We start from the raw sequence: 945,653 nt of genomic DNA, 5'->3' as shown, positions 1-945,653 counted from the left end.
ATGTCAATAGAGTCTTCTTCTGCAGGGTACAACTTAGCTGCTCTCCATCTGTAACCTCTCGACTCTGATTTCAATTTCGCGATCAATAGGCGACACTTAACATTAACATTTATTTACTTAACAGTTGAAATCTGCGTATTCTGTGCACCAGTAAGCCAACACGCGCAGCCAGGTATTAAAAGTGTCTTCGGCTACAACTGCTAATGCGAGGTACAGGCTGTCGGGTTTGTTGACAATGGTAAATAACTTGTCGATGTTTTCCGCAATATAAATAAAGTTTCTTCACAACACTGGCAGCTGTCAAATAGTTGGCAGCAGCAACAGGAAAAAAACACACACAAGACGAAGAAGTAAAGGAAGAAAATGTAAGGCAGCTTCAATTAACGCAGTGCACATACAGTTTTTTATTAAACGTATATGACACGACTGCCAGGGCATGTCAGGGAGTAGAACACCTACCCAGAGCAGAGCTCTCTGTCTCTCTCTCTCTCTCTCTCTCTCTCTCTCCTTCTGCTGGCTTTCTTTCCCTCTCACTCTCTAGGTAAATGACAGTGGCTTCCATTAGCGTCATTTCTGATGCTAGTTGTTTGCCTTCAGCTTCTGCTGCTGCTTTGCCTTTGCCTCCGCCTTTACCTCCGCCGTTGCCTCAGCATTTTGGCAAACAATTTGCTAAGAAACATTTTTTAAAAGCACTCGAGGTGGGTAAGCAGTGTGCGGGGGAGGGAGAATGCCGTACACGTAGCAAGTGCAGAAGCATTTGACAATTGAGTGGCGGGAAGAGAGTCTTCCAATGTTGTTTCTTCTGCATTTAGCTGTCAAAAGCGAAAGCAAAACAACTACGAGATAAAAAACGCGGCCAGCCTGAAAAACCTCACGTATGCTGCACCCACACACACCCTGACGCACTCTTGACTGACAGCTCAAGTGAAAAAGCAGAAGACGACCAAGAAGAAGAAGACGAGTGCCAAAATACACCAGGGATGTGGCCTTAAAATGCATGAAAATTCATACGCCACGAAGAGAAGAAAAAAACAAAAATAAATACATTCGTATATGTATTATGGGAAACAATCGTCTGTTCCAAGCTGAGCATAAAGATAGAGAGACAGAGACAGAGACAGACTGAGATCTGCGTTGTTCCGAGTGGGCACACGTCTAAGCGACAGAGGAGTGGGGACACTAAATATAAAAGGGAAGCGAGTGGGGTGAGTCTGAGGGGGCAGGGCAGCAGATGAAGAGTACGCTGTCTACATTGGTTAGCGTAAAGTTTTTGCTGCAATTCGCTTGTCACTTTGACAGCTCACGCAAAGGTTGACGCGGGAGCCGTACAACTAATCAGCCCTGGGACCAGATGCAGGGCATACGCACGAGATGAGCGACAGGATAACGGCAGGCTATCAAGGAGTTGGGCGCCTGGATGGCAAGCGGGGAGAAAATAACTCGATAACTTGATTATTGGCAGGCACGAAATGAAACCAATTGCATTGATGGCCATGCGAAACAACAGGAATTGCAGACGACCCCATCATCAATACGAACATATTCATTTATGGCATTATTTTATTAAGTGCCCGACCGAAACTAGTTTGGGAAGGGAAACAAAAGAGAAATGATGGGAGTAGCAAATAAATTACTCAATTTGAATGTTTTTGTTAGATTAGTGATTAGTTTTCTTCTCAGAGTAATATAAAAATGTATTTACTTATTTAATCATTTAAATAAATTGTAAAAAATTGAATTAAAAAAAAAAAATTAAAATAAAAATAAAGTTACAGGAAAAAAAAAATTGAATTAAAAAAAAATTGAGTTGCAAGAATTCAAATAACAAATTTGACATTTTAGAGATTTTATAAATTTTTATATATATATATTTATTTATTTTTGTTTAATTAAGTATTAAATTTATTAATTTGTCTTTTCAAATAATTCAATGGATTAAATTTGGCTAATTTCGAAATCAGTTAAGGGCTATACAAAATATATATAGATATTCAATTTATTCTTTATTGGGGTTAATAAAAAGCCCTCACATAGTTAGCAAAAACCCGCTGCCACGCTCATTGGCTTTGGTTTATATTTTCCAATTTGATATTCTCCCTGCTACTTTTGTTTATGATATACTGCTGTTCACTTGAAATTCACTGTTACATGGCACAAAAGAAAAGCGGATATGGAAACTGCATTAAAGCGCAGCAGAAAAACCAAAAAAATAGAAAATACTTAAAATATTTTCAATAAATGTGAAAATAAAATTTGTATTGGCTTTCTGTAAACAAAGACATCAAACAGCGTTTGAAAGCGAATCGTGTATTCTATTTACTTGGAGATATACATATATACACACATACATACATACACTGCGACATTGCCTCTATTTCTATGCAAATACGAGTGCGCATACAATGCAGGGGGGCGTAGCAGCCTTTCAATATGCCATGCCATCAAAAATAGTAATTCAATAATTCAATTTATGCGATATTTGCAACCAACAAAAAAAAAAAAAAAAAAAAAAAACAACAAAATAAGTTGGAAAATATTTTATTTGTATTTTCTATTTCCACAGGGATAACATTTTTGGCTGGAATTTTTAGCAAAAGTGAACTGAATGCCAAACAGGCGGGCGATATCGCTTTGCAGCTGCAAAACATTTGCATTCATGTCAAAAAATTGATACAAATGCGACTTAGTCGACTTTTCATTAGCTTTTACATGGCTGAAATAGTTTAGTTTCAAAAAACACTGAAAAGCTCATGAATGCTACGCAAGTTTGTCAGATAAAATATTTGGACATATGCAGAGCGAATGTTGAATAAAAGATGACATATTATTTTTATCACAGAACAAAAGAATTCATTTGTATTTGTAAGTGAATGTTCTACGGGTTTGATTTAATTTTAGAGGAGTTTACTGGGATTGTTAAGGGATAGTTAAAGTAAGTGTCGTGCACAGGGTGTAGTTCAGTCGAGCTTTCCTTTCCAACTTCGCCCACTTTTTTTCGGGGTGGGCCATAAATAAAATCTGTGCATGTGAAGTGGGGCGCAGCTTTTCTGCTGTAGTCGTGAATTAAGATTAATTAAACTAACGGTAAACTGAAAACTAAGCCAAGAGAGCTTCACGTGGGTGAGGGGCTGTCGAGGGGCTGAAGCGCAATACGAGATATTTTTGCGGCAGTTGACACGTGTGGGAAGTAGTACAGAAAATAAATGTTTATTTATATGGCGCAGCAAACGGAAATTGCAATGCACTGTTGCTGCTGCTGCTGCTGCTGCGTAACTGTAACACGAACACAAAATGGCGGCCATAACAGTGCAATAACAACAGGACTGCAAAAAAAAAAAAAAAATACAGTGTGGAGCAGGACGCTAACAAACTATGCGCCCCAGCAATGCAAAATGGTTGAGTTGAGTCGAGTTCATTCGCAGTTTGTTTCGCTGTTCGTTGCAAATTGTTAAGTGAATGGGATTTTAGATATGTGGAGGGCCGAGCCGTGGCCATTTGATACATTAGGAAAGAGTGTTTGCTGACCAAAAGGTTTTTATTTGTTGTGTTTTTCTATTTACATGTATCTATGCGCGCGCTGCTTCTTTATTTTTATAAACATATTTCACTCTGGCCATTGCTATATGCACATATATCAAGCGTGCCTTTTGTTATATTCGTTTGTGTGCAAACCGGATATAGAAACCTGCAAAAGGAAATGCATGCAAACCAAAGAAGAGTTAGTAAAACAGATAAATGCCAAGAGGGATAGAGAGCGAGACTATATATGTTGCATATGTATATGTTGCATATTGAATTATATATCTATGTTGCATATCATTTTGATTACATTAAAGTAAGTATTCAAGGCATATTTACTTAATTTTTATTATATATTTTATATTATATTTTTAAGACCAAGTATTTAGCCATACAATGCAAGAGTTTCAACTTTTTTTTTACATTTACAATAATGTTATACTTGGGTAACAATGCAACAGCTAATGAACTAATTGAACAACAAGCTAAAGTACCTGCCGAAATTATATTCAAGCATTATTATACAGCATTCCAGAGCTTGAGCTGTGGAGTCATCCACTTGCAGGCAGCTGAAAATCTTTAAGTACTCATATTATTTGCACGCTGCAGGGAATGAAAGCAAAAAAAAAAAATATATATACATATACTATTCGTAAAAAATATGAAAAATATGGAATATATAAAAAGAGAGAGGAACAAACGAACCCAGTCAAGTGCTATTATTCATACTGCCACGCACACACACACACACAAACACTGAAGCAAATTGCTAAAAGGTAACGGTAACGGCAGCCAAACAAGCCAACAAACCTCCTCCACATGTGGCCCACATACATAGCTCCATAGCTCAGAGTCAGGACCACGTTCACGTCCTTGACAATCAATTCCCCGCGCACTCAATTAAAAAATATGCACGGTGCTTGCATACCACACACACACACACACACACACACGCACACACATAAGTCAACTGCTGCTGGCACTGCAGGTTAACTAGTAAGGGGAAAATGGGAGTTACGGAGCGTATCGCTAGAGGGCGCTACTGCTGCTGCTGCTGCTGCTGTTGTCTGCATATGAATGAATATTCGAACATTCGCCATTTTTTTTTGGTGCCTTTTGCGTCGTTGTATTTGTTACCAACATAAAAGTTCATCAGCGAAAATATTGGCGAGAAAAAATGAAAGTCCCCCAACGTATAGCTATGTATGTCTATAAATTGTTGGGTATATCGAATAGTTCATTTGGCTTGTTAGCCAATCAACGCCATCAGATAGGAATAGTAAGTAACTTGCTTTATTCTTGTTTCTGTTAAAGTTAATACGCGAACTCACATAGCTTAGTATTTCTTTATTGCTCTCAGCCTTTCTTTTCATTCATTAACATTGCATATTGCATAGACTTTTTCATATAGCAAAATAGTCGTGAATCTTAAGATTCTCTCTCTCCCTCGCTCACTCTCCTTACCATATACATATTTGTCATTATTTCTCTCTAACTTTTTCTCTCTCTGTCTCTCTCTCGCTCTCTTTCTCTTTGTCTCTCTCTCTCTTTGTCTCTCTCTCTCTTTCTCTCTCTCTCTCTCTCTCTCTCTCTCTCTCTCTCTTTCTCTCTCTCTCTCTCTCTCTCTCTCTTTATAAGTATATGTAAATGTTTTCCTCTTTGGCTATGCTTCTTCCTTTATGTACTTAAAATTGTCATTCAACTTTTTCTGATCACTACAGTTGTTGCACTACTTCTCTCTTTAAATCACATTACATAGATCTTAGCTGGGTTTTTCTAGTTTAGCTTCCATCTCTGATAGTTCTGCGATCTCTTCTTTAAGTCTCACTTCGATTTCAAATTGCAAATTTGCTTTAATCTCTCTCTCTGCTTCATCTATGCTTCTCATTGCTTCATATATTACTCATACAGCCTTCATATAATATTCATTTACCAATTTATTCCAATCGAATTCTTTCTCAGATTACATATGCTCTTACCATACGAAGCTTTGGCATTGCCTATAGGATATCTGGTCTTCGCCTGGACTTCTGGATCCTTTATCATTTGCTTCTGTTTGCATTTGTGTTGTTGCAATATTTTTGCAATATTCCGCCAAGCACGTAACCGTATTTGTATCTGTGTGTATCTGTCTGCGTGTGCGTGTGTGTGTTTTTGGATTTGAGCATCCTTGGGGTAATAGTTTTCCACGGTTTATAATTCCGCGCTTTTCGCTGCTCCCAGCTCCAGTGGTTGTTGTTGCTGCTGCTGTAGCGTGCAGGAATTTATTATTTACAGGGAATTTTTTATTATTATTTTTTTGTTTGTTTGTTTTATTTTCTTTCTGTTGGGGTCCTTTTCTTGGTCGTGTTGCTCTGCTAACGTCGCCTGCTGATGATTTGTGTGCTTGCCATATAAATATTAAAAATATTGCACAAATTCTCCATTCCCGAGTGTCCATGTGTTGTGAGTCTTTCTTTCATTGCCTTCATTCTCTCCCCTCGCCTCTCTCTCTCTCTCTCTCTCTCGCTGTCCTTCCCTCTATCTGGTTGCGTAAACGAAGAAATAGTAAAAGAAAATCGTGTTTAATAAATTTTTAAAAACTGTGGCAACACTGCCAAATGTAAGGGCCAAATAAAAGAAAAGAATTTAATGCCACACATAAGCAACCAGAAGCACATGAAATGATAATAACAGAACTGTGCCAGCATCCATCCCTCCACGATTACCCAGTCCACCTCCATGCTATACCAACTGCCAGCCCCCACCAGAGCAGACCACAGGAAACATAAACATTTACATCTGTATGGCTCTGCCTGCACAATCGCATTTTTATATGTATGAGATCTGCCTGGTTTGGCTTTTAGTTGCGAGCTTCGGTCTTTCTGCATCAGCTTTGGAGCTTCGGTCTGGCTGGCATAATCTGTGCGGGTCTGTGCAGATATCCGAGTGCATATAAAATACTTGTGCTTAGATTTGCTTCACTCATACGTTTATCAAGGTAAGCACTGCCAAGCTATGCTCAGCTCTCCACTATTGATTGGTGCAATCGTTAAAGTGTATATATAATGAGATTGTCGCTGACTCTTCGGGATGGGTTGAACTGATGAGCCAGAAGAGAATGAGTGAGTGAAAAAAATAAAATATATAAATAATAAAATAAATATAAAATATTTAGAAACAAATATGTATATATATATATATATATATATATAAAGTAAGTATATATAATGTATTAATAATTAAACATATAATAAAATATTCATCAGTTTTCTTTTTTACAGAAAAACTTCCATAGTAAACCAAGAGTTGCTTGGATAAACTTCTCCTGGCAGCTCATTGATATTTTCCTATTCGTTGCTTTCTTAATTAGTTTATGGAATATCTTTCTCTCTTTTTCTATCTCTTTCTCTCATAGTTTTTCCCAGTTGATTCTTTTTTCTGTACTGCTTTCAGCTTGAATATTTCACGAGTGTCTGTTTTTTTTTTTTGCGCCAGGCATACGATTTCTCTCATTTACATCTTTAATAATCCACTTGAAAGTAAAACGTCTCTCTCTCACCTCTCCCTCTCTCTCTCTCCCATGGCTGGCTAATTTAGCTGCTGTGTTTGTCCTAACGACCTCCCCACGATATCGCAATTGAATTTCTTGGCTCAAAGTTAAGCAAACTGATAAGGAAAAGACGAAAAAATATAGAATATAAACTTCACCTAACGGCACTCGCTGCCTTTTTTATTGCGCTCGCTAATTAAAATAAACAAAATGTGCATTTCGCTGTGCTCGAGTAAGAGAGACGCGCATTAAGAATGCGTCTGCATGTCTGATGAGCTGAGATGCGTTGAGTTGAGTGTTTGTCAATAGGGATAACTTCAAGTGCCGAGAGCTAGCAGGAGTGGGAGTGGAAGTGGGAGTGGCAGCGGCTGTGGGTGTGGGTGGCTGTGGCTGCGCTTGGAAAAGTGCTTTTCGCTTTGATTGACGACGCTTCGAATGATTTTACACGCACGAGCGGCGCACACACAGAGCTGAAAAAAGAAATGAAAAGGAAAATCCCGCAGACCTGCCTGGATAATGCGTACACTTTTATTGACACAGGACGCGCCAATCCTTCCACTCACTCAATGCATATGTGTGAGCGTGTGTGTGCGTGTGTGTGTGTGCGTGCGTGTGCTGGTAGTTGTTTGCGCAGTGAGTCGTGCGTGCCGCGAGTCGCGTGTCGCAGCGATTGGTTGTCGCCATTGTCGCCGTCGCCGTCGTCGTCGTCGTCCCGGCGGCGTCTGGTAACCACAGCTGGTGAGAAGTTAATCCTTGCCCCATGGAAATCACTGCATTTAGAAGCAGTTCAAATGTTTGCACTACAAAAAAAACATCAACAACGGGAGGGACAACTAAACAACAAGGATGTGCCGCTTATCCATGGCACTTGATCAACAGCTGCCGTCGTTCAGGTCCCAGCAGACAATCCCAGCAATAGTCAAGATTATGCGAGTCCATTAACTGCCGCCCACACTCAACCGCCCGCAACCGCAGCCCACACCCCAAGACAAGCCAATTTCATGCGCATTCGCAACTAATGCCCATAATTCACAACACTTTCACTTCATCATCAGCATAAAAGGATATGCGAATATGCGAGCCGGAGCCCGCTGGCCGAAAGGATGTGCCGCAGCTGGACTTCACGGCCAACGCCAACGCCACCAACGCCCCAGCACGCCCACTAGCCGGCATAAGGCCACATTTCAAAATATTATTATGCAAATTTTATGATTTTTATAAGATAAGCTCGCAAAATTTCAACGCTTCGCAAAAAAAAAAAAAAAAAACTGTTATATATATATAAACAAGCGAGTGTGTTGCTCTAGGATACGCCAAGCTGAAGGACCTTATTTCATTGTATGTGTGCGTGTGGAGGTTCATGTATGTATGTGTGTGTGTGTGTGCCTCTACTCAGCTGGGCGCACATTTTTGGCATTTTTATGAGTCATTGACTCGATTTCTGAAGTGCTCCAGTTCGGTTATATTTACGACCAGAGTAGTGGACTCTAGTGAACTCCCTTACGCAAATGAACCCTATAGCTCATAGCCCTGGATGTGTGTGTACATGTGTGTGTGCCTTAAGCAGTTAAATAAATGGCAATTGAGTGGGGATTCTCATGGCTTAAGTAGGTGGATCAACAAATGGTAATGAGCCGCAGGCAGACAGCCCACATGGCAATACTTCAAACGCGCTTTAAATACCTCGATTAGAGATGTTTACAGACAAATAACAAATAAATATGATAATAGTTGTGCAAGTGTATTAAAATATGGGTTAACAGAATCAAAAGGAGTCAGACTTCAGCATTTTCATAAATATAGTTATTGAATTTCCATAATGGGAATTTGTTGAAAATTTCAATTAGTTAATTAATTAATTTAGCATTGTCTTGCCATTTGGCTGCCAGCTAAGATTTCATGTGCTATTTAAGTCAAGGTATTCAAAGTATTTAGAGGAAGCGCATTCTAAGTCTCAATATATAGATATGATTATAAATGAAAAGGATTAACGCTTTGACAAGGACAAAACCAATTAAACTTTTTACATTATTATTATGATATTAGACAATAAATATTCTCCATTAAATTTGCTAAAGGAAAGCAAATATATTCGCTGTGTTCAGACCCCAATTCGCATTGCGATTATTGTGCTTATCCCCAAACTTATCTGGGGATACTTTGTGGCCATTTCTCTTCTTCTTCACATGCCACAAATCATGCGCGCACAAAAATTTTATAATGCAATTATATTTCGTATTAGATGAAAATTATGGCCAAGGGAAAACTGGAGCAACTCAGAAGAGCAGAAGAAGACGGAGGGGGCTGCAGAGGCAGTGGAATAAGAAAATCATAAACACGCAAAGCCAAAGCAATCTGCCCGTGATATATGATATATACATATATATATGTATGTGTATATGAGGTCATGTATTTTTATTCAGCTACTTTTCCTTTTACAGCTTTCGGCTGAGACAACGGATTATGTTTTTTGCTTCATTTTTGTTGTATTTCTTTTTTGCATTTCTCCCTTGGCCAGCACCGGTCCAAGTTTTATTATGGGGCGTGGCCTGAGCGGGCGGTACGCGTCGAGAGGGCACAGGGGCGTTCACAAATGCAAAATGCCAAATAATCGTGGGCCAGAAATAAATTCAGAGTGAGCAAATAAAAAAGAAGAAAAAAAAATCCGACTGAGGAAAAGGGAAGCAAAAAGTAAAATAAATACGAAATATGTGTAGGCAAAAGTAATATAAAAGAGAAATAAAAACTTGGGGCAACAGCCAAGTGCTGTCCATGTCCACGCCCCCACATGGCGCGCCCACTGTTTTATTTTAGAAAATTTATTTAAATTTTGATTTAAGGACATCATCAAAAATCTTTTACGTTACATAAATTTCGTGTGCTTCACTTTTCATTTGTGTAAAATGGACCACAAAATTTGTACTACAACTTGTTGGCCACGTTTCTAAATATTTCCTTGTTTCTTTTCTTTTGCTTGTTTTTATTGTGTTGCTGTGATAATAAAAATTGCTGCGGCTTAGGCGCTGCTCGAGCAGAATATTTGCCTCCAGGCAAGACAAATTAAAGACATCAGAAATTATAAGGCGTAAAAATGGTCAAGTTCTATGCGAGGGTCGCCCGGCTCTGTGGCTCGATGAGATGCCAACAAGTATGCAACGCTTCTCTCCACGGCCCCCTATCCCTCTACCAAGAAAATAAAACTACTTGCGCAAGGAATTGCCAAATTGAAAATGGGATTTTTTTTGCTCTCCAGAATGCGACAAAGTTTTCGACGCGCTGCCAAGAGGGGAGGGGAGGGGCTGATAGGATTTGAAAAGCGGATTTGCGGGCTGGGCCAGCACTACGGGAACCGGGGCATATGTGCCACAGTGCGATATATATGTATGTACATTCGTATATATATAGACGTCACGCAAGGTGTGCGCGACTGGGCAACTTTGATTGGGTCCTTTACATAAGCGTTTAATCCTATTTCGCGGTGAAATGCATAAATAGACAAAAGAAGCCAGGCAAAAAGAGGGCGGTAAATGCCACAGAAAAAAAAAACCGGAGCTGAAAGAATACCCAAGCATATGGTCACCCTAAAAACGCCAGCCAGAGAGCACTACAGGAAGGAGTGAACCAGAGCGGAGGGCACGATGAGGATGTGTAGATACAGCCAAATGCAATTTTCATGTCACGTCGCATTTCGCTGAATACCCTGCAATTACCGGGGAAGGGGCTGGGCTGGCTACTAAGCGGTCATAGCCATATAAAAATGTATTTAAATTAAAGTCGAGAGACAATCATTGGATGCAACAACATGACATTAAGTGAGCTGTTGCGCGACGAGTTCTGTTAATGACAACCCTTAGTAGAGGCAGCACGAATGACTCCTCACCCCTCACCCCTTACCGCGAATCCTTAACCTCAACGCGTCCATTTACATATGCAGCAGCGTTTCAGGGGCGTTTAAGGATTAACTACGCTTAATGCGCAAAATTAAAAGCATGTCTGAGCACGAGGATGTGAGCACAAGGACGCAACCCCAGCTCCTCTCAACCCCTCACACTCACACACACACACACTCACACTCACATCGACTCAAGCGTGCGCATCAAAGGCATATAGCGCACACGCTTTAGGCCATTTTAGTGGAACTCCTTGCCAGGCTCGGTGTCTCGGGGCTCTTGTCTGATCTCTGGTCTTTGGTCTTTGGGCAATTTGTTGTTCATAAAGCCCCAAAAAAGTGGGCACGACCGTTCAGAATGGGGCAGACTTAAGCAAATATTAAATACATTAAAACTGACAGCATAAACGAACATTCGAATAAACAACGAAATGAAAGAATATTGGCTGGCATTAGTTGACTTGGGCGATACCCTGTACTAATGTTTGTGTTAGATAATTATAAACAAAATATTACTTTGAGGTTTGCCAACAAAGTTTCTTTAAATTTTAATGATATCCAGTCTAAAGTAAAGTCTCCCTTACTTAACTTTATCTGCCTTTTCGTCATAGTCATATTCTCTGCTTACAGGGTATTGAGCGGTCCTCATATGCATAGAGCATATGAGTATTTAAATTGGCTTGCGGTTCCAAATGCGATACACTTTGATGTGGCCAGTTCATAAGAGTAAACCAGAAATATCCTTGGGATATTTAAGCTTGGCATCAACATATAAAGCTTTCAGGCCATTCCACTCACCTGTTCAAATATTATAATCTGTGTTATTCCGTTGGTAGTGGGTGCCAGGGTTGCTCTCACATTAGTCATATGCTCGTCTGTATATATGTGTGTGGCCAAACTTCTGAAGTGAATCACGCATTGCAGTCTGCATTTAGTTTAAATAGGATTTACATATTAATATACATTCGTGAAGCACGCAATGGAGTTTTGGAGTGAGCTTGCCTTACATATTCTTTATTGTCCATCACGCACATGCATCAGGGTTGTTTCGTGACTCACGAGTAAGTGCAGGTGCTCTAAGATCTGACTCCTGAGAGGATTTCTTTTTGATAAACATTTTTCTGTGGCGATAGATGGAAGAATATTGAACAACAAAAGCTTCAGCTATCTATTATATTCCAAACTGTAATTTAATTATTCCCCAATTATGATATCATAATATAAAAATGTAATGTATTCATCAGGTGTAGAAAGTATGTATATAGATAAAGTCGTACCTCGGCCACTTCATAAACGCTTAAACTCGAAAACGGTGCTGTCAAACTAATTCTACACTTAATCTGCAAATTTTCATACTTGGGCCAATACAATACACTGATTATCTTTGATTTTCATGGCAAGCTCCTACACAGAGAGCACACAAAGCACTTTCCATTTTTATTGTGATTTTCCAATCGATTTGTTTCCATTCAGCAGCAGAAGTAACCAACCCACCCTCGCGGCGGACCATAACCCACAATAGCACAATTTTATTATGATTGTTCCAGGGGATTATGCAGTTGGTGATTTGACATTTGCTGGGGACAGACGCCTTTGATAAGCAAACACAATTGATTCGCGCACTTAAAATGCTAAAAATGTGTCGAATAAAAACTGGGCAAATGTCCCGATAACCACTGAGGCAGTAAGCCACCATATGTCGCGGATTCTTGTCCAGCGCGCCTCCCTCTCGCTGCGCCTGCTTGGAGTAAGGGGTGCACGAAGCGTTTATCGTCTAGCGTCTAGCGTAATTGTAATTAATTTCCTGTGATTTTCGCTGCTACTCGTAGATGAGGCACCCTAGGAGCCCATTCGGTATGCGACGGTCGCCTGGCAACGTCCTTTTAATCGTCAATCGATAAATTTGCGTTAACTGTCAGCGGATTGTTGTTCCTGTTGTTGTTGTCATTGTTTCTGCTGGAGTTGTCTCCTTTTTTTTTGGTGTTCGCTGTTTGTGGTGTGCGGTGGTTGCTGTGGGCTTTGATAGAGCTGTGCATTTAATGCGATTAGATTTAATGGCCAGTCTCTATCGGCTGCTGTTTCCTTTCGACTGTCAGGAACAGCAGCAGAAACAGCAGCAGGACATCATCAGCTGGACTTAAAACTATCAGACGATCCACCCCGCCCCGACCCGGTCTCTGGTTCCTATCGTAAAAAGCGCCTTAGCCTAATTGGCTGTGATTGATTTTGGCTCAGTCATGCCCAAATCGCTTCCCTACTTCGCCCAGCGGCCACTAATTTGCTTAGCGTTCAGCTTTGCCAAAATATGTTTTTAATATGCAAAAAACTTTTAGCCAGATGGCTTTTAACTGTCATTAACCAACTGTTACCAGCCACGGCACACGGCCAGCAGCTTCACTAAAAATGTCCAATGAAATTTTTATGACCATCCCGGCAATCCTTTTCCCCTCTGCCCTTGCATAGGTGCTGTCTGCTGCCAGCTGTCAGCTGCCTTCACCCACCCACACACACACACACACATATGCATAACAAATACTAGATCCAGCCCCCGAAAAAAGTTGTACACACTAGTTAGCATATCTAGTTGGCTTCCATGTGCGCAGTTTCTGTCCTGTAGTTTGTCGTGTGCCTTCTTCTTGCTCTTCTTCTTCGGCTTTTTGTTGTGGCTCCAAAATGGTTTTTAATTTTATCAGCGGCACGGCGTACAGTTTACATGCTAAATGAGTCAGGCACTGAGCGAAAAGATGCAGGAATAAACTGCGAAAGGGGGTGCCAAAATTTGGGTATGTGGACAAGACTGATTGACATCGCGAAGCCCAGACGGAGCATACAAGATCTAGAGCGATAGCGAGAGCAGAGCGAAGCATATCAGCGAAGCGAAGCGAGAGCGATACGAGAGCTATAGCAGATCGAGAGCAGACGAAGCGTAGGATCGATATCTAGATCATATCTATATCTATATCTATATCTATATCTATATCTATATCTATATCTATATCTATATCTATATCTATATCTATATCTATATCTATATCTATATCTATATCTATATCTATATCTATATCTATACCTATATCTATATCTATATCTATATCTATATCTATATCTATATCTATATCTATACCTATATCTATATCTATATCTATATCTATATCTATATCTATATCTATATCTATATCTATATCTATATCTATATCTATATCTATATCTATATCTATATCTATACTATATCTATATCTATATCTATATCTATATCTATATCTATATCTATATCTATATCTATATCTATATCTATATCTATATCTATATCTATATCTATATCTATATCTATATCTATATCTATATCTATATCTATATCTATATCTATATCTATATCTATATCTATATCTATATCTATATCTATATCTATATCTATATCTATATCTATATCTATATCTATATCTATATCTATATCTATATCTATATCTATATCTATATCTATATCTATATCTATATCTATATCTATATCTATATCTATATCTATATCTATATCTATATCTTATCTATATCTATATCTAGATCTATATCTATATCTATATCTATATCTATATCTATATCTATATCTATATCTATATCTATATCTATATCTATATCTATATCTATATCTATATCTATATCTATATCTTTCTATATCTATATCTATATCTATATCTATATCTATATCTATATCTATATCTATATCTATATCTATATCTATATCTATATCTATATCTATATCTATATCTATATCTATATCTATATCTATATCTATATCTATATCTATATCTATATCTATATCTATATCTATATCTATATCTATATCTATATCTATATCTATATCTATATCTATATCTATATCTATATCTATATCTATATCTATATCTATATCTATATCTATATCTATATCTATATCTATATCTATATCTATATCTATATCTATATCTATATCTATATCTATATCTATATCTATATCTATATCTATATCTATATCTATATCTATATCTATATCTATATCTATATCTATATCTATATCTATATCTATATCTATATCTATATCTATATCTATATCTATATCTATATCTATATCTATATCTATATCTATATCTATATCTATATCTATATCTATATCTATATCTATATCTATATCTATATCTATATCTATATCTATATCTTATCTATATCTAATATCTATATCTAATCTAATCTATATCAATCTATATCTATCTCTATATCTATTATATCTATCTCTTTTTGCTCTGTGTATCGAAACGTGCTTCTAAAACTAAACTCGTACTTTGTCATCAGGGCATCAGCTGCCTTCATCTATTGGAAAACTGGCAAACTAATGAACGTAATGAACGAGCATTACGCAAATTCCATTTACCAGCGCTACTCGACGTAAAATCTGAATTCAAAATCCACTTTTGCAGTTCTTAACTAATGCATGTCCTTGCTGCTCCAACCGCTGGGTCATTGTGTGCGCAGGTGGCGATGGAGGAGGAGGAGGAGGAGAGGAAGTGAAGGTTGGGAGGAGGTGGAACCATTTGCTGTTGCATTTGGAATTTTAATTTGGTGGCATTTCATGCTTGCAGCTGTTGCACTGCAATTGCACCACAGCAGAGGCAAACCACACGACGCTTTGGGCCAACAAGTTGACCAAGATTTAATTGCATTTTGAGTGCTTGGTTATTAAAAATGTATAAAAAAATGTCGTCGCTTTGCGCAAAGTTGGCAAAGTTTTTAATTATTCGCGTTGAGCTAGTGGAAGCGCGGTGGTGGCTGATACAGCGAAGGTAGGGGAGAGGGGAGGAGGGCGATGGGTTGGCAACCGCAGCGAATCGCTAAAAATGCGCAACTCACACGTGGCAGGAACAAAGCGCGCCCCTAAATACGCCAATGAAAAATTGTAAATTGAACCTGAAGGACAGACATTGTGCCGTTTAGTGCTAAGCTAAGGGTTGGGTGGGGCTGGTAACAAGAGCATTGGCAAGCGGTGGGGGGTGGCTGGGTGCCGGGCCAAGCAGCACGTGCAAAAATGTGCGTTCAATATGCGGACGCAAACACAAACGCAATTAAGCACGGCGTCAATGAGAGCTTCCAACAGCAGCAGCAGCAGCAGCAGCCGTCATCTAGGGGATGGGGTGGGGGGTTGTGGGTTGTGGGTGGGGTTGCCTCGACGAGGCGCGTCTCTTGAGCGGAAATAACGCAACAGCCCACGACGCTGGTCAGTTGTGAAGGCCGTGTGAATTGCATTGGAGTTTAGGGCTGATCCAGGAGTTGAAGCTAGCCTAGGGATTGGCATTGGGATTGGGATTGGGCTTTGGCTCGGACTTGCGGCCACGAGCTCGGGGTTGGAGTCTTTGTTTAGCTAACATTGGGCTCGGCACAGGGATGTGGCTGGCTGAAGCTTCTCAGACGAACGGTCAGCGCGGTTTTGTAAAACGTTTAATTGCAATTTGAAAGGCAACTGCCAACGGGGCAGCAATTGCAAGGGTTGCTTCTCCTGCTGCTGCTCCTGCTGCTGCTGTAGTTGTAGCTCTAGCTGCTGTGCCAGGATTTATTGCTTTTGGGTCTATCGCCAGAGCCCACTCTTCCCAGGCTTCCCAGTCTGACAGTTGTAACGGTGTCGGCCGGCGTCTGAGCGTGGCGACTGCAATTGAGGAATTTCATTTAGAAACATTTAATTTCCAACGTGCAATGCTAAACTGCCGCCCGGGCCGAGCTGGTGGGGCGGCTGGCTAATGCCGATAGCCGGAAACGGATATGAAAGCTTGCATATGTGTGGGCAAGTGTGTGGGTGTGCCTGCGTCTGTGTGTGTGTGTGTGTATGCTCGGTTGGCCGGAGTCTCGCCTCTGGACCGCTTGTTAAACATATGTTTTCATTTGCAATGCAAAGTTTAATAATTGACAACTCTCTGGTTCAGGTCGGGTCTGCACTGCTTTTGGGGTTGGCTCGGATCGTGGGGGTGGCTCTTGCGCCCCGGCTGATGCGTGAGGTGTGTAATTGCCAGATTGTTGAAACAATTTTTTTTTTTTGTATGCGAAATGAGCCGGGTCCATGACAAATGAGTGGCTGTCGTCGTTATGCGAAAGTCGTACGTGTTAGCAGTACACCGTGCACCTTCCAGGTGGAGTGGGACTGTAGTAGTAGAGCGGAGGGTAAGCGGAATTAATTTAAAATCTGAAAAATCCCTTATCTTGTAATGGAACTCAATTACAAATAACTTTTGAGCTGTGACTAATGTAAAAAAGTATTTCAAATTACATGAAATTAAATGGACTTCTACAGAGCATTGCTTTTAGTCATATAAAGGCTCAATTGTCATTGTCGCTTTCAGTCAACCCTTTATCTATTTTTAAGTATAAAGGGATGTGGCTTATTTGATAAAAACACATCAAATATACATCACAAACTTTGTCAATAAATCTATAAAATATATATATAAATAAATGTACGATTTTAAGGATAAATATATAATACTACATATAATATACCATTTATTTTCTCAAAATAGAGTTCTGATACAGTGCACGTAGAAGAATTAACATTTGGCCAATAAATGTCTCATCTGCTTTGTCAAGTCTTAAAACATTCTAGTTGGGATATCTCTTATTCAATAAAAATGAGATACAACTGTAATGGATGAAAGACAATAGAAAATGTTCTCGATTAAATTTGATTACTGAATGTTGGAAGCGTTAATTTTGTATACATTTTGCCGTCTGATTGCCTTTGTTCCGTTGGCACTTTCGGGACCGTTATTATTTTCGCTGTTGTCATTTTTAAACCTGATTATGCATTAGGGTAACGTCTGCCAAAAATGAAAAAAAAAAAAAACCAAATGTCCTCCGGCTGTTGTCCTCGTCGTCGGTCGCTTTTATGCCATCTCTCGTTGTCCCTTTTTCAATTTGTATAAAAAAAGTATATTATATAACGAGGCGAAAACCAAAACTCATTCAGCTGTGCGCATTTTTTCTTGTCATGCCTTAATTTGCGATGTAGCTGTTCCTTTTTCTATATTTAATATATAATATATATATACAAATATATATATGAGAGGGTAATGCAAATAATTGTCGGGGCATAATGAAACAAAACTGTGGAGCTTTTACAAAACGAACCTGGCTTGATAGGTAATCGAAATACGCTATGTAGAAATATTTAATAGCTCTTTGGACGAAAGCTCTGTATACATATATGTATAAAGTGTATAATATAATAATAATTAATATAATATAAAATTACTAAAATATAATAATAATAAATAATATAATATAATATTACTAAAATATAATATAAGTATGCTGAAATACATTTTAATTCCTTAAATATTTATTATACTCATCATTATATATTGATTTTTAAATATTTTATTTCATTAAATTCAGTGTGTTTTTCTCTTCAAGTCAGCATTTGAATATCTTTTGAAATATGCATGGGTTCTACATACATTTTAATTAAACTGCATTCCGTTGTATTATCATACAAAAATTCTAAAAAATTTCAGTCACTTTATTGCTTCTTAGGGTATTTGATAATCATGTCAACCCCTTGCGAACGGCCTGGCTCGTTACTGTGCATCTCTTGGCTGCTTTGTCATCTGCTGCATAAACCGAACTAATGACACTGTCATATAAATTGCTATAAGTTCTGGAGGAGGAGCGCACGATCCTTGTTGTCGCTGTCGTTGTTGTCCTTGTTGTCATTATAAATGTGCACTCATTTGCTTTAAATATCCTTAACATTGTGCGCCACTAAATTAGGCGACCCCTCTGGCCCCGTTCCCCGACGCGCTGACCTTTTGGGCAGCAAGTGGAACCGCGGGGCATGAAAAGGGTTGGCAGTCGTTACGGCACTCGAGCAGGAAGTGTAATGCAAACTGATGGACAATGTTGACAGCTGCCTTCTTTTTTTTTGCTGTCCATGCGGCCAAAGGGTGAGAGTGGGGCTCAGAGTAGGGGCTAGGGAATTAGTCAGCGATGTCAAAAATGACAACACATTGAAATATCAACGGCACTTTTTGACCAAGCCAACAAAGCGAGCGGAAAGAGTGCCGCAGTTGTCAATGAATGACTGACTAACTAGATACTCCTTAGTATAAATTTATTTTAGTAGGAGTATTTGAAGACTTGAACTCTTTTGGACTTTGCGAAGTTATCTTAGACTGGCATGGATAGTTCTCACATTGATGTTGATAATTGGAGGTATGGAAAATCGAAAGGAATATATATATTACATACAAATTCATACAGTTAATATACCCCTTTCAATAACTTTGACTGAGCGTAACTAGAACAGCTTGAACCCCTTTTTAATGGGCTTGACCCCTATGTGCTAGGCTTCTTGCCACTGAGCACTTCATTAAATAGGCCTACTGCCGGGGTCTCTCGATTCGGCAGCGCTGCCTAGTCTGCACAAATTCATTAACGCTTTTATTGCATTTTAATTTGGCATGTCCTTGCCAGTGATGCGTGCACAAGCATTCAAAGGATGTGCGGCCTGGCTGAGACAATAGGCGCCCTTGCATGTTGTCAGCTTGTCAAACGCCGGCCTGGGTGTAGGAGAAGCGTGCTACCAAACATGACAGCGCTGTCAGGATGTTGATGGCCACAAGGATGCGTCGGCGCACGCCTCCTGTCGGACCAGCAACGGGATGCAATGCCATATTGCAATTAGTTTTGGAGCGGGGCTGAGATTTGCGTGTGGGGGTTAGCTAATAGACGAGCCTCGACTGCCCACAACAAAGGCTGTGTCAACATGCAGAGGTGGCAGTGTGTGCGTGTGCGTGTGTGTGTGTGTGTTTGCTATCCTTGGCTTGGGCTGGGCAAACAGGCAATAATCGCTGCAGGACTCATATGTTTGGGGGGCAGCCTTGTCGGCGTCTGGGTCGGATCGGGTCAGCCGTCTGGCAGCTTAAAGTAATTAGAACGCCATTTTCATATGTGTCCTGCATCGACGGCTGTGACCTGCCCCACAGAGCTACGACCTGGCCCCCAATAAATTATGCGGCGCAACTTAAGCCGTCGCCCGTGTTGTCCTTATGGAAATGCTCGTATCGCATATACGTACGTACTGTTTGCCGTTGGTACATGGGAGATGCGCTGCTTTAAATAAACAGAATATGAAGCCTGTGTATCCTTGGCCAGGACTCAGCTGCATTATTATGGCCAAAGTAAATTTATGTGCGCTGTTAATTGAATGCGCTGCGGGGACAGAGCCTAGGGTCAGTAGACAGAACCTTTCTGCTTCCTTGCTGTTGTTGTTGTTGTTGTTGTTGTTTTCTGTTGCGCTGCATAAATCCGAAATTTATTAAAAAGAGCAGCGAAATGACGCGTATATCGATAAATGCATGCAAATATAATCTGGTCAAAAGCTCGAACTGCCCTCGGCCCTTGCCCTTCTTTTGCCTCTGCATTGGCGTCCTTAAAGCGGAATTCACTCTTACTCGAAGCCTTCTGCCGGCTGGCCATTTTTCATGCACAATAATCAGCAGGATAATGTTAACAGTGGCTGACAGCAGCACGACAAACACACGATGCGCCTTGCTGTGTGCAGATCCTTCGGGCGTGTTGATAAATAAAAGCAAAAAGATCTGCTGCTGTTCGAAATATGCCATCAGATTGAGGAAGGAGCTTTAATACATATGTATATATATATAACATATCCTTGACTGTCGCCTGGGCGGAAGTAAACGCAATATACAGATCAAACGCAGCGTTTAAGTCAATATATGTTTGATGTCCAATATTTGATGTGGGCCAATATGAGAATGTTGATTGAAAAGCTTTAAGAAAGGTTTACTTAAAGACGGAGCTGAATCAGTGTAAATGCAGTAGGAACAATAACAACAGATAATTGGGAATAAGTGATAATATCTGTCGGTGCTTTATCTATCTCTTTTTATCACTTAATCACACTATTCTTCTCTGTGCTTTCTAGTATTCCCTCAGTATCTCCCATTTTATTTTTTCGTCTCTTATCTTTCCTTCTCCATTTCTTATTCTTTGCATCCGTCTACATATCTCTCCTTCTCTCTCCATCTCTTCCCCCATTTTCTTTTGCTCACTCTCCTTCTCTCTCTCACACTCTACACCTCCTCTCTCTCCCTCCTCTCTCTCCCTCCTCTCTCTCCCTTCTCCCAACAAGTTCAGTCAACTCTCATATTAAATCTCTGAATTAAATTAAATACACATACTTATGCGCTTCGCCGCATTTAGAGCTGAATCTGTGATTTAGTTAGTGTCCAACCCATTTTACCGTATAGTCGCATATGTTATGCCTCTATTTGACAGCTACTTTTGCCATAAGCCACTGGAATTATATCGAGCATGAGCTATAAACCAATTTTATATGGCCTCTCCCCATGCGCGACAAGAGAGTGAGAGCGAAAGTAAATCTGGGCCTGAAAATAATTCCCAAAACATTCCCCAAATGCCATACTATTTGATAATTAAGTAGACGCGCGACCTCAAGGCGCATAAATCACTTAATTAACTTGACGACATTTTGCCCAGACAGCGAAGAAGACAGCCACGGGTGCTGCACGGCTCTGGCAGCGACGCAGCCATGCCATGCATCCTTGAAAATATTTCGAAAATCTCGGGAGTAAAAAAAGTAAAGAGCAAAGAAAATGCCGAATGAGAAAAATCAATGCGAAAGCAGCGAGCAAAACATTTTGAAAAACTATCAAAACTAAAACGAGCACAACGAGGCCCCAGACGATAGGCGGACACAGCCCACAGCCCACAGTCCACAGTCTAGAGAACTGCCATATATATATATATATATATATATATATATATATATATACATATATATGGACCCCATATCTACGATCGATCCACTGGGGAGCCATCAATTCATCAAAATGATGCGCCTATTAATAGCATGAACTTCAATAAAATGCCTTTAGTTCTTTATTTCCTTCGATTTCATTCTCGATTCGAACGTCTACTTCAAACGAGTCGCAACCGAAACGTTTCTGACAATTGAGATCGGTCACGGATCGTGGTCTATATGCATATGTATGTATCCATGTATGGATGCTTCGCTGTTCGCCACTTGCATATGTCAACGACTTTGTAGTGCTTGTATTGTGGCACGCCCATTTTGTGTAGCAGCCAATGCGGTAGCCAAAAAGAAGTCGCTCATCCATCCCATCGCATCGCATCGCATCGACGCGCCATGTTCAACTCTTCCTGGGCAACAGGCACGCCCACTTTACATGTCGATCGAGACAGTGTCTTCCCAGTGGCCATATGTCGCTCTAGATGCGTATGGTGTCAAGTGGGCGTGGCAGCTGCACATAAATTACGAAAGCTGCCGACAGTCATCGCTGGCTGAGAGAAAATATCATTAAAAATCTGAAATATAATAAATGACAGCATTGATTTAGTGTGCAATCATTTGATTTTATTATGAAATAATTGGATTTCTTATACGCAAATCGCGAGAGGTGTTCCACAAATCATAAACAATTGCAAACAATCAATATATAATATATAAATATTTAATAATATAGATTTATAAATAAAAAAATAAAAATGAAAATAAATAAATGATATTATAAAGGCTTTTCAAATATTTAATTAATATTTTAATATATATATTATATATATAAATATTCTGTATAAACATTTAAAATTTATAATAATATATAAATATTCTGTATAAACATTTACAATTTATAAATAAGAAAATTAAAGTAAATGAATGACTATATAAAGGCTTTAAGAATATTTAAATTAATATTGAATATATATTATTACATATCAGATTGCTTCACGTTAGTTAATTCATTAGTGAATTTAAAAGAAAAAGAAAAATTTTTTAAAGTATATCTTAAAATTATATGTGGTTATATATTATATAAATTAAATATTTTATTATATATCATCATTTAAAATTTGTGTAAATTAAAATTATTATCTACCAAGATAAAAATACATTTTCGCTTTTAATTTTTTTTGGCGAAATTTAATTGCAATTGATTTCGAGAATTTACGCAGAACTCTTAAGCTCGATACACCCTGCGCCACACACATATCCACACACACACCCACACACACACAGGCAGCTGACTATGGCAGCTGCTCCCTGGGCGCGTGATATGCTAATCTCACCTGGCAATTGACAATTTTGCCCGCCTTCAGACAATGAAATTTTCCGAAAATTGAAATTGAAATGAAAATGAAAATTCAACAACTTATAAATAACTCATGTGCGTGTGTGTGTGTGAGTGTGTCGGCGAGGCTGACAGTTCTCGCCTTGGATGAATCTGTGGCTGGGGTAGGGCATCTGTGGCTGACACCTTCTTAAAGATAATAATGTAAACACCATCAACCCCCGTCTAACTGCCCTCCCACTGCTGAGCAGAAGCTCTAGTAGTCGTAAATTCATCCACATATAAACAAATATTTTTCTTAAATATGAGAGCATATTTCGGCTGCTGCTGCTCGACGAAAAGTGGGCGGTTCTCTGGGTTGTCAAAAATGAAAATTGAGTTTGTAAAGTTTTTTCGTTGAGTTTTTGTTGTTGATTTGCCTATCTCTGCTTCTTTATTCTTCATGATTCAAGTGTGTCTGAGCTCTGCACTCTGTGCGTGTGTGGGCGTTATTATTATTTATTTTGCTTACGGAGGGCTGTGAGGGCGTGGTCATGTTGCCCTGTTGTCACTGCTTGTTTTGCAGCTGACATTGAGTGCTCGTCAATGATATGCCGGCTAAGTTGTTGTTGCTGCTGTTGTTGTTGCTCCTGCTCATAATTGTTGTGCACAGCAGCATTATGAGTGCCTGTTTACATGCTGCTTAAACATGGATGTGTAAGTACGTGTGTGTGCGTATGTGTGTGTACTTGAGTGAGTTAGTACCAGCGAAAATTGAATGAAATACCGGTAGAATTTAATTAGATTTTAATTGAGTTTTACCAAGCACTCGGTGGGCGTGTCTGTAGGGGTATAAAACAGGACAGCGCATTGTTTAATTTTTATTTAGCTAAATTGTGTTTTCAAAGCTTAAAGCTGCCTTAAAAAATGCAGTCGATAAAGGGCTTAGAATCCTCTAAAATAAACTAAATGTTGTTACTTTAGTTTATTACAAGTATAAATATATAATTTTAAAATATTTTGAATGAATTTTATCGAAGTGCTTTATGCTTGCAGCTTTAATTATTATAGTAGATTTAGATTATTAAAAAAAAGATATTTTGTAAAATTTATTTATTAAGATTGCATTAAAGAAATTGATTTCAATGATCAAAAGTAATAATTTTCAATCTTAAAATTTCTCTTGCCTTGGACAAGGTATGAGAGTGAGCCAAGCATTTGTCGATGCTCTTATTTCGCTGAAAAATTTGCGATTTAATTCGCTGGTCGATAAGGCGCTTGAGGGTAAATTATCATTCTATAATGCGTAAATTCAATTACCGATTATCAGCACAACAAATTTGTGACAAAAAATTTGGTGAATTTCAATCGAAAGCACTTGGAGATTATTATACTTAAAAAACATAGAAATTGTGAATTTAAGGTATATTGATTTTGCAAAAATGTATGTAATAGAAAGCAGAAGTCAGGGCAGAGCCCATAAATTATATGTGTATAATCTTTATTGAGATATCAAATTAAGATATTTAAAGAGCTGACGATTTTTGATAAGCATTTTCCACTTATTTATTATGTGGAATGTCATTACTGCCCAGAGTATCTCCTAGTCGAGCAGTCCCAACTAGAGCTCCATTTTATATGCCGAAGAGCCTTCTGCAAACATTTTTGAGCCTTAAATAAAGTATTTTCAAATAATGATTGTGTCTCATATTTTATGGTTTATTTCGTTTGCTCAATAGCTTAAGTATTTCATCGCAAGACCCATGGCAACTGCTTCTCTAAACAACGCCGGCGCAAGCCCAATTAGAGTTACTCTTTGCTCGAGCTACCTGCTCACTATCAAATCGGAAGTGATTCGGATGCAGCCAAAAGGTTGCAACGCTCAAGGTGCTACGTGCAGCGTGCCTCATTAGGCTGACGGCGGTGATTCGAGAAGTTGTGAGGGGCAATCACCTTCAATCATGGCCAGTCATCAGAGAGGTGCCCCGAATGACACCTGAATTCAACTTTTTCAGGTGGCACAAAGCGCTGCCGCTAATTGGCAACGAAACGAGGTAAAATACAAATGTAACGAAAATTGGTTAATTTAACACAATGATATAACACGCTCCAGAAAAACTGAGCCCATAACTGGAAGGCTATTAGCTCACCTAGAGGGGCGCCTCGCAAATGCGAACAGGATGTATTTGGGTTTGGCTGTCGTTCAGGCTTACAAATTTCTTTTTAATTACCAAACTGGCCACAGCTTCGGATTGAGAGAGCTAGATAGCTGCAATTGCTCATCGGCCATCAGAGCCGCCAAGGCTCGATTCCAGTTTGCATTTGCTGTTTGGCATCGGCTTTGGTCTCTCGCACGTCAGTCCGTTGTCAACTTTCCGTCTCTGTGAATACGCTGAAATTAGTTGTGTACAAATCTTGTGCAAGTTTTTGGCATTAACACCTTTCAATCCCCCAGCGAGTAGCAACAACATTATGAATATTTCTGACTGCCACGAATTGGGGGGCCCTCTTAAGAGACTGCAGTGGAGCTGGGCTAAAAGAGATGGCGAACTATGCTGACTGCCTATAATATTCAATTGAAATGTATGAAAATATATTCAGATATTTTCTGTATTATCAATATGATGATATGATATTTGTCTTTGGCTTCTCTGCTGATATACCGGATTTTATTGTGACTAAATAATCAAAATTAAATATGTTATATTATTTAATAATGATTTATTGTCAATTTAATACTAAAACTAGTTTTAATAAATTTTCGATTGCACATTAAATTCGTTCAGTTTACCCATATTTCTATATGTTTACATCCAATTGCGTGCCATCCGTTTGGCTGAGGTTTCACTGTAGTTTGCCTCACGCACGCACAGGAAATGTCACGGCTGCAGTGACTACAACTTTTTCACTTTACTCGGCGCGTTTTGTGTTTTTGCGTTTTATTCGCTTTGGAATATGCATAAAAAATTGGTATTAAAACGTCGCATGTAAGACATTAATCAGCTGGCAAAGTGGCAGCCGGCAGTAGCGAATAGGGGGGGCGTTAGGGGCGTGGCGAGCTGCAAATCAGAAACAGCGACTAGGTAAACTCAGTGAGCAGTTGATTAATCTGCATGTGCCCCAGCTCCCGACCCTGCCTACCTCCCTCCTTCCCTCGCACTCTGCCACTCCCTCTCGCGTTTGGCCATAAGCAGCTTGGCCTGAAAGATTGCAAGTTGCGAATTGTAGCTACCAGTCGAACTGGCTGCCCAACCCGCCGTACGGCACTCCGCTGCATAGCACTTGACTCCACCTCACTGCGCCTCTTGCCGGGGGTTTATTTTTGAGTGGCCACACAACAAGCGACAGAGCCGTCGAGCTATCACAATTTCAGACCCCAAAATAAAACAATAATAAATTCCCGTTGCTGGGAATTAAAAATTTCATTAAAGTCATTAGAATAAAGCGACGGGCCGCACCGAACCGACAGCAGACAGCCGACAAAGCGACACACTGACAGACAACACTAGAAAGAGAGGGAGAGCGAGAGAGAGAAAGAGAGAGACCTTAAGACGGGCAGAGTATCGTCCCTGCTCTAAGTTCTATAATAATTTCGCATAGTTCTCGCTGGCCTGTTGATTGTTTTTAGCGGCTGTAACATTGAGTGATGACTTAGAGAATTTCCCTAGACCCCAAAAAGAATTCTCGAGTGGCACACATGGCCCTGCCTGCTTGGGTAATGGCCATCTCTTTCCATGGCATATCTTCCACACATAGCATATTTCATTTGCCTCTCGTTGAAGAGGATTTTCCAAAACATTTACGAACTCAAAACTTTCGCAATGCTTATCAAGTATAAAATGAAACAAACATTTATGGAAACAGCCAAAGGTAAACGAATGTTGAAATACTCTTTGCCTTCAGGGAATGAGAAGATTTAGCAATATTATTATAGAATTACTGAAATGAAATTCGACATTTCACAATGAGTCTGGTTTAAATATAGATTAACTATTTATATAATCTTCATCGTAACTCTAGTCAATTCAATGAGAACCCATAATAAATTTGTCAAGCCAACTGAGAAGAGAGTAAACACCCCACTGTAAGGGCATCAGAAAACTTACGACGCAGCAGACATTCCTTTGCCCATTTGCCCAGATCTGGGAGCAACGACTACTACTCTACTCGGCAGCTAAATGCGCCGCATAATTCACAATGAGTGATTCTTAAATTGTCCATTAAGATAATTTTTACGCCAGAGCGCACAGCACAGGGGAGCTGCCCTGCGAGAGAGGGCCAGGCGGCAGGAAGCGGGGCGCTAGACAAACGCAGACCTGGCAGAAACTGTGACGGGAACTGCGAGAGAGCTGCGAATGGTACTGCAAACTGGGAACTGGGAGCTGAGAGTCAAGAATCAAGAACTGGGTATCGGCTGCTCTAGATGCTGGCTGGCTGGCACGTTTATCAATTAGGGCGCAAAGTCCTCACATTTGCAGAGGCCGCTAATTATCAGCAAAATGCCTACACATGGCAACGAAGCATCAGCAGCGGTGCTCGGTGGTGCTCGGTGGTGCTTGGTGGTGCTGCGTGGTGTTTGGCTCTGGCTGCCTTCGTACGTGGTTTCTGGGCCAAATTTAGCAATGCTCAAATGCATTTTGTCTGCTTCTTCTGCCGCTGCTCCCTGACTGGGGATGCGTTGCACGAACTGCGTCATGCCCAACAATTTTTCATGCTTTTCTTGTGGTTTCGATTCTTGTTTTTTTTTTTTGTTTCTGCGGCCGCAGACAAAGCAGCCATCAGCCGAGACTCCCAACTTCTTGCGGCCTATGATTGATGTACACTTGATGACTATATAACTTTGTATGATTTTTCGAATTGCTCTGCCAAAGATCTTGCGAGAAGTGCCTGCCTGCCGTCTCCTGCTCGCGCTGCTCTTTCTGTCTATCTCGGTTTTTGTAGGTGGACGTGTCTTTAATTAGTTTGCCGTCGGTTTTTTGCTTTGGTTTCTTCGGCTCTCACCCATTTGCCTGGCGTTAAAAATGTTGAATAATTAAAATTTCTTGGAAATTTCATTGGTTGCTTTGTCGTCACTGTCTCCTTATTTATTTATGTTTGTCTTCTCCTTCCTCAACTTGGACAAACAGCATATTTATTGTTGTAGTCGCTTGTCCCGCCTTTGATTTTCCAACAGCTTTGGAGTAGCATTTTGATGATGAATTTGAAGTATATAATAAAAATTATAGTTTATTTTAAATTTAAATTATAATTTTAATATTAAATATACTTTAATATTAATTAATGAAGAAATTACAATTTATTTTAAGTTTAAATCATAATTTTAATTTTAAATATATTTTAATATTAATTAATTAATAAAAATTATAATTTATTTTAAATATACACCACAATTTTAATTATTTATATATTTTAAAATTCATTTGAAACTATAATTAAATTATAATATATTTATATTCGTTTAATACTATTCTTGTTACAATGGACAGGAATTTATTTTTATATTTGTGACAAGTTGCGCGAGACTGATAAATGATGTGCCACCTGGCAGCTAAAAGCCTGATCAAAGCTTGACAAGCGCCTGCTGCACTTGCCTCCTTATCCCTAACTATGTCTCGCTCTCTCTTTGTCTGCACTTGATTGCTCGCCCTGTCTCTTTCGCAGTGGGCATTTGGCCAACAGGTCACGTACAACGTGTCATTGCTGAGCGGCTGCCAGAGCCAAATTGGCTAAAGTAAAGCATCCACCGCATTATCAACAACTTCATCAGGCACTCGCTCGGTGTCCCGCACTTCCGATGCGGCCCTTTGGCTCTCACTCTCTCGCACACACACACACACAATTACAATAAACGATGAGCGCTGCAAACTGCTGTTTGGCAAGTGCAACTGCAACTGCAACAGTAGAAGAAATGTTGCAACCGGACTCTTTGCAACGTTTTTGCAATTTTTCTATTGAATTGTTGCCTTTGAGCAGTAACAGCAGCAGCAGGAGTAGCAGGAGCAGCAGCTCTTTGCCGGCAGCGTGGCACGTGCCCCGACTGCCAAAAAAGGCAAGAATGTAGCCACAGCTAAGGCAAGGCAAGGCGAGGCGAGGACGCTGACTATGGAGAGTGTCTGGTATTATGATTGATAAGTTCGTTTTGTGAATTTTTCATAAATTAGGCGCACAGCTGCGCCAGCGCCAGCGGTGGCTGTTGCAGGGGTCGGGGCTAAACGAACCACCGAGTGCTCAATCGTGCGCAATTTGTCTATTTTAATTAAAAGCAGCTCCAGAAAGCTCCCATCCCCGGCTATCTACCTCTCGCTCCTCCAGGTCACTCTCAGTCCCCACCTCGCTCTTCCAGCCACCCGCTCTGGCCGGTCTTTGTCGTCACGCACGCTTTGCTATAGCTGCGGCTGTTAATCAGCTTTCGGATTCTGTCTGCGGCTCAAGCTGGTTCACAAATTTTAATATAAGCTTTACCATAAATCACATCCGTTAACTAACTGACCGTCAGCTGTCCCTGACTTGGTTCATTTGATTGGCAAGCGATTTGCAATTGCGTCCACTCAATGATGTCACTTAATTATCCGTCGGGGACTCTTCTTGTCCGGCTCCACCGGCAACTCGTCATGCAAAACCCTTGTCTGTGGCTGCAGCTGTACAAGTGGGACTTGCCAAGTGGGAGTTGAAGTTTTCGAGTTTCAGATTTTCTCATTTATCACAAATAATTTGACATTCACATTAATTAAATACAAGAATATCTAATTAGACGACGATGATTACATTTCCTAATATTGAAGCGCAACTTTAGTGATTCTTTTTGAAAATATTAGAATTAACAAGAGAAGATTTCGTATTTTCAATAATTAAGATTTTCATTAATTCATAACAATTTTCTGATTCGCCTGAAATTTGTGGAGAAAATCTATGCAAAATTTAAAGAAACTTTAATTATGCTCAAATCAAATCTGAAATAGTTTAGTTATCTGATTAGATAACATTTTTTTTTATTATACTTATTTATTTTCTTTATTCCATTTATTTTATATAAATTATTTTTTCATTTATATGATTTATTTTACTTATTTATTTAAATGATTGATTTTATATAATATATAATTTTATATTTAAAAAAGATTTATATATTTTTTTATTCGTTTTATTTAATTTACTTATTTGTTTATTATTATTTATTTAAAAAATTTGTATTTTATAAATCATATTTATTTTATATTGAAATAATGTGTATATTATTAATTTGATTTATTTTATCTCTTTATTTATTTAATTTATTTCATTAAAATCATTTGTTTAATTTATTTCATCTATTTTATTTAAATTATTTATTTAATTTATTTTATTTATTTGACTTATTTATTAATTTCGTTTTCTGTTTTGTGGCTTTTATTTACGTCTTTAAAAATTTGAACTAAGATCTTTAAATAATAAACAGATCTGACTGGAGCGCAGCATTCGTGCTGTTTTATTTAGACATACTCCTATATACATATGTATGTACGTACATACATACATAGCCAAACATATGCATTTCAAGTTGAATTTCCGGGAGAGTCCAGTCGCATTTCCTTTGAACTGTCTGTCGCTCCGCAATTGTCCTCTTTTTGAGTTTTGACCTCGGACTTAATGCCCCGCCCCACCCACTCGCCCGCTAGCCAGTTTGTGCTCTTCGCATTTGCAAATAATTAAGTGCCAAATGTCCAAATGCATTAAGAAACATCAGAGTGCAGTTGCGTGACATTCCCCATTCCTGCATACCCTACGCATCACAACTGTCGTTTATCTGGATTCGGAATCAAGTCGGTTATGTTGTTGATAGAGTTGTACAGTTGTATACGTATATGTACATATTATGTACATCCACTATATATGGGGCACAATGAGAGTTGACAACTGTCGACGGACGCATGGACGCACACTTGAAACGCTTGTCAAAATTGCATAAACTGCTGTCAGACAGCAGGAGGCTGAACTGTAGTAGGGTGTAGCCGCGAGTAGGGTGCTCACGCTTTTCGCTGGCAATTAATGCGTATTTCGACATCATAATTAAAACGCAGTGTGGTTGACAACTCCGTCTGTTGTCTTCCGTCTCGCCATTATATTTAATGAGTCAAGTAACCCTTTCACCCGACCCATCTCTCTCTCTCTCTCTCTCTCTCTCTTTGTCTCTCCTGTGGAAGTCCCGTAGACCCGTAGCAACAATTCAGACCAGACTCAATTTTCATTCACTTTTGATATTTTGCATTTGCATATTTTCACATGTCATTCGGCCCGTCGCTTTTTGGCTTTTTGGCGTTCTCCGCTCTTTTCCGCCTTTGTGTAACGCAATTGCTGTAGACAGACCATGCGGGAAGACTGTGCGACGGCTCCTTCTATATAGAAGGGCGCGGTGGGACATTAGGGGTCTGCCATTCGCATAATTAGCGACAGACTTTGCCGCTTGACAAACTCTTTGAAGCTGCCTGCTGCTGTCTTCTGCATTTATTATTAACAAAAAGAAGCCAAACCACAAACACGTGCACTTTTCTATGCCCTACAAAGCTAGATAGGGGATATATTGAAAATGTGGAAGAGTTTGTAAAGCTTATGTATGCTTAGCGGGAGTAATTTACATATTGATGGCCAATAATAAACAAAGAATATTCAAAAGGTATTTTATAAACTCATATGGAAATATTTTTGCTGCTTACATTTTATTTTTTTTTATACATATATTACATTTAATTGTGCATAGATGTAACTGTACTTGGAACTGAAGGGACATCAAGTCGTGTAATTAACATAAATCTAGCTAATATCTAGTTAATTTGGGTTATGTTAATAATATAAGTTGAGCACAGTTACTAGAGATTGTTATTTTAGAGTATATTTTAGTCTGATTATATTTTAGTTAAAGCTATAATTTGTATTTCAGTAAAATTTCTACTTGCTAAACACAATATGCAAATTTACAGGGCATCTGCTAGTCGCGCAATATGCCTAACATGCACTGAAACTTGTTGTTGCATTGTGTTCGGTGTTGTTTATTTGTTTATTGTTGAATGTCTTAATTTATGAATCTGTCAAAGGGAAACCTGGCGGACGGCAAATGCGAATGCGACTGGGCTCAGCGGCCCGTTTGAGTTTTGTTTAGCTTTCAAGTGAATGTTTGTATTGCGTCTCTGTGTGTGTGTGTGTGCGGGACATGTGTGTACATTTCTTTTTAGCAACAGCAGACCGCAAGACAAGCAATTCATTCATTCATTCATTCATATTGCTAATGATTCACTCTGGACTCTGGCATGATTCATGGCAGCGCCCTCTGGCGTTAAGAAAAAGTGCGTAAAATCTTGCATATCTTGATAATGCTCTCGGAATAATCGGAGCGAATTTATGGCTCTGTGCACAGAAAACTTTTTGCTCACTCACAAGAGCAGTAAATTTCGATTACCAGATAAAGAGAGAGAGAGAGTGCGAGAGCGAGAGAGAACAATCAAATAATTGTAATCTGTTTTAAATTGCAGTTCGAGCCACTCTCAACCTTTTGTGCTCCTCATCTCCTCGAGTGCCAGCCTTGATTATATGCTGATGAGCACGTAGCCGATTTTAATAAAATTTCTTGCGCAATTGCTTAATGCATTTTGGGCCACCCCAAAAGTGCTTGGCAAACTGCAGCAGCCGGGAATTACATTTTTGGCACTCTTAATTATAGTTGGGATTATTATCTTGGTATCTCGACTCAAGAGCCAATTAAAAACGAGTAAGAAACTTTGAATCCGCCATGACCGACTGCCAAATACGCGCTTGGCAAAAGTCGATGGCGATTTATAATGATATAATGATAATGACAGGGAAAAGGAAAATTTCGGGTATTATGTAGTATATCTGATTGCTGTGTGGATGATAGGGGCTCGCTAAGAATATTTGTGTAGGAAATATATACGTACCTCAAACTGTATGAATATATATGTTTAGCTGCGTTAATTTATTTATGGAAAATTAATTATATTATTTATTTAAAAAATTAATTCATTAAATTAAGATCCAGCTGAATTAAATAAATTTAATTGATATAATAAATAAATTTAATTTTATACATTTACTTAATATAATAGATTTATTTAATTTAATAAAAATAAAATAGTTGAATAATAATAACCTAATTTCATAAATTAAAAATAATTGAAGCTATTAAAATGCGCATAAAAATTGTGAAAAATAAATACAAATTATATGAGTTGATATTATAATTGCAAATAATTTATTTTCTTAAAATTAAATATTGCAAATATTATTAATAGAGTAAGTTGATTTAACTATCTATTTTTCAATGTAAAAAATTTATTTGAAAAATAAAATAAAACTTAACAAACAATTGAGAAGCGATAACAAAGTAGTGAAAATATTGTCTACCCATACAAAGAACGTTCCCTATCATATACGAACATTATCTAATTCTAAAATCATTGGCCTTCAGACAAAATCATAATTCATTACGATTCAGATAATATAAGAATTACAAATAAATAAATAGATACAAAATAAATAATAAATAAAATAAAAATAAATCTATATAAATACACACATTTAACACGATTATATTTAGTTCAAATCAATATCTATGTATGTACATACATATGTATGTACATGTATTTACAACACGCTGAAGTTGCACTTGCTGCACTTGAAGCAAACTCACGGCCTCCCGGGGGCACACTTTGTGGCGCTGGCCAACACTGGCAATTGGCGCTGCCCACTTGAGGCGCTTTCCGCTCGCTGTCAGTTGTCCGTCGGATCTTCAACTCAACGCTGGTTGGCTATTCCGCTGGCTGGGTGGATGGCTGCGCAGCCCGCAGGCACTTGATAAATTGTTTACTTTGAAATTAATTACTCCGTCATTGTTGTCTTGGTGTAGGCAGGGAAGAGGGGGGGATAACATGTTCGAGCGCCGACCGACAGGGGGCGGCACTGTTGCATAAATCAAGTTAGCAGCGCCCGCAATTCAACACTTGGTTCCGCTATCGCTCAGAGCCGGTTTTATAGCCCACCTAGCTGGGCCATTTTGCGCTTTCTGCCCTTTTGCACTTGATCGTGGCAATAAAATTGCATTTAATTACACTGACTGCCAGCTGAATCGAGAACAGAGAGAAGAGAGAGAGAGAGGGAGAGAGCGAGAGAGATGCATGAGGCAGGGTTAGCAACTCGGCTGCGTTCTGGAACTTCATTGTTCTGCGCATTTTTAAGCTCATTAAACCAACTGCAATTGTTGCATGTTGCAGGCTTTTGTTGCCGCTGCCGCTGCCACTGCCGCTGCTGCTGTTGCAATCAATTTCCAGTTTTCTGTTTTCAGCTGAAAGATGCAAAAATTGAAATTATATTGCGGCCAGTCAGTCCGGCACATCATTAAAATGCATCGAGCTGCACGTAATGGCTGCGCACACCTCTTAGGTGGAAAGCCCTTTTTGCGTGCCAATCATTTTCGTCTGGAATTTCAAACACACATTTTTACTGCAGTTGCCAACACTGGTGGGCCACAAAAGCTTCTGGCTGAATTGTGTGTTCAACTGGGCTGGGGCTGGGCCAAGGCGGGCCAAGATTTATGGTACGGTTTGTGCCTATGCAGCAATTGTCTCCCATCGTAGTTGCTGATAAAAAGCGTTGCCAGACCGTGCAAGAAATTAACATAAACAGGAAGTGGGTGTTGCTCAGCTCCAGCTCCAACAGCAACTGGAACAACAACAAAGCCAACAATTTCAGTGCAAAAACAAACAATTAACAACAATGCAGACACAAACTGCAAAATATTCCACATACAGAGAGTGAGAGAGATGTGCGAATAAAGACTCGAAACATGGGAAACAGATGTGAAGGGAGGCAGTTGCAGGAGGACGAGGCACAGAAATGGACACAGATTGTGCGATTGTGTGTGTGTGTGTAAACAAAAGACAAGAGATCATGCCAAGACCCGTTAAATTAAATATCAATGCGAAAGTTTTCATTGCCAAATATTCTATTTAATCTAATGTGTGGATTCTATGAGATTTTTGTTATGATTCAGATATGGAAAGAGCTGCTTATATGAATATTAACTTACAATAGTTAAAAAAAAAATATAAATATAAAAAAAAAAAAAATTAAAAAATTGAATTGTGTTTAACATAACTTACTAGTAAAATTCTGGCAGATTTATTAAAATATTTATTTATTATAAAAGAGAGCATACAAAAGCAAATTAGACTTTTATTTAATTATTAATTTTTTATTTGATATAAACTAATAATAAAACTACGATATAAAATCAGATGTTCCATAATAAATATTTTAAAGCTAGGTTACTCTAGAAGGGGCTTTAAGCATGATATAAAAATATAAATGATTTTAAAATATAATATAAAATATATATATCCAACTAAAGTTTCTTTGACGAAAATGTAAAGTATTTTATTTATAATCGAATTTAGAGCATATACATATACATATATTTCATATTTAAAAGCAAACACTTCAAGCTAATTGACTTTTCTTAGAGCCATTTGAGTTTCTATTCCAAAAATATTCACTCCATGTTGAGCTTAAAGTGCTGATAGGCTATTGCCCCTGCATGGCTGTTAGACCCTCAAGTGTTTTGGTGGCTTCGGGTTGGCTGATTCGCTTCCTAAGATGGCGTGTGTTGGCGCCATTAAACTTGCTGTCTGCTTAAGCACGGCAATAACCATAGCTGAAGGGGTTCCTCATACTTTTTTAGAATGCGCTAAATGAATGCAATAAACAAACAGCCAACAACAATAAAGCCCGGAGGCAACAGCCACTGTTCCCCTATGCGAATTGTTTTATAGCCGAGGGGCAAAAAAAATGTAGAGGAGGAAGCAGAGAGAAAAAACTAAATAAAATGGCCAAGAACTTGGCAAACAAATAAGCGCCTAGCCCCGCTGTGGTAATGCTTGGCTGGCCAACGATTGACACACACACAAACACACACACACAACACACCCCTTTGCGAACTTGCAACATGGCGTACGCGACTTGCGAGGATCATCAAACAAATGGCAACAATCAGCGAGGGGCGGGGCGGGGCGGGGCTAAGGTGAAGCTGAGCGGGTGCAATCAACGCGCTGACTCGACGACAGGTGAAAACTTTGTGCCGCCAATGAATGTGGCTGTCCGTTCGTTCATGTTGTTGTTGCTTGCCTTAAGCTGTTGTTGTTGTTGTTGCTGTTGCTGTTGCCACAGACTGACAACAAAAGTTTTTGCTTTTGACGTGGCGCATCGCAGCTAGTTGTTGTTGCTGTTGTTGCTGTTTCTGTTGTTGATGTTTGTTGGTTGGCTGTTTGGTTGACTGTCGGGCAACACACACACACACACACATATACACTTTTGGCAGTCAGCAATTTGTGCATTAAAATTTCACACAACGCAATGTTGTTGTTGGTTGAACGCTTTTGGCTTTTGGGTTTTCTCTTCCGCTTGCAACATTTTTGTTGTTGTTGCTGTGGTTCACCTTGACTGCCGTTGCCGTTGCCGCCGCTGTTGCTGTTGCCGTTGTCGCCTGCCACATGCAGCTGGCTACAAAATGGCGCTGAGGCCAGTTCCAGACATTCGCCCCGAGTCCAACGTCAGCTCCAGCGGCTCACCTGGTCGCCTGTCAGCGGCAAGTTTCCCCTTTTTTCGGCTAGCTGAAGCTGCTTCTGTTGGGGGTATTCCCTGCGCACAAGAGCTTTTAATTTTGGCGTAAATTTAATTAATGCACTGCGAATGAGCAAATGTCCAATGGCGAAAAGTGAGCGCTGACTATGTTCAAACGGGCTGATTGGACTGGATTGGGCTAGACGGCTTGTTGGCATGCCTGAAGTGAATACTAAAGCTGTTAAATTGTTCTTAATTTGTTTGACTAATAGAGTGAGAGTGGCACCAAATACATATTCTAAGAGATTCGACTAGAGTTCACATACGAGCCTGGCGTAGGGAAGAGTCGATCGAGCTGAAGCATCTCTTAGTCTGGCAAACTCGTAATTAATAGAACTATTTCGCAACTTGATAGCTAACTTTAGTAGGTTCCTCCATGCGTCAGGCTCTTCCTTCGTCGAGCTCAGCTTACTAATGCTGCACGTAATTTAACTAAATGCCTTAAGCCCTGCACCACAAAAGCCTTTTAAGTTCATTAGCAAATCAAATCGCTTTAGCTGCGCTCTTTCGCATAGTTTTTAGCATTTTATACACTTCAGCGTTGTTGGCCATGCAACAGCCCTTAACGCTGGTAATCCCATCCAATTTAGTGCGCAAAACTGTTGCAGCATTCGCCTAGCAGCTACCGCGTCATCATGTAAATGCCACGCATATTTAATGGTCATAAAAACGCCGTCTCCTGCCCCAGCCGCGCGCTAGGTGCCCAAAAAAGAAATGTGTACAAAAAATACAAGTAGAAGCTCGACAGACACTTTTCACGATCAGTTGGCCAGGAGCGCGGGCAGAGGGCTTCAGGCAGGAGCAGTTAACCGACTGTGTGGCATGCAACAAGATGGCTAAAAAATTGGCTACTCCTGCTATTGCCGTCTCGCTCTTGACTGCATTACGCTAATTAATTCTTGATATATGGAAACTGTGGCCAGAATGGGCCACCATAAAAACGCTGCAACAAAAAATAACCAAAAAGGGAAGGAAACAAAAAACATTTGCCGCACACTGTGGCAGCTACATTTGCTCCACATTCACTTTAATTTTGTGCGCTTTCTCGCTTTTTGTTGTCGTCGTCTCTCTGCTGCGAGCTGTGCAAATGCATGCAGCAATTAAAATTTAGCAGGCTTTAAGGCAGTTCCTGTCGACTGTCTCCGCCGTGCGGAGGACTGCGGCAGTGACAGATGCCGCGGTTAAAGTTTAATGACAATGCAACAGCAACAACAGCAACAGCAACAACAACTTGCCGGTTGGCAAAGGGAATAGACAACAAAATGTGGCAGCGAAAGTGAAACAGTTGCCAGCGTGTATCCTGCAGGATGTACAAGCAGCTCCTGTTGCTTTTTTACAGACGCAGCTACAGATGTGGCATACGTGTGTGTGGGTGCGCGTGTGTGTGTGTGTGTGTCCTGGCTTATGGCAGCGCATGTGACAGGAAACCATTCGCAGCAACCGCCAAAATGTGGCAACAGCAACAGCAACAGCAACAACAAGAGGACGGGCATGGCTGCCGCTTAAGCGGATGCTGCGCCTCCAAGTCCCGCCCACACCCGCGCACTGTTGCGTCAAGTGCTAAACGCACTTGCAACTTTCTCGCATATGTAACTGCAGCGAGCTTCTGGTCTTAGTCTCTGGGCGACTGGCGACGACTGGGCTTGGGTGGGCATGGCTGGCAAGCGAAAGTGCGCGGAAGCAATAAAACATAGGCGAACATATGAGCAAGCAGGAGTGAGGGCCGGAGGAGTAGCTGCAACTTGTGCGACGCTTGTTGCAATTGCCTGGAAAGTGTTTCTGGAGCCACAAGACATCGAGTGCGTACCAGCGAGTTGGGTGGGGCGCGTGGGGGGGGCCGTGACTGCAGGAGTTGCAGCAGCAGATGCACATTAGATGCAGCATTTGTGTTTAAGTGCCGCAATATTTGTAAAGCGCCGGATGGGAAATATATTTAATTCTTTTTTCTTTTCTTTCATAAATAAAAAGATTTATGCGTGCATATGTGGAGCAGCGCCTTATTAATGGCCAGCGAGAGCTAGAAAAATGCGAGCTGAAATATGAGAGCTAAGCTTTAAGAGAGCCCGTTTAACGACTAAAGCTAGCATAAAGTTTATATAAAGGCATAACAATATAAATAAATAACTAAACAAATTCAATTTGTTCAATTTCGCACGAAAATTTCTCGTATTATGCTCAATTTTCAGGCTCAGGCTGTCTGCTGCGATACGAATGGGAAAATTGCAATGTTCATGCCTGAAAATTGCAGATCTCTGAAATTCTTGTCTGAATAATTGCTTAATGACCAACTGGATCAGGTGCTATCATGATTTTGAAATTCTGCACAAAAGACCCGAACACACACACACACACACACACACACACACACACACGAACAGACGGACAGAAATGTTGATGAAGATATTGAAAGAGCCAAACGTCTGTCGAGAGTGAAATTAATGGGCAATGATGAGCTGGGAGAGGAGCGGGGCGATTGTGCAGACTGCATTCGGTTTACCGAATCCGCTTGGTGCTCAGTTCGACGGAAGAACAGCTGCCACAACTATTATGGCCCCGAGCTGATCTTGATCTAATTTGGGTGTATTAGTTGCCCAAAAACTGTGGCAAACAATGAACAAAGCGAAGGCGAGCATTTGAGAGACCTTTTTCGAGGCACAAAATGTTGCGCTGTCAAGGATGCCTTTGCCGGTTATCCTGGCCGCTGCGATAAGGCGCTGCTAATGGCTTCATTAGCCTGTCTGCTCAGCTCGTTCGGCTTGCAATCACATGTTTGCCACATGCCGCGAGCGACTTCGATGCGATCTCTGAGTCTTCAAACTCTTGAGCTCAAGTGGCGTTGCCTTTGAAGTGGCCAGAGATGTGCGCCACATTTATCGATAACTGTCGATTGGCATGCGTTTCGCTGCATTTAATACCGAATAGAGATACGTCAGATGTCTGACTAATGTTGAGGCATAAAAACGAATTGAAGATTTTTCTCATTTCCATTTTCATTCGCTCGTCTAATGCATCCGCAAAGGACACGCGCATAAAACAAGCTAAAAGAAACTTTGAATATTGTCGTAAAAAGATGGTCCGGATGAGGCGAAGTTAGACGACTTAAATACACTCACATTTGTGAGATTTATAGAAAAAATTTAACTCTAATTTGAAGAATAGATTAATTATAATAGAGCAGTGTCTTAAGTAAAATCAGGAACCCACAAATTTTCATCCTATCTTAGCCGACTTGCTGTGAGTGACTTATCTTAAATATTTAAAGTAATATTCGACATGTGTTCCTTCATGGCAATGTCGCAAGACCCTTCCCATTTAAGGGCAAACAAAACATGTCCCAGGGCTGTTAAAACGCCAAAAGTAGAAAGCAGCCCGATACAAATCAGCCCCTGGACAAAAAGAACAATAATAAGACGGATACCATATTCCGCATATAATAAAGTTGGAACAAACATTTCATTTTATAATTTTATTATCCATTTTCTTTAGCTTTACGTTTTCGTTTTCATTTTCATTTTCATTTTGATTGCCCTGTCGTCTGTTGCTTCTGAGTCATATTAATCAGAGGATGCAGAGAAATGTACGAGAAGTTCACACCTTTTGGCCACAACAAAGCCCAACATATACAAGGCAGAGGGAAGGAAAGAGTAGGAGTGGGAGAGAGAGCATTAGATGAGTGAGGGCCATACAGGCAACGAGGGATTGGTCGACTTTATGACCGCTCCTTGACTTTTATGGGCACTTTTCTTATGAAAAGAAATTAAAAATTAAAATATATATATAAATATATATGTATATATGCTTAGATATTCCACAATATCCATATACGTACACTTATTAGATTTAGATATGAGCCAACGAAATCATTTAACAAAAATGCACAAATTGTGGCCGTTGTTGTGGCAAGTGTCATTAAAAGATATGAGAGCTCCCTTCGCCTGCCTGCCCAGGGTCGTGTTTGTATGCTAAGAAGTGCCCGGAGGCTCGTAAAGACCGAGGAGTGCACATAAAATATGTAATCGTTAGAAGCACTTGCTTGCATAGAGAATGCATTTCGAGCGCCTTCCAGCCCAAACCATCTCAATCTGGAGCTCGCCCTCTCGCTCCGCCTCGTACAACATCTTATGATATATTCCTTGATTGTTTGATTACAGCCTTTGCAATGGTCATTAAAGTCGCTCATGAACTTGAAGCGTTGCACGAATCATAAAGATATCGGAGATGTGCAGCAATTCCAACAGAAACTCAAGTACGCACTTCAATGTTATTATTGGCCATGAATTCAGGCATTAAACAATTGTAATAAAAGTTAAAGAAATTGTTTAAAAAGTTGATGTATTACTCGGATATGATTAATGAATAGTATTAAATCGGAACTACGATTTTTTATTTCACTGTCTTCATTAGTAATTTTCAATCACACACAACACTAAAGTTTTTTATTAATAATTCACAAATTCAGTTTACAATAATCTTATCTATGTAGTTTCAACCGTCCAAGAGTTGAAGCATTTATTTCCCAATTTCCTGTATTTTAAATTAGAAAACGAATACTTTGATATGTCTAGAATATTTATTATTAATACAATTGCATTATATCAACACACACGCTAATCTCATTATAGATAATAGACAAAAACAAAGCTGCAGCTAATAATCTCTATTAATTTATTTTCTCTTCTTGATGTCGACTATTTGGAATACTTTGTTGTTGCTAATAGCAACTTGCTATGTGTGGAACTCTGACGAATTTTACTTCAAGTTGACAATTTAGGCCGCAATGTTTCAACCGACTCCGTGGCGCAACGGTAGCGCGTCTGACTCCAGATCAGAAGGTTGCGTGTTCAAATCACGTCGGGGTCAACTGGAGTAAATATTTTTTTAAATTTTATAATTATTATTTTTTTTTTTAGCACAGCAAATGCAAACATAATTGCTAAAATACTTAAGTATATTGATTAAAAATATATATATACTAAAATATTTTTTTAAAATTTTGTTTTATAAACAATTTGGCTTCTATTGATTATTTACAAGTCTCCAATAAAAGTGTGAATGTGTTTAAATTCAGTTTTTACTGTCAAAAGTCCTCTGGTCACCCGCCTCTGCCGCTGTATTTGAAGGCTTTACAAGTTCACACCAAGTGTTCACACATCTTTTGAGTCCCATGCCATCTTCTAGAAGGGGTTTAGAAAGGGTGCTAGAAATCAAAAACCTTTAGCGCCGTCTTCGTTTGCCTAGGCATATTGTCTTTTGTTTTATTTTTCACATATTTTATGGCTTTTAATTGCATTTCGATGGCCAATAAAATGTTTTCAACAGAATTAACGACAGGAAGCGCGAACCAGGCGCATGTTTAACATAAGGTAATTAGCGTCCACGAAGACGTCAAAGGCGGGCACTTTGATGCTGCTCGCCACCGACAGGGGGCGCCACATGGTGTCAACAGCCTGTGGGCGGGTGTCTAGAGAGGAACGAACTCAACTATTTTATTTTCCTTTTTTATTTGGGTATTTATTTTATTTTGTAGAGAGAAGCTCATATTTGAATTTACATTGCAAATTGCATTTCGATTAATTTGTAATTTTATGGGCCATGCTTTAAATTATACGCTTGTTGAGTTTCCTAATTATACTCTGTAATCCCAAATCGACAATCCTATCGGCAAGGTAGTATTGAATTGTCAAGAATGAGCCTGAGGCAAGAAATTTTATGTATATAAAAACTGAAAATAAAACCAAATATATCTATGAAAACTTTAACTTTAAGAGTTTTCTCTTATTAAGTTATTTAATATATATATATATATATTATGTTATATATAATGTACATATATTATTTTTAGATATACTCAAACCTCAGCATATATCATTTCAAATTTTTAATATATTCCCTCATATTTAATACAGATTTGTGTATTAAAAAGTTTCGTATTTATGAGGAGTATCTATTAGTCGTTTATTTACATCTATCGCATGCTAACTTATGCATTACACGTTTTGTAATTTTCCCAGATTTTGCATAATTATCTACGCCAGAATAACATATACGCAGAATATGTATAAATTTTTGGGTTGCGGTGAACTGCACTTAATTGAATATTTATCAAATGGATTTCGAGCTTATGCAAATAATATGCATAAAAGGACGTGAAATGTTTGGGCATAAATAAATGTGCGTGGATGTTCGGCAGGGGCTTTATGCTCCCATAGCTAATTCTAGCTATAATTCTACAACAAATACTATTCGATACTCGATGACTATTTGATATCCGCCTTGGGGCAGCATCGCTGATGCGGGTGCCGCTTGACATTAATTGATTGCAGCGATATAAATGATATTCACATGTGTCGCGGGCACATTCACATTTGACATAATCCACTTATCGAAGCCATCCACTTACTGCCTTCATTATCGCTAAACTGTTAGATAATCGCCGCAATTAGTCCCGCAAAGATAATTGTCAGAGTGAAGGAGAGAGAGAGAGAGAGAGAGAGATGGCTACAGCCATAAGTATTTCACTCGTAAGTGGACGATTTGTCTGCAGAACTTGAAGAATGCGCCGCCAGGTGCAACGGAATGTGGCTACGAATGCTGCCCAGTTCATTAAGTTATTTGCCTTGAACATAATGCTTGACAGTTCTCACTCTCCCTCTCTCGCTCTCTCTCTCTTTCTTCAGATGGCATTGTCAACAACAGACTGACAACATTATGCAAGTATTTTGAAAGTGTGTTTCGTTAAGTGACTGAATCGTTCGGCCACTTGAAAGCAATTAAAAATCCTTTAAAATATTTTCTTATCGTGTTAAATGCCTACCCGTCGATAGAGGCTGGCAGTGGTGTGGGCAAAAGGAGCTCCTATCATAAGTACTTTGCTGATTAGATTGTGGGCTATCTTTATACGTTTTGTAAAAAAGGATTCTAGGAATGACAGAAATATAGCTGTAATGCTAGACGTATACTTTTAAAAGGATTTACCGAAAAATGTGATTAGAAAATCCCAATCTGAAATAGCTAATCTTGCTGTTTGTTGTCTTGAAACCAAGAGAAGTATCATCATAATAAGCCTAACTAAAAATTCCAGTTCGCTAATTGATAGAATATTTGTATATAATATTGACAGGCACATATATATTTTTTAATACATTTTATAGATTATATGAGAAAATTGTAGAGGACTATTTTATTTTACACAATTTCCTGTTCATTTAAAAAAATGTTCTTGAAGTCTAAGAACTGAAAATAAGATGCTCTCTATATATAATTGAAGCTTTTAAAAACTTCATTTCAACACATTCAAGCAACATCAGGTTGACTAGGCAGGGCTTCTCTTTATAGGCCCCCTGGTTAAACTACGCCTCTCATGCTTTGCCGTAGGCGCCTTCAGCAAGTTGTTGGCCAAGTGCGTTACACGCAGCCATTTAAGTGTGCAATTGTTCAAGCTTCTTGCATGGCTCGAGTTGTGGACGGCTGTGCCTCTGGCCGTCCCCTGCCTCTGCCGCGCTGTGCTCTGGCAGACGAGTGCCTCCACGGCTCCTGTGCTCGGGCAGTTTGCGCAGGCGCAGCGACGCAGGCCAATGAAACGTGTGTCGTCTGTCGCGCTTATCGCCACGCACTTATCTCAAAGACCTGGCAGCAGCCGGAGCAACTGTAGGAAGTGCTCTGCGCCGTCAGCAGGCGGCGAGAGGCGGGCGAGGGCTGGCTGAACGCTTGAGCGATTGCGCGCTTGCACACAAGTGTCGCCAGAGCTCCGCTCTCTGCCTCTGCCTCTCTCACTCTCCCTCTCCCTATCGCGTTCGATGTCTTATTGTGCCTGCATCGCCTGCCTTGGGACAATCATCTATGTGTGTGCATGGGCTGTGCGATGCGATCTTCCTTGTGCCTGCTGCTGCTCCTTGAGCATGTTTGTATCTTAATTTTTCAAGCGCGCATACGTGGAATTCACATTGGGTATGCTCAGCTCGACGGGCCGGCGCGTCTGAGTTACGAGTTGATGGTGCTGAAAGTGACACAAGTCATAAATTCCTTTTTGTACGCCAACTGGCTGCAGAGAAAGAGATGGCGAGAGAGATCCCCTCGTCCTCTCTTCCTCTCTCTCTATCTCTCTCTCTCTCACTGTCTCTCTCTAAACGTTGACAATTTAAACTGAATGAAATTGACTCAGTCTTGGGTCAGGGTTTGGCCCTGGGCTCAGTTTCAGTTTGTGCTCTTATCTAACCGATCAGCATTATGTTTGCTACGTTTTCGATTGGTCACATCGATCGGTAGCCCTGTCACTTGGGCACATCCTTTGTTTATTTAACTTCGACAGTTGTCTAGCTGAAATATGGATGAGCTGGCGCCACACCAACAGGAAGTGCGCGGTTATAAAGCTGTCAATGCTAGAAGATTTTCATAATTCCAACAAAACTGTTATGTGCCTTAACTAGAACTTGGTTTATGGAGCAAAGGTCGGCGGATGCTTGCTGCATAACTAAATAACCCAGTCCGAAACCCAACTCTGATTACTTTTTCGTCATTCCACAAATTTTCTATTGCATTTGATAATTTGATAAAATTCTTTTTATTTGGCTTTGCGCTTAGCTTGTCTGTCAACTCCCTGAACCTATTAATATATACATATTTATTATTTTCGTTTTTCTGGTTTTTTTTCGCCGTCATCTTTGCAGTTTCCCCTGGGTGCGGGCTCCATAAACAGAACTGACATTTCTCTAGATATGGGCAGCAACAAAAAAACAGGGAAGAATATATATAATAAAAATACAAATATAAATATATATGTATGCGTGTATTTATGTATGCATGCAAAAGGAAATTGTTTTTGCGGCATAAATTTATGCATATTTATAAGCGAATTCATTTCGTGTCCATTTCAAATGCAAACAAATAACAAGCAACTGAAGTTGAGCGAGCAGACCTGGCTCAAAGCTATCAGCTAATTCCCCAAATCCCCGAATTAATAAAGCAGAGTACTACAGAGAATCATTTCCAGCAAAACAACAAACAAACAACACGCGATTGGGCAATGAGTAAAAACCTGACAGTTGGCGGCGGTGGGCGCCTGACGCATGAGGTGGAGCCTAAGGGGAGCTGTGCCAGCGATTATTAGCCGGGGATATAATCATCTACATGCATACATATATCAGCAGCAGTTGGGCCTCTATATGGGGTACACGAAATTAGCGCGTGTAAACAAACATGTCAACACGACTGAGAAAATGAGATCGTTCGAGGGATTGTAATTGGCCATTGGCATGGGTAGCTGGATGGAGTACATAAATTATGGCTGACACGCTGACCACCCTTCAAGGAGTGGGAGCACCTGCCGTATAGTTGGCCCGGGCCGAGCGGCAGACATTCCCAGAAACCTTAAAGTCGTAGTCGCTGTTGCAGTCGCCGCTGCCTTGGCCAAGTTTTATAGCAAGTGTCAACAGTGAATTTTTCAGATCGGCTTTCGATCTGCCTCTGCTGTCATGACAACTGGCTAAACAAAGACATTATTGATGCCCAGATGTGCGCTGATAAAGCCGAGAGAAGTCTTTAAAGACGGCCCAGTTCAGTTGTTCAGCTTCAGTTCCAGTTCATCTGATCAGATAAGTACGATTGCCGGCACAAAAAACCTAAAAACAAAAACAAAAACAGAAACACAAAAAAAAAAAAAAAAACAAACAGAGCCACAAGGAAAACATAGAGGAAGAGGGAGCCGGAGCGGGAGCGCGAACAGGAGAGTGAGAGAAAGACACGCGATGCCAGAGTTGCCACCGATGGCTCCACATGAAACGTAACTCACTTTCAATAATTTATAGAAGGTAGTCAGGTGAAGTCTTGTCTCAACTCCTGGCAATTACCTTGAAATGCAGTCAAGAGAGTTGTTGACATGTCGTTACAGTTGTCTTGCCTGCATGTATCTACACATACATACACACACACACTTATACGAGGATAGACCTAGGCACATTTGGATATGTGGACTGTCGCTTCGGGGGGCCCTCAGCTCTGTAGCTCTTTCGGGGGTAATTGGATACTGTAAACAAGTTGTAGTCAGCAGTGAAAACCCGGATCGTAGATCCAGCGAGACAGCAAGATAAATGCGATGCTCAGGCGTAGATATGAGTAATGTTCGGGATCGATGGCAATAGATCAATATTCAGCGCACAGCGAGCTACGACAGAGCAGGTAAGAGCAGCTGGGGTAGAGAGTCGCTAGTCGGGTCTTGGGATTTGGTTGATATGAAACGGATTTAAGTGGGAAAACTTGAGAAGTTTGGGGAGTAAAAGGGCAGTGTTTGACGTAGCTAATCAGCATAAGCTGAAAATAAATACAAAGTAGAGTGAGCAGAACGTGAAGCTTAGTTACTCAAAGTACATATAAAGAAGACTTTCATAATAGTTTAAAAGGAATTTTTAGGGTAGATTACTGTGACTGCTGGGGGCTTAAGATAGTGCTTGATACAGCTGGGAATGTAAGCCATATGTTAAATGTGGACAATAAGACAGTGAGTTGATAAACTTGTGCAAGTGCCATGGGAACTGTATTTGGAAGGTGTTTATAAGTAATAGAAAAAGAATCTTTCATTAATTTGAAGACTGTAGTTCTACTACATACAGGTTATACAACTTAAACATTGATAAATAGATTTACAGGCCTACAACTACATTTATATTAATGAATACAAAGTTGAGAATATTAACTGTAGAGGATAGAATGAAAGGGGTGACTTTCTCACAAGTCTTAAATATATCTACTGTAGTAAGCAAATTCAATATATTGGAATTATTTTTGTGGAATAAAATTTAGTCGATTTTTGAAGAGGTTAACGGCCTAATATGAATTTTTGTATGTTGTCTGATTAATAAAAAATAAGAATAAATATATAATAACAATAAGAAATGTATAAATGAATGCATTCCATTTAAATTAGTTAATACCATCATTAACAGGAAATTCATTTAGTGTTAATTCAAACTTATACTCTGCTCCATGTTTGCACTGACTCGAAGTAGATCAAAATCAAGAAATGGAACTAATAATATTTAATGAAATACAGCCAGAAGCATAGCAGTAAAACGCCTTTAATCAATGCCAATTTTCATATTCATCACTATGATATTATTGCACTTTTGATAAGTTTTATTGAATTGAATGCTATTGCATCTTTGCAATCGGATTGATCCTCTCATTCAAGCAAAATGCAATTAAAATCAATCTCAGCTGTGACTGGCTCAATTATGCACTCAGGCAAACAATATGAAGCCAGCTCAAATGATTCGATGGAATTAACTGTATTTTTGCATAATTGAATAATTTAATTCGATTCGGGCTTCTAATTGGATTGCAGCTGAAAAGTTTTCACTGATATGTGGCAATTGGCTTAATACCTTGCGGTTGGCCGCTTTAATTATGGTAGATGCGATTGCAGCCGGTCTAATGGGCATGTAATTGGCTAAGCGGGCACTAAAGATGCCGCATGCCACACGCCACATGCCACAAACGGCCGAACATTACGAGAGGCAACTTGTCAATGCGTGCGATGCATATATCACATCAGCATCAGCCTCAGCCCCATCCTCAGACTCAGCCTCAAATCGCAGCAACGCATCGCATAATGTTTGTCATAACTGAATAATTGCGTACGCGTTTCGCAAAAGGAGCGAGAGAAGAAAATTGTGGAAAAAGCCCGACAACTGCCGCCTCTGCTGCAGTGCTGCAGTGCTGCAGTGCTGCCACTCTGCCAGTTGCGCCTAATTTAGCAATGGCAACGCCAAGTGCCGCATAAATGTCTTGTCAAATGATGCGACTTCTTCAAGTGGAGCTGCGGCGCAGCCTCAGTTGCTGCCACGGCCACAGCAAATTGCATTATTAGCCGCAGTCATAAAAAGTCAGCAGCAGCCTCTACGCTTGCCTGCTCGCCGTTCCCTGCTCTCTGCTCCCTGCTCCAATTGCCAGCAACAACTGCTCCCTGAGCTACTCCCTGGGGCCATTCAATTTGATGTCTTTGCCTTTTAACGCCGCTGTCATGCAAAATAGTTGCAAGTACTTTGGATATTTCTTCGCTTTGAAGCTACTTGACAATTTCCCTTCAATGGAGCCACAATTGCTGCATTCACCTAACAGCTCTTGCCTGGAACGACTGCGAGTCGAGTCGACTTCTGCTGGAAAACATATTTATGGCCTCGGAATAGTAGTCAGAAATATATTTTTATTTAGTTAAGAAATATTTTTATTTACAGAGATTTATTTTTGTATTATTGTCAATAATTAAAACATAATAAATAATAAAATTTTATTTTAAATAGTTTCTCATTTAAAAATATATTTATTTTAATATTTATGCTATTAATATATATATAATAAAATTATATATTAAATAGTTTCTTATTTAAAAATATATTTATATTAATATTTACACTATAAATTCAAAAATATATATTTTTGTTAATGAATGGAATATTAATATAAAATAATAACATATTATTTTAAATAGTTTCTCACTTGAAAATATTTGTATATTAAATATCATACCTATAATAAATTTTTAAAAAAATACATAAATTTTTGTATTATTGTCAATGTATAAAAATTTTAATTATAATATGAAAACATTATTTTGTATCATATCTCATTTAAAAATATATTTTTATTAAATATATCTATTTATATATTTAATCATTTAATTTTCACAATTAATCAACCAGAAATATAACTCAAAATTATATTTTATATAGTTTATATAATTTTTGCAGAAATTTCTCAAATTTCTGTTATATTTCCAACAAACAATTATATAAAATGCCATTTAATGTTTCTCATTATTTCATGTTGTACTCTATAAAATACGATTTCAGCCAAGACGAATAGCAAGGGCATACGCGGCAAGTAGTCAATGCCAGCAACTGCGGCAGCAATGCAGCCGGAATTATTGCGGCATTCAACACTCGACACATTCTGGTTGCAAGCCTGAATGCCCGCTGGTGCCATGCAAAGCATGTGAGTGTATGTGTGTGTGTGTTGGTGCTTTGTAGTGTGGGTATAAGTGTGTGTTGCAAATGTCTCAATTTCAAAGCAAGCAACAAGCAACGCCTGCAGCGGCAGCAGCAGCAACAGCAACAGAGGCAGCAGCAATCTGAAGGCAGCCGTTGCATCTCGCTGCTGTCCAGGCTAATGACAGGTTATCCACAAAAGATGCAAAAACTGGTAACAGTGCATGATCCCAGGCTACCTGCTAACAGCAGCAGCCACAGCTATGCCAAGGTACAGACTGGAGCAGCAGCAGCAGCAGCAGCAGGAGCAGGAGTCTTGTCTCAATTGCCAATAAGTGGCGATGCGGTCGAGGCTGAGGCGTCTAATGTCTAAATTCAGTTGCTGCTCGCAAACGGAACCTTTTGAGTTGCCATTTTCGGGGCAAGACCTGGGCATAACCCATAATTATGGACTCTGCATGTGTGTGTGTGTGTGTATGTGTGTGCCTTTTGGGCGCTGACTGATGTGCTGCGACGCCTTGTCGTTGACCAGGTTTCACTGTACTTGGACTCCCGGGCCCGACTGTCTCGTTTTTCGGGTTTAACAACTAAATTTGAAAATTTGACACAAACAATGTTGAAAAGTTGCTGCCAGTCGCTGTCTCTCCGTCTGTCTGCCTGACTGCTTGCCTGGCTGCCTGACTGCCTGGCTGTTTGCCTGTTTGCCTCCAGGGAGCCTGGACCTCTGCTTGTTGTGCCACAGTCTCAGCTCGGGCATATTTAATTAATTTATTTCAAGTGATCCCCGTTGCGGAGCGTGTGGACTGTGTGGCGTCGTCTGCTTTTGAAGTGTTTCAAAATTAATTCCGATCGTCAGCCGTACGAGCGAGCGGCTATCCCGCTGCGCCCTCTGCCAGCGCCAGAGGGCGGGGGCAGATGCCTCGGCTAACCAACATCCAATTTTCGGGCTGATCCTTTTGTTTGCGGCGCGTGATTCGACTTCGTACTTGCGTAGCCCCTCACTGTCCCTCTCTCTCACTCTCTCTCTCTCTCTCTCTCTCTCTTTCGTTTTTGCCTGTGGTTTTTTCATATTCTTCGAATTTCTTGTGATTAGCACACGAATGGTCTACATTGGTATCTTCGGCTGTGGGGCGTTATGAGTGGGCGTGTCCGCTGCTTGGCAGCTGCTGCCAGCCAAACACAATATATACCCAAATGTATTATGTATAAATACCTCCACTTTTCTGTTGATCTCTATCAAAATGCGGCATGAGATCAGCGGGATTGTGAATGGTATCGATAAATGATATGATATAAAATGATATGATATGATATCATGATACATATCAGATGTAAGAGAAGAAGTAGTATTGAACAGCTAAAAATATAAAAATAGCTCAAGTTTTATATGAAATATATATGATAATTTTTAATTATAACTTCTAGAGTATGTATTTGAGTTTATAATTTCATTGAGCATCTTTAAAGTAAGCAATGTCTTTTCATTTCCAGAATCCCTTTAAATTCCAGCTTTATTTATATCTTGCTCTTGAAATATTGTTCATCTCAAAGTAAGACTCCGAGTCTTACAGCCTCGACATGTTGATCCTTCATACCTCCCAGGCTGTCACATTCCTTGGCAGCAGCAATTTGCTGTCTTAAGACACTTTTTCTTAATGCACTTCCCTTTTACACACATCATGCGCCTCTTTTACCCCCATTCTTTATCTGCTTTGTTTGTTCTTTCTTGCCCCTCTTGCCGGGCGGAGCGCATCTGCTGCAGATTATATAATTATACAATTATATACACATTAAAAATCTGTTACATTTTGTGTAATTCGTTAAAGAGAACAACTGGAAGGCCGCGTCGTTTCTCAAGAACTTTGTCGACGCGAGCGACACATGTGTTTCAACGACCCCAACAAACGCTGAAAAAAAAACTAAAATATTACAATCTATGGGTCTTATGGGGTCCCGTTTGTGTAGCCCTCGATTTAGGCAAACAAGTTGACAAAAATCTATGAAAACAAACATTAGTTGCATTTCATTGAGTAAACTAAACAATATCTCTGTATAGCATTCCCAATCTTTCTCTCTCTGTCTACCTCTCTCTCTTTCGCTCTCCCTTTCTCTGTCGCTATTGCATTGTCTCTTTATCTGCACAGGAAACTCAGCTCTTGTCTCGAATTGACATTTGTTATGTCAAAATTTCTGTGACAGCCATCAATCTGAGCGTCCGTCCGTACGACTCCCCGCTCTTGTGTTGACAGGCGTTTGCGTTTTGGGTCTTGGGTTTCGGCTGCTGTCAACGCGGTCGACAAGCTACGGAGACCTCCCAGAACTGCCCACAGTATTACCTCGTATGTCCAGAGTTCTTAAGTGTTGCAAATGCAATTTGTGTGCCTGGCATAAATACCTTTCGTTCCATTTCAGACTCTGCACTTGGAGAAATAAATGCTAAGTTAGTTTATACTTAAAATATTTTCTTAATATATATTTTCTAAATTTGTATACTGAAATTGGGTTAAAAATAATGCGTGCCATATAAATAAATAAAAAATATATATTTTCTAAATAATAGAACAAAGAACTGATAAGAGGTTAAACATTTTTTTTTTGAGATGAGAAAAAACATATTAACTATTTTTATTAATTTACAATTCTTAAAACACCATTTCTTACCGACATTTTCATATTTCTATAAGATGGGAACCAATAAATTATATAAAAAAAATATAAATAAAACAAGTAAGAACGTTGCAGTCGGGCGCTACCGACTGCGGAATACTCATTCACATCCCGCGGAAAACTCTTTTTTGTAAATTGCAAATTTTGTTATTTTAGCTTATTTTATATTTTTTAAATATTTAAATTTTATTTTCATATTTTATAAAAATCTTTACTTCCGTGTTATCAATGCCTATTAAGCCTATTTGTATATACATATACATACATACATATGTATGTAGGTAGCTCAAGCATATAAATGTCGCAATTTGATAATACATATGCCGATTACCACGCCCCTAGTGGCCGTAGACACCTCATTTTTGGCCAGTTCTTAGAAAGAGCTAACGGTAACGTAAATGCGAAATTTGAATGCTTACGCTCAAAAAATGTGAAAATTACAGGGTATTTTTCGATATGCCACGCCCCCAAAGAGGCGTGACAATTATTTTTAGGGCATCGATAGAGGACGTTATCAGTAACTCAACTATCCAAATTTGAAGCTTCTAGCTCTTAAACTGTAGGAGATATAAAGTTTTGCGGCTTGCCACGCCCCCTTTGGGCGGACATATATCCACCATAGCTTGTTGGACTTGGGTGGTCAACTCGCATATATATACCAAATTACAAGTCTCTAGCATGAATAGTGCCTAAAATATAGCCAAATTTGAATAATTACTATATCTTCAGGTCCAATTTGCCACGCCCTCAGTAGGCGTAAACATAAAATTTTTTCATCGGTCTTTATAGAATTATAGCATTAACTCACGTGCGAAATTTCAACGTTCTAGCTTTAGAACTTTATGAGATACAGTTTTATCTGATTTGCCACGCCCCCAATGGGCGTAGATATATCCACCATAGCTTTTTGGACTTGGGGGGTCAACGCGGATCTACATACCAAACTTCAACTTTCTAGCTCTTCAACTAACATGATTTCTGGTATATCGGAAAATGCATTTTCCGATTTGCCACGCCCCTAGTGGGCGGATCGGGAAAATTTTAACACTTTATAAATCGGAGTTATACACGAGTATGTGTTCCAAATTTCAAGTCTCTAGCTTCAATAGCGGCGAAATGAACTGCGTTCATACGGACAGACGGACAGACGGACAGACGGACAGACGGACGGACGGACGGACGGACAGACGGACGGACAGCAAGACGGACATTGCACAAAACCAATATACTAATTCACTTCGTGAATGAGTATAAAAATATAAATATACTATAAATTTAGTAAACATGAAAATTTGAGAGCAATAAAATTAAAAATAATTTTTTTAAAATACTCGAGTTGAAAAAATAATATATACCAATTAAGCCTCATTTGTATACTTTAATAAGATAGTTTTATTATTTGATAAAAGTAAATTATTAAATAAACTAACATTTCATTTTTAACTTAAAAATTAAAAAATTATCTTATAATATATATATATATATATATTTTTTTTTTTCAATTGTTTCCCTGACCCTAACTACGCCATTTTCTCTCAGTGTAGTTTTACACAACGACGCGCGACTAATTGCAGCGTAATATTAACCGTAGCCTAACTGGACTAACTGTTAAATTATTCTAAGCATTGGGCCCGCAGGGCGACTTCGTCAACCACTCAATCATACAGTTGGCAGAACGAGGCATAGTTCACGCAAATCACTGCAGGCTGCCGAGCCACTGCCACCTATTGCTGCCACCTGCTACCTGCTGGCTGCTGGCTGCTGGCTGCTGGCTGCCACTTGCCACTTGCCACTCAATCGGCAAATTTTCGGTTCGTTACGGGCCAAGCATTTAATGGCTTTTGTTGCGGTTTTTACAGGTCAGTCGAGAACAAAAATATATAAATAAAAATATTATCATATTAAAAAAATATTTGCTTTATTTTTTAGTTTCAGCATATATTTTTTCATTTATTTCAAAAAGTAATTTCCGTTCAGTTTTTCAGCTTTGAAAACCAGTTTTTTTTCTCTCGCTGCTGGGCTTACTAAAAATTCCTCCAAACATAAACACATCAGCACAACTGTTGTCCTGGCTGGCCCTCATGTCCTTCTCGCGCTGCCATCCCATGCACACATGTTGTCCTTTTAATTTGTGTGTTGCCTGTGTTTTGTTTTTCCTCTCGCACATATTTTTAATGACAATTTCTATTACAGTTTTCATCTAGTTTTTCAGTTTTTCAGCAACAGATTGTTATCTTAATGACTCTATACCTTTTCTGTTTTGTTTTCAGCTCCCGGAGGCGGAGGCGGGAGCCGAGGAGAAAGGATATTTTATTGTATTTTAAATATTTTCAATTTCGTTTCAACAACTGTTGTCCACAGAAAATTGTTTTTCGTCTTTGGTTTCTGCTCTATTGTTGGTCCAATTTCCACTTGGCTGATGCTCTTGATGAAACGAAGCCTCAAGTGCTCAGCATTCTCACTGGCAGTTCATCAGGATGTTCGCTTCGGCTAACTGTTGAGTGTTTCTCTTCTTATTCTTTCACTTACAATCCCGGAATATAATGTGTTTCGTATTTTTGTGGTTTTTAACAGCCGTCAGGTACGTGAGTCGAGTGCCCCTTGAGATTGCGCTCTCAATAGCAGTTGATCCTCGGTGATCTGTATCTGGTAAAAGCTAAAGCAGTTTGCCCAGATTTGTTAGAGATTAAACTGATCTACAAGGTGTGCTGATTAAGATAATTTGGAAACTCCAAATTAATTGTAATATCGTTGCCTCTATAAGGCATGGAATACAGTAATAGAAAAGCTCTATTTCGGCAGCTCTATTTCGTCATCTTTAGCGCCCACCCTGAAGTAGTTGCTGCTACTGGGCATTCAGCCATATTTCATTGTGACTAAGTCACAAATTATATTGAATGCCACACACAGGACACACACGCACACACACACACATGTGTGTGTGTGGCAGTCGCTCACTTCAAAGCGCCCACAACACCTCAGCAGTTGCACAATTACGAGCACTGACAAGCCCCAAAGGTGTCCGGCGATGCTTGCGGCGCCGCTGGCGTCACTTATTGACACGAGACCCAGACCCAGAGACAGCCTCGAGGGAGCAAGGGAGAGAGGCTAGGTGGGGGGAGGGAAGGAGGCAGCTGTTGAGTGCTGCTGGAAACTGGATGCACTATTCTATTCATTTAGGGTTTTCCTATGCACAGTTTCCATTTCGTTTGCTGTCTGCTGTGTGAGCGAGAGGGAGTGCACTCCCAGTCCCCCTTCCAGTCTGCTGCAGTTGAGTCAGTTTTCCATTGAGTTTTGACAAACGACTGACATTCATCAGTGTCAGCCACCCGCTTCCAGTGCGCCCGCTCGCCCCTCCCACCCACATGCCCCTATATAGGCACAGAGCAACAAAAAGTGGAACTTGCGGCATGTTGCGACGCCAACAAATCAAAGGCACATTCCAGTTCGACTCCAACGTCGTCAGCTCGGCCCCACTCCCACGTCCCAGCCGCCCTCTGCTCTGTCGCTGTCTCTGCTTCTGTCTCTGATGAGCACAGCATCTGGAGCGCATTAATCGACACATTTTCTCTCAGTGTGTGTGCGTGTGTGTGTGTGTGATATTTTTTTTGTGCGTGCTGATCGGGCGGCTCTTGCCCCAAGAGATTGAGAGACGTAGGCAGTGGCAGAGGCAGTCTGTGTGCTTATGTTTGGCGGGGGTGGTTTGTGCTCCAACAACAAAGACGGCGAAGCAGAAGAAGCCGCAGCACATCCTGTGCGAGCGCTTTGAAGCGGCCCAATAAAATCTGCCGCACAGCAGCCACACGAACAACAATTTCTTGTTGTTTTATTTTATTATAAACAAACGCTGGCCCGCGCGTCGCCTCCAGCCCTCGCTGTGGCCGTGACTCGGCGGCCGTAAATTTTTGCATGACAAATTGCCGATAAGATCAGCGGCAGGAGGAAGGAGAAGGGGTTAACTGCTGCTGCTGCTGCTGCAAAACAGTCAACAAAAAACTTACTGATGCTATGTGATGAGAGTTGCAGTTGTTGTTGTTGTTGTTGAAGTTGTTGTTGTTGCTGCTGCTGTTTTTGCCGGCTTCTGCTTCGTGACGTCTTCGTTGGCGTCGTGTGCTGTGTGGGGGCCCAGTTGACGTTGACTCCATTCGCCTGCCGCACACCGTTGCACATTTTGGCGTCTCTTTGGGGCTGAATTTACTCTTCCTTTGCTGCCTGCATCAAAGCTGATGATGAACGTTGGCACAGTGCTTCAGAATTGATTTGATGTTGGCCAAAAGCAGTTGGAGAATAAGTTTCTATGAGGAGCTTACCAGCCACACATTCTATTGTCTCTTGGATTGTTAAACAACTTTCTGATTCTGATCAGATTTCCTATCGAACTCAAAGACCTTGCACCACTGTGCAATATTTTTTTAATGCCAATTGACTCTACGGATCAATACGCGTCTAACAAAGCATTCCAATTAAAAATCGGATCAAAAGTCCACAAGATATGAACTACCAAAATCAGAGGCTTGACTTTTAGTATTTTTTCGGTATTTTTTGGGTATACTTCGGTGTCTTGTGCATTCGTCCGAAACCTTATAACTCCATGACTATTTTTGAATGCAAATTGATTCTACGCATAAATACGCGTCTAACAAGGCATTCCACTCTAAAATCGGATGAAAAGTCCAAAAGATATGAACTACCAAAGTCAGAGGCTTGACTTTTAGTATTTTTTCGGTATTTTTTGGGTATACTTCGGTGTCTTGTGCATTCGTCCGAAACCTTATAACTCCATGACTATTTTTGAATGCAAATTGATTCTACGCATAAATACGCGTCTAACAAGGCACTACACTCGAAAATCAGATGAAAGGTCCAAAAGATATGAACTACCAAAGTCAGAGGCTTGACTTTTAGTATTTTTTCGGTATTTTTTTGGTATACTACGGTGTCTTGTGCATTCGTCCGAAACCTTATAACTCCATGACTATATTTTGAATGCAAACTGATTCTACGTAAATATACGCGTCTAACAAGGCATTCCACTCGAAAATCGGACGAAAAGTCCAAAAGATATGAACTACCAAAGTCTCAGGCTTGACTTTTAGTATTTTTTCGGTATTTTTTGGGTATACTTCGGTGTCTTCTGCATTCGTCCGAAACCTTATAGCTCCATGAATATTTTTTTAATGCAAATTGATTCTACGCATAAATACGCGTCTAACAAGGCATTACACTCGAAAATCGGATGAAAAGTCCAAATGATATGAACTACCAAAGTCAGAGGCTTGACTTTTAGTATTTTTTCGGTATTTTTTGGGTATACTTCGGTGTCTTGTGCATTCGTTCGAAACCTTATAACTCCATGAATATTTTTGAATGCAAATTGATTCTACGCATAAATACGCGTCTAACAAGGCATTACACTCGAAAATTGGATGAAAAGTCCACAAGATATGAGCTACCAAAGTCAGAGGCTTGACTTTTAGTATTTTTTCGGTATTTTTTGGGTATACTTCGGTGTCTTGTGCATTCGTCCGAAACCTTATAACTCCATGACTATTTTTGAATGCAAATTGATTCTACGCATAAATACGCGTCTAACAAGGCACTACACTCGAAAATCGGATGAAAGGTCCAAAAGATATGAACTACCAAAGTCAGAGGCTTGACTTTTAGTATTTTTTCGGTATTTTTTGGGTATACTTCGGTGTCTTGTGCATTCGTTCGAAACCTTATAACTCCATGAATATTTTTTTAATGAAAATTGATTCTACGTATAAATACGCGTCTAACAAGGCATTCCAATTGAAAATCGGATGAAAAGTCCAAAAGATATGAACTACCAAAGTCAGAGGCTTGACTTTTAGTATTTTTTCGGTATTTTTTGGGTATACTTCGGTGTCTTGTGCATTCGTCCGAAACCTTATAACTCCATGACTATTTTTGAATGCAAATTGATTCTACGCATAAATACGCGTCTAACAAGGCATTCCACTCGAAAATCGGATGAAAAGTCCAAAAGATATGAACTACCAAAGTCAGAGGCTTGACTTTTAGTATTTTTTCGGTATTTTTTGGGTATACTTCGGTGTCTTGTGCATTCGTCCGAAACCTTATAACTCCATGACTATTTTTGAATGCAAATTGATTCTACGGATAAATACGCGTCTAACAAGGCATTCCAATTGAAAATCTGATGAAAAGTCCGCAAAATATGAACTACCAAAGTCAGAGGCTTGACTTTTAGTATTTTTTCGGTATTTTTTGGGTATACTTCGGTGTCTTGTGCATTCGTCCGAAACCTTTTAACTCCATGATTATTTTTGAATGCAAATTGAATTTACGCATAAATACGCGTCTAACAAGGCATTCCAATTGAAAATCTGATGAAAAGTCCGCAAAATATGAACTACCAAAGTCAGAGGCTTGACTTTTAGTATTTTTTCGGTATTTTTGGGTATATTTCGGTGTCTTGTGCATTCGTCCGAAACCTTGTAACTCCATGACTATTTTTGAATGCAAATTGATTCTACGGATAAATACGCGTCTAACAAGGCATTCCAATTGAAAATCTGATGAAAAGTCCGCAAAATATGAACTACCAAAGTCAGAGGCTTGACTTTTAGTATTTTTTCGGTATTTTTGGGTATATTTCGGTGTCTTGTGCATTCGTCCGAAACCTTGTAACTCCATGACTATTTGTAAATGTAAACGGATTCTGCGGATAAATACGCGTCTAACAAGGCATTCCACTCGAAAATCTGATGAAAAGTCCAAAAGATATGAACTACCAAAGTCAGAGGCTTGACTTTTAGTATTTTTTCGGTATTTTTTGGGTATACTTCGGTGTCTTGTGCATTCGTCCGAAACCTTATAACTCCATGACTATTTTTGAATGCAAATTGATTCTACGGATGAATACGCGTCTAACAAGGCATTCCAATTGAAAATCTGATGAAAAGTCCACAAGATATGAACTACCAAAGTCAGAGGCTTGACTTTTAGTATTTTTTCGGTATTTTTTGGGTATACTTCGGTGTCTTGTGCATTCGTCCGAAACCTTATAACTCCATGACTATTTTTGAATGCAAATTGATTCTACGGATAAATACGCGTCTAACAAGGCATTCCAATTGAAAATCGGATGAAAAGTCCACAAGATATGATTTACCAAAGTCAGAGGCTTGACTTTTAGTATTTTTTCGGTATTTTTTGGGTATACTTCGGTGTCTTGTGCATTCGTTCGAAACCTTATAACTCCATAAATATTTTTTTAATGCAAATTGATTCTACGTATAAATACGCGTCTAACAAGGCATTCCAATTGAAAATCGGATGAAAAGTCCAAAAGATATGAACTACCAAAGTCAGAGGCTTGACTTTTAGTATTTTTTCGGTATTTTTGGGTATACTTCGGTGTCTTGTGCATTGGTCCGGAACCTTATAACTCCATGACTATTTTTGAATGCAAATTGATTCTACGCATAAATACGCGTCTAACAAGGCATTCCAATTGAAAATCTGATGAAAAGTCCACAAGATATGAACTACCAAAGTCAGAGGCTTGACTTTTAGTATTTTTTCGGTATTTTTTGGGTATACTTCGGTGTCTTGTGCATTCGTTCGAAACCTTATAACTCCATAAATATTTTTTTAATGCAAATTGATTCTACGTATAAATAGGCGTCTAACAAGGCATTCCACTCGAAAATCGGATGAAAAGTCCAAAAGATATGAACTACCAAAGTCAGAGGCTTGACTTTTAGTATTTTTTCGGTATTTTTTGGGTATACTTCGGTGTCTTGTGCATTCGTCCGAAACCTTATAACTCCATGAATATTTTTGAATGCAAATTGATTCTACGGATAAATACGCGTCTAACAAGGCATTCCAATTGAAAATCTGATGAAAAGTCCGCAAAATATGAACTGCCAAAGTCAGAGGCTTGACTTTTAGTATTTTTTCGGTATTTTTGGGTATACTTCGGTGTCTTGTGCATTCGTCCGAAACCTTATAACTCCATGACTATTTTTGAATGCAAATTGATTCTACGCATAAATACGCGTCTAACAAGGCATTCCACTCTAAAATCGGATGAAAAGTCCAAAAGATATGAACTACCAAAGTCAGAGGCTTGACTTTTAGTATTTTTTCGGTATTTTTTGGGTATACTTCGGTGTCTTGTGCATTCGTCCGAAACCTTATAACTCCATGACTATTTTTGAATGCAAATTGATTCTACGCATAAATACGCGTCTAACAAGGCACTACACTCGAAAATCAGATGAAAGGTCCAAAAGATATGAACTACCAAAGTCAGAGGCTTGACTTTTAGTATTTTTTCGGTATTTTTTTGGTATACTACGGTGTCTTGTGCATTCGTCCGAAACCTTATAACTCCATGACTATATTTTGAATGCAAACTGATTCTACGTAAATATACGCGTCTAACAAGGCATTCCACTCGAAAATCGGACGAAAAGTCCAAAAGATATGAACTACCAAAGTCAGAGGCTTGACTTTTAGCACAGCTCTGCCGTCTCATTGATGCTCGTGGCCAGAGCCGCGATAAAGGCAGCCGTTGTCGTTCAGCAAACTCGAACTGCAACTGGAACTCGAGCTTGGGCAACAGCAACAGCGAGAGGCATGCCACACAAGCCCTCGTTGACTTCCTTTCTCGATTCGCTCATGCCCCTTAACGATCCGCTCATTTAACGCGTTTCGCTGGCTGTTGCAGCGTTGTTTTTATGAAGACATTTTGCCCACTTGCAGGCCGCCGAAAATTGAGACATTAAAAACGCCAAGCTCGTCCCGTGCCCCACGCTGATCTTACGTGCAGCAGGAAGCGCAAGAGCCCAAGGGGCAGACAGCAGACAGCAGGGGCAGGGGCAGCACGAGCGCAAAAAGTAAAGAGGAAAAAAATACAAATTTAATTAAGGGCGTTGCATTTCATTTGTTTTCATCATCACTTTTCTCGCATGGGGATGCTTATCAGCGGTCAGCGGCAGTTGCATCATCATCATCATCATTGTCATTATCATCAGCTGGAAGCATCGTTATGATCGGCTACATTAACATAATTATCATCGTCAGCCGCAGGCTCATCAGCATCAATATGCTATCAATGTTTACGCATGCATTTAAAATGCATATTAAGTTACACAAAATGAGTGAGAGAGAGAGAGAGAGAGAGAAGGCAGAGGGAGAATGAAAGAGACATAGCTTGTTTATCTATGTATATATGTAAGTTTTGGAAACATCACCCTGCTGCAGTCTAGCTGTCTCTCGCCCGCAGCTCTGACATTTACAAATGATATTTGATTATGAGACAAATTGTGTGATGCGCCGACAGACGCGTCTGATCAACAGCGGAGGAGGAGGATTACAAGGAGGAGGGCCAGCTGAAGTTGGGATTTAAAGAGCGAGAGGGAGAGGGAGGCCAGTAGCTGCTTATCAGTAATGTCGCCAGCTATATGAGCTGATCATCAGCTGCCTCCCGCCATGGACGACACGCTGTTTGCCTTTAATTAGGCTGCGTGAACAACAACAAAGAGAACAAAATTGCATGGCCGTGTGCCTAGGTGGAGGGGCGTTGGGCGAGGGGGGGGGAGAGGGACGACGCGACGTTAACGAGAATTTATGGGAAATTATATTTTGTTGTTAATTTTTAATATTTCTCTGATACGCACTCATCAGTTCTATCACATCTATTGCTATCTCCTTCACTTTTGGTCTATTCTTTGTTGAACTTTTGCCTTGTTTTGTTAACTTATTTGTGAAGGGGGGGCAGGCGTTTGAGGGGGTGCGTGCCATGGTGCTTGGATTGCAATTAAGACAATTAATGGCTGGTTGGGTCAAATGCTTGTGGGTTTTCATAGAGCTTATTGTGTGGGTTCTGTGATAGAATTGAGATAAATGCCGGATTCATATTGCAATAAGTCAAAATTAAAAGTGAATGCAACGGAAAGAGAAAGATAGAGAGGGGAAGAAATAGAGAGACGTAAAGAGAGAAAGGTGTAGATACAAAAAGTAAGAAATATAAAGCGTTCAAAATGGAGAGCGGTGGAGCGGCAGAAATGAAGAAACATTCTTTGATTATATTTAGTAAATAAAAGGTAGAAAAAATATAATATATATACATAATATACATGGATATGTATATGACAATATAAGGAGAGATGTGTCTTATATTTAAATATTTAGCTAACAAATTCATTGCGTACAATAAACAAAAATTTTGTATATATTAGAACTTTATGATGATGAAGCTCGATAAGGCATACGAAAATTCATTTAGTTTACTCTGAGTACGACTATTGAAGTGCGTCAAAAGGTATCAAATATGGCAGATCTCTAACAAAAAAAAACATATTTAGCCAAAGCCAAGACAATTATTATCCACTATAAAAACCTGCTCAGTAAATTGAAGGCAATTATGAACCAAGTTTAATTAAGTAAAAAATAAAAACTATTAATCTTGTTTATTGGTTTATTTTGTTGTTGTTTATTGTTATTTATTCCCAAGCTAGTAGAGTCTTCCATAAATAAATCTAAAAACTCTAGCAGTATACCCTAGGCAGCAACAAATATAACAAAATAGAATTGAAACTCAAGCGAATTTCAGCGCTGACAGCGTAACTAACTCCCAGTTGCAAATACCACATAAATTTGGCTAACCGTGTAACCGTGCGGACGCTTAACCTTGACACCTTAGGTGTTCTATTGAGTGTGCAATGGACGGCAACGCCATATGATATCATACTCGGGCTGAGCGTAAAAAGTTTTGGGCTGACAAACCGTCGATAATTTGTTTATGCTCGCTCGTCCGGCCAGCGCCCCACTGTGACTTTCAAGGCTCTCTGGCTCAAGGTCATAAACGTGCAGATCGGGGCATACAAATTGGCAGCTAACTGGCCTCGGTGTAACGCACAGTGAGAGACGAGAGTTGAGAGATGAGAGACGAGAGACGAGAGAGACCCAGCGACGTCTTGTGGATTTACGATCTATGAAGAATTCTTTTCCAACAACTCGAAACAATGACAAAGACCATAAAAATCAATTACGACACGTCTGTCCCTCAACTGTGACACGGCCACAGACAAGCCAACGGACAGGCCCTAAAAACAGCGAATGCATCTTCAACAAATTCGTCGATGTCTCTCGGGTTCTCTCTGACGATTTTATGACAACTCATCATAGCGTGACAAGCAGCATAAAGTCGCCGTCTATAATTAGCCATTAAAGCGTGCATTGTTGATCGCAACGAGATCTATTCGGGCTCAATACTACGCGATACGATCGTTCTTCTTCATATTCTTCTTCTTCTCATTCTTGTTCATGTCAGAGGAAAATCGAATGCCGTTGATCGGTTTGTGCGTGGAACTGTTTTTCTTTTTCTCTTTTTCATAAAGGTCAATTTTCCCGGAATCTCTTACTTGAAACACAACTCGACTCAACTCAATTTCTCAGTTGTCAGCTGGGCCGTAATGGGGGCTGCATTCAATAGTCGATTGCCGATGTCTGCGTGTCGTAAGCTCAACTAACCTTACCTAACACAGCTTTGCGTGCTCAGTTAGCTATGCTACCAACATGGCCATGGCCAAGCCGAACAGCTCAATTAGCTAGAGTTTTGTGGGTAAATATAGAGCTCAATAGAGATACGGCGTGTATGTGGGAACATTAAGTAGGAGCAGGAGAGCGAATTGAGTCTGTGTTCATAAATTAGATTTGCCATGGTCTATGATAGAAACTAGAATCTTTAAAGTATAATATAATAATCGAAGAACGGAATTCAAAGTCGTTGAATCCATGAATATTTGAACAGACCTCGTATGTCTTAATGGCTCGAAAAAAATCAGTTAGGATCAACTTAAGTTTAACTATCATTTTATTTTATTTTTTTAGTTTTAAAAAATAGACAAAAATACACTTTAGCTCACATTTGGAATCCTATATTTGAAACTACGATTACAATCAGGTTAGAGTATGACGATATGTCTTTAGATTCGATAGAAAACACACTTAGATAAATAAAAACTCTCGTTCTGATCATTGATTTCTAATGTGAATCCATTATAAAATAATATTTTACCTAACCAGATGACATATTATATGCTTAATAACGAACATTAAAAAGAATTAATTGGAACAGGGATTCATAACTCATTTGTACCAATTTAGAGTCCATTAGAAAATAATACATCCCAGATTATCCAGATGACATATTGAGCACTCAAAATTTCCTTAAGCTCCCGCAATACCTTCCTCTATTTAAGAACAACAGCCACAGCATCGCATAGATCAGAGCAGCTTTGACCCGTTTATGGCTAATGAAACCGATTAGCATTTTCGGGTTAAGAATTCCAGTTAAGTCCTAAGTATTTGTGGGCCTGAACCAAGGCTAGCTTTTGTTGATTAGGGCATATTCTTAGCCAGTTACAATGCTAAATGCAGTCTGAGCTATGCACACAGCTCTCGAGAAATCGCTAGGTGGGCTGCCAGCTCAGGGCCCTGATAAGCCCAGATTCTGAGGTTGCATTTTCGTTGGTTGTGATCCTGCGGTGCAGCAGGAGTTGGTGGACTCGCTGCGCGTCTAATGCGCTGCTAATGGCATCGGTTGACCTGCGATAATGAAGTGTAAACTGTGCGTTTCACAGGTAAGCCAAGGACGTTTAGCATATCCCTAAAAACTCGAGTATCCTGCCGAGCAGCTTGGTGAAATTTGCGTCCAATTTGAGCGGTGCATAAAATTCGATGCTGGCAATTAATTTGTTGCGGTGCCGTTGCGGTTCCACTCAGGTGACACGGTTCTGGCACCGTGGAGGTGGGTGTGGCAGCGCCTCTACACCTACGGCGAGAGCCGCATGACAGCGCAGCGACAGCTGCACGCACACTAGGCTAGACCTAAGCAATCTCAGATGCTGTATAAAAATCTATTTAAGCACGAACCTATTAAAATCAAACTAAATCCAACGCATTTTTACGACACACAAACTCGGGCAGTCCATGCCCTGCCCTGGGGAGCTGCGTTTATAGCCCGTCCGACTCTTAACTGATTCAGCAAAAAGGGTATAATTATGCGCCATAAAAATACACGGGGCATATGCGAGCAGCGGCTGCGCTTAAAGCAGACTAAGGAATACGCTCTACTAGTATTGGAGCTGTTATTAATTACTCTGAGTGTATTAACTTGTGCATATATTAAAAATAGTATTTATTAAATTGTGTAACTCTATAATTAGTGCAAAAGCAAAAGAATATTCATTCACGACTATTCTGATTGACTCTAGTATTCATTGTTAAATAATCAAATATAAAGATGAACTTTGCTTTCCTTCGTTTCAAGTTTTGTATTTTACATATATTAAACTAATTTTGTTTACCTTAATTTCAAGTTCTACATTTTGTAGATACAAAAATTTAATTTTGTTTCAGTTTTATATTTTATTTCTTAATATTTATTTACCGCATAATCGAAAGCTCTTATCGTTTATATTTATCTAAAGTTTTATTTTGTATTTCTGATTATTTATTCAACGTATAACCGAATGCTCTATTTAATAAGCAGTTATATACTTTTCAAAGGGCCTTAAATCACTTTAGTTTGGATTTAAATCCAATTAGGTTTTTAAGCCATAGACTAATTTTTAATAATTAACTTGTCAGCTGTTTCTAAACAGTTAAATTTATTTCTATATTAAATATTCAAGTAGTAAAAATGTTATCAAAATATAAATATGTTATATATGAAGTTCTTTTCGAAAGCAAATTTCCTACGTTGAATCTAAAGAAATTCTGTTTGATTTAGAGTTGTATATATTGCTCTTCAATTAATTCTTTCTTTTGTTAATTTTATATATGCCAAATGAATAATTGTGATTATAAGTGAAGAAAATTGCATAGCAAATAATAATACAAATAATAATAATGCTTACCATAGCATATAATGCTCATTTTTACAGACTTTTTGTATTAAATAATTAATAAATAATCAAAGAAATCATCAAAGAAAAACCAAAAAGAAAAATCAAAAACAAAAAATAAGGGCTTGCTTTATTTGCATTGCTAAGATAAATATAAATTTTTAATAAAAATTTCATAGAAGCAACAGAATTATTATTATTATTATTATTATTTTTTTTTTTTTTTTTTTTTTTTTTTTTGTAAAACATGTCTAGCCTAAACATTTGTATACAGAGTAAACGTATTTAAGCTGCCTGTATGAATTTATTAATAAAAATCTGCATCATTTATAATGCAGAATAAGAAAAATATACATTTAATTATAATTTTTAATATGCCACTCTTTGTATATAATTTGCATAAAATGATTGCATTTAAATAAATCATTTTTTATATAATTTTCATTAAATGATTTCATTTAAAATACATTCATTCATTAAAGTATCAAAAACTAATCAACTATTTCCTGAGCGCTTTCATCGAGCTCTGCTAGCCAAAGAATCATTTATTTCTGCATACATATAGTTAGTTACATATGTATGAGTATGTCTATCGTATATGTATTTTCTGCACATGCTTTTCATATTTGAGCACAGCTAAAATCCCAATTTCGTTGCCTGACGCTGAGGTTAGCGCAAAGTGTAAAATTCTCAAAGGCGGCAAAGGAATATGCCGAGGCCACGCTCGAGCTGAGCCACTGCCCAGGCCCGATGCATGATGAAATTTATTTTATATATATGTATATACAGCTATATTCACATATGTATATGTGCATGTTGTTGTTGATATCCTACCCACCTCTTGTTGCCCATATTGTTGCTGTTGCTGTTGCTGTTTCCGTGGCAAATTTTAATCAAATTATGCTTCAAGTGAGCAACTCTTCATGGAGCCCAGCTCCACTTGGGTTGGTTCGGGTTCTGCGCTTGGCGTGCGGCATTTTAGTTGCTGTTGAGGAAATATCATGCCAAAATATTTACCATGGCTACTGTGCTGCCTCAGTCCAAGGACTACAGCTGCCAGCTCGAGCTCGAGCTCAGCGAGCAGCATATCAATTTTAATTATTTCTTAGCGCATTTTTGACGCGAGTTTTGCATTTCACACGGCACAGCGCGAACTGCCATCACATGAGCGAAGAGTGGACCCGGATCGGGCTTCGTTCTCATGTTTTTCAGCGCGGTTTTTCCGCCTGGCTGAGAAATTGTGGTGCCTGACGCACATTGTTTGCCTTGCTGGGTTTTCTCAGGACATGGCCTAACGCGCAGCCTGAACCGCAGCATCAGCCTGAGACCGAGTATGGCACTAGTTTCTCCGTCGACCGCTTTGTCTCGCAGTCAAGCATAAACATTTTGGCCAAACAATCAAACAATTGGCAACAAATGTCGCTTTGAAGTTGTGCGCCGCAGCCCCGAGAACTTGCCCCAGATTCGAGGCGAAACCTCAGAAAGTTGCTGTATTTAATTGTGCCAATTGCACAGTACATATACATACATATATATTTCTTTTTTAGGCTCTACTCGAGGTGCCTTTGTGCACTGGGTCGTGAAAGTGTCCTTTGAGGTCGCCTTTTGTGGCGGCCCGTTTGACTACCTGCCCCGTCACCTATGATGAACGCCGACTGCAGTCCGAGCTCATGACAATGAGGACAATGATGTCTCAATCGGGTTCCATTATTCGGGGCCAACGTGGCGACTCATGTGTCGGCGCGCTTTGACCCGACACATTGAGTTGTCTCCGGCGGCAGGTTAAAGGATTACGCAGCCATGGACAGACATTGGCCCGAACAGCTACCAAGTCAGCAGTTTTTGTTTTTTGTTTTGTTTTCTTCTATTTCATTTCGTATTCTTTCTATCGGGCCTATCATTTGTCACCACGCTAAGCAGCCAAGTGCTGGGAGCGGGGGCTGCAGGGGCACCCCTGCCGTTGTCACCTTTTTGGCCGTGCTGACACCATAATTTCTTGGCCAGCAGTGAATTGTTGGCTTAATTGTGTGTGCGTTTGGCTGACTTGAAACGAAGGAAATAAAAACTGAAATCAATGCAAGTTGATTGTTTATTGACCTTTTGAGGCCAGGCCGACAACGTCGACGTCGACTGCCGTTGAATGAGCTACTTTGCGACTTATCAAAAGGATTAGTCGCCTGGGGCAGCCAACGGATGCTGGCAAGTGCCTGCTCCCCGATAAGGCCCCCTAATGAGACGCATTTGTTAATGTGCTCGAAGACCCAAAACACCTGATTATCAGCAGCTAAGCCTGACGAAAATAATTAGTATATACATACATACAGACATATATTTTTCCTCTGTTCACACCAAAGGGCCGTAGCCGACTTTCCATTTGTCGGACAGTTTTACCTCATTATTATTATTACATTTGTAATTCAGTTTATCGGGTAAATCGGATTAATGCCTGTGAACAGCTTCTTATAATCTAATCATGTTTATCTTTGTCGAGAATGCGAAACCTTTGTATACTTAATTATATATGAACTATATTATTTGGAACACAATGTAAAATATGTAAATATATTAAATAATAATTAAATAAGCAAATTTATTGAAGCTATTAAAATGCTAGAGAATTGTTTATGCCTATTATAATTTTTAAGAGTTTAAAATGTATATAAAATATATATATTTGATATATTACGATTACCAGAATCTGGCACGATTTAATTTAGAAATTAAAAAAAAAAAGAAATTAATATTAAATAAATAAATGGAAATAATAATAATAATAATATTTCTAAGATAAATAAACAAAAAATAAATAGTAATAATAATACACATTAATAAAAATATGAATAATATAACAATAAAAATAATAAGAAATTTATAGACCCTGAAAAATAAAACTTATTTAAAATTCCATTTTTAAATCTATAAATTTACATTGAGTTATATAAATATATGTATTCCATTTAATGAAGCAATTTTATTTTAATATTTATTTATTTAATATTTAACTATTTATTTATTTAATATTTAACTAATATTAAAGACACTCTTCTTGAATAAATTCAAGCTATTTTCTCAATTTTTCTCTTTGAATTTCTCTCATACTCATTCTCTTCTCATCTACTTGTAAATTTCCTTTCCCCGAGCTGGAAGCAATTACACATAATTTACAAAGTGTATTGAGTGCGCACTCTCGGTATCAAATGATGAGGAAACGCACTGAATTCCTCTATTATAATTTTATTGCAATTAATTTATAATTTTCCCTCAATTTTCCAACTAATTTTTGTGCAATTGAATCAGTTGCTTTGCAATGTTGTAAAAAGCTTTTGCTGAAATTGTGCGAAACTTAATTAAATTACACAACACGCGAAAAGTGTTTGCATTTGCAGCTTCCTCTGTGCCCTGTGCCCCGTGCCCCGTGCCCCGTGCCCACTGCCTTTTGACCCCTGACTCCCAACTCTGTTGTACTCCTTTGCCTTTGAAGGCCGTCAGAGCAGCTGTCACTTTTTTTCGCATGCGTCAGTCACAGCAGCAGCAGCAGCAGCAGCAGCAACATGCAGCATGGGGCAACTCTTTTTGGACGCAGTGCCTCCACTTGAACCATTCACAGCTGTCTCCCTCTCTCTCCCCCTCTCTCCCCCTTTCTCCGTCTCGCTGTCAGTGTCGTCAGTGGTTGGCAGCCAATTTGGTTCGCTTTCGTTGTCCAATGCGACAGCAGTGGCAATTTCTAATTAAATTATTCAATTTTTTTTTCTTTCCAGCTTCTTCAGCTCTCGCTGTGATAATGACAGTACCAGGGGGAGAGGGGGAGGGGACTGTGCACAGCGTGTGGCCGCCTTGGAGTTGTTGGCCAAGTTTTTGCATTTTATTGATGGCAGCCAGCTATTTCCTTTCACTTAGCAAAAGGTTCCCAGAAAATATGTAATTGCTGGCCGAATAATCAAAAGTTTTTCCGAGCACCAAATTTGCATCACAATGCGAAAGGCCCAAAATAGAATCTCGCATTTCCACAGAGTATGCCAAAAGAAAAGTATATTCTATGTAGATGCTTTTCCTCACTTAAAGAACTGTTCCGAGCACGAATTTTGCGTATAAAAACTTGCATTTGCTCTGAAATTGAGATAAATGGTATATGGCGAGAGGCGGGGATAGAGAGAGAGAGAGAAAACGAGAGAGAGAGAGAGGTAGTGATATAAAGAGTGATAGAGAGCAAAAAAAGAAAAGTGTCATTATATCCTAATTAGATTCAAATATCTAACAATTCCAGCCACAAGCCCTGCCTGAAAACTTTCCTTATCGCATTGCCAATGCGGTTAAAGAAACTAGCAGAAAAAAAAAAATGAACTGAGCATGTTTAAGTTGCGCGACTAACAAATACCCAGTTTTGGAGTCTGTGAGTGCAAGAAAATTCATTATGCAGTAACAGAGATTGAATTTGGATGAATATATACTCAATTAGGGTTATAGACTTGAAGCACAACATTTATGTTATCTATCAAAGAGATTTCTTAAAAACCTTTAGATATTTTTTCCCAGTTGGAGTTTAATGTATTGTAACTGCTTAATGATATATCTCCAGAGTTGATCACAATAAAATAAACAAACATGATCTACAGTCTTAATAGATTTAGGCGATGATTTGAAGACTTGGAATATAAATAAACCAAATATAGATAAACTTAAATTCGAGCTACATCTCGATTGGTTCAGCCTCAGTTCCAAATACTCCCCTCAGCAGCCGCATCCTGATTCCAGGGTAAGCACACGCCAGCAAAAAGCAGAAACGTAAAGAACTCCAAGAACTGGGCACTGGGTGGCACCAAAGGGAAACTGCAAATAAAATTGCAGACGCAGTTTGAAATTGAACAACAAAAATGCATTTAGAAATATGTATTAAGAAGAGGAAGAAAAAAAAGAGAGGCGAAATGATACGAGCTTCGAGATGAGATGAGATGAGATGAGATGAGATGAGATGAGATGAGCTGAGTTGAGAGTTGGGTACAGATAGAAAGCGAAGCAGAGTAAGTCAGAGGCAGACAAAGAGAGAGAGAGAGAGAGAGAGAGAGAGAGAGAGAGAGAGAGAGAGAGAGAGAGAGAGCGCGAGAGCGAGAAAGAGAGAGAAATAGCACAGACAGAGGAAACTGACAAACCTGCAAAAGTACTGACAAACTGTGAGTGGTCCGAGTATGGTGATTGAGGCGTCGAGGGGTTGGAGTGCTTCGAGGGGGCTGGCACTCTTGTCAGCCGTTGAAATGGCCCAAAGTTCTTATTGTTGTCTCGCTTGTTTGTGTTGTTGTCACGGCATGGTGCGAATATTTCCGTTTCGGCATTGCCAAATATGTTTGCCAGCTGCAGCTGCAACAGTACTAAGCCACGACCCTTCGCAGACCCCGCGCGAACCACCGAACACCCGAACACCACTTCAGCCATAGAGCAACAAACACTCGCACTTTCAGAACTTCCGACTTTTTTGGTCCGGTCCACAGTGCCCCGTGCCTTCGCTTTGGAAAAGTTTTATGGCCGTGCGTTGCACATAAATGAAAGTTTTTGCTTGATCCTTCACGAAACGCTGGACTTTCCGCATGTTTCACTGTTCATCTGTCTGTCGCCTGCCTCCTGCCTCCTGTCTCCTGCCTCCGGCCGTCCCTCCGACTGTCTTGCAAATGGCCCTGTTTCGTCTTGGTCAACGGAGGCGGGGCATGCCCCAGCAATCGCCTGACCTGATGAAACGAACGGTGGTTACCCGAGTGGGGCGAGTGTGTAACTATTTACCACACACATAACAATGCAATTACTATAGGCCAAAGGATTCTCGACTTGACCGCAAACTTAAACTTTACACAAATGTGGTCAAGTCCCAAAACAAAGGGCACTTCAAGCGACCACTGGCTGGATTTGCAATGAATTTCAGAGATTCCGTACTCAAGTCCCTGTTTGATTGTTATAATATCCCCGACTCAGCTATTTGATAGCTGAAGAGCAGAACGCTTCGCATAACTCCTATAATGTTCATTTCTGTTCCACTTTTCATTTGGTATACAAAATCGACTATCACAGCTTTAATATTTTTTCTCTCCCCTACGAAGTTCTTCAAGTTTTCCGTTTTCCTTCGAGTCGTGCTCTCCTTCCCTCACTCCAGCTTATGTCAAGTTCTTGGAAACTATCGGAGTTTCTCTTGTTTCTGCTCTTCCGCCACAATTCATTCGGGGTCCGCTTCGCTCTGCTCATATTCCTCGGCTTTGCTCACATTTTTTCTACAGCAAATTCTCGTTCAATTAGTTACAGGTTCCACCTTATAAATCCTGGATAGTCGCCCGGTCCACCGCCCAGTTGCCTCGAGGAGTTGAGCTCCATTTGGCGCTTGGCTTAATCGTTTAATTGCCTGGCATAATTACGAATGCAGCTCATCATCAGATTTCAGCTCGATTTCTTTGGATTTCCTACCCACCCCCGCTCGCTCCCTGCCTCCCCAATGGTTCTCCATTGTGTGCTCGGCTTTGGCTTGCGGGCGGATGTTCGGATTTCTCATTGCACTGGCAAATTGACCCAAAAAGTTGTTGTCCTTTGCCCAGCTAAATTGTCCTGCCGCCTCGGGCCGTCGCTTTATCGGCAAAGGAAAGCCAACTAAAAAAAGGAAAGGAGTACACTTGTCCAGCGTCCATTTCACACTCGGCCCATAACTCAGCCGGCTGGCATTGATGGGCGGGCAGGACTCGGGATCGAGCAGTGGGCGATGGGCGTGGGGTTGTTCGATTGCCCCATTGCTTATCTAACTGCAGCAACTATAATTTGCTTTCAATTGATTTCGCCGTGACTTTGTTGCCCTGTGCCACGCCCACAGCCAAGTAAGTGACTCCCTTTCTACATACATATGCGCTAACGCGGGGCATTTCAGTTACGAGCAGACACTGAGTATTAAATAATTAACTAAATAAAATTAAATAAAATAATAAATAAATCAATTTATTTATAAATAAATAAAGCATTAGATAAATTTAAAAAAAATTAAATATAAAATAAATTTTTAAAAAAATTAAATAAATAAATTCATATACAAATACAATAAATAAATGAATAAATAATTTATGAATAGATAAATTAATAGGTAAATAAAATAATAAATTAATAAAATAAATAAATAATAAATAAATAAATAATAAATAAATATACAAATTTAATAAATAATATACTAATACAAAAATATATATTTCTTTTATATATTTATAATTATTTTTTATTAATAATATAATTATATTATCAATAATTAAAATAAATATAATTAATGTATGTTAATATACTTTATTTATTATAAAATATGTATTTTTTTATTTTTATTTTTTTTTTATTTATATCCTTCATTAAACATTCTAAATAAGAATTAATTATCATTCATTTATTTTGATTTTTTTTTAATATATACATATTTATAAATACATATATACATAAATTCGTATGCCTCAATTTTATCGCTTTTATCTAAATTCTCTTAAATTTTATATAATTTTGGTATACCCTGACAGAGTATTATTTCTTCGTCTTAGCTCAAGAAACTTTTTCAGCTCTCTTTTCGTGTCACATTTTTCTTCATTGATTTCGTAGTCTCCCTCAGCTGTTGTTGTTGTTGTTGTTGCTTGGGTCGAAGCGTTTCATAAATTGTCTTTCTCACACTTTTTTTTTGGCAAACTCTGACACTTGTTACAGAACGATACCAATTCCATACCAGAAGCAGCAACCGCTTCCTGCTCCCACAGTTGCTGCTGCCTGCTGCCTCCTGCCCCCTGCCTCCTGCTAGCTTTTGTTATTGTTGTCCCATGCTCCGCGTCCGAGTTCGACAAATGTGCATTAACGCCTTTGACCTGCAGTGGGCGCAACCAGAGCGTGGGGGCGGTCATGCGGTGGTGGGATTTGATTTGAGCCCAAGTCTGCGCCACAGAGAGGCGGGAGAGAGAGAGAGTGGCTAGAGGGGGGGAAATGATTGAATTTCGTAGTTTTTGCAATTTCTTCGACCGAGCCTTGTAATGCACAGCTGACAGCTGCTTTTTCTTCATTAGCAAAGTCAACCCTGACAGTTGTTGCTTTTTTCCTTGGCCTTCGACTGCAATTGGGGGTAATGCGCGAGGGGGTGCTGGCAACCCTAGCTGAGCTGAGTGAACGTCCTTTGTTGTTTTTGGCGGTGGTGATTTTGTGGGCCTTTTAAATTAGTTTACATGACTGCGTGTAATGGGTTTTCGCTGCCTCTCGCCCACACTCCCCACTCACACCCGCTCCTTAAGTTCTGCCTATTGTTGCCCTGTTTAGCGGGGGCCAAGGGCAACTTTGTTTTCGCATGTAATTTCATATGCTGCCGCCACAGGCAGTCCACAGCCACGATTTCCATCGAAGGCCAATGAACTGTAAATAGTTTTGTGGGCAAGTGCGGCAGCTGAAAGGGCGCAGTGCCTCAAGCCAGTTGCGTTTTAGCCCGGCTTAATGCCACAGCAAATAAACAACTCGCCTAGACGAGACCTGTTTATTGATATTCCACTTTAGCTCAAAACAATCAAACAGCCACAGAGATGAATACAATTTATAGATTAGCGCAAAAGAAAATAGACTAATTTCATATGTGAGTGCAAATATCGAATTATTCGTAAGTCAACATAAAACTAGATTTTGTAGAGAGGGAGAGAGAGAGAGAGAGAGAGAGAGAGAGAGAGAGAGAGAGAGAGAGAGAGAGAGAGAGAGAGAGAGAGAGAGACAGAGAGAGAGAGAGAGAGAGAGAGAGGGAGAGTGAATATTATAGTAAAATCTAAATTATATCTCGATAAATAAAATTGTATATTTAATTTAATGTAAATATATAAGAATTAAAGAAATAAATGTGTATATGAAGAAATTAAAAATTATATATATATTTATATACATTATACATTATGAGTATTATATTAACTTCAATTTAATAATTTAAACCTAAAACCCGTTTATTTAAACTTATTTAATGTAAACAAAAGTTATATATATAAATATTTCTAAAAATTCTAATCATTCACCATTTATGTATTCATTTAATTTAAACATAATTAATATATTTAAATATTTTTATAAATATTAACCATTTATCATTTATTTATTTAAATTCATTAACCTTAAACATAATTTATTTATTTAAATATTTTTAAAAATATTAATCATTCATCATTTAGTTATTTTAATTATTTTAATTTAAACAAAATATTAGATATATATATATATATATATATACTAAAATAGTTTAAACAATTTAATTGTTTATCATTTATTTATTAAATTAATTAAGTGCAAATAAAATTTAATCAAATATTACAAATTAATAATTTGAAACAAAATCAGGTTTATTTAATTTAATGCAAAAATATTAAAATTAAAAAAAAAATAATAAATGCAGGAATTAAAATAATATATATAAATAAATTTATACAATACATATATATATTAACAATATTTATTATATATGTTAAATCTCATTTAAATATGTATAAATTATAAATTTATTATATCAATTATGCCTCACCCTACTCCCTCTCTGCTATTTAAGGTATATTCCAACTGGAGGCCTAACCCTGAGCCATTCCATAGTTACAGCTTTAAGTACCCTAAACACTTTATTTAAGGAGCTCTTAGGCACGGCCAGGCGAATGCATTTGCATTGATCCACGTGCACTTTGGGCCACACAGTTCAAGCGGCTCGTGTTACACCTGTTCGCAGGTGTGCATTCCAGCTGCTCAGCCCGGTTGACCCACTGAAATGCTGGCCCCTTATTGCGCCTGGCTGGGGCCCATAAATAGCGCCTACTTCGGGGCATTAAATATGGCTGCAAACGCTTTGGCTGGCCCACAAATTTATGGTCAACGCGATAGCGAGTCCTTGGGCAATGCTGAAGTGGAGCCAAAGTTTGCCATTTGCCATTGTGTAGGTGTGTGTGTGTGTGTGTGTATGTGTGGGAGTGGTACATGAGATGGTGTGGCGGGGTGGCAAGGAAAGGGGCGAAAGGCGTGTGTAATTATCAATGGCATTAACACCTTTAATTACAGCCAGAAAGCGAATGCAATGGCGCGAATGTGTGTCAAGTGTGTGAGTGCATGTGTGTGTGTGTATGTGTGTGTGAGTATGTGTGTGTGTCAGTATGTGTGTGTTTGTCTGTGAGAGGGCTAAGGTGGGGCAGCTTAAACACAATATGCAAATGAGCAGAGAGCCACACACACACACACGCATATATTTATGCATATCTCGAGGTCGCCAGATCAAACAAAAAACTGAACACAAGAGTCAAAGCTGAGCACATTAGAATAATGGCAGAACGACAAGAGACTATATCAAGGATATGCATATAGAATGTATATATGTATGTATGTATATGTATGTATATGTGTAATACAGGTATATATAAATGCAAATGCAATATATGTGTGAACCCATTGGCAAATATGTTGAAACGACGATCTCTCTTGCTCTCTTGCTCTCTCACTCTCACTCTCTCTCTCTCACTCTCACTCTCTCTCTCTCGCGCCTGTACTCACACAGTTTTTTTTGCTGATTTATGAGTATAACATACAGACATACATATATATGGTATATACATATATACGTGAGCTTGGCACACATATCCTCCTCCTCCTCCTACTCCTCCTCCTGCTGCTGCTGCTGCTCCTGCTCCTGCTCCTCCTTCTCCTGCTCCTGCTGCCGTGTGACTATGCATATTTCTCTTGCTGGCGATTTGCTGGCCGTTTCTTGCCCTCAACGTAAATTTATTAGAATAGCTGGGCAGCAGGAAAAAAACAAGTAAAAAAGGAAGTCATTCCTTTGTCGCTTAACAGGACACCAGCAGCATCAACACACACACACGCACACCTAGGCACACACACCTATACATACACACTCATGCATATGCAAATTGTAACAGTCTGTCTGTGACCCACTTTGATTGTGGGCGTGACGCATTGCCACACACACACACACCACACAGATATGCCACGCCTCCCACCACTGCCTCCCCGTTTGCAATATTTCCTGTGTATTTTCAGTTTTGTGTGTCTATTGTTGTTGTTGTTGTTTTTGCATGACAAACAAAAATTATAATTGCACTTGAAATTGGCACATGGTCTGAACCAACACCACCCACTCCCCCACCACACCACACCACACCACAGCCCCACACTTGGGCATAGCTGTACATGTGTGTGTGTGTGTGTGTGCTCAGCATGACAATTGCTATCTGACATTAAAGAGATTACGGTTCTGTTATTCAGTTACATGCGATTTGAACTTGAACTCAATTTCTTATAGATGATATTGCCAGAGCAGGGGCAGTGGGGCCAGCAGGGGCAGGTCGAGGTGTTCAGCTGAATTATCAAGATAAACGAGGTAATTTTATCATGCATGACTCTGCCAATATTAATTGACTCTCTGTGTGAGTGTTTGTGTGTGTGTGACTATGTGTGTGTGTGTGACTGTGTGTGTGTGTTTTCAGTAAATGATGACGAATGCAGAGGAATGTTGAGAGCTTATTTAAAGACGAAAATCTGAAACTTGGCTGGGCAAATTTAGGATTAGGTAAATCTAATAAAAAGGCTTAAAGGATCATTGAATATACCTTGGGCTTCTCTTATTATATCATATTTATATCATATCATATTTATCATATATTATATATCATAAATCGGCAAATCAAAAATCTACTAAAAATGAATTTAAATTAATAATAAATAAAATTTGTATTATCTTCAACAAAAAACAGAATTTTTGTTTTCCTTGATTTCACATAAATTAACTTGGATCTTTCGTATATGGACAGCGTTGTAGAACAGCCTAGTGGGTCCCTCGGATATAGACAACTACTAAGGTCTTATAAATACGTCTAAGACAATAAAAAGCTGCAACAAATTGATTTAATTAATGAAAATGAAATACATAACATAATTGTAAATGAAATGCATATAAATACCCTAAAATTCCAGGTGAAATTCGCAAGCTCTAATGCGTTTTTATTAGTCTAATAAATTCATAATCCAAAATAGATGAAATCTGTTTAATTATTGGCGTGGGATATATGGATATACATATGTATATAACTATGCTTATATGGATACAATTCAACTATTTAATTATTGATGTGTGTGTGTGTGTGTGTGTGTGTGTGTGTGTGTGTGTGTGTGTGTGTTTGTATTGTGTTTGTATTGAGCATTCCATGTGCATGTGGAATACAATTATGGTCTGTTATATATAGAGAAGCTCTAACTGCCGGTAGCAACAACAACAGCAACAACAACAGCAACAACAACAACAATAACAACAATCTGGCCTCCAACAGTATTTATGCAGATGTGCGAGCATTTGCAAAGGTCTCCTTGTTGTTGTTGTTGTTGCTGGGCAATAATCATTTTTGGCTTATTTTTGGGCCAGGCGACATTCACGCACACACTGAAATATTGGAATGCCCATGCGTGTGTGTGTGTGTCTTTTGCTAGGTGTCTTTGTATGTGTGTGTGTGCGTGTGTGTGTTTGAGTTTGGCAAAACATTTTTTGGGTCATATCAGTTTGACAAACATGCGGATTATCCCTGGAATTATTAATTATTATAACTGAAAAGTACGAGGCTCGCTTCAGCTGTCTATCTGTGTGTGTACGTGTGCGTGTGTGCGTGTGTCTTGTTGGCATATGAAAAGGACAACTGGCTTGACTAATTAGCCAGCCGAGCGAGATTTACAAACTTTTGGATACATGCAAAACTTTGTTGGCCAAAAAATTTAGATGCGAGATACAAAATAAAAGATACAAGATACAATTGTATCTTTTTGCTGGCATTTCTCAGATGCACAATTCTTGTGACACTTTTACATCGATAAAGAGAAACAAAATAAAAACTATGCAGACATAAAATATATTTCAAACGAAATAAATATTTAAACATGAATTTTACTAAAATAAAAATATGCTAAACATATTTCCCTTTAATTCTCTTAATCCCTATGTTGTGAAAAAAATATAAGAATAATTTAATTCGATTTTAAATTTGAAAGAATTTTGGCATATTTTAATTCGTTTTCATATATCATTTAAATATTTTTTCATTATATTTTACTATTTGAGATACTTTTGCTATATTGAGATACTTTTGCTATATTGAGATACTTTTGCTATACTACGATACATTTTCTATATTCCGTTGCATTTTCTATATTTCGATTTCTCTTGCTGCAATCGCAGTATGTGCCACTTGCACTTGCCACATTCAGATAGTTTTCGTATCTCTCAGATACATGCCGCTTAGCTTGCGCATCTTTTGTTCAATTGTGCGGCGTCTGGAGCGAGAATTTCTTGAGAAATTCCGTTAGTTTTCCATTGCGGCTGGCTGTTTTTCGCGCTGCCACGCCCCGTGCCGGCGCTGTGGCACTAATGCGCCTTTAATTTGCGGCCATGTTGCATGAAATGAGTTGCTAATGTGTTTCGGGCGCTGCGACGGCCCCAAAAAAGGCTCTACATGTGGCAGCAACAACAAACATTTCACTTGACGCGCCTAATGAGTTCAGGCAAGCCGCAAACCTCCGGCCAGCTCCCAACTGGGGCTGGGGCAGGGATTTTGGGGGCAGATTTATTCGGTTCGGGTCGCGACTTTGACTAAGTTGCGGCAGGCGATTTGTTGCCGCTGCTGTCAACATGCAGCAATTTTTTCAGCATTTTATTTAAAAACAATTCTGGGCAGCAGCCCGTGCAGCGCAGCCCCCTCTGGATGGCTCTGTCAACGCCTGCTCCAAGTGCTGGTGGCAAGAGAATTGCATTGAAAATAAACAGGCCTACAAATTGTTGATAAACAAAATAAACTGTGAAAAGGTGAAAGTAAAATGTAAACAGTAAGTGGAAAATGCGTAAACAAATTGAGGCAGAGTTCGGGAAAAATGCAATTGCAACATTCGGCGATAGTTGGCAACATGTTGCTAGAGAGCGACGAGAGCGCAGCTGTGTTGCGAAGCGAGAGACTGAAGCAGTGCTGCCAACTTTTTACCAGAATAAAAAGCTGTTTTTAGATGGAAGAAACGGAAAAAAAAGCTGAAAATTTTTACAAAAAAGCCTAAAAAAAAGCGGTTATTATAGTTTGATTGTTTTTTTTTTTTTTTTTTTAATTTACAAGATTTTTAGCATGCTATCTAATTCTTCGCGACTAGCATCGGTTTCAGAATCGTACGACCTGTTAGTACCTATCATGCGAAGATAATTTGAAGGAACTTTGTATTCATAGCAGCATTTGCCCAGTCTTCGCAAACCATATCTGTGTGTTATATTAAATAAAAAAGTAATATATATATCGGTATCATCTTTTCACACTCAATAAAATATTACCTTATGCTAAGAATACTGTTTATTGTGCTTAGGCTCATTGAGTTCCTTAACTTGGACTTTACCAAGTTAAGCTGGCTTAATACGCGTTCCACCTCCGCGTTGGACCATGGTAATGAAAACATTTGCAGGGCAACAGCTGCCAAGTCAAGGAATCGGCGGTTGCCGCCAGAATCCTTGTAATTGGAGACTTCATTCCAAAATTCGGAGCTGTCATTAACGTTTTCCCACGTAACTAGATTAATATCATAGTACTGCCGCTCAATGTCGGCTATTCTGTCTACTTGGAGGTGTTCCAACAATTCTGTAATTACTTTTTTTTAAGTTGACACAATTTTATCAACGGAAAAAACGTCAATGTTTTTTAAGATTTTAAAATTGTCGGGGAGACTGCAGATAAAATCAAAATTATTTAACGGTCGGTAGAAGAATCAGAAAAATTGGTTACCTCTGCTTTAGCTGCTTGATAAGTTCAATAACAAAAGAAGAGCAGCGAGCACGAATTTCTTGTTCGAGGCCTGCATCGATATTTAAAGACTTGATTTTCTTTTCAAAATCATACCCTTTGTACATATCGGATTCTACATGCTCTTTTCTTACAAGTGGCAACCGCCATGTTAACCATGGTGCGCGCAGAGGTTTGTGCAAGACTTAGCTTAAGTGTGTGTTAGTGCTACATATCCGAACGATATACATATTAGGCTAAGGCAATTAGCATTCGATATATACAAAAAATATATACAATATTTAATACAAAGTACATGTTTTCAGTATTAAAAAAAATCGAAGTATTAAAAAAAATCGAAAAAAGCCTAATTCATTTTCAAAAAAAGCCAGAATTCCCGCTTCCCGCAATTCTTAAATATTTCCCGCAATTTGTCTTCGGAAAAAGCCAGATTTGACGGGAAAAAAGCTGAATTGGCAGCAGTGGACTGAAGGTGCGTGAGAGTAAGCGAGAGCACACGGCCAACGTTCATTTTCGAAGTTCGAATTTCGAACTCAGGCTGCCGCTGTTGCCGGTCTCCCAGCAGCGTTGTTATTGTTGGTGTAATTTTACATGCTGCAAAACGGAAGAAGAAAAACAGCACTGCTGGAGCAACAACAACAACAGCAGCAGCAACAAAAATCAAGCGCTGGAAAAGCGCACTGCGAGACATTGACCTTGATCATCATCATAGCTGTTGTTCTTGTTGCAGCTCTCTTTGCTCTTGTTGCCGCTGCATATTCGTTGCAGTCTGTTTTGCATTGGCGAAATACCGTCTGGGGATTTATTAGGGAATGAATCAAGTGCAGCAGCTGCGTATTGTAACTGTAATATTATCACTCGCATAGTGTGAGCGACAGTTTATTTGTTTTGCTGTCTATGAATTTAGCAATTATCAGGCAATTGGTAATTGGAAGCCCCATTTGAATATGGTCTGTTTAATAATACTTAACGGTTTTTATTTATTATTATGATTGCTTTTAATTACTATACTGTCAATGCCAAACAGCTTTTTTAATTAAAAAATATCATGCGTAATTCGATATCTAAAAAAAATAATAATAAGCCTGAATACATGTGTATGCATGAATGTACATGCACGTATTTGACAGAAGATATTAAGGGATTGAAATGACAAATAAGCTAAAAAATGAACTGTGAATTATTAGAAAAAAACGCGCAATATCAGCAGCAGCAGCATCAGCAGCAACAAAAACAAAACACATGCGACAAGCAGCGCTCAAATTCAACTGTTCAATTACAAATATTGCCAAGCCAATGACTGAGAGACTGAAAGGGCCAGAGAGAGCGAGCGAGCGAGCGAGCGTAGGTGGCGTTCATTTCTCAGTGAAATGAACACAGGCAGACAGGCAAGCGAATGTTGCGAGCGTGTTGAAACATGCAAGCGGGACTACCCTCGTGTACGTGCGTGTGTGTGTGCGTGTGTCTGTGCAACATTCGATGCTGCTGCTGCGGCCGAACGTTGCCGACTCCATTGCTGCGACAGCGACTGCCGCTGTTCCTGCCGTTGCTGCTGCTCGGCTCTCGTTTTGAATTTCAGTTTCAGTTTTTGACTCGCAGTCGCCGCCAACGGACGTGTGCGCCTCGCGTGTTTAATGTGAGAAATCAAAGCGAATTGAACGAATACGAAACTTGAACTCGAACGCAAAAGACTGAATCGTGCGGAAAATGTGAATGGGAAATCTGTGAAAAGTGCGAAGTGAAATAATTGCAAAATCAACACAAACAAGTGCAAGAAATCAAAGAGCAACGCCAAAGGCTGTGTCTGCTTATCAACAAATTGAAATTCAAATAAAAACCAAGCATTCAGTGCGAATAAATATTTTAAGCAATTGGATCTAACTAACTGATATAAACAGCAACCAAAAGCCGCTTCTGTACAACTTTGAAGAGTTTCCTATCGGCGGGCAGTAAAAAACAGCGGGTAAGTTGGCCAAACAGCGCGTGGAATAAAATGCTGCACGGCTCCTGAAAAAGCAAACGAAAATGGTGGAAAACAAGTGCGAGCTGCTAGAAATACAGTTAGAGTTTCGAGCTGTGGATTAGAGCGCCAAAGAAAGCCAAGCGCAGTGGTGGGCGAGTGGGGCAAATGCGAACGGATGCAGCTCATGAGTGGGTCGAGCCAAAAAGCTTATCAGCTGCAGCAGAAGCAGAAGCAGCAGCAGCAGCAGCAGCAGCAGCAGAAGTCGCAGCGACAGATTAACGCTTAAGCTTTAGCCGTTCCTCTCTCCCTCTCCCGCTCCCGCTCTCTCTTACACTCTCTGATTCCCTATTTATATGTTTAACTGTAAAGCAATTACTAACTGCCCATCGATACCAGATTATCGAACGATCCTATTATCAATGCAACAGCAGCTAAGCTTAAGGCAACTATAGAAATCGTTACTCAATAACATTGATAGAGTTATATTTTAGTATTATTTGTTGGCTTGCAGCAGAGAAAATCTAGTGCATAAACGTTGGAAAACACTCTGTGAGATAAATAAAGAAAAATACGAACAAGATTTAAATGTGAATTCTCAAAACTCTTACGCATAGTCCACAATCACTTATAGAGTTTATGGCCATAATGCCATAGGTTTCTTGTAAATTTTCACATTTTCTTTCTGTGTCGAAACAGGAAAGTGAAATAGATAAGGAAAATATTGAAGTAGTTTATTCAAGCTATTTATAAATATAGAAAAACCTTAAAAAATAATGCTAGAAATTTTAGTTTACAAAATAAAAGTGAAAAAAGAAGAGTTTGAATAAAAATATTGTATCTTGATATATACAAAAAATATAACAAAATAAATCATAAAAAAAAGTTAAAATCTATTTCACAAAGATTGCTTAACAACTGCTTTAGGCCATGACATTTAATATTTGTTGTTGAGTTATCAATAAGAAAACAGTGTCTGAAAACAATTGTAAAAGCATTCGATCAAGTGTTCAAAGTTAAACAAAGTGTGTTTTACAGTTATACTAAGAGATTAACACAGAGAGACTGCATTTGCCTAAGGCCAACGTCTTGTTTTAATTTTGTGTAAAGGAGAAGGAAAAGAAAAGAAGAGAATAAGAACCACAAGCTAAAAAGCAAACAAATCATTTCTAGAATAAAGAAGAAGATAGAATAACAACAACAACAACAACAACAAACGAGCCGACAAAAGCTTTAATTATAACCAAATAGGAAAAAAAAGTGTAGACAAATGAAGAAGAGCAAAGAAGTTAAGCATACAGCATAGCACTTATGTCATCTATAAGGTTGAGCAACACACACACACACACACACAGAGAGAGACAACAAACACACACCTTTGTTTAACTTTGGCTCCGGACTCTGACTCTGACTCTAGGCTAAAGTGTCAACAGTTTTTGTTTTACGTAAATTTGTGGAAATTATTAGCTGAAAGCGCGAAAGGGCGCAACAAGTGCTCTTGCCACATTTGGCGGCAAGTTCATTATTTTTCAGTTATTGCTTGACTTCTTCTTCTGCCAACCCCCCTCCCCTTCCCCCCTTGCGCTGTCGTCTTCGTCGTTGTCTGTTAATCCTTTGGGTAAATAAGCCAAGGCGCATAACTCATAAATTGCCCGTGCCAAAATCCGCAAATTTATGACGATGCGCGGCAGGCAAGTGGGCAATGTATCTCTGGCAGATACACACGCTCGCACACACACACACACACACACACACACACAGTGCGCGTATCTGGCAGATACAAGCGCTAAATGAGCTGTTAAACGCGCCTCGCTGCAAATAAATAATAACTCAATCGCGAGCCTACGCAATAAATATAGGGGAGAGCGGAGCAACGGGGCCAACGAGTGTTGGCAAGTGCAAAATCTCAGTGTTGGAAAGCACATTTGCAGCGAACTGTGAGAGTTGGCGTATGTTCACCAAATTGAAATTTAAGTGCTACACATGTTTACCTCTGCCTCTACCTCTGCCTCTACCTTTACATCTACCTTTGCCTCTACCTCTGCCTCTACTTCTGCCTCTACCTTGCCCTGCTGCTGCTTCTTCTCCTCTTTCGTTGGCTGTTGCTGAGGCAAAAGGCTCACAGGATTTCCGTTTGCTGTTGGTTTTCAAATTTATTTGTTTGAGCCGCTCTCCCGCTCCCTGCCTAATTAGTATGCCCAGCGCGTTGTTTCAACTGAAATATATTTTAAACGAAAAAAAAAGCAAATACCAAAAAAAAAGCAGAGGCAACTTGTGCATGGAAAGAGTTGACATAACTTCTGACTCGTAATGGCTTTATTAAAGTCAGTTTGCGTGGGAATTGATCGCTCAGTGCAGACATCGTATGAATGGGCAGCCGATAGTTGACAACGTCAGAACCAATTGTGAATTATAGCCGCGAAGTAGAGGGGAGTGGAGGGGAGTGGAGTGGAGTGAGTCGTCGCTGCAGCTGCGCCTCAAAGCTCATGTTGCCATATGCTAAGCGGCTTAGAAACAAAACAAGCTCTAAGCACCTTATGCAAATAGGCCAAACGAAAAGAAAACGCCAAGGAAAACAAGAACTCGAAAAGATGAAGTCAGAGCGAAACAAAAATGTACAAACAAAACGTACGCGAAAATTGTTACAGTAAATTTTGAGGCATGCGGAAAATGAAAAGCAGAACACAAAAAAAAAAAAAGAAAACAAAATTGAAGGAAAAAATCTCAAAACAAAATATTTGTTATGCGCTTGTAATTTTCTCGCTACGCAAAAAGCGAAAGCCGTGAAAAAGGGCAGGACTTACACGAGAAGTGTCAGGGAGAGCGGGGGTACGGGGGCCACTCCAGTGGTAGGTAAATGCCGACGTTTTTTTCGTGCTCAGCTGCCCATAGAGCCAGTGTGAGAGGGGAGAGGGGATGACAAAGTGAGAAGCGAGCGCAAAGAAAACAAACTTTATCGCAGCCGTCTCAGGACATGCTTACTGTAATTCCCCTGCCCGCTTGCCATCTCTTCCTGTCCCTCTCTCTCTCCCTCTCCCCCTCTCTCTTTCTCTCTTTTACGCACTTTTGCTCTTAATGCTGAGTGACATTGATGTGACATGCCCGTCAACTGCTCTGCCTCTACCGCTGCTACCGTCTCCTTCAGCTTGTCTGGCTGCGTCAACGAGGCGCGCTGCTTTATTTAAAAGTTTAGCGTAATGTGGCCGCAGGGGCAGCAGCAGAGGCAGCCGGAGGCGCGCAGCAATGTTAGTTCTGTGCTCCCCCCCCTCCCACTCCCTCCATGCCCGCGCACAAACACCTCGACCGAGACTGGACAAGCACAACAAATAATAAATGATATGTAAACTAAGGCACAAGTTGCTCTAGGTCCTTGTTTTATTTTATTTTTATTTTTTTCTGCTTATGGTTTGGGGCTAACGCATATTTTAGTCTAGATTTGTATTTTCTTTTTTTTTTTTTGGTAATTTGTTGTCTGCTTTGGGCGCAAGTGCTTAATAAATCCAAAGCTGGCGTGGGCTTAAGCTAAAAAAGAGATAAGTTAGGAGCTCTAAACTTATTTTAAAGTTTCACTTTTTATTTAATACGGCGAGGCTGCGAAGCAAGGAAGAAGAAGATTAGATAAGTTTTTGACTAAAACTTACTTAGTTTATAATAAATACAATCTATACAGATTATATTATATAATATTGTATTCCACTTATTACAAACTACTTTAGTAGTTTACAACAGTTCCGTTATTAATCATATATAATTATCGGCATGCTATAAACTATGCCCATTATGTTCTAATCATGCTATAGTATTCTATCTCGCCCTCTGCTTGTCTATTTGGTGTCTTACGCCCTGGCCTCTAGCAATTTGCACTATATTCTTGTATTTCCTAGACGAGGCCTGTTACATTTGTTCCACATATTGGAAAATTGTTATCCCGCAGAGCCCATAACACTTATCGAGCCCAGAGACCAGAGACCAAGGGACAAACGAACTACTAACTACATTAAATGTCTCAATTTTCAATGCCGAATGCAGTTTGGGTTTTTCATTTTCTCTATCTCTTTATATATCGTTTTTTTTTTTACCTGAGTGGCACCCATATCGCTTACCTATGCCCAAAACGAATTAAAATTACACGTTCAGACTGTCGCGACGGTGCGAGAGACAGAGAGAGAGAGAGGTAGAGGCAGTCAGAACTGTCGATCCTTGGAAAGAACATTTATCATTGTAGCTAATAAATGTGTTTCGCTTTCGGTTACCTGCGAGTCGAGTCGAGTCTCTGACCCAAAACGTGGTTTGGCTTTTCAATGGCAACGATTGAGTCATTTAAATGCGTGGCAAAAAATAGACAGCAGAGGAAAGAAAAACTAAGGCTGGAAAACCGACTACAACTACCCCGGACAATTGTCCAGCTAATTTCGATATTGCCTCAGACAATCTCCAATCCAAAATTCATGTTGGGCACAATTCAGTTATGCTCTCAGTCCCAGGCAGCTGTTGTTTTTCTCCGATTGTCTCCTTGTCTCTTTGTCTCTCAAGTAGTTATATAAGCGACATAAATCAGCCTCGGGTGAAAGTGCTGAGAAAGTAAGTGGGGAGTAAGTGGGTTTCCGAGCTAGTTCCATTGAGATATACTTTAATTGGGCAAGAAAGGGGTTGGCCAAGTTTAATTGCGATGTGCTCTAAGCAAGGAAAATGTTCTTTTGATTTTCCCAATCATTTTCCTCGAGTGCCTCGCTCGGCGCTATCATAACAAGCTGTGCGTGCAGCTGTCTTCAAGTAGTTTCCCAAAATGTATGCCCAGGACCGACTTTAAGCCAATTATCTAATTGCTAGAGCATTTCACTTTGATTTGCTCTTATCAGAATGTCTGCTTCTTCGACTTATCCTTCGCCTGGCTTCGGCTCCTCCTGCTAATTGCCCGACTGACTCGACTACTCACCTCGACAGGATTTTCTGATTTCCATTTCAGCTTCCTTGGCGCGTCGTCCAAAACGTTTCCGTTTCACGCTTCGACGGACGGCCAGTGCGTCCCAGGAGAACCTTTGAATGCGTCCCAGACTTAATCTGAAAACAAATCGATTTCGTTGTCTCGCCTGCAACGGCTTCAGCATCAGCATCAGCTCCTTTTCCTTTTCCTTTGCTCTCGTTTATATTTTTTTTTTGTGTTTTTTGTTGCCAACTTCAACACGATTTATTTCATTATTTTGCAGCTCTTGGGGTTTGCAGCAGCGCTTTTAATGGGCCGCTTTCAAAAGCTAATCAGCAGACAGAGTCTCTCGCTGTCTCAGTCTCTGTCTCTGTCTGTCTCTCAGCATCGAGTTGCGAGACGCGAGACAATTCAATCGATTTCCAAAATAAAGGGGGGAAGCAAAAGAAAACAATAAACCAAAGCTTAAAGTCGAGTTAAGTTTTGCTGTAGAAACTCAAGATTGCATTAGAGCTGCATCGGGGCAGGGTAGGGCTGCCTGAATCAGGTATAATTGATAAGAAATGTCAAGCTTCAAGCAGCCCAGCGATCTCTGCTTTATAGCTTAAAGTCACGAATTTTACCAACTCTTTAAGTTCATCTCTTAATTAAAATTGTGTTTATTCTGTTCATATTTTACAGGGCATCTGTCTGTTGCTCACATATCTGTTTTTTATATTTATTTATTTTTATTTTTTTGTTATTCGTTTTTATTTTTGTTATTTATTAGTTTGACTTCGTTTCAATTTCAATTCCATTCAATTCAATTCAATTTTCTTTACAACATTTCATCTTTGACATGTTGTGTGTCCCGCTCTCTCTTGTCAGTTTCTCGGGTTTGGGTCTAACCGTCTGTCATTGTATTATTTCGAGTTCAAGTTGGAATCTGCTTCTTCTTCTTCTTCTTTTGTCCAGTGCAACATTGTGTGTCAGATTCGCTTCGTCGTCTTCGTTTTTAATATCTTTTAATCTCCAATGTCAACAGCGGCTTACATTTGATTGCAAGACAACAGCAACAACAACAGCAACAATTGTAGATTTTTTCTCTCTCTCTGAGATCTTATCAGTTGGCTTGGCCTGCCTTCCTGCTGGCCTACCTTCTCGCTCGCTCTCTCTCTCTCTCTCGCTCTGTTGCTAGCTCTTCAGGCAGCGCCGCACTCTCTGACAACTGTCAGCTCACTGTGCAGCTAATTAAATGGCCCAACTGGCAACATATGTTGCCTTCGCCTGCATCCTCCGCCCCGCTGCCTCGCTGGCTGTATCTATGTGCCTTGGCCTTGCCCCACGCAGCAGCCGCAGCAGCCACATGGACTCTTGAGCTCTTGAGTTTTCCCGGCTGTCAAGTAGCTGGCAGACAGTCGAGAGCTTAAGCCGCAACGTAATCCACATGGACTGTGGCAAGGCGAGATTTGGCTTTTGGCATTTTTGCATTGATGGAGCCAATTTTGAATGCGACTGTCAAGTTTAACGGCATTCAGCCGCTGGCAGCTATCGATAAAAGCCAGACAATCGATAAGACTACTAGCAAGTGGCCCATAGTACAGCAAAGAATACAGATATTCTATATTTTGTTATATGACAGCGATATTTATCGATTGCAGCTAAATGTAGTCACTACATGTATCGATAAATCGAAAAATAGCTTAATAAATGTAAACATAATATGATATATACCATAAATGAACAGAATATATATACCCAATCCTAGCTTGTCTGTAAATTATCGATAGCCAGCAATGAAAAAATCGATTATAATAATGCCAACGATCAATTGATCCCAACAGCTGTAAGCATAATATGATATATATCATAATTTAACAGAAAAACTTTTATCCAATCTCTACTTTAAGTTATCTTTCAATTATCGATTACTGGGAGGGCAAACAATCGATGAAACTCGATCTCTGCTTGAGCTGTGAATGCACTCATCAAACTGTACGCAATTTCTCAATTATTTTGTCAGCATATGTGTGAAGAATAACAACAGAACCGCAGCGAAAAAAGGATAATAATAATCATAGAGAAACAGAGGGACGAGCGGAGGGGTTAAAACAATTGCCAATGAGTCGACAGATTTAGCTAGAGGATTAAAAAAAGAAAAACAGAAAGGGAAAATGTGTATATATATAGCCAATTGTAGAGCAATAAAAATGGAACGGGCTAAAAACAGGACACACGCACAACAACAACAACAACAACGGCCACATTGACAGCATAAAGCCAAAGCAAATAAAAATAAATAAGTAAAAAATAGAAACGCATTAAACAAAATCAATAAAAATTAACAGCCCCGTGGCTAGAGAGACTCGGGGTGGGTTGCATTCGCTTAGGGGTGTGAATGGAGTGAGTCGGAAATATCCTCACAGTCTGCAGTCCCTATGTATATTTGGACTTTTTGCATGTGCCAATGGAAGTGTGTCCAGGATCAGGCCAGGCCATAAGCGATGCGTCGCGACGTGCCAAGCCCTGCATTGGCCAGATAATTGTGATAGACAATGCAGCGACAGCTGTGGCCAGCTGATGTCCTGGCCAGCTATTCACCACTCTTGACTACATCTCCCTCTCTCTCTCTTTGCAGCGCCGCCGCCGTTGAGGGCTGTCCAGCGATGACAGCGATCAGGAAGCGCATTTGACACGCAGCCCAAGATCTCAACTACACACACACACACACACAAAACACTATCACTCACACACTCACACACACACACACACTCACACACAACACACCAAAATCAAAAAACCAAAAAGCAAACATATTTCAAAAGTGCGGAGTAGCGACAAATGTGGAAAATGTTGGACACCATGATGGATGCCGAGCTCTTCATGTTCGATTGCGATGAATGCGCCGGCATGCCGCTAGCCCCCCCGCCACAGTTCCTGATACCGCCGCCGCCGCGGCCGCCAGCGCTGGCCGAGTACACGGTGGTGCCGCAGGACTGCAACGAGGAGCAACTGGCGCAACAGCAGTGGGAGAGCGACGTCTGCCAGGCCATACCGGTGAGTAAACGACTCAGATCTTCATACAGTTATAGCTAGCAGGGTAGCTACCCTAATGAACGGCATAGGGCGGCTCGCAGCTGTTGAGATTTTCCCCTTTGAAGGTGTCTCGAATTTATGTTGCCTTATTGAATTATTGCATTATGCATGCGTGCGAGCAACAACTACAACTCCCATAATAGTAATAATAATAACAATGCGCCTTTCTGCCCGTAATTGGGGTGGCGGCGGTGGGCGGGGCGGGGTGTCATGGCACAAGTGCTAAGAGTTGAGTGTTTGACACTTGAACTGATTGTTGTGCATTGTGCGAGCCTGCCGCGATTTATGACATCTGATCAAAAATCTGTTGCCAAACGAGTCCCGAAATGTTAAGCGCAAATTAATATTCTGAGGGCATGCATATATATGCTAACGAGAGCGGAATACCACAATTGTCAAATGTAATTAAATGTGGTTCAATATGCTGGTGCATTCTTTTTATAGGATTTACTAAGCATAAATAGCTGATTTTTAGCCTTGAATGTTAACTAGCTGTAAAGCTACTAACAGCTGTTAATAAGAGTTGACTAATCTAATACTAACAGCTGTTAGCTAACAGTTCAACAGCCTTAAGCTTCTGTTAAGAGTTGCTAAATAGCCATCACATCTAACTTAAAGGCTTCCATAGCTCAGACCATATCATCATATCATATAAAGCTCTTGCTTTGGCCTATTTTTCGTTTCAAGCCAGCAGAGCATATCCACCCACGTTTTAAAGCCTTTTCAATGTGCAACTCATTTAAAAGTAAAGAAGACAAACAAGTTGACGCTTCCTGCTTCAGGTTCGCTTTTCTTGGTTTTCCTTTTCCATATACTTGTTTTTTTTTTTTTTTGTTGGGCTCACAGACAACCACAAGGCAACACTTTAAGGCTGTTTGCTCCTTGAAGTCCTGCCAGTTGCCACAGCAACAGCTGTTGCCAAAATACATATATATATATATACATATTTATAAATACATATATACAGGCAGAAAAAACGTCATCATTATGAGGCTGGCCAACCCAATCCTCCTGCCAACAAATTACAATAACAATGAAAAGTTAAGCGTCAGAGCACAAAAAGGACAACCCAAGTAGTTGGCCAAGGGGCGGTGCCGGAGGGCCGTTCCAGGGGGTTGTAACGTGGCAACATATGGCCATGCAAGGCGCAACGAATTCTCCGACCATCCCGAAAAAAAAACTCACAGCAAACTTCAAGGAACCAAACACAGGGAGAACAAAAAAAAATATTGTTACAAATTATTTTTATTAAAAAATAAATGAAATGAGTGGGAAAAGTGGATGAAGGAGAAACTTAAGCAAATGTAACCTGGCACTTGATCTAATCGCTGGCCTGTTTGTTTAGGCAACAGAGGAACACTGAGAAGAGCAGAGCAAAACAAAACACGAGATCAAATTCCACATCAACACTTCAGACGAGCAGGGCGAAGACCCTGATAAGCGCATGAGGCTCACGTGCCCAGAGATATGTGTGCTCCTATCTTCATATTTCCCAAATATATATATACATATGTATAAATAAATAAATGTTCCTTTGTGGGGCAGCCCCAAACAGGTCGGAAAACTCAAGTGTTTTCCACTTAATATTGGACATTTATGTAACAGACGAAAAAATTTCAATAAATAAAAAAGCAAATTCCCTGTGTGTGGTCCACAGAGCGCCAGATAGATTAGTAGAGGCTATGCGTGTGCGTGTGTGTATGTGTGTGTATGTGTGTGGGCACTTGAGATTATCTCTCCTACTCTTCCTCTCTGTGTCTCTCTCTCTATCTCTATCTCCCTTGGTACGTTCCGTGGGTAGCTTCTGATTTATGCTGACAAATCAAATGCGAACATGCGCTTAATGTCAGCTTTAACGTGCACGTCTATCGATAGCCGCGTCTATCGTTTATCGAAGTGCAATTTCATGCTTCCACTGACTGACATTCTTCAGGTGAAATACGCTCGAAATCTGTGCGGCAGCAGCTTAAATTCAATTGCCATCAGCATCAATTTAATGGATTAGCGCTCAAAACTGACAGAGCTCAGGGCGGGGCGGGGCAGGGTGAGGCAGGGCGAGGGGAAGAGTGGGTGGTTAAATCGTGGCTCGGAAGTCTCAGCATCTCAGTTGTGGGCGTGTGTGTGTGCGTGTGCGAAATTCTCTCTCATCAAATTGATAAGTTTAACGGGAATTGTGCCAATTTGGCTGTATGTGTGTGGGTGTGCATCGGCGTGTGTGTGCGTGAATGTATGTGGAGCGTAATTGTCAACTGGAAAACGCAAAGAAGCAGAAACACATTGAGCTAGACTCAAGGATCTCCTGTAGAGCTAGAGACAAATCCATGTGAAAATATATTTAATTAAAACAATGTTTAAATAATATTATATTTAAAAATTTTTTAATCAAGCAAGTATAGATTGAATTGATTATGTCAAATAAGCAGATAGCAGATACTCTATAAAGAAAGCCTATAAATCTATGCAACAAGATAAACTCCTAAAAGTCAAACTTGAGCTGAGAAAGTTTTTGTTTTACACATCATCACTGTGATACCCCACTCGTGCCTTCGTACAGGGTATTTGCAGTCTTTAAAGTGGCAACAGCACGCAAAGGATTCGATATGGCATTAGCGGGGTAGCAAAAGGCATTCGGCTGGGGCAGGAAGGCGAGGACGACGCGTCAAACATACGAAATTAAATTTGCTGCGCGATGCGAGAGTCGAAAAAAAAAAACGAGAAGAAGAAGTAGGGGAACAACTTGACAAGCAACAGAAAAAATAAGCAGAGCAAAAGCAGCTCACAGTGATTGCAGCTGGGCGTGGCAGCCGAATAATCCTTTTTTATTTCATCTCACTGCTGCCTTGCGCTTTGGCCTGGGTCGCTGGCAAAAATATTTCAACTCGAGCTGAGAAATCGCTTTAAATAAGCAAAAGCTAAAGCGTGTTAAAGAGGGTTCAAAGAGGCTGGCTTGGAGCTTGGAGCTTGGAGCTTGGGTAGTGCAAATGTCTTGACATTGATATCAAATGTCGTGCGAATGCCATACAAAATAGTCGCACATTCCATTGTCTACAGAACGTTGCATAGTTTCGTAGTCTGCTTTTTGGAGCTCGCACGCCCCAGCTGCTGCTGCTGATGATAATGATGATGATGATGATGATGATGGAGTTTGATGTCGGCGAGGGGGAGGGGGAGGGGGATGCAAGCATGGGCCCGGTTCAGAGGTTAGGGTGTGGCCTAAGGTTGTTGATGTTGTTTACAGTTGACACATAGCAGACACAGCTGCAGACAGGCACAACACAACACACACACACACACACACAGGGAAACAGAGCAGACAACACAAAATGTAGAATTGTCTGGCGGGCTTTACACAATAAGAAAATTTCATTTATAAATCCATTTCACATAAATACACACATACATACATTTATATATGTATATAAAAGTTTTCGTTTAGGCATCCGAGTCTTGCATAACAATTTAAGTAGATTTAATAATACCTTAAAGCTGTAAGCAAATATGTGAGCTGTACTTATGTCGGAGTAGTTGAGCCCTAACATTTTGATAACATTTCTGTTTATGCATTGCTGTTAGTGTTTATTCTCTTTGTATTTAATTAGTTATCCTCTTTTCCATATTATAAAAAATATAAAAATATAATAAATTAATTTTATAAATAAATACAGTAACAGAATAGTATATATAAAATGTACATAAATTAATTATACACAAATATTCTATTCCATTATTTTGCCTTCTTTGCTTTAGTCGCTGACCTTAAACATTTTTAAAGCCAGCTCTGTTAACATAGGCTCTGACGGCGCATTTCCCCTTTTAAAAGCAAACGCCTTTTTAGCGTGGAACAACTTTTAAACAGTCTCAGATCTAACTCAAAGAAAAGAAAGAGAGCGACGCCTAGTTGGTGCGAAAGAGAGGGCAGCTGCCGCTAGAACAACTGGAAATGCATCTCAATCACAAGTTGTTTCCAAACAATTGCACTGTCAAGTGGTTACAAAACTGCGCCAAGTTGCCAACATCAACACACACACACACACATACATCTAAGGGGGGGTGCTGTCGATATGCACGTGCAATGAAATCGAAGTTGGCTGCCCCTTTCCCGTGCCACTGCAGCTAGTGTTGAAAAAGGCGTTACACATGCAACGCATGTAGAAAACTTTTGCCATGTTATCAGTGTGCCAACTTGTTGTAGCTTTAGCTGTTGCTGTTGCTTTTGTTGTAGCTGAGCCTGCAAGTGGCACGTGCGTTCACGTGCGCTGCAAGCCTCCATTACTAGGCGCCCAGCCTTGGCTGGCTTCCACAACACTGGGCATTGTTGCAAACTTTTGTGTTTTTCATCAGGAAAATGAAAACGCGTGCGTTGGAAAGTTGTAGTTGTGCAGGCAAAGCTAACGATGACTGGCCCAAAGTGGCAGCATTTTAAAGCCAGGTCAAAAGACCCACTCGAAACATTCAGCTGAAAATGAAAATAAATAAAATAAGAGACGTTGAGTGGCTAATCAGCGGCTGCTTTAAATGCCGTTAACTTTGTGCCTTAAAATCTAATGAATATTTGTTTACATATGTATATATATGTACATATATTCATTTATATTTATATTATTATTATTATTATTATTTTAGCTTGTGCCTTCATTTCCTTTATCGCACAAGTTGGCAGCCCGACGCTTGGTAGCTTCTATTTACTTTTTGGCTATTTGCCGGAGCATAAATCGTTAAAACTGCTATCGTGTTATCTGGGGGCACTGTTTGCCCACGGCTCTGCTTATTAATTTATGACTGCGGCTACCTATTCGAGTCGAGTCGACGCGCCTCTGGACTGGATGGAAAGCCTTCAATCAAGCAACTCCTACTGGAAAATGCGCTTATCTGAGCAAACAGACGAGGCAGGGCGGCTGCTTGTTATCGATAAGACGCAAACAACTCTTTTTTTTTTTTGTATCTGGGCAGGAGTTGAATTCTATTTGAGTAATTTTTTTTTTATCAGAGTTTTCTAGTAGTCGGGGCTAATCCCCCTTTTCAGCTGACGCGCGGCCGTTGTGAGCCGGCGGCAGTCAAACTGTCGCAATGTTTGCCTTTTACCTTTCACCATGCCCCTTTCCCCTCTCTCTCTCTCTCTCTCTCTCCCTCCCTATTTGGGCTGTCATCTACTCATGTAGCTCATTTGTGTTTGGGCATTACAAATAGCCAAAACTCACTCACATAGATTTATCGATTATGAACGCCTGCGGCTGGAAAAGTGAGTGAAGGGTCCCAAAGAAAATAAAGCAACTGAAAATTTCATTATTTTCATCTCTTACTTTTTGTATCGTATGAGAGATCTTATGATTCCAGTTGAGCCCAACCCTGGCTGTGCAGTGTAGCGGAGTTACCAAAGCAGGCATGTGAGTTAATAGCAGAGCTATGATGAGGTATAAATATTGTCTATGGCATACCAGATTTTCAGAAATATTTTAATTCAGTTAGGAACTTTGAGCTGATTCGAGAACTATTGTGGTTATCAAGCTGAAATTGTGTAAACTTAACTATTCGATATTATCAACTCGGGAATTCGATACTCTTAACAGCCCTATCTAACATAACCTCAATCTTCTGATATTCCCTATACAATCTTGAACAGTGTTGCGTTGTTAAGCAACTTAATTGTCAGCGTAGCGCACTCAACAGGTCAGCAGTGGCACACAGCAATTGTCGCCATCGACCATTCCACACTCCTCACTTCCCTTACTTCGATACTTCCCAACACTGGGCCACGCCGCAGCTCATTAATCAATTTGATTACGCGCAATGAGCTTTGGGAGTTTTCTTTCTTTTCGTTTCTTTCTTTTTTTTTTAACTTTTGACTCTCACTCCCCTCGCTTGTGGGGCACACACACACTTGCTGTGGCGCAGCTCGCATAATTGTTTAATTTATTGTTATTTATTTGTTTGACTCAGTTTCGGATTTGTCTGTGAATGGCTTTCAAAACAATTTTCGTCGAGGAATGAAAACAAATTTCTTCAAAAATGATATGATAAGACGTAGAGTCTGGTATGGGCTTGGGCGGTAGCCGCCCCTGTCGCTGCCCCACTCTCTTAGCCTTTCCCTTTCCTCCTCTTGAATAGTTTAAACAATTTCGCCATGCGGCAATGCCTGTCAATATTTTTATAGCTTATCTCGCAATGAGAATGAAATTGGGAGCGGATTGTGTGCGTCTGTTATTGTTTGCCTTACTTTTGTATGCGCTCAGCTGTGGCATATTAAATGATTAATTGGCACCCAGAGAGAGAGGGAGAGAGCTGTGGGTCAGATAGGGGGGCTAGCCGCTTCCGGGTGCAAAGGAAATTGTGTCAGCGCAAATAAATCAATGTGAAACTATTTATTAATAAATTAGTGTATGCGCAAAAATGCAATTACATATTGAAAAGCGACCTACATACGCACATCCAAACACACACACACGCACGCACAGTCAGTTGCAGTTGTGTACACACTGGCAGAGGCGAAATTATTTGCACAGCTGTCAAAGCTTGACCTCAATTTGAGCGCAGCTTTTGTCTCGCTCTCACTCTCTCTGTCGCTTTGTGCTCAACAAAAAATATTTTTCCAATGCATTTGACTGATTTATGTGCGTGTGCTTGCGCCTGTGTTTGTTTATCTTTATCTTTGCCTTTGTGTTCGAGCCAATGACAGGTGGATGCGATTTTCGTTGTTTTTCGAAAAGTTTTGTTCGACCACAAAAAGAAATCACACAAAACAATTAAGAGTAAAGTTTGTTTGACATTTAATCTTTGACAGCAAAAGCTGCATAATTTGAAAGTTTTTGAAAACAAAACTCAATTGATTTGACTTCCGTTTTCTCTTTATCTTCATTTTGCATGGGCAATTTTCACAGGTTTTGACCTTAATTTTGTTGATTGCCCCAAAGTTGTTGCTCCCTCTCTCACGCTTCGCCAGCTGTAGCCATCTTTAAAAATTCTTTGCGAATCAAAAAAAGGTTAACAGCATCGTGGGCTTCTGTTTGCTATTCGTTAGGCATATTTACCGAAATTTTGTTGCTGCCTTCTGCTTCGCTCGCTCTTCTTGTTCGCATGCAAAATCGGTTTGTGTTTGAGTTGCGTCGTGATTTGCATTGTCTTAAACTTTTTTTTTTTTTTTTTTGGTATTTTTGCTTCTACTTTTACTTTTCACTCACAGCAAAGTAATTTCAACTCACGCTCTTCTCTTTTTGCCTCTCTTGCAGATTCTGGATGCCAGCTTATACAGCAGCCAATCACTGGCCACCTCAGCGATGATAGCGGTTTTTTCACTGCTGCTGGTGCTCATTGTGCTCATCTCCTCGCTCTTTGTCTGGAAGTAAGTACACAGAAACCAAGAAAAACAACAACAAAACGATTGTATGCTAGTCTATAAAGTGCGAGCGAGGCAGCATGCATTGCTTGCGCTTTAGCTAATTAGGTGCAGCTCGCTTGCTCTTTCTCAGTTGCGCGGGTTCTTGTCTTGGCTAGGTGCTGAGGTCTGGTACGTGTCAATGCTAATGCTCGGCTGCAATGATCTTGAGCATGCTGCGAGCTTGCTTTTGGGTCAATGTAAGCCAATTACAGTTACACTTACACACACACACACACAGACACATGCAGTAATTCTTGCCTGTGGCCGCTTTTCTGGTCTTTAATCGCGCTTTCGAGCACCTTCTGGCCAACTGGCGGCATGGGGCCCCACTAAATATTCACAGCCTTAATTAACTATAAATAAGTGTTGCACAACGACAAACAGAAAAATGCATAAGCCATAAAAGTGTTGGGTAGCCAACAATTTAGCGCTTTATGAAAAATGCATGAAATGCGCAAAATGTACAATCCGTTTCAACAATATAAACTATGCAGTTGTGTATGTGCATTTATAACAGTAAAAACCCATTTGCTAGAGTCACAAAAACAAGCAGAGCGAACGCAATGGTGGCCAAACGAAAATTAATGTAGTCTACTTTCCAGTGCTGACCTACATGGGTGTGTTTGTTTGTGCTTGCATAGATGTGTGTGTGTGTGTGTGTGTGTGTGAGTGGGCGCACTCTTAAAACCAAAACTAAATTAAATTGAAATTTTAAACACAAAAAGCAAAAAAGCACGTGAGAAAAGTGCCAACACACACACACACGCTCACACAGCTACATCAACTTTTAAGCCGAGCGCAAAAAAATGAAATAAAATAGAAAATAAAACAATTTCACCAACAAATAGCTGAAAAAAAGGCCAAATGAAATCCGCAGCCGAAAAAAAAAGCCACAGCAAAGGCAAACTAAGAGAGCCAGCTCTAAATAGAAGAAAAAACTCAGCTCACATAACGGTGCTTGGCCCTAGTTTACATATGTATGTAGTGCATGTGAGCGGGAGAGAGCAGAGTCCAAGGAATTTTTGCACGCACAGCAAAGAGAGTCAAGCCGAAAGCTGCGAGTTGGAATAGAACAGCATTAGTTGATTGTGTGAGCGGGAGTGCGAGTGTGAGAGTCAGAGTGCAAGCGTATAAGGGGACAGAGTGTGCTTGTACGTTTTAATGGGTTAACTAAATTTAGCTGCTTTTTTCTAGCGTTTTTTTTCTGCTCTGTGTATATGAATTATAGCTAAACATTTATTTGATTTCACGACTGTGCGAGCTTAAGAGGGCGGGAGGAAATGAATACGAGGAGACACCAGCTTTACGATCTACCAAGCGAAAGTTATCAATGTGTGTGTGTGTGTATTTGCTCTTAAAAATTTAATTTCCTCTCAGCGCACTTCAAGTGATATGCAGCAGCTCTTTAAGCTGTGCCTCTCAGCTTCTGATGCTGCTGCTGCTGCTTCGCATTAACATCAACAAGTGTTGAGGTAAAATGTTAGAAAGGGACCGCAAGCACATTCGATTTGGCAATATTCATGGTAGTAGTAGGCGGTGGGCAGCTGCGGCAGCTGAGCAGAGCGGATGAGTTGCTCCAAGCGCTTTTCATACATATTCATTAAAGTTTGCTGACCGCACGGACGCACAGGCCGGATAAGTGGGCGGCCCCGACAGGGGCGTGGCAAAGTAAACAGAGCTAAGCAAACGCAAGCAAAATGTTGTTGTTGCTGTTGTGCTTCATCATTTCTGAGGTTATGGCCATGACCAGGACACACACACACACAAACACACACACACACACAGAGAGAAGTATCTTTATTATACACACACGCACACACACACACACTCGTCTATGTATACAGTTGGCAAAAGCTGCTGCTTTAAGTGTTGCCCCAAAAACTTGCTCCATTTGCTATCTGCATGTGCGTGTGGCGCCCTCTGTGTGCGTGTGTGCGTGTGTTTGTGAATGAATGTCCAAAGCAAAAAAAAGAAGCAGGCAAAAAATGTGGAGCAACAACAACAACAACAACAACAACTTGAGTCTAGCGCCATTTTTGTGGCATTTATGATGTGGCACATTATTTTTGCCTTTATGGGTGCCAACAACAAATAAATATGAATATGAATGTGAATACATATACATAAATGTATATTTATATGTATGTGCGTGTGTGTGTTTGTGTGTGTGGACTATCGTGTTGCGTGTGGCAACAACAAAGCAACATAGAAAACCTATAAATAAAATAGCAACTAATTTTATTTATTTTACTTTTTTTGTTTTGCCTCTGCCATATAATGGAAATAAAATAATCGTAATGTCAACACATAAAAGCCGAAAAAAAAACATGTTGCTGTTGTTGTTGGGTGTGAAAACCAAAATCAAATCGTAATTTCAGGGCGCATTAGTGGGCGTGGCACCAGAGATAAATTATTTAATATGCTCTTTAGTGAGCAAATTAAAAGGCAAATTGGAATTAGAGCGCAGGCAATATGAACTGCATTTAAGTGTTGGAAAATCATTAAAGTTGATTCATTTGCAGCACTGAAATATTGTTTCTATTTATTAGAATATTGCATAAGGTTTTGGTCTTTTCGTTTTGTGCTAGAAATATCCTTAAATGGAGTTCAAGCCAAGTATTACCAGAGTTTCTTGAGCTTTTTTAAATCCCATTTCCCTTTCAGTCTCAGTTTAACTAACCAACTTTTCGAATTTGCTGCAACCGAGATTTAATGCACATTTGCGCTTTGGGAATTTGGGAATTTTTAAAATATTTTTTCATGAAGCTCGCATAATTCCATTAAATTTGTTCTTCCATTTTTGTTTTTGCCTGTAAACTGAAATACCAAAGCATTTATTATGTGGATTTTTTTTTCGCGCGCACCATTAATGGCATTTATTATGAGTCCATCGAGTCGCCTGTTCATAATTACCTTAATTATTTTAATAAACCGCCAGGGAGCGCTGCCCACTCCGCGGCTCTTGGCCAACTTTTTTGTGTTGTGGCAAATGTTTGCACATTGAACTTTATTAATTGCATAAAATGCAACACGCATGCAACACGTGCGCCAATGGGCGGGCACAGCGAAAGGGGCGCGGCTGGAGCTGGCAAAAATCTGAAGCGCTTGTCGAGCGAATTGTTAACATTGTCGCCAGTTAATAATATTTCAATAAATAAGCTCGATTTTATGCAAATAATTGCATATGAAATGCCAAATTGAAATTAAAACGTTTTCGCTTCTTTTTTTTTTTTTGCAGTGTATTTTTCACTTTTGTTTTTTTTCTTCTGTTTTGTGCTTTTTTATGCTAAAGTCAAGGGCGCTGCCGTCAGCCCTCGCGGTCATGCATATTAAATAGATGGCAACCCTGGCAACAGTCTTTCCCAAAAGTTATGGCCCACAAATGTGCGTGTGTGTGTGAGAGAGTGCCTGTGTGTGTGTGCGTTAGCATTAATGTTGACTGCCTCTGCTAAATAAATAAAATCAATTTTGGCTGCTTGCAATTTCATTTGCCTGTCACGTGCCCTCGCCGCGGCCTGGCAACCCTGGGCTTGCTGGCGCAGGGTTGCCCCGGCAATTTTTAATCAAGTGCAGACCCCTAAGCACACGATTAACTAGCTGAGATATAGATTTTTACAGGATGCAAGCTTTGTCTTCAATTTCTTAGATAATTTCTTTGTTTGCCCAAAGGCCTTTTCCTGCTGCAGACTCTGTTCGCCGTCTAGGCAACCCTGGCGTCAGCTGTTGCATGCGGCACCGCAAAGCTGCGGTCTGTGGCTCAGCTGCTGGCTATTGCGGTGCACTAGGCAAACCCCAGCCAGATATCTATTCCTTCTACATATATGTATGTATGTATATACGTATCTATTTGTGCTGTAATGGATGCAGACAATTAAAGTTAATGCAAACCACAGCAGCTTCCAGTCAGAGGCCATTTGCATATCAAAGTGAATGACTTTTGTTCTAGCTGTTGCTCTCGGCTCGCACCACTCTCGCACCACACTCGCAACCCTTGAGCAGCAGAAGTGTAGTTCATAAATAAAAGATACGCTTGCATGCTATATAAGAAGCGGCAGTCGTAAGCGTCAGCCCCCCCGCCTCTCTTCCATTGCCAATCTGCAAAATCCCTCTAAACTAGAGTCTGATATTCGGCTCGAATTGGTTTGGGTTTGGGTTTGGCTTCGTTCCACCCTCACGTACAATCGCATTGTTGTTGGCTTGGCAACATTTTATTGTAAATTGCTTATGCCAAAAGGCAACCCTTGACGCTTGCCCCAAAGGTATGCCGCATGGGGCAGCTGCTTAAGCAGCCCCATCTATGCCATAGATACATATGTGTGTGTGTATGTGTGTATGGCTTTTCTTTTGAGCTTTCTTTTACGCGCTGGCCAAAGTGTACGACACTCCAGGGACGCTGCGTCCATTGCCATGGCCGGGCCATAATGTTCACAGAAATCAAACACGCTGCTTAAGGGTTAAAGCACACACACATGCTTACACACACTCGTAGCTGCGTTTCAAGTCTCACGCGTTGATTTCATTTTTACGCCTCGTAAGTGAAATGAAATGCAATAAGTCGGAGCAAAGGCAAGCCGAGGCGCTCCTCTCCTCCTCCTAGCCATTGCTCTTTTGTTTCGCTTGCTCTGGCTTGTGGCTGTGCATCATCTTGCGGCATGCCACATTATTTAATTTACTTTAAAGTATATTTTACAAGGCACGCCAACAGCCGACAGCCGAGAGCCGACAGCCTGACAGTCCTCCACTCGCATGTGCTAAGCAAAAGGCAAACAGGCTGCCACAGCCTCCGACAGCGACTCTTAACCTCAACGCCCGCCAGATACCCTCTCTGTGCGTCTGCTTGGGGGCTAATGCGCCTTAACCTGGCTTTTGGCTTTCCGTTACAGCTGACGTTTTTATTAAACAGCAGCAGCAGAAGTTTGAGAACATTTGAATAGATTCATAAATGCTTTTCTCTGTTCCTCAAGTTCTTTAATATTTAGTTTGAATCTATATATATCTGTCTCTCTCTCTATCTCTCTTGTCATCACTTTGAATCCCTTGGCAAAGCGTATTCACTCGTCGTTTATGCCGTATCTCCGGCTCATTGCTCTAAAGTAGGCTAGAATTTTTAATATACATATACACATATATACATATATGTATGTGCGTGTGTGTGTGTGTGTGTGTGTTCTTGTGTATTCCCACAATCAAATGCTCTGATACGACAGTTGGCTTTCGCTTTTTATTTTGTGTGCAGGCGAGTTTTTACGAGCGACTTCCGTTTGACAACGCAACATGTTTACCTACAAGACATTACAGGGCTGACAGACAGAGCCCCCCCACCCCCGCCGCCCACTGAGCACGCCCCTCTGCCCATTCACTACTCATACATTTTGTATACTTGGCCCTGGGGCATGCTACGTGGCGTCAATTTAATTTTACATTTTTCATTATGCTTATGCTGCGAGAGCTTCCCAGCTGAGAGTTTGCCATATGCCAGGAGGCTGCTGAGAGTGTGCGTCTCTCTCTCACTCTCTCACTCTCTGTGTGTGTGTGTGTGTGTTAGCTGTTGTCTTTGCCATGGGCAACACTTAATTATGTTCATTATTTTCATGGCACGCGGTCTCAAAACGCCTTCGACTTTGTTTTGACATCCTTCCTTGTCCTTGTCAACTGCTGCCCTCTCTCTCTCTCTCTCGTTGTCTGCCTGCTGCTGTTGTGGCTTATTTAAATTGAATTTTATGTGGCCCACTTTTTGCAGTGGCTTTTGCTTCTCCTTTGCCTTTGTCGCATTCTTTATTAATCAAGCTGCTTGGGCTATTTGCCAGGGACTAAATGAAATATTTGCCGCTGTTTTGCTTGCGCTCGTGTTTACCTGGCCGGCACCGCTCCACCCACGCATTGGCATTTATCATGGCTAGCCACGCCCCCTCAGGCCCCAACCGCTCGCCCGTGTTCAGTCCGTTGGGCGAGCTGAGCTCATGTCAGAGCCTTCCATTTTGCAGCCATTACAAATCGATTTATCTTGGCTCGTCTCCTGGCCTTCAGCTCCAGCTCCTGCTGCTGCTGCTGCTGCGACTCCTCCTCCTGCTGGAGGTGCTGCTGCTGCTGCTGACCGAAAACTTATTGCTCTATTAAGCGCAGCGCGAACAACGTCATCAACGTCATCGTCATCATTATCATTGCCCTCGCCTCATATCTTGCTGTTCCTCTCTATATCTGCTTCAAATATAGCCTTGCTCACTCGCTCTCTCTCTCTCTCACTCTCTCTCTCTCTTGTTTCATTTATTTATGGCACAGCTTCAAGTTAAGCTTTAAGACTTGACCAGACGCATCTTATCCGTCTTCTCTTTCTCCTCTCTCTTCGCAGTCTCATTTAGTTATGCTTAGGGATCTCTTGCTCTTATGCTTGCTCTCTACTTGAACTTAGCCTTAGCTTAGTTAAAATATGACTTGAACTTTTGGTTATTTCACATGATTATTAATCAATTGAATTTCAACTTTATTCCAGAAACAAGCGAAAGGTACAGAATCTTCTACCCTGTAAGACGGCCACGCGTGGGACGCTGAACGGCACGCTGCCGCTGGGCGGCGGCGGGGGTGGGCACAGCGGTCAGCACCACCACCTGGCACTGTATGAGGACCCGGATGCGCACCTTGGCCACCATCGGCCGCTCGTGGTGCGGCATCATCAGTATCAGCACGCTCACCATCATCTCCAGCACCAGCATCAGCATCCACATCATCATCATCATCATCTGCAGCACTATCAGCAGCGTGCGCACACAGAGGTTAGTATTGCGTTTATTGAAATGATCTGACAACTTACGCGGATTCATGTTGTGCATTTGGCCAAACAGTTTAATTGTTGTGCCGGAAGTTTACGTTGATTCTCTCTCACTCTCTCTATTGTATTCCTTTGCTTTCTATTGTTTTTTGTTTTTTTGTGTCGGGTTTCGATGTCAGCTCCAATATCACGACAATTCCTGTCAAAATATTGCAGTGTCACTGTCAGCGCACACGATTATTCAATTCAATTGTTCAGGCTGCGTAAAGTGAGACCAGAGTTCCTCAATGCCATTTGCTTGCCTTTATTCGCAGCTATCGATTGTTCTATTGCTCAGTTCACACTTGAAATCTGAAAGAACTCTCACGCAATCACGCACTCACGCACACAAGTCACATATGTATTAGTGTGTGTGTGTATATCATATGCATTATCTGTTTTGCCTTTGGGCATAATTCTCGTGCGTCTTTTGTGCCATTTTTACGACTCTCCCCGCCCCCCTCTCCCCCACCGATGAAACACTTCTTTCCGGTCGCTTCTGCCTCTTCTTCCTCTACTTTTGTGCGCCTTATCATATTTCTTGATACCTCTTTATGGTCCACTTTTCTTAGTGTGTGTGTGTGTGTGTGTGTGTGTGTGTGCTAAGCATGAAGTGCGTGTTTATTTTATTGTCTGATAAACAGCTCCTTTAGGCCACGCTAGCAGGATGCACATCCTTGGCTCGGCTCGTCTCAATCAATGTCTTACATTTTTGGCTGCATTCGCTTTAACTGAATCCTTTTCTGCTGTAGCTTTACGCTTTTCATTTTCCTGGCATTTTATTTGCTTTAAGCTTCGCCCGTGTCCCACTTCGTCCTGTTTGGTCCTGTTTGGTCCTGTTTACACGTTCCGTTTGACTCTGCATATTTATTATTCATTCCTTGCGGCATTCGCTGCTGCCTTTCGTCTTTGGTCGGCTTTGCGCTGTTTCAACAACTTGGGCTTACGCTTTGCGCTCACCATGCTGACAAATGCCCTGTAAAAGTGCTATTTGGGGTAGAGGGCATATGCACTCCTGGAGTTATCCATGTCGATTCTTATGAGAAACTCTGAACTATACCCTGTAATGACCGCAACAGTCGTAGTGCCTTACATATACCCTGTAAATTGTAAGCATAGTCTTATCTTCTAGCACTTCACTTCACTCAAGTGAGTTTTAGGCTGCAGCCATTTGCTATAGGGTATGCGCCAGTCGAGCCTGTCAGCAGATTCCACTGTGTCCTGGCACATTTCACGTTGTCTTAAAGTTTGGCCCGAGGCTTTGCCAGCTGTGTTTTGTTCCGTAAATCGCTTACCACCACAAGCCAAGAGAAAGTTCTTACTAACTCCGTCTCCCTCTCTCTCTCTCTCTCTCTTTCTTATAGCTGCTGCAGGGCAAGAGCATACATTATCCCAGCGGTTATCCGATGACGCGCTCGCCGCCCTTCCTCGTCAGCTCCTCGCCCGGCCCGGATCCCTATCGCTCGAATGACAACGTCTACGAGGAGCTCGGCCCCGGCCGCGTGGACTCCGATGGGGAGTCGGAGCCGCCGCTGCACTCGGACGACGACTTCGCCGAGGACGAGCTGTCGCTGCCAGGCGAATGCAGCTTCCACAAGGAGGCAACCAGCACGCCTCTGACGGGCGCCGCTGCCCCGGCCACGCCTTATCACGAACGCGCTGCGGGCAGCAGCACCAGCGGCGCAGGTGTTGCGAGTGCCGCGGCAGCAGTTGCGGCCACCGGCAGCCAGGTGGCGCCACAGCCGCAGGAGCGGCACAGCGTGCTCAGCTCGAGCTCGTCGACGGTGCACGATGCCTCCACGGCCAGCGCGTCCACCAGCAGCAACCCCCACAACAGCCACAACAGCCACAGCAGCAACAACAACAACAACAGCGACAACAACGAGCTGGCGAGCGGCGGCGCGCTGCGTCGCACGCAGCGCAGTCGGCAGCAGCGCGCGCAGGACGAGCTGAACAACAGCAGCTCCACCGCGGACATTGCGGATCTGGCGCCGCTGTACGACAATCGCAGCAACATGATGTCCCTCGGCTACTTGGCCCGCTCGACGGCGCCCCAGTTCTACAACACGCTCGAGCACGAGGTGGAGCGCCGCAATCGGATTAACGCGCAGCTCAGCCAGGCGGCAGCGCCGCCGCTGGCGACCATCTACCGGGAGCGCATCCGCTACCCGAGCGTGCAGCAGTACGCGCCCAACAGCGCCAATGGCCTCATGGCGGCCACGATGCGAGCGCGCACCCAGCCCCGGCTTCTGGATCGCCGGATGGCGGCGCATCAGCACCAGCATCATCGCATTCACGCCGCGCCGCTGGCCACCGAGCCGGCCTACGGGTATGCGGAGCCGATGTACAATGCCAACTACTACTACGACAGCGCCGGCGTGGGGCCAGTGGGCGTGGCGGCCGGTTCGGCGAGGCCCTATGCCTCCACACTGCTGCCCACAACGGCATCCGACTACAGGCAGCCCTACGGCGACTCGAGCTTTGGCTCCGACTCCGGCTACAGCCATCACACGCCCGCCAGCTCGATTGGACGGCAGGACTATGATCTGGCTGAGCCGCAACTGAAGCCGAGTAAGCTGAGCGCTGCGTTGAGCTTTGGCTGGCATCGGTCGAGAAAGTCGTCCGGCACGCCCACTGCCGCAGCAACGCCCATCGCGTCGATCAGCAGCAACGAGGCGACCAGCCCCAACAACAACAGCGCCTGCTCCACGGTCACCTCGCAGCTGGACAATAATAATGCGAGCAGCCTGTCCCCGGCGTAGATCGGGCAGGTGTTGCATATGCCCAACCAGACTTGAGCCAAAAGTGTATATAAAATAAGAGAAAGGGAGAGGGAAAGATAGAAATAGAGATAGAGAGAGAGGGCCCTCTTCCTCTCTTCGTGTACAGCCAGCTAGCAATAGTTCCTAGAATCTAAGCCCATTTCTGTATTTAGCCAATAGTTCAGTGTACTACAGACAAGTTCCCAACAATCTGTCTCTCTCTCTCTCTCTGCTGCGTGTACATCGTAAAAGCAATAGCCGTAGATAGATATGCTCTAGTTAGGTACTCCGAGCGCCCCCTGTTCATATGCATATATCCTATTTGGGGGCCTGCCATACATAAGTTAAAAGTCAGTTTAAACTCTAGTAAACAAAGAACTTATAGCGCCTAAGTGTTTTTCCAATGTGATTGCCAAATTCTACAATTTAAATTAATGAACAACTGAAACAAAACGACAAAACAAACTAATTTATAACGTAACTTATGCATAAACTAACTTTTTAGTGTCCCAACTTAAGTATATGTAATTTTAAATGAATTTTTAAGCTTTTGTTTGTTATTTTAGTTCTTAAGCAACTGACAAAGGGATGAACAAAAATGAAAGAGACGAAAAAAAATACAAAAAACAAACGAAAATGAAAAATTGAAAATCTTAAAAAAGAAAACAAAAAAACAAATATAAAAAAATATCACAAAAATTTAAACAAAATTGGCTTTTTATTTTTAGTTTTGCTGCATTATATTTTTTATTAACATGCAAATTTGCAGAGTGTTTTCGAAGACCTTTTAAATATCTATATGAATTTTGTTATGAACAAAAACTTTCCATGTTATTTTTAATATAAATCTGTTGCATACTTTCGAGCGCAACGTGAGCTAACATCAACGCCGCTAATAAAAGTGTAGCATACTTTTAGAGCGGCGCATAAATGTACAAATGAAAAAGAATGTTAGTTAACAGTGCTATATGTATGGAAGCTGTTGGAATGTATTACATACTTTTAGGTGTTTGTTTAACATTTTGTTTTCGTCGATCTTTTTTATGAAAGCTAACAAATTGCATTTACCGTAGCCTTTGCTTTGCTAAAGGGTTCTCACAAGACTGTTTAAATAATACAAACAAAGTAATTAACTATAAATAAACTCTTATTAAATCATATATGGATTTATTCACATGCAACACAATAAATTGTACCATATTAGCATAGTGGATAAGCCGCTTGTAAACTATGTCAAACTAAGCACCCGTTAGGTATATCGAGTGAAGACACAATACAACGTGAGGGGCTAACCCAATGTTAATGGCCCCCGCCAATCGAGACACTTGCTAGGTTGTATCAGAACTGTAAATAGTATGCGAACTACCCGTAGGGGAGCTAGAATCATCTCTCGACTCCCGCATTAGCTAAGGACATACAAAGGAACTGTACGATGCGAATGTTAAATTTTCCATATACTATGAGCACAATGCAATGTATCCTATAATTAGTAGTCTATACATATATGAATATATACATATATAACTAGAACTTGAACCCAACTATGCTGTACATAGATACATACATATATATAAATACACAATATAATATATAGCTAAGCGTTAAGATGATAGCATTCAGCGTAGCCAACATCTCGAGCCCTTCCCTTCTTGCCATAGGATATGCTTTAATAACAGTTCAAGTCGTTGTGATTTTTGTATGTATGTCTATAGATGGAATATCCCTAACTAAACGAAAAACCCTAAAGAGCTAAAGCCAACAAGTTGAAGTAATACAAGAAATTATGCAGAAGCACAATCATTGAACGAGTGAAACGAAAAAGCTATCGCAGCCAGACAACCCTATAAGTATATACATACATACATATTCATATACTCAAACTAAATCTATAAATAATACTTAGAGCTATTATATACATACATACATATGATTTCAGCTTGATTGATTCTAGTTTTTTGATTTCACGCTCTGATTTTGAATATTACATATCAATTGGAGATTTGGGCTTATAGGCCCGCCTTTATGTAATATAGCACACCTGGTTTCCGATACTATCAATATCAGTACAAAAGAAGGCAGAAAACGAATTAAACTATCATTGTAATCTGAAATACTTTTATCAACCTCTCCTGTACATATGACGAGTCAATAATAAATGTCAAAGCGAATTTGCTGTAGTTCTTCCAAAATAACAAGAGAAACCAAGAAAACTTAAATCTACAGTTAATCGATAACATATTAATCGATAACGTATTAAAAACATGAGTTCATCTAAATGAAAAACAATTTGTAAATAACTCTGTTCATTTGTTGATTTCCTTAGTTCGTATAAAAACTTTGACAGCATATCAGCGAGATCCTAAGTATACCGAAACTAACTTTTGTATAACTCGAAGAACTATTGTATGGAGGCTCTGTATTCTCTTTATCTTTTGACGAACACGCAAAAACGATTTAATCGAATTTATAATGTTAAACGCCAGTTAATCGTACATTAATATCAATTAAATTAAATTTAAACAAAAATGATGAATGATCTGAAGCTAATACTAAAAAATAGTTAGTTTATAAATTTTTTGTAAAACCCATTAACAATTAGTTCTTCTCTCTATAAGCAGATATGGATAATAATTAAAATCAAATTATGAATACAAAACAAAGTGCATTTAATAAGTAAAGGGAGGGTGTTAACAGCAGTCGACTAACCTGTTATACAAAATGCTGTCAATAACATGATGTAAAAGGCAGCTGCTCAAGGAAGGCAGCGCTGCTCGAGGCATAGCAGGCATAAGTGCGGAGCATATTTAATATGCGCGCGTGTGAGTGAGAAAAAGAAAGACTGTGAGTGAGTGAGTGAGGGAGGGAGTCAGCGAGCAGAAGTGCAGAAGTGTGAGTGAGAGCTGCAGTTAATGTGCTTATTTTAAAATTTAAATTGGCTTGCGCAATGCGCACTTGAGCTGGCAGAGCCCACAGAATTATAAGAGAGTTTGGGCAGCGGCAGGAAGAACTGTATATAAGAAGCCCCGCTCACATGTCAGCCTGCGTGCCTTAACTTGTGTGTGTGTGTGTGTGTGTGTATGTGCGCGCTCAAGTGCTGCTAGTTCTCGTTTTAATAGAAAGTTTGCATTGCGCTTCACCCACTCGGAGTTCTTGCTCTTCTTCTTCTTTCATTTTTGTTGCTGTTCCTTTTGCATAAAGCGCTCAGAGTGTAATTAACAGTTACTTGCAGAAAGAGAAATGTTTGCATTAAGATAAACAACTTAATTATTTTCCTTGGCTGTGCGTGCGAGTGTGTGATTGCATGTGAGTATGTGAGTATGTGTAGGTGTGTGTGTGTGTGGCTTCGCACTTTGCTGCGGTTGCCACAACGGGCCGAGGCTGCATTGGAGTAAGCGAGCGAGCTATATTTATGCACTTGAGCTAGTTACAGTCGCAGGCGAACTTAACTCCAGCAAGGCGAGGAGCTGTGTTAATGAAAGCATCAAAGCTAGTTGAGTAATTAAATACATGCATGCTTACTTTCGGCAAGTACCCACGTGTGTGTGTGTGTGTGTGTGCGTAGGTGTGCGTGTGTCATCAAGTGTGCCAATTAGTGAGCAGCTTTCAATTTCCTTACGACTGAGCGTAAATGAATATGAAAACAAAATAGCGAAATTATTTTACAGCAATTCGAACAGGTGCTGCCTATATACATATTCTTTTATTATATTTCACATATACATACACATAAAATCATATGGACTTAGTTTCAGCTGTGTGAATTAATTCATTTATAAATGAAATCGAAATTAATTTTATGAATTTTGTTGAAGCTAATTAAAGTTGTCAACACTTGGCAGAAAACTTAAATTTTAAATCGAAGCAAATTATGTGCTGCTTATATGCCAATCTAATTTAATTTAATTTAATATTAAACTAAATGCAAGTGAGGAATCATATACTAATTATTCTTCACTCGAATTCATGTTTAAAATTAAATACTACAAAAGTTTTTCCGAACTAAATTCAATGTTTGTCAATATCTTCCATACATTAGTAGCTTTACTAGCTGTACATATTTGTTTATGTTTTTCGCTTATCACAAAAATGAATAAAAATAAATAGAACTGACCTTGACAAGAATAGGGGCGGACATGAATTGGAATGTCAGATATGAAAAGCTGGTCAAACAGTTAAATTTAATTAGTTAAGCAAGCATTTTAGTGCGCTAAAGTCCTGCAGTGCTTAGCTTCAGCAGAAGTCGTCGCAATCTATTTGAAGTAATTAAATTTACGGACTTCTGTTTTATAGTTGCTTATCGCATGGCTTTGAAAGCGATAGTGAAGTGTCTGATAAATACATATCTACATCTGATTATTCGATTGTGATGGCAGCCGTAACAAAATCCCACCCTCCACATAACTGTGTGTTATCAGACCTAGTTCTGGGAACAGCTGAAAAGTTGAAACTTGATTAATTAAACATTTTCATACCAATTGTCATTTGTTACTTATTATTTATTGAATTTCCACGAAAATGCGATAACTATACGGAGAGCTAGCTGTTTGCCCGTTGATAATTTATCTGATTACCATTTGTGAATTTCATGCACATATTAAATCTGAATTTAAAACTAATTTCGTTTATCGCTGCACAAAAGTTTTCCCTTGCCTTAGCCCAGATTTACACATACATACATATGCATTTACCTATGTATATCTATGCAATTGTGCTCTACTCCACTTAAGGTTAATCAAAACTTTACGCTCCCAGCCCGCCCGTGTATGTGCTAGATGTGTAGTCGTATTTAGCTAGATTTTCGGGTAGAGCGCTTCTATTTATTAAAATTTTACACATGGCCCAATTAAATAATTAAGACATGCGAGACATGAAACACTTTTTGCCAACTTTTTTGGCACAACTGGCAATAGTTTTTAATTAAATAAGGGGCACTGGTGCTCGCACCTGAAACAAAGTTCAGGTGCTCTTCATGTGCTGCTGGGGGCGTGGCACTGGCTTCTGTAATGAGCAAAAATGTGTTCTCGAGTGCCAGAAAGTTTTCGTCTCGGGTGCCATTTAGCTGCCTATGTCCAAATAGCTGTAAATGTGTGTCAACTGTACCAGAAAGTTGTAAAGCACCCGTCTCTCTCTCTCTCTCTCACTCTCTTTCGCTCTTCTCATTCTCACATACAAACCCTAAATTCGGATCTTGTAACTCGTTTAAAATTAATGTGCCAGGCAGCTGTTCGACCTGCTTTTACAGCGTTCAACAAGACAAGATGGCGACAAGTTGCCGTTAAATGTTTACCGTTAGGCGAGCAGAAGCTTTACCTCCTGTTCAACACTGAACTAGAACTAATTTGATAAAGAGAGAGTTTCTCAGAAGTCGCCCAATCATCGGCTGTCTGCATGTGCAAGCATTTCAGCTGGAAGAACACTGTTATAAATTATGGAAAAGCTCCCTGGATTTTTGTTTATCGAGCAGACCACTTCAATTGGCAACAATCAATTCTCTGCGAGGCCGCAGCAAATGTAACTCGATTGCAGCTTTGGGTATTAAGCGATCAAGCGTGCCTCCATCACATGACACAATGTGCGCCGGACATTTCTCAACACTGCCGGTCAACTGTGTAGTGCTGTTGATCAACACTGTTTGAAGGTTTATCTTTATCAGAGCTATGATATCATATGATTAATTGGCTGGTAATTAGCGCGAATGATCAGCAGTTTGCAGTTGAGTTTGACTGCCGTATGTCAGAGGGTTCGGTAACAGAAGCCAGGCCACACGCAAAGCATTTGCAGAATGACTTCAATGGGCGACGAATGGCGCTTCGGGCTGCTCTCGGTCTTCCTCTTGCTGGGCCTGCTCTGTGGTCACACGGTTGAGGCAGCTGACGATGGCCCGACTGCCCAGGCCTGCAATGTGAGCACCAGCATGGCCCTCGATCTGCAGAAGGTAGGCGAACGTCAAATGATCTTTGATTAATCCGAGTGAATGCTGAATCTATTCAACTATTCGCGTGTAGTTCTCGGGAATCTGGTGGGAGATTGCGCGCCAGCCAAGTGGCTCAATGTTCTGCACGCAGATCAATATCACAGTACAGAACACGACGGAGGATAATGTGCTGATCGACACGACCTATTCGAATACGATTACTTATCCGTGGGTGAATCAGACCATGAATGCAACGTTGACCATAGCGAATGATACCCCGGCAGCTGACGGCTATAACTTTACCTACTGGAATCCGCCCCAGTATACGCCGTATACGGTCTGGAAGGTCTTGGATACGGACTATGACAGCTACGCTTTCATCTGTGGCTACACCAACTCCACGGACAACTCGACGGCCTTCGGCATGATCATCGCCCGGAATCGAACGCTGTCGACCACCTTCTTGGATAGACTCGAAAGCGAGAGTTCCAGTCGGTATGATAATTTCCTCAACGGCAGCATGATTCTAATCACACAAGACGGCACGTGAGTATCGTAATCGCTCATATCATATGCTCTATATACATATATGTACATTCTTTCCACAGTTGCGAGGGAAATGGTGCTGATCCCTCGACCGCCTTTACAGCATTCTATGCTATTTTTGCCTTGGTTATATATGCATTAACCAAATAGTGAAGAACAACTATTTATAAGTAGGAAATTTAAATGCTTTTGCAGTGTTGGTAAACACATAATAAATAAATTTCAATAGCATTTGTAAAATAAATATTGTATATTAATAAATAAATACAACAATTTTGCAAACGCTTTATATAATATTTTATTACCTACAATATATTACATCTAAAGTCAGTGTTGGTAAACATTTTCTGTTTTGATTACCTTGATGAATTTTTAAGTGAGCAATATAAGAATTCTCCTCCATTCTGGCAATTTTGTCAAATTTGAGATGATAAAAACCTTTAATAACATTTCTGGCGAAATACAATAAAGCCTTAGATTGTTTAGATATAAGCGGAAATATCGTAGCATATCAGTTTATATGTGTTTGCTCGTGGACTTTCAATTTTTTCTATATCTAATGTCTTTTACTCAGTTCTGTGACGATGTGCGCAATTTATCGTTGCTGTGCACTATCTATGGTCTCTAATTGTCAAGTACTATAAAAGCATTTATGACTCACGTAATGATATTTTTGATATGCCTCAAAACACTTTTCCATTGTCTTTAACGTGGGTAAAACAAAATACGATAAAATGATAATGATGATGTCTAAGAATTGTGCTCTCTTTATTTGAAATGCCTTAATATTAACAAGAGTAATGACCGTAGAGCATTGATAGCATGCATAATATTATGACATTGTTGATAACTCAAAGACCCATACAAATAAGCACAAGTTACGCCACTGCTAAGAGATGAAAGAGGTGAGTAATTTAGTCTTGAATTGAAATTGAATTGACGGATCTAGAACTTCATTTCATATACCTGCTCAATTGTTTAGTAAATAAACGAGATATCAGTTGATAACTTATTTTTTATTCTCTTCAATAAATACTAGAGCAAACTTATTTGTGATGAGCGCATGACAACGTTCGAACTTGTTTAGCTAAAAGAATTTTATTTCGTAGTCATGATATATATAATATACATACGATATATCTACTTTCTTTAAATATATTTTTAGCAGGTTTGCAGCATGTAAACAATGAATGTACCGCAGTAAAAAATTGCCCACAATTATCTGGCGAAAATTCTGTTGCTTCAAGTTTATCACGTACTCTGTTTATAGGGCAATGAGTAAGAGGAGCGAAATTAAATATATTGATATACATATACATATGTATATGTATATGTACAAATCATTTGCTGATATTCCCAAAGTGACAGTATTTAATTCAATACAATAAATAAATACATTAAAAGTTATCAACTCTGTACTTGATTTATATGCATTTATGATAATAAAATTATTCCATAAAGTTCAAAACATAAATAGACTAAAAATTTTCCCAGCAACTTCATTTTATATTAAATAACACATAAAAAATTACAAATATTTTTGTACTGTAATAACATCATAATAAATTAAATGTATACAACAATAATAATTTATAATGGAAAAAATATATTAATCTATAAAATGTAAGCTTAAATTGAGCAGAAATCTCTTTCAATTAGTTGATGATAAATAAACATGATATCATAATTGAAATATATAAACAACTTACAGATAGATAAACGAATGTTTTGGCAATAGATAATACTTGATGTATACCTATTCGATTTAATTGTATTTCCCGGGCATTACTCAATGCTGCTAATTTTAGAGGGCACATGTGGGAAATTAAAGGCTCAATTGTTTGATGATTGGGCAAATAATAGGGCGGGGAATTTTTAATAAAATGAAGGTAGACTCGGGTGCAGCGATTTTATATGTAAGATCTTAAGCCAATGCGCTTAGTCATTCAGCTTCAGCCCCGAATGGAGAACGATAAGAGACGTCAGTCAGAGTCGAAAGTAAGCTGCGCCGAAGACTCACTATCTGTGTGTGTATATGTTTCGGTGTGTGTGTGTATTGATAAGGCACAGCACATATATATTGTGCATATCTCTCTGAGTGGCATAACTATAAAAGCCACAATAGCAAAGGGCGCACCGACAGTAAAACGAGTCAACTCAATCGAACCAAACCGAACCTAACCGAAACGAGGTTATCGAACGCGTCGGTCAGGATATATAAATAAGTGCAGCGATAAGCCGGAATATAGCAAAGCGAATACCAAACAGAAATGATGTGGAAAGTTGTGATTGTGCTCGTTGCGGCCTTGGCCCTGGCCTCAGCCCAAAATCAGGTAACCGGACCGCAGACCTGCAGCGCAGCCGGAGTGCAGAGCTTGGACTGGAATAATACCGCAGTAAGTGTGGCGGATCTCTGTGCGAGTGGAATGAGTATTGCAGCGGCAGCTGCTCTTTGTTCTTCTTCTTGCCTCTTTAGCTGTTCGGCCGTTGGCTGGAAGTGGCACGCAATCCGCTGGGCGATGCGCCCGCCTGCTTGGAGTTCAACGTGGGTCTGCTGTGGGACAACACGACGCTGAGCATTAATGCCTCCCACTCGAGCTCCAGTGAGTCGCTCTACTCGAACATCGATGAGTCGGCCAAGGTGACGCTGACGCCCCAAGCCACGACAGGCTACAATGTTACCTTCTACCAGAACAACGCAGCCCAGCCGCCCGTGTTCATCAAGCTGCTGCAGCTCATCAACAACACCTACGTCACTGGCTGCGGCTATACCGATCCCAATAATGCCAATACCAGCTATGGCTTCATTCTGGCTATGGCGGGCATGTACAATGCCGAGGGCATCAAATTGGTCAACGACCAGGCCTTCCCATTGTACAGCAATTTCCAGAACAACTCATACGCAAACATCACACAAGCTGGGTAAGTTAGTTCACAATAGCAATAATATTTTAATGATGGTTTTCCATTTTAAATACATTTGTTATTAATTATTAGTGATCCATATTGAGTATCCCTTTAAGGGAAACAGACAGCGTAGTTCCCTGAGCTTCATTAAATTTATTTTGATTGATAGAGTTGCGTACTTCCAGAATATTCAGCATGATTTAAAGATAATTTCAAAATCGATATCACTAAAATACAAATCATATAGGCTCAAAGATGATTTCATTTATTCTCAATCAATGTCATTTAATGTTGGACTGTCCTTGAGCGTTTTGCAACACTATAGCTTGTCCTCTGCAATACTAGGCAGTTGACTCATTCCATTTATTTTAAAGTCTCAATGAAATATTAATTATTTTGTTAGTAGTGTTGCGAAACGCCATCCCCGTTCAGTGCTGTGTAACTCATCGATAAATTAAATTAAATAATACCTTTTCTATAAATCAACTCAATTTGTAATCTTTCTTCTTGCAGCTGCTTCAAAAGCTCGGCCACCCAGTCGCTGCCAATGATCTCTGGCATCCTGGCCGTGGCTCTGCTGCTGATTAGGGCGTACTAAAGAAAGGGAAAACCCCAATTGCTGAGCTCGTTAACTTGCTGGCTGGCTACGCTTGTGTATTGGTTTGACTTTTATTTAGTTTTTAGTGTTTATTTAAATTTGGAAATCGTGTCGTGACGCATCTAGGTAAAAAAATAAAAAATAAGACATGTAAAAAAAAGGAAAAAAAAAACCCCTAAAACGATCATGTGCTTCGGGCTTGTCTCTTTCATTGAACGAGTGTTGTTGCTGCTGCTGTTGTTGTTGTTTTTTAGCAATCGACGGTTTAATTTGTACGCGACAAGTACAAAGCACGCGAGATAAGATAACAAAAAGCGGGCGACAGCACAATGCAAAGATAAAATAAGATAGTCAAACAGGTCAACCACAACTAAAAGAGCCTCGAACAACAACAGCGACAACAACAACAACAACAACACGAGAATTCGCTAGTACACAAGTGCGTTGAAAATCAATCATACGCCCCGTACACGCACCTTTCAATTTAGCGAGCAAACCTTATCGGCAGACAATAAAACATTTCATAGCATTTCCCCTGAGTGATGCAACAAATCACTCAAATCATTGGATTTTTATTTGTATTGAATATAAAAGGTACAAATATTTATTTTTCTTTTTTATACGATGCCATTAATTAAAGCGCTTAGCCACGTCCCACACTCATTATCAATTGCTGGCATTATGTGGGCGCTGTGACTGAGAGCTGCTCGGTGGCCATATACTAACAAATATTGCCCTAATTCAAATGGGCATTTTAAATATATTACGCATTATCGAATTAAAGCGAATTACAATTAATTAATTAACAGAAATTATAAGGAGCTATAGAAAAATTTCAGAGTTGCTAACTAAATTTAGGTATGATCTTATTCGGCATATTAAATATAATTAAAGCGAAAAACGCATTAGATACGCTTGCAATGATGTAATATATACATATTATACTAGCTGAATTCTCTGAAGTAAACCGATTCATAGCCACGCGTTGCACTCCTCTGTAATAGCCCGTTTAATCGCTACACAAAAGGATTTGCTATCTATTGACATACAGTTTCCACAGTTTCTAAACAATGCAAAATGTATTAATTACTGGAAAATTGGCGCTGACCTTAATCTTAGCTTAATAATGGAGCAATTTGTTGGTGCAATGCTCTTATTGTTATTAGAAGTCAATTAAATTTATCGATTGGCGCCACAAGCTTACGCGTATCATTTCTGAATATGTCCATAATAAGCTTTAATGGTTGATTGCGCTTTAAGAATGAAATGTTTCCATATCTCAGATTGAAAGCAATGCAGTTCCTAATACCGCTAATGCACGTGGCATTGCAATTTGACACGAGCTGCATGCATAAATTGCACGAACGGATTAGGAAATATGGAAAACAAAATTACAGAAGATATATATAAGCTAATAGACACATATATTTATATATATATTGATAGCTCGATTTGCAGGATATAATAATTCAATATTCTTTATGACATCCTCCTGTTACATACAAGTTTATAAAACCAATATACCCTGGCTGCCCATTTGCAATGGGATATAAAAAGACCAAGCGAACTCGATTGATAAGCAAACAACTAGCACTTGGGGCACATCATTCACAGAGTTGTCTGGCAAATGGAATTGCGTGGTATCTGCGTGAACTTGAATGCCAAAGTGTGCGCATTTTATCGGGCCTCACCTGTCTGATAACGATAACAAAATAAACTGTCATGTCAGACGCAAAACTAGTCGGAAATCAGCGCGACAGCCGAGCAAACGGCAGACAAAGGCAATGGAGCTGGGGCAGGGAGGGACTTTGGACGAGTTAAGACCTACTTGAGTTGGCACTTTGTCAAATGTCGTAGGGTTGACAGCTCGCCTTAATGACAGATTCTCTTAGCTCCTAAAGGCATTTAATTGTGTTGCGAGTCGGACAATCCAAGGCAGCTGCTATGTTTACATTAGGCAAATACTTGAAATTGCTGGCCAGGATGTGAGCATATCCTTTGGATGCGCTCCATTTGCTAGCATCGTTCTCTCTCTCTTTCTCTCTCTCACACTTTTTATGCGCTTATCAATTTTCGCTTAGCTGAGGGTTAGCCAACTCTTGTTGCGGCTCTTCCTGATGCCTTGTTTGCTTATTTGCCTCGACTCAATCAACACTCAGTGGAGCGCCCATTCCCACACACTGAGCCATAAAAGCAAACGTGGCTCAGCTAAATCACGCAACACTTTCTTGCTGAGCATTTACACGCATTCAGCTGCTCGAGCAGGTCCTTGAGCTAGTCCTTGTGGCTGTTTCTGCTGCTGCTGCTGCTGGCATTGCCCACTTATTTTGTGTACGATTTCTTTTGTTGGCACTTGACCCGCGGCAAGCCACATCTACAGCAAATCAAACCCAAGCCCCAGACGTCGTCCCTTTGGCTTCGATCTGCTTCGTTGCGGTCCTTCGTTTGTTTACGTTTATTTGTTGATACAATTTGGTTACATTGTTTGCTTACAATCTCTCAATGTTGTTCTTGTTTTCTCAGTTCCGTTGTTGTTGTTGTTGTTGTTGTTGCTACTGCTGCTGCTGCTGCTCTCTGCACATTGAAATCAACTTTACAACGATTAAGTAGCTGCTAAAATCTTTGCCAGCCAAAGCCAATAATAACAGAAGAACTTCTTCAATCACAGCGAGGCTTCGAGCCTGAATGAAAACCGGGCCGCTCTTGAATTGAGCCACAATGTAAACATATTACCAGCCATACAAAAACAAACTCAAATCAAACAAAAAGCGAGTCCTTCACTTCTTGGGTCAGGCTAACACTTTAAAGTAGATAAAACAGATGTATAAAGATAAATACATATATCTAATCTGTTGCTCTTGAGTGGACTAAATTGAATATTTTTCTAAACAGACTCAGAGCCCGAAGATTTAAGATAACATGAAATTATTTTATACAAATTTCTTATATTCTGAAAATATTTTAAATATTATTTTTAAAAGAGCCAATTAGATAACTCTAATGATATCATCTAGTTATCTATTTAAATAAGTTGAACACTGATTAGTGGAATACCCGTTGGCATTGCAAACTACATAAATGACTTATCATAAATCATATAAACAAATTATTACGAATCTTCTCCCAAAGGGAGCTCTTCAATCATTCCATTGCATTGACATTTTCTTTAGCTGTTTCTGTGCCATAATTTGCTCATCTATATGAATATATGCAGATGTGAGTTCAGTAATCAGCAGCTACTTAGAGCCGAGTGCCTGCTCATCAGGCATAAATTATCCGACTGCAATGAATATTTATGGAGCTGGCAAAGTCATAGCAGTCAAGAGCGGCTATCTGCATCAGCATCTCAATATATATGTATGTATGTGTGTATACATATATCTCATGCATACTTAGATGAATACCGAGGTGAGTACCGCAAAACTGTTAATTGAATGTAAATGAGTCGAGCCTGAACGCATTCAATTACCGCACCTGTGGACATCAACAACTCGTCCACACATTCAATTTAACAAAATGCGTTTCGCCTCAGCCAGAGATCAAACTTTGGTTTTTGTGTACAGTTGGCAATGCTCCAATCTATGCAAATGCGCAGTCAAGTACTGCAATTTTCTTAGCACGATAGCTGTGCGTAGTTCAACATAAATTACCCACTTAAGCTAATACACACACAGAGAGAGAGAGAGAGAGAGAGAGAGAGAGAGAGAGAGAGAGAGAGAGAAATACAAACCGCCCATCCCCGCCCACACACATACACACACGTCTCTTATTAACAGTGGCTCAGTGTCGAGCCTAGAGCATAAAGTTCTCAACTTAAGACAAACATCGAGTGCTCAAGTGCAAGAATTTTGCAAGATTTCAATTTGTTTGATAACATCGCATAACACTCTGCCACTTTCCCTCTCTCTCACTCTCTTTCCCTCTCTCTCACTCTACGTAATCTTTACCTTATCTGAGCAACGAATTTCCATTGCAACAATGGAAACTTTTCCCATTTACACAACTAAAATAACTAAAATCGAATTGCTCAACTATTGAATTGATCTGGATAAGCACAAATTGTGGTGAATTAATGAATGAGCTAAATAGAACTAGGCAACTATAATAAAATTATAAAATTTTACATCTGAGCAAAAAGCTGTAAAAGTTCAGGAATAAAGTAAAATTCGATATCCCAGCATATTAAAAAAAAATTATATAAATTATATAAATAATGATATAAAAATATATAAATCAAATATTTTTCATAACTACATCAACTAACTATGTGAGTATAGTCTAGGTTTATTGACATGTATAAACAAATTAAAAATATATAAAAATAGATTTTACTAGGAAAAGCTACGAACTATATTCAAGGGTAATTGTCTACATTTTTATATTTTCAGCAAATACTTTTTTATGAACATGATTTTCTTCATACTTTCTGTTGGTGTCACTGTCAAGGCCCCTCGCCTGCCATGTTGACACTGAGATCTGCTGCTCTCCTGATTGGTCGAGTATTGGTTTTGCCTTTGACTGAAATGTCAACGACATGCGGTGTACACGGTCTGTCCATGCCCATGTCAATGTCTATGGCCTGCAGTGCCTCTGCCTGGGAAATTAATTAATAGCTTTGTCTGTCTGCGTGTGTGTGTGTGTGTGTGTGTGCGTGTGTGGGTCTGGGTGTTTATACGCATACATACAAGCATAATACCCAGCCCAGAGCATTACTGTGTATGTGTGTGTGTGTGTGTGGGTCTGCCTGCGTGCGTGTTTGCACCTTAAGCATTTTGGCTTTTGGTTTTCTAAGCACTTTGAGGATATTGTAGACATGGGCACGATTGCTATTAGCGCTGATTGGAGGGGCATCCTTGTTTGTCTGGCATTTGAGCAGCTTAGCCGGCTGCAAACCTTGTTGCGGTGACTGCCGATGAGCGACAGATAGATGATATAGTATAGTATCCCAGGGAAACAGTAATTATTGGCCAATGCTGAATTTCGGCAATCAATTATGAGATTCGGTATTAGATATAGTGAGGCATATTTATAATAAAATATTTAAAGAAGCTATTTATCAAGCTATTCGAATCGGAAACATCCCTTGGAAATAATAGCAAAAAATAAAGTAAGGTTGATATTTCACAACTCCCGCATGTAATATTGAGTCAAATTGATTTCATATAACTATTAAAAAAAAGTATATATATAAAAATTATGATGCATCTCAAACATTGGCATTTCAAATTAATATGAAAAACCTATTGGTCATGCAAAAATAATATTCATATTAAGTGAATAAATAATAGTTGTAGGTGCAGAGATTTTTAAGGGAAAAGGACACACTTTATACGAAAGAGTAAATAGCCCATGCATATATTAATAATATATTATACAATTTACATATCAAGCACAACTTTGACTTGTCAATGCAAACACGCGATTTACGCATTTCATTATGATTGCAATTAGCCGTCAAAGTTTACACGAGACGTGTCAAACTGTTTGGCAAGCGAACACATAAACACACACACACAAGCTCACACAGCTTTGTGGCCCAGAACAATTAAAACAATTAATTAAGTTCAAACCCAACTCGCAGCCCAAAAACGAAGCCCATTTCAAATGCCAATTACAATTGAAGCTAGACGATGGCAATGCAAATGCGTTAGCGGGAGCCGAAGGAGAATACAAGGAAAAGTATCTGGCGCAAAGTGCTCTAAATCCAATAGAAAGCTTTGCGCTCCATCTCTCTCACTCCCTCCCTCTCTCTCTCTCTCACTCTCTGTCTCTGTTGCTTACGTGTGCTGGCAGTGGCATTGGCATTATTCGTAACGAGCGACATGATCATAAAAATAAACGCAAATGCAAACACAATGATGGGTGCGAGTGGCTTAGTTTTTATTTTTACACCTGTTTACAAGCACACAGAGCGAAATTCGACTGTGCCAGCACGCACACAATTAAATTTCCGGTAGAACATTCGACTCCAGGTGTGTGCAAAGGTGTGTGGGTGGGTGTGCCCAGGGATCTCTCTGTGTGTATGTGTGTGTGTATGTGTGATGCGACCCAAAACACTTTGGTATCCGTGCCAACTTTTTTTTGCTGTGGATGGTTGAGTGAGAGGCCCTCGCATGTTTGAGCCATTAAAATTACGCCTAACAACACTCGTAAAAATTTTCGGCTCACGTGGCGTATGAGTATTTTCGGCTCTTTGCCGTGCGTTTCATTACAAATCCATGGCACGTTTGCCAGCAGCAACAGCAGCAACAGCAGCAGCAGCACGAGCAGTGGCTGGAATCGAACACACAGGCAAGGTACAATTTTCAATATTTGCCATATACACACACGACGTGGGCGTGGCAGGTGGCGGAAATAATGCGGTGTCTGTCAAAATTGGCAAAATCGTCGCTGCTTCGTTGCCCTTAACTAAAAATCAAAGGCGTCGCATTTGACTAGATCCCTTGCCCTGCCTCTCTCTCTCCCCCTCTCTCTCTCTCAGGCTTTGCCTGTGCGTTTGGGTGTGCTTATGGATAGGCGCTATGGGCGTGGCGTTTGTGTACGTGCACCATAATATTTTGTTTGTCTACACGGGGCGTATACGTAATATTTACTTGGCTTTTTATTACATGGGCAATTGCCAAACGCATCAATAATAAGCAGCAGAAACGAAAATCAAAGCAAAAACAAAATTAAAATAAAATTTCGTTTAATTTCGAATTCCATTTATTTTGCAATTTATTTTTATGATCGTGCCAGGTGTGGCTGCCGTGTAATGCGAGATAATAATTTAATTATAATGCGAATCTTAAGCCAACTCCCACGCTTCGTAACCCCAACGAACTACATACTTATTATGCTAATGGTAGTAAAAGTCCATTTAATTGGTCGCATTTGCTTAATCGATTCATGTATTTATTTATCACTCGCAAATTTGCTTCGGCTAATATCTATTGGTAGTAAAGGAAGCAGTTCTTGTGTAAAATAAACCATAGGGTGGGTATAAAAGTCTAAAGAGAGAAGCGGGTCCACTTGTTGAGCAATGCAGTTGGCACATCGATTACATTCTCACTATCGTAGGCGGGAGCAAACTTCTGGGGAAAACTGGTCTTCAGGCAGCGAAGGACGGTGCCGGTCAGATAATAGCGGGACAGCCAGTGGCATTCGCATGGCGTCATACATTTGGTACAATTGCCCTCCTTCATCCTATATCGGCATTTACCAGTGACCGACAGGCAGTGGAGATTCCACGGCAGGCACGTGTCCCTGGGTGTCCAAAGGCAATCGCATGGCGGTATACAATTCGGACAAATGCACTCCGTTCGGTGGTGCGGAGGGGCGTGGCTTTGATCCACGACTGCTTCTTTGGGACATAAGTACATGTTGAAGCGCGGCATGCCACCAATCAGCTCCTTGAACTTGCGTTCACGCTCCCTACGCAGCCACAGCTCGAGCAGATCCCAGTGATCCAAGTTCTTGGACCGTTCGCGAATGAGCTGCATGCGTAAATACAAGTCTGAGCGCCGGAATGCATCATAGTTGACGCCCGTCTGCGTGTGCCACAGCAAGTAGAGCTCGTTGGGCTTCTCGTCCGGCATAGAAATACTGTGTGAGAATTTGGTCAACTCAAAGTGAAACAGCATCCGGATGCCATAGGTAATGTGTTTGATGTGGTCGAAGTCCTTGATATTCATTGCCGATAGAGCGTCAGCATCCAGCAAGAGCAGTTTTCGACCCCAGATCAAGTTCACACGAAAGGTGCGCTAGAAGCAAAAGAAAATAAAAACAGAGGAATATTATATATCAATGTATTGACTAGTGTGGAAAACTCACCATATATTGGGGATAGCCATAGCGGCAAATCCAGAGTCGTATGGCCTTGTCGTCCCACTCATAGACGGACGTCAACGGCAGCTTATCGACAGCGCAAATAGATAGCTCCACGAGAGAAGCGGGCGTGGCACGAAAGTCAATGGGCCATTCGTCGTGATTGTACTTTGGGCGACGTGCGAGCAGATCATGGGTTCGGTATTTGACTGGTGGAACATCTGACGTTACTTCATGCCTCTTCTTTTTCTTTTTTGGCTTATATTTGATGTCGGTTATGCCATAGATATAGGACATGTTAAAGAAAGAATCACTCTTTCTATTGCTAAGTATAGGTATTGGTATATTTTTTGTCTTTATATGATGTGTGTATTTCCGATCAATTTGAACTTCGAGATCTCTAAATCATCGGCTACTAAACTAGGTCTGAGATGTGAGTCGAAGCTTCCCTAAACTTGTTCAAATTCTCTGTATTTCATATTCTCTGTATTTCAAGTATTTCATATGGACAGAGTAGAATTCTCAAAATATGCCATATAGATAATTCTTTCCTGAATTCAGCGTTCTTCGAAGTCAACTTTTATTGCATGCTTATCAGTGTCATAAGAATTTAGATAGACGCACAATGCATGACGCACTTATTGAGCGACTGAATCAGCTGACTAATCTCAGGCAATCGGCCAAAGAGAAGAACTGAAATGACAACAGTTCAATTATTAATTAAAGTCAATGGAAGCAGATTTTTAATTAATATTATCTGTGAGGGGAAAGGCAAAAGCTGAAATTCGAAAGAGCGAGAGCTTATGAAATATTTGCAATACACTGCAACAAAATATATTGGCTTAGATATGTTTTATTTTATATATATATATTAAAAATGTTTATGATAAACTAAATTGAATCAGGAATATTATAAAAGTCATGCTTAAAGATGTTTCATGGATTCTTCTTTTTATGGATTCTTAAAACTTGTTTTCCATTCTGATGTGAATTAAAGCTACTGAGATATGGAGATAACGGGCTTAGAAGTAAAAACTTTGAATTTTATTAATTCAAGCTAAAATAGCTGGCCATGTATATAAACACATGTATGTATATACATATATACTTATATATAGTTATATGTTTCGTCTGGTCATTGTCTGAGGTCAGGCTGAGAGCGGTTTGGCATCTACTCCGTGCCAACTCCTGTCTCCTGTCTGTCTATCCGTTTGTTTGTTTGTGGACTAATGGAGGACTGGCAGCAGCAGCTGGCAGGACATTAGCTCAAAGCGTGCAGCTTCCTCTTAAAAGTGTTATGCGAGTCAGGTGCGTTGTGAATTTTGCTGCAACAGTCATTATAATAATGCCACAACGAAGTGTGCCTGGAAATAATAATCAGGCAGACCATCAAGAGCAGTCCTCCTGCTCTCTCTCTCTCCCTGTCTCCCTCTCCCTCACGTTCGCTCTCTCTCTCTTTCTGTCTGCTCTTTTCCTGCTGATTGCTGATGGCTTGCACTGTTTCAGGTGGCGAGCACTTAAAATTTCATTTAAATATGGCTGTGGCACACACACACACACACATAAAGGCATCGTTAAATGTGCAATCGTGCGTCGTGGCAGTTGCAATAATCGGCTCAAATAATAACTTTAAGTGCATCATTTCGCAAACTTTTCCTCAAGCCCAGTTGTTCTGTGTGAAAAGTACGTGCGAAATTGTTGCAGCTTCTTGATTTGAAAAGTCATTTTCCGAATTGCATCGAAGAGGCTGATATAAAAATGGATTTGAACTTAACAAGCATGCCAATAATATTCATTATAATAAGTTTGATTGTAGCATTCCTACGCGGTCTTAACAGTTTTAACCTCTTTTGATTACAAGTATTTTATCTCATAACGAAGTCCAATAATATAAATATTATTATTAAATTATTATTATTAAAATTAGAATTAATTAAGATTAATCTACAAATATATCTTTGGTTGCATAATATTTTATGTTATCGATTTAAAGCCTTGCCACCAAATTTGCTCTCACACTAAAAACAGAAATAAATGGTAAAATTCTGTGAACAAAATAAACATGCATTACGCATACGCCTAGTAGTAAACAAAATAGAAACATTCTGATTACATTGGCGTCATAGTGAATCAATGCATAGCTGGGGGCTAATTCACATTCGATTTTAATTGATTTTGTGAAAATGTGCAACAATTTACGCAGAATGAAATTCACATATCATTTACATTTACATTTATATTTCGATGCGTATGTGCCCAGCAGCGGATTTCTAGCTTCATAAAATTATTGTTGTCGCTATGGCAATGCATTTAGAGGCTATTGTTGAACAGTTTTACATTTTTTATTGCAGCAACTAAAATATTGGGCGTGATTTTGATTTGATTGCATACTAATTTATAAATATCATGACACGCAATGCAAATGCAAATGAATATGAAAAAATGAAATGCAACTAATCCTTGTTGAGATTTTCAGATATTTTTATATATAAATATAGATATAGATAGCTCGAAATAGAGTGGGTTAACAAAATTATTCTTGTTTTTTTTTTATTTTTATTTTTTATTTTTTTAACTTAGCGAATTCTTTTTTAGTTTATTTATTTATGACTTGAAACATTTCAAGTATTCTCTCTTTACTTTACCATACTGAATAGGCAACTTCAGCCTGTCAAAAAATTGGCAAGCTTTTAATCCTAACTCACTTTTGTTTATATTCAAATTCTACACAATTCAATTTAAACTTCCCTTCGTATTCAATTGACATTTTCTAATGTAAGCTGAAAAAAAGAGAAATACAAATTGTTGCAAAAGATTAAACTTTTCATGTGAACATTGCAATTTGAAAGAAGCAAAGATGAAAACCCACAGAAAAATTAACAAAAATATATTCATGTCAATCAAAACTTTATAATTTTAATTTGCATTAAAATGAAGACAACAAAAATCTTTTGGCTTCCACAGCTGTTTATATAACATTTTCTTGGGATTAAAATTTTGAAGGTTTTTTGTTTCTTTTCTTTTACTTTTGACACTCAAACTTTTTTATGAAAGTCATTTGCATAACTGAATTTATAGACATGTAACAAAACGACTTGACATTAAATGGAAAAGCACGAAATATACGTATTAATCATACGCCATGTGTAGAAGCAATTAGATTTAAGTCATGCTTCCGTTGCGCCACACATGTGCAGAAAAGTTTGCACAAAATAATTGCAGCCTGCCGAGAAAAGTAATTTTTAATATGCCCAATAAATTATTTATAATTAATTCCAAATTAAGGAAAAATACCCTATGTAGCGAAATTTCAGTTAAGCTAAAATGTAAACAATAAACAAACTAAAAATATTAGTTATTTATCAGTAAGGTGAGAACTCAACAGTGGCGTCATGTAAAAGCCTTTGCCTATATCACATACTGTCTTATACATACCGTTCGCTATACGTCACATGGAAATGTTGACAGTTATTTGACAATTCACACATTGATTTGTATCTATTTGAATTATATACGCTCCAATTAGCGAGGTGAATGCCAAACACCGGCTATGGACTCTGATCTGGTACCAAAGTGTCAGGTTGAATCCAAAATTGAATCAAACAATTAAACGGAAAGCCTTTAGGCACGACTGGCTACGGGATCCGAGAGAAGTTTGCCTCTGTATTATCAGATAATAATATCCAAATCCGAAGAGCGAACAAATAACAAGCATCAGATCAGCTGACACGGAAGAGAGACTTTAAGAGATGATGCGAAACGAACAGCTGATTTCTGTTATGAGCGCATAAGCAACTAATATGTATATATGTAGCTTTGTCAGTATTAGTAAGTAAACAAGTCTCTGTGTATCTGCACCTATCATTTATATTCATTTGCATCTGTATATGTAGTTGTATCTGTAATAGCTATTGTAATTGTCAAGTGTAGATTCTTCTGTATCTGTATCTGTATCTGTATCTGTATCTGTATCTGTATCTGTATCTGTATCTGTATCTGTATCTGTATCTGTATCTGTATCTGTATCTGTATCTGTATCTGTATCTGTATCTGTATCTGTATCTGTATCTGTATCTGTATCTGTATCTGTATCTGTATCTGTATCTGTATCTGTATCTGTATCTGTATCTGTATCTGTATCTGTATCTGTATCTGTATCTGTATCTGATCTGTATCTGTATCTGTATCTGTATCTGTATCTCTGTATCGTATCTGATCTGTATCTGTATCTGTATCTGTATCTGGTATCTGTATCTGTATCTGTATCTGTATCTGTATCTGTATCTGTATCTGTATCTGTATCTGTATCTGTATCTGTATCTGTATCTGTATCTGTATCTGTATCTGTATCGTATCTGTATCTGTATCTGTATCTGTATCTGTATCTGTATCTGTATCTGTATCTGTATCTGTCATCTGTATCTGTATCTGTATCTGTATCTGTATCTGTATCTGTATCTGTATCTGTATCTGTCTCTGTATCTGTATCTGTATCTGTATCTGTATCTGTATCTGTATCTGTATCTGTATCTGTATCTGTATCTGTATCTGTATCTGTATCTGTATCTGTATCTGTATCTGTATCTGTATCTGTATCTGTATCTGTATCTGTATCTGTATCTGTATCTGTATCTGTATCTGTATCTGTATCTGTATCTGTATCTGTATCTGTATCTGTATCTGTATCTGTATCTGTATCTGTATAGAGACGCTCTTACAGATACGACAACGACGACTGCGAATTGTCGGTCCGTTGTTGATTCGAGCTTCGTCATTTGCGATCAGCGAGGTGCTATCTACGATTAAAAAGCGTTCATCAGAGGCTTGAGCGTTGCTTTCAGCATCATTATCAAATCGCTACTCACTGGAAGCAGACCTTATCGCAGCTTCTTCGTCACATCATGTATCCGGAACTAGAAGTGGACCCTGAACTCACAGAGCGGGCAACTAAAGTGCGTTTGCTGTCCACCCAGAACGATGCCAAAGTCCCGTCGGGCGCCAACAGTGCCGAGAAGGTGGCCAAGCGGGCGCCACAGCCCAAATGGAAGCGCGCATTATTGCGACATGTGCCCGTGTTTCAATGGTTGCCCGGCTACAATATGGAATGGGGCATTGATGATTTGATAACTGGCATCACGCTGGGTCTAACTATCATACCAGAGAGCATTGCCTGCGCCCTGCTCGCGGGTCTGCCTGCCCGCTACGGCCTGTGCTCGGCCTTCATAGGTCCGCTTATCTATTTGATCTTCGGCTCCATCGACAAGGTCATCATTGGACCCACCAGCCTGGTCGCCCTGGTCAGTGTCCAGTTCACCGTGAACAGGCCCATTGAATTCGCGTTTCTGCTCACCTTCTTGAGTGGCGTCGTGCAGATCATTATGGGCGCATTACGTGTAGGTAAGTGACCTGTGTGTATGATTGACTAAGTGTCTACTACTGATAAGAGAGAGATTAAGGGATTGACAGACTCATCCAATGAATCCTTGAGGCATTTTCATCAGTAAACAGAGCAACAGATTGGCTGACTCATTACTGATTTACTATTATCTGCTGTTTAACTGACAGAATATGAGAAAAATGACTAGATGATTGCATAATATAATGATTTGTTTACTCGAATATTAAGTATTGAACCCTTGCCATTCAAATTTGGTATCTCAATAACCTTTGCTATATGCCATAGGACTTACGATTGATTGATGTATCGCCTTAGTAAATGCTTGCCTAAGTCACCAACTGAATTATTTTCAATACACAATTCAAGCCTTATCTTCTATTTAGACAAGTGTTTTGCAGCTAGCACATATAAATGATATATGTACATACATCTAATATATCGTCGACACTCTATCGGTATCCGGCAAATTTGCATTGTTCTCTTGCACGCTTAGCCGTCACTGCCAATTGAGTCTAGTGCCATGTCTATTTTATTGTTGTCAGTCAAACGCTCGTACGCCGCATAATTGAAAGAGAGTAGAGCAGAGCTTCTTCTTCGGTGGCGAGCATAATATCTATGCCCACCTAACTAGAGACATACATATGTATATGAGAGAGCCTACGTCAATTGCACACAATATCTTCATTGGCTTCATTCGCCCTGAACTTGGGTGTACAATGCTGATTAGCGGAACGGGCACTTGAGTACTCGGGCTATATCCGATTTGAGGCAGTTCCCCGACAGTCGATAGAGGGTGGCACTGTCAACTGTCACTGTAGAGTGGATCAATTAGCGGACAGCTTCAAACAGATAAGCAAAGCCGTGCCTCAATTATAGACGTGTCGTTAATTTAGTAATTATAGTGCTAATCGATTCACTGACAAAACAATATGCGCCGGAACGAGGGTAAATCACGCTTCGTGACTGGAAATCACATCGGCAGCACAGTTAGATGACGATTCTTTATATTCACAAATAAACCTGATCTAGTTCAATAAATTTATTCAATTGACACTTGCAGTCGCTGAAATAATTGCGGATTTACTCATTTCATTCAATCAATTCAATTCAATTACGAATTTCAGGTTTCATCTTTGAGTTCATATCGATGCCGGTGATCAAAGCCTTCTCCTCGGCCACAGCAATCCTGGTCATTGAGTCGCAGATCAAGGTCCTCCTGGGCATCAAATACTTAGTGCCCGGCCTCATCAGCTCCGTGAGCACCCTCAGCTCACGCATCGGCGAGGCGAATATGGCTGATCTGATCATGGGCACGTGTGCCATTGTATTTCTGCTGTTGCTCGAGGTGCATACAAAACACATTGATTCACATTGAACAGAAATATTTCATTTTGTATATCCTCTTCTTCTTCTTTTCCAATCTGTCCTCTCAGCTGTTGGAACGCGTCGCCCGCTGTGAGAAACGCAGCAAAGCCTTGCGCGTCTGCTGTCGCTATTTGGCGACGTCGAGGAATACGCTCATCGTATTCATTGCCGGCATTGTCTCCTACATTTGGCTGGGCTACCGGGAGACGGTGCCCTATTCCCTCAGCTCGAATGCAATCTCCAGCTTGCCCAACTTCACGGTGCCCAGCTTGAGCATCGAAACGCCTGAGCGTAGCTTTAGCTTCTGGCAGATCCTGCAGGAGCTCAATGTGGGCATCATTGTCATACCCATTGTTGGCATCCTGACAAACATATCCATTGGCAAGCTGAGTAAGTATGCTGATACAGCTCGGGTCACGACTGTAATTGCTATTTCTACCCTGTATGGTTTCAGCACCCAAGGGTCTGGTCGATACCAATCACGAGCTGCTCACCGTTGGACTGTGCAACATGTTTGGCTCCTGTGTGCAGGCGATGCCCTCGTCGGGCGCCTTCACCCGCTATGCCATCAGCACAGCCTGTGGCCTCAAGACTCCCATGGCCAACTTGTATCTGGGTGAGTGCAGGCAGCTCCTGTTCGATGATGTCACAGACTTACCTCGCATTTACCTCTAGGCATCATTGTGCTGCTGGCGCTGAGCTACCTCAGTCCCTACTTCAACTATATACCGGAGGCGACGCTGGCGGCCATTTTGATTTGCTCGATCTTTACGCTGCTGGACTTTAAGCTTCCGCTGCGGCTGTGGCGCGAGTCGAAACGGGACTTCGGCATCTGGCTGCTGTGCTTCTGTGTGTGCGTGCTCTTTGGCGTGGAGGTGGGCCTGTTTGTCAGCATCGTGGTGACGGCGCTGCACCTGCTCTTCCTGTGGGCACGGCCGGAAATATTGGTGAGAATACAGGAAATGGACGATATGCAGTACATATCGGTGGTGCCTGGCAATGGCATCTACTTCCCGGCCATCAATCATCTGAGAGCTCTTGTGCTCAAGGCGTGCACACGGGCGGACTTCAAGATCTCCGTGGTCATCGATGGGCACAAGATAACGGGCCTGGACTACACGGCTGCCCAGGGCATATCGAAGCTGTCGAGTGACTTGTGCAGGCAGTCGGACGCCTCCAGCTCCATACTCCTGATACTCTACAGATTTCCCGAGCATCTGCAGCACCTCATCGACGTGACGGATAACTTGGTGTTCTGCGCAAGCGAGGCCAAGGTCAAGGAGTTTCTCACACAGGAATCACTGCGCAACGGCCACATCAGTCTGAATGCACACATACGCGCCTCCATAGATCTGGGGTATAAGATTGATGTGGAATAGTCTTGGCATTTAGTTTTAAGTTATTATTTATTTAAATAAACTTTCATTGTTTCTCCCATAAACAACCAAAATATTGCCGTGCTCAATCCATAGCAGACGCCTGGAAGCCGAAAGCCCAAATAAAAGTGAAAAAGTGGAACAAATGCGCTGATGGCAGCAATTTATAAAAGCCACACTGACCTCTGCCACTCTTTTGCACCCAGCCAAAGCCACCCACCCACCCACACACACACACACACACACATATTATATATAAAGTGGTCAGTGGGACAGCTGGCAGGAGAGGGGAGTGACGAGGTGGAGTTCGGGATGTGCCACTGGAAGCGCCGTCAATGATTGCCAAGCTAATGGATTTCTGTTTACTTTTTCACTTAGAAAGCCGAACGGCGGTCAGAAAAACGAGAAAAAAATAAAAACGGAAACTGCAAAAAAATTGTGAAAAATAGCGCAAAGAAATTAGAGAAAAGCGAAAGCGAAGCAACACACAAATTCAACGCCTCCGCCAAGCCAGCCATGGGACGTTTTTCTTTTCGTTCTCTTTTTTTCAAGTAGCAACACAAAACTTTGCAGAAACTGCAAGAAATTATACTAAAATCCATGCACAAAGTGGATCAAACTAAGAAAAACGCAATAAAAGAACGAGAAACACAAATTCTATAGCAGCTAAAGAGGAGAGAAAACAGACAAGTTAAGTTGAGGCAACAGAGACAGAGATTGTTAGAGAAGGAAAGGCAGATGGACAAAGGAAGCGAGAGAGAGAGAGAGAGAGAGGAGACACCTAACGATGTTTAAATGCTCTATGAATATTTACATAAAATAAGAACTGATCAACATATCCAGTTATAAACTACAGTACATATTTATATATTTTTTTAAATTAACTCATAATAAAACAGATAGATAATTCGCATAGCTACTAGGTATAGAAAAGTCCATCCGAATTAAGTAGACATAGAGAGAGATGCTCAAGCTGACTGTGTAGCTCACTATACCCTTCGCCTAAAGAATACGAATACAAAAAGAAATTGTGGAAAAGCGAGCGTCAAGCAAGTTAATTACGTAAGGTTAAGCGCTGCCCCGCACGCCCTCAGCGGTCAACGGGCGGGCTGGGCATCTAAGTAGATTTTCAAGCACTTGAGGCGTTGCAAATAAAAAGCGGCGCCTGCGACGGGCCTTGTTGCCGGTTCGCTTTAGTTTGCCTTCGCTTTGCGATGTTGATTGCATTGGCAAACGAAGTGAGCTGATTTAATGAAATTTAAAATGCTGTCCAAAGTTAGCAAACCCAGTCGCCAAGCCGCCAAGCCGCCTAGCCGCCTAGCCACCGAAACCACCCAACCACCCAACCACCCCATCACTCCACCATCCAACCACTGGCCACAGTCAGGTGGCGCTGGCCATGCAAATTGTGCAGCTCTGCCTTGCCATCGCCTTGTCCTGCTAATTATTTCATTGGACTCTATTTGCTAAGCTGTTCAGCTGACTTGTCTTCAGCTGCATTCAGTCATGCTCCCTTCCGTCCGGCCCACTCCTCGTCCGCCCGGCATTTTCTGCATAGCTGAGCTAATGAGCTTAATGCGTCGCTTACATTTTCAATTTACATTAAAATGGACCAAGATCGATGCTGTGAATAGTGTGAAATGCATTCTACCTAATTTACTGGCTCGAGGTATAAATATCTTTAGATAAATGCGCTTACTATCATAATATTATGAACAAACTTAAGCTGAATCGCAGCGCTAATTAAAATAGGAATTTCAAATTCAATTAGAGAAAATGTGCTTCAGTTTGTTAAACTTATTCCAAATCAAATGATTTTATTGTATCATAAATATATCTGAAATTATAAGTACAAAACAAAAAGAAATATAAATTATTTTATCCACTAATTGGACAAGTAGTAGAACCATATAAGATGAATAGTCTTCAATCTCAATCAAGGTAATCTGTATGCCGTGTTTAATGGAAGTTTGCGCACAATATTTTAGCTATTTTTGACCATTTTCCAGCTATAATGAAGCGCTTTAATGCAGCAAAAAATTGTTCAAGAATTTAAAATAAGAGAGCAATGATTTTGTCATATTAAATTTGCTGTTAACATTATTAAAAACACATGAAAAACTAATTTACATATTCTCTAGACTCTTTTATCAACTTTAAAATTAAAGTTTTCATGGCCTGCAAATCCCAAACTAAACTAAACCAAATATTAAACACTTATATTGCCCAAGCTGATGCTAACAATTATTGACCAAAAATGTTCAAAAACACTTCAGATTAATTTTATATAAACATTCATAGAGGCACAGGCATAAATATTCGCATAGAATTTATTCTCAATGGCACTTAATAAACTAATATATCATACAGACAGCGATATATGTGTTTGGAAATAAATGAATTTAAACCAATACATTTCTGATGGCATGTGGCGACCGCGAGAAAACCAAATATCATTCAAATTGCGGTGCCGGCAATCAAAATCACAAAAATTATCCTAAAAGCGGAAACTGCGTTGCATACTTTGCGGCTTTCGGCCACGTGTTGACAATGCGAAAACAAGCCAAACCGCATTCCGTCTGTTTGTGCCAAAAATGCAATCATTTTTCATATTTCATGATGCCAAACACACGTATTAAAGGTATTTATACCCTGCCAAACTGGTGGAATTACAATTGAAGCGAGGGCGTGCTTGACTGTAGTTTAAATGAAATTTACATTTGTATATTTTAAGCTAGAAACTCATTCGGATATTGAATCAACTGTGATATCAGACGTATATTTAAATTGAAATAATTATTATTTAATTTTTTTACATTTTATTCTTAAGTGAATATATAATAATAATATATTTCCAATAATACTACGAGCTAAGCTAAGGCTATGGCTAGATTTTTACATGGATCTATAGTAGCCTGGAATGAATGTAAGCAAACCTTGAGTGTCTTTGGTCCAGGGTATTTGCTAGCTGAGCAGTCTCGTTTACACTTAGCTAACTTTGGCTATTTTTTTTTTTGTTTTCAATGCTTACCTAATAATATTTATTTTCACATGCGGTTAGAAACGTAAAAACCATTTGGTTTCATTGCCCCGCTGCAGCTATACCTCCTCCGTCTGCCGCCTGCCCCCTGACTGCTCCTCCAGCGACTGGCCCTCCCTTTTAGGCCCGTTTGTTCACTTTGTACGGCCTAACAAATTAAATTTTCATATGAATTACTGTGCTGGTCACGTAGCAAAGTGGGCAATGGAGACGGACAGCAGCATATCCACAGCCATGTCCATGTCCATGTCCATGTCCATGTCCATGTTGTGTCCATTGATACGTATTATGTGACTCTGGGTATACATTATGCCTGGCTCGCCCATTCTCTTGCTCTCTCCATAATATTCCCCTGGCAACTTAATTGCTTCGCCTTTAAATGTGACAAAACGGCAAAAGACATAATTAATAGACGCATGTGCCGTGGCGGTGGGGGTGGGGGCGCTCGGACGCTTAAGGTTGACGTTGGGGCCTGGTATTGGACCGCTCATTTATCGATTTTTTCGGCTGCGTTAAAGCTTCCAGGACTTCACGACAGGCAGCAAGCCAATTGGCCTCTGGCCATAAAGCGTTTCAATATGCGCCAAAGTACGTAAAGGGAAGCCGCCTTGAAGCTGTGGGGCGTGGCTGGGAGTGGGGGTAGCCAATTGCGACGTCTATTTGCTTGTTTAAATTGTTTAAAATGTCAATTTAATTGCGCTTAATTAAATGCCAAAAATCCTTAAGGACAACAAGCGACAAACAGCGGAGTAGAGTTTCGACAGAGAGAGGGAGGGGCGGCTGGGGCAGAAAGTTTCATAATAAGCGCAATGAAAATAATTAACAATTTGTAGAAAATAACAAGCTCGCAAGTACAAAGCAAATGATGTCAATGAGCCGCACAGCAGCGCGTCGTGGAAAAACTATGCGCGTGGACCAGAGGACGAAGGATGATGTCAGGCAATGCGGGACAAGGATGCCGGGCGAGCAGCTCTGTCTCAATGTCCTCGGACTGTTTGGTTTGTTTGATTTTCGTGCGGCAGGGCTTAGATGGCAGCGTCGACGTGAAGCGGAGCTTAACGCCGCGGACAATCTTCAAAACAGCTTAAAGGGTTGCCTCCTGTCCCGTCCTGTCTAGCTGAGTTTGCCTGCGCTGGAGGGCGTGCTGTGTATGTGCGTTGTTTGGCCTCTTCATTGTCGTGTGCCGAGATACATTTAATTTAAATTATAAATCAATTCGTTTGGGGCTGCACGCAAATGAGTTCAGATACAGATTAAAGCTGCTGAGAGGAAATATTTAAATTTGAGCTTAAATTCAAGGAACACAGACAGAATGTGATTCAGTACATCAGATTGGCTTTTAAGTAAAGCATCTTACAAGTGCATCCCATATGTATTATAATATGCAGGGCTTGAAATAAATCCTCTTTGAAGCCAGCTTGCTTACTTTGCACCTCGAAACGTACTCGAGTCTCTTTGGTCAGACAAGTTTTTCGTTGCAATAGCCAGAGTTTTGCTGTTACTTGGAAAGCTTTGCACATCATCAACTGAATTGAAATTGCTAATCAAATCAGTTTTGACCAGACACTCCAACATTTTTCAGCAAGTGCATTTGGGAATATTGTGCTGCGAGCAGCACTTCAGCTGGACAAACAGAATCTACAACGGCAACTGTGAAATACCCTGTAAACAATGTACAGCAAAAAGTAATTAAACAAATATTTAGCTCTCGCACAGCTCATTTCCCAATCAAACTCTGCATACGTCCGCAGGTCTGACAAGTGGCATCAGACTGAAGTGCGCACACTTCAGTGCTGGCCACCGAATGGATGGCAACAGCTGCCGCATTACGAGCTAGGCATATGAATTGTGAGCACTTGCGAGTACTTCATGCAATTACGAATGCAGCAGCTTGAAATGATTGCACTTGACTTAACTTCTGCCGTCCGATGTCTGTCCCGTGAGTGTGGCAATAAGCTGCCTGCCCTGTCGCAACTTAATGTGCCTGCCAATGTATCTTAAAGATACATACAGCACACACACACACACACACGCACACATGTGCGAATCCAGTTTATGAGTTTTTATGGCTGCACGCAGCGGGCCCAACTGGCGCTGCGGCGTCTCTTTATGACTGCATACACCACCTTTTCCAACTTTGGCTACCGCATCCACATCCACATCCGCATCCGTCTCTCCTGCTCTCCTTTGTGCCGTCTATGCTTCACTTCGTCTGCCAATCCTCCACCGCAAAAAAAAAAGAAAAAAAACTTACGCACAAAATGTGCGTGCCCAATAAACTGTATTGCCGCCGCACAGCTCGCATATTCTAGCTGCAGATACTTTGATTTCCTCACGCACTGTGCAACGCATGAGATATGATATGTAGAAGCTATAGTTCTTGATAGCCTTGATGGTAGTAGATTCGAATAAAGTTGATTATGTTTTTATATTAGAATTTAATTTAATCAAATGCGATACATAAGCTGCCAAAAAGAGAGCTTCGAGTGTGACCAGATCACTGAAAATTAATTATATTATATTGAATAGGGATATTCCAGCAATAACAGCAGCCCAATGGTCAGTTTGAAAAGGCTATAAGGCTATATATACATATATAATATTTATTAGGTATGAAATGAGTATAGAAAATTTTAGCTGATGCAAACTTATGTAAATTAAAGCACGAATGCATTACTAACATTATTTTCGAGTGAGGTTAAAATATGCTCTGTCAGCAAAATAAGGAAATTGTCATGGAACTTTAGAGCCAGTAAAGAATTTTTTAGATAAAATCAATAAAGTCGCTACTCAGAAAATTGTGAAAAATTAAATGAAATTATGAAAACAAAATGTGATACTGAAGATTTATATAAATAAAATATATACTGCAAATATTGAAAAAATTATTGACAATTTATCAACTATAAAACAACAAAAGTTATGAAAATTGAAGTTCCTCAAAAAGAGTATCCAACCTGAACAGAGTATTCAAGGCTTCGGCCATTCATGAACACAGACAGGCAGTGAGAAAGAGAGAGAAGAAACAGATAGAATGATACCTATTCAATCTTATTTCTCGAGCAGTTTGCCTGGTCTGGCTTAAAGTTAAAGCAGCATCAACGAAAGTTAAACGCACATCAAAAGCCAACTAATTTGGCTGTAAAAATAACATTAAGTCACATTCATTTCTCCTGCTGGGCAATAATAAAAAAGCGACGAGGTTGCAGAGGAACACAAATGCTTCACCAAAATCGAACTCATGCACAGCACAGCGAGGGGAAACTGCTCTACCTTAGAAGGGCCACCTTCGATTCCTGGCAGCCAACCACCCATACATGCGACGGGGTCTTTAAGCTTATGTTGCACTTGACTGATTTTTATGCTTTGATGCTCAATGATTTTATTATTAAAAGCAACTGTCGTCGTCGTTGGTTTCTGTGGGGTTGTCCGCTGCTGCTGCTTGGGGTTTTTTTTTATGTTTCGTGAGGGGTTTCGTGAGCTACAAAAAATAAAGGAAAGAGCCCTCGCTGCATGGCACACAAAAAAAGGGATACAACAACAATAGCTGGAATTGCTGCAAAATTGCTGCTGCTCCTGTTCCTGCTCCTGCTCCTGCTAATGCTGCTGTGGCTGCGTCTGTGGCACTGCCACTTCACCTTTGCTTTGTGCTGTGGATGCCACACTTGGGAGTCGCTTAGCTGTCTAAATATGTCACTTGAATTTGACGACGGCCACTTGCGCAAAGGCTAAGCCGGCGAGCCACCGAACCACCCACCCACACCAACACTCAGGCATTCCAAAACTGTTGCCTTCATTTCATGCAGCCACATGTGTAAGAGAAACCATCCCCCCACTAACACCATCGCCCATCCAACCACCCTGGCGGTGGCCGTGTCTTGTTTTCTTAAAATATTAGTTTCCTTTTGGGTTCGCTGTTTTTCTGACTTTGTCTACGCCTCGCGGTGGGAGGGAAAATTGTTTTACTGCTTTTTATTGTCATTTTTGTTATTTTTCCGCTCACAATCTGTATATGCCTTAGTGTGTGTCTGTGTGTGTGTGTGTGTGCCATCTTCATTTTACTTCCTTCAATTTTTTTTTTGTGTTTGCTGATGCTGTCTCTACCTTTGTCTGTATTTGTGTCTGGTGTTTGCTTTGACTCAGTTACAGCTAGCAACGAGCACGGCCAAGAGCAAGTTGTCATGAATAATGAAAAAGCAACGTGAATACATTTCATCTGTCTGTGTGTGAAAATGGGAAATACGTATGTGTATGTATCGTAGCAGCCAACACTAGAAAAACTTTCGAGTGAACTACACGCAATGCTGCATCCATTGTTTTCTTGTTTACTCAGCACAAACAAATCCAATAAGATACCTTAACTAACATTCCAATATTGTTGATTTATGAAGATTAACAGAGCTAATGCATACTTCAATCAAGTCTTACAGTGGCAATCAAAGGGAAAATTATTTTTATTTATTTTTTATTCTAATATTATTTATTGAGTAACTACTTTATTAATTTTCTAAAATTTAATATAATTTTATTTAAATTTATTATCATTTTGATTGACTTTTTTTATTTATGGAATATTTTATTTTTTTATTTTTAAAAATTGATGTATATTTCATGCCTTAAGAATCACTCCACAATTATCTTCAGTGCATTGCCAAAAGAAGAGACCACCTTTGGGTATTGTTCAGCCAATAGTCAGCGTACAACACCCAGCCAATATAGTCAATTGCTAATTCAGTAACTGTAACAGTAGCGGTAAGTGTAACAACAGTAACAGTAACGGTAACAGAAGCGGGCGCAGACGCGAGAGGGCGCTGCTTTGGCTGTGTCTTCTATTTGTTCTGGCCAGTCATTGTCGCAGCCACTGGCCAAGTGTGTGTGTGTGTGTGTGTCTGTGTGTGTGACTTGGTTTCCTCTCGCATATAGATTTGCCTTATTTACTGTTCATTGCCAGCGGGCGTGCTCATACAGAGGAAGCGGGGTGTGTGTGTGGGTGTGTGCCATCCTTAACCTTAAGCTAGTCACAGTGAAACACTCGGAATCCAGCCGTATTCCGCCTTGCGTGCTCGCCCTTCGGCTGCGCACATATTGATGATGCGACCCTCGACAGAGTTTTCTCATACTGTTGTTGTTTGCATTTCAAATTCGCTGCGCACTCGATGAGAAAATCAAAATCAACAAAGCAAATAAACATTTAATAAAGCGCAAAAGTGTCAATAGATTTCTGGTCATTCGACTTGGGAAGTGCAGGGCCGGGGGGACAGACCAGCCAACTGAATTGGCATGCTAATTAAAATGGTCTGCCCAGAACTTTAAATGAACTGCCAGCCTCGCAACGACAGCCGCTCTGGCTGTGACGAGTCGAGGCTGTCTGCTTAATGAAAAACTTTGGCGCTCAGCTAGTTCAATTTCTGGTTAATGTCGAGCGAGCCAACTGCAAAATAAACAAAATACGCATCACGCCCAACCGACTTGGCCAAGAACGCAAAAGTTCCCCAAGCTCTGGCAGCCAAAATGCAATTTTGGCTAAGCCATAATGAGTCCCGGAAGTGGCTGAGCATAGAAAAGCAAAACCCAAAATAAGAGGAAATATGCATTTAAACCAGAGTGAACGACTAGCAGATGCCTGGTGGCACAATGAAAATAATATTAGACCTGTCTGCATAAAGAAAATTATATAGATATATGAATGTATATGAATATACTCAAGCATTATTAAACAATAATCAATCTAACAATATTAATCAATCTAACAATATTATATATTTAATTTGTAAATTATTTTAAGTTCATATAATATAAATAAAATATATACTTAATATATATATATATTATTTTTAAGTTTTAGCACAACAATCTTCAATAATATTCGTATATCTATGTTTCCTTGGCAACTCTTTTAGAGATGACCCATTTCAAAACTCTTATACTATCCATTTGCATATTATTCGTATTCCATATGATGCTTTGCTATTTAAATATGAAACAGTATTCTCCGACACTTTTGTCATTTCTGTTCCCAAACAGATTATTCCCTGATTACACAATACATATACCTACCCATACACACATACACTGATAGATACCCATACTCCTGTAAACCTCTACATCTTTATATTGACACTAATACTCTCACACCTTTATGCTCCTACACCTTTACACTCCTATACCTTTATACACCTATATATATAATGAATTATCTATATGGCGCAACAGATACGAAATTCAAGCGTAGGATTAGTCCTAAAAAAGTAATTCCGATTCCACCACACAAATTTCGTCGTACTCCTCTCTTGGAAAGGAGAGTCCACTTTGATCACTCCCTGTGGCCCTTGCCGTTCCATCACTCGCCCACACCTCTGCTCGAACTGTGTATTGCCGCAGTCGATGAGGTGCCCTTGACGTCGGTCTTTGAATGGGACTGCAAGGCTGCACGACGCTGGATTCTTCGCTATGGATATCCCCAATACGTGGTGAGTCAATAAGAGAATGAATGTCAACAGCAAAAGCGATCACTGGGCTCTCTATCAAATCCACAGAACACATTTCGTGTGAATAAGATCAAGGGCCGCAAGCTCCTGCTACTGGATGCTGCCGCGCTGTCGGCAATGAATATCAAGGACTTCGACCATATCAAACACATTACCTATGGCATCCGGATGCTGATTCACTTTGAGCTGACCAAATTCTCACACAGTATTTCTCTGCCGGACGAGAAGCCCAACGAGCTCTACTTGCTGTGGCACACGCAGACGGGCGTCAACTATGATGCACTCAGGCGCTCGGACTTTTATACTCGCATGCGCCTCATCCGCGAACGCTCTAAGAACTTGGAGCACTGGGATCTTCTCGAACTGTGGCTGCGTAGGGAGCGTGAACACAACTTCAAGGAGCTAATTGGGGGCATGCCGCGCTTCAACATGTACATCGATATATTTCCAAGCAATAGTACCCTTGAAGAAGAATCCTCGGATGTGGTAGATGAAACAGTGGATTTCCTCTGTAGCACCCCGTCTGAGTTCGATGCCCAGGGGCCTTGGCAACTAAATTGTCTGAAAAATGTTAAGTCAGGGCCAAAAATAGGCTCTGAGCATTGTTCGAAAAATTGCAGCACCTGTTGTCCGCCGTGCGAGTGCGATTGGTCACCGCGCCACTATCTGACCGGCACGGTGATCTCATGTCTGAAGCGCCAGTTCCCCAAGAAGTTTGCACCGCTCTATGAGGATGCATTACAATGGCAGGAAAGTGTGCAAATGCGCTGGATGCGCTTTTCAATTTAGCTTAAGATTGAAATTGCACCTGTGTGAATGTACGAACTTTAAGGCTTCATTGATTAAAATATCTAAAAACAAAAAACTAGCATGACATAATATTTATTGAACAACACTATAAATGATCAACTGCTAAATTTTCTGTGAAATCGATATTTATCGATAATATGCAGGCGTGAGATAAGCGAGCGTATATATTTTAAATTATATTTTCTAGCTTCAACAGAAAAATAAGCAGAGGAAATAGTGTATATATTATATAAAATATCTCAATATATTATGTAAAATATTATGTGAAGGCTGATTAGATTTCCCAAACTGTGTCGTCCTATATACCCACTTGCATGGCATTAGTGCGTACAGGGTGTGGAATAGAAATGATGGCAAACAAACAAAAATACACATATTAAAACAACGACAATGTACCCAATACGTACTCATGCTCAACCCGAGAGCTTTCTCCCGCATGGCCAACGAGCATTTGGTTCGGGTCTTGTTTGGCTGTTTAAACCGCAATACAGATAAAGGCCAAATTACTTTTTGGCCAAGACGCTGCCGAGATGCAGAGCCACAAGCCGCAAGCTGAAAACTAAACACAGCTCTGGACAATTTGCCAGCTAGATAGAAGCAGGACGGGGATAGAGCGTGGGTGTGGCCGAGTGGAAGTGGCCGTGGAAGTGAGAATGTCCCAAGCAACTGCGATGCTAAAATATAGTTTGAATGCGTGTTGAAAATGGGTTTATAGTGATCCTCCTGAGAATAGATGTTGGCAGCAGGATGAAATTTTTGTTCACAGAGATCAAGCGTAGCCTGATTTATGAAGCTGTTTGTTGACATTGGCTTATAGCCATGAAGTTGAACGCTCAGCCGTCGCATTTCTCTAAGGACATTGCCAGGAGAGCGAACCCAATGGGTCGCAGAGCTGCAAAGTAGTTCAGCTGACTTCCGTTTGCGAAGGAAACGAAAGAGCTATCTCTGAATCAAGTTGACCAAATGAGAATACAAAAACTTATCTCGAGGCCTATTAAAAGAAGAGATGGTAATTTACAATAGACACAATATATTACACAAGTTGTATCCATATTCGCCTTTAAGGCTAACATGTTTTAGCTTAACCGTTGCATTGCGGATTTTCCAACTATTCAGTGACTATTCTAAAGGGTTTTTCGTAGTGCAACACCTAGGAAATGCCGCAACGTTGCAGAAGCGACACTGATGTCAGGGCTTAGTCCTAGTCGATAGCAAAAAAGAGCAGAGCTCAACATTCTCGACCAGGAAGCGGGCAACGCTGAGGCATGCGGCAAACTTTGGCTGTGCCACAGAATTGGTTGCCAGCAGGCAAAGGCAATGACTGCTGTGGTAGCTGTTGCAGCGATGCAACCACAAAAATAAGTGTTTACAGCATTGATTACAAGCGTTGGGCGTGGGCGTGGCAACAGCCACATTGATTAGAATTTAAGCCACAAGGATTTTTGCATTTCTTAGATGCACAGTCAACAACAGACTGCGGCTGCCAGTGTGGCCAGAGTCAGGGCAGCGTGTCAGTAGTGTCATGGGAAATGCCAGCGACCACAGAGCTGTCGGCTGCTGTGGTGCTGTGGTGGTGCGGTGGTGCGGTGGCTTAGGTGTCGGCTCGGCGGTCGCATACAATTGACAAACTGTGAAACCCTTTTTGTGGCACTTCCGTTGCGTTTGTTTGCCACAGTTTACAATGCAACAACGACACATCCCACACAGGCAGCATTAGAGGGGGAAGATGGGGGAATGCTGCCTTGCCACGCCTCGCTCTGGCAGTTGTGACAAAAGTTTATACCCAAAGCATTTGAACTGCATTTCATTATGGCACACAACTGCCTGGCTTAGCCAAGGCAAATGCAAATGCAAATGCTGTTGGCGCCATATTGAAAACTCTGTGGCTGCCACGCCTCCCCTCTGTGGGTAAGCGTGCTCCAAACGAAGCGTATAAGTGGCCCTTATCGTGCCTGCAACTGGAGTTGAAGGCGGGCAGCATACAAAATGGGGCGGGGCAGGCCCTATCGGAGTTACCAAAGCGAGCAACCAGCAACGGGCAACGGGCGACGGCGACGATGGGCAAGGAAAAAGGGAGGGGGGGGGGGGGGGGGGGGGATGCTGGCTGCTTGTATTGTCGAGTGCGTGTGCGAGTGTGTGTATATTGTATTGGCAAATATTCTCATGACAATAGGAATTTTTATTGAATTTATGCAAAAATTGCAAATTTCATTTGGCCCACAGTTGTTCGTTCCACTTGTTGTTGTTGTTGTTGTTCTTGTTGTTGTTATCGCCCTCAATATTTTTTTACACTTGCGCAGTTTGCGTTGTTTATTAAAGTTCGAAAAGCAATGTTATATTAAATGGGCTTTGACAATAAATTATTGAGAGCTAAATTTAATTTGTCAATAAATTCATAAACTTGGTTATCAACGAAAAACATTTTTTGCAGCACAAAAAATAAATTAGTTCAATATCAGCAGATTTGATATATAAATATATGAACTTTAAATAAGCTTCGATTCGGCTCTGGAAGAGTTTTCTGAGTAGCTTTTGGGCTTATAAGACTCTTCTATTAAAACTATTTCTATATTTATTTATTTTAGTATATTTTTATTGATTTATTTTATTTATTCATATTTTATCATTATTTTTATTTATCAATTATTTATTTATATATTTATATATCTCTATTATTATGAATTTTATGTTTTTTGTTATTTTCATTCTCTAATTGCTTTAGTGTATCAATTTATCAATGTATCAATGTATTAATATGTACATATGTTTATAATGCAAGTGCAGCTTAGAAATCGGAGCGAACCTTTTCCAGGAAATAATCGATATACTTCCCCTGCGATTGGTTCAGTCTGCGCGCATTATCCACTGCGGTCTCATAGCCACGTTCATCGTTCATCCGCTTGCAGGTGCCGGCCCTGATCAGCCAGGCGCGCAGGCAGCGCTCGTCCAAGTTCAGTATGACATAGTCCAGATCCATCAGAGCGCGCTTGAAGGCGCGCTTCCTGTCCAGGGAGGAGCTGATTAGATAAATAGCATTGGTTTAGTTGGAAGGGGGCCTACTTGGCGAAGCAGAGACTGCGATTCACATAGAGAACTATCGAATCGCTGATGTACTCAATGGCCTTCGTATAATACTCTATTGCCTTGTCAAAGTTCATCTTGCGATACTCCGCGTTGCCCAGTCTGAGTGAAAATCAATTAGCGCCATCAGAAAGATGAGAATTTCCATGAATTACCTGCGAAAATTGTTGGCAACGCGAATGCGTTCATCGCGCGCCTTCGCACGTGCTTCGTAGCTAAGGCCGATCTGGCGCATGAACGTCATTTGGTCCAAATTCCCAGGTATTACCGACCTTCTGATCATTTTCTTATTGATGGACTCCTTCTTGGTATACTCTCTTTTCCCGGTTGAAATGCGCGTCATGACCGAAAAGTTGTCCTCCGTGACACCCGCACTATAGTCAATGTCCACCTTGGCCTCCTTCTCCTTCTTGCCGGCGCTAAGGGGACGATTATCTGATATCGATCACTTATCGGAAATCGAATGTACACTCTTGCACCTACTCCATTTGATTGGACTTTGCCACCTCTGTGAGGAACTTGAGCAGATCGTCCACCAAGGAACCCCTACTCAAGAAGTTCTCCTCCAGCTCTGCGTGCACCAGGGTAGACATTGTGTCGAAGTGTTTGTGTCCTTGTTGTCTTCCTGTGATTCGTTTGTTATGTATTGTCTCTGTTATTGTTTGTTTGTGTTTTGTTTGTCTTTGTTGTTGTTTGTTTGACTCAGTTTTCAATACTGAGTTAATGTTTGTGTGCTCGCTCCCATGATCGGGAATCCAGATCACAGCCTACTTACGCTGCATAAATGCAGCGAATAAAATAGGATTATCATCCTGTTGCTACACTCATAGATGCTGCAATTGCAGCAATGATTTAAAATAAGAGTATGAACCATTAAAAATTCAGTTTCATATAAATATCTATAGCAAATTTATTTAGTTATTCTATGCAATGGAGAGTGAATGTAAAACGAATCGTATTTCAACGAAATGCCTAAATAAACAAAATTTTTAGCATTTGCATTTAGTCAAATGATAAAATTTGAAAAATCAAAAATCTGTTCTCATTTTTTCTAGGAATTTATCAACAAAACCGACGAATTCCCTATTGAATCGGCGCGCATTATCAGCGCACTCTTTATAGCCAGCCTCGTTGTTCATGCGCTTCAGGGTGCCGGCCTTATAGAGCCAGCCTCGCAAGCTATGGAAATCCAGGTGGTACAACACAAAATCTATGTCGATTATGGCCCGTTTGTATTCACGTTTTCTACAAGTATTAGTTGAATATTAAACACGGAGTTATGTAGGTATTTAGAGAACTCACTTAACATAGCACAGAGCGCGATTGAGGTAGAGCACTTCGGTATCGGATATGTATTGCAGACCTTTGCTGTACATCTCAATAGCCTTTTCGTAGTTGGGCTTTCGGAACTCCGCGTTGCCGAGTCTGAGAAAGAGTGAGAGAGAGAGAGAGAGAGGGAGTGAGCAAGCTTTTCTTGAAGAATCATAACTAATCTCACCTGCGATAATTGTTTGCAACGCGTACTCGCTCTATCCGAGCGGTATTGCGCTGATCCGAAGTCATATCGATCTGGCGCATGAAGGTCATCTGGTTGAGATTGGACACAACGCTAGTTTTCTTGAAGCTCGGCTTCTTTAAGCCCAGAGGGCAGCGTTCCATGACCAAAAAATTGGTTTCCGTAACACCCGCACTCAAGTCCACCTCGACCTTCTCGTCCTTCTTCTTTCTTGAATCAACAGTTCAGGTTAAAGACTTATGAAGCGACTAGCGGCTGCAGGCACTTACTCCATTTTGTTAGCCTTAGCTATTTCGTCCAAGAACTTGAACAGATCGTCCACCTTCGAGGGCTTCAGCAGAAAGTTCTCCTCGAAATCGGGGTGTTGTGTAGAGCCCATTTTGATGAGATGTGAGTTGTGGTTGTGACTTGTGGTTTTGGTTGTAGTTGTGGCTGTCGAACTTGTTCGTTTGACTCAATTTGTAGCACTGACCTAGCTGGCAGCTCCGGCGTCAGCTCCGACTTCATCAATTGCCAACGCACAGCCAACTTAGCTAATATACCGAACAGCAATAATCATTTGCTGCAGCTGTGCAAATGTGGCTGCATTTCCGGCTGCAGCACCGCCAACCACCCGCCGTCTGGACGGCAAATTAGCCCTGGCTAGCACAGAACAGCGAGCAGCTAGCAGCTGGCTCGTTAGCCAGCATGTGGTTTTAAGGATTAGCTCAATTAAAATTTTGTGGTATTAAAATTGTCTAGCAAAACGAGCGAAAAAGTGACAAAGCATAGGAAAGCGAGGGGGAGAGAGGGAGAGAGAGAGGGAGCGAGAAACTGACTGTAGAAATGCTGTAAAAACCACGTGTATTTCTCTCCCCAGGTCTAACACATCTTTATTTGCGCCTGAAATTATTTAATTGAGTTTGTTTGAAAATTTCTTTTAAATTAAGAAAGTTTCTGCACGTGACTCTTTTGTGGGTTGTCGCAACTTTTTTCCTCGTTTTTTTGGGGAACATTGAAGCTGCTCCGGCTGCTGCTGCTGCTGTTACACAGCGTACCGCACGTGCTGCAAAATGTTAAAGTTTGAGGCAATCAAAGGGAACATAATCAGCCAAATCACGCATACGCCATGGGGCACAACTGTCAGGTAATAGCTGATACAAATGAAAGATTAAGTAACACTGAACATAATTGCGAGCTAAGTTTTAATTATGACTTATTAGATGGGAGATATTTGACAGGGAAGGGCAGTGTAAGTTTAAAAGTTATAAATATGTTGGCTGAAGATTTATAGTTGATAGTTTTCGCTATGAATTTAATGATTTGATATTTCGAATCTTATATATACCAATAGTGGAACGGAAGCCTTCCTTCTTGCTTTCTATATAAGCAGAAGAGATATTGCTTATAGTAATAGAATACATTATAGTACATTGTAAAAATATCTGAATTTATTTATCATAGATTTCAAGCGGAATAATTATAGATTTTTGAGTTTATTACATATGTATGTCTATTGCTATTTTAATACTTAAAGTAAATTTAGTACTTGAGCTAAATTTAGTACTTAATTTAGTACTTAACCTAAATTTAGTACTTTATTACTTTAATATACCCTCTAAAATTTGGATAAATTTTGCTCACGTCTTGTGACACTTGCTCATTAATATTTGCCACAGCCCGCTGGACGTAGATCTTGGAACGAGCAGCACTTGGCACTCTGGCTGACTGCCGACGCGTCGGTCGACTGCTTCCTGCTGACTGCTGGCTGGCTGGTCATTGGCACAGTAACCCACTGTGCCACAGTGCGGAATGCAACACGTTGGCTACGCTACGGGTGGGCGAAATGTGGGGCAGCTGGCTGTGCGTGCGCTGTAAGAGCGTAAAATTCTTCCAGGCACTGGGGGCTGTCACGCCGGACATTGATGACTGCATTGACAAGTTGCCCTGCCTGACGACGTGCGCCTGTCTCCAGAGAAATGTGTCAAGCGCGGCATGTTGCGCTGCATAAGCAAGCAGTTCACGCCACATAGTGGGGCCTGTGGCAGCCAATGGGCAGCTGCTGCTCACTTGACTTTAAGAATACGAGCGGGCATTTGTTGCTCACTTTTTCACGTATATATAGCCTATACCCTGTACAAATTTGCTCAGGGTATTGCAGGATTATATATTTTGGTATTATATTTCTAGTATTTTTGCATGGGATAAGCATACTACTTATATTAGCCGTAAGCCTACCTCAAGATCGCCAAATTATAGAGCATCGGGTAGTCGCTCTCAGCCGCCTTGGCAGTGAACTATGTCAAAGTTGAAGTTAAAGTTAAAGCGCTGACCGCCGCGAGCTGTACGAATACTTTTTTAACTCGGCTTTTCACCTTTTTGCACAAAAATAAATAAAGAGACGTAAAGAAAAACCTATACGAACTTCGCATGCCCTTCATGAAAATATACTGACGAAAATTTAGACAGAAATAGCAGTAACAATATATATATATATAAATCTTTAAATTTATTTTATGGCTCTGTCTTGAGTTATCCAAGCTTAGCTACTCGTTTGGGTTAGGGAATACGCTGGATGACATCAACTGTGGCAAGGGGCGCGCGGCTGTTGTGCTCATCCTGCTAAAGTGAAAGACAAGCAAAAGATTATACCTGGCCCAGCCGCTGGGCATGCTTTGTAATGGAACAAGACTCGAGCTGAGACTGATGAAGATGAAGCTGAAGCTGGAGTTGGAGTTGGAGCTGGTTGGAGCGACGGGCAAAAGAGCTGCATGGTGAAATAAATTGCACAAGTCTTGGCGCAGGCAGCAAAATAAAAAGTTAACATGTTTAAAATGTTGTTATTCACACAAACGAACAGGCGCACACACACGCACACACACACACACACGCAGATACATCGCCTTTGGCTCTGGCTGAGATTTGGCCTGTGCGCCAGTGTTGCCAGCTTTCGCGCCGTTGCCTATGTCACATTCCAGCCCCTTTTGCAACATTGTTTGTGTTCGGCTTTTGTGCCTTTGGCCGCCATTCTTTTTGCGCATTCTCCTTTCATGCTGTCACCTTTTGCTTTAGCGTTTTTTATTTACCTTGTTAACCTTTTCATGTTGACAAACTGCTTCAATGTAAATGTGTGTGTATGAGTGTGTGTGTGTGTGTTTGCGTCGAGAACACAAAATGGCGATATGAAAAGTGGAAATCTGTTGAAATTTGTTCAAGCCAAAGGCATTTGTTCTGCTGACTTACTGTCGCTCGGTTGCAAATGCGCTTTTCCTTCAACATCCAAGGCTGCTCCAAAAATACGAACAGAAATGAGCTAGTGCACCAGCTTATATAGCGACTAGAGAGCTGTATGCATGCCCGAAAAACGGCGCTCGAATTAACAGTGAGAGGCATAAGTATGGGTGGCATAGAAACTGAACGATTCGGGTGGGAGAGTGCACTCGTACATGACTCGTAGGTAGACTATTTAGCCGAGCAAATTAGAATTAAAGAACTGGGAGTGTGATTTAATGAGTTGAGTAAATAAATGACTTGATAATTCCGCATACAGACAAAAAAATGCTCATATATTTAGCATGGAACTCATCTTAATGCATGAGCATGGCAAACCCTTGCAAGAGTTAGGTATCTCTTCACTTAGAAGGGCAGAGAAGTGATCGTTGGGAACTATTTTCAATTTTTCTGGTTACTACATGGAGGGAGAGAGCACAAAAAGATAGAAAGAGTGAAATAGTCAGAGAGAGTAACGCATACACAGATCTCTCACAGCGCTCTGCTCGAGCCTCAGGCGACAGAGCCGAGCAAATACGGAGCAGTAATACGAAGTAGAGTAATCCGTAGAGGCTGAAGGCTGCCAATTGAGAGATGACTTGTTCAGTAAACTGAGTGCAAGGACTCCACTAACTCTCAATTGGCAGCCTTCAGCCTCTACGGATCACTCTACTTATTTACTTATTACTATTCCAATTCATATCAAAAGTCTATGTGACGTACATGAGTAAAGTCATGCCACGTTATATTACTAAAACTATATTTTATATTCAAAATAAATAAATATTTATATGAGACACCAGTAAACACATAAAATATACTAACCAAAATGCAAACCACTCAATTCATAAAATAAACATATATGTTTTACCCCTACCTCTAAGTGCTTTCGACAAAAAATAATTTAATATAAATTTATTTAAAATTCCCCTCATATATATTTATTATTTATGAGATCAAAACTGATTTTAATCAAAAAATAAAAATTACAAAAAAATGAATTACCCAAACGTGCGCTGTTGACGCAGCTGAAACTTTGATGAGATAAAAAAAAAAATCAGAGATTAAAGCAAAATCGGGACAAACGAAAAAACAACAACAAAATAAGCATATTAATAACAAATTTTAATAAGCTACTTATGAAAGCTGTTGGCGAACAATATAAAACCAAATCCGTAAGGCCATGGCGTATGCAAATTTATATCAAGTTCGAAAGAATTAAATTAGGAAAATAAAAACCACGCGCAAGAAAATTGCGTTGGCGGCTTGGCGCATTTATTGCGCATACGCCATGTGTTGCCCACAAGGAAGAAATTGCAAAATACAATCAACTGCACACACATGTATGTGTGTGTATACTTCTGTAAGCATATGAACTAACAAAATGAAATGTTAAATTAAAAAGCTCAGATCAAAAGGACTTCGTGCGCTACGCAATTTTTATTAAATTTGTAGGCGAAATACACGCACACTCACACACACACGCACACACACTCGTGCATATTTGAGTGCTGGGCTACAGCCATATTGTGTTTTTGGGGTAGAGCTTTTTATTTGGTGCCAGAGCATTTGCATTTCATATTTGCATGTTGAGCGGCGAGTGGACAGTTCCTGATCAAACAGGACAAAACAGGATGCAACAGGATAAGCGTATCAGCATGCAAGCCATATTAAGGATAACTGCAGCTCGTACCGTAGCACCAAAAACCAATAATGCGCATATTAGGCTTGATGAGGATAGTGACGACAATGACATTCCCACCCCACCACTCCAGCTGGGTGGTGCCACTGTAGGCTCTTTGACTGTTCCTAGGTTAGTTTACAAACACACACCCACACACAGGCACATATACGAATGCAGTTTCCAAAAATTCGTGCTCTCCTGTCCATTGTTTCTTTCGAATTGACCGCACTGGAAATGCATTCGCCCCCTCTCGGGCAGGACACTCCGTGCACAGTTATAGCTGTGCAGCATGTTGATGCCACAGCTGACGCCGCAGCCCGTTGCCTCGGTGTGTCGGCCATTCGGGCACTTCGTCTAAGCCAAAACGTGCACAGTCTCTGGCAATCAACTTTAATAACATCACAGAATGTCAATAAATCCACAAAATGCTCGATCCCCCTTCCCCCATGCTGTTGTTGTTGTTGCTGTTGTTCCTGTTGTTGTGGTGTCCGGCATCCTTTTCGAAAAATGAAGATGATGATGATGATGATCATTATGATGCAATATCCCCTCTGGTCGCTGCTGATGTTCAGCAAGAGTATCATTAACAAAAGAAACTGCGTGCTATAGCTGACCAACTGGCGAGGGGGGCAGTGGGCGGTACAGTGGGTGCGGCCGTGCCACAAATGGTTGCAAGCAACATGAGCTGCTTAGCTGCAGTCCGAGGCCATGATCCTATATATTCGGCTACTATGCCAGCTCCTGCTACTGCTACTGCAGCTACTCCTGCTGCTGCAGCTACTCCTGCTGCTGCTGCTGCAATTTGCTTTTGTCTGTGCCGACAGCAATTGATGAGCATAAAATTTCCTTTTCTTAAAGTTTGCAAAGACATTTGATTTACCTAGGAATCGCTGGCATTCCTCACTCAATGCAAAGCATATTTCCGATAATGTCAACGAATTTCATATCATATTAGATATTTAAATTGATTTCAATAAAATCTTGCAATTGTCAAAGTTAATTGTATTGCATAAATTTAAGGTAAAACTATTTTTGAAATGTTTAATGCTAAATATAATAACAATTTCAAACAAAGGCACAGACACGCCCCACACACTGAGGGGGATAAATAGCATAAATCTGTTCAATATTTATTCAAACAATTGAGCCTGATGTCCACTTCCCAGTCCAATGGATCCCATCAACTGATTGTACCCATTAATCCTCACTGAAATAGCGAAAATATATACATTTCGTGTTTATCATTTAGCGCCAATTTATGCAATTGAAATTGTAATTGTATAGAGTTGACTGCACCAAGAGATGCTCATTATATTTGGAGAGAAGTATTTGCATTAATTATTGTTTAATTATCTTATTAATGACAAAGCTATATAGAAATTTGTCAAGGGAAAGCCTCACAAAGAGCAATTCCCTTACTATATACATATACATATATGTATTATTTATTAATATCAGTGAGGAACAAATTATCTTGAATAAATAATACTAAAAAAATGCTAATAAAAATCTAAACTAATTATAATATAAAATCTACGTCAGTCTACAGATAAGTTTAACTAAATCTTAGCAATTTCTATAGAATTATATAGTTTTTCTCAAACTTAATACCACTAACTAAACATAAATTGGACTTGGTCTACTACAGTCTAAATGCTAATAGGGTATACAAAGCTAAATAAATAAAAATAAATGAATAAATATTCACGGCACACAGTCAATTATTGATGCATGGCAGATTTATTTGTATATGTTTGTCTATAAATATATGTATGAATAATTACATTAATGGCGCAGCACCTTTGCTCAATCGTTAAGCGCTGGCCACGCCCCCCACATCAGCCTCGTCCCGGCTGACCACGGCTTAGGCTAGAAATGCTTGAGATGCCTGCCAGATATTTGCGCCATGCACGAATGCAACAAAAGGCTGCATGGAATGTGCACAGATTTTCGTGTTGCCACGCCCCTGTCTCTGCCTCTGTCTCTGTCTCTGTCTCGGTAAAGGTGTCTGCAATTTATCATGTGTGTGTTTGAGTGTGTGAGTGTGTGTGTGCTCATTTCCCATGCAGAATGTCCTTTTGGTCGCCAGCAGCTGCGGGCGGCAGAGTATGCAATGAATTTTTGCTGTTTGTTGATATATGTCACATATATAGATATATATTTACATATATATTTATGTATGTGTGTGTGTGCACTCTACGAACGGAACTTGGGGTTGACTGCCGCATGATGTAAATTGCATAGAAATTGATAATACGCCCCGTCTGCCCAGACAAATCTCAACGAATGCGGCTGCAATTTTTAAGCGCTCATTAATAATATGTAGCCCCTGTGTGTGTGTGTGTGGATAAATGTTTATGAATTTCTGTATCGCAGCGATAATAAATTTATTGCACTGGCACTAAATATTTTATTATTGCTAAATATGCAACAATGCTCCATTGGGGATGGCATAAAACAATCGCATGTAACGACTGAATGCGCACGCCAATCCATTCAGCGGGGCTGTGTGCACAGAGAAAGGGGTGGGCGGCGGGCGTGGCTGGAGGAGGCAATACCCACCTGCGCTTGCTGACAATGCGTATAAATTATGAATGTGCGATATGCACTCAGCCCCGCAGCAAGCCCCTTCCCACGCTGAAGTCAACCAACTGCATAACGACGACCATGGAGCTCAATTGAGGCAGCGGAAGGGCACGGGACGACGTTAAATTACATTTCGATAATTTAATAATATATAAGAAATATATATATGCATGTAAAGTAAAGTAAACTAAAACAAACATCGATAAAGTTACAGATATATCGAATGATATAACACGAATATATTTAGACTAATCAACTTGTTTTGAGTTGCAGAATAATTCATCATATTAGAAACCAGAGCTCTATATATTATATACCTAAAACACTTGAATTGTTTGACTAATATAATAAAATATACAAAAATAAATAAATGTTATTTATAAATTTTACTAAAATTCAATTGAAATACGATCAAAGAAAAAGCCAACTGAAGTTAATAAAAATCTTAAATATTTATATAAAAACAAGCAATATTTACTATGTAAATATCTTAATCATATTTCACAGTAAAAAGCAAAAGAGAAGCTTAAAGTTGCTAAATTTTGTAAAAGTTAAGCAATTCTATCATTGTGGCATTAAATGGTTTAATGCTATCAACTGGAATTTCAGCAACCTTCTGTAAAGCTCCGAGCCCCCCTCGAGTAAAAAATCTACCCAAAATGCATTTCACAAAAATTGCATACAAAAGGGATTGTTGTTGTTGTTGTTGTTGTCGTTGTGCGTGCACAAAAACGATTAAAATTTTAAATTTACACGCAATTGTGCAGTCAAATGAGAGACAGATAGAAAGGGAAGCACAGAGGCAGAGAGAGAGAGAGAGAGAGAGAGAGAGTGGGAGACTGGGAGAGAATCTGCAGCTGCAGCTGTTGGACCCGTTTGACCGAGCGGAAGCCTCGTTTATGATTTGGAACTAATTGCAGCGCGCTCCACGACCAGTAAATAAACAGAATGAGAAAAAAAGAGAGAGACAGAGAGAGAGAGAGAGAGCAGCAGCAGCCGCGGCGTGGCTGGGGCACATTCAGCAGGGCGTAGCGGGAGCTGAGCACTGATGAGGGCTTACGGAAGCAGTTCGGGTAATTACAATTGCATTGCGGTTAACAGGCGAGGCGCACCCTAAATCACTCAACGGGTGCGGTGCGACCGACGGGGCACAACAGCAGGCTCTGCTGGTGCTGGTTGTGCTGCTGGTGGTGGTGAAGGTGGGTGGCTCTGCTCGGCTTTTGAATAATGCAAGTGCAACTGGAGCTGCAACTACGACTGGGCTGCAACTGGGATGCAGTAGATGCTCCTCCAAGATGCCAGGGCAAGGCGCAATACGTTGGCCGTGGCTCGAAGGCTGTTGGCCAATGCATAAATCACAACGCGCAAATAACCTGGCGGCAATAACCTGGCTGAAACAAGAAGCAACACACACACACACACACACACGCACACTTGCACAATGGGCGCATCCACACACACAAATCCAAATGCTACAGCTGCGCCAGCTGAGCGTGTGTGGGTGCTGGCCAGCTTATGGCATTGGCATTATGGAAATCATGTTGACTTACACAAATGAGCAAATGCCGAAAATGCTGCCCAGCGCCTCGACATTTGCAATTGCGTATAAATATTTACGCGGCGTGGCCGAAAATTATTGGGCGAAACCAGAGGCGTAGCTAGAGGTGTGTCTTATCAGAGAGGGATTAGATTGACTTTAAGACTATCTATTGAACATAATAAATATTATAATAAATTAAATAATAAAATACATATATGTATATATTTAATTTATATTACTCCCTTTTGAATACATACTAAATAACAGTTATTAATAATTACTAATTATTAAATAGCTAGCTCTCCCCTTTCAAACTGATGTCTATGCCCCTGAGCAGACAAGAAGCCGCAGCCAGATTAGCATTAAACTTAGGCGAGCAGATTTGCTAGTGGCTTTCGCTAAGTTTGATCAACGATTGTCAAATATTGTGCCTGGCTCGAATTACCGGGAATATTTATCTCTTATTTAATGCTCAAATCAAGCTCAAATAGATTAGCTGTTTGACTGCCTCCAATGAGCAATATTAAATGACCAAATCAATAGAATGCTGTAAATATTTGCAAAGTCAAGTAAATTAGATTCAACTTTATTAAAATTCTATTTGCTCGCTTTATTTTATTAATTTTTAATTGAAATGCAAAATTAAATAAGAATAAAATGCTATTTAAGCAAATGGCCTAAAGCATAATATAACCCATGCAGAATTGAGCAAACCAAAATAAACAAATAATAATAGTTATTTAAAAAAAAAAAGGTTGTGCAGTAAATAATTAAATATAAACCATGTAATTTGCATTAATTTATGCATATAGGCTTAAAATAAAAAATAGTCGAGGGCTGCAACAGAAGCTGACTCGACTGAGTAATACCTCTCAAATAAAAGAGTTATTGTAGAAGCCAATTTGAATGGAATTGAGTTCACTTTTTATGAGAATCAACTCTTTAGCCAACATTTAAAATCATTCATAAAATCAAAAAAGAAATGTTCTTAGTGCATACATAATCCACCCACCCGCACATTAACTCTACCCGCTAGCTTTTACAGGGTATGCACGTACGTAATTAATAAACCGCTCTGCAGATTTTCGGCTCATTTCATGCTCAAAATCGCATAAAACAAGCATCGCATTAAATAATTAAATCTGTTTCAATTTGCTTACCTCGTCGCCAGCAACGAGCGAGTCGGCAATCGAGGCAAATCGAATTAACCAATTGTGCACTCAATCAAGGCGAACCAGTTGAGGATGCAGCGTGAAATTCAATCAAAAACTGCAGCAGCAAAACAAACTCCAGTTGCACTCCATGAAAATGCGCCAATGGCTTATGGAGGGATGCCTAACCATATATCATATATATGTATATGTGAATACTTTTACCTCCAATGTATTCCCACAATCAAAAACACAAGCAATAATAATAAAATATAATAATATAATCTATAACAGGTTTCATATTTTATTTAAAATTTGTAAAATTCAAGAATAACTTGAATTCCCTAAAGTTGTCAAATCAAAAAGGCCATCACCTAAAGCTCTTCATATTGCTCAATACATTTTCTATGGAATTTCACAAACTTTTCGTTTTCGTCCGAGCTTGGAATTGAATTTGACAAAACGAGAAATCGGAGAGCTGCATTAGCTGCGGGTTTGTCAAAGGAAATTTCATGCATCAGCAGACAACACAAAAGAATTCACAGATTTTCTTCGACTGTTATTTTTAGAGATTTTCTCTTTATATGCATTTAGCTTTCATTTTCATTTTTCTGTTGCTTTTTTTTGAGGGGTTTTGCTTTTTGGCCAGACGGCAAATCCAAACACAGACAGTCAGCCACAGCCACAGACGGTCGGCTCGCATGGGCAAATAAACAAATCTCGTCAAGTGCTCAGATACACAAACAGAGGAGCAGGAGCAGGAGCCGGAGCAGTAGCGGGCACCGCTACAGTTGCAAATACATTTACATACACACACACACATGTATAGAATATTTGGCGGACAGTCCGGCAAATGTGTTTGCATTTGTCACTCGTGATGCTTTGCGGTTGTATGTGTGTGTGTGCCTGAGTGTGTGTGTGATTCTGGCTTAGCATGCGTCAACATTTTGGCAACACTCTCGCTCTCCCACTCACACTCACACTCACAATTGGTGCCACTCGATCCACGCAATTAATTTGTGTAGCAGAGCATCGAGTAAAGTGCTAAGCAGCGCTGCAAGGGGACATCAGGTGGGGCAAGTGGGGCAGCTGGGGTGGCTCTAGACGCGGGCATTAAAAATGAAACCCAAACAAACAGCAAACATCAAAAGCTGTCGAGAAACACAACAAATAAAAATAAAACGCTGGGAACAGAAAAAACGAATGGACAGCCAGGCAATATCCGGCAGTTCGGACTGACCAAGCTGGCTGGCTGGCTGGCTGGCTAGCTGGCTGGCATATGGGCGCTATGGGGTCTATGTGGCCTATGAGGGCTACGGCGGTGTCTGATTTTAAGGCCGTCTGTGGTGCGACCACCACAAGTGGCCAACATGTATGTGACAGCTGCTGGGATCGTTTGTAACCATCCACCAGCTAAGCACCTGAAATAATCGGGCTTACAGCAGCCACGCCCCAGCATCCAGCATTGGCAGGAGGCGCTCAAAGTGTAAACCACTTAAAACTTCGTTAAAAGTTTAAGCTGTCTCGACACTCCGTAATAGTAGACTAACTTGATATGCAGAAATCTGGCTGAACTTGAGTATTTACATATACATATGTATACTTAAAGGCTCTTCTTTATATAAATAATAACTGATGTTGAAGTTTAAATGCAATTATATAAAGTTTTGCTTGTTTTAGTTTATTGTCTGCATAAAATATTATTATTATTATATCAAATTTGAGAAACAAACATTTCCAGAGTTTTCTAATCAGCTGAAAATGTTCCCTCTCTAAATAAAATCGAAGTATTTGACAAGCTAAAATATCATTCAGATTTAAAATGAATAGAATATATGTTAATGAATGAGACCCATTTATGAATACCTAATATCAAATGCCCTTGCCTAGCTAAGACTTCCAACTAACAATACTCTATACAAATACTGCAAATTTCATTAAGATTTGAGACGAACCCAAAAATTACAGCCCAAAGGATCATCAAAACCAAAGGGGGACAAAAAAAAACACGCCCACATATTGTACCTCACTTACATATTGTGTGTTTTTTATGCAGAGATTATTTTTTTGGGTTTGTGAGGATTTAAAGCTGAAACATGGAGAGAACTTGCTACAACACGCAACCAGAAGCAGAGCCAGTAGCAACAACAGCAGCAACAACAACAGCAACAACAGCAGCAGCAACAGCAGCAACTGAAACAACTGAAACAACCAAACTGATGTTTTCACGCGCGAGATTTACGAGCGCCGTGCATTTTGGGCACAACGTAAACGCTCTAGCTGTATGAGTGTGTGTGTGTGTGTGTATGTGTGTGCGTGTGTCTGTGTGTGTTTATCTTGCCTGGCCGCGAAACTGGCTGGCTGGTAGGCTTATGGCCATAAGAGCAGCAAACAAAAATGCGGGCCGCCGCTTCAAAACCCGGCAAAATAAAACAGCAAAATGCGCTTTGTGCCCGCTGCACACACAAGTGGCAAGCGAAAGGAGGGAGAGGGGGGAAGACAAAGTGCCAGGAGCAGCAGGATGCGTGGAGGGCGCTGGGCGGGTGCAAGCAGTGGCAGTTGATATCAAGTTTAAAGCATTTAAGCAACTATTTGGTATACCATTAAGAACATTTCATTTTACGTTTGAGCAAAACAATGCTGGTCGACCCGAAAAAGGAGTCTCGAACCGAAGTCCAAAGAACGAGTGCCAGTCAGCTTACGGCCAATGGGCAACATTAAAAACTTCCGTTTCCGACACACACACACACACATAGAAAAGAAATGCAACGGAAATGCCAGAAAGTTCAAACAGGCAACAGAGGAAAACCGCGCGCCAGGCAAACACTAACAACATTAAGGCACTAAGCGAGAGTGAGAGAGAGAGAGGGAGAGCTACAACCGGTTACACTGTGCGGCCACCGTTTTTGAACTCTGCACTCTCATTACCGAAAATTGCAATAAATTTTTAGTGCAGAAAATTATTTGAAGTGCCCGCCAAACACACATAAAAACGTCCATGGCGAAATTTACGAGAAAGCATCGAAGGAGCAGCAACATGAAAGAAAGAAAAGCCAGCGCTTAACTTCGCCAAAAACTCTGCTAAACGAGCAGAGAGCAAGCGTGGGCGTGGGAGAGAGAGGGAGAGAGGGAGAGAGAGAGAGAGAGAGAGAGAGAGAGAGAGACGGAGAGAACGAGAGTGCAGAGAGATACAGAGCGAGAGAGTAGATAAGGCAGTCAAGTGATTGGAAAAAACCAGCCAAGAAACATGGCAACAAAATGTTTTAATTGCTTTTGTTCAAACCAAGTTTCGACTTCCTTTGATGAATGAGTTATGGCTAACAAAACTGAAAAGCTTAAATTGAATTGGCGAACTGCAATCTAATTTTACCTCTCTCTCTCTCTCTCTCTCTCTACCTATCTATCTTTTGTATAGGTAATAACCAATTAGAAGTTTGCAGCAGTTGCAGATATATTTATAGATTATTTATTTACACTTTACTAAAACTTATATTTCTTTTGCAATACGGTTCTTGAGATGGAAGTATAGATGAGTAAAGTGTAAGAAATAACTAAGATTAGGAAAACTGAGCTAATATAGATTATGTTAAGTTTTATTAGAGCAGAATGAAACCCTCAAAAGTAAACCCAAAATAAATATTATTTAAATTCACTTCAATTAATATAATATAGCATAAAATGTATCGAAAAGGCTATAAGCAGCTTTACAATGGACTCAATGCATAATAAATTACCGATTGGCCAATGATACAGATGAATGTGTTGAGTTATATACAATATATATGATGAATGAATTACAATTCAGGTAAATCCAAAAGGGCTTTTCAATAGCTGCAAAATGTTAAATAAAATTGCATACATTGACTTTTAAAAATTAATTTGACTGCTCAACGCTCGAATATAATGATTAACCACACAAATACACACACACACACACACACACACACACACACGCAGAGTGAAAGCATTCAACAGCTTCTTTCATGATATAAATAAAATGAGCCATATTGATACTCTTTGTATTTGATTCGAATCGTTATGGCTGCAACATTCTTGTAATGATTTATTAATGATGCTTATTATTATTGCTTAATTGCTGATATTTACATGCGCCCACACACACACACACACACAGACAACATTCGATATTCGCTTTATATGAATTACAGACTCTTTCCATAATTCAATTGAAATCAAAATATTACTTAAATCACGCACAATCAAAGCCCGAATATGCGGCTGCCGTTTTGTTAGTTGCCATTTAATTGTTGTAAAAATTTAATTAATTCGATTAAGTCGCATGCACAAATTTTATGATACGGCTCGAGTGGGCCGATCGGCCAGTGGGAGGGACGACTCCGCACTCTTTAAAGCCCAAAACGTATAAATGAAATTCAATTTGCATTATCCCTGAACGCACTTGTGGGCTTTAAAGCTAACTGCAGCGTCTGCAGTCTGCAGTGTGTTTAATTAGTATATTGAAATGAATTCACAATCATTTACGAAGTGAGTGAATTTCAATTTAATTGGGTCTTGCCTTCGATTTCTGTTTTGAGTTAAATAAATGCTTCTGCTAGAAATTGTTTTGCTTACATGAAATAGCTGCAAATTATATTTAAAAATTTTGGTTGATATTTATTGATAGATAAATTTATAATTTTCCTAAATTTACATCTTTCATCTTTAATATTTTATTCTCCTCACCTCGCTTTTTATCAGCCATGCTCTTTAAACAATCCATATAGCCCATCTATTTGTAGTTATAGCTTTTGGTAGAACTCTCATAAAGTGTATGAATGATTTATTGTAACGAGCTCGCCGTTGCTTTTGTATTGTCCCACGTTGTTCGTTGTTGTCGAATCGTTAAATAATATTTGTAAAAATTTTTGCAATTAATTTTTAAGCGTTTTTAAAGCTCATTTTAATGCAATCATAAAGCGCAAAGCTGGCCTTAAAATCAACGCACGCCTCATACAAATCCACACAAATGACAATCGCTCCCCAGTCGAGCCGTTTGCTGCCCGAGTGGACAAAGAAGTTCGCTTCTGCTGCCGCGTTAATCAGCGTCGCATCGGCCCAGACCGCTTTGACTTCCTTCACACTTTATGGGCATTGTTGGCGCATTGTCTCGCTTGATTATGCCCGACAGATTTTGATGCTGGTGCTGCTCCTGCTGCGTCTCCTGCCGGTTTTTTATGCGCGCGGACTCATGACACGCAGACACATAAATTTCACATACCCAGACCCACGGGCCCAGCCAAAGGACCTGCAACTTGAATACGCAACGATTTGCATATAAAACACTCGGAAAACAATGCAAGCGCCACCCTCGATTGAGATTTCTCTCAGCCCTCAGCGACACTCATACGCGGTGTTTATTTAGCCGGCCAGACGAAACTTAACTACGAATGGAGGAGCGCTTGATGTCATATAAATATTCTCGACTTGAATGCTTTGACTTGATATAGGCCTTATTCATAATTAGCTATTAATTATAATGACATATTTTGGCTTATAGTGAGTTGATTTTGTGCCAGGAAGACTTAAAATGGCAAATAAGCTGTCGATGGCACTGAAAAGCTCATGATATAGCTATGTATATAGACACACGTTCACCCTTTGTGTGTTTTTTATATCGTATATCCCTTAATATTTTCTTTTCATTTAAGAATTTATATACAAAGTCTTATACCTTTTCCTTTATCTTCCATAATGCATTGCATATGTATTCGAAGTTGCTCAACTCAATGCAAATTTCGCACAGTGTATGCACGTGCATATTGTATCATCTTTAATTTCTCTGCTCTAATTCGAATGCTGTCTCTGCAGACATGCTCAAGTGGATATTAAGGTAAAACAAATGAGCGTCAAAGGTTCAACAACACCCACAAAGTAAATATACCGAAATGAAAGAGAAAATGGGTACGTGTGTGTGTGTGTGCAAGCGTTAGCCGACCCCAATAATTTAAGCACAATTTATGGCATAAAGCTAAAGATACGCAGCAGAGACCAGAGACTGGCTAACAGCCCCGCCCACTAAAAGTGGTCAATGGCCCAGACAAAATAAAAATAGCCAGGCAAATGTTTGCAGTTGTATTCTTTTTACTGTTTTGTCTGCTTCTAATCCTTGCACACACACACACACACACACAGAGAGAGAGTGAGTGAGTGAGTGAGCAGCATTCATTTGGCATAAATCAAATGTGTGCGCTATATCTCTGTGTGTGTGTGCGTGTGTTTGTGTAAGCTGCCTTGACTTTGGCTGCTGTTGCGTAGTGTTAATTAGTATTTAATCTATGAACCATAAATAAATCCCTTTTTTGGCAAGGACACTCAGCTTTTGTAGCGCCTTAATAAATTGCCAATTATGTGTCATAGAAGTTAAGTCAACTAATTGCTGCTTTTATTTTCTCTCTCTCTCTCTCTCTCTCTCTCTCTGAGTGTGAGTCGGACTGTGACTCTGTGTGTGTGGGTGTGTTTGTGTATGTCTGTGAATATACAAGTGTGCTTTGAGAGCCCAGCAGCATTTGGAGGAGATCAACGTGCATGATTCATACAGATCTTAATGCTGAGCTTCTCTTGTAAATAAATATGTAAATATAAATATATGTTATTTAAAAAAAAGAACTTCTCTTAAAGGATAATAGCTTAACAACTGCCCATAACTGCAATTAAATGCTTATGACTGCAATTAAATTAAATATTTCCTACAGACTTGATTGACTTTTATAAATACTTTAAAGAGACAATGAGATGCCAAAGAACGTTGATTAAAATAGGGAAAGCCAAGTTTTTCTGTTATATGATTCTGCTTTAGCTGCAATTGTGCAACAGATTTGCTTTGATTCTAAAATTTATTATTTATTATTGTTTATTATTTTATTTATAATTTTATTATTATCTTTCTCTCACCTTTGACAAACTCAGCTTTGTAATTTGCAACCAGGTTACCAGCTGATAAAGCTAGTCAGTTTAGCATTCATGTGGAATCAAGGATCTCTGCATATTCGAATTTCCATTGAGTGTAACACTTGCTACTCGAACAGCAGGCAATCAAGTTTTCCACTGAGCGTGCAAATATTTATTCAATGTGTGTTTGTGTGTGCGTTGTCAATCGATGGCGCTTGAAGCGCCTATAAAACATTTTAATTGATTGAGCGCTAAGCTGTTGCCAAACACCCAAACTAAAACCCACCAAGTCCCAATGTCAAACATGCCTGCGCCCCTCTGGCACATTTCAGCTACCCTACCAATACGCTGGCGCCATCTGTCGGCTGCTAGCTGCAGGCTGTGGGCTAAAAACTAATGCGTACATTTGCATTGCAAATTGCGCATTTTAAAGCGCGACAATTACAATGTAGAGTAGCTCCCCATTTCTAACAGAACGCATTCCCCTCTACTCTACATTCCCCTTCCCCGCAGTCCACAAAGCATTTGCGCACCCAAACACTGTCTTCAAAAGCAATTAGCGATTAGCGTGTAAAACTTTTAAGCATCACTCGTTACACACACACACACACACGCACATCCGAAATGAAGGGGCGAGTGTGTATCTGTCTCTCTCTCTCTCTCTCTCTCTTTCTCTCTCTAAGTGCGTGTGTATTCGCACATTAGCTTGTTCTGTCACAATTTCTTTTATTTGCATTTTCTACAATTTGCATCAATGTTGTTGCTGTTGCTGTTGTTGTTGTTGGCACCGCAATTCGCAATTTGCAATCGCTCATTGATTTCGCTCATCAGATTTTCTCGTTGATTTTAAATGCATTCGCAATTTCCTGACTTGCTGTTTTAATTGTGCGCATTAAAATCAGCGCATCGATGCATTTTTAATTCAAATTAAAAATCGCTCGCTCCAATAACAAGTTTGCGGCAAGCGCGGCTGAAGAGACAGCAGGTGCATGCATGATTGCCAGCTGAGCAGGCAGAGATAGATATACGCGTTAAATTTAAGTATTAACAGCCAATCAAATACTCGGAAAACTAGAGATGAAACTGAGAATTTTTGAATTAAAAATAGTTAAGAGCTGAACAAAAATAATTATTATTAATGATGCACAGAAAATAAAGGAAAAACCAATATATATCGCTATGTAGCTAGCATTGTTGAATGAGAGACACAAGAAGGGCTTGAGAGTTCGATAAATAACGAGAGAGTGAGAGAAGGAAAATCTATGTATTTATAATCATAGCTTAGTGGTTCTGTACATTAAAGAGTTTCCCATGACAAAACAAACATGAATAATCAAACAGCAAACAGAAAACAAGTAGCCTTTACCTAAAAAAAATACATCATAATACATAAAAAAATGTTAATTCCCAACACAAACAAACACTTAACAACAGAACATAATAAAACTCACAAAAAATAAACTAATAAATAGAAAAAAAAAGATTCACGAATAAACAATAAAATGGCCAATAAAAAGAACTTTACAAACACTATTAAAGACTTTACAGATCACACATATGTCCATCCGCAGTACGATGAACAATTTCTTCAAGAGCCGTCAAAAGTGCAGGAAACAATAGACCTCCTCGAGCAGATGATAAACGCCAACAAAATGGAGGAGTAAGCTAGAGATGAATCTCTTCATATATCTATATATAATCATATATTGTCACTTATGGAGCAGCAAGCGGGCAGATAAGAAGCAAGCTCAGATAGAGCAGCTCGACTCCAGCGAGAGTGTTACGGACACAGACTTTATAATATTTAGGCGCTCGCAGACTGGTCGCATGTCGACAAAGAGATCCAAGTCAAAGGTCAAGTTACCTGTTAACACCAACCAGTTCACATTCATGCGGCAAATCGACAACAGCCAACAGGAACGCAGCGCGACGCGCGAGGAGCGCGAACGAGTTGCCAACAATTTTCGCAGGTGAGTCGGGATTACTAACATATCGTATCCATGTACATTTAGCATATTATTTGAGCAGGTTGGGCAACTTCGCCTATCGCAAAGGACAGTTTAACAATGCCATTGATCTGTACAATCATGGATTGGAGTACATAACTGATACGCCAGTTCTATACCTGAATCGCGCCTGTTGCTATATTAGGTATATAGCTCAGATATTTGACTGTCTGTTGGCTCTTAATTATATCTCCTTTTTGCAGGCTGCGCAGCTTTCAGCGCGCCATCATGGACTGTGATTACATATTGAATAAATTGAATCCGAAGCATGTGCGCGCTTGGCTCTATCGAGCTCTTGCCTTCAAGCGCCTTCACGAGGAGAACAAGTTCAACGACTGCATACGCCAGGTGAGGCGAGTGAATAGCAAGGAAAAGGCGTTTATTGATGGATTTCTAGAAAGAATGCAGTCAGCATACTAAACTGCGCTTTGCAAATTCTATGTGTGTAAATTCCAGAACAGAAGTGAACTTTTGGCATGAATTCAGTATAAGCAAATAAACCAGAACTACAGTGATTAATCCTATATCAAAACTAAATTATTTGAATTGGTCAATTCGAACCAGTAAAAGAGGTTAACAAACTCAGGTTCAGTCTGTCACTTCTCTCAAATGCTCTTCATGTACACTCGTATACAAAGACACACACTTCTTATGTAATACCATAAGTTAATTTTCACACTTAAGCACTTAGTGTTAATCGATTGGCTTTTGAGCGGATGTGGAGTCTGGTCAACCCTTCTGGCGAGCATAAAAGCCATCATCGAGGGCAATCATTTAGGATTATCGTGTGCCTCCCTTTCTCTTCTCTCACTCTTTATTGTCTGCCTTTTTTTCTCATTTCCGCTTCAATATGGCCGGCAAGCCCTATCGACTTCATCGCCAGCCACTCAATGGCCAGCCAACACCTTCGACTTCAGGCTGAGCTCTTTGAACAACTTTCAGTTGATTAGCCGTGCACTCTTTGGTCCCTAATTAACTGCAAGTAACTCGCTCATAAAAGTCGACGAAGACAGTTCGCTGGAAAAAACGGGGCTGAGCAAATGCCCAGCAATTGATTTTTATGACTTGGCTGAAAGAAACGCAATTGAAAAATTAATTGAAAGTCTCCACGAGGGCGTGTGTCGGGCTGGTCTGCACTCTGCAACTGCAAAGCCAGATGGCCGGCTAGTTATTAGAGCTGGGCCTCGCTTAAGTCGCTGGCCAAGTTTTTCGGAGCACTTTCAGTCAATTTGATCTTTTAATTAAATTTATTATGGCAAATGGCATAAAATCTGATATGGCTTACTTCATTTCTGCATCTCAGCAAAATGCACTCGAGTTGAGCCCATTTCCCCCAAAGCCTAACACTAAGACTCGTCTAATGCCGTATACTTTACTATCTCTTTATACATGTACGTATATTTATTTATATATAAAAATCATATATTTTCTGTGTGCAGCATTTTATTCAATTTTCCTTTAAGGATATTTTATTTTCCTATTTCTGCTTTTTTTTTTTTTTTTATGCAAACTTTGAGTACTTCAGTATTAAACAATATTTGATTTTCAGCATTTATTTTGAAGCCAATTTTTGATAAAATATTTACTATTGTCTTTGGCCTGATAATAATAAATAATATTTTAACTCTGCGGATTCTAACTTGAAATAAAGCCAACTCAATAATTCTATAATCCCAGTTTTCTTTTTTATTCAAGTTAAAATTTTTGTCATTATGCGATGGTCATCCCTGCCACCCTCCACCTGTTTAAAAATAATAAAAAAATAGACATTTCACGTTCATGAATGGGTATAAAAAGTCTACCATGAGTTCGCATTTTCAGTCAATGCACCTCTTATATACATATAATACGAGTAGAATATAAATTTAGTTAAATTTGTATCGCAAGAGAAGACGACTTAAAGTGCTGGAATTTAAGTCTTAGCATGTGGTTTTGGCATTTAATCATTGTATTAGAGTATAATTACTGCATTTAATTTCATGAATCGACATTTCGTTTTAGCTACGAAAACACGCGCAAGCCACAAAATTAATTTCAACTTAAACACAAAGCAGCGCGCATAAAAGCGCGAGAAATTCGCAAAGTTATTTTACGATTTTAATAAATTTCCAATATGTGCGGCACACCTGATCCACCAGCAGTCCGCAAGCCAATGGCTGGGGGCGAGGACGGGGCGGGGCTAAGCCCAAAACGGACATAAAATAAAATGAAAATGTTATTTATTGGGCGGGGGCTGGCAGAGCGAAGCTCTACTACAATGCAGGGTCACGAAGTTAATACCTCGGGTTATATCTCTAAAAACAGCGCAAGCAATCCACGACCATGCGCCATTTACGAGTTGTCGTGTGTTTAGCACATTGCGTATACGCAACATGTGCGTGCCGTAAACATTTTGTGTGCCATCCATGCCCGTTTACGTATTTAACATCGAAATGTGTTTAATTGCAAAAAGTGTAATTTATATGCGTATGGGTGCTCGGCGAAGAAGCCGTCCCAAAGAGGACATGGGCCAGCTGAAAAAGTCTGCCATAGGAGAGGAGGGGAGAGGAGGTAATTAAAGTCCAGTTGGCGGAGACAACGCTCCTAACGAAAGTTTTCCATTGTTGGTTCAATCGCATGGAATAATTTATTAATTAACTACAATTCGAATGAATGAATGAACGATTACAGAGGCTGCCAGAACCACAGTTGGTTTTAGATGAGACTGAGCACTGAAATAGGGACTGCAGGAGACGCAGCCAGACGGAGTGTATAAGACGGCAACAGCTGTTGCTAGAGATGGCCGAGTGCGGATGTAAATCGAAAGTGAAATGTTAATGTGAGATAAAATGAGATTAAATATGGAATATTGAAGTAAACTTGCATAATGTTAGGCAATGAATATAATCGGTATAGTCGAAGTAGACTATAAAAATAATAATTTAAATAAATAATAAAAACACTAAATAGAATATTTTTTAAAACTAATAATTAATTCTATAGCTGAAAATTATAATAAAATAATAATATTTAAAAAAAAAAACTATTTTGAGATAAATAAGTTGACATGAACATATAGTAAATATTATAAATGGCTACCAAATATGTAATATTATATATAATATTTAATATTAATATTGAAAATTTATTTTAAATAAAATCATATATATAATATTAATATTTATATTAAACATTTATTTTAAATAAAATGTTTGTATAATATTTAGTATTCATATTCAATATTTTATATAATATTTAATATTAATATTAGATAAAATTAAATATTTATTATATATTAAATAAAATCATATATATAATATTTAATATTAATATTGAAAATTGATTTTAAATCAAATTTATATATAATATTTAATATTCACATTAAATAATTTTATATAATATTTAATATTAATATTAGATAAAATCAATATTAATATAATAATGAAATGCCTAACTTTTTCTTAGCTCTTTCATTGTTCATCAATATCGAAGCATTGCATTACATTCAAAGCCAATATATCGTATAGTACACTTGCGATATTTCTAACTATCGCATGTCTGCAGTTAGATAACACGCGCTCAGCTCCAGCATTCCGCAGGAGTTAGCTGCCGCAAGACGACAATTTGCCATTGCACGTAACGGGAAAATCAATTAAAAGCGCTTTATGTGCGCGACAGTCTTCGGTTCAAGCTGCTGGGACAAGTTTAGCGCCTTGGCAAGTGGAACTTTGTTAGTTTCTAATTAATTGTAACAGTTACAGAGCATTTGCAGCCAGCAACAGGAGCAGGAGCAGGAGCAAGAGCAGCAGGAGTAGCAGCAGCAGCTGTGCCACAGCCAAGTTGGGCTGAGTCGGTAGCTTTTGGCCATCCTTAGTTATTTATGTCAAATGCTCAACATTATTTATGTTGCATATTGGGCGCTTTGTATTCGCAGTAAATTAACCAGAAATAGTCGAACTTCAATACAGATTCCCCCTAGCTGGGCAGCAGCAGCAGCTGCCAGTATCGCTTTTGCTGTTTATTGGAAATGTCACAATGAGTTTCACGTTATGACAATTTTATATGGCTGATTGGAAATAGCATTTACTTCTGCTTTACCAATTAATGAAATAAGCACTTACAGCTGCTTAATTTACTTTCCTTTTATGTCAATCCTAGAGGAGAAATGTACATAGCATATATTGGAAAACAGATGAAACGCATTGAGTAAGGGAGAGAGGGATAGAGAGAGGGAGAGAGAGAGAGAGAGAGAGAGAGAAAGAGACAGAGAGAGAGAGCTAAAATGCAAATATATATCAAAAATATGGAAGGGATAATCTAAACAGAATTTCTTTCTCATTAAAAATTCTAGTTAAATTATTCATTTTAAATACACTATTTAGGATTTAATTTAAAAAAGACTATAAAAAATATGGAAGGGGAAATCGAAACAGAATTTCCTTCTCATTAAAAGCAATACACAAATTTCAGTAAAATTATTTATTCTAATTACAATATTAAACATGTAATTTCAATATACAAAAAATTAAATGTAACCAAGTCCTGTGCCTGTCTCCTTTCACTTGGCCTATTTACTTATATTTATTTTAAAGAAAAAATAAAAATTAATAATTTGAAAAAGCAACCTTTTCATTAGCCCGTTTAGCGAATTCGTACAAATGAAATTACTGCTTCAATATTTGAATGCTTTAACAGAGCTTAGGCTCGCTTTGGCAACCTTTAGTTAAGCGTCAGCTATCTCAGGTATTGTCATTTCGTTTTATGGCTCCATTTAATATCAACTTATTTTATCTCACTCGCAGACAGCCAGCATTCAGACACCTATCTATAATTACCAGAAAATTGCTGAGCTGCCGAGCAATAGCCAGCGCTGTGGCCCACTTGCACACAAAGAGAAACAACTGGTCCCCAGGCCGAAGAGCCACACAAAATACGCTTTGTGCCCACACTCTCAAATATGTTGGAATAAAAAATTGAATGAAATCCCATGTTCATTTCCGTTTTGGTAGCCCCCAGCAGCAGCGTGTGTGTTTACGTATATATCTGTATATATACATGTGTGTGTCTGCACTTTCAATGGCTATCAATAGATGTCGACCCTCCAGGCGCCAAGTCCAAGTAAGCCGCACACGTAAAAAAGGCCAACGGAAACGGAAAAGGCTTAACAGCTGCGTTTAGACGGCTGAAAGAGCTGCCAACTAGGCAGTGCGACAGGGACGGGGGGAGTGGGCACGTGGGCAAGTGGGCGACAGTTGTTGCTGGACACTCACGGCATAAGCGGCATAATCATGAAAATTGTCAGTACATAATGCCTCAAAGGCCGTCATCGAGGCTGAAAAGCCGGAAAAGGTTTTTATTCGCAACTTTACTTACTTTACACGCTTGACTCCGAGAAAGAAGCCTCTGCAAAATTTGTAGAGCGGAAAGTAATTTTCTTGCGTTTTTTATTTCCAACGTTCCCTTTTTTTTACGAGTCGATTTTCGCTTAGTGTCCACCCCCTCTCCGCCCACTGTCGAGCAAGAAAATCTTGGCATCAGAAGAAAAAAAAAATGAAATTGGTAAAGAACAGCAAAAAGAAAAGTTCACAGGCCGCACTTTGATTTTGTTGTCTGCCATTTTAGGCATGCCCTAACCAAATATCGCTGAAACTTTTGGTGAAACATGTGACACATGAATAGTCCCTATATTGCAAACTATTCAAGGTGATTTAAGCGCTTTGCAGAATGTATATATATTGAATAAGCTACTACAACTATAAGGTTATGAATACATATTTATATTTTATTTTACCAGACTTTTACGAATTAATATAGTTTCCGATACTGTTTCCGATTTTACACCAGATTTTTATCCATATAGAAATATTCATCTATTTCATACTGCCTAAGTTTAGGTTTTAGTATGAAGCATAAATAAAATATATTTATATGTGTTCAATAAATACTCAATACTAATTAATAAATATACTTGTAATTTAATTATATATATATATATTTACAATCTAACTCTTTTAGAGTATCTACTAGTCGTTATGCCCTCGTCATGCTCTCGTGTATGTGTGGGCGTGTTTTTTTGTGCTGCTTGCGTTAGCAAAAAGCAACTTTTGCACGTTTCGATTGTGTAAAGTTTTTATGGCTTTTTGATTTTTTCACTTATTGGCCCTGATGCCGGACCCGCCCGCGCCCGGCACTGACCCTGGCCCATTTCTTGGTCAATGATAGGCGTGGCCACTCCCACCACCTGCTGCCCAAATGGCACTTAAATAATTACAAAATAATGGATGGGCGATGCCCAAGCTAAGGGCACTCTGCCCACAGCGAACAAAAGGCAGCGAGAGCTGTGGAGCTGCTAACGCATCCTTATCGATAACCTGTGCCTAATGCAAATCGTGCCCAAGTGCCAGTCAACACTCTGAGAGAACTCTTTCACTTTGCTCAACAACGTGTTGACAGTCAGTCAGCCAGTCATTGAGGCATCGAGGCAACGGTATGCAAATATTTGTGAAAAGCAAAATCAGTAAAAGTGCCTCGGGGCCAGGGTTCGTCAATGTGAAGTCACTTTGAGTTGTCGTCCTCTTTTTATAAATATTTAATGGACCAGAATGTAACAGACTCAAATCGAGATGTGTTTGCACAACTGTTTAAGATTCAAGCATAAGTTTTAGTTATTTGCGCAAAGTGCAAAAAAAAAAAAAAGAAAAGATATTTGACCTAAATGTAGGCTGAGTTTTTGTACACAAATGAAACTGAAAATATATAGTTTATAAATAAAATATTAAATAGAGAACAAAAGAATGCAGAGGCAGCCAAATACCTGTAAATTCTCATGCGCTTTACTTATTTAAACACATATTTTATTTTCCAATCAAATACTTTCGCCTGTGGCTCCACACAATAAGATTACAGAACGTGCAAATAACTTTTATTGATAACGAATTTGTAAGTGTGGACACTGCCACGCCCACTGGTCTAGCTAAAAAATCGCGCTGATCAATGCAAATGCACGTATATAGTAAATATAAAGAAAAAACCTCTATAAAATATTGAAAATACATTCCGCGTTTGTTTCGAAAACTAACAGAAAGAAAACAACAAAAAAAACGAGTTTTTTGCCGCGTAATAAATAAAATTAAATTATATTGCGAATACGTAAATAACAATGAGTCATTTAAAAAATAAACACGTCTGTAGCAAGCATTTTACACAAGCGAACAAGTTGCAAATAAATAAAATACAAATGCAAATAAATAAATACATTTTTGTGGATGGCGATGCGATTGAATTTGTTTTCAGTTCGCATTTCCTCTGCGTTTATTTATGTATTTTTTGTCTTCTGATATTTCGTGCATATGAGAAATGTTTTACAATTTCCACTATCCCCAGAACAGTAAATATTTTAAGTGTTGCCTATATGCACATGCAGTTTATTTTTATTTTTATTTTTTATCATGCCAGCCCTATCATTTATATTTCAGTTTTAATTTATATGCATTTGAATACTCGTTTTTATATGTGTGTGCGTGTGTTGGCCACATTGCCACGCCCCCTTTTATCGGACTGATTGAAAAAGCTCATAAGTTAAATGTTTGTATCTTTCTTGGGGGCGTGTCCGCAGGCGTAGCACGACAAAAGCGAAATTCTGAATATTGCTAAATTTAATTGTTTATTATATTTATTGACTAGCAAATAAACCCGTAAATAAATGCCATACACAGATAAAAAGAATTTGTTCATTAAAGCCTGTTAGTCAATCAAAACAAAAATATGCAAACCCGATTTTAATGAGAAATTTAAATTAGCAAAGTGAATTGAATTTTGAGCATGTTGGCTATAGAGGTTGTTAGATCATAATATATGCGGTGTTTAGGATGAAAAAGGGAAAATGCAATAATTAATCTATTCGATAATTATGCTAGGCACACACGTGGTATACTTAATTTATTTGAGCAGCTCAAATTTATTTTTTTTTTAAATTGTTTAAATTATTAATCTTTATTTTCCAGCATGATTTTTATTTTAATATTTATTTTTAATTAATTTTCTATTATTAACACGCTATAATTTCTTACTGAGCACAGGGTATAAGCTAGTCTGTAACATTCATACCTTCACATAATTAAATTACATTTGGAAAACAAAGAGAGTTGTCTTTGAAATTCTGCGGCCTCCCTGTTTACTCATGATTATCGTGCGGTCTTGCTGCCTGCCTGCCTATTCCTATATATACCATCTGCATATCGCCAACTCCATTTTCATTCTCAACTTACTCCTTCTCTCTATCCTGTTGTCTGTCTCTCTCTCTATGCCCGCCTTCTCGGAGCGCTATTTGAGCTTTGTGGTTGGCAAAAGTTTTGCGGTCGCTGCGCTTTGATTTAGCGATTGCGAATGCGGCTTGCAATATTTTAGCATATTAAATTAGAGCAAATGGCGGCAAATGGAAACTGAGTCCTGCGAGTAGTCCAAAGACATTCTGTATCGGGGGCTGGGCAGGCAGCTAGCTTGTTTGAGTGACAAATTTAAGTGCGGCGTCTAAATAAGTAATGTACGACCCTTACCTCTCTTTCCGTTGTTCTCACTTTCTTACTCTGTGCTTTTCTCTCCCTCTCTCTCTCTCTCTCCCATGCTCTCTTTCTCTCTGTCTTAGAATCAAAGCATAATGTTCAGGTCCAAGCCGCGACTTAGCTGTTGAGCAAACAAGTTTTGCATTTGCTTTCAAGAATTTAACTAGAAATCGGCTTAGCCAGCCAACAGTCAGCGTCATTCTCGTTGTTGTTGCTCTTATACCCTTACCAAAGTCATGCACCCTAAGTTTTTAAATTTCTTTAGAAAGCACAATATATATTCATTTTCAAGGTATATATGATATATACATATTATTTGCTGAGCTACTCGACATATTTAAGTAAGTACAAGTAGCCTTAATTTCCAGCTGAGCTTTCGGAATAGAGACAAATAAAGAACTCTAAAATACATCACTTTGAATAGAGTACCTCCAGTACCATTTGATCCAGATCCTGCAAATAGCTTGCCTCGCAAACATTATACTCTACCCTCCGCCAAAATTTCATCGCATTCGCAGAGTATAAACAATGCGCTGTGGTCTGAAGAGCCCTCGGCAATCAATGCTAAAATTTCTTATGACAAATATGCACCTGTTCCTCTCAATTTCATGACACAAAAAGACCAATTCGTATTGTCCAGCTATACACATTTCCTATAAATACCAGATCTACCACGGACTACAAGCAGAGCTATTGAGTCTTGCAATGCGATTCAACCAGTTGCTGCCGATGTCAGCGCCGAGAGGCGAGAAGTACAGCTTCGATATGAGCAGCAGAACATTTGATTCGTTACAATTGTCGATATTATAGTTCAATATCAATGCCATCAACTTAATCTCAACTACAGCTTGCACCTATTTACATTTATGTATAGCTATATAAAGCAAATATTGAGCTAGATTTACATGCATCTTTACTTTGCCGGCAGCACTTTATGGATTTTATTTCAAAGCCTTTGGCATAAATGATTCACGAGCACAACATCAAACAACATAATCGGCAAAGGAAGAAAACTATCGTTCATTTGTTCTGCAACCTTGTGCTTGAACGCGGGGTGACCAGACCCCCATCTACGACTCAATTGCAAACGAAATCCGCCGGACTCGTGGCAAGCCTTAAATATTACATGAAATGCCGAATCGCCAATGAGATGAGTCGCTGGCAATCGCAATGGCGAAAATCGAGGTGGAAGGCTTCAACTGTCTGAACGAGGTCCAAATACACTCGCTTAGCTGATTGAATATCGAAATGATAATAATAGCTTAGCAAGAAAATTGTTTCATATAGTTGGACTTACTAATATAGTAAAAGTGTATTGCTAAATATATATATTATATTTAATATGTTTATTCATATAATTTAATATGAATATAAGTATGAATATATATTGAATTTAAAAGCGATTTTTAGTAGAGTGTCAAAATTTATAAATTTACTAGTTATACGACATTATGTAGTATATGTATACTAACTACAGTATGGACTGCATATTATTTTGTTTGTTTGTTTTGTTTGCGTTACATACTTACTTAGGGCAATGCACAGTTATAGGGTATTCAAAGAAACGAATTGCCCAGGCAAATTGTATGTCCCATAAATAATGTAAAAAGTGTGAAACGCGCCTAATGGTGTGCCAAAGGACGAAAAGGATGACAGAGCTCTGTGCGCACACAGCCGAGAAAAAAGAAGGGAAAAGAAAGACAAGCAGACACAGACAACGGAGCGAGAGCGAGAGGGAAGACTCTTAGTGACAGGCGTTGCATGAAATGGCGCATAAAATGACAATTGGCAGCTGATGTTCGGGGGGCTTTCATAAATTTTTGACTACACCTACAACTACATAGTTGGATATTTGAGGCAGTGGGGAATGGAGATCGGTATAACATTTCGTTTGTTGTTAATTGAGTGTGGAATACAATACTCAATACAAAATACATTAACAATTTTTCATAAAAAAAATCAACAAAAAACAAAACAAAAGCCCAAAATTTACTCAAGCCTCTCAAGCTAGTTTAATTTGGATAAATTTTCACTCTGTTTCTGCACATCTATAGTTGAGTAATTTGATTTAGATTTAGGTGGCATGTCCTGCAATTCGTGTCCACCCTTTGCTGCCTATAAGTTTCCATCCTGTTTTCAGCGATACGGCGGCGTCTCCAACAACAAGAATCCCGGCAATGTCCAAACGCTGCACAGCCTCGCCCACAATGTGATGCCGAAATTCTATGATGGCATCGAGCTCGACTACTATCATCGACTGGCGCCAAACAAATTCATATCGGCCGCCTGGGTCCTGAGTCATGTGAGACCCGCAGGCTTTCGCTTTGGGGGCCTCTACACGTTTCGTATGGTCGATGATTTCATGGTGAATGCAAGATGAGAACTGAAAACTCTTAAACATGTTCAATCTAATTCGATTTCTCCCCACAGCTAACGCCAACAATTGTCGGCGACATACATCCCACCACATTGGCCGCCAATTTGAACCTCCTTTACTATCCATTCAAGCCACTGCGCCTGGAGGCTGTCTTCCAAAAGGCCGGCGAGGCCTCGCCCGTGGAGACGCAATATACAATCGAGTGGACACGTCCCTGCGACACCTGGACAACAAATTTGTACAATGTGCGAAACGAGACTGGACGTTGCACTTCGTCGGTAATGCGTTCCATTTCCCAGCACTGGGCAATCGGCTGCGAACTACTGGTAGAGTGGAATGAGCCAAAGAAAGTAATGTCAGACTTGGCATTTGCTGCACGGTGAGTAGAAAGTGTAGGGTATATAGAGGACTAATAGCTAGTGGTAACTGTAACCAAAGGCCTAATCCATCATCCTAATCTTTCGCAGCTACTCCCACCATCATTATTCCTTTGCGGCAACAGTTTCGCGTCAGGGCCTGGACGTTAGCTATTGGCAGCGAATCCATCCGCAAATCCAGATGGCGAATTTGTTGGCCTGGAATCGCAATACACGCAAAACAATCGCAACCATATGCTATCAATGGAACTTTTGGAACTGCGCCGTGCATGGCATGATCGACTCTGATGCGCTAGTTGGCTTCATGTGGACCAAGTACGTCAGGCATATATTACAAATAAAAATGCCAACGATAAGCTCTCTAATGACTGTCAATTCTATCCCTCAGATATCTTTCGCACATACCACTGCAGATGGGCTTCAGTGTGGTAATGAGTCTGCCCACAGATCGCTTTGCGTTCGGAATGCGATTTGTGCTTGATCCGAGCGGTTTAAGACGCGGAGACTGACATGTTTTTATTTGAAATGTTGAAATTATATTTTTTACCAAATTCTCTGAGAAATGTCGTGTATACAATTTAAGAAATGTTTGGTGTTCAATCAGCAAATTTGTGAGTTAATGGGCGGTGTAAAACGCGAAAGCAAAGAGGCTCATAGATATAAATAGATAAATGGGTTCCATTGTCGCAGTATTGAAATTGCTTCCATTTAAAGCTATATATTGTAAAGGTCTTCTAAGTATACATACATAAATAATAATTATAAATTTCAAGCCAAGCAACTCTTTTTTGCTTAGTCAACAGCTTTTTTGCTCAACTCCTGTGTTTTGCACAGAAAAAAACAGCATCATAAAATATTCTTAGAACCAATAGAAAGCAAAGCTTAAACTATATTCAATGCTTAGCACTTGGCCAAACTAATTGCCATTTCCTGTTTTTCTCTACGCTCGACTTTTAAATACATTTGCGGTGCCTGGCAGAGAAGCCCCAAAGCAAACTTGACTCGCAATCGTATAAATAAAATTTATAAAATGCCAGCACACACACACACACAGACGTATTTGTGCACACACATGCGCATTTTGGCAGTTTGGTAATACGGGCACACGCTGCACATTAAGTATACGCAACGCAGACACACTTGCACTCACACACACACATTCACATTCACACAGACAGACGCACATTGAGAACTACATTATGGCAACAATTTTATTTATTTTTATTATATTCTCATACCCTGTAACAGAACGCAAGGAGGCATGACTTTAAAAATATTATTAATACTTTTCATAATAAGATCATGTCAAAGAATATAATGCTGGATATACAGTAGAGTCCCGATAACTCGAAATGGCAAGGCGAAAAATAAAAGATTTTATTGAAAAATAATTTATTTCAAGGGGATAGATGACTGCGGGGTAAAAATGACTGTACTACGATCAAATATGCTATATGCTATATTAATTTTGATCTCTACGAAAATCTTACATACATTATTTTCAATCCTTTTAGACCTTTACATGTTTTACTTGCTTTTTCTCAGCAATAAATCAAATTGAACTAAATCATCAGCGTTCAGGGTATTTCGTGTTCAAATGCTTTCAAGCAGCACACTTTTGCTTTCTACTTTTTATTATATATATACATATGTGTTTTTTTTTTCTTGTTTTTGTGGCCGAAAAACTGCAGTAAGACTCTTTGGCCGATGCATTTGATTTATGCGCAGCAAAGTCTAGACACAGTAAATATTTTTTAATGCCACTCGCTTGAAACTGAGCAGAGATTTTGCTTAAGAGCAAAAATATAAATCTAAAATAAATACAATTTATACAATACATTTGCGAAATGCTAGAGCTCAGCTGAGTTTCAGCATAATTTACTACATAATGGCTGTTAATCCGCTCGTATCGAGAGCGGTCCCAGATGGTTTATCAGAACATTTCTGGGCAGACGAGAGCCAAAGGCCGAGCGCCATTGACCCACAAAAGAACGAGTAAAATGAATAGGTGGGGAAATGCAAAACTTTGAATTGATTTTGTTTTTGAATGCCAAAACTTTTGGGCCATTGACTGTTCTTTTGTACAAACATTTGTGCTCTACGCATATGCGAAAACTTAAAGGATAGTCCCTAGAATGTGGCCAGGGCAAACTTTGCATGCGAAAAGTTTTCAATAATTTTACACCCACACAATCGGATGCGTGACGCTGGTGGAAAAAGTAAATATTAATATTTCAATAAATGCGGAAAATCCTTTTACACTCTGCCTACCGATTCGCAACGGTTTTTCCTCGTCGATGATGGCTGCCGCCCGCCAGAGGGCGCCTCGCGCTTATCGGCAACTTTACAAATCATTAGATTTTCATATCCGATGAATTTTACAACAATTTTTAAAACATTTACCCAACAGCAAAAAGATTTTTGCCCAACTTTCATATCTCGGCTTCAGCCCGTTTATGCCAACATTTTGTTTGCTTTTTCGGCATCGGCATGTCAATTTGTTTGTTTTTCATATGCTGTATGCGGGTGCTGTCTGTGTGTGTGTGAGAGAGAGAGAGAGAGAGTTGTGTGTGTGTGGGTGTGAAAGGGTGTCACAGTGTACATGATATAAATTTTATATATACTGCATATGCAGACGTCGTCGTCGTCGTCTCTGCTGCCTTATTCATGCTCGTGTCGCCATTTTATGTTTATTTAAACTTCCTCGTAGGCCCACACCAGCAGCAAATGAAAGAAACAGCAGCACAGCACAAGAACGAGCTGGAAACAAAACAGAGCAGAGAACAACAAAAAAATATATACATATATAAATGAAGAAATCCATAATAAATTATTATCAATGGCAGCAGCGCGAATGAGAAACGAATGTTGAAAGCCTTTCAGCAGCATTTTTCTCGGAACACAAAGGCAAAGAGTATAAGAAAATATGTATTTAATAAAGAAATTAATAATAAAGATGCCAGTCAGCTGATAAGCGCAGCGCAGCCCTTTAAATTAAATACATACATACATACATACATATTTAATGATATTTCATTTCGGTCAAGTAGCAAAAGATCGAACTGAGCTGAACTGAACTGAGAATAAGAAATAATTGAAAACTTTTTTCATTGATGCCAATATGCCGTTGACAAAACTTTAATAATAAATATATTAATAATTTAAAAGACATTCATAAAGATATTTCATAACTTTCTTCTCTTGATTTTTCTCTTATGACTCTAATTTCGAATTTATTAATTAGCATTTCTATTCCCTTCAGGTTACTCTCCCTATGTATACCATATTTGACATACTTATTGCATTTCCTCTTTTACCAAAATTGTTCTCCCTTACCATGTAATAGCTCTATGAGTAAGAGAATTTCAAGCCGTAAGACTCTTCTCTTGATTAGTGTTTTACTTAAGCCTGCAAGTTGAGTATTTGCCATCACCATTAGACCGGTTGAAGCACCGCTAACGCAGGTCAAGCTCTCTATCCACGCATAGCCCAAATACAAAGAAAACAGTGAAGAAAAGCCGGAAAAACTTGTTTGTTTGCGCAGCAATCGACATTTCTGTTCATGTTAAACAAAAACAAAACCAGAATGCAAACACAAACCACCACAGTTAGCTTTGTACTTCTTGGGATTGTTTTTGTTTTTGTTTTTTAATATAATTTTTTATTATTATTTCCTTTTTTTTTTCGTTTGGGCTTGCCAAGTGGAAAACATATTTAATTAAAGCTATCCGAATATTAAAAACTTTTTTGCCGCTTTTTTGTTTGGCTTTGCTTAAATTTTACACGCGGCTAGAGGTTTCTGCAACATACTTTTCGGGGTAAAGGCCTTAAGCTGCCGCATTACGAGGCATAAACAAGAGAATTTGGCACTGCGGGAGCCACTTTAAAGGCCGACAAATGCCCCAGAGGCACAGCGCGGGTCACTCAAGTTTTTAAAAATATGCAAAATTTTAATGAATTTTTGTTTGCTGCCTACCCACAGACACACGCACGCACACACATACATATACCAACTGCCGAACCTCCCCGTTCAGCCAAATTCCATTGGCCTGCCCCGAGGGTTGACGACCACTTAAGCAACCTTAAATGCAGGCCAGCACGCAAAGCTGTTGTTAACAATAGATGCGAGCCAAGAGATGCTCCCAAAGATGTCCATACTTATACCTGGACTAGAGAGAATACTAGGTATACTGATATATCTCTTCTCTTTTTACTCAGCATTCCTAAAAAGTTTTTTTAATTCAGCATATGCCGAGTTTATGTATTATTAATATATACATATTTATTTTAAAATATTTTCTAAAAATTAAAAAAAAAAAAATTAATTAAATAAATAATTAATTGTACAAAAAAAAAAATAATGAAAACAATTTTTTTTTTTCTTTTTATACACATCAACTCAATAAAGTTAGCTTCTGATTTCTTCACCTATTTTTAACACCTAATTTGTCAGGTTTTTTTTTTAACAGAGCCTGAAGTAAATTAACTTTAATTACTGCTCGACTTGTTTTACTTTTAATTTCGACTGCACGAATCATAAAATCGCAATAAAATTGAAAAAGTTTTAATTCAATTGCGAGGCAGTCCTTCAGTGAACTTTTTAATTCAATTCGCACGCACCGCAAATGGCGTTTGACTTGGCGAGCGCATTAACATAATCAGCTCACATATGGAGGCGGTGGCAGCGGGGGGGACAGCGGGGCTGGCCTCACAAGTGGAAGCAACAGGTGACAGCAGCAGCAACAGCAATCCGAAGCGAAGCGAACCGAACTGAACTGAACTGAATTCCAAGTAAGTGGCCAAGGCGAAATCAAAAGTAAATGCGCTTGAGCGCATTAAGAAGCTAGAAAAGCTTTTGACCAGCTGTACGGAAATTGCAAAAAGGGTGGAGAGAGAGAGAGAGGGCAGAGAGTCGGTTACCTAATACCTTGGGCTAAGTGCTGGTCTCATGCCTGGAGGAATGGCTTTGACCGGTGATATGTGCTTAGCCAAAGGAGCTTTATGATTAAGACCAAATGCCAATCAGAGCCTAAAGCTTGCTTAGCTTTCATTTCATCTCTCAATAGCACTTAATGGCCAACAGGAAGTACATGTTAGCTTAAAGGAAATACAAGTTTACACTGGAGCGAATAACTATTTATAAAAGAGACGAAGTAATGAGCCTTAACTTTACTTTATGATATGCCAACTGTATATTAGTTTAAATTTAATTAATAGGGAAAGCCTGCTCTTAGCAATTCGAGCTCGCTGAGTAAATGAGAAAGCGAGTTTTAGATTCAAGCAAAACCCCGATATTACGCCAAGGCAACTTATTAGAGTTAGAGTATTTGTTGAGTGGCATATTTGAGGGGAAGCGCGTCAACACGCCGACCGCAATTGGTGGCCATTTTTATTGGCTCTATCACGTTTGCGCCTACATAAGCAACAGACCGCAGCAGCTGTTCATCTAACAACAACAGGAAACGGAAATTGTCCATTGAAGCCAAAGTGCGTTTTATGTTGGCGCTACAAAAAATAAAATAAATACAAAAAAAAGAAGAGCAGCAAAAGAAGACAAATAGAAAAAGTTTATCTTTTGTTGGTCTGCGCTGCCCCAGGAGGCGCAGACAGTTGGACAGTTTAAGTGATGTCTGCAAAGGTTATTTGTCTTATTGTTATTGGGACTGGCAGATGCCAATTTGAGGATATTTTATGTTTTCGTTGGCTGCGGGCAAATATTATGAGTTCACTAAACAAATCGTACTTACAGAGATTAAAAGAATACATTGATTTGTTGAACTTTATAAAAAACAAACGTTTTTCTTTATATGTGTATGTATGTAGTAAGAGCTTTCGCACAATAAAATTGAGTCTATATTGTTTTCTTTTCTTGTTTTTATTAAGTAATTAAAGGAAAGTAATCGAAGCTAGCTTGTTATTTATGTTATTGTTTATTTTATTTTATTTTTAAATAAAATTTAAGTTTGGCTAAAGCAGTAAATAGAAATCCCATTTATCCATATATAACTATAAAAGTCAGTTACAATGTCTGTATAAAAATATATTGTCGATATAACTACATATATTTAATACTTGCAATCGCTGAATAGTAAAAAATATTTTTTTTTCTTAATAAATAATCTCTAAAAACTTAACTTAAATAAAAAAAAATATATATATACTAAATACATTAAATTTAATTTTTTATATTTACAATTGACATTAGCTTCAGAGATTTCTGCATAAATGAATTATTCCAGCATGTAGTCAAAAGAAAATTCAAACGCATTATTGCAAAAAAAAAATATAAATAAATAAATACATAAATAAAAAATATTTTTTCCATAAATGCAGCAGAGAAGCAAAACTTAAATCACATAAAAAAAAATTTCCTTTGCTATTTCAAAAAGGCACAGAGGCGCAATAAACGCACACACACACACACACACACACACATACATATAGACTCATGTTCCACATTGGTAAACTGCATCGGGAAAAAGTGGATATACAATATATTTTTTTACCATATTTAAATTGGAAATCAAATAGTGCTTCAGCTGTCGGAAGCGAACAGCTCTTCAAATATGCGTTGATTTCTATATATATGTACATACACACATATATGTATATATATAAATATATGGAAAACTCTAGCATTACATGTGCCGAAGAAAAAATTCAATTAAATTGAATGCAGTTTTCTGGAAAATAACGTCACACGTTTTTCTTCGCTTTTTCCCTGGCATCTGTGTTGATCAAATGCAATTCACCTGTGCGTAGCGTAGACCCAATCTGGCTAACCAAAAAAATACTTAGTGGATAAAGAGGAGAACTTTAAGCGTTTTGGGAACTTTTCAATTGCCCAAATGAAACTGAAGCTGAAATTGAGCTGAGTTGAGATGAGCTCCGCCCCGTCAACTTTTTGAGCACTTTGCCAGTTGTTTATTTAACGCTCCGCTTCGTTGCGCTCAGCTCTCACAGCTCGCTATTTTGCCAGTTTCCCAGTTACGCAGAGTTGCCCAGTTTCCCAGTTGCCCAGCTTCCCCTGTTTTGCAGTTCGCAGTTTCCCGGCATCTCAAATTCTCGCAGAGCACCCGGCGGCTCTCATCATCAGTTGCGGTTGCAGCTCATAAACGTTTCGCACTACATTAAATTTTATTTAGCGCACTCTGCTCGCCCCCGCCTCTCGCTCTTGTCCCTAACCTGCTCCAGCTCCTCTGACGTCGGAGATCTCTGGACGCCCGCTGTGTTCGCCTGTGCCCACATTCATATTCATTTGTGTTAAACGCAGCGTGTCACACAAACTCACACACACACACATACAAACACGCACACTCGTACACTAACAGAAACTATCTTTTTCCTTTGCCTTTTTTCAGTACACTGCAAAAGTTTTTCTTTCGGCTTAGAAGTCGAACCCCTTCAAGAATTTTAAAGTCAACTGCTCAAGTGGCGGCAGCTACCCATCAAATCTGACTTTAATCACAGTTTCCACAGAGTGCAGTACTTGTCTGTTATGAAAACTCGACTTCTATGACAACTTTTAAGTAAGTTGTTCATATTTTTAAAAAGAAAATCCCAAATGGGAACTGTAATCAAATATTTTGCTAGAATATATATAATAATAATAAATAATAAATAAAAATTAAATCAAATTTAATTGATGTATAAATCAATTTATTATTATCATATTTATTATATTCCCAATAGAAATTCTAGTCAATAAGTAGCAATGCACTCAGCTTGGCAAATAGTTGGCCTCAATCACTCGGCCATTCACATTGGGTTGGAATAAACAACGATGGGTTTGCTTAAATAAACGCCTCATCAGTTCGGCTTCTTGAAGCACGCACATCAAATGAACATTACGCATACGCCATGTGGCACAGCCATAAACGAGCACTGACTGCGCCTGGCCGGCCAACTGGCAAATGAAATAGGAAACGCACATGCAACAACAAAGGTTGCCATTTAAGTCAATTGCCAAACGCTAACGATCAACACACACACACACACACACATGTGAATGCCTATTTATCCATATGCTGCATGCATGCGTGTGCAATTGTGTGTCTGTGTGTGTGTGTGTGTGTCTGTATCCCCCATGTGCCCACTCATTCTATAGATATAGTCAACAACTCATGCAATTGCGTGCAAATTACCGAATTAGCTGAAACGCTTACCACCTCAACGCTTTCGCTCTGCTGTTTAGCTTTCAATTAAACCTCACTCTATCTCTCTCTCTCTCTCCCCCTCTCTCTTGCTGTCTCTTTCCATAGTGCGCTGTGACCCGTCAATAAACGCAGCGAATGTCAGCAACGTGCGACAGGCGAGGCTATAGAAAATTAACTTGACCAGAACTCAAATAGCCAACATCATTTTTCCGCACGTATTTGATACGAGCTCTTTTATTGCCAGCTCAACACCTTTAATTCTGTCTAACCGTTTCACTGCAATTTCGCCATTTCTAGTCGTTGATAAATATACATATGTGAGCTTAAATTCACTTCAACTAATATATAAAGTAGAATCTGGTTATATCTATAAAGAGACTATATCCATATACATTTACTCATATTAGTTTGGCTGGGAATCAATAATTCCGTACGAATGCTATAAGCGAAGTTCTTATAATTGGTTTCGACTGTATATATACATATGTAAAACTGCCTAAATGCACTTTATTTAAAGAATTGATCATGGACGCTTTGAAAGCTGATTCGATTTTCGGAATGTTCACATAGATTCCCATGCAATTTTCGAGCTGCCAACGAATGCTGGTTTAATGCCCTAGTCAAGCCCATTATAATTGTGCCGCGCTAGATAATTTGAGTTCAGTTCAACTATTACTAAAGCCCTTATTAAAGATAATACTCTTGGTATAAGCTTACTCCCATCATAGAGATACTACCCTCTAATAGGGCATACAATCAGCGACTCTTGCTAAAATTTCGCTTCAAATGTCATTAACAGCCTTCGCTCCGGCCACAGATTCGTTTCGTTTGCTAGAAAGTTGTCTTTGCTTGGCTTCCATTTGGCCAAATCAATTTTCATAAATTTTGCAATGCGACAGTTGCATATGACTGCCACGCCCTTGCACGCCCGGCTAGCGGGTAGCCAGGTTGTTCTTTTCACCTTTGTCACGAAGTTGCGCGAATTATTTTTCCCTCATTTTTTGGTTTGTTGCTTTTTTTTTGGGGGGGTGAAGCCAGAGTTCGAGGCATTGGCAAAGTTTTTGGCAAACGTGGCGCATTTTTAAATGGTCACGTTCTGCAGTTTAAGCGCCTGGCAGCCAGCAAATACATCAAAGCGGCGAAAGTGTAAACAGCCTGATGGCTGCAAACGGGCAACGGGGGGCGTGGCAGCGCGCAAAGTTACACGGTGCAAAAAATTGGAAATTCGCAGCCGGGAAATAAAAACCAAAAATAAACCGAAGCAAAAAGGAAAATCGAAAAAAAAAAATAAATGAAAATAAAATGAAAACACATCCGAAACTTGGCAAAGTTTGTAAACTTTTTAAACGCGCATTACACGCGCTGAGCGTGTCCAAATCTTAGGCTGCCGTCTTAGCTGAGACGCGAACCTTTTGGTTGTGGGGGCAGCGCGGGGTGCAGTTGTAAGGTTAGTTAACCAATTTGTTGCGGAAATTGCCAAACGAAATGCGATGCAAGTACTTTGATGAATGCCAGCTGCAATAAGCCTCACAAAGGCTGCTCTTAGCAGAACTAAAATTTTATTTATATTTATTTATTTCCTAGAACAATTGATAAGGCGCTAAAAAATATAAATAAATAAAAAATATATATAATTATAAAAAAAAAACTGTTAATATAAGTTATCATAGATAATCACCTGGAGGTTTCCTCTTTCTCTAATAGAGGATTGCTTCCCTTTAAACTTTTCAGCTGTTCAATTAATGGATTCGATTTATCAACAATATTTAAGTAGGAGCTTAAACTTCTTTGCTCATTTCACAATGAATTGGGTTATTACAACTCTTCACTTTTAAAATCTACGAACATTTAGCTATCGAATATAAGATCTATAATAATAGTTTGGTAGGGTAGAGAGTTTATTGCATTTACACGAAACAGTTAGGCAATTTCACACTCTTAGCAATCGAAGCACTCGCCAATCTCAACTAATCCGATATATTACAAAAATTTTCAAATGTAAACAAAACTATGCTTAGCCATTAACAGAATAAACCAAATCCAGAATCATAACAAATAACCTCTAGCCAACTTTGGCCACGCAATGCGACACGTTTTTAACAGATCTGCCACAACGTGGCCAGCGAGTCACCTGTGCAGCGCTTAGCCAAGCTCAAGCGATAGAACGAAAAGAGAAAAAGAGGTTTTGTAAAAAATAAAAATCGAGGCGGAAGCCCGATGGCAGTGTCACTTGGTGCAACCACTTAAATGGCAACAGTAATTAGCATCATGGCCGCATGGCAGCTGCTATTAAATAGTCCACACTCACGCACACACACACACACATACACGTACAGCTGTGGCCAACACGGCGCATACGCAACGACGTCGCCAACGTCTGTTGTCGTAAACTCTGCTAAACTGTTTGCCACTTTGTCGCGCAAAATGGTAAACTTTGTCGACGGCGATGAACTCAAACTCGAAACTCGAAACTCAAATTCAGCGAAACTCGGTAAAAGCGGGGCCAGCGACCACGAGGCACGCAGCCTGGCACGAGATGGGGAGGGGGAGGGGACGACGAGGGCAGCCATCATCAAAAGGCTTAAGCAGCCACCAAAAAAGTGGGCGCTAGCGCTAGCGCAACGCAAACTTTACAAAATAATTTTGCATAAATTTTTTGAGCGAAATTTGCTTTTGGCTTTGCTGGTTTGCTGCCAAGCTCCTGACCTGATGTTGCCGCTGCCTCTGCTGCTGCCGCTGCTGCTGCCGTTGCCTCTGCTGCTGCTGCCGAGGTTGTTGCAGCATTGAGGACAGCGGCAGCTGCGGCTTATTTACAAGTTGCCATAATATTTTGCGTGCCGAGACGCGCACGGCAAAGTCGTGCCATGTCCAATGCCCCCCACACTCCGCCACGGCTCCTGCTGCCCCTACGGCTGTTGTCGACAGCATTTTCACGCTTGAACAAATCACAAGCTGCTTAGTTTCATAATTAGAAGCGTCACATTCTCGGTACGCTCCAGACATAAAACTCGTTGTGCATTACACCAAACAACAACAACAACAACAACACAGCAGCAGCAGCAGCCACAGCGATTCCTAGTTAAGTGTTTCCTGTGGAATGCATAAAGTTAGCTACGGTAATACACAAAGCTGTAGCTCTCAATTTATGAAGGGGTTTCAGACACTGGACAGGGCCGAGCAAATGCTGGGCTTATGGATGATTTACTTACTTCCTGCTACAGTGGACAAAACTCTGCTATGACAGAGCTATGAGAGAATTTCAAAGAATTTCCAGCCAACAAAATCTTGATTAAGTGATGTTATTATTGCAATCGCATCTGGCAACTCTACGGCTCATATATGATGGAACCAGGGTTTTTTTATACCCTGAACCCATTAAAAATGGGAAAACATTTTTTCTTAACTTTCATGTTGATGATAATAATTATTTTATTTGGTTCAAGTTGATTTGTTGAATCGCCTTGAACCTGTACGGCATATTGTGCCTGCCTCTGTCAATTGATATAGGGTTGCCAGATGGGTTTGTCGCATTTTTAGCTGTCCCTGAATTATTGGTTTAAGTATTAATATCTGAAAGAGAATGGTTTTTTTATATTATTATAATTTTTATTATTATAAAAAGTATTTACTCAAGAAAAGCCCTTGTAGCTAACACATAGAAGAGCGCTCTAATTAGTTCATTATTTTGACTATAGACTATAAATTCTTTAATTTTCTTACAGTTTTGGGTGTTAATTTACATATTCTCTTCATCTTTTAGACCAGCTTAAAATTGTAATTTATTATATACATTTTTTGGTATCTTAAGAACCCCGTTGGGCAGCACCCATTGGCTCTGCTTGAGCTACGCCACTGGGTCACAACTCAATGTCAAGTACAGGAACAACAACTGCAGCGACAGACTGCCAGCTTGTCAGCCAGTGCCCGCAGACCTCACCGCCCTTCAAGCTGGCTTCGTGCGGCTTGTCATTATTTTAATAAAGTTATTTACCTGAAAGTATGCAACAACATTTGTTTGCCAGCCGGGGCAGAGCATGAAATTAGGCACAATTGTAACAGAGTTGCCAACTTGCAATAAACACAACAACAACAACAAACACACACTAACACACACACACATACACCCACAATCACATTGACACAAAAGACAAACTTGGTCCTTGGCAGCGTCCAGAATGAATTCCAAATACAACGAGAAAAAAAATACACAGTGAGAGCGAGAGAGAGAGAGAGAGAGAGAGAAGGAGAAACTTAATAAAGAGAAGAGTTTGCCTACCTTCAACCTAGAAACGTAGCTGGAACTGGGCAAGTCAGAGTCTTCGAGTAACTTTTGCTTATTTATGTTGATTTTCTAGGCACAGGCGAGCTTGGACTGGGTCGGAAATGGCAGACATAAATTAAAAGACTTTTTTGACAACCCTTGAAATTATGATACTTATTATTTAAGAAGAACGAATCCAAACAAGAAATTTGTTGGCTGTGTGCAAAAAGTTCTTCGTTTGCCGCTTGAATGGCATTCGGCTTCTGGTGCACAAAATGTTCGTGCATAAATTGAAAGCAAAGCCCAGACAGAGACAGAGACAGAGACAGAAACAGCCACAGCTAGAGCCACGCCCACATTTGCATGTCAGCCACCTAATCACAAACGGATAATATCGAAGTAAATTCTGGATTTTTCTTTCACCGACAGAAAAATGCATTTCGCTCAGCTTTGTGCCAAATATGTTGGGCGCTTGGCGCTTGGCACTCGGTAAATCTTAAAGTAAAATTAGCTCTTGGCTTTAAGGCTTAACTTTGGCAAGGAGAACAAAATCCTTTTCAGCTGTCAGCGCGCCACTTGCCAAACAAGAGACCCACCAAGCCATAGATGCTGCTAAAGCTCTCCATCTCTCTCGCTCTACTTCTCTGTCTCTCTCTCTCTCTCTCTCTCGCAGCTGCAGTAAGTAAAAGTGGTTGCCTGTCCAAACTTCCCTTTCCGCCCAGCCCACATCTAAGTCAGCATAATGCGCTAACAAACACTTGCCGCATTGCACTTCTCCGTCTGTGTCTATCTCTGTGTATGTGTGTATGTGTGTGTGTGCCTGCACTGTAAGAAATTTACGTCTGCGAAATCTTATAATAACAGCTAGCAGAAACTTGGATTAGCAACTTTATGCTGTAGCTGGATCCTTGGATTAGTCCTTACGATAACTTTGCAGCAGAACTAATCAGTCCTTGGTCTGGCTTCGAAAACTCAAATATTGAAAAGTTTACACAAGGCTGTATTAAGTCATCGTTATGTGTAGCTAGTTAAGGAATGCGATTAGTGTAAACATTGTTTCGATAGTCAAGATAGGGCTTGGCAAACACACAATCAAGTTAAGCAATGAGATTGAATTTAATACACAATTAGCTTTAAGATAGTCTTAAGAGATAGACAATGATGGTGATTATAAAAAGATTATTATAAAAGATGTACAACTTGTGAAAAGTTGAGGCTTATTTAAAAAAAACTTTATTTTTATCTTTGCTTAAATTTAAATTAAATTAATTTATATTTTTTATTATTATTCGATATATTCGTTGTTATTATTCAATATATTATATACTGCCCATTATATAGGGACTCTCTCTCTTTCCTTATAAAATATATATACAATATAAAAAGAGCTTAGGCTTAGATAAACAAAAATCGGAATTTATATAATTCTTTAAGTTTAAAATTATTTAATTTGTATGAATTTTATATATTATTATATATATAATTTTTAACTGTCCTATAACAAAAGAAGAGGTTAGGTTTAGTTTATTGGTACATTCTGTCTTTGTCTCTCTCTCTCTCTCTCTCTCTCTCTCTCTCTCTCTCTCTCTCTGTCTCCTTCTCTCACCCACATTCCCTCTCTCTCTCACTCTCTCCCTACCTCCCTCCGTGCGCATTTCTTGATACTTAAACAAAAGATGCCCCAAATTTGACTGCGAAAAATATCAAATTTCTTACTATCCATTCCATTTGGCATTGAGCCAAAGGTGTCGAGAGCGTGTGTGTTAGCTGAATTGTGAAATTGCCATCAGCTAAGCGACATAATGTAATTGGGTCAATTTCTTTGTGAATGTTGTTGTTTTTATAGCTGTCAGCCCCTTCATTTGAATATTTGGCAAAATGTTAAATGTACACACACATATATGTATATATATATATATATATATGTATATATGTATATGTGTATGTATGTGTGTGTGCCTGACGACCGCAAGGCGTACACAATTATTTTACCAACAATTTTCGAGCAACAGCAGCGCCAGCGCCAGCGCCAAAGTTGCCAAACAGCCGGCCACAAAGCCAAAGTCTTTGGTATTTCGGTTCCATTTTGCTTTTTTCTTCGTGGGACAGTTTGGATTGAAGTTAGTGTTGGGTTTCCTGGAGCAGACCCCTGATCCTTGCACTTCTAGCTAAATCCAAGCAGCTCTGCGAGCTGCTGAGACTTGGAAACACATAAAGTTGACTTTGAGCAAAGCAAAGCAAAGCGAGGAAAGACCAAAAACTGGCTGCATTTCTGCAGTCAGCCACGCCCAACAAGTAGACGTACAACGGAGCTCGAGTTGAGCCACAGTTTGGACGCAGTTGTTGTCGCTGGGAGCAGGCCAACAACTGCAAAGTTGGCTGCCGGGCTGGGCGTGGCTGTTTGAGGTTATCTACCAATAGACGAGTTTACTTGTTGCCCATTGCTTGGCGATTAGTTTTTCTATTATTGGCCATTTGTGTTTGGCATTTATCTGAGCTAATTACACATAGCCAATAAAATAATGAGTGGGTACTAATAAATTAGCTGTCCAGTGCTGTAAAATTGTATCAGATGTATATATTGATAATACATAAGCATACATATATATTCATTTAAAACAAGTGCACAATTTCATTCTTCTGTTCGCTTGATTTTAATAAAAGTTTTCTGCCAAATTGTTGGCTTAATTTTTGTTGTTGCTTCATTTCTTTTTTTTTTTCTTCTGGCCACACACAAATCTAACGCATGAATGCGCACCATCGCACAGCATTCCAGTTTAATTTTGGTCTGGCTTTCATTTTTTTCTGCTGCCCCAATGAAAAATGCATAAGCGGCAGGCCCGAAAAGTTGCCATAGATAAATGCATAAATGAATGCTTCAAAATTTATAACTCAATGCACATAGAAAATAGAAAAGGAAATGCAACCAAAGAATATTCAACAGAGAACAAAGCTTTGCAGCTGAAATTTTTTCATTTGTATACCCTGTAAAAAAAAAACAAATACGAATGTAAATACGGCATAACAGCACAAATACCATGCGGAATACCACTAATGTAACTAGTGAATATTGTGTGTAAATATTTTCATATGTTTTCTTTTTTGTAATTTTCGCAAATCATAAAATATTTTATCTATCAATACTTATTTACTTATATTTATAAAAAACATTAAATAAATATTTTCATACTTAAAATAAATATTAATATAATAATTTAAAATGTGTTATTCAATGTTTACCACAATTTATACATTAATTATGAATAAATATAATATTAAACATTAAATTTATGTTATTTTTTGAGAACTTAATAATAATTTATTTATTAACAATAATAAATATTGAACTTACACAAACAATTTAAAGAGGTATAAATTTACTTAAGCATTTTAAAAATTAACTCACAATAATTAATTAATTAGTTTTCGGCAGCATTTACAACACATATATCTAAACGTTCTATTTACAGGATATTAAGCAGTCTCGCTCAGCTGGCCAATTATTACATGTCTTTTTATTATATCGTGCATTTTTCTGTTAAGTCGCTGCAACAACAGCAACAACAACAGAATAGCAACAACATCAGCAACAATAGCAACAGCAATAGCAAAGTCAACAGGCAAATGTGTTCAAGTGAAATAAATTACTTTGCACAACGGCAACAACAACAACAAAATGCAACAAAAACAAATACGCCACAAAGCAAAAAATAATAAAAATACATATAAAAAAAAAGAGGAAAAACAAACAAACGACGGCTGGCAAATGAAAAGCGCGTAAAATAAATAAATAAAAATGCAAACTGATTATGCATGGCGGAAAAATCCGATTTTATTTATTTTCATTTCATTTTTTTCCCACTTTTTTTTCTGTGCTACAGTCAACGCCACACCCACCATGTATGCCGACATACACAGCCACGCCCACAAACTAAACTGAATCACAGAAAAATATATCAAAAGGCGGCAGCAACAGCAGCAAGAACAACAACAAGCACAGAAATTTGCATTTCAATGCGTTTCACTCGTTTTGCTTAAAACCAAAACGCGAGAAGATTTTTCTTTAATCAGATAGACTGAGCATGGCAGAAAATGAGAAAATGAGAAGGGGCTCAATGCTGAGACACAGCCTGCTTGCAAGAGAACGACTTCTGCCAGATTTTTAGGGCGACGTGAATGGCAAGACGATGGGATGTCAACAAGACTGTATTCATTTACAATATTCAAACTTTGTTATAGGATTTGGCTCTACATAAATTAAATAATTATATACTTAAGAAATAAATATAATAATAGTAGTTGTAGAATCGCATATACATACATATATACAATAAAATACACAGATACATACATACATATGTATATATGACTGTTAAGAGCCCCGTAGCTGATGCCCATAAAAGTATGCTACAAAATTATACCTTAATGCGTCAGCACTGTTAATGAACAGCACCTTAACAGAATCATGTAAACTACAGAACTTGGCTTTACTACTCATTGCTGTTTGCCTGCTGCTAAAGTAAAATATCGCTCAAGCTTGGTTTGACAGGCTCCGCAACGAAATTTTGTCAATGCATTTTTTAGCCATTCGTTTATATTATTTTTTTCAAAGTACAACAACAGAAAATTGATTATATTAATAATTATATAAATAAAAAATTTTAAATATACACTATTTGTTATATACAAATCTTGAATAAAAACAAATATACGCTATCATATTTAATATATGCTATTTCCCAAGAACTCAGCTTACAATGTTGAAAACTTGTTTAACTTAATCAAGCGTTTTTGCTCAATCAAAGCGCAAACTATTTAGCCAATAATTAATTGACACAAGAAAACTTTTCAAATCTGCAAAAACAAAAGTTTTCATATTGAGTTTAACTTTGAAAATCATGTAATTTTTTTTTTTTACTTCAACACATGCCGCATACATTTCACAAATGAAAATGACCAACAATTTGGGTTATATTATATTGAAGTGCAAAACTTTTCTTATGCTCGTTATATGCATAAAAAAAAAGAAAAAACTTTTCACATACCAAAAGAAAAAAATCATATAAAATAAAATGGAAATATAATAGAAATTGGAGTAAAAAAAAGTTGCCTTACTTGGCATTCAGGTGGTTTTTACTAAGGGAGCCCAACTCGTTCGTCTTTTCAAGCCAATTGCCGTCCATTGTGTTCAGGCACTCGACAAAGGTAAGCGAACTAGACGACTATACAATAATCAAAAATCATGCCAACAGACAGTGAAATGACACCTGTCTGTCCGCCCTCAACTCTAACAGCATCCACTCTCTGTCTGCCAGTCTGTCTGTCGACCTGTCTGTGCCTGCGCCTCGCTTGATTTGCCATCAAAAGTTTTTTGGTCATGGCTATTGAATTTACATATTTTGGTACAGAGAAGTTTACTGCTGCAAATTTCTACCTACAAAGTGAAAAAAAAAACGAACCCATCATAATAATAAAAGTTGACTTCATCCGATAGTATTTACTGCTACAGCAGCAGAAGTTTGAGTCGAAAATGTTGCATTCAGCCAGGGCAATGTATTTCTGTCTTTTGTGTAAATTATTTTACGTCTATGAATTTATTGATTGGCTTGCGCTCAGAAATATTTAACATGCAGTTGAAAGACATTGAAATTCAAATAAAATATGTGCTGATTGCACACTGCAATCAGAGCTCTAGACTATTCCAACAAACTAATATTAATTACATAGATCAAAGTCTAGGAGCTTGATTAAATGAAGTGCATTATTTTTATAAAAAAAAAAAAATAAATAAATAAACAAATTTATAGAAAACAAGTTCTCATACTTTACTTAAAACTATTTAATATATATACAAAAAAATATTTTGAAGTTATCCCAAAGCATAAAATTGAATTTTTATGAAATTTGGTTTAATATTATCTTTGCTACAATAAAAAAAAAATATATATATATATATATATAACAAATATATACATACCATATCGTTTTTTTCCGGTGTGGATAATCCACAAGAGCGAGATTTTGCTGCTCTACACGTGGCAATTGTTTGCCCAGAATCGCATGCCAATGATAAAGTTTTTTAACAGCCAAATGAAAAGCTCATTGAATAATCTCACAGCAAAAGTCAGCAACAGCACTAGCAACAACAACAACATCAACTATAACATTGACATCAGCAACAACACACAACATATGCAACAGTGGCTGCCAGGGTTGCCAGAGGGTCACACGAAAGGGTAGAAGAAGCTATTGACGTTTAACAAATGAAAAGTGCCAAAGTGGCAAGAGAGTCAGGGGTGGCAGGGATGGCAAGGGGGGTGTCTTTGGGAATGGAAAACGCTTGAAGAGTGAAACAATGCGAATGCATTGCTGAAAAGTTTTACATTTCTTTTTGTACTGCCTTTATCGGCAAGCAACGCTGTCATAAAAGTGGGGAAAATGTTCAGGCAACGTCGTCATCATCAGCAGCAGCCCTGCCCTCATATCTTGTCAGAGTTTTTTTTTTGTTTTTTTCGCTTTGCGAATGTTTAGAGTCTATAATCTTCAAATAATGGAAAAACTTTTGCTGTTAAGCAAGAGGAATGCCAAAGCTTAGATTTTTTTACAGCAACCACACGGACTTTGACTGTATTTTCTCTTATTTTTTTTTTTTTTTTTAGTTGACAACTCGGGCTACTGTTTCTTGCTGTTGCTCACTCGATTTTCAATTTATTTCGTTTTGTGTGGGTATTTTTTGTTACCGTTGTTGTTTTTCTCTGCTGCTGCTGCCATGAAAAACTTCATCAACTGTTTGCCGCTTTACCTGTGGCTTAAAGTCTGCAGCTACCGCGCTCCACCTGCGCAATCAGCTAACAAATATTTTTTCTTTCTTTTCTCTCTTACCCTGCACAAAGCATTTTTTTCCAGCTGCTGTTTTGCTTCAAATTAAGTTTGCGCCAGAGGTGGCCCGAGGAGGAGAAAAAGCCACGTTTATGCTTTTTATGACGCCTTTGTGCAAAGTTAATTTCGATTTTATTGCCAGGTGATTGAGATTTGAATGGAGCTCGCTGCGTTTCCAGTCACACCTCAAATTAATTCGCACAAACAATATCGAAAAAAAGCAAACATTTATTAAAAAAAAATGGAAAATTGTTTGGCAAGTGTCGGTAATAAGCCCTGGGCATCGACATAAGCTGTGGCTTATTAATTTCACTTTCTCTCTCTTTCTCTCTCTCTCTCTCTCTTTGAATCTGCCACAGAAAAATACAAATTAAGGTATTTTTTTAAATTCTATACTTTGTTTTTTTCGATAGTAAAAAAGTATATTTAGGGAGCTGACGATTGGGCATGAGGGAAAATTGAATCACGACTAGCTTTTATTTAATTCCAATATTTATTATTTTTTTATACATTTTTGGGTGAATAATGAAAGTATTAAAATTGTTGTTAAAAATAGTAGAAGAAAATATGAAATGGTGTTTTTATAATATAAAACAAAATAAATACATACAAATATGTTTTCCAATTGATCAACAAAGCAGCATTAAAAATAATAAACATATGATTATAATAATAAAATAAAAAAAAAAATAAAAAAAAAACACACACCATTCATAAATATTCTACAATTCAGCTATATAATAGCATATAAAGTACATATAAATATCGATATGCACTTGTCACGCTCTCATCTCTAGAAGGAAATCAACTCTGAAAAATGAAAATTAAATGCACCTCGGAGTCAATTGAAAATTGTCGACACAGCCACAACCACAAGCAGCAGCAACAAAAACAGCGCCAAACAATCAAATGTCAGCGAGGCGCAACGCCCCCCCAGGCCAATAGCCCCTCAGCAATGCCACGTAACCCCATGCCCACTCCAGTTGCCTCGCACTCGCCCTTGGCAACAGCAGTGTGGCTTGCAAATAAAAATAGAATTACTAAAAAACCATTCAGCGAGGCAAAATATCTTTTATGCCACTCTCGTTTTGGAGGTCACCTGAACAATTGCAAATCTGAACGCCAGAGGGCGCGCGAGCTGTAAGGCCATGGACGTGGGCGGCTGTCGGCGCGCTGTGTCACCTGAAAAGCGAGAAAATATGTTGCGATTGCCTAGTCAAAGGTCAACAGGCGGCCAATTGAGTAGCGCTTTTTATCACGCTCCAATTTTCAGGCAACATAAAAGTGTTTTCTGACATAAATTTGTCATAGACGTGTTATTAGGCGCCGCTTGCAGTGGCGCGTGGAGGCGCACAAAAAGCTTTTGATTTGCTATAAGCAGAGTTTATTTAAAACTGTCTAGACTGCAGGCTTAAACTAAGAAAGCCCAATTAAATCACTGCAGTGATTTATTAACTAAGTAAGAATTTTTGGCTAAGCACAAAAGCAATAAACCAATGGATTCTTTATAACAGAGTGCTCTATCAATATCTTAGGCAGTCCTAATAGTCCATTTAAAGCTGACTTTTAAAGTTTCAGTTAAGATAAAATTAAACATTAAAATTAATTTGATTATAATAGTTTTGGCATTGCAATTTAAAAAAAAAAAAAAAGATTAATAGAAACTTTAAATGCATTTAATTTATAATGAATTTTTCAAAAAAGTCTTAAATTTATCAAATAAATGAACGAGTTTCAATGTCTCTTACGTAAGCAACTCCAAAGTGCACCACTTAAAATGTTTCTTTATATTTTAACGTTAATATCTAATTCAAGTCTGATTTATCTATTTACTGTGGCCACAAAATGCAATCAAAATTTCAATTTATGCCACAGAAATACACATTAAAGCTCTTAGATGAATAAATTTAATTTGAATTACCGCAACATTTCGCTTTGGCTTTTGCGATAGCCCCACAAACCAAAACCGCAACAATTACAAAGGGCCAACAAACAATTTTGGCAACTTTTCACATTTGTTCGCGCATTAATTTCACATTGCGAGTGTCAATAAGCCAACATTGATAATGCACTCAATGCCAAACAATTTTCTTTTTTTTCTTTTCTATATACTAGGTATAGTTGGGCTGGTGGATTGCGATATGGAATATGTGACAGCATCCAAGGAAATTACGTATATGATATTAAAATGACATTGAGATTTCATATTATAGAGAAGACTTTTATATGTTAATGTCTGTTATTTAATTAATAAAAGACCAAATTATCTTAGACTATTATATTCAGAACTTGATCAACAATTAATAATTTTGAAGATTATACTTATATTATTCATTTTATAAATATTCATATTATAAAGATTCATTAGTTTTTTTTACATAATCATCTACTTTTTTTATATCGGAAAAAATTGTTTTACAATTTTTTTTAAGATTTTTTAATATATATAATATATTTAAAGTTAACCAAAAGCAAATCAACAGTTAATAATTTTCAAAATTATACTTATATTATTCATATTATTAATTACAAATAAATGCATTTTTTCACATAATCATCTACTTTTTTATATCAGAAAAAAATATTTTAGACTTTTGTTGTCAAAAACGAATAAAACTTATTTTATTTATATTCTTCATAAATAATTTTTTACAGATATAGTCCTGCCAAGAGTTATAGATTTATCAGATAACTGCAAATTTATACATACGTACATCTTCGTGCATCAAATCTGTTCGCTTTTATACATACGCATACTTATATAGCTTACGTCATTTCAACCGTAAGGGTATTAAATCTTTGTCTCATAACTCTTGTGCTTTTTGTGTGTTTCGTGTTCGTGTTTTTATTTTTTTTCGTACTCAGCTTTTGGCTCTTTGTGTCGCAACTGAAAAACGCAAATTAAATACACCGCCACAGCAGAGAGCGGAGCGATAAAAACTGCAAATGCAATATTTGTGTGTGCTGCGATGTCGCCCAAATCGTTCGCAGCTGCACTTGGCTGCCATTTTATTGGCCTGACCCCGACGTTCTGGGCCTGGCTAACGTTGACAGGCAGCCGTTTCTGTGGCCGAGTCGGGTACAGATTGCACCTGCATGCGTATCCATTGCAGCAGCGCCTTCTCGTCGTGGCCATCAACGGTGGCGTCGTTGCATATTCATATGCCACGCTGCCACGCTGCATGCTGCATGCAACGCGTCCCATTGTTGCTGCCAATGCGGGCGAGCTGATTTTATGTGGCTGGCCATGTCAGAGCGGGTCGTTTGGCCATTCACTGTGTTTGGTTTTTATGGCATAAAAAAACTCTCGATTGAGAATGAGGGAAGAGAATATTTAAAGGAGTGAAGAGATTATATAGATAATAAGTAGGAAATAGTATAATGAGAGGTGATAGGAAGAGAGGATATAAGGAGGAGGAGGATAGGAGGAGGAGAAGGATATTTTTGTATTATATTAGAGAGGAGGATGAGAGGAGGGGAAGAGATTATTATGAGAAAGGACTTATATATTATTATTATTATTATTATATTATAGTATTATATTATTATTATTTTATTATTATTATTTTATTATTATTTCTTCTTATTTTCTTCTTCTTCTTATTCTTATTCTTATTCTTCTTCTTCTTCTTATTCTTCTTCTTTTCTTCTTCTTCTTCTTCTTCTTATTCTTCTTTATTATTATTCTTCTTCTTCTTAATTATTCTTTAAGTTTATTTTAATTTATTCTGTATGAAATTAATTTTAATATTAATATCAAAAATGCTTCTAACGCATATTTCTATTCTGCTACCAGTGCTCTCACATAGTTAATATGCCTTTTGTGACCTTGCCCATTCGGCTTTGGGTCTACAGGCCATGAAAAGTGTGCTCCGTAGTCGAGATATCATGGTCTGCTGGCTGGGTTTGGGCCGTCGGCCTTAATGGGCGGCTGGGCGGGATCTGGCTGGGGCTTGGCTGGGACTGTCGTATGTCACGTTTAAAATATGCGCATTTTTGCAAATGACATTTGAGCCGCACCGCACTATCACTAATTGATATCATATGATGGAATTTATGCACAGACACCCGTTAGCTGTATTGGTAAACGGTACTTTTCAGTTTTTTCGGGCACTTTCCCCTGTCCCCCCGGTTCTCTCTAGCCACATTTGTCGCTCGAACCCATTTTGCGGTTTGTCGACGCGTCATGGCCATCATGTCTGTTGTCTGTTGTCTGATTTCTGCTTTCTGTTTTCTGCCTTCTGTTGTCTGTTGTCCGTTTCCTGCTGTTCGGCCGTCGCCGTTCTGTTTGGCCTGATCATTCATTTGTCAAGCTGTCAGAGCGATTGGCTCGCCCGAATTACAAGCTAGCCTTGTCAAGCATTTCAGCCAAATTTATAAATCTTTTAACACTTTTATTTTATTTACTTCAAAATTATGTTCGTCTCTAACGTCAAGATGGATCCAGGACTAACCAGACCCAAGGATGAGGATCCCTTAATATTTCCGGATCGATGCTTCGAATGGATAGGCACGGTTGTCGAAAACTCCCCAGATCTGACCATTATATTGTACATGGCAATGGGGATCACAGTGCTCAGCTATATTATAGTTTTCATCAATCGACTTGTAATGTCCATCGCATCGACCTTGTCAGTCGTCTTAGTGCTGGTATTAGTCATACACATGCACGATCCTACCGAACAGGTAGCCTCAGCTGTCTTTAAGACTATATTGACCAATGCAACCCATTACCTAGCATCCATAACCACCGGAACTTGATTTGAGGAACAAGCCTTGATAACTGATGGAAAAATGGTTCCAATCGTATATTATATACAAACTATTTTGCTGTTGTCTTTAATTTTGTTTTAAAAATATTCTGTTTTTAATATGTAATGGAATTTGTTAAAAAAAAAAAATAATACAATATAAGAAATTCGATATACAAAATCTTACAACTTTTTATTGGCGTCAGTTTTTGTGGGAAGAGAAATTCTACCTGGGCCGAATGTGAAAGCTAATGAACTCTTAGAAGCTATCAACGTACATCGGCAGCTTCTATATATGTGCAAAAGTAGCTTGGATAAATATGCAATCAATTAAATATTCCGAGCTCATTTGTCCGCAGCGAGCAGAGCAAAATCAAATTGAATCTCCTCTGGTTATTTTTCTCGTTGCTTCTCAAATAAACAATTCCAATAAAGCAAATATGTGAGATTAATAAAAACAAGTGTAAATGTAGATATAAATATTTAATACAGTAATAAACAAATCAAACAAATTGGAAACTCTTTCACTTAGCTAGGCAAAGACACAGCCTAAATATCAGCTTTGCTCGCTTGAATCTCTTTGAAGTTATTCAAGTGCCTGAAAGGTCTGTCTATTACTTTAAATAGCTGTGCATAGAGAGTTCTTGTACCATAATCCGATTTGGATGGCATCTTTCACCCTTCGCTTGGCTCTGCCCAAATGTCACGCAGCTCACAATCACTTAGCTCGCCCAAGCTGTACATGGATGTGTTATAAGCCACGTTCAATTGCATGATTCAGAATGATTATCAAATCATACGTTGCCACATTCACTGCTGGAACAATTCTAAATGCAGCAAACGCCCACACACACACACGATGCTCAAACGCCCGCATCAACATTTCAGGCAGCTATTTAAAGCCTAAACGACTGCCATACACAAACACACACACGCACACAGACAGACATACATGCATACATGCATACAGCAGACAGGCATGTTTATGTTTCGACAGCAACAAAAATGGCAGCTGTAACAGGCACGCCCCTCTCCACGAGCCGCTCTACCTTAGCCTGGGGGCCGCTGCTGTTGCTTGAGCGCTGACCGTGACGCTGGCTTCGCTGTCGCGAACCTTGTTGCAGCTTGTATGTTGCACGTTGCCCACTGCCGACTGCTATTTGTGTTGGCCCAATGGCATTTTTGGGCTACGTGCCGCTGCCAACGACTGCTGCTGTCTGCTGTTGCGACTCCTGCTACTCCTGCTGCTGCTGCTGCTGGTACCTGATGCTTGACTTTCCTTTCTCTAATGAAATGCGGTTACAAATGCAATTTTACATTTTTCAAAAAAGCATTTTATCTGTCGTCGACAGGCCCGAGCACACAGACACAGACCAGCAGCACGTGACATTCAATGTGTGTGTGTGTGTGTGTGCTGTTTTCCTGTTCCCCAGACTGGGGAGCAACGTTAGCTTGTTTGCACCTTGTCGAAATTAGTGTTTCTACCAAAATGAACACGATTTGTTTGACCAGCAGGTGTTGAAAATACACTGCGCTCTATATACTGTGGCTTCACTGTACCGCCAGCGCCTCTATTTCCATGCAGCGCCCACAGCATTCGCATTCCTGCTCTCTCTCTCTCTCTTTCGCTCTGCTGCTATCTTGCAGCAATGTTTTGTGTGTCACACATGGCGTATGGGTAATGTTTTTCAAATTGTTGCGGTCGCCTGTGCGCTCGGACATTCACATTGTCCGTGTATTTTAGAATACTGTGGCTCTGAATTGATTGTCAGTTGTTCTTCTTGTCGCCGCATTTTGCGTGCTTTCCGGCAGCAAATTTTTGACCGACTGCGATTGGTGCGAGTAGCGAAGTTGCAGAATTTTATGAACTTCCCTCTCAAGCTTTAATTGGCTTCATTTAAAATGATATAACTTTTAGGGAGAATTGAAGTTGTCAAGATATAGAAATATTAGCATATAATATTGAATTGAAGTGAGAGAAAATTGAGGATAATACTGAGAAAGTTATGATTCATTGATTACAGGGCTCCAATTACATGCCATGTGAAGCCTGCAGCTAATTAGATTTCCCTTTAGAGACTTATCTCTAACAAAGAATTTAAAATGTTTGGCTAAGCTTTTCAAAAGCCCAAAGGAACAAACATAACATATATAGAATATGACGTTAAGCCTTTTTGTTTAAAGCAGCTGACGTCTGGCTATAGGCCCCAAGGCGGGGCAACTCTAATTCTATTAGACTCCAGCGAATGCAACAATAACAAACCCCCACACATACATCAACAGCCAACAACAACAAACTTCAAACGTTGACAAGTGTCCGTTGCGGTTGGACGTGCTCTTGTTGCCTCTGCTGCGGCAGAGACAGAGAAAGAGAGAGAGAGAAAGAGAGAGAGAGATGTCAGACAGATCTACCACGTTGACCACTCACAACTAGTGCAGCGAAAATTGCAAAAAAAGAAATAGAAACAAAAGTAAAAACAACACAAAATCTAGATATATAACGAAAATCTGTGGCATTGACGGAGCCGCGACATGGTCAAACATTTAGCCAAGCTTGGCAGCTTAATAGAATAACGGCCGCAGGCGGTCATCATGTTTGGCAAGTGGGCGTGGTGCTACGCCCGCCAGCACCAGACATAAATAACAATTTATAGCCAAATGCCAGACGGCCAGGCAAACAAACAAACAGCTGTGTTAAGCCTTTTCACAGTCCGCTCATAAAATATTTAATTGCCAGAGTTTTGACAAACAGAAGCTCGGCAAATTCGTCTAGCCATCGAGTCTTCCATAACCGAAAGTAATCCAGCAAGCATAAGATAAATTGAATATATATTTATATTTATTATTAATAAATATGTATGGCCAACAGAGCGAGACACGTTTAAGATTTTTCTATGAAAAACTAAGTATAAATTGATTGTTTTAAATATAATTAAATATAAAGCAAGATCCAGATTAATTATTTTAAAGATTTTATATCAAATATAAACCATGATCCAGACAAAAGATCTTAATTTTTTGTAAACTAAAATACTTTAGAATAAATAAAAACAAAAATTGTAGTGACTAAAAAAATGAGTTAAAACATTTTTTTGTGTCTTTATGTATATAAATATATAAATTTTAATTTATTTAATTTTTTATTATTTTTTTTTTTTTATTTAATTTATCAAACATACATAAATTTTGATTTACCTATCTAATTTTGGGCATATACATATTTTATATAAACATATTTAACAATGTACCCCAAGTTATTTTAATTTATAATCAAAAGACTTTCAGCTTTGGTATATAATATAACAATATATACAATTTAGTTCTGAATCAAAATGCATCTTCAGTTGTTGAAAACGTTTTTCGAAACAGCACACAATAGACTTTTTCTTGTGTTTTTCATTTATAGCCGGAAAAACTATAAAATGGCAGCCAGACATCCAAAATCTGTCAAACTCAAATCACAAATGCAGACAAAACTGACAAACACGAGCGAACAGACAGTCATACGACAACCAAACAGACAGAGAGACAGACAGAGAGACAGACAGACAGACAGACAGTTGTCAGGGAGTGCAACAACATTTGCTTTTCAATGCCAAAAGCTGTTGATGGCTGGAAGATTGCAGTTGCATCGAGGCCTGGCCGCCTGAAAGGGGCGTAGGATCTGCTGGTTGCGGCTTTCTTCCGCTCTTCAAGGCAAACTCATTAACAAGTTGGCACATAAAATGCCAAAAACTGTCGATGACTGGCGACTAGCTGCCGCATCAGCAGCAACTGCTGCAGTCGCAGCAGACGCCACTAATGGCTGGCTGCCAGTTTAATAGTTGCCTTTTGGTGGATGCCACTCCTCGACTCCTGTTGCGAACGGCTCGTACTTTGCGGTGCGAAGTTTTATTAAAAGCCAAACAGTCGCCGACATATGTATGCGCACCAAGCAGCTGAGACTGCCAGAGCGGAAAGCACAGACACGGACGGATAAATACAGACAAATTATTATAGCAGAGGCCAAGTACAGTGAGCTGTAACAGTGAATGGCGAGCAATAGATATTTAAGTATATATATAAAGTAAACTTTATTGTTGGAATATATTTAAAAATATATGTAATACTATATAGTTGATAATATTTAGTATTAAGCATATTTAATCTCTTCTTTTATTTATTTATTCTATTTTTTTTTTCATACCTAATAATTTATTTTAATTAAAAATGCACATTATTATATAATCTTTGTTTAATTTATTTTAATACTTAAACTAGCTATACATGTACATTTCAAATAGGTTTTCGATCATCAAACTTCTGCTCCTGATCTTCATTCATTCAGGTGAAATCTCACATAAATTTAAGCACACATCTGGATTTAACATATTTAATGTCCACTGTACAACTAAATTGGAATCCAACAACCGCGAAAATTATGTGACACATGTGTTGTCAGTCCAATTGCCAGCCAGAAATTGCGAAATTCTCCAAGTTCTTGAGACACTCAACTGTGGCAGATGCTGCAGCCCGCCAGGAAGTTAAGCGTCTGTAACGCCGGGTTTTCTTTTTAGTTTGTATTCCTGACTGTTTGCTGAGCTGAAGGTTAAGTGCGACTGTACGAAATGATGAGCTTTATTCACAGCAATGGTGGTTATTTGGTGTGCAATAGCATTCGTCCATCGGACAGCAGCAGTGATTCATATAGGACGTGTGGTAGGGAAAGACGATGATGCGCCAATGGCCGCCCATTTCGAGGGTCTCAAAGTGATAGCCGTCGTAGAGCTTGCAGCAGGCCTGCTTCGAGCTGTAGAACGGCAGTATTGGCAATAGACACACCTCCATGCAGTTCACATAGAACTGAGTGCCAGTGATTCGCGGGGCCAATGCATAGACGGTCGCGACGCTCTCGTCAAAGACGTGTATCACATCAAAGGGCGGCTGCTCCCTGGTAATGATATCGGCTGCCTGGCTGATGGTCTCGAAACTCTTCAGAGTGACCACGCCCGTCGGAGCGGTGCTGAAGAACAAGTGGGTTATGTTGCCAGTGACAATGATCGGACTGGCAACGGGCGGTGCATCCTCAATGTCAGCGACCTCATATTTAATGCCGCCCATTTGCAGCTCCTTCAGCGAGCGCTCGAAATTCGGATGGGTGGCCACATGTGGCTGCAGCTGGTGGAAGCGATACTTCACGCGCTCAATGAATTCATCGCGCACGGACTGCTGCACGGCCACACTGGCAATGGGGTAGGGCTCGAAGGGCTCGTGCATATTCTCGGCCAGACAGTGGGCAGCCGTATTCAGATCCCCGTTCTCAAAGACGAACATGAACCGAGGCCGCATCCAGGATTTCTTGATCTGGACGTGGATTTTCTGTGGACCAAACGAGATCATGATAGGCCTGAGACACCCAGGCGAAATTTCGAGTTATCTAGCAGTAGCTTACACTCGTAAAAACGTCCTTGTCACATCGCAGGTTTATCACTTGATCGGGTGTTATAAAGTCATCACGTGGCGTGCACATTTTGATATCGATTAATATCGATAATTGCTATAATTTAGAACAATATTAAACTTAATAAGTGATAACTTTTCAATTTAAAAATTCAAATAAAAAAATTAAATATTATAAGACTAGGCTTGCTTCGAGTTGAATAAAAAATATTTAATTGAAAAGTTGAGAGAACTATAAATAATATCCATAAAATTCTAGCGAAATAATAGTTAGCAATATCGCATTCTCATTACATGTGAAATGGAAAACAGGAATATTCTTTACTATTATTAATTAACGAGTGAGAAACTTGAAACAAGACAACGATTTACATAAGTTAAGCCTCTCTAAAGCCAACAAAGCTTAGATCCAGAACAATTGCATCAGACTAAAGCTAATATTACTTTACTCTCGACTCTTTGCGAACTGCCAGAGATTCCTCGCGCCGAGGGCAGCACAGCTTCAGCTGTGTTTTCTTAGACAACAATATGAGCAATAACAACAATAGCAACAACAACAACAGTTAGGCTAATGCAGCTAACTACATGCGAGAGATGTGTAATTTTCACAGCATACGCCAAGGCGCATAAACAAAGCACACGACAAACTCCCCGCGCGCTCACACACGAGGCGCACAAATCAAGCGCAGCAGCCCGACAAGTGGTGAGCCAAGGAAAACATCTACCATCATCTACCACTTCGGGGCCTGTGGCAGTGATAAGGAAGTGTCTCAGGCCTGCAAGGCAACGCCAACAATAACATGCTCCGGCAAAGCCGGGAATGGAGCTAAGACAATGCTAATGCTATTTGCTCAAGTGCCATCAGCGCAAGTATTATATAGAGTCTAAACAAAGGTAATAAATAAGTTTTTTAGGGCGCCCTAGTGATGTAGAAGCTAGGCGTGGCAGTGCTAAGCTCATAAGCTGATAAGAGAGAGGGGGGAGAGCAAAAGAGAGTGATGTAGTCTGATGGCAGCCAGCAATGTGTGAAACAGAAATTCACTCTGTTAAACAGAAATTATATACAAAACTTTAATTTTTAAAAATATAGTATGTATGTATATGTGACAAACGTAATTAAATTAAGCACTGATTAAGAATATATTAAAATACTTTTAGCTGTTTAACATTGTTATCCAATTGAAATCCAATTTGTACATTCTTTGCGGTTGGCTTGCGTCTGGCTGTGTCGCACTTCATGTTACCGTTGAAAAGTTTAATGAAAAACATAGTAGATAACAGTAAAAATCAATATTAAATTGCGAATTGTATAATTGCAAAAAAATAAAAATAAAAATAAAATAAAATATGTATAATTATAACAGATTACCATATTATAAACTAATACCCTACTGCAATTTAACATTATATGTAAATAACATAGGTATTGAGCCAAACTTAACATAAAATGTTAAGCATGAGCAACTTTAATGCAAACTGTGATTTATCCTGTTGCTAACATCTGCTTGTTAAGCCACAGAATTGCTTAATAACAGCACTCTACACAGCTCTTTAACTATGCCATTCATTTATTTATGTATGTATGTGTACATATTTATTGCATTTAAATAATGAATATGGCAAATATTTGAATATACATATATAGATTTCGTAGTGTTTGGAATTTATTCGAACTGTCAGAGCAAATTGACTGACAACACAGTGAAAAACAAACAACATTTCAATTTTGTTAACAGAAGCTGACAAAAAATTAGGCAAAACAGCAGTCAAACTGTTTTCAACCAGTCGCAATTCATTCAATTATTCATTTTGCATGCAATTTGAAATGTGAATTTGAGTTTGAATTTGAATTTGAAATTTGTGCTCGTGAAACATTTTAATTAAATTTTTGACCACACCACCAACACACACATACACACATACAGTTGTCGTTTAAAGCCACAAAAATTACGTATACGCTGCGTATTTGATATTAAATTAAAAAAGTTGACGGCGCGAAAAGTTTGCCTTAGTTTTTTTCGGTCAGTTAGCCTGGCGCATTTATGGACATAGTTTCTGTGTGCTTTATATTGTAGAGGTAATCTTTTTTAGAAAATTATATTTTTGAGTACACTCGTGTGTTTGTATATAATTTAATTAGCTGCCGGCCAAACGACAATATGACAAAAACTTTATGATTTTCATAAAATTGTCAGGCAATGCAGCAAATGTACTTCATATTAAATTCGCTGACCGTTGCGGTTAGCTATTCTAAAGGCGGAATTGAGAATTAACTGAACTATCCGCCCGCCCATGGGCCATAAAGCTTTTGAGAGATATGCTATAGCACTTATCGGAAGCGAATTGTGTGCGTGTATTTGACTAGCGAAAGGCGAATAAAATATGAAAATGCTTGGTAGCAAGCGTTAAATGCATGCAAACGCATGTGTGTGTGTGTGTGAATATTTGGATGTGGCAAGCGCCGGAAGTGCAAATAACTGTTGCCAAACATTTTCGACGAAAAATGTGCGCATTGCATACATTTCGGTAGGTAGACACAGGGGCGTTGCGGCGGGGGCAGCTCGGTTAGTTATGGCAGTGACTGAAATGTGGGGGCGAGATGGGGCGGGGGCTCGCTCGATAACTGCCGATGGCGTAGAGCGAGAGAAGGGCTGCAAGGCTGGAAAGGGTGATGGTGGGGGAGTTGCACACGGTCCATCGGCACTCGAGATGCACTGTAGCTGGGGTTCAACATGCCGCTTGTTGCAATGCATGCAAACAAGATTTAACGATAAAATTTTAATTAGTGCATAAATGGGCGCTTGATTGTGTGGGCGTGGCATTGCATAGCACAAGACATGCTACCCAAACACACACACTGGCACACACAGGCAAACACTTATTGCGGCTTTGGCGCATTTTGCTTTTATTTGTTCTTGCTCGCAGCGCACATGCAGCGAGCCATAAGAGTCGAAAGGCAGTGACTGGGATGCAGAGGGGGCATGGCACTGGGCTTCAATAACAGCAATGTGTATGAAATTAAGCAATTTTGTGAGTGTGTGTGCGCGAGAGAAAGAGAAAGACAGAGAAAGAGAGTGAGAGAGTGAGAGACAGGGGCAGATATGCAATATTTGGCACCAAAATCATTTGGATGCGTTGCGTACTTTATAAACGAATAACTAAGAGCAACTGCTAAGAGCGCGAACTTTAATTAAACTTGCCATTAAAACTTATCAATTACCGCACTAATTCACATTTTTCCACACGAAATTCTGTCAATTTTAGTTCCTTAGTGCCAAGCCGTGAAAAGACGTCGAGGAATGTGCCCAGCACAATGTTAGCATATTTGCGTTTATATTATAAATCACACACACAAACACACACATTGTGGACTGCTGCACCTGCACACTTTTTCATGCAAGCTTCTCTGGGTGCTTTGGGTGTGAATCCCGTTGACTGCTTTGCACCGCCGGCTCTAGCAAAATACTCGTAATAGTAAAAATGTGAGTAAAAACTACAAGTAGACGTATGTATCTATATGTATGTGCAACAAGCAGCATACGATGGAACACAACAGCTCGACAGGTACTAACTTTATTCAATATTACTGCACTATTTTTTTTTCCTACCCTGTGAACATAAATTTTCGCAATGGGGTATGTTGAAAGGCAGCAAAGGCTATTACATATGAAACAGAGCATAAATGAATCCTCACTTGGCTTGTATATAATTAAGTCAAAGCTACCATAAATGTATAATATTTATATACACCCTCTACACTGTATAATATTAATTTCATTTATGTTTCATAGTAAATAAATTATTAATGATAAAAAATGATTTATTAATAAAATATTATTAATAATATAATATGATTTATTTTATTCATAGAACTGCCACACATCTTCTCTAGAATAATGGCACATCTGTGCCATTATTTTTTATAGAAATAAAATAAATAAATTTATAAGTATAATGGCTGCAGTTTTGTTCATTTTTTCGCCACTCCATAACAGAAATGGAATCACAAATACTCACGCTTTACAGCATATCTTCTAGTCTATCACTCGCACACATTCTCACAGGTGCCTGAGTTTCTTCGAGCTGTCTGCTTTTATTTATTTTAATTTTTCAGCTCGTCTTCCACGTTGTCTTGTTTTTTTTTTTTTTTACAGCCTCGCCTCGATTGCTGCTCGACATGCACTTTGCATACATTTTGCTTTTACGATCTGATGCTGCGTTTAAATATTTAGTAGATAGTAAACTATGTCTGTCTGTCTAACGGTACGTTCGTGTATACGAATGTTAGTGTCGTGTGTGTGAGTGTGCTTGTGCGTGTGCATGTGTGTATGACTGTTGAAATATTTATTAAAATAACCAAAAGCACACAAGCATGTCAGAAATATCGAACAGTAAATTGTTGTGTGAAGTTCTCAAACGGATTGTAAATAAAATTTATTGTAAATATTATTTTAGAGATAATTATTTTTAAATATGAAATTTTATCATATGCCATGATTATATTTGACATATCTTAAATATATTTCAGGCATTTAAACTGTTGACAATGAAATTTTCAGCATATGTATATATTATAGTCGAAATCTTGTATGAAAATTTGTCTATCTCTGGAGTAATATACCCATCTACGTTTATACCCTTCTTGGATAAAGCTAGGTTATATCACGAATGATTCGAATATAATAACATTACACAGTTCGAACAAATGTCAGCTGTAGATAAAAGTGCCCTCAGTTTTGATTTGGTCATGAAACTCTGGCCCTGGCCCTGGCGCTGGCTTCAACTGCAAAGTTTGTGTTTTAATTAAAATATGTAAATGCGCCAAATCGCACAAAATACACAAATTAGAGGGCAGCCGGCGAAAACCAACCAAAATATTTCACACATTTACCAAAAACATTTTACCAATAATGCAATTGCCCCACAGAGTGTGTGCGTGCATGTGTGTGTGTGTGCGTGTGTGTGTGTGTGTATTTCTGATTGGTAGTCACAGCTGTGTGTATATTTGTTAAACAAATTTGAAAATGGCTCGAATTAGGCGAAAACACCCAAGCCACAAAACAATTTAGTTTATTTGCGCCTAATTGCAAACAGTTGCCAGCTCGAAATTTAGTCCTCTGCACTTGCCCCTGCAGCCCCTCTCATTACATCCACATCCACAGGCCGTAGCCCTAGCGTCTATATGAAGTGTAACTAGTTTGAACAGCATAAGTCTCGAATCATTTGACATTTGAAGACTTCAGCCTTGAACCTGGGACATTGAACCTGGTGTACTGAAACTTGAACCTTTAACCTTTAACCTTGAACTGTATTCGAGGCTTTAGATGCAAGCATTTACAATATAATTTAAAAATTAATGTAGGCTACTTTTATAAGCTATCCAGGAGGTTTTTATCACAGTTGAGGTTTTAGAATTGCTATATTATTTAATAAATAAATATATAAATAATATAATATAGTAAAAAATAAATAAAACAAAAATAAAATTTAAAATATTACAAGTATGTTTCTGCTTAGAATTTATAAAAAATAGGATATTTTTTATAGCAAATAATGCAATTTTATTGGTAAATTGACGCTGTTTTTTTTTTTTATTAAATGTTTAAACAAAAAAAGTATTAAAATATCTTAAACGTAAAACACAAACTTTTAAAACTTACATTTACAAAAATATAAATAAAAATGCTCTTATTTTATATGATATAATAAAAATAATAAAAATTAAAAATAATCCAATAAATATGAATCTATTTAAAATTAAAAAATTGGTCCTTGTTTCTTATAGCTTTAGCTCAGTCGGACTACAAAATAAAAACTTTTGGCTTTTCCTAAAAAACAAAAGAATATTTTTTACAGCAAATAATGCAATTTTTATGGTAACTTGACGCTATTTCATTTTTTTTATTTACTTTTATTTTTTCTGTTTCTTTGTTCTGTTATTATGCATGCTTCAGAGGCATGCGACATTTGAGCTTGAGTTAAGAGCAGGCAGAACAGCAACAACAACAGCAACAATGTGGACAATAAATCGCCAAGATGTCCATTCTTATTTATTTTCGCATTTCGAGTGTTTAGTTTTCGCTTGAGAAAATCGCCATTTTCTTCAACTTTATTTCAGAGAGAAATTCTCTCATGCAGCTGGCGACGCGGGGGCATGGGAGAGCAGGAAAGGCACCAAGTAAAAGGAATGTGCAAAGTGAGAAAGAGCACAAGAGAGAGAGAGAATGAGAGAGAGAGAGATAAGAGAAGACTGCTCAGCTCTGTCATTGCCATTTCAATTTCCGTTTAAATTTTGCACTTCATTTCGCAAGTTCGCAATTTTCATGTGATTTTTTCTTAGCCAAAAATAGGAAAGAAAAACAAGTTTGCCCAACTGCTAGATGAAAACGGGGAAAAAAAGAGGCAATGCAAATACTCAAATATATGTATATAGAAAAACAAAGCAAAGCAAAGCAGAGCAAAACAAAAGAAAACAAAACAGAAATAAAACAAGCGTGAATCAAGCGAAGGCAAAGAAGAGATGACAATAAATTGTCACTTGCTGCTTGCTGGAAGAAAAACCTACCCCTACATCCGGGGCTTTCCTTTCGCATTTTCTTGTATTGTATTGGGGATTCTCCGTATAGGGAAGCTGTTCTAAAAATGTAAACACGAGCGCAATGATAATGATGGAAAATCATGGCCGAGCGAAACAATTGCACGTAGTGTGGCACGTCGCTCTGTCACGCCTTCCGAGTGCGAATCTCTCTGGTTCTCGACCTGCTCGTCCTGCTCGTCCTGCTGCGCCCTCGTCCCCTTGCTGATGTTTATTTGTTTGACAAATAACGAGCGCCATAATGAAGGAGGTGCAAATGATGTTGGCATTGTTTATTCGACTGCGAAATGTAATAGGCGCGCGGTGTCACAGGGCGCCGACTTGCTTTTTATGGCTGATTTGACAGGAAACGGAAACGCGAAATTGCAAAAGCGCAATAAAGTGTAGCATAAACAAAGGCGCGCCCTGAATACACAACCAAACACACACACACACACACATATATATATATCAGCAGGGGCAAAAGGCAGCTCGCTGGGGCAGGCAACTAAAATGATTCAAGTACTCGTTACCGTTGCGCAGCACTTGAAAATAAATTTGTTTCCACAATATCCCGCATTTGTATATCAAACATTGTCGTTCATGTTGTTGTCGTTGTTGCTGCTGCTGCTGTGCATCGTATTATTGTTTTATAGGCAGCAAACAGATTGTTTTCATTTTTATCTTGCTTTTTTTATTTTATATTCTATTCCCGTTGACATGTTGCGGTTGACAGTCAACATGGCTAAATATTTTAGATTAAATGTATTTACAAAAAAAAAAAAAAAAAACCAAAATTGGTAAAATAAAAGTACATTTTTATATCATTGTAAATGGGAATATAGTGCATATAGTTTTTGTTAAAATATTTGAAGCAGGCAGAAAAAAGCTTTTGACGATTCAAAACCCTAATAAACCCCTTGTTTTGTGGATCTGCTTTGCTAGCTTTTATTCAAATTTTAAACTCATAAATCTGAGATTCTCATACTACTTATATGCTGATTTACTACAAATTAAATCTTTCCACTTTATTAAAAAAAAAAACGTTATATCCTGATTTCCCATTTTCAATGGGTACAGCTTATAAAAAAAAAAATAAAAAATAAAAAAATAAAAACATTTGCGCTTTATATAAATTTTTATATTAAGAAAACGTTTTTGATATTTTATCTATATATATTTATATACTTATATATTCTTTAAATTTAAAGTTAAAATCAATTACTTATTTATTTTATTTTTATTATTATTATTTTTTTTTTCTTTTTTATAAGATTTACTGTGTACAATTTTTTTAATTTCGATTTATATTTTAATTTATTATAATATATATATATTTTTTAACACATTTACTGAATATTTTTGGGCCCCATTTCAATATGAATTATTACAATGTATTAAATATAAAAATAAATACACATTAAAGCCATTTTAAACTAAAAAAAAAAAAAAATGACAAATTGATGTTCATAAGAATTTCTGCACCTAATGCGAATTCTTGCGCAGGTTTGCAATAATGCGTAGAGCAGCTGCAGGTGTCTATTATCGGATGTGAAAGACACTTAGCATTCTGCAATGTCAGCAGATAACAGTAAAAAATATTAAAAAAAAAAAAAAAAAAAACAAATACGCAACATGAAGCAAGAAAATCTAAGGGAATGAGAAACATACAACTACTATGCATCTACTATATATAAATATCCTTGAGTGTATGTGTGTGTGTGTGTATTTAAGCATGTGCAACACACCCACACACACACATACGCATTTTCCTTCAGGCTGAGTGCATATTTATGAGTTTGTGCGCCTTATAAATAAAGCAAGTGTGTCAACAATGCACTCCACAGGCATAACTACAGATCTACTCTGGATGGCTGAACTCACCTTAAGTGGAATGCAAGTGAATTCTCGCAATGCTAAATGAAAACATGAGATGGAAATTCCATTTTGCAAGTACCCATATAATTGCATACACTAACAACAAATCAAAGTAGTTTTGATTGATAGAACAGTTGGGATTGTTTAAAGGCAATCCTTGTTAATTTATTGATGTTTATTAACAGAATAGCAAAAGTGAAATGAATCTAATTAATCTTACCTCTGCAACAATTTGTATTAGAAGTAAAACTAACAGAATATTGTTTATTAGACAAATGGCTTTACTGTAGTTAATCATACTAATCAATATATATATATGATAAATAAACATATAAATATAGAAATTTCTATAAAACCAAAATTCATTTTATATTATTAAATACAAAAATAAGTTTAATCCAAGCTAAAAATTTACAACTCTGACATTTTGAAAATATGTAATTAATGTTTGTGGGTTACTTATATTAACATTAAAAGAGGCAGTATCTAGTTTCTTTGCTAGACAAGATTACAATATAATAAGCCAAAAATTTTCTATTTGAGCTGCGCTCAAACAATCCAACAAAGTTAAGGAAAACAGAGCTTTATAGTGTAAACATAACGCATTTGACGCATCAGCAGAAAAATAACGCAGAAACAAGTAAAGCAGAGAGAGAAGGAAAAAAGAACACCAGTAAGATGTGAAAATACGACCAAGAATTGAGAATAGCATTTGCATGTCGTACTGCGGCAAGAACAACAACAGCAGCAACAGTTGGCTGCGGGTGCAGTGAGGCGTGGGAACTGCTTTATCGACGCTATGTTGGTTGCCAAGCAACCATAACCGTAATCGCAACGGTAACCAAGCGCCGCGAGGACAACACAACAGAGAAAACTACAAACTGGGCAGAAGGAAAACGAAAAAAGTCCAACAGAGAGCGGAAAAAATAAAGAAAAGATGGTAAGAAATGCAGCTGAATATAGCAAAAGATACTTGAAATGCTTGGGATACTTTGCGTTGCTTAAGTTCCACACTACGCACACAGATACTTTCACGTGGCAAAACGGATTCAGCCAGCTCACGGCATGCGGCAAGCGGCGGTGGCATGCAACAGCAGCAGCGCAAGGCCCCGGCACCGGCGACACTGGAGGATTTCATCATCAGGCGTGACTATACAGGTGCGCGAGCCTTTTTAGAGGTAAGCCAAACATATTATTTACATGTGAGCTGCTAGTTGAGCCTTTGCCCCGCAGTACGCCAACGACGAGCAGGACGAGGGCGAGGAGACGGCTCAGCAAAGTGAGCAGCAACAGAAGCTGATCGATCAGTGGATTGCCTTCTGCAATTTCCACCTGGGTGACTACCAACAGGCCCTGACACAATATCAGGCCCTAAGGGATCCCCAGCTGGATCTCAACATAGCCGTCTGCATGTTCTACTTGGGCCTGTACGAGGAGGCACAGCAGCTGATGGAGGGCACTGCGGATACGCCGCTGAAGCAGCGCCTCCTCTTTCATCTCGCCCACAAGCTGGGCGATGATCAGCAGTGGGCAGACCTGCTGGACACACTGCTAAGCACGCCCAGCGTCGAGCAGCAGCTGAGCCTCGCCTCGATGCACTACATGCGCGCCCATTACCAGGAGGCCATCGATGTGTATAAGCGCGTGCTGGTCGACAACAAGGATTACTTGGCCATCAATGTGTATCTGGCTCTGTGCTTCTACAAGCTCGACTACTATGACATGTCGCAGGAGGTGCTCGATGTGTACTTGAGCCAGCACGCTGATAGCACCATTGCCATCAATCTGAAAGCGTGCAATCGCTTTCGCCTCTTCAGCGGTCGCGTTGCCGAGCAGGAGATCAAAAATATCGCCGACAATGGCACATTCGGTGCGGACTTAATACGTCACAATTTGGTGGTATTTCGAAATGGTGAGGGCGCTCTCAGAGTTCTGCCGGCACTGCTAAACATAGTGCCCGAGGCCCGACTCAATCTGGCCATCTACTATTTGAAGCAGGGCGATGTGCAGGAGGCGCATGCCCTCATGAAGGAGCTGCAGCCCACTTCGCCGCATGAGTATATACTGAAAGGAGTGGTGCATGCGGCACTGGGACAGCAATTGGGTTCGGTAAGGCTTTGATATCGTTAATTAATATAGTTAGTTACTAAGTACAGAGGTAGGGCTCGGCTTTGTGGAAACTCAATTATTCCCACACACAGCCATTATTGAAGAGTGAGGATAGACTCTAGAGATCTGCCTCAAACGAAGCAGAAACAAATAGTTTATACTGTCTCAATGATGGATGAAAAATGTTTTGAGGTTTGCTTTCTTATAGTTTATCTGACTCAGCTAAAGAAAAAAGTCATTCAGAGCATTAATGCTAACTTCTAACATTTTAATTTTAACATCTTAGCTTTTGATATATCAAGTTTGAATACATACGTATTTAATACTTAAAATAATATAAACATATTCAATACTTCGTCTTACTTATTCCTATATATATATCTCCTATAGCACATCATATTCGGTTTCTTCTTTTCTTCTACGTATATATACCTTTATCTTTTACACCTCAAACTTGAAACAAAACAGTTCTTACTTATCTTTAAAAAAAATCCTTACAGAAGGAGCACATCAAAACGGCTCAGCAAAATCTACATCTTGTGGGCAGCTCAGCCACAGAATGTGATACGATACCGGGACGTCAGAGCATGGCCTCGGCGTTCTTTCTGTACGAACAGTTTGAGGAGGTGCTCGTCTATATGAACTCTATACGCAGCTATTTTGTAAACGATGATGTATTCAACTACAACTTTGCGCAGGCTAAGTGCGCCACGGGCTACTACAAGGAGGCGGAGGAGCTGCTGGTGCAGATCAGCGATATGGACATCAAGAATCAGCATACCTACTGCATGATCCTCTCGAAATGTCATATACACTGCGGCCATCCAGAGCTGGCCTGGAATATATTTATTACCAGAGACACAAATGCAGAGGCATTTGTCTTGCTTCAGCTAATTGCGAATGAGTGCTACAAGTGCGAGGAGTTCTGGGTGGCTGCCAAAGCATTCGATATGCTTGAGAAGTGAGTGTTGATTGGAGTAACTTTCTTTATAAATTAATATAAACATATATGTATATATACTTTCACTCAACAGACTCGATCCCAGTCCGGAGAACTGGGAAGGCAAACGAGGCGCTTGTGCCGGTGTGCTCTATGCGATGGCAACCAAGGCACAGCGTGGCCGACCCTCTGGAGGCATCTCTGAGGTCATTGGGCTACTGCGTGAATCCTCCAACTCACAGGCAGATTCAATGATCAAGACAATTAGAAAACACATAAGTAGTTTCAAGTAATTGTAATACTAACTAACAAATAAATATACATATTATATACATATATTCGTATATAGTACATTTGTTTTCAAACATCAAGAAACGATGAGCAATGCTTCGCTTGGTATTTTAATACAAATTATTCAAGACTCTTTCTACATAACATAATATGTTGCTGTTGCTGTTAAGTAACAGCAATTATATTATTCTCTTCGTCAAGTAAAGTCAACTGTTAATAAGAACATTCTATATATACCAAAGTCTGGTAAACAGCAGAGCTACTTTGCAGCACTGCTCATGATAACATAACAGTGCACCATACTCTTTTACTCCATAACATTCTCAACTAATGTTATTAAGCGCACTTCCTGTGTCTAACATTAAAAGCTGCTTAACAATTTATAATCAACCAATTAAAATGAATTTATTTATTGAGTAAATATTGCTCAATTTCCCTTGCATAAATATTTTCTTAATTTCCCTTGAATATTAATATCGCACTTAATTTCACACAAAGCTCTATCGAGCGCCATGCCCAATATGATTAAGTGCAGCTGTTAATTAATTCAATAGAAATTTGTCAAAAGTTCGTTGAAGATGGCCAAAGTTGGCAGTCACAGCCACAGCCAGACTCACTTAATAAATCTTGCATAATTATTATCAAAAAACTAACTAATTGATAATTAATGAAATAAAATGGCATCTCCTGTTAATATTCGTTATTCCAGCTGCTGTTATATTCAATTCAATTCCCCAGTGAGGCAATTATTCGTAAAGTGTAAGCAGCCTTCAAGTCTATCTCTCTCTTACTCTCTCTCTCTCTCTCTCTCTCTCTTTCTCTATGGAGTGCTCTCTTCCTGTCCTTAGCTTTGCCTGCAGTTTGGCTTTGCTCAATTTGTTGGCCATTTGCCTGCAGCACAAAAGGCCCAGCAGCAACTGAAAGCAGCGCATAATTAATGCGATTAGCAAATGCGAAAGTGTGTCGGTAATAACAACAAGGACAATGCTCGATAGGCGACAACAAAAAGGGACAACTAATGTTGACACAACGCCTCTTAAATACACTCTCCTTCACAGACGATGAAGCTATGCTATTGAAAGGGAAAAAGAAAAGAAAAACTAATTTGAGATATTGCGAAAATTACATTACATGATTACATTAAATGATATATGAAAAATATAATAAATTTAAAAATTAAAAACTATTTACTAATAATAAAGACTAATACTAAAATCTCTTAGCCCATTTGGGATGTTTGTCATGAATTTTGAAGAATTTGATGTTAGCCAGAATCAAGCAGAAATATTCATAAGCAAATAATAATTAATATTCCAGGATTTAATAAGAAACTGTGAAGTCTTCAGGCTATATTTACGAAAGAATGATTCAGAGCGATAAATAGGAGCATGAAATAATTAACTAAAATAATATCAATATAATATAATTTTAGCTATTATTGTTATTCCGAAACAAAGCAGAGTTACTAAGGACCTACATACACTATAGCTTAAAGAGTATCGCCTATGATTCCTACTGCGTTACGACCTTTGCAACATTGTTATAGTGCGCCCTACAAGGAGGCACTTAAGGCAAACGCATGAGGCGGACCAACCAGCGGAAATGTGTCGCAGCCATTTTGTCTAATTGGCTTTGCTACAAAGTAGAGATAAACCGGAAATGGCGCAGCATTTTTTTTTGGGTATTGCTGTACTTTATTTTTGCTATCCTGTTTTTTTTTTTTTTTGGCAACACTTTTGCTAATTAGTCGAACAAATATTTAAAGAGCAGTTGCATTAAACTTAAAGACAGATGCGACTGGCACTTTTTCATCGCCTCATTTCCTTAAAGTTTTCTTCTTTTTTTTTTTTTTTTTGTAATCTTTGCTTAAAAACTTTGGCCTGGCCATAAATCAAACAGCCCCTCTGGCCCTTAACAATTCCATTACAGAATTAAAAGCAAAGAGAACTTTCAAGACAAAAAGGAAAATAGTTATTAAATATTTCTTTGGCTCGATGGCTGAGAAAACTCTTTTGAGCCGCACCTACAAAACCGAATGCCAACACAGACACAAAGTTTTCCCAATGCTTTTCACTGTTTTGCTTAATTTTTCTTCGCTCCTCCCCAGTTTGTGTGCAAAAGTTTTTCCTATTTTTCTTTTGTATACTTTTCTGTGCGATGCGTGTGGAAAAGTCAAATGGTGCCTTCTTTTTATTTCAAGTCCTTGTGAAACTATTAATTTGCATGATTATCGTTTAAGCATAAATTCATTTAAACGACATTGTCGTTAGCAGACACAAATATATATATACACATACACACACACAGACACACACACATATATATATACGTATACATGGCAAAATGGCAGCAGTCACCTTGGCTTTCCACTGGCTGCAAGTAAACAAACTTTTAAATTCCATTAAGTGCAATAAATTTTGCAACTGATACAAGGCAAAAGGTAACGGTAAAGACGGCATCGTTGGCAGCACTGTCGTAAGGCTGTTGGCAGCGCCCTCTGTCGGGCATTATCGGCAACGTTTTTGCTGCACGTCTACGTCTTGGAGCACCTTTAAACATTGTGTGCACAAAGTTTAATTAGGCGCAGCATCTCATTAAGTTTCGTCTAAACGCGCATTTTACAACACTGCCAAGCGCATATCTTCAAGGGAATCAGCTAGGAGAGCTCTGTGGAGTATATACATACATACATATTTGAATTTTGCGTAGAAAAAAGGGCTCCTTAAGACTAAAGACTATATATAGATCGAAAAATATATATAAATACATTTAGAAACATATAGATAAAAATAATTATATGCAAAGTGAAAGAAACTAATCGAGTTAGCCTTCTATTAAATATCACAATAAGAAATTCTGGTTATTTTTCGTAACTTTTAGCTTGAACACTTTCTAAAACTGATTCAGATCGTATCTACTTAAAGGAAATAAAATTTACAGTTATTCAAAAAAAATTCTATTTTAAATGAAATGGAAGATAACTCATATTCGGGTCTCATTGCGGAAAGTCTCCGATTACATGTTGGCCGGAACGAAAAGCTGCATAAAATGCGTAGCGGATTACATGTTGAGGCGATGAAGATGATCCAAGAGTTGACTATGCTCGAGAAGCAGGAGCCTTCATGTGGCAAAACGAATTTGGAGCAGCGTGGCATGCTGCAGCTGCTCAATTATTTGATTGTCGACTATTTTAATTGGCATGGCTTTACGAACACAATGAAAACCTTTGCTCTAGAGACGGGCGAAAAATCGCGGCCGAAACCGCGTGATAAACTGCAACAGGAGCTGAAGGGGCAATTCAGACACTCCCATCTGCCCATCCTGTTGCAAATGGTATTGAAGGAATCTAATAAAGCTGACGACGCGTTGCTAGAGAAGAGTAAGTGGGAGCATATTCCAATCAGGGGAGACCAAATCCCAAAGAAGTTAAAAAAATTACAAGGACGTTTTCGTACGATAAAAGATATTTCATCGAAGGAAAAGCCTGACAAGAAGGTGAAAAAAGATGCTCAGGCCGGCGTGGGGGTTACAGATATGCCAGGTGAGGGCAAATCAGCCAGTCCTAAGGAGAAGAAATTGAAGAAAAACAATACTATAGCCAAAGAAAATCGAAACGAAGCCAATAATGAGCCCACAGCGGTCAAAGAAGATCAGTCTAAGAAATTGTCAAACAGTGCGAAAAACCTACGAAAATATAGTAAGGACCTCAAAAGTTTTCCCAAGCTCAGAAGTCTTAACCAGTTGAGGAGCATGGATGAGAGCAGGATAAGAGTAACATCAGCTCACGATACCATAAAAAAGGTGGATAGCTCGAATGGGCCGAAACCTAGTCCCAGAAAGGAGGCACTACAGAAAGTGGACAGCCTAAACGAATCTAGTCCTGGCAGTACACAAACCAATTCCCAGGTACTGCCAACGAGAATGGACCTATGGATGAGAGATAGCTTAAGTAAGGAGGGCCAGAGCAGATGGGAAAACTTACAAAAGTCATATCGGGCCATGCAAGACTACCCGGCCAAGGGGCTGCCCAAGACCCCGCTCACCTTGCATGAAACTTGCGCAATTGTTGACACTACTAGGACCCCCCTTAGCAAAGTAAATATACGGCAAAGAATGGTCGAGTCCAATAAACAGCGATCCAGAGCCCATTAGAACGTGACCAGGTTATATATAAATATTTGTTATTTTTTTCGGCTTAAACCCATTCCTGGAGCATCGTTTGCCACGAACTGACGCCGCATCTTGTGACTGTTTCCCAGACCGAAGCACAAGCACTTCACTACCTAGTGAATGTTATGATGATAACTATTCGAAACAATCAATTTGGCAAATTTGAAATGCTCGCTTTATATGGTACAAGAAAACAAATTAATTGACTTGATTTTATGAAATTTAAAAAAAGACAAATTTCGAAATAAATTGAAAATTACCTGCTTGAATCAAAAGCCATTGTGTTTTTATTAAATGCAAAATTTAGATTATATATAATTTCGGTTTAAAGCCCTCTTATATGCATTTGTCTGAGCAGCTGCGGCTCAGCAGTCGTCGAGGTCACCGAAGCACTTCAAGACGTCGTTCACTGCACTCTGACTTCAGCTCTTGAGACAGATCCAAAAACTTGGCAACGTCGTAGAAAAGTTCACCTAATGGCTAATGTATGCAGCCTCCACCTCAAGGTTATCTGCATGATTAACGAGCTGATGCCGTTAGCCCTGGGCTTGACAAAAAAAAAAAAAACTTTTTAGACAAAAAAAAAAAATAGTAAATAAAAAAGAGTAAAAGCTGAAGAACGAAGTAAGCACTCTATCAAATTTCATCACATTTCATCAGACAGACTTCGACAGGCTTTAAAATCACATTCGATTACCGATTCGACTTGAAACAGTTCGTAAAATAGAAATAAATTTAATTCGTTATCGATATATAAATTTCCATTGAAGTGTTGTTGTAATTTGTAATTTGGAAGTTCGTTATGGAAAATAGCTCGTACTCGAAGCTAATTGAGGATAGTATTAAGCTGCACTTCGAACGAAATGGCATTCTGGACGAGATGCGCAGTGGCCTGCATGTAAAGGTGCTGAACATGATGCGCGGCGAGACGGACTTGAAGAAGGAGGAGCCACTCTGTGGCGGGGATATGAGGCAGCGGGGCTTGGTGCAGCTGCTCAACTATCTGGTGGTGGACTACTTCGCCTGGTACGGCTACAAGCATACCCTGGAGACATTCGCCCTCGAAACGGGCGACAGGTGCCAGTTAAAGCCGCGCGAGCGGCTGCAGCGGGAGTTCGGCGATAACTTCGCCCAAAAAGATTTGCCCATTCTCCTGCAGATGGTGATGAAGCAGGCCAAACATATCAATGCGAAAAACTTGCCGCAATCCCCGCAGCAGGTCAACTTGAGCAGGAGGTTCATTGAAACCGTACCTCAGGAAAAGGATATTCCACCCGAGGGCAATCCAAGCAAAATGCCGAATTCGCCCTCCCCTCGTGTCGAGCCTAGCAAGGGCCCCACCGAGGGTGTTCCTAGCAAAGGGCCAAAGACCGCTACGCGCAAAGATGTCAAGCAGCCACAAGCCAAGGTGAATGTGCGAAAAGCTATGGCCGACTCCTCGAAGCTGCCGTCGACTCCGCCCCGTATGAAGCGTGTGAAGAAACCGGCGACGACAGCGAAGAAAACGCGATATAGTTCCGAATATGAATCTAGTTCGAGATGCACAACTGAGTCGGGTTCGGGCGATGATTCGTCCGATGATAGCGATGCCTTCGCAGCAATACCCAACCGGTATTATTATCGCGAGCAGGAGCCACCCGAGCAGGCCTATCAGAACGGCTTTGGCGAGGAGGGTCCCTACGAGATGCCCAGTCAATCGACTGTGCGCCGTCCACTGCGTCCACGCGGCCTTGGCAAGCGAAAGCCTCTGAAAATCGTCGAAATGCGCGATGACACCGACAAGGAGAAGCCACAGAGCAGCAGCAGGGATACCACTAATAAAAATGCCCCAGCTGCGAAGGATGCCAGTGCCAAGACTACGGAACAAAATACATCCAAACGTACAATATTTCAATCACTAATGGCAGTTAGCAAGCCCAAGTGCCCCGAAACTATGGTCGGCAGCATGCAGGAGACCTCCGACGATAGTCCCGAAGATAGCGATGAGTACATATAATTTGGAGTACATAATTTGCCAATTTATTGTTCGTTTCAAATGTGCTTACAAAATTCTTATGCTGTGCCATCAAGTCTTTGATACTTGAATATCTATTTTAGACAAGCAATAAAAATTCACAAAGGTTTTAGCTAAAATATGTAAAGAAATCCTGGGGCAAAAATGTGTTTTAGTGTTAGATTGGTGGATGTAAATTCTGTATGCATTAAGGTTATTATAGAAAATATATCAATATATCAATATATATTCCAATAAAGAATATATTTATATCGGAATATTATTGTTTGTAAGGTTTTAGCTAAAATATGTAATGCAATCTAGAGACAGAAATGTGTTTAAGTGTTAGATTGATAGATGAAGTATACATTAGAACTGTTGAAAATATTACAAAATATCAAATTATCGATATACTTTTCAACAAAAAATTTATTTATATCGGAATATCACTGTTTGTAAGGTTTTAGCTAAAATGCAATATATGGTGTTAGATTGATAGATGAAGTTTACAGTAAGAATGTTGAAAATATTATAAAATATTAATGCGATATATTTTTCAACAAGAAATATATTTATATCGGAATATTTTTCTTGTTATATTTTGATATTTTTGAACGGATTATTAATTTTTTATCAAACACCATTTTGATATTTTTTCAAATATTCAAATATCGATACGATATTTTATATTGGACTACCCCAGTATGCATTCATTTATAAGAAATATGCAAGTACTTCCTAAGCACACAACTAACTCGTTCAGCTCGACTTATTTGCCAGGCCCCATATCAACAGCATCATTAGCAAATGTCTTATGATATTTCTCTCTCTCCCTGAGCTATGCCTATTTAATATGCCATGGCATAGCACTGGCCATGGCAATATGACGGCAATTAGGGACTACCTTTTGGGGTTGACATGTTGAGCTGCATTGCGTTTCATTATAATTGAAGTCAATGTGGGAGTGCACGCAGAACTGCCTGGGCCGCAGAGTGCAGCAAATGCAAAACAGATGCGGTCTGTCAATTGAATTGCATTAATATGTCGTGCGAGTCTTAACACCATTAATTACATGACCAATGAGTCAATATTATGACAGTTTGCAACTGAGACTCTTGACGATGCCCCAAACGAGACAGCGACGTTACCAAAAGCCATAACAACAACAGCAACAACAGCAACGACAATGACAACATGGAGAGCTACATCCTCAATCAATTAATTAGGCATCTTCTGGCCTGGAGAGCCTTTCAGGCCTACTTGATTGATTTTATTCAGTTAAGAGCTGCAGAAAATTTGGCATATGATATTCAATATAGCAACGAATAATAGCAGAGTATTAAGGTCATCGACATACATATAGACCTATTTATTATCAGGCCGATAGTACTATGAGCTAGTCTCTCGTTCTGTTGAATAAAAATTATTGTTGATTAAATTATGATACCAAAACAAAGTCATCAGCTGCTATAAGACATAAGATCAGGAATATATAAGCAGACTATGGTATATATGAAACTATTTCAAAACAAGTAAACAATAAATGTAATAATATCTTGGAAAACATTTAATAATGTTGTTGAAATTTAAAAAGAGAAAATATTGAAAATAAATGTTCTTCATATCTTTTTTTCCTCTTAGTCCGATCTATTAAAAACCCATAAGAAATCCCATTCCCTTGCTGTGAAAATAGTTGATGGCTGCGTGAATCGCAATGTGTGTAATCATCATTTGGCGGATTCGAGTAAGAATCACGTGCATGTTGCTCACATGTCACCGGACCAACGATGACAGTCCCAGTGTCATTTCATTACTTCGCCATTTGCCATTTGCCATCGTCCAGTGTTCAGCGTCCAGCGTCACATTGTCCCACGCATGCCACTAATGAGGCTCGTTAGCGTGGTTGGTTTGTCCACTGCGTATTGCTGCTGCTACTTGCTGCTCCTGCTCCTGCTCCTGCTCCTGCTGCTGCTCCTGCTGCCCCGTAATGTATGCAATACGCCGAATTGTGCAAACGTACTGGGCAAATCGATAAAGTAATTTGGGCATTGCAAAACAAACGACTGGCAGCGGATAAGCCGCAAGCAAAGGGCAGCGTGAAGCAGTTGTTGCCCTCCGCGAAATGTGCCACCGGCAAATGTTGGCCACATAATTTTGTTTGGTTGCACCAGCACGTAACGGCATTGACTGCCTGACTGACTGACTGACAAACTGACAGACTCACTGACTGACTGTGTGCTTGAGAGAACTGTGAATCGCTGGACACTGTCCAGTTGGCAGTAGCCCATTGCCCGTTGCCTCTTGCCCCTTGCCCGTTGCCCGTTGCCCCTTGCCCGTTGCCCAGTCGCCTAATTGCAGCACCATCTTGCGGTTATGCGTTCTACGTGCGTTTGTCGCACGTTCGGCTAATTAAAATTGCATTTTTGCTACCCTTCGTTATTGATATAGCCGATGTACCATATGATATCATACGTGCTGAAGGGGTTGCCCGATGCGAGCAGTTGGAGTGGCTGCTGGTCACATTTTGTGGCCAATTATGAGCAGTATGCGAATGAAATATGAGAATATAGTAAAGGGAATTGCTTAAATTGAATAAGTTATTATTGCAGAGGATATATTAAATGCGACAATCTCAAAGAGAGTTAATGACTTTAATATAGTATATCCTTTTATTAAATATATATAATATAATATTATGTAATTTCCTTTAAATAATGAAGTTTTCCTGATGATCGTAGAGTCAAGTTTTATACAAATTATGATAACTTATAAGAATTTTGAATAAGAGATAGTTATATTGAGAGATAATTACACTTCTACAGTTTTCTTTTTTTTTTTTTCATTAAAGTTAAATTTAAAAATATATTAAAATGTCTTCTTATTCTGTTAAATTCATAATACACTTTAAATTTATTCAAATACAGATGGAAATAAATTATGCAAGTGTCAAAAATCAACTTTTAATAAAAAACCCAACAAGTTGAACAGTTTCCCCTGTCCCATTCGAGTTCCACATGGCGTATACGCAACAATAAAGCACATGTCACTCGCTTTAACTAGAGCCCAGAGTGATTTGAAGCAAATAATTTGTGGTTTCGACTTTCTCGACTTGTAAAATTTTTTTGCTCAGTTTTCATATTGTTTACAGCAAATTTGGTGTGGTCAACTTGGCTTGGCATGTTCAATGCTCATTTGTGGCTTTGCTTGGACTTGGCAGGACACAAGAACAAAATGGGCCTTAATCCAATCAAATATTTAGCCAAAAGTTGATGACCCTGTGAAATCAGTTCAAGCAGTGGGTATGCACAGCTAAATCTTCTTTTAAAGCTGTTCAAGCGTAAATATCTTCAATTAGTCAGCTAACCAAGGTAGAAGATATTTTTTATTATATTAGCTATTAAATTATTTAGAATTTTATTCAAAGTTCAATTGTTACACAAGAGAAAATTGATATTTTAACGAAAACATTACAATTTTAATCAATGCTGTTTACAGGGTATTAAAAGTCTATCAGAAGCCACTAACTAGTGGCATCTTAGTGGTTTAATTTATGTTTTTGATATGCTTAAGTTTTTGCAACAACAAATGACAACGCGAGCGACGCTGATGAGTTGACAAAAGCTTAATGACACTTAACGTAAGCAAACAGGCACACACACACACACACACACTCAGGCACACACCCACGTACTAACGCACACGAACGCCATTTTGTAAGCAGCGATGCGAAAAACGTATTTTAGTGATTTTTAATGCGAAAGCAATTTGAAAAGTTTGTTTGCCAAAAGTTGAAATGATAGAGACATGTAGTCGATGGTGGTGCCCTGGTGTGGGGCGCATTGGGTGGTTGCGAATGCTCTCGGCTGGCTGACAACTCGAACTTGTGGGTGGCTGATTAGGCAGCCACAAACACACACACACACACACACAGACACACATTTTTGAGGCTGTGTGCGACAGCCGCGCCACAGCTGATTGAAATAATTGCGGGCTTAGCTGTGTCTGTGTGTTCTGGTGTGTGTGTGTGTGTCTGTAGGTGTATGCATGACTTGGCTGTCTTTTAGTAGACCTGTAAATTATCAAATGTGTAAATTAGTTCGTAAGCAGAAGTTGCTGACAGGTAAACGAAATAATGGCAGCATAAACAGTTAATTGGAGCTGCTGTGGCAAGGAAAACGAAACAGAAAAGTAAATAAATGGGAATCGAAAAGAAATGGGCAGAAAACAGAAAGTATCACTGATAGAGTAGATATGGCAAGTTAATTCTGTTTATGTTAATATTAGCAGAAGCTGTCGATGTTAATAATTATTTATTATGCTATTAACAGAAAGACGTTTGCTAACAGTTATGCTTTCATACTCTTTTCATAAATACATAATGTTAGAATTAGCAGAGGCTGTAAACAATATAAGTTCGATTTTATGTTATTAACAGAGAGAAACAAATTCATTGAGAGTTTTAGTTATTGCTTCCAGCATAGTAACATTTCACGTATACATAATATTAGACCTAACATAATATTGATAATTATTATAATAATTTGTCAGTGAACATACACAATATATTAATAGATATATCAATATATATATATATCAAAATGCAAAAGCTCTAACGAATTCCCATCCAAATAATTCTTATAAATGCTTAACGTTTTAGATCCCAATTGAAGTTCAGAAAAACCTACACAAGCACAATTTATTTGCGTTGGGATTTTGGCCAAGTTTATGCGGCAATAATTGCTTAAAGAGACTAAAAATAAAGGAAGTTAACTACTTTGCTCGATTATCACGAGGCATTTGTAGGAAATTTCATGTTAGATGCTTGTTACAACAAAGTGTTGTCTACTCTATTAAGTTTTCCATTACGGATGATAGCGATCAATGGCTTGGCGCTAAGTTCAAGAAAACTCATACACACACACACATATGCACACTCACACACTAAACAAATTTGCGCAAGTTGAAACGTAAATCGAATAAAAGGCCCAAAGTAAAAGCAGTTACCAATATGGATACAGGCTGCAGATGCTGCTACTTTGGCGCCGACAAGGACACAGGCATACCAGAAGTGGCAGGAGAAGAAGAGGGAGTACAGGAGAAACAAGTGCAATGTGTGATTGTGTGTGTGTGTGTGTGTGTGTGTGAGGGGGCGTCATGACAACAATGGCATTTTGATACTTTTGTATGAGATTTAATGAAATTTGAATCCTTTTGTTGAGTGGAATGACGGCGTGCGAGAAACTGTGAAAAAGGAAGAGTGGCAGGGGCAGAGAGTGAGAGAGAGAGAGCAAAAGAGACATAGGCAAATACGGTGACTAAGAGCGAGAAAGGTAATGTGAGAGAAGGAAACAAGCTGCAGGCGAAACTGTCTTGTCTGCCAATGTCATGTCATGTAGTTGAGGTATTTTCGGCTCTCTCTCTCTCTGTCTCTTTGGGTGTATGTGTGAATAAGTGTCTGTGTGAGTGGGTGTCTGTGCGAGTGCCTATGTGTGATATGATATGTGTGTGTGTGTATCACAACAATAGTAAAACAATCTTCTTAATGCACACTTTGGCCTAAAGGAATTTTTCACTTGTAAGACGAAACTTGTAAACACAGACACACGCACACACACACACACACACACACGCACTCACATACAGATAAAGAGCAAGAGAAATGCCGTCAGTTGGCTATCAGCGTCTGTTAAGCTAGTGTTTGTCTGTGGGTGTGTATTTATATAAGATATATGTACATATATTGACAAAGAAACATGTTAATAAACAGCTGGAAGTTTGCTTTATTATCATCAGCTCAAAAGCAAGCAGGACGCCACGCAGAAAGGAAGTAAAAGCCAGGCTGAAGACTTTTGGGAATTGCCCTAAAAAGGGTTCCCTTGTCTGGCAGTGTCTCTGTGTGTGTGTGTATGAGAGGGTCTTTGTGTATGTGTATGTGTATGTGTGCGAGCTTGAATGGAAGCTGAGGTATCAATAACAATGTACAGCAGTCAGGCAACAACAACAACAACAACAACAATGATGAGCTTCTTTATTAGTTGCTTGTGGGTAAAAATGACAAAGATGTCCTTTGCCTTGAGAGGCACAAACACACACGCTCGCACACTCAGACCCTCGCCAGGACCTTTGTCTATGTGCTACTTATAGCCGAACTTGAACCCTAAGACGAGCCGCTGCGGTCTGTGGGTCTATTTGTGTGCACAGTTAAAACAATTTTGATTGTGAATAACTGAGTTAGACGTGAGTATAACACATGCTGTGTGTGAATCAATTCTAGATATATTCACATTTGAATTACTTAACTGCTTGCCTAACTAAATAAGAGACGAGATTACTCTTTCACAATCTTGTTATATAAAACGATTTTAGTTAATGCAAATAAGTCATGAATATGCAATGAGTGCTAACTGTAAATGGAAATCTTTAAATCTTTAAGAATTGGGAATATATTAAGTATTATTATTATTATTATTATTATTATTATTATTATTATTATTATTATTATTATTATTATTATTATTATTATTATTATTATTATTATTATTATTATTATTATTATTATTATTATTATTATTATTATTATTATTATTATTATTATTCTTATTATTATTATTATTATTATTATTATTATTATTCTTATTATATTATTATTATTATTATTATTATTATTATTATTATTATTATTATTATTATTATTATTATTATTATTATATATTATTAATTATAATTCCAAGTATATTAAATATTCCTTAGATCTCAATAATAAAGTATTAATAAATTCAAATTGAAACTAAAATACCAATACAATTGCTCATTTCGTATTTGAAAATCGCTATAAACTAATTAATATCTAATTAATTTATAGTCCTGAATCGAAATCAGATTGAAAACCACATTTACATTATACTATTTGGTTTTGTAGAACATAATCAAAGTTTGTCTTAGAAACTGATAAATGAAAATCTCTTTGTGTAAACCCTTTTATAATTAAAAGTTGGCCCCAGATGCCAAACCCCGTCAAATTTCCATTAGAGATTTATGCTAAATGAATTGCAGACTTACTTAAAACATTTAATAGGCTGTTGTAATAATAGATTGTAATATGTGTGTGTGTGTGTGTATCTGTGTTAACTATTTTTGGCAACTAAATTTAGTTGGAAATTCATTTTGGCCTGGCAAGTGTTAATATTGTCTGACTGCTGGCAATCCAACATTTAATTTTTGCCACTCCAACTTGTATAACAACCTGAACATGCAATTATTTTGCCAAATCACTCACTCTCTCTCTCTCTCTCTCTCTCTCTCTCTCTGTGTTGCTCTCTTTAGCAATTTCGACTTGAAGGTAAAATTGCATTCAAGGAAATTGCGTCAAGTGTGCTGAAATTGGCATTGTTCGCCCAGCAAGCGTTGAATGCCAATGTGACCACATGGAAATTGCTCAACAGGGCGTATACTTAATAAAAGCAGCAAGTACATTTTCGACTGCCTCCCATATTAGCGGTTGAGGTAAACACCGTACTGCACATATTTCTTAAACATTTCTTCCTCTTCTTATTTTTGTTAGCTATCAGTCGATGCTATGCGTACAATTTTTAATTAAAAAATTAATCATACGGGCCGCAGGAAACGGAAAAGTGTTGCTCGCTGCGGATGTGTGGGGTAGGCAAAGAGGAATGTGCGACTAGTTGCGCTTTGTTGCTTTTCTCTTTTTTTGGACTTGAAGATAAATTTTAGCCGTGCGCATTTTATGGCAGGTTCCTTGACGAAATATGCGTGTGGTTGTCATGCTCTCACCCTCTCATACTCATTTCCTCTCTCTATCTCCCATCCTTCTCTCTCGGTTCTATTTGTGTTTGGGTGTTTCGAAAAAGTATGCAGTAAGTTTATGAAAATTCTTTGTTTACGCCAAGGTGTGCATGTAAGCATGTGTGTGTGTACTCATTTATGTGTACGTACATATGTATGTGTGTGTGCTAGGTAAATTGTCTCGGTTTGTTAATTTTGCGTTCCTGTCAAATTTATATGCTGGTTAGCTCCAAGCAAACTTTCAGCTGACAACCGTATTTTGTTTGTGTTCGTTTCTAATTTATGAGCACAATTAGATAGGTGGCACACTGTGCAGGATCAGTTTTAAGCTCGAACAAGCATTGTTTGCCCGTAGATTTAAGAGTAATTAAAATTCGTTTGCTCTCCAACATTTTAAGCTAGACCATTTCCTGTAGCCACTCGAATTGATTTTGAAACATATTACATTTTGTGCTCAAACTGTTGAAGCTGGGCTTAATAAAATCGAATAGCTGTTAAACGTTGAACTGATTAACAGTCTATGTTAAGGCATTAACAGGCAGAAATGAAAGAGCAGCTCTGCTAACAACACACTTCAGTGCTTAACAGTTTCTGTTATTGCATAAATATAATTAAAATAATAACTATACAGAACATTCCACCATAAACACCTAAAATCGAATATATCAGCAATTATCAGGTAGCTCACATAAAATTGTAAAATCTGTTAATCTCTGTTAATCTTACATAAAACCACAAGAAGAAAACAAAACTACAAATATACATTTACTGCTGCCTTTTCACTTTTTACAATGCAAATAAATTAGAGTCCAACTGATATCCCTTTTACACACGCATGTTGGCCCACACAAAGAAAGATTTGCATGAAAAACATTTTGCAGGAAAACACAAAACGTAACTGGAGCAACACATTGGTAATGCAAACAACACACGACACGCACACCAGCACACACACACACAGGTGCACGCATACATAAGCTATTTGAATGCCTAAATATTTTACAAACTAATATCAATTCAATTTGTATGCATTGAGAAATTGTATGTGTGCGTGTATGCGTGTGTGTTCATGGACACCAAGGCATCAATGGGGCATTCCGACACACACAGGTGACACAAGCTGCTCCAATAATTTATGTATTTCTAATAAGAGTAACATTCACATGTTATTGTTGTTGGGTGACAACACAATTTGAGGTTATGTGTAAGTGAGCACTGCCCATGCGAGCAGCAGAGTTGCCAGTTTAGCCTATTTCAGGCTAGATCTAGGCTTGATAATAAATGATATGGAATAACCATGAATTGCGGCAGCCTATGCAGAACTCTTAGTCCTTAAGAGAACTATAGAACCGGCGAAACTGTTGTCTATGCCATCTACATTTATATTGTCTGTCTGTATATCTGTCTCTCTCTCTCTTTCTCTCTCTCTCCCCTCTTTCTCTCACTCTCTCTCTTTCTCTTTCTCTCTCTCTATATATCTCCCTCTCTTCATCTCTCTCACTCCCTTGTCGGACTCAACATTTGAGCGACACAGTCATTGAGTGAAAGTTGCCCTATATAAGGAGCAGCAGCTACAGCATTTCTTCAGTCGTCCCAGGCCTGGTGAAGTGAAGAAAGTGAAGTAAAGTGAAGTGCCGTGACGTGAAGTGAAGTGAAGGGAAGTAAATAATCAGTGATCGTTGAGCAAATCACTAAAGACTTAGAGGAAATAATTCAAGCAATACTTGGAAGAAATACTTAGAGGTAATACTTAAGGGAAGTATTTAGATTGCCGGCTATATAATATGCTGATTTAAGTTTACTGTCCGATTTAATTATCTATATATCAATACAATATTATAAGTACACTATCTAGAAATAAACACAATTTTAATTCAAACTTTAACTGTAATGTCTTAATTTTCAAATAAAATTTTCGCGCTTCTGTTAACCGTATGGTATATTACTGGTAACAAACAGAAGTATTTTTTAGGCACAAACGTGCATTCATTATATCGACAGTTTGGAAGCTATCGATAAGTGTCCAACCAATGAAACTACGTGGTAAGCAAGCAGAATAATGGCAAATAAACCAAAAGACGAGGAAAGCACAAATGATTGGGATCAGAGCGATGAAGATGACAACTGGGATGATTGGGGCGATGGCGAGGAAGATGAGGATAAGTTTGTACACATTGAAAAAGAACAGGAACCTGAAAACAAAAAAACAACGAAAGAGAAACCAGAAACAAATGCTAAAGCTCAGCCCGAGACAACAGCTGCTCCTCCTGCACCCACCTCTTCTTCTTCCTCCTCCACTGGCTGGGGCTTATGGAGCGGCAAGTTGAGCTCTGTGCTGAGCACTGCTACCGAGGGCCTGGGCAACATTACAACCCAAGTGAATCAGGGACTTAATCAGATAATTGGCGTACCCGATCCCGAGGAACTGGCACGCATAAATGCAGCCGAGGAGGCATCTAAGCCGAAGCCGGAACCGCCAATCAGAGACGAAGATTCGCCACAAACAGGTGCGGAAAAATCCGACGCTGGAGGTGTACCTGCATTTAATCTTGGATTGGTCACAACTATCGGCTCGAAAGTCCTCAACACAGGCCTGGACACTCTCGAGGGCATTGGCAAAAAGACAATGACCATATTGCAAGAGAACGATCCTAAGCTGATGAACAAACGCAAATTGCTAGGACTCGAGGCGAACAAACCCAATTTGAGTGCCGTGCTGCTGGAAGCGAAAAAGGATGCAGATCAAATGGAGCAGTCGCTGCAACAACTGCAAGCGGAGAAGCGTAAGGCACAGCTACGATTCGAAGTGCTCTTTGAGAACTATTGCGGCCTGATGCACTACGAGGCTCTGGAAATACTATCAAAAGAGTCGCGACTCAAACTGGACACGCTGCGCGATGCAGTTAGCGGGCAGGCGCTAAGCGAGCTGCAGGCAAGAATAACTTAATATTATTATACATTATATGTTGATCAAATTTTGTGCTGCAGGAAACTATTGGCGAGGTCAAGGAGCTACTGGAACTAGAGGATCTGGAATGCGACAGCGAAGGCGACTATACAGCTGAAGAACTTGGCGAGCGCTTGGCGGCCACGATAGCTGACGCAGAGCTGGGTATTAAGTTCGAAGATGTCGCTAGGTGACTGAGCATAAATAATCACAATTAAATGCACAGACTAATGATGGCACTACCTTTGCAGTCATTGGTCAGAAGCGCTGAAGTGGCTCAGCTCGGAAGAGGCAGCCGTTGCGGACCTGGAACAAGCCTATGAGAAGAGCATCAATGCATTGAGTGAAGCCAGTGCCCTGCAAATGTGCAAACTGCACAAAATCGCTGAACTGATGCTGGTGAAGCCCCATCACAGCACTGCCAACGAAGTGGATGGCATTGTGCAACTCTGCAAGCAATTCAACGGACATCTCCAGGGACTAACACAACGATTCGCCGCGCATCTAAGCAGCAAGAGCGATGCCGCCGGCTCAGAAGAATGCAAAGCGAGGGTCAACACCTACTTTAGCGAAATGTTGTCCGCCGTAAAGTACATAGAGCAGGCCTATAAACTCTTTACGCCCATATTGCAATTGGGCGCCGTCTAATAAAATGTTGTTATAATACCATATTATAAAGAATTAGCTATCTATTTGTCCTCATCTTGTGTAATGGCTTTTTGTTTTTATATAAATATGTAATGAATTATTTTCGCTATGTGATACATTATTCAAGTTGATATTTTTTTGCGAAATCCTATTGGATTTATTGAAATCCAATCAAAAATGAAGCAGAGGCTGCTTATTGACCTTTGCAGGTGCTGTTATTAAGAGTTATACATGAACATATGCCTAATAATATTCTCGGGGTAAGCTGTATGAGGATTTGATATTCATAGTATGGACAAATGTATATAAAGCGTTTACAAACATCCAAATATTTTTAACAAATTATCAAATACCTGTTAAGTTTTACATATTCAGTTAACATTTCAAACGATAACACACAGAACGGATTCTTTAAGAGTTTGTCTTGTTTTTTTTTTATTTATTACTAATTATACAAATCATATATTTCATATTTTTTACCTCGGTCTCGTAGTTTACAGCATACAATTTGAACAATCTTTAAGCTTAATAATTATCAACCGCAAAATGAAAATGAACTGCCGAACAAAGAGATTTAGCAGCTGCTTAACAACAAATAACATATTGGTTTATATAAAGATCAATTTGTTGTTTTTTGTCTTGAATTACTCTGCTTTGCGTGGCTGTTCATTGTTTTGGTAACAGATGCGCGTTCAACAATATTTAAAATCTCAAATCGGGCTTATACTTAAGCATATATCTGCAAGAGAGAATTGATATTAAATGGATAATTCAAATAAATGGAATATTTCGGGCTATTTACTTGTCCAATGTCTCCCAAAATTTACTCAGCACAGCGCGATCCAAATGCCTTTTGTTTTGTGATAGACGCAGTAGCGTCACCGACCAGCGCTCCACATTCGCATCCAGTTTCAGCTCACTGAAGCACAAGTGAAAAGCGCAAACTGCAATACAACAGGAAATTTAATATGCTTGATTATAATTTCAGCTGTGGGTGTTTACTCTTTGAGAATATTTCCACGGGGTTGCCATCCCAGGGCCAGCCCTTGAATTGCCACTGTGGACCCATGACAAAAACAGCGACAACGCGCTGCCAATCCTGTTGGCTGAGCTTGATGGGGTTGTCCACAACCCGATACGAGACCGTCTGATTGTTACGTTTACGCTGAAATAATTTTATAATTATTAAGTAGAACTAGAAACGATATGAATTTTGCTTTACATGCAGCAGCACTTCGCTCTCACGCTGACAGCCCTGCAGCTTCTTTTCTGACGTAGACATGAAGCGCAAATCCTGCAGTATATCCTTAACATTTAACATTGTTATAAGGCTCGTGTTGGCAGAAGGTATAATTATAATGGGTGTACGCGAGGGTCGCTTCTGTGGACCGTTCGCTGGCAGTTGTCGAGCCTGCGCCGTGGGCAGCAGATCCTTGGGCCCGCGTGCAACAGCTGTGGGTGTGGCTGCCGCGGCACCAGCACCATGGGGCATATTCGCCTGAGCCTTTCGTTGCGCCAGCGAACCCTCTGTCACGGATTTGAGCGACATGCCGTGATATGTGCCCAACGTATCGATTTTAAAGCCTTCAGTCTCCTCCTTCTGACGATTGAAACGCTCCTGATCGTAACGATTGTATTGTGATAGCTGCGGTTGAGGCTTAGTGATGCGCGCCGGTTCAGGCATCTTAATTGGATTAGCTGCCTGCGGACGATTGCGTCCCTCCTCACGTGCCTTAATGCCCTGTAGCATAGCGAAAATATTCTTGGCAAATACTTTGCCTGTGCTTTGCAGCACCGATGTGCGTGTACGCCATTGCCTTTCGCGGCTTATAATATCCTTGGTGGAGTCCACATCGTAGTCGAGAATAGCGCGCAGATCTGTGCCCATGGCCTCCTCATTGTCTGTACGCTTGATTGTGGTACGCTTGTTGGCCAGACGTTTCGCTTTTATGGCCGCAATCTTTTCAACTGACATTGTCTCTGACAGCGACTTGATGTTGTCCATGTTGACGGCCGTCTCCTTTTGGTTGACATCCCAGCGTGCAGCCAACTGCTCGCGCACCTTCTGCACCTGGGTCTCCTCGAAGCGAGCCTTTTTGGCCGCCGTCTCACCGCTAGTTGCCGCATCTCCATCCGCTGTTCGCTTCACTTGTGTGGGTATCTCCAATGGTGCACTCTTGTCTATGCTGGCACATGTCTGTGTCTCGCCATTCAGATAGGCGAGCAGCTCCTTACGATCGGGCCGATTCACGGCGGGTATATCCTCGGCTGCACACTGACGCACATACACCGAATGCTGTAGCATAACATTCTTGAGCAGATACAGTAAGCATTCGAGTGTATAATATTCGCGTGGAGCCCCCTTTTTGCCAGAGCTGCAAAAATATTGCGTTGACAAAGAAGAGAAAGGGTAGAATATAACAATATTATAAGCGAATAGCTGATTAGCAATTTACCCATATTTGAGATAGTTGGTTTTAACATTTTTGGGCCAGGAGAATTCACCAAATATAATTTGATTATCACGCTCGATTATTTCCTTTTTGTTTATGTTGTATTGCCGCAAGAGACTTAGCGGATCCGCCATTTTTGTCTAGCCTTCGTTTTGCGCTGCACGAGGGGCCGTCCTTGTCTCTGTTATTGTAACAATTTATTAGGTAAACAGGCAAAACAAATATATACGATAATGTAACACAAAATGAAAATTTTACAAAGTTATTTAAGCATATATTTTATTTCTCACATCGCGTATTTTGGTTTGCTGCTGCTTCTTCTTCAACCAACCGAAACTGTCAGACGCAGCTATTCGATAGCACGGCACTTAAGCGTTGCCACACAACATAAGTAATCGATATATTTGTCAGTCTATTGTGAATCAGCCATATGGTTATATCGAATTGATCTGCCGGCAGCCAAACAAAATACAAGAAAAATGTGGCCCCAAAGATAAAAAAATCCAAAATATCCAATTGTATAATAATGTAAACATAAAATGTACAACAGAACGCCTCATTATACGGTCAATTTGTATATGTGCATACGCCAATTTGTGTTTGTTGAATCGCAAATGTTTATGAATGCTGTGTGGAAATTTATACCAAAATAATCTAATCATTAGTTACTAATGTGTAAAGTGCATTAAATACATTAAGAATGGGACAGTCGGCGGGTAAAATAGGTAAGTCAAGTGAATCTGTAATTTATTTACATAGTGCATTATTAATACTGGGTAACCGTGTGGGGCATGTTGTTTGCCTATTTATATAGCAGGTTAGGTGCATGTGGGCAGCCTAAGAGAAGTCTATAAATATATTGACGATACATTGTATATGTAGTCATTTGATTATTTAATGTGCAATCATTTGGCAATTGGAGTTGCCTGCCGCATTCCAATGGGGTTTGTGACCTTCTTTCAGCCCCATACACGCGCACTGTAACAGCTGTTTGCCTTAGCGATGACACTCTATTGTGCTGCCGATAGTTTTCAAAAGCTATTATTTGAAACCAAATAAAAAGGTGGCAGCGCTAATTTCAGATACCCGCGCTATTTGCTTTTTTTTCAAAATTACTTGATGAAAATCTTGTTGATTCCTTTTTGAATGAGTTTATAAAGAAATCAACAATATATGTACACAAGAATTTTAATACTTATACACAACTTTGACTCGGTTAATATAAAAAATTATGGGAATATAAATGTCCATTAAATTTATGAGTTTCTCTGTCTATATAAAATCTTCTGTACTTAGCTTCCAATATCTGGCTTAACTAAAGATTTATGAATGTATAGCAACTATTCAGTATGAGATTAATATTTCAACTATAATTTATAGAATGGAGCCCCTTGAAAAGGGACTAATAATTGCAGCGATTATTTTTGAACTGAATTAAATGAGATACTTATGTATGGCTTATAGCGACAAAGACACCTTTTTACCTAACAAAACACCTGCACAATGCGTGGAAGTATCCTTTATTGCATTTACCAAAAGGTATAACCAGTCTCAATGCAATAAGGACATCAAATCCTTAAGCAGCTTAGAGGTACGGAAAGTCAAAAATCTGAAGTAGTGTGGAAAAACTCTCACACGGCTATGCAAACAGATTTTTTTTAATAATAGATGGGCGCGAACATTGACGTAATGCAAGGATTTAAAGTTACAGGTGCCAAGTCCAGTTACCTGCGATGTTACTCTACTTGGGTTACTCTATAGCAGTAGCAGTAAATAGTTTTGATTTCTTTGCAGCCGGTAGACAATAAATTATTGAGTTTATGGCAATGATTTCTTACAAAGCAGCTTGTAGGAAAACGTAGAAAAGCAAAGGACTGCGAAGGACAATGGAAAACCCAATAAGTGAAAAAGTAAAAGAAACTCAGAGCGCAGACAGGTAGAAAAAACGGCACTGCATATTGACCCTGGCCGAAACAAAGAGCCAGCATAATGGACTAGGATCGCAGCCAGATCTCACGTGGTATCAACTTTATATATGACTTGGCAAATACGCGAGTTTTTCCATACAAAATTTTGAAAGATTCCATAAACAAGGCTGGCAAGGAATCGCTGGGCATCGATCTACAAATATGACTTGCCGAATACGCGAGTTTTCCACATTTCCTAACGGGCCACAAGGCTTACATTTCCCATTTATTCCCGCTCCCTTCACATATGTTGATTTTTCGCGCTGTGTATTTTGGCGGGTATTTTCGGGATGTTTCGTTTCTGATATTTGATTAGCGTATGCGGATGCGCCTGCGTCTCGCCTGCTAAAGGAAGTGACGGCGTGCAAACAAGAACAAAAAACGCTAGATTTTGATCGGTTTCACCCTCACCTAGTATATATACGCATATAACTCCTGTCCTGTCCCGCCAAGCTGCACAACTGCTGCAGTCGCAGTCGCAGCGCAGGTATGCAGCGCCCAAAAAGGATCAATTTTATATGTAGACTGTTTCCTATGCATAGTATATAAACATGTGTGTACACAGCCAGGAAAATTTTTACTTACATGGAATTTTATTTGTAGTTGCTTAAAGTCAATTTAATTGGTATTTTCTTGGTTTAATTATTTAATTCAATGTTTTATAATTTCTACAGTTATTTGATTGTAATTTACCTTTATATTTTTTATAATTTTAATTTAATATTTTTTTATTTTTAACAAAGTAAATTAAATAAAACGTATTATATTTTTTTAATTGAAAGGTTAAGAAACCTTGTTTTTAACATAAGATTTTGTATACATACACACAAGTTTCTCGCAGTGTAATGCCTGCTGCTGCCGTCGCTCTCAAGTGTTTGCGTAAAATTCTTTCTTTCGTTTCCTTGCGCAAGACTGGATTAGTTTTCTATATTTATATACAATACACAACAGTTGCTATGTTCTCTCTCTTTCTCTCCGTCATATGTGATCCTCGAGATCCTTTGCATATGTCGTTTTCTAATTAAACACGCATCGGGCAACAATTTTCTTTGGGATATTTGTTACACATTTCGTCTCCAGAGTTCCGTTCGATTCGATTGATCTGAGTTCGACGATAAACGAATGAGGTTTTCCTTACCATTTACAGCTGCGCTTATCCAGGTGTTTCGTTGATAGGCAGAAATAATATCAAATATTTATGTTGCTTAAATGAAATTTTGACTTCCCCGCGCGTTTCTACCTTGTCTTTGAACAGGGTTTATTAAATTATATAATAAAGCGATTAGCTTGCGATAACATTCATTAAAACGCTTTTCATGCCCAGTTTACCATTGAAGTTTAAAGACTCTACTCTATCATATCTATGGCTAACTTATCTAACCACTTGAACCCATCATTTAATATAATATTCTAATGAAACGGAACTACTTTTCTGGCAATCTATTGCTGGGGTCAATTTCGATTTAATTTAGTTGGGAAACAATTTAATAAAGAACTTGTATATCTATTTTACGTTCCAATTAGTTGTCTGTGAAGGCTATTGTTAATATTTCCATTTTCCTGCTCATGCTGAGTTTTTTTTTAACATCATTTAGATAAACATTATATTGTTTTATTGCTGTAAAATGTGATATGAGAACTTTACTTTACTGTAGACAGAAGGCGAAATAAATTATTTGTATTAAAAAAAAAAAACATAATAAAAATGTATCGTTAGTATTTAAAAGACTAATATAACTATTTTTCAGCTAATTGTTAGCAAAGTAATAATAAATCTAATCTGGCTGCGTTGAAGCAAATATTTCATGGCTAAGATCTTCAGGATGGTACTTCTAAGATCTTGTTACTCTAGGTGATCCCAAATTTTGTAGAAATCATATCAATTACAATAGCAATATAAGTAAATGATAATATGTAATGATTGTTAATCTATGAAGAAACTGTATGCTATATAGTTTTGATATAAGAATTAGAAAATCGCGAACATTTTTTCCAATAGCTTATAAACTGAACTCAGGATACCTAAAATTTATATATTCATATTTGCATTTACAAATTGTGTTAGTGCTGTATTGTTTTAAGTCATTTTGAAGCAATGAGACCTCCACAGAGATTGGATGCGGTAAAGTGAAGTCTAAGCAAAGTCTAAACAGCTGCTGCTGCCTCGGAAGTGCAACTTTAAGCTCATGTGGTAGACTCCACTTTAAGGACATTCGCATTAGCAGACGCCTGATCCTGTGGTTGCTTTTTTGCTTAGTTTCTTTTTGTTGTTTTTTCTACTCATATGAAATATGTGGACAACTGTTGTCTGCGATGCCGATGCTATGCTCTTGATGAGGGATAATAATTGCTTTGCCGGCCACAGCGATGTCTGGTGAATGCTTTTACATACGTTGACAGCAGATGCAATTCGCCCGATCGGAAAGGATCAGCAGACAGACAGAAGGACGAAACGGGCCGTCAGACAATCGGACCGGCAGACAGCGAAAGCATTTAAATTTTGATATTAAAGTGGGAAATGCATATTCAGCATCCTGGCTGGCAGCAGGCGCGCGTTCCATCTTAAATGCAAGGAAATACAGCTGCTGTCGCTGGGCCTGGCCAAAACTAAAACAACAACAACAACAACAATAATAATAATAACAACAGCAGCAGGAGCAGCAGAAAAAGGACACGCTGTCGAAACAGGAACCACAAACAAGAAGTTGTGCAGAAATCGAAAAACCTACCCCCAGCAAAAACTATATACCTATATACATACATACATATATCGTGCAGATCGTTCGCATCTGTGGCTGCATTTTGCATTGGAAGGGGTTTTCAGTCTGTTTGTTTGTTTGCTCGCTGACCAAAAATAAAAAACCAGGTGTAAATTTTACCTCTTTCAACTCCCTTATCCCGCATACGCTTCGGCACTCACATGACGATCATATGCATGGCGCTGCATTGGGTTTCCGCATGGGTCTTTGTTGAGGCTTGACAAACACGTGGCGGACGTGCGCCAGTTGTCTGTCCCTGATAAGGCTCCACCATGCCTCACATATGTATAATATTAACCATATATGCAAAGTATATTTTTATTTTCGCCCATACACTTAGCGAAATAGAGTAGAGGCTAATTTCGAAATGAAATTTCCATCAAATGAATGTGAAATTTGTGTCTGGCTTTACTATCTCAAATTTGATTTTGATTTGCTCCGCTTTCATAGATAAGTTCTCCACAATATCTTAAGGATAAGTCCGCTTGATTTTCAAAGTATTTGATATATTTTTGGCTTTATTTAAGAGCTGATATGTTTAGTAAAAGACGAAAGTAATACAAAGTAAAGTTTTCTGTTCGAATATACAAAAGACTAATTTGATATAAACCCTATAGACCCAATACGTAACTCACTTTTTGAGAAACTTCACAGCGAATTTTAACTAAAAATGCTATAGATTTATTTTTGCCAAGTGTACGGAGTAGCCCCCAAACGGCAGCTGCCCCCATATGTTTCTCTGTGCCTGCCTGGGGGAGATAATTCTGTGTATTTTTTGCTCTGTGCAATATTCAAAGTAGTTTATTCTTAAATTTAGAATATTTTTTTTATATGTGTGGCCCCATTGGCAAAAATATACTCCCTATCTATATAGTTCTTCTCCTTCTCTCTCTGTCTTTCTCTCCATAGAGCTCGTTCAGTCGATCTCTCCCACGAACATTTGGAAACATCTGCTGACTGGTTTAAGGTTCCTTACCCTCTTTTTCTTCTCCGTCTTGCGCGTTGTGCCTGCTTCTTCTATTTGGCATTTGTCTTTTGCCTTGACAATTGTCATCATTCCCTTTTTGTGGCCATTGGGTTCAAGGTTCTATTGTTTATCCGATGTCATACGGTTTTCCGTGGCTCTATAGTTATTCTAAACCCCGTACTGTGCGTTGCCAATTTCAATCAATATCTGTAGAGAATTATTCTAAGCCAGCATTTAATGTAAATGCCAAACGAAAATGTTGCATTTCGTTTTACTACTTTGATGATCTCATGTCAATTTTTTACTTTATATTACAGAATATATGTACATTTATTGATATGGAACTTAAAAATTTCAAAGGCATTCCCCTGATTCATCAGAGTCATTTGAGAGTCTGATTATCTAATCGATTAGATTGGGCGAGCGATAAGAAACATTTACAATTATAGATTTTACAATTCTCTATTCTCAGTGGGACTTCACAAAGCTCTGACGCGAATGCAATATAAAGCACTCAACCATTAGTAAATATTGCGATATGTTTTTATCAAAATTTAAAAGAGAAAATATAAAATCAGAATTTCAGTTTTCATTATTATTGAGATAAGAAAGCTATACAATAAAACATATCATAAATTATTATATTTATATTATTTTATTTAAACCAATTTGAATACTTAATATATAAGAATGTTGTAGTCTTAAAATAGTTCTGGATTATCCAAATACTTTACTTGATTTTGGAAAATCTCATTACTAAATTGTTGGTTTGGAAAACTGTAAACTATTTTAAGCAAAAGCAACTTTCCCAAATGAACTTTACTAGGTTTAACCCCATAGCCAGAAACGCATAATAATTAAAAACAAAAAATTAAATAACAAAGAGAAGCAAAAAAAAGTTTACACACTATTCCAGTAAAATTTGGCGTACTAACACTCAACTGGGGGAAGCCAACAGACCTTTTATTGCCCCAGAGTACTAAGCAAAAAAAATTGTCTTGAACTTTACTGAACTTTGGCCAAAAAAGTGCCGCAAAACAGTTAGAGGCGTCTTCTCAGCGCAAAAGAGCAGCAGCTTGGTCAAAATGCAGGCGGCTTACAAACCTGGCCTAGAACAGCCGCCAGCAGCAGCAGCAGCAGCAACAACAACTGCATTCGGCTATCAAGGTGCACCAACGATCAAACAGGAACAACAACAACAGTATTGAGCAAATTATAAGGGAGGTTCAATACACGCGAAAGCAGGCACAAAAGCGAAACCATAGTAAATAAGAAACAGCTGCAAGTAGAGCTGCGTCGGTGTTGTTGCCTGTGCCGCGCTCTCTCACGCTGCTCTTCCTCTCAGTTAGAGATGTGCGCAATAGCAGTTGAGCTAAGTAACAGAAGCACGAGCAACCGCTACACACAGTAAATGATATTAATATGAGTTTGCTTAAGCACAACTTTTACTCTCCTTCTCTTAACTATTTATACAGAAGACTCAAATTTTCAATATTTATAAGAAGTTTATGAGAAACAGATCTTCAAGGATTAAATGCGAGTTGTTATGAGAAGCAAGGATTCAGTACGAGCGAGACAATTGGTTTGTTGCTCTTGCGCTCACGCGTACATCGCTAGTCAGCTGACGCTGGCGCTGACGCCGCCGTAGACGCCGCCGTCGTCGCTGACTGCGCAGCCTTTTTACTTTGCCCGTTGGCTGGCGCTGCAAAGAAGTTTCAGTTTGAAAATAAACGTTGAAGCTGGCGCACACGTTCGTTCGCTTCGCTTCGTTCCGTCTCGTCTTCGTTCCGTTCGCGTTTGTTGTTTGTTCGCGTTTGTTTGTACCGTTGCAAACAATACACAAATCAACAATAAATTACCAAAATGTTTTAAATGTTTAATAAACTCTGTACCAAATAAAACAAAAAGAAAAGTTTGAAAGCACGCAAGGTTTTTGGTTCTTGCTTTTTAGCTTTTAGCGCATTTTGTCCGTTAGTTTTTCGTTCGAATTTTCACAAAAAAAAAGCCGTTCAAAATGGGTCTGTCGGATATACCAGTCAACTATATGCAGCAGCAGCAACAACAACTCCATCATCATCAGCACAATCATCATCATCAACTAAATGCCGCGGCGGCCGCTGCACACGTTTTGGCAATGGAGAACAGCGAACTTTTGATGAGTCCCAAGGACAAAATGTCCAGCAAAAAGAAAATGCATTTACTGAAGAAAATCAAGAAACGCTTTGGACTCGGTTAGTACAGAAAAAAAAAAAAAACATTACTTCATTTAAATTGCAGCGTGCGAGAAATCTGTTTTGAACTATGTATATAAATAATTCATGGCAAAAGCTACTTGAATTCATTTTTGCATATCTTGAAAAATTTCCCACATAATATTAAAATGTGCGGGGCTGTGTGTGCGTGTGTGCTGTTAATGAATGCGGCAAAGATAAATAAATACATTTTAAGTCAGAAAAACAACAATAAACAGCAGCGTGTTTCTGAATACATTAGCGTTTTTTGCTCTCTAAATAAAAAGATCAGTCATAAAACTCACAGCAAAAACCTCTTGAGATTGTTTAAACAATAGCCAAGTCGCGTGTGTTTAAAATTAGACTCGGAAACTCTATTTTTTACATAGGGCATAAATCTAATAATGTTTTGCTTTTCTTTCTAAACGGATGAGCCTCAGCTATGCCTGCGATAAGCTTCTACAGAACGTTGCTTCTCTTAGTTCCTAGAATATTAATTCACACGAAATAATATATGCCATTTCCAGTTAAACATTTAACATTTTTAATCTATCTATAACTAATCTATTTAATCTAGTTGTGCTAAATTCAAAAGCAGAAATTAGATTAAAATACATTTAGTTACTCAACTATCTCCTAAATTTCTCTTTAATGCATCAAATCAGCTTTCAGTTCTTTTAGAGCCTGCCAACTTCCTTTCAATATTCTTAGCCGGAAGTGCCTGTAGATCTCTCATCAACACAAAATAATAAAACTAACAAGAAATTGCAAAGTCCATAAACAAACTCAAATCAAGCAAAATGTATGTTTATATAGTATGTATATACATTTTTATACATATATATGTAATCGCACACGGCGCGGTTATGTTTACATATAACACCGCGATTGCGGCGCTCAATTTTTGACATTTTGTTTTGATTGCTGTTGCTGCAGCTGGAAAAGCCTCTCTTGGCTCGCGCACTCTCTCAGCTTTTGTTCTATGGCGGCAGGCGAAGCAGCAGAAGAAGTATGAGACGGGAAAAAAAATACCAAACCAAGCCCCAAGCCAATGACGCATACATTACGACTGGCCACCACACCCCCCCTGGGTCCCTCGACTAACCCAACAAGTCTGGCCAAATGCCCCATTCAGCAGTTGCAGAGTGTTGTCGTTGTTGTTGTGGTTGGATTTGTACGCGAAGCGCCGTTTTAGCCGTCGGCAACTTGGGCAAAGTAAAAGAGGTAAAGCAAAGCAACAGCAACAACAAAAAACGAGCAGGCAGAAGACAAGCTTTAAAGCTAGGTTATGGAGAGGGGCCGGCGGCTTGAGGCGAGTTGTAGCTGCGTTTTTTGACTTGCCTCTTACTCTTCCCATCCACATCCAATTTTATTCCATTTCGTTTTGAACGTGCGGCATTTGCGCTGCGTATCGGTAATCAATGAAATTACTTTGTTTTTGTTTTTTTCTGCTGCCTGGAATCAGCTGCTTGTTGTTGTTATTATTATTGTAGTTGCTGTCTTTGTTTTTTTTCTCTATTACACTTTGTTAGCGCTTATTGTTGTTGTTGTTGTTGTTATGTCTTCTGCTGTTTGCCTGTTGGCATGCCATAGACAAAGTCTTTGCTTTTGGCTTTGGCTTTGGTTTATCTGCTTTTACTCGAGCTTCTCACGGTTTACTTTTGTTGTTGCTATTGCTGTTGCTGGCGCTGCCAACTTCACTCAAATTTCAAATGCATTCTGTGGGCTTCATTTGTTACGCGCCGACAAATATTTGCTCATCAGTGCTTCTCAAACTCCCCCAAGCACGCACGTACCTCTGCATATGTATGTAAGTGTGTGTGTTAAATAAAAATCGCGCAACTTTCAATTGCTTCGCTCATTTTTGTTGGTTTGCTTTGCCTATGAGCTCATGTGAGAGTGAGCCCCACATGCGTCATCCTTCAAAGCTTGCGGACAGTGCAGCACACGCACACACACATACATGGACAAAAAGATATTTTTGCTATTTGCGGTCAAGCCGATAGCCATTTGAGCAGATAAGAGAGTTAAACGTAGAACTTTCAACTACTACAACTGTTACTTTACACACACACACACATACTCACACACTTTTGTATGTTTAAATGCTTTCTCGTCGTGAGAGCGTAAGCGTCGTTCAAAGAGAGCCTGCGTAACCTTCAGCTATTTATGTTCCCAACGAAAGCTTTCATAACAAATGAAACCCTTCAATTAGCTAAAAGGAAAGATATTAATGCATATTCTAAAAAAGCATGTCTTATTATTTATCATAGTGACCTATATTGTATGTAGTTTTAATGTTTTCTCTCCATTGTTTATCAGTTAATGAACCAGCCTGACGGCTGGGGACTTGCAACAGCCGAATATATCTACAAAGAAATATTGTTAACAGTTTACCAGACACATAGATAATAGTTGTACACCCCATAGATACATAGATAAAACTGTCTTGGGTGTCGCAACACAGCTGGCCAGGTAGCAACAGGTAAGGCGGCCAAGATGCGGGACAGCTGCCTTCCATTCCTTCTTCTCTCGGGCATGAACACACGCAAAAGGCAACGCAGAGCAATTATCTACGCCCCGGTCGGCCAACAGGGCTGATAAATCAAGAGATAGATAGATAGTTACCTACCTACGGGTTGTCCAAAAAAATATCCACATTCAGCCGTTCATCGATTGGGTTTTTATTTTGGGCTCGTATTCTTGTTTCGCTGTCATGTTTTCATTTTTATACATTTCTTGTGGCGTTGGCATATTAATAAAGCTCGGTCTCTTGGCTATTCATTCAATTTCGCTCAACTAGATTTGTCGGCTATTTTTGCAGCTGTTCGCAGTTTAGCTTTATGCATAATTATGAATAAACTGACAGAATTAACATATTGCGCCTATTAGCTGAACTAATTTTGGAATGATGGAACACCTGGAAAGAATATGCCAATTAGGAGAACAATGTCAATGCGAATTCCCAAGGGCTTATGCCAAGCGGCGTAATCGGTGCTTAAAAGAGAACGATCGCAGACGCTCGTAAAGTTGTTAAGCTTTTCCAAGTAATAAATACGTGATAAACAATAAAAATCCACTTGCATTGTTATCTACTCAAATGCATTGTTATAATTTCATAATGATGTGTAAGCTCTTCAGTTGTCTCGGTCTATTATACGCGTGCTTATGCCCATCTATCTCTTTCGCTCTTGTTGCGCTTGAGTGATTTAATTACTAAGAGGCAGCAGCAGCAGCAGCTGAAGTGGTCTAAGAGAATTGTAGACAAGCAGAGGTTGCGACGCTGCTGTGCAGTCAAGTGCGCCGGCTTCTCGCATATGTGTGAGGAAATGCAATATGTATGTGTGAGTGTGCATGTAACTGTTCGCTAGCCCTTTCTCATCAAACGTAGCAACAATTGCAACGCTTCGATAAACAACAACAAAACGAAACGGAAGAGAGCCAAGTCCGCCATCTTATCTTTTTCGAGTATACATAGTTTATGTTATTTTCATACTTTATATACATATGCATGTATGTATGTATGTACATTTCTTCAACTGAAACGGGGCTCCACTTGCTATTTTGAGCGTTGCGCTGCTTCTTGCCAGGGGTCGCATGCTTCGCTGCGCATATAGAAAACAGCCAAAAAGCCCCTTCTATCCCCTAACGCCGCCACCTACAACATGCACACAAATTTCCATAAACACAACAGCAGACAAGATTCATAAACAGCGCGACTTGTAAAAATAAACCATGTAAAATTTGACTTGGACACCCTCGTGGCAGCAGCTAATTATATAAAAATGCGACAGTGTGTGTGATAGATTGAGGCAATGTTATGACAGTCATTGAACCCTTGAGGTGTGATCAATATTTTTAGCTGAAGCCAAGCAAGCAGGAACTTTTTACCAATGCACTGTTTGTTCCCTCTGTCGCGTTGGCAAGGGAAATTTCGCTTAAGGGAAATTTAACTGTTGCGCACATTCAAACAATGCCACCGTTTAAGCTATCGCGCTTTGACTCTTTCACACACATACTCACGCACATGACTTTGTCATGCATCCCATGGCAGCGTCATCAGATTTCGCTTAATCGCATAAAAAAAAGTGCATTGTACGACTGCAGCAGCAACAGAAACAGCAATAGCGCAACAACAATAACAACACTCAATAGTTTTGACCTCTCGCCGGCCCTCGGCTATCGTCGGCCGTTTATTGCGCAATTATTTCTTGTTCTTTATTATATTTTATTTGCCCGTTCTCTATGGTCAATTTGCTCATTTGTGCTTTTACGGCTTCTGAAGTTGCATTGTGTTAGAGCGGGCAGCCTGCTCGCCCAGACAGACTGAAAGAGAATGAGAGATGGAAGGAAGAGGACGGCAGAGAGTGCGAGTATGTGTAATTGGTCTGACGCTTTAGTGGCTTCCGCTGCGGCAGAGCGGAAGCGGTTTTGCATGTACCAAAAGTAAAACAGTAGAACAGTGGTTATGCATGCATCAAAAATGAAAAACAGCAACAAGTTGTTCGCTCTCTCTCTTTCACTCACTGTTAGAAAGCAGCAATTTGTATTTGGCGCTGCCGGCCTACGCACCGGTTTTGCTGTTGTTGTTTTGTCATAGGTTATAGGTCACGTGTCGGCTTACATTGTCATTGTTGCCCACGTGCGTTGGCAATGTGGAACGTGTGGCAACAATTAACGCGAAGGCCTCTTTAATTATTGCCGGAAATGCTTGACAATTAAAGTAAAGGCGTGCGGGCGGCAGCGGCGGCGGCAGCGGCGGCGGCGTTTGTGTAGATCGATTTCAAAGTATATCAATTGGTGCGGCCCACGTTGGCGCTGCGTTAGTATTAGTGGTCAATTGACAGAGCTGCTAGATGAACTCAGCTTTTGAGTGGGTGAACTCTTCAATGGCGTGTGGCTTTCGCTTAAGCTTCGACTTGTAGGCTTGTCCAACTAAAAGCCCACATATTAACTCTCATTTTAGACGCCCCGAACCCACACACACACACACACATACATACATACAACTAACCTAACGCACACCTATTACCGGGAAAATTAGTTAGAAGAAAATGCACATTGCGTGGGCAGCGCATAACTCAATTTGTGGGCAGACTTGTGCGGCCAGTGTTGCCACTTGTCAAGCAATTCTCACACCCATAAAAAAAAAACAACAACTTCCATATTGGACTCTATGCGAAATTCTTGTGTGTGCAACAAATCAGCGTTGATTTATGTTAATTAATTGCGCCATTTATGAGGGACAGCAAATTAGCATATAATAAAATATATGTAACTGTACAACTGCACGCATTCATGATAAAGAATGCAAGCTTACAAAAGTTATTTGCTCTAAGGCGTAAATTGATTTATCAGTAGAAAATGTTTTACTTGACTCGCTCTCAAAGCGGTTTAGAGCTTTTATTTAAAGATATATACATAAATGTTTTTCATGCTACGGCTATATTAATTCATATTCTCAAGTCTTCTCGTAGCTAACGAAAGCTCACTTAAATATATGTATCATTATGTATTAGCTTATTATAAATCATATTGTTATTATGACCGCGTTATGGCTTGTAGAGCACTTAAAAAGTCTTCAAGGCACTTCAAATTCCAATCTAATGATCACTCAGCCCCACACACACAAATGATTCCAAACGATCAATTTACTCCGTCAGTCTTGTGATCTTCATCGTTGATCTGTTACATGAAGTTGGCCCACAATGGGCCATCTAAGCAATTTGAGTGCTACCTCAGCTATTTTTATGACACCTGCATGATTTTCTCATATATATGTATATGTTTTTTGTCTTTGTCTATTTTCCACCCGCAGCTGTGGCTGCCCCTTTGAGAGTTTACTCATCGATGCTGCAGTTGCAATTATTGTAGCTTGTTACAGGTTTTTTTTAGCCGAAAATAGTCAAGCATCTACTTTATATATATATATAGATATCTCCTATATATACAAATTTGGAGTCGTGGGAATTTTTTTACTTTTTGCTCACGGCCAGCGTGGGAAATGTTTGAGACGCGTCTGCACTCAACGGTAAATCAGGTTTTTCCTTTAGCCAAAAAAAAAAGTGTACGAAAATTTGCCTGCGATCGTTTGGCAGGTCGTTCGCTTCGTTTTCGGCTTGGCACGGTTCGGTTTTTCGCCAACGGAAAGACGTCGGCAAAACGCCAAAAAGCTCTCTGAACTTGTACAGCGGTCCCTGAATGATTGTAATGTGCGCATCAGATTGCCCAATTTGTGCCGAGCTGATGATGAGAGCAAAAAACTAATTGAAACCAAAAGAAATATTCAAATTGCAGCGATCAGATATACAAAACACATACATATATTATGATACTTTTGGATTTGTGTGGATCATTAACGCTGACTGCCGACTGATACATACATATATGATCATCTGTAATCACGTCAATAAAACCGAAATTTCGATAGGTCTATGTGATTTCCATATGATAAGTCCAACTGATTTCACAGAAGTAAAGATTTTACATGCACGATCAATTATTTTGATTCATTCTTATCTTATTTGCGTTCTTATTACATACCCTATGTTTTAATGGATTATCTGTTAGTCAGCTGTATCAACATTGGAACTAAACTAATATACTTATCTGTATTTGCGATAATCAGCTGATATGAATATTTGTAGGTGTCGGTAATTGTATTATCTATAAATGTGTATAATTACGCTCTATCTAGAGTCGACCCACTCCATGATCAATTGACTGTCCATAAGATCCCACAGACGATCTACATTGCGTTTGCTTCAGTTGATTCGATTCAGTAGTCCTTCAGCCCCATGATAATTAGTGATCAGCAGTTGATCATTTTCCATCCGGCATTGCTAATAGAATTAGCCCAGCCGTCATGAACCCAACTCCGTTTACCAATTGAGCGGCCAGCTAATTAATTGACCAAAGTTGCCAGCTAATTGAAATGATCGTCGCGTAGCCCGTTAACCGTTTGATTTAAGCGTTGGCTCCAACAGAATACAGGGGAAAAACGATAACAAGAAGACATGATATTACGAGTATTTCATTCATGTCGACGATGTCTCGACTACTGAGGTCTGGGCTTTGTCTGCATGTCTCACTCTCTCCCTCTCTCTCGCTCTCTTTCTATGTATGTCTGTCTGTCTGTGTCTGGGCAAAAAGTAGGCGTCGCAGTTGTTGCCGCCGCCGCCGCCAGGCGACATCCTGCAGCTAATAAGCCCCAATACACGTAGCCACGATGAAGAAGAAGCAGCAACAGCAGCAAATGCAGCGCAAAACGTGATTTCCGACTTCCTCGTTCATAAATATTGATGCAATGCATTCTATGCTCATGTAGCTGTTGGCCTAGCTGCCAGATCTTTGGCATTATTTTGAACTGGTCTGCTGCCGCCACTTCAGCTTGTTCTTCTTTTTCTTCGTCTTCCCTTGAGCTGCTCTCAGCTAAGCGGAAGTTGAGCTGCTGCTGCTGCTGCTGCGGCTGCGGCTGTTGCTTCCTTTGAGCTCGACTTCCTGGCTGCGCCGGAAGCGCACAAGTTTCTGCTCTTTGGGTCTCGACAGTCACAGATTTGTCTGCCTTTATGCAGCTACCACTTTCTCCCCCTATCTCTCTATCTCGCTCGCTCTTCAAGTCTCACCCCTATTTCATTCGGGGCAACGAACGCATCGTATTTCAACCCTCGACAGAGATACTTTGCCTCTGTCTCTAGCTTAGTGTCCAAATTTTTTGTTCGCTTTTCGTAATTTGAACATCTGCCGTTTCTTTTTTCTTTCTGTGTATTTTGGTGTTCTCTAGCAACCCTTGTTGATCGCTTTGCTACCCTTAGCTGCACTCAGCGAGGGTTGTTTTACCTGTCTCGGTGCAGCTGCCTCGCCGAGGCACGAGCAGCTGCCACATGCCGCCTGATCAAATAATGCCCAAATGGATCCTTCAAGACGCTGTGCGACCGCCTGTTGTGCGTGCCTCTCTGTCACTCCACCAACTGCAATCTCCATCCCTCTCTCGCTCACGCCGTCTTTGAGCCATTGTTGAGACGGTGCCACGCGCCGCGTATCAACATGGTAATCAGTCTGCCGTCTGTCCGCTTCATTGTCCTGCTGTCGCATTTGCTGCGGCTGCTGCTGCTGCTGCTGCTGCTGCGGCGTTCGTCTCTCCTCTCATCTTGCGATCTCAGAGGCAACTGTTGTCTGGCATTCCGCCGCATTCCATATGCCCCAAAGCCTCGAACCTGTCGCCCAGAAATACCTGAATCCTCATTATTATCGCAACCAACTTGAGGCACAGTTTTTACTGTTCGTCTGGTAATTTGTCTTGCAGCTGCTATCGCTCTCAAGGGCTCTCCATGTGCATTAATTGTGACAATCAGTCGGAAGGCTATGCGATGTAGAAAAGGTGTTTAATCAATTTCGTTGATGAACAGTCGATTGAAGTTAACATGTCATTTAACACGCAGCTACAAAGGCTAAAGGTGTTGGCTATTTAACTTGCGGATTTTTCAGAAGATAAAAGTTGCTCAGATGTAGCTTCATGTTGCCATTCCAGTGTAATCAATCTAATTACCAGTTGCATTTAATCCTCATGTCAAAGTTTTATGATTTAGTCTCAAGTGTCTCCCATCAAAATTGTTATTATACCATCTAAAAGTTATTTGAGCTGACGATCTGGCAACCTTCTCTTACCTAACTTCAACAACAGTTACAATTCCCAGATAGATTTTTATAGCAAATAGCAGCTGAGCTCTCGAGTTACATGGAGTCATAGAAAAATATACTTAGTAGCTCGCGCAGGTAGACTTCAAGCATTTTCATTTGACTGCACACACACTTCCTCCCCCTCTCTCTCTTTACACCTCCCTCTTTCTTTCTTTATCTCTCCCTCTCTCTTCTCCCTCGGCTGAGACATTCAACGAAGCGTATGGATTCCTAAGCCCATGTGCTAGTTCTCATATTACAAAACTCTTTAACAGTAGCCCCTCAAACAAGAGGCATTAACCCCTTCGACATGCAGACGTACCCCTAAGAGTCAGATCGCGCAGCACGTGACTTTGATGTGGGCGCAGATTATTGAACTCTTTATTCCACTTTTTTTTTTTCTCCTGTTTTTGGATTGACAATTTTATGAAATAGCTTTTCGATCAACGTTCGATACGAGCTGAGAGAATTTATAGCAGCTGTCGCTGCACGAATTTCTCGGAAGAGTTCAAGTGCAGCGAGTTCCAGAGAAAGGTACGAAAATCATATGTGACGAAATGCTCAAGTGTTTGGCAGAGTTATCAAATACATTTCCTGGCTTGTTGATGGAATCTCAGATGGAGTCTTAATATAAGAAACAAAACCTTTATTTATATAAGTTTTAAGCTTTAGAAATAACAGATTATACTTATTGATGGGCATTTTTGTTCAAACTTAGGGGCTTCATTATTCATTTAATCAGTTGAATTAAGCTTTTTTACCAGTAAACTGAAATCTCTTACTTCATCCTGATTTTCTACCGTTCTTCGATTCTTTACTCATCCCAACATTTCTCCACTTTATTTGCAGTTCGCCGCTCGCCCTCCTCCTGCCCGGGTCCAAATAATCTGCCGCCTTTGCAATTCCATACGGTGCACGGCGACAATATACGCATCTCGAGAGATGGCACGCTGGCGCGTCGCTTTGAGAGCTTCTGCCGTGCCATCACCTTCTCGGCACGTCCGGTGCGCATCAATGAGCGCATTTGTGTGAAGTTTGCAGAGATTTCGAACAATTGGAACGGAGGCATTCGATTCGGTTTCACCAGCAACGATCCGGCCTCGCTGGAGGGCGCATTGCCCAAGTACGCGTGTCCCGATCTCACAAATCGTCCTGGCTTCTGGGCCAAGGCGCTGCACGAGCAATACTGCGAGAAGGACAACATTCTGTACTACTATGTGAACAATGCCGGCGATGTCATCTATGGCATCAACAATGAGGAGAAGGGCGTCATTCTATCGGGCATCGATACGCGCGGCATGCTCTGGACTGTGATCGACATCTATGGCAATTGCACGGGCATTGAGTTTCTGGATGCACGCATTTATATGTACCAAACCCAGCAGCAGCAGCAGCAGTTGCCACAGCAGCTGGCACATCAGCAACTGCAACAACAACAGCAGCAGCAACAGCAACAGCAACAACAACAGCTGCCACAGCAACAGCTCTCCGCACACCATCCACTGCAGCAATCGCGTCGTTCGCTGCCAGGCGGCGGTTCCGGCATCGTGGCGGACCACGAACTGGAACGACATGTGATGCCATCGCTGCAGTCGCTGCATCTGGCCGGCACAGCCGCCGGCATTGTGGAGCACGATCTGGCGAATGGCTTGCCACCGTTGCGCTATAACGCCAATGGACGCCTGATACCCGTGCCCTTCCACATTACCAAGGGTCGGAATGTGCGGCTGTCGCACGATCGCTTCATTGCCTCGCGCACCGAGTCGGACTTCTGCCAGGGCTATGTGTTCACGGCGCGACCCATTCGCATTGGCGAGAAGCTGATTGTCCAGGTGCTCAAGACCGAACAGATGTATGTGGGCGCTCTGGCGCTGGGCCTTACCTCCTGCAATCCGGCGCTGCTGCAGCCAAACGATTTGCCCAACGATTCTGATTTTCTGCTCGATCGCCCCGAATATTGGGTGGTCAGCAAGGACATTGCTGCGGCGCCGCAGCGTGGCGATGAGATTGCCTTCTTTGTGGCGCCCAATGGCGAGGTCAGCATCAGCAAGAACAATGGGCCAGCTGTGGTTGTCATGCACGTGGATCAATCCCTCCAGCTGTGGGCCTTCCTCGATGTGTATGGCTCGACGCAATCGCTGCGCATGTTCCGTCAGCAGCTGCCCAATATGGTGGCCTATCCCTCGCAGCCGCAGTTGGGCGCAGCTGGTGCTTGTGCTGCTGCCGCTGTCGTCGCTTCCTCCACAAATGCCTCCAGCTCACGCATGCTGCCCATGACGGAGTCGCTGAACAGCCTGAATGCCACACAGCTGATGGGCGCATCCAAAATGCAATTGAATGTTACCCAGTCGACGAGCACCTTGGCCACCAATGGCAACGGCAATGGCAGCCGCATGATCAGCATGCCCTCCAACGGCGACATCCTGCAAATCCAGCCAAACGGCGGCGGCACCGTGCTCGTCGTCAATCTGCCCCCAGCCAACAGCTCGCACGATCTCAATGGCCAGCTAACAGCTCGACAGGTCGGCCCGACAGCGACCACTGTTAGCAGCAGCGGCATTCTAGCCGGCGCCTGCTCTAGCGGTACCTTGATCAGCACTACCAGCAGCCAGCAATACATTGAGGTGAGTTGAATACATCGCAACTAGCTAAAATAAATATGTAGAAGAAAAGGGTATCAATTTTATCAATATGAGACTGTCAATTCTCAGTTTAATATTTCTGCATTTACTTTTTATAAAAAGTTTACTTTTTCAAATGTTGCTGTTCCGTTTATCCATCAAACAGAAAAGTCTCATATATAATTATGCATATTTATCCTATTAATATTTGGTCACACTTATAATTGTTGCTTTCTGGCAGCACACACAAAAAGCTAAGTTGGCTGCATCATATTCCCACTGAAGTGATTTGAATAGCTGATGAACTGCGCTTATTCAAAGACATTTTAATAACAATTTTTAATTATATAAAATACTAAATAAATTTTCTTTCTCGCCTTGCAGCCCGTTGCCCAAAGCACAAACACATTGAATGGCAGCAAATGGAAGGACAGCCTCAGCGATCAGCAGAGCACCGACTCTAGTGCCGAGTGCACGATTTGCTACGAGAATCCCATCGATTCGGTGCTCTACATGTGCGGGCACATGTGCATGTGCTACGATTGCGCCATCGAGCAGTGGCGTGGCGTTGGAGGTGGACAATGTCCGCTCTGTCGAGCGGTGATTCGCGATGTCATTCGCACTTACACCACTTAGAAAAAAAGCAAAAATAAAGAAAAATTAAACAAATACACTTTGAACATCCATCAAGAAAGCACACTCACTAAACAGACGAAAAATAACAAAGCGATGCATTTTCTCTTCAAAAGACGCAGCAATTTCCTAACTTAGAACTCGCATTCAAAATAAGCATAAAAAAAAACCATACAGAAATCAATTTAATATTTTATATACTACAAAAATCTTAAAAAATTCAACACAAAAGTTTTTAAAATTAAAAAACAAAAAAAAAACTGCTTAGTATTAGCAACTAGTTTTGATATTACAAAACTACAACCTGAAACAATTAACTGATAGCTGATATCAATATTTTTGCAAATATTTATAAGAAAAACTTTAAGAAACTGCAAAAAGAAAAAAATACTATGACTTTATTTATGCTTAATATTAGCTCTACAAATATGATTAGTGAATATATACGTATATATCTATATATATTTAATTTTTTGTGATTTTAATGCTAAGTGCTAAAGATTTGTTTCAACCTAATTTAAATATATATATATAATTATTAAATTTTTTTAAAGAATTCAATTGCGATGTATTAGAATGTTACATAAATTTAAAAAACCAAAGTATTTTTATATAGCTCTTAGTTTCATTGGCATTGACGAATTGAAAGAGTTGTTGCAAATTTTCGTATGATTTTCGAACGAAATTTCCAAATTTTTGTGCAAAAAAGTGAAAACCGAAATCAACTTAATATATATTATATTTTTTATTTGAATCAGTTTGGTGCTAAATGTTTTGGATTATTATATGAAATTGTTAAGATTTAAATATAGATGAAAAAATTGAATTAAGTTTGCAGCAACTGGAAAAAATGCACAATGAGAACCTTAATGAGCACATAGTATACATAGAAGAACCAAAACTCTGCCGTCAACTAAAACTAAAATAAAATATTTTATATAAATAATACTTGAAAAAATCACACCTAAAAAACACCAAATGAAAAACAAAAATTATATTAACCACAAAATATTAAGGAAAAATGTTGATTTTGCACCAAAATAGACAAAACAAAATATTTCAATTAAGTTTAATCTATAAGTACTTAAGTTAATTTCTAGTCAACGAATTATGCTGAAGTTTAGTAGAAAAGACGATTTCACTTGGAAAAAAGTTTATAAGATTAAAAAACAACGCACGCTTTGCAATTTTAAGGAGATGCATTTTATGAGAACTATCATTAAGTAGTGCACAGTTTTAAACAAAAAATAAAACAGAAACCAACATAGAACAAAAGACTTTGCTTGAAAAAATAAATATTTATGAGAAATGGATATAAATTATCATATATAATCTAAAAGGATAATGAAAACATGCAGTTAGAGAATTGCCAATAATTAATTAACACACTCACAAAACACTGACTACCAACCAGAACAAATATAAACTAAACTTTACCTAAGATTGTATTAAAAACATGAATTGAAACAAAAGCAAAAAATAAATAAATAGGAAATGAAACAAAGAATTTTGCTAAATGTAGCAGAAGCTACTGAACTATTTTTGTTATAAGAAAGATGAATTTCAGATGGAAAAATGAGACATATGTTATTGCCACTATTGATAATTAAATTTAATTTTTTTAAAAAACTTGTACTATTTCGAAATTGAATGAAATGGAACAATGCCTAGTTATGAATAAACAATGTATTTATGAAACTATATATGAAATATGTAAGACAATGCAATGCTGTAATACCATTAAATACTTAACAAGAACATTTAAATTCATGAGAAGTTTTATTTAATAACAATGACTGGGTTTCTTTGATAATAGTTGTGTTGGTGGAGTTTATTTATATTTGAATTTACGTTGCGTATTAGGGGCATCGATTTCTTGCGATACTTTATGTACATTAAGAAGTATCGATATATTTTAAATCGTGTGGCAGCACCACAAAGTTGGGAAACCGCGATAGGTTAATCGACATTTCGGTATTTATGTCTGCTGCGGTCACACAGCACACAGTAAACAGTTTTAGATTTTATCGTGTGTGTGCAATTCGTGGAAGAAAATTTGGTAATACGCAATGAAATTTGGTGAAAACTTTCATCAGTAGCGCCAGAAAGTGATAAACATAAACTAATTTACATAGTGTTTGGTGAACAATGTAGAAATTGCTTATATATATACTTGATTCGTTGTGTGTTTCCAAAAACTGTCCATATACACTTGTATACACACACACATGCACTCACATATACAGTGGCAAACGTAGACAAAATACTAAACCCTCCCTCAACTCACGAATCATTTTTCAGAACCGTGCGCTGGGCCGTCGCGGCAAAGCGACCCACATAAAGAAAGCGAACAGCAGGGCAAAGCAAAACCAAGAGAAGTGCTCATAAATACACCGACCAACACACACAAACAAAAACACATACAAGCAGACACACATAAGACGTATACATCGAGTGAAAGAGTGTGCTAATTAAGTATTCGGATCATGGACGATGCCAACATACAGGACAAGGAGCGCTTTGCTAGCCGCGAGAATCACTGTGAAATCGAACGACGCCGTCGCAACAAAATGACCGCGTACATAACGGAACTCTCAGACATGGTGCCTACCTGCAGCGCGTTAGCACGCAAGCCCGACAAGCTGACCATCCTGCGCATGGCAGTGGCTCACATGAAGGCGCTGCGCGGGACTGGAAACACCAGCAGCGATGGCACCTACAAGCCCTCCTTCCTCACAGACCAGGAACTGAAGCATTTAATCCTGGAGGCAGCCGATGGTTTCCTATTTGTCGTCTCCTGCGATTCGGGTCGGGTGATTTATGTCTCTGACTCAGTGACTCCGGTACTCAACTACACACAAAGCGATTGGTACGGCACCAGCCTGTACGAGCACATTCATCCAGACGATAGGGACAAGATACGCGAACAGCTGTCCACGCAGGAATCCCAGAATGCGGGTCGCATTCTCGATCTGAAGTCGGGCACTGTCAAGAAGGAGGGCCATCAGTCCAGTATGCGTTTAAGCATGGGAGCCCGTCGTGGCTTCATCTGTCGCATGCGCGTTGGCAACGTCAATCCCGATGCTATGGTCTCTGGACATTTGAACCGCCTGAAGCAACGCAATTCGCTGGGCCCTTCCCGTGATGGATCCAATTATGCTGTGGTCCACTGCACAGGCTATATCAAGAACTGGCCACCCACGGATATGTTTCCCAATGTTCACATGGAACGTGACGTGGACGACATGGCGTCCCACTGCTGCCTGGTGGCCATTGGCCGACTGCAAGTAACCTCAACGGCGGCCAATGATATGACCGGCAGCAACAACCAGAGCGAGTTCATCACACGCCACGCCCTAGATGGTAAATTTACGTTTGTTGACCAGCGTGTGCTGCACATCCTCGGCTATACGCCCACCGAGCTGTTGGGCAAAATCTGCTACGACTTCTTTCACCCGGAGGACCAGAGCCACATGAAGGAGAGCTTCGACCAGGTGCTCAAGCAGAAGGGACAAATGTTCTCGCTGCTGTATCGTGCGCGGGCCAAGAGCTCCGAGTTCGTTTGGCTGCGCACCCAGGCCTATGCGTTCCTCAATCCCTACACAGATGAGGTGGAGTACATTGTGTGCACGAATAGCTCCGGGAAGACCCTCCATGGCGCCACTCCCGAGCAGCAGCAGCAGCAACAGCAGCAGGTGGAGCAGCAGCAACATGTCTATGTACAGGCGCCGGGTGTGGATTATACACTGCAGCCGCCTCGACGTGAGATTACGCCAACTGGCGGCGATGCAGGCATCTATCAGATGCATATGCAGGCGCCCCCGCCGCGACCCGCTTCGGCGCAGAATACACCGGTGGCTTATAGCTACGATGCTACGCACTCACCGTATGGAGCGGCAACAGGTGGAGGTGGCGGCGGTCCCTCACCTCTGGCCAAGCTGCCCAAGTCGGGCACTTCGCCCACGCCTAATGCCTGGGGCGCACGTCCTATGGCCGCGCAGCAGCAGCCGCAACCCACTGCCACCGAGGGGTATCCAGCCTATCAGCAGAGCAGTCCGGCCCGCTCCCCGAGTGGCCCCACCTACACGCAGCTCAGTGCCGGCAATGGACAGCAGCAGCAACAACAACAACAGCAGCAGCAGCAACAACGTCAACAACAGCAGCAACAGGCTTCGGCTTATCAAACGGCACCAACGGCAACACCTTGGGATTGGCAGAATGCAGCGGCATCACATCCGGCGCATCCGCATCCCCATCCGCATCCGCATCCGCATGCTCATCATCCACATGCACATACGCATGCGCATCCAGGCGCCGCCGTTGCAGGGGGCGCACAGCAGCCTCAGGGTCAGGAGTTCTCAGACATGCTGCAGATGCTCGATCACAGCGCTACAACAACATTTGAGGATCTAAATATTAACATGTTTAGCACGCAATTCGAGTGAATGTAATGCGAATCCCTCCATATCTCTATTTCTCTCTCTTAAACCTACATTATTCGGAACTCCTTCTGGTAGGGATGAGCGCGTGTCTTACTCCGTAATTTTTAGTATTAATATTTTGCAAATTCCAATTTTCAAAGCCAATCGTATTTGCTCGTGACACGCGCTAATCTCCAGTTGTCGACACAAAGCTCAGTTTTTAATTATTTTTCAAGTGCAATCTATAAGAGAAACATTTTCTACAAAATTGTTGAAATATTTTAGCCAGCATACAAATACATATTGCCTATGTACAAACGCTTCAAGTCAGAAGATATAAAGCGAAACAAATGAAATTGTAATCTCGTAAATAGGCACTTAGGTACATAACGGTAGTCACGTACCGTACACGCTCTCGATATCGATATCATTGCTTGCTTCCACATGAAAAGCCGCCAATCCGCACATAACAGACACACATACAAACATATTCAGAGACAAGACCCCTGCCTCTGCCTCTGCCAAGCAGTGTAAAAGTATTTGAAATAGCTGTAAATCAACGACACTCATTATGCAAATTGCAAAGTTCATTAACGAACAAATGAACACAATTTTTATAAATATATACATACATATATACATAATTAAATACTTACAAGTGTAATTTCTAGACTAATAAACAACACAATTCTAATTGTAAGCACTGGCATACAAACACACACACATACACAAACAATTGGCCGCGCTCTTCGTCTCTTATCCACACACACTAACACATTCGCATATTGCGCTGCAACATTGACACCAATTTTTTGTTGTCGCTCAGTTTTTGCTATGTATTTTTCATGCGGAAAAGCAGTTCAAGTGCACATACTGAAAAGAATAATTGCTTAATTTCCATTTTTTCCGACAAATTTGCTAAAAAGTGCAAGCTTAACTTTGAACAGTCGCGGATAAAATAACATGGCAGCTACAAATTGACGCATTACATACATACTATTTCCATTTTATAGTTTTAGACACACAAATTAGCGAATAAAGCGTATGGCAAACAAATTAAGAGAACAACAAATTTAAATCAATTTTTATATGCTAAGCCTTTGTAATTAAGCAAAAAAGAAAATGCTATATACATACTTATGTAATAGAATTGGGTAATGAGAACAAATCTTTTGGTTTTTAATGCAAATAAATTTTAAATACTATGAAAAACAATTCTTAAATTTATGCTTTACATTTTCATTATTAGATCAGCTTAATTTCATAGTTCAATTTTAACAGTCAGCTGGCTCTGCTTTGACCGTAATATCAGCGCTCTCTCCTGTCTTAATTATGTCGCAACGTGGCCGCTTGGCGGCGTTTTGAGCATGCGGTGAAGTTGGACTGCGTTTGATGGCATCGATGTTGGTATTCTGCTGGGGCTGCTCCTTTACTGTGGAGGTGGATTTGTGTTTCTGTTTTTGTTGCTGTGGCTTGCTGCCAGTTAGCCAGGCCAACATGCCTTTTGGCTTTTCCGGCTTGGCGCCCAACTCAAATGGCTTGTTGCATTCATCGCTTTTGTTCCGCGAATTGTTAACCAATTTACCAACGCGATGCCACTCCAATGCCGTAGCAGGACGCAGAGCAGCCAAGGCTTGAGAATCACTCACATGCTTAAAATTCAACCAGTCCTAAAAAGGAAATTCTGATTAGAAATAAATGAAATTATTACAAAGTTACTCACATTCATTTGCTGCTCTGTTTCGAGAATCGCTGGCATGCGGTAGTGCATCCAGGACATAATCTTGCTAGATTGGAATGTAATGATACTGTAGCTATACATTTTGTCGCCGCTCTCGTCCTGCCATACATCGAATAGACCAGCCATACGCAATAGTTTCACATTTGCCGGCGACCATGTGCTTTTGTCATAAATCTTCACGTCCGACTCCTGTGGCGCGTAGACCAAATATGCCTCTCGATCCGATGGCTTCGCTGGTTTTGTTGTTTGCCATTCGTAGAAACCTTCACATACAACAACACAGCGCTGACCGCGCTTAAACGGGCCGCGATACAGTTTTGAGTCCATCAAGTGCTCCAGCCGACAGTTGTTTGTGGTTAGCCCATGCTTACGATAGTCGCCCTTGTGCCAGGCGGGGATCATGCCCCACATCATGGGCATAACAACACGGGCAGATTGTTGATCCTTAGCCTCACTGAAATGAGCCGCAGAGACACTGGAAAGATGATCAACAAATTTATGTCTGCTCACCATAAGTCATTAGTTAAGGCCAACCTACATAACGGGTGTTATATCTGTAGGCGCTATGTTATACGAGGCATGATAATGCCTTCCCAAATTGAACTCTGCGCGCCATTCGGGTGTTACGAATTCCTGCTTGATTTCCTTTTTGTCTTTCACTTCATTGTGTGGAGGGTATTTGCATGCGCATATTACCTGATCCGGATCAAGTGTTCTGCACAGAAAATCTTTAATAACAATTTAGTTTAAAGTCAATACGAATTACTTACAAACAAGTTCGACCACACATTTTGTTTATTTACAGCGCAATAACAGTTTGTTAGCAGTCGTTCCATTCGTTCGCTCTGTTCAAACGAGCTAGTTCAGTACATCATTAAACACCACCACTGAACGAACACGGCTTTTGGCGTATAGCATCAAATTTTAGTTTGCTGCAAAAAATGGGCGAACGTTATAATATACACAGTCAATTGGAGCATCTTCAGAGTAAATATATTGGTACTGGACACGCGGATACCACAAAGTTTGAGTGGCTTACCAATCAACATCGCGACTCACTGGCTAGCTATATGGGACATTATGATATGCTAAATTACTTTGCCATCGCTGAGAACGAATCAAAAGCGCGAGTACGATTTAATTTAATGGAGCGAATGCTGCAGCCTTGTGGACCGCCTCCAGAAAAACTTGAGGATTAAGCAATAATTATTAAAACAAAAATATTAAATGTATTAAAACCACGCAGCGTCTAGTTAAATAAAATAGGGCTGGAATAACAAGTATGTTTTTGAGTATTGATAATTTAGTATTTTTTGATTTGTCGATGTCTGGTCGCACCTCAGTTGCAGTCGGGGAAAGCTTTCAACTCGATATAACTTATTTTCGTTTCAATTATATATATTTATTTCAGTGCTAGTGTTTTATTTAAATAGTAAATAATAATTAATTAGTCAGTGTTACAGCACAATAATATACATGTATGTGTACTAAAAATGATAAACGCAGTAACCAATAAAAAATTAGAACGTGTATAAAAGAAATACATACATACATATATACATATGTAATACATGCATAAGTACTTAAATGCATCAGTATGTAATGAAAAAATGCCACACAAATGCAATAGAATCAACATAAAAACGTCTGCGGCTATAAAGCAACTTATTTCAATTTGGGCACAATCAGAATTTGCGGCGAACAAAGATTTCAGCTGAAATTATTTTCGATTGCGTAGATTGTATATGCATATACATATACATACACATACAGTGAAAGGGTGTATACATGTGTCTAAAGATGAATGTACCATAATTACGCGCCGTTCAATTCTGAAAACGCAAAAGTTTAAAAATAGTGTCACATATAATTAAATATAATTTCCCACAACAAACGACACTAAGAAAACCAACAAAGCAGCTTTCTTAATGAGTGTTTCTGCGACAGCGTGCAAATGTCGTTGTTATTTAACAAGTTACAGTGCACCGAAAGAAGAAGAAGACGTTGTGCTACTATCTGACATCTGGATAGCTTCAGTTTCACCTACATTTACGCATACACAAGCGTTCAGTTTAATATTGCGCTTCCCCCGAGACAACCTACAAAATATTGTTTGAATAAACACTGCAAGTCATTTAAATAGTTAGTGTGTTTATCAGCTGCCAATCAGCTTGTTGGGTCATGCGCTTTAAATGAGCCGTATCTATTCGTATGGCCATTATTGTATGGTGTGACAGGCAATTGCGAAAAGCTCATGCAATTCCATTTGGCGTTGCCACATGCTCAACATATGATATGGTAACGCCAATGAAAAAAGCAAAGCATTCCGTATTTATTGTAGGAATTTGTGTTTTCTACAAGATGTTGAAATTGTTCATTCACAATTTCTTTATATTTGATGCATGCATTTGGCGCCTTTGTCTCTGCTTTATTTATATTTGGCCATTGCACTACGTTTTTGGCAAAAGTGGCAGCACTCTCTGCTCAGCAGGAGGTGGATAGGGGGGCGAGCAAACAGCGCAGCGACACACAAAAGCACACGACGACGACGACGGACGGGTCGAATGAGTTGAAAATTTTCGCGAAACGAAAAGTTAAAAATAAATGTTTACTGTGCATGGTTCAAACACATAGTATATATAATTTTCATAGTACTTAAATATTATTGTGCATTGTGTTTATGGTTTTCTCTTTGCACACTGCCAGTTAGTCTTTAATTTTGCTATTATATTAAAAAAAAAAAATTGATAGCCTACAAGCTTGTGTTAGTGTGTGCTGCCAATGCAAGACGTAAGAGGGGGAAAGAAGTGTGTGCGATTTATACCTTTTGCCTGTTTCTATTCATTTCATTTTCGGACGACAAACGCGAAAGGTAACACCAAAAGAGAAAGAACCGTAATCGTCTTCTGTTAGCTCTGCAAAGAAAGGCGCAAAGAAAATCAGAAAGCAGAAATAAAGGAAAAAATCGTTGCATCTGCGAGGGCGTGCAGCGCTTGTGAGAATAGTGTATACATGTGTATGTGTGTGTGCGTGTTAGCCTTGTTACTTAATTTGGCCGTTTTTCCTTTGTTGTCATCTGTTTACATTCAATGACTGACAAGCTCTTATTTTCCACTTGCATTGCATTGCAGCTCCTTTGCATTCTACACATGTGTACATAGGAATCTCCAATTTAAAATATAGTGTGAAAAAGAAAAAACCAAACGAAACGAAGTGCTGAAAGCTCAGCCGAAAGTTCATTGAAATAAAATAAATCGAATTCATCGGAAGAACGGTAGAACGTGTGCCTAAAAAAAGGAACGGCACCTACCGAGTGGACGTGAAGACGTCGTCGCTGCCGCTGCTGCTGCTGGTGGTGACCCTTCCGTTGTCGCTGCCACTCTGCTGTTGCTGCTAAATAATGAGTCGTCATGAAGGTAACAAACAACATACAAAGCTCCCTTCTCTCTTAATCATCTAAAAACCCTAATTGATTTGTGCATTTTGTTTAGGTGTCAGCTGCGATTCATGTCTAAAAAGTAACTTCACTGGACGTCGCTATAAGTGTTTAATTTGTTATGATTATGATCTGTGCGCCGATTGCTATGAGGATGGCGTCACCTCGACTCGCCATCTGGTTGAGCATCCAATGCAGTGCATACTTACCCGTTCCGATATTGAGTTATATTTTGGCGGTGAGATGCTAACAACGGATCAGCCGCAATCCTTTACGTGTCCTTATTGCAAAAAAATGGGCTTCAGTGATGCAACACTGTTAGAACATGTATCTGCCGAGCATACGGAGACCAGTTTGGAGGTCGTTTGTCCCGTTTGTGCCGGGTTGCCTGGCGGTGAGCCGAATCTAGTCACAGATGATTTTGCTGGTCATCTAACATTGGAGCATCGGCAAGGACCACGAGAGTTAATATCCTTTTTGATATCCTTTTGCAAAAACAACATCAATGAACTCATTTTCATTCATATTCCTAAAGTTAAAGTCAGCTGGGATAAAATCACTTTCAATTAATGCACAAGCAACTTATGCCGTAGTACATCCATAAACATAAATATTTTGTAGCCCACAATTGATTCATAATTAATACTCACTTATGCATAGATTTGTTTGATTATAACATCTAGGCTAAATTGCATATTAGGAATAGTTAGTGATTAAAATTAAGCATGGAGAATTTTTTCTGGCATAGATAAGTTATTATAAATTAAGACGAATCGAATTTTGTTTTGGTTGCCTTAACCTTTAGACTATACGACGAGCCCTCGGCCATACGCCATGGCGGTGGAGTGCGTCGCATACCAGGACGCACCTTGGGCGGGCCTCGAACCCGTCGCTCCAATATGCACTTTAGCTCATCGAGCGGACTGTCGGCATTATCGCCATCGGGTCGCGAATCTGTCGATCCCATTGCGGAGCTCCTCTCTCAACTATCCGGTGTTAGACGTGGCGTTCCACCAACATCGCAATTGCAACAATTGCAGATGCAAATGCAAATGGATCGGCAACAGTTGACGGTAAGCAGCGCATTTGTTGTTATTATGATCTTGTGTATATAAGGCAGAAGGAAAGCAAAAAGTCAGAAAAGAGCAAAACAAAAATAAAATAAAACTTGTGAATGTTTGCATTTAACGCTTTCGTTATTTTAGGCATCGCGCCAAATTGATCGACTGCCAAGACGCACGCATCCCATAGTCTCAACATCGAATTCGAATGCCACCATGGCCGAGGTGATCAGCGGCGGCGGTGGCAACAGCGGTGCAGTTGGCAGTGGTGGCATGAGTGCCAGTGGTGTGAGCGCACCGTCTAATCTGCGCACCACAGATTGGCCGGTGGGCGCGACCTTCTCATCGACCAGCAGCCATCAGCAGACGCAGTCGAGCAGCCTGGCCGCCAATACACTCAACGCCAGAGAAGTAGCCACAAATAATTTGATTAAAGAGTCCCCTATTGTTAAAGCTAATATAAATTAAATTGTGTCCTTGCAGGCGGTCGGCAACAATTGCATTGGCAGCGGCAGCGGCACTAGCAATGCGCTGGGCATAAGCGTCGGCACTGGTGGCTCATCGATAGCCAATGGCGGGGGCAACTCCAACGTTATGTCTGGCCAGGCTGGCGGCCAAGCTGCAGCTGGCGAGTCATCGCAATCGCAGTACTTGCTGGCCAAATTTATGCAGCCCACGCTAACGGATGCCGAGTGGGCGGAAATTGAGCGCAAGCGCGCCGATCGGTAAGATGATATATATATTTACATATTGATTAAAAAAATGAGTCGCTTATGTCTCTTCTGTTGGCAGCTCCATGTTTGTGCAGTCTATGCTGCTATCGTTGTTATGCACAGAGGAGCTAGAATTGAATGTGCCCAATGAGGATGGTGATTGTTTGGCTAAGAGTGATAATGTAAATAAGGAACAGAATGGCAGCGACAACAAGCAGCAGCAGCAACAGCAGCAAGAGGAACAGGAAACGCTGCTCAATAACAATGCCGATGAGCAGCAACAGCAGCAGCAGCAACAACAACAACAACAACAACAACAGCAACGCGCTGTGGTACGACAGGTGAATCAAATGCAACAGACCTCGCCAGAGGACTTCTTATGCGATGAATATCGCTACAAAAGCAAGAAAGCCAATAACCCAACAGCAACAACACAAACGAGCGGCACTGCTGCAACAGGAGGATGCGGAGGAGCAGGCGTCGTTGGTGCTGGCGGTGCTGGCAGTGCAGCAGCCGCTGCCGTTGGCAGCAGGCCAACAGCAGCTGATCGAGGTGGCCTCGAAAGACGCAGCCGGGCACAGCAAGCAGAGACTGCCACGGGCTCACAGCAGCAGTTGCAGCAACAGCAACAAAAATACAAACAGAACGCGAATGCGGCGGCAAACACAAATCAAATACCCGATACTAGGTAGTGTCTCACAACCATAACAACAAAAACATGTTGTAGCTGCTGCAGACTAAGTAACAACAGCAATACGCCAACAACAAATGGAACGCATTACCAACCACAGCAGCATCATCAACAAGAACACAATATCAATCAATACAGCAGCAACAACTACAACATACACAGCCGTAAGATTAACAACAACAACAACAAAAGGAACCGCAGCCGCCGTCGCAGCAGCAGCCGCAATTTTGTCAAAAACTATATTATATGTATCGTTTATTAAATATATTAAAATTTATATAATTATAAAAAAAACAATTGAACAGAGATGTGCAGAAAGAATAATTATTGTAATCATTGAATTAATTATAATTTAAACAAACAAAATTATAAATATTTATTAGTGTTATTTTGATTTATTTCAATCAATCATGGGACATGGAAAATCTCAAACTACCGATAATCCAACCATAGGTCTAATCGTCCCACAAGCCTAGTTTAAGAATATCTGAAAGTGGTTCTTAAATATGTTTACATGTATTTTAATTCAACTGCGTGGTATTGAGATTAATGGTTTAAAACTTAAAGCTTTTATTGCCTATTAAAAACTCAAAACAGAAGAATTTAATACACTTAATTAGGAACACTAATACCTGTATATGTGTTTCGCATATGAGATTTTTGAAAAACCGAACGTTTTAATTGAAATGAACATATATGCCTTACGTCGATAATTCTAATAGAATATTTAACAAATACTTAAAGCTGGAAACATATTTAAGCTCGAATTCATCCAATGGCCTAGCTTTCAACTCTCTCGATAAGCATAGCCGGCATCAATTCCAGATCTAGCGCGCTTTGAACACCTCGGGGTTGAATGCAGAACACATATTCGACGGCTTGCTTGACTTGCCGTTCGCTGGCATATGGATTCGCCAACACAATATTGTTAGCCAGCATTTTGGCCAGCTTTTTGAATAGAAAGCGATTGGCAATTAGACCTTCCTGCAGTGGACGCATCAAGTACCGCACGATCCAGGGTCGTATACGTAATATGCAGCTGGCCAGCAGCACCTCATCCACCAGATCGATGCTGGGACTAGTTATCTGCGTGGTGAACTCATCGTCACTGTCCTCCCCAAAGAGCATATGAAATTTATATCGTAAAGAGTCTTCACAGCGCCAATCCGCATCTAGCAGCTTCACCAAGCATGCATTGAGACGTCGACGCTGTGCATACAATTCGCAGGGCCACAGACTATTTCGAAGATCCGGAGTGCTTTTACTAGGCGGCTTAGTTGATGGCGTAACAGGCGATAATAGGGGCTTCAACTGCTCTGCCGCAGCGGAGTGTTCGTTCATATCATCTCCATCTGCCATGGCTTCTACATTAATACCAAATACGGCGCTTAAGTCAGTTGGCTCGTCGTTAAACAGTTTGGCCAGTTCCTGGCCTACGATATCTTCTGTACTGGATGTAGGTGTTACAGGCCTTTCGTTACCATTGACTTCTACCAACTGCTGCTCTTTCTCTTTGCCTTCAAGCTCTGCCAGCTGAGACTGAAACATATCGATTTTCTGGCACAGCGTATAGCTTGTATAGCTGTCGTTCCGCTCGTCATTTGGCATGCTTGTCGTTTGTGTTGCCTTGTCGACCAGCTGGTGCTTGGCTTTGGCATTGGTGTTCGCATATGATGCTCTTGTCGACGGTGAGTTTTCGTCGATCTGTTGTATTCGCTGTTGCATTTGGTCGAATAGTGCATCAGCCAGACGGCACTCCCGTGTGTTGCGTCGCACAGCGGCGATCTAAACAAAACAATCTTAACTAAAGCAGATCGATAAATGGCATTTTGGGATCACTTTACCATTTTTACCATAGCGCGCTGATAGAGCGGTGCCGCTTGACAGGCCTTAATTGCATGTGTCTCCATTGCCTTGACGCTATAGTCAATACATGCCCAGGCGGTTGGTTTGTGGTGGTTCCTGGAAGTGTCTGCCCAGACGCAGACGTTTTCTTGCAGCTGACGTTCTAAATAGCGCACATATTGCTGGCGCACCTGTTTACAAGAATTTATTTTATTTATTAATTATTGATCTAATAATATTCTTAGCTGAGAGTATTATGTAGTAGTTTTTTACCACTTCTGTTAGTATAACTGTTTCACTGTTGATACTTGTAGGAGCCATAATCTAAAATCTGATATATATGTTAATTACAATTATCTACCGCATTTCAGCTACTCTTATAAACAATTTACTTGGCTCAAAAGTTGCGCCCTCGTCCAAAAACAACAAAACCATACATTAGCTAGGCGAATTTGGTGATAGCGTTGCCACCTAATTGCGTTCGATTACAGCTGACGCATGCCTGTTTTTATTAATATATACAATATATTCGTTTTTAGGGCGCAGCTCCAATTTAAAAAATTGATATTCTTTTAATATTTTTATTAAATAAATTGTTGTGATCGTTAATTTCACAGGTAGTTGAAAGGGCTTTACATATTAGTTTTTTAACTAGTAGCTAGTTACAGGTTATTTTTAAATAAACAACTTTCGTTATAGTTATATTTAGAACAAAGCGCAAATACAATGCCTCGTTATCTTCTCTATTGTGTTGCTATAAATATATGTAATTGATTTTAATTTATACATAACTTGGGTAAAAATTGGTATTCGCCTCACTATGCTTACAGCATTTTATTGCCGTGAATATATAAAATTAAGAACAAATTTGCGAATATTGTTTACGAGCCCTTTTCGAAACAAAAAAATAAAGCGTATCTATGATTATTTTCGTTGAGTTTTTTTCTTTCTTTCTTTTTATAAATATAAGCAACTGTTTGGATTTTATGTGCTAACGCTTGAGCTGCGTGGGCTTTAATTTTGAATATCAGGTTTACCATCCACATTTCGAACCGATCCGTTGCAGTCGACCCGATCCCTATTCATAATAATATGGGAATTAGTCCAAAAACATATTGTCATCATCAAAAGTGAACACGTTGTTGCGCTGCTGCGTGGCTGGCGTAGCTGTTGTCTGATCCGTCTGTGCGGCTGTTGTTTGACTAGATGCATTGGAGGACGTTGGAGCTCTTGCAGTTGAGTTGCTGCTGCCACTTGCGCGTCCGCTGCCGTTCCCATCGGGAAAGCTATTTAGCAACGCATAGTCCTCATCGATGGAAGCGGCATCGTCGTTATCATCATTAGCCAGCGATTTGCGGCAAATGGGACAAGTGCTGTGCAGATTCAGCCATGGCACAATACAATTTTCATGATACAGATGCGAGCAGGGCAGCTTGCGCACTGACTCATCCAGCTTGAAATCATCCCAACAAACGGAGCATTGCATTTTGCGTTCCACTTCCTCGGCACTGATTTTCACATTTGGTATTTCGTTGATGCGTTGCGTGGACAATGGCGGTGGACCCGCTGTCTCCATTTGGTTGAGCATCTGTGTAACGATCGTATCGAGGCCTTCTCGACCCCACGCATAATCGCCCGGATTGCCCATGAAAAACATATGGGAATGACCAGTGCCGCCACCGCCGCCACTGCCACCTGGACCGGTTACAATTTCGGCTGTTGCGCCAGCCAAAGGCAAACTTTGCAGAAAATCGTATAGTACATTGTCCAAACGATCCAAGTTTGCTGGTCGCACTCGACCACCACCAATACTGGACGCCCCACCTGACGAACCGCTTGACACACTGCCACTGGAGGGGCCACCCAAGTGCACAACATTGGTGTGACGTCGATTTGGTTCGATTGTTATTTCCAAGTTAGGCACATTACGCATGCTGAGCAATGACACAATATCGTTCCTCAGGGAATCAACGTTGATTAGCCCGCTACCGCCAGCGCCGCTACCACTGCCGCTGCTAACGGCATTGGTGGCATCTGAGTTAGCCGCGTCATGATTCAAAGCACTGTTACTGGTGGAAGCTGACAATTCCGGTGCGTTTGCTGGTAGCTCCTCAACGAATCCATACGAGCAGAGTGGGCAAGTGTAATCGGTGTTCGGAATGTTGATCTCCACATTGCACATGTGACAGAAAAAACGCTTTGGCACCGTGGGGTGCTCTTCAACGACCATTGCCTCAGCCATTTTGATTGATGGATTTATCTGTGTGTAGTATGTCAAATATTTGTTGCCGTTGCACTAGCAATTTTGCACCAATTGTTATATTGTTGTTGTGCAAGCAAGCTGCAGTCGGCTTACCTATCGGCTTTCCAGGTTGTTGCTGCTGTTGGATGCTATTGCTTGTTTTGATTCGTTTGGGTTAAAACTGTGCGCGAGCAATGGAACAACGTAAGCTCAACCGTCGCCACTTCAAGCATCTAGTGTTGTTTTTAATGTACAATTTTATACAATTTTAAAAGGACATCGTGCTACTGCAAGATACTGCTACTCGATTACTTTGATGGCCGTCGATAGGTGTCTATCGATGATGCTAAACAGCTTTTAGAAATGTCAGCAACATACAGATATGGATATAAATAATAATGTCAATATTTTTGTTTTGAAAATGGTTTCAACCATATTTAGATTGATCAAATTCGTTAGGAGCCTATCTACCTCTCGAGAGGTACCGATAGATATGTGCGATGTGCGACACAAAGTTGAACCAGGAGTGCTTGGTACCTTTTTTAGCTTCGATATATAAGAAATATATCAACAAAAACAATTAACAGCAATGGTATATTCTTGTAATCGAATCTATCACATTAGACTTTCTAGTTGAAAGTAAATTCAGTGAATGTAGGAATACCCATATTTTCTTTATTTTTATTTACGTTATCTATGTCATTTCGATATCACTTCCGTACAAAAAAGTGCTGTTGTTGTGTCAAAAAATTTGCCGTCTCATTTAGTACATTAATATTAAGATCATTCTGGCAACGCCAAACCATAGTGGCAGAAACAAAAAGTCATCTTCGAAGCGGCGTTTAGCATTTAATTTTGCAAGTTTTATTTACGCCAGTCTTATTTGCGGAATTTAATCAAATTAACTATGTCTATTCTGGCCTATAACGGTGGTTGCGTGGTCGCCATGCGGGGCAAGGACTGTGTGGCAATTGCAACGGATCATCGCTTCGGAGTGCAGGCCCAAACCATTTCCACAGACTTCAAGAAAGTGTTTCACATTGCTCCGCGTATGTTTCTGGGATTGACTGGGCTCCAAACGGATATATTGACGGTGCGTGATCGTCTTATGTTCCGCAAGAATATCTATGAAACAAAAGAGAATCGTGAAATGGCACCCAAACCATTCTCAGCCATGTTATCCAGTTTTCTATACGAGCATCGTTTCGGACCCTACTTTATTGAGCCGGTGGTAGCTGGTCTGGATCCGAAAACTATGAAACCCTTCATTTGCAACATGGACCTAATCGGTTGCCCCAATGAGCCAGATGATTTTGTTGTGGCTGGAACCTGTGCCGAACAGTTGTACGGCATGTGCGAGACATTATGGCGCCCGGACCTGGAGCCGGACCAATTGTTCGAGGTGATTTCACAATCGATGGTAAACGCTTTCGACCGTGATGCGATGAGTGGTTGGGGTGCCACTGTCTACATTATTGAGAAGGACAAGATTACGGAGCGTTCCTTGAAAACTCGCATGGATTAGGCATTTCATTCTTTATTTTTCAAAATAAGAAACAAATAAAATTTGTAAGGAAAGGATATAATTGACTATAAATTTATTTCAAAGCCGTTCACTCGTCGACAAAATCCAAGGTCTGCAGTGCCATGGCCAACGCCGCTTCCTTGGTCTTGGCGCCGCCGATGAAGCCTGTGTGGTGCACAAATATGAGATCCTCAATCCCAGTCACTTGGCAGAGCTCCTTATCGCGCAGACCTCGCCAAGGTGTGGGCAGAAATTTACGCCCAATGTAACTACTAGGCGTGACGGGAACTCCAGCAACACGCCAGCTGTTTCCATCATTAAAGATGACCAATTTCGGCACGCCCTCGACATCATATTCCTTTTCTAGGCTGTCCAAATGTGCTTTCCACGGACAGAAGGTTTCTAGCAGAAGGATTTGCCTGCTCTCGTGGACCGATGCGGCTTTCTCCAAAGCCAGGCGAACATGATCGCGGGCTGCGATCCACGAGCAGGCAACCTCCAGTACGTTCTCGACAAACTCCTTGCCCGCAACTGACATGGCCATGTGGAAGCGTTGGTCAGTATCTGAATTCGTGTCCTGCCATGAGGGATTCAGTTTGCCTATGCGCGCCGATAGATGCGTGGATATCTTGTAGCGTGGCTCTGCACCATCGAACATGGGCACGCCATTGTCAATGGCATCGAGTTCGCAAATAAAATTTCGATAGATTTGTAGGAAAGCCAATTTCAGATTGGCTTCTGATAGTTGCACCTTTCGTTCTCGTTGCAAAATACTTTGTATGACACGCTCACCATAGAAACTGTAGACCAAGCCCGCGCTGCTTAGCCTGCAAAAGAGAGAGCATGGAAAACGTTTTTAAATCTGTTTATCTAATCATAGATTTTGTTTACCTTATGTCAAATTCGTCGCCGAGTTCGGGGTGCACCGTGCTGAAGGTCTCCTTAAATGTCAACTGATGATGATCGTACCACTTCTTTTCGTGATCGAAGACCCCACCAACATCCACAATTATATCACACTTGGCACGCAGTGCCTCATCGTCCCGACTGCGGAATATTTCAGCATTCTCGTATTCTGGCAATTGTTTGAGCATAAAACAGGCAACCACCTCGTCACAGTGGAACGTGCCGTTGTGCGTGCCAATTGTTAGGGGCGTGGGGCGTTTTGGTGGCGACGGTACTCCATTAGCAGCGGAGCTCATTGTCAATTTCCGAGTAAATTGGTTAAATACAACAATTGGTAGAAAACGCGGCAAGAATCGTGTTACCATTGGCACAATGTGTACACACCCCGGGAGTTTCAAACATTATTTCAGCTCAATAAGTGTGTACATACGATCAAAATAAACAATCCCATTGTGAATGAGTGTTTCACAGGGTGTACCTATAATGGCGCCAATTACGAAAAAGATTTGTTTCTTTAAGTTTCTAAACCGCGAAGTGCATTTATTATTTATCTTATTAACATATCTACAGGTTTCCGCGTATTTCTTAGAAATTCGCCTAGCCCTAAAGTCAAAGCAAAGAGACACGTCACAAAAAATACATATGTACATATGTGCGTTCGTATTGGCTTGTGCAATTAACAGTTCACAGCTAATTTATTAGACAAAACTTTTTATTGGTTCGACTAATGCGATTTTTGGCCTGTATTCGATGTTCACAAGAAAAACTTGAAGAATGCTCATCAGTGCGCGATCTGAGCTCAAAAGTAGCGAATGGATATTGTATTTATTCTAGATCCATCGGAAAATCAGGATATGAAAGAAAATGGCGGAAGCTCGCTTGCGCAGAAACATAAGTCGACAAACGCCCATGCTGTACGTAAATGTTTATATGTCTATAATAATAATAATAGTAAACATACATACCTAGTTATGTACGCGATATTCAACTATAAAATGAAAGTCATGCCTAGTATTTTTGCGCACTCAATTAAGTATTTACTTTGTGAGCTTACATAATCGACTGATGCCTTAAATTATTTAAATTTAGGATTTCCGTTAATTGTGCGGTGAGAGAATTTTTCGTTTGAAATGTGTTGCTCCCAGTGCGGGGCAATTAAAAAGAAAAAAAAAAAAAGGAATAAAAAAGCTATTAGACACTTGTGTAGAAGGCGCACTTAAATCACTGTCAATGTTCACGTGTGCGTGGCATCAAAATCGTTTATTTCAAATTGTTTGTAAATATGAACATACAAATGAGACATGTAGTTGCTGTCTCCCATGACCTTCGGTTGCATGCGACTTCGGAAATCGACAACGATTCGATTCGATGCGAAGTGAAACGACGCGTTGTAACGGAAATGCTAGTGTATTGCATTGAATTTTAGGTAAGAGAAATGAAGCACAATAAATCACGAAGCGCCTGCCCCTTACAAACAGTTTTCATTTCGAAGCGAAAACACACGACACCCATTATAATTAAATTGTGGCCAATTTTCGATTTGAACAACTATGGAATGTTTTTTGTTTGTTTGTTTGTTTTTTCTCCAGCGAAGCACAAAAAAACTATTTTATGGACTACTTATTTTTAACACCTAACACAGCAATTTAACAGTGCAATTTGAATTTCCGTCATCAGTCTCGAAAAGTAGACGCGCTTTCGATTTTATTGGTAATTCATTTTGAAACCTGTTTTAATTCGTCTTCACACTTTCTCTCCGTCCCACTCTGACACACACAGCTTAATTCTAAAGATTCCGTTTCATTTGCAGTTAGTTAATTGCAATGTGTGTAAATTCCCTCTATGCCTGTGCCAGTCTGGCAGCATTAGATGTTGTGTCGTCGTCGTCGTCGTCGTCGTTGTCGCACTTTTGTCGCTAACTAAAAGCTGCACTGCTTTGTTGAAGTACAATAACAATTTATGCTGTGTAAATGTGTGTGTGTATTATAAAGTGTGTCTGTTAGATATATTTCGATACCGGTTTGCGGCTGCTTGCACCAGTAAGCAAACTAAGTCGAGCTGATATATTATACTTATGATTTGAAATGTTGCTCTTCATAGAGATTGCCCAAATTAGAAGCCTATTAACTAAAAGTAATAGCAAAAGCTTTGCAAATAGTTATGCTTAAAGTGCTTTACTAGCATAAGTACATACGGCATGCACACATATGCACAAATACTTGTGTGCATGTGTAATTGAGCTTAAAATAAATTACAGTAATGGCCAGCCCTTGGGATAAATTAGAGTGACCCTCCTTTTTAAAGGAAATTTGAAGGATCTTATATAGAATTTAACGTACATTGTTCAATAAGAATTGTCTATCTATAGCTTATATCAAATATGAATATGAATACGTATGAGTGTAATGCAGGAACTGGTTGCAAGTAAAAAAAAAAATATAAAGTCTAAACTGTAAAAAAGTACTTAATGGTTTTGCTATCAATGCGATACGAGCAGTGCTGCCGGCAGCGCCGATGACCGAGCCGAGACTCTATTTTGTAAGCTGCGTTTTCAGTGTGTGTTTGATTGTCTAATGTTGTTGCTGTTGCTGTGGCTGTTGTTGTTTTGCTTTTGTTGTAAGTGACGAGCTAAGCTTCGGGCCTGTGTTGGGCTTTTAGGTTTCCGTTTTCAGTTTTCAGTTTGTTTTGACCGCGCGACACGTTCTGATGTTGGCCTAAAGCGAATCGCGTGAATTAAAAATAAAGTGTAAAGATTTTCAATTTAACGACAACAACATAGCTAAAAGCGCATCGAATTAATTATTTATAAATATACATATATGCATAGCTTGTTTTAGATAATATTAACCCAAAAGGTGTCTGCGTCAACTCGCGTTCCTTTCACTCGGCCTGAAGGTTTCTTTTGCCTCAAGAAGTTTGCGGTTCCGGCTGTGGCCTATGGCATTTGCATTAAGAATTGTTATTCAACTTGTGCAACGATTTTAATGTGGAGATTGCTCATTGAGTCGACCGATCGTAAAATTGTTGATGCCAAAGAAAAATTCGCTTCGATATATATATTTTTTTTCAACTGAAACGATCTGATGTGAAGAAGAAATTTAAAGATAACAAAAATATAATATTAATGCCTCTTGGCAATTTCTATATTGTTGAGCTCATTCAAATGTAAATTCCTGAAGCATAATTAGAAACCAGTTTCGAAAGTAAAAAAAAAAAAACGCAACCGTGAATTGCTATATCTTTATTTATTGTTAAAAGCTTTGTTGACGCCTTCATCCGAGATGGTACCTCACAGCACCTGAGGGTGCCTACCAGCTGGCACTCAGAAATATCAGAAATAGCTTGTAAAACAAACAGAAATCGTAACAGCTAAATAGCCTACAAAACCATAGCAATAAATTCAACTTAAATTGATGTTAAACTCTTTTGCATTATACACTTGGCTTAAGTTACTGACAACGTCTTCAGCTCGAATTACTAACTGGTTTATGTGCTCATTGTGTGTCTTCAAGACTCTCCTGCAGACCCTGACCTACATAATGCTCATATCAGAGGAAAGATCAATATACATATGTCGAAATTTTAAGATGAGAGAAGTGTGATTTCAGGCTTTGGAGTGCGCTGAACCTGCTTAAGTCGTCGATCTCTCTCTTCTTCTTCTCTCTATCTCTTTCTCTCCATATTCACTGCATATTCAGTTGTTAAATTGTAAAGACTTTTAATGTACATATTATGTGTGCAAATTTTGATACCCGTACACTGAATATTTATAAGTGAATAATTTATAATCATTGAAAAGTTGTTCCCTTTTTTATATTTGCTTAACAACACCAAAGTTGATAATAAGTTCATTGCAACATTCCCCAAAAATGGCAAAATTCAATTAAAAGTAATCAACAATTACACATATTAACACGTAATAGGCCTTTGTGTCAGAAAAGTAATAATAATAGTAATAATAACAAACACGGCGCGACGTTCGTAGGCGCATAATAATTAAATATTAAATATGTCAAAGAAAGTCAACAACAAATCGCTGTGACGCATCGCATTGGCTTGAATTTTTGGCAATTAGCCGTTTGCAATTATAAAATAATCCAAGATTCTCAACAGACGACGTGTTGGCTAGTGTTGCGATAACTTCAATTGCGTTACGTTACGTTAAGTTTGATGCGTTAATTGAACGATTCGTTAAGTTGGCTCTGCCGAATTTTTGGCGCCATTTCGTATGTAATTCAATTGAATATGAATAGCAGTTGGTGTGTGATGCCAAACAAAATAACGGATGAGCACAAACACAACTAAAATCAAAACAAAAACGCAAAGAAAAAACAACGCATACCACATCAAGTATACGTCACGATGTCCAATGGCAAAGCAGCTGCAACAGCTGATAAAAATGGGTAAACAGAATGACTGTGTAAATAACTGAATGCTGCAATTAAACTGTACTAACTAAAACAAACTGGTTTTCTTTTCGTTTTGCATTTTTCGTATTTATAGCGCACTGAACGATCGTCCTTTATTCATGCACAATGGCAACAACAACAATCGTCGCATTTCCGGCATTAACGATGTGGAAGTCAGCAACTTTCGCCGGGCTCTGCCACAGTTTCTAGCTGTTAGTATTAAGAACCTATTGCTATTCGGTAAATAACTTGTAATACTAGCATTTCTTAATTATATGTACATATTAAATGCTGTGTGCCAAGCGGGGGAATGAATTTAATCAAATTCCCATTGAATAATGCAAAATTCACGATAATCAAAATCATATTCATTTTCGCTTTCAAGTGTCTAGCTTATCTATTGTTAAATCCGCCAATTGTTCTCTTTAAAAACAATTAAGATGTGGAATTTGAAGACTTTATTCCCTGACTGTGGCTCAATCCAAATGAAAATATTTGCAATTTGTATATTATTTAACCAAAGTCGATTTCAATCAACGCGTTATTCCATTCGTAATGCAGGGTATGGCATGACTCTTGGCTTTCCCACAATTGTTATACCAGCCATTCAGGGGGGCGAGGGACGCAGAGAGGGTTCCGACAGCGGGATAGTGCTCAACAAAGAGGAAATATCATGGTTCAGTAAGTACGACGTCATCCCATGGCTGCATTGAACGCGCAACAACTAATTGACTTTACGCAGGTTCGATTAATTTGATTTGTGTGCCGTTGGGTTGCCTCTTCTCTGGCCTATTGACCCAGCCCCTGGGCAAGCGGCGCGCCATGCAGGTGCGTATCCCCAACACCTTTATACCATTGAACTGCTGATGCTGCTGCCCAAAGCTTTGCGCTCTATTGCCTTGTCGTATCTGTGTTTGCCAATGCATCTGTATCTGTGTCTCTGATTACGTTTTGCAGTTTGTCAACCTGCCCATACTGGCTGCCTGGCTTATGTTTCACTTCGCCACGCGCACGGAGCATCTGTATGCGGCTTTATGCTTGGCTGGTCTCGGCGGCGGCCTGATGGAAGCGCCCGTAAGTGATCACGATCCATTCAAAAGTCAGCCCACTAACCAACTAACCAACTAATTGAGTTTATCTAGCCACAAGTATTATGTTCAACCTTGCTAAAGTAAACAAATAACAAAATATACATACACACATACATACACACATATATAATTGAGCGTTGCAGTTGGACGCAATCGACTGCATAATACTCGTTCACGCTCCGAAAACAATCAAATTGAATCAGATATATTTTGGATTTCTGAAATCTTACGACAATCTTGAAATTTTAAATTTGTTAACATTTTAAGCCAGAAGCAAGTGCCTTTCGAGCCATATGGAATTAAATTATTAATAATTATTTTATTAAATTAAAGTATAGGTATTATATACTCTGAGGTGTTGGCTGAAGCTGTTCTTCAATTATTTAGTAAAACAAATTTTGATGCTAATGCTAATGTGGCTCGGAAAATTTGCTTATCAGTTTTCTTTACATTGTTTTTGTTAGGAGAGCTATAAGTATGATGATTAATAAATCTTTAGATAGTTTTAAGATCGAGCAAATACTAAAGCATAAAGCATTACAAACGTCGAATTTGTGAAGGCCAAATTAAAGTTGGCAACACGAAATCGATGCTAAGGCACAAGGCCAAATCGCAGCTAGCAAAACGTAATTGCTGCAGATTCCCATTTAGAGAGACATTAAGAGCTACCATGAGGCGCTTTTATTGGGGCCCAGTGCACGGTGCATGTTCGAATTGTCATTGTTCGATGGCCTCGAAGGTCTCCTTGAGACGTCGATGCTGGCTTGGCTGGTGGCAGTTGAAGTCAATGCACTAAGTGATCTTCACCTTTTGCAGGTGCTGACATATGTGGCCGAGATAACGGAGCCGAGGTATCGGGGCATTCTGTCGGCGCTGGGCACCACCTGTGTCATCACTGGCGTCTTTGTCCAGTTCATACTGGGCTCGCTCATGGACTGGCGCAGCGTGGCGGCGGTGAGTGCCGCGTTCCCGGTCATTACGATAGTCATGCTGTGCTTTGTGCCCGAGAGTCCCATTTGGCTGATACGGGAGCAGCGATACCGGGAGGCCGTCAAGTCGCTGCAGTGGCTGCGCGGCTGGGTGCCGGAGCATCAAGTGGAGACGGAGTTCAATCATCTCTACGATGAGCTGGTTACCCAGAAGGCCATCGAGGAGGCCACCGAGGGCAGTGGGGCGTTGCCCGGCCAGCGACGCACGCTGAAGCATCGGCTGCGGATGTGGCGTAAGCGCACCTTCCTGGTGCCCTTCCTGCTCGTCTCGTTCACCTTCTTTACGGGCCACTTTTCCGGCAAGACGCCGCTGCAGACGTATGCCGTGCAGATCTTCCACACCCTGAAGGCGCCCATGAACAAATACCATGCTACGATCCTGCTGGGCGTGGCCGAGATGCTGTCCACCATACTGGGCGTCGCTCTGATCCACTTCACGGGCAAGCGGCCGCTGGTGCTGATCTCGACAGTGGGCACGGGCTTGTGCTTCCTCGGCACCGCGACCTATGCGCACTTCCTGAACGATGTGCCCGGCTTTGCGGTCAACAATGTGGTGGTGAACGCCTCGGCGATTGTGCCTAAGGGCAGCATCATATCGCAGGCGAACATATCGAAGATATTTGAGAATCAATACCAGGATGAGCTGGAGCATCAGCACCAGCTGCAGCAGGAGCGAGAGCACAAACAGGAGCAGCAACTGACCACGATGCTGCCGGAACTGGATACGACCACGATAGAACAATCTGACACGACTATGGAGCCATGGAATCGTAGCAAACGCGAATTGGACACGACACTAAGCCCACATAACGTGGACGAACTGGAAGTGACTACGCTGCTGCCCGAGCCAACGGCTGCTGCTCCTGCAGTCGTCACCAGCGAAGTTCCGCCATCGAAGCCCCCGATTTCGGAAGATCTGCTGCTGACTGTGCCCAAGCAGGAGCGCAACTATTTGGTGTGGGTGCCGCTCATACTGCTGCTATTGTCCGCCTTCTTCTCCCATCTGGGCATTCGCATGATACCCTGGATACTCATTGGCGAAGTCTTCCCCGCCGACATACGCAACATGGCGTCCGGCTTTGCCGGCGGCGTTGGCTATGTCTTTGGCTTTCTGGCCAACAAGCTGTTCCTGCTGATGCTCAGCGCGCTGACGTTGCCGGGCACGTTTGGGTTCTATGCCTGCGTCGGCTTCATTGGCGCAGTCGTGCTCTACTACACGCTGCCTGAGACGGAGGGCCGCACACTGGCGGTAAGCAGAGCTTAATGAAATAATCGGCGAAGGAATCGGGCCTCACATCTCTATATATTTTCTTGCAGGAAATCGAGGCGCATTTCTCCAAGAAATCGGATACGAATCTGCTGCGCAAACAGCCGCCACAGCACGCAGCCGAAAAGCAGCAGAGTCCGCCTGTGAACGGAGCGAATGCCATCCAGCTGGACAACCTGCAGGATCTGCACATGCCGATCAGCCCGCTGCAGCAGGCCAAGATTATACAGTTGCAGCAGAGCGACTTCGTGCCCCAAGCGCAGCCGGAGCGGACGACAGACCGAGGCGTTGCCCTGAACGGCGTCAGCAACCCCGCCTTCGAGGAGACCAGCAATACGACACATCTCTGAGGTCATTCTTACCTTCCTTTCCAGTGATATCCCTAAGCATTAAAGTAATACCATAATAAGTACTAAATCCCGGCTAACCAAATGTCGCATTTGTTTATTCCATTGTTATTGAATTTATTTCTCGGCCGCAACCTAACCCCTCCTGCTGTTGGCAAGCTCATAGATTTTCTGGCTCGGCCTTACCTGGTAGTTATATAAGCAGGTGACATAAACAATGGACTGGCTGTTCTCCTGGCGCACCAGCATGCCGCAGCCCATTTTGGTGGCCTTGTAGTAGGCCAGCTGTGCGAATGCCCTGTGTGACGCGTTGGCCGTGTCCGCATATTTCGTTACGGATTCAATGGGAAAGTCCTCAAGGCTGGTCTTGAAGAATTTATCAACGCTAAATATGAATGACGATATGGCCGACTCCGAGGTCTCGAAGCTGTACGAGGTACGACCCACGTTCAAGAATCGTGGAACATTCACGCATTTGGCGAACGTGTCATCGTTGCAAAAGTTTGTGACGCGCATGGCCACCTTGGCTAGCTCAACGTCCCAGCGAAGCATCGGCAGGGGCTTGGCCATGGGCAGCCGTTGCGCCGCGCTCGACAGAGAGGCGCGCAGCACGTTGTGCGCCGCCATGATTTTGGCTCCGTGAATTTTCATGTTGATACCCTTTCGTGGCTTGGGACAGTTGTCGCCCCACTTTTGCAAAGTGGAAATCATATTTAAATCTCATCATCGATCATTCAAGTGCGGCTATGCGAAACTTACGAACTTTGCACTGCAGCAAATGTGGCGTACGCCTCTCGGACAGAGTGCTTTGTCGCAGTAGTCGGGCGGCTTTTTGGGGACTGTCGGCTGTTCACGCTTGTATAAGGGTATTTTGGTCTTATAGAGTGGGATGCGCCAAACGGCGCCATCTGAGACCAGGAAATCACCCAAAATATGAGCGAATACCACAATTAGCGCTATGGGAATGGCCATCTTTCATTTTCTCTCACTGTCTTTCATCTACTATTTTCTGGAATGCTAAATCTCCAAAGTTTACAGCCAAACGCGATTCGATCCATGTTCCGCTTGTTTAAGAAATAAAGTATTACTAATTACTACTGTTGATGCTATCGAACCGAACGCGAACTAACTACGCCTTTGTGCCAGGGTGATCTCAAGGATTATTCCATTGCTAGAATCTCCCGCATTGGCGTCTGCTCAATTTGATCAGGTTCTTATCTCCATATTTGTAAAACGCCCATCAATATTTTTATCAATTCGGCTATATATAGAATCGCATATACAGCAGCGAAAGTATGGACGAACAACAGGCAGTCTAATGTAAAAGCGGAGAAGTCCATCTCAGTTTGGTATTTGAATACGATTGAGTGAATCCTTGCAGATGATGTCAAGTGTGATCAATTCGATTCGAGTAAATAACAGAACTAAAGATATCATCGTCTAGAGGAATTCAATAAATAATGTAGCACTAATTAAAAACCCGGTTCCAGCTAAAGGATTAGTCGAATTGAGTTCAACAATCAATACTCACAATTGTTAACTACAGTTTTATGTGAACTTCGACTTGTAACGTAAGTTTAAAGCATGCTTAAATATAATATTGTATAACACGATTCTCATAGATATATATATGAAGATATTAATATGCTTGTACAGCCGCCAAATGGTTATTGCTCAACTTTAAGTTTCATCATCCTGCAACTCCAGGAACTGCGTACAAACATCGCGACTGCATTCACCTTTGTTATTGAATAGGAATTTATAGTAGTGACCATCCGCGCAAATAGCTAAACGAAGCAAAAAACAACATTATTTTGATTTCTTAAAATGTATTTGAAATGAGACTTACCCACAACCGAATTGGAATCGGCACCAAAGGCACATATACAGCGAGGTCCCTGCGGTATGGAGAACTTCACGAAACTCCATTGACTGGAAAAATACTTGGGTATCATCGGAAGCGATGATTCACGTTGCTTGTTGTCCTCCAAATTGAAGACATGAATGGTGCCATGATCCGAGGCCACAACAATCATTGTCGACTGATGATTAAAGTTGATGCAAAATATGTTTGCATGGTTGCTGCCGCGTCGCAGCTCGGACACCTTTTTCCCGTTTTCTGTATCAAAAATGCGTATCAATGTGCCTTTCTCGCCGGCGGTGGCCAGTCGAGTGCCTTGCAAGTTAAGGGCAATGCAACTGATGGCCGCCTCATGGGCAATCACCTCCAATGGGGCTCGTTCGGTGTTGGCAAGATCAACGATTTGTACATGACCGGTACGCCGGCCAGGGAATGCGAGTAGACTTTTATTGCTGTGTGGACAGAGGACACACAGGCCGTTCGGATTGGCGCTGGTCTCGAACACATGCAGCTGCTGTGGCTGCTGTGTAAATGTGTACACCTTAATGACGCCCTCCAGCACGACGACAATCCGATCCCGTCTCAGGCGCACTGCTCGCACTGGCTGATTGAAGTCCAAAGATATTGCCGGTGATTTCTTGAGATCATCCCAGACAATTACTTTGTTGGGCGGATACAGCGGTCGAATCCCGCCACCGACAAGCGCCAGATAATTGCAGCGAAAGAGCATCTCAACATGGCTGAGGCCACCTGAAACACGCAAAACACAAAGCAATCTGAGTCATTGTTGGGGAATTGTGGAAAGTTTTCACACACAGTAAGTTAATATATCTTCGTCAAAGACGCGAGATAGACTTGAAGATAATGAATTCTCTGCTATAGTACTTTTGCCGATGATGTTGAAGATGAATTCACAACTTGATCAATTTTGGTGCCTTAAATATGAAAATTAACTGATAAAAAAACAAAAACCCCCAGCTAAGCGCAACACAAGATAGATTTGGGAGATAATATTATCAATGTATGCACTTTACAGAAAATTTATTTCACATACACACACACACACACTTACCTTCGGGAAAGTATTGGCGTTCCTTTTCCTTTAGCGGATCACAATTGTAGACTCGAAACCCGGTGTCTGTGGCACAAGCAAAACATCCTGCGGCGCAATTAGATCGGTGAATGAACATATATACATTTTACATATAGTATGCTTATTGCACGTTGAAAGTTCGTGTTCGTGAATATGTAAACAAAGTAAGATGTACATACCTTGGTCCTGATTAAATCCAGCATAAAGAAGGCCATTGCCATACGGATTCTGCTCCGTTAAGTTCATAATAAAGTCGTTGCACTTTTAATCCCAACAATGTTTGAATTGTTTCCTCCACTCCAGCGCACAAAGATTTTTAGCTGCGTGATGATTTCTATTTATTTTTTTTATGCATTTGTACGAGGGCTGGGAGCGCATATGTCGCTGTTAAGCTACCAACTTCATGCTGCTGACAATCACGTAAGCAGATTTCATATGTGATTTACGATAGTCGTCTGTTTGGTATTTTAATCTAATACATCAACTTCTGTAAATTGAAGAAAAATATATTATAATATTCAAATAAAAAGTTCTTCGATTAATGGCAATAATTTATTGAGCTATTATATTTGTTATTTGGTATTAAAATTATCTCTAGGTAAAAATAGTTTGTTGTGATACTTTGTTGGTATTATTGTACGTATCAAATTTTGTGATATTTTTCAGCATTCAGAAAGCTGTCATATTGTATCGAATCGTTTTGCATTTACATTGCTATTATTTTCTGGAATCGTATTCATGACTTAGTTGTTGCCTGGATACTAATTGAAACGGCATGGATTGTACCGATTTAAATACATTCGGCGACGACGACGTTATTGAACCATGCCGAACCTGCGGTATTTATTTTATTTCCAACCATGCCGTTATACAGCCAATATTTACAATACCTGGTACCGGCGACTTTTCTAATGGCTTCATGAAAGAAATAGTGGAGCAATTGAATGCCTGGAATCTTGAGGTAGTAGTGAAGATAGGTTTGTCAGTCAATCAAATGGTATAAACTCTCATTACAGGTAGTCAGGAACGACGGTCGGCCACAGTACATATGCATTGCGTGCATTAATGAATTCCAGAAGGTGCTAAACTTTAAGCGCAGCTGCCGGGACACACAGCAGCAATTTGATGAATTGGACTGCAAGCATGCACACAATGGGCTTGTGATAAAAAAGGAAATTGATCCGCCCAGTGAAGAGACTAAATACTGTGAGTTCATTTATATAGACTCAGACGAAGAGGGTGGCAGCGAAGAGGATGGCAGCAGGCGCGTCTGTGCTCCTCTCGACATACCCCACGTGCCCATTAAGGAAGAGCATACGGCCCGTGTCCCACAAGAGACGAAATTTAAGCCAGCAGTGCAGTTAGTTAGTAATTTGTCCGACGAGGCGACTTTCACACAAGTCGAGCCTAATGTGCTGGCCGCTGCAAATGGCTTCAACTCCCAATTATTCGAGGGCGCGACTCCACCAAGTGAGCAGCAAGATAGCGATGACGATATCATTAAGTTTACCTATGAAGATGATGAAGAAGGCGCAGCGTTGGTGACGCTGCCAGCGCCAATTGAGGATCAGGGTGTCTATTGCAAGCTTTGCGGGCATACTTCAGCTACACAGGAACGACACAATGAGCACATGAGTCGCATTCATATGCTTAAGGATTGCGAGTGCTACATATGCGGCAAGAAATTCGCCAATGCACATGAATCGCGGCTCAGATTCCACATGAAATGGCACAAATTACAGAAGCATCTGAAGTGCCCGATCTGCGGCTTCTTTTGCAATTCCAAAGACACACTCAAAGAGCACAAACTGGCAGTGCATACCCGTTCCAAATGTGATTTCTGCGGCAAGAGTATGTCTAAGTATTTAATCAATTTTATTGCTAAATCTTATTGATGTTTATTTTTCAACCAACAGCCATGAAGCACAAACAGTTAGAGGCTCATCTCAATCGGCATATACAAGGTAAGCCAGCACCTTCACCTATTTGAATTATATTACACATGAATTAATGATTTTTTTTTTAGAGCACGAGGAAGAACTGGCGCGCAAAATGAGTTTAATGCAGGCAACAACAGCCCCGCCACCACCGCAGGATCTGATACAATGCGCCTTTTGTGTGAGCACTTTTAGCGATGCTGATAAGCTTCAGGAACACGTGCTGACCACCCATCGAATGGCCGCTGAAGATCTGGCAAAATCGGCAGTCGAGTCGGAGCAGCTGCCAGCAATTGATACTTCTTCCACATTTACCGCCCAAACAGAGTTACCACAGTCGCCAACTATTGGTAAGACCCCGATAGCCGATGCAGCCAATAGTAGCCAAAGTTCAAGCAATTTTAATAGTCCACGTCAGGAGAAGTCGATGTGCCAGTGCAGCATTTGCGGAAAACAGTTCGATTTAAAAATTAAACTAAATCGACATCTAAAGATACACAATAAGTCACCATTCTGATGGATAAACAAAGCTAGCAACCTTTTCCAATTTCTGTAATAGCAGCCGCGACTGGATATTAATATAAACTTTACGCACCCATAGATTATGCCATCAAGTCACTGTGAATATTCAACATTTCATTTAGTTGTAATCATGTCCTAGAATAAAAACCAAACTGGTAGATTAATTTGATAACAGCAATCGTTATGCTAATATCATATATTAGAGGGCAGCTTTCGCTTCTTCGAAATACAAATCATATGCCCAAATTCCTGAATTCTCATATAATTATACGAAGCAAAATTTGTAATGTTAAACTTTTTGCTTAAAATCGTAAATTACATAATGTTAGCTACTATGTATAATTATATATATGTATATAAATGATAAATGTAAAGTCCAAACAATTGGTTATGTAAACAACGTAGTTTTAACAAGCCTCTGCCACATGCCTCCTTTCACTTAATTGCCATGTCCTCCGCTGGCCGTCTTCAGCACAGTGGCGGGCAACAGTTTTGTGTTTAACGCTTTGCCAGCTACCGCATCAACAGTTGCCGTCGTTACATTGCTTAGTTTAACGCCACTGCCGGCGCCGACGGTTGCTGACGCCGTGGACATGGGTATCACCTTCATACTGGACAATGGCTTCAGATTGACGCCCTGCAGTCCGGGAGTAAAGAACAATTGGCCGCCATTGTTTTGTACGGCGAATACCAGATTATTGGCAGGAGTTGTGGTGGTTGTGGCTACCGTTGATGTGGTGCTAACATTGCTGCCACTGCTGCTAGTAGCGAGTAGCACATTCTTGCCCAGACGTAGAGTCTGTGTCGTACCAGCGCCAATCAGCAGAGTTTTGGGAGCAGTGGCAATGGCGGTGGACGTGCTGGGCTGGCTGCTGTTGCTGATGCTGGTCGTGTTGCTGCTGGTGGCCAGGCGGATCAACTGATTGCCCATGATGACCGTTTGCATGGGTCCACCTGAAGCATTTCGCGCAGGAATAGTCTGCAATTGAGAATGTATATGTTATGGATGCGTCCCAAAGCCCACTAATGCATTCCGTATGCTTACCGTTCCTTGTAGTTTCACCGTCTGCCCGCCAATCACAATATTTTGCGCCGTCTTCAGCCCAGCGACACCGCCGCCAGTGGCCAGCGTGGTGGCCGTACTCGTTTGTGTGCCACCCACTGCAGCGCCGCCCAGCTTCAGCGCCTTGGCGGTCAGGAGCAGCGGCTTTCCGGACATAACTGTCGTCTTGCCTATGATTTTAGGCACCATAGCCGCATGGCCGCCAGTGACAATGCGCGCCGTTGCCGGCAGCTGCTTAGTCGTGGTCAACTGCTGCTGCTGTTGTTGTTGCTGCTGGGTCTGGGTCTGGGTCTGGGCGTTGGGCGTCAGCGTTATGACATTGCCACCGGTGGCCGTTGTCGCTAGCTGTATGAGCTTGCCAGCATTTTGCTTCTGCAATAGACTCTCCAGCGTCACTATGTGACCGGATTGCGTTGCTGTGGATGTGCCAGGCGATGTTGTTGCTGTCACTGGACTTGTGCGTATGATACGCGTTGTTGTCTGCGACGTGGCAACAGCAACGGCAGCTCCAGATGCAGCACCAGCCCCTCCTGCTGCAGCTGTAGATATCGGCTGCTTGAAGCTCTGCAATACAATGCGCTGCTGCTGCGGCGAGAGATTCGCGGTGGCCAACGGCTTGGCCTGCCCAGTCACTGTGCTGAGTATTTTAGGTGCCGCTTTTGGAAGCGTCTGGAACACTATGTTTTTGTTCGATGATATTGCCGTGTTGCCTGTAAAGAAGACAGTTAATTAGCACCATATTTATGAATTGGAATATTGGCCAAGTCTCAAGCACTAACCCACGAGGATTCGCTGCTGCGGCTGTTGTTGTTGCTGCTGTTGCTGCGGTTGCTGCGACTGCTGTTGCTTCTGCTTCAATTGCTGCTGCTGCAGAGTGGCAAACGCCTGCGGCGACATCTTTACAATGGTGCCCGTGCCCGTGCCCGTTTGCGTGCCACCAGATGTGGCATTGGTGATCGTACTGCCACTGGCGGACGTTGCCGTCTTGCTGTTGACAATGGAAACACCGCCGATCTTCTGTTGCAGTGGGCGAACTGTTGTTTGTGCGAGCATGCGTGGTCCAAGTATTTGGACCGGTGGCGTGGGCCTAACCACAGTCGGATTTCCGGGCAGCTGTACAACCGAGGGTTTGCCAGCAGCTGGACCAGCCCCACCGCTAGCGGGCAACAGGCGTATAATATTTTTGGGCATTTGTTGGCGTGCAGGCGAAGCTTTGTTAGGCTGATTGTTTTGTTGCTGCTGTTGATCCATTGGCAAAATGAAGCTGCCCGTTGAAGAAGCTGCAGTTGCTGTGGCTGGTGACTGGGTTTGCGTGGGCGTATTGATGACAATGGGCTTCTTGATGGTCACCTTCTTGTTAGGCGTGGCGGCCACATGAACAGTTTGTAAGCCGCTGGGCGTGGACACCAGTATGGGCGTGGTATTACGCGTGGGACTACTGTTCTGTACCACTTGCTGCTGCTGCTGCTGCTGCTGCTGGAGAGCTTTGGGTGAGGTTTTCAGTAGTTGAACAGTTCCAGATCCTGACGACCTTTCCAGTAGCGTCACTACGCCGCTGCGCTGTGTAGGCTTGAGCAGAGATTTCTGTGTTGTCGCCAGCTGTTGGGGGGAAATGACAGCGTTTCCACCTGATGACGCAGATCCGCCGGGCGGTACATGATATTTGAGAGGCGGAACTGGCGGAAATTTCACCTGCAATGGTGACTGCGCATGCTTCTTGATCATAACAGCTGTGGGACTCGGCGCTGTTGATGTTGCCACTGTTGATGTTGCATTTGTTGTGGCTGTGGAAGCTGCCACCAGGGCGGGCAGCTCCTGTGGACACTGGTCAACCGCTTCATCCTTCTTTGGCTTATTGTGCTTGCGCTGCTGCTGTTTCTGCTTAACAATCGTCTGATTCTGGCGGTGCATGCGCTCAAAGTCCGCCTCGCTGCGATTGCGATGCAAATAGATCCAGATCTTGCGCCGTGCATCATAGCGCACACACGGATCCAGGCCACCATGCATTCGATCCAGCGCCCCACTTACAATCGTCTGTAATACATTCTCTGCCGCCTGACGATTGATGAACTGCGAGCACTTCAGCAGCTCCGATATCTCTGACCGAGTGCCCTCACCGTTGGGCAAGCGCGCGGTGGCATCGCGCACCAGCGTTAAGATGGTCACATATGGCGGCCTGTCGTCCACCATGACGGCATGACCTCGTGCCTTGTTTAGGGCCAGGCTCTGCGTATAAATGCCCTTCACGGGACCCACGACGCTCTCGTAGCCGTGCATGCGGTATGTGAAGGGGCGATGCGGTTGGTCGAAGCGCAAACGTTCCTGTCGCTGGAACTCTAGCATCTCCGATTGGGTGGCCACACGTACCGCCCAACTGGTGGGGCAACGTGGCGGTGGCGTGGGCGTCACTTCGACGGCAGTAACGGCACTTAATTGTTGTTGTAGTTGCAGCTGTTGCTGCTGCTGCAGCGGCAACTGTTCCATTGCCGTTGTATCCTCCTTACATTGCTGCAACCAATACTGGCAGAGCGTTTGCAGGCGCGCATCCGAGTCGCGGCCAGCGCCAATCCACTGATATATGTTCAGCTGGGTTTTGTGCTCAATGTAGGGCACATATTCCGCAGGCAGCCCAGCAAAGTCGCCCGACAAGAAGTTAACAGCCGATTGCAGTAACTGCGTCCAATCGTTGGGCAGCAGACGAACCCAGTCGGGCAGCCCACCTGCAGAGTGATCTGCGCGCCACTTTTGCAGCTGCGACTGCAGCTCCTGGTAGGTCAAACGATGCTGCGGAGTGGACACAAACAGATCCCGCAAAAGCGAAAAGTAACAGCCATGCGAACGCTGTGAGATCGCTGCTGTTGTATGATCTCGTGTGGGACTGCCAGTGATATGGGCACCCGCCTTGATTAGCGCTCGCGGAGAGTTGTTGCTGAATACGGAACGCGCCACAATGGGCTCCAGTTTTGGCAATTGCTGGGCAAGTGCAGCCACAGTAGACGGCGCCATCGTCTTGGACATTGGCTTTATTATCTCCGGCTGTTCTTGCAATTCCTGCTCCAACTCGTCCTCATCCGGCTCGATGGCAGCGCGCCCATAAAGCTGCTGTGGCTCATCGGTGAGCAGCTCGGCTACCGGCTCAACTTGCTTGACCTTGCCGCCAATAGGCACCAGTGCGGGAGGCTCAGTCGCCTGTTGTTGGTTGAGGCGCGCCGTCAATGCCTTGGGCTTCCGTCCTGGCTTAAAGTTGCCCACAAACTGGGCGCGTGTGCAAATGTCACGCAATCGTATGTCAGCGGTATCAAAGTCAGGTAATTGCTGAAAAACAAATAAACATGTTTTACTTTCGCTCTATTAAATATGAATTATGAATGAAAATTTGTAATTTTTCCTATAAGTCTATTGACAAAATCACCATCAGACATCTATTCAAACTTCTTTATCGATTTCTCGTGGGCTTTACTCACCGGGTGCTGGAGTTTCCGTCGTTTATAGTCGCGTAAATACTTTCTAAAGTTCTTCTCGTTAAGCGGCTGGATCTTGTCCGACTGCATGTTGCGCAGCACTTGCTCATCCTCTACGCCGGGGCGGCGTTTGAAGAAGGTACTGTAAATGCATTTCTTGTCCGCCGCATTTGAAGGTCGCGTACTCGTTTCTACCTTCGGCTGGCGCTCCTCGGCAATGATTGCCAGTTGGGCCGCTTCTTCGTCCTGCTCGTCAGCGCTGATGTCGCCTGGCTGCAAGTTCAATTCACGTGTTAGCTGGACGAGCTCCTGGCAGTACCGCTTACGTGCTCGCTCCACGCAGAACTTGTTCTCTCTATACAGCGTGGGCGTTTTACGTTTGCGAGGTCGTGGCTGGGCCTTAAATGTGTTGTCACCATCAGTCGGAGGTGGGGCCATGGTATAAACCTGTTGCAGCAATTGCTCGCGTGAAAGAAATAACTCCTTGGCCAGTCGACTGAGACGCTCGGCTTTCTGGAAGCGGCACTCGCGTTTTTGTGAACGCTGAATACTTTGGCGCAGTTGCAACACATCAGGACGTAGGTTTCCTTCTTCTAACTGCCGTTGCAGCCGCAACAATGGAGACTGCCCGAAGCGTTGGATGCCCCCATTGAATAGTTGCAACAGAGTCCTCTGCTGTTCTGCTGCCGCCTGCGCCGGCGCCAGAAACCCTGCATAGCTAGGCAGCAGGGGCTGCAGGCGCGCCTGCATATTGTTGGGAAGCATTTGCCAGGTCTCCACTGAAAAGAATTCATGGAAAATTCGCGCATTTTCACAGAGTCCGCGGGGCAAGCGAAATACATGGCGATCGTCAAATTGCGCCAGCTCCAGCTCATCGCATTGGGTGGTGGTGGCATCATCCGAATCGGTATCGGTGCGCGTATCCTGATCCGTGGCGTCATCATCATCATCTTCATCATCATCATCGCTAGAGTTGTTATTAGAACTGCTTGCCGTTTTTCCGCTGCTGCTGGCGGCGCTGCTGTTACTGCTGCTGCAGTCGCTCAACTGACCACCATTGTCATTGATGTTGTAAGACCCGCTGAGCTCCTCCTCCTCTTCTTCGGATTCCGGGTATGGCATGCTGCTGTTGCTTATATTGTTGCTATTGTTGTTGTTCATAGCTACTTAGGATTTTTTTAGTCGTATTAACGAAATTAATGAATGCAGCTTTGCTTCTATACGCACACTGGGCAAATTTTTTCTCTACACTGATTTATAATTTTTGTCTCTTCCGCTGCCTCGTTATATCAAACATATTTGCTGCTTGTTTTCCTCTTTTTTATTACTTTTGCTTCTTCGGCTGTTAGCATGTTTTCTGTGTGTGTTTTTTGGTGTTTTTCTGCGCTTCGTATTTTCGGCACGTGTTGGCAGGGCCCAACAATTGATCTATGATCTGGCAGCACTGCCGAAATAAAAACAAACAGCTGCTGCTACATGGACATAAATTGCAATAAATTCAACTGACATTCGACCAAATTTAGGCGTAATCCTAAATCTAAAAAGTTCCTTAGGCACTACATTTTTGAATTGAAGTGAATTAGATATGTGCAACACACTGTTCTATATGTATCATATTGAAGCTGTGATTTGTAGACTTTGTGATTTATGAGAAGTGTTTTACATAAGACTTAATTTTTTAAATACAATATTAATTGTTAATTATGAATGTTTATAGCTAAAATAAAAGTATTATATTGCTGGCGATTAAAAGTCACGAAGTGAATAGGTAACAGGTAAGATAATATGGTCCATCTCTACTGTCGACTCTAGAGTTGCCTTTGCCATTATTAACATCTGTGTGCTTGTGTGCTGTGTATACCAGCAAATAAAATTTTTAGCGGCGGCGTTGGCAGTGTATTGCTACTACATCATATTAAGCATTTTTAATTGTTCTTAGAGACATTTATAAAAAACTTATAAATGTGGGGTGTGAAAATTGAAAATGCAATGCGGATTTCAAACGCAAATGAAAATTCGCAATAGGTGAGTGGCGTATTGCATGTGTTTGTATCTAAGCGCATGTGTGTGTGAATTGTCAAGTGTGTGTGAGTGCGGTACGCGTCTGCCAAAAAGCGCGGCGGAGGAATGCTGAAAAATTAACAATTTTTGAATGTTAGACAATGTCGCATTCGCAGTAAAAGTGAACTTTAGTGCAACCTTTAGTGCATAAGCTTTTTAAAAGTTTTTTAAATACCAAAGCAAACGAAACGGGCATGTCGAAATTGAAAAGAAGGGAAAATTGTTAATGAAGAAAGAAGAAGCATAGTGCAACAAAAACGCCGCTGCGAATGCAGCTCTGAATTTTTAGTATGCCTAGAAAAAGTTGCAACAAAGAGACAATTAATTTCTGCTCAATTTTCTTCTCTTTTTGTTTTTTGGTTTTTTTGTTTTGTTTTGTACTTATTTATTTTGTTATACGGTATAGCTTTTTTGACATTTGAGACGTAGCGCACCGAAGTTCGTAAACGCTGTTACCTATGGGAGAGGAAAAGTCAGACTCTCGCGAGACATTTGTTGCAACTTTGATCAATCCACTTGATGCTGACAACAGCAGCAGCAACGGCAACAGGAACAACACCGGCGCTAGCAGCAACGACAAGGGCAACAACAGTGATCAAGCACACATTAAGAGCAAAAAAAGTTTAAAAACAGAGCAACCTGAGATAAGTGACACAAGCAAAAATGTCAACGAGAACTCAACAAAAACAGCAAATACTGAAGCAAGCAACAAAACCGGCAGCAGAAGTAATGGCATTAACGAAAGCGAACCTACTGCAACAACAGAAACAGCAGCAGTCGATTCACTAGACGCCCATCAAAGCGCAGCAGACGAGAAGCCAGCATTCAAAATAAGTATTGTGCCACTGGAAAAACTGCTAGCACAACCAAACAAGAAGAGCAATAGCACCATCAGCACCAGCCCAAGCAGTAGTCCAAGCACCAGACCAACTAGAAACGCCGCCGTCGCAGCCGCCGGCAAACTAACCGTTCAAGCAAGTAGAACGAATTCTAATTTGAGGCCAGCCTCTGTGTTGCCGCCACGACAAACTCGCAATAAAAACGTATCGATTATCGAACTGAGCGACAACGAGGAATCAACTGACGAAGACGAAATTATTGCATCTCCGAGAAAATCTACACGCAGTAGGCGCATTACATCCTCGTCTTCAGATCGAAGCATAGACCGGGCTTCGAAGCTCCCGCCAGCTACCAAACAGAGCTTGCTCTCTAAGCTGCTGATTGATAGCGATAGCGGGACAAACGACGAGCCGACGTTCAAGGTGCGTCGCTGTGTGGTGCGTTTGAAGCGCATCAAGCTTCCCACTGCAGCGCCTCGATCAACGGGGGCTGCATTATCGGCAGTTGCAGAAAGTGCGGGCTCTGAGAGTGCTGCATCGGAACGTGCAGTGTCAGAGGGTGCAGCATCTGAGATTGTAGCAACAACTGCTGAAAAGGAAGCGAACGCAAAGCGCAAGATGAGCAGCGATTCCGAGCAGGAACAGGCGAGCACCTCGAAGCGCAATCGCCGGAATAGAAAGGCCAGCGATAATAATTCCGATTACAAAACGGCCGATGAGGAGCAAGCCGAATCAGACCTGGAAAATAAAGGTAACTCCGATGAGGATGGGGAGGCTAGCGCACAAGCCGAAGATGGCCAGAGCAGTTCCAGTGAGGTGATGCCACAACGCAAGCGTCGTAATTTTGGCAAAAAAGATGACGGCTCCGCGCAAGACTCGTCCGACTTTGAGCCCGAGGAGAAGAAGAAAAAGAAACGCAAACGAATCAAAAAGAACTCTAGTGGCGACAGCGACGATGGTGACGACGAGAAGAACAAGAACAAGCGTAAGCATATACGCAAAATAATTAAGACTAAAGATTTGGATTTGACCACCAAGGAGGCGGCTAAAGAGGAAGAGGATCGTCGGAAGCGCATCGAAGAGCGCCAAAAGCTCTATAACCGCATCTTTGAGAAATCGGAAAGCGTTGAAATTAGCGAATTGGTCCTGGACTTTGATGAGGAGTCCAAGAAGGCGCTGCTCCAGGTGGACAAGGGACTGCTCAAAAAGCTAAAGCCTCACCAGGTAGCGGGCGTGAAATTCATGTGGGATGCCTGCTTTGAGACGCTCAAAGAAAGCGAGCAAAAGCCCGGTTCTGGGTGCATCTTGGCCCATTGCATGGGTCTGGGCAAAACCCTGCAGGTGGTCACACTGTCCCACACGCTGCTCGTCAACACGCGACGCACTGGCGTTGAGCGTGTGCTGATCATCTCCCCGTTGAGCACCGTTAATAACTGGGCCCGTGAGTTTGTCCATTGGATGTCTTTCGCCCATCGTCGCGATATCGAGGTCTATGACATTTCACGCTACAAGGACAAGCCGACTCGCATCTTCAAGCTGAACGAATGGTTCGAAGAGGGCGGAGTCTGTATACTGGGCTACGATATGTATCGCATATTGGCCAACGAGAAGGCCAAGGGCTTGCGCAAAAAACAGCGTGAGCAACTGCAGCGAGCACTCGTCGACCCAGGGCCCGACCTAGTGGTCTGCGACGAGGGACATTTGCTAAAAAATGAGAAGACATCCATTAGCAAGGCGGTCACCCGCATGCGGACCAAGCGCCGTATTGTGCTCACCGGCACGCCTCTCCAAAACAATCTCAAAGAATGTAAGTAACTGCACATGTTACTTCAATTACTTCAACTATTACTATAACTACTATTTGTACTACAGTTTCGTCAGGACTTCTACTAGTAAATTATACAATATTTGCGCTGATAATCTTCAACTCCTATTGATATTCTTAACTTGTTTATTAATTTCATTTTATTTAGATTATTGTATGATTCAGTTTGTGAAGCCAAATTTGTTGGGAACATATAAGGAATACATGAATCGTTTTGTTAACCCGATTAGCAATGGCCAGTACACAGACTCTACGGAGCGCGATTTGCGATTGATGAAACATCGTTCGCATATCCTGCACAAGCTGCTTGAGGGCTGTATTCAACGTCGAGATTACTCTGTGTTGGCGCCTTATTTACCGCCGAAACATGAGTACGTCGTATATACGACACTTTCTGAACTGCAACAGCAGTTGTATGGCTACTATATGACAACGCATCGGGATCAGGGTAGCTCCGATATTTGCGGCAAGGGAGCACGTCTGTTTCAAGACTTCCAGGACTTGCGTCGCATCTGGACACATCCTATGAATCTGCGCGTAAATAGCGATAATGTTATCGCAAAACGTTTGCTTAGCAACGACGATTCGGATGAGATGGAAGGCTTCATCTGTGATGATTCCGAGGAGGAAGATGTAGCGTCCAATTCATCAGAAAGTGCTGAATCGTTCAAGTCAGATGCTAGCTTAACCATGGTCAGCTCAGATGCCGCGGGCGGCAGTAAAGTAAAGGGTCGTAAGACACGCAACGGTGTGCGCTCTGGCTTGGTTGATAGCGATTCGGATGTGGAGGCTATCGGTGGCGGTGCAGCTGCTCAGAAGGATGATCCCTCCGAATGGTGGAAGCCCTTCGTTGAAGAGAGGGAGCTAAACAATGTCAATCATTCCCCCAAGCTGCTAATTCTGTTGCGTTTATTGCAGCAGTGTGAAGCGATTGGTGACAAGCTCCTCGTCTTCTCCCAGTCTCTACAATCTCTGGATGTCATTGAACATTTCCTCTCATTGGTGGACAGCAATACTAAGGGCTATGAATTTGAAGGTTAGTCTTTCGTTTTTTTCTCCTCATTCCCAAGCTAACAATTCTATTTTAGGTGATGTTGGAAACTTTAAGGGCTGCTGGACACCTGGCGAGGATTATTTCCGTTTGGATGGGTCTTGCAGTGTGGAGCAGCGTGAATCTATGTGCAAGAAATTTAATAATGCCAGCAATTTACGTGCCCGTCTCTTTCTCATCTCAACACGTGCCGGTGGATTGGGCATCAATTTGGTGGCCGCTAATCGGGTGGTCATATTCGATGTCTCATGGAATCCATCGCACGACACGCAGAGCATCTTTCGTGTATATCGCTTTGGGCAGGTGAAACCGTGCTATATATACCGCTTGATAGCCATGGGTACCATGGAGCAGAAGGTTTATGAACGTCAGGTGGCCAAGCAGGCAACGGCCAAGCGTGTTATTGACGAACAACAGATCTCAAGGCATTACAATCAAACGGATCTAATGGAATTGTACACTTATGAGCTCAAGCCGAGCACTGAGCGTGAGATGCCGCTGCTGCCCAAGGATCGTCTGTTTGCTGAGCTGTTGACCGAGCATGAGAAATTGATATTTAAGTACCATGAGCACGACTCACTGCTGGAGCAGGAGGAGCACGAGAACCTAACTGAAGAGGAGCGTAAGTCCGCATGGGCCGAATATGAGGCGGAGAAGACGCGCGCCGTGCAGGCATCTCAATATATGAGCTATGATCGCAATGCTTTTGGCGTCCAGATGGCCAATCAATTTGGCAATGCGTCGGGCAGCGTTACATCCAATAAAATATTTGGATTCCGTTCGGATATTTTATTGCAGTTACTCAACATGAAGATATCTAAAGATCATCCGGAGCTAACACAGAATCAAGTCATACAACTGGTGCCAAGCTATTTGCAGCAGTTATACAATGAGATGAACAACGGGGATCCAACCATGTACAAGGATCTCTTACAGCTGCATACGCACATTGTGCACCCCAGCGGCATGTATATGAATCCCTTGCTCTACGCTAACCAAAACCCATCGGCAGCGGGCTATACTCAAGCAACTGGACAGCCAGCTGGTGGCGCTATACCTGCGCCACCCAATGCCAATCCCCCAGGATTTGAAGCGGACAAGGTATACGAGATTGACTAGATTGCATCCTCACGAAGTCCAATCATATTAACACATACAATTCGACTCGCGTTGTGGAGGAAGGTAGAATGGGGATGCCGATTGCTACATCAATTGGTTGGCGTTCTGTCCCCAATCCAACATTTTATACATATGTTGATTATTTTTTTCGATACGATTTAATGTTAGTTAATTGACGTCTTTATTTTCATATTGAGAACAAAAACAAAACAAAAATAAGAATTTGTTTTCATGCATTCATGAATATAGCCCAAGCCTACGTTTATATAGTTTTTATGCCTCAGTTAAGCTCGAAACTGTCCTAATACATTTAGATATACATTAGATATCGATACCAATTCACATACACATATATACACACAAACACACTCACACACATACACATAAGCGAGCAAACATTTAATGAGTTACACACATAGATATATTAGCTATTATACGCGATCTTTGCTAAGGTCTACAAAATTTAACTACACACGCAGTAAAATAAAAAAACAATAAATGGCACAGAATACGATAAATAAATAATTGCGTTTTTTAATTAATTCTAAAGAAGACATTGTTTAGACCGAAATGCTGGATTCATCAGTTTCGGGTGTTATTTATTAAAGATTTGTATGACTTAATCCGTAAATTATATTCTACATATGTATGTATATTAATAATAATCACTTAGGTGGTAGCTTGCCCATCATACGCATTTGCATTTGTTGTGCCTGCAATAAATGCTGCTGGCTTCCAGGCATTTGACCGGATGGCATACCGCCCGGTTGCATACCGCTCATTAGGCCGGGACGTGGGCCCGGTCCACCTAGAGGTGGCATACCGCCGGGACAAGGGCCTGGCATCATAGCAGGGCCAGGACGTGTGTGCACACTTTGTTGTATGTCGGATAAACAAGCCTTCCACTCCTCCAACCGATTATAATGCTTCTGCAGCAGCGTCTCCTTACGTTGTATCTCAATACTCAGATCTTGATTCTCATCCTTGATAAGCATATACGGCTTTAGCGTGGAGACAAGAAATCGCTTTTGCAGAAAAAATGCTTCCATTTGACGAGCCACATCAATAAAGCGATTTGTTGTCTTTTGCACTTCCAACTCAATTTCCTCTTTGTTAGTACCGGAGTTGGGCTCTTGTTTGGTTAGCGAAAGCAGACAGGACTGAAACGCTTCTTCAAATTCGTCCATTAAATTGCCGCTACCATTTTCGTTATTGGGCGTAGACATATTTCTTCTTTATTTCGTAGATTTACTTTTTATTTAAAAGTATAATGTGTTTTTACTTCGATGTAAACAATTATTCAGCGGTTGCAAAATAAAGCGGTCCAGTGAGTACTAAAAAATACCGGAAAATAATTCATTGATACGGCATCACTGCTTATAGAAGAAAAACATGCCGAATTAATACTTTTCTGTCTAAAAAGCAATATTTCGGGAATTGGAATTGTTTGACAAAGTTGTGCAGACCGTTTAGTTCGTAAATATTTTGCTATGCTATAAGTGAAATTAGACAGTAGAAAAACAGCTGTGTGCTAATCGATAAATATAGATAAATCGATATTATATCGCAATCAGCCTGTTACCATAATATCTTAGCTGCTATATTAATATCCGGATTTCTACTAAGAGAAAAATGAGAGCACATCTTATAATAAGGAGCTTGTACACAGCCCAATGGGGACTTTTAGCTCGCGTACCACGCCGTGCCAATCCTGGCATGGCATATCAGTTGCAAGATTTGCAACAAAATGCGGCCGAAGTGAGTGAGGATTATGCCGACAATGAAGCGGATTTTATGTCGTCACACCAGACACATCGTCAATACGAGGCACAGCAGCAGCAGCATCGAGATCGTGTGCGCCAGTTTATGATTAAACACAAATATTTCCGCGATGCCAAGCTCCCAAATTTCTTGTTGTATGCAGAAAAGGAGCAAATGCGTCTATTGCACGACCGCGATCCAGAGGAATGGAGCGTTGAGCGGCTGGCTGAGAGTTTTCCGGCTACTCCTGACATTGTACAGAAAGTGTTGCGCTCCAAATGGCGGCCACAGAGTGTGGAACGCATACGCTCCCATGATGCCAGCGTCATGAACAATTGGTCAAGACTTCGTTCTGGTAAATGCACCGATTTGCCGGCTGAGCTGCTGCAGCATCTGCAAAAATTTGCAGAACGGCAACGACAAGATCTCCAACAGTTGTCTCCAGAGCAGTGGCCGACGCGGCCGGAGCTACCAGTACCCGAAACAACAGAATTTCGCGCCTTGCTCGGCAACAAACCCAACAAGCAGCTTACAACGGGGAAACCTACCCAGCAACTAGAGACTAGGATAATGCCTCCCTCTGAAGCCGAGGACGAAACTTTTCTGCTGGACAAAGTAAAAGACAAGCGCAATATGCGCTTACAGGAGCTAAGAGAGTCACGGCTAGTGCCCCAGGAGGAGCAAAAGAAACTTATGTTGGAGCAACCGCTGCCAAATCCCAGCGGTACGGGCGTGCTACCTAGTTTTGTGCAGAAATTTGAGCGCACTGAAATTGTGGTCAGTGTTGAGGATCAGCGTAAATATGAGATGAGCAAAGTGAAGGATCGCATAGTTATACCACGCAAATTATATCGGGAAGGAGCTACATATCGCATAGAGGATGCCTACTACGATGATGATGGGGAGTTTCTTTATCGAGTGCCTGGCATGACGGGCGGAAAGCGATAAAAAAAAAAACAAATGATATATAAAATATCCCCTTATTAGAGGAACTATTGAGTTTTGTTACATAGGCCATTTGTGTCCTAAGGATAAGTAATATAATGAGGAGTTATAATAAGTGAAACGTTTTACTACAAAAATATAAACATATAAACTTTGATTGTTGTAGATTCAGTGATTGAATGCAGCAGCGATAAGATCGCTTCCCGCTAGTAGTGTATCCGAGGCAACAGTTATTTGGGCGCCAGTTAGTTTGCTCACAAAATCACAGGCTGCAATTTCCGCATAATTGGCGCCTCCTACCACAAAGACAAATAAGTTGCGCAGGCGCAGAGGAAAGACATCTGCATTTTCGGTTGATGCTGTTTTTAAATGTGCCGCATAGGCCTTGGGAGTGCTAGCTTGTGCGCCCACGTGCACCTGTAGACCTTCGATCATGGCCAGCTTTGTGGCCAACTGCTCACTGCTGGTAGCATTGAGGAGCATGGAGCAGAGCTGTGCTGCGAGCGGTATGTACATTCCATTGAATACAAAGCTGGGACAGGACTTGATAGCTGGATGACCACTGGCACTGCCAGCCGCTGCCGGCTGCTCCGAGTCCGCACAAGAGGTCAACAGTTTCAGGCGGTTGGCATTGGCTTGAAATTCGGTTTGTTGAAACTTGGGCAGTGGCAAATTGGACAACAGTTTGGCAGATGTCTTGCGTTCTGGCTGAAGTACCGGCAACAGGCCAGCCTGTGCCAGCTGCTGGAACACGCACAGCTCTCGATGGCCAAACATGTTGCAATAATTCCGAGCAAAGCTTTGCAGTTCCTCGGGCGCAACGCCTGCGCATAAATGCAGCAGGCAGAGCAAGCGCAATGTGTTGAAACGCTGTCCGTCCGTTGTCAGCAATTCGTCGATCTCGGTGAGCAAACGTTTGCGTGACACATTATTGAGGATGTCCTCTTCAAGCGTTTGAAGCCGGCGGAAATTGCCCAGCATTTGTATGACTATCTCAGAGGCGTTCAGATGACGCAATACTTTGGCCTTCAGCTCCGTTAGCTTGGGCAGTTTACGTGCCACATAGTCGTGCATTTCCTCCAGCTGCATGTCGTTGAGCTTCTGCAACTCTAGCCCCAATGCCTTCACTTGGGCGCGCACCAGGCTGCTAGCTTGCGCAAAATGTTTGTATCGATTGTCGCCGTAGATCTCATCACAGGCGGAGTTGAGACGGATGCAACTGGGCTTGCCTTGATTGGTGGCATATTCAGTTTTTCCCTGGAGCAGGTGCAATTTTTGGGTGCGTATTTTGTTGTTGGCATTGTCGACGACAATTTCGCCGGCGCGCAGCTGGAACACCTCCAAAAGCAGGCCAGCATAAATGGCAGGCGTTAGCAATGTCGATACGTAGTCCTTATCTCTGTCCATTATTAGCCAGGCGCCAAAATCTGGTGGGTTGGGAGGCTGAGGAACTGTGCCCAGCGCCTGCAGCAAATGCATTAGTTGCGCCGAGTGATTGCCAAATGTGAGCGTCACAGCAGGTTGACCGCAAATCATTTGCAACAGACGCAAGCTTTGCGCCATCGCGGGCAACGCAGAACTGTTGCCTTGCAGATACAGGCACTCGTAGAGCTGGGCGGATGGGAATTGGAATTATTATTTGGTTGATAGTTAGTGGCTCTACTCACATTCGGTAGCTCTAGGCTAAGCACGCCTTGGTCCAAATATATAAAATCCCAATTGTAATGATGCAGCTGCACCAGACCACACAATCCCGCCTGCTCGAGCAGCGCATGGAAATAACCATAGCAGCTGGGCACGCAAATTATGTGATATGCACGCAATTCCAAGTCCGGTGACTCACTAGATATCTGCATCGCCAGTGGCTGCAGTTGCCGGAGCAGCGTTTGGTAGGTGCCCAGTAGACTACGAATCATATAAATGTGCACCTGGTCGTCGTCGCGGGGCAGACGTTGTTTCGCATCGTGCTTGTAAATGCGTTGGATTCCCTTCAACCTGTAGAAAGTGAGGTATTGACGACAGCTGCTTAGTGTTTCTTGCGGACATACTCACTTCAGCCAGGAAGCGGTGCATACGTGCTCCAGCGGCTTGATCAGTTCTGGCTCTAAGATGAGCTCTTTCTTGCCCGGTATGGAACATAATATAGCCTGCAACTGCAGCGACCACACAATAATCTATTTTTTCAGGTTTTTACTAATAAATTAATGGAACACAAACCTTTTCCTGCGCTACCAGTTGAAATCCTTGCAGTTTCTTCTCCAATGTAACATCCATTTGAGAGAATATGTCTGCGATACCTTTAGCACTTTCTGCTTATCGATAGTTGAATCGGACCGATAACAATTTGCGATAAGGCGTTAATTTGTTTAAAGAACGTTTATAAAATATAATTGACGGCTCTGTTTTTTTTTAAAGATTTTTATAACTTTCTGGCATAGCTGTCTTACCATATAAAAATTTTATACACGGAAGACATATGGTATTACCTTTTATTATAAGGTACTTGAATTGCTTAATTTTAGAAAATCATGAAATTACTTTTTCGCTAACCCTTTAAGCTTTGAAACTTTTCAAATATTTGTGAAAAGCTTGTAACAGAACTAAATAAAGAGCTTTAGAGTCAAGAATAAATTATAGCGCTAGGTCAGGTACTTGAAATCTTTCTAGTTTATCTTATCAACACACAGCTATAAAGTGCTTTCAAGTTGTTTGTAATGAATATACTCTATAAAATTGTCTATGTATTTAATAATGTACTTGAATTAGTAAAAATATAAAATTCAATTAGGAAACAAAAATATAAATATATAATATAATGTAATGATAAGTATTAGTATTTTTCAATATTATAACTATTGCTCATACAATTAAATATCTGCTTTGAAAAATGTATTCAGCTCAAGATACTCACTCATATTTATGCTGGAGCTTGGGTCACATTTCATATTTATTTTGTATATATTTTGTGTTTGGATATATGGAGACTCAGTGCAATTTCAAATTATATAGCAAAAATGCGATTAATTCATCATATGCAAGATATGGTGGACAAAGAAAGCTTTTGGCTGAATCGTTTAAATAGCCTTGTTTGCTATGCGGAAGTTCAGTCTCAGTTGATTCGTGGTTTCGTTCGCTTTGGATTCTTAATTGTTGGATAGTTACATTGCAAATTAAATGACATCTACAAACGAGAATATTGACGCCAATGCCGATGAGTTGGTAGCGCCCGGCTGGTTAAATGCGCAGTTCTTGGAGAAAGCGCTGAGTCAATATGAAAAGGCTCCCGAACTGAAAGTAATTAGTGTAAAACTTTCTCCCGCGAGTGCAAAGGGTGATCACTATGCAAGCGTTATGTTTCGGGGTAACGTAGCGTATACCACACAAAGCGGAGACCATTCCAAGTCCCTGATCATCAAGACAATGCCCGAAGCTGAGGGACACAAGAAGGAAATGCTTAAGGACTCCCCTCTTTTTAAGACCGAGATAGGCATGTATACCAAGGTGCTGCCCAGATTCGAGCAGATTCTCAAGGAGTCTGGCGATGACAGTCGACTTGGTGCGCTCTGTATCTATCACAGCTTAGAGCCACGCGAGGTAATGATTTTTGAGGATTTGGTACCGCAGGGCTATACTGTTATACGCGATCGCGAAGCAACGGTCGAGGAAATGAAGGGCGCATTTACGAAGCTCGCTAAATTGCATGCAGTTAGCTTTAAGACGTTAAAGGAGGTGAGTCAACCAGGCGTGCTGAAAAACAAATGATAATCATCTATGTATTTTACCCCAGACTCCTGATTTTCTGAAAGAGTTCCAATATGGCATTTGCGAAATGCCAAATATATTGAATGATCCGTTTATCACAACGGGTCTGACCAATTTCCTGGAACTGCTCGATTCTAAGCCAGAGTTTGCTAAGTACAGGTCGTATTTTAGGAATAAAGCGAACACCTATATGGATCTTTTCGTTGATATTATGGAGGAGTATCGAAGAAATAAACAACCCAATGGGTACTATGTACTATGCCACGGCGATTTTCATCTGCGTAACATGATGTTCAAGCACAATACATTGGATCAAAGCTTTGAGGATTGCATGTTGATCGATTACCAAATATGCAACATCTGTCCCATAACCATCGACTTGATCTATGCGACTTATATGCTGTTGTCGCCAGAGAATCGTCAGCACAATTTAGAGGAGTTAATTGGATTTTATTTCTCAACTTTTGCTCAAACCCTGAAACAAATTGGATACAAAGGAGAACTTCCGAATTTCGTGGAGTTTCAGAGGCAAATGACACGTCACAATTTCTACGGTATGTTTTGGTCTCAAAGTGAAAATTAAAATATTTTTAATAAATGAGTTTTTTCTATCGTTGCAGATTTGTTTCTCATATCCGCTTTTTTACCCCTAATGCATGGCGTTAGAGCAAACGTGGATATTAGTGAGGCTCTGCAACAAAATGATGTGCGCAAGAAGCTATTTGTCCAGGATACCTATATTGAAGATGTCAAGTTTTTGCTAGCCAAATTTGAAAAATTTGGCTATTTTGACTGATTTTGATGACATGTATAAACATTATATCTAGCCTATTGTCTAAATGTCATAAATAATGATTATAACATAATTAAAATTATTTGTTTCCTATCTTATCTTATAACCAAAAAATCTTGTAAAAAGAATAGAAAAAAAAATTTTTAAATAAGTTAAATTTACTTGAAAATACATCTTAAAAGTCAAGGTGTTATACGTTTGCTATTTGCTATGGGTATAGATTAGACTTAGTTTCTTATCATATCTATAAACTGGAAAGACTTATCTAGAATATCAAGATAAAATACGTTTGTAGCAAAAAGAGATTATGCTTTTTGCTTCTTACGTAAATCGTTTTAATGAATGGAATAATCTATGACTAAATTGAATTGAACACCTTGTGCTGAAATTAATAATATTCGATGACGAGTCACTCAGCAGCCAGACATACATGTATGTATTTAGAGATAAGAAGAAAACGCAATGAAAAGATTATTTTCAAATTGCATTTACAATATAAAAGATTAAGGGTATATTAATTGCTATACATATACATTATGCACCTGTATATGTCTAAAAATGCTTTAAGTCTCTTCAAAGTAGCCTAGGTGCAACATGCGCGGAAGCATTTCTTCCAGATCGTCCAGGTATTCCTTTTGAAAGTAGAGCTGACTAAGCTTCTGATCATCATCTACTATGTCCTCGGAGCCATTGCGAAAATGTTTAATTAAAGGCAGAAATGCAATAATTAGCAGAAAGTCTTGAAAAATAAAAAATAATAGGTTAATACTTTTGGCTTTCTAATAAGGATAGAATAATATTCATATACTCCTACCATGATCTCTTTTTTCAAACATTTGTCGCCGAAACTCAATCAAGTTGGGTAGCCTGTACTGGTAGCCGATCTGCTTTAGGGTATTCAAGAACGTTTGGAAATAGTTGTTAATCAATTCATCCGATCTCTCTCTACGTATCTCCACATCGAACAGCGCATACATAGCGTATATTATGTCGTTGGTCATATGTCCCACGTGGGTCATCTGGAAATCAATTAGCAAACACTCGACGCCTCTGAACATTATATTACGCAGATGAAAATCTCCATGGCAGAGCACATAGTAACCGTTTTCTTGGCGATTGTCGCGGTATTCGCGTAGAATGTTCACCCAGTTCTGGATGAGGTTTCCTTTCTTGTGCATTTGCTCAAAGTATTTTCGATAAGGTTTCAAGCTCTCCACATTGTCAAGCATATTTAAAAAGTGACCCAAGGCTTGCGTAATGTGCGCTTGCTTTAAAATGTTCGGGAGTGTGCTAATGTCATACTGCAGATGATCGAACAGCTTAGTTTGTTCCTTAAGCAACTTGAAGCTAACTGCGTGCCACTTGGCCAGCTTTGTTAGCGCTGCTTGGAGCTCCTCTGCATTGGCAAATCTTCGAACGATGGCGTAGCCCAGTGGTAACAGATCCTCAAACACCATAACTTGATGCGGCTTCAAGCTATGATAGATACAGGAAGCACCAAATGTGGTATCATCACCCACCTCTCGCAATATTTCCTCGAGCTTGGGCAGAACCTTGGTGTATACTTCAATCTCCGTCTTAAAGATGTGCGATTCGTCTAATAGCTCTTTCGCCGGACCCTCCTGTTCGGGCATTGTCTTGATTATCAGGGATATCCTTGATGCATTATTATTCTTTGTTGTTTCATATTCAACGACGGCGCGAAACATCGCACTCAAGCAATGATCTCCCTTGGCACAGGCTGGCAAGAAATTTACATCGACGACTTTCAATTCAGGTATCTTGAAATGCTCAGCCAAGATCTCTCTGAAGAAATGGTCGTTCAGCCACTGGGGCACATCCAACTCGTCCGAGTCGTAGCACTCGCTCTCGGTCGGCATTTCCCAAGCCTCTAGCAGCGCTTTTAAGTGCGAACTAAAACTGAAACTAAATATTTCTATTAAGAATGCTTTTCAGGGCTTTCAAACTAAATCATATTGTGTGCATGATTAGGCTAATTACAAATGCTCATGTAATCATATAACTCTTATCAGTTATTTAATTAATAAATGTTTGTCATACTGTGAACCCAAGTTATATAAATTAATTTTTATAATTAGTAAGTCCTATATTAAAACTGATAATAGTCCAATATGCACTTACAGATAACTGCAATATATAGATAACTGAAATATGTAGATAAGATCAAATTCTGAAACGAAAAAGGCCATTTCACAATTCTAACAACCTTTATTTATAAATAAGCTTAATATATTTTTTCTTTATAATGCTCAACACGTTTAAATATGCATAATTCAAGGTAAAAACAAACAATAGAAAAACAACAAATAGAATTCTGGTCATGTACATACACACATATATAGTATAATGATGCTCTCTGGGAGCAAAAACACAATTTGATTTGCCTAAAATAAGAGTTTTTTGTTACAAAGAAAATATAATTAATATGTGATTCATGCTTCCACTTTTTCACACTGTACAATTACATCAATTAATTTTCAAATGCCGTGTTTGACAATATTTCTTTAGCTTAACAATAAATTTACAATAGTTAATTTATATATATATTTTTATTTTTGTATCTACATAAGTACATATTTATTTTTATTAACTCGCTCTCCCCACAATGCTCTTATTCGGTAGGTAATTAATTACTTGTCTTTATCGATATGTGGTACAATACATCAAAACATGGGAGTTACATATGCAGATGTGTAAAACTCACACATACATATGATCAGTGGACTGAGTTTGCATGTGCACAAGCCTTACATTCACATGTCAAGTGACTCAAAGTATCCCAAATGCAACATTCGAGGCAGTAGAATCTTCAGATTATCTATGTATTCCTTTTGGCGGTATATCTGAATAGTCAATTGTTCATCCTCTACGATTTCTCCTGCATCGCCGCCTTGGCGCATATGCATAATTATAGGTTGAAAGGCAGTCAGCATGAGAAAGTCTAGGAAATTATACATAAATTCAATAACAATACAATACATCATAACGGATTTTTACGGATTTTTATTTCCGCAGAGCTTACCCAAAGAACGGTTCTTGAACATTTGCCGACGGAACTCTATCAAGCTGGGCAACTTATCCATATAGCCAATTTTTTGTAAGGTTTTCAAAAAGGTTTGGAAGTAGTAGTAGATGAGCTCATCCTTTTTATTTCGTTGCACCTCGCCGTCAAAAAGCATGTAAACGGCGTATGTGATATCATATATCATAGATCCCACATGGGACATCTGGAAATCCAATAGCATACAATCGAGTCCCTTAAACATCAGGTTACGCAGGTGGAAGTCTCCATGGCAAACAACATAGTACGTATCAGATTGGCGATTTTCACGATATTCTCTCACAGCACTCACATAACGTTGGTTTAGCTTTCCGCGCATCGGCTCGAAGTATTTTTGATAGGGTTTTAAGCTTTCTTCATCGCCCAGCATGTCTATAAAGTGATCCAAGGATTTGGTCATGAAGTCCTGTTCCATCATGTTTGGTATTGTTGTCAAGTCATATTTCAAATGATCAAATTGCTCTGGGTTCTCCTTGAGCAGTTTGAAGCTGACGGCGTGCCATTTGGCCAGCTTTGACAATGCTACCTGGAGCTCCTCAATGTTAGCATCTCTTCGTAAAACAGAGTATCCCTTAGGCAACAAATCCTCAAAGATCATAATCTGGCGGGGCTTTAATCTATGGTAGATGCAAGGGGTACAAAATGTGATGTCATCTCCAGCCTCGCGTAAAATCCTCTCAAACTTGGGCAGCACCTCAGTGTACATTGCGATCTCCGTCTTAAAAATGTGCGATTCGCTTAGCATATCTTTTTTTAAACCATCTGCTTCCGGCATTGTCTTGATGATAAGCGAGATTGTGGAAGAACCTGTACTCCCCGCCGTTTCATATTTAACAACAGCTCGGAACATCACACTGGCATAATGATCTCCTTTCGCACTGGCCGGAGTGAACTTGGCATCAATTATTTTGAGATCCGGGAGCTTGAGATGTTGATCCAGGACTTCTTTCATGAACTGCGGACCTAGCCATTCGGGAGTATCCAACTCATCCGAATTGTAGGACCCATTATTAGCTGACATCTCAGATGCTTTTCTGAAATCAAACTACGACCGAGTTAATTGCATTTTCATTTTTATACAACTTGTCTTGAAAGCTCTGTTGCTTTGTTTGCTTTATAATAATCGCTGCGTGGGCATGAGACAGTAATTTTTAGTTTATACCCTGAGCCTCTTTAACTTGAATAGGGTATAACGGTTTTGTGCAAATGTACGTAACGGTCAGAAGAACGCGTATCAGCCCCGATTTATGATATACATATATTCCGGATCACACTGATGTTATTATGCTCCATCTGTCTGCTCGTGTTAAAATAATCTTAGAGTGTACCTGTGTTGCTTATTCTTAGATTAATTTATGTAATTATATGACAGCTCGAAACCAGTTAGAGAGTACTACGTTGGTATAATTACGTTATCTTCAGTTACGATTGTACAATGTTAACTTTAGTAAATATTTTAGTAGTACCATAGATAATTTTGTTACCTTTCAAAAAGTCTAGCAAATGATTAAGTCTATCTGAATAGCCATGTGCAATTTTTTTTTTTCTTTTTTCACAATAAGCATAAATTTGCCTTCAGGTGCTTTTGAGCAGTTTGGAAAGCTTTCGATAGCATGAGACTTATTTATGTAGCTGAGAGAGCAATATTCAATTTAGTCTTGAACAACGTTTCATCAGTAAATGTTGATAGCAAAAATATGGATAGCGTGAATGCTGACGAGTTGGTAGCACCAGCTTGGCTTAATGCGCAGTTTATTGAGGAAGTACTTAAAAAACATGAATGCAGGCCAGAACTAAGAGTCTTGGATGTTCAAATGTCGCCGGCCAGTGCCAAGGGCGATCACTATGCAAGTATTATGTTTCGGGCCAATGTGTCGTATACTTGCACAGGTGGAAAGCAATCAAAGTCGCTGATCATCAAGACAATGCCCGATGAGGAGGGACATAAAAAGGAAATGCTGAGTGGTTCGCATCTCTTTGAAACAGAGATCGGTATGTACACAAAAGTCTTGCCTAGGTTCGAGCAGATTCTACGGGAGGCGGGTGATAATACTCGATTATGTGCGCCCTGTTTGTATTGCTCGTTGGAGCCGCGTCAAGTCATGATCTTTGAAGATCTAGTGCCTCTGGGCTATACGGTCATCAGAAAACGTGAAGCAACCACTGAGGAGCTGAATTTTGCTTTTTTGAAGCTGGCCAAGCTGCATGCGGTTAGCTTCCATGTACTGCACGAGGTAAATACTAGATGGAAATATCTAAAATACGTACATATATTAAATGCCACTTTTCATTTCATTTTCATACTTAAGCAACCCGAATACCTGCAAGAATTCAAAAACGGCCTCTTCGAAATACCAAATATGCGCCAAGATCCCTTTTGCATTACAGGCATGAAAAAGTTCCTTGATTTCCTGGAAGAATTCCCAGAGTTGAGAAAATATAAGCCGTACTTTGAAAAGATGGAAAATGATTACATTGATAGAGTGGAAATTGTAATGCAGGAGTATCGCAGGAATCGCAAGCCAAATGGATATTATGTTCTATGTCATGGCGACTTTCATTTGAAGAATATGATGTTCAAGCAGAGAGAAGATGGATCTTTGGAAGATGTTATGTTGCTGGACTACCAAGTCAGCAACATTTGCCCCATAACCATGGACCTGATATATGCCGTATATATGCTGATGGGCATTGAAGAGCGCCACAATAACTATAAGGAACTGCTCGACTATTATTTCGCCGAGTTTCTCGCAACATTGCAAAATATTGGTTATAAGGGCGACTTGCCCAATTCGGTGGAGTTCTGGCAGCAAATCTTTCAGCACAAGTGCTATGGTAAGCCCGGAATAGAAGATTCCTATTTATATTCATATATTCTTTACCTTGGAAAATTTCAGATATATATTTGATAACTACATTTTTGCCAATGATGAATGCCTTTAAGCATAATGACTTTGATCCCGCAGAAGTCTTTCAAAAGGAAGACCTACAAAGGGGAATGTATCGCTTAGATTCGTACGTTCAGGATGTTAAGTATTTGTTGGCCAGATTTGAAGCAGAAGGCTTCTTCCAGAACCAGTAAATTTAAGATTGTATTAATTAGACAATTGTATGCAAATTATTTTATACCAAATACATACATATGTATTGTAAGTAAATAAATTATTTGATTATGGACAATACTATTGGTATTGCTTTTCGGTATTGGTATAGAGATTAGAGTCAGAACGTGTATTGGCAACGGTATCACTATCACAATTGGTATTGGTATCAGTATCAGTATTAGTATGAGTATCGGTATAAGTATGACTCATACTATCAGTATTCCAATCAGTATGAGTAATAGTAAAAGTATCAGTATGAGTATCAGTAACAATAATACTTTTGATAGCAGTAAGAGTAGCAGTCTTATTATCATCATTGCATTATCGTAATGATCATTGCCATTGTCCTTAACATTAACAGTAGCATCAAAGGAATATTAACATCATTATAATAATTGTCATAGCTTGATTATTGTTATATATTAAATATTTAAAAATCTGACACACAACAGGAGCACTTCACTGCACTACGACTGACCTGTATCAGGTCAGACACGCGACTGATCGGCTCTGATGCAGGCTTGCCATTTCATGGACGAGAGAATTGCACTCAACGTAGACCCGAGCTTGCATGCCTTTCTGAGTTACTTTTTACATTAGCGATGTAGAGTAGTTTTTTTGTTTCATGAATTAAGGCGAAGATCTTAAGATATTATTATTAATGGTCTTCTTGTATTAATAATTATATATATATATATTTTTTCTCCATAAATTAAAAATAATTATTCTATTTATAAATACGAAATATTACAGAGTTTAATAAAATAGTTTTGTTTGCACTCATTCATATGCTACTCTTTGATAGGAAGAGAATAAAGCGAGGACAGATGAAGAGAGATTAGTGTAAGGAGACAGAAAACCAGCGAGATGTTGATAGACTGAAGTCAATGTGTATAAATATAATTTCAATGTAAAATATTCTTTATTTTCTCTCCGAAAAAGGCAACCAAATACTATCAAAATAAGTGTTCAATTTGTTGACATGCTAGATCAGATAATTTTAATTAGATTGCTAAAGCTTTTGAAAGCTTTTCAATGAAAATTCACTTAAATAGTGGAATTCTATGTGAAAGTGTTTCAGTATTTATTGCTCAGTTGGATTGCCAGCACAAATAGCAATATTATTAGCGCCTGGAATAATGTCGTCAGCAGATAAGGAGAATTTCAATGCCGATGAATTGGTTGCACCTGCGTGGTTGAACACCCAATTTCTCGAGCAAGTGCTGATTGAGTATGGAAAGACACCAGAGCTCAGAGTCGTAGATGTTAAGATATCCCCGGCAAGTGCCAAGGGCGATCACTATGCGAGCATTATGTTTCGGGCAAATGTCTCGTATACCACAAAGACGGGAGACCACTCCAAGTCGCTCATCATCAAGACAATGCCCGACCAGGAGGGGCACAAGAAAGATATGATCGGTAGCTCGAACATCTTTGTCACAGAGATCGGCATGTATACCAAAGCACTGCCTAAGTTTGAAGAAATGCTTCGGGAAGTCGGCGATAATACGAAGCTATTTGTTCCCTGCATCTATCACAGTTTGGAGCCGCGCCAGGTCATGATCTTTGAAGATTTAGTGCCTCAGGGTTATTCGGTCGTTCGAAGTCGTAATCCTACCGTCACTGAGCTGAAGATCGCGTTTCAGAAGCTAGCCAAATGGCACGCGTGCAGCTTCAAAGTGCTGAACGAGGTAAATAATTTTAATAATTATAATTAATTACAGCATGATATATGGGTATGGCACACACTCTTTCAGCAACCGGATTTTCTGCAAGAATTCAAATACGGCCTGTTTACCATGCATTCCGTTTTGGAAGATACTTATTTCAACTCTGGCATGGGCACATTCATTGAATTGCTTGAGGAAGTTCCCGAACTCCGAAAGTATGTACCCTATTTCAGTAAGATAAAAGCTGATTATGTGCAACAAATGCGAGCGATAATGCAAGAGTATTACGAAAGCCGAAAACCCAATGGGTATTACGTGCTTGGCCACTGCGACTTTCATGCTCGCAATATGATGTACAAGCACAACGAAGATGGCGGCGTGGAGGATGTTATGCTGCTGGACTTCCAAATTAGTAACATCTGTCCCATAACCACCGACATAATATATTCCGTCTATATGCTGATGGGCCCCGAAGAGCGACACAATAACTACAAAGAACTGCTCGACTATTATTTCGCCGAGTTTCTCGCAACATTGCAGAAAATTGGCTATAAAGGCGAATTGCCCAGTTTGGTGGAGTTTTGGAAGCTAATCTCCCAACACAAGATCTATGGTAGGCATTTATTGGAAATTCTATAGTTATGATATTTAAAACATTTTCATTGTACCACTTTTTTAGATTTCTTTCTGATATCAACTTTTCTGCCTATGATGGGTTGTCTTCAGCTAAAAGACTTTGATCCCGCTGAACTGATGCAAAGCGAAGAGGCACGCAAGCCCTTGTACCGCTTAGAAAGCTACATCAAAGATATTAAGTTCCTATTGGCCAGATATGAGGAGCACGGTTACTTTGAGTAAAGGCTATAAACAAAGCGTGAATTATGCATTTAAAGTTATAAAGGACTTAATAAAATAATGATATTATTTTCTTTTCAAATGTTAATTTTTGTTATATTTGATTTATATATATATAATATATATATTTGTGTTAGTTTTCAGGTAGTTCTGATTTTACGTACTGTATGTGTGGGTAGTAAATACATCTTGATATTATTAAATACTATTTTGTACACAATGTAGACTACTGGAAGCTCTGTTCACAATTGCTAATGTATTGAAGAGAGTGACGTATCCAAAAAACCGTTTAACTCAAACTCCTTGACTGTGCGTTGTAAGAACGCGCGATACTTGGGATTCTCAACGTTCTCGCGTCGGAAATTATCTCCAATCTCGGTGCGTGAATTCAAATCCTCCAGATTTTCAAATCCGCCATCTTCCCTGAATATTAGAGGTGTAAGACAAGTGGCAGCAATGACACCTATAGATGATAGACAAAGTACAAATATACCTCTTGCTTATTCCTTATATATTTTAAACTCACCAATCAGGCTATTATTAATTAGCTCAATGTGTATCTCTTTAAGTGTTGGAATGTGCCCGTCGTACTTGAGCTTCTCCAGTGTTTCCCGTAGTACACGTTGATATTCGTGTATTATATACTTGAAGTGCACCTTGCGCACATTCTCATTGAGAGAGCCATAGAGAAAATAGTTCAGATCGACAGCAGGGGATCCCACATAGGCCAGCTGGAAATCGACCTGCAAGACAATTCATATATTAAAATAGTGATTAAGCAAAACTAGTTGGGCATGAACCCAATTACTTATTTATAATAAGGAAAAAAAATATAGCTACCAAATATATTCCATTGGGTACCCAAAATCAGCTTATCTCTTTCCCAAGTCAAGGCACTTTTAATACGCACAGTGTATGATAAAAATTTAGTTAACTTACTGCAACAACATTATCGGGCTCCTTGGTTTCATTGTTGATATGAAACATAAGATTGTTGATCCATATATCCGCCATGTTGAACACTTTGAACCCCTTGTCTTGCTCATCGTACATGCGGACGGCGCTCTGGAGCACATTTTCGGCCAGCTTGAACATCTTCTCGGTGATCTCTTCGTAGCCCTTCCAGTGGGCGATTTCCTCAGCCACGCAGCGTATGTTCACCGGAAAGAAGCTGAGGAAATCGCGACGATCCGGATTGCGGGAAATGGGCGCCTCGTCGAAGAACTGCAATACCTCGGGACTCTGCTTGGCTATAACAGCGCTGCAGGCGTGCAACTTGGCCAGTTTCTCCACGCTGGGCAGCACGTAGTCCAGGTTGAGCAGTCGCCCCCGCTCAAAGTTCTCAAATCCACTCAGCTGCATATCCTCCAAGATGAGGAACGGCTCCGGAGTCTCGGTCGTGTAGTAGCAGGCGGGTGCTATTTGCGTCTTGTCGCCAATCGATTCGAGCAGCGCTTGCACGCGAGGCAACACTTCCTTATAGGTCAGTATTTCGCGCTTGAAGAGCTTGCTGCGCAGCGCGATGGCGCCCGTCTGGCCCTTCGGGTGGTCCTTGACGAAGACGGAGAACTTGCTCTTCACATTGCCACGCTGCATATTGAAGCAGGCGCGATGCATTTCGCTGGCAAAGCCCGCCACCACATCGCCCACCTGGGCGCTCTTCACCAGCAAATCGGTGACGGTGAGCGATTCCTCTTTAAAGTGCTCCTTCAGCACATCTTGCAGAAACTCCGCGGTGAGCCACTCCGGTGCCTGGTAGTTCTTCTTGCCGGTTCCCATTCTAATTCAATTTGAATTTTCTTATTTTTTCAAGTCACCTGACTGTTGTGGTCACAGAAAAAAAAAATACTTAATAAGCACCGAGCAGCTGAGCGCTAGCGGCTGTTGCGTTAAGCTGACAAATGCGGAGTGCGAACGAGAGCGAGAGCGAGAGCAAGCGTAAAGCTTCCCAGCTGACGGCAGCTCACGTGCCCGCGACGCTAGTCGAAAAGCTCTCTCTGTTGTTAGCTTTCGTTGGCATGGCATGGGTCTGGCTTATCAGCTGACGGCCAGTGGTGGGCGAATGAGAGCGTGGCGCATGTTGTGATAATGTGAGTGAGAGAACATCAGTGATAGTTCACTTCAAAATACCCTAACCCATTCATGACCTACTGAAATCTTTTAGGGCTGCTATATCAACAGCAAACAAATGTTATTGACATTACAGAGGTATGATAATATGATATGGTATGAATGACCATTTATGGGTGCAGAGCTCATTGAGGGGTAAGTTCTGCCTGACTGTAGGCAGGTCATGCATCGCTTGCAGATAGTAATAATCACTATGTAAAATATATAGCGAGCTATCAGACTACCGCTAACAGAAAGCAGATAACAAGCTTTATTTGTAGCTTTATCAGCCAGCGATTGTTTTTATATAACAAATTATATAAGAAATGTTAAATCTTGATAAATAAAATCTATCGTTCATGGGTAAAGCCCTTTAAGATTTTGTTTGCGAGTGCTCGAAGCCAGTTGCTTTTAAACTAAATAATTAAAAAGCTGAAATCATGATAAGGCAATAAGAAATATACCAGAAAACTGCAAGTCGACAATCAAATACTCTGCAAATTTTTAGTGAATTTCTAAAGGAATTATTTGTGAAATAAAATATGTAATATATTTTATTATCAATTGCAGAGAATTCGATGGTCGATTATTTCTTACCGGCATATTTGCCTATTGTTTTCTGTTTCTGCATTGTGCGAGATAAAATCTTCAACAGACTTTGCCGCAGCTAAACAAGAGATAAATCTCGCGAGATAGAGTCTATACATATACATATATATACATTTATTTACAGATAGTAGAAATTCGTCAAGACGTGGCTAAGTAAATAGAAATTGGAATAGACTAAAACTCTAAGAGGCCACGCCTCTGCAGAAACGGAAATATGCTCAAGGCGGCTCGCACATACAAGGGATTCGTGTAGACCTTGGTACGACAGCGATCGCCCTCCTCGCCCGGCAGCATTAGCTTGGGCAGACTTGCATCCTTGTCCACGGGCAGCAGAATGAGCGCCAGATGCATAAACGTCGTAAAGTAGCCTGGGAAGAAGATCAGTGCTCTAATTATTTCCGATCGCAGCTACATATTGTTACTCGCCAGCAAACTCACCCCAGAAGCCATGCCGAAGCATGCTCATGTGCAGCTCCTTGAGGAGGGGCAGTGGCTTGGCATAGTTGAGTAGCTTGAGGCACTGGATCAGATGCGTGTGATACATGCGAACGAAGCAGTCGAATTGCTTGATCCGCAGACTGTGATGCGCCGAGCAGATGATCAGCTCCCACAGATCTTGGGCGGGGCTGCCCCACTTGCAGCGCTGAAAGTCCACGAAACGTATCTCGTTGATGTCACCCGCCACTGTGGTGTTCAGCAATATGTTGCCGGACCAGAAGTCACCATGATTAAGCACTTGAAATTCTTGCGGATCGTTGTTTAAGCAATGCGCAGCCGATTGCACAAATTGATCCGCTGTGGGCTACACACAAATGCAGGGTATAAATGGAGCGAAGTGCGATTGCAAATGTACTCACCAGGCGGCTCGTGTAGAGCTCGGCATTAGCGAAGCCCCAGCTGGCCATGGCCGTCTTATAGCTCTGTATGCGTGCCTGATACGACTTGGATCTGTGATAGTTGGCTGGCAGATAGATACGGTGAAAATCCTCCGGATATGGACCGTTGCGCTGATGCCAGACCGCGCTGGCCGCATGGAACTCGGCCAGTTTCTCCAGCACGCGCTGCATCTGCTTCATATTGAAGCCCTTGAGTCGATTGATATTGCTGAACTTCTTCGTCTTCAGGTCCTCCAGTATCAGTGAGATGCGACCGTTCACATTCTCCATCCAGTGGCATTTGGGTGCGAATTTCACCGTGCGACCTTGTTCCTGGTAGAGCTGCTCCAGCTGTGGCAGGATGAGCTCATACGTCTGTTTCTCCTTGGGAAAGATGTTCAGAGTATTGACAAATCCGACGCCTTCTGCATCCGACAGCATGGTCTTCATAATATACGATTTCTGCTGGGTGAAGCCATCTATATATGTATAATAGATAAGTATATATGTATATGTACCTATATCGGATGCATAACGCAGTTATTAGGTCAGCGGCATTGTCTGTCTACCGTATTTACCTTAGGCTCACCTTTCATTTCGATGTCGATGATAATGCGCATTAGCAGCGAGGTGTAGCTCTCGCACTCGCCAGGTGGCGAGGCCGGTATTATCGAGAGATTCAATATTTTGCGAAAATCGCTTAGCTCACGTTTTAGCAACTTCTTAAAATAAGCCCCATTGATCCAGCTGGGTATTTGAATGCATGTGTGATTTGACTCGCAGAACTTGTTGCTGTTATCGGGCATTCTGACTGAGCAACTGAGAACAGATCCAATAACTCGCCTCGCCTCCTATTATATTGTTGTGTTCGCGCCGAACAGCGAGTCGCAACTGTTTGTGTTCTTATCAGGCATGATTTTTCAGGCCCCTGTTTCGGGTTCTTTAGCAGGTCTACGTAGTACGCATATTATGTTAGACTATCTGGTGTAGGTGTTCCAGTCCGATCCAAGGCAGGTGAGAATGCTCTCTCGGGAAATCTTATCAGGCATTGCTCACCGAACGGGTTCTCCTTGCTCACTTCGACCGGTTCGTCTAGTCTCATAAAAAACCTCAGCTAGAGTGCGCAAGAGAGTCAACACGAGAGACACCTTCTCACATGTATTACATTGTCAAACGAAGTATTTGTTTACTCGCCAATTCATCACTTATTGATGATCACATTATTATGTATATTCAATATATGAATGTATATGTACATATGTAAGTATATGTATGTACATATATTTCGCACCCATTCATTAACTTATCTCTCAATAGAACTGCTGTCTGCTAGACTGCACTTAACTAAATAGTTTTCTAGTATTACTAGCTTTTTGCCTGTTGCCATAAGCGTTTTACTATAGAACAATTAATAATATATATATATATATATATACGTATTCCTTTTTCTATAGTTTTCATTGCAAACATGCATTGCGTAACTAGTTCAAACTGCATTCAATTAACTCGCATTTTTCATTTGATCAATTATAGGCGAGGGCAGTCCCTAAAGTTCTTTATGTATGTACTAAGCATATTTCGTACTATGTATTTTTGAATCGAAACTCAGCTAAAATAAATCTATATTTCGGTAAAATTTTATAAACTAATAATAATAATAACCTTTGAATTTTTTGTATTTCCTATTAAGTAAAGTCACCCAATTTATTAAATCGCTTATTGGCATTCTTTCAGCTGGGTAATCATCAAAATTGAATAGTTCGCGATTATAGAAAAATTGGTATAGATCCTTCATCACATTACCATAAATGGGCTTGGAGGTAAGAGGCATATAAGGAGGTGTAGATTGCTATCCTCATCGCTGGGAAAGAGAAGCAGAGGCAAGTGATTGAAGACAGCAAAGAAGGCGGTACTTTACTTTGCTTTTAATATTGGCCGTTGACTTTGTACTACCACCAATTAACAGTTTATTTAATTTATACATTTTAATTCCAGCAGTTGTGAGTAATATTGGGATTTTATAGTGTTCATCTAGAATTCCTTTAAAATATTGTTCAGTGATCCATTCAGGATTGATCAAATATTTATTTGGATTTACTATTTCATTTATAAGCGGCATTCAGACAGCAGCGCAGCTAAATCGCAGTGAGCTTGGGCAGCTACTGGGACCGTGTTTTGCACAAGTTTTACACAACTTTTACACGCAGAAGTTGTTTTCTACACTAGCTGAAAAGCTCGAAACTCAAAAGCTTCGCACTTTGAAAAGAGCAAATTACCTATTATCATGTTTCTCCGCCATTTACTCTTAATTTTATTTACATTGGCTCTCATCAAGCTCCGTTTTTAGGCTTAATTCACTTTGCTTTCTTAGTATATTTATACTAAAAACGTAATCATAGGAAAGACGTCATAGTTCGACTATCATATCTACTCATTTCCTGCATGCGATCTTTTCACTGAAGATTATGATCAGACAACAAGTACTTAAAGATAGGCGAAATTACTGTCAATAATATGGGTTGTTTATTGACGGTTATTGCGTTTTATAATCATCAAAATTGAACAATCCGCGATGGTAGAAAAATGGATACAAGTCCTTCATTACATCACCATAAGTAGGATTGGAGGTAAGACGTAGTCGCAATTTTTCACCCTCTTCGGTGTCGCCCATCACGTTGTGTAGATTGGTGTCCTTGTCACTGGGAAACATAATTATAGGCAGGTGATTGAAGATAGCGAAGAAGGCTACGACAAAGAAAAGAAATAAATTTTATTGAAACCGCCTTCAAAAAACTCATTTTAGCTTTACCATAGAAAGAGTTCTGCTTCTTATAGAGGGAGGTATGCAGATTCCTTAACTTGGGCAATGGCTTTTGATACTTCAAAAGCTTTAGGCACTCTACTAATCGCTCCCAGTAGATGTAGATGAAACTATCGAACTCCCTGATACGTATATCCTTGGCAGCGGATAGTGTAATGAAAAATAAAAGATCTATTGCCGGATCTCCCCATTTGCAGGCTTGGAAATCAACCAGAATCAGTTGATCCAATGTTCCATCTGGCAAATAGTTGCACATAAAATTACTTGACCAGAAATCACCGTGGGTTAAAGTATTAAAATCCAGAGGATCAATGTCCAGGGAGCTGACGGACATGGCCCAATAATCGTCAAGAGACGGCTGTATATTTAAAATAGATTATTTATAATTTCAATATAAATAATCTAGGTACTTACGAAGTTTTTAATATATTTTTCGGCATCCTTCATGCCCCATGTCTCCATAGACTTTTTAAAGGATTCCCCTCTCAGTTTAAAGCCATGCTTTACGAACATTTCACTTTTAAGTGAAACAAATCCCTCCTGAAACTCAGTAGGAAAGGCACCGTTTTGTTCTTCATAAACAGCGCTGGCTGCATGGAACTCGGCCAGCTTACGTAGGGCTCTCGTCATGTGAGCCATGTCTAGGCCATTCAAGCGATCCACATTCTGGAATTTCCTGATACTAAGATCTTCAAATATAAAATTAATCAAACTTCCACGCTGCTCTGTTTGCAGACATTTGGGCGCTATTTGGATTTCCTCGCCGGCTGCCTTATAGAGTGCCTCGAAGGCGGGCAGATACTTCTTGTACATTGCCAGTTCCTTGGGAAACAGACCCCATGCATCAATATCAGCTCCGCCCTTTTCGTTGGGCAGCATGGTCTTGAAGACATAGGTTTTTGTCTTTGTGCTGCCATCTACCAAATTTGGGAATTTCACAACTTTGAAGTTCACACTAAGCTTTTGCGTGTCTTACCTTTCATTTCTAGGTCAATGTAAATGCGCAGCATTATGGAGGTGAAGTTTTCGCCAGGTGGTATGGCTGCCACAGGTGTAAATTTTAGTACTTTTACATGGTCCGGTTCGTCCTTATCGAGCACTGTCTTGAAATAGCTTTCAGTGATCCATTCGGGTATGCTCAAATGCTCATTTGGATTAACTATTCCGTTTGACTGCGACATCTTGACACGAATTCGCACACACCTGTTTCCCAAAAGGTTTCGTTGCGTACTGAGCGCGTGTGCTCACGAAGCTTACGACGGAATGTTGAATGTTGATAAATTCGTTTTTGATACTCTATGAACGGGTATTGAGAGTTGGCTAGCAAGTTTGAGACTTCAAGAAGCGCGTGTACTCTTCAAGGCCCATTTACAGCTATTTATATCTATAAACAAATTATTAAATATTTTTGCATACTGCCTGCTACTTTATTTTTATTTTCCAGATAGTTTTAGTTCATTGAGATGCTTAATTAATAAAAAATAGCTGAGCTGCCTTATGTCCATAAGAGCATTTGAGTTTCAGTGTGAGAAATATTGTTATCAGTTCTCATTTTATTGTACATACATTTTATAGATTATACAAATGTTATTTTCTTATATATTTTTTTAGTTATCTGCTGCTGATCTAAATAACTTCAGTGCATTATATAATATCTACTTTTATTTCAACAAGTTGCTGTATCAGTATGAGTAGTTGAATTTTTACAACTTTTAATCCTCGTCATGCTTCATTCATGAAATTTTTGTTTGATTTAGTTTTGTATTGTGCGCAACTACAAAGAATCATCATGATTCAATATAGTTACTCTCAATTAATATTGACGGCAAACTCTAATCAAGTTGATAGGCAAATCAATTGATATTTGATTTCGGTTTATTAGTAGCTCTATATGAATGAAACTGATTTGTTTGATATCATTGATAATATTGCCTATCGTAATATCGACATTTTACACAGACCTGCGCCTTGTTGACAAATAAACAAAAAGATAATAAATAGTTACAAATTACTGATTTATGGATGAGATTAAGACAAGATAATGTTTGTTACCTGCAATATCTTTAGGTAGTCGATTACAGGTAACAAGTTTCTTCTCAGCCCACTAATATCGATTGCCTTAGACAAGTCTTTTCATGTTTTCAGGTCGTCTATCCCAGAACGATTTTTCTAAATGAATGAATGAAGCCAGAAATAGGAAGTCAAAACGAAAAGACGCGATTTTTATCTTTACGATCTCTAATCTTTGCACGAGTAGGCTTGAGGTAATTATAAAATAATTAGGATAAGTATAGTCCGTGATTATGTTTGATTAGCTTATAATATAGTTGATTATTTTACAAATCTTGACTCGGGTTTCGGACAAAGCTGACTACTATGTTTATGCTTAAGCCACACCACAAAAAATGCGACGTAATAGATTTTGCTTAAAGTATTATTTATAGAATAAATTATTCAACTCATTTGTACAAAGCGACGCGTGTCGAGTTATAAGTTCAACAATTGACGTCATAAGTTAAATAATCAAACAACACTTGCGAAAATACCCTATAGAGTCTCGCGAGGTAATCAAACTCAATTGAAGGCAATGATCGGTCGAGCATGAATGACTTGATTTTCATTGTTAGCCGAAATATAAATAAAAATATCAATATATATTTGTAGCTTTTGTTTACAATTGAAAAATAACAAAATCATATAACTCTTTACTATTTTGCTAAATATTTCTTTCCATTGGGAAGTAAAATTTGAATACAATTGATAGTACTTAAATTTAATGAAAGAGTGCCAAGCAAATTATTAAAGCTCTGTACGAAAGGGTATTTAAGCTTCGATTATGTAGTACATCAGTTAAATTTAAATTAGTCATTGATCTTTTTACCAGTCATGGTTAGACTTGATTTGATAAAAACACGCATATGCTGATAAATTTTACTATAGAATGACTATCAAAATTATCGACAGGAAAAGGCTTTATTTCGGTTTTAGATAATATACTAACAGTATCACCTGCATATGTAAAGTGGTAAAAACAAATCACACATTATTATATAATGATTATTCTAGAGCAATCCTTTATGGGCGAAGAAAGGATACAACTGCAGCATAGCCCTGACGTAATAGGGATTGATGAAGGTCTTGTAGCGGAAAGCATCACCTTCAGGTCCCGGCGTCATCATCATGTCAATGCTTGAATCCTTATCGGAGGGCAGGATTATGGCAACCAAAACGCCATTCGCTGTGACTGGGCCTGACAATAAATATAAGATGTTAATAACTTGCTTGATGGACCTCGATTACTCGGCCAACTTACCCCATTTGCCGTATTTTAACATCATAATATGTAATTCTGTCAGCGTGGGAATATGCTTTGAGTACTTCAGCAACTGCAGGCATTCCACCAAACGTTCGTGATAGATGCTGATGAAGTGATCGAACTCCTTGACCTTGATGTCAAGTGCTGCCGACGTTGTTATCAAGTACCAGAGATCCTGAGCCGGAGAGCCCCACTTGCCCACTTGCAAGTCCACAAAGAGAGTGCGCTCCTCGGCTCCGTTCTCGGCGAACATAATGTTATTGCACCACAGGTCTCCGTGATTGAGGCAATTGAACTCGTCCTCGTCCACCTTATTCAGCTTAAGTGCGTCCTCAAACATTTCGCTTGGAGAAGGCATATTTGCAATATATTTCTCTACATCCGGTAGCTGCCATTCCCTCATGGCCTTTACATATTGTTTCATGCGCATTTCTCCCAATTGCTCGAAAATGGGACGATTCTTTTCATGATAGAATGATGTGTAGTACATCTCGGAGAAGGGTCCGTTCTGCTCCCGTTTAACCGCCGAGGCTGCGTGCAGCTCTGCCAATTTACGCAACACCCGCTTCATATGGGGCATATCCAAGCCCTTGAGGCGGTCTACATTGTAGAAGTTCTGGCGTTTTAGGTCCTCCAGGACAAGGGTTGTACGCTCCGGAGTCTCTTCTACGAGCAAGCACTTGGGTGCCAATTCAATGTCGACACCCGCTTCCTTGTAGAGTTTTAGGTAACTAGGTATGTGCGTCTGGTACATGTCAGTCTCCTTGGGAAACAAGTTCATCTCATTGACTAGAGCGCCCCCCTTACTAGCGTCCAGCATTGTCTTCAGTATGTACGACACTCTCTGCTCAGTGCCATCTGTGAAAGAGATCTTAATTGCTTTGGCTGACAGTGGCGAAAGTTAGCTGACCAACCTTTGAGCTCGATGTCTACAATGACACGCACCATAATGGATGTATAGTTTTCACCTGGCTGTGTTGCGGCGATCGGCGTAAAGTTTTTGATGCTGGCAAAGTCTGGCACATCTTGCTCGACGATGGGTCGAAAATAATCCTCATTGATCCATTTCGGGATGACAAGGAACTCATTGGGATTAACGGGTTCAGCTAAATCGGAATTGGGTGACATTTTCTAAGAGAGGTAGAGAGAGAGAGAGAGAGAGTAAAAATGTGAATGCCGAACCCGTATATCAGCCTAATTAATTTGAATATTTTAAGAGATTAATGATTGTTTAGGTTACATCACATTAGATATTATTCGCAGAAATAAAAGGTCAAAGATCACATTTCTTTTTTAGTTTGTTTCAATATGAAGTGTGTTCAATTAGCAATGTTCTTGAACATTGATCGATCTTCCAGAATGCACAAGTTAATTATATTTCTCACGATCTATATGTATGTAATAATTGCCTGTAACATACGGCACTTAAGCTTTGTAGACGTAATAATAAACTCAAACGAAGAGCAAACAGCAACGAGGGTCCGGCGTATTCGAACACAAAACAACTACTGATTGCTCGTCGCCGAACATCGTAGTCAGCTAGCCGGAATAGTCGTACCGCTTGTGTATCGGGGTCTGGCTTAGCCTGTTCAGAGTCTGTTTATAGAGCAAACCGGTTGCGTGTGAAAATGTTTCTACGAATATTTGATTCTACGTAGAAACAGAATAGTATGTCGCTGTATTCCTAGCAGAAAATTGATAGTACTACATTAACTCTGCTTAACTGATAGTACTAAATATATTTATGTATATATGGAATCGCTATAACTGTTTTAAATTTCAGCAAAGTAGGTGATGTGTGGGTGGACTTAAGCTCAGAGTCGTCGCGGGGCTTATTGTGGGTCCATTCACTCCGCTTTATCAATTTGTCGCGTGTGAAGCTCTCTGTGGTTGCTGCGAATGAGGGTCACTAAAATTAGAGTATATTAATATATAAAGAGACAAATGGGTATGCGTCGGTTTTCTGTTTTGATGTAATCAAAATTAACTTGTAGTCAATAATAATATGAATAAAGGTGCTTAAGACTAAGAGTTTTGTGTATATATAAAATATATTTATACATATATTTATACATTTTCCATCAGCATAAAAATTAACCTTATACATTATCAGTGCATCCAAAATTACAAATGGGTATCCCGAAGTCGAAGTCCCAACATTGCAAAATTAAATCGCGCTGTGACTAAACAGTCCCAATGTGTTTTAGCATTATATACATCTGGGTATACTATTTCCGAATACGTTAATTATTTGCTTGCAGCTTGATAAGAAAGATCTGGGTGTAATTATTCAATAAAGTGAAGGTCATAATTATTATCATTTAATTGTTATAGCTAGCCAAGTCAGCGCAAAGGTTATAAATCTATTTAATTGTGCATTCTTATTTATATTTTATGTAAATTATATAGAAATGCTTGATAAACAAGGCTATTTTTAATTTGATATTTTACATAATAATATGTTAGGTTGATATGTATGTTTAACTATTTTAATCCAATCATAGACGAATGTCTGTAGTTTGTAAGCATAAGCCCTGTCTATTTAGTGTTTATAGATAATAGTTTCTAAGTTTTGTCTTTTAATAAGGTAGTGTACATATACTATTTAAAATCTCAAGTATGTGAACGAGTTACATATATATAAAAAATACAGATTCCATTTGATGTATATCTGCAATTATAGATTAGCTAATAGTCGTGTACCTATACGAAACGGTGCATCCTTATTTAATTGAGATTCTCATTGAGTAACATAATACTTACGTGTCGAAATTCGTAATGACAGATGAGAACAGCAAATAAATTGTTGTTTATTAAAAACAAATAAGAAATCTCTAGTCGAGACTGCTCGACTATGAAATACCCTGAACACTACGAGGAAGTGATACATATATCAATAATTCTTCGCATTTTGCTGTTCACATAAGAAACACATACAGGCGCACACGCATAAACGCGAATGGGCTGCAGGGTGTGATTAGTACAAATTTAAGGGCCAGGGGGTGGATATAGGGGTGGTGGGTGAATAATAATAATACAAACCGAAATTCTATAAAGTATATACATATAAATTTACAAAGCTGCAGTTAAGGCAACTGCCTGACAAAAGCTGAATGCTACGAAGCTCGATGGAAGGTGCATTATTAAAACTTGTGGAAATATTGATCAGAAAAAAAGCATAGCCCTATCAGTGCGTCTGAAACTGTGGGCCAACTCTTCTAGTGAATATGACAACATATGAAACTTGAAACTTGAATAAAGGCAGCTACATGACAAAAGCTGAATGCTACAAGATTCGATGTAAGGTACATGAATGCCAAAGACTGAATAATATTATTATTATTCATTATTGTTTTATTATTCACATGTATATAAATGCTCTTAGTTTAGATCCTCTAGATCTCTTATGGCAGAAGCTAAATACACTGAGACTGCATGACGGAAGCTGAATGATATGACACTCGATGGATGGTACATCTATGAAACTTGTGGACATATTGATCAGACTTTGCTCGCTAAATAAAAGGCATAGCCTTATGAATCATTAAGAAACTGTGCTCAACTCTTCTAGTCAATGTTACTACAAAAAAATTTTGAAACTTGAATTAGGGCAGCTGCCTGACAAAAGCTGAATGCTACGACACTCGATGGAAGGTGCATGATATAATATAATTTGATATGATCATAATTTGCTCGTTCAGAAAAGCATAGCCCAATGTATGACTCTTAAACTGTGGGCCCACCACTGATATAGTTAGTGATATGACAAAAACTAACTTAAAACTTGAGTTAGGGCATCTACATGACAAAAGCTGAATGCTACAAGACTCGATGTAAGGTACATCAGCACCAAAGAAAATGTATCCTCGTCGCTCACGAAATATAAATGTAATAATATGATTCACAGAAATAGAAATGCTCTTAATTTAGGTCTGGTAGAAGCTAAATTCAATGAGACTGCATGACAGAAGCTGAATGATATGACACTCGACGGCTGGTATATTTATTAAACTTTCAGATCGTGATTATAATATTGAAATACATGAATCTGCGAAAACACAAGTTTTTAGTATTTGAAATACGCCTTTTACAATCGTCGTTTAGGGTATATCATATGAAATCAACTGATATTCCGCAAATATACCATGAGAAGCTGAAAGCTAGTTGATTTTTTCTAAGAGTATAATAAATATCATTTTAATCAAAATCCTTAATTATAATTATTATACGAACCATTTGGGGGTCGATCATCATGCCATTAAGAATACAAATAATTTAAATATAAACAAGATAATTATTCGAAAACGTGGTTTTCTGCCATGAGTGTACAAAAACTCGAAACTAATTTTTAGTAAATTGACTTTTGGCACAGTGTCTCTTCCATTATTTTTCTCAACATGTTTTTATTTCGTATAATAATAAACCATTTTGTAGCATGGCATGATCAAACAAATTATTTTGTGTATTATAATAACACGTATTTTGATGGTAATTACTTCCAGTCGAGCAGACCGCGATTATCCAACCATGGCAGAACTTCGGTCATTACCTGAACATATTTCGGATTGGTGTACATGGCGACCTTCACCTTGGCATCGTCATCCTCCAAATTGGGGTGCTCGTTCTTGTCCAGCATTACCACTGGTAGGACCTTAGAGACGACCAAATAGGCTAGCAATTGCAGAAGACATACTTATATAGAGCTCAGAGAGATAGTTTACTAGGTATACTCACCCGCCAATCCATTGCGAAAGAGGGCGGCATGTAAATTCTTCAGCTTCGGCAAAGGGCGATGATATTGCAAGAGCTTCAGATTGTCCACCAATTGATCGTAATAGTAGCGCACAAAGTAGTCAAATTGTTTGGTCTTAATGTTGGGTGCTGCCGAGGATAGTATCAGATAATACAGATCATTTGCCGGTGAGCCGTATTTGCAGACTTGAAAGTCAACAAATAGCGTTTCCTTGATCTTGCCAAAGGCATCGTACAGAAACATAATATTGTAGTTCCAGCAATCGCCATGGTTAAGCACATTGAACTCCCGCGTGGATACCTGTTGATCCTGCAGCAGGCGATCTACCAAATACTCATCGCTATCGGCCTAAGAATAATATTTATAATATAATATATAATTATTATTAAACAGAAAGTGAATATATATTCATATGTGACTTACCAATTTGTCATAGATTTTCTGGCAATTTTTCCATTTCTTGAGCTGCGCTAGGAAGACGCCTGATGCATTGAACTCCTGCAGCAACTGGCGATTGGCTTCGCTGAAGACGCCCACCGCGAAGTCTTCCCCGAATAAGCCATTGTGCTCCACATAGCAGGCGGAAGCGGCATGGAAGGCAGCCAATTTGGCCAGCACCTGCAGCATGTGCTCCTGATCCAGACCAGCCAAACGATTGGCATTCTTAAAAGAGTTCGGCTTCAAGTCCTCCAGCAGCACATAGTCCACGCCGAAGTCCTGATCGAGCTTATAGGCCTTGGGGGCAAATCTAATCTTCTTGCCTGCTTCGGCGTACAGCTTCTCGAATTGCGGCAGAAAGTTGTGATACATTTGCTCTTCCTTTTGGAAGAGCCGCAGCTTGCTGAGTATGGCGGCCATTACTTCGTTGTTGGGCTGAACCTTTAGCACAAAGGACACGCTCTTGCTGCTGTGATCTGCACTGGTTGATCAACGATTACAGTTTTTAGTCACACAAAGTCAGGAGTCGGACTCAGCTTACCCAGCAGCTCGACTTCCACCAGCAGGCGCACCATCAGCGTGGAGTAGTTGTCCCCGGCATTGGCCGGTTGTGGCGTTACCGATCGTATCTTCTCAAAGTCCCCGATCTGAGCGCGCACAGCATTCTGCAGCGAGATTCTGGGCAGCCAAGGTGGCAAATTGGCATCCGACGCCTCGGCGTGTCCATTTGCTTGCGTGGTCTCCGACATTATGGGTGCTATAAATGTTTAATCAATGTCAAGTTTAATGAAATCAATTGATCAATCGCGTGCCATATATAAGTGACTGACTGGATTTCTAGATAAGCATTACAAATGTGATATGGTGCCGATAATCTAGCCAAATCAGAGCTCGAAAGTGTACTGAATCTATATAGACCGCTTGTGACTTTGTAGAATGGTTTTGCTTCATCGGCAGGTCCAAAGAACCTGCTCTTTAACAACGTTATAGGTCATAATTGGAGGCATGCAGACGCGTCCATATGCAATTCAGACAATATCTTTTGCTCTAACCCACCCAGTTGTCTTTAATATTTTATGATAGGGAATGATGGTGATGATGATAATGATTTAACGTAATTACGTATGCAAATATAGGTCTTATGATTTTATATTTGCACACCCCGTCGAATCATTTATATATATTTTTTATAGTGTATTCTTCGCTTTGATGTTGATAATATTTTTCCGACGAACCCGGTGAACTAAAGGGCTCTCAAGCATTGCAATCATCGGGACTCCCTACCAAACGGTAAGTGTAATAAATTAATAACAGTAATTTCTACTGTTGCATTATTGAACCTTTACAATTTCTCAAATGTCTTATCTATAATGCCAAGCGATAATAATAGCAAAATTTGCCGATTAAAAGAAATTAAAAGGAAAACTCTTGATACAATGGAATATATATATTCGGGTATATACATATACATATGTATGTGTCTTTAAAAATTCTACACTTTTATTTGAAACATTGAGCTTTGGCTTTCACACGCTAATATTAATAGTTGAATGTATTTCTGCATTGATTGGATCATTATCAAACCCAATGCCTACTTTTATCGTAGGTAATTCGTAAGTCTTATCACAGATCAAATATATTTTTGTATGTAAAAGTCTCTTCTCGGAACACTGTTACCCGTTTGGCTTTGTAATAAAAAGTCTTTAATGACACTCTGTCGTACTAGATTTTATAGATTTGCGCTTTCATTTAATACAATTTAAATTGAGTTTTTCTTTAGTACGAATTTCTACTCGACTTCTCTACTGTGTCTGGCACATCGAAGAACTGGTTCAGATGCTCGCACACACAATATCAATTCAGTCGATGGAGAGATACGCACAACAAACCTTTTTCCTTAATTAACGGCGAATGATGAATTGTTCGCACAATTGAATGCAGTTCGGTCAACCGTTGATTTCAAATGAGGTCCGGGCGTTAGGCGTAAGACTCTGCTTGGCCCGATTTGGAATTGGCCGAGAAATTCGTTATCGCATCGGTGTTCAATTAGTGTTGATTTTGTAAATTGTTATTCGCCAAACCCGGCGTAAAGAGCGTCAAAGCACACACTTTCGTTGAATATGATTTCTTAATAAACAGTTGATATGGGGCGTCGCCAATTGTTCTGTTGATAAGGCAGGTAAAGCGGGTCTCGGCATTTCCACTATCATTGCTCTTTTGCTTCGTGCTCTAATTATTGGGTGATTCTTTATTAATTGCTTCTGCTCGTGTCGTGCACTGTGATTCACTTGGACATGTGATAGACAACAATCTACGTACTTATAGGGGTAAATAGTATACATACATACATTTATATAAATAAAAACATATGTAGAGTATCTCTATCTTGAATTTTGAGTGGGTAGTACAGCCTTTTTCTGACGCTTGCAATTCTGTTTAGGTAATGCCAAAAAAGGAAAAGCAAGATTTTCTGTATGGCGAACCCGATTTCTATTTATCTTCTTTGTATAATTTGTGAATGCATAAGTAGTAAATTGTTAATTAATATATAAATATATGTGCCATGGAAGCTTTATGTACATAAACATTCCGAAAGCTTTATATATCTAAACTAAACTGAATCAACTCACCCATTCTCTTTTCCATACACATTTCTTTGCTTGTTAGCAAAGTTTAATGGTCTATATATCAATTTTGATTCTGTGAAATTGTTTCGTCTAACGTATATTACAAACATCATACATCAATTATATCAAAAGTCTACAGTCTTCAGGGTATTAGAACTGTAGAGCACCGAGATGCAGATACGTTTCTTATATCAGGCACTCGTAATCATTTGTGCTTTTAGACCATCCCTATTCGCTGTGCCCGTAAGAAATCCTTTAAATTACCATCCTCCGTGCGATCGAGCAAGATCGATTATATAAACGTGATAGCCTAAAGAGAGACAGAAAGAGAAAAATGCTAGCAACGGATAGATAGCGAGCACAGAGTCGAAATCTTTCTTTCTATTTGAGTAAAGTTAGGTGCTGCTGCTGAAGTAGTCAAAATTACTTAACTTCAGCACCGATTGCGTAGAGAAGAGCAGAGAGATTATGAGAAATGGTGTTGTGCGGCATTTAGAAGTCCACCAGATCGGCATGGTTTAAGCTAAGCTCTTCAAGTTTAACCTGAATATTGTGCTGGAAAGGTTAGTCAATTTATATACAGTATTCATGTTCCAAATTAGATACATATACATACATACGAAAATTCGGGACGTGCTTCTTAAGAACACCTTCGAATAGTTCTTGCTTGAGCCAGGTGAGAACCAAAATACTTGGTTCTGCAGTCATGTCCAGTTAGACCTTCAAATGAATTGCACCATAAAATTGCATTGCTACGAGTCGAATTGCTTCTAACATTGCTTTTACAATCTAATCTTTGACCATAACTATATAGCTATATAGTTAAATGTATTTGCCAATAATATCTGCGGCGGCCCTACTGCAATCGTAGGCCATGCAAAAGCTTTTTAAAGCTTCCACAATGTGTACAACTGAGAGTCGGCAAATATCTGTTGTGATTTGTTGTCATGCTCAAAAGCTTTTCTATCAAAAACTCGGTCTCTCTCTCTCTCTCTCTCTCTCTTTCTGTCTCTTAACCTAGACATTGATGTTTGTTATACAAATACAATCACACAAAAGTAAAGCTTTTCGTGCGGTTTTGCTGACATAGTCACAAAATGCATATGAAAGGCAATGCAATAAATTAAGTAAACAGAATTCAGAGAGCGGAATATTGCTGAAGAGCTTTCAAATGCGTGTAATGGATGATCACATATGTACATACATACATACATACATATGTTTGTATCACAGATTATATTATTTAGCAGATCATATTTGTAAATAGAAGTATAAATTGTAAAATTATTTTAAAATAAACTGAAAGCTGCACCAGTGCAAAGCAAAATCAATTCGAGTTGAAACATATATTTTTTCTGTACAACAATCAGATATATGAAATACATATGTATGTATATGCCTCTTCGTCTAAATAATAACAGCTAACTTAAAACAGTAACAGCCTAATCAGTTATCATTTAGAATATATTTATTAAACGACTAAATATACATATATTGTTATATACTTTTAGTAGATCCTACAGAGCAATTGAAATTTCTTCTAACGCATAGCTCTCAGATACTTTGTTCCCAGTTACTGGCATATTACATACGTAAATGTATAAAACTGAATTTTTGTATGCTGGCCTAATACTTTGATTCTCGTTGAATTTGCTGAGTTGATTTTTTGCATTTATTTATTATCAATAAACAATTTTGTTCTACAGAGATATATACTTTAGATAGATATATCATAGGTTAGTGAAAATTACATAAAATATACAGCAATTTTTTAGCTTTACATATACACTTCACAACATGAAACATTATCATCGTGGGATACCACTATCAAGTCAATAATACTTGAATTAATCAAATGCTGATAAGGTACTGCACAGTTCAAGATAATTCCTTGGCATTGGATTCACAAGTGTCTTACGCTTACAGCTCTAGTGCACCACGATTAAATAGCCAGGGCATTACTACTTGGATATGCTTGCGATAGCGTGCATTGGAATAGAGCAAGTTCTTGAAGTCTTGAGCCTCAGGTGAATCACTGGCAAAGTGTTCTGCCTTGGCTGATTCAGTGGGATCAAGCAGAATGCCACTCATAACAGATATTGCTGTATAGAATCCTACATATAGAGTACAGTTAATTTAGTTAGGGAGAACTTAGTAATTCAAAGTAGTAATACAAACCCCAAAGTCCATGTTTGAAGAGCGATATGTGTAAGTCACATAAGGTGGGCAGGGCTTTCGGGTACTTGAGTAGTTTAAGATTTTCTAAAAGATTTTCATGATAGAACTTCACATAGTAATCGAACTTAGTCAGCTTGTCCTCGAATTTAGTCGAGGACAGGAGGAAGTAATACAAATCCTGTGCCACTGTGCCGAATTTGGGTAGTTGAAAATCTATTAGATATGTGTCCTTGATTTTGCCAAAGGAATCGTGGGAGTACATAATATTATTGCTCCAAAAGTCACCATGATTTAGTGCATTGAATTCGTTGGGATCGGGCTTGGACCTTTTAAAAATCTCTTCTGTGGCCTTGGGCTGCAGAGCTCGCTAGATGAGAAAACAAATCAAAGGTAGTGAGAAATTTTTGAATGTGACAGACGTAGACATTACCACTTGCTCCAAATATTCTTCATGGCCGTCGTAAGTGACACAGCAGTTGAGGAAATTCGCAGTCATTTGCTTGTTCATCTCGCACATCATCATTTTGTTCTCCTCTTTATAGAAGCCCATTAGAATTTGATCCGCATAGGCGCCTTTGGTGGCCGCACGCACTGCGGATGCGGCATGCCACATTGCTAGTTTTTTCAGCGCAGCCTCCGTATGTACCTGATCCAGGCCCTCCAAGCGATTGCTGTTCTTAAATCCTCGAGGCGACAGATCCTCAAGCAATATATACTCAGTTGTGGCACCCTTCACCGTATAGGCCTGAGCACCGAACTTGATATCCACTCCAGCATCTCGATACAGTTGCTCCATTTCGGGCACATAGATGTTGTACATATTGCGCTCTACATCAAACATATTATGCTGCCGCATCAACATCTTAAACAGTTCCGACTCATGCGGCACCTTCAGCATGTACGATACAGGCTTTTCCGTGCCATCTGAAAGACACATAGACATAAATATGAAACACTTATGATTGACTCCAACATGATCGCTTACCCTCCAACTCAACATCTATGCTCACGCGCAACATGACTGTCGAATAGTTCTCGCCAGCTCCAACTCCACTGCTGACCTTGAAGTTCTTTATTCTCGAAAATCCTTTGACAGAGCTCTTTAGGAGATCCACAAATACATCTGGTTGCACCCAGTCGGGAACTGTGCTGTTCGTAGTATTGGGCTTAGCGTCACCGGACATTTTATTATTACTATTTATTTACTCAAGCAAAAAAAAAAAACAATTAGAATGGTGCCTGTATCACGGCTTCTGCGGCTATGCTTCTGATGCTCTCCAACGAGCTTCTAATATTGCAAAAGCTTTTTTGCTGCCTTTATAGATAGACAGCTTTCAGATCTTTCTGTCAAAGTTTTGTATTCGTAGTGCGCTCTTTTGTAAACAATAATTGCGCTCTCTTCTCATTAGAGAAGCAATCGCAGTTTAAGGTTTGGCTCTTAAATATCAAAGTCGAATTTTTACGCTGAGCCCATTCAAAAAAGAATACTGTGCAAAATGTTTTTGTTTTATATTTAAAATTTTTTGAGAAGGAAATAAAGTTTAGCAATTAAATTATGAACAAACGATTAGAAAAGAATACATTGTAAATTTCACATTTAAGTACAATACGTCTTACAGACAGAGCATTGACTAGAATCCCTGAAGTGCACCACGATTAAGCAACCAGGGCAACACGGCTTGAATATGTTTGAGATACCGTGGATTTGTATAAAGCAGGTTCTTGAAGTCGGCGCCCTCCGTAGAGTCGCTGAGAAAGTTTTCAAAACTGGCTGTATCCGTAGAGTCCACTAGAACGGTGCTCATTGCTCCAGTGGCGGTCAGGTAACCTAGAAAATAGTGAATAAATTGATTAGGAGAGGAAATAATCTATATATAATTGCTATCAACTCACCCCAGAAGCCGTACTTGTAGATCGTTATGTGCAGCTCACGTAGTAGAGGCATGCTTTTAGGATACTTTAATATGCTCAGATTTTCGAGTAGATTGTCGTAATAGAACTTGATGTTACTGTCAAATTTGGTAAGCTTATCCTCGAACTTGGCCGAGGATATCAGGAAATAGACCAGATCCTGTGCGACACTGCCCCACTTTGGAACTTGGAAATCTACCAACATAAGGTCCTTGATTTTGCCCAAGGAGTCGTAAGAGAACATCATATTGTTACTCCAAAAGTCACCATGGTTTAAGACATTCAGGAAGTTCGGGTCGACTTCAGCCATTCTGAATATTACTTCAGTTATTTTGGGTACCAACTCAATCTGATAGATTATCAAAAATTTACTTATGAGGAGCAGGCAACTAATAGTAAATTCATTTCCTTACTATTTTGTCTATGTACTCCTCGTTGTTTTCGTACTTCCTGCACGCTTTAAGAAAATTTTGTGCAAGATTTGTATTGACGTCAGTTAGGATGGGAAGCAGTTCTTTCTTGTAGTAGGAACGCACTATGTAATCGGGATAGTCACCCTTGGTAGCTACACGTACCATGGATGCGGCATGCCACATCGCCAGCCTCCTGAGGGCACACTTAACGTGTACCTGATCCAGGCCCTCAATGCGATTGGTATTCCTGAAGCCCTTGGGTGCCAGATCCTCAAGCAGTACATAATCGGACTTGACTCCCTTCAGCTCATATGCTTTGGCACCGAACTTCACTTCTATACCAGCGTCCCGATAGATTTGCTCCAGCTCAGGCACAATCGTCTTGTACATGTCGAGCTCATTTATAAAGATGTTGTTAATCTCCATAAACTTCTGAAAGATCTCCATCTGATGCGGTACCTTGAGCATGTACGATGCTAGTTTCTCCTTTCCGTCTGCAAAGCGTTCACGGAATAATGTTTTAAACTAAATAAATCGAAAAACTAACATACCCTCCAATTCGACAGTGATATGCAGTCGAAACATTATGGTCGTATAGTTTTCTCCTGCTGCCGACCCGCTGATGGCTTTGAAGCTCTTAATTTTGGAAAAGCCTTGCACCGTCTCCTTCAGCACATCCTCAAATAGCTCGGCCTGCACCCAGTCAGGTACATTATTGGCTGTAGGTTCGGGTTTTGGAGCTGTGGACATTCCAACTAGATGATTGATTTTATAAAACAAATTACAGTGGGCTTGCACCGCTGTGACTGCAGTTAACAGCGCGTTTCTAATATTCCAATAGTTGTATGCAGCGTTTATTTATACTGCCTTTCGCCTCTCGCTCAAATGCTCAAAAAATACTATCTGAGCAGAGTGCAACTACTACTAATAAAGCAAATAAAAGTGCAGATGTCGAGAGTTCCCGACTAGCAAATACCTACAACGGGACAGGAGAATATATATTTGATTTTAATACCTGTAAACAGATTTGTCGTTGGTGGGTATAGGCCTTTCTACCGACTCAGCTCGTTGTCCTGATCGACTGAATTTTCACGTGATGGCTCTACCGACCATTTTCATAATTCATGTTTCATCCAATTGCACAAATCTGTTATACCTTGAGTTTTAGATTCCCAACGAGTTCCGGGTATAAAAACAACAAAATGCAAATACTAAAGCTTTTCTACAGTCTCTGAGAATATTTATTTATTTAAGAGAACATTCGATGTTTGAGTGCTTTCTTGGAACTCTCTGTCGATGCATTTGGCGCTGGAATATTAGTAGACGGTTCATTGACCCCGTTTAGCTATGGTTATTAGTGCGCCTATTGTGAATGGTGCTCGAGACTGATTACGTTTACTATCATGCCCAACTTACATGAACTTTAATTGCTTTTCAGTGTCAATTAAAATGCTTATACATCTTTGATCAGACCAAGAGAAAATATAAGATGTAGGGCTTGCAAGCTTAACTACTGAGTTGTTGCTAAATTGCAGTTTCATGTTATTAATACTAAATAATATCTCTGTTTGGAAAGTAACCAATGTACGATGAAGTTTTTATATAAAATTAATAAATCTCTTAAATTGTTTTGGAAAAATATATAGCATTAGCATCGTATGAAGGATGGTGATCCAAAGCGATCGCACCTCATTATCCACAACAAATAGTTACTTCAACTAATATTAGCTAGACAAATTTTATATCTGGTTATACGCAAGCATATAAATATATGAAAATATATGAAAGGAGAAGTTTGTTAGGCACTTTATTGTTAAGGGAACTATGAATACTATATGCTTCAGATGGGTAATTGAAAAATTTAATTTCAGGTAAATTTTTTGGATTATTTCAAATCACGTTGGTTTGAGATTATATAAATATATGTCGAATTACTCTTAGAAGGACAGCTTTGTTCTTTAATATATTTATACTATGTAAGGTGAGTAAAAATAAATTCAAAGAAATCATACAGCAACAAAAATCTAATATGTATGAAGCCCATATATCTAACGGGATAAGGGTATAACAGTTATTGTTATTGAAAGATAAAACCTTAACGTTTGTGTTGTTTCATTTTCATTTGATGCTTCTCTTCGACAAGCTTTTAGATGAGCTTTTAAGTAAAATGTGAGGCATCTAATTATAGAATATTCTCTTGCAATTTGCATCGTTGATTGATTTAGGAATTCCAATGAAAACCAGTTTTTCTAACCCAACACAGAACAAAATTTATTATCTTTTGTGCAAATTTCTTATCAGAACACAATAAATTCATTGTTCACAATGATACAGCTATTATTATAATTAAAAGTTGTGACGCATCGGGACTGATAATACCGATAAATACTAATCAAAAATGTGTATTTTTGTTTGCTTTGATAGTTTTTATCAAGTACATGTGATAAGAGGTCTTTTAAAATCCTTGTAGCGCGCCACGATTGTGCAACCAAGGTAGAATTTCCTGGATATGTTTGCGGTAGCGAGCATTGTTATAGAGCAGAGTCTTAAAATCATTGCCCTCTGTGCTGTCACTGAGAAAGTTGTCCAGGCTAGCCGTATCCGTGGGGTCGACCAAAACAGCGCTCATCACACCTGTGGCGGTTAGGTAACCTACGAAATGAATAATAAAACAATTTATTGTCATAGTAAAGGCTAAATTATGAACCATCATTAAATACTCACCCCAGAAACCGTACTTGAAGAGTGTTATATGCAAGTCACGCAGTGTGGGCACATTCTTGGAATACTTCAGCGTCTTCAGATTCTCCAGTAGATTATCGTGATAGAACTTGATGTAGTGATCGAATTTTGTGAGCTTGTCCTCTAACTTGGTTGAGGAAATAAGGAAATAGTACAGATCTTGCGCAACGCATCCCCATTTAGGTAACTGGAAATCCACTAAGCATATGTCTTTAATCTTGCCAAAGGAATCATGCGAGAACATCATATTGTTACTCCAGAAGTCTCCATGGTTTAGCACATTCAAATGCTGCGAATCGACTTTAACCAATTTGTATATTTCATCAGTTACTTTGGGCAGCAGCTCTATCTAAATAATATCTATTAATATAATTAAGTATGTCAATATAATTCACTTACTATTTGGTCTATATACTCCTCGTTTCCCTCGTATTGCTTACAAGCCTTAAGAAAGTTTTCGGAAAGGCTTTTATTCATCGCATCCATAGTTGGACGTAGTTCCTCCTTGTAGAAGCCCCGGGATATGCTATCTGGATAGTCACCCTTGGTGGCCACACGTACCATGGATGCGGCATGCCACATCGAGAGTCTTTTGAGGGCGCATTCAGTGTGTGCTTGATCCAGACCTTCTGTGCGATTGGTGTTCTTGAAGCCTTTAGGTGCCAGATCTTCGAGCAGTATATAATCGGTCTTGACGCCCTTTAGCTCGTAAGCCTTAGCACCAAACTTCACTTCCACACCAACATCCCGATAGATTTGCTCCAATTCGGGCACAATCGTCTTGTACATGATGAACTCCGTTTCAAAAATGTTGTTCGCCTCCATCATATGCTTATACATATCTGACTGATGTGGCAGCTTTAGCATAAACGATATTGACTTCTCTTTACCATCTAAAATAGTGTCACATATTGAGCATTTAGATAAATAGATGGGAGTGCCTACATACCCTCCAGCTCGACATCTATGTTCACACGCAACATGATCGTCGCATAGTTTTCACCTGCTGCTGAGCCGCTGTTGGCCTTGAAGTTCTTGATTTTGGAGAAACCTTGGACTGTTTCTTTCAGCACATCTACAAACAGTTCGGCCTGCACCCAGTCGGGCACATTGCTGGTGGGGGGATCGGGCTTTGATTCACTCGACATTCCAATGATATAATTGAGATAATCAAATCAATTCAACGCTCGTTGCGTAGCTGTGTTTCGTGTAGTCAACTGCGCGCTTCTAATAATCCAATAGTTTCTGCGCAGCGTTTATTTATACGGCCGCTCGCCTCCGAATGTAAGCCTCAACTGCTCAATATGAACCAAATAATGTGAAGAGCGCAACAAGTAATGTTAGAGAAATATAACAACAAAATTCACAAACCAAAGCTTTTTGACTCTCTGAAAACATGAGCTTGTGAAATACATTGAATGAAGTTGCTTAGAACTTACGGAGAGCTTTCATGTAGACTGATTGTTTTCTTGCAACTATCTAATACTTCTCTTGGCTCTGTATTCGTATTCCCACTTTTCCCATGATTAGCTGTAATCATAACAGATTTAAGATAATCTTAATATTCTTATTGTGGTACAATATTTTAGTAGTAAGTCAATGGAGTAATAGCTAAATACTTGTCTGAGAGTAAAATTACTGTCGTATAAATTATAATTACTACTATACGCCCATTTCACCATTACGCTGAGCGATGTTTGCTTAACTTTAATTAGTTTTCAAAGTAAGCTCGATTAGCTATGATTGTGAAACAACAATTACGTTGAAGTTATCAAACTAAGTTATCAAACTATTATTATTTGAGAACTGACAGGCTTAAATCAATACACCGCAGCAAATCAAGATAAGATAGGAATTCAAAGTGTCTACATATCATTTACTATTCTTCCTTATTGCAAGAAGAAATGTTTTTTTTTTTTTTTTTTATTTTATTTTATTTTATTTTTTTTTTAACTCTAGTTTTTATTTAATAAACTGTACATGTAACTAGTCTTTTATTTACCAATCCTTGAAAGTATGAAATCAATGCATCTCTTTGTGGTAATTTTTCAAATTTTTTCTAGCCCAATTTTGTCATCATCAACTGGGACAATTTGAATGCGATTTCATCCAATTTAATATATACTGATTAATTGTAAACGCTTTTGAAATTATTATAAAAATAAAATATGAAAATAAATCTGTTGTTTATATATTTTGCAGAGCACCGCGATTACATAGCCAAGGCAGAACTAGCTTCAAATGCTCTTTGAAGCTGTTGTTTGAGTAAAGCAATGTTCTGAAAGCATCACCCTCTGGGGTGTCGGAGAATAAGTTATCAAAACTGGCTGTTTCAGTGGCTTCCAATGCAGAGCCTGCCATCACACCACACACCGCGAAATACCCTGTAAATTAAAGGAAAAAAATGAAAGTACTTCGTTTTTTTAGTTATTCTTACACTCACCCCAAATACCGTTCTTGAAGAGGGATTTATGTATGTCTATTAAACTAGGCAATCTTTTTCTGTAATTCAATAGCTTCAGATGCTTTATCAGCTGGTCGTAATACTGTTTGACGAAGTGTTCAAATTTGTTTATTCTTATCTCCAGCTTCGGTGACGATAACAGAAAATAAATCAAGTCAAATGCAACACTTCCATATTTGCACATTTGATAGTCAACCAGATAGGAATCCAAAAGCTTTCCCGTCTGCTTTTCATAGAGAAACATTATGTTGCTCAGCCAGCAATCAGAGTGGTTTAATACATTGAACTCTTCTGGATCCACGACTGCCGCTTGGAGAATTTTTCGGGTTATGCTACCGGCCAAGCTTTTTATATCCTCAGAGCACGCCTCTAGCCCCTCCATTGTTGATAGAGTTCTTAATATATAGGGTACCATGCCATCAGTCATTTTGTTCAGCAAGTGCTTGCCATCCTCATTACAAAGACCGTCACTTATATGACTGGGGTAGATTCCCTTTGCTTCCACCCGAACAGCCGAAGCGGCATGCCATTGCGCCAGCTTTGTGAGAACCGACAGAATATGTTCTTCGTCAACTCCAGCTTTGCGATCAACTGATTGGAATCCCCTAGGTCGTAGATCCTCTAGCAGCACATATTCATTCGGTGTATCGAGCTTAAAACACTTCGCCCCAAACTCAACCTCTAAGCCAACATCGCAATAGAGCTGCTTGAACTCTTCCACATATATCATGAACATGTCCCGTTCGATGTCGAACACGCTGAACTTTTTCTTCCCCCAGGTTTCTTGGTAGGCCGCTGAAACGTGCGGGAGTTTCATCATGTAGGACACAGTTTGGCTTGTGCTATCTGCATGTATCGCAAGTATATGAATTGAATAATTTATAATGCTCTATGCTGACTAACCTTTTAGTTGCACTTCGAGTGTTATGCGTAGCATAAGTGTGGCATAGTTTTCACCGGGTTTGGTGCCAGGCATCGCCTTGAATGATCGGATATTTTGAAAATCTTTCAATGTATCCCGAAGTAAGGGTACAAAAAGATCGGCTTTTACCCATTCGGGCACGTCGACTTTTGATTCATTTGTTGTTTGACAGATGGACATTGTTCACAGTATTCAATAACCAATTGTAATCCGATGCAATCAGTGTAAATTCTGTGGGAGAACTGCAGCTGTTAGCTTAGTTTCCTGCTTATATACAATTCATTTTAAAAGAGCTTAAAGCTCATCAAGCGTTTGGATTGATATAACGGATTCTGCTTATCATAAAAAATTTGTTTGATTAAAGCAATTGTTACAATTGTAATGAGAATAACGCACCGGTTGAACAGCAAGAGCTTCTACAAAAGTAGAATTTGGATGAACAATCAGTAGAGTTCTGAACGTTGGATATTTGAAGGTCAATTGTTGTTTACACAAATCAACACGAATGCACGTGCAAATATGTGCATGGCAATACAACTAACAACGTTTATTGTGCGCCTCGCTGACAGAGACTAAGAATTTATACTGCTACATAAAAATCATATCTGGTACATCTTAATGAATATGTATAATCAATTCAACAAATAAATTTAAGCATATAAAAACATCTACAGAAATAAATAAACAATGCAAATACAAATATTTATTCATATTTATAATATATCTGCAAGTTGGTGCTCTTTGCTTGAATCAATGTAATCGCATTTCTTTGGTAAAATTCTAAAAATAAATCCTTTATACCGAATGAAAATGGTTTATATTGTCTCGTTTTGAAGAGCACCGCGATTGTGCAGCCAGGGCAGTACAATCCTTAAGTGCTCTTTGTAGGTCTTGCCGTTGTACAGAAGAGTTCTGAATGCGTCGGCCTCTGGCGAATCGGAAAATAAGTTATCAAAGCTGGCTGATTCAGTCTCTTCCAGCAAACTTGCAGCCATCACATCGCACACCGCCATATATCCTATATATATACAAATAACAGACCACATGAAAGTAGGTAATTAAACCATATTCGGCATACGAAAACTTACCCCATATTCCGTTCTTCAACAGGGATTTATGTATGTCTATCAGACTCGGAAGTTTTTTATTGTAGCTCAACAACTTCAGGTGCTTTATCAGCTGATCGTAATACTGTTTGATGAAGTAATCGAATTTGTTTACTTTGATTTCCAGTTTAGTGGATGATAACAGAAAAGAAATCAAGTCAATGGCGACGCTTCCATATTTACATATTTGATAGTCAACTAGATAAGAGTCTAACAGCTTTCCCGATTCTCTATCATAACGAAACATGATGTTACTAAGCCAGCAATCAGAGTGGTTTAAGACATTGAACTCTTCTGGATCTATGACGCCCACTTGTAGAATTTTGTCTGTAATGTGACCGGCCAAGCCTTTGATATCCTCATAGTACGCCTCATGTCCCTCAATTGTCGTAAGGGTATCCAGTATGTATGGGACCATATTATCTGTCAATTTGCTTATCAACTGTTTACCATCATCATTGAACATACCATCACTTATATGGCTAGGATAGGCACCTTTCCTATCCACTCGAACAGCAGAAGCGGCATGCCACTGAGCCAGCTTAGTTAGCACTGATATAGTATGCTCCTCATCGATTCCTGCCTTACGTATAACTGACTGGAATCCCCTAGGTCGTAGATCCTCTAGCAGTACATGTTCATTGGGTGTATCGAGTCTATAGCACTTGGCCCCAAACTCAACCTCTAAGCCAACATCGCGATAGAGCTGCTTGAACTCCTCCACATATATCATGAACATGTCCCGTTCGATGTCGAACACGCTGAACTTGTTCTTTCCACAAGTTGAAAGATATTCCTCAGAGGTTAGTGGTACTTTTAGCATGTACGAAACGTATTTTACTGTGCTATCTTTAAAGATTATGTATTTACATTTTCTTTTAGAGCCTTGCATCTGAAATATAAATCTTAGCTGTAAATCATACTGACCTTTAAGTTGTACTTCAAGTTCTATGCGTAGCACAACCGTTGCATAATTATCACCGGGTTTGGTGCCAGGCATCGCCTTAAATGATCGTATATTTCGAAAGTCTTTCAATGTATCCTTCAGCAACTGCTCAAAAAGTTCCGCCTTCACCCATTCAGGTACTTCGACTTTTGTATCATTTGTTGTGGTCGTTTGGCTGCCCGACGACATTTTTCAAGATTTTCAAACAAAGACTAATCAGTAGTCGTCAGAGTGACTTCTGTGGAAGAACTGAAACTAATAGAGCCGTTTTATAGCATATGAGAGAGCTTAAAGCTCTCACAGTTAAAATGCAATGTAAGTACTTAAACAAACAATACAAATTCTATTATTATATTTACTCTTGACCTATAAATTTACTAAAGAAAAATAAAGGAATTTGTCTGTTAACTATGAATAAACCAGTTTATTTGTGCTAAAAATGCAGGTATACTGCATGTCGTTTATTTGATATAATTTAATTTCTATTTTACAGTTTACTAATAAAGAATATTTTTACTTTGAATTGAGCTTTACCTTAGTTAACATAGCCTCTTTGAATAAGCCAAGGTAATATAAGCTTGATTTGCTTCACAAAGCTGGGATTCGTGAACATTTTACGCTTAAAGTCCAAAGCTTTCTCGGAGTCGCCCATGAAATTCGTAACGTTGGAGTCGGGACTGGGGGGAAACAGCGTTACGGGCAGCATTCGTTGAGCGCATACAAATGCTAAAATTAAATGGAATGGAATGGGACAAAATATGAGAATAAAATAATGATGAACTCATCTAATTGTTTCATATAACTCTATCCTTTTTGGTAAAATGTACAGACCCCAGAGACTGTGCCGTCGTAGATTCTCATGTAATTCCGTCAATGTAGGCATTCTGTTGGCATACTTGAATAGCTTCAGATGCGCAATGAGCTCTTCATGATAATACTCTATGAAATCATCGAACTTCTCCAGTTTAATGTGTATATTAGGTGTTGTCATCAACAAACAGAACAAGTCATGAGCCGGTGTACCATATTTCGGCAATTGAAAATCCACAAAGCAAATATCCTTGATCTCGCCAGCATTCAGTTGAAAGAGAAAATTATTGCACCAGAAATCTCCATGATTAAGCACATTAAACTCGGATTTATTCACACGACCAAAATCCAAATACAGGTCAGTCAGGCGATCCGTGTAATTGGTCTGAAATAATTAGCAATGAATATATTATATACTGAACTGATCCTTAAATTCCTTTAAGAAAACAATAAATATATTAATAATTGTTGATAAGAGAACATTATCTATCTAATATATATTTGACAAATTGGTACATCTTTTTTACTCACTATCAACTGCTGTTGACCAGGCTCTAGTTCGTAATACTGCTGCATGCACTCCAAAAAGGGCACATTAAATGTTATATTCGATTGCTCGATCCATTTCAAGCACTCCTCTGACATATAGCTTTTCTGATAGGTTTCTTCATAGTCGCCCAGCTCGACGACTCTCTGAGCGGAGGCTGCATGCCACTGAGCTAATTTCTTAAGCACGGCCTTGATTTCCGTTTGGCCCAAGCCTATCATACGCTCCAGATTTATGTAGCCCTGCGAACGCAAGTCTTCCATCAATATATAGTCGCAGTTGGGCGGGTTTTCGATGAACTTCAGATGAGCGGGCTTGAATCTCACAGAGAGCTCTGTATGCTTGGCATACAGCTGCTCGAGCTCGGGCACCAAACGCTCGTACATATCAGCCTCAGCGATAAACAAATCATGAAAGTCGTGCTCATCGCCACAATCATTGACCAATGGAATTTTAAGTATGTAACTCTCGGCTTTGCTGCTGTCATCTGGTGGTAAATATATTGTACGTATGTATGTTTGTGATGAGTGCTTGCCATCTTTATGTATGTATGTATGTATGTGACGCTGACCCACCTCTCAGTCGCATCTCAATGCTGATTCTCAGCACAATCGTCAAGTAGTTTTCCCCTCCACTGATCGCCGAAGTGCACTCAAATTTTTGTATTGTCTCAAAATCTGCGTAATTCTGTTTCAGTAAATCACTGAAAAGCTGTTGGTTTACCCATTCCGGTGCAGTTACAGTCGACATTTGTTATTTCGATATGTGGATCGCTCTGATGCGATTGTGTATAATACTGTCAAAGCTTAAATTGCAACTGAGCGAAAGCTCTTTTGTTCAGCGTTTAATAGAGACTACATCTGATAAAAGCTCTGAAGAGATCGAACTTCTGCTCACAAATATTTCTCAGCTCAATGGAAAAAATACCTACATGAAACTATTCTGCACCTTTTTCAAAAATATATGTATGTATATGTAATGAATGATGCTTAGTCTTATCGCTTCATTATCTTTATATGACATGAATATAAACATGTACCACCAAGACATTATATTTATTATTTTTAATTTATTCTTATCTTATATACATCTTTGAAGCATCTCCCAATCTTATTCATCAAAAGGCTTGCCTTCTTTTGATAATATAAACATTCAATGCTCGCTTTGGTAATTAGTTTCTTTGGCTTTTTTTTTGCTTAACGCTTAACGCTATGCATGTAGACATGTCGCCTCAGTTTATCTGGCCTGGCGAAGTCTTTGGCACAGAACGTGCACTGATAGGGTCGTTCGCCTGTATGTTTGCGTCGATGGACTTTCAGTTCATAGTGCACGGTGAAGGACATGTCGCAGAGATCGCATTTGAAGGGTTTTTCGCCATTGTGTCGACGCATATGTATGTTCAGCTTGTTGGGCGTCAATGACTCCAGACCGCACAATGAGCAAAGATATTTCTTGCCCAGATTCTTTTTGGCGACATGCATATCGCGTATGTGCTTGTCCAGGCTAGGTTGTACAACAAAGGACCGCCAGCAGTGTGGGCATTGATACCTAAAACGTCTGCTTCGCTTGGTCGTAACAGGTGTCTGACTAGATGACTTGGAATGTTGAGTCGACATGTGCAGTTCTAGGTTTTCGTGCCACATGAATTTGTAGCCACAGCGTGAGCATTTGAATTTCTTTTCCTGGTTAAGGCATTGCGTTCGCAAATGATGCTCCAGCATAGTCTGTACAATGAATAATGAATATTCATATTAAAACATATTTTCCTTTTTACTTTGGAGATCATTAAATTACCTTATCTACAGTCTTGAAAATACAATGCTCGCAGGAAAAGGGCAACTTGTCAAAGGTGTGCAGAGAATACTGGTGCTCGCTCATGTCGCGCCGTCGCTGAAAGTTCATGTCGCACAGAGCACAGCGATAAGTTCTGCCAGAACCTACAGCCTCATCGTCACTCTCATCTGTTTCATCCAGAAGCAGCTCAAAGCCCTCTTCGGTGCTTATCATATAGTTGTGCGCCTCTTCAGTGTGGGCCTGCATCGAGATGTGTCGTCGCAGATCGCCAATCGTAATGAAATGAATGTCGCATAGTTTGCATAAGATGGATTTTGGTCCGGGAGTCTTGGCAGCATCCGCTAGTAGTGTCTCTGCCAAGGGAAGATCCTCACCTCTAAACCCATGCCTCTGTACATGCTTGTGCAAAAGTGCGGGTCGATAGAAAGTGCGTGTGCACCAGCGACAGGGTAGCAACTCATTGCTGCCATCGTGGTGCATTAGTTTGTGCTTGGTCACGGCGCTCTTATCCTGAAAGCTGCGTGAGCACTGATCGCAAGGATATGTCTCCTGCTGCAAGATTAAAGATGCAGACCAAGGTTAACCAACATATTACTATATTGTAATTTAGACCTACCTTGTTTTTGTGATCGACAAGATGAGCCCGCAAATTGCGCCGCCAGAAAAATCGCTGCGGACATTTGTCGCACATGAACCGTTTGAGCGTGTTCTGACACAGTTTTAGAGTATGATGATCGAGTAATTGAGCGCTCAGGAAACGTGCATCGCAACGCTGACAGACATGAGGTGCCTCGAGCCAGGTATGCTCCTGCCGATGGTGTTCGTGCAATTGATATTTGCGTGGGAAGACGGTCTCGGGTGTTTTACATAGCTCACATGAATAACTGTGTCTCTCCACAACATCCGCCTCACCATCGCTGTCCGTATCGGAGCTGTCCAGGTTCATCTCATATCGCGCCTCATTCGTTATGGAGTAATAGCGGCCGTACATGCCCACTTTGAGATCATTGAAAATTCGTCGTTTTAAGCCAGAAGCTGTGGACTCAACGGCGGTCTTATAAAAGCCCTCTGCAATCCGTTCAATAGGCTCGCCATGAGCCTCGAATTCAAAGTCCTTAGGATGGGATTTTAAATGGTCACGCAACTCACGAAGTTTGATAAATCTACGCAGACAGATCATGCATTGAATTTCCTTTGATCCATTCGGCTTGCACCGATTTAAATCGAAACCTTTAACGCGACGATCGATGCGTGAGGGCTTTGACATGGCTGATGTGTCCGTTGCGTATCTCGTTGAGGTGGCTTCATCTTCATCATCATCAGAATCCTTATACGCCTTGTGCTCGTTGTGCTTGTGCTTGATGAGACTAACAATGTACTTGTAGGACTTCTCGCATTGATCACATTTGTAGTAATTATCTGCACTAGAGCTATCTGCATCATCCTCATCCGGAATGCTAAGTAAAGTGTCATTACGTGAATGTGTATATATATATGTGTACAGTATTCATTTAATTACGTGATCTCCTTAATGATGCTATGCACAAGGGAATCTGTACTTTTCGGCTTCGAGCGCTGCAGCTGCGATTCTGGGATATTATCCTCAATTATTTTGGGCTGTGAAGATATCTGGCTGGAGACATGCGCCTTATGCTTATGTTTGACAAGAAGCATTATATACTTGTAGGACTTGTCGCAATGGTCGCATTTATAGTAATTATCGACGGACTCGCTATCCAAGCTAAACGAGAATTAGAAAATAAGTGAAGCGACAGATATTTCATAAATAGCAACATACTTTGCCGAACAGCTTTTGCCCTCAATTGAGCTGGAGATTTCTTCGGTTTGATTAGGCATCTCTTCTTCTTTTTGTGGCTTAGTTGAACTGTGAGCTCGTTGCTTGTGCCTGTAGAGATTGGTTACATATTTAAAAGACTTGTCGCATTTATTGCACCTGTGTAGCATGGGCAATTTTGTCTGTGCTGCCCGGCGCTGCTTTAGGGGTACATCATCATCGTCATCATCACTGCTGCCATCATCCACATTGCTGTTCTTAATCAAAGGATCAATTATGTTTGTTGGATCCGTTGTTGATGGCGTAACAGGCTCAGTGGACTCTTCCATTTTAATTGTTATACCCTCAATATCCAGCATTTGTATTGGAGTCTCGCGCAAACACTCTAGGGTGGCTGTTTCTGTATCCTCTGAGAGACTTTCTGTTGAGAGCTTCTGCAGCCAGAGCTCATAAGTATTACGAGCCTGCTGCACAAAGTCGTATGCATTTTCTAGCCTTTGAGAACAGTTGTGGCAAATCCAGGGCGGCAACTTGTCGGCTTGATCTAAACCAACCTGCAACAACAACATACATATGTATGGTACGTAAAGTGCTTCTTCAATCAATTCGATGACTTTGGGGGTGGTGGGCTAGATGGTTACCTCGAGCCTTGTTAACTCCAGCAGCAACTGATTGTACGTTTTATGTGCGTATTTATCAAATGGCTTCTCGATCCAATAACGTCCATTTGTACCGCCACAGACTCTGCACGTTCTTGTCATTGTTTGATGCGATTATAGTTTATAATCGTATCTACAACTCCAATTAGCTCAGATGTCAATCAACTTGCCAATTATATATACAAATAGTGGTAGGTTTTAATGTGGACACACTGGTGAGCAACAGCTGTTCACGGACAGCTGACCAATTATCGATATGTTAGGCTATCGATGCTGCAATGTTTTTCTTACACTAGCACTTGATTCTCATTGTGTGACTGTAATGTTTTTTATTTAAAAAAGAATTTATTTATCAGCATTGTGAAAAATGTTACCGACAGATATTTGTCGCACATGCACACTGCATGGTGATAGCTTGTTTCCGCTAACGACCCGCACAGATAAATATGAAAATAAAAGTTTAATTGAAATGTTACTTGAATTGACACAAAATGATGTAAGTAAACAGCTATTTAATTAGGCTGCGTGGTATTTACTTGTAACTTGTCATTTGCAGCCCCTGCTGGAGCATACAGATGACAGTCTGCCGCAGAACTTGTGTAGTGGCTGCTTGCACAAGTTGGAGGCTGCGTATGCGTTTGTATTGCAAGCGCGCCACGCTCAAGAGCAATTGTTATTGCAGCTGCGCAAAGGCTTGCAGACACAGTGCTTGGATGAGATGCCTATAGACATTAACTTGCAGAACATCAAAACTGAGATGATCGTTGACATGCAACCGGCTAGCAAAGCCAAGAGTGAAGAAGATGAGACGGAGTCTGAAGAGAGGGAGCAAGACATGGCTGCAGTGGCTATTCCAGCCCTGAAATGGCAGCCAGACAGCGACAGTGAAAGTAATCGGAATGCTGCTGATGAGTATGTAATTTGCTTAGTTTATAATTATCTTGTATATTAAATTTAACTGGCTTACAGACAGGATATTACCTTTAAGCCCAAGCAGCTGCGGCGCAGCGCACGTAAAGCCAAAACCTACACAGATAGCGAAAATGAAGCACCGTAAGCTAAATAAAACTTTGCATTGTATGATGTAACTATAACTTGCCCGACAGATCTATCGATGCGACTTCCTTGCCCATCAAACGGCGACGCGGTCGTCCAGCACGTCTTAAAACGGAGGGAATTAACGAAGAAGGACGGCATGTGTGCGAGGCTTGTGGAAAGAGCTTCTCCTGGTACCGTGACATGCAACGTCACTCGCGCATTCACTTCGAGCATCCAACCTTCGTGTGTGAGAGTTGTGGCAAGAGCTTCTTGCGCAAAGACAAATATATGTTTCATCTGCGTTCGCATGAAAAGCGTGCAACCAAATGTCAGGCCACGCAATTGAGCACCGAGTGGTGTTTTGCTGAACGTCTCTACAACTCCGGCCGCCTCAAGCAGGCGGAGTGCAAACTGTGCGGCTCGAAATACCAGCGTATAGGAGACCTGCGCGATCATATGACCGGCCATAAGAGCATCGAGACATTGTCTAAACTGAGTCTGGAGAGCGACGTTATCAGAGAACAGTTTACTAAAGAGCAGCAACAGGTTGACCTGGATCTGATCAAACAACAAATATGTGCTGACATTGCCAGAGGACGTGAGCAGCTGGACAAATACTGCGCCGTGGTTAACGCGTACGGATATGAGCTCTGTCTTAGCGACTCAGACGATGAAGCAGCTGATCAATCGCCTAAATACCAGTGTCGTCCATGCAACATCAACTTCACGCGCAAATATCGCCTTATGCGGCACACACTGGAGGAGCATACACAGGCGGAATCCGTAGTGTCTTGGCAACGCTGTGATGTCTGCCAAATTGGTTTTGTGTGTACTACAATGTTGGAGCAACATCAACGCACGCAGTGCCACAGCAAACTTAAGCGTTATAGTTGTCCCAACTGCCCAGGTAAATTTATCTGGCAGCAGAACCTGGAGCAGCACGCGTGCTCGCAACGTAGCAAGCAGCACAACGAGCAACGACAACAACAGCAAAAGCAGTGCTGTCTCTGTGATATCCAATTGAGCACCATGTTCGAGTTACGTGCCCATTTGCTTAGCCATCAAGATGGGCGCAATGGGATACATCCGGAGCTGCAGGCGACCTTCTTTCGCACCTACTATCCCAACGGCCTTGACTGCAGCTTATCGGAGCTGAGCGCACGGATTGCCGCTGACTTTAAGGCGGAGGATTATGGGCGATACTTTAATGCCAAAACGAGCAACGGCGAGGAGCTTGATTTCTTTGCATCGGACTCAGACTTGAGTGATGCAGACCAGCTGAGTTGTAGCGGTAGGTTTCACATATGTTGCCTCTGTGGCGAAACGAAAAAGCGTCTCAGTCAATTGCTCGAGCATCAGCAAAGCCATCATAGTGAGGTGCAGGAAAAGTTCCCATACGTGTGTGATGACTGCGATTTGAGTTTTGTAGCTGAGGCTCTGCTCCAACGGCATCGCCGACGTGTCTGTGCTAAGCAGCATGCCAAGTACGAGTGCCAGCAGTGTAATCAGCGCTTTTACTGGCTTCCCAATTATGAGTTGCATGTGCAGCTGCATCACGAGACCCATCCTGAGCTGCAGACGGAATTTGTCGATGAACAGGAGCGGGAGTTGCGGATGAGAGGTAAACGCCAGTCCAGAGCGGCCAAGCTGCAGTGCGGCGAATGCGAAAAGGTGAGCAACGATGAAACGAAAGTTAATTCATATCTAACCTCTGCCTTTCGTTTACAGGTGTTCATCTGGCCGAAGGATCTGACGCGTCATAAGCGGCTGCACCAGCCACAGGCTTTGGCACAATACCAATGCTTGCACTGCGACCGCAAGTTCCATCGCAAGGATGGGCTTAAGTCGCATATGCGTGTGCATAGCGAACAGCAGGCGAATGCTCCACTTGCCAGTGAACAAGCTCCATCCACCCTGCAGCGCATGTCCGTGGTGCTGACCCAACTATGTCGACCTAATGGCTGCAAGCAAATTCAATGCATGATATGCCTCTCGCAACACACCAAAATCTCTGATTTGCGCACTCATTTGCTCGACCATCAGTTTTCGGTCAAATTCGGAGAGGAGCGGAGCCAACCAGAAAGCATTGCGGGGATTTCACGTTTGCTGTATCCAGAACTACCCGAACCATTGGTGGAGCAGCAACTAATCGAACGCATCCAAAATGATCTGAGAAAAGGCGTGGAGCTCGAGAGATTCATTTCCATTACAAACGAGGCGGGCATTGAACTCAGCCTGGACAGCAGCGAAACAGAAACCGATTCGGACTCAGCCGAGACAGTCAAAAGCAACAGCGGGCAACTGTATAGCTGTGAGCTATGTCAGCTAAAGCTGACTCGCAAGCATCAGCTCTACGCCCATGAGCTGGAGCAGCATTCGTGGCAGCAAGCAACTCATGTTTGTAGCTACTGCCAGGCGAGATTCGTAAATGAGCAGCTGCTGGAGCATCACTATCGCACGCTCTGTCGCAACGCGCACCGACGTTTCATGTGTCGGAAATGCCCATTGCGTTTCCGCTGGCGCGAGAATATGAAGTTGCACTCGGACGTGGCGCACAACGAAGCTGGAGGCGAGCAATCGACCTTAGACATTAAGATGAACGGGACGCGCCTTTTACCCAGCGTGAGTTACAACTGCACGGAATGCAACCGTAGCTTCAAAATGCAAAAGGATCTCACTCGACACACTCTGATGCATGCCCAGGAGTCGAGCATTTACCGTTGCCGCTGGTGTGCACGACGTTTCTATCGCCAGGCCAATCTTTTGCAGCACATTGAGCGTCACGGCATTAGCGCCGAACAACTGCCCTATGCTGAGGCACTGCTCAATGCTAGCCGCCATCCCCATGGACAGAAGTGTATCCAATGCAAGGTGTGTAATGTGACTTACCCCACCATAGCTGCGCTGCGCACCCATCTTCAATCTGCGCCAGCAGGCACACATCATGAGTATGGCTCGTTGCTAAACTACTCAATCACCAATCAGCTGGGATACGAGCTGCATCTGGAAGACTCGGAAACGGATGAGGATGGTAAGCCACCAGGCACGCCCACTCACTACACCTGCAGCATATGCCAGCTGCGCTGTGCGCGCAAGTTTGAGCTGCATCAGCATCAGCAAGCGATGCATCGACTGGAACGGATAAACGAGGGCTGTGATGCCTGCATCTTTAAGAGTGTCTCAGCAGATCTCATTGCCTATCATCGGAGCGTCTTATGCTATAATACGGAGAAACACTTCAAATGCTCCAAGTGCGGCTACAAGTTTATGTGGGAAATGAATTTGGCGCAACATATGAAGCTGCAGCATCCCAGCAGCGATGGCAGCGAAACGCAGCTGAATGCAAGCTCGTTGCCTGCACAGGAGGTACCCAGCGCAGAGTGTCCGATTTTCCAGTGTGGACAGTGCCCTAGTAAATATAATCGCAAGGATCGTCTCACTGCACATGTAAAGAAATGTCACGCAGCGGGAACAAGTGGTCCTACGGCTGCTTCAGAGAAGCTTATAAAAAATGCAACTGGCGCCAAGCAGCAGAAGAGTTTCCTCTGCGCTTTCTGCGGCAAGGCGGTTAGCTCCTCATCCAATCTGATTATACACATACGTCGCCACACTGGCGAGAAGCCTTTTAAGTGTGACTATTGCGACATGGCTTTTCCACGTTCCTCCGATCTGCAGTGCCATCGACGCACTCACACGGGCGAGCGGCCGCACGTCTGCACTGTTTGCCAGAAGGGCTTTGCCCGATCCTACAAGCTGCAGCAGCACATGCGCATCCACAATGGCGAGCGGCCATACAAGTGTACTTATTGTGACAAGAGTTTCACTCAGTCAAATGATCTGACTCTGCACATACGACGGCACACTGGCGAACGTCCCTATCAGTGCAATACGTGCGGCGAGCGTTTTATTCAGGGCACAGCCCTGAAGAATCATCGCCTGCAACATGGACACCACGACACGGAAGCTGACCAGGTCAAGGATATCTAAGTGAGCCTATGATTAAAGAGATTATAAATAAATAAATGTAACATATTGTAAATTTCGCATTCAAAAAGCTAATTCGTAAAGTAAGTTAAGCTTCAGATTATAAATAAAAGTTGGCAATTTGAATTTCAAGTTGCCCACCGATAAGTTTGAACTAATCGCACTAAATTGCCACGATCGATAAATGTGGCGATGGCAAGTAAAAGTATCGAAGACTTCAAAAGTACTCATACTCAAACCTAACGTCCCGTTGTTATGGTTACACGTATCATAACGAAACAAGCTGTGTGTTTCGATTCGGTTGACTTATAATGTAAACTGTATCACGATAAACAATAATTAGTTAATAAAAAACAAAATATATAACTTTTAAATAAAATTATTGATGAGCCGCAAATACACAGATATAAGTTAAATTCTAATAAATAAAGGTGCAAAGTTAACGTATTTCTTTTAGGTTTCAAATTGCTTAGTTTGATGCTTTAAGCATCGGAAAATGGTCAAATCGAACAAGCAGCCGCGTCCAATGCCTGCCACAGATCGCAGTAGTACCAATGCCAGTGGCAGCGGTAACTACATGGAAAACACGTACTGTGTGGTGCTGCATGTCGTCGAGGGTGAGTTTTCTGTTATCCCTTTAGCTGCTCATTGCAATTATAATTCTAATTCTGTCTTAGCCATTAATTTTTATGGACGCGAAATGAGGGAGGGGGAGAGGGAACAGATTATTATGAATGCTGCCCTCAACACAGTGGACTTTGAGGTTGAGGGAACCCCTTCGGCCACATCGGAAACAATTATATTCAATAGCAATTGTATATGGGAGTGCGATATGGCTGGGATTAAACGTATCAAGACGGACCATCGGCCAGTAAAGGTCACATTTTATGCCAGCGGCGGTATAGAACGCAAGACCATTGGATCGCTGCTTCTACCAGTGCGTGGCTTGCCAGTTCTGGGCACAGGTGGTAACAACAGTCCGCAGCAGCTGAAAATGTTCTGGCATAAGCTAATCTGCATTAGCAATGAGTTTCGATCCCACAAGCCGGAGGTGCTGCTCATGTTGGCTATCATCAAAAAGTCTCTGCTACACACTAAGGATTTCAAGCATCTAACGGCATTTAATTGCTCAGTGAGTCCCGATCTAATATTGGAAAGCTGCTGTATGCATTTAATTCATTAACTTCATCCTGCAGGAGAAACAAAGCCCTACACCACCGCTGCAGTCGCCCGGCCATTCGATCACAGCCAATATGTTGCAGTCGCAGGTGCATCCAATAACACTTAAATTGTGAAACTTTGCTAATTACTGACTCATATACTCTCAGGCCAATGTCTATGTTCAGTCGCTGGTGCAGTTGGGTTTGCTTCAGGTGGGCAATGATCCTCTGGTCGACTGTGACATCATCGAGGTGGTGCTGCAATTCAAACAGCTCAAGAATGTCAGAAAATTTGTTAGATCTGTATACCAAGGAAAGTTGGATGATGTGGAAACCGTGTTGGTTATGTTTGACTTTGTCGGCAATGTCACGAATATTGAACTTAAGTTGAACCATGCGGATATCTATACTCTTAACGACGTGCTGGGCTTGCGCTTCAAATCGTCACTGCGTAGTATACGTCTATATTTCCAGCGCATATTTTATTTACCTATCAACATGTATGTTAATGGCTCCTCAATAGGTAAGGTCTAGAAACTATAGTCTGATGATTAGCTCTACTTCTAATTCTTTCTGTTAGCCAATTATCGCATGGACTTCGGTAAGCTGCTGCCGCCAGACACCTACTTTGCGGACAATCGTAAATTTGTACACACCGGTTGCTTTGCTTTCGACCGCTTCAGTCGCATGGGCAGTGCGCGTGAGGTGAAGCCAATCATGGATTTCACTTTTACAGTGGACATACAGGAGGTGTACTGGAGCCAGCAGGAAAAGCTGGAGGAACCATCGCTGAAGCAACAGGAACGGCATGAAGATTCGTTGGACATGCAATCAGTGGGCACCAAAGCTGTCATACTCGAAGTTCCTAAAGATCGTGTATTTGATAACGGGGTTGAATGGACTCGTAATTCCGAAATGCAATCCGTTTCTGGAAATGGATCCGTGGATAGCTTGAACGTAGGTGCTGAACTTTCCGAGTCGGATGAACGAGAAATACCGCTGGAGTCAGTGCAAGATTCCGATGTAGCGTCAACTGTACATTCATCTCAGGGACGACGCAGGAAATTCATAAGGCTCATAGATAAGCCCGTTCAATATAATAATGAGGAAGAAGATAAAGACCATCATTATGATCCAAAGGTTGTTACTAGAAAACTGCCTACAAGACCGAATCATAAAGACAATCAGTCTGGAGATGATTTAATAGATGATTTAGATGATGATGTTGGCTCTGATTCTTATGCTGAAAATGATAGCTACGACAGAGCGGAAGACTGGCTGGCGGGTCGTGTTGATGACCCAAAAAAACCTAAGCCTAAACCTAAACAGAAACTTAGCAGTTCAGCAGCTTCAGGTTTAGAGAAACCTCCATCCAAAGCAGCAAAAGATGAAAAAATCAGGGGTTTACTTGGGGATAGTGCAAAGAAGAGTAGTATTCTGGAATTACAGCGCATAGATGAAGAAGCAACTAGATTTCTGCAAGAAGAAATGCTACTTAGGGAGCAAATGCCAAAACGAAAGGGAAAAAAACATTCAGATAATAATATTCAGAATTATACAATTGATGACAGTATTATAGATGATTCTTGGGCTGAATTGGAACAAGAATATAAAAATATAAGCCATGATTTGGAAGGAGAACTAATGACTAAATCAAGTCCAAGAGCTGCTTCCAAAACACGAAAGTCCCAAGCGCAGGCAGCTCGTGTCGAAGCAGTTGACCGGAACACAAGCTTTCTAGATTCTACATTACCTGAAATGATGGATGATCACAGCAACAGATATTCACATATAAATTCGACGGATGATTCATTTGAAAATAAGCCAAAAGTCATACGCAAGAAGAAGATTGTCTCAAAAACAGAGCACTTGGAGGTGTTGGACGTTGGATCCACCTCCCGCTTACGGGGAAATAAATATATGTCTTCACAGGAAAATCTAGAGGCAGTTGCGTCCGACTCGGCTAGACAGATATTGAAACAAATTCTCAAAGATAAAGTTGGTAAAAAGCCCAAAAACGTAATTGCAGACATGGACAAGCCAACGGAAACGGATGTGCTGGAAGAATTGCTTCAGAAGCCAAATGCACACAAAAGCAAACCAATGCCAAGTTTCGAAGAAAAATGTAAATCTAGTGAATCAGTATTACCCAAGAAAATACCAAAACCGAAACAGTCGACTTCAAAAGCGGACCTTTCTCTAAGCGCTCGCTGGGTGGAGGTAAGCAAGGAGCAGACTCGAGCCTTGGAGGAAACAGAACAGTTTATTGCAGATAGCTGCAAAACAGAGCTAGATGTATTCTCAGTTGAAGAGCAGTGTTCTCAGAGCTCAAAGAAACCTAAAAAAAAGAAACTGGGTCGCACATCGCGCTCGATAATTAGAAAGAATATTGAATATAGTGAGATGAATGTTAGCTCGGAAATGGAATCAAACATCGATAGTTCATTAATGAATGAATCCTTTAAGGAATACATGCCTAAGCGTAAAGTGTCAACAAGGGAGTGTTCCAATATCCATTCGTCTCAGGACATTATAGTGTCAGAAATGAATTTGAAAATTGAAAATAATACTGAAAGTTCCTTCGTAGAGCAGTTGAAACTTGAGCGCAAACTGATTAAAAAGAATAATGACTGTGATAAATCACAGGATCCCATTGCCAACCCTGTTACCAATCCTATTGCAAAACAATCCACTCCCAATACTAGCAAGCTCAGAGAACGGATTCGTCATAAAACTGAGAATGTCGCCTCAGAATTGGAATCCAGTCCCACTCGAAAGTTTGAGAAAAAGCCTCGGCAAACTGTACACCGATCTGCATTGCATAAATATTTGGACGCAGAAGAAGCATGTGCCACTTCTCAGCAAGTGGCCGACCAGTCTGAGAAACCATTAAAGAAACGCACCGTCAGGGCAACAGCCTTCGAGCCTTGGGAAGCAGAGGCGCTTGAACTGCAGTCGATAGGGAGCAAAGGTGTTTCGAAGAAAAGGACAGCTAAAGTGCCTTCTGATGTCAATCAGTTGCAGCAGACGGTCATCGACAAGCTCTGTGCTCTAAAAGAGAAGAATTCCGCTCCATCCCAGCTGGGTGCAGCTGCACCTGTCTCCCACTTGGAGGTTACAGTGCACATGTACGACGACAAAAAAGTTGCAGAAGAGCGAGCCAGAGATGGCACCACGTATGTGAACCAGAGCGTGAACACAGATATCACCAACATGAATGAGAGCATCAAGCTCATTTTGGCGACTGGCAGGAAACTGCAGGACGAGATGCAGCGGAAGACGCAAGAATACATGGACAGTCTAAGTCAGTACCGATCTGAGGCGGATTCATCGCAGCGGACATCAAACAATGAAACGCCGAAGAGTATCCATAACATGACTAATATTGGTGCTGATTACGAGTCCAAATTTGTCGAGCTGGAGCAGCACATAGGTGAGCTGGAGCAGCATTTGCGTAAGTTTGAAAGCCGCACACAGGATATGCAGGATATGAACTCAAAGCTGGAGAACGAGAAAATTCAATTAAAGCAACGCATCAATAAAATGGAGCTCCAAATAGAGCAACTGCGCCAGCAGGGCACCAGTGGCAACAATCTGCAGGAGGTGCTCAGTGAGATGCGCCTACAAAACATGCGCTACATGGACATGAGCAAGGCCAAGGATCGGTACAAGAAGCAATGGCGGCGCAGTGCCAAGCGTGTCCACGCCCTCAAACTGGCCATGTACGAGAAGAGAATGGAGAGTGAAAAAAATTTGCCACAGTAAGTTAAAGTTAAGACATTTTACTTAGCCCTATTGACATGTTACTTCCGTTACTTCCTTTCAGGATGCTCAATCTGAAGAGTATTCTTACCAAGGATGCTGATGAGTTCGAGCGTGAGTTCGGTCGCTTCCGCCGGTCGAACACAGCGCTCAGCTTTTCCGGTTCTGGTGATTCGCCGGAGCCGTTGCTAAAAGATTATCTGCGCGGTCTCTCCAGTCAAGCAGTAGACCAGCATAAGCCTGTTAATCATGTGGAGAGCAGTCGGATGCATTAGCCCCATTTCCATTCAACGAAATTGTACGTGATTAATGGTTAATTGATTGTATACTCAGAGGATTCCCATCCTTATTTGCGTTAGTTATTTGGTTTATCGTAAAATTTCTGTTTTCTTGAGACAAGTAAATATTTTATGTAGAATTTGTGATTAAATTTAAGTTTATTCAACTAGTCCTAAGATATCATGTGTAAAAGTAAGGTTTACGCTTCCGATTACGATTCACCGACCTTTTGATCAATCTCCGTGACAATCGACATTCGTTTACAAAATTGAAGACTGTTTTAAGATTTTTTATTTTCAATTAATGTTTAGTTTAGGCTTTAGTCAACCAGCTTAAAAACAAAATGGATTGCTGTTAATGTAATTTTCTGTTTATTACTATAAAAATATGTATATAAATTAACGCTTGGAAACCCTCATTTACTCCAACTTAAAGCCCACGCGCACAAAGTGGGGCAATGTGTTCAGTGGTGCAGAGTACTCCATGAGCCAGACGGGACCCTTGTAGACTGTCGCGGTGTTTCCATCTGTCCACTCTCCCTCGGGCAAGTAAATGTCGCGATTTCGAGCATTTTCCACAATGACCGGAGCTGCAATGATGTCATCGCCCAGCAAAAATTCTGCGGAGAAGTTGAAAGGGATTCACAATTAGGTCAGTGATTGAGAATCATAATGATGCAAATCAACATACCATCGTAGATGCTCTGAGCAACTACATCATCGGGCGCAATCCACCAGAGTGGAGCGTTGACAGGTTCGCCCGTTTCCGTGGCGCGTTTGAACATCTTCATTATGTAGGGCGTATAGTCGGAATGCATCTTGGTGAAGTTCTTGCTAATCGCAATAGTCTCACTATCAAAGTTCCAGGGCACAAAAGAGAACTGCAAGCTGGGCATGAAGACATTGGCCTGCAGCCAGCGTAGGAAGAGCTCCTTCGTGGGCGGCTTTCCGTTGTAGCCGTTGCCGCCAATCATGTCGGGAAGCACAAAGGGATATCCATTCATGTTCATCTGCAGCAGCGAAGTGATCAGAGTCACCAGGCCATTGTTCCAGCCCCACTCCGAGTCTTTGTCCACAATGCGCACAAATATGGGCAAGTCCTGCGTGCTCTGGCCAGAGCGCACCTCTACCATGTCGCCAAAGGCGGCCACTGTGCGCACATAGTCGGTGGAAATCTGTAGCGGTGTTTGATATGCGTCACCCTGGAGCACCGGATCTGTGGGCACCCAGCTGGTTTCGCCGGCATCAAACTTGAAGCTGTCAATGCCATCCTCTGTCTGCAGACGTTTCAGGCGAGTGCTGAACCACTCCTGCACTGCGGGCTTGGTGAAGTCCAGATAGGCTGCATCCTTTGGCTTGCTGTTCCACCACTGCGTATCGGCACTGCCGGCATGATCAACCACCAGGTAGCCCTGATCCTTGGCAGTTTTGTAGATGGCTGTGCAATTGTTGTTAATGAAGGGATGAATCCATAAGGTTACCCTGAAGCCCAACGCCTTGAGATCGTCTGTCAGTTTCTTGGCATCTGGAAACTTTTCCTTACGGAACGTCAGAGCACCATAGCAGTCCTCCCAATCGTCGTCAATCTCCAGCTGACTGTTCTCAAAGCCATTGTCAAGAATCTGCTTTGCAAAGTCGCGCACCACCACGTCGGAGACCTCCGCCTTGTATAGCGCCCAAGTGGACCAAACCGGATGCTGAACCATGCGCTCATCTGGATAACCTGTGGGCTTGCCCAGCAGCGTCTTCACCGCATACATATGGGCAGCCTTTGCATCCTTGGCAAATCCGAGCTGATAGCTGAATTTGGATGAGGATAGACGCGTGTCATAGGGCAGAGCACTGAATGCGCTGATGCAGAGCTGATCCTCCAGACCAGGTGCATTCTGATCAATGAACAGCGGAGTTGTATTATCCACGAAGAGGAAGAAGCCCTCGCTGTTCAGCCAGTACCGCTCTGCCACGCCCATATTACCCAACTCCTTGGGCACGTATGAGAAGTTGCTGTATTGTTGACGCTCCACGGGCCAATAGTGTTGCTTCTGCTCCGAGCCACCAAACCAATGGACGCGTCCCTTATTCAGCATGACACAATCCCTGGGCTGCGTGCCCTTTACCACCTGATCGCGAGCCACACGGACATGGGTCACACCGCTGCTAGATGGGAGCAAGCTGAATTCGATGGTGGTGCTGCCATCGCTCAGCTTGAAGCCACCCGTCGATGTGGCTTCCAGATCGCTGCTGGTGACAAAGTTATCCAAGGTCACGGTCTGCAGCAACTTGCTGCCCTTCATTAGCTCATATTGCAGCTTATCGCCGCGTCGCAGCCTCAAGTAGATGTCGCTGTTATCGAACTTGAAGCGCTGCTCGATGGTCTTGCAGCCTTGACCCGTCGTCCACAGGCAGCAGACTGCCAAAAGCAGAGCCGCACTTCCGTAGCCGAACTGCATTTTCGTAAAACTGTTTCCACAACCAAGCGAGCTCCGCGCTTATATAGCAAACGGTAGAGAGTGTTATGTGCACAAATAAAGCTCTCGAGGCGTGCCTACAGTCCCATAGCTGAAGATGCACTCCAGGCAGCGGCTGATAAGCGACTATCAGCTAGAGCTCTCATCGAACCTAATGTATAATGCGCTATATATACTACTTTATATACACGAACACATTTTGTCAATAGATTCCGAGTGCTATAATGCCACTGAGAGGCGGGCAAATGATACTCAATGACACTTGTAATGCTAACTGTTGAATTATTTCTGTTGTTCTATACAATATATACATCTATAAACTATAGTTAAGTGCTTCATAATTATCAATTGTATGGAAGAGCCCACATAACTTATCAGTGCATGACTAACTATTAAAGGACACCATACATTGAATGAAAAGAGCAAGTTACGTCTCAGTTGCAAGAAATGGCGAAATACCACAGTTTTTATATGGGCTACCTTGGCATAAGGTCATCAACTATCATTATCTCTGCCAAGAAAGCCAAGGAATATTTCAACAATACAGATTATTGAATAAATTTCATAAAGAAAGTAACATTAATTTGTTATAATTTATATAATTGGAATATATATTTGATTTATTTAGTGTTTAGCTTAAAACTAGGATAATACATTTTGGAAAATCAAATTCAAGAAAAATAAATAATTTAAGCGCGTATTAGAAATAAATCGCAGAAACTTGATTGAATGTTTTTAAAAATGAGCTTTTTATTTATACTCCTTCATACAGTGAAAGAGTATATGGACTTGGGACTGATTGCCCACTCGAAAGATCGATCCAAAAATATGATGCCAAATCGTAAGCTATAACAGTTTACCAAAAACATCGGGGTATGAGCGCGTATGGTATTATGAGTTCCCTCTTGAACTTTATATGAGTTGTAACTAGATGTAAATGCACTTAGGACTATTTAAATAGGCTGCCAGACTTGGGTTACTTGGGCACCAGCTGGGCGTGCTCCTCCATCTCCTCTTCGATCTCTCCATCTTTAAGCGACTCACTGGGCAGCTGACTCGACTGCAGCTCATCGTGGTACTCGAGCACATCGCTCGGATGATGATGTCGTGCATTGAAGAGCTCGTCCTCCTGGTCTTCGCCGCTGTCGTCGGCTTCATCGTCGGCAATCAGAGCGACGCGGGTATAGAGTTCCGACTTGTCCTCTCTCCGTTGGTAGAGCATTCCGCCAGCCACGCCCACGCCCACCAGTGATACAATAACCGCGATCACAAGCAGCGCAGTGGTCCAGGTCATGTACTGTACCCTGGCATCGGTTTCCAGTTGGGGATTAGCCGGATTGGTGACATCCGTCACGGTGCTGCGCACAACGTAGGCGTAGCAGTAGGTTTCATTGGTCTCAACCAGCTTGCGCAGCTGGCTGCCCGGATAGCAGGTGCTGCACTGCGAGGCACTGGGGCCGTAGCAGCGCAGGCAGCTCTTGTCACAGCTGGCGCAGATGCGACTGTGGCGCGGTGTCAAAAGCACGGTGCTGCTGGAATCACTGCTGCGACGTCGACGTTCAGCCGCCTGCAGTGGATCGTCCAGATCGCTGAAAGATTGGTCACTGCTGTGCAGCTCATTGTCGACGTCTGGTACAGCATTAGCTGCTGTGATATCTGAATCGCTGAGCGCTACGTCCAGATCTATTTCATCCACCTTGTTCTGGGCGAAGGTGTGTCGGGGACACTCGTCATAGCAGAGATCCTGATAGAAGTAGCTGGGCTCCTGGCATTCTGTGAAGAGCAGTCAATGAAGAGAATTAGTTCCTGAGCGATGATGGGCAAGAGATAAGGAGCTGGTTACAACTAACCAATGATGAGAAACCATTTACCTCCGAAACAGTGTTGATAAATGGAGCAAAGAAGTTGGAAAATAGCAATGTTTAGTTAGTATAGCAGTAGAAGAGTTGAAATCAAAACATAAAATAGTAATGTGTACAAAATATAGGCAACAAAAGAATTACATTTTTAATTATTTACTAATTTCTTTATTTGTTTGTTTTTTTTTTTTCATTTTTTTTTTTGTTTTTTAATAGTTGAGTCTCTGCTGAAACTTTTCTATTAACAACAAATGTTTAAAAGCAAGCGCAGTAGTCCAAAAAACATGCTCAAAATAATAGTGGAAAATCAAGAGGAATGTGCGTATGTGCTGTACCGAAACCAGTGTTGGAAAGTAAACAAGCCATAACGATGAACAGTGTGAGAGTGCATTAAAAAACTATGTTAAATTATAGATTTTACGAGATTAACGAATAGGAATACCAAATTACAGTGTTAATAATCACACAGCAGCACAGTACGTCGAGTACATGGGTTAAAAAACAACAGATTACACAACACTAAAGAGTACTAGAAAATTTGAAAAGTTCAATGTTGCTTAATTTTTTTTTAAATCTTTTCTTTTTTTGTATTTTTGCCAAACTCACCTTGCTTTTGAGCTATACGAGAAGGGAACGGAGTGTTCAATTTTGTAACTGTCTAAAATGTTTTTGGACCACATTTCTTTTTGTTCTTACTGCGCAGTGAGAAAAACTTTGTTGTTGCAAAAAAAGTTTCGCAAAAATTTGTTTTGCGTAAATTAAATATTTGGTTACGTTTTCAATGCATTTATTTATTACTCAGATAGTTATATTGATAGATATTCGTATATATATGTATATACTATATATAGTATAATTATATATAATATATATATACACAAAAGATACATACAAAATTCTTGATTCGAAATAGCGGCCATCAAACCTCATTTACAATAATATTTCAGTTTTACTTTCTTCTTATATTCATTATTTTTGTTTAATTTTTTACATTTAAAAATTTAAGTTTTCGCACAAATTTAGTATTTTTTTTTTTTCGAAATAGCAGCAGTTTTCCTTTTATAATTTTAAATTTAACTTTAATTTTTAATAACTACCCCAGGCCCTAGTACCATTTTTGTCTGTTTAAATTTAGATTTATTTTGTTCTTTATTTTTCTTGCTTATATTATTATTTAGTTTGCGCTTAAATATTAATTTGGCTTTTATATTTTAGGTTTCTTTTTTCTGAAAAGTGTTTAAGCATAAGTACCGCAGCCAGCAATGAGTTACTGTAGTTAAATGAAACTCATAAGTGGAGAACAGATTTGGAAAAACTTATGAAAAATTGTTTGGAAAATTTTTATATATATATATATATATATATATATATATATATATATATATATATATATATATATATATATATATATAAATATATATATTGATTATTATTATTTTATATTTTAGTTTGTAGTCTTATGATTTAGTTAGACATTTTCATTTTATTATCGCTGCTATTTATGGTATATGCTTGAAGATTTCAATTTCAGTTTGTTGCAATTAGACATATGTAAAACGGCTAAGTTATTGTTAAAAATTATTATTGATTTCTTATATCATTATAAGTTTTCATGTCAGTTTGCTAAGTACAACGAGAAAATTAATCAAAGCAAAAATTAATATTTGTATAGTATATTTGTTTTTTATAAAATTTATTTATTGTGCATTTACGATATGATTATTCATTTCAACAGCAGGCAACAAATAATTACTCGTATAGAGTGAAAAAAAAAAAACAAACAAACAAACAAATTGTATTAAATGATATGCGCTATGTATTACTATTTAAATTCTATAGATTGGAGTAATTAAACTGAGAGAAGATTGTTTGCTTTGCGTTGTATTTATTGTTGCTTAGTGTATGACAGAGAGAGATAGAGATAGAGGAAAAGAGAGAGGGAATTAGAAATATTTATTGCACTCGCGTTACGTTTTGATTTTGTTTCGATAATTTTTTAAACTTATTTGCCGTTTTAGATGAGCACGAAAATAGAATGAAAATGTATTCGTGTCGTGTCACGCATCTACGTGCGCATCTCTATAACCGATTACACTCGTCAAAATAAATCTTGCAGTGTTGGCAAAAGATGAACAACAAATATTTTAACAAAGATATGTGAGTGTTGTAAAACGATTCGATTTTGCTCTGATATGGAAATCAATTAAACTTTATTTTTACATTTTACATGTTACTCGTATATATTTTATATTGCAGCGCACAATATTAATGACTAGAAGTTTCTTGCTTACTTCTGGCATTTCCTCAACTTTTTTATGCGCTTTTATTAAATATTATTAATTAATTCGTTCCTATGCTCACTAGAAAATTAGCTAATTTTTGTTTTATTTTTTTCATTCTTTATTACATTTTGTTCAATCTTGTTTTTTGTTTATTATTTTCATATTGCAACTTTGTTAAAAACTGCAGGAACTTTTTCTATATATATATGCATAAATTGTTAAGTTTACGTTTATATAATTTTTTTAATTAGTTATTCCTGGTTTCTTGCCTACTTTAATATAATACGTAGTCGTACCCTACACCCTAGTATTTCGTTTTCGTTTAGTTTTATTTATACTTTCTTTTATGTTTAATCAATAAATTGTTATTGTTTGTTTTTTTAGTTACAGTTTTAATACAAAAATTGGTTTGCTTTGCTTTGACGCCTTAACACTAAAGTTATATGCGACTTCGTTTTTTTCCCTTAAATGAATTTCAAAATTTTGTTCGTTAAGATTTACGTTTAAATTTTAGAAACAGTCTTTTACTATGAACTCTAAACTGTTGAACATTTATTGTATTGTTTTGTTTTATTTTGTTTCGCTTTGCGCGGCACACACAAATAATTACAAATAAGATATGATAGTAAAAATTACTGTAGAAGAAATTTGCAGGCAGTGCTGCTCAAACTGTAGCTATTTGGCTGGCCTGGTAATATCTGAAATGCATATATACGTATAGATACATGTACACAGCACACACTCACACATACACTCAACGAAACGGTTTGAGAGCCACTGCCTCAAAAATGCTGCTCAGTCAGCCAGAGCCTTTGAAAATGGCGCGCCAGGCCAACGCATTAAAAACTGTCGCAACCAAGGCGCAATGCATGCAAAACTTTGCGAAAAATTACTTTGGCACAGGAAAATTGGAAACCCTTACTTTAAATGCATAAAAAAAAAAAAACAAACAAAAAAGTGCGTTTACAAATATTTTGTACAAAATAAAAATAAAATATGACAAAATTAAACGAAAACAACGAACAAATTTAACTAAACGCTTAACAAATGAATTAAAAAATAGTCTTTAACTAAATATAACTACTACTTTAGTTCTGTTTGTGCGAAACAACCCTTTCTTTTGCTGTTAATATTGTTTCTGTTTGTCGTTAGCTGTCACGCCTACATTTAGTTGTATATTTGTGTGTATAACTAGGTCTTACATTTAAATTTAACTACAAAAAGTTTAAGTATATTTATTTTTTGGACTTGCAGTGTTTTTTTTTTTTTTTTTTTTTTGTATATATATTTGTTTTCTACGCTTATTTATCATGTTGTTTTTTATCTTCTTACTTTGCTATTGTTCAATTGATTTTCGACAGCTTAGAAAATGCTTTAATCAAGCACACAGAATGCTTTTGTCTATGTTTAAGATTTTTTTTTGTTTGTTTGTGGACCAAACTTAAAACTTGGAATTGAAGTTTGTTCACCATTTGTTTTTTGCTTTTTTTGTTTTTTTTTTTTTACAGTTTTTCTTTGTTGGCTATGTAAATAGTTTTGCTTTTGTTATTGTTGAATTATCTAATGCTTTTGTTGCTGTTGCCAATGTTGTTGCTGTTGTTGTTGTTGGCAATGGCTTGTTTAGAGTTTAGATAGAAGACTTGTGTTATGAGTAGAAAGATTAAAGACAAACCTAAACATTTCTGATCGCTCCACTTGAGGCATGCAGCTGCATTGCTACGATCCTGTGCCATGTCCACTTCGCCCACCTGCAAGACAAAATGAAAAAAAAAGCCAATGCAAAGAGAAATACGTTAGTATTTGATTCAAGACAGTGCGCAGATTTCAGAATCAAGTGCAACGTGACGTATGAGCAATATAAACAAAGACTCTTGGACAGTCTGGGCCAAGTATAATAGAAAAATTTGTATAAATTAATATATTTGTAAATTATAGAAAAATAATAGTATAAATAATAATCAAAATTTATTTTTAGAGACTATAAATAAATAGTATAACATTTCAGTAGTATTCTGTATATAAATACAATATAATATTAATATAAATTCTTTTGTATACCCTACTCTGTACTGCATTGAAATTCTCTGTACTCCACCCTATTTATACGATACAGCCTACTTCCTTATATATGTGGCCTGCATATAGTTCGTAGTATTCGTATTGTACAAACTCCTTAGAGCACTTTAATGTTTGCTCTTTCATATACCGTCTATATGAAATACCTATAAAATCTATTATACTATGTTCAATAGCTTGTCTATAAATTGTGATACAAAATTGAAAATCAAATTTTTTTGACAAAGCTCAATCCTTAAATAGATTCCAGATGAGGTTGAGCTGCGCTGATAGTTTCAAGTTTCCCTCTGTGCAGGCCTTAAAGAGTGCGGCATTTAAATGCTGTGCTGTGCTGGTTAAAGGTAATTTTGTATGCTCTATGTCTGATTGGGTGGACGGCCAGTTGGGTGGCTTTGGTGGGCCTGTCTGCTTTCCGTTGTGGTTCATTGCATGTTGCCGCCATGTCTGGCAGTTCAGTTCCAAGTACTTAAGTATGTATGGAAAATGAACCGAGTGCGCCTGTGTGTGTGTGTGTGTGTGTGTGTGTGTTTATTTATTGCTGCCCTAACCAAAAAATGGTTGGCTAAATACGGCTATCTCCGTCTTCTGCTGACCCTTCCCTCTCCCTCCCTCTCTCTCTCTCTCTCTCTCTCTCTCTCTCTCTCTCTCTGTCTGTATCTTTGCGTCTAACGGAACTTTCACATGCGATGAGGTCGCGTGTTACCAACAGCAGAAATTGTTAGTTATGCAAAAAGTTTGCTAGCAGCAGCATAAAAAGTCAAAGGTCAGTGCACTTTTAGTTTATTACAGCATACACACACACACACACACACACACACACACACACACACATGTATATACAACCTGCCAAAAATGTGGAAGGAACAAAAATACATTTCTACAGCTCTTAAGCAACAAAAGCTGCTAGAAGGTTAAAGAACTGTCCATTTCAGAGTGAGAGAGAAATGTTTTGTGCCTATGCCAAGTGCACTTGAACAGCGCGCTGCAGTTTAGAGTGCAGGAATTTCAATAGTTGCTGCTGCGCTGACTCTCAAACTGTACATGCAAAGCGAATTTGAGTGCATTTAATGCTGCTGCTCCACTGCGCCTAACAATGGCAGGAAAAGGCAAAAAATCGCGTAGCCAGCCGTTGGTACGAGCAAGAGCTTGGCACTTTGCCCATCATCGGCCAGGCCAAGATGCAGGCACACAGTATGTATGTGTGTGCTGTGAATTGTGCCAAAAAAAAATTGAATTCAGTTTGCCAGCGATAGAAGAAGAAACTGAAATTGAGCATTTTCGTATGCTAAATAGTGGAAAATTTATGAGCAGCTTGTGCATTAAAGCTGCGCAAATTGTTAGTGCAAAAGAAAGACTCCAAGGGAAATTCGAAAAGGATGTGCAAAATGGTAAAAGGAAAAGCCAAAAAGCATGCCAAACAGTAACTCAAAATGCAAATCTACCTACACAGAGCGAACAGCTTGCAAAGCGTTGCCAAAACGAAAAGCTCCTAAGTCTTGCAACCTGACTGGAAGTCATATACTATATAGATCATATATGTAGACCTAATATATCAATGTGTATGATAGCTCAAGCCAGCCACATGCAAGCAGGCAAAGTTGTGCCGTTATCTTGACGTCGACTCAGCCGAGCAGGGACACTTTGTATGTGCTCATCCTCAGCTTCAGCTTCAGATTCAGCTTCAGCTGTAACTTCGATTTCGATTTCCTCTTCAATCTCTGGCAAGCCACTTGCAAAGCACTGCAAATCCAAGAGCGTAAAAAAAAGGAAAACAAAAAAAAGAAAAATAAAAAAGCAAAAACAAACAAAAATATCGCATTTATCGAGGCCATAAAGCGCTGTCTCATTTATTATTTATTAATTATTTGTTTGTATTAGTGTTTGTGTTAGAAAATCTTACAAAGCAAGTTTGTTTGAGCTACGCTGTCTGCTGACTTCTCTAGGGACTTCTTTGACTTTGACTGAATAACAATTTATAGTCTATGAAAACTGAGGGAGATCTTGCTAAACTTGACTTTATGCCGTGCTACTCATGCTTTGCTGCTCTTCAATCTTCTATTCGTGTCTCTGTCCAGCACACTTTTCGTTTCGCTTCTCTCCCCAATTACTGGCCTCATTTTGTTGCTGTTGTTGTTTATGTTATTCAAATGGAATTGTGCTCACCTGTTGCATGTTGCGCCATTGTCCGCTGGCGTCGTGCTCGATGTCGTTGTGCGCCATATCGTTGCCATACAAATTGAACTGATTCCGCTGGCTCTTGTTGGGCTCGTCGTCGGGCTGCGGGGGCACCTCGGTGCCATAGAGTATCATGTCCCATTGTGTGATTTGGGCTGTAAGGCAATCAAATTGTATTAGAGCCGGCTGCGAATCGCTTCAGTTCGAAATCAAAATCAATATGCGAAAAATAAACAACAACAAAATTACAAATGAAACTGAAATGGAAATATTCCTGGAAAATGTAAAAACCAAACGAATGAAAACAAAAATGTAAGCATATGATTTATGCAATGGCAAACGGGGCGTGCAAGGGGGCAATAAATCTATCAGAGAACAAAACAAATGATGTGACAAAGGCTAAATACACACAATTTTCAAGTTGAGGCCAAGTGATAAATGTGCTGCGTATATTTTTGGCTGCTGACAACCAACAATAAGAACAACACTTGCACTTTGCATCCTGCACTTTTCACTCTGCTCAGTTAACTGTTGGCCGTTTGCAGTTTGCAGTCTGCACTTTTTGGTTTGAGCTTTGATTGATGAAAGTCTGCCAGTGGCTGTCAAACTGTTCACTAAGAATATTATGAGCAAACTTTAGAGCTCCTACATTCAAGTATTTAACTTTACTTAAACTTGGCGCTCAAATTCAAAAACTTATGACAAAAGGCAGACAAAAAGGTAAAAACTATCGCTGGCATAATCGATAGTATTCCATGTCTTTTCATTTCTGCGATAGTTCTATAGAATTTCGTTTGACGTTGATTTATGGTTGAATTTAGAGAATGGCTGAAGTGGGTTGGAAAGGAATTTAAGATCCTATTTTGTATGCAGTAATGTTGAAGGTATTTTAAAAATATTTGTGAAGTGAATTCATTTAAGTTTTTATAACTAATTCAACATTTTAGTTATAATACAAATTTGTTTTATTGAAAGAGATCTTTATATACCATATTCAAAATGAAATTTCTGTTAGGTCCAGTCTAGAGTGGACTATATATTCCAGTGATTGCAAGGATTATAAGGAATATTATCAACTAATAAGGGCAAATCTAATAAAAGGCATTGCTTCAGCTGAGGCTCAGCCAACTGCAAACAGCCGAGAGGCAGCTAAGAAGAAGTTAAAATAGAAAACATATTGATTTGGTTTCTCTCGCATTTCCATTGTTTACATCAAGTGCATTGCTTTCTCACATTGGGCCCGTTGTGCAGACAAGAAAAAAATGAAGAAGATGAGTAAAGGAAATTAGGCAAAATCAGCTTGGAGCTAGTTAAGTGCACTTTTCCGTCTACCGTTTGTCGAGGTGCCCTTGCGATAGCTGCTCGGCGCCAGCTGCAAAATAGTCTCCTCAGAGTCATCATCGCCAGCCGCCTGCTCGGAGTCAACATTGGCATTCGCATTATCAGCGCTGTCGTCCTGGGGCGCCAGGACACCGGCGGCGGCCATCAGCAGCTGCTGTTTTTTGAGTATGCGCTGATCGGGCAAAAAACTGCTGCCGCCCGCGGGCAGCATTGAGTGCGATGGAGGCGGCGGTGCGGACGGTGATTTCTTTGTGTTGCCCGGTTTGCTGCTGTTGACTGGTTTGCTGCTGCTGCCGTTGCTGCCGGTGTTGCTGCTGCTGCTGCTGCTGCTACTGCCGGCATTGCCCATTGTGGGCCGGAACAGGTCCACTTCAAATTGCTTGCCCTGTTTGCGTGGCGTCGGCTGCTGCTGCTGCTGTTGTTGTTGTTGTTGTTGTTGTTGTTGTTGGTGCGTAGCAGGCTTGGACTTTGGCTGGCTGCTGGTCACGTAGGGCTCCAGCTCGGGAAATATGGCCTGAATCTTTTCGTAGTGCTCGAATAGTTTCGGTATGCGCGAGTCCTGCTGGCTGTTGTCCTTCACCTGTTTGGCCGCCTTGCCGGGCAGGCGTGCTCCCGTCGAGCCATTATTGCCACGATTGTTGTTGCTGTTGCTGCTGCTGCTGTTGCTCGAGTTGCTATTGTTAATTTCGCCTATGACTTTGCGCGTTTTTTCATCATAAAACTTTTCACTTGAGCTGCCTTTTGGTCGTTGCGTTTGCAGCCCATTTGCCTGGCCCTTGGACTTGCCACCGCCACCGCCACCGCCTCCTCCGCCGCCGCCTCCGCTGTGCTGCTGGGATATGCGATAATATTTGTTCTTGTTGCTGCCACCTCCACTGCTGCTGTTGCTGTTGCCGCTCTGCATGGCTTGTTCCTTTCTGTTGTTGGCCTTGCCATTGCCAGACTTGTTGCCCTTGCTGCCCTTGTTGTTGCCTTTGTTGTTTCCCTTACTGTTGTTGTTGTTGTTGCTGTTGCTATTGGTCTTGCCCAGCAGAACACCATATGTGGCAGAGATCTGCTGATAGCCCTGCTTGGGTGGTGGCACCGGCGGCAACGGATTGTTGGTCACCAAATTGGATTTATTGGGCGGCATTTTGCCCAGTGGCAGCTTGGCCCCACCTGCCGGCATCTGGGCGAAATTGTTGGGCGATATGAGGGGATATTGCGGCGAATATACCTGGTGCAGGTTGCTGCTGGTGCTGCCCTGACCTCCACTCGAATTGGGCGTGGTTGCCTGCTCGTCGCTGACGCCGCGCGGCGTCGATATCGGATCCTTTGGATCGATGGTCAGCGTGGTCCCATAGAAGATCAGCGACCATTCGCGCAACAGGGCGTGGCCTGATTCGTATATGCAGGTGTATTTTTTTTTTTTTTTTTTTTTGTGGTGGACATTTTATTAGCAATGGGTGAGTTGATGCGTGTTAGGTTGTGTGTGGTTCCACAGAAAGCGCAGCATGTAAAATTGTTTCGTTTGAACAGCTCTTGATACACATACATAGCTCTAGTTATATATATAGTGGCGCAAACTTACCCATGTAGCGTCCCTCGTTGTGTATCTCCAGCTGCCAGTTGCCGTGCGGCGACTCGCCCCACGTGTGCACCGACATGAAGGGCCACTGGTTGAAGCCGGAACGTGAATTGTCATGAATGCTGTGCGGGAATATGCAATGGAGTCGTTTTACTAGAGTTCGCTTAGAGATATTCAATAATGTATATTGTGAACTTGAATTCTTTACTCTAATCACTTCAGATTACTATAGAAACTTCATATGCATATCAACTCTATCCATCTTCGTCCCTCACTCAACTCACCGCGATGTCAGCAGCGTCACCCTCGTATTGGCTGGCGAGCGCAGGTATAGCTGTATGTCGCCGCGTCGCTGGGAGGTTAGGGTGATCTTGGCCTGGACGTGCTCCAGATAATTGACCGAGAGGCAGTGATTGACGGCCAGTTGCAATGTGATGTGCTTGCGTGGCGGAATGGCTCTGCAAGAGTGAGGAAAACGAAAATGAAAATGAAATTCGATTCGTATATATTCAGGCGTCCGTCCGGTGACTCACTTGTCCACGTGTGGAGCATTGATTTCGCAGCGATGCTGCTCGGGCACCGTTTTCCAGGTGCGCGCGACGCGTACCATATCGGACGCATCCATGAGGCCATAGCCAAAGGAGTGGCTCACACGTCGGCCAACACCGTTGATCGACCAGCTGGAATCCTTGAGATTCGCCGGCTTTGCGGTGCGCACCACAATGTGCTGCAGGTCGCGCCAGGTCAGATTCTGATTCGACTGCAGCACCAGGGCTGCAATGCCCGCGGCGAGCGGTGCCGAGGCCGAGGTGCCCGTATGCGATGCGGTACATGAATGATGCAAATCTGTGGTGACCACCTGCTTCTCGCTCTGCCCGCCGCTGCTGTAGGTGGTGGCCAGCGTGGAGCTGCATTTCTCCGAATACCATGGCACGTTGCCCTCCTCGGTGGCGCTCGATATGGACAGCGTCCATATGGAGTTCGTGTAGCCATCGCAATTGCAATTGTCCATCTCCCTGCCTCCGTTGCCAGATGCCCAAATGAAGATGCTACCCTTGCCGCCACGCCCCTTCGTCGTGCCCTCGATGAAGGCGCGTGAGGCCAGCTCGCCGGGCCCATCCACCGTCTTGCCATCGTCGTCCGGCCCCCACGAGGCGCTGTAGATGTCAATGTGCTGCGGATTGAGCGAAAGCGAACGCGCCTCCACAGCATCAGTCACATCACCGTCCAGCATACGCACACCGCCCACACTGGCCCCATAGGCAATGCCCACCGCGCAGAACGAGTTGTTCGCCGTGGCAGCCACCTCGCCGGCGCAGCGAGTGCCGTGGCGATTCGAGTCGGTCATGTCGTAGTGCGGCATCGGATCATCATCGTGGCTATTCACATCGTACGAGGCCTTGGGATCCTGTCGAAGGGAGAAACACACAATATTAGAGAAACCTCTGCCCCCTGATATAGGCATGCTGTTGTCTATATTACGTAGTTCTGCTCAATGTCCGGATGATTAGACTCCAGTCCGTCGTCGAGTATGGTCACCACGACGCCCTTGCCAGTTATGCCCTCCTTCCAGGCGGGTATCACATTCATGTCCAGACCATTGCCTCGATTCTGTGGAATATAGATTGCTTAGCTTCAGCTCTAAGCCCCATCAGCTCACCCACTTACCAGATACCACATCTGCGGCCACTTGGGGTCATCGAAGGACACTGCATCCACCAGCGACATGGCCCGGGATGAGGTTCGCGACGGCCGCATTCGTATGAAGTCGCGCTTCGAACGCGACTTGGCCCGCTGCTGTTTGGCCCAATGCACGCGCTCGTCCAAGTCGAGGCGGGTCTGATGGTGCGAGGCGGGCGTCAGAGAACGCTTGGACACCTTGTGATGCGCGAAATGGTAGTGATCATCGAAGATCTGTGGAATGAAACGTAAATCGAAAACAATTAGAAACGGATTAGAAATCTAAGGATTATCAGGGAAATTAGGGTATTGAGGTATGATAATATTTATATACGATTTGTCATAATAATAGATAATAATAGATATTAGAAACGCAAAATCAAATCTCGCCTAATATAATTCAAGGAATGTTCATTTATCGCTCAGCTTAACGAAAGTCGAGTCTCGATTTCGATTTAAGTTTGCCATCAAACTATTATTATCGAAGTAGTCTTTGTAAAACTCGTCAATTGCAAAGACTTATAAGCTCTAAACATCATCTCTCTTAATTATTAGAATATTCAGAAATATTTACAAACTACTTCTAGCCACATTCGCCTTAAAAATGCCGCCGCGTATGGATAAAATCCGTGAGATCGCGGAAAAGCTATTCACGCCCTCGGAGATAAGTCGCTTCAATGCCTTTCGAAACACATTTTCAAAGAAATACCTATCGCCGAGTGCGTACAACTTCAAGTGGAACTTCAAGCGACCCTTATGGTCAGTGAAAATGCCCCAGTGGATAAACTCGCGTTACTTTACGTCTTCGCGTAAGTGCGATTGGCTCAGTTGCTGGGAATTTATTTAACCAGAGCTACCTTCCATTCACAGAGTCTAGCGAGGAGTGCTGTCGCGAGCAGCCGCCGTGCGATTACGACTGGGACGCTTACCATCCACGGGGTCCGCCGTATGAGCCGGGCAACACTCACTATTGGTATCCGGATCCGGAGTATCTGAAGGAGTCCGAGAATATAGTCTTTTATCCCGTGGGCGATGAGTGGAAGAAACCGCCGAATCCGAAGGGAAAGTTCGTTCCGCCCATTGATCGCACATTTCGCTCGAAATTCGTCAACTTTGGACCTGCACATCCGGCGGCCCATGGCGTGCTCCGTATGATGCTGGAGCTGGACAACGAGACGGTGTTGTCGGCCGATCCTCACATTGGCTTGCTGCATCGCGGCACCGAGAAACTGATCGAGCACAAGACATATACACAGGCCGTGCCCTATTTCGCTCGCACCGACTACGTGTCCTGCATGTCCTGCGAGCAGGCCTACGCCCTGGCCGTGGAGAAGCTGCTGAACATCGAGGTCCCGCCCCGGGCCAAGTACATACGCACCTTGTGCGGGGAGCTGATGCGCCTCACCAATCACACCATGGCCATTGGCACCTCTGTGCTGGACTGTGGCGCCATCACGCCCCTCTTCTGGCTGTTCGAGGAACGCGAGAAGCTGTACGAGTTCTCCGAGCGTCTGTCCGGGGCTCGTCTGCACGCGGCCTACATACGGCCCGGTGGCGTGGCCATGGATATGCCTCTGGGCTATGGCAAGGATCTGTACCACTTCCTCAAGGACTTCACCCATCGCATAGATGAGGTCGAGGACGTTGTCACCGATAATCGAATTTGGCGCATGCGCAACATTGACATCGGCCGCATCTCGGCGCACGAGGCACTCAACTACGGCTGCACGGGACCCGTGCTGCGGGCCACTGGGGTCAAGTGGGACCTGCGCAAGCAGCAGCCGTACGATGCCTATGCCGCAATGAAATTCAATGTGCCCATCGGGTCGCAGGGCGACTGCTACGATCGCTACCTGGTGCGCATGCGTGAGATGCGCGAGTCGTGCAGCATCATACTGCAGTGCCTGGACCAGATGCCCCCGGGCAACATCAAGGTCGACGATCGCAAGGTGGCGCCGCCCCAGCGCAGCAAGATGAAGACGGGCATGGAGGATCTGATCCATCACTTCAAGTTCTTCTCACAGGGCTACAACGTGCCGCCCGGCGCGACCTACACGGCCATTGAGTCGCCCAAGGGCGAGTTTGGCGTTTATCTCATCTCCGACGGCAGCTCGCGGCCCTATCGCTGCAAGATTCGGGCTGCCTCCTATACGCATCTGGCCCTGCTTAGCAAGCTGTCGCCGTCGTACCTCTTGGCCGATGTTGTGGCCATTATTGGCTCACTGGACATTGTTTTTGGTGAGATCGATCGTTAGCTGTGCCTCTGTTTGAGAAATTTTTGAATAAAGATCTACTACGAAAGCAACCTATGTTTCTTAATCGTAAAGAACTTTAATTACATGTACTTAGGCCTTAAATTCGCTATCAAGTGGTTGTCAGACTTACATACCTAAGACTGTCAAACTGTAGAGATTTTTGCCTATAACATTTTTTATTTTGTTCTCAAATTTGTCTATGATTGTGAAATTGGAATTACATATGATTTTTAACAATTACAAATCACAACTATGCACAAGGATTTCATATGACTCAGTGACTTTCAAACTGTAGGACGCTTTAAAGTGCAGCCAAAAGTATACTTTTTCGTTTAAAATATTTTATTGCCAAAATCTAAGCTCGTGATTGTTGAACTTTATCAATGCCTGAGCTTTGTCACCGTCTGTGGGTGTGACTGTCGAACTTTGTCAACGTGTGACTGTCAAACTTTGTTTGCGTGTTTTTTAGAGACTCGCCCGTTGCTGTTAAATTCGATACGTGTTCGTGTCACAGCTCCAAACTGTAGCTGACATTTAATTACACACTCTTCAACAACGACAACAGGAGACAACAACAAGTGCTGCGGCGTCAAACCAAACACCATCAACTAAATACAAATGTGAGCAACGATAAGACCGACAGGCAAATCCTATAATTACAATCTATTAGAGGGAGAAGTCGTTGACAGAAATAAAGAAAATGTTGGCAAAACAGTTTTAAATAACTACTCACACACACACACATATATGGACACGCACAATAGATTTTAATTATATATATTTTGTTTTATTTGCGTAAAATTCAGATTTATCCCGCCTTGCCTCCAGCTCTCTGTGACTCTTAAACTGTGTGCCGCAAGTGGCCAGGGTTGCCAGATGGGCCAACTTCGTCTCTGGAATTTCTTCATAATTGCATTGCATGAAATTCTTCAGTAAATTACAATTGCAATGCATGCCAACGATTTTTAATTACATTTAGTTATGCTTCAGGAATGCCTTGCCGCACGGGACATTCACTTTACTTTGCCAACTGGAGTTATGTAGAAGGAATTTTGGTTTGTTTGTTTGCCGGGCACAGCCTTAAGCAAATCTACTTATGTAGCATCCATTAAATTGAGTTGGAGGCGATGAAAATACAATAAAAGTGATAATTAAATGTTGAAGTTGAAATTGAGAGGATGGAAAAATCGAAATGCCAGTGTTTAGTAACGAATGCGTGTGCAAGGCGAATTCTGTATTTATACATTGGCAAGCATTTGTAAGAAATACATAGAAAACAGAAAAATAGTTGTAAACTCTTCCATTTAATGGGTTGCAGTGCTATCACGCTGACAAGCAGCTGGCAACCCTGCCAACTGCGTGCACTAGAGCGAGCTGTGTTGACAGCACGGAAGAGTAAATTGTGTGTACATAAGTGTGTGTGTGCGTGTGCGTGTGTGCGTAACATACGCTGTTCAGTATTGCCAAAAACTTCTACATGCATAAAGCATTAGAGGACGAGACAGAGAGAGAGAGGGAGAGAGCTATGGAAACAGTAATTGAGAGCACTACACACACATACACACGCACAAGCACACGCACGCACACGCACACACACGCATGCATCATTAAGCGCTTTACAAATATTGTCATTGACCGAAAGTCCGGCCAGGTGCAGCAGCAACAACAACAACAACAAGCGATTGCAATGGCGCATAAAAGTATGCAACACAATTTATTTATACCCACGGCAGGATCTCGCCTTTCGATTTGCATTTGCGGCAACAGCGCGCTGGACCCGAACATATGTGCGTATAGATGCGTGTGTGTGTGTGTGCTTAATTGTCGGCGTGTGTTTTGAGAGAGCTTGACAAACGGACGCTCGTGTCGCCCAGTGCATGCCTAGAAACAAAATGCCCAGCCCACAGCTTCCATATGCCCGCCCACTTTACGGCCCCCTCGCATCCTGCGGAGCACTAAAATTTTAATTGCAGCCACTCGCCGGGCGTACGTGTTGTTATGCTAGTTGCTCCCACATCTAAGCCCGCACTCCCACTATCCTTCTCTCTCTCCCTCTCTCTCTCTTCCGACTGCCGAGTCTATCAAGTTTATTAATTTATGCAGCCCAACAGCAGCTGCTGCGGGAAGTGGACTTACCGGGAGTGTCAGAGGAAACGGCAGTCGGTCCGGAACGGATCTACATACTAGTTAGTTAAAGATACTCCTCATACTGCCCGCATACATATGCAATTTTTATACAACATTTTAATTGAGTTTGGTGTCAAAGTTAAGTTTATAGCTCGGTCCTGAAAACAGTTGGAGCGTGCCCCATTTTTAGGGTCCTCTGGCTCTGGACGAGCTTAGTTTTAATTGTTTTGTTGCGGTTTCAATTAAAATTGACTTACGGCTTCAATCTGCTTCTGAACTTCTCTCTTTCCCTCAACTCTTCCCACAACGATGTCTCTGTCTCTGTCTCTGTCTCTCTCTATCTCTATCACTGTTGCCATCAAATTTAAGTGCTAATGCGGCGCACGTTGATGGATTAATGGATATTCTCTGTGCTGTTCGTGTGTATGTGGGTGTGTGTGTGTGTGTGTGTGTGTATGTGTGTGTACACATAAGCATTAACTTTTACAGGCCATTTGCTGCGTAGGCTCGTAAATATAAATACAAGACTCGACTAGCGAAAGCCCATACAAAACAAACGTATTTTCGAATATCTCTAGGTTTAGCTGAGCTGCAAGCTCATTGAATAAGAGGCGCATAAAATTTAATGGCTCTTCCTTGATTAAGCCCACTTGACCAAACTTTAATTACTAGCGGATTATATTACTCTTATTGCACTTTTCAACTTGAAGTATTGAAGAACTATTTAAGTATTAAGCAAATTTTGAATAATCATGGAGAATTGCTTTTTCTTAAATATCCATAATCCATAAAATATATGTATAGATGCTCTCTCTCTCTCTCCCTCTCTCTCTCTTTGGGCTCTCTTTTTCCACATATTTTTCCCCTCCTCAGATTCATTCCACTCTCTCTTTCTGTTCCGGCTCTTAATTTCCCAGCTATATATAAACGCTATAAGGTGCCTACGTTTTTCACTCTCCTTCTTTCAATCGCACTGTGCGTCTCTCTCTCTCTCGTGCCCTCTTTTTCACTCTGTAACGTAAAACCAGCCAATTTTCTAGTGCATTTGTCACAGGCAACAAAGTGGACCAGTACAAAGCAATAAAGCCACAACAGATTGCAACAACAAGCTGGGTATAGAAAGAGATGGCGAGAGAGGGGCACAGAGAGAGAGAGAGAGAGAGAGACTGAATCAGTCAGAGAGACAGAGAGGTAGAGTAATATGTTAAGCTGTGAATAATGTGAAACGTGCAGTGCAGTTCGGGAACGAGCAAAGCTCTTAAAATTGTCAACAATTTAATTAATCAACTTGGTGAGTGGGAAAAAATGGTAGAGTGAATTGAACCAAGGGGGAGACAAGGCGTGGCAGCCAGATTAGCCACTGGGCGGGCGGTCTGACTGCCTGGCTGGCTGGCTGTGAATGCGGTTTTTGCAAATCGCTCGTCACGTCTGCCACGCTCAATTGCCAGCGCGAGTGGTTAATTTTTAAGCAGAATCTCTAACCAGACAGACAAACTGGCAGACTCAGAGGCAGCTAGGGCACTGGGCTGTGGGCGGCCGAAGGAGTCAACCAATATAAATATGTACAACGTTTAATTAGCGGGGAATTAATTATGCTCCAGAGTCGACGATGAGCAAAATCTGCGGCTTCTGGCAACGCTTTGCTATTCAATTAACAGACAGAGCTGTTAGAGAATTATGTGGATGGAAGTTAATCCAGTGTGGTCAGGCCCTTAGCTAATTATTATAATGTGGGTATTATAAGTGATAGTTGCACTAATTGAAGTCGGTGGCAATTGTTGACTGACTGATAAAGGGGTAAGCATAGGCACTGCTTGTAGAATAGCTTACCAAAATGTGACCTGTCAGATAAAGGCCAATTTGCTGTTTTACTCATGTTTTTTAATACTCCACATATTTGGTAGATTTCAAACGTTTTACGCTCGCTGTGCCATCACCAATTTTTAGCAGCATTGCGAAGCTGCCAGCTGCAGTTGACATCTTACGCAGCTGCTGTGTGATATTTCACAGCTTTTAACCCTTCGGGCTTCGTGCACCTGTCACACAATGTTCAGAAGTCAACACAAGGTGCAAAAAAAAAATATATAAAAAAAAATACACACTTTTCTGAAATGCTGTGTCACAGGTCAAGCGCATAAACAGGCGTTAGACAGCAAAGCAGCAAAGTTGTTGTTGTTGCTCTAGGATAATGGGAGTTTTAAGAGGTATTAGAGTAGTTTTAGCTTGAATTCATAAATTTATATGCAGGCTAGGCTAGAAAATATTTGGATATACATATATGTATATTTATATAAGTAAAGAGAGAGTGAGAGAGAAATAGAGAGAAGCTGCAAAAATTATATTCAATGCAGTCTCAGATGCATCTAGAGCTTCAGCAAAAACACAAGCTTCATGAGCACTTCTACAATGAGCTTTACGTAAACTGAAATTCTTAAGCAGCAATATTTGATTTTCCTGCAAGCTTTCAAGCAGCTTTCCTCTTATCAGCTTTCCTTGACGCAGTCCGTTACCTGCGATGGCTGCTGGACCACAAATGTTGCTCCGGGCATTCTCATGCATATGAATATTGCATTTGTTGGGAATCCGTTGCTGTTGTTGTTGCCTGTTGACTGTTGCCTGTTGACTGTTGCCTGTTGCTTGTTATGCGAAAGCTATAAAATGAAAATTGCTTGTTTTTTTTTATTGCACAATTGTTGACGTTCGGCTTTTGTTAAAATATTTATGAAGAGTGGAGCCGATTTGTGCCAAACAATTGCTGGATTGGGTGCACTCAATGTACAGTTGTGCGGCCAACATTGCCACAGAGTACACACACACACACGCACACACACACTCTTATATATATATAAAGTCAGAGCAGAGACCACAATATATAAAATGCGTAAGAAAAAAAAAAGAGCAAAAGAAACTTTTGCCTGCATATTTATGGCTTTTGCTCTTTATTTGCTAAAAGCAAACAATAAATTGAGTTTATTTATGCCTTGCCACGCCCACTTGACTTTGGATATGTGTGTTTGTTGGCTTCTGTCTTGGCAGGCAAATCTTAAGACTGATAATAAACTAATTTCTGGGCCTTTGGCGAGCTGTGTGCTAGGTAAATAGCCTTCAGCTAGTTCAGCCATAGATAAACAGGTCGGGCTCGTGGGTCCACCATATGCCTGCTTTCCGCATGAGTGTAGAGCCCCAGGGGTTAGCCAGACAGTGCAAATCTACCCCCAGTCACATAGACCCAACATAATTGTTTATGTATAGTCCACGAATTCGGCACATAAGATGTTTCAATATATATGTATATATTTTTTTGCTTCTTTTCGCATTCAGGTGAGCGGGCTTACCCTCAGATTGGGCTGGCCTGGCAACCCTTGGGCCCAAATGCATGTCAAACTGTCCCCTGCGTATAGCGTGGCGCAAGGGTAACGCAAGAGGCAAAAACTTTTAGCTAGCCGAAAAGGAAAAAAGGCAAAAATGAGCCCATTTAATAAAGCAAAAGATCAGCAGCTGTAAATTTGAGCTCGGTCTTGAGCTCTGCTTTTTATGGCATTTCGGGGAGCAATATCTTAGTGAATGTTACTTTTAAGGGTTGCTATTGTTACGCGTAGTCAACGTGCGTGTCTATGCGAGGGTTTCTGCCCTCAGCAATGCGGCGACGGATGTATTAAAAACTCACCTTGTAGCCATTCCAGCGTGGCCAAATCAGCCATTTTCTTAATAAGGAATTCGTTCTCTAAGCCAAGCAAAGTCTATCGTAAAACAGAAAGTTCGAAGTGAACCTTTCAGAGAGCTTTAAGGACAGACAGCTCTGTATATTTATATAAAATGTATATTCAATTTGAATTTCAAAATAATTTTAATGAGCCGTCAATTAAAGCTCATCTCAATTTTGTTTGGGTAATTCAGTAGCTTAACACATCATGTCACACATATAATGGAAAGCTTAAAGGGTTTCAGTTTATAATTTATGCAAATGGAAATTTAATATCTGTATATTATCTATTTAAGTAGTTACCGCACAATGATTGACAGTTCATTTATGTGGGAAAAAACTGCATAGTTAATATGCATTGCATATGCCAAATGCAATTTGCAAATTTGCTCAAAACTCTCGCAATGCTTTGTAAATGATAATTGAAAAATTGTGGGAATATTTATTTAAAACTGATGCTTCAAATTGAGAAGCAAAGCGTGACGGTGGTTAAATATGAATGCCATGAATGGGATAAGCGACAGTAAAAAATATTATTTATATATGTGTGTATCATTTACATATCCAACAAAAAAAAACAACGATTTATAGAATGCCATATGGCACACGTGTTGCAGTTCAATTGATGTTATTGAATGGGAGCGGACATTATCGTGCATTTAAATCACACGATTTCATAAATAACGAATAGACACACATACATACATACATACATACATATATGTATATACATGTATTGCAGCAGAATTACAAACATAACTGAGTCTCTATAAGAGTACGCATTTTTATTTTTAATTTATTGTATAAATTTATTTACATATTTATTTTTTTCAGTATCGAAAACGAATTGCATTTTCAATTAATGGCAATGCATTAAATCGTGCACATTCCGCAATAATAGCATTCATTAAGTTAAGCAAACATGTCAAACTGTTGTGCATGTCAAACTGTATTGCACTAACACACACACTTATGCGTAGCCACATCTCTCACATCTCCAGTTATGCTAAATGATGCTCAAATCATTCGAAATAGGAGGAGTCTGTTTAGGCCAGGCCAAGTTGGTTGGGGTCGAATCAGTCAACAACTTGCGACACTGTTTGGACTGCAATCCCGTTCGGGCATCCCAATCATCAAAGCTGCATCAGTCACTCGGACAGGCAGCGCGCCACTTGTCAAAATTGGTAAGCAAAATAGCAGCCAGTGCGATGCCAAAGCGACAGCTGGGCCAAAGATGATTTACGACCAGCAAACTCTGACAATCATTTGCCAGTGAAAAACTGTCTGGCAACTCCAGACGAAAAATATCTAATTTAAAAGTAAATTTGCATAAGGCAAAATGTGAGGCTTTGTTGCTGAGACTTTGGCACATTTAAACAGATAACTCTTAAAATTGATCTAATATTATGATTATAACTGAGGCCGAACTGAATTCCCATAGCTGCTGCAGTTCCCCCAGAGAGACGAGTTAAATTATTGTGATCGATGGGATGGCTCAGTGTTTGCGCAGTTGCATATAAATATTATGCTTTATAGCATTTATTTATTTATTTTTTTCGGGCTCCATTTACACATTTGCCGGCTTTACAACAAAAAATCATTTTGACAAGCGAGAAAAAATTTGGTCTTAAAAACATTTATTGGCGCCGAGCATATAAAACACGAAAAAGAGGTAGAAAATCTCTGACTCTTTGAATCGTATTGGTTAACTACGGGTATTTGCTTTGGTGACCCTTCGTCTCGCGCCTCGCGTCTCGTCCATTCGTCGGGTTGTCCTTTTTCCTGTGCATTTCGTGCAATCCACAGGCATTCGGCACACACAGTCGCCGTGTGTGTGGACAGCCCAGTGAATTTATTCACTTTTTCGAAATGGCTGCAACTTTTCGCTGGCTGTTTCATTATTTGATTGGAAAGTCAAGCTCTTTAGCTGAAATATTTCTCGATCGCATTTAAAGTGTTGAAAATGGCGTAAATTATATATTGCCGATGGACACAAGTGTTAACAGAGCAAACTTTGCCCACTTTCTAAGCGATTAAGTTTGAGTTGAGTTTCTGAGAAATCTTATGCAAATTAAAATAGTTTCGCTTCCCACTTATAAAGTAAATTTACTCAAAAGTCCACTAATGCCTCCCGTTCGTGGTATTTATGGGTTCTTTGACTAGTCCCAAGCTATCTATGCCTGCTGCAGTGTCTACAGTGAGTGCAACATGTTTGCGATAAACATTTTCATGCTCTTATGATGCATAAACAAATATTACGCATACGCCATGTGTGCCAGTCGATGCATTGAAATTGCCAGACGCATTCGAGCGAAAACAGAAGCAATGAAGCCAAGCGAACTAGCCAAACCAAACCAAGCCCGAACCGAACAGAACAGAACAGAACCGAACTTGAGTGAACTTAACTTGGGTGCAGTTGGTTGAAGCTGAAGCTCGTGGGTTTCGGGTCGAACCACAACTTGAGCACAGTTGCAAACCACTTTACGAAATTCTTGTATCTGGGATGCAAACTATCTCAACTCGAACTAAGGGAGCGCAATATATATGCCAAATATTATGTGTGCGCTTATAATTACAGTCGGCTTTTGAATACCCAGGCAAACAATGAGGTATATAAGGGGGTATATAATACGAATATAACTATTTAACTATATATGTATCTTTATATATATGGCAGATCATGTCAGTTTGATTGTAATGGTATATAAAAAATATTTTACAATCACATATTTATGTTCTTGAATGCTCTTTATATCCATCTGTGTTAAATTACAGGGTATTATATGCAGCATTCATTGCGGAATAGCTCAGACGTATCTTGGCATTTTCTCACTTTTCGTGTAAGTTGCTTATGCTCATCATCATTAACCGCAAATGCATCATCAGTATCAGCAGCATAATCATCATCAGCAGCAGTTGTTGTTGTTGCTCTTGCTGTCGCCCTTTGTTAAATGCGAACGCATTCCGTCGGCTGCTGCATTTGGGGCCATGCCCAGCCGTTGTGTGAGTTGTGTAAGCTCTATGGAAATTTCCAAATATTTTTGCATTTCAATTACCAGCATCAGCATCAGGCACGTAATTTGCACCCACAATGCAACGGGCGTTGGCAGAAGAAGCGGGCTACGAATCCTTCGGCTGCGCCAAATTGATTGCACTTGCTTTGCATGTTCTTGTTGCTGTTGTTGTTGTTGTTGTTGTTGTTGCTGTTGTGGAATGTGTGTGTGAACTGTTGGCTGTCGGCTGGTGCTTGCCAACAAGTACTTGGTCCATCGACTGATGCTGTTGATGACCCCATTTGCTTGAGTAATGATGCCACTTGCTTTGGTCATGTCCTGCGCCCGTATCCACTGCGTCCACTGTCCACTGTCTGGACTTAAGTCGCTTTTCAGGGCGTTTAATGCTCGCAACACAAATCGATTTACTCCAACGCAATAGCTACCATACCCCCACCCGTTCCGCCCACACACGCCCCCACACTCACTTTGTGCGGCATCTTTGGCCGATTTTTGGGGCTTGTAATGAAATGCGAAATTTTGTTGCACTGCAATCCCAATCCCTCTCCCAGTGCCACTCCCAGCACCACTCTCAGTCCCAATCCCAATAGCAATTTCGATTGCAATTGCATTTGTTGTCGTCGGCATTAAGCAGACAATTCTCTTGATTCTATGCCGTTTCTCATCTTTTCGCCCGTTCGCTGCGCTGCTTTGTGCCTCGCCTTTGGCAAACCAATTGGTTTTGTTGGGCTCCCAATCTGTCGCTTGTTAGTCCAAATTGATTGAAATTTGGTTTAGTCTTCCTTTGTGGCCACATTTGATTTGTCTCCTAATTGAATGTTGTATGCGGGCTAAGCTCATTAGAGGCGACAGTCGCAATATTGAGCAAACATTTGTTGGACCTGGCACTTTGAGATGTCTTTCTTATTGAGCTAAGGAAGCAGCAGAAGCTAATATATATAGGAGAATATTGATATAGATCTTCAATTGGTTCACTATGCAGTTAATACAAAATGCAGACACTCTATATGACTGAGCACTCTCAAAGAGAATACATATGTAGACTCTCTGCCCTCTCTCTCTGCCCTCTCTCTCTGCTCTCTTCTTCTCTTCGCTTCTCATGCAAATTTGCCAAGCAGCAAAGTGCTTCGTTTTATTGTTTGACTATGGAGCGAGCACATAAATCTGCTAAGCAGCAGCTACGACTCGATGGCATACTTCCGAGCAACATTACTTAAGTTATGCAATATAATGGCAAAAGAGAAACTACGCATGTCGCTGGCATGCAGGGCGCACACCTGTCAGCAGCAGGGCAAACATGCGGAGCATGCGAACTACAATATAGGTGAAACGGGACTTGTGCGCTATTATTGCACCTGAAAGTCAAAAAACAGCTTCAGATGCGAGGATGGCTGCATGTGCATTCCATTCATAATGAAAAACTCGCATGTCAGCGCGTTAAAAAATGTTCAAATAATTTTGCAGAGAGAAAGCTCATAACGACAAGATGATGACTTGCGTTTGTATGTGTATGTGTATGTGTATGTGTGTGTGTGTGTGTTTTATTGTGTGTGCTGCCTGAAGCAACGAAAACTTGATTCGGAAGCCGCCTACGGCTCATACTCAATGCATTTTCAATTTCCGTTGGCGGTGGCTACAGTGTAATTGCCAGCACGTGTGAACCAAGCGAATGGCCACAGGCAAGTGGAGCACACACACACACAAAGAGTGAGACCGAGAGGGAGAGAGAGAGAGAGAGTGAGGCAAACATACGTATTTGTATTGCTCGTTAAGATTTCTTAAGCGACAGACCCGAAAAGTTGTTAAGAAACGACAACCACAAGCAGCAACAGCTGTGGCAACCATTGACGACAGTGCCCCAAATTGAAGGCGCTGCCAGCCGGCAGAGGCGTGGCCGGTTCGTGCAATAACAATAATCATAAATACACAAGTGGGGGCGTGGCAATGTTTAAACAAGAAAGGAAGCAGCGAAAATACGAAAAGCATTTTTCTTTTATTTCATTGCGACATTTGTTGCCCTCCTGGAATGACAGCTTAAGGCTTCTTCTATTATTTATTTATTATATTTTGTTTTAATATTGAAAAAAAAAAAAAAAAAAAACAAATCAAGCAAAGCAAACAACTGCGAGCTTTGAAGCTGTGTCAACAAGTTAAATATCAATCAATTGAAACAGAGCTGTGAACAATTTATGATACTCGAATTGGAATTCAAGTGCCCAAAATGGGTCTAAATAAAAAGCTGAAGCTGACAGAAATCTAAGTAAACTGCATTTCATATGAAGCAATATTATATAAATATTATGTCTAAATAGCCCACAATAAAAATCGCCTGAACATATAATGCAAAATAATCGTAAATTTATCAGATATCGCAAGGCTACTTAAACAATCCATTTCACATTTTTCACCTTAGCCGGCCGCGCTTCAGCAATAATTTTTAATTAATTTACGCTGCACCGAACTTTCTCAATATATTCAAGTTGGGCAACAACACTTTGAAAACAATTATGGAAACTTTGCATTTCTCTTATGCAGTTTTCTTTAGAATCGTGCGTTAAGAACTTTGCAAGTTTTTAATGCCAAGCGCACTTTAGTTTCGGCTCAAAAGAATGAAAACTCGTCAAAAGTTAAATTACTTTAAGCTTATGTACGGCGCAAAAAAAATAGACGAAAAATATGAAAACAAAGAAAGCGAAAAAAAAAAGAAAAAAATGTATAAAATAAAATAAAAAGAACTGAAAACTTTGGACATGGGAAACCTTCTTAAATACAAAAATTTAAATAGAAATAAATATATATTTAATTGAAATTGAAATCAATTATTGACATGCTGCAAACATAGGCTCAAAGAAAATAAATATACACGTATTTGTTTTTCCTTTTGTAGCATTTGTAATACTCCAAAGTTTACTTGAAATTCTTAGAAGTTTCACTCGTAAATAGAATTCCTAGTCACGATTTCAGCACAAATCATAAATGTAAAACAAATTTACACTTTGTAGTTGTATTTCGTGTGGTTGCCAAAGAAACAACAACCTGGCATCCCCTGCCGCCCCTGCCGCGCTCCGCCCTTGATCCGTGTGCAACACTAGCAGCCCTCGTCGCAACCCCCGTGCGGCAGATGCACGAGTGTCTGTGCGTTTGCGTTCGTTGCTCGTGGCAACATCAGCAAAACATCAAATGAAATCATTAAAGTGCAAATGTGAAGCGAATTGCGAATCGCCAGCTGAAATATGGAAGCGGCTAAAGCCAAGAAGCGTGCAGCGCAACAATAACAACAACAACAACAACAGTTTTGTTACAATTTAGTCTGAACTAATCAAGCTGACTGACTAGAGAATACCCAGCATGCTTCTCATTGATGATCATCAATGAGCTCTAGAGTGAAATTAATATATTAGCCAAAAAAAAGAAAAAGAAATTCCAGCACTTTCACTAACAGCATCATACCCTTTGTTACACATGTGTAGGGTATATTAAATGAAATGCATTAATCATCAATTCTCTAGGTTATTTTTCTTTCAATTTCGAGGGTTACTTCCACGCCCTGTCCAGGCGTTAGGTTTCCAAAAATAAAGCAATTTGAAGATGAAATTATTGATGAAATCCGTGACTGGTTTTGGATTGCAGCGAAAAACCTTATGGCAGTTGCTGCTGATTGCTCGAGGTGGTTGGGTAGCCGGGCTAGCCGGGTGGGTGGTGGCACAAAGTGCACTTAAGGGCTGATATTTCTTACTTGGTATTTATAGCGCAGAAATATGAAACGAAAATAGATTGCCTTGCACTGTAAGTGCGCACCAGGGAAGCAATTTGCAGATATCATCTGACCTTTAAGGGTTTTCATCACGGCGGCTCTTAATGGCACACCTCTGATGATAATACTTTGTGACATATCAAGTAATTGAAGTAAGTTTTGTTTAAGTTTATATAGAGAAAAGGGCATATTTATATTATAGAATATTTTTACTTAAATTGAATTAAATTTAGTTTCATTTTTGTCCATTTTTCTCTTGTTAAACTATGAGAGTAAATCTCATTTCCCTCTGCATATATTTTCCATGTCCTCAGTCTGCCCTTAATTCAAATATAGTGTTTCACATGCTCAGCTAGTTTAGTCTAATGGCCTTTGAGCAGGTAAGTCGTTTGTAAATTGAATACTCAAATTAGCCCACAAATTGCCAACTGAAATGCTAGCCCCAATTCGAAAGCCACTCACGCCAATCAGCTAATGCGACTGTCGGTCGACAACAAATGCCAGCTAAACCAGCCAAGTTAATCATGAGCTCGTATATTAATTGGAGACTCAGTCGTTGCAGCAGCTGGCGGTGCAAAGACTTCTGCGACACATACATGCATGCATATGATAGACATACCTATATCTATTTGTTGCACTGGAGCATTACGCATACCTCGAGCTGAATAGAGGCTGATGCGATAAAGCAGCTTGAATACATACAAATATACAAGCCTACACACATACACACATATTTATTTATATCATACATTTCATATGAACTAATTTCGCGGCAGATATTCCTGCCGTCATGGCGCTGCCTCGCGGCGTTGACAGGCGGCGGCTTCGCTTTTAATTTCCTAAAATAATAAAAAATTAAAATGCCGGAAAAATTCAATTTAAAAAATGGAAATGCCATGCTCGCGTGAACGTCAGACAGAATAAACGAGATAGAGTGAGCCAGAGGGAGAGAGCAAAAGAGATAGAGAGAGAGAGGGAGAGGACATGCGTCGTTCTTAATAGCTATGCGAGTGATGGATATGCTTGCGATTCTTTAAGCCACGCTAGCGGAAATTTAACACGGCAAACATCCGGAAAAGCGGAAAACTTAACAGACCATTTTTAAAAGAAATGCTTCACAAGGTAACTTAAAAATATGTTGAAAATATAAGGCAAGCTTTTAAGTGGCTCACTCAATCAGTTGAGCAGGCAATCAAATTTGACTATCAACAACTTTGTTAACTAAATAAGTTGTTCAATTAGTTTTCAGGTTTTTTTTTTTTCGATCAATATTTCTTCATTGAGCAATCTTTGATTAGCAATTCATCTTACAGTTTATCAAGCAATTGCCGCCAACAAGCTGCAAGCGCGTAAAAAATGTCAACAAGCAGCTTTTGGCGGTAAAGTTAAGGACTTTTGACTTTTGCTCGTACTCATGTAGTGCTTACAACAGGAAGACAACGCCACACTCTCCACTCTTCACGCTCCATCTGGATGGGGGTAGGTGGAGCTGCGTGTCAAGCAGTCATGAGGTTCGAAACAATAAAAAAGAAACACGAAATTTGTTGCATACTTACGAGCTAAACACAAGTGAAAGTTGTGCGTGCCACAAGGAAGAGAAAGAGAGAGCGAGAAAGAGAGGGGGGGGGGGGGGGGGTGAGAAAGTGGGAGCAGAAGCTGTGCTTGCACGTGTGGCGTTTGCAACACTTAAAGTCTTGTCAGCGTGTTACTTGCCAAAGCTGAACATTGCAGCACTTGCTGCTGCTGAGCGACGACAACAAAAGGGTGACAGAAACAATTTTCGCTTAAAGCCAGCTTAGCTGCAAGCGGGGCCAAGCAGTGCCACAAGGAGTTGCCAGTTGGCTCTGTCGTATTGAACTGCTTTAAGGCTAGTGCCTGGCAGCTGAGAGCTTGTTAGCCGCAAGGCGCCCATTGAACATCGACTCAAAGTTGAGCAGAGCCCGCCACACTTAAGGATTTCGTATATCGAGTTCTTGGCAAACGTAATTTGAAGGAGCCTTCACATGCAGCTGCTTAGTTAGCTGCGGCTGGCCTCGCAACAAGATTAAACCACTAGTCGCCCCAGTTAATATTTAATTTCGTGCACTGCTGCAACTGAGTGGAGCAGGCTGAAATTTTAATGATGCGAGTCAGAGAGATTTTGTATCTAAAAGGCAATATATATTTACATATATATATAGAGATATATATTGTAGCAAAGATTAGCACTATGGTTAACCATCGATAGATACACATCTATCGATAGTTGACCACATCGATTGCTGAGGAGGTGGATACTAGGCGTGCCAGAATGAGTAATGGCAGAAGAAGAAAAAGAACGGCAGAGCTTAGTAGCAGCTGAGAGAATTAAGTTTGATTTTAAGAAAACAAGACATGTAAGCATAAAGTGAAGAAATAAAGGCCATCTACAATATTTTATCAGTATTAAAATATTCCCTTGGTATTTATTCATCTGTTAAACTTCATTAATTTGCTGTAAATTTCGTATTTAATGTCAACTGCGAATCAGCCTTCTCTATTCCCGTTGTTTACCTGCACATCCGTTGAAATTAAGCAGGTGTGAGGGAACATGCGCTTTCTAATTTGGGCATTAATGAAAAATCTAGCTTAGCTGAGTTGAAAACTTTGCTAAGAGCGGCGAAGGCAACGCGACAAGCTACGCATTGTATAAAATACTCGCACACACACGCAGGCACCCTTTCTCCCTCTCCTTCTCACTCTCTCTCTCTCTCTCTCTCTGTCTCTGTCATTCCCTTTCTCTCTCCTTTGCGCCCATTGGCACAAATTTGAGCGTTGCATATTTTGTGGTGCTTGAAATTTTTATGGCAATTTGCCAGACGAGCGAGGCGCGTGCTGCACAAAAACCATTGCAACGCGTGGCAAAACGGAATTGTTGCGCTTAAATGCGGTCACCAAATGCACGGAACGGATGCAGTGCGTTACGGAACTGTATGTGGATAGAGTGGGGCAAAGCGGAGTGCTGCAGGTGGCAGGCATGGCTCAAGAAGTGTATTGCATTCTTTTGGCGGTCTCACGTAGCTGGTTAACGACTTTTTGCTGTGGCTTTTGCCTTGGACAAACACACACACACACTCATAGGGAGTCACTTCTACAAACCCATTTCTCACACATGTTTGTCGCTTGGCCTTTCATGCTAGTGCCTCTATCTATCTATCCCTTTCTCTCTCTCTCTCTCTGTCACTTTGTGATATGTGTGTATAGCTCACGCTACTCGTTGTTGTTTAATAAATAGCTGTCCTCTCTGCCTCTTCCTTTCTATCAGCATAAACTTGCCTCAAAATGTTGCAAGAATTTTGTGGCTCTTCCTTCTGGACGCAGTCAAAATTTTTCATATGCTTCTTACGACACTTTTCACTCAGCGCTGGCATAATTTTAGAGCAAATTGTTGGGTTTATAACTGGACATCAAATATGCTTGCCACACTTCCCACACACACACACATGCACAGAGACAGAGTGAGAGAGACACACATATACACACATATAGTAATGCCTTAGCAGCTGCTCAGTTTCTCTTTTATTTTTTTGCCATTTCCCTTCCATTTAGCTGGAGCATCGCAAAACTTGACGGCAAATAATGCAACAAAGTTTATGGTTAGAGTGGCGCAGAGTGCTGAGGGTATTGCAACGGCTGGGAGGGGGATGTATTAGGGGCGAAGGCCCTTTGCTTTTTTGCTGCATGTCCGGCAATCCCTTAATTCGAACAAATTAAAGTGGACTTAAGCGGATTGACTGCAGCTGAACTAGTCGAGCCAAATGAATGCCATGCAGCCATTAGACTCTCAGTCGTGATTAGGTTTACACGTGGTCTAGTATTGCGGCTTATGCAAGTGAAATCCTATCACTGCTGTCAACAATTATATCTTAGGTCTTAATCATATCAATCAGAGTTTTGCTCAGTATTTACTTTCTATATTTGTAAACTTTTCTGCTACAATTTGTTTCACATCGTTCATGTGAAAATCGCCTTAAGTATTTTCTGATTCAGTTGACGTATAAACATTTATTAGTTCTATTGGCTCCATTGCAAACTCAAACACTTCCGGGCTCATCGAAATTCATAAGCTGCATTTGATGCAGTTTTCAACTGGCTTATCGTGGACATTCCAGCAAATGCATTAAAGCAACTTTTAGCAACTGCCAAACTGTTGGGGCCGGCAAGGACAATCTCTAGCCGGATCATGGCCAGCGGGCTGAGTGCAAAAATTGGCCTCAGCACCTGCAATTGGAATGCCCACGGGGAGCTGCAGATAATTTGAACTAACAGAGCAGCTCCCGTCACAGTTCGCTTTGGCTGGCGCCTGGGGAGCTGGCGGCGGGGGCTGGAGCAGCCACAGCCAGAATTGAGTGGGTCAACACGTTGGCTGCCAGGCTTATTCCATTTTTAGCTGGGTTTCGGTTTCGGTTTCGGTGGCCCACAAGTTACGTGCTTTAAATTTTGTTGTTTTCTTTCTTTCTCTTTTTTTCTGTATTTTTGCTTTTTGTTTTCTGGCCTTTTTATTTTCGCCGCTGGCCATGAAACAATTTTTGAGTGGCGTCTGGTGGCCACGTGCCCCACAAAGTATGCAACACATTATTTGCTTTGTATTAGTGCATGTCCTTGCGTGTGCGTCGCGCGTCCCCGCCACTCCCCTCATATAAATTAGCGGCCATGAAGAAATTGCAATATTTATGAGTCTCTCAGGAGCTGCTCAGCGACAAGGAGAGAGGGAGAGGGAGATGAAGAGGGAGAGGTAGATGGAGCGAGGCAGCGAGCACGCGTTCGAATTGCTTGAATTTCGTCATTTTTTTTGCGTTGAATGAGCTTGAATTAAATGTCTGGCGGGTATTTTGGGCACAGAAAAAAAAACTCATTTTTGTGTATGTGTGTGTGTATGTGTATGTGCATGTGTATAAAGGCCACTGTGCTGGCTCTTTGGCCTGTGGCTTTGCTTGTTATGGCCTGTTAAGCATCGCTGGCTTGAGCTGACTGCGAGATCATGTTTACATGGACTTCTGTGTCGGTGTGTGTGTGTTAGTGTGTATGTGTGTTGTGCGTTGTCTGCTTCATTTCTTAGTCCGTGTGCCTCTGCTTTTTACTGGAGTACTCTGCGTTTTTTGGCATTAATTGAAAGCCGTCTTCTGAGCAAAAGTTTCCGCAGTTGACGTTTCTTTGTCGACTGCTGAGACTTGCTCGAAAGTTCTTCCTCCTTGCTGTTAATATAATTATATTTAAATTAAAAGTGAAGAAAACTAATCAAATTATAGCTAAATGAAATTAAATAATGATAATAGTGCATTAAAAATATATTTTTTATGCAAGTTATATCTTTATTTCATGAAGGAAAATCTGTATAAATTCATTTCACATTTGAGGCTTTAATTTCACCTCTATTACATTTTCTGATACTTTGCCTAATAGCATTAGCCCAACTTGGCTCTTTAACTTTGTTGGGCCGTCAATTAGACGACTTATACTATATATATATATAAATACGTCTTGTAGACGGTGTAGCTAACAAGGGAGGACTTAACAACTCCCTCACAATTTGCCAGCACCCTCACATCATATACATACACACACACACACACACACCCACACACATCTACATTAATTTCCATTAGCGCTGCTTACGCACGGCCAAGAAAAAGGTTTACGACGCTTACGTTTTATGCCCCGAAAAAAAAAGAATAGAATAGAATCGTCCCGAATATTCAGACCCACAAGTATCTTGTTGGACTTGACAACCAGCAACAAAGACACACACACACACACTCATACACACACACGCACACGCTGGCCCAGCCAAGTGGCCGTCTAGCAAATCTAATTAAGCAGCCATGGAGCTATTCTCTGCCATGTCGAGGCATTAACGCCAAGGACCATAAAATGGCGCCCAGCGTATGACAGTCAGACGCATCGTGGTCGGGGCCCAATTGGCTTTTCTTCATTAGGCTGAGTGAGTTTATGAACGGCCATACAATATGCACTTGAACGTTTCAAATTTAATGCCGCACAAAGTTGCTGGGCTGGCAGACACTCACACAGAGCGATATATACGTATATTACGTATACCACATGTTGTGCACAACAAGTTCAACTCATTAAGATTTCAGCTCTACAGCAATCCAGCAGCGCGAATGCAATAAAATTCTCTACGCTTAACGCTACTTTTTCGCAACGTTTTTTTGTGGCTTTCATTTATTTTTTGTTAGCTGCTCGCTAAATGCAAAAACGGAAGCAGCATAAATTTTAATTGGATTTCCGCTGGGTGGGCTACGGAGAGAGAGAGAGAAAGAGAGAGAGAGAGAGAGAGTGAGAGTGAGTGAGTGTGTGAGGCTAAAAATCCTCATCTCATTATGAGTTATGAGCTGCACTGCATGTGTTTTGTTACTCGTTGCCAGATTCCCGCCCCCTCTACACCTCCCCACCCCTTCTCCATTTGCTGGATTTGCGAAACACGCTTTCCATTATAACAAAAGTGATTTTGGCTAAATGTTTCATTCTTTAACTGGGCTACATAAAAAACTGAAATTGCTTTGGATTCACTTTAGTCCATTGTATTAGCTATTGTTTCGCATGGTATTTGAATTTATTTACTTTTTTTTCAGCCAACAATTTGAAGGATTTATATGCGCTTAGTTTCAATATATATCATTTAATTTTCGCTTCTCTCATCTTTGACTCTTCCCTTTTAAATTGATGAACATTTGTGGCTCTTGCTTAGAAACTTTCGCACTTAATTAGACGAATAAAAGTTTTTAACTACTCGGGCAGCTCAAATGGAAATTTATTCGTACATTGTTCGCCCACTCTGGTTATGCTGCGGACGACGCATCAAATATGTCACATGCGAAGTAATTTGATTAGCAACAGCTGCTCCCCAATGGCTCTGCACAATTTTTGGGCTAAAACTATGCGAAGAGAAAAGAAAAAAAAACTAAACACACACACACACACACAGCAACAAAGCAAAAAAGCTACATAATTCAATTTATTTGAACAAATTGACTGCCAGAAACGAGCCCGAAAGTTCGGGTCCCACAAGGCCCAGCAAATGAGAATGGAAGTGAGTGTATCTGTATGCGTGTGTGTGTGTATGTACGATAGTGTGTGGGTGTGGGTGTGGCTTATGCAAATTCAGAAATCGCTTAGGAGACCACTTTTTGTGGGTGTCAGAGTGAAATTGGCTTTTGAATAATTGCTGTGGCAGGCGAGCTCTGTAAATCAGATCAAAGTGCCAAAAAGAGCCAGAGCAGAGGCCCGTGGGATATTCTAGAGATAGTTGGAGCACTCGCCAAGAAATTGAGCTACACATTTCTGCTATCTGGTCTCTGGTCCCAAGAAGTTGGCTAAAACACAAATACAACAACAGCTGGAAAGTCTCGTTAAATGCTGCAAGTTAACAGCAAAACTTTTCTAGTGCGAGAATTCAGCGAGAACTAGTCGAGACTTGGCGCGAATGCCAACAAATCAGTTGACCTTTATATTATTGTAAGTAAACAACAACAACAACAACAGAGGAAGAATTGAGACAATACCTACAACAACGACGGCATTGTCTGTAGACTTCGAAAAAAAAAGCACGAGGAACAGCAGCAAAGTTTGCGTGTCTGTGTGCTGAATAAATTATGTACGCACAACAGCAACAGGGACAATAATATCAACAACAACAACAACAGCTAGAACAGCAACACATTAATAGCTACAATAGCAGCAACAATATGGCCCAAGTAGGGAAAGGTTAAACCCGGCAAACGCAGATAGTTGGAAAGAAAATAGACAACACACAGTATATACTAAATGTCAAGGCATTCAAATACCCTGTACTGCTGGTTATTAATTATGAATTATAGATAGCTAGCTGGCTGCGCTGAAAAACAGAGCAACCCTACTGAGCTAATGCTATTATTGATAGGCCATATAATATCCTATAAAAGTTTAAAATTTTGTGAATATATTTTTAGTGTATTTCAAATGTAATTAATAGTAAAATAAATATCAAAATTATTAAATTTATTATCGACAGAGTTGTTATTCACTTAATTTTTTTTTTTTTTTTTTTTTTTTTTTTTGCAGCTAAACGAAACTTTGTCATTTTTATGAGCAGCACAAAAGTTCTAATTTTTCCCTACATTGCTTTGCTTATTTTGCAATCGAAAGACTTTGTTCTCCACCCGAAATGCTATTAAGTATATATTAGAATACGTTTTATATTAAAATAAATTCGAAATCTATAAAATATTAGTACAATATAATATTTTTTTATAAGATTTATCAACTGTAAGGTCAAAGCACCTGGTATTTTTGTGAACACAGATGTAAATTGATTAAATTAAATAAATGTAATATTCAATAAGGAATAATTAAGTCTGTATATTTTGTAATTTAATAAATATAATACGTAGAACACATATATACAATTAACTAGGAATAGTTCAGTCTCACACCCAAATTTCTGCATTTAAATACTTCGAAACCCCAATAATCCCTTAACAAAATATTCAAGATTTTCTATCAAGTCGAATTGAGTACTCTAATTTGGCACTTCTTAAGAGTTTCACATCTATTTTAATATATCCTCTAATCTCTTTTGTTCACATTAATATGAATGTATTTATACCTATACTTATACCAAGTTCTTTTAGGCATTTGTGTTGCTAACTCTCCTCGCAGACTTTAGCTGCCTGACACCTACCTTCGCCTGCATCACACTATTTACAGGGTATGCACCCAGACTGTATGCCAGCCACATGCATACGTTTGAGCACTGTCACGTCGGTCGTTACACCCATCCTGCACACACTCACACTCACACGCACACGCACACACATTTAGACATCCGCAATGTCCACATGGCGCGGCTCTAACAAAAGGCAGTTAGTTTTTGACTTTTGCCTGGCGCATTTGGTTTTTTGCCTTTTGGATTTTCCTTGCTGTGCCGCCGTTACCCTTTTTTGTTGGCGGGTGTTATTCGGCATGGGCGCCTGCACGGAGGGGGGCGTGTTGCCGCCAACGCCACGCTGTCTGGCTTTGTCTCTGGGTTCTTTGCTGGTCTCTTGCTCTTTCTCTTTCTCTCACTTTTCTTGTATTTTTTCTGTTGCTCTTTCGGGCTTTTGGCATTTCGGGGGCGGCTTATAAATTATGAACTAAATTCCGGCAATGGGAGTCTTTCAGACAGGCCACGCACAGCCCAACCTGCTGCCAACTTTCACAACATAATTGCTTGTCTGCAAAGTGTGAGAGTGTGTGTGTGCGTAGTAGTTGTAAATGTTGAATGTAATGCCTGCTACTTCAAGGGGAGACTAAGTGCTTGTGGCAGATGCTTAATGCAAACAGACGCGCAGAACACTTTCTTAGTTGGCGTAATGCCTCGCTTAACATATTACGACATCAACTTGAAATCGACAACTCACCTGCAATGAGATGGAAAAATAAATCACATTAATATCAATTTTATTCTTTGCCTTATATATATTTGCTTTGCATTCGCACTGAGAGTATTCTATTCTTCTCGTTTTGCTGCTGCTCATTCTCTCGAGCCCAGCCCCAGAGAAGCTGTCAGCTACACTGTCAAACACAATCAGTGTCGATTGCAACAGCAGCCGATGCCCGATAAGTGCACTGGAATAACAATGAGCAGTTTAATTTAATATGGTAAAGGCATTGACAGCCAATACACTGGACAAAATATTTGTCAGAATCGAAATTGAGTTCTACTTAAATTGAAGATAATGAAAAGATCTGCAAAATAAATATGAAGAGCTGTAAGCTCTATTTTAGCATAATTTAATTAAAATTTATATGTGTTGCCCCATGTTTTTCTCAGTGTAGTCGCACAGTCCTCAGTCCCTCATAATGTCCGCTCTATGCACTGTGATGTTTATCGTTAAATTCAATTTGCAATTTATAAGATTTTTCAAGCGACGCTTGTTATCGGCCAAACACCCAACTCCAAACTCCCACACGCACACACACACACACACACACACACACACACACACCACAACATCGTACGCACAGTCCACACAGATATGCCATAAATTGTGGAAGGCAATGGGCGAATGCCAGGAGCGCATTCCATGCGAATGCAACACAATGAGGGTATTGTCGTTTGGCTTGGGCTCCATAACAAGCATTGTTCACTGAAGTGGAATATGTATCTGTATGTGTGTGTGTGTGTGCTTGTGTATGTGTAAGCTGTCGCATTGCTTGGTCAACTGCCAATGGCATGTCGCAATGCAAAAGGTAAGCGAACAACCAGAGCTTTAACCCAGCTAACCAAGACGAGCATTATCTAATCATATATTCCCCACTCATCTTTGTCTCTGGCTCTCGCTCTGTCTATGTCTGCAAATTTTGAGTATTTTTCTCGTTATTTTTCCATATCACATAATATGCTATAATGATTCGTCATGTCAGCTCCAGTGGGCAATAGTTTATGCTGATTTCCCATGTAGTTCATCAGAAGAAAAGGAAAAAAATATGTAAGTGGAGTGGGGCAGAGGAAGCCAAATGCTAATGCATTATTGTGTTTCCTCAATTCGTCTGTCAAGGGAGTTGTACAATGCCAATTCGAATAGTTGCTGTGCTCAGCTGCACTGGCAGAGGGATTTGCATTGCTTTGGCATAAGCACATGTCCTGCCGACATTTACTATATAATATACATATATATATATCCCGTTTGTCCTGTTTCGCTTTTGGGTTTCACTCTCAGACTTTATTTGCCTGGACAGTTCAATTGATTTGCGGATTTGTCTCTGCTAAGGCAAATGTGTTTTTTTACCGTTGCACAATGCACTTTTATTTCATGGTTGAAGGGAAAACAACGACAAGAGATTTAAAAATTATTTAATTTGAAATGTTTACATTTACGTTTAATATATATAATAAATAAATATAATAAAATAAATAAATTGTATATATTTGTCGTGAAAAATATGTATTTCAATTTATAATTATTTGAAAACTAATAAAAATAAAATAAAAATTGATTAGATTTCCTCTAACAAATATTAGGGAATTAATTACATTTAATTTAATTTTTTTTAACTTTAATAAGGTAAAATTTACAATGTTTACTTTGCTACTCGAAACCATTTTATGGCTGGTCATTAAAACTTTTCGTCATTAAAACGATGCATCCCACAATTTGTAGACGCACTCGGCTCTAATGCATTTTGCTAGCAGCTTACGGCCGTAACTCGTGTGTGCATTGTGCTGCGTGCTTATGAGCTTTAGCTACTTAGTTAAACAATTTGGTTAAAAGTTTGCGGGTCACACACACACACAAGCACACACACACACTTACCACAGACACTCCCATCTAACTCTAGTTGCAGCTGTTGAAACGTGCGTGCAGCAGGAGCAGCAGGAGCAGCAGCAGCAGCAGCAGCAGCAGCAGCAGGAGCAGCAGCAGTAGCAGCAGGAGAAGGAGCAGCAGCAGGAGAAGGAGCAGCAGCAGTCAAATGGTTGCGAACAGGCTGGCGAATCCCCAAAGCAATGCTGAAGACACGTGCCACATTCCGCTGTCGAATTGTAAGCTTTAGCAGTGGGCGTGGCCAGCTGGTGGGCGGCACAGCGGCAACATAATTGCGTCAAAAAGTCAGTTAATAAGGCAACGAAAAACAAACTGCGGCGCGTGGCCAAATTAAATTTTGGCGCTGCGTAGCTAAATACACTTTTTCCACAGCTTCTTTTCAGTTTACAGCTCCTTTGGCAATTAGCTGCCGAAAAAGTAATAAGGTGTACACTCACACACGCACACACACACACGCACACACTCACAGCTGTAGCGCTGTATGCTATATATTATTTAAGACACATTCCAGCCAGTTGGCGGCAATTGGCTAATTACCTCCCACAAAACACGAATGGGCGTGGCGTGTTGCTAATTAAGCGTGAATTTATGCATACGCATGTTGCGTAAACGCCTCGCCTGCCCCGCCCACCTAGCAACTGTTTAAAGCATTCAAGCACATTCATTCACAGCTGCATATATGCAACTGCACATATACATACATATGTACATACATATACACATATGCCTGCACATTCACATACACGACAATATTATTCATGGCATGCCAATTAGGTGGTATGGGCGAGGGGGCGGAGGAGGGGACGACAACAATGAATTTGAATGCTGCGAAATCAAGAGCAGAATTGAAGCAATCTGTGCAATTATCTGGTACACGCTATACCTTGGGCTAGCAATAAAAATAGCAATTAATTATTATATTAAACACTTAGCAATCATTGGGAATTGATTCCAGAAGGCTTTCTAATATATAAAGAATCTTCAGATATATTAAGTAAATCACGATGTTTAAAGTAATTCGCGCTTCTTTTCAATTCACTAACAATATCTTGTTATCGATAACTTAATCAGCTACTTAAATATAGTTATCGGTAGGGTAATCATTTTTTAAATGAAGTTCGATAACGAAGTAAAATATTTCGCTAAGACAAAGAATATAGCTCCATAAAATATTTTTATTTGCGTTTGTAGGGTATCTAGTAGTCGCAGCAAGGTTTTGACTCCACATTTATTATTCGCAGTCGAGCGGTTAAGCAGCTGTTTTTGTGGCCATTAAGTTTTATTTATGCGCACCGAAAAGTAGGCAGCATTTTTTTGTTTTGTCAAACGCGCTTGAATGCCTAATTGCGCATCTAATTGTAAAGCAAAAAGAGAGGCAAAGACTATCTCTCTGTCTGGAGAGAGAAAGAGAGAGAGAAATATATGCTAATGTGCACATAATTGTATACAAGTGCATGTGAAATGTGTCACATAATTTGAGAGCTTAAAGTAAAATTTATACACCTACTTACGATAAACACTCCAATTGCTTATCTTAGGCAGTTTTATTTTTGAAGGTTCTTCCGGAAGTAAAAGCAAAAATTATGCAAACATTGTTAGCAGCAATAAAAATGGCTCATTTGCCTGTGACATAAGTATTTGGATAAATAAATAGAAGCATATTTGATACGCCTTAAATGTCTATGAGTTGAAGACACAAATTATAGCTAAATGTCTTTCCCATATATACCAATTAAATGGACTAGCAATTGACTTTGTTAAGATCTGCAACAATTCACCTTAAGGTGTTAGGCCAATCGGGTTGGGCTATTACGACACTTTCTAGAAACTGTTAGCTAGAAACCAAATTCCCTTAATGAAATCTGATCTATCCACACTTAAAGGCAAGAGTCAGGCAGAGAGCCGAGCGAGCGAGTTGTTGCCCAAACACAGCTGTTGCAGTGCCAAGCGACTTGTAAAACAATACAATTAATAATTCAAAAGCGTAAAAGTTCAATAAATGTGAAACAGGCAGCAGAGCAACAGCTCTAAGTGTGAAGGCCAGCCACAGCCAGGGCTTGGAAGTACTTGTAAAATTCGGTTAATAAAATCAACTTAATTATAACAACGGCAATAAAAGCAAGTGGAAGTGGAAGCACTGTCTGCAAGGCCAAGAGATGCCCTATAAGAGGAAATTTACTTTTGAAAATTTCGAGGAAGACTAAAATAAAAAGTAAAATTGTATAACTAAAGTGTATAATAAAAACTTAAATTTAAAATAGATTACATTGCGTATACTCTGCTCAACTCATTTTACAGGGTATAGGATGTAGCAAGAAAAGTGGCAAGAAAAGCAACCAACGAAAAAGAAAAAAGAACTGAAAGTTTTCTCTTGTAGCTTTTGTTTTCCTAATGAGCCCCGACAATACCAGCACCAACACTAACACCAACAGCAACAGCAACAACAGCAACAACAACAAGAGCAATCATAACAACAGCAACAACAATTTTCATAAACTTGCCAAAATGAATTTAGTTAAAAACAGACACAAGTCGCCTTGACAGCAGAGTGTGGGCGTAATGTGGGCGTGCATCTTCGTGAGTAGTTGTGTGTGTGTGTTAGTGGCTGTTGCGCATATGTTGCGTAACGTAAGCACGTTAACGTTGTTAAAGTTACGTTTTGCTAACTGGGTAAACAGCAGCAACAGCAGCAATAGCAACAGCAGCAGCAGCTGCCACAGTTGCCACGACGCGTCGCATCGTTCAACAAAGCGGATGATAAGGGAAACGGAAGTTGCTTACAACAGTTAGTACAACAAATCTTATATTCAGCAAGCGCACAGAGACAAAGCCAGGGGCGTGGAGCGAGGGGCGAGAGCCAAGCAGAATAACACTAACATCTTAAGGGCAAACACTTTAAAATCTGCTCTCGCACTTCGAAGTGCAGGCAGTTAAAGAAATTCTAGGAGAAACAAGTTGAGAGCTACAAAAACTGCATTCAAAGAGGGAGAGAGGGGGTAAGCATTTATAGACGTAGAGAACAGTTAAGTTAGGCTTGCCAAATCAAATAAAGCTTACTTTTATCTAAGACGCCTGTTGGCTAGATAGATGTATACAGGTAGATCAACATCTGGTTTAATTCATAGAGAATCCTGCGCAGCCAATAGCTGACTAAATTCCTTCATAAGCATGTTTATTTAATTTCGTGTGAAATGATGCCTAAGAAACACAACAAATATTTGGTCATGTGTATTTCCGCTTTAACCACAGATTAAAATTAACCTTTTTTAGCCACAGCTAACTGATATCTATATATGTATATGTCGAAGCAAGTAGTATTAATATGTTGGCGCGCACTGTAATTGTGCTTACTACCTGCTCGCATATTTTCCCTTTTCTATATGCCTTCGTACTTATGCGTGTGGTTATAGTGTCGGTGTGTAATGAGGTTGTATGAGTGTGGTCGTAGTTTTCGGAGTTGATTTCATCATATTGCATCAGCCAATATTTGCATGTTGTCGCTTAAGAAGTACCGTTTTAGCGGGGCGACAGCGTTGTGTCGCTGTCGCCGAGTGAGGTTCGGGAGTAGGCACAAAGAATAATTGAGAGACACAAGTTAGTTGCCTCTAGGATTCAAGTGTGAACGAAACTCGCTGCGCGAAACGATGACTGATACTAATACTGTTCCGACATCAGAAGTGGGATCTGGCCCTCTACCTTCAATAGTAGATGCGTCATGGAAAGCCATAATGGAAATGCAAAATAAAAATTTAATCGAGCTTGTAAAGCATTGCAACTGAAACAACAAATAATAAGACAATAGTGTTGCCAAAATTTAACGCAGAAGTTGCTGGCGCCGACGCAGCAGCATGGTGCGCTACAGTGAATATCATCATAGCGGAAAATCTCATAAAAGGCAGTGCGTTAGTGATGGCTTTGAGTGCAGCGTTGGATGGCAGTGCATCGCAGTGGCTTTCACAAACATGTTATCCTGACATAACTTGGGCGGAATGTTCATTGGTCAAAGAAAAGATAAGTTCTAAGTTAATTGGTAAAAGAATTAACAATGTAGTAATTTTAAAGGGTATTGGCAATGGTAGTATTTGTAGTACATTGCAAATGTAATAAGCATGTAGGAATTAACAATTATTGCATTGAGTATCTCATGTCCTCTCTCCATGTTTTGGGGGATAAAAACTTGAAAAATGATGTCGTGATTGGTCGAGAAATATTTTCTAATGGGTTTCATATCATTATGTCTCCCGGAAAATTTGAAGTTATCAGATCGAAAAATTGTAAACCGTTGTTCAAATGTTGATATATATTTGGGCTTTGCTGTTGTTCTGTGTGGGTGCACGCGCACGCTCGCTCATACATGTATGTGTTGCGGTTTTTGTGCCTGTCTCGCTCTAACTTACTGTCGTGCCCAGACTGCGTCAGACAGAGACGTCTGCCAGGTTAGGATAACGGATCGGGGAAGAAACGAATGGAATTGAAATAACGGTAGTCGCATAGTAACACATACAACCTTAAGCGTTATTGCGAAGTACATTGTATTGTTCGTCGTTTTTACTGATTGTAACTCACTCAAAGCATCAAGAACTAAACGCGAACTATGTATCTCCCAGAGCACAAAGGTGGTGGGCATATTTACAAACGTTCACGTTTGATTTGCAGTATAGAGAGGGCAAGAGAATGGCTCATGCCGGCTTCTTTTCGAGAAATCTTCCATCCACTAATTCGATTAATAGACGTTGAATAAGGCCTATGACTATTACTGGTTTGAAAACATGTCCAAGTATATACGAAAGTTAGTCGAAAACTAAGTGGGAAGTCTGATCAAAAGGAGTATGTTATTGTCCAAATAGATGCTTCCAATAAATTTGTCTATTTAACACAAACGGTCAAGATTGATGCTAAGAGCTGCATAATTGTTGTGACATCAGCTGTATCATTGTTTGGAGTACCAAACCGAATAATAGCTGACCAGGGAAGGTGTTTTGCGGGTGTAAAGTTTAGTCAATTCTGTGCAGATAAGAAAATAAACTTGCATTTGATTAGTACCGGTGCTAGCCGAGCTAATGGCCAAGTGGAACGAACCATGAGCACGTTAAAAAATATGTTGACTGCGGTCGAAACTGGAACTCAGTCTTGGCAGAATGTGTTAGGAGAGGTGCAGTTGGCAATTAATTGTACAACTAACCGTGTGACGGGTAGTCCATTGGAAATGCTATTGGGAAAGGTGGCACGGCCATTAGGTTTACTCCCACCTAGTGACATTGAGCATGAGGTTGATCTGCCAAACGTAAGAGCACAGGCTGAAAAGAATGTTTTAGCTACAGCAGTTTATGACAAGGAAAGATTTGATAAAAATAAGGCGAAAGTAATTAGACACAAAGTTGGAGATTTTGTGCTACTAAAAAGTGAAGAAAGGCATCAAACTAAATTGAGTCCAAAGTATAAGGGGCCTTTTGAAATAATCAGAGTCCTAGAAGGTGACAGGTACATTTTAAGGTTTCTAACTAGTAAACGAAGTTACAAATATGCTCATGAAGATTTAAGAAGATTGCCAGAGGGGCAAGGGCACGAAGAATTGAATGTGTGTGATAATTATAATAATATTGTTGAAATTGATAATACAGTTGAAGACGGTAAAGACAGTGAAAATAAAAATGTTGAGAATGAAGAAGTCACTAAAGAGAGTGAAGAAGAGTGAAATAAAGAATAAATATAAAGAGAATAAAGGGTACGGCTGGCCAAAAGAAAATGGCAGAGTACTTGGTTATATAATAATGCAAGCACAAGTGCAAAACATACTGAAGTTCGTTTTGATCATGGCGTGTGGGGCATTTGATTATATAATGTGGATTATATAATAATGCAAGCACAAGTGCAAAACATACTGAAGTTAGTTTTGATCATGGCGTGTGGGGCATTTGATTATATAATGTTGAATGGAATGGAGTACATAATGTTTAAAGAAGAATGCCGATAAAACTTCTTATAAAAGAAATATAAATAATAAAAATAATAATAAAAAAAATTATAATTATGATAATGTATTCTGGTAATAAAGCTTGATATTTTGTATGAATTGAATTGAAACATATTGTTAGAATGATTAGTTAATACGAGTTAAAAAAAAATCATATGAAAAGAAGGTTGATTTTTGTATAGAATTATGTATATCGTTTATTTATGAAAAAAAGGAAGAAATTTGAAGAAACAAGAAAATATAGACTTAAATGTTATTATTTCATACACGAGGGCGTGTTAAAGTCAGGATGGCCGTGTCGAAGCAAGTAGTATTAATATGTTGGCGCGCACTGTAATTGTGCTTACTACCTGCTCGCATATTTTCCCTTTTCTATATGCCTTCGTACTTATGCGTGTGGTTATAGTGTCGGTGTGTAATGAGGTTGTATGAGTGTGGTCGTAGTTTTCGGAGTTGATTTCATCATATTGCATCAGCCAATATTTGCATGTTGTCGCTTAAGAAGTACCGTTTTAGCGGGGCGACAGCGTTGTGTCGCTGTCGCCGAGTGAGGTTCGGGAGTAGGCACAAAGAATAATTGAGAGACACAAGTTAGTTGCCTCTAGGATTCAAGTGTGAACGAAACTCGCTGCGCGAAACGATGACTGATACTAATACTGTTCCGACATATATATAAAACAGTCAGAAAGAGAGAGAGAGAGAGAGAGAGAGAGGGAGATACATAAGCGTGTGTGACTGCATATTTTAATGTTCGTTTAAATGCACAATAAAAATATTTATATATATTTTATGTTTTCTTTTTTTTTTGCAATTTTTTATTGCAGCTTTGTGTTGAGTGGCACCTCATAAAAAGCGTTTTAAATATTTGTTTATCGTATTTTATAATTTTTTAAGCTGCTTTTATGTGTTGTGTGTGTGTGTCTGCATTTAATTAAGTTTTGTCGGTTTTAAGTGCCATACCTACTGTCATTACATTATATATATATATATATATATATATATATATATATATATATATATATATGTATGTCTATGTCGCCTGTCTCTGTTTCACAGATAGCCTGTCATAAATGTATTTGTTTTTGCTCTTCAATATTTCTGCTCATAAATATTTGTTGGCATATTCAATTCAATATATATAAACATTTTTTTATCATAATTTTCCGCCATATATATTTTATACGATAAGCTATTTAAACACTTGCTGTGTGTTTGTTGGCTGATGCTTGAAAAACTGTGGAAATATGCTTAATAGGTTTTGCCAAGGACTTTAAATGCATGCGATATTTACAAAGCATGCACATTTGCCTGCATAAGAAGTGCCTTTTCAGCTTAGCTCCTTCAATAAAATATATTTAATATTTCTGGTATTTAATTCAAGCGAAATTTCAATAAAAACAAGCTGAAGTTTCAGCGCAATTGAATTTCATTTTAATTATTTAAATACAGCAAGTGAAACTTTCATAATTCTTATGACATTTAATAATTTAATCAATTTTCAAAATCTCAATGAAAGTTGTTTATATTTGATATATAATGAAATTAATTGAGTTTAGAAAACATATGTTGACAGACTTTGATGATTTAGCTGTCATAAAAGTTGAAGTAGAAGAGGCTTCAATTCGAAGGGCTCCGAGTGCCAATCTTAAAGACAAAGTTCAGTCAAAAATGAAGCTAAATGTGCATAATATATTTAGAATACATACTGCATTAGATATGTACATATATTAAATTTTATATAAATATTTAGAAGAGCTTTCAAAGAGTTTTCTATTTAATCTAATCACATCTTACAGTGAAAAGGAAAGTTCATAAGGACTAAGGATCTTATTAGATTCCAGGGCTGAAAAATAAGAAATAATTTAATTATACCCTCATCAACAAATGCTCATCTTAAGCAGCTCTTCAAAACCAAATATCCAAATAGGCTCCATATTAGATTCGCACTCGCCCTCGCACTCCACTCAAATTAGAGGCAGCCCATAATACAATATATCTTCTTTATATGCAACTCAATTATTTCTATAAATTTTCTATCATTACATTTCTCTCTCTCTCTCTCTCTCTCTATCTATCTCTCTCTCTCTCCCTATCTCTCTCTCTCTCTCTCTTTCTCTCTCTCCCTTATTTCTCTACCCTATAGTTTCCCTCTCTACGTAAATTGAAACCCATTGGATTGTCTCTCAAAGAGTACTGCGCTTTATTGTTAGTTCTCAACATATTCAAATGTTTCTCAGTGGCTTGCTTGTGTCAATTATGATAATTTCTTAAAATGCGATTAGATAGATAGGATATGCATATTGATTAAATATATATGTATGCGCACGCCCATGAATAAAAGCGCGTCTTCTTGATTAATTTGTAGATAGTATATAATAGACTCCATTATTCCATGCCTTAGAGCCTGGCTTTCATTTCCTCCAACATGCGATAGACTCGCACAAACTTCTTCTCCACCAGCTCGGTGAAGGCCTTGATCTCATTCCGTACTATGGATAGCTCCAATGCGGCTTCCGAGTTGCTGCCGTCGCACCGTTTGGAGGTTTTGTCGCTCTCATACCAACAGGCGATGCCATCGACATAATCGTCGACCAACTCGGGTGCCGTAATATCCTCCATAAAGGAAATATCCCGCTTCTTAACAAACGAGCTCATCAGCAGCTGCAGAAAGTCGCAGTTCCAGTTGTTCTGCTGAAAGTAGAAATACTGCAGAGCCTTCAGGCTGTCGAAGATCGTGATCTTCAGCGAGTAGAGGCTGTTGGCCGAGATGTCCAGCACTTGCAGCTGGCTCTGCTTCTTGAACAGATCCTCGGCCAGCTCGTGCATGTTGGTGGCCGACAAATTGAGACGCAGCAGTGCTGTATAGCGACGCAAGGGATTGCCCGGCAAGTTGCCCAGGGGATTGAGCGACAAGTCCAGCCCGGTCACATTGCTGGCCAAGGGAATGTGGGGCAGCTCGCGCAGGGAATTGTTATGCAAGTCCAGGTCCCGGATGATGCCGTACACGGTGAGGCGCCGCAAGTCGCAGCTGTGGGCCAGCACCTGCTCCAGCAGCGAGAAGTTCAAGGTGAGCTCATTCAATATGTTGCCCGAGATGTCCAGCAGGGAGAGACGCGGCTGCAGCTTCAACAGCTCCGACTCGAAGACCGTGAAGCGATTCGAGGCTAAGCTGAGACGCGTCAAATTCAAATTCTTATCGAAAATACCGCGTGGCAGCACTGACAGCCGATTGCCCGCCAAATTCAAGTCCAACAATTTACGCAACAGCCCAAACACACCCAGAGGCAGCTGCTCCAGCTGATTGAAGGCCAGCGATAGCTCCTTCAGCTCCTTGAGCGGATGAAAGCTGTGATTGTGCAGCGCTCGGATCAGATTATGATTTAAGTGCAGCGTCGCCAAATTGTCAGCGCCCATAAATATATTCTTGGGTATCTCCTTCAGCCGATTGTGGCCCAAGAAGAGGCTCATCAGGTTGCTGGCGCCCTCGAACTGCGGCTTCTCGAACGTATCCAGCGAGCAGTTCTCCATGCGCAGCATCTGCAGATCGGGAAACGTGTCGAACATCAGATGCGGTATTTTGGCAATGCTCGAATTGATGAAGGTAAGCATCGATTGCATGGTGATGGCCGTCGGCGAGATGATCACATAATCGTTGCGTCCAATATCGATGCCCGTGCAAATGCCGGCCGTGCAGTGATCCTGCAGCCGGATGCGACGCAGCTGCCCGCCAGCACCGCCGCTGGCCTCAGCGTACGCTGGCCGCTCCAAAAGCAACGGCAGCAGCAGCAGCAGCAGCGGCAGCTGTGGCAGCCACATCCCGTGCCACGTAGGACTCCCTCCGATCGACTTGAATCACAGAGAGTCGCGTTTCGACTAGCTGGCATGCGTCCAAGCGACGCGCACGCCACGGCGCAACTGGCTCAACTGTTTGCAACTGTTTGTTCGATTCGTTATCGTGGACCACAAAATCTGGCTGCGGGCCTTCAATTATGGCACGGGCAATGGCAAAGCCCCCAAAGGGGCTGCAACCCCATGCAGTGTGTCGAAACTCTGGAGTGCCCAAATACATTGCTTTTGATTTAATTCAATTAAATGCAGCACATACGCTTTGTTTTCCAACTAGGTTTTATGTAGCCCAAAAAATATATATAAATCTATATATACATATGTACAATTTTTTAGCGCATGTAAATATCACATGACATTATATTGTGTTTGTATTAGTTCTAGCTAAACTTTCAGTTTCATTCCCAGCTTACTCTATGCTAAACTAGACATTGTCTATTGCATATATACATATATGTGTATATTATATTTATGTATGTAATTGTTTTGTTTTTTTTTTTTTTAGTATTTTTTTCTATTGTCTGCCTGATGAAAATGAATGTTTTTTAAAGTAGGAAATACCAAAATGCTCGAAAAAAAAAAGGGGTTGAGCCCCGATTAGTTGAACTAAATATTACGAAATTCCATTGGAATTATAGCTCGAGCTATTTTTATAGCTACCAACAGTTTTTATTTTAGATTCAACTACAAAGAGCTAGATAATCACACATTTATATATACAATATTTCAAGTAAATAATGCTTTATGTTTTCAGATTTTCGATACTTCAATATTTATAGATTTCTCATTCAGTAAACAAACGCCAACACACACCTGTGACTCATTAATCCCGATCTGTAAGAAGATATACCAATTGATAGAGTTCTGTGCAAGCCAAGAAGAACCTGTTTAGGAAATGGTCAGCTGACCCAGTTTTCACATGGAGCGCTTGCCTAGGCAATTCAGCTTGATTAACTGGCCAATAAAGAGTTGACTGAACCCTTAATCAAAGACAAATTAATGTGATTTAAATGTGCAAAAAAAAAAAAAAAAAAAAAAAAAAAAAAATTGTAGCCAAGTCAAAACAAAGCGTTTCCAAGAACCAATTGATAACATCTATTGAAGAACAGTTAGTATAAAAGGCCCGGACTCACAGCCACATCAGAACAGTAAACCGAGATGGCAGTCAGCGCTAAGATATTAGGTGAGAAACGAATTGAAGTAAATTGCAGAAAGAGAATTCCTTCCTAGCTCGATTCCCATTCCAGTTTTATTCCTCTGCCTGGGTCTAACTCAGGCGCGTCTGCGTCTCGTGCAGGCCACGGGGCGCAGCAGCGATTCGGAGACCAATCGAGATGAAGGTGTTCCGCAACTTGTGCTTTTTGCGCCCGGGGAGCCGCTCAAGCCGGAGGCCCAGAATGAGCCCAGCCTCCATGAGCCGCAGATTGTCGAGCCGGAGCCCGAGAAGGATGGCCGCAAGGTGCCGGACTATCTGTACCCCAATGCGATACCCATGCTGAACGAGCCCAACATCAAGTATCGCCTGCCCCAGCTAACAGCCTTCCCCCTCGCCTACGCACCGCAAATCGCCAGCAATCAGATTAGAACCTCCACGAGCAACAACAAAATCGCCCTGGATGCCGGCTCGTATGTGCTGGTGCCACGCATCCAACTGGGCTTCAACATGCAGAGCCAAGCAGGTCTCAGCCTGCCTGGCTTCAACCTCTTTCCCGGCACACAGCCCAACGAACCGGTTGAACAGAAGGAGCAGCAAACCGCATACATTCCGATTCCAGTGCCTGGACCACCTGGACCACCCGGACCACCGGGTCCACCCGGCCCACCAGGCCCACCCGGACCTCGTGGCTTCACCGGCGCAACTGGGCCCCGAGGCAGGGATGCGCCACGCGTCTCCTCCAGCAGCTCGGCCAGTGCAGCACAGCAGAGCCCACAAAGCATTTGGTTTGCCCAGAGCAACAGCAACATCAATGGCAACAATAAGCAGCCGTATGAGCATTACTCGAGTGGCTATCAAAACTGAAGAGCATTAAAATAAGAACAAAACATTTCAACTATGTAAATTGCGTTTGTTTTTTAGGATATGCGGGCAATGAGCAGATCCATGGTACTTGCCCGTAAACCTCTTATTGCAGCCTACAAACAAGACTTGGCCAATTCAATGTGGCATTCCATTCATTACTTAAATATATATATGTACATACATATATATATTCCCTCTCACTCTCTTGCTCTTTTGCATTGCTTCGTCTAAGTACAGTCGCACTTTTATATCGTTTCATTCATACAATTTTATATGGTTACCATATAACTGTATATATATTATGTGATTTGCTGTGTTGCTCAGACCATAAAGTGTCAATCTGAATGATATATATACACACACATACACACACGCACGCCTACAGCACGTACGCACACTAACACATTATGATGATTGTGTGTAATTTACATAGATTTTGATAGCGCTTGACGGGGGAACACAAGAACTGTCCTCTTTTTTTTCTATTTTTTTATTCTTTTTTTTTGTGGGTCTCCCATTGACGGCCATTCAATTGGCGACAGTTGATGGTTCACTCATGTTGCTGTTGTTGTTGTTGTTGTTGTTGTTGTTGTTGTTGCTGCTGTGTGTTGTGTGCCACCTGACTGGGACTGCTCTTTCACTGTCTCTCTCCCTCTGTCTCTGTCTCACTCTCTCTCACTTCAGCACGCTCTGTGACAAACACACACACGCAGTAATGTTATTAAGTGAGCACACTATACTAGCACCTACACACAACTAAACGCACTCACCCACACACACACCCATACACACACACACACACAGTGACACCTAACTGCTCATGTTTCATTCGTTTGTCGTTTGGGGTTGCCTGTCGCCTGCCCCGTTGATGATGGCAACAATCTGTGGCAGAGTCGCATCTTATTGTAGTCGTTAGTTTTTATTGCTCTTTACTGCACAGCATTTACAATAGTGGTACATGCATTGCTATTGCTTGTGTGTGTTGTTGTAGTTATCATTGCTGTTGTTGCTGCAGATCCGTTTACTCAAATTGATACGCAGCACGCATTTGTTTCAATTAAATGAAAATGTTTTATGTCCAACAAAGCTGCGCTCGCATTTACAACTGTAAACACGCACAGGAAAGGCACTTTTCACCATCCGGAGGTGTGTGTGTGTGTGTGTGAGTGTGAAATTTATATGTTTCTAATTGTGTTGAATTTCCAAGGGTTTAGTTGGAAATAAATCTTGTTTCGCCTTCTCTATAACAAAACAATCGATAGAAATCAAAGCCCAAAGTGTGAATGTCTATAAATTTATAGACGATATTTAAAAGCAATATTTATTATTTACATTTTCTATATATATTTTATAAATGAGAGTGAACAAATTAATTTGGAAAATATTCAAAAGTTATAATAATTCTTGACAACTCCATTTTATGCTTCTATAATAAATATTAAAATTATATTACGAAAAGTAAAAAAAAGGATATCATATTCAATGCCAAGCCAGTATATATACAGGAACCGGAAAATGAGGGCTTCATGCAAAAAGATGCTCAGTCAGCATTCAAATGTTGTTTTTGTAGGTCACATCGCTTACACAGGGAGCTCGGGGACTTGGGGAAACCAATTCTTAAGTGCTTATGTTACATTGCAAATTTTGTTTCTTAACAAAATCAGCCACGCCCGTTCCCCTGGCACGCCAGCTGAAATTCCAGCATGCGGATGAGTTGGGCACAGCTGTAAAACACATTCCTTATCTGTTAATGCGATGCAAGCGAGACAAGACTTAAGCCGCAGCCGCAGCCGAAGCCGAAGCCGGAGCGAGAGCCGTTGAAGATGACAGCAAACTCACAAAAGACAGGCATGATAAACAAAATGAGAACAGGCCGAAGTTGCGGCGGAACAGAAGGAGAATAAATGAAAATGGAAAAACTCAAAAGCGGTAAATAAATTAAATAAGCGAAAGTACGGCGAAACGTACATGTCAAAATAAAGCAGAAATATACACGTTTCGCATATGTATAAATAAATAATAAATTGAGCTCGAGTTGTGACGACTTAATTTTCATATAAAAAATTGAACATGACTTACTCGGAAAAACAAAACCCCAAGAATGTAATACAATTATAGGTAAGGTAATACATAATTAAATATAATTAGGTTGAAATTCTTAGATCTAACATATAACGTTTAGCTTTCCAAAAGTTTATATGATATGACAGGGCTCTAAATATTTCATACCAATGTGAATATACTCTATTTCCTTGCAATGCATTAGCGCAAAGGACTCCTTAGCAAAGAGACAGTATATCGATATGGTCTATATATAGAGTCTGCCTGAAGTTTACAATCAAATGCAGAGGTAGGAAATGAAGTTTACAAACTAAAATCCTAATCAGAGAATAAAGTTACTCAAGTCACATCAGAGACATGCACTTAGCTGACTGGAACTAATAAACTTCTCTTCCCTCTGTGAACAGGGTATTGTAAGGATATCTAATTCACATTCCTGGCTCTTTATCTGTATGCTCCGCCTTACACATTAAAAGCCAACGGCGCAATGTTGCTTTGTTGTTGTTTATTTTCTTGCTTTTATCTTCATTTTGTTGTTGCGCTCTCGTTTCGCGTGTGGATTAAGTTAAAATGTTAATAAATATGATTATCATATCGTTTTTCTCGCCGTTGCCAGTGCTGCCATTAACATGATTATGGCAATAAATAATAAAGTGCCTGCCACGCTTTGCCCCTTTCCACTTGCCACTTGCCACTTCTCACTTTCCACTTGGTTGTGAGGCAATCCGAGTAACGGCAGTTTTCGGTTACTCAACTCAATTTATGCTAACTCAAAAAAATATCAAAATACGCGGAAAATTGTCACAGCTAAGCTTCAGCTACGCAAATAAATTGTTGCTTTGATGTTTGTGTGACACGTGGCGTATACGCAATGTTAACACTGAAATTTTGTTTGTTGCATCAAACATCAAACAGCTGGAGAATTTCTCATTACATATTTGTACTCAAACGCTTTAAGTAGATCATGGATAAAGTTGTAAATTTTACAATAAGGAAAACAAAAAGCTTACAATATTTCAATTTTTAAAAGAATTTATATTCAAAATACAAATATTTTTTATTCATTTTTCATAAATTTTGGAATTTTCTAATCAAAAACAAAATTCTCCACAAAAGAATCCCAATGGAGAAAGTAATTCTGGCATTAAAAAAAATAGATTTTAAAATGTACTAAAACAAGACTTTAAAGCCAAGCGACTGTAGTTAGTCTGACAGTAACTGTCATAAAAAAATGTGCTTAATTGTTTAACGGCATAATACGAACAGGATGGGAGGGCTGCCAATGCAAATAGCCAGGCAAGGCTGGTTAGTTAGTTGAGGGCGTGGCAGGAACTGGAATTAAAACAAAAGTTGCCTGTAATTTGCAGTTTGCCAAGTCAGCGAAATGAACATTGGCCGGAATTGCGCCGTTTTGCGTACATAAAATATAGTCGGAACAAAAGGAGACGCAGATATATATATATAACATAGAGTGAGAGAGAGAGAGAAAGAGAGAGAGAGAGGGAGAATGAGAGAGGCCCAGTGAAATAAATAAATAATAGAGAGTAATGCCTGGCACAAAGATAATAGGATAAGGCAGCAGACGGCAAATGCAACAAGAGAGAAAACGTCGCCATTTTGATGCCAGCTTTTCCTTACACACCCTTCCCCCTCCCCAACGTTTCAACATTTCACTCTTTTGTTTTACTCTATGGTTGCACTTGCATATTTTATGAAGCGTATTTCGCTACTCGTGAAATAAGCAAATCATTTCGCTGAATTCAATTCACAATATATAATACATATATACTTATATATATATTATACTGTGAATCGATGCGATGCTCAAAGTAGTACACGACATTTCATTATTATTTATTCAGTGCACTCTCACTTTGGTTTGCCGTGAAACGCAGCTCCAGTGCGCCTATTTATCAATTTTTAATGCCAATCGCATCACAGTTCTTAAATGTTCTCTCAAGCATCTCCCCGGAGTATGGCATACTTTTGGGCATGTTTTGCCGCCAGTTCATTAAGGTGATTTATGACCCCGTGCTTTATGCTAAAACCCAAAAACTTTCACGCTTAAAGCCTGCCTAAAATCGTTGTCAAAAGTTCGTATTTAATATCAGCGCGAGGGTTTCACTTACCCTCCATGAAATGAGTACTTACAGAGCCCGCTCTGAGGCGCCAGTTGATTGTAAAATATTAAACTGTCCGAACTTGCTTACCTGCAAGAGTAGAGAGAAGAGAATGCGTTAGAATTTATGGCCGTTGTAAATTGAAGCTTGTGTTATTTAATTAAAATACTTTACTACAGCATTAGATGAAAGCAGAGCAGAGCCTTTAAAGTGATTCACCTGAGTTTTACTCTCATATTTGTGCAATGTTTGTCTCGCTTCTTCAGTAGCTTCTTTTTCTGCTCTCTTTTCTTAAATCTTTCAGCTTCCATCTGCTATCCACCGTCTCAGCTCGTTACATTACTTAATTCCTAATTACATTTTATGCTTAGCCTTAGCAAATGCCACCTAAAAGCTTCTTGCTTTCGTAATTCGTTTGATTTTTTCTCCACATACCTGCTATCATCTGGTTTAGCCGCTCGTTTATGCCGCACGGCTTTTCGTTTAGCTGCAATTATGCGGCACACTAATGACTTTTAATTAACTCTGAGATTTGTATACCTAACGCACATACGCTATAATCCGACTAACTGTTCTTATCTGGGTCATGTTCATGTTCGCTTATGGCGTCGACTAATGCGTGGCCCACCTGTAAGTTTTCGGTGTGTGTCTTTGTGTGTGTGTGCATGTGTGTGTGTGCGAGTGCTGGCCAAACGTGTCTGCTGCTCACACATTTACTGCTGCTCCATTAGATAGCATTAGCCATAAAAATAGCCCAAAGCGGCGCCATTTCAAATGCAGGCGCCACTTGGTCTTGCTGAAAGCCAAAAGCTTAATTACACAGATACAGAATCGTATACACACACTCACATGTACACTGGCCAGCAAATGTGTGTGTGTTTTGTCCATTATTGTTTGCCGTGATTATTCATAACTTGGCAGACAGACTTTCTTTATTTATGCGGCCATTTGGACAACTGCCTCGTTGACTTGCTCAATGTGTGTGTGTGTGTGTGTGTGTGTGTGTGTGTTATCTAATAGGTGTTAATGTGTGGAATTGCCAGTTCAGAATATGGCCTAGGCACCCCAAACAACCAATATGAGCCTCTATCGTGGCCAGCTGGCCAATGTGTTAATGATATTTGAGACGGGCAGAGACTGTAGATAGAGCGAGAGAGAGAGAGAGGGAGAGCAGCTGTGGCACGCGTGGCATGCAACGCCGATGGTCAATTACGAGCAACAAAAGGCAAGCGGCTATCCATATGCGTGTCAATCGTGTGTCAAATACCAATCAATAAGCAGCAATCGCACAAGCGAACCACCGTATCGATAGTCCAGTATTCAATTATATATTACACACAACAGTTGTGAATTAAGTATTAGAATACATTATATACATTTTATATATCTGCTAACATTTGCCTTCCTCTAAAGTGCAGTTACATTTCAAGTCCAACTTTCTGGCATAGAAATGGATATCCTCATGCCGTTTATAATCTTAAATTCTATCTGCAATAGAAAAGTGCAGACAAGTGTCAGATGTCACACGCACTGAAAACTAAACAAGTGCAGTGCTCCATCTCTTTCTTTCCTCCTTACTAGCTAGCTCTATCTCTCTCTCGCTTGCTCTCTGTCTATCTGCCTCTTGTGCTGATGGCAGCAAATGCTTTCATTATGGTTCAAGTGCAACACCGAGTGGGCCACTTGACGTTGACGTTGAGCTGCAGCGCCGGCCATGAACGAGCGCACAAGCTGCAGCCTAAAAATATGCAACACATTTCTTGATGTGCACATGTACGTAATATATACATATACACACATATACATATAAATATATATGTGCATATAGTTTTGCTGTAGTGACAGTAACAAGCAAATGACAAAATGACTAAGTGTGCGGTCCGTGACGCGGCGAGTGAGCTTGGAAAGCAGGCTAAGGTCAACGGCTAAGTTCAATACAAACAGCCACACACATACACACACACACACACACACATGGGCACTACTAATACACACACATAATTGCCGCACTGATTGCCATCCGTTCTGTGCGTCCTTTTTCCCTACTGTTGCGCAACTTTTCAATGTCACGTGACGCAGGACGAAATGCTTTTGTGTCGCCAACATTTTTGAATGCATGCCAAATCGTAACGAGGCTTTCAGCCAGTGCACTGGTTCAATTCTGCCAAAGCCATAATGGCAGCCATGCTTTTTATGCCAGTTCACGCTGCAAAATGCTTTCATCACGCTGATTACAAATTTCAGGCACAAAAGAGTTTCAGAATCAGTTAAGAGTGTAAATAATTTAGAGAATTCCAAGACTCAAAACTAAAGATCATCATTAAGTGTTGCTCTATCAAATCATTTCACAATCGACTTTAACATCATTTCTCACTTTCTACTCAATCATTCGCATCACATTCACCTTGGCAGTTCGATTTCAAGTACCTGGCAATTAAAATGCCAAACCATAGAGCAAACGCCCATGATATATGACTCTGGATTCTAATAATTCAGTCGAAATATTCAAAGGCCCAACGGACGCAGCCTCTTTCCGGCTGGCCAGCCTCTTGGCCCTGCTTCTGCAATATCTATCACCTGCATCACCTGAATCACCTGCATCACCTGCATCACTGTGAGTGTCTTGTTCTGCTGGCTGTATGTCTGGCCAGAGCCACTCAATGATTTATTGTCACATAATGCTTTGCTGCTGCTGCCGATGGCAGCTCTGGCATTTGCAGCTGGCTCTGTTGACCGAATACATTGAAGGCCAAACAGGTAAGCAAGCGGCTGCTGCACCTGCTGCTCCAATTGCCGTGCGAGTTGTGGCCAATTAATTGCAATTCAATTACGTGGGAGGCACATACCGGCGCAAGCACATGCAAAAGTGTTAAAAGGCGTCGCATCCGCAATTTTAACGTATCGATGAAATGCCAGGTATACGCCGCGTGGGTGCGCTCATAAAATACATACATACATTCATGTTCCCATTGGTGTGTATGTATGTGTGTGTGTGTGTACAAGAAAGTGATATACATAGAGAGCAAGCAAAAGGAAAAGCGGATTGTTCACTCTTGTTTGGCTTAATTGCATGCATTGCATTGCATTAAGTATACGACGTGTGGACGAGGCAGGCCTTAACAGCTCAGCATTATATCTCAGAAGTTATACGAGCTAGAGAGCTGCATGACTTCACAGACAACATACATCCAACGGACTCTACTTTATATATATGATATCAAGTCGTACGTGTAAGTGAGAGGCAAAGAACATATTGAGTGAGTTTGAGGTAAATAAACGATAATAAATGAAGCCCAGTGCCTAGTGGAGTGAGAGTAAGGCACGATGGAATCTGTGCACTGCGAATAATGTTCACATTTTTATATGCTATGCGATAGTTTATCGTGTCTCTCACTCTCTCCCTCTAGTACTATACATGCACTCTAACTATATATGCGCACAGCAGTAGCTCAGAAAAGGAAGAGTATACGGAACTTTTGCAAGGGCTTGCTATGGAAATGTTTTCGTGATGAGCATGCACTCCGGAGTTATTAACTAATATGCTCAACTGCTTAGCTCTGACTCCCACTCCCTCAATTCGTTTTTGTTCGGCTGAATATTCCGCCTTCTGGTCATATGAACTCACTCTAAAACCGTTTCCAACCAATCTTCACAAGAGTAAGTACACTCACACATTTTGCGCATTGTCAATTCGAACACAATTTTTCCTTTTTTTGTCATTCATACACCTCTCTAATGCAAGCAATAGAGCTAATTACGAATTAATAGTAATTATTTTACTTGATTATTGCCTGCAAAATGATTTAGCACTCGCTCAACATAAAATGCCACCCCTTGACATTTTCATAACAATAACTTCTCAAATTTGAATAATTTTTCTGGCATTTCATTGGAGCTCATCAAGTTTATTTGTTTCGCATGTGATGGAAGTGAATTTAATTGGAAATCGACAAATATTGTATGGCAAAAAAGTTTAATAATTGCCGGCGGTAGCTTATGGCAAACATGACATACCGTTAATCAAGCGTGAAGCGATGATTTGATTGCGCAATCATCGTTTCATGGCACTTGCCAGACCTACCGTAGTGCCAATAAAATGCAATTGCTAACGATTTGTTTGGCTAAGCGCAAAAAATACAATAAAGTTATTTTGCGCATATTCATATAATTGAGTAGAGCATCAGCGACTTGGAGATGCTCTACAGAAAATAATATGTAGCAATGGAAAAACCCTAAGAAGAGATAACAAAGGATGAAGGGATATATACATATATATATTCTTATAATATTTCTCTTAATATCCTAGATAAGTATTCTATATACAAATTGGATTACTCAATGTATGCCGCTACAGGGTATACAATATGACTGATGTCTGAAAATATGGCCAATGTTTATGCAGGCAAAATATTTGCCAGAATTTCAAATTTTCATTTTGGCCCTTGCCAGCCGAAAAGTTTTTCACGCTTGATTGAGCGCTGTATAAAATTTTCTTTGCGCTTCAGTTTTTTCTCTCTGTATTTTGTGTCTGCTCTTTTTTTTAATTTTTTTTTTTCTATTGGGTCAATTAAAAGGGCCCCAAAATCAACTCAACTTTGACTTTGGCCAAAATCCTGCGATATTTTGTGCACTCACTGTGACTACAACACCAACGGGCTATGCTATGCCATGCTATGGCTCCGCGCTCTGGGCCTTTTAATTAAAATCAGAGCAGCAATTTGAGGGCAGTCGCTGCTTTAGTGAGTAAACGTCGGCGGAGCGAGGAACTGAGCGAAGCGGAGTTTCCGGAATGAAGGCAATCGCCAATTGGCGCCTGCTTTGTGTGTAGCCGCCCGCCTGGTGACCATTAGCAATTTTTCACTTCAATTGAGGCGACTGCCAACAGCGAAAGGGAGGATGATATCGCCAAGGCGGCCAGAGGGCGTGGCCACAAAACAGAACAAAGGACAATGAGTATTATATATATACATATATACAACTTAAGGTCAAATCATTTTCAACTAAAGAAACGCATCAGTGTCTATTAGTGTCCAGCATAATGGAGAAAATGGAGACGAAATCGTTAAAGGCGAATTTCTGTTAATCTGGGGACCAAGCTGGAATTTGTAACAGTATATAAATTATGTGAAAAAGAAGCTAAGATATTTTAAAAAGGAAACAATAAAAATATATAACAAGTTATTATTTTACATATATTAAAGAATATATGCCTAATGTATATGTATATGTATGATGTGAAAAAGAAGTTAAAATATAAAAAAAAAAATAAATAAATAAATAACAATAAAAATAAACCAAAAGTTATTATTATGCAATATGCCTAATGTATACCCTGTCATTTAGCTATTTTGGCAAGAATTTATTATATATTTTCAATGACATCATCCATCGACTTCTCATGTATCCACAGACTTAAATATTTCAGTGAAACTAGCCGATTTTCATACTTCGCTGGTAATTTTTCATTTACTACCAAAAAATGCAGCAAATGGCAAAGAAAAAAGAAAAGAAAAGGCATTCAAAAATAGCTCCAAAAAATATTGTTTCATGAGTGAAAAATGTTCGCTTCGACTTCTTCCGCTGTCTGAAAATTTACGGACGCAATTTATTAGCAAAAATGCCGTCAAGATTTTTCCATTGTGCACAGAGAAAAAAAAGGGTTTTCTTAAAATTTACTGGGTTTTTCAAATAAAAGAGAAGCTAAGATAAATTACAGAAATATGAAATTTGTGATAAATAAACCTTAGTTCATTTCCTTCAGGCATATTTTCCAATAATTTTTTAGTCAATTTTTTGGTTGTTATTTCATTAAAAATACGCAAACTGAAGATGTGCATAAAATTGACCATAAATTACTTTCGAGTTTTAGTTCGTATATTCATTGCCGTTAGAGCTTCATTTCGCTGTTCATTATTCTACCCGAAGCTGGCTAAGAGATATTTCGAGTATTCAAGGGGGCGCTGAGCCAAGTTTTAGCTAATTAATTTAACTGCCTGTCTGTCTGACAACAGCTTTGCTCATCATCACTGAGATGATGATGATGATGATTGCGATGCTGATCATTATCATGATTGGCAATTGCCGGTGTTGCTCGTTAGAAAGCCATCAAAATAACAAGGACTATTGCTAGCTCCTGGCAAACCCAGACGGGTCGTTCATTAAGCTATCTTTTTCGCTCTCTCTACCTCTAAATATTCAGCTCTCTTTTGGTTTGTCGGAAATTGTTGGGGCCAAGTTAATTGAGCATTTCTAGTCCAGTTCCTTTCAAAATGCATTCATTTTTGAAACTGTGAGGCACCAATTCGATTCAGTTTTGGAAGCAGCACGCAAAAAGTTAAAATGAATTTTTGAAATATTTATTAGACAGCTGCAACTTTTCGCAAATTGGCTAAAAAGTTGCAGACAGATGGAAATGCATGCATACACTCACATGAGTATATACATATATGTACATATATGCACCTGTTCTCTATATGGCATTCGTTAAATATTCGAGTTTCATTTGCTTATTGATTCACTTCATTCATTTGTGGCACAAAACTTGTAAATTGAGTTCAAGATTTTCTTTAAATTATGCTTCAGTTTGCACATGCATATGTGTGCGTGTGTCTGTGCATGGCACTCATTTCACACTCAATCGCATAACGGTACACATATTCAATTAGCCACCCACGCACACTCAGCCCAAAAGTTTGCAGCAAATTGCGCTGTCAAGTTTTGCTTCAGTTTGTGGATCAATGACAAAAATATGTATTTGTGAAAACTTTCGGATATTTCTGCATGTCATGTGATTAAAGTTTTATATGAGACGTGAGAACGAGAACCCTCTCTCTCTCTATCACCCCAGCCAACATTGACAAACAGCTGAGCTGGCAAAAATCCTTTTTACTATTTGCATAAGCAAAGCAGCAGCCATGGCCAAGTTTTGCGACAATTGTGAAATCCAGTTGCCAGCATAAAAGCCCCACAACGCACTCTGTCTTTATGCAAGAGCATATAAATATCTGAGTGTGTGCGTGCGTGTGTGTGTTTGTGTATCTGTGTCGCGTGTTGCTTTGTTAGAAAACAAAAGTTAAGTCATAAATATTTTCCGAGTTTTTGACTTGAAATTTATCAACGATATCCGCCAAGAGCCACAGAGCAGAGAGCCGAAGAGAAAAGGCGACAAAGGCAAGGGCAAATAGATGCTAGACACGCGCACACACACACATCCACAGAGAACGCTTACATATATTAATGCATATATAGAGACTTATATGGTATAAAAATTATATCAATTTGTCGACGGGTCAAGCTCTGAATTGCATTTCATATGAAACTTAAGCTGAAAGCTCAAAGCAAAAGTCGTCTTAGCTTATTTATTTTGCTGGTGGTTATGCAAAATAGATGCTCCACAATTACAGTTAGAAGATTAAGCTTCATATTATTTCATATTATTTTAAAATATACTTTCTAGGAATATCTCTTTTATTTCAACAAAAATTAACTAAAACTCTTCTCATTTTTTTTTTAAGTATATACAACATATATTTATTATTATATTTCATATATAATAAGGCCAACTGACAGACTTGACATTCTCATACATTTCGTTTCCATTAGGGGACCCAGCTTAAGCTTTTGCTTAGTTGCAGGAATGGAAGAAGCAATCTGGAATTCTTTTGAGGCTTTACGCAAAATGCTGTCGCTTTCATCCTGACACCGCTGCTGCAGGGAGCCACGTTAATGAGCCTTTGACCTTTCTCAGAAAACCGAAAAAAAGGGCCAAGGATAAGGGATGTCCTTGCCAGGTGAAAATTAAATCTATCAGCCAGGCGACAGCGGAACAGTTGGGCGGGACAGCGTGCGGTCAGGAAGAGAAGCGTCGGCTGCTTTACACATCATTGCCCGTGATTTTAATTATGCGAATGCAATATAAAAAAGTTAATATGGAGGACGTGATGGCTGCAAAGTGCAATCGGTGGAGAAGAAAAAGCCACAGCAGCTGTGGCAGCCGCAAAAACCCATCGACGACAATCAATAATCGAAGTAGTGGGCAAATTAACCTCACGATAAGTTCAATGGCGCGACAAGGAAATAAAAAATGACGAGGACGAGGACGAGGACGAGCTGAAGGGCAGAAGAAAGCCGTGAAGAAAAAATTAATTAAAAAGGCAAAAGAATCGCAAAAGGCCAAAAGGCAAATAACAAAGTGAATCGCCGAACGATTCCAAGAGGCTTTTCAATTAAATTGAGTAGTGAAGCTGGAAGGAGATGAAAGAGGCGAATGGCGAACCGGACAACGATAACATTTATCACAGCGCGCACAATAGAAGCGAGCCGAGTGCAGGATGTACTAGCGTCAGTCTTATGTAAATATACGTCTAAATACAAAGCCCAGTCCCAAATCCAGGCCAACACAATGGCCCCACGAGCGCCAAGGAAGTTGCCGCTGATAAGCGAATGACAAACAGCAGCTGGCAGGGAGCTGAAAAGGCTGCAGCTGACAGGCCAACAAAATGCTTCAAGGCTCCAGCAAGGTGTATTGTAGACCAAAAACCTTTTTAGCCCTAGACCTGGCCAGGCACTCAGTCAGCCAGCCAGCCAGTCATTCAGTCAGTCACTCAGTCAGTTAGGCAAGCAGAGGAGCAAATTAATGCAGCGCATAAATTGACTTTTCGCTTATCTCGAAAAACTTCCGCGCCCAAACTGCATTTGTCAGGAGTTGAGTTGAGTTGAGATAACTGAAATCGCAAGTTTAATTAGCAGCATAATAAATTAGTCAATGAAACGAGCTCTAAGCGACATTGATTTATAGTGAAACAAAATAGTGGGAAAATGAGCTTTGATCTATAAAAGTGATAGACTAAATTTACTTTCACTACAATATCTTTATTGTTTATAAATATAAACTATTTTGCATATTTGTAGAAGTATCTATTATTAGGTTTGGTGAATTTTCTGGTAGAGCATACCCGACTCCCAGCTATGGCTACTCATATTATTATAATTATTTTTTTTTTTAACGAACTTAATTGCTATTATCCGTGACAATCTCTAAACTTCACAGCAATGCTCGTTATTTAGGAGCGAAAAGTTTTGATGCCAGCATTTTATAATTATAGTTGCAGTGCCAAAAGTTTACAAGTTGATGTTGTATAAACAAACAGACAGGCTGAGATACTTATGCAGACTATATAAAACATATACACTTTATAGTTTTCATTAAAAGTTCTGCATGTTTAGCAGCATGAAAGAGAAGGACAAACCCTCTCGCCGAGAGCGCAAAATCACCGTAAGTTGTGCTCGTGCTTCTGTCACGCCCACTGCTAAATACAATGAGAGCTACAAAACACACAAATAAAATAAAGGAAAATGAAATAAATAAATCACGATGGGGAGTCCGATTGCCGAGCAAAATGGCAAAAAGTCGCTGGCTGCATGTTCTGTTAATTTGTTTTCCCTGCTGTTGCTGCTGCTGCTGTTGTTGTTGTTGTTGTTGTTGCAGAGCTGGTTGGCTTAAGTTTCGCTGAGTTTGTCATATTACAGCAGAAACAAACTGAAACTGCAGTTGAAATTAGGTAAATATTAGCAGCGTTTTTCTCATTTTATGCAATTCTATTCTAATTGCAGAGTATTCGAGTAACTTAACAGACATATAGATCAGCTGGATAGCCTCTTTGGCCTAACATAACTCCACTAACTGTTTTACATTGGCATATAGAAAGTCTTTACAGTACCTTTTATACTCCCTGTACTAATTAACATTGATTTAACAGCAGCATCAATGTTAACTTGTAATTTATCGAATGAGTTTCACAGACTCGACTTAACACAAAATCAAGTCAAGTAGTTTAAGTCTGTATTTATTTGTTGCTTTTACTCTAGGCAGAAATTCACAGATTTTTCGCTTTGACTAATTATGTAAATGTGGAATCTATTTTAGCAGCGCGATGCCACATCCCCCCTTCAGGCAGATCTTAGCATTGGCATTTAAAATTAATTTTCAATTAACTTGCAGCTGCTGCCCCAGAGCAACTGGAACACTTCAATAGGCATTTCTGCCGCCCCAAAAACGGAAGAATGATGTTAAATGAGTTTCACTGCGAGTCTTTGCCATTGGAGCTGGTAATAAATTGAGTTTGCTGAGCCTTTTGTTGCTGCCAATTAGAACAATGGCCGCCCGCCGAGAATGATACCAATTTCAATTTGGATCCGCGCTGCCTAGCCAGAGTCTTACGCTGACAGCTAACGGCACCTGAGCGCGTCTCAATTGAAAACTCAAATGCCAACTAGAAACTCAAGTTGCGAGTTAACCCTTGGCAACCGCAAGAAGTAACTGCCCCAGCGAATTTCACTTTCGAATCTAACTTGCAAACGCAACGGGCCAAACATGACACTGTACTTGCGAGCGGGGCAACTAAAAAGTTAGTGTACAAAGTGTCTACGGAGCGTATACGTAATATTTTCAAGGAAGCCAATACGAAACTATGAATATCATTAAAACTACAAGCTCAGCAGACTCGGAATGAATTGCTATGAAGGTAGCTATGATGTATTTAATATCAAGGAATTATATAAAACAAATACAATATTAAAAAAATGTTTGTAAACAAATTTAAAATACCATTAATATATAAATATTTAAATGTCAGTTGCAAATTAAAAAACAAAATAAATTATAATATTCTATTATTTAAATCTGTATTTATTTATTTAAATATTTTTGTATATTGCCATGGCTGACAACATATTTTTTTATCAGTTTTTATGACAATATTTTAGACTACAAGCTCTGCTAAATATCTATATTAAATTTAATTAAATTTATTCAGTGGAGGAACAGATTGGGAGACACACTAGCCGATATAGTGACAGACTGGCTAGACACCGGAGCAGACTAGCGAGAAGATTGCTCCCTGCGAGGCCACTAAGGCGATTAAAACGCTTAGGCTTTGCAAAAAATATTAGATAAGTTTAGTTTAGTGATATTTGTAAATATATATTGTAAGTCCTCCTGAATCATCAGAAGGTTAGGCTCTAATATAATATTCCAACTGTGTTGTTAAAGTACTATATTTGCATGTACAGGTTCAACGCTTAAATAAAATCAAAAAAAAAAAAAAAAAAAATAAAATTTATTATATGTATATACCAAATTCTCGACCGAATACTCTTTGTACTGCCCTCGCTTGATAGGTAAACGGTATATATATATATATATATATATATATATATATATAGACGTCTGTTCTCCTTGCTACTATTACTGACAATTTGCGCTTCTGGCGGTTGTTACTTGACACTCAGTTAGTCCAGGGCTTGGGAGGGGGTGCGCAAGGATGCAGGGAGAATCGGGCCGCTGGTCTCTGTTTCAATTGAGTGACAGAGTGTATCAGTTGAGGGATTTTTGCAAATCGCTGTCGCTTGACTGAAATCAGATTAAACTTTGCCAAAGCAATGGAGCAGCTGCAACACCTGCGAAACTCAGGCCAACAGCTAGCCAGCAGCCAGCACAGTCCAGCCCCAGCCTCAACCAGTGCGAGGGAGAAGGACAGTTATGTATGTGTAACAAGTGAGAGAGAAAGAGAAAAACAGAAAAAGCAAAGCACCATAGCCCGGTACACAGATATCCAGCATCTCATCTGGCAGTAGCTGAAGCCAAAACTAACTGAAACTTAGTTCAAGTCTGCATGGAATGGATTTATATAGCATATACATATATATACATATACATATTTATACATATATGTAGGTATGAGCATGTGTGTATGTGTGTGTGGCATAAACTTTTAATAGTCTTACATTTTGAGTGGCCTAATGATATGCTAAACTGACTAACGAAAGGTCTACCTTGAAGTTAACCCTGCCCTGCTCACACAACATTCCTTTGTTACCCCCATCCGCACTCTAGCTGCGGGCCAAATTGTTGCAATTGCAAAAGTTTAGCAGCAACCGATGCGGGCCGAATACGGGAGCCAAAAATTAGTTGGGCCCAACTAATGCAAACTACTTTGCTTTGCGGGCAACGCTTGGCAATGCACAGCTGGAGCTATGCTCACATTTCCATTGCTAGCTAAAATGCTGTAGGCACTCTGAGCCATCAAAGGACTAACAGTTTATTTAAGAATTGAATTTTCCTCGAACGAAAGTTGTTTGACACAGGTGAATAGCTGCAGGCCAGATAAATTATATGTTAAATGTGCTATTAGTTCTACTGTAGATGTTATATATATTATATTTACTTATATTTACTGTTAGACAGATGCGCAGATAAACTAAAGCTCCAGAGGGTAAACGAAAAGCTTCAGCTGATGATAATTATATTTCGAAATTTTAAGAATGGTTTCCCAAATTCACTTTGTTTATTCACTTTTTCCTGATAAATATTCGATATGTGGGAGATAGCAGGCATGTGAATGTTATTTGAGCTGACTTAAGTCAAAAAAAGCTTTGCATTTTTTTTTTGCTAGATAATTAATGTACTTCTATATATCTGAAATATATTTAAGTATAGCTATATGTAAAATAACCCATATATATTTATTTATTTATTGATTTATTTACCTAAGTATATTTAAAATAATTTTAAATATATTCTACACAAATTGAAAAAAAAAATCATATTCACATAAAAATATTCAATAGTTATTTAAAATATTTTATATTTTATTTTGAAATAATTTACTATGCTGCATAATTTAATACATATACAATACAAAAACCTTGCATATTTCTTTTAACAAATTTTATATATTTTATTTTTAAATATTTTACCTATGCTGCATGTATGTATTTATATATTTTAAAATATATTTTTTATTATTATTTATTTAAAATATTTTAAAATATATTTTATATTTATTTAAAATATATTTTTTCTCTAATCAAATATTTTAGTGCATATTTTTCAAATATTTAATAACAATTTTAAAATATGTTTTATATATTTACAAACATTTTATATTTTTATTTTAAAATATATGTATGAGCTATGCTGCATCTATTTAGTGTATAATTAAAAACATTTGATATATTTTTAAAAATATTTCAACTATGCTGCTGCAATTCTCATTGATATCAAGTATACGCATTTCTATATTACGTATTCAGCATGCCATAAAATAATAATAATAATCATAAATTTCAGATAACATTATCTCACTCACCTTGCCCAAATTGACGAAACCGTGTTCCTTGGCAACAGCATCCGCAATGCCGTTGTCACCGTTCGGTATGTGCACCGCCCAGGTGTGCGTATAGTGACCCCCATTGCCGCCCACTTCGCGCACGTTCCTGGCACTGCCGGCGCCGCTGTCGCTGCCGCTGCCGCTGTCTGCGCCGCTGCCTGCACCGCTGCTCACTGCAGCGTTCTCATAGTCCAGCACATAGGGCGACAGCAGTGGCGACTGGGCGTGGCCTGGCTCCATTTTGGCCGCGAAACCGACATTAAGTTTACATAAAAACACTACGAGACTAAATTGCAAAAGCAAACGTAATGAAGTCGACGTCGGCGTTTGCGTCGCTCTTGGCTCAATCGAATGTCTTCTGCGAATGCATTTCGTTTTTCTATTGTTTTCCTTGTTTGTTGTTGTTGTTGTTGTTAAAAAACTAATGTTGAATAAATTGCAATTGTAATTTAAATTTGTTATATCACATTCATTGATTGTTTGTTGCTGCTGCTGCTGCTGCTGCTGTTGCCAGTTTGAACTTGTTGCAGCAACATTCGCCATTGTCGCTGTTGACTGACAACTTCTTTTGCTAGCAACATGTTGCATTGACTGTACATTGTTTATGTTGCTTATCTCTTGCCTGTATTTACTGTTATTCTTGCTCCTGCTGCTGCTGCTGCTACAGCTGCTGCTGTTGTTGTTGTTGTTGTTTTTGCTGTCGCTATTAGGCTGCCCGCTCCATCGCACCACGTCGTTTTTCATTGTGCGTTCGATTTGTGTGCTTTTTAAGGCGTGGCTTTCTATCCGTCTGCTCTAGAGTGTCTGCGACAGTATATGTGTGCGTGCGTGTCTGTGTGACTGTGTAACTGTGTTGACTGTTGCTTCCACAGCTTCACTCTCCCACTTAACGCTCAGTAGCTGCTGTAATCTCTTTGCTGTCGCACTCAAGCTGCAAGTAGAGCAAAATGATTTCAATTTACATTAGCATTTGATGCACAACAAACAGTTGAGAAATACTTAAAAATTCTACTATGTATAGACGTTTGCAGAAAAAAAATCAATATATTAAACAATGCTTAAAGTAGCTGTGGAGATAACGTTTAAAGTAGTTAGAAGGGAAATTAAATATTCTAATATATTTGTATACCTAATTAAAAATTTTCTAGCAATTTTCTCATATTGAGCATGCTCATGTGGAGAGGGATTCTCATACCAAACTCTCACAGCTCGCTTCACAAATTAAAGACAAATACTTAGCTCAATAGCAAATGCTGCTACGATGGCTCACATAACTCATCCACACAATCATATCATTTAGCAAAGTCAGGGCGCAACACTTACTAACCCAGCCAACATATTACAAGGATTATATCACATACTCAGCGGAAGCAGACCAAGGCACAATGCGCGAGTGAGAGCCAACAAAAAGTTGACTGCCTGCAAATGACACATTCAATTTGTTAGCAAATATGCTCCAGCAGCAGCAGCAGCAGCGGGAGCGGCAACCAAACTTGCCTCATTAGCAGGCAACTTATGAGGCACAAGTGATATCCTGCATGGCTGTCGGCGAAAAAAGAGCTCAAAGCACAGAACTTGCTTCATTTGGTTTTTCTGCATTGGCAACTATTTAGCTGGCGGGCGAAATCGCATTGATTATCACCCGGGTCCGGGTGCGGGTCCTGGTCCAAGTTCCAGTCCCAATTCAGGTCCACAACAGCCGTTGGCATTGCAAATGAGGCACAGAAATTGGCCAACTGGATTTTGACTAATGCCATTGTCCAAAATATGTCCATGACTGATGATGTGCCCCCTGCAGGCCAAACAGCCAACGGCCCACAGCCAACGGCCGATGGCTAAAGCACTGACTGTCATATTTGGCCCGGCCATTGTGATTGAGTGTAGCTGGATATCAGGATATGCAGTTAGCGCGTAATTAAAGCCATGGCTTGAACGGAAATGCGCAGCACTACCACCTCCGCCGCCAGCTCCGCCACCATCAAGACCAGCATATCAACCGCCCGAACGGATATTGTGGTGTGCGACGTTTGGACATGGTAATCAATAGCCAAGTGGATAGGAAATTGAATTTTCATGCGACAATAGCAGCATTCCAATCACTGCGCCACCCAAAGCCCCAACTCCTCCGTCTGACAATATATTTGACTTTATTTTCGGTTGTTCGATTTGAAGTACCATTCACACAAATTGAATATAACATATAAAATGAATATGTATATATATATGTATGTACATATGTTTTTCAAGAGCTCAATACACAAGTATATTTAACTAGCCAAAAATTCAACTAATTTATCGCTAGATGACTATATATAGGAAAATAAAATATTAGTCTAGCTGGAAAAACGAGTTTGGAAAAGTTTAAAATCATTTCTCAGGATAAGCAGAGGAGGTTTGTGAGGCCCACGTAAGCATATGCTGCTGCAATCTTCAATATTGATTAAGATATTCAACAATAATTGAATTAAAAATCCTTCCTCGATGATACTAATATAATTTCCTAATTCGGTTTCTTAATGTTCGATAAGTACTCTTAATGTTCTATCTTCGACTGTATTTTATGAATAGCTACACAAAAATAGTATTTAAACATAAAAATGTAACCTTTTTGCAACCTTTCGTCTCAACTAATCCATGCGTGTTTTGACCAAACGCACCGTCACCTTATCATGTTCAATGAGATACACTTTCATTCCACAGCCACTGATCGTATCACGGCAGCCGGCCGAGATCATTGCGCGCGAAATCGCTTCGAAGAGCCTATCGGCATCCATGTTCGGCTCCCACAGGGATTCGCAAGTGCCAATCATTTGCTCCGTACAGGTTCCCACGACAACGAAATCAGATGAGACAGTGGACCAGCCGAGCAGGTCCATGTTGCATAGGTAGGGCTCCAGGGTATATGGATCCATGCCAGCAACAATGGACTCCACATGGAAGGGAGCGAAGCGATGCTGGTAGAGCATGTGAGAGAGAAGTTCCGTTACAATTTTGGGCGTCACAAGAGAGTTCGTATTGATCTCATACACATTTCTGCGACAGCCCAAACGCTCCTGCACTGTCAATATGTCCGCCTGCAGCCCAGTCACACCTACGTACAAGCGCGGCGCCAAATTGAAGATCTTCTCAAAGTCCTCGCCAATCGTATACGAGGAGAGAGACAAGCGACGATCCGTGCTAATAGCGACGCAGTCCTTGCCCTGCATGGCAATCACGCAGCCATTGCAATACGAGACCTTTTCATCCATTAGCAGCTACAAAGTATTACTATTTATATACCAATATAAAATTCCTTGCATGTGGGGTCTGTGAAAAGTTTGTAATGAATCGATGTGAGAGCTCAATCTAAGCTCATAAATGTTGAAGTTGTTTTCATAGGTTTGCCTGATTAAGTGCCCCCATCGAACTATATATTTATACATATATATATAAGCCATCAAATTGTGCAACAAATTTTATTTCTGGCCGGGTCCTAGGCAATAAATAAAGTTTGCAAAAAAGAGTTGCTTAAAAAAAGTCATTAAAAACTTGCACGGAAACTTTTGGGACTTGCCCACAAAATTTCGCAGCGCTCTTATCGGCTGGAATGCACATGAATGCACACACACACACACACACACACACACACACATGCACATATACACGAGCACACATATCTACAAGCAGATTGCATGGCATGCGCCTTTTGTACAAAGACTTCCGCACTAAAGTCAAGCCCTTTTCCCATCGACTTCCTGGCAGGACTTGCACGACTTTCACGACTTTTGTCATCCAATGCTCGGCGTCTGGTAAACTTTGACTTTGACTGACGGCATTTGTCAGCGGCAGACACAAAGTAATCATTACGTCTGCACTAGCATTCGACGCAGCGAGCGCACACTAAGCGTATACTTAATATTAAGAAAATAAGTGCCTGTCAGCATAGATGGAGTAAAAGAGAGAGAGAAAGGCAGAGAGAGAGAGACCGCGCACGCCAGCGAAAAGTGCAAAATGGTGTCAAAGTCAACGACAAAAACATCATCAGCAGCAAACAACAACCACATTTTGTTCACCAAAGCAGTGTTGCCACTGCAGTGAGCCACTGCAACTGCAGCTGCAACTGGCGATGACGTCAGCCCGTCTGCAGCACTCCAAGTGTAAAACTGTTGCAACGTTAACTTGACAACTTGAGACAAATTGAGATGTTGTTTTTTAACACTTCTCGATGCGAGCGCAGGGCGAAAATTGATGTGCAACGCCCCAACCGAACGACCGACCGAGCGACGAACGGACGGACTGACACGTGGAAAGCGCCGTAAGCTCACACAGCATCAGCAGCATTTTAAACAGTCTCAGGTGGAACTAGTGTATCCGTATATGGGTCAATATGCTTATTGGATTATTTATACAGCGTTTACACTTCGTGTCAATCAAATCAGTCAACTAGAGTGAATCCAATTTGATTTTAAAATTGGCCCGAACGAAGCTCACGAATCAATGGAGCATTTAGAGCCATTAAGAGCAAGATCTTTATTTTATGATGTTATTCAAAATGTGAAATCCGAGTATGAGATAGCTTACAGAAAATGTAAGTAAAGAGGCTGAAGGAGGTGTGGCAGGGCCCATAAAGCATATATATTCTAGTCTACTGTTGATTCTAATCAACTGATTTTGAGATTTGGGGTCACCTTTGCCAATAAATAGATCGTGCAATGATATAAAAGAAGGCCCTAGCACTTCTTATATAACTGGCCACGATGCCATGCGTGACTCACATGGCAAATACTGCCGCAAGTTTACATTATTTAAAAGTCAATTAGGAACACCGCAGGGTAAAAAAAAAAAAGAAAATTGTAATTCACTTTTGATTTCAAATATGTCTTACATAGCAAGCACAAGAAATCGGTGTGTGCTGCAGTTTCCTGCGGCCAGTGTCCCTTGAAGAGCTCAACGAGTTGAAGGCTCATCAATTTACAATCAGGCGCCACAATGGAAGCACACCTAAAACGCAAGAAAGCAAAGAGCAAGAGGCAAAACAAAAATTGCTACATAAAAAAAAAAAAAAGAAAGTTGCAACCAGCCGCAAGCCGAGCTCAAAGAAGAAGAAGAAGAAGTTGGCAAACAAAAAAGCTGAAACAGTAACAAATCCACAAGACAAAAAACAAAGAAAAAGTGCAATAGATATAGCTGCACTGATGTAGGCTGTAGGCAGCTTTGCGTAAACAGTCTGACACTTGGTTGCTTGAGGCGGCCTTTGTGGTTAACCGAAGCAGAAGCCGAGAGAAGCAATAGAGAAGCAGAGAGAGAGAGAGAGAGAGAGAGAGAGAGAGCAACTAGCTATGCATTTTGAAAACCGATGCCAAAACACATTAAGCCTGATGCCTTTGTAGGCGCCGGCAGCAGCAGTTAGCAGCTTAAAAAAGAAGGCTACAGGAGTCAAAAGCCAGGCAGTTGCAATTGCAAAACAGAGCCGCTGGGGCAGGGGGCGTGGCACTGCCATTTCTAGTGTAAGGCTGTGTGTGTGTTTGTGAGCTAAAGCTTTTAGTGAATATATATATATGTGTGTGTGTGTATTTGCGGCTATGCGTACTTCCATTTGCTGGCTGCGGCCGTTTTAGTTTCTTCTTTCCTTAATGATGGTTGCCACAAAGCCAAATATGCCGCGCTCCAACACCAGACTCTTCTTCTGCATCTTCTTTTCTCTCAAGCCACAATCGCGGCTGCAACTGGAGCACAAAGTCAACAACAAATGGGCCCGGTTAACGCCCGCAGAAAAGCGGCTGTCAGTTGCGTTTCCTTTCTGTATTTCCATTTTTCTCGCAGTGCAAGCAGTGAAGAAAACATTACGAAGTAGGCAAAGGCGTAACATAATGGTCGATATGCAGCTGGGGCGCATGCCAAGAACGAGTTGCACAAAGTGCACGAGAAATGTCAGCGCAGCTACAGAAAAAAAAATTGAAAAATAATAAAAATAATAAATAATACCCATACCCCTACCCCTATCCATACCCCTACCCCTAGCCGTCTGAGATTCCTACCCAAGCCGTACCCCCTACCCCAATTTTGCTTACACCATTCGGGAAATATTACTGATAATTATAAACCAACAAATTAAAAATTATAAAATAAAACAATTAAGAAGGCTCTAGTCTAGTCTTCTGAGATCTCGGCGTTCATACGGACAGACGGACGGACGGACAGACGGACATACGGACAGGGGTATATCGAGTCAGCTCGTCGTGCTGATCAAGAATATATATACTTGATGATTCCTTCTGCCTGTTACATACTTTTTCACAAAAACATTATACGTTGATTTCACATTTTCAAGGGGTTCTCCTATATATAAAAACGGTAGTTTCTTAATATGTAGTTGGGTGTATGTAAGGACCAAATGGTTTCTGCCGCTGACAACGCAAAGTACTCCAAATGTACTTCATATAAAAGACACAAAATAGGAAAATAATACACTAAAATATGCTCTAGTTGCTTTTCATAAAAAAAAGAGGAAAGCAAAACTGATTTAATTTAATAACTCTTTGATATTTCTATAGAATATTTTATTTCATTTAAATATGTATTGCTTTTGATTTAACTAGCTTATTTATTTTTAATGACATATAAAATATTTGTTCGCTTTACAATATCGAATAAATATTTTTGAGTCATTAATAAATTTAGAGTAAATATTTAATGAAAACTAATTGGAAAACGAAATAATGAAACTAAATGGAATTTATAATAATTATGTATATATTTTTATATTTGCCTGTCTGTCTTTCTATTTTATTCACAAATTTTTTTATTTTTTTAAAGACCTCAATTGCAACAAAATGTTAATTAAAAATATTTAAAGAATACAAATTCAATTTATCTTGAGCACAAACGAAATGAATGCTATTTAATCTCTTTTAGGCTTGTAAAATACTTTGCACATGTCGCTCTTCATTCATTTACCTGTGGAACGACTCAATTTGGCTTTGCAGACGAGTTTAATTTATTAACACTGCATTCTGTGTTAATGAATCCATTTGGCTGCAAAGTGCATTAAGGGAATGCAACGCCTTATGCAAATGGCCAACAGAATCGTAATTATTTGGTTTGCCTGGGTTTCGTTTGCATGCCGCAAGTATGCCCGCATCTGATGTGAAATGAAATGCAATTATTATATATGTATGTATATATATATATAATATATACAGCATATATTTCTGTCATACATCGAACTTTCAGAGGAGATATACTATGCCCTGTTATAACGAGATGCATTTGCGAAATTAACTGCACGCGTTGGCAACAAACGGCGGCTTAAAGCGTTCGTCCCTATTCAGTGCCTTGAATAGGGCTTAATGCAAGCATCTTCAGCTCTGACAAAGACCTCAAAGAATGCAATGTCTTTAAAAATGTAAGCCAAAACAAAGGCAAAGGCAAAGGCAGCGCCAACAAGCAACAACAACTACAACAACATCTGCACCAAGTGCTGCTGTTGCAAAGAGCCTTTCGAGGGCCGCAGTTAAACTGAAGTTCAACTCGCTGCTCATAAACAACGCAGCATAATTATTCCCTCACTTTTCTACATTCTTAGTCTTTTGACGTTAAACAAAATGTCTGTAAAAGCCTCACGGAGCCATGAAAAACCGGCGAGGACTCTACATATCATACATACTCTTTCTGAATAAATAAGAATAGAGGCAATATTTGAACAGATTGTTGTATAAGCAGGAGAAGGAACACAAAAGTCTTTGGTATATAACACAGAATTGAATCAATATTAATATGAGTTTATTAATAATATTTAATATTTAATAAATTCCAATAAAAGTGAAACTAGTCAAAATATTTATTAATATTCGCAAACTGTAGACAAATCCTAAAAAACTTTAGGATATAACGAAGAATCGCATAAAAAAAAAGTATATTTAATAATATTATATACTATCGAATAAAAATAATTTTCATTTCTAGATTTTCTCTTTAAAAGCTTCAAAGAAGAAACATTAAAGCCTTCAAGATATAACAAAGAATAAAAATATTCAATATTCATAATAAGTATTTCCATTTCTCAATTTCCGCTTTATCAAATTAATTCTCATTCCTTTTACTGGCTTTTCTAAAAAATCCCAACAATCTTCTCACATAATCTTAAAGTTGCCCAACAGCTTGAAAAGGTTATGTAGACCCGACTTAGATAAGGTAGACTCGACTGCCCGGGGGCAGCACAGTGGCAGGATAAGGCAACAGTATTTCCTCTTTCCAATTACCTTGTTGATGCTGCTGATAAGGATGCAACGAGCTACGAGCTGCTACGAGGAACATGCAACAGCAGACTAAGACAGCATTTGCTTTCTGTTGTTGTTGCACTTGTTGTTGCACTTGTTGTTGCTGCTGTTGCAATTGTAGGTGAGGCTTTATGGCACTTTAGTCTTTCAGCTGAGGGTTCTATGGCGATCAGTCCTTGACAGCACTGCACATCTTTGTTGGGAGCCAGCATTAGTGTTGACAATGAAAATTAAAATGCTTCCACGCTTTACTCTAAAATTACAGCCCCACACACACACACACACATAGATGCATAGCTGTTCATGTATCTAAAGCAAATATTCACTGCTCTGATTTGCAGCTGCGTCTAGTGAGTTTTTTGTGGTTCACATTTAGTGGCATTCGATATTTTGTTTGTTTGTGTGTGTGTATGTTTTGGTTTTAGGATGCGAGCCACAGAAATGCAAATCAACAAATCAACAACTTAATATGCGCACATTTTCTGGCAGCAGCAGCAGCAGCAGCAGCAGTTGCATTTGCATCAACAAAAAACTGCACTGGCCAAGCAAAAACCCAGCTAACGAACAAATATGGCCAAAGGTAAGGCAAGTGCAGTTAGATACCCTGTAATTAAGCAAAAAACGTAACTTCTATCAAATAAAAGTATGTGATCTAATAACACATCCGAAACGCCCAAAATTCCTATGCATTTACAGGGCATATTGACAGAAAATATATTATATAAGTATATATTTATATTTTATAATAGAATTTGCCGATCAATTAATCTCTCTTTAGTTTTAAATGTATATCAAACATATATGTATGTATACTCCCATATCTAAATCTCCTATTACAGGGTATATCCATATATAGCGCTGCGAAATAGTGGCATCGCGCTTAGCATGCACAGAGGGCATTGCATACTTTTAAGGGCGGGCAGCTGGCACTCGCTAGTTATGTGGTGAAATTTATGCGTGTCTATTCATCGATTGCTTTTCTTCTTCGGCCACAATTAAATTTCTTTTTGTTTTGCATTCCTGTGCAGCAATTTGCACCTTAAACTGAGCTGCTTTTTGTGTTGCCACCATTTCAATCAAAACACACCGGGCCTCGAGCTCGTTGCCTCGAAAATATTTTTAGCCTGCTTTGCATATATTCATTATCGATTAGTATGTCAAATGAGCAGAAGAATACACATGCACATGCATAAAAAATGGGCAAGAGCGGTAAAAATATTTTAAAATATCCATTTGACGTTTCCTAATTGAAACTAGTTAATATAATTTAAATTATAATTTTAGCAAAGCAATTTTAGACGATGTTTGGCGTATATTACATGTCCGCTTTCATAGAGATTAAAAATATATATAATAGCCAAATAAAGGCGTAACAGACTCCATAGAGATCTATGGCAAAGACGAAGATCTTGCCAAGCAGGTAACTGAATTAAACTACAACAAAACTGACTGAAACTTCAGAGAGAGAGAGACAGAGTATTTGTATACATATTTACCACGCCCAGTTTATCTATTATCTATTTATAGGGGGGTATAGGGGGGTAGGGGGGTATAGGGGGTAAGGGGGTATAGGGGGATAGGGGGGTATAGGGGGGTAGGGGGTATAGGGTGGTAGGGGGGTATAGGGGTAGGGGGTACGGCTAAAAAAGAATTTCTGACGGCTCGGGGTAGGGAGGTATAGGGGGTATAGCGGGTATAGGGGGTATAGGGGGTATAGGGGGTATAGGGGGTATAGGGGGTATAGGGGGTATAGGGGGTATAGGGGGGTAGGGGGGTATGGGGGTAGGTGGGTATAGGGGGTTATGGGAGGGTATAGTAGTAGGGGGGATAGGGGGGGTAGGAGGTACGGCTAAAGTAGGACTTTCTGACGGCTCGGGTTAGGGGTAGGGATACCGATACCGATACTGATACCGATGCCGATACCGATACCTATACTAATACTGATACCGATACCGATACTGACACCGATACCGATACCGTTACTGCTACCGCTACCGCTACCCCGATACATTGAGGCGCATATTTTGGGGCATATTTTGCCTACCTTACCTAACCTATTAAAATATTTACTAGACCTTAACTCCTTTACATAAACTTAAAGCGGTTTAAGCTGATGATTTTCCAAAGGTCATCACATTTCCTTGCTATCTATTAATATTTTTACTTGTATTTTCAGTATGAAAGTTCGCATTGTATATTCTTGGGTATATGAATATCTTCCCACTCCTCTACATACAAACTTTTTGGTATTTCTCACTAAAATATATATTAGAATAAATACAAAAATAAAAGCAAAATGTTTTCAAATAGTGTAAATTAAAATTGCCGAACACACCTCAAATATGTGAAAGAAAACTAATTTTGATTTGTTTAGCGGTTTTCCAGCCATGTTAACCGCTAAGTAAAAACAGAAAATAAAATAGGAAAAACCAAAATAACAGAGGGAACCACAAAACAAATTGTCATAAAGTTTGCCATGTCGACATGTTTGCGAAGCGTCAATAAAAATTAAAACGAAAAGCCAGAAAGCCCCAGTAAGGTGGCAGCCACAACACATCACACACACACACACACACACATACACGTACACCACAAATGGGCACACATACACATGGCCAGCCTAGGTAAGCTGTTGTTGTGTGTAATTTAAACAATTAAAAAGTTTGGCGCGCTGTTAACTCTGTTTATTTCATAGTTCAACTTGCCGTGTTGCAACAAACTTTTCATGTTGCTTGTGTTATTTGCATGACAAATTGTTGTTGCTGTTGCTGCTGCAGCGGTTGCTGTTGTTGCTGTTGCTGCTGATGGCAACAACTATTGAGAAAGTTGCTGCCGTGTTGACATTTTGACAACACGAGCTCGTGTTGCATGAACTCTGTGTTGCAGGTTCGCCGCAATGTTAAGCTGTTAATGAGTTGCATTCATACACTGGCCCTCCCGCCCGCTCCGCTTTCCACTTTGGACAGCCTCACTTCGTCACTCTATAGCCAGCTTAGCCTGCCGCTTCTTTCAGCCTTTTTAGCCTCCATATTTGCGCACAGCTTCATAAGCAACAGCAACAGCAGCAACAGCAACAGCAGCAACAGCAACAGCAGCAGCAGCAGCAGCATTAGCATCAACATCAACATCAGCATCAGCATCAGCCCCTCCTCTAGCCCTTGCCTGCTGCTGATGCAGCACATTGTGCCATGTTCCTCTCACACTCACAACACACGCTGCTGCACTTGAGCTCGAGTGTGAGGCTTAGCGTCGCCATGTTGCATGCCCCTCCGCCTGGCGCAGTGCAGCGGCAGTGTCACAACAACCTCGACACAGTCTGTACACCATGTACAGTGAAGCCTCATGCATATGCAAAACCAGAAATTGTTCTCTATCAAACTGTACTAATCAACACAATTTTAATGCAGATCGGGCACACACTAAAAGCAAATCTGTGCCGGCTCGTTTTCACACACAAATTCTACATGCATCGGTAATAGTTTTCCATTATTTTACGTACGGCCTCTACACTTTTATTTTACCATTTTTTCCCAACGTTTTCCGCGCTGACAGCGGCAACACTAATTTTCAGTTATTAGCGAAATGTCAAAACAAATGACAACGCGAATTTTTCCAGGCAACGTTTTTCACACAGTTTTCCCATTTGCGAGATCATGTGAACTTGTGTGTGTGTGTGTGTGAGCATTTGAATTACTTAACTGGAAAATTGCGCTGGGAAATGGTTGAAAGCATTGATTTACAGGCAAATTTCAAATGACTATGAAAAACTTTTCCAACAACAAATTTAAAGGGCTGAAGAACACGTTTTTATATTTAAGAGTTTTAGAGTTTTTATCACAGCCTAAAATGCTCTACGCTCACAAATAATATTTCGAGGCTGACTATAAATTTGAACCATATGCCACAAGCACCATTTGTCACCGCAGGAAGAACAAGTAAATCCGCGGCCAATAAACAAGTCACAAAAATACTTGAAGAGCGAAGAAAGAAACTCAGATTTTTGCACGATTACGCGAAATGGAACCCAATGCTACCCAGGCACAATGGCAGCAACAACAAAGCAGATTACACAAAGCGGCATGCACTCAGCGCCCAGAAGAATGCAACAAAATGTGGCACACACCCACACACACAGAAAAAGAACGAGATGCAAAGCTCTGAGTGCACGAATGAAACAAATTGATATGCAAATGTGCGCCGAGCACAAGAACAGAATGCCGGAAAGCAAAAAAAAAATGTATATATATACACATATATATGTATATATATGCAAAATACGAGGTAATAATAAAAAGAGCGTAAGCGACAGAGTAGTAAAATTTTGGAGAATGGGACGAAAGCTGCTTGGATAAGCGACTTGTACTTCCGCTTGGCTATTGTGAGCCTCGCGCTGCACCAGACTGACAGCTGCAAGTGGCAGACGGCAACGGCAAGTCGGCATCAAATCAGTCCCATAATGCTTCCGCCGGTAGAGTTGCGACCAACGGAGAACAAAATATTACGAAAAATAATCCGAGTGTGTAAATATATTTATGCATATTACGTATACGACACGCCATCAATAATTTTACAACAATTTATGGTTATACCGTAATAAAAGGAAATTCTATTAAAAAAATTTTGAATATAACGTAAGAGAGCTTAATAGAAAGGAATATAATAATAAGGAATACCCTAAATATATATTTGTAAAATATTTAAAGATATTTTTGTAATATATATATTGAATATCTTAAATATGTATTTAATTTTTATATGTATAAATTTTTTTTTTTTTTTTTTTTTTAATATATAAAATTGGATATTAAATATATTAACGTTAAGAGGATTAGGATATGCCATGGGATAGTATCGAATAAAATAGGAAGCTTACGTACAGCATATAAAGCTATATTGTTGAGGATATTAAGAATCGTAGTACCTCTTATTATTCAATTCGAAATTCAACCTAAAAAAATATATATAAGCTCAATAATATTCTTAAGTCGTGTTTACACTTTCCAGCTGCAAGTCTGCAACCACTCAATTCTTCTTTCTGTCCATTGTCATGCTTATAGGGTATATAGTATAAAAGTCGCCGAAGGCGTGGCATTGCGAAGAATATATTTCTGCCCAGAATAACGTTAAAAAAAAAAAAAAATTGAAATGAAATAAAAAATTGGCCAAACTTTTGCACGGAATTCAATTTGACGTAACTTTCTCGCTGGCTTTTTCTATCAACATCAGCTGGCGGACTTTTTAGTATGCATTTGTGTGCGGCAAAAGTTTGCACATTGATTGAAATGCGAAAGGCAGCATAGCCGACACACACACACACACACACACACACACACACACACACACACACACACAAATTGATATATATGTATATACACCATATCTAATATTCAGTTGTTGAACTAATGAGCAGTCGACGCCGGCCAGCGGGATAAAATTTGTATTTGAGGCAAGCAAAAGTCATGACAGCCATAAAGAAAACTTTAAATGCTTTTCCAGTTGGTTCAGCTGCCAAATGTTGCGCAAGTTTTTCTGCACAAAGAGCTTCAACTGAACTTGAGCTGACCTGAGTTTTTCGCTCACACCCCTCCCCGTACCGCCCACCCGCTCGCACCCATTGTTGTTTGGGGCCAGCAAAGAAGTGTGTGCATAATGAGGCGTGTCAGATGTCAGTTCAGAGGTGGCAAAAGAATCGTTTGTGGAAGTTAAATGACCTCAAGAACTTTGAAATCGAAACTTGTCAAACAAAATGTTACAATCATCATCAGAGCTGTGTTACAAATTTAATGAAGAAATTATTTCAAGCAACTAAACTTCAAATATGCAAAACTTTACCTATTTGGATATAGACTAAAACTTATATATTACTACTCTTTCTATCTGCTTCTATTTGCCGCTATTCCATTTACAAATCAAACGCTTATCGATAAGCTCTCAAAACATTCCATTCATAGTAAAAAAAGAGCTAGGATTCCTTTCTTTTTTCTTTTTTAGCCTCTAACCGCAATGAATGATTGGAAAGCGACTCGAAAACGACTTCAATGATGCGTAAATGGCATCAAATGCGAAAAATTACATTCAAACGATTTGGACACTTAGAAATGCACAAAAGCAAGCAAAGCCGAGCAAAAAAGGTGAACAAAAGGACCAAACGTAGCGCAGCGAGCCAGGTAAACAAGAGCCCAAGCACCAAAAAAAAAAAAAGGAGAAGTTAAAAATGGTGTGGAAAAATCGAGCCTGCAGGACTAAACGCTTAACGAACAGGCACAACAGCAGAGCTACAACGACGATGATGATGATGTTGTTGCTGCTGCGACTGCTGATGATGATGAAGTCGTGAATGATAATAAAATGGCAGAAGCGAGGCCAGCACTGTGCTCTATTCTTTCTGAATGGGCTGCCATTCAGCATCATGACTTAATAAATACGTGAACAGGTTGGCCAGGTGTTAGCGTCGGCTGTACGCGAAGCGAACGAAGCATTTTCGCATCAATGCTCACGAAATCGACAAAAATGAAGTTGAAAATCCGTGTAGCCCTTTTGTTCCTACTCCCGCCGCTTGGCTGATTGATGCCCCTGATTGAATGAAACTCACTGTTGCAGCACGAACAAAAGACTTTGGCCTATGGGCTTAAAATGCCGATTGGACTGCCAGCTGAGCAAGTCCGCAAAATATTCCCCATCATCTGTGTGTGTGTGTGTGTGTGTTTTTTTTTTATTTTCTGGTTCATCCTCTTTGCCTTCACGTTGTTTGCAACACGCAATAACAATAAAAATACTCTTCTGCCTCGCCACTTGGCAACCCTTATCTGACTGATTTCCGAGTGCTCGCCCTGTCTGGCAAACCTTCTCCCCAGCCCTACACGTTTCAGTTTAAACTGTTTGCCGGCATGCACAAACATGTCGGCGGCGCCACTGCCGCCATTTTTTATTTACCATTTGCCATTCAAGAGCCACAAAAACAACAACAAACATGTCTGCCAACAATGGCAAAATATGTTCGCAATATGTTTCTAATTGCCACTGCACGAACACGGCACAAAAGGAACAACTTTTTCCCATTTTCATTTCGAAGAAGACGTGCGCTGATTTCCAGTACCCACTGTCTGCACTAGAAATGCATGTAATCAACATTTTCATTCCTGCCCTGCATATTGATAGGCAACATCAAATTGGATTTCACATTGCGAATGGAACAAATTTATTTTCAATATTCACAAATAAGAATCTCATATATAATATGTAAAAGATTTCGTTGCTCCAACAAATTTACCTTCTGCCTAGGGATTAACGTGCAGGGAAGTATTATATGAAGAGCAGTGCTTACCTGGAAAGAAATAGAAAAATAATCAGTGAGTGTATATAAGAAATAACAAGCAATAAAATAAAATAATAGTTAAATTATATTTAAGGTTTACTCTTACTTTTGTATATAGCATTTATATGACACTCGCTGTCCTTCTCTCTCTCTCTTAAGCTGTATAAATTAAGTCACTACCACTTCTTCTCAAGGAATGAGTAAACTGTGAAAAATATATGTAACTTTCTCTCTCTTTAACTCTCTCTCTCTCTCTCTCTCTGTTTTCTTCTGTTCTCACATTTCTACCTCACTATCTCTCTATTTGTGTTCCCTCTCCATCTCTTTAGTAATCTTCTCTCTCTCTCTCTCTTTCTATTTACTTATTTGTGTTTTTTCTCTATCTACCTGTTTGTGTCTCCCTCTCGCTCTCACTCTAATTCTCGGCCTGTCTATTTGCGTTCTCTCTCTCTCTAGCTTTCTATTTGTGCTCTCTCTTACTCTCACTTCTTTCAAGCACATTCATATTTTTCTCTCCCTCTGTTCCATTCTCGCTCTCTCCTCTCTAGCTCTCTCTCTCTCTCTCTTTTGTATTTATTATACGCCATCTATCTCCCATTTAATCCATCTTAACATGTCTTGCTCCCTCTCCTTCGGTGTCTACGCTACCAAATCTGCCCCGCTTACTATAATCCTCTCCTTTCCCATTCTTTCACTTTGATATTGTTAAAGAATTTCCATAATATGCATGCCGCACAGACATAAATTCCTCTACTTTCCTTCGCAATCCTTTAATGGAACTCAACGTAAACTACCCCAAGTATCTCTCAAGCGTCTGCGAATATTTTTTTTTTTTTTTTTTTAAGGATAAACGATATAAAAGTGGAAATCCACTCGAGACTCAATAGAAAACTATGGAAAAATGCAAAATATTTGCATGGCAAATGACGGTGAGCGATGGCAATAGAGAAAACCATAAAATTATACAAATAAACCAATAAACGGGCGGCATAAATAAAACGCGGCGCATTCGAAAGGCGATTTGCATTCGAAAGGCTTACGACTATGCTAAACGGCAAATGCTAAAGGGCTTTCCGCAGCTGCCACATTGCGCATACGCCGTGTGCCACACAATCAATTACGTGAAGAGCCATCACTGGGCCACGCCCCCGACATTAGGAGGCACAACTTTTGGCGCTCCACGAATTAGCATTGATCTCTTCTATCCAATTTCTTTGCCGATTACGCTGCTAATGCTTTGTCATTGCATTTGGCCAGACCAAGCTTATTGAATTGTTAAATGTCATTGTTCTCCACTGAGCTCTTCCCATTGCTCTATCCCATCTGACTGTACATATATATGTATGTACATATGTATATGGTACATGCTATATAAAAAAAAATCGAATATTGCCAAACTCGTTTGAATCACAAAGTGCTGAGCTGTCAAGCCTCAACTCTAGCAGACTTTCAATTTATATTTTTCTTTCGATATCCTGTACTCTTGTGATGGCGGTCATGCACGAACTTTTTTCAATTTTTGATAAATTGTGGAACATATGTATATCTATCTTGTTTTTATTTATTGATAATAATTGTAAAACTTTTCAGTTAAAAATAATCAAGTGATTGTTGTTTTTATGACGTGTTCTTTACGTGATATTCAAGTTTTATTTTGTTCATATATTTGCTTTTCTATTTTTTAACAGACAGGGTAGCTGATAGCGCAACCCCTATTGTTTTTTTGTTTCTGTTTTTGTTTTTCTTTTTATTCTCAGTTGAAGCTTTGCTCTTGCCTGCGGCGCTCGCTTTTTTTCAGTTTATCGGCCCTTTGAGCTGGGCTCCATATTGATGTTTGTCCTTTGCCGTTTGCGATTAATTCGCCTGAATTCAATATATGCACGTGTATGTGTGTGTGTGTGTGAGCTCGCCTCTTTCCACTCGATTAATTAAATGCTTTGGCTTGGCTTTTGTGCCTTTTTATTCATTCAGTTTTCATTTTGTGCACTTTGTGCCTCTTTTAGCGCTTCGCCTTGTTCGCTTTCCGTTTGTCTTTTCTGAATGCAATTGAAATTGTTATTAATATTGTATTGTGTACTCTATATGGGTTGTGTATTCAATAGCAGCTGTTTGTTCTCTTGTCCATTTATTCAATTCGATTTTGTTGTCATTTTTTGTCAGTTATGATTGCCTTATAGTAGCCAGCTTAATTGAGCTGAAATATAACGAACGACCGCAAAATGATTAACTGAAGCAACAGTTGCTCTCCGGAGACACGCGACGCATATCTCGGGCACTTCCGTTTCGAAAAAAAAAATAACAAACAAAAAAAAAAACAGAAAAAACAATAAACGAAAATAATTTCCTGAGTGGCAAAGCGAAAATCATTTTAAACAAGGCATGAAAACACATTAAGGACACTCACTCACACACATACACAAGCACACACACACAAACACACATACTGTCATAAAGAAACAAGATATAACAACAACAAATGTCACCTCACATTATTTATTTTTCCTCTCGCCTGGGCACTCAACTTCGCCCGGAAAAAATTATGTTAAAGAGGAAGTTCCTTTCGAAATGCCAGACATATTATTCATGAGAAGCGAAAAAAATAGTTATATATGTATGATTACAATTACATTAATTAAGCTTTAATAAATCTTTTAATTGGAAGTAAAATAGCTGAGAATATCCGTCAGGTTTATACAAAAATTGATTGGGAATAAAGTTTATAATATGAATTATGTATATAAAATATAATATAAATTATAATATAAAGTATATATATTATATAGTATATTATAAATAATGTAATATAATCCATATAGCTTCAAGGCGAAAGCGTATGGAAGAACACTTCCAATTGGCCGCCATATCAAATGCTGCTACGGCAGGGAGACGACTTTCAGATTTACATGCATATAAACACAAATTGATATATATATACACCCACCCACACACACACACACCCACACACGCATACATAAAATGATAAGCAGCCGCAGGGCGGACAGCGACGATGTCGTCGTTGTCTGTCTGGCATGCAAATAAAAATTACGCATACGCCGCATGTGCTGCCTTAAGTATGTGTGTGCGTGTGCTTGTTTGCAGCTTTGTGTGTTTGCGGCTACGTCTGCTTTACGCTATATATGTATGTGCTATGTGCATGTGTCTGTGTATTTGCATACATTTCGGCGATAATACACACAAACAACAAAGAAATTGTATCAAGCGAAATTGTTTTTTAAAATGTTGCGTGCCCGGCAGCTCTGTCACACACACACAAAAAAAAAAAAAAGTATGAAAACCAAAAAAAGTATAGAGTTTATACGCGTAGGTAATAAAAATGCAATATAATTCCAATACATTTATAAATGCTTCAAGTTGAGTGGGGATAAGAGCAAACTTTGGATTGCAGCAAGTCCCCAGGCAAACGTATCAAACCAAATTTGACTGCAAATGTCGCCAAGGATTGTATTTTGTGCTTCTGGCATTTATGGATTTGTTTGAAAAAAAAAAAAAAACAGAGGAGAGCAGAGAAGATGGAGCAGTCGAAGCAATTTTTATTTGATTTTATTTCTTGTCAAAATTATTTTATTATAAAAGAAAATCAATTTTGGAGTCGATTATTCTTGCGATTAATTCATTGGAAATGAATATAAGTGGAATTCCTTTTAGAGTTACTCTCAAAGAAAATAAGACCAACTGCCGTTATATATTATACATATATGTATGTACGTACATAAATGCCATTAAATTTCCTTTGAGCTCGCATCTCTACTATCCCAATAAGTTCGCACATTGTGAAGCCACATCAAATGCGGTTTCCGGTAATTATTTTAACCGCACACGCATTGCTGCCTTTACCTACATCGAAGTACTAATGCAATTAAATGGCATTCTCCAGCGGGGACCTTGCATGCAGTCGCACAATGAAATCAATTGCTGGACGCAGAGGCTTTAAATATGCGAGTCTTTGGCATATTGGATTTCTCACGCAAACACTAATTAATCAGCTGGATATTAATTAAACAACCGCAATGCGTAAATGAGCACAAGTTGAGGAAAGTGTTTGCGGTGTGGCAACTGTGTGAAAACTCTTAAATATTGTGGGAAAACAATATTTTCGCTGCTTTATTAATCGCTGTATTCCCCGGAGCCATTTGACCGCATTCGATCTGTCGCTTTAATTGCTGTGAGTGCAACGCTTTAAGCTGACATCCGTCCGTTAAATGTTCAACAAAAGCTCGGGCCTTCAATATTATTATAGAATGGCATGGGAAAAATGTGTGTATGTGTGTGGGTGTATGTGGGGTATCCTTTAGATATTGCCACAAAATGAAGTTTTTCATAATTTACAACCTCATTGACGATATTGTTATGGCTATCATATGGCGCCAAGCGCAGCCTGTTATTAAACATAAAAATAAATTAATAAAAACCGCATGTCATCGTGAGCACACACACAGACACACGCATACCCATGCACACATAAGCCCTTGCATTAAGCGACTGGCAGTTAATGTTCTCAGCGCAAATATTTTAACGATGTCATACAATGTTTTGCACAGAGGCATCTCGATTCAGTTTCGCGCTTGCAGGAGGATATTTAATGGCAGAAATATGGCTGAAGCTCATTCAAGTTTATCGACAGATAGATAGAGCATATGCAGCACGGCTCATAAAATTATATAGTGCAAACCACTGACGGTGCCGCTAAGCCGTTATCATATTCCATATATATATCCATAACTGGCAAAAATTTAAGCGCTGCGCTCGATGAAGCCTTTGAGCCACTTTCAAAGACTTGCGCCAATCAAGTGCAATATGATTTCCCAGTTTTAATTAACGAACTTTGATCAACAAATATTTAATCAGTCTTAGTTGAGCGCAAAACTTTGATAGAAACATAAGCAGCATCATGCTGTCTCACTCATGCGCAAAATTCTCATTTATATTAATTACGTTATCGCTGTCAAGCGAACAAAATCAATAAGTTGATACAAGAGAGGCATATCCTATGGACACTACACAATCAAGAAATTAGCAACTCCCCCGCTCCCCTCATGCCCACCCAGTTATCGCTTAATTAGAGTGATGCGAGTGCAAAGAGGAAGGCCTTCAAAACTGAAGTATTCCGCTATACCTTTCAGTTTGCCAGAAATATCAAAGCTAATATGCTTAATCGGGAAGTATGAACTAACCCAATACTACGTATTAATTTCACTTTGAATTTACCAAGAGTTGAGTATATTTTTAAGTAAAATTAATAGATCACAAGTAATTGTAAAAGGCCAGAAAAGGAATTTTCCTTAGCCTAGAGCAGCATGAATAAATTCCACAAATATGTTGATCTCTTACATTACAGGGTATGCTAGCTGCGCTTCGCAAAAACTATTCGCAAAATGTGTATAGAGCAAATGCAAATAGAACAGCTGGGCTCTACGTGAAAGAGAGGCTGGAAAATAATAACAATTTCTGTGCTAAAGGCAGGACCCACAAAATATTTGTGAGGTGCACATTTGTGGAAATTGCTGGCGTCCATGAGGGTCACACGAAGAGATATCCCATTCAGATGTACTAAAAATGTCAACGATGCAAATTGGAAAAGCCTCGAGTATACTCTAGCCTAGCCTATGAGGGAGGTGAAGTGGGCGCATATGCAAATGAAATGTGAAACTGATAAATTTTCAATTAAATTGCTGCTTGCTACACCAGAGCAAAGTCAAGTGGGCAGCAGAAAGGGACCAACATACACACACACACACACTCGAGAGAGAGGAAGGGACTGAGTGTATCTGATCGTTCAATTACGAAATTAAATTTTTAGAAGCGACAAACCCAGTAAAATAATGCAAAAAGAAATTGAAATATTTTTCAAGGAAAAAAATATTTTTCAAGGGTTACTCAACAAACAGTTTGACCCTTTTTTTATGAGGAATTTTAGGTCGGCGGCGGCAATTGGATAGACGCTTGAGTAAATACGCCTAAAACCCACGCAAATCAAACACAGACAGGGGCATTACTTAATGCTATTTTTGTATTTATTTTGCATACTTTTCTGCGTGCGACAATTAACACGAGCCAAAAATAAAGGGAATACCAATAAAGAAGACCATTAATAGACAAATTAAATGAATATTAGAGGCGAATGGAAAAAATTTATATGAATAGAAAATTTAAATAAATATTAAATTTGTTAATATATAGAAATATATATTTCTAGCATAAAATATAGCCTGATTATTATTTAAAAACACTTTTTTTTTATTTAGAATTATAATTTTCAACATAAATAAATATTTAGTTTGAATTTAGATATGTTTGTATATTACCACCCTAAAACTAGGTTTGTCTTCTACTTATGTAAATTTATTTTATATTAAAAAAATAATTAATAACAAAAAAAAAAAATAAAGTTTCTTCAAAAAAATATTTAAAAAAAATAAAATAAATAAAAATATATATAAAAACAATTTATCTACCGTTCGTTAGGCAATTGGTAGCTTAAACTTGATTAAACAATCTTTTTTTATTCTTTAAATTAACAACTAACACAATTCATAAACTGTCAACCGATAACCGCATTAATCAAATTTAATTATTTATAGTTAGCAAAATACCATCATTAAAAAATTATAATAGTAAACAGAGCCGCAAATTTATTAAGACCCGCCGGGGCAGAGGTATCGCATTTCTTGTACCTTTCAGCTGCCTCGAGCGCTCAATTGTGCGTAAAAATTATAAAATTTAATTAACGCATGGAAATTGAGCCCCAGTGAAAAGAGAGAGAGAGAGAGAGAGAGAGAGAGAGAGAGAACCCAGCACAAGGCGGGGGGGTTAGCAACAGCAACAGTTGGTTCGATTACGGGAGAAAGGGGGTCGGGCACAGCATGTGGGTTAACCTTTTTATGCAAATCGCTGTGCAGCACCTTTAAAGTGTGTGGGCTTTACACCTGCCGGGTGCGGCGAGCGGGCTGACAGTGAATTGTCGAGTAGCTGAAGAGACAACTGCTCGAGAGTAGACACAATTTAATTGACAATTGTTTGTCGTCTGCGGTGGTTGCTCGCCCCGGGCTCAATTGGAGCTCGCACAGCACAGCTGTGACCGGCAGCATGACCAGCGCTTAAATGGATATTTATTCATGTGGCACCCCTTGCAAATGGTTTGCAGCCCGCCTAATACTAGCCCCACACGAGAGTGGGAGAGGGAGAGGAAAAGGGAGAGAGCTGGCACCAGCTATAGGCTATAGGCTATATAGGTGATGGCACAGCAAGGGGCACATGAATTTATGCGTGGACGCGTCAAAATTGTGGGCGAGCTTTTAAGAGGAGTGAGCTAAAGAGTGAGAGTGAGAGAGAGGGGGAGAGAGAGGGAGATATTGTTCGGTGAGCGCTTGGGCTGATGATACGTGCTACGTGTTGTGCCTAGGCAAATGAGATTATATGTACACACACACATACGCATAAACGTCAGTGTGTGTCTATGTGTGCGTGTTTCATTGGGTTTTTGAAGCACATTGTATACATCATTGAAATCAATTGCATTAGCAGCATTAATCGTACAACCAAGCACCAAGTGCTGCATTAAGTGTTCAATTTTGGAGTGCTTCAAATTTACATTTATATTAGTTATTTTGGGTCAGTTGGTTACAGTTCGTTGGCCCGCTGACAAATTGAAATGAAAGAGCAATTAGTATTGATTTATATTGAAATGTTATTTCAGTTTCACATAATACTTGACATATACATATGTTATTGTTGTATATAATTTATCATCGCGCTGCTCTAATAACACTAGCTTGTTGAGCAGTAAAATATTTTAAGCTCTACTAAATTAAACGTTCCTGGGCATAAAATTTGTATATGTATGTTATATGTAATGTATGCAGATTTTAATATATAACATATACAACAAAGAATCAAACAAATACGTATTTCGATTTTTAAAATAAATTTAACAGACTATCCCCTGGCTATGCTCACCTCTGTTAATATAATCCCCACCATCTACCTACACACTTCGCCTTCTCTTAAGCTCAACTTTACCTATTTTATCACTACTCTAAATCAACTTCCTCTCTTAACCATTTGGAATCACCCAATTTCTTCGCCTAATGATTTTTTAGTCTTGCCAAGTAAGACTTTAAAATACCTTAACATTCCTGCTCGCTCAAAGCTCTTGCATTTCACACTCGAGTTCAACTAACGTGCTAAATATTTTACTGTTTTCATATCATTTTCATTAATATACGCAGAGGCCCCCAATGAGGTTAAAAAGTTCTTCAACTTCTAATCGAATCTGCAGATACCATTGAAAACATGGCTGCTGCTCGAAATTCTCAATGCAAACGCACACACTCTCAGGCATAAGCATGCCAGTGCACTGGTATTCCACACACAAACGTATTAATTACAGCCGTGTGTATGTGTGTGTGTGTGTGTGTGTGTGTGTGTGTGCTTGTGAGCTTGGAGAGGGCTTAACGGCAGTGGAAGGCCAGGCATGTAAATTAACGCTGTCAAAGTTGCCACTTGCAACTTCGGTGGCAACAAGTGCAGCACGTAACGTGCTTTACCGCCTTTTCCCCTCCGCGCTTGCCCCACCGCGATCCGGCGCAACGGCTCTTCTGCCACGCTCCATTGCATAATTGACGTAACAAAGGTTGGGCTGGCTGCAGGGTGGACCAACATCGAAGGCTTCACACAATAGTGGGTAACGCAATATGCGCGTTAGGCGATTAAACTGCGTGCGAAGCCCTCCTCCTCCTCTGTACCCATTCTACTGGAGCACTTTAAGTCCGGCCACGCGCTTGCTTAATTGAGCTATGCCAGCTATTTAAGCAGTTAATTAAGCTTGAGCAAAAAGTTACGTTACCTTGGCACCCAAAAGCCATATTCACTCAAACACATTGGCACACGCTCACACACCAACACGCACACTTGTACACACACACAAACATGCAACAATGTCCCGATGCTCACTGCCAAAAATCCAATCATACTGCTTCAAAACTTCTCTCACGGTTTTGTTAGCATAATTTGCCATGCTTAATCAAAGAGCCTTAGGAAAATTCGAGCAACAAAACAAGAAATTTAGATGAGATGAATAAGAAGAAGAAAAGAAGCTGCCAAATCTTCAATTCGCTAGAAATTCAAGCAAATAGAATGACGTTTCGCAGTTGGATTAATTTTCTTTTATGCTATTTGTATACATTTTTCCATTTTCCATGCAACTATTTACAGCTAACTTGTTTTCTATACTTAATTTTCCAACACTGGCCATGTTTTCTTTTCTTAATTTGATATTTTTCCCAAATTAGATCAATTTCATATTCATTTTATAATATAAATCATAATAAATTAAATATAAAACTTCTTGTGTAGGAAAGTTCCATTAATTTCCTAACCTAACTTAACTGAAATAAATATATACCTATAAAATAAAATACGTTGCTTTATATTGTCTTATTGGCAACGAGTCTCCCAAACATTAAATTGACATCAACGCAAGTACGGAACTAAACGTAATACCATTTTATTCGTTTTCTATTTTATGCTCTGCCTCTGCTATGCCCTATGCCATATAATACTCTACCCGAGTCAAGTCTATTCAAATCGAAATTGGTGTGAGATTCGTGCCAACGTCGCACACAAATTTTAAATTACATTTTGGCTTTACGTTTGACGCTGCGCTTTCTACTTCAGCGATTGTCAGGATGGGCGATGGTTGAATGGGCGTGGCATGCTTCATTGGGTCAGTTGGAAAAATTTAGTGCAAGGCAATTGCAATTAGGCGAAATTCGCTGCATATTCCGTGGCGTTAAATTTTCCGTGTGCAATTAAAATTTTGGTTTTGGCCAAGAAAATTGCCGAGCTAGTTTTATTTATTTTTTTTTTTTTTTTCTCATGGCTGGCGACCGACCAAAGGCAAAAGTCGGGTGTGGGGGAAGGGGGCGGCTGGGGTTTTCCTAATGAGTTGGCTGCGCGCTGAGGTCACAAAGTTAAATGGTAGAAAAAAGTGTTTTATAATTTCCCTGAACATTTTAAACGAAATTCAACCTCTAATAGCATTCCGACCAAGAGCGTAAAGTTTTTCGCAGCATATTTCTGTAATCTGATTAAATAAAATGCCCAAAAGTTTAAATATTACATAATTTAGTTAGAGAATATATCTCACATTAAAGTTTTGTTTAATTGGAATAATTAACTAAATATAGTTATAAAATGGGAAAAATTACAGCACTTACCTTCAAAATGGAACGCAATTGGAATTAAGTAGCGCTGCAAAGAGAACAAATGAAAGAATTTCGTTAAAAACATGAAGCATAATAGGATAATTTCAACACAATAAAAAATAGATACAAATTCAAGTTGCCAAGCAATTTTTAAAGACTTTTTATGCATTTTTTAAGAGCATAATTACGAAACAGTGCTCTTTTCTCAAAAGACGGGCGAATGGGCAAATGGCGCAGCTCTCGCCCATCTGGGATGACAGCCATTTTATGGTTAATGGCAGCCAAATGAAACCGTAAAACGGCGAGCCCCCAGTTGTTGCCCACTTTGAAATATGCTCCGCCTTCCCTTACACACAAGCACACACACACAAAGTTACAGAAAGTATCTCAATACCCGCATATCTATGGCAAATGGCTTGCATATTAAAAATGACAAAAATACAAAGAACAAAAGAAAGCAAACTTTAAGGCTAGACAAAGCGGCAATACCCTAACTGGCAAAACCTTTCTCATCTATGGTATCTGTTTAAAAAATCTTAAATTAAAACTCCAATTTAATAAGATTAATAAGATAAAGAAACAAAAAAATAAAACAATAAAACAAAAACCAAAGTAAATATCTTTGCTAATATTTATTAATATGTTCTCATATTTATGATCGATAGGAATATTTTTTTATTTTTTTGTAATGTGTATGTAACAAAAATGTAATATGTATGTTATCTAATATGAAATCCTTGTTATCATATTAAATTTATTATTATTAACATTTATTAAGCCAACCACATTCATTCAGCTAATGCCATAGCTACCCTATTATTTGCCCAGCGTCGGATATATTCATTTTTAATGACTTAAGCATTTCACGACCATTGTTATACCCTCTGCTCTCTGAATATTTGAGTAGAGCAGTTAAAAAGCGTTGACAACCCAATGCTAAATTCATCAATGACAACGTAAAAGATGTGAAGGATGTTAATGCTGATCTGCCATGGCGTTCCTTTATTCTGCTCCTCCCCCGCCACGACACACGTTGTGCCCGCGGGCAGGCGAAAGAACGCTGATGTTGACTGTAAAAAATATCGCGACTTTTTTCCTTTTATTGATACCTTATCCATTAGTCTAAAAAACAGTTGAGAAGGCAGCTGCCGCAATCGATGCTATTTAAAGAGCCAACTGGAAGAGGAGGGCGTTTATTTCACATTTTCAATACAGAGCTCTAGCTACAATTCGTACAAATAATTAACAATTTTATTTGAACAAAATGAAATATGAGCAAATTAAACGTGTTTTTACAACGGAATGTATGTTCCGAATAATGTTTTTAAAGCAATCAGAGTTTTATATTCGTGAAAAAATATACATATATTGGAAAAAAAATATATATGTATATTGAAAAAATTAATATAAATAAATATATTGAAAAAATATAAACATTAAATAAATATATAAAAATAAAAAAAAAATAAAAACATTAATATTTAAAATTATTGAAATATATATACGGATTTTACATTAATGAACTTAAGTTGAATTTTGTATATTTTATATAAGCCATTACTAATAATAATTTGATTTATTACTGTTTGACATTTATTACTGTCAGACAATGAGCAAATCAATGATTCGACTTTGCATTTATAATTCAATTCAATTAACTGCACACCTATTCGACTCAATTAATTATGAAAAGGCAATCATAGGTAATAGGCTTTAGAAGTTGCCTACATTGTTACCAATTGAGAGATGCTTGACTTGCTTCAACTTGGCCAAGTGCGAAACAGGCCAACTGACTCGTGATAAGAGACAATACATATATAAATATGCACAAGAGATGCAGTAGTTACTGATTGCGGCAGGCCGCTTTAGATTACAGGAATAACTTTGTATAAAAAAAAAATAAAAATAAAAAAGTTCAGGAAGGCCACAACTAATTTGGTAATGGAGAAGCCACTAGCTTTTTTATGGCAAGAGAAAAACTTAATTGGCCAAAATGAGACCAATTCAAAGTTGGCCAACGGCGTAGTGCAAATCATAAATATAAATTCAAAAGGCCGTGAACCACTACAAGAACAAACGCGTCTGCTGCAGTCATAAAGGTTTATTCACTTTTGCGGCGAGTTTCGCGAGAAGAAGCAAAAAGAGTTGAATGTGCGAAATACGAGAGGAATGAAAACAATCCAGAAAAGACTGTTTAAAGAATCAAAAGTTAAAGCCACAATCGAGGGAACGGGCTAATAGTGAGCTAATAAACTGAATGACTGGATGAGCGATGGAGGAGCTCAGCAAAATATGAGAAAATAAAAGTTTACTCAAGGAGAAAGGCAGAAGAAGGTAAAAGCGCCTAGGCAAATGATGTAAAATTTCTTTATTATCATTAGCAAGTTCTTTAGTTTAATAAGCTGTAAATGGCGAAGCAAAGAATACTTGAATAATCCTTAGCTGGAACTAGAGCAAAATTTTCAACAAGGCTGAAATATTTGACATATATAAAATATTGCTTCTTTGATTAATCATGATATAATTCCTTTTTTTAAGAATATAAGTTACCTTGACTATTTTTATTTCAACAAAATTTACTCAACATTACCAAAACGTCGCTTAAAGTGCAAAGTGAAGATAAGCAAGACCAGAGAAGTGGGCCATTTATATGCTAACCTCACATTAGGCATTCCCCCAATCGCCTTCATTTCGCTTTAAGCAGAGGGCATGGTGGGTGGCCCACCCACTGATATGAATAAGCTATTTGGCCTGATGTTCGCGCTAATGTCACACATGCATCATAGCCGCGGGGCGTGGCTGAAGACTAGATGGGACAGCAAATTGCAGAGGACATATCTATTTAATTATGCATGCAAATTCATTTTATTAACATTGCTCAAATTAAATTTGCTGCCTTGCCAGTGTCGAGCAAGTGAAGTGGCCTCAGGGGTGCGAACGAGGCGTTCATGTGAGCAGTTCTCAAGTGATAAAACCTAAGAATTTAAATTAATCGACAAACAGATTGCTAGAGGCAATGAAAAGATAATGCGAAGAATTAGCTAGTGTCTGAAATAGTTCATTGACATGCACATTAAACCATTACCAGTGTCTTTTATTTTATATTCTTTAATCATTTCCTAATGATCTAGTTTAATTTAATGAACTCTTTTATTACTTTCTTACAGAAATTATAATTTTTTATTTTTATTTATTTTACTCTATACAGAGCTGCTAGACAATATTATATCATTAATAATAATATGAAAATTATAATAATACTGATTATATAATTTATAATGATATTATATCGATATTTCACTATGCACTGGATAATATTAAACCTTTTTATTATTTTCTGAAAAGCAATGCTTAAACCTAGTTTCAATTTATTGCAATACCTTTAGCTAATAGCTATTAACTGAGCACTCACATAGTTTCTAGATGAACCATAAACGAGCTTCTATTTTTTTTTTTTTTTTAAGTTTTCTTACGTAGAAAATATAAATTTCTTCCCTTTCTGCTTTCACCATCTTGAGTGTTCTTGCCTCATGCTAATCACATTTTTCTTTTTCCCTTTCCTCTCTTTACGCTTTCTCTTTCTCTTTCTCTCTATCTCTCTCTCTTTTATTATCTTCCTTGCAGTTTAGCTTCTGGCCACACTAAGCTTGGCATCGAGTAACCTTGTTAATGCTTATTTGGCCATTTTCTCATTACTACCTTGCGCTAACCCATCTACTTCTCTGTTCCCAGAAATTAGATCTGAACTTTTTTCTGTTTACAATATTTCCGTATAATTTGAAACAAAATCAACGCCCATAGCTCGCAGCGGTTGAGTATTCTAAACTCATATTATTAAAAATGTTACCATAAAACCTAAACAGAGGCAAAGAATCCATGCAAAGGTAGCCATGCAATAAATCTTTCAGTTATTGTTTTATGGATAGCTTTCGGGCGCAGGTCCTTGACAATAAAAGGCTCACCAATTTTTCGGGTAGCTCGATTTCTTTTCGTATGCCTCGTTGTGAGCACACTTGAAACTTGTTACCCAAGTGCTTTTGGGCCGCTTGAAAATGTTTCAACATTCGCTCCAAAAAAGGTAACGAAGCATTAAATTGAAAGACCGCTCCCCTCAAAGGCCCAGGCACCGACGAACGAACAAGTTGCTTACCTTAAGCTTTAGCCGTTTATAGTGTACATACCTTTCCGCATGCACACATACATACACACTCCCACAATATATACATACATATATATGTATTTTTTTATATGGTTCAACTTTTGCTAAAGCTTTATTATTATATTGTTCGCATTGTTGTTGCTCACTCGAGTCGAGGGCCGAAGCGGGGAAACAGCAGTGAGAGTAAAATTAGTTCAGTTCAGTCAAATAAAAACACAGAAACATATTGTCCAAATGAGCTAAGTTTTAACCTGGTTTTTAGATGCCACGCAGATTTTGGACTCCATTCTAGCATACTGTGTTTGCATATTACGAATATTAAATATTAAACATTGAAGTCTATATTAAATTAAATTTACTCTAGAAATAATCTCAATTTTTTAAAGGTTTACATGTTCTACAACTATGCTATCGATTATTAACATAAATATTGCACAACACTGTTAACACATTTGCTTTACGATTGCTCAACACTTTAAAATGAAGATAGAAGTATTTTCTCTAAAGGGATTTTAATTTAATATTTAATCCTAGATTAATCTAGCTTCATTTGCTTCTGTTCAAAGGAAGTAAACAGCATTTGATGACATATTGCACACAAATATAATGAAATGCCACATTACAAGAAAATCAACGCCAGAGGCAGATTTCATTGCCCGTCTGTCATGTAATATATGTTATATTATATATGCACAAAATGAAGTGTCGACAGCCGAATGACAAAATGCCCAGGCAAAATGACAAAGCCACAGGCAATTATGCTCGGGCCGAGGCTGGGCAAATAATTATTTGCTGGCTCTGTAATTTTGAGAGCAAGCGCCCGAAAGCCTCAAAGTCCATTTGCCAACTCCAGCCGGCTTATGGTGGCTTTATCAAATCTGCTTAGTATTTACTTTCGACACTGGATGACCGCACTGACCAGCCAGCCAGCAAATGCAGCTGATGTCCGCACAAGCAGAGCTGCCTCCCCCATGCCCTCTACGAAATAATAATAACAATAATTTACTATGCATTGCAATGCCATAAAATACAAGTAAAGCAAAGTTAAGTTTTGGCCACAGCCAAGAGCCATTCGTTGTTATCTGTGGGCCAAAGGACGCGCCTGGCTTGCCCTGGCCAAGCTCCAAATGGACCATAAAAATGTTGCCTAATTAGCCAGCAATTGTTGTGGGCAGCTCGTTCGGTTTGCAACCAAATATTTGCCAGAACCAGGAGGAGAGACAGAGAAAGGGAGAGGTGGTAGTAGTAGAGCAAACTGCCAAATAAATATTTGGCTTTATATGGAAAGCTATGTAAATCAAATTAGAGAACCAATTTCTATTCCAAATAATATTTGAACTAAGCGTAATTTTGTCCAAGATTAGTTTGCTTTTCAGCTATGGAATTAAAAGTGATTGGAAATTGTTTTCCACACTATAAAAAGTACAAGAGTTCTCTAAGTTTAGTCGAGTTTATTAGATTTTTCTGCTACCTGCTCCTAGATTTCTTAGAATTTCATGCAATTTGATCTTAGACATGCGAGTCTCTAGTTAATCTTTATTAAAAGCGAGCTCAAACCAGTTTCAAGCAAAATTATCTGTGGCTGTTAATTGAGCATAATTATTGAGCTAAATAGGAAGCAAATTGAAATTCCCACTGTAGAGTCTAAGAACTATGCTCCTCAGCTCAATTAAATGCAACCTGAGTGAAAAACAAATCGTGTCACGTGATGCGGCACTAACGAGTCGCAGAGTAAAGTCAGCTCAAATTTGATTATGTGTGCAGGAATGCAGCCGCAAGACGACACTCAAACACACGCACACACACACACACATAGTGCTGTATCTAAAACTATAGGAAAGGCTCGAAATCTGTTAAGGACTGAAAGCAGAGCTGCCAAGCAGACAGACAGACAGACAGACAGCCAGCCCGCCCAGGCAGCCGAAGCAGTCAACAGCTGCGGCTGCAGGCAATCTTCTCTGCATTCGTTGCAAACAAACTAAGCAAATGCAGTTATCCACTTCGCTAGGGACCTCCCTGTGCCTACTAGACTAAACCCTTTTTGGGTGTTTGTAATGCAAGCAACGGTTAAATGTTTTCATTTTCATGCCTTTATGGCTGCTGCACAGCTGGGTTTATGACATCAGGAAACGCACAAAATTTATTTAATTAAAAAGTAACTATATATATATATGTGTGTGTGTGTATGTGTTAATTTTTGTTGTGTATGTGCGCACACTAATTGAATTGCAGGCAGTGCCGAAATAAATGAACTAATGTTCGTCTATGTAACTCTCTCCCACTCACTCTCTCTCTCTTTCTATTTCTATCTCCCTCTCTGTGTACAGTGCACTTCGGATTTTAGCTGTGGGTGTATGTGTTTGTGCGAGTGTCAGGTGCACCACGTCCTAAAATATGCAATGCAAATTCTTTTTAATTAAAACGAATTTTTTTTTTTACATGCAAACAACAGACAGCATAACATAATGAAGTGCTAGGCAAACAGGTAAAACTACAAAGGAAAATATAACAGCAATCTACACACTCACACACACACACATGCTCATACGCAAGCATTTTCTTTTTATTATGTTTCAGGGCAGCTGTCAAACGAATAGAAGATATGTGATATGCGAGCAGTTAGTCTCGTGCCCTTGTTATTGTCATTTAAATGCAAACGATAGCAAAAATGTCACATTTCAATGACAATGAAAATATCAATTACAAATACATTTTGCATAGCTGCAGGACAAGTATGCTACATGCATGCATATGTAAACATACAAATGTATGTATGTATGTACAGGTGCTTATAACTCATAACATATGAGCACATGGAATTTAATTAGAGTGCGTTATGTTATGGCATTTTTGCTCGAAATGATTGACAGTTATGGTTACAGTTAATTGAAAAACGAGGATTCTTTATACATTAGATAATATACATACATATATTTACATATGAATATGTGACCTCAAATGGTCACAACAACAAAGATTTTAGGCAACCCAAAAATAGAATATATAAATAATCTATTAAAAATATAAAAATTATATGTAATAGATATATATATATATATATATATATATATATATATATATATATATATATATATATATATATATATATATATATATATATATATATTTGCTAACTTTACAAAATGTTTGCTAGATTTGTCCAAGTAATATTTGTTAAAAAAAAAAAAAAAACAAAATAATTCAAAATCGGCTTTGAACTAAATTTAAATTATATATTTTTGGTTAAACATAAAATTTGATTATTTATTTATATATTTTATTTTGTATTTCATTTATTTATTTATTTATTTATTTTATTTATTTATTTAATTATTTGCTTATTTATTTATTTATTTATTTATTTATTTATTTATTTTATTTATTTTATTTATTTTATTTATTTTATTTATTTTATTTATTTTATTTATTCTATTTATTTTATTTATTTTATTTACTTTATTTATTTTACTTATTTTATTTGAGACAGAATATAGAGATTATTTAAAGTGTATAAAAGAATAATATTTATGTTTGACAACATATAAATTTTAGTATACGAAATATATAATTTCAGGTTTGCCAAAAATTGGGATAAGCCCATAAAGGAACAGACACGCTTTCAAAAAAAAAAAAAAAAAAAGAAAACGAAACACACTCACACACTCATAGAGCTCAAGTGCATTTACAGAAGACGCATACTGAACACTTTTAAGCTCACGAAACCCTTGCATACATTAGGGCTGACAAAACTTTAACTGCAGAGACTGACGGACAGGCAGCTAGGGGCGGCAACAGGGGCGCTAAGGGCTGCCGGGGCAATAGCACTAGACAGCTAGACAGACACTGAGCGACGGAGGCAGTGCCAAAACGGGACTAAAGGGTAAATGGAAGTGCAGGAGTCGGAGCGCTTAGATAAACAGAACACACTGTATACCGCATGTATAAAGAATTTCAATTTGAGCGGCATTCATACTCAGACGTTGCACGGACGAATCTCTACGAGTCTCACTGGACGCAGTCATGGCAAAACTATTGTTGCATACATTTAGGTGTTGCAGGCACGTACGCAAGCAGACATTCTCCCACACACTAGTTATGCAATATGGATAGAGCGAGACGGATACAAACTGAGAGACAGAGAGAGAGATAGAGGGAGAGTGCGAGTGCAAGTGCTGTTGGAGTCCAGCAGATTAATGCTGAGTCACGCAGACATCAGCGAGAAGACACAGTAGCAGTGCGAACCACGATGCGTCGCTTGATTGTATTTTTATTTAATTTGGAGCCAAGGGAAACATAGCGAACACAAAGCTCGCGTGCTGCTCTGCTCTCTGCGCATACCCTGTGGAAATGCAAAGCTGGGCATGTGCACGTACCTAAAAAACAGGCACGCATGAATGCTTCAAAAGCGGTTTACAGGTAACTAAAAATCCATTTCTAAGTAGTTGACGAGGAATTGAAAAGTTTTTATTGATTGGTTTCATTCAGTTTACGTGTTATCCTTTAAATGCGTTCGCATTTTAACTGTAATTATCCTTTATTATAAAGACACTGAGCATTGTCGAGTCAGGCACACATTTTATATATTTTTGCTTATCTTGAATGTTGTTTTTTATTTTTTTTTCTCATGCTTTATGGGATAATCGCGCACAACTGTCAGAATAAAGCAGAGAATTGCTCCAGGAAGAATAAGAGACGCATTCATTAATTGCTGTGCGATTTACACATTACGTGCATGGCATAAAGTGCAATCATGTAGCAGAGCTTCACATGCGCATACTTATGATGCCAAACTCTAGATTACCATCTGTATACCACACATATAAATATCGATAAGAATGGCCGTAAGAAAATGCCATCAGCTAGCCATCACAAAGCCATAAACATCGTGGGGCTTTTTGTGAAAATTTGAGAAGATAACACTGTGTGTGAATGTGTGTCTGTGTGTGTAGCAGCTGCCAGCAGGTGAGACTATTTGCAGGCAGACTGCAGCACACTAACACCACTTTTATGATGATTGTCTAGCATGGAACAGGGTGTCGCAAAAAAAAGCAAAGTTTAAATCGATAAATTATTGATATGCCTTACAATTCCGTACCATTCTAGCTTCTCTTCATTTCCCACATTTATACTTGTCTCTCTCCTGTTCATTTCTGTTTTCTTGTTTGCCATCATCTTGACTTCTTTCCCTCTTTCCTCTACGCCTCTTGACTTTTGTATCTATTGCTTTACTTCTCTCGTTTCTTCTCATTTTTCATTTATTTTCTTGTTGTGCTCCTCTTCACATTTGCTGTATGCTTTTCTCTTTTATACACGCTATTCACTCCTGTTCACTCCTCTGGACTTTTTCAATTCGAGTTTACTTCTCAGACTAAAATAGATTATAATCGTAGAATATCGACAAATTGTGTTATTGATTAGTATATGAAATGAATATAATTATGAAATATAAATGTTACGCTCACTTTCCATTTTCTTTAAGTCGATCGATAGAATTTCTGTCTCTGACACCCTTTATGTTAAGCAAAACATTACATTAATGTACCCACACACACACAAATTCACCTACAGCCACCGACAAAATTAAGTTTAAGGGAATAAGGTCAAACTGTGCTACGGCGCGATAAAGGTAAATGTAAAAAAATGACTGAAAGATAAACATAAATCAGAGCATAAAGCAATTACGCGAATGGAGCAAAAAGAAGCCAGCAAGTGAGAGAGACAGAGATGGTCAAGCAGAGAGAGCCAGGGAGAGACCAGATGATAAGGGCTAACAATAATGAGACGCCGTAGCGAAGGACATAATGATTGATAAACAGCCAGCAAAATGAAAAAGAGACGAGTGGAAAGTAAGCAAATCAGCTGAAGACGAGACAAAACTTCCAGCAACTTTCGTTCCAGCTAAATTGTGACAAATTTAAGCGAGAAAGAGTGAAAGAGACAGACATAGAGAGAGAGATATAGCGAAAGAGTGAGAGAAACGAGGGAGTGCGAGCATAATGTGCATGTCAGCATTAGATAAGAGCCGGTTCGGGCAAACAAAATGCCAACTACAAGAAAAATGGCGCCTGCCATGGAATTGTGTTCGCCTGGGGAACTGTGAGTGCAACTCAACGCTGAAATGAGTAAGTTATTCAATTATTTATGATGCTGTACGGCATAAAATGCCCGACTTACTCATCTTCATGTCGCATCGTGAGGCCTAATTGGAAATTATGTGCGGTGAGTCAAATTCCGATGGGAGGCAAAGCAGAGAAGGCAACAAATAAAAATGAAAATAAATAAATAAAAGAAATTGTGTCAAAGCCTCAAATTAAGCCATTCAAAATAAAAAGAAAAGCCGTATACAAGTGAGAAAAACAGCATTGATTGACGAGTAGATATCCTGGCTAAAAATATTGTTTACTGTTGTGGGAATATTTTTAATTTAAGGAATACCTATAATTTAGCTAACTGTACAAAGGTACAAGTTATACTTGCTGAAAATGAAATATTAAATTTTATGATTTTATAATAGTTCTATATGGATGCAATAATTTATTTTTTACTTTTCGTTAAACTAAAAAAAAAAATTAAATAAATAAAAATAAAAACACATTTAAAAAAAAAAATAAAAATAAAATGAAATATTAAAAAAAATGTTTAATAATAATAAAAAAGTATTAAAATATAAAATCATATAAATAAAAAAGTTAATATAATATAAAAAACTAAACAATATAAAAATAAATATATACTTTGCAAATCAAACTAAAAAGAAAATAAATATAATAATATTAATATTATTTGAAAATCCAACGACTCGATGCAAATAAATAAATAACAATAATAAAATAAATTTAAACAAAATAAATACCCCTAACAAATCTAACTACCCATTGTGAATTAAGTGAGTATCCTGATTAAATGCCGTTTCTTTGGGTAATTGAGTGTAAACTTCATAAGGCTAATTGATTAGAAAGTTGTTGAATTTATTGTTGACCATAATCCTTAAAATGAAAGGCTTTCGTTAGCTTTCCAGCCCATCGAGTGTTGGACATGATGCGGCTCCTGCTGGCATTTACCAAAGACCAGGAGCTCTACTTAACATTTTCAGCTTGTCATGCGGTCAAGTTTTCGTGCGGCAGCCAATGAAGCCTGTTCATAATTTAGCAACTGACTAAAGTTCGTTAAAGGTTTTGGGTAATGCTTTTGTTATCAACGACAGCTGGTTGCGAGCGCTTGGTCGGGCAGCTGTCAAGCGTAACGTGTTACGTGGAACGTAAAGTGCTTGGCAGGACCGCAAAGTGTTGAAGTCGGTTTAGTTCAGCAATGTGACATGTTTCTGGCCAAGCAAATGTTTATGAATTATGCCAGAGATTGTGGCCTGTGGTGATCCCAGCTTAAGTGGGGCAGAAGCAGCGCAAGACAAACATGTCACAAATTCCTTGAGGTGCAGAAAACAAACTCAAATACATCAAATGGGTTTCGGTCGCCCACTCAATGCGCTTAAGAGTTTGGCAGTTTGGCATATGTAATTAAAATACATGTATTAGTTACAATAACTAACAAAAGTGCATGTTATCCACTATTTATTATAGGATTACTCTATGCACTACTCGATAAAATCCCCTTTATATTTAAAATTCCTCTTTTTTTTTGCAAAAATATTTCATTCTCTGCTATATTTTCACTTAATCGCTTAACAACCAAACAAATCCTGAACCAAAATGGGAATTTCCTTTCTATCGACTTGTGTGTATCTACCATTTCAATCCTAGCAAAATCTCCTTTAATATTCATCTCACGGCTTGCTCTAATACAAAACAATTCCATTTCACAGTTCAAATCCCCAAATTGTAAAAAGCATCTGTAAAAATATCTGCGAAAAATACAAACTGTAAAGAAAAAAGAAAAAAATGCTACAGACCTTTGCGAATTTCGTTAATTTTTTGCCAACCTTTAACAAAACACGTACATCAAATATGAAATACCCTATAGCCAGAAAAATGAGCTCAAAAAAAATAAATAAAAGAGAAATACAATAGCAGAGAAAATATCGAATAAATTCCAGGGCTCTGAAACTCAATTTGTTAATGTAAATTCAATTGGACAACTAAATAAATATAAATTTGCCAGACACGCACCGACATACGCACACACACGCACCCAAGCACCCACACGCACACACACAGTGCAGGTAAATAAATAGAGAAACAATTAAATAAATAATGAAATATATCCCAAACGAATTTTCGCACTCAACTTGTATATCACATGAAACATTCAATCTACACATATAGTAAAACTAAAAATAAATGTACGATATTCTCATTCCACTAAACATTTTAGGGACTTGCAATGAGATTTTAAAGAGTTTTCAACTAAATGGTATTCATATTTATGCAATTATTTGCTCACTCTATGCATATAGTTTTTAAATTGATCAATTTGTTTATTGTTGTTTAAATTTTTCAGCCAGACGGTAAAATTGAATACAGGATACTGAGAGAGAAAGATAGAGTAAGACTGAGAGGGAAAAATAAAAGCAGATAGAGACTTTCACGATGGTCTAACACACAGAGCCTAAAGAATAGAGACGTTAAATATTTTATGATATAAATATTACTAATTATTGTTCTATACATCAAATTACAATTCACAAATAACTAAAAAAAAAATTACCGCATCAAACAAATGGCCAATTATATAGGCCACTTTACACTTGAAGCCATTTTTACATATACTGAAAGTTCCAATCAGCCAAAAGTCCAACAATTGCCCAAAGATCTTTAAATTGGCCATCCATGCGTTCATTCGCCACGGAACAATTCACAGTGTTTTTGCAAGCCCTTTGGGTTTCTACCAACTTCATTTGTACCGCAAATGAACAGGAACCCGTTTTTTACGCCAATAATAAAGAGAATTTGGCACAAAGGACACGCCAGAACAACAGCATCGACTTTCAAGCACTCAATCATCGAATTTATCAATATGAAAACATTTTGCGGCCATCTACGAAGCTATGTAGGTACAGCCCAAAAATAATAAAAGGGAATTGATTAAAAAATAAATCAATATTGGTAGAAATGCGTATTCTGTTCATGGAAATACTTTCAATAACATTCACAAAAAAATATATATATAAATATACATATGTATATATATACATGTGTACAAATGAAACCCACCTGAATGGAACGAAATAAAAACATAACAAACGAAAAAACAATGTAGGTTGACCCAGCCAATAAACCTTTTTTCTGTTATTAATATATTGTTTCCCTTTTTTGCAACAACAATAAGTTACATTTGCATGAATTGTTGCTTTTGTATTGCGGCAGTTGTAGACATCGGAAAGGCATTCCTCAAATGCAGAATCACATAAACAGAGCAACATGCGAAATACTCTTAACAAAGTGCTACAATAAGCTGGAGCTTATGATGAAGCACATTAACAATTTAAAGCTTTCAGCACCTGCTTCATTTAAGTAATCAGCTTTGAGCTCTTAAGCATCAGCAAGCTAAAAGCTGTAAGTCTTTGCACTTGATAAAAACTATGGTTACTATTTTTCAACTTAATAAGAATGCGTTGGGCATTAAAATTCACGTATTTAAATAACATTTTCTATAGTAGACGATTTAAAACAATAAGAAGCATTCAGAAATCAATTAGTATAGGGGCAAATCTATTGATATAACTCATATATTTTTTATAAGACCCACCAATCCTCCCACACACAGCAGCTGTTAGCTAATGGTAGCTCCCGCTGCTTTAGTCCGCACTTCATTGCCTTGACTTGACCAATTGCCATTCGGTATTTCATTTTATTTGTATAACATTTATGGAGACCCCAGCTCAGCCACACAGCAGCACAATACAATATTTTATTTATATGCCGGGGCACATTTGAGCTATGAAATAGCCACGAGTATGCTTGCCATTTCGTGGTCAATATATGTTTGTATATACATAATATATATAAACTTTAATATATTTGAGTCTGACCCACATGGCAATCGCGGCGAGGTCGCAGCTGCCAAACGAAACTAAGGAGCACACCAGTTGGTGGTGGTTGTCAGGTGGCGGCCATATTTATTATTGTATTGCAGCCCACAAAATGGCTGCACAGGATATGCGCTTCCCTCTCTGGCTGACTGCCTATCTCGATTGCTTGTATATCTGGCGCCTGAGCCGAAGGCTATTTAATTGAAGCAGCCTTGGCAACTCTACCCAAAATAAGTTTTATATTTAGTTTAACAAACTACATTCAGGACAGTAAAAGAATATTATACATAAGAAACTATTGGACGAAATTAATCGTATAATTTAGTAATTATTGTAGTCAATCTGAACAATATATAGAGGTTGCAAAATTTTAATATTAGTATGTTAAATATATATATGTATGTATATAAACCAAACATATTACAATGTAAACCTTTATGCTAAGTTTCCGCTACACACTTTAAACTAAACAAAAAAAAAAAAAAAAACACCAGAAATCAATCATACGACACACACACACACAAATGTCAGCCAACTAGAAGGAAACAAAAATAGCAGAAAATGGGAAAATAGAGAAAAAAATATAATTTAACTGCAGAGCTGACTGGATGACAAAATGCAGGACGATTTTCAGCTCAGACTGTCAGACTGTCACGTTGTCAGCCTGCTTGAGCTCCTTACTCTCAGCTACTCGTTGATATTTGCTGAGAAAACATTTATGTAAACTTTCATAATATAAGAATTGCATTGTGCATAGCTGACTGCCTCTCTCCCTCTCTGTGTCTGTCTCTCTGTCTGCATATCTTTATGAACGAGTTTGTTTTATAGCGGCTGCAAGAAAACGACATTTGCCAATATGTTTCACAGTTGAGGCTTCTTGAACCCTCATCCCTGTCAGCGTCATGCAATTTGAGTGTCGTCTATTGAATTGTTAGCTTTTTATTTTCCAGCTGCATCGTTTTCTACTTTACCAACCGCACACATGCGTCCCCAAACGTACAGTCTAACTGCCTATATGTGTTTTCCTTTCATTGTACGTTGCCATGCGAAAGGACTTTATTATATTCCTCACAATCATACAAATTATTGTCTGAAATTATGATTATTATTATACTTTTAATATTTAAGTATTTTGCTCATAAAATATATATATTTTGTGGTTGGCTTAGGGTTTTATCTTAACATGGATATATGTTTTTGAAATAATCAAAAATCATTCTATTTTTAATTTTTGAAACTACAAATCTAAATAATACCCTTATATTAAACACTTCTTTTAGATGATTTTTAAGTGGATTTAATACAGATTTTCAAATACGATTAGTTTAAAATTATTTGAAAAAAAAAATATGTATTTAATTGTAATATATTTAATATATATTTTCAAATACGATTAATTTAAAATTTTTCGAAAAAAAATATATGTATTTAATTGTAATATATTTAATACATATTTTCAAATACCATTAGTTCAAATTAATTAAAAAAAAAAATAATAATAATAATAAATAAATAAATGTAGGTTTCTTTATTCTGCACCTAGAAGTATGCAATAATTTTTTAAAGTTGTATTTAATTTTGTATAAGCCTAATTATGGCAATTTTATTTGAAATTTCAACTACATTTAGGTAGACCCAAAAATATATTATATCCATTCCTTTAGCCTACTTTATGTGTTGCCAATTGCCATTATTTTTATTTCGCATTGCCCTTTTTGGCAAATCTCTGTAAAGCTCATTTCCATAACAGAACATTTATTTGGGAAATTATTGAGCTGTTTCGTGAAAGGATTTGCCCAACAAACATCAACCTGGGACAGTTTTTAGCACACACATTTGCCAAATTCGATGTGCCTACTGTTTCTAAAAAATATATGTATGTACATATATATATATTTATATTGATAAGCCTGCTGTGGCCTAGTTGGCCAAATACAAGGTAAACTTATCGACCACCCCACCTCTCCGGGTGTAAGCTGGGTACACAGGCCACAAATTCGAGTTGTGCTCGGTTGCCAGAGCTTACATTTTTGGGCCATCTTACCTGGCCGAGGACGTGTAACCAACAAAATATGTGGCCAATTATAGGTAAAACAGACGTTTTTACGTGCAGTTTGTTTTTGGCTCCTCCGGCTTCCTCGTTTAGCTGCCCTAATTTATGACTAGCAATGGCTGCGGGCTTTATTTTTGGGTCTAGTCGCATTGTTGTTCAGCATAATCATTCGCCATTAGTCAGCTGCGATTCACTTAATCGCCGTCGGGCTTTCGGTTACCTCAGATACTTAACCCATATGTAACATTAGCAATGAATATTATTTAAAGCGGACTCCGAAAAGCGGCACGTGCCAAACAAATCCCTAAAGTGTTCTCAACAACACGCGAATACGTGAATTTCTGTTTCGGTACGCGCAAATGATACTGATACTAGATTAAGTAGAACATTTTATTCGCTTCTTCTTCTCTCTCGCTCTCTTTTGCTCTCTAGAGAGAGTTGAGGCACTCACGTAAGATTTATATTTACATTAAGATCTTTAGATTTTTTAAGAAAATTTTGTATTTATATATTTATATTAAAAAAAATATATATTTAAAAAAAATGTAATGTATTTTAAAAAAATGTAAAATAATAACTTTAAGAAACATTTCAATTTTATTAAATATAAAAAAATAATTCCAATTTTATTTTTATTTATTTATATATATATATATATTTTTTTTTAATTTCTAAAATAAATCACAGCGTCTATAGCATTAGAAATATGATATCTACATATATTTATATGCACAAACTTCGCGGTTCACTTGGCATAATTGGATCCATCGTGCTGATATATGCTAAGCTAAGCCAATTCATTTATCATGTGCCAAACGGGACTTGTGCGTTTGAGGATAACGGATTCAAAAATACACTTAAATATAAAATAAAATAAAAACTGGCAAAGAGCTAAAAATAAAGCAACAAATCCCTAAATACTTTTAGAATGCCATCATGGTAGAGATCCTTTGCTACAATGACAAAATTAACTATCACAGAGAGAATGACTCTTAGATATCCTATTGTAGTTCGTTTATATAATGATGATAATGATAAGAGATGATGATAAAAGTTATTAAAAAATTGATATAAAATATTTAAATTACTTTATTCAAAATTATTGCTTGGAATACAATTTTATTGTTCGTTAAAATGTAATCCAAACAATTTCTTCTGACAATTTAAATCTCTTATGATTAAAATACCCAATATTATTTTGTTTTTAAAACAGAGTATAAGCGCACACAAAAAACAATGCCGATGTCAACGTTGTCGCAAAGACAAAAACTAAATTTTTTTGCCAAACGGATGACAGTTGGCGTAAAAGGGAGATGGCCTAAGTGGGAGGAAGAGCGAGTCAGTCGAAAAAGGACGAGTGAAACAAGCTAACAACAACAACAACAAACAGACTGTCAAATGTTGTCGTTGTTCGTTTCTTGGCCGGCATGTCAACGACAACGTTGTTGTTGTTGTTGTTGTTATTATTATTTTGGGCAAATATTTGTGCAGTCAAAAAAAAGTATATACACATACATACATAGGCCAAATAAACTGTTGGAAAAAGAAATTCGATTTGAAATTGAGGCAGCAGACAGTAGAGGTCAAAAGTTAGGCAACGTGCAAGCTTTGCATAGAGCTCGACTTCTTAAATATATACATATATTTGTATATATATATGCAAGCATTATCTACTATTCTGATGATGTGTTTATCAACTGTCAAATAGCTGACAATAAGCCAAATGGATTTCTCGACTTGGCTGGCCAAACACACTTAATATAAAATAGTGCCGCAATATTTGCATTTTCTTTATGTAAATATAGAGATTGAGGAAATTCTCGCAACGCAAACAAAATAAGAGACAACAACAAAAAAATGTTCATATTATGCATAATGAAATGGTTCTCTAAGGACTGAAGTGATAAAAAAAACACTTTACTTTTCTCATTTTAGCTCATTTTATCTCATTTCTCATCTCATTTTTCCTGATTTTTACCACGAGCGGCGACCAATATTATTCGCCGCGCTTAATAAATGCAAATCAACACAGACAACAGCAAATATATGCTCAAATTTATTCAGAAAAGCAAGACGGAAAATCATTTTAATATGCAGGATATGCCAGAAATGATTAAACAAATATTTAACGAAACTAAAGAAAATATATACTATATTTTTTTAAGAGCCAATCATTCTGCATAAAACAAGAAACAACAGAAGCTAAAATCCATTTTAATTACCAATGAAAGGAAATATACATTTAAAAAGCTCTTAGCATAAAGTTCTGAAATTAAATCAATTAAGGAAAACTTTTAAAGACAAACGTTTCCATGCAAGAGGAAAGAAATAGCTGAGATACTTAATAAAATGCTGTCAAAAAACTCTGTCGACAGCTATTGAAATCTAAATGTTGCTTAAAATGGACCCAAACGGACAATTTAACAATTTAACAAATTCGCAAAGCCATTGAAAATCATTTGGCAGTTACAAAAGGTTTATTTATAGATATTACCAAGCACTTTGTTACAGCATATACATACACATACACATACATATATATTTATATGCTGTTTATGTGTTGGCTAACGCCAAAAAGTATGCTAGCGCATAAATTAACACTTACATTTTATGTGTTTGTGTGTGTGTGTGTGTACACAAGCCGGAGAAAGAAACAACAAGAGCAAACTTGAGAAACCAGATGCCAGACACCAGACGCCCAACTGACTTGACTGCAAAGATAAGAAACATGGTAAATAAGTTGTACATAATATGTATATATATAAATGTATATATATAAGCGAATGTAGTATAAGTAAAATATATACACAGCTAAGCGAGCTGGGCACTCAATTAGTTTTATTTGTTCTGCTAGTTGCGCCCAAAGGCCCAAAAACAGCAAAAGAAAGCAAAACAAGTTAATGTTTATTTTCATTTGGATATTTCATGGCGAAATTAAGGCGCACACATTTCTCAGCCATCTCATTTGTTTGTTTACTTATGGCTTTCAAGTAACCATCGATGAGCGTTGTCACAAGTCGTTTAAGCACTTAATTTGTGTGTGTCGAACATACACACAGATATAAGTATATACACATACATGTGTATATATGAGAGGAAGCAGGACTTAACACAAGCTTCCAGCAACACATTAAAGACAGATTTTATTGCAAAAGGTGTTACACTCAATAAGCAAGGTACTTAAATGTGAAGCATTAAAACAAGAGCAAAGCAATTTAGGGGCAGGCTATAAAATATCCCTTAGATAAAAGGGGTTTGTCTTTATTTTTATTATATATACATAAATATTTTACAAAATTATATTCTCCCTTATATATATCACATATTCTGACAATCATCTAGCTGTCAGCCAATATACCCCATAGCACACTTCTCAAAAAAAACTACAGAGCATAAAAAGCAAGCAAAATGGCAACCACTTGAAAAAAAAAAGTAAAGAAAAAATTCGCACAAGTTTTGCGGTGAACGATTTTATCTGCAGCGTGGAAAATCTTTTGCTTGGCACAGTAAAAAGGTGTTGCCCGCAACTGGAACGCGACAGACGAACGCCAAAAGCAACACAGACAGACACACACACACACACACACACACACACACACACACAGATGCGATTCACAGAAACGTGGCACAGACCGACCAAAGCAACCAGCACTCAAACCTAAGCCAACAACGGCCAGGCAAACCACCCAAAACAGAAGGAGCCCGGCGCATTGTTGACTCGTCGTCTTGAGAGAGGGTTGGATTGGGTTGCGCTTGGGATTCGAGTTGGATTCGAGTATGAGTGGAGGGTTAGAGGCGGCTTGCTAGCGATTATGTGTGTCAAGTGGACGCCGCTTGGGTGCACCCAGCCAGGACATTCGGTTCCAACTTGCTGTGAATTGCTGCTGCTCTGTCTCGCATTCAGTCAGTCCGACAGTCATTCTGTCTGTCCGCCTGTCATTCATTTGGCTCATCTTGTGGCAGGTCAAAAGCAAATCGCTAAAGTTTACGCCGGTGCGTGGTTAAGTCCTTGGCGTTGCTTATAAATAAACAGAATACAGAGGAAAGAGCACAGAGCACAGCAGGCAGCCATGTTTTGAATATGATTTAATTACTGCTAATTGCTGCTCTCTACTAATTAGTGAAAGAGAATCCTCTCCCCTCCCTCTATTTCCATCTAGTATTCTTTAACCTTCTCTAACATTGCCTCTGCTCCTTCATTATGCCTTTGTTATTGTTGTGCAAATGCTAATGAAATTGGGTGTGAATTGAATAGCTAATGAGCATTTGCTTTTGGCACTTTTACACTGTTACACTGTTACACAGTTACACTGATTGACATGTTTAAGACACAGCTTGTCTCTGGCAAACGATTTCGATTTGAAGTCAATCGAATCAACTGAAGGGATGAAAGTTAACTAATTATCAAACCTGTCAGACGTAATTAATATTGTATTTGAAATATTTGCCTTTAGCTAAGTTTATTGTTATCAGAAATCACAAAGTGTCTGCCTTCAGCTCTTCATTTGCCGTATAGCTTGGCCACAGAAGGCAACTAAACTAATTTATTATATGCCCAGAATATTAATATTAAGAGAACTTCAATGCTTCTTACATCAGTTTTTATGATGTTATTAAAACCACAATTCATTTTCATAAAATTTATGGCTTAGATTACTTCATGCATTACATAAAGTAGAGCAAATTGTGGTTTTCAAGAACTTTCATAACAAGTTTTTAAGCTTTTTCTGTTTTGTAGCCTTTGCGGTTGCAGAGCTCAGAATAAAACATGGAAACATATTTACATATGTATATACATGTATATATGTATAAAGTGGAGTGGAAATCCACTCTCTAACCATATCAAATAACTATGTAAACAAAATATGTTTTCAATGATGTCTATGACGTCAAATGTGGATCATTCGATGCGCCTGTGATAATCTGCTGCGTGACTACAACTATTTCCGGCATACACATGGAACACGGCACATCAAACACAACGAACCTTATCACACTTCAAATGGCAATTCGGGCCGTGGCCAATAAATCATTCCTTTCCATTTGAGGCTAAGCGCAGATTAACGATGAAAATAGCTATAAAAAAAATAAATAAATAATAATAACAATAAATAGACACGAACCTGATGTTAGTGGGTGAAAAGTTGTACACAAATGGCAGACAGACAACTGGAAGAGCAACAACATTTGATGGGTGTACAGGTGGCAAGCAATAAATCTCCATTAAGTTGAGCTGCTTTCATTAACGGGTTTTGGGCACTACAACAATGCATGGATAAGCACTTATGCATGTAGGGATATATTCATATGTCATATAGTGGACCCGTATACGTAATATCCACAGATGACAACTTGACACTAATACACACACACACACTCACTTACTTAGGGGCTGCTGTCAACGTTTCATGCACCTGTCGTAAAAATATTTGCACAAAATATTTTAAGCCGCATTTTGACAAAGGATCCAAACTAGTGCACAGCCTTAACACAGGTGAGCGTTGCGGCAATGGGCGATGCAAGAAGCAGCAGGTGTACCAGCTCTCTGGCCAGCTCCTGTGCCCAGGACATCGCTGTGCAAATATGACAGCCATTGTTATTTTATGCCATGGGCCTGGCCCGGCATGGGCCTGGCCCGGCATGGGCCTGGCCCGGCCTGGGCTTATCTCCGTTGGCCTCTGCATGTTGTCTAAACAAATAGCCGTTGCTTTTTGCCACATCACCCACACACGAGCGCTGACCAAATGGATTATGCAACAGCAACAACAATGCTGCCACAAAATTTTGCACAAAATATCACAATTTTGCGGTCGGCTTTTATGCAGCCGTGTAAACATTATTAATATTTTCTGATATTGACGTGGCAAATTCTATAAATGTCTGCCAAACTATTTATAAAGCTCGGCGACTTTATGCTCTGAAGCTTAAATATAAATGAATTCAAATGCAACAACAATACAATCCTTCCTTCCATTATAATTACATTTGAAAACATTTCATACGCTTATCTATTTAGGGCAGACAAATGAAATAATTATTGAAAGTGCATCGAATCTCTCATGTAATTAATGACGCTTGTTTGACCTCGATGCTTGCTTTATTTCAATTTTATAAATATATATATTTCCGTTTCTAATGTTCGCTTTTCCATCAAATATTTATGTGTCATTTATGTAATCTCTGTGGAAGCTTTTAGACGTTCAATAGTTGCATTAGGCTTACGTCATTTGTTATTTATAAATTGTTCTAGTTAATAAGCCTTAACTACTAAATATGATATAATTTATTAAATTTTCTTTAGTTAGCTTCCTTATATTCTTGGAGGAATGCAGGGGATATTAACAATGAGTCATGTTGCCGAATATTTTTAAAATATCGTATCGATGATATTTTAAGTTTTGAAATATATCAATATAATATTTGATATACAAATTTTCAAATATCAATATATCAAATATGTACATATATCAATATTTTATGAGATTTTTATTTTTTAGCTTTTTCCCACAATAAATTTGTAATCCGTTTCAAACAAAAAAAAAAAGGATAATATTATTAGTAGCTTCAGTATTCTGACTTGTTAGCCACTTGTTTTTATCATTTTAAGGCAATTACATATGGCTGTTCCATTTTTAAGGTCAGAACAATTAGTTTTCCGCATATTCAATTTTAGTGTCTTTCACTTCGTTCACTTACTACAAGAGTGACCTACTCCAATATATCAAAAATATCACAACAAATATTCGATATTCAGTTACAAAATATTGTCATATAAATATATTAATTTTCAAAAATATCGATATATCGATATATTGATATATTTTCAGCAACTCTACTTGAATTTTTCTTTAGTTGAACTTTCATATTTAGGTGCAGTTACATATTCAAAAATATTTACATATCATATACTATATTCCCATAACCTGATCAGAAACCTGCAGCTGATTCGATTCAGCTCTGTCAGTCCATCAATCTAGAGTCTTGATTGTCAATCTAATTCTCTGTCTGCATCTGTCTGTCTTCAATCTATCTATGTCTCTTCACATGCATGAACGCGTCAGATACTAAAGCAATAACAGCGAAAAACACAAAAATTCGAGAGAAAAAAAAAAAAAAAAAAAAAAACAAATATAAGACATGCATATCAAATTCACTTCAAATAATCGATAGCTTTGACACTTCTGCGAAAACGAAATGAAATGGTAAATCAACCGTAAAATTTACTACGTTATTCAGATTATCTACAAGTCGGATAGATTTCAATTTTCTTACATTTGATTTTCATTTAATTTTAATATGCATAAATTTAATAAATTAAAATTCTTAAATGGCAATTGAACAGCTAAGCCAAGTAATCCTCTTAGCAAGCAAACAGTTTCATAACTCTGACTTAATTTGAAGTAATTCGCTTCAATCAAAAACTCCGCACCCACACACCCACGCACAAACACACACACACACACACGCTTGACAATTGACAAACCAATTGACAAGTCACTTAATTGTGGCATTAACCGCAAAACATGTTGCCCTTCGCATGGGGCAAGCGTGCGACCAGAGCTTTTATGGATGGAGTTGGGGGGCTGCAACGGCCAAAGAGGGTTTAGGATTAAGGGTTGTAAACTGCAAGCGAACTCCCCCAAAATGCCCACACAGACATGCAGATTATTTATATTTGTTTCCTTCTTTTTTTTTGGGTTTTTCGTGCAACCACAAGCAGAGTAAAACAATTTACACCCAAATAACCCTTTCTCTAGCACAGTGTAGCTCAATTAGCTGTGGTCAGAATGATAATTATCCGTATAAATATATATATATATGCATCTCTGCATCTGCATTCGCATTGATTGACAAACAATTAAATTATGCTTTTAGCCAGGCATGCTGGCATTTGCCTACACGCAAATGCCTTCGATTGCAATGTAAACTGTGTTTAACCCAAATTAGGGTGGCTCAGCATGCTGTTGGGGTGTTCGTCGTCCTCGGAGCCTGTGCTGTGCTTTGGCCCTTGCTTTTCCCACATGCCACATGTATGCTAATTTGGCAGCCAGGACAAAACGTATGAGATTTTTGGCTTTGTCCAACAATTTGACAATGGACATTCTTTTTGGCCATTCGGGCCGTTCGGCCGTTCGACCGTTTGGGTTGGCCAACAGAGGCAAGTTATTTGTTGTACGGATATTTCAGTGTTGTGCCATGTTGTACTGTGTGTGTTCAGGATATTCTCTCTCTCTCCCTCTCTCTCTCTGTCTATCTCTCTGTGAAAATGTTCCACCACGCACATTATTTTCATATGTCTGACTGTCTGTCATTGGGAATGAATCTGCGGCTGTTCTGCGCCCCATTTGAATGCGAAGCTGTCGCAGCTTCTCTGGTTTTGTCTGCTGTGGCTTTTATGCGAAATTGCTTTTTTCGGCATTCAGCTTTTGGCAGTTTATTGTCAGCCATGATTGTGTTTTGTTTGCCCGAGGGGCGTCCGTAAATTCAGCCGCAGTGCTCGCTAACTCCATTGTGACCAAACATAATCGGCTAAACAGTGCAATGGAGTTGCACATTTTCGTACTTATCTTATTAACACAGACTTCATAAAGCAGCCGACCAAATCTCTGATTCGCATGGCCATAAATAGTTGTTCGTTAACAGCTGAGCCACATTCCTATGGCCAAATTTATTTACTGAAGTGCCTTAATAAACTGCAGTAAGCTTAAACATGTATTTTAAGTATATAAAGGTTAATTAGCAACTCAAATGAAAATTTAAGCATTTCCCTAAAATATTACCAGCCGTGCATTTAAATAACATTTCAACAATTTTAATCATGCATTTACTTACATGCCAAAGCCAAAGCTGACAATTCTCTGACAATTCAATTATGGTGATTAAATTTTTGCTTAAACAACCTGAACAATGCTCACGACAGCTGAGATTGGCCCGAGCTGCAAATGAACAGACATTTGAGTCGCCAACTGGGACGAGTTAGCAGCCCAAATGCCCAAAACTCGGTCAATAGAAGGCGGCGAGTATTTGTAGCACCTGAACGACTCGACATGCGGTTGCACAGGCAATGCATCATTTCGCATTTAGCATTATGGCATTTGGCCCAGCCCAGGAGGAAATTGAGAATATCGATGTAAAAAGTGGCAGAGCTGGATCCAAGAGTTGTGTAAGTGCAAAGTGCATAAATTGAATTGAGATGAAGGCATCAAAGGCAACTGAAATTAAAATCAGGCACAAGGCAGGAAAACTTTGAAGAGAGAGAGAGAGAGAGAGAGTACGCTCTGTTGGCCGCATTAACCACATGCCCAATCCCTCACTACCTCACACACACACACACATACGGCCCCAGGCTGGCCTGGATGGGTGTTTGATGAACACAGCTGTTATGCATATGCCCCACTCGATTGAACTGTAACCAAAAGTAAAGCAGGTCATATGGAAATTCTTTTCTCATTTGACTTGCTACCACAATTTCTCATTTCTTTTGCATGTTTTTAGACCTACAAATTCGATTTTAACAATTCCAATGCAAGCAAGAAACACTGCAATCTCGAGTATTACATCAAATGCGAATGCAATCGCTATAAAAAGGCATTTGTTTCAGATCTTTAAGGCTAAACTCGTTGAACACTGCGAGGCTTGATAATAAATTCATTATGTTTAACTTAAGAACTAGTATGATAAGCGAAGCTTTTAAGATGCTCTTGCAGTTAGTAATTATTTAAAGAAGAGAAGGATTTTGAAGTGATGCTGCATACATATTTCAATTCACTTAATATCTGACAACTGTAATTGCACTCCAAGCATTATGAATGTTCTGTTAAAAGTCAGCCGCTGTGAAAGCAACTCAAAAGATCAAAGCTATGCCAATAGATATATGGCTACAATCAGGCACTCAACTCAAAGAGAGACCGACATATCTTAAATATATGTATTTATAATGCAAGTATGTATATATGTATGTTTGTATATGTATATAAAGTGCCGCAACTTCAAAAGAGCGCCAGCAGCAACTCGACTAGCTGCTGCTGCTTCTTTAATGGTTGCTGACTTATATATGTATGTATTATTAATATTATTATTTATTTATTTATTTTTCAAATTTTTGGTTGCTTTCAAGTTACACAATTCAATTAAATCAGAAACAGAGCTGACCTCTCAGCTTGCCATATATATGTTTTATATTTTTGTATATAATCTATATATATGAACAAACAAATATATATATAAATGAAATCTTGAGCTATCTGCGGTTTCATTTGCATGTTCATTGACATTGAAATGCGTTTCATGGTCCGTTCACTTCTTCAGTCATTTAATTGTTTGTCTGCGCTTCAAGCGCATCAAATTTTATTCAAATTAAAAAGAAGCTGAGCAACAGCAAGCATATACATATATATATCACGTATATACATGTACATATATAAAGTGAATGAGAGACATCTCAAGTGGCAAACTATTTCAGCACTTCAACTGCCAAAAATAACTCAACATTGAATTTGTTAACCTTGAATTATTTAAACATTTTTGCGTGGTGTTATTTATTTAAGCTTCCAATTGAATGTCAAAGCTAAAGCGGAAGTTGTCTCTTATAAATTGAGTACTATTATATTTCTACTCGTTCGCAAAGACACGATCATCTCAATGGTTTGAGGTCTGAGTTAATTTTAGGCGGAATTAATTAGAGCATAGAATAAGTACTTTTATAATATTTGCATGTATCTAAAGTTTCTTGAGATATACAAAAAACTATTTTTATTTTGTAAATATATTTAGAATATATTCAAGTTGCTAAAACTTTGCTTTAAATTTTGTTGTACAAATTGTTAGTGCAAAAAATTATATAGAAATTATATTTTTAGCTTATTAAATGGGTCAATGAAGCGGAAATGCCTCGAGGTTTGCCTAGCAAAAAATAATTAAAATTTAACAAAAAAAAAAAAAAAAAAAAAAAAACTTCAAGAAAAACTTAAGTTTTTCTCTGTAATTTGTTTAAACTTTTTTTTCCCAAAGTAATATATTTTTTACCTTATTAAAATTTCGCTGATCTTGGGGTTTTTCTCATTTACTTAATGAGCTGAGTTTTCTACTCTCACGACTTGCGATAAGTTGGCAGCCCTTTAGGCACTCGTTTTCTTAATCAGCAATTTGTTTATTATTTATGTACATATATTTTTTTTATTATTAAGAATTCATTTGCTTTTCAGATTGCCTTGATGCTTATCTTATGTAAGAACAATAACAATAACTTTGCCCTTACAGCTCAACCGACTGTTAGAACCGTCTAAATACAACTGAGTAGTTCGGCGCATCTGTTGTGGAAATCCCTCTGCATAATATAAACGTAAATAATACAAAATGTAATACAGCTTGTATTGTAATTAATGTACTGAAATTTCTGATTATCAATTGCATATAATGAGAGTTCCGATGAAAACGTTGAAAGCCCTGTGATCTGTTCCCGGCAATTAAAAAAAAAGTCCCCCCAATCAAATACTATATGAATTGTAGTAAATAAACACGAGAAAAATTAATTACAGCAACCGCTGCTTGAACAGGTTGAGCTCTACAGTCGAGTCGAGGCACACATATCGAGTGTAATATATGTCTATTTGGACAGTTAGTTAACCGGACATTTCGCAACCAAGTGTCTAGCATCTTATCGGGCGGGACAATTAAAATAAATTTTATCTTAGCTGATAAGCAAACTGGGAAGTGTGTGTTTTTTTTTTTTTTTTTATATTCACAGCTGTGCGTCATTATCAACAATTTAATCATAATTTTTTTATTTTTTGGATTTAATTGTATTTTTTTTTTTATATGACAGTTAAGCTAACGGATTTGCATTTACTATAGCTGGGTGACACAAGTGAACAGCTAAATTATTTTACTTGATAAACTTCAACTCAAATATTAGCATTCCCATCAAATAAGAAACCTTTGTAACTCTTTGGCATTATCAACATTTCTTTACTCCAGTCGCATTCGGAAACAACATCATAATTTCGTATAATTTCTTTGCAGATAAGTGGAACAACAAGCTTATAAGGTTGCTGAACTTTGCGGTGTATAGGGAATGGTGTAATCAGAGTGCAATTAACAAATCCATGAGATGAGATAAACAACATGAAAAATGCATGAAAATATATCCATATAAACGAAGCGCCGTTGACCAAACACATTAGCGCGTCGCTAATGAAGAGCACAAATTTAGCTGGCTGACAAGCAAACCAACAAAAAGTATCTCACAGATACAAGCACACACACACACACACACACACACACACACACACACACACACACACACACACACACTAACATGCAGTAGCTAGCTACGTACAGCCAATCAGTTTGCGAAATAATTTTTCAATTTACGCACAAATGGCATGCTAATGAGCCATATTAAATGTTAGATTTATGGCATCATTCCCAAAAGACTGTGACAAATTTAGAGCAAACTAATGAAAAGCCGCTAAGTGCTGCCCGAAGTGAACTGGAGCAAAACAATTAACAGGTGCGATGATTCTCAATTACAGTTAGATGCACTCGATTGAATGCTAATCGAAAACATTGTCTACCCACTACAGCGAGAGAGTATCTTGGCTGCTGAGCATGACTCAGGAAGCACATGATGGTAGATAAAATTCCTACATAATTCTCATATATATTGATTATATAATTAACCTTTTATTTTATAAAATACGACTATACCCAATCCAAACATAGGAACAATAAACTTTGAAATTCCGCCTATAGAACTCAGCTAAATATATTTTATATATATATATATATATATATTACGTTAGGGTATTTAAATTTTCACACATCAACGTCAGCTGTTTCAGCAGAGCTTATCGCTTCAACTGCTAAACAAAACTGTTTGTTATGGGACCTGAGTTTATTTAATTTTGTATTTGGCTATAATTGCCGCGGGGAAATTATCATTAAGCAGCTAAGTAGCATTGAGCGTGACCAGAGTCTGGTACTCGCGTCTATAATATATCTACATATATAGAAAATTACAGTTACGACACTTTTACCGTGGAACACACGCTGACTGGACTGTAGTAATTCAGTTTCATTAGCATTGAAACATGTTAATAAGCCTATTTCCTATATTCCTATTGCTCTCCAGATCTCGTGATTTCCATATATAAAATGGCAGCACAAATATTTTGCATGTACATGCGAAATGACCCGCATTTGATAAGCCACGATTCTAGCGTATTGGCATGCATGAATCGTTCTGATTGTTACTAGTTGAGAGCATGTGGATTGAGAGTGTGTGACCGATAAGTTAAACTTGGAAGCATTTTATTATTATAAATATATATATATTTTTTTTTTCCTTTCTTGGAACCACATCATAAATTAAAAAAAAAAATAATAATAATAAGTACATAAATATAATTCTCAGATTCTTTTAATTTTTGTCTGTTTCTTGGTTTCGCCTATAATGGTTTCATGCGATAAGAAAAGGTTACTTGTAGTGTTTTCACAAACCTTACGCTCTGGATTTTTCTGACTGCTGCTGTGTAAAAACAAACTTCTCACAAATTTCGCGAACTATTTTTTGCCAAGTTTCCTTCCCACTTTGAGGACATATTTTCTGGCATTATGTTTTGTCTTCATCTTTCGACTTTATGCACTTTACTTATCTTTGCTTTTTGTTAAGCATTCCAGAAATATTTCTCTCTTCGTTTCGCTTTCTTTACTCTGAAAGTGTTTTGGCTAAGACTTTTGCGTATCTTTGCCGCATTTGTCAGTTCTCGGCGTTAATATAATTAATTATATCATGTCATTTAGCATTTGCTCGGCTTAAAGCTCTCTCTTAAAAGGCTTACCTGCAAAATAAAATAAAAATAATTTAAATTAATTATTGCTGTGATTGATAATATGTCAACAACAAAAGTAGAATAAATGCATTAATTTAATAATTGTCATTAATTATGCAAGCAATGAAAGGTCTTAATGGACATCATTGCATAAAATGCTCGAGTTCTACATTAATTGAAACAACAGAGTAACCCATATAGCAATTTACATACATATATACAATAACATATATACACCGCATATACTCAACTGCTGTCGAGTGGTGCACTCCTGTTGGTGGTGTGCACCACCATGAGCTAGGCATCTGTCTCTTGGCTCAATGTATTCAAATAAACTATCTCTCGACTCTCACTCTCTCTGTCTTTCTCTCTCTCTCTCCCTTTATCTGGCAGCCACAAAATGTAAATGCAAATGACAAACCGTAGAAGCAAATGCATCTCGTGGCACATTAGTTAAGCTAATGTAGAGTTTCTTGTGAATTAGATAACTCAACTCGTATATACTGTATGCCTACAGGAAGAGAAGAGCTATCACACAACTGGCCGTGCGAAAGGATAGAACAGTATAATTCAAATATGAAGTAGAAACATATGCTTAAGCAAAATAGAAGAGAAAACTCATGAATCTTGAGAAGAAGATAATCGTGCAACCAAACATTTAAGTTTATTTAAGCTGAAAATAATAAGATATCTTCTGTTTTCAGTCATATAATTTTCTATTATATTCTTTTTATTTAATTTATATTTTATTTGTATGTATTTAAACTAAACATATATACCCTTTGTTTTTTTAAAAACATGAATAAATGGAATATTAGTGCGTATGACAAGTTCTTATATATACACTTGGCGAAATAATAAATCAAGTTGAAATAGAAACAAATATATTAAAAGAAAATATAAATATGATGCAAATCAATTTATATTAAAATTAAATTGCAAAAAACATTAAAAGTAAATAATATATTTCAGAGTATTTCTTAAAAAATGTCCCAATATTACCACAATGCTTAAATAATTATTTAGAAATAATGCTTGCATAACTAAACAATTATGTTAGTAGCATTCCCTAGTTAGTTGCAGTTTCGGTTCACTTTTAGTTGCTCTTGAGTTTACAGACCAATTTCAATTAGCTAGAGTGAAGAGTACTCCTAGACGACTCTATACACACAGTATTTACATACATATATTCATATATATAAATACCTAAATATGTATATTTACATACATTTGCAGTGTTGTGTCTGCTAGCGCAAGTTAATTACGCAATTGACTTAACAAGCCATTGCATAATGGCAACAGCAACAACAATAACAACAACAACAACATTCTGTCCGCTTCTAGTGCCATTTGCCATTTGCCATTAGCCTTCTTGCCCATTTGGCCAACAAGGCTCGAACGACATATGTATATGACCAACATTCTAATTATGCAGACTTAAGCCTCACTTTAAGTAGACTTTGGCCAACAATCTACTGCAATTGTCGAGAGTGCCGGAGTCAGAGTTGCCCTAGCGACGATTTCCAGATTTCTTGGTAATATCTATTACCATCTCTTATATTCCTATCCAACAATTAATGCGCTTGATCTAGAATCTCCAAGGACTCTTAGAAATCTCTCTTCACTTGTGATCTTGTTACATGCATTTACCTTTATCCATAGTACCCATTGAACTAACTCTCAAGGAGTGTTAAGAACTTAGGTACAAATTATCCAAAAAGCCGCTAACAGCTGGGCTAACACCTTTCTCTAAGGAGCCAGCATGTTGGCCTGGCGGATGGGCTTTGTTGCGGTTCGTGAGCCCTCCCCCTTTTCGTATTGTCCTACACTTTATGCTCATTTACATTTAAATGAAATTCTTTAGCTGGAATTTATTTCACGTACTTTTCTTTTACTTTTTTTCCATGTTTTTGTTTTTTTATTAATTTATTTGCTTGGAATTTAATTAGTTTTAATGTTTGTTCTCTTGCATTTCGTTGCCAATTTTGTTTTGTCTTGCTTCTACGTCTGGTGCGCTATCGCTCATTTTGTCTCTTATCATGATTCATGCAATTTACGCATAGTTCAGTGTTACCTCTTCTTCTTTTCATTTTTATTGTGCAACTTGTGGATGCTATTTTTTTAAATTGCTGTACTTTTTATCGTGTTGCCGTTGCTTTTTTTTTATCGCTGTGCCGCAATTAGCGTAATTATATTTAAGTTGCATAAGCGCATGCAAAAAGTTTTTGAGGTACGTAATAAATTTAATAACTTTGTGTATAATTCGTAGAGAGAGAATGACATTTGTCGTGGACAATTTTAATTTAAGAATTAGTAAAATAATATATGAAAGCTTTTAAGTACTCAAATACAAAGATTTATATATGCTTTTACAACGACTGCATTCAACTAGGCTGTAAATAAATAATAAAGTAATTTAATAAAAATTATATAAATATGTGGAAATGTTTCCCGCTGCACGCAATAAATAATGTATGTGATAGAAATGTCATTAAGATTTAAATGTTATTATTCAACGTTACTTCACATGCGTATTAGCCACACAAAGGCCAATGGCTTATCAATTAACTGACAGTTTCTAGCTTTATTTTAAAAGCAATTGGTTTGTCTTATCAGCAACCATGTATGTAGTTCTTTGTGTATTTGTATGAATCACATAACTACAGTCTTAACAACAAACTGAGAGCAACAACAATTATCTATATACATAAGTAGCTTCATTAAGTTTACGATAGGAATTGATTAAATTTAAATAAACAAAATAGCAAAGCTATAAATGAGCATCGGTGGTTCAGTGGTAGAATGCTCGCCTGCCACGCGGGCGGCCCGGGTTCGATTCCCGGCCGATGCAAATTAATATTTTTCAACTAGAGATTTATTTTAAAAGATGGCAATAAAACGTTTTATTATTATTTTATATTTATATTGTCTATAATTTGAAAATGCCTCAATATGAACATGAACTGTATATACATGGATATTTAAATATATATAAAGGTACAATATATGAATTATACACCTGTATAAATATATATCTATACATTTATTATTGTCTGTTATATATGTATATATTTAAATAACGAGATTACAGAATACTTTGCTTTTAAACTTTTTATTCACATAATTCTAAATTATTTTACTCTGGGCCAAATTCCTCCAAATAATACAGCTGAACGAACATTGTTAAATTAATTCCCAAATACTGCCATATTTATTTATATTTATTTATATTCATATTTAACATATTAAATAACACCATTTCTCATTTTAAGTAGTACAATTGATAAAAATAAACGCGCATTTTACTTTTTTAAATGCCAGACCCCTGCACGCATATATATGTATAAAAGTAAAATATTTTGGCAAATGCAACCGCAAGCCGTAAGTGGAGAGACACAAAACTTTTTAGCCAAATATGATTTGTAGCAAAATTTATATAACATGTGGAATTGTGTTGTGGTTTTGCCAAAAAAGGTCCTCAGCGCACGAAAACGCAGACACAAAGCGCATATGGAACAGCATGATGTGGGATCCCATTGTAATCCATTAAGGAGTCTATTACACAGCTCTAATTTGTGGTCGTGTTAAGGTGGCAAACTTTTTGGGGAATCGACCTTTAAACTGATTTCATAGCTGGCCATAAATAAACAAATATAGTATTTAAATGTAAAACAAAATTGTTGGAATCAGACTAGACTATAAAGATAGGAATAGTTTTACGACTGCTTTATACTCTATAGTCGTAGTAATGGAGTGTCTATGGAAATAATAATGATAATGAGTATTCTTATCATAATAACAACAATAATATTTGCAAGAATAGAGGCAGCTACTATGAAACACACAATGTAAGTTTTAATACTCATGCTAATGCCAATACTAATGCAAACCCTAATGCCAACCCTAATGCTAATGCTAAACTGATAATGCTAATACTAATGCTAATGCTAGTGCTAATGCCAACGCCAATGTTAATTCTAATTCTAATTCTAATGCTAATACTAATACCAATGCTAATAATAATGATTTCCTGAAATTATTATTAAAGTAGCTTATAATAACATTACTAATAATCATGATAAAGGCAATTTTTAATTGATTCTAAGCTACACACCGCAAATATACCCCATTTGCCCCTGGGTGAGCAGGGTGTATAAAGTAACGAGTCAAGTACTTATTGTTATTATTATGTTTCGCATTATTGTTATTCTAGCTATCGTTGGCTTATCGCTAGCTTCACTCTAATTGCTTTTGGTCTGCTGACTCGCCCAAAAACTCTAACAGCATGTTACCCATTCCGGCACAAGCCCCAGACAACAGACAGCAGCAGCCCCCGCCCCTTCCCCACGACTCCATGGAATGAACCCCAACATGATAACCCGTTATGAATTCTAACGCATGTGGGAATTATTATACAGTTGCAGTCTCCAAAAAGAAACGGAGAAGAGAAACGTCCCAAGGGTAAAATTAATTTCACGTTGTCAACAGTATTTTTGCATATACCGAAACAGATACGAAAACACAACAGTAGCTAAACAAGGAAAAGAGTTAAAGAGGGTGTGTCTATCTGCATGTGTGTTCTTTTTGATCCCATGCAATGGGGCTGTAACTTTTAATTAGAAACTCTGGCTAAGGTCTCAGGGCGCTGTCGCTCTGTCCTGCTCAAATTGTAGCTCAACGTTTTGTTAATTTGTGTAATCGTTAGTTTTGTTGGTGTTTTGCTGGTCATTATACAATTTAAACTGATAGTTTATGTGACCCAGGAACAAATGTCTAATGGGTTAAGTGTGTGCGCTTGAAGACATTTTAAGTGTGTTCCCAAAAGGTTGCGGCAAAAACTTTCACATTCATAACAAAAGCTGCCAATTTGCTACGTTCGACGTGTGTTTAGTATATCCTGTGTCTTAAGGAAGAATTTTAAATGTTTTTACTAAGTTTTTTACTAATTGCATTAGTAGACCTTTGGTAAAGGTAGATCAAAGGCTTCACTGTTTCATAAACTTTTAATTGTCGAAATATAAGTTTCCAATAAAGTTAGTTATACGAAAGAATTTCTGAATATTATATCCTTGTTTACCTTGTTTAATATTAGAAACTTATGTTTACTATGTGAAACAAAACAAAAGCAAGATATCAAAGTTCGAAACAGACTGAAAGTTTCCCCGCATGCACCATCAAAGCATCGGTGGTTCAGTGGTAGAATGCTCGCCTGCCACGCGGGCGGCCCGGGTTCGATTCCCGGCCGATGCAGATTCAATTTTTTTATTATTTTACAATTAATAATTTTTAAGATATGAAGTTTCCCAATATATATAAACAATTAAATATCATTCATCATTTTATCAAAATTAATTACAATAGTATTGCCTCAGAGTTTTTTAGTATTGGAAGATATGTGGCCAGCAGCATGACAAGTAAAATTGGTAAGACATATTTCAAAGTGGCCAGCAAGAGTCATAAATATACAAACTATCTGAATAAGCTCACATTGCATATGGCCATAAATCTTGGGGTACATTCAACTAAGCCACAAAAAAGAGGCCCTACAAAATAACGTCTAAACCAATCAAAAAGCTATGCTAACAACTTCCGCGTGCCACACAAAAATAAAGAAAAAAGTGTAAACTAAAACAAAATGAGTAAAACGAAAAAATTGAGAGAGAGAGAAAGAAAAAAAGCCGAAAATGAAAAGCTTGTGCCGCATGGCCCTGACCATAAACTAGACTATGAATTTCAATGCAGCCGTCGCCGCAGCAGCCGCGACAACGACTAAAAATGTGCAACACACAGTGCCACAAAGTGTGGCAGGCAGTTGGCAAGGCCTTTAAAATTGGCCGCTTTAATTACAAAAACTTTTTCGCTGCAAAGGACAGTCCCAACGGATATATCTGTCCGTAGTACATATATATAAATTGAGCTGAAATATCTACAAGCCAGTTTTTGTTCATTTCAGCTTTCGATGGTGTCTGGCGAAATGTTGTTCATCTTTTGAGCCAAATCGCATTTCGAATTTCGAAGCTGGGCACATCAAACAATCATTAGCATCAAGTGCAGACGGAAAAGTTTGCGACATTTTTTCACACTGGACGCAAAAGATTTGAGCGGGGCGCAGAAAAGAAATATATATAGTCAAACTGAATGACTAAAAGCAAATTCTTATTATAATATTTAATGTAGCTTAGACGATGTTTATCCTTTGAAATTAGATGTTGTTATAATGTCAGGGAATTTTATATTGATGCATATAACTAACTCAATTTAATATTAATAATTGTTCTTTATATCTGCCTTATATAGGGTATACAACTAGCTTGTCAAGTTTTCATGAAAAAGAAATATCGATTGCTCTCTGGTCGCAGTAGACCTATCTTTCTCTCTTTACCTCTTTCTCTCTCCCTCTCTGTCTGACTCTCTTCCTCACCCGGATTAAAGCTTTTGTCACATTTTCGTTTGCCTTTTCAGCAACTTTAATGAGGCACTCTTAATTAATCTTAAGCTGTAGCTGCACTTTGAAATGGGTTTGCTCTAATGCGCATGAACTGGGCCAAGGCAAGCGAACTTCTTATTTAGATATTTTTCAAGCTAATTATATAAATGAGTTGAATGACAATTGATATACAACATTGATTTCCAAATAAATTTGATATTTTTTGACGATTTAGTTTTAATATAATATTAAAAAATTTTAGCATTTGTACGTATTTCTATATATAAATGTATTTAATGATTGAATTCTCTCGGAAATGAAATATTTTTGTTTTGGTAAAGTTTTATTTTATGTGGTATTTGCGTATCGTTTATTGTATAATTGCAGCGCCGTCTCGCATTGTTTATAAATTGTTTATCATGCTAATGACAATTAAATTTGCATTACTGGCCTTTTATTGCATTTCATTAGCCGCAATTAGTATTGCTGTTCAAATATAAAATAAGTCGCAATTATTTATGCGTAATTGGCAATTGTTATTTGCTTTGCCCAGCGATACCATATCGAACTATACTACACATATGCATGTATATATGCGTAACTAAATATATGTAGATGTATATGTGTAGGAAATATCTGTTACTAATTGTTATTGAACTGCCCTTTAATTATAAATGCTTTTTATTGTTAGCAAATTATTTCTATATTCATTATGTGCTAATAAAAATTTCATTCGATTCCCTTTTAATAACCAAATTATTTAGATTCAGATCGTTTTCCATGTCAATATTAATTATATGTATTTTTAGAAAAGTGAAAGAAAATGTACATTAATTAAAAGTTAATGAATATTTTCAAGTTATTTAAATTAAAAAATTCTAGTTTAAATTTTGCTTAAATATATTCCTTAAATATATTCCATTTTCATGAAGTTCATTTCTTATATATTTTGGGTTTTCAAATCTAGCAACATTATCTCAAATGCTTCATCTGTCTAATATATCTTTAAGTTGATATCCTCTTATGTCACACAATTGTAGATGCCTTTAAAATAAATGCTTACCCTAATCCTTTTCCTATATCCCTACAACAATTCCTTTTCCCATTGTGCGTCCCTTTTTTTAACATTTTATATCCCATTTTCATTTCCTTTTCAATTGCTGGACACTTTTAAGGCCAGGCAACAGGCACATTTCTCAGACAATTTAACAGAGCCCCAAACGAACAAAGAAACAAAAACAAATTACAAAAAAAAAAAAAAAAAACACTCAACTCACTTGCAAACTTTTCATAAATCCTTATGAGCATTAATAATCATTAGTTCATACATATCACATGCTTGTATTTCGAGCTAAGCAAACAAACAAATATATGTACATACATATATACCTAAGTTTCTATATCTAAAACTGAATCTTTTCTAGTTCCGTTCTCTGTCTCTTTCTTTCTTTCTCTGTGATGTTTTATATACCCATTGTTTATGCTTGTGATTATTGTAGGGTATTATGGTTGATTGCCGACATAATGGACTCTCCTTCGAGAGAGATAGATTGATAGATTAACTATATATGAAGTTTCCAAATACACATAGACTATCTTTCATATATATAAATCTGAATATAGACTCAAGATATTTCAAATCTCAAATGTCTTAGTAATATAAAAAATATATTAAAATTAATGTATATTGTATTATATTATTTATTGTATTTATTATTTAGTATTTTGATTGCATTTAATTTCTTTAGATTATTTCTTAATAACTTTTTACACTGCGCACAGGGCATCTACTAGTCTGTATTGTCGTTTCATTTTCCTTTGGCTTGTGCCATTCACACAATTTGTCAAATTCGCTCAACTGTATGAGCAAGAATTTCACACACATCCACAGAAACCGGGAAGGGGTATGCTTGGTTGGGGAGGTAAAGAAGAAGACCAAGTTGAGGGCAAGAGCTTAAACCAAGTCCGGTTCCAGATCCACCTCTAAAGCAGGCATTTCTTCTGTTCACTCTTACTCTCTCTCTCTCTCTCCCCCCCCCTCTCTCCTTCTCTCTTGCACGCACTCACACAAAAAGCAAACATGAATTGCACATTTTTCACATTTCGCACATAATTTTTGTTATTTTTTTTCCTCTCCTCTTCTCCCCTCCCTCGCTCTATCTTTCTCTTGTTTGCCTACACTAAACAACAAAATTAGGGTCAATTTTTTGTTGTTTTTTTTTTTCGTGTTGTTCGCTTGCCCCGCCGCAGTGTGGGTGTGTGAAATATGCGTATTGTGGTTTCTTGTTGGCATGCTATTCTTAACCCTTATCAAATGCTTTTTTCCTATACACATTTTTGCTCCACTGATCACAGTATTATTTCACTTTTTACGCGCGCCGGATTTATATGTGCTTAACCATTTCTCTAGGCGTACTTTTTTGTGTTTACTCCTTTTAACACAATCACAACTCTGCGAAGGAATGGCTGAAGTTACATACATAAACATATATATGTATATATTTCGATTTTTTTTTTTTTTTTTTTTTGGGTCCTCGAAATTTGCATAAAGTATTTGGGGCTGCTAATTTGTTCGAGCATAAACTACAAAACGAATTCCCATTTAAATGTAATTTGATTTTCCTATTCTTTCATTTTTCGCTCGCATTCTTTCTGTAAATGGCTCTGACATTTTCCTTTTCCTTGCGGCTTATCTGCGCCTCCTCCAAACGAGTCGCGAGTGCACTTATTTATGTCAAAGTTTTAAGCAAAAGTTTTTCACGCAGCGCAGCGCACCTGGCGCAGAGGATTTTTCAACTCGTACAACTCGACAGGTTTTCTCCCTCCGCGTTAGTTAATTAATACCACAGCAGATACGCGAGATGCTGCTCTGATGGATATATACTATATACATGCATATACATATACATATAGAGTGTATATACATACATACATATATCAATGGGCTTTGCTTTGCGAAGTTCCAATTGGAACTGGTTAAAACTTTTAGTTTGCATTTTGTTGCAGGTAAAAGTTATCTGCTTCACTTGAGAAAATCAAGTGAGGTTTTTCATTTTGAAGTGCTTTTCGAAGGATAGTTGAGAAAGCCTGCCTGAATAAGCGAAGCTCTATCAAGGTCTGGGTATACGGCAGAAAAAAAAACCTGGCCTAATTAATTTAATTGAAGGCACAAAACAAACAAAATTTAAAACCTATCTTACATGCTATTAAAAGTTCTTATATTTAGATAGCTTTTTCCACTATTATTAATTTCATATTATTCGAAAAACTCAACTTTCAGAACATCTTAAGAAACCTTTACTAAACCAACAAGCAAATGCTTTGTAAATATGTGTGACCCAAATTTAGTTATGTTACCAAATGAAAATTTTCAATGGAAATTCTAACATTTGCATAACCCAAAACAATTTTCTCTTGTTTATCAACACTGTGCGGCCATAAGAGGCTTACTTCAAGTGCTAATCGATATGTTTATGGCGCATAAGCTACAAAAATGTGGCCGATAATTGAGTGGAGCTGCCATAAATGTCACAAGCTAATGTTTCGCCGGAGACTCACCCAAGCGGATAGAACAAACAACAGAGCGATAGACTGAAAGGAAATGGAAATGAAAGAGAGGGAGGGAGGGAGGTAGGGACGTAGAGAACGAGACAATGAGAAAGAGAAAGAGATAGGACTTAGGCAAACAAAAGCAAACCTCCAAAATCATGGGAATAAACAAACATTTCAATACAAAACGCAAACATAGCACGCACGTGTGAGCGAGACAAGAGATAGGAGATAGAGTAGGCGACCTACCCCAACGCCAAAGTCCCAAGTAAAATAAGCCAGCAAAACCAAAAACAACAACAGCAACAACAGAAACGGGGTAAATAAATGCACAAAAGAAAATTTACCGCCTTCCATTTGCGGACGACAGGAGGCATTTAAAATCTCACAATCAGTGCAGCAATTTAATAAATATGTGAAGATGCATGCTAAAGAGGACAGAGAGACACACAACAATTGGCCAACTGTCTGTCTGGCAAATGAATCTGTGTGTCGGAGCTGGAACTGTGGTTGGGGTTGGTGTTGGTGTTGGTGCTGGTGCTGGTATTGGGTCTGCTGGAAATGACAGCTCTATGTACATAGGAACATTAATGCTGCCCTGGAAGAGCAACGGCAAGCTAACAGCAACAGTCAACGTTGCCATAGCAGTTGGCCAGACGAACTAAATGAGCCAATAGGCAGCCCAGCCGGACAGTAGGCCAGTGCGTATCTAGTGGAAAAACTTGCATAATATCAGCATACGAAAATCTATTCTCTCAATGGCTCTTCATTGCAGTCTCTATATTGCAATTAGCCTATTTAAAATACACGTTCGACTTTCACGCTGAAAACTGCATTTTTTGTTGTTTTTTTCTTTTTTTTTTAATATTGTCATTTGCATTCATAATCCGCACTTTCCATTAGCTTTCGCTCTTTTTTGCTCGCTCGCTCTCTCCCTCGCTCTGTTCGTTGCTGTAACGGAACTGACGAACTTCCATTCGATCTCTACTCTCTTTTCGCTCACTCTGTCCCTCTCTTTCTCACTCTCTGTACCGCAAGACGACTGTGCCCAGAGCGTGTACTGCTGGGTTTATTCAGAACAGACACACAAACACACACACCCGCAAGCGTGCACCTAACTAGTTGAGTAAACAGCTGCAGCAGCCGCAGCCGTAACACCAACAATAATAATAATAACAACAACAACAAGAGTAGCAGAGGCAGAGGCTGTAGCAGCAGCAGCAACAGTAACATGAGCTGATGCCCATCACTAGCAACATGATTACAAACATGCGCTTGGCACTGCGGCGACTGAGCCAGACGCTGCAACTGAGGCTATGCACCCGATAGCTGCCATCACACACACACACACACACATACGCAGACACTAACACTCACACGCACACCCGCTGCTGCTGACGCCAACCGCCACTTGTCTGACTGACATTAATAAATCGCTTTTATAGCATCAGCTCAGACTACTCTGTCTGCCGCTGCTACACTAGCAACAATTCCAATAGTTTCCACTCTTCCATTCTCCCACTCTCTGTCTGCTCCTCTTCCACTAGACATGCACATAGCATTTGTTTTTGTCGCATGTTTGCTCTCTAAGCTGCAGCCTGCGCACATCAGGCTACGCTTTATTAATTCCACATCAATGCCTGATGCTTGGCCACACAGTTCAATGCATTTTCTCTCTCATTGACACGCTGAGTGTATAACGCTATCCCACTCTCGCTCGCCCGCTGGCATGTGTGTGACTCAAAGTGAAGCGCTCGATGTAGTAATGCATACACAAACACACAGAGACAGAGGCAAGACATTTTCGGAAGTCGCGTAATCGAAGCAAACTTCAAATCTCAACAGTGGCCTCCCATAAAAGTGATGACAGCGCATAGGGAAATGATCATGGGTCTCAGATTGTGGCAACCACACGATGAAGACATTAAATGGAATCAGGTTTCATTGGGTGTGCGAGATGTCTGTTGCGCTTGACATAGTTTTTCGAGTGGTTTATCTAAAAATGTTATTCCTGCTAAATAAATTTATATATGTAAATATAACAAACTTTATCTTGTGTCTAAAATGAATTTATTTATGTTCATTTATTATTCGGAGTCTAGTCAGCTGTGTTTAATGAAATTAAAATTGAATTATCTGCGCATTTACAATCTTTCAATTAACCACATGCATACACATCCATCGTTCATCTCTGGGGCGGCAAGTTTCCTCACACATTGTAATCCATCCATCAAGCTACTTCTATAAATATTAAATATAATAATATGCAAATAGCATGCAACAATCACATGTTCCATTCACTCTCTTGAGTGCCCAGCCACAAGCTGACTATCTAAACACACGCACACTCTCCCTGTCCCTTTCTCTCTCACTCCCTCTCTGTCTCTCTCATCCTCTCTCTTTGTCTTTAGCCCTATGCAAGACACAATTTGGGAGTTACAGCATGGTTTTCATTAATCTCCGAGGCGTCGCCTTATTGTGTGGCATATATTAAATTGGGAATACGCATTAACATTTAAATTTGTTTTCAATTTTGTCAGCCAAGAATTATTATGCAGATATTTCAGCCTCCGAATGTGTGTGTGTGTGTGCTATGGGGTTAGCTCCCTTTTTGGAGGTGACCAGAGACAACAAACTCATCCGAGTTTATTATGTAAATCAAACAAACAAAGGATTGAAGGAGTGAAGCCCTTCGAAATGCATAAATCTGTCACTGTTCACGATTTCGGGTTAACAATTGTTTCTCTTGTCTGGGCATAGCTTAAAGCTTAAATGATGCTTAAGTATAAGAAATATGTGTGAAATAGCTAAATAATTGGGAGTGAACGAGAAGCGGATTGAAAGTGTGGAGATTGGCTGTCATTACTCAATTCATTCAGGGAACAGTAAAATTCATATTTATTCTAAATGAATGTATTATCAAATATATTTACATTATCCAAAAATTTTGGTAAACGTAATACATAATTTTATAAGATTATTTCAAACATGAACATATATTACAATGTAGAAAATAAAATAAATTTGTTTTAGTTATTAATATAAATTATTTTGATGAATATCTTAGTTTGTTCGATTTCATTTCCCATAAGGAAGATTCTATGCCTAAAAACATTTCAATAAATATTATATATAAAACTAAATTTATTACTTTGTAAATAAGTATAAAACTTTTTGCTATGAAAAGCGTCGGGCGCGTGTTAACCTTGTACTGATGCATTTAAGTATATAATAAATGCTGTTCCTATGTGTATATACAAGCTACAAGGTATAGCTATATAGCTAAATATATGTACAACTTATACTATATTTGCAATTTGCTGAAATAATTTTCTCAAACAAATATATTGCACAATATAATTATTCATTAAGAAACTCAACTTCCGATACTCGTGCAAATATTTCAACAACTGTTGCTCCCTGAAATGAATGCATATATTATATAAAAATATAAATATATATATATATACATATATATTTATAAATGTAAACTTTTACAGCTGTCGCTGTGCCAACTCTGCTGATTCACGTGTTGAGTCTATTTATTTTGTATTTCACACGTTTTTTGCTTGAAATTGAAATTCGATTCGCGCTTCTCATGCTAATGCACAGTTCGAAGACATTTTTTGAAAAAACTGTGTCAAGTTCATTTCGTATTTGGCTTTTGGGACGCTATCAAAATTCAATCTAATTATATATAGTACATATGTACATACATATGTATGTAAATGTATAGATATATTTATGTATTTCTCCTTCAATCAGAAAAGAATTTGTTGTTTATTCAAGTCACAGCAAAAGAAAGAATGAATTTTGTAGAATTCATTTTTGTTTCTCGCACTTGTCACAGAAAAAGAAAATAAATAAATTCTCATCGTAGTATTTGCTCAACTGGTAACCCTCAAAATTTAAAGAAATGTTTTTCGACTTACGCACTGAAAAATTTCGGAATGGGCAAATATTTACCGCTGAAGACTTGTGAATGAAACAGAATCAATAGAGCGTACGCACCTGCAAATACAAATTGAAAAGAAGTTAAATACTATTTTAATGGTTGTATCAATATTTATGAAGTTAAATAGAATTTTAATGGATATATCAATATTTATGTAGTCGCAAAATAGATTTGCCAACTACAATTATTTAAGATTGTTTGCTATGCGTATTCAACTACAAATACTTATATTATATATTAACATTTATGTGATAAATAATATATAGTTTTATATATATAAAATAGTTTTTTCGTTTGTTCATATCTATAGGTATTTCAGTTAAGCACATGATCTATCCTTATCAAATCGAATTCAACTTATTAAAATCAATGGGCGAGAACAAATCAGCCGCTGGGCAGCATGTGGTTGCCACAATAAAAGTGCCGTTGCATTGTTCCAGGTAAATGACAAAGGGCCCTGGCAATAAGAAAGGTGTGTTATGCACCTGAACAAACGGTAAACGGTAAATTCAATTAAAACGTGTGCGAAAGAAGCTATGAATGGCATGCGCACAGTATGGGGGAGGGGAGGGGGGTACTCACTGCAATTGGCACCCGACAAACATGCAGCAATAAGCTGGCTGCAGCACAAACGCAAAGGCCGTGGAAAAGGACTGAAGAAAATGTGGAACACATGTCAAATGCAGCAGTGAAGCGCTGCACATTATACGAATGCCATGCCGTGCCACACCATGTTGCACGATGCTGCCCCGTTGCTGTTGCACTTTTGTGGCAGCCAACACGTGCATCCATTGACTAGACATAGCATTCAACGGCATAGACGCAAGCACAGCACACTTAACGGTCACAGCATCCACACATCCACATCCACATCATAAAAAGTTGCAGCAACATTTTTGGCGCGCAGCAGCGGCAACAGTTATTAGTGCCACATGTTGCAGCGCTGCGCATTGCTGGCATAAAAGGTAGCCAACATGCAGCAGGCAACTCCAAACTAAGCCAGACACATCAAAGAATTTACAATTAAGGTTTGATGCTACTGCAGGCACGAACTGCACTCAACTACACTGAGAGAAATATCTAAAGCCAAAGTCATGGCTTTCATTTATAAAATTCTTTATACGAGAAATATTATTGAATATAATTACAAGGTTTATTTTTATTTAAAATATTCTTGTTAAATGTTTTGAAACTAATTAAAAAATACATTTTATAAATATTTTTAATATAATATTGCTAAAAAAATTAGAAAAATATGTATAAAAATATTTAAATGAATTAAAAAAATAACATAAACACAAAAAATTAAAAAATAAAATAAAAATGTTCAAAAAATAAATAACACAAATATTAATATAATTAAATATTGATATTAAAAAAAAAAAAACACACACACAAACTAAAATACAAATTAAAAAAATTATGATATCAATAAAATATTAAAAAATAGATAAAAATAAAATATTAAAAAATACATAAAAAAAAGAATATACATTTAAATAAAATAACAATTAAATTCTTAATAATAAAAAGAAATAATAAAAATAAAAATTTGATTTGAAAACTTATTCATTATTATTATTCATTATTTCTTTCATTTGTCGAATTATTTTATATGATCTGCTTATTTCATTGCTTTCTATACCTTAATTATCAATTATAAAATAATTGATTTTTTATATATTTTACTAGATTATTATAAGAAAATAGCTAGAAAGACGAAAATCGTTTAGGAAAAAAAGCGGTAAAACTATTTAACGACAGAGAATAGACGAAATCAACTAATTTAAATGTGGCGACTTAATAGCTGCATAGAAAAACTTCCACACAAAGAACCCACAGCCTGCCCCCTCCCTAATTAAGTCTATGGCTTAAAAGCAGCCTTGCTGAAGAGCGAAAAAAATACTAACAAAATACGGGTGTAAGGTAAATATAAGTGAAATAAACAAGTATGAATGACTGACGAGCAGATACCCTAAATTCGAGAAATGATGAAAATCTTCTACTGCCGAGCTCAACTTTAGTTACAAGAGTTAACGAGAGTTGATTCAGCAGTTCCGACTCATATAGAATACTACCGGCCACGCCCCCTGCTGCATGTTACATACATTAGCTTACAAAACATTATAACCCTTTTCACTTTAATTTTCACAGCGCTCCGAGAACAATAAGAAAACACACACACACACACATAGAGCAGCCGCCATGTAAACGCGAACGGGGCTTGGCTGGGCAGAGCTGCGCAGGGCAGGGCTGTATTTAACAAAGGAGCCGGCCCACAGTTACGCTCTACTAATTTCTAGTTTAATTATTTTCAATTTTGCACAAAGTAACCGCGACAACAGCAACAGCAACAACAACAACAACAAACATGCACTCGACAAGCAGAGAAGCGAATGTGCAATTCAAGTGCAGGTCAACAGCAAAAATGTTGACGTTGACGATGACGCAGGGCGAAGGAAAACAGAGAGAAAAGTGTAGCCAAAAAGTAAAGACTAATTACGATTTAAGTGATAAAGGAACAGACATGCATGTAGTAAAAAATAAAATGTAGAAACGTTGTATATATGTAATTGTTAAAACAATGTGCATTCATTGGTCATTTAGCTTCTGCCATATATTCGCTTAAATATTGGTGTACCTTACATCGAGTCTTGTAGCATTCAGCTTTTGTCATGCAGCTGCCCTAACTCAACCCAACCCAACTTGAAGTTTTGTTTTTGTCATATTTACTAAAAGAGTTGGCCCACAATTAGTTAATGGTATTCATACTATTCAATGGGCTCTGCTTTTTTCCTGAACGGGCAATTATGATTAATATTTACACAAGTTTTATTAATGCACCTTCCATTGAGTTTCATAGCATTCAGCTTTTGTCATTCAGCCGCCTTCACTCTGGGTTATGCCAGATTCACTAGAAGAGATGGCCCACAGTTTAGCGAGCGATTATTATAAATATTTCCAAAAGTATTCATGATATTCATGGTATACATGAGGCTATGGTTTTTTACTGATCGAGAAAAATATGATTAATATTTCCACAAGCTTTATAAATGCACCATCCAACGAGTTTCGTAGCATTCAGCTTTTGTCATGCAGCTGCCTTAACTCAACCCAACCCAACTGGAAGTTTTGTTCTTGTCATATTTACTAGAAAAGTTGGTCCACAATTTATTAATGGTATTCATACTATTCATGAGGCTATGTTTTTTTCCTGAACGAGAAATTATGATTAATATTTACACAAGTTTTATGCATGCACCTTCTATTGAGTTTCGTAGCATTCAGCTTTTGTCATTCAGCTGCCTTCACTCTAGCTTTTGCCACATTCACTAGAGAAGGCCCACATTTTCAGAGACATTCATAAGGCTACGTCATATATTTAGCGAGCGATTATAATGAAGATTGTCAAAAGTTCCAGTCTTTGGCATTGATGCACCTTAATTAAGTGTCATAGCATTCAGCTTCTGTCAGGCACCTGCCTTAAGTCAAATTCCATTTCCTTAGTGTCGTTTTACTGAAAGAGTGGAACAACATTTCAAAGGCACTTAAATGTGCGTTAGTGAGCCCTATTAGTGAATATTTTTGCATTCAGGTACCCTTCACCGATTCTCATTGCATTCAGCTTGTGCCATGCAACCGCCTTAACTCAAGTTTCAAGTTTTGTTTTTTTCATATCCACTAAAATTGACCCACAGTTTACGCATGGTATTTATGGACTCATAATATTCATGGTATGCATGGGGCTATGCCCTTTTCCTGAACGCGCAAATTGTGATTCATATTTCCACAAGTTTTATTAATGCACCCTCTATCGAGTTTCGTAGCATTCAGCTTTTGTCATGCAGCTGCCTTCACTATATAGGCTAATTTTCACTCTAGTTTTTGCCATATTCACTGGAAAATATAGCCCACAGTTTTCATTCATAAGACTACGTCATTTATTTAGCGAGAAATTCTGGGGAGTGTTTCGAAAAGTTTCCGTCCTTGGCATTGATGCACTTAATTAAGTGTCATAGCATTCAGCTTCTGTCATGTAGCAGTTAACTCTCACATTTACTAGCAGAATTGCTAGAAAACAAGTTCATAATCATTCTTTCATGATGCTTACTTAGCGAGCAAATTATGAACAATATATCCACAAGTTTCATTGATTCGCCTTAGCCCAGAGCATTCATATTTCATATTTCCACATATTTATATGTATGTATCATCCATCGAGTGTTATATCACTCAGCTTCTGTCATGCAGTCTCAGAGCATTTATATATTATTATTCAGTATTCAGCACAAATTTATAATGCTTTATGCAACTTAACTCAGGGCTTCTCTAAGTCTGATCAGAGTGCCGGAGGTATATAAAAAGTAAAGTTATCGGAATCGATAAATAGTAATCAAAATAGGGGATGCTATAGTCGAGCAGTCTCGATTAGAGCCTTCTTACTTATTATCATTATGTTTACTCTACTTTATTGAACTGCACTTTTTAAGTACTTGTTATTTGTTAACGTAATGGAAAAAGTATATATTAACACAATTCAGATTTATTTATATTATTTGATTTCTTTTCATCGAATATAGCATAATATAGCATAAATATTTACCTCTGTTTTCTTTTTAAGCTATCAAAATATAAACACAAGCAGCAAAGTTAATTCAAGCACTTAAATGTATATTTACATAACTGTATTTTCGACTGTTTTTATTGTTTACCAAATTTGCACAGCACTCAAAGTAAATAACTTAACTAAAATACAAAATGAAAAGAGGATCTTAGTTTAAGGTATGCACGAACACAGCAACAATTTTCGTATAAATGTAGATTTATTAGATATCGATTTATTAGATATCGATTTATTAGATATCGATATAGATATTATATCTACCCATGGAATAAATCTGTCTTTCAAGTGAAAAGATCTAGCAATTGGATACAGCTGATAATATTTACTGATGTATTAAAAAGGATATTACACAAACAAAATCTTGCTGAGCTCTGTTCACTCCGATTTCGATTCTACTGAACCAGCATAATAAATTTTCATAGGGTTAAATGTGGTCATAATAATAAATTTATATTGCTAACTAACTAACATCTAGTGAAGCACTAGAAAAACTCTGGATTTTCATCATGCTTGCCAACAAATTGAAGCAAAAGCAAAACCTGGTTTCCCATTTTTAATGGCTTCAGTATATTGAAAACAATCACAAAACTAAATACATATTAGAAAATATGATAGTTCGCACTTTTGATTTTTGCAGTATTTAACGAAGCATTTTACTTAGTTTTTATGCTGCATACGAATAAAGGCAGCTAGGTGCATGTTATATTTAAGTAACTACGCCTGACTTCCATTCCATATATCAACCAAGTGCACAAGAACTTTGCAGCATATGTGCAACTCCATCAACAAATATGCCAGAGGGGAGCAGCAAAGGGCAGTGCCATGTGGCACACACAGGTTGCAGTAATAATCCAATTAGATTTAACGGCAATGTATGCGACATTTACAGGAGAACAACACAGGGAAAGAGAGAGAAAAGTGGGGATGCTTGTGTATGTAAATGTGAGTTTGACTTTAACGTTTGCCCTACAATAAAAACTATATGAGTTGCAACAAAAATTAATTAAAACCCCACATAAAATGGCAAAGCAAAATATATGAAAAAAATCTTGAACTATATATATAGACAATGTATACTACTCTGCTAATGGCAAACTGAACAAAAATGTTGTGAACGCTACACAACAAACCAATTAGCTGACAATTATGAGTTCGTGTTCAATAATTAATAACGATATCAACTTGGATGCGATGAATAAAAAGGAAATAAAGCCATGCGAATGCTAAATGCTCTATTTGTTTAAGTTGGTAAATAAAAGATAAGTGCAAATGGAAATGAAAATATAGAGAACTAGTAGATAAAATATAAAACCTATTACTAACAGGAAAAATAACATAAATAATTAAGAAATAATAAATTATTATATATAATAAAAAAAAATAATACTATAACTAGTCTTATTAATAATAAAACAAAATATATACCTTCCCTGTGAATTGAGAGCACGATAAAAAAGACAACAATCTAACGTCATGCCTATCAATGAAATAAATGAAGAAATGGCATACCTTTCCTCTGTAGGCATTTGAGTTTTATCTAATCTATGAGCAATTGAATACAACATGTGCAATCAATTGAAAAAAAGGGCGAAAAAAAAAAAGAAAAACAAAAACAAATCAGTCAGCAATAACGTCATGACTCAGGTCAGACACATAATTCAGGTGGCGTGCCGTTTGGGAATGCCAACAGGAAAACCACTTTAAAAAAGGCACTCGAGACAAAGGAGTTGGGATTTGGGGGCCACGAGGCTGAAAATCAACCCCAGGCAAGACTTCAACTTAATTAAGCAAAGGCTGCAAGTGTAGCTCATAAAAAATATCAGTTGTTAAAAACCCCAGAATGACACTGAATATAATGGAAATGCCAAGGAACCAACAGCGAACAACGGCAGCAGCAAACATGGCCAGACACGTAAGCATCATTAATCAAATGTCCAGACAAGTGTAAAGTATAAGCGAGGCGCACGAGAACCCTGGCCAGGACCCTCGCTGCCTACAACAACAACAACAACAACAGCAGCAGCAAGAAAACGCTGAGTAGAGAAGTAAAGAACCCCAAGGCGGCGTTTAAGCCCGCACTGGAGCCTGGCGCCTGCCTAGGCACACGTACCCAGCAAAGTGGTTTGCCCCACTCGACAAGCACTTGAGGCGCGCCCCACCTTTGCCTGTTGACAATAAACATTGCGATTGCCAGCGACAACGACAACGACAACGACAACGCCAACAACGATGACGGCGACGCCAACGCCAACGTCGACGCACTTTGTCAACGCACAAGGAGCTGCCGTAGATGGAGCAGCTAGACAACATACGCAGGACACGCAACTGTAGGTGCCGCCCTTACTCTACCAAATCTAATATTAAGCGTCTGTATAAACCGCATTGTTGACATGGTTGACAATGGTGACAGTTTAGTTCCCAGGTGTGATTAATTTCGCTATTATTGTTGCCAAGCCGCTGTTTCTATCTTGTGCTTCATCGTACCGTATTCCTTCTACTTTACTTTTTTTTTCTGTCAAACACATCTAATGGAATTTGTGAAAATTTACAGGTGCATAATAGACCAGGGAAACGTTGTTAAGAAAATACGGAAAGAAATTATAATAATAATAATTAAAAGTAAGGAAAACATAAAGAGAAACAAATGAGATAAACAGCAGAAAGAGGGAATAATATATATACATATATAGAGAATTCTTAAGAGATTATTAAATTGAGCAACTACCAATGTTTACATCAAATATCTGGAAGAGAAATACTTTAACTATGAAACACATTTATAGAATAGAGAGTGATTAATTTGTAGTCTGAGTCAACGAATGGCTCTGAAACAAAAACCATGTGAGCCATATTGCCTTTCTTTAAGTTTTCTATTGTAATGTAATCGAAGCTTAACTGGCAATTCTTTAATGGATTTGTCAGCGTTTTAAGAACTGGTACAACTCGGTACAATTTTGTAATTATTTTTTTTATTTTAAAATCAAAAATGAGTCATAATCAACTTATTCATTTTTTTAATAATTAAACAAATTAATCCAGATTGTTTTAAATTTTTAATATGATTTAAATGGTATATAATTCAATTTGAATATACATATATAAATTTTTATTATGATATCTGTTATATAATTATTAATATATTATTTCTAGCAATCTAACACTAACTTTTTATCTCATTAACCTAACAAAATATAAAAATATTTATTAATCAATATATTTAAGCAGCTGCAAACTAAGAGTCAACTTAGCAAAAACTAAAAGTAATTAAAAATTATCATAAAACTATAAAATGTACAGCTATAGCCCCGTTAAGCTGCCTTATCGCATAGGCTTACACCGACTTTCCACTTTTGAAGCCATCAAAGGAAAAAAAAAAACAACAACAAAAACAAACAAGTGGCGCCCATAAAAACAGATAGGCGCAAGTGTAAGATCAACAATGAAACTTCATAAACAAAAATAAAAAAAGATTAAAAATCTAATTCCGAATGCATATGAGAAAATCAAAGAGTGGGATATATGTACGTGTTTACTCATCAAAAGAGGCGCAAATCATGTCAAGGTTTCCACCAAACAAGAGAGGCCAAAACAGTCAGGTGAGAGAGAGACAGAGAGAGAGAAAGAGAGAGAGAGAGAGGTAGGTAACACGCAACAGGTTATTGCATTCAGCTGCAAACGAAATGATTGTCATTCAATTATCACAGCCCACGAGTTTCGGTTTTTATTTACACTGATAAGCAAGGCCCTTACTTATCGCAGAGCGCTTATAATTAATTCAATATTAGATAAGCAATTCAATTTTTTTTTCCTCCATTATTTTTCCATTTTTACAATTTTCATTTTACGTATATTTACATAACTCGCAGTCAGAAAATGCCAAATCAAATATTTGCACTGATAAATCATAGCCGAGAATGGAGAAAGACAAAAAATTGTAATAGAAAAACAAATTATGTCGAAATGAAAACATTGTCAAGTCAAGTGCACTTGCACCTGCTCTGTCGTGCTGTCAAAAGTGCAAAGTTGGAGAGCAATACAGGTATAATATTTCATTTACAGTTCAATATGAATGGCATTAAATATTCAATTCAAATCTGAGCAGACAAGAGGCCTGAATGAAAGCCAAGTCAAGGCTCAAAATTAAACTCTATATATATTTACATATATATTTTTTAGAGATGGATTTACCCTACTAAAAGTTCAAATTGATGAAATAACAAACTGAATTTTGAGGAAAAAATAAAAACATTTCTTTCGTTTACAAATTCTTACACAATTTTATATTCCTTTCAAAGCCTACAATCAATTTTTAGCTTATATATTACAAATTTCCTTCAACTGTGACCACTAAGCCAAAGCCAATGTATTTGTTTTGGTTTCCTTCATTTAATTGCCAATTATACCACAATAACCTATGCCTGCTCAATAATAATAATAATAATATCAAAGCGATTTTCACGCAATTCACTCTCAAATGACATCAAAGAATTGTCGAATGTTGTACAAGCTGAAAAAGCAAATGCTGCTCATTACGCACGTCAGAATCCAATTTGTTGTCACATTGTGACGAACATAAAACGAGAAGTACCAAAAAACGAAATCAAAGCGCGTTGTGGGACACGCAATTTCAAAGATTAAATCCCGCCACATTACATCGAATGTGCAGCGAACGAGGGCGGTTATCCTTTTTATTATATCTCGAGCCATATTATATGGGAAAGCGAACTTCCACTTCGTTTCGAGACTTCATCGGCGCACCAGTTCATTTTTATCGCATAACAAGAGGCAGCAAACAAAACACAAAAGTTCTACGCGCTGGGCAGCCAAAAACTTTCGACATAATAATAAAAAATTTCATGCCTGCAAAGTAAAGTCAGGGAGTCGACAGCATAGACCAAGGCAAGTGCCTAATGGCAGAGGAGGACTGCAAGTTGCTATAATATTAAAGCTGCTCAAAATCCTGATTATATTACACATACACAGTGCTGGCAATGTCAATACGGACAGCTCATATGGTCATGCTCTACTTATATAAGCCACAGCAATGCGAGCAACAGCCAAACGAGGAAGCTTGTGTCAGATGATGTGCGAAATGTTGCCGAAATAACAATGATATTATACGATATACCACCAGACAGGGACGACAAAGAAGCTAGTGTAAAGCAAAGAGTAGCTGTTAGAAGAAATGGATGAAACCTTTCTGATCTTGAAACAGAAATGTGAATAGAAGATATCTGAATGCTCAGCAAGTTGTAAAAGTTATAGAACTAAAGATTCGATATCTAAGGTTATTTTAAAGGCTAACCCCGCTTAAGAATTAGAAGTCCAATATATTTTAAACATATTCCTAATCTTTCCAAAAGTCTATTGAAGTTGGCACATACTAAAATAATATATATACTAATACATAATACATATACTAATTAAAACGTCACATTTGTCATAAAACCCGAAATAATCCCGCTTGTCATACCCCCATAGCACCTAAGCATAATAAATAGTAATGCGTAGTGGGTTTATAAGGGGTTTTTCGACAACTGATTAAAACATATGAATCAAGTAATTATGATTCTGGGAATATACGAGCTGATTAAATAAATTGCTGAGTTATCATAGAATGCCATATCTATATTTAGCACAACATACTATATATATTTATAAATACAATATGCATCGAGATACCAAAAAAAAAAAAAGGATTAAAAACTTAATATTCTAAAGTAATGAAAATTTTCTGCTTTGAACTCAATTCTCTGCTTCTTTTTTTTTGTGCTATTGTCCATTGTTGTTGCGCCCTCAAATAAATGAGTTTCTTGACTGCAGTCTACAAATACGGAGCGAGTGAGACAGAGAGAGATAGAGAGAAAGAAAATAAATAAATGACCTCGTGGAATGGGACTAAACTGGGACTGGGCCAAAAGTCGCCAAAGTCTTTGCCATTATTGGTTTAATATTGTCAAAGTTTGTTTAGCTTCTTTTCATTTACTTCGTCTTTTTTTTTTTTTTTGAAACAGCATCTCGTATATCACAGACAAACATAAGTATATCGATATATTTACGTATATGTAGGATATAGTTGCTGGCGTGTTGGCTGCCATCTCTGATACTCTGTAGACAGTTTTGGCTGTGAGCATATTATTCCTATCCTATCCTATCCTATCCTATCCTATCCTATCCTATCCTATTCTAGGATTGCTTCGATATAGTTCACCATTTGTTTGCTGTTTCTAATTATCGTTTAATAGTAGTATCGGTTGAGTATTTTTTATTACCAACAAATATTATTTTTGGTAAATTAATTTTTACACCAATTTTAGAATAAATTAAATTTATATTTGTAATTTATTTATTGACTATAAAAGAGTTATGAAATATATCGCATCTTTTAAAGTAAGATCTGTTGCCAAAATTCATATAAATTATTTTAATTTATTCCAATTATAATGAGAGTTACATAAAATATTTGAATTTAATATGATAGTCAACTAAATAATTACAGGGTGTTCCTAGGCAGGATACGCTCTCTCAAAACATATTAACTTTATTTTATTTGGCTGCTCGACTATCGCATTTATTATCCCATTTCAGTTGTTGTTGATATTTATTCGCATATGCGAAAGTTAAATTGCGTAGAAATTCAAGTCGCGTCCTCATCTTTGGTTGCCCGTTAATCTGCAGTCTATATAGTTATTTTATGATGTTTGTTGGCTTTTATTTTATTATATGAAACACTCGTGACAGCTTCTTCTATTCCACTTATTTTTCTCTTTTTTGTTTCGGCCCCTTGAGACCAAGTGGTTGGTATTGGGGGAGGGGCGAGGCTATCAGCTTGCCTAGCAGACGTCGCGACGTCGAAGTCGTCTTTAGGTCTGCTGTGCCTACTTCTTTTTTTTCGTGCTTGTTTTCTATCTCCTCCATAAATTATTTTATTCGTTTAGCCTTGTTTATTCTGTTTTGACCAAATTAGTAAAAAGATCTTTAAAACTTGTTATTGTGGCTGCATATAAAACAGTTTATGCGGCATCCTTTAAAGGATTTTTGTAGTTGTTTCACGTGTTTACTCGTTTGATTTCTGTGGGTTTTTGCAAATTAATTTCAAGAGTGATTTTTTTGTGATTTCGGGACTTTGGGTTTTTGCCAAAGTTATGGCCTGCTTAGAATTGATAATAAGCTGCGAATACGCAATCAAGGCAGGCTGCTAGCTTGACAGATTATTTATATCTCTCATACAATAAGAACTGGGATATAGATTATGCAATATATTAAACATTTCTTAAACAGATTCTATATCTATATACCTTAGAGACTGGGGGAAATCACATACTGATTATAGCAACCACCTGGCATAGCTTTGAGTATTAACTGATTTCATAGTTGATTCATTTTAACTACGGCACGAAAATTCGGCAAGACATCCAGACTTAATTAGCTACAATTGACTTGAACTTTAGATATTCCGTATAATTAGCATGACATGCGAATCGCACGATTCCTGCTCCCGAGGCGCTGCACTGTTCGTGACAGACAAATCAAACAGGCAAACGTTTAACTGAAGTATACTTCAAATACACCGACACACACACACACACACACACACGGGGAGAGTCACTCACACGCACATCCCACTGTCTGGCTATGTCCAAGTAGTGGCAAATTGTGCGTCGTCCTTTTCTTTTTGGCACGCAAAATCCTTAATTACATCCGTTTGCGGGTCGGCGCGTGTATCCGGACGCGTTAGCCGTTAGGGAAAAACCCCGCAGTGGAAAACCGCAGTGAATAGCACGTGAATAACTGAACTACCATCTAGTCACGTTGCCCAGCCCAGACACAACCACCCTCCAACATCGACCACTCCCACTAGTGGTTGTCTACCTACAACTGCTACCACTACTACTACTACTACTACTACTACTACTACTACAATTCAGCTACTCCTCTTTAGTCCTCCGCTCATGGGAGAGCATACAACAATTGCTTGTCACCAGCTGTCCACAGTTTTTCACAGTTTCCACACTTTTCTTCTGCTTCTTCCTGTCGCATTTTTCGCACGTATTGTCCACACTTTGAGTGGCTGCTGTCGTTTCCGAATAGAGTAGACCCTCCGAAAATCCACCCCCACCGCATCGGACGCATCCACCCACCATTCACTGCTGCCTTCTGTCACCTTGTACCCATTCGGATCTCTGGCCAGGGCGGATAACTAGCAATGAGAATACTGCAGCGCCTGCTGCTGCTGCTGCACTCGACCTGCTGATTGTTAGCCACCTACTGTGTGCTATATATAGATTATAATGCTCCCAGTTGACTTGATATTAAATTGCTTAATTAGAGTGCAGTCGAAACGAGGGTTTGTCCAGCACGTAGCTGATAGCTAGCTAGCTAGTAAGTCTGTCAGCGCTACGTTCGTTACTTTCATCAATTTGCTGCCATTGTTATCAAAATCGATAGTTAATTGAATTCACTCATATCTAAATGACATTTTGATCTATTTTTACGAGGGCTGCCTTCGGTATAGCTGTAAATGTCAGCGTGGTATGTATCTATATACGCGACAAACATATAAAGTGCTTTAATGTTCTTCCCTCAGTTACTTCAACTGTCTGCAACGTAAGCAAACCTTTGAACTTGAAATGTACACGATCTTTATTCAACAGTCCACAGTTCAACTATACTTTTGTTTTCATCAAAGAACCGTTAGATTATTCAAGCCATATACAGGAAAGACGTCGAAACTATTTGAGATTATACCTTAAACAATTAAATGATTATATGCCACTAAATGCCAAAGTCCATGTACCTATAGAGATAAATATTTTCCAATTGGGTTTACGTATAGAAGCATTCTAATATAATAATCCAATTGATTTAGCTTTTGTATTTATGTTAGAAAAACACTGAAGATTGTAGCGCTTGAATTGACTTTTTGGCTGCTATATATTAATATTACATTAATTCATAATCTTAATATAGCTCTTAATATAAATATATAAATATAGTTCTTATAAAAATAAATTAAAAATAAATAAAATAATAAAAAAGCAACAAACTGTTAATTGAATAAATTTACCTTAAATTATTTATTAACATTTTACAGTAATGGGCATGTCTCGTTTTATGCATTAAATAATCATAATAATATTAATATAATTATAATATAAATATTAATAATGATGCTTGCATATCAAATTTATTATGCAAAACCAAAACAAATGCATTCATGCTTAAAATTATAATACAATACAATCAATTTCCATAGAAATGGATAATTATGTATAGTATAACAGCGAGAATTGAAGCTAAATAAGTAAAAACTAGTTTTGCCATTAAAATTGGCAGTTCATTAATTCGTTCGCAGCTGTAGAAAAGTTTAAATAAAATAAAGCTTAAACAAAGAAAAACATAATTTAAATTAAAAAACAAAAAAAAAAAAAACACATTTTAGGAAACAAACAGAAACTAAACCGAAAGCCACATAAATTAAGCAACGAACCGCAATGAACCCGCCAAGTGACCCCTTGGCAACCCTCCTGGCGACCCCTTTCACATGATACAGCGGCGTCTGCTTGACCCTGCCGACTCTGTGCTGGGGAGTCGCTGGGGATTGAGCTCTGGGTTTGTGCAGCCGTCGGCTGTTGCTGTTTTCATAAAACCTAATAAAGCTTTCATTGAAATTTTCTGTGTGCCCAACTTTCGTTTGGTCTCGGCTCGTCTTGTGCACAATATTATTAATAATGTGCCAGGGAAATGTGCCAGACACCCGGAGACCTCCTAACGCAATGTTGATTATAATTAGCATGCTGATCATCTGGTTGCTGCCGTTGATAATGATGATGCTCAGCTCAAAAGTCAGCAAAACAGGAAACGCCGCAATTCACATTATAAACTTTTGTCGACTATTTGTTTCTGTTGCTGATATTCCCATCCCACAGACGCAGCTACATTCCACAATTTGTTTCGCCAGAGAGTTGCCAACTAGTTTCAGCGAGTTTTTTTTTTTTCCTTTTCATTTTCAATAATTTTCCCAGTTGCTAATTTCACAGCATTGTCATTGCTGTATTTAATCCAAATGTCAAGTGCATTACGATTCCATACAATTCATTTCCAATGTCTAATTTGAATTGTAAATTATTATAAAACAAAAAAAAAAAAACAGAATAAAATAAAAATATGCCATTTAAATTTGAATGGGATTTAACGAATCAAAATCGTTTTTCGCCTCATTTTCGCAACGTTTTTAGCAAATAAAGTTTACTCAAACTTGTTTTTCTTCGAATCAAAAGCTAATGTTATTTTAATTATAGAATTTTCGAGCCTCTAAAATCATTTGCTCTGTTTGGCTTATCACATAATATTAGATTGTCAACGCAAACAGTCTTGGGGTTGTTGAACTTCTGTTTTATTCCACAAATAAGTGTTTAAAAATTTATAAATAAAATATATACAAAAATATATTCCTAAAATATTCCTAAAAATTTTCAAATATTAACATTTTATCAATTTACACTAAAAATATCATCAAATAACTTGTAAAAGAAAAGAATACTGCAATTCGATTTTATAAATATTTTGTATAATAATTAAATTGAGCATAAACATAACATAAATTAATATTCTAGAAACATTCAGATGGATAAACATATACAACTGTATGTGAATCATTCATCAGTCAAGTCAGTTAGTCATGTCAAGTCCGCCATGACTCATAGTGGTTTATTTACATTATAATTATTTTTAACTTTTAGAGATCTGTAACTAATTTAATAATAAATAATTTTTTTTCAGAATTTTAAGAAAAGTCTTCAATTTTCTCATCAGATATTCTTCTTCAGTTATTTACTCCAGCTAGTGACTGACCTTTGTTATCAATTACATTAATCAGTCTTAACCTTCGCCTTGGCAACTATTTAGACGCAGAGCGCAAATTATGAAGAAGAAAAACTAGATTACATAAATTAATTGATTTAAAAAAACTGGAAATTTTTAAGGCGCAATTAATTGTCTTTAAGTATTTACTACATATACATATATATGTAGACATATATGAATATATATGTATATATATATTTATATATATGTATATATATATTTATATATCTGATCTGGACTGCGGCTACTTGACAGTCAAATGCTAATTGCTACTGTCCGAGCCGCAGCCGGTTAATGTTGACGTCTACAGATTGCATTATAATACGAACCTCAAAAGTTCAATGGCATCGCTCCCTCTCTCTCTCCCTTTCTCTCTCTCTCTCTCTCTCTCTCTCTCTTTCTCTCGGCCTATCTGTTTTTTATACAATCTCTCTGTTTTAACAGCTCAGCTCAGTTGTTAAATCTGACACGTATTTGGGCAGCATCTTTTGATATTTCTGTTTTGTTTTCTTTTCTTCCCTTTAAAACAGATTTCAGCATGTTAATAACTGGATGCTGATGCTCTTGAATGATGAAGTAGATGATGATTATACAGTTTCTTTCAGACAGCTTTCAGGCAAACAAATCGCGCATAAAGGCATAAAGGAAGTTCCAGCGGTTCTCTGTGTGCAGGTGCGTGTGTGTGTGTGTGTGTGGGCCTGTGTGTGCGTGTGTATTCGCACAACATCTTAAACCAACTAGAACAAATATCATTTACAGCTTTTGACCCACTTTTATTTTCAGCCAAAAGCCTTTCATGCGCCACAGCCAACGGCGATTTCGAGACGTGTGTGCACAATATTTTAATACCCTGCATTCGCTAAATATATGTATACTCAAATGGAGTATATAGGCTTTGGGCAGATTGCAATGAATCGGATGATTCAAATATTATCGATTAGCCTTGTTTAGATTATAGGATTATAAATGAAATATATATGCAAATGTGTCTATAAATAATTTAATATAAATAAATACTACAGTAATATAATAATAAACATAAATAAATATATATAAAAATAAATATATATATATATATATATATATATATATATATATATATATATATATATATATATATATATATAAAATTAAAAAATAAATATGTATAAAAATAAATAAATAAATATATATATAAATAGTTAGCTATAAAAAAATAAATATATATAAATAAATTCATATAAGAAATATCTTGCAGCTTTGAGACTATTTATATCACTGAAATCTACTTCCATCTCCATCTTACAGGGTATCTCTCAGTCGAAAGCTCTCGATTGAGGCCCTTCTGCTTTGATATTTCCTTGTGCCTATGAATATAATAGTAAAAGTGAATGAGGTTTTCGTCGTCCTGCATCTGCTCTGCTGCTGCTACTGTTGCTGCCGCCCCTCGCGGGCAAACACGGTGCCTTTTTTCTGCAACTATTTTTGTATGATGTTGCCCCTTGTGGCAGCCACTGCGGCCGCTGTCTTCGCGGCTATTAAATTTCAATTATTGTTACATTTTTCACACACACCACAGCCACAGCAACTGACGACAACTGTGTGAAATGGCAATGGGAAGCGGCGGCAAGTGAGGAAAGCGGAAAATGCTAAATGGAAAATGGAGCAAGCGCCGTTTTGGTTAGCAAATGGCATGCAATTTAGCACTCATTGATGGACACGATATTACCCAATGCTAAAATTTGACATGTTTAACATGTTGCTGTTGTTGTTGTTGTTGTCGTATTGACATTTGCTGCACAAACTGAAAATGTTTAGCTAAACGAGTTGCAGCCATAGAAAGTGGCACGAATTTTTATTTGATGCGCGCGCGTTGAGCAGCAATTATCGATAAAGCGCAAACTGCAGTTATCGATTTTCGTACATTAACGCTGAAAGCAAAGTTGCTGGTGCGAGTTTTCATGGTAGCTTAAATATAAAGAGTAGACTTCCTCATCTCATCTGTTGGGAGGCAAAAATTAACCATATAATATGAAAGAAGAAAATACAAGCTAGAGAACTCTAACGTAAGTTCCTATATTACATTTTACGCTTACTTATATTAAATTTTCAGTCTATTTTGCTAGGTGTAAGTAACACCTGCGTGGACTGGAATAGCGAAGGATCTGATATCGCTTCATCGTATTCGAACCCATTATCGATATCAAAGAATATTTTAACATACTTCCTATATGGTTTATAAACTTTAACATCTAAAATAAATTGATTAAAATATATATATATGTATATATTATTTTTGTAGAGTAAACGTATGAGAGTACCCAAAATTCGAACATTTCTTAGGCTAAAATCTGCATTATTATATTTCTTGAATCATTTCATTGAAACATCTAAATAAAAAATAAAATAAAAAAACAAATATATATATAAATAAATAAATCTTACTCTCTGCTGAAATCAAATAAATAAAACTGCCTAATTAGTATGTGTAAAAAAAAATAGGAATAATTATCCAGTCCAATAAAAGCTTAAAATTAAAAGCAGATTATAAAGCAGACGACTTTCTAATGCCATGATGATGGATATTCGAGCAAGCCAGACAAAATGCTGTTGGGCGAGTTTTAGGCTAGAGCGGGCACACGAGCATTAGAAAAAGAAAAAAAAAAAAACAACAACAACAACAACTACATGGCCAAGACCATTGTAGCTCATTAAAGTCGACGACAAGAACAACATGGACAACACCTCAATGGCATTTTAATTGCAAAACTTCAGCGACGACAATAACAATAATAACAACATTGACTGAAGCAATTGCCATTCACCAGCCGCCAGCCGGCAGCCGCTAGCCGAGTGCTGCCAGCCGCCAATTTCCGCTTGAAGCCAAGTTCTCTTATATATATCTTCGTCTTGAAATTGATTTGCCGTGTTGAGATAAGACAACATTTTATTGTTTTATTGACAGTGTTTGAGTACAAAAAGCTGAGCTTGTTTCACATTTATTGTTACGAGCTCTCAGCTCTCAGCTATCGATAGTGTCTCTAGAGTTTAGTTTGCTTGCTGTGTTTTTTTTTTTTTTTTTTTATTTGTATTATTTATTGTAAGCCGATCGAGCGTAAAAAGGTGAAGTCAGCCAAAACCAAAGCGGTTAACCTATAAAATGTCTACTGCTATCTGACTATGTATATTTATATATACATAAAAAGAACATATATATGTACACACATATCTACATCTAGTAAATACGTATATGGCTAAGCCATAGTTGTAAAAAAAAAAAATAAGAAGCATCGTCAGAAGACCGAAAGACGAAATGCAACTGAAAACTTGCTGACATTTTGGCTTATCCAGTTGACGACGATGCAGTTGTTGGTTTAGTTTTTTTTTTTTTTAACCATTTTCTTACTATTCTTTTTTTCTGTCTTCCCATATAGACTCGATAAAAGCAGCAGCTATTGGCAACATAATTCGATGATTTTATGTATTTCTTGCGGTCTGCGCTGCGACTAATTGAAACTAACTGCAAATTGTTGAAGCTGAGGCAGCATTTATATGTGATAAGATATGGCTATGGTAAATTAAATTCATGAATATAAAGAAGACTCAACCTTAGAGAACTAGCCTTCAGCTTTAAGAAAACAAAAACTAAAATTGATAGTTTTGATACAGTTATGTAGTTTTAATATGCCAGAACGAGTTTCTTTTATTTTATTTTCATTTTCACTTTAATAACAAGTAAGAACGTTGCAGTCGGGCGCTACCGACTGCGGAATACTCATTCACAGTCCGTATACATGATGCTATGTTTACAAGGGGGCATTTATTCTTATTTCAAATTTAATTTGGCCTTAAAGAAATTGTAGCTTTTGGTAATTTTTATCGAGTAATCGATAATTATTATATTGATCGTGCACTTTTTGAGTACAAATGTATGGTAATTTTCGTTAATAGCTTTCGGTCACACCTATTGCAGATTCTTTAGCGTTTGCTTACATTACAACAGTGCGCTTTTTAGCATTCTAAGAATTGCGATTGATTTCTGGATTTTCTAGCTGTTGTTGTAGTTTTGTCAGATGACGCTCTGTTATTAGCTTATTGTATTTTAGCTAACAGATTGTCAAGCAAAACGATAGCGTGGGTGATAGAGGCGTCGTAAGTTATGTTACAGTGGCGGAGGTTCAAAGCCCCTTCAATGTTGCGTATTTTTTTCATACATATTTCGTTTTTATAAAATAGATATTTATTTTATTCTTTTTTCTAATTGAACAATTTTATAAGTTTTAATTTGTTTCTTCTTAAATAGCCCTCATATATGTATGTACGCATATATGCATGTATATGTATGCACATAAGTCTGCACGCATATGTAGCATCAAGCGTTCCAGCCTTTCTTATGCACGCGCTCATTTGTATGTGTGTATGTATGTACACATAAAAGCATACTCTAGCGTTGAAATGAGACTGATTTGTTTTTGCTTTGTTTTTGAATTTACCATCCGCTACTCTCATAACAAGAATCTTATTTTTGGATTTCATTTTAATTACTATTGTTGACAGTAGGCGGTAGCGCTGTCGGCAAAGGCACCGGTTAAATTAGTTTTTGTTATTTTGACAAACATGGCTTGGGTGCGAGTTCAAATCCCGCGGAAAACTCTTTTTTGTAAATTGCAAATTTTGTTATTTTAGCTTCTTTTATATTTTTTAAATATTTAAATTTTATTTTTAGATTTTATAAAAATGTTTCCTTCCGTGTTATCAATGCCTAGTAAGCCTATTTGTATATTCATGTACATACATAGATAGCTCAATCATATAAATGTCGCAATTTGATACTATAAATGCCGATTGCCACGCCCCTAGTGGCCGTAGACACCTCATTTTTGGCCAGTTCTTAGAAAGAGCTAACGGTAACGTAAATGCAAAATTTGAATGCTTACGCTCAAAAAATGTGAAAATTACAGGGTATTTTTCGATATGCCACGCCCCTAAAGAGGCGTGACAATTATTTTTGGGGCATCGATAGAGGAGGTTACCAGTAACTCAACTATCCAAATTTGAAGCTTCTAGCTCTTAAACTGTAGGAGATATAAAGTTTTGCGGTTTGCCACGCCCCCTTTGGGCGGACATATATCCACCACAGCTTGTTGGACTTGGGAGATCAACTCGCGTATATATACCAAATTTCAAGTCTCTAGCATCAATAGTGCCTAAAATATAGCCAAATTTGAAAAATCACTATATCTTCAGGTCCGATTTGCCACGCCCCTATTAGGCGTAGACATAAAATTTTTTCACCAATCATTATAGAATTATAGCATTAGCTCACGTGCGAAATTTCAACGTTCTAGCTTTAGAACTTTAGGAGATACAGTTTTATCTGATTTGCCACGCCCCCAATGGGCGTAGATATATCCACCATAGCTTTTTGGACTTGGGGGGTCAACGCGGATCTACATACCAAATTTCAACTTTCTAGCTCTTCAACTAACATGATTTCTGGTATATCGGAAAATGCATTTTCCGATTTGCCACGCCCCTAGTGGGCGGATCGGGAAAATTTTAACACTTTATAAATCGGAGCTATACACGAGTATGTGTTCCAAATTTCAAGTCTCTAGCTTCAATAGCGGCGAAATGAACTGCGTTCATACGGACAGACGGACAGACGGACAGACGGACGGACGGACGGACAGCAAGACGGACATTGCACAAAACCAATATACTAATTCACTTCGTGAATGAGTATAAAAATGTATGTAGTATATAAAGATAGAGACAAAGCAGACAGAAACTTATTCCATTTTGTATATATTTTTTCAATATTTTTTTATATTTTTTTTCTTTTTATTTATTTATTTTTTTTTTCATTTATTTATTTTTTTCTTTTTATTTATTTTTTTTTTTTCCTTTTATTTATTTTGTTTTCTTTTTATTTACTATTTTTTTTTATTATTATTTTTTTTTTTTTAGTTTTCAGCTTTTGCTATATGTTTATCTTAATATATAAGAATTCACTAAATAAATGTAGGCAGGTATTTTTATATTTTAATTTTTTATATATTTATTTTTATTTTATATTTTATTTATTTATTTTTATTTTATATTTTATTTATTTCTATTTTTTGTTTTTGTAGTTTTCCAGCTTTTGCTTTATTTTATTTATTTACATATATATACAAATTCATTGAGTAAATGTAAGGTAAAGTAGAGCTCTGCGTACACAAATATATAAATTATGCTCATAACCGTAAACCCTTCAATTTAGCTCCATATTCTGGCTTCGCTTAGCTCAATTATCCAGCTGCATTCATCGATTTAGCTCAGCACTAAGCAGCATAAAAGCCGCAACCTAACAATTTGCAATGAAAACTCTTGAAAACTTCTTAGAAAATGCAAATATTTATCCGGTTAAGTAAAGCAATAACAAGAAGAAGGAGATAAGGGAGTTGTGCTGCAGCTGTCCAAAGGAAAAACGGTTTGCTCACCTGCAAAGAAACGAGAAAAAAACACAGTTTTAATGCAAGTCGTATAATTTAATAATGTAATAGGGAATCCAGGAGCAAGCAAGTCAAATTACGTACGAAGGGCAGCGCTTTTCTTGGAAATTCACAAGCAACACAACAAAACGAGAGGAAAAGGGCTTAAAAATAACACACTCAACTAATTAGTTGAAACGGACGACGGGCGACTTCTCGAGCTGCAGATCCACGATGGTTGAGTCTGAACGAGGATCTGAATGGCGAATTGAGGTCTCTCTCTCTCTCTGTGGATCTGTGGATCTGCGGATCGTCTTATCGCGAACATGTAATTTAACTAAATATGGATGCATGAATAAATTCAATGGCATAATGAAGATAAACGCACTAAACCAAGACGCGAGACGTTGCCAAACACAGGCAGTAACAAAAGCCAAAGTCAAAACGGCAAAACAAAGGGCAAACAATGCCATACAATGGCATACCCTTTATTCAAATTTGAATATGTAAAAAATGTGCCAGATTCCATTGCAAACGATGTCGTTCACATATCAACATAACCTGCTATGCGATGTGATCAGATTAAATTATATTAAATCGTATATATCTGATGTAAAGCATGAATGAATTAACTCTGAGTAACTCTCATCGATTTTATGCAATTATGGATTTGCTTAACTTTCTCAACAGAGTCTTATATGTATGTATATCCTCTCTGGCAGCTGCTGCTGCTGGGTATAGAATGAAATAATACTAACAACAAGAAGCAGCAACTGGCTGGCATGCCACAGATTATCGTGGCACGCAGACGCTGGGCAAACTGGCGGCGGCAACTTTTGGCCACGACAAGCTCATTTGAGCTGAAAATCCAAACAAAGGCATATTTAAATGTTTGGCAACATTTCGCGAGGCAGAAGGACAACACGCAGCAGCAGCAGCAGCAGGAGCAGCAGCAGCATCAACTACTTGTAACTGTGTGTGCGGGTGTGTGTATTTGAGTGTGGCTGCAGCAAAACTCCTTTTCGCTGTTAATTTGCCAAACAATTGGCAGATAGCCAAGGCAAACGGCCCGACCTCAAGAGCAACAACAACAACAACAGCAACATCATCTGCAGCAGCAGCAGCAACAACAAAAGGAAGCCAACTAACAAGTCAACCAAAGCATAGCTAGACGGAATGACGACGCGCCCCAAGGCGGTGCCGCATGTTGCAACTGTTGTTGTTGTTGCTGTTGCTATTGCTGTTTCGACTGCTGCTGCTGCTGCTGCTGCTGCTGCGGTTCTTGTTGCAGTTGCATATTTTGGCGTGCACGTTTTGCTTGTTGACTGTTGCCTGTTGTTGGCCAACAAATATGCCAAACAGCCAAGCAGAGGGGCCCGGCCAGAGCCAACCACCAAGCAACTCTTAAGACCAAAAATAACAAAAATGAAACGAGTTGCGCCACATCCCGCAGAATAACAAACATCGCCGAGCGCCAACAACTCCAAAAACTGCAAACTTGATTTACAAAAACAAGCCGGAGCGCGCGCCGAAGGCAACAACTTTGAGGTAACAAACAAGTCGAACTTTTAATGCTCTCACCACAAGACGCACAAAACTCTTGGTTAATTATGTACGCTGAAAGTATTTGCGGTATGCCGGAATGCCAAGCATCTTATTTAACTCAGGCGAAAAAACCTCAAAGAATTCGCTGCAGAATCTCTATGAAGAGAAAACTATAGATAAATATTTATGTATATAATACTAAGAAATAACTACAGTTACACAATTCAGTTTCATTTCACTTTTAACTGTTACTATGAACTATTAGAATTAGAATTAGTGAGAAGCATCGGAGCAGTAGAATTTATGTTGAGCTCTTAGATTAGATATTGTTTGGTAATAAAATCAAAATACGATGATGCTACAGTTTCATTTGCTTGTCGCTCTCTTTTTATCTTTCTTTTGCTCTTTTCTGCTTTTGTCTATCTCTGGCTTTCTTCTTGGCCTCTCAGTCCCCCTGTGGCAGTCACTTGCTCTATCTGCCTTCCATCTGTTCTGTGCTGCTGTTTTATCTTTAATTATGTTCGCTTTTCTGTAGCTCCACATATCTACGCTTTATACACCTCTTTCTCGCTTCTTTCTTTTCATCTATTTCGAACTTTAGTTTGCTTTCCGAAATATTCTTCTTAAAGATCTTTCAATCAATTTATCTCAAAAATATAAATGTTAAGCAAATGCAACTCAATTGTAAACCATATTTTGGATACTGTCATACCCTTTGCCTAGGGTATAATAATAAACGAAGGTACTTCAGAGCCGGCGCTCCAATAAAAAAAAAAAAAAAAAAAAAAGAAATAAGAAACTGGTTCCCTTTGGCTTAATCCGGCATTCTTTTTGGCCAGTTCGTGATTAACTGTGGACAGTTGCAACGGAAGGCCACAGAGGGGAGTATGGGATGGGCAGATGGAAAGAGTTGAATGCGATTCAGCGATCGTCAGAGATTTGCTGCATGTAACTCAATCGCTGGCGCTGATCATTAGGCTTTTATGTTGGCCAGGCCAAGTTAACTGCCCGACCGACTGGCTCGTCTTTCCGTCTGTGCGTCTGCTTAAAAGTCGATTTCAAGTTCAGACAATGCCAGCGCTGATTGATGCGACTCATCACAGAGGCAGAGCGAGAGGCAGATATAGAGAAGTAGAGGTAGAGAATTGGGGCCAAAACCGGGCGCTATTGCATTTTAAACAATGCCAATACGCTGACTCCCAACATGGCTAAGTAGTTGGGTTCCTGTTCAGGAACTTTACGCAATATATGTATGGGTATATATATATATGTATACACTCACACGTACACATAAATTCCGTTTTCTGGCCTTTTGTTCAGCGAGTTTTGTTGCTCTTTTCTGCCAAAACTAATGACTACAATTTTTGGGGCGTTTGCCTGCTGATGGAGATTGATTTTTTGATTTGGTTGGGGCTCTGTTAGGCTTTGTGCCTGGCGCCGCTCTTGTATTATATAGAAACATATATATATATGTATATATGTATATATAAGGACAACCACGATGAATGGCAGAGCTGATTTGATTATTTACTTGCCACAAAAATCAATTTGACGGGCTTTTGGCGTTGCGAGAGCAATTTTTTTGAATTCTATACGTGACTTTTGGCTCGCAAAGGGGATAGAAGTTAAGTTTTGCCTAAGACAAGCGAAACCAGTGTATTATGTGGTTATTGTGGTTAGATAAGTGTGAGGAGCTTTGATGCTGCCAATTGTAGTTTTTAATCAGAAAACTTTAGACAGGCGTCAAAAGTGTGGGAACATTACAAAATGACTGTGGTAAATGTTAAGTTAGAGATGTATAAACATTATTAAGTAATTAGGTAATCAGGCAATCAATAAATTCTTTGCTTTTTTTTTTAGTATATATTGTATATTTATGGAGTAGTAAAAAAAATATACACTTCATCAACATATATTCAAATGAATAGCAAAACAATGCATACAAAGAGCAATATTACACTGTTAAAATAGTTGCAAAAATAAATAACCAAAGGCCAACAACCACAATGGCAAGAAAGTTAATTTCAATAAAAAAAAAACTATGACACATCGCCGGAAGTTCAATAAACCACAGTACAGTCAAAGAAAAATATAGAATTTAAATAAATTAAAATAGCAACAACGCACAGTTAGGAAAACAATGCACATGAGAAGAGATTGTAATGGAGCTATGCTTTTAACAAACTATTTTATTATTATGTATTTATATGTATATATATATATATGTGTGTGTGTGTTTGTTTTTTCGAGCAGCACGTGGAAATTGCGTAGCTTAACGAAAAAGCCACAACAACAAAAAATAAAAACGATATGGAAGATAGGTCGACCCCAGCTATAGAGCATGTAAATCACTCACGCGCAACTGGCAGACAAATTTTGAACACAAGAGCCCAGCCGAAAAAGAAAAAAGTAAACTGGTAAAAATTGTAAAACACAAAAGCCAATGGGCCACTGAGTAAGTGGGGTCAACGGAGCGGGTCAGTGCAGAGCAGCCACGTTCAAGCGTTGCCCATTTCGACGGAGGAGGATGCAACGCAACACCAATGGCCAAACGGTTTCGGCATCGACTAAGCGCCTTATGACTTATTCATATTTCTGTGTAATTCTGTTGATGCATACAAATTAATGACACTTTAATTAGGCGGCAACAACGTCCGCCGCAGCGAATGCAACAATAACAGCCGCAAAGCGCAATTTTATAAAGCAACATGATCAACATTAATTAAATGCCGCAGCGCAACTGTTTAACAATGGGTACTTAGTGAAGGAGTCAAAGTCGAATATTGCATGTCCTCAAAAAAAAAGCTACAGAATATATGTATGTATTTCTGTATTACAATTATTATTATTAAAATTGAATTCCACAAGAAATTTCAATTAAATATATTGTTGTAGATTTTATTTATTTATTTATTTATTTTAATTATTATTATTATTTTTTTTTTTAATAAAAAGTGTTTCTCAATTTTATTCAAACAAAATATTAATATTATTAAATTTGGAATTTACAACAAATTTTAATTAATTCTACAAGATATTTCAATTAAATATATTGTTGTAAATTTTATTTATTTATTTATTTATTTATTTTTATTATTATTATTATTATTATTTATTTTTTTTTTTTAAATTAAAAGCCTTATCAAATTTTAATTATGTTATGTTATATAAAACGTTTCTAAATTGTTTCTCGATTTTATTCAAACAAAATACTAATATTATTAAAATTGGAATATACAACAAATTTTAATTTAAACTTTTATATTTGAAGCCTAAGCTCCTATGCAGTACTATGAGTTCTGCTTAAATCCAGTTACCTGCCAAAGTGACCTAATTAAACACCTATCTCAATATGCAATAGAGCATTAAAGTGTTAAATATAAATGAAAACAAAAAAGCGCACAGAGTGTCAAAAGACATGTCAACTGCAAGCAACAGCAAAAAGGCTGAACCCAAAAATGTTGCAACTGCCAAGCTAGAGATGGGTGCGTGTCGTGACTATGATGGCATTGTGTACGATATACTTGAGTTTAAATTATAAAATTTGTTTATAAATTATTGTAATATATGTACATCGTGACATAAAAATATCGTGAACAATTCATGGCTAGATTTTTTATTTCCGCCGCAAGTTTTTATTTGATTAATAATCATATTGGTATCATAACACGCTCTCATCTCTATGTCATGGATTTTTTTTACATTGGGGGCTGACAACTCTGTTGCAGCTGCAAGTGCAAGGGAATGGGTGAAAATGTCATGAAAACTGCAGTAAACTTCAATTTTTTATCGACACACACAAATATATATATATATATATTTATACACTCACACATATATATATATATATGTATTTACCACTTTTTTGCTCTTTATGCTTTTGACGATGATGAGAGAAACGACAAAGCGCAGCTTCTTTTCATTTTTTTGCACTCTACATCCAATGAATGTGCCTTAATAGAGCAAAATGTTTTTTGCACGTATATTTAATAGCTAGAAGATGACGTCTGTATATACACATTGAAAGTAGTCTAGCCTATTGCTAATAATAATTGATAAGAGTAGAAGAAAGTGCTATATAATTATTATAAATATAAATATTAGTGTACATCATTTATCTAGCATATCATTCTTAAGCCTTATCAAGCGAATATATTCTTGAGCAGCATAATGAAATAATTCGGCAATCTACATCTCTATCAATCTCAGTCTGGCTCTCTATCTCTTTCTCTGTCTGGTTTGCTTAAGAAAGCCAAAGAATCAAGAAGAGCTACAGAAGATCTTTTTTGTTTATATATATGTATATGCAGCATATATATATATATATATATATATATATATATATATATATATATATATATATATATATATATATATATATATATATAAATATATAAATATATATATAAGTAAAACAATGCTAGAATACTTGAAGCAGGAGGGAGTTCTCCCATTGGTCACTTAAGACTCAACTCCAACGACTCTACCTGTCTCTCAACATTTGAGCGCACTTTAGCGTTTGAATAAACGTTGCCCTATATAAAGGGCAGAGGCTGCAGCATTTCTTCAGTAGGTGGAGGTCAGTAGGGCAGTGCAGTACAAGGATTTGAAGTGTCTGATCGGTCAGCTGAGCAGTGCAAACATACAGGAAATACTAGAAGGAAATACTTGGAGGAAATGCTTAGAGGAAATTCTTGGGGGAAATTCTTGGAGGAAATTTTTAGAAGAAATACTTAGGAGGAACTACTTTAAAAAAAGACTTGGAGGAAATACTTAGAGGAAAAGCCTGTACATACTCATATAAAACAAATATAATGTTTTGATTACATTATCAGTTTTTATTCGTCAAGTTGTAGGGTATTTTGTAAACGAAGAAACTTGGACAGAAGACTCTTACTTTTTTTTTTCATAAACAGGCATCAAATGCAAGTCAAGTTGTGCGAAGCTGCTCTTTTTCAACTTCAACTGCGACTGTAAATACGGCTGCGACTTTATCATTGCGGCACATTATCGTTTATTATAATCGACAAGTTTGAAGTTATCACATTAATATCCCGGCGTTTTTATGGCAACCTATCAATGACCGAGGCAAAATGCCTATTATAAATACATAAATGGCTTAAGGGAAACCAACGGATCGTGGGCTATAAAAAGGCAGTTCTATAAAATAAATAGACAATATTAAGAGCTCAACTTCAACTTTTGTTTATGCTGAAAGATTTGAAATTAAGTAAAATGTTAATTACGGTTTTAATATTTCCTCTCGAAGTTATTTGAACTTATTAACGGCTAATATTTATTTAATTATAGAAATTGACTGTAATTTACATTTCAGTTGGTTCTCTGTATGTCTGAATGCTGAATGCTAATCCACAAAAGTTCTGAAACATTAGATATAATTAAATTCTAATTTTGTTTAATTCTCATTTACAATTTCGAATGGTAAAACTCTTATTTAAAAGTAGAGAAGCAATTATATATACAGAAGCAAACTTGCTGCTATAATTAAATGGAAAGTCACATGAATACTCGTTAAACCAACTAACTAAATCACTAACTTGTCAAAATGAATCAAGAATGAACAGCTGTGTTAACTAATCCAAAAGGTAATTAAAAGTAATTAGCCGTAGCACTTAATGCACTCATTGATTGAAAACAATTTAGGTTTCTTTTTTTTTACTTTTCTTGTTTGTTTTAAGTGCAAAACATCGAAAAACTGTTGAAGTACACAGACATCCGACTATATCCCCAATTGTGCCATATTTCAACTATTTTTAAACGACTGACACATGCAGTGAACACAATTTGTCTTAGTCATCAACGCACTCTGGCTTTAGCCGTAATACGAAAAGAAATCGACTCATTGAAGAACTTGAGAGTCGTGACGGACGTTCTTCCTCTTCTCTCTCAGATCTCGGAATAGGCCTTACAATGCGCATTTTTCAAGTTTATTATGTGAACATTTATCATTGCATTGAGTTCAAACAAAATGCAACTAAATAAATTGAAATTCATTCAAGTAGTTTAGAACTAAAAAAGAAATATATACATATATAAAATCGTAATGCTGAAGGGGAAATACCCTGCACTGACAATTATTGCCAAATTTAAATATGTAAAAATTTGTCTAGATAGATTTTGGATAGCATATATATTAATATGCTCTTAATATTAGACTCTTTTCCTTATATACATATATATATTCATTTATACAGGACAGTATTTTTTATTAAAACTACTCTCCACATTATCAATCAGATACGAACCGTATATCTATTAATTAATTATTCCTTATTCGAAACAGAAATGTCTTATGAAGCAAACAAGTTGTATATACCATAAACATTTCTAGAAAATATTAAAAAATAGATATATATCATATGTTATATATAATACACATATATTCAATTTAAACAGAATCATATAACGATAGCACACTACATTTATAGTGTATATAAATATATAAAAACCACAAAAATGTTGCACCACAAAACAAAATAGAAATCAAAGTTCAGGTTTTTCTATTGAATCCATTTCATTTTATATATATTTTTTCAATAATATTGCGAATGCTGTGCTCCGTCTGAGGCGAGGGAGAAACCTGGGCGGAGTCTTTCTGATTGTGTACAGCAACAAAATCAATGTAAACAAATCGCGTGCGCACTCAACAACAACAGCAACAACAAGAACAACAACAACAACAACTGAGGTGTGCCTGTATATGGGTGTAAGAATAGACTAAGGATAAGTTAGGGTAGAATGCAGGGCGTTGGTTTGATTTCGCTATACATATATGTACATATATAGATATATATTCTCTCTCTATATATATATATATACGTACGATATGTAAGCGAAAACTAAGAACAATGTCATGCAATCAACTTTAGGCCAAGTGCAGTCAGCCAAAAACAAAAAAAAAAAAAAAAAGTGCATAGGCAACAACAATTCACAAAACTAAAAGCAACAAAAATTGTTAAAATGAAGCAAACGCAGGATAGTCCAAGGGGTAAACGGCTGCAAAATCAAGCTAAAAAGCATAATGAACAAGTAAGAAGACTCTAGTCGAGACTGCTCGACTAGGTGATACCCTGAACCCTCCAAGCTGATATTCTTATCATTCTGCACTTCTTTTATGCACGCACACATACATACACATGCATCCACCCTCACGCGCCCGCGCTCTGCTAACTGCGCAGTAAGCAGCGACTGCGCTTGGGCTGCGCTGCAGTGTGGGCAATAGTATGAGAATTTACTTGGTGAATAACTTCGTTTGTAAACATACGATCTTAATGAAATTTTCAGGGCGTAATTATATGGTCAAAATGTGTGTACATTCCAAAGCACAAGTCTCTAGTACTTGAAATACGTTTTTTGCAAATTGGGGGCGAAAGGGGCGTGGTAACCAAAATCTGTTGATTACAAAATGTTTGTATTCATCATATATATATACACAGTAAATCTGAAGTCTCTATGTCTAATAGTGCTCCAATGAGGCTCAAAAAACAAAATCAATTTTTCGATTATTCTCGATAAAAAAGTTATCGGATGAGTTATCGAAAAAATAAAGCAAACTCGTACTGCGTATGGTATACACGAGTATGCACACAAAATTTCAGCTCTCTAGCTCTTATATCTTCTGAGATCTCGGCGTTCATACGGACGGACGGACGGACAGACGGACAGGGCTATATCGACTCAGCTCGTCGTGCTGATCAAGAATATATATACTTTATGGGGTCTGCGATGATTCCTTCTGCCTGTTACATACTTTTACACAAAAACATTATACCCTGATTTCCCATTTTCAATGGGTTCAGGGTATAAAAATGTTCGTTGAGTGCTTTTCTCTGGATATATATACATACATATATATATTTTTATATATGTGTGTGTATGTGCGTTCTTTTCTCATTTTTTTATTTTGTGAACGTCATAAGGTGCACAATTTATTGTTGCAAGTTGCACTTTTTCCACATTTTGTGTGCTATAAATTTTATCGAATTTCTTCTCATTTTATTTTTCCAGAACTTTGTATCGATTTAAGTTGAGAGTTTAATATGTAAAAGCTTTCGTCTTTTTGCCAGTTTGTTTATCTGCCTCTCATTATGCAAGCAAGCTTCATTCATACAAATTTCTGGGAAGCTGTTGTCTGCTGAACTGTGGAAATTATTCAAATCGAAGTAGAGCAAAAAAAAAAAACGAAAGATCAATGAATTCCATCTTTTCAATTGATAAATAGACTGAGCATATATACAAATATTATATTTTAAAGAGAATTCCTTAGCAAATGATTCACGGCAGCTGTAAATCAGAAAATTTTATTATAATAAAATGGGTTGGTTTATCGATTATTAGGTAAACAATCGAAAGGCTATTCTATTTCTCTGAATCAGTTCTACATTGGAAAAGCCAGCATAAAATAATATGAATTAGATTTAACATTATTTTATTTCTTTAGTATTAATTTAAAATAGTTTTATCGATAAAATTGATCGCTACATTTATGTAAGAATACTTGATATTTCATATACTTCAAGAGTTAAAAGCTTAGGCGCTTTGTACTACTGGAAATTAAGTTTAAAAAAAATCGTCTTTGATAGTTTAATGAGTTATCGATATTTCTATGACATTGTCTTTGTGTTTTACATATCGATGGCAACCTTCGACTATTTGTGCGATTGCATATGCAATTCGAAATATTGATTACAATAATTTTCTTGATAAACTAGTTATTAAGCCATTGCAACTAGTTAATAATACCAATACGAATGCATTTCACGATATCATCGCCTAGCGTCTTTTATAGTATCTCAATATTGAAATGCATTGAAGCGGCACATGAAATTTTTGCCACTTGGCACAAAGTAATTCGATTACATTTGCCATGCCAGTAGGCCACATGATTAATTACACGGCATAATAAACGTGCTGTAAGAGTGCGTCTATGTGTTCGTGTGTGCGTATGTGCATGTATACATATATACGTACATCTGGCGGCTTTACAAACAGAGATACAATTTCAATGTTCTGCACTCGGTTTCACGTACAGCTTTTTAGACCATTTTTACTTTCTCTGCTGTTGTCAATCGAGTTACAGTTTTTTTCTTGTTTACCGATATTTTTCCTTTGATACCCTGTACTTGACAAAGTTAGTGAAGTATATTCGTTACACAGCTATGTATCAAATTCTAATATTTGCTTTTTTTTAGTTTTTTTTTCAATATTTGAATATAAAATAATTTTTGGTCAGCTGAAATACATTTAAATATTTTTTCGACCGATAAAATAACGATATACAAATTAAAAATATAATTAAACTAGTTTGTTCATTACTTCAGCAGGAAAAGTCACAGAACAAGCAGCTATAGGGTATCCGCTAGTCAATCACTCTTGCATTTTTAGCTATGCACTCGCACAGATTGCTAAAAACTTTGTGTTTTGCTTTTTTAGTGCACTCTTCCATAGATATATTTCTTTATTTTTCATTTTTGTTGGATGAGCCGCCATCTAATTTAAGGTATGAGCACTCAGATGTGTGTCGGTTTTGTGGTTTATTGGCTATGGATTTAGCACAAACACACACACAGACACAAGCACACTAACACACACACACACAGACAGAGCAGAATTCAATGTTGTTCCCATAAATGCGCCGCATTGCAATTTTATATACATTTTTGTTTTTTTTTTTCTTTCAATTTTTTGCTCTTTGTTCGGCAAGTGAATTGACTAACGGGTCAAGGTTGACAGAGCGCGCAATTCTTTTATTTATAAAACCACATGACGCACATACATATCTTATATACATATACTCATATATGTATATACAAACATGTATATATGTATGTGTGTGTGTGCGTGCTGCTGCTGCTGCTGCTGCACGTTCTTTTTGCGGAAACTCTGTGAACTTACATGGCATTTTAAGCCAGTTGCCAAAAAGCAGGGAACAGCAAATATTAACTATGACATTTATGACACACTTTTCTTACTTGGCTGCAAAAATTACATAGAACTTGCAAGCAACTAACTGAAACAAGAAGAAGATGACGAAGAACACAACGGAGACACAAACAATAACAACAACAACAACAATTGCTGCAACTCAACAGAGTGCAAACAACAACAATTTATTGTCACGTGCCAAAAAGTACATACAGCATATAAAGCAGTGTATAACTTTGCCAAACAAGCAAAGCGAGTGCAAAGCAAGTGAAAGAAGTCTATATATATTGTATCTGTTGAGCCAAGTATAGCCGAATGTCGATATACGCTTACAAAACAAAATGTGAACAAATGTTTGAAGTATTAACTGTAAGAAATATTATGACATGATTTTGTACGAAATATCGATAACATATTCGATCAACTTTTAAAACGATATTAGAGTCAATAATTGAACGATAAATATTGAGCAATACAATACGTACTGAATATAGCTGAATAGGTGATTAAATCTTATATTTTTAAGGGAAATAAATTCATCTTGAGTAATTTAGATAATCAATTTTAAATCAAATGTTCCAAATGGTAAATCAATTTTTGTTATAAATCGATTGTGAGTCACTTTAATCGATAAGTTTCGATTTTTAGTTATTTTCTAGCTTCGAGGAAATAAAAACAGACAATTTTAAAGAAATTTTCTTAAAGAATGTTAGCTAAATTGAAATGATAAACTAGTGCAGATAGTACTAAGTACTAAGCTATACTATAATACTATATAGCATATACTATAATACTCTATAGTATATACTATAATACTATATACTATAATATTATATTCTATATACTATATTCTATAGTTCTATAGCTAATCATTCTTATTTTCTTAAGACCCCTAATGAACTTCCATTTAAAACGATTGGAAATATATTGAAACCATTTACATACCCATTAGATAGAGTATTAACGCAAATACAATGACAACTTTTTGGCATTGCTTTCAAAAGTTACTCACCGAAAAAAAAAAAAAAAAATACAACAAACATAAACACACACACACACACACGCACACACATACAAGCACACAAGCACACAAGCCAAACGAAGATGTCACAGTGAATGCCATAAATTTTGTGATATCACATAAAGATTTACCCGCTCACCCCCCCAGCTCATTGGACTCCCAACTCCATTCGACGCTTTAAAGTTTGCATTGTTCATATTTGCATATGAAATCAAGTGTTAAAATGCAGAAGCTCAAGTATTTCTTTGAAAAGTAATTGAGTGGCGAGCTGAGAAGGGCAGACAGACAGCTGTGGCTCATGTGCATTTGCCTCGAATAAAATAACTATATAAATAACTACATATATAAACATATACAAATAAATAAATATAAATTCATATACATTATTGTAATATATTTACATATTTTCCGTATTTATTCTGTATTTAAAATGGCCCAGCTATATCATTTACTATTTTTATCAAGTATATATATTTTATATAACTTTTATGTTATCATTTATAGCTTGATAGCTGCCAAAAATGTTTTTGCATGAAATATATTTTTGCCTGCTTTCGATGCATTCTACAAAGTTCCTTTTGCTTGAACAGTTTGCCAGCATTGATAACAATCTGAAGCAGTGTTGAAAAGTGCCAGAAGGAAAAAGAACTAAGTGTATATTAGAAAAGAATTTTGCACAACTCAAATTTCGATAAATAACAGTTAAATTATATATAACGAATATTTGATTGAGATTTGTATATTAAGATAAATTAAATAGGTATACATAGAAAGACCCTAACATATATTGAGGGTTATACGAACTATATATAATGCTGCTTTGGTTCAAGTATTAACTCATCCATATAAACTATTTGCAAGTGTTGCACATTTTAAACAACATTTATAATTTTATTGAGTGTACTCGTTAGTAGTACTAAGCCGATTACTTAAGTGAAGGGTTTAAATAACCCAGAGGCTCAATTTTAACACACATGCTTAATTAATTAATAGCTTATGCAACAGTTATACTTATATTTATAACATTATCTGTCTTATGAAACAAACACATTATGATTTCAACTCAATCGATAATCCCTAATAACTTCCGCTTTGAAGACAGATTACCAAATATGCAAAGACATGCACACATATACACATACACATATGCATATATGTATGTATGTCAAAGATTCAGCATAATGAAAATTCTGTTAAACTGCTGGTCGAGAAAGTAAAGAAAAAAGTTACCAAAGTTCACAATTGAAACAAAAGAAACGCAAAATCTGCAATATCCGTTAATTTGTTTGAGGCGAACTTTTTCTTTTTGGATTTCCTGTGTTTCTCATCTTTGGCAAAGTTCTCCTTTGCGAAAGAAAGACTAAAGAAATTGCTGTGCAGACAGTTGAAAATGTCTCGCGAGAAGCGAGAAGCGAAAAGTAACGAGAATCTAGACTGCAGCTATCTAAATACATGCGAGTGCGCGTCTGTGTATGTATGTGTGTGTTTGGTATGTGCATAGCTTGTTCCGTTTTTGGGAACTGCCAAAGACAAACAATGGCAATGTCAGACAGTTTTTCCGGCATTTCCCTCGCTTTGCCATGCGCCGCACGTCGAGGGCAGCTCAAAGAAAAACGCCGACAAGATGCTGAAAAACTGAGCGATGGGCTTGCCATGAGGGTTGTGGGCGGTATTTTGGGTAAATTGGAAAAATACAAAAAGAAAAAAAATCTCACACACACACACACATATGTACATACACATTTCTAGTAATTTGCCGTCTGGCTGAGAAGAGGACGTGAAACGAGCTAATGCTAAGCTGAGTTGTTGTTCTTTGTCAATGTCGCGAGCGTGTCGCATTTGCCAGCGAAATAGGCAGAAACTACGGCCAAATGAATTGGCCTAACTTTAAAATGAAACAAACATACATATATACATATATATCTACATACATATATCTCCAGCAGATCTGCACATACTACGACAAATTCCTATTTACATTTGCCTTATTCGCTTCCTCTTGCCTGACTGGATTCCATTTAGTTGGCAATGCGCCAACAAAGTCAAGAAAAATAAGGAAAACCGTATACGCCCCGAGGCACGCCCAATTTTAACTGCAATATCAGCGCAGAGTCACGCCCCAAGCCTGGCCACATTGAGTTAACAGCAAAGCTAATCCTATGGCACTCGCTCGTCATTTGAAATTTGCGCTCTTCGCTTTCCATTTTCGACAAAGTTCCAGCAACTTGACCCCCCGAAAACCTTTGCTATACCCCATTCACATCAAACTTCCAGCAAAAGTAGATTTCAAATAAAAATAACGCAGATAACATAAATAAAATGCGTTCTAAAAAGCTTGGGCTATATATACTTCACGCCTAGGCCACATCTGAAAAAATTGCCCATTTACATTGGCGAAGAAGGTACAAAGAGGAACAGAAAAGATTAGAAAGCGATAACAGTCAAGAGAGCAAATGCAAAAGGGAACTAAAAAATTGCATAATTGAGTAGTAAAAGGGGAGAGATAAATATTTACGAACGATAAACAAAATAAAAGAAAAATCAACAAAAATCTTAAATAGAAATAGAGGAGAAGGAAGAGGAAGAGGAAAGCAATCAAACTGTATTTAAAAGCTATACTTAAGAGTTCAACGTTCAGCATACATTGGTATATTAGACGGAGATATGTACGTATGTATATATATATAAACATTTACGAATATAAAGCAAAGACAAATAAGAATAAAGAAGTACGCTACATTGGAATACAGAGAGGGCAACAAATATTTGTTCCATTAAATTAATTTCATTAACACAATGCTAAACTTAAAAACTATGAGAAATATAAGCACTCCGATTAACATTTATACACATATACATACATATACATACATACATTTATCTAAGAGTAAATCCACATACAAGGCGGATATAGTAGTTGAATGACCAACAACAAATTGTGTATACAATTAATTAATTAATTGATTGTCAAGATAAATCAATTACAATTGAGTGTACATAGAGTAAACACATACATATGTACATACATACATATATTTAAGAGCACACATAAACATATTTTCAAATAATGCCAAAGTTCGCTTGAGCTCATCTATGAAGTGAATAAATTCTCGTATAGTTAAACAGCAAACGAATTGAATATATTATTATTGCCAGTTTTGTAAATAAGTAAACTTATGAATAAGTGCAAAACTGATGTGAAAGCTAAAATCAAATAAACATTTTTTTGAAATCAAATAAAAATAAACAAAAATTCCTTAGCAAAATTTCCAGCTCGAAAGCGTGCGAAAAAGTATCTTATTTTGTTTACGAATTTTTTCCACGATTCTTTTGTGAGGGCGTGTGAAACATATGATCTTTGTTTATATATGTATATATTTATACAGCAAACCTTCTCTATTTTTGTTGTTGCTTTTAATGTCCAGGTTATGCCAAAAAAGCATATGCTTTTTGCCTTCACATTTCACTGAACACTAACTCGCGTATACTATATCTAAATTTAGCTTTCTCGGTTTAGTGAGCGATCGCTTATTGTTCGATGGGCTAAACATAAATAGAGCCATGCTTTCTTTATAAAACCAACAAATTTGAGCAAACTGTTTGCTAAAGATCTTGAGATATAGGTCAGAAAAACTTTCAAAAATAATGAAAGAGATTCATTGACAGAATAACTGTATAAGTAAACTCTTTTAAATGTGTTGTCATTCATTATATATAAATATATTATATATGCTTTTATGAGCAAAAATATAAGAATAAATATGTGTATAGAAATAATTTGGAAGATAGTATATATTTTATGAAACTTCTGGAGTACTACTACATAACTGTATACTGTATGCTGCTGAATATATTCATACACCCACCCACTGTATTAATAGAATTATTAGGATTATTTTTTTGCCTTTTACTTTTTGCACATACAGTCGCACACACACATGTGAATGTATATATATACATACTATATATTTTTTGTGGCTGGCTATTTTTGGCTATTCGCGTTGAGGCACAATGTGTTTAATATGCTTATAATTGGAAATGATTTATGTACACAAGCTACTGCTAATGCTATGGTGTGAAGGGCCCACACATAGGCCTTAGGGGTCTCATGCAGACCTTAGACCTTCCATTGCGGTCGGTCGGACGCCAAAGTACTCAATGTAAAAGATGAATAATTTCTGTTATGTTTTCATTTATTTCGTATTTCGTTTGTGTGGGGGAGTAAATATATGACTGTATGTATGTGTGTGACGTGCATGTGCGATTCCCCTTCGAAATAAATAAACCAAAAAGCTTCTTGAGGCTAACAAATTTGTTGTCCATCTGTATTATACAAATACATATAGATATATGTATGTACATATACTACAAGCTGTCTACAACTTAATAAAAGTCTTGTTAATGCCAACAATTTTATATTTCTAAAAGGTTTAATCGGTCATTCAGTTCTCAATATAAAATTTAATGTGAACTCTTTTATTCATTTGCCCAACAAATTCTTTTTTTTTTATATATATTTTTAATTTTTATAATTGTTTATAATTGCTTTAATACGTTTTTAACGCAATAATCAAATAATTGTTTAGTAATTACATATTTAACACCATTTTTCTGTACATTCAACCAACAGTAATCGATCAGAATCTGTTGACCATGCTAAGCTATCATTTAAAGTTATAATTAAATATTATAAATATAATATTTGATATAATTACGCTATAGAAATGTGCTAATCCCTTTCGCATTTCTTCTTATAAACTTAAGTCTTATTGAGAATGCTAAAAACATAATCTAGATAGTAAACAGCTATCAAATTTCCTGGAAATCGTCCACTTTTAATTATAAAATAAAAAACTATATATACTCAAACCGAATCAATTTTCTTATAGCAAAAAGTTGTTATTGACGTCAAGCAAAATGCCCAACATAAAGCAGATGCAAACAAAATGAAAATCAAAACAAACAATTATATTCCAGAAAGTGAGAAAATTCCAAAACTAAATTGAGAGCAAAACCGAATTAAAAACAGAACAAAAATACTAAATATTGCCAAGACTAAAAAAAGTTAAGCAAATCAGGCGCTGAAAATAAGCTTTAAATAATCCATTAACAAAGTTTAACGGCCTTGGCAACAGCACAAAAAAGAATGCAAAATGAGAACAACAAATTTTTTAAATTATACAAAATGTGGAATAAACAATAAAGCGAAAGACAGAAAATCAAATTGAACTTTTAATAGGCGCTCACAACAGGCAACGCAAGCCACAGAGAGACAGAAAATCAGAAATCAGATTAATAATTGCTGAGAGCAAATAAAACATAATTAAGACAAAGCAAACGGGGAAAAAAAAGAATAACAAAAACATTGTACACGCACAGAAGCGTAGAAAAGAAATCTAAAAGTAAACTATGAGCACCAACTACCTGTGCAGCAACAAAAACAAAAACAACAATAACAGCATAAAAAGTAGAAGAGCGCGTTGTGAGAGCAGCAGGAAGACAAAATGTAGCGTAGCTGTAGGAGAGTGAGAGAGCAAAACCGGTATCACAAACAAACAAACAAAGCGAACGAAGACAACACCAAATAACACGGGCATGCTTGCATGCCTACATTGTCTTTGTGTGTGTGCGTATAAGAAAATGTAGCTTCGCATAAAAAATCAAAAACACACTCATACACACACACACACACACACACACACACACACACACACACACACACACACACACAGAAAATAAGCAACGGCAAAAATGCAACAATGGGAAGAGAGACAAACGCAAAGGCTACAGAAAATGTGCATGCTGACAGGTTCAAAAGCAAAACAGGAGACGAAAATGAAATGAAACGAAAAACGGGAGCTGAATTATCGCCGCCGTCGGTGCGCGTTGCATGCAACAAGCTGCAGCAGCGTATTTTTACACATTAGCAAATATTTGAATCATTTTTAGCCTCGTCGACGGCGACCGCATTTTGTGTTATTTGGCAAAAGTAAAAGCAAAACAAAAACAAAAACGCGCGCGCGCTCTCTTACACCCACACAGACACACATACACGTGAGAACAGCACGCACAAAACGGTACTTTCATCATTTGTGATTTCCACAACATATTATATACATACATATAGAATTTTTGTATTACTCACCTTTAAACTGTAAATGGTTGCTTAATAGTTGTTTGCACCTTGCAACAAAATTATTTGTGTTTATGCTGAAATATTTATTTGAACATATACATGTATGAATGTATATTTGTATATTTCACTAGATTGCGGAATGGGCTAAGTAACAACAACATTTAACATCACAAACACATGCTCGGTCACACACACTCGCACACATACGCCAATGCACACGCACGCCTACACCAATGGTAATAACAGCACTTGTGTGCACTTTGTGCTTCTTTTTTTCGTGGACTTTCGGAATGGCGCTTAGATTTTGGATTTCTGTGTATGCGGGCACTGATGTTGTTATTGTGGTTGTTAAACAATAGCAAATTGTTGTTATTAGCAGCGCGGCATTCGTTATAAAAATGCTTTATATTTGCAATCACGTATGAAATTTCATACATATGCGTAACGGTTAATTGCTTTAATAGCTAATCATCATCAATGATTTTCGGCTGATTATTTAAAAAATTATTTTACACTTAATCATTATTTACGAACACATAAACAACGTAGCGAAAATACCAGCGGCGAACGAAGCGACGCAGTGACGCGACGATACGCACGGACAAGAGAAGTATTACTGGCGGAAAACACTGTTAACTTTTCTTATAAGAGCGCGCCAATAACAGCATAGAGATGAACGCGTGTGCCAACGTGGCACGAAGTCGCTCCATACGACATAAATAATTTTATATCAACTTTTTTTTTTTAAGCTTTTATCATACAAAATGCTGCGCATTGATGTACCATAATATTTAATCAATATAATTGCCAGGCTCAAGTAAAGAAATGTGACCATTATATATGTACTTCTAGCTGTTATGTCGTGAGTCAAAATCGATCACGAGAGCATCACACAACTACCAACTGTTAAATCAAATTCGGTTATTTAACAGAGAGATTTCAGCAAGAGATGCGCAACTGGCGTAAAAGGCTTTTTAGCTTGATATTTAAGATTTATTGGAAGGCCAAAGATATTTAATTTCTTAAGCTGAAATTAACAATATTCTCGCAATCAACTAAAAACTATTAGCATTTACTGCTATAATATATTCAGCTGCATTGATAATATATTAAATTAACTTTGTTAGTCAGGCACCGCAAAGTTGCAGTGCCATTAAACTGTTATGTTAACATATATCTAACAGTGTTGAATTATTTATCACAGAGAGCAACAGTTGCAATCGCAGTCTGTAAGCTAAACAGAGAGAATGAGTTTAGCAGTTTAACGCTTAGCCGATTACGGTTAGCAGAAGAATTATAGAAGTTTGCAATTTTAATAAAAGTCTTTAGGGTTCATTTTGTTTATTCTGTAGCCTTGTATACTTATAAATCTGCATTTTCAACATCATTTTCTCTTCTCTAGTGGCAAACGCATGCTCCACTGCCTCCATTGTCAATGCGATGCACTGACTCTTAGTCAAACCGAAGGATTCCGTTGCCAAGAAGAATTCGTTCGATAATGTCGTATCAAATACGCCACTATCATCTGTACAAAGAACTTTTGGTGCACATGTCGTCATCAGCTGCTTGAGATGGTGGGCCCCAATGTTGGTCACAGTTCCGGACTTGACGTTGCTCGTCAAACAGCACTCGATGGGTATATTTTCCTCCTTCATATGCTCGAAGCCAGAGTCGGATAAATATGTGCCATGGCCACAGCGCGACATGCCGAAGCGAATCATCTCTCGAATCTCGACTTGATTATCAACTTCAGCACAGTGTATGGCCAGTTTTAGGCCATGGTTTCGTGCCTTGCTTAATACAGGTATAAAGTCCTTGAATTTTCCCTGATTCGGATTTCCGCTAAAATCAATCCCAACTATAATTTCTGGCTCGATTGCGGCTAGTTCCACCGCTAAAGCGACAGTTTCCTCAGCCACTGACACCGGCTCGGCACGGTTTATGGACGGCAGCAATTTTACCTTGATCTTATACAGATCAGACTTCTTTTTTATGACACCCAGAACGGTTTCCAGATACGAACGACGGGACATATTTGCGTTTGCCTTGGGCGTGGTGCGCAGCTCCACATATATGACATTATCCTTGGCGAAATCACGTATAACCAATTCGGTGGCGTACTCCAGACCCTCTTTGGTCGAAGTCAGCTCATGCACAAAGCCAAACTTTTCGAAGCATTCGTCCAACTTGGCGCCTTTCTCAAATTTAATGAAACGCTCGCATAATGTGGAAAATTCTTTTGTCTGTACGCCATAAACTTTCGCCGCCAATTCACGGATGCTGTCTATGTTCAAACTGCCGTTTAGATGAGCGTGCAGCTCGATTTTCGGCAGACTGCGCAAGAATTGTAGCATTTTGTGTAATTTAATTTTTTTGGAAGTTTGATTTATTGTCAGCTGAGTTCTGGGTTTTTGTTTATATTTGGGAGTGCTTAGTAGCCCTGGCACTATCAGCTGTTATTTAACAGCATTCACAACATTAACATACGCCTGCAATTAACGAATATGATTCTCAATTATTAAAAAAAAAACGGAAAATACAATTAAGCTGAGTAAATATAACACTAATTTTCTTCAACAAAATGTAATAGTTGTTTTTATTTACTATATTCATGCCAATTTTCTAGCTATCGAGCTTTGATCAAATGAACGTTCTGACTCCGCTATCAGCTGTTATGATTCCGATAGCTCAATAATCGATTTATATGTAAAATAATCGCTTATGTAGTAGAGGAAACTACATAAATATAACAATAATTTATTCTGAAGATACAATAAAGAGACAGGTATTTGCTTGTAGCCATGTCGGATGCGCATTTGGAAGCGCCGCCTTCGGTGCGCCTCACCAACGATGATTTTCGTAAGCTGCTGGCCACGCCGCGTGCCCCTCCACCAGGATCCTCGAGCAGCGCAGGCAGCGGTTATCTGGCCACCGCCCAGTTTGCCACGCCCTCTGCTATTGGTGAAAAGAAGAAAAGCCAGAGCAGCAGCGAACGGAATGACCTACGTCGCAAGAAGAAAAACTTCTATGCAGCACTCAAGAAGCAGGAGGATGTCAAGCTGCAGGAGCTCTCTGAAAAATACAGAGATCGTGCCCGTGAGCGTCGTGACAATGCCAATCCGGATTATCAAAACGCCAGCACGCCCGGTCATAGCAGCAGCACAAATGCCTATCGGGCTGTAGCGCCAGATATTAAATCTGGAGTAGATGCAGCAGAGCGCCGACGTCGTATCATACAGGAGTCCAAATTCTTGGGCGGTGACATGAAGCATACGCATTTGGTGAAGGGTCTCGATTACGCCCTATTGCAGAAGGTGCGTTCCGAGCTGCACTGCAAAGAGGCGGAAGAGGAGGAACTGGCCGCTGCCTTGGCACGAGAAAAGCTGGCCGAAGAAGCAGCCGCTGCGGAGCAATTGGAGGCCGAACGCCGCGAGGCAGAGGACATAAATGCGATCAACGGTCCCATGGCACGCAACATATATAATCTTATACAGGCGCGACGCTCCAAGGAGGTTCCCCGCAATGAGCTGTTTGCGCCCGGTCGCATGGCCTATGTAATCGACATGGAGGATGAGATGGACATGGATATACCGACGACACTGAAGCGCTCAAAGTATGAGGTGCCCGTGCCGCGAGAGGACATTGCAACGCTGACCACCAACGATATTGTCATCAATAAGCTGTCGCAGATTCTGAGCTACCTGCGAGCCGGTGGACGCAACAAGAAGAACAAGAAGCGCGACAAGGATAAGCCCCTGTTCTATGAGAAGGAAGTGGAGAATGTGCGCGGTGGCAGCAGCAGCGCCAGTGGCGCAGCTGCCAGTGGCAGCAGCTCAATGCCGAGCAGCAGCAGCGGCAGCAAAGCCTCGAAAGCTGTGGGCGACAGCATCTATGATGATGTGGGCGACTATCAGCCCTCAAACTCGCGCAGTGATCGGCATCAGTCAAAGCCGACGACGGGGCAGTCCTACTTCGGAGACGCACCCGCCGAGCCGGAGCCGGTAATAACAAATATACCGCCTCCTCCAAAGATATCCAAGGCGATGGCATCACGTTTCGCCAACGAACCGGAGGGCTATGCTGAATGCTATCCGGGTCTGGAGGAGATGAACGATGCCATTGATGATTCAGATGATGAGGTGGACTACACCAAAATGGACTTGGGTAACAAGAAGGGCCCGATCGGACGCTGGGACTTTGATACGCAGGAAGAGTACTCGGACTACATGAGCACGAAGGAGGCGCTGCCCAAGGCTGCCTTCCAGTACGGCGTCAAGATGCAGGATGGTCGCAAGACGCGCAAAAACAAAACCGAGAAGAACGAAAAAGCCGAACTCGATCGCGAGTGGCAAAAGATCCAGGTGAGATTTGGTTTTACATAACTTGGAATCTGCTACTAATTTGCATTCTATATTTACAGGGTATCATACAGAAGCGCAAACTGCCCAAGGATGGAGGCGGCGGTGGCGGCGGCGATGAACCTGACTACAAATCAGCTAAATACTAAAACCCGACTTTTTAAATTAGCTCAGAGCGGAAATTCCTTTTAGGATTTGCATAGAAGCTTAAGAATATTCTAATTGAATATTTATATTCTTAGCAGTTATATAGAATCTTATACTACACTATTTACCTAGATTTTGTTAAAGCCTATTTCAAAATATAACTAAACTTTTCTGAATTCATTTGTATTCAATGTTGGCTTTAAGTAAATAGAAAATGTTTCATTTTAGAATTTAAAATGTTTCAAAATAAATCATATTAAAAAAAATATATAAAAATGTAATTATATGACTTTTTGAAACGTTGACTTATATGATTTATATTAATCAAATGATCATAATCATAATCATTTTCTTGATGAATTTTAGCGGAATATATTCTTATCAAAAGCAATTTCATTTAAAAATATATATTTTTAAGCAATATATATTAAAAGATTTAGAAAAAAATGGAGAAAAATATATATATATTATCAATATTCGACTCGGAGATTAAAACACATTTTCTTTAATTTATTTTAAACATTATGAACTATTTATTATAATTGATGTTGTAAAACATTAAATATACGTATGTATGTAGGTGTACAAGTATAATTCTTATTTGCTCACACAAATTCATGTATGTATTTATATATATATATATATATTTTTTATATATATGCTAAATAATTTTTAGCCACTTTATCACTATGCTTATATATTTTTACGATATTTCTTTCGTGCTTCATAAATGTGCCTGATCTTTGAGCTTCTACTGGGAAGAGAAAGGCTGAGGGAACATGGTACACTAGTCGGGGCAGACCTAATGGGAGTGTATTCTATAGAGATATATATGCATATCGATTTAAAAACAAACTGCAGTTAATAGCGAGACGCTTTTGAACTAAGCTAAGTTTAATTCCTGCTCAGCAGCCTTGCCTAAGTGCGTGTGCTCTCTATAAGATTGGCATCGTTAAATGTGCTTAGATACAATTTGCATATAGGTATATATAATATATGACACTCAGATTCCAATTTGCAATTGAATAAACAATTAACGCACACACTATATGATCATCGCTTGGGAATGCTAATATATATACTCATATGTCTGTACTTATTGCATATCGTATATCGAATATCGTCTATGTAGACATACACCTCAACCTATCACTACATATTGTTGAAAATATGCTTAAGAGAAATGAACGAGATTTAATTAAATATAAGATCTACGTTAATTGCATTTGAAGTAATTCGGCAAGGCCGCAATTCACAATACCCTTCGCATTGTTCATGGAGCTCTAACGCCCTAAATATATTGCACATTAAACTTTTTTTATATTTTGAAAATGTCATTCATAATTACGAGTTGCACGTTTGCAGATAAAACATAAATTTCGATGCTAAAATATTTCTCTATTGGTGGAATAAACAGATAAATGTAAATCTAAACATAAAAATCACAGCAAAATTAATCATGTATATAGAAAATACATAAATGTTCAAGAAAAAGCTTAGATTCCTCAATGTTCCATAAAAAGGGAATTGCACATCATGTCTTAAAGGGAATCTTGCAATACGGAAACCGTGGTTAGCTTCAGAAAACAAGTTTAAAACATTTTCGGGAAGCTGATGTATTAATATTTCTATGTCTTTTAAAAAACTTGAATATGCTAATTCTTAGTGTACAATAATCGATGTATTGTGTAACCAATGCGAAGGGTATAAGCTCAGTTTTCTTATCTCGCTTGCTCTATCTGCTGCTGTTTAGAAACATAATTCTTTGGTTTTCTTTCATTTTGAAACTGTCTATTGCTACATCTTTGAATCGCTCTGATGGTCTAGTTTAAGGTAATTTCTCTGGCGGGTTTAGGTGAGGATGTTCCTTGTGTGCTGACAATAAATACAGTTCCCTAGCGTAAATCAGAACATGCCCCAAACATAATTACAATTACAAAATAGGCGGAGACTTAACAACTAAACACGAATCAAAAAGTTGTATCTGAACAAAGAGTGTGTGTGTGTGTGTGTGTGTGTGAGGTGCCCATAGCCCATGCTGCAGGATATCTATATAGATCCGCTTAAGATTCAGCCAGTAAATGTACACAATTGCCGTTGGCGTCGCCTCTGCTATCTGCTGGTCGGCCCTCAGTCACGCCAGCTGTTGGTTAGGGAGAGCCGGCGACGCTCCACCAATTTGATGTCCTTGACACACAGATCATGCTTGGAATTGCTGGCGAAGCGTATTACCGACTGGGTGCTCACCTGCGGCACATGCCGCAAGTCCAACCAGATAAGACTTTCGCACTTGGACAGATGCTCCAGCGAGTTCTCGGACACCAGCCGACAGGCACTCAAATTAAGCTCCGCCAGCCGTTCGATGGCCGTGGGCGAGGTGCCAATCTGTGCCACGCCTGCGTCGGTAATGCGCTGGCACGAGGAGAGATCTAAATGTTTGAGATGTGGCAACGATTGCATTATATAACGCACAGCCACGTCCGAGATGTCAGTGCCGGCTAGCTTCAGCGTTTTGAGATCACGCAGCCGTGTCTTTGAATCACTCAGACCCGGACGCGAATCTTTTGGTGGCGACAGTATATCTCGTATGGCCGCATCATTTAAGCCTCGCACAAAACTCAAGTCGAGTATTTGCAACGGCGGGCAGAGGCAGGTGTGCAGCGCCAGCACCGCCTGGATGGGGCAATTCTGCAAGGAGAGATTCTTGAGGGCGGGCAGGCGAGCCACCAACCAGGCCAATTGCCGCTTGGCCAGCTGCGTCCAGTCCAAAATCAAATGCTCCGGCTGCCGCCGCACAATGGCCGTCAATAGAGAAGCGGATATTTTAAGCTCAGAGCAATTCATGCGCTTCCAGAGATCAGGATCGACAGCGGCATTTGACCATGCCTTGCACACCAAACAGCAGGTGACGAGCGTTTCGGGCGGCAGATAACGGAATATGATCTTCAGTACAGTTGGATCCAATGCCAAATTGTGGGCGCTGCTATTACTGTGACTATGACCGTGACCGTGACCGTGACCGTGCCCGTGACTGTTTCCACTGCCATGGTGATGGCTGTGCCCGTTGGCGCCATTGCTGTGCTGCGCTCCACCAGCAACTCCACCGCTGACAGCACCAGCTAGGCCCGCTGCAGCACTTGTGCCGGCTCCATTGTTGAGCCCATTAATGGCGCCGTTACTCAAACCAGAACCAGCAGTGGAGCTGGACGCGCACGCTGGACGCACCACATACTGTGGCTTCTTCAGCACACGCGTCGACGAGTTAAGCATCTGCTGTGCCAGCTGGGAGCGTATGGAGTTCTTTTTGCGTGAGCCACTGCCACTTCCGCCATGTCCACTGGAAGCCACACCAGTGCCCGCTCCACTTGTAACCTCCATGGAACTGGAGCAGGGCGCATCGTTGCTCTCGTGCATGCTGCTGCTGACGCTAGTGCCGTCGTCGCTCTTGCGTCGCTTCACCTTCTCGCCCAGCAGATGCGACGCATTGGGCGATATGCCCGGCGAGGGCGTGTCACAGCTGTTGTTGCGCTCCGTCTTCACTTCCAGTTGATGATGGCGCTTGAGACCGTGCTTCCAGTGCGTCGTATGCATGCTGCCCGACTCCATTTCCGATTCGCTCGTAAACACAAAATCATTGTATTGTCCAACAGGCGGTGGCAAAATGCTACCTACTCCAGCTGCCCCTCCAGCTCCCTCCTGACAATCGCTCGTGTTGTTGCCATGCGAAACAGAAACGCGTCGCACCTCCGACGATTTTTGGCGGGCGCGAAAATGTCGCGGCTGCAATTGGAAAGTGAAAAACAATTACAATAATACAGCTACACTTCCCTCTCTAAGTATGTACATATTCTTCTTTTAATACCAATTGCCACAGAGTAATCTCAGAGCATGTATGTTGGGCAGTTGAGTGATGTTAAGGTTCTGTTATTTACAGATTTCATGGTTGATTTTAGTGTTAACAGTTAATGAGAGACTGCTTGCAGATTTCATATTTGAGTGCTGTTAAAAGGCTGCCTAACATATGCATGTTATGTTAAGTAATGGAAAACTAATAGCTTAAGCAGTTGGGCTAATATAATAATAACTAATAAATTGATAAAAATATGTGTTTTACGATATGCAGTTGCAATTTGGGAAATAAAATAAGTAGCAAATTCTTACGGAACGTTACCCAACAATATGGGAAATATTAATCGAGAGTGATGTTATTAACATAATTATGTTAATGATGCTGTTATTTCACATTACTCACTTTGTAATCGTAATTCTTGCCAGAGCGACAGCAACTGGGGCACTCCCAGCTATTGGGCAGATCCTCGTTGACAATGCCCTTGGCATCGGCAGCATCGTCGGTGCCATCCAGCTGGGATAACGCACAGTCCGGATGAGCGATTTCATAGCAAACGGAGCACTCCATCAGCGCCGAGGGACCCTCCAACGAGGCCAGCTGCTTGGTTTGGGGCGACACGGGCATCTGCCGCCAGCCGTCCAGATGACAGTAGACGCACTGCGCCGTCACTGGCAGCATGGGCGACAGGCACTGTCGCATCATGCACGTCTGTTTGGCCCGTCCCGGACCGCCGAACTTCACCATGTCCATGCAAAAGGGGCACGTGCCACAATCGGAGCGCTGACAGGCGGCACAGTTCTTGCAGCGCGTGCGCCGTCGCCTCGGCTGTCCGGTGCCCGTCAAGTGTGGCGACAGCTTGGCACTCGCCTCACCCGGCGACAGGCAATTGTCCAGCGATGTGCTCATGCTGCCATCCGCATAGTTGGAGCTGGTGGCAATCACACTAACGGCATTATTGGTGTTCCCTACATTTGTGGGACTACTGCTATGAGCCTGGCTGCTGCTGTTGTTGTTGGTGTTGGTGTTTGTGTTGTTGCTGCTGCTGGTGTTGCTGCTGGCAGCAGCTGCCACAGCATTTGCAAGATGCATCTTCTTGGGTGGTCGATACTTCAGCGTGTCCGTGGGCAGCACAAAGGTGGCTTCTGCGAATGGAGTAGGAAGAGTGGAGATATGTTAAGATAATAACAATTAGTTGAAATATGGAAGGCAATAGTGGAAGCATTACGTATATCCCACCTTGTTGTGATCCATGTGCTGCTGTGGATGAGCCATTCTCCAGGTGCTCCTTCTTCAGCACCCCATTGCTGTACTCCACGCCCTGGCTGTTGTAGCTGTGGTTGTTATTGTTGCCACTGGAGGAGTTGGCGCTGTTGCAGCCATTGTTCGAGCTGTTGTGACCGCCGTGGCCTGCCTCTGATTCAGCTTCCCGGGCCGCCTCCAGCTGCTGTTGTTCCCGTATGACTTCCGCATTTTTGCGTGCTATCTCCTGTTTGATCTCCTGCTTGACGCGTGTGCGATCGTACAGCTGAAAGACAGGCTGATGCTCGGCAGCGGGCCGTAGGACAGACATGCCTGTCACGGCCAAATCCTGTTGATCCTTGCAATGTCGCTCGACCAGCGTGCGCACATCCTTGATGAGGGCAACCGGATCCAGGACAAGACTGGGCACATTCTTCTTCTGAGGTGGCAAATCGTACAAGTACATGACAATCTCCTTGAGCCCAAAAAGCTCGTAGTGGGTGAGATGGATGTGCGGGCGGGCGGACATTTCAATCTCACTGACCGACGGCTCCCCCTCCAAATGGGAGTGACCCAGCAGCGTGTAGACATAGCGTGCCAGGACATACCACAACATTTCGGTGAAAAATGGATAGCGGAACTTTTGTGGCACCTTCGTGTTATCCTCAACGCTGGCCGTCTTCAGCTGCTTCACAATGCCAAAGGAGTGCAAGAAATTGCCACCAAAGACCAGAGATTGGGTGGGTGTATAGACGGCATGTATCCAGCCGGTGGGTATAAAGAACGTATTGCCAGCCGTAAGATAGACCCGTGCACATTTCTCAACCGTATCGCCAAAGAATACATCCGCCTGCTTGCCGGACAGCACCCATTTCTCGTACAGCTGCAAGTTCCGATCGGTGGGTGGGATTAGCCAAAACACTTTGCTGCCCTTTAATATGTGATACCAGACAGAGGTGCCGCCAAAATCAATGTGGAAATCTGTATAGCAGTTCTTAACGGACATCAGGCAATACTTTTGCACCTTGGGATACATCATGCCACCCAGCAGGTTGGTGCCCTCTTTTTGTGCATCTTTCAGCTGCTTGGGCCATACCACATCGACCCAGTCGATCTGTCGCACTATCTCTGGACTCTGGACAAAATTATCGAGTCGTGTATGCGAGAATTCTAGAGATATAACATTCAGCAGACGATCCTTTTGCGGATTATCATAGTACTGCTGCCACTCCTTCATCGTCATCTGCAGATTCTTCTGCGTGTTGACATCCATTACGTCCAGCAAGCGACGCGATCCCACACACAAACGCACATCGTTCACCGTGAATTCCTGGGCATCAGGCATGCGCAGTCCCAAGCCGTTCTTTTCCCTGAACAGCAAAGGTATATTGAAACCATGCTGCTGCAGAAAACTGTAGAAAGGGTTGAAAATATTAATTGTTAATTGTTGGCAAGTTATCTAAGACAGTTTTGGGTTAAAGTATTAATTGAAGCTTGGTTAAAAAAAAATTTGGAAATTATCTTTAATTCTATATAAGTTTTGTCATTTAGATATTTTATATATTTCGATTTCTTTCAGATTACAGAATTTGCAATAATTATTGGAGATAGTTCCGATCAGCATATTATATTAAATTTCAACTTACGAAACTGTCAGATCGCAGCCGCGCATTTCCCGCACCATGCCGGCCTGTGCGAATTTGGAGGACTCGAGCTTTTCGGCCACACTGAAGCCGCGCGCGCCTTCCGCGTCATCGTCGCCCAGTAAACATTCCTCAAGGTAAAGCTTGCGCTGCTTGCGCTCGCGCTGTTGTTGGAAGAGAATGAGAGAACGGAACGCATTAATAAATGGCTAACCGGGAGTCGGAACACCGAGTAAATGCCTAAAAATATACACAGAGGGCGGCGTCAACGCTGTGGCCTGTTTCGCAGCTGACGTCGCTGTCGCTAACGCTCTCGCTGCTGTTGCTGATGCCATCAAATGAATCACATTCGCTCTACACACCATATTTGCGGCCATTCGCTCTATTCACCACAGCAGATGGTAGTCTCTTTCTCTCACAGTTTCTACTGCTCTTGAGCACCTTTGGCCGCCGAATGGGGCTCGACCCATTCGTTTAAAGTCCGTCGTTTATATCATTTCGTTTTCATTCGCTCGCTCGCCTCCGAAGGCGACACACCAGCTTGGTTCCAGCGCTGCTGATATTAATTCAATCTCATGGTCGTATTTTCTGGCAGTTTCGGCGGCAAAGCCAAGCACACTACCACCGCTCGGTCGCTATTGTTAATGATGAGGGCGCCTTCAGGGCAGCATATTTGCATGCATTTCGTAAAGGGCAATGGAAACCGTATTGTCGACAGCGGCAGGCAGAATAAGCTCCTGTTGCTGTCTCCTTTCTGTGCGCATGCACCGGCCTTGCACTTTGAATAATATTGCATGTGTATGTGTTCTTCATGTGTGTGTGTGTGTTTTATGGAATATACTGCAGCGCCGGCTAGCGGGCGGTAGTGAAAACGACTGTTGCATTTTGCGCCCATCATCTTTATTAACAAGAACCCCTCGCATGCATACAAACATACATACATACGAATATCCGCAGGCACACACACTCACAGGAATACGTGCATATGCATATTTGTCTGTGGCTTTGAGTTATTTTTGCATTTTAGCAACTCTGTAAATCTCAGCTGTGGTGGACTTGTATTGAAAAAATCTATAAACGTTTTTTGTGTTTCTATTTTCGTGGAGCTGTCCTCATTTGGTCAGTGTGTATTTTATATCCTTTTTAAGTGATTTGCTGGCTTCACGCCCGTTTCGCCCGACTTCCACCGATCGCCTGCTCTACACCAATGCAGAAACTTGTTTGGCGTGTTCTAAACGTTTGTTGTTGTTTTTCTGATTGCTTATTGTTGTGAGACAGAAAAAGCTTGTTTTGGCTGCCAAATGTCTGGCAACGCCAGTGGGCAATCGACAGGTAGAAAAAAATACAACACAGCATTAAAGTGCGTGTCTCTTTTGTGCTGGGAATGTATGTATGTATGTGTGTAAGTGCGAGCATAAGACGGCAGTGAAGTGGATCGAGTTGTTGTTAGTGATTCTGATCATGTTGTCGTTGCTGTTTAGGTTTTGGTTTTGGTGTGGCGTCACCAAACGTAACGCTAACCGGCCGCCTTGTAATTTGGTTAAGCTTAATGTATTCTATTAAGGTGCTAATTGCGAACGGCCGCCACTGTCACATGCGGAGCCCCTCAACAATTGCTGTTAGCTATCTACAAACACAAACACACACATACACAAACACTGGCGAGCTGCGATAAATGTGCGTTTGTAGCATGTGCTCTCTGGGATTGAGTTAGTCGCTTTTGATATAAATTTTTCATAAGCCACAAGAGTTGAAACTAACACACAGCTAGAGATGAGAGCGTGCTTAGCTTGCTGAATGTTAGAGCTATCGAAGTAAAATCATACAGCATATCTGGTTAACTTTTTATATATGTACATATGAAAAATCTTGAATGTATATGTTTGTTTACAACATTATTAGAGTGATTTTCGATTGTTTATTAAGTTTACTCGATTACTAACTAGTATATCACTGAATATTTGACCAAAGCACTACAGATGAACAAACTACAACCATTATCTGTTCTTCCTGCGCAAAAGCCAGTTCATCTCTAACCGAAAATATCAAGAAGCAGAAAAAGCAGGCTTCCTGTATTTGAAAAGCCACGCAACCACGCAGCGCAGATATATGTATGTATGCACGTATATTTGTACGTATTTATGTATGTAACGATGCGCGCACTAAAATATTCATGAATTTAGATGACATTGCCAAAGGCAGCACACAGATGATAGGAAGGTAGAAGGTGCATGTTGTTGTTGTTATTGCTGTTTGCTGTTGTTGGCCTGGCCAACGAGCGGCAGCAACAGCTGCTGTCCCAATTTGGTGCTAATCAAATGCACAAGCAAAGTGAATACAAGATACAACAAACAGACAATGCGAAAGAGAGCGAGAGAGACCACAGCACACAAAGAAGTGCTCAAATAATCACTATAAATGTAGTGTGACCATGCTTATACACCACACCACCAGCACACACACACACAATCATACGCATATAAATATGTAAATCTGCTATAGCTGTTATCTACGAAGATACTAGTGCACTACACACAATACAAAATAATATAAAAGACAAAATTAAAAACGAAATGCGAACAGTAACAAACAAACAAAATGGCAAAGAAACTGCTTTTGGTCATGCGGCGGCATCAGTTGAGCTTCAGTGCTCAACGGGCGCAGTACCGCTGCTGCACGATTCACCGTCTCTTGTGCTTTGTGAGCGAACTGCTCTTTATCTATGTGTGTGTGTGTGTTTGCGGGAGATAGAACTTGAGCTTTAGAGAGTGAGTGTGTAGTGAATGAGCGTGCATTTATTTATATAGATTGCTAATGATAGTTTACAATGACAGCGACAGCACTCGACAGTTAACGGCATACGCAATCTCGCTCCGCCCTAATGATTTTCTTTGGGCTTATCAATATAAAACGCTGGTTAGGTTCTTCTTTTTCTGATATTTGTATTTGTTGTTGGCACTGTTAGTTCAATTACTCACCAATTGTCGGCGCTGCACACCTTTCGCATTGCCGCCTGCAGCGACGCCGTTGTTATTGTTGCTGTTGCTTTTGCCAGGCGACGACCCCGTTTCGGCGGTGGACATCGCCACAAAATCTGTTGGTTTAATTTGCACTTGTACTTTGAAAACTTGGCACGCCTCGTTCTCTTCGTTTGTGGGCGCTATAATCAGCGCTGCTTTTGGTTTATTTGTTGTTGTTTTTCCGCTTTTTGTACTTTACCACTTTTCACTTTTAATTATTTTCTGTAATCAGGGAAGAAGATAGAAAAATAGAAACGAACTTAAAGATGCATGAAAACTACAGTCGCTGCACTTGTTTGTTATTGTTTTTTTTTTTTCCTTTCGCTAACACGACGCGCAACGAAATACTAATTGCAGACAGCCTTTATTACTTCATACAAATTGAGCTGGCAGCGAAAAAATGAACATATACACACGCACGCAAAGTTACGGGTGCTCTTATGCGCTATACGTAGCACGCGTTTGCTTGTACACTCCCACACACGACGAAGACGACTAAAACAAGAGCTAAAGAGCAGAGCAGAGTGTGCCGTGCCGCCAAGGCAAGCCGAGTGGAACTCAACATGGTGGGCTTTTGTTGTTCTCTGTAAAATTCACCACGCTTCTCAACTGCCAGCCAACTAGCTAGCCTGTGTTTGCCTGCCTACTTCTGTGCTACGTCAGGGGCTCGGCTTTAATTTCGTTGGGGGATTCGGCTGGCACCCACATGTGCGCCACTGCTTCGTTGCCGCTGGCGTTGCTGCTGCTTCTGGTTCTACTATTATTTCACAGGTCAACGAAAAGAAAAAAACCTGTGGTGTATTCAGTCGTAACGCAGCAGTAGGCTCGGTACCTGCCTGCGTGTCGCTTACAAAAATATGTGAATATGGGTTGCATCTATTTTGCGTATTTTGTCATACGGCAAACGACAGCGACTGCGGCATCAATATAAAAGCTCACTTATTACATTACCCCTCCAGACACGAAACACATACACACTCTCTAGGTATTTGTCATTTCGCATTGCTTTTCCCATGAACTTGTAATAAATATTCTAATTTTGCACTTGAGCATTGATGTACCGCTTGATACGCGTTTACTCTTTGCTTTTCTAAGTATATCTTATTATTGTTAGTGGTGACTTTTTCGAGATATGTAAGCGTCACCACGCGACTCAGAAACTAGCGAACGACGAAGCCGACAAGCCGACATCGTTCTGGTTAGACCTTTTTGTTTTTGTTTTTTGCGTCTCCAAATTACACTCATTTTAATTATAATTAATACGTATGTATATGTATATACATATTCGTATTTTTATATGTGTTTATCTGCTATATACAGAATATTTTTATATACATAAATATGTATATACTAAGACCCGGCCGTACATACATACACATGCCTCGCACTGTTCACATCACACAAGCACTCATACAAATACATATGTACATGCCCGTAAATACACACACACACACACATGAACGATTCACTTCCATGCATACATGTATGTACATATGTGGCTCATAATTAATTAAATCTGTAAACAGCGCCACTCAATTTGTGCAAATGTCTTGCATCTGCGGCTCGCAAAACAGTTTGCACACTTGGCAAAATACGTTGAAACGAGAGATATTGTAATTTTTTTTTACCCATTTTTAGCACTTATCGAAGTTTTTAATACGTCGTCGCAACACGTCCGCAAAACACACCCGTACTTGATGAAAACTTAACTGCGACTGACTAGTGTGACCGTGAGCGGAGAACTGTAAAAATGGCTTCTACTTTACGTTATGTTAATTCTTAACAGAATATGCACAAAACGCACAGGGCCGAAAACGCCTTTGTTAACATTACGATCTCATCTTGAGATAACCGAGTTTTATAACAGAAAAGTTAATTCTTAAAGCCCATCTTCTTAAATTCCATATTAGCCGAAACAGCACTGTATGCACCCATTTCTGATACTACTTTACTTGATCTAATTCGGAATGCGTTCATAGCTCTTTCCCAGACCCCAATCTATGTAAAGTGTCATCGTCGTAGTTAACAGCTGTTATTACCCAGCTAGGGTTACCAGATACTCCCACGGAAAACACCAAATACATTTAACATACATATATTTAATGTGAATTAAAGGAAAAAACGCTTACGTATGGATACATATGAATATTGTTATCGTAAAATTACTCAAATTATAAACAGACATGCTGATAAAACTAGCTTTGCTTATGCACACTATAAACATATCCACCCACGACTATAACTTATTGAAGCTACAGGTCCTCATCCATTTGCTCATCAGACTTATTTAAATTCACATTGCATGTATTGTTATTATCAAAGAACTCCTCATCGTCATAATCATCGAGATGTACGTCTTCTGACCCTGGATCCACTTGTCCAGAATTTGACATACGCACTCGCACCTGCTCCTTGGGCAACGACTGTGGCTGCGACTGCGTCAATTGCAAGGGCGATGGTTGCCATGGCACCAATGCTGTACATGGTCTTGGAATTGATTTAAGTAGCCATTCGGGTGGTATGGCACATGGTGCTGCTATGGGAGGAACGCCTTGTTTCAGTTCATCACAGATCACAATCCGATTGGCATTGCGTAGTTTCTGTTCAAGTTCCATGGCTGCCATCTGATAGGCCGGATTCGGATGATGTGTTTTACCCGTACTGGTCGAGGGTATGTCATCGGTGGCCAACCCTCCGTTCACACTTGGTACACTGTTATTGTTTCCCACTGTGCGCACGGAGCCCACACCGTTTGCATCTCCAGATATTTGCAGCCCACTAAAGTGCGCTGTTATTCGTTCCTCGGTTATCAGTTGTTTGGCAGGGCTGTTGAAAGCATTATATATATGTATAGAGGATAAATATACATATATAGTTTTATTTGTAGTTTATATACTTACAGCCCGGAGGCCAGTTGCTCCAGAGATTTCCGCTTGTGGTGCCACTTGCCACATTGTGGGTCAGTCTCAATATTATAGTTTGCGTTTGAGCCAAATTGCATGATACCGCCGGGCTGAGGTGCATTCGTTGTTGCCAGCATCCAAGGCATTCCATCGAGCATCCACGGATGTGTGGCTGGATGCGGAAAGACCGCTGGCTGTTCCGATTTGTGCAAATGACTTTGATCGGGGCCGCCGTAAGACCTGCAAGCGTACAAAAACACGCTCAACCAATTCTATGGAGTGCATTTAAAAACAGACTTACTGCATTTTTGGTTGAATTTCGCCTTTAGCTAAATCTTAGAAATCTTGTATTCTTTTTCTCAAGTTTTCAACTATTTTGTTTTCTTGTGTTTTGTTAGCGTTGCCACTTGTTTGCATGTTTTTGACAGTATCGATACTTTTTCACTGACATAGAATGTGCTAGAAAATGCCAAAGAGAGCATTATAAAAAGCGCGCTGTCTGAAGCTTTTTTAAATATTTTACAATTCAAGCCCAAGTGATAAAGTGTATAATTAATTTTGTTTAACTAAAAACTAGTCTAAGACGCGACAAAAAATAGTGTTTTAAAGTATAAAATAATAATAACAACAAATTTATTCAAGATGCGTTTTACAAGGTGAGTTTTTATTTATATCAATTTAAATGTCTTCAGTCAATTATTAATATTTCTCAAAATTGAATTTATGCCGTAAATTAAGTTATCCTAATTTTGATAAAAAAGATTTGTGTTCCAAAAACAATTACTTTAATTTTAACTTCAAGTTAGAATTTATATATTAAGCCATTAATTGCATAATTATCAAAAGACAATTTATGTTTAAAAATATGGTATCTTATTCGATTTAGAAAAATAACATTTAAAAAAAAAAAACAGATTTGTGTTTCAGAGTAAAAATTTTTATTTAAAATTAAATAAATAAAATAAAATATCTCTAATATATGTATATAAAATAAACTTTTTAAAAGTGCTTTTACTTGAAATCAAAAATTGTATTTCAAATTCAAAAGTATAATTTAAAAAGCAAATAAATAATCAGGAAAAATTTTTACATACAAACGATTTTACGCACGAGCTAACGTCACAAGTTTTATTTTGTTCCCCTTTCAATGTTATTTAATTTCAACTTTATCTTCCATGTGGTAATAATTTCGATTACTTCAATCGACGTTGCGCTCACACTTTCCCTTGCTTATCACATAATTATTCGAAAATAACATGTTTTTCTCATTTCAATCTTCGCAACGATTGATTCGCCCTGGGAACAACATCAGCAGACGCAGCATCACTCTCCAATGACGCTTACCAATAACATGCGGCTGTTATTGCAGTGTCTGTTGCTGCTGCTGATATGTTTCCTTTAGCTCATTTACTTAGGAAATTGCAGTCAGTCAGCAAGTTACTAGGCACGATGAATATATTTAGCGCATGGGGTTGGGGGTTGCATCGGATGGGGCTTATCAGCGCAAGACAACAATCGATCCCCCTGGGTGTTTATTGACGTCACAAATCGGGCCGATCTCTTGCGATGCAATTAGTAATCACGCTCAACAATTTCGTCAGGCTGGAAAAACACTCTGGCTAAAAATAAAATCCAATTATTTTCAAAACTATTTTCCGTTAAACTACAATCACTAACCAGAGAACACATAGACAACTAGTGGAAAGCTTTTTGCACGCTTTTTCTTGGACTTAAGCACCCCAGACTGCTTTGAATTCGCTCGGCGAATTACTTTTAGGCTCGAGCAACGAAAATATACGAAAGCACAATCATTTCGCTTCACGCGCTCGACCGAGATGGTCAAATGTTGAACAAAAGATCCTTCTATGCTCAATCTTTCCCTTGCTCTCTCTCTCTCTCAAATGTGTATATGTGTGTATGCATGTGAGCACAAGCAGCAGCTCTGAGCTGCCAGCTCACGAAAATTGAAATTTCTTCGCAGCAAGAACCCATGCCTTCCCTTCTGTGTGAAGAGTATACCGAACTTATCAAACCGTTTGCCAAGCTCGTACAAAATCTGTATATATGTTTTCGATATTACTTGTGGGAAGGGTATGAAAGCGTTGGTGCTCATACTGAAAATGCTTTCGCGACGAGCGTGCACACACACAGTCTCCGTTACTATATGTATTATGAGCATTTGTGTGCCTGTGTGCGTAGCTCTTGCTGCCTGTAGCGATTTCAGAGCCCCGAATTCGCATTTGGTAGATCTTGTGAACTACTCACGCATGCATACATACATATGTTTGATTGTGTGTACGCAGAAGCCGCGATGCTCACAAATTATGGGGTGATCATTGTAGAAGCCTTTGACTGCCTTTGTGCATTTATATGTGCGTGTGTGTATGTGCATGTGTGTAAGCATGGGACATGAGCATTGGCGTGTGCCTACCTCAACTTAAAATTGTGCGAACGATTTTGGGTTTGAATTGAAGAGGCGCGCTTATATTTCAGTAGCTGACTGACTACACTGACAAGTGCACTTGCATTTTTTACACTCTTTTTTTACTTGCATGCACCTGTAAATGTATGTACATACAAATATGCAAGTGATCGATAATCGCATCCCATTTTGCCCACTGATCAGATACTACATTTTTTTAAAATGCATTCTGATAGGCTAACTCACGATCATTTAAATCAGGTGCTTAAATACATATGTATATACCGCGAGTAACTTGGCTGTCCCTATACCACACACATATAAATACATACATATGTACATACATACATATATGCGTGAGTTACTCTTCGGTCACAGTGCCACAAAGTATTGGGATGTGACAAGTGACAAGTGCACTTTAGTCAGTCAGCTACTGAAATATAAGCGCGCCTCTTCAATTCAAACCCAAAATCGTTCGCACAATTTTAAGTTGAGGTAGGCACACGCCAATGCTCATGTCCCATGCTTACACACATGCACATACACACACGCACATATAAATGCACAAAGGCAGTCAAAGGCTTCTACAATGATCACCCCATAATTTGTGAGCATCGCGGCTTCTGCGTACACACAATCAAACATATGTATGTATGCATGCGTGAGTAGTTCACAAGATCTACCAAATGCGAATTCGGGGCTCTGAAATCGCTACAGGCAGCAAGAGCTACGCACACAGGCACACAAATGCTCATAATACATATAGTAACGGAGACTGTGTGTGTGCACGCTCGTCGCGAAAGCATTTTCAGTATGAGCACCAACGCTTTCATACCCTTCCCACAAGTAATATCGAAAACATATATACAGATTTTGTACGAGCTTGGCAAACGGTTTGATAAGTTCGGTATACTCTTCACACAGAAGGGAAGGCATGGGTTCTTGCTGCGAAGAAATTTCAATTTTCGTGAGCTGGCAGCTCAGAGCTGCTGCTTGTGCTCACATGCATACACACATATACACATTTGAGAGAGAGAGAGCAAGGGAAAGATTGAGCATAGAAGGATCTTTTGTTCAACATTTGACCATCTCGGTCGAGCGCGTGAAGCGAAATGATTGTGCTTTCGTATATTTTCGTTGCTCGAGCCTAAAAGTAATTCGCCGAGCGAATTCAAAGCAGTCTGGGGTGCTTAAGTCCAAGAAAAAGCGTGCAAAAAGCTTTCCACTAGTTGTCTAGTCTATGTGTTCTCTGGTTAGTGCTACAATCTAAATTCTGCGGATAGCTTTTTGCATTCTCTTATACTTATGGGAGCTTTCATGCGCAAAACTTTTAAGTCCCGCCTTTACCCTCGGCTGATATCTTACCTGCTTTTGCTTATGGTATACTGGATAAAAGCTTGTCAGCTTGTCGTCAAGTAAACACAGCACGTGTGTGCGCTCGCGATCTTTGCTGATGCAGGGCAGTTCTTTAAGAACATAGGAACCGATCAGTTTGAATTTTTCAAATTGGGTGTGGAAAATTAGTGCACAACTTGACGAAAATCAGGTGAAGTGAATATTTGTAAGAAATTTGTGTTTGCATGCGCATATACAAATTAAATGTCGAGACCTGTCTGCCAGACAGTTTACATGATTTGTTATTATGCATCGCCAATTGTGAATCAAAATAAAAACAAAGTGCAGCCAACTGATAACGTCAGCTATCACCCCCACAGTCAGCGAAACGGTGTCTCTGTCTCGTTAAGTATAGCGAGAAGGGTCAATTGTCAATACACGTGCTATTATTTCCACATACAAAACTAAAATTAAAGCAATGCAAATTAGTTTTACTTTTCGTTTTCAAGGCTCACAAATTCTAAGGCCTACACATTTTTCTTAGTTTTGTTGGTGTGTGTTTAAGTAAGCAAATACATATATACACACATATGTATGTATGTAGGTATGCGTGCCTCTGTGTGTGTCTGGTGAACATGAGCATGTATTCGGTTTTTATCGGTTGTGTTAGCTTTTTCGGTTTTGTTGTGATACTTTCTTTTCCTTTTTTTTTTACCAAAGAATACAAATTTTACCGTAAAAAAATTTACATGCCAGTTATTTAGGTAAACTTATGAGAGTACAGTACATTTTCTACGTTTTCAACATATAAGAGTGGAAATTATTTATGTACTTCATATATAGGAAAATATAATAGCTGTTGCTGTGCAAAATGTCGAAAAGTTTATTCAGGGCATTTGTGACCACAGTGTGTACCCCAAAGACACATTATATGCAGTCGATAATGCGAATTCATGAAATTTCATGGAAATTGCATGAGCGAAACAAAAAAAAATTGTAAGTGTATCCGAATACTGTTCTGTTGCTATGCACATACATACATATGTACATATACACATAAATGTAAGTTCATTTTTATTTTTGATGATATATAGAATATATTATTTTGATGATATTATTTGTTCTAATTTACCAACAAAATTTGTATCTGCACGTGCCCTCGCAAAAAACAGCTGTTGCCAATGGAGCGTTGCCACTGTTCAGCATTTATGATAAATCTGGCAGCATATATGTACATATCTAAGTTGAATTAGATATTTAAATCAGGTTTTTTCCTAGTTAGTTATCGTGGTGAAATGGCATGCGTTTATAATGTGTATAAGGTTAATATGTACTTGTTTTAGAAGCGGAGACTATAAAAGCTTTACGCAACGAGCTTAAACCTGTTATCAACAGTATCGTTTAATGTATGTCGTGAATGTGATTCGTTGTTTTCTTGCGCTCATTTCCATACGTACAGTGGAGAGTTAACGTTCGACGAACCAGGCACCGTCGTGTGCGATACACCCATACAGTACCTGTGTTTATAGTATATCTGCATACAACATACACAAATATGTATGTATATGTATGTATAGATATTGAATCGCTGTAGAATAAACAATTTGTAAGCACTACAAATTCTACGAACAACGCAGTCGCTGCTGTTGCAAACAAAATCACACTGCGATCAGAATAACCCATGAGTCATTCTGACGTGGCTGCGCAGCTAGCTGATAAGTACATACATACATGTGTAAGTATGTATTGTTGACAGTCGGGCAACATCGGGGAAGTACCTTTTACAAATAAAAGCTGTGCTCGCACGAACGGCAATACGATTGTCTCATTTTCGTTTTGGATGAGCAGTGGAACGGTCGGAAAGCCTACAACCTTAAAACTACGACGTAAAAGCGAGCGCGAAATAAAACATATTGTATGAAGTGAGAGACACGCGCTCACGTGGATAATAATACAACAGCAGAAGCAGCAGGGAAAATAACAATAACAATAGCAAAAATGAATCAACAGCAATTCTTTGATCTGGATCAGGGAAAGAATATATCCTACATGAATGATTGCTCCAGTACAAGTGGATACAGCAGCGCGAATTCTCCCATATCCATGACACAGTCACCATCACATTCGCCAGAGACATTTGCTTTGCAAAATGAATTTGCCAACCTTAATTTGCCCGCAATGTCGAATTCACCTTCACCACAGCTACAGCAATTACGCAGCTCACCATACCAACAGCCACTCATAGCAAATCAGCTGCTCCCAAGTGGCAACCTCTGCATGGAAATTGATGGCGGCAGCAACAATATATTAAATGGAAACACAAACTTTGGCAATATGTACATGCCCATGGATCATTTCTATGCGACGCCACAAAATGTGGGATTTGCGGCAAACGATGGTGGCGTTAAACACGAATATACTGCTGTGCTGCACATTGTCGAACAGCCGGTGGAAAAATTTCGTTTTCGCTACAAGAGCGAAATGCATGGAACACATGGCTCACTCAATGGTATTAACTCGAAGCGGACACCAAAAACATTTCCAGAGGTAATGTTACGCAATTACAATGGACCAGCTGTCATCCGTTGCAGCCTATTCCAAACGAATTTGGACAGTCCACACTCGCACCAGTTGGTAGTGCGCAAGGATGAGCGCGATGTATGCGATCCACATGATCTGCATGTCTCGCAGGAGCGTGGATATGTGGCCCAGTTCATCAATATGGGCATTATACACACGGCCAAAAAATTCATATTCGACGAGCTGCTGAAGAAGAAAAAGGATCGTCTGGTCTTTAAAATGGGTCGCCGGGAACTGTCTACCAAGCAGGTGCAGGAGTTACATCAGGAAACAGAGCGTGAGGCAAAGGAAATGAACCTGAATCAGGTAAGTCAACGACTTGTAGCATTCTTCAAGGACGTGTACTCAACACTGGTTGCATTTTAGGTGCGTTTGTGCTTTGAAGCCTTCAAAATTGAGGATAATCAAACCTGGACGCCTATTGCCGCGCCCGTCTATAGCAATCCGATTAACAATCGCAAGTCCGCACAAACGGGCGAGCTACGCATCACTCGCCTCAGCAAACCCACTGGCAGCGTCATGGGCAACGATGAGCTCATTTTGCTTGTGGAAAAGGTTAGCAAAAAGAATATCAAAGTGCGATTCTTTGAGGAGAACGATGATGGTGAAACCGTTTGGGAGGCTTATGCCAAATTCCGTGAGTCGGATGTTCATCATCAGTATGCGATTGTCTGCCAAACGCCGCCCTACAAGGACAAGGATGTGGAACGCGAAGTGGGTGTCTCCATTGAGTTGATACGTCCCTCCGACGACGAGCGCTCCTTTCCACCATTGCCTTTCCGTTATAAGCCACGTGATGCGATCGTTTCACGTAAACGCCGACGCACCTGCTCCACCCTTACCAGCAGCAGCGGCAGCAGCAGTGGCAGCCTAAACAACTCAATGGAGTTGCCCAAGACAGTGCCGCAGCAGGGCGTGGTCAACGTGTCACAGCATGATCAGACAATTAGTCAGGAGTTCGGTCGGGAATTTCATTTGGAGCAACTAATAAATCCGGAATCGTTTCGAAAGATACTCGAACAGGACTCCGCAGAGCTGGAGAAGCTTTGTGTCACCGATATTGGCGTACTCGAAACAGATGGTCAACAGCAAGCGGAAAGCGCAGATCGCACGCACGTCAGCCGATATAATCGCAACCTGACCAGCACCTATCTGGGTGAAATCTTTAAGATATTCGATGCGGCCCGACGCGCTGTCGACAATAAGGAACTATTTCAATCCTCCTGCAAGAAAGTGGAAAATCTCTTCACAGACCATGCGCAGAAGAACGTGAATAACGACACACTGCTGCACGAGGTGATTAGCCAGCGCAAGGATAATGTGAAGCTGGCCATTAAAATGTTCCAGGTTATTGATTACTTCAAGTTGCGCGAGCTGGCGCATACGGCACAAAATGCGGATGGAGATAGCTGTTTACATGTAGCCTGCCAGCAGGACCGGGATCACTACATACGCCCATTGCTGGGACTGGGCTGTAGTCCAAATCAACAAAATCTGACAGGCAACACGCCTTTGCATTTGGCTGTCAAAGAGGATCGCAACAATTGCATCAAGCTATTCCTAGATGCATCAGGCGCCAAATTGGATTTGTCATTGACGAACGATGATGGCTTAACACCGCTGCACATGGCCATCAGGCAGAACAAATATGATGTAGCCAAGAATCTAATCAACTATGATCGCAGCTCCATCAATGTTGCCAACACAACAGACGGCAATAACGCCCTGCACATGGCTGTGCTCGAGCAGAACGTGGAGCTGATCGTTTTAATACTGGATGCAGAGAATCGAATGGATATATTAATGAGCAGAAATTCGGCTGGCTTAACCCCATTGCAGCTGGCACGTGCCAAGGCGAACGATCGTTGTGTTCGGCTGCTGGAGGAAGTGTATCCGGACAAAGGAGAATGCGCCATGACATGGATACCATTGAATATTAAAGAGGAAATGGACTCCTCATCGGCCGAAGATGATGAGGAAAGCAATTCCGAAGTACCAGCCCAATCGATCAAAACCGAAGAGTTTGAAATGGACTTCAAGGCGGAGTACGCTGATGAGGACAGTACCACCAATGAAAGCGACGTTGAAAAGCAATTGCAGCAATTGCTGAGTAGCAAACCCAGGTTTGATAAACTGGTGGCCCAGCTCAATGAGCCAACGGCAGACAATGCCAACTTGCCCAAATGGAAAGAGATTGCCGAGAAGTCCGACCTGAAAGAGTTCAGTTGGCTCTGGTCTAGCTCGGAGGGCATGCTCAACTATATACAAAACAAATCGGGCGACAAACAGTACAAACACTTTGCACTTGCACTCCAGGAGCTGGGTTTTCTGAGTGCTTCCAATTAATGATATACATACATATATATAAATGTTAAGCTACATTTTTTTATAGAAATTTATCTATATATACACCGACATTTTTATTTATTAAGTTTAACAAGAATTTTTGCTGTATTACATAAAAAATTGTTTAATAAATATTAACATTTATCTCACATAAAAAGGGGAAAACCCCCGGCAACACGCATTGCAGTAAAAATAAGTGAAATATGTGAATCACCAAGCGAGCTATAGAGATGAGTGTGTGGTAGGGGAATTACCGGTCAATCGCTGTGTGTGTACTTCCCCGTTAGTTGTAAACATTTTGTGGTCGTGCATAATAAAATGTATATGTTAAGTGAGAGGGCTCTAGGTCAGACTTGGAGATACGAATGAGATTCGATATTGAGGAATATTATATAAAATATACATACATACTTGTATGTATAGAAATTTTAAGTTTTTAATGGCTTTTGTGATTTCTGCATTCATGTACATTGATAGACAGTTCAAGTCCTTGTCCTGTTACATAAATAGATACGCACCCATGAAATCCTGAACTCGCATTTTCAAAACGGACGCACAGTGACCCGCAATGCATTAATCACTTCTCATTAGATAAACTTTAGACTGAATTATGAATTCAATAAGCGTGCGAATCATGAAGATTACAGTATGCATGGGTATATGTTCATGTGAAGAACTTCCTCTTACGCGTTATGAATCTATTCCCATTCTATAAATCGCCTTTGGACTATCTTATCTAATCCATTTCCTTTAGAGTTCTATAAATCATTTAATATCTTTTCGACTAAATTTATTTCCATCTTCATTCACTTTGCAGCAACATGGCTCAAATCATCGATGGCAAGAATTTGGCTAACCAAATACACAGTGAATTGTGTAAGGAGCTGAATCAATTTGTGGCCGAAGGTAATCCTGTGCCCCACCTGACTGCCATCATTGTGGGCGAGGATCCCGCCAGCCAGAAGTATGTGGAAAAGAAGACTCAGGCGTGCAAGGAAATCGGCATTCGCAGCCGCACAATTGTGCTGCCGGAGTCAACAACACAGGCGGAGCTGCTGGACGTGATCGACAAGCAGAACAAGGACGAGAGCGTTAATGGTGTATTAGTGCAGTTGCCTGTGCCGGCGCACATTGATGAGCGCACCGTGTGCAATGCCATAATTGCTGCCAAGGACGTGGACGGGTTCAATGAGATTAACATTGGTCGTCTAGCTCTGGATATGAATGGTATTGTGCCGGCCACGCCTCTCGGTGTGAAGACTTTGCTCGAGCGTGCCAATATACCAACATTCGGACGCAATGCTGTTGTCGTCGGTCGCTCCAAAAATGTGGGTCTGCCTTTGTCCATATTGTTGCACTCGGATGGCAGCCATGCAACCAAGGGCCTGGATGCCACGGTCACCATTTGTCATCGTTATACACCAGCCAAGGAGCTGGCAAAATATTGCCGCCAAGCTGATATTATTGTTGTGGCCGTTGGCAAGCCGGGTTTGATAACCAAGGATATGGTCAAGCCGGGTGCTTGTGTCATTGATGTGGGCATCACCCGAATTCAAGATGAGACAGGCAAATATAAACTTGTTGGCGACGTCGACTTCGATGGTGAGTAAATATTGAAATCGACGCAATATTCTGTATGCAAATTGACAATAATTATGATTTACAGAAGTGCGTCAGGTTGCTGGACATATTACCCCGGTACCCGGTGGTGTTGGCCCAATGACAGTTGCCATGCTGATGCAAAACACTATTCTGGCGGCCAAGAAACAGGCCGCAGATCGAGCCAACTGAAACTGATGTGCCCTCCACAATTTTACAACGAATTTACAATTTAATTTCTGCTGCCAGCAGCGGACCATAGTATTTTGTTATTTAAAGCACTAATAGACTAATAAGACACACTAAGAACCATATAAGCAACAGTTAAATAAACTACAAATATTCCTAAAATATAACAACAAAACAATGTTTTCTTGGTATACCGACATTCTTTCAAGGAGCTTGGTAGCGTTGCCATACGGCAAAAAACGCAAAGCAGACAAAATACTACCAGGGTGCGCATCAGACAGGCGTCAAAATATATTATTATAATATATAATTTATTCACAATATTGCAATATGACAGTAACATTAAAATGGGGATAAGTTTCGCTTTGCAAGACTGGCTGACTACGCTACTGGAGAGAATTTGAAGCTAGCTGGCAACTCTGTTAGTCGGTCGTTATGGTGTTTTCGTATAAATCAGATTTAGTTCTCAAAGTAAATATTGTTATAATTATTGTGCTGTTCGTAACGTCCCAAGTTTCTGGTAATCAAAATTCATCAATCGCAATGACTCAAATATTTGCGTGCAGTTTCGAAGTCTTTGGACAAGTACAAGGTACATGCACACATACATATATTCGACGATCGCCAGTGTCATTTGATAAATTCTAATTGTAACACATTTTGTAACTTTCGTCTTTTTTTTTTTTTTGCAGGCGTTTTCTTTCGCAAGGTAAGTCTAAAGTGGAATAGCGCGAGTATCGTATAGAAGAAATTTAAGTTCAATCGGTTTATCATACATATATAAACATATAGTACACAGAAAAACAGGCGAATGAACTTGGAGTCCGCGGTTGGTGCATGAACACCCCGAACGGCACAGTAAGGGGCGAATTGGAAGCTCCGTTAGCACCGCTTAACGAAATGTAAATGCATATATGGATTATTAGTGATATAGTTTATTGTGTCCTGACTGTCACGTTTTGACTGCTTCCAGGAAGGATTGGCTCCAGAACAAAGGTAGCCCCCACTCGAAGATTAACAACGCCGTATTTTCGCCAACCAAGGAGATTGAGAACTATAGCTTCAACAAGTTCACAATAATACGTTAATCAGAAGTTTCGTTCTATCTGCGAAGCGTAAAAAAGAATTGGCAAAGTTTTGCCGATGTTGTCACAAACTTATTCTAACTTGTAGGGTCCTATTTATAATTGAGGCTCCATCAGTTGATCTATTAGTATATAATACTCAGAGGCTCCCTTAAAATGTGTATGAAACCAGAAGGCCCTTGTTAAAATTAAAATTAAAGAACCAACATAATATATGATTAATATTTATTCACATTGTAAGAACCATTAAAATCCATCCCAGTAAAAACAATAACAAACAGATTGCTTATTTGCGAGCAGGGTTGCATTTTGTGTAGTAGCATTTGGTCACGGTTAAGGGCTGCCATTTGTGACTGAGTAACGATTTAAAGTAACCATTTGTCAAGACATCTCACTTACACGCATTGCAACACTGATGCGGAATAACCCATGTAGCGCCATAAGTAGGAAAGAGACAACCGTATGATCAGCATGCGTACTTTGGTCTGGCAGCACAGAAACGAGTACAGCTCCGAATACACGTCGTTTTGCCAAAAGCGTAGCAGGGAGCAAATGAAAAAAATATATAAATGAGGAAAAAATTTAGTGAAATAATATCGACAAATATACCAAGCGCGAGCAACGCCGCTTTACTAAAAATCGACAGATTTAATAATTGCGTGCGTTGTGCAAGCGTCTAAAATTGTGCGTATAAAATAGTAATAATTTTTAAGCAATTACAAATTCTTGCGTGCTTTTGCTTCTGTATGTCGGTACATCTGTGTGTGTGTGTTTTTGTGTGTGTAGTGCACAGTTTGGTTACTTTCGCGCTGAAAACGTTTTCTACTACTTTTTGGTTGAAACGAAGAAAAACATACATATGTATGTGTGTATATAAATAAAGAATTTTGCAATAAAAGCGAAACTGTTTATAATATTCATTATTTTTAAAGCGTTCTAGTCTATGCAATTTGAGTGCAAACGGAAAATGAAATGAATTATTTATTGTGTAAATAACTGAAAATAGTGCTAGACATGTACGTGTATGCATGTGTGTATGTACATAACACACACGTCCATACAAGTAGTAGCCTTATGCATGGGCCTGTACCCATATGTATGAGTGTATGTGTGTTTTATTTGTTTGTGTGCTGTGTGCGCGCACATATTGTAAAGGCGCGAGCTGCTTAATTGCCAACGATGAAAAATTCAATAAATGAAATTACATAAAAAAAACATGAAAAGTAAGCGGCCACGCACCTCTTTGTAAATGTTTGTGATATATGCATTTTGCTGCACACATGCGTGATAAAAATAATTTAGATTTTCATGCGCGCAGTCAGAGATTTCGTCAGTAGTTTTGCCCATTTGCATTTGTTCCAATGTTCTACTGGGCGAACCGCAGTGCTCTATAGTTCGTTTTTTTTTTATTGCGCATCATTGTGAATGAGCAATAGCGCGCGCTCTCTTCTCTGCTCTCACAATTGGCACGCATTGAAACCCGCGCGCCTGTTGTGTGTGTGTTTGTATGAGAGAGAGAGTGCTACACATACGCACGCGGCGCCGGAAAAGACTTCCTATAGGCAGTGTAAACGAAGATAATCACAAGGAGGAATAGGCAACCAAAATAACAACGGAATTTTGTTAGCTATCGCTTGTTGTTAGTCGGTGTAATTATTATCGAAGGGTTTTATTTATGCAGATGTCTGGCAGCTATATGTACATAAAGCATCCGCCTGCTATTGACGGAAGGGGTCATCAAAAAATAATAACTGCAGAGGCTTTTGTTATCGCTGTTAATTTGTGTAATTGTTGTTATCGATTATGCAAATGTATGGCAACTTTAGATAAAGCATTCTGCCATTGTTTTAATAGTAGGCGACACAAAACGTGTTGAGCCTTTTATTTGTTTGTATGCGTTCATATTCGAGTGTGAGAGAGTGCGTAAGCGGAAAAACGAAGTGTGCTTCAGCTCGGTGTCAATTTAAAAAATAAATTATTGAATTAACTTTTGAAAATTTTGTTTTTACCGTCTTTTTTGAAGCGACCAACAGAAATCCCTCCCCCACAGAGCAATAAAGTGCATACAGTAATTAAGTGATAAAAGCCGAAAAGCGTGGCAAAGTGCCGAATAGCGTAACTCTGTAATGCAGCTGGCCTGGCAGTGACGTCGCACAAGTATGGCACCAGCGCTCACGGCCGAGCCACTAAGTCCTAAGGAGAAGCTAACAAGCAACGCATCGCCTGCCACCGGCACGCGGCAGTCTGTACGAAAATTGGACTCGCCCAGTGAAACGGCCAAGAAGCCAATCTCTTTGACGACCACGACGCGCGTGACACGCTCCAAGGACGCGGCACAGCGCATGGGCTCGCCGATTGTACAGGTGAACAACAAGCGCAAACCCAACAATCACACCAACAACAATAATAACAGCGAAGCCAAAACCGTGGAGCATCAAATGGGCCTCAGCGCTGCAACCACACATACAAGCAGCGACGGCAGTGCAGGCGTTTCCTCGAACTCCAGCAACAGTGGTAGCATTAACATCAACGACGCAGGTGTGGCAGCAGCAGCAGCAGCAACAGTGACACCAGCAGCGACAGCCGAGAATTCGTCCGCCGAGCACAATAATAACTGCAAGGACAACTCAACGGCAGCGCTGCTGGCAAATCTAACAAGTGAATTCGAGGAGGCCATCACAGCTGAGATTTGCCTGCGGAAAACACTGCCCGAGGTGAGCCACAGCAAGGAGCAGCCAGCCGAAACTGAAGCAGCTGCCGCAGCAGCTGTGGCTGCAGCCGCTGCAATAGCACATTCCGTGCAGTTGCTGGAGCCCGCATTAATGGCAGAAACCGAAGCCCAGTCCCAATCCACAAGTGCGGCGGCAGCAGCAGTAGCAGCGGCGGCGGCGGCAACACCAACAACGACAGCAACAGCAACACTCACAGACGCTCTACAGCGATTGGCATGGCCGGAAATACCGCTGTCATCTAATGCGGAGAGTACGGCGGAGTTGGCTGCTGCTGCGAAAATTCCGGATCCTATTGAAGGTAAGGCCGATTTGAAAGTACCAATGCTATTCGCAGTCCGCTCGATCGATCCGACAGCTTTTCGAAGAGTTTGGTAGTAAAAATATTTTATGTGTATTCTCGTTTCGATTTTGAGCAATGCGCTGTTTTGTTTAATGTAGAGCATTTGCTTGTTTTGTTTGACATGTTCATTTAGAATAACTTTTAGATCAGGCAGCATTTCAATTATTCCAAAGATCCAGGCGATATAAGACGAATCCTTTGTTTTTGTCGCTCGCACTTGATTTTAATTGCATCAACTTAACAGTTAACTGTTAACATACGATTTAACAGACTTCGTTTTATATTTGGATTTATTTGTTGTTGTATGTTTGGCAGACATTTGATATAGAAAGTTTTAGATTGTAATTTTGCGCTACATAATTAAGAAATTTAATAATGTATAATGGTACCTAGGCGTATAGTAATGTACCACTGTTAAATAACATTGTTAGCAAAAGACTGTTAGAAATGTAAATAAACGGCATTCTGTAATTTTATATTATTGCGTGCCAATTTACAACTGGAGTCTGTTAACGTACATATAACCATAGGTAGCATATGTTAATTTACATTACATGCAGCAAGATAATGCAAATTAAATGGTTTGGTGTGATGCGAAAGTAAAATCTACATAAAGTTAGTCCTATGCGTATTTATATTAAAATTGATTCTATTTTTCGCATTTACAGAATGTCTTAGTCAACTCGATGGCAGCCCCAGCGTTGTATTGCCGCCCAACGTGGCTAAAGGTGAAGCGGCAGTGGACAACGCTGGCGTAGCGCCGACGAACTCGACTAGGCAGCAACAGCAACCACAAGAACAGCAGCAACAGGTGCTGGCGATACAACAACAACTGGAGCAGCAGCAATTGCAGCAGCAGTTGCAACAGGAGCAACAGTCGCAGCAGCAGCAGCAGTTGCAATTACAACAGCAACAACCACAACAGCAATTGCAACAGCAACAACAACCGGAGATACTCGCCTCACCCCAGCATTCAACAACTGCGCGTCAGTCGGGCGCTTTGCTGACGCCGCAGAGCACGACGAGCTCGATAAACTTTCTTAAGGATGGCGGTGCTGGCGCCGTGCTCGAGGATCAGGATATTGAGGAGGTTTTAAAGGCGCTCAAGACATTTGACAGTGCGCACGTCAATCCGGATACAATCTATAATTTCCTTGACGAAATGTATTTCCCATGCAACGAGGACGATGCAGCGGCCGCCGCCGGAACAGTTACAACAACAGCAGCGGCAGCTGGCCCAATTGCATCAACAGCAGCAGCAGCAGGAACGCCAGCATCCACTATTGCCGGCATCCAAGATATGCTGGAGTCAAAGCCCAGCTGTAGTACAGCAATCGCGGCTCGTCCTTGGCAGGAATGCCATGCCGAGCTCGAGCAGCAACAGTATTTGCTGATGCGCAAGATTGACTTCCTGCTGCGGCGCACGCGCAAGCTCCAATCGCGCCATATGTGCCGGCATGCCAGCGACGAAGTCAGCGGCATTCTCGAATGGGCGGCGCGCACCTCGCATAAGGTAGCAAACGGGGCGCCGGTGCGCAGCGCCAAGCTGAGCGAACGCGAGGAGACCGTCTTGTCGATTGTATCTGGGCGGCCGAGTAGCAGCTTCTGGGAGGAACAGACCAAGCACCCACTGCCCGCCAGTCAGATGTGCAATGTGCTGCGGCACATTGAGACGGCGGCGCGTAAACAACAAATTTGCCATACAACTGGAGGTAGCTCTGGATCGTTGGCGTCCTCATCAACGTGGTATAGCAGCACGGCACAGCCGGGCAAACGGGCGCGCAAAACACAGCAAGTGGACACTGCCAACAGCGGTACGGTACCAGCTGGAGTCGACGGCGTCTTAGCTCCACGCCCGGACGAAATTGTGCCGAACTTTGACAGCTATGTGACCAGCGAATTGACCCATGTGGCGGGCTTTCTGCACACCGAAATGCGTGAGGTTCAGAACGCCATCGACTCGGACGCCACTGAATCGAGTTCTGGCGGCGACTCTGCCGACGAGATGGTCACCTACAACAATTCCCAGCAGTTGTCATTGCCAATGTGAGTAAACGAAATGTTGATTTATAAATCCATTCAATCTTTAACTGATATTGGTATCTTTAACAATCATAAGCATTCCTGTGACTAATAATTTCTACATTGCCTACATCTATTGAATATTGATTATACATCCTTCCAAGATATTCAATTATGTCATTTAAATGAATAATGTAAAGCTATCAAGCTTTGTTTTTTTTTTTTAATTTTTAACTTTTAATTTAGCAACCATATGTACAGTTGGTGTGTTAGTTATATAGTGTATTTACGATCCATATATTTAACTGATTAGTCAGATCTGTTAACTCCAGCAGAAGTGTAATAAGTTCTGCTATTTAACATGTGTGCAAATGTTAGGCCCGGCTTTTTGCTACACTTAATCTTAACATTAACAGCATTGTAAAATGTATTTAACATTCGAATATCGTAATTTCTGTCTTTAGCAGTCTTCTTAAATCTGTCAATTGGAGTTTTTTATTAATATATTCTGCCTTTATATTTTGCAGCACGCGACGTGCCGTGTGGCGCTATTCGCGAGATCGTGCTGTCATTGCCCTGCGCTGGTCCTGGCTGTGCGCTCAGATTGCCGATCTGGAGATCAAAATCCGCCAGCACAACGACGTCTACAACGATCTGTGTCGCACCAAGGGCGATGTGCTCTTGGAAACGACGAAGACGCCAAAGAACGGCTACATGGATCAATCGGAACAGCCCGAACAGGCATCCGACGATTGGCTATGCAGTCGGGCGCGTCCTTTGGTACTGTCAGAGTTTCGCAAACGTAAACTCTTCCAGACCACAAATATGCACACAATATCCAAGAAGGCAGCGCGACCCAGCAACATCAAATGCGGCTGTCAATGGCCGCAGGTGCCGTGCACTTTGTGCACTGGGCGACCGGATCCGACGGCGCCAAGAGATCTGCCCGAAACTCTGATGCCCCAAAACCGTGTAGCTCTGCTCGACCCCGGTTATCACCCGGTGTTGAGCTTCTCCAATGGTGAGTGGTCGAATTGAGTCTATTCAGGAGGGCTTTAAATTAATGGAACTTGCATTCATAATCATTGCAGATGTTTGCCAGTCGGTGCATTTGGAAGCGATTAGCCGTCAGCCTGATTGGCAATATCGTGTAATGCGCAGCCAGGCCAAGGCGATTGTCAAGAGCGTCTGGAAGGCTGAGCGCGAGGCGATTGCTTCCGCTGGCGGCGGCACTGGCGGTAGTGCTGGGCGAAGAGCCGGTGAGACGGCCAAGCGCCGTTATGTGCGCCGTAAAGAGCGTAACAATAATAGTCAAAACAAAGCAAACAACAGCAGCAACAATAACAATAACAACAACAACAATAATAAAGAATCAACTACACAGAATAATATCAACAAAAACAATAGCGGCTATAGTGGGCTCGGCCACGTAGGATTGGATAGTGGAAACGGTACTGGTACTGCTACTACTTCTTCTTCTTCTTCTTCTACGCCTACTACAACGCCACTTGTGGCCAACAGTAAATTATTGTAAACATGACAAATTCGATAATTGATTATTAACATAAAACAACAACAATTTGCATCTTTTTTTTTTTCTTTTCTTTTTTTCTTTACGCATTTCTTTTATGTTACACGGAACATCGCAACACTCGCACACACACACACATGCACATACATCTATTATCATCATCATCATCAACATGAACAACAACTGTGCAATAACAACGAAAAACAACAAACAACAAAAACGAACAACATTTGTTTTATTTTGCAATTTGTTTTCGTTTTACTCTCTTCAACATTTACATATGTCTGAACCCTATTGGACGCTGCAGAGAGCAAAAAGCAGCGTCAATTGGCCACGAATCGAGTCGGAGCGCTACCCGACTCCCAGCAACAACAACTAAATAGCTTCACACTGATCTCCGGCAACGGCGGTAAAAAGCCACGCAAATCAGGCTCCAAATCACATCAAACACATTCACCACACATTAACAACAACAACAACAACAACAGCAGGAGCAGATGCAGCAGCAGCAGTCAACAGGCCAGCGTTGGGGATAACAGCAACAGTCGCTTAACCGGAGATTCGCAATGGGAGCCACACAGTCGCCGCAATTCTGCCGAAACACACGGGCACCGTAATGAACGGTGAGTGCAGTCAAAGTTTGAAAGCTAATGGGCATTTTTTAGAATCGGCAACAAATCTTTTTTGCCTTGCCTAAAAAAGGCTTACATGAATAATTGAATCAACCATCCCTTAATCAATCCCAATCCATAGCACTTCAGAGAGACGCAATCGTCTTATCTACGACATTGACAACATCGTGATACCCTACAGCATGGCCGCTCAGACGCGTGTCGAAATACTGCCCTACAAGGAGATACCAACACCAAAGTAAGTACAAATATATATACATATATTATAGATGAATGCGAAATTAACATGTTGTTCCTCTCATCAACTTAGGTGGCGTATTGTGGATAGCGATACTGAGCAACAATCTCCGAATACATCTGTCAATGCTGAAAAGTTGACCAATGGCTGTGTGAATGCAAAGAACGAGAAAGAACTGGTGACTGACGAAAAGAAAGCACCAATAGCAGTAGCAACAACAACGGAAACAGCAACAACTGGAGCAATAGAAACTGCAACAACAACAGAAACAGTAGCATCAACAGAAACAGCAACAGTAGCACCAACAACAACAGCAACAGTAGCACCAACAACAACAGCAACAGTAGCACCAACAGCAACAACACCCGCACCAACAGCAGCAACATCAACTGAAACAACAACAACAACAACGCCCGCCACAACAGTAACAACAACTCCCAAGTTAAACAACAACACTGTGAAGAAAACATCAAGCAAGTCCCCAACTAAACTAAATGGCGTGAAGCAATCGATCAAGAAGAAGAAACGACTGGGAGAGACTGTCAAGCTGTCGAAGGAACAGACAAAGCTGGCACTAAGCAATGGACTGTTGAATGGAAAACCGGAAGAGTTGGCAATCGAAACTAAGGAGCAGCCGCTGAAGGAGAAATCCGAGCTGTTGAAAATTGAGAGCAAAGAACTAAAGAGAAAGCAAACACCTCTCAATGGTAAAACCAAAAAGCACAATAATAAAATCTCTGTGAATAATAATGTAAATAAAGCAAGCCCAGCTGCTGTCACGCCTGCTGCTGCAGCTCCTGCTCCTGCTTCTGCTGCCACTGCCACTGTTACTAGCAAGGACGCCACGGCACCAAATGTGGCAGATAAACCCACAGCTAAATCTGTTGAACCACCTAATAAGCGGCCCAAACTGCAGATGGCGCCAAGCTCAGAAGACAAGACCGAAAAGAAAACGGATGAGCCGGTAGCTGAAGCAAAGGTCGATGCTGCTCCCTCTGCTGATACTGTGGAGAATGATGATGATGAGGTGGAAGACCTCTCGGATGAAGCGTACATAGCACGGCATCAGCGTGCTCTCATCGAGGAACGTCGACGCTTCGAGACATTCTTAAAGTTCCCCTGGAGCACTCGGTCGCGTGCTAATCGACGTGTCGACAGTCGCGCTGAATCGAGCGGCGCCAATACACCGGATCCAGCGTCGCCGGCGGCTTCACAGCTGACCGGACCTACCGCTGACAATGAGAGCATACCCTCGCCGCTGGCACAGAACATGATGCAGCATCCGTTCGATGGCATCGCAGCTGAGGGCGAGACCACAAAGCGACGTCGTACCACATCCAGCAAGCTAAAGGATCACGAGCGTCGTAGTGCAACGCCAGATACCCGAGACGTGAGTGCTAATGTGTGCTTATATTAGTGTGTATTATATTTATATTTGCTTTTTTACATTTGCCACAGGATCCGCCACCATTTGAGCCGTTGAATTTTCCTCTCTCCGAGGAGGCCTATCAGCGACTGCTCGCCGACATAAACATCGAGCCCAAAGAGCCAGCGACACCGGCAACCACCAGCGTCGCAGCCACCGCACCGGGCAAGCGAATAAAAAGCAAATCGGTCTCTTCTAATGGAGACGGCACTACGACCAGCTCCAGCAGTCGACGCAGCAGCAAAGCAAAGGCCACAAATTCTAGCAAATTGCCGCGTCTTAATGGTGGCAAAAATGCTGCAAAGCGAGCTGCGGCAAAATCAGTTCACAGCAATGGCGGCCAGGAGGTAGGCTATGACGATGGCATTGACTATCTGCCAGAAGCGGATGATGATGAGGAGGAGGAGGAGATGCTGCTGCTGGAGGAGGATGATGATTATCATCATTATCTGGCGCCACCAGAAGATGATCAAGTTCCAGGCGCAAGCAAAAACGATGCAAATGCCTATAACGCCAGCATCGATGCTTATTTAGGCGAGGGTGAGGGACTCGACGATGATGACTTGGTCGATGATCCATTCATGGACGATGATCCCAATGATCCCGAATGGAAGCGCAACATCGGTGCTCGCCATGAACGCATGCGCAAGCGTGTGTAAGCAGCGCGAAGCGAGTAAAGAGTAGCATGCAGTGTGTGAAGAGTGGAGAGATGCCGGCAGCAGGTGCTTGCACCCCTGGAGAGAGGAAGAGTAGCTAACAGCGTTTGGTGATGAACCAACTGCGAGAGAGCGAACAGCAAGCAGCTACAGCTGGCAATGAGTAGCGACTGAAAACTGGCATAATGGACTCCAAAGCTATTTAAATCTTGTGAAATGTGAACTTGAACTTTTAAATGAATTTGTCAAAATTTTAAGTGGAATGGCCTCACCGCTTCAGGGCGAGATATATTTTAAAATGTTTTCCATTTATTTTTTTAAAGAAAAACAAAATAATAGCGAGAGTTTCACTTGAAAATTAACCACAAAAACTCATTGCAAAATATTTGTAAGCAATTTTTAAGTTATTTAGTTTTAAAGAAAAATATGATATAAAAACCGAAAACAGAAACACGCCACACAAACGAAAACATGGAAAAAATCAAATGTAAATAGAGAAAAAAAAAGAGCTAAGCATTAAGAGATAAGTATGTATGAAACTAATGGATAAGCTAATGATACAATATTAGGTTAACACACACACACACACACCTACACACGCTCGTTTCAAAGTTAAAGTTAAAGAGAAGAAAACCTCACTTGGGGCTACAAGCCAAAAGTGTGCTACCTTTAAAATATGAATATATATATATTATATATATTAAAATAGTTATATGTAGATCGCATGATCGTAAAAAGGAATAAGAAGAAACCCTATAAATATTCATTTTTTATTTTTAACTTGTAATCGCGCACCTCAACAACAACAACAATAACAACAAATGTAAAGTTTTTGCCGTTTTAAATAATTATTCATCCTGATCCCCTTTACCCCTATATATTAATCGATTTATTAATTATTAACCAGTTAAAACAGACATGCTTATAAATATCTTTACAAAAAACAAAAACAAAACAAAAAAACATTTATATATGTATATATAGATTTACATAGTTACGCCTCCAAAATGAATTCATGTATTTAGTTATATAGGCGCTTTAATTTCTATTTCTACTTTTTAAACAAACAAATAGTTGTTAACTGTAAACACTTAAACTTAAAAAAAAAACTTTAACTTTAAAAACAATTCAACACAAAAACATATATATATAAGAAATAGATGGGTTGATTTGTGTAATCCTCTTGAAATGTTAAATTGATATTTTTTCCATTTTCTATATAAATATGTATTTTGCTTTTTTTTTTGTTTTAAACACCAACGTTTATTAATTGAAGAAGTGAAATGTGTATATGCAACAACAAAAACAAAAAACTAAGGACATTAAAAAGCAAACAAATACAACAAATCTATATTCGTAAAAATAATTAAAAATCTAAAAAAAAAAACCAAAAACATAAATCAAGTTGTTTTTTTTTTTTTTTTTTTTTTTCATAATTTGCAACAGATGTGGTGTTTCTTTAATGAATTATTGGGAACTGTTATTATTGCTCGACATATGCTGTCAGTTACAATCCACACTTTGCTGAGGCAACAACAAGATGCGGGTAAAGCGCACTGGATCAGCCTAGTAAAGGCTGTTCTAAGTAATTTTCCACAATTTTCTGACTTCTAGTTATCTACGGCTTTGCTATTCGCTCTAATTGCAATTGTGCAGACGCTGGAAGCTTCAGGCTCAACTGCAGCCAAACAGAGAAGTTCGATGGAGCAGGAGTTGATGTTGGTGCGGAATGCACAGGAGCGACAACAGCGTAGCCTGTTGAATATGGAATTTAAATTAAATCGGGTGATCAGCAAATTGCTCTTTTTAACGCACATTAAGCAAGGCAAATCTCTGAGAGAATTGTCTGGAAACCTAAGCAAAGCGCTGGAAAGTTGGGGACAAATGCAAGAACGTATCAACCAATTACAGTATAGCTTTCAGTGGAAAAATGAGCTCGCTCAAAAAATGGAAGAAATGCACGCAATGCTGGCGCTGCTGGTGACCAAAAGTCAAGTCCCTCGGGAAAGCCAGAAACAAAAAGAAAATGACGTATTGGAAACCCAAATTGAGCAAATGTCAGAGATTAAGGCAGCAAAGGAGAGTTACCAAGCAATTGTGGGTGAGTGTGAAAACAATTGAAATAAAAGCAAATATAACTCACCTAATAAAGCAACGAAAATACTCAAAGAGTATTTGCAGCCAGCTAAGGCGGACTGTGCCGAACTCGATGAGCAACAGCGTGTAGATGGTGTTTACAAATTCCTGGAGCCCGAGCTGAATGAGAAACAGCGCGACTTAAATGAACGTTATTGTGCGTTTGCCACGACTGGAGCCGCGTGGACCGTGATACAGCGTCGCACGGAGCAGCTGGAAAATTTCAATCGCAGCTGGGATGAGTATCGGTCAGGTTTTGGTAGTTTGGAGAACGACTTTTGGTTTGGCAACGAGCTCATACACCGACTTGTCTATCGCGACGATTACGAACTGCGTATTGAGTTGCAGGATCAGCTCGATGTTAAAGTGTGGGCTGAATATGCAATATTTCGGCTAGATAGCGAAAGTTTTAACTATCAATTGGTTATTGGCAAAATGAATGATAATAGCAGCACGTCTGATGGTCTCAGTTACCACAATGGCATGGATTTCAGATCCAGCGAGTGGGATGGTGGCTGCTCTGGCTGGTGGCTTGATCGCTGCCTAGAAGCTCAATCCAATTTAAATGGACAGCGTATTATATGGGGTAACTCGCACAACGAATTTTTGATAAAAACATCGCGTATGTTGATACGGCCGCGTTCCTTAAATTCGTTAAGCACCGAAGAAGTCTATGACGAGGACTTCCCGTACGGCTTTTAGGTTCAAAAATAGTACCAGCGATAAATTGAAAAACAAACTTCAGATTTAATTGTATTTCGTCGTACGTACCAGAATACTGCTACAAATAAACATTACCGCCAAGTTGTTACTTTTGCTGAACGCATCCACAGCAGCACAGTATGAACACTAACCAGAGAACACATAGACCGGACACGTAGTGCAAAGCGTTTTGCACACTTATTTTCGAGCATTGGTTCCCAGACCGTTCGTATTTGCTCGGATTCTCACTTTTTAGGCTTGTGCTACTAAAATATGGGAACACAAAATCATTTCTCTTCATGCGCTCGACCGAGATGGTCGATTGTTAAACGAAAGATCCCTCTATGCTAAATGTTTCCCTTGCTCTCTCTCTCTCTCTCGATGCTCTCTGCTCTCTCAAATGTGTATATGTGTGTATGCATGTGAGCACAAGCAGCATCTCTGAGCTGCCAGCTCACGAAAATTGAAATTTCTTCGCAGCAAGAACCCATGCCTTCCCTTCTGTGTGAAGAGTATACCGAACTTATCAAACCGTTTGCCAAGCTCGTGCAAAATATGTATATGTGTTTTCGATTTTATTTGTGGAAAGGGTATGAAAGCGTTGGTGCTCATAGTGAAAATGCTTTCGCGACGAGCCTGCACGCACACACTCTCCCTTGCTACATGTACTATGAGCATTTGTATGCCTGTGTGCGAAGCTCTTGCTGCTAGTAGCAATTTTAAATCCCAGCATTTGCATTTGGTTGATCTTGTGAAGTGCTCACATACATACATATGTATGTATGTATGTATGTATGTTTATACATTTGATTGTGTGTGTATGAATGGGATCTGAATCGAACAATTATGGGATATCACTTGTAGAAGCATTTGTATGCCTATGTGCTTTTACATGTGCGTGTGTGTATGTGCCTGTGTGTATGCATGGGACGTGAACATTGGTGTGCATGTGTGTACGCATGGGACGAGAACATTGGCTGCCTACCTCAACTAAGAATTGTCTGAATGATTTTGGGTTCGAATTGAAGAGCCGCGCTTATAACTAAAGTGACAAGTGCATATGCCAATTCTTTTTAGAAGTTTTTTTTTTATTGGCATGCACCTGTATATGTATGTAACTATATGAACAGGTACAAAGGATCGAAAATCGCATCCCATTTGTATAGTAAGCTAAATAAGATACTAAACTTTTGTTTTAATTCCTTCTGATAGCCAACCCACGATCATTAAAATTAAATTCAGGTGCTTAAATATAAGCGCGAGTTACCCGCCAGTAACTATACTACACACATACACATACAGTATGAGTTATTCGACGGTCACAGTGCCACAAAGAATTGGCATATGCACTTGTCACTTTAGTTAATCAGCTACTTACATAAATACATACATATGTATGTATGTATAAGCGCGCCTCTTCAATTCGAACCCAAAATCATTCAGACAATTCTTAGTTGAGGTAGGCAGCCAATGTTCTCGTCCCATGCATACACACATGCACACCAATGTTTACGTCCCATGCATACACACAGGCACATACACACACGCACATGTAAAAGCACATAGGCATACAAATGCTTCTACAAGTGATATCCCATAATTGTTCGATTCAGATCCCATTCATACACACACAATCAAATGTATAAACATACATACATACATACATACATATGTATGTATGTGAGCACTTCACAAGATCAACCAAATGCAAATGCTGGGATTTAAAATTGCTACTAGCAGCAAGAGCTTCGCACACAGGCATACAAATGCTCATAGTACATGTAGCAAGGGAGAGTGTGTGCGTGCAGGCTCGTCGCGAAAGCATTTTCACTATGAGCACCAACGCTTTCATACCCTTTCCACAAATAAAATCGAAAGCACATATACATATTTTGCACGAGCTTGGCAAACGGTTTGATAAGTTCGGTATACTCTTCACACAGAAGGGAAGGCATGGGTTCTTGCTGCGAAGAAATTTCAATTTTCGTGAGCTGGCAGCTCAGAGCTGCTGCTTGTGCTCACATGCATACACACATATACACATTTGAGAGAGCAGAGAGCATCGAGAGAGAGAGAGCAAGGGAAACATTTAGCATAGAGGGATCTTTCGTTTAACAATCGACCATCTCGGTCGAGCGCATGAAGAGAAATGAATTTGTGTTCCCGTATTTTAGTAGCACAAGCCTAAAAAGTGAGAAGCCGAGCAAATACGAACGGTCTGGGAACCAATGCTCGAAAATAAGTGTGCAAAACGCTTTGCACTACGTGTCCGGTCTATGTGTTCCCTGGTTAGTGGTATGAATATCTTTCAGTAGATTTTTTTTTCTTTTTTTTTTTTTTGTAATATTGAATATTTTGTACGAATTCACTGCAAAATAAAATAGACATGGTTATTAAAGATTGGTTATTGTTTAATAACTTGGACAAAAATATTAAATAGATCAATTAAACTACAATTGTCAACAACAATTTTCTTGAACCTCTTGATAAATATTTACGTATTCAGATATGCGCAATTTTTTAAATCTTAAATATATATAAATCTATCAATATACATTAGAAAAAAAAAATCTTAATGGTATAAGTGATTTTTAAATTAAAAACAATACTTCAATATTTATTTCTATTATTTATCCAGTTTAGTATTTTTTTTAAGTTGGTCGAATGTTTTTGCGTTTTCCCTCTACGGTCACATAGTCACTTGTTCGTGTGCGTGAGAGTGCGACAGCAGTAAGGCCGATTGCAGCGCGACTTGCAGTAAAGGTGAAAAATTAAAAGAAGTTGTGAATTGCAGACCTTCCACTGCAGCAAAAAAATAAATATATGTGTTTGTGTCCAAACAAATAAAAATGGCACAACGGACTGGATAAGACAAACATAGTGTAGTATTTGCGGCACAAGCATATAACAACAACAAGAAGGCAAGAACAAGACGCTGGTGCGGCCACTCCTTTTGTGCCCGTTGTCTCGCTCCAGAATCTGTGAAAATGAGTGTGTGTGCGGGCGTGCGTTCGTGTGTGTTGTAATTGAAAAAGTAAAGAAAAAAGTTGTGGCTACTGCATTTAATTAAAAAGTAGTTCTGTGTGTAGGCAATAAAAGTGCAAATTCTACAAGGCAGCGTACAAAAATGGCAAAGTGGGGTTTTTTACGTCTACTGTCTACAAAAGCTTAAGCTAACTTAACTAGAGATAAGCGAACGAACATAGACACGCACACAAACATATACATACGTACACAAATATACACATACAAGCACGACGGGTGCGCGTGTGTGTGCTTGTTTATGACTCACGGCTGGCCCTGTGAGTGTGACTGTCCAGTGAGTTGTGCGAGTGCAAGTGAGAAGGCGCTAGAGCGCTACCTACGGCAACAAAACAACAAAACGCGCTTCAATAGAATTTCCCAAGCATTTTAAAGAAATTTCCAGCGTTGCTGAACGCAAAGAATATAGAGATTAAGAAAAAGAGTGAGAGAGATAGAAACAAGAAATATATAAACATGAGTTTTGCCAAATGGTTCAAGAAGAAGGAGCAAATCTCCGAGATTGGTGCCCCGACAAATTTCCAGAGGCATTTTCATGTCTCACGCAACCAGGAGACAGGCGACCTGGAGGGTCTGCCCACGCCATGGGTGCGCCTGATGAATACACAAATTACACGCGACGAACAGGACAAAAATCCAGATGCCGCATACCATGCAGTCAAATATTACAATTACTCAATCAAAAAGAAGGAGCAGGAGGTGTTCAAGCCGTTTATAACGGAGGATGTCATACACGAAGAGTCCAAAGAGATTGATAACTATGTCAATTACAAGAACAAGCACAAATCACAGGATATCGATAAATCTGACGACGATGGCAGCGGCAGCTCAACGGCTACCGAGAGCAGTAGCAGTGGCTGCGGCAGCTCTGCGGCGAATAGCAACAGCAGCAGTTTAAACGATAGCAGTCAACAGTCAGTCATACCGCTGGATGCACTCAATGAAGTGATCAAAGAGCTGGAATCGAATTTGGGCCGTGAGACACTCAAGCCAATTAAGGCGAACAGCGGACTGGAGCCGCCGCCTGTGCCGCCTAAGAAATCGCCTCATCAACTGCCGCCCAAGCCACAAATTAAGCCCAAACCCGCAAGCATCATACAGCACAAATTATCACGTGATCTGCGTGGACAGGACGGAGAGCTGCAGAGCAAGATCAACACTGATACCATAATCATCAAGCCTGCTGCCGCGGGTAGTGGGAGCCAAGAGGGTGGCATCGATGCCGATGCGCCCGAGGAAACAATTCTGCGTCGTTCCAAGGAGAAGAGGTCCCAGAAAACGGATGCAGAGATCTATGATGAGCTGCGAGCCATATGCAATCCAGAGGATCCGCGTGAACGATACAAAACCAGCCAAGAAGTGGGCAAGGGTGCATCGGGCATTGTGTTTATAGCTGGCGATAAGCAAACGGAAACCCAGGTGGCCATTAAAACAATTGAAATGAAAAATCAATCCTCCAAGGATCTCATATTAACCGAAATACGTGTGCTCAAGGACTTCAATCACAAGAATCTGGTCAATTTCCTGGACGCCTACCTGCTCGAGCCAGAGGATCAGCTCTGGGTGGTTATGGAGTACATGGATGGTGGCCCCTTAACAGATGTGGTCACCGAAACAGTGATGAAGGAGCGTCAAATTGCGTGCGTCTGCCGTGAAGTTCTCTATGCGATCAGTTTTCTGCACGCGAAGGGGATCATACATCGAGACATCAAGTCGGATAATGTGCTGCTGGGCATGGATGGCTGTGTGAAGGTGACGGACTTTGGCTTTTGTGCCAACATCGAGGGTGACGAGAAGCGCCAGACCATGGTGGGCACACCCTATTGGATGGCGCCCGAGGTAGTGACACGTAAGAAGTATGGCAAAAAGGTGGATATCTGGTCGATTGGCATCATGGCCATCGAAATGATCGACGGACAGCCGCCGTATCTGTATGAGACACCGTTGCGTGCCCTCTATCTGATCGCGGCCAATGGACGACCTGAGATCAAGAGCTGGAGCAAGCTGAGTCCCAATTTGCAGGATTTCCTCAATCGTTGCCTGCAAGTCGATGTCGACTGCCGGGCCACAGCCGACGAGCTGCTCAAGCATCCATTCCTCGACGATTGCAGCGAGGTGAAGGCTCTGGTGCCCAACATTAAGGCTGCCAAGAAGGTGCTCCGTCGCAATGTATAGTTAATGTGTCAGCCACATCGACGAGCTGGCCAATTGCTCTATGCGTGATGTGTGAATCAATACCCACTCTACCAATACAATCGTCCTGTATATTCGTATGGCCCGTCTGATCCCCACTCTCCCACACGTTTGGTCAACATTCTTTTAGATCTGTATAAATTTCGACAAACTAACTAACAAAAAAAATCTGGAACAAAATGCTGATTAGTCTTTCATGTAGTCAACGACAAGAGAAACAACAACAACAATAATAGTAACCAAACACGATATATATATATTATATATAGCTACATATATATGTGTATATCGGTCCGCCTGTCGATCAGTCCAACTGACGCACGCATTGCACATCGCTGGACGATAATAACGTTAATTGGTAAGTTTCCGAAGCTGTTCAGAAATTCATTGTTATAAATATATTATATATACATATATTATAAATAACTTTTGTCTCTATTTGACTGTTTACTCAGTCCGATCGGTGATCTATGCAAGCAGCTAGTTATCTTATCTGATTTTTTTTTTGTTAAACCATTTATTAACAATGGTATTGATTCCTTCCTAGCTTTAAAGTTATATTAATAAACACCAACATATTTGTTTATTTGTTAAAAAAAAAAAAAAAAGTTTTCAAAGCATAATATACATACATATATACATATATAAAGAAAAAGTTGTGTAGAAAAAATAAACAGTTAAACACTTTAAAAAATTGAGCAAACATCTTAAGCAATAATATATAATTAAATGCGTCAAAAAGTGATTTGTCACTTAATATACTTTTCACAAATTTGCCGGCTATGATCAACATTTTGCCAAAAAATATCTGAAAATGTTAATAGTATTATTTCAAAACTCTTATGGACAACTATCAAAAACATAGTTTACGATATCACATTTAAACTGTTAATCGAAAGGTAATTTCTATGACATCTGTGTATGTATGTATATCCGTCACATATAGACGATATTGTCATGTTTTGTGTGGGGCCATCGCAAAAACTGGTTTCCTATACAATACAATATACAAGTCCAGTCTCTTGAATTAGTTGAAGAAGTGAAATAACATCACAAATGCTTGAAGTGAAGGGTCGGGTCTGTTGTCAGTTGGCAATAGGTTGTACCAAATGAGTTAAGGAGTTGCCCTAATCAGTTGATATACCAGTGAAACAGATTAAATGCGATCAAGGTCGCACTCAAGCTTGTGAACATATTTACCTGTGCGTGTTTGTATTGCATGACAAAAGAAATGTCTTGCGCTTGTGTTTTTCTTTTATTTGTATCGTAACTGCTGCATTTGCATTTGAATTACTTCTGTTTAAATTTTGCTTTCCTAATGGTGTATCTAAAGATAATAGTAAATTGCATTTCGAAATTAAATATTTTCATTAGTCACTAACCTGTGTTTATCGTGTTTTATCGATAACTAACAGCAGTTAGGCGCACTCAACTTCTAAAGCTTCTCTTTCACTTAAGATAGCGTCTGCTTATACTCTCAGCTGAGATAGTAAGGTCCATAGCAAACTGGCACATAAACACTGGCACACATACATACATATACAACAACAACAATTATGTATGTGCGGCAGCAAGTAACCAACGCCATTAAGTACGCTCGTTCGCATTTCCTGTTGGGCAGCAAAGAAGAGACTTGAAATAACGCATTGTCTGCCAAAAAAGAAAAAACTTGTTCAAATAAAAACTCACATACATAATCATTAAAAAAATACTTCCAATTCACACAGACAGCAACACCTACACACATGTTCCGCTTTTTCTTTATATTTCATTTTTCCTTATCAAACAGCACTTAGGCTAACGCGCAGTTCGCACACACACAAGCACACATAGACATACACACACATGCATTCATGCATATCGTAGCTATCTTAAAATCCCCTTGCTTTTATCAAATTCGTAGAACGTTTGCTGGTATTTTAACTTGATTTTGATAAGCGCAAAAAAAAAAAAAATTAAAGCCCGCTGCGATCTTTGTCTAGCTGAAAGACATGTTCGGTGCCAGTGTTGCTGTGCAGCTAATTGACGCCGCAGTAGAAGTCGTTGTAATGTCTCCGCTATTGTCTTTCTTTCTTTGCTTCTTTCCGTTTGTCTGGCTGCATTTTTCCATCACTCACCGCCATCCACTTATTGAATTTAATTGCTTGTGCAGTGGCGGCGTCGGTCGCAGCCGCGGCCGTTGCATGGATTGGACGCTCCTCTGTGCTATTTTTACGCTCTCACTGTTACTGTGCGTGGCTCTAGTTCGCTCGCTTACTCTCACTCGATCGCCCTTCTCATCCCACACTCACACACAATTATACATTATACATATATGCATGTATAATATGTATGTACAAACATATATATAGAGTGCGTGCAGTTTTCTACCGGATCTTCGGCTGTTTATTTGTTTATATTAGCGGCAAATACTTTTGCTTTCCGTTTTGCCTAGCTACTCCCGAAAACGGCAACAGCCATAGGTGCTCTCATCAATTGTATATGTGTATACACTACATAATTACCAACATATGTATTTATGTGTATATATTTTATTTAATTTCGCACAACGTTAACTTTTTTGTGTGCCAAGTGTCTTAGTGATGACAATAATGATAACAGCAAAAATAGCAGCAAGAGCGATATCGACGCCGGCAGCACAATGAATAATCGCTTGCAAATACTTGATTCAGGAAATCAATATGGGCTTTTAAATTACATGTGCCATACACATGTACATACACACGTACATATGGATACGTTTGTGTTTGCCTGTGTGCATTTCCAGTTGCATGCTGCTTCTTTGCCGGTTCCAGTTACGGTTGCGGCTGCGGCTGTTGCTGCTGTAGGGAGTGGCGCTGTTGGGGCCAAAGTACAATTTCCAGTCTACGCGTATGCGTAAAGCCTTGTAAAAGGCCCTACATAGCTACATTATACATATGTATACATTTATATAAATATGTATGTATGTATTTGTCTTTTCATACCTATCGCAAAATACTTTTGACTCTTTCTGCGAACGACATTGAACGGTAGCTATTCATACATACATATGTACATACATACATATATGTGTGTGTGCTTTTGTATATATATTGTGTGTTGTGTTAGTTTTAGTAGCAGTTTTTTATATTTGCCTAGGCAAACGCAAAAAAAAAAAAACAAAAAAAAAAAAGAATGACTAAACCCATTTCCATTATGCGTTCAATTTTTGTACGTTGCTCGCCACCTCACCGCATCACACCCTTTCCCCACTCTGATAATTTCACCTTGCGCGTAAAAGGTTTTACGTTATACGCTTTGGATTTTCTGTTTTCAGTTTCAGTTTCTGTTTTGGCTTTGTTTCGTTTATTGAACCATATGAGTTCCATGCCTTGGGCTGTAGCTGCACTCCTTGTTGTTGTTGCTGTTGATACGCGGAATTGTAGATGATTCACTCAATGTGTATTTTGGTGGGGAGGAACTTCGTGTTGTGAGCTCGTTTTTCATAACAAACATGGCAACCGACCTCCATCCACCCGCTGCCGCAACTGCGTTTGACATTTTGCATGAGTAGGTACGGATAAATGTACATAGAGACATACATATGTACATACATAGCTACATATGCATCACGCGAATGACGAGCAACATAATAAAATAATTATAATATGTTGCTAAATTTTTAAGTAATATTATGTATGAGATTACAGGGCTTGGCAAGTCTCATCAATTGCATTGTTTTATCGTACTTTGTGACTTATACAACATGTTCCACATGCACTCCACATGACACAACAGCAACAACAACTATAACAGTAACAGCAGCAGCTGTTGGGCTAACATAGCGGTTTTCAAAGCCTGCAATGATATTTTGCTGCCGCTCTCAAAACTGGAGCAATGAAACTGTTTTTTTTTAAAGGCATAAATCAGCTGCTGCTGTCTTTTGTTCTCATTTGCATGAAAAACTAGAGATAATTGCCGACATAACTGTGTTGATATTCAGTGCTAGAAATATATTGACAAAAGGAGTATTATGATTGTTCAATATACCCTATATGTATATCAGAGGGTGACGTGGTATGCCTATGAATGGTTTCAGTGCGAACGGCAATTGGGTCAACTGTGCATGTGGAATGCAAATACTACCACAATATAGTATCGATACTTTCGCACTCTAAATAGAATATGCATTGTGTATTTATCATTTCCGTGCTGCTATTTTTGTCAACGGAAAATTGTGTGGAAAATAATGGTGTGAAAACGCGCATCATCTCTCTCTCTTATCTGGACAAATTATAAATGTAGCAACAACAAAAGTACAATGCGAGTCGAGTGGCACGGACACAAAATGTCGCTGGGGTTTTCATTGAAATGTAAGCGTGACTTTAGAGCAGAGGCTTCACATGTCGATAAATGTACATATACAAATTTACATACATATGAATATATATGCATAAGTAAATATATATTTATATGTATGCATAAATACAATTATTGCGCTGATAATTGACTGTATGCGCTCTCTCAGCGCTTTAACAACAAATACAATAAATAAAAAAAAAATAACAATAACAAGGCAACTTGTTTGTATTTCGTATGCGCCACCAAACAGACGCTAATAAAACAAACCTGTTGCGCTTAGCGGGGAGCGACACAAACAATATTCCAAATAAAAATATAATAATAATAATCAAAAGGGAAGAAATTGTTGCAATTATGCAAAAATTGTGTAGATAAGCGCAACAATGCCATAAAATTGCATACCTGCTGCCCAATTCGAGTGCAGCCAAGCTTTGCTTCTTCTACGTCTTCTTCTTGCTACGTATCAATGCCATTCGCGATGTTTCTACGTGTTTTGAACTGTGTGCAATTCCAGTTGAAATTTGTATGCACATATACATACATATACATACATATGTACATATTTTGGTGGAGCCAACTTAATCAGCTGTCCATATCTTAATCATATTGATAAATAGCAACAAATTGATAAGACAAGCGAATATGATTATTTACCATGTTCAATTTTTGTTATTGCTTTTTCTCTTCTCTTAAATATTTGTTATACACTTGTTTGGTTTCGTCATGGAAATTATGCAACGTTTATCGTTAATTAATAAAGGTCGAAATGTTAATTGGAATAAAGTTCAAGAGTACATACATATGTACATATTTACCTATCTATGTATATACAAACATATGGGTGCATATGTACATATATGACTATTCATACACATGTATATACATGGATACATTTATTTACATACATATGTATGTAAGTGCTGTACTCAATCCTTTCGATGGCTCAATGTTTGTGCAGACATCATTGCAAATATTTACCCTCCGACTAGTGTGGGGAACGAGCGCACAGGAACTTTTACAAATACAAATCTGAAAACTTCTATCGTTTTATTTGTGAGTCTATAAATATTTGACCTTTTATATATAACTACGAGCATTGGTATATGTATATAGATTTAAGGTAACTTTAATGAATTCTGGCTGCGATTCCCACTAAACCATACAGCTGCACTAAAATATCACGTACACTCTATATATTTTTATATATTTATTTATAGTGTTTCCCCAAATGCGTAAAATAAGCGACAACATACTTATTGAATGCGTGTCTTTATTGTAGAACTAGTAAGGAATAGCTTTGAAATTTAAATTTCTCAAAAAGTCAACTACAACTTCCCACGTCTATTTATAAATACAGGGATCGTGCATTTCTTAGAAAATATTTGAAAACAATATAGATAGGGTATCTATTGGCTGCCCTAAACAAAGAAATCACAACTATCTTTAATTAAATAAAATTGCTAACTTGACAACAAAGAATTTAGTTTAGTCAAAGAAAACCCTATAAAATCAAGCGTGTATAATGTATAATAAAATGTGCTCTAATTGGAATAGCACGCCTCTGACTCATAATAAAATATAAAAAAAGAAAGCAACCCTATTTTAAATATACATAAATACTTCTGAGTCACGGGCAAATGCTTTAATCGATAGCAATACTAACAAAAGTGCACATCTCTAATTACAGCACAAGGCCAATGGGATGGCGCTAATCACAACAATAACAACAGCAACAACAAGATGAAGAAGAAACCGAGCAAAACGTAGAAGGTGCAAAGCAGTGACGTCACAGCAGCAACAGATGAAAACGCAGCAGCTTACGGAATTTGGTATTGATGTAGATTAGGCGCTTAGCAGTTGTTCGACTGTTTTTTCTTTTTGCGTACTATATTTTATTATGCCTGAGACATATGATATACATACAGACAATTATAAATACCGCTATACAAATAACTATATATATAGATATATTATTGTATAAGTATATATTTATGTGTATATGACTGGCTGAGAGTGCCCCTGTGTATACCCAAAGCCGGGTATATGCAATACGATTACGATAACGATAACATACAATAGTTTAATTATATATGTATTTGACATACACATCCAACTGATATATAAAAGAAAACGTAATATTGAAATATTGTAACTGTTTAAGTGGACATTAGATTGATAAATGTTTAAATAGTATATACATATACATAATTGTGATTTAAGCGATTTTATCAAAGCTGCATTATGCAATTCTACATAAAAGTCGTCGTAGTCTCTAAGTGAAAACAACTACAAAAATAAATTTAAACTGCAATACTTGTAAATTACCAAAAAAAAAAAAAGAAATGGAAAAAACAAAAATCAAATGAAAATTCGTTAAAAATATAACAATTGGAAATGAGTGTAACAAGTGCCATTAGAACTAGCTAGCAGCAGTTACAGTGTGACACAGCAACAACAACAACAACTAGACAACAACAACCAACACCCATAACAGCGAAAAAACATACCCTAGCAAGATATATAGATTGCCAATTAATAATACTTTAAAATTTGTAACAACAGTATATCATGTATTAGAGAGCAAGAGAAAAGATATTCCCAAAAGAAATTCAAGAGTTGACATGGTTCTATATTCCATTATAAAGTAGTACAAACATAAGCTAACCCAATCTAAAAAATATATAAAAAAACCAGAACCATCTTATATCCCAAACATATTGTCAAAATCCATGAATTCTAAAAGAAATGAAAGAAAAACTGATTTGCCATAAACGTAGCGCACAAATGAAATACGAGAATTGAACTATACAAATGCGCTGTGCTGTTATCTAACTAACGGTAATGTGTGTGTCAAAAAATAATCATAATTCTCTATAGAGTATATATATTATAGACAAGGCACATACATATAACTAAAGTAGTTCCCATGAAAGTTTTTTCGCGCAGATGCCAAATACAAGAATAGTAAAGATAGTAAAAGGGAAATAGCGAGAGAGACAGAGAAAGCGATAAGTGGAAGATATGTGAAAGGAAAAAAGTTGAATTCCACAATATTTGTATGTACGTATGTATACCTTAGCCGAAATAATCAACGAGTTTACGTTTTGGCCTTTTTCGATTTAGTTGAAATATTTGAATGCTCTTTCCAAAATTTGTGTTTTAAAACCAAAACGTGTAGCTAGTCGTTGAATTTTGGGCTTTATCTAGCACAGGATTGAATGGAAAGAGTATAAAAATCTTCGGTGCGCCGATGCTTAGCTTTCTTTACTTGTTATATATACACATTATGATAATATATACAAAATTTTTATGCATTAGCTTTTAGTAGTATTTTTTACTCGTTTCCAACAAACCCAAAAAAGTCAATGGTAATTCCCATATTGCGGTTTTAGTAGCCAATGACTGCTGCTTAGGCGTCATAGTTCAATTAAAAATTTAATATAAATCAACAAAAGATATAAATGAAAAGGACAACAACAAAAAGGGCTCCTATTTTAATGCAACGCAAAGTTCACCCTGTGATTCTAACGGTAATGTGAAGTGTAAATCCTTGCATATTGACAATACTTTCTCTTGAAGTATTTTTTGATCGATATCGGTACATTTGGAGTACTTTTTAATGTCTACTTCGTCACGATATCTGCAATCACAGGGCGGGCACAATTTTAACTATTTAGCAAAGAATATGAAAAACTAAAACGAAAGTTACATTCAGCAAATAAGTACGTAAATGCATTTTTGCATAATTTAGAGCTTAAATGAATTATTCATTTTGATTAGATCGCTTAACGACGACGATGACGAGCGTAGCGTCTTATTTAGGCAAAGGCAACGAACGATAAGTATTTTTTGGATACACTGAGAGAAATATATATAGAAAAGTATTCTGAGCCGGTTGGCAGTTAACGCAGACATACCCGAACATACATAATCGCAAGCGCATTTAACTAAATAAAATATAACTAAAACAAAAAAAAAAAAAAGAAATCCAACGAAATGAAATGAAACTTAAGTCTTTAAACAGTAGCATAAATTTTTTATACGCAATTTTTATTGCAATTGTAAAAAAAAAAACTAAATAAGAAAACTGTTTGTCATCCAAGAAATTTTGATAAAATCCTTAATCCGTTTTATCCGTAACTTATGAAAAGAAAATATGCAAAGATCTATATATAATATACATACAAATAATTGGCGCTATTTCAATTTAAATGTAGTTAAAATACATATTATGCATAATTACATACGCCAATTGATATACATAAAATTATAATTAAATAAGTACAAGCAAATACTTACTGTGGAACTATACAAAAATCATATTGTGTGTGTTTTTCAAGACGTTCTATTCTTATTCTTTTTGTGTTTAGTCCGCTTTTGCATAGAAAATTCCATGTAATTTTTTTTATAATTATATTTTACTGCATTTCTTTTTGTCTGCAATCGCTTAACTAAGTCGTAATCGTATATTACGTATATTTAATTCTAATTATATAATATATACATATATATATATATATATATATTAATTTTGCAATCTATTATACATTTAATTTTAACAATTCTGAGCTGATAGTATGAGAAAATGATTATGCATATATTTAGTTTTAATTCACACACACCCACTACGATAATTCACCGTCGATTGAGCGTACGGTTATTTACAATTTTATACGCACAACTTGTATGTATTATTTTAGTTTGCACTGTAATTTTTATTTTGTGTTGTTAAATATATCGTTATTTACTTATTCGATCAAGCCTCTCTTATCTATTAATTCGATTCCCTTTAGCCAAAACGAAATGCACTGGATTTTGCCGTAATTCACACAACAAATTCCTTAAAAATATGCAGAAATAACAAAATTTTCCTCGAAATTTTTATAAATCAAATGGAAATTAATGCAATGCATTACGTACAATATAAATTTCCCACAAATAATTGCACTACAAATTTGCTTTATAAATTATGCGTTGCCAAGCACCATATTTATTTAAAAGAAACTGATTTTTATTTGTGGTCATTTTTAATTATAGCCAAATATCCTCTCGATATTTCCCCTGCGCACGCAATTCCTTCAGGTGCTGTGTGGCCTCTGTTTCGTTTAGGTTTAAAGCTTGTTGCAGACAGCAACGCAGACTTTCATTAATGGACTTGGAAATCTGGGCACCATCTGCACAGACGTATAAAACAGTTGTGGGCTGCTGCAACAGCTCTACAAGCTGCTCCGCATCCTGCTCCAATAATTGCTGCACATATTTCGGCTGGTCGTTCATCGATGTGCGGGAATAGCAAAGACGTAGACGTTGTATGATTGAAGATTTTTGCCAGTCAAGCAGCTGTTCATGCTTAAGCATGGCTTGTGGTGTCTTGGCGCCCGCATAGAGCCAGGTTTGGCCTGTGCTCCGTTGACGACGTAGTTCCTTGTGTGCCAGAAAGCCTAGGAAAGGTGCCAAGCCCGTTCCAACAGCTATTAGAATTTGATTGCTCCCCAGTTCCTCATCTGTGTATCGGAATGTATTCTGCAAGCGGGGATAAATATATAGTTGCACGGGCTTCTTCTGCTCCTGATGCTGCCCAACCATAGTCTCCAGCATGCTAGTCGTGACGCCCGGTTTATCTGCGCGTATAGAGTATATGATGCGCAGCTGATCGGAGCCCTCCAATGGGCTGTTAGCTATTGAATATGGGCGGGGTAGAAGACGCGGTAAGTGTTCTACTAGCAGAGCTAGAGTTGGCTGACAGCTGGAGCACAGTTCTAGCAGATCCAGTAAGCATAATCCACGTTCCAATATGAGCGTCTGGTAGTGGACGGAGCCTTGTTTGGAGGAGAGACTCGCCAGAAAAGAGCACTCTTTCAAGTCGCTAGTGCAACTGGCTAAAGCGCTGAGGAACTGCTTTTGTAGTACTGAGCGTACCGAGACACAATAAGTTAGAATTTCGCGCGGAGTTGTCGGCGAGGGAATGTGAACGGGCACTTTGGCGCTCTTCTTGGCGCAGTTTAAGGCCAGACTCACATGGCAGCTGCTGTCCGCCTGTTGAGTCAAGTTAAGGCGTTGCAGAATAAGAGCCACAGTCTGTGGCGAATTGTTGGGAAGAATGGCCACTGTATCCCCGGGATCATAGTCCAGCGCACCCAGCGAAGCTGTGTTCAACGTTAGCTCGACAACACGCTTCGTTGAAGTAGAAGCATCGGCGGCCACAAGCTCTTGGGCATCTGTTATGAGCACTGCCACTGGCGCATAATCAGCACGTGCGAAAGGAAACTTCAAGGCACTTCCACAATTCAGTTGACCACATGGATTATGCTGTGGCGTAATTGAGGTCTGTAATATAAATTGTTCAACATAACGCTTTCTGAAAAAGTGTACACGAACCTGTTCTGTATTGCTAAAGACAATTTCGAGATTGCTTTCCAATGGCTTGGCAGGCACATATTCAGTCAGCGTATATGCGTCAATATGCAAGGCATCTGCCGAATCCAAGTGGTCTACGCCGACCATTCTATTGCTTAAAGCTGAGCGATCAAGTGTGACCGTGCTTGGTTTGAACAAAAATTGCTAAAATTAATTAATACAGAAAAAAAGAGTATACATACAATAAATATATTCTAAGAACATTTCATTGCAGCATGGAATATATTTATTGCCACTGGTCAATTGACTTTATTTAAAATAAAAGATATTAAATAGATATTTAACAAATTCGCAATAAGTATCGCTTAACTTTATGCGCATCTCTAGTTGAGTGCTGCTTTGTTCTCAGAGAGCAAATAATGCATATTAAAACCAGTGTGCCTACACTAAGTGAGTGCTAAAATAAAAAGTCAGAAAACGCACAATAATACAAATCATTGCAGTCGAAATTTCTAGTACAAAAAGAAATTAATAACTAGATAACAGTATGGCAGGGAAAGATACAAACGATGAAGAATTCCAAGATGCACTTAGCGAGCCCGCGCCACCCTCACAAAAAGCTGCAACCAATAAGCCAGATCATGAGAAATTGATTGATGACATTATAGAAAAAAACAGTAAACTAAGTCTCACGGATGGAGAAGGAGGTGCCGCGGATGCCGAAGGTGCGAGCAATAAGGACAATGAAGATGACGACAGCGGTGACAAAGCCGATGTGATACAGCCCGATGGAGAACTAAGCTTAGAAGAGCTGCAACTACAGGAGAAAGAGTTGAGTGCCGAACAGCTGGCAGCTAACAAAGAGAAGGCGGAAAAGCTGAAGCTCGAAGGCAATGAGCTCTTTAAAAACGATGAGCCCGAACGTGCCATTGTTGTATACACAGAAGCACTGAACATTTGCCCCTCCGTGAATAGTAAGGAGCGTGCTGTGCTGTTTTGTAATCGCGCAGCGGCCAAGATGAAGCTGGAAGCCAATAAAGCGGCTATTAGCGATTGCACACAGGCCATAGAACTAAATCCAGTATATGTGCGTGCGTTGTTACGGTATGTGTAAAATATATTAAAAAAAAGAAATGCAGTTCTAATATGTATTTTTGTATTAGGCGAGCCAAGCTATACGAACAGGATGAAAGGCCAGATGAAGCATTGACAGATTACAAGCGTGTCTATGAAATCGATCCCGGGCAGCCTGATGCACGAGAGGCTCAAATACGTCTGCCAGCTTTTATAAATGAGCGCAATGAAAAGCTAAAAAATGAAATGCTATCCAGTTTAAAAGGTTTGGGTGATATGATATTGAAGCCCTTTGGCTTGTCTACCGCGAATTTTCAAATGCAACAAGATCCTAATTCTGGTTCATATTCCATTAATTTTAATCAAAATAACAGTTAGTAAGAAATGCCGTGTCAAGTTTGTTAAAAGAATAAAGTTGGATAAATCATAAGAAAGGCGTGTGTGAGAATTGTATTAATGTTCAGCTGATTGCCAGTGTGTACAAATATGGTGCGGCATACAACAGTGTGACCACTCACTCTTCCGAGCGACAGCTGACTTTGACACCTGCTGTCGTCGTACTGAAAACGAAAGAAGAAGAATAGTTGATTGAAAGCTGAAATTTTATGTTGTTTTTAAAGAAATTTTTACAAAATTAGTTTCGTTTAATTGACGTGACATTTTCGGAACCCTACATAACATAGTGCGCTGATCGCAAGTATCAGTGCTGCACAGTTATCAGCTCTCCCGTGTGCCAATGAGGCTTTTGGAAAGTCCTATTGTGTTATGACTTTGTAAATAATCATTGTGGACTAATGCTATTCTATTATTAGTATTCAGTGTACCTAGTTGATGTTACAGTTAAGGCATAGTGTTTATTAATACTCGCATAATGTTTCGCAGTCGTAGCTGGTTTGGCGGCCCGTGGGGTGGACGCCCCAAAAATCGGTTGTCATTGGAGCACCTTAAGTACCTGTACAGCATTTTGGAAAAGAACACAACCGTATCGGAGAGCAATCGCGGCTTGCTGGTTGAATCATTGCGCTGCATAGCTGAGATACTTATCTGGGGTGATCAGCATGACTCCCTGGTCTTTGAGTAAGCACACCAGTCTTTAAGTTAAATATGTACATTATAAAATTGACGTATTTTTATTTTCGCAGTTTCTTTTTAGAGAAAAATATGCTCTCGTACTTCCTGCACATTATGCGTCAAAAGAGCGGCGGCTCTAGCTATGTTTGCGTCCAATTACTTCAGACACTAAATATTCTCTTTGAGAACATCAGAAATGAGACGTCGCTATGTATGTAAAGATTTGTTTACTTTGTAAAAGTTTTCTTTCTGATCATTGGCAACATTGATTAGAATATTAGGTTTCAAATGGAATTTATAAATAGTTTTCCTGCTGTTACTTATTTTTGACTTTTCAGATTATCTACTTAGTAATAACCATGTCAATTCTATAATGGTGCACAAATTTGATTTCTCCGATGAGGATGTTATGGCCTATTACATATTGTTTCTGAAAACGTTAAGCTTGAAGCTCACCCCCCACACCATACACTTCTTCTATAATGAGGTGAGTTCTCTTAATGTATATTATTAAACCAATGTAATGCTTGTGGTTTTTATTATCAGCACACAAATGACTTTCCACTCTACACGGAAGCTATTAAATTCTTCAATCACCCCGAGTCGATGGTACGCATTGCTGTGCGCACAATTTCTTTAAATGTGTACAAGGTGCAAAATGCAAGCATGCTGCGTTTTATCAGAGACAAGTGAGTCGAAAAGTGTAGACGAAAGATAATTAATTTATAACTATTTGCTTAAATTTATTAGAACGGCAGCGCCCTATTTTAGCAATATAGTTTGGTTTATCGGCAAGCACATATTGGAGTTGGACACCTGCGTGCGGACAGACATAGAGTAAGGAAATTAGGTTATTCATGTTATTTTTTACTCATACTGAATCCTTATTAATGTACAGCCACCAATCGAATCAGAAGCTTTCCAATTTGGTTGCTGAGCATCTCAATCATTTGCACTATTTAAATGACATCCTGCTATTGGATATCAAAGATTTGAATGCAGTGCTCACCGAACACTTGCTGCACAAGTTGTTTGTGCCGTTGTATATATTCTCGCTGACGCCAGCGCCGCCGCCACCCTCATTAGCTGTGGTCACACAGAACTTGGCGGCTGTACTAAATCGCAATGTGGATATTGACATACAGGAGATTCATCATCCGCGCGTTAGCTCTATTGTGGCACTCTATTTGCTGTCGCTGGTCTTTTTGGTTGTCACCCATGAGCCGCTAGTGCATGCTTTGGCCTGGGTCATATTAAATGGCGATCATAGCGTATTCAAAGAAGGAGCAGCCGAAATACTCAATTCCTATGTGGAGCATCGCGAAGTAGTGGTGCCGAGCTTTGGTGAACCACAAGAGAGTCTTGAACAGGCATTGGACACGGTTGTTGGCCACACGGCTAGCTACAGCGGCGATGCAATTAGCGAGGATAGTGGCGTGGAGTCAACGCCAGCAGCGACAGCGTCGCCATCAAGCCGGCACACCGAAACTGTCGCCGAAGCTGCAGCCACCCAGTTACGTAATATTACCGACGAGGAGAAACAGATGCTACAACAGTCGACATCCGCGCAGACCGCCTCTGAGCTTCCGAATCCATTTTTAGAAACCGTGCTGCAAGCACTCGATTGTAAAGAGAATGATTACCTTGCACTCTTGGCGCTTTGCCTCATTTACGCTATGTCCCACAATCGAGGTGAGTTGGACTGTTGCAAAGTCCGTAGAATTAAGTTAGGCTTCAGCTGCTCCGATTCTCAGTTAACTTTGCCTGTTTCACGTCTCTCTCTCCCTCTGCTCATTTCATTGATATTTGTGTGGTATTAAAAAATGATATTTCAAAAAATAAAAATGCGTAAACAACATGGCATCTTTTACCAGATGGTACGTAACTTGTTCATTCCCTCATACTAATGTTTAGATGTTAGCTCGGGAGTTGCATAATATTCCGCTTATTTATTACTCTTTTACCTATTCGCAGGCATGAAGAACGAGTGGTTTGAGCAGGTGCTGTCGAAATCGATGCGAGGCTCGTTCAGCTATAAGACGGCGATAATTGAAAATCTGCTCAATATCATCACACAATCCAGTCAACCGTGTAAGTAAATCCATTCATGTTCTTATTCTATTATTATATTTATTATCACTCTTACAGCTTGTCGCATTCGACTGATCACGGCTGAGATTGCATTGGAACTGCTGCTGACCTTCACCAAGCCCGCCGCAGATGATGCACCTTGCATAACGACCTCGCAACAGAGTTTGCTTTTCAGTGCTCGTAATCAATCCATGGTTGTGCTGCGCAACTTTTACAAATCGGAAGATATATTCCTCGATCTATTCGAGAATGAGTATAATGAGATGCGTAAGGCGCAGCTGAATGTAGAATTTCTCTGCACTTACTCGACCATACTGTTGCCGCCCACGGGTACACCTCTAACGGGCATTGAATTTACCCACCGTCTGCCTTGCGGCGAGGTTGAAAAGGCTCGGCGAGCCATACGCATCTACTTTTTGCTGCGCCGTACGTGCCAAAAGTTCTTAAACGAGAAGGAAACGCTGTTGCCGCTGACGAATGTGGTGAACCTGGTGCAGGTGGACAATGTGCTCGATCTGAGTGAGTCTCTGATCATCAGTTTTGTTAGTCCATTACTTAAACGTACTTACTGCTTGTAGATAATAGTGATTTAATTGCCTGCACTGTGGTCTCTAAGGATAATATGAAACAACGGCGTTTTCTGGTCATTGACGCACTACAGCTCATACTCGTGGAGCCAGATGCCAAGTTGTTGGGCTGGGGCGTGGCCAAATTTGTGGGTTTCTTACAGGATGTTGAAGTGCAGGGCGACAAAGATGACTCACGTTGCCTTCACATCACGGTACATCGTGGCGGTGTCACACATAATCGTTCGCCGCTTCTTTCAGCCAAATTTTTATTCGATGATCATATACGTTGCATGGCAGCCAAGCAACGTCTTACAAAAGGTCGCAGCAAGGCGCGTCAAAAGAAAATGTATCAGATTGCGCAGTTAATCGAAATACCCGGCCAGCTGGACTCGCCACTGTATCCGGTGTGTGGCACTTCAACGCATTGTGGCAATTCCCGCCTGGCCCAAAAGGGCGCAAATTTAACTGCGAGTCGAGTGCCCGGCTTTGCAGCTGTGCTGCGTGGCAATAACAGTGCCGGCGTCAGTCGTACCCAGATGGCACAGAATCGCTCCATAGAGGGGTAAACACAACTGAAATCTTTCATATGTATTAATGTAATATATTGAACCTTTTAGCATACGTAATGAAAGCGGTAGTCGCTCACGTCGCCGAAGTCCCAATGCTAGCTCTAGTTCACCGTCCTCATTGCGGACAGGCAATACAGTTCTGGATAGGGATCGTTCGCCCAGTGGCAGTGGAGGCAGTCACAGCTCCTCACAATCGAGAGAGAACTCACAGGCGCGTGGATCTGGTAATCGGTCGCGTGAGAGTAGCCCACGCATGCCAAGACCACGGTATGTATAATAGCAGTGATTTATGCTTGACTTAGCTAACTTACATGTTGCTCGGCAGATCGGAGGAAATTCCTTTGGAAGATTTTCCACATTCACGTAATAATAGTCCGCATTCACGAGGCGCTATGGGAAATCCATCTCCATCCTCTCGCTCGCATACTCCATCTCGAGCGTTGCACTTTGATCAGATATCGGTGCATAGTGGCTCGCCACGAGAATCGTCGTGTGCATTGGGCACGAACGCGTTGCTGAGCCAATTGAATGGTAGTGTAGCCATTGCTAGAGAAGTGATCCCAGTTCAAAGTTCCGAGGAGACCTCCTTTATAGCCAATGATGTAGAGGCGGACAACAGACGCAAGGGCAGGGGCAACATTGAAACGGTTTAATAACAATAATTTTAATATTGCGATCTGTGCATATTGTGAAAGTTAAATTGTCGCTACTATTTTGTTATTCCAATTAATGTAAATTTAGTATTGATTTAGAAATAAACGTTGATTTGACGAATTTAAAATCTTGGATGGATTTTGAGCAACAGCTGTATTATGTAAAGTTAACAGCTAGCAGTTAAATTCGATATCGATTATTTTTTATTGTCATCGCTAATCAGCTGGCGGTGGTAATGTGGAACAGCCGGGTGACATAACCCCCCAATATATTGTTTAATAATATTTAAATCAAATCGAAACTTGATTTAAAATGACCAACTTTAAATATAGCGAGCTTATTAAGCTTGGCACACAGTATGCACGTCGTATGAATTACCTGTCGAATCGCATCTTTGGAGAGGTGGCGCGCACAACAAATGACAAGTCAATGAAGGTCTTGCATTAAAGCTTTGAAATTTATTATTTTGTGAAGTTCGATAACTAATGAATATTTATTTGCAGGTTGTTCGGATGTTTTCGGAAGAGCCCATACATAAACGGGATTATGTAGTTAACTGGTATCCACGACATGTTGAAACCCATTTACTAATGAAAAATCTGCGGGACTACGGACTATTCCGCGATGAGCACCAAGACTTCAAGGAGGAAATGAAGCGTTTGCGAAAACTGCGCGGCAAAGCGCCTCCAAAGAAGGGCGAGGGCAAACGAGCAACTAAGAAATAGAAAATAGATTCACTAAAAACAATTGCATTTTTTATTATTATTAACTAAACAACCCCTTTGGGTGCCAACAATTTAGCATTGCCCGCAAAGACAACGTCATCGTGTTGTCTACACTCGTACTCCACAGTCGCGATTTTGCGCGCTTTGATCAAACGCACGGTCACTAAGGTATCAGTTTCTATGCGACATGGTTTCAAGAACTTGAAACTTTGCTCAAGCACCACTGTGCCTGGTCCTGGCAATTGTGTTCCTATAATTCCAGCAACAACTGCATTAAGCAGTGCTCCATGAACGCGTCGCTCTGTGATGGGCGTGTCTTTACTATGTATATGATTAGAATCACCGGTGAATTGAGAAAATATTTCAAGATCCTGCTGTGTAAACCGTTTTATCACTTGAACCTGTTTTAGTTTGGCTTGTGGCTGGCTGCACAGCTGTCGACGTAGTTGCAGTAGCATTGTGTACCTGGGTTATTTCGGTTCGGGAGCCAAAATCTTCCAGGAAAACTATGCAAAGCTTAACAACGCGCTCGTCGTTAGATGATTGCCGCCAATGTAAAACTCGCTTTAGTAATGCTGGCGTTACGATTTCCTCTTTGCTGCTCAGTCCTGCGCTCAGCAGTTGATAATGCAGTGCCAGGCTATGCAGCACGGTATCAGCCTTCTCTGTGCTTAGGAAAACGTTTCTGAGTATGGCATTTTTTGCAACTATGAATTTCGCGGCGATCTTGTCTGCGAATTACGAAAGTTTGTTGATAGAAATCCAGCAGAATATCTGACAATAATGTTACCTAAGCAAAAGTTACACAGTGCTGCTACTGCATGCAGCTGAAGATTAGGGTTCTGGGTGTCCAGAGCTGCCACAAAGACATCCAAGGCTTCGGCTTCATGCAGATAAGGCCAGTTTATTGGATCGTAGGCAAAGTTTGCCAAGTTCGCGGTTACTTGCTCCAGGGCCTCTGGTGATTTAACCATATTGTTAATAGTGCTGCCTAAGTTAGCGAGACAAATGCTTACCAACGTTTGTTGATGTGTAATATTCATCCACCAGGTGACCAATATATTCACGTCGATCTATGCCTTCTGCCGGTGTCTTGCGTTTTAAATGACGATGGCTCGAAAACATCGAGAGTTATAAACTACATGTATAATGGAACATTTAAGGATAATAATATACTGTTGATATTTGTTTGTGTACTTAACATTCACAGAAAACCAGAATATATCAGCTGTTTCTTATTAAAGAGCGCGGAAAATGATAACTAAATGTATTTTAAGTGTAATAAAATATATAATATTTACCAATTACTCACGACTTTGCTGACTCGTTTAACATGAATTTAAATGTACCTCTTGTATCATTATATTTAAATAAAAAACTAGTCTGTCAGTAATGTTTCAATTTTAATTATTAATTTTTACATAACAGAATTACTCCACGCATTCAAGCTTGCTCCTCATAAATTTATACATTCTGTCAATATTAGAATAACTTTTGAAAAGTTGATGCAGACATTTTAGAAAACAATAATGTATTATTGATTTACAATAAGATAATTTTGACCATAGCGTATACAAACATCAAATAATTTGTCAGCTAAGCATCAGTGTGTATGTACATCATTTACCACTCCAAATGTATTCATCTACGATTCGCTAAGTGCGATTGCTGCAACCAGCATCTTGATTGGAATTGTTTGAAAAATAGTGTAAGGCTGCTGCGACTGATTTCGGTGGTATATTAAACAGTGGATGGGTGGGTAAAAGTTCGTTCCTAAGGTCACCAAGCACTTGAGGATGCATCGCGGACTCCGAATGCTGTGCAATCGAGACTCCGCTCAGCGTATAACAGGTATGATATAGATCTTGTGGTCTAAAAGGAAAAAATATACTTGTGAGATTTAAATAATAAATGGTGGCTTTGAATGCTAAACTTACTTGCCGGGCTTATCGATTAGACCACCATTTGCTTTCTGACAACACAGCAATATGTATTCTTGCAGTGCTTCGACATCGAAGAGCGTCTTCTCCATGGATTTTTCAGCGCCAATCAGTGTGGCTTGTGTTATTGGAATGGTGGCGCCTACCCAAAACGAGTAGCAACCATCTACTAGTTTATTGGTGCGTCCTTGGAAGCCACCTTCATAGATCATTTGACGACGTAGTGTCCACTGCAGGAGCGCTTTCTTATTGCACTTATCTGCCTGATTGAGCAATGCGAGACTGGCAATGCCACAAAAAGTGTATCCACCATGTGCCTCTAAGTCCGGCGCTCCTCCAAAGCCACCCTCGTAGGTCTGACAGCTAGCAATCCAGTCGGCGGTGCCCGTGAATAGTTCACTCAGCACCGGCTCAGGCACGTTGGTTAGCTTGGCACAGGAGATGGCACAGTAGGCACCTCGCACGTCCGTCTCACCATCCACGTGGAGGCGGAAGGAACCATCGTCATCGCGCACGCTGAATAGAAATTTAACAAGTGATTCTCGATCGATGGCTTGATATGCGCTCTGTGTGCCAATGATACACAAACTATTAACTGCAGCATAGGTGGGAGCCAGGTGCGCATATTGTCCTGGTCCGCCGCCAAATCCGCCCGTAGGGGCTCGACATCTGCAAGCACACGATTGAACGCGTATTATTAATATTCATAATTAGGGTATTATTAACCTACTTTATGAGAAATTGCACGACATTGTCTAGCGTCTGGTCGTCGAAGTCGAAATTCAGCAGTTGCGCCGACTGCAGTATCCAGTAGATACACCAGGGCCGACTGCTGTCCAAGCATTCATAATTGGATGGAAGTTTTCTAAGCATCAAATCCAAATATTGTTGGTGCTGCATGCGATTTAGCTGGGCTGCGCGTGGATTTACGAACTGTGTCTGTACGAATCGATCGTAACATTTTTCAACCAAACTCTCTGTTTTAATCTAAAAAAAAAAAAACAAGATTTTGCTTTATTATTTGTCGGTTGCACAGAAAATTTGGATTACTCACCTGCTCCCTGGATGTTACTGTGGATACCTTCTCGTCGTCATATTGATAGTTTTTAAGCTCTGCAAAGTTGCGGAAAAAGAGCTCGTCCGATGACCACATGGTTTTGGTATCCGAATTGAAAATTAATTTAATATAAATACAAAATTGTGCTACTTTTATCAATTCGTCCAGAATGTGTTTGATCGAACAACCTACCAAAGTGAACTAAGGCGGAACCACTGGTTCGTTTGCGTAAATAAACAACATCATATGTTTCTGCTATATAACAGATTTGCGTACTTTTGCTGTTAACAACAATTCTCTAAACAAAAACAAGCAATATATTCCGAGCCAAGATTGAATTATTGTGTCCTTTAACAGTGATTCCAAACAAATACCATATTTTAGTTCTGTACGTTAATTTTGCAATTATTTGATCAGCTGTTTCTTTACTAAAAATTCTATTATTCAAATTTTATAACAGAGATTTATTAAGTTTGTAATCGATACGAATCAGTTTACAATCAAAAGCGGTTACTTTTCGATATATTCAAGTAGAAGCACTAACCAGAAATGAATGTAGTTTGAACTGAATGAAAGTATTAAATAGAATGAAGCATTCATAATTTATATTTAACGGTCAAAAAGTAAACTCTTCCTAAAGTTTATAAAAATGTTTTTTTTTTTTTTTTTGTTTGTTGCATTGCTCGCTCAATCCTTCAGCATTTTGAATATTAAAGCACAGGCAAATAACGAGGCAGAACGTGAGCGTCTTTCTCCTGAATGATTATCGTATCAACACTTTATTATTATTATTATTATTATCATTATAGATTATTATGTCACTATAGATTCCGCAGAAATGCATGTGTATAACATATTCGTGCAGAGCATCGTCATGCTCTTTGTCGGCATCTTAATGGGTATAGGGTACAGAAAAAAGAAACCAGACGACCTCGGCAAAGTTGTCGCAAAATACATGCATATGAACACAAGTCTTATACTCACGGTATAGGGAGAGGCTAAATTATATGTTTTCCAATGGCTGCCAAAGAGTTTATGAATAAAAAGTGAAATTAAGAGAGTATAAACTAAACTGGCATCATATATTGCATCAACTATGGGGAGAGCAACTGGAGGCAATACAAAAGCAATTGTAAGCTACAAATCTTATAAATAAAATAAACAACAACAAAATCTTAGCACATAAACATGCTCATAAAAGTTTACTTCCAGCCGACAACGATTTCAGGCCAAGAAACAACAAGCCGAGCCACAGTTGCGACCACTTCCAATAAGCAAAAACGAAAGACTTCAATTCAGTTTGGCGAAGACAACGAACTCGAAAAGAGCTTCACGCGGACAAAAAGTAAAGGCCCGATAGCTAAAATCACGTCTACGTCTCTCTCTCTCTATCTCTGTCTCTCTTCTACAAAACGGTACGTGCGCGCATGCGTATGCGTATGCATAGCTCTATATACACAGTATATGAATATGTGTACGTGTATAAGTATTTGTATAAAGCTGGCTAAAAGTTAAATGCAGCAACAGCAACAACAGCAACAACAACAACAACAACAGCAGCAACTTCACCAACGGCACAGCAAAAGAAATAACGAATAATTGAAAAGAAATCAAATGATAAATACAAATTTGTTGTTTTTATTTTAAAAAGTATGTGAGCCACGCAAGCGTTTTGAGAAAGAAATCGTTTAAATGTATGTGTGTATCTGTGTATTTGGTGTTTTAATAAAGTGTTAACTGTGTTTAGCTAAATCAAGCCCAGGCGCTGAAAAGTGAAATGTAAAGGTCATATGAATTAATAAATTTGTCCAAGTGAAAACTAAAGAAAAGTGCGTCGACTCCATTCACCTCACATTCTCTCAATCTTTGCCGGATTATCTGCAGCTAGGCCAACACAATTTCTCTTAGGCTATATCATCGCCATCAAACGGTACAATTTTATACATACATGCATACATACATAAATATCTGTGTGAAAGTTTTTATGCGCCAGACACAATAGCAAAAAGCACAATCTCATTCTCATTTATGCTGTTGTAGTAAGATTTATATTTTTCTTTCACTTCTGCTTCTTCCTCGTATTCTTCGTCTGCTTCGTTTTCCGTTGGCTAACGGGTTTTGTGTAAGACTCTGGCAACACTTTTGCTTTTTATAAGCTGCATATAAAACGGGCTATTTTGCGATTTAGATTCGGTCTTATTTTTTGCGTTGTCTTGGCACACAAACCCGTTCCAAGATATTAACAACAACAACAACAACAAAACAGACAAAAATATTTAAAAGAGACACGGCGACACACACAGACGCCTTTAAAACAAGTTGTTCTATAAATTGAAAGCCTTAATTAACAAAGATCTGTTAACTATGGTTAGATGCTACGGCTAAGCCTGTTATTAAGTGAAATGAACCAAATGAAATCATTTCGAATAAATGGCATTTAATACAACTTTTTCCAATTGACTTTTTCATGTTTGCCACTCAAAATATTTGCACAATTCGAAAGGCCTCAACGCCCACACGCAAGTCAAGCCATAGAGATGAAGAGTTGTCTGAGTAGCTTGTTGCTGTGTGAAGTCGATCGCTCTCTTTCTCTCTCTCTCTCTCTCTCTCTCTCTCTCTTTTTTCGCTCTCTTTCCTATTGTTTGCTATACTCTCCTCGCAGCGACTGTCAAAATTTTTGCATAAATAGACAAAGTTTGTTTACTGAAATCTTTTATGGAAGCTTAAGAAATCTATAGAAAAACATAGAACAATTTTATTATGTGAACATTATAAAAAATAAACTATATAGTTACAAATTAACTTGATAGTTACATGTGTAAAATTATATATAAAATTATATTTTTCTTAAGACTTTATACTCAGCACTTAATTTGGTCTCTTTTATAGCTCCCACAGCCTGAGAAACCCTTCTTCCACTTTAACTTAAGTTCAGCTTCATTATGCGCCAATTCACCTCATTTCAATGAGTAAAAAAAAATCCCATAATTTAATACCAGTTTCGAATTAAGTTACGCACTGCGTAAAAACCAAGTTTTGTGCCAACTCTTGTGACTCACAGTGCAACAGACTAAATGTACCTCAATATACATCTATTGTATAGAGCCGAAAATCCTTAATGATGTTTCAGATTATCGCACTAAAATGCTGTCAAAGTTATGGGCAAAGTTTACGAATCATACAAAATCTTCGTGACTCACACGTTGTTGGCTGGGCTCTTGAATTTATGCATGTGCATAACGGTAATACGTTGGTAAATAATACGAGACTGGAACTTGACTCAATGAGTTGGCAAAACGAGTGTAAAAAAGTAAAAAAAAAAAAAAAAAATTAAAGCTAAAGAATTTGGAATTGACAGCGCTTGAGTGGATGTTGAGGTGTGCTGCGAGCACTGAGCAGAATTGGCAGATAAAGCTCAAGGCACATTCAACGTAAGGCAGCTAAACTTGAACAGAATTTGTTGAACTAATCTGGAGCGATTGTTCAACTGGGCAGAAAAAATGTACAGACATTTACAAACAGAACAAAGAACACTAATGGATTATTTCTTACACAGCCTTAAAATTGTTTTGAAACGATATTTGAAACATTCTCGAATAATGCTGCGTTAGTAATGAACTACTTTCTGGGTATCCCGTAATCTTTCTCGAACTTTATTCAAACTCTATACAAGGTCGAACCATTCTTCAACTATTCTCCGAGTACGCAGCAATCAGTCTCGAACTATGGTCAAACATAATACATTCTCGAACAAATTTTCAAGTACATATATAGTCCTGATTTATACTTGAACTATTCTCGAACTATTGACTAACCAGATTTGTATAGCACAATTGATTGAACCCACATTGATCGCATCTAGAGCATGTTGCCCTGCCATGCTCACCGTTCTGATCACATTTATTGCTGGCCATTATCGCCGTCATTGTTTGGGCATGTTTTGCGCAATGCCACTTTGAAGTCGCTTATTGTTCCTGTTGTACTCCAGCAGAAACTGGTCTCTGTCTTATGATACAAGTCGGACGTAGTTGCTGCTGCGGCAGCTGCTGTTGCTGTTACTGGCTGTCCGGCTTGGCGTGGCCGGTTTGGCTAGGTGGGTCGGTCCATTCGTCGGTTCGATTGGTTCGATTTCGTTTCCGTTGTTAAATGTAGCAATCAATTTCAACAATTTTCAACAGCCAGCAATAGTTGCAACTACCGAGTTGCTGTTGTTGCTGTTGCTGTTGCTGTTGTGCCGTGGCTACAAGTATCTTATTCATAGATCGTTTTTATTATAAAATATTTGTTGTTGTTTTTGTTTTTAGACTTTCACTTTTTGTATGCATTCGTTTTTGTGTTGGGCTGTAAGCCATTTGATTTGCCTTCTTGGGCATGACATATATACAATAGTATATCTGTATGTATATTTACTCTATGTACTTTGTATGCAGATATATGTATATTGCTGAAATTTGTAAATAAATTTTATGTTGCGAGGTATAATGAATCAGCAGGCATTACCGTTCACTCGAATACTCTGTGCGTTAACGCCCACTGTTCAAGATATATGATAATATGAAAAGTCTTATGTTTTATATATACACACATATAGTATATATGTTTATAAGAGCAGTTTGTGTGGTTTGCCTACCCTGCTTCAAGGCCTGCTTGGAGTTTTTTTTTTTTTGCTGTACTCTTAGCGGAACCGGTCTCTTATCGTGGATCTATAAAAAGTGGTTTTAATTGTGTCTTTTCTTAATCCTTTGCTGCTCGATTTTTCTAGCTGTACATTTTTAGAGAGTATGAGACATGAATGCCTAATGAATTCGATTTTCGACTGAAAATTTCATTTGCTATACTTGGCACGTTTTTGTTTGCGTATTTACCTTTTCTGGGGGTCAACTAGGGTTACTGACGTGAGCTGTTGTTGGGAAAGGCATAGATGTTTGTCCATCTATCCATGTTGCTTAAATGATTCTAGCTGAACATATATGTACATATTAGAGTTCGATTTCTTTCAGTTATACCGTTCCTACTTTTGAGGGAATATTTAATTCTATAAAAATGTTCTGTTAAAAATGTATGCATATTTACATATTATCAATATGCCAGTGAGATAGTAAATTGTGTGTATAAATAGAAAACGAAAAGAAATGTAAAAAGAAAAGTAAAGTACAATAAATATCTAAAAATATATACACGATTATTTCATTTGCACTAATTAGTAAATGGAAAGCCGACTTTAATTACCACGTCACGAAGATAACAATCGAAGAATGTTCAGTATGTCCAGCCAAAGATAACTTTAATATATGAGATTCGAATAGTAGGATTTAGTTTTCGTTGGAATTAATAGCAAAATATATACATACATACCACGATAAGTTGATTCATTCATACATACATATCTACCGAAAAATAAATATACATATCCAAGCACATAAAATAGACCTAATTTAGTCGGTCATTCAAACCATTTGCATTCAATTTGATGTACTTTACGAAAAATGTTTACATTAAATAAATACAAAATAAATATTCAGCTATCTATCAACTACCTGTAAATAAAAAAAAATTATGATTCGACCGTGACAGGACTCGAACCTGCAATCTTCGGATTCGAAGTCCGACGCCTTATCCATTAGGCCACACGGTCTTGTTGCGAGACACTGTTAACTGTGGCCATATAAACGGCAAAAGAGGCGCGCAACGAAACCCATAATCAGTCTAGAGCATCCATAACACAAACAAGGGCTGACACACCCTAGTACCATAGCCTTAGCACTGCGTCGAGGGTGGCTGTGACAACAGGCAGCTGTGACTTCTGTGCTTTTGTTTTGTTTTTTGAGGGTTGCAATCATATGACGCAGCATTGGGGACTACTGCGCAGAATCCCGACTGCCGGCAGCATCCTTTGACCTTTCTGCCAACAGCTAATTGAGCTTTTACTGTGGAAACTGATTCAATTTATGACCCCTTGGATAAATGCTTGGTAATTCCCTTGAGCTCGAGGATATTGTACTATATTTAAGTAGTCTTTGCTTTAAGCTAGTCAATATGAGTTTCGTTAGATCGGCTCAGTTGTGAAATCGACTAACGTTAAATGTGTCCAGAATCAAAATTTTATAGCCGAATAAATATATTTGAATAAGCGACGACTTCACAACAGAAGAGAACCAAACACAATGCTCCGACAAAACAAGACAAATGGACAAAATAAGATCCGCAACATAATGAAGCTCAAGAATCGCGAAGTGTTCTTTAATCTCTCCCCACTGACGCCCGATTCCAAAACAAAGCTGTTAAACAAAGCTTATTCGAATAAAGCGAAAACTGAGGAAGAGATGGTCATAGAAGGCATCAGGGCCAGAATGATGGAATTCTTAAGGGCGAACAAATCGAATAATGAAAGGCCTAATTTGATAGAGCAGCCAAAGATCAGAATGCTACCAACCTTAAAGCAGCCGACGCCCGCTGAGCACAACTCGAACACCTCTTTAAAGACCAAACTTGACCAGGCAACAAAAAGTGGCAAACCTTCCCCAAAACATGTAGCGCAACTATTACCAACTCGCCGAAAAGTGGAAGCCAAGGTTCAACCAAATACATGGAATCCCTATCTTGAGAGTGACGCCAACAGGTTCATCAGCCCGGCTCGAAGACCTCCTCCAGTAGAGGCCAAGCAGGCGCCTCAAGTCAAACTAACTGGCATCGTGCATGCCCAGCCGAGCCTGAGGTCATCTTTCCTATGCTATTTCGATGTGCCCGGCGAGGAGTCGTCCGATAGCTTTTACGACATAGAGAGTTCTAGTCGTCGATTTTAAAGCGTCTACAACATTCGGTTCAATCCGTTTTCAAACTCTGACTTTTTACTGATCGACATTTCGTTCAACTTTTAAAAAATCAAAATTCGATATGTGATTTTATTGAAAATAAAAAAGAACACTTTAATGCATTGGAGTTTCTATTTGAAAGACGAAATAAACAGCCTCTATCAGTGCTCTCATCTAGCTATCTATGGTAATTCCATCATCATAATAGAAATCCGATGCGCTGTTGCTCAAATGTGGCACAAGGTCTGCGCTACGGAACAATGCGATCAAAATTTTGCACACTATGTCTGTACTCTATATATACAGGTGTGTATGTGTGTGTGTGTGTGTGTGTAAGTATTTGTATGTGCAACATATGTGATTGTTATTGCCATAAAATCAAAGAGGGCTACAGCTTTAGTTCCGTGCCAAATATGAAATAAGTGAGGCATGGCTAATATGTAGTATAATACATATGTATGTATGCATGTATATCTCTGCCCCGCCTTTATGTTGGACCCTTAATTACCTTGTCTGTACAGCAAAAACAGATAAATAATACTCGATTTATATCCGGCATTTTTTTTCCTATTTACTGAGTCCGTTTCTACTTTTACTTCTGCTTAGCGATTCGCAACTGGTTAAAGCCTGGAAATGTGAGAACTTGCTTGCGAAATGCGTGTTGTAAACGGAATGTGCTATTTATAGAACTGTGAAATTCTTGAAATACCTTTTATGATAGACTACTGCATAATACATATATTTTGTAGGTTCTTCTTTTCTATATACATATATTTGATAAAATAAATTTGAAAACTGTGCGCTACGACCTTAAAATGCATTTTAAAATTATGTTTAATGATCTCTGCAAGTGGGGTCTGAAGCCCACCCTATATGGTCATTCGGTCATTCACCAGCCGTACATTGTGCATTGAAAATCTTCATTAGCTGATTACTTTTTCATAAATCACTAAAGCTGAACAGTGAATATGCTGGCCAGAAACCGGTTGCCTGCTTAAATGGAAAATGTTGCTGGTCAAGGGCCGCAGGTCCTTGAATGTCTGCTTTAACAGAGAGCATACCGAGAGCCATAAATTGAAGCTGGCTTATCTACTACGACTGGAACTCAATTAATTTTTTCAACTCTTGCGCCACTTTAGCTACATTTTGACTACAAGATTCAGCAGAGCCAACGATTGGGGCTCGGGCAATAACCGTGGGAGATGTCTGCGGTGCGGCATCGCCCGATGGCTCCGCCAGCCACCGGAGATCAGGGCGACAGCGATGAGAACAACTTCACCGACGACGAGAGTTCGCCTCTGACACACGATATATATGGCGGCAGGTAAGTCGTATTCGCGTTTCCCCTATGAATTGTGATATGCAAATTGTTGGCTGAGGTTTTCTCTTGGAAAATATTATGGGTTTCGCTTAAGCAAACCGGAACAACCAAATTAGCTCCATAGCAAACAAAGCTTAATTGCCATTCCCACATCCATAGCAGCTCGCCTTTGTTCAGATATTGCTCTACAAATCACTTTCAGTGCCGCTGTTGTGGCTACTTCAATGTCAATCTCTCTTAGAAAGCAATCCGGAACCTAGGAGCAAGCAATGAGCTTGAGCTGGGAGTAGCCTATAATAGGCTAGTCCCAACTGAGCTTCCCTTTAAGACTATGACTAACTATATCCATTCCATCCCACTTTCAGCCAACGCACAATACAGGAAACAAAAGGCTGGGATGTGTTCCGCGATCCGCCAATTAAAATTGAAACCGGTTCGACAGCAAATCAGGAGTGTCTTGAGCTAACCATCAAGATACTGAAAATCTTTGCCTATATAATCACGTTTATCATAGTTTTAACCGGCGGTGTTATAGCCAAAGGAACAGTCCTGTTTATGACCTCGCAGGTGCGCAAGGATCGCAAAATCGAGTACTGCAACAAGGATTTGGTAAGTCGTAAGAAGATATCCCAAAGAAGTTCCGTTTTCAACTCTATCTCCCCATAGGGTCGCGACAAGAGTTTCGTTGTGCGTCTGCCCGAGGAGGAGCGTATCGCATGGATATGGGCTCTGGTGATTGCGTACTCCCTGCCCGAGATCGGGGCTTTGATACGAGCGGCGCGAATCTGCTTCTTCAAGACGTTTAAGGTGCCGAAGACGGGGCATTTCCTGTTCGTCTGGCTGATGGAGAGCATGAGTGCTCTAGGCACTGCGCTGCTGATGTTCGTCGTCCTGCCACAGATCGATGCCATTCAAGGCGCTATGCTGACCAATTGCCTGTGCGTAATACCTGGCATTTTGGGTCTGTTGTCGCGCACTTCCAAGGAGGGCAAACGCTTCATCAAAGTCATCATCGATCTGGCTGCCGTTGCTGCCCAGGTCACGGGCCTCGTCATCTGGCCACTGCTGGAGAATCGACGCGAGCTGTGGGTCATTCCGGTGGCCTGCATCATGATCTCCTGCGGCTGGTGGGAGAACTATGTGTCGGCTCAATCGCCACTGGGCATTGTGAGAGCTCTGGGCCGCATCAAGGAGGAGATGCACACTACTCGCTACTTCTGTCACATGTTCCTCTCGATATGGAAGATTCTGCTCTTCTTTTGCGTCACTCTGCTCATTTATTGGGCCAACGGGGATGAGCCCAGCAATCTATTTGCTCTGTATGGCGATGCCTTTGGACCCCATAAGATCGTCGTGTATGAGCTGCCCGCTGGACTGGGCGGAGTGCTGCCTGATACCTTGGAGTCGGCCAACATAGATACCGTCGATGTGGATGCTGCCTATAATACTGTCGTCTACGTGCTGCTCCTGCAGATCTTTGGCGCTTATTTGTGCTACATCTTTGGCAAGTTCGCGTGCAAGATCCTCATACAGGGCTTCAGCTATGCCTTCCCTGTGAGCCTTACGGTGCCGATTACCGTTTCGTTCCTGATCGCTGCTTGTGGAATCCGTATTGATGATCCGTGCTTCTTCCACGATACCATCCCGGACTATCTGTTCTTTACGAGTCCGTCCAACTTTAGGTTCAATAACTTTGTCACCGAGCAAATGGCATGGGCTTGGATATTGTGGCTACTCAGCCAGACGTGGATTGCGCTGCACATTTGGACGCCCAAGTGCGAGAGATTGGCGACAACGGAGAAACTCTTCGTAAGACCCATGTACTCAGCTTTGCTGATCGATCAGTCGATGGCCCTGAATAGAAGACGCGATGATCAAGCGGATGTCAAAACTGAGGTAGGCTCTACTCCAATTAAAGTACAATATGATATAACTTGCCTTTCGGTTTTCTCTTAGGATCTGTCGGAGATTGAAAAGGAAAAGGGCGATGAGTACTATGAGACTATCTCAGTGCACACCGATCGCTCATCGGCGCCAAACAAGCCATCGATTAAGTCCTCAGATAACATCACTCGCATCTATACGTGCGCCACAATGTGGCATGAGACGAAAGACGAAATGATTGAGTTCTTGAAGAGCATTATGCGAATGGACGAGGATCAGTGCGCTCGACGAGTTGCTCAAAAGTATTTGCGTGTACTCGATCCAGACTATTATGAGTTTGAGAGTAAGTAAAGTACCTCTTTAAATTAAATTGGGTCCCTTAAGAACTTTCTTTCATGGCTCTTCCAGCTCACATATTCTTCGATGATGCCTTTGAGATTTCGGATCACAGTGACGATGATATTCAGTGCAACCGCTTCGTCAAGCTATTGATTGGTACAATGGATGAGGCTGCCTCTGAGATACATCAAACAACTATTCGACTGCGTCCGCCCAAGAAATACCCAACGCCCTATGGCGGCCGATTGGTCTGGACGTTGCCGGGCAAAACAAAGTTCATAGCTCATCTGAAGGACAAGGATCGCATTCGTCATCGCAAGCGTTGGTCCCAGGTCATGTACATGTACTATCTGCTCGGCCATCGACTCATGGAGCTGCCCATCTCGGTGGATCGCAAGGATGCCATTGCTGAGAATACGTATTTGCTCACACTGGACGGCGATATCGACTTTAAGCCGAATGCTGTCACGCTGCTGGTCGATCTGATGAAGAAGAATCGCAATTTGGGCGCTGCTTGCGGACGCATTCATCCGGTGGGCTCTGGACCCATGGTGTGGTATCAGCTCTTCGAATACGCCATTGGTCATTGGCTGCAGAAGGCAACGGAGCACATGATTGGCTGTGTGCTCTGTTCACCCGGCTGCTTCTCGCTGTTCCGCGGCAAGGCCCTGATGGACGACAATGTGATGAAGAAGTATACAACGAAACCAACGGAGGCGCGTCACTATGTGCAGTACGATCAGGGCGAGGATCGCTGGCTGTGCACTTTGCTGCTGCAGCGTGGCTATCGCGTGGAGTACTCAGCTGCCTCGGATGCCTACACGCATTGCCCGGAGGGCTTCAATGAGTTCTACAACCAGCGACGTCGCTGGGTGCCCTCGACCATAGCAAACATCATGGATCTGCTCGGCGATGCGAAGCGCACGATCAAGATTAACGACAATATATCATTGCTGTATGTCTTCTACCAGATGATGTTGATGGGTGGCACCATCTTGGGACCTGGCACCATCTTCCTTATGTTGGTGGGTGCCTTTGTCGCCGCCTTTCGTATCGACAACTGGACCTCGTTCCACTACAACATTGTGCCCATTCTGGCCTTCATGGTTATCTGCTTCACCTGCAAGGCCAATATACAACTGTTTGTGGCCCAGGTGCTGTCCACCTGTTACGCTTTGATCATGATGGCTGTGATTGTGGGTACGGCTCTGCAGTTGGGTGAGGACGGTATAGGCTCGCCCTCGGCCATCTTTTTGATATCCATGGTGGGGTCATTCTTCATAGCCGCATGTTTGCATCCGCAAGAGTTTTGGTGCATTACATGCGGCTTAATATATCTGCTATCCATACCATCTATGTACCTGCTGCTGATTCTGTACTCTATCATCAATCTGAACGTTGTCTCCTGGGGCACCCGTGAGGTGGTCGCTAAAAAGACCAAGAAGGAGCTGGAAGCGGAAAAGAAGGCCGCCGAAGAAGCCAAAAAGCGAGTGAAGCAGAAGAGCATGCTGGGCTTCCTCCAGAGTGGCATTGGCGACAATGACGATGAGGAGGGCTCCATTGAGTTCTCTCTGGCTGGTCTGTTCCGTTGCGTGTTTTGCACTCACGGCAAGACTTCCGACGAGAAGCAGCAGCTAACGAGCATAGCCGAATCTCTGGATACAATCAAGAACCGTATTGACAGCATTGAGAGCGCTGTGGATCCGCATGGCCATCACGCTTCACGCCACAATAGACGACGCACCACGTCCAGTGGTTCGAAGGACCATCATTTGCTGACATCGGTGGCTGAGAAATCGGGCGATGAGTCGGATGAATCGGACTCGGATACATCGGCAGAGCCCAAGCAGGAACGAGACTTTCTGACGAATCCCTATTGGATCGAGGATCCGGATGTGCGTAAGGGTGAGGTAGACTTCTTGTCAAGTTCGGAGATCCAGTTCTGGAAGGATCTGATTGATCAGTACTTATATCCCATTGACAATGATCCCGTCGAGCAGGTAAGCCAAGCATTATATTTAGTTAGTTTTACCACCTAGGAGCAGATCGTGAATGTCTTATGCTACCCGCAACACCTGCCGATAAAATAATTTTAGGCCCGTATAGCTAAAGATCTGAAAGAGCTCCGCGACTCATCGGTATTTGCGTTCTTCATGATCAATGCCCTCTTCGTGTTGATCGTGTTCCTGCTGCAATTGAACAAGGACAACATTCACGTCAAGTGGCCCTTTGGTGTGCGCACCAATATTACCTATGACGAATCCACTCAGGAGGTAATTGAGTCCCTTACAAGCATTACTAACAGTTTTTTTTTTTTTGGTTTTTTTTCTCTTTCTCTATATATATATCGGTTGTGTAACTGTGTGTGATCACAGGCCCGCATTGCCGCCGATCTGATTGAACTGCGGAATAAGTCGGTCTTTGCGTTTTTTATGGCCAACGCATTATTTGTATTGATTGTCTTCTTATTGCAACTGAATAAGGATAAATTGCATATTATATGGCCGTTGGGCGTCAAAACCAACATTACGTATATCGAAGAGACATCTGAGGTTTTTAAATTCAATAACAATCAAACTTTTGTTTAACACTGTTTTGTTTGTGTAACTTATCTAAAACGAATTACCTATTCGGGACCTTTAACTTCCTTCGGCTCGCTCGTTCTCCTCCTCTCTTTCTCTCTCTCACACACACTATATACGTTTTAATGTGCTCCTCACACATATATATATGCATACTTACCCAATGAATGTTTCTAATGTTATATGTATATGAATGATCCTATTATACTATGTGTTTACAAGGCATTCCTGTGTTTACTTCCTGTTTATTTGTTTGACAAAAAACCCATCCTAATGGTTCTGGTACATCACCACCAACAACAACAGCAACAACAACTACAACAATACTATATCATATCAACGCTCAAGATTCTAATGTGCCATAAACTTTAAAAAACAAAAAAAAAAAAACAATTACAATAATATATTAGCCTCAATGTATAGACATTAATATACATGCTGGCATATAGATATGCGTCCAGCTATATCTATCACACACATATCTATGGTATCACACATTAAACATAGCCCTATCACCGACAATTTGGTACTACAGTCTGCCATTTCTCCAATCGAAGAATCGTTCAATCAATTCATTGTTCAATGTTACTAACAAATCACCTCATATCGCTATAGAGTTTTGTACTAATACATCTTACATCTTTCCCTATTTAGGTGCACATTTCCAAGGAGTATCTGCAGCTGGAGCCGATTGGTCTTGTCTTTGTGTTCTTCTTTGCACTGATTTTGGTAATACAATTTACGGCCATGTTGTTCCATCGTTTTGGCACTCTATCTCATATCCTGGCCTCCACGGAATTGAATTTCTGCAAAAAGAAATCTGAGGATCTAACGCAAGATCAGCTTATAGATAAGGTATATATATAAATATTTGTATCTATACATACATTTAATTTTTCACCTATATTCTCATACTTTAGCACGCTGTGGAAATTGTCAAGAATCTGCAACGTTTGCAAGGCATTGATGGGGACTACGACAATGATTCCGGCTCGGGACCCGATCGCATAGCCCGACGTAAGACCATTCAAAATTTGGAGAAAGCTCGACAGCCTCGTCGTCAAATTGGCACCTTGGATGTGGCGTTCAAGAAACGTTTCCTTAAGCTAACCGCCGATGCTGAGAATAATCCAGCCACGCCCATTCTGACGAGACGCCTCACTATGAGAGCGGAGACAATACGCGCCTTGGAGGTGCGAAAGAATTCCGTGATGGCAGAACGACGGAAATCCGCAATGCAAACGCTGGGCGCCAAAAACGAATACGGAATAACCACAGTGCCTGCAGTAAGTATAAAACGGATTCGCTAATATCCTTTGCAACTATAAGGAGATTGCTTTCGCACAGGTCAACAACAATGGGGTCCTGCCCAATCCGCGCAGCGGACGCGTGTCTAATGCGGGCATCAGCATCAAGGATGTGTTCAATGTGAATGGGGGACCAGCAGAGGTGAGTTGCTGAATGCTCTTAAGAGTATATTCTTCCCTTAATTCATATTAATGAATTTGTTTTCTTAAATTAAGCTGATTATTGGTGAAGATATTTCTGTACTTAAGAACTTTACATTTCATGAATGAGTGTTTTGCATTCGGTCATGTCCGACTATATTGTCCTCATACAAACTATATGCCATCTACATTCTTTGCAGCAAATTTATGGCTCGAATGGCGGGGGAACTATAAATCAGGGCTACGAGCATGTCCTCGACGAGGATGGCGATGGCAACTCCCTGCGGCTGACCACTCGTAATCCCCATCAGGTGTCATGGGGCCAAAATGTAAATGGAAATAATACGGGACGTTTGTGAACTACATATCAGACGAATATGGAATTCATTTAGAATATTAGTGTTTAATTTAGCAATCCTATGAACAAATGACGCGACTTTTCTGAATCTCACGCATCGAATTGGAGTTTATAGTCAGAGGACGTATTTTGTTTACCTGTATATCTCTAAATATGTAGGTATGTTTGTATTTGTATGTATGTATGAATGTATATTGAAAGGACATGGCTGGAGCCTTGTTTTATACACAACGAATATTATGCTAAGCTAATCACACTGCCAGTTGTACTTATCGAATCGTGAATCGCATGCGTATGCACAATTCACAGTCTTCATATATGGTATACTATATCATTTGTTAGGTTAGGTTTAAGAAATTGTGATGATGGCGTCCTAAACAAAAGTTGGGTTTGTCTACTTAAACACACAATACCAGTGAATGCTGACAGATAATACTCATTGTAAAGCTGGATTGGAAAACCTATTTATAATATATACATGAATCTTGCTATATATACCTAGTAGTTATTAAAATAAAATCAATTATTGTCAAATATATACGAATACATGAAATGATATAATGGCTTGTTTTGTGGCTGGCTTCTAGCCATAGTTTATTATTGATTAATTGTTCTATTTGGTACCTTGGAAGCTGCCATGAGCTATATATGTATATGGATGTGAGATAACATTTAGAAAGGACTATAAGTTATTATATATGAACACTGTCTACAAATATGTCCAAACAGTAAGTGCATAAATATATATATTTAGATTTGGTTCATTGTGGCCAGATTAGTGGAAGAGCATATTGCCCTTTTTAGCTGCAATGGGTAGACGATCATCCGGGCCAACCTGCAGGAAGGGATTGGGCATGGCATCCATGCGTAGCCCGGCCAAATGGCCAGCCTTCTTGACCACGCCATTGGCGCTCTCCAATCCATTTTCATTGCCAAACTGATGCATCAGGAATTTCTCCACAGCCGAGTTCATATCGCTATTGCCGGGTCCGGCACCTGCGGCGTTATCCTGATCAGCGCAGTCGAACATGTGCTCGCTGTCGCAAGTGCAGTCCTGTGCAGCCTGGAATTCGCGACTGTAGATGGCGGTATTCTCAAAGTCGCTGATGCAATTGCCGCCCTGCTGCTCAATGTCGTAGCCCTCGGGACAGGGATTGGGTGGATTACAGTAGGCTGGCAGACTGGCATCGGTCTTTACAATCGTATTGTACCTATTGGGCATCTCGCTCATGCCACCGGACACGTACTGATGTCCCCAGAGCGAGCTGTGCTGCAGGAACTCTTGATCGCGCAGCGACGGATTGGTATTGGCCGACTGCAGCAGGCAATCGCTGCCGCCATTGCAAAGTCTGGCGTATTCGGAGCGCGACACCAGATCCACATTATCTTTGCCTACACCAGCTCCAGCAGCAGGCGCCACCCCCAAGTCGCCTTCATTATCCACATCGTAGTAACCCACCTGCATGTCATTATCCATGCGATTCAACAGCTCGGTCAACAAGACATCAGCAAAGATGCTGTCCTTGGAGTCAAAGGCTTGCACCTGGGCTCTGCCCATTAGCAAAACGAGGCAGCCAATCAGCATGCCAATAGCTGTAATTAATTCAGACACATGTAAATATATATTTTCGTCAAGACGTATATTTTCATCGCATACCTTTCGGCTGGGCCACCATATTGCGCATTTGTCGATCTGTTATCTTTGCTTACGTATGAGTTGGATAGACTTATTGATTTTTCGGTTGCACCAGCTGTATTTATTTCGTATAAACCTCAATTGCGCTGTTGTTGCCCTTTGATGTGCTGACAACCAGTTGAATACACGGAATACCCGCACAGTGCTTTTCTATTCCCACATATATAGGGTAGTTTGGGAGAATGGAAAGTTGTGTGTCAGGCGCATGCGCAAGTTTTGGTTATTCAAAGCTCTTGCATTAAGATAATGTTAGCAAAAGCTTCTGTTAATGTCTTTTTGCATTGCAAGTACATTAAATGGTAATTTAACTTATATTTAATGTTAGTTACTAAAATTATATTTATAATACAAATTAACTAGTTTCGTCTTGAAATTCTCCGCACAGCAGATCAAGCTCATCCTGCATTTGCTGCAAAGTTCTTTTATGTGTATATGTATTTGAATGTGTTACGAGATTCTGGCGTGTTCTGAAGTCCATGTTGCATGGCTCGCATCTGCAAGGAGACGAGTGTATTGTAATCGAGTATAATTAGATGGTATAACAGCCTTACCTAAATGTTCGTAAATCGTGACTTGTAGAATGTGCACGAAATTCGAGCAAACTTGTGAAGGCTTCGCCACATTCTAAACAGGGATACGGTCTTTCATTGATGTGCTCTCTGATAAAGGTTAAACAATGAATTAATAAGAACGGAAAGAGAGTTGGTAATCACTTACTTCTCATGCCGCTGCTTGGCACTGTGTTGCATGAAAGTTTCGCCACACGTTGAACATTTGAAAAGCCGATCGCCGGTATGCATTTCTTGACGATGGGCTTTCAAGGCGATTTTAGTATTGAATGTAGAAGAACATTTGCAGCATGGAAAAAAACGTTTAGCTTCCTTCTGTTTCATATGTCCCTTGATATGCAAATTAAAGTCGCTCTCCGTATTGAAAAACTCTCCACATTCCTCACATATAAAAAAGTTTCTCACTCGTTTAGTAGAACGACTGTCTTCTAGGAGTACCCAATGCTGTTTCTCTTTACTCGACTGTTCCTCACTCATTTCCACTTCTGCATTTTCAGTTTCCTCTTCGCCACTTATGTCTTCGGCAACATAATCACTAATATCTTCTAAAACTTGCACGTCCTCATCAAGGTACTCCAACTGCTCCTCATCGATCAAATCTTCATGTAGCTCAGGCTCAGCCGGTTTTGCTACAAATTCGTTGCTGCGCCGCTTTGCATGCATTTCTTTGAGATACTTTTGTGTGAAGATGCAGCGTTCCCGAAACTTAATGGCCAAGTCCAATTCATTGCTGCAGCGAACGCAAATATATTTTGGCAAGCCCTCATTGGGTGATAGCTATAACAAACATTTATCTTTATTGTGGAGCACATACCAACAAATAAAAGTTAACTCACCTCGACTCCGGTAATGAGCTTCAGATTGTGGAGTAATTTGCCTCGCATATAGTTGAACAAGTGCTGCTGACGCTTCTTGTCCTTTATTTTATTGGCGCAAACACGGCAAACGTCGTGTAAGTTATCCATTTTGGCAATAAAGCCCAAATTGTTTATCTTTCCGTTTAGTGATTTAGTGTGTTTAAGGGCTGGTACTATGTTAACTTAACAGTTTGATAATATGGTAATTGCAGTGACTACATATATTTCCAGGAAATACTGCCGTTACTTCTGTTAAATTTTGCGAAAATTCAAATTTTTTATTAAATTTTCAAAGAAGTACGTTTCAAGCTAGTTTGTATATATAGTATATATAGTTTAAAAAAAAAAAGAAGGTGTGTGTATGCCTTCGAAAGATAAAATATATCTTACCAGTAGAATACACAATACAGATGTTTTTGACTAGGGATGGACACAAAATGATATCACTAACAAGAGAATCTGGTTAGTGATGATATATTATCGCGCACTAAAATTCAGCTTATCGATAAGCATTCATGAATTGATAAATTCACAAAAATACACCAAAACAACAACAAAGAAAGATTTTACGCGGGACTTCTGTTATTGTTGCTGACAAAATAATTATTAACTCCAGTTATGTCCAGCGAAGGGATTTTAAGCTCTAAATGGACGCGTCCAGACGATGTATTAAAGCTGCTTGAAACACAAAAATATAGCTATTTAAATATATATAATTATTTTTCAGTTTATAAAGCTGCAAAGGCTAAAACAAAAAAAGAAACAACTTGCGGCACGCGTGAACAGTAACAATAATAACAAGCGCCCAGAATTGGATGATAATGATAAAAGCAAATTACTGGAAGCCAAAATAGCACAAAAGCGCAATAACCCATTTGCCAAGTACGTATTATTTTTTAATCAGCTGTTCGACATCTAATGCAGTGGTCTCTACAGATCCACAGATGGCGCCAAGAAGCAGAAGGTCGATGACCAACCGTACGATGCAACTGCATGCGAAGCTAGGAACACAGCAACTAGTAAATTATCATGCTTGACATCCACACGTCCGCCAGCACCAAAGTTAAATTTACAGAAATTCGATGCTCAGGCATTTGCTAAACTACTGCATCAAGCCAAGGCCACACAAGCCGATGAGGAAGATGATGCCGCATTGGCAGCGCGGCAAAAGCATACACCACATCTGCCAATGGATTGGTGCCTTAAGACGCGAGTGCGCTTCTTCTGTCCAACTGAGCTTCCCTCCACGCAACTTAAGACCTCACAGCTGGCCAGCGGGCTGACCAGCTTTGTGCGTTGCTTCGACACCAACCAGACGGAAAGTACGCTAGATATATCGGATGCAACACGACTCAATCAATGCACTTACTATTGGCAACATCCCCATCTGCCTTGGCTTACGCTCTATCCACGCAGTGCTAAGGAGAATAATGGCATTACAATTGGCGAACGTGAGCGTAAGGCACTGGCCGAAGAGTGGGACTATAGCTTCAGAGGACTCTTTCAGTTGCTTCGTGCACGTCAGTGCCCGTACTTCTATTTGTGTGCCAATTCCTTTACGGTGCTATTTCGAGCAGCTGGCACGGGTGGGCGACCAGAAACACATGCCTTGGTTACACCATCTACTCGTGGCATGCGTAGCGCACTTCAGCAGGAGGGGATTGAGTACAGCATGCCACTGAAGCAGCAACAAGACGCTGGAGAGGGAGGAGCATCGAATGGCAGCTTTACAGAAGAGACCGAGGCAAACACTAGCGATAGTGGAACGGGTCTAGCCAATGGCCAGGCAAAAGATATTGATCACATATCCGATGAAGATGACGATGATGATGCTTGGCTGGAAAGTTTGGGCGTGGATGAGCGCGAATTACGTCGCATACAAACGACGCACGCAAGGAAATTGCAGGCAGCTGAAATGTCGGAAGATTTTAGTGACAATTCTTTGTTGTTGATCGAAGGTGTTGAGTGTCAAGGTTTCTTCAGTTATCTACTTAATGCGAAAAGTACAATCACCAGCGTTGGTCGCCTGGCGGGAGTTCCACCCACGCTTTTGGCTCCCGTTGCATTTCCCAAAGCTACGATGCAGCACTTGGTGCCACGTTCCAAGAAAGTAAGACTAGATGGCATCGATTACTACAGCATTGATATTAAGGGGCTGCTGTTGCCTACATTCCTGCCAAGCGTTGCGATGCTGCTGTGCGAGACGCGGCACACATTTAGTGCAACGTTGGCCAGCAGTATTAACACACTTTCCTTCACCAAGGCCACGCAGAAGCTGCTCGAGACTACCACTCCTGCCAAATCGAAGGAGGATGTGGAGAACGATGGTGGATGTTTGCAGGTTTTCGGAGAGCAAAATCTGTCCGACTGTGGTCTACTACCCGCTGTAGTGGGCGCAATTTGTCGGACAGGTCAAAATGCTGTTGGGTTGCTGGAGCGTGTCTGCTATCAAAAAGGAGAGGGATATGCTTGGAGCTAACCTTAGTACCTTTGTCTGAAAATAATACACAACTATTTTATAGGCAGCTATTACTAATTAATCTATATTTTCGAAAAATAAAATTTTGAAAGTATATTCCAATTTTTTACGTCTAACCACGCTAGTTATCTACCATGATGAGTTCATCTATACTCCAGTCCTCGTATGAATGATCTGGTAAAAACCGCCTTATTATAATTGGAATTTTCTTCTGCTTTAATTCTTTCATGGCAATTTGTAAAGGATCTGTTTCGCCATCCAACTCAACCATAATGGGTGCACACATTGCAATCTGCAGGGCCCGTGTGCCTAAGACACGCGCACGCTCATATTTCGTCATATACTTTGTGGTGATGCGTTTGGATTTGGGTACACCACCACCAGCTGCGCCACCGGGCGCAATGATCTCTATATTGTCAACTTCCTCCTCTTGGGCGATATCCTCGTCTACATCCTCATCGACATCATCGAAGTCATCCCCGCCGACGCTGCAAATTAGTTGGCGTAGATAGATAATTTAAGGCAACCAATTCAGATTTCGAAGATTCAATACGCACTCATCGTTGTCATATTCTCCATCATCCATTTTTCCTTTAGTTTTGATAAGATTTTTAAAATATTAAATTTATGGACCAAACACGCTGCCAGCGCTCTGGTTATTTTCTGAATGTTTCGATTGTATTGGTTATTCGATAACATACCGATCAATTTCGTTTGTGCAGCACTGCATATTTTGGTATTTTCATTTCTGGTATTTAATTTGATTTTTTCTTTTTTCAAAATCAATGGAGAACGGTGAATCTATCTATAGCTTGGATATCGAGAACATCTTCTATTTTCAGGGCTCCAATCATATTCGCTAAGTGGGGGATATCTTTTCCGTTGTACTGGCATAAATTGAGGGTGTGGCTGACGCCAATTTTGAGTTGGCGGGCGACTTGGATATTGATGATGTCCAGGTTCATAATCGTAATCGACGCATGTACGAATACTAACATTTCTTCGACGGCCTGGGCAGCCAGTTTGGCCAATATTATCGCGATCGTATCTGTTTAAATCAAAGTTGGCCAGCGGTACTACTTCAGGCATTGATTGGCGATTACGATCATAATTATAATATGGATCAATGGGCTCGTCAATAGATGCGTTTACGCATTGCATCGCAGGTTCAAAATGACCAGGTGGATTTGGATAAGGTAGCGCGGGACCAGGCTGAGTTAATCGACAATTTGATCTCCTTGGTTCAATGATCCGCTGTCGTGGCACACATATCTCTTGTGTTTCTGGCATTGGTTGCCGTACTGGAAAACAATGATATGATACTGAAGGCTCGTCTGGCGGACAACAACAGGATTCGGATGGGCTGACAGATGGTGTAGGTCTACAAGTACGCCGAAGTATTGGTTCTGGTTGGAGTTGCGAGCTACTACAATCACAATCATTAATCATAGTACGCCTTTGACGGCTAGACGCTGGTCGAAGTTTGGCGATTGGTGGCGTGCGAACGACAAAACAGTGCCGGCTGCGTCGTCTGCACGAGCTTCTGCAACTCCCTTCCAAAACTTGAGTGGGCGATTGACATCTTTGCCGACGGGGACAATCCACAAACTCCCGTCGTGTCGCGCCGCAACCGTAGTCTGCGTGATTGCCTAAATGAACAAATTATATCGATAGCGTGTAAAAATATCGATTTACTTACCCATCAGCAATCACATTTGATTCAGGGCCCCTATTTCAAATTGAGATCGGTAATTTTGTTTAAATTTGCACTTTGAATTGATGCGATTAGTATCTTACTCGAATAGAAGACTATAAAATTATACTGTGGAAAGCGTAAATTAAAATTTGAATTCAGTTAATTAATTTCACTTGCCTATCAGCAATCAATTTGTTCAAGTTGGATGGCTGGAAAACGGAAAATTTTGATAACTTTCAATGTCAAAATTTAGAAGCTGCCCCCATTTAGTTGCTTTTGTTTAATTTATTCTTTCCATTTTTAACGCCTGCTATGATGTTCTATGTTTCTTTCTGTTTTTGATTTTCCTATTCTGTTCAATATCTGGCCGCTTCAATTATTGTATGCTGCATTTACGGTTCCTGGAAACCTTTGGTGGAGGGTCGCAGCGGTAATAAGTATTTTCAGGCAGTCGGGCAACAGGAGTCGGGTTGCAGGGAATTCTTATGACCTCTGGCTGCGGCAGGCACGGAGGACAAGGCTGTGGCGGAAGTTCTGGTGGATTGCAAACGCACTGTTGCCTGGGCACATTCGCTGCGGGCGATTCCGATCCAGATTTTCCAGTTGTTACTGCAGCCTTGGACATTCTGATTTTAGAGATTCGTAATGGGAGGAGAACAGCTTCAATTTTTGATTTTCGTGTAATTTAATTTTTTTTTTTTTCCAAATTGTTACATTTGGAACTAAGACTAGTTCTCCAAACGAACTGAATTTTCAAATGAAGATTTGGAATAACTCAAAATGATGTAATCCTTAAAAGCCAACTTTGATCAACTTCAACTTCAATAGTTTGACAATTCTGAAAATATGAATTGCCCGGAAGTTTATTGAATACTGCAACGCTTCTTGCGCTTTCCCTTGCAATGATCGCACAGTCGCTGGTTTGGTGGCGTGCTGTAGGTAGGTGGCACGTTTCCAGTCCTTACGGCACACTGTTGGGCTTGGTTTGCGCCGCATGGTTGGAGCGGAGGTGGCACGCGTGTCAAGCTTGGCGAGCAACAACAGCCCTGATTTGTGACCTTCGGCTTTGTGTTGCAGGTTGTATTGGGAACATTGCAGGACATCGTTGCCTCTTTCTTGGTCCGGAAGGTGGCGTAATGGTTTAACTAATATAAAGAGATAGACTAAATGCCACGTATTCGGATTAACAATTAAAAATTTTGTTGCTTTTTATAGAATTTTAACTGAATTGTAAATTGTTTCCAAATAATGAGTTTGAAGCATTTTTGTATGGCTCATGTGCCCGACTGGACCCGGTCAGCCTACTATGTTGTGCCCAATCGTTTTCTATTTTATTGTATGACGCACTTCTTCTTTTTTGCCTGCGATTGACAATGGCTGCATGACTGACGCTTTGTCTTTGTTTCATCCCTCATATATGGCTGAACCAAATCGCGCTCACCAGGTCCAGTACATGGGTTCGGTTGGCGCTTAACGTTAGTTGGTGTGCCACAGCTAATGTATGCATGCGTTGGCGGGGCCGTATTTTGTGCGTCACAATTAACTGGGCGTGGTTGGATTGGAATTGGTGGGGCACATTCGCAAGTGGCAGGGGCAGTCAATTGTTTGCACGTGCACATCGGCTGCTCTGGAGCCTGGGGCTGGGGCCGTGGTCGCAAACAAGTGTAAGTATCAGCCAATGGTGCTTGTACAGGTGCGTGTCGCCTATCTTTGTTGGGTACACAGCGGCATTCGACTCTAGATCTCTTTTCATTTTGCATACCTGCCGGTTTCGATTGGCCTGAACCACAAGTTGATTGTTGTTGTTGCTGTTGCTGTTGCGGGCCTGAACAAGATCTTGGTTGTTGTTGCTGCTGATGTTGTTGCTGCGAAGGACAATTAACTTGGTGTTGCGCCTGCGGGTGCATCTGGCCACATTTCCCACATTGCTCTTGTCGAGGCGGCTGATTTGTCTGAGCAGAACATGCACATGTATTACACTTGCCACAGGGAGAACCTGTCAAAAAAGGTCCCAAACTTAAGAAAAAAACGGACAGCTGGATAATTACTGATGGTACTTACTCATATTGTGGCGCCAAAAATAAATCAGAAATTTTGACTGTTTGCTCTATTGCATTCAAAAATGGGAATAATTATGTGTGATTGAAATACAAAAGCTTTTCAGTTTTTGTGATAGTTTTAAAATATTTATATATATTGGCTAAAAGTAACTCAGTAACCGTGTTTTGTTTACGCACTAACCATATAACAGATAGATCAAATAGTGGTGTTCTATTGTTCGTGGTTTACGTTAACGGTTTTGGCGTTGCCAGACTGCATATAATGAACAGTAATATTTTTGGTGTTAATTTTGTGTGAAACTTTTGTGGTATTTTGTGGCTGTCGAACAATGGTCACACCGTCGAAAGTTTTTCTCTTGTTAGTATTTTGTTTGCTTGTTTCGAGTGGATGGTATGTTCTGCGCTGCGCAATCTTTAACGGCTCGTGTTTTCTTGCAGTGCTATTGTGGATTTACGTTGTCAGTTTATTAAAATGTTGTATTTTCAATAAGTCAGTTGTTTTCTTGTAAAAGGTATATCATGAACTTGCAAATTGAGAAACCACTTATCTAACTACCGTTAATATTGAGTGCTTTGGCTATGTATAAATGTGTGCGTGTAAAATTGCAATGCGTATCGAATTTTCTTGTTTTCCCAATAAATTGCAAATAATATAAGGAAACTGCTGGTTCATGTAATGCATCTATGATTGCATGGATATACGGATACTTTCTATTTCTATAAGGTAATTTGCTCAATTTAAAACCTAACTAGCTGCCGGCTTTCCCGCTGGCAAAAGCAGTACCAAAATAAGTACAAGTGAACTCGACGAGCATTGAAAAGCATACACTAATACAAATATATGGTATATAGATATATATACAAACATTAATACATGCATATATTGAAATTGAAACACACAATGCGTACGCAAAACGAGTTGAGAATTTGTATGTATATTCATGTGCACACATGTGCAACAACTATCTATATACATACACATGTGTACTCACTGCCAGCTGTATTCTGATAACGGTGCTTGGCGTAATGTGTATGTGCGCTTCTGTGTTTGTTATTGTTTTGTGGTCGGCTATTCGTTGCCTACAAGCAAAGTATGTATGCATGTATGGGGTTCAGTTCAATATTCATCTCCCTTGCACATTTTTCTATTGTGAACCGTAATTGCCTAATGCATTTCGTGGCAACTATTGGCCTAAGGCCTTTTAACATACATATGCATGTGTGCGTGTGCTATAAATATTTAAGGTGAGTTAACTTGCGAGTTCAAATGAGGTTAAAGGTGTTTATTTATCGATTGAACTTCTGTTTCTCCTGTCTTACAATTTTCTAAGGGTCTAGCAAGGTATTAAAAACTAGGTTTTAATAAAATATAACGCATGCTTAAAACACATTTTATTCAGAATTCATATATAATTCGTTGAATGGAACTGTTAACAACGGAAGAGATACTATAAATAAAACATTATGGATTGATTAATAATAAGATTCATTTCCATTTCTCTATTAGCTTTTTTTTTATCTTATCGGCGCCATGAATCAACAACGGTGGCATTTAAATTGATAAGCCGTTGGTTTAGAATAGGTACTAAAGAACTTCAATGTTTTTATTTACAAGGGCAATATCATAACAAATAATAATACACCCTCATGACTGTGCTAAAACACACATAAAAACGGGTGAAAAAGGTTATTAATGTCATCAAGTGCGAATGATACGTACTTTGTGTGTATATATTTATGCACATACATACACATATGCAGTCATATTATTTACAACTCGTTAGTTAAGATAATATCTGAGTAAACTGTTGCTTGCGTGTGCTATTGCACTCATCGACCGATTCCGATTAATCTAAGCAAAACTCTCGCTTTGTAGTACAATTCGCAAAAAAACTTTGTTCAGAATAGTTCAAATGCGCGAACAAAAGTTACGATAAGATAATAACGGTACTATAGTTAATTGACAGAAATTCTAGTTTCATTTGGTACACAAATCGAGTGAACTTTTTGCATTTAGCTTAATTATTTTTAATGTATTTGATGTAATTCAATTTTATTTGCATTTACATTTTATTATGCCTTTCGCTTTTTCATTACAATTTTAATTAAGTTTTGGCTCGCAATTAAAAGTGAAAATGCAAACAATTAACAATTCTTTTTATGTAATTTTAGTTAAATAATATATAAAATAATACCACTGACTAGGGAAAAGTTGAATAAAGACGCGGGCGAAGTGTAATTAATTATAGAAATATTCGTACATACATAAGTTTGTACGTAAGTATGTGTGTGTGTGTATGTACATATGTACTTAATATCTGTTAAGTATTTATTGCCATAGGGCCTTGCTTATAAAGCTCCCTCACTTGCCAGGCGGAAATGCAAAATATACACATACATATGTAAATCGTATGTTAATTATAATTTGCAAGACAGCTTGTTGTTGTTTATTATTATTATCATTTTTTTAATTTTTCACGAACAAGACCAGATGCATATGCGACTATAATTTCGACTTAAACGACCTTCTAGTCAACTATTAGTAAGCTAGTGTATGTATGCGTGCGTATACATATACACACTAACAAGTATGCATACATGTGTATGTATGTATATGAACACGCGCTCTTGCGAGTCGAGTTCAAAAATGAGTATACAAAAAACTGGCTGCAATTCAAGGCGAAGGTCAAAAAGCTGCACGCCCCAAGTGGAGAGTTATGTTGAGTAGAGTAGAGTAGAGTAGATGAATGGTGGGGAGCGGAGACTGCAGTATATAGAATAGTGGAGTGGAGGGAAGAGGAGAAGTGAATGGGAAAGTAGAGTAGATTGAAGAAGAGTAGAGTAGAGCAGAGGGCAGAGTAGAGTAGAGTAGAATATTAGAGCAGAGCACATCTACTAAGACAGCAATAAATCGGAATGTGTAACGAAAGAATATTAGTAGAGCGCACACAGCAGCTGTGCGGAAGAGAGGAGAGTCAAGTTTAGTATAGCGGCGCAGAGAACAGTATTGGAGAGAAGAGCAGAGCTGTGTAGAGCAATAACTTGTTTTGGAACAACAGTTTTGCTAACGTTGCTCATTTCTTGATGCTGCTTTGCAGCTTCCGAAGTGATTCTACAGAACAAAAAAAAAAAAAAAAAAATGAAAGAGTATTTCTGGTTGACGCTGCTAACCTTGATCGTTGCTCATACGACGCGTGAGACGTGCGTCGATTGTGTGGGTCATAAATGTGAATTGAGACTATTCTGATTTTATTTATATTTTTATGGTTGCCCCTTAAAATGCCACCAAAATGTGGGCGACACATATAATTATCCTTATGTATGTATGAATGTATTTTTGTTTACGGTCAAGGCGTGCTTTGGACTTCGGGTATTCGCTTAGTCGTTCGCTCTGTCAGACAGACAGGTATACTAAAAGGTGTTTGTGTATCTAATTAGCAGCAACAAAGGTTGCTCATATACATACATACATACACATACATGTGTATATAAGCATGTGATCTTTGCCTTTGCCGGTGCGAGCTATTTATCGCAATGAACACGTATCGATGACTTAGATTATTTGGTTCTCCACAAATTCCAAAGGCCCCACAAATGGCGAGGGTAAGGCAATTATATCTATGTATATTCCGCAACTCTTTTTACGAACTGTAATTTCGAACATTAGTTTATAATTTTGTATAATATTGATTCGGTTCGCTGCTTATCAGCCGCAAAGCTAAAGAATCGAACGTTGATGCGTGGCAAAAAAAAAAAAAAAACAAAAGAACTAAAATAATCTGAAGGCTTTACTAATTGTGAAATATGAAGTCACTTTTTCTAGTAAATACAAATTAAATTATGAAAATACATTTAAATATATCTAAGATAAGGATTTATTATACAGTTATTTTTTGTTGTCTTTAGAGCATATTTTAAAGAACATTCAATTACATTGAGCGTAAAATTAACATGTCTATCTAAAATTTAACACGTTAAATCATTGAATCCGTTGCACTTGACTGCGTAATACTCGTTCATTATTACAATTTAGTAAGACTTTAAGCTTAAATTAACTAGATCAGATTGAGCTTATCTCTTTGCCTTTGTTGATTTCAGATTTAAAAAAAATATATTTTTAGGTAGTTATTTTTATTTTTTATAGGATGAACAACCATGCTAATATACCCATTTTTGCAAGTTGTGAACGAGCATGTGTATTTGCAATTCCATTATTAAGCTTTGCTTAGAGCTTTGTGTATATAAAAATTACTTATATTATACATGCAGTTGTTACTCTTTTAATATCTCTTGAGTAGTATATATGTATCTATTGTATATACATTTACTTAACTCGTTAAAGAAAGACAAAAAGAATAAAAATAGCAAGGGAGCTCAGTTTTATGACTGGGGCAGTAAAATGAGTACGCAATTCTAATGGAAACCTGTTTTCCTCTTCTTCTTTTACTTCTATTGTATGGCAGAGTCAGAGTGATCCGAAGATGACGCAGAGCGGCAGCACAGAATTTGCCAAGACGACAACAGCTGGAGGAGCTGGGGATGTTTATGGTGGTGCTGCGTCCGGCGCCGCTGCCTGCTCCTCGTCGGACGTGCTGCTAAACAATTTTCAGCTGAAGAAGAAGAGCTATCGAGTGCTGCTCCATGGCCAGCATCTGGTGTGGGAGCGCATGCAGCGCCATTCCGTTAAGCGGCCAAACGAAACACAGAAAGTGCCGCTGCCCGAACAGCAGCTGACGGTTGGCGCTGAGGGCAGCTCATATGGCGCCCATAGCCATATTCTGCACATGGACGACATCGTCAGCATTTGTGCGGGCAACAGCAAGCACGAGAGCCTTCAGCCGCCGCCCTCTAATCGGGATCAACAGCAGGCGGATGGCGACACAAAGCCCACGGCACAGTTCCTGACCATCAACTATGCAGAACGCCTGAGCAAATCCAAGACAGATTGCAATCGCTGGCAGCTGCGCCGGATCACCTTCTACAATGCGGATGCGTACATTGTGCGCCAGTGGCAGCGGCAGCTTCAGGCTCGCGTCGCATCCTCGCCAACAGGTGGCCAGCGGGTGCAGCGCCTGTTGGTGTTCATCAATCCGTTTGGCGGGCGCAAGGCTGGCGCCCAGACCTATGAGCGTTTCGTGCGCCCGCTCTTTCAGCTGGCGGGCATCGATGCCACCTGCATAACGACGCAGCGCGCCAATCAAATCCGAGACATTCTGCTCACCCATGATCTGAGCTGCTATGAGGCGGTCTGTTGCGTGGGAGGCGACGGCACCGTGGCTGAAGTCATCAACGGCCTGGTCTTTCGCCGCATGCGTGAGCTGGGCCTGGACGAACAGCGTCCAGCCTATATACCGCGACCCACTTTGCCAGTTGCCGTGATACCCGCTGGCAGCACCGACACCATTGTCTACAGCATGCACGGCACCGCGGACGTGCGCACTGCCGCCATTCATGTGGTGCTCGGCCAGAGGCGCGGCCTCGACGTCTGCAGCGTGAGCAACAATCGCACGCTGCTGCGCTTCTGCGCCAGCGTCCTGAGCTATGGCTATCTGGGCGATGTGGCGGCCGAGAGTGAGCAGTATCGCTGGATGGGCACCAGACGGTATGAGTACAGTGGCATCAAGGCCTTCTTCAACAATCGCGGCTACGACGCTGAGCTGCAGCTGCTCGAGGAGCCCACAGAGCCGGAAACACCGCAAAGTCCGGCCAGCATTTACACCGAGCCGCCGTCTGTGTGCTATGCCAATTGCCAGCGCTGCAGCATTGCCAGCTCGCTGCAGGAGCAGCGTTCTACCTTGTTTGCTGCGCATGCTGATGGGAGTCGAGAGGAGTTGCAGCCACAGCAGGCTGAGCAGCAGAAAAAGTTGGCGGAGCAGCAGGCGCAACTCAACGATGATGCAACCGTTGCCGTCAACTGCGAGTCGCAGCTGAATGAAATCGAAACGGCATTGTACCGGTCTCAGTTGATGCGTCCGACTAGTTTGCCCCTGCAGCCAGGTGGGTCATATGGCTCCAACATGAGCCTGCCCAGCGGCCTGCAGTGGAAGACCATACGTGGAAATTTCTTTCTGATCTGCGGGGCCAACATCACGTGCGCATGTGCACGAAGTCCCAATGGCATCTCGCGCTATAGTCATTTGGGCGACGGCTGCTTGGACCTGATTCTGGTGCGCAAAACTTCGTTTCTGAACAATGTGCGGTTCCTGTTGAATACGGCGGGCCGAGCCGGCGATATTGTAAATATTGACAATATAGTATATGTATATAAGTTTAAAAGAACTTACTAGAAAATTTTCTATATTTCAATTGCAGCGTAATTTACCTTTTGTTGAGGTTTACCGGACACGCAAGTTCATCTTTCGAACGTTCACAGCGCCCGCAACAGAGGAGAACTTGAGCTTGGCGGGCTCTCGCCAGCCAATTGCTCAGAACGGCGGTAATGGGGTCAGCTCGGAGTACTCCAGCTGGAATTGCGATGGAGAAGTTGTTACCGATCTAGACATAACAATGAGGCATGTAGCATACATACATATATTGGAAACATGATTTCAACTCTTTTTGCCCATTTACAGCTCCCATTGTCAGCTCATAGATGTTTTCATGCGTGGTCCACATTCCTATAGTAAGCCACAAAAGCCAGGTGTTAGTGCGCCCACAACGCCAGTCAGCTCAAGTGATAATATTTATTGTTGCTGCAAGGATTAGCAGTTTATTGGTAAAGCTTTAATTATTAAGATATTGAACATTGGCCGTGACTGTAGATTGTAATGATGTATATTACTTTATTATTGAAAATTCTGAAAATTATGTACATAGATATAAATATTTTTTAGTAGTTAGAATGCTGTACTCTGTACTTGATATTCTATTCATCTGTATTATGCGATCTGTAAGATGCAAGCAAAATTAAGAAACATTCCCCTGTAAGGTGTGCATTAAATAAATATATATCCATATATATTTGTATCCTCTACTGAAATATTATTATAAAAATAAAGGTTTTCATGTATTTTTAATCAAAATTATGTTTTGTTTTGCTACATAAAAAAATTCCAATTCGGACTTTCAACTTTTGCGCCCGATTGTTGTGACAGAGCTGCCTGTCGCCTTAGCGTTTGGCTACCCTGGTTACATTTATCGATAGCTACATATATCGATATTGCAAAAAATACTATGTGCAGTGCTGCAAAGCTTAATAATTGTGTCGCTATCTAAAACTGTTCGGCTTTTTATTTGTGCCTGTCATTCTGCGATTGCTTTAGCTGTTGTTTCCATTTGATATCAAAGTACTCTAATTACAGCAGTTAAAATGATGAACAACAGCTGTGCACAGCCCATGTGGCTCAATGGACCTTCGCCCGGTCAATTCTACAACTTCATGGGTGGCAATAACGCCCCAGCACAGCTGCCTCGTGAATTAACAACGGCAGGTCCCTATGGCACCAAGCACAGCACGTAAGTAAATGCAACTGGACTCATGATTAAATTGCATTCTAAATTCTGGTACATTTGTAGCGCTGCTATAACTACCGGCTCTTCAGTGTTGGGCATTAGATTCGATAAAGGAGTCTTGGTGGCCGCCGATACCCTTGTCTCGTACGGCTCGCTGGCTCGTTACCAGAACATCGAACGCGTCTTTCAGATTAACAACAAAATTTTACTTGGTGGCGGTGGCGACTTTGCTGACATACAGTCAATTAAGCGCAGCATTGATCAGAAGATGATCGAGGATCAGTGCTGCAATGATGGCGTCGTCATGAAGCCAGCCGAGTTGTCCAGCTGGCTAACGCGTGTGCTCTACAATCGACGTTGTCGCATGAATCCCCTCTATATCGATGTGGTGGTGGGTGGTGTCGATGAGGCTGGCAAGCCATTTTTGGGCAATGTGGATCTGCGTGGACGGGCATACGATGATTATGTTGTAGCAACCGGCTTTGGACGTCATTTGGCTCTGCCGCTTGTGCGTGAGCGCAAGCCCAAGGATCGCGAATTCACATTCGAGGAAGCAACCAAATTGGTAAGAACAAAATCTACATTACTTTTGTAACATTTGATAATCGTGTATCTGTGTATTATAGATTCGCGAGTCAATGAAGGTTCTGTATTATCGTGATACACGCAGTCTTCCTCAATATACAGTGGGTATTTGCACTGCCAATGATTGCAGCATTAAGGGACCTTTCAAAGTGGAGGAGAACTGGACCTTTGCTGAGGGTGTCACGGGCTACTAGTTTGCATTTTATCAAATATAATGTATCATAAGAGACGAAAAATATTAATAAAAGCTGTGGCTTCTTTTGGAAAAATATATACATATTAAATTTGAGATTTAACATTTTCTAATGGTAATTGGATATTTGATTTTATTTAAATTATATAAAATGTTGCTAAATATTATTTAAATTAATTTTGATCTATTGAGAGACAAATTTAAACAATAATTGTTAATAACTTTTGCCGGAATACAATGTCTTAAGTCGCCAACGCCAAAGGCTTCTTGTTGGCCCTTCAATTGAGCATCGTATGCCGGTCATAGATGTGGCGTCTTTGTTCACGCACTTGACGCTTCCATTTGTCCTGCTGATGGCCAACACGATTGAGAACATTAGCTCGAGCGCTCAGCTCTTGATTGTTGGCACTCGCTGGCAGAGGCGGGGCTGGTTCGTCCTATCAGCCGCATCAAAAATAGAAGGAAAATTTGAAGCGTATTAGTTAAGGCCGGTTAATGGGTTAATTAATAAACACAACAAAGAGGTTTGGTTAGAGCGTGCGAATTGAAAAATTAAATAAAATAAAACAAAAATATGTATACATATATATAAATCGCCTTTTGCCATTAGGCATCAAACGCTAAGTACTTCTTTATTGCCAACTAGCTGCGTCTCATCATCATCATCATGATCATGATAATGATCAACATCATCATCATCATCATCAGGAGTAGCAACTAGTTGACTATATTTTATGCCTGCATATTTAGAATAAGTGTTATGTACATCTTCATTGGTGTGCTCCTGATAATTGTTCGTCTTGACGCGTTTGTTTAGCAACGGATCCAAGCACATTAGGAAGAGCATATATATCACTAAAATGGATATTATCCAGATCACAATGATGACGACCACCTGGAAAAGAAAAATTACAAATTAAAACTAAATAAGCCAAATGCAGTCAATTATTATTATTCACACCTTTATGAGTGTGGAATTGCGTCCGACAGATGAGCATTTGCACTTGGCGCATGTGGGAAGCTCCCTGCCATTGGCATCCAATTGTGGCGCCAGGGAGCCAGCACAGGTACTAAACATACGATAATATTTAGCAATATTTTATATGGAATTTCATAAATGTATATAAAGGGCATACAAACCATTCATGTGAATTAATGCTTGCATTGGAGCTCGTTATTGTGCTGCTTATTGTCTTTAGCGTTGCAATTGTTGGTGCTGGGGTAACTGCTGCCGCTTTGGCAGGTGCATTTGGTGGACTGACATTGTTGTTGCCGCTGCTGTTGTTGCTACTGCTAATGGGCAATGTTTGTGTTGCTGTCTCAGCCTTTGTTGTTCAAAATAAAATAAAAACAATTGTCATCGAAGTTACGACGTAGTTTATGATTCTACAACGCTTACCCATGTCACGCCAACTAAATAACATATCGCCAATATTACAGCGTAGATAAATAAGCGCTTATGTGCCATTAATTTCTGCTTTAATGAAATTTTTCTTATTTTCACGGAAAAAAGAATGCAATATTTGCAGAGACACAGAATAATCCCTATCGCATATCGATAAGTTCAACTCAATTGATACTGCTGTGCCTCAGCTGTTATGTTATAACATATTATATGCTTTTTTAAAAAGTGCATATTTTTAGCAGATAAAATTTGACTCCAACTTTTATTAATGATGCAATAGCTCCTAAGATATTGCATCATTAATAAAAGTTTGAGTCAAATTTTATCCCAATTTTCAGAGTAATAAAATATGTCGCTTATCATTGGCCGATAGTCGCGATTCACCCGCAAATCTTTGGACACAGCTGTTCTGTTATTCGGTTCTTTGAGTCAGTTTACTGAACACACCTCTATCGTTCGCTCACCAACACTAACACAATCTGTCAAAATCATTTGTTTGCGTGTGCTTATTTCTATGCCGCAATCGGCGTTTCTAACATTTTTACATTCTAAATATTAGCTTAAGTACTTAATTGTTAACATAAGAGAAAAGACAGGATGCTACACACACTACTCTTCGTTGCTCTAGCATTGATCAGCAGCTTGCCCTATAACAATGGTACGTATATTTTGTAGCGTTTATGTGGGCCGCTGTGATTGGCCACGAAGCCTTTTCCGCCCCACAAAGCGCAATTTGTTGATTCCTATCAATACAATAACAGCAACAACCACAACGAAAAACACTGTTTCTTTAAGCTGCCAAGACCAACTATGTGACATGTGGTTCCATACTGAAATTGCTCAACTCTGATTATTCGTATCGCTTGCACTCGCACGATGTTAAATACGGATCGGGATCGGGACAACAATCGGTGACGGGTGTAGAACAGAAAGAAGATGTAAACAGTCATTGGGTGGTTAAGGCACAAACTAAGAAGCTATGCGATCGTGGTGAGCCCATTGCTTGTGGAGCAACCATTCGATTGGAGCACTTGACCACCAAAAAGAATCTGCACTCGCATCATTTCTCGTCTCCGCTTTCCGGCGAACAAGAGGTATCCGCCTACGGCGTCGATGGAGTTGGTGATACTGGCGATAACTGGGAAGTGATTTGCTCCAATGAAAGTTGGATGCGTGATGCACACGTTAGATTGCGCCACGTTGATACTGGCATGTATCTGGGCATGTCGGGACGATCGTATGGTCGACCGATTTCAGGACAAATGGAAATTGTGGGTCTTCACAGTCCACAGCACGGCACACGTTGGACTACCTCTGAGGGCCTATATATCGTGCCAAAGGACAAGGACTCGATGCCGACAGAATATGCTCACACAGAACTGTAGTCAGTGGTCCATGACAAGGATTTTACTATTAGTTGATTAACTTATAATTTAGCTGAATTTATGTAAAGCGAACCAGTTTGTTTGCATTAAAAAGAACAATTCAATTTGTGCGAAAACCTGAGCTCGTTTTATTACGTTTCTTAACACTGCCGGAGCAGGCGTTGATTATTTTAGTTCGTTTTGTGGCTTCGTCGCGTCGGACGCAAGCGGTGTTGCTAAAAGTGAAAATATAGCTATTTATCTATATTTTTATATACTTAATTATAACGTGCAATACGGTTACGCGACGGTTCTATGTCAGACCGATTAACTAATTGCATATTACGTATATTAACATGTAAGTATGCATTTAATTGCATATAAACACAGATATACACTCACACATACATGCGGTGCGAGTGTATATACATATGTATGTGTGTTTGTTTTAGCGCGCGCTTTTCTACTCAAGCACCTAATATTACGGGTTTTGACAGCTGTAAGCCCTTCACAGTTACTTGTTTGCACTTTTAACAAATTTACTTTTTAATGATTACCAGCTGTTTGCCTATTCATAGATTAAACATTAATTATATCTATATAGCATTGTATATATGTATGTACATATATATACATATATATCTTAGATATATATAGATATATACATATGTGTATGTATCAGATATAGTTTTGTTTTGTGTTTGGAAAGAAAGACAAATTCGATTGTACGCTGTAGCAAACTGTAGAAAATTTCAGTTTTTACTTATCAAACAGATAGCCATGATAACAATGTTCTATAAACGGCGAATTCCAATTATTTAAATAAATTTAAATGTATATATTTTTTATTTTTAAGACTAGGAATTTTTGGATTTTAGGGTACTTAATATTTGTAGAAAAAATAATGATTTTGTATTATTAGAGTCTTGAGTAATATCACAATTACCCTAAAAAAACAAAAACATGTTTTCTTAATATTCTTAACTGGTTTTATAACAATGATATATTTAAATTTACAATTTGTTTTTACTGTTGCACTGTAGTGCATATCAACGAAGGTTACTTCTGCCTATAGATATGGAAATTCGTGCCTATTAGATGGTTGGCTGGATGACTGACTGGGTGGGTGGCTGGCTGGTTTGCTGGCTGTTTGGTCGGTTTGTTGCTTTGTTTCTTTTGTTTAGAGCTTAGTCAAATGCTTTGTATGCACATCCCGTCAGTCAGCAGGCTTACTAAGGTCATATGCCAACAACAGCCGTAGCAGCAGCAGCAGCAGCCTCTAGCTATAAACATATTCACAGATTTCGCATAATCGCATTGTCCTTGTAACCATTTAGATGTTAAATTGCTTTACAACTAGCTAGAATAGCGATATCAAATATAAAGCTAAAGACATACATAGATTATCTTAGATATTCGCGGAATTAATGCCAATAAAGATAAGCTTTAGGATTACTAAACAAAAATGATGTCAAGTATATAATCAGAGAGTCCTTAGCGTATGCTTGTTGTGCCATTTGAGGAGTCTAAAAAAGGATATAATGAGGATATAAACTAAAACTGAAAGAAAGTAGATTAGGACTCTTCCAATCATATATTTGCTTATGCTGCAGTTGCTATTAAATTTAACTCATATCATAGCTTGATTTTTGTCGATGGCGTTTCATAGTGGATATGTATTTTTGATTGTGAATATGTTTCGGCCAAAACATCTCGTTTGGCTTTATCGATTCTTGTTTATCAGCGGGTCCCGGCCAGCCTTCAAAGGCCTTCATCGCTGAATGACGACGCGCAGTTAAAAATTCCGATTGACTTGACAAACTGACAGATTGACGAACGTTTTGTTCGGAATGTGCTCTGTGCCATGGGCAACAAAATATTATAATATTATGCACAAGTGTGGGCGTGACTAGCCATATACATGTATGTAGCTCCCTATTTCTCTCTAACATATATGCGTACCCTCTTTCTCTCTCTCTATCTCTCGCTCTGCCTCGTTCTCGCTATTTATTTCGCAAACACTCACACACACATATACACACGTGCACGCCTCACATACGCACGCCTGCATGACTGAGCAATAAAAAAGTGTTGCCTCCTTTTGTGCGCTGGACTGGTTCTTTTTTAAAGCGCATGTAAATAAAGGCAGTTTGATATTAAAAACTTATTTATAATAAACCATTCTTATAGCGCGAAGCCTAAGCACTTTGTTTATACATTTTATCTCTCTAATTTTAAGGTAAGACTCAAGAAATTTCTAGACAAATCAAGAACGTTTATTATTATATGTATATATGTATATTCATGTATTTCTATCTGTATATATGTACATATGTATGTCTAAAGATGTATATTTGCGAAGACCAATTTACTTTATCAATCTTTCTCAAGGCCAATGAGAATATCCGGCTCTTATTCCTTTTGACCACTCCGAATACGATACCCATACCAATTGAAGCCCACTCAGCAAATACAAATTTTAATCAACGCTGCCACGTGTCAGGACAACAACAACAACAATTACAATAGCAGTTATAGGCATCAATAACTGTACAAACGCGCCTACAAGGTCAAAGCGAGAAATTCTATCAAACAGAGCAACAAAACGGTTACAAAACAGACTCTCACACAGACACACGCACACACCGACATACACACGAACGCACAATGACAAGACACACGCGCGTGGGTTAGCTTGTCCATTGAACCTACCGAGTCGAAATTGCAAGTGACAACAAAAATTGAAATAGAAACAAACGCACATTACATAAACTGCGATAACCCAACAAACATTTTCTTTGCCTTTTGTTGTTGTAGAGCAAAAGAATTATGTTTACATTTAGTCTGATTCTCGTATTTGCATAGATAACTCCGCTTATTTACATAGATTTGAATTTCTGACCTAACCTAAGCTTGCGCTAACTTCGTTACCCAATAGACAATTTTCGTGAAGAACTTTCAGCTGCGTGTGTGCGTGAAATGTAATTGGCAGTAAATCAATTTTGTCCAATTTCGATGTACAATGGCACAAAACGTCGAGACATATGTATTCTATAATAAATAATTGCGATACGCTGATTGTGTGTGGGTGTCTGTCTGTCTATGCCTATGTGTGCGTGTGTGTGTCATACTTGGTGAGTGTCAGAGACTTCAGCGATTTAGCTGCCAGCCATTTGCGTGGGAGTCGTTTGGCGTGTGCGTTTGGCCTTCCTGTCGCTTTACCTCTATCCTTTTGGCTGTTGCCCGTTGAAGCAGTTCTCTCATCGCACTTAACATTGAAAACCGAAAACAAGCCCCTAAGTGGGCCAAAAAGGCCTGTCCACAACAACAGCAATTGTAACAATAACAACAACATCTGCTGACGCCGCTCTCAGCGAGAGTGCGCAGCAATCTAAAGCCGTACCCAAGTCAAATAGAGCAATAACAACAAACACACACATCCAGAGAACAGCGCAAAAGAGAGACAGAGGGAGAGAGAGCGCGCGTACACACACATATGCACACATACTTAGCCACATGTCGATTGTTGATAGTGAAAGTTTTGTGACAGCAACAACTGCAAACAGTTTGTGGTTTTTGAAGTTTACAGTCTACTGTTAATGTCGGCGAAAGCAAAAGTTTGCAATAATGTCATAAATAACAAAAAATAGTTAACGTTAATTAGTTAAAAACTTAATTGAATATTAATGAATCAACTAAATTCAAATATGAATTTATATGCGTAATATAGATATTTTTAGAGAGTTTAGTTTTTTGTATTTTAATATATTAAACAATTATAACTCGAATTATATTTATATTTCTTAGTCGACGATAAAATTGTTAAAAGTTTCATTACACTACAAAAGCAGCACTGCTAACATTAACAGAAGCTGTTCCTTTAAACACATAACAGAATAAGTGAGAGCGCATTTGCCCTTGCAGCTCAACCAATCCTGCTTAGTGGACGCTCTTTTACGTGCGTGCTGCTCTCTCTTGATTGGGAAGCAAATACCGTTAGCACAGTACATCGTGAACAGTTGAGCGTGCAAGTCTAGGCAAACAGAAAACGTGCGCAGCAACTAGAACAAAAATCGAGCAAAAACAAACTGAACAAACAAAAAGAAAAATTCAGCTAAAAATAAAAAAATGCCATAAATATGGCTGACTTAAATGTATAAATATTAAATATTTTTTCTGTTCAACATACGTTATTAATTCGGTTTTTAAACAATACTCAAGAGTATATTGACGAGGCTAAGCATTGTGTTATATAAATCACAGCATATGTATGTATATGTCGGTGCGTGTGTATTAGTTTGTGCGTTTGGCGCGTGACTGTGTATAGAATCGTGTGTGAGTGTGTGCGTGTGTTTTGCCGTGCACAAAGAGCGACCACAACTATTAGATATATTGTATCGGTTAGTTTGTATTGTCAATTAAAGGCGATTAGGAATATTACGCATACGCCCAATTCCCATAAAGAGATCTAAAAGTAAACGACTACAAAAGCAATGTAAGTGATTAGAAGTATATTTTGAAATGTATTAAAGACAAAATGAACTTTACATTATTAATTCAATAATTTATTCATTTTTAGTTGGGCTCATTTCACTTGACATCAGCTGCTGCTTGCGTTACAATTTCCCAGTCTTCGATTTCCCACTACATTTATTGATTGTCGGTCCGTTGAACGCTGGCTAGTCGCCGTACCCATCCTATCTAAGCTACCTATCTATCCCAACCCTAATTTTTGGCCGAGTCGATTGCTTGTTAATTTTCCTAATTGTTTTTTTTTCCGACTCATTATTTTCCTATATATAGAATAGTAAGTCTAAGAATTGCCTTATCTCTAGTTAATTATCATTGGTACAAGCTGCCAGTGCTTTCTATGGGTTCTGTTTGGCGTCAGAGTCATGATTATGATCACAAGTTTTTCATCTTAAATTATCCTTGGACGTAGCCTAAATTCTCATTTGGCTGCTTATTATTATATTTTTTTTTTTCTAAAACATAATGCTTCCTTGTTGTTAGCTCCTCCGCTCCCTGACATATATCCTGTCCATGGCATGTCCTTCAGGTCTGCTTTTCCTGCTATATGTTGCTTTTTTGTTGTTGGCCAGGCCCATTGTTGTTGCGTGTATTGTTTGTTTGTTTGTATCGTGGCAGTAAGTGTGTTTGTGCATTCGGCCAGGACCTGTGCCTGGCTACCCCAGCTGCGCTGTCGCCATTTCATTTGTTGTGCCGTTTATTGCTTTTGGCTTGGCTTCCTTTTCATTTCTTTTTTGCTGCTTTCGAGGATGTCGACTTGAAGTATTTTAGTCATTTTCTGGTCAGTTAGCAAAAGGCGCAGCCTGAAAAGAAAGTGAAGGAGGGGGCCCAAAATTGGGAGAGAGAGAGAGAGACTGAAGAGGATTATTAATGTTAACTATCTTTATCTGCGCAAAACAGGCATATATATAAGCTTATATACTATTTAAAGCTAGACCTGCAATTAACTAGTCTCTTGAGCTCATCAATCTCAAGGATCATCATTTTGCTTGCCCCATTGCGATTTGATTATTGCAATTTGTAATGCGCTTTTAAATTTCGTTTCAAAGCCCATCTAAGACTCGGTTAATTTATTTGATTTCCCTTGACCCAAGTACATATATACACACACAATTTCAGATATCTTTCGCCGGGGCCTTCGTGTCTGATAAAAGAGAAATACGAACAATTTTAATTTTGTTGGTGGCCAAATAAAAACAAAAATCAAAGAAGAAGAAATAAATATAGCTTGTGAATATTTGCAAGTGAATAAATTTTTCTTTTTGTTTCTTTCTCATCGTTCCGCAGGATATTGAAAATTCAATTATGTTGCTCAAGTTTGTTTTTGTTAATGTTTGCTTTGTGAAGAAACTCAATTAACAATATTTCTTGGAAATGTTTACCTCTGGCTAACAGGGCATTCACATTGTTGCCAACAGCGCTGTCGGCGTTAACAGCGCGCGCATCGTACTAAAACGCGAGAGCGGCAAATACAGAGAGAGAGATTGAGAGAGCGCTAACAGCAACAACTGTTAAATGGCTGCTCAGCTGTTTTCGGCTGCGTTGCGTGCTTTGTCCTTGACAAGGTTTTGTTTTTTCTAGACTTTCTTTTTTCATTTTCTTTGTTTTTTTTTTTTTATAGTTGTAGCTTTTACATTTGTTTTGCCGTGTGCGTGAAAGAGAGCGCGTAACTGAGCAACGCAGAGCGAAGCGAGCGAGAGACACAGCTCGGGCCATTTTATGCGCGGTATTCATTCAGCAAAAGAAAAAGCAAAAGTATTTTCCTCTGCCCAGGCGGAAACATTTTGCGTGGGTGTTCTCTCTGCGTGAGTGTGTGTGTGTGTGTCTATATGTGTAAATATGTGTGCGTGTGCATCTGTGTCTGTGGCTTCTATTCGCGTGCCAATCGCGCATACATTTCGTGTTAGCCATCCCGATTCCTCGACAGTTTTTGAGCCAGCCCACAGAACTTTCACTCTTGGCCATTAATTGCGGCATTGTGAAGCGTGCAAGCCTCGTTTATTGCTTTGGGCTGGACACACGTCGCACAGTGGGAATTCCAAATTGGATATTTTCAGGCACAGATCGCAACTTTAATTGTCGCCATTTGATGGCTGGCAATTTTCACCTCAATTACTTCGCGGCAGACATCAGCTCTCAACTCTATAAGAACCATCTTTCTATACTATCATCATTGTTTACAATCGCGCTTGTTTTTGTTATAAGTGTTGCCAGCGCGCATGAGCTAGTATAATGACGAATTTCGTGTAAAAACCTGTGACAACTAATGTGTATATGTGAGTGTGTGTGTGTGTTTTTTTTTTGTGCTATTAATTCTTAACTAGCAGGTGTGCTAGTAAATTAGCTGCATTTCGCTTGACTGAAAGTCCGTTAATAATTTGAAATATTAAAAAAATTATATATTGACAGCCTAACCCGTTTATTAATTAGCCATAGCCTGCACATAAAGACAGTTATATATAGGAAGTTTAACAGTTTAAACTGCCACACTAACTGATTTATAGCTTTCACAATAAATTGTGTTTTATTAAAGAAATATTGAGGAATTGAATTATTTTTGCAAACAAATTGATTTCCTTTTGCTGTTCATAACTTGAAATTGCTAAATAATTCAGCTAACTATAACAATGGTCTCATGTCACTGCCTTTGGGGTAAATACAAATGCAGACTCTTGTTGACAGTTTGCAAATCGCGTATACGTAATATACTGTAAACACAGCACGTACAGAGAGAAAGAGAGAGAGAACGAAATACCTGTAAGCCCCACTGTTAAATCTGTTCATGTAATTTGCCTTTGTTATATCTTAATCTGCATGCACACAGGCTTTCGACTGCTTTCGACTGTGCACAAATTGCAATTTGAAATGCATGCGGCATAATTGACAGAAGAAGCCACAAACGCAAATGCAAATACGTATGGTAATTCCTTCTACAAATAAGAGAGGGCCGAACGACAAACAGAGATAGAGAGTGGGAGAACTTCATGTATAAGACGCAGTTCACATTAATTCTAATCAAAAATAGACCTCTCAAGCTATGCATTTGTGTAAGTGCTTCGGTATGCTTCTAATAAATTCAGGTATATTTTGCTTATGATCAATTAAAGAAATGGAAAATTCAAAGAGCTTTAGTAACTTAAGTTTAAGATTCGTAATATTTTTTGGTATATTCATTACATTTGTAAAAATTTCTTGATCATCTCATAAGAAACATAACATGCAAAATAAATATCTTAAGTATTTCAAATGCTGTTATCTCGATCTAGTAATCGATTATAGCAATAACTAAACCTTACTGATTTCACAGAAACGAGGTTAATGACAAATTTATTTGATCATAAGTCTACTTTTTTAATAAAAAGACATAATATTCATTTATCGGGTTTCAGGTACCATCATTTTTATTAATATTATTTTCAACTATTTCTATAGATATCAATATATTGTGTCAAATTGTTATACATACAACATTTTCTTATACCCTATACATTTAAGAAACTATTGAATTCAGATATCTTTAATTTATATCTCCAATTAGAGCTCGTTCAATCAAACGCTCTGAGCCCGTCGTACCACAATAGTTTCATTCAATAGGCTATTTAGTTTTAAGCCATTGCAGCTCACTGAAGTGAATCAACTGCCCGATCAGGCATATATGCACAGATTAAAGTTAATGTCCATATTTTATGTGCCATGGGCCGAAACAAAGGGCACTTCCATGGTGAAATTGACTCCATTTTATGCATAAATTACATGCATACAGGTCCCGCCGAGCGTGGTCCACATTCGTTTTGTGTGCGTTTGCTGCTGCGGGCTAAATTTGCAGCTTTTCTGATTTTTCGATTTGCTGCACTGCAAGCTGCATTACGTATACGCCCTGGATGTGCTCATACATTACGTATACACCCCCGGGACATCCCCTTTGGTCATTGTCAACGGATGTGGATGTGAAATATGGGCATGTAATTTGCATATGACCAAGCCAGAAGGCACAATGCATCCGTCGAGTAGGGTAACTAACTGTAAACCCCAATGGTCAAATTGGGCAGCTAATGCATTGGCCACACCCTCGCTCCCCCAAACACAATTAGAGCTAAATGAGTGGAAATTTATGCGAACTGAGAGCGGGGACTGACGCTGCTTTAAGACTTTAATCCGCTTTGGCTAGGGTTTTGCCTTTGGCTTTTGGCTAAAAGTGCAGTCGCAGTATAAATATTTTTTCACTGCCAACTCAAGGATATCCTTGCTGTTTGCGCATGCAAACAAACTGCAAGAACGAGAGAGAAAGCGAGAAAACAGAAATCTAGCATCCTGCAATTATGAATGAAAAGGGTAAAAATGGCGACAAGCGGCAACAAGCGAGGTGTCAGGAAGCATTACAGAAGCACAGCGGAAACGGAAATTATGCACAACTTACATACACACACACACACACACACATTCACACCGACACTTGTACAGTTACTGTATGTGTATGACCATAGTGTAACCAAAAATTAAATGCTGCGTCTCAAAAGGCTTAAAGTTTTTGCAAACATTTTATGTAACACTTCCTGACTTTCTCTTTCTATCTCGCTCTCTCTCTTTCTCTCTCTCTCACTCAGTGCCGCACGTTCCCTTGCTCTTTCTTTGTCTTTCAGCTTTTTACGACCTCGCTTAAGTGCATAGCCTTCAAAATTGTTGTGGGCGTAGACGCGTGTAAGGACATTGGATTCTCGCATTCAATGCTGTGGCAGGCGGCATTCATTACTCAACACAGCCGAGACATTAATACAAGAGCACATATTAAAAGCACACACACACACACACATACATATATATGCATATATGTATAGAGGCACACACACATACACATATGTATGTGACAACACATTTACCTACACACAAATACAGCTACTGCCGCAGCCACAGCCACGCCAGAGTTACAGTGGCAGAAACGAGTCTTGCTTTATAAATAATATACATATACATATATATATATATCTCATTTCGCAACTAGAAGAGCTAGAGTCCTATACATATGTATATAAACGAGGCTGATATAGCTTTAAGGGTATAGAACTAATAGCATTATGCTAGCTTTCACCTGTCTAGCAAGTGTATTTATATCGAAAATATCTTTAGTCTTATACAATTTGTTCCTAATACTGTTAGTTATACATAGATGTCCAAGGCAGTAGGAATTTATATAGTTATATTTTATTATTCTAACAAATGGTCATATTTTAACATAAGATAAAAGTAGAAATTGAATTGAACTGTAAGAGTGAGGTGTATCCAAGTATTACAACTATTTCTGTCTGACATTCTCAGCTCGCTTTTCTTAAACTATATTCAAAATATCTTTATCAAATCGGTGTTTATATTAAAAATTCACTATCATATATGCACCGTCAATCAAATGTCGTCACTTCTACAATTTGCTTAGATATAATGCAATGGATACCACTGTGCAGTCCCTAATGTAATGCGTTCTAAGTGCGAGCATTAAATGTGCCTCGGCCGGGCTGCCCGCCCATCCGCCCGCCTCCCGGCATTTGCTGCTCATTTTATAGTTTTCATACAGCGCATGCAACGCCAGCGACAACATTGTGGCCAACAAAATGCTGCACAAAGGCAGCAGGAGCAGCAGCAGCAGCAAAGGATGAACAAACTGTGAGGGATTGGGATTGTTGGAGAGCAACAGACAACGCGTAAAAGGCGGGGCACTAACTACAACAATATCAGGAACAACTGCTCGTAATAATCATAATGAGCCTTGCTCAACCTTTACATCTATAGAGATACGTCAGATAAAGGGCACAAAATTTGTAAGGATAGCCTGAGGGCTATACGGATACAGAAACTAAGAGCCAGCTGGAAAGCGAGATAAAGAGATGAGCCGAGATAAATAAAGATAAAGAGAGGGACAGGGAGAGAAAGAGCGAGCGGAGAGGTACAGATACAGATACAGATACAGATACAGATACAGATACAGATACAGATACAGATACAGATACAGATACAGATACAGATACAGATACAGATACAGATACAGATACAGATACAGATACAGATACAGATACAGATACAGATACAGATACAGATACAGATACAGATACAGATACAGATACAGATACAGATACAGATACAGATACAGATACAGATACAGATACAGATACAGATACAGATACAGATACAGATACAGATACAGATACAGATACAGATACAGATACAGATACAGATACAGATACAGATACAGATACAGATACAGATACAGATACAGATACAGATACAGATACAGATACAGATACAGATACAGATACAGATACAGATACAGATACAGATACAGATACAGATACAGATACAGATACAGATACAGATACAGATACAGATACAGATACAGATACAGATACAGATACAGATACAGATACAGATACAGATACAGATACAGATACAGATACAGATACAGATACATATACAGATACAGATACAGATACAGATACACAGACAGATACAGATACAGATACAGAGTACAGATACAGATACAGATACAGATACAGATACAGATACAGATACAGATACAGATACATATTGTATCTTGCATACAGGTACATCTTGTAAATGCACAGATACAGATGTATCCAAACCCTTTAAGTGACAGCAGGCTAAACGCTTGTTCAGCCCGTGTCACAGTCGCACACAATACATACAAGCCTGCCTCTGCTGGCTTTCGTTCAGCCAAATCTGTGTAAAGTGCTCAAACGGATAAAACAGGATATGCAATGCCACGCCCCCAACACATTGTTGACAAACCTTGAAATGCGCCCGTTGGCCGTAGTTCGTGTGTTCGACACAAAGTCCAATGTCAAGATGCATTTAAAATGCCGCCCCGTCCCCGCACAGCTGTCAAATAACCAAAGCCCCAAAATGAATTATTCATGTCAGAAAAAGCGTATAATGGATCAGTAGCGATGTGCAAACAGAACTATACATACGTACATACATACATGCATCAAGTGTACCCTAGCACTTCGGTAGACGTTGAGGTACACTTCACACAGCCGAATTGGGTGCAAAGCAGCTCGGTGTATTGCGGTACACTCTACACAGTCTAACGTGGTACAATTGTAGTTGGCATTCATTTTCCGCGGCCGCCTTAAAGTATGCAATGAATTTCAGTGGTTGTGTTTTCGATTATTCATTATTTTGTTAAATATCCAACTGAATATGCAACCCTTTTTATGGAATGCAATTCTGTAGAATATGAAAAGGAATAAATTCTGAATTAACAGGAGAGCACATGCCACAATATAATGTGGAAGTAAAATTTACCTCCTTTTAAGGCTGTTAAGGTTAATAATGAATTTGTTGAATTTAGATAATAAATTTGTTGAATTTCAATAAATGAAATCAATAATTGCATAAATTTCATTTATTGAGCCTAATAATTGATAAACAATCTCTTCAAATAGTTTTCCAAATCTGGTTTAAAATGCTTTCAGCTAAAATTATTTGGTATACATGCCATTGAATTTAATTTTTGTGTTTCTAAGAATCGATAAAAATCGATAAACAAATCACATTTTTAGTGTTCTATAAGACCTTGAAGACACTAACTGGTTTAACTATTTTTATTTAAATATCTATATGAGATTAAGTATATGCATAAATATATTTTATTTTCAAGTGTGTTAATTAAAATTTTCTTTCTCTTTCCAGGTTCGTTGCCCACTAAATCTACTATCCAATCTACTTAATAATATACATATTAAAGATATAATAAATACAGTACACAAAAATACACAAACAGCAATAAACTTAAGCTAATGACATTGGCAGACAGAAAAAACAACAACAACAACAATAATAGACACACGCACACACATATACAGCCACACAAATGAAGATTACAATATTCAATATATAAAGAATATGCCTATTGCTAATTAAATTATGAATATCCGCAAAACTAATTAAAACAGAATGCTCGTATAACAACAGCTATGCCCATTGACACACACACAGACCTACACACAAAAACAGACAGCTAGTCGTATTATCCAGCTATACCAATATAGATATAGAATAGATGTATGTCAATATTTGTGCAACAGCTGAAAACGAATGAGCGAAAGACAAAGCAAAAACTGAAATATCAATATCGAATATCAAATATCGAATATCGAATGTCTACAATATATATATAGATTGCCAAACACTCTCTAACAAATGTCTGCCTAAATGTACACACAATTTGCTGTTTACTCGTACTATCTATAAGAATATCGTTTCCTGTATATATATATATGCCTCTATATATACTACTTTTGTGTGCCTTTAAATGTTATAAACCCAAAGAAAACAAATACTAAACGCTGACTGACATCCCCCCAAAGCCCGACTATATATACTATATATACTATATAATATATAGAAGCGCCTACCACACCCGTAGAGCTATATGCATATATGTAAATAGTTATATACGTCCGATTCGTATGATTTGCTATTTGAAATTTGGATACACCTAGGCAACGCGATTATGCTGGATTATGATAATGCGTGAGCAATAAACACGGGCTAACTATGTGCGTTTTACTTTGCTATCGATTACTATTCCAAACGCTTAATTTGCTTACGCAACGATTACAATAATAATTAATTAATTAAGCAAGTGCATGCTGCTTGAGTACGCCTGATAACTAATTTAAGACAGCATTTATATATTCATATTCGTATTTATTTTTCATTACAATTTTTACTCTTCCAACTAATTCTTAAACCTAGCTATAGCTATCCACATCTGTGCAGAACTCTTCTACTCAATTTCGATTTCCACATGCTCTTATACTCATATACTCTTATACTCTACACACACACAAAAGCACTCTTCAAAATAATTCTGAAACTGATCTCTAAAACTATTTTCTTGTGAATTCTCTACGTATGTGTCTCGATTGGGAATACTATTTCTTTCTCTACTTCTTTTATTTCAACTAATTTTCTTTGGTCTATGCCTAATTCCCTCTTATAGCAAACTTTTACACAACATTTTTTTGGCTCTATGTGCAATTATAATAATAAATAAATTCACCACCTACCAAAAAAAAAAAAAAAAAACAACAACAAAGCAAGTTCGCTCGTTTTCTTCATCTAAAAAAAAAAAAAAAAAACAAAATTAAGTAAATCAAATAAAAACGTAAAACCAAAGAAAACTTTCAATAATTGGAACTAATTATTTTATGCTTCTAATTATTTTATGCAAATTTCTGTTCAATAAAAACAAAACAAATTAAAACAAAAAAAAAAAAAAAACTTACACACACAAAATGTCACGCGAAAATTCACCGCGTCACGGCTCGATCCGACGCCATTTGAACAACAGAGATTCGCCAGCGGGTTCACCGGGCTCGCCACATCCAGCGCATTATCACCACCAGCAGCAGCCACCGATAATGGAGCATGCCGGCAGCGCCCCGATATCGACATCCGCATCGAATATCGTTACGGTATTGGAGGATGGCGAGCATACGATGTTGCCGCCGCTCACCGGCTCCGGTCCGAGTCGACAGCGTTCGCTGAGGGATCGACTCAAAGATGGCATCACCGGCAGCTTTTCCTGGCAGTAAGTTCAGCAAGCAGAATTTTTCATTTCTATCCAAAGCTTTTCCACACAACAATTTCTTCAACATTTCTTTTAGTTTCATTATTTGTTTTCCACTTGAAATTTTTGCATATTTTCTGGTAGAATTTCTATTTTACGTTCGTTTCTGAATTGACTTGAAACGTATCTGAGAGTTATCTCTTATAGTTTATTTGTTTTTCGTAAATTTATGTACAAATTAATTATAACAATTGATTCTGCAGCAGCACGTAGCATTTGTACTCTTATACAAAAGTCTTATACCACACCGTATTGAGCTCCCAACATTTTTCGTAGTTGAGCTGCAGTTAAAGATCCACCTTGATGCTAACTCTAATCCAATTGTAAATTATGCACCTACCTAAACTGCACAGCACTTCAAGTATTTCAAATATTTAGGAATTAAAAAAGATTTAAAAAAAAAAACTATACAAAATAAAAATAAAACTGAACCAAATGCAATTTCCATTCGAGTGGTAAGTGAAATCTCTTATACTGAAAAATGTTTAAAAAATTTTTAAAGTGAATTTCAAGCAGAGTTAGTTGGGTTGTTGCTCCTCTTAAGTAACGGTTTGCTTCTAGCGAATAACGGCTGTTTTTTAAAGCGTCAAACACTGTAAGAACTGTACGGCTTATTGTTATAATATAGGCTATACATAATATACAACAAAATAATATTCTTAATTTTTAAATAATATCTAAAATGTTTAAAAAATTTAGTAGACGAATTTGATCGTTATATTTAAAGCAGAAAATATTATTATTATTATTTAGTACTAAAAATTAACTACTTAAAATGTTAAGTAAAACAAAAAATTGTTTGTAGCTTATGCGTTTTCTAAAAGTTAAATCTTTAAAATAAAGATATAAACCATAAACAAAAATACAAGTTTATAATTAAAATTAAAATATATAAAATTAATGATTATTTGTTGGCTAAAACGAAATTTGGAACACGAAATGTTTTCGAAACACACAACAAAACAAATTTCGGGCAGACGAATGAATCAACGGGCCATAAATCAATTTCATTTGACATATTAATTTCGTATATCCTTCAGCACACATAACATATAGCAAGGACCGCATCGGTCTATAAATATATACATATATATGTGGACATATGTCTATACACTGTTCCGGGTGTTGACTTCTGTGGAAAGTATGTCAATATTTATTGGTATTAATGTTGACCGCCTGCTTCACATGGCGTATACGTGACATTTGCTTTGTGTTTAACTATCCGGCTCGTGTTTGAGTTTGTGCATTAGACCACTGCCATTCATAATGGATGCTCTGCAGATACCCTGTAAGTTTCGCTGTCTTTGTTGTGCTTCGTCTGCTCGCATTGCATTGGGCAGCTCGGAATTCGGAAGCTGTCTTTGTTGTGAAACCCGTTTTCACACAGTCTGCCAAGAACAACAATCTGCAGCTGCAGCTTCGCGTTGGCTGCTTCCTGGCTGAAACCAGGTAATTTACAACCTTGAATCCCTTTAAGTTGGCCTTGAATGCCAGCTTTTGTATGCTCCTTCACGCTGGCTTGGCGTAGGGCACTCAAAATGCTTTAGGGCATGTCTGAGTTCCATAAATAGAATTCATATTGGGTTTAGTCAAGTGGAAGTAAAGGAAAGTATTATTAACTTTTTAACTTTTTATATAATAAATGAAAAATATATATTTGTGAATGAGAAGTTAATTAAAGTATTTCAATAGAAAATATAAAATTATTAATCAAAAAACTAAAACTTATTTTTTTAAATACAAAAATGAAAGATTCTCTTCTAGAAACTACTCGATTAAAAATTACCATTACTCCTCAATAAATATATATTTATCTTATATATAGTAGTATGTAAAGTATATAGTATATATATAAATAGTAGAACGTAAAACTTCTCCAATTATCATTTTTAAATCTTTGTCTTTGTGTATCTACCAATAATATTCATTTGTATTTATGGATGTTAGGGTATTACAGCTTCGTAGAGACATTTTCATTCAGCTTTGTTTGCTTCCTTTTAGTATTTTTTCCTTGACTGTCCGCTTGACTACCTTGGGCAGGCGCATCTTGCAAGCCGAAGCCTTTCAACTGGTTTGGTTACATTCTGTAATCCAATATATAATATACAAATATACAAATACATATACATATATATATCTGTACATCTGGCGTGGCTACTGCTTGTCAGCTGCATCTGAAACCCAGCCCGATGCTAATCTCCGCTCAATCTTTGAACAATAATTGTTTTTAAATAAACTTTTATAAGCGTTATGTGCGCTTACACCCAAACAAATAATTCAACAGTCGAATCGCTAATTTGCGAGGCGATAAGTTATAAACAAATCCATAAAAACAAGTCAAGCCAATATCTGCCAAGCACACATCAAACAGGCGAGCCCTGACCGGTGCAGTGCGGCGCGTTGGCAAATAAATATGATGTGTGAATAATTCTTTATTGAGTTGATAATTTAAAGATGGCCATAAAGATGCCGAGCACGTCTTGAATGCCAACTGCCCCCGGGGCCATATTGATGAGATGCTAATGTTATATCGATAGATGGACAGACATGTGTGTGGGCGCTTGCTAATCCTTTTCTCGCTTGGCGTGACTGCAAATAGCTGTTGACTCTAAAAACACCCACACACACATTGGCTGGCTGGCTGACCCGCCCACTCTATATACATACATTACTATATTAGCCAAGTTGTGTATGTATGCGTGTCCTTTGCATATTCGACTTTCACTTGCAGCTGTGATGAGTTCTATTGCGTCTGGCGCTGCCACAGCTAAACAATGACAAAAACAACATGTGCAGCATGTGTTTCAGTTGAAATACCCTGTGTACAGCTAACAAAATATTACTGCAATCCGCTGCAATTTAATAAAGTAAATAGTTGACAAACTAGTTGATGATTTCATAAATGAAACATAATATTACGTTGATCAGCTTGGCTACAGAAAAACGCGAGCAGTTCTAGGAAAATAGTTAAAGAGAACATAAACTTCATATTTTATGTGTATTCTATGCGCGATTGCTCAAGATCATCTGACTAAACTGTTAACTGAGTAAAAATAAAAATGAAAATTGTGAATGGTTACAGGAAAATAGTTGAAACAGCTTTTAGCTCTCTTAATCATATATGATTTCGGATCTATGAGCGATTGCAATGAGTTTTGCTCGAGATCAGCTCAGCTGCATCGTTCTCTGATCATTTTGATGATTCGTACAATCATACTCATCTTACGCACTCAGCACTCAGCACTCTTTGAGCATCGAATCATCTTTCACTGGGCTGCCACAGTCAAAGAGGCAGATGCATCAGACCCATTATCGTTCTCTTTGTCTGCGCGGTATAACGAATGCAGTTTGCCATTTATTACTGGGCTGCTCTGCTCATGACATTGTTGTTTGTTTTCGGTATAATTTGTATCGATTGCACTGCGCACAGTGGTGCCAGCCTATGGAAATTTGTATGATAATAAATATACAATATAATAGATAAATATTTAGTATAGAAAATGCTTTTGACAAAGAAATATCTTAGTATTTCTGATCTTTAATCTGAGATAATGATTAAATGAAATTTAAAGTTGAAGTTACAGTTAAATTTAAGAAAGTTCTAGTTAAAGTTAAAGTGGAAGTTAAAGATCAAGTTAAAGCAACATAAATAAATAATGTATCTGAATATGTTCTTAAGCCCCCCAAGCTTTGTTTTTATTATACCTTCACCCTGAATACCCATTCAGGTACTCTCAAGTCCCAATAACTTTTGTATTATACCCTGAGCCCATCGGAAGTGGGAAATCAGGATAAAGGGCTTTTGTGAAATGTATGTAACAGGCAGAAAGAGGCGTGGCTCACCCTATAAAGTATATATACATTCTTGATCAAGATGAGCAGCTGAGTTGATCTAGGTCTTTGCAGAGTCTAGGGTATCTGCTAGTCTAGCAGTCTCAAATAAAACACTCTTATTACTTCTTCACTCAAATTCAGACCTAAACAGAAATTGAAAAATGCTCGCATTGTTTCTGCTGCTTCTCATTCGCCTTTCAACGTTGTCCTTTAAGTGTTGTCCCACTGTATACGGCTGCTATCGTTAGGGGGCGTGGCTGTTGTCAGTGTTGTGGTCACTGCTGTTGCCAGTCGCCAGTCGCCAGTTGCCATTTGCAATTTGTCCATGTTGCGGTCGGTGCCAGAATTCGAGCAAAAATGCAACACAAATTGTGATTACTGTTTCATGTTCCTGTCTGATGGCAGATGGGCCAAACGATTGTAAATGAAAGTTGCGCGTAATCCGAGTGTAAATGCAGTTAAAGCGAACTTTACTTCATATGAATTGAACAAATCGCAGCAATTAAATATAAATAAATTGCGCTTGTAAATGCATTTAAATTTAAATTCGATTGCAACAAAAGTTTTATTTATATTTGCATTTTGATTTCGGGTTTGTAAACCAATGTGGCTAAACTTTGGGATGACATCAGAGATTCTTTCCCGAATGTGTGTGGCCCATTGGCAAAGAGCTCCAATTATCCGCCTGCATTTCAATCTGTCACTTGGCTGGTGATTTTAGTCAATAAATCAAGCGATTCTATGGCTGACTAATGCCAACTGTTTGTTAAAGCCATAATTCGCCGCTTAACGTGCCGCTCGTGGCATTTTAATCACACTCATAAGCGTTAATCAGCCTATGCATACAATCCGTATGATTGTGTTTAGTGTTAATTTATGATATCCTATTCAACAGTGGCTGACAGTTTATTTTTAACCTGCAGTTAATATTTAACATGCAGTCTGCTTTGCTTTGCACACAATGTCCGCGATATTTCGCCAGACAAACAAAACATTATTTGGCTTTATTAAATGCGACGTAAATTATTCGTTATCTAAGCACAAGAGATTCAGCTATGAGTGTGTGTATATATATTTATAAATATATTATTTATAGATATATGTATATACATGCATTGATTTTGTTCTAGGCAACGAAATGCACTTAGCCAAGTTGTCGAAACTAATGCTTAAAATTACTCGACGACAAATTCATTAAAATTTTTCATGCTCTGTTCATATTAAGGAAGGTCACGAAATTCGCAGAAATCGTAAGCTAAGTATCTTCTATAATACTTTTGCTCTCGCTATACTTATCATTACCTAACTCTAATTTAATTATAATGCAATCATGTCAATATATTTCACCAATTTTCCAGTTTTCTTTTTATACCAGACACAAGGAGCTTTGTATGTTCAATGCCATTTTATAAATAGTCAAAAATGTTTAGATCAATATATGGGCTTGACTAATGGACTATGTCTCTCTCTAAGTAGTGTTCTCTCTCGCGCTTTCTCTCTCCCTTTCTCCCTCTCTCTTTCTCTCTCTCTCTCTCTCTCTTTTCCTCTTTCCCTGTTTCTCTCTGTCCCTCTCTTTCTCGCTAAGAAGTCTCACTCTCTCTCTCTCTCTCTTCATCTACCTCGCTCTACCTTTCTATCTATCTCTGCCTCACTCTCTCTTCCTCTATATATCTCTCTCTCTCTCTCACTTCATCTAGCTGTCTCGGTCTAGAGACAGATTCTCTTCATCTATCTCGTTCTGCCTTATCTATCTATCTCGCTCTCTCTCTCTCTCTCTCTCTCTATTTCCCCCTCTGCCACCATCTGTCGAGTTATCTATGTTTCCTTGAATTAAAGCCTACGCAATTGCATATCAAATTTACCATAGGCCATTTCGATCTTTCTATCTCTCTCCATTCCTTATCTCAGATATATAATCGATAAATGCCTATAGTCTCACGCTATTAATCATTCTATACATTCTATGCCACGTGCTTGACATTCATTAGACTTTCTCAACTTTAGCAAATGCATTTATCGATCGCATCTCACTCTCCCGCCCTCTCTCTCCCTTTCTCATTCGGACTTTCTCTCTAACCTCGCTGAAAAAATACTAATCGCAAATAATCGATTAAATAAAACATGCATAAATATCCCTATTTCCTTGAGTATCGAGCATTCAATGCCAAACGCTTGACATTCACATAGGTATAAACAATATAGTTGAACAATCAGCTATGCTAGTTAGTTAAAACAAAGTAATTATCTATCATTATTGTTTATTGGAGCACGTCTAATAAATATGACCGTTAAATACGTATTTATTGACATTTGTTGTTGTCCTTGCGCTGAGATCGACAATCGCGAATCGCGAATCGATCAGCGATTTGTTTTACAAATTTTTTGTGTTTTACTTTCAACAATGTTTATTTGACAGCATGTTAAACAAGGATATGTCAAACACTCGCGGGACTGTCATCAAGATAAACTTATCTATAAATATATCTAGCTCAATTAACTCTGACACGATGAACCGTTGACAGCCGACCTTGATCTGCCCAAGCCTTTTAGGCGCTACGCTCAAAAGGTCAAGTTTTATAATATATCTGTGTGAGTGTTGTGCTCAGTCAGATTCTTCACTCCAATTCGGTCGCAGTCGGCATTTGGTCAAAAGATTCACTTATCTAAATGAATTTCGAATATAGTATATTCAGCGCATTCTTATCAGAGACTACCTGATATTTGCTCTGAATATTATTTAACAAATAATGCCGCCGATAAGACGAGCCACAACAGTCGACTTGACTAGAATACGCTTATAATACAAATAGGACTGCTCTTGTCAAAAAGTACTTGATCAGAAGATACCCTGTTCGGAAGAAGAAGATCATTCTTAGCTCTCTCTGTATCTATCTGTCTTTTGGATCTATAATCTATATAAACATTTTCTAAACTCGACCAAGATCTCCATACACTTTGATAAAAACATTATACCCAGTTCAATTACTTCTCATGGCTACCAAAAGTAATAATCTAGAATAAACAGCAGCCTAGGCAAATAGTTGAAATTGAAAAAATTCCAAAATACTTTAGAAAAATATCATAAAATTTTCAGACAGCTCAGCCCAGCGCCAGCTCGCTTGGCCTTATGTCAACAAACAAGTCAACAAATAGCTAAATATTGAATGACAAACGGCACAACAAATAGTATGATTAATATATACCCTGTAAAATTAACTTACAATGGAGTCGTACGAGCTCAGCTTCTGTAATGCCAAGCAAACTTAAAGCAATGCTGATTACATGTTAATGTAATTAGAGGGTATCTCGTAGTCCACACACTGTATATTACAGATGCTTATGGTTTGTTGTGGTCGAGCATATTGATAGGTTTCTTGCCCTTTGTTGTGGCTCGGTAGCTGTCGTTAGTCACGTTTTTCCATCGTTCTGAATGGAATTTTATGCTTGATTTTTCGTGATTTGCTGAAAAATTAGAAAATATGATAAATACATTGTTAATATTTATTAATGAGATAATTACCCAGCGAGAATGCCCGAACCGCACTATTATCGAAATTATTATAATTTATCAACGATGTTGTAAATCAATTTCACCCTGGGCCATTATAATTGAGTGGCTTTCTATAACCTGTAGCCCATATATCTTTTAAGTCTTGTGATTCGATGATGGGGCCATTATGATTAATATATATAATTCGATTGCATCTAACCATAATTGATATTCCTTCCCCACAGACAGTTGTCCAAATACCAAACTGGGTAAACAAACGAATACTAAGAATAATTATAAAACTGACATTGACCTCAATAAGTTTTCACTAGAATTGTTGACTAAGTGCGCAAAACGTTGAAATAGGCTTAAGATAACAAAAAACAAAACAAAACAAATTCCCTTTTATTTTATTTATATTATTTTTGATATAACTGAAGCCGTTTTAACTGGGTAAAGAGCACAAAATATTTTCGTTAAGTTCGAACGGCATTTTAGGGGCGGAAGGCGTGGATGATGACGAACATAGAAATGCTATAAACATTTTACGAATAGACGCACAGTCAGACAGATAGCTAAATCGTTTCAGCTTGTCATCCAAATCAAGATATTCTCGATCAACTGAGACGATCTGTCTGTCTTTGTCCCATTCTCTATAACTATTAAATGAAACTGGAACTATAAAATATATGGATGCAGTTTTAGTATATAAATATCTTACGCAAGTTGCTGGAATTCGATAAAAAATTAATATTTCCAAACGCTAAAAATACCTTAAAGCTATAAATACCTAATTTTATGAGATTATCTAGACATAAATACACAGATTAGGTTTTCTAAATTTTGAGCTCTGTCATTCTGGCAATATAGATGTAATAAGTATGCCTAAAGAAACACATAAAAGTGGTATATCTACAGCTAAAGTTATTCAATGACTGATTTCATACATGGAAGGAAGTCTCGAAGTAAATTCTTAGATGAGCAAATTAGTGAAATAGGGTATTTGCAAATTGAATACTGACAACTGCTCTACTTCTACACTTCTTCTTTTCATTTGCTGGTGGAATAAATCTAAGATCAATGGAATATTTCAATTAAATTTGTAAATTACAATATTTACATATTTATATAGCATTAGGAATACTTAAGACCCTCGACTGTCAATAATTTGTCAGTTTGAGTACACACCCTCAGCGAGAGCCGCGCTACAGTTAGACGGAGAAGTGTTTGTCATACAAATGCAATTTACATTCGTGATTCAAGCAGACGTAACACCCTTTAGAGTGGGTTACTGGAGATGTCGAATACCCTCGTTACGTAGGAGTCTTTTATTTCTTTGCTTTTATTTTCGTTGGGGTATTTTGGTTGTCCAGTTGTCAGTTTGTCCATTTGCCAGTGCCAAATAGGGTTCACAACGAGGCCTAAACCAGTTGAAACTGTTATAGATAAAAGAGCGAGCAATAAAACAACTGTAAAGCCAATGGAGTTGGTATTGTTATAGCGCGACTTTCGTATACGCTGGAAGGTCTGCAATAACAAAATATTCAACCATAGGGATTGGAGATTGATTGAATGATTAATATAATGATGATGATTAATAATAATTAACCTGCCTCTGCATGACTGAATTCTGAATAGCTGATTTACAGACTTTCCCAGGAAGAACTTTTTAATTATTGATTATCAATTATATGATAAAAAGATTGATTGGTAAACTGACTGACTGCTTGATTGACTTAACATATTTGTTAACTGACTGATTCAAGGAGACTGCTTGGATTTCATATTGACATAGTCATTGATTATATGATTGATTGACTGATTTCCAGAAAGAAGACTCAAGCTTGTATGATTGACTGCATAGTTCAATGACTATTGAAATTGATTGACTGTTTTGCGATGAGGCTAAATGTTTATTGCTTGAACAACAAATTGTTGGACAGTCAGCAATACTTATTGGCTAATATACATCTGTTTGATTGATGGACTGAGTAGCTCAGTGATTGACTGATTAACTCTCCCTTAGCAATGATTGATAAATGATTGAATTACTTTCCGCTTGACTGACTCTTTGACTGGCTTTATGACTAATTGAATTACACTCCGACGTATTCTTTCATTGTTTCTCGCTTTATGGCGAGTTGAATCTGAATGTCTGGCTAGTTCTCTAATTGATTGGCTTCGGATCGACTGGCTCTCTCATTGATTAGTGCTGTGATTGATTGACTTGCTTATTGACTGATTGACTAAAAATATTTTGTATTTTAAATAAATCCATATTTACCCAAAGTAACATACATTTCCTTAGTGGAAGCATAATACCCTTGCTGTCCACCATATATACAGGGTATTTGACAACGCAAATGCTTTGCACGGATTAATAGACAGACACACAGTCAGCCAGCGGGTGTCGCTGGCGGCAGAGTCAGCATCAGAGGCTCGACGTCAACGTGGAGCTGCACAAAAATGTTATGCATTTTTTCCTTATTCAAACGAAAATTGTGTTTTCCTGTCAAGCCGGTTTTTCTTTTTCATTATTGGACCACACCAACGATGTCGTCGTCGTCGTCGTCGTCGTCGTCTTCGCTCCGAGCATAAAAGCAAAACCAAACAACTTGCAATCAACGCTGACGTTGTTGTTGTTGTTGTTGTTGCTTTGCTATTTTTAGTTTGTTGCAAAAATAAAATGAGAAGAAAAAAAAAATGCTGTCGAAACTTTGCCGAGAGACTCGTGGCCCCTTCCGTTGTATGACAACTACAACGACAACAAAAACTATTTTTATACATATCTTTTGATATACATACATATGTATATATGCATATATGTATGTGTGTGTGTGTGTGTATATAAAGTTTTTGAGCTTTTGCATTTTAATAGCAGTTTAACTAAAGCTGCAGCCATGGCCTTAAGCCAGGACTTGTCTGGGAATTTCATCAGCTGCATGCCACAGAGCAGCATGCAAACAGAAAACAGTTAATTTGGCATTTTAATGGAACCCCGTTTGTGCCCAACTAGCAGTAGAAACAGGTGACAATATTTAAGTTAAGCTCTTCAGACACCTGCCTTTGGCTCTAGTTCGTTCACATTTTACATAATTCTTGTGAAATATATATAAATATTAGTAGAGAGAGAGAGAGAGAGAGAGAGAGAGAGAGAGAGAGAGAGAGAGAGAGAGAGAGAGAGAGAGAGAGAGAGAGAGAGAGAGTGAGAGAGAGAGAGAGAGAGAGAGAGAGAGAGAGAGAGAGAGCGAGAGAACAGAATTATTACAAAATATAAATAAACATTTCAGGCGTGACACAAAAAAACGAATGGAAGAAGAAGACAAGTCAGAATGCTGCAGCCACTCCAACTGCTCGACTGCCTGATGCTCGCCCATAGCTGATATACATAGAGCTAGTAAGACTTTACAGCAACTTTTGGTATAATCTAGTAATCCCTTAATGGAGTAGAACAGTAAATAGTCTAAGAGAAAGTTTGAGGATCTTATATACAAAGCTAGTAAAAGATATACAGTAGAAGTCGTTTATAACGACGGTCCCTTGAGCGTCAATATAACTGAATTCTACTGTAGTTTTATTTCTTTGATTTATATTCGCAAGTGGCAAACATACATAAGTTTTAGTAGTTCCTAAAGTCCTCTATTTAAATATAGCTTCAAATATAATACGAGCTTGAGTACTAAACTCCTCATAGTAATGCTCAATCTTTAGTGATCGGTCTTCTATAATCATTCAAAAGGAGCTAAGGAGTTGCGTTTCAAATTTGTTATCTTAAAATATTAATAGATGCTTAAAATGATATATCACAATCATTAAAATTATATATCAACCAATATGCTCTTCACTTTGTGTATAAAAAAAAAAAAAAAAAAAAAAACAATTCAAGTATGACGTTTTAGATATGTATCTAAATGCATATAAAAAGATTTACTTGAGCTGTATTTTTATGTTTATATTCGAATTAAAAGTTTCCTAAGCGTTAATTGCACTCTGTATTTACTTAGGATCGATCACATTAAATTGAATTAAAAATTGCAAATTCTTAAGATTTTTATTGGCTGCTCTCGCTGCGGCTAATTAGCACTTAAATCAAATAACAATTATGGCATTGTCGTAAAGGAAGCAAATACGTACATAGAGCTTAAGAGATACGCGACATGGAGGCGTTATAGTACAGACAGCTGCAAGCTTTGCCTAGGTATTTATCTCTAAATATAAATAAACGAACCAGTTAGCGAAAGATAAATTTGATTTGGTTATGGAATGCAGCTGGAAAGGAATTTGCAGGCAGCAAATAGTTAAAAAAAAAAAGGTAAAATAGAGTGCATTGATTTTAAAAAAATTTTAACAGAATTATAGGTCGAAAATTCATTTAAAAAAAAAATGTATATATATATATATATTTATAAATATTGATTCAAAAAATTTATATTCCCAAAAAAAAAAAAAAAAAAAAAACTCTTTCTAAAATAAAGAACAAAAGAAAAATGAAACTCAAAGTAGCGCTAAAATAAGACCCATATATTATATTTAAATAATCCAAATTAGAAAGCAAAAAAAAAAAAAAAAAAAAAAACCAAATATATGTGCTAAATATACAGAAATCGAGTTTCTAAACAAAACCCGGTTTGCGTTCAGTACAATTTAAAGAGTATTAACTTAAAGAAACATTTTCGGATTTATATTTGCAGCAATTTAAAATAATATATTTAAGCATTTCATAATAGCTCAAGCAAATGCTTAATAACTCTGAAGGTTTTCGAGAATACCTGACGGAATGATGTTGCAGGTTTCTGGCCGAGGAAGAGTGGAAGAGGAAGAGGAAGAGAAAGAGAAAGAAATCGAAATAATTGCAAGCATTTTGCATGAAAATTGCATAATGCGCAATTAACGTCGAGTCATCGTTTTTAACTGCTTCGAAAAGAAATTCTCAATCGAAGGCTGAAGGTTGAACGAATGGCAACTATACATACATACATACATATATATATTATAGATACACATACACATACATACATATATTGGCAATAATTATATTAGCAATATGCCGTTTCGAGGACACTGACCAGTCGAAGTAAATGCCCGCCCAGATTGGGGGCGTGGGAGTTTCACTTTCACCCCCAGCAATGACCCATATTGATCGGTGGAGGCCGGAAATGCTTTGCTACGTGAGTGCAACACCGTTTTGAGCTGACTGCCCGTGCGTATGAGTAATTTGAATGAAATTACAAAGTCAGCGCGTTGCAGCGCTTAGCCTCCAAAACAAAAAGCCTAACACGCCAAGTAAATAGACATTGGCTGAAAATACAAAATACGAATACAGTAGCCAGTTGTATGATATATACATATGTATGTATACACATATATGTTTGTCTGTTCCGATTTGAAACTAGTTTCGCTGCACATGTGCACATTAGAAGCAACATGCACTAAACAATGAAAAAACCATTTAAAAAACCCGCTAAAAAAAACTTTGCCAGCAACATAGCCAGCTGAATGTCAGCATCATTATGGCTTGGCAACATTTGTTGCAGCAACATTTCCAACTAGAATTCAAGGCATGGCTTGCAATTGACAAAACTGATTTATTAGCAACATTAAATAAAATTTAACTAACATCATTTAGTTGAAATGCGTGCAATATATATGTACATATATGTATATTTAATTACATATAAACACAACTGCAAAATATATAAACAATGTGTAAGCTGCGCTCAAACCAGCAAACAAAAACAAGTTTATTGAAGCACATGGCGACGCGCCCAGAGAGCATCAAAGCCAGCCAGAGAGTATGACGACAACAGACAACGGAGAGAAAGAGTGAGAGAGAGAGAGGGAGAGAGAGTTAAAGTGAGCGGCAAGCATGAGCACACTGAACGCTGCCCTACAAACAAACGGACAGCGCACAGTGAGTCACCTGCGATTATTCAATGTGCTCCATATAAGTAAAGGCCAATGATCTATGGTAAATAAAAGGTATTAGACTTTTTGGTATTGAAAAATTAGTAAATTAATATTAATAAAATTGTTCATTAGCTGGTTTGCTAGATGTGCAGTGTTTAGCAAACTGTATGAATACTCTTGCGCTCCACTGTGCGACGACAATAAATAGCATAATTTACACAAGAGCGTCGACGGCGACGGCGACGGCGACGGCAGCTTCAGCAGCTACGTTAACGTCGCGACGTCGGCAGCGACGCTGGCGTCAACCAAAGATCGTATTCGTATTCGTTGGCGTTCGGATATTTTGTTGCTGTTTGTTTTTTTTGTTTTCCTGAGGTTTGTCGCTGCTGGTTTCTGAGACGCATGCACGTTCGCTTCACGGTAGAAATTTTCGATCAGTTTAAGTTTTTCATTTGCAACGAACGCAAGCAAATCGCTCCGAAGCGCGCGCCAAAAACAACGAAACAGTAAAGTGTCAGCAAACTCTTAATTTTTACAAAGCCCAATCAAGCGAAAAACGCGCGCGCGCAATTTTAGAAATATAATAAAATACACAGGAAAAACACACACACACAACAAACCACATACCGTAAGCGGGATTACGTGCTAAATAAAATAAAACTAAAAAGAAACAAATGTTAAATACGGGTTTAAATGTGCAGCGACAGCGACATATATTGTAAATTGTTAAAAACAATTCAAAAAGTTAAATACCCCGAGCACACATTCCCATGTTTTATTAAATTGTTTAATTAGCTGGTTGCCTGTTAGCGAGTGTGAGTGTGTATGTGTGTGAGTGTGAGTGCCGAAGAGAGTGTGGTTTTAAACAACAGTAATAATGTTGCAGTTGCTGCTGCTGCTGCTGTTATTGTTGTTGCTTTTGCTGTTGTAATTGTCTGATATTTTGTCTGTGCTCATTTTGTGGTTAGTGTTTCGTTTGATTGGAAATGATCGCTGATGGAAAATCAAAATGCAGCTTGCCTCCATTTTAACTTGCATTTGCCGTTAGATCAGCATAAGCATAAAGAAAAAATAAATCTAATTTTACTATGCTCTCAATTTCAAATAAGTATTACAAAAATAAAAAGGGGTTTGTGTGTGTGTATGTGTTTTGATTTAAATAAAATATTTCAAATTATAATTTGTTAATTAATTGAATTTTGCAGAGTGCTCAATTTAAACGCTCTTTCACATGGTGCCCCAAGAGCAGTAGCAAGAAACGCATTAACAAAAAACTAAAAAAAAAATATATACTAAAATACAAAAATTTAATTATATTAGACGCGTGCGTGTTTGTGCATACATTATAATCGTTTTTTAATGTTTTAACACGAGTGGCATACAAAAGTGAAATGAATACCAGTTAGAAATGTGACTAAAACCACTTAACGAATTTATCCATACAAAAAATAAAGAAAAGAAAAGAAAGAATCAACAAAGGAAAACGCAAAGGAACCATACGAAAAGGAAACCAACTACAGCTCAAGGCGAACAGCAGCAACAGCGATCGAGCTAAAAAGCAGGTGTGTGTGTGTGTGAGTGTGTTCGAGTGATGTAAGAAATATGGAAAAGAGAGGAAAAAAAATAGGAAGCAAAACTGATTACACTGTGCAATCTGTGCATAGGAATGGGCAAAGAAACGGCGCTTGCCAAGTCGATAGGCAGGTTTGCATTGCCTGCCTCACGCCCTCTCTTTCTCTCTCTCCAACTCTCATTTGACACGCTCGCTGTGTTAGGCGATGCAGCTTGTTGTCTAAAATTCTGTTCATATTCGTTTCCCTTTTGTGCCTCTCAACGGTTTTCCATATGTTCATTGCCCTTTTAGACTATCGCACTCTCTCTCTTGTCACTTGTCTCGGTCTAGCATATGCAGGCAAAAGTCTACAAGTGGAATTGTTATTGTCCTCTCGTTTTTTTGGTGTTTACTGCATTACATTCACTTTTATATGTATTCACATTAGGCACTGTGCTAATCCATACTAACCAACAAAATTATTGCCATTATTCTCGACATTTGCCTGCAGGTCAAGGCATTTGTAGGAACGCGGTTGTATGTCTTCGTTGTTGTTATTTCGTATGAGCATGTAACTATATTTTTTTTCTTCCGTTTTTTGCTTGTTATTTATTACAACTTGAGGCCAAAGCGCAGCGCAAAACAGCTGACCAAAAACAAAAGAAAAAAAGCAAAGCAAACCAAACTTAGCCAACAGCAATTTATGCGAGGGAAAAAAATGAAGACCTACGCCTAATTTAAGGTCATCAGCACAATAAAATAAAACAACCCCAGTAGCAATAAAACAAAATACGAAAAAAAAAAAAAAACAATAAAAAAGTTCAGCACGTAAGTTTCACTGTCTTCTGCTTGTCGCTTCTGTGTTTGTCTAAAGGCCCTGTGATGCCATTTTTGTAGAGAAACAAATGGCAACGGTATTTCAAAGTAATGAACTAACACATACACACATATGTGGGCAAGTGTAATTTTATACATGTGTACATACATATACGTATGTATATGTGTGCTTGCATATAAATAAGCATTTACTTTTCATTGTATTAACTACCGTTGCTATCTGACTCTGTTTTGCGGTCTAGGCTAGTTAGTGTAGGAAAAATAATCTCTTATGCTTCAGAGAGGGCTAAACGAATTTTGCAACTGGATTTCTAACTGTTGTTGTTGGCTGTGGGCTTTGTGATTTTGTAGACTAGTTGGCGGCTGATGCTGACTTGGTCCCTTTCCCTCGCTCTGTCTCTTTCTATCTGCCGCTCTCTGGGCCTATTTCACTTTGCGTTGGTCGACTAAATATAGATCGCCAAAGAGCTGTATAAACCGTTACGTTAATATTTTAATACAGAGTCAGTCGATCAATTAGAGAGTCTTATGGGTCTTTAAATTATTTAAATATTCTTAGAAAACTAAATTTGAATTTTATTCTAATTAATATTGTACTCAAGGAACTCGCTATCTAGCTGTCAATTTTTCGTTAGTTGATAAGATTTGTTTTTAATATGTTTAATCATGAGGCATATAGAGAGAGAGAGATATGTATATACATATGTATGTATACATACAGACATTTCAACCCAATTTCCATTCACGGCCTCTTGATATTTTTTATCGCCTTAAACTCCAAAGTCTACCGATTCCTAAGTAGGCAGATAGTGAAAAGGAAAAAATAAAAAAAATATGTTTATATTTATTTATTTTCGTCTAGATAAATTTAATGCCGGACTAGACAGGCGGAAGCATTTTACATTTGTTTTTATTTTTTTTTCCATTTCATTTTAATAATAATAAATCGACGCACTTGGGTGACGTGTGGGCGTGGCTGAATATGTAAATTAATTACAAGCTCGCAAGCAACTGTAAATGAAAACGAAATGCGTTTCATAATTGCGAAATGCAACGCGGAAGAAGGCAAAAAGAGATGCGTCGCGTCGCGTAGATACTTTTGCATCTTCTTTTTTTTATTCAATTTTTATTTTTTATATTTATTTATTTTTATTGATTTTGAGTGACAATCGTGTCGCTTAAATTGTATTCCATGCTACGTATAAAGCATGTTTCACATGAGGAAGCAACAGCTCCCGATATGGAATGGAAACTGAGCGTTATCTTCATTCCTCTGTCCGTCTGTCCTTGTTGCAGCTATAAAATGTTGTTTTTTTTAATGCAGCGCAAAAACTTGATATATGTATATACGTGTTACATATGTACATATGTATATCTAGAAAAAAGGCTTGTCCTGGACACGCAAAACAGATCGCTTGTTCATCTTATTTATATATGTATGTATACACTTATTATTTTCTTATATTTTGAATTCTCACAAAGGGGCTTATTGTAATGTTATTTTGTATTATTTGTTTGCTTAATATGGCGTGAAAAAATTGTCATAATTACACAAATAAATACATGAGTTCAGACAGATGCCAAAAATAAAGCAAAAAACAAAAAAATTATCGATTGTCTCTGACAAAAGCACTTCATATGCTCCTCAAGTTGGCGAAGTATCTGACGGCTTTTGTATCTGCACAAAGAGCTCTTTAAAACGTGTGTTTGTGTGTGTCTATGTGTGTGTGAGTCTGAGAGTTTGATTTATCGACAATGTCGATGATTTAATAAGCGCTCTTTTATGATACAGTTGACAAACAGCTGTTAGTTCTAAATTAAACATATAACTCATAGAACAGTTAAATATATGGCCACAGCCGATGCGACAGTAAGAGCTCGCTTCAATAGCATTTGGCAGAGAACTCGCTTGCCTCAAAACTATATTTACCAAAAATATTATATATGTATATTTCTAAATATATTATATACTTTATTCCAGATGAATTGAATTTTGTTTTTGCCTCAAAAATGTTGTCCGATTATTTCAAATGCGCATTACAAAACTCGCAACGAAATTACGAAATCGTAAAATTTGTTCGAATTGCATATTATATGTGTACATATATATATACATATATGTATGTATTTAGTACATACATTTTTAACGCGCCTTTTAAAGCGCTTAAGCCCTCTATTAAAATGTTTATTTGCAAATATTTTTCAGAAATTTAATGTTGCGTAGAAAGTGCTTTTCTGAAAGTCAAATACGAAAACTAATTAAAATCAAGCCGTTAGCTAGCCGGCCGACTCGATGTGGTTTATAGGAAGTATTTCCGATTTGCATATTAGATTCGAGTACCTCAAGTAAATGCTGTGGGCTACATGAGTGTTGAGCGTTCTATTTGGTTCCGTCTTGCGGTTCATTTTTGTTGTTGTAGCTGTTGTTGTTGTTGTTGTTGTTGTTGTCACTTGTAAGCAAAATAGTTGATTGTTTTGCGGAACAGAAACTTGACGATTGATTGAGTTTGATTAGGCAAGCACACAGATACGTCTACAAGTCGAGATACAGATACATGGGTTATGAAAGTAACAAAATGTTCGAACTGGTTTGATTAGATTTTTTTTCTTATTTTTTTCCTTTTTTTTTATTATTATAATTTTTGCAAACAAAAGGCGTTTGCTTCCGCCTTGGTAAAGAGTTTTTAGTTTTATTTTTCTAATGCTTACGCCTGCGAACAATATTGATATTATTATTGACAACAATGGCAATTAGTTGCGAGTCAAAGATACAATCTATATGTAGGTACAGATACATTGACAGCCGATCGGCATTCTTGCTGGGCCAGCACAGGTTCACACACAAAATCGGCTCAAGTGTCACGGCTGTGGATTATGTCATTTTACCGCCACAACAAACAGTCACAAACTATGCCACAGCCCCGCCCCCCCTTGGGCTGAGCCCCACGCTCAGTTCCTGTTAACGCTCGTCAGCGTTGTTGACCGGCTGTCATGTGCTTTGAATTTGATTCTAATGCGGATTTGCTTTGCAGTTGTGTTTCAACTGCTGCTATAATATAACACTAACATTCATTCGACTTCTGAGTATATACATATATCGTATATCATATATTGTATAATAACAACAATTTGTAAACATAAGTAAATACTCGAATTTTTATAATTCGATTAGATTTCATGTAAGGCGAAGCTAAAGGCATTCGCTTAATTACAATTCTGGAATTTACGTTGGGAATAGAAACTAATAGTAAATCGGTAGATTTTAGTTTCTTTAGTTTCTTCATTGTAAGAATAGAAAGTTGTCTTACGCAATAAATGAGCCTTGAAGTGTTTGATTTACGCTTTCATGCCGTTAGCCAATAAATAATAAATAGCCAACTTGTTGTATTACTACCGGGCATATTAAATTATGCTATGCTATAAACCGCACCTCAACTCGATAGGCCCAACCCAGCCGGAGCAGTTGCGGGAAACGATTTCGTTTATAATTGAGCTGACATTCTAATTAAAGTTGGCGACGAAGAAAAAAAAAAAAAAAACAAAACTTTGAAAGTAAATTCCATAACTTGAATGAGGAACAAAAGTCTTTCAGCACTTTGTATAGATTTTGTGTGTCAGATACATTTGTATCTCAGTTCAGTGACTCAAAGCGCGTAGCTCTTATAGTTGTATCATTTGTCATGCTAAGCATCTATATCAATTGATCGAAATTAGTTAAGAAATGCATTTGTAAAATTCCTCAAGAGTTCATTTCAATGTGATTGTGTGTGTGTGAATATCTGTGTCTCATATGACAAAATTATGAATATAAGTCGCTTATTAGCGAATTGTTTGTGCAACCGGTTTTCGCATTACTTTGACAAGCGGGCGAAGGAACAGGCCCGTATTACCAGCTGCTTACGTAGCTATACAAATAAATACATATCTATACATATATATTTATATGAAATATTTGAGGAGAGATTGGCGAGATACAAGCGTATACAAGTAAATAACCCTAAACAATAACATGTAACATCATTTTAGGCATGATTCTTACAACAATTATTAAATTTGTTCGAGTCACAAGATCAATCATAAAACTGAATGATGCTCATTAATCATAAAAATTACTTGTAATTCTCAAGCAGTTTTAGCAAGCAGGGAAAATATTTACATTTACCTTTAAATATGTTCAAATCCATTCGTGAACTATCTAGGCTATATTCCGAAACATTCATTTCATTTCCTTTATCTTTCGCTCATTAAACAAATTTTATATCTTACAATATCTGTTGCAAAGATACAGATACATTTGTATCTTTTATAAGAGAACTCTTACAGCCTTTATATGTTAAGGAACTATAATACCATATATGAATTTAATATATCTGGGTGTCTATATATATTTCTAGATATATATATATCTACAAAAAATATCTTTTATATATAGGCAAAGATTTCGAAATACCTTATTAAATCTTATATCGCAGCAAACTTTTGCAGCTTCTCACCCGCTCGATAGTGCTAATTACTCTGAAACAAAAACGAATTAAAATATAAATATCTCAGACACAATGTATGTTTGTTTGTGTATGATATATTTTGGTTTTGTTTTTCTGCACGCGATGTTTACACTAGCTGTCGCCTAGGCCCAGATACATTTGTATCTTTTAGTGGTGCGCGCTCTAAAAATGCTGTTACGTATGTGTTTTTGGCGATTTTGTTTATGATCTGTTTTCATACGTTTCACTATAGAGTATACGCGTTGTATATTAAAATTTTCATTTGGATTTGTTAGCTTATTTGCAGGGTATCTGCTAGTCGAGCAGTAGAGCCCTATTGCGAATTCTTTCTTTTGCGTTTCATTTCATTTGGCCGCAAAATGTGCGTCGCACGCCTTGGTCCCGTCGTCGCCGGCGCTGCCCACGCTTTGGGCAGGTGTCGGCGTTTGTATCTTTGAGATACATTTGCTATATGTATTAGATACGTTTGTTATTTGTATTCTTTGCAGCATTCACAAAAGCGAAAGTGCATTCCCAAACAGTAATGTGATTCGCAGCCATCAAAATATACAAACTTCTAGGTATATATGTATGTATATGTATTTATAGCTTGTTGTGGCAGGCAGCGTGCCATGAGCTTATCAGCTCAGGGCCAACTCTAGCAGCCAGATTATCGCCTAAGTTTGTACTTCAGCTATTGGGCAAGAATTAAAGTGCACAATTTTTGGGTAATTCCCATTGGTTACGCTTAGCTAGAATTTTCTTTTATTTATTAATGTTCGAAAATCTTGATGGTGCTCTCAGGTTACACATTTGTGTAACTCGATGCGCCGCCTGCTCTATGATGACGCATTCTATAGTTCGTTTCAGCATTGCTTAAGAATCAACGCTCGAATCTTTAGTGTAGTCAAAGTTAGCTAGGTTTTAGTTTTATGTTGGTTCTAGAACTCTTCAACATAATCTTGAGATGGATTTAATTTCTTGTAGCGATAATCAAATATCAATATAAATTGTTCTAACTTGTTAAATCTAGATCTTGGATGTGCCTAAACTGGTTCAGCTTGTCAAGCATAGGAAGTAAAACAAATGTTGGCTTGTAGCTGAAATGAGCTTACGTTTTAGAGTTTCATTTAAATTTATTGAAATTTTTTATTTTAATATCCAAAAAGAAACTAGCACAAGCTCGTTATGTAAACAAATCTACTTCCCAAGTATCTAAAGATATTCCAGTATATATAATTATATGTTTAAATATATTTTCATATACAGTTTGTATCTCTTAAGCCATAAGACTTAGCTATAATCCAACAAAATCTATCTTTTGGTCCTTGTCGTAAACCTTGTTGGATTTTTGCCAATCTTGAACTGGATTAGTTTTATCTGTCAGCCGCATAACCCTGTCGCCTGTAACGCCATGTCTCTTCCGTCTTCAGTCTGCGTTCTGCGGTCTTCTGTGCTGACAAATATATAATTTATAATTTTATAGTCACTTGTTTGCTGCATTGCCAGTTGAGTGTGAAAAGCAGATGTGCGAATTCATAATCATAATTATAAATGAGGCATTCGCGATCGTGCGTTTTCCAAATGTAAATATATATGTATATAAATGCATTCTATATTAAGCTGAACCCCAGTCTTGGTCTTATCGCAGACGACGCTTATCACGTGCTGTAGTTTTCCACTTGTTTTTCCTTGCTGTGGAAAGTTTTGTTTGTTGCCACAGATTGTGGGACATGCAACACGAGTTTGTTGATTAGAGCGGGCGTGTGTGTGTAGGCGGACAGCAGAGGGAGTGCAGCCAGAGCCAGAGCTCAGAGCCGTCTGTCTCTGAGTTTTTTTTGCTTTTTGTCGTATTTTTTCGGTTGACTGGCCGTGACATTGACACAGTAAGATTTCGTTTATCGAAATTGATTTCTATTCATTTATGCGCATTGCACAATTGATGGGCAACAACGATTTCAAATGCGTCAACTCCCCTACACATATATAAATATATATATATTTATTTATTTATTTTTTATTTATTACAAAAAAGAAATCCAAAGCAAAACGAATGTCTCACCTTCATGGCCCGATGCAATTGGACAAAAATGCCCTAGACCCAGACCCAGACCCAGAGCCAGAGCCAGAGTTATAGCCCTAGCTAGACAGAAACCCATTGAGAGATATGAGACGTGCTCGTAGCTTCCCCGGTTTCTCAAGCGTGAACTTCACTTCGGCTTAGTTCACTTCACTTCTCTCAGTCGGCAATGTAAGCGCCTTGAGACTGACCGGTTGTGGTCAGTCTCAGTTGCGCACTGAACGCACACAAGGTTAAATTCGTATATATGTATATATATATATATATACATATATACATGCATGAGCATTATGCAGAGATTTATTCAAATTGCTTGCTTCCTATAGACGCATCTACTTCTTCTTTCTTGCTTTTTTTTGCCAGCTACGGCTTTATAGAAGAAGTGGACACTCAAGTCGCGCTTACAATTTGAAAGCCCCTTGAAGAATTGGCAATACAAAACACTCGAAATTTTGATACGCACATAAATGCATAGATAATGTGTTAACGCCCCACACTTGAGTGTGTGCAATATGGATTGTATCTAATCTGTGCTTAAGCATTGTTACCAAACCAATGTTTAAGTAACGGATCAATCAATATTACCTTATCGAACTCTGGCCACTCACTGTTTATTGTTTACAAGCTGTCTGCCTTACAACATCCAAAAGTTATTTATATTTGAAGTGCTCTAGAGTTGAGCTAGGAGGTAGACTGAAAAACAGAAGTATAAGAGAGAATCTCGCTCTTGAAGTCATCAAGTTGTGCTAAAAATAAAACAAGTTGCAAAATTTTAATATTCATCGATATTTAGGGGAAAAGCAGGCAAAAGAAACAGATTTGAGTAAACTTGTTTGGCATAGCTTAACCTACTTATCGAATATATTATACGCTAAATGCGGTTAAATATATATTGTAGTACATATGTATATTGAATAAGGGCTCAAGGTATTAATAGATTTCTCAGCTCTGTTATGATTGACCTACTTATGGCGACAGCAGCACAAAGCTGCCCATCATTCCGAGTAAACTAGAAGCAATTATGGCCCTACTGTGATCTGTTATTAAATGTGAATTGATGTGAGAATCGTAAACACAGACACAGACACAGACACGGACACCGACACAGTTACTCACTCACACTTGAGCCCAAGCCCAGCCAGGCGTTAAACTATAACAGAACTGACAGTTTACAGTTTACAGTTTTACAGGCCCCAGTTGTAGTAGCTGAATGCAATTAGAGAGCTTTATAATTGCATTCTAGCTGCGCCCATAGCCAGATAGTTATACCATTAATGCCATTGTTCTAGCGCCTTGCTACACCTGTAACGGGGCACTTTCGATTTCGCTGAGGCGTGCCACCTGCCCCGCCCATTAACTTGTCCAAAACGGCGTCGTCATCGTGTCGCGTTTTCATTGATGTCTATGAGAAATATCTTCTCTGTTTTTTTTTTCTTCTTTCCGTTTTGTATTTGTGGCAAGTGTGTGTATGCTGCGCTGTTGTTGTCGTAGGTTGGGCCATTGTTCTGATGTCATAAATTTTTTCTAATTCGCTAATTTGCATTATTAGCAGTTGTTTTTCCACTTAGCACAGCAAAGTGCTTAGGGTATATGTATTCCGTAGAGCAGATGAGCCGATGAAGAGCCCAATTTGCTTCTGTTTAAATCTTGATTATGATAGCATTGTGCTTCTAATGAGGAATTGTGCCTAAAAATGTTTTGACGTGCTCGAACAGCTGCGTGAAACTTGAATTTGATATGTTAATTGGACCTGGCCACTTAACATATTCACAGCTGATCGATGAGCACAGATATTTATATCAGCTCAGCTTCGTAGATTCTGGAATTTGGTGTGCTTAATCTTACATATTTTTGGTGTATTTATTTTGAAAAAAAAAAAAAAACTTGTAACATAATCATGGATTAGCTTAAGTTATGAGAGATGTTGAACTCGGTGTAGATCACTTGAATCAGATGAGTTGCTTTATAAGAACTGATCTGTGATTATAATGCAAATATATGAATTTTTGAAAGCATGAGAGATATTCCAATTGATTCAATCGAGTCAATACTTTCAGCAGGTGTTCAACTGAATCGTTATAGCCGATTGCTGTTGATCTGCCTTAGCACAATTACAACTCATTCTCATAACAAACACGCCCTACACACAACATGCGACGTCGCGTCGCCCCGCAGCTGCCCTAAGACTCTCGCGAACCCGATAATTGTCGTACATTGCATGTGCTTAGAGACTCGCTCGCTCAGATATCTATATTTATATATATGTATATATATATATATACATGTTCAAGCTGCGATATCATCGTCGAGTTGTCGCTGACGTTGCAGGCGACCGACAATGGCCTGCTAATTACGGCGCTAATGCCGGTTCAATGGAGTTCATCGAAAGTAAAAGTTTAACTAGCGATAGAGAGACTGAAAGTGAGAGAGAGAGAGAGAGACAGAGAGAGTGTGTCTATGTCAGAAAGAGATAGAGAGACTGTGAGAGTTAGAATAGAGTTAGCTCTCTATTCTGTAGGTGCAGCTGCCACGCCTCGTTGGCACATCTCATGCACAATCGATTAATGAACATCATATTTGCAGTGCTTAACGGTTAACTGAGTTGAAGGATCGATTAGCAGCAAGATGAGCATCATCGATAACGGTAAATATCGCCTGCGCAAGGATTGGGCCAGCGCCTCCATACCCTCATTGGTCAACATCGACGAGCACGTGGACGGCAGCGATGGCGGCGGCGGCGGTGGCGGAGAGGCAGCTAACAATAGCATGAATATGACAGCTCCACTGCCACCACAGAAACCACCGCGTCGCAGCTCCCTGGCCCTGGGCCTCTTCTCCAGCAAGTCGGACAAGAGTCAAAAGCGACGCAGCTCCATCGCTGTCTCGTTTCTGCGACGTGATAGCAATAAGGTAAGCCACAATACATTAATATTACAATCCCAATTGCATTGGAGCTGATGCCTGGAAATTCTTTCGATTTTTTCGTGCTTGCAGAACTCTACCAAAGACTCCTATGAATCGGCTGTGCGCAGTGAGAAATCTGATGGCTCTGCCACGCCCACCAACAGTCCCGAGCTCGTCTATAGCTCGGAGGAGAACATACGTGCCAGCTCACCGAACGAGCCCGGTAAATTGACCTATTTCGAGGACGGAACACAATCCCGTGCCATTGTACAGGGCATGAATCCGTATGATACGCCCAATGATCGACAACGGCGACGTCGCAGTTCGCTGCAGACGAAATTAGATCGGCACAGACGCAAAAAGATGGACTACATCAATCAACGGAGCCTGGACTCCAATATGACATACAGTGAATCGCAGAGCGATCTGACCAATGATAGTATGGGGGCCAATGGCGCCAATGCCAGCGATATGACCGGCTATCGTAATGATGATGATAATGATGATGAGGACGACATTGTCGATCCCAATCATGTTGAGTATTTTCCGCGCGAGAAACGACACTCCTGGTGGAACATATTCGTGCCCGATAACTTCAAGAACAGGTTCGCTATATAAATTCACGCATCAATCCTAACTCTCCATCGCCATCTGATTGCTCTCTAACCCAAATACAAAATAAAATGTATGTATGTTTAACAAACGCCTTGCAAGTGACTAAAATGCATCGTTCCGTTAGTGCCCTTAAACGATTTACCGTCTCTCCCAGCCCGACTTCCCAGTGACTAATCTAAGCGTATACCCTGTAATTAATAATAGCTCTGCTCAAAGAATTTTCGCTCAACGAAGCTAGTGCTCAATTTTAAATTAACTATCAAGTTTTCACAGCAATCATTCATTGTGTATGAACATGTGTGTAATTATGTATGTACTCATATAATAGCAGCAAGTTTAAGTACGCTAATCTATGTAAAATAAGGCCCCACTATGCGATTCTCAGCGATTCAAGTAAGTTTCTAATGCATTTATGGAGTCATTTAAAGTCTTATAGAAGTTGAGTTTGACAATCCCAAGCAAGCTATCTATGTATTTCTGGTACTACTTAGCACAGTGCCTCTCTCTGCGATTTTCATCTAGACAATTAAGCCCTTTTGGCTGTTATCGAAAGTTTTTTTTGATTCGCTATGGACAATTCTATGAAAATTAGTTTTTAATGTAATTCTTTTTTATTTTTGTGATTTTATTTATGTTATATCTCTTTGAGCTTCCACTTGTTGGCGATGCTTAATGTTGCGTCACTTTTATAGCGAATTCTTGAGTGTGAAACACCTTGACTTTTGGTGTGTAAGCCGCTGTCTTTCAGGGTTAATTATCGCATTAGAAATAATAATTGTGCAGAAATGTTTCGTTGGTTCGAAAAAGTGATGAGAATTCATTAGCGTAGCGCTCCCATTGACTGGCCATGACCTAGCCAAAAGTTATGAACTCCGATAACCCAACTAAGCCGCAAAAACTGAACTGAACTGAACCCAAAAATTAGCTATTGTTGTACGTGTTGGTTTTTTTTTTTTGTCTCTATTTTTCTAATCTTTGAAAGCTCATTAAGATAATTATTTGTTAGGGGAAAAGCCTTGCCCGTAGGCAAATCCATTAGCTATCCATAGATATATATATATATATATATATATATATATATATATATATATATATAATATAAAAAAGTCATGTTATCTCTTATCTGTTATTTTTAATTATATATTTACTCTGCTTTATATAAATATTTGTGATTTTCATGTGCATTTTTTGTTTGGTTTTATTTGCGTATTTTGCGCTTCCTTGAAATCAATTTGCTTTTGTTTGTTGATTTTGAATGCATTTATTTTCGTGCACATTTCATTTTCTTGAATTTCTGTTATCATTTCTTGATTATTACGATTTTGATGCCCTTGCAATGGGTATTATAGGTTACTTATATACATGTAGATAGAGTGAGGGCTTTATACGATAGTCTCTCAGATTTAAAGTTATAAAATAGCTGTTAAACTTATAAGAAAATAAAATAAACAAAAGTTTGAATTGAATATTTCGCATATAATATTATAATATAATGTTAAAGGCCTTAGGAAGATTCTCCTCCTTTATCTTGCAAAAAACATCGACACAAATTTGGAGAACTCAAAGATTCTCTTTACAATCTCTCAAAGTGTGTTTGATCTTCGATGTGTCTTAATTATCGGCTTTTGTTTTTACGATTGCTCGATATATATTTATATGTACATATATACATATATACATTTCTCAATATGCATTTTAATTACTGCACAAATGTTGATTATTTCTTATTGTGATTTTATTCAACGACGCCAGCAGCGTAAGCCTCGAGCCGGGAATTGTCATCTGTTTGCTTGTTCTTGAACCTGGAAATGTGAGCTTTATTATTGTGATTCCTCTTCTTCTTCCCTTTACTAATTGAGGCAATGCTCAAAAGGAAAGCAAAGCCAATTGAAATTGCAATTTTCTTAGATAAAGCTGTACAACGAACTCACCCACAACCCTACCGCTGCCTCTCCCTCTCTCTCTCTCTCTCTCTCCCCGTGCCTCTTCTTGCTGCTGTCTCTTTCCAAGTGAAGGTCAATTTTTGTAATTTCTGAATGCAAATTAGAGATTGTTGTCTAGCTCATAGAGCGTACAGCATTCACATATATTTCTTAATCAATTGCAAGTGCCGCAATTCCCTTTTTAATATACCCTCCGCCTGTTGGACAAAACGCAGAACCTGGGGAAGCAATCAACAGCGAACCGAACAATTCAATGCGACTGGTAATAAAGAATTAATAAAGCTAACCAATTGACGAATGAAATGTAAACAGTTTGCACAATTTCAATATGCTACAACTGACCGACTTCTGCCGTAGCTCCTATCGGGCTACGAGCCAGCACGTTTTATGGCACGCGATGGTAAAGAAGACGGCAGTTCGATAAATGATTTTCAATTAAAATACCGGTAGATATATGTAAGCAGTAATGCGATAGGGCAGTGTGTAATGGAATATCGAATTGATGAAAAATTCCGAATGTGTGTAATATATATAGCTCATACATATATAGTGCCCGATTTACTTTAAACTTTTTATGATATATGGATAGTTAAAGATAGTTAAATATAGATTTTATATTAATAAGTCAAGCTGTTTCTGAATTAGAATATGTAATAGATATCTGTCTCTTAAAATACCAACTGAAATACCTCATTTTATCAGTTAATAGGGTATAATTACGTAATTGATGTCCCCATGTCTAAGAATATGCCCCTGCTGCCTCTTACAAACAGCTTCACAAAGTGCATATACCCCATTTAGGCGCTGTCAAAGCGTACAGGGTATAAGCACGAGCATAACCAACTAGTTCATTAAAAGAATACTGTATTGAATGCCCCCACAAATTGTTTGCCCCATTGACGCTTCGATTACGCTATACACACACACAAGCACAGAGAGAGAGATGGAGAATATACAAGTAGAATTTCCATACAATTTGCTCCCTTTGCTCTCGCCCCGTTGCCACTTGAAAAATCTTAATTAAACGCTGGCCACACTGTCAAACAGCCTCCAGAGCGTAATCTCACGTGCCTAAATATTTGCACAGTTTGACGGGACGGCACGACCACTCTATATAGCCTCGGGGGGCCCTCACGATGTCGTCAACAGTTCGCATGCATACATACATTTGTACATGTATATGTAGATTTCTATGCGCATTCACATTCTCCAATAAGAATGCTTGCACACACATAGAGTGAGAGAGAGAGAGGGACATAGGGAGATCTGCGCTTCCCCGCATTGTGGTTTGTGCCCGACTTTTGTCGGCTAATGTCCGTGCAGTAGCTGGTTAAACACAGCAACTATTTTGGGCAAATATTTAACAAACGTAAATACCTGACGCATAGCCAGCCAGCCACTTGGCTGGCAACTCGAGTCCAACTGCGGCATCAAGGTGATGCCCAAACACTTGAGTACACTGCACAACAATCCAATGCAATGTGTGTGTGTGTGTGTGTGTGTGTTTGCCTCTGTGAAGGATCGCAAACGCAGCTGCAATTGCAACTGCAAATATCAATTGCAAGTGGTCGCTGTTTAGATAATTTTATTGTTTAAGCAACGACATGTGGCCATCGAACATGGTCAACTAAAGCAGGCTAAAATAATGCACAGTCAAGTCGGGAGCATGGAGGAGGACATTTAATGGAATATGAATATGAACTGCAATTAGATTATTTGTAATCAAGCATTATCGTAACTAAACAAATGCAAGCAAAAGCTGACTTGAGATAAGGAAAACTCGCTTTAATTGATCAAATGAAGGCAAATATTCATCAAAGTTTAATGCAATTTACAGGCAATTACTCTAAAGAGCAAAATTTGACTGTAGAGCAAGGAAATGGGCGACAATATTTATAGATGTAAACTAGAATCAATTGCAGTTGCTGGTATATAATCAGGGACTGAAGTGGGAGATGTTTGCTTAGCTAAAACATGTTTTTAGAATCAATTTTAATGATGAAGTCAAATCAAAGGGAGGATGGGCAATTTATGTAAGGGAGATGTAGTTGAAATGAGGTTTATGTATATAGTAAAAGTAAGAGATTTAGAGAAGCTGGTATTTCAACAACAAAGATTCTTAAGACTTGCTTAAGACTTAAGGCAGGACATAGTACACCGTAAATCATAGGTGAGAGGAGAATAAAGAGCCAAAGAAAAAGAATGTAAAAAGTGGAAGAGTGTGCCCGACTAAAAAGTACCCAGCGCAGAGTTAATATATCAATAATTTTACGATTATATATATATTATACATATATACACACATATATACATATATGCATATACTTACATATAAGCACGCGTGCTCCACTTATGGGCCATGGCAAATGAATTGTTGCAAAAACTTTTGTTCTAAAGGTAATTTTTAATGAAATTTTTAGAGCGTGATCATGAAGTACGCAAGCTTAGATGGGTGTGTGTGTGTGTATTTACCAAAGTGCGGTTGCCTAATTGGGTTCTACTAATTTATTGGGAAAATAAGAGATATTTAAAACGGCAAGCATATAAATTATCAAAGGGGACTACATAGTAAATTTGAAAACTCTACTTCTTAGGCTCTACTTCTTCAGACAAATAATAAATTCTTGTATAATATAATATATAGTAAACAGAAATGTACAGATGAGATGAAATATATATGCAGAGAACACAAAAATAAACTATAAACTAATACCAGACCTAACTATAAGGAGTTTAACGTAGTTTAAAACAAATATATAAACAAGTCAAGTAACATAAGAACTATCTCAAGTAGTTTCTGCTACACGTTTACAATGTTATTGGACAATAATTGTACTTGAAATTGGTCAAGTTCCACTCAAGTGCATTTGTAACTGTTTCGCAACAAACAGTTAATGGGTCACAGCATGTACTTAATTGTGGGAAATGTATATCTATGCCACCAAACAAATTCGTCTGTTTAACAATTGTTTAATCGAACCCTGACACATTCGCTTGCCCCCCCATTGATTTGGCTTTATCAAGCGAATGATTCATTTCTTCATTTAGGAAGCACTTAAGGTGGCTTTTTATCAGAACAATGTGCAGTATTTCTAGCTGTCAGCGTGCACTTGAGTATGTCCAAATAACAAGTATATATGTATATATACTATATATATATGTATGTATATGCATTGTTATATTTTTGCGTAACTGAATACTTATCAAATAGGCAAAATACTGGACTTTGATAATGCGCAAACTTTTTAGGCATACTGTATGGCTATTGCTTATAAATAATATGTATATACATACATATATATATAATATACTCTAATCATACGATTTATGGTGTGCTTTCATAGTAAATAACTGTGCCCCTGCTCAATTGGCCCGAGCTACTTGAGCTGCATTTGGCTAAATTGGGGACGCACGACTCACAGCTGTTTATGGTTAGCTACCATAATTCATAATTGCAGCCAGTCGCCAATAGCATTTCAATATATATAATATGAGTTTATAATATATATTTTTATGTGTGTATATACATACATATATTTTTGCATAGTTTTTCATAGGCCGCTTAACGAGTTTTGTTATAAATTGTTAGTCATCAATCATGGCTGGAAACTATTTAAATATAATTTATTGAAATTATAAATGGAATAAAATAGAAATATGTATAGCTCAGTGAATTGCTTTATATTAAAACTAAAACATAAATACAATAAAATATTGGATTAATAATTACGCTAAAGCCTCTTGACCACTCGGGGCTTACGTGCGTGTGTGCACAAAGTCCGGCGTGACCTTTAACTGCATTTATATGTATGTACATACATGTAATTCATATAAATGATGTCGGGCAACAAGGTCCAATAAACAAGCGCTCACAGCTGCACATATACATGCATACATATATATATATGTATATGTATTATGTGGGTGTAGCCAGCAGTTATGATAAAAACATCATCCCAATCTCTCGAGCGAGCGACCGACTTTGCTCTCGTATAGTGCCCCCACGATGAAACCGGGAGCATTTCAGTTGGCGACTGAACACGGGTAGCGACATTTGAAAGCGGCCGTCCGATTTGAGCCGACAAGAAAAAAAAAAAAACAAAATAAACAAAATTAATAAAAATAAAAACAACGATAATTCGTATAAATAAGAAAAGAGCAAAAACAAAAGTCGAGAAATTGTTTTTTTATGCAAATGCAAAGTGCAAAGCATTCAGACTGGATTCTGTACAATATACGTGTGTGTGTGTATGTGTGTGTGCTTGTGTGATAATAATAATTTATATTTTATTTACAATGCAAATTGTTTAAATATTAATTGCATCAAGTGTGAGATTTTCGCATAAATCACAAATGCTCAAATCGCACATGTGAATTCAATACGAATTATAAAGATTTCGATTTAACTGGCGCTGATAAGCAATGCTTATCTGCAATTTAATTATCTTCAAATTTAATGCATAAATCATTCGTTTATATCTTGTTTGGCCATTAAAGGGGCTCGGCTGGCAAAAAAAAAAAAAAAAAAATATTAAAAAAAAAAAAACATGAAAAAATTTGCTGCTTGGCAACTAACAAAATGAATATATCAAACTAGGCGCTAATCAGTCAAGTTGACAGCTTTCGCACCCTCGGCCCATCAAAAAACTGTAAAGTGAAGAAGAGGAGGAAGAAGAGGAGGAAACTTGGCTAAATGCTAAATGTTTTACACAAAAGCCCGCAACTAATTTTTATGTAAATCTCATTTGGGACCAAAGCAAATAAAAATCTGTTTTGATGTGTATGCCATTGGCAATGCGCGGAACGGGTATGCTGGTTGGGTAAATGGGTATGTAACATTTAGGAGAGGACATCAGTTGTATATAGTGGATCAAACTGAATCGATCTAACTATATCTGTTAATATGTAGGGTTTCTATTAGCATTTCAATATCTAAATCCAGAACTTGGAGAATTTAAGATTACCCACACCTGGTAAAGCTCTAACTACAAAAAAGTATTCTATTATTCCAGTTCATCGGGGTATTGTAGTAGCACCTATCAGCTCTCCGTCTCTCTTTCTCTATCTCTCTCTCTCTCTCTCTCTCTCTCTCTCTCTCTCTCTCTCTCTCTCTCTCTCTCTCTCTCTCTCTCTCTCTCTCCTACACTCTCTTGTTATATTTTCTTTGAACCGGTATTTTGCACCGGCTTTCCATAAACAAAATATCTTAAAAATTACTCATACAGCAACAATGAAGTATTATACAAATCTTTTGATAAACAAATCCATTCAATTATTAATATTAAAAGCTATAATTTTTCTTTTTCACACTTCTTTTTGCACAATCACTGAGTATTTACAAAGGGCCTAAATAACTTCCCATGGCGAAAAGACGAAACTCTATGCTAAAAGTAAAGCAAGCAGAACCTTGACATGGGTCTGACTGACTGTAAAATACTCGCTCTTAACTAAATTAGAATGTAAATGAAAATCTTGAATCGTATTATAAATATACGATTGAATATGCTACGACAAATGGATCCAACGATATATATAGCACTACACTACGATATATGTAGCAGCACTACAGTAATTCACCTACCAAATTTAGGCAGTTGTTGTAAAACCTTAGGCGATAAGCTATCTTACGTAGTTCATTTTATCAGGCTAATAAATACTGAACAATTTAAAGTACCTGGCTTCAATTTACGCTGGAAGATATATAACAATGCCGATATGACAAGCAAAAAAAAAAAAAATAATAATAAATAAATTTGAAGGGAATATATATTTTCAATTTGTAGGTTCTGCTAAGAGAATCCAAATATTCTCTGGCTAATTAATAGACAAGTATCTAAAGAAGAAAAGAAATGATAACGGTAGGGTATTTGCTTTCTCTGCAAAAAAAAAAAAAAAAACAAAAAAAAATGAAAAAAGTTAAGCAACAACAAAAAACAATAAAAGAAAACAAAAATGCTGAAACTTTAGCCTTAACCTAAATTGTTTTGTTATTATTATTGTTGTTGTTGTTGTTGTTGTTGTCAGGAGATTACTTTCAAGTGCAAGTTGATTTATGATAAACATGAAGAGAAACCCGAAAGGGTGAAAGAGAGAGGTAGAAAGAGAGAAATCAATATGTGACCTTGTACGGCTTTAGCGCAAATGTGAGAGGCATAAATTGGATATGCGGAAAATATCTTGAATAAAATAAAATATATTTAACTATGAGGTAATTCGGGCTAAAGCCGAGCATCTATAAAGCGGAACTCCGAATGCATCATTAGCTGTTGCCAGCCCTCTTACGTCCTACCTCCTTACCTCCGAAGCGCTTTAACAACCTTTTTTCAAAAGGTGACATTTTGTGTCTCACATTTAATTAACCCTTTCAACTCGCTTGTAATCTGGCTGCCACAAACAGGTTGGCAACAACAATGCGGCTGCCTCTCTAAAAACAACAGGCAGATAAGAATGCGGCATTAAGGAAATTTCTAATTATAAAAAAAGAAAATAATAAAAATGGAAACAAAAACAAAGAGACAAAATGAGAGACATGAGAAAATTACGAATTTTTTTTTGTTAGTTATAAAGAAGGCAAAAAAATAAGCAAGAAACTAGCAAAATTTTAAATACACTCAAAAGGGGGAAGTTTGTAAAATTTTTATGTCTTAGTAAAATTGCTAGCTAAATATTATTTAGATGTGAGATATAAGGAATATGTCATTTATAAATAAATAAGCGTGGGCTTATCGACGATCAGTGGAATATAAATGATCAAATTCAAATTGAATTATCGAATCTGTATTACATTTAGTCTAAGAGTTAGTCGATTTGTATTTGTATTACATTCGACATCGAATATTGTAGCATTTACTACTTTTTCTACATGCTCAGATTTATGTAATAAAGTAATAATAATAATAATAATATTAATAAGAGCTAGTTTTAGCTTAGACAAATGCCAGTTTCTTCTCATTCATAAAAATGAAATGAGTATATTGGTTTTGTTCCCAGTTCCGTCTTCTTTTATTTATTTTGATGAGGAATGCACTATCATAGACTTTAGCTTTTCAATGTCTACTTCTAAATGTTACATACTTTGTTGAGCCCTACGCCAGCCCTTCTGTGAATTTTCGAATTCGATATACCTCAATATATTCTTGTGCTACAGCAATGCCAAATTACAAATCAAATGCAGTTCAGCTAGTTACTATTTATGCAAACAGCTATAGCTGCTAAATGCTGACTACAGTGATCTCAATTCGAGTTCTTTAGAGTTCTTGTTCTTTCAGCGAAATAATCGATAATGTAAATCAAAGATATTGCACCTAAATTGCATACAAAATAGTGCAAAAAAAAAAATACTAAAATGATCATGGTATAGCCCTACAATGTGTATTCTGGGCTTATACTATTTATTTGTTTAATACAGACCGAAATTGTTTAAATAATAAATGTTATAGGTCTTTTTGTTGTTTGTTAAACGAAACATATTATCCTAAAGAAATGTGTTCATTATGCAAACTATTTGCTAACCGAGGCGTTCTTTAAGCGAGGATCCACTGTATTTGGTTCGACTACACAGGCTACTTCAGCTTCTTCCACATTCATCGACTAGTTTAACAGCTGACTGCTGGCTTTCACAGCTGACTTTTACCTCTACTGCTGACTGCTTACTTAACATTTATGCTGACTGCTGACTGCTGACTTCAGCTACCAGTTTCTACTGTCGATTGCGACAGCGAACATCTGCAGCTGACATCTAGCACGGCTGACTGTTGACCTCTAAATACTTTTGCTAGCTGCTAAAATGCTGGCTTCTACATATTGTTGACCCTGATTGTTGACTGTCGACTTCAATTACCAACAGCTTCTGTTGACATCGGCCAACTTTGTCTGCTGACTTCATCTGCGGGCTGCTGAATGCGTAGAGTTGTTTGCTGACTGCTGCTGCTGCTGCTGCTGCTGCTGCTGTTATCAGTGTTTGTCGTGTAGCACGTGATTTGGTTGCAGTTGCTAACTGATAAGAGGCGTCTGTGATTGTGCGGCTGTGAGGCTGGTTATTAATTGGTTATTCGCTCGTTTCGGGCACATTTGACAAGCTAATTAATTTCGTAATCAATATGGCCAGCACATAAAGCACTGTGAACGAAATTGAGTCATTAAAGTCAACAAAATGTCGCCAGAATATGTCGTACAACAATATTTTGGTATTTTACGGCCCGTTTTTATAATTCATCTGTCGGCATCTGCCTTAGCTGCCGCTGCTGCTGCTGCTGCTGCTGCTGGTTCTAAGCTGGCTGACAGTGCGTATGATTGATGACCATATATTTTATAGTATATACATATACATGTATATTATAATATGCACAGAGTTGAATTTGAATGAAAGCTGGAGAACAAATATTGAAATATTTTCATTAAATGTTGTTTTTGCTTTTTAGTGTGCTTGAGAAATGTTTGAGGAATATTTATTAATTGAAACTAATTAAATATGCAACACGTAATGATTACAGCACCGCAATACTGGTAAGACTAATGATTAAAATTCGCTTAGCTTTAAGCTATATAAATGTATATAAATGTATTTATGTATGTATGTGTTTATATGTATATATTGTTGGGGCTAAAATTCAGCTGGGACATAAATACCTGCTTCCTCTTCAGCTTCTTTGTCGAGTCTTTTATACAGATGACACAAAGGCTTAATAAGACATCGTCTCAGCTTTCTCAGAGCATGCTTCGAGGCACGTACGCAGCATACTTGATCAAACAGCGGAGAAGCCTACTTGCCCTCTCTTTTCCACTGCCGAATCTTGCTTTGTTTACTCCGCCAAAGGTCAGTTATGCGCCTCTATCTCTCTCTCTCGCTTGCTCGCTCTCTCTTTCGTTCTGTTCTGTTGCTCTCCTCTCTGATTCACTTGTTGTTATTTGCTTAGCCGAAGAGTGTTAAATACCAATTGTATCCATTTAAAAAAGAGAAAAACAAGATCACTTAAGACTTACGGTCATTAAGTCCAGTTGGTATAAATATATTTATATATATGCATATATATTTGTATTTGTTATGTATGGCTATATATTTTTGGAAACTGGGAAAAGTGCTCTCGCTAATTGATTGTAAAATGTGTTAATCAATTGTAAATTTAAATTTATGACTGCGAACACATAAACAAAACAAAACAAAAAAAACCAATTCATTTGGATCTTGAATATAAAATTTATTGAGCTGTATGGCTCTTATTCATATTTCGACATTAAACGCGTGTTCCCAAAACTCTAGCGATATTTCGTGTTTTATTTAAAGTAATATATTAGATTCCAAGAACAGGGAACTCACTTCGGTCTGATTGATTTGATATGACCCCAAACATCTCAAGCTGTATTTTGATTACTTTCGTTTATAAGGTATTATAAAGATAAGTGTAGCTTTATCATGAATTCCGAGTGGTTCGGTTTGATCAAATTTTTGGAGGCGTATGATTTATTAACGTGCTCTAATGGTAGAATTCTGCTGAGTTTTGACCACTCGAAATATATACTACATATGGATTTTATTGAATATTTCAACGGAACTAGAAACTTAATTGTAAGAAAAGAAACCCGAATAATAGAGAATATAAAAAGTATATAAAAGAAGAAATGAAGAATTCAGGAGAAAAGATTGCTAAAATGATATGAGATGGTATAAAGTGGAAGATGGAACGAAATGAGAAGAGAAAAGAACGAAAAATGAAAAAGAGAAGGTCGGAAAAAGGAGAAAACATAAAAATAGAAGAAGAGTAGAAAAGAGAACAAAATATTAATATCGAAAGGAAATCGAAGAAGCAGAGGATATCATGGATGAAGGAATAGAAAAAGAAAACTGTCAATATGGGATATATGCTTCAAGAAGAAGAAGAGTGAAAACAGAGAAGCGAGATGAAGGAAAAATAATAAGTAAAAGAAAAAGAAAAAAAAAATATAAAGACAAGAAAGAAGAAAAATAGATGAAGCGAAATGAAAAGGACACAGAGTAAAGTGAAAAAGAATTACTAAGAACTAATTGGAAGAGCAGAAGAGCAAAGAATATTTCGAAATATCTTTCCAAGAGCAGAAGTTCCCTGTAAATAGCTCAGCTGAAAAATGCTAATATAGTACCCAACTAAATAGTGCTATGTGAATATAGAGCCCCGCTCCAGAACGTGACTATTATAGAGTAATAAAGCTGCAGTAGAGCGCGTGCCTTCATTATCGCCACGTGCTCCACGAACACCTGGGGATGAGGGCATAATGTGAGCAGCAATAAATATCAGACAATGATCGGGAGTAGTTAGGGTTAGGTAGGACGTTACGTGTGAATTTCGAAATTGGCGTTTGTTAAACAAAATACATTTAATGCGATACCGAAATATACATATATAGCAGATATATAGTATGTACGGACATACCTATATTGATGTGAATATATTTGAATATTTCAATAGTTTTTTTTTTATTGTCATATATAGTTTTTTTTTTACTTCTTTTTGTTTGTTTTGTGTATTGATTTTGTTTATGATTTTCTCGTTTAATTTTTGGCACCGTTTCGTTTGCTCCTTAAAAAATTATATTAAACAAACGTGCCAGGTCACGTAGGGCTAGTCAAGATGTTTCCAGTTTGTCGCGCAGCGTTGACAATTTGGCGATACCCGTGCGCAGGTAAGTTCGGCTAATTATTGCTAACACAAACTGTAACTTATATCACTCTCACTTCCACACACACACACATGCACACCCACACACATATATATCTAGATGCATTGTGTACAAATAGCTAACACCTATATCATTTTTAATGGCATGTTTAGCATGTTGCATGCAACCTCTGCATGCATGTAAATAATTCGTCAACGCATGCAAATGCATAACTATTTGCCTCTAATATCATATACTATATACTCTTTCTTTCCATTTATATGACAGTTTTTTCCAGCTCAAATTGTGTCCATAACCAAGCCGTAAATTCAATTTGAATCAATTTACAGCGAATTCATATAGATCGCATAAATAATACATATAATACAAAGAACAAAGCGCGAAATGCGTATCGATTTATGATTATTTATTGATTTCGAAATTATCTTGATAGATCTAGTCTTCCATAGAACCAAAATTTTGCTCTCTATTATTTATAAGAGTCACAAAGTTTGTTAAGCACCTCATATTAAAATGATTAAAAGTATAAAAATGAAATTTGTTGCTGAGTAAACAATAAGAAACTTTTTGTTCTGTGGACAGATTAGCAAAGATTAGATTAAAGAGCAAATAGCTTGATAGGTAGGCTCTTCAACCAAGTGCGTCATATCAATCAAAACTGTCTTGAGTTTTTTTTTTGTACATGTTTTGCATACAAATATAAAGAAACACATACATGTATCTATATACACATACTTACATACATATATGTATATATGTGTATATATTTATATGTATGTCTGTTGACAAAAATTTGGGCTTGTTTTTTAAACAATTTTATCAGTGCGTAGATGTCTTATTTTCAGATTAATGTTATATGATGATATTTTATTTAAAGTTTGTTTACCACAACTAGAAAAAGAAACTTGGTATTTAAAAAAAGAATAATAAACAAATGGCTAAGGTTTATGATATATGATATCTGTATATAGCTTGTGACTAGGTCAGGTGGAGTAGCTGTAGTTAGCATCGATTGAATAAGATAATTATAATTCAAGACTTTTTTGTCAGTGTATGCAGATTTGATTAAGAATCTGGGAAGATATGACAGAAATGCTTCTCTAATAAGTCTCATGCTCTAAGCAACTTAATTAAGCATTTTTATTGTTTAGTAATAAACGCAGGCTAGGAACAAAACAGTTGCCTCAATAAACTATCTAATTAGTCTATAAAAATAAATGTGGATCCATTAAATATGATTCAGGCACACATTATAAATAATCCCAAAATTTTCAGAGATCATATAAATGTATAACTTTGAATATTTTAGATAGAGCTAGACTGAGTTTTTTTTTTTTTTTAATTTAACTAGAATGTACGAAAGATATGTAGACTAAGTCAAAGGATCATCCTCAATAGAGCTTAGATAGACTATAGATAGGCTAAAATCGCTAATAAGAAAGAAATATTGCGCATATTATAATATAAGTCATATCGTTTCTTTTTGGCACACAGAATGAAAAGTTCCTGAACCGTCAGACCTTTAAATCAATGGCACAACGATAACTCGATTATCAGTTTTATCATATCACATCATATAATATATAAAACATATACGCACATATATATAAATTTCTATATGTGTCATTCGTATGTAGCCAAACAGAATAATATTGTCTCTTTGAAGTGCTGATGACAGTTGTTGACATATGTCAGCTGTCCGCATTGGCTGTTCGCTAGATCGATGGGTGAGTGGTTTGACGGTGGTTGGGTGGTGCGCACTGCTCGAATGGTGTCAATGTGGCAAGAGCTGCATTCAACCTTCCTTGGCACTTGTCATTATCAAAGTCAAAACGCTTTAAGCCAGCTATGCAGCTACCTGGTTTTTCGTTTTGAAATATCATGAGCAATCATTGATAAGATACAGCTAAGAATATTCTCAATGTCTAGAATGTATTCTACAAATTCTATTTGCCAATTTGTATACAGAACAAGCCTCAAATATGAAACGAGAAACGTATTCCATGCTTATGGCGTGCCACAAAAAATGTGTTTACTGTACTCACTCAAAAGTTTATTTAATAACAAATATTAATAGAGAATATAAAAGCTATTTAATCATGTGATCGTATTTTAGCTGGAATCGAAACAACTGTGCAAATGAAATTCCTAGCTCGCCCTCAACTTAAGAAATAATAACAATGCCTAAGAGACCTATAAAGACTCACACAGGCCAGCAAATCTTGAGTTACCCAGAGTTAGTCTATACTCTTTGAAAGGTCTTTAACAAGGTAAACCCATAAACAAAAAACATCTGTCTACATCTTTTTAGATGTTCTTCAAGATTAGAGTTTTACTGATGTGATTATTTATGTGGAAGAGATGAGATTCTGTAAGATAAGGGCATAAATGTGTCTTATTAAAAAATACAATTACGACTTTTGAAAACTGTATATCTAGCTCACGAAACCTTACTGAAATTGACAGTAAAAATCTGTGGAATTTACTGAAAAGTTTCTAATGTTTGGTTGCCATTTCTTCTTCTATTTATATCCATTTTTATTTACTATAATATCTCAGTTAAAAAAGAAGATATTCGAAAAATTTAACAAGAGTGTTAAATTTAAATAGTATTTACAGAAAGAAACAAAAATGTTAACCCTATGTTAATTTATCAATATAAAGCTATTCTATACATTCGACTACAGAGTCTAATACTTGGTTACGCGATTCTGTTGAGCTGTGTAATTAATATTGGCATTTACAAATCAAACAGAGTTCTATATACTTATGCATACATTGTATATGGTAGATCCAGTTATTATGCGAGCTAACTGAATGGGTGCAGTTTATTTGATTTGTGAAATATTTCAGCTGCGCAATTTAATTAAAAATTGAAACATGCAAAATAGCAGAAATTGCGATAAATAATAAGGCATAAAACAAATAATACATTTCTGTTTATCTACAAACAATAAGCTCTCTCAGCTGCCCTTACGCATATAAATGCTAGAATTGTATGAATGTATAAATACATTCATGTGCATATACATATATATACTCATATAACCCCATATATAGATATCATTTTATCATTGATATTCAATTACGTTTATCACAGTTTGCGGAGACATGCGCAAATTAATTTCCATTTGGTTTTATTTTTAATCAATTTAACAAAAGAGAACCCAAAACTGAAACAGAGTTATGAATGTGCTCAATTCGAAAAGATATCATCTATCTATATATATATGTGTATATAGTGTTTATTGGCAGTTCTTCTGCCTGTCAATCAGCTATTCAATTTCTTGTGTCGAAAATCAAATGAAAATCGGCTTTTTCCTTAACGGATGACAGTGTGCGCAGGCGGAAATTACATTTCGAATACCCTGTAAATATTGTAGGGCTTACAACAGGCTATTATGGTACTGGGAACACGTATGAAACTGTTAGATTAATAGATCTCTGGATTTCAGGAAGAATGAGTTGACTCGGGAAGTTGCAAATTATAAATAGCTAAAATTTGAATTTTTAAAAATCCTCTTTAGTTTATATCGTTTGAGTGGATAGGTCTATGAGCTAAAATTCCAGTAATGTTATCCTTTAGTCTTGATAAAAAAACTTTCTTTGGTACAAAAATATAAAATAAATAAATCAGCACAGGGTATTTGTGAGTCAGTCATTTCTTCGCCTGAAGGACACTCAAATCCCTTCCAAACAGGCTTTTTAAGCTCTGGCAGAAAACTGACGAAATTGAGCCTCCCAAAGATAAATAGTTTGAAATATTGATAACTCTTGCAAATGATATCATTATATATGATATGCACATATGTATGTAGGAACTATTAAAAATATATATAAATATATGTATGTATCTATAAGTATGTAGGAACTATTAAAAATCGAGGCGGCTGTCCAAAGTTAGCCACATGCCGTCTGTATAAGGCTAGCTACAAACATGGCGCTAGGAAGCACACACGCACGCCGCAATACAATATAACATATCTACGTCGTCATCAAAAAAAGTTAAGAATATTCTAAATAAATAAATAAAAAAAATATACATATAAAAAAAGTAGCTAAGGCTCGAAATGCACGGCAAATGAATTTTAATGAAATTGAATGTGTTTGCAATTGTGTTTGAATTCAATTTCGAGGCATTTGCCAGACGCCGCCGCCCGTAGGCCCCCTCCAATGACTTCACAAGACACAAAATCTGATTTTCAACATTTATATTCGATGGACGTGCCGCCTATAGATCGATGATGAAGCGGATTTTCTAAGCCGGCAATGAGTTGCCCTGTAAAAAAAAGAAAACAAAAATTTAACAACAAAAAATTAAAATTGAGACGGAATGAAATAATAAATGGAATGCATTGAATTAAGCTCGCCTCGTTTGGATCCGCATAGAAGCTGGATAGCTGCTGCTGCTGCTGTTGCTGCTGACGCAGTTGGCGTTCATTGTAATGCTGCATGCGCTCCAGCACCGATATCTGGCGATAGTTATCGGCCGTATAGTGCGACATGGCAATGCCAGCGCCCTCGATCAAAGCCAACAGCACCCCGCCCACCAAGGCGCTGCTCAGCATGGCGGTAAGGCCTACAAATTTCAAAATGGACGCGAGATGATATTAAATATACATTAAATTTGCATTGAAAACTTACCGCCACGCGCGGCTAAAACGCCGCCAGTCGCTGCGCCGCTTATTATAGAATTCCATGGATCCTCCTTGCCGCGCGCATAGACCAGGCTGCAGTCGATGGCACTGAATGTGCCGCCCCACACGGCAAAGCTGCCACCCACTAGAGCCGAACGGGAACGCATGGCGCCTAAGGCGCCGGCGAGACGACGGTGCAGACCACAGGGCGCATTGCGAAATCCTTTGATGGCCTGAAATATGGCGCCGCCCACAGCGCCCATGGTGAAGGCGCCGCCACAATCCTCGACGATGCGAAAGGGGCACGGCTCACGTGTATATTCCTCCATAATTGTTCCGACAATATCAAGCAACTCTCGAATATATGCCTGCCTCCGGTTGAACTTAATCTGGACAGCAAAACATCCATAGACAGGGCCTGCTAGACTTTACTTATTCGTATTTCATTTCATGGAATTCCATGTTGAACCCTGAAAGCGCATGTAAAGGTTACAGCAAACCAAAAACATTTACGAAAACAATTTCAAATGCGTCGTTGTCCATTTTGGGTCAGTCCCACTTTTTTTTTTTTTTTATTGCCAGATTAAAAAGCAAAACAAAACCAAAAAAAGCTATATTATATACATACAAAAAATAACATCACAAGTAAACACATAAATAAATTGTTATTAGCTGGTTATGGCCACAATTTAAGCTGGAAAAATTTGTAAGTGATAAAGATCGCAGCGAACAAGTTGCTATCGCTTTATATTGTTGCCAATTAATTTAACAATCGATTCGTGCTTTGTCGCGTGTTTTTGTTTTTTCTTCTTTCTTCTATTATTATTACAGGAGCAAATCGCGCAGTGTGGATCATGGCCTTGCAGCGCCCTTTGATTTGGATTCGTTGCGTTCAAAAGTTGAGCAGCGTTTCGAAAGCGTTGACAAACTTTCAAGTAAGTATAAACAATTTCGAAAATTTAAATAGCGCGCGCTGTTCCCACACTAGCGCCATCTATGTAGCGAAGTTGGCAGCACATTGGTAAAAGCTTTACCAGCTTTATGTTAGCTAACAGCGCGCGAAACTGTTAACAAGTCTCTCTGTGTCTCAGAGCCTGTAGTTAGTTTATATGTCTCTGTTAGCAGCAACAGAGGAAAGTGGCAAATTTTGGTTTTTAGGGAATAACGGATCTTACATTTCTACAAACTGTGTGTGTATTATGTGCTCATATTTCGGCTGGCAATAAAAAAAGCGAGTTTTTGTTTATTTCGAGATACGATTAAGTTTACAATTTATGAAAAACTAATAAACAAAAATATTTATTGTTTAGAGCAAACAATACGAAACAAACAAAAACAATACAAAATCGATCACTTTTGGCCATTTTTTTAATCAAAACTATTAACGGTATCTATCAGCAATTACTGAATCACACCAAATAGCCATGGCCGATTGATAACAAAAAAAAACTCTCAAACAGTTATCTAATTTGTACATAATAATCGCATAAATATGTACATGTTTACATACATTTATGCATTCATACGTCTGTACATATGTACATACATACATATGTATACGTATGTAGAGCTAAAAACATTTGCTAAGTTCACACTGGAAGACGCTGGCATTACATTTCGTCGTTGCTTCTAAGCGGAAGACTGCTGATTACAGCGAAAATTTTGGACTGCCGTTTCTGGAATCAGCGAAGATGTCGACGCCGCTGCTAATGTTGCTGTTGCTTTTGTTGCTACAATTGTAAGCCGCAGCAACTGAGACGAAGAAGTAACAAAAGCGAAAGAAGCAAAGGACGGGCAATAAACGCAAAGTGATGCGACACTCGCCACAAAGCAATTACGCGAAGAGACGCTACAATAATTGACAAAAATTCAAATTTAAAATAATAAAATCACAGTTAATACAATGTTGGAGTTCGTGGAGATCTATTGGCGTTCGAATATCAATGTGAATAAATCAACTCAGCCATTGGCTGCCAACGAGTTTATTGTGATATACTTCTGCCGTCAGTTTTCTCCTTTGGCTCAGGACGTCATCGAAACGGGCGCCATATTTTCACGCCTGCGTCCCAGTGAGGAGGAATTTGTGATTTTTGATCAGCTACCAAAGCTGCCAAAAGTGCCACAAAGTAACAAAAATCAAAGCTAAAACGCAATAAAAACCATTTTTTGTGATTTCTTTTCATTCCATCATTCTTTGTTGGTATCGTGTTAATTAACAGAAACTGTTTTCTTTTTCGCAGGGCAAAAGTCTTCATTGCCCACCATACCCACCATTTCCTATACTGTGGGAAATCGCGATACCCTGACCTCGGTGGCGGCCCGCTTCGATACGACACCATCGGAGCTAACGCACTTGAACCGATTGAACAGCTCGTTCATATATCCCGGCCAGCAGCTGCTGGTGCCAGATAAGACAGCCAAAGATGATGCCTCCACCAGTTCCACGGGCACCATTGAGGGCGCAGGCGGTGCCAGTGTCTCCGGCAAATCGAGTCCAATTGAACGCAAATTGTCGAGCGATGAGAGCAAGCAGGAGAAAGGTAAGCGACGCTGCTGGAAATGGTGCAATTGGTGCGATGATATTGAAGCTAATTTTTGCAAGTTATTCTAATTTTGCTTATACCATAAACCATGCATAAATTTATTTATTTCTCATTCCGCTTAACTGCATTTCGCATGCTAACAACAACAACAACGAAAATGAAGAGAAGAGAAATAACAGAAAATTGAATTTGAAAAATATGAACATTTGAATGAGCTGGCAATGCTAGCGCGCAGTGTGTACAACAGTGTTTGGCAACGATTGAAAAATGTGCTGCAGCCCTGGCTGAACAGCTGCTGGAGCTGTGTAGCCCTAACTGTGTCGTGTGTTCGTGACAGTTTGCGCTGTTGGATTTGTTTTGTGTGGCCTAAACGACGGGCGAATAGATAAAATAAAAACCAAAAAGAATTTCTTACCACTTGGGCCACGCACGTTCACCCAATTGGTTAGCAAGTGCTGTTAAGTGCACGGAGAGCCCTCCGACCTCACTCCGCTCGACTCCACTCCAGAGTAGACGTCATCTATACAAACAAACATACATCAGCATGCACACGGCTGTCTTTTGGCGAAACGGAGGTTATTGACGGACTCTCATATACATTCATATATTTGGGCCTTTGTGCGATCTTTTATTATGCGAAGAGATGTGATAATTATTGTTTTTGGAGATGACTGTTAAATGCAAATTTGCAGCGCATTTCGCATTTCGTTCTTGCGCTGCGGTCTGCTGAATATCACATGTCGCGCATTTATTGAGATTTATATTTAAACTAAATAACACATAAATCAATGTGGCCCCGTTTTGGCTTCGCACACTTATCTTATCAGTCAGATAAAAATCACAGCTACTCATCGGGCAACTGCGCGTTTTGCAATAGCTTCTGGTCTAACATTCGCCTTATTATAGTTATTATTATTATATTTGTACTAAGTCCTCCATTCTGTCTTGCAGATATACTTGAGGGCCTGCGTCCAGGCTCCCCGAAGCCGGGACACATTGAGCGCATTGTGGGCAACAGCAGCAATGCCGGCGACAACAGCCAGGCGGAGGAGAATGCCGACAAGAGCGATGATCCGGTGATTACCCAACGTTTTCTTAAGATCAATGTACGCCATATTACCGACGGCCAAGGCGTTGTCGGTGGCGTTCTTTTGGTCACACGCAATGCCGTCATGTTCGATCCGAACGTCAGCGATCCGCTGGTCATTGAGCATGGCCCCGAAAGCTATGGCGTTATAGCGCCAATGGATCTGGTGGTAAATGCCGCAATCTTTCATGATATTGCGCATATGCGTGTGGCCGGTGGAGCCGGTCCAAGTGCGGCTGCCTCGGGCAGCGAAACCGAGAAGCCCGAAATTTATTATCCCAAACCAGTATTAGTTGAGGAGGATTCCAAGGAGTTGTCCGAGCAGCAGACAGATCTTGAGGCCAACAAGCAGCGCTTAGAGGGTAATCTTTATCAAGCAGTAAAGGAATTGAAATTGAAGCTAATTAACGTTTCCATTTGCAGCTGAAATTGGATCGCTGGAGATCACCGATGATCAGGAATCACTTTGTTCCAGCACTGGACGCGATGGCGATGCCTTTCCCAAGGCCTTTGAGCGCGAACGTGTTGAGGTGAAAAACTGAGAATTAATTTTATACTTCCAATACAATACTCATACAACATACTCCTGTCATGCTGTAGGATACATCAACGGATGCCAAAGATAGCGCTAAGACTGACGCTCAGGATAACGATGAGGATAAAAAGACGTTGGGCCTGACAAATACACGCAGCACGCTTGAGGAGCGACGCAAAAGTCTATTAGATCATCACTGGGCCATACCCAGCAAAGATCGGTATGTATATTATTTAACCAGCTGCGCCATCTTCAAAGTGCTTAACTATTTTGTTTGCTAACCCTCAATTGAAGTTAAGTTATGAAAATGAGTTGAAAAATATGTATTGTATTTTAATAATTTGTTGTACAACCTTCTTTTTTTGTGTTTTTACTTTCATATTTGTAAACTGCAACGTTTCCTCAAAATAAAATACATACCCATACCATTTGTGCTTCGTAAACAAACACAAACACACCGAAATACACCTGCACACACAAACACACACACCTGCACACGCGCACGCGTATTTGTAACTGTACCTGTCACCTGTTACCTGTTAATGCACCAATACGCCAAATACTCAGCTATTATTTGTCTACTTCCCGAAGATCATCGGATGACGAGGCCGACAACGAGTCCAACGTAACGGTCGACAGCGGCTCTAGGGTCCAGGACCCACAGTCATCGGCCAGCTCCACCAAGGGGGCCGTGACAGGTGCTGCTGCCGCTGCAACTGGTGCTAGTGCAGCTGCAGCCGCGGCGCCAGCTCCTGCTGGGGCTGCTGTGCTGCCCGGCATCGATTTGGAGCACCTGGAACAGCTGTCGAAGCAGTCGTGCTACGACTCGGGCATCGACATACGCGAGCCCATACCCACAATACAGCCAATACCAAAGAAAACAGTATACAGCGATGCGGACATCGTGCTCAGCTCTGACTGGGTGCCGCCAAAGAACATTTTGCCCACACACTTCAGCGAGTCGCCGCCGCGCAGCACCATTTTCGGCCAAAGCCTCGACGCTGGCGGCGGCGGTGCACGCAAGAAGACCTCCAGCGTCAGCTTCAGCGTGGACGATGAGGCGGCACAGCAGGCACAGGCAGCGGCAGCAACGGCAGCTGCCCTGAGCAGCGACAAGCAGGCAGACAAAAAGAACAAGGTAAACAAATTGGAAATTACATGTGTATAAGAATTATATGTATATATATATTTGTTTTACTTTGCAGATGCTTAAGCGTCTATCATATCCCTTAACCTGGGTGGAGGGCCTCACTGGCGAGGGCGGTCCATCGCCGGCACCTGGCGGCAGCTTAAACAAGTCGGCGGACACGGAATCGGCCCCCAATACGGGTGACTCCAACCAGAGCGTATTTTCGAAAGTATTCTCAAGGTGCGCAAACGAGAAGTCAGCTAACAGCAGCTTATTAACTTCTATATATATATACTTATATATAATTGGTGCCACAAATTTTGTTTATTTCCTCAAAAAAACAAAAAAACAAAAACAAATATGCTTACCTTCGGTTAATGCGGATCGGCTGCTTTTGCAAACATACATTTTCAACTTATGCTTTTCACACACACACACACAACTTACACACGCAAACGCACATAACTTGTGTACACACTTGGTATACATATATATCTTCTATATATACATAAAAACCAATTCAAATTCAAATCAGCTCGCCCATCACTCTGGTCTCAGAGCTGGGCGGCAATCTATTTTCGAAAACACCGTCCGAAGAATCTGGTGGATCACCAGTGCCGCCATTGACACCGCACTCGACACATTCCGAGGGTCATATGACCTATGGGTAAGGATGGATCGGCAACTGTGCACTGTGTTGTTCTAATTGTTGTTGCCTTTGCTGTTGATGTTCTAGATGTAGCCGTGTATATCTCATCATCATTTTCAGTTCCCACTGTTGCTCATCAGCTAAGCATCATATTCGACTCTAGTCGTGCTCATCAAATCGTTTCAAGTCTTCAAACTCAATACTAATACTCTGATTCGTTTCACAGGCGCTCCTCCATTGGCACTTTCATACGGCCGCACTCGTCGGAGGGCACAGCGTCCAGCACAAAATTGAAGGAGCCAAAGCCGCTGCCGCCCAAGCTGGACTATCGCTCCATGGTCTCAATGGATGACAAGCCGGAATTGTTCATCAGCGTGGACAGTGAGTGCAGTTGTTAACAATCCATTGTTAAATCTGCATATATTTCATTGATATATTCGAATTCGCTTGCAGAGCTTATACCGCGTCCAGCACGCGCCTGTTCTGACCCACCTTTGTATTTCCGCCTGCGCATGGGCAAGCCCATTGGCAAGGCAATACCGCAGGGCACCACGGTCATGTCCTATGGCAAAAACAAGCTGCGCGCCGAATATTGGTTCAGTGTGCCCAAAAATCGGTAAGTCGAGCATTCCCCATCCCTCATCCTGAATTGAGCTGTAATTTTCCCTCTCATTTGCAGCGTTGATGAGCTCTATCGTTTCATAAACACCTGGGTGAAACACCTGTACGGTGAGCTGGACGAAGAGCAGATAAAGGCGCGCGGCTTTGAGCTCATCCAGGAGGATACCGAATGGACAAAGAGTGGCACCACCAAATCTGGCGGCTATGGCGGCAGCCAGGATGGCGAGGAAATCAGCGATCTCACCCGCGAGTCCTGGGAGGTGAGTGCCATATTTATCCAATTGATTCAACCATACATCATATATCTACAGAGTCGTTTCATATGCTCTAAATTTATATAATTTTTAACCTCTGAGTTTTTCTCTCGCATTTTTCTACTATTAAATCAAAAGAAAATAGAAAAAAAAAAGTTTCTCAAAATTTTTATATCCAAAATCTAAAAAAAAAGTAAAAAAAAAAAGTTTTTTAGGTTATGCCTCAAGAATCTGTTGAAAATTATCTCTTAATATAAATATATATAATTCTTGTATACATTTTTTTTCTTACATTTTATACTGTTCACGCGATTCTACAACTTGTTTCCGTTCTCCTCACCGTGTCTCTTTCTCTCTATTTATATTACGTTACAAATTTGCATTTATATTTTCTACGTACCAACACACGAATCAATTCGCCAATGATATATGTATGTGTATCGCAATGATATGGGCGAAACTACAAAATGAATGAACAAAAAATACCAAACTGATAAATCTCTATACGACAGCTTATAAAGGCGCCCTTCGCCAAGACCTACAAGATCATTAAAACGGCTTCGCATGCCGCATCGCATGATTTGGAATTGTTGGGCGGCGAGGTTAGGAATAAAAAACCATTTAATACCAATTCTTCCACCTAAACTAAACTGTGTTCAACAATTACAAAAACCAAAAAAAAAAAACCAACAAAGCACACACAAACCCAAAAGAAAAACAATTTACAATTCCACCTTTGAAACTTGTGTGAAAATTATGTGCATTTCCTTTGTGTATTTCCATTACAACTGAGAGCAATTGATTTTTCAGTTTTTGTTGTTTTTCCTTTATGGCTCGCTCGATTCTGTTTGGTTCTTCCGTAGTCTAATTATATACCACCAGTTACACTTTATGCATAATTTTGTTCATTTTGATTTTCCTTTAAAAACAAAAGAAAAGTCTTGTTTTTCTTGGCACATTTTCCAGCACCTGTCTATGTGTGTGTGTGTTTATGTGTGTGGTACACAAATTCTTTAAATTTAGTTTCTATATGTTTAACACATTGCTGCATTAGTTCATTAGTTCATTGGTTCATTTGTTCATTCATTAATTGGTTCATTTAGCATTGGCTCAGCGAGCAAGAAAAATTGATATTTTTTCCCCATATTTCTTCACACATTTTTCGAATGCAAATTCTCTCATATTTGGCAACTTTTCATAAAAATTTTGTGAATTGAAAAACTTGGTCTAAGAAACTGAATCATTTAGATGGGTACTGAATTGTGTATATCTTTAATAAGTTAAAGTTAATAACCTTTTGATGACATAACTTGATTTGTCCAACACTTTTTCGGCTTCTGCTGTTAACCAAGTCGAGATTGGCTCATGCCAATATCTCATTACAATCTTATGGCGAGCATATGGGTTAATGAACTTGGTATATCTACATATATCGAATATACATATGTATGTATATAGAAAATGTATAATAATTTGCAATCAGTAGTTAAAAATCGTATATCTCTCGTGTTTTCTATAATATATCAAAGACTGCAAACAGCCTTGGCCCTTTAAAGTTATAGTAGCTCTATTCATTTATTAATTAACATCTGCATAGTTAATTTCGTCTCGAGTTAATCGAAAATAGTCTGAATACTTTGGCCAAGTTGATTCACTGAATAATTAGCGCATTTTGTGTTTACGACTATAAAATTTCACAACATGCTGCGACGCACGTTTTTCTCACCCAATAAGCGTGCGTCTCGTCGCTGGGTTATATATACCCATATATCTATGTTTGTATATGCACGTTTCACATGTCGTATGAGTAATATTTTGTCTAGCATACGATAAATTATGAAACATAGCAAACGTTGCTTTCTTTTTAATAAAACAAATAAACAAACAAGCGAAATTATACAAAAATCTGTTAATCAGCCTTGTCTCAGGCCTGATGTGTGTTATCTCTGCGCCAAGTATTTCCCGCTGTAATTATATATATAGATGTATATATATATATATAGAAGGGTGTATATAGCGGAATCACAACAAATTGTTGTTTCCTCATTAGCGAATTTAGTATATAGAGTTCTAGATAAGCCATAGAATTGACGGACGAGAATTCCAAAACAAAAAGTCTAGCTCAAGAGGTTATCGGTCCGGCTTCTATTATATAGGGTTGCATTGATTGTTTGAGAGATAAAGTTTCTTAAATCTTTCCTAATTTGCGGTTTTCAATTATAATTGGATTTCGTGTGTGACACAGATTAAGTTCAACTCGCGCTAAGTACTTGCGTAATTTGAGCTTATCTTTGATGGCTTTTAAAAATATACTAAATACATATACAGTTATATAGGTATAGGTATATATAGTATAGACATGTTTGAGTTTGAATCAAGTAAACAAAATAAGTAAAGGAAATAATTGCAATTTCCATGATAAGAAATATTAACAGAAATAGCCAATATAGAAATATATACATAGATGGATCTATATATGTAATATATGCATGTAAATATACATTTTTTATATGTAAATTACTTGTAAACATGTTTCCTTAAAATTTAACTGGTTTCTTCTACAAATTTCGATAGGTTTTTGATAAACAATTAAGCAGGTCACTAAAATGGGCGGATCTAGATGAAAATAACTTACAAATATATGCAGATATACATATATGTATATATAGAGCTATATATAGTATTTGTATGTGCATATTATATGATATTATAGCTTATTGTTTATAAGTGGACAAGTTTCTGCTCGCATCGCAGCATCATCAACCGGTTTCATTATATGTGTTATAGTTATAGTGGCTGTTGTTGTTGATGTTATTGTTGTTATTGTGGCTCAATAACTGGATAATCGAGCGTGTGCCTCAAAACATAACCAAATGCTGAACTCACGCGCTCAACAAACGTCAATTTGCATATAAAGAACAAATGAGCAAATGAGCCGATCGGCAGATTCGTTAAAGTTGAACTTATATATAGTAACTCTATATATTCTATATATGTTTATATTATGCAGATCAATTCAGTTTGAGTTTTAGCTTATAAACAAAGTAAACAATTAATTATTTGTTTAAACCAATTACGTTTTATTCAATTTAATTCTATAGCGCTTGCCATTTAGCCGGTTATTATTGTTGTTGCTGCTGTTGTTGTTGTTTGTGTTGCTTCTGCAACATTCTAAACATCTATTTTACTATGTGCCATCCGGTTTTTTGTACATTTGGCAATTTCAGTTGCTGCTTTGTCAGGTCATGTCACGCCCACACCCACGCGTTTCAATGCATTAATTGCCAAGTGTCTCTACATATATCGGAAAGCTATAGATATATGCCTGTCTGTGCATACATATGCATACCCTCTCTCTGTCTCTATAAGGCACTTGTTTGATCAATTAGCCTCAATGAATTTTTACGGCATCCACATCTTGGCGACAATTGAGTTCATTGCGATGCTCGGTTGAAAGTCATCTTTATTTTAAGTACCGCATTTGCATAATATTTCGTCATTTTAGATATACGACTAACTAAAAGTTTTTATAGCGTATTCTCCCTTAATGAAGTAATTAACAAGCAAATATGTACATATATGTAAAATGTTGTGCGTGTATTTGCATATATTTTAAAGCATATATGTATCTATTTATAAGTACATCACTTAAGTCAGAGTTTAAGCGACCGCAAGGTGTGCGAAAGGTGTGGCTCTTAGTCTTTAAACAGGCTGTAAGCATGGTCAAAACGATTTGACGATCGTCTTCTTTTTAAGTTTATTTTTAGCACTCGCTTGCCCAGTTAAACTTTAAGTAAATGTGCAGAGCAATATGCTAGTAAAAGTTGTTAACATGTTAAGTAACTTTAATATTTAATGTGTCGACTTTTTCATTTATACCTCTTGAGAGTCAAACATGTTAGCGAGCACTCCATTAGTTCGCCTCAAGCATAAAAGTGCTGCCCATTTGGTTTTACTTTCGATTTCAAGATAAACTCCAAAAATGCTGCCCAGTTTTTCTAGTAGATTCCAGCGATTGGAATAGTAAACGCATTCCACAGCCAAATTTAACAGCGCTGCTTTCTGCATTGCCTCATGCTATCTCTTTTCTTTTGTCTGTTGTCAATGCGTTGCAGGTCTTAAATCAACTGTAATTGAAATGCAGAGCACAAATATTTTAAGTTCTTTATGTGTGCGTGTGTATGTGTGTGTGTGTGTGAGTGTAGTAAAACAGAAAAGCAAACAAAAGCTATGGAACTAAGTTGCACAGCGTATGACTATGTGTGAGTGTGTGTGTGAGAGTGTGTAAAAGAAAAAAGCAACGCACGCGGCTTAGGCTACACTGCTGTCCAAAATGTGGTGCCACATTGCATGTGACGGCAGCTGCTGCCGCTAGACAAGTTATCAGCGAAGCATCGCGACGCGGCTGTTGAGCCACGTTTGTTGTTGCTGCTGTTGTTGTTGTTGTTGTTGTTGGCGCTCGACAGCTTGACGGCAACGTCGACGGCTTCGAGCATTGGGCTTGCTTGTGGACTGTTTCTGTGTTAGTTTTCGCAACACATTCAAGCCGCACAGTCGCAAGCGCGGGAAGCGTCGCCATCGTCACCGTCGCCACCGTCGTCGTCATCAACATCTTTCGTCGTTGTCTTTCTTATCGTCGTTTCTTTTGTGTGCATAACAATTTTTGTGCTGTTGTCGAAAAGTGTTAAATTCTGACAGATGTCCCCCAGTGGAGCCAGCCTGAGATGTGACTGCATTTTCTCGCGCTGCCGTTAATCTGCAGGCGCCCAAAACTGAAAACTCACACATATGTTGGACACATTTATAAATCTGAAATCTCAGCATATGTGCTCAATTGCCTTGGATGTAGCGCTCTCTTGGCCCAATTGCCTTGCTGCCAATCAAAGAGCGTATCCAAAATTAGCAACGCCTTCGCTAACAAACCAAAAAGAAGAAGAAACCAAGAAACCAGGCAAACAAACAGTCGCATCTACCGCAGCAGCAACCGAAAAGAAAAGCAGAAAAATTTAAGAAACAGAAACGAAAGCACGTTGCCAAAATGAGCGTCAAACCGATCAAGTTAGCAAAAATAGCCAAATATATTAGGAAAAAGGTAAATAGCTAAAATCCCAAGAGTATTTTCTAGTCTTGTTTTGTGTTCAAATTTTTAATATAATAAAATGTATTTTCTTTGTTGTGAGTGAAAGTTTGGCTTCAAATTAAAATATAAAATAAGAAAAAACAAAAATAGCAACAACAATTTTTGCATTTAAACAAAAAAAAAAAGCATTTTGTAAACGAAGCGCGTGCGGTTAGGCAAAAATAATAAGAAACGCAAAAAGAAACAGAAATATTTGTATATATTCAATGCCTTGGCCATAAAAAGAAGCAACAAGTGTCCATATTGAGTGGCATGAGGTGAAATACCAGGTAAAACCATCGATAAGGCCAGGCCTATGCAAATACATTGCAGCTGCAATAATATGATGATGGTATTTATGTAAATGAAATGGATTTGCATTCCCAAACCAGATGAGCTATAATTAGTGATCAAAGATGGGGCAATGGGACGCCATTAGTCTTATAAGTCGCAGAGACCCATTAAGTGCATTCGAATTGCTTTCAATTGACGCTCAAGTGCTGTAATATTTAAGCCCAGGGTCTCTCAATAGGCGCAAATTCCATATTGAGTCAGCCATTGTATCGAGTCTTCAAAATGGGTTTTATTTCTTGTTTCGCCATTGTTATTCTAATTCTCTTGAGGCTTTTTGGTAAAATAAAAGCCAAAACGGAAGGCATCGACGGGCAACCGTTCTCCATTGTTGGCTTGTTCTTATTAGCCTTGGCAATAGCGGTTACTATGTAGGGGCTCGCTTTCCACCTAGTTTCAGCATTTCTTTATCTTTGTTATCATGAACGACATCATCAAAGCGAGAGAAAGACTCCAAACGTATTGAATATACAATTCAATTGAGGTGAAATTTGATTTTTTTCAGCTTAAAATAGCTCACTCTATGCATGGGGTATGCGCAACTTGAGGAGCTCTTGGAACTTGTTAAACTTTAAAGCAATTATATTCTATTCTAAGCAGAGACTCTTTCACATTAGATCTTTCACATATTTTGTATTCTATATATAGCCAGAGAACAGGTCGACAATGTTTATTTTGATCTCAGTTCCTCCCGGAGATCTCTGTCTCTCCCACTCTCGCAGATAATTAAGATCTGGATTTGAGCAGCTGGTTCGAATTTGGTTGGTTTGTTTGTTTTAAGTCGGTTTTTATACGTATACGTGGATACATTTGACATTTCTTTCACCTTTAGAGAGACTCGTCTAGAATTCAATTGTGCTTCCATTGAAATTCGGCTACAATTAAGAATCTACATTATATTTAAACTTGTTTTCTGCTCAGTTGTTGATGAGGGTTTCTTTGTTTCAAAAGAAACAATAGTTTATTTAGCTATGCTAGGGCCCCAACTAACGAAATTAGATACGCCTTCTTTGACAGACTGTTTGTAAAGAAGGCAATATAATATATATAAACATTATATAAATATACATTATGTATGTGTTTAGTTAGATATGCATACATATGTGTATGTATGTGTGTGTATATATTTATGTTATGCATTTGACTTGGATTTCAAATGCATTTCACTCACCCATACCATGTATACCATATATAATCTATAGAAAGGTGTGGCAAATGACGGCATTTGTTGTTGTTATTGTTGTTGGTAGGTGAAAACATCACCTGTTGATTATGCACTTAAAAATGACTTGAAAAGTCTTACTTAAATCGACTTTGACATAGTTTATCTACAAATATATGTATGTAGACTTCTGTTTATGCCATATGTTTTATAAGTTTGAAATTGTAATTCTGTTTAAAACAATATTTCAAGATTAAAATTGTGGTTGTTGGTTCTCTCTCTGAGAAATGTTTCCAAGTTCTTGTTTTGGCTTGGTAACTTTTGATAATTATTGCGAACTTTGATGTATTTATATATTTTTTTAAGTACTTCTTGAAATTCGCTTTAATCCCAGAGCTCTTAAAAGTAAATGAAATAAAATTTCTAGCACTTAAATATCAGAAATCAATATTAACTCTCGTATTTTAGTAAAATATTTGAGATGCAATTAGAAAACCTGAAGACCTATAGAAAACCCCTTTAGTAGTGAGTGAGTTGACAGACAAGTGAAAATATTTGCAAATTTCAATACGCAAAAAAAGGTTCTGCATGACCCAAAATTTCTTATTTGGCAAGCGAACGGAACCACACAACATGAATCCAAAATAATAATAATAATAAAAAAAATTGTTCATATATTTATTTGAAGTATAAACAATAGAATTGAGCAAATAACCGGATAAGGTGAACTCGTGATCGCTTCATAAATATTTTCGTTGACTATTTCGCTGACGGAATGTGTCAAAAATAATTATGAATAGGAATAATTGATTGTCAATTGAAATGGGATAGGGGTCAAGCCAGCTGCTGCCAGGGTTCAGGCACGAAGCCATTTTTAGAAGAGATTTATCTAATATATGTATATGTATGTATATGCATATATTTATCTTCGACAATTGTCCGTTATGTGATAAAAAATATATTAAAATAATAAGATAATTTAAGCAACGATACCAAAAGCTTAAAAAGAAACCTGTTTCAGCCAGCACTTAAAACAATCAAATTAACCCACAAAATGCACAACAACAACAACAACCTTGGCCCAGCAACAACAAAATTCAAGTATTCAACCTTTTTTTTTTTTTGTTTTTTTGGGCCAAAGCACATGATGCGCTGTGTAGCAAAACGTAATGGGTAAAAAAAAACAGTTAAATTCAATTGCCGCCAACTCATGATGCCCCAATTGTTGAGGAACTAATTGGCAACCTCTTAAGGGCGACAACTGCCCGGCAATAAACCCACAATTCGCACTATTCAATAGTCGAAAATGTACATCGACGTTGCGTATACGTTGTGTTAGCAACATGCTGCTAGCAACATCAAAATCCCACACAGGCAACATACATATGTGTGCGTATGTGTGCCGTACTAATAAACGGTAGCAACCCTCCCTGCTCGTCCATACTGTTTAGCAAATAGCACGTTCACAGCAAACTTGTGCTAAGAGAACGGCATCGGTATGACCTAAGAGAGCTTTAGCCCACGCTCTTAGCACTTAATCGCGCTCATTCTATTTCGCTGTGGCTTGCGCTCTCATTCAACTTCTTTTGGGCCACTGTGTGCGCCTGTTCGTTCTTTTATTTTGTTTCATCATGTACGCCAGTCGGCGCTCATTCCGTCAGTCAGCAACTTGTTTTTCAAACACGCACACAGTTTTGTTAGCCGCTAGCGAGTAACGCTTGGCTCGAACAAAATTTGTATATATCGATATGTACATATAATATTTACAAAATTGGCTAAATAGGCACAAATGTTGTAAAAAGTTAATGTGTTGTGCTGTGACCAATGTAAACAGCATTAACATTTTGCTGTTGCCGTGTAAGACAATATTGGAAAAACAATTGAAAGGCATAGAGAGTGATAAAAGCTGTGGCAACAACACAGAAGCACAAACAAGAAAACGCACACGAGGAAAAAAGGAAAACGATAAAAATAAAGCTGTGTAGTCTCGTGGGTCACAAGACCAAAGCAAACCAGCTGAGCGAGAGAGCGACACGAAGAGCGCTAAAAGCCAGAGCGTAACGCATGCAATGTGCCTGAGTGCGATAAAGCTTTCACGTACACTGGCGTCCAAAATTATTGTGCTACGTGAGCTTTAACTGTAAACAGAGTCTCGAATTTTGTTATTGTTTACAACATGTGGTTCATTGTGGGACTCTTTGCACTTGTCGCCGTTGGCGGCGTAGCCGGTCGCAAATGGGGCCGTTACCTATACCTGCACTATGGCCGCCACTTTCTGCCACGCTCCATGCTGGCAATCAAGAATCGCTCGCCCACACCGCCGCTCTCGCCCACCAAAGACGATCAGAGCTTGGAGGCATTGCTCGACGAAAGCGGTGAAATGCACGAAACGGTGAGTGGGTAGAGCACGAAAAATAAAAATAACAGAAAGCTTTAAAGAACAAAAGCCGATTAGAAACTATTATGAATGCCTACTATGTACATATGTATGTATGCATATATTGTAGCCAAATGGGCAGCACTTACAGCTGCATGTTATAAATAAGAAATCTGGCTTGACTGCCTCGTATTAAGTTATCCCAGCTTAATTGGCAGCAGCTCCTATTATTGCATCATCATTAAATTGTAAATATATTACACGTGTACCCGTGTGTACTAGAGACAACTGTGAATGGCATTCGAGCTAAATGAACTCAATTTGTCAAGCCTTGTCAAGTGGCAAAGGCATTAGCTGACTGAAGCGGGTCAATGCGCTACATACTGCTCCCTTCCTATAATGGGTATTTCGAAAATAAGTGTGTGCTCATTTAGGTTTTAATAACGAAAACTAATTGAATATGGGACCAGCCAGGAAATGGTTAAACTGTGTTACATGTGACAAAAAAGAGAGAAAATAAACGTAAACTTAATTAAATTTCATTTGCGCTTTGTGAACTGAAGCGAAGCAAGCGAAAAAGCAACGTCGATAACTTGGTAAAGAAAAAAAAAAACAGACGAAAATTGTATGCCGATAAGAAATTGGGAGCACTACGAATACATAGTGTAATGAGAAACTAAAAAAAAAAACCAAGCCATAGCTGAGATAACAAGTCGAGGTTAGAGTATTTTCCATATGCAAATAATTCAGTTGGAAGGGAAGCCTTTTCTTTTCGCTCTGCTCCATAAATGGTATCGCATGGCTTTTCCTTATGTCGGTTCCGCTTTGTTGATTCCTTTTGCGAGTTGAGTGATAGGGTATCGCATTACTTGAGAGACCCGGCTCAATATACTCGTTTGGTCAGCCGGTTTGGCATTACTTTTTTCCGTATTGCTACGAATTGCCGGTTCTAGGTTTGAATTCTGCATTCCTCTTTTTTTGCTCTTTACTTTAGTTTACTTTGGTGTCTTTGGCTTTTTGGCCCCAGACTTTTGGCTCGAAGCTCAATAAAGACAAACCAGTTGATGCGCAGCCGTTGTGCAACATGTTTGCCGCGACGCCCAAAGCCAAACGCCAGGTACGACAACCAAATGCAATTCATTCCCTTTCCCAAGTCTGAGTCTGAGCCGTGAGCTATGCCAAAAAGTTGTCCGAAATGCTGTGAAAAAGAAAATTGGTTTATACAAACTCATGGAGCTCTTATCTTATCAAGCTGTGGCACTTTTGTTTATAAACAATGCCAAATTGATTTCGTATTTCGATAATTGCAATGCAACTTGTTGACCCACTCAACAAATTGAAAAAAAAAACCAGCTTCAGCTGACTTAAGCTTGAGCAAATCTTATTTTGTTTCTATTCTAAGTGAACGGCCCACAGCTGCTGGAGCGAGGCTTTACGAGTTATGCATAACGAATGTGTAGAACATGAAACTGGAAATATAAATACAAATATATGTACTTAAACTGATGTCATTCTAACTAGACTTTAGCTCAAGCTTAGATAAAGAAAAACTTCAAGTGGAAGCTGAGTTTGAGCTGAGTCGCACCCATCATCATTAGGAAGTTAATGTCACATAACTTATGTCAATATACCCTGTTTCGTGTACAGGGTATTAACGTACAGACAAAGAGCGACAGCAAGTAATTTTCTTAATTAATTTCATGTCAATTATTTTGGTTTGTTATGAGCTCAACTCGACTCAACTCGCGACTCAAAACAAACTCAAACTTGAAAGTTACGCTCTCGAATTAAAATAAATAAAATAATAATCATTTGTTGGGCTTTTTTTTTTTTTTTCGTGTGTTAATTGAGAGACTACGACGCGTCGTCGACCAATAAAAGGCCCGATCCAAAGCCAGTTGGCAGTTGGCATTTGAAAGCGTTGCGCTACAGACGGCAATTGAATCGCGCTATATATATATACATATATATGTATATATAGTGATAATAGTTAAATAGAAATATTATTAAATGTACCACGTGCCGGGGTGGACCAGATTCAACATAATTTATCGCCCATTTAAGCAAAACAGATGAAAATGTGCGAATTGATTGTCAATCATGAGCGAATGCTCAATCGTCAGGTATATATGGAATCATATATAGTATACGTGTGTGTGTGTGTGTGGAGTGTGTGGAGTGTACTACGTTTCAGTCTGAAATTGCAAACAAAAAACTGGTTAACAGATTGAACAGATGGAGAGTCAAATATGTATGGCAAACACTGTCATCGACATTTGACTGCCAGACAGACATTTGCTTATGTATATAAAAAAGCATCTTAGATTGTCACTTATAACTTTATATTTATATGCATATATCATATTTGTAAATCTATATAAATGCATATATACAAGTGTTTTTATTTGCCTCTGTAACTGACTGTCACGCTTCAATTCTGATGACTGTCCCATATAATTGCGAGTCTCCTGACAAATAAATGAGTTTCGCGTATTTAGCCCTAATTTGACTGTGATCAATCGGCCAAATTGTGAAATACAAATAAAGGAAAATGAGACCAAATATCGCAAACCCTTCTGGAGTTTTCCATCTAAATGATGAGTCTATAGATATAGAGGATTGCAGAGATTAAAAGAGTTTATTGAAAAACCATAAAAATGATTAAGTAAAAGAAAAAATCTTGAGAAAAATGCTAAATAAGTAATTTTTATATTTTCTTTTAAGCTTAGTAATTTTTAAAAATATTTCAAGATAAGCAATGAGACATTTTTCATTTTAAAACTTAAACTTTTAGTTTTCGGGTTTTTTATTGATAAGATTTTCTAAGAAAATCGCAAACCTCAACTTTAATTTAAACAATTAACATATTTAGAGCTCAAAAGCTCTCACCTTCGGCTGAGTCAATGATTCATATGTGTTTTAGCTGAAATCGTGTATACATATATCTAATATAAAATAAATATGTATATATGAATGTATGTAGCTAAATGTTGAGCTCTTTTAAAGGTCAATTGCATAAGTTTATGCAATTCATGTAGTATAATCAAGAGAACAAGCTGAAGCACAATTGATTTTTGTATGCTGTGCCTAATCAAGTACGCCTCAAAGCCAAACTCTTGGAGTCAAGGATCAATTTGGCGCACATCGAATCAGTGTCAGGTGCTTCAACAGACTCTCAGCGCTCATCGAGAAAGATCTTGAATTGGTCATCATATGATTTTTGGAGTGAGTCTAGACCCAGACCCAGGCCAGGCCAGGCCAGACTAGCAGACAGACACAGTTTTGGATTAACTGCTAAATAGTTGAGGCACGCTCAGCTTCGGCTTTAGTAACTTGTTGAGAGTTCATGGAAAGCGCATCGAGTCCATTGCGAAATGTATTTGGCGAATTATTGAGTCGGGGTTTGTGCTATGCCAAAAACCGGTATAATTAACACTTGACATCATCAGACTCTGTTGACTTATTTCAACAAAAAGCGTTAGCATCCAGGGGGATTGTCTTAGCGTTAAACATATTGAACTTTACAGATTTTTAGACAAATATTGATTTTTAATACGCATTCTGTGCGATTAATCAATACAATCATTTAGCGGCAATTGACGTCGTTCTGCTGACATCAGACGGAGATTCTCTCCAGTGAGAGAGAGCGAGTGGGCAGAGGAAGGGTGAGAGAGGGGTCGCTGCACAAGTAGGCGAGTCTCTGTTATATCTGTAGCAGAATTTGTTGACAGTTAGTGTAACAGTTTTATAGTCAGCTACGTAGAGCACAGTTCTTGAAAAACTTTTATTTTTTTTTTTCCCCGATTCATGTGTAATTTGTTGTTTGTGTGTCTATCCCAAGAGAGTTAAGTAATTGTTTCGAAAGACGTTGTCCAAATTGAACGTATTCTAAGGCAGGCACACACAGCGCGTAATCCGTCTCCCCAGAACAGGAAGAGAGAACTAACAGATCAGAAAGCTAGCAGCCAGCACCACCTGCAACAATATGAGCAGCACCAAGAGATTCAACCTGAGCCAGATGGCCTTGCAGAGCAGCTGCGCCCACAATGCGCTCAAGTCGGTGCGCAAACTCTACATGAGATCAGGAGCGACAAATGTGGCGCTGCTGAGGCAGACGAGCGCCCCCACGGAAAAGAAGCCCGTGGAGTTGAGTGGACCGCCGGCGACTAAGGCTGCGCGCGTTGGCCACTTGAGCAAGGTGATTGGCGTGAAGAAGACGCTGGTCAATCAGATGCAGGGCATGGTGCAGAGGATGCAGCCGCACGTCCGTTCGCAGAGCTTGCTCCTGTCGCAGAAGAGCAACGGCTCCAAGTACAGAATCTACGGCCAGACGCGTCTCTTTTCCTCGATGAGCAGCCTGGCCAGCAGCAGCACAGTGCTCCATCCCGCCTCGAGGCAGTTGCCCCTGCTGCAGCGTCGTCGCCTTTCCCATGCCAGCTACCAGCCGAGGGCGTTGCCGCAGGGCTCGGTGGTGCAGCAGCGGTACAGCCAGCTTGGCCACATGTACGACAGGCGGAAAGGTGAGATGGCCAAGGACATAAGTCGTTCCATACAGTCGGAGCTGATGGACGTCGATCTGACAACGAAGCGGCTCATCAGCTGTGCCCGCAACAAGCCGGACTTGCTGGCCGAGCAGAGCGAGCAGGAGGCGCAGCGCCAGCGACAGCAAATGGAGCAGCAGGAAATGCAGCTGCGGATAAATCAGCAACACCATCAGCAGCATCCGCTGCGCTACAATCCGTTCAAGATCTGGAAGCAGCAGCGCTCGGCCAGGCCGGCGGCCAAAGCCACAGTTGACGAAGCTGATCAGCCGCAGGAGGAGGAGGAGGAGCTGGAGGGCAAACGGCGGAATCGCAAGCTAAAGGCCAAACTGAGCGAACTCTATGCCAGCTCCGACAAGAAGACCCGCAAACTGCAATACCAGAGCGCACTGACGGCGGAGTCGCCCATGCCAGTGGATAGCGAGGCCGAGAAACTGGCTTACTACAAGCAGTTGGCAGAGGAACGCAACGCCATCACCAGCGAGCACGAACGGCAACGGGAACGCGAAGAGGCAGCGGCTCTTGCGTCCGCCGGTAACAACCGCATGGATGATCAGCACTACCAGACGAAGATCGAGTCGAATCTGATGAGTGCCTCGCAGCGCGTCTATAACAAGCGGTACGAGGGCTATCGTAATCAGGCCGAGGCACGCAGCAAGGAGGCGCGTCCGATGGTTACCAGGAATGCCGTGCAGCCGGTGTCGCTGCTGGAGCAGTCGAAGCCAAAGAGCGAGACAGATTCACCCGCGCCCGCAACTCCGGTCAAGACCACGAGCCGGCCGTTATCGGCCAGGTGCATGTACAAGCCGGATGGCAAGTCCAAGTCGAGTGCAGCGATATCAAAGCATACTACGCCCAAGGCGCGGGCCCAGAAGAAGCTCTTCAAGAAGCTGAGCCAGACCATGTCCAAGAGCAGCAAACTGGACTTGTCCAACCGCAGGGATAGGTCACTGAGATATAGGAGCGACACCAGTAGCAGCAACTGGAGCAGGCCAATTCATTCAAACTATGAGCCACGTGGCCGGGATTTGCGAATGGGGGAGATGCGTGAACCCCAGATATCAGATGGAAATTACACGAGCGACAGCTTGCAAAATGATGTTCAGATGCCCAGGAAGTATACCAAGGAGTCGGCTGTGCGGCGTTTGGGCAGTGTCTACGACAGGCGCAACGGACACGCCCACTTTGCAGAGCAGCGCATGCACGTCTAAAGGGAAACAGTGGAGGGGGCAAGGGCGCATTTCTCCCTTCTTAGCTCAACACCGAACTGAACAATATGAACGCCAATAGCAGAAAGAGCTTTCAGCTAGAGCAATCGGGTGGTTCTTGCAAAATTGTTCTAAATTCAAGAAATTAACACAAAATTCACTGCAGATTGAAAATAGATAAGAATATTGACTCACTAATAAGATTCCTGTCCCAAAATTGTCTCTAGATTTTATATCGTATGAAATTTATATATGTTTAGACAAAATAAAAATGAATTGCTAAATTTAAAACTTTAAATTGCAAACTTTATCAAGAAGGAAAATCACACTCAGTTGTTGCCAAATACCACTCATATATATCATATAGTTATATCACCTGAAGTAGTAAATACGTTAAGGGAAACTAAATAGGGAATTTGTGTGCGCTGCTGCCGAACTTCATCTGGAATCACTACGCTCAGCTAATACCAAATATCATCTGTAATATATTAAAGCATATATCACACCTACATCGTTTTCTCTCAGTGTATTTATAATTTGAGCATTTCTGTTGCTGCATTTTCCGTTGTAGTTTGCAAATATTGAAAATTAGAACACAACAACAAATACGATACCACAAAAAGATATATTCTACAAAAGATATATCAACATGCATATATATATATATATAGAACAAACTCTGATCCAATCAACGAACCACTGACAAACAACAATTTCTTAGTTACTGCACCAGATTTTTCAAGTTATGCTACACCCTATCCAAATATTACAAAAAAAAAAAAAGAAACTTATGTATATTAAATTTGCAAATCAGTCCAGTTTTTGGACTGTTTTTTTAGTCTTGGTTTTATATGTATCTTTGTTTTGTATTAGTTTCCTATCAAATATTATATAAAAGGAACTTTGTGCTAATCTCTTACAATTCCATCGCTCTCCAGGTGCTGTCTATGAGCCAAGATGAATATCGCAAGACCTCACTCTTTGCAACTAGTTCCTTTGACCTGGACTTCCCCATACCAGATCTGATTGGCAAAACAGAGATACTCACCGAGGAGCATCGGTAAGTGTGAAGAAATTGATTTAAATATGGCAAATCGATACATAATAATAAATATCGATATCATTTACCACAGTGAGAAACTGTGCGCCCATTTGCCGGCGCGCGCCGAGGGCTATTCGTGGTCCCTGATCTTTAGCACATCCCAACATGGTTTCGCCCTCAATTCGCTCTACCGCAAGATGGCGCGCCTGGAGAGTCCTGTTTTAATTGTCATAGAGGATACGGAGCACAATGTGAGTAACAGTTAAATTACAATTGAGCACTGTTTTTTACCAACTAACACAAATCGTTGATATTCTTTTTAAAGGTATTTGGTGCTCTGACCTCTTGTGCGCTGCATGTGTCTGATCATTTCTATGGCACCGGCGAATCCCTGCTTTACAAATTTAATCCCAGCTTCAAAGTATTCCATTGGACTGGTGAGAATATGTACTTCATCAAGGGCAACATGGAGAGCCTGTCAATTGGCGCTGGCGAGTAAGTAAACACGCATACACACATAAGCATAAGCATAAGCATTGCAAAGTCAATGTAAACATCACGAAGAGCAACGGCAAGCACGACTCAAAACTTCAAGAGCACAAAATAGTACAATCTAATTTCGCTCGCTTCCTCTCGCTCTCTCTTTCTTAATCTCAGATTGGCAAATGGTTGCAGAGGCAGCCAATAACATAACATAATCCATAACATAGCAGTTATGTATGTATGCATATGTATATGTATAGCTTAGACAAGCTAACAGAAGTACTCGCACACCAACATACATTAAGAGAGGCATTCGTAGATGCCTACGTAAGCATTTGCATAGGCATGCATACGTAAAAGCTAAGTGCAAAGAGAATTCATATTGCCTGCAGATGGCCAGGCGACTTGGTTTGCTCGTGCGCTGCTTCGGCCCTCGTTCGTGTGTCTTCTGAAGAACAAAAGAGACGCTCGGCTTAAGAGCGAAAAACGTACTTGAAACACATACGCTTTGCAGTTTATATTGTCTATGCACTCACTCACTGTCACACACACACACACACACATGTTGAATTCTGCAAATATGTACTAATTATGCCTTTGTCTTTCTCTCTTTGCAGTGGACGCTTTGGACTCTGGCTGGACGGAGATCTGAACCAGGGCCGATCACAGCATTGCAGCACATACGGCAATGAGCCGTTGGCGCCACAAGAAGACTTTGTTATCAAAACACTCGAATGCTGGGCATTTGTTTAAGTGAATTTGTGTTGAGAACGCGTTCTCGATGGGGAGCGAAGCCTACCTATTTAATTAATTGATAATATAAAATATATATATATATATGTATGTGTACTACTACTACTATAACAAACAACCTGAGAATGATATCAAAATCTAACGTGTGTCTAAACAAATAATAATAAATATAAACAACAACAAAAAAAACAAAACAAAAGCAAAACGAAAAATCATATAATCGCATAGAAATACAAAGACGAGAAAAAAATAAACACACGAAGAGCCTAACCTAAACTCCAGAAACAAAACCCTAACAAAAAAATAATAATAATGATAACAAAAAAACAAAGCAAAAACAAATGTCTGTGAGCAAGAAAGAAAATTGCTATATGCGTTGAAACGTATTAATTATTTAGTTTTTATATTATATATATTATTAAACAAGAGGTAACTAAATTATGTAGTAGATGTAATCAGTGAGAAAACCCGAAAGCCGGAAAAGTGGATAACCCAGACAAACAAAACAATTGAAAACCTCCCTCTGAATAAACATTTGGACATAAGCATCACCCACACCCACTCCCACACCCACACCTACACACACATATGTAGACTTAAGCTCTATTATCAAACAACAAAAAAAAAAAACAAGGAATTAAACTAAATTGAATGTTCGTCAACCAAAATACAACACAATCCATGTTTACAATAAAATTTTGGTTTGTTTTTTTTTTCGGTTTATTCGTTTTGTTGCAATAATTTAAACTTGATTCGTGCCTTTGCTTTTGTCTGTGGACACCTGAAAGAAATGTCGATATAATTTAAAAGAAAAAACAAAATTTTGAAATGCAAGTATTTTGGAAATGTTTTTAGTTTTAGAGAATGTGCAAAGAAGAGGGCAGAGGATGTTAGAAGCAAAGAGAAAGATAGAGTTTTAAGAAAGGCAATTATTTTGTTTAGTTTTACAAGAATTATATGAATGTATATTTAATTATGCTAATTATGTTGATTTTAATGCAATTATACTAAAAGCAAACAATTAAAGATTGAAGAAATACACAATACAAATATATATTACAATAATTACAACAAATCCAGAATTTTAATTGCCACAGGAAATTAAGAAGAAGCAATGTTTTTATAAAGACTTTTAGACTAGGCGAAAGTCTGTTAAATGGTTCTTCCAGAAGCTGCATATATGTTATATATATATTCACTTTCGATCTGAGTTTTGGTTTTCTTTTATTTTTAGCCCTATGTTGAAATACAAACACACACACATAAGCAACATACACACACACACACAAATGTCTACATCGACAGCGCCTAAATGAAAATAAAACAATTTGTTGGAGCTGTGGATGCAAAGGTTTTGAAAACTTAAATGGCTTTATATCCATTTTGAGATACAATTGAGTATATATATATAAATATATCTATATGTATGTGAACATTATATATATATACGAATGTGTGAATGAGTAATAAATGTGTCATTTTTTGTAGTGTATTTGTGCAGTCGTCGCGACCTATTGTTATGTATTATGAATGTTATATCACCCTAACAAAAGAAAAGAATAAACTAAACACTTGATTGGCAAACGATGATAGAGGAGAGGGAAGGAGGGACAGAAGAAGGAGAAGGCAAAATTGCTGATATTTTACACAGAACGCAGTTCAAAAAGATTTTAGTTTCTGAATTTTTCACTCTAAGTAATGGCTGAATATGACATATTTAAAGCAAATCCTAGATCCTAAAATAAAATGTAGCGTGCAACAATTTAGAGAAATTTAGCTGAAACTTTTTTGCACCCCAAAACCCAATACAAAGCGAAGTACATTGATCTTAGCCGTACTTTTAAATATGATATGATGAATATATGGATATATGTATATACATATGTATATATAAGTATATATATATACATATATCCATTAACACTCATGCCAAAGTGTTTTTTAGAAGTTATTTAAAACAAAAAACAATTTTTGTGTAGCTGTGTCTAAGATATATGCATATACCTATCTTTCCCATATATGATATATGTATTATATATGATGTTGATAGATCCTACATACATATTCCTTGAATGAGTTTTGTGAGCTTTAAACACACAACAAAAACTGCTAAATAAGTAAACAATGTGGATTTAAATCTAAAGAACAATAATTGGAAGGATTTAAAAGTAAAATGAAACACTCAAGATGATGCAACTTTGTTTACAGAGCAGATCAGAACAGAAGCTAAAAGAAACCCTAGCTTAACTCCCTAAAAATTCATACATATATAAAATCTTGAGACCAAAAATGCGTTTACTAAAAATATTGAATCAAATCTATATGATATATGTATATACATATATGTATATATAAATATTGATAATTAGATGGCATACATTATTAAGGATATTGTGGATCGTTTGTCTTCAGATCTGTGCGTCAATTGTATCCAACACATACACACACACACACATGCTTAAAGAATAGTTAAAAATTGTATATGATTATATAATATATGTATATGCATATATATTATATGAATTTTTGGTAGGCCTATGAATGTTTGTTGTGCGATCAAAAAAGAAATATTTTTGAATTGTAACTTCTGTCAATTAACATGTAGACTGTAGATTGCATATATATACATATAACTAACTATATATAAATATTTATTTATAATTATGTGTGTCTTGGTTTACCATTTATTGCGCCACAAATTACATATATATACATATGTATGTATAACGCTTCAATTTGTGTTAGCTATGTGTGTGTCGGTGTCTGCTTTGAAGTAGTAGTAATTGTGAAAATACCACAAGCCAGTGTTGAATAGTTGCGAAAAAGATATTGTAGCTGTGCACCAAATCACTGTAAACAAAACCAAACCATTTGCACGAGAGTTTGAAAAAAAAAACGGTTAAAGTGATCATATATATATATTATCAAATTTATCTCTATTTTATGGCATTTCGAGCACCTCAAACAAACCAAAAAATTTAGCAGAGGGAAAAGCAGCAGTCTTAGATCTTCAATTCAAATAGTAAATACATATATTGAATAGGTGGGCAGAGGCAACTCAACTTGTATAACAGTATAACAGTAACAGAGCAAACTAACAGTACATAGAAAAACAGTGATAGACAGAGACGGAGAGGAAGAGAGAGAGAGAGAGAAATGAATAAAATGATCAAGCAGAAAAGTTTTATTTTTCCACCGACGAATTGCAGGCATATGAATATAGTTACACATATACATAGACATAAACATATACATACAAACATAGACATACATTATAATGGCAATTAGATCGCTCGTGTACATAATACAGAAATATTTTTGAAACGATATAAAAAACATAAATAAATGAAAATATGTACATAGAGTGCAAGCAAAGCAGTTTCGAAGGAACAAATGGAAAGTGGACATTGGAAATATTTAAGGCAATTTTCACTTATACAATTTATCAATTTACATTTGTTTGGTTGTTCGTTTGTCAAACGCATAGTTGTTTTTCTGTTGGCATTCAAATGAATAGCTTATAATATAATTATAGCTAAACCGAAATTAAAAATCAAGTGTGCTATAAACTTGTTGCGTATCAAGGCGCAGAGCGAAAAATGGGATAAATGGGATAAAGTAGGAGATCCCCATTGCAGCGCATATACAAAAACGAAATGTGCTTAACCAGTACATATATAAATACGCATATACATATATATGCATGTGCATACGTATATATACTATATATAACTGTAAAGTCATTACTAAGATGAACAACTTTTCTGAAACATAAACTGTATATTCAAATATCAACAAACGTAGTTTTTATTTTAATTATAAGGCTATTTCGCAGATTAACTTGAAAGCGTATATAAATTAACATCCTTCAGTACGCATACTTTACCGATAGATGGCGTCCTCTAGTCTGGCGGTTGAATTCGAAAACATGCTTATATGGCCTCCAGCAACTACATATGTAATCAACAGAGGGCGCAGGTGAAAGACATGTTATTTGCAAAGCATACTTTTGTGCGCTCAAATTAATAATTTACATCTTGGGCTGACAAAAACCAACACTCAGCCAAATATTGAAAGCCTTCAATTCCATTTCTAATTAATTTTACTTAACCACCCAGTTTAATTTCCTGAAGAAATTTGAATACATTTTGTGGATTTGCTCAGTTTTTCATTTAATAAAAAAAATATACATGTATATTATATACATGATTCATATTTTTTGTGCTGTCTATTAAAAGAGATTTACATATGCAGAAGGATTCTGGGATCATGAGAATCGGAGAATTGGGTGACATTCAAAATAAATAATTGAATTGAATGCTTACAACATTTTGAGATGGGAAATCAATATCAATATCGCTTCTTCAGATGATTTAGTTTAGCTTTAATACTTTGGCAAACTATGCACATTTTGATAGTTTTTACAGAGCGTATATGCAGACAGATTATAAGATACAATATAAAAACGATCAATATGTCGCTGATAAGGCAGTTAGCTAAAGGTTAATGCGAAAATAACTACAGTACTACGACTTAGTGGCTAAAACTAAAGTTTTAAATGACTAAAGGAGCTTTGATTCACATTTATGTAGGTTAGACTAGTACAGTTCAGTTTCCCTAACTGCACTTCTCATAACGATAAGATTACGTGCTTAAAAATTATATATAAATAGGTTTTAACTAGCTTTTTACAATGTGTATTGGCTGATAAAATATACACTCTTAAGTTGACCATTATCGATGTGCCATTAGTCACTACTATATATGGCCTAGATGTAGATATAGTTATATATACAGGATTTAAGCGACGACGAGTAGCTACGTGCAAATCTCGTTGCTGGCCGGGCAGGAGCTGTTCGCCACATTCGCGTTCAGCGATCCTGTTCCGGTCGTCATGCTGGCGGGTGTAAGTGACTTGTTCGCTGATAACACTGTAGATGGGGATGCGGATGCAGATGCTGGTGTGGAGGTGGAGGTGGCTGCCGCCGCTGTAACTGTGGAGGGCGCGGGCGACGTTGTCGAATCAGGTTCCGCCAGCTGCGCCACAGCGTTGGCATTGTTTGTCTTGCTGTTCTCCAGTTTGGCGCGATTCAGCGCTTCCTCACGCTCCTTTTTATCAAAGTACCAGACGGTGATGGCATAGCGGGTACGATGGGCAGGCTGCACCTCATGCGGATTACGTATATCCGACCAGAAGAATATCAGGCGATCAAACTTGGGCTCTATGTCGGCAATAGTGTTGCCTGGCGTCGGCCGAATTCTGTTAATCAAAGCAAACGACTTAGCTAATGCACTCTTCAAATAATCATCGATCAACTAACCGCAATATGCCGCCACTCTCGCTGGCATCCCAGTTGATGTTCAGGTAGTATATGGCTGTAATAACGCGACCATCCTTGTTGGGATTGTCCACGTGCATTACGTAGTGCGTGCCAGAGCCAGGATAGCAAGCGACCATAGCCTGCAAAAGTAAGGTATTGTAAACATCTCAGCAGATCATTGCAAATGCTGTACTCACTCTCGTACGCTCCCTGATATGGTAATTGCCCAGGATACCATTGTCCTTCATTGTGTTCACACGATACACCACAGAGTCAATCTAGAGTAGAGCACAAAGTGAGTATGCATGTTTATGGAATGTTAGACCACTTGACTGCTGCTTACCTGATTGGTCAGATACCACACATTGCTGCAGCCGGGCTCATTGCCACCGACCCATTTGATTTTATCACCTCGAATCTTATCACCGCGCACCGTGGGCGTGGACGATTGAGCATCGGTACGCATATTGTGCACCAGCTGGCCATCATGAAAGGCTCCCGCAGAGTACATGTTGCGCACCTCGTTCAGGATCTTCAGGCCTTTCTCTGTGCCCAGAAAGTCGTCCACCACAGACAGTCCATACTGATTCATGTCATTGATAATGTTACGGCAAAGATCTTCATAGCGACGTTCACTGTAGAAAAAAAGAAAATTGTGAATTAATTTGCAAATCCCCTTGGCAATCTCAACGAAATCTGTGATTCAAATCTAATCCTTTTTGGCTCTTATTGGGTCACCTTCAGGTACATATATGCGATGTATTTTTATCCCAAACTAAATTAAAAATATAAATGTAAATACTACTATAATTTATTTAGTAGTTTCTTTAGTATAATTATTATGAATTTGCATGTTTTACGACATTTTTATGTTTTGCAGCCCATAAAATTGTTGCTATTTATTGGACATGTTTCAGTCACGTAGTCCAAAGACACACACACATAACCGCATAAAGAGAAAGAAAAAGAGAATAGCGAAGAGAAAAGGCAGAAGAGGCGCAAAGCCGCTAAATTCTGGATAAACAAAACAAATTAAAAAAAAAAAAAAGGTCGTAGAAACCGTAAGCCCATCAAAAATTTTAACTGCATGGGAAAATATGCACTCACAGCAATAAAGAAAAACGAAAATAAAAATCGTCCACAAAGTGTAGTCAAGTTTTAAGTTTAAGCTTTAAGGTTGTCTAAGCGAATTGCAAATTAAAGAGCGTAAAATTGAAACGGTGATAATTAACTTCGAACCTGAACCGGTTTTCAATTAATGCACAGTTTATCGATGTTTAATACTAAATAGTTATCTATTCGAATTACCGTTTATCCAAAGCTTCACGAAAATATTGTTCGGCATTGGCAGGCTGAGCCGAATGCTTGAAGAAATTACTGTAATCCGTTGGTGGGAACGTAATCATTTTGCGTTTATGATTTATCAGTTTAATCAGATATTTGTAAATATTTATATTCACTTCACTTTTTTCTTGGAAAAGTTATTTAGTTCTTCAGCTGGCACACTGACGGAAGTGACTCCGGAACCATTCACGCACAACTGATGAAAGTTTGAAATTGGTTGCCCGTTTTTATACTTCCGATTGAAAGCAGTTAGGAAGAAATACACAGAGAGAGCGAGAGTAACGGTTGTTGTTTATCGTACATTGCTATCAGGGCAGTACAGTGTTGGTTAACAGTCTGATAAACACATACGTATGCACAGCTGTGTCGGAACGTTATTTCTCTGCAATTGTTGCAATTATAATTGTAGCTATTGTACGTCTTTTCACATTTGTTGTTTATTGCTTTTGGTTGGGTTTTCCCACAGGTATTAAAGTTCCGAACAATTATAGCGAAGAACGAACTGTTCACGTCGAGCGTACGCTTACAACTGAGCACCAGACACGACAAGCGACCACGACTCACCGGCTCGATCGACGCTGTGGGAGAGTTTGCACATGTGTTGGTAGCATATACTCATTTATGAGTTTGTGTTGCGTTAGGCCTGTGTAGCGGAAAGTGTTGTTGCTACAGCGCTACCTTTACATGTTTGCATTTGTATTAATTTTTTTTTTGCTCCGAGTAATTGAAAACGAGACCGGCTATCAGATAGTATTTTTCGTGGTAGTTGGAGAGCGAGTTTAGGGCTTTTTTTTCGTTGTATTTATCAAACTTCATCGGCATAAGCTATGTATGTAGTTTCCGCTTGCCCTTCAACTTGCATGCAACTCTCTTCAAACAAACACAAATGCAAACAAAACAGAAGGCGAACGCGGAGTGGCTGACACAATAAACGAGCGAGCGCTCACGTAGCCCAGCGCACAGTACAAACACAAAACACATGCGTGAAAATCAAAGCGGGGCAGTTGTCAGAGAAGACGCCACAAGAGAGAGAGAGGCGTGAACGAAGACATTTGAATTAGTTTGACAAAGCAAATGAGCAAAAAACAAAAACGAGCAGCTAAGGAAACAGCTGTAAATACATACATATGTACATGTAGATATACCATTTGTGTATAAGTATGTTGATACATATGTACGTATATATATATTTTTTTTTTTTTACAGACATATATGTATATACATATATGTACATTTGTATGAGCAGTGCTGGGCGCTTACTCCAATAATTTGGGTCAACGGCCCAGTTCAAAGTCGCCAGCTTAAGTAATTATTTAAAGGGCCCAACAGCACAACTCATACATGTACATATCATACATAAACACATACTATTTGTTTGTATATGTGTGCTCTAAAATGAATTATGTGTGTGTGCTCAATGATCGATTGTAGCCCTTGGTCTTTGATATGTTACGTGCGAAGTCTGTAAGCATGGCACGTGCACCATGCGTCAGAGATGACACAAAGTACTCAGTTGCTGTCACTATTCACTGCTGCAGTGAGAGCTGTCACAATGTTGCACAATATAAGAAAATATAATTTTACCAATTTTCATAGAAATATTGCAATTATATTTCTTTAGATTAGTTATGACAATATTAAATACTTTAAAGAAATATAAAATAAATATATAAAGCATACACACTGCAAAAGAGCGTGAATATCACATTGAGGCCCAAGTGAATATTTCATTCATCACTGGTTTGTGGTCGATGCTGTCGAGGGCGGCGCACACGCATTCCGTCCGACCTTGTGACGTGCGCGGCCAAACGTAGTTAAAACTCCGCATACAATTGTATGTATATAAATATGTGTGTATATTAATATACATATGTATATACTATGTGCGAAATCGTTAGTTGCAAGGCAAGTATTGGGGTTGAAAATTGAGAACCAGCCGCAACAGTTTGTTGCAAACAGCTGTAACCTGCTTTTGTAGCGTCGATTGACAGCACTGTCTATGGTTACCGTTTATAAAGCCTTTCTCATTTAAAACACATTGGGCCGCACTTGCTAAATTTTTGCCCACATTCGAAGAAAAGACAGAAAGCTGCTTGACAAGTGCCGCCTGTCTGACAAAATATGACATACAGATGTAAATATTTATATTGCTATCTTTGTAGCAAGAAATTAGCGAGCTGAGATCATGCGACATACCATTGCTAATTGTTTAATAAAGAATAACAGAGCCAATCCAATATTAAGACGCGTAGTAGCAACCTCAACAGATTGAAAACGAGTCGCAAGACTTGCTAAAAAGATAAGAAGCAAAATTAAAAGCGTAACAGTTTGCGTACCCGCCGCACGTACGCAAAATAATTGAGGCAAACAGTTAAAGAGCGTGCGATTTAGGGGGATAGGCAGATAAATAAAAAGAGCGAAAGAGATAGAGAGAGAGGGAGAGGCCACCCAAACTGCGACCACCCACCACAAAACGTAAGTGCGAATAACAATAAGCAAAACAAAATGAATTCGCGAACTTATCGATGATTCAGCGCGAATAGTACTGAAGTCATCGCGCCGATAGCGAATGTAATTTGGCAACTGTCGGCATTTACCTGCTCTAGTGTGTTTAATCTCTTAAAGCAGCATGAGAAAATAAATGAAAATATATGTAAGAAGCAAAACTGTAGGTGGAACTGCGCAACAGAATAATTACAAAGTCAGCGGCGCCATTCAGCGAAATGCGACTGCACTTCGTAAGAGGTGTTAACAAATCAAACAATGTGTTTTGTTGTGTGTACGTGCACCGTTTCGGTAAAGGGCATCGTGACACCTCGGCTCGCTTCGTGTGCAGTTCGGCCAAGTGCATTACATTACGCGCACGTAACGGCGAAAAAAGGTAAAAATTCCAGACAACGTCCGCCGCTACACTCGAAATTGCACCCAATCTAATCGCAGGGCACATATTTGCTTATAGCAAAAAAAAAAAGAGCACATCATAAATTAGCGGACTGGCACCAAATTGGCGAATTGGCGAACTGGTCTACACTCAGCAGTGCCAAAGATGCGAGCACGTAAAGCTTATCGCTAATTAGCGCTCTGTATGTGTATGTATGTTTACGTACATACATATGTACATACATTTCTATTTCCCGGGGCGTTGGCTTTAGCGCATTATAAAATATGTACATATGTATATAAAAAGCATTAAATCTGGATTTAGATAAAAGGTTCTAACTTTAATAAATATAACAATAATTAGGAAGAATTTAGAAATAAGGTATGTATGTGAATTGCATTGGATTTTAGGTTTGGGGCGGTAGATTTGTTTTTAGCATAAAGTGAGCATTGATCTAAACATTTAAAACATCACTAAAATATATGTTATAATTGTATGAAATGTTCGTTCAAAAGTTTGTTTCAAGAACACACGTTTTCTGTATAATAAAAAAAATTTTTGCCCGAAGATCGAGCATTAACAACGCTCTACACGAATACACTTACACACATACACATGCACACACATACACAATCAATTGGATTGGATAGTACGAAATTTAGACAGCGAAAGGAAGAATTCGAACTCTTGACCTCTGGACGACAATGGTTGAATACACACGTCAACCATGTCCAATACGAATTGTAGAGGATTGCGGCTGCGCCTTTCTGATGGGCTGCATCGGTGGTTCCATGTTTCAGTATATGAGGGGTTTCAGGAATTCACCAACGGGCTTTATCCGCAGCCTTTACGGCGGTCTGGACTCCGTTAAGATGAAAACACCGGCTATAGCGGGCAGCTTTGCCGTTTGGGGCGCCACATTCAGTACAGTGGACTGCACCATGGTCTACTACCGGCAGCGCGAGGACTCTTGGAATTCGATTGTCAGTGGCGCTGCCACGGGCGGCATTCTGGCCGCCCGCAATGGCATCAAGGCCATGGGTAATGGCGCCTTGGTCGGGGGCTTAGTGCTGGCCATGATAGAGGGAGCTGGCGCCGCAGTGGCCACCATCTATGCAGCCCAGCCATCTAGCACGGGCACAGAGAACGCCTATCCCCAAAGTCCGCAGTGGGAGCCAGTCTCGAACGGCAGCAGCAATAGCAACGATGCCTTAGCAGAAATTGAACGTGTACTGGACAAGTGCAACACATATAAGAATCCTAACAGAAGCTCACGGTGCAGACAGAAACCAAAGTATATGGACACTGAGGCGCCAGCCAAGCCGCTCTCCCTTCTCGAGCTGGTGAGACAAGCGAACATTTTTATTAGAACTTAGCTTTATTTTTTGTGGAATACCACGTTTCGGCCATCTTACTCATATGCCAAATTAATTCTATGTGTAATAGACGTTGACAAAATAAAAATGAGTTTTGATTGTAAGTTGTAAGTTTTATTAATGCAACTCACCTGCCGCTGCCCATGAAGCTGGAATCTGTTAGCCCAATCTGAAAGCTAGAGCTCTTCTCGCCATGATGATTATGATGCTGATGGGGGTGGGGATGGTGGTGTTGCTGGACATGCTGCTGATTCAGTTCATCCGATTGAGCTGTTTGCGTAGCCAGCGTTGGCTCTCCGAAGTAATTGAATAGATCATCCAGCTCGTTAGGCCAGCTCTGAGCCTGTGCGGCGGTTGTCATCATTTGAGCGGTGGAGCAGTTGGCGCCACTAACATCCAGCGTCGTGGCTGCCACCGCCTGCTGCAGTTGTTGTATTTTGTTGTTGTTGTTCTGTTTTTGGCGCGCCAGCAGACGGCAATCATGCCGATGGGCTGGCCAATCCAAGTGCTGATGCGCAACGGAACAATAGTAAATGCTTTTGCATTTGGCGCAGCGGAGCAGCTGCTCAGCGGTGCCGCAGATAGCGCAACGTGCTGGCAACGACGATGACTGTGGCTTTTGCATGTCCTTGCCGCGTCCCCTGCTGCTTACACCATATTGGCAACGCTTGTCTTTAACCTTGAACGTCTGACAGCGTCGTGTGCTGTAGTTGTGCGTCTGCCTATTGCCACTCGCAATATCAAATATTGTAGAGATTTCGGAATAACGACAGGGCGATATCTTCAGCAAGTGTGTGTGCTTATGGTCCAATTTCAGGGCATTTCACCAGGTCTTCTTTAGCTATTGAACTGTGGCTATACTGTAAGCATTTTAATCACGTAGGCCCAGCCGAAATAACGAAGAATAACAACAAAAAGATGCTATATAGCCGTTGTTGTTTTTATTGTTGCTGATGTAGTTGTTGTTGTTTCTCCCAACAGCTGCGTCCGCCTCCGCTTTTGCGATTGCTCTCTCTGCACGTTGTGTTGTACTATATTTGTACCGTCGCTCGAACGTGGCATTTACTCGTCTTTTAGCAATTCAGCAAATTTTAGCAATGACAAATTGCTTACAAATGCAAATTAATACAAAATTATAACGCTATTCACTTTCACGATGATAAAAATAGTCATAAAATGAACTAGTATAATCGATATGCAGATTTATCGAATTGCGGTCATACAGCACTCATTTACAGTGCTGGAAAACGCACATAGACTTCGCGCGAATTTAGAATTGTTGCTTTCCAATAGGACATATCGGCTTTGTGTGATATGTAGTTATCGAAACACTTTAGATAGGTTGACCGGCAGGCAGTTGTTAAAACAAATTCAACATTTCAAGCGGAGAGCAGATTCTAAATTTTAGTGAAAAAGTCAACATGGCATTAACAGATTTAAGCGCCAAAGTGGTGCTGGTGGATATTGAGGGTACTACAACATCGATTTCCTTCGTCCATGATGTACTTTTTCCATATGCCAAAGCAAACGCCGAGCAGTACCTATCAGAGACATGGGAAACAGATGACACTAAGAAAATTGTCGAGGAGTTACAGCAGCTGCCGCACTACACAGAATATGCTTCAACTCTAGAGACTCGACCAGAAATTAATGCTGCGCATATTGCTGATTTTTCCCGTTATCTTATCGAAAAAGATTTGAAGGTGACTCCGCTGAAAACGTTGCAGGGTCACATCTGGGCCAAGGGCTATGCGAGCGGGGAACTTAAGGGACAGTAAGTGGCTATCAGTTGTTAAGTAGACTAATCTTAAATCCGTTAATTAATCTTTATAGTGTCTACGAGGATGTCGCTGTGGCTTTCCAGACCTGGAGTGATGCTGGCCTCCGCATCGCCGTCTACTCGAGCGGCAGCGTAGCTGCCCAGAAATTGATCTTTCAGCATAGCATAGCCGGTGATCTGCTGCCGCTACTGAGCGCACACTTCGACACGCACGTGGGGCACAAGCAGCAAACCGAATCATACACACGCATTGCTGAATCGCTGGAGGTGGAACCGCAGCATGTGCTCTTTCTCACAGATGTGCCAGCGGGTGCGTTAACAGCTAGAATCTTTTTTGCATACCTTACAATAATTTAAAATTTTACAGAAGCTTCTGCTGCTCGTGATGCGGGCATGCAAACCGTTTTGCTGGCTCGTCCCGGCAATGCGCCACTCACCGCGGAGCATACAAGCGCCTTTCCCGTCGTCACAAACTTTGTGGCGCTGCAATCGCTGAAGCAACCTTGAATAAAGCTGCTCGATTCTTGAGTTGAAGACAATGCTATAGAATATATTTATTGTGCAGAGATTTGCTTTACAGAAACGCACGATCCACGCTGCACAGATCATCGCCACTGTCGTGCGGCTCGGGCGTCTGCTCCACCTGTCGGCGGCGTGAAGTAGACCGCTGCGATTGCCGCGAGCTGGGCTTGAGCTGCGCGCCATAGATCTTGCGCAGCTGCTGCACCTTAAGATCCGCATCGGTGATTCCACTTGGGCAGCGGCTGCTATTACACTTCTTCTTGGGCTGCTTAATGCGTCGCTGCTGGTTGCTCTCGCAGCCATGGCGCATGCCCTCGCTGCGGCAGCTGTGACTGAGTTTGCCCACCTCGGGACCCCAATAGGTTTGACCCTCGAGCAACAGAGGCGCTGACTTGACACGCTGTTTCATCATTTGCATGTGCAGCTCGTATTGCCGCTCCTGCAACGCTTGCTCTGCCTTGCGCGTGGCCAGCCGTATGGAAAGCAGCGCCTTATGCGGTTCACTGGAATGATCAAATATTTTTTTATATCTATCAGGAAATGTTTTGGTGGACTTACTTGAGGGACAGTGATTTCCAGGCTGGCGTCTTGCGCACCTCCCAATCGAATTGTGGAATAGGATCGTGATAGGTGCAATTGTTTTTCAGCTCCTTTACCTTTTTGCGCGAGACCTCAGCACGCAGGGTGGCCGCTAGATTGGGTCGGGCCACTGGATGCTGCGGGGAAACGCTCGATATCCGCTTGCTTGGCTGCGGTTCCTGACCTGTCATCTGCACAGGGGCCACCATTATCTTGCGTGAGCGTCGCCTGCACACGCGTCTCGAGGTCGAAGCGGAGCTGTTGCTACTACGCTTGGAAGACACTGAGGGGGATTCAATGTGAAGCTTGGGTACCTCTTTGTTTGAAAAATAGTTGCTTTGCGTCAACAGCCCCAACTTGGACGCTGGTTGTCCGCTGGCACTCAAATCATTAACACTGAAGCTCTTCCTTAGCATTTCGCTGCGAACTTTGGCACGCTCTGCTGTGTGCATGGCCGGCACCTTGGGAATGGGCGTTATCTTGTGGGTCTGGGTGGCATTGCTGGTGGACTTAGGACGCTCAGTTTTGCGCATGAATTCCTGTTCGAAGGCCTTCAAAGATTGTTTAAAGTCCGCCACTTCAAGGGCAAAATCCTGCTTGAAGTTGGCCAAGCGACTTAAATCACGAACGCACTTCTCATATTCCTCACTAAGACAGCTCGTGGTGTGTGCGACATCGGGGGTGGGTGTGGCCCGTTCCGGCAGGATCAACGGTGGTATACTGGGTGCTTTCTTCTTAACCTTCTTGCATTTCTTGTTGTGTTGCTTGACCTTACAGGAGCCGCCCTCGCTTACTTGCTCCGGCGTCGCGGGCTGAGCGCGCAACTCTCGGCTGGTAGTGCGCAAACTTTCGAGAGTTGAGTAGAAGTCTGCGTTGTGCAGGTGCTTCACTTCGCAGTAGTCTGTAATAAAAGAGTTCTAGTTAAATGCCAATCAGCACTCGTTAAACTTAATTACCTGGTATGCTATCATAGAACTTGGCCAGCGATCGTATACCCGTTTGGCTCGTCCAGTTAGCAGTCTCTGTGGCATCTTGTGATTGGCAGGTGGTGGATTTTGCCTTCACCTTTTTGCCCATACAAAGTCTAGGACGATTATAAACGGGCGCCGGGCAATTATTGCACGGATCTATAGGCACTTTAACGCAGGAATTTAGATACGCTCGACCCATATGTGTGCTCATATTTTATTTAATAAATACAATGCGTTTTATCAATATTTGAAATCCAATAGGTTCTGGGGTTACTGTTGCCAGCGGTAACCAAACATTGAACATTTCTTTACGCTTTGTTTTTTATCCTTTCCGTTTTGGTCTGCCTGTTCGCACGGTTACGGGCCATGTCCTGGTTTCGGTCTCGGCCATTCCAGCACATTCGTGTACTGCTTCATTATTTAATAACTTTCATGTTTAGATGCTCACTTGTAGTAAATAGCGAACCGATTTCATTTCTATTTGTCATTTTCTCTTAAATTATCCACAACTGCTCTTCACATTGTGCAGAAAATATTTTATAGCTCGCTAACGTTATTGAGATAGGTAAGTTTTCGTTTATGGCCTACGGTCACACTATTCAGCCAACGATAACGATTGCTTAGCTGTTATAATTCAGCTAGCAGCTGTTAAGCTGATCGTTTAATAAATTTAGTATTTTGCATTGACTATCAAATTATGAATGAATAAAATCAAATCCTGCAACATTGCACATCCAGTGGCTCAACCAAAATAAAATACTTGTATATTGTTGCATATTTTTAAACCAATCGAAACCATTTCTGTTGGATTAAATTGGCGCCCGCTGTAAATAAACATGAGACTACGTTACGTTAACAGCTGTGCTCCAATCGTTTGACAGTACGAGTTCGTCAGCAGGCGACGTCGGTTCGCATATTAATTTATCTGTGTCGTGTGTGTAAAAAGAAAGCATTAAAAGAGACGTAAAGTGCGACTAAACACATAGTTTATTTCGTCAGGGTGTTAGCGTGAAATTGCGCAAATATTTACGATAATATTATCGTCATTTACAACACCCAAAAAACTTGTCACAATGAAGTTGTACGCTGCAGCAACAGTTGCGCTGTTTCTGTTGGCCGCAATCCAAACAACGCCAACAGCTGCCGAGGAACAGGAGGTGAGTTGCGGTTTATAATTTTTGTTTACGATTCGCAATGTTTTGGTCAACAATTTAACGCTTTTTGAGTGAACATGCGGCTGTGGCAGAAATTAAAATTTACCGAATTGCGTTATATTTGCTCGCTTGCTGTTTTTAACAATGCCGACACACAGAAACACAAATACATACACAAGCAGACATGAACACAAACAAACAAAGCCATACTAGACACATACACACACACACACACACACACACACAGACACACAGACACATACGCATGCATGCTTGCGTACGCCATACTGATTTACTTGTTGTTTGTCTCTCCGTCCACACATTAACTTTGATTAGTCAGCAAAAGAAAATCGTATGCATAAATAAAAGGCTGTAATGGCAAGATACATAAATATAAGAAAATACACGCCTTACTTACACGTACATACACATATGAACCTATATAAATACATCTTTATGGTGTTGGCGCTTTTTTAGGCTTATCAAATTTGCAATTATACCGTTTGTTGTTGTTTTGCTTTGTCCCGCTTTCTTTGTTGCGTCGCCATTTCATTACAATCAGCTGTTATATACATGTACATACATATATGTATGTATATATCAGTATGACCGCTAGAACGGATCTCTGATCTATCTGTCCCCCTTTTGCAATAATTGCGTCTTGGATTTCAATCAACTGCACTTTGTGCCTTCAATTCCGATAGGAATTTTACAACTTTTGTATTGGTTTTGGGCGATTATTTAAAAGCCCATTTATAAATTTGTTTAATTAAAGCATATTTAATTGCTTGATTAAATATTTAGTCAAGCCTTAGGTCATCTAGAAATCAATGAAGAGATTACGAATGATTCGCGTACACAAATGTTTTAATTGGGAAATAGCTTGAAGCTTATTTCGCTGGTTTGTTTAATGTTTATATAAGCTATTATTATGACAGCAAACAGATTGCGAGTCATTTCCATAGGAGAAATGTTTTCCAGCAACTAAGTCGTTGAAATATAATATATGCATATCTGTGACTGTGCACCTGCTGTTGGGTACACAAATCTGTTTCAATTTTCAATTAAAAACTTGGAGCTGCAATGAATCACAAAGATATTATAATTCGTAGCTATTACAATAGCCAGCTGTCGCCTTTTGTTCAAATTTGTTCACTCCTTCTATAAAGCTCTTTTTGCCATTCAGAAAATCATATTAATGACCAGCGAACTGTCTGTGGCAGAGGCCGAGATTGGCCCCGTGGCTAACAGCCAACAGCCAACAGCCACCCCACTGGGCGGGGGTGAGAGCGCATCATCAATATCAATTAAAACATTTCCATTTGCCAGCCAAAGAAAAAAAAAATGTACCATTTCGTATATCGTATATCGCATATAAATAATAATAATAAAAAGAAAGACAATAAGTAAAAAATTCATTTCATATTTACATATCAAATGTTATTTTTCTGAAGAGCAAAATTAAATTATGAATTGCATTGAAGTTGAATTTCAGTAAATGCAAAATGTTGGCCAATTAAATTATGGAAATATTTTCAACTTTAATATGGCCAACACTTTTTATGGCTTTATATAAGGGGGCAGTCTCAAAAAGTATAAAATAGAGAAGAATAAAATAGAACCGGCAGCTATTCCATATGCTAGCAAACATAAAGCGAACAATGCATAAACATATTTACATAAATGAATAAAATGCGGAACTGTGTGAATAAATGTGAGAATAAATTTATATAAACCTACACACACATACATACATAGACAAATGTATATAAAGATAACTACATACATACATACATATATCCATATTCATAGCTCCCAAATTGCAAGCTAAAACTTAAATATAGAGCTCAAACTCTAGAGAAAGATGTAGAGAGCAAGAGTGAGAAGTAGAGAATCGTTGCTGGGGGGCAATTTCATACATATATATTCACTCGTTCGACTGTTTTTGTCATTTAGGAAATCACATGCGGATGATTCACATGCACAAACGGCATCCGCTTCTCTGAGCTTCAAAGTTTGTCAAACGCATTGCCTTAGCTTTAGATGCAAATTCTATTCTCTCATTCTCGATTTCTTCCTTCCGTCTATCTCTTGCTCTCTCTCTTCATCATCTTCTTTCCCTCAGTTGGGGGGCAATTTCGAATCCATTGAGTCATTTTGCAATTTCGATCATGACTCTGTCGCCTAATGCTGCGAATGCCAATGACAATTACGTTATTGAATCCACTAAAAGACCCCACGCACACATTGACACACACAAACACACACACACACACACACAAAGCCCAAATTAGCACCCAGGGGAGCATTGAAACCAAAGTTTATAATGAGCTTGACATGGAACCCAAAACCAATCCCAAACCCAAACTCAAACCCAAACCCGACCCAGACCCAAATTTGTCCTCCTGTGTGTGTTTGAGAAATTTTGCAACGGTCTCAAGTTGCATAGGAGTTACTCAATGGCCAGCATAAGTATATATGTATGTAAATTCACCTGAACAGGAAAAGGGTTAAGTACACTCGAAGAAACTGCAATAAATTATAGCATTGCTTCTATAAAGTCAGGAGTAATCGGATACTTAGATTAAGAGTTAAGGCAATCAATTTGTTCTAAATAAGATCAATAAACTCGCTATATACTATATAGTATATATATATATATATATATATATATATATATATTTATATAGTATATAGTCTTCATCTGTATCAACATCGTATATAGTACATGCTGAGCTTTCAGTGACTCAGTTTATACAAGGCCAATTCGAACGTGTCTACAAATTTATATATACTATTTTCACGTATTATATTATATATTATGTATTCTCGAGCTCTCTTGAAACTGTTCTTTGTTAGCATATTAACTGGTTTCTGTTTATCTTAATACATATACTACCTGACTCTTTTGCTCAGTGTATTATTGAAATATATGTATGTATAGGTGTGAATCGAGTGTAGAAAGAGAGAGAGAGAGAGAGAGAGAGAGAGAGAGAGAGAGAGAGAGAGAGAGAGAGAGAGAGAGAGATAGAGATAGAGAGAGTAATTGTCCGGCCGGGGGGCCGCTGAGTGCAGCTGACGGCCGAACAATGTCGGAGCTAATTTCCACACACATTAATTAAACGCATAAAGACAGTTTGTGAATTTTTGGCTTAAATGCCATTAATCGGTCGGCAAAGCATCAATTTAAGCCGATGAATACAAATAATTGAATTTCTCTCGCTGCGTCCCTCAAACGCAAACTCAGGCAATTTATGCACATCGCTCGACATACAAAGAGAGTATATGGGCTTTGTGTAGATTGGAATATAAGTCAATAGACAGAGTAAAATATTTATATAGAATTTATATCGTGATTAATTTTTCGTTAAGTATTCAAGGCACAAACAGCTTGATCCTCAGTCTTGAATCAATGGGGTCTACTCAGCTCTTGGTTTATTCATGCCTCAACAGTGTATTATGCCGTCAGCTTTACCACGTTTCAACTCGAGGGTTGCTAGCCGAGTAGTCTCATTGCAGATGGCTCAAAGAAAGCGCTTTAGCCAAGGCAAATGTGGTCATTAAAAAAGCACCTAAATATTTATATATATACACGCGCCCATTCAGCGCAAAAGCGCGACTGACCTTGAATAAAATAATAAAAAGGAAACAAGAGAGAATATTTAGCTTGAGCAGACCAGAGACTTAAATACCCTAGCCGGCATAGAGACTATGGATTCTAGAGTGAAATGATAGATTTAAGAAAATATATATGCATACATATATATCTTTATGAATGAAACAAGATTAATTGGAAATAGAGTTTATATTATATATTTAATTTTAGCATTAGATTATATTTAACTTAGCTTATCTTCTGTATGGGCATATGAAAAACCAAATGGAGCAACATCGATTCAGTAAATCAGTTGAGTTTCTTATTAATTCAAAGTGATGTAAAATGCAGCTTAATCATAATACCTTTAGCTAGGGTATATAATGCTCGCTCAATCCTATTGAGTCTTTCTGTTGCTGGATCTATATACAATATATACATAGATATAAAATTATGCATACATACTTCTGAATCAACAAAGTGGATGTTGACAGAACTTATATGTGATTTAAATAGATAAATAAAAAAAAACGAGTTTTTTTTTTCGTTGTATGCCCGAAAATGTTAATAAGCCGTAGTCTTTTCGGCTTCTGGCCAAGTTGATTTACCCGTTTTAATTAAGCCTTAATGAAAATAAACAGTTTTACAGTTTTTACAATTTTCACAATTTCGCCGTTTGACAGCAAATTGGCAATTTTCTGTGTGCAGTTCGCAATTTGCGCCACGGGGCTTCGGCCGGATTTTATTTTGATGTATTTATTTTTATTTACGTCGATTCAATTAAAGTTTTTTTCAACATTGCATCAGTTAATACCCCAGCGCATCTCTTGTATGCATCACGGATCCAACAAACAGCCACCCAGTGGGCCTCTCGATCCCCCGCCTTCCGTCCGCCCCCCCGCGAGTCAGTGCAATATTTATGCAGCAAGAGCCTGTTAACACTGAGCCGCAGCACGTTGCAGCGGCATTAACAGCGGCATCAACAGCAACTTTTGCAGCAAGTGTCTGGATGCGAAAAGTTTTCGATATAAGCCGGGCGCAATGTGAACCGCGAAAAGAACGAGAGCGAGAGAGAGAACGAGATGGAAAAAAGAACTGCAGTCAGGAGAGAAGTTGAAGGAATTAAAAGTAATTCTATAGATTCGATGTATGTACAATTCTTAGCGATCTGAAAATCATATTATTTATAGAGTAATATTGATAAATCGTAGATCAAGTGAGATAAAAAGATTTATATTAAGGCATATATAGCTAAGATAGATATATAATTGAAGATAAACACTACATAGTTGCATATATAGAGATAGCAAAATCGATAGATGGGAAAAGTCCATGGTTGGAATATAGACTAATTAATGATTAGATTTAGATAGGTAACTCTGTATTCGTTTTCTATAATAGACATGAAGGCAATCAATATGAAGCGCCATTAGCGGCAAGCCGAGCGCATTGAATCAGTGGCAAGAATTAAAGTTTAGTTGTATGTATTAAGTTACGCATTGGGTTGCCAGGACAACCATAGGCAGGCAGCCGCCTTCATAACATGACCAACTGGCAATCTACAGAGGCCTGCAGTGTGTTATATACCCTGTAAGCATACCAGCAAAAGGGGTGTAACAGTAGGAGTTGCGAAGGAAGCTTTTGAAATAAATAGTATAAATATTATTGATATTTGATATTTGATCTATAATGATATTTGCAGTCTTATCTGAGCTGGCTTTATAGAGAGAGAAATTATAAATAAAATATATCAATATATCTCCAGATCGAAACGAAATTGCATAAGAATTATATAATATCTATAAAATAAATCTGGAAGTGAGTTTTTTGTTTATATTTATTATTTATATTATTATTATTTGTATTATTATTATATTATTTATATAAACATAAAACTCACTTCCAGATATTTCATTGCTAAAATAAATAAAAGATAAATTTATCAGAAAAGTTTGTCTTTCATTTATTTTGATCATTATACATACATATACATATGTATATCAAGTTTTATGTTTATATTTATGTTTTTACTAAGTATTTGTGAATATAAAAATTAAAACGATTTTGAGTAAAGACCAAATCTTACTTTATAAATATAAATATAAATATAAATATAAATATAAATATAAATATAAATATAAATATAAATATAAATATAAATATAAATATAAATATAAATATAAATATAAATATAAATATAAATATAAATATAAATATAAATATAAATATAAATATAAATATAAATATAAATATAAATATAAATATAAATATAAATATAAATATAAATATATAAATTTTAGTATTAGACCTGTCTAGCTTTTATACTGGGTACCTTCAAGTCGAGCATGCATTCCCTACTTGGTTTCTATACCAACTTTGGGGTGTTGCTTAAAGTGCCGTAAAGTTTAATTGAAAAACAAGCTGCAAACAAGCTGCAGCAGCAACAGCAGCAGCAGCAGAGGCAGCAGCAGCAGCAGCGAGAGCTAACTGCGTCAACAATGCCAAGACCGAATCAACTTGGCCAAGCATCAGGCAGCCCCCCGCCCGCCCACTCAGCAGCCCCGCCCGCGTAGAGCATAATCAGCTCAAACGTCAGGCAAGGCATCAACCTAGTTGATGCTGGAGCTGGCTTCTCTGTCGCTGCCACTGCCGCTGCTGGCGTTGACTGCTTTAGTGACGCAATCGCTGTCAAAAAAAAAAGTTTTTTTTATGCATTTTTCGGCTTTTTGTCACGCTGCAGACACAAAACGTCAGCCGCAATGAGGATGAACGACCGAAACGTCAACAAGCTGTCTGCTATGCAATCTCGGCTCTCGCTCGCCCCGTACTCCCCCCCTCCGCCTCACTCCCATCTCGCGGTTAGTTGGGTTTGTTGTATGCTTTTTATGCTTTAAGTTCCGTAAATTATTCAGCATCGACTTGGCCCGGCTACCATCTGCCGCTTGCCGTCTGTTTGCTGCATTTTGCGGCTCATCATTTATCGATGAATTTTTGTTGTTGCAATCCTCAAACCCGTTTTCGATGTGCTGCGATGTGGCAAGTGGTTAAGAGTGTGAGCAGATATATAAAGAGAGCGAGAGAGAGATAGAGTGGGACGTAGGGAGGGGAGGTTAGGGAGTAGTGGAGCGGGAGGTCTACAGTGAGGCGGTCACAGTTTGCATCGGTGGTTAATTAGTTTTTGTGACCTGCCACAAGCTCAGCGAAGCGTTGCTCCACTGATTGACTTGATTGGCCAAAATATCTCCTCTGCACAGCACAGCACACACACACACACACACTTCGCGCTGCTTACTCTACATCTATCGCTCTCTCTCTCTCCCTTACTCTATCCCTCTTCTCTCACACCTCTTTTGCCGCAATGTAATTGCAATTATGCTGAGTTCATTAGGCCGGCCAAAAGCAAAGGCGGGCGGGGCAGCCAAGTGGGAGGCCAGCTGCAGGCTTTGCTTGACAAGCCATTAAAGCAGTTGCCAGTTTTCAAATCATTTCTTAATTATCTCGCTATCGATTTACAATTCGACATCCCAGATTTTAAGTTCATTAAGCCGTAGTAGCTTGAGTGGTTCCATAATCTGATTTACCTATAATTCACTTGAATATGTATTATATATATAGATATACATATGTATGTATATATAGCAATTTGTCTTCCATTGGTTGGGCAACAATTTGTTGAGCAGCGTATATAAGCTAGTCTATATGCAATTAACTAACTAATTAATATCACTCTTTGATTGTATGAGTATATAGAGTGTGTAGGGGCTTTTACTATGAATAGATTTATGAAGATGAAAATGTCAGGTAGACCAAGCCTAAACTGAAAAAAAGAAGACAACGAATTCAGCTTCAGCTTTACGCGTGGCCTCAATCAATCAAGCGGTCAATCAGTCAATCATCGGCCTGAACAATTTTGCTTTGGCTTTATTAACACTTCGAATGCAACCACCCAGCTAATATTAATGATTATATCAACATGGGCTCTATGCTATGTCTAAGCACTTTATTTAATCAAAAGCTTTTGCTTCATGGTGTTGGCACACACACACACATACACATACATTCGCACACACACATACACAAGCACATTTAACGCTTGGCACATGGCTTTCTGTTGTATTGTCATAAAGGCTAATGCTTCATGCTTCTAGAGGTCTCACTCTTCCTCGCTCTTTCTCTCTCTCTCTCTTTCTCTCTTAATTTCTTTGTGTGTGTATATTCCTTAAACGAATTTGTGTTTTGCTTTCTGTTTTTGTCTTTGCCACACACAAACACACACACACACACACACACACACACACACACACACCAACACACACACACACAGACAGAGAGCGCTGATGAGGCGATCAGCGAGCCGCCCATCAAATTGGTCCATGTGCTGAATCCTGGAGAGCGAGAATATCTCTCGCCCAATTTGATTGGCGTGCAGAACATAGCGATGTCCTTTCTGCCCCTCTCGATGAATTTTGTGAACATCATCGATGCCTTTCGCGAAATTGTGAATGGTGTGCGCTACGAAATACTGTTGAATGCGGTGGACACAAAGGCCAACGATGCGGACACGATCTGCCGCCTGGTGATACTGGAGAAGCCCTGGCTGACCACCCAGTGGGGCGACAAGCACCGGGAGCTGGTGAACACCAATTGCAGCGATGTGGCCGACAATGCCCTGACCGATCCCGATGAGCGGGCCAAGGCGCTCAACGAGAAATATGTGAGTAACACTATCTTCAATGGCGGGCGACGCAACGAGTTGAGTGACAGCGATATGGCTCATCTGGAAGCCCAAATATTGACAAACGAAAATAAGCGACGGGTTAGCAGCAGCAGCAGCAGCAGCAGCGGCAGGGGCAGCTCAATAAGCACCAGCACCACCAGCAGCACCACAGCTCTGCCCCCACAAGCGGTGCCCACTAATGAGCCCGCAACGTCAATTAACGTTAACGAGGCAGCCGCAGCTGACGTTGAGAGCGACACGGGGGATGCCAACACATCTGCGGCGGCGTCTATTGCCATGACCACGCCTACAGCGGAGCTCAATGAAAATGAGAAGCGTTGGCTGGACGATTTTCTATCAGTGGGTGCGTTTAACTTTGAGAAAACTATCGAGGAGCAGCGCTCGGAGTTGAAACAGCAACAGCAGCAACAACAACAAAGAGAAGAGACGGCACCGGTGGAGGAGCAGCAGCAGGAACCAGTGGAGGAGCAGCAGCAACAGGAGCAGACAGAGCAGGAGCAGCAGCAGCAGGAGCAGGAGCGGCAGCAGGAGCAGCAGCAGCAGCAGGAGCAGGATGCACAGCAGTCTTCATTATCTTAACCATCATGAGATATGAATATTATTATCATACACTCTCACACCCACACACACACACGCACAATCACCCAGTTACACCCGCCTCCCCTCTGTTTTATATACTCCCATTTCTAAAAATACTCGTAAAGTAAATGCAAACAATAAAAAAGAAAATGTTATTTAATTAAATTTATTTAAGCTGCTCGTTTTTCTCACCTGTGCACCACAAACAGACACACACACAAACACAAAAGCTCACACACACACACACGCACACACACACCTGTGCGTTGTTGGCATAGTCCAACCAAGCGAGAAGCCCTCTCAGTGACTGGCCCGCCCACCCAGCATCTGTGCGCCTCCGCCCACCACTTATTTCAGCTTAATAATCAAATGAGTTTTCGCTTTCAAATTACGGCCGCAATCTGTTTAACCCGGCCCGTGTCGCATTCGCCCCGCCCCGTCCGCAACTGTCTATATAAATATGCATATATGTATGTGTGAGTGGGGGTGTGTACATATCTTAGAGAGCTCACCTCAAGTGCCGCACTCTCTGTTTGTAAGTGTGTGTGCTTGCGTGTATGTGTGTGTGTGTGTGTGCCCCTTAGCAGCATACACTGCTCTGTGGAAAAGTGCTCTCATTATCCTTGATGCTCTACTTTTAACACCCAACTGACGCAGCGGCCATTGCACAGTGTCTGCGTCAAATAGAAGACGAAGAATTCAAATAGCACCCGGTGGGGATTTGTGTTTATGCGAAAACTCGAATATTATATACACTAGCTGGCATATAAACAATTTGGAATATATTTAACTAGAGTAGGCGCCTAGCTCATTTTCTACGGTAAATTAAGTTTCCCTACTCCCACTCAAGTGGGGTATATTTGGCTAGAAGATAGAAGAATGAATATCAGTTTACATCAAGTATTTGTATGGGAATATTTCTCCAATGCTCTCATCTTTAATTCATCTTTAATTCTGTCGAGTTATGAATAGAGCTATAAGCAAAGAGAATTTTCGCTATCAGAGTATACTTTAGTAGAGCTTACCCATTAATTATAAATACTCCAGCTTTTAGAGCACTCGAGCTCTGCTCAAATAAACATGCGAGTATCCTGCTTAACCCACTTTTCAATGGGTTCAGTGAATCATCACTGATGCATGAATCATCATTGCGTATACATAGTATATGGATGGATGAATCTAATAAATCACATCGGTAATCGGGCCAGGCAACACTGCAAACTGAATTGAATTTGACATTTAATCTGCGGGATTAGCGAATTCAATCGAGTAGCGAGCACTCCGTTCTCCACCTATTCCGACTGCATTTCACGGTCCATTTAGTGCGCATACAAAAATTGTCGAGTGGCCGGGACATAATTTTCGTTTTAATAGTTATTGAACAACAGAATGTGACAAGGACAGTGGGAGCGCAAGGATGGGACCCTATGGGAGTGCTTGACTGACCCAAAAGCAAGTGAAAACCCATAGCACTACCGACTGCATGATACTTGCTCAAGGCTCACTATCAAATTGTCAAGTTGGAAAAGTATATAGACAAACAGGCTTCAGTTTAATATACTCCTTATGTGAGCGAGTATGAAAACCCTATGTACTACACACCCTACATGCGAGCGAGCATTAAGGCCCTACTGTATTCGTTTTACTTTGAGATGAAATATTTGGGAAACCCCATCTACCTGTGTATACTCATTAACGAATAGCTGAGCAAGTATTAAACACCAATAGCCTCTAGCATTAAAACGAAATGCTCATTATGACTTTCAATTCGCCGAGAAGTACTGGAAAATTCTACATACAGGTGTATATACCTATGATAATTTTCATTGTGAGCGAGTGTGAAAACGGAAAATATATTCTTATATATTGAAAAGCAAGTCAAATTATATACCCTTCACCCCCTACCTAATCGAGTGGAATAGCCCTAATATATTCCTATTGCTTCAAGCTAAATTTTATAGAACTCATGTATAGAAGTATATATACTCATTAACACATTAAATAACAAGATAATCTAGCATTAAGCTAGAAAGACTCCACTCACAGCTGTAAAATATAGTAAAAGGTAATATGTCTGTCTATGTATACCCCTTGACACAACGCGAGCGAGCATGAAAAGGGAGCATATAAATATATAGACTCCCCACCCACTAGAGCAGGCAAGATCAATATATTTTGCACATTATGTCTTTCGCTTCGCAAACGAATATTGAAAGAGTCAATATACTCCCCCGAGCGCATCGTGAGCGAGTATAAAACAGGCAACTTAATGAATTCATGTCGCGACAGGTCAAACGGAAACAGAATCCTGCGCTGTTGCTGCTATTGCCAATGCCGTTGCCGTTGCCGTTGCCGTTGCTCAAGCTCCACCGCCGCCGTGTTCGAGCCCCGTTTGGGCCTGGCAATCTTTTTAATTATACACACGTCGTTGCCATTACATTTCATTTCGTATTGTTGTCATTGCATTCACCAACTAGCTGCTCCACACCTGCAATGGTTGCTCCAGCTCCAGCTCCTGCTCCAGCTGCTACGTCAATTACACACAACCACCCACACACACACACACACTCACACACATACACTTATACATATTTGTAGAGGTAGTGTACCTTTGGTAGGCATCGCCCGACACCTGCTCCTCCTGCTCCTCCTGCTAGCTGCTTCAACAATAATCTGCCAGCAGGCAACGAATTTCCAGCCAAAAATGTTTGGTTTAATTGGTTTTGCGTTTGCCATTGAATGCTTTATATGCCACATGTGTCTCTGCGAGAGCCCCCAAAGGGTGAAATGCCGCCTCATGCCACGCCATTGTTGTTATTCGCATCCGAGCTGGCTAAATGGTTTGTTGCTTCCTGCCAGCCAGTCAGCCAGCCAGCTTGCTTTAGCTATCATTGAGAGATTAGTGAGGCAATCGATTCGTTCAGTTTACTTTTTGGGTTTTTTTCGTTTCTCTCTCTTAAATTTGTACAGCTCTCAGCAAGCGCAGCTCGTAGCCGAACTGAGGTTAATATTTTTTAAAACTTGTTCAGTTGAACAACAAAAGCTTACACTGCCCAAAAAAAAAATATAGCACACATCTTGTTAAATAATATTTTTATATTCGTTTTACGTTGATTTTTTTATAGGTGATTCCCCTTGAGTTGCTCAAGAATTCTTAAAAATTTTACGGTAGAGACACAGAGAGGAGTACCCTATATAAATTGAGTGAGCGCTAGGCAGTGTGTGCGAGTGGGAGGGAGAGATAGTGTGTGAAGCAGAGCGAGAAACTAGAGATGAAGACAACTTCGCTGTTGTTGCGCCTGCGCAGCATTTGGATCATGTCCAGCTGGCTGCGTCACGAAGGACTCGCCGCGGCTGCGATGGTTGTGCGTCGTCGCGAGAAGAATCTGCAGCGTCTTGAATACGAGCAAAAGTTGGAGTCGGACGTGGGTCAAGTGGGAGTCGATTCACGGGGTCAGCTGCGCCGCGTTCGCGTCATGGACGACTATATCATACCAGCCGAGTGCGGATTCTAGATGAGCATAATGAAAACCAAATTTTCGTCCGAGCCTAATAGAGATCGTTAAAATGGGATACCTAAATTAGAAAATATAGAATTAATAAATATGTCGTGAATATAATTCGATTGCTTTGATTGTCTTGCGATTCTTTTAGAGGTCTAGGACTATAGCTATTCCCTGCTTCTTTTTGGATTTTGCAGGTCTCCCGCGAGAGGCGTGGCTTGAACGATGTGCCCCTGGGCGGCAGCAAGCCCTTTGACGAGAAGCAGGCCGAGGAGCAGCTCCAGCAGACTCTTGACAAGCTAACCGCTGGCGACGGACCGCACTACAAGTAAATATCTATAAAATTCTGGCATTCTCTTATGAACAGTCCCTAAGAAGAGATCCCTTCTCCAACAGGATTGTCAAAGTCTATACGGCGTCGCGTCAGCTTGTCTCTGGCACTCTGACTCGCATCGATGCGGATCTGATTGACGGCAACGATGAGCAGCGTCGCTGCATCGTTGAGATCTGGGCACAGCCGTGGCTGGAGCAGGGTCATAAGATAACGTTCAAGTGCCACAACCAGCCGGCGGTGCATGCGCGGCACAGCCGCTCCGTGGAATGGGCCGAGAAGAAGACGCACAAGAAGCACAATCACCACTCCCTCAACAAGATCGACCATCTGTTCCACGTGTTCCAGATCAAATACAAGCGCCGCTACGCCAACAGCATGGAGCACCAGATGCGTCTGCGCATCTTCCGCCAGAATCTGAGAACCATCCAGGAGCTGAACGACAATGAGCAGGGCAGTGCCAAGTACGGCATCACGGAGTTCGCCGACATGACCAGCACGGAGTACACACAGCGCGCGGGCCTGTGGCAGCGCAGCGCGAATAAGCCAACGGGCGGCAAGCCTGCCGTGGTGCCTCCGTATAAGGGTGAACTGCCCAAGGAATTTGACTGGAGGGAAAAGAATGCCGTGACTCAAGTGAAGAACCAAGGCTCGTGCGGCTCCTGCTGGGCGTTCAGTGTGACCGGCAACATCGAGGGCTTGTATGCCATTCAAACGGGTGAGCTGCGGGAGTTCTCCGAGCAGGAGCTGCTCGACTGTGACTCCACAGACAGCGCCTGCAATGGCGGCCTAATGGACAACGCCTACAAGTGAGTAATCCCTGCTGAGCAATGCCAATGTAAACTGGGCTTATTGGTAATCCTCCAAAATAGAGCCATCAAGGACATTGGCGGGCTGGAGTACGAGTCCGAGTATCCCTATCTGGCCAAGAAGAAGCAGTGCCACTTCAACAAGACGCTATCCCACGTCCAAGTCGCTGACTTTGTCGATCTGCCCAAGGGCAACGAGACAGCCATGCAGGAGTGGCTCCTGGCCAATGGACCCATATCAATTGGTGCGTAGTTGGTCTTTGAGAGGTTCTTCATTCGATTGATATATATATATATATATATATATCACTCTCTGTTTCAGGCCTCAATGCCAATGCCATGCAGTTCTATCGTGGCGGCGTCTCTCATCCCTGGGGCCCGCTCTGCAGCAAAAAGAATCTCGATCACGGCGTTTTGATTGTGGGCTACGGCGTCTCCGACTATCCCAACTTCCACAAGACGCTGCCCTATTGGATCGTTAAGAACTCGTGGGGCCCTCGCTGGGGCGAGCAGGGCTACTATCGCGTCTACCGTGGCGACAACACCTGCGGCGTCAGCGAGATGGCCACCTCGGCGGTGCTGGCCTAAGCTTGCCCAGCTCTATACCACTCTATGCTAATATATACATATAAATATAGCTTTGTTTGAGCTACAGCACAAGATTCTTTTGGCTTGCAGTTTGCAGTTTGCATTTTACGTTCCGAGGACACCCAACAGTTTTATCATTTCGCTACATAATCCAATCCCAATCACGTGTAATCCAATTGTAATCCATTAGCAACCATCATATAAAATGTTCTTCGACAGCGCAGCAAATATTGAAATAAACTTCAATTACGTATTGTAAAGAAACCAAGAGGAGAGTCTATTTAATCGGGGAATTGGAGAGGGAGATAATCTTTATTTTGACATGCACTCGAACAGGAGAACTCGGAGAAGCTACTCAATAATTTTCATATTCGCTCAGCTTGATCAGCAGGAGTCTCAGCTTTCGAGCCTCTAGTCCGATGGTCAGCGGCTCGCTGGGTGCCTGCTCCGTGGCCGTATAGATATTGGCGGGCGTGAACAGGCCGTAAGCCTCGCAGGACTTGAGGAAGTTCAGCACCTCCTGCACGGCTGCATAGGGCAGGATGATGTTCTGCTTGGCCATGCCGGTCAGCAGGCCCAGTATGCAGCGCTTCACGTGCAGCCAGGTGTCCGCGTAGAGGCGTGCGCCCGAGCCGCCCTCGAGGGCGTGGGCGATGCGCGAGAGGCCGAACTCGTAGTTGGACTTGGCGCAGTACAGGGTGCCCACGACCAGGTTGACGATGCACAGGTGATGATACTGCTTGCCCTGGTTGCCCTTCAGCTCCTCTGCGTTCTCCACCTTGCGCATCAGCTCCTCGGCCTCCTCATTCTGGAAGGTCATGATGTAGGACACACAGAGATTGGCCAGCACCGCAGCGGAAACGGACATAATCTGCAAAGAGAGAGGCAGAGAGAGAGAGAGAGAGTATAGAGAGAATTGAGTGAGAGTGGGGAATGATGATAGCCTACATCATCCGAGTGCTGGCGCACAATGGGCTCGTAGAAGGCTGCCGCCTCCTTGTACTTGTCCTGCATGAAGAGCACATGGCCGGCATTCAAGCGCCAAACCGAGCAGATGGCGTTCTCCGAGCAGAACTCGGCGCTGGAGCGAAACTCGCGCTCGGCGCCCAGAAAGTCGTCTTCGCGCCAGGAGATCCAGGCACGAGCCATGACCACCGGCAAGTAGCTATAGCAACAAAGCAGATCATGAGTATTTGGACGATAAGCTTCGGGTTGAGGCACCTACAGTTCCAGCGCCTGCTCGTAGTCCTTGAGTGCATCGCGCAGCGCCTGCTGCTCACTGGTTGCTCTGACCTCCTGCACCCGGGCGGCCAGGCTGCGCAGCTTGCCCGACAGGCTGGAGGCGAGCGTGCCCAGCTTCTTCTCGGCCAGCTCGCCGCTGGTCTGGGCCGTGATCAGTGCGTCCAGCAGCTCGTACAGATACTGCGACAGGTACTTGTAGGTGAGGTCCGCGTGCTCGGCCAGAATGTCGGCGGCGGTGTCGTACAGTTCGTGCTTGCAGCAAATCAACAAGATGTTGGCGAACGTCTCCTTCGGGCAGGCAGGCGCGCCCAGCTGCAGCAGGAAGGCCAATTTGCGCAGACCGGCAACGGGACCCTGGGCATCGGTCAGTGCCATGTTGTGCAGCGTGACCGGATCCAGTTCGCTCTCCGCGCGCGGCGGCAGGTCGAGCAGCGCCTCCCGTGCCGCCTCCACATTGCCATCCTGATACTCCAAGGCAGCCTTCAGGTTGAGCGCCTGGGTGATGCCCGACATGGCCATGGTAATGGGATTGCCCACGCTGCGCGCACTGCCATCGGTGTCCACCTGGGCGCCGATGCCCAGCTCCGGATGATTCCGCATGCCGCGCTCCACAATCTCCGACGTGTAGTCCAGCGCCTGGGCGCGCTGCTTCCGCTGAAAGTGGGCGAGGGCCACGTTGTAGGCCACCAGGGGATTGAAGCCGCCCACCTGCAGGGCCGATTGGAAACGCTGCACCGCCAGCTCGTGCTGATCCGCCTGATAGAGCAGGCAGCCCTCGTCGTTGAGCGTTTCGGCTGTGCCGCCCGCGCGCTGATTGAGCAGACTCTGAGCGCCGGCATAGTCCTCGCTGGAGTAGAGTATGGCGCTCTGCAGCTGCAGGCACTGCTCGCGCAGCTCCAGCTCCTTGTCGCCGATCTGCTTCAGCACACGCAAGGCGTCCGCAAAGATGCCCGCCTGGTAGAGCGACTGGGCGTAGTAGAATCTGAGCAGGAGTTGTCCACATATACACCTATATATCTATATAAATGGTGATTCATCTGCTCACCTGTACTTGGCCTCCTTGGGCACCAGCTGGCAGAGCTGCTCGTAGCAGCTGGCCGCCTCCTCGTACTTCTGTGCATGATAGTAGCAGTGGCCCAGCGTGGAGAGTGCTGCCCGCGTATTGGCCGCCTCGCCGCAGTTCGCAATGCACTCGATCACATCCTCATAGCGCTTATCCTTGATCTAAGCGAAGAACGATCGATAGATGAGCTGCCTCTCTTTCTGGCCTACACTGAAGACTCACCAGAGTGTAGATGGTGCGCGTCACGTGTCCCTCGCGCAAGATTATCCCCTGATGCAGCATTTTGTGAGCTCTGCGAAAATTTCTAGCCGGGATTTGTTGTGGCGCCGCCCGAGGTAGCCATGGCTACGCCCAATGCTAACCAACTGCCTGGCCGCCTCAGCCTTGGCAACGCCAGCCGAGCTGCTTGACAACAGTTGGTTCAAGTCGTGAACGAAATGCGGCAAATTTCAAATATGTCAAAATAAATCCAAATCCGCTTTGAGCTGAATCTGTTGTGGCTTATGAGAGGAGACCTGTGATGGCCATGAAAGTTGACTTCAATTTAAATGGTTTTCTTATATTCTAGAAATGTAAATGGGAAGATATTAATATAGTTATATACTCGTCTTTATATACCCTGTAGGAAGTGCAATTTATTTATAATATTATTGAGGTGACTTTCTGATTAGAAAAATAAAATAAATGTAAAGTTATTTATATTGCTATTTTCAGAGCTTTTTCCATATATGTATACCCTATAAAAAAATTGAATCTCCCTATTATATTCTTTATTTATATTTATTCATTTAAAAAGCAAAGAGATATGAAGAGTAAAATTTTCAGATATCTTCGATTTTCGATTAGTAAAATAATTGTTGCACAAGGTAAGTTACAATAATTTCTTGACATACTAATTAAAAGCGACAATTATGTTTATGATATACCCTGTAAAAAATATAATGGAGCATGCAGAGCACTTATAAAAAGTTGGTTTCATAAAAACACTGCGCCATTAAAAACAAATTATAAAATCCCTATTTTTGTTTTAAGTATAATAATATAATAAAATAAATTACATATACATATATATAAATTTAAAAAAAAATGTTTAATATTATTGAATTTATTTAAATATATATTTTTTTATATTATTTATTTTATATTTTCGGTTTTTAGCAGAGAGAGAGAGAGAGAGAGAGAGAGAGAGATAGAGAGAGAGAGAGAGAGAGAGAGAGAGAGAGAGAGAGAGAGAGGACGAGAGGACTGTGAATTATTAAAATTGTTTCACACCATTTCGCAAAAGTTAAAATTAAAAGAATTAACAATAAATTAATCAAATGTTCTTCCGCTTAGTATACTTACTATATTTCGAAATTCGATGATAGTATGGCAAACAATATTTTCAAAAAAATCTAAATTTACTTGTTTTAGATATACTATATCTGGAATATTTAATTATGCGCACTTATGATAAACTGAAAATCTTTACTATATTTCATTAATTTCTCCTCATATTTGCATCATGCTGAAAATGAATTCAATTTATAAAATTAAGGCTTTCAAGAAAAAATATTAGTTTTGTATAAAATTAAAATAAACAATAAATAAATAAATAAATAAATAAAACGGCCATCTTTTATACATCAAATATAAATCAAACTATCGTAAAGCGGAGCTAAGGAAAGGAGCCCATTCGAACCCGTTCGTTCACATGCCTCCCACATTTTTCCCCACACTGAAACCACTGTGCCGTTGGCTCAATATGCTAATTAGATTTGGACCGGGGCCGCTGCATTGAAGCCACAGAAAGCGCGCCTCATTTGCGGAGGCGCCACGGTTAGTGCAAGCTCAGTAGCTGCTTGCAACGCATCGTGTGGCAAGGCAATGGCCATGGACGACTATGATGATGACAGTAAGTGGACTAAATTGGTTCATTCATCAGGATTATAGCGCAACCCCTTACAGTGAGCAGCGTGGGCGTAACCACAGCACGCATCGAGAACCAACAGCAGCAGCAGCAGCAACACTATCATCAACAAGGCCAAAATCAGAGCAGTGGAGGCCCTGTCAAGGTGGGGGGCTGGCGCTACGAGGACGCCAGCCGCTACATAGGCGAGTGGAACCAACGCGGCCAGAAGCATGGCATAGGCCATCTGCAGTTCGCGGACGGCACGCGCTACGACGGACAGTTTCAGGAGGGCCTCAGCCAGGGCCTGGGCTGCCTTTGGTTTCCCGACGGCGCCAAGTGAGTATCCCCAGTATGCAGCCTGACTCCGACACTCTGCTCAATTTCGATTGCATGGCACAGATACGAGGGGGAGTTCCACCAGGGCTGGTTTCATGGCAACGGCATATTCTGGCGCGCGGACGGCATGAAGTACGAGGGCGAGTTCCGTGGCGGCAAGATCTGGGGCTGGGGCCTGCTCACCTTTCAGGACTTCACGCACGGATTTCCGCGCAACGAGGGCTTCTTTCAGGACTGCCGCTTCATGCGGAAGCGTCGCTGCCCCGACGTTGTGCAGCGCGCACAGAAATGTGCGCTAATGGCGCGATCGCAGTGCGAACACCCCTACTAAGCAGCAACAATAAAGAACACAGCTAGACACATAGTATTTAACAATTGTGCGTGTTTGGGTTTCGTTGTCAATTGAATCAAAGTGCTAACAACAATTTGCTTATCATCGTATCGCTAATCCCCGCTGGGTGCGCCCACCAAATACCAAGCGTTGCGTGCTTTCACGGCCGCATTACGCACCAAACGCTTCGGATCGTCCAGAGCGGCAGCCAGGGCCAGAGTCACGTCCACCTTGTGGGGCAGCAGCACATAAGTCGGATACTTGGTTATGTCATAGAGCAGCTGCAGCGCTGCGATCCGCACTTGCTGCAACATGGAGAGAAGCATGAATTAGTAACTGAAGTACCTTAGACCATGTTAGATAACAAACCATGTTTGGTTGAGTCTTTTGCTTGGACAGCTCTAGGCAGCTGGGTATTATGTGTCCGAGATGTGCCTGGAAATACGCATCCTGCTGCTTCACAAAGTTATTGCATATGTTCAGTGCTATGCAAAGGAACTGTCCATCGCTTTGCGCGTCTAAAGTCTTGAAGAGCAGCGGACCCAGCTGCTTGATGTTTAGCCTAATCACCGAGTGGGGCGTAGCCTTTAGCACATAGATGAACGCCTTCATGTGGTGCTCACAGTAGTTGGATAGCTTGCTGCCCAGCTTGTTCATGATGGTGTGGAAGAACTTTTGCTTGTACAAGAATTTCACAACCGGCAAATCCAATTCCGGGAACTCGGCAGCAATAACGTCAAAGGCCAAGGCAGCGGCGGTGCACAGTGTGGGATGCTCCAGCAGATCCGTTAGCTGGCAATATAAAGGGAATTGCAAATGAATTCGGTTTTTATAATCAATTTATACTCACATCAGTTATAATTTCGGCAGCCTCCTCGAAACCGGCCACCACTAAACCCTTGGCCAGCCAGGCGAGCAAGTGAACGGCTCGCTGGTCACCTGATTTGATGGCTTCCTTTAGCTGATGTATGATGCGTTTCACTTGGCTGCGATTCTCTTTAGTGTTGTCCATTTTGTTCACCAGGCTGCAGAGCAAATGATGCGCAATGGTGCGCAGCTGTTCATTGTCAGAGCTCAGCGACAGCTTGGTGAGATCGTCCAGCAGGCGCTCGAAATGATCATCGAGAGCAATATCCTTGTGCAGATAGCCTAGCAGACCCCTGGCCACGTACAGCTGTGCCGCCTCCTGCAGATCCAGCGTCGGCAGATACTCGCTGACAATCGCGCTCTGCTCGGAGAGTGGCAGCTGCTGCATGATGCGACTCAGCGCGGCGGCGATCAGCTCCAGCGATGCCAGCGGCAAGGCGGGCGTATTACGCGCCAATTCAATAAGCTGGTGCAACAGATTTGATTGCTGCTGCAGCTCCACGATGAAGCGTTGTTCCTCCTGGTTGAGCAGCGTTGAGAGCGCTTCCAGGGCCAAGAGGCGTCCAGGTTCGGTGACCGTAGGCGTGAATACTTCCTTCATGACCAGATCGAGAATGCGCTGCGTAAACGCGATCTGAGGCAGCAGGGGCAGCAGATTTGAGTAGATTTTACGTTTGATGAACTCTGAGAATATGTCAAAGTTTCGTATGCATATGTCTATAAAGGAGGACTGCAGCTCCACGGGATGCAGAGCGCCCAGGTTGACAGTCAACAGCTTAAAGTCCAGATCGATGTACGGATGGCTAATTAGCTGCACGAGTGCCTTGTAGACCAGCGCCCGCTGCGCCTCGCTCAGCACTGGCACACATTCGCAGAGCACTGACAGAGCTGCCGTTTGCAGCTCCAAGTCCTCCTGCTTGGCATCGAAATCGTCGCGCTCGCACAGACGCAGCGCCGCGATGACATCGTCCTGCAACGGCAGCAGTATGGCCTTGTCCAGCTTTGTCAGCGAGTCCCGCAGTGCGGCCAGCTTATAAACCTGACTGATGATGTGATAGAATTTGATGCGCTCCTCGCTGGTCTTCATGCTCAACTCTATCGTCTGCAGCTTAAGCAGAAAAGTGTTCAAAATTTTGTCGGCAGCATAGGGCGCATCGCCCGAGACGCACATCAGAGCTATGGCAGTGGCCGGATGAAAGAGGCGATGGTGGACATCGCTCAAGTGGGGCAGCACCACGCCCAGCACATTGCTCTGATAGTTGTGGCTGATGCTCGGCACCTTGGCGGCGCTCTTAAGCAGCTCGGCGAGCGCTTTGAGAGCGCATCTCAGCACATCAGCATTGTCAGAGCCAGGAAAGGTTTCCGCCTTCAATGCCTGCCAGATTTGCGCAAAATAGGGCTCCAGTGCGGCGGGCGAGAACTTGAGCGCCGCTTGATGCTGCCACAAAAAGACATTAATATAGGCATATACAGTTATTATAAGCCAATTGCTTACCAGCAACTCAATGGAATCCAATTTGGCCACAACTAGCTCGCTGTCCAGCTTCTCCACGGCCAACGACACAGTCCATTCGGCAAACTGTTCGCTGGCCACCAAGCAGTGGGTTAGCTTCTCGGCGAGAGCATCGCGTGTTATGGCCTCGGGATCCTCCTTGCTAGGGTTAAAATCGATGGGGAAATAGCAGGCAAAGATTTCAAACATCTCCTCGGCCAAATGTAAAAGTGGATATTGTGATATGAACTCGGGCATAAAACTAAAAATTATATCCAGATTGCGTGGATCACGTTCTCCATCAATCGAATTGATCAGACCAAACAAAAAGTCGCCGGCCATCTTAACAAGTTCTGGGAAGGGCAAAATATATCAATTACTTTAGGTAAAAATTAATATGTAATAAAAGCGCACCAGGCTGGTAATGCACCGTGAGGTACTTAAACATATTGAATATCTTGGTGCGGTCGCCGCGCGTCTGCGACTGGCAGGTCGTATATTGGAAGAACGCTTGCAACAGGAGCGGCACACTCTCAGCTGGCAGCTGCTTCATGTGCACCAGAGCATTCAGGCCTACAATTATGGCGGGCATGACATTGTGATGATCGCGCAGGCGATCCGTGTAGAAAGTCGTTAGAAATTCCAACTGCTTGGAGTTCAGGACATCGCCGGGCAGAGCATTGAGTACAGCGGACAACAGATTTGTGCCGGCAACGCGTTCCTCGGTGTCCGCAGAGGTCAACGCAAAACCCAGCTGTTCGGCCAGGTCGGCAATGGTGTAGGTGCCGCCAGCTAACTCTGTTATAAAAAATACGTTTAATTAAAATGGGCCGCAGGTGGTTTTCGAAGTGTGCTTACCATTGGCAAATTGTGTTGCAGCTGCTTGAAGCTTGGCATCACTTTTCAGAGCCTTCTCTAGAGTTTCACGAGTGGGCGTTGTCATGCTTCAACCGGCGCTAACGTAAGCGCTAAATATAAAACACAAATACCTCTCTTAAGCAGTCTTAAACCAAAAATAAATAAGACTTCAAATGGTGTGTTTCCTTCTTTTGTTATCTATGGGGGGCGCAGACACGTTCAAGCTGTAGGTCATTCATATATAGTGATGTGTGATATGTTGAGGTTGTCAATTTAACTGTCTGGCTGTTTCTTTAAGTATCCATATAAACGTCTCTTTCTTTAATTACTTTTCGTAGTTAAGAAACACGAACTTATAGTTCAGACATGAAACAAGCTATCGTCATACAGTTGAGCCGTGCTTTTTTTAAATAACTATGTTAGAGCTGGCACATGCCGTACTGCATGTAGTGGCACTTGGTATATCGATCTATTGCAAAAATCAACGATAGTGGCTGTTGCTTTGAATGGTGAGAATATAAGAACATTTCTTAGTTTTATTGTAGTATTTCAGTTTTATTTTTTTTAATTTACAATTTTATTTATCAAAAGTTTAAATTTACTGTGTACAAATCATTAAATACTTTGTCAACTGGATTTAGTAACAAAGTTGCCACAGCGTTGAAAACGAACGATAATTCAAAATAAAAACTTTCATATCTATCTATTATAATTTCGAATAACTGAAGAAATACTTCAATTTTTTGATAAAAAAAAACTGTACTATATATTAAAGAAAATAAACTTCATGCATCTAGTGTTCTGTGTGTTTGAGAGTGTGATATCTAAATAAATATCGGCATATCGGGGATCATTCGATATTAACAGCCATCACTGTCATTGCGTTAGTATTAAGCAACAACAATTGCCGCAGAAGTCGCAGCACCCGTTTATTTTATCTAATGCATTGCCTTTAAATTTAAACAAAAATAGTCTTTTAATAAGTTTAAGCTCGTAACGCCGTGTAACAAAGCCAGTGTACTAATGTCCATAACTGTAAGTAAGCTGGTTAACGAGAACATTGACTAAAAACTGTACAAGTTTGTCTACGCTTACGCCCCCACGTAGCGCATACGAGATTTAAATTCTTAAAAAATGCAAGTGAAAATGCATACAGAATTACAAGTAACTAATTAACGTAATTCCTTATAAAACATGTATTTTATGTGCATTTAAGCCTACAACAGCCAACGGCTGTTCATCTGCATATACATAAGTGTTTTTGTTTGTGCATGTGCGTGTGTGTGTGTGTGTGTTTGACGAAACTTAAACGCCGCGGAAATTTGAGCTCTGTTTTTTCTTTGCTCATTCTTGTCTGTGTGTGTGTGCTTGTACGAGAGTGCGCGCGTGTGTTAGTTTTTTTTTTTTGCAACTTTTTAACGTCGCTGACTTGAAAGAATTATTTAAAAGCCTCGACAACGACGACTCAACAAGGTCAAGCGCCTTATTTGTCAACAGCAAGGTTCATAATTTTTTTTATAACATTTCGCCAAATGGATTCCGATTCAGCTTATGGTCTAACAACTCGGAAATGGGAGCGCGGCGCAGTTGCACGTCCATGGTTTAAATTTGGTGACAAAAAGCAACAGCAACAGAAACATCAGCAGCAGCAGGAACAGTGGCAACGGGTCGAACAATTGTGCTTATAATTAGCGCAGCACTTGTCACCAGTTCGTGTACATGTATATATATATATGTATATGTAAAATTTGTAGTTGTCTTCGGTCGTTGCCATTGCTATCTTCTTTTATTATTTTCGGTTATTTTGAGAGGCCAATACTTACTTTCCATTTTTACCTGCTAGTGTGTGTGCGTGTCCGATTGTCTCTGCCTATGTGTGGCGTGTGTTTGTGTATGTGTTTGTTTGTGTGAGTGAGTGACAAAGCCGCTGCGTTGCTTCCGTTCTATTGTCTGAGAGCAAATACGAAGACAGTTGAAGCGAAGAGAGAGCGAGAAAGAGAGAGGGAGAGAGCGAGAAGCTTACGCACTTAAGCAGCAGCAACAACAATGCTTATGTCTTTAATTGGGACTAATCTTTGTTTCGTTTTTGGTTACAACGACAACAACCTGTTCTGATTTTTTTATATTATTTGATTTTTTGAACAGTTACTGCGAGGTGGCAAGCAAAAGACAACCACTTGCGTAGGAATGACCGTAATGGCCAAAACTACAATTGAAGAAATATGCGAGAATGCCAAATTAGCCAGAGACATGGCCCTGACAGGCAACTACGACTCGGCCTGCATATACTACGAGGGATTACAGGTAAGACAGATCACAGACAAGAACAACAAATACCCAAGCAGACTACAGATCGGATCTTCCTATATATTATTTAGGCACGTAATATTATATGATACATAGAAGGTTTACAGTTTGTATTAGGTTATTTAAACAGATAAAAATCACGATTTCTGATTGACTGGGTCTATGAGAAAATTATCGTTGAAGTGTGGTTTTTATATTCGAGACTCTGTTCAGCAGTTTTATTATACAACAGTTATAGTTATGTATAACTCATATCTACGTTATAGAGACAACGCAACATATGTTAAGGTTCATCAATATAGCTTAAGCGTTGAGACCCAACGGACAGCTAGCTGTTCATACTGATTAGAAACATATCATAAACCATACAAGTCTTGCCTTCTGCTAGGGTATACAAAACTGTTACATATGTGTATATGTTGATTAAAATCTATTTTTAATTGTAGGGCATGCTGGCGCGCCTGCTAAAGAGTACCGTGGATCCCATGCGCAAGGGCAAGTGGAACATGGTGAGTGTACGCTGCTAAGCTATTTTAACTGTATAAATTATATTATATCATGTATCAACATTGCAGATCACTCAGCAAATCAATCAGGAACATGCTAAAGTAAAGGCCATACAGCGCACACTGCAGGACATTTCGTTGGATTTGCAAAATACTAAATTTGCCCATAAGCTGCGCGCACAGTTTAGTGACGACAGCAATGTGAACGATCCCGCTGCCTGGTTTAAACCCGATCCGGATATATGGACGCCGCCTCCGAAAGATCCCGATGTCTGGGGACCACCGAAGCCTCCGCCGCCCGTCCAGCAGGTGGGTCGACGTGCCACCACCACAAATAGCCGTCGAACGGCAGGCGGCGCCCCAAACAGCGGCCGACCCAGCACAATCCCACAGAGCACTGCCCGCAACGGTCCTGGCACGGCGCGCAACAGTCGAGGATCAGCCTCCACATCGAACAGTGCGCGCGGCGGCGCCAACGGCCGTGTGGCCGGTCGCAAATTGTCCACCTCAAATAGTACCAACAACAACAACAATAATAATAACCATGATGACGCGACAGCGGCTGTCAGCAATGGCTCCACAGCGGACGGCGATGGGAGCGAACAGCAGGCTACAGAAGAGGAGCGGAAGTTTCAGCCGAACAATCACATCGAAGCCGAACTGGTGGACATACTGGGTGAGTTTAGCGAAACACGAACATTCATGCCCAGCTCACATGTAAATGACACACTCATCATCTACAGAGCGCGATATACTACAAAAGGATCCGAAAGTGCGGTGGAGCGACATTGCCGATCTGCACGATGCCAAGCGATTGCTGGAGGAAGCCGTTGTGCTGCCCATGTTGATGCCAGACTACTTCAAGGTGCGTCATCATAGGCTGAATCATCATTAGCTGTTGTAATCGCCATATGCCCTGTAATAATCAAAAGTGTGTCAACAAAAGGTTGTCACACTCCTCGATGTCTTTATAGAAGATAGGAGCAGAGACAAACTTGACAGTGAATGAGCAATAGGCTAAGTAAATAGTATAAATAGTAAGATTGCTCGACTTGAATGCTTATCTATTTTGATATATGTTACATAGGCATATAAAGATTCCCTATAGCTGTGAACAGGGTATCGCATAGTCTGTCACTCACATATAAAGCGTTTCCTTTTGTTCCATAACAAGCTTCTTAATGTTCCTGATAGGAACATTTAAAATATCGTCTGATAAGTTAAGATTGTTAGCATTTATCAAGTTTTTTATTTCCTGATTTTCATATATTTTGCAGCTACAAATGTCGATTTATACCACTGTGCACTCTTTATCAATTGTACGCTAACGAGTTTAATGTATTTTCCAGGGCATACGACGTCCGTGGAAAGGCGTCCTAATGGTTGGCCCACCTGGCACTGGCAAAACGATGCTAGCCAAGGCGGTGGCCACCGAATGTGGCACCACCTTCTTCAATGTCAGCTCCGCTACGCTCACATCCAAATATCGCGGTGAGTCGGAGAAGATGGTGCGTCTGCTCTTCGAGATGGCGCGCTTCTATGCGCCGAGCACAATTTTCATTGATGAGATCGATTCGCTGTGCTCGCGACGTGGCTCCGAATCGGAGCACGAGGCATCGCGACGCGTCAAATCGGAGTTGCTGGTGCAAATGGATGGCGTGGGCGGCGGGGAGGAGCAGGCCAAAGTTGTCATGGTGCTGGCAGCCACCAACTTTCCATGGGACATCGATGAGGCGTTGCGCAGGCGTCTGGAGAAGCGCATCTATATACCATTGCCCACGGATGAGGGACGCGAGGCGCTGCTCAAGATCAATTTGCGTGAAGTGAAGGTGGACGATAGCGTCGATCTGAACTATGTGGCCAATCAGCTGGAAGGCTACTCCGGCGCTGACATCACCAATGTGTGCAGGTACGATTAGAATCTTATCCTGTGCTTTGTGCTTCTTCGTTAATTGAATTTCCGCATGTTTTAGGGAGGCCAGCATGATGTCGATGCGACGCAAGATCGCCGGCCTAACGCCGGAACAAATACGACAGCTGGCCACCGAGGAGGTGGATCTGCCGGTGTCCAATAAGGACTTCAACGAAGCCATCAGTCGCTGCAACAAGAGCGTGTCGCGTGCAGATCTGGACAAGTACGAGAAATGGATGATGGAATTCGGTTCGTCATGATGGCGTTACATGCAACACACAATTTCCATCGATTCTAGGCATCTATTTATATATATACAACTATTTTTTGATAACAATAACACCAACAACAACCACATCCACACACGGATAGTTTTAGTGAGAAACCTTTTAAAGTGTTAAACCGGCCGCAGAGATAATGTTGAACATATTTTATATATAACATTTTGAATATGTATATGTGTATATATGATATATGCATATAAGAACGAAGCGTTGGAATTCAAAAGACTAACAGTAAATTAAAGAGGGAGAACTAAATATAACAGCAAAACAATTAAAAAGCAAAGCAATCACTTATATATATATATATGTATGAATATATATATTTATATATTAAGCCTGTGCACAATCCTTCCTAAAAATCCTTTCCATTCATTATACTAAGCCTCTAATCCACATGCCTCCTAGCCCTTGGCTTCATTTAAACTAAGATCTAAATTAGAAACTGATGCGAGGAATTGTTTATCGCTTTATAAATTATTGTCTAATTAATATATCTTTTCTATTCTGTTTAATACACACTCTGAAGTTTAATTAATTTGTATTTAATTCGGTTCGCTTAATTTACGCATTAATTATATTTAATAATCTTTTAGTGTAAACAGTGAAAATGAGAGAAAATTGTGAATCAGCTGAATGTACTTAAAGATTTAATATTTGAAACAATTTTAAACAATAAACAAGAAAACCATGAAGGATTTTTAACTCGAAGAGGGTGTCACTTTATTAAAACTTAGCTAAGCTACTTTACCTTGTTCTCTATGTATAAATTTAACACGTAAAATGTAAACAAAGCACTCGGATGAGTCATCCGCGGTTGTGATGGCAGCATCTTCGAATTGTGTATGGGTTTTTATTGAAATTATAAACTAAGTCCTCGCTCTGGCTCAATAGGGTCTTGGTGGCGGCGGCATGGGCATCATTGGACCTATAACAGGATACGGCACGCCCATTTGTGAGGGCGGGTAGAAACTGCCGATGCCGCCGGCTGTGCCAGGCACATTGGCATAGGCAGGTACACCGCCGCCTGGTCCGCCTGTGCTGTGCCGCTGTGCCTGTTTGCGGATTAGCTCCTGCATCTTCTCGGCCTTCAGCTTGCGCAGGTGCATAGTGCGCCGACTGCGGAGAAACTCTTCAAGAAATGCATCCACGTTGAGCTCGTTGCTGGTGAACTTCTTGACGATCTCCTCCGTTTGCTCCTCGCTCTCGGACGCCGCCGTCTGCAGCAGCGCCAGCGCCGTCTCCTGGGAAACGCCACTGGTCTTCTCCTTGATTTGTGTGAGCAGCTCCTGCACGGCGTTACACCTTGTGCGTCCCTCCTCGGTGAGCTCGGCCAGTTTGCCCCGCAGCTCAATAATCTTTGGCTCCTTCTCGATGTTCTTTTCGGCGCGACTGCGATTCTCTTCGCAGAAGCGAACTTTTTGTGTCCTTAGCGATTCGAGCACCTCATCGACTTTTTCGTCCAATTTGTCATCGTTGTTGAGCAGCTCCTTCAGCTCGTCGGAGCTCATCGGAAAGAGCGTTGAATTTAATTGATTTAGATATTCCTGATACATGCTTCTTTGTAGATATACTCAAACTTTCTTGATTTATATTTTCTGGCTATGTGTTTTTGTTAAAAAAAATTGTTTTATGTATGTTTGGAGCTAGACAACACTGATTTTAGTACTAACTTAACAGAGACTACGATATTACAAATTTGTCATACTGTTATTAACAGCATACGCATTTAATTGTCATTTATGTTAACCGTACAGTGCTGCCACATAGTTTTTATTTATTTGAATAGGTGTGCGCTTGTCTGCTCTTTTGCTTACATTTCTTAAATGCAACTGCTGCGTAATTAACGGATTAATTTGCTCCCTTGGTCCCTTGATCTAATAGAAATACAATATTTGCAATTGATGTTACTGTTAGAAACAGTAACATACCAATAAATGCAAGTGGAGTGCTGCCATATAGTTTTTATTCAAAACACATTTGGCGCGGAATTTCGTTAAATGTACAAACTATTTATTGCAACAAATTTGTGTATATTATTATTATTATTTTATCAGGAGATTATACGTTTGATTTGGCGCATATATCTGCAGTGGATTTGCTGCATATATGGTCACAGGCAAATTCCACACCATTGTCTCAACGGGCAGTTCAGCTGGCGCTTTTAGCTCTCCAGACTGAGGATTCGGTACGCCAAAGTCCATCATGGTGCTGGTTACAAACTCGAAATGGAGACGCCACTTCACGTCCACCAGGTCGGTACGAAATGTGGGCGTAACGTGCAGTGGAATGGGTACAACCACCTGTGTCTGTAGAGTTGAATAGCAGACCTGGAAGCAATTCATAAGAGAGAATTAGCATAAAATAAGAGACATTTAGCTAGATAACAACCTGATGGGATGTGGATATGGTGCTCAGCTTGCCCAAGGGCTTGGGTTCATCCTTGTTGCGTGCACTACCCGATGTTTCCGACTTGTGCAGATTATCCACGGTTATGCCACTGGCAATGCTTGCCATGTCGAAGGAGCTCTGTGAAGCAATATCGTCGCCAGCAGTTGGTTGCGCTTGCTCCGGCTGCGGCCGCAGCGGCAGTTCCTGTTGCTGCAGCTTCACCGAGAATTGGACACAACGCACCTGACAGTTATCGAAATCCAGGCTGCCCACTATATCCTCGCCCAACTTATAGGCGGGCTTGAACAGACAGAACCGACCAACGAATCCACGCTTGTTCGAGATCCGATAAAACTTTGGAGCACGTCGAGCCGTCACATTCTATAAGTGAGCAGAGTAGGAGGATTTAGATTCATTTAAAATAGCAGGAATAGGCAGTACCTTTAAATGATGCCACGATATTTCCAACTCGCTTATCTCACGCTTCTCCAAAAATGGATTCGTAGGCGTTAGCTCCTCGTTGGTCTCCACTGTGACGGGGAGCTCATCCGGTCGAGCTATCAATGGAATGGGCAGCACTCGTATGGGCACAGTCAGCGTCTGCACCTTCGACTTGACGCGCTGTGTGGCAATCGTGATCTTATAGAAGTAGCGAATGTCATGGCCGCGATATGTGGGCGGCCCATCCCGCGGCACAAACTCATTGAAGAAGTCTACAAATGAAATGGAGCCTTTAATGATTGATTTGATTGGTCAACTTGATGCCCACCCACACATCTTCGTCTCGCCTGGCTGCAGCTTGAGGTCGCAGAAGAGAATCTTCGGCTTGGTTGCGACAATTACTTCGCCCGGCGTTTGGGTGACTGCATCCAATGCTGTGCGCCCTATGAGTTCTGCCAGTTCTGCTGTCTTGTCGGTCGAATGTGTGCTGTAGCTGGTCTTTCTATAGCAATGGAGCTGCACCGAGGCCCACGCCAAATTCTCTACGCTAGAAATAAACCATTCAAATTTAACTTTTTCAAACTATTTAATATTCGATTTCTTACGTTGGTGCTTTGGCATTTCGCTGCTGCTCCTCGCTAAACAGTTTGTGCGTGAATTCAATCAAACACTCAACGCATTCGCCTGTTGCATATATTGCTGAATCTGCACGCACTAATTTTGCTTTAATTTCAATCATTTTAAAGCATAATTTGTGTTTTTGTTGTTAGTTGCTGTTTTGTTTGTTGGCTTCTCTGTTATAACAAAATTATTTGTTTGTTGTACAGCAACTTTTATTCTAATTATCACTAATTATTTCATATTATTCTTTATTTTATTCTTTATTAATTAAGTTTATGCTTACAGTGTTTTATTAAAGTCTTGATAAACTTGATATCGACTATCGTAACCTGTATTTGCTACAAGCTCATCGATAGATATCGTGTGCTTACGTTCACGTAACGTAATTATTTTTTTTTTAATAAAAATACTTGTTTAGCTTATATTACAATTATGTTAGTGAACATTTCTATTTTACAAAATCAGATTTTTAAAGAACTCAGTCTTATATCTACATTTTACAATCACCTCTTAACGGCACGCAACAGTTGTGTGCTCGATAGGTATCGATAAGTATTCGTTTTGCTTTGTGTTTTGATTCGCACCGCCAGCATTGCTTTTCGCTTGGTCGTTCGCATTGAGTTCCAATTCAGACGTCGTCGCTTTCAAACGTGTTACGCGCGTGCTTCGCGCTTTGTTCATTTGACAAATTCGTTGAATTTCCAAGAAAATCAAAAAATTGCACCACGATCAACGCAACAAGTGTAATGTGTATGCGTAAATTGTACGAAATCAAAAAATAGTGAAAATCGAAGTGATTGTGTTTTTTTTTGTATAGCATTAGGTGCTTTAATAGCCATCTTTTGGCTTGGCCTTCGATCCTAGTGATCTGTGCGTCAAAATGTGCAGTAACAAAGTTAAAAGCTATTTGAGTGCTGCGTTAATTTAATTAAGCGTGGCAATAAATTTGTTGCTAATTTTTGTAGTGTTACTGGTTTAAAATTGTGTATTCATTTATGCCTGGGATTACCTGGACGTGTTCTAATTTGGATATAAATATCGCGGCGGAACGTCATAAAAGGTAAGCTGTAATTTTTACTGTTGTAACTTCCAGCTTTTAATTATTGCCAATTGAGCGTTAAGTGCATTGGTTATTATTAGCGTACCCCTATCAAGAGCAAACAACAATTGCCATGTCCGGCTTAGCAACAACAACAACAACAACAACAAGAGCTGAAACAACAACGCATTCCAACGGCGTCGGCATTTTGCCTACTTATTTTGCTTTTTTATTTGTGGAGAATGTCGGACGCCACCCGCTATACTCTACATTATTTTTTTTAATGCTCTTTTGCTCACATACTTGCATTCGTTGTTGTTCTGCTTCCATCTGCATAGGTATAAGAGACTACGTTAATTCGGATGTGGTTTTGCGCTTCAAAATCTACAGAAGCAGCAACAACAAAACAATAAGAAAAGGGTGCGTCGACATTCAATGTTGTTGTTTCGCCTTCTTTACTGTGTTTTGCTGCTTTACTTTTTTGCTGTTTCACCTTCGTACATTTCGTACGGTTATCACATCGTACATTTTGCTCTGCTGTTTCGTTGAAGATGTTGCTGGCTGGCTGGTTAGTTGGCTCCCAGCTCTTAAAAGTCTCCACTCACATTTACACTCGCATGCACACGCACACTCGCCCTCACACACACCAATGCAAACAGTTATACCTGTTTTTATTATTTGAGCGCAGCCGCCGCGCTCGCTCGCGGAGCTGTGCGCACGGAACTCACTCCATTGGAGCCGAGCGCCGGCGCGACGACAACAACGACTGGAAGATCGGAATTTTTAGTGCAGCTTTACAGCAGCAAACAGCAACTCGTTGTTGTTGTCGTTTTTTTTTCTCATTTTGTTGCTGTTGCTATTTTCTTTGACAACAGGTTTATAAATAAGCATACAAACACGCGCAGTCACACACAAGCTCACTTTAGTATCGTAGGTTTTACATGCTAGTCAAGTCTACTACGTTTTTCAAGATACGCTGCGGTGGGTGTTATGCAGACTACCTTTTCGGCATGGCGCATTTGCTATTAGCTACTACTTTCTGTCATTCTTATAAGAAGAGCCAATGCAGCCATTTATTCGTGTTGCAGAGCTGCAAAAAAAAACTTGAAAAGGGCTTGAATAGAAAAAGAGAATATACTACGCTACAGTGGAATTTATGTATGCATATACGCATACATATATGTATATATATATATTCCTATCTTTTTTGCTGGCTATTTTAGCAGTAAAGTTTGTTTTGCTGGCTTGCTTGAAGTATTGTCTGTTTTTCACGCTAAATTACAGCTTTGCCCGTTTTGGCGCCTTGAAATTGTTCATTTTTGCGGACTTTATTTGCTTTGCTTTGCTTTTTGCCCATTGCTCGTTTTGTGCAATGAACTTTGGACTGTGGCTCGTTGCATGACTCATTGCATGGCTGAAAATAAATTTAGGTTTTACACAGCCTGTAGCACTCGAATTTTGGATTGACAAAAGGTGTAATTATAGACCTGATCTATGTACATATATTGAACATATACATATGTATATTGACATAAACACATTGTATGATCATATATTTCATATCTAGACTGTGCTCATTTCTCTGTAATCTTGGCGTTATCAAAAATGCGGCACAAGAGTGGTTCGTGTCCCAAAAAAAAAAAAAGAACGTCAAGAGATAAGCCAAATATGTATTGGCCCATAAAAGTACAAAAGTACTAAAGACAACAATAATAACAACAATATCACGGAATATTACAAACAATGCAATTGCATTTAGAGCAAACCGATAAGAATGCCCAACAAAAAAGTGAGTAAACAAAACCGAAATAATTCCAAGAAAATGTGCAAAGCAAATATGAAAAGTCAAACTAAATAAAGTCAAAAGCAAAACACAAATCAAAACAAGTGAAATACAACAACAAAAGTGGGCCGAATGAATCCAACAAAAAATGCCCAAGCAGACGGAAAGAGAGACAGAGAGAGAGAGAGAGAGAGAGAGAGAGAGAGAAACTGGCACACGTGCGAGTGTGTGCGTGTGTGTGTGTGTAGTTACAGGTGCCAGCTAATCTAATTACGACATAGACTCGGTATCAAATATTTGCCCATTGATAAACAATACATCAAAAGCATATTAGTTAGACGTGTCTGTGTGTTTGTGTGTGTGTGAAGTACAGAATTGGGACGCACTTTCGAGTAGGCCACAGTTATTGAGACACATACGCATGCACACATGCATACTAATAAGTCCAGCTGCTTTAGAGAATTCCAATATAAGTAGAGCATAATTAATGCGTATTTCTATTTAGCAAGCAAGACCTTTTTAACGTGACAATATAAATATATATATATGTATGTATATATTTTTGTTTGCGATTTACTTTTATTTTATTTTTTTTAATTTTTTATATTTTTTTTTTTATGTTTTTACTTTTATTTATTGATTTTTACTTAATTTTTAAAAATTTATTTTAATTTTAAATTCAGTATTTTTTATTCAGTTGCTGTTCTTTGTCTAAGAAGCATTTAGCTGTAAACCTTAACCAATGTGGGAGCCAGTATCCCAGCATATATTTCATAACTCTCAAGTTATTTATTGCTTATTCTATGATATTCTGTACTTTGACTTAAGTTGATTCCCCGACGATTTTTTTGTTTGCGCATTTGCGCCTATTTCACAATTCGTAATTGGAGTCTCGCAGAATGTTTATTTTTGGGCATATGCATGCAACGGATTTCAGTTGGCTCTTGCCTTTTGCTTTTGTTTACTTTTGCTTTCGTTTTGGCATCGTTTACGGTATCAGAATTTGGAATTGGAATCGGCATCGCTGACGGCTTATTGTTTTTTGCACAAATTATAGTTTATTATGCTTTGGCCTTAGCTGGAAATACGAGCTTTTTGGCGGCGCAGCTGTTGCTGCTGCTGTTGCCTTTTGCTTTTAGCTGTTCTATAAACAAATTGGAATTTCAAATTGCGTTCAATTCGTGCGAAATTAAAAATAATAAGTGGGCAAAAAATAGAGAAAAACGAACGGTTTCCGTTTATGAAATGTAGAAATTTAAGATCCATTTGAAACTTAGCTATAGAGAAATTATTAGAGAAATTATAAGAAAATTTGATTAAAAATTTTTGCAAATTTTTGTTCCTTTTCTAATAAAGGAAAGAGTTTAAAAAAAATTAAGTATATGTAGGCTAAGCATCAGAAAATGCATATAAATAAGTAAACTCTACTAAACCTATTCTCTATATAATGCTCTACAATGCCTAAATATTGTTTTCCGTATTAGTTCAACAAAATGTGAAAAAGGAAAAGGAGCGCCAAATGGATTAGACATTTGGGTTGATTTAGTGCGGTCAGTGCCACGCCCAATGCCGCCCCTGCTGACTGGAAGCTGGAAACCCGTTTCGCAAATCGTATGCGCCAACAGCGAAACTTGTTTTGTTTTCTTCTTCTTACATTTTGTTTTTGTTTGTCTACTGCCTGACCGTGATTTTGAGCTGAATGTTTGTCCGTGAGCTATTGTCCGAGTCCCGATCTATATACTTATATGCATATATGTACATATATACTCGTATATACTCGTATGTGTGTAGCACACATAAAGTTCCACTTTATTTGCATTTTGTGTGCGGTTTCATGCATTTCGAGAGATCTACGACAGCTTGTGCCTTCCGCCGTCTCGTCTCATCTCGTCTCGCCTCTGGTTGATGTGCCTCGTCTTTGGCGTGTGAGAAAGTTGTTGACCAAGCAAACAACGACAACAACTTGGTGTAAAGTGCGGGGCGCTGGGGTGGGATGGAGGGAGGTGGAAACACCGCAATTGCACAAACAACGCCCTCATCCATTCGAGTGACTGCCCAGTAGTATAGCAAAGTGCTGCATGCTATTCATGAAATTCATTTCCAGTTCCCACTGTAGGATAGACCCTCTTCTATCTCGCTCTTCTCTCACTCTCTTTGTAGCCGTTGCGGTCGAGTCTCTTCCCGCACATTCCACACAGGGCTCGCATTACCTACAACAACAACAACAACAACAACATTGGCTCAAAGAACTCCCAGTTCCAACTGAACGGAGAGAAAGAACAGAGCTCCTCTCTGCGTATATAACTGGGATTATTGGCATATGTGACAAAGAATGAGCTACTACAATCGGAGAATCCCTCGATATTGTTGGGAATGCTATTATAGTCAGAGAAAATACATATATCGTCAGTATGAAGTATAGCAGAAACTTAATGAGGAGAATGCTTGGATGTTATGCTTATAGTAAGGCATTTGTTTAATTTAAATAGCATAGATAACTGACAATGCCGATTAAGAGTTGGTGTTTCTTGTAATATATATGAAGAATGGGAATTGCTTAGAAAATTCCTCTTGACTTGTTAAACCATTTTATTTCCCACAAGTTTTTTTCTACAATGCAAATAAAAGTCTGAAGTTGACATAGTTTTACAATCTAGTTATATTTCTATATATATTTTTCTCAAATTCGTATATTCAGTAATGAAATTTCTTAGGAATCCATTAGCAATCAGTTCACAGCTAAGCAAATGGATATCTTTGACAGAACTCTCTATATATCTTTTATTGGCCTGGCTCTCTAGCAGGGAACAGCATCATCAAGAGATTATGGGAGGGGTTTTCTTTTCTTTCTTTTTGTTTTTTTTTGGGTAGGCTGAGTCAGGCACTCGAAACTCATAATCGAAACATTTTGGCTACATATATGATTCGCGCTGACTCTTCATATTCATCTTTCGGTATGCCGAGTGGCGCATGATTGATTGATGGATCTATTGATGGACAGAAGTGTGCGAGACAAAGGTGCGACAATGCCCAACAAGGAGCAACAGCACACTGTGCAACAGGGTGCGTTTGCTTGGGCATCTTCTTGAATGACTGACTGTACTTTTATTTCATTTTATTCAGCTCTGGAATGCTGCCCTCGAATTGTCAATTGGTATAATTCATAAAACTGAAACAGAACGGCTATTCCAGCACTCGCTCACACTCACCACGTTCTGCGCCAGTGCACCGACCCTGCTTACCTTCTCACCGTTTCTCTCTCTCCCTCTGTCTCTCTTTCTCCTTTATGATATTCGCTCCTTATTTGTGGCCTAGCTACCTGCCCGTGTGGCTGATCTTGATTTTGCTGGCGTGCTTGGTTTTTATACCTGGCCTGTGTCTGTTGTCAGCCCAACCTTGTGGAGGGTTCGCTCGGTACCCACCCCTAACGTAAACAGCAAGTTGACAGTTACCAGGCTAAACATTCCTCTCTCTTTTTTTTTTTGTTTTTAGTGTACAAAGGTATCTTCATAGCCAACTGCTGTTGGCAGCGTAATATGCTGCAATCGCCAAGCCACTGAAATACATATACATAGGTAAAATTTGATATACATATGTATGTATGTATATTATTCAATTGTAGGTGGAGTCATTGGGATGGTATATGTGCATTAAATAATGATGAAATATTAAATTAAATATTTAAAAATAATGTAGTAAATTATATAATTTTTTTGAACTTTTTTGTCCATCGAAATAATTATTAATTTCTGTTAAAAGTGGATATTTTTTTTTATATTTTTAAAATAACTATATACACATATATGTATATAGTTATTTTAAAAAATATATATTTTTATATATATATTATATATATATTATATATATTATTTCCATAGCTTCTCTGTTTATATATTTTTATATATTTATATATATATATTTTTTTTGTATATTATATATATCGATATATACACGTATCTACCTAGCTATGTAGGAAAATTTATAATCAGCAGCAAAAAAAAAAAAAAAAAAAAAAAAAAACAAATTAAAATACAAATCTCTCTTATATTGGATTTGATTGTCTTCGCAACGCTCTTCTCGACAGAAAAGAGATTATCTGTCCGCCCGTCCGCCCGTCTGCCCGTCTGCCCGTCTACTCGTCTGTCTGTCTGTCTGCCCGCTTGAGTGGTTTGTCTCAGCTCTCGAATGTATGCATAATGTAGTCTTAATGCGCGTCTGCCTGCCCGTCTGTCTGTCTTTATGATTATGTCTTTTTTTTGCTTTGTTTTTTTTTTTTTTTTTTTTGTTTTTGGTTCTTCTCAAGTGCCGCCTGCTGCTCTCTTCATTTTGACTAATTATTTCCCTGGTCATCAGCTGATTACCTTTTTGGCTATTTGCTTTTTGGTTTGCGCTCTACAAAAGGAGGTTGTTTGTACAAGATGTTTGCACCTCTTAAAAACTCCAGTTGTAGTAGTAGTAGTAGTAGCTGTTGTTGTTGTTGTTGTTGCCTAGTTGGCCTTAAATCCCGTTTGTAACAGCTGCAAATTTCACGCTTGGCATCTCTTTGGCGGCTGCTGCTGTTGTTGTTGCTGTTGTTGTTGTTGTTGCTGTTCATCTGCGCAGTTTGTTTTACACGTAATTACAAAGATTTTTATCCATGCTGCATTTTGTGGGTCAACAACATTGCAAGCTAAACAGCTGCTGTTGCAAGCAAATTACTTGATTTTTTTTTTTGTATTTTGGTAAAAATGTAGATCTCACATTGAGATGTATTGAAATATACATCTTAAATTTATTACTGAAAAAAATTGTAACATGCAAGCGACAAGACGTATTCATTGATTGTACAAAAAATTAGATAATATTATATTAATAAATAGAACATTTTATTTCTTATAATACTAGCTCTTATATTACGTTGAAATTGCTTTCCGATAACTTATTAAATTTCTAAATATTTTATTTATTTATTTATTTGTTTATTATTACCAAGAATTAATTCTAGATAACAAATTGTATTAAGCCAGAGTGACAAAAGCCTTCAGGCAAAATTTCAAAATAAAACTGAGTTAATCTTCAATGCATTAACTAATTACCCAAATAAGCTAAGCCAGCTGTAGAGTATTTATAGCACCGCGTCTTACTTTGAACCGTAGTGATTCTATCATGTGGTCCTCGGCCTATGGCCCTATTGAATTACGCAAAAGCGAAAGTTACGAGCCAAACGCGCAGATCAAGCGAAAGTAAGAGCGAGGGCAGGAGACGGAGATTACAAGTGAATCGAACATCTATGCTGTGAGGCGAGCATGAAAAACGAAACCTTGACCCGAGGTCCAAATGCACACAACAAGAAATAATGAATTAAATTTTAATTGTTGTAAAACATACATAATTAAGCATTCAAATCTTGCCAATGATGTTGCGCACCAGAGTGCACAATGGGGAAGTGGGGTGGGGAGTGGGAGGGGATACTATTGGTCAATGTGTCGGACAGTTGACAGTTGCGACTGCGCAATGCACAAGGCAGTTGCATATGAATTAAACATGTACAAGCACATGCGCATGCACATGCACAGATGCGCCAGCCAAGCGTTGCACATTCCATCAAACACACACACACACACGCACACTCATACACACAGCATCATTTTAAACCGGTTAGGATTTGATAGATGTGAATAGCTCTCGACGAGTATGTGCTTTGCATTATGACTCGCATCGGATCGAGTGAGTGACAATCCAGCAGCAGGCGTCTGTCTGACTGCCATTTGCTGCCGAACGAAACGAACGAAACGACAAATTGGCTGTGGGGGGAATATGCCTCTCGGCCCACTCTCTCTCTCTCTCCCTCGTACGCAGTCTCCCTCTCGCCCACTAGCCAGTCATTAGCAATTTGGTGGCCACACTAAAAGCCCTCGACTGCATTCACAGAAGGCCAATTTAATTATAAAATATCGCGTATTTCTTTAGCATTGCAAATGAAATACCCTTGTCAAGGGTAATGTAGGCTTAATATGATTTAGCTGATATAACATGAGTATAAATATGATATTACATTATTATAATAGCTAATCCATAAAGTATTAATTGAAAAGAAAGTATAAATATATAGAAAATAAATAGATAGAATAAAATATAAACGTATATATAAATAACTACAATAAATAAATATATATACAAATATATATAATAAATAAATATATATATATATATAAAATATGCACAAATATTGAAAATTAGAATAAAAATAAATTTGTAATAATATATTTATTTAATGTAAATAAAAAAGTTTAAAAAATAAATTAATTTTTATTAATAAAAATAATTAAAATGAAAAATAAATAAAATAATTAAAATAAAAAATAAATAAAATAATTAAAATGAAAAATAAATAAAATAATTAAAATGAAAAATCAATAAAATAATTAAAATGAAAAGTAAATAAAAATATATAAGTCCTAATAAATCTAAAAAATATATATATTTTTAAAAGAATAATTAAACAAGTAAGTATATAAATATTAAAAAAAATAAATATAAAAAATAAATAAAATGTAATATATTAAAATATAAACAATAAATAAACAAATAAGTATATAAACATTAAATAAAAACAAAACCATTATACCCTGATTTCCTATTTTCAATGGGTTCAGGGTATAAAAATTATAAATGTATAAAATGTAATATATTAAGAAATAAACAATAAATAAGCAAAAATATAATTATTCAATAAATAACAAATGAATAAATACAAGTAAAATTTGTGTAAATATAAATTTAATGATATCATATAATATAATTATATACATACATACATATGTTAGGTTAGAGTATAGAGTCGAGTATTGAAGTATATATAAGTGCATTATGCTACTGTGTATTTGGGTAAATTATAGATAAGATTGCTATCGGCTCTCTATCAAGCTACATTCAGCTTTCCATGCTCAATTGTTCTTGCGGGTTTTCACTTGATTTTCACTTGAATGTTTCCGTTTTGTCTTTATTTCATTTTCTCAAGCATTCGACATTTTCACGTTAATTGAATTTGTATTGCCGATTGTCAATTGTCGCACTCTCGTCGCCATCTGTCCGTCTCTCTGTCGCTGCGTCTGTCTTTTAATGTCGATTGGCTGTGCTTGAATCTGTTTGCTCGCTGGGTCTTTTTATGGGCGTTGTTTGGCGCAGTGAAAGTTGCGCATTTCCAAGAAGTGCGACGAGCCATCTGAGTGGGTGGGGCGGTGTTAGGGGACAGATACATGATAGTCGTACTTTCATACTGGTATTATCTTATATATATATATGTATTTTGCCATTAGGTTATAAGTGCCTGGCCATTTGGCTGCTGCTGGCGGGTAATCAACATCAAAAGCGGGTTCCGGGCAGTTAACAGACTTTATGAATTTTCCCACATTAAATATGCACCCAGTCAACTTTTCTAATAGCTGGGGGCACTGACTGTCTCCTATACATATGTGTATAAACAAAAGCAACTACCCACAGATTATTTCAGGTGTATTAAACCAAGCACAGTCAGCGCTTAAATTGCTTCCTGGCCTAATTAGACTGCAGCAGCAGCAGCAGCGGCAGCAGCTTTAACAGTAATGGAAAATTGCAACAACAACAACAACAATGAAAACAGCATTTAGAGACAAGTCTTAAGCGCTCTTGACCAGCATAAGTTGTTGCTGTTAGTTTTTATGGCAAATGTTCATAAAAAAAAAAGAGTTCGCACTTTTAATTAAACAAATACAAAAATTTCTCTTTGTTTAGGTTGAAAACCAAAAAAAATAAGCTCTGTAAAAAAAGTATTATGTGAATGAAAAATGCTGTAGTTGCGATAAATATTGCATAAGCAAATGAGAGCGACAGAGACAGGGCTAGCGAAACGTGCGCGCGAGAGAGAGAGGGAGAGAGGGGGAATAGCATTTGTCTCGATTCAGTTGCGTTTCGCTATGACATCACGTTTCTGCGAATTGTGCAATATTTTAATATCTATCTATGTATATAGAGCAAGCATTGAAATGGCTTGCATTGAGCTCACCCAAAGAAGCGTTTATCTATTGTGGCAGGAGAGAGAGAAAAAACCTGTTGCTACCTCAACAATGGAAACTTTTATCACGAAATAAATAATAATAAAAATACCAAACAAATTCCAAAACAATAAAAACTGAAAACTAAAAACATTGATGCCCATTGACAGATAAGATTGCGAATTAGCATTTCCAATGCTCATATGCAGATATCTTTATCGAGGAAGAAAAGAACAACAGCTTTTAAATGACAAATTAAAGAGAGATAAAAATCAAGTTTTCGTTTCGTTTATGGCACCTGTGTGTGTGTGTGTGTGTTGGTTTGTCTGTGTGTAATCAGCCAATCAAGATAATGGCATGCAGATAGAGCCATGGGCATAATCAGTCAATAACCTGTTGACTCCACTAAGCGATGAGCAGCAAATTAACAAGAAATGAAACACGCATAAAAATATAAACAAACATTGAACTTCTTCTCATTAATAGACCTGCTCCAAATACGGCCAAACCAAAACTGGGCTCTGAGATTGGAAATTTGGGAAAAAATAGGAGACAAACGACAAATAAGTGAAAGTTGATTAATAGTTTCCGTTTATGGATTGACTGGCTTTATTAGACGTTTATTTATACTCTGATTGCTTGGTGAATAGAGTAAATAGGGCATGTTGTTTGTGTTAGTTAATATGCAACAGGCATTCTTGATTCTTGATTTAGTCCATATATGAGTTTTGCTTGGGAAATGGCTTCAATTGTGCGACTTTTTCTAGATAGATGCACCAAAATTAATACCAAGCTGCAATATGACTGAAAATTTTTGCCATCTATAACTAATTTTGATATATCTCGTATATCGCTTAAGCTTCAATTTTCCATTTCGTATATAGGATCTTCTATTCCATTTCAGGGTATCTACTAGTCGAGCACGCCCGCTTGCCTGTCTTACTTGCTTGTTTATTACGCTCTTTGTCCATATAATTATTTATATTTCATTGAAGCATTCAAATTCGTTGCACGCAAAATAAAAATGAACTAAAATAACAAGCCCATGCGGCGTATGAGCAATGCGTCTCATTGCTAGCCAAAGCAAATTATGTGCCCCTCGCTCACTCTCTGTATGCCCCCTCTGTCGCCCTCTCTCTGCAACTCTTTTGCATATTTGCATGTGCGTTTTATTAATTTTGATTTGCTGATCATAGGCAGGGCACATCTGCGCATACATACACACACACACATATGTACATATATGTTAATAAACCCATATATCTATATATGAATATTTACCATTTTCTATGCATATTCTCACACAGAAATCGAACTAATTATGTATGCATAGGAGCAGCAGCCGCAGCCGCAGCATTTATAAGAGGTGCGGCCATCTCTATAAGGCTGTAGACGAGCGAACTGTTCGATGTTGCAGTTGAAGTGAGCCATGAATAATTACGATTTACATGTCTTATTTTTTTTTTGGTTTTTGTTCTTTGTGGCTCGGCCAAAAAGGTGCTAACATTTGAATAATTTTGTAATTGGGTTAAGTTGCAGTTGTCCAATTAAAAACAACAATTAAACAAAGAAAATGTGAAAAGCTTACTAACTATTCCACTTCAGTTTATAATATAAAATTGAACTAATACAAAAAATACCTAGTTTTGTGATTACCTTGAGTTTAGTATCATAACAAAAAAATCTTGTTTAATGTAAATAATAAGTAATAAATGTAAAATATTTTTTGTTTTTATTTATTTTTTTTTTATTTTTCACAAATTATGAAAACATAAATAAAACTTTTTCAATTTGAATTTGTGGGTATTAAAAGAATTTAAAGTCTGAAATCCAAGCATACAGAATTAATATTATTTTAAATTCATTTTTATATTTTTATTTTAAATTTCTATAGATAATTATATGTATTCGAAATAGAAAATAGAATTTTTATCTATGTATTTATTTCAAGAATTCTAAATTTTTTTCTACAATTCCTAACATACAACAGCATTGATCTTAACTAATGTTGAAGACTTCAGATTCTTGTATACCTCTTTAAAACATGCAAATTCCACTTTCCATCGTGGCATTTCTCTCTCTCCCCCACGCTCCTTCACCCTCCCTCTATCTGTCAATCAGAGAAGACAAACTTTAACTTGTTTTTCACAAATTTCAATTGTGAAATCAAGTATGATTCATGCTCAATTGAGCGATTCTTGAAGAACAAAATTTATGCGCAAGTTCAAGTAAATTCCATACCAAGCACTCTCCAATTCTCACACAAATTGTGTCTGTCGTGGACTCTTGTACATTGGATGTTGATGTAAGTCTGTTTAATGTTTTTTTTTGTTTTTTTACGAAGGTGCGATCACGACAGATCGTGACAAATGTAAATTAGAGATACATTGAACTCTGTTTGTAATAGCTCTTCTTGTTCTGGACAATGAGTGAAACGAAACCATGTTGATTTTTACGTATTAGTCACGATCATTAACATGCCTGTTCCTTCCTGTTTGGGCATCCTCAATTTCAATTCAAATCTAACTCGGTTTGCCTGCTTGATTCATGCTAACCACACATTGCGGCTCATTAAAATGCTCAACCCAATTCCAGTTACCAATTAAGCAGCAACAGAAACTGAAACAGAAGCGTAGAGAAAACTTGACTCATATTTTGTTGCCTGCGCAAAAAAAAAAAATCTAAATAACTCACCTGTGTTTGGTGCCTGGAAAAAAGTAAAAAAAAAGAGTGTTGGGCATGTAACAAAGTATAAAGCACAGAGCAAACAAGCGTGCCGAAAAAGCAAGTGAACGACTAGCAGATACGCTATAATTACTAAGGTTGCTAACTGACATGAATTACTATAGACTGTTAAAATTATTTAGATTATGTTTTCTTAAATTTATATAGTTTATAAAATATCAAGGTTAATAGAAATTATTTCTTTATATAAAATAAAAATATACTAAGAAATAATAACATAATTTGGCATTAGATTAAAGTTTAGATTATATGACTACTTTAAAGAACTCTTAGTTTTTATTTTTTATGTTTACTTTTTGAATATTATTTTGAATTGCACATATTTATAGTAGTATTAGGAATAAAATATGCCATAAAATTATATTGATATATATAATTATATTAATATAGATATATTTATAGTAGTATTAGGAATAAAATATGCCATAAAATTATATTGGTATATATAATTATATTAATATAGATTATATAGACACATATGTATATCAATAATGTTCTAAGGAATGCATTTCAACATTCCAATCATGCAGCGTCCCACATATTCACACTTTCAGTCGGTTTAACCCACTTTTAGCGACTATAGGGTATGCAAAAAAAAAAAAAAAAAAAAGAGTCAACAACCACTTTGGTATGCCATTTGATGCCGGTTCGCAATCGCCGGCTGTTTTTTTTTTTTTTTTTGTTATAAGTTTTCTGTTTCTTACATACGAATATAAAAAGAGCAAAAACTGAAAAGAAAAGAAAAGGCTTGTGTTTATATTTATTTTGGCCAGTGAAACAACAAAAGCAGCGCTAAGACAACAATAAAACGCCAACAACAGTTACACCCGGCTAAATAGCAAATAACAAGAAAATAAGATACTTTCAAAGATATATACAGAAAGACATACATATATATGTATATACATATGTATGGGAGTACATATTAACATATATCTACATATATACACTTTTCATAAAAAAAAAATGTCGCCAGCAATTTTTTCAAACGTTAGCCGGCAAATGACGCCGTTTAAATTGGATTATAAAGCAAAACTGCGTCGTAGGGTATTATTAGCTATGACAGTTGGTTTGAAAAGTCGCCCTAATGAAATGGGATAATGTTGCACTGAATATCTGACGATAATGATGCCTCTGCGATTTGCATGAGCAGAGATTTGCCTCCTGAGGAGAGGATAAGGCTAACTTCAATTGTGATATATGTATGTAAGATGGTTGAGCGATAGTAGTAAATATAGTAAGTAGTAGTATATAGTAGTAAATAGTAGTAGAAAGTAGTATATATATATAGGATTATATAGTAGAATATGACAGTATATAGTAGTAAATAATAGTAAATAGTAGTATATAGTAGTAACAAGTAGTATATAGTAGTAAGTAGTAGTAAAAAGTAGTATATAGCAGTTTATAGTAGTACAAAGCAGTATATAGTAGTAAATAGTAGTATATTGTAGTAAATAGTAGCAAATATTAGTAAATAGTAGTATATTGCAGTAAATAGTAGCAAATATTAGAAAATAGTAGTATATTGTAGTATATAGTAGTATATAGTATAGTAAGATAATCTCCTTGAATTATTTTCTTTGTCTTTCAATGATTATATGTCCCTCTATATGTGAATCCCTTCCGTCTGCTCAGCTTTACTCTCTTTATTTTACTCTAATTTTGTCTCTCTCTATTTGCCTATCTCTTTCTTTCTTCCACTCTCACTCTGTCGCTCTTTCTTGCTCTTATTCTGTATATTTTTTTTTATTCTATGTTAGCTAGTTCACATGAAGAGTATCTGCTCGTCGATCACTTGCATAGCTTTTTGATTTTCTGCTGACTCTTGTCGGTCGGCTAAGTGCAAAAGTATCACAGGCTAGTTTTAAGCCTCGGCCGCACAGTTGAAGAAGAAGCCAAAGAAAAACACATCAAAGCAATAGAGAAAGGGAAGAGCGGAAAGGTTTGTGTCATGGCTAAACAAAATTTCGTCAGTTGTTGCTGTCACCCAATCACATTTTGCGGTACTTGGCCCAGAGACTCTTTAACTCTTACGCTCTGTCATCGAGCGACGGCAGATGCGAGCAGTAATTGTTGATGTACTTGACTTACCTGCGTTGTTTCTTATTGGATTTTAATTAGGCGCCACTCAAAGGTAACTAACTCAATTAGTTCGCTCGATTGAGGAACCAGATCAGACAGCAGCAACAACTGTGGCCGCCTGGAGCTTAGTTCAAGTATATATACTATGGGGTAAATATGATATATGCCCATATATATATTGATATAGCTTAGCTTGTTTTAACTGTTGCCTTGGACAGCTTTTAGCAGAGCTTTTGTCGCACCCAAATGGAAAGAGAACTTGGGTACATTCACCTCTCATTCAACAAGGCTTTGTTTCTTCTTTTGCGGTACTTTTTACTTTATATATGTATGTTTAAATAGGTATATATTTATCTGTTTGTCTGCCCATTTATCTGGCGACAGTTTTTCTTTAGCTTCTTTCCGCTCTTTTGACTTGTTGTCTTTGCGGTTTCCCGACTTACTTCCATTTTTATCAATTCTCGCAATCTTTAGGCTCAGTGCACAAGCAACAGCAACAATAACAACAACAAACAACTTGTTTGTTTAGTTGACTCTGCGCCGTGTTAAATGACACTTTTATGTCTTTTTAATAATGTTGTAAAACTGTCGAAATAATTACAAAAAAAAAAAAGGAAATAGAAAGCAAGTGAAGGTTTTTTTTTTTACAATTGCTCCATAATTTTTAAGACAATTTTGCCTAGCTATAAAATAGCATTGGAATTCCTATTAAAAACCGATAGAAATCAAGAAATATTTCTAAATAAAGTGCATAAATTTTGATGGAAATTGCAACCCCTAAGCAACCCCTAGAAACAGCTCGGCAACCGACTGTGCGACTAGCCAAACAACAAGCATTAAAATGTTGTCGAAAAAAACTAAACAAAATGCCAAAACACATATAAGAACATGAATACCTTCTCGACTCGAATATACCTTGTATGTAGTAAATGTAAAATTATTGGAAATTTCCTTTGAAGTGCCTTGGAAAGCTTGAGAATGTATTTATCTATCAAATAACTGAGATGATGGTTGGCCGATCTGGACCAGAAAATACCCTTTATTTGCTGTTAAATAAGTTTCAATAATTTTTAGGAATCGATGTGTACATCTAAAGAATCGAATAATATATTTAATATTTATTTATTTAATATTTCCTTAAACCTCTATTGCCTCTATTACTTCCGTAGGACTATACTCTTTATATATCATCAATTTTAAGTATAAATACAGGGTATTAAAACCATTGCTGGTTACGCACGAATGCAGTTCCTTTGCCCTGCCCGGGGAGCAACAGGAACAGGGATAGGGATAGGGATAGGGAAAGGTTACTGCAAGTCAGTTGCTGGGCAACAATACTATAAAAATTTCGGAACAATTGCAACAACAGACAATACGATGTCGTCCTCACTCTGCCCCCCACCCTCACTCACCTCAGCTTCGCCCTCGCCTTTGTCTAGCACAAAAATTGCTTTACTCCTAAGTTTTCTTATGGTTCTATGTGGTTTCATTTATTTATTTTATTTTTTTTTTCCGTTAAGCTTCACCCTTTGCCCTCCGCCCCTTAACTCTTTGTGCGCAGCGAACGACGAATTCTGCGAAGCGGAACCGTTGACGGTTATTAAACTATATAGAACGGCAACAAGAAGAAGCAATAGAAGAGGAAGAGTCCAACGACAACAGCAACAGATATCAAGACATAAAGCAGTTATACGCAGGGGCCAGCGTAGAGGGCGAGGGGTGTCTGAGAATTGTTTCAGGCATAGTTCCGCTCTTTTTGTCTTCGTTCTCTCTCTCTCTCTCTCTCACTCACTCTGTTTTTTTGTGTAACATCTGAACTTTGAACGTTACGGCCACGCCCCGTAAAGAACTTGAGGTTATTTGTACTTTTTATAATAGACTCGAAACATTTTCTGCACCGATGAAGTTGTTTTACGTCTAGGGTCAGCGGTCAAGAGAGAGAGAGGAGCAGCATAATTGGCAACAGAATGTAAACAGCATGTGCCATGGAATGAGCTCTGAATGGGTGCTCAGTAACACATCTCGATATATAATATATGTATGCCTAATAAGTCGTATAATAACTGTATTTAATCTTAAGCTATGCCAACTGTTGTTGTAATATGTACTGCAGAAGAAGTATGGTAGGGAATATCTGTATCTCACTGAAGATCTTATGAGAGCTTACCAGAGAAATCCCAGAGATTAAATAGTGTAATTGATAAGAATTTTTCTGATCATAACTCGAAAAAAGTAAGAGCTAAAGTCTATAGATATAGTGGATACACTGTCAAGATATTTCACATTGCTCATCCCATTGAATTGCTAGGGTATCTATGTAGTCGTTGACACCCATCACGTGTCGAGGAAACGCAACATTTGTTGTGCAATGCATCGGCGAATGCAACTCGCATTTTACGATGCCTTGTGGAAGCTGTAAACCCAGAATCTAATTTTAACCCAATTTATCGTTTGCTCTCCTATTTTACAGTTAGCTGACGGAACACTGGAACAGATAAACGACGTCACACTGGAGTCACAAATACGATAAACATTCCACAAATTCCACATTACCTCCCTTCAACTCTTTCTCTCTCTCACTCTGTCTATCTGTCTGTCTGTCTCTCTCGCGCTGTACTCCCCGCCCTCTCTCGGCATGTCACATGATAAGAAAATGTTGGATCGCGAGGCAGTACGTTCAGTCATACAGCAATGGAATGCCAATCGATTGGATCTCTTTGCGCTCTCCGAACCGGATGAGGTGAGTAAAATGCCATATATGCTGGAACCTATCTATATATATATATGGGTATATATTTTCAGAATCTGCTCTTCCATGGCGTTATGCGCTTCTATTTCCAAGATGCCGGCCAAAAGGTGGCCACCAAATGCATTCGCGTTGCCAGCGATGCGACAGTCACAGATGTCATAGGTCAGTTGCTCAGATGCACAGCTCGAATTGTTGATATACTAATTTCCTGATTTATTGCAGACACACTAATTGAGAAATTTCGACCGGATATGCGCATGCTCAGCGTGCCCAATTACGCCCTCTACGAGGTGCACGCCAACGGCGAGGAGCGCCGCCTGAATCCGGATGAGAAGCCGCTGCTCGTTCAGCTCAATTGGCATATTGACGATCGCGAGGGACGCTTCCTGCTCAAGAACATCGATCAGAAGACAACGGTGTGTGGCACTTGGGGAATACCAATGAGAGCTAGCCTGATTTATAGTGCATTTATAGGGTATAGGCAGATGTATAGGAGTGGAAATTAAGACAGGGAAATATGTAGAGAGAATGATTGGCATCTGCGTTGTAGGACATATAACTAGACTGATATCAGATGTACTTCATATCTAATAATCTATTGGCTAAGACTACTCCATAATGATTTCAACTACTTTATAGAAGAAACGTTCGTTGTTAAGTCAAGTTATCGCTGATCTTATCGAAATTATTATTACATATATCTGAATATTATTAGAATTTTTTCTAAGCAAAGTTTAAGCAAATGTAAATGTGTTCAGCAAATCAAGAAGAGATAAATTGTGAATTATCCCAGCTATTACTTAGGTCAATCCGCATCTCTATATCAACCAGACCGTCAATCAAAATTATAAACAAAAGTAAGGCGGGAATTTCGGAGTATGTACAGGAGAAAAAACAGACAGAGAGAGGGAGAGAGAGAGAGACTGCTTACAACATTATGTGCTATAAATTTTATGAATAATATGATAAAATGTCTATCAATATGTTTGGCTAGGGGCAGTTTGATTGCTGCATAGTTTATTTTGAGTTGCTTAAAATTATTCAAAAGAATATGAAACCGTTATAATAAGAAAATGTTGGAATATCTTTAGATTTTATTAATATCTATTGATAGAATATTTCCCACAATCGTTATAGGCATCTAATTACAGTGTATCTCTCAGTTTGACATAGTTGAGTCGACTCTGTATTGCTTATAATAGGCTTAGATCTTTTTATAGGGTATCTCTTAGTTATACCTATGCAATCAGTTCACTCTTTATTGCTTTTCATTAATGAAAACTCTATGCCCTTTTGCAGCCCATTGAGCAGTCGGAATTGAATTTCAAGCGCAAGCTCTCCAAGCGCGAGAAGAAGGAGCAGAAGAAGAAGGAGAAACTGGCCAAGCTCAGCTCGGACGTGCCGCTCTCCAATGGCAGCCAGCTGGGCGGCATGGGCAACGGCGTCGGCAGCGCGGGCGGCGCAGCGGCGCACATGAACGGCAATGCGGGCGGCGCAGGCAATGGGGAGGCTGGCGATGCTGTTGCCGGAAAGCTGTACACAGAGCTGCCGGAGACGTCGTTCACGCGCTCGATCTCAAATCCGGAGGCGGTGATGCGACGCCGACGACAGCAAAAGCTGGAGAAGAAGCTGCAGCAGTTTCGTTCCCGCGACGGCGGACCCGACACGGGCGGCACCCTGAAGATCTACGGCGAAAGCCTCTGCCAGGATGTGCCCTACAAGACGCTGCTGCTCTCGATACGCGACTGCGCCCAGGCGGTGGTCAGGGAGATGCTCAGCAAATACGGCCTCGAAAAGGCAGATCCCTTGCACTATTGCCTTGTACAGGTGGGCTAAGCCTTGATTAACCTTACTATGCTAAATTCTTGTATTTATGTTCTGTTATTCTCTCTTATCTATTATCTCCTACTTCAGGTTAACAGCGATGGCACCGAGTACATACTTGACGACGACGAGTGCCCCTTATCAATACTCATGAATCATCCCACGTCTCGCGGTGAGTCCTTTTGCCTGTTTCTGGGCCATTCAGAATCACTTAGTGTGTCAGGCCCGTTGGGGGCGTGGCAGTGGGGAATGCGTAACAACTCATTCATAAATATTGAATTTGTTTTATCAATAACTATGCTCGCTGACTGACTGACAGCACCAGCAACAGCAACAACAACAACAACAACAACAACAACAGCAACAACAACTTATTTATGTTTTGTTGTTATTTTGTTATTTTCTTAGTTTCGTGTTTCGATATTTCATAGAAGTTTGCAACTTGTTTCAGTTCTTTGCTGGCATTTCAGAGTGTTGCGACTAAGCGGGGGTTTATTTACAACAAAACGAAATTAAAAAAAAAAAAAACAATTATTAAATATTAAATTTAATTTGTATAAGAAAACTAATCGAAATGAAAGATGATCTGTGTGACAGGCTGCGTAAGTGTTGCATGTTAGCCTCAATGTGAAATGACTAAAATTGATATTTATGCGTGTTTCTTAATTTATAAAAGTTCCTTAAATAAAAAACAAAGTGCTAAATAGCATACAAATGTGAGCGAACACTATAAAATAAAATAAAATAAAATGAAGGCCAGTCACTTCCTTTAGCTCAAATTCCACAAGACCATAAATTAAATAAATAAAAAAAACAAAACAAACTTATAACAAATATCTAAAATGTTATATTTATTTAACAAATACTAACAGCAAAAAATGCCAAAAAACAGTAATTCAATTCTTTCCACCACTGTCTTTCTCTCTATATATATTTATATACAAAAAATAAGTATATATGTATATTTTATAAACAATAATAAGAATATATAGACTGTAATATAACATAAAATCTTTGCTATAAAAATGAATATAGCCAATGCACAAACCTTTAGTACAGCACGGCAAGCTGGACAAAAGCTCAATGCTACAAGCTTTTAGTTTATACAGGCAAAGCATATTTTGATTCTGACTGTTAAAAAAGCTATAATGAAATTTAGTACTAAAGACCTGTTAGAAAAGCAAAACAACTAAATTATAGTTTTGCTCATGTTCATGATTTTCTTAATTACAAGAAAGCTGTTTGAGACCTCTTTTTATTTTTTGCAAGCTGTTCGTAGCGCTAGGGCCTTTCAAGAAATGTGTGACTTCCTAAAAGTATGCAAGAAACCGAATTTTTGAACGTAATGCACAGGAACTCTGTGAGTATTAGATGAACATCCGACAATGCTTACGTAGGCGAAAGAATTGCTTACACATACACACAGGCACACAGAGTGAGAGAGAGGCGCGCAGGCATACGTTTATATATGCCCGCACACACACGCTCACACACACACACACGCACACACATTTACATAAATGACAAACTTTCTACACAATAAGGCCGCTGGGAATTCAATGTCGGCCAACAACAATAATAAGAGCAAGAATAAAGTAAAACGACAAACATAACTGACATTTAAATAAGGGCAGCAACAAAAAAAATTGTGGCCGGAAATGTTGGCCTCAGCCACAGAATCACCCACAGACTCACCCACACGGCAAAAATTAAGGAGTTTTGAGGCTGGCAGAGCAGCCACTTGACAATCACATGTTGCCGTCAGCGATTGCTGCGGCTGCTGCTGCCTCTCCTTCACACTGACACACACATGCTCACACACTAACACTCATTACCTACACTGCTCTCACTCTGGCTGTGCGAGCGGGGCGTGTGCAATTCAAAGGTGTAAAATGTAAATGCGACCACATTTGTGTAAATATTTTATGAGTTCTGTCCCTGTCTGGCTCACAGGCCGTTCCTGCGTCCCTGGAGCTGTCTCTGTTTGATATATTGTCTTAATTGCAGGGCCCACTTCGGTTGTGTCTAATAAATTTCACTTAAACGTCACAATTTCCTTAAAGATGTTTATTCTTTTCACTTGCTTTTTTAGTTTTTCATGCAAGTAAACAATTTATTTGATCTGAATTGCCCAAACATTTTAATAGTTGTCCTTTAGTGGAGTATTCACTGTACCTATTTACAACTGTGACCTAAGCATACATTAATAACTGCAATCGATCCTAATTGCGAATGCATAACTCATTTTGGTATTTAAATTCCATTTACCGTTTAACATTTTGCCTCCCTCTCTGTCTGTCTCTCTGTTTGGTTGTCTGCTAATCTGCCTACTTCAACGATTTGTTTTTGGTATTTGAACAGCATTTCAATGTCATTGGCTATTGGCTCATTGTTGTTGCTATAGCGGCGCTCTCTTTTGGTGTTCGGCTCTCTTGGTTTCTCTTAATATTCTTTCAATAATGTGTGGGAGTGAGAGCTCTAACGTAAGTCGTTGCAGCGCTTAAGTTCATTCCTTTCTCTTATCGTTACTTTCATTTGGGTCGTCGTCCTATTTTTTGTTGTTTGATGCGCACAGTGGGATCAGAGTGACAGTTTAATGCGCTCTTAAGTTGCAATCAAAGCTTAATTAATCCTTAGTTGGGGTAAAGAGACTCAGTTTTATTTAATGCTTTTTAAGCGTTTAATTAACGTACTCAAAAACTTGTTTAGATTGCGCTGTTGCCTCCTTGCGCTCAACCACTGTGCAAATGTTTAATTAGGCGCTTCTGCCATTCTCTAATTCGTCCTACGCTCCCTTGCTGGCTAGCCCTCTTGCTTCCGTTCATTATGACTATGTTGTATCGGGCGAGTGCCTTTTAGGATAATGTTATTTTTTATGGCTACATTTTCGATTGCGAACGCTGCCACCTGTTCGCCAGCAACAACAATAATAACAGCTACAACAACAGAAATAACAACAATAAAGGCAGTCTTAGCACTGTGGTCACTTGAACTTTTTCGAACACGACGCTCCACTTGGTCCACTTGTTGTTGCTGTTGTTGTCGTTGTCAACGTCCTCGTCAATGTCGAGGCACCCGATTCGAGTGCCCGACTGCCGAAGCATCGGTGTTTGCCTAGTCGTGTTTCTCTCTCTCTCTCGCACTCTCTTGTTCGCTCGCTTACTCTTGCGCTTACATTCTCTCCACCCGCTTACAGCTCCCACTGTTATCTGCACCATGCACATTCGGTACCGTCACAGTCACACTTCGCTGTCGCTGTCGACGTTGGCGTCGGCGTCGGCATCGATGTTAGCAGCGCATTGTGTCTGTGTGCTTGGGTTCAGTTTTTCGGCTTGGGTTTTCGGTTTCAGTCATGAAGTAAGCGCTGCTCGGGCCAGCAGCATAGCCCGGGAAAATTAAGAAGCGGAATCGAGATTTGAAATAGCTTTCGGGTTTCGGCATCGCTGTTGGCAGCGCGAGCAGCGCCCTAGTGGCGGCAACAGTTCCTATATGGTTGTTGTTGCTACTATTGTTGTTGTTGTAGCTGTGCCGTGTTGCTGCCATCTTTACGTGCGTCCTGGCGTCTCCTTGAGGCATACATAAAATTGTCAAAATTAGAAACGGTTCAATTCAATTTGTTCGTGTGTCGCAAAGTGTTTTTATTCTATACTTGTTGTAAGCTATGTAGTCGAAAACGTTTCCGTCTGCTGCTTAGTCGCAGCCGGTTTTCATATCCGGCTCGTTCTGGTGCTAATGTTGCCCATTTGGCGTCTTGTTGCAATCGAACAGCAACAACAACAACAACGACGACGACAACAACAAAAGCAGCAACAGCGTCTGCCATTTATAATTCAAGCACAACAACAACAACAACTGCAAAGGCAACAACATGATGGATTGGGGCATAAGACGTAAGTGGAACGTAAAAAGGACGCAATTTTGAATGCTTGTTTAGCTGTCAGCCAATCGTTTTCCATTTGGCTTTTCCATACCCATTGCCCATTGCCATTTCCATTTCCCATTTTCTGTTTTGCTCTTGCTAATGAAATGTTCGAGCACCAAAAAAGTATGCAACGAAATGTGAAAAGTCAAAACTTTGATTACTTTATGCTAACTCAATTATTCGTTGCATTTTTGACTGAAAACCCTGACCGAACCCAACCGAATTTCCGTCTCTGGCCAAAGGATCTTCTGCATAATTGATGGCTTGGCCAGCGCATGCCAAAAAGAAAACTTTTTCGACTTGTATTCAATTTAATTGAAGAAATTAATATTGCTGATCAAATGTAATTATATCCAGCAATTATGCATGTATATTTAATGGCCATTGAAATGACGTAGATTAACAAAATGTTATTTAATTATAATCTTGATTCAATTGAAAGAATTTAACCTAATGTCCTTGGCCACATCAGCACAAACAGGCGATAAGCCATTCTGTTGGCCAAATGACGTGCGCTTACGAGGACGTGCATCTATTATTCAGGCCGGCTGACCATGACGCCTCTAAGTATCCTGCTGACATTTCGATTTAGGCGAGAGAAAACAAAAAATGTGAAAGTGAAAAAGAAAACATTTACCCGACAATAAAAACAAATCGGTACAAATAATGGAAATCAAACATTGTGGTAAATTGATAAGGTCTAATGAAGCTCTGAGGACTTTGTTCGCTAATGACAGCTCGACAGGTCGGGAGCGCGGCAGCTAGGGGAAACGTGGCTGTTCATAAATATGCTGCCACGCCCCCATGCTCAAATTTTTGCCCTAAGGCTTGCATAAATGCACGCGCATAATTTTAATAGCTTCTGGGCGACATCTCTGGCTCATAAGCCTCGCTCCTCTCGGTTCTCCCTCTCGCCCTCTTCGTCTTCGTTGTTTATCTCTCCCTCTCTACCGTTGTCTCATTTACTGCAGTTCATTGTGAAGGTCGTGCCACAGACTGAACATTTTCTCCTGCTGCTGCTGCTCCTCCGCCCTCCTCTCTCCTCTCTCCTCGCAGTCTACGTTGCGCTTAGGAATTTGATAGCGCTGCGAAGCCAGAAGACAGCAAATTGGGTTAGAAACTTGTTCTCATTTTTTGCTCTCCCATTTTGTTGTTTTTTTCTTATTATAGATTGCTCTTGTTCTTGTTGTCCTTGGTGAGGCTTTTAAGCTTTAAGAGCGGCGGCATAAATGCCATTAGAAATTTGTAAAAGACGCTTGGCTTTTAAACAGTAATTGGATTGGAAAGATGGGAGGCTCAAGACATTTTGCGACTTTAAACTATTATTCAAAGAAGTAAAGTAAACATTCTGTTTAAAGTCATTTTTCTATTGTATTTATTATTTATTTCTCCTCCACAAACATCAATCAGCAAGTTGATAAACTAGAGCAATTCAATTGATTCGAAGCCAAAGTTCCAGACGCAAACATAAATATAGTTATTCGGTTTACTTTCTAGGAGCAAACGACTCATAAAAGTTGCCATCGCGTTATTTCCAATTGAGTTAGCATTGAAGTGTTTGAATTCGAAACGGCTAAAGCGCTAGATGTAATAAACTGCTTTAAACTATATTAGAGTTATTGCTGAATCAGAACATCTGGCTGGTTCCCAGCTAGCAGAGCTAAAAACTTGAATTCATTAATTATTTAATTGAATCGAAATGGAACGTGGTTGAACGTTTGAAACTCTATTTGTTATATGATATATGTACAACTGTGTTGATAAACTCTGTTGATAAACCCTTTTAGTTTTCTAGTGAATATATATGTATGTATGTGCATTGGTTATCGGGCAAACAATTGGGATTGTCAACAATTCTCATAAAAATTGTGCTGATGCCTGTGTTCAATTGCTGTTCAAATTTCAGTCGGCTAAAGTTGATTGTTGATGAAAGTGAGCCAGACACGTGAGATGGAATTGGTCCAAAACAGCCCAGACACAGAAAAGTATCAGAAATAGCACCCAAGCACTCCTACAAATACAGACACACACACACACACACACACACGCACATTGGCAATAGAATCAGAGCTAACAACATGCAAATTTTACTTTACTTTTTGGCTCATAGCCAAAAGTCCATAGACAGAGAGCGACACAAACTAAGCAATATATATATATGCACATATGTATATGCGCGTATATATATATATTTATGATATATTCATATATTATGCTGCTGCTGAAATACACTTATTTATTTTGCTAGCAAATTGCTTATTTGCTTATGAGTTGTGCGTGGCTGAAACGACGTCTATTTACTCAAATGTGTTGTAGCTTTAGATGATCTATAGCGATAACAAGCGCGCAGCTTAGGGGTTGTTTTGTGAAACTGGTCCACCCTGATGGCGGTAAATCAAAAGCTTGTGCTGCACCCAAAGCTGTGTGGGAACCGGTTTCTCTCCTCGTTCTAGAATGCAACTTCTCGATCATTGCACTGATCATATTTGACGCTGCGAATTATGCAACGATTTGCGCGTGAATTTGCTGCTTTCTGTGCGCTTACAATTCTCAACTGGTTAACACTGTCGGCGCTTGAGGTCTCTGGCATTTGCCAGCAATCGTCCTTCCTTGTCTTGGGGAGCAGAAATGTTCAATGAACGTCTAGTGAGGACATTGCTGCTGACACCAATGATATATACCCCCGCTCGCTGATCTCCGCGATTAGCGTTCGGAATTTTTGGAAAAGACTCCCTTACTTCATAGGGAGTCGTCTATATAATACATTTACATTCACATTCACTGTTGATTCTCTCAGATCTGGGCACTCAGCTCTTAGCTCTTTGATGGCAATCAAATGTCGCGGCTTTTCAAGCTTACGGCTGAGCTGAATTTATTGCTCACTTTTAATATCCCAACGAATTCAGCTTACAAGTGCAAGTTGGCCAATAATAAAGACGTTAACTGAGCGATGCTCGTTAGCCCAAAAGTAGCTTCAAGTATACATAGCTCAACTTTTATGTGCACACATACAGCCAGACAATGTACTTGTGTGTGTGTGTGTGTGTGCACACTACAAACAGACATCTCTATTCTCGCTTTTGTTCTTACGACCTGCTCTTGCAGGGCTGGGCATATCGATTGTTTGCGAGCGCGTCAAATTATGATGATGATGATATGCACAGTTTGATTTATGTGCTCGACTGATGAGCTCTTGGCGTGTGTGGATGTGTAGTTCCCTAAGATATCAAATTGATAGCCGAGCATTCGTAATTTATCTATAGTCCAAAACTTATTTATTAATAGTCTAATGGGCTCGACGTCATAATAAATAGTTCTCTTTGCTTTAAGTACAAATTGATGGCTAGTTGAATAAAATCTCTTTAGTAAAACTAGCAAAAATTATCAATATCTTGCGATATCTCTCTCATCTCATATTATTTATTGGCATAATGCTCGTTGACCTCAACATCATTATTATAATTATAATATATAAGTGCATCGTGTAACCTAAGCCAGCCAAGGGATCCCTAAACAGTTTTCTTATCGTAGAGCCTTTAATTAGTTGCCCTGGCTGCATGCTCTTGGCTCTCGGCATGTATGTGTGTATGTATGTGTATGGTATGTGTCCTGTAAAACGCATACATAAGTAAGTTTGTGGCAAACGCACTTAAGCACATACATATACGAAGCAGGGCAAAGATAACCCACAACAAATACAGATACACCCACAACACGAACTTACACACGCATACATAAGCAGATATACACACCCATTGAATGCAGTGTAAACTAAATGTTATTGTACATACACACACACTCACACAAACACACATACAGAAAAAGACACACACATACACACGCATACACAGACATACACGCGAACGGAGAGACATCAACATTTCTCTACTTTAGCTGGCTTTATACGCTGTTTATTTTGATACCCTGTAGTTGCAAAGCAAAGGGTATTTCTATAAAGTGCAGTGCGTAACTTGGCAACTGGTTTAAGCAGCTAGCATGCTATAATATATAGTCCTTATTTAGAGATGAACAAGTATTCTTTTTCAGTCATGCCATATTTGATCTTCTGAGATCAACATTAAATCATTTACATTTGTCTATGGGCCTCATTGGTATTATTTAATTTATTATAAACAAATTTAACATTTTTGAATAATATTTATAATATTTTGCCATATCTTTCATTAAATATTCAATTCACATGCAAGGTACTTCTTATTCAAATGAAGAACAGTTTTTTTTCTATTTATCAAAAACCTTTTTCCTAGCAATGGATTAAAATTTATGATTTCATAGCATTTTTGCTATAATATAAAATCGAATATTATATTATTTTATATCGTATTTGTATTAGCTTTTATTATTTTATATTCATTTCTACAATAATGTTAAAATCAAATTTTTTTTAAGCTAATTTGTAGCTGCATAGGGTATTTCTTAGTCGACCTTGTTCAATGTTGCTTCTTTGGTTATTTCATTCATGCATTCAGTGGGTAAGTCGCTCGCACTGACATATTCTAAGTGAGCCAGTCAGTCAGTCAGTCGGCTAGTCACTGAGGCAGTCAGTCAGAGAGTGACACAGTCAGCCAACGGTCGCCTTTGGTCGCATTGCTCATACGCGCTGTTGGCTGGGAGTGCTCAGTGCTTGGTGGTCGGTGCTCGGCGTTCGGTATTCGGTTCTTCGTTCTCTGTTCTTACTGCTCAGTTGTCAGTTATTCTTGCGCCTTGTGAACGTATTGTTGTGTTCGACCGGCGTCTAGCAGCAACAGCAACAGCAACAGCAATAGAAATAGTAACAGCAGCAGCAGCAGCAGCGGCTTAGTCCGGCTTTAGTGTCCAGCATTTGGTTAGTCACTCAAACCAAAGCTAAAGGCAATAGTTATTAATCAAAAAAAATATTGATATACACATGTGAAGTTAACGTAAATGTGAAAAGTGCTGCCCAGTGCCCCTAAATATTTGTTGCCGACTTTTTTGCGCACTTTATTAAATTGAAATTCGAGTTTTTTGTACGCCAACAGCTTTATTTTATTTTATTTTTTTTTTTAGATTTTAATTTAAATTTCACCCGGACAATGGAGTATTTTGATTTTTATTTACGTGTGTGCATTCCTTTAAGCGCAAATTGAATTTTCACATGGTTTACAGTTTGTTATTTTATTTGGTATCGTGTTATTATTTTTTTTATAAATTGTATGTGGCTTGCTTCTTGCTACGGCTCATAGCGTTCAGCGTAAAAAGTAAAAAATAAAATAAAATAAAATTGCATCTGGGGAGCACAGTCCGGGCCATTAATTTCAAAAGCCATGTAGAATGGCAAAAGGGAAGTAATATAAAATATAATTCTTTATAAAGTGCGCCATATATGGGAGTTGGCTTGGCGTTAACCCGTCTATGGCCCGGCCAAAACAAACAGACTGAACAAAAATCAATAAATTTCGTAAGTTATGACAGCAGCTAAAGTACTCGAAGTGTTTGCTCGTATTTATATACATATATTTTGTTGACTCTTTTTTCGGCCAATGGACAAACTGCGTCAGCCGTCAATTTCCTTTTGGGGTTGTCAAGTCATTCCGAACATCTAACGGAATTCAATTTGTGTATTCTGACTGAAATTGCAGCCACAAAATTAAATCATATTTCGCTTTCGTCCTTTCCACTTAGTCTGCGGCATTTGTTGCCTTTGGGCCGGCTCTGAGTGTGGCAATTATATTTTGATTGTCTCTGTTGCCGTTGCTGCGCCAGCTGCCAAATTGTCTAGCAAAAATTGTTGTTCGCCAGCTCGGGCGGCACTTGGCCAAATGGCTCAGCACCAGAGTGCCTTCAAATCAGGCCAGAGCGTCGCCCAATCCAGCTGACTTACTGCTTGAATGGCTGGAGAAGTCACTTCATGGGAGCTTCATAAGGTCATGCCCGATGAGTCGAACACATGGGCATGTAATTTGATTTTGTGTCTTTCGTTCGTTCGTTTTGTTAAAGCAGAGCTTCATTCTATATACATTTTTAAAGGAAATTATGCTTTTGAAGGACATGGCTATTATTGTTCAAGGAAACTGCTTTGCTTGGCTAATATTTTAAAAGATAAATATCTGTTTTTAATGCACTTTAATTCAAGGTGTTTGTCAGTTCCTATCTGGCGCATCTCCTCTTTTCTTTTGTCCCTCACTCTTTCTCTCTTTTCCTTACATCTAACATCGTTTCAGAGATCACTACCTATATCTCTTTTTCTCTGTCACTTTGTTTCTTTCATTGTCTTTCTCTTTGTCACTTTCTGCCTCTTTTCACTTTGAACTTCTTTTTTCTATTTTCGCTCATTCACTTTCTTTCTCTCTCCCTCTGAAATATTTTCGCTCTCTCCGTCTCTCGCTAGCACTCGCCTCTCTCTCCCTCTATCTCTCCTTGAGTATTTAAGCTTTAGCAAGATTTAATATAATTCGTTTTCACAAATACCATGAACTAAGATTTTCACAATATCCTCTTACGCCCTTTTGTGCACAGCCTTAAATTAAATATCTTTAGTCTCTGCCAATTCAATTATTGTACATCAAGCTCCCAGAATTCGACTGATAGTACTTGTACATAAGACTTACATCAACTTTGTCTAACTAAAACTGATTTTAATACACTCTTTTGGGCTGTACGCCACCCGCCTGAAGGACTTGCGCTCTCATTAACTCTAGCTGCTAAAAGCTCTGTCTAATCCTCAAGATTAATCAGTGCACCCAATATATATGTATGTATAGCCAGATGCTAGGTAGTGCTTGGCCCTGTCTGTGCGCACAGGAGATTGCGTTTATTACAAAGTTGTCGCCATTTGAAATGACTTTATGTGTCGTCCAGGCTTAAGCTGAGAGTCCTTTGGGCGACACACAAACTTGGCTCATTAAATTTTCATTGTTTTAATTTGCGCAACGTGAGCCACAACTTCTCTCTCTCTCTGTGTGTGTGTGTGTATATATGTACACATGTGTGTGTGTGGTTAAGTGCTCAGACTTCTGTGTCTGTGTGTGTGCGTCTGGCATGTGGAAATGAAACAGCTTAGCATCCAGCAGTCCGACGACCAGATTCAAGTAGCTCGACTTTCTGCTTTGGTTTCTTGCCAAAAACTTTGCCACGTTTTACGGCTAATTTGACTAATTTGAGTGCTGGGCACAGGCTGCTACCAAGCACCACCAGCAACCACCAACAATCACTAGCCAGTCAACAGCCGCCCGCCCAATGGGTCAGAATATCAATGCCAGTCAATTAGGCTAAACAAATAGGCTGGCTAGCTCAAATAGCTCAAGCTCAAGTGGACAGCGGGAGTAGCTTAAGAATTTTAGAAGAAATACATATATAATCAATTTAATTAAATTCTCTCTCATTCTGCATGCCCTGCTCGAATGTTAACGAGAGGAGTATATTGGTTTTCAGTAGAAATGATGAGCGCTAGCAAAAGGAGTAGCAAATACTTTACGCTTATTCATACTCTTTTTGTAAAAGGAGCTTAAGACTTATTCACAAATGTTGGTTTGCTCGCAGATATTTGCATCTATGAATGGGTCTGAAACTGGAGCTGTTTTTACTCACAATCTGATCCGAAATTTCCTCTATCTGTCTGTCTTAGAGAATATTCTTAAGCTGTAGAGTTAGCTTTTCGGACCCAGTGCTAAAGTTCCCATTCAGTTTATTTTTACATAAATATTTCCATTATATTTAGCCAGGTTAAAGCAAAGCAAACTTCTTTACAGGGTATTTAATAGTTGAATTTCCTTTGCCATTATTCCATAAATTACATGGCTCATTATAAAGAAAGTTGCGCTAATAAAAATGAGTCTGCCCAGCGCTGGTCGCACACATAAGCCAAATTCACACACAGAACAGAAGAGATGCACAGAGTCCAAGAGAGAGAGAGAGAGAGAGAGAGAGAGAGAGAGAGAGAGCGAGAGAGAGATTGATGTGCAAGGATTGTGTGGCCACATGACTGTGGCGTACCTGGGCTGCAGTGGGTCAGGGGTGGGGGCGTGGCATTTCACTCGCTCAACTCGTTATGCAATTTGCACATCTCGCCTCGTCGCCTGGACCCTTTCTGTTGGCTTGCATTGTTTTCGGGCTTTGGCATTGCAAACATTTTGCGCTGCTTTTGTCCCGGTTGCCAATTTATGCGCACTTATGCACGTAGACCATCACCATCATCATGCGACACACATACACTTACGCATACAGCCATGGCTGCAGAGAAACCATATACACATGTCAGCTGTCCTCCATGGATCCTGACGCGTTGTTGACCAAATCAATTTCATGGCTCGCAGGCATTTTTAGTCCCCTGCTGTGCATTGAAATTTTAACTGTCAACATTCAGAGAGTGTGTGTAATTTGTGTGTGTGTGTGTGTGTGTGTGTGTGTGTGTGTGTGTGTGTGTGTGTGTGTGTGTGTGTGTGTGTGTGTGTGTGTGTGTGTGTGTGTGTGTGTGTGTGTGTGTGTGTGTGTGTGTGTGTGTGTGTGTGTGTGTGTGTGTGTGTGTGTGTGTGTGTGTGTGTGTGTGTGTGTGTGTGTGTGTGTGTGTGTGTGTGTGTGTGTGTGTGTGTGTGTGTGTGTGTGTGTGTGTGTGTGTGTGTGTGTGTGTGTGTGTGTGTGTGTGTGTGTGTGTGTGTGTGTGTGTGTGTGTGTGTGTGTGTGTGTGTGTGTGTGTGTGTGTGGGTGTGTGGGTGTGTGGGTGTGTGGGCGTATTGTTCGACTCCCAGCGTTTACCTTTGCCTTCCTCTGGAACAAGTTACTTTCACATTTTTTATGTTTTTTTGTCTGCTGCAGTTTTTCAATGTATTTTTAGTCTGTCCTTTATCTTTATGGTATCTATATCTATATAAACACGCATTTATACTCTCGGTAAAAGAAACTTTCTGGGGTATTCTATTTATTCCTTAGCCTTGGCCCTTGACATTCCAGCAGGCGGATCAGTAGATTGAGCTGTAGCAGCTGAAAATGTGGGGCCTATGTTTGCAGAACTTATTTAAAGTTTGTTTGTTTTATTTATTTAATGTGCAAATGCGTGTATCTTAAATTATCTTAAATTTATATATATCTTAAATTATACATATATATTTTTTTTTAGTTTTTTAAAGCACATTTTTGTATGTCCCATGCATGAGACCTTTAGCAGTTTCTCAGCTGTTGCTGGCGCAGAAGCTGCTGCTGCTTGTAAACCATAAAATTAATAATGAATATATACAGATGGCAGAAACAAGTTTCAAGGCATCACATATATAGCCCGATATATACATAAATCAAATGTGGTTCTTTTGGTGGCGCAGAAAAGGTATATGACACAATATTTGTTGTTGTTAGTGTTTACGTTGTGTGTTTGACTTTTGTTGTAGTTCTGTTTGATTTCTGTTTTTTTTTTAGTTTTCGGTTCAATATTTGTTTGTTTGCATTGTTTGTAAAATGAAAAAGCGTTGCGATTCTTCGCCTTTTTTGATTCAACGCCAGTGGCAAAATCCAATTTCTACATTGCTCATACGCCCCGTGCCCGAGCTGCAGTTCAGTTTTGTTTTTAATCAGTTTTCCGGCTCGACATGCCCCAGATTCCAGTCACAGATCCCGATAGACAAGTCGTGTTCTCCTTGTTTGTTTCCCTGCCCAGTCGCTTCTCTTCAGTTGACGCTGTTGCCCTCTGTGCGGAATGTAAGGCTAACGTGCATCCGGCACCACCGAGAGGGCAACATCTCTCCGGCATCATATTTTGCATGGTTCGTTTAACATTCTGTGCAACACGGCCACAACAGGCAACAGACAACAAAGCCAAACTAAGCAGATGCCGCCGACTGTGCTCAACTGCAATAGTCACAGAGATTGCAGCGCATATGCATGCTACTACACTTGGAGAAAACTAGGCATATATGTATATTACTTGAATAAATTTCAGAATTTCACGAATCTCTATGCACAATAAAATTCCAAGATATGTCATTTAAAAGTTTTTCATTTAAGTTTTATCTCAGTATGAAATTTCTGATTAAGTTTACAATGACTTTATATGCATAATATATATACATATATGACTTCTCATCAATTGAAACTTTTAACTGCAGAGTTTACTTCAAAGTTAATTTCATTATTATTTTAATTTTATTTTTTTTTTTTTTATTTTTTCTTTTTTCTTTTATTTTTTTTATTATTTTTATTTTATTTTTTTAACTTTGTTTTCACTTATATATAAATGTATATAGAAGAGATGTATGGAGAAAATATGTTTAACTCTCAAATAAATCATATTTTTTATACTGTTCAAACAAATAGTTCACATTAATTGAGTTGGGAATTATTTAACCAAAAATCACTTAAGTCAGCAACTTCTAATAGAATCTACCCTCAGTTTTCTCTCAGTGCTACATTTCAGTCAGTTTGTCAAAATCAGCTGCCATCAATAACTATCAGTTTTTTTTTTTTTTTTAGCGTATTATATGAAAACGGAAATTGATGAAGACTGAATATGATTTGATTTCATGCTTGGAACTAACTTTTTCGGGGTTGAGACAATGAGTCAAAGTGAGCTCAGCTCGATTTATATGAGATGAGCAGTGGGTTAAGCCAATTGAACACTGCTGTCCAGCAATAATGTGCAGGCTGTGCACAAATCTGTATATTTATCAAGAATTTTAATATATGTGTTATATGATTTCATATAGGAATATGTAATTGCTTGTATATTTATATATGTATTTTATTTTTTTTATATTTGTATATAAATTTCGCGACCTATCCCAGTGTGTGCTGCCACCACTGTGCACTCTAATGCCATTGTGTGTGCATGTGTTCTATTTCATTTCTAAACATATTTGCACAGCTGCAATTGCTCCAGCTTGTGGATTGTGCTGCGCCAGCTGTTGTTTGCCCTAGAGCAAGAGCTGAAAAGATGACGTTGCACATGATTTTTACTACTACTATATACTATACTATATATTAAGCTACATATATTACTATATATTATACCATATACTCATTTTTATAAACTCTCTCTCTCTCTCTTTTTCTCTCTCGCCCTATCTGTTGCAGGTTCCATCATGTTTCATGTGCGCCGCCGTCCGGCAGATTCGCAGCCGCGACGCCGCAAGAAAAAGCCATTGGGCGCTGCGAACGGTGCAAATCACATGTCCGGCGATCGCGAAGGACCCGTCCTGGTCGAAGTGACGCACAGCGGCGATGGGGGTCGACGCATTAAGCTGGGCAGCGATCCGGTCGAGGTTGGGTCAGCGAACACCAATTGCCTGCAGCTCTTCGGTCCCTCCATACAGCCGAGGCATTGCCTCATCTCGCTGCTGGAGGGCGTTTGCACGGTGACGCCTCTGCACACGGACGCGCTGACCTTCGTCAACGGACATCACATTAGCCAGCCAACCATATTGCATGTGAGTAGGCATTTGCGACTTAATTTGTAACTAATTTCGTGAGGTATGAGGTCAGAACTAATTAAGGCGCTGACATGCACTAATTTGTAAACATTTTCTCTTAGTGTGGCTCGCTCACACTCTCTTTTTATTTATCTCTCTCTCATTCTCTCTCTGCCTTTGTCATATGTGGCGTATACGCATTTTATTTGTCTTGCTTCCTTTTTTTTTTTGGCAAAACGACAAAGTTTTGTACTTTGCGCTGTCAACCTTGACCCAGTGAAAGTTTTTGCTTTCCGCTGCTGCTCATCCTGTTTCAGCATCCTGTTACTCGAGCTCCTCCTCCTTCTACTGCTACTACTGCTGCTGCTGTCTGTTGGCATTTGTCACGCAATTCCATTTCCCATTTACAGCATTTGCCGTACAGGCTTTTCGCATTTTAATGCCCATGTTAATGGTCATGACGACAGTGCAGCAAGCGAAAGAGATTCTCTCGTCCAAACAATATAAGCCAAGTGTCCACTAAAGTGCGGCAATTCGTTATAGCAACAGCTAAGAGAAGCCGTTGGCCATGAGCAAAGACATTTTCTAAAGATAAAATAGCAAAGAATTACCAAAATTAAATCTAGCAGAGACGAGTTTATATAAGAATAGCATGAAAACTCTGGAAATATTTATGGCTTGCGTGTTCATTTAATTGCTAGAGATTGCTAGCAAAAGAAGCACAAAGAGATGCTTAAAAATGTTTAAATTATATGATTAAAAATTTGTCAATAATTTTTTAATTATTCCATAAATGGCTATAGAATCATTTCACCAAATTTTCATTAAATTTGCCGTTAAAAAAAAAAGCACAAAAACTTTTAGTTCTCTATTCAAGCTTTTGAGCTCTAAAAACAATTATTTTTGGGGAAATGAAATTTTTTTTTTATTTTTATTTTTATTTATTTTTTGATAGGTTTTGTGCTGCACAAGCAGTTGCAGCTCAAGTTCATTATCAGCAGTTGTAGCCCGTTTCTGTGATTTGTCGCAGTCGCTGCTCAGAGCAACAGAAAGGGCGTTTGGGGCGCAGTTGATTTATCTTTTGTTTTGACAACTTTTCGAGGCACACAAAACGCAAACAGAATAACAACAACGAGGCGAATTAAGTTGATTCTGCGTTCTCACGCATTTCGCCAAATGCACAACCAGCAACAACAACAACAACAACAAAATCAACAACAACAACAACAGCAAATTGACTGTGCGCAGTGTAAAAACTTTTCTGACTTTCCGCTTGATGAATTCGAAGCCAAATAAACAAAAGCAAACTTGATGGCGCCCCCATAGCTCATCGACAGAGTCAGGCAGAGACACTAAAAGATAGATAGAGGGAGAGAGAGAGAGAGAGAGAGAGAGAGAAATAGTACCCCCATTCAAGCACTTGAGATAAGCCTCAAATGTTGGGCAATAACGTCAAACTGTCTCCAGAGACTCTTGTAGAGATGTGAGCGAGGTGCGAGCGAGGGGAGACATGTGTAAAAGTTAGCTAAACATTAATTTTGTGTAATTCACTGAACAAAAGTTTATCATTTACACTCTGAGAGAACTATGTATGTATGTATGTACATATACAACTTTGATTATAGATTTTCATGTTTACAAAGTTGAGTTTAAATATTAATATATAACGGGTCAAGTGTATCAGAAGAGCGTGTGATTGAAATTAATTTTGAACTTTACAGATTTAAAGCGATTGGGGAGATTGAAGATGATATACAACAACTTATGTTAGAGCTCAAGAGCCAACGTGATAGAACTTATAATCTATAGAGATTATGAATATAAGATTTACCATGAGAAGAAATCTTCTACAAATACATTTGCTTTAGCTTTAGCAGGGGTTTAAATTTTAATTAAAATATAATCATTTGTTAAAAGCTAATTACCCCTATATATTTATCTCTCTTTAACGTATTTAAAATTCGATTTTGTCTATTGTCGATGTTTTCAAATTAATCAAATCGTCAGCATTGCCTCAGCTTATATTATAGAGTATCTCACAGTCGTATACTTAATTTATATTTAATCTCAATAAGAATTTTTTGGCTTCGCATTCAATTGGCAAATTGGATTCAGTTGCGGTTCATTGAACCCAAATAACAAAAATTCACATATGTAAAGAAAAGTAAAATATTTGTAGTATTTGTGAAAAAAGACAAAACAGAACAGTTTGAAAATGTTTCCCGTTCAAAGAAAAACTTTTAACAAATCGAATTGAACAACAATTGGCAACAATTGACAAAGTGAATGCCTAAGCGCATATGCCCCACCATATGATTTGAAGGGCATTTGAAAAGGGGGGCGTCTCTATCAATGACAACCAAGTTTCGAAACGCCCCACATATTTTCCAATCGGCTTTTTCGGATCTTTGCAGTGCCACGAGAACTGTCAATGCGTAAGCACGCGCTGTGATTAAATAGCTGACGTTGTTTTTGTTTCGATTTTTTAATTAATTATGTTAATTGGTGCATAATTCAATAAAAGTACTTAATCGCCGCCGATGCAGAGTGAATTGAATAATGTAATTGAAACGCTTGAAATGCGTGCCACAATTAAATCGCATAACATTATGCGTGTCTGTCCGTGCTTACAATATGCACAATTAATGGGCACTTTAACTGTCTTTTGCAGAACGGTTCGGTTGTCATGTTCGGACGTGTCGCCTCGTATCGATTCCTGGACTCGCCCACAGATGGACGCTATAATCTGGCCCTCTCGCAATCCCAGCTGGACTCGGCCTGCCTCTACGAAAGGTGAGTGCACAGATTTATCTAAAAAAAATGCTGCGCTTTAATTTTTGTGTTGTCTAATTTAATTTACATAAAATGTTGTGTTTCGCTTCGCTTTAATGAAATTTCATTTAAAAATTTGAGAGCGAATTTGATGGAGAAGCAAAATAGTTTAATTTGCTACCTCTTTCAGTTTGGAGTTGAGATTTATTTTGATGAAGCGGGGATCGTTGATCATGTGTAGCTACTCAAATGAACTATAAGTTCCATTGGCTTATATGATGTTCCAGAACAATAAGTTCTTTTGAACTATTTAAAGTCCATAGCTCAGTTTGTAGTTGAGATTTACTTTGATGATGCGAGTTTCTTAAATGAACCAGTAGACTCGCACTGGGATCGTTGATCTGGGATCATTTTAGTTCAGTTCTTGAGCCATATGATTCATGTGTAGCTACTCAAATGAACTATAAGTTCCATTGGCTTATATGATGTTCCAGAACAATAAGTTCTTTTGAACTATTTAAAGTCCATAGCTCAAAAAGTTCACTCAAGTTATATCATTTTCATTAACAATGAATTCTATTGAACTATTTCGTAATCCTTTTATTAAATTATTTGCTATAGATGAACAAGAAGTTCTATAGAATTTTCTGAAGCTTTTCAGCCATAAGTTCCCTTCAATTTTAATATTAATATTTTTAATTGTATGAACAAGTTCTCAATAAAAATCAGAGTGAAGCTGTAGCTGAACTAACTGAACCGAACTGAACTAGTTTATATGATGATCTATATAGTTATTGGTTCAAGAGTGAATGTATTCAATTGAACGTTAAATTAAATTCGAATTTTCTAGCTTGAATTTCTCTCAAATTTTCTTGGATTCATTTTTTCGCATTGCTTGAATTCTTTTTGATGCGAATTCATTGTGTTTCGTTCTTTTTTTTTAATTTCATATATTTTATGTTGGCGCCTCTTGTGGCTTTTTGTTTGTTACGTGCTGTTTGTTTTTATTGTTTGTGTGCAACATTAATCCTGCCATGCACCACACACACTCACACACACACATGCCAACCACCACCAATACACGCACATACACCATCACAACAATAACAAACGTAAAACAACAAAATGGAACTTTAGTCGCTCGCCCACATCTCCGGGCTCTTGGAACGATGAGGATGGAGCACTTAGTTCGGTGAGTAGCTTCTTGATAGCTAATCGAGCGACGTACGGGAACTCTATTCATCTCCTCATTCACTCAGACGCAGAAGAGCGAGTATGAGCACAATCAGCAGCTGAATCAAAGCAACGTTGGCTACCACAGCAGCTCAGCGGACGGGCACGCTCTCCGAGATGTGGTGGACAGCAAACATGGCAGCCAGGAGCAGCAGCAGCACCAGCATCAGCAGCATCAGCAGCAGCAGCAACAGTTGTCCAATCCTGGCGGCAATTATGATGGTCAGAGCTTAGAAGGTAATCTGGAGAATGAAATCAAGTCCATATCGAGCATGAAATCGAATGGCTCCAACAGTCAGGACAGGTAAGCAAAATGTTTAATGCAGCTCAACTGAAGACTTTCTCAATAAATCTCTTGAAGCAGCCAAACTTAATACACTCTCAAAACATACACACACACACACACACACCTTTATGTATCACCTGTGCATTTCCTTTATGTTTGTGTGCGCTTGTATTTTAATTGATGTTAAATTTCTATGCCAATTTATATATTTGTATATTTATATATATATTGTATATTTATATGTGCCCTTTAATATGCGCTGCTTTACTAATATCCATTTCTTTGACTTGACTTGATTGAAATCCGCCTTTAGATCGCCTAAATTGCCAGGTGCTGGCGGTCATTTGGCCGGCGCCGGCGGCAGCGGCTCGACAGATGCCCAGGGTCAGGAGCCCATTTTGCCCGCTGTTCTCGAGTTTCCCGAAACACATCAGGAGCACTTTTTGCGTCACATCATCACCGAACTGGATGTGAATGTGCCGCACTTTAAGCTGGCGCCCGTCTATTCGCTCTACCTGTGTGCCAGGTAAGTAATTGCTTTTCTAACTGTTTGATGATTGCCTGGCCACACTATCTCTCTCTCTCTCTGTCTCCCTGTCTGTTTGTATGTGCGTGCTTAATGTGCTGAATTGCGCGCTTTGCTAACTTTAATTGATGTTTAATATTGCCGTATATACAAAGAGATATATCTTTATATATATGTATATGAATCAAATATATATATATATATATATAGCTCAGTTTATATATATGAATAATTGAAAATAATAACATATAAACATTATATAGACATAGAAATCGTACATTTCCACACTTAAACAACATTTCTTACGCCTGCTGATTTTTCTTTAGACTTTGGCAGATTGAATAGGGAAGAATATGAATTCAAAGCTTTTATTATAGAGTAATTCATTAATATATAAATCATTAAAATATTGACTTAATATTTTTATAATTAATTAATTAATATATAAATCATTAAAATATTGACCTAATACTTTTGTTTAAAACAAATGTTAAGCTTATCAGTCATCGGGACTATCCCAACTCCAAGAGAATTGTTTCATGCCAGACTATACAGGCTTTGTTGGCATTCCAATTATATTTGTTTGATAATCAAAGTTAGTTAAGCTAACGGGATTAACTGAATTGGCAAAAATGCCGAAATTCGAGCTGCTATTTAAAATTTCGTCCTCTTGATATTAGAATTTTTTTTTTTTTTTATTATTTAAAACATTAAATAAAGCAAGCAATTAGACAAAATAATAGTATTCCAACTAGAACTAGAATATACCAAGTGGAACTAAGGTCTACCTCCTAAATATCATTCGAATCATTTAAAAAGCTGTATATATAATATAGAGAATACCTAAAAAGGTTCTTGAATATCATTCGAATCATCTAAAAAGTAGTATATATAATATAGAGAATACCTAAAAAGGTTTTTAGGTGATTTCAAAATACCTAAAGGAACATACATAGCTCATACAACTTCTCAAACAATCCTTGGCACTCGCTTATTCACACAACGATTCAAAAGCTGCCTTTGCTTAAAGGCATTTCATCTAAAGTCACGTCAGGACTAAGCCATATTGTTGAGATCAAGATGACAAATGTGTGTCCTTTACACGAACTGACTTGGCTGTCAGTGCGATTCCAATTTGCTGACTGCCCATACTGTGTTTGGGCCAATATCAACAATTCATTATCAATTATGATGATTTATCTCGACTGCTGACCCAATTTGTGCGCTATTAATATTAATGCTAGCTAGCGTCTGTCGGCCAGCGGACTGAGTGGTGGGCAGCAGTGGAGGGCTTCGATTGTAAACACAGGAAATTGCAACGCTGTGGCAGCCACACGCTGCCAATGCCCAAACACCAGTCGATGGCAGCTCGGTTGATGTGCTTGCTCGACAAGGCCACCGAAATGTAGAGCGTATGCAATAAATATTACGAAACTCAGGCGAGGCATGAAAAATTCAATCACACGATGCATCCCAGCTTTGAGGCTTTCCTCTGCATTTTTGACAGATTTCGGTTGACATTAAATATTAAAGCAATTCGAATAATAAATGTGGGAAAATATGGCACAAACTGTGCCGAACAGCTAAGAGATATAAGTATATATGATAAGAGATGTATGAAAATGGAGCAAGGATTAAAAGTCTGTAGATTCCAAAGAAATTCTTTTATTATACAGCTTATACAATATAGAAAACCGAGAGTTCCTATATAAAAATATATAAATTTACATCAACTCTATATCAAGACCATACATAAATACAATATACCCCACACTGCACATTACAGGGTATCAACATCAATAAATCCCTTCATTTGACCTTTTTGTGGCTGCTGATTAACATGAAATCAATCGGTTCTCATTGCAGATATCGCGCCTCCACCCACTACCGTCCCGAGCTGCAGCCCACTGAGCGCGCCCACAAGCTAACCATATTCTTGCATCATGTGGCGAATCTGGTCTATGGCGTTGTCCAGGAGCAGTACACAGATCCGCGCATCCTCGCCTTTTGGATGGCGAACAGCTCGGAGTTTCTGCACTTCCTCAAGTCGGATCGTCACATCAGCGCCTTTAGCGTGCAGGCGCAGGAGGTGCTCGCGGAGGCGGTGCAGACGGCGTTTCGTAATCTGGTCAATTGCTTTCGCTTGGAGCTGTCGCAGACTCTGAATCAATTTCTCTCGGAGACGATTGATCATGATTCCGCGGCGGGTCTGGTGCTGACAGTGCTTGGCTCGGCGATGGCTCTGCTGCGGCGCTGTCGCGTGAATGCCGCCTTGACCATTCAGCTGTTCTCGCAGCTCTTCCACTACATCAATGTCATATGTTTCAATACGGTGAGCGGCGCTGGCAGGCGGACTCGAGATAGCCGCCAACAGGCCTCCATTTGCTCTGAACGAATCCAGCATTGATGAGTTTTCTCTCTCTCTCTCTCTCTCTCTCTCTCTCTCACTCTCCCCTTAGATTGTGGCCAACTCGCACATGTGCACCGCAGAGTGGGGCAAGGTGATGACGGAGCGCCTGCAGCTGCTGGAGCTGTGGGCTGAGCGTCAGGGTTTGGAGCTGGCCGCCGATTGCCATCTGGCCAAGATCAATCAGTGTGCGCAATTCTTGCAGGCGCCCAAATCCTCCGTGGAGGAGATACAGCAATTGGCCTGCTCCTGCTTCCGGCTGAACTCCTTGCAAATGGGCGCACTGCTGCAGCAGGAGAAGATACCACGCAATCTGGTTGACACGGCCATACGCATGGCCGAATCGGTGGCCGATGAGCTGACGCGTGCCGACGGACGTGAGGTGCGACTGGAGGAATCGCCCGAACTGCATTTAGCACTGCTGCTGCCCGACGACGGCTTCAGCTGTGACGTGGTGCGCGGCATACCCACCGGCCTGGTCGACTTCCTGAATCCCCTACAGCAGCAGGGCATGTGCCGGCTGGCTGCACAGCCCACCTCGATTGGACTGTGGACGGTCTATATGCACCAGTTCAATGTGAGTGATGGACGACTGTGATATATCCATAAAGAAGGGCAATTGCTAATATTTCCCACTCTAATTTCTCCAGCAGGCACGCAGCTCCAGTGCCATGTCGAACAAGCTGCCCCAGCCCGAGGTGCAGCTGATTAAGCTGCACAAGAACAGCAACGGCATGGGCCTCTCCATCGTGGCCGCCAAGGGCGCGGGCCAGGAGCGTCTGGGCATCTACATAAAGAGCGTGGTGCCAGGCGGCGCCGCCGATGCGGATGGCAGGCTACAGGCTGGCGATCAGCTGCTGCGTGTGGACGGTCAGAGTCTGATTGGCATCACACAGGAGCGGTGAGTGTAGCGAGAGCGCAAGCCAAGACCTACTCGCTTATTGTATACCCTGTAATTGTTGTACCTTTGCAGTGCTGCTGATTATTTGGTGCGCACGGGTCCCGTTGTCAGCTTGGAGGTGGCCAAACAGGGCGCCATTTATCATGGGCTGGCAACGCTGCTGCAGCAGCCCAGTCCCGTTATACAGCGTGGTGAGTAGCTGGAGCTCAGGCCACGCCCAGCCAATACAGACACACACACACACACACATGCATACATTTACATTAGTTACACTAAACAAGGTGCTGGGTAGCTGCTAAAGAAACAGTATATAATATATAATACATATAATATAAATGAAGAGTACACACGTATACACACACACACATACACACTCGAAAACATAGAGACACTCATAGACAGAAAGAGAATTTGATTCTCGCTCACTGTTGTGTAAGCTAATCCCCCCTATTCCTACGCATTCGCTCTTTAAACATGCTGCCAAAGAACCAACTAGTAGCAGCAGCAACTATTTGCAACTGCAACAACAACAGCAACAACAACAACTGCAACAACGTCGCCATTCGTCGTATCAGCAGCAGGCGCGTTTTTACAACAACTCCATCTCGGATGACAGTCTGAATCGTAGTCGCCGCGAGTCCTTTGCCTGCATGCGTTCCGTGTCGCCGCCCGTGCGTCGGCTGAGCGCCTCCTGCCTGCAGGAGGAGCTGTGCGCACTGGGCCATCAGCTGCACATTGATCCGCGGTACAGAGACACCCGACCCATCGCCCGCTCGGCCAGCAGTCTGTATCTGGCGAATGAGCCAGCTGCTGGCTACTATCAGCCGCCCGTTGCGGCGCCGCATTTCAGTCCGATGCGTCCGCTACGCCGCACACCGCCGCCCTCGATCTTCATCGAGGAGTATCAGGATGATGCGGCGCCAGTTGAGCCGGATGCGCGCAACTCCCAGGAATCGTTTACCAACTTTGCCAGCTACAGCGATGCCCATCAGCCGCTGAACGAGGAGAGCATTGCCTCCATGGCCGACTCGGGCGACATACCCTACATAGACGACGAAGAGGAGCAACAACAGCAGACAACACTCGATCGGCAGCAGCAGCAACAGCAGCAACGTCCCTGCCTCGCCAGCAGCAGCGGCAGCCATGCCACTCCCTCCTCCACGGTGAAGCGTAATCCCGCCGCTGGCTATCGTAAGACGGTTAGCTTTGATCTCGAGCAGCAGCAGCCGGCGAGCGTGGCGCCCAGCATCGATCGCAAGTACCACACCCACGATGCCATCAGCAACTTTGCCATCAGCAACTCATCGTCCGAGTCGCTGCTCGCCGAGCAGCAGGCGAGCGAGCGCATGCCGCTGATACAGAAAATCCGGCGGGAGCTTAACACAAAGCGTGCCACCAATTGCTCAGCGGTGGATTACAGCTCCGGTGGCTCCGGCTCAAATAGTCAACGTTCCTCCAGCGAGTCCATTGAGCGAATGCCGCTGCTGCGACAGCAGCAACAGCAACCGCAGCAACCGTCGCCGTGTCGACGTCAGCTGAACGCGCAGCGTTCGCATAAAAGGTCAGGGCTCTCTGTCACCGCAGCAGCAACAGCAGCAACAAGCACAACAGCAACAACAACAACAACAACAGCAGCAACTGTTGTTCCAATAGTCAGCATACAAGTTCCTAGTGACAGTTCCTGTGCTTGTTCCCGCACACAAAATGTACATAAAAGCAATAAATATTGTGCCAGCACAACTCTTAAGCCAAGCACCACTGAAATTTCCAGCAACAGCTGCAGCAGCAACAGCAGCAGCAATTACGCCGTAGGCAGCACACGTCGCGCTTCCAGCCATACGAATCTCAGTCCCAGTTTCCTCTCACCCCTTGGCCAGGGCAAGGTGCGCGAAATGGCGGCCTACCTGAATGCCCAGCACTGTTTGGCGGCCAGCAGCAAATCCAAGTCCAAATCAACATCGGCGCTGGCCGTCGCAGAGCGTCTAAAGCTCACACAGAACGAACAGGGCGACATACTCAAGCAGCTGAGGGAATGGAGTCTGTTTGGCAGCGCGGGCAAGGATTACAATATAGAGCTGCCTAAGAAGCCACAGCAGCAGCAGCAGTCGCAGCAGCAGCAACAGTCGCAGCTCAGCTGTGATTGCCCTTGTTGCGCGCATTGCCGGCCTGCAGCATCGAGCAGCAGCAGCAACAGCAACAGCAACAGCAAAAGCAACAATGCCAACAGCAGCGTGACAGCCACTTTCAAGTGTTATGACAGTTGCCAGGAGGCAGACAAGGAGCCACTTGCTGCCACGCAAGCCCCGTCCCACTCCCAGTCAGACACCCAGTCCTTGGCTTTGGCACGTCAGCTGCCCTGTCGTCGCAGCGTCATGTGCAGCAATCGTCAGTCTCATAGCGTGCGACAAATGAAACGCAGCAAGCAGCAGCGACAAAAGCAACGCCCCCCACACTATCAGCAACAACATCAACATCAACAGACCCGCCAGCACCACCATCATCATCATCATCATCAACACCATCACCACCACCACCACAAACGCCATCATCATCAGCAACAGCCACCCGCCTCACCGCCCTCCACAGCCAAATTGCTGCTGTCTTTAGCCAGCAGCAGCAGCGGCGGCAACAGCAACAGCAACAACGATTGCAACTGCAGCTGCAGCGATGAGGAGAACGATGATGAATCATGCTCCTATTCCTGTTCCTCCTCCGATTGCCTGTGCGACAACGATGCGAATGCCGATGCTGCCGACGCTGCGGCCGGGCCAGAAACTGGGCAACGAATGGGACCAAATGCAACAACGATTTGCTGCTCCACCCACAGATGACCATCCAAATGCCATGCACCGAGGTTCTACTTCTACTTGTTGTTGTATATTTTGCTTAATCTAGTTCAGTTTATATATTTTCCATATATCATTTGACGGACATGCGAAATTTTTGATTAGAGTTTGAGATAGAAAGTCTTTTGATATTTGATTGCTGTTGATATTCAATATAAAGATGTATATGTATATGTATTTATATATATTGTTAAAGAAAGAAATTGTTATTGCTGTATGTTTGCCCAGACTGTTGAGATATATGAATCGAATTGAACTACTATATCATATAGCTGATAATTCTATAGACAACTCATTTATCTTTCAACATGTCTTTCAGAAGCCTATAAATAGGGCCGGCTTATACTTTTGATTGATAGTTTCTATTTAAATTCTTGAACTTGAACTTCTTTAAGCGCTTCTGTATTATAGTTCCCTATACTTTCTATATAACTTCTTGAACTTGAACTTCTTTAAGAGCTTCTGTATTATAATTCCCTATAATATACATAAACATAATATATATATACATATATATTGTGTATTGCATTCCTAGCAATAACTGATTGAAATGCGTATTAAAATCAGTTCAAAATATTTAGATTTTAAATACATTTTTAATAAATTGCTCATATGATTATATATACCAGCGTAATTTAGCTTCGTGCTTTCATCACCCTAAATATCAGAAGATATCATAAAGAAATGCATTATAAATATTAATGATATATGCAAGAGTATTGAAGTTTCGCTTTGCTTTTAGAACGTTGAGCCTTCAGTTCGTTATCCAATTGTAGTTTATATATACATATATAATATTTTTATATTATATACCATAAAAATACTATTATTTTTATATTTGACGATTTCGTTGGTTTCTCCACTCGACGCTTTTTATTTCAGCCTTAACAAAATTTTCCTGTTTCTAGCTTTAAATTTGCGAATTTATTATGCACGTTGTTGTTGTTGTTACCCGATTATTATTATGGATACAATTTATTTATTTACAATCCGTTTTTTTACGCGCCCAAGCGACAGCCGCATTTGTTGTATTTAAATTATTTATTCGTGCTTTATATTGTAATTTGATTTATTTTTTTCATAGCTGTAATTGTAGCTTTAGCTGTAGTTGTAGTTGTAGTTGTATTTGTATTTGTGTTTGCATATGTTAATTACATTTTGTATGCACAATGCATTAAAATTGATTATATTTGCTCAAGCACACACACACACTCACACACCCACACACGCACATAAATAATGAGTTAGTTGCCTACTCTGATGATTACTAAAACGAATACTATCCATCTATCTATCTCGTTGCCCATCTTTCAACAACCGCACCAAAAAAAAAAAAAAAAAAATACCCTGTCCTGCAAAATTAATCAAATGGATTATGGTTATGGATCGTCAGGTAATCGCCGCATGTCCGAGCGCGATTTGAGTCGCATGGGCGGGGCCGAGTCGTCCAAGTCGTTGGGCGGCATTGGCGGCCCGCTCATCGCCAATAGCCATACGAGTCACAGTCTCAATCAGCACTTAAATCTGAGCAATAGCAACATCAACAGTAGCCAAACACACAGTCACAACAGCAACAGCCACAGCAACATGGGCCAGAGCAACAACATCATGAATCCCCTAGCTGCACACCTATCCTCCAATAGCAAATCGGTGCCGGCCCTGCATCATCACACGGGATCTGGCAACATATGTAAGTGTGTGTCTGCTAAGTCCTACTTCAATCTGCCCCCGGCACAATCCACTTTCATCAATGGCTGTTTGCTCTTTGCGCTTTGTTCTTTGCTCTAATTGACTTCTCTGTTCACCTTCTCCCTCGCCCCCTTCGCAGCGCTGGCCAATTCCAAGTCACGGAGCACGCACAGCTTGCATAACAATGGAGGTCAGCCAAATGGCAGTCACACTAATCCCAATCTCAATCCGAATCCGAATGCAAATGGGAATGGCAACGAGCAGGGCTTCTACCAGAATTTAAGCGTGTATCGTGCACAGAATCAAAGTCAACCAATTTTGAACGAGCGGTAAGTGGTGCAAAGATTTTCAATTTATAAGAATACTAGATAAGATAAAGGCTGATATATACATAGAGATGAGCAGCAGTAGAAAACCAGCAATTGTGAAATATATTTTAAATTTTTATTATTAATTATTTTACCTAATTAATTATTTAATTTGTGAGAGATAAATTCTAAAGTTTTTCTTAAAATATGCAATGTTCTTTTCGGTTGTATACCAAGAAATTGTTTATAAGCCTTATGGAATAGTTCGATTAGAATCTACACAGTTTCCGATTAATCAATATCAAAAAGATGTTTAAATAATATTTTTGTAAAATATTAAAATTACAGTTGACTAGTAATAATTAATTGCTAAGGGATTGTGTTAAGACATTTTGAGTATAAATTGTAATTGATATAGGAATTTACAGCTTAGATTGATATTCAAACAGTTTAATGATTTCTTTTTTTTTTGAGATTTAATTCAACTAAAATGCTGTAATGCTTAATATATATTTTTTAATTTTTTATTTATTGATTTTTTATTAATATAAATATAGTACTTTTCCAGTTAGCTAATACTAAACAATTATATTTATTAAATAGTTGTGTATTAAATTGCAATTGGTCTAATATATCATATACTAGTTGATGCCTATGATTCATATATATGTATATGAATACGAAATGAATTCCTTTTGGCATTCATTTACCATCGTATGATGTATATACGAGTCCAATTGTTAATTAATATTAGAGTGTGATTAATGACTTTAAAGTTCTCACGTATAGATCTGTATACGACTTATATACATATATGTATTACTGAATAATAGAGAGTAATGATAACCTTATAGAACTCGAGAATTAGAACTAGTAGGGATACATACCTATATATATGGTACGCATCATGTCACTCGTGACAGCAACTGTTGCTACCTCTGTCGTTGCTTTGTTTCAAGTTGATTGCCTTCAAATACAAACTTGAACTTTTATAGGGTGACATTACGTTTAAAGAAATTGCTTTGCGGCTTCATACCCATAGAAAGTGAATATCAGCTGCTAGAAGTGCGCAATGTACGTGAGTTGATGTTGTTGGTGTTATTATTGTTATTGTCACTGTTATAATTGATGTGGGGCGTGTCTTGTGCGTGTGTTGCTGCTGTACAGGCGCACCTGCAACTGTCGCTCATGAGCAACAAGAACACGAACAAAGAGCACTCTGAACACAAATCACAGTTGATTTCAAATGGCGGCACAGACACAAAGTTTTTTCTAATTAAGAACACGCAGCAATCGCATTACGGCAACACGACAACAGCAACACATGTGACGCACAACAGCAACAGTTGCTGTCAGTGCAAGCAATATAGATGATATATATATATATAGTATTAACTCTTGTTATTTATTGCTTACAGACCCAGCATGTCTGCACATGCCGGCATGAGCGCCTACAATGGCAATTCCCCGCATGCCGCCACACTGCAACAACAGCAACAACAACAGCAGCAACAGCAGCAGGCCTCGCCCTACCAGCAACATTTGCAGGCCAGCGCTAATCTACCCAGTCGCCCCGTTTCCGCCTATTATCACAGTCAGCAAAGTGCACAGCAGCAGCTGCAACAGCAACAACAGCAGCAGCAACATGCCCTACAGCAACAGCAATTCGCACACAGCAGCAGCAATCTTAATGGACAGCAGCTGACGCTGAACAATCGCGCGAAGAATCAACCAAACTTTCAGCACACGCTGCGCATGCAGCAAATGTTGGCGCCATCCATGCCCAACATCAGCAACATGTACCAGCAGCAGCAGCACCAACAGCAACAACAACAGCAGCAACAGCAACTGTCCCAGCAGCAGCCGCCTATGAGCGCCAGCCAGAGCATGCAGAATGTAAACGAATTTATGCCGGGCTATCAGAATGGGGGCTTAGACTATCAGCAACATGCGCGACGCAGTCAGCTGCATGAGGCAGCAACACTCTACGAGCTGCAGGAGCAACACCAACGACAGCAGCAACAGCAGCAGCAGCAGCCTTCACCCAACTTTATAACGCTGCCACCAAAGCCCATTGGCAGCTTACAATCACCCAGCAAGCCAGTAGGTCCGCCCAGCACAGCGCCCAAGCCACAGCAACAGCAACAACAACTGCAACAGCAACAGCAGCAGCAGCAGCAACAAATGCAACAACAGCAGCAACAAATGCAACAGCAGCAGCGACTGCAGCAACAACAGGCAGGCTATCTGTCGAATCATGTGCTTGGCGAGGATAAGCCTCCATTACCGCCGACAGCCACGCATCCGCTGTTCAAGGCAACGCAGCAGCTGGCGCCGGGCATGAATTATGTGGCCAGCACTTTGGATCCACCGAAAGGCAGCTATTTGCCAGGCAGCCAGTCGTCGGCCCGTTCACTGCACAGCGGCAGCAATCCCTGGGAGCGTGAGGAGCGCGAGAAGGATTTGGAGATGCGACGGGAGCACATCAGGCAATGGCGGGAGCAGCAGATCGCAGAGCTGTCGGCCATACTGGCGCGTAGTCCGCAGCAGGAGGAGCAGCTGAAGACGCTCATACTCGAGCGCGACTTTGAGCGGCGTGCACAGGAACTGCAGGAGCAGGAGGAGGACCAGGATCAGGCCTACGACAAGGACAATGTGCAGGAGCTGTTCCGTTTGTCAGCGAGCGGTCAGGTGCAGGCCAGTGCCATACAGACGCCCATCACCAGCTACCGCCAGACAGAGATCAAGCTGGCCGAGATCGGGGAGAGCAGTCCAGTTGAGCCGACAACAGCAACAGCAGCAGGTCCAGCAACAACAACAGCAGCAGCAGCAGCAGCAGTGGTAACCTCGACAGCAACAGCCACGCCGCCGCAGCCACAGCCCAAGAGCATATTGAAGCACAATCGCTATACGGACGGGGGTAGCGGGGGCAGTGCTGCGGGTGCGCCCTCTTCGCCCTCCAAGTCTCAGAAATCGGCTAGCTTCGCGGACGAACGGCATCTGCAAACGGAGCATCCCATATCCAGTTTGGCCAAGGAGCTCACACAGCTGAGCATGCTCGACAAGGACAACAACAATGAGACGGCCTTGGATGGCTCAGTGCCACCGCCGCCGCCGCCAGAGCGCAACAGCTCCTATTTGATCATGTCACAGCAGAAGCTGCGCGGCAGCATGGGGGGCAATGCGTCCGCCACGTCTTCGATGGGGCTGCTGAAAACGGCCACCAGTAATCAGGCAGCCGCCGTCGAGGTGAAGAAGGCGACCATGCATGGCATCACAAATAACAACAACAACAACAACAGCTTAAACAATAACACAATGCAATCATCGCCGCTGAGTGCAATGGAATTGAATGCCGCCTATGTGTCAGCGACGGGCACGAGTATGGGCCTGGGCACGCCGCCGCCGCTGCTGCAGCGGGACAACAAACGCGTGAGCTTCCACGACGAGGACAACAACTTGGTGAGCCAGCAGCAGCAGCAGCAGCAGCTGCTGCAACAACAGCTGCAACAGCAACAGCAGCAATATCTGCTGGATAGCTACGCGCTGGAGAGTCAGGATCTGGAAACCATACGCGAGGATGCGAGCGTAAGTGCCTAATAGAAAGATGTTTCGAGTAGCGGATGATCACTAATCACTAATCATTTGCTTATACTTATATCACAGTACATGCAGCACAATGTGGACGTCTCCATGTTGCCCTCGATGCCTGCGACGCCGGATGCGGCGCTCTGGAATACCACAGTGCAATCAACGCCTGGCGTCATAGGCGCCCAGGAGGTGTACAGGTAAGTTGCAATTGTCCGCAAATAACAGTACTTTTGCTAACTGTCTGTATTGAATTCATTAACAGAGATCCTCGAACACGTCGCCTGGCGGAGAAGCAACAGCAGCAGCAGCAGCAGCGCGCTGGCGATGCGGTACCCGAGAAGCTGTCGTTCAAGGAGAAAATGAAGATGTTTGCACTGGAATCGGGTGAGGATAATACGCCCAAGGACAAGCTGAAAATATCACGAGCGCAACGAGACATTGATGCAGTTCACTGAGAGCAGTTGACGAATATATATTCATATATATATATATCATAAGAATCCTAAGCAGTAGTACACACCCACACATACACCATATCACTCAGTCGAATTGGGGGCCAATAGCGCTATATAACTAAAAATATATATATACACATTTATGTATGGACCACACATAGCAGACATATGACAAACCTAACGAATTTGCTTAGCATCCAATAGTTGCATTAGGATCTATATAGAGGGACTAGTTGCGTAGTGTGAGTAGTTAAAACAAAGTTGATATATCGTTAACTGAATTCAATTAGTGAAAAGCAAAATTAGCATATTAAACCATAGTCTACATATACACAATATATACATACATATACATTCATATATACATATATATAAAGATATTGAAAGCCTAGACAGGGCAACGAAAGTTGGGCCAGCCACAATTGTAAAGCAAAATGCGAATATATATATGTGCACATATATAAGATAAATCTATATACATATATTTACAAACTGTTGCATCAAATGGAAATATTTAGTATTTACTTTTATCGATAGACATGTAAATGAGGATAGATGTGCGTTAGTTTAGATACATTTACCTGGGAATTGTGCGGAACAACAAGAGATGTTTATTATTATTAACATTATTACAAATATATAATAGGAAACGATACGCCACGACGTCATATAACAAATGGTCCAATTCAATTATTATTAAAAAGGAAAAACAACACAAAAATGTATATTTACAAGCAAATCGAAAAATCGCATATATAATATATCTATATATATATTTAACAAATATATTTTTAATTAAAACTTTTTTCGTACACCTTTTAAAGCAAGAAACAAAAAAAAAACCTAATTCATAGACGAAACGAACCAATTTAAAATCAAATAGGATTTCACTACACAAGAACCTAAAGGCTTTAAAATACAAAATATATATATTACTATATAGTATGCAATTTATTCAGAAACAACAACAAATATATGAGCAACAAAATGATTTTTGTGCATTCCAAGTATATCGTATATCTATATATTTAAAGAACAAAATAAAAATTGCAAGAATTGGATTTTTAGTTGAACTTTAAGCGAGTTTAGTTTTAAAAGAAATTTTAAATAAATATATATATATAAATATATATCTATAAAGTTGTGCATGTTAATGCAAATAAAAGTTTATTAAATTAATTATATAAATTTACAATTTAAATTTTGTTGTTTTTTTCCATCTCAATACAATATTATTATAATATTTAAAACTTTCGTCAGCTGTTTTCACTCGTTGCTTTAGCTGGGAACAGTTTTATTGGCTTTGGCGCTGAGAACAGTTTTCGAATTTAGAGCATGCGCATTCAATCTGTTCTCAGCGTGCAACAGGTGTGAGGCCTGGCATACCCAAGTGAGTTTTTGATGTCGCATTCACAGGTAATACTCAAAAAGTTTGATTCAGTTGGACCTAAACACATACATACATAGACGTATATGTTAAGTAAAGTTTTCAATTGTGGGAAATCAAAAATCTGTAAGTTGGTTAAAAGTTTCCTTGAGGTATGTATATCAAATATTTACCGTATCGTACAGTTACCTACAACTGAAATAAGTTTAGGCTTGAACATTTAATTATAGCCGCCTTGTCTTAAACAAGTTTGTGGATATGCGAGTATGTGACGCCCCAGCCAGGAGGGCTAATTGGACAGGCAAAGATTATGAGCTGTTTCTTATTCAAATTTCCTTGACGAAAGTTTCGAGACAAGTTTCTCGCCAACTTTTAAACACTTTACAGCCACAAAAATGTGACCCCAAAATTGTTGAAATGGCCGAGTGGGCCGACTCTGGGCGGCAGGTGTGAGGGCTTCGTTCGCTCTGTACCTGGGCATAAATTAAAGCATAATTCTTGAAAGCAGACAATATAAACATAAACTTCTTTCAACTTTGTAGTTGTAAAAAATTTTATTTAGTCTTAAACTAAAAAAAAGTATTTGTTGGAATAAAAAAAAAAACAACTATTTAAATTGTAATATATCATTTTTATAGGTAAAGCTAACCAACTTTAAATTGGAAACTTTTATAGATTTGTTGTATATCAAAATTGCTTTAAGCAATGCAAATGCCCTATCAAAAGTATGAAAAAAATATTTTCATATTTATTTAGTCATTTGGTAAAGCACATATTGTTTTTTTTTTTTTTTTTTTTTTTTCTGGGAAAAACACTTTATAAGGATTTGCATACAGTATTTGTAAATTTAGTTTTAATTTTTTTCATATTTTTGAATTTTTTTTAAAACTATGAAAGCCTTTACGATTGCCGGCCGAACTTTAAGCCCCGAATAAATCAAAAAGTGATTAGGTCTCAGCTTTACTCGCTTCACCTGCAAGTTTTGCCTTTTTATGCCAGATGCTTTTCCGCTGTCCAGCTGTAAATTGTTTGTTGAGTGGCTGTGGCGAGGAAATACGGAAAGCGCAAGGTGAAAATGTGGCAAGAAAATTCAAAGTTGGCCATAAAACTTAAGCTATGGCTCCTGCCTCCGCTCGCCTCCTCTACCGCCTCTATCGTCTCTCATCTTCTGTTTGGCTTTGGTCAGCCGCGTTGATAAATGAGCTCGACTCGGCTCGCAGGCAGAGCCGTGGGGACGACAATCAAGAATAGCGCGGAAAATTATAAAGCCAGATTCCACAAGGCAAAAGAAAGGCAAAACAAAAGGCGTCAGCAGTTTCCTCACAATCTGCAACTTTTCTTCTCCATCTACTTCGACCTGAATTACGGCTCGCTCGTTTTCTTTTTCTTTTTATTTTCTTTTTTAATTTTATTTGCATCTTGAAATGTGCCTATGTAAATAGATTTATATGGTAAGTGTGTACGCAGATAATTTGCCTGATAAAATATGGTAACTATGTAGTTCATAAGTTTGAATTGAGGCTGAAAAAAAAAAAAAAAAACTACAAAAAGTTTCAAGAGCTACGCTTAAGAAAATTTATGGTTGCTCGAAATAGAATTGGAAAACTGCAGAAACTTAAACTGCAGCCGCATCTGCAAAGTAGAGTATTAAGTAAAAAGTAATAAAGAGAAGGGCGTTGCACTCTCTTAAAGTGTTAGTCAGCAATGTAGTTCACACCCAGCTGCAAATGCAGCTACAAGTGCTTTAATAACATACTCAATGAAGAGAAAATACTGAGCATACAAGAAGTGAGAATTAGTCAACGCTTTTGATCCCGTTACCGGTTGAGGAGCAGCCAGCCGAATGTGCTCAGGCAAGTGAACATAAATGGTTGGTGTCTATGCTGTTTGTATTAGTGTGATAGCTTAGGGCAGGCATGAACCGAATAATTCTAATTAGTCAGTGCGTGTCTGTCGTGTCGATCGGCCGAATTATTGGCGCTCAGTGTATGTGAAATCCAATTAGAGCAAAGTTGAATTAGCCCAAACGCGTTGATGTGTGTGTTTTGTTTGCTTTGCGTTATTAATGCACACACAGGCTTGATGTGTTTAGCGTTTACTTTTAAGTGTTTTCCAAATGAATGAGGTAGTGCAAGGGAAAAATAAGTATCGCTTTCGATGCCCATACGTTTGCTCAGCATTCAGCTGAAAGCGCTTAGGCTCGCTAGCGGAATGGTTTGTGTCTAGGCTATTATCGTATTAGTGTGACGGCTTAGCTTAGATGCGCGCTACATAAATCAAATTAGACAGTGCGTGCCTATCCTGTCGGACAGACATATCCTCCGCGATCAAAGTACATTTAATTGAATTTTAGCAAAGTTAAATTAATTACCGGGCTTAAGTCGTGATTCGTGTGTGCTAACTGCGTTTGTTCGCCTACTAAACATTTGAGTAAATGCGTTCTCCTTTTACATGTGTACATCCCATATGTATGTATGTATGTAGCTTTATTCAGTGACGTTTTATTGCTCATAGTGAGCACTTTCTCTGCGGATAACATGCCGTGATTTATTTAGTGAGAGTGCACATGAATAAGAGAGCATATAGCAATGTTTTTATCCCTTTACAGTAGTAGTCGCTGAATAAATAAGAGAGTGTATTACTGCGTTTCTCCTGCCAATCGTTCCGCTGAGCGCGCGCTGTGCAAATACATAGAGTAGTGTGTTAAAAAAATTGAATGTGTTTTGTTTCTTTGTTTATTCATTGGTAGTACCTACTTCTTCACCTTTCAAGGTAAATTTTAGTTGTTATAATAAAAGATTGACAGCAAAGTGACGACAATTCTTAATCCACATTCAGAGACAGCAAGAGAGGATAGACAAGAGAGCATTGTAAAACTATTCTAATAAAATATTTAAGGCACTCTTGTGTTGCGTCAAGCTCGTTTTACTCTCACCCGCTTTGATTTCAGTGGAATCCAGTTTAACTTTCTAGCTTACGCTTGCTATAAACGCATCCAGTTTAATAAAATCAAATTGCGACATTTTCTGGCTGCTCTGCTTTTCTGGGTAAATGAAAGTCGTAGTTTTCCTTGAATTTTAAGATTCTTACTTAATATGCCTTTGGCTTTATTTACGCAAATATCTCTGTCTTTAACACAATTGAATGCTTAAAGTTAAAAATGCTTAGCAATCTAATTTCAAAAGCAATAACAAAGGACATGACATATTATATCTAGAAATTGTATAAAATACGGTGTTGAAATGATGTAAGAAAACGTCGCAAACACTTTCACTGGTGTCTGTAAGTTGAAATTGAACTTGAAAAGATTGTGTGCAATTTACCTAGATATTAATCTTATCAGTATTATTAAACAGATAATGCTCCAGCTGGATGGCCTCCCTGCTGCTGCTCATGTCTTATGAATGGCCAATAGCAGAAATATTAGCCATTGATGGAAACTGTTGTAGACATGGCCATGCCTATACAATCCGGCTGCGGCGGACATAATGGCTGAAGCGGAATATTCGCCTGCAGTGGAGTGAATAGAGATAAGATATATGTACATACATACATATATGCATATATAATACATATGCAGAGGTAATTGATAGCTTACCGCTAAGCACATGCAGTTGTATGGAGACTGGCTCACTATTTTCCGGCTCGCAGGTGTAGTTTCCGGAATGGCCCTTACGCACTATGGGTATGATTAGACTGCCAATCTGTGTGTGTGTATCAAAATTATCTATAGCTTTCACTCTGCTCTCTTATATAGGTCTATGGGTCTTACCGTATTGCGATTGTGCTCAGTGCTGCCAAAGATGTTGCGATCGATTTGCGTGTACCAGCCATTCTCGTTGCCGGTCGCCTCGTTCTCGGACATCACCTGCTGCTTCTCCCGATACCAGACTATGTACTTTGGTGCCTCCAAGGTGCCACGCACAATGCAGTGCAGCTCCACTCTGCTGCCGGCCTTGACGAACCGCTGCTTATCGCCAATAAGTTCTGTTTTTGGTGCTGCGGGAGGTGAGTGAAAATTATTTGTTATCTGTGGGATTTGTTGTTAATGTAGGAATGAATTATGTATGTATTTAGTTTAAAACTATATATAGGATGTATTGTACGGCTTAATGCTTAATCATGTCTTTCGTCAATCGATTGACTTACTTATCACAAACAGCTGCACTTTGGCACTCATTTTGGGCTCTGTGGCTAGCTGGCATTCGTACCAGCCCATATCCTGCAGATTGACATATTTGATGAGCAACGTCCAGCCAAGGCTGCTGCCGCTGCCGCTGCCACTGCCATTGCTGCTGCTGCCATTGACAAAGTCCAATAGGCTGCTGGTTAGATTAGCATGGGACGCTTGAAGGAGCGCTGCGAAGCGTGCATCATTGATGAATGTTGTGTGATCCACGGCAATGATATGTTCATCCCGTAAACGTATCCAGGAGAGCGGCTTGTTTGAGTGCTGATGCAGCTGTAATGGCCGAAAGGATATGGCATTTCAATCAAGATAATTAACTTGCCGCCCACTCACCTGGCACGGCAGGTAGGCATGCTGGCCGGCCTGCACGGTAATGTTACGAGACGGCAAACTGAGATGGCGACGGGGCAGCTGCTCCCGCTCACGTGCCAGCTCCTTCTCTCGCCGCAGCTGCTGCTCCTTTTGTTCACTGTCGTAGGCATGCAGACGCATATGTGGCTGTGGCTGTTGCTGTTGCTGTGGCTGTTGCTTATTAAGAGTCGATTGCATGGAGTCCATGTCATCAATGCCCTGGCCCGCGGGGATTGGACTGTGGCACAGCTGTGCTGACGTTGTCAGCGATGTCTGTGGCAAATCAGCAGCAATGAAATCCGGAAAAGGTGGCAAATACGTGGGTATCGAGAAGCCTTTTGTCAATGTGGCCGTATCGGGTCGCTCACTCCAAGTGTCCGCCGCTTGTTGTTCCGTGCTGCTGCTCTCCGGCTCAATGACCAACTGATTGCCCGGCAAGGCTGTGGCCACTGTGGCAGCCTCTGTTGCTCCGTTCGTTGCCGCAATTAGCGATGAGTTGTCGCCAAGGGTCGTGGCACTTGCTGCCAGTGCTGCAAAATAGGTCAAGAATGAGAACATGAATGAGATTTTCGTCTAATCAGCTCTCTGTTCCGTTGATTATACGTCAGTGAGAGAGTGAGAGAGCAAGCCCAAAAGAGAGACAGAGAGTGAAAGAGAAATTTAGATAATCGAATTGCAAACGCCTACTGTGTGCCGTATGCTGTCAATGATCCGGATTGACAGACAATGCGGCGCATAGAATGGCTTATCTCTGAGGTTACAAATATATTTCTTGTACTTAACTAAAAGAAAGCCATCTGAAAATCTCTTCTTTGTTGATTTTTAAATGGCTTTGTTACTTCAGTATTTGTTTACTTTAATTATTTTGCTATTGTTTATTTATTTTTGTGCTCTAGTCTCATTCTGTCCCTCTCTTTCTCTCCTAATCTAATAATGAATGTACATATAAACAGATATTTATATAAATGGTACAGTAATTCTCTCGTCTTCTAAATTATACATATATGTGTACATAATATACATATTTTTATATATACATAAGCATATACATATGTACATAAACATCTTTCATTACAATACCCCCAGTTATGCGTATGCATATCGAGTGTCCGCAGCCGAGCTCTGCTTAGATGATTATCGGATTTCAGATCAGATCAGATTTATTAAATTATTGCCTGCTCATCGATTAGCCCATGATTTGCCCATGATTAGCCCAGACTGTGCGAACTAAACTGAGAATTAGTTTTGCTTGAATGCTTCCAAATGTAGCCCCAAGACAATGTTTTGGAATCCATTCTTGAGTTGCAAATTCACAATTCGCATTTTATGCCTAATTGGCAGCTTCAATTGAATTCCATTTACATAGATGTGCAGCAAGATAAGATTGGGATTGACTAAATACCGAGTTTTACCCAATTAATATGAATACTTAAAGATTTGATTATTTTTCGATTCAATTAATCATAAATATATTTATACATACATATATATAAGTAAAGCATCAGAGCAACTTTTCATAAATAAATTCCAGGCAAGCCGCAGCATTGCGTTGAGGTAAACTTAAACTACAGTTGGCTAAACTTTTAGGAAAATCAGCAAGAAGAAGAAGAAGAAGAAGATGAACCAGGTACTACTACTACTAAGCAACCACAGTAAGCAAAACCACAAATCTGCTGAACGAGTATATGTATATGTATGTATATCGATGCCTTGCGGTTGTCGAGTGCTTTGACTGTTGCGGTCAGCAGAGCCACCACTCGAGAGTTAGTGCCACAGATCCATCCGATTGCCACCAACTGTGCGCCGAATCGGCTTGAATTCACCTGAACTATTGGCCATTGTTAATCGTCAGCTGTTTGATCTGCTTGGCCAGCTGTTGAGCGCCTTGGTTTGATTTCGTTCTGCCTGGGTGGTGCAATCTGCAGCTGGGACCGCAACTTTGACTTGCCTTGACATGACACATTGCCACGCCTGTTAAGCGCCGACGCGTCGTCCAGGGCAACGGATGCGACGCTTTAGCTCCACCATATGCTGCCTCGAGTGCAGCTGGCTGCTGATGGGCTAGAGAGTGCTTCACTCTTGTCATGTGGCCGGGGCTGCCTTAGCCTCGCCTTTGTCTTTGTTAGTGTGAAATCGCGACACACACTGCACTCCAGCTCAATGCTTGGCGGTCTCTGGGAGATCCTAGGTTAGGCAACAGCATTCCCAAACCTTCCAAATTATATAAAATGTAGCTGCTTTAAGCTAAGTGCGCGCCCAGTCAAGATTATTTTCTCTCTGTCTGCAGCTGCCATCAAAATGTTGCATTTATTTTAATACGCCTAATTTATCTGCTTGCTCTTTAAATTAATAAATTGATCCTGGCTGGCAGGGCACGTAGTTGCTGTTGCCGCATCAAATCAACTTTGTTGCTCGAGGCCCATTTTCAATGGCGGAACGAAAAATGCCGCAGATGGCGCCCACAAAAAAAAAAAAAAAGAAAATGTATAATAAAAAAAAAATAAATAAACCACTCAAGTCTCTCTTGCATTGTGCACGCTTCGGCTCCTCCAGGCTGACAATACCGCCCACTCGCGACTACGCCTACTTTAGCGGCACGCACTGAGCTTTATGCCATTTCCATTTTCATGTTTCCCTTCGCCATTTTCCACGCACTTTTGTATCCGTCTCGCTTTTCGCCTTGGGCACCAAATTTACGCAAAGCATAACAAATTATTGCTAAGTATTTATTATGTAAATAATGTAATACTAAATGAAAACACACAGACACACACACACACACGCCCACACACACATGCTGGCAGCAACACCAACACTTGTAGCAGAAAATGCTTGCATAAGTTACAGTTTTTTATGAAAACGCTTTAGTCGAGCTGGAAAACATTTGCTAAAATAGTTTCGCCTTGAAATAGTTTGGCAGGAGCAGGAGCAGCAGCAGAAGCAGGAGTAGTAACAACAGCAGGAGCAGGAGCAGGAACAGCAGCAGCAGCAGCTGGTGCTGCTTCAAGCTGTTGGCCTACCCAGCATATTATTATGATTATTATTATTATTATTATTGCTATTAGTTTCGCTTAGAGTTGTTTCAAAATGCTAACTGTAAAGAAAAAGCTGCTCAGCGTCCAATCGAATAATGAACAAATTTACAGAGAATTTCTGCAACTTTTTGCTATAATCGCATTTGGGTTTTGTGGCGAATTCAACTAGTTGTGCATTTTTATAAACATACATACATATATATACGCACACATACACACGCACATAGCAGCATGGCAATTAAAAACTGTTCTTTATTTTTGTTGTTGCGCTGGCCAACAAGTTTATAAAATAATGCGAAATAAATTGAAACGAAAAGGGACAACAACAACAACAATAACAACAACAACAACGGCAAACTAAAGCTTCAACAACATTTGCTGTGGTAATTAGTTGAACAGTTGTGTAAACCGCATAAACTGATTTCGGCTTTTCCGGTTTTGCTCTATGATTACTTTACTTTGTTGTTGTTGTTGCTGTTGTTTTCCATTTCCAATTGGCAAAACGCTTAAAGAGTTTGTTTATCCCAAATGCTCGAAATGCGTCTGCGTCGGCTAAATAAATTGCAAATTTCTTTACAATCATTAAACAAATGATTAGTGGAGCATTTGGCTGAGAGTGCGCCCATTCAGAGCGGCTAACAAAACAAAAACAAATTGTTTGGCTATAATTCAGGTCGTTCCGTTAAGCTAAACGAGGAGCTGCTGGGTCCGGCGCGGCAGCTGGGATTAGGTGTTGCTTCTGTTTGTCCCCAAAAATACGGCTTTGTTATCAGTTGGCGCCTGGAATTACGCACTCAGTGGAGTGCAAAAGAATGAAACTGGCCCCGCCCACCGACCACCGCCCGTCGGCCACCGACCCGACTGAAATGTGAATATATTGCCTGCTTTTTATATGAAATGATCTATCGAATTGTTAGATTGCTCGGAACGAAACGAATTAACGTCAAGTGTTCTATAGAGGACTAAGCGAAGGGACATTCACAATTTCCCTTTTGAAATCGGGTAATTTGGGTAATTTTCAATCGGTTTTGGCAAGCTGCTTGTGTTTGGCTTAAGATTGGCCAAAGGGCTACGCACATAGTCTTGGCCTTTGACCCAATTGTGTTGGCCAGTGTTAATGAATGGCTATGCTGCGCCGGCCTAATTACGCGTTCAAGATTGTGTAATACAGCTCCAGCTCATATACCATGCAAACGAGCTACTTTCTGTTTCATTTTGCTTGGGTAATTTGCTTTGTTATTAATTGCACATGACACAAACAAGTTGCCTGTTGTTACTATGCATGTGTGTGTGTGTGTGTGTGTGTGTGTGTGTGTGTGGATGTCGCTTGCATAAAATGTGCTTTCCTAACTTTATTTAAGAGCAGAAAAAAATACAAACTTTTCTTAAGTCTTGCATGTCCAGCATTGACCTAAATGTGGTTACATCCAAGTAGAGTTTGGCAAAAAATGTAAAAATAAACTAAAATACATTTAGAAATATGCTAAAAATATATAAATATGGTTTAGTTGCTCATATAAGTAAAAATTGCCAGGACTTTATTAAAAGTATGCAATTTAGATATTTTACATTCATTTATCTATGACTTTATGCAAACATAAAATGATTTACTAAAAAGTAAAATTTAATAGAATTTCTTGTAAGAAACTTCGTGAATTTTCAATTTCAATTTATTTCACTTTTTGTTATAGCTAGAGATTTTTGTGAACAGTGTTTTACAATAATTGAGATGTTTTACATTAATTCATCTATGATTTGTTTTGCATAAACTGATGTATTAAAAGATAAATTTAATAGAATTTGCTGTAAGAAAGTTCATAAAAAATTCTCTTGAATTAAAGTTATTAAATTAACGTTTCAGAAATTTATATATTGCCAAGTGCTACTTAACTTTTGCTAAGTTCATTATACGCGCCGTAATAATTATTAATGGATTCATGATTAAGTTTACTTCAAATGTTCGACTTCTCTTGTTCGTTTCTTTTCCTTCATCTTGATTGGTTTTCCTTTTACTTTATTTTATTTTATTTCATTTTATTTTATTTATTATTATTTTTTTTTTTTGTATTTACATAATTTTAAGTTGACTATTTTAGTATTCTTAAAAAGCTTAAATCAATATATTTACTCATTCACTGCAGCTGCCTTCGCTTTCACTTGAAATCAGAGAAGTTTTTAGTAAAGCTAAGCTAATCTTCGATTTACAATTTGTGCTTTAAAAGCAGCTCTAGATTTTCCCAAATACTATACTACTCTAGATAAGTGCTGTTCATTTATTTCAATATTTATTTCCATTTTCTTAACGCTCTGCTAAGCTTTGGCTAGAGCAGCACATATTAGAAATGTTTGCTCACACTTATTTTCATTATTTTTTTTCGCTTTTTTTTTTTTTGGAAAACCTTTTCACGGTCGCTTGACCTAATGTTATTTTAATTTCCATGCACATATCTTCACACGTTAGCCCTCTGCTCTTTTGGGTGAACGGAAGTATGCGATGTGGGTTGCAAAAAAAAAAGAGGAAAATGAAAATGAAAATGAACAGCAGATGCCGCAGCAGCCGCATGACGTGGCCACGAAAACGGGCCTCTGGCGACCTTATATAATTTACACATATGTATGTATATATCATATATGTCAGCTTTGCACCCAAAAAGCGGCCACACTTATATATATATGCATATATTTGGCTATAATACAAGAACAGTTCAAGTTATAATCAATGCTGTTGCCACATTTGGCATACGCATATTTTAGCACATTAATTAGAGGGCATAACTCGTCATTTATGGGGTCATAACACACACACACACACACACACACACACACACGCAGACGCACACTCACGCAAATATTGGTTGGCTCACGCACTGGCCAACATAAGCACACATAACTAGTTCCATGCATAATCGAACAGCTCAAATGGCTGTCACACGCACCCAAACACACACACACACACACACACACATACACACACATACTTAAATGCCCATAGTAGTAGTAAGTCAAGAAGTCAATATGCTTAGTTCCGACGGCGTAACAGAGCCACGTCCGGCGGCGTTTAGTTTGGGTAAAGCATTTCGCAAAAAGAAGAAGAAGAAGAAATAAAGAAAACATAAAGAAAACTTGACTGAAAAGTATGGGCTCGTAAGTTTGCCCGTTTCTTTTCTGCCATGCACACACACACACACACACACACACGCAGTCGCCGACCTACATCAACAGCTTTACCACATTTTTATCAAGGGCCGCACGTTTTCATTGTTTGTTGCCCTGCCAAGTGGGGCAATGTGATTGGTTCGCCAAGTTTGTTGCATATGCAATGAATATGCATACACATATATGTTTATGTAAACATATATGTATATGTATATATATGCCGGTTTTACTTGTCACTTCCTGCCCTCATGACAGTAACAACTGAGTGAGTCTATATAGATATACATACATATATACAATAGTATGTAGTATAATGCAAAATGCATTCGATAATTGTATTTCATATAAATTACAATTTAGAATAATAATATGATAATAATATACTAAAAATTAAATTAAATACTAGTAGAAATAATTATTTGAAATAAATGTAAAATCAATTACGCTTATATTTGGACTATTTAATTTGATATTTCATAATGCAAATGTGGCGCAAATTTGTGCAAAATATTTGATTATTATTATTATTATTTATTTTATGAACAGTCAAATTAATTTGTAAACTCAAATTGTTAACAAAAAGGTATTTATTTAATTAGATATATTTTGTGGCAATTGACATTTCTAGCCTTTTAGCTGCTTGAGTTCCACCTTTAAAAATAAATTCTCCCTCTAGTCGACTTTTATAGAGTATTCCTGGACAGCTGAGTGGAATTAAACGTGTTCTGTCCTGTTCTTTTGCCAAATGACGGGGCGTTGCTTACATCGACATTTACTTTGATTTTTCTCTCCGTTCGTTATTTTTTCCGCAATTATACGCCTTAAGTGCCAAGTGGGCGTGGCGCGCATTTAACTCTTAAAAAGAGAAGAGTCGAGTTCTTAGCTGTCTGCAGGACGCATTCCTACGGTATTTAGGTATTGGAATTTCACATATACCATCTTAAGACTCAGATATCAAGGTGTGAGTTGGGCGAAACTAGAGTCGGAGAGAAAGTTCTTCAAGTCATTTAAGTGAATCTTGAGCTCTTCTGCAGTTGAGGACATTAGAGATTTGGTTTATTGTGGCGTGACCAATTGACTAACTTTCGATTGTTTAATGAACTTTATCCTTTTACTGCAACCAAAGCGAGTATTATGCAGTCGAGTGCTCAAACGTTCATATTTACTTTGATTGCTAAAAAAGTGTTGCCTACTTTTCAGAGAGCATCGACCGAAGACCGAGCAGTGCCTGCTGAGATGTTTTGTTCCAGTTATAGCAGCATTTACACACACACACACGCACACACACTTGTGACATACACGTAAATATAAATATAAACATATGTATTTGGTAATATGTCAGTCGAAGCAGATGTTGAGCTGATTGTTTTGCCGGCTGCTATTGACACAGCATGAGACAATTATTTGGGCCTTGTCAGCCAATTGCCAGTTGCCATTTGCCATTTGCCAGTTGAGTGACATTATTTTGCACAATTTTCCAGAGAACTAGCTACACGTTGTTAGTTAATACAACACACAAGTAGAGGGGGCAATAATGAATCAATTAATTTAGTTAAGCTAGTTGCTAACAAATTGCGTGCCGTCCAGTCACAAAGTGAGGCATTCAAAGGCCATCCGGAGCAGGGGAGGTGTGTGGCATCTATAATTAATATGATGCAGGTTGATTTGCATAATTCAAATTGTTTAGAGTACGACTGAAAGGTACTTATGGTAAATATTTCGAGTGCTAATTAAAACGGTTGCTGGCTTAGGCTTTGAACTGCAAATTGCTTGGCCAGGGGCAGCTTAAGCTGGTTTTAGTTTCGTTCTCAGATTTGAAGTTAAATGTGAAACTCTGTATATGCATGTGGCAATGCATGAACCGATAGACGGGCAGACGGCCAGACAGACGGGCCGGCCATGATATATTGTTCTCAGCCAGCCAGGGGAAATGAGAATTTACAAGCTCTGCACGAATTCGGCTAATGGCTGTATTAGCGACGTCAACTCTTTGGCTTCACTTAGCGCAGTTATTTAATTAAAGCCTGGCCACGCCCCCCACTCCGACACTGAGTCGGGGCGCGCTGCTGCGACGCCCCATAAATAAATTAAATGTGACATTTGACCGCCATTTGTCTTGGCCGGCATTTACTTGGCAAATACTTGTATCTTATGTGTGCGCTTCCATAAAATATAGTTGAGAGTTTGTTCTAGCTCGTGTTGTAATTAACAAATGGAGGGGATGGGAGAGGCACTCCCCCTCCCCGCATCTCTTTCTCTCTCTCTATCTATCTATCTATGACTCGGACTGACCTTGGCAGTTGCGCTGATTGATGGCCCAAGTGTTATTTGAGTCTCTATTTATATTTTGTATTCTGTTTGTTTCTTTTCATTGCCATGTTTTTCTGCATTTCATTCTTCTCGTATGGTTTCTATGAAATGATATAACAAGTGGGCGCATGGACACACGTGTTATTAATGACATGTGCCTTGGCCTTGGCTATAACTCAACTGAGATTGATTAGTCAGCGTGCTGCTGTTGCCAAATGAATACGGGTTGCCAAATAACTGAATGAATATGAATATAATTATTATTGCCCTGCTTTTGATGTAATAGAGTAAAACGTTTCACAAATATTGTGAAATAAAATATGTACGTGTAATGCCAATGAATACCTTCTGACACAGTTGCTCTGCCCGCACATCAACAGCTGCAGAATGTTTTTAAATCACAGGCAAATTTTCTGAAAGTTTCTTTTTTCTTTTTGTGAATTGTTGGCTCAGCAAACAATTAAGTGAAAATCTGCAGCCAAGTAGATAAAATCATAAAGCAGTACACACACACTCACACACTCACAGCATAATCTCAATGGATTGTAATGTGAGCACGTAGCAAAGTACTCACAATCTCGCATTATCCACCTGTCCACCTGTGGAAACAAAGGCGAAAACTTAATCAACGGCAGGACTCGCTCGGCTATGGATGCATATTGAACAGCTGGCATTGGGGGGATTCTTTCGTTTATGGACTGTGTGTTTCAATTAGGCCAGTGTGGTATAGAATGTAGCAGGATATGCCAGTCATTTTCATAAAGGACTCTCCAGAAGACAGCAGCAATCTCGCTCTGTCCACAGTGCGTATGCGTAATGAATTTTTGCTGCATGTACAGCATGTAATATACAAAGTGACAGGTGTTTAGGAAATGTCAAGGTGTACATGTCCGTACGCACATACATGTTTATATGTATGTATGTATGTGTGTTTGTGTGCGTGAGTGTATAAATGAAAATTTGCTTAGCTCGATTAAATGAACAAGCCAAGCTAATAAAAATCGTGCAAACGAGTTGCCAACAGCAACGGCAACAGCAACGGCAACAGCAACGGCAATGGCAATGGCAATGGCAATGGCAGCAGGAGATGGAACAACGACAATGCAGCCAGGCAAATCTCATCATGCAAATTAAATTTGGCAAATGCTTCCGACGCTTGCACAAAAATGTGCGAAATTGAATTAAATATGCATGCAAATACAGTCAAACGGGGGTATAAACAAATAGCAAAAAAAAAAAAATATATATATATATATATAAAATAAAGGAAACGAAGGGGCAAACACGTAGCCAAAAAACTTTTTAGACCACATGTACATATGTATGTGTATGCTGTATACATATTTATAAGCGTATCATATACATATATCCATGTATGTATATATTTGTATACATTTATGTATGTGTATGGGTCTCTATGCAATGCTGTTTGCTAAGCAGCCACAATTGTATATGTATCTGTGTGTGTGTGTGTGTGTGTGTGTGTGTGTGTGTGTGTTCCTGAAATTACTTTCACCAGCTGAAAGCTAAAAATTGAAAGTAATCCATTTGGTAGTGCTGTGTGCCTAGATATACGACTAAATTAAGTATAATTAACTCAACTGCTGCTTTATTTAGACAAATTGGTCGGTATGAATGTAAGTATATGTATATGTATGTATGCATGTGCATATATTAGGCATACTATTTAAAGAGGTAGACGATCTTAGTAATTGCAATCGTAAATTTAGCTACACAATTTGTAGAGCATTCGTAATGGGTGCGTATGTCAGTCAATCAATCAATCCACTCAGTCTAGACAATCAATTTGTCAGAATTGATAGGTTTGAATCATATCTATGCTATTTGTAGCATATCTGTACTATTTCTATTGCTGATTGTGTTTAATTTAATCAAAAAGTGAACTCTCCTCGGCCCTCAAGTCAACATCAATCGATCAATCAGATTGCTGTAGTAATAAATCTATTATCCTTCAACAAATTAGCAGTTGCATCCGATTTGTTTGACTTTGTCAATCATTTAGTAAGTGTAAACTAACTGAACTGATTAGCTTACACAAATCTAGCTGATTTTTCTTTCAGTTTCCATAAAATAAAGACATATATATTCCTGCACATTTTATTAGACAGATAGAAAGTGAAGATTTTTCTATGGGATTTAAGCTATATTTTCAGCCTGGATCCGAGTAGGTCTGTATCCGTATATTCTCAGTATCATTCTTTACATTTGATTATGCTTCGCGGAACAGCATAGTCGCGCTATAAAGTAGAAGCTGTTTATACTTACGGGTGTGCATGCCACGAAAGCTGACAGCTGCCAGAAATGCCAGCAGTGCGCTGCCAGCGCCCCAGACTCCAGATGCGGGGCTAAGCCTGCTGGCTCCTCTGCCAGCAAGTTTGCCACGCACCTTCTCCACAGCGATTGCTCGCCCTCCTCCGGCGCCGCCTCCGCCGGCTGCTGCTGTCGCTCCTTTGGCTGCCCGTCGACAGCGCATTTTATTGCGTGAGAAGATTGGTGGCTGCTGTGTGTCACACCTTGGATATGTGTGGCTAATGTTGTTGTTGTTTTATCTATTTAAAAGTTGCTGTTGCTGTGCGTTTGTTGTTGCCTTTTATCCGAGATTCGTTAGCTCAAGTACCTTGTCATGCTGCACGGATTAGAATACACATACATACATATTTGCTGTTTAACTTCTCTCTCTCTCTCTCTCTCTCTCTCTCTCTCTGTAATGGTTTCACATATATAATTATATTTTGAATGCAATTCGCAAGTTTCTTTCAGCTGCATTTGCATCGACTCGTACGTGACTCTGGCTCGCCTACCTCGCAACGAATCCTCAACATATTTCGCATTTTATTTGGCCAAGTCGACCGCAAAGCAAAAGCGGAACAAAAAGACCAAAACTAAAATAGTGCAAAACGAGAATGAAAAACGCTGTTAGACAAAACCACAAAACCAGCTTTTGGCCCATCTCCCCCTTCCCCCTTATGGTAAGCGCCATCAAGGTTATGTGATGAATGGATATTTATTTTGGTTGCTGTCGAATGGCCGGTGTACTAACTGGCTAGAAATTGCATTGCCTAGCTCTCGGGGCCGTAATTCTCGAACTGCTTTGATTGCGAGTCAATAAATTGCCGAAGCAGGCCCCAAGTTTTGTGGGCTCCAAATAGCGGCTGCCCGCTTGCAGTGCAAACTAATTTCTTTTGAATTTTGCTGTGGCCAAATAAATATGTGTCTCGCTCAGCCTGATATTGGCCAGGTAAATGGAGACCTTAACAGCCCCCAAGGACCAGCTGCTACCGCATCCAATTTAAACTTTCACAAAATTATCGTGTGGCTTGCCACACCTAGAACGACACAATATGAAAATCACAAAGCAGCTACGACTCGTTTCCATGATGCAAGAACAAAAAAAAAAAAACAAAAACAAACAAAAATGAACAAGTAAATACATGAAAATGTGGCAAGAGCTTACACGTAAGCACTATCCTATCTCTGACCCCGATTGTTTGTCGTGCGGATGAGGAGTGATAAAAAGCTGAAATATTCATTCTTTTTGTTGAGTCCATATAAATAAGTGATGTTTATCTCAAATCTTTTGTTGTAAACTACGTGTGGATAGCCTTTACAATAAAAATTTTAAATATTGCTCTGAGAATTTGTTGCTAGTATCTCTACAAACTTGAAGGAATGAGGCAAATATGTATATCCTTGCAATTAAGTAAATAATGATATGAGTCTTTTCTAGTCTTTTTGTATTAATATCTACTCTTTCAATATACTTCAACTATGATCATACATACTTTGATATGATATCAGAATTATATAATCCAAGGTAACCCAACAGAAATGAATCAAAACTTCTTATACTCCATTGCCACAATAACTAATACTTAGTATACATATAAGCAGGCAAGTTGATTCAAAAAGATAGCACTTTCTGCTGTACTTTTTCATCCACTTTGCAACACTGATTATCAGGGATTAACCGTGATTACCTAGATTTAACTGTTTGCCCACTAAATCCTAATCGATGTTTACAATCAATCAACTGCGCATATAGATATTTCTTACATTATTCTTACAATTATTACAATTATTAATTAGATAAACGATAATTAATGTCCTATGCCAGGAACCACTTTTCTTCGAATTATTTCCGGTTATATTCACTCTACAACCTGTGTCACACGCCCATTTGATTGGCTGTCAGTCAGTTTGCTCCGTTTTGCACTTGTTCCTTTATTTTACATTTTCTATTATATACACCTTATTATTATTTTTACACCTTCTCGACGACTTTGGTTCAGCGCACCTTAATGAGTTTAAAATCCACCTTTCACACTCCGAGCACACAATGCAAACACAATGGCGTGCTGAGCCTGAGAGCTCAGAGTCTAAAGTCAACTCGGATTATCTATCAATATATTACATCATATAATATAATGAGTGCGGCGCACAGGTGCGCCGTGGCACACGTGTGTCACCCACGCCAGCTACGCCTAGGGGCAACGGCTGCTGCTCCTGCAAATGATTTGCCACATTCTTCACAGCTTTCTTTCACAAATCGCGCATCCTTCACTTGTTTTATTTCGTATTTTACTTTTTATTGAGAGCGACTGCAAGGACGCAATCAGCGTTTGAATTGCTGTTTGACGTCTTTGACTTTAGATCTTCTATTATTATTCGTATTCGTATTGTTGTCGTTGTTGTTATTGTTGTTATTGTTGCTGCTGTTACTGTTGTTACTGTTGTTGCTGGCTTTGGCTGTATCCGTTTTAATGCTCAGCAATTCGAAATGTGATTTTGGTGTTGATTTATAAAGGAAGCATTGCAATTCGCAGACACTCTTGAATTTGTTGTCTTGTATTCACACAGACACACACACGTACACACACAGTGATGAGCACGCGAATTCACATTCATTTACTGTTGCCACGCCCCACGCCCACTTCGTGCTATGTCATTTGTTGCCAACCGTTTTTCGTAACTATTTCCTTTTTTTTTTTTTTACTCTCAAAACTTTCGCACATTTCGCGCCTCGCCTTTAAATTTGATCAGCCTGGCGTAAGATTGCGTTCGACTTTCGTGGTTTTCTGTCCGCCCACACACGTCCGCCACCGAGCCATGCAAATGTCCAACTAAATTGCCGCAGCAAAGAAGTCGTGCCAATGCCACATGCACACGCTTTGACAAATTTAAAGTTTCATCTGGTTTCTGATGTTTCGCGTTCCTTGTTGCCTGCTGTGGCTGCTGTTAAAGTTGCTCCTGCTCTTATTTGATGTTTCATTTCTCACATTTGCTGCTGCTGTGGCCGATGCTGTTGTTGTTGTTGTAGTTGCTGTTGCTGTTGCTCCTCGCGTTTGATGTTTCATTTCTCATCCTTCGTTTCTCATTTCATTTTCAGGCGCTGGCATTGCTCCTCTTTTTGAACGTTTCATACCATTTCATTTGTTTCGTGCTCAAACGATGCTGCCGTCGTTCGGCTTGCCCGACGCTCGACTGTCTTTCCCCTCATTTAACTCATGCCAATGTTTCATTGCCAATAAGAGTTACTGTTCGTGGAGGGGTAGTTGTACATAAATGGGATGCTGTGAAACGCTGAGTGTTACGGTTTGCAGCGCATGACTGTTCTCGGGGCTGTTAAATGGAAACATGTTAACCGTTTCAGCAACACAGACCGTTAAAACCCCTATTTGTTTCATTGTTTGTGAATCTCGGCCAACTTTACTTTCTGATAGACAATAAATTGGACTAAGCCAGTTCATGGAGTCAGTCTATATAGTTATACATATATCAAATATATATAAATTTTATATCAAACCAAACCTATCAAATATCAGTTCGATCAAGAAATATATTTATTTACTTAGTATGCAGCCAATTTGGCCAACCGCATACATATGCATTCATACAAGATTCATAGCCACTTAAGCAATGCCCATATCAATATAACATAATTAAGAAAAGACCCGATTCATGCTGGATTCGGCATCATCAGGGCCTCACTTAATATTAAGCAGCTGGGAAATCTTTGATTCCCCCCAGTCTCGTTGCCTTTCGCCTGCTGCTTCTGACTTCTTCAGTTCAGTTCTTTTGCATATTAAATGCGCATTTATTTCCGCAATTTGGTAAACTCAATTGTGTTCGCTGGGCAAACAAACACAACTTACACGTCATGCATTTGTATGACAGTTATACGCATGCCATAATGGCCATGAGACTGTATTCATATGTGCGTGTGTGCGTGTGTGTACTCATGTGCGTCATCTGTTGTACGGGTAGCCAGAGGTAGCACAAGTAACGCACAAATAATTGAGTCTGCAGCGTACAAAGGATTCTCGCCGGCTGCAAAAGGCGATTCGCATTGCCTCTCTGACTGCGAGGCAAAAACTGAACTACATCTTTTATTGAGAGACATGTGTTGTGAAACGCACAACAAAAGTTGCAATTGAAAGGTGAGATGAGATACCCAGAGCAACGAATGTGCGATACCCTCGTCGACCAGCTCCTTCGACTCTTTTTTAATGCTCCCCGCTTGCTTCTGCCTTTGCCGCGCATAATGAAGTCGTTTTGCTGCAATAAAATATATCACTTGATTGCCGCTTAAAAGTCAAGTGGTGCGCGATTAAAAATAAAGCCCTCGAAATAGGCAGCAGCAGGAGCAGGAGCAGCAGCAGCAGTAAATTGAAAAGAGCAACTGCAAGACGAGTCCTGCATCGGGAGGCTCATCCTCGTGCCTCTTCAGACGGCTGACACATTTTGAAGGAGTCTCAGCGCCAGACTGGCTTGCACGAACTCCATGTCGACATCATTAAAAAGTATTTAAATAGTGCCCGTTGCACGCTGCGTATACGCAATGAGTTGCTGCTGCAGTTGCTGCAGGTGCTGCAGGCGCACTGACTGACGTCAATAAAGCAGCTCCATTTGCATAAACCATCTTTCCAGATGTCCAATTGATAGCGCACTTCCAGCTGCAGCCATACCCCGAGTGCTGTATGTAAATTTAATTAAAAAGGATTTCATACTCTTTTATTATGCACGCAATCTGTCTCTCCCTCTATCCCTCTCTCACTCTCACTTTCTCTCTCTTGCTATCGCACCCTAGGCTCTCAGCAATTTAGTTTAATTTCAGAGAGTTTCAATAATAGCCCAGGGCAGTGTCTAAGCAAACAGTTGGCCAAATATTTGGGCCAATGCCAGAGCTGGCAAACAAAGACCAAAACAGATGCAGTCTAATGTGTAGGCAGGCAGTAAATTTATAAAACAAATATATATATATATATATATATATGTGTGTGTGTGTGCCCAGTATTTGAATGCCATGCAACATTTAAATATTTCATAAAATATAAATATTGCGACAAGTTTGTCTTACACTTGCTGGCAGCAAACTTCGAGAGGACTCACTCGATACGAGTCCTGCAGCAGGCAGACAATTAAAAAACTTCAAGCCGAAGCTGAAGCTGCAGCTGAAGCTGAGTCGGAAAGAGTAACTGCAGCAGAGATATAATAGAATTGCAGTCTTGACATTTAATGCTATATAATTGCAGTTTATTTTTGCAAACTCACAAATTCACAAATTCACTTGAGAATATTTATTTAGGCCATTGTTTTTACAGGTAAATCAAATACAACAAGAAACTGTTGGCCTCTAATATGCGGTTGTCTTAAAGTAATTCGAATTCCCCATTTCCCTACCCAGCCAGCGAAATGTTCAATAAATTGATTTTCTTTTGAATCATTTTGAAGTTTTTTTAAGTAGTAAAATTTTGTTCTAGTCCCCAGTCCAGTCTCACTCAGCTATAAATAAATAAGGTTAAAATAACTGAATTTTCATATATTAAAATTTTTTTTTATTATATTTTTAAATGGTTTAACTCAGCTCATAATAGATTACATCACTTAATGAAATCTTTTTTTTACATTTATTTTTACTATATATTGAAATTTGTTTCACACGTTTCGAATTACAAAGTTTCAATGTAAACATTTGTATTTTTATATTTAAATTGTTTTACTATAACTCTCAATTTTATTGACCTCATTTCAATTAAAAGATTTAATATGTGTATTTAAATTGTAATTTTCAATTGTTGCACTCAGTTGGAATTGAATAATATCATGTATAATTAATAAATAATTTCATATAAATAATTTATTTTACCACAAATTTAAATGATTTTTTTTTTATGTCTGTTATGCATTTTAATTGTACATTAAAATGATTTTCCTCAGTTATAATTAAAATATTGTCAATATTTGTTCACTTATTAATTATCTGTATATTTAAATTGTATAAATTATATCAAGTATGCTTTATCAAGTTCCACTATAGAGTAGATCTTCACTGATTTCTCTTACGACTCCGAAACTGTATTCTCATTGAGTACAAATATTATAGAGTATCCTTGCTGGCCAGCCGATATTCATTTGCAACAGTCGGAATATTGGATACGAAATGTTTTGCAGTTGATATTCGTGTGGTCAACGATTTAGTTTATTGTTGCGGACAGACAGATACAGTGAACAGAGTACCAATTGCAGCAGCATACCCCATGCTGCCATGTGTTTACTTTCCAGTCTCTCCATGCTTCAAGCGGACGACACTCAAGTGTCAGCAATGTTTTCACAAAGTTGGGCAGTTGATAAAAAGTTGGGCTCCTTGCAATGCTCTGTTTGTGCGCGAGCGTTGAAGCATGTGCCCTGATTGAATCCTTGAGTTTTGACCTGCTTACCCCTACACATGCACACACACATACATATCTATGTATATGTTCGATGTGAGCGTGTGAGTTTGTGTGCCATGCATTCGCCCCTGAGCCATTTGCCTAAGATCTTTGCATTTCCAATTGCCACGACGCGCGCTGAGTGGCTAAGCAAATACCACGAAGTGCCAAAATGAGTTGAGACAATCGGACAGGGGGGGGCCAAAGTGATGCGAGGCGCCGACTGATTAAAGGTGTGCAACATGTTTCGATTTGAAATTTAAAACAGCTTTCTGTGCCCATTGCCAATCAAATGCTGAAGTTGCGGAAATTGTGGCTGGCTTTTGTTGTTGCTGATTTAAGCTCTTGATTGGGTTGCTTTGTGTGCCAATGAAAGCCATTCAGACTCACACACACACACACACACACACGCCCACACACATGCACAGTACACAGTAACGGTACAGCAGGTTATCATAAATACGGCTTGGGCGCCATCCCGTTGGGGAGTCTCTGAGCATTAGAGGGCCATTTGTGGCAGGGCACGCTCTAAGTGAGTTGTGGCCAAGTGTTGAGCGTTACGTGGCTAAATCAAACAGACACCCACACGCAGCATATTCACAATATATTGTATATACATATATATTCACACTTACATTGGTTAAAGCACTTGACTTGAAGCTTTGGTTGATTTAGGATGCGTTGATTTTAAAGGCAGCCGCTGCTGTTAGTTTCTGTTCACGATGGCCACTTCAGATATGTATGTATGTGTATGTGTGTATATAGAGATGCACAACAATAGCACATATATGTGGCATATACATACATAAATAGCCCAAAATAACGCTACTTGTATTTGAGCTGCACGATGGAAACTATTTGTAGACGAGAGGATAATACTCTTCAAATGGCTTACTTTCATGTGAGTGGGCGAAGATTCGCACAATCCCATTGAAATGTAAAGTTTTCCTTTAATTATGCCAATTCCATTGAAATGTGCTTCAGTGTCTTTCCATGTGCAAGAGCTGAAGTGAGAAATAACTGTTAAACTGGATACTGAGTGTGATAGTGACTTGTATATGTGTGTGTGTGTTTATGTGTCTGACTTTAAGAGTGACCGACTTGGGCATTTCAATATATACAAATATGAATATTTATATACATGTGTACATAATTGAATTTACAGAGATTCTGATCCGCTGCAAGAGGCGATTCGCATTGCCTCTGCGACTGCGAGGTGAAAACTTAAATCCATCTTTTATTGAGAGACATGATTTGTAAAACGCACAATAAAAGTTGCCATTGAAATGAGATCTATATGAGATCCTATATCTGTTACCCTCACCGACTAGCTCTCAGGCCTTCTCAGAGCCTGGCCCTGGCACACGCTAGGCAAATCCCGTCGACTGTTTTTTAATGTCTCCCGTTTGCCTCTGCTTTTGCTGTGCATAATGAAAGCCTTTTGCCGCTGCTCCTTGCTGCCAGCAAGTATACGCTTACCCAGTCACTTGATTGCCCCTTGAAAGCCCTCAAATTAGGCAACAGCAAATTGAAATGAGAGACTGCACAGCATTCTCGTACCTCTACACATTTTGAGGGGGTCTCGTTTGTCATATTACTTTAAGGTAATTAAAATTGATTAATTTTGATAAAAAAAAAAAAAAACCTTTGGTTATTTTTTTCAAAAAAAATCACATTGATATTCCCTTTATTTAATTTTCTATATTTTTTACTAACAATTTGTATTCTCTTAAACATGTTCTCTGCTACCTTTAGAAGCAGCCTCATGCAGCCTTGCATAATTATTAAATTTATTTATTCAAAGGAAAGCTCATACCTTCTTTGAAAGTGAAATTTGCATTGCACCAATACAAATATAAATTTAGAGAGTTGTTCGCCCAAGGATTCAGTTCCACGTCATTTGCACTACGAGGGGCCTCTCAGCTGAAATTCAAAAGAGTTTTGTGTATTCACCTGTCTGCAAAAACAGTTTAGGCCGCTCAATTAGCGCAGCCCGCAGTTGTCGCTCTGCATCTTTTTTTTTTTTTTTGGTAATTTACACAGAGCATTTCTATTCATAATGAGCACACAAAACCGCTGCTCAAAACTAATTAATTAGGCCTTGGCGCAGTGCACACAGAGCGACAATTTGCAATGTGTACTCTATGGCCGATTGCAATTGGCTTAAATGACTTAAAGGCCGAATGATTTAAGGCCAATGTGCAATGCATATGTGCATAGAAGAAATATTTATATAATATACATGCATACATGCACATATACATACATAACATATATGCATGCGACATGAAACAAAAAAATTAAACAAACAAATTGGATATCGATTCGATTGCAATTAATTATATGAAAATTGCGCTAGTTTTGATTTCGGCATATTTATGCTGCGGCAAGTTTTTTCATTGTTTTTGGATTTTTTGTGCTTTTGCCTGCTGAGCTGAGGGCAGCAAAAAATAAAAATAAAAGCAAATTCTATTAGCATAAATGAATTGTAAACAACATGAGAGAATTGTGTATTATTAATGGGCGTGCACTTGGCGGGGGCTCAATGACAATTGGCATGCGCCACACATGGCTGGGTGTGTTTGCCTATGGGCCACGCCCATGTCCTGGCCGCATAAACAGCGCCCGAATTTGTAGTTGTCAGTTTTTCCAGTTGGCCCCAATGATATATTGGGCCGAAAGCAATCGCAACATGCAAATAAACATTACACTGGCCAACACAGTTGCGGCCGTAAATCACACAATAAATAAATTATGTTTCTGGCCGCAGGCCCACTCCCCCACCGGAGCTCCGTGAACTCTGAGAGGCGCAGAGTGCGAACACTGTCCTTCAAACTGTGACTTTGCTGGCGAGTGTGCCGTCTGTCTGTCTGTCTGTCTGTCTGTCAGTGACAGCTCAAAGGCCTCGCAGCAATGTGTTAATGGCAAAATTCGGGAAAATCAAATTTAACGGCAAGCAAAAGCAACAAGTAAACAATTAAAAGGCGTTAGCCATGGCTAACGAATTTTTGGCCGACTGCGCTAATGTTGAAAATTCGCATTTTTTTCAAAATTCACTTAAATTGCCGGCACAAACTTGAAAAGAGAAAAGAAAGGAATAATTCACGGGGTAAAAAAAGGCAAACAGAATGAAACTTTTCATTTTTCGGCAGCTTAAATTGCCAATACGAGCAGACTCCTCCTGCTCCTGCTCCTTCTCCTGCTGTGTGTTGCCTTTAAATGTTTTTATTGTTCCAGCTCTTTGACCAATCGACCTTATCTGCCGCATGCTGTTGTTGTTGTTGTTGTTGTTTTTGAGGCATGCATGGCTGACACGCCCCTGCCTGCAACGCCCCCATCGGCTGCCCGCACAATTAGCAGTTAACATAATTACAGTGTTTGCCGCCAGGTTAATGATGTCCACTTACTAGCGATAAGACCCATTCCCCACTCCCAGTCCCACTCCCATTCCCCCCACTCTCCCTGTTGCCCACATTCTCCTGCACTTATTTATGGGCTTATGAACGGCATCCTCATTACTGTAAGCGGACAGAGGCGAAAGAGCAGCAGAGCCTTTGCTATCAGTTGCTCCCAAATGAGACATAATAATTTCCATTTCTGCTTCGGTTTCACATTCCGATTTTCCTCCTTTTTGGGTCAGCGAGAAGCAAATGCATTTATATATCAAAAGGAAATTAAGCAATTAAAAAATCTCGACTCGTTGATGAGCCAGATGAATGCTGATGGCATGAAAACTGCACACAAATAAAAACTATTTATTGACATATGCATAAGGAAATTGACTTAATGAAATTGATCACGATCATGACGTGGCTCGTCTTGCAGCAGTCGTGTGAGTTTCCGGCGGAAGTCTGCGCTTGGCAGTTGCCGAAACTTCTCACACTTGCAAAACAAATACCAGGGCACTGAAAAGAACTCAGAGCTCAGCTCAGTTCAGGCATATTCCATTTAACGAATTTGCGAAACTCTCTGGCAGGAGTTGGCCAACTTGTCCAATAACTTTCCACTCACTGACAACATGCAACTGCTGCAAAAGTTGAATTAAATTAAAGTCAATTAAAATGTCAATCAGTTAAGCATTAAACGCATAAACACTCTGAAGTTGTATAGGGTCATAGGCAATTGAATTGAATGATTCACTATGGGGCAGTCAATGCTCGTATGGTAATACATCAATCAGTTAATGAATAATCTATATAACTCTTAGCTCTTACTGTTCTGTCTATTGGGCTATAAACATGTTGACAGCATATGGAACAAATCCTGTTTAATGCAAAACGAGTCAACTATGTATATGTATAAGCAGCTTGAGGTCTTCCACACAAGTGCTTTATGCTCAATTTTGTACTGTTCTTTGCTTTTCATCAATTCATACACAGACTCCGTTGGTGTGAGAGAGAGAGAGAGAGAGAGAGAGAGAGAGAGAGGGCGAGCATAGCCTTCTCATAGCTTCAGCTCCATTTGTTCATATTCACAGTGTATTTCGAGTTATTCATAGCACATTAAATGCCAATAACATGATGATGATCAATCAAGGCAACAAGTGAGGAATCAATCATCATTTATATCTTTAGTCTCTCCATTTCCGCATTGAGTCATCCTCTCTCTCTCTATTAATCTAATAATTCTAACAACTCCATCAGCTTAACAATGATAAGGCCGCACTCTGACTATGGTTCCATCAATTAGTCTGCCAATCTGTCAATCAATCAGTCATCATTTTACTAAACTTACCTTTCTAAACGCACTGCCTGGCAACTGCCTTGTCTAAAGTCAGTCATTCAATCAGCTAATCAGTCAGTCAGTCAGTCAGTTAAAGCAAATGCATTGTACACATTCAATCAGCCAATCAGTCAGTCAATCAGTCCGTCAGTCTGACCGTCAGTCAGTTAGTCCTCTCTGTAATCGTTGCAACATCATAATCCAACCCATTCTAGCTTTTGTTAAGTTTCGAGGACAAACACTTGACATTTACCTGACTCTGACGAGTTGTATGTTTTTTTTTTGTCTCTAGAGGGTTGTCCGGATAAGTTGAGAGTTGAGCATGTAATACATGTAGCTGTCTGTCTGTCTCTCTCTCTCTCTACCTTTCTCTCTCTCTCTCTCTCTCTGGCTATGCTTCAACTGCAGCTGCTGCAGATGCTCAGGAGTTACTGTTTATGCTCTTGAGCTTTTTGAGTTTATAGATATGTGGGCACGCTGCTTGACCCACAAAGGGCAGATTACGTGATTTGTGTGCCGGAAGCACTGCACGCTGACGTCATCAACAACAGCCAGCAGCGAGCAGCAACTGTGATGAGCAGAACGTTGAAAATTTCAAAGGGCATAAAAATTTAAATCACGTCACTTAGAGAGACGCAGCACAAAAGACACACGGCAATAGGGTTTTGTGTGCCGGGCTCAGGCCCGGCTCCGGCTCGGGCTCGGGCTCGGGCTCGGCCAGGAGACTGCGGGGGGTGGCGGGTGCCGCTTGGATTGTGGGCTCGTCGTGTCCGCATCCGGACATAATAGGGCGACATGTAAATAGTTGGCCTGGCCCTGTGGTCGCACCTCGTGCCGTTCGCCCTCATTGTGAGCTGAGTGTGCATACGTGTGTGTGTGTATGTGTGTGTGTGCACTGTCTGTGTGCATGTTTGTTAAGCTGCTTTTGAGGCTGGCACTCAAGCACTCAGACAGGCTCTTACCTGTGTGTGTGTGTGTGTGTGGGGCTGTGTGTGTGTGCCGCTTGTCATGTTGCTCAGGCGCGGCAAAATTCTTGTTACGCTTTTGAGCCGCCGCCGCCTGCGGTTGACATGTCACGTTGTAGCCAACTTACACACACACACACACACACGCACACACACACAACCTAGGGCAGCACCTGCACCAGCTAACACCCTCAACTACAAATGCGAGTTGCGCCAAGCAGCCAAGCAGCACATTAAAACGCAATTAATGTTGCAGGCGTTAATTGTGCCGTTAGTGCGGTTTATTTTCCCCTTTACTCGTGTTATATAAATGAATTTTTATTTCGTTATTTTTGGAACGTAACTTGGCAAAAATTAATTACTTTCGGCCTGCCAAAGTTGCCAAAGTCATTCGAAGGGAGAGCAGACGCGGTTTAGTCCGTCTTTGTGTTCCGCGAAACGCGTGCGGCCGTAAAACGCCCCAAGTGATATGAGCCAACAGTATATTAGCCAACTTTAAAGTTGGCCATTTCTTACCTGAGACTGGCGTGGGTTAACTGCCATCATATTTTCGGTCAATATTTGAGCTTGTTGGAGGCATTTCCCTGAGTTATTCCAGCGAAATTGTGGTAATGAATCATGTCCGTGAATATTGTGCCGCTGGATGCACTGCGAAGCGTAGAGACGGAGAGAGGGAGAGAGGGAGAGAGTGAGAGAGTGAGAGGTTGGCAACTTTAGCTACAGCAGGATGCGTGGGCGTGCCTGCTTGAATGGGGTCACACACACACACACACACACACACAGACATAGACATAGAGGCACACACAGAGACAGTCCTACGCCCACACACTCCGTCTTCCGGCTGCATCCTTATTGTAACTCATCTGACCCCAAGACCCTCAGCCTGCCTCCCCCGCCGGGTCGCCGCAAGTGCCCGTCGTTGCAGTTAAATCCGTTTGCCTGGCAACTTTATCTTTCAGCGCAGATTTTCAATAGCAGCAGCTGCCGCTGTCGCTGTCGTTGCATGCAGCAAACTTTTGTTTATTCCACTTGCCAGTGCTTTGCACTTGCCGCTGCTGCCACTACTTCTCCTTTATTTCGTTTTCTCTTTCTCTTTTTTATTTTTAAATTCTTTATTTACTCTTCTTGCAGCTGTCGTGAGTTTTGGCTTAAGCGCCATTCGACGGCGACGTGCCGTTGAAATAATTAAGTTGGCAACGCAGACACCGAATCGAAGCGTGTGTGTGAGCGAAAGGGAGAGATAGAGAGAGGCGAGCGAGGCAGACAGTCCGACAGACAGAGCAGGCTTACAGTTTAGTGGCATAGATTTTCAATTAGGCAGCATCAGGATTTGGAGTGAGCCGCGCAGTTCATTTTAAAGTCTCATTGCAGGACTCGCGAGCCAGCGTCAAGTTCCGTTACAATTTAACGACCGCATTCAAGCCAAGAAAGGTAAGCTGCATTCAATGCCCATTTGCATATTAAGGCCATCAATATACACACACACACACTCGGACAGCTGCGTGTGCGTGTCTCTCTCAGCTGTCATTATCCCTGATGCGCAATCATCATCGTTCTTATTAGTTTGTTAACGCTGATTGCATTCATCAGGCAGCTGCTGCTGCTGCTGCTGCTGCTCCTGCTGTTGTTGTTGTTGTTTTTAGTTGCAAATGGAAATACACTGTGGCTTGACTTTCCACAATTGCAATTCAGAATGCGCACTAATGCTCTGCTGCTTAAATGCCATCTTAAGCTCTGCGTGTGTGTGCGTGTGTGTGTGTGTGTAAGTAAACAAGCCTACATAAATTGAGTGCAGCGTGTGAAAACCGTTTAGGCTGCAGCTAATGAACGCCTGGCTAGCTGTGTGGGCCAAGTCTAATAGCTGCCTGCCCCTCCCTACACACTCCATCCAGTCCGCCCTCCCAGCTATCCATCTCGCTCTGAGCAGTCGAGCAGCTGCAGTGCATGTCGAACAGTTGAACATATTCAAGCCACAGCCGGCGCATTTACATGCGCCATGCGCCTGTTCCTCGAATATTACGTATACGCAATGAAGGCGCCCACAGGCAGAACATGCAGCTGCCTCGGTTTTGGCTGGAATTGTTTTGGTCTGGGCTGGCTTGGCTGGGGCTTTGAATGGCTGTGCCACAGTTTTTGCCATTGTGGCTTTCGGGCAGAGCAACAAAGTGGGGCATCGCAGTATTAGGCCGTTTACTTAGTCGCTCGCTTTTGGGTTAGTGTGTAAATTTTCAGTCAAAGGCAAGTGGAACACGTTTAATAAAAGTTATAAGCAGCTGCTATGCAACAAAGGCTGTGCAGCCTTAACGACTTGAATCAATCAAAATCAATCATTGGCGTTGCCTTGCATAACTGTAATCTTTGCTCAGCTCAGCTCAGGCCAGCTCAGTTCGGCCTTCCATTGTATGTCCACAAAGCGAAGGCGATGGATTCGTCCTTGCGAGCATAGAGCATATGCATATGTATGTGTGTGTGCATTGGGATTTTGCTGTAAGAGAAGCTAAATAGAAAATTAATGCGCAATCAATCGATAGCTGAAAATCGAAGAGCAGCAACGGGATTATAGCCAGAAACGGGAAAATAGCGGCCAAATTGTCGAGCAGACATTTTTCTGCTTGGCTGACGCTTGAAGCACTAAAGCAATTTTGTCTGCGCCACCTTAAGAGGATGACGAGGCGGAGGGGCTGAGGGACGGCAGTTGGGGGCTACGCAAATTCAACGAACGCATCAGTGAATATTGCTCAGCAAACCGACCAAGACATAAGGCAACAGCAGGAGTAGCAGGAGCAGCAGTAGCAGCAGCAGCAGCAGCAGCTAAAAACTTGCCCAAATGTTGGCAAATTTTCAATTTTTAAGTCAATCAGCTAGAAAAAGCGAACGGAAGCAAAAACATTCAACATTCGGGCTGCCAAACGTTGCTCGCCACTCATTGCGTATACGTAATTTGCAAGACAAAAACTTTTGCCGAGTGATTAGGCTTAACTTCCGGCAGCCTTTAAGCCACAACTTTGGCCATCAAATCCGCCTTCACGGCTGCATCAATTATGCTAAGCCACTCGTGTCTTCGACAGCCGCTGACGACCAATGCAGACCCACTCAACGGCCGTGGACCTCTGCCAGAACAATGTTGATGTGCTCGCCCAGCTGCAACAGCTGCAATCGAATCATCTCTTGCTGCGCCAGCAGCTAACTCAACTGCAACGCGACGCATTCAGGCGACGGCTGCTGCACCAGAAGAGCCTGTACGAGACGCGCGCCGCCCTGGAGACTCAGCTGCGCCGGCTGCAGCTCAAGCACAATCGACGATGGGACCTCTGAGGAGCGTGGGCGTGGCCAGACCTGGCACAATCTGCAAATCGTTTGTATGATGCATGCAATGTGCCTATCAATCAATTTTAAAATTATCGCTAGTTTAAATTTCTAGTTTGAAGTCAATTGTATAAATATTATGTTAATATACACGCCTGCCGGCATTGACTAACATAGCCTCTGCTTGTGGACCTTGTTAAGCTAAAACATCTATATATATATGATTTGTTTCTATGTTATGTTACCTTCTATTCAACTGGGTAAATTATTTGCTTCATCAATCACTTAATTCATTTCATTTCATTTTTGCATCCCAGCGAAAGCCTAGAATCATTTGCCAACTCGATTTTTATTATCATTATCATTCTGTAGAAAATCTAAGGCAACAATTTACGCAGTGATATGCCTTATGTATCCGTCAAGTGTTTCTCAAAGTCCCTCACTCTCTGAGTAGAGTCTGGGTGCAACGGTTTTGCAGGCTGTAACTAACCTTCAATAAGATCGGTCGCACGCAAATAGTTTAGTTTATTTGAATTTTCCGACCTCGATACTCCAAGACTTTTTTGTTGAGTTCAATGCAGCAAAACGTCACTTTTGTGTGTGTGTGTGTGTGTGTGTATATGTACGCGAGAGTTCTGCTCGCTAGGCACATCAACAGCTTACCTGAGCATGAGTGTGTGCATGCGTATGTGAAAGGGAAGACGTCAACTTCGAAGTCTTATTCTGCGAGAGTTAATCGTATCACTTCCGAAACGACGGTCTTTAAAGAGCAAACCTCAGATATCTCAACGCAAATCTCTCACATGAAGACGGTTTAAACACGAATGCTCTTGCTCAGAGCGAGAGCGAGTGTGTGTGTTATCTTACATACATATGTGTATCTCCGAGCTAAGGTCAGAATGCATTTAAAGCAGGCACAGCTCATCGTCATTATTAATAAAATATTAGATTATTTTCTGTAAAAAATACTAAATTGTAAATATTTTGATATGTACCAACCTCAACCCCTTAAACTAACTGTACAAACACTTTATTGCTCTCATTCTGAGAGTCTTCGGCAAGCCACGCTTCTGTAAAAAAGAAATCAAAACATTCTATTTTTTGCGCTAGCACTAAGCAAGTTCATGGTTTGGCAATCAATCAGTCAGGCAATCAGTCAGTCCGTCAATGAGTGCAAATCGCTTTATATCTAATATAGTATGAAGCGCAGATAACATATCAAACACTCTGTAGCTCTGTGGCCATTAACAAAATCCACATCAACTGACATTTGTGACATCTAGCTTAACGCAACGTTGGCCAATAAATCAGACCAAAGTCTAGCCACAAGTTGGCCCACACTGCTGGGGCCATGAGATTAGCCCCATTCTGCTGGCAAGTGCTGTCGCCCATAAACGCAACCAAACACACAGACTAAACAAAAGAGAGAGGGAGAGAGGGAGAGGGAGGGAGAGAGAGACATCACAATTACTAAACACCCTGTGTACACATTGATGGGCGGGGTACACTGCTACGCCTCCACGCCTCCTGCAAGCCATTCTCGATCAGCTTTGCTCCGAGCCCAGAGCTTGTCTCTCGCTTCGCTTCACATGACCATTGCATACACCCACACACACACACACATGCACAAAGTGGCACAGTCGTGTCGCCTGTAAATGACACCTAGCGTGTTATCATTAAATCCTTGGCCATCCAGGGATGCGAATGACAACACTTAAGTGGACCATAAACGCCAACAAATGCAAATGCTGAATGGAATTATTGCAATGCAGTCAAGGGATGGACGCTGCTGCTGTAAATGCTGTAAATGCTGTAAATGTGTTTGCATATGCAAAGGCACACGATCGACCAGCCACGCCCCAGGCCTAGCCAATGTGTGCGCGTGGGAGTGCATTGCAGCGATATAAATATTTATACAAGTTAATCGGTTTATGGAGCACAAGTAATTGAATTCCGGCTGCAATGGAGACCCATCACAGCGTCCGTTTAAAGTAACGGCTGCTGCTGCTGCTACTGCTCCTGCTGCTGCTGCTGCTGCTGCTGCTGCTGCTCCTGCTGCTGCTGTTGTTGCAGTTGCACGGCTGCAGGTGACACGCGTTGTCCGAGCTCTTATGAATTTTAGCTGCTGCTGCTACATGTGGCATCAAAATTGTTGTCCAACTTTTGCCGGAAGTGTCAGCTGCACGCTGCTTGCTGCTTGCTGCTTCCTACTGTGGATGCTGCGCCATTTCCGCTTAGCTAAACATTAATTGCAATTAAATTTGACATCACCAAATGCTTTAACCGTCAACTGCCACGCCCCCCAGTGGGCCTTCCGCTTGTCCACTCAGCGCCCAATGCAATGCAAACAACGGCCAGTTCATGCTCGCTGCATGCAATTTTTGTTGCCACATTTTCCACTTCTTGCATAATTTAAGTTGTTTGGCTTTTGGCTGCTACCAAAGTTGCCGAGCATCAGGCGACCGAGTGGGTGTGGGGCGGTGTAATGGGTGGTGCACTGCTGCTGGTGCACTGGCTGGTGTGCTCTGTGTAGATGCTCATTTCATTGTTGTTGTTCTTGTTGTTGCTTTCAATTAACTGTGCATCTAGCTAAATGGCAAGTAAATTAATGTTTATTGTGCATAAATATGCATTTATGTGTGCGTGTGTGTGTGCGTGTGTGTGTGTGTGCTAGCAGTGTATGTGGATGGCTGTACAGTGGCGCCATTGTTGCTATCACTTAACTATTATAGCATTGTTATATAGCATGCGCATATATTGAATGGAACGTATAAATTATGAAATCAGTCAATTTATGTGATGTATTGCATATAAATATTGAAACTCTTGCTGGAAATTTGAAAATGAGAGAGTGAGGGAGATGGAGAGAGTACGCATGAGTGGGAGAGAGGAAGCGAACAAGGAAAAGAGTCATAGGGTAAGAGAAATTGGGAGGGACGGTCAAAAAGGGATAGAAAAAGATATAGAGTGAAAAAGAGAGAGAGAAAGGTAAAGAGAAAGAAAGAAAATTAGAGGGATAGAAAGAGATATAGAGTAACAGAGAGAGAAAGAGAGAGAGAGAGAGAAAAGGGGGAGAGGGGGAAAGCAAATTAAAGAAAACGATAGAAAGAGAAGAAATCGAGCAGAGAGGAGAGAGAAAGGTAGTCGGAAAAAATTGAAAGATAATTGGGAGAACGAGTGAAAACTGAGAGATTGAGGCAAATGGAGACATCGAGTCTGAGCAAACGAGAAATACAGTGAAATAAAATAATCACAGAAAATGCTATTTCACAATTCTCATATTTTTACGTACTTTGTATCCTGAGTTTTATTCCTGCAACATTTTTCTCTATATATTTGTCACGTTTGACACTCTACCTTCATAACTCAGAGCAACGTTTGTTATATATGGCTTTTAGTTCCTGAAATATAATTCATGTCTAAACGCCCACAGGCCATATCTCCCTCACACACACACACTCACACACACACACACACAGAGAGAATAGACAGAGAATGCCAGACACTTTACAAACACGAAACTGCATGGTAAAAATCAGAGCAGTAAAGTTTTTAGCTAGCTGCTCCCATTGTTGAGATTGAAATGTGCTTAAGCCAACCGCAGACAGATGGAAATTATAAACAAAAATGTGAAACCAAAAAATCAACTCGAGAAACAAAAGATGAAATTTTAGATAAGCAGACAGGCGTTTGTAACCGTATAATAAATGTTGCCTAGATAACCAGAGGAGCATACGAATGTGCAGTATACCCTGTAATGTAGACAAGGCAAGTGGAGTTATTAACTGTGGCTGGTGTTAAAATGCCTGATTTATATATTATATACACATATAGACCTCTATATACCCTGAATAATAGATTAAATTAAAAGTAGTAATACAGATTGAATGGTAAGAATGTCAAATATATGTTTTTTATAAGGCAGATCTTCTACTGATGCTCTCCCAGAGCATTCGTCATACACATAAATATAATATATAACATCAATATCAATATCATCAACTCGATCAAGCAGCTCTTCTGAAATTTCCCTCATCACCTTTAGGAAACGTAAAATAAATAAATAACCATTAGCCAAAGTGTTTGTTAAACACCTGCTTTAAGGTAAAAAGTTTGTGAAATGTTTTGTTGTTGTTCTCGTTTGAGTAAATTCAATAGACTGCGATTCGATTAAAGCGTCTCTGGCTCCTGCTTTCTAATTGCACAACACATACTTTCAGGCTGCTTGTTGCTTACACTTCGCTGGCAACTTTGTCACTTGCTCTGCCCGAGTGGCAAGGCTTGTGGCAAAGGAACGTGGCCGGGGCCAGCTGTATTGGTGCCAAAGGCAAAAGTTCATTTTAACAAGTGAACAACTTTCAATGGGCAATTAAAAGGGCATACAAAACAAGGGGACGACTACGGCAGAGTTCAAGTCTTTGCCAGCTGGAGGCTGACACAACGGCTGTCGACCGGGCGCAGCCTGTGCAAGGGGGCGTGGCCGGTGGAAGTTACGTTGGGAATGCAGCGTTGCCGAAAAACTCACAGGAAATGTTAACAGAATGCACTGCGCCGAGTTTTGCAAAGTTTTTGGACGAAAGGCAATTAAAGTTTTGACAACAACGGCAACGGCAACAACAGTTGCACCAACAGCAGCAACAGCCAAAGAAACGCTGCGATATGTGCTGAGATTGGTTAGGGTCATAAAAGTAACAGCAATTGCCGTTGTACCAGCTAAAACACTTCCGGCATTTTAATTAATAGAGATAAAATCAATTGCAAGAGATCAAATCTACCAAAATATATTTGAAATAAAGTAAAAAATAGGAAAAGTCAAGTGAATGCCACAGCTATATTCCAGAGAGCAACTGCAAAATATGCCTCATTTCTCGTGAACTACAAGAGCTAGAGGCAGAACTCCTATCTTCTATCTCCTCCTCGGCTTGTGCTTCCTGTGAAATGAGTTTCGAAAAGAAATGCGTATTCAAATTATGCATTTTATTAGTGCATTTGAGTCATTCCTTTCACGTTTGTAAATATTAAATAATTGTTAATATTATATAATTAAATCTATATTTTCTGCAAGAATTTAAGATTTACAAATAGGATGCAATTAACAGGACTACAAATTTATATATATTTCTAGGCATATCCAAACTTATGGACAATAGAAACTTGAGGCTTAGAACAAAGAAACCTTTAAATGGTCGGACAATTTTAATACTCATCTAATTCGAGGTTCTACTCGGTCTTAGCGAGACTCAATCACTAAAATTATGAAATCAATTTTCATATTTCACTTAAGTTTTAATTTATTTAATTATTCGTTGAACATTTCATTTTGTGATTCATTTCAAGCTTGTGACTAAAAAAGGTAGGGTATCTAGAAGTCGGGCGACTGAAAGTAAGCAATAACAATTCAACGAGAAACTGCGTTATTCAATCAATTGCGACTAGTGTTTGCCTTAATCAAGAATATCTCTCATACTGGGAGGAAGTGAGTAAATTCCTCTTCATAATAATACCGTATCATCTAACACCCATAATCGGTACAAGTCCGTCAGTTGCGACTGCTATCAGTCAATTAATCAATATTCCAATCTGCACGAGCTAACAGAAGGCAATTTGTGCGCCCAAGATTGCATCAGCTGCGCATCCTGCATTTCCTGTGTTTACTCGCCGCAGATGTCACTCGTGTCTCATTAATTGAGTTTGCGATGTCTCAGCGCCTATGCTGCTGGCTGCTTGCTCGGCCACGCCCACTGCACAAATAATTGGCGTCAAATAATTTAATGAACATCAACGTGTCAATGTCACGTTTCACTGCTCCAGCAAATGCACAAAGTCAAAATATTTACAAGATGCGGCATAATTAGCATTAACTCGAGACGAAGAGCAAACAGCAGCAGCAGCAGGAGGAGGAAGTGCCAGCAGTGCCAGCCATTCATATTATGCAGACGAGAGGGCGATGGAGGGAGATGGAGATGGAGATGGAGATGTGTGTGGATTGCTTCGGAAATTTAAATGCCAAGACGTTGCTGTTGATATGGATATGATATGGATGGCGCTAGTGTGCGTGATGTGCATTAAAGCAGCTGCTCGTTTATTTCTACATGCAACACGAGAAGAAGAAGCAGCCGCAAAGGAAATAGCAGAAGCAAAAGGAGCACCACTAGCCAAAGGAGCTCTCGCTGTTGGCAAAAGAAATAAAAAAGTAGCAGGAGTATCAATAACAATTGCAATGGCAACAGGAACAGCAACAGCAACAACAACAGTTGCATCAGCAGCAACAGCAGTATTTAAAGTTTGCTTGGAATTTCCAGCATCAGGTGAGGGTAGACCAGGTTGTTGCGGATGCATTAACACTTTGATGCCAAAGCATCTCACATTATTACACATTCACACACCCACACACACACACGCTCACGTTCCTTGCCACATGTTGCTGTCAGCTCATGTGACACGTAATGACATGTGGCTGCCAATGCTGCGAGCGCGTGAAGCCATTCACTGACAACGCTTCTATAATAATTTATGCAACAGAAGTCACACAAAAAACCAACAAATCTAGTCAAGGAAAGAGCCAAGGCAGAGCTCCTTCGGCATGCTTGGTCAGGTGAGCAGCTGATGCTCATGAAAGTCACGATGAATTGCATTAAAACTAAAATTTCACAAGAGACCATAGATATACATAAACATATATATGCATGATTGAGTTGAATATTATTCTAGAAGCGAAATTCATTTTCGTGCTGCTCTAAAATAGTTTCTGCATTGCCATACTCCAGGAATATCCGTAATGCACACATATAACTATATATGTTTCACTAAGCGTATAAAAATGTTTATTTAAATATGTGTTCAGCGTTGAGGCGTTGATCATATAAATAGTATATACAAAACGTGTGTATAAGAAAGCCGTGCGCTAAACTGGAATATTGTATGGATACTAGCAAAAATCAATGCCCGATCAAGCCAAAAATATTATTTCTAAGCAACATCCAGATGAGCTGCAAATGAAATATTAAAATTAACAAAAATTATACGGAATTACAGCCATTTAAATCTCACACTATAAATTCAGCTGGATATTTCGTCCGCCACAATCAAATACTGGGCATAGGGCATCCTAGACATTTTGGTGGGCATCTCGAATCGTTGCGGATAGCTGGACGAGGCGGGCCATTTGGCCAAGGCCATTTCCATGGTCCAGCGTGCGGATAAGTCCTTGTAGTAGCCCTGACGCAGAGCGTCCACCTGCTCCAGTTTGGTCAGATGCGTCAAGCTCTGCTCATGATAGCTGCTCACGTCGATGGCGCGCATGAGCAGCGCACTAGTCAGCAGCGTCCACTTGCTGTCCGGCTCGTATTCGAGCAGGTCTAGGCAGGATTGGAGCTGTGTTTGCAGCTCGGCAAGCAGCTCCTTGCTGCAGCTGGAGGTTGCATGCGGCGGCACAAAATAGTAAAGGCTCTGATCACTGGGCTGCACGGCCAGCTGCATGCGTTGGCCAGCAACATCCAGGAAATAATCTTGACTTGGATCGATTTCTATGGCTTGCTCGCATTGCCATTGGTTCTTCTCGCTATTCACAGCTGTCCATGGCTGCAGCTGCAGCGTTTGTTGTCCGCTGATCAACTGCACCGTGAGCTCTGCCAGCTCTGGATGGGATTTCTTTAGCGACAGCTGCGCCTTATGGGGCCAACAGCGAAAAGCAGCCAATGTAGCTGTTTGCTCGCTCTGCGATCCGCTGCCCAGCAGCCAGCGCTGATAGAACCAGGCGCTGCTGTCGTTGGGGTCCGTGAAGGCCGCCGTCAGCACCATTTCCAGCTCCTCTTTCAGCTTGTGCTCGCTCATGGGCCGATCCTGCTGCTCGTTGGGATACAGCTTGGGCAGCAGCAGGCTGCGATGATGCCAGCTGGAGTAATTGGAGAAGTTCACTTTGATTTTCTCTGTGCAAAAGTCCAGCTCTTGCTCAGCGGGCACCGACGCCTTGTCGCTCACATAGCGTCTGTAGTCCCAGGTGTGAAAGTTACGCTCATCGTATTTCAAGTACTTGTTGCACAACTGCAACTCCCGCTGCCAATCGGCTTGGGGGTTCTGCTCCAAGGTCCAGCAGCGATGATGCCAACCATTGTAAGACTTTGGGTTCACCATCAGGCACTGTTCGGTGAGGTCTAGCTCCGTTTTATAGATCGACTGTAGCTGTTGCGCCAAGATCTCTTTCTTATCGTCTTCCTTCTCCTCGTCTGCCTTCTTATCGCCATCGCCTTGTTCTCCCACCTTCGGCTTGTCACTCTCGTCCTCTTCTCCCACCTTTGGCTTGCCGCTCTCGTCATCTGCCTCCACCTGCTGCTTCGCCCGTGCCTCATGTTCCTCCATCGCTTTCTCCAATTCTGCTGTCTTCCTCAGCACGCATTCGCGTCGTATATTCCACAACGTCGTTATATCCGGGTTACGCAGCAGTATTTGTACCGTTAGTCCAAGCATTTCGTCATCTAGTTCGCCGAGGCTGCGTTTTTTCTGAATGCGAGTCATAGCAGCCCGATAGGCGCGCATCTTAAGCACTTGCTCCTTCTTCTTGCGCTCGCGCTCCTCCTCTGTGGTACGCACCTTAACACGCCCATGCATTTTGGCTAATATAAAATAAATACACTACAAATTTAAAATCTTAAGGGTCCAAACAATTTTAATTCGCGTAATGACTAAATGTGAATCAAGTGGTTGGCTATCAGCTGTCTTAACATTCGACTGGCTTTCTGCTCGACTGGAACTGTTAAGTTGTTAAGAATGTTAACAGTGAGCACTGCTTGTAAAATGTTCAAATGTTAACACCTTTGTCTCGTTCAGTATAACAGTTTAATATGTGAGCCAGCTAAGGCTGCTTGCTATGAAATTTATTTCGTTGCTGGTTCAATTCGCAGACACAGATGGCGCTCCAAATTCAAGCAAATTTTCTGTTTATTTTAAATTTAAAAAGGATATCTAAGGCGTTTACAAATATTGAATTCAATAATAATACTAATTTAATATTAACAACAATATTTTTGTATTTAAGTTATTTGCTTTTGAGCAACGTTCCTGCATTGAATTTAAGGTAATTTTCACCCGATTTAATCTTGAAAAGTTTATTGAACATGCCATAAAATTTAATTAGAAAAGCATTTCCCGCTAGAGATGCTGCACAAGCAATCGAGCTTCAATACAAATACCAACAATTTTTTATTGTTTTATGGCTGCAAAGCAATAAAAAATAAAATAGTCGCATAAACGCAGGCCATGAAATGGGACAGCCAAGCCGTGCTCCAGCTACCGCCCATCCCCCCGCACATGTCTGGGGAGCAATTGAAGTCGAGGCAGGACTAAGCGCAGGTGCGATTGAAGGACACGAATGCTGCCGACGATGGCGTCTTCTTGGCTGCGGGCGAGAAAATCAATCGTGCAGCAAAATCAAAGAGGATATTCTCGTATATACATATATGTATATATTTTTATATATATTTGTATTTAGTGAGGCGCGTTGAAATGTAGGCGTGGCAGCGACCACACCTCTCGCACCCAAAAGCATAATTCAATGGGCCCCTGGGCGCGTTTATCAAAGCCAGTTCCCGAGGGTTGTTCACTGAGCAGGACCAGCAGCAGCACCAATAACAACAATAATAACAACAACAACAAGGACACCAGCTACAACGTCGTTACCGTTAGCTGCTATCCTTGCCTTTGTTGTTGTTGTTGCTGTTGTTGTTGTTGTTGCTGCTGCCGTCTAATGTGATACGCATCAATTTATGAAATTTGAAATATTATGACTGATTTTGCAGCTCGTCCTTTTTGCGCCCGCTCGCAGCTCGCTCACTGGCAGCCCACTCCGATGTCGCGTTAATCTTGGTAACAGGTCGCGACAGGACGATGGGGGTGGGTCGAGCATTTCAAGGGATAATAACAACAAAGCAGCGCCGCAGCTTAGGTGCAAAATGTTCGCCAAGCCATAATTCAGGCAATATATCACATAACGTGGCCCGTTATGTGGGCTAAGCTGATGACAGACAGAAAGTAGAGAGAGAGAGAGAGGGAGAGAGAGACGGCAGACAGACAGGCAGTGGCAGTGAGCAAGACAGAGATAGCGAAAACGACTGAAAATCGCATTGGTAATTGGAGTAACAAAAACCATGAAAATGAAATGAAGCGAGATTTGTATTTTTATGACACACACACACACACAGTAAACACACATACACACACTGAGGCAATTTAAAGTGAAGGTCGAGGAACAGGAACAGCATTTGAAGAGCTCACGGGGCATTTGCTCAGGCGACTCAGTTGATTGGCTATGCCTCGCTTAGGTGCCCGAGCGGTGGCAGTGACAATGATGGGAACAGTGACGGGTCACAGCGACGGGTCACAGTGACAGCCCAAACAAAAGGCAAACAAAACAAAATTCGAAATACGGAAAAGCTGTGCGACATGCTGTGCGATATGCCTATGCATATTTAATGGGCTATAAATTTTCATTTCCATATAATCTTAATAGATTTTCGGGGAAAATCGATAAGGAAATATATGAAATATGAAATTACTAATTTATGTATGTCTTGAATATAATTATATTGAAATTAATTATTACTGAAATTGATTATTATATTAAGACTTTGGTAAATGAAGAAATAAAAATTGCGATTCCACATGATAGATACATACATATGTATGTATATTTATTGTTAATCGAAATGGAAAACTGATTTATACAATATATTTCTTAATACAATATAAAACAAATAATAATAAATATAAATATAAAAATATTATAAAGTATAAAATAAATAGAAATTTATCTATATCTATATACCTGATCAATGCAGTAAGCTGAGATCTCTTTTCTTAACCGATTTTTCTCTTCGATTTATTGTTTAATATTATATTATATTATATGCATCATCATATTTTTATGTAATTATGTGTGATAAAAACGAAATTTTTCTTCTGAGCTATGATTAAGCTGTTCATGTTTTTATATAACTTGAGAAAACAGAAAATTAGCTGGAGTTTACCTGTAGTTTACTTATGATCTTATAAACAAAAGCTGTTATTGTAATTAGCGACAAATATTTCAAGCTACTATAGACGGTGCTTAGGAGTTTACAGTTTGAGTTTTGTGTTCACAAAGTGAAGAGGGTATATTGGTGTTTTATTTATTTACTAAATACAATATTATATATGCTAATTATTATATATACTACTTATATTATATACTATATATACTAAATACTATACTATATAACTAAATACTAAACATTACTAAATATTTCCTTTTCTAACTTATGAATTGACAAATCGACAATATTTATATAGGTATTATAAATATAATACTATAATCCAATAAGATATGTGTAATTAATTTAGCCAATTAATCAGCGCCAAAGTTTTGTATGTGAGTAGACCAATATTTGGCCTCCTGAAGATGTTCATCATCACATCAAGTCTGTATATTCCACACCTACAGTTTCCCGAGTCCTCCAACAATATTTAGCGCCAGTACTATGAAGTGAACAATATTTCGGCTTCCTGGTTAGCTTTGTCTTCGACTGCAAGCTAAGCCTAAAAGTTAAAGCTATTTCGGAATTGCATTTAAAAGCGGGCCTAGGCCACACGTAGACTCAGGTGTGCTGCTGTCAGTTCAATTACGTGTCAGAGTCACCCGGGTGACCCGCTCGCCGAGTAACTGATATCTGCATCAAGCAGGTAAGGCGAGACAAGGGAGAATAGAAATAAAATTAAACGAACTATAGCAGTTTGCCGTCTATACATGGCAGCCCACCAAGTGGCTTGTGATTTTTCCGGCGTAGCAGCATTTTCCACGCAAACGAATTGACACCAAAGACGCAGCCAGCAGTGGAGCGCTGCCAGTGCTGCCGTCATTGCCATCGGACTCCTGCCTCATCCCAGGATCGACGTGGCAGGACTCGAACAGAGTGCGCAAGCAATTGACGTAAATAGCAGCCTGGCAACGATGTCAGCGACATTCGCATCGACCACGATGACGATGCTGATGCCAATGCCAATGGCGATGGAGATGGAGATGACGCGGCTGTAACTGAAGATGGGCGAGAGCTACGTGTGTGGGTCGCTGTGGTCGTGTGGGCGTGTCTATGGCTGCTGGCACATATGCCACGGCCTCGGCCACAGCTTGAGTTGTGAAATTGAAAAAGTTATGCAAATCTGCTGCTGCTGCGCTGCTGCTGCTGACGACAGGACATCGAGGAAGGACAGGACAGGAAGCGAGCGCACAAGAACTGAATTAGTTTTATGCAATTTCCTGTTGCCATTGCCTGTCGCTGTTGCTGTGCAGTTGCCAAGGACCAAGGACCAAGGACGAGCAAAAGTTTCATGTAACTGTCGATTTGTGCGCGCAATTATTATAATTGCTATAATATCAACAATAACAGCAACAGCAGCAGCAGCAGTTGCTGATGACTTGCAACGTGACAGGGGTGGGTTCTACCAACTGTGTCCAGATCTGCTGCCCAGGTCCTTTATGCCGCCATCGTCAGCCAGCCGGTTGGCTGCGTGCGTAAGCGCCACAAAATCGCATCTTTGTTTGAGCTGGGCATTAAAGGCTTTGCCTGGCGGCACGTAGAGCGCCTAAATAAATACAGCAGCAGCTTAGAACGGGAAGCGAACTGAAAGGACGCACAATTGTTGTTGCTATTGCTCTTGTTGCTGTTGTTGTTGTCTCTCTTATTCAGTCTCCGGCTCGGTCTACCTCTGCTTAATTACAATTGCAAACGCTTGGCTGGCTTTGACAACAGCTCTTACCCCTCGTCAACTGGCGGATACAGCAAACAAGGTCCACTTCGTACTGCCTGATCCTTACGTGCTTAATGCCAATTAAGCGTTTAGCAAATGTCACCAGGCTCAGCGCTCTACACGTTCCACCCCTTCACCTGGCTTCTGTTTACATTTCGGTTTTCAATTTTTCACTCTTCATTGATTTGATTTTCCATTTCCATTACATTAAAAAGAAAAGGGAATACCTTTTGCCATGACAGCACGTAACATAATTTCCATTTCAATTGGAATTATTGAATTTAACCATTCTCATTTAAATACTTGTTTTTGAAAATACAATCGAAACTGGAGTAAACGATTTAGCCAGAGCGAAAAGCCTGAATACTCGCTGGGCAACTATTGAAATAAATTAAAGCCTGAGAAACTGCATGTGATGAATGAATTAGATATAAGCATGAATATTGATAATCCTGAAGAGAGCTCTGACAAAGAGAGCAGAGGGTCTAGGCATTTTAGCAAATACTCTGAAGATATAGGCATTTTACCAATTTTTCATATATATTTTTTAAGTTTCCTACAATTCTTAAGAATCAATAAGTATTTATTATTATATTTTATATAGATTTACAATTTCGTTGAACTAAAATTTATTTAAGTTTGGTATAGAAATCTAGGATTTATTTGAGCACTTTTAGAATATTTTACGTGGAAGGGAACTTTCAATACTCAAAGGGAAGTTATAGAAAATGTATTATTCTGAGTGAAAATTTAATCGTGGTAAGCTTAACTTTAGACAGAATAAATTCAGCAATACATAGAAAAATTAAATAATAAAAAATAATAAAAAAAATTATTATTTTTGAAGCTTATCTCTAAATAAATTTATAATTCTTATTGATTTATTTTATACATATTTCTAGAGATCAATTTCTGCAGTTTTTTTAATAAAAAAAAATTTTTTTTTTATAAATACTCCATAAAATATATATATTGATATGCTATATCTATATGTACCTATAATGATGATAAGTTCTTTACACATATTTATCTACAATGATAAAATGTTATCGACATAAAAAATATATAAAGTTCCACTTCCAGTTCCTGCAAAGCGATGTCTCCTCTCATCATTCCACAGTAGGACCTTATCAACAATGGAACTTACTCATTTAAAGAAATTTAAAATCAAATAAGTTTTATCCCAGCCTCACTCAGCTCGCAGTCATTTTGAGGCCCTGCTGCAGGCCTCACCTTCTGCCTGATAGCGACATAATCGAAAAGCCTTTGCGAATTCCCACTTTATCGTGGTGGATTTTCAGTGGCATATGCTGAAACATGAGACAAAGCCTGCTTCAAGCAAAGTAAAAAACAGCAAAAAATGAAATAAACTAAAGAAATAATGAATAAATACAACAACAACAACAACAAAAAAGTTGAGAAAACGAGAAAATAGCTTGCCGCCAGGCAAAGATCAAATGTTGCCAGAGAGCCGGGCTCAAATCTCTCAGATACGCAGAGACATGGGACTGCGGTTGGTTGGCTGACTGCTCGAATGGATGGCTGGCTGGCTGGTTGACTGGCTGGCTGGTTTGTTAGCTGGTCGGATGAATAAGCTGGCTGGTTAGCTGGCTGGTAACCGCAGCCAAGGGTCGCCCAGCGGCAGTCAAGTTCAAATTGAAAACTTTGGGAACGGTAGACGGTGCATAATTTGAACTTAGTGCCTGACGATCATTGGGGTTTCCAAAGTATTGGCCTTTTGTGTATGCAATTTCAACTATAACGTCAAGAATAATAACAATAATATGATATTATGAGTTGTGTTTGTGTGTGTGAGAGAGAGGGAGCGAGTGAGGCAGCGATTGATGCTTTGTTCCTGCTGTTCTTCAACTGCTCTCTGCTGGCTGTGTTTGCTTTATGATAATATTGTGCGCTACACGCCTCGATTTTTTTCTTTCCACTATTTTACCTTCTTTTTTGTTCGCTTTTTCGCTTTTCTTTGTACGTCACTCAGTGTGTGCGGCATTGTTGTTGTTTTTCTGAACGAGTGACTGCCTGGCTGTCGATGATTATTATGTATGCTTAAATTCTATGCACGTACCGGCAGTGAAGCTTATTTGTATCGAATATGATTAAGTGCGCTGTGCTGCCTCGCCCTAGACTCGGCTGGGCTCTCTACTCTCTGCCCTCTGCTCTGTGTGTGTATGGGTCTAGCCAACATACGCTGTGAAACGTGCAGCATTCAAAGGCCACAAAAGACCGAGACCGAGAGCGCTTAAATAAATACACAACAACAATAACAACAACAACAATTGCTGCAGTCGCTGCTGCTCCCATTTGGCTTGGCTGGCTGGCATCCAGGTCTGGTTCTGCCGGCTCATCTCTGGCGGTCCGCATATTAAGGGAATGGCATCTCAGGGAATGCTAAATGACATTTGGCATTTGCATGTTTATTTTTTATTATTTATTTCTCATTTTTTTATTTTTTTTGGTTAATTCGCCGTTGCCTTTCATTGAATTGAAATGAAGCGCAATTTGCATAAGCTTCACGAGCTGCCTATATGGCGTTTAATTTCTTACAATTCTGCTTATTATTATTAATATTATATATTGGTGGAATGTGCAAATGCACTTTGTGTAATATTATTCATTTATATGCATTCGACGATTATTTCCATCGTAAATCAGCTGACTCAAATATTTCCATACAAATGGCCAGAGCAAAACATGTTTCGCTTACCTTTTAATCTGTATCTTAAATGTTATAATATTACATTTAATTATCAAAACGCCAGCTGCATAATTGATGGCAGGTTTTCAATGAAAATAACAAATGTACGATATATCAAATTTATGCGGCAGAGCCCCGAAAAATCAAACAAAAACAAAAACAATCTTAGGTCAACGTTCGCCGTCTACTCTCCACAATTATTCGACTGCCAAATATATATGACTGATCTTTTCCCATTCTCTAGACATATCCATTCGAATATGTGTGCGCAATCATTTGTTTGATTTATGGAAATTGCGTTTGATATTCAAAGAGTTATTCAGTGTAACTGAAAGGTATTCAGAGCTGTAGAGCTTCGCTTTGTCGTGCCACTCGAATTCGGCACTTCAGGAGACGCGAACAACGCATTTAAATTTCATTTCGGTTCGCAAGCACTTAAAACGCAGTCCTCGTCGTCGCCATGAGAAATGCTTACTACTTGAGATACTTTTTGGTATTTACATACGTTTGCATATGTGCAGTTGCCTCAGTAGACATGCATACACATACATACATATACAAATACATTTATATATATACTTAGGATACTTATTCCATGCCCCAATGCCATTTCGTTGTGGGTCTCAAGTGAATGCGGCTCGGCTTTGACTTAATACACACACACACACACACACACACACACACAGTCAAACACATTTAGCTACACACTCACACAGTTACATGGCGAGTGGCAGCAATTTTCTAAAGGGTTTTCCATGTCCATTAGGGGTTGCAGATAGATTGCTGGGAATTGTTTGCTTAGAGCAGCTCAAATAAACAGAATGCATATATTAAATTGCTTTCGAATGGCATTAATAACTCGAGCAATCCCCTGCCACGGCTCGGCTCGGCAACCTGTCATTAAGAAACCAGATACATGCATCCCTCTTCTCGCATACCTAGCGCTGCGGAAGGTGCAAACATCCTGCCTGGGCAAACAAAAAGAAATGCAAAAAAAAAAAAAAAACACACACACACACACACACACAAATACAAATAAAATACAGCAACAACAAAAAATCGCATCAGCAAATCCCAAGAAATTCACACGAATCCCGAAAAACCTGAGCCTCGTCCTTTTCGGCCCGGGCGCAAACAATGCGAGGCAACGGTAAATCTTAAGGCCAACTGAAAGCGGCTGCTGTGCAAACGATTAAACTGCAATCGCCAAGATGCAGCCGGCGGGGGCAAGTTGGGGGCGTGGCTGCACAACGCAGCAAGGTGCCGTCCAGGGAATCAGCCAGCTTTGCGACGCCATGGCACTTCCGCAATCCCATACGCTGCCGAGCTATAAATGCAGATAAAGATACGCTCACAGATACAGATACCGATGCAGTGACCGGATACGTATACGTATGCCGCAACAGATACAGTTACAGTTATCAGGCAGCTGAAGATGCAAATGCCAAATACAGAGACAGATTGAAATGCGACTAAAGCTACTGCAGCAGATGCAATACAAATTCATTTAGATACAATTAGAGATACGTACGCAGATGCCGTTACATGTATTGATACAGCTTGAAGTACGAAAAACATATAATACCCAATACGGATACCAGATACGAATAAGGCTAGCAATTAAACTGAAAGATAATCAAATGTGGAGACAGAGGCTTATAGCAATGCAAAAATTCAAATGAAAATGCATATGCCAGATACAGCTAGCGATATGTATAGATACAATTACTTGGTACATGTGCAGATACAGCTATTGATACATTGTAATGCATTGGTACGCATGAAATATAAGCAAATGGATACATAGATATAGAGATATATAGATAAATAGATACATAGATACATAGACGTATAGATGTATAGATATATGATAAATAGATATATAGATATATAGATATATCGATATATAGATGTATAGATATACAGATATATAGATATATAGATGTATAGATATATAGATATTTAGATATATAGATATATAGATATATAGATATATAGATATATAGATATATAGATATATAGATATATAGATATGTAGATATATAGATATATAGATATATAGATATATATAGATATATAGATATATGTATATTTATATTTATATTTATATGCAAAGATACAGATACAAATCAAAAATTTTATACATTATATATAGATCTATCTACTCCATGAGTACAAAGACAGCTACATATATCACTTATGTATTCAACATTTACTAGTTACAAACACAAACTCAGCCATATATATGATTGTGGATAAAAATACCTAGACACTCGTAGGTAGATCCAACAATTCTTAATTAAATATACCCCCTGGCACCTTCTACTCCCGCTACGCCCTCGCGCGTCACTTTGAGCTGCTCAAAATTGTTGCCGATGATTGATGGGCAACATGACAATTGAATACAAAAGGCCAATCGATTTATAGTAACACGCCAAGCTACCCTCTCCAGGCCGGCCTCAGCGCACAGGGTATGCGCCGAGTGTAAGGCCTAGGGGAACCTTGGCACTGCTACCCCGTTCGCTGGGTCCTGGTGCGCGGCTCCTGAGCACCAGCACCGTCCCGTCGCTCGCTGTCTGAATAGAGCGACAATTATGAATTATATTTACTTGTTCGCATGCGTTGCATGCGCAACGCGTTCCACTTAAATGAGGCATGCAACGAGCGCACTCGAAATTAGTGAATACGCAGCGCGGGTCCAAAAGGATTTATATTCCACTCTTTTCAGCTGGGTAAACGCCCCTCTGCCTGCGCACTCATTTTGTCAAGGCTCGGAATGTTTTTTTTTTTTTTTCCTTTTTGTTTTTTCTTCTCTTTTTTTTTTGTGTGCTCGCCATGCGTATAGAATTTCATTTGATTGAGCGCTCAATCAAGCAAACATTAACGTGCACTTATTAATAATAATAAGTGCTCGGCATTCGAAATTCGAATTTCGAATTTCGGTATTCGTTTATCTGCTCAGTCGTGGCTGACTGGAGCCGTATCCCGTCCGGTCACGATGACGCGCCACTGGAGCGAAAGGATGGGCTGCAGCCAAAATAGGTGTGGCTATGGCAGTTGGGCCATATAGTATAGCTCCATCTAAGACCTGGAAGGAAATTAAATAATCGCCTCAACTGATTCAAATGCAAACCATGGGCGACATTTATTGATATACGTATTTATATGTGCAAATTTTTATAACATTTATATTGTGTGGGAATATCAGAGACTATGTGCGGTTAGCTTTTGAGTTTAGTTATCTCAAGCTGAGGACCACCCATGGACAACTTTAAACAGCTGCCGAAATACACTTAAAAAATATTTTAAAATAAATTAATCAATTAATCAAAATTAATTAAATCAATTAATCAAAATTAGGTAAATAATTTATAATATTATGTACTCACATATGAGAGTTTATTCGATTAAATTTAAAAATTTGAGAAGCGTGCATAAATTACAAACAAAATTTAAGATTTAAAGGCCTATCGTAGTAATATTCAATATATTTTTTAGATATACATATACATACATATGAATGTATATAATAGCATTTACATTTATTTATAAGGTTAGTCTGTTTGACTTTATCATAATTTATTATAATAACTAATTGTATTATAATATAATTATATAAATATAATAACTAAATTTAAGCTAAAATGAAATCAACTAATGAACTAATCCCAAAGAATATATATTCTATATATATAAATATTTATAAAATTTAAAATGCACTTTGAATTTCTATTTATATAGTTTTTATTATTCATCATATATTTATATATAACACTCAAGACTACACCCTAGTTTTCGCTAAGTGTACTGACTTACTTAGCTCTATGTCAACGGCTTTGAGCTTCGACAGTGTTGAGGATTATAGTCTACAAAGTTCTCAGTTACGGACTATGTTGGGCCTAACAATGGGCGCCCTTTTATAAGATATTCGCTGCAAAGCAAAGCCACAGGAGAAGAAAAAAAAAAACAGTTTTTCTAAACGTCTATTGTCTGGCCAGGGCTTGATTGTTATTGTTGTTGTTGTTGTTGTACTCACTGCTTGTTATTATTTTGCGTATTATTAAAGCGCATCCATTCTTTATCAACTTCTATATCTGATTGCTGATGTTGTTGTAGCTGCCGGCAACGGATGCGACGGATGCGGATGCGATGTGGTTGCTGGGAATGGAACAGAGAGCTTAAAGCGGCTTTCTGTTCCGTCTAAAAGTCTGATTGTCTGCGTCGAGTGTATATGGGTTTGACTGAGTGAATGTGAACGAGTGTGAGTGTGTGAGTGAGTGTGTGTGTGCGTGCGAGTGAATGAATTGAACTGCCGCCTTTTGCATTTTTCAACTGCTTTTTGTTTTAGCTTGGTGCTTTTTTATTTATTTTTTATTTTTTATTTTTTGCACAGGCCTACAGCAAACACGATCCAAGCCCCGATACGGACCGGGTCGGGGCCAGGCAAGCACTCATAGAATTTGTATGAAATTTAAATACCCATTCAGCATTCAAAATGCGAAGCGACAGCCGCACAGAGACCTAAATACTTAAGTAGTTTTCGAGGGGCTGCCAGACACATTCACAGACACCAATACAGATACAGATACAGCTACATGCATGACAACATCTATACACATATGTATATGCGACCACACGTTTTGTTAGTTACAGATACGAATAGAGGAGGCCAACGGATTACAGATTCCGATACAGATACAAATACAATGCCAGCTGGATTATGCCTACACTCTCGTCTGTCTTGGTGTGTGTGAGTGTATGTGCGCATAAGATTTAATCTTTATTGATTTATTTTGTTAGATTTTAATTTATGACACCGAAGTAGGCAATCATTTTTAGTCGCGAGTTGCATGTTTCTCAGCTTGGGGATGAGGCAGCATGCTGCCACCAGCTGCCCCCTGCCCCCGCCCCTGCCCCTCGCTCACAGCTCACCTGAGTAACTGGCTTTATGCCCCTGCTTGCCATCCAGCTGTGCGATCGAGGAGATTGTAAAAAAGAAAAAAAAAAACAGCTGACGGGCAATTTGCATTGTGGGCGGCTTAATTGATCTCCAGTTATTGCTGACAGATTTGGTGAGTCATCAGCTGACTTTTAATTGATAAGAAAATAAACGTAAGTATCTTGGCTTAAAAAGCAGCTGCATATAAGCTATCATGTATTGGCTATAGGGCATATTAATGAGATATGAGATATGGGAATCGCCGTTCGAAAGGAATTCAGTTTCTATGATATGCCAGCTGCAAATATATACATATATTATATATATTTTATATATTATATGTATATATATACAGCAGATCTAAAATTATGATATACTGCTAAATATATATGTATATTTTATATCTTATATGTATATATATACAGCTGATCTATGATCTTATATGATATATCAAGAGGATAGCAGATAGATATATGATATAACAAATAGGATTTGGTTTATATATGTGTATATAGATCCATAAATACATATCTCAAGTCCTTCATCTTATATGGTGTATCAAATGAACTGCTTTTCTAATAGGATAGAGTCTTTACTATATACATATATAATACACATATATCTCTGCTCTTTCATCTCATATGATATTGTATCTTATTCGACGGCCAGGGTATCGAAAGTAAGATATAACCTCTTGCTTGCAGGGACCCATTATTCCTTGAGCAAGGCGAACATTAATCAAGCTTTGCAATTAAAAGCTTAAATATTAAAAGTTAACTTTTAGATTTTCCCCACTCAAGGAAATCCGAGCGCCAGCCTTGCCAGCCGAGAGATGTGCGCCACGTAATGCACGGGTAATGCGTGTGGCAAGTTACCTCGCAAGTCCGCCGCAACTTTTGGACCGTTAATCAAAATTAATTACAGTGCGCCCAGCTGTGTTGGACTAGACATCAGCCTACAACTGCTCGCACCCCCCGCACCCCACTCTCTCCCCCTTGAAGCCCTCTCTACATAACCAAAAAAGTAAGCAAGCAGTGGCAGTAGACATGGCAGGATGCCACGCCCCAATGCGACATGCAAACAACGGCAGCAACATAAATTGTAATTTACTTTAATGAGCAGCATTTAGGCAGCCCACATGTCCGACAACCTATGATTCGACTAGTCGAGAGACAGAAAGTGTGAGTGAGAGAGCGAGAGCGAGAGAGAGAGAGAGAGTGCGCTGGGCTGGAATAAGAGCTGGTTGCATTATCGTCTCCATGGTGAGACTCAAGTGATCCGTCCATAATTAAAGTTCGCATGACTAACAATCGCATTTGGAGTTTGAAGCGGTTCGCCGATTGGCTGCTCGAATGGGCGCAATCTAAAGCACAAGTCATTGCCAGAGCAACATTGTTATCATCATACGATTCGTCATCATCGTCTTCATCATCATTATCGGCAGCAACATTTACTGTCGACTTATTGTTCCCTGACCATCTACGAGTAGTTGGCATTTAATGTTTGTCGATTCTCAACTGCCATTGATGAGTTGTTGTTGTTGTTGTTGTTGTTGTTGTTGTAGTTGTTGCTATTGCTGTCCGGTTTCATATGCATGGCATGTATTTAAGTAGGCTGTTAAGTGGACATTAGGGGCATGCTATGGAGGCACACATTTGTGACCTTATATAGAGCAGCCCCGTCTTGACAGTCCACTTGCCAATCGCCATCTTCGAGTGTGTGTGTGTGTGTGTGTGTGTGTGTGTGGACTGGAAACTAGGCAAAAGAAATGCTAAGAATGATCTTGAATTTTTACTCCGTAAATAGCTAACAGACGTGTGCTGAATAAGTAGTTTACTGACTTTTTGTTTAAATTTTATGTATATATGTATGTATGTTTTTTTTTATTTATTTATTCTCTTTTGGTATGTAGGTTGCCAGCAATTGCCAGCTCTCTCAACTGTGGCCGCCCACTGATAATGGATGATGGTTATTCAGAAAACTCTGAGCTGGAAAGATAAGCCTTTCTAATTGTTTTTACTATGTAAAATTTAAGCAACGTTTTTATATCAAGTATATACTGTTGTTAGAATTCATGAATTCATGAGTTTAAAAATTCTTTATATTAAATATTATTTGATATCTGCTTTACATTAGTTTAAGGCACATTTTGATATGGAGAATATATATGAAACAAAAATATCCTTTATATGTTAGGAAAATAAAATTTTGGTAAAGCTTGTTAAATATTCTTCTTAACTCTACATTCAAGCCTAATTATTTCCAACTCTTAACTCCATCCATGATCTAAACATTTTCTATAACGATTTTGATGAAAGAATTTCCTATAAATGAAAATATTTATAAATGAAAATAATATATGCTTGCTTATATTTAGCAGAACTTGTATCAAGCACTCAAGATATGCATATGAATTTATATTACCTTATTCATCCTTTCTCTTTTACAATCTCGCTGACACACTCACTCTTTCTCTCTCTCTCTCTCTCTCTCTCTCTCTCTCTCTCTCTCTCTCTCTCTCTCTCTCTCTCTCTCTCTCTCTCTCGCTCGCATCCATAATTATTGATTTCAAGTCATTTGCATGGCTCCAACGACATTTTTCAAATACATTTTGCGGTTTATGTCATTTCATACGGCTTACACCAGCCAACAGCCGCCCGCCCGCTCGTCCCGCCCGCCCAGCGGGCAACACAAACCCTTCCCATGTGTCACGGCTGGCGCATTCATGTGGAAATGAGTGCAGGCAGCACACAAAGTTGCATACAACATAAGAGTGAAAAAAAAAAAAAAACTTGTAAAAAAGTAAAATAAAAATGGGAAAAAAAAACGAAAACAAAACCAAACCAAGTCGCGCAGTGGGAAAACAATGGATATGGCAATGGCTGCTGGCCTGGCTTTTGCTCCGTCTGCGGCTTTGGCTGCGGCTGCGGCTTCTGATGGCTATGGTTTGCACACACACACACACACACACAGCAACTTACATCTATAAGTGGTAATAATAATTCCGCTCAAGAGGCGTCGCCCGGCGTTTCATTTCAATGACACACAAACCAATGACGCCAACTGCAGCGATGTGGTTGCCTGATGCTCATCATGATGACAATATTGTTGTTGATGATAATAATGATGTTGCTGATAATACTGCTGATGATGACTACAAGCCAGCGGTAGGTGCAGACCGCCCCAGCCCTAGCACCAGCAGCGTTTGCTGTCATCGACAAAACGACTCTGACCCGCATCGTCTAAGCAGCGCACATAGGCTGATATGCCCCAAGCACATGCATGACGCGCGACTCTGCCAAAACGAATGCCAAATACCCTTAGTCATGGGCACAACTGTTTGGTTGGTCAGTTGAAACTGAGTTGAGAAGACTCAGATTACATATGCGATGCTAGAATTGATTAAGCAACTCCATATTGAGGGATCTGGGTAGAGTAGGGGGCTGCAGGGTAGGCATTAGCAGTGCACCCTGCAATCGAGTTGCTAATATCTATGATTACATTAATTCTATTCCAAATGTACTCTATAATGATATACATATAATAAATTATTATTCTATATTTTATTTATTTACTATACTCTATTTACTATACTCTATTATAACTTTCATTCATGCAATTGAAATCATCTCAATCATCTCATAGTCATATTCCATTTCACTGCAAATATACCCGCCTCACACGGCGCAGCGCGAGTTAGACCTTCGAAAATTTGATAAGCATCCATTCTTAGTAATAGTACAAAGGCTCTCCAGCTATCAATATGCCCTTGCTGCAGGGCTTAGCACTGCGCCTACCAATGGCTTAATATTGCGTATGCAGCACTCGTCATTCATTCATGACTCGCGCGCTCTCACTCACTCACTCTATCTCTCTCTCTCTCTCTCACACACACTCTCCTTCCACCTCTGTTCTTTTGTGGCTCCTTTGATTGCATTGTCTCGTCATGGTCTCGAGTGGTTCCTGCAGCACCAGCGCGCCCCTCTCTCTCTCTCTCTCTCTCTCTCTCTCTCTCTCTCTCAATCTCTCATTTAGTTGTGCTATCTCTATCTTGTCATTTTACTTTTTATGGCACTCCCCATACCCAAGTTTTTCTCACTGCGCTCACTTGACATACAATTATGTTGATGACATTGTTGTTTATGCCGCTGCTGTCGCTGCTGCTGCTGCTGCTGCTGCTGCTGCTGTTGCTGCTGCTTCCTTCTGTTGCAGCAGCAACAATGCCGACAAGTTTTATGTGCATTCTGCGTCTGCTGCATGCATGGCCCATGCCCATATACAGAGACACACTCAAACTGAAACTCATATTCGTGGTGGGGTACTCGCATTGTAGGCCCATATATCTCCCGCTCGTATCTCTTGCGCGTATCTCGCATATCTCTATGGCCATAGCTGCATTTTTTTATTGTTATCGTTTCATTGCCATTTGCCATTGCAGCAGCAACTGCTGCCAGCTTAGTTCTTTTCATTTTTGTTTTCCTTTTTATTCCTATTTCATTTCAGTTTGTTGGCACGGCCTTAATTAAAAATTCTTTTGGTGTCAAATGCGGCGCTGAAGAGGCTTCTAGGGTTTCCCTTAGACAACGCTATGGCTGCGCATAATCAAATAGACTATGCCATTATTTGTTTTCCGGAAACAGTTATTCTTTGGCTATATGCGATGTCTTTCTGTCCTCATGCTGATATTTGATTTTGGGGTTTTGCTCTATGCGCACAAAACTTATCAATATATAGCAAAGTTTTTGGCCACGCCCGAAAAACTTTGCACCAAATCACTTGAGGCACTTGTTACCCCATCCCCCCGCTCTACGCTCTTCCATTCGAATGAAAGAAAATGCCAGCCAGATATTGTTCCTTGGCCTGGCTGAAAGTTCGTATAAATTTTCCAACACGTAACACAAAATATGCGTGTAAATTTCTTCTATTGATTTATAGATGCCAATAACAGCAGCCAAACACACGCCAGTGTGTGTGGGGTGTGTGTGTGTGGAAAACATTTGTATAAATACGCAAAATAATGGCGTCTCCAAAGTCTCGCTGCGAATGGCGCAAACATCCTGGCCATAAATCAAGATGAGCCCCAGCCAAAAACCAAATGCAGCGCGAATCATGTTTTCTCCAGCTTTCCACATTATTTTTTTTTCGCTACACATTTTCATGGCTCAAAATGTAGTATTTGATTTCGTATTAGGGCAAAATGCTGTGCGCACATAAATTCTGCTTTTAACGCAAAAATTAGTGGGTAGCTAGATAGAGAGAGATAGAGCAGAGATTAAAGTTGGCTACGTGCTAAAGTACGTGACTGGGAAATCACTGGCAGAAAGAAAAAAAGAAGAAAAGAAAATAGAAGTGCGAAAAAAGTCAAAAACTGCAGTGTCAGCTTCTTGGAGCTGCTCCACCTCCAACGCCAGCTTCTGCTCAAGTGGTCACGTGGCCACGGACGACGGAAGTTTTGTGTACCAAAAAATTAGTTGAGCAAATATTGCTTTGTTCAATAGCCCGGCCCAGGAGCACAGCTGCAGAATTATGGAAACGCAAACGCAAATGCGAACGCACACAGGCAGCAGCGGCGAGGCGAATCGAACGGAGAACAGTGGAAACTTGGTGCCAGCAATTAGAAAAGTTCCGGCTAAACTGTCAGAGAATGTTCAAACTTTGGCTGCAAATTAAAAATCAATAGCCATGACAAGCCGAAAACTTTATTGCCACAAATCAAAATTGAATTTCAGCAGAACAATGACAAAAGTCGGAACCCTTTTAAGCCGCAGCCCGAGTCGACATCGTAGTCGTATTTTTCTATTGACTTTACAGCTTTAATGAGTCTTGGGACCGGGTCCGGGCTGTCAAGGCTGTCCGGCTGTCCCGGCTGTCCAGGCTGTCGAGCGCATGCCTAACGCCTTTACCGAATCTTTTAATTACACACGATCGTAAAAGGGCGAGCATCGGGCTCGGACCTGGGTCAGGCATAGGGACAGGAACTGGCACAGGGCCAGGGCCCGGCCACGGATTGTCGCTGCACAGGTAGAGTGCTGCTCTATTCCCTTTTATTTATTTATTTAGCTCTTTGTTCCTGCGCCCTTCTGACCGACCCGGCAACATATGGCGCAGTGAGAGTGCCTCGTAAAAATTATCTGCTGCATTGTCTAGCGGCACGGTTGGGGTGCCATAAAATCTCGCAAGGTACCCAGAGAGACCGAGAGAGAGTGAGAGCGGGCAACTCGATGTCGGCATAAATCACTAGGAACTTGTTAATTGTGCGCTATTTTTATTATAGGCATTTGGTTGATTTTTTTTGGAACTAGAAAGAAAATTGATGTTGAGGTGGTAAGTGAATTGGTGGACGGAGCGACAAACAGGTGCCTTTATAGGGTGTGTCTGTGTGTGCACTCCATAAGATAAGCGAGGCTACAGCTGGGCTGCACGTAGTCAAATTTAGACTTGGGTTAAGAGCAGTGAACTAGTTTAGTGCGATTGAGAAAAACAAAAACACTTTATAAACTAGTTCAGCAGTTGGGAGATATTTCTAGAGCTTATCGATTTGATGATATTGAATTTTATTTTGAACTATCATAATTCCGTGAACTGTGTAACTGGTTCAAAATGACCTCAGCTCGAATGCATTCCATGTTCAATACTTTATGACCCGTATAAAAAATTCCTTGGAAACGTGTCAAGACTATTTCTTGTTCGTGCCATTCTATTGTCGTGCGCCCCTTTGCCCCCCCACTCAAAGTCAACATCAATATCGATTCGAGCGATCGTCAATCCAAACCATTTGTATCAACATAACTGCTAACAAATATTTATGAACATGTTTTCATGCGATCTATGCGTCTATTTATTGTGAAACAACTTTTCCGTACAATGCAATGTATTTTATTTTCATGTTTTACTTTTTTTTCTCTTTATTTATACATTTAATGTTTTTATTTGGTTTCATTGGTGTGCTGTTGTTGTTGTTGTTGCCGACAATATTGACTTGTTTTTGTGCCTTTGGCGTTACTGGAGACGGCAGGCGACTGGAGGTAACTATTTGGAGCCGCTGTTGCTAGCATCGCCTACTATGTCTACACTGAGGGAAAACAATGGTAAAAAGTCGAATGAGATATTACCAGTTTAATTCTAATAAAATAACAGTCAAATAAACTACAGAGCTCTTAAGCTTTTTAGATGGTTTATTTTTTCTTTTAGTCTGTAGATTCATAAAAAAATATGTTATTTTTTTTTTTTATTTCAATTCTTACTTTATTTTTTATTTTTATAAGAATTTTTATAATTTTTTATACAAATTATTTATTTTATTTTTTTTATTATTATTATAATTATATTATATTTAATTATTTTTATAAGAACATACATTGTAGACATATCAATTTTAATGTATTAAATACATATATATGTATATTTATATATTATTTTTATTATTTATATTTATATATAATATCATTGTTTAATTTAAGTCTACAGTTCAGACCTAATAAAAATTTGTAAACATCTTTAGAAAATTTTATTTGAGAGTTTTACACATGGATTTCTTTACAGTAGAATACTATTGTAGCGTGCAAGCCCCCTGTAATTATCCAGAAAACGCACCGATTATAGAGCTAATCCAATAAAATCTTATATAAAAGTTTTTTTTATATTTTTTGTCATTTGCTTTGCACTATAACGGCGCAGCTTTAAGTCGTATTAAAATGAATAGCAATAATTAATTAGTTTTAATATAAATTGTTCAGTTGAAGCACTTTTTATGAAACGAATAATTCAATAGCTAATTAATTATTTCTAAAGGAACGACTTTTCCCATATGCGAGATTTCAATTAATTCATTTATTCAATTATTCCTGCCTTCTCTGAGTGTACGTATGTATTATCTATGAAGCTGGAACTGGAACTGGGACGGAAAGAACTGAGGACACTGGGAATGGGACTGGCACTGGGCTTGAGTTTATATTTATTTAGTTGGTTGGCGGCGACGAAGACGCTCAAGACGACGCCGACGACGACGCCGACGACGATGTTGATGATGATTGCCAACTGTCGACAAGGGTCTCTTTTGTTGTCTATTTATAAGAATTATATTTGCACCCATTGGGGCCCAGCTCGTCTCATTTGTATGTCCGACACACACGCACTCAGACAGACAGACAGAGAGACAGTTGGACGGACAGTTGAATAGATAGACATTGAGTGCACACATGTTGAGTTAGCTTCAATTGCTTTCATAAATTATCGATAATTGGGGAATGAATGGTTATCAAGGCAAGCGCGCGTTTCTTGGATACAGACACTGGCAGGTGGCAGCGCTGGGAGATTCATTAGAAATTCATAAGCTCATTAAATTTTCAGCAGACGACAGCAGCTCCCATTTCCCATTTCCCCATTCGCATTTTCCATTTTCCATTTCCCAGTTGTGCGCTCTCAGTTTGAGTTTCTGTTTCGAGTCGTAACTTGGGCAAATACAATTAAAATGCCATAAAGCAAATTAGCCAAGACAAACTTTTCATATTCTGCAGCCAGCTGGAAATTAGTGGCGATAGACACACGGATGAGGGGCTGCGCTTAGCTGAGCCGAAGAAGCAGAAGGGCTGCCACAGCCACGCAATGGTGGGCGAGCGGGCGAGCGAACAGACGGTGGGTGTGGCATATTGAGCCAGTTGCCTCCTGGGAGGGGGTTGGGCACTACTAAAACACATCCTGTGCCTGTGCCTGAGCCTGAGCCTGTGAATGTGCCTCTGCCTTTGTCTGTGCCTTTGTCTGTGCCTGGGTGAGGGCTTGGGTAATTGCCAGGCGTGTGCTGCAACTTCAGCAAATTGTCGGCAATTATGTGGCACAAAGTAACGTAAAAATACGTACACACACACACACGTACACACGTCGACATTGTGGAGGGAAAATTTTGAGCTTGCATTGAAATCGTGTCGAATCTGTTTCGGAAAAATCTCCACATAGTCAGTTGGGGTGGCTAAGCCTTCTCCCTTCTCCCCTCTGCCCAGGCCCGGCGCCGCAACCTGCAGCAGCAAAGTGTATTAAATTATAATTATTTGTGCATGACAAAGGGTCATGAAACATGCCTAATGACACATTTGCCACAGCCTCGAACAAAACGCGCTGCCACACCACTTAGCCAGAGCCAGAGCCGGGGCCAGAGCCGGAGCCAGAGCCGGGGCCACAGCCAGGGCCGAAAGGGGCTGCAGGCCAAAACGGCACTGAGCTGTGTCTGGCTCTGGCTCTGGCTCTGACTCTGGCTCTGACTACGTTCGCCTCGTATATGGTTACAATTAACAACGCTCGTTACGTTCGAGCCGTGCAGCAGTCCAAAAGAAATTAAACAAAATTGCAGCACAAAACGGCTAAATTTCTACTTGAAATGCAACACCGAAAAAAAAAAACCACACCAAAAGCTAAAAAACCAAAAAAACACACGGCCAGACCGAGTCATCGCTGCTGCAGCGCTGCTCCTCGCTCAGCTGGAAACCTCTTTCCGCTTGCAAACGACAGACAGACAGCAGGTTTTTGCGCACTTACTAATGTCTATTAAGCGTTTGCCCTCGCTGCAACTTTTGCATTTTCCTCTGCCTCGAACTCAAACATAGAAGCGACTGAGCGCGAGCAAGGGGCGTGTATCAAGATAAAAGCAGAAGATGCCAGGCAGGGCGCACATCTTCGACTTAAGTTGAGAGCCCAGCTGATTTTAAAGACAGAATTACACTTCAAGGAATATCTTAAATATACCTTATGCGAATTAAACATCATTGAAGACTTTAAGCAAAGTCATGAGAAAGTGAAAGATGTCTTTAAGTAAATATTAAGCTCATAAATTAATTTAATAAATTGGTTAAGTAGCTTTGATTATTTTAATTAATTTTTAACTTTATGGAACATTTTTCTTTTATTTTTACATTTTACTCATTAAAGCTATTTTCATATTTTTGTTTATTTTAATTCATTTTAATTTTATGGAATAATTAATTTTTAATGTTATGGAACATTTTTCTTTTATTTTTACATTTTACTCTTTAAAGCTATTATTATACTTTTGTTTATTTTAATTCATTTTAATTTTATTGAATATATTTTTTGTTTTTTTACATTTTACACTTTAAAGCTATTTTTCTACAATTCTTTGGATAATTTTAAGTTCCTTATCAATTAACAAATTTGTATACAACTTGGAAATATAATTAAGATATATTTTGTTTAAGTAAACCATATCTTAAAGGGCAATCTTTTTTACGGACTCTTACTTTAACAAGTTTAAATCTAATATACAATGACATTTCAGCTTATAATATTCCTTCCTCAAACTATCCACGGCTTAATTTTAAAATATGAATTTCACTTCGCTTTCCATATGCCAAGCAGTTGCATTTCTGTCTGCCCGTCACATTGCCTTCTCCTTAAAGACACGATTACAGAGTGCAATCGTATACCCGGGCCAAGTATCGGCTATCTAAGGGCTTACGACTAATGTTTCCTATGCCAACACGCAACGAGCAGACCCTCGATTCCTTAAGAAACTCAAGCTGCGGACCCTAGTGTCGCATTCCGGTCAGTCCAAAAGAGAGTGAATGAAAGAGAGATACAGAGTGAGAGAGAGAGAGAGAGAGAGAGAGAGAGAGAGAGAGAGAGATAATCTATTGAGTTGAGATATGCGATTAGTATAGTGTGTGAGTCCAAGGCAAATGTGTGCATATGCGACTGAATCTACTCTCTCTTCGTATCCGTCTGCTGTGTTGCAGTTGGGCGCCATTAATATGCCGTTAGTCATATTTATCTTGAATCCTGTGCGAATTGCTGTAATTAAAACGGAAACTCAACGAAATTAGTCAAACGGGACGAATCCCTGGTGGTTTTTATGCCGCACATGGCAGGGCTCTGTCAGCCCATCAATTTGTGTCAGGCGCCCAGCAGCAGCAGCAGCAGCAGCAGCAACAGCAGCAGCAGCAACAACATTACAGCAGCAACAATTGCTGCCAGCTGTGCTCATAATTTGATATGCGCCAAATTTGATTCGAGTTTTGCCTGCTTTAATTAGCTACAGTTACTGACTTTTTAATGGACAAACAGGGACTGAAATAGAGGGACACATGACGCTGCGAGCCTTGGACCGAGTGGAGAGATACCAAATAACATGGGCATTGCATCGGGTTTCAGGTTCGTTCCTCTGCCTGGCTCTTGGGCATGCTTATCAATTGCGTTTAAATCACGCTCACATCAATTACCGTAGTCGGGCACATGGACGCGGACAGCGAAGAGGGCGAAGGAGACGGAGACAGAGACAGAGACAGAAATAGAGACAGAGAGTGGCACTGGAACTGGTTATCAATAAACTGGGCTGCGTTTCACGTTACTTTGAAGCGATTTAATTGAAATACAAGCCCAAGGCAGGCATACCGATCCAACTGAAGGCATGACAAACCCATGGAAATGAAAATGTGGAATTGTGAAATGAAAATGGGAATGGGAATGGAAATGGAAACTAATACAAAGTCACGTTCGACTTGAGTTCCCTGCAATCGATACGCTTTAAAATCGTCGCCTAGCGACTTGATTTCCTCAGAGATTTGAAATTGTGTCGAGAAATGCCAATCCATTAACCAGTTGAAATACCTAAAACGAATTCCCAGCTACACTTAGCCATAGTCGTGGCTCCAGATGCGCGCTTTAATTTATTGCTTAAGATTCTTTTATGTACGCAATAGAACACAATTCTAGAGAGTATATTTGTTAGTGTCTCGACAGCTAAGCTGATGTGTTTATGTCCTTTGGTATGGTAGCTAATCAACTGTTTACATTTTACTCTATAATATATTTTATTACTAAATCCGAGAGCAAATATATAATACTTCTTTTCTAAGAACTTTTTTCAAAGGCCATCGTTTTGAACTTATCCTATATCATATTCTAATCTCCCCTAAATTCATTCAAATCTGAATATATTTATATAAAGAATTTGTAAATAAAGTAAAATAAATAATAGAAATATTTGCTTATAAAATCAAGGTATATAACTTGATTTAATTCCCTATTAAACTTAACAGGTTTCAGATTTTTAATAAAATAAATAGCTAGCACATAGATAGATGAAATATTTCTACTGCCCTAGCGAAAAACTATTGTATATATACATTTCTGTATTTATTTACATTACTTATTATATTTGGAACTTTTCATATAACAAAATAAAGAATGACAAGTTCATTTAATAATATAATCAATATCTATGCAAATCTCATTTTCTACAAGGGTATACAACGTTCGATAGATGCCTATCTATATAACCCTTCAATACTTGTTTTATGCGCATAGAAGTATATATTTATGTATATCTCTATATATATGCGTTTTCATGCTTATGCCATTATCCCTATACAATCTTTTATGTATTACCACTTGGGCTGCCCTTGTCAAGATCTCATTATACGTTGCTTTCAACAGCAGCCAAGGCGAAGAAGACGACGTGCAAGATTTACGCTTCAATTGGTTTCATTTAAGCGCGAAATGCAGAGACAGCAAAACCTTCGACTTGGACTTCGTCTTTGCCTTCGTCTTTGCCTTTGTTGTTGTTGAAATGCAACATAAATGATTATGGAAATGCATATTGGAAGCGGGAGGGAGAGTAATAGCTAGAGCCAGTTGCAATCATTTGCATGACAATTGTTGAGGGGGGCATGAGAAAATGCAGGACACGTACATGAAAAAATGCAGGCCCTATCGACCCCTAGGCAAGAGCAACCCCATCAAGAGGCAACCCGCTGTATAATTTATACACATCCAACACCTCCCTCAATCCCAGCTGATATCTTGATGTTTATCAAAGCAAAAGCAAATCATAAATGAGTACATGCGGAAGTCAAAGTAGAGCCCACCCTCAGAATGCCAACTGCGAGACGCTGTAAACGATGCCCAAGTAAAGTTATGCAAGAACTTCCAGGAAAGCAACCCTCAGCATTTCCCACTCTCTGCGCGAGGGCTGGCTGGGAAGGGTAGGGGGAGGTACTCAAGTAAATAATTTTCAGACAGTTGCAAAACAGAACGAAAAGACGAAAAAACGAACAGAAAAATCAGTTGCCAAAAGACGTAGCCAAAAAAAAAAAAACGAAATGATGGCAAATAAAATGAAAAGTCAGTAGTTATAATTTGCATTTTGCTGCCAAATGAATTTAGCCACTCGGGCGTAGCAGCAGGCGAGGAGGGGGGTATGCGCTGGGGGTAGTCAAGATAACTTAACTTTTAACTTCAGTTTGAGCCAGGGAGAAGTTTTCCACTTATGCTGCCTGCGCCGCTGCCGTCAGCCACCTGCTGCGAGCTCAAGTTCATAATTTGGCCCAATACTTTGGCATATTCTGTTTGTGTTTGACTAGTTATGGGGTTGATACCACGAAGGGTAGTCTTAGAAACAGACAGGCAACACACACACACACACTTTGACAAGCTTGAAGTGCGCCCGAAGCCGTACCGAAAATATAAACTTGGCTAAACAAATTATTAAAAACAGTTGCCAAGCGGCATCTCATGTAATTTAATAGAAATCCAATTTTCATTTAAATTCAAGACCCCAAACACATTAATACCCTATACTATTTTTATTTATGGCTGTGTCTGACTATAAATTAGCTAAAAGATTCAATGGAAAATCACATTTAAATCATAGATCATCATAATTATGAATAGGTTTTGGTTTATCAATTTTGTGAGGGAAATTTAGAAACAAGATGTATTAGCTTAAAGATAATTTTGTCTTATAAATGTATAAGATTACAGAGATTAGCTTAATTCTCTTGTCTGCAAAGGGCTTAGGGTATTTGGTAGCCGTGCAACCCTATTGCGAGAAATTTGTGTAAATGTTGCAAAAAATACCTTCAAATCATAATTTGCCTGAAATACTTAAAATATTTTGTGTCTGTCCAGTTCATGCTTTAGATTTTATTTGTCTCGGCTGCTTCGCCTTGAGAATGTTTCTACACATTTTGAAGAATATTTCGTAAGGAATTTTAATCGTTGGTCCTCTTTGATCTCAGCCAGCACGATTCTACCGACTGGAGAGCCTTTCATCATCGCCGTTAACTAACGCCCAACTTCTAGGCCGAAAGCGATTCTCAATTGCAAAGCAAAGGAAAGACAGAGAGAGAGAGAGAGAGAGAGAGAGGGAGAGTGCTGCCTTTCATCTGTTGGCCCAGCCCATGGCTAATTGCCCTGCCTTTCGCGGCAACGGGTGGCAGAGTCAAACCAGAAGATCTCTACAAGCAGCAACAGCAGCAGCAGCAGTAGAAAAAGCAGCAGCAGTCGCATCCACAGCCAAATTGCGAAATATTTGTGCAAATGAAATGGCCGCAAGGCAGGCGGGCCCAGACAAGGTGTTTACACACATACTCATGCGCATGGTACAAGTAGAGTCCTGCACTTGGAGAAATAGTTTTGTACAAACTCAAGGACTAATAAATGGAACTGTAAGCAAACCCAAATGAGTTGAAAATAACAGATATTCATTTTCAATCAAATATAAAGACTACACTCACCCTTAATAGATATTCTAAAATTAGTCTCTCAGTGTATTGAGATCAGGGTGCGAGTAGTGCTAGAGGAGCGCCTGAACTACAACTGAAAACTACATGAGAGCGGCAATTACTACGTGAAACGTCAGAGCCAAAACGAAAGTTGGCACAGGCAACGGCAAAGGCAATGGTAAAGGCAAAGCGGCAGGGGTATGGGCATGACCAGGGGTATGGGCAAGAAGCAGACGTAATACCTGCTTGCAACTCCTGCCTAGGCGTTCCAGGCATTCGGACAGACGGCAGACAATTGAACATGGCATGGCCCAAGCAAAGGCCAAAGCCAGACACGGAAAATAGTCGGACAGTCGAACGAACGGACAGACGGACGGACGGACAGACAGAGGTTGAGTTACACATAAAAATTTATAGAATATTTACGTGGCCCTGCAATTTTGGTGGCTGCTCTTGGCCAGACCGAAGGACCCTCGGACAGAGCAGAGCGAACATGTCGAACGGCAATGCCAAAGTTGCCAAAATTTATAAAATTTTACGGCGGCAGCAGCTTATTTAAATGAACTTTGGCAGCCTCGGAGCGCGCGGTCAATCCGTGGTTATTTTCGGTTAGCAGTTGCCGGTCGAACAAGCCACGAGTGGCATTTTTATAGAATTTAGATCTAAATGGAAATGCAAATGGAAATTGCGAGTGGCTTAACTTTTTAAATCGCATCGAACTAAAATGCTTTTACATATTTCGCCAAGGAGATTTCAATGGGTTTGATAAAACGTTTTTCGCAACGAATGAGATTTAAAATGTATTTAGTTAACAGTCAGTTAACAGGTCGAGTTATATAATTCGATGTTGGTGTAGTAACAGATTTAACTATGGTTGTCTAAGGGAAATTCTATTGAAACTAAATCTACTTAGACTAAGATCTTGCTTTAAATAAAGAAGATTTTGATTTTGATTTGGTGTTGGTAATGGAAACTAAATTACATGTATATAACGTAAAAGAAATATATATAAAAGAAATATATAGACTGTTAGTCTGCTCATTTGGGTTTTGATCCCAGGCAAGCGATTTTATGTTAAATTATCTTGGGCTAAGTTTAAGGTAGAAACGGCTCTTTAAATTAGTAGAGTTTTATAATGGACACTAGGAATATTTACTGAGTTAATCAATCAGCAGATAGGTATTAGAATCCTAGATTATCTATATGAAAAGATCTTAGATTTTAATCAGCTAATTGAAAAAGATTGTTAAAACTGAATCGATGAATAGAAGTACTCTGATTGAGTCAAATAATCATCAAATAATAATCAACCTAAATTATGTTAAGAAAGGCGTCTCTGAATACATATTTAGATTATTGAGTACTTGTCCGTGGAACACCCTCAGCAGATATTACTTCAATCACTGGCCTAGTCTAACTTTTAAATAGCAGACAGAAGTAGAAACTCTGCGAGAACTACATATAAAACTATTTAATTACTTGGTCAACTGAAGCCGAATTCCTTCCGATTTAGCCTCATGTCGCAGCCTAGCAAAATTCTATTTGGCCATAAAAATCTGCTGAATTTTAAATAGTTTGACAAGCAGTTATGTATCGTACATCCTATGTAATCAAATGGAATTGCCCTGCTGTTGCAGCGCGATTTGGCAGTTAATTTGGCTAAGAGTATTTCTGGCCAACTCTGTGAATGTCTGGGCCAATAAAATTGTTAATTACATTTTATTAGCGCCGAAGCCGAAGCCCAACAAAAGTCGTTAAAGAATCAGGCAGCTCCCCGGAGTTGCTTCTGCTTCCATGGTCGGCCGCTGGCTCCGGCTGTAAAATTCTTGGATTTCGGCACAGGCTGGCCGCATATTTAATAAGATGTCGGGGTGGCGTCAAAGTTTCTGGCTCGCCCGGCTATATAATAATACACACTCCAAATTAATATTAATTTCAGGGCAGAGCTAAAACTTTAACTAGGTTGCTGCCAAATGGGGGGAGAGAGAGAGAGAGAGAGAGAGTGAGGAAGGAAGAGAGTGAGCTGGCCGCAAAACTAAGACAGCAATTTATTGTAAGATAACGCGGCACATGAAACGTTTCCACAGGGTTGCTTCGGAAGGGTGGGAGGAAGCCTGTTAGAGGCCACACACTTTTAGGCATGCTCCATTTAAAGCCAAAATTTATGGCACGTGGCGCTGGTTTGAATTACAAAAGGGCGCTGCTTGGGCGCCCTTAATGAAAAGCCAAGCCAAGACGAGCCGAGTCGAGTCAAGACTGAAAGCGTGAGCGCAACCTGAAGGATAAGAGGTAACAGATAGTGTGGGGGCTGGGGATTTCCCATGGGCTGAGCGACTCTGAGCTTTGCGTTTTGCGCTTTGCGTGGAGTGAAGGCGTAACGGCTTTTGTCTTTTCAACTGTCGCAGTCAGTGCAATCATTTCCGTAAAATATCTCATTCTATGTGCACTTATCTTCCGTCCGACTAAAAAGGCGCATTTTCCCACTCGCATTCCCACTGCCCCTTTGCCACTCCCTTTCCCTTACCCTGCTCTCGACCCTTTGTACTTGGCTTGTGGCGTGTTTTGCAATTTGCTTAGATTTCCGCCGCTGGAGGCGAACGGCTGCACCATAATTATATTCCATAACAAAGGACTGAAACCCGACTCGGAAATGGGTCAAAGAAATTGAAGAAAAATAAGGCAGTGCTGCAACAAAGGAAATTAATTCTCAGTGGAGGCTGCGATGTAGCGCATTGATCTAGTTCAATTTAACTGCAAACTCAATATTGTTAACGTAATTTGAAATGGAACTTGGAACTAATAACACTTGCTCGGATGAACCATACAAATACGGCAACGAACAAATGAATTACGGGGAATCAGAAGAGAAAGGCTTTTCCAAGTGAGCTTCAATAAACCATCGAGAGACGTGGATGAACTAATACGGCGGAAGCGATAATGCGAATAGCATTACAATAAGCGGAATATAAAAAGTCGTGAAAGTAAATTAATATATGGAATGTAAGGCTTGACTTTATTAAGTAAACAATTAAATTTATTGAATTATAGATATAATTAATAGTTTAGTATCTGGAACGCGCAATAAAAACTATATTAAATTAATAATTTGACTTTGAATTTAAAAAATTAAATAATAATATTTAACCTAGTATAAACTCGATATTCTATGAAGCTAGTTCAATTTACTTTACATATTATATTTCAGCTAAACAAAATATCGAATATTCTTTAAGCTTACTAATACAAGTTCCGCATTGCCAAACTGTGTATGAACTAAAATTGAAATGAATTACAAATTAGAAATTAGTTCACTTTAAGAAATACAGTTCTAAGGAGCTATAGTGAGACTTGACTAATACAAATTAGTTTAACAAACATGAAACTAGTCTATTGAATGTAGGAATAGTATAAAAAAAAAGTTTTTACATCAAGCAAATGAACTAATGAACTAGTTCCATTTCAAATGAATTTAGAGAGTGTTAAAAGAGTGTATGAAAAAAATAAGTAATCATTATCATATGTAAATATTATCACATGTGTTTTATAATTACTGATCAAATTGAAAGGAACTCATTCAAGTCAAGAGCTGAACTACTTGCATGAATGCTTTCCGAATGCTTGGCAACTATTATAATAAGATGACTTATGCCTTGACAAGACCCCAAAATAAAAACTGCATGTTTTATTACCAAAAAAATAAAAAACTATAAAACTTTTTGGAACAGTCATTTAATGTACATAGTCGTCTATATGTATATGTATGTGTGTATGCCTTAGCCTGGGGCTGCTTACTTTTTTTTTTGGCACTTTCCGTTAGCCGAGTTGCGTGTTATCAAACTATTTACAGGCCGCAAGTGCGACTGCATAATTTATCAATAATAACAACAGGCGAAAAAACAAAAAACTAAAAAAAAATTAAAAGGAACTGTGCAACAGACGGAGTAAAAAAAAATGCTAATGAGTTCGCGTCTCGACTCTCCGCTCCTCGGGCTCGCTCCGGCTCTCTCGCCTCGGTCTTGGCTGTGGTCTACGGCCAACTGTCAGCATTTCTCTAGGGCAACGGCAGCGGGGAGGGCCAAGCGATTTCGTTTCGCTTGATTTTGAACGACTTCCTGGGCAGCCAAGCCTTGCCGCACCCCGTCCCCGCTGAGCTCAACCCCTGACCCAGCAATTAGCGACAGTTGCAGCATGGACATAACTTTACCTTCCTCCTCTTTCATTTACTGCTTTTTTTTTGTCTCATTTATTTTTTTTTTTGTTCTGTTTTGTGGTATTTGGTTTTTTGTCCTCGCTTCAATGCGTTGCTGTATTTAACTCTCGCTCTCCCTCTCCCTCCACATCCCCTAGCGTTGTCTCCGTCTCGCTTTTTTAATGACAATTCGTGTTGTTAGAGTCGCATTTGGGTATTGTTGCATTGCCCCGGTTAATTTGGAAACTGTCGATTTTCATTTATTCGCTTCCGGTCTTTGCGTTTCGTTGATGCGAACCAGTGAAGCGTGCCAGCTGCTCGGAACTAGCTCCGGCGAACGACATGGCCATAATCAAGCGTTAAACCAGCTCGAATGCCAATTGCTTAAGAATGAAACCCGTTCGCCCTCCAGCTCTATCTATGGATCTAAACTCACCCCGTTTCACAGAATCCGTATCATTCAGGGTCCCGGCAGTCGATAGCGCCCGTTTTGCCGTATTTCGCGTTTCGCTTCTTTTTTCTTGATGCTGAAAAGCGTAATTAATGCGTTTTTCCTTTCACAGGCATTTGGGAATCAAGATTTTTTTTTTTTTGCGCTGAGCGTGCAAAAATACGCAAAAAAAATGAAATAAAATAAAAGCCCAGCGGCCCTCGGTGTGTCGCTGTGCACAAGGCGTGGCACTGAACAATGCCGCACACACACACACACACACACGCACAGAATTTTGCTGAAGTTCCACTTTATCATTAAGCATCCAAAAGTAACTTTTATGCTTTATTTCCGTTTCGGGCAAAAACGAGAACAAATGCGAACAACCAAAATGAAATAAAAAAGGAACTAAAGCTTGAGGCTCGTTGAGTCGCAATATCGCACTCAAGGGTTTAATTTATAGTACGTAACGGTATACGTATAGATATACATATACATACATGTATGTCTGTGTGTGTATGTGTATGTGTAGGGTTGGCCAGCAAGATAAATAGATGCAGGATATTACAGCCAGCTGCGTGTCCTTTCGATCGACTCTCAACGTCTCAAGTGCCGCCCGGAAACCCGATTGGATTCGATTTTCAAAATCGCAATTGGGGTTCGTGCCACAAAGAGTGCGTCCAAGTGCGAATGAAATGCCAATTTAGCGCTCAGAGGGGGAAATAAATAAGCCACAATAGGATTCAATTCTCACTGAATCTGCGGGCAGACTTTACTCTGAAAACTCTAAGATAAACAGAAGAACCAATACAGAGTTTGAGAAAAAAAAAAAACAACATTGATGTAAAAAGTTAAAGAAATTCTTTCATTTCATAATAAAAAAGTTCATAGCTAAAAGTATTTCAAGTAGAACTAATTTTATTAAGTAAGTGAAGCAACTGAAGCCCAAATTAAGTGAGTTCTATTAGGCTCTCTTTAATGAAACTTGGGCTAATGTTTTTCAATATAATACAAGAAATTTAATTGAAAGACTTTGTTAAGAAATTTCAATTTGATTTGTGGCAAAAGTCTTAATGAAGGGCCCTATGATTGGATTAGGATTATTATTATTTTTAAAATTTAATATTGAAAGACAAAAACAATGTATTTCTATTTCCATTTCCCTTTACAAAAAAGAAAAAAATATATGATAAAATATAAAACAGAATTTTATTTTGTTTCTGATTTTTACATAGTTTCCGTAGACTTTCTAATTAAAAATTAGAAGAGTGAATATGGTGTAACACTTAGACAAAAGAAACTTCAATTAATATTCAATATTCAGACATCTTAAAGAAAAGAGATATAAATAATAGATCTACATATCTTCAGAAGAGTTGGCGCACTTGCAACTTGACGATTCCAACTAATTAGTTGTGAAATACAGTTTTATTTTCGATTTGTGGCGGACATACATATACATATGCATGTATGTATGTATTTATCTAGTAAATATTTATGGACTTGGGTCGCCTACATTCAAATATAGCCCTTAGTAAATTGAATCTCCACTACACCAGATATGGCATTTAGCCAAACTATTTGCCATTTGCGTCTTGTGGGCGTGAAAACATAAAGACTTTATGAGGCAAGGCTAGAAGGCCTCAATGGGTACAAATTTCACTCAGGACTTATATTCATGCAAACAGGAGGATGGATATGGATATTATGTATGGATATTATGTCAATTCGTGAACGATTATAATATAGATCAAGCAAATCTACATGATTACGATATATAAATGAGAAATCGAAAGACCAGACATTATTATTATGATATATAATATAAACTATTATAACTACATATGACTATAAAATTCCTTGTAAATTGCTACGAATCAAACACCCAAGCTTCACCTCCAAATCGTCCTAGCTCGCTAAAACCAGTGACTAGTTCACTTAGAAAATCCATGAAAACTGAACTGTTAAGTTCTTAAAAAAAACTTAAACTTCAAATAAAAAACTTCAAATTTGTTCATGCTCGCTGGGCTTTTCTGGGCTGAGTGTATTTAGCTGATTTTTAAGGCCTTTCTTTCATATTGGACTCAACAGAGCTTTCCCAACAGCTGAGCACATTAGTTCCCCCACTTATGTGCGACTCACACATATTACTCGAGTGGCATCTATTTAAAAAAAGAAGAAGAAAAAACTCCAAGTGCTAGAGTAATAGGAGAGAGGGGCAGGGGATGCTAGGGGGTCGGTGTAAAGAGAGGGGACAAATCCTATTGGACGCATGATTAATGACTGCAAATTCATTTCCGCCGGCGCGTTGAACACGAGAGTCCGGACGGACAACGAGGCCAGGGCTGTGGGCAGGGACAGGGTCGGTGCTTGGGCAGTGCCCATAAAGATTTGTGTTTGCCCACTCGCTGGCAGAGAGCTGGCTGGACTGGACATCGAACCGACTGGACATGGCTGCTCGCTGCCGGCGTCGCAGCTGGCGTCGCAGTTGGCGTCGCATTTATGTTCGTATCTTTTGTGTATCTTGTGCACACTTCCTGGAAATGCCTGGCAAACAAAAAAGAGCTCGTATCTCTGCAGGTAGCGAGGCCATGTGTGTGTGTGTGTGTGTGTGTGTGCCTGTCTATAAGCTGGAAATTACTGTAAATCAGCAAATCAGGTCATTAGATACATTAATCTCGACAGCCTGCACAATTTATGCTAAATTATAGCGTATGCAAACGCTGTTAGCCTTAATCCCAAGCCCTTGGATACGTGCTCAAGCTGAGTGTGTGTATATATATATGTGTGTGTGTGTGCCAAGGCTTAAGCCATGCATGTGTGTGTGCCTCTTCTCCCTCGGGGCAGGTGCGACCCTTATAACGAGCGAGCCCGCCAAACAATTTGTATAAAATACTGCACCCGTTCCACCGAAAGAGCCACTAAATAACGCACTAAAAAAAATCCAGATATAAGAACAGTTAGCGCTAAAAGCCCCCATTTACCAGCAGAGATGCAGAGCGAGAGAGAGAGAGAGAGAGAGGGCGAAAGAGAGAGGAATACCCCCATTCATTACGATTCTTCATTGCAAGTGACAGTTTTCGAGCTTTCGAATTTTCGAGGGCTGCCCGCTTTGTGCTCTGCTTCTTTATTCTTATTTTGTTTGCTGCTGCCTCTTCTTCTGCTGCTTTTGTTCCCTTTCCACAATTGCAGTCGAATTGTTACAACTAACTGAACACTAAGTAGCTTAAGCTCTAAACTACAGTACAAAGTCTGTTGAACGAACTTACAAACTTCGTGTCGTTCGTTGTCTGTGTCAATCGATGAAGCACAAAGAAAAAGAAAAATGAAAATAAGAAGAAGAAGAAGAGTGTAGAACTTTGTGCTGGCACGACGAAATACAAATAGAAGCAATGGAGAATAGAATATAGAAAGAACAATAGAATAATTAAATACAATGTTAAATATAATACATATACATATGTATATTTAAATATATTTCAAATGGGAAGCTATCAAAAAAGAGAGATTTAATATAAAATAAGATTTTAATATCAAAGAGATTTAATATCAAGCTTTGAAAAAAGAGAAATTTAATAAAATAAAATAATATAATAATATTTACATATGTATATAAAATATGCATTTAGCTGCTTAGATCTGCTTTATTCAAGAGCTTTGATCCCTTATTCATGTATGTATATCTTACATGTTAAGTATCTGATATTAATGTAATTCATTTAATTCATTTAAAATCATTCTAATTATTTACAATATTTAAATTAGAGTATGTAAAGCTACCATATTCTATTCTTCAGACACTTTATGACATATCAGAGTTTAAAGATCTTAAAAGAACCTAAAGTATAGAGCTGATGTGTGAAATGAATGTTGAATATTGCAACTATTATGCCTGTAAAATACCTATATTGTACTTGAATGGATATTATTGAAAGTAATACCCATTGTATACAAACTATATTCAGTGTACAGCATCTGAAATGTAACTAAGCTAGTAAATAAACAATGTTAACTATCGGGAGTACAAAGTTGCTTTAGTAAAATGAATCTCTTGCTCGAACTACATATCTGGCATGTAAAGTGTGAAATATCTCAAGTTTTAAGAGTCTCCGTTTCTTGATACGGAAAACTGCTAAACGCTAAGTCCACAAGCGAACTGAAACAAAGTCATGGAAAATACTTGCTAATTGGACTCCTTAAGCTAGCAGCACATTGCGTTGTTGTAAAATGTAGGCAAGATTATGGCAATTGTTGTCGGACTGATCGGCTCGGTTCGACTGTCCAGCTGTCCAGCTATACGGCCTGGCATCGTGGCAGAGCCACTATTATTATTTCAAAGATACGCGGCTGGGCTTTTATTTAATCTTTATGACAGCCAGAAGGTATACGGGCAGAGCTCAGCACAGTTCAGCTCAGCTCAGTTGTGCGTGCTGTTGATCTGCTTCTAGGGAGGGAGTGTCCCGGCCTCGAGAGTTGTTCAAAGAAAGGGTGATTAAATGATGAGCCATCGGCTCGTCTGCCGCATGTATTATTATGAGTTCCATCAAAAGAGCTCCTCTCTGGAGTCTAATATATCATTCAGTCAGTAGTGCGGCGTATTATCTTCATTTTTTTTCTTGTTTCCTATATAATTATTCGAATACAAACAACGACAGAGGGAAACATTCCTCAAATAAGCAAAGCTATGTTATGTCTATAATTTTTGTCAGTCAGGGTCGTTCTTTTTTATTTTTATTAGAGCAAAGGGTAACCCCGAGCGACATTCCAGGCAACGGTTTGTTTCCAAAAATATTTCAAGGGAATTCGTTTAATAGCGTTTGCAATAAAAAACAAAACTGCAGAAAAAAATAAAAAATTCGGGTAGATATTATGTAGTATTATAACTGCAATTTCCAGGGAGAAAAGGGAGATCGAGATAGAGAGAGAGAGGGAGAGGGAGAGAGTCTCGCCCCTTCAATTGGCTCGTCGAAGGTCAGTTTAATTATGCATTTGACAGCTGCCAATGGAAGGGCTGAGCCTAGTGCAGAGAGGAACTCGTTTTTGGCAGCCAAATAGCTCGAATGCCTGACAATTAGTTGCATAAGTGGAAGCAAATAAAAAATATATTGAAAAAAAATAAATAAACACACACACAGAGGACAGAAATAACTGAAATTGTTTACAACTGGAGAGCGACCGAATGCGGAATACAATGAAAATGAATAATTCCCGATGGGCCTGTGGGGGCTATTAAAAAGATGCCAATGTGTGCCCAGCAATCAGCAGCAGTCCACAAAAATGGCCATGATGAATCAGTAAGGAGCTGTCGGACTCGGGACTAAAGTATATACAATACATTATAGTTGTATACATACATACATACATACATAGGCAGGCAACGACTTCGGCGAAGTCCACACCACAAAGATACAAAGATACATTTTTAAAATGTTAAATTGATGCAGGCAGCAGTCAACTGGCAAATGGAGGGGAAAGGTGGAACAGCACTAACCATAAAAAGGTATTTAGCAATTTAGATGCATTCGACGTCGTGTCCGAGACGAACGCGATCTCCTCCAACTGGAGTGTTCAAGTAGTGCTTCGCTTTCCAGCTCCTCAAGATTGCCGCTGTTGTTGTTGTTGTTGTTGTTGTTGTTGTCGCTGTTTCCTGAGTATCGCACGCTTCGATCTCTGCTGCTGATTGCGCAGCTGGAGGGGATGGCAGCACACACTGTGTGTGTGTTAGTGTATCAGTGTGTGTGTGTGTGTGCGCCTTGAAAAATGAATTGCTTAGCGCTCGCCCAAATAGTCCATGGCATAAATTCCGAATGGGAAACGCATCAATCAACGGTTTAAGCTCAGCGAAGAGAATGGAAGAACAGAGAGCGAGGGCAAATTGCCCAGCAGTTGTGTTGCAGTTGTTGTTGTTGGAAAGGCAGCGCTGAATACCAAAAAGCTTGGCAACGGCAAAAGAGAACGGCTCTGGAATTAAAGAGCGCGTGATGATATTGCTGGAAAGATTAGAAGGCGCAATGGCAGCCAAAAAAGAAAAGAAAAAAAAAAAAGAAAAAGAAAACAAAAATCGACAAAAATTAAATAAGAAAAGATAACAAGACTAAGAAAGAAACTAGGCATGAGCCCAAGCCCAGAATACGTGGAAAGGCAAACAAAAACCAACAACAACACTAGCAACAACAACAACAACAACTGCGACAGCAATAACAGCGCAGAGTTGAGAACAAATAGGCGAGTCATCGGCATATGACCATGGCAAGCGGATTAGCTTACCTGGCCCAGGGCGGACGAGCGAGCAGAGCGGCGTCTGAGCCGCTCCCCTGAGTGTCGGTGCCCGTTGCCCGTTGTCCGTTGGCCGTTGCTCGGTGCCAGCTAAAAATTTACGATTTTAGCACAGATTGTAAAGTAAATTTTCCTGTTTTTATTTCGAATTAACAAGCGTGGCCCAGGCCAGCAGCAGACAGCGAAAGACCTAGAGAGCGAGAGGGAGACAGCAACAGAGAACACGATAAATACAAGAGCAACAAGAACAAAAACAACAGCCTCAATCGACGAGGCTCGTGAAAATAAAAAACGAAAGTTTCGTGCATTTTTTTTCCACTCTCTTTGGATTTTTTTGTTGTTGTTGTTGTTTGTGTGATTCTTCTTTAGAATGCGCATTACAGGAAGCCCCTGGATCGAACCGGTTGGTTCTTTCTTTCTTTCAACTCGGCTAAGCTGAGTCGAGCCGGGCCGAGCTGAGCGGTTACTTAATAATGCAAACAGGTTTCCGACGGACTCATCTAAGGATGTGAACGTATGTAGTAGAAAGGCCAGCAAGGCAGCCGGCCATCCAGCCAGCTAAGTTATGGATATTGATAATGATGATGATGATGACGACGACGACGGCAATGATGATGAACTAGCTTTTTATCAAGGCGATGACAAAGCGCGATTAGAGAACGTCTCTCGCAGGAAATCTGAAAATGTGGGCTGGATTTAATGAGCGACGGGCCGTCGTTTAATAAAGACAGAAAGGACAGAAAGAGAGAGGAGAGCAAAAGTCCCACATTCAATCGTATAGGGTTTCCTTTGTTATTCATTTATAAAATATACAATGGTATTATTTTAAGACTAGTTATAAATTCACGGGAACACACAATAGCTTCATGGTACAAAAACAAGAATTATGCCTCTGGGCTTGTTCTTTGTTAAGAGGATTCTGAAAAGAGAAATGCATAATTCACTGACACACACACACACACATACTACACGCACACACGTTCGCAGTGACAATCATGTGTATGTGTGTGCGTGTCCATTCTGCGGCAGCGCCTAAGCTAATTACCGTTGATTCAATTTACCCATTGCTTATTTTCTTGGGCAATTTCCTGTTTCTCTCTACCTTGCGGTCTTCGCGTACCTATTTTCTTTAATTTGAGCAGTTTGGTAATTTAAAAATTGGAGCTCCCCCCTGTGTGCCCTTACCAACAGTCCCATAATCAACTGTAATGCGGCCGACTCGGCGTTGAGCACGCAAGCAGGCAGTCAGTAAACAGTAAACAGCAACAACAACAACAGAAACGCAAACAAAACATATGCTTCAACAGCAACAACAACCACAATGGGCACGCCAAATTCACAAAGCTTCACACACAGACACATACCCAGACAGTTGAGCACTCACACATCGAAATAATATTGATACACGGACACAGACACACCTCCCCATTTCTGAATAGCACTCGGGCGCTCGTAAATTATTGCCGACTTGCGTGTGTTTGTGTGAGTATTTCACGAAACAGCTGATTTGTTATCAAAAGCGCTGAATAACCACACAGACAGTGAGAGAGTAACAGAGACGCACACAGACCGAATGAGAGAGCATAAAGCCTCAAGTGCTGAATTCTCACGCTCAGCAACAGCAGCGCACTAACAACAAAAAGTAGAAGAAATAATAAAAAAAAAAACAACGACGCCAACTGCGGCTGCTGCTATGGCAACGACCTTCCTTATTTATTACAATGTGTGTAATCGTCTACTGTGTATGTGTGTATGCAAGTTAGCATGTGTGTCGTGTGTGTGCTTGCAGACGACGACTACGACGTCGACGTAGCTGTTGTTATTGTTGCTGTTGGTGTTAGTGTTGTTGTCGATGATACTGACGATGACGGTGTTGCTTATGCGAAAGAGGGAGAACGGAAGGCGCTGACTTAAATTGCTTAGTTTTTAGTGCAGAAATGTCTGCAACATTTAAGTTTAATGCGGGCTCGTTACTGTTGTTGCTGTTCTGCTGCTGCTACTGCCGCCGTTGCTGTTGCTGTTGCTGCTGCTACTGCTGCTGTTGGCTGGTGTGTGCTGTCGCTTCTTATGCTTTGTTCGTTTTTCTGTGTCTACGGAAGGAGAAGGGGCATAATCTCTTTTGCTGGCTGGCAGCTTTTGCACTGAAAATCTTTGTGCTCATTGCGCAGTTTCCGTGTGGCTTAGTTTGAATTTTATTTCATGTTGTTGGTTTTGTTGTAACAGGGCAGCTGTCGTTGGCGCTGCAGTTGCTCGGCTGTGTGACTATTGTTGTTGTTTTGCTTTTGCCTTAGTTTCATTTTTTGGGATTTTATTTTAATGCCGCACCTTTGTACATAATGTGGAGTGAAAGAGCGAATAGAAAGATGAGATGACAGCAAATTGCAGTAAAATAGCAAAGCAAAAGCTTTGGAATAAACGCGGAACAGTAAAGTGGGGATAGAAAATGCAAGGCGAAATGGAATATTTGTTAATATGTATGCATGCTTGTGTGCATACATATTTATGTGCATATGTATGTATTTGCATTGTGCGTATTTATGAGCAGATATTAAAATTATATTGCATATCCATGCATACATCCATACGTGCTTAGAAATGTGTGTGCTCAAGAGCTTGTCGCCAGGGCTATTAAATGGCAGCAAACAACAGTTTGATAGCATATAAATGATCAAAGCAGCGCATAAAATTGAAACTGCGCATAGGCCGAAGCCGTAAAAAAATCATAAAAATTAAAGCAGGGCAACACTTAAAACGCACGCTCAAAAGAGCGAGAACGGCAGCAGAAATATGATTACAAAATAAAAAGGCAGCGACGTCGCTCTCTCGCACAACACGAAAGCAGTTGTAAAGATGGCCGCCGTGGCTATTATATAGCTGAATTTGTAAACGACACCAACACTTAAGCCGGCACACACACACACACATTCACATAGCCAGACACACCGAGCATACAAGAGAGACAGAGTGAGAGCCAACATGTGATGCGGCATGTGTTTCAGTTACAGCCACTGAATGCAATTGGCTTAAGCGTTTGCAGCAACAATAACAAAGCAGCGTGTGTATGAGTGAGTGCTGAATACGCGCCGACGTCACGGCCCAGTCGGCAATCAGCTGTGCGGCAGCTATAGCCATCAGCAGGTAAAATGCTGGCCAGCAAAAAGGGCCACACTGCGAGAGGCAGTCGCTTGAGAGAGCTTGACGCGTGCAGACGGCTGCGTGAACAGGACTCGGAAGTGTTTCTTATAACAAATATAAAAAATTTATTTCAATTTGAGTAAATTGAAAACTGCATCAAATATTGAATAATAGTAGCAAAATACTTTAAAAAGTGATAACAAAAATTCATCCACATATGTATGTTTGTGCATGAATGTTGAAAGAAAAAATTGTCCGAATGCAAAAACAACAACAAACATCTTAGCATTAATGTTTGCGTCGTGAAACAGCTGTTATTGATCTCTCTCTCAATTCAGCGCGTCTCTGCCGATTCAGCAAACGCTCTCCCATATGCGCGCTGAATGCTCAAAAAAAAAAAAAAGGAAATTTAAAACACTGAAGCGTTCGTTTCATTTCGCTTGCGCTGCTCAACGTGAACGGACGTGTTCGGGCAAATTTCTCCGCCTGTCGTTAACGTATGATAAATAAAACTATAAACTGCACGCGTGTTTTTGCATATAAATAAAGACTGAACCAACAACAAAAAACAAACAAGCAAAACACAAACTCAATTTGCAGCTTAAATAGTTTACGAAAATAAACAAGACTGATTAAACAATACAATAAACGGAAAATAATTGAATTACGGGTGCGACACAGCAACATGAAATAACAAAACATCAACAAAACTAAACCGAAAGCAAATTCCAAATAAAAAAATTTATATATACAACCGCAGCAGCAGCAGCATATGGATTAACGTTCCTCTTATACACACAAACACACATACACACACTCTCGGATAAACAGCAGCTTTAATTACAGTTAAACGCTGTCTATTTCTCTCACTTCTTGGATTACCAGTGCCAATTCAAACAAAAAGAAAAGAAAAGAAAATACAAAATTGTCAAAGTCTAAGTGCAGTGAAAAGCTCTAAAAAGAAGAAGATAAAATGAAATGCTGAATAATTAAGCAAAGCGTAAACAAAAACAAACATAAAGCTTTAAATCTTGTGTGTGTTGAACAAAAAAAACCAACAAGTAAAAAATGACGATGGCTGCATGTTATGCTAATTACGACATGTCCTCCATGTCGTCTCTTTCGCACAGCATGTCGGCGGCGCTGCAACAGCAGCAGCAGCAGCAACAACAGCTGCAGCAACAGCAGCACCATCAACAGCAGCAACAACAGCACATGTACCATGCTGCAGTTGCGGCGCATCAACAACAGTTGCTGCAACAGCAACGTCAACAACAACAGCAGCCACCCGCCAACAATAACAACAATGGACGCCATGCAGTTGGGACACAGGTCGCGGCTGCTAGCAGCCAGCGCGGCAGCAATGTCACGGCTACAGCTGCTGCCAACGGCGCCAGCAGCAGCAGCGGCAACAGCAACAACAACAACAGCAGCAGCAGTGGCAGCAGCAGCTCAGTCAGCAGCAACAAGGACTACAGCATTCCGTTGCACGTCGACTGCAGCGTCGAGTACGAGCTGCCCAATCAGCCAAAGCCGCCCGCCGGGCAGCGCGTGGAGCCGCTGCTGATGATCCATCCCTGCTATTTCCGCAAAATGGAGTCACAGCGGCGCAGTCCGTTCGTCAACAATATGCAGGCGACGGCGACGGCGAGCGCGCGTAGTGCTGCCAGCAGTGCTGTGAGCAGCGCAGCTGCTTTGGGCAGCGGTGCGGCAACAGCGGCGTCAGCGCCTAGCAGCAGCAGTGCAGCGCGACGCAAGACCCAAATGCAACAGCAGCAACAGCAGCAGCAACAACAGCAGCAGCGACAGGCAGCGTACCAGCAGCAGCTGCGGCAGCAACAGCAACAACAACAGCAGCAAATGTCACAAATGTCGCAGCAGGCGCTGTATCCAGTGCAGCAGCAGCAGCAACAGCAACAGCAACAACAGCTGCGACAGCAGCAACAGCAACAACAACAACAGCAACATCGCAACCAAAGTCGTCAAAGCCAAAGCCAAAGCCACGCAGCAGCCAACTCAGTCGCAGCCGCCGCAGCAGCAGCGGCCGCTGCAGCAGCAGTAGCGACGTCGGCGTCGAGTCAATGGGAGCAATTGGCCGCTGCGCTGACGCCACACCAGCAGCAGCAGCAGCAGCACTCACACTCACACCCACACGCGCACACACACTCCCACCCACACACGCACTCGCACCCACACACACACACACATACGCATCAGCAGCTGCAGCATGCGGCGTCGCTGTATTCGGCAAAAAGCAGCAACGCGGCCGCCTCTGCCAACACCGGCGGCAAACGGGACGCATTGCTATCGGGCAGCAGCGGTAACAACAACAGCTACGCCAGCAGCACTGTCAAGCACCAGCAGCAACAACAGCAGCACTGCCTGCCTCCGCCTGTAGCGCCTTGGGATGCGGCGGCTGCGGCGGCGACTGCGCTGCTTATTGACCGCTCACCGATGGCGACTGTTCCTAGCAATTATCAGGCCGGTCCTGAGGCCACGCCCATGCACCGGCTGCCGCCCACGGCGTCGACAGACAAGTTGAGCGGCAAATACCGCCAATATCTGCGCACGCAGCATCGGATGCATCCCTACGCAGCAGCAGCGGCGGCGGCCGCCTCCCTCGCAGCAGCAGCAGCCGGCGCCAACTTGGGTCCGGCCTCGTTTGTGCCCTTCGGAACGGCGGCGACGTCGGCAACGGCAGCGGCAGCGCCAACATTCCAGCAACTGCAGCAAATCTCCTGCTACAACGTGTGATCCTCCTCCAGCAACAATAACAGCAACGGCAACATCAGCAGCAACAACAACAACTGAGACAGACGCTTACCAAGTAAACGTCAATGACGTAGAAAACAGAAAAAGAAAGAAAAAGAAAATCAACTGCAAAACGCTTTTTGAATATCCTGTTATACTATTCTCTTATTCTTTCACTGTATCCTGTTTTACTGTAGGGCTTGCAATGTGCCTGGTGTTAAGCATGTAAACGAAACGAACGGTATGACAATAAAAAGAAACGTGCATAGCCATAAGAGAGAGAGCGCAAAGCAAAAGAACGGTGCCCTAAGCATATGCATGTGCATATGTGTGTCTATGTCTATGTATAGGTATAGGTTTGAAAGCACGCTTAGAGGCCCGAAAAAAAAGCTTCGCTGAGTGCAGTGTGCGTGAGCGACGGCATTTGATTTGCTTCGCTTTCTTTTTGAGAACATGAGAAAATAAGAGTAAAACAGAATTGCAATTGTGATAAACTAAAAAGAAAAAAGATAAGAAATTTTGTTTTAAAGTTCAACTCATGCCATTTTTTTTATTGTCATACAAAATGTTAATGTTAAATTGAAAAGTGTTTCGTATTAACGCCCAGGCGATTGGCAAGCCATTATTGATTTATAACTAAATTAGCTGCAAACGATTGTTGCCAAAAAGCCCAAAAGAGAAAAAAAAAATAATAATTAAAGATTACTTGTTTTTTTTTTTTTAATGTAATTTGTAGTAATTCGATAAACAACAAACAAGTAAGAGAAATGAAAAAACAAACAAAACAAACAAAAAAATGCAAACTATTGTAGTGATATTTGTTATAAAATAATTTTAGTAACTAATTTAATTTAAATTAAACAACAAGGAAAAACCAACAAATCTAAACACAATGCGTGTAAACCAACAACAACAACAACAAGAAAACAACAATAATAACAAGTAAATGAAATGCTAAAAACTAAAACATATGCTTATTTAATTATTATTATAAACAACAACAAATACAGCCCATGCTATTACTCAAGTCAAAGTAAAATGAAGAAAATATGCTAAATCTCTTAACTAAAGGAATGAATGAAAGAAGAAGCTAGAAAACACATACACACATACACATACAAAGTGCAAACCTATTAAAATGAAAATAAAATGATTCCCAAATTTTGCGACGTAACTCGAAGCGAAATATGCGAAGAAAAAAAAAAAACAAATTAAAACTAAAATGTAGCAAATTGTGTTTTCAATTGACAGAGAGAGAGAGAGAGAGAGACAGAGAGATGTAGAGAGCGCGAGAGACCAGGCTGCAGTTCAGCATTCGATTTGACTGCCGCAAAAGAGCACAGTAACGGCATTTGCCGTCGGTACTTTGTTGGATTATTTTACAGTTTGTCGCCTCTCTTCTAGTTTTTCTTCTTCTTTTTTTCTTCTACACTTTATTTTATTTTGCCTTGCTGTTGTCACTGTGTGAGCTGCTTTAATTTGATTTCTAGCTCGCCTCGTGCTATGCCTCGGTTTTGGTGTCAACTCCCTCTTCCCCCTCCGCATCCCGCATTCCACATCCCTCGCGCCGTCTGTCGCTGTGATTGATTGTTGTCATTGATGGAAGACTTTCCAGCTCTGCCGCGCACGCACAGTGGTTGAAAAGCAGGGAGGTCGCAGTCAAAGTCGTTAATTATGAGCACAGCCCACATAATAATAATGAGCGCTTTATGTTTACAGAGATTAGTTTTATGCGGCCATGCAGAGCATTTTCAGCTGCTCGTGCGATAAACCGTAAAATCATATCATTTAATTAAATTAAAAGATTTTCGTTCGTCTGATAGCTTGACAAATTTCCTAACGTATTTCGCAACATATTCAATTTCTAATTTCCTGCTTGCAAAATCGAATTTTATAGGAAATCCGGCTAAAAGAAAACAGGGCTAGTCATCTCTGTTTTTATTATTATTTTTTTATTTATGTATAAAACAGCTGTCGATTCAATTAAACAAAATGCTTCACTCAAGTAAGAAATATATAAAGAAAGATAAAGAGAGAGAGCGAGAGGCGTAAAGCAGAAAACGACATCCGTTTCCCATTGACCAAAAGTGGACTCGTTTAGCCATTTGATTTGTGACTCGGTTAAAGCGAATCCATTCACATGATTCACTTTAGTCTCTGCCCTAAATTCAAACGAGTCCGCACTCATGTCAAGACAAGACAAGACGAGAAAACAACAAACACTGAGACAGGAACTGGCCGCGACTGCTTATGTGGACCACAGTTCCAATTATAGTAATACTTATGCATGTATATGTTTGTATGTGCACTATATGGCATACTATATAGAAAGCAGCGTCATCAAATCTTGTTTGGTTTAAAAAGAGAAAAAAAAGAGGCAAGCAGAAATATGTTCACTTCGAATGTTGTTATTAGTCTGACAAATGATTGCAATCTATTAGCTTTTAATTCAAATATAGATTAGAGTGCCGTAGATGTACATACATACGTATGTGAATTGACAGTCATTAAAAGTTACGACAAAACAGTGAAATCAATTGAAAGTGCGCAAAATATCAGCTGTTGCCCACTGTTGTCTGTGTCTTTTCCATCTATTGCCTCTCCCGCCCACCGCTTTCAGTCACTTCCATTCAGTGCGAGGTCGTTGTCGTCATGTTCTATGGGTGCATGCATGTTAGTTAGTGCATGTGTGTGTGTGAAGGTGCTTGAGCTTTAGCTAAATTGGAATGAAACAAAAGCTGCACTTTACAGTGGACTGTTGATTGTATTTTTAAGGCAAATCTTCAAAGATAATGGGCCTGTTCCTCAAGTGTAGCACTTGAAGATTCAAGTGTTCACTTTTATTATTTTTATTTTCAGTAATTGTATTTTTATTTTTATAGAAATGAGCTCAGCACCGGTGTGTGACGACGTAGAGTCTTTCTTATTTTTTTTTTTTCGGTAATTAATCAGTAGGTGAATGAATAGTTCGTATAGGCAGAAGTTTTTTTGCTTTCAGCTTTCTTCTGTATTAACATGCTAATTAATATGTGGGTTTATTTGGTTTTGAGTATGGCATTTATTACGGTATCTCCCACAGCCCCCAGCCCATAGTCAAGGCAAGGCAGGTGCCATTTAAAAGTCATCAACAGAGATAAATAAACTCAATAATGGTCCAGCCAAAAACACATAAAAGGCGAAAAAATGAAATACAAAAAAGCAAATACAAAAACAAAATCATGCAAATAAAACGGCACCCAAAGCGCGCATACAAAATCAAATTAAGCACACAATCACACAAGCCACACATGCACAGAGATGATTAGCTATTTTTAAATATAAGCTGAAAAATGCAAACAGTAAAAACGCACGAAAATTGTTCAAAATGAAATGACGCAAAGCGCATTAAACAAAGTCCAGCAAATAAAAAAACAAACATAAAGTCACACACACATACATACATATGTTTATACACACAGAGGCACGCAGAGCAAGCGCCGCCAACAACAAAAAAATGCGATAAAAACTGAAGTAGAGCGCAAAATGAAAAGCAAAGACAGACAACGACGTCGACAGAGGAAGCTGTCTAACAAACGGTGTCTGTGAATGTGTGCGGGAGTACGTTTGCTCATGTGTGTGTGTGTATGTGTGTGGGTGCAGCAGGTGACGAAGGCGGGTCGGGTTAGCATGAGCATTACAGGGATGCCGCGTCGCATTGAGGCTGGTCATAAAGCCCAAGTTTATGAGCAGAGCAACAGAGACAGACATAGATGTAGCGCGCGAGCGTGTGAGTGAGCGTGTAAGCGCGACGAGACGCCGACGCATGGGCAACCAGTTTGTGTGTTGTTTTTGTTTTTGTGCTTTGTTGGTGCCATTCATTCATTCATTTTTCGTCTTTTTTCGCATTCTTGCAAGTGGATGAATTTGGGGTCAGACTAAGATCGGATTTGTGAGTTAATTAAAACATTTGCCCACTTTGTAAATATGCATATTTAAATTTCAGTTACATTAATACATTAATTTTCTATGCGTGTTTCGCTGAAATTTGTAATCGTCTTTTATATACACAGATAGATAATTTATCTTTATTTATGTTTTTTTTTTTTTTTTTTTTTTTTTTTTTTTTTTTTTTTTTGTCGCCCTTTCGGGTTTTTCGTTAATGACAGCAAACTTTTTTGAAATAGCTTTTCAGTATTAATTAATGTCGTAAATTAAGTACCGCATTTACAATTAAATATGTATTTATGCCAAACGAATTTGTTGTCTCGTTTTTTACTCTTTTATTTTATTTTATTTTTTATTTATTTTTTTTGTATTTTAGTTAGTGACAGTTTTAATAAGCTTAATTAAATTGTATAAAAGGGACAAAAAAATGCGAAGAGGCAAAAAAGCGAATCGTTAGTTGCTGTAACTAATTAGCATAATTTGTATGCGTGACTGTGCAGGTAGAAATGCGGCAGAGCGATTTAAGCGGCTTTAAATAAATTAACAATAATATAAAATGCATTATTAATTAAAAATAAAGTCTAAATTAAGGCATTAGGATGAGCCAAGCACAGGTCGGTCATAAATTTGCGGTCAAGCCCAAAAATTCTGTATAAAGAAAAAGAAGAAGAAGAAGAAGAAGAGGAAACAAAAAATAGAAATTTAACTTTGATTTGGTGTTTTATAATCGGGTTTTCACATATGCATGAGTCAGAGCTGAGATCAAATATGATTTCGTATTAACTTATGTCTTTTATTTTATTTCTTTAGAAATTGAGGCACCCAATGCAAAATTTAATTGAATTTCGAAATACCCAATTAACCTCAAATTGCGACATTTAGCTTGAACTGAGAAACCCTGAAAAATATTTAATAAAAAATACACACACACACAAACAAAATTAATTATGTAGAGCTGCACTTTTGGCTGGCCCAAAAGTCGTGAAAAAAAAAAACCAGAAAAAATACATTTATATTATTCATACTTAGCGAGCAGCTCAGCCAAAGTCAAAACACTTAAACTGCTCAAGCTAAGGAGAGTGTGTGAGAGAGATGGAAGGTCGCAAAGGCCTACGATTAAAAGTTGAACTAAATACTTTACACTGAGCAACAAGCGAGTAGTTGCAAATAAGTAAAAAGAGTGTAAAACTAGCTAGAGAAAAAACTCAAAAACTAACAAAAAAAAAAAAAAAAAAAAAAATTCAAAAGCATTAACGCTTAGTGCTGCCTAAGTGCAGTTGGGGTATACTACAAATACAGTTACAGATAAAGATATATATACATGTATAGATATATGTATATATTCTATGCATATATGTATGTGTATATAGAGTATATGTAGCATATGAGCACATCATATTTGAAAAGCCGCAATTAACAAAACAAACTAAAATATAATGTGGATGTTGCAAACACAGATAGGATATACACATATATATATATATGTATAACTATAGTACATGATCTATAGTTAACGAAAGCCGCACACGCAAATTAAATAAATTATATGTTATGGTATTTGTTTTTTTGTTTTTGTTTTGTTTTTGAGTTTTTCATTTAAACGCAGTTATGGAACTAACATAAAACACTAAAGTAACATACATATATTCATACATATATGATAATCTACATATAAATTAGCCAACCATATTGTGACTTACAACAACAACAACAACAACACCAGCAGCAACAACAACAAGAGTAAATACCATATTATATACATATATATATATATAAATATATCTATAGAGATGACGATATAATGCAACTAACTATATAGTAATTAGAGAAGAAACCAACTACGCCTATGCAGACAGTCATAAGAAAAATACCCTAAACACTCTAGCAAAGCATATACTTAAACTAACTAGGCCATCAACAAATTATAGTACATATATATGTATATATATAGTATATGTATATGTATGTATCGCCAGCGGTCAGAGGTGAGAGCCCCGATAACTTATGAAGCAAACAGAAAACAAAAAATATACGAAAACCTATTGAGCGTAAAAATGCAAAATATGTTTAAAAATAAAAGAAACAGAAACAAAATATATGACAGAAATAAATTAAAAAATAAAAATATATTCATATGCATATTATTATAAATTTCTGCTGTGAACAAAAATTAATGTTTAAATATGCATTAATTTCCCCTTTTTTTTTTTATTGTCGTATATGAAAATAAAAATAGAAATTATGCTAAATGTAAAATGGAATTTCATATAGAGCCGGCGCAGAGCGGACTGAGTGGGAGCGCAAGAGGAAGAGCTGAAGAATTGCCAAAGCCGAATGAAAAAAAAAAAAAGTTAAACAAACAAAAAATATTGAATTGAATAAAAATTTGCGACAAGTTTTCACATCTGCTTTGCGTGTATTCATCAATAATAATATTTACATATTTAGTTTCTATAGTTTTCAAATATCATATATATATAAATATATACATAGATACATCTATTTAAATGTGATAGTAGTTTTATTCAATGATTGATTATGCACTCCAATTTTCCAAAATACAAATGAGCATTTGGTTTTTCCTTTCCAAATCTTAGCTGCTTAACTATTGTACATGAATTTATATACATAACAGATATATATATATATATATATATATATAGAGATATATATAGCATTTAATTAATTATATGTATACCTATAAATATATATATGGATTAGTTGTCAGGTCAATCGATTTATGTAAATTATCCAACTGAAAAGCCTAACTAATGCAAGGACATATATATATTATAATATACATACAAATATATATATATTTATGCGGATATGATTATTGTATAAACCATCTGATTTGTAGCATATTATCAACTGAATTCAATATAGTATATTATTCGATATGATTAACAAATATATTGGGCCGCATGCATAAGAAAACCTTGAGGAAAACAATAATATAAAAGGAAAAACACGATACGATAAGCAAATTAATAAATCATTAATTTGAGCAAACAAAAATGAAATGCAAACTTTTGTTTTTCTCGAAAGGGAGGGGCAAACTTATGGAGGAAATATATACCACAATATGTCTGGAAAGGTCCACTCTAAAACTTTGCCTCATTTCATTTCATTTTTAATTTTTGCAATCTCTTCCAGATAGCTTATCTCAGATGTATTTCATTAAGAGTTTGTATTATTATTCAAATTGAATTCTGAATGGGAGTATGATTCATTCCCAATTAGAAAATACTTGAGCTAGAACTTTCAGATGGAGATTAGGCTTGCGTCTGTTTTTGAGGTCTCATTTACAGCAATAGTCATAACATAATTGATGGATGATGAATAATGAACAATGAAATGTAATATCAGCGCTCGACGGCTTCTCCCTCCCTCTCTTACAGTCTTGCTGTGCCCGCACCTATATATGTATGTATAAATATATGTATGTATGCATGCATGTATGTGTGTATGTGTGTGTCTATTCGAGTATTATCAGCACTCACGAGGCTCATGTTTCAAATGGTTGACGCTGTCGTCTTTGCAGTTCGTCGTAAATGTGGGCTGCCATTTCCCCGCCTCTCTCACCGGCACTCCCTTCCTCTATCTCTCTCATTCTATCTTTCATTGTATGCTCAATGCAGTGAAGTGTTTTCACAATCATCTCTAAAACGCCACATGACTCGGACACACACACACACACACGCTTGAAATTCGTGTTGTGCCCGTTTCATATTTTTCCAAATGATGTTGCAAGTTGTGAAGGTTGAAGTCGCTGCCAAGAGGCTATCAGCTTGAGTTTTAGCTAGAACTAACCCCGGTCTCTGTGCCATTCGTAGTACCCACAAAGAAATCAAAAATAACAAACAAACAAAATTCAGACGTCAGCTGGTCTGGCAGCGATTAACAGACTAAGGCAGCAATTAAAAATGCTTTAAAATTACCTCAGCGAACGACGCTGCTGCCTCTGCCTCTGCCGCTGCTGACGTCGTCGCGCCGTGTCGCTGCATCGCCCACGCAGCTGAAAAAAAAACAAAAATAATGTTATAAACATTTGAATATGCGAATAATTAAAATATTTAAAATAGTTGCCCGGCGCGTCTTTTAATGAGCAAACATCAAAAATCAACACGTAAATTGTATATCATTCGCTTTGAATTTTCATTTCACATTGAAGATCTTATTTTATTTTTTATTTTTTCACGTAATAGACTGAAATTCGTAGCTAAGCAGGGAGTCCCAAGGCGAGCTACGAAAATAAACAAATGAATCGAATTCAATTTGTTGAAACCAAATTGAAAATGGAAATGGAAATGGAAATGGGATGGGAATGGAAATGGAAATGATGGGAGGAGAACGTGGCAAAGGTTTAATAAATTATAATTTATGTTTATTGAGCGATATGTTATTCAAAGCTCGTTTTGTTTATTGATTTTATGAGAGCAGCGAGCAGTGAGCAGCGAGCCGTGAGTCGATGTATCTATGTATCTTGCAGATGCTGCAAATGAGTGAGCATTTGTGCGACATTTACGACTTGTCATATTCTAGTCACACACGGTCTCAATATCTCTGTGTGGGAAGCCATAAATTGTGCCACACACACACATATATATATATGTATGTACCTCAAATGTATCTTGTAGTTTGTATCTTATATCTGCCCCCCCGCTAGCCGAGCTATCGAGCCGGCCGCATCTCACTCGCAGTTACTTAGTTTTTATGCACGTTGTTCGCTCATTGTTTGTTTGTTCCTTCCATTGACAATGCGGCGTGCAACATGCGGCATGGCTGCAACAGCAGCCTTTGCCCGTCCCGTCCGTTAGCCGCACTCAAATCCCAGATGAATAATGATTGTAGGGCTAGGCGCAGTCGCGTATTGCACTCTTAATAGCCGTGCCAGCGACTGCTGCCTGCGGCCAGCTTTAAAAACAGGCAGAGGGACGGACGGTCGGACGGACGGACGGACGGACGGAGAAGGCACGGCATATAAAATGCAATGAAATGAGATGAGTTCCGATCTGAAGCGAACCAATCCCCAGCTAAGCTGCACTGCTGACTGAAGGCATAAAATACAAAGTACACACAGAGATAGTCGGACGGACGGATGGACGGACGGACAGCACGTATCTATGAGATACAATTTGGCCTGTGCGTTGGCCGTTGCGCTGGCACCAAATTATATACATACATACATATACATACATACATATATCTATATACATTTGTCTCTACATATTAAAAGATTTATTACACACATTGTGACAGTGCGAGCCGTCAAATGAGTTTTTCAGCGTAATTACCGAGCGTCACAAAATATGTTCGAAAAACATACACAAAAGTGAAAAAGAAGAAGAAGAAAAAAAAAAAAACAAATTAGTGCGCACTCACATGAAATTAGGGAGCTTGAGTAGGTACAACTGGCAGATACCCTAGAATATGCCTGAAGAGGAGGCAATGCTAATGCTTGTAATGTGTAACTGTGACCAAATATATCGATATTTATCGATTTGCAGTGAACAGAAGAGAAGAAGCTGGAGGAAAAGGAAGGGAGAATACAGCCTTTAAAGACGAATGCTTTGCATTGTAATATTTTATGGGATTTTATGTTATGGAATATTTAAAAATTCAGCATAACATGCATAGCAGATACCCTGTAAACACTTCGTAATTACTGGGCAACATGATCTATAGCCAATAACTTGTGCTGCAGAGCTAATCGAGTAGATAACTAAATATAGGTATAACGTTAGAAAAAGCTATATGGCCCAACGTTTAGGCTCTCAAACAGATCACATCCATAGACACCTCTTCACTCTGCACACTCAGTATGAGCCATCGAAATAGAAACAAAAAACTAAACTCATGTGGGCACAAATATCATTTTTATGTTTATATATGCTTTTGTTGTTGTTGTTGTTGTTGTAGTTGTCTTTTTTATGGCCTGGCATTAAGTTTTTTCCTTGTATTTTGATAATCGTGCAGATAAAGCGGCAAATGGGAAATGGGGAAAAGTCTCTGTCAATGCCGGACAGGCAGACAGCCGGACAGCCGGATTGCCGTATTGCCAGACTGGCAACTGTCAGCTCGGTAACTGGCAACCGGCAACTGCCCTCGTTTGGCATTGCCTGTGTGAAGGTTACCGACGACCAGTTAGTGGTCCGGCGAGGCACGTTAATCATTTATGAATGACTTCTTCTTCTTCTTCTTCTTCTTCTTCTATGGCAACTACGGCGAGTGTCGAGTGGCGATTTGGCCCTTGCAGGCAGACACAAAATGAAAATTAAGGCGCTTTAATGACCACAAAAGGTGATGGCCAACAGCAGCTAGACAAATACAGTCGCAGATAGTCACAGCAACAGATTCAGATACAGATACAGATACAGCTACAGCTGCAGCTACCTCTATAGTTACTCACGAATTTAGCCAAGGCAAACGTAACGAGATAAGCGTAAATTGTTTATGCGTTAATTAAGATTTCCTTTAAGCCAGGCCAACTTAAGACCAGCTGCCTGCTTCGGCTTAACAATTAATGCTCAGCAAGCCAAACTTCATCAAAGGCTTTGTTTTTGTTTCTCAGCAGTGAATGGAATATGCCTCCAGAAGTAAGTAAGCGATATTAATCACTCTTTGAGCGAATTCTTCTTAACGTTGCCAATGGACACTGAAAGCATCTTTGATGGAAATCTCTTTGCTTAGCAAATTCAAAGTATTTCGCTACAGTTAAGTATTTGAGCCTTGAAACAATTGGAATGGGAATAATGGCTATAAAATCTTTAGAGATTTTGTATATTTAAGAACAAGTTCTTGAGAAACGAGGCTCCTCGATTTCCAGTTTGTGTGTGAAACGAATGGAAGGGAACAAGCGCAATTCTTCTTAATGAAAGTACAAGCTCTCTTAAGTGGTTCTAAAACTTAAAAGAACAAAATATATTTTGGCCTGCATTTTTTTTTAATATTTCAGATTTTGTTAGATGTCCATTTAGATCTTTAATTTTATTAGTTTCATATACAGTGAAGTTCTTGGATTGAACTTAAAGTTCTACATATAAGAAATCCCATTTTTAGCCTACTTTACTTGCCTTCTGCTTGATATTTTCTTCGAGTGTAATAACTAGAACTAATTTTTTCATAATCTCTGATGCCATGACATAATCAGGGTCTTTTTTTTTTTTTAACTTGTGTAGAAATCTAATTGACTGACGTCAAGCGACACGAATCTCAGTTGGCATTAGACATTGCCATGATGACGGTGATTGTGATGAGTGTGAATGTGACTGCGACTGCGACTGTGACTGCGACTGTGATTGACGGAAAAGTCACAGTTGGCGAGCAAAGTCGAAACGGAATGAAGCCAAATGCGAAAGCCGAATCGTACGTTCAGCTGTTCATGGCGTTTTGTTTTAATGGAACGTGTTTTTCTTGTAATCGTTAATCTGGCATTTGCACTTAATTAAAAACATTTTAGCTATTATTAACAGTCGTTGTTGTTGCTGCTGCTGTTGCTGTTGCTGTTGCTATCGAGCTGTTGCTCTGGCTATGCGCCGACAGCAGCTCGGACGATTTTATTTGTTTGCTCTGAAATTTGTTGCATTTAAATTGTGGAATATGTTTATGGATTTGCGTGATTGCTTCCACATGCCGCTAAGAAATCGTGAATTACATATGCCGTAAATACATATACATATAAATACATATGTATGTAGTTATGTATATCGGAATACTTTAAGTGCTTGGCGTATCGAATCGAAATTGAAATTCGAATCGGTTTTGGAATCGCAAGCGTTGCATGGCTTTGCCTTTGGCTTTGGCTTTCTGGCTTTCTGGTTTTTGCGAGAACTCGTTAATATCAATTTGCCTTAAATTGTTAATTGATTTTGCAATGAACAAATATTACGCGATGATTGCTTGATATCTTAATGTTGCTGTTGTTGTTGTTCTTGTTGTTGTTGCACTTGATGAAGGAATTTTTATGGTTGATTTGAAATGCGCAGCGCCTCGCCCGTCCACTCAAACCATATCATTTCATTCCATTCCATTTCATTTCATTTTGTGGGCCTTTTAAGCTTCGCATATAATTTTGTGAATTTTATTATTTTGTTATTTACAGCGTTGCCCCGAAGCAGCGTCGACGTCGTCGCTGTCATGGGTATACAAATATTTTAATGCCAGTTTGTGACTTTCACGAAATCAACAAATTTCGCACGTATGTGCGTTGTCTTTGTTCATGTTGTTGTTGTTGCTGTTGTCGCTTGTCTCTTGTTGTCTGTTGTTGACATTCACGATTTGTTGCTCTTATTTGACTTTGCTATTTAGAGCGATAACAATAAGTTGATTGTGACGTAGGTGGTCAACAAAACATGCTCCTTCGGATCACGCACTCTGCGAATCATATCAAGTTTAGTACTACTTAAATTAAGCGAAAGACCACTTGAAATGTGTTATGGCAATATCAGAAATGAGAATGAAATTCTTTAATCTTAAAATGCTTACATTAGTTTATTGCTCTTTGTGAAGTAATCAACTGCTTGAGTGGAGAATTTTCAGCTCGCTCTATCAACGTTAGCCCCAAATAACCAAGAGTCAAGCTCACTTTATCAGAGTCTAAAAATAATATAGCAATGCTTAGAGCCTCGGGTAGTAAATAATGTTTATTTAATAAAATTGCAAACATAATTTGATTATGAAGTAGGCAAACTCTAGTTTGATTACTAATTGAAGGGGGAGAGAGAGAACGTTGTTTGGTACTTAACTAAAGTGGAAACACTCTTAAGGTTATAGCAAGTTTCATACTTCCTATATTTGTATATACCTTCAGCCCAATCCAATGCTCTATAGAAAGTATCTCTACTATGGTCATCTATTTAAAATCTATCTTTGCACTTGATATGCCTGTATCATAATATATTTATATATATTCAGATATAGTTAATATTCATACGTATAGCCTACATGCTGACTTAATAGGAGACGTCTAATGATTTGGAACAACTTCGGTATCTGCTCCGAAATTAGCACACACACATACATATGCAGCTGGTAGCCCATGATAAATGCCAACTGAATGAATTTATAAATATTTACAGAAATTTTGAAATCTCGAAAGCGTGAAGTGTTTCGCGGTTAGCGCTGATTGCCAAAGCACGTGGAATCAAGCTCTGGGGTAGCTGACGTGACGGCGATACGATACAAAGAATGCCCATGGAAATGATATGGGGACAGCTTGTGTGATATGACCGCCCATTACAGTAAACAGAAATACAGAAATATATATATAGCTATATATAATATGCATATGTATATATACAACTATATCACGAGTGCAAAATGTGACAAGAGCTCACGAATTTCATTTCAGATATGGCTCGAGTGCTGAGCTCGAATTTTAGCAAGATCTCATGTGCATGATAGGTAAGCATTCATTTACATTTATCTCTCTGCTTGTGACCTCTCTGCTTCTTCTTCTTCTTTCTACATAGAGTATCGAGTAGACTCTTACTTTTATGAGTAATTCGGGCACAACTTGGTTTTATAGAGCTGTCTTTAATTGTTGTTCGGTTCCATTCAATAGAGCTCTAAATGGCATTTTAAATTAACTACTGCGAGAAGGCATTCAACTTATTATTACACAAAATTAACGCTCAGATCTTTTCTATAGAATTCTGGGCAGCTGTGTGTGTGTATGTGTGTGTAGGGGCTATATAATTAAATTATGAATGCTTTAGATGGCAACTTTATTGTTTGCTTTATCGCCACGCACAACAACAGCAAAAATAATAAAAAACTTAACTTTTGTTTTGTGTTCTTTGTAAGGCCTCCAACAGACCCTACTTAGAGAGGAACTCGTTTCGCAGCAATACATAAAACACAAAAACAAAACACAATACCAAAATAATTTCAAAAGTATATATACATACATATATAAATCGATTAGAGGCATAACAATAATGCTCTAATGAATCGTGGAAATCAGAAATACATACATATATGTGTATAATATATTATAGTAGTATATTTAAAAGTAATAATAACAATCATGAATGCGCAAAAAAGGAATTAAACGAGTACATAAATAATTTATTTAATTCCCCCCCCAAAAAAAAAAACCTTTTGAATTCGCTGTACGAATCTTGAACTGTGTCTGGCCTGGGCCTGGGCCAGCATTGGGTCTGGAACTCTGCCTGGGACTGTGCCTGAGACTGGGGCTGATTTCGACCAAAATGCCTTAAATTATGGCCTCATTGTTCAAGCTATTTGCTGCTACAGTTACGTGGAGATTGGGCTCGAAACTTGGAACTTGAAGTGGAAGTGCTGCTGGAGGGTGGAGGGTAGAGGGAGGGGTACTGGCAATGGAGCTACAAGACGGAGTGATAATCGCGTCAAAGTTGCGCCTTATTTCAGTTGGGTAATCTAATTTATGGCATTTTTCTAGCAAACTAATTGCAATTTCCGCCCCTCGGCCTCGGACATGAGGCCAGAGAGTGCCGAGGGATTCGGGGCTGGTAATCAAATTACGCATGCGAGGCGTAAGAAAAAAAAATCTACATATAAAAAACATCGCCATGCAAAGCGCGAAAACTGTTCGAGTCTAATCATCGTGCGCGACCTTTTTTCTTCCTGCCCAGATCTAAAGCCCAAATGAATCAGCTCCATCTGTCTGCCTGTCTGTCTGTCCGTCTGTCTGTCCCGTCCGTCTGGCTGACTGACTCAACTGCGGCTTTGTTATGTTAATTAGACAGACCAAACGTTTGTTTTAATTACGCTTTTTTCTCATCTCTGTTCGTCTGTCTGTCTGTCTGTCTCTCTCTCTCTCTCTCTCTCGTTGAAAGCCTACCCACTCAGCATTCAGCTCACTTCCACCTCGAATTCATTTTCGAATTTGAATATCAAAAATGTTTTATAATTTCTGGTATAGTTTATATTGCAGCTGATTTGAAATCATTTAGCCCCGCCCTAAACTGCTCGAAAAACCTCTTCTCTGGCTATTTTAATCTATTCATACTCATAATCATGATCGTAATCATAATCATTAATAAAACAATTTAATGTGCTCTGCTATAAAGATGTGCCAGTCATAAATGTCGAATATATATACTTACATATACATATACCTTGGCATGTCGTGTATAGCTTAAGAGATTATTAAGAACTTGTTTTCCATATTGAATATAAATGAAGACTTGACTCTTTATAGAGTTTTAATGGAATTTTATTCAAGCCTACATTAAATGTAGATGTTTTTATGACTATATGATGTATATTTCTAAAAATAGTTACATTTTAAACGATTTTCCTAAGACTTTAATGGGGTCTATATAAAATGCCTAGGTTGCCAAAAAGTAAATAGTGTTTATAGATCTATCTAGAGATTTCTATGGAATTCCATTCTAACATCCAATTCAAGAATCTGTATATCCTTCATTCAGACTACGCTAATTCTGTTTTACATTATCTAGAGATTCGTTCTGAATTCACAAAATTCTTATAAATGCTAACAAGCATAGCAATTAGCATAGAATTTCATGGAAATCTACATCATATTATTTCGTTAGCATATATTATATATTTTATAGTATTTTTAAATCATTCACAATTAAAATAGCAAATATGTCGAGTATGCACATATATTTTATATAATTAATATGCATAAGCTCTATGAAGAATGAATTTAATTGAAATCTACATAAATTTCTTTTGATATAGGAATATTCAATGTTTTTGCTTTGACTTTATTCTTAATAAGTAAAATTTGCATATTTCTTATTTGCTTTGAATACTCATTAAACAAATGCTCTCGAATGGGTATGCATAGTATTATATGCAATACCTTTAAGCAATGTGTATATCTTCTATATAATCTCTAAAGTACTTTAAGACAGTTGACTCTAAGGTAAGCCTCTGTTGGTAACTCTTTAGCATTGAAATTTATCTATGTATAGTTCCCCTTTGAAGTGTATGAGCAATTCGTTGTCTCATTCTCTCGTGTGCCCTGCGGGTATTTAGCATTACAAATTAATGGAAATTAATGCGTTAGGTGTTAAGTTCTTTTGCTATTGTGGGGCGCGACTCGGAACAACACGACACGACTAAATGCATTGGCTGGGCGCACACGAAGGTCTCGCTCAAAGCTAATGCCAAAGCATTCTGAGAATGCTTTACTCTCTTTACATACAAGGTACAAAATACAAAATACAAAATACTTGTAGCCATATACATATATATATATATATTTTAATTGATTTGCCACCCAATGAGCTGGCCGCAATTAACCCAAGGCAAAGCCCTCGGCGACTGTGACGGTCCACATCAAAGGCGCCCGGGTGATTAGGCACAAAGGCAGCTGATTTGGGTATCGAGTTGCCGACGCGCTGGAACCTGGAACTTGGGCCCCGGCTCTGGGTCCGGGCTTGTATCTAGGGACTGCATATCGCTCGATATGACATATCTGATACGAATGTCAATGAAACCGAATGCAGCGCCATGCATGCATGCATGCATGCAGATTAAGATCTCTCGCTCCATAAGCGTTCATATTCGAAATTTCCAACTAATTAAAGGCAATGAAGAAATATTGTGATCATAAATCGAGCGAACTTTGCTTGTTTACAATGCGAGCGATACACTGAAAAAATAGAAAGCGAATGTGCACTACACTGCACAAAATATATAAGTAATATAGGAGATCATTGTGAAGAATATATTAATATTTATAAAACTTTTTTGATTTTATATATTTACAATATCTTAACCTACATAGCTTATTGGACTTTATGCAGGCTTGAGCAGGATTTCGAGCAGTGTATATTTAGCGATTAATGCGCTGCTGGATGCCTCGTGCTGTCTGATAAGATAAGCTAAAATGCGGCTAATCCAAATGTTATATATTAAATATATATGTATTTATATATTTTGCACAGATGTAATCTGTTGTGGTTTGTTTTCATATTTTGATTTTCGCAAAGCTGCGATTATATACATACATATGTAGTTAGAGTATTCAAGTGTGCTGCCCGCTGCCCGCTGCCGGCCCCTTGGTCTACAACCGCTGCGAGTCTGTTTATGGGCGTCACTCGATCTGTCGTGACTAATGTGTAGGCCCCGCATGGCTATAAATAATTTCTCTATCATTATCTTTTATGTATGTCTGTGTCCGTGGGGGATTGCCCCCAAAAGTCGAGCTCCAAATCGAAGTCGAACTCGAACTCGAAGTCGAACTCGAAGCTCGAAGGCGAAGTCGAAGTCGGAGTCTGTTGCTAAAGTTAAAATCGCTGCATTTGACGTTTGACAAGCAAATACAATTAAGTCGGCTCGTAAATTGTGGCACAATTTAAATATACAGTCACATAGGTATACGTATAATTCGTAAAACCCGTTGGCCGCCTGTCTAAATTATCTAATGCAAAGTATCTTAATTAATTACTGATTAAAGCAGAATAATCAGGCAGCGTCTATCAGGTGAGTGGCAGTTCGTAATATCGGTCAATTGCTTGAGAGTGTGATTAAGTCTTTGAGTCCCTCCGCCCCCCTTTGCCGCTGTCTTATCGCAATTCATTTGTTTACGTCTCTCTTTCTCTCTCTCCCTCGCCCTCTCTCCACTCTGCCAGTGCTTGTCCTTTCGATCTCAAGTGGATTTACTTGGAGGATTTATGACGCTGATAGCTGGTCAAGTGGAAATGCCTACGTCCCATCGGGAACTCGTAGATTGACCGAAAGCTCACGTCACGAACCGATTCAATTCAATTCAATTCGATTCGATTGATAGCAAAATCGTGGGCCGGGCCTAGACAACAAGTGGAATTGAGCTCATGTTCATTAGAATTGTTGATTGACCTGTTTTTGTGTAGAGAAATATCATATGATATATATATATATATGTGTGTGCATATAATTTTGTTCAAATTATCTAGTCATTTATGACACCTTTGTTCCATTTAATTGGAAAACTTGTTGCTGGCGATAGCTTATCAAAAATTCTGGAAAGGGAATTTCCATTCAAAGATTTAATGCAACTCGAGTTTTGTTTATTTGGAAATAATCTCAAGTTGGTTTTACTAAGAAACAGAAACAGAAACCGAAACAAAAACAGAAACAGAGACCGAAAAAAGCAAAACAAAAACCTTTGAGTGGCTTATGAAATGGTATTCCGGCTAATCTGTTTACGAATCCTCAAGAGGCAGCATATATGGCTCTCTGGCCATAATGTTTAGTGCCTGTCCAGTTGCTAAAGGCCGTAAATATTTCTAGACCCATGCCCATATGAGTGAGACGAAGTCTTGGTTCGTTGCGCAGCTGATTACGCATGGCCAGGGAAACTATATATATATATATGGACTATGCCTGATGAATGATTGTGCCAGACACTTGAGCCTCTATATAATTGTTGCTGTTGCTGTTGTAGCTGTGTGACTCGCTTCTTTGGCACTCGAAAAGTTTTGTCAATATCATTTAGGTGGGCATTGTAAAGATTGCCAAAGCCCACTCGAGCTCTCGGCAACTATGGAGAGTCATTGTGCTTCGGTTTCTTTTTTTTTTTTGCTCAAGACATCACCTTTTTAAGCATGTGTGTGTGTGTATTTTTTATAACTTTTCTTTTTGTTTATTTTAGGTTTTTTTTTGGTCATGCCATGAAGGTGCTGCCAGTCAAGCAGTCAATTTGTTTTGTTTTGAGTGTTTTATTAATTAAAGTGCCTAGTCTCCAGGCTGTTATGCAGTAGTTTTTTTTTCGGGGGGGGCGGGGGGGGGGGGGGGGGCCTTTCATAAATCATTTGGGCCGACCGACGGCTGCTGAGACTGTTAATTAAAAATAAAACAAGCAAATAAGTTGGCGCGACGTTTAAGCGCATTTAATGAAAATTAATGCGCCTCCATGCTGCCTAGACGCGTCGCTCGACCCGACACCGCATTATCAGAACATAAATAAAAGTTTCCTGGCGAGCAGACCGGACGAACGGCCCCTCCTGGACTCTCGGTGCGGTCACGAAAGCCGCCTAGGCAGGGACACGGACATGGCTAGCGCTACGATGGGGGCTATGGCCTCGGCTATTGAGGTTTCATTAGAACAAAAGGCTTGGCCGCATGATTTATGCAGCCCGAGTTTGGCTGCCCTGCATCACCTCTGCGCCTTGCTGACCATTTGAGCTATTTGCATTAAAATTTCATTTGGCCTGCTTATCGCCGAGCGTGGCTAAGAGCCGACATTAAAATGGAGGCGGACGAGTCGAAGGGATGTTTTGAACAGTCTCCGATGTCAGATAACCTACAGGGTATCTGCCATTCGAGCAACTGTCTCGAGCTGGAGGCCTCAACTCTTTTTATGACACAGTACTCTAGGGGGTAGGCGGCCGTCTGCTGATAAGGTGCTTTGTTTATAGTTGTGCTTGAGCAACGGGAATGCTATTTGCCAATGTTTATTTTCGGTCATAAAGCTAAAGCCCGAATGCAAAGCCTTAAAATACTTTAATTACGCTTAATTTATGAGCAAATGGGGTTATTCCAGGCGCACTGAGGGAACGTCTAGGCGCTGCGCTGCCTCGAGACGTTCGATTCGAATCTAATTAGTGCCTGGTCACACCTTCAGCCAGACGGCGCCGCAGGCCCCTGCGATCCGCATCGGTAATTGTATTATTATTTTTATTATTATTACTACGATTTTGATTGCTGGGTTCTCGGGTCGTGCCTGGAAAGAAAAGATCATTAAGGCGCCATTGTCGAGAATTGCTTTGCTTTGCCACTGGCCACTTGCCACATGCCACATGGACCGAGTCGCTTAGCTAGCGGCATTTTGATTGTTTTTAATCAATAGTTTCTTCTTTGTGTTTTCAAGGAATCGAAAGATATCGAAAGAGCACTCCATGAATATTTATTAGTTGCCTGCTTTTTTGGGGCGTTGTTCATTTTTATAAATCAGCCGAATGGGAATTTATGCGAGATGCGTCTCGGCAGCTGCTGCTGTTGCCAGGAAATGCCCCAGAGAGTGAGAGAGAGCGAGAGAGAGAGTCAGGAAATGCTTGTTAGGCAGGTAAATTGACTGTCAATGTGAATTACAGAGCTTGCAACGGAGTCATGCCCCGAGCTGATAGGCGAACGTGAAGAGTCGAGAGTCTAGTGTCGGCTGTCGGCTGTCGGTTGTCGAGAGTGTGGGCTGCTCATTAGAGCAGTTGTCTGCCTAGTCAAGCAGAGTAAACACCCACACACCTGGCTGCAAAAACGGTAGGCTAAGGGGCGTGGCCACTGGGCTACACTTGACTGAGCTGCTGTAAAATGCGTGACAAATGCGGGTTAACGAAATTGCGCAAAATACGTATTACTTTCAAGGGTTAAGTCGCATATGCGCCGGGCTAGTAGCGGGACGGGACGGGACGGGGCGGGACGGGGCGGCGGTAAGTAGATGTAGAAAAGGAGGTCTTGGGGTGTTGCTTGCCAGGCACAGATGAGACTGCGACGTGAGCTGGCAAACAATGTGACCGCATTTTAGTCACAGTCACACTCGACAGTCGTTCGATATCAGTGAAGGTGTGTGTGAGTGTGTGTGTGTGTGTAAGTTGGTTGTGTGCACTGCACCGGGCATAATTGAGTTTGTTTCAAATGCTTTTTTACGTAGCACGACCAGCAGCAACTGCAGCCTGCTGCCAGCAGCAACGACAGCAGCAGCAGCAGCAGCAGCAGCAGCAGAGGCCGCAGAGGCAGCGACAGCAACAACAGCAACAACAATGGCAAACAACATTGTCGCCTTCGACAATGTCTGTGGGTCTTTCGCTCTGTGGGTTGTTTGCTCGTTGTTGCTGCCGTTTTTGCTGTTGTTGTTGTTGGCTGTGGGCCTCTTGGCTCTTGGTAGTTTTCAACATCAGCGACGCTGACTCGCATCGGCAACGGAATCTTAATGAATTTTACGAATTTAACATGCTGTGCACTTCAAAAGGAACACACAGAGACGACAACGACAACAGTAACAACAGCAACAGCAACAACAACGACAACCATAACAACAACAACAACGACACGACGCACGCACATCGCCGATAAGTAGAAGTATGTTTGTCGTGCCATATATAAAATTATTACTTTCGACATGCATGCGACCGACCGGGCCAACTGTTGTTGCTGTTGATGTTGCTGTTGCTGTTGCAAGTTGTTGCTGCACACCCCATAAGTGAATGAGAGCTAAGAGCTATGCGCTGCTAAGTATGGCTCTGTGGCGCGGCAGGAAGAGCTTGCTTGGTAATGTTTGGCCAGGCCAACGGTTTTCCCTCAGCTAAAATTGACATATCTCAAATTAAGACAAAGAGAGCGAGAGAGAGACAGAGGAAGTAATAGAAATAGAGTGAAGCTATGGCAAAGCAATATTTATAAGAATATCTTTGATTAAAGCTGAGCATAAATTTTTGTTAAAATATATATAAAATTGATATATTATAAAATATATTCGGGTATTCAAATCTCGAATTGCGTGCATGATTTCGCCGAGTGTAATCCCAATTTCTATATGCAGAGCAATTGCAATTGACAAATGAAATATTGAAATGAAGTTTGCGTGCTTCGATTTCGGCAGTCAACTTGACTTTGGCCAATGGAGTTCACTGACAATTTGGACCCATTTGGTGAGTGATTAATGCAGCTTAGTTGAAATTCATTGGCAATGTCTATGGAAATGGCACACAGATACAAATGCTCACTGTAGCGTGTGTGCGTGTGTATTGCCTAAAAATGAGCTGACAATTGATGGCTATCAAGAGCAGCTGCTTATCAATCATGCGATTGGCATGCCTCACGGGCGACTTCAGGTGACTCGAGGCATAACAATCGCATTAGTCGACAAGCGAACTGGGTGGAGGAGGGGGGCTTACCATGGGGGCAATGCGAGACCTCTGGCCGCAGGAAATACAACGCCATATTACTAATAAAATAAACAGCAAATAAAGTTAATAGCATTAAAGAAAAAAAAAAATAAAAACACGCTAATGAGCAAAGCCAATTAACGTCTGAATACAAATTTCCAAACCAAATACAAATTGTTAGCTGAAATCTTTTGCGGCCAGGCAGGCGTACAACTCGACTGCCATACCGAGAGGCCCCCTCTCATTTAAAGTTTTCTCTATTTCTCAAGAGACCCGGTGCACAGGGTCTGGGCCTGAGCCAGGGCCTGTTGAGCCGCGAAATAATAATAATTGTGCCGCTTTTGCTTAATACCATTACAATGATGGTGCCAACAGTTTGTGCTACCAAAAAATGATTTAGCCATGACGGGGCAAACTTTAATTGCTTATGAAAATAATATGGCCGAGCTGCTTTTCATAAACAGCTGCCAATGGAAAAATGGCTAAGAAAAAGTTATGAAATGATTGTAGGCTTAGCTGAATCTCTAAGATAAAATAGATCTGGTGGAGAGTTGAATATACTTATATCTTATATACCATTATGTATAGCTTTTAGTTCAGAGCTATACGAACCTTTATCATCCTGGAGCTTAAAAATCTATTATATTCTATATCTAATTCCATTTGGACAAACTGTTTGCTAACCTTTAGATAGTTGGCATTGAAGAGTATTTGTTAGCCATGCTCCACTAATTTTGCCGATATTTATTCATCCCGAGTGTGGCATTCCCTCAGCTGGCAGCTGATTTAATTTTCAATATTGTGCGACATTTTTGTGTGGCACGATTTATATGTTTTTCTCCTGATGTGTGTTCCATTTAATCTGTTGTGCACACAATTTAAATAATATAATTATTTGCACATTGCACTCAAACGAATTGAATTTTCAGTTTTACGGCCAACTTAATTAACAACTCGACTGCAGTTTGTCGATATTTTTTATTAGCAGCGGAACGCAAAGAGCTTCCTAATTACAAGCCAAAGCGTTTTATAATTAAGGCAACAAAATTACCAAGAAAAAAAGAAAACAAGTATTTATATGTATATATGTATGTATATATATATATATATATATATATATATATATATATATATAAAATTGAAGCCACAGCACGAAAATTGTTGAATCATTTAATTAAATTTTGGTTCAGCATAAATTTTCAACAAGTTTGTGTTTATTTCAGATTTCAGATTTCTTGTTGCTTGAATTGCTATTTCTTTTTTCGGAATTTTATTTATTTTTCATTTTGTTGCTGATAATTATAAAATATTTAATTATAAATCATTTGCGTCCGCCGTCTCTCATGAAAGGTCTCACGCGCCGCGAAGGTGAAACTCTGAAACTCAAATCGATTGCCATTTACAAATACATATAGACAATCACACATATACATACATACATGTAGATATATAGATAGACGTATGTGTGTGTGTGTGTGCCGCTTACATTTCATTAAAAGCTGGCTTAAGCGCATTTAAATATGATATTATATATTATACAATTCTTTTTGTTTTGCTTTTTGTGTTTTTTTTTTTTGCCACATGCATATGCAAATATTTGGAATGTATTTTGTAAATAAATATGACAACAATTTTAATACTCGCTGGGGTTTTTTTTTTCTCCACTGTAGTTTTTGTTTTTGGGCACGTATCGATCAATGTGGGGCGCTGGATAATGATATGGGGGCTCAGTTTAAAGTGCGCATTAAATGTTGTGCAATATTTGAAATCGAGTTTAACAATTGGGCGCAAACAGCTGAAATTGTTTTCAACTCGAAATTGACATTCTGTGGAGCTGAATTACTCAGAGTGTATATGTATAAAAAGTGGACTGATTGAAGTATAAAATCCATTTTCAGTATTTGGAAGGGGGGATTTCCTAACACTTGATGTTTGTAGATGATTAGGTGCTAAGAGGATTCCGAGAAATCATTAACTCAATCAAATCTGTTGCGAATAGAACTCATTTTAATGGAATTTTTATTACAAAATTACTTTTAATGTGTTTTTTCACTATTCATAGTTCAAACGAAATTGAAATATTTATTTTAATTTTCTCTTGAAATATTTTGTTTTTCTCATTATGCGAACAAAGTTGTTCGTTGACTGCTTGGACAAATAGACGCAGTCAAGAAATTGTTCTTAAAAATGTGGCATGTTTACTCATCTCATATAATATATGTATATCTGTATATTGTCTATATAGTACTTATGCCAAGTATACGAATGTTTTTTATCTGATTTGGACAGAGAATTGCGTGCGTTCTAATGTTGCCGCCCCCTAGCCTAATGCCGCGTATTGCGGAATTGTTGTTGCTGCCGCTTTTTGGCACTTGGAAATGATTTGTGGCGGCGGCGGCAAATGTTGTTGGCTGTCTGGATGGCTGGCGAGGCGAGCGATCAACCGCTGCGGGGCATAGCCACAGCCGTTGCCGGACAATGAAAGCCACGTGTGGGCGTACGTTTGGCCCGTGAGTATCTTCTGTATGCCTTGCCCCTACTTTCAGCTGGCTCGCTGCCCCTTTCCGGTTGATGTGCGCGGCAGACGATGTCATTTCGTCTACTGCCCACACAGCCAACAGTCTGCAGCCAGCAGCCAAGAGGAGCAAAAATCTTGTTTGTAGTTTAGCACAATTTCATTTCATCTTCCAGCCAGCTGATAAGCTGAAGCTGAAATTGCTGCAGAATATCTTTCTTTGTCTCTGTGTAGTCTGAGCGGCGTGGGCCGTCTTTTGGTATTTCAAAGCGAATATGTGCGAAAATATATTTGCCGTTAGTGCTCGGCTGCTGCTACACAATTCATTAAAGTATCTACCCCACCCAAACGCAGCACCAGAAGCAGATACAGATACAGATACAGATACAGATACAGATACAGATACAGATACAGATACAGATACAGATACAGATACAGATACAGATACAGATACAGATACAGATACAGATACAGATACAGATACAGATACAGATACAGATACAGATACAGATACAGATACAGATACAGATACAGATACAGATACAGATACAGATACAGATACAGATACAGATACAGATACAGATACAGATACAGATACAGATACAGATACAGATACAGTACAGATACAGATACAGATACAGATACAGATACAGATACAGATACAGATACAGATACAGATACAGATACAGATACAGATACAGATACAGATACAGTAGCTATCTTTTAATTGCGCTTCGCTTAATTTGTGATTAACCTCTGACTTTGCTCTTGCTGCCCATTTTGCGGGTATGGAGGGGCGGAGGGTGTTGAAGGCAGCCCTGCGAAAGCCATTCATCTTTTGTTCATTTATGTTTCCGCTCCACGAATCGGCTAGATACACTGAGCAGCAGCCACTTGGCAAACAATGCCGCGCAGTTATTGACGCTTCCAGCAGCATCTGTGGCTAAGTATCTCGGTGTGCAGCCGTGTGGCAGCCTCTCTCTGCGGCTGCAGCATTGTTCGATTTATGTGCGTCCGGCTTCGTGAGCGGCTCAATTAGTTACGGCAAGAAAATTACTTTGCTCGTTACTCGCCGCAAAGTTCTTCTTTCGATTTTTTGGCTTCCTGCGGCACCCTGTTCGCCCTGTTCGCCCAGTTCACCCAGTTCACCCAGTTCACCCAGTTCACCCGTTGCGTCTGCAAAAATTTCCTATAATATTTTAGCAAAGTCCGCCCTCCCGCTCTCCCCTCAATCCACCATAGAGATTGGGTAACGTGTTCTGCAGTTGTGCAAAGCATTTTATGTCTGCTTATCTGCTCTCTTCTCCCCGCCTGCTCCCTGCGCCCTGCTGCCCTGCTCGTTGGCTTTTTGTGGCCTTTTGCAATAGATGTTCTGTGGAGCTCTTGGTATCGGCTGTCCGAGTTGCTTAATTCTTTATATAAGAATGCTTACATGACTGCTGCTCGCTCGTATCTTGCAGATACTTTACTCGAGGCTCTCAGTGCCCGTAATGCGGATGTATTTATCACACGTCTGCAGTCTCTCGCTCACTTACTTGCCCGCTTGTTCGCATAAGCATCTGCCAGATAAGCTCAAGGTTTTTTGTTTGTTTTTTTTTTGCTTTTGTTTTTGTTTCCATTTTTTTTGTTGATGTTACTTTTACACAGCATAAGAATTTCAAACATTTCCAGTTGACGGTTTTTTTTGTTGTCGATTTTGGCCAAGTTTTTCACGAGTAATTTCTGAAAGCCATCAAAATGCCGCTGGCAAAGTCAATGCGATGCAGAGAGGGAGAGAAAAAAAAAACACACACATACACTCACACAATAAATATACAAGAAAAAGAAATTCAAAAGACAAAGATAGCATTTTTTTTTTTTGTTGGCTGAGCAGATTTAATAAGAAACGTGGCATGCAACATGCCGGGCATTAGGTACGGGCTCGTTTCGTGTCTTACCTGTGCGCCGGCATACACAGGTGATTGATAATGCGCAGCGCTGGCAGCATAATGCGCGCTGAGACAATGCCAACGCCGCCCCTTTGTTGCAAGTATCTGGGCATCTTTCAGATACGCGCGACACATTTGCCAAGCGAATATATATATACACATATACATATATATAAAGTATATACATACATATATATTATTTCGTGTGAAAACTACCTGATTTTCCAGCTCAGTTGAAGCAAGCTGTGTCTCTGGCTTCGCCCTATATATCCCTTCTTTAGCCTCTGACGCTGCCTCTGTTGCTGCCTCTGTCGCCGTCGCCGTCGTCGCTGTCATTGTCCATTAGCATATTTTGAATAACTGCCAATCAGCTGTGAACTTCCTCGGCGCAGCTTGAAATTCTCGACAATTGCGTCCATTGTGCCAAAGTCGACGTCGCGTCGTCGCAGTAATTCAAAGCAACTTTTTTATGCTACCATCGCATATTTAAATTACTTTATTTCCAGTCGGTCCCAGTCTTTTTCGCCCTCTCACTCTTCCCCCCCCTCCTTTCTCTCTCACTCTTTTGCTCTCCTCCGCAGCTGCTCTCTGGTTTCCATTTGTTATGCGCTTGAAACATACAATAAAGATATTAAGCAGGCAGCCAGATATACATATAGCACGCACACACACACTCACACACAGTTGTGTGTATCTAGATATTTTTGCATCTGAGCACGATTTAGTTACACGCATAATTTTGTTAAATTCGCATTTATTATAATGACTGTAGATCCGCCGATTCAGGCTCGGCTCATGTAATTTGCTGGGGGGTGCAATTGCTGTTGTCGCTGTTGTTGTTGTTGTTGTTGCTGTTGTTGCTGGATATGTACTTATGCCCAACAGGCACAATGCTGATCATATAAATAGATACAGATACATTTTGCATAAGGTCTGCCATTGTCCAGTCCACTGTGTGACCCACTTGGTCAAATGAATGCGCACACTCAGATACCCTGTATTTCCGGCATTCCCAGCTGAGCTAATCATTAATCAGACTTTGGTTCATTCCAAAGTTCTATTCAAGCACTTGTACATTGTTCTATTGTGGTTTGCTTTATTTATTTAATGAATGGCTGTGGATTGTTACGGCTTATCGATGACTAACAATAGTTTAGACAATACTTTCCTTAATTAGTATACATATGCTAATCTGATGTTTAAATATAAAATTTGCGTATATCGAGTTCTGGAAATAGAAAATGGAAAGTAAATATGTAAATCTTTCAACTGGTTCCTCCTCAAGCTGCGAGCGCTGTTCTTATGGATATATATGTATATCTATATGTATATATATTTTTTTATATGACATTTAACATTTTTGCATGAGCCATTAAATTTTTGTGTCTGTTCTGGTTTTTTGTTGTTGTTGTCTCTCTTTTCATTTTTTTTTTTTTGTCTGTTTGCCTCATTTTCATTTCGTTGCGCGCTGCTGATGAATGACAGGCCATTGAGTAAGCCCCATGAAAAGCCTGCCCCATGTTGTCTGACCCTCTCGCCCGCTCCTTCTGCCCTCTCCCTGCCACTGCCCATGCCCACTGAACGTCAACGAGTTGGCGGGCATGGTATTATGGCATTTTTAATGTGCGAAATTAAGTGTCGTTATATCTATGGGAATTATTTCATCAAAATTAAGTAGCGCATAAATTACTTGTGCATGGCGCTGCTTAAACATAGCGGAGTGTGTGTGCGGATATATGTGTGTGTGTGTGTGTGTCTGTGTATTGTCCTTGAGATAACTTTTGTGGAGCTACAGTTGAGTGTTGCAACCGGGCATTAAGGATTTCCAATCTGTCTGAAAGAATCGAAAAACGCTTTCAAATCTCTAATCAATTGTTCAAGACACTGAAGCTTAACGTCCAGTGTGAGAGGTGAAGAGAGAGGGGGAGTGTGTGTGAGAGACTAAACTGTAAAAGTAAATAAAATGTGTTGCCCTCTCAGAGGCAGAGCTCATGGATTGCATGTTCCGAGCCCATAATCCTCCTCACCTGGAAATATATGACGTGCGCGATAAGAGCGCAGGCGAACGGAAAATAATTTCAGTGTTGCAGGCAATGCCTCTCCAGCGAGAGAATATCAACTATAAATAAACCATAGATAGTTAGTGGGCTAGATGGAGGCGCCTTATCAGACAGCCCAACAGGAATTATCAATTAAATGCGAAAAGTTTAAGCCCCGGTCTGAGTGCAGTGTCAATACGATTAATTGACCCACAACTGGCGAAAGATAAAGAAAAAGTCGCCACTCTGCAGCGCAGTTCAGTGCTGTTCAGTGTCTGAGGCCATGTGCTGTACCCCCAAGTACGGCCCCAGCCCAAAACGCGAGGTCTTCAACTAATTGCTGCACCACACTTTTAATTGACCTTCGCCTCTGGCGACGCCCTGCGGTATGCTATAAAAAAGGGCCGTCGACGACAGGCCACATAATTAATTAATTAATGCAGGCGCAGACAAAGATGCAGACAGCAGAGATAGAGAGAGATGAAGAGAGAGAGAGAGAGAGACGGTCGCTCAAGCGGAGCTGGCTTAATGGATTTAACTTGGCTATTGCGTGCTTTAATACTTTTGGCTTCCATAATTTCATTTTAATGTTGATTATTTTAGCATTTGCGGCATTTGCTTTGCAGATGACAAGAGAAATGACAGCGAATGTCATAATGCAAAAACAAAACCAGAAAAGAGATAATAAAAGACAAACGGCGAGCCGCAGAGTGTGGGACAAGATATAAACATTAACAACGTTAACCCACAAGTGGAGCAATGTCGTGCCACAGACAAGTCAAGCAAACCGCAAGGCAAATGCAGAGCGGAGCAGAGTAGCGAAGGGAAATGCGGGCCTGAGTGGAGCAGCGAAGTTGGAGTGGAGCTCAATTGCTGGTCGTGGCAATTCAGAGACCCGCAGCACTTGCCCCACAGTCCGCGCCCCACCGCTTGGCCATGGCACATAACGTGACCAACATGTGCGTGCCAGGCGAACGCTGGATGGGTAGCAGCCGAAAACGGGGTAGCACCAGATGGAGACGGAAGATGTGGGGGAGCAGCAAACAAAGTAACTGCGACAGCGACTGCGACTGCGACGGCGACTACAGCAGCAGCTAAAACTCAGTTTTAGCTAAAGCTAAAGCTAAAGCTACAGATTTGGCTACAGCTTCTGCTTTTGTCTGTCTATCGCAAGAGTGCTCGTATGTGTCATGGTATTCGCATCCGTGTCCGTTGCCATGCCCACCCCTGCACCGCTCGCGCCGCCCCCGTTGCCCGTTGCTGCTGCACGCTCTTGTGTAACCTTTTAATCCGTTTTGTAAGCAGAACGTAACGCACGTTCCCATAGAATGCCACAACATTGTGCAGACGGGCAACGGCGACGACAACGACGACGGCGGCAATGTCCACGCTGTTGCCAAGATACCCTATAAAAAGTTGAGTTGCGAATAGAACCAGCTACTTGCTTACTTTGTTTTATTTCAGTTAATATTCTAAGTGAAACACGCAGTTGTAAAATATCAAATATTTTCTTTTATTCTATTTATTTTCCATTTTACTGAAGTTGCTTAGTGCAAAAATAATGTGTGAGTATTTGAAAAAATTACAATTATAATATTTGTCCTCAAATTTTATTTGTAAAACAAAATTTTATAAAAAAAAAAAAAATCTTTTACTGGCAAAACTAAATATAAATATCTCAGTTGAAAAGCCATAGCTAATTACTATATAAAAATAGAATTCTAGCCTAAACCATCAATGATTCTTTAAATATATTTTTAATAATAAAAATAAATAAATAAATACAAATTAATAAATAAAAATATATTTATATTGTTATATTTTAGAAATTTACAATTATATAATTAATTATTATAGAGGGAGTTAATTACATAGAATCGTTAGGTTAGAGAATCTCTCAACTCAAAGTCTAAAGCTCCATTTAAATGAAGTTGCTTAGTGAAAAATTCAGCAAAAGTCATCCATGAATAATTATTCATTATAATTATTATTATTTTATTATTATTATTATTATTATTATTCTTTATTATTATTATTTATTTTATAATTATTATTATTATTATTATTATTTTTATAACTATTCAACTAAAAATTCATTTAATATTCTAAATATTTTTAATAGAGTTTTTTTTATACTTGTCAATAGAGCTGTATTATTTTCGCATATTTATATAGGGTATCTCTAAACTTAAAGGCTCACAAATATACATAAATATATATGTATTAGAGTGTCTGTGAGATGAATGTTGCGTCAATGGCGCCCGCTGTGCGTTGCATGCCACATAGCCTGGCCCTGTGACAATGCCCGCTGCAGGGTATTCAAACGGCGATGCGGGAAACGAGCTGCACACAATGCAGCAGCCACAGTTGCAGTTGCAGTTGCTGTTGCAGTCGCTGCCGCAGAGTAAGAGACTATCCAATCCGGATCGAGTTGAGTTTGGGTTTTGTGTTGCGTTGGGTTGGGTTTGGGTTTGGCTTCGGCTGGGATCGGGGCTCGGTTCATTGTTGCTGTTGTTGCCTTTTCGCGAATTGTTTGCGGATAAATGGCGAAATTGGTATAAATGATGGAATTACATTGTTTGAGGTCGCAGCAGACAGTTGCCGTCGTCGTTGTGAGGCGTGCCAGTGGGCGTCACGTCGAGCTTAATTCATGTTTGAGGCTTACAGTTGGCAGCGGCTGCAGGCTTAAATAATTAAAAAAAAAATATATATATACCTGAGAGAAGCAACCGCAACGGCAACACTTGATACTTTCGCACAGCCAGTCAAAACTCAAAGCTCGCCCAGCGAAAACTGTCACATGTCGTGGCTGTTGCTGCTGGCCCGGAAAGCCAACCGAAAATCCAGAGCCAATCAAAAAATGAAGCATTTTATTTGTTGCTTTTTGCTTTGCTTTTGTTTTTACTCTTTGTGTGCGCTCAAAGAAATAGGCCTCCAAGGGCGGCGGCCACAAAACCGAAACAAAGGCCACTTTTGTGTGAATTGGATCGAATCGAATCGAATCGAATCGAATTGAATTGAGTTGAATTGATTTATAAAAGTCAACGCATGCAATTGACAGGCAATTGGCAATTGGCAAACGGCAAACGGCAATGGGAAGGGCGGAGCAGCAGGTGCTGCATAAGATCGAAAGTCAGTCAGCCCTTTCTCTCAGCTAGAATGCAACGCAAATATATAAATATATTTTAACCACATTTTAATATGAAATTCATTTCATTTTCTGCCGTTAGTATGGCTAGGCTAGTCAACACTCTGATCAAGTATTGCCTGCATAAGCGCAAATCCAATAATAAAATGTATTATCAACGAGCTCGAGCCAGGGTAAGAGTGAAAAGCAACCCCCTGAGAGCAGGAGCGAGGAGAGAGCCGGGCCAAGGCACGCATAAATAACGCCACAAATGGAGGCAACATTCTTGCAGCATATATATTTCAAAGACTTAGACAGGGGGACGTAGGCGGAGGCGAAGGCGAAGGCGAAATTGGGTGAAATGTGTGCGACGACAAGAAAATATAATTAAAATCTAATTAGCTTTTAATGAAAGCGAAATAATTAAATTATAAAGCGCGGCGCAAATAATGTGTAATTTATGCCAATTAGACGGCACGCAGAGCCGAGTCGGTTAGGGTGGGGTGGGGCTGCCCGTGGCGCGACATTTGCAATTGTGGCTCTTGAGAGATGCGCCTAGGCGAACGGATGTAACTGCAGCTACGACCAAAAATAGCTGCATTCGAATGGCTGTTGTGCAAGCGTCCAAAATTGTAATCGGAGACAAAACGGGCGCGTAACTGGCACGAGAGAGTCCAAGCTGCAACTAACTAAACAACAACAGCAACAACAAAAAGATACACAGCCACAGGCCGAGATACAGATACGCAGATATAGTGCAGCCGCTGAGTACGCAGGCAGCCAGTCACATATGGCGTGCGTATCTAGAAGATTACGTTACCCAGTTGCGGTTGCTGTTCGCCGCTCGGCAAACACCGAGAAATTTGAACTAAAATACGGGCATACAAAAAAAAAGAAAGAAAAACACAGAAAAAGAAAAAAGAGAACTTGTGCTAAAAATGCAAACAGCGGCCACTCTGACACACGGACACGATACACAGATACAGATACATTTACAGATGCAAAGATACCGCACACTGTGCGCCGATACGGTTACTGTGCCAAGCCGGGGCCGCTTGCGTTGTGTAGTCTGTGAATGTATCTGTATCTGAAAGATACGCATAAGGCTGACGGCGACTATTAAGGGGCGTTTCATTTTATGTTTCATTTGCGCCGACGTCGCTGATGACGACAAAATGATAATGACGACAACGACAACGGCAACGACGACGCTGGCTACCTGTATGAATGAGCTCTGAGCTGGCGGCCAAAAACGTGCGGAGGGGCCAACGGCAGCAAAAGCAACAGCAAAAGCAACA

At 39.5% G+C, this 945,653-nt stretch overlaps 106 protein-coding genes, 2 long non-coding RNA genes and 5 other non-coding genes across 197 annotated transcripts; 58 read left to right on the top strand and 55 right to left on the bottom strand.

The window, feature by feature from the left end:
• The first annotated feature begins 41,512 nt into the window (after positions 1-41,512).
• Positions 41,513-41,584, top strand: TRNAW-CCA (transfer RNA tryptophan (anticodon CCA)). The gene has a single exon. It is a non-coding gene; the product is annotated as a tRNA-Trp (tRNA).
• Positions 41,585-82,645: 41,061 nt separating this feature from the next.
• pxb (putative Hedgehog signaling attenuator pxb) lies at positions 82,646-108,423 on the top strand. The gene is made up of 5 exons (XM_018113566.3): positions 82,646-83,057; positions 90,596-91,014; positions 98,277-98,389; positions 104,916-105,195; positions 106,595-108,423. The coding sequence occupies exons 2-5, from the start codon at positions 90,799-90,801 to the stop codon at positions 107,990-107,992; spliced, it is 2,007 nt and encodes a 668-aa protein (XP_017969055.1). The 5' UTR covers positions 82,646-83,057; positions 90,596-90,798; the 3' UTR covers positions 107,993-108,423.
• Positions 97,398-98,282, bottom strand: LOC149092225 (uncharacterized). Its single transcript, XR_016196395.1, has 2 exons — positions 98,079-98,282; positions 97,398-98,011 (listed from the first exon to the last, which is right to left on the bottom strand). It is a non-coding gene; the product is annotated as an uncharacterized LOC149092225 (long non-coding RNA).
• A 5,281-nt stretch (positions 108,424-113,704) lies between the features above and the next one.
• Positions 113,705-114,734, top strand: LOC108656558 (uncharacterized). The gene is made up of 3 exons (XM_018109109.3): positions 113,705-113,927; positions 113,998-114,452; positions 114,515-114,734. Exons 1-3 carry the CDS (start codon positions 113,775-113,777, stop codon positions 114,600-114,602), a joined length of 696 nt encoding a protein of 231 aa, XP_017964598.1. The 5' UTR covers positions 113,705-113,774; the 3' UTR covers positions 114,603-114,734.
• Positions 114,735-116,572: 1,838 nt separating this feature from the next.
• On the top strand, positions 116,573-118,518 carry LOC108660237 (uncharacterized). Its single transcript, XM_018113571.3, has 3 exons — positions 116,573-116,848; positions 116,929-117,374; positions 117,873-118,518. The coding sequence occupies exons 1-3, from the start codon at positions 116,723-116,725 to the stop codon at positions 117,955-117,957; spliced, it is 657 nt and encodes a 218-aa protein (XP_017969060.1). The 5' UTR covers positions 116,573-116,722; the 3' UTR covers positions 117,958-118,518.
• Positions 118,519-124,628: 6,110 nt separating this feature from the next.
• On the bottom strand, positions 124,629-126,201 carry LOC108660236 (uncharacterized). The gene is made up of 2 exons (XM_018113570.3): positions 125,770-126,201; positions 124,629-125,699 (listed from the first exon to the last, which is right to left on the bottom strand). Exons 1-2 carry the CDS (start codon positions 126,058-126,060, stop codon positions 124,947-124,949), a joined length of 1,044 nt encoding a protein of 347 aa, XP_017969059.1. The 5' UTR covers positions 126,061-126,201; the 3' UTR covers positions 124,629-124,946.
• A 4,321-nt stretch (positions 126,202-130,522) lies between these two features.
• On the top strand, positions 130,523-133,976 carry LOC108660235 (sodium-independent sulfate anion transporter). Its single transcript, XM_018113569.3, has 5 exons — positions 130,523-131,160; positions 132,286-132,506; positions 132,595-132,916; positions 132,981-133,142; positions 133,202-133,976. Exons 1-5 carry the CDS (start codon positions 130,665-130,667, stop codon positions 133,903-133,905), a joined length of 1,905 nt encoding a protein of 634 aa, XP_017969058.1. The 5' UTR covers positions 130,523-130,664; the 3' UTR covers positions 133,906-133,976.
• Positions 133,977-142,915: 8,939 nt separating this feature from the next.
• Positions 142,916-144,264, top strand: LOC108651994 (uncharacterized). Its single transcript, XM_018101976.3, has 2 exons — positions 142,916-143,412; positions 143,479-144,264. The coding sequence occupies exons 1-2, from the start codon at positions 143,131-143,133 to the stop codon at positions 144,217-144,219; spliced, it is 1,023 nt and encodes a 340-aa protein (XP_017957465.1). The 5' UTR covers positions 142,916-143,130; the 3' UTR covers positions 144,220-144,264.
• A 2,707-nt stretch (positions 144,265-146,971) lies between these two features.
• LOC108652012 (uncharacterized) lies at positions 146,972-148,073 on the bottom strand. The gene is made up of 4 exons (XM_018102017.3): positions 147,805-148,073; positions 147,477-147,740; positions 147,301-147,423; positions 146,972-147,242 (listed from the first exon to the last, which is right to left on the bottom strand). Exons 1-4 carry the CDS (start codon positions 147,912-147,914, stop codon positions 147,026-147,028), a joined length of 714 nt encoding a protein of 237 aa, XP_017957506.1. The 5' UTR covers positions 147,915-148,073; the 3' UTR covers positions 146,972-147,025.
• Positions 148,074-148,279: 206 nt separating this feature from the next.
• LOC108652005 (tetratricopeptide repeat protein 12) lies at positions 148,280-149,365 on the bottom strand. Its single transcript, XM_018102005.3, has 4 exons — positions 149,107-149,365; positions 148,820-149,047; positions 148,624-148,746; positions 148,280-148,566 (listed from the first exon to the last, which is right to left on the bottom strand). The coding sequence occupies exons 1-4, from the start codon at positions 149,214-149,216 to the stop codon at positions 148,350-148,352; spliced, it is 678 nt and encodes a 225-aa protein (XP_017957494.1). The 5' UTR covers positions 149,217-149,365; the 3' UTR covers positions 148,280-148,349.
• Positions 149,366-167,298: 17,933 nt separating this feature from the next.
• Positions 167,299-168,499, top strand: LOC108652093 (tetratricopeptide repeat protein 12). The gene is made up of 4 exons (XM_018102164.2): positions 167,299-167,616; positions 167,681-167,926; positions 167,985-168,107; positions 168,166-168,499. Exons 1-4 carry the CDS (start codon positions 167,459-167,461, stop codon positions 168,380-168,382), a joined length of 744 nt encoding a protein of 247 aa, XP_017957653.2. The 5' UTR covers positions 167,299-167,458; the 3' UTR covers positions 168,383-168,499.
• A 9,853-nt stretch (positions 168,500-178,352) lies between these two features.
• Positions 178,353-179,856, top strand: LOC108651168 (mitochondrial import receptor subunit TOM40 homolog). The gene is made up of 4 exons (XM_018100652.3): positions 178,353-178,867; positions 178,933-179,258; positions 179,347-179,571; positions 179,645-179,856. The coding sequence occupies exons 1-4, from the start codon at positions 178,586-178,588 to the stop codon at positions 179,763-179,765; spliced, it is 954 nt and encodes a 317-aa protein (XP_017956141.1). The 5' UTR covers positions 178,353-178,585; the 3' UTR covers positions 179,766-179,856.
• Positions 179,857-207,906: 28,050 nt separating this feature from the next.
• LOC108651865 (uncharacterized) lies at positions 207,907-208,932 on the bottom strand. Its single transcript, XM_018101791.3, has 2 exons — positions 208,735-208,932; positions 207,907-208,661 (listed from the first exon to the last, which is right to left on the bottom strand). Exons 1-2 carry the CDS (start codon positions 208,810-208,812, stop codon positions 207,921-207,923), a joined length of 819 nt encoding a protein of 272 aa, XP_017957280.1. The 5' UTR covers positions 208,813-208,932; the 3' UTR covers positions 207,907-207,920.
• Positions 208,933-217,935: 9,003 nt separating this feature from the next.
• Ttc26 (tetratricopeptide repeat domain 26) lies at positions 217,936-220,536 on the top strand. Its single transcript, XM_018101990.3, has 5 exons — positions 217,936-218,134; positions 218,220-218,372; positions 218,428-219,303; positions 219,804-220,264; positions 220,338-220,536. The coding sequence occupies exons 1-5, from the start codon at positions 218,132-218,134 to the stop codon at positions 220,534-220,536; spliced, it is 1,692 nt and encodes a 563-aa protein (XP_017957479.1). The 5' UTR covers positions 217,936-218,131.
• A 2,857-nt stretch (positions 220,537-223,393) lies between these two features.
• On the top strand, positions 223,394-224,979 carry LOC149092224 (uncharacterized). The gene has a single exon (XM_089261799.1). The coding sequence runs from the start codon at positions 223,505-223,507 to the stop codon at positions 224,684-224,686; it is 1,182 nt and encodes a 393-aa protein (XP_089117925.1). The 5' UTR covers positions 223,394-223,504; the 3' UTR covers positions 224,687-224,979.
• A 369-nt stretch (positions 224,980-225,348) lies between these two features.
• On the top strand, positions 225,349-226,837 carry LOC108651142 (uncharacterized). The gene has a single exon (XM_030383168.2). The coding sequence runs from the start codon at positions 225,507-225,509 to the stop codon at positions 226,698-226,700; it is 1,194 nt and encodes a 397-aa protein (XP_030239028.1). The 5' UTR covers positions 225,349-225,506; the 3' UTR covers positions 226,701-226,837.
• Positions 226,838-236,493: 9,656 nt separating this feature from the next.
• On the top strand, positions 236,494-238,216 carry LOC108658976 (protein FAM114A2). The gene is made up of 3 exons (XM_018111669.3): positions 236,494-237,432; positions 237,489-237,637; positions 237,699-238,216. The coding sequence occupies exons 1-3, from the start codon at positions 236,560-236,562 to the stop codon at positions 238,093-238,095; spliced, it is 1,419 nt and encodes a 472-aa protein (XP_017967158.1). The 5' UTR covers positions 236,494-236,559; the 3' UTR covers positions 238,096-238,216.
• A 502-nt stretch (positions 238,217-238,718) lies between these two features.
• Positions 238,719-240,883, bottom strand: hyx (cell division cycle 73 hyrax). Its single transcript, XM_089259632.1, has 5 exons — positions 240,552-240,883; positions 239,318-240,470; positions 239,098-239,260; positions 238,898-239,039; positions 238,719-238,834 (listed from the first exon to the last, which is right to left on the bottom strand). Exons 1-5 carry the CDS (start codon positions 240,680-240,682, stop codon positions 238,798-238,800), a joined length of 1,626 nt encoding a protein of 541 aa, XP_089115758.1. The 5' UTR covers positions 240,683-240,883; the 3' UTR covers positions 238,719-238,797.
• Positions 240,884-240,984: 101 nt separating this feature from the next.
• Positions 240,985-262,023, top strand: neur (E3 ubiquitin-protein ligase neur). 2 transcript variants are annotated; one of them, XM_018111658.3, is made up of 3 exons: positions 240,985-241,273; positions 258,001-259,775; positions 260,157-262,023. In XM_018111658.3, exons 1-3 carry the CDS (start codon positions 241,249-241,251, stop codon positions 260,406-260,408), a joined length of 2,052 nt encoding a protein of 683 aa, XP_017967147.1. In that variant the 5' UTR covers positions 240,985-241,248; the 3' UTR covers positions 260,409-262,023. The 2 variants fall into 2 exon arrangements, with proteins under 2 accessions (XP_017967147.1, XP_017967146.1); XM_018111657.3 differs by lacking the exon at positions 240,985-241,273 and adding an exon at positions 247,948-248,472.
• A 285-nt stretch (positions 262,024-262,308) lies between these two features.
• On the top strand, positions 262,309-267,282 carry tgo (Aryl hydrocarbon receptor nuclear translocator homolog tgo). Of its 2 annotated transcripts, none has more exons than XM_018111662.3 (2): positions 262,309-262,464; positions 262,707-267,282. In XM_018111662.3, the coding sequence occupies exon 2, from the start codon at positions 262,892-262,894 to the stop codon at positions 264,848-264,850; it is 1,959 nt and encodes a 652-aa protein (XP_017967151.1). In that variant the 5' UTR covers positions 262,309-262,464; positions 262,707-262,891; the 3' UTR covers positions 264,851-267,282. The 2 variants fall into 2 exon arrangements, with proteins under 2 accessions (XP_017967151.1, XP_089115683.1); XM_089259557.1 differs by having other exon boundaries at positions 262,396-262,555.
• On the bottom strand, positions 265,447-267,500 carry LOC108658980 (abasic site processing protein HMCES). Its single transcript, XM_018111674.3, has 4 exons — positions 267,338-267,500; positions 267,106-267,282; positions 266,550-267,042; positions 265,447-266,496 (listed from the first exon to the last, which is right to left on the bottom strand). Exons 1-4 carry the CDS (start codon positions 267,355-267,357, stop codon positions 266,101-266,103), a joined length of 1,086 nt encoding a protein of 361 aa, XP_017967163.1. The 5' UTR covers positions 267,358-267,500; the 3' UTR covers positions 265,447-266,100.
• Positions 267,501-267,508: 8 nt separating this feature from the next.
• Sf3b5 (splicing factor 3b subunit 5) lies at positions 267,509-267,847 on the top strand. The gene has a single exon (XM_018111680.3). It carries the CDS (start codon positions 267,509-267,511, stop codon positions 267,764-267,766), a length of 258 nt encoding a protein of 85 aa, XP_017967169.1. The 3' UTR covers positions 267,767-267,847.
• Positions 267,848-267,903: 56 nt separating this feature from the next.
• On the top strand, positions 267,904-272,841 carry Kcmf1 (Potassium channel modulatory factor 1). 5 transcript variants are annotated; one of them, XM_089259569.1, is made up of 7 exons: positions 267,904-268,045; positions 269,699-269,983; positions 270,059-270,483; positions 270,816-271,076; positions 271,209-271,475; positions 271,548-271,789; positions 271,857-272,841. In XM_089259569.1, exons 2-7 carry the CDS (start codon positions 269,968-269,970, stop codon positions 272,467-272,469), a joined length of 1,824 nt encoding a protein of 607 aa, XP_089115695.1. In that variant the 5' UTR covers positions 267,904-268,045; positions 269,699-269,967; the 3' UTR covers positions 272,470-272,841. The 5 variants fall into 5 exon arrangements, with proteins under 5 accessions (XP_089115695.1, XP_089115701.1, XP_089115698.1 ...); XM_089259575.1 differs by lacking the exon at positions 267,904-268,045 and adding an exon at positions 269,022-269,160; XM_089259572.1 differs by lacking the exon at positions 267,904-268,045 and adding an exon at positions 269,045-269,200.
• LOC108658977 (uncharacterized) lies at positions 270,825-274,786 on the bottom strand. 2 transcript variants are annotated; one of them, XM_018111670.3, is made up of 4 exons: positions 274,706-274,786; positions 274,587-274,644; positions 274,313-274,504; positions 270,825-274,253 (listed from the first exon to the last, which is right to left on the bottom strand). In XM_018111670.3, exons 2-4 carry the CDS (start codon positions 274,632-274,634, stop codon positions 273,249-273,251), a joined length of 1,245 nt encoding a protein of 414 aa, XP_017967159.1. In that variant the 5' UTR covers positions 274,635-274,644; positions 274,706-274,786; the 3' UTR covers positions 270,825-273,248. The 2 variants fall into 2 exon arrangements, with proteins under 2 accessions (XP_017967159.1, XP_089115707.1); XM_089259581.1 differs by lacking the exon at positions 274,587-274,644 and having other exon boundaries at positions 274,665-274,767.
• Positions 274,787-274,874: 88 nt separating this feature from the next.
• Iru (E3 ubiquitin-protein ligase Iruka) lies at positions 274,875-277,020 on the bottom strand. Of its 2 annotated transcripts, none has more exons than XM_018111672.3 (2): positions 276,670-277,020; positions 274,875-276,573 (listed from the first exon to the last, which is right to left on the bottom strand). In XM_018111672.3, exon 2 carries the CDS (start codon positions 276,553-276,555, stop codon positions 275,413-275,415), a length of 1,143 nt encoding a protein of 380 aa, XP_017967161.1. In that variant the 5' UTR covers positions 276,556-276,573; positions 276,670-277,020; the 3' UTR covers positions 274,875-275,412. The 2 variants fall into 2 exon arrangements, with proteins under 2 accessions (XP_017967161.1, XP_017967160.1); XM_018111671.3 differs by having other exon boundaries at positions 274,875-276,609; positions 276,670-277,019.
• Positions 277,021-277,219: 199 nt separating this feature from the next.
• On the top strand, positions 277,220-278,141 carry Prosbeta3 (proteasome subunit beta type-3). The gene has a single exon (XM_018111678.3). The coding sequence runs from the start codon at positions 277,463-277,465 to the stop codon at positions 278,078-278,080; it is 618 nt and encodes a 205-aa protein (XP_017967167.1). The 5' UTR covers positions 277,220-277,462; the 3' UTR covers positions 278,081-278,141.
• Positions 278,122-279,401, bottom strand: LOC108658979 (MYG1 protein). The gene is made up of 2 exons (XM_018111673.3): positions 278,972-279,401; positions 278,122-278,907 (listed from the first exon to the last, which is right to left on the bottom strand). Exons 1-2 carry the CDS (start codon positions 279,349-279,351, stop codon positions 278,169-278,171), a joined length of 1,119 nt encoding a protein of 372 aa, XP_017967162.1. The 5' UTR covers positions 279,352-279,401; the 3' UTR covers positions 278,122-278,168.
• Positions 279,402-279,750: 349 nt separating this feature from the next.
• LOC108658970 (facilitated trehalose transporter Tret1) lies at positions 279,751-287,159 on the top strand. Of its 5 annotated transcripts, none has more exons than XM_089259541.1 (8): positions 281,446-281,732; positions 283,243-283,389; positions 283,490-283,635; positions 283,957-284,076; positions 284,138-284,223; positions 284,353-284,469; positions 285,303-286,724; positions 286,793-287,159. In XM_089259541.1, the coding sequence occupies exons 2-8, from the start codon at positions 283,349-283,351 to the stop codon at positions 287,090-287,092; spliced, it is 2,232 nt and encodes a 743-aa protein (XP_089115667.1). In that variant the 5' UTR covers positions 281,446-281,732; positions 283,243-283,348; the 3' UTR covers positions 287,093-287,159. The 5 variants fall into 5 exon arrangements, with proteins under 5 accessions (XP_017967148.1, XP_089115667.1, XP_017967149.1 ...); XM_018111660.3 differs by having other exon boundaries at positions 283,240-283,389; XM_018111659.3 differs by lacking the exons at positions 281,446-281,732; positions 283,243-283,389 and adding an exon at positions 279,751-279,900.
• Positions 287,155-288,106, bottom strand: LOC108658983 (tabinhibitin 3). The gene is made up of 2 exons (XM_089259621.1): positions 287,849-288,106; positions 287,155-287,779 (listed from the first exon to the last, which is right to left on the bottom strand). The coding sequence occupies exons 1-2, from the start codon at positions 288,059-288,061 to the stop codon at positions 287,225-287,227; spliced, it is 768 nt and encodes a 255-aa protein (XP_089115747.1). The 5' UTR covers positions 288,062-288,106; the 3' UTR covers positions 287,155-287,224.
• Positions 288,107-288,616: 510 nt separating this feature from the next.
• On the bottom strand, positions 288,617-290,463 carry LOC108658982 (WD repeat domain phosphoinositide-interacting protein 3). The gene is made up of 4 exons (XM_018111676.3): positions 290,223-290,463; positions 290,023-290,109; positions 288,939-289,700; positions 288,617-288,876 (listed from the first exon to the last, which is right to left on the bottom strand). Exons 1-4 carry the CDS (start codon positions 290,287-290,289, stop codon positions 288,770-288,772), a joined length of 1,023 nt encoding a protein of 340 aa, XP_017967165.1. The 5' UTR covers positions 290,290-290,463; the 3' UTR covers positions 288,617-288,769.
• A 236-nt stretch (positions 290,464-290,699) lies between these two features.
• On the top strand, positions 290,700-292,578 carry E(var)3-9 (Enhancer of variegation 3-9). Its single transcript, XM_018111666.3, has 4 exons — positions 290,700-291,004; positions 291,060-291,894; positions 291,960-292,007; positions 292,070-292,578. Exons 1-4 carry the CDS (start codon positions 290,819-290,821, stop codon positions 292,495-292,497), a joined length of 1,497 nt encoding a protein of 498 aa, XP_017967155.1. The 5' UTR covers positions 290,700-290,818; the 3' UTR covers positions 292,498-292,578.
• A 171-nt stretch (positions 292,579-292,749) lies between these two features.
• Positions 292,750-298,470, bottom strand: LOC108658968 (uncharacterized). Its single transcript, XM_018111653.3, has 4 exons — positions 297,030-298,470; positions 294,345-296,880; positions 293,548-294,275; positions 292,750-293,481 (listed from the first exon to the last, which is right to left on the bottom strand). The coding sequence occupies exons 1-4, from the start codon at positions 298,185-298,187 to the stop codon at positions 292,942-292,944; spliced, it is 4,962 nt and encodes a 1,653-aa protein (XP_017967142.1). The 5' UTR covers positions 298,188-298,470; the 3' UTR covers positions 292,750-292,941.
• Positions 298,471-298,825: 355 nt separating this feature from the next.
• Positions 298,826-304,143, top strand: XNP (ATRX chromatin remodeler XNP). Its single transcript, XM_018113066.3, has 4 exons — positions 298,826-299,051; positions 299,494-301,733; positions 301,900-302,787; positions 302,840-304,143. Exons 2-4 carry the CDS (start codon positions 299,546-299,548, stop codon positions 303,919-303,921), a joined length of 4,158 nt encoding a protein of 1,385 aa, XP_017968555.1. The 5' UTR covers positions 298,826-299,051; positions 299,494-299,545; the 3' UTR covers positions 303,922-304,143.
• Positions 304,144-304,495: 352 nt separating this feature from the next.
• Positions 304,496-305,381, bottom strand: MED28 (mediator complex subunit 28). Its single transcript, XM_018113070.3, has one exon. It carries the CDS (start codon positions 305,145-305,147, stop codon positions 304,587-304,589), a length of 561 nt encoding a protein of 186 aa, XP_017968559.1. The 5' UTR covers positions 305,148-305,381; the 3' UTR covers positions 304,496-304,586.
• A 97-nt stretch (positions 305,382-305,478) lies between these two features.
• LOC108659905 (uncharacterized) lies at positions 305,479-306,784 on the top strand. Its single transcript, XM_018113069.3, has one exon. It carries the CDS (start codon positions 305,554-305,556, stop codon positions 306,628-306,630), a length of 1,077 nt encoding a protein of 358 aa, XP_017968558.3. The 5' UTR covers positions 305,479-305,553; the 3' UTR covers positions 306,631-306,784.
• On the bottom strand, positions 306,734-309,018 carry Vps33B (vacuolar protein sorting 33B). The gene is made up of 4 exons (XM_018113067.3): positions 308,845-309,018; positions 308,680-308,780; positions 308,295-308,622; positions 306,734-308,238 (listed from the first exon to the last, which is right to left on the bottom strand). The coding sequence occupies exons 1-4, from the start codon at positions 308,899-308,901 to the stop codon at positions 306,796-306,798; spliced, it is 1,929 nt and encodes a 642-aa protein (XP_017968556.3). The 5' UTR covers positions 308,902-309,018; the 3' UTR covers positions 306,734-306,795.
• A 713-nt stretch (positions 309,019-309,731) lies between these two features.
• Positions 309,732-311,261, top strand: LOC108659904 (uncharacterized). Its single transcript, XM_018113068.3, has 3 exons — positions 309,732-310,356; positions 310,415-310,943; positions 311,010-311,261. Exons 1-3 carry the CDS (start codon positions 309,802-309,804, stop codon positions 311,183-311,185), a joined length of 1,260 nt encoding a protein of 419 aa, XP_017968557.1. The 5' UTR covers positions 309,732-309,801; the 3' UTR covers positions 311,186-311,261.
• Positions 311,262-311,653: 392 nt separating this feature from the next.
• On the bottom strand, positions 311,654-313,101 carry LOC149092223 (uncharacterized). The gene is made up of 2 exons (XM_089256386.1): positions 311,997-313,101; positions 311,654-311,921 (listed from the first exon to the last, which is right to left on the bottom strand). The coding sequence occupies exons 1-2, from the start codon at positions 313,060-313,062 to the stop codon at positions 311,746-311,748; spliced, it is 1,242 nt and encodes a 413-aa protein (XP_089112512.1). The 5' UTR covers positions 313,063-313,101; the 3' UTR covers positions 311,654-311,745.
• Positions 313,102-313,585: 484 nt separating this feature from the next.
• Positions 313,586-315,332, bottom strand: LOC108649069 (uncharacterized). Its single transcript, XM_018098069.3, has 2 exons — positions 314,226-315,332; positions 313,586-314,144 (listed from the first exon to the last, which is right to left on the bottom strand). Exons 1-2 carry the CDS (start codon positions 315,283-315,285, stop codon positions 313,957-313,959), a joined length of 1,248 nt encoding a protein of 415 aa, XP_017953558.1. The 5' UTR covers positions 315,286-315,332; the 3' UTR covers positions 313,586-313,956.
• A 510-nt stretch (positions 315,333-315,842) lies between these two features.
• On the top strand, positions 315,843-317,444 carry LOC108651152 (uncharacterized). Of its 2 annotated transcripts, XM_030383192.2 has the most exons (3): positions 315,850-316,498; positions 316,574-317,099; positions 317,162-317,444. In XM_030383192.2, the coding sequence occupies exons 1-3, from the start codon at positions 315,878-315,880 to the stop codon at positions 317,344-317,346; spliced, it is 1,332 nt and encodes a 443-aa protein (XP_030239052.2). In that variant the 5' UTR covers positions 315,850-315,877; the 3' UTR covers positions 317,347-317,444. The 2 variants fall into 2 exon arrangements, with proteins under 2 accessions (XP_089120117.1, XP_030239052.2); XM_089263991.1 differs by having other exon boundaries at positions 315,843-317,099.
• A 999-nt stretch (positions 317,445-318,443) lies between these two features.
• LOC108659801 (uncharacterized) lies at positions 318,444-319,981 on the top strand. Its single transcript, XM_018112906.3, has 3 exons — positions 318,444-319,059; positions 319,126-319,651; positions 319,718-319,981. Exons 1-3 carry the CDS (start codon positions 318,508-318,510, stop codon positions 319,894-319,896), a joined length of 1,257 nt encoding a protein of 418 aa, XP_017968395.1. The 5' UTR covers positions 318,444-318,507; the 3' UTR covers positions 319,897-319,981.
• A 32-nt stretch (positions 319,982-320,013) lies between these two features.
• Positions 320,014-321,818, bottom strand: LOC108659799 (uncharacterized). The gene is made up of 3 exons (XM_018112904.3): positions 320,833-321,818; positions 320,420-320,636; positions 320,014-320,356 (listed from the first exon to the last, which is right to left on the bottom strand). Exons 1-3 carry the CDS (start codon positions 321,670-321,672, stop codon positions 320,145-320,147), a joined length of 1,269 nt encoding a protein of 422 aa, XP_017968393.1. The 5' UTR covers positions 321,673-321,818; the 3' UTR covers positions 320,014-320,144.
• Positions 321,819-322,700: 882 nt separating this feature from the next.
• LOC149092222 (uncharacterized) lies at positions 322,701-324,881 on the bottom strand. 2 transcript variants are annotated; one of them, XM_089258121.1, is made up of 4 exons: positions 324,076-324,881; positions 323,469-323,965; positions 323,050-323,413; positions 322,701-322,979 (listed from the first exon to the last, which is right to left on the bottom strand). In XM_089258121.1, the coding sequence occupies exons 1-4, from the start codon at positions 324,290-324,292 to the stop codon at positions 322,786-322,788; spliced, it is 1,272 nt and encodes a 423-aa protein (XP_089114247.1). In that variant the 5' UTR covers positions 324,293-324,881; the 3' UTR covers positions 322,701-322,785. The 2 variants fall into 2 exon arrangements, with proteins under 2 accessions (XP_089114247.1, XP_089114251.1); XM_089258125.1 differs by having other exon boundaries at positions 324,065-324,285.
• Positions 324,882-325,986: 1,105 nt separating this feature from the next.
• LOC108659798 (uncharacterized) lies at positions 325,987-327,562 on the bottom strand. The gene is made up of 4 exons (XM_030383199.2): positions 327,284-327,562; positions 326,722-327,224; positions 326,296-326,665; positions 325,987-326,231 (listed from the first exon to the last, which is right to left on the bottom strand). The coding sequence occupies exons 1-4, from the start codon at positions 327,486-327,488 to the stop codon at positions 326,020-326,022; spliced, it is 1,290 nt and encodes a 429-aa protein (XP_030239059.2). The 5' UTR covers positions 327,489-327,562; the 3' UTR covers positions 325,987-326,019.
• Positions 327,563-329,207: 1,645 nt separating this feature from the next.
• LOC108659800 (uncharacterized) lies at positions 329,208-331,203 on the bottom strand. 2 transcript variants are annotated; one of them, XM_018112905.3, is made up of 4 exons: positions 331,044-331,203; positions 330,538-330,754; positions 329,621-330,481; positions 329,208-329,557 (listed from the first exon to the last, which is right to left on the bottom strand). In XM_018112905.3, the coding sequence occupies exons 2-4, from the start codon at positions 330,749-330,751 to the stop codon at positions 329,370-329,372; spliced, it is 1,263 nt and encodes a 420-aa protein (XP_017968394.1). In that variant the 5' UTR covers positions 330,752-330,754; positions 331,044-331,203; the 3' UTR covers positions 329,208-329,369. The 2 variants fall into 2 exon arrangements, with proteins under 2 accessions (XP_017968394.1, XP_089121544.1); XM_089265418.1 differs by having other exon boundaries at positions 331,009-331,164.
• A 2,670-nt stretch (positions 331,204-333,873) lies between these two features.
• On the bottom strand, positions 333,874-336,930 carry LOC108659803 (uncharacterized). 4 transcript variants are annotated; one of them, XM_030383193.2, is made up of 5 exons: positions 336,697-336,930; positions 335,356-335,571; positions 334,800-335,290; positions 334,358-334,724; positions 333,874-334,294 (listed from the first exon to the last, which is right to left on the bottom strand). In XM_030383193.2, exons 2-5 carry the CDS (start codon positions 335,561-335,563, stop codon positions 334,116-334,118), a joined length of 1,245 nt encoding a protein of 414 aa, XP_030239053.1. In that variant the 5' UTR covers positions 335,564-335,571; positions 336,697-336,930; the 3' UTR covers positions 333,874-334,115. The 4 variants fall into 4 exon arrangements, with proteins under 4 accessions (XP_030239053.1, XP_017968396.1, XP_089121827.1 ...); XM_018112907.3 differs by having other exon boundaries at positions 336,704-336,929; XM_089265701.1 differs by lacking the exon at positions 336,697-336,930 and adding an exon at positions 336,492-336,638.
• A 2,223-nt stretch (positions 336,931-339,153) lies between these two features.
• Positions 339,154-340,883, bottom strand: LOC108649128 (uncharacterized). Its single transcript, XM_018098135.3, has 4 exons — positions 340,605-340,883; positions 340,050-340,543; positions 339,620-339,986; positions 339,154-339,555 (listed from the first exon to the last, which is right to left on the bottom strand). The coding sequence occupies exons 1-4, from the start codon at positions 340,801-340,803 to the stop codon at positions 339,362-339,364; spliced, it is 1,254 nt and encodes a 417-aa protein (XP_017953624.1). The 5' UTR covers positions 340,804-340,883; the 3' UTR covers positions 339,154-339,361.
• A 359-nt stretch (positions 340,884-341,242) lies between these two features.
• LOC108660011 (uncharacterized) lies at positions 341,243-342,811 on the bottom strand. Its single transcript, XM_018113220.3, has 4 exons — positions 342,495-342,811; positions 341,944-342,437; positions 341,513-341,879; positions 341,243-341,447 (listed from the first exon to the last, which is right to left on the bottom strand). The coding sequence occupies exons 1-4, from the start codon at positions 342,691-342,693 to the stop codon at positions 341,251-341,253; spliced, it is 1,257 nt and encodes a 418-aa protein (XP_017968709.1). The 5' UTR covers positions 342,694-342,811; the 3' UTR covers positions 341,243-341,250.
• Positions 342,812-344,187: 1,376 nt separating this feature from the next.
• LOC108649068 (uncharacterized) lies at positions 344,188-346,002 on the bottom strand. Its single transcript, XM_018098068.3, has 4 exons — positions 345,635-346,002; positions 345,085-345,578; positions 344,668-345,034; positions 344,188-344,595 (listed from the first exon to the last, which is right to left on the bottom strand). The coding sequence occupies exons 1-4, from the start codon at positions 345,831-345,833 to the stop codon at positions 344,399-344,401; spliced, it is 1,257 nt and encodes a 418-aa protein (XP_017953557.1). The 5' UTR covers positions 345,834-346,002; the 3' UTR covers positions 344,188-344,398.
• A 644-nt stretch (positions 346,003-346,646) lies between these two features.
• On the bottom strand, positions 346,647-348,296 carry LOC108660019 (uncharacterized). Its single transcript, XM_089256149.1, has 3 exons — positions 348,053-348,296; positions 347,129-347,995; positions 346,647-347,069 (listed from the first exon to the last, which is right to left on the bottom strand). Exons 1-3 carry the CDS (start codon positions 348,249-348,251, stop codon positions 346,873-346,875), a joined length of 1,263 nt encoding a protein of 420 aa, XP_089112275.1. The 5' UTR covers positions 348,252-348,296; the 3' UTR covers positions 346,647-346,872.
• Positions 348,297-348,873: 577 nt separating this feature from the next.
• On the bottom strand, positions 348,874-350,353 carry LOC149092221 (uncharacterized). Of its 2 annotated transcripts, none has more exons than XM_089265318.1 (3): positions 350,105-350,353; positions 349,160-350,026; positions 348,874-349,089 (listed from the first exon to the last, which is right to left on the bottom strand). In XM_089265318.1, exons 1-3 carry the CDS (start codon positions 350,310-350,312, stop codon positions 348,887-348,889), a joined length of 1,278 nt encoding a protein of 425 aa, XP_089121444.1. In that variant the 5' UTR covers positions 350,313-350,353; the 3' UTR covers positions 348,874-348,886. The 2 variants fall into 2 exon arrangements, with proteins under 2 accessions (XP_089121444.1, XP_089121445.1); XM_089265319.1 differs by having other exon boundaries at positions 349,160-350,022; positions 350,105-350,227.
• Positions 350,222-352,312, bottom strand: CHKov2 (CHK domain ov2). Of its 4 annotated transcripts, none has more exons than XM_089265322.1 (5): positions 352,056-352,312; positions 351,465-351,967; positions 350,955-351,318; positions 350,658-350,849; positions 350,222-350,361 (listed from the first exon to the last, which is right to left on the bottom strand). In XM_089265322.1, exons 1-4 carry the CDS (start codon positions 352,228-352,230, stop codon positions 350,659-350,661), a joined length of 1,233 nt encoding a protein of 410 aa, XP_089121448.1. In that variant the 5' UTR covers positions 352,231-352,312; the 3' UTR covers positions 350,222-350,361; position 350,658. The 4 variants fall into 4 exon arrangements, with proteins under 4 accessions (XP_089121448.1, XP_017953427.1, XP_089121447.1 ...); XM_018097938.3 differs by having other exon boundaries at positions 350,234-350,372; XM_089265321.1 differs by having other exon boundaries at positions 350,251-350,378.
• Positions 352,313-352,541: 229 nt separating this feature from the next.
• Positions 352,542-355,960, bottom strand: LOC108653035 (uncharacterized). Its single transcript, XM_018103317.3, has 6 exons — positions 355,711-355,960; positions 355,073-355,623; positions 354,794-355,015; positions 353,891-354,731; positions 353,275-353,826; positions 352,542-353,204 (listed from the first exon to the last, which is right to left on the bottom strand). Exons 1-6 carry the CDS (start codon positions 355,828-355,830, stop codon positions 352,677-352,679), a joined length of 2,814 nt encoding a protein of 937 aa, XP_017958806.1. The 5' UTR covers positions 355,831-355,960; the 3' UTR covers positions 352,542-352,676.
• A 19-nt stretch (positions 355,961-355,979) lies between these two features.
• Positions 355,980-361,109, top strand: LOC108653179 (uncharacterized). The gene is made up of 5 exons (XM_018103528.3): positions 355,980-356,224; positions 356,285-356,640; positions 356,698-356,781; positions 356,835-358,437; positions 358,495-361,109. The coding sequence occupies exons 1-5, from the start codon at positions 356,096-356,098 to the stop codon at positions 360,751-360,753; spliced, it is 4,431 nt and encodes a 1,476-aa protein (XP_017959017.2). The 5' UTR covers positions 355,980-356,095; the 3' UTR covers positions 360,754-361,109.
• Positions 361,110-361,188: 79 nt separating this feature from the next.
• Positions 361,189-366,120, top strand: rha (protein). Its single transcript, XM_018103224.3, has 6 exons — positions 361,189-361,367; positions 361,428-361,882; positions 361,947-362,018; positions 362,079-362,433; positions 362,491-365,671; positions 365,737-366,120. The coding sequence occupies exons 1-6, from the start codon at positions 361,247-361,249 to the stop codon at positions 365,945-365,947; spliced, it is 4,395 nt and encodes a 1,464-aa protein (XP_017958713.1). The 5' UTR covers positions 361,189-361,246; the 3' UTR covers positions 365,948-366,120.
• A 171-nt stretch (positions 366,121-366,291) lies between these two features.
• On the bottom strand, positions 366,292-368,609 carry tobi (target of brain insulin). The gene is made up of 2 exons (XM_018103327.3): positions 366,642-368,609; positions 366,292-366,570 (listed from the first exon to the last, which is right to left on the bottom strand). Exons 1-2 carry the CDS (start codon positions 368,398-368,400, stop codon positions 366,371-366,373), a joined length of 1,959 nt encoding a protein of 652 aa, XP_017958816.1. The 5' UTR covers positions 368,401-368,609; the 3' UTR covers positions 366,292-366,370.
• A 392-nt stretch (positions 368,610-369,001) lies between these two features.
• Positions 369,002-547,741, bottom strand: Fur1 (Furin-like protease 1). Of its 2 annotated transcripts, none has more exons than XM_018103174.2 (13): positions 547,120-547,741; positions 481,361-481,466; positions 462,571-462,604; positions 436,742-437,693; positions 381,387-381,632; positions 381,201-381,329; positions 380,252-381,126; positions 380,003-380,176; positions 379,722-379,840; positions 378,143-379,528; positions 376,799-376,965; positions 374,232-374,307; positions 369,002-370,191 (listed from the first exon to the last, which is right to left on the bottom strand). In XM_018103174.2, exons 4-13 carry the CDS (start codon positions 437,504-437,506, stop codon positions 369,395-369,397), a joined length of 4,734 nt encoding a protein of 1,577 aa, XP_017958663.1. In that variant the 5' UTR covers positions 437,507-437,693; positions 462,571-462,604; positions 481,361-481,466; positions 547,120-547,741; the 3' UTR covers positions 369,002-369,394. The 2 variants fall into 2 exon arrangements, with proteins under 2 accessions (XP_017958663.1, XP_089121462.1); XM_089265336.1 differs by lacking the exon at positions 547,120-547,741 and adding an exon at positions 489,781-489,945.
• Positions 381,904-383,694, top strand: ND-49L (NADH dehydrogenase (ubiquinone) 49 kDa subunit-like). Its single transcript, XM_018103367.3, has 2 exons — positions 381,904-382,207; positions 382,269-383,694. Exons 1-2 carry the CDS (start codon positions 382,003-382,005, stop codon positions 383,651-383,653), a joined length of 1,590 nt encoding a protein of 529 aa, XP_017958856.1. The 5' UTR covers positions 381,904-382,002; the 3' UTR covers positions 383,654-383,694.
• Positions 415,723-417,619, bottom strand: alrm (astrocytic leucine-rich repeat molecule). Its single transcript, XM_018103395.3, has one exon. It carries the CDS (start codon positions 417,360-417,362, stop codon positions 415,944-415,946), a length of 1,419 nt encoding a protein of 472 aa, XP_017958884.1. The 5' UTR covers positions 417,363-417,619; the 3' UTR covers positions 415,723-415,943.
• LOC108653159 (uncharacterized) lies at positions 418,422-419,463 on the top strand. Its single transcript, XM_018103475.3, has 2 exons — positions 418,422-418,575; positions 418,640-419,463. Exons 1-2 carry the CDS (start codon positions 418,551-418,553, stop codon positions 419,410-419,412), a joined length of 798 nt encoding a protein of 265 aa, XP_017958964.1. The 5' UTR covers positions 418,422-418,550; the 3' UTR covers positions 419,413-419,463.
• On the bottom strand, positions 439,390-440,010 carry LOC108660028 (proteasome subunit beta type-3). The gene has a single exon (XM_018113245.1). It carries the CDS (start codon positions 440,008-440,010, stop codon positions 439,390-439,392), a length of 621 nt encoding a protein of 206 aa, XP_017968734.1.
• TRNAG-GCC (transfer RNA glycine (anticodon GCC)) lies at positions 495,368-495,438 on the top strand. Its single transcript has one exon. It is a non-coding gene; the product is annotated as a tRNA-Gly (tRNA).
• TRNAG-GCC (transfer RNA glycine (anticodon GCC)) lies at positions 497,767-497,837 on the top strand. The gene has a single exon. It is a non-coding gene; the product is annotated as a tRNA-Gly (tRNA).
• A 679-nt stretch (positions 547,742-548,420) lies between the features above and the next one.
• On the bottom strand, positions 548,421-549,605 carry Ada (adenosine deaminase-like protein). Its single transcript, XM_018113258.3, has one exon. It carries the CDS (start codon positions 549,462-549,464, stop codon positions 548,436-548,438), a length of 1,029 nt encoding a protein of 342 aa, XP_017968747.1. The 5' UTR covers positions 549,465-549,605; the 3' UTR covers positions 548,421-548,435.
• A 119-nt stretch (positions 549,606-549,724) lies between these two features.
• Positions 549,725-551,774, top strand: beag (IC cytokine homolog beag). Its single transcript, XM_018103352.2, has 2 exons — positions 549,725-551,471; positions 551,531-551,774. The coding sequence occupies exons 1-2, from the start codon at positions 549,912-549,914 to the stop codon at positions 551,615-551,617; spliced, it is 1,647 nt and encodes a 548-aa protein (XP_017958841.1). The 5' UTR covers positions 549,725-549,911; the 3' UTR covers positions 551,618-551,774.
• A 340-nt stretch (positions 551,775-552,114) lies between these two features.
• Kdm2 (Lysine demethylase 2) lies at positions 552,115-563,141 on the bottom strand. 5 transcript variants are annotated; one of them, XM_089262513.1, is made up of 7 exons: positions 562,996-563,141; positions 561,484-561,589; positions 561,326-561,447; positions 558,351-558,511; positions 556,702-558,116; positions 555,868-556,607; positions 552,115-555,395 (listed from the first exon to the last, which is right to left on the bottom strand). In XM_089262513.1, exons 3-7 carry the CDS (start codon positions 561,428-561,430, stop codon positions 553,746-553,748), a joined length of 4,071 nt encoding a protein of 1,356 aa, XP_089118639.1. In that variant the 5' UTR covers positions 561,431-561,447; positions 561,484-561,589; positions 562,996-563,141; the 3' UTR covers positions 552,115-553,745. The 5 variants fall into 5 exon arrangements, with proteins under 5 accessions (XP_089118639.1, XP_017958739.1, XP_089118630.1 ...); XM_018103250.3 differs by having other exon boundaries at positions 555,868-556,604; positions 561,326-561,589; XM_089262504.1 differs by lacking the exon at positions 562,996-563,141 and adding an exon at positions 561,739-562,980 and having other exon boundaries at positions 561,326-561,589.
• Positions 563,142-563,446: 305 nt separating this feature from the next.
• Mst85C lies at positions 563,447-564,721 on the bottom strand. Its single transcript, XM_018103467.3, has 3 exons — positions 564,572-564,721; positions 564,268-564,510; positions 563,447-564,193 (listed from the first exon to the last, which is right to left on the bottom strand). The coding sequence occupies exons 1-3, from the start codon at positions 564,574-564,576 to the stop codon at positions 563,620-563,622; spliced, it is 822 nt and encodes a 273-aa protein (XP_017958956.1). The 5' UTR covers positions 564,577-564,721; the 3' UTR covers positions 563,447-563,619.
• A 35-nt stretch (positions 564,722-564,756) lies between these two features.
• Nmdmc (NAD-dependent methylenetetrahydrofolate dehydrogenase) lies at positions 564,757-574,892 on the top strand. Of its 3 annotated transcripts, none has more exons than XM_018103427.3 (3): positions 564,757-564,926; positions 573,771-574,555; positions 574,620-574,892. In XM_018103427.3, exons 1-3 carry the CDS (start codon positions 564,913-564,915, stop codon positions 574,742-574,744), a joined length of 924 nt encoding a protein of 307 aa, XP_017958916.1. In that variant the 5' UTR covers positions 564,757-564,912; the 3' UTR covers positions 574,745-574,892. The 3 variants fall into 3 exon arrangements, with proteins under 3 accessions (XP_017958916.1, XP_017958924.1, XP_089118679.1); XM_018103435.3 differs by lacking the exon at positions 564,757-564,926 and adding an exon at positions 568,063-568,238; XM_089262553.1 differs by lacking the exon at positions 564,757-564,926 and adding an exon at positions 568,744-569,023.
• On the top strand, positions 569,313-573,110 carry Rel (nuclear factor NF-kappa-B family member relish). Its single transcript, XM_018103305.3, has 2 exons — positions 569,313-570,913; positions 570,974-573,110. Exons 1-2 carry the CDS (start codon positions 570,026-570,028, stop codon positions 572,951-572,953), a joined length of 2,868 nt encoding a protein of 955 aa, XP_017958794.1. The 5' UTR covers positions 569,313-570,025; the 3' UTR covers positions 572,954-573,110.
• A 216-nt stretch (positions 574,893-575,108) lies between the features above and the next one.
• On the top strand, positions 575,109-576,313 carry Acyp2 (Acylphosphatase 2). Of its 2 annotated transcripts, XM_018103499.3 has the most exons (5): positions 575,109-575,333; positions 575,434-575,450; positions 575,534-575,643; positions 575,715-575,856; positions 575,915-576,313. In XM_018103499.3, exons 1-4 carry the CDS (start codon positions 575,177-575,179, stop codon positions 575,827-575,829), a joined length of 399 nt encoding a protein of 132 aa, XP_017958988.1. In that variant the 5' UTR covers positions 575,109-575,176; the 3' UTR covers positions 575,830-575,856; positions 575,915-576,313. The 2 variants fall into 2 exon arrangements, with proteins under 2 accessions (XP_017958988.1, XP_017958979.1); XM_018103490.3 differs by having other exon boundaries at positions 575,111-575,333; positions 575,715-576,313.
• Positions 575,211-586,252, top strand: nsl1 (non-specific lethal 1). Of its 3 annotated transcripts, XM_089262497.1 has the most exons (10): positions 575,211-575,333; positions 575,434-575,450; positions 577,850-578,856; positions 579,567-580,944; positions 581,448-581,941; positions 582,012-582,440; positions 582,759-583,074; positions 583,205-583,321; positions 583,394-584,711; positions 584,780-586,252. In XM_089262497.1, the coding sequence occupies exons 3-10, from the start codon at positions 577,986-577,988 to the stop codon at positions 585,404-585,406; spliced, it is 5,550 nt and encodes a 1,849-aa protein (XP_089118623.1). In that variant the 5' UTR covers positions 575,211-575,333; positions 575,434-575,450; positions 577,850-577,985; the 3' UTR covers positions 585,407-586,252. The 3 variants fall into 3 exon arrangements, with proteins under 3 accessions (XP_089118623.1, XP_089118626.1, XP_089118622.1); XM_089262500.1 differs by lacking the exons at positions 575,211-575,333; positions 575,434-575,450 and adding an exon at positions 576,329-576,510 and having other exon boundaries at positions 582,012-582,371; XM_089262496.1 differs by lacking the exons at positions 575,211-575,333; positions 575,434-575,450 and adding an exon at positions 576,329-576,510.
• Positions 586,253-586,938: 686 nt separating this feature from the next.
• On the top strand, positions 586,939-588,343 carry LOC108660040 (angiopoietin-related protein 7). Its single transcript, XM_089262546.1, has 3 exons — positions 586,939-586,949; positions 587,018-587,504; positions 587,574-588,343. The coding sequence occupies exons 1-3, from the start codon at positions 586,944-586,946 to the stop codon at positions 588,239-588,241; spliced, it is 1,161 nt and encodes a 386-aa protein (XP_089118672.1). The 5' UTR covers positions 586,939-586,943; the 3' UTR covers positions 588,242-588,343.
• A 2,582-nt stretch (positions 588,344-590,925) lies between these two features.
• Positions 590,926-600,512, top strand: Pak3 (p21 (RAC1) activated kinase 3). The gene is made up of 2 exons (XM_018103340.3): positions 590,926-593,834; positions 599,487-600,512. Exon 1 carries the CDS (start codon positions 591,740-591,742, stop codon positions 593,456-593,458), a length of 1,719 nt encoding a protein of 572 aa, XP_017958829.1. The 5' UTR covers positions 590,926-591,739; the 3' UTR covers positions 593,459-593,834; positions 599,487-600,512.
• Positions 600,513-602,198: 1,686 nt separating this feature from the next.
• Positions 602,199-604,361, bottom strand: LOC108653072 (methionine synthase reductase). The gene is made up of 2 exons (XM_018103383.3): positions 604,178-604,361; positions 602,199-604,126 (listed from the first exon to the last, which is right to left on the bottom strand). Exons 1-2 carry the CDS (start codon positions 604,301-604,303, stop codon positions 602,831-602,833), a joined length of 1,422 nt encoding a protein of 473 aa, XP_017958872.1. The 5' UTR covers positions 604,304-604,361; the 3' UTR covers positions 602,199-602,830.
• Positions 604,362-604,573: 212 nt separating this feature from the next.
• Positions 604,574-605,664, top strand: Ttc1 (Tetratricopeptide repeat domain 1). Its single transcript, XM_018103446.3, has 2 exons — positions 604,574-605,260; positions 605,320-605,664. Exons 1-2 carry the CDS (start codon positions 604,704-604,706, stop codon positions 605,606-605,608), a joined length of 846 nt encoding a protein of 281 aa, XP_017958935.1. The 5' UTR covers positions 604,574-604,703; the 3' UTR covers positions 605,609-605,664.
• A 120-nt stretch (positions 605,665-605,784) lies between these two features.
• On the top strand, positions 605,785-610,311 carry ema (C-type lectin domain containing ema). 2 transcript variants are annotated; one of them, XM_089265351.1, is made up of 12 exons: positions 605,785-606,003; positions 606,113-606,307; positions 606,373-606,512; positions 606,640-606,788; positions 606,848-606,990; positions 607,052-607,138; positions 607,200-607,993; positions 608,276-608,392; positions 608,450-608,911; positions 608,971-609,523; positions 609,579-609,797; positions 609,856-610,311. In XM_089265351.1, exons 1-12 carry the CDS (start codon positions 605,996-605,998, stop codon positions 610,181-610,183), a joined length of 3,195 nt encoding a protein of 1,064 aa, XP_089121477.1. In that variant the 5' UTR covers positions 605,785-605,995; the 3' UTR covers positions 610,184-610,311. The 2 variants fall into 2 exon arrangements, with proteins under 2 accessions (XP_089121477.1, XP_017958764.1); XM_018103275.3 differs by having other exon boundaries at positions 605,785-606,307.
• An 87-nt stretch (positions 610,312-610,398) lies between these two features.
• On the top strand, positions 610,399-610,931 carry mRpS33 (mitochondrial ribosomal protein S33). Its single transcript, XM_018103512.3, has 2 exons — positions 610,399-610,619; positions 610,688-610,931. The coding sequence occupies exons 1-2, from the start codon at positions 610,497-610,499 to the stop codon at positions 610,907-610,909; spliced, it is 345 nt and encodes a 114-aa protein (XP_017959001.1). The 5' UTR covers positions 610,399-610,496; the 3' UTR covers positions 610,910-610,931.
• Positions 610,918-612,120, bottom strand: LOC108653184 (armadillo repeat-containing protein 7). Its single transcript, XM_089265356.1, has 3 exons — positions 611,926-612,120; positions 611,700-611,867; positions 610,918-611,640 (listed from the first exon to the last, which is right to left on the bottom strand). The coding sequence occupies exons 1-3, from the start codon at positions 612,032-612,034 to the stop codon at positions 611,273-611,275; spliced, it is 645 nt and encodes a 214-aa protein (XP_089121482.1). The 5' UTR covers positions 612,035-612,120; the 3' UTR covers positions 610,918-611,272.
• A 173-nt stretch (positions 612,121-612,293) lies between these two features.
• Positions 612,294-614,143, bottom strand: Fntb (Farnesyl transferase beta subunit). Its single transcript, XM_018103407.3, has 4 exons — positions 613,904-614,143; positions 613,580-613,836; positions 612,847-613,518; positions 612,294-612,781 (listed from the first exon to the last, which is right to left on the bottom strand). Exons 1-4 carry the CDS (start codon positions 614,000-614,002, stop codon positions 612,565-612,567), a joined length of 1,245 nt encoding a protein of 414 aa, XP_017958896.1. The 5' UTR covers positions 614,003-614,143; the 3' UTR covers positions 612,294-612,564.
• A 975-nt stretch (positions 614,144-615,118) lies between these two features.
• On the top strand, positions 615,119-629,211 carry kkv (hyaluronan synthase-like protein kkv). Of its 4 annotated transcripts, none has more exons than XM_018103162.2 (11): positions 615,119-615,306; positions 621,853-622,042; positions 622,405-622,648; positions 622,706-623,935; positions 623,996-624,266; positions 624,332-626,262; positions 626,638-626,814; positions 627,499-627,699; positions 627,765-628,130; positions 628,192-628,293; positions 628,493-629,211. In XM_018103162.2, the coding sequence occupies exons 2-11, from the start codon at positions 621,921-621,923 to the stop codon at positions 628,649-628,651; spliced, it is 4,803 nt and encodes a 1,600-aa protein (XP_017958651.1). In that variant the 5' UTR covers positions 615,119-615,306; positions 621,853-621,920; the 3' UTR covers positions 628,652-629,211. The 4 variants fall into 4 exon arrangements, with proteins under 4 accessions (XP_017958651.1, XP_089121461.1, XP_017958626.1 ...); XM_089265335.1 differs by lacking the exon at positions 626,638-626,814 and adding an exon at positions 626,359-626,535; XM_018103137.3 differs by lacking the exon at positions 626,638-626,814 and adding an exon at positions 626,359-626,535 and having other exon boundaries at positions 615,119-615,321; positions 621,858-622,042.
• Positions 619,469-619,541, bottom strand: TRNAR-UCG (transfer RNA arginine (anticodon UCG)). Its single transcript has one exon. It is a non-coding gene; the product is annotated as a tRNA-Arg (tRNA).
• Positions 629,212-629,218: 7 nt separating the features above from the next.
• On the bottom strand, positions 629,219-630,526 carry 7B2 (Secretogranin_V domain-containing protein 7B2). The gene is made up of 2 exons (XM_018103456.3): positions 630,308-630,526; positions 629,219-630,243 (listed from the first exon to the last, which is right to left on the bottom strand). The coding sequence occupies exons 1-2, from the start codon at positions 630,333-630,335 to the stop codon at positions 629,426-629,428; spliced, it is 846 nt and encodes a 281-aa protein (XP_017958945.1). The 5' UTR covers positions 630,336-630,526; the 3' UTR covers positions 629,219-629,425.
• Positions 630,527-630,560: 34 nt separating this feature from the next.
• LOC108653098 (uncharacterized) lies at positions 630,561-632,073 on the bottom strand. Its single transcript, XM_018103418.3, has 4 exons — positions 631,752-632,073; positions 631,064-631,692; positions 630,898-631,005; positions 630,561-630,840 (listed from the first exon to the last, which is right to left on the bottom strand). The coding sequence occupies exons 1-4, from the start codon at positions 631,878-631,880 to the stop codon at positions 630,699-630,701; spliced, it is 1,008 nt and encodes a 335-aa protein (XP_017958907.1). The 5' UTR covers positions 631,881-632,073; the 3' UTR covers positions 630,561-630,698.
• Positions 632,074-632,278: 205 nt separating this feature from the next.
• hd (humpty dumpty) lies at positions 632,279-634,353 on the top strand. The gene is made up of 3 exons (XM_018097986.3): positions 632,279-632,438; positions 632,500-632,654; positions 632,709-634,353. The coding sequence occupies exons 1-3, from the start codon at positions 632,391-632,393 to the stop codon at positions 634,249-634,251; spliced, it is 1,746 nt and encodes a 581-aa protein (XP_017953475.1). The 5' UTR covers positions 632,279-632,390; the 3' UTR covers positions 634,252-634,353.
• On the bottom strand, positions 634,287-636,778 carry Polr2F (RNA polymerase II subunit RpII18). Of its 2 annotated transcripts, XR_016197639.1 has the most exons (4): positions 636,125-636,778; positions 635,951-636,073; positions 634,809-635,900; positions 634,456-634,739 (listed from the first exon to the last, which is right to left on the bottom strand). XR_016197639.1 is itself a non-coding variant. In XM_018097987.2 (2 exons), exons 1-2 carry the CDS (start codon positions 634,835-634,837, stop codon positions 634,373-634,375), a joined length of 396 nt encoding a protein of 131 aa, XP_017953476.1. In that variant the 5' UTR covers positions 634,838-635,119; the 3' UTR covers positions 634,287-634,372. The 2 variants fall into 2 exon arrangements, 1 of the variants encoding a protein (XP_017953476.1); XM_018097987.2 differs by lacking the exons at positions 635,951-636,073; positions 636,125-636,778 and having other exon boundaries at positions 634,287-634,739; positions 634,809-635,119.
• A 352-nt stretch (positions 636,779-637,130) lies between these two features.
• LOC115562189 (uncharacterized) lies at positions 637,131-638,183 on the bottom strand. The gene is made up of 2 exons (XM_030383165.2): positions 638,009-638,183; positions 637,131-637,943 (listed from the first exon to the last, which is right to left on the bottom strand). The coding sequence occupies exons 1-2, from the start codon at positions 638,010-638,012 to the stop codon at positions 637,279-637,281; spliced, it is 669 nt and encodes a 222-aa protein (XP_030239025.1). The 5' UTR covers positions 638,013-638,183; the 3' UTR covers positions 637,131-637,278.
• A 168-nt stretch (positions 638,184-638,351) lies between these two features.
• Cerk (Ceramide kinase) lies at positions 638,352-644,967 on the top strand. Of its 5 annotated transcripts, none has more exons than XM_089265353.1 (4): positions 638,352-638,497; positions 642,471-644,243; positions 644,320-644,519; positions 644,580-644,967. In XM_089265353.1, the coding sequence occupies exons 2-4, from the start codon at positions 642,489-642,491 to the stop codon at positions 644,710-644,712; spliced, it is 2,088 nt and encodes a 695-aa protein (XP_089121479.1). In that variant the 5' UTR covers positions 638,352-638,497; positions 642,471-642,488; the 3' UTR covers positions 644,713-644,967. The 5 variants fall into 5 exon arrangements, with proteins under 5 accessions (XP_089121479.1, XP_089121478.1, XP_017969023.1 ...); XM_089265352.1 differs by having other exon boundaries at positions 638,362-638,519; XM_018113534.3 differs by having other exon boundaries at positions 638,362-638,731.
• An 84-nt stretch (positions 644,968-645,051) lies between these two features.
• On the top strand, positions 645,052-646,317 carry Prosbeta7 (proteasome subunit beta type-4). Its single transcript, XM_018113536.3, has 3 exons — positions 645,052-645,462; positions 645,523-646,024; positions 646,086-646,317. Exons 1-3 carry the CDS (start codon positions 645,317-645,319, stop codon positions 646,236-646,238), a joined length of 801 nt encoding a protein of 266 aa, XP_017969025.1. The 5' UTR covers positions 645,052-645,316; the 3' UTR covers positions 646,239-646,317.
• A 36-nt stretch (positions 646,318-646,353) lies between these two features.
• On the bottom strand, positions 646,354-647,818 carry LOC108649092 (uncharacterized protein CG1161). The gene is made up of 5 exons (XM_018098094.3): positions 647,637-647,818; positions 647,378-647,562; positions 647,199-647,307; positions 647,004-647,132; positions 646,354-646,674 (listed from the first exon to the last, which is right to left on the bottom strand). Exons 1-5 carry the CDS (start codon positions 647,703-647,705, stop codon positions 646,516-646,518), a joined length of 651 nt encoding a protein of 216 aa, XP_017953583.1. The 5' UTR covers positions 647,706-647,818; the 3' UTR covers positions 646,354-646,515.
• A 251-nt stretch (positions 647,819-648,069) lies between these two features.
• LOC108657223 (stromal cell-derived factor 2) lies at positions 648,070-662,700 on the top strand. Its single transcript, XM_018109756.3, has 3 exons — positions 648,070-648,300; positions 648,438-649,364; positions 662,553-662,700. Exons 1-2 carry the CDS (start codon positions 648,240-648,242, stop codon positions 649,025-649,027), a joined length of 651 nt encoding a protein of 216 aa, XP_017965245.1. The 5' UTR covers positions 648,070-648,239; the 3' UTR covers positions 649,028-649,364; positions 662,553-662,700.
• Positions 661,790-731,016, top strand: mtd (TLD domain-containing protein mustard). Of its 30 annotated transcripts, none has more exons than XM_030383135.2 (21): positions 676,774-676,919; positions 677,619-677,975; positions 687,950-688,276; positions 688,361-688,875; positions 701,413-701,484; positions 706,950-707,053; positions 708,359-708,658; positions 709,613-710,110; positions 710,172-710,278; positions 710,349-710,503; positions 710,875-711,421; positions 711,489-711,652; positions 711,948-712,079; positions 712,288-712,442; positions 712,515-712,677; positions 712,741-712,942; positions 713,449-713,538; positions 728,633-728,754; positions 728,828-728,987; positions 729,062-729,231; positions 729,837-731,016. In XM_030383135.2, exons 3-21 carry the CDS (start codon positions 687,992-687,994, stop codon positions 729,970-729,972), a joined length of 4,077 nt encoding a protein of 1,358 aa, XP_030238995.1. In that variant the 5' UTR covers positions 676,774-676,919; positions 677,619-677,975; positions 687,950-687,991; the 3' UTR covers positions 729,973-731,016. The 30 variants fall into 30 exon arrangements, with proteins under 30 accessions (XP_089121471.1, XP_030239004.1, XP_030239006.1 ...); XM_030383132.2 differs by having other exon boundaries at positions 710,851-711,421; XM_030383131.2 differs by having other exon boundaries at positions 676,778-676,926; positions 710,851-711,421.
• On the bottom strand, positions 705,553-706,666 carry Tim17b1 (mitochondrial import inner membrane translocase subunit Tim17b1). Its single transcript, XM_089265355.1, has 2 exons — positions 706,126-706,666; positions 705,553-706,060 (listed from the first exon to the last, which is right to left on the bottom strand). Exons 1-2 carry the CDS (start codon positions 706,445-706,447, stop codon positions 705,684-705,686), a joined length of 699 nt encoding a protein of 232 aa, XP_089121481.1. The 5' UTR covers positions 706,448-706,666; the 3' UTR covers positions 705,553-705,683.
• Positions 725,622-727,985, top strand: LOC115562187 (uncharacterized). The gene has a single exon (XM_030383159.2). It carries the CDS (start codon positions 725,931-725,933, stop codon positions 727,695-727,697), a length of 1,767 nt encoding a protein of 588 aa, XP_030239019.2. The 5' UTR covers positions 725,622-725,930; the 3' UTR covers positions 727,698-727,985.
• Positions 731,017-734,340: 3,324 nt separating the features above from the next.
• Hph (HIF prolyl hydroxylase) lies at positions 734,341-742,057 on the bottom strand. 2 transcript variants are annotated; one of them, XM_018109700.3, is made up of 5 exons: positions 741,026-742,057; positions 735,637-735,928; positions 735,491-735,571; positions 735,294-735,433; positions 734,341-735,232 (listed from the first exon to the last, which is right to left on the bottom strand). In XM_018109700.3, exons 1-5 carry the CDS (start codon positions 741,517-741,519, stop codon positions 734,791-734,793), a joined length of 1,449 nt encoding a protein of 482 aa, XP_017965189.1. In that variant the 5' UTR covers positions 741,520-742,057; the 3' UTR covers positions 734,341-734,790. The 2 variants fall into 2 exon arrangements, with proteins under 2 accessions (XP_017965189.1, XP_017965198.1); XM_018109709.3 differs by lacking the exon at positions 741,026-742,057 and adding an exon at positions 736,602-736,978.
• On the bottom strand, positions 738,543-738,827 carry LOC149092220 (uncharacterized). Its single transcript, XR_016196165.1, has 2 exons — positions 738,706-738,827; positions 738,543-738,603 (listed from the first exon to the last, which is right to left on the bottom strand). It is a non-coding gene; the product is annotated as an uncharacterized LOC149092220 (long non-coding RNA).
• On the top strand, positions 739,964-740,998 carry Tim17a2 (translocase of inner mitochondrial membrane Tim17a2). The gene has a single exon (XM_018109825.3). The coding sequence runs from the start codon at positions 740,223-740,225 to the stop codon at positions 740,892-740,894; it is 672 nt and encodes a 223-aa protein (XP_017965314.2). The 5' UTR covers positions 739,964-740,222; the 3' UTR covers positions 740,895-740,998.
• LOC108660045 (uncharacterized) lies at positions 741,846-745,187 on the bottom strand. Its single transcript, XM_030383158.2, has 3 exons — positions 744,732-745,187; positions 743,755-744,676; positions 741,846-743,699 (listed from the first exon to the last, which is right to left on the bottom strand). Exons 1-3 carry the CDS (start codon positions 744,955-744,957, stop codon positions 743,249-743,251), a joined length of 1,599 nt encoding a protein of 532 aa, XP_030239018.1. The 5' UTR covers positions 744,958-745,187; the 3' UTR covers positions 741,846-743,248.
• Positions 742,316-743,213, top strand: Enoph (enolase-phosphatase E1). The gene is made up of 3 exons (XM_018109733.3): positions 742,316-742,668; positions 742,728-742,984; positions 743,042-743,213. Exons 1-3 carry the CDS (start codon positions 742,316-742,318, stop codon positions 743,179-743,181), a joined length of 750 nt encoding a protein of 249 aa, XP_017965222.1. The 3' UTR covers positions 743,182-743,213.
• A 454-nt stretch (positions 745,188-745,641) lies between the features above and the next one.
• Positions 745,642-760,307, top strand: CtsF (Cathepsin F). 2 transcript variants are annotated; one of them, XM_030383156.2, is made up of 6 exons: positions 745,654-745,903; positions 753,820-754,209; positions 758,513-758,643; positions 758,712-759,455; positions 759,519-759,700; positions 759,778-760,307. In XM_030383156.2, exons 1-6 carry the CDS (start codon positions 745,820-745,822, stop codon positions 760,041-760,043), a joined length of 1,797 nt encoding a protein of 598 aa, XP_030239016.1. In that variant the 5' UTR covers positions 745,654-745,819; the 3' UTR covers positions 760,044-760,307. The 2 variants fall into 2 exon arrangements, with proteins under 2 accessions (XP_017965211.1, XP_030239016.1); XM_018109722.3 differs by lacking the exon at positions 753,820-754,209 and having other exon boundaries at positions 745,642-745,903.
• Positions 745,771-758,432, top strand: LOC108657271 (uncharacterized). 2 transcript variants are annotated; one of them, XM_089256146.1, is made up of 2 exons: positions 745,771-745,903; positions 757,938-758,432. In XM_089256146.1, the coding sequence occupies exon 2, from the start codon at positions 758,085-758,087 to the stop codon at positions 758,325-758,327; it is 243 nt and encodes an 80-aa protein (XP_089112272.1). In that variant the 5' UTR covers positions 745,771-745,903; positions 757,938-758,084; the 3' UTR covers positions 758,328-758,432. The 2 variants fall into 2 exon arrangements, with proteins under 2 accessions (XP_089112272.1, XP_089112273.1); XM_089256147.1 differs by lacking the exon at positions 745,771-745,903 and adding an exon at positions 756,960-757,815.
• LOC149092219 (uncharacterized) lies at positions 754,216-754,981 on the top strand. Its single transcript, XM_089256145.1, has one exon. It carries the CDS (start codon positions 754,264-754,266, stop codon positions 754,810-754,812), a length of 549 nt encoding a protein of 182 aa, XP_089112271.1. The 5' UTR covers positions 754,216-754,263; the 3' UTR covers positions 754,813-754,981.
• A 16-nt stretch (positions 760,308-760,323) lies between the features above and the next one.
• Ttc30 (tetratricopeptide repeat domain 30) lies at positions 760,324-762,876 on the bottom strand. The gene is made up of 5 exons (XM_030383154.2): positions 762,571-762,876; positions 762,331-762,509; positions 761,269-762,267; positions 760,992-761,208; positions 760,324-760,914 (listed from the first exon to the last, which is right to left on the bottom strand). Exons 1-5 carry the CDS (start codon positions 762,628-762,630, stop codon positions 760,399-760,401), a joined length of 1,971 nt encoding a protein of 656 aa, XP_030239014.1. The 5' UTR covers positions 762,631-762,876; the 3' UTR covers positions 760,324-760,398.
• Positions 762,877-764,062: 1,186 nt separating this feature from the next.
• Positions 764,063-764,950, top strand: rtp (MORN repeat-containing protein retinophilin). The gene is made up of 3 exons (XM_018109765.3): positions 764,063-764,242; positions 764,296-764,575; positions 764,639-764,950. Exons 1-3 carry the CDS (start codon positions 764,215-764,217, stop codon positions 764,904-764,906), a joined length of 576 nt encoding a protein of 191 aa, XP_017965254.1. The 5' UTR covers positions 764,063-764,214; the 3' UTR covers positions 764,907-764,950.
• Positions 764,938-768,478, bottom strand: Mms19 (MMS19 nucleotide excision repair protein). Its single transcript, XM_030383185.2, has 6 exons — positions 768,124-768,478; positions 767,680-768,063; positions 767,269-767,618; positions 765,757-767,211; positions 765,276-765,698; positions 764,938-765,211 (listed from the first exon to the last, which is right to left on the bottom strand). The coding sequence occupies exons 1-6, from the start codon at positions 768,206-768,208 to the stop codon at positions 765,020-765,022; spliced, it is 2,889 nt and encodes a 962-aa protein (XP_030239045.1). The 5' UTR covers positions 768,209-768,478; the 3' UTR covers positions 764,938-765,019.
• Positions 768,479-768,990: 512 nt separating this feature from the next.
• On the top strand, positions 768,991-773,840 carry Kat60 (katanin p60). Of its 3 annotated transcripts, none has more exons than XM_018109690.3 (7): positions 768,991-769,158; positions 770,269-770,427; positions 770,877-770,939; positions 771,006-771,612; positions 771,680-771,801; positions 772,286-772,845; positions 772,910-773,840. In XM_018109690.3, exons 1-7 carry the CDS (start codon positions 769,147-769,149, stop codon positions 773,106-773,108), a joined length of 1,722 nt encoding a protein of 573 aa, XP_017965179.1. In that variant the 5' UTR covers positions 768,991-769,146; the 3' UTR covers positions 773,109-773,840. The 3 variants fall into 3 exon arrangements, with proteins under 3 accessions (XP_017965179.1, XP_089113708.1, XP_030239046.1); XM_089257582.1 differs by lacking the exon at positions 768,991-769,158 and adding an exon at positions 769,241-769,259; XM_030383186.2 differs by lacking the exon at positions 768,991-769,158 and adding an exon at positions 769,483-769,624.
• On the bottom strand, positions 773,828-774,685 carry Vps37B (vacuolar protein sorting 37B). Its single transcript, XM_018109744.3, has one exon. The coding sequence runs from the start codon at positions 774,683-774,685 to the stop codon at positions 774,017-774,019; it is 669 nt and encodes a 222-aa protein (XP_017965233.2). The 3' UTR covers positions 773,828-774,016.
• A 435-nt stretch (positions 774,686-775,120) lies between these two features.
• Positions 775,121-776,910, bottom strand: LOC115562192 (RAB6A-GEF complex partner protein 2). Its single transcript, XM_030383189.2, has 5 exons — positions 776,567-776,910; positions 776,294-776,508; positions 775,962-776,233; positions 775,521-775,901; positions 775,121-775,459 (listed from the first exon to the last, which is right to left on the bottom strand). The coding sequence occupies exons 1-5, from the start codon at positions 776,698-776,700 to the stop codon at positions 775,175-775,177; spliced, it is 1,287 nt and encodes a 428-aa protein (XP_030239049.1). The 5' UTR covers positions 776,701-776,910; the 3' UTR covers positions 775,121-775,174.
• Positions 776,911-777,181: 271 nt separating this feature from the next.
• On the top strand, positions 777,182-829,848 carry cno (adherens junction formation factor afadin). 7 transcript variants are annotated; one of them, XM_089256529.1, is made up of 20 exons: positions 777,183-777,642; positions 794,717-794,986; positions 795,049-795,157; positions 795,218-795,411; positions 796,295-796,822; positions 796,910-796,991; positions 811,779-812,131; positions 814,785-814,906; positions 816,023-816,077; positions 816,145-816,422; positions 816,718-816,930; positions 818,797-819,262; positions 819,390-819,914; positions 819,991-820,238; positions 820,311-820,429; positions 824,478-824,774; positions 824,913-825,102; positions 826,500-828,669; positions 828,748-828,869; positions 828,935-829,848. In XM_089256529.1, exons 2-20 carry the CDS (start codon positions 794,882-794,884, stop codon positions 829,125-829,127), a joined length of 6,369 nt encoding a protein of 2,122 aa, XP_089112655.1. In that variant the 5' UTR covers positions 777,183-777,642; positions 794,717-794,881; the 3' UTR covers positions 829,128-829,848. The 7 variants fall into 7 exon arrangements, with proteins under 7 accessions (XP_089112657.1, XP_089112656.1, XP_089112655.1 ...); XM_030383169.2 differs by having other exon boundaries at positions 819,988-820,238; XM_089256531.1 differs by lacking the exon at positions 824,478-824,774 and having other exon boundaries at positions 777,182-777,642.
• LOC115562198 (U4atac minor spliceosomal RNA) lies at positions 803,345-803,468 on the top strand. The gene has a single exon (XR_003980095.1). It is a non-coding gene; the product is annotated as a U4atac minor spliceosomal RNA (small nuclear RNA).
• A 3,749-nt stretch (positions 829,849-833,597) lies between the features above and the next one.
• On the bottom strand, positions 833,598-849,068 carry dpr16 (defective proboscis extension response 16). Of its 4 annotated transcripts, none has more exons than XM_030383187.2 (7): positions 847,737-849,068; positions 845,842-846,202; positions 835,037-835,584; positions 834,664-834,976; positions 834,287-834,513; positions 834,113-834,218; positions 833,598-834,024 (listed from the first exon to the last, which is right to left on the bottom strand). In XM_030383187.2, exons 2-7 carry the CDS (start codon positions 846,047-846,049, stop codon positions 833,906-833,908), a joined length of 1,521 nt encoding a protein of 506 aa, XP_030239047.1. In that variant the 5' UTR covers positions 846,050-846,202; positions 847,737-849,068; the 3' UTR covers positions 833,598-833,905. The 4 variants fall into 4 exon arrangements, with proteins under 4 accessions (XP_030239047.1, XP_089120361.1, XP_089120363.1 ...); XM_089264235.1 differs by having other exon boundaries at positions 847,988-849,068; XM_089264237.1 differs by having other exon boundaries at positions 848,047-849,068.
• A 10,172-nt stretch (positions 849,069-859,240) lies between these two features.
• On the top strand, positions 859,241-861,433 carry LOC108658149 (uncharacterized). Its single transcript, XM_030383166.2, has 2 exons — positions 859,241-859,402; positions 861,040-861,433. The coding sequence occupies exon 2, from the start codon at positions 861,053-861,055 to the stop codon at positions 861,284-861,286; it is 234 nt and encodes a 77-aa protein (XP_030239026.1). The 5' UTR covers positions 859,241-859,402; positions 861,040-861,052; the 3' UTR covers positions 861,287-861,433.
• Positions 861,434-868,070: 6,637 nt separating this feature from the next.
• Positions 868,071-870,025, bottom strand: RabGGTa (Rab geranylgeranyltransferase subunit alpha). The gene is made up of 2 exons (XM_018113188.3): positions 868,328-870,025; positions 868,071-868,266 (listed from the first exon to the last, which is right to left on the bottom strand). The coding sequence occupies exon 1, from the start codon at positions 869,882-869,884 to the stop codon at positions 868,337-868,339; it is 1,548 nt and encodes a 515-aa protein (XP_017968677.1). The 5' UTR covers positions 869,885-870,025; the 3' UTR covers positions 868,071-868,266; positions 868,328-868,336.
• Positions 870,026-910,274: 40,249 nt separating this feature from the next.
• On the top strand, positions 910,275-917,468 carry corto (centrosomal and chromosomal factor corto). Its single transcript, XM_089256721.1, has one exon. It carries the CDS (start codon positions 911,312-911,314, stop codon positions 912,995-912,997), a length of 1,686 nt encoding a protein of 561 aa, XP_089112847.1. The 5' UTR covers positions 910,275-911,311; the 3' UTR covers positions 912,998-917,468.
• Positions 917,469-945,653: the final 28,185 nt, after the last annotated feature.

The sequence above is a fragment of the Drosophila navojoa genome, chromosome 2 (genome assembly GCF_054131105.1).
Source record: "Drosophila navojoa isolate 15081-1374.11 chromosome 2, UAZ_NAV_1.0, whole genome shotgun sequence".
Taxonomy (NCBI): domain Eukaryota; kingdom Metazoa; phylum Arthropoda; class Insecta; order Diptera; family Drosophilidae; genus Drosophila; species Drosophila navojoa.
The sequence above is the reverse complement of the archived record's forward strand: the minus strand, read 5'-3'. Positions and strand labels throughout refer to the sequence as shown.

What these genes read in the sequence shown, in the direction of transcription:
- LOC108651142 (XM_030383168.2), top strand. Translation starts at nt 225,507, where the DNA reads ATGGAAAATAGCTCGTACTCGAAGCTAATTGAGGATAGTATTAAGCTG.
- mRpS33 (XM_018103512.3), top strand. Translation starts at nt 610,497, where the DNA reads ATGACCAACTTTAAATATAGCGAGCTTATTAAGCTTGGCACACAGTAT. An exon ending in CAAATGACAAGTCAATGAAG is followed by an intron (nt 610,620 to 610,687) that starts GTCTTGCATTAA and finishes ATTTATTTGCAG; the next exon opens with GTTGTTCGGATGTTTTCGGA.
- RabGGTa (XM_018113188.3), bottom strand. Translation starts at nt 869,884, where the DNA reads ATGCATGGGCGTGTTAAGGTGCGTACCACAGAGGAGGAGCGCGAGCGC.
- hd (XM_018097986.3), top strand. Translation starts at nt 632,391, where the DNA reads ATGTCCAGCGAAGGGATTTTAAGCTCTAAATGGACGCGTCCAGACGAT. An exon ending in AATGGACGCGTCCAGACGAT is followed by an intron (nt 632,439 to 632,499) that starts GTATTAAAGCTG and finishes ATTATTTTTCAG; the next exon opens with TTTATAAAGCTGCAAAGGCT. An exon ending in CGCAATAACCCATTTGCCAA is followed by an intron (nt 632,655 to 632,708) that starts GTACGTATTATT and finishes TGGTCTCTACAG; the next exon opens with ATCCACAGATGGCGCCAAGA.
- LOC108658982 (XM_018111676.3), bottom strand. Translation starts at nt 290,289, where the DNA reads ATGAACTTAACGGAGCAGAATCCGTATGGCAATGGCCTTCTTTATGCT. An exon ending in TGGATTTAATCAGGACCAAG is followed by an intron (nt 290,110 to 290,222) that starts GTATGTACATCT and finishes ATTGCGCCGCAG; the next exon opens with GATGTTTTGCTTGTGCCACA. An exon ending in ACGCCAATACTTTCCCGAAG is followed by an intron (nt 289,701 to 290,022) that starts GTAAGTGTGTGT and finishes TGCGTGTTTCAG; the next exon opens with GTGGCCTCAGCCATGTTGAG.
- LOC108651168 (XM_018100652.3), top strand. Translation starts at nt 178,586, where the DNA reads ATGTCCTGCAATTCGTGTCCACCCTTTGCTGCCTATAAGTTTCCATCC. An exon ending in GTATGGTCGATGATTTCATG is followed by an intron (nt 178,868 to 178,932) that starts GTGAATGCAAGA and finishes TTCTCCCCACAG; the next exon opens with CTAACGCCAACAATTGTCGG. An exon ending in GACTTGGCATTTGCTGCACG is followed by an intron (nt 179,259 to 179,346) that starts GTGAGTAGAAAG and finishes AATCTTTCGCAG; the next exon opens with CTACTCCCACCATCATTATT.
- Ttc30 (XM_030383154.2), bottom strand. Translation starts at nt 762,630, where the DNA reads ATGCTGCATCAGGGGATAATCTTGCGCGAGGGACACGTGACGCGCACC. An exon ending in CCCAAGGAGGCCAAGTACAG is followed by an intron (nt 762,268 to 762,330) that starts GTGAGCAGATGA and finishes ACTCCTGCTCAG; the next exon opens with ATTCTACTACGCCCAGTCGC. An exon ending in TACGAGCAGGCGCTGGAACT is followed by an intron (nt 761,209 to 761,268) that starts GTAGGTGCCTCA and finishes TTGTTGCTATAG; the next exon opens with CTACTTGCCGGTGGTCATGG.
- Hph (XM_018109700.3), bottom strand. Translation starts at nt 741,519, where the DNA reads ATGCAAAAGCCACAGTCATCGTCGTTGCCAGCACGTTGCGCTATCTGC. An exon ending in ATATCAGGGAGCGTACGAGA is followed by an intron (nt 735,434 to 735,490) that starts GTGAGTACAGCA and finishes TTACTTTTGCAG; the next exon opens with GCTATGGTCGCTTGCTATCC. An exon ending in GAGAGTGGCGGCATATTGCG is followed by an intron (nt 735,233 to 735,293) that starts GTTAGTTGATCG and finishes TTTGATTAACAG; the next exon opens with AATTCGGCCGACGCCAGGCA.
- Acyp2 (XM_018103499.3), top strand. Translation starts at nt 575,177, where the DNA reads ATGGTGTTTTCGTATAAATCAGATTTAGTTCTCAAAGTAAATATTGTT. An exon ending in TTAGCACCGCTTAACGAAAT is followed by an intron (nt 575,644 to 575,714) that starts GTAAATGCATAT and finishes GACTGCTTCCAG; the next exon opens with GAAGGATTGGCTCCAGAACA.
- Enoph (XM_018109733.3), top strand. Translation starts at nt 742,316, where the DNA reads ATGGCATTAACAGATTTAAGCGCCAAAGTGGTGCTGGTGGATATTGAG. An exon ending in AGCGGGGAACTTAAGGGACA is followed by an intron (nt 742,669 to 742,727) that starts GTAAGTGGCTAT and finishes TAATCTTTATAG; the next exon opens with TGTCTACGAGGATGTCGCTG. An exon ending in TCTCACAGATGTGCCAGCGG is followed by an intron (nt 742,985 to 743,041) that starts GTGCGTTAACAG and finishes AAAATTTTACAG; the next exon opens with AAGCTTCTGCTGCTCGTGAT.
- Ada (XM_018113258.3), bottom strand. Translation starts at nt 549,464, where the DNA reads ATGCTACAATTCTTGCGCAGTCTGCCGAAAATCGAGCTGCACGCTCAT.
- pxb (XM_018113566.3), top strand. Translation starts at nt 90,799, where the DNA reads ATGTGGAAAATGTTGGACACCATGATGGATGCCGAGCTCTTCATGTTC. An exon ending in ACGTCTGCCAGGCCATACCG is followed by an intron (nt 91,015 to 98,276) that starts GTGAGTAAACGA and finishes CCTCTCTTGCAG; the next exon opens with ATTCTGGATGCCAGCTTATA. An exon ending in TCCTCGCTCTTTGTCTGGAA is followed by an intron (nt 98,390 to 104,915) that starts GTAAGTACACAG and finishes ACTTTATTCCAG; the next exon opens with AAACAAGCGAAAGGTACAGA.
- LOC108660040 (XM_089262546.1), top strand. An exon ending in GAGTTACCAAGCAATTGTGG is followed by an intron (nt 587,505 to 587,573) that starts GTGAGTGTGAAA and finishes AAATACTCAAAG; the next exon opens with AGTATTTGCAGCCAGCTAAG.
- Iru (XM_018111672.3), bottom strand. Translation starts at nt 276,555, where the DNA reads ATGGCTGAGGCAATGGTCGTTGAAGAGCACCCCACGGTGCCAAAGCGT.
- LOC108660011 (XM_018113220.3), bottom strand. Translation starts at nt 342,693, where the DNA reads ATGTCCACAGCTCCAAAACCCGAACCTACAGCCAATAATGTACCTGAC. An exon ending in TATCACTGTCGAATTGGAGG is followed by an intron (nt 342,438 to 342,494) that starts GTATGTTAGTTT and finishes AACGCTTTGCAG; the next exon opens with ACGGAAAGGAGAAACTAGCA. An exon ending in AGGAGTACATAGACAAAATA is followed by an intron (nt 341,880 to 341,943) that starts GTAAGGAAATGA and finishes ATAATCTATCAG; the next exon opens with ATTGAGTTGGTACCCAAAAT.
- LOC108653098 (XM_018103418.3), bottom strand. Translation starts at nt 631,880, where the DNA reads ATGGATAACTTACACGACGTTTGCCGTGTTTGCGCCAATAAAATAAAG. An exon ending in AGCTCATTACCGGAGTCGAG is followed by an intron (nt 631,693 to 631,751) that starts GTGAGTTAACTT and finishes TGTTTGTTATAG; the next exon opens with CTATCACCCAATGAGGGCTT. An exon ending in CACGATTTACGAACATTTAG is followed by an intron (nt 630,841 to 630,897) that starts GTAAGGCTGTTA and finishes GTCTCCTTGCAG; the next exon opens with ATGCGAGCCATGCAACATGG.
- LOC115562187 (XM_030383159.2), top strand. Translation starts at nt 725,931, where the DNA reads ATGAGCAGCACCAAGAGATTCAACCTGAGCCAGATGGCCTTGCAGAGC.
- Prosbeta3 (XM_018111678.3), top strand. Translation starts at nt 277,463, where the DNA reads ATGTCTATTCTGGCCTATAACGGTGGTTGCGTGGTCGCCATGCGGGGC.
- Kcmf1 (XM_089259569.1), top strand. An exon ending in TGGATCGGCAACAGTTGACG is followed by an intron (nt 271,077 to 271,208) that starts GTAAGCAGCGCA and finishes TCGTTATTTTAG; the next exon opens with GCATCGCGCCAAATTGATCG. An exon ending in GAGCGCAAGCGCGCCGATCG is followed by an intron (nt 271,790 to 271,856) that starts GTAAGATGATAT and finishes TTCTGTTGGCAG; the next exon opens with CTCCATGTTTGTGCAGTCTA.
- LOC149092221 (XM_089265318.1), bottom strand. Translation starts at nt 350,312, where the DNA reads ATGTCGTCGGGCAGCCAAACGACCACAACAAATGATACAAAAGTCGAA. An exon ending in ACTTGAAGTACAACTTAAAG is followed by an intron (nt 350,027 to 350,104) that starts GTCAGTATGATT and finishes TAATCTTTAAAG; the next exon opens with ATAGCACAGTAAAATACGTT. An exon ending in GTTGAAGAACGGAATATGGG is followed by an intron (nt 349,090 to 349,159) that starts GTAAGTTTTCGT and finishes GTATATATATAG; the next exon opens with GATATATGGCGGTGTGCGAT.
- Rel (XM_018103305.3), top strand. Translation starts at nt 570,026, where the DNA reads ATGAATCAACAGCAATTCTTTGATCTGGATCAGGGAAAGAATATATCC. An exon ending in AGGAAATGAACCTGAATCAG is followed by an intron (nt 570,914 to 570,973) that starts GTAAGTCAACGA and finishes GTTGCATTTTAG; the next exon opens with GTGCGTTTGTGCTTTGAAGC.
- LOC149092219 (XM_089256145.1), top strand. Translation starts at nt 754,264, where the DNA reads ATGGCTCATCTGGAAGCCCAAATATTGACAAACGAAAATAAGCGACGG.
- Vps33B (XM_018113067.3), bottom strand. Translation starts at nt 308,901, where the DNA reads ATGGATGTTACATTGGAGAAGAAACTGCAAGGATTTCAACTGGTAGCG. An exon ending in AACTGGTAGCGCAGGAAAAG is followed by an intron (nt 308,781 to 308,844) that starts GTTTGTGTTCCA and finishes TGGTCGCTGCAG; the next exon opens with TTGCAGGCTATATTATGTTC. An exon ending in TGCACCGCTTCCTGGCTGAA is followed by an intron (nt 308,623 to 308,679) that starts GTGAGTATGTCC and finishes CACTTTCTACAG; the next exon opens with GTTGAAGGGAATCCAACGCA.
- CtsF (XM_030383156.2), top strand. Translation starts at nt 745,820, where the DNA reads ATGAAGTTGTACGCTGCAGCAACAGTTGCGCTGTTTCTGTTGGCCGCA. An exon ending in CTAATGGACAACGCCTACAA is followed by an intron (nt 759,456 to 759,518) that starts GTGAGTAATCCC and finishes CCTCCAAAATAG; the next exon opens with AGCCATCAAGGACATTGGCG. An exon ending in CAATGGACCCATATCAATTG is followed by an intron (nt 759,701 to 759,777) that starts GTGCGTAGTTGG and finishes TCTCTGTTTCAG; the next exon opens with GCCTCAATGCCAATGCCATG.
- Ttc26 (XM_018101990.3), top strand. An exon ending in GTGCGCGAGCCTTTTTAGAG is followed by an intron (nt 218,373 to 218,427) that starts GTAAGCCAAACA and finishes TTTGCCCCGCAG; the next exon opens with TACGCCAACGACGAGCAGGA. An exon ending in GCATTCGATATGCTTGAGAA is followed by an intron (nt 220,265 to 220,337) that starts GTGAGTGTTGAT and finishes TTCACTCAACAG; the next exon opens with ACTCGATCCCAGTCCGGAGA.
- LOC108658979 (XM_018111673.3), bottom strand. Translation starts at nt 279,351, where the DNA reads ATGGTAACACGATTCTTGCCGCGTTTTCTACCAATTGTTGTATTTAAC. An exon ending in GGCGACGAATTTGACATAAG is followed by an intron (nt 278,908 to 278,971) that starts GTAAACAAAATC and finishes TCTCTTTTGCAG; the next exon opens with GCTAAGCAGCGCGGGCTTGG.
- LOC108649092 (XM_018098094.3), bottom strand. Translation starts at nt 647,705, where the DNA reads ATGGCACATAAGCGCTTATTTATCTACGCTGTAATATTGGCGATATGT. An exon ending in ATTTAGTTGGCGTGACATGG is followed by an intron (nt 647,563 to 647,636) that starts GTAAGCGTTGTA and finishes TGAACAACAAAG; the next exon opens with GCTGAGACAGCAACACAAAC. An exon ending in GCAATTCCACACTCATAAAG is followed by an intron (nt 647,133 to 647,198) that starts GTGTGAATAATA and finishes TTTCTTTTCCAG; the next exon opens with GTGGTCGTCATCATTGTGAT.
- LOC108659799 (XM_018112904.3), bottom strand. Translation starts at nt 321,672, where the DNA reads ATGGGAACCGGCAAGAAGAACTACCAGGCACCGGAGTGGCTCACCGCG. An exon ending in AGCCCGATAATGTTGTTGCA is followed by an intron (nt 320,637 to 320,832) that starts GTAAGTTAACTA and finishes ATTGTCTTGCAG; the next exon opens with GTCGATTTCCAGCTGGCCTA. An exon ending in AATTAATAATAGCCTGATTG is followed by an intron (nt 320,357 to 320,419) that starts GTGAGTTTAAAA and finishes TATCATCTATAG; the next exon opens with GTGTCATTGCTGCCACTTGT.
- 7B2 (XM_018103456.3), bottom strand. Translation starts at nt 630,335, where the DNA reads ATGCGCAATATGGTGGCCCAGCCGAAAG. An exon ending in TATGGTGGCCCAGCCGAAAG is followed by an intron (nt 630,244 to 630,307) that starts GTATGCGATGAA and finishes AATTAATTACAG; the next exon opens with CTATTGGCATGCTGATTGGC.
- LOC108660235 (XM_018113569.3), top strand. Translation starts at nt 130,665, where the DNA reads ATGTATCCGGAACTAGAAGTGGACCCTGAACTCACAGAGCGGGCAACT. An exon ending in TATTTCTGCTGTTGCTCGAG is followed by an intron (nt 132,507 to 132,594) that starts GTGCATACAAAA and finishes CTGTCCTCTCAG; the next exon opens with CTGTTGGAACGCGTCGCCCG. An exon ending in CATGGCCAACTTGTATCTGG is followed by an intron (nt 133,143 to 133,201) that starts GTGAGTGCAGGC and finishes ATTTACCTCTAG; the next exon opens with GCATCATTGTGCTGCTGGCG.
- LOC108652005 (XM_018102005.3), bottom strand. Translation starts at nt 149,216, where the DNA reads ATGGGCTCTACACAACACCCCGATTTCGAGGAGAACTTTCTGCTGAAG. An exon ending in GCTAAGGCTAACAAAATGGA is followed by an intron (nt 149,048 to 149,106) that starts GTAAGTGCCTGC and finishes TGTTGATTCAAG; the next exon opens with AAAGAAGAAGGACGAGAAGG. An exon ending in CGCGCTCTGTGCTATGTTAA is followed by an intron (nt 148,567 to 148,623) that starts GTGAGTTCTCTA and finishes TAATACTTGTAG; the next exon opens with AAAACGTGAATACAAACGGG.
- LOC108659904 (XM_018113068.3), top strand. Translation starts at nt 309,802, where the DNA reads ATGACATCTACAAACGAGAATATTGACGCCAATGCCGATGAGTTGGTA. An exon ending in GCTTTAAGACGTTAAAGGAG is followed by an intron (nt 310,357 to 310,414) that starts GTGAGTCAACCA and finishes ATTTTACCCCAG; the next exon opens with ACTCCTGATTTTCTGAAAGA. An exon ending in GACACGTCACAATTTCTACG is followed by an intron (nt 310,944 to 311,009) that starts GTATGTTTTGGT and finishes CTATCGTTGCAG; the next exon opens with ATTTGTTTCTCATATCCGCT.
- beag (XM_018103352.2), top strand. Translation starts at nt 549,912, where the DNA reads ATGTCGGATGCGCATTTGGAAGCGCCGCCTTCGGTGCGCCTCACCAAC. An exon ending in GCGAGTGGCAAAAGATCCAG is followed by an intron (nt 551,472 to 551,530) that starts GTGAGATTTGGT and finishes CTATATTTACAG; the next exon opens with GGTATCATACAGAAGCGCAA.
- LOC108652093 (XM_018102164.2), top strand. Translation starts at nt 167,459, where the DNA reads ATGGCCAATAAAAAGAACTTTACAAACACTATTAAAGACTTTACAGAT. An exon ending in AACGCCAACAAAATGGAGGA is followed by an intron (nt 167,617 to 167,680) that starts GTAAGCTAGAGA and finishes CTTATGGAGCAG; the next exon opens with CAAGCGGGCAGATAAGAAGC. An exon ending in GTTGCCAACAATTTTCGCAG is followed by an intron (nt 167,927 to 167,984) that starts GTGAGTCGGGAT and finishes TTATTTGAGCAG; the next exon opens with GTTGGGCAACTTCGCCTATC.
- alrm (XM_018103395.3), bottom strand. Translation starts at nt 417,362, where the DNA reads ATGTGGCTGCCACAGCTGCCGCTGCTGCTGCTGCTGCTGCCGTTGCTT.
- LOC108649069 (XM_018098069.3), bottom strand. Translation starts at nt 315,285, where the DNA reads ATGTCAGCTAATAATGGGTCCTACAATTCGGATGAGTTGGATACTCCC. An exon ending in GTTCAAGAACCGTTCTTTGG is followed by an intron (nt 314,145 to 314,225) that starts GTAAGCTCTGCG and finishes ATAATTTCCTAG; the next exon opens with ACTTTCTCATGCTGACTGCC.
- Polr2F (XM_018097987.2), bottom strand. Translation starts at nt 634,837, where the DNA reads ATGGATGATGGAGAATATGACAACGATGA. An exon ending in GGAGAATATGACAACGATGA is followed by an intron (nt 634,740 to 634,808) that starts GTGCGTATTGAA and finishes ACTAATTTGCAG; the next exon opens with CGTCGGCGGGGATGACTTCG.
- CHKov2 (XM_089265322.1), bottom strand. Translation starts at nt 352,230, where the DNA reads ATGTCGACTGTAACTGCACCGGAATGGGTAAACCAACAGCTTTTCAGT. An exon ending in CTGGTCAACAGCAGTTGATA is followed by an intron (nt 351,319 to 351,464) that starts GTGAGTAAAAAA and finishes TAATTATTTCAG; the next exon opens with ACCAATTACACGGATCGCCT. An exon ending in ACGACGGCACAGTCTCTGGG is followed by an intron (nt 350,850 to 350,954) that starts GTCTGTACATTT and finishes ATTTAATTTTAG; the next exon opens with CATTTGTATGCGCTCAACGA.
- LOC108652012 (XM_018102017.3), bottom strand. Translation starts at nt 147,914, where the DNA reads ATGTCTACCCTGGTGCACGCAGAGCTGGAGGAGAACTTCTTGAGTAGG. An exon ending in GTTGCCAACAATTTTCGCAG is followed by an intron (nt 147,424 to 147,476) that starts GTAATTCATGGA and finishes ATTTTCACTCAG; the next exon opens with ACTGGGCAACGCGGAGTATC. An exon ending in CGCAGTCTCTGCTTCGCCAA is followed by an intron (nt 147,243 to 147,300) that starts GTAGGCCCCCTT and finishes CTCCCTGGACAG; the next exon opens with GAAGCGCGCCTTCAAGCGCG.
- LOC108653035 (XM_018103317.3), bottom strand. Translation starts at nt 355,830, where the DNA reads ATGACAAGAACGTGCAGAGTCTGTGGCGGTACAAATGGACGTTATTGG. An exon ending in TTGTCGATCACAAAAACAAG is followed by an intron (nt 353,827 to 353,890) that starts GTAGGTCTAAAT and finishes TTAATCTTGCAG; the next exon opens with CAGGAGACATATCCTTGCGA. An exon ending in TTTTCAAGACTGTAGATAAG is followed by an intron (nt 353,205 to 353,274) that starts GTAATTTAATGA and finishes TTCATTGTACAG; the next exon opens with ACTATGCTGGAGCATCATTT.
- ema (XM_018103275.3), top strand. Translation starts at nt 606,102, where the DNA reads ATGTTTCGCAGTCGTAGCTGGTTTGGCGGCCCGTGGGGTGGACGCCCC. An exon ending in CAGAAATGAGACGTCGCTAT is followed by an intron (nt 606,513 to 606,639) that starts GTATGTAAAGAT and finishes TTGACTTTTCAG; the next exon opens with ATTATCTACTTAGTAATAAC. An exon ending in CTGCGTTTTATCAGAGACAA is followed by an intron (nt 606,991 to 607,051) that starts GTGAGTCGAAAA and finishes TAAATTTATTAG; the next exon opens with AACGGCAGCGCCCTATTTTA.
- LOC108658983 (XM_089259621.1), bottom strand. Translation starts at nt 288,061, where the DNA reads ATGGCCATTCCCATAGCGCTAATTGTGGTATTCGCTCATATTTTGGGT. An exon ending in TTTGCTGCAGTGCAAAGTTC is followed by an intron (nt 287,780 to 287,848) that starts GTAAGTTTCGCA and finishes ACTTTGCAAAAG; the next exon opens with TGGGGCGACAACTGTCCCAA.
- mtd (XM_030383132.2), top strand. Translation starts at nt 687,992, where the DNA reads ATGAGCATCATCGATAACGGTAAATATCGCCTGCGCAAGGATTGGGCC. An exon ending in CCCGATAACTTCAAGAACAG is followed by an intron (nt 688,876 to 701,412) that starts GTTCGCTATATA and finishes CAAACGTGCCAG; the next exon opens with GTCACGTAGGGCTAGTCAAG. An exon ending in GCCATACCCAGCAAAGATCG is followed by an intron (nt 710,504 to 710,850) that starts GTATGTATATTA and finishes CCAAATACTCAG; the next exon opens with CTATTATTTGTCTACTTCCC.
- Fntb (XM_018103407.3), bottom strand. Translation starts at nt 614,002, where the DNA reads ATGTGGTCATCGGACGAGCTCTTTTTCCGCAACTTTGCAGAGCTTAAA. An exon ending in GTCGTGCAATTTCTCATAAA is followed by an intron (nt 613,519 to 613,579) that starts GTAGGTTAATAA and finishes GTGTGCTTGCAG; the next exon opens with ATGTCGAGCCCCTACGGGCG. An exon ending in CTAATCGATAAGCCCGGCAA is followed by an intron (nt 612,782 to 612,846) that starts GTAAGTTTAGCA and finishes TTTTCCTTTTAG; the next exon opens with ACCACAAGATCTATATCATA.
- LOC149092224 (XM_089261799.1), top strand. Translation starts at nt 223,505, where the DNA reads ATGGAAGATAACTCATATTCGGGTCTCATTGCGGAAAGTCTCCGATTA.
- Fur1 (XM_018103174.2), bottom strand. Translation starts at nt 437,506, where the DNA reads ATGAAAAACGACGTGGTGCGATGGAGCGGGCAGCCTAATAGCGACAGC. An exon ending in CAAGGGCACCTCGACAAACG is followed by an intron (nt 376,966 to 378,142) that starts GTAGACGGAAAA and finishes ATTGCCTTACAG; the next exon opens with CCCAAATCACACAATGGGAC. An exon ending in AATGGCGCAACATGCAACAG is followed by an intron (nt 374,308 to 376,798) that starts GTGAGCACAATT and finishes TTTGTCTTGCAG; the next exon opens with GTGGGCGAAGTGGACATGGC.
- Mst85C (XM_018103467.3), bottom strand. An exon ending in GAGCAACTGGCCTCCGGGCT is followed by an intron (nt 564,194 to 564,267) that starts GTAAGTATATAA and finishes TGCTTTCAACAG; the next exon opens with CCCTGCCAAACAACTGATAA.
- LOC108653159 (XM_018103475.3), top strand. Translation starts at nt 418,551, where the DNA reads ATGGCAGTCAGCGCTAAGATATTAG. An exon ending in AGTCAGCGCTAAGATATTAG is followed by an intron (nt 418,576 to 418,639) that starts GTGAGAAACGAA and finishes TTCCCATTCCAG; the next exon opens with TTTTATTCCTCTGCCTGGGT.
- LOC108649128 (XM_018098135.3), bottom strand. Translation starts at nt 340,803, where the DNA reads ATGTCCGGTGACGCTAAGCCCAATACTACGAACAGCACAGTTCCCGAC. An exon ending in CATAGATGTTGAGTTGGAGG is followed by an intron (nt 340,544 to 340,604) that starts GTAAGCGATCAT and finishes TGTGTCTTTCAG; the next exon opens with ATGGCACGGAAAAGCCTGTA. An exon ending in CTTCAAACATGGACTTTGGG is followed by an intron (nt 339,556 to 339,619) that starts GTTTGTATTACT and finishes CTCTATATGTAG; the next exon opens with GATTCTATACAGCAATATCT.
- LOC149092223 (XM_089256386.1), bottom strand. Translation starts at nt 313,062, where the DNA reads ATGCCGACCGAGAGCGAGTGCTACGACTCGGACGAGTTGGATGTGCCC. An exon ending in GTTTGAAAAAAGAGATCATG is followed by an intron (nt 311,922 to 311,996) that starts GTAGGAGTATAT and finishes TTATTTTTCAAG; the next exon opens with ACTTTCTGCTAATTATTGCA.
- Sf3b5 (XM_018111680.3), top strand. Translation starts at nt 267,509, where the DNA reads ATGGGCGAACGTTATAATATACACAGTCAATTGGAGCATCTTCAGAGT.
- LOC108649068 (XM_018098068.3), bottom strand. Translation starts at nt 345,833, where the DNA reads ATGTCGAGTGAATCAAAGCCCGATCCCCCCACCAGCAATGTGCCCGAC. An exon ending in CATAGATGTCGAGCTGGAGG is followed by an intron (nt 345,579 to 345,634) that starts GTATGTAGGCAC and finishes ACACTATTTTAG; the next exon opens with ATGGTAAAGAGAAGTCAATA. An exon ending in CTTCAAGTACGGTTTCTGGG is followed by an intron (nt 344,596 to 344,667) that starts GTGAGTATTTAA and finishes TTCATTTCGTAG; the next exon opens with GTTACCTAACCGCCACAGGT.
- LOC108659798 (XM_030383199.2), bottom strand. Translation starts at nt 327,488, where the DNA reads ATGTCGCAGTCAAACGGAATAGTTAATCCAAATGAGCATTTGAGCATA. An exon ending in CATTGACCTAGAAATGAAAG is followed by an intron (nt 327,225 to 327,283) that starts GTAAGACACGCA and finishes CAAATTTGGTAG; the next exon opens with ATGGCAGCACAAAGACAAAA. An exon ending in AAAAATATATTAAAAACTTC is followed by an intron (nt 326,666 to 326,721) that starts GTAAGTACCTAG and finishes TTAAATATACAG; the next exon opens with CCGTCTCTTGACGATTATTG.
- tobi (XM_018103327.3), bottom strand. Translation starts at nt 368,400, where the DNA reads ATGCAGTTCGGCTACGGAAGTGCGGCTCTGCTTTTGGCAGTCTGCTGC. An exon ending in TGCTCAGAGCATCTACGATG is followed by an intron (nt 366,571 to 366,641) that starts GTATGTTGATTT and finishes ACTTCTCCGCAG; the next exon opens with AATTTTTGCTGGGCGATGAC.
- LOC108651994 (XM_018101976.3), top strand. Translation starts at nt 143,131, where the DNA reads ATGAATTATCTATATGGCGCAACAGATACGAAATTCAAGCGTAGGATT. An exon ending in ATGGATATCCCCAATACGTG is followed by an intron (nt 143,413 to 143,478) that starts GTGAGTCAATAA and finishes TCAAATCCACAG; the next exon opens with AACACATTTCGTGTGAATAA.
- dpr16 (XM_030383187.2), bottom strand. Translation starts at nt 846,049, where the DNA reads ATGCGCTGTCGACGGGCAGCCAAAGGAGCGACAGCAGCAGCCGGCGGA. An exon ending in CTTTCGTGGCATGCACACCC is followed by an intron (nt 835,585 to 845,841) that starts GTAAGTATAAAC and finishes CCTATTTTGCAG; the next exon opens with CACTGGCAGCAAGTGCCACG. An exon ending in AGTGCAGCTGTTTGTGATAA is followed by an intron (nt 834,514 to 834,663) that starts GTAAGTCAATCG and finishes CACCTCCCGCAG; the next exon opens with CACCAAAAACAGAACTTATT.
- rha (XM_018103224.3), top strand. Translation starts at nt 361,247, where the DNA reads ATGGTCAAATCGAACAAGCAGCCGCGTCCAATGCCTGCCACAGATCGC. An exon ending in GGTGCTGCATGTCGTCGAGG is followed by an intron (nt 361,368 to 361,427) that starts GTGAGTTTTCTG and finishes ATTCTGTCTTAG; the next exon opens with CCATTAATTTTTATGGACGC. An exon ending in CCAATATGTTGCAGTCGCAG is followed by an intron (nt 362,019 to 362,078) that starts GTGCATCCAATA and finishes ATATACTCTCAG; the next exon opens with GCCAATGTCTATGTTCAGTC.
- LOC108660019 (XM_089256149.1), bottom strand. Translation starts at nt 348,251, where the DNA reads ATGTCCATCTGTCAAACAACAAATGAATCAAAAGTCGACGTGCCCGAA. An exon ending in ACTCGAAGTGCAACTAAAAG is followed by an intron (nt 347,996 to 348,052) that starts GTTAGTCAGCAT and finishes CGATACATGCAG; the next exon opens with ATAGCACAAGCCAAACTGTG. An exon ending in CTTCAAGAACGGTATTTGGG is followed by an intron (nt 347,070 to 347,128) that starts GTGAGTGTAAGA and finishes TTTAATTTACAG; the next exon opens with GGTATTTCGCGGTGTGTGGT.
- LOC108660045 (XM_030383158.2), bottom strand. Translation starts at nt 744,957, where the DNA reads ATGAGCACACATATGGGTCGAGCGTATCTAAATTCCTGCGTTAAAGTG. An exon ending in GTTCTATGATAGCATACCAG is followed by an intron (nt 744,677 to 744,731) that starts GTAATTAAGTTT and finishes CTTTTATTACAG; the next exon opens with ACTACTGCGAAGTGAAGCAC. An exon ending in TGGAAATCACTGTCCCTCAA is followed by an intron (nt 743,700 to 743,754) that starts GTAAGTCCACCA and finishes TGATCATTCCAG; the next exon opens with TGAACCGCATAAGGCGCTGC.
- Kdm2 (XM_089262513.1), bottom strand. Translation starts at nt 561,430, where the DNA reads ATGTCCACCGCCGAAACGGGGTCGTCGCCTGGCAAAAGCAACAGCAAC. An exon ending in GGCTGCGATCTGACAGTTTC is followed by an intron (nt 558,117 to 558,350) that starts GTAAGTTGAAAT and finishes CCCTTTCTACAG; the next exon opens with TTTTCTGCAGCAGCATGGTT. An exon ending in GCAAGAATTACGATTACAAA is followed by an intron (nt 555,396 to 555,867) that starts GTGAGTAATGTG and finishes TTCCAATTGCAG; the next exon opens with CCGCGACATTTTCGCGCCCG.
- kkv (XM_018103162.2), top strand. Translation starts at nt 621,921, where the DNA reads ATGTCTGCGGTGCGGCATCGCCCGATGGCTCCGCCAGCCACCGGAGAT. An exon ending in CACGATATATATGGCGGCAG is followed by an intron (nt 622,043 to 622,404) that starts GTAAGTCGTATT and finishes TCCCACTTTCAG; the next exon opens with CCAACGCACAATACAGGAAA. An exon ending in ACAATGATCCCGTCGAGCAG is followed by an intron (nt 626,263 to 626,637) that starts GTAAGCCAAGCA and finishes GTGTGATCACAG; the next exon opens with GCCCGCATTGCCGCCGATCT.
- corto (XM_089256721.1), top strand. Translation starts at nt 911,312, where the DNA reads ATGACGATGGCTGCATGTTATGCTAATTACGACATGTCCTCCATGTCG.
- LOC108657223 (XM_018109756.3), top strand. Translation starts at nt 648,240, where the DNA reads ATGCTACACACACTACTCTTCGTTGCTCTAGCATTGATCAGCAGCTTG. An exon ending in CAGCTTGCCCTATAACAATG is followed by an intron (nt 648,301 to 648,437) that starts GTACGTATATTT and finishes TGTTTCTTTAAG; the next exon opens with CTGCCAAGACCAACTATGTG.
- LOC108658970 (XM_018111659.3), top strand. Translation starts at nt 279,851, where the DNA reads ATGGCGGAAGCTCGCTTGCGCAGAAACATAAGTCGACAAACGCCCATG. An exon ending in GCAAGCGGCGCGCCATGCAG is followed by an intron (nt 284,224 to 284,352) that starts GTGCGTATCCCC and finishes TACGTTTTGCAG; the next exon opens with TTTGTCAACCTGCCCATACT. An exon ending in GCGGCCTGATGGAAGCGCCC is followed by an intron (nt 284,470 to 285,302) that starts GTAAGTGATCAC and finishes CACCTTTTGCAG; the next exon opens with GTGCTGACATATGTGGCCGA.
- LOC108659905 (XM_018113069.3), top strand. Translation starts at nt 305,554, where the DNA reads ATGAGAGCACATCTTATAATAAGGAGCTTGTACACAGCCCAATGGGGA.
- LOC108658149 (XM_030383166.2), top strand. Translation starts at nt 861,053, where the DNA reads ATGCAGACCCACTCAACGGCCGTGGACCTCTGCCAGAACAATGTTGAT.
- hyx (XM_089259632.1), bottom strand. Translation starts at nt 240,682, where the DNA reads ATGGCGGATCCGCTAAGTCTCTTGCGGCAATACAACATAAACAAAAAG. An exon ending in AGAGCGAAGTGCTGCTGCAT is followed by an intron (nt 239,261 to 239,317) that starts GTAAAGCAAAAT and finishes AAATTATTTCAG; the next exon opens with CGTAAACGTAACAATCAGAC. An exon ending in CGTGGAAATATTCTCAAAGA is followed by an intron (nt 239,040 to 239,097) that starts GTAAACACCCAC and finishes GTTGTATTGCAG; the next exon opens with TTTGCGCTTTTCACTTGTGC.
- LOC115562192 (XM_030383189.2), bottom strand. Translation starts at nt 776,700, where the DNA reads ATGATTGAAATTAAAGCAAAATTAGTGCGTGCAGATTCAGCAATATAT. An exon ending in GCCAGGCGAGACGAAGATGT is followed by an intron (nt 776,234 to 776,293) that starts GTGGGTGGGCAT and finishes TTTCATTTGTAG; the next exon opens with ACTTCTTCAATGAGTTTGTG. An exon ending in CCATATCCACATCCCATCAG is followed by an intron (nt 775,460 to 775,520) that starts GTTGTTATCTAG and finishes AATTGCTTCCAG; the next exon opens with GTCTGCTATTCAACTCTACA.
- Kat60 (XM_018109690.3), top strand. An exon ending in GCAAGGGCAAGTGGAACATG is followed by an intron (nt 770,940 to 771,005) that starts GTGAGTGTACGC and finishes TCAACATTGCAG; the next exon opens with ATCACTCAGCAAATCAATCA. An exon ending in GACATCACCAATGTGTGCAG is followed by an intron (nt 772,846 to 772,909) that starts GTACGATTAGAA and finishes CGCATGTTTTAG; the next exon opens with GGAGGCCAGCATGATGTCGA.
- LOC108660237 (XM_018113571.3), top strand. Translation starts at nt 116,723, where the DNA reads ATGATGTGGAAAGTTGTGATTGTGCTCGTTGCGGCCTTGGCCCTGGCC. An exon ending in TGGACTGGAATAATACCGCA is followed by an intron (nt 116,849 to 116,928) that starts GTAAGTGTGGCG and finishes TTGCCTCTTTAG; the next exon opens with CTGTTCGGCCGTTGGCTGGA. An exon ending in GCAAACATCACACAAGCTGG is followed by an intron (nt 117,375 to 117,872) that starts GTAAGTTAGTTC and finishes TTCTTCTTGCAG; the next exon opens with CTGCTTCAAAAGCTCGGCCA.
- MED28 (XM_018113070.3), bottom strand. Translation starts at nt 305,147, where the DNA reads ATGTCTACGCCCAATAACGAAAATGGTAGCGGCAATTTAATGGACGAA.
- nsl1 (XM_089262497.1), top strand. Translation starts at nt 577,986, where the DNA reads ATGGCACCAGCGCTCACGGCCGAGCCACTAAGTCCTAAGGAGAAGCTA. An exon ending in AATTCCGGATCCTATTGAAG is followed by an intron (nt 578,857 to 579,566) that starts GTAAGGCCGATT and finishes TCGCATTTACAG; the next exon opens with AATGTCTTAGTCAACTCGAT. An exon ending in CAGCAGTTGTCATTGCCAAT is followed by an intron (nt 580,945 to 581,447) that starts GTGAGTAAACGA and finishes TATATTTTGCAG; the next exon opens with CACGCGACGTGCCGTGTGGC.
- LOC108656558 (XM_018109109.3), top strand. Translation starts at nt 113,775, where the DNA reads ATGACTTCAATGGGCGACGAATGGCGCTTCGGGCTGCTCTCGGTCTTC. An exon ending in TGGCCCTCGATCTGCAGAAG is followed by an intron (nt 113,928 to 113,997) that starts GTAGGCGAACGT and finishes ATTCGCGTGTAG; the next exon opens with TTCTCGGGAATCTGGTGGGA. An exon ending in CTAATCACACAAGACGGCAC is followed by an intron (nt 114,453 to 114,514) that starts GTGAGTATCGTA and finishes TTCTTTCCACAG; the next exon opens with TTGCGAGGGAAATGGTGCTG.
- LOC108651865 (XM_018101791.3), bottom strand. Translation starts at nt 208,812, where the DNA reads ATGTGCACGCCACGTGATGACTTTATAACACCCGATCAAGTGATAAAC. An exon ending in ACAAGGACGTTTTTACGAGT is followed by an intron (nt 208,662 to 208,734) that starts GTAAGCTACTGC and finishes TTTGGTCCACAG; the next exon opens with AAAATCCACGTCCAGATCAA.
- Tim17b1 (XM_089265355.1), bottom strand. Translation starts at nt 706,447, where the DNA reads ATGGAGGAATATACACGTGAGCCGTGCCCCTTTCGCATCGTCGAGGAT. An exon ending in CGTTTTAGCCGCGCGTGGCG is followed by an intron (nt 706,061 to 706,125) that starts GTAAGTTTTCAA and finishes TGAAATTTGTAG; the next exon opens with GCCTTACCGCCATGCTGAGC.
- LOC108659800 (XM_018112905.3), bottom strand. Translation starts at nt 330,751, where the DNA reads ATGTCACCCAATTCCGATTTAGCTGAACCCGTTAATCCCAATGAGTTC. An exon ending in TGTAGACATCGAGCTCAAAG is followed by an intron (nt 330,482 to 330,537) that starts GTTGGTCAGCTA and finishes TCTCTTTCACAG; the next exon opens with ATGGCACTGAGCAGAGAGTG. An exon ending in GTTAAAATACGGCAAATGGG is followed by an intron (nt 329,558 to 329,620) that starts GTAAGTTGGCCG and finishes ATTTATTGTCAG; the next exon opens with GCCCAGTCACAGCGAATGGC.
- XNP (XM_018113066.3), top strand. Translation starts at nt 299,546, where the DNA reads ATGGGAGAGGAAAAGTCAGACTCTCGCGAGACATTTGTTGCAACTTTG. An exon ending in CCAAAACAATCTCAAAGAAT is followed by an intron (nt 301,734 to 301,899) that starts GTAAGTAACTGC and finishes CATTTTATTTAG; the next exon opens with ATTATTGTATGATTCAGTTT. An exon ending in TAAGGGCTATGAATTTGAAG is followed by an intron (nt 302,788 to 302,839) that starts GTTAGTCTTTCG and finishes ATTCTATTTTAG; the next exon opens with GTGATGTTGGAAACTTTAAG.
- LOC108657271 (XM_089256146.1), top strand. Translation starts at nt 758,085, where the DNA reads ATGAAGACAACTTCGCTGTTGTTGCGCCTGCGCAGCATTTGGATCATG.
- Tim17a2 (XM_018109825.3), top strand. Translation starts at nt 740,223, where the DNA reads ATGGTTGAATACACACGTCAACCATGTCCAATACGAATTGTAGAGGAT.
- LOC108653179 (XM_018103528.3), top strand. Translation starts at nt 356,096, where the DNA reads ATGTTACCGACAGATATTTGTCGCACATGCACACTGCATGGTGATAGC. An exon ending in AATCGGAATGCTGCTGATGA is followed by an intron (nt 356,641 to 356,697) that starts GTATGTAATTTG and finishes ACTGGCTTACAG; the next exon opens with ACAGGATATTACCTTTAAGC. An exon ending in AGTGCGGCGAATGCGAAAAG is followed by an intron (nt 358,438 to 358,494) that starts GTGAGCAACGAT and finishes TTTCGTTTACAG; the next exon opens with GTGTTCATCTGGCCGAAGGA.
- LOC108653184 (XM_089265356.1), bottom strand. Translation starts at nt 612,034, where the DNA reads ATGTTTTCGAGCCATCGTCATTTAAAACGCAAGACACCGGCAGAAGGC. An exon ending in TTACACATCAACAAACGTTG is followed by an intron (nt 611,868 to 611,925) that starts GTAAGCATTTGT and finishes TTAAATCACCAG; the next exon opens with AGGCCCTGGAGCAAGTAACC. An exon ending in ACTGTGTAACTTTTGCTTAG is followed by an intron (nt 611,641 to 611,699) that starts GTAACATTATTG and finishes CGTAATTCGCAG; the next exon opens with ACAAGATCGCCGCGAAATTC.
- LOC108658980 (XM_018111674.3), bottom strand. Translation starts at nt 267,357, where the DNA reads ATGTGTGGTCGAACTTGTTT. An exon ending in ATGTGTGGTCGAACTTGTTT is followed by an intron (nt 267,283 to 267,337) that starts GTAAGTAATTCG and finishes TTTTCTGTGCAG; the next exon opens with AACACTTGATCCGGATCAGG. An exon ending in AAACAGAGCAGCAAATGAAT is followed by an intron (nt 266,497 to 266,549) that starts GTGAGTAACTTT and finishes TTTCCTTTTTAG; the next exon opens with GACTGGTTGAATTTTAAGCA.
- Nmdmc (XM_089262553.1), top strand. Translation starts at nt 568,899, where the DNA reads ATGTCGAAAAGTTTATTCAGGGCATTTGTGACCACAGTGTGTACCCCA. An exon ending in GAGCGAAACAAAAAAAAATT is followed by an intron (nt 569,024 to 573,770) that starts GTAAGTGTATCC and finishes TTCACTTTGCAG; the next exon opens with CAACATGGCTCAAATCATCG. An exon ending in TGGCGACGTCGACTTCGATG is followed by an intron (nt 574,556 to 574,619) that starts GTGAGTAAATAT and finishes TATGATTTACAG; the next exon opens with AAGTGCGTCAGGTTGCTGGA.
- Vps37B (XM_018109744.3), bottom strand. Translation starts at nt 774,685, where the DNA reads ATGTATCAGGAATATCTAAATCAATTAAATTCAACGCTCTTTCCGATG.
- LOC108659801 (XM_018112906.3), top strand. Translation starts at nt 318,508, where the DNA reads ATGTCGTCAGCAGATAAGGAGAATTTCAATGCCGATGAATTGGTTGCA. An exon ending in GCTTCAAAGTGCTGAACGAG is followed by an intron (nt 319,060 to 319,125) that starts GTAAATAATTTT and finishes ACACTCTTTCAG; the next exon opens with CAACCGGATTTTCTGCAAGA. An exon ending in CTCCCAACACAAGATCTATG is followed by an intron (nt 319,652 to 319,717) that starts GTAGGCATTTAT and finishes CCACTTTTTTAG; the next exon opens with ATTTCTTTCTGATATCAACT.
- LOC108651152 (XM_089263991.1), top strand. Translation starts at nt 315,878, where the DNA reads ATGAGACTTATTTATGTAGCTGAGAGAGCAATATTCAATTTAGTCTTG. An exon ending in CTTTCAGCACAAGTGCTATG is followed by an intron (nt 317,100 to 317,161) that starts GTAAGCCCGGAA and finishes GGAAAATTTCAG; the next exon opens with ATATATATTTGATAACTACA.
- Pak3 (XM_018103340.3), top strand. Translation starts at nt 591,740, where the DNA reads ATGAGTTTTGCCAAATGGTTCAAGAAGAAGGAGCAAATCTCCGAGATT.
- Prosbeta7 (XM_018113536.3), top strand. Translation starts at nt 645,317, where the DNA reads ATGATGAACAACAGCTGTGCACAGCCCATGTGGCTCAATGGACCTTCG. An exon ending in TATGGCACCAAGCACAGCAC is followed by an intron (nt 645,463 to 645,522) that starts GTAAGTAAATGC and finishes GTACATTTGTAG; the next exon opens with CGCTGCTATAACTACCGGCT. An exon ending in TCGAGGAAGCAACCAAATTG is followed by an intron (nt 646,025 to 646,085) that starts GTAAGAACAAAA and finishes TGTGTATTATAG; the next exon opens with ATTCGCGAGTCAATGAAGGT.
- Cerk (XM_018113532.3), top strand. An exon ending in CGGGCCGAGCCGGCGATATT is followed by an intron (nt 644,244 to 644,319) that starts GTAAATATTGAC and finishes TTTCAATTGCAG; the next exon opens with CGTAATTTACCTTTTGTTGA. An exon ending in GATCTAGACATAACAATGAG is followed by an intron (nt 644,520 to 644,579) that starts GCATGTAGCATA and finishes GCCCATTTACAG; the next exon opens with CTCCCATTGTCAGCTCATAG.
- tgo (XM_018111662.3), top strand. Translation starts at nt 262,892, where the DNA reads ATGGACGATGCCAACATACAGGACAAGGAGCGCTTTGCTAGCCGCGAG.
- ND-49L (XM_018103367.3), top strand. Translation starts at nt 382,003, where the DNA reads ATGCCGCCGCGTATGGATAAAATCCGTGAGATCGCGGAAAAGCTATTC. An exon ending in GCGTTACTTTACGTCTTCGC is followed by an intron (nt 382,208 to 382,268) that starts GTAAGTGCGATT and finishes TTCCATTCACAG; the next exon opens with AGTCTAGCGAGGAGTGCTGT.
- LOC108659803 (XM_030383193.2), bottom strand. Translation starts at nt 335,563, where the DNA reads ATGTCGGAGACCACGCAAGCAAATGGACACGCCGAGGCGTCGGATGCC. An exon ending in GGTGGAAGTCGAGCTGCTGG is followed by an intron (nt 335,291 to 335,355) that starts GTAAGCTGAGTC and finishes CAACCAGTGCAG; the next exon opens with ATCACAGCAGCAAGAGCGTG. An exon ending in AGAAAATCTATGACAAATTG is followed by an intron (nt 334,725 to 334,799) that starts GTAAGTCACATA and finishes TATTATTCTTAG; the next exon opens with GCCGATAGCGATGAGTATTT.
- rtp (XM_018109765.3), top strand. Translation starts at nt 764,215, where the DNA reads ATGGCCATGGACGACTATGATGATGACA. An exon ending in GGACGACTATGATGATGACA is followed by an intron (nt 764,243 to 764,295) that starts GTAAGTGGACTA and finishes AACCCCTTACAG; the next exon opens with TGAGCAGCGTGGGCGTAACC. An exon ending in TGGTTTCCCGACGGCGCCAA is followed by an intron (nt 764,576 to 764,638) that starts GTGAGTATCCCC and finishes TGCATGGCACAG; the next exon opens with ATACGAGGGGGAGTTCCACC.
- LOC108658976 (XM_018111669.3), top strand. Translation starts at nt 236,560, where the DNA reads ATGGCAAATAAACCAAAAGACGAGGAAAGCACAAATGATTGGGATCAG. An exon ending in AGGCGCTAAGCGAGCTGCAG is followed by an intron (nt 237,433 to 237,488) that starts GCAAGAATAACT and finishes TTTGTGCTGCAG; the next exon opens with GAAACTATTGGCGAGGTCAA. An exon ending in AAGTTCGAAGATGTCGCTAG is followed by an intron (nt 237,638 to 237,698) that starts GTGACTGAGCAT and finishes CTACCTTTGCAG; the next exon opens with TCATTGGTCAGAAGCGCTGA.
- LOC108660236 (XM_018113570.3), bottom strand. Translation starts at nt 126,060, where the DNA reads ATGTCCTATATCTATGGCATAACCGACATCAAATATAAGCCAAAAAAG. An exon ending in ATGGCTATCCCCAATATATG is followed by an intron (nt 125,700 to 125,769) that starts GTGAGTTTTCCA and finishes TTTTGCTTCTAG; the next exon opens with CGCACCTTTCGTGTGAACTT.
- cno (XM_030383169.2), top strand. Translation starts at nt 794,882, where the DNA reads ATGTCACATGATAAGAAAATGTTGGATCGCGAGGCAGTACGTTCAGTC. An exon ending in GGCTCCAACAGTCAGGACAG is followed by an intron (nt 816,423 to 816,717) that starts GTAAGCAAAATG and finishes ATCCGCCTTTAG; the next exon opens with ATCGCCTAAATTGCCAGGTG. An exon ending in GGCGCCCAGGAGGTGTACAG is followed by an intron (nt 828,870 to 828,934) that starts GTAAGTTGCAAT and finishes ATTCATTAACAG; the next exon opens with AGATCCTCGAACACGTCGCC.
- LOC108653072 (XM_018103383.3), bottom strand. Translation starts at nt 604,303, where the DNA reads ATGGTCGGCGTAGACCACTTGGATTCGGCAGATGCCTTGCATATTGAC. An exon ending in TCTTTAGCAATACAGAACAG is followed by an intron (nt 604,127 to 604,177) that starts GTTCGTGTACAC and finishes TTTATATTACAG; the next exon opens with ACCTCAATTACGCCACAGCA.
- Ttc1 (XM_018103446.3), top strand. Translation starts at nt 604,704, where the DNA reads ATGGCAGGGAAAGATACAAACGATGAAGAATTCCAAGATGCACTTAGC. An exon ending in TATGTGCGTGCGTTGTTACG is followed by an intron (nt 605,261 to 605,319) that starts GTATGTGTAAAA and finishes TTTTTGTATTAG; the next exon opens with GCGAGCCAAGCTATACGAAC.
- LOC108658977 (XM_018111670.3), bottom strand. Translation starts at nt 274,634, where the DNA reads ATGGCTCCTACAAGTATCAACAGTGAAACAGTTATACTAACAGAAGTG. An exon ending in CAGTTATACTAACAGAAGTG is followed by an intron (nt 274,505 to 274,586) that starts GTAAAAAACTAC and finishes TCTTGTAAACAG; the next exon opens with GTGCGCCAGCAATATGTGCG. An exon ending in AGCGCGCTATGGTAAAAATG is followed by an intron (nt 274,254 to 274,312) that starts GTAAAGTGATCC and finishes TGTTTTGTTTAG; the next exon opens with ATCGCCGCTGTGCGACGCAA.
- LOC108658968 (XM_018111653.3), bottom strand. Translation starts at nt 298,187, where the DNA reads ATGAACAACAACAATAGCAACAATATAAGCAACAGCAGCATGCCATAC. An exon ending in GCAGCAGCGAATCCTCGTGG is followed by an intron (nt 294,276 to 294,344) that starts GTTAGTGCTTGA and finishes TCTTCTTTACAG; the next exon opens with GCAACACGGCAATATCATCG. An exon ending in CGGTGAAACTACAAGGAACG is followed by an intron (nt 293,482 to 293,547) that starts GTAAGCATACGG and finishes TCTCAATTGCAG; the next exon opens with ACTATTCCTGCGCGAAATGC.
- neur (XM_018111657.3), top strand. Translation starts at nt 248,256, where the DNA reads ATGGGTCTGTCGGATATACCAGTCAACTATATGCAGCAGCAGCAACAA. An exon ending in CAAGAAACGCTTTGGACTCG is followed by an intron (nt 248,473 to 258,000) that starts GTTAGTACAGAA and finishes CTTTATTTGCAG; the next exon opens with TTCGCCGCTCGCCCTCCTCC. An exon ending in GCAGCCAGCAATACATTGAG is followed by an intron (nt 259,776 to 260,156) that starts GTGAGTTGAATA and finishes CTCGCCTTGCAG; the next exon opens with CCCGTTGCCCAAAGCACAAA.
- LOC108660028 (XM_018113245.1), bottom strand. Translation starts at nt 440,010, where the DNA reads ATGGATGAAAAGGTCTCGTATTGCAATGGCTGCGTGATTGCCATGCAG.
- LOC149092222 (XM_089258121.1), bottom strand. Translation starts at nt 324,292, where the DNA reads ATGCCCGATAACAGCAACAAGTTCTGCGAGTCAAATCACACATGCATT. An exon ending in CATCGACATCGAAATGAAAG is followed by an intron (nt 323,966 to 324,075) that starts GTGAGCCTAAGG and finishes ATACATATATAG; the next exon opens with ATGGCTTCACCCAGCAGAAA. An exon ending in GCTTCGGCATGGCTTCTGGG is followed by an intron (nt 322,980 to 323,049) that starts GTGAGTTTGCTG and finishes TCTTCTTCCCAG; the next exon opens with GCTACTTTACGACGTTTATG.
- Mms19 (XM_030383185.2), bottom strand. Translation starts at nt 768,208, where the DNA reads ATGACAACGCCCACTCGTGAAACTCTAGAGAAGGCTCTGAAAAGTGAT. An exon ending in CACGGTGCATTACCAGCCTG is followed by an intron (nt 767,619 to 767,679) that starts GTGCGCTTTTAT and finishes TGCCCTTCCCAG; the next exon opens with AACTTGTTAAGATGGCCGGC. An exon ending in AAAAGACTCAACCAAACATG is followed by an intron (nt 765,212 to 765,275) that starts GTTTGTTATCTA and finishes TCCATGTTGCAG; the next exon opens with CAAGTGCGGATCGCAGCGCT.